Source organism: Lissotriton helveticus, chromosome 4_1, assembly GCF_964261635.1.
Source record: "Lissotriton helveticus chromosome 4_1, aLisHel1.1, whole genome shotgun sequence".
Taxonomy (NCBI): Eukaryota; Metazoa; Chordata; class Amphibia; order Caudata; family Salamandridae; genus Lissotriton; species Lissotriton helveticus.
The window spans coordinates 1,733,667,592-1,734,764,394 of record NC_136063.1 but is presented as its reverse complement, the minus strand read 5'-3'; the positions used below and the strand labels follow the sequence as shown (position 1 = coordinate 1,734,764,394).

General features: G+C 45.3%; 4 protein-coding genes across 4 annotated transcripts; 1 reads left to right on the top strand and 3 right to left on the bottom strand.

The window, feature by feature from the left end:
• Nucleotides 1-33,747: 33,747 nt before the first annotated feature.
• TIMM8A (translocase of inner mitochondrial membrane 8A) lies at nucleotides 33,748-49,377 on the bottom strand. Its single transcript, XM_078688399.1, has 2 exons — nucleotides 49,117-49,377; nucleotides 33,748-34,178 (listed from the first exon to the last, which is right to left on the bottom strand). Exons 1-2 carry the CDS (start codon nucleotides 49,231-49,233, stop codon nucleotides 34,017-34,019), a joined length of 279 nt encoding a protein of 92 aa, XP_078544525.1. The 5' UTR covers nucleotides 49,234-49,377; the 3' UTR covers nucleotides 33,748-34,016.
• A 119,208-nt stretch (nucleotides 49,378-168,585) lies between these two features.
• On the bottom strand, nucleotides 168,586-700,187 carry BTK (Bruton tyrosine kinase). The gene is made up of 19 exons (XM_078685905.1): nucleotides 699,687-700,187; nucleotides 468,871-469,032; nucleotides 463,141-463,239; nucleotides 458,323-458,388; nucleotides 455,401-455,482; nucleotides 407,523-407,651; nucleotides 370,216-370,283; nucleotides 369,910-370,088; nucleotides 358,940-359,002; nucleotides 350,135-350,189; nucleotides 346,185-346,264; nucleotides 341,720-341,847; nucleotides 332,737-332,811; nucleotides 282,400-282,571; nucleotides 263,374-263,590; nucleotides 251,290-251,354; nucleotides 231,360-231,478; nucleotides 175,986-176,143; nucleotides 168,586-169,106 (listed from the first exon to the last, which is right to left on the bottom strand). Exons 2-19 carry the CDS (start codon nucleotides 469,009-469,011, stop codon nucleotides 169,041-169,043), a joined length of 1,962 nt encoding a protein of 653 aa, XP_078542031.1. The 5' UTR covers nucleotides 469,012-469,032; nucleotides 699,687-700,187; the 3' UTR covers nucleotides 168,586-169,040.
• An 86,951-nt stretch (nucleotides 700,188-787,138) lies between these two features.
• On the top strand, nucleotides 787,139-793,326 carry RPL36A (ribosomal protein L36a). Its single transcript, XM_078686307.1, has 5 exons — nucleotides 787,139-787,339; nucleotides 790,783-790,888; nucleotides 791,011-791,078; nucleotides 791,813-791,935; nucleotides 793,260-793,326. Exons 1-5 carry the CDS (start codon nucleotides 787,139-787,141, stop codon nucleotides 793,278-793,280), a joined length of 519 nt encoding a protein of 172 aa, XP_078542433.1. The 3' UTR covers nucleotides 793,281-793,326.
• A 96,044-nt stretch (nucleotides 793,327-889,370) lies between these two features.
• On the bottom strand, nucleotides 889,371-1,017,543 carry GLA (galactosidase alpha). Its single transcript, XM_078688398.1, has 7 exons — nucleotides 1,017,172-1,017,543; nucleotides 1,008,966-1,009,140; nucleotides 979,047-979,224; nucleotides 976,364-976,455; nucleotides 913,429-913,590; nucleotides 910,317-910,514; nucleotides 889,371-891,952 (listed from the first exon to the last, which is right to left on the bottom strand). The coding sequence occupies exons 1-7, from the start codon at nucleotides 1,017,324-1,017,326 to the stop codon at nucleotides 891,623-891,625; spliced, it is 1,290 nt and encodes a 429-aa protein (XP_078544524.1). The 5' UTR covers nucleotides 1,017,327-1,017,543; the 3' UTR covers nucleotides 889,371-891,622.
• Between the last annotated feature and the right edge of the window lie 79,260 nt (nucleotides 1,017,544-1,096,803).

Below are 1,096,803 nucleotides of genomic sequence, written 5' to 3'. Positions count from 1 at the left end.
TTCCATCTCCTGTGTTCTGCAGTAAGGCTTTTCCCCATAGGTACCTTTTACATCTAGGACTTCACATCCAACCCAAAGTGTGGGACATCTGGTCAAACACCTCCCTAACTTTTGTCAAAGCAGCGTTCGGCCTGTTTCACAGTACTCAATTGTTACTAGTGCAGCGCATGGAGGCCAATACATAATTGCACTATTATATCTGCATCTGAATGTCAAACCCAACAGTAAATCTGGTGAGAGACTTGTCTTTTCAGGGTTAGAGCAACATTCCTGTACTGTTGCTACTCAAGTACAGATTGTGCCACAAAAGAGACTTCAAAGCATCTTTGAAGGTGCCACGTCTTATAGATGCTCTTAAATGGATGGTAGCCGCAGTGCCACATAAAACATGTCACATGAACAATAAGCAAATATGAAAACAGTACTTTCAAGCAGACATGAAAGAAGCTCAATTGGGTAGTTCTATTAATGCAAAAAAAGTCTGAATAGTGGGCAATAGAAACAATCTTAACTTGCTATTTATTTCATAAGCAAACATACACCCAGAGTATGCCCGTCTGCTTCCACAGACTCAAGGTATTTCATCAGCTTGTGTTGCCCAAACATCTTTGCAAAGAGGTCCCATCTACTTATATATCATGATTTGATTTGATTTTTTACTATTTCTTCTTATTGGCATGGCATCAGTCTCACAAGGGCTTTCTTGCATCTCTGGACCCTGCTGACCCTTGTCTCCAAGACTTATCCGACCAAGCGTCTGTCCACCCGCGTACACTCAGCTTGCAGTATCTACATGCATCACTTGCACTTTTGTGTTTTCGGCTGTATGCTGGCATGTTTGACATTTTGCCTAAACATCGGTTCTGAGATAAATAGGTCTTTTGTTTCCCCTTCAGTCTATAGGCCAGTTCTTTACAACCTGTTCCCGTGATCAAGGAAGCTGTTAGGGGCTGTTCACTTATACATCCGCTCCTCTAGTATTGACTGTGAGGGCTATAATTAGGCCCTGTCCTTAGATCTCTAATGGCTTTGGGCTTGACCAGAGGTAGTAAAATGGCCTTACACCAGGGTCCATATTGATGCAACAAACAGGCCTGACTCCAGTCAATTGTTAGGGGACATACATGGCACGCTCTGTGTTTTTAGGTTGAGCCTAGGCAGCGTATGCGCAGTCTCTTTGAGACAAGCTGTATTCTCTCTGTGGACGTAAAGCCAGCACGCCCACTGCTTTTTATTTGTATGTTTCAGTGCCCTTTAAAAGTCCTTGCTTCCAATTGGGTATTTATTCATATTTGTTCCTCTTTTTAGTTGTTTGTTCCCTAACATGGAGCATACACCCTTGGACTGGTATCCTTCCACTTTATTTATTCCTATTTGTTCCTCTTTTTCGTTGTTTGTTCCCTAACATGGATCATACACCCTTGGACTGGTATCCTTCCACTTTAGGATTTTAGTTACTGTCAATGAACTGTTGGAACCAGCAGTTCACACAAGTGTTTGTGTCTTTATCTTGATCAGTGCTTAATGTTTCAGCATTTTTCAGTGAGGGCCGCGCCCCTGTCTATTTTTTGCACGGTTGTTCTCATCAGCGCGGCCAAAGCGCTTCATAGCATGGTGGACTTGAGTGCACAATTCACGCACCCAACACACCCGTGCTCCTCCTCACAAACTCCTGCAGCACTTTGGCCTCCCGTCACCTTGTTTTTCTCCTTTCCTTTTCCGAAGGGGAGGCGTTTGTCCAAGTTGACATTGCTGCTGCACCCTAAACAAGGCAGACGGACTGCACAAAGTAAAATGCTTGGCAGCCCTCTTGTAGTGAATTTAATAGGATTACAGTAGTTGCGTGTTGTAATATAACAAATGAAAAAAGGACTTAATTGCACGCACCTAAAAGAAAATGCTTTATAGCTTAGTATTATGAGCAGCATAATTACTTATAGAGTTTTAGGAACGTTCAGAAATATATTGGAAAGAAATATAGAAGTACACAATAGTTTAAAAAAAGTTTAGAATGTCAGTGACAGCTCTCCTTGGAAAGAACAGGATGTGCGGACATTGAAAAACTTCGATATCGGTTTCCAAGCGACAACATTTCTAATGCAAGAGTCCTACCTCTATGTCGATGGTTGCAAGTGTCAAGCTTTGTTTCTTAGCTTTAGCAACCTGACATATACTGTAGCAGATGTCCATATCGAGGAGCGTTTAGCAGAAGTGACGTCATCAACTGGCTAAGAGGCGTCACTACCTGACTAAAGAGAGTGCGAGTAACAGAACAGCTGAGGTACACTGGGGCTGCCAAGAGGGACAATCAGTAAGTTTGCTTTACAATGTAGATTTTCCTAGTTATTGTGACGGAAAGTCTTCATTTTATTAAAGTCAAGGAGGCGAGTATTATGCTTTCTTATCTTGCATTTATTATCATAGCAGCCAAGATAAGCGTAAAAACTACCATTCCCAGGGGCCCAGGTAAACCACACTGGCCAATGGGAATGCAATAAAATGAAACCTAACAACCAATCATGACATAGTATCCTACAAAACGTCATATCTGACTGCGCAGCTTCCTCTTTTCGCTGATGAGTTGCTCAGATAAAGTCAGAAAACAGTGAAACAATTGCCAAAACGATAGAAACAGCCAAAGTCCAGGAGCAAAGATCTTGAGCCACGTTCATCCAGAAGAAGGGAGCAACAGGATTCATCACAGAAGCCTCCAATCCGGACGGAGAGATTAACTGTCGAGGAGGAGACCAAATCCGATGAGCAACAGGATCCTTACGACGATGCAGGCGGCAGTGCCGGATTCCCTGAAGGGAGTGAGAAACACAGGTTAGCAGTGTAGCGGTGGGATAATACTTGTCTCTGTGTAGTTAATAAAATTAAGACTTTCCGTCATAATAACTAGGAAAATCTACATTTTATGGCAAGACCGGAGGCTCCTATTATGCTTGTTTAAAGCATATTGACTACCAAAGAAGCCACAGTATCAACAGGTTTGCAGTAAAACATTCGAAAAACACTTTCATTAGTCCAGTCTGCTGATCTCAGATTGTCCTCAAGACGGGAGCCAGCCCAAAAGGCTTTAGAAGCAGTGGCTCCCCTAGTGGTGTGAGCTCCGAAAACAGAGACATCATTGCCCGCAAGAGACATAATCCAACACACCCACCGGGCCAGAGTAGCAGAAGAGACAGGAAGATGGGGTTTACGGAAAGAAATTAGAAGTTGTAAATGTGAGGGTGATCTGAGATCAGAAGTCCGTTGTTCATACACTTTTAGACATTGACCTATGCATAACTTTGGATGAGAGGAAAAATAGGGATAAAACACAGTATTTAGATTAGTCTTAGTTCTTCTGTGAACATGGTACACAACACCTGCAGGAGAAAATTGACGTGAAGAAATATCCAAAGCTTTAACATCCGAAACACGTTTAAAGGAAACCAAACATAAAAGCATGGTAATCTTGGCTGACAACATTTTTAAAGAAAGAGCAGAATTATCTGGCCAATCAGTGAACAGTTTGAGAACAACAGAAACATCCCACAAATTAGAATACTTAGCCAACGAAGGTTTGGAAAAACGAACTCCTTTCAGTAGACAGATTAAAGGGTGGACACCCACTGGCTTACCATCGATAGGGGAGTGATTCAGAGAAATGGCGGACCTGTACAAATTGACCGTCCTATAGGACTTACCTACACTAGCCTCAGAGGCTAAGAAGTTGACCACAAAAGTTAAAGGGTCTGAAAGGGTATTGACATGCCTTTCCATACACCAGCTTGCCCAAAAAGACCAGGTGGACTTATAAACTTTGGAGGTCCTGCGGACCCAGGCCTTGCTGATAAAGAGAGACGCTTCTTGTGAAAGGAGGAAGTCAGAAGAGGGAGACCGCAAACTTTCCAAGCCGAAAGCACCAGAGACTCGCCCAGGATCAGGCTGTGAGGACATCCCAAGGGGTTCAGAAGTAAGTCCTCGCAAACCGGCAAAAGCCCCGGGAAATCCACAGCCATTTCCAGCAGGGAAGGAAACCAAACTTGGGCCTGCCAAAAGTGTGTCACAATGACCAGGGAGGTCGCCTGCCGACGAACTTGGGAAAGAACTCTGCTGATCATGAGAAAAGGAGGGAACGTGTAGTTGAGGTGGAGGGACCAATCCTGAAGGAAAGCATCTGTTGCTAAAGCTGAAGGATCTGGAAGCCAACTGAAGAAACGGGGTAACTGGGCGTTGAGGCGGGAAGCCAAGAGATCGATATGAAAGGTACCCCATTTTAGAGAGAGAGAGTGGAAGACGGATGGCAGCAGCTTCCAATCGCTGGAGTCGCGGAGATATAGAGAGTGCCAATCTGCCACTGCATTGAGAACTCCCAGGAGGTATTCCGCTGTCAGGGAAAGTTGGTTCGACAGACAATACTCCCAAAGACTCTTCGCCAACTCCGCCAGGGGTATGAACTTGGTACCGCCGAGGTGATAGATATAACGGACCGCAGAAACATTGTCCATTTGATGGAGAATAGAACATCGCGCTCTGTTTTTTGAAAGGCTTTGGGTTGCAAAGGAACCTGCAAGCATCTCTAAACAGTTGATGTACAATTTGGACTCCTCGATATTGGTCCACAGGGGGCGCCCTAACCCGACAGGCTTGCATCTGATTCTAACACAAGTTCTGGGGCAGAAGCGAAGATGGTACGGCCGTTCCACGCATCTAAATGGTCGATCCACCATTGAAGTTCGACGCGAGATTCTTGATCTAAGGCGATAAGATCGGCGTAGACCAAGCCCTGATGCAAGTGCCTGATCTTTAGGCATTGAAGGGCCCGATAATGAAGGGGGCCTGGAAAAATGGCTTGAATAGACGCAGAGAGCAAGCCGACAATCCGTGCCAGTGATCGGAGGGAGATCTGGTCGGATCGAAGAACGTGGGTAATCTCTGACTTGATGGTCGAGACCTTTGATTGAGGAAGAAGAAGGGAGGACGTGGACGCATCCACTAGAAATTCCAGGAACTCGATGGTTTGAGAAGGAGTAAGCAGCGACTTTTAGTGATTGAGAAGGAAACCTAGATCCAGAAGCAAGGACTGTGTGGTGTGGAGATCGGACAGAAGACATTGTTTGTTTGAACTCATGATTAGAATGTCGTCCAGGTATATAATGAGCCTGATCCCGAGCGATCAAAGGAAAGCCACCACTGGTTTTAGGAGTTTTGTAAAGAACTAAGGTGCCGAAGAAAGACCGAACGGGAGGGAGGTGAAACGATAGGTCACGCCCAACCACTGGAACTGAAGAAATTTGGAATGGGAAGGATGAATGGGGACTGTGAGATACGCAACCTGCAGATCCAGTCTGACCATCCAATCGTTTGGCCGAAGGGTATCTCTTAAATGGATGATCATCTCCATCTTGAAGTGGCGAAGCACTACAAATTGGTTGAACCATTTTTGATTTATGACTGAGCGTAGTTTTTTGTTCTTTTTCTGAACTAGAAAAATGGAACTGAGAAGCCTGAAGGATCGAAGGGAGCGACAAGGATAGCTTGTTTTTGAAGCAGGGCAAGTTCCCCGCCGAGATCATTTGGGACATCTCGTTTGAAAAGACCAGTGGAGGGGGAACGCAGTCTGGGAAGACGGCCCATAAAGCTCTATAAGATAACCTTGTATGATATTTAGCACCCATGGATCTGTACTGATAGTCTACCACTTTGAAAGAAATAACTTTAAACGCCCTCCCACCGGGGGGGGGGGGGAGAAAGACGTACCTTGCTGGTTGTTGTAGTTGGAGCCGTAGTTCTTTTGACCGCGACCTCTGTATCCTCTGCCCCGTTGCGGATAAAACTGGGGCTTGAAGTCCTGTGAATTGGTATGAGAGGAAACTCTGGAGCCTTGATTTTTGTAGGGACGGCCGGAAGAGCAACCCCTGCCTCTGCCGGCCCGTCCAAAAACCCAGGGCGAGAAAACCTTCTTTATAGATTGCTGAGCCTTGTCTCATGAAGCGAAGGTGGACAAAAAACCTGCTAAGGTATTTGACCAGGGAGTCTCCAAAAAGGCCTTATTGCCCGGATCTTGAAGAGCTAGGTTGGCCAATTTGGGGTCTAATTTAATAAGCTGCCCTTTAAGGCGTTTGTGCGTGATGGCAGCATTGGCATTACCCAGAAGACAAAAAGCACGCTGTACCCACATGGAAACATCCTCCGCCGAAAGGTCAGAACCATCCAGACGAGCAGATTCTGCCATATCAAAAATACGTGCCAGAGGGCCTACCACATCAAGTAGCTTCTCTTGACAAGTGGACCAAGCCTTGTCCACACCCTTACGAGGGTCCTTTCCAAATTTGGAGAAAAAAGTAAGCAGAGGCTGGTCTATAGACAGAACCATGGCAATCTTCTCCGCCAGAGATGGTTTAGGACATTCACACTTTAGCCGTGACCTGACCGTGGATTCTAAAGGAAGACGGACTCTGGCTGATATGTACTCACCCAAATGAGGGGTAGCAAACCATTCGAGGAAGGATCAAACATTGGAACGCCTTCCGATCCATAACAGGCTCAAAAACAAGAGAATCAGACCTGGATTTTTTAGAAGGGGGAAGGAGGTTCAGAAATATCGAAAAGATCAAAAAGGTCATCTGTGTCATCCATGTTGTTATCAGTGTCCATTATGGTGGAAATAACCAATTTCTTTGGCTCCTCTGCATGTTTAGATTTACATTTGCGTTCGCCCTTGGAGTTTAACAACCCCTCCTTAGCAGGAGGCCTGGGAGGAACTTTGTCCTCAATCAAACGTGAGGAAACCTCTCTTGTCACCAAAGACGCAGTTTTTGACGCGTGAAAAGGAGCAGAGGAAATCACCTTTCTCTGTCTGCTATCCCCAGCGGACTGGGCCAATGCTTTGGACAAGAGACTCATCATGGAGTTTTGCATGCCCTTCGACATATGTTTCATTGACACCATCTACAGCATTTTCAACAGAAGTGTTGATAAATTTACTCAAGTCGTGTCTGAAGGCTTCACCCCATTCATTCATTTCAATGCGCTCTGGAGAGCTGTTCATTTCAATGAGCACAAGCCAGAAACCAGCGTGGTAGGAAGGGGTTAAAAGTCCCACAGGAGGGAGGGAACTACCAAGGGAAAAACACTCCCAGAAGGGGCGTGCCCTGGAACGAAGCAGAGGAAACGCTCAGAGGAACGAGCATGAGGACAGGAGAAGAAGCGCTGCCAAACTCAGGTGAAGGCGCGAGCGACGCGCTGAAACAGGGAAGCCTAGCGCAAACGGGGCAGAAATCAGGACACCGGTAACATAGACGCTCGAAGAGCATGAGCGGGAATCTGCGCCACAGGGGAGAGAACCCCTGACACCGCGACCGCAGGGGGGGGGGTTGGGGAGGGAAGCGAAACGGATAGCCCGAACGCATTAAAAAAAGCTTGCAAGCGACAAGAAAATACTCGCAGTAAGCAATTAAGGCATAAAGGAAATTAGTATACAGTAAAAGTAATTATTCAATTAACCGAATAAGCAAAACAAAGGGAGCATAAAGATAAAACACCTATCTGACTGCGAACATCAAGAAAAGAGGAAGCTGCGCAGTCAGATATGACATTTTGTAGGATACTATGTCATGATTGGTTGTTAGGTTTCATTTTATTGCATTCCCATTGGCCAGTGTGGTTTACCTGGGCCCCTGGGAACTGTAGTTTTTACACTAATCGTGGCTGCTATGATAATAAATGCAAGATAAGAAAGCATAATAGGAGCCTCCGGTCTTGTCATAAAATTGCATTTGACAGTTTGTTTCAGCATGTGCACTCTAGCATCATATGCATGTTATAAATTAATTTATTGGACACTGAGTGTTGATAAAGATGCCGACCTTCAGCCAACTTTCCTTGGGCTGCTGTCAGGGATACTCCCGATCACTTCTTCTGTCCCTTCACTGTGTGCAGTAGGTTGTAAGCCACACCGGTACCTTTCCATCCAGGCATCCCCAAAGTCATTTATTAGGTGAAGCCTAGGCAGCTCATGTTGCATTCACTCTGTGGGTTACACCACACCCACATGAGGTAACCGTAGATGCTGCAGCAGCCAGGATAATGTGTTGTGCATGCCTCAACACTTAAAGGTCCAATGACACGACCTATTGGCTATACTAAGGCTTGTTTTCTACAAGTTCAGTGAGGATATTTCAGATTTTTATTGAGATTAAACTAGCACAGCACACCGCTCTCCTGGCTCAGGACTATACAGAAAACTAACCCCCTTTCCCTTAATTGAAGATACCACTGCCCCCTTTCGTAAGGATTTCGGGAGGCTGATGGTTGGCAGCCCCTGCATGTAGTCCACGGTAACCAATCCTTACACCCCTTTGCTGCACAAAGGTGCCCTACTGGTTTTATGCAAAATCTATCTGATTCTGTCTAACTGCAATCTTTACTCACCCCCACCACCACCCCCTGCCCCCAGAGAGGGTGGGGCGATGGGGAGGGCATATATATGTGTATTTGCAAATGTATTGTGCCTCTCGGAGATCGTGTCCAGGGTAAATGGGAGTCTGTGGTGAACACTGAGAATGGTGAATAGATTGATGTCTGTCCTCCAGGTTTTCTTTCTTGTGGACGTGACAACCTGTACGCTTGACGATCTAGGATGTAACCTTTAGAAATCTAGGTGAACAGTGGCAGTTACAGCCTCATCTTAGTAGTATAGAACATCTGTCATGCAACAAAACCTGAGTGCCAATTTCGTCCATGTTATGCTTGCCATGGTCTAGTGAGGGGCCTGACATAGTGTTGAGTGTCCCGTCCTCTCCTTTACACAAGAGTTTGGGAAGATGCGCTATGCCAAGAAGTAAGCTACTATTACTTTTAGTCAAACGTTCACTCCACATACTCACATATAGATTGCTTCTAAGTCCCCATCTCTTCAGGACTCAATAACGGGAGTATAGGTGTCTGACATACTACTTTCTGTACATGCACATGTGGAAATGGCCTGGGAGGTGGGTGGGAACTACTGTGGGTAGGGACAATGGAGAATGAGGTGCAGTATATTTAGGAACTAGGGAACGTATTTACGAGCTGCTTGCGCCACTAAAGCGTAATTTTTTGTGTTGCAACAGCGCTGCAAACTACCAAATCATACGACACCATGCAAAGCCGATTTGAAGGGCCTCATAGATATGGAGTAAGACAACGCAGCACAAATCACTGTGCTGCCTTACTCTGCATTACAGAGGCATACCACAGGTGTTGTGGTGGGTGTCTCCCCCGCAACACCCATTGATTTTGGTGCAGCCCCAGATTTACAAGACCTTGTAAACTTGGGGTGCGCCAAATCCTTACACCTCCCAAGGGGATGCGCAAGGAGGAGAAGGGAAATGCTACTTACCCAGTATGCATCTGTTCTTGGCATTTGGGCTGTAGATCACATGCTTTGCATAGCCTGCCATGTAGTGTTGGGTCCGGATGTTTGCACTTTGTTTTTCTTCGAAGAAGTCTTTTCCAGGCACGAGGTAGGTGACTCCTCCTTTCCGTGATAGTGCGTCGACTGGCATCGACTCCATTGTTAGATTGTTTTTTCCCCGTAGAGGGTTGATGGAGCAAGGCTTCATATGAAAGAAACTTGCTCGGATACATTGCTCTCCATTAATGTATAATATTGTAACCAACATGTTTCTAAATACTAATATTGCATTACATTTCTCAATACATAAACTAGGGGAAACTTGTCTATTACTAATAAATAACCCGAGTGTCATATAATGGCTGCCGAAAACGCAGGAATCTTCTGCGCATGCGTCTACTGCATTTACGAAGTACGACGTCTTTTGCTTTTGGTGGGAAAACTTTGCAGCTGCGCAGTAGCTATTAATATGGACGCTTGAAACACATGTTAATGCACATGCTATGCTGAATTAAAACTTTGCACGTTTTCTTAAATTAATAATGCAAAAGTTAAAATAAATTAATGGGATTAGAGTAGAGGTAAGTGGTATACAGTGCATTCATTTATTTTTGTATTTTAACATGTCTTTCTTTGATTTATTGATAGTTCACATTTGGGCCTGGAGGGTGACTGAAATTCCTACCCCATCTGACCCTGTCCGGAACATGATGAATCAAATTGAAACTCAGCCAAGGCCGCTCTAGCAAAGCTGCGCTTGGTAACCTCACCTCTCTACCCGAAGAGGGAAGGAAATAAGTCATACATTGTAATGATCCTAATGTTAAATGAAGGTGGGAATAAAGCTTGGGAAAGTAAAACTAAGGGGCGGGAATATTGAACAATGAACTTAAGAAAAGTATTACATTAGTATTGTGTGATGACCTCTCCCCATCTATTTGTCCAATCAGAAGTAGGGGTTTTCACGAATATTGAAACATTGGGGGTGGTACATGCACATAGATAGTATAACTAAGGTCGGCTTAGTAAGTTAGATGTCACAGACCCATCACTGACGCAGATGACGGCGGATGCCACAGAGGTCAGAGACTCTGTCTGAGCACTCTGATAGAAGATTCGAGAGAGAAGAGACGGAGATACTGCCAGAGAAGAATCTGATCAACTAGAAGGGACCGCCATAGAAGATAGAGGGGCACATCCAAGAAAGGGGAAGAATCGAAGAGAGTAGTGCCAGAGAGGGGGTGCGACCCTGGCGTTGCATCTAGAAAAGGTCTCGTCTCCTGTCCTGATCCTTGGGCTCCTGTCTGACCCAGGGGTCCCTATCCAACTCCGTGGCCAGGAGTTGGTCCTCACACCATTCTAGGTAAATATAATTCTGTGTAGTATGTCCTTGTACTGCTTTCTGTTTCTACCCTCTCCAGGTACTGTCATCATGACGATTTAACCAAGTCATATTATTCTATTTCTAAAGAACCTGTGTGTATGACATGTATTGGTATTTGACTCCCAAAATTATTTAGATAAAACTTTTAAAACTCTCTCAAGTCTGTGGTCATTCTGAAGAATAAAGTTAATGTCATTCTACCTATACTACTACCTACCTGATCTATTGACCAGAGGAAATTAAGACCCAAGGTGATAGGGTTGGTAAGAATTGGTAAAGGTAAACTTTCATCACGTAGGGGTAACAAATTTGATTCCAGTGATAATTGCTGGTTTATGTGTGAATGTTTATGGGCCCAGGTGAGTATGGTAGTTTATGAGTAAACTAAACTGATAAGCTCCGCTGGATCAGTTGATCTTGGTAGCAGAGCTATGGTTAGGTTTTAGTTAGGTAGAGAAAATTGTATATTGATTTATGTATTAACCGAAACCCATATGTATTGTTTTATGTTGCCTGGAAATTCCCGTGAATATTGAACAGCGGGTGGTAAATGGAAGCCATACTGCAGAGAGGTTACTTGCCTTGAAGAAGAAAGTGTGAAAAGTTATGCAAAACTTGAAGCACTGATTTAGGGATTATTTTCTTTGTATAAAAGTGAGTGTGATTGGTAGCAAAGGAGTTCGCTAGTGAAACTTTGGTCTTATATCACTTGGAAAGGGGAATACTGAAGGAGTAGCAGGTTCTTTGATGCTTGAGTGAAGAGTAAGCCGAAGCGGTTTTACTCGTAGTGTGTGAAGGGTATGCGGAAGGTTTTACTCGCAGCAGAAGAAATGGACTTTTCTTTGAATTTAGTAAATCAGGCACAGTAGTGAATGTTTCTACGTTGGTAATTAATGAAATGTGTATGTAAAATTATAAGAAATTAAGTTTTGCATTACCTTGCAAAGGAGGGGTCAGTTGCGGGTGCTGCACTGACATCATTGAGAGCCGCACTGGGATTGGTCGAGACAGCGGGCGTGTAGCTGATGTGATATTGTAAAGGTGGCCATACTGCAGTGAGGTTACTTGCCTTGATGAAGAAAGTGTGAAAAGTTATGCAAAACTTGAAGCACTGATTTAGGGATTACTTTCTTTCTATAAAAGTGAGTGTGATTGGTAGCAAAAGAGTTCGCTAGTGAAACTTTGGCCTTATATCACTTGGAAAGGGTAATACTGAAGGAGTAGCAGGTTCTTTGATGCTTGAGTGAAGAGTAAGCGGAAGAGGTTTTACTCGTAGTGTGTGAAGGGTATGTGGAAGGTTTTACTCGCAGCAGAAGAAATGGATTTTTCTTTGAATTTAGTAAATCAGGCACAGTAGTGAATGTTTCTACGTTGGTAATTAATAAAATGTGTATGTAAAATGATAAGAAATTAAGTTTTGCATTACCTTGCAAAGGAGGGGTCAGTTGCGGGTGCTGCACTGACGTCATTGAGAGCCGCGCTGGGATTAGTCGAGACAGCGGGCTTGTAGCTGATGTGATATTGTAAAGGAGGGGCCAGTAGAAAGGAGCGAAACTAACGTCACTGAAAAGCCGCGCAAGCATTAGTTAAAGTGAATAAGCAAAACATTATTTGATTGGTCACCAGAATAAAAGACGCGCTGGTATTGGAGAAGCATTAGAGTAAAAGCAAACATCTGATTAAGTCACCAAAATATAATCCCCGATAATAATAGACAGTGGGATTTGTATGTGGAGACACGATCCGACTATAATAGGGACTCGTCCAGATAGAAGATTTATAGGGTTTGCCCACGAACAGTATATTAAAGGAAATTCAAACAAAATGTACAGAGAAAAATCTCATTGCAGAAAATTAAAAATTATTTTAAAAAGCATAAACCCAATAAAACTAGAGAAGGAATTAGTATCACTCCCCCGAAAACGCCTGCATCGTACATGATGATAAAGAAAAGCTATCACAACTGTGTATGGCTAGAATATTGGCTAGAATATACCACAAATGATGGAGTATTAGCATTTCCTGAATTCGGAACATTTAATGGGAGAATTTTAAACAATTTACGAACCTGCATGAATGAAATAGAACCAAGACCTAGATTGGCCCAGTATGAAGCATTAGAAGAATGGGAAACAGAGGCATTTGAGCGTGATAGATCATAAAGTAACAGGAACCTGAGTAAATTTCCACAAGAAACTCGAGAGGTCAGATGAAACAATGGAGGCAAGCCATGGTGGTGGAAGGATTATATTCTGTACTAATGACAGAAGAACAGACAGGAAGTAAATGTACAAAGAAAACTAAACATTTAGTGACATGTAGTGGAGATTCAGAAGATGATTATTTTGAAGATATTTTAATGAAAAATCCTCCACCATACCAAGAAGAGTCAAACAGAACTACCCCTAGTGCCCCAATTTTAAAAACACCTTTAATTCCGCAGGTTGTACACAAGACTACAATAGAAAGGGTACTTCAAGGAAAGGGAAGTGATAAACAAAAATAGAAGTGAATTAATTCAGAAAATAACTTGTTCCCTTATATGGAGATAAGCAAAATTGTCCTAAAACACCTGTCATGACTACTCCGATCATACAACCCAGAAAAGAAAATACAATAATTGACGATCAGGCAAGTGAATGTGAGTCAGTAATTTCCTTAATGGATTTGCCACTAAGAAAGTCAATAAATGATTCATTTAGAAAAGTTACACCAGGCTGTTCAAAAGAAGTATGAATTGAAATATCCACAGGGACAAAAAGTGCCACTGTAGTAACCCCAGAAGAGATAGAAAGATGGGCAAGAGAAATAGAAAGACCAAAACCCCAAACAAAGATATTGGATATATTTAAATTAAGAGTAGAATTGGAGGAAATGATAGCTGGAAATGTAGGAGTAGAAAGATTAAAACCTTTAGTGAGGAAGAGTTGATATTCCTATGCAGAAGCATCTCCCGCAAAATTAAAATATTTCATGAGAAATTAATTAATTTGGCCTCAGAAATGGGAATCGACATTGGATTCCCTTAAGTACTACAGTAACCATATAGAGCAGAATTTTCTGATAAAGATTAAGAGAACATGAATGTGTAAGGAAGGAAATTGCATATAAAGGAATTGTTAACATTGTTGCAAAAATGGGGCGATCTAGATAGATAGAAAGCTAGGAGGACGAAGAAAAAGGAAGAAGAAAAAGGAAGAAGCACAAGCAAATCGAACAACATATGAGTATTTAATGGAAGAAACAGAAAAGGTTGAAAGACTATGCCCAATGAGAGAAGTTCCAGGAGGAGGTTATGTACATGTCCCATGGACCCAACAGGATATTTTATCTTTTACCAATGATTTCCCTAAGTTGAGAGAAAAACCAGTAGAATGATACAGGCAAGTTGAAAGGTTTGTGAAGGTTTCAAAAGTTTTGTTAAAGAACTTAGATGGTCTATTTGACATAGTTGTACCTGCCGATTTGTGGACAGAATGTAAAATTACAATAGATAGGCCCAATGATGAGTACCCGAGAAATGAAGACAGGAGCCCCGTCAGAAGAAGTAATGGAAAAGTATCACCAGGTAATCACCTTTATGAAAGGGAAAATTCCCCCAAAAGAGACTGATTGGATAAAAATAGACAGAACAACCCAAGAAAAGGAAGAGTCAGTACATGCCTATTGTGAATATTTTTTACAGGTGTTCAAGCAGTACAGTGGGTTTGAAAATATTGGAGACAAAGACATGACACATTTTGTGTATCGGTTTGTGTCTGGGTTAAGGTTGGGACAACCGCAGCAGGTAGTAAATCCACAGAGTTAATTGCCACCTGCCCCTATGCGCAATTTTGTGAGTCAAGCCAAGTACAGTGTGGACACCGGATTCCAGGAAGGAAGTGGTAAGAAAAATGTTTTATCACCACAGTTTCTCTTGCAGGATTCCTATTTTGATGATGACATACAATGACGATGCCTGAGAGGGGAGGAAGAGGAGTGCGTACTTGGCGCATCCTTGCCGGTAGATCAGTCAGGTCCATATATAGATGGTACGGTTGAAGGAAATGACATCACCTTCTTATTGGATACTGGTGCTACCCGTTCTACTGTGAGAACAGCAGACATCCCAAACCTGCACCTCTCGGGAGAAGCGATCCAAGTAGTGGGCATTTCTAATAAGCAAATTAGGACCCCAATTACAAAACCTATGGAGGTACGTAATGGCAATTTTAAAGAGATTCACAAGTTTGTGGTGTGTGACTCAAGTCCCGTAAATTTTCTAGGAAGAAATTTATTGTTCAAAAATATTTTGCACACCAGATGGTTTTGCAATTCAGACCCCCCATGAAGACGGAGTTTAGAAAATTATGTTAGCCAAGCAGGAAACAGAAGTAGATGAAATGTATTCCATGATGACAGAAGAAGAGTTACCAGATCAGGTCAAAACTACCGTAAATCCTGAAGAGTGGGATTTTACGGGCAAGGAAGTAGGATTAATGACAAATGTAGATCCAGTAAACATGACTGTGAAAGAAGGTGCAGTTTACCCAAATACCCGACAATACAAAATGAGTCCGGAAATTAAAGGTGGTGTTGCTGCAGAAATTGATCGACTGGTTGAGCAGGGCATTCTGAAAGAAATAATGAGTACTCCTTGTAATTCACCCATAATTGGTATAAAGAAACCTAATGGAAATATAGGGTGGTTCAAGATTTGCGGACAATTAATAGGATTGTCATACCATGTTGCCCTATAATGCCAAATCCAGCAGTCATTTTATACCAGATACATTGGACAGCAGGATGGTTTACTGTAATTGATTTATGTCATGCCTTTTTCTCCATTACATTACATCCTGATAGCCAATTTTTATATTTTTTCAAATTTGAGGAGCGTATTTACGTCTGGAATCATGTTCCTCAAGGGTACGCTGAAAGTTCTTCAATTTTTAACCAAATATTAAAAAGATGTCTTGAATCTCTGGTGTTGCCCAAAACAATCAGTTTTGGTGCAATACATTGACGACTTATTGGTCGCATCGAAAACTCGAAGTAACTGTGTTACTGATTCAATTGCTTTGTTAAATCATCTGGCTAAAGGTGGACATAAAGTATCACCAGAGAAATTACCGTTTTGCAGGAATTCAGTCAAATATTTGGGATAAAATTGAAACAGGAGTTCGGAAAGTGACAACGGAAAGAATAAAAATAATAAGACAAATGCAGTTAACACAAACTCAAAAAGAAATAAGGATGTTTCTTGGAGTCGTGGGTTATTGTAGGCAGTGGAGTGTGGGATTTTCATTACTGCCAAACCTTTGATCCAAATGACCAAGAAACGAGCAAAGGATCCAGTACGAATTGTTTGTGTGAAGCACCTGCTCTTGCTATGCAAGATTATTCAAAAGAATTTGCATTATTCTGCTATGAGAGAGATAATTGTGCACTCTCAGTCCTAACACAGAGACATGGCCTAATGCGACATCCTGTGGCATACTTTTCTGCTACTTTGGACCCCGTGGCATCTGCATTGCCAGGTTGTCTGAAAGCTGTAGCTGCAACATGCATGAGTCTGGAACAATGTGAATCGATTGTGATGGGACACCCTGTAAAGGTGTATGTCCTACATTCAGTTGTAATCCTGTTTATTTATTTTATAGTTTTATAGAGCGCGAACCAGACCCGTGAGGGTATCAGAGCGCTATACAGGATTAAGGGGTAGTATACAAGCGTAGGGACGGGGGGATAAATTGGGACAGGTAGGGGGTGCATTATACAAGAAAAGCACACTGCACGTTTAAAGTCCAGGTTACATGATATAAAAATTAATACGAGTCGATACAATATACAAGAAGGTATGCAGTCTCAAGTCTAGGTGGGATGTCCAGGAGTGCAGAAAAGGTATCCTCCGTCTAAGCCAGGGATATTGCAGAGGTGGAGAGTTGGGTAAGTCACTGCGGTAATTGTAAAGTATTTGTTAGGCGAGGTATTTTCTCATTAAGAAGGTTTTAGTTTCCTTCTTAAAGTGTGCCGTGGACGGAAGTCTTCTGATGGAGGGTAGGAGAGAGTTCCAGATTCTTGGGGCGGCCCCAGAAAAGGCCAGACTGTAGGTTTTGTTCTTCCGGAAGCGTGCTGGTTGCAGCAGCATGTCTTTGGCAGACCGAGAGTTTCTGGCTCCTCCGGATAACACGAGTTTTTGTGCAAGAAATGAAGGGTAATTGGAGAAAAGGGCTTTGTGAGTAATGCAGGCCAGTTTAAATTGGATTCTGGCCTCTAGGGGAGGCCAGTGCAGGGCTTTGAGGTGGGGGGAGATGTGGTTGAATTTCCTTGAGCCATTAAGGAGTCTGGCGGCAGTGTTGATGCAGGCTTTCAAAGGTGCCAGGGAGTTCTTGGGTAGCCCTGCAAGAGTAGAGCATCCATATTCTAGTCTGGAAATGACTAGTGCCTGAGTTGCTGTTTTAAGGTCGGCCACATCGAGGAAGGGTTTTAGGTTTCTTAGGTAACTCAGATAGAATCTGGCTGTTTTGGCCATCGAGTTGATATGGCTGCGCATGTTCACGCTGCCGTCAAGAGTTATTCCAAGAGATTTCGCTGAGTCAACAATAGTAGGAGGGCAGTTTAGTGCCGAGATGGTCTTGATCCATTCCTGGGTGTCTAGATTGGGTTTGGGTGGGGAGATCAGGAGAAATTCCGTTTTACTTGCATTGAGTTTTAGCTGGTTGGCGGTGAGCCAGTGGACTGTCCGTTTCAGGGCCTCGTTCAGGGAGAGAATGTCCTCAAGGGAAGATAATTTTATGTTGATCTAAGTATCGTCAGCGTACATAAGGTACGAGATGTTGGCGACAAGTAGCACCTCGGTGAGAGGTTCAAGGTAAAGGTTGAAGAGGGTAGGGGAGAGGGCTGATCCTTGGGGAACTCCAACCGTAACCGGCGAGGGGGCGGATAGATTACCGTTGATGAGGACTCTCTGTGAGCAGTTCTGGAGGAAGGATCTAAACCACTCAAGGACCGTGCCATCCAACCCCATCCTAAGTTTGAGACGTTCTAAGAGAATTTCGTGGTTAACCGTATCAAAGGCAGAGGACAGGTCTTGGAGGATTAGGAGACAAGATTTGCCTTGGTCAAGGGCTTGGAGGGCATCATCCACTATGTGGAGGAGGGTGGTTTCCGTGCTGTGACCAGGTCTGAACCCTGATTGGAAGTCATCAAGCAGGTGAAAGTTGTTGATGTGTAGGCTTAGCTGCTGTTGCACACATTTTTCTAGAACTGGCAAGGAGAGGGATGTTGGATATGGGCCTATAGTTCTCGGCAGAGGCAGGGTCCAGCGTTGGGTTTTTTAGGATGGGGATGACTTGGCCAGCTTTGAGCGAGTCGGGAATTGAGCCCTGTAGGAGAGAGGCGTTGATTATTGAGGTCCAGGAAGGGATGATGGCCTGGGAGGCAGCAGTTAGAGGGGAGAGGATCATTGAAGTGATTGTTCGGTTTTAAGGAGGCAAGAGTTTTCAAGATAGAAAGTTCATCATGGGTTTTAATTCGGACCAGTGCGGTAGGTTTTTGGGTGTGGTTAGTGAGGACAGCGCAGAGAGAGAAGATGGAGCAGGCGGATTTTGGTTTTGGTTGTAAGTAGCGGATTAAAGTTCATTTCCAAGGGCAGTGATTTTGTCGCAGAAGAAGGAAGAGAATTCCTCGCTTGATATTAGGGGTTTGGGTGTTTCTTTGGTGGTTTTCGCTAGTTTGTTGGATTGGTGTTTGACCAAGTCGAACAGCTTGCAAGGTCGATTTTTGGTATTCTCTAGCTCAGATCTGAAGAATTATTTTTTTGTATTGAGGATTTTCTTATTATAGGCATTTCTGGCCTCGCGGAGAAGTTTTAGATGTGCTGCTGAAGGGTGTTGTTTCCAGTGTCGGTCAGTCTGTCGAAGGGATCTCCTCTCCTTGTTGATCCGCTGAACCAGGGGTTTCAGTCTTTGACCTGGGTTCTTTTTAGTTTTAGTGGTGCCAGGTCATCGAGAATGTCGGATATGGTTGAGGAGTAATGAGTCCCTAGGTTGTCAACCGAGATGCACTGAGGGGGCAGGGGAAGGTCAGACACACAACGCGCTGCCAGTTTCTCATGGTCAAGGTTCTTAGTGTCTCTAACCCATCTTTTGGGAAAAACGGGTTGAGGTGTCCATGTTTTGTGGGTGCTGGGCAGGAGGAAGATGATGGCATGGTGGTCAGACCAGAGAGAGAAGTTTGACTGCTGATTCCTTAGCAATGATCCAGTCTAGAGTGGCACCTTTCGAATGAGTAGGGAGGGAGCAGGCTTGGGTATGGGCTTGATCGGCCAAGAAGTCTCTGATGGCATTGACCTGAGGGTCCTTAGGATCGTTCCAATGTAGGTTAAAGTCGCCAAGGAAAATGTCATTAGAGTTTGGAGAAACCTTGGCTGTGATTATTTCCATGAGGAGGTCCGCCGTAAAGGAGTCGTTCTTGCCTGGGGGGTGGTAAAAGATGTGAAGTTTGCACAGCTGAGACTTGTTGTTGGAGATAGCGTGAGGTATTCGCAGGAGTCTGTGGGGTCCACTGGCAGTTCCTTAACAATGAGGTTGGAGCGGTGGATACAGGCAATGCCACTCCCTTTTTTCTTTGGTTGCCTATCCAACCTTACGATGTTATAGTTGGGCGGGACTAAGAAGTCTAGGTAGGGCGATGAGGAATCCATGAGCCAGGATTCAGTCAAGATCGGTAGGTCCAAATTATGACTCAGAATGAGGTCGGCTACATCAGATGCATGCTTTACAGCTGATCCGCAGTTTATTAGGAGGCCGGCTAGGGAGGGGTAGGAGTGATTGTCAAGGGTAGCAGTGGCGGTAGGAATTTTAATTATGTTGCTGTTGACCAACCCTCTGGTGCGTATGGTAGCAGATCTGTTAGGGTTGGTTGTAACTGTACAGATAGGGTGTTCTTCCCTCAGGTGCAAGGGGCGTGGGGTTGTCAAGGCAGAGTCGTAACTAGTGAGGAGGTCAGGCACTTCTTCCTCCGTGAGTTCAGAGGGATTGGTCGTGCCAGGGGTTGGTTTGTAGGTGTGGTGGAGAGCAAGAATTTCCTTCTCCGAGAGGTGACAAGGTTGTTTGCATGGGTGCAGGTGTCTCAGGGATAGGGGTAGAGGGTGAAGGATGGGCTTCATGAAGGGAATGTGGGTCATATTCTGTGAGAGCCTGAGATTCAAAAAGGAGAGTTCGGTGATGTGAAGGAGGTGCTTTAGGTCCAGCATGGATTTGTGGATGCTCTGTGTTAATTCGAAAGATCTGCGGTGCAGATTATCAATATCTCTTAGAGAGGTATGTTCTGGCAAGCAGGGGGGCTGATGCAAGGGGGCGGTTCTGATAGTATGTGCTGGTGGCCTAGAGGTGGGTTTACGTGGACGTTGAGCGTCCCCATGAGAGGGATGATCATGTGGACAAGGGGCCGAAGGAGGGAGGGCGATTACATCTGATTGGTTTTGCAACCTGGGTTTGGGGGCTTAGTCGATCAGTGTGCTGGGCAATGTTAGGCTTTTGCATACTCGTGTTGTAGGCGCCCTAGTGGGAGTGTCAGTAGCCCGGCGAGTGGCGTGATTACGTGGGCAGGAGGTTAAGGGTTTCAGGACGCCTCTGGTGGTATGTGCTGGATGTATGATATCGGGGTGCGTGATACCACAGCTGGGTTGACCTGAGAGGTAGGCCCGGGGGGGTGGGGGGTTTCGGAGGCCGACGGAGCAGGGTTTGCTAGGATCGGTGGTATGGGCACGCAGTGATTGGCATGCGCAAGTGGCAAGGTGACAGGGCCGGGTGGCCCACTGCCGTGGTCACTGGCAAGATTGTTAGGGGGGAGGCATGGAGCACTTGGCGGGATGGGCAAGAGGTGAGCCGGTGGGAGCAAGGACTGAGACGGGTTGTGAACATGGTTTTTAAGGCGTGTGAAGAGGTCTGCAAATTTGATGAGGTTTTTGGGGGGCCCTTGCATCAGGATAATGCCACTGTTGTATAAGGTGATGGTAAGGTTAGCACGTAGGTTTGCCGATGGAGTGATTGTGAGCTTTTTTCCGTGGGGGATGTTCCTTGCTTCTTGTACTTTGAGGAGGTTCAAGAAGGCATTGCGCCAGAGAGACGTTTTCCTGGAGTGGAAGATAAGATCGTTGATGACAGTACCCTGGTTTGCGCAGAGACGATGGTCAGATATCAGGGTCTCAGGATGACTTTTCAGGATGGAGAGTTTAAGGGCTTTGGAGGCAGATTTGGAGAGAGTAGGAGGATAGATAATGGTGTAGTAATTGTCTCCCGTGGAGGTCAAGCTGGGCTTAGCCATGTTGGGGGGAGGAGGGGGTGATGAGGCTACTGCACTAGCAGCTGGTTTGCATTTTGAGAGGTATCCCCAGGTTTGTTTTATGGAAAAGCGGCTGCGCCAGGATGGCCTGACTTAAATGAAGCAGTGAAAGCAAAGTGCAGGGCTGTTAGTCATATGCCCATGCCAGGGTGGGGGTTTACCAGGTCTTTTCAGTGAAGTAGGTTGAGAAGGCAGTGGTGTACAGGCCCATAATGGGATGGCTACTGTGGATGTCCTCTTTCTCCTATTTGTAGGTAACGACAGCTCAGTCTTCTTTCTATTAGTGTGTAGGCATGGATTAGTTCTCTATCAGTTACTATGTATAGACAATTGAAGATAAGCCCGCTTTAATTTGTTGAGAATAGGGCACAGGAAATGATTCAGTGCAGTAATTAGGATGGATTGAGGATAAGCCCGCTTTAAATTGTTGAGAATAGGGCACAGGAAATGATTCAGTGCAGTAAGTAGGACGGGCTGTAGGATAAGAACCCATGCCAAGATGGCCACTGTGGAAGTCCTCTTTCTGCTTTGTAAGTATTTCAGGCTCAGTCCGTTTTCAGTTGTTTTGTAGTCATTGGCCAGTCCTCTATCACTTTTTTATGCGGGGGGGACAGATCAGTCCACTTTCGCTCAAACTCAGTATCTTACTCCTAGTCGATTGACAAAATATGAGCGAGTTATACTAGGGGCTGAGAATGTAACAATAGTCAGGTGTACTGTCCTAAAACCTGCTACCTTGTTGCCAGATCCACATCACGAAGTGGTGAAAGATGAAGTCGAACATGAATGTCTCAACTTTACTGAACTCAGTACCAAACCCCGTCCAGACATACAGGAAGAACCTTTGAAGAATGCTGAACATGAACTCTTTGTAGATGGTTCATGTATGCGCCATGAGGAAGGAGTCTGAGTGCTGCTTATGCTGTGTGTACATTGGCTGGAATAGTCAAGGCATCCTATCTACCTGGAGTCAAGTCTGCACAAGTAGCCGAATTGATAGCTTTAATTAAAGCTTGTAAAATTGGGAAAAATTGGAAAGTAAGCATTTACACTGACAGTCAGTATGGTTAAGGGGTTGTGCATGACTTTGTCCAGTTCTGGATGAAGAGGGATTTCATGACTTCTTCAGGTCCCCCATTAAAAATGGAAATTTTGAGAAAGAATTGATTGAAGCAATTCAATTGCCAAAAGAAGTGGCAGTGGTCAAATGTGCTGCTCACCAATCAGGAGATGATCAGGTGACAGCCGGTAATCGATATGCTGACCAGGTTGCCCAACGTTGTGCTAAATACAAAATAGCAGTAAACAAGAAAATTGATGCATGTGGAATCAGCTGCCAACGTATGCTACTTGGGGGTATAGGAACATGAGAAGAAGTAAAGGACCTACAAAATGAAGTAGACGAAGGAGGAGTGGTTGAAAATGGGTTGTCAGAAACAAGCTGAAGATGGGGTGTGGGTTTATCTGAATCTGAATGGAAGACTAGTGATGCCAGACTGTATGCTTGCACCCATGGCTTTTCAAACAAAATTGGTTCAATTCAAGTTTCTGGAATGTCGCAGAGTCTTTGCCAGAGATGCTTAACATGTCAACAAATGAACCCAGGCAGGAAAACAGTAGTCTGCACGGGAAGAATTGGAAAGGCAGTAGGACCATTTATAAGACTTCAAATTGATTTTATTCAGTTACCTCTTTGTCGAGAACTGAAATATGTACTTGTCATAGTTTGTTTATTTTCAAAGTGGGTGGAAGCATACCCGACCAGACGAAATGACAGCTTGACAGTGGCCAAACTCCCATTGAGGGAACTCATACCTCGATTCGGTTTACCAGTAACTATTGAATCAGACTGAGGGTCCCATTTTAATAATGAAATAATTCGATTGATTTGTGAAGCATTTAAAATTGAACAAAAGCTGCACTGTGCATACCGCCCAGAGGCTTCTGGAATAGTAGAACAATTGAATGGCACAATCAAGTCAAGACTGGGAAAGGTGTTTGCACCCACCCCAATGGAATGGCCTGATGCTTTACCCCTTGTCCGGATGGTACTCAGAAGTATCCCAGATAAAAATACTGGTTTGCATCCCCATGGAATCTTCATGGGAAGGGCAATGAGGCAGGCACGTATACCAGGACACAAGCTGTTGAATATATCTGATGATTTGGTACTGGAGTATTAGTTGGCTGACTAAGTGCGTTATATCTCTCTCCAGGTTGGGGAAGACGCTGTTGCCAGGCAGCTGAACCAAGCACATGATCTGAATCCCGCACCAAGGTGGGGAAAACCACATCAGGTTATATTGGTCACCACAACAGCTGTAACATGTGCAGACTTGCCTAATTGGATTCACGCAAGCCATACAAAACGTGTGCCAGCACCTGACGAAGTAGATCCCCAACTAACTCAGGCAGTTGAGGAGGCTGATGGTTTTACAGCTGAAGGATCCCGAGTAACAAATCCTGAAGTAGCTGAACAAGAACAACCGTGCACTAGTCAAGATGACTGGATCCCAGTAGTGGACATACCTGAAATAATTGTGAGAACAAGAAGTCAAAAACGATTAGAAAGACAGGACGAGAGCGAGTTAGGAATAAAATAACGAGCTCAGATAACAGGAAATAAAGTTATAAAATAACCTGAGCAGGACCAGATAAGGAGAGAAAAATCAACTCCGACAGAAGACAATTTAAGCCCCTTCCACAAGTCAGAGGAGGGACAGGTAGGTGTTAAGAGTAAACGCCCAGGCAGAAGAAAATCAAGAAACTGAAAGACCTGAGCAGGAACAGTTAGGAAAAGAAAAACAAGTTCAGGAAGAACAACAACAAATCAAAACAAATCCTGAACAGGGTCAGATTAGGGAAGAACAACACATCCAGGCAGAAACGGCTAAGGTGATAAGCCCCGGACAAGGTCCGATAGAGAGGAATTCTGAAGACAAAAATAATCAAGTTGTGCCACAAATCAATGAAAATAAAAGAATTGTTGAAGAAGCTGAAAGCACAATGCAAGCTAAAAGGGTTAGCTAAGGCGATAATTGCCTAGTATTATTAAGAGACTGAAGTACCGCCTTAAAACTATTAATGAAGAACCTGACCAAGTAAATGAAATATCCAGCCAATCAGGGCTGTCCACTGAAAAGCCAAGAATGAGAAGTCCACGATTACAAAGACTGAATAATAAGTTCAAGGGTCCTGAATGGACATATGTAATTCTTGAAGATTTAGAGAATCTTGAAATAAGTGGAGATGGTGATGAAGAATTAAATGCTGAACGAATTGATGAAGAAGTGAGCCCACTCGAAGAAAAGATGACTACCCTGGTTGTATTTTGTAAAAAAATTCTAAAGAGGGGAGAAATCTTCTTAACATAAAATGGCTGACAAAAGAGCTGCAGGATAACCGAAACGAAACTGTGTAAAGAATTGTTGTAGAATATGTATATGTAGTACATTTTTAGTACTTACAATATGGTTAGTATTAACAGTAGCCATCCCCTATTTAATAGTTACAAGTAAACAGAATAGCACTAATACACGTGAAAGAGTGGCTAACATTAAACAGGACAGAATAGATTTAGAAGCACCAGATGAGTTAGATTTACATCACACTGTGAAAAAAAATGAATCAGACTTAAATGTTTTTGCAAACCTATTAGTACACTATGTAGGAACCATGGAAGTTAGTGATTGTTATGTGTGTATGAAATTGCCAACATCAGTAGCAGAAGGTGTAACATATCATTTACCGTTGACATATGGTATTTCATGTAGTGTCTTAGCTAGTTTATTTTATCGAACTGGAAAATTACAATATTACTATTCTAACATAGATTTGATTTTTTCTGAAGTTCCTCTACGAAAAAGCATGAACCCAGTCCTTAGTAGTAGAGATTCACAATTTCTGGGTGAATATTTTCTCACAATGAAAACAATTAATATAGCTGAAGCACATAAGTACAATTTAACATGTAAGTTACATGAAGAGGAAAATATTTTTTTTAATTTAATTGTGAAAAGGTGACAGGATTTCCATAGAAGGGCCTCTGAACCGTAACCTCAGATACCTATATGGGCTGAGAAAGAAGAATTGTTTGCAACTGGCAAGACTCATGCTGCTATGTCCTTGGAAAGAAAGGAAAAATCTGTCTCCATTGATTAAAAACAGAATATAACCACATATTTATTGTTTCCAGTGAATGTGAACACAATTTCTTAGTAATTGGGGGATGGGGACTAAAAGGAGGCACAGGTCCAGTATTTCCTGGAATTTATTATGTGTGTGGAGACAAAGCTTATTTTAGGCTGCCTGGTCATTGGTACGGGAGTTGCTATTTCGAAATAGTATTCCCTAAAGTATATCATGTAAAAAGAATCACTGGAAGCAATGAAGTTAATAACAGAGTAACACACAATAAAAGGGCTAGTTTTTCAGAAATAGTAGGCAATATATTTAGTGCATTGATTCCTTCAGTGGGAGGTATTTTGAACTCACGAAAAATCTGTCAATTGTCTACAGTGATTGATCGGTTATCAACTGACACTGCTGGAGGATTTTTATAGATCAATACCGAATTAGTTGCGGTCAGATCTAATGTTTTGCAAAATAGACTTGCTCTTGATATATTATTGGCTAAAGAGGGCGGAGTCTGTAAAATGTTGAAAGTGCAACATTGTTGCACATACATTCCAGACAAAAGTGTTGAAATTGGAGGCTATATTAAAAATATCACAAATTTGGAAGCGGATTTAAAACCACTGGAAGTTGACAGTGTATGAAAGAAACTAACAAATAGTCTTACCACCATAGGTAGTTGGTTTTCTAACCTAGGAAAAAGCGTTATAGGTCAAATAATATTGCCAATAATGGGAATAACGTTATTAGTTTTAGCAATAATGTTTTGGTGCAAATGTTTCAGGAAAAGGAAGTGAATGAAAAAGGAAAGAAAAGAAAATATGATGAAATTCACCTCGAAGAAATGAGATTTACAAAAGACTGAAAGGGTTACAATGTAAGAAAGAAAAGGGAAAAACTGAAAGAGTTGATGACGAGATTGAAATGGAAATTTGCTAAAGTTGGCATCTGATTTAATGATTGAAATTAGTGATGGCATAAAATGCCATCAGAGAGGGGATTGATGGAGTAAGGTTTTGTATGAAAGAAACTTGCTCGGATGCAATACTCTCCATTAACGTATAATATTGTAACCAACATGTTTGTAAATACTAATATCACATTACATTTCTCAATACATAAACTAGGGGAAGCTTGTCTATGTGTATCACTAATAACTAACCAGAGTGTCATAAAATGGCTGCCGAAAACGCGAGAATCTTCTGCGCATGCGTCTACTGCTTCTACGAATTACGACATCTCTTGCTTTTGGTGGGAAAACTGTGCAGCTGCACATAGCTATTCATATGGCCGCTTGAAACTCATGTTAATGCACCTGCTATGCTGAATTAAAACTTTACACGTTTTATTAAATTGCTAATGCAAAAGTTCAAATAAATTAATGGGATTGAAGTAGAGATAAGTGGTATACAGTGCATTCATTTATTTTTGTATTTTGACATGTTATTCTTTGAATTATTGATAGTACACATTTGGGCCTGGAGGGTGATTGAAATTCCTACCCTATCTGACTTTTTGCGCAAGCGCACCCAAACCCTGTAGGGAACATGATGAATCAAATTGAAACTTAGCCAAGGTCGCTCTAGCAAAGATGCGCTTGAGAACCTCACCTCTCGACCCGAAGAGGGTAGTCAAAATTAACTTACATTGTAATGATCCTAATGTTAAATGCGGGTGGGAATAAAGCTTGGGAAAGCAAAATTAAGGGGCAGGAATATTGAACAATGAACTAGAGAAAAGTATTACATTAATATGGTGTTTTGACCTCTCCCCATCTCTTTGTCCAATCAGAAGTAGGGGTTTTCACGAATATTGGAACATTGGGGGTGGTACATACACATAGAATAGTATAACTAAGGTAGGCTTAGTAATGTAGATGTCACAGACCCATCACCGAATCAGATGACGGCGGATGCTAAAGAGGTCAGAGACGCTGTCCGAACACTCCGATAGAAGATTCGAGAGAGAAGAGACAGATACTGCCAGAGAAGAATCTGAACCACAGCCAAACTTCAGAAAAGACTCCAACGCATCCAGAACGCCTCCGCACGACTCATCCTGGACATCCCCCGACACAGCCACATTTCCGGACACCTGAGAGACCTGCACTGGCTCCCCGTCAGCAAGAGGATCATGTTCAGACTCCTCACCCACGCACACAAGGCTCTCCACGACCTGGGCCCCAGGTACCTCAACAACCGCCTGACCTTATACACTCCCACCCGCCAGAGAAGAGAGTAGTGCGACGCTGGCGTTTCATCTAGGAGAGGTTACCTATCCTGTCCTGAACCTTGGACTCCTGTCTGATCCAGGGGTCCCTATCCAACTCTGTGGCCAGGGGTCGGTCCTCACACCATTCTAGGTAAATATAATTTTGTGTAGTATGCCTTGTACTGCTTTCTGTTTCTACCCTCTCCAGGTACTGTCATCATGAAGATTTAACCAAGTCATATTATTCTATTTCTAAAGAATCTGTGTGTATGACATGTATTGGTATTTGACTCACAAAATTATTTATATAAAACTCTCTCGAGTCTGTGGTCATTCCGAAGAATAAAGTTAATGTCATTCTACCTATACTACTAACTACCTGTTCTATTGACCAGAGGAAATTAAGACCCAAGGAGATCGGGTTGGTAAGAATTGGTAAAGGTAAAATGTCATCACGTAGAGGTAACAAATTTGATTACAGTGGTAATTGCCGGTTTATGTGTGAATGTTTATGGGCCCAGGTGAGTATGGTGGTTTAGGAGTAAACCACACTGGTAAGCTCCACTGGATCAGGGTGATAACGAAGTTAGAGTAGTAGAAAGAGATGTCCATGTATATATGTAACTAAGTAAGATGTCACTGCAACAGGTATAGGTACCCGGGGAGGTGGGTGGGCGCATGTGAATCTACAGCTCTACATGCCAAGAAAGGATGCATACAGGGTAAGTAGCATTTTCCGTTCAAGGCAAGTGAGCTGTGGATCACATGCTTTGCATAGACTATATAGCAGTTATCTCCCAAAGCGGTGGCTAACCTGTAGCTGTTGCAGTCGTCTGAAATAGTGTACGTAAAACTGCTTGGCCAAAACTAGCTTGCTGTCTTGCTAACACATCTTCACAATAGTTATTTATGAATGTGTGAGGTGTAGACCATGTTGCAGCTTTGCAGAAGTCATCTATTGGTATATTACCTAAGAATGCCATGGAAGCCCCTAGTTTGTGTGTGGAGAGCACTCTAGGGGAAATTGTCAATGTTAGTTTTGCTATTGCATAGCATGTTTGAATGCACTGGACTATCCAAAGTCTTGGGGAATGATTCTTTAAAGTCCCTCGATAAATGATTTAATGACAGGCACTCTGAAGGGAGACTGATGTTGTCTATTCTGGAGGTATGCAGCTATTGCAGCAAGATGTAAGCGTATGGATGAGTACGCTAAATTTGAACGCTGTAGATGTAACAAATAGCATATGTTTTGAACTGAAGCATCAAGCAGGTTGATTTGTTATTACCGTGTATCACAAATTGCTTCCATTTTGCTGCATAGCATGCTCTTGTAGTAGGACGTCTAGCCTCTTTGATGATATGCATGCAGTCTGGCGGGAGATTGAGGTAGCCAAACCCTAAGATTTTAGGTGCCAGAGCGCAAGGTTGAGATGACTGGGATCTGGAGGTCTTATCTCTCCACGGCTCTGTTTGAGTTTGGGCGTGAGATGTAGTTTTTGGTGAGGAACTACTAAGAGCTCCAACAGGGTTGTGAACCAGGGTTGATGGGCCGTTGTGGGATCAACTAGGATTAGAGTCAGGGCCGCCTGTCTGAGTTTCTGAACCACTAATGGAATGAGTGGGAGTGGCGCAAAAGTAGCTCCCAAATGCGCTTGTGTGTTGGATGGTTGGAGATGGGACTTGGACAGATCTACTGTGAATCCAAGATCGTGGTGCAACTGCATTGTTTTGTGAGTGTGACTTAGACAGCTTTGTTGCGAGCTGGCTTTTGTGAGCTAAGTATGGAAAGACGTGAATGTGTTGTCTTCGTAGATGAGCTGTGACTACTGCCAGGCATTTGGTGCCTGCCCTGCGCCAAATCCCCATAAATATACCCCTAGGTCCTTAAATCAGATATACAGAGGAAATCCCTGAAAACTTCAGCATCATCACCAAGTCAACGGGCATCTTCAAGGTGATGGAGAGCAGAATAGCCATAGGAATGGAGAGTAGAGGGCTAGAAGAGGAAACTTCTGGAAGACAAATTAGAGGCTAACAAACCTAGAAGGAGCACACAAATAAAAAAAAACTACCTGAAAGAACAAATTGCAACTGGCTAAGGTAAGGGAACATCCAAGGATGCACAGGACTAACAGGGTATATATAAACCGCTATAAGGCTTGGGACCAACATTTTTTTTGGTGGTGTATCAACAGGCCAAAATACACATCTAAAACACGGAACAGAAATGGTACAAGGGCATTTGAGGAGTGAGTGAAGCAGGCAGTTTTTCAAGAACATTTTAAGACACAATATGTTAAAGGCCTGAAGGCCCCAGAGGACGGTCAGGTTTACATAATGATGGCACAAGGCTAGCTTTCAGAGGAAATCAGACTCGCTAGAGTGGTCCATAGATGTAGCAGAAATGAAAGGGACTCTAATATCCATTCATCTGAACAAGGTTCCAGGGCTGGATGTATTCTCTGAGCCTTCTATGAACTATTCCTATCCTAGTTTGGAGGGGAGGGGGAAGGCGAGCTGCAGGGCTCTACAATGCCTTTACCCAAATATGAAGCCCGAGCATCTTCATGTGCAGGAGATGTGTCACTCATACCAAAGCCTGAGAAGCCTGGGGATTATATTACTTCTATAGGTCAAAACTTCTATTAAGCGCACACACATTTTCATCACAATTTTAGGGAGTAGTCTCAATGGCCTGATAGACCATAATCAAGTGAATTTTATGAAAAATAGACATAGCAGTGAAATGTGAGGCAACTTGTGCATTTTTTTCAGAAGGCACAAAAGAGCAATCTCCCAGCAATCCCGGCATCCCTGAATGCAGAGAGGGCCTCTGATCAGGTGAGCTTAGAACATGAGCAACAATAAAAACAAATACAGTTCGTAGGCGAGGAACACAAGCAGTGCTTATTTACAGATGTGTTACTGTCAGAGGCGAACCCTTAGTGCTCACTACTTCCAGTGCTGGAAAGCTCAATGGGTCTGATAAGGTATTGGGCTTGAAATCAGCCATACTAAATGGAGCAGTCCCAGAAGGATAAGTTGCTAATAGACAACAGTATACACCCCTTAGGTGGGAAACTCACTCGATCAGCTTTGTGGTTCACTAGGAGAGTGGAGGACTGGAGAGGAGTCAACTGGCCGAGCCTTCGAAAGCAAAAAGATATGAAGACCTAAGGCAATAATAATCCACATTTGTAAAGCGCACCACCTCTAGGCGCTGGGGGCCGTCGGGAAGATTAAGCGAGCTATTGCCCAGAGTCACATGGTGTTGGGCTAATCTGCCGCCGGTGCCGGGGATCGAACCGTGATCCCCAGATTCCAGAGTCAGTCGCCCTAGCCGCAGCGCCACACCTCTTCCTGCAATGGCATCCACTGTTAATATCTTGACTGGGGTGCAAAAAGGTTTTTAAAATGAATATATTGCCCAAGGTCAATATGTATTTAGATCACGTCCCTTCCAGTAACTATTCCAGCAACAGATATAAAGGTATGTCTGAGGCACTTAATGTCATTTTTAAGGGCAGGGAAACTGGAATGAGTACTGACGAAGAATTTATTGGCATCCACTCTAGATACAACTGATCTTCTCCAGCACCTACACATTATGTTAGAGTAGGCAGCCAGGGAAAGGGCATTGGCTTGGCGATACCTTACATCACAATCCAACTTATCACTTGCTTTGAAGGACAATGCTTTCTGTGGAGGGAGGAGGGGGGGGCAACGTGTCACCTTAGTGAATCTTTTCTACCAGGGGAAATGTCGTCATTCCATGAATGTAAATCAAACTACGACATCCAAGAAATTGGCAGGCTCCAATATTACCAGCTTAAACATTAGGTTCTCCACCCAACCAATACAATAGCTGGCACCTGGGACCTTACCCATTTCAAGAAACTAGTGAAGAGATACATGGGTTCCAAGGGACTTCTCTCCACTATGTATAAAACATTGCAGGGGGATGACTTCACTGGGCCTAAACCACAGGTTGGAAGGAGACCTGCAGAAAGACCTATAGGAAAAGGAGTGGGGGTTCCTCTACTTTGCTATTCCTAGAACATTCAAAACTATTACACACAGGCAAACCGTATACAAGATAATGTTCCAATGGAATATGACCCCAATGCAGCCAAATCAAACTTACCCCACAACACCAGAACTTTATTGGTAGTGTGCATAAGACCCTGAAACTTTAGTTCACACATGTTGGTCATGCAAGACAATACAGATATTATGGAACGAAGTTCTTTCTCATATCATACGAGTGCTGGTGTTTTAGCTGCAGGCAGACCCGGAAATTGCCATCCTGGACATTTTATAGGGAATCACCTGCCATGAGTGAGCATTGCTCGCCCACATTAGGAGTTGTGAACCAACAAATGGGCATATACTGGAAAGATGGGAGGTGCCACACATAGCAATTTGGTTCACCAGGCTGTGGCACGTGATGGCAATGGAGAAAATGCCAAGCAGCACTGATCAATCCGAATGCAAACTCTCCACGCAGTGGCTTCTACCGATACAATACTTTTACAAACTGGAATATCTATGCTTTTCTCCTACAAGACTGAGAGCACTTCAGTTATTTGACTCGGAGCAGAGTTGGCTGCAGGGACCAAATGACAGAGGTTGGCTGGTTAATGCAGACCACTAGGGTACATAACCTTTATGAGTAGGGAAAAGATGACACAAGACTAATCAAAGCAATGGACAGATATCAACTGCTTTTTTTTCTTCAGTGGTATAGATTGTTAACAACCCTATTTCATACCTATGTTTGGAGGTAGAGGGGTTAGTTTAATTTCATTTTGTCTACCTACCTGGTGCTACGGCATATCTTATTTATGACATGCTATAATTCTACAGCCAGCGTTGAGGAGTTCTAAATTGTATTTTGCTTGGAAAACGAATAAACAGAATTTTGTTTAAAAAAATGAAAAAATAAGGGTCCGAGATCCAAGCAGGGGTCCCAGCCTGATATTTTTCAGATTTGTGTCACCTAACTTCACCAATCTATCAAAATGAGGGAAAGTGCTTGACACTCAGGGCAAGTGACATGCTCACACTCATCCTTCTAAGGGAAAGTTTTTATGAAACGTCACAACATGCCCCCTCAGGCTCCATAGTTTCATATTTTAAGTTGGTGTCCACATCCACTGGGTTCTCCTCCATCAAGAGCATGATTCCTGTAGAGTGCTGGCTTCTCCTTGCCCCACGTCCACCACTACTAGCAGTGCCTCTAACAAGCTGGGGTTGAGGACCATAGAGAAAGAACACCTGAAGCAGACTTGGTTGTTGCTACCTTATGGGTCAACAAGAGCATCAAACTTACATTTTTATAAAGTTGTGTCTGTGGTAACGTGGAATATTTAAGACCTAGATGTTAATACACACCCATAATTTCCAAAACATGTTGATCTAGACTTTTCCTTACGGCTTTCCTACTTCTGTAAAATGCCTGTTAATGAACAGTGCATTGCATCCCATACTGTGTAGTCTGCACTAGATGTACTATCACTAGTATTTGTGCACACTATAGTAATCTAGAAATGTTACTTTCTTGCAGCCCTTGCACAATATTTAAAATGATACCGCAGTTCTACTGGAAAAGGAGATTAACCCTGAAAGTCGTGTACAGATATTTGAAGCACATCACTATTCCAGGACAGAATCAGTAACAATACCTATTACTTTACTCTAAGGGTAAAGCTTTGCAAGAAGTTTCTGGGGGAGGGGGCAAGGATTTTTTTTTCCAAAAGAAGTCCTAAGCAGTCAAGTAGCTGTTGTAAGGAAAAAAACATTCCGAACTCTGGTTCTCGAGGGTGAACAATAATCAGCTTCTTCCTAGAGCAGAAATACTTCCTTTTACAACACAGGTAACTATTAAAGTGTATTGTTCTAAAGGAAAAACATTACAAATAAAATAGAAACATGTATATTGTGAGGAAGAAATTATCAGGTGAAAAGGGAAAAAGTAGTTTATAAAAAAGGATTCCCATCTGATGTGAGAAGATTTAACATGCCCTTTAATAATGCAAGCATGTTACCAGGTTAGTGGATGTCAGCCCACAGTTAAAAATATAGCAATAAGCGATAAGGAAGTGCATTTACGCACGCTATTTTTAATAACAGAATATCTATTCATACAGAATATGTTGTGTGCTTAGATTTGGCTTCTATCCCAGTTCCAACTCCAATTTTGCTCTACTTAGATGCGTTGGCTTTAGGTCGGATTTTAATCTTTTTCCACAACAACATGCATCATTGCAAAGCATGTGGCAGTACTCAAACAAGACGGACATCCTTTTAGGTCTCAATTACCAATACACTTTTTTTAATTATCATTTCAAGTTTGGCATTTAAAATCACGGAACTACATTCACTTTAAAGGCTTAACGTGAAGAGAGACTAATGCACATTGCAAGTGTAAAGAGGGAATAGTGCAGCAGGCAGCACCATTCTGGCTTTTGTACAATAGCTGTCCTACTGCTGTCATACACAGTCTAGTTTCCCTTCACAAAAGAAGCAGGCGGAAGACAGGTCTCAGGAAGTCCATCTGTGTGTCCATTTTCAGTCTGTTAAGCTCTCAGAGAATGCCATCTTAGATTTCTGTGTCTGCTCTAGTCGGTTTAAAATAAACTGACTGGTGTCGATGAATCGCTCCACACAGTTCACCAAGCATGCCTCTGCTCGGCTATCTAGTTTTGGTCCTGGTTTTTCCATGCACTTGTCCTATTCAAAGGAAAAGAAAAAAAAAATCTGAAGTTAATTTCAGGACTTGAGGGTTCTTCCATAGTCATTGAATGCATACAGATTAGTAGGAACAAATGCACTGTATAATATTGTATAATCTCTTGTATTGCATTTATATAGCACTTACTACCCCTGACCAGGCATCGAAGCACAAAAGCAGAGGCAACATAAGTCTGTACTGAAACCCTACGAGATATTGGGAACTTCAAGCACTGTACAGAATCTATTTTCCTATTGAGAGAGAAGAAGGATGCTATCCATAAACAGTATAAAAATATTATTGGTTGGTGGTATTAAAATTGCCTTATGTAGCTAGTGTGCATGGCGGTAAAGCAACCTAAACTTATCTCTCACGGTCATCCAACACTGATTGCATCCATCAGTCCAAGGCTGGTGGAGCACAACTCACAATCAATGGCCAACAAAATGATATCCTCTACTTTAGTACCGCAACCAGACGATCTGACACTCTGACAGCCCAACTCCTTTGGCCTTTAGCCCCCTCATGTTCCTTCTACTCAAACTTCATGTGTTTGGTTTGATGACAGCCCATCTACCAAAATATATATAAATCAACTGATTATAACGCACAATTACTGCCTCATCCTGTTCTGAAATCTCAAGCCATTCCGGCCTTTTCATCCCAAAACCATCGGTATTAGGAGAGAGGACTGACTATGCAAACTGCCTCTATATCCAGTCTTTCCTGTCAGCCCCACCAATAAGCTACAAACCATACAAAACAAAAAGGTTCCTATTCAACTTGAAAGCATCTGACTATCAGCAAAAGCACTGACACTGCTACACGAGCTTCCCGTTGATGTGTGCATTCAATTCCTTTTAATCTTCTGTAAAATCTCACTATTCTATGAAAACGTATTCTAAGTTGGTATTAAAGGGTTAACCCCCCTGTCCACAAGAACTTGCTTGATACGTTGGTACACATACATGGAAACAAGGAGATAAATCAGCATCGACCTTCAGAAATCCATGGCTAAAAGGTGGCTAATAAGAGCCATTGCTTGGAAGATCTTACTGTGCCATGTAAAAAATGGGCACTGCTTGAGAAAAATATTTTTATAGCCTTACCTAACCTAACCTAACGGAATCAAATATGCAGCTAGAATGAAGATAAAGGTAGTCTTTTGTGATCCAGTATGGAAGATGTTGGGTTTCGTACGATTGAGTATCCTCATAAGAGGAGACAGTACAATATAAAAAGGTCTTATCTGAATACGAAGGTGGAATAATAGCTGCAAAGACGTAATTTTTTACAGATAAGATTCAAACTGCCAGCAATTACCCTAAGGAACTTTTCAGAACACTTGAATTGCTCTCCTGCCCTCTGAACGCATGCACATTGATCCCTACTCAGATCTTTTGTGACAACTTAGCCAACATTTTTAATGACAGGTGGAAGATATGTATAGAGTTTTTAATGCTGGAGTAAAGAAAAATGCCCCAAGTTCGATAACTGTGGATTCCAATGATAACATCCCAACTTTAAATAATTTTCCCCCTCTGACAGCTAATGGGGTTGTTCAGAAGATCAAAGTCACCAAATCTGGGGCCAGACTGAACCTTGTCCCATGAATATCTTTCATGACATGGCCAATAGCTTAGCCCCTCACTCACAACCTTACTGAATAATATCTTGGACTCTGGTGTTTTTTATTCAAATTGGATCGACTCTTCCATTTCTGTAGTGGGTGTCGTGTGGGGTTGTGGGGGTGCGGTTGTGGGGGTGTGGTTGTGGGGGTGTGGTTGTGGGTGTAGTTGTGGGGCTGTGTGTGTGGGGCTGTGTGTGGGGCTGCGTGTGTGGGGCTGCGTGTGTGGGGCTGCGTGTGTGGGGCTGCGTGTGTGGGGCTGCGTGTGTGGGGCTGCGTGTGTGGGGCTGCGTGTGTGGGGCTGCGTGTGTGGGGCTGCGTGTGTGGGGCTGCGTGTGTGGGGCTGCGTGTGTGGGGCTGCGTGTGTGGGGCTGCGTGTGTGGGGCTGCGTGTGTGGGGCTGCGTGTGTGGGGCTGTGTGTATGCGTGTGGTTGTGGGTGTGGTTGTGGTTGTGGGTGTGTGGCTGTGGGTGTTTGTGGGTGTGTGTGTTTGTGTGTGTGTGTATGTGTGGTTGGGTGTGTCTGGTAGTGGGTGTGTCTGGTAGTGGTTGTGTGTGTGTGGTTGTGTGGGTGTGTGTTTATGTGTGGTTGTGTGTATGGTTGTGGGTGTGTTTGTGTGGTCGTGTGTGTGTGTGTGGTCGTGTGTGTATGTGTGGTTGTGTGTATGGTTGTGGGTGTGTTTGTGTGGTCGTGTGGGTGTGTTTGTGTGGTCGTGTGTGTGTGGTCGTGTGTGTGTGTGGTCGTGTGTGTGTGGTCGTGTGTGTGTGGTCGTGTGTGTGTGGTCGTGTGTGTGTGGTCGTGTGTGTGTGGTCGTGTGTGTGTGGTCGTGTGTGTGTGGTCGTGTGTGTGTGGTCGTGTGTGTGTGGTCGTGTGTGTGTGGTCGTGTGTGTGTGGTCGTGTGTGTGTGGTCGTGTGTGTGTGGTCGTGTGTGTGTGGTCGTGTGTGTGTGGTCGTGTGTGTGTGGCCTGTGTGTGTGTGTGGCCTGTGTGTGTGGGGCTGTGCGTGGGGCTGCGTGTGTGGGGCTGCGTGTGTGGGGCTGCGTGTGTGGGGCTGCGTGTGTGGGGCTGCGTGTGTGGGGCTGCGTGTGTGGGGCTGCGTGTGTGGGGCTGCGTGTGTGGGGCTGCGTGTGTGGGGCTGCGTGTGTGGGGCTGCGTGTGTGGGGCTGCGTGTGTGGGGCTGCGTGTGTGGGGCTGCGTGTGTGGGGCTGCGTGTGTGGGGCTGCGTGTGTGGGGCTGCGTGTGTGGGGCTGTGTGTGTGGGGCTGTGTGTGTGTGTGTGGGGCTGTGTGTATGCGTGTGGTTGTGGGTGTGGTTGTGGGTGTGTGGCTGTGGGTGTTTGTGGGTGTGTGTGTTTGTGTGTGTGTATGTGTGGTTGGGTGTGTCTGGTAGTGGGTGTGTCTGGTAGTGGTTGTGTGTGTGTGGTTGTGTGGGTGTGTGTTTATGTGTGGTTGTGTGTATGGTTGTGGGTGTGTTTGTGTGGTCGTGTGGTCGTGTGTGTGTGGTCGTGTGTGTGTGGTCGTGTGTGTGTGGTCGTGTGTGTATGTGTGGTTGTGTGTATGGTTGTGGGTGTGTTTGTGTGGTCGTGTGGGTGTGTTTGTGTGGTCGTGTGTGTGTGTGGTCGTGTGTGTGTGGTCGTGTGTGTGTGGTCGTGTGTGTGTGGTCGTGTGTGTGTGGTCGTGTGTGTGTGGTCGTGTGTGTGTGGTCGTGTGTGTGTGGTCGTGTGTGTGTGGTCGTGTGTGTGTGGTCGTGTGTGTGTGGTCGTGTGTGGTCGTGTGTGTGTGTGGTCGTGTGTGTGTGTGGTCGTGTGTGTGTGTGGTCGTGTGTGTGTGTGGTCGTGTGTGTGTGGTCGTGTGTGTGTGGCCGTGGTCGTGTGTGTGTGGCCGTGGTCGTGTGTGTGTGGCCGTGTGTGTGTGTGGCCGTGTGTGTGTGTGGCCGTGTGTGTGTGTGGCCGTGTGTGTGTGTGGCCGTGTGTGTGTGTGTGGCCGTGTGTGTGTGTGTGGCCGTGTGTGTGTGTGTGGCCGTGTGTGTGTGGTCGTGTGTGTGTGGTCGTGTGTGTGTGGTCGTGTGTGTGTGTGTGGTCGTGTGTGTGTGTGGTCGTGTGTGTGTGTGGTCGTGTGTGTGTGGCCGTGGTCGTGTGTGTGTGGCCGTGGTCGTGTGTGTGTGGCCGTGGTCGTGTGTGTGTGGCCGTGTGTTTGTGGCCGTGTGTGTGTGTGGCCGTGTGTGTGTGTGTGGCCGTGTGTGTGTGTGTGTGTGGCCGTGTGTGTGTGTGGCCGTGTGTGTGTGTGGTCGTGAGGAAAACTAGGCAGGGAAGGGGGTTGCTACAGTGGAGGAGGGCTGCGTGGGAGGGGTAGTGAGGGCTGCGTGAGAGGGGATAGTGAGGGCAGAGAGCAAGAGGGTGGAGGAGCATGCTGTAAGGCTTATTGAGTCAAAACAACGAAGGCTTGGGTCCTGTCACTATCTGGCCTGGACCACTCTAACTTACAAAACACAAGATTGACCAGATAGGTAATTCTACAAATCTTTAAACAACACCTAGCCAACAAATCCTAAGTGCGTGCAGTTTGCTTTACATCATTTTTTATTTTTATTCCAAAATTATTGCAGATGAATCATATATTACATTTCATTGGCTGAAAAGATTTCATGAAATGTAATATATGATTCATCTGCAACAATTTTGGAATACAAATTGGAATATTCTTTTGGAACTTGGCCTGCTGACTGTTTGTTGAAGAAATACAATAATAAATTGCTGATACGGGTATTACTACAAGACGTTCCTTTCCATTTTGCGATTTTATATTGAGGATTGTGGCCAGTAGCGCTGGGCTACGGAGAGACGAGCGTCTTCTTTGGAAATGTTCAAGAAAAGTAACGAGCAGTGACTATTGTGCACACTTTTCTTTGTCCTCACCGCCTTGCTTTTGGTACAGTATATTTGCATCACTCTAAATTTGAGACCTAATGGGAAAATATATAACTTCTCATGGAAATCTGTGGAAACCGCACTCAAACGCTTGTTGGGAGGGAAGATGGTTTTCCAATGAGGCATCCCCTCTTCCCCCTTATGGGAAGGGAACGGTCCACCTTCCCACTACAATCGTTTTTGCCATAGGGTTTGCAGCCCTGTCTGCGAACTGTATGAAATGAGATGGGTCCAGCTCTTCAGCCCTGAAAGTCTGTTCAATTCTAAACACACGCAAGAGAAATCCGCAGTTTCCTCTCTGGTAAGGGTATATTTTCAATTTAAACTCAGTGAAAAATTGCTGAACAGGTTGACTGCAGATCTGGAAAAGCTCATTGAAGTAGCTGGTCTCTACACATATTTTTTATTTATTTATTTATTTTATTTATTTAATTTGTATAGCGCGTTATAACCACCGGGGTCTCTAAGCGCTGTTTGTCCAGATTACGTAGTGGGGTTCGGTATTTACTTGATCTTAACACAATGCCTAGAGGCTACTCCATGCTTGCTTGAACAATACGGTTTTTAACTTTTTCCTGAAGGATAACAGATTGCATTCCTTCCTTAGTTCTGGGGGCAGTTTGTTCCATAAAGCTGGGAGTGTGTTGGAGAAAGCACGTCCCCCCACCGTGGCCAGTTTAAAACGGGATTGGGACAAGAGGGTAGCGTCCGACGAGCGCAAAGTCCTGCTCGGTGTATATGGGGACAGGCGGGATTTCAAGTATCTTGGTGCATTACCACACAGCGCCTTTTGTACGATACATACCAAGTTTAGTGCCATTATTTCCTGTAGTACTTTGCTTTAGCTCATTGTCAACTGCCTATAGAAGCTAAAATTGAGAATTAATATTTAAGGACCTTTCCCTAAGCCTCCTGCCAGTTACTTTTTAACCCGTACTGTACCCCACCCCCTCACAACGTGCAAACAAAATTAAAACAAGCATTTGCAATGCAATAGGGCTCGCATTTGTGAGAGTTTAAGCTATTGGCATTGTAAATGACAATGCCTTTCATTTATGTTTTAAAAACCAACACGTAAATAAAAGGCATTGCCATTTACAATGCCAATAGCTCAAACTCTCACAACTGCGATACCTATTGCATTGCAAATGCTTGTCTCACCTTTTCAATAACTCTTTTCCCCCAGTTTAGGGACGAAAGAGCAGGCTCTCAAGTTAAACGTATTTGGGGAAGTATGTCAAGATCAGGAGAGGTGCCCTACACATGGCATTTATGGACCTCTCCTGTGCCTTTCACATAACTGATCGGGAGAGAGTGTGGGTTTTAATGGAACAGGTGGGTGTGACTTTTTCCTTGCTGGACCTGACTAAGTGTATACATTGAGACACAACCATTAAAGGCAGTTATACACGGTCAGTGGATAATACAAAACCTATAAGGGTGATTAGAGGAGAGAGACGGGATGCATCCTGGATCCATTTTTGTTTTATTCTTTATTAATTCCCTCTATACTTTTTTATGGCCTTGTCCGACTCCATCTTGGTCCATGGAGGTCGCCATTTTCCTCAACTTAGACAACTAACATAGCCATATTCCCTGATTTATTTAGAATCATTGTCATGTCTGCCTTTGGATGTAGATGTCGCTGGACTTCATCTTTCAAAGAATTGTAATAGCGTCATGTTCTTTAATTAATTACATAGGTACACCATCTAATGCGACATTCGTCTGGGTCAAATGTCTACCCTGGACCATGTCAACATTAAATAAGAAAACATACAGACATATAACTAAAATAATGTAGTCTGAGTATACGTCCTTTTGCCTAATCTGGTTATAAGGAAAAGGCTGGGACGCATACCTTGATGCACATAATCTATGTCAGACATTCCTAAACGTATGTCAGGAATTTTAATCACTGATAAGATTTAGTATAAAAGGACAGCCAATTGACCACCTGTCAGGAGAAGTCCTTCGCCCAGATTTTTGCCCAAGATGGTCTCACCTGCTGCCGACAGACTTTAAATGTGTGTAAACTATGAATAACTAAATAAGGTTTGTGACTGTTACTACGGTGCCCCGGATCCCTTTACGGGATTGTTAGTAACCCAAAAGCAAAACTTCTATGTCAATTACACAGCGAACAGGAATCTGTGGGGCTACATTAACCTGTTTTTCGCATTAATCATGGTGCATTGAACCAAGTTCACCTGTGTCACCCGTGGGTGGGAAAAACACCCCTAGAGTTACGCCAAAGTCTTAACTAGCGCAACAATGTATTGTTCAGGCGTTAATAGGTACCAACGAGGCAAAATTTGCTCAGGTGGTATTAATTAGTGTCAAACTAATACTGCCAGGGAATCTGCTGTATTATGTCACATTTGCGGCATAATTTATCAAGGCTGCCACATTATTGTAATATCCTTTTACGCAAAATGCCAGTGGCCCAAATTACTTATTTCTAATTTACAGTGTTTGTTTCTTTCTAGCTTTTGATGGTCTTTGTGCTTTCCTAACTTCAGAATATCAGTGCTAATACTTTTCAAACAAAATACTGTTTTTCAAAGTTTACAAAATCGCTTCGCTAATTTTTTCCAGTATTTATTTGAACCCCCATAAAAACCTGAAATAAATGTTGTGCACTTGGTGCAGTTGATAGAAGAGACTGGTCTGCCTTTACTCAAGAGGGTATGCCTATTCATAGGACTCAAGACTCTCACTCACCGAAACAAAAAACTGTCTAGCTGGGCTCAATTGACAGGAGCTTTTTGGAGATCTTTTACCAGAGGGAGCTTCTGAAAATAAATGTTACAATTACTTGTAGGTTAACTGGAATAAACTTATTACGGTTGCCAGAAGTAAGATTAAAATTAAAGCGGTCGGAGGCAAGATGGCATCCGCGGGTCTGAAAGATGTGAGCAGCTCCCGGATAGCTCACATATCCCGCTGATTCAACGGCAGTGACTGCATAGCAGCGGCAGCGGGTTGTTGGCGATTTCTACCTTGCTTGATGGACTGTTTGTCGTCGCCGAGGACAGCGGACTGCGGCAAACTTTGTTGAGAGCGCCGAACATACTGGCGGCAAGCAGCATCTGGACGTTGTCTCACCTGCGCTGGATTAGCTGCTGGCGGCGTTCGCAGTACGGAGCTCGCTGTAGTGCTTGGACACAAACACCGAAAGGAGGGGGCTCCCTGTAGCCGGCGGAGAGGCGGCTGTCGATCGATGGCTGCTCCTTGTCCTTTTTTTCAATAGTTTTACCGGCGCTGGCCTAAGCGATAAAACTGGGAAGTCGGGACTATTGATCAAGACTCCGGTGAGTGTGGTAGGGGCAGGCAACTCAGGAACTGTTGGGATTACTACTCTCACGGCAGGGTTCTTAAGACTTTGCAAGAGTTGGAAAGAGCTGGAGCAGGGGGTCATTCTCGCAGTTGAAAATTAAATACTCTGCGATCGGCGGGTTTTGAATGCTAGCACGATAGTACGTAAGCAGACCGGTGCAGGGTAATAACACCCATTATTTGTAGCTGTGGGGAAAGGAGCAACCAGCAATGCCACCAAAAGCGGCTCGTGGGGGTAAGACAAGAGGCAGTGGGGAAGCGTCAGTTGAAACTCGAGCGGCGCTAGCAGGAAAAGGCTCAAAAGAGCTGCTCCGAGAAGGGCACCAGGAGGCTACTCTACAAGGCAAGTGCCTTACCCATGGGACTCCCAAGATTTCACAGATTTTCCATGTGACTGTTGGTAAGAAACTGTCAGTATCGTCGTCAGTTCCTCAAAAGACGACCCCTATTTCTGAAGTCCACAGTGGTGGAGGTGAGCTTGTTGCCGGGACCCCTGGAGAGAGTCCTTCGGTACTGGAAGACACCAAACAAGTTCAGATTAAGGCTGTCGAAATTAATTAACCCTCTTCAATAGAAGGAGATGGCGCTATAAGTGACGAAAGGAACAAAGCCACCAGCAGCAAGGAAAGTGAGTTTTATTCTTTGTCAGAGCACTCAGAAGAGTCGTATAATGATGATGATCTCCAGCTGCAGGGAAACGGGTCTTCAGGCAGCTCCCCTATAAGTATGGGTAATGTCCGTGAGAATGTCCTTGAGAAACTCCCTCGGGGACTGTACCTACGGAAACTCTCACTGTACGGAAGAAGATTAAGGAAGGGGGGCTGGGCCAGAGACTGTAGAGGTGCCTGAACTGAAGCTTTCTGCAGGAGAGCAGACACTTGAGGGATTGGATCTTTCTAACCAGGCTGCTTTGGGTTTGGCAGAGGAAATACAAGGTCAAATATCACTGGAAGCGATTTACAGATGTATTTCTGACCACAGAATGGAAACACGGGCAGAGAACTCTAAAACGCACATCGCTTGTAGGAAGCTGCAGAATACTGCGAGACATCTGGCTAAAACGTGCAATGATTTCACTGAGAGAATGGCTGAGGCAGAGATCCGTATTTCATTGTTAGAAGACCAGATGGTGGCACATAAAGATTTCGTAGCAGATATAAAGGCTAATAAAGATGATGTACACAACAAACTTGTGGATGTGAAAAACCGACTGCGTCGTAACAACCTGCGCATTTTAGGGGTGCCGGAAGGACTAGAGGGGCAAGATGTCCGGAAATTTGTAGTTGAAATGTTTGAGGAGGCACTCCCTTAAAGAATGGAAATGGACACAGGAAATACAACGAGCGCATAGATTTCCTTTTTGGCAACGGATAGCTAAAAATGGACAACCGGCGCAGCATCCAAGGGCGATTTTGATTTCTCTAAACAACTTTCTGGCCCGACAGGCAATATATGACTTAGCACGACCCAATAAGAAAAGATCTGGGAAGGAGACACAATTCTTTGTTAGACCTGACTACTGCCACTTCAGAGTGGAAAAAAGATGGCAGGTGTGCCTGCTGATAAACACATTTCAAGCAAAAGGCACACAAGTGTCCCTATTACAGCCAGCTACTTTAAAAGTTGTTAATAAGGGTCAGACATGTTTTTTCACCTCTGAGGTTGTAGCTAAAGAATATCTACAATCTTTATGATGCTGATGACCAGGAATGATGTTTAGAAAATACCAGCTTGAAATCATTGATGTGTTAAATATTGGAAGGAATATTGCATAGCGTGATAGTTTAGCCGCATATACAAGGATAATACGGGATGGGTGAGCACTAGGTGGGCTTTTCACCGAGCAACACAAGGGCAATTGTCTCTAAGGCCTCAATAATGGGGGATGGTCATGGGAGGTTGTTTTTTTTGGGGGGGTAGGTGGTGGGGTGGTGTATGGGGTTGCTTGGGGAGTAAGGGTATGGGTGGGTGTCAGGTAAAGGGGGAAAATTCAGTTCATAGCATGTGTTGTAGGTATGATGCGATATATATATAATTTCTAACAAAGGAGGGCGGGAGAGAAAAAGTGGATTCAGTCTCCCCGGGTATAGTACAAAAACAAAGTGGAATCCACTTAGGCAGTTTGAGTAGATCCCTACAGTGGTGGGGAACACTCTGTGTTGTTTGAATACCCCTCACACACCAACAGGCCCTTTGGTGTCCTGCTTCATCATCGGGGTCTTCGCACCCCTCTATGGGATGCGGCGTGCTACGACCAACGACTACGTCGGAGCACTTTTAAATGGACTATGTGTGAATGTGTGTGGGGTAAGAGGACGTATGTGAGTGGTGAGTTTAAAGTGAGTGAGAGTTAAAAAATACCTGGCACGTGGGGTGGAGAAACAAAAACTTTTTATTAAGCCCCCGGCTGGTATTGTTAAAAAAGGGTGCAAAGTGAGGTTGTAAGTGCAAGTTAAGTACAGCAACCTCGTTGGTGCGTCTACATGGACATGTTTCGGAGTTCAAAGCCTCCTTCTTCAGGACGGGAATTGCACAAAGACCCACTTTACTCAAATGTATCAAAGTGTATTATACAAAAATTAAGAAAAGTGAACTATAGGTGTAATGTACCTAGTTATTAGATTATTCTCGTAGTCTTTCTTCGCCCCATCGGCGTGTAGTGAAGACCTAGAGGGAGAAAAACACCATTTAATTCTTTTTCTCACTATTTATTGCTACTGTCCTCCAGGTAGTGGTGACCTTAAAGAAAAAGTGGGGGTTGCTATGTATCTCATATAAGTTATGTGTTCAATAACCATGCAACCTGTAAAAAATGTAGCAGAATTGACAAAGACACACATAAAACATATAGTGCACACATGTTGGTAAAATGTTCATTCCTACTGCTCGTGCAGGAGAGATAAAGAGAAAGATCTTACTCAATGTACAAGGGTAAATTGCCTCATGAGCCTTTGTACGTTTTGGAGGGTTCCATCAGGCATAATAAGATGATCTGAAATAATGAGAAGGACTCATTATAATCCATACTGTACCAGGAAACTCTATTGCTCACCGCCTAATCATGGTATCTCAGGTATCCAACTCACGGTTACTGGGACGAAATTCAACCTCCTCCCCTCAACGCGGCTCCGATGATACTGCCCCTGAGAGTCGGCGGGTCTTCTGAAGCCAAAGTAATTGGCGAGAGACCGGTAATTGGTAGCGTAATTGGGCCCATATTTGGTCTCCTCGTTAAACACCAGTGTCCGGTAGTGCGCGATTGAAGAGACGCTGTATTATTGCACATGCGCAGTACTTCGCGTTTATGAAAGCACTGGTTCCCCTGTGATCATGCACGGTGATGTTCATACCCCGTGTGGGTGTTCCGCGCATGTGCGGAACCTAAAGCGCTATCAAAGTCAATTGCGCGGTTTTCAAGTAAAGTTACCGTTCCGTTTGGGCATTCGTGGAGGTATGTTGTGTATTGAGTTTTGACAGTGGTAATAAGGTGCGCATGCGCGAGATCGGCCATTATCAGGCAGATACCGAGGCGCATGGGCAGGCACTCTATACATAGGGCTATATTCATAATTATGGTCAATGAGGTAATCTGCTGTCATTTGGCAGGAATGGGCCGGTACTCAAGTTATTTTAAAGACAAATAGTTATTTTAAAGGTCCCAAGCGGCAGGACCAGATAAACTCCCATTGGAGATATATCATAAAAGAAGATATAAGATATGTTGGCTACATTTTTAGAGGCTCAGGTGGGGAATCCACCACCCTCCAGGGATGATGCCAATATTGTGGTCTTTAAAAAAAAAAAGATAAACCTGCGAGGCTCCCGGGGTCGTATGGACCTATATCATTAATAAACGCAGATGGCAAGTTGTATTCGAAAATTCTTGCAACTAGGTTGGCTCAAGTTATTTCCCCGTTGGTCTCCAGGTATCAACGGTAGGAGCGCGGTTAACCATCTACACAGGGTGATTGCAATGATAGACTATGCTAATGTACAGCAAAAGCATATTGGAATAATTTTTCTAGACGCTGAAAAAGCGTTCAACCGTGTATCTTGGTCGTTTCTCAAGGCCATTATGCAGAAGATGGGGTTTGGACCCCGTTATATAACATCTTTACAAACTATGTATAAAAGACTGTGTGCTAAAATATTCACATTGGGCAAAGAGTCATCCGTTGTATATATAACCAGGGGAACACGGCAGGGGTGTCTTTGTTCGCCCTTGCTTTTTGGAAAGGGTTGAATGCCTCCACCTGTCAGGGAGGTGCAATGTGCTCAAAATGTGTATACTTCCTAAGGCAATGTATTATTTTAGGACTGTTCTGCTCGAGTTATCACGTTCCCAATTGTTACAGCTACAATCCCTTACTGATAGGTTTTATTGGGGTCAGAAGAAGGCTCGCCGTGCTTCAAAGCATATGACGCTACAATTAGAGCGTGGTGGGTGGGGTGTGCCGAATTTGACATTTTAGTATTTAGTTTGCCTCTTACAGAACATGCAGTATCTGGCGACTGGAGCGGAAGTGCAATTATTTGAAGCGCCCAATATGTACCAAATGTTGATGGGGACTCAGGCCAGTGAGACCTTGTTTAAGTTTTTTTAACCCAGTTATTTTAAGAGAACGCAATTTTAAATGTTCAGTACAGCATACAAAGCTTGGAAGATAATACGTAAATTAGCATTAATAAGCCGTATAAATTGCTACACACCTTTAAACTCTATAGAATTATTCCCCGCTGTTTTCTGTGATGCAAAGATGGGTAGTTGGAGGGATAAGGGGGTTCCACAATTAGGGGATATTTATAATGGTGGGATAATTGCCTCTTTTTCAGACTTAGAACAGTATAAGTTGCCTAAAAATGACTTTTTTAATTCTTACAATTCCGTGACTACGTAGGTAAACACTGTAGGTACACAGCCATAGTACCTAATGCTTTAATAGAGGCAGTGAAAAAAAAGAGCTTAAGATTGGGGCATTATATGGCATATTGGAGACTCAACGAGACGATATAGAGAGACACGATGTGAAGTGGAGCGAAAGATTTAGGACCACTGGTATTGATGTGCAACAATCAATTGACATGGCAGCCAAAGTTATGTTGGCAGCAAACTTACGCAACCAACATTAAAAAATGTGTTCAACTTATATCACACCCCTGTCAAAATGATGAAGTGTGTGTGTGGGGGGGGGGTACCACGACGGGAAATGCTTTAGGTGTCAGATGGAGAAAGCTGATATTTTTTTACTGCAGTGTTAAATCAGTAGAGTTGGTATATCCAAATTTTTAACTCAGATCACAGGGTTATCTCTAGAGAGGTAATGCTGACAGGAGTGGATGAGGGCATTCAGTCTGCTCAGGTTTGCTATTGATTCAGGTATCTCATATTTATGGCTGTTGCAGTTGCTTGATTGTGTGTTGCCTCTAAGTGGCTTCAGCCTGAAGCACCATCGTTTGAAATGTGGTGTGCGAAGTTCTATAATGAATTTAATTTGGAATATAGTTTGTATCGTATCATATCAAATCACTGAGGAAAAAAACCAGGGGCACAAATTTGGGGGACTATGTTGCAACACATGGAGATATTGTTGTGAATGGTAAGCACTTCCTATGTTTCTTATGCTTTTAGTTTCTATTTTCAAAGTGTAAATCATGTCAGCATCAATGATTTAAATAATTGACTTGTATTGCATGCCTAGAACTGAACAATAAAGAATTTAAACAAAAAATAAAATTAAAGCAAAGGTAAAGGATGCTCGAGTATAACAATTGTTCTCTCATCCTCTTGTCAGCCATTAGTTAGAAGCCCCATACAGAATTTGGGGCTTTCATCAAGAAATATAATCCATGATACAACTGCCCCAACCCTGCTACTATTCTAACTATACACAGGTGTGTGTGGTGTGAAGTGTGTAACCTGCACAGTGTTAATATTCCTGAAAGGGGTACTGTATAATACGGATATTTATATTGAACTTTCATACACCATGCAAGGCTGCAGCACTTTCTGTTTGGTCCAACTGCATTATTCTTATAGTGCTTCAGAGTATTGGTGAGTCTGTGATGAGCTTCAGTGTATGTCGAGTTCCAGGGCACACTGAGTGCATGGTTGCACAGTGCACCTAAATATAATAATGCTTATAAGCATTGGGACTAGCAGTGTGAGACCAGCAGCTGCTGAACATGAAAGTACTTGCCAACTTAAAGGTATCACAAGTAGAACCAAATGTGCATTAATTTCACAATTTGCATTACTATTAAACATTCTGTTGCTACCGGTGTCTTCATAGACGTGGTGCAATTTTGGGCTTCGGTTCTGTGCTGTCATAACCAAAATGTCACGCAGATATACTGGGAGTAACATCAGACAATTCACCACCCACAGCGTTCTACAGCTGTTCCCTCTCATTCATTGATGCTTAGGTAGAGGCCAAGGAGTGTAAACTAAAGTACTGTCATTAGTTTCTGATACGGACAGTGCCTTAAGTGTCCTTGAGGCGAGGGGTAACCAGGAATAACAAATTACAAGGCAGTTGTGGCGGCAACTACCACTAGTTACCTCAGATTGAAGTCCATGTGTGCTGTTGGGGCACCATGGATAAGCAATATTATTGGCTCGGTGTCTTTTTAAAACGCACAACTGGGCGCATATTGTAGTGAAAAAGGACTTCCCGTGTCAAGCAGAGTACCACAACAGTGGCGGGACACCCCGCAGGAAATGTTGACTAAGGCTCGAAAGATGGCTCACCCCATGGTTAGCCACCGAAAATGTGGTTATGGGCACTCGTGGTAAGGTTCTCCATGCTTGGGGTAATGACAGACAAGTAAGGGCTAGTGGTGTCTATCAATCTGGCTAGAATGCAGATTGCGGACTTTTAAATCTAACAAAACGTTGGCATTTTAGAGGTTATTGTACTTCCCTCTAATTATCCATCGAGTGTTCGTAAATGTTGGCATGTTAATTGTAGTGAGACAATAACAGGAAATGGGAGAGCATGAGCAGTCGTGAAAATAAGTATTAATTTTCCCAGTATAAGCATTAATTTACCCAGCAAAGCTCGGTCATCTGATGCACCAGAAGCTGAAAACGCTGCTTTTGCGTCTCCACCTCGATAAAGCGCTGTAGCTGTGGGTCCGCAGTGGCGCCACCCAGGGTGGAATCCATCGTTCGTGCCCAGCTCACACTGGTCGTTCCTGCCCTGTGCCTGACCTTCGCTCGCCTACCGGAACCGGAAAGGGCACCAAGCCCCCCACTTTCCCTCTATCACCCGCGGCTCATTGACTGAACGAGGCTCTCCCATGCATTCAGGACAAGTTCAATCTCGCATTAGAGAGCACCATGAACATAGAGGAAGGACAATCCAAAATTCGGTAATTCAAAGAAATGAAACCCAAACATGCGGCCATCTTGACAAAGAAATGGTATCGTTTCTTGTATAAAGACCAGCTACCCTACTTTAGAAACTCAACACAACCTATCTTTTCGTACCTCAAAAAACACTTTTAAAATTATTACTACAGATAGTTACGTTATCGAAATAAAAAGATACATTTTAATTTATAATAGGTGGTTCACAAAGATAATGTTCACAGTAAGCACGTACCTATATGTTACAGATAAATAGACCTGAGACTTCTGTATGGTGACAAGATTTTGAGTAGCAAAAACCAGGACAGGTCAGACATAAAAGTAGGACTTAAGCCTTTAGTTCAGTCTGTCTCGTTTTTAGGCCTCGTCCTACTAATCGCGCAGGCGATAATAGGACGAGAGTATAGAGGCCAAACCAAGGTCTGAAACCATCCCACGGATTTCCTACAGTTCGTGTGGGGCACTGGGGCGGAACGCACGTCCACATCAAAGCCACAGCCTTCTTCCCACAGGCATCTGAAGCTTCCCCCAGCGTGCGCTCGGCCTCAGGCATTTCTCCTCCCCCTAATTATTCACCCCTGCTGTTGCTGCCCACGGCCAGCCGGCCGTACTTTCACTTTCACGGCCGTGTCTCGCATTTCTCCTCCCCCCCCTAATTATTCACCCCTGCTGTTGCTGCCCACAGCCTCCCAGTGTACTCTTATTTTTATTATTTTTCATTCTCCATATTCCAATCATGTTTACTCTGCATATTATCGACACGCCTGCCCTCAAGTGCTCACTTTCGGTACATTTGCCTACGTAGTACAGCACACGAATGAATCTCTATTTCAAAATAGCTAAGATGCGGTTTTAATAGGCAGGCGCTTTCAGTTTCCATCATAGTTTTACATTTCGGCCATTTGACAACGGTGTAACAACCCCTTCGCCATCAACAATGAATTTGGATTTAGTATATTAATAATTATCTCTATTTGAGATCTGACATTTCATCATATTGGCGTTTAATCAAATACGAAAACGTAAGTATTTACCCGTTACTTTTTTTAATTGAATGTCACAAGAAATTCTTTGCTTAAAAACTAAAAAACAACACTGAGCATGGTGGATCTTTATTTTCGCAAGGCACAACTTAAAAAAATATTCATTAAGTCGTGTAACAGCTTATCTCACCTAAACATCGTTATTAAAAGCAGAGGCCAGCTTGAGTACCCTCCCTGCCGGCTCTTTCCCGGCTCCGCCGAAACAAGTAAAAGGCCAAATTCAGATTTGCATTTGTAGCAGGCTGAGAAGGAGGGCCCTGCGTGAGTCTTTCTGACCCCGTCACCCCCTCTAGATCCAAGCAGCACACATTTAAATCAGACTTAATTACATCAGAAATCAGCTTCTTTCCCCTAAACATCGTAGGCAGTAACATTAACTGCATTATATGCAAAACCGGGATCACAGGCAGCTTTAGTCAATGGACCTCACCTTACTTCACTACATTTTGCTCCAGTTATATTAACTGTTCTCACAGGGCTCTGAGTCCACACCACAGAACTGAGCTCAGACTCCTAGCACACACCTCTTGGAATGCAACACACACCCCGAAGAAATCACTCACAAGCAGAAAACATCACTCGCGGACTGTACCATTCTGCACAGTCAGATCTCGTGACCAAATTAAACTCAATCTAACCGTTTAAACTACATGAAAACAAAGGAAGCCTAAAAAAATAGATTTTTCAGCTTGCACTTATTAAACGAGTGTCAAAAAGAATCTAAGCGGAAGCAAAGTTCAACTGACTTGCGGGAAATGTTTTCTTCTTCTACTACCACATCATCCACCACCACTGCGTCCACCATCACCGCGTCCACAGTGTCCACCACCATGTCCACCACCACCACCACACCCACCACACCACCACAACCACCACCACCTTCACCACCACCACATCCACCACCACTACGTCCACCACGTCCACCAACACCACGTCCACCAACACCACGTCCACCACCACCCCGTCCACCACCACCATGTCCACCACCACCACACCCACCACCACCACCACGTACACCATCACCACGTCCACCACCACCACGTCCACCACCACCGCGTCCACCACCACCACGTCCACCACCACCGCGTCCACCACGTCCTCCACCATGTCCACCACATCCACCACCACACCCACCACCACGTCCACAACCACCACTACCTTCACCACCATGGTCACCACCACCACATCCACCACCACTACGTCCACCACCACCATGTACACCACCACCACGTCCACCACACCGACCACCACCACGTCCACCACCACCATGTCCACCACCACCACCCCGACGTCCACCACCACGTCCACCACCACCACCACTTCCACCACCACTGCATCCACCGCATCCACCACCACCGCGTCCACCACCACCGCGTCAACCACCACCCCGTCCACCACATCCACCACCACCACACCCACCACCACAACCACCACCTCCACCACCACGTCCACCACCACCATATCCACCCCATCCACCACCACTACGTCCACCACCACTATGTCCACCACCACTGTGTCCACCACCACCACATCCGCCACCACCACACCACGTCCACCACCACGTCCACCACCACCACGTCCACCACCACCATGTCCACCACCACCACGTCCACCACCACGTCCACCACCACCACCACTTCCACCACCACTGCATCCACCGCATCCACCACCACTGCATCCACCGCATCCACCACCACCGCGTCAACCATCACCCCGTCCACCACGTCCACCACCATGTCCACCACCAACACCACCAAACCCACCACCACCACACCCACCACCACAACCACCACCTCCACCACCACGTCCACCACCACCATATCCACCCCATCCACCCCATCCACCACCACTATGTCCACCACCACTATGTCCACCACCACTGTGTCCACCACCACCACATCCGCCACCACCACACCACGTCCACCACCACGTCCACCACCACCACATCCACCACACTGACCACCACCACCACCACGTCCACCACCACCACCACCACGTCCACCACCACTTCCACCACCACTGCATCCACCGCATCCACCACCACCGCGTCCACCACCACCGCGTCAACCACCACCCCATCCACCACGTCCACCACCATGTCCACCACCAACACCACCATATCCACCACCACCACAACCACCACCTCCACCACCACGTCCACCACCACCATATCTACCCCATCCACCACCACTACGTCCACCACCACTATGTCCACCACCTCTATGTCCACCACCACTACATCCACCACCACTGTTGTAAATAAAACAACGGTATTATTAAGCATTAGCTGAAGCCATAATGCATCAGTGCAAATATCTAGTATAGGGATTCCATTTTGTATTTCGAGTCCGCCATTTTTCATGCCCTACATTGCCATGTGCTCAATGTTCTGATTGTCCTACCTCTCTGCCAGTTACACTGTGGATTCTACCTAGCAACAGTTATTATTAGTCGTTCTTGAGAGTGTAGCGCATGCTCAGCAGAAGTAACAGTTGTTCCTTATTAGCATAGCCCTCCCATGTTCTAGAAATACTGTTAGCTCCACCCACTGATATATTTGGAAATGTCCTTACGTGGTTGTAACCTCTGTCTAAGCTGTAAGCTGAACCCCTTCCACTGTGTATAAAAGGGGCCATGTGCTTGTATTCAGTGTGCTACTCTGTACAATACTGTAGAAGTGTTGTGGAGGTTGTATCACCACCTTTAAAGGTTTATTAAACTATGTTTTTGTATTTCCAGTTTCCTTGCCAACTTCATTTGTAAGTCTAAGGACTTTGTACACAGAAGGGCGAACCCTTTCGGTACCTTTGGGCCTTGCTGAGGCCTGAACTCGTCAATTGGCGCCCGTCACGTGGGGCTCATCGGCGACTCGGAGGCTCGAAGGACTGGCCGTGACGAAGGAATGGAACTCTGCCGGGGAAGTGATCACTGCCAGCGGCGTCTTTAGTCCTGGCATCCTGAGGTATTTCTTCCTTCCTTCCGATCTGACCATCTGGGTGGCGCCGGTCTTCGACTGAGACCTCTTCTGTCGGTTTGCTGTGGATACGCTGTTTGAGCAAATTGTGGAACTTGGCAAGTGGAATCTGGACACTCGTGCTTGGTAAGGACCAATGTATGGTAATTACTGTGAGTGTTTATGGTTGCCAGTGATTAGCAAGGCAGTTTTAGGATACGCTTGCTGTGGCCTATGGATATGGATATGGAAATGTTTGGATGATCGATCATATTATGGTTATGAATATGGGTATATATGCGTTGCAACACATATAGGTAGGCAATGTGGAGATTTTTCTCCAACATATGGTTGTGAGCGGCGCAACGACTAAGTGCCATTTTTCTGTATAATATTGCGTATATCGCACTATTTTTAGCATGCCTGCTTTTAGCGCACTACGTAAGTGGTGCTGCTGTGGAAACCGGTTAAGTCTTCAAGAATCGCAGCCGGCTCCCCCAGAAGGGACGCCGAATAGGGACATGTATATCAAGTTTGGTCTTTCCCCTATAATGTACAGCGCATTGTGGAGGAAGTATACCAAGAAGGATCCTGAGTTGAGATGGCCTTTGTATGGTTCGTTTGATGTGCGCAAAATTGAGTATGTGGAACAGTGCCTGTGTAAGCGCCGAGCGAGACAAGATATGTTTGAGAGTGTGCGAATGTGGGTGAAAGAAGTACGTGAGCGTGAGAAACGTGAACATGCGCTGATTGAGAAAGAGCAGAGGAAGAATGTGCGTGAGAAGGCGCAAGAAATGAGACAACGTGAACAAAAAGACGTGGAAGAAAAACGGGAAAAGGAACGTAGATTGCAGATATCTGGCCAATATCCCATTCGTCGGCCTCTTTATCCTGTCCTTAATAATTCTGATGATGATTTTTCATTACTAGATCGTTCTCCGCCTCCGTATGCTGGCCCGTCTGCTCCGAAAGGGGAAGATGAGGATTCTGGATCATTTAAAGATAAGGTAGACACGCGGTCTAAGCTAACATCTGATCGTATGGCCGAGCTCCGACAAATTTCTTATCGTATTCTTAAGGGTACAATTCCTCTTGCTGAAATATTGTTGTCTCTTGAAAAATGGCCGGACAGGGAAAACATTTATTTTCTTGAAACCTTTTCTGATGAAGTAGTCGGGGCTTTTCGAAAATATTCTCCTGTTCTTGAACCTGATGACATAATACAAGATAAGAAAGAATTGCGTAAAGGTCTCTTTTCTCCTTCCCAGGTAGCTGATGCAGTTCGACGGTTATTCGCATTGCGGGATGAGGCGTCTCGGTTACGAGAAGAAAAACGACAAAAGACGGTGGACGACAAGGAGACGGGTTTGAGTGGCGACGGGAAACAATCATCTATCTTTTCTTCAGATAAGGTCGATATTGTGCATGTTAAACCTATGCGAGAGGCAGCGCCTTTGTATGTTCCTCCTAAAGGAGCGGGTACTAGTTCAGATAAAGATTCAGCTGATGCCCGAGGGTATTTTATCTATAATTGGGTGTATACTCCTTGGAATAGAGCGGATGTTATGGCCTTAAAGAAAGCGTTATCTGACCCACGGAAAAATCCTGCTGCCTTTTATGAGGAAGTTGAGGGGGCTTTGAATTCTTGTACTATGACATTAGCTGACGTTGATTTATTCTTTGGTCTTATATTACCCCCTGACATGTGGAGATCAGTACGGAAAATTGATGATTTAGTGACGTTTAAAGCTAAATGGGAAGACATTGAGGAGGAGGACAGAGCTAGGAAACCTGCGCAGAAACCACCCCAGCTCATTCTAGACCTCCCTGCTGCTATTTTGATTAAATTAAAGACGATTATTCCCCCTAAAAAGATCGACTGGACTATGTTAGCATCTTGCAAGCAAAAGACAGATGAATCAGTTTCTGACTTCTTTACGCGATTTGAAGAAACTTTTCACGATTTCAGTGGTCAGTCTCTGACGGATGACACGGGTCGACATCTGTTTGTAGACAAATATGTTTCGAATTTATTACCGGGAGTAGCAGCTCGGTTGAAAGCGAGTGAAAGCTCCTGGACGACTTCGACTCCGGCATCCCTCCTGACAATGGCTCAGTATTACGAGCGTCAGGAATTAGAAGCAAAAAGTAATGAAGATAAGAAATCTAAGGATTTGAAAACAAAAGTTATGTTAGCACAAGTGTATGGACCACCCCAGAGAGGAAATAATAGAGGTGGTCGGGGTTTTTATGATTCTACATATAACCGCACAGACTTGGCTAAAGATCAATGTGCATATTGTAAGCAACGAGGCCACTGGGCCAATGAGTGTCCTTTAGCGCGAGAACACAGGGCTATGGGATGGGGTAGAGGTTTTGGGAGAAATCGTGGGGGGTTTTCTGGACCACGAGGTAACCTAAATGACAGGGCTAGATTCGAATCTAGGGAGCAACAACAAGGAGGGTCTAATACCTTTGATAGACGAAATCAGTATCAGATGTCTGACTATGTGCACCCCGAAAGTCATGATTCCCAATATGCATAGGATTGCGTAGGATGGGGGGAGGAATCAGTTGAAGTACCAGTAGATCAGAGGGGTCCTTATGTTACAGCACATGTTTTGGGTTCTACTGATCAGTTTTTGGTTGATACAGGGGCTACTCGTAGCGCTTTGTCTAAGCAATTGGTTCCGAGGGCTCCCCTGTCTGGCTTAACGATCACATCTGTAGGGTTCGATGGAACACCTTCTCTTAGCCCATTATCCCAACCCCTTGCATTTCATGTCGACAAATTTACAGCACCATGTCCATTCTTGCTTTCCTCAAACACGCCTGACAACATTGTGGGTCTAGACATGCTGAAACATTTTAGAGCCACAATCCGCTGCTCCCCTGAAGGAGTACGCGTGATTTTAAATGATAATTACCCGGCAAAAGAGAGAGTGTGTATGGTCGCTGAAAGTGCTGCATTAGCCTCTTTACCTCACACGTTGTGGGCTACTTCAGACACTGATGTGGGACAGATGGTCATTCCTCCGGTTCACATTAGCGTGAAGGAGGGAGCTGTGTTACCACGCCTGCCTCAATATAGGATTCCACAGGAGGGTGAGGAGGCGCTCATACAGATTGTGCAGGATCTCATCCGAGTGGGGGTGGTGGAAGAAGTCCCATACAATGTTTGTAACAGTCCTATTTTACCAATCTTGAAGAAAGACACTGATACTAGGGTATATCGATTTATTATTGATTTGAGGGAGGTGAACAAGATAGTGGTGCCCCAATACCCTGTTGTTTCTGACATCACGACACTCCTTACCTTGGTCCCACCAACAGCGACAACATTCTCGGTTGTCGATCTGAAGAACGCCTTCTTTTCGATCCCTATTCACCCTGATAGCCGTTACCTTTTCGGCTTCACTTTGAATAATCGATCGTATAGATTTTGTAGAATTCCACAGGGCTATACTGAGAGCCCTAGTATCTACAGTCAGGCGTTGAAAAGACAGTTGGATTCCTTTGTCTTGCCTGAGGGGGTAGTGCTTATTCAATATGTCGATGATATTTTGTTGGCTGCTGACACCCCTGAGCAATGTGAGACTTGTACGTTGTCCTTGCTTTCCTTTTTGGCTTCTCACAATCATAAGGTATCTAAGAAGAAATTGCAATTCTGTAGACCTAAGGTGACCTACCTAGGCCACCTTTTGTCTAAGGAGGGGCGTGCACTTACATCAGATCGTATCCAAGCCATCCTGGACACACCAACACCTTCTACACAGAAAGATGTTCGAGCATTTTTGGGTCTTACGTCCTTTTGTAGGCAGTGGATACTGGGGTTTTCACACATAGTCAAACCACTGCTAGCGCTATTGACAAAAGACACTCCAATTCCCCTTCCTTGGACAGATGAATGTGAAAACGCTTTCCAACAGTTACGTCAGGCCCTTTGTTCAGCACCAGTGTTAGGCACTCCTGATTACACGAAACTTTTCACATTATATGTACATGAGAGAGATGGATGTGCGTCATCTGTGTTAGTACAGATGCACGGGGACAGGCAGCGTCCGTGTGCATATTTCTCGGCATTGCTCGATCCTGTCGCTCGGGCATTGCCGGGGTGTTTTCGTTCGGTCGCAGCGACAGCTGTGTCAATACGTCAGAGTGAGGGAATAGTGTTATCTCACAAGCTGTTAGTGTTGGTTCCCCATGCTGTTGATGCCCTTTTGAATCAAACAAAGACGCAGCATTTAACAAGTGCCCGTCTGACCGGATATGAACTAACGTTGCTGGCTCCCCATATCACATTGAGGAGATGTGCTACGTTAAATCCAGCAACATTGTTACCATTCCTGACGACTCAGCCTGAGGCACAAGAAGCACATGATTGTATTTTTGTGACTGAGGAACAGACAAAGGGTCGTATCGATCTCCAGGATACGCCTTTCTCAGATGTAGATGGAGAATTATGGGTGCATGGCTCCTGCCTGAAGCTACCGGATGGTACGACTTCGGCAGCATATGCCATCACTACTTTGTATACCATCGTGGAAACAGCACGCATACCACAGAAATCAGCCCAGGCAGCGGAGCTGATAGCATTGACACGAGCATGTGAGCTTAGTGCAGAGTTGTGTGTGAATATTTATACAGATAGCCGCTATGCTTTCGGAGTAGCGCACGACTTTGGCCTGCTCTGGAAGGAAAGAGGTTTTCTGACATCACACGGAACACAAATTATGTATGGAGAATTGGTGCACAATCTTTTGACTGCCCTGACATTTCCTAAGAAGATAGCTATCGTGAAATGCAGTGCACATAAGAAAGTTATTGACAAAGTAGGGCAAGGAAATGCTTTCGCTGACCAAGTAGCACGAGAAACTGCAATGGGACCTGACTCCACTTCAATGTATGTTGTGAAGTCACAAGCAGAACGATGGCATGATGCTAGGAAAGAAGTGAGGGAAATACAGAGAGTTGCTTCTGATAAAGAACGAGAGCAATGGTCTGAAAATGGAGAACTGGATGATGAAGGTTGTTGGCGCAACAAACAAATGGATAGGTGGAAGTTGGCCACAGCTTTTGTCCAACCTATGGTTCAAAGGGCACATGGGCTAGCACATGTCGGAGCTTCAGCGATTGTGAAATTGCTTGCGCAAGTTTGGGAGCATCCAGAGATTGCTAGCACGGCCAAGAGAGTGGTACAGACCTGTATGATCTGTCTTAAATACAACCCAGGGAAAGGAACACGGACTCCAGCAGGAGGATTTGAAATACCTACTGCACCTTTTGAAGTCCTGCAAATGGACTATATCCAACTTGAACGCTGTAATAATCTAAAGTACGTCTTGGTGGTGGTGTGTGCTTTCAGTAAATGGATTGAAGCCTACCCTACTAAGGACAATACTGCAATGACTACAGCAAAGGTGCTACTGAAGGAGTTCTTCCCTAGGCATGGTGTTTGTAGACTATTATGGAGTGATAACGGGCCTCATTTTATAGCAGCCGTTATCAAGTATGTTCTGAAAGGTCTAGGGATAAAGCAAAAGTTCCATGCAGTGTTCCATCCACAGTCGGCTGGCTTGGTGGAACGCTACAATGGAACACTGAAGCTTAAACTAGCAAAGATCCAAGCTTCCACTTCTCTGACTTGGCCCGACGCTTTGCCTTTGGCATTGTTGTCAATAAGATCAGTACCACACTCCCGAACCGGCCTTACACCGTATGAAGTGGTGTTTGGTCGTCCCATGAATATTTGGGGAGTGCCCAAACCAAGTTCCGTATATGATGTACCTTGTGTATTGATGAATGACTATCTGGCACAATTAACTGATAACTTGGTTTCTATTCATCAACAGGTTCGAGAAGCACTCCCTGACCGGTCCACAGGTGAGGGTCATAGTCTCCGACCCGGTGACTTCGTCCTCATCAAGGCGTTCGAGAGGACGAGTGGCCTGGAGCCTCGATGGTGCGGTCCCGAGCAGGTTCTGCTCGCAACAAGAACGGCTGTCCGAGTGACCAACCGGAAGAATTGGGTACATTCCCTTCATTGTCGCAGAGTGCAACCCGGATTGGTGGAGCCTGCCGTGTTAATTGACCATCGAGAAATCCTGACTACAGAGAAAGGCCCTGCTGTGGTACCTCATGAGCAAGAGGAGTTCTTCCCGGACCCGACGACCTCTGGAGTAAGAAAATACAACCTTCGACCCAGGAAAAAGTTTGCTGCTGTTTAGACTGCTGTCAGAACGGCCTCTTGGTTGATGCAACGGAGAGCCGATGAGGCAAGGGGGGGGATCAGCCTTGCATTAGAGTAGTGACACCCGTCTTGGCCCGTTGGTGAAGAAAACAACAGCCGCCTTGGGGGAAGAGTTCTGACAGCCTTTTTTTTTAGTTTCAGGAAGATTTGCGAGACATTTGTTCAACATGGAGAGAAAGAAAGTGATCTGCGCCTTTGGATTTATTGCTAGTGTGGCAGTTGTTGCCATTATCATGTGGTTTGTTGAGGATGAAATTCCTGCCCGTGATCTATATGTGGTTTCTACACCGGTGCCAGAGGAGCATTTCTTTTATACGCTCCCCTATCAGGAATCAAAACACCGCTTGTCCTTTGTAAATAACACCTTCATTCAGATGCTACATCATACCCACACTGCTACAAATGAAACAAATTGCTGGATATGTGGTATGATGCCAGCGCACCAGAAGAAGGGGGGAACACCGTTTATACCTCTCCCTTTCTCTCATAATGGTTCTTGTCGTGCCTGGTATACTCTTCTATTTGCCACAAGAAAGCCTGCTGTTGGAAGATTACTTTTTAGATTAAATAAAGAGTGTCACCAGAATAAAGAAGGCTATCCACAAGCCAATGGAACTATATGGGAGTGGGAAGAATACCGACCGGACAATGAGTCTACTCCCTACATTTTTACGAACACTAGAGACACTGTCGAAAGTGAAAAATTTGTGATCTCAGTTGCACAAGCACAAGCGGACTTATGCGTACAAAGTGTTGGGTACATCCCTGTAGGTGTTAGTGATTGTATTAAAGTCTTAAATATAGATGGTCTGAATAATAGCACATTTTTAGCATCCCATAATACATATTTTGTATGCGGTAATAGAGGATATTATCGATTACCAGCTGGCTGGTCAGGAGTATGCTATGTATCGTTTTTATTACCTCCAGTGTTTTTAGCACCTGCCACTTATCATAAAAACTTGAAATTGTTGAATAATGCCACTGTGAATAGATACAAACGTACTTTATCTATCGATGATGTGGACCAGACTGACACTAGTTTGCAACAATATGTAGATTTTAACCTAGGGTTATTTTTCTTTGTCGGAGCTGCCCTAAACAGTAGAAAGATAAGAAGATTAACTAGAGTTGTAGAGGCAGTGACCAACCAAACTGCTACAGCACTAGGAAACGTAACTGAAGAGTTGCAAATTACTAGAATTGTTGCCCTGCAAAACAGAATGGTGTTAGACGTTATATTAGCAGAAAAAGGAGGAGCTTGTAGACTTATTGGAAGTAGCTGTTGTGTCTTCATCCCAGACAACTCGCCTTCTGTTTATAATGCCATAAATAAACTGCATAAAATAGCTGCTGACATACATGTAGATAATGGTACATGGACCTTCTCTAGTTGGTTTTGGACTTTATTTAGTACATGGGGTTGGAAGATCCTCACTGGCCTTTGTATAATAGTAGTAATTCTTTTCACTTGCTGTATGTGTATTCAATGTGGTCCTATGATATGTTCCCTTTGCATTACCTCTTGTATACCCAATAAGAAAGCTGTTTCCGAAGCTGCTTATCAAAAGAGTCTAACTAAAGAGATTTCTAACATTATGAGCATTGACATTCAAGATGAATTTGATGACTACCCTATGAAATGGAATGGCTTTAGCTAACGCTGAAAGGGTCGTCTGTTGTAAATAAAACAACGGTATTATTAAGCATTAGCTGAAGCCATAATGCATCAGTGCAAATATCTAGTATAGGGATTCCATTTTGTATTTCGAGTCCGCCATTTTTCATGCCCTACATTGCCATGTGCTCAATGTTCTGATTGTCCTACCTCTCTGCCAGTTACACTGTGGATTCTACCTAGCAACAGTTATTATTAGTCGTTCTTGAGAGTGTAGCGCATGCTCAGCAGAAGTAACAGTTGTTCCTTATTAGCATAGCCCTCCCATGTTCTAGAAATACTGTTAGCTCCACCCACTGATATATTTGGAAATGTCCTTACATGGTTGTAACCTCTGTCTAAGCTGTAAGCTGAACCCCTTCCACTGTGTATAAAAGGGGCCATGTGCTTGTATTCAGTGTGCTACTCTGTACAATACTGTAGAAGTGTTGTGGAGGTTGTATCACCACCTTTAAAGGTTTATTAAACTATGTTTTTGTATTTCCAGTTTCCTTGCCAACTTCATTTGTAAGTCTAAGGACTTTGTACACAGAAGGGCGAACCCTTTCGGTACCTTTGGGCCTTGCTGAGGCCTGAACTCGTCAATTGGCGCCCGTCACGTGGGGCTCATCGGCGACTCGGAGGCTCGAAGGACTGGCCGTGACGAAGGAATGGAACTCTGCCGGGGAAGTGATCACTGCCAGCGGCGTCTTTAGTCCTGGCATCCTGAGGTATTTCTTCCTTCCTTCCGATCTGACCATCTGGGTGGCGCCGGTCTTCGACTGAGACCTCTTCTGTCGGTTTGCTGTGGATACGCTGTTTGAGCAAATTGTGGAACTTGGCAAGTGGAATCTGGACGCTCGTGCTTGGTAAGGACCAATGTATGGTAATTACTGTGAGTGTTTATGGTAGCCAGTGATTAGCAAGGCAGTTTTAGGATACGCTTGCTGTGGCCTATCGATATGGATATGGAAATGTTTGGATGATCGATCATATTATGGTTATGAATATGGGTATATATGCGTTGCAACACATATAGGTAGGCAATGTGGAGATTTTTCTCCAACATATGGTTGTGAGCGGCGCAACGATTAAGTGCAATTTTTCTGTATAATATTGCGTATTTCGCACTATTTTTAGCATGCCTGCTTTTAGCGCACTACGTAAGTGGTGCTGCTGTGGAAACCGGTTAAGTCTTGAAGAATCGCAGCCGGCTCCCCCAGAAGGGACGCCGAATAGGGACATGTATATCAAGTTTGGTCTTTCCCCTATAATGTACAGCGCATTGTGGAGGAAGTATACCAAGAAGGATCCTGAGTTGAGATGGCCTTTGTATGGTTCGTTTGATGTGCGCAAAATTGAGTATGTGGAACAGTGCCTGTGTAAGCGCCGAGCGAGACAAGATATGTTTGAGAGTGTGCGAATGTGGGTGAAAGAAGTACGTGAGCGTGAGAAACGTGAACATGCGCTGATTGAGAAAGAGCAGAGGAAGAATGTGCGTGAGAAGGCGCAAGAAATGAGACAACGTGAACAAAAAGACGTGGAAGAAAAACGGGAAAAGGAACGTAGATTGCAGATATCTGGCCAATATCCCATTCGTCGGCCTCTTTATCCTGTCCTTAATAATTCTGATGATGATTTTTCATTACTAGATCGTTCTCCGCCTCCGTATGCTGGCCCGTCTGCTCCGAAAGGGGAAGATGAGGATTCTGGATCATTTAAAGATAAGGTAGACACGCGGTCTAAGCTAACATCTGATCGTATGGCGGAGCTCCGACAAATTTCTTATCGTATTCTTAAGGGTACAATTCCTCTTGCTGAAATATTGTTGTCTCTTGAAAAATGGCCGGACAGGGAAAAAATTTATTTTCTTGAAACCTTTTCTGATGAAGTAGTCGGGGCTTTTCGAAAATATTCTCCTGTTCTTGAACCTGATGACATAATACAAGATAAGAAAGAATTGCGTAAAGGTCTCTTTTCTCCTTCCCAGGTAGCTGATGCAGTTCGACGGTTATTCGCATTGCGGGATGAGGCGTCTCGGTTACGAGAAGAAAAACGACAAAAGACGGTGGACGACAAGGAGACGGGTTTGAGTGGTGACAGGAAACAATCATCTATCTTTTCTTCAGATAAGGTCGATATTGTGCATGTTAAACCTATGCGAGAGGCAGCGCCTTTGTATGTTCCTCCTAAAGGAGCGGGTACTAGTTCAGATAAAGATTCAGCTGATGCCCGAGGGTATTTTATCTATAATTGGGTGTATACTCCTTGGAATAGAGCGGATGTTATGGCCTTAAAGAAAGCGTTATCTGACCCACGGAAAAATCCTGCTGCCTTTTATGAGGAAGTTGAGGGGGCTTTGAATTCTTGTACTATGACATTAGCTGACGTTGATTTATTCTTTGGTCTTATATTACCCCCTGACATGTGGAGATCAGTACGGAAAATTGATGATTTAGTGACGTTTAAAGCTAAATGGGAAGACATTGAGGAGGAGGACAGAGCTAGGAAACCTGCGCAGAAACCACCCCAGCTCATTCTAGACCTCCCTGCTGCTATTTTGATTAAATTAAAGACGATTATTCCCCCTAAAAAGATCGACTGGACTATGTTAGCATCTTGCAAGCAAAAGACAGATGAATCAGTTTCTGACTTCTTTACGCGATTTGAAGAAACTTTTCACGATTTCAGTGGTCAGTCTCTGACGGATGACACGGGTCGACATCTGTTTGTAGACAAATATGTTTCGAATTTATTACCGGGAGTAGCAGCTCGGTTGAAAGTGAGTGAAAGCTCCTGGACGACGTCGACTCCGGCATCCCTCCTGACAATGGCTCAGTATTACGAGCGTCAGGAATTAGAAGCAAAAAGTAATGAAGATAAGAAATCTAAGGATTTGAAAACAAAAGTTATGTTAGCACAAGTGTATGGACCACCCCAGAGAGGAAATAATAGAGGTGGTCGGGGTTTTTATGATTCTACATATAACCGCACAGACTTGGCTAAAGATCAATGTGCATATTGTAAGCAACGAGGCCACTGGGCCAATGAGTGTCCTTTAGCGCGAGAACACAGGGCTATGGGACGGGGTAGAGGTTTTGGGAGAAATCGTGGAGGGTTTTCTGGACCACGAGGTAACCTAAATGACAGGGCTAGATTCGAATCTAGGGAGCAACAACAAGGAGGGTCTAATACCTTTGATAGACGAAATCAGTATCAGATGTCTGACTATGTGCACCCCGAAAGTCATGATTCCCAATATGCATAGGATTGCGTAGGATGGGGGGAGGAATCAGTTGAAGTACCAGTAGATCAGAGGGGTCCTTATGTTACAGCACATGTTTTGGGTTCTACTGATCAGTTTTTGGTTGATACAGGGGCTACTCGTAGCGCTTTGTCTAAACAATTGGTTCCGAGGGCTCCCCTGTCTGGCTTAACGATCACATCTGTAGGGTTCGATGGAACACCTTCTCTTAGCCCATTATCCCAACCCCTTGCATTTCATGTCGACAAATTTACAGCACCATGTCCATTCTTGCTTTCCTCAAACACGCCTGACAACATTGTGGGTCTAGACATGCTGAAACATTTTAGAGCCACAATCCGCTGCTCCCCTGAAGGAGTACGCGTGATTTTAAATGATAATTACCCGGCAAAAGAGAGAGTGTGTATGGTCGCTGAAAGTGCTGCATTAGCCTCTTTACCTCACACGTTGTGGGCTACTTCAGACACTGATGTGGGACAGATGGTCATTCCTCCGGTTCACATTAGCGTGAAGGAGGGAGCTGTGTTACCACGCCTGCCTCAATATAGGATTTCACAGGAGGGTGAGGAGGCGCTCATACAGATTGTGCAGGATCTCATCCGAGTGGGGGTGGTGGAAGAAGTCCCATACAATGTTTGTAACAGTCCTATTTTACCAATCTTGAAGAAAGACACTGATACTAGGGTATATCGATTTATTATTGATTTGAGGGAGGTGAACAAGATAGTGGTGCCCCAATACCCTGTTGTTTCTGACATCACGACACTCCTTACCTTGGTCCCACCAACAGCGACAACATTCTTGGTTGTCGATCTGAAGAACGCCTTCTTTTCGATCCCTATTCACCCTGATAGCCGTTACCTTTTCGGCTTCACTTTGAATAATCGATCGTATAGATTTTGTAGAATTCTACAGGGCTATACTGAGAGCCCTAGTATCTACAGTCAGGCGTTGAAAAGACAGTTGGATTCCTTTGTCTTGCCTGAGGGGGTAGTGCTTATTCAATATGTCGATGATATTTTGTTGGCTGCTGACACCCCTGAGCAATGTGAGACTTGTACGTTGTCCTTGCTTTCCTTTTTGGCTTCTCACAATCATAAGGTATCTAAGAAGAAATTGCAATTCTGTAGACCTAAGGTGACCTACCTAGGCCACCTTTTGTCTAAGGAGGGGCGTGCACTTACATCAGATCGTATCCAAGCCATCCTGGACACACCAACACCTTCTACACAGAAAGATGTTCGAGCATTTTTGGGTCTTACGTCCTTTTGTAGGCAGTGGATACTGGGGTTTTCAGACATAGTCAAACCACTGCTAGCGCCATTGACAAAAGACACTCCAATTCCCCTTCCTTGGACAGATGAATGTGAAAACGCTTTCCAACAGTTACGTCAGGCCCTTTGTTCAGCACCAGTGTTAGGCACTCCTGATTACACGAAACTTTTCACATTATATGTACACGAGAGAGATGGATGTGCGTCATCTGTGTTAGTACAGATGCACGGGGACAGGCAGCGTCCGTGTGCATATTTCTCGGCATTGCTCGATCCTGTCGCTCGGGCATTGCCGGGGTGTTTTCGTTCGGTCGCAGCGACAGCTGTGTCAATACGTCAGAGTGAGGGAATAGTGTTATCTCACAAGCTGTTAGTGTTGGTTCCCCATGCTGTTGATGCCCTTTTGAATCAAATAAAGACGCAGCATTTAACAAGTGCCCGTCTGACCGGATATGAACTAACGTTGCTGGCTCCCCATATCACATTGAGGAGATGTGCTACGTTAAATCCAGCAACATTGTTACCATTCCTGACGACTCAGCCTGAGGCACAAGAAGCACATGATTGTATTTTTGTGACTGAGGAACAGACAAAGGGTCGTATCGATCTCCAGGATACGCCTTTCTCAGATGTAGATGGAGAATTATGGGTGGATGGCTCCTGCCTGAAGCTACCGGATGGTACGACTTCGGCAGCATATGCCATCACTACTTTGTATACCATCGTGGAAACAGCACGCATACCACAGAAATCAGCCCAGGCAGCGGAGCTGATAGCATTGACACGAGCATGTGAGCTTAGTGCAGAGTTGTGTGTGAATATTTATACAGATAGCCGCTATGCTTTCGGAGTAGCGCACGACTTTGGCCTGCTCTGGAAGGAAAGAGGTTTTCTGACATCACACGGAACACAAATTATGTATGGAGAATTGGTGCACAATCTTTTGACTGCCCTGACATTTCCTAAGAAGATAGCTATCGTGAAATGCAGTGCACATAAGAAAGTTATTGACAAAGTAGGGCAAGGAAATGCTTTCGCTGACCAAGTAGCACGAGAAACTGCAATGAGACCTGACTCCACTTCAATGTATGTTGTGAAGTCACAAGCAGAACGATGGCATGATGCTAGGAAAGAAGTGAGGGAAATACAGAGAGTTGCTTCTGATAAAGAACGAGAGCAATGGTCTGAAAATGGAGAACTGGATGATGAAGGTTGTTGGCGCAACAAACAAATGGATAGGTGGAAGTTGGCCACAGCTTTTGTCCAACCTATGGTTCAAAGGGCACATGGGCTAGCACATGTCGGAGCTTCAGCGATTGTGAAATTGCTTGCGCAAGTTTGGGAGCATCCAGAGATTGCTAGCACGGCCAAGAGAGTGGTACAGACCTGTATGATCTGTCTTAAATACAACCCAGGGAAAGGAACACGGACTCCAGCAGGAGGATTTGAAATACCTACTGCACCTTTTGAAGTCCTGCAAATGGACTATATCCAACTTGAACGCTGTAATAATCTAAAGTACGTCTTGGTGGTGGTGTGTGCTTTCAGTAAATGGATTGAAGCCTACCCTACTAAGGACAATACTGCAATGACTACAGCAAAGGTGCTACTGAAGGAGTTCTTCCCTAGGTATGGTGTTTGTAGACTATTATGGAGTGATAACGGGCCTCATTTTATAGCAGACGTTATCAAGTATGCTCTGAAAGGTCTAGGGATAAAGCAAAAGTTCCATGCAGTGTTCCAGCCACAGTCGGCTGGCTTGGTGGAACGCTACAATGGAACACTGAAGCTTAAACTAGCAAAGATCCAGGCTTCCACTTCTCTGACTTGGCCCGACGCTTTGCCTTTGGCATTGTTGTCAATAAGATCAGTACCACACTCCCGAACCGGCCTTACACCGTATGAAGTGGTGTTTGATCGTCCCATGAATATTTGGGGAGTGCCCAAACCAAGTTTCGTATATGATGTACCTTGTGTATTGATGAATGACTATCTGGCACAATTAACTGATAACTTGGTTTCTATTCATCAACAGGTTCGAGAAGCACTCCCTGACCGGTCCACAGGTGAGGGTCATAGTCTCCGACCCGGTGACTTCGTCCTCATCAAGGCGTTCGAGAGGACGAGTGGCCTGGAGCCTCGATGGTGCGGTCCCGAGCAGGTTCTGCTCGCAACAAGAACGGCCGTCCGAGTGACCAACCGGAAGAATTGGATACATTCCCTTCATTGTCGCAGAGTGCAACCCGGATTGGTGGAGCCTGCCGTGTTAATTGACCATCGAGAAATCCTGACTACAGAGGAAGGCCCTGCTGTGGTACCTGATGAGCAAGAGGAGTTCTTCCCGGACCCGACGACCTCTGGAGTAAGAAAATACAACCTTCGACCCAGGAAAAAGTTTGCTGCTGTTTAGACTGCTGTCAGAACGGCCTCTTGGTTGGTGCAACGGAGAGCCGATGAGGCAAGGGGGGGGGATCAGCCTTGCATTAGAGTAGTGACACCCGTCTTGGCCCGTTGGTGAAGAAAACAACAGCCGCCTTGGGGGAAGAGTTCTGACAGCCTTTTTTTTTAGTTTCAGGAAGATTTGCGAGACATTTGTTCAACATGGAGAGAAAAAAAGTGATCTGCGCCTTTGGATTTATTGCTAGTGTGGCAGTTGTTGCCATTATCACGTGGTTTGTTGAGGATGTAATTCCTGCCCGTGATCTATATGTGGTTTCTACACCGGTGCCAGAGGAGCATTTCTTTTATACGCTCCCCTATCAGGAATCAAAACACCGATTGTCCTTTGTAAATAACACCTTCATTCAGATGCTACATCATACCCACACTGCTACAAATGAAACAAATTGCTGGATATGTGGTATGATGCCAGCGCACCAGAAGAAGGGGGGAACACCGTTTATACCTCTCCCTTTCTCTCATAATGGTTCTTGTTGTGCCTGGTATACTCTTCTATTTGCCACAAGAAAGCCTGCTGTTGGAAGATTACTTTTTAGATTAAATAAAGAGTGTCACCAGAATAAAGAAGGCTATCCACAAGCCAATGGAACTATATGGGAGTGGGAAGAATACCGACCGGACAATGAGTCTACTCCCTACATTTTTACGAACACTAGAGACACTGTCGAAAGTGAAAAATTTGTGATCTCAGTTGCACAAGCACAAGCGGACTTATGCGTACAAAGTGTTGGGTACATCCCTGTAGGTGTTAGTGATTGTATTAAAGTCTTAAATATAGATGGTCTGAATAATAGCACATATTTAGCATCCCATAATACATATTTTGTATGCGGTAATAGAGGATATTATCGATTACCAGCTGGCTGGTCAGGAGTATGCTATGTATCGTTTTTATTACCTCCAGTGTTTTTAGCACCTGCCACTTATCATAAAAACTTGAAATTGTTGAATAATGCCACTGTGAATAGATACAAACGTACTTTATCTATCGATGATGTGGACCAGACTGACACTAGTTTGCAACAATATGTAGATTTTAACCTAGGGTTATTTTTCTTTGTCGGAGCTGCCCTAAACAGTAGAAAGATAAGAAGATTAACTAGAGTTGTAGAGGCAGTGACCAACCAAACTGCTACAGCACTAGGAAACGTAACTGAAGAGTTGCAAATTACTAGAATTGTTGCCCTGCAAAACAGAATGGTGTTAGACGTTATATTAGCAGAAAAAGGAGGAGCTTGTAGACTTATTGGAAGTAGCTGTTGTGTCTTCATCCCAGACAACTCGCCTTCTGTTTATAATGCCATAAATAAACTGCATAAAATAGCTGCTGACATACATGTAGATAATGGTACATGGACCTTCTCTAGTTGGTTTTGGACTTTATTTAGTACATGGGGTTGGAAGATCCTCACTGGCCTTTGTATAATAGTAGTAATTCTTTTCAATTGCTGTATGTGTATTCAATGTGGTCCTATGATATGTTCCCTTTGCATTACCTCTTGTATACCCAATAAGAAAGCTGTTTCCGAAGCTGCTTATCAAAAGAGTCTAACTAAAGAGATTTCTAACATTATGAGCATTGACATTCAAGATGAATTTGATGACTACCCTATGAAATGGAATGGCTTTAGCTAACGCTGAAAGGGTCGTCTGTTGTAAATAAAACAACGGTATTATTAAGCATTAGCTGAAGCCATAATGCATCAGTGCAAATATCTAGTATAGGGATTCCATTTTGTATTTCGAGTCCGCCATTTTTCATGCCCTACATTACCATGTGCTCAATGTTCTGATTGTCCTACCTCTCTGCCAGTTACACTGTGGATTCTACCTAGCAACAGTTATTATTAGTCGTTCTTGAGAGTGTAGCGCATGCTCAGCAGAAGTAACAGTTGTTCCTTATTAGCATAGCCCTCCCATGTTCTAGAAATACTGTTAGCTCCACCCACTGATATATTTGGAAATGTCCTTACGTGGTTGTAACCTCTGTCTAAGCTGTAAGCTGAACCCCTTCCACTGTGTATAAAAGGGGCCATGTGCTTGTATTCAGTGTGCTACTCTGTACAATACTGTAGAAGTGTTGTGGAGGTTGTATCACCACCTTTAAAGGTTTATTAAACTATGTTTTTGTATTTCCAGTTTCCTTGCCAACTTCATTTGTAAGTCTAAGGACTTTGTACACAGAAGGGCGAACCCTTTCGGTACCTTTGGGCCTTGCTGAGGCCTGAACTCGTCAACCACCACACCACGTCCACCACCACGTCCACCACGTCCACCACCACCACACCCACCACCACCACCACCACGTCCAGCACCACCACATCCACCACCACCACGTCCACCACCACCACATCCACGACCACCATGTCGACCACCACCATGTCCACCACATCCACCACCATGGCCACCACGTCCACCACGAGGCCACCTCACTCTATCTATCTATCACCCTCACTCTATCTATCTATCTATCTATCGCCCTCACTCTATCTATCTGTTGCACTCACTCTGTCTATCTGTTGCCCTCACTCTATCTGTCGCCCTCACTCTATCCATCACCCTCACTCTATCTATCTATCTATCTATCTATCTATCTATCTATCTATCTATCTATCTATCTATCTATCTATCTATCTATCTATCTATCTATCTATCTATCTATCTATCTATCTATCTATCTATCTATCTATCTATCTATCTATCTATCTATCTATCTATCTACCTACCTATCTATCCATCTATCGCCCTCACTCTATCTATCCATCTATCGCCCTCACTCTATCTATCCATCTATCGCCCTCACTCTATCTATCTATCACCCTCACGCTCTCTATCCATCGCCCTCACTCTATCTATCTATCGCCCCTCTATCTATCTATCTATCTATCTATCTATCTATCTATCTATCTATCTATCTATCTATCTATCTATCTATCTATCTATCTATCTATCTATCTATCTATCTATCTATCTATCTATCTATCTATCTATCTATCTATCTATCTATCTATCTATCTATCTATCTATGTATCTATCGCCCTCACTCTATCTATCGCCCTCACTCTATCTATCTATCGCCCTCACTCTATCTATCTATCGCCCTCACTCTATCTAGCTATCGCCCTCCCTCTATCTAGCTATCGCCCTCCTTCCCTCTATTTATTTATCGCCCTCACTCTATCTATCTATCTTACTGACTCTATCGCATCACCACAGCATCACTCAGCACCACCACAGCATCAATCAGGGGCACCACAACATCACTATGCGCTACCACAGCATCACTGAACGCCACAGCATCACTCGTCGCCACCACAATATCATTCAGCACCACCACAGCATCAATCTGTGCAACCATTCAACAACAACTGGTTCAAATACGTTCTCTCAATGTTTCAAGCTTTATTACTAATGTCACAAAAAGATGATAATATTTCACTTCTGGTCTTGGATTTTCGTCACAATAAAATACACTGAACATAATCTTCACAAAAGTTATTTACAAAAGTTTAACCTATTGCCATTATAAATTACAATAGCTTTTATTTAAGTATTAATTTTTTAAAACATTTAAAGCCATTGTTATTTGTAATATCAATACATCTAAGTCACGTAAATACAACACATATTGCATTACAAATGCTATAGGTGTCACATTTGCGAAAGTTAAAACTATTGGCATTGTAAATGACAAAGCTATTAATTTCGTTATTTTCAAAACCAACACATGAATAGAAAAATTGTCATTTACAATACCAATAGCTCAAACTTTCCTAATGCGAGATCTATTGCATTGCAAATGCTTGTTTAGGTCGAGACTAGAGGCAGCGCGCATGCGCTGCTCGCTCTGTGAGGCACGCTGTAATAGTCAGCTGTGGAAGCCCCGCCCACTCTCAGCCCATATTTTTAATTCTATTACAGGACCGGAGGCTTCAGATTATGCTTCTCTTATCTTTACTGCAAAACACAGCAGCCAATGAAAACATGCAATTTAGTATAAAAACAACTACATTGCCCATGATGCACATATATACGCCACGCCTCCACAGTCCATAAGAGCCTTCTGCGTGGTCCCATCATCCTCTTTCTTTGCTGCTCACAGCAAGAGATAAGTGCACCTTATCCTTTATGTGGGATTATTATTATTATTATTCTTATTACACTGTGTATTACTTTATGTATTGTGGCCTTTGGTTGTATGCTAAGAATTGTGGTGTTTTAGGAGCAAGCGCACCGACCGTGGCCCGTTGCACGGGCTCCTTGTTGTGGTGTAGACGCCAATTCTTGTGCCCGATTATTAATTGGATTCGCGACGCTTCAGGTCGCGTCTGCAGTAACGGTCTTTAACCGGGCAGATCGGTTGCCGGTTTTTCACACGGAGCCTTCATTCCCGGCTACTCCGATCTTCGCGCTTAGTGCGCACGCGCCAAGTCTTCCCTAATCGCCCTTGTTTACGCTGCAAGTGCCGGGTGCGTTTGGACGGTGAGCCTCAGCGCGAATTTCCAAGCATAACTGCCACGCATTTTTCACTCGGTTATACCGGTCTGCTCAAAATCGCCTGCCAGGTTGTAAAATCGGGGCCATAAGGAGTGCGCACATGCTCCAGATAAACATTATATTGGCCTAGGTCACTGACCTTTGAATACAGCATTGCTGAGGGGGGTTTTGGCAAACTACAGAATACTATTGATTTGTGTGCAGGTGGGCTGACCCCCCCCCAATTACTCCTCCTGGTGGTTGTGATTCCAATTAGTACAAGTGTTTAAAACACCCACGCCACCTGTAATTATGGATGACTGGGTGAAATATCCCAACGAAGATGAGGAGGAGATATATGAAGAACAGCAGGAGACTGTTATGGAAGATACCCTCGTGGAGGCTCTGGACGCCTCTGTCCAATCCTCTGTCAATAAAGCTATTGGGAATACGTCCCCCAGACCGTCCATCAGGCTTTGGCAGCAGCCCTGCGACCTATTAAAAAGCAATTGGAGAGTTTCGCCAAGCGCCATGGCTAAGGCAAAGAGCTGCAGAAGAGGAAGTCTGAAGCTTCGGCTTCTGTTGAGGGCACGGTTACCGCAAAGCAATGGCCACATGCCCAGGCACTGTCAACGCTGCCCAGCAGTGGAGCAGGCAACCATTCCTATTCGGGGGGTAAGGCCAAGTCAAAACAAAGGGTGCACACCGATACTGGCACCACCACGACGGGCACAGACACAGATACCTACACTTCCGAGGAGCCTCCCCCAAAAAAGGCGAAAAGTTTTCTCCCGTCAGCCTCGGAACTCCCGAACACTCCTTTCACATTCGACCCTACAGACATCATGCATCCCCGGTCTTCGGACTGGACCCCACCTCCGGAGGTCTCTGATTACTTGCATGAAAACCTCAGAAAGAGCTTTTCCAAGGAAGTGCACAACCGACTGCGGTCGGAATGCCCGCGCCCGGAAGTCCCGGATAAGGTGGCTGAAACGCCTGAAATAGACGCGAGTCTCCTCACGTTTTTGAAGAAGTTTTCCAAGGACCCCAAACGGGGCATCGACCGCGCTTGGCGTGGCTGTCAAGATAAGCCACTGGACGTTGTGGGCCCCCTGGCAAAAATATTAGAGATGGCCCTGGTGGCCAAAGAGAGCGCTTCTCCAGTCGACCCTGATATGCTAGCGGGATGGACCCAATGGGCTATATGCCTTCTTGGTAATGCCAATTGCGCGATTTCAGCAGAGAGACGCAAATCGCTACTCATCAGGATGGACAGCAACCTCACGGAGCTGGCGGACGCGGAGCCCGGCCCTTTGGCGAGTGGGCATCTCTTCGGAGAGCGTTTTGTTAAGGATGTATCAAAATATGTTGGCACGTTTACATCCCTGGACAAGGCGCAGACTGGAATTAAGAAGGTAGGGGCCGCTCGTCAGGCCGCGGTTTCCAACAAGGCTCCCAGAGAGGCGACTTCGGTCGCGGCAGAGGGGAGTGGGACTCGACGCGTGGAGGTACATTCTACCCTTCGCGAAGAAGATTCAACAGGGGACGATTCCAGAATGGTGGCAACATGGCAAACTTTAAAGCCCAGCAATCCTCAGGTGAGTGTTACAGATCTTTCTCATCTTCCTTTGGGGGTTCATACTCAGCACTGCCATATGCAATGGCAGAGACTGACTCAAGACGCATGGGTGTTGCAAACCATCATGGGTTTCCACTTGGAGTTTTATGCTCCGCCGTTTCAGTGCGATCTCCCCACGAATCTCCATTTTTCCCCAACAAGATCGCAATTTTATAGACAGCGAAATTGCGATGTTGCTGCGAAAACACGCAATAGCGCCGTGCATCAGGGGGCCTCACGGTTTTTGCAGCAACGTTTTCCTTGTACAGAAGAAGGGGGGTGGGAACAGACTTGTCCTCAATCTCAAGGGATTCAATCAGTTTCTCACCTACAATCACTTCAAGATGGAAGGAATCCATCTTTTGGCAGATTTATTGCAAGAAGGAGATTGGCTGGTCAGGTTAGACCTCAAGGACGCCTATCTCTCCATTCCCATTTCTACGCCACACCGTCGTTTTTTCCAATTCCGGTGGAACGGTCGGTGGTACGAATATTTGGCCCTTCCTTTCGGGCTCTCATCTGCTCCATGGTTTTTCACCAAGGTGATGAAGCCAGTTGTTGCCCACCTGCGAGAACGAGGGTTGCGGCTCATAATTTACCTGGACGATATCCTAATCATGGCACAGAGTCATGCCACCCTTCTACAACACCTGCACCTCACGACGACGCTCTTACAGAGCTTGTGGTTTGTGATCAATCTCACGAAGTCGGTGGTTTCCCCGACGCAGTTGATAGATTTCCTCGGTTTCACGATAGATTCAAGGTTAGCTCAACTGTGCCTCCCCAAGGCAAAGTTGAAGGATCTCAAGAAAGAGATTCTGGCATTACTGAACAGTCAGAGGGTCTCCATCAGAGCCATTGCCAGAGTAGTAGGGATTCTGGCCTTGTCGATTCAGGCCATATTTCCGGGTCCTCTCCATTACAGGGCCCTACAGCGGTTGAAGATCCAACACATTCAGAAACTGTTGTCCTACGCGGACACCATTCTTCTGTCTCAAGAAGTCAGGACAGAACTGCAGTGGTGGGTGGACCACGTAGATGCCTGGAATGGCAGGGCAATCTTCGGCTCCCAGCCGGAGGTGGTTATCGAGTCCGACGGCAGCCGTTGGGGCTGGGGCGCGCGCTGCGGAGACATTTCTACAGGCGGAAGGCGGTTTCCACAGGAATTGTCCGTACACATAAACTGTCTAGATCTTCTCGCAGGGTCGTTCGCAATTCGGACGTTATCCCCCAGGCAGACCTCTTGCTGCATCCTCCTCCGCATGGACAATGTGTCCACGGTGAGGTACATCAACAAGTTGGGAGGCACAAGATCGTCCCTTCTTGTCGAGATAGCCAAGGATTTTTGGCATTACTGCCTCGATCACCAGATTTCGGTGATTGCGGAGTACTTACCGGGCCAATCCAATCAAGTGGCGGACTGGAATTCCAGACACCTCAGGGACTACAGCGACTGGAAGTTGCTTCCCAGGGTCTTTCAGTGGCTTCAGAGCATTTGGGGTCCTTTTCAGATGGACCTCTTTGCCTCCAGGCTCACGTACCAAATTCCCCGGTTTTTCAGCTGGAGGCCAGACCCAATGGCGCAAGCGACCGATGCGTTTCTGCAAGACTGGTCGGGCGCAACTCAGTATGCGTTTCCCCCATTCTTATTGATCCCCGGGGTGATGATACAGGTGATCCGTCAGAGAGCGGAGATAGAGTATGGTAATCTTTATTGCTTAATTAATTAAAATTTTAGCAATCTATACAAAGAGACACATGTTTAGAACAATTTCATATTCCATTTAAAAACTGAACCTCTGAATTCTTAGGCTAAGAATTTTCTATTTGAAATATATAAACAATGCAAAAAAGGGGGGGGGAGAAAAAGAATAAAGTTTAAGAAGGTAATATATAGTAAAGTCGCGTGTGCTACTTGGAAGATTCAACCCATTGAAAGTCAGCTACAACCGTGGTTGACTTGTCCATTAAAGCTGTTCGCGCATGGTAGATGTATTTGGTGAAATTAGCCATGTGCTTCACAGTGTCCACAGGTATAATTGGAGAACAGCCTCTTCTGCCGTCCGTACTCCTATTTGGAGGAGGATGGGTCTTAGATAGATTCTACGAGCTGACAGGAGGACAGGGCAGCATAATAGAATGTGAGATAGAGTTTTCACGCTTGTAATGACAGAGGCGACATTCCGTGATCTCAGGGCCAGCTTTGACGGATGGGTATAGCTGTTTTAAGGGGAGCGCATGCAGTCTTGCAGCCAGGATCCTTTGAAGAGCTTGCCTGCCCACCGACTGTACCAAATGTGGTTTTGGACCATTTAAAATGTGCAGAGAGCTTTGAGATTCATGGAAGCCCCTGATCGTCAAGGCTTCAATATCAAGTTTTCGTGAGCGGGTTCTTACTTGCTTTCTCATAACTGCTTTGATGTTTGTATATTTTATTATGTTAGGATCCCAGTTTTCTATTGCTAATTCCAGATGCTCTTTGGCTAGAGTCAGGCTGTCAGACCAGGGATTACCAGGATTTGTCAATATTTTGTTTATTACTTGCTTCATCGAGTTCTCTGGAGCTGCGGTCGTTAAGTAAAAATATTTTGCCGTGCTTGCCAATTCTTCCAAGGATTGTCGGATGAGGTTAAATTCAAGGCGGATTAGAGTATTCCTTGTGCAAGATGGAAGACAAAATACCTTTTTATATGCTGCACAGTTGATCTTTTCGAGGTCTTGCCACAGTTTTCCTGGGAACGCCTGTATGCCGTAATTGACGGTGGGTAATAGTTTTGCTTTCAAGACCCGTTGGATGGCCGTGGTGGTCGGGCTTTCCAAGGTTGCGTTTAATTTGCAAATTGCATAGGTTACCATTTTGGCTTTCTGCATGAGCTTGTGTCGATGAACGTGAGGTCGGCAGGTTTCACTGAGCCATACTCCGAGGTAGTTATATGCTTGAGTGGTAGATAACGTGAGCGATCCCAGTCTCCATTTTGTTAGTTTCTTTTTTGGATATCTGCCGAAAATCAGTATTTTAGATTTTGATTGGTTTGCCACCAGTTTGTTTTTGGCGTTGTAGTCTGCTAGTGCAGTTAGCCCTTTTTGGAGACCGACTTTGGTATGGTCCAATAGGACCAGATCGTCGGCATACTGCATCAATTGAAGTCTGGTTCCCCCGATCTTTGGAGTCACCAGATTTGCTCCCTTAAGAGCTTTGCCCAAATCAGCTGTATATAAGTTAAAAAGGAGCGGGGCAAGGACACACCCCTGCTTTAGCCCTTGATCTGTACCAATTTTTTCCGTGGTTGATTGGCTCGAAAGTTTGACTCTTACCCATGTCTGGGTATACGGTGATCTGATCGCTTGTAGAAGTTTCGGGCAGATATTCCAACCTGCCAATTTACTTCATAAGATGTTCCGGTCGACACCGTCAAATGCTGCTGTATAGTCAATAAAGCAGGCAAAGAGAGGCTGGGCACCCTGGGTCATTGATTGTTGTATGAAATATGAGAGGACTATGATGTTATCTATAGTTGAGCCTCCCGGGCGGAACCCTGTTTGGTGGAAGGGGAGCAAGTTTTCCTTAGTTGCCCAATGTGTTAGTTCTGTAAGGAGAGAGCTTGCATATGCTTTGCCTTCCACATCCAGTAGGGCAATCATTCGATAGTTCTTAGGATCGGTGCATGCCCCTTTTTTGTGGATTGGGTGTAACAGGGATCCCCTCCAGGAGTCTGGGACGTCCATCATAAGTCTGCACTCCGCGTACAGCTGGCTCAGGCTCTCGGTCCAAAAGTCGGTGTCCTCTCTGAAGAGAGAGCCCGGCAGGCCATTTGGTCCGGGTGCCCCATTGGGGCGTATTTTTTTCAAGATTGCTCTCAGAGCCTTTTTTCCAGCTGATGTGACATTAGCAATGAGGGGCGTTGGTTCGGTTGATTCGTCAGTTAACTGTTCATCATCATGGGAGGATCTTTTGCCTGGGTTTTTTTCTGGGTCGTTGGTGTAGAGGGATTTTACATGGACTACCCAGGTACTCACATCAATTGAATTCTCTCTATTACAAGACCCGTGGCTGAGTTTGTTTATATATTGCCAGAATTCTTGCGACTTACAAGGAGCAAGCAGTTTGGAGATCGTCAACCATTTTTGCTCAGTTGCTTCACGTTTCACCTGCCAGACGATGTTTTTATGAGCCTTGGCCGCCTCCTTTAGATCCTTTTTTGCGATTAGCGATCCGGTTGCCCTGTAGGCCCTGCGTTTGGAATTGAGCACTTTTTTGGAACCCTTTATTGCTGGCTGAGATCCCAGTTTGTATATGGTGTTATCAAGTGCTCTTTGATTGGTGTTCCCTCGGAGCTGTTGGGCTAGATCATATGCGAGGACGCCCCATTCTCCAATTCTTCCCTGATCCTTATGGTCAGTCTGCCACCCTTTCCAGGAAGATTTCCATTCAGCAAACTTATGGGTCGGGAGCGGTCCCCATTTGATTCTTTTGAGCCGTCTATATAGTTCATCTCCATTTGAGGATCCTATGTGATTGAGAGACTTTCTAAAATTTGCACTCATGGACAGCTCTAATATGAGAGCAGCGTGATCGCTATCAGTCCGAGGTAGGACGGTGTAACGTGACATATACTTTTGTAAATATTCGCTTAATAAGATGTAATCAATTGTTGTTTGATTATTAAAGGTAGGAGATATCAATACTGTTGGTTTGTTCTTCTTGGAGATGTGGTGTGTTGTTCCCAATTTGTAAGCTCGCGTTAGGGCATTGAGTTTTCTAGTGTTTCCACTATGGTGCTTTTCATCAGTGGGGTGCCCTATGTCGTGCAAATTAAAGTCGCCCAAGAGAATTGAATCCATGGCCGCGTAACGTACCAGTAGGTTTTCGATATGTTTTAACAGGTCGGTGAATTTATCTTTTGGATTCGACCCGTGGTAGTTGTAATAAATGTTGATGAGAAGAATTGAAGTCTGGCCCTTGGGCGTTATTAGGCCTTTCAGGATCCCGGCCAGAAACATATCTGAGTTGTGCTCCTATTACTTCAAAGTTCACTTGTAATGCATGTCTAATGTAGATTGAAATGCCCCCTGACGATCTCCCAAAAATGTTGACCTTTTTTGCAGGTTGAAAGTATTCTGCATAATTACGTAATGGTGTTGCTGAGATGGCCCATGTTTCCTGAACACAAAGTATGTCTGCTCCAACCATGAGAGCTACAGCGTCGGGGCTTTGCAGGGCTTTATGTAACCCTGCGACGTTCCAGGACATTATATTGATGGTTGGATAGTTTGTGGAATTGATTTTGGAGTTTCGACTAGTGTGCGAAATTACTTGAGCTGTGTAGTTTCCGAGCTCTTGGTCGGGGCTGATGATGTATGAAGCAGGTACGATGCGCCAGCTAGTGTCCTGCTTGTTCATTGTTGTGGGTGGGGGGTTATTTAACGGAGGCCCTATGTTGGTATTAGGAAGTGGAGTTTAAAACCTGGGCCAGCCAAGACCAATCTTTAGTGCCCTGCCCCAATATTGAGCAGGATCGATGACCACCTACTGTGTGTTTAAAAATTTGTATTGAATTGCTGCCCAACTCGGTTGCTTGTGTGCCTCCTAGTGATCCATGTAGGATAGATCCGCAGGCGGGTGGGATTGAACGAGTGGTGTACATGGTTTTCCTCCCCTTCGGATCTTCGTCTCCCTGTTGTCTGTTTTTTCCTTTCAAGATTTCCGGGTATTTCGTCGGTGGTGGGGATTTGATTTTTATTCCCCAATTATCCAGCTGTGTTTTGTGTCCCTTCAGGGCCTTCGCCATGTTGGAATTGGCGAGGGTTATCTCGGTGGTTTCATTTTGTTCGCTAGGCCCTGGGCCAACAAAGGTCACCCTCTCAATGTTCGTTGATTTTATACTCTCCAGACCCGAAATGTTTTTACAGAGTTTCAAGAGGTTCCCTCTGTTGAGGATGTCCCAGCTCCCTTGTGAAATATATTCTGGATATAGCCATACTTTTTGATTTTCTGCCTCGGAGTCTAGCGATTGAGCGGGATTAATTGTGTTTAATGGTGCCATGGAAGCTGCAGTGGGCTCTCTTGGGTTATGAGCGTAGTTGGCCCCTGGGCCCCTTTCCTCGTCAGTCCCTTTTGTTCTTGTGGCGTGAGTGTGCGGGATAAGCCCTGAGGCGATCGTGTGTTCCCCCTGAAATTGATCACCATTATTTCTTACTTGGGTGGAGGTTTGTTCCCCTTGAGCATTAGCTGTTAATTCCAACTGGCGGCCCTTATCGATATTTGTATCTATCAAGTCTGTTTTTAGTCTGTTGTAGTTCTCCCAATTGTGAGCCGGCATGCCCAGTGCGTGATTCGGGGGGCTACGTGGCACGGGAGCTCTATCGGTTGAAGTTTCGGGCAGGTTTTCCCTGGGGGCGTCTGTTGGACTTCTGAGGGCCATTGTTATGGCGGATGTTTCGTTTGTTTGTTTTTGTATGTCTTTCTTTTGGTCTATGGGGGTTGAGCCCCGACCCTTCTCCTCCTCCATGTTCGATGCTTTGTTCACCTTGTTTGGAGGTGTGAACCAATGATCAATTTTCTCTTTTGCGTAGCTTTTGTCTTTTTTTGATTTATTGAGTTTTTTTCAATTTTTTCTTATTTTTCCTTGATAAGGGTTGTTGGGCTGGAAGTGGTGAGATTAAATCGTCCAAATTGCTGGAGCTAATGTTAATTGTTTGATTGGGTTGAAAGTTTGCGTTTGAATTCAGAAGGTTGGAGCTCCGTTGGGTGTTTGTTTCATAGTTGGTGTTGCTGGGGGTTTCTTTGAATCTCTCTAGACTGTTCCAGGTGACCTTTGAGCATTGGTTTGGGAACAAATTGATCTGTGAGTTTGATGTTTTCGTCCTGTTCACCCCTTGCTTGCTTAAGATCCATGACTAGGGTGTTCATTATTTCAGGAAGTTTTTCCAGGGAGTGCAGTATCGGGGAGCACCCACAGTCCATAGGTTTCATCGTTATTTCTGTGTCCGCCTGCGCTCTGCGTATTAAGGAGTTTAGGTGTTCCAGTTTTGAGTCCACTCCAGAGATAGAGCTTGCTACTGACTGCAAGATGTTTATTTGGATGTCTAATTTGTCGGCATGCATTAATGCCGCATTTCCCATAGATATCAAAGCCTCGTTGATTACCGCAAGATAGTTTTCTATCCTTTGTGGGACCAGACTGGGTTCCCAGGCTGGCAAGTGTGCGTTCAAGGTTGTTATACTTTCCTCCAGCCCGGAAACCGAGTAGTCATTTCCTTGTAGTCTCGCCTCAGCGTCTTCTACCCCCAGATTGGTGGACGTCTGCGGGGTTGTCAGGATTGTCAGAAAGCTCATTTGAGATCCCGGGGATGCCCCAGTGGTTTTGGGGTAGGCAGAGTTTTCTGATTGGGTGTGGAGTTGTTTGTTTAGTTCACTACCCTCTGGGGCAGCAGTATTTAGTTGTGGTTCTGGTGGTTCGTCAGGGGAGCTTTCGAGAACCAGTGTGCGGGCTCCTAAATCGTTAGCTCCGATTGGGTTATGCTCCTTTGGAAGTTCTTCAATTTGTTTTGTCTTGCCTTTAATAATCAGAATTGTAGTAAATTACTTAAGCAGGCCAGGTAGAAGTTGAGAGGTTTATTGAGAGAGACAGCTTGAACAACCACCTTCAGCAGAATACCAGTAGAGACTGTTCTATTGAACACATAGAGAATGTTACAGTGAGAATGTACAATAACAATTCTAACATGGAATACTACACACCTTCCCCCTTAAAAAAACCCAAAAGAAATACAGAATAAAAGAAAAGAGAAAAAAAAAAAAAACCTCAACAAAAGTAATCATGTCATTTCACAGGAATCTGCTTAACACGAGAACTCTTCCTTAAAACTAAGTCAGTAACACCATTGTTTCGGGAAACAGTGTTTTGAGAGATAGTGTCACCATCATTACCCTCATTAACATGTCTGGGAGAAACATCTTGAGGAGAAGTATTAACAACAGGAATAGAATCATTCACATTTTGACTCTCACCCATAAAAGTGTCTATCATTGCAGAGCAAGGCACATGACCTTCCACCACAGAATCCTTTGACATGTTATTCGAACTGGAATCATGGGTACTAGAGGAAGGTACTGATCGTTGACCTCCTTCCAAACTCAAATTTTTACATAGAAACACTCTTCTAAAATTCCATACCTTACCCCCCTCAACACGAACTGCTTTAGAAAAGATTTCTATAACCTTGCAAGGATCAGACCATTTGTTCCATTTATTCCCAACAGACCTGCCAAACTTAACACGCACGAAATCACCAACTCTGATCTTCCTACAACGGTTGTTTAAGGACAAGAAATTGCTTTTCATCTTTTCCTGGTATTTCAAAACCCTGTCCTTTACTTTATCACTGTCAAAAGAAGTTTCACACGGGAGCTTGACTTTCATCCACCAAGGAAGAAGTTTTGAACCAAGCTTTCTACCTCTAAGCATCTCAAAAGGAGACAAACCTGTAACGGAGTTGGGCGAGGTTCGATAAGACAACAAAGTAGCACGCAAAGTTCTCCTCCAATCTAAATGACTCTTTATGGCCAACTGGATGGATTCCTTTATAACCCTATTGAATCGTTCCGTCTGACCATTGGCCTGGGGGTTCGAATTTGACACCCTTTTATGCACAATGCCACATCTTTCAAGGAAAGACTCAAATTCTCTACTGACAAACTGTGGACCGTTATCAGACACAACTTCAGCTGGAATCCCTTCCCTACAAAAAACTTCATCCAGGAACTGAATGACCTGAGTAGAACCAACTTTGTCCACAACCTTAAGTTCAGGCCATTTCGAGAAATAGTCGATTAATACTAAAGCAAACACATCCTTGTTAGGGGATAAAGCAAGAGGTCCAATAATATCAATGCCCAATTTTTTCCAGGGACAAGTGACAAACTCAATGGGAGAAATGTCCGTCGACAATGGTTTGACAGTTTGTCACTTTTTGCACAAGGGGGACAAGAACTAACCCATTTGTCAACCATTTTATCGATCCCAGGCCACCAGTAAAATTCGCGAATACGTCTCTTGGTACTGGACATCCCCATATGGCCTTCATGAGCCATAGAAACGATCTTTTCTCTCAAAGCGAAAGGAGGAATAATCTTGTCGCTTCTAATTATGATACCCTGATCAAACATAAGTTCATCCTTAACTTTAAAGAAAGAAAGAACATCACCAGATAAATACCTTTCCTGGGGCCAACCATGTTGTAAATAATCCACAACGCAAGACAAACTGGTATCATTACTCATTGCTTCCCTCCAAATGATCTCAGATATGCCATTAGACAGACCTGCATTGTTACATTCATTGACATCATCAATGTTAAAAACAACATCTGAATCAGATTGGTCAGCACTAATGGAATTGACCAAAGGTAACCTGGACATGCAGTCGGCATGTACATTCAAACGACCAGGGATGTACTCCACAATGCACTGAAATTCCTGCAATTTTGCAGCTAGGCTAGCCAAACGCGCGGTTAAAGTTCTACCACCACCAGCTGCCAACATGTTAATTAAGGGTTTGTGGTCAGTCCTTAACCGAAACCTTGTACCCCAAATAAACTGTCTAAAATGTTCATAAGCCCAAGTGCATGCCAAAAGCTCTTTTTCAATGGTAGAGTAGTTGTACTCAGCGCCTCGCAAAGTCCTGGAAGCATACGAAACTACATATTCATCGCCTTTATCTTTCTGGATTAGCACAGCACCCAAACCCACATTGCTCGCATCAACACATACAATGCATTCTTTACCCAGGTCGAACGGTCTTAGGAAAGGAGCATTCACAACTTCTTGTTTCAGCGAATCAAAAGCAGATTGTTGGTCATTGCACCAAACAAATTTTACATCTTTTTTTAACAAAGATCTTAAAGGATGTACTTTTGAGGCATAATTCTGAACAAACTTACTGTAAAATTCAGTCAGCCCCAAAAATGACACCAATTGTTCCTTAGTCGAGGGTGCCGGTGCTTTTGAAATGCTCTGGATATGATTGAATTTAGGTTTGATACCCTGGGAAGAAATCTCATGACCAAGATATTCGACTTTGCTCTGTCTAAATTTACACTTTGACAATTTTAATGTTAGACCCTTTTCTTGAACACATTTTAAAACTTTTTCTAGGTTCTCATCATGCTCCTCGTAGTTTTTACCATATATAAGAATGTCATCCTGAAAGGCGATGGCACCCACACAACCCTCCAAAACAGTTTTCATAAGTCTTTGGAAGACAGAAGCCACACTGGCTAAGCCAAACGGCTTTCGGCAATATTGAAACATACCCTCTGGTGTGATAAATGTAGTCAAAAATTTAGATTCTTCATGTAAGACTACCTGGTGGTATGCACTAGCTAGATCTAGTGTAGAAAATACCGATGCTCCTGAAAGAGTAGAGATGAGCTCATGGATGTGAGGTAAAGGGTGTCTGTCTATCCAGATTTCCTTGTTTAAACTCCGAAGGTCAACACAAAGACGAAGTTCGCCATTGCTCTTAAGGGACAAAACCACTGGCGAAACCCATGGAGAGGATTCAACAGGTTCTATGATTTTCTTATCAACGAGATCAGACAAGTACCCTCTCAATTTATCACGATAGGCCAACGGAACATTTCTTACCTTATGCCGAATGGGAATGGCTGATTCCTTGAGAATGATACAGTGCTTAAAGTTTACAAAAACTCCTAAATTTTCAGTGAAGATTGAAGAAAATCTACTCTTCAATTGAACAATAAAATCATTTTCAGGCGGAACCACATATACAGGAGGAGAGGCATTGGGGTCAAGTTTAATGCCCAAATCGTGTTGATGAGGCCAACATAATATAGATGCCCCCTTGGTAGCAACATATACCTTCCCATTGGTTGTCCTATCTTTAAACTTAATATCAGCCCACATGTACCCCTCAAGGTCGATTTTCTTACCAGAATACCCACCAGGATGTACATCTGGTGGTAATAATTTAGTGGAGTTCCAAAATCGGTTAAAAACATTTTTGCCAATAATAGTGTACCATGCACAGGAATCAATGAGCATAGGTATTTCTTTCCCATTGATAATGATAATATCAGTGGGAAAGCCCTTACACTTTGAATCTCCAACACACAACAATGTGTTGATTTCAGAGGGTTGTTCTATATCTTCACTTTCTTCATAAGACAAAAAATTTACTTTTTGAGAAGATTTACACATTTTGTTGAAATGACCCGGTCTTTTACACTTCACACAAATCTTGTTCCAAGCAGGACAACCTCTGTAGTTTCCTACATGGTCATTGGCACCACATCTGTAACATATAACTTGGGTTTTTCTTACCGAAAATTTGTTTTCCCTTCCAGGGAAGTCTTTTCTGGGAGGCACAGGAATTTTCTTATAGTTACTAATTTTTTTTTACTAATGATACCTCAGGAATCACTACTTTACTTTTGACTTCCTGGCCTCTAATTTCATTCACAAACAATTCCGATTGTTCAATACCTTTGGCAATGTTTAACACGGCACTGAGAGAGGACTCAGTACCCATCCAAAGACGTTCCTGGATTTTCTTACTCTTTGTGCGCATCATAATTTGATCCCTCAAGACTTGTTCAAAATTTATGGTTTCAAAAGAACAAGACCCGGCCAAAGTGCGCAAAGCGGCTACATAATTTTCGATAGATTCATCCTCTTTTTGTACTCTGGAATAAAATTTAAATCTTTCCATTACAGTATTGATTTTTCTTCCGAATCTAACACTTAACTGTCTTATTACAACTTCAAAAATATTTAAATCACCAGCACCAACATTTTCAACAGGCGGTAAGTTTTCTAATTCTTTGAGTCCTGCACCACCTAAACAGTTCTTTAGTAAAGCCAATTTCCTTTTAGGAGAACAACCATCCTCTTCAATTACATCTACGTAAGCCAGAAATGTAGGATACCAAAGATCCCATTCTACTTTAGGATCCCCTGCTGTGGGTAGAAAATGTGTAGGTGAAGTAATGTTATTTGACATTTTAGATCAAAATGAGTTATAATCTTTAGACAAATCTCAAGGTTTAAAATAAGACATTAAGCACATAATAGAAGTGGTTCCACAAAATAATAAAAGTAGTCACCGTGGTCTGTGGAGAAGAGCAGGAAATGCAGCATAAAGTATCCAATGTAAAGTCTTTTTTTTTTTTTTTTCCCGATATCCCTAAGTTTATGTGTCAAATTGTTGAGTAAATAGCGCTGTTAATCATCGTAATTTTCGATGAAAACGAAGGAAAATAAAGGTTATATCGAGTTAATTTGCCGGGATATCACCGTAGTTGTTGCTATGGAGACTGTGACTAACAAAGATGGCCGCTGAAACGCATACGTAAGGACGTGATGCATGTGGTGACGCTGTGGAGATGACGCATGTGGTGACACTTCACTTCAGGTCGGCGTTGGTGAGGCGCGGGCGGCAGCGCACGTTCCAAAGCCACGGTGAGTTTTAAATGATGCAATTTAAGTTAGTAGCGCGGTGATAAAGGGTGAAAGATTGAAACCCAGCAAAAGGCGCTCTCGCTAGCTTAAGGGATAGCGTGTCACCAAAATCCAATACTCTTCCGTTTAAGAGGAGGAAGATGAGGGAGAAAAAGAAATTTATCAAAAAAAATTGGGGTTGAAATACAACTCCCGCTGGTGCGATCAAAGCACATAAACAAAACAGGCTGCCGCTGGTGCAATCTTCATACACATATTAACTAAATAGGTAATACCTTGAATCTTCTTGAGCTGTGAAGGCGAACGCTGTCTCTATCTCTTGACCTCTTCAAAAGAAATCCTTGGGAATGCGTGGTTCTTTTCTAGACCTTCCAGGTCATAGATCCCGATCGTCGCCAAATTTATGTAGTAAATTACTTAAGCAGGCCAGGTAGAAGTTGAGAGGTTTATTGAGAGAGACAGCTTGAACAACCACCTTCAGCAGAATACCAGTAGAGACTGTTCTATGGAACACATAGAGAATGTTACAGTGAGAATGTACAATAACAATTCTAACATGGAATACTACAAGAATGTTTGGTGAGAGAGGGACGGCTAGTGGGGAATTATGATTTGGTGTGGCATTTTCAGTAATGCCTACCGATTTGTTGACATTAAAACAGTGAATTCCCGGCCTGGGGGCTGCAGGAGGTGTGTTGGTTGGTTCTCCATGTGCTGGAGGGTTGCTTTGGTTCGGTTGTTGTTGCAAGTATTTCCTAATGTCATTGTCTCCCTTGATGCTTTTACTATTGCAAGTGATGTGGCAATCGTTTGCATTTGTATTTTTGTTACGAGTTCTGCTGTCCGTGCCATCATTGTAACGCAGGGTTCCTGCGGTGCCGGTGGCCCCGTTTGTCCTTGTGTATCCAGGAATTGATGGGGAGTTAGCTCTTTCTGCTCCCACTTGTTCAACATTTATAGACTTGTCCTGTGCAGTCGAGTCATGTCTTATGTTGCCCACAGGGTATAGCATCTTGGCCTTTTGGCGTCTCGCTGTTTTGTGAGGACGGTAGTTGGAGTGGGGTTGTGTCAAACCGGCGTTCCTTGTTCGCATGATGGGTCTACGCCAGTAGGTGCTTAGCTGTTGCCTTGATTTTGCTACGGCGTCTAAGCTTTAATGCTGTAGTTGCAGTGGGTGCCGTACTTGTTCTCGCACTGCTCAGATTCAAAGCTGTATGGGTCAGCTGCCGCTGGGAAGGGTGGGGATGAGAGTGAGGCTGCAAGCGGGACAGGATATGAGCGGAGCACACAGGGGAGACCTGCCGGCAGAGGTGGACCTAGTCGCGTCTGCCTAGGTCTTACCCCCCGGCTCTTACTTAGCGACCGCCTCTAACGGCAGCCGCGCTCACGTCAGTCTTTTGCGGCCTATCCTCTCCTCCTCCTTGATGTTACTGAACCTGGCGGAAAGAGTGGTGATGGGAACCGCATATCGTATATTAGTGTATCCGTTAGGGTCGAGTCAATGCTGGTTGTTGCCCAAAAGATGTCAGCCTACACGCTCCTCCCCCGCGGCTTAGACCATGAACTGTGCAGCTGCTATCAGCCGGGTTGAGGTGCTGTATTCTGGGCTCCTAGTTGCCCACTGTGACCCCTGGTGTCTAAGAGGAATCCAGCCGGATGTGGCCGCTCTTGTGTGGGCTTTAAGACATTTTTTTTAACGGGTTTTTATTGCGGGTTATGATGAGGTCTTTTCAAGGAGCCGGCAGGGCTGTAGCTATAACTGGGGTGCAGAGGCAGTGTGGCCGAGGCAGGGGAAGAAACAAGGGCGGAGGATTACTGTCTGCGGCAACACTATTTTACCGCCTTCTGCCTGTGCTCACCTGTAGCCTGCAGTCGTGTACTTTTTCCGCCTTCCGCCTCTGCCTTCTCCCTTCAGCCCGCGTGAGCTCACGTCAGCTCGCACCACCAAAGTCCACCAAAGTCTCTGGCGTGTTTTGCGGCTGATTTTTCGCGGCAGTTTCCGGCGGTTTTCGGCGGTCTGGCGGTCTGGAGGTGCAACGGTGCGGTGCAGCGCCCGTAATCCTCCGCAGCTGCTGCTGGCACCCGCTCCCTAGCACCGGCACTCCGGTAACTCTACTACGACTCCGCAGGGGACCCGCCGCTCACCGCTCTCCTCCTCGCTCCTCGCAGCTCTGCTCTGCTCTCTCGCGTCTCACGTGATGTGGGCATAAAATGATACGTTCTAACATTCCGCGACTTAAAGAGGTAGGACTGTTCAGGTTTCAAAAGAGCGGAGCGGAGATAGTCCTTGTGACGCCATGGTGGACATCTCAACCGTGGTTTCCGAAGTTACTTCAGTGGAGTTGCGACCTTCCCAGATTGGTCCCCGAGGCGACATCGTTGCTCCTGGGCCCTCATCAGGAGCGTCATCCCATGATTCTGGAGGGACGCCTCACGCTGATGGCATGGAGGCTTTCCGGAAACAGTGGCATATGCCAGGAGTTTCAGACAAGGCTTCTGAGTTTATCAAGCAAGCCTGGGCACCTTCCACAAGGAAGCGTTATTCCTCAGCCTGGAAAAAGTGGGTGGATTGGTGCTTGGAACATCTGGATCCCGTGAGGGCGGAATTACCCCAAGTGTTAAATTTCCTTTCGGACAAAGCTTCGGAGTGCCTGGCTTACCGCTCGGTCAACAATTTGCGTTCGGCAATTTCCGCGGGTCACGAGCTAGTGGATGGCAAACCAGTGGGCATGCACCCGGTTGTCTGCAAGCTCCTTAAGGGGATTAGGGTCGCTAATCCTTCTAAACCCAAATATACGGGTCTGTGGGATATTTCTTTAGTTATATACCTGTTTAATCATTGGCCTTCTAATGCTCTCCTTTCTAGGAAGCAGTTATCGGCCAAGTTGGCTATGTTACTATGCCTGTCAGCGTGCAGACGTTCATCGGATGTGAGAGCACTCGACTTTACAGGTAGAGTGTTTACCCCAGAAGAGGTTTCTTTCACTATTACGGGACGTACCAAAACACTTTCTTGCCACATTGATTACAATGTTTTCCCGGAAAATGAAAAATTGTGTGTAGTACATTGTTTAAAGGCATATGAAGAGTGTACGAATGCATTGAGACCACTGGGTAGGTCTCAACTGTTGATTGCATTACAGAAACCGCACAAGCCGGTGGCGGCTGCCACCATTGCCAGATGGCTTAGATTTATAATGAAGGAAGCTGGTATTGACATCCAAAAGTTTGGGGCACATTCTGTCAAAGGCGCTATGGCCTCAAAGTCATACATGTTGGGGTCTAACATACAGGATATTATGCGTTGTGCAGATTGGTCTTCAGAATCAACTTTTAAAACATTTTACTACAAGCCGGTGGGTGATATTACTTCTGTGGTATTTGGACAGTGTAAAACTAGCATAATCTGAAGCCTCCGGTCCTGTAATAGAATCAAAAATTTGCTAGCATTCGCACCAAGATTTTTCAATTCTATAAAGGACACGGAGGCGAGGATTATCCCACCCGGCTTTATTGTTAACAGTATTAAAGATTACCCGCCCATGTTTCATGTGATGACATGATTGATTATACAGTGGTTACGGATCTTCGTTTCCTTTATTTCAGGATCAGACAAGAAGTCTGAATAGAAGACGATGGATGGGAACAGCTTGCGCTTGAAGGCTTCAGTTATTCTTCCACGTTGGAGGAGGTTTTGGACTTATTCAAGTTAATGTTTGGACTCACGTTCTCTGCAAAGAAAGAGGATGATGGGACCACGCAGAAAGCTCTTATGGACTGTGGAGGCGTGGCTTATATATGTGCATCATGGGCAATGTAGTTGTTTTTATACTAAATTGTATGTTTTCATTGGCTGCTGTGTTTTGCAGTAAATATAAGAGAAGCATAATCCTCGCGTCCGTGTCCTTAATAGAATTGAAAATTCTTGGCGCGAATACTAGCAAATTTTTGATTTACTCGTGTCCTTGTCTTTTGTAAAAGCTGAATTCAGATTCATTATGAGGCTTGTTAGTTCCTTCTGGGTACCACCTTGTCTCCATTTGTTACCTCCCATAATGACTGGACCTTTTACTTGGCTAGTTACACGGTCTCTGTTATTTAGTGGGTGAGAGCTATTTTCTTTAATGGTCTTTTCTTATTCCTTCGTGGTCCACTTTCACTTTAGTGGCTGCACTGTTTTATTTAATTCATTTGAATTGCGGTCCGCATCAGTTGGCTAATTCCGTATTGCACTCGGTGCACTCTGTGATATGTACACTAATGCTGAACGCCACCGGGCCTCCGGGCTGTCGGTACCATGTCTGTGTTATCCCATCACACACCTGATCACTGCCCATACTTACATGCTGCCGGCCCCAGGGTTGTAGGTGACATAGCTGTGTACCGTGTGAAATCTGCAATAAACAGTTGAACACCCAAAAAAAATTTGCGGTCCGCATCAGTTCTGTTTTTGCAACGTTAGGTTCTGTGATATGCATGAAACATGTTCTTTGCAGCATGCACATTAATCCTCGAGCTAATGTGAGTCAACTTGCACTGGACAAATCTCTATCTCTCTCCAGCTGGAAAGTTAAACTCCAAGTTAACCAACAGGAGGGCAGTAGGGGTATATATAAGGCTGCGCACAGCGCTGCTACTGTGTTTTAGGGAACAATAATATCAACTTCATCTGTGATAGTGCTCCAAGGAATTTGAGCAATGACTGCCCCTCGTTGTTAACAGAGTGCAGAGCGGTCCACACACAAATAGCAGCCACATTCCCAGAAAAAACGTAATCAATAAAACATAATGTTTTATTCTTGTTGGAATTATGCTTACTTGCTTTGGCTTATATTATGGCCGATTTATATAGTATTCCCGTAATGATCCCCCCCTTTTTTCCACTCCAGTATGGCGCTTAAACTTGCTACTTGGAGGCTGATCGCATTGACTAGTCCGTTTTCAATGGCCATTACTGGTATTCAGTTTAAATTGCCTATTCCAAGATGGCGATTACGTAATACGCCGAAACGGCAACACGGAAAAGATTACTCTCTGCTTAGATTATAGGTATGTTGTACAATATAATAGGGTTTTTAAATTCAGTATACCATTTATTAGGTCTCGCCTATGTAGCGCACATGCGCTGCATGCAAAAAAGACCTTTAGCAATCGGCACAGCTTTGCGGGCAAAAACGTGCATGCATTGCATTGCTTTGAATGGTAACGCGCGCACGTTTGGCGGTTCCCTTGCGGGAGCGAGCAGCAGCGCCATATGTTAGCAATTATCATGCCTTGCTGCTCGCTCCTGCAAGGGAATCCGGTGCAGGCCCCCTCCTCTCTCCTCTTCCCCTGCTGCTGCACGCTTGTGCATCTTTTCTTTTCTTGCAGCACTTCCTTGTTATGAGATGCTCTGTCCCGCGATCAGTATCCTTCTCAGTGACCGTAACTTTCGTTAAAGTTGCGCATCGACCGCTGGGAGAGGCATTCCCTGAGATGGCAACTTATGACCGCGCTGCAGGCGACGAAAGAGGCATTATTCTCCAGTGAGCCCGCCACTTGCCTCTGAACCATGCGACGGACACTGCGATCAGCATCCCTGAGGAACGAACGAGCTGTGGGCACAAAAGAGATGTTCAACCTCATAGTGTACTTACTATGTGCTATGTCACTCTCACCAAAACAGCCAAATAACCAAATTGTAGCTGTGAGAAAAGGCAGATGGACTCTGTCCGAGTACTTTTCTATTCTCTTTTACAGATGCATTTATTTACGTGCCTCAGTATGTGTCTGCCATTGCGACAATTGCTGAATGTCACAACACTACGACCTCCCACCACCATGTTGTATAAGGCGATGCAAGTACATCAGAGCAGCCGTCAGTCATCTGTCAGTTGTTATCCCAGGTCCTCCATAGCTCTGTCTGATCCCCTGCAGAACAACATTAAATGACAGTTACCTATAGAATTTAAATAAAAGGTCATACAATATAGTATATGGATGGGAGATGTTGTGTAGGGTTTATGTGTAGCAACATCCACCTCAAGCCATGGTCAAAGACGCCAGAGGCGGCAGTGCTCCCTGAGCGCGTCATCCTCCACTGCCCTATGTGCTGCCCTGCCGCCATACTGCCCATATGACTCACGCAGCTGAGTGCATTCCCTCTGCTACACTACAATTGCTGGAGTGGGATGCCCTTTGAGGCATATGTGTGGCCTCCGTTGCACCCATACCTTGAGGGCGAATAGCAGCAGTAAGCAGCCCCACCTGACTCCATGACACACAACTGGTGGGTAAATTGGGTTCTTTATCACCCCTAATATCCAATCTTAATTTATAGGGCACGCAGCACACAGGGACTTGTGGGGGAGGGGCTGGGGGACGCACATCTTGGCTCGGTGGCTCGTGCTCACCGTTGTCACTGTAACTGTTTATGTGCACGCGGGCAGGGCGGGGCACTTTGTGTAGCGCGGGGTGCAGCCTGCAACCTGATGAAAGTATCTCACCTTCAGGGCACACGCACTGGAATAGTTGGACAGCACATGCTAGTGTTTATTTACTAAGAGGAGGTGCTATTGCCTCTCCGGGTCTTCAGTTATTCATTCCCGGTGTGCACCGCTCCGTCACTGCAATACATCCTCTGAAGAACAACCCCTTTAAGGTGATATAATAATGTACCGGCAGCACACCAAGGAGGTGAGTTGGGGCTTGTATTAGAGTCATTTGAGACAGTGTTTGTTGAGGTGAATCTTATAATTTTGTTTTCATTTAGGGAGATTCTGACCTGGCTCGCAGCTCTAAAGTCGGCGGCTCTGTCCGTATTACCACATCTCCCCTGCCTGCTAATTACATCTCGCATTTGTACCGCTTTTAATAACACTTCATTCCTATATAGAGTGTCACTGCCACGTCATTTCAAGTAAATCATAAGGTTTAAAAATGCATGAGTTATAGCTTTATGTTTCCTAAAGATCTCTCAGTCTTGCACCCCAGGGTAGCTTGCAATCCCTGTATTGATGTAGCTTAACGCTGTTGCTTTCCGTTTTATTCTGAAATTTGTTTTTATTTTGTATAAATCTTTTTATTTATCAACATCAGCTTATCAAGTACATTACAGAGGAAGCAATAACACAGGCCACATGAGGACAATAGGTAAAAGCAATCAGTACAATACAGCACTTGGAAGGTCTAGGGTGAGGGGAGGTCTTCACTGTCTAGGAAGAGGGGGGGTTGACATATGTCCCCACGATAGGAGTTCCACAAGCCCCATACACGGGCCCACTTCTTAGGGTAGCCTCAGACTTCATAAACTGTCTTTTCTCGAAACATTGACCAGTCCAGATCATCCTTCTAATCAACCACTGCAGGAGGTTGAGACGCTCCCCACCACTGTGCAATATTTCTCTTGGCGAGTATAAGCCCTAGAGTGACCCATTGTGTTAAGCAATCGTTTAGATCAGTTGGATCCCATATATTCAGTAGACATTTACGAGCTTCAAAAGTGAGTTGCATGGATAACACTATGTTAATGGTGTTGTGCACATTATGCCAGTAAGGTTGAATATTGTTGCATTCCCAGATGATGTGCATGAAGGTACCCACCTGGCCACACCCCCGTCTACAATCTCCACCTCCATCCTCCCCATCCATACCAGCTGAGGTCCCGTTACATAAATCCTATGGAGTATTTTAAGTTGGACTAGTCGTAGGCGAGCTGGTATTGCCATGATTTTAGGTGAGGAGACAGCTTCCTGCGATTCCTCGTCGTCCATCTCGATTCCATCTCTGAACCATTTATCCCGAAGCGATTGAAGAGGGTCTGGCAAGTTATTTATCAATTTCTTATATATCAGTGAAATAGTTTTATCTGAGATATGTCTGTCTAAGACTCTGTCTTCCAATGGGGAAGATTCGGGGAGGGTGGTGCCACGCTGGAGATGGGAACGCAGTGCGTGTCTAACCTGTGTGTAACGGAAGAATTCCGAGTCAGCCAGCTCAAATTGCTGTTGCAGGGTGGCGAATAACTTGATATCTGTTTTGTCCCATAGACCACCTATGTGTGTGAGTCCTATCAGGTCCCATTTGTCAAATCCTTTGCTTTTCCACAAACTACCCAGCTGTTCTGAGTCCCATAGCGGGGTCGCAAGTGTGAGCCTGCGATTCCATCCAAGGCACTTAGTAGCCGTATGCCAAACATGAACAGAATGCTTGGTGGGGCCAGTGAGTTTAAAGCGTGGTCTGGAATAAAGGCTTGATTATAGTTCCCACCCGATAGGAGCCATCTATCTATGTTGTAACCTGGATCTCCGGGACGCGTATAAGTGCCATGGTTGATGGCAGCCAGGTGGGCCGCCCAATAGTATTTTTTGATATCAGGGAGGCCGACACCCCATCATACCAATTCAGGGTGAGCTTACTGAGGGCGATACGTGGCTTCCCATTCCATAATAAGTCCCGCTGAAGACCCTCTACCTCCCTGAAGTAGGACGCCGGGAACGGGTCTAAGGAATTCTGTTGGGCATACAGGAACTGGGTCAAATACATCATTTTAAAAAGGGCCACTTTTCCCAGTAGGGAAAGAGGAAGGGACTTCCAGCTGCGGATGTCTTTACGCAACCTGATTAAGGGGGGGAGTCAATTTCGGGAGTAGCAAAGCGATGGGTCTAGAGCAGTGGTTCCCAAACTGTGCGCCGCGGCACCCCGGTGCGCCGTAATGAGGTGCCAGGGGCGCCGCGCACACACTGTGGGAAATTGCATGCTAGCGAGTAATGGGCAGGGAGTGAGTGGGTATCAGAGGCGCAACTAGAGCCAAATTTCGGGGGAGGGCTAATCAAATATTTGGGGGGGGCTGAATCTTAAGCAATAGGCAGAGTGGAGCTGCAGGGGCTCTTAGGAGGGGTGAAACAACAGCAAGGCCTCATTAACATGCAAATGGTCTTTTTAAAGACCTGTGAGGTGCTCGGGTGTGGCTGTGTGTCCCCCAGGAAGCTGTCTCATCCCGGGCTGCCATACATGACGGGGGGGGGTGGACGGGGAGGTGTTTCTTGAAGCCCTTTGAGCTGTCGCGACTGGTGACATTTGAAAGTGTAGGGGCGATTGTGTGAACTTGTGTTCTGTGACGGCTAGAGAGGCTAATGGAGGACAGGGAACCTGGCAGTGTGTGCTGGCTTTGGTGTACAGAGACAAAAAAATAAATGTATAAGGGGTACATATGAAGACATAACGGGGCTCTATTAATCGAACAACATAGGGTGTGAGTGTGTGTGTGTTCGTCTCTCTATCTCTGGTACTGCAATTGAGAAACATGCTATCTAAGAGCTCAGATGTGGAAAGTTTGGCAGCAAATTAAATCAAATTAATTGGCCTGAATTCTGTGTATTGTCTGCATTGTGCCCACCGTAACCCGACCACCATAAATTCACTATTGAGTCGGACTTGAAAGCTATGCCCTTGGATGCTCCAATTAGAATTGCACTGCCAGGCCTCAACCCTGAGAATTTCCCAGCCCTTCGAGACACACCAGCACACCGTGGAACCAACAGGCACTCCGAAAAGGCCATCTGTGTGCTATATGAATGACCCCCTCCAAAAAAAAACATAAATATGGTTGTTGACCGTACTGCTGCCTCTTCATGGATGTCAAATTGATCCTTTTTAAAGAGCCAGTTCATTGAAATGTAAAAATTGCATCCTCTTACACAGTCTTACGTCATAAGCAGCCACCAACTCAACAATAAAGGCTCTGGTGTGTTTCTTTGATGACTGACGCCCAGTTGGGTTGTCAAGCCTAACGTGACATCATCATTCTCACTTTAAACACTTGCTACTCCATTGCAGGATTCGCAATGGAACGAAAGGCATGCAGTGGATGCTAGAAACTCCTCCCACCTCTACAGAACTGCACCCCTGAGTTCTGTACACCGTACACTACTGCTCTTCTACATTAATAATGCAGTGCACGTTACAGACACCAAGTCGGGCTGCTGTCAGCCGCAGCACCTACCTCCCTCTACCTCAACCGGTTGAGCCCGTCTGACCTGAGCGCGCCGGGCCAGGCCCAGCTGCTAAGGTAGCTCAGGAGGTGGAGTGCTGAATGCAAAGAGGTGCGTGTAGCCTGCAGGCTTGAGTTGCAGGAGGGAAAACCAGCCTTTCATCCTTCCGAGGTTGTTCCAACGTGCTTCACTGAGTTAGGCAGCAGTAGCTCCAAGTATTCAAGCGGCAAGAGGCCATTGAGTGTGTGGCCTGCACTGATATGTGCCCTATGGTTGAGACCCCCAAAACTGACACCAGACGACTGCAGGGAGATATTCGGCATTTTCAGACAGTGGGAGTTAGGGTCAGCCCAGTTCAGAATTCTTTACACCCCAAGAAACACTTAGTTTTAGTGGTGAAAAGTGGTGGCAGCGTCACGGATTAACCTCGGCCTCCCCAGTGAACAGATTCTATTTCACTGAGACACAGTCATGGCCATTTATGTTTCTGCCTTCTCGCACTGCGAGAAAGCAGTGGGGTGATGCCCCCACGCCCCAATGGGGGAGCCGCCACTGCCTTTGAGTACAATGGGTGTTGCGCGCCTAGTGTGTATGTGTGAAAACGCAGTGCTGGTGGGGGAGTGCATGTAACAGGCTGATCGAGCGTTGTGTTGGTCAGGCAACTGCAGATAAAATCTGCCTGCAGTGTGAAATGTTCTCAGTTCGGAGAGAGAGAAGACTGGGCGACAGTATCAGTGGGTAATGGCGGCACTTGTGATTTATAGCTGTACAAAGCTGCAAGGGTGACTGTGAGGCAGAAAGTGCTTCATCATAAAGCGCGTTGATATTTATTTGGCTGAGAGTTCGCCGTTGTCTTCTTGAATTTCAAGAGCACAAATAAATGTAAGCGAATGGCAGGATTATGAGGTCGGGGTCAAGCTGAGTGTACATTGTAAGGTTTAGAGGCAGAAGGCTGACTTCAGGGTGGTTGCTAGACTCCAGGCTTTAGATGGGTGCAGGGGCCCGTCTGCAGGCTCCAAAGTGGCCAGGGGCCCGGCTGCTGGCTCCACAGTGCCCAGGGGCCAGGCAGGGCGCGCCGAGCTGCAGGAGTTAGAAGCCTGCAGGGGTCACGCTGAAGTGCTACAGCCTGCAGGAATTGGATGGCGCAGGGGTCAGGCCAGGCGATCCAAGCTGCAGGAGTTATATTTATATTTGTCAGAAACATAGGTTCCAGAAGCTTCGAGCAGTCCTGGGCTGTGTACAGAGTCAGTCCACGGTGGGAGGGAGGTAAGGGGGCAGCAACCGGCAGTCAATCGACCATGATGGGGATTCTAGAAACAAATGTCTGCTACTGGAATTGTAAAAGGTTGCCTCTAGAGGGACTATTCATGGATTCTTCTGAGAATGAGATTTAAGTTCTAAAAGGCCACACTGCGGTAATGGGCCTGTGGTCTTTGAGCTTGTAGAAAGCTGCTGTGGGCCCTAGCTCAAGCACGGAAAATGGTCCTAATACCTTGGGTTGGCAGTTAAAGAGCACCTACAGTTGGGGTCGGAGAGCAGTGGGTCCCTCAGAACTCTGGACCCTGGTGCCCCTGCCCGGCTGCACTATTAAATGTTATGCGCCTGCCGTGGCATCGGAAGGGCAGGAGAAAGGACACATTGCCTCAGCTCCTCGAAATAAAGCCAGAAATACAGAGAACCTGGAAGGTGAATTAACTCAATAAACAAAAGTCAGAAATGAGAACTGATGTACACATTCGACATTGTTCTGCTACATGGTGATAGTGGCAGCACATTATAAAGTGCGGGGGCTGGGGTTACCACAGACACCAGAGACCTCTTCGTACGAATTGAGGGGTTTAACCAGTGTTTTAAGTGGGATCCAGAGGGTGGCTGTGGGTGTGGGGGGAGTCTCTTAAAGGGGCGCTGTTTGTTGGACCGTGGTCCGTGCTTCAGTCAGCCCTCAAATAATACGGACAGTTCGTTGCTACACAAGTCTATCTCCACTGCCGGTTGAGCGGATGATTAGAATGATTACCAAGTTTTTCTGGAGATACCGATAGACGCTGCGGGCACATGACTTGCTTTTAATGTTATTTACAACACAGCAGCACTGCCTCTATTGAGTTTCTTAAGGGGCTTCCTTTGCAATTTCCACCTGTCCTGATGATGGTCTTATAGACTACTGCCTCAAAGACCGAAACGTAGACCTCCACATCATCTCCCAAGGAATCTATGTCCTTAAGAGTGACATCTTTCAAATTTGATACTGAGTCAGTCTCTCTTATATTTTGGAGTTGATGTTTTGTTGTGACTTGATTTGTTGAATTAATTTACACATCTTTTCATGACATCTGTTGCTTATGTTTTGATTCTATGTATCCCCTTGAATTAACTTTTGACAGACCAAACACAGAATATATTTTCATATAAATAGGATTCTCCGTGTGCTTATTCCCTTTATTACTTTGACTCATTATCTACATTTATTGTTTCAGTTCTGTGGACACTTTGCTGTTTGATCATATGACAAACATCTTGATTCATACTAAGAAATAACTACAAAATTGAACAATAAACAAAATCCCTTGTAGATAACTTTCACTCTACATTACACATGGTGATAGTGGCCGCCCATTATAAAGCGCGGGGGCTGGGGTTACCACGGACACCAGAGGCCTCTTCGTACGAATTGAGGGATTTAACCAGTGTTTTAAGTGGGATCCAGAGGGTGGCTGTGGGTGTGGGGGTAGTCTCTTAAAGGGGTGTGGTAAAAAAATGGTGGGAGCCACGGCCAACTGCCGATTCGGTCAAGGGAGCCACAGATCAAAAAAGTTTGGGAACCACTGGTCTAGAGAGAGAAACATCCCCAGATACTTGAAGCCCTCAGTACGTAGTTGTATTGGGCACCCCTTCGGCGGGACATACCACAGGGATTTACTCCAATTAATAGAATACTTGGAGAACCTACCAAAAACACAGAGCATATCTAGGACCACAATCAGGACCGCCTCAGAGAAGTCAGATAAAGTACGAAATCATCTGCATAGAGCGAGATGAGGTCCTCCCATTCCGGAGACCAGCGCATGCCCCGAATCATCGGGTCTCTATGTATCAAGGCCGCCTATGGCTCCAAGGCCAGGGCAAACAGGAGGGGGGACAGCGGACATCCTTTCCGGGGCCCCGACCTAGCTCAAAGGTGGCCGATTTTTTGTTATTAACTACTACTTGCGCTAGCGGTTTAGCGTACAGAAGCTGAACCCATTGAATATATTTCGGGCCAAACATCAATTTCTCCAGGACTGCCCAAAGGTACAACCATTCAATGGTGTCGAAGGCCATGGTGGCATCCAGGGAGACTATTAACGCTGGTTCAAAGGTAGAGGCAGCACTGCTCAATACTCCATGTGCCCTGCTCAAATTGAGCGCAGTGTTGCGGTGCAGGATGAAACCAGACTGGTCTGGATGGACTAGGTTCATGATCACTGTAATCAGATGGTTGGCCAGAAGCTTAGCCAAAATCTTGGGCTCTGCGTTTAGGATGGAGATTGGCCTATATGACCTACAGTCAGTTTTAGGTTTCCCCTCCTTATGGATAGTAATTATGGAGGCTATCCTCTGGTCAATCAGCAGGAACCCCTCATCCCTCGAGTTCTCATACATAGTCCTGAGATACGGGGTTAGATTGTCCGTTTGAGCTTGTATCGTTCGACCGGAAGCCCTTTAGAGCCTGAGGCTTTTCCCGATTTGAGGGACCTGATTGCTTTCGCTATCTCATCGTTGGATAATTCGCTATCCAAGAAGTCACGGTCGTCAGCTAAAAGAGTGGGCAATGTTATGTCCACTAACATCTGACTGGAATCTTCTACAGAATCGGGGGCTGATGAAGTGTAAGTGCAAAAGTTGGCTGCAAACTCATCAGCAATACTTTGGGGACCTGTGAGGGGGCCACCCCCCTCCCCTTAAAGTTCCGGCACCAATCGGCTTGCCCATTCTTTCCTGTAAAGCCATGCTAGTAGTTTCCCAGCTTTATCGCCCACCTCATATAGCCGTCCCTGAGTAGCTCTTCCCAAGGCCTTAGCATGGTCCGTTGCCAACGCTCTATATTCCGGCTGTCAGAGTATTAAATAGTGAAGTTTGTCGGGCGTGGTCTCCGATTCCAGGTCAGTTTCCAATTGGCTAATTACAGCCTCAATGGCCACAATCTCTCTGTGGCGTTCTTTCTTCTTGCCCGAGATTAGGGATAGGGCCTGACCCCGAATCACCGTCTTGAAGGCTTCCCATAGCGACACTGGGGAGTCTACTGATCCTTCATTATCTATAAAATAATTATCTATTGCTGTGAGAAGCGCTTTGCGAAGTTTAGGGTCTCTAAAATACCACTGGTTAATGGGGGCCACTCGTCCCACCTGTTTATAGCTAAGAACCATGTGAAGCCAAACTGGCGAGTGGTCCGAAATCGCCCTGGCCAGATGTTTAATCTCATGAACACTCCCAGCGAATAAATGTAACCACCTTTTCGGATTCTCTTATGTCTAACCGGCCGACTCTGCTATCAAATCTAGAGTCTGCGGTGGAATCATTTAACGCCTGGGTCGAACAAAGTGCCGTCTTGCCCATTAATAAAGGTGGTAGCAAGCGGGTCAGGTCGTCTCCCTCTAAACCTTGGTTCTCCCATGCTCTCAGGGAACTCAAATCCGGCTGTAAAAAACTGGAGCGAGCTTGGCGCCTTGAGTTCCGTCCTGAACTGAAGAGCAATTTGCGGAGGGCTCAGAAGGCATACTATGCCGAAATTAAGGCTGCCAAAAGTAGGTACTTCTCAAGAAGGATTGAGAAGGCGGACAACAATGGCAGAGAAGTCTTTGCCATTGTTCAGAGCGTCCTTTCTTCATGTGCTGCCTCTTCAGTTCTCCCGGCATCCGATCTCTGGTGCGAGGAACTGTCATGTTTCTTTGACAATAAAATCGCTAAAATCCAAGAGGAGCTCCAAAATTCCTGTGGTCTCCTTCAGCCTTCACTGCCTACCATCAGCTCAGGTGTGAAGCAACCCGTCAGTCAACTTTCCACCTTTGAGCCAGCTTTGCAAGCTGATGTGCTGGCTATTTTGGAGTCTTTAAAATCGGGTTCACCTTCTGACCCGTGCCCTGCTAGGGTTCTGGGGGGAGCGGCGAGCCTGGTGTATCAGGAGGTCACTCAGGTTGTTAATTTGTCTCTGGCTTCTGCTTCTGTTCCCCTTTGTTGGAAACAGGCGAAACTTCTTCCTCTGCTAAAGAAGCCTGGCCTGGATCCCCTAGCTACCTCCAGTTATCGTCCGATATCGCTGCTCCCTGCACTAGCGAAAGTTTGTGAAAAGGTTGTTTTTAGGCAACTGAATAATTTCATTGAGTCCTCTCAGGCCCTGCACCCGGCTCAATCGGGTTTCAGGGCGGCTTTTAGCACTGAGACGGCTTTGGTGGAAGTTTCAGAGGCCATTAGGGAGTGTCTGGACGGAGGCGGCAGAGCAGTCCTGGTTTTGCTGGACTTATCTGCCGCCTTTGATACGGTACCCCATGCTCAGCTGCTGACAAGGCTGGCAGAGGTGGGGCTGTCGGGTGCGGTTTTGGCCTGGCTGTCCTCGTTTCTGTCAGGGCGGACGCAGCAAGTATGGATGCCTCCATATTCCTCGTCACCCAAGAAGCTCACTACAGGGGTGCCGCAGGGCTCGACGTTGAGCCCTTTGCTGTTCAACGTCTATATGACCCCGTTGATTTATCTGGCTGAGCAGTGGGGAGCTAAAATAATGGCGTATGCCGACGACACGCAGTTGCTGTTTACTTGGCCTAAGAACTGCTTAGACGCTCGTGTCGTCTGTTCTTGTCTGTCCAATGTCTTCCGGTGGCTCGTCTCAGCCCAGCTCAAATGCAACGAGGGCAAGTCAGAGCTGTTATTCTATGGCAATTTTCCGGCCAATTTTAAGGACCTTATTTGGCCGACCGATTTTGCATGTCCCAGCTCTCTCGGAGGCCCGGTCAAAAACTTGGGGGTATGGTTCGGACAGGATCTTAAGTTTGAAGCTCACTTAAAAAAACTTACTGCAACCTGTTTTGCGACCCTCAAGTCACTCAAAAGGTTCCTTCCGCTCCTCCAGAGGGAAGCAAAAGAGACGGTTCTGCGCGCTTTGATCCTGTCAAGGCTGGATTATGCCAATGCTCTCTTTAGCGGTCTCCCCAAATATCTTATAAATCGAATGCAGATCATACAGAATGCGGCTGTGCGACTTCTGTTCCATCTCCCGAGAAGAACTAGTGCACATGCCCATCTTCGAAAGCTTCATTGGCTCCCAGTGGCCCATCGTATTGTGTTTAAATCACTGGTCCTGGCCTTTCGAGCCTTGTACCAACAAGGACCACAATATCTGCACAAGAGGTTCACTTTTTATACTCCTCGCCGTGCCCTTCGATCAGCCAATCTCCTTCTGATGTCTACGCCCAAAGTCAGATATGTGAGACTGGGGGGCCAGTCTATTTCTGTCCAAGCAGCACGGTCCTGGAATGCCCTGCCACTTTCTTTGCGATCATCAGCCACACTGGCGGAATTCAAGAAAGGGCTAAAAACCCATCTTTTTAATCTCAGTATCTAGCTCTCTTTTCTTCCTCCTGGATTGGCTCTGTTTAATGTTACATATCGCGCCAGGATACTCTGTAGTAGCAGAGCGCGTAATAAAATATTTTATAACATAACATAACATGAAAATGAGCGGTCTGGGATGCAGGGACCAAAAAGTAGTCTATACAAGAAAGGCTCCCATGCGCCCTGGAGTGAAAGGTGTACTGCCTTGTGTTTGGGTGATATTTCCGCCAACCATCCACCAACCCCATGGTTTCCAGGCAGTCAGGGAGCCAACATGAAGTGGGGTTCATTGCACGGGGGGTGGGATGCCGATCTTACTCGCCCAAGACTACTGAGTTTAAGTCACCTCCTATTATTAACAGACCCTCTGGAATAGTTAGCAATATAGGACCAGATGTAGGTAGGCTTTTACCGGTCGGTAACAGACGATTTCGGCCGTTACCAACCGGTAAATGGATTTTGAGATGTAGGGGGCATATTCTTACAGAATCGGTAAATTTACCGATCGGTAAATTTACCGATTCTGTAAATTACCGAATCGGTATTTTTACCGATTCGGTAAATTTGAGATGTAGGTGGGACTCTTCTGAGTCCCACAAGCCTTACCGAATCGGTATTTTACCATCAAATCCAATTTGATGGTAAAATACCGATTCCGGTGTGCATGCACACCTCTGCCATGTGACAGGCAGACCTGCCCTTGGGGTATGTATGCCTGCCACATGGCACCCGAGCCTGTTTTGGGGGGGCCAGAGGGTGTCAAAGTGACACCCCCTGCACCCTTGTGAAATTCGGTATTTACCGATTCGGTAAATACGGATCGGTAATGCCCATTCATTCCTATGAGCTTCAAAGCCCATAGGAATGAATGGGCATTACCGGTCGGTATTTACCGAATCGGTAAATACTGAATTTTACCGATTCGGAAAAAAACATCTGGATTGTCCTACATCTCCCCCCTTCATATTTACCGACTCTTAAATACCGAATCGGTAAAATTCGGTATTTAAGAGTCGGTAAATATTATTTACCTACATCTAGCCCTTTGTCCCTTAATCAGTAAAGGTGGTGGCTCGTAGACCAGGCGGTATATAAACCGAAAGGAGTGTGATGGGGTACCCCTCCAATATACCCGAGACCGCAATATATCGACCCCGGTCGTCTGTCCAGGTTGCCTGCACCATAAACTGAAAGGATTTCTTCATCATAATACCCACCCCCTGCGAGCTAGAGGTGAATCCCGCATGAGCCAACATCGTATAAGCCCCTCTATGTAAGGCTTTGCATGCATTTCCAATGAGATGAGTGTCTTGGAGCAATACAATATCAGGGGCCTGACGTTTGATGTACTGAAGAACAGCACTGCGTTTGATCTTGTCCCCTAACTCATTGACGTTCCAGCTTAGCAATTTAATTTCTACGTCCCCCCGTGTAGCCATGTTTGATTAGAAAATATCTCTACTCCCTCTACAGGGATAGAAGCGTGAGTTTCGACTCCCTCTACAGGAATTGTTATAAGTGTCACTGATGCATAGAATACAACCAAAACTAAACAAAACACCCCAACCCCCCACCCCTCTGCCCTGCACTCTGGGCCTAGAACTACCCATTGAAAAACTTGCAGAGTGCCTGTCACCCTTGTAAAGAACTAAAAGTAGAAAAAGAGGGGGGTTAATAGAGCGCTCCGCTTCCCTGTCACCACACAAGTCAAATGTACATTCTCATGAAGCTAAGTGTGACAAATCTAAGAGGGTTCACAGTCCAATAGGATCAAACATAGGGAGCCCCCCGCCCAGACCCACCCCGCCCCAGGCCCAACGCTTTCAAACCAGGAATAGATGTCGATACGGCCCCTCCTCAAGCCGGGCGATTGTCCTCACTTTCCCTTCCGACGTGGCTGCTCGGGCTCCTCACCCTTTGGCGTTTGATCCAGTCCGCCGCTGCTTCAGGGTGTTAAAAAAAACAGGCCCTCCCATCTGCCTTGACCCGAAGGCGTGCTGGAAACTGGAAAGAGCATAGAGTTCTTCAGGCCTCTGTCTCTAAGTGTCCGTTTCACTGAGAGGAACGACCTCCTCTGCTTTCGTACCCTTTTTGTAAAATCCGGAAAAAATGTTAGGTCTGCATTCTCGTAGTGGAGGGTGGCTCCCAACCCCGCATTCTGGAGGATAACATCCCTGCCCCGAAAGTTCAGAACTCTGGCCAACATCAGCCGCGGTGGAGCGCCCGGCTTGGGACGGCTGCCCAGACCCTATGTTCCCACTCAATGACAAAAAACTTGCTGAGCCCTTTAAGTTGCAGGTGTTTTAGGATAAGGTCCTCAACAAAGAGGTCAGGGGACTGCCCCTCCGATTTCTCTGGGTCCCTAGATTGCAGATATTGTTGCTCCGCAGTCGGCCTTCGTAGTCGTCCAGGTTTAAGTCTGTGAGTTTACGGGAGTCTTGTAGGTCGCGGACCTCTCTTTGGAGCTGAGTGACGTCACCGACGAGACTTGCGGGGGTGATCTCCACCTGCTTGACCTTCTCGTTCAGTTTCCCCAGATCCGCCCTGATGAGGTTTACGTCAATAGCCATGGCGTCCATTTTATACTCAAGAGAGGTCTTGACTCCAGTGATAGCTTCCATGACATCTTTCAATGATAATTCCTGCTCCTCCTCACATTGGCTACCCAGAGAGGCCCCTCTGGACAGTCAACCCTGTTGCATGTCTTTGGGAACCGTGTAGTGGTCCAGTTTGTTGGTTTGCGCCACCTTGAGCCCCCGGGCTCCAGAGCCTTTACTCCGATTCATTAGACTCTCTAGTAGTTGCTCAGGCCCTTCCAGGTGACACAAGGTAGGCGTATGCACAGACTTCTGGCCACAGCAGCCAGTTGGTGAATCAGTGGTCTTGCAGGCCCCTGTGGGTCGGGCAAGGGGGGAGCCAACACCGTCTCCGATATCCCGTGACGAGCACACTGCTATGCAGTGGATCTGCAATTGTAGAACCAAGTTTCAGGATTGTGACACAAGCCTCCCCGGTGTCGGAACGCCGACCCACCCGGATCAATACCGGCCCTCGGCCCTGCGCACGTACTGTCTGCGAGAGAGTTCTCCAACTTATATGTCTCAGAAGTGATAATGTACAGGGCCACTTCTTCCCCAGCGCACACGGCCCCAACACTACCTGAGTCTTTGCCGGCATTGTGCGTCTCTTTTTCCACACAGTGGGTCCCTACACGCAGAGCCCAACAGCCATAGTCCAAGTTTGCCACCCTGGGTGAGGGGGGGGGGCTGCCTCAAGATGACTCGCCACCAGTCTTAGCGGCGCAGATTTACCGCACGCCGAGTGAAGGCCCACCCTACAAGATGGCGATCCACTCGGGCCTTTTTCACCAGATGGCGCCTCCTCACCGGACTTCACCCACCCACGGCGTGATCTAGATCTCCACGTTACGGTCTGCAATCCTATCCCAGTAGCAATAAATGTAGGGCTTTGCACCTTGCACACTTATTGTCTGCAAGGGGGTTCCCCCGCCTGTATGTCTTCACGGTGATGGTATTCAGGGTTGCTTCCACCCTCGCTCATACAGCCTCAACACTCCCTGGGTCCTCGCCGGTGTTGTGCGTCACTGCTTTCACACAGGGGGCCCCTTCACGCCCCAACAGCTACAATCAAGATTTGCTGCCGCAGGTGTGGGGGGGGGCCCAAAACTGCCTTGTGACTAGTCTTTGTGGGGCAGAGTCGCCGTGCGCCGATGTTAGGCCCTCCTCACAAGATGGTGCCTCACCCTGGCCGCTGTCGCCAATCGATGCTTCTCCGCTGAACTCGACCCGCCTATGTGTCACATCGGGGTCTCGATCATCATGCTGTGGTCTGCCGTCTTGCTGCCTTGGTGATATTTCCCGGGCCTTGCGCCGCCACAAGAGGTCCCGGCAAAGCGGAGTCACGCCCCAGCTCTTCTCCGCACTGTGGGTCCCAGCTTCAGGTCTGCAGGCAGGCCTCACCACGCCAGATCCCGTAACTGCAGCGCCAGCCGCCAGAAACGAGCCGGGATGGGAGGGAGGGCGCCCTCCGATGTTCCGATGCACAGAATTATCCTCGGATGGGTCGGATATGTGGGCTGGAGAGACGTTTGGGGAATGTTGGGCGGCAGAGCTCTGCTCTACGCGGTCACCATGAATCGCTGCTTGGCCACGCCCTCTATTCTGAACATTTTTATTCATTTAGCTCCTTACAAAATCATCTTGAATGTATTTATATAAACACATTAATTTGAACCTGCTTCACAAGTAACACGAGGGAAAGCTTCAGTAAGGCCGGAGGGGTTGGATGAGAGTCAGTGAGTCTCTGTGCAGGGCTCACAAGAGGTCATTGGGGGCCTCCTCCCCAGCCACACAGCGCAACTCCCAGCTCTAGGCTGTCTCTTCTCTTCAGTAAGGCTGGACGGGCTGCATGAGAGTCAGTTTCCTGTGCAACAGGCAGAGCTAACAAATTCCAGGCGTCACAGAGTCCCCGTGAGGGTGTCTCTGCCTTGCGTCTCCATGGCAGGCAGTCTCTCTGCCTGCGTCAGTAGACGCCTACCCTCCCCCACCCCCCCACCTCAGGGCACTAAATAGTCAAGCAGCTGCTGCTGGTCTTTGGGTGTCTGGAGCACATGGTGTAGAGTGCGGGAACCTGGTAGAGTCTTTCACAATCCGGGTGCAGCATGTGGTTTATGGCACTTGAGGTGCTGCTTGCAGTCTGTTGGCTGCAGGGGTACAATGTGTTGTCTTTCGGCAGTTGTGCTGTAGTGTGTAGTCTTTTGGTGAATTTGCACAGTTGAGCTGCCCTGCAGCATTACATCTCTGGGCAGTACTGATGCAGTGTGTAATAAAACACGTTCAGTAGACGTTGGGCAGTAGGAGTGCACTGGTTATAGTCGTAGGGCAATTGGAGCACTTGGTGTAGTCTTTACGTAGTACAAGTGCAGTGTGTGAGCTTTGTGTAGTTGGATTGCTGCTTGTGGCCTTTGGGCGGCCTGCACATTTGAGTGCAGCATGGCACTTTGTGTAGTTTTAGGGCATATGGGGTGCAGCATGCAGTCTTAGGGCAACAGGGGTGCAGCATGCAGTCTTTGTGCATCAGTGGCGTTGCATGTAGTCTTTGTGCATCAGTGGTGTAGCGCTTAGTCTTTAAGCATCAGTGGTGCAGCTGGAAATTGAAAATAGCATTGGCATAGCCAATAGGTCTCACCTTTGGGACCTTATAAGTGTTTAGCCATGCAACAGTTGACGTTGCTGCATCAAGGATATTGTGCTGGATAACTAAACACTTATAAGGTCCCAAAGGCGAGACCTATTGGCTATGCCAATGCTTGTTCTTTACTAGCTAGTGAATATGGTCCTTGTCTTTTTTGCTCTTTGTTTTCCCGTTTCTTGCTGGTAAGGTGCTTTTTACTTATGGCTTTCGGGATTTGGGTTCCTTGTTTACGCACTGCTATTTGATACATCTGTGCTACATTACGACTATGGTGTTTTATTTATTGAGATTGGGACAAACTTAACAGTATGTTCGTTTTATGCGATAGGTACGCTGTGTAGTATAACAGTGTTTGCTAAATGCTTGTACCATTGATGTATTTCTCACTAGTAAGTTAACACAGTGCTCGCCCTCCTCGCCTTTTGCTATCCCGTTTTTTGCTTGTAATAAGGGGCTCTTTATTTATGGCTCTCGGGGATAGGAGTGTTTGGCTACGAATTGCTATTGATATTTTTGGGCTCTATTATTACTGAAGTGTTTTACGTACTAGGATTAGAACATACTTACTAGTATTTTCTCATTTATTATTCTGCATAGATCGTCCACTGCATTTTTTTTTTTTTTTATTTCTGTAATTTTTTATTGTATATAAAAAAAAATATATATTTACATGGAGCACGGAGTATACATGAGTGGAGGAAAAAAGGAGAAGAGAAAAAGGCAGAAGGAAGAAAAAGAGAAGGGCCCCGGGGGGTGGAGGGTGGGGGGGTTAGGAAGGGGGGGGGGTGTTGGCCACCGTCGTTCCGTGGCTTTGTTCGAGTGTCAGTTTCAAAGTTCAGTTTCCAGGTCCAACTTGTCGTCATCTCCTGTTGCCCCTTCCGCGACTGGCAACCAGTCTCAACACACTAGGACACCAAGTAGCACACCTCTACAAAACACTCCGCCCCCAAAAGACGAAACTCAATGATAAGCTTACAGATTTCTGGGGAGGCGCAGCAGGAAAGGAACTTAGCGAGACCGAGAAAGCGGAACTATGGAGATCAACTTCCAGGAAAAAAATAACTGCAACGCTAAACCAGACCAAATACTGGCTAGTACATAAGGCATACTGGACACCGGTCCACTGCATTTTTTAAGACTTTTTTTCCTCTTATTTGGAGGTTGCATTGAAGCACTGAACGCTTGTACAAATAGTGGTGAGTGCTTTATCATACTCATGATTGTGTTTAATAATCTATTGTTTTCTCTCTTTTCTTGATTTAACTGGAACCTTAATATATACATTTATACTTGTGGGTCAGTTTTAGAATTTTGCCGTACTTGAGATGTCAGCAATACTGATGTGTGGCTGAATTTGTAATTACCATTTACATTGATCCTTCGCTGGATACTTGAGTTTTGTGGTGAGCTTTCTACTCGTCATTTGGATTTCCTATACTGTTTTTTCCGGATGTATGATGTTACAACGCATACTTTTACAACGCATACCGTTACAACGCATTTTTTACAACGCAAAAACTTTTACAACGCATACCATTACAACGCATGTTTTTACAACGCAAGTACTTTTACAACGCATGCCATTACAATGTAAGTATTGGTAAGTATTTATTATATTTTTTTTAAATTAATTGTAATTAATATAATTTAATTTAATTTAATTTATTTAATTTAATTTTTTTACCCTGTACCCCTGTATCCCCAAAACCCAAATTAACCCAGAAACCTAAAAATACCCCTGTACCCCAAAAACCCAAAACTGTCCCTGAACCCAAAAAATATCCCTGTATCCCATAAACCCAAAACTGTCCCTGAACCCTAAAAATACCCCTGTACCCAAAAACTGAAAACTAACCCTGAACCCTAAAAATACCCCTGTACCCAAAAACTGAAAACTGACCCTGAACCCTAAAAATACCCCTTTACCCAAAAACTGAAAACTGACCCTGAACCCTAAAAATACCCTTTTACCCAAAAACTGAAAACTGACTCTGAACCCTAAAAATACCCATTTACCCAAAAACTGAAAACTGACCCTGAACCCTAAAAATACCCCTTTACCCAAAAACTGAAAACTGACCCTGAACCCTAAAAATACCCCTTTACCCAAAAACTGAAAACTGACCCTGAACCCTAAAAATACCCCTTTACCCAAAAACTGAAAACTGACCCTGAACCCTAAAAATACCCCTTTACCCAAAAACTGAAAACTGACCCTAAACCCTAAAAATACCCCTTTACCCAAAAACTGAAAACTGACCCTGAACCCTAAAAATACCCCTTTACCCAAAAACTGAAAACTGACCCTGAACCCTAAAAATACCCCTTTACCCAAAAACTGAAAACTGACCCTAAACCCTAAAAATACCCCTTTACCCAAAAACTGAAAACTGACCCTGAACCCTAAAAATACCCCTTTACCCAAAAACTGAAAACTGACCCTGAACCCTAAAAATACCCCTTTACCCAAAAACTGAAAATTGACCCTAAACCCTAAAAATACCCCTTTACCCAAAAACTGAAAACTGACCCTAAACCCTAAAAATACCCCTTTACCCAAAAGCTGAAAACGTAAAAAAAAACCAAACATATAAAATATTAAATACTTACCAATACTTACATTGTAATGGCATGCGTTGTAAAAGTACTTGCGTTGTAAAAACATGCGTTGTAATGGTATGCGTTGTAAAAGTTTTTGCGTTGTAAAAAATGCGTTGTAATGGTAGTGCGTTGTAAAAGTTGCGTTGTAAATGTTGTTTACCTATTTTTCCAGTTCTTCTGAGTTTCTGGATACACAATATTATTGTTTTTCCCATGGACGTTATTTCTTCTTTCTTCTTTCTCCCTTCTTGGTCTTTATATGCAACTGCTCATGATTGTATTACTCTTTAGGGTGTTTAAAATTGTTGAGATCCCACTAGTCTCCTCATCATTACTCTGGTTAAGGTCTAACCTGTTTGGCTCTCACTACATTGGCGTCTATGATGGATTTTTCACGCGGTGTTCTTTCTTTCACGCATTCAGTTGGTGATGGTTTTGTTTTTGGTATTTGTGTATCCATTAGTAATTTGTGCATTTGTCTGTTGTAGCCCTGATGAAGTCTAAGGTTATGTGCCTGTAGACGAAACACGTGGTGGCTCAATTTGTGGCTACCTGTTATGTTGAAGGAGTGAAGCACATTGTATTTGGATATATATGAAAATTGAATACACCACCATGAAAACGGATTAAGAAGACTACGACTTGGACTGATTATGTTTTTTCTGTGAATGTGGCTCAGGACTTTGTTATCTGTTTAAACTCCAAGTTGTTTTTGACTTACCAACGGCATCAATGACAGTGCTGGGATAATTACCTTTTGCTGCTCAGCGTGTGCTCTGTAGCTGCAGTCTGTGGAGTCACTCTCACTACAGACTGCTAGACAGCTGCTCAGAATTTGAACAGTGCAGTGATGTGCTGGAGACAGTTTCCATTCCGAAGAAGGCAGGCTGGCACAGTGACCTAGATGATTCTGACGCTCCTCTCTGTATCCCAAAGAATACTGCGTTGCATCTAATCTGCAGCAAAGGTTGAAGTTCAGGTGAAGATGGCATGGCGGTGGCACGCTGGCTTCAGAGCCCTTAGGCCCTCGGCACCTTCTTCCACGGTGACTGGACACAGCCCACGGCGACCCCCCCCCCCTTCACCCCCCCCCTGCACACACACACGAGAAGAGGAACGAAACATGGGTCGAGGAGGACACTCTTTGTCTTTTAATTTAATTCTGGCAGCAGCAATACCTGGTGGGCGGGGCTGGCTGCAGCAGGAATTTGAAAGCAAAAAAACCTGCCTGTACCTACTGGAGCCTTTCAGTCCCTTTCACTGTTTGTCCACACAAGATGACTGCTGATCTTCCTTTATTACATTAACACTGTACAGCCTGGCAGTAGAAAATGTGTTGGTGGGCAGGCTATGCATGTGCGTACTACTACTGACAAATTAGTGCCAAGGTCGGTAACTTGGTCAGTCTGTGCTACGTAACTCGAATCAAACACAGTCCAAACATGATGAACCAGCCTGGTCCCATCAAAGCATAACAGAACATCCATTTGCTGCTGTGCACTGCCTGTTTTGTGTGCTAAGACCTGCCAAAATATTGGATTCTACAAAGCATGAAAACAGGTTAAACACCCAGCTTTTTAGTAAGCTGAATTGCGTGACAATCTTTTCACTTGCATTAATGAGACTTAAAACGAGTCAGTCCTCAACCTGGACCCCAACCCCTCCACCTCGGACGACTCCTGGTTGCCCGCAGTGCTTGAAACCTCCCCACACATCCACGGACCATGTAGGAATATCCAGCATCCTCCTGGGCTTCTTGCTCTCAATGAACTGCCAGATCAATGCCGTTTCATCCTCATGCTTCCACACGCTGCACCTGCTCCGAAAGATCTTCAAGTGGATTCCCACAGAGGAAAGGAAAACAGTCACCCATGCACTCGCCAGCAGCAGACTTGACTAAGGCAACACACTCTATGCTGACACCACAAAAAAACTCCAAAACAAGTTGCAAAACATCCAAAATGCCTCTGCCAGACTCATCCTGAACATCTCTTGCCGCAGCCACATCACCAACCATTTGAGAGATCTCCACTGGCTCCCGGTCAACAAGAGGATCACCTACAAGCTCCTCACACACGCCTACATAGCCCTCCACAATGTCGGACCTGCATACTTGAACCACCGCCTCTAATTTCACTCCCCACCAAACATCTCCGCTCCATCCATCAGGCCCTGGCAACCATCAAGTGGATCCGCAGTACCACCTCTGGAGGAAGATCCTTCCCCTACTTCGCTGAAAGTATGTGGAGCTCCCTTCCTCTGCATCTCAGGCAATCACCTATCTGCCTCAATTCAAGAAGGACCTGAAGACCTGGTTCTTCAACTGAAGGGAAGACCCCCGCCCCAAAGATGATCTATCTAAGCATAGCGGAGGGCTTGTCCAGAAAACTATAATTCAAATGGTAAGTATAGTTCTGATGTAGCACTTTTTCTGACTAATCTTATGCGCTACTGATGAATATGGTGTTAATCCCATAAGGATTTTGTTTCCCCACAACTTGACTTGATAAACATATTAACACAATTGCAATAAGCACATTCAATAAACATGAACAAACACCTGAAATCTCACTGCAAACGCACAGCATACATGTCAATAGACCTGATTCAGACGGGTAACTCCCGAAATTTGAAGCGAAAAATGGCTTTATTTTGGATTGCTCCAATCTGAAATTGCCTCTGCTTCAATAGAAGTCAATAGGTGGGGGAATACATTCTCCTGATTATTATTTTTTTAAACTCCCACTTTCCTCTTTGAAAATGTTGGCATGTGTTGCATTGCCCTCTCAACATGAATTGGACACCACAAACAACATTTCCAAATGCTTTAGAACGAAAATAACCACAGTTCCTACTATCACACAAATCAAAATTGTTCACAACCTGTATACATCTTTGTAAGAAACTGGCTCTATATAAACTGCACCAAATTTAGGTACAGTGTGTATAGAGTCCAAGGGTCTCCAAAGGTTTGGCAGAGGCGAAATTTCAATAGAACTTTACTCTCTAAAGTAGTAGCTTGGTCGAACAGTAAGCCAATATCACAGGACAGTGTAAAGCATTTGATGTACACACTCAGTCAGCAAATGGTCTCACACACTCAAGAACAGAACTCTAGGCCAATTGTTTTGTATAAAAAAAATATACTGTTGTTTTATTTCTTGAATCAAGCAAGCCTGGTACAGGTAAGCATAAAAATACTTTTCAGTAGTAAATTACTTGTATGAACACAGTTCAAAATAGCAGTGTAACTTGTACTGGTTTTGGTTACAGTTTTAAGTAAACAGTTTGCAACACATTGCAGGTATATTACATACAATTGAATGGTCTTTTTAAGTAAAATGCAGTTAATTACCTTTCAGATTACTTTTGCTAACACATGACTGGATCCTAGAGTCAGCCAGTGGCGGTTCCCCCATTGGGGCGTGGGGGCGTCGCTACACCCTCTTTCTCGCAGTGCAAGAAGGCAGAAACATAAACGGTAAAAACTACCATTTATGTTTATGTTTATTTTTCTCGCACTGCGAGAAAGCAGAATTGCCTTTGTGCCTGGTTGGGGGCCAGCGGGTGTGCGTTCCTGCTCGAGGGCCGGGGAGGAGTGGCTTTGCCCACTGTTGTGGGTAGTGACTGTTTGGTCGGCCCCAGGGCCGAACAAAGCAGTCATGCGCACTACCTATTTTTCTGTATGTAGGCTGCATGCAGCCTACATACAGAAAATGACCCAGACGGAGCGCTCTCCGCTGCGCCTCGACAATCACAACCCTACCATTGCAGCATTGTGATTGGCTTGGGTAGGGGAGGGTAGCTGCTTGCTGGCTGCCGGTGCACCATGACCGGCCAGGATTGGAGACTGCGCGGTACCCGGCACTCCCGGAAGTAAGGTATGTTTTATTTCTATTTTTGTATTCCTCACCCGCGCGAACACCCCCCCCCCCCCTGCGACCATGCCGGCTGCCGCTGCTGCTGAAAGAACATCAGCCTTGAACCAAGTGTTGGAGTACTTTCGCATCTTGTTGCATTATGCTGGGTATGTTTAAGTTTGGCTATATTTATTCTATGAAAAATATAAACGCTGTGTTTAAATCACTAATGATGTGACTATACCATATTACAGGTTATATTTTTCACTATACGTCTATGTTACGTTTTCACGCAACTTTTGATGTATTTGCAAGACCGAGGGCCGTTTGGAGTAGCCCGGGCTCCAGTATATTCTCAGAATTCTATTCCACGGCTGAGTTACGAGAGGGAGAGAGAGTGAAATGCCATATTTATATATCCCTCATGCAGCCGTTCATTTCCAGAGTCCGATTTATATGACTCTTCTCAGAAAGAGAAAGAATCCGGGCCGCCGCTTCTTCTTTGATCTCGTGTAGTGTTACCTGAATTCCATTAGGGGAGGTATTTAAAGGGGCTGCCTGGCCATAAAAGTGTATATGCAGTCACGTATATGGGCCTGACGAGTTTCGTTGTAATTGCGTTTATGGTAGAAATGGAAGTTGGCTGAAAACTGCACTTGGGAGTTGCTTTTCCCAATAAAAGCAAGGTGAAATGCTGGGAAATGTAGAAATCGACTCACGAACGCTGATTTCTGTGGTAATTCCTCAATCTAAATACAGAATTCTACGCACATTCCAGCACAAGGACCAGCCAATCCCAGTATTGAGGACATACACAGCAGGTTTTGAGGGCAATCTCATAATAAGTACATAAAGCATTCTTCAAATGCACAGTGTATGCGATGCTTATTATATACAATTCACAAGCACACACTTCCTGCATGTAAAAGTGCAAATGTAGGGGTAAAAACAAGAGCAAAGGGCTGGTGTACCACAATGGGAGTAGTGAAAAGTGTGCACAAAGTGCCATATAATGCATTCATCCTTGGTGTTGGTCAAAAGGCCTGTCCGAATGTTCAGGCTGGATGTAAAATCTTTACACACTAGACCTAGTCACAAGCATGCCAATCAGCAATGTCGCAACACACAAACGCAACACCTGAGCCCACACTTAGTACATCAGGGCGAAAATCAAAATGACTGTATTTGCATCAAAACACCTGTCAGCATAATGCAGTGTCAGGACCAACAGCGCTGCATTCACCATGTGACATTGAGTTTTGAACCTAGGTGGCGTATTGCCAACTTGACTGGATCTGCTTCACTACACCCCTCAGCAATTACGAAAAAGCCAGACCAACTGTTTTCGCCAGTGCTTGCTTGTGTATGTTTATTAGTACTTACACTTCAATTTCATTCTGCTCAGCGCAAGTGAAAGGGTCTTAATTTCATATTTATAGAAACTGTGTAGTTGTTATGGTCACTAAAACGGTTACATTTATGCAAGTCATGTTATTGATCTGCTTAATGTGTGGCCTTAATGCCCGGCACTGGTCACACGGGCAGAGCTTAAACCAGTTTGTGTGTGGTGTGTGTTTGCGTGTGGTGTGTGTGTGAGAGAGAGAGAGATTGTCTGGAGATAGAAAAAATATATTTTTCAGTGATATGTATGCTCCATCACGGTAGGGGTTCTGGTGACAAACACTACTGCAGTACGACTATTATTTTACGCCCTACCACTTTCTAATGTCACCAGCGCCACTGGAGTCAGCCCTGGTACATTTCCTGAGAACAGGTGAGTAAATGCGTTTTGGTTAAAGGTACGATTTTTAAAGAATATTATTGCATTTCAAAAGTTGACAGAAACTTTTCCACATAGAATCACTAATGTTATCCTATGGGAGGAAATTCACTTAGCCGATAAGTTAGGTTATCAATACTTTTTCTTACTCAGTGCTGGATCCTAGATTCAGCACTGGGACATTTCCTGAAAACAGTTGAGAAAATACGTTTTTGTTATTCGGCTGATTTTTAAGAAATATTTGTAGTTTTCAAAAGTCGACACTTAGAAACTTTTTGGGAGAAAAAGTGTCAATGTTATTCTATGAGGAAAAAGAGGTTGTCGGTTTCCAGGTAGGTAATCGGTCTTTGGAGTTAGGGTCCTGGGGTTAGACTCGGGGGTCTCACAGGTTCAGTGATGCACTGTTGTTGCGCCCTCAGTGACCCAATGTTATCCTATGGGGGTCCGGTTGGTGGCTGCTGGCAAGAATGCTACAGGGTGGTGGGAGCAAAGCTCCTAGGGTCTAACTCAGGGCACGTTAGTGACCAAGTTAGCACCAAAGTGGCACCCTCAGCGGCGCTAGGGCAGCTGGATGCAGGGTGCTATTTTGAGGTCGGGTGCCCTGTTGATTTCAATGGAGATTCTCCGGGACAAAGAAACACTGTAGGCTATGGGACGAGGATCTTCCTGGTGCGACCAACACTTCGAGGGGTAAGTAGGGATGTAGAGGGTTGGTTAGGCACCGCTGGGTTGGGCACACAACGCCGGGTGCAGGGGTGCCTTGGGACATTGGATTTTCTTACCCACTCTGGTCGCGGTAGGGGGGGTTCCTCTGGATTGAAGCTGTAGGCGTCATCTGTAGGCTTGAGGCAGGTATGGGGTCGCTGGATCATGGGTCAGGATCGCCGGGGGGACCTCCTTGTGTGTGTTTGTTCACTCAAACACGGGCCGGGCTCGGCGGGTGCAGAGTGGGCTGGATTCGCGGTTCCTGGCTGGCACCAGAAGCTGCAGTTCAAACACATCCGGTGTTCACGGGAGAAACAGGCTGGAAAGTGAATGCAGGTAGGTCCTCCGGGGTTTTTGAGGTTGCTGGCCGCTAGACACACCGGGTTTTCGCAGGAGCAGGTTCGAGGGGAGACAGGCCTGTAGGGCTGGGGCCATGTCAGTGGGCGCTGTCCTTTTGTTAGCTCTGCACAGCTTCGTTTCCTTCTTCTTTTCTTGTGGTTGCTGGATCTGAGGAAGGAAGGTTCAGGGTGCCCCTAAATACTACATTTAGGGGTGTTGCAGGTAGGTAAAGGTCAGGGACCAATAGGCCCCTTCCCTAGGGTGGGTACACCCCCTATTCTGCCACTCTCCAGTGGTGGGCCGGAGCCTGTCCCTGGTTGGCTGGGTCCCCCCCATCCTCAAGATGGCAGGGACTCGAGGTTGTGCTACACCTCGCCTCTGCCACCTTAGCGGTGGAGTTGGCAGAGGTCGGCACACCTCTCTTCCTCACTTTGTTTTTCCCGCCGGGTCTCCCGCCCAAAGTGGGGGGTAGAACCAGTGGGGACCAGTTGATGAGTACAGCAAGTGGTTTGGAGAGGCTCACAAAGGCGGTATGCCTTTGAAGCTTCTCCTTCGTGAACCCTGCCCATCTTGGGGGAGGAGGCTTGACACCTCGTCCCAGGATGTGCATTGTTTCAGGCCCCCGAGAGCAGCAAGCTCTCGACCCAGGGGTCCAGAAACCTGTCTGGTGGTGGCAGCCTAGGCAGCCACTCAGTCAGGTCACTGAGAGTTGGTCGAGTTTCAGGGGGCATCTCCAAGATGCCCCCTGTCGTGCATTTTACATTATCCCACACTGGCATCAGTGTGGGTTTAATGGGCTGAGAAGTTTGATACCAAACTTCTCAGTCTTCAGTGTAGTCATTATGGTGCTGTGGAGTTCGTAATGACAACCTCCCAGCACCATATGCTCTTAATGGCAACACTGCAATTACAGGGCCCAAGAATAGACTTGTACAAAGGGAGAAGGGGTCCCAGTGTTCAATGACAATGATGTTCCTAGTTTACTTTACCCATGTATGAAATATATCTTTAATACCTTGTAGGAATTTTCAACCCCTTTCCTGGACAAACCCCAGAAGGTCTAAGTAAGACGACGAGCGCCAATCAGATAGGTATGCTCATGCTTTCCCCTCTTAGTGTGTGCTCTACCATTTATTGTGAACTACGGTCTTATGATGATTGGTCTATTAATACACACCCATCCTTAATATTATTAGGTTGATAGCCCCACACCCGTCCTGATGAAGACCCCGCCGCAAGGGTTCCACTAATTCCTGCTTTATAGTGGGTCGAAACGTCGACAACCGGTCTCTACACTCCAGCCCCTCTGTCCGCAATCGTGACATTTATGAACTATTTGGGGCATGTGATATCATAATTGATCAATTTGATTTATTCTCTTGTGTACATTTCAATTTATGTGTTAATGATGCAGATAACTGTCTGTTTTTTGCTCACTTTTCCCTACCTGCACAAACCTCACTTTACCACCTCCCCCTCTCCTGGGCACTGATCAACCGTTTTATAATTGAGAATTGTTGGATATTATATCCTAACGTGTCTACTCTGTGAATTAAACATTGTAGACCCATGAACTGCATTACTATTATTATTTAATTCTGTCGTAATCATTGTCATTGAACACTGGGACCCTTCTCCCTTTGTACTGTATATGACCCAGGTCCCAGTGACTTCTTGGGTAAACCCCGCCTTCCATACCCCAAGAATAGACTTGGGCACTGTACAGGTACAGAGCTCATGCACCTGTACCCTCACCACTGGCAGAGGGCACCCAGCTATAGGGGTGACTGATGTATGCCAGGGCAGTGTTTTGTGGGCATGGCCCACAGGGATGTGGGCCATGTCGACTCTTTGTTTTGTTCTGCACCAAGACACTCAGCCTGCAAAGGCAGTGGGTGTGGGTCAGGGTACAGGGCCTCTAATGGTGGCAAATAAGTGCTGCTTCCCTTAGGGGCCTTCTCTGGTTACAGTGACCTATGGTACCATTTACCAGGGGCTGAAATGTGGCCAGAGATGCCAATTGGGTTTAGGCTTCAATGCAGTTTTAGGGAAGGAACACAGGCCCTGGGTACCTGATTGGCAGGAGCCCAGGGCACACTCAGTCAAAGCTCATCAGCAATTCAGCAAAAAGTGGGGGCATACCATGCAAGAAAGAGGGCTCTTTCTCACAATCTTGCATTGACATAAAACCAAATTTCAAATCCACAATGCAGTGCTCAAAATGTAAATACAATGCTTTCTGTAGTGTCTTGTAAATATGTATAGCAGGACTCTTCTGGCCCCTGATGAACTCTGTACAATAATGACGCAATTCTTTGGGTGTGCCTGGGTGTGGTTAATAAAGTTCACGAAGAAATGCGTACAGTTGCACTCTGAAGAATAAGGACGGGCACTACAGAGCTCCGTGTGTGACGTTTTCATTTGCATGCTACCGGGCTGGGGAGGACACTACATCTAGTGACAAATTAGTTGATCTGCCACCTGAAGTTACAAGAATGCTCTCCCTAAGAGTTTACTGAGGTCCAGCAAACTGCTCATACAGGCCACGTGTGCTTCAGGCAAAGTGAAGCAGTGTATGGTTGGCATATGTGGAGTCAAAGAGCCACTCCAGTCTGTGCAAGGCTTTAGAAGAAAGCGAAGGCCCTAGAGAAAGTTCAGTCACAGTCACAGTCAGCCCGGAACCTGCTGGTGTAGCCGAAAGAAGAGATACTGCTCCACAACATAACATAGAGTCAGCATACGCACAGTGCAATAGCTCTAAAGTCAGTGACAGTTAGGTACAGGGAAGCACAAAAGGCAGCGACAGCCAAGTACCGAAGAGCACACCAAGAAAGTTAGAGACAAAAACAACATGATTGTACTCACTGGCAAGAATGAAGAACGAGATAACCAATATTGAGTCGATGTCTAACTGGGGACTAGTGTATTCAAAGTAGCAAGTTGCATCAACAATGATACAAATGAACACACAGGGTCATGCTTACGGCGCTGTTGGTACTTGAAGCGGCAACCACCAACGTCACCGGTTGTGCTCATCACAACGCAAAAGTCTTCAAGTCGTGAAAGGTTCCAAGCTGCTGAAACCAGTGTCAAATATGGTGCTGCCGCCTTTTTGAAACTGCCACCCCCATTCAATACTGCCAAAAGGCGCCAGTGGCCTGCCTGGATCGAAATATTTGACAATTTCATAGACCCTCTAGTAGAAACAAATGACAAATGGATTTTCAAATACTTAAAGAACTGTGAAGGTGTAAAAGAAGCGATAAAGAAAATAACACAAAAATCTTACCACAAAATTAAGGCGGCATTAAGAAACAAGTTTAATCCAATGTTGAACGTTGACTATGAAAGGTACATCTTCATCCAAGCCAGACAACAAGCTGGCGATGAATGATTTTGCTGAAAGACTTGAGGTCCAAGATCAATGAATTCAATCATGATGAAGTCACCCATCTCAGTTTGATGGTTGCCTTTCTGGCTCGTTGAGACAACATATGTTGCACGAGACACTCAGTCTGGAGAGAGTGCTGAAGGCTGCGAGAGCAGAGGAACTTGCAGATCGACAAGCTGTTGACATGAAAGCTGGAGTCACCCAGAGTGAGTCAGCATTAAACATGAAAAGCAAGCAGAGGCATAAGGTTGAGGGCCATAACGTGATGTCTCCAAGGAAAAAGAAACTGTTTCCAGTGTGGATTCTACTTTCCTCACACAGCTAAATCTCCTGCCCATAGACAAACCTGCAAATGTTGCGGGAAAGAAAACCATTTTGTAACAGTTTGCAAAGCAAAAGAGAAAATGAATGGCATCACGTTGAGAAGAGAAAATGGACACCAGAAAGTTCTAGAAATCCTCTAGCCATGCCCACAAGACCGAGCAGTGACACCAATTGAGCCAATTGGAAACTAAATAAGGAAGATCGTCATCAAATTCATCTTCCAAAAGTTTTTCAATGTTATTGTGAAGCTGCAGTGAAGAAGATGGCAGGCAATGCTAGTTTTGACTGGTGAACGACGTAAGCATGTGAGTTTGGCTTCATGCACTCAAGAGTCCAAGTCCAGGTGAGATTGCCACGTGAAACGACAATGTTCATTTGGACATTGCTATACAACAACAAAGGAGTGACTAACGGCTCAAACATTTTTTTATACTAGAATTTGCAACCAACTTCAGATTAAAACAATCTAACATAAGCCCCAGAAAGGTGTGATTGGTGAAAAAAACCTTGTTTTTTTAAAAGAACCCTCACTCACCAACCTGGTTGGTAACATGCTTCATCATTGGATTCCACCAGGGAGACCGAATGTCTCCCCGGTGTGCTACAATGCCTGATTTAAAGCGGAGCAGGTTTCTTTGTGTTGGACTTGTGATGTGGTGCCCAAAATAAAGTGAAGAGTGATTTAAAAGATGGCAAGCTGTTCCCAGTACCGACTTTAATAAAGGGACAGCCAGCAAACAATAAAAACAAGTGAGACAGACTCTTGGTGGTTTATGAACTTGAACCACTGTATCCTATAAAAGTGTGAAGGTCGACATGTTTCTGCTGTATAGTGCTAGTTTAGCTCAGCATTCATCAGGACCAAAATGAATCCCCCAGTGGTGTACGCACGCTAAGGTGTACCCTATCCATGGAGATGTGTGGGATTGGAATAAAAACTCACGGATTTACCTGTGTGGGTTCTCCCTGTATTCCAAAGGGCCCGGTCTCTGGAAGACAAAAGGTTAAATCGTAATGGACATAACGTAAATAACATTATCTTAATTTACATAGATGTTATAGGGTTGTGACGCCCTCTGTTCTGTTAACCTTAAAAACACCTTAATCACCCAGCTGTGCTTGTTATTCTTGAACTGAGAAACTGGTGACCCCAATTTTGACCACGCGGCAATATACTTATATTTTATTTACCACATGATCAGCGCTAAAGATTTGCTTCATCCTGGGTGCTTAAAAATCAGTGTGCATATTATTTGCTAGATTTTATATTTAGTCTCAAGAGTTGCAATAGAACTGAGCCCCTCGATTGAGAATACACATTAGTGCTTGACCCCGTAAAAATTGAAGACTACTCCACTTTCCCGAAAGGGAAAAATGGTCACCGTTATATTAGAAGATGCACTTTCAAAATTATTAGGCTTTACTTCATGGGCTCTCACAGCAGGAAAACTTTCACGCCGTACTAAGTCGGGATAGGGTATAAGAAAAGGAAAAAAGGAGGTTAAAACGCGCGCTTTTTGTAGACCAAATAGCGTGAATATTAACTCCTAATGTGGACGGGTAACCAAGAATCTGCTGTCATTTGCACTTACTTCAAAGTCGGCGACTCCCCACTGGCTACCTATTGTAAACACATCCGTTGCCCGAATACACAAAACGCAGGCGAACCGCGGATGTGAAATTTACCTCGCCACAGTCACGTGACTACCGTCAGAGCGGCGGCATGATGTCCTATTCTTAAAGGAATATGGACACGGCTACGGAGATATATTTTGCTGTTAATACAGAGGGTGCATATCAAAATCAAACGGTTGGCACCTTAAATTCAAAAATAGTGCCTAACCTCATTTTAGGATGTTTTTAGTAAAACATAAAAATATTTCAACGATAAAAGGAGGGTAATTTAGAGAGATGAACTCTCGATGTCAAATTGAAAACTTTATTGATAAACCTGCCTATTGACAATAAGAATAATTAATAATTTCTAGGGTGCCCATATTGTCAGTTGATGTAGAAAGCTCTACACATATTTTTTGGCTGTTGCTCATGATCTTGATGTCTCAGAGGGACTGACTGTCATTATATGAGGCCCAATTCCTGTTTTAAGACTGTTGCACTTGATCTTACTGCCCAGAAAGGATCTGACTGTCAGTCTCTCAGCGCCTCATCACTGTACCCCATGGAATATCATCATTTAGGCCTGAAAGATGGGTGGAGGGACGGTAAATCCACCGTTGTTCCTTTTCAAAAAGGCCTCCTTGTGATCCTTGATGGAGTTGCTCAATAATTGTCCATCTGATGTCATTGGGGGTATGCTTAATTTGTAAAAAAATGCGGCGTCAGTTTTGTCTTGTTTTTCTGGCATCTAATATTACTGCGATGCTCGCAGATACATTGTTTTATTCGTCTTGTCGTCATGCCCACATATTTTAGTCCGCAGGGGCACACGATCAGACATACAACATTGCATGAATTGCAATTAGTATGGTTATGTTGTTGCCACTGTTTCCCTGGTTCTTGATCTAAAGTCTTTGTACTGGAGGTCAGATGGCACATGCTGCACCCCCCACAGGCAAAATGCCCAGAAGAGGTGGATTCCCTTCTGGCGGATCCATCTTTATTTGCGGACCCCTCAGTTGCTCAAACCGTCTCGCAGACAACAGAGTGGGATAAGCTGGGTGAACAGAAAAGGAGCCGTATACGTGCCATTTTACATGGCACAATGCTGAATGAATATTTGAAGAATAATACAGCACCTAAAAGCCTGCTAGTAACCAATGCTCCAAGAATATTCCTAGACGATGCTTTGTTTAGGAAAGAATGGACACAGATTGGCACTTGGCACTGCACCCGTGATTGGTTAGTGCTTATCATGAAAACAGCCCTTCGCCTCTCAGAAGCCCTTTTAGTTGAGATTCAACTTACAGAGAGTCATTTTAAAACCACCCTAACAGGCTATAAAAAGAGACTAGAAGAGCTTAACAAAGAACTAAATGAATACAAGGAGAATTTGGCTCAATCAAAAGCCCAAAAATTTCAGAAGGACCTAAAACGCTGGTCTTATATCATGGTCTTACCTTACACCAGCCGTGATTATGTACCACCAAACAGAACTAATTATAACTCAGATGGTTCTGGTGATTCCAACTCCCGTGGGTCCAGTACTGACAGTACAGGCAGTAGACACCGAGGGTGAGATAGGGGCAGGAGATATCAAAACACACAACCTTGGTACCCTTATCAACAACAGGGGGATGGGGGTTTCCATCACAATGCATTCCAGCAACCCCCTTTCCCACCGATGATGGGGTGGAATTCACCTTTTGTTCCACATCCACAGTATCAGCCGAATATGTTTCCTTAGCCTTTTTTAGGGAGGGGCCGGAGGGGAAGTGGCAGAAGAAGAGGTTCCAACCAGGTGCATTGGGAACAGACAGAGGCGGTGGGCGACAACACGAGGAGCAAGACTCAGGAGCAGAGAGCAGGCCCAAGCAATCTGAGAGCCTAATCACAAATGTATCCTCTGTGATTCTAAGCCCAGCTGAGAGCACGGTTTTGGAGAAGGGTTTGGGTTTTATACCCACTCCCCGCCTTGACTGCTTTCAATTGCACTGTGAACTAACAGTTTTTTCTTCTGCAAATTAAGACTTAAGACTTTCTTTGAACAACAGACGATGGAGTCATCTCAGACCTCCCCATGTGATACAGGTTTTAGACTAAAATCTTCCTTCACTCCTCCTCCTCATACAGTACCACCAGAACTATTAGCTTTTGAACAATCTGTCTTCAATTAAGTCGAAGCTCTAGAAGAACCAACTCCTTACAAGAACCTAAAAGCAACTGAATTCCAAGCCATACCATCGCTCCAGAATAACACCAACATATGTGTTAAGAGTGCTGATAAAGGGGGAGGAATCGTCATCCAAGATGCTGCAGCTTATGATCTACTGTGCAGACGACTCCTTGGCAACAGCATTAACTACGTTCGCCTCAGAGAAGACCCCTCAATTGCTCTCAAAGACGACATCTTTGAATTAGTGACAACAGCAGAACGTGATGGAGAAATTACGACGCAAGAAGCTGATTTTTTGACTACTTCGGAAGGTAAAATACCCTACTTTTATACCTTTCCGAAAATACATAGAAATCAACACCCTCCCCCATGACGACCTATCGTCTCTGGCATAGGGTCTTTACTTGAACCTCTGTCCAAATATTGCGACTTCTTTTTAAGACCACTCATACAGGCAACCAGCACCTATATTAAGGACACCAAAAGTCTTTTAGCTATCCTGCGGACAATCACGATGCCTGATGAACCCTGTTTTTTAGTGTCATTAGACATTGAAAGTCTATATACCTGTATACCACAGGATGATACTTTCAGGGTGATAACAGAAACCCTTGAACAGTTCAACTGGGATTTTACTACTTCTCGGACTTTCGTGGTTGAGTGTGCAACTCTGGCACTTAAACGCAATTTTTTTAATATCAGGGGGACATCTACCTGCAAGCCACAGGTACATCTATGGGCAGCACATTTGCCCCAAGTGTAGCGGGTCTATATGTCCATAATTTTGAATGTAAATATATCCTCTCTCCTAACAACCCTTTTTCATCAAATGTAACCCTTTGGCAAAGGTACATTGATGATGTACTGATTAACTGGAAGGAGTCAGAGGAGATCCTACATTCCTTTTGTGACTGGGTTAACACCTGTGACCCCCACCTGAGGTTCACACATGAATATGCCAGAGACAAAATCGTCTTCCTGGATGTCACGATTACCAGAGAAGGAGGCCATTTACGGACCAAGACCTACCATAAAACTACGGCTAAAAATAATCTTCTTCATTATTCAAGCTTCCACCCGCGCCCTTTGAGGGAGAATCTCTCGTTTGGTCAATACCTTCGCATTCGAAGGAATTGCAGTGAGTTGACGGATTTTAAAGAACAAGCAAGAGACCTAACCAATAAACTGCAGTCAGGAGGTTACCCGAATCACATCCTGAACAAAAGCTGCAAAAGGGCCAAGAATCAACATCGAGACGCCCTGTTGGAGGACTATCCTAAGGAAGCTAATGAGAGTGTTCCACTGACATGTGTGACTACCTATAATTCTGTCTCAAATGCCGTAAGTCGCTGCATTGGAAAGCACTGGAATATACTCAAGAGCAACAAACACGACTGGGATAAACCCCTTTTTTCCTATAAACGGGCAAGGAGTCTGAAAGATTCCTTGGTTTATACACTCCCGAGGAATCACCAAAATGATAATGAACAAAGTATCTTGAATGTCTGGGGTCTCTCACCGGTCACTGGGCATTTTCCCTGTGGGTGGTGCAGCGTGTGCCATCTGACCTCCAGTACGAAGACTTTAGATCTAGAACCAAGGAAACAGTGGCAACAACGTAACCATACTAATTGCAATTCATGCAATGTTGTATATATGATCGTGTGCCCCTGCGGACTAAAATACGTGGGCATGACGACAAGACGAATAAAAAACGTATCTGCAAACATCACAGTAATATTAGATGCCAGAAAAACACGACAAAACTACTGGCGCATTTTTTATAAATGAGCATACCCGCAATGACATCAGATGGACAATTATTTAACAACTCCATCAAGGATCACAAGGAGACCTTGTTTGAAAAGGAACAACAGTGGATTTACCCTCTCTCCACCCATCTTTCAGGCCTAAATGATGATATTCCATGGGGTACAGTGATGAGGCGCTGAGAGACTGACAGTCAGATCCTTTCTGGGCAGTAAGGTCAAGTGCAACAGTCTTAAAACATGAAGTGTGCCTCATATAATGACAGTCAGACCCTCTGAGACATCAAGATCAAGAGCAACAGCCCAAAAATATGAGTAGAGCTCGGAGATAACCCTTTCTACATCAACTGACAATATTGGCACCCTAGCAATTATTAATTATTCTTATTGTCAATGGGCAGGTTTATCAATAAAGTTTTCAATTTGACATCGAGAGTTCATCTCTCTAAATTACCCTCCTTTTATCGTTGAAATATTTTTATGTTTTACTAAAACATCCTAAAATGAGGTTAGGCACTATTTTTGAATCTAAGGTGCCAACCGTTTGATTTTGATATGCACCCTCTGTTTTAACAGCAAAATATATCTCCGTAGCCGTGTGCATATTCCTTTAAGAATAGGTCATCACGCCGCCGCTCTGACGGTAGTCACGTGACCGCGACGAGGTGAATTTCACTTCCGCGTTTCGCCCGCGTTTGGTGTATTCGGGCCGCGGATGTGTTTATAATAGGTAGCCAGTGGGGAGTCGCCGAATTTGAAGTAAGTACAAATGACAGCAGATTCTTGGTTACCCGTCCACGTTAGGAGTTAATATTCACGCTATTTCATCTACAGACAGCGTGTGTTTTAACCTCCTTTTTTCCTTTTGTTATACCCTATCCAGACATAGGGGCCCATTATGATCGTGGACGGTCTTGAGTCCGTCCGCGACCATAGAGGAGGAGGGAACCTCCGCATGGCCTGCGGAGTTCCCTCCTGTCCAATTAGGATGTGACCGCCACCCTGGCGGTCACATCCTCTATTTTTACCATTGCAGCGGGTGCGGCTTCAAGCTGCACCCGCGGCAATGGTAAAAATGCATACATTGCATTTGTATGCAGGGGGGTACCATAGGTACCCCCCATGTGCACCCCCCATCCCCCCTTCACCCAGGGGGCCCGCAACGGGCCCCCGCAGTGAAGTTCCACATGCTTTTCCAAGGCGGAAAACCCGCTGCGGAAAAGCATTTTTTAAAGCCCATCCTAATATGGCTGGCGGTGTCTGAGAGACACCGCCACCATATTAGAGCTTTTCCGCCGCGGTTGTAAGCCAACCACGGCGGAAAAGCTGCGATCGGAAACCAGGACCCACCAGCCATCCTAATGTGGCGGTGGGTCTTTGGTGGGTCCGCTGTGGTTTTTCCGCCCGCCCGGAGGATGCGGAAAAACCGCAATCGTAATAGGCCCCTTAGTACGGCGTGAAGGTTTCCCCTGCGGTGAGAGCCCATGAAGTAAAGCCTAATAATTTTGAAAGTGAGTTCATTTATTACCTATGCATCTTCCAATATAACGGTGACCATTTTTCCCTTTCGGGAAAGTGGAGTAGTCTTCAATTTTTACGGGGTCAAGCACTATTGTGTATTCTTAATCGAGGGGCTCAGTTCTATTGCAACTCTTGAGACTAAATATAAAATCTAGCAAATAATATGCACACTGATTTTTAAGCGCCCAGGATGAAGCATATCTTTAGCGCTGATCATGTGGTAAATAAAATATAAGTATATTGCCGCGTGGTCAAAATTGGGGTCACCAGTTTCTCTGTTCAAGAATAACAAGCACTGCTGGGTGATTAAGGTGTTTTTAAGGTTAACAGAGGGCGTCACAACCCTATAACATCTATGTAAATTAAGATAATGTTATTTACGTTATGTCCTTTACGATTTAACCTTTTGTCTTCCAGAGACCGGGCCCTTGGGAATACAGGGAGAGCCCACATGGGTAAATCCGTGAGTTTTTATTCCAATCCCACACATCTCCACAGATAGGGTACGCCTTAGTGTGCATACACCACCGGGGGATTCATTTTGGTCCTAATGAATGCTGAGCTAAACTAGCACTATACAGCAGAAACATGTCGACCTTCACACTTTTATAGAATACAGTGGTTCAAGTTCATAAACCACCAAGTGTCCGTCTCACTTGTTTTTATTGATTGCTGGCTGTCCCTTTATTAAAGTCGGTACTGGGAACAGCTCGCCATCTTTTAAATCACTCTTCACTTTATTTTGGGCACCGCATCACAAGTCCAACACAAAAAAAACTGCTCCACTTTATATCAGGCATTGTAGCACACCGGGAGACATTCGGTCTCCCTGGTGGAATCCAATGATGAAGCATGTCACCAACCAGGTTGGTGAGTGAGGGTTCTTTTAAAAAAAACAAGGTTTTTTTCACCAATCACACCTTTCTGGGTCTTATGTTAGATTGTTTTAGTCTGAAGTTGGTTGCAAATTCTAGTATAAAAAAAATTTTGAGCCGTTAGTCACTCCTTTGTTGTTGTATAGTTTATTCCAGGGTTAGAGGAGTTCTCTGTTACCCTTGCTCTCCCGTTGTTTAAATACATTTGGACATTGCCCCAAGATCACACTAAAGGTGAATGCTTGTCCCATACCTTTTATCTTTGATGGTGGTGCATCGATAAAGATCATGCTGACAGAGAAGTACAATGAACTGTCGCTGGTGCCCCATCTCACAGCTTCGAAGACAAGGGTATACACTTTTCTGCCTCCACGCATTGTAAAGTCAAGAATCATTTATAGCAACCATGCAACACAAAAAGATGAAGGTACAAGCACCGATTCAGGTTCCTAAAGGTATTTCGTCAAGAGCATATTTACTCGGTTTCAGTACTACTGCAGACATGGGTCTGAGTTCCATCAACTATAATATAAAGTACATGCAGACATAGTAAGTCAGTTCCCGTCATTGTTTCATGAAAGCTGTACTGGTCCAATACCATGGGTTTTACCCATAGTGGATGTTCTAAAAAAGAAAATCTGAGGTGCTGTGTGAATCTGTGTTGACATGCGCCTAGCTAACAAGCCAATTGAGAAAGAACAACATCCCAGTCCGGTGTGGGAGGGATTGGCAGAAAAAGAAGCGAGGAGGCTGAACATATTTCTTAATGTTGGAGAATTTTTATTTCAGGAAAAATTGTATGGTGGTATTTTGGGTAAGAAATAGTCCCATTCAACTTCATCCTTCTGCTCTTTCCTTCTAGGCCATCTACTTAATCCAGTATGGTGTCAGACAGAGGCTCGGAAGTCAAAAAGAAGAAGAAGCTGGTGGTAAGTACATTATTCTTTTTCTTTATATCAGGATAGATACCTTCACCACACTCAGGTGACAGTGGGAATCCTAGCTATTGGGCATAACGTGAGTTAATTAAAAAAATGACAGGTCTCGATGATTAGAGTCTCCTATATATAAAAAAAACTAGCTGGGTCAGAAGTCGATTTCTTCGATCGACTTAAAAGGGTTTCTGTGGTTTTATTATTATTATTCTTTTCGCTCATTTTCTGTAGTGTCCCTTTTCCTAGGCGTCATCTATTTATTCCTCATTGGCACCCCTTACCTAGGGATGTACGTTGTTACCACGCGATGTATTACATCGCAGTACATTACAACGCATCTTTTACAATGCAAGTCGTTACCACGACTTGCCCTGTAGGGGTGCTGGACTTAGGAATAGTTAAAATTACTATTCCAAAACCAGCCTACGTACAGTAGGGAAGGTGTTGGATAGTAAATCTACTATTCCTTATCCTCGAGCGCCCTCCAGCGCAAGTCGTGGTTACGACTTGCATTGTAAAAGACGCGTCGTAACTGCACTGCGGGGTAACATCCGCGTTGTAAAAGATGTTTCCCCTTACCTAGACATCCTTCTTTATCACAAACCAAGAAAATTTAGGAAGTACTTTTCTGGTCTAATGCCAAATACGCCGTTATCTTATGCCATTTGAAAACATACCAAGAACCCATCAGTGAAAAAAAGTTGCCTGAAGCTCCTCCCCACCACCCCGTATCCACCGAACCAACCCCACTCTTTTTATGTCTCCCTGTCCACATCACATACCGCGTCTCCTGAGTTGCGGCGACCTCTATACGTCCTCCCTGGGCGACCCCCACTCCTCACTCCACTCCTCAGGAGTCTCGGCATCTCTGGTCCTGGCTTTGCCCCCCCCATGGTATTCATCAGTGTTCTCCTCGTTCTCTGTATTCTCAGCATTTGTGTGACAACTTCCCTGCAGATCCTCACTTTCTACATCTTCCTGGTTCGTGCGGGCCACCTCCGATCTTCGTCTTCTTTCTTCCGTCCTCTAATTCTGTCCGTCTCCTTTTCTTCTCTTTCCAGATAATCTGATTGGTGCTGTGTTCATCCTGCTCTGCCTTTTGCCTGTACAGAATTCGGATAGTCCTTTTTGTTTTGTAACCTTTGTTCCTTGTTTGTTCCAGGTTCTGTCTAATCAGTCGGACAGCATTGGGAGAGGTGTCGACGAGGGAGGTAAGAAAGGGGGGCTTGTATTGGGGTTTCCTGTCATCCCTCACATCTGGAAATTGAAGATATGATTACATAGCCGAATGGTGGCAAAGTCTTTTCTCATCTCGGTCTGAACAAGGGCTATCATCAACTTGAACTGGAGGAAAACTGCAGGTACATTACCACCTTTTCGACCCATGTTGGTTTGTTCAGATATAAAAAAAAACATTTTGGTTGCTCCAGCTGCAGAACTTTTTCAGTTTGTCATTCGGTTCATAATACAACCTGTCACACATGCTTAGTGATGATATATTGTTATTTGGGGCCAATCGAAATGACATGACAAAACCCTACACAAGAATGATGCTTGCTGGCTTATGCCGGTCTCACTTTCAATGCAGAAAAGTGTGAGTTTCACTAAACAAAACTCAAATTATTTGGGCATATTTTCTCTAAAGAGAGGATGATACCAGATCTGGCTAAAGTACAAACCTTATTGTCTTCTACTCCACCACAAGATGTGACCATTCTACGATCCTTCCTTGGCATGGCCAGTTACTGTTCCAGGTATATTCCTGATTTTGCCATAGTCAGTGCCCCATTGAGAGACTTGACAAAAAAGAACGCTGTGTTCAAGTGGTCACCTGAATGGAACCGAAGCTTTAGGAAAATCAAACATGGAATTGAGAACGCTGCTGAAAGGCCGATTTTGATCCAAAATGTCATACTGAGATTGTAGTAGATACCAGCCCAGTGTGGTTAGGTGCAATCCTTGTCCACAACATTGTGGCTCATGCAAGCTGGAGTCTGTCACAGACCGAATGTGCTTATTCTCAATCTGAGAAAAAAGTCTAGCTGTGGTGTGGGCTTGTGAACACTTTCATGTGTTTCTATATGGACAACACTTCACCCATGTCACTGACCACCATGCATGTCTTGCTAATTTTGGAAATCCTAAATCCAAGAATGCCCCCTTGCATCAAGAGGAGAGGGCTGTGATTACAAGTGTATGATTACACTATTGTGCATGGGCCAGGGAAAGATAAGAGTCCCACTGACTACTTCTAATGAGTGCCAGTACAGTGTCAAAGTACATAGTCTGAGGCCTTTGTTAAATTTATAGCCAAGTGTTGAAAAATGGCACTCTCTGAAGGGTCATCCCAAACTTTTTGCCTTCTTCCTCCCCTTTTTGCTGAATTCTTTTTGTTGGATTTAGGACTCTGAGCACTTTAACACTGCTAACAAGTGCTAGAAAGTGTACGTGCTTTCTCCTCTAAATATGGTATAATTGGTTTACCCCTGTTTAGCATCTTTAATTTACTCGTAAGTCCCTTGTAAAGTGGTATACCATGTACCCAGGGCCTGTAAATTAAATGCTACTAGTGGGCCTACAGCACTGGTTGTGCCACCCACAAAAGTAGCCTTTCAAACCTGTCTCAGGCCTGCCATTGCAGGGCTTGTGTGCAGTTTACTGCCACTTCTACTTGCCATTTAAAACCACTTGCCAAGCTTTGCACCCCCCCTTTTATTGCACATAAGGCACCCCAAAATTAGACCCTAGGCAGCCGTAAGGGGAGGGTTCTTTGTAACTGATAGGTGGGACATGTACTTTCACGTTTTATATATCCTGGTAGTGACAAACAGCTACATTTGTTTTTCACTACTGAGAGGCCTACTTCACTCATAGGCTAGCATTGGGAATTCCTTAAAACACGTTAAAGCTGTAACCCCTGATTAGAAAGGAGTAGCTAATTCATATTTCATTGCTATGTAATGGTAATGATAAAGCCTATTTAGTGGTAAAGTTGGATTTGACATTACTATTTTAGAAAGGTCACTTTAAGAAAGTGGACATTTCTCTGCTCTTACTGCTCTGTGGGCCTTGCATTCTGTCTCCAATACACGTCTGGGCGACAGTTACACTTTATGCATTCCCTCTAGACAGCCACCAACACAGGAAAGGTGGGTGTGACAGAGGACTGATCTGCATTCATCTGCATTATGATAGGCTTCCTGGGCAGGAAGGGGAGAGGGAGCTAACACTTACATCTGAATAGGCTCTATCATGTCCTCACACAAAGGACTGATTACCCCTACTGATAGCCTGGCTGACAGGGATGGGATCTGTGCACTTCAAGGAGATGCCTTAAAGTTATCCATGCTTCAAAGGCACATTTGGGTATAAGTACTGGGGCTCTGACACTACCAAATCAGTACACTACTGGGCCTGGGAAGAACTTTGCTGGAGTGAAGACTGCTGTGCTCTAAGGATTGGCACTTTGCCTTGACTTACTGTTCTGGGAACTGCTTCTGTGCTTTGCTGAGCTGCTCTGCTGAGGACAAGACTGGACCCATCTCACTTTAATCCAGAGTGGCTCCAAGGGCTTGCTGGTTTGCCTCCGGTTTTCTGAAGTCTAAGGGACACAAAAGATTGCCTACAATCCTGCTGATGCTGCTGAACTCTGCCATTTTTGAATCCTACCAATGTTTCAGGTGCCCCCCTAGTCCTGTGCCTCAGAAGTGGATTCTGCAGCTGTTTTGCTAAAAAACGGACACATCATCAGCTTTGCGCTGAGCGGAACTGACACATCACCCTTCGACACAGATGCTGTTCAACGACAACAGTTCTACAGCATGCGCAGCCCGACGACAATGCTATGCACGGCTCCAAGACGGAGTGCTTGCATCTCAATAGAGCTCGATGATGATGCAACCACCCGAATACGTAGAAAAGATCAATGCATCGTGCCCTCGGCATCAATGCTGTGCCCATCCAAGGTTTTTTTTCAGCGGGAACTGGGTGAGTCTCTGTCACAATGTGCCTTGTGTGTACCAGGGTGATACCGGGTGGTGGTCCACACCTGTTGTTAACATGCCTCTTGTCTCCCAACAGACGGATTGGAGTGAGTGGAGCCAGCTTTTTCGCCTCTGTGTCGGACACATCGGATTGGGCACACAGGCCCTTTAAAACAACCTCGGATCGGACTCCGGCTTCTTCTGCTTGTGACGTCAGTACTCCTGGGCCAATAAGGAGTGAGGAAGCCGTCACCGGACCGGAGTACACTTCCGGAGTGAAGGAGACCAAACGACTGAGTAGCGAGAGAATGAGAGACCGAGGAACGACACTGGAGGTAGCCGAGGTGATACCAGGAACCATTGGAGGAGCTACAAGCTGCAGAAGCCAGGAGGCCACCATATCCACGTGGCGCCCCACCATGCTTCAGGAGAAGCGTGGCTTACAAAGGTATGGAGCAAGTTTACGGGGTGGGCTGGAACACAACAGAGAAAGAACCCGTAGAGCGGTGTTTTCATCTCACTCTATCAACTCTCCCCGCTGCACCTATACCTTCCTTGTGCACGGGCACTTACCCCTGTATAGCACCGAGCACGCATGAATCCCTCTCTCTCTTCCCCATATCATCGTCCGTCCAGGACAGTGACCCACGTATTCTCCTCTTTACCTGTCCTTGAGGCCTTCGGATCAAGATTCCGACCCGAGCCCAAGACGCCCTGAAGAAGTCAGAAGCGCAGTGGACCAGAACAAGATGGATTGTCAAGTGTCCTAACACTGGCTTCTCTCAGGAGAAGATGATTATATAAAATAAAACATGCTTTGCAAAGACCTTGTCTCGAGAGCCATCTGTCCCCACGCCCACAGTTTCGTAGCCGGCCTGCCCTCCATCGTGGTTGACCTGAACTTTGGATTTACCCCGGACTCTCGTGACCTCAAACCTGTTACCACTATTGACTTCTAAGTACTGTTTTTGAATTTATTCTTTAAAATATCTTATCTCGACTTTAACTGATTGGATATTCTTCGTTTTGGCCTTGTTTTTCTCAGATCAATATTCTCTTTGTTTCTAAACCTTGTGTGGAGTCGTTTTGTGGTGTTTTCCTTGTGATACTGAATGTGTGTTGCACAAATACTTTACAAATTGTCTCTTAGGTTATGCTTACATGCTCCATGCCAAGCTACCAGAGGGTGAGCACAGGTTAATTTAAAGTGTGTATTTAGCTTACCCTGACTAGGATTTTTGTGGTCCCTATTTGGACAGGGTGCATACCTCTGCCAACTAGAGACATAATATCTAACGCAAGTCAAGCATCCCTGCAACTCTTTTAGTGGAGCAAATTCTTGCTGCTACAAATACAGATTGAGATCTGTGTTTTCTCAAGGACAGTATTGACCATCAATCCTGGAAGAAACACTCTTGACCACTTTGAATACCAAAAGTACAAAGATGTGAGCAAGGAACTCTGCCACACAAGAAGGCATTATATTAGGAAGTTCTAGAATTGTCATTCCAGAGAGTCTGCAGCAACAAGTCTTTGAACTTACCCAGGAGGGTCGTTGTGGCATTGTCACCACCTAGAGAGCTCTTCGAGACCAAGTGTGGTTTCCTCGCCTTGACAAAAGAGTTGAAAGAGAGTTAAAGGCCTGTCATTTGTGCAACTGCTTCTCTCCCAAAATAACGCAACATCCATTAGTTAAGTCTGATCTCCCGAAGCAGGTATGAGAGAAGATTGCAGTCAATTTCTTTGTACCTCTTAACAATGGCCATCATATAATGGCAATTGTTGATGAGTACTCATGATTACCCTTGGTGGAAGACCTGCCATCAACCACATATGACAAAGTCATTAGCAGATTAAAAAACATTTTAGCAACGTGGAGTGTTCCCCTCTATTATTAAGTCCGACAATGGCCCACCTTTCAACAGTTGAGAGTTTAAAGAGTTTCTCACTAACATGAATGTCAGATATCAGAAAAGTACCTCTTTCTGGCCACGGGCCAATGACGTGGTCAAACACTTCATGGGAACCTTAAAGAGAGGGGAAACAGCCATTACAATGCAGTCATTACATCACACTGCTTTCACAACGCAACTGTTACAAAGCAACTGCCTTTACATTGCATGTTACTTCAACACATGCCATTACAATGCATTATAAGTTAAGTAAGGGAGATTTTTAAGTTTTAGAGTGGATATGGGGTTTAGGGTAGTTGGGAATAGTAATTTTTACCCCTACGCTATCCAACACTTTCCCTATTGTTGCACTCACAGGAGTGGGCATGGTAATTTTCACCCCTACGCTATCCAACATTTTCCCTACGGTTGCACTCACTGGAGTGGGAATTGTAATTTTTACCCCTACACTATCCAACACTTTCCCTAATGTTGCACTCACTGGAGTGGGAATAGTAATTTTTACTACTACCATATCCAACACTTTCCCTACTGTTGCAGTCACTGGAGTGGGAATAGTAAATGTTACCCCTACACTATCCATCACTTTCCCTAATGTTGCACTCACTGGAGTGGGAATAGTAATTTTTACCCCCTACGCTATCCAACACTTACCCTACTGTTGCACCAAAAGTATTATGCGTTGTAATGGTATGCGTTGTAATGGAATGCGTTGTAATGGTAGTTCTTTAAAATGCTTTGTAATGCATGCTTTGTAAAAACATGCAATGTAATGGTAGTTGTGATGTAAAAACATGTTTTAAAAGCATGTGTTGTAATTGTTTGCATTGTAACGTCATATATTCCTAAGAGAGAAGTTCAGCAACCTGCACTAGAAGGAAATTATCTCAAATCGGGTCTAAGTTCAGACCTTCGTGCCTACATATCAACTTCCGATTCCATTAGAGGTGAAAGCCCTGCCACCTTGATGTTTGGGAGAGCCATTGGAACCAAATTGCCACAATGGGCCACTCATAGGGCGACAGATGCAGATGAGATCCGCACAACGGATTCTCTGTACAAGTCCAGAATGAAGTCCTATGCTGATAAAGGCTGACATGCTTGGTATACTCAAGGAAGAAGACCGGGTCTTGGTCAAGCAAAAACAGAAAAGCTAGTTTGATGTTCCATTTGATGCTGAACTCCTGGGGTTTGTGACAAGCAAAGTCATATGGTGACCTCTCAACGTCCCAGAAAGTCCATCACAAGAGATTCATCACAATTCAAGAACCTATCTCAATGTCCGTCGGCTCCAGATATCAGAAGTGAGACATGCCCACCTGAAAGTCCAGAGAACCCACCTCCTACGCATACCTCTGTATCCCTGGTGCTTGAGGCAGCCCCCTCTCCTCCGCTTATTCAACCTGGCATGACTAGGTCTGGAAGACTGGTTCAAGCACCTCGACGAATCATTGAGGAACTATTATGTATATGTGTAATATTTGTACTCTTTATTTAGCCGAGGGGGAGATGTAGTGTCTTGTACATATGTATAGTGGGACCATTGTTCCCCTTAAGGCACACGCGTACCTCTGTTCCCCTGAGCACGCAGTGCCGTGTGCGTAGCGCGCAGACACACACAGCACATCCCATGAAAGCTTTCGCGAGGCCACTTTCAAAAGGCGAGCAGCACGAAAAACAGGCATTTCCTGGGTGCGGAGGGCGGCGGAAATGACCACCTTGAAGAGAACACTCGGGAGCGGCAGGTAAGTTGGTCTCTTGCGGCTGTGGGATTATGGAGGGCACTTCCTGTACTCTTTTGATTCTAGAATGCGGCTGCAGGGCAGATTATGTGCTTTTGTTTAAGTATTCATGTTAATTCAGCCCCTTTTACAAGCTGTGATTTACATGACTACTTAAACAAAAGCACACAATCTGCCTCTCAGCCGCGCTTTGGTAACAAAAGAATACAGCAAGTCTGCAAACAAGTTGTGTGCTTTCAGATTAACCTGAAAGCACACGCCATGTTTCTAAATAGAGCATGGCTGTAGAGTGATTTTGTGACTTTGTTAAAGTTTTCAGGTTAATCACAGCACCCGCCATGAGCAGCAATTAACCTGAAAACTGTAACAAAAGCTCACAATCACCCCACAGCTGGGCACTATTAAGAAGAGAACTTCAGACAAACACAGCGGATGCTTTCAGATTAACCTGAAAGCACACAAACATGGCGTGTGCTTTCAGATGAACGTGAAAGCACACACCGTGTGTGTAAACTTGCTTCATTTCTTTTCTTGTTGAAGAACCACGCTTCTGGGCTAGCACAAGCTTTTCCTATAGTTGCAGGATTCCATCAAAAGCTCATGATATCGAATTTCAATCTGATGACTATCATCACAACAGAGGTTAGAATTTACCAACTGTCCATTACCAGCCACCAATTTTTGATACCTGTGACCGGGACCTTGCGTCTGGGTCTTTAGTCTTTTGGCCTGGGAGCTGCCTTCTTGCCAAACACTAATAAATATAATGCACCTCCCAGCCATTCCAGGCAAATTTCCAAGAACAAAACCCTTCTTTGCCTATGAGCCCAATACACCCAGACCCGGTTGCGCAAGACAGCACTGAATGTGGTCGAGTGCAACATGAAGAGTGACAACTAGGAGTCATGGGTCAAGAATGTATTCCTATGGATAGCAGTGGGTTTCCAGGGGGGCATCAGGTGATAAGGAAAATGGTAGATGATCAAAGTACAATAATGGATATCACTGCTGGTCTCAATAGGTGGCTAGTTGGTAAGTTGGCTGGCAGCAGGAGATAGTCACTCAGGTAAACAAACAGAGAGTAATTTGTGGTAGGTAGACAAGCAAAACAGGAGAAGGCATACAAAGCAGCCACTTAACTTAACTTAAGTTGTTTTACAAGGGCACGGGTACCCCAAGTCACTAGGATAATTTCACTTTGCTTCTACTTGTAATCCATTATAATGGATTGCAAGTAGAAGCACTGTGAAATTGCAGTCCATTTAAAGTACTCTGCTTAATGTGCACACAGCCTCGTAGACAGCTAGAGACCATTGTGAGCCACCACCTCACAAACACCACCAACGCAATCACCAGCAATCTCTTCTCTTAGGTGCAACTGGGTGTCACAGGTGCATCAAAAGCGCCTCAAAAGTTGGCAGAGTGCAGCATATATCAGAGGATGGACTGCTCCTTGACGGGAGTGTTCCCATCACATGCCAGCAGGTGCTTACACAGATTCTTGTTCAACCTCTGAGCAGCCTCCTTGGAGTTTTACATTTTTAGGCAAAGTGCAGAGTTCTTAGCACACTCCTGGTGGCGCACCACACAACCACAACCTTTTCCTTGAGCTACACGTCACTTCCTCTGCTCAATGCTGCTTGGGTCCCGTCATTTCCTTGTGCATCCCATCACTTCATTCTGTGAACTGTCACTGAGATGCAATTAAATAGCCATGCTGCTTTATTCTACATACTACAGATCTCGTGTTTCACACTCCTTAATACATTATGATTGGGCAGAATATTATTGTTGCATTGCCCCCCTCTTTCCTTTAGAAACACCACTGGGCTTAATTGCCATTTATGCATATTAAAGGGAAAGTTCCAAATCCATGGTGATGACAGAACATGAATGCTTTTGCTATGGCAAAGCTGTGCATTCCTACAAAGCAAGAGAAAATGGCCCAACCATGCTTTTTTTAGTAACATCAAACTAACTTTCAAAATTGTGTTTCCCTGAATGTGATAGCCATGTCACCTCCGCAGGCATCGAAAAGGAGCTCTAGTGACACAAAATCAGATTTTTCATGGCTGTAATAACAAAAACAATGAATAATTGCCAAGGTTTATAAAAAAGCTAGATATTACTCTTGTTTTTCTGTTAGTAGAATTCTCCTCAATTGTCTCACTAGGGACACTATCACAAATGATGATTATGGCTCCTGGTTTTATGGTATTTATATTTTTGACATTTCCTTCTGTATTTATTCGTATTGATTTTTTGCTAATTTCATATGAATTTATTCATATTCATTTCGTGGTTAGGGTACAAAATAAGGCTACAGTGGGTATATTTCAATATTTATTTAACCATTAAGAGGTTGATTACGATCTCAGTCGGCAAGCCTCCGGCCGCTCGTCGGAGGCTTACTGACCAACATAGTTTACAGTTCGACCACCCAATCATAATGTAGGTGCCAGAGAGTATACCGGCCAGTCTTTTGGATCCTGTCGGCCAGTTGAAAATCTTTCACAATCCCCTATGAATGGTGTTTCCTCCGTCAGGATTATTATGTCGGTTTCCAACAGGCATTTCATGTTGGGCTTTCCAACATGAAAAGCCTATCGGTAAGCGACTTTGGTGAGCTCCCAGCAGGGCCCCCATCCCTCAGGGGCCTCCGGTTGTGGGCCAGTGGGGGCATCTATGATGCCCCCCATGTTAATCCCACGTGGTGCAGCTCCCATTTCTTCATGGGACTTGTGCTGCGGCAGGTTCCGCCTGCAGTACAAGCTCCCATAGAGAATTGGGAGCTTGCAACTGCACCATGTGCGATCACATTGTAATAACGGTGTGGGGACTGCCGACTGGAGGTTGGTGGGTCCAGAGACCGCAACGGTGTAATGATGCCCTTGTATTGTCTTTCCCCTCCCTTTTGCGCCACCCCAGGCATTGGTCTGCGCAGGGGTGTGTCTTGCAAGCCCTATGATGAAGCATGCCACAAAATTGTGGGTGAGGGCAGTTTTTCAAACCAACAATGTTTACCACTTAAACCTGTAGCGTAAAACATTTCTTTGAATACTTTTTTCATACTACCACTTCTTTGGTGTGTTTCACGATCAATCATAGGAACCAGCTGCCAACTTGCATGCCCCCATCTAGTTCACCTCTTTCACAGAGCCATCTAGACAAACTCCAACCAGTAAGCCTTTCTTTGTGGGGGGTAACTGTCATGAACCTGACGTCCTAGTTTTCTCATTCCTCCTTTACCTTGTGTATTGGGGGCTTGTGTGATCAACCACAATTCTCAATGCCTTCCTGGCTGTTCATGGGGCTCATTGCCCCATAGGCTTGAAAACTTTCTTGGTAATTATCCCCTGAGGCCCTAGGCCAACGAGTCATGAAACACCAAAGTACAAACCATAGCCTCCCTCAGGGCCCTCAGGCTGACTCATCATGACTGTAGCAAAATTTGTGCTGACTCACAGGCACATGTCTATGGGGATATTGGGGCTGACTCATAGGCACATGACTATGGAATATTTGGGCAGGCATTTGCATATGACTTTAGGGATATTTGGGCTGACTCATCAGGATTTGGGAACAGTATTTATACCGCACTCAAACCATGAGGCAGTGCTTGGCTTATCCACTGGTTTGAGAGGACGGATCCTCTTTAGCGATCCCGCTCACTTGAACATCTCCACGACCCAGTGGAGCTTCTTTTGCATTGTGGCTCTAATGCGAATCTCCAACACTGTGGACATCTTCTTCCCTGCAAATCCAGCAAGGCAGTGAACCCATCCCTGCAACGCATACTGAGGCCTTTGTATTCGCGCCCAGTGACATTCTTATGTGTCATCCTTTAATGTGCTGTAGTATGTGAATCCAAAAGCTCACTCTTGTGCATCTTGTGCCTAGTGTTGAACAAACAAAGTGTAGAAAAGTCAGCCCATAACGCCCCGGATGCCCAGGCTGCTGGCGCAGGGCGACTCTTCGTTTTCATCTTGAATAATTACCAAATAAAGAGACGAGCACTGGAAGCAGGAAGACAAGGAAACAAGGTTTATTTCTAATGAGGAGAGCCTGTCATTTGGGACACTCGCATAGTGTCTTCGGGAGGTGCTCTAACAAGTTTCTCTGAGGCTTCGTCTTTTATACACAGGTTTGTGGCACACAGGCATCCTTTATTACAATCAACCCTTTGTATAGTATGAAGGTATTCCAACACGTGGCTACAGTAGGGGCCCTTATCCTCCATGCAATAGGAGGGGCTGTCACGCAGCTGAGTGTTCTGCTGATTCCATTGGAATGTGTGTGCCTGATCGAATCTCAGGGGTGGGGTGGTCATGATCAATAGTGGCTTCTTCCAAGAGAGACGAGTGCATACAGTAGTGGGCAATAAACTGTATCCTCAGGCTAAGGGATGACCAGTGGTCCGTGCAAACATTCAGGCTCAGAGGTCGGGGTCATCAAAGGAGGGGTATTCATGGAGGGAAAGGAGGTGTTGGTCAGGCGCGGGGTGCGATTCTAAGAGACAGAGTCATGCGGGAAGGGAGGGCTCATGACTTGTACATGTGAGAGCGGGGGCGGTCAGGGTGCATGGGGGAAGCTTGCAGGGTCAGGGAAGGGGCGCTGGTGATCGACCGCAAACTGAGAGACCATGGTACCTAAAATGGCTGTCGTGTACGTGTGTGCATGGGTCTTATGCTAGCGGGATAACACAGTCAGTGTTTTAGCGATATCCGTTCTGCTTACAACAAGGGGTACAGTGAACACAAATGAACGCCGCGTATGTGTATATACATTGCCAATTTCAACAGTCGCCGCTTTTAAACATAGCTAGTACATTTGTGTTTACCCCAACTGATGGAGTGTACATATTGTCATGTGTGGCCAATGAAATAACGTTCGTCAAATGCTAACGAATTGCGTGTAGTTATATGCAGTCGATACAATTGGCGGAATACGGTACATATGAATTTACATTCGCTGCGTTTTTCATATAAATCTAGGGATCGGCATAACACGTAGTCGAGGGCAATCAGGAAAAACGTTCCGACATATTATAGACTCAGGTTCTGACTTTCTTTTCAATGACATCAACATATAGTAAAAAGTGCTATATGAGACCTTTGGACTTAAGTGACCGAGAACATTTTTGAAAGCAACAAGAATTGAGGGAGAAAGTTCAGGAAGGGGGGTCTTAGGGGAAATGTCTTTTTCAACGACGAGCCACCACTGGTAGGCTCTGTTAGTCCGTTTTTCTTTTCGTTGGCGCTTTTGAGCACCGGCGGTGGAGCTATAAGTCCGGCTCGGGATCATCCTTACGCGTTGTAGGGTGCGATCAGTCCTCTGCTGTTAGATCACAGTCCTGTTTCCTAACTCATTTGTCTTAGAGGTGCCTCATGCTGGGCACCTGCGTGTCTTTCTTGTTCTGTGGCAAAATCCCAGTCCATAGTCAAAGTTTATATGAAAAGAGTTTGTTGAATAACCGAGGGAAGAGAGGGCGGAGTGGGACCAGATCTTTGAACACACCAAGAGACCAAGGGAGCAAAGGAAAATGAGCAGGCGAGCCCATTAGTCGGACTCAAAAGGGGGGCGGGGGACTTCAGGCACGAGTGGGTCAGCGAGTCGAGGGCTTCAAGGCAGCCCTTCATTCCTCCATCTGCTGAGTTTTGAAAGTTGTGCCTCGTCCCGCGTCTCATTGCTCTGCGGCTCCACCTTTGGTTGCGGTCACACGTGTTCCATGATCTGTGGCCAGGCTGTGCGTCACGTCCAGCTCCTCTCCTCCGGTAATTGGATCTTTGAATGGGTAGAAAACAAGTTTTAGAAAAGCTGGCAGGAGAAGACATTTATACCTCTCAATTCAGTTCCCAATCCTATGTAGGTGGGGAATAGGTTCATTGGTCACAGTCAGAAGTCGTCATTTATGGAGTCTGTAGGAGTGCATTACTATGGAATTCATAACTCTGTTCGGTGCTCATTCGTGACGTACGTGGAGAGAAATTGGATCTTTATACACAGTGTATTATATCAAACTCAAAATCGAGTCCTTATGTAGAGACTCGCCCTTCCCTTTAACCCAGGTATCGACAATCTTACATTTCCCTTCGGGGTCGGCTAACTCTTGTAAGTGGGGCGTTATCGTCATGAAGAAGGGGAAGGGGTGGACGTAAAACATGCTCTTCTTGGGGAGTGAACGTTAATCAAAGTCATCAATTTCGCTTTCGAGGGTGGATGACATGAAGCTGGGGTTAATCGGGGGAAAAGGGGGCGCTTTGGACAGGGAGCTGGGGTCGATCGGGAGAAGTGGGGTACACTGGACATCCGCACTTAGGTGCAGGGGGTGGGACAATCGGGGCATTAGGGATCGTATTTCTAACGAGCTGAGAAACAGAAGGCCATTGACGTTATAGTCCCCCCATAGGAGGCCAGATTAGGGGACATCCGTCGTCTTACCTGTCCTTTCTTCATTACCAACTCGGGTTCTATCGTTTTGCAGAAAGGAGAGGTAGTAATATGGCAAGTCACAATCGTTTTGGTTTTGGTCAATTTTGCTGAACACCTTTGCGTTCGAGGAGTCCAATTGGGTTTGTGCCGGTGGGGCACCACGTTCTTGCATAAGGGAGGAGGGAACAGGGGGACCTTCAGAGAGAGAGAGAGAGAGAGAGAGAGAGAGAGAGAGAGAGAGAGAGACTCGCACTCTAAACGAACCATTCGGTACACATACGTCGTGGAGGGAGAGAGAGAGAAAGAGAGAGACGTGTACAATAATGGTCCATTCAGTGCGCACACAACATAGAACAGCAGGGATTTAAGTACTACAGAAATACAGACAGAGGGATAACGTAGATCCATGCATCACGTATACACAAACTCGGGCGGAGAAGACAGTACATGTATTATGTACAAAAATTCAAGACAAAACATAAAACAGTTATTGGCCAAAATTATCCCTTTTCTGTATGCTGTGCATTTTTTGGCATCCTAAGCTCTTTTTACCTTTTTCTCCTCTTTTAACCATCGGCTGCCCTTACTGGTGGCTTTGATTGTACACACTTACGCCTTTGGCAATTGGTCATGAACTAACCTGGTCATGAACTAACCTGGTCGGGCTAATGCTCACGGTGGTTTATTCGAGTCATTTTTAGCAAAGGCGTTTCCAGGCTGAGACGACGGTTGGTGTCAGTTGGAGATCAATGGGGCAGCTTGAAGTTATATGTCTAGGAGGGTGCGAAGAAGGATGCAGTAGATTTTAAATGTACGCTTTACCTCAAACTATTCCTTAAACTTTCCCTATTTAGTTAATTGTAGGATGCTTGTTCATTCGCGCACGTCATTTTAGTTGTACTATTCGGGGTGCCAAGCGAAGCTATATTTTGCGGTTTTCCCTTCAGGCTGCCCTCCCAGGCGCTAAGTTCAGAGAGAGAAAATAGTCATAGTTTGCTAGTTGCGGTTAGGTACCATAATCAAACCCTTTTTCCCGTCTCTTGTCCGCCAGATCACCGTTTTTCATACATTGATCGATATTTCGATGTGACCTGCAGAGAGAGGGGAAAAGAAGGGGCAGGGGCTACATTGATAGACACATTAGCGTGCATAAACCCAGAAAAGATTTTACTTACTGCATACTCGGTCTATCTCCACAGGATGCAGTCCCTGCCACCTGGGCGTTTAAGCCCCGGGTGGACTGTTAGTGTGACTCTTTTTTATATAGGTAGCACATAAAGTATAGGCTAAACACCAGGCTCTTTAGCGGTTGCTTTTTGGCTGTACAAAAGGAAAAACGCACACAACGAAAACTTGGACCCTTCATTTTTGCAATATTTCTACCTACTATACTTTTTAATCCTTTAAACAGTGGTCATTTATTCGAAAATTACCAATTCACACGTGACAACTACGTTTGCTTTTTCCAAAAATCTTTAATAAGAATGTCGGTGCATAAATATGGGCCTACAACCCCGTGGGCCGGCCACGGAGCAGGCTGAAACTGTAGATACGGGGATATTGTATTAGTAAAAACTTTAGTGGAGTCAGTGGTCGTTTATTTCATAAAAAGTGCGAAAAGCGCAATAAAATCATGTCGAGACTTCAGTGTGAGCGAGTGTCATAAGTGTTGGGCTTCCAACTTTCAATAATCATGATGTGCAAAACTTAAACAACAATTCATTGTCCGAATGTTCAATTAATACCCATCTGATGTCAATTTACCGTCTGAACACATAATCAGTACCCATCCAATATCAATTCATTGTCCGAACCTATACCCAGTACCCATCCCATATCAATTCATTTCCCGAACTGACAATACACATCCTGAATCCTATTAATTGGCCGAACATGTAATCAGTACACATCCTATATCAATTCATGTGGTTAAAAACCCTACATACATATCTCATGACACCGGGCTGAACAATCGGGGTATAACAAGGAGTTGAAAGTTTCATTTGCATCGGCGCCATTTTGGGTGCAGTCAGGCAGATCAGGCATAGTCTAAATCTCTACTAACTCGTGGTTGGCCCAGAGCTTCCTTTGGCAGTCCAAAGTTCCGTTAAAGGGCAAAAGAAGGGATCGGTGGTCCGAACCATCAATCAAAAAGGGGAGGGGGTGCAACAATGTTCCTACCGGGTCATACTGTGCTTTCACCGGAACTGATCCGAACTGTGGTCTGCAGGATTCTAGTCATTCAAACAGAGGCTGGCGCCAGCATGGGAGCGCCGACGTCCTGCGGCTACATTTCCATCGTTCCGAGGGCGATCATGGCAGTCATTCCCCATCGGTGGTATTTGCGGGAGTCGGGGACTCCCACGGCTCCTCTAGAATCTTCAAGGTTGTGGAGAACTATGGTGGTGGAGTCAACTGGTGACCGGGCCATCATGCTGGGCCCGCTCTTGTCAGGTCGATCGCCATTTTGAAAGTTCGGCAGCTACCGGCGATCGCGGGGTCAAATGAGCGGACGGGCTCCACCCTGCCGGGCGAGGCGTTGCAGCATCGCCACAGTGGAAGAACCCTTTTCCGGGCGCCTGGAGTGCTGAGGGTGCAGCTGGGAAGCCTCCACCTGGGGAGGCGGGAGAGGCTTGTTCGCACCGCCTCTCCCTCCCAGTGCACCCCACGGCGTCTCGCTTGACGTTTGTTATGGCCGGACCAGGCGATGAGGACGAGGGGGGGGGTCGAAGGCATGTGCAAGACATCCCCCCCCCAGTGTTGTCGCAGCCATTATAAAAGAAAGAAGAAATGTCCCGTCTGTCTTTGGGCCGGGCCTCCGGTGTATGGCGGCCGGACGCCCTTTGCTTTGGCCCCATGAACGGGTTCCTTGGCTCATCCGGTGGGGCAGGCCTTGGCGTGTGGTGCCTCTCCTGGGCCTTTCGTGCAGTGGCCTCTCCACTCCCAGGCCCTCCATGGATGCTGGCCCAGACTGGGAGAGAGAGCGGGTCGAACCTGCAATTCTCCAGGGTTACCGCCACCGCGGCCGGATCCCGTCGGCCTCTGGTTGATGGTGGCCGGAGTGGGAGAGAGAGGGGAGGGTCGAGGACACAGACATTCCCCCCCTTGCAGCTCTCCAGGGTTGTCATAGCAGTCCCCTTGGCCGGGTCCCTTCGGCCTCGGCCTCTCCTCCGGCTACACCTTTCGTGATGATTTCCTGGCCGACGGTTTGGCAGCAGGACCCGCCCTATATGTATTGCTTCCGGCTGGGCGTAGCCGTAAACCTGTTGCATTTTGGAAGTTTCCAGAAAGGGGCGGATGTCTGCTGACTTGTATCTTTCCTAGTTTGCCGTTATTTGGGCGTGGCAGGCGGTGGGACAGACACGTTTGGGGCAGTGAGGGGCGATGAAGCCTCGTTGCCTTGTGGTCGTTGCAATGTCACGCTTGGTTTCTCTTACTATTTTCAGGTTTCTCATTACGGGTTTATTTCTAACGTTTCTTGTTTCTAGGACAACAATAGGTTTTATCATTACGTATTTATTTATTTTTTTATTTATTTATTGGAGTAAGAAGTTCAATGCACTTCACATCGCTCACAGAAAAAAAAACATGAAAACATATACAGTGCATACGCCTACATCCACAAATGGCCGGCTACACGCACTCAAAATCATGTTCATCAGCATCAGTTTTACACGGCCCATCAGCCGACATCCAGCGGACCGGCGGCGTGTTGTCTGATAGCACCCACATGTATATTAGTGCTATATTCGCTTACTCATAAATCAGTAATCTTACATTTTCAAAATTTTTTGATTAACCGAAACAAACCAAACAGTGTATTCCCCAACTTATAGTTCTCCTTCCGCTATAATCTCTCTGCGTCACAGCATCCTCCCTCCCCAGTGCCATCATTACAGAAATTGTTCGCTCCGAGTTGTCATCGTCGTACTTGCAGTTCACTCTATCTCCGTCGCCGATTCAGACTCACCATGAGCCAATAAATACGCCCGTAAGTACCCCCAATAGTCTTTGGCTCTAGAGCTACCTGGCAGCTCTTCCTCGTACGTGGTGAGCGTGTCTCGACAATACACCTTATCCTCTATCCAGCTCTTTACCTCAGGGGCCCTTCTGCTGTTCCAGTGTATAGACACCCTTCTCTTAGCCAACAGTAGCGCTACAGCACAAAATTTGCGTTTCAATGCTCTAAGTTGCGGAACAATGCCCAACAGACAGATTTTCGCATCGCAATGCATAGAAGTCCCTAGCATTTCGTTCAAAGCCTGTACAACTTGTTCCCAATATCCCGCCACTTTGCGGCAGTGCCACGCCAGATGCATGAAGTCCGCATCTTCTTGTTTACATCTACAACACTGTGAATCGTCCCACAAGCCATATTTATGTAATCTCTGAGGCGTGTGGTACACCTGGTGCAAATACTTGTAGTGTATAATTTTCAAGTTCCCGTTAGATGTCAACATACCAGTGAGCACACAGGATGACTCCCACTCCAAATCCGTGAGGGGTTCCGCCAGCCCAGCGCTCCATCTGTCCCTAGCCTTGTGTGTATTTGCCCCCACCGCCTCTTGTACATTCGCATATAGTTTGGATACTAGGTGAGACGCCGTGGGTGTAGTTAGGAGTAGCTGAAGGGGTGCAAGGGTAGGAGGTTCCTCCGGATGTGTCGGGTAGTGTTCCCGGAGTGCTCTTTGTAGCCTATAGTAGTTGAAACTAAACAGTGGAGATGGGTTCGTGATGTACTGTAGCTTGTCTAGTGTCAGGAAGACCCCACCGTCGTACAGGTCCCCAAGCGTGTCTATTCCCGCCCGCTTGAACAGATCCATGCCGACCTGCTCCTGCGTTACCGAAAGTGCCGGGTGATGTGCCAGTGGAAGTGACGGTGCATATAGCGGTAAGCTGTTTGTTGCTTTACCTATCAGTCGCCATGCCTCGGTAGTGGTATTAACCGGATTAATGTCTCTGTCATGTAGTTTAGTGCGTTTATGTGGCAGTATATTGGCTAGTGGGATTGGGTCAGTATCTCCTGCCTCCACGGCCACATGTGTCAGGAAGGGCACTTCGTGGTACCAGAAATGTGCGTATTGCGCTTGCGCGCATAAATAATATAAGTAGAAGTCCGGCACCTTGAAGCCCCCCTTAGTATACGGCAGCGTCATGGTCCGTAATTCCATTCTCGCTTGTTTCCCCGCCCACAGCAAATTGAGGACCAGCGTTTTTATATTGCGGAATACAGCTGCTGGCGGTTTTATTGGGATATTATTAAATAAGTACAGAAATTTCGGCAGAAGCACCATCTTTACAATCGCCGCCCTGTCTGCCAATGATAGGGGAAGTCTATTCCATCGCCTAATTTTGTCTTCAAGCGATGAGATGGTCCGCCCGTAATTTGTCCTTATCACCAATTCTGGGTCTCTGTGGAACCATATACCTAAATATTTCGTGGGCTCCTCCTGCCATTCTAAAGGATAGTCTAATTTGGTCGGGCAGGTGCTGTCTGTTAAGGATAGGACAAGGGACTTATCCCAGTTAATCTGCAACCCGGATTGTTGGCCAAACTTTATGTACTCTCTCAGGAGTGGATTAAGGTGTTGTTCTGGATTTTTAACATAGAGCACCATGTCATCTGCGTATAGCGAGATATGTATGGGTCTGGAGGGCATTTGAATTGCCGAATAGTGGTGATGCTGTCGGATTTTACATGCTAGCGGCTCTAGTATCAACGCGAAGAGCATCGGCGAGAGCGGGCACCCTTGTCGAGTGCCTCTGCATATTTGGATGGGTTCTGATATGTATCTGTTCACTCTTATGCGTGCTGTCAAGTTTGAGTATAACATCGCTATCCAACCCCGAAAGATCAACGGGAACCCCATACGCACCAGTACTGTATGTAGAAACGGCCAGCCGATTGTGTCAAACGCTTTAGCTGCGTCCAGTAGTACTGCCACCGCCTTCGTTTCCGGTGCTAGATAATGAGCCAATGCGAACAGTGTACGAGTGTTATGCGTAGTCGCCCTGTCGGGGATAAAACCAGATTGGTCTGGTCTGATTAACAAAGGCATAAGGGGTTTTAACCTGTCCGCTAGCAGACTAGCTATGATTTTAGTGTCCACATTTAATAAGGAAAGGGGGCGGTATGAGTCACATTTATCTACCTCTTTACCTGGTTTTAATAGCGCGATGAGCAGTGCTTCCCTCATAGATGCTGGTAGCATCTGGGCTTCATGTGCTGCCCCGTACAGCTGCACCAAATGTGGAGCGAGTAGGTCGGCGTACTTTTTATAGAATTCCGTGGCGAAGCCGTCCGGCCCTGGTGCTTTATTATTAGGTAATCTCCTAATGGTGTCAGTCACTTCTTCCACTGTAACCGGGCGCTCCAAATATTTCCTGTGCCCCTCAGCTAGCCACGCCAGTTCTATATCTTCCATGTAGTGCAGTAAGTCTTCCTGTGTCGGTGTTGGGTGCGCCGTGTAAAGTGTGCCGTAAGTGTTCATAAATTCTGTCAATATCCCCTTGGTGTCTGTGATCACCTCCCCGGTGTTTGTGCAAATGGATGTTATGTTCTGTGGGGCTCTACCTGCGCATATCTTTGCGGCCAGTTCCCTTCCAGGCCTACCTCCCTCCCCATACCTTCTTGCCGTCGCTCGCTTTGTCACATATTTCAGTTCGTCCGTCGCGAACTCATTGTATTCCTTTAGTAACGCTTGAATTTCCCCCAGAACAGCGGTGTCGCCTGTCTGGGTGTATGTTTGCTCCAGTGTTTGTATGGCTTTTTCTCGTGTGTGCAGTTGTTGGCGGATATCTTTGAGGATGCCTGAGGTAGTACTGATGCAGACCCCCCGAATCGTGGCTTTAAAGGCCTCCCATAACAAACCAGGGTCCTCTGTAGTTGGGCCGTTGAGATCGAAGTAGTCTACTATTGCCTTATGAATGGTATCAACATATATGGGATCTTGCAGTGCAGTTGCGTTGAAACGCCAAGTAAAAGGTGGTGGGTCGTAATATGGTATTGCAATGTCTAATAGTACTGGACCATGATCTGATAGCGTGCGTGGTAGGTGCGCGATTTCCTTAACCCATGAGAATACCTCCTGTGTGCCCAGCCAGTAGTCCAGCCTAGACCAACTATTGTTCGCCGCATTTATATGCGTCGCTATTGTCAATTCTGGGTTACGCGTCCTCCATAAATCTACCATATGTAGATCTGCCATGGCGTCCCGCAGCATTAACCGCGCTTTACCGTGTTGTTCCAGCGTATGTGTTGCCCTGTCCAGAGTGTCCCGTAATGTAACATTGAAATCCCCTCCCCATATTACGTGAGGTGTCTGCATGTCGATGATAGTGTGCCATACCTTACTGAAAAATTCTGGGTCATCCACATTAGGCCCGTACGTGTTTACTAATAGTATCTTCTGCCGTCTTACCACTCCGGCTATTATAACGCTCCTCCCATCTGTGTCTCTGTGTACGCTTGTGATCTCAAATCCCGTACCCTTTCTGATCAATATGCTCACCCCTCTAGAGTATGACGAGAAGCTCGAGTTGGTGACAGACTCAGCCCACTTAGCGCCTAGTGTGGAAGTACTATCACGTACCAAGTGCGTTTCCTGTAGAAAAACAATGTTAACTTGTAACCTGTCAAAGTAAGCAAATAAACGCCTGATCTTTTTCGGGTCGCCCAATCCCCTTACATTCCAAGTTAGAAGTTTCAGCGTGTTATTACCTGCCATGAGTGTGTACCTGGATATCAATAATGTGCACCTTGCATGTATATCGCTGTCCGTAGAGTGTGTATGGATGAATACATTGTACAGTGACCGAAATTGTTAGTGGTATGTGTTGTATACAAACATCGTTCGCTTCATAAAACACAACTGAGGAGTTCGCCATGCATCTCAGACACAGAAATTGCAGTAGGATAAAATCTGAAATTCCCACCCTCCCCCCACCCACTTTAGCCCCCAAACTTTGCCAAAGCCATCCCTGAACAACCTTTAACTGTAATGTCAAACATTCAGTGGGGTACACCCACTCAGGGGTGTCACCAGGTTCACACGTCACCATCCACATAGTGTGGACGGTCGCACGTGCACGCTGTAAGGTAATAGACGCGCTTGATTTTCCCCAACCCCTCACTCCCTCCAACATAAGCAGTCTCGCTGTAGTGGTATGATGCCAGTTCACCGATTTCCCACTATTAGGTACACTTAGAGCAACCGCTAGTCTGGGCCGTGGTATTGACAATGTTTCTCCTGCCAGTCGAACCGTGTGAGCCACATGTTCTTCCAGGGTGTCAGTCACTCGTTAGCGACCACACATCCCCATCAGCTGGGTAACAGAGCACACCCTAATGCCCTCTTCACTATTAATACTCACAGTCATGTGGACTCTGCCGTGGCACATCCCCGTCAAGGGCCGTACTTACAGTGAGTTCGTAAGTGCCATGCCAGGTCGTCCTCCGCTACCTTCGTGAATGCCAACTCGTGCTGAAGCGTCCGCCCACGGTTGCTGTGTCCATTATCTGCGCCGCACAAGTGGGTATCGTAATTCAGTTCAGACCGCCCACATTCAAAGTCAGTTATTCCACATCGCTCGTGGCTTCGTTCCGATCTTGCTGCTTTCGTCGTTTCAGTTGTTGCCGAACATAATCCTGTGCCGCCTGTACCGTTGGTAGTATGACCGGTTTCCCGCCAGTGAAGATTTTGAGTTTCGCCGGATATAGCATGGCATACTCTTGACCAAGTTCTCTCAGCTTCTTTTTAACTGGAGCGAATTCCTTCCGAGCTAGTTGCACCGCCATGGTGTGGTCTGGATAGAACTCCAGCGTGTTACCCTGATGAGTGACTTTGCCCATTTCTCTGGCCAGCCTCAGTATCGTGTCGCGGTCCCGGTAGTTAAGTAAGCGGGCAATAACCATGCGCGGGGTGGCTCCAGCTTTTGGCACAGGCGCAAGCGAACGATGTGCTCGTTCAACCAGGAATACTGAAGACAGTTTCTCAGAGCCAAAAACCTCTCTCAGCAGTGCTTCTATATACGTCTCCATCTTCCCTGTGTTTGTGGATTCCGGCAAACCCGAAATCCGGACGTTGTTGCGCCTGGACCTGGCTTCCTGGTCCTCCACCTTGGCTCGTAGGCTTTCTACAGTCTTTTCTAGGCCACCGCAGGACCTGGACATGGCTTGGTGATCATCCTCTACCTGCGAGATTCGTTGTTCGGCTTCTGTTATGCGCCCGTCGTGTTGTTCAATTTTCGCCGCCATGTTGTCCACTCTCTGCACCACGTTGTCCAGTTTTCCGTTCATTTCCTGCAGGCTCTTCTGGATCGCCCTTAGTACCGATTCCATGCCCGTGCCGTCTGATTGTTCCTGGCCCCCTTCCACCTCGGGGTCAGTCGTGGCTATTTTACCCTGCTTCCGCGCTTCAAATTGGAGCTTGGTTTGTTGTCGGTCTGGTTTCCCCATGTCGTTTTGCTGTTTTGGCATAGTTTGTGCTGATGATGATTTAGGGCTGCTAGCCGTTGTCCCGCTGGTCGCGGAGTTGGCGCGGTGTGTTGTCGCTGCAGCCCCCCACCGAGCCGTACGTGTAGTCATCAGCCGGCTATGCGTGTTGTAAATATGGTCGTTCGTCTATCGTTAGAGCCGTCTTCTTAAGACCCCAAGTGGCGCTGTAATATTGGTATCAACACGCTGGGCGGCCCCCCTGCAGATCGGTTGTGCAGATGTGTCGGTTGGGGCAGAACCGCTGGGTCCGTTCCTCACACGTGCACGCCGTGTTCCATGTATATCCCCCGCCTCCAGAGCGCTATGCAGACTGCCTCATTCCTCTTGTTGGTGCTTGGGCTCCATAGCGCATTCACGCGATGTGGCACTCGGCGCTATGATCAGCTGTGTCTAAGAGCCCCTCCTCGCCCCTAACTCACCGCGCCTCAGATGTTCGCCAGGGCAGTGCGGAGACCTCCGTTCCGTTCGGCGGTCAACCGCAAGCGTTTCCCTCTGCCCGTCCTTTGCGTTCCACCGGTGCCGCCATCTTGCTGTCGGTGGAACGCACCGCCGCTCACCGCAGCCTCTGGTCCAGCTCCGCTCTTGACCGCCGCACAACCCCTGAAGTCGATCAGCCTCCTCGGGTCCTGTGACGTCAGGGAGGCTCCTCGTCCGAATCTACCTGGCCACTGTGCAGTCTCCGGGTCACCGATCTTCATGGGCGGCCATTTTACGTTGTAGTCGGCCGGTCTCCGCTATTTCGCTCTGGCCAGGCTCATCCTGCCCTTATTCCGCTTCTGCTTTGCGGGACTATGACGGCTCCCGTTTCCGATTCACAATATGCTGTCCGTCGCCACTGGAGCTGGGGATTGAAGGGGTTAAAGGCCGCTAGACATGCGACCGTCCGGCGGAGCTGACGCACTAGCCAGCCATTCCGCAGTGCGCCCTCTAGCGCCCCCCTTTATCATTACGTATTTGTTATCGTTTCTTTGTTCGTTATTTATTAAAAAGTTCATCAGTGGCCTACTGATTTCGTTTTCCTATTCCTTTCTTTCCAGGTCGTTTCATGCTAAAGTTTCTGTTAACAGGATACAGTGATCACTTCGTTATTATTGTATATGTCCTTTTCACTAGGGGTGCTCTCTGGTCGGGCCAGATGACCTACCTCTAGTGAATGGTCCGGGTGAGGCTAGCGTATCAGTCAGTGGGGAGTAGATAGGCATGACAGATTACAACGGGGGACAAAGGTCCGTATTACCTACCCTTCACTATTTGCAAAGACTAGACAGAGCATGGCGACTCTGTGCTTGTTTGCAAATAGAGAATACCTCCAAAAAGAACCAATTCCAAACAGTCAATGTTCGGACAATCAATCAATCAATGAGGAATGAAATAGGTACGACGTGTTAAAGGTTTGCGTTACCTACCCTTCACTATCTGCAAAGGGAGAGAGAATATTCCTATTCTTCCCCGTTTGCAGGCAGAGAAGATCCTTAAGAGAACCAACTTCGAACAATTCAATGCTTGATTCAATCAATCAATCAATGGGGAGAAAAATAGGTATGACGGATTACCATGGGGACAAAAGTCTGCATTACCTATCCTTCACTATCTGCAAAGACTAAACAGAGTATGGCGACTCTGTGCTTGTTTGCAAATAGAGAATCTCTCAGAAACAATCAATAAGTAATACTAGTATTTTCAAACAATCAATCAATCAATTTCGCAATTTGTCGTGTGTCACGACCTTACCCGGACCGGACCATGTGGACAGTTCTTCGCCTTCCTTTTTCCAGCGCCCAATCGGTCTCTTTCTCCATGTTTTTACCGCAGCATTCCTGTGGGATTCCAGTCAGGACAATAGGTCACTTGAGAGAGGTCCGTTCGGAATCGGTGAAGTTCATTCAATCGGCAGCCGGACGAGGGCCCTCTCAAGGCAGGTATACTCAAATCATTTAGATGTTCACCCCATCGTCTGGACCTCTCTTACCGGACCTTATGTCGCTGATGGACCCCGCGTTGGGACGCCAATTGTAGAAAAGTCAGCCCATAACGCCCCGGATGCCCAGGCTGCTGGCACAGGGCGACTCTTCGTTTTCATCTTGAATAATTACCAAATAAAGAGACGAGCACTGGAAGCAGGAAGACAAGGAAACAAGGTTTATTTCTAATGAGGAGAGCCTGTCATTTGGGACACTCGCATAGTGTCTTCGGGAGGTGCTCTAACAAGTTTCTCTGAGGCTTCGTCTTTAATACACAGGTTTGTGGCACACAGGCATCCTTTATTACAATCAACCCTTTGTATAGTATGAAGGTATTCCAACACGTGGCTACAGTAGGGGCCCTTATCCTCCATGCAATAGGAGGGGCTGTCACGCAGCTGAGTGTTCTGCTGATTCCATTGGAATGTGTGTGCCTGATCGAATCTCAGGGGTGGGGTGGTCATGATCAATAGTGGCTTCTTCCAAGAGAGACGAGTGCATACAGTAGTGGGCAATAAACTGTATCCTCAGGCTAAGGGATGACCAGTGGTCCGTGCAAACATTCAGGCTCAGAGGTCGGGGTCATCAAAGGAGGGGTATTCATGGAGGGAAAGGAGGTGTTGGTCAGGCGCGGGGTGCGATTCTAAGAGACAGAGTCATGCGGGAAGGGAGGGCTCATGACTTGTACATGTGAGAGCGGGGGCGGTCAGGGTGCATGGGGGAAGCTTGCAGGGTCAGGGAAGGGGCGCTGGTGATCGACCGCAAACTGAGAGACCATGGTACCTAAAATGGCTGTCGTGTACGTGTGTGCATGGGTCTTATGCTAGCGGGATAACACAGTCAGTGTTTTAGCGATATCCGTTCTGCTTACAACAAGGGGTACAGTGAACACAAATGAACGCCGCGTATGTGTATATACATTGCCAATTTCAACAAAAGTGTACGCACCTTAGTGTGTGATGCGAAAACACAAGTAAGTGACTGTAAGCACACATGTCAAAGGTGGGAGGTAATATTTTACAACTACTCATTTGTTGAATAACCTCTCTACTTGTATTTGCAATACAGCTCACCAGACACAGGCACATATTATGACAACGGTCTCCAGTATTGAGAAGAGAGGTACGCTTGACTCCAAGAAGATGGTGACTTCTATGGCGGCAGTTGATTCACGGTTACAATTCCCTGATCAGACACCACCCTAGGGAGTTAGGAGGTCCAGTATCATCCCTGCAGACAAGAGCCAGATGAGTGGCATGGCATTACCCCAACCAATAGCTATAGCAAAATGTGCTGACAACCAACACCCACATGAAAAAGTGTCTTGAGGAAATGCCCATAGTCATTTCACTGCAAGACAGTTAGTTTTACATGCTAGCTTATCGCTAACCAATGATGCTGCTATGTATTTTGTGAAAATCGATTTGTTTCCGGTATGCCCCCTCAAAGATTTGTCTCTGTTCCATGAGTAATCCCCATGCCACTGTTTGGTCCAGTACTGGACCAAACAGAATTGTACAAGGGACCTGGAAGAAGCTTGTTGACATGTCTCAGGACCCATGTTGCACCTAAATTGCTACTCCTTAACCTTGTACAGTTGTATCTTGGAGCTGCCCATGTTTTTAGGTTCGGGAAAGTAAAAGACACACAAATGATGGATGGAATGCAGAACAAATCAAACATTCACCCCCAGTCAAGAGATCTGGGTTAAATCTATTGTTCTTTTGCTCACCGTGCCACCCCAATTTCGACCCAGCCATATGCAAATTAGTCTTAACTCTGCTCCTCGTGGAAACAGTCCAGGCTGAACTGCGAAGTCAAGTCCTCCCTGGACCAGAAATAAGCATCCTGGGACCGGTTTCGGGGTATCACCCCTCATCAGCTGTGCTAGCTTGAATCCAGTGTAATCCATACACCTGGAAACCATTAATATGTGCACTTCTTTCCTCTTATTTCCCAGAACTATTGTCATTCTTGTGTCCTTTCCCAGTCCCATAATGCTGCAAAGAGGATAAACCCCTCTGATGCTCACCCTTGCGACCCCTTTGTGCACCTTCAAATGGTTTTCATTCAGATGCCTACACTTATGCTACTTACTTCATTGCACTCATAGTTGCATGTTTTTGGGGTGGGTGGGAGCCTATGTCACTGCTGTAGGTAAGAACTTTCTTAGGGACTTTATTACCCATTTCAGTAACCTGAGCTGCCTCTCGTGTGACTGAGGAACACACTTCATCGGTTGTTCAGAAGATTAACAAAGCATTATGGATCAATTTACTCTTCCATTTTGCCTATTACCCCTAGTCGGCAGGAAAGGTAGAAAGGAATAACAGTACGCTTATCAATAAACAGGAAATATTTGTTCCAAACCCCAAATGAAAAGGCCCAATAATGCCTTGCCATTCTCTGTGGCTCATCAAGGCCATACTAACTCAAAGAACCAAACTTGGCGCCTATGAGATAGCTATGGAACACCCTATCATATTGCTTTCAAATCCAGCCATCTCAGTTGCTATGTTAGACCTGGAATTAAATGATTATGCTTTCACTGTATACAAAGTTGCAGTTCAGATTCAAGATGTCTTAAATGGCTGTCCATCTGAAATCTGCCATAATCTCCAGCTTAGGGGTTGGACGTTTATCTGGATCCATCAAAGGAAGTCCACATTGCAGTCTCATTGGCGTCGCTCAAACCTGGTGCTACCCATCACAAATACAGCCATGAATTATTGTGGACTGCCTGTGTTGGTTCATTCCTCCCAGTGTAAGTGTGCTGCACCTCCCTGAGAACCCTGCCTACCAGTGCCCATCTCCTGACCTGCACTGAGCCCTAGGTCAGGGCCCTGTGTCAGAATTACTCCTGTTTATGCCTAGTCTCCGGCAATTGGGCCAGACCTACGAAGCCCACCATCTCCGTCTGTCCTTCTGCAGCTATTGAATAATGTACACATCACCCTTCGTCTCTACGTCCTTTATCTCCTGTATACCAGACCTGCTTGTGGGTCTGGCCTGCTCTCTTGAATTCTGCCCTCTATCGCTGGCTCTTGGTGGGATACTTCATTACTGTGGAATGGGGAGGGCTTGCACCCGTCCTTGAATCGAGCCACTATTCTGTGTATGGAACACACTTTACTTGCTGTTGCTTGAGAAGTATTACCAAACCATTAATCTTTCTTCATGCTAGATCTGTGGGATCTGCATTCACTTGCCTTTGGATGTTCTGGGGAGGAGTGCCTTGGGTCGGAGTGCCCCTCAGTAAAAGAAATCTGTTCTACCATAGGACACAATGTGCCGGTAACTCCCAGAAGCCTTTGCAAAGTTTTGAAGCATATAAACATCCCATCAGTTACTCATAGTCCAATATCGCTTACCTTGCTCACTCTGTAAGGGGGCAGTTTTGTAAGCACTGAAGCAACTAACCAGAATTCTTCTGTGGGCCAAAGTGAATATGACACTATTTAAAAGACCATACATCATAAATCAACCCCCTGCGACAACCATTTTCCCGCTGCCATGTTGTTTCACAAATGTTGATATCGGAAGGAGCATGCATATTTTATCTGTGGCAAGAAAGCTTACCCCTGGCTGATCCAAGAACTGGTCTGGGGTCTCTTATGCCAGTTATGGGGCCCCTGCCATCAGACACTCTGACATTTATCGCTTTCACCAGCTGTGGGTGTGCTGACAGGGTTCTGAAGCGAACTGATTCTTCTCTATTGAGTTTCCCAACTATTGTGTGGGGCAGGCCTTTAGGGAAATGAGACACACTATTCAAATGCTGGAAGCAATAGGCCTCGCTCCTGCCATTGACCTAGGCCTAATAGTTGACCAGTTCGACCCTGAAAAAACAATGCTGTTACAGAACAGACTGGCCCTCGGCTATATCTTCACTGCTAAAGGAGGGCGATTTCTTTGTAGCGCCTTCAGCATGTTCCACTCTCATCCCTAACACCCCCTCAATATTCATGAACAGATAAATCACATCAAGGGTAATGTAAAGAGATGACAGGAAATGGAAAGTGGCTTTAAAAGAAGTGCTTTCTGGTCTTCGATAGCTGGAACATTTGGGAAATGAAGAACATTGAAATAATTATAGCAGTGATTCCAATAGTGTTTACGCTTTATGTTTTGATTAATTAGGTGGGTTTGTGCATCATCCTATGTACTTGTATTAATAAATGCATTGTACATGCTTATACACTTGATACTGTGAAAGATGATAATAAAAAATGAGTGCAATGAAGAATTTAAAAATGAAGTGAGTAGGCCACCTGTTACTAAAATGTTGTACGTTTTTCACCTCAAAGTGAAAAAGGGAGCTCGGAAAACAGAACATTTTTTATAAACCTGTCTGTTTGTATTAACAATTACTAGTTTGTTTTTATACCTGCTTCAAGAACACTAACACCTTAGCAGTATTACATATTTACACATATTTTAAATGCTCTACTATTTTGTTATTTCATGTTGCACACTGAACATTTAGCCTAACTAATCCTAACTTCATTCTGAAGTTGGTACTGCAAAACAGGAACAGCAGAAAGAAATGAAGTCATCTGATTTACATTAGCTTACTGCAGCATCTTCAAGGTCCTCTCACACTTTATTCACAAGACCTTGGCACCTGCTCATCAGTGCTTCTGTAGTTTCCATTTTACCACCTTCTTCCATTCATTTGTTTGCATTGAGATAAAGTGTGTAAATGTAGAGCAGAAATGTGCTGGGGTCTAGCATTGCAAACACAAACTGACAAGAGAGCAAGCAGCTGTGTGTTGTGTTCCTTTTCTATAGAATAGAGTACAGGAGGGCTAGATCCAGGCCAGTTTTTCAAGATAATCAACATGGAAATAATGTCCATATAAATGATTTGCATATGTAATTATATGCCAGTCCTGGGCTCATCCCTCTTCGGGTTCCTTAATGTTTTGCTTTCACAGTTTATTCGTTCATTTGCCTGGAAGGGTGCGGGAAATCATCATATAAAACATGGTATGCCAATAATTTTTAATGTAAATATTTTTATTTCCCAGTCATTTTCATACTTGGTCCAAGACACTGAAAAAGTTTATATCTAACATTTACAGTATTTTACACAACAGAACCAAAATGTAAATAAAGAAAAAAGCAATATTTAACATGGAACCATTATTATGAAACCATAACCAAAACATACAATTTAGATATGTCTTTAAGATAGGTAATACAGTTGAAAGGGAAACCAAGAGAGGTAGGGTATTCCAAAGCTTTGGTTTTAACCTGTTAAAAATGCAAGAATGTAATAGGTACAGAGAGGAGGAAGGACTGTCATGAGTACAGGGCACAGAGGAAAGAGAATGATAATGAGAGAGTTAGATGGTATAAAATGTAGAACCTGTAACACAATTAAACCGAAGCAAAACTGGCATGTTAGGTCGAAATTGAAGCAGTGGAAACTGGAAAAGATCTTAAACAGCAGAATAAACAATGAAGAATCATCTTCAATGGAATCATAGGTTAGGCAGGATGACCAACACAGAGCAAGGAGAAATCAGCAATACTGATGAGATGCCTTTAAATGAGAAATTAAGTGGAAGAAAAAGTTAATAGCTGTCTATTCACGACCAGAAGCCGCCTGCCATATTCCAGGCATCACCCGATTCAACCTCAATGTCAGCAACAAAAACTCTCCCCAAAACTTCCAATGCCTATGAAACTTACAGACCTTAAGTCCTCAACCAACCTAACCAAGACAAAAATCAACACCATCCTAAGATAGCACAGTTGGCAAAATCATCCACAATGGAAACAGAAGGAGGTGGGGTATCTACGTTCGTCTAGTATGATGCTAATCTGACAGCACAGAAATGACCCAGTTGATAACTAAAATACGCATTGGGGTGGTCTAAATTCAGGAGAAGCTTCATCTCAAGCAAGAACAAACCATATATTAAAAAGGAATTAATAACAAAGATTCCAAATCTTCATTGCCAAGCCAAAGAAACTCTTCACCTCAATTTAGAGCTTTTCAGTGCCCACTTACATCAATGCCTTTACTCCCTTCCAAGATCCCATGCTGCAACCTAAACTACCTCTTAATTGTGAAGGTTCAAGGGCCCAAATGGATATTATTACTCAAAAACCTCAGCACCCTTCAAACCTGGAAACCAAGCTATGTCACTAAATTGAAGACTTCAACCCTTCCAAGTGTCAGCTGTAGCATCTTCATCTAGCATGCGGGCAATCATTCAGACCTAGCCAACAAGAAACAAGAAGGAAACTTACTAACCAATCCAACATCTGTGATCGCTCCATTCAGTGCAACTTCATACACACGCAGGAACACTGCACGCAGGCTCCCTGTGGTTGGAGAATGCAGCGGGGACTCATAGTCCCACAACATCACCAGCCCTGAGGAGAAGGGGCTCGTGTGGTAGAAGGACACCCTGGTGACATCTGCTATAAAGTGTTTATATCTACCCCGCGGCGTAGGACGCTCCATGCCCGCTCCCTGTGTTTGTGGATTGCTGCAGGGACTCATAGTCCCACAACACTGCCAGCCATGAGATGGGGGGGGCTTGTGTGGTCGGAGGACACCCTAGTGTAGTGCGCTATAAAGCACCTAAGTTTACCCCATGGTGCAGGACATTCTACGCTGGCCGCTTGTGTTTGAGGATTACAGCAGGGACTCGTAGTCTCACAACACCACCAGCCCTGAGGAAGAGGGCCTTGTGTGGTAGGAGAATGCCGTGCTGGTGTGGGCTGTAAAGTTCCTACATCTTCAGCGCGGCGAGGGACACTCCGCGCTAGCATCCTGTCTTCTGGGATTGCGGAATGGACTGGTGGTCCCAAAACACCTGAGGAGGAGGGGCTTGTGTGGTAGAAGGATGCCGTAGTGATGTGCGCTGTAAAGCGCCTACATCTACCCTACGGCATGGGACACACGTGGCCCACACCCGGGCGAAGCTTTGGCCAAGGGCAGGCCCATCCTGTGCTCAACAGAAAGGGGATGCCCACCCCCTTGGCTTGTCTTACAAGCTTTTTGGGTGTCATTTCTGGTTGCTGTTTGGACTGGCTCATCCTGCCCCAGAGTATTTTCGGGTTGTAGATATAAATTGAGGCTCTTTCTTCTGGCATAATCTAGACCTGGTGAATTCAGAGCAAAGGCTCACACATTGTTTACAGCACTGGGGGGTTGAGACTGGCTTGCATCTTTAGAGTAACAGGTAGTGACTTGCTGAGGGCCTTTAACGGGGGATTGGACCCCCACAAGTGCCCCTAGCCCCCTGGAAGGGAACCCATAAACAGATACCCTTGTGCCCAGGTGCTGACAGACCTGGAAAGGCGTGACGCCGCCCTGTTGGAAACACAATGATATTGCTCATCGGCCTTTCTGTAGCACAGTGCAGCTGGACAAGGCAGTGCTGGACCTCATTTCTTGGCCCTTAGCCCTGCCCCAAAGAAATTCCAAAGGATGGGGAAGTGGAAAGCCCCAGGGAAGAAGGTTGCTGCCCCACCAACCAGACAAATGGTACAACACAGTATTCATTTTTATTCATTGCAGTAAGTGTGATTTCTAAGAAGCTTGAGCTAGCAGAGAGGTGACTATCTCAGGTTTATGGTGTTGCCTCTGATTGTCCATTAGTCTCTTCTGCTTGCTTACTCGCAGATTCTACTAGTGTACTTCCCCCAAAGTACCCTTTAACCACCCCTTGTAAACAAAAGTGGGTCAGGCTGTGGCTGAGTCGATTTAAACTTCCTAATGTGATAACACCCTTGTGCTAAGCACTTAGCAAAGCAAGGAGCTTGTGTTAAATCCCATGGCAGGAGCATGTGATGTAGCAGACCAAAGGAGCCGGCAGATCTCCTTTTATTGCATTCTGATGAGTTACAGCCTATTAATTGGCATGGTATTTTGGCATGCTTTGAGTCATTTTTTCGAATATGTGTATCCCCCTTGTTGGAAAGGCTCCATTCATTAGAGCTTATTATCAGGCAGCTGGCTACATCAGAAACATCGCCACCGCCCAACAACCTCCTGTACACGTGAAGACGGTCAATCCTGATGCTAGTACTGGTTGTGTAATGGCTTCCCCCAGGTCTTTGAATGACAATGGGCTATGTTTTGCCCCTGAAGCGCCAGGTGGCCCGCTCCACTCACAGATAGACACGGTTGGGGTGGGGGATCCAGGACGGTGGGCTTTAAGCCATGGAGCCGTGAACAGGGCCACAGCCATTATCAACAGAGGGCTAGACCCCTTGATAAAGGTTCCAATCTGCAGCTACAACCTCGACTGAATCTGCTCCTGGACTGCTGCCCTTATGTAGCTGTTCTTACAAGAGTAACCCCCCACACCCTCAGAGCTCCAGTGAAGAATCCTTTGTTGACCTAAAAAATAAGGTCTGTCATTGGTTGGTGCGAAACACACTTTTTAGCATATCTGAATATTATGATATTTAGTTAGCAGTGAGGATGGGCTTGGTTGGTCCCATGACCAAGAGTATTAGTGGAGATTGTGTTGCTATTAATTGTAGGAGCCTTGGTTTAACTCAACAATTGATCAAGAGTTTGATGGGGATTTGCATGAAGAGAGCCAATAAAAATCTGGTCCCCTTAGGGTTTTTTTACAATTGCCCTCAACTGGAGCATAGGGGAGCTCATGGGGTTCCGCGGCAAAGGGTATTCAGTGACAGCGGACCCCCAGTCCCGACCTTCAACAGAATCTTGCCCATATATGATCTGCATGGCTTGGATTGACATGCAGTATTATCTTTAGCAGTGGTAGCATTCTTCTAGCCATCGAGCCAGTTAGGGAGCAGAGGGACCCAGTCTGGCTCCAGTTGTTGCGAGCCCCCCTTAACCACCCCTCACTGCACTGAGACTAATATTCTGGTCTGTGTGTACCATTTCTCAAGTGTAATGATCTTTCAATTTTTTCGGCAGCGACAAGTGCTCTTGAGTTAGATGCTCCCGTCCTCTTAATGCCACCAGGTTAGTTTGTAGCCGGGTACATTTGTAGACTTGTTTGATATCTTAGCCTTGAGTATGTAGAGTTGCAGGGAATTGACTTGCTTAGTGGTCATTTGGCAGATTTGCACACAAATTATTTTATAATAGTCGTAGTGGATTTTAATTGCAACCTGGAACCCTTGTCTGCCTCCCATGAGGATTTTAGTAGTGATGAAGACCATGCCTGGGGTGTTCCTGGAGCTACATTCTCCCCTGTGAAGAGATGGTCCACTACAGTGTTGCAGTTGCATGCGTTCCTACTCAGTAATGGCCTTCGGGCATTTAACGGGAGAACCAAATCAGACAGGGTGGGGAGACGCATGTAACACCACACATAATGTTCCAGCCTAATCAACTACATTCTTTTGGATATCAAGCTGTGGCCAGTCTTGGTCTATATGGTGTTAATTCCAAGGCAGGATAACGAAGATAACGCTTTGGCCTTAACCCTGGCAGCCCTGGGAGACTCTCTTCACAAAGCCTCAAATTAGGTTTTAGACCAAAGGTTGGTCTCTACCAACATTTGGCTTAAGTTGGGTTTTGTGGTCAAGTCAAAGGAAACCCTCAACAAAGTTTTAGAGGTTGTGACCACAGTGTTGGACGTTGTTGTAGATGAGAATGTGTTAAATGATCGTATAGATTCCCTGGTGAATTTATGTGCAATTCATAATTGTATGTTTGTTTCTCTCAGGAACCTTCTCATGAAAGAGTCCAAAGGCACTGTGAGAAGAATGAAGGAGTCCACGTGGTATACTAAATCATGCAAGGAAGCCAGACAACCCCTGTCAGGGTCCATAAGAGCAGGGTCCAGAGATGCAACTCAGGCCGTCAGGTTGCTTTACAACGCCACCATCTCCAAAGCAAAAAAGGCTTGGGAGTGCACGTAATGGGCTTTAATGCTGAGCGCCATTAAAGACACCATTGCACCTTCTGGCTTAAAGTTGCCGGGGGTGACTCAGGAATCCATGCTGCACTTGATAGTAATGCTGCTACAGACGCTTGGTTTCAGCACTTCCCAGTTGTATGCTGGGGATGGTGCCTGGTAACTGACCAGTTCACAACTGATAGATAATGTAAAGAATCTAACTTCAGCTGAGATCCCAAGTAAAACTGCTGATGGGAAAGTTAAGTGGAATGATGGTAAGCTTCTTGATGCGGCCCTGTTGAATCTCTCACTGAATTAAAGCAAGGATGTACCTTATATATCGAGTTTAGAGATCTCCAATGCCCTTGATACGATCAAACCCTACACGGCACCAGGGCTATATAAAGTTCCTGGCAGTTTGTTTAAGGTCATATGGTGTCCTGGCTTTGTCCTATTTTTTAATGCTCTACTGACTGATGCATCTATAACTCCCACTTGGCCTGGGAGGTGGGTGGGGGGATTATTCCAATCTTTAGGAAGGGCTGGTGGTTGGTACCTGCCACCTACATTGTATTGGCAGAGATTGTGGATAGCCCCTGAGCTCCTACTCTTTCGTAGGCTCTAAATGAGGAAATGGGGCAGCCTGTGGCCAGTAAGATTCCTTGGCCTAAGGTGGTTAGGGATCGCCTGAGGCAGATCAGACTTGAGAATCTCTGGTCTACACCAGCAGAGGCTATATCAGTCCTAAAGCAGGTAATAAAACGTGCTTTCTGGCATCACACAGACCAACTTACCCCAAGCTCTTCCAGGACGGGTTCCCTCACAGCCTTTTTTTAAAAGTTGAAAATCGCCTATTGTCTGGAACCGTTTTTGGACGAGGTCGAGCCTCCTCTTGTGAAGACTTGTATATTAAATTTCGCTTAGGGATTTTACCCATTCGCTCTTCTACCGCTGCAGGGAATTGCGGAAATTATTACTCAATTAGAAGCTGCCCCTTCTGTTTCTGAGTGGTAGGAAATGCTGAACATATAGTACTTTTTTGTCCAACTTACCTTAGGTATAGGAAAAAGTGGATTCTGCCAGTCTGCCACAACCTGGGGTTTAGGAACCATACAATTGCGTTTAGAATACTTGGAAGTGATACGAGGCAGTTTACCATCTTTGCTGTCTCTATGCTGTGTACCATCTTTGCTGTCTCTGGAGGTTAAGACAGAAGGTGTCCACTTGATGGATTGGGGTCTCCCCTTGTTGTGTATTTTAATATTTTATTCCCATTTTATCCTCCTTTTGGGCAAATAACATGTTCATCTCTTTTAACGGACCTTTTAATGACATGCATTGTGGTGGATCTTGATATGTATTATAAATTATCATTGATATATTTTTTCTTGCACCGTTTTATGTATTGTATCCAGCATGTTTTTTATGGCAGATTCGGCCGAAATAAAGATTCTTTGATTGATTGATTGATAGTACAATTATCCTTAGCATTTGGACTTTCCCTGAAGCCTTTAAATATGATTTACTCTGAAGTAATCAGACCTGGGCTCCACCACGCTCTTCTGTATCCATCTCAATGGAAGTCCAAATCTTGGAAAAAGTCGTTATGGCACAATATGGGATACAACCATTACAACGCAGTCATTAAAACGCACTACCTTTACAACTCAGCGGTTACAACATAACTGCCTTTACATAGCATGCCACTACAACGCAGTCACTACAACGCATGTCACTACAACGCATGCCATTACAATGCACACCATTATAACGCATGCCATTACAGCGCATTATAAGGTAAGTAATGGAGATTTTTTTGTTTTAGGGTGGGTATGGGTTTTGGGGTACATGGCAATAGTAATTTTCACCCCTACACTATCCAACAATGTCCCTACTGTTGCACTCATCGGAGCAGGAATAGTAATTTTTATCCCTACATTATTCAACACTTACCCTACTGTTGCACTCACTGGAGTGGGAATAGTAATGTTTACCCTTATGCTATCCAACACTTACCCCTCTGTTACCCTAAAAGTATTATGCGTTGTAAGGGTATGCGTTGTAATAGTATGCGTTGTAATAGTATGCGTTGTAATAGTAGTTTTTTAAAATGCGTTGTAATGGCATGCATTGTATAATCGTACAATCTAATGGTAGTTGTGATGTAAAAACCACGTTGTGAAGTATGCGTTGTAATTGTTTGCGTTGCAACGTCATATATTCTCAAACATACATGCTCAAAGAAATACATCACGCCCTTCCAAACATTCAATACGGTTCTCAACCCACAGCTGTACAAAAACCATCTTAACACAGTGTTGGAGCCATGCGTGCTATTGTGAATAAGAGTCTTTTAGCGTAGGTCCATAATCACCTGTCTATGATCCTCTAGGTTTTTCTCCGCAACACCCTCATCGACTACTCCTCACTACAATGATATAAATCCAAAATATTCTGAAAAATTGCCTAGGAAGAGGTCGCCTTAAAATAAACAGTTGAAACACTGATGTGCTTCAGCTGGACCCAGCTCATCCTCCCTCGTCCTGTAGCTACCCTTCCTACTGCTCTGTCACCCGTATATAAAAGATAACAAGCTTATTCTGAATTTGTGCATCTACACAGTTTATGCATCACAGGAAATACTGTTCTAGAATTTCTACAGCCAACTCACAATGGTAAGTGCCAAACAGACAAGCAGTTTCCCCCTTCCTCGTGCAACCTCCACCTTCTTCCATTTGCTTTCAATAAGATTATAGGGATTTTACAACTAAAACTGTAAAGGTCTGAAACTGAAATTACATTTCAAAATGCATTTTCATTATGTGGAATTTCAAGTTTCGTTGCACGTATATTTCTTCTATCTTCTTTTGCCTTCTTCCTCTGTTCATTTCCAACTTTACTTTGGTGAATATGATTAACTTGATGGGGAAATAATATTGTAGACTGAACACAGAATGTTTGCTGGATCATGGTCCCTTCAATTTCCTTTGCTATTGGAGTCTGACCCTTAGGATATCTCTTATAAATATATTAATGCAAATGTCAAAACATTACAAATTGATGTTGGATGAGTCTTTCAAAACTATTCATCAATTTGCTCTGCAATGTGGTTATGAAGTATCATGAAACTGGGACGTTCATCTGGTATCTGAAAAATTAAACAAAAGCAAAATAAGAATCGTATTTTACATTTCAAATTTAAAACAAGAGAATTCCCGTGTTTTCCCTTAAGGAGAGCTACAACCCCAACCAGAATCACAATGTACACGAGCAAACGAAATCCCACGCAGATTCACACACCTTGTCCAATTGTCTCAATTCACAAAATCACAAAGGTGGTGTGTGTGCTGTTAGGAAGTCAACGGCCCACCTATCTTCATGCACTCTGTGAATATAGATCAGATCAGCCTTCTCCCTTTACCTCTGACTCTTTCCAATTTCTCTTTTTTACAGTTTGCTCTCTATTTCATTATCACTCCCTCCCCTTTACATCATTACTTCAATGCTCTTTCATTTGCTTCTTGATGTTCTTTCTAAAACCTTCTTATACCTTGTCTCCAACCTGTCTGCACTCTACGCTTTCTGTAACATTTTCCCTTACATTCTTTCTCTCTCTACTCCCTTCTCATTGCATTTTTTCTCTTCCTCTGGGTCGTTTGGGATCGATTTACAAACTCTCCTTAAAAGAATCTGAAATCCTGTAGGATACCTCCTGTGTTTTTCTAGTGTATGTCCAACTTTTTGTGGCTTCACAAACATTATTAGGAGCCCTCCTGGAAATCTAAAATCCTTGTAGATTGGTTGGGATATACCAACTGCACTCATGACTTTTTTTTTCAAGAGGTGAGAAAGCAGCATGATTAAACTTTTACCTTGTTCCCCACATAGCAAACACGAAATGCGGGGGTCTTTCCATCCCACTCTAGAAACATAACTGCTTCTAGCCTTTTCATGATTCAGAAAGGGGGTGGTGATGGACAGAGCATCTGAGTTAAACAGAACACTCATACCCAGTCAAAAGATCAGGGCTTGATCCATCACCATTTTTTAGCTCACTGCACCATCCCAGTTCAGAACCTGGCTACATGCAAATTAGTCTGTCCCTGGCCCAGTGCATCATGGGAACAGGGCAGACCAAACTACCAAGCCAATTCTTTACTGGAAAGGAAACAAGCTTCCGGGGACCGGTTTCTGGCATTGCAGCCGTCTTCGGCCCGGCTTGCTTGAATCCTGATGGTGCAGTGAGCAAGGGACTCATGTCTGAGCATACCCTGCCACTCCTATAGTGGCCAAAACGATTCAGAAAGGGGGTGGTGATGGTCCCTTGCTCACTGCACCATTAGGATTCAAGCAAGCCGGGCCGAAGACGGCTGCAATGCCAGAAACCGGTCCCCGGAAGCCTGTTTTCCTTTCCAGTAAAGAATTGGCTTGGTAGTTTGGTCTGCCCTGTTCCCATGATGCACTGGGCCAGGGACAGACTAATTTGCATGTAGCCAAGTTCTGAACTGGGATGGTGCAGTGAGCTAAAAAATGGTGATGGATGAAGCCCTGATCTTTTGACTGGGTATGAGTGTTCTGTTTAACTCAGATGCTCTGTCCATCACCACCCCCTTTTCTGAATCGTTTTAGCCACTATAGGAGTGGCAGGGTATGCTCAGATGTGAGTCCCTTGCTCACTGCACTATTAGGATTCAAGAAAGCCGGGCCGAAGACGGCTGCAATGCCAGAACCCGGTCCCCGAAAGCCTGTTTTCCTTTCCAGTAAAGAATTGGCTTGGTAGTTTGGTCTGCCCTGTTCCCATGATGCACAGGGCCAGGGACAGACTAATTTGCATGTAGCCAGGTTCTGAACTGGGATGGTGCAGTGAGCTAAAAAACGGTGATGGATCAAGCCCTGATCTTTTGACTGGGTATGAGTGTTCTGTTTAACTCAGATGCTCTGTCCATCACCACCCCCTTTTCTGAATCGTTTTGGCCACTATAGGAGTGGCAGGGTATGCTCAGATGTGAGTCCCTTGCTCACTGCACCATTAGGATTCAAGCAAGCCGGGCCGAAGACGGCTGCAATGCTAGAAACCGGTCCCCGGAAGCCTGTTTTCCTTTCCAGTAAAATATTGGCTTGGTAGTTTGGCCTGCCCTGTTCCCATGATGCACTGGGCCAGGCAGGGACAGACTAATTTGTGTGGAGCCAGGTTCTGAACTGGGATGGTGCAGTGAGCTAAAAAACGGTGATGGATCAAGCCCTGATCTTTTGACTGGGTATGAGTGTTCTGTTTAACTCAGATGCTCTGTCCATCACCACCCCCTTTTCTGAATCGCTTTGGCCACTATAGGAGTGGCAGGTTATGCTCAGATGTGAGTCCCTTGCTCACTGCACCATTAGGATTCAAGCAAGCCGGGCCGAAGACGGCTGCAATGCTAGAAACCGGTCCCCGGAAGCCTGTTTTCCTTTCCAGTAAAATATTGGCTTGGTAGTTTGGCCTGCCCTGTTCCCATGATGCACTGGGCCAGGCAGGGACAGACTAATTTGTGTGGAGCCAGGTTCTGAACTGGGATGGTGCAGTGAGCTAAAAAACGGTGATGGATCAAGCCCTGATCTTTTGACTGGGTATGAGTGTTCTGTTTAACTCAGATGCTCTGTCCATCACCACCCCCTTTTCTGAATCGCTTTGGCCACTATAGGAGTGGCAGGTTATGCTCAGATGTGAGTCCCTTGCTCACTGCACCATTAGGATTCAAGCAAGCCGGGCCGAAGACGGCTGCAATGCTAGAAACCGGTCCCCGGAAGCCTGTTTTCCTTTCCAGTAAAATATTGGCTTGGTAGTTTGGCCTGCCCTGTTCCCATGATGCACTGGGCCAGGCAGGGACAGACTAATTTGTGTGGAGCCAGGTTCTGAACTGGGATGGTGCAGTGAGCTAAAAAACGGTGATGGATCAAGCCCTGATCTTTTGACTGGGTATGAGTGTTCTGTTTAACTCAGATGCTCTGTCCATCACCACCCCCTTTTCTGAATCATCTAGCCTTTTTAGGCATAGATTTATAAGTGAGTGCAGGGTGGTAACTGCCAAGCAATATCTTCGTGAATAATCAAACAATTCCAAGTTTGTGGAAGTTGCATCCTTCTTGTATTGCACACCCTGAAAATCCCCATTTCCGTCCCAACCTTAAAGATCTGATGCAGAAAATTAGCCACACTGGCAAGTGTTTTGCTTTCATAAGAGTATTTTAATGAATGCAAAATTCTACTTAACCTGATATAGTGAATTTTAAGTGTAAACTAAACACACCTGTGATTCAGTACCAATTTTCTCTCTATGTCCTCTTTCTCCCTTCTCACCTGATTAGCTGCTTAGCTGCTTTCTTCTGATTCTCACTCCCTATCTCTCAATTTCCTTTTTCATCATCGCTTTTGTCTGTCCCGCAGCGGTGTTACATAATGTATTACTATACTAATAAAGCAGGCCTGACCTGTAATTTCTACGGGAATTTTGCTCTTGAGGCTGAATCATAAACCAGAAGGCGCCGTAAATATTTTGCCCGGATCTCACCAAAGCGTCTGACAAGTCTGTTCTTCATTTAATTAATAAAAGAAATGTAAAGAAACACAATCCTAGATCCCGTAAGAAGGGGTATTCTTTACAGAATAACTTTGATTGCAGTAGAAGCTTCTCTAACTAACATCGCAGGAGCGATGGCAGGAATGGTTATTGCAGCTGGAGGGTATTTTGAGTGTGTGTTGGGATTTTTGGGTCCAAATAGCAGAAATCAGTGTGTAACAGGAAGAGGTGTGGTAACTGGATACTTGTAGTGGCCCCAATACTTAGGAGTATCTATAGAAGTATCATGGGAAAGGTATTATTATTATTGTTGTTATTCATCGATCCATCGAGAAGGGACTCTTGGCATTATAAAAGGGAAACTACCAATTAACGAAAGGCTAAAACAGGAAACAAAGGGGTATATTTACTAGAGAAGCCTCCTTGGCTTAACGCCGCACTCCGCCACTTCTGAAATGCAGGGCTACACCATATTTACATCAATATGATGCAGCCTTGCTTTTCCCCCAGCGCTGGCGCTAAATTTAACAGCCTAGCGCCAACGCAGGCACCCTTGCACCATAGTGTCTGGGCTGAGGCGAAAATTGTGTATGTGGAGAAAGGTGTTCTTCCTGCACATAAACAATATTTAAATGGCATTTTGAAACTTCTATGTAAGCTGCTTAATGCAGCACACATAGAAGTTGGAAGACGTCTTTTTTTATTGATTGTGCAGGAATGGACACCTTAGTGCACATAAAAAATCAAAGGCCTTTTGCTGTTTCTATGTGTGCTGCACAATGCAGCACACATGGAAACAGCAAAAACGAGGAGAAATAAAAAATGTCTTCTCGTTGTGCCTGCTTAAGACCAGGTTTTCCATGGTCTTAATTTTGGTTCTGCCCCATATTTACACCACCCTTGTAAATATGAGGCAGCGTCAAAATCAATGGATGTTGCGGTGGAACGCCCACTGTAACACCTATTACCCACCCCTTTCACGCAAAGTATAGCATGAAAGGGGGTCTTATTTACAAGGCAGCGTTAAATGGCTTAACACTGCCTTGTAAATAAAGGCGAAGCACATATCGCCACAGGAACATCACTAAAAGTGACGTTCCTGTGGCGATAGGGTCTTGTAAATATGCCACAAAAAGACTACAAAAACGATCTGAACAAGGGTCAATAAAACGTCTGTAGCAGGTTTCTGAAGCCTAAGTGATTTTGATTGGTACAAAGGTGGAGCAGAAGTTCGTACCCCAATCTAGAGATGATCCTGGGTAAATATATTGCATGGCCCTACTTACTGGCTTGCACTTCCATGAGTTATGGTGTTAGAGGGTTGGAACGGTACGTGTGCACACCCTTGTCATCTGTAAGGCAGAGATCCCCAAGCAACATCCAGACTTAAGTGACCTGCATCTCATCCCCGGCATAAGTTGGTACCATTAGCAATCACCACCAGATAGCAGAAAGGGAACAAGGGGTCATACAAAATGGAGCCACTGCTAGTTTCAGTGTGCCCAAACAATTGGCATAAATGAAGTTAAACAGATGGAATCGTGAGCACTGGACCACAAAATGAAAGTGTTCCCATCACATTTATTAGGCATGCAAAATTTTAAAAATGATCATCTGAAGTATGTATTTATTAACTCTATGCTTTATTTTGGACATCGGTGGAATCAGGGCTCACTATGTGTTTTGCGTGCCATGGCTCTTCATGATCAAACACATGTGGAGTTAAGTGAGACAACCACGTTGTTTGTCAGAAAGCACCCACACATCAGTTGTGTATTTCTCTGTGGAAGTACATTAAGCCCTTATGTGCAGTAGGGACCCGTTGCTCTATATAGGCACTGAAGTGTGGTTCCAGCTTGTCTGACCTCCATGACCTGGCTTAAAAACCTCATGAAGGAGAGCAGTGAAGCACTAGTGGGATCTCCACCATCATTCATGCCCTCTGGTCCCACGAAAGAAAATGACGAAGGCTGAGTACACTACAAACAGTGAAGACCAGTAGGTAATTGGAGATGGTAGTGAAGGAACATGAGAAGCCTGGTACTGAACCAGCAGACATGACAGAAGATTTGCTGAGAACAGAAGTTAAGAGAGGCAAACAAACTGAAGCAGGGACTTCCAGAGCAGCTGTTATGAATCCCACAATATAACGAACACTTGTGTGAAATGATGCCCTCCAGTCCAAATGCCTTGTAGTAAGAGTCATCACCCAGTTCCACAAGATTGAAAGACAAAATGCTCACATTGCCGTATGGGGATAGAACAAAGGAGAAGCAGAACAAATTCACGCATGCAACCATGAATGTACTGCAATACTACGTAGTAACTGAGATACTGAACCCAGAACTGAAGGCAATGGTTCTGTCGCCTTGATTCATGTTGGATTGAAGGAGACCTTCATGGACCACAAAACAATAGATCACTGGAGTTTGTCCACGAAACAGCATCCATACTAGATTTTCCACCGCGCAGCTCAAACCAACTGGGGAATGGGAGGGTCAACAGTCCTTCTGTGTTCAATATCTCTCATAGAAGAGATGCTCGAAGTTTTAAGTACTATTAGATAAGAACACACACAATACCCCCACCCCCACGGTCAGCCATCTTAGTAGGGTTAGCCTCCACCTTGAGCTGTGACATTCATCTGCAGCAGATTCCATGGCTCATGAACCTCCATCTGTTTCAACTCAGCAGGCACTCAATTAGTCTCTGACTATGTCAACTGAGATACAGGAAACTTGATTGACAAGCTTGCTTAAACCTTTCACATGATAGTGTGGGTGGTCCCGAACAAAGCAACAGGAAAGCTCTGCCATGTATGAATGGGGTAGAAAAGGAGTATCATTGAGTGGTGCTGGACACCTTTGGTTATTTAATGACCTGAGTGCCACAGTGAATATTCAAAGAGGTAGAATGGTAGGACGTCAGCTACTCATAGACATGAGTGTGCTATTTCTTCTTCTAGTCTAGGAATTTAGGAATGTAGTTGGCATCAAGAAGAAAAGCCTGCAATGAGGCAGAACTATCTATAATGATTTTGTGGTCATACGGAGTCCTGAGTGTGGTCCAAGTACAGATTGGAAGGAATCCCAAAGCACATATAGTTTTGCAAGGGGAGAGGAGATTAAGTAACCTCATCCGGGAGCAGACATGGCCCTATTGCTGCTAACCACTGCCTAACAATGGGATTGTGGATGGGATGGGAAAACCCTACTGTGATGAGATCAGTAACAGTTTCTGGGAAAGTAGATGTAATAGCAATACATGAACCCAGTGACAGCATCTTGATGAGTTTGCAGGAGCGGAAGGCTATTGGTGGCTGAAACTACAAAAGAAACACTGACAATCCAGTATAAAATGTTCATCTGCACAGAAGCTTATGTGGATGTCTAATTCTCCTAAGGATAACCATGCTGAACACAAGTATAAACAGATATGAGAATCAGTTCAAAGAGGAATGAGTTACTTACGTCATGCCAACAACTGTACATAATGGCATAGATCTTCTCTGTAGCCATCTGAGGCCGATAAAGGCGTAGGCCTTTCGTGATGTGGTCAGTTACCTCAAAGTTATTAAATCGCTCATATGGCATCTTCCCCAAAGAGAAAATCTCCCACATTAGAACTCCTGCAAAAAACATATTGATAGCCAAATTAGATTTTTCTACAAAAAAAGCATAGTAGGGTGTAGGTCAAGGAACAAGGTAGTTTCTTATTCAAGCATGCTTTACAGACCAAATTTTTATTATCCTTCCCTTCAGTTTTTTTGAAGAAAATATGAGTATGCTGAAAAATATACTCACCCTAAGTATAAGGATCTCATATACTTTACTTAGTATATTATGGAAATCAGAGAACGCGCCTACATTTTCAGTAACTGTAAAACGAAAGCTTGACTCTTCTTCATTCTCATATTCAAGCCAATTGACCTTAATCAGTCCACCTCTGACCAAGTTTTGTTTAAAAACAAAAAACGCACAGGCACAAGGAATGAGCGAGATAAGGGCCAGATGTACAAAGGGTATTAGCATTCATAAACCCACCAAATATGGGTTTGCGAACACTAAAATCCATTTTCAAATGTACTAAACGCATTTCATGATTCAGAAAAGCTTTATGAAATTGTTAAATGGGTTTAGAATACCATACCAAATTGGTACTTGTAAGGGGCATGTTTAGGGCTTCCCTTCCAACTACCAATTCCAATCCAATCCAATCCAAAAATTCTTTATTTCGGTCTTTTTAGACCATAAAAGATACATACAAGGTACATTAAAACAGCACGTTAAAAACGATTACATTGGGGCGTGGCTTGAGCGCCGCACAAGATGGCGGCTTAACTGCGGAGCTCCGGACGTCGAGCGCCGACACCAGCGGCTCTCTCCTCTCCTGCTGCACCATTCTGGACGCCGACTGCATTTCCACACGTCGGAGCATGAGGTGAGCAGACTGATACCGCCTGCGACCCTCTGCTCCGCTTAAATGCAATTTCTGCGTGAATAACGCGGCGCGCTTCCCAGCGGCCGCCATTTTCTATCGACTCTGCCACGTCTTTGATTCTGTCAGCGGAAAACCAGCGCCAAAGTGCGACGCTCTACAGGTGAACCGCGCTCAAAACAGCAATGATGAAATTTATGCTGTTCCTGCTCCTCAGTGGCTAATTCTTCATGTTGGCGCTTTTCAGCCTTTGATACATTCTTTTCTTCAGGATTTCTCCACACTAATGCTATTTTCGAGCTTTTTTCCTCATTTGGACGCCGCTCTTCAATGACAGTCATTAAACAGGACACCGTTTGTTTCTGGCTACCCCCAATAATTTCTATCAACTCTTCTACATGATGCAAACGGTTTCCCCTGTATTATGCACCATATGCAGTGTAATTCCAGCTGTGTTATTTTATTGATGTCCTTGTGTGACGCATTTTTCTTCACATGTGTACACGGCCCTGACATCACTGTCTTTGAGCTCTACCTTCCAAACACTGCTATTTTCTCAGTTTAAGAGCGCCGTCTTCACATAACCTATTTCTACGCAGTCCACAGGCACATTATTATTTATTTCTCATATCATTTATGGGGAAACTGCGCACTCTCAAGCCCACGGCTTCCAAAACCAAATTGCCTCTTTCCTCTGACTCTGACTCAGCGTCACCCATCATGGAGGACACTATTCCTTCTAAAACGGATATCACTCGTGGGGCAATACCTAAGGCTACTGTCACCAGTAAACTTCCACAACCTGGCTCCACGAAGCGTCACAAGAAAGATCCTCCATCTCCAGGTTCTGACCCATCTTCCGCATCCATGGATCTCATTCTGGAAGAACTCCGAGCTCTTAAACCCTTTATGGCTGAAACAACCAAAACATTGCAATTTCTTCACGATAAATGGTCCACTCTCGAATCCAGAGTCCTGTTAGTGGAACAATCAACGGAGGCTCTTCAATCTTCTTGTTCTAGAATTTCTACTTTGGAGAAGGATGTCTCTCTCTTAAGGCGACAGACAGAAGAGTTGGAAAATAGAAATCGTCGCAATAACCTACGCCTTTACAATCTTCCAGAGCTCACCGAAGGGTCTAATCCAACCTCCTTCTTCCAAACCTTTTTACCGAAAATTCTAGACCTTCCATCTTCTGTCACTCTTAATATTCAACGTGCACATAGACTGGGTCCGAGAGTTTCCTCCAAACCACGTGGAGTCATCATGCTCTTCCTACAATATACCGATTTACTTCAAGTTCTTTCGGCAGCCAAGGCAAAGAAACAGATTATTTGGGAAGGTCATCGTCTGTATTTATCTCAAGATGTAGCCAAAGTGACAGCTGACCGAAGGAAACAATTTCTTGATCTGCGACCACGACTGCGCGACCTTGGTGCCAGATTCGGTCTCCTACATCCTTGCCTCTTCAAGGTTACGTATAAAGAAAAGACGACGACTTTTGAAGATCCACAAGTCCTTGAAGAATTCCTTCGTCATCATGAAACCATCAACATGGACACTGCCAGACCAGTTTAATAATTCATGAGTCTTCTTGATTGATTGAGTATTTATCCTTTTATTTCCCTACTGTGCCTAGTATCGACTTCCCATATCCTATTGTTCACATATTTTCCTTGTTTATTATGTTATAATGTTGCGTAGTCCCTACAGTTAGCGTGCTTATGTATTCCTAACGTCTCTCCTCCATTTTTTGTCTCATCACAGATTTTCTCCTTTTGTTCCCCATCCCGGTGTAGTTTTCTGCTTCCTTCAATTGATCCTAAGCTGGTTCCTCCGGTGTTCGATGACGTGAGTTTCTGTTGTTGATGTCGTCCTCTTCTGGCGTCGTCACACCCCAGTTCTCATTTGTATTTGTTGTAATGTCTCTTCTCTTGCCTTGCTCTCTTCTCTTCTTTTATACTCTTTTCTATCTCTCATATTTTTCTTACTCTCACCTTTTCTCTCTATCTCTCTCGTACATCTGTTCTTGTAATCTTACTATTTTCCTCAACACTTCTCATCTACCTTTTTATCCTACCTTATCTTTTCCTTTATATCATTCTCATGCTAATCTACATTCCGCGTAGTCACCTGGAATGTTAAGGGGTTAAATAACCCCATTAAACGTCAACGAGTTTTAACGCATTTAACCAGACTTAAAACAGATGTAGCCCTTCTTCAAGAGTCCCACCTCACAGATTCAGAGGCTACTAAACTTAAAAGATGTTGGGTGGGTCATGTTCTCTATTCACCTGCTGTAGGTAAGAAAAATGGTACTGTTATACTCTGTCACAAAAAGTTAAATGTTTCAATTGTATCTCAAGAGTGTGACGATGATGGTCGTTGGGTAATTGTTAATCTTCTTATAGATACAATACCTCTAGTTATTTTCAATGTTTATGCCCCAACTGGTGTTGATAAAATGTTCTGGCCTGCTATTTCGGACAAACTTGTTACCCTCAATGACCAATACGTTATTCTTGGTGGTGACTGTAACCAAGTTTTTGACCCCTTTATTGATAGAAATTCAAAAGTTAAATTTGTTCCTTCCAAGATGCACACCCAGTTTATCTCATCTATACAGAATAATGCATTAGTTGACATTTGGAGGCTTTGTAACCCTGACCTCAGAGAATATTCTTTTTATTCCCCCACACATCACTCCCAATCGCGTATTGATTATCTTTTTCTTAGCAAACCACTGGCCCAACTCGCCCTTCATTCAGATATAGGCTCCATCCTAATTTCCGACCATGCCCCCGTTTTTGTAGACATTGATCTTCTTCCCTACTCCCCTCATTCAGGCCGTTGGAGATTTAATAATTCCCTACTTCTTGATTCTAAGTTTTGCACCCAATTTAAACAATTTTCCACTGAATTTTTTACACATAACCATCTTCCTGATTCCCCCTTTGTCATGATTTGGGACTCGTACAAAGCAGCTGCACGAGGTTTTATTATTAATTTCGTTTCCCAAAAGAAAAAACAATCAATCTCTAAGTCAACTCAACTCTTGGATAAAATTAAGAAATTGGAGTATGCATACTATAACTCAAACTCTGAAGCTTCTTTACGTGAATTAATCGCAGCCAAATTTGAATTCAATAAATTCACCACCAACGCCGCCTCTAACTCTCTTCTAAAATGCAATTCCCGCTACTACGGCGGACAAAACAAGATGGGCAAACTTCTAGCTAACTACCTTAAAATACGTAAAGAACGTACAAAAATTGAATCCTTGCAAAACCCAAATGGAGTATCTTTCTTCAAAGATAAAGACATACTTGCTCAATTTGTTTCCTTTTACCAGAATCTATATACCCCAGAATCTATTCCTGACCCTCAAGATCTTACTTCGTATTTTCAAAACATCCCTCCTCCAGAATCTTCCCATCTTGACTTTCACTCATTGGACCTGGACATCACCAAATCGGAAATTTCTCATGCAATTTCTATTCTCCGTCGAGGTAAAGCCCCAGGGCCCGATGGTTTTACCATTGAATTTTATAACCATTTCTCCTCTCTTCTTCTCCCAAAATTGCATTCCCTATTCCAATCCTTTGCGGCCTCCGGATCCTCTCAAGGAACTTTCCAAGAAGCATTGATTTGTTTAATACCTAAACCAGATAAAGATCATACCCTTTGTAAGAATTACCGCCCCATATCACTAGTAAACACTGATTATAAAATTTTCGCCAAAATTATGGCTCTCCGACTTGACCCCTTATTACCTGATCTTATAGGTCCTGAACAATCCGGCTTCGTCAAGGGTCGCCTATCATCAGATAATTCTCGTGTCTTTTTTAATATCCTGAGTAAAGCTCCATCCCTTTCCTCCCCCCTTGCGGCTATCTCCCTTGACGCTGAAAAAGCATTCGATAGAATTGGATGGGACTTTATGTTCCAAGCTCTCCATTGGTTTGGCTTCCCCCCTAAATTTATTTCTCTAATTTCTCTACTATACTCCAGCCCCCATGCTTCAATCTTCGCAAATGGTATGATTTCCGATTACTTTCCTCTCCAAAGAGGGGTTCGTCAAGGATGTCCACTGTCTCCTTTATTATTTATTATAGCCCTAGAACCCTTTCTAACTAAGATTAGACTTGATGACACGATTACTGGTTTCCAATATGGTACTCAACAACAAGCTAAACTGTCTGTATACGCTGACGACATTTTATTTTACTGCTCAAATCCTCAAACAACTCTACCTTCCTTCCTTGGCCAAGTTTCTTCTTTCTCTACAGTATCAGGATATCGTCTTAACATTGATAAATGTGAAATTTTGCCTTTAAACCCCCTTTGCCAAAAACATCTCTTTGATTCTTCTGGTTTTTCATGGCAACCCACAAAGATTAAATACTTGGGTATCTGGTTTGCCCCCCGTATTCCAGACACTATTAAATTTAATTTCGAATCTCTTTCTCACAAAATCAATACATCAATAACACGTTGGAATCCTCTGTTCCTTTCTTGGTGGGGCCGGCTAGATTCCATCAAAATGATGTTAGCACCCCTAGTCCTCTATTCTGTTTCCATGATTCCCATCCGTATTCCAGATCATTACTTCAAATCGATAGACTCCCTTCTATTAAAATTTTTATGGAAAGGCAAAAAATCTCGGATTGCACTCTCTTCCCTGAAAAAAGACAAATCCCTTGGTGGTGTCAAGTTCCCCCACTTTAAGTCATATCATAACGCATTTTCATTAAAACAATCTATGAGATGGCTCTCTTCAGATCTTCCTCGCATTCCTCCCCTTTGGCTCACATTAGAATCTTCTCTTCTGCATCCTTACGATTTTCGAGAAGTCCTATCCTTTACCTCTAAGGTGTCATCCTTATGTTCCCCCATCATTTCTCACTCTTGCTCTCTTCTTCGTCCATACTTAGTATCCACCTACCCATCTGCCTCCTCCACCCACGCTCAACCTATCTGGCATAATAAATTCCTCAAAATTCGCAACCGTTCCTTATATTGGAAATCCTGGCATTCCCTTGGTCTAAAATGGATCTCACAACTTCTCTCAGATAATCAGCCTCTTTCTTTCCAAGATCTTCAAACTCAATTCTCGTTACCTGCCTCATCCCGTAAACAATATTTATCGATACTCCCATCCCTTACTCAATATCTTTCTTCTCTCCCAACCTCTAACTCTATCCCTACCACTTATCTATCGATTTCTAATGCTATTGATCAATCTCTTTCTGCATCATTTATTTATAAATCTCTACAATCCTCTGTTGATCGTTCAAAATCTAAGGTTGAGTTGGCTTGGGAAGAAGATTTCTCTCACACGTGGTCCACCATTTTATGGGACAAAATTTGGTCCAAGATTCACAGTACATCCAGGGCTGCAAATACCACACAAACCTTATTCTTTATTTATAATCGTTTATTATTCACCCCGTTGCTCCTGTCTTCCTTTTCCCCAGACACTCCATCTACTTGTTGGTCCTGCACGTCCATTTCAGCTGATTTGAAACACATGCTATTTGAATGTCCCCCTATATTACGTTTCTGGCACTTAGTTTGGTCCCAGCTACAAAAAATTTTTAAATTTACGGTTTCATTCTCCATTTCACACATTTTCTTAGGTTCCCTATCCCCCACCTTTGTTGAGTCCAACTCCAACCACAAATTACTTGACTTATGCATAGCCATTGCTTTCCACCATATTACATCGCATTGGAAACAAGCTAGGGATGTTTCTTTTACTGCATGGTGGAATGCAGTGTGCTTTAATCACCGACTTGACACTAATTTTGTCTCTCCTATCTCCTTAGCAATCAAACGTGATCTCTTATGGCTTCCCCTCACTGACTATCTATCCTCAGTTGCTAAACCTCCTCCTCCACTTCCAATACGTACGGTTGAAGTTTGCAAACCTCCATAAATGCATTACCTTAATTTATTCGATTATCATATTGTTATTTACAGCAAATGTTTTATCATATTTTTAATCTATTTTCATATTTTTAAAGATGTCTCCTCACCCTCCTATGTTCCTCATTCTCATTGCTTATTTATTCATATTTTATGCTTCAGTTTCCAAAATGTACTGCGTTCATATGTAGGATTACTCTCATTTTCTCATAACCTTTGATTGTTTCTTCATTTTCTGTCTTTGTTTCTTTATATTTCAATAAACTTCAAACTTAAAAAAAAAAAACGATTACATTAGTATAATACAATAATTAAAAGCAAAGCCAAATTGTTACAGACATGATAAAGATAGCAAATAATTCATGGTTAGGAAAAGCATTTCAAATCCTGATTAAGAGCACAATTCATACTTTTAGGAAACAGATTCATATTGTCAACATTTGTGCCTTTAACAGTTTTTTCCTAATCAACCACATAGCCATAATGCATTTCGCTACTGCAAAAACTATGTGGGGCAGGGTACTGGTTCTCAATACTCTGTACGCATGCATATGGCTCCTGAATCCCAGGTTCCTACATAGAGGGACCAGCCAGTACTTCCTTGGTCTATGATATGCAGGACAAAAGAAGAGAAAATGGGCTTCATCTTCGTCATGAGAATTACAACCTGGGCAAGTTTTATCGTCGTTCTGGAGCCATTTGCAGGTAAAGGATTTAATAGGCAGAGTGCCATGCCTCCACTGTATAAACAATTTCCTGGCAAAAATGGGGAAGATTATGTCCATAAAACATTCAGAATCATATGTGTTTTTGGATTGTAAAAAGCGTTCAGTTAGGGTGCCGTTGTTAGTTGCGGTCAGGATAAGTTCTAGGCTTTTTTCCTTGTGAATTTGGACTAGGCGTTTACGAGAAACCCTCTGGCATCCTTGTTCTGGAGCCTCCCAAAGCTCAGGCAAATCTAAGCGGTAGAATTCCTTCTTGACAAATGCCAGCCAGGGAATTCTGTCCCGCTTGTTCAGATCCATTACATGGGTGAGTTCACTCCTGTATTGTGTAAGCTCACTGGTGGACCAGAGCCTATGCCAGAATCTTAATGGCTTGGACTCTAGCTCAGCAGCGATGGACGGTAAACCCACGTCCAATCTTAAGGGAAGCAAAGGAGTGCCACGTGGGAGGGCCAGCAGACGTCTAAGAAAAGTGTTTTCCACTAGCGCAAGATCTTTCCCCGCTTTATGCCCCCACAGCTCGCTGCCATAAGATGCTGCCGCTTTTGCTTGTGTCTTATACATTTCCAGTGCAGGACTTATGGGTTTGAAGGTGGAAGTATTTACGACCTTCAAAATTGCACCAGATAGTTGCGACAACTTTAGCCTAGATCTGGCTATTTGGGGGTCCCAGGATAAATTCTCATGCAGTGTTACCCCCAGATATTGGAAAGTTGTAACCCTTTCCAAAATGGCTGAGCCCAGAGTGGGATTGGGTCTGGCTTTTGGGGATGGATTAAAGATCATGAACTTGGTCTTCTCTGTGTTGATCTCTAGACCGTGTTGACTACAGAAAAGACCGAATCCATCTAAAATCCGTTGGATCCCCATTGGGGATTTGGAAAGCAGGAGCGTGTCGTCAGCAAACATAATAGCTGGCACCCTCCTGCCTGCCAAAAACGGGGCGTCATTGTCCTCAACATTATCAAGATGGGATATAACGCTGTTAACAAAGAGGCAAAACAGGGTCGGCGCCAAGACGCAGCCCTGCCTTACCCCTCTGAGAACAGGAAACCTTGAAGACAATGCGCCATCCCTCCCACACCTGACCTGCGCATAATTGCCATCATGGAGTCTAATTATGGCGTGGAGCAGCTGGGATGGAACACCCAACTCCTTTAGGACCTCCCATAGTTTTTTCCGCGGGACCAGGTCGAAGGCTGACCTCAGATCCACGAACACCATGTAAAGTCTCCCGCCCTCAATCCTCACCGTTTTCCAATACAGGAGGATGAGGCGGAAGATCTGGTCCATGGTGAAAGTGTTCTTTCTGAAGCCAGCCTGGAGGGGACTCAGGATTTCATTTACCTCCATCCATTCGAGGAGATGGTCCAGAAGGAGCCGAGAGAAGAGTTTTTGGGGGACATCTATGAGGCTGATCGGCCTGTAGTTGGCTGGGAGGAGAGGAGAGCCCTTTTTGTAAATTGGCACTATCTCTGCTCCCAGCCAAGTACAGGGGATTTCCATACCTCCCAGAATGGCATTAAAGATAATAAGGAGGTACGGGGCCCAGATTTCAGGTTGATGTCTAAAGAGGTCACCAGGCAATCTGTCCAAACCCGGGGCCTTCCCCATTGCCAGTCTCTCTACTGCACTGACCACCTCTCCGAGTGAAAATTCCAAGCCAGCTGCAGGGGTGGATGTATCATCACAGGCCACTACATGGGCGGGCCGATCAGTATCCTGATGCAATTTGCCATAATGGGCTTCCCAGGCAGATGGTGCAATATTAGGCTCCACTGCGGGTTTAACATCTCCCGTGCCATTATTTACCAAGGACCAGAATTTTTTCGAGTCCCTGGTTTCCAATGCAGAGGAGAGATCCCGCCAGTGGTTCCAATCCCACTCCGACTTTGCCAGATCCAAGGCTTCCTTATAGCTACGTCTAAGATTGGCGACCTTGCCCTTATCTGTTCCTGCTTTAATTGTGGCAATTAGCTCTGTCTTCACCTTTTTACAGGAGGAATTGTACCATGTTGGAGTTCGGGTCGGTTTTCGCCGAGGTACTACCGCTGGATGAAAAACCTCAGCTAGAGATCCCACAAGGTTTGCATGTATATGGCCAAGTTGGTCGCCAAAATCAGATGATCTAGGTTGATTAATTAGTTCATCTATTTCTGCAAACCTTGGGAGCGCTATATCAAAGATCTTTCTTATATTTTCCTCTGAGCTAATTATTTTCGCCCATTTTACCCTTCTCCTATTAGAACTAAGAACCAGATTTCCTGGGTCGTCACTGGGATTGGTAGGTAGAGACTCAGGAGCGGGAGCAGGATGTTTCATATCTAACATGAGTGCATTATGGTCGCTATCTATTCTCAAGGAAACTCTGAAGTCCTGGACCTTTGACCATAAGCTAATATCAACAAGGATATAATCCAGCCTGGATTCATGATCCCTCCTGTTAAAGGTACACACAGAGGGGCTGTCTGACGCAGTACGACCATTACAGGCCCTCAATGCGTAATTCAAAGTGAGGGACATGATTTGCAACGCAAGGGGTGACCAGTATTTGGGGTGGGGAGATGAGCAGGGTGGAACACCCCAGAAATCATCTTCGGAGGTAAGGGCACCCTCCTTTAGACCTTCAAGAGGCTCGAAATGACAATTAAAATCTCCCCCCATCACAATTTTGTATTCGCTTGGCAGTGAGCCCAGAAAGGATGAGAGGTCTTCCAGAGTGGGCGATTCCTTAGCTGCACTGACTGGACGGGAGTATACATTTATAATCGCCAATTTAACTGCGTTGGGCCAACTAAGAAGTACACATTGGATGTCCCGCGAGAACGTAGAAATGTTTTCCGCAACACATCCAATGTGACTAGCCACCCAAATCGCCAGACCCCCCGAAGGTCTCCCCCTTCCGCTCCAGCTTGCCTCAATTTCAAAAACTGCGAAACCCACTCTAGTCACATGGTCCCTTGACCACGTCTCCTGGAAGAGGCAGATGTCGCTGGAGCCTACAAGAAGATCCCATTCTGCCCCATGAATTTTGTTTGCGATACCTGCCACATTCCAAGAGAGGATCTTTAGGGTTTCAGTCACAGGTTTGGAAAGGGGCCCCTCAGTTGTTCCAGATGCAGTGCCCATAGGAAGGTATGCGGACAACCGTACATGTAATTCCATGTTGCGGTCAGCAGTAGATGTTGTAATTGAGACACCTGGGGCCTGGGGAATTAGGATGGTGCCCAATTGGCTCAATGGTAGTGTACCTTCAAGGCCCCTGGGGCTAGGGGATTTCAGACTACCATATTGGAATGAGCCCAAGTCTCTGATAGCGATGTCAGCTGCCCCGATTCCAATCCCCTGATCAGCAGATTCAGCTGCGGTGACCTGGGAGGACTGAGCGGGAGAACCCCTTCGGAGTCAATCCACCTCATCAAGGCAATTGAATCTGTTGGAATGTACATAATTTACAGTGGCAGGATGAGCGTTATACCTGGGCCTATATCTGGTCCCATCCACAGCAAAACCCACCCGAGTCCAGCCATCGTCCCTCCTCATAGGTGGCTTACTTAAGTTAGGATAGAAATATGAGAGAGGGACCAGCTCAATGGATGAGTTACCCACATTTCCCAGCCAATTACATACATAGGTGACAACCTGGGGGCTCTTAAAGCTAACAATTATACAGTCCCCATCGCTTTTCTTGGCAGTATAGCCCACCCACGAGACCCTTCTAACCATAAGAACCTCGCCTTTTAGATTGGATGGTAGTGGCCTTTGGATGTTTAGCCAGCTAATTACCTTGTTACGTAATGAATCATAAGACTCAATGACGCCGCTGGCCAGCTCTGGGACCCCCATTAATATCACAGTATAACTCGCCGCCTCGGGGGGCAGGTTAACTACCTTATGCCTGGATTTGGGGTTAACCTGCTGGTTAGAAGTGAGGACTGGTGCTTTCGGTAGTTTACCCTGAGTAGATGGACTGGCCGGGGCTGTTTGCATAGGTCTCCTGGGGGGAGGAATGGGGGGCACTGACCTGGGAAGTGATATAGGAGCAGTTTGAGGGACAGGAACTGTACTCATGTTACTAAGATCCCCCTTAGTGGTAGAAGGAGGTATTGGAGCAAGAACCATACTAATCTGGGGGCGGTGTTGAGATCCACCAACACCTCCATACAATCCCTCTGGGCTTACTTCTGTCCCCGGGTGTCCACTATTGCCCGCACTTACTTTCTCAATCGCTAGAAGTCTCGATTCTATTGAATCCAGTTTAAGAAAAAGAGGATCCAAAAGAATTTTGAAGGCAGCGGTAAGTGAGGCAGTGAGAAGATCTGTGGAGTTAGGGATAGCCCCACCAAAAATAAATGGCTGAGTGATCACAGGTACAGATGTAGTGGGTGAAATACTTGACAATACCCTGCCATTTTCCGAGCTATGAGAGTCTGGTACACCCAAGTTTTCTTCCAAAGTTGGTGTGAGGGAATCAATTTTAGCCCTTTTGGCGCCTTTACCCGATCTGGATATTTTCCTTTTCGCTATAGGGTCCTCTTTGTGACCCGTATGCACCAAGATATTTTCAGCCACACCCTGCTTTACCATCAATGTAGGCTCCACAACGGGGGAGAGCTCTATATCACTAATAATGAGCGATGTGTCTCTATCCCTTGGCAATGCTACCGGTGTCCGTAGTTGTTGTAGAACAGACTCAATGGTTTGATCTATACTGTCTAATAAGGATATGTGGGTAGCATCAAGCAAGAGCGGTGTACTAGTATTTGTTGATGGACCTGGCGATAACAAGCAAGAATCTCCTGCGCCCTCTTCATTCAGGCCATCAAGCACAGACATACCCTTACCCTTACTGGTTACAGAATTAGTTTTCAGGAGAAATTTGTCCATGGTACCTGACAATGCTGATGCAGCCTTACTTCTAGTTTCCCTGCTGGCCATTGTGTAGCAACCTGCAATGGTACAATCGACACAAACAATGCGCCTGGCCGGGGAGATGGGGAGTTAGGGAGGTGGCCCGGCCCGGTCTCTGCCGTTCTCTAACGGCCTCAAACGGCCCGCCCTTTGCCCGGGCTTAGCCCGGCGCCAGCCCGCGCGCGTCCCGCGATGCGCGTCTAAGGGCGTAGTTCTATAGCCAATGGACTGTGAGGGCGTGGCCAGCCGGGAAGAGTCACCAGGTGCGGCGTGTCATCAGCCGCTTGGATTCCTGGGACTCGCAGTCCCGCTGGTGCGCCGATGGTATGATTTGCGCCCTTTTAGGTCCCCCCGCAGCCTCCTGACAGATGAGGGCCAAGTCCAGGGCAGAACAGCTTCGTCCCAACTTCGAGCGGCACCCGCGGAGCGGGGGCTGCGAGTCGCGGTTTTAGCCTCCCAGGGCCGGGGGCGCGGCCAGCCGGGAAGAGTCACCAGGTGCGGCGTGTCATCAGTCGCTTGGATTCCTGGGACTCGCAGTCCCGCTGGTGCGCCGATGGTATGATTTGCGCCCTTTCAGGTCCCCCCGCAGCCTCCTGACAGATGAGGGCCAAGTCCAGGGCAGAACAGCTTCGTCCCAACTTCGAGCGGCACCAACTACCAATTCCTTATGGTGTGTATAAATGTTTTGCAACCAAAATCCAGTCCTAAAATATTAATATTTTCCCAACACCTGAAAAGAGGTGGTAAATCAATTGCAAACGGGAAGTGATTCCCAAGGGAACCTTTCTTATTTGTGAATATTAAAATAAAATATATATTATAAGAAGTAAGTAGTGATCCACTGGAGTTTGTAAAATTGTTTGTTTAAAAAAAAAAAAAAAACATAATCTTTTCCTGCAAGTGAAACAGGCTGCTTAAAAAACAAGCATTTGCAATGCAATAGGTCTCGCATTTTCGAGCGTTTGAGCTATTGGCATTGTAAATTACAATACCTGTTATTTATGTGTTTTGAAAAGGGACAAGCATCTCGTAAACACACACTTTGTACTCATAGTCCTTGCTTACGAAAAGTAAGGCTGGCGGCAAAAGAGGCGTAGTTACTGCCAGCCTTGCTTCTCGTGAGCAACAACTGTGAGTACAAAGTGTGTGTTTACACACCGCTTCTAGGTATTCAAAATACATAAATAAAAAGCATTGGTATTTAAACGGCTAATAACTCAAACACTCGCAAATGCAAGACCTATTGCCTTGCAAATGCTTGTTAATAGACTGCATATGTACTTCCTTTGCCCAGTAAGTCAAAGACCCATCCGCACAGTAGCATAGGGTGCCGCCATACTTTCCGGATAACGTGACAGAGCTCTAATGGAAAAACTAAAGTGATAACCTACATTTAAGTCAAATAATGCATGAGGTTGGAAGTTCTGTTGTTGCTTTAGCCAGCTTTTAATTCTGTGACTTATTTAAGAAGTGAAAGGGCGAGATTTTGATCGATACCTTATATCTATTGATCCAAACCTCGATCTGGTCGACTGAACCTTTGTTGCCTGTCTTGGAAGAAAACAGTACACCTATCTGCAAGTTAGTTCACCCAATAAAGGACTCTACTCTTAAAGATCACGGACAACTTCTAGGTTTCAAAAGTTTATTGTAAAGATATAATGAGCTGCAAATACAAGCATCTCAGAATGAGATTCACGAGATACACAGGTCCAATTACATACATGTGCTCTCGAAAAGCCCTCAGACGAGCAACAGAAATCACTAACACAAGTTCTAAAAATAGCAAAGCTATCAGCATAGACGCATATCTCTCCTTCATTTAGGTTGGAGGAAAACAAACACAGGTTAGGCGTCCCTACCCTGTTCTAGATGGTATCCCTACTTAACCAAATCCCAACCTAACAAAGGTGTCAGCAGTGAATGACCCCCAAGGGAAGTCACTCACTCTAAGTCTCTTGGTGAAAACCTAAAGTTCTCCAGTCATGACCCCTCACTGCCTACCCATCCGCTCTCTAAAGGGTCCTCAGGTCTCTGCTCCAACTCCACCCAGGGGTGCTGTCCCTAATACAAAACAGTCAACAACATTTGAGACGCCCCTTGTGGAACGCCCCTCACGTGGTGCAACTTCAGGCTTTTTCCATGATGCTTTGTATTGGGCCTCAGACGTTAGAGTTGACCTTGCTTCTCAGATTCTTCTCCGGCCCGCTGATACCCCTTAAACATTCCAAAACCCTCCTCCATGTCTGGGCCGTCTACTGAACAGACCTCTATTCATTCACTTATAATTGGATCCCCCCTTTCCTGTTGCAGACAAATATCTGCCGCCAAGAACCCAACTCTCATAGACTTCTAAAAAGGCTTGCAACATTTCTCAGCCCAGACATGTACGTGTAAATCAATGCTAAAACATTTCAGGCCTACAATATTTCTCATTATGATTATAGCATTCAACTTCTTCATTTAATTAAAGCATGTTAAAACTCTTATTCTTTTATTTAGAAAACATTACTATAAATCATGGCCCATTAATGCAATGACCAAAAACGTTAAACAATCTGTGTCGTGAAAAGAACCACCTTCCCTTTCCCTCCAGCTCTGGCCCTGAGGCCTACCACGTTCTGCTCTTAACCACATACCACCTTATGTTTTAGCAGCTTCACGACATGGATTCAAAATAATCACATCTAATAAAATCATATAATGTCACACATTTCTGTATTAGTTCCACTTCTACTTAAATCTCTATATTAGCTATACATTTAGAATATAATTTCAGATACTATTAGCACTCATGGCATTTCTCATCATGACTTGTGCTTACTATAGGTAAGTGTGATGTACTCATATATTTAAATCAGTTGCGCTCTCTCAGTTCCCCCCTTTGATGACCTCTCGGGGTCATCACTAACATTTAAACTGCAGTTATTGCTGGCATTCTCTGCGCTTCCAGAGCTCTCAGACTCCTGTACTGATTATCTTGTATGGCAGCCAATCTCTGCAACTGTTCTCTTTGGGCCCTTTCTGACCTTCTTGCTCTGTACCATTTGAATACCCTCACCAATCCCCACAATACTATCCCACAGATCAATATTATGATGATAGGCTTTAGGATATACCATATAAAGCTTTTGCCTAAGGTGGAAAACCACCCTCCAACTGTACTCATTCCGTGGCCCACCTTTTCCCAGACATTTTCTCTACTCAAGTCTTCGATCTCTTTGTGTATATTAGTTATGTTCTTAATAACCTTCTCAAGGGGTTTTGAAAGGTCTGGAATGTAAGTGCAACATTCCTGGACCTTCAAAGCCTTACAGACTCCGCCCTCTTTTGCTAATAAGACATCTAATGCAAGCCGATTTTGAAGAACCATAGCCCTTATCGATTGCATCTCTCCTTCTACCAGCATTAAGGACTGAGCAGTGCTGGCAGACAACCTGTCGACAACTGTTGCCAGTCGTCTAATTTTAACATCATTAAGGATTATTCCCAAAAGAGGGAACATAGCTCCAAAAACATCTCCAACCATTTCGGCATCACCTACATCTCTCCTTCCCCTCGATGATGTCTGACCCTCAATGATCACTAAGTCTTGTGCATGATATATTTTGGGGAAGACAATTGCCAAGTAACATGATCCATACCAGTTGTCAGGTAGTCTCACGTAAGCATTTCTTCCACATACAAAATACACATTTGGAATCACTTGCATTCCCTTCAGGAAATCCTTAGTGTAGTACTCTAAATTAAAAGCATGTTCACAGTCAACTTCACCCACGTATACATTTTCATAATACGTTTTGGCTCGGTGAAGACATAACTTTCCTCTCTGCGCTTTATCTAAAGCTATTGGACCACTACTACCCTTTCTCTTATGTGACTTCTCTTCCTCGGTCCAATCTAATTTCCCTTGTCCTGATTTTTTCAAAATCTTTTGTCTCCTGTAACGATCATCCACCTGCCCTATAAACTTTTTCTCGACTTCGGACACCTTGCATGTCAGATTATTTCTACGGGCATGTGAAGTATCTAAGGTAATCCAAGGAATGAAGAACTTGGCCAATCTGTCTTCACTCTTCCAGTAATCCCATTTATTCATCTGCTTATAATTTGGGACTTCTGGCAACACTGAATCATAATTAGAGAAATAGTATTCAAAACTATCTCTCTCATAAAATATACTAAGCAATAAGCTACATGTAATGCCATATGTCAGAGGGAGGTGATGATATCGAATTCCTTCATCTACAGACGCAGGCAACTGCATGCAGACGTAGCAATCCTTAACCTCCATGGCATCCACGTATTCATACAAAAGTTTAGCATAAGCATTCGACCTAAAGTCTCCTTGGGACTCGTCTACATGTAACCTGCGGGCTTCTGCAGCCAATAACGCTTTCTCTTGAGTGTTTTCCCTTTTCTCACCAGCAACAGTGGGTGTAAGCGTTACTACAGAATTCACATCAGTTACCTTTACCTCTTCCTCATGTCCCTTTACATAAGAAATTGTTACCACTAAAGCTATTAATATTATCACTCCTACTATTAGTGTACCTATTATACATTTAGCTCTGCGGTTCGGGGTGCCGGCCTCCATTTCGTCAGACAATCTAGCTTTTCCCTTTCTCTTTGCAAAAAAGTTCTTTTCCTCTCGTTCCTTTACAGTCTCTTTCAATCCTTTTTTTTTTTTTTTTTTCTTTAGAATCCACACAGTTGGAGGCTGACAGCCTTTTTCGCAAAAAGTCCTTTCACAGTTCAAAAAGACAACCCTAGCCCTTCTCCATCAACTCAAGGGATTCCCTAAAATTCTCTGCTTCCTGGGCGCTAGGTAATCTTCTTTTTCTGCTTGCTTTATTTACAAAGTCCTTTAACAGTCAACTATCAGATTTGTGGTTGCAGCTTCAATAGCATAGTTCAATATTTCCATGCGAAGAGTATGCTCTTCATGTGCTGTTATCTTTGTACCAAAGTCGGGGAATTGCAATTCTGTAAGAAACATGTGCTTTAACTTGCTGAGGCGGGGAGGTCTGGGGAGCACGAATGTTAGTGACCCTTCTTGTTCGACACCGGGTACCAACAGTTGTACTTCCACGGTGATAATGGGCTCAGAACTGGACACCACCACCGCTCGGATCCTCCCTGTCTCCGGTTTCACAGACATTTGTCGCCAGATATGTCCACTCAGGTGTGGAGTATCTTCTGTTAGGCACACGCACTCTTCTTGACCTCCTTCGGTCTGGTGCTTCAGCGCCCTGAGCACCTTCTTCTGGGTCTGAGTCTTCTGATATCGGAGGAAGGGTTGCTTCTGGAGTTGACCTCAGGCTAGAACTTCTTCTTTGCGGCCAAATTGTTTCTCCACGTGCCCTTCTACTCCTTCTCCTTCTGGTCTGTTCTCGCTCTCTTTCAGACCTGTCAGGGTCAGACTCGTACTCCCAGCTGTCTTCTCCTTCTGTAGCGTCTTCTGTTTCGCTGTTGTACTGACCGTCCTCAGCTTGGTCAGACTCGTTCCCTGCTTCCACTGGCACCTCTACAGCTTGGCTAGCCCCCTCTATGGCTTCTTGGTCCTCAGCTGGACGTCCATCCGAGAGAGGAGCTGTTTCCAGAGGTGCTGGAACCCTTTTCGTATGCGACGCGTGTATCCAGTTGGGCAGGCCTCCCACCTTTACAGCTGTACTTGTGATCAGGATGACCTGGTAGGGCCCACGCCAACGAATATCCAAACAGTTTCTTCTCACATGTTTCTTCACCAGGACCCAGTCCCCAGGATACAGGTCATGGCAAGGGCCCTGGCACGCTGGAACCTCTGCAGCCTGCACCTGAAGGGACACAGAACGCATGGCGTCAGACAGCCCCTTACAATAGTCCAGGATCATATCATCTGTGATATTTAACAGTGCAGTAGCTGGAATAGATGGCAGCCTCATTGCTCTCCCCATTAACACCTCATGTGGTGACAACCCTGTTCTTCTGTCTGGGGTACTACGAAGGCTCATGAGGACTAATGGCAGGGCATCAGGCCAACTCAGGGTCGTTGAGGAGCAAACTTTCGCTATTCTGGACTTGATCGTGCCATTAATTTGTTCCACAATTCCTGAGGCTTCTGGTCGGTAACTGCAATGTAGCTTTTGATCTATATTTAGTGCAACACAAATCATCTTCACAAGCTCGCTGTTAAAATGTGTTCCCCTATCTGATTCCAAAAAGGCCGGCACCCCGAAACGAGGGATAAGTTCTCTAAGCAGTAACTTAGCCACTGTGAGGGTGTCGCACCTACGTGTAGGGTATGCCTCAACCCATCTGGAGAACACACAAACAACCACCAGGACATAGCGGAGGCGGTTGCATCTTGGCATTTCAATGAAATCTATCTGCATTCTGTTGAATGGACCTCCAGACCTTCCTATGTGACTTAGTGCAACTGGTGTTCTTTTTCCTACGTTCAGCTGCTGGCAGGTCACACAACGCTGGCACACTGCTTCTGCTGCTATTCTAAACTTAGGATTGTACCAAGTCTGTCTAAACACTCTCAGCATAGCATCTCTCCCTAAGTGTACGGGACCATGTATGAGTCTAGCCATTGGACTCACCATCTCATTGGGCAACACTGCTCTGCCGTCTGCTGAGACCCAAAAATGAGTCTCACCCATTACACATCCTGCCCTTTCCCATGTTTCCTTTTCTGAATCAGGAGCATTTTCTTGCATGGTTGACAATTCATCCCAAGTATCAACAGTTTCCAGTATCATGGCTAATTCGGTTCTTACATTTATTCCACCCACATCCACCTCTGTGAAAGAGTAACCTTGTTCTGCGCAATACCGTGCAACTTCATCAGCATATCTATTGCCTTTCGAAACAAAGTCCTCATTTTTGGTATGTGCGATGCACTTTACAACTGCGATACTTGCTGGACATTGCAATGCTTCTAACAACAGGCGCACAAACTCTCCATTGCGAATGGGAGAGCCTGAAGAAGTCATGAACCCTCTTTGAGACCATAACTGCCCGTAATCATGAACTACCCCAAACCCGTATTGGCTGTCGGTGTAGATGGTGACTCGAATTTGATTGCCTGCTAAGCAAGCACGTGTCAGGGCAATAATCTCGGCTACCTGAGCGGAGTTTACTCCTTCCAGGCACCCTGCTTCCACAACTCCTTCAATTGTACAAACAGCATACGCTGCTCTCAACTGCCCAACTTCGTCTCTTACACATGAGCCATCGACAAAGAAAACTTCGTCTGGGTCGGTCAGTGGCTCATCTACGATGTCGGGTCTGGGTTTGGTGCATAGTTCAGTCACATCGAGACAGTCATGGTCTGTATATTCATCATCATCATCAATATCATTTGGAAGTGGCATTAAGGTAGCAGGGTTCAAAACAGAGCATCTCTTGAGGGTCACGTTCTCTGCAGCAAGAATAACTTGCTCATAGCGCGTGAGCCTGCTGTTGGTCAGATGCTGTGTTTTGGTCCTGGTCATCAACAGTTCAACAGAATGTGGCACGCACACCTCTAACGGGTGCCCCATGACGATATTTTCACATCTCTCGATGCTGACACCCGTTGCAGCAACGGATTTGAGACATCCGGGCAACGCTGCGGCTACTGGGTCTAAAGTAGCCGAGAAATAAGCAACTGGTCTACGGGCATTCCCATGGATTTGGACCAACACAGACAACGCACAACCTTCTCTCTCACAACAGTAAAGAAAGAATTGTTTATTGTAATCAGGCATTCCCAATGCCGGAGCACGACACAGGTCCTCTCTCAGCTGTAAGAATGCCATCAAACAGTCTTTGTCCCATGGTACCGGATCACTCACCTCTTTGTGCGTCAGTTTTTGCAAGGGCTTTGCTTTCAGTGAAAAGTTCACGATCCACTGTCGGCAATAACCCACCATCCCTAGGAACATCCTGACCTCTCTCTGTGTCTGAGGCGCATTCATTTTCATGATCGCCTCTATCCTGTCTGGTGACACCTTTCGTTTGCCTTTCTCAATTCTGTGTCCCAAGTACTGTACTTCTGTCAGGCAGTACTGCAATTTTCCCGGGGACACCTTATGCCCATTGGCAGCTAGGTGATTTAACAAAGCAATGGAATCTTCCCTGCAAGCTTCTTCTGTTTCTGACGCCACAAGGAGGTCGTCTATGTACTGGACCAGAACTGACTTCTGGGGCAGCACTAGACTTTCAAGATTTTTCTTCAAAAGCTGGTTAAAGATCGATGGGCTCTCTGTATACCCCTGAGGGATACGACACCATGTTAGGACGCGATTTTCCAGCTTAAATGCGAAAAGAAAATGGCTATCTTCGTCCAAAGGGATCGAAAAGAAAGCCTGGCAAAGATCGATCACAGTGAACCACTCTGCTTGGAATGGAATCTGAAACAGTATCACTGATGGATTCGGTACCACTGGACAACATGAAACGACTATGTTATTAATCTTTCGAAGGTCCTGCACTATCCGAAATTTCCCATTTGGTTTCTGCAGACCCATAATCGGGGAGTTACACGGACTACCCACGATTTCTTTCAGTATTCCCTGTTTAATCATGGACTCGATCACGGGTTTTATGCCTGCAATCGTTTCTGGAGTCAATTTATACTGGGGTGTTCTTGGGAACTCAGCATGCGGTTTCACTACAATTTTCACTGGGTCCACCCCTTTGACCAATCCAATCTCTTCCCCAGTGAAATCCCATACCTCTGATGCCACTGTCTCTCTCAGATCCCAGGGAAGCTCGTCTACTGTCAAAGTAGGGTACAGCTCCACACATATTCTTGAGTTTGCAACTTTGAAATCTGCATCATCATCATTAGTCAATACCTCCACTCCCTGGGGTGTACAGTATATAGTACAATTCAATTTACACAACAGGTCTCTTCCTAGCAGACACACAGGGCTTGAATCGCAAACCACAAATTGGTGCTCATCGCTGTACTTCCCTATTTTCACCTGTACCGGTTCTGTCAATTGGCTGGTTATTCTCCTGTTTGCGACCCCTACCACCTGTATGGTCTCTCCCGACATGGGCAGGTCTGGAACTGCAGCTGATCTGATCGTGGATCTAGTGGCTCCTGTGTCCACCAGAAATGTCGTAGGGCACCCTGCTACTTCTGCTTCCACATAGGGTCCCCTCTGATCTACCTCTAAGGCTGCCCCAAGGGTGCAGTCTTCTCTTTCCACTCTCTGTCCAGTTAATGGGTCCACATAATAGCACTCTTCACCTTCCACAAACAGGGGCATTTGTCTATAGGTCTTACCCATACTCCCTACTCGAGGAGGTTGCGGGAACTGGGCTCGGGGAGGAGCCCCCCCCCCTTTGAGCACCTTTCCTTGGTATGGCGTCGCCCCTCTCATAGGTGCGCTCTGGACCTCTTCCTCCTCTATCTCTTGCTCTCCTATCTCTACATTGTAAGGGCACTCGCGTTTCCAATGCCCCAGCTCGTTGCACTGGTGGCACCTAGTCGTTTTCTTCAAGGTAGCTATGTCTACTCTGGGTCTAAAGGTAGTACTCTCCTCATTACCCTTGTTCTGACTGTACTGCTTCTTACCTCCTGTACCTGTCCCTTGCTGCTGTTGTTGCGGTCCCCCCTTTCCTGCTGTCTGCAATTGTACCACCATCAGCTTTTCTTTTAGTTTCTTAGCCTTGGAGTCTACCTCATCACAGCAGTACCTGGCATATCTCAGTATTTCATCTAGGGGTTTACTTTGCCAACAAATCGAGTGTTGCTGAATCATTAAACTAATATCCGGTCTCAGTCCCAGGACGAACTTGGACACAAATTGCCCTATATCTTTTGGATCCATTACATCCAAGCCGCTATACTGTTTAAACGCTTTCAGCAATCTCTCGTAATATTCGTGAACTGTCTCTTTGGGTTCCTGTCTCGTTCTGTCTATTCTGACCCAATCTATGTCTTGCATTGGCACTTTTTCTTTCAGCCAAGTCATCACTCTCTCGAATTTTGCCATCACGATCTCGGACGGCCCATTAGTCCTAGCATCTCTCTCTGGCTCCGTTGTGGGCCACTCAGCGCTAACCTTGCATGCTGTCCACAGATCTCCTGGTACTACAATGTCAAACAGCGTGTTCAGATCTATCCATAGGACTTTTGAGATCTTTACAAACCTCTCGACTTGCTTGTACCACTCCACGGGGCTCTCTCGTAACTTGGGGAAAGATGTGGTAAAAGCAGCTAAATCTCCCCTACTCCAAGGGACATGTACATAGCTCCCATTGGCAACTTCACGCAAAGGGTAAGCTTCTATTCCCTGCTGTCCTGGTGTTATACCAATCATGCTTCTTCTGCCGGTCCCTTTCTTGGACCACCTCTCTTCCCATTTATCTAGTGCCCTCCATGTCCTTATTCCAGTAATCAGTTCCCTTATGTGTGTTTTCAGCCCAATCGTTCTCCTCTCATCTAGGTCCCGATCTGAGTAATGTAGCCTGTGGTTACCCTGTAATGCTTTGGTTCTTGACAAGTCCACCATATATTTGCCTGCTAGTTCGACTAACTTCTCATGGACTGCTCTCGCCTTTCGTGTGATGTCCTTTGCCATATACAGTATTTCATCCTGTTCATACATTTCCATTCTTTCTAAAGGCAGGGTACCATCTACCATGTCATCCAGATCTGACCTTAAGCTGGAGACATCAAGTCTCTTGGCTTTTATCTCAGCTCGCAATATGTCTTTTGAAGGGGGCTCACTGGTCTCCCTACCATCCCAACTTCGAGCTCTGCGTTTGGGCTCAGGAGAATTAATAGGTGGCCTCCCTTGCTCCCATCTCTCCAGGTCCCATGCTCGGCCATCCGATCTTGGAAGGTGATGGAACACGGGCCTGTTATCCCTACTCTCTCTCTGCCCACTCTCATCTTCTTCTCTCCTCTCACCGCACATCTCTCTGTTATTTTCCCTCTGGTCGCTACACTCCCTTTGCCTCGTATCGCTCAGTATCCGATACGATCCTTCCTGGTTCCCCATATTCCCTGGGCTGCGCTCATTTCTGTCATCACAGGGACTATGGTGCGACCTCTCACAACTCCCATTCTGTTCTCTGGTGCCAGGCACACAGTGTGGACACTTAAAGCTATTCCTGTACTCTTGCGCTCTCCTCTCCCCTTCACTGAGTATTGGGCGCGCCACCCCTTCACTCCCGGGGCCCCCGTTTTCCAGGTCTGTTCTACCTCCACTCCGGGCCCAATGGGTGACTCCCCTACTCCCTCTACAGTCCCACTCCGGGCTACTCTCCCCAGCCCCGCAGTGAGTCCGTGCTCTGCTGTCCTGACTTTCCCTTTCTGCTTCTGCAGCATTGATGCACTTTTGAGCCTTCACTGCCTCATCCCACTGCTTCATGTACTCATTTAGCTCTTGAAAGGATTTTCGTCCAGATCCCCTCAGATCCATTGGCCATCTAGGGCCCCCAGGATCTCCTCCCGAGTCCCCTGCTGTGTGCATCGGTGTACTCCACTCTCTGGGTATCGGCATCTGACTTGGGGAATTAGTGGTATCGTTCCTCCTAGCCTTCTCTGCTCTTTCTCTGTCTTTCCGTACCCGTTCTTCCCCTCTTGCTCTCTCTTGGTCATATATCGATATTATAGGACCTATGGTAACAGGTACTTGTAGTGCATCTGGTAATGGGTAGGATGTGGCACTTTCCGTTTCCGGCGCTCTTTGTACCACAAACCTACCGACCACCTGCTGCACCTGACTAGGCTGGAGCAACTCTTTCTTTGGCTCAGGATCCCACTCTGAACTGGGAAGCGGTCTATGCTCTCCTGCATTGCCCCCCTTTGCTCCTTCAGTATTCTCGACCTCTCCCCCTGCTCTATTATACGGGGGTGGCCTGTCTGTCAGTAATCTGTTTATCAAGCTGTCCTCTGTTTCGCTCTCATCATCTTCTTCCAGGGGACTTTTATTTACTGGCGCCTCTAATACTGGGTACAGTTTATTTATTTCCAAATTATGCACTCTCCATCTTTTAGCATCCGCATCCCACCTGGCATCCTGCACTGCCCTTACCGAGCGTTTCACCCTTTCTTGTCGTCTGTTCATATTCCTTTCATGCGCTGCCCTAAGCCAGGCATCAAGGGCTTCGAACTGGGTTGGTCTAGGCAAGGGTCTCTTTGAGGTCATGACTGATTTCAATCGATGTAACACCTCTAATCTGAACGTCCCGTACTTCGGGAACGTCAGTTCCTCATTTCCTTCAGTAATCTTACTCCACTCTGATATCCACAGGATCGTATGCAACCCAACATTTACTGCCATGTAACGAGCTGGCGTACCCTCCGGCGGGGCTTCTTCCCCTTCATACGATCCCCGCTTCTCTTTCTTAAACATCGCTTTCAACCATTTAAAGCACTTCATAATTATGCGCACAAAATCCAGCCTAGCTACTCTGTTTACTTCCTGATGACAATCCACCAATCCTGTCGCGGCTTTTCTAGCTTGGCCTATCACAGCGCGGTTTTTCTCCTGTCGGCCAATCACGTCGCGACCCTGTGTGACGTGTTCGCTAGCTGGCCTATCACAGCGCGGTCTTTCTCCGGTCAGCCAATCACTGCGCGACACCACCTGACGTCTCTTTTCTCCGCTTCGCAGCAGCACCCCTCCTTTCTCAACTCGTCTCCCGGTTATGCATGCGTCCCATTCATACACCGAAAAATGACTACTTCCGACCAAGCGGTCACTTCTCTCGACTGTACGTCCACAGTCTATCTGTAATTGTCAACACAACTGACGAGATGTCTATCGTCTCTCTGATAGGTTGCTTACACACACAGTAACTTCCGACCAGCGTCCGTTACTCACGCACTCACTCTTACGTTCCCCCTATCTCGGTCTCTCGGGTGATCAATGGTACCTCATGACCCCCTTCACACTAGTTGACAATTACTCTGGGTGTCCGATACACCCGAACCACTTAAGCTCTCCTTGAACTTAAGATTTCCACCGGTTGCGCGCGCTCACAACCTGTTCCACAGTCACTCTACAGACATTCAACTCCGCCAGACATTACAACATAGATACAATACAAAACACCGCAATCTAACACGCATAACCCTTTATACTCACTCTCGACCGATACTGCTGCTTTTTCTGTCTCACGTCATCCGGATCTTCTTCGGCGGGCTGTTCTTCCGATCATCGTTTTCTAGGGGCCTTGGGGTAAGCTAACCTGGCCTAGGTCACCGTCCTCAAGAAGGCAACCATCCTCTATAGCTACCAACTGAAAGGGCGAGATTTTGATCGATACCTTATATCTATTGATCCAAACCTCGATCTGGTCGACTGAACCTTTGTTGCCTGTCTTGGAAGAAAACAGTACACCTATCTGCAAGTTAGTTCACCCAATAAAGGACTCTACTCTTAAAGATCACGGACAACTTCTAGGTTTCAAAAGTTTATTGTAAAGATATAATGAGCTGCAAATACAAGCATCTCAGAATGAGATTCACGAGATACACAGGTCCAATTACATACATGTGCTCTCGAAAAGCCCTCAGACGAGCAACAGAAATCACTAACACAAGTTCTAAAAATAGCAAAGCTATCAGCATAGACGCATATCTCTCCTTCATTTAGGTTGGAGGAAAACAAACACAGGTTAGGCGTCCCTACCCTGTTCTAGATGGTATCCCTACTTAACCAAATCCCAACCTAACAAAGGTGTCAGCAGTGAATGACCCCCAAGGGAAGTCACTCACTCTAAGTCTCTTGGTGAAAACCTAAAGTTCTCCAGTCATGACCCCTCACTGCCTACCCATCCGCTCTCTAAAGGGTCCTCAGGTCTCTGCTCCAACTCCACCCAGGGGTGCTGTCCCTAATACAAAACAGTCAACAACATTTGAGACGCCCCTTGTGGAACGCCCCTCACGTGGTGCAACTTCAGGCTTTTTCCATGATGCTTTGTATTGGGCCTCAGACGTTAGAGTTGACCTTGCTTCTCAGATTCTTCTCCGGCCCGCTGATACCCCTTAAACATTCCAAAACCCTCCTCCATGTCTGGGCCGTCTACTGAACAGACCTCTATTCATTCACTTATAATTGGATCCCCCCTTTCCTGTTGCAGACAAATATCTGCCGCCAAGAACCCAACTCTCATAGACTTCTAAAAAGGCTTGCAACATTTCTCAGCCCAGACATGTACGTGTAAATCAATGCTAAAACATTTCAGGCCTACAATATTTCTCATTATGATTATAGCATTCAACTTCTTCATTTAATTAAAGCATGTTAAAACTCTTATTCTTTTATTTAGAAAACATTACTATAAATCATGGCCCATTAATGCAATGACCAAAAACGTTAAACAATCTGTGTCGTGAAAAGAACCACCTTCCCTTTCCCTCCAGCTCTGGCCCTGAGGCCTACCACGTTCTGCTCTTAACCACATACCACCTTATGTTTTAGCAGCTTCACGACATGGATTCAAAATAATCACATCTAATAAAATCATATAATGTCACACATTTCTGTATTAGTTCCACTTCTACTTAAATCTCTATATTAGCTATACATTTAGAATATAATTTCAGATACTATTAGCACTCATGGCATTTCTCATCATGACTTGTGCTTACTATAGGTAAGTGTGATGTACTCATATATTTAAATCAGTTGCGCTCTCTCAGAAGCAAGTTCAAATTCTGGGTGAATATGTATAAAGAGTGGTGTGCACTGGAGGTCGTGGTTGGGTGAGGGCACTGCATGGCCGCAACAGTTAAATATAAAGCGTGGTGTGCCGTGGGAGGGCAAAGGGGCACCGAAGACAGGAGCTGGCCTTGTAGTGTCCGAAAGAGCAGCGGAAAAAAAGAGTTCTTCCAAATAACGTACACGCCCTGAAAGCGTAGGGAAACTGTGCTTGGCCGGTGCTCCTCTGCCCTAAATGGAACTGAGGTATGTGCTGCAGGAACCAACTAGGAGCCAGGAACTAAGAGCAATGGAGGATTTAACCATGGCAACCAGTAGGTAGGATTGCCCTTCCGATTCGGATTACAGCAGGTCTTCCAGACAGCTCATGCGCTGCCAAGGCTTGACCTAAAAATAATTGCTTTGTAGTCACAGATATGGTGGTCTGCTGAGCCCAACAGGCCACCATCTTTATTTCAGTAATGAATCACAGTGGTTCGTAATTTGCGACCTACCTCATTAATATTATCACAGTAATAAAACAATGTTCTTGCACAACATTTAAAAATAGGCTTTAAATCATGTGGCCTAGTGTGCCCTGGTTATGCTAACTGAACCAAATGTATGTTAGTTATTATTGTTCTTAATTAAATTCATTTTCTACATTCCTGTCCAACCATAGCAAAGACACCAGGCAGGAAAACAGAAAAATGTTGCTGAGGCATCTTTTCTTGCACATCGGGGATATTTGTTTTTATTATTCAAAGGGAAACCCCAACTTTGGGAGGTTCGTTCTGCAGAACAAAAAATAATGCTGCAACAACTCTTATGGCACAAAGGTCTCTGCCAAGCTGCCATGAATATCTAAATGTGGTGGGCATTCATTTAGCGCAGGAGCAAAGCCCAGAGCAAGGCGTGAAGATGTTAAGTCAGCGCTGGCTTTGCATGTTTGTCAACTTGCTTCACAGTGAATACCTAGTGAAAACACTTGGTACTCAATTTGTAATTAAAACCTACTCTTCCCATTCACTACAAAGACCACAGTCACTGCCCTGTTTGGAATCAAGTATTCACCATTTTCATCTTTCATAATAAACTAGGACTAATGTTATGGTCTGGGAAAGGAACTGAATTATCAATCCCCCTGCCTAAAATTATGACTGTATTATTTAGATGCAGTCTCCTGTGCTCCCAATTGGTGGTTCATGTGGCTGTAGTGTTGCAAGTCCCACAGATATTTGGATACATTGGGCGCAGTCTTCTTTGATGCCATACCAGGACATGGTATTCCTCGATGCACGGTTTCTGACTCGCAGGACTGTGATGGTGATGATGATGAAACAGTTTTATAAAGCGCACAGATGTCCTGGCGCTAATCCAAGAGAAAACCAGATTACATGGTGAATAACCAAGTTTTTAATCCCTTCCAAAACGTAGGTTCTGACGTTTCTCGTCTCAGATGTATCGGTAGGGAGTTCCATGCAGAAGGCCCTAACAAGGAAAAAGAGCAGCCTCCGATCCTTGAGTCTCACTCTTGGCACGATAGTCAGAGCCAAATGAGAGGACCGTAGGCTCCTCGCTGGATTGTAGAAAAGAATACGGGAAGCCAGGTATCCAGGACCAATATTGTGGAGAGCACAAAACCACATCATTACCAAGGCTTTAAACAGAATTCTCTTCCTCACTGGGAGCCGATGCAGAGGGTAAAGATGACTCGAGATCCTCGCTCTCTTAGGTAAAATCAGTAAGAGGTGCGCCGCTACTTTTTGCACCAATAGGAATCTATGGATGGAATATTCTGGCAGGACGAGATATAAAGCATTAGTATAATTGAGGCGAGATTTTATGAGAGCCTGGATAACTGTTTTCCTGCCAGTAAAAGTGAGAAGAATCGGATTTTTTTTTCAATGCTCTTAATATGCAAAAGCACATACCAGTCACCGTGCTAATCTGGGGTAGGAAACGTAGGCACCTGTCAAATTTAACTCCCAGATTCCTTGCTCTGTCTGTATGGGACACAAGGGAAATTAAACCATTTGGCCTACAAGCGGGCCAGCTGGAGGGCGCAGAGGTGCCAAAAAAGAGAATTTCAGTTTTGTCAGTATTGCACACCAGCTGATTCAGATGTAGCCAGGCAAAAACTGCTGTAAGGCAAGATTTAATAGAGACAAAGGCCAGAACCTCTCCCTCCATAAAGGAGAGGATAATCTGTGTGCCATCTGCATATGACACAATCTTAGCACCAAATGTCTCAACAATTAGAGCAAGTGGGGTAAGGTACATCTTAAACAGAGTTTAATTGACTTGGTCAAGAAGGAGGTTGGTCAGCTTGCAGGCTCAGGTTTGGTCTTTGGTGGCTCAGGAACTGCCACAGCTGAGGTTTGGTTACGGGTGCAGAGTCACTTGGCTTCACCTAGATTTCTGGTTCTTTTAGTCGATTTTTGTTGCTCAAGCTGGTCATCTCGATTCTTTCTCTTTGGTTACCAGGAGCACTCGATCTTCAGGTCTGTCTCCTGATGTCATCATCGGCCCGCAGGGATCTGTGGTGATGGCTAGAGCAAGATATTCTTTTGAAGAATTTTTCTCCCTATCTCTTCTGGCTTCTATGGTGGTGTTGGTGGACATCAGCCTCTCCTGGTGGGAGGAGTCTTGGCTGGAGTCTGGGCCGGTCCATGGGTTCCATTCTCTTCAGGTCTCTTGAAGGTCTTCAGACTGGTGGGAGTTATGGGCGGTTACCCTGGCACTGGTGCGTTTTCAAGTGTTCCTGCATGGGAGGAGTGTGCTGAGTGTTCATTTAAAAGTAAGTGATGTAACAGTATTGGCAGGAGTTTTGTTTCATATTGGTCAGTGGCTTGGGCTTACTGTTGGGAGCCCAAACCCAGTGGTGTTTTTTCGCTTGATTTAGCAGACGGTGGTCTGCGTGGTTGCGCTTGCCGGTGGTGACTTGGTTTGAGTGGTTTGGTAGTAAGAGAAGGTTGTAGCGGTTTTAAAGTTCCGCGTCGGGTGAAGTTACATTTTGCTTATTTGTGTATTTGTCTGAACGATTGTTTGAGTTGTGGAGTGTACAGAATGTCAGATAACGAAACCTTTGCATACAGCAAAGATCACATTAAAAAACTATTAGCTGCTCCCCCACTTTTCGCTTCTGCTTTTTAGGTTTCGACTTTTGGCGAGGGGCAAAGCCCCTCCCAGTCGAAATCTTTTGTTGTTAGTAGTGAGGTTAGGACAGCCTCTGTTTCCAATTGGCTAGCTCCATAAATGGAGGCTAGCCATTGGGAGGCAGAGGCTGTCAATCGCGCTTTCTCACGAAAACGCGATTCGGGGGCGTTTCTGGTGCTTTTTTAAGCCCCGCCCCTTTGTCCCGGGCCGCGCTGCGATTGGCTGCCGGCCCGGGACACCCCCGTGACGTCATTCCCGGGCCGCGCTGTGATTGGCTGCCGGCCCGGGACACCCCCGTGACGTCAGCCAATCACAGCGCGGCCCGGGACCTGACTTGTTCTCTTTTTGCCCCCAGAGGAATTCCGTGAAAAAAAAATGCCTCAACTACACACTGGGAAGGACACATTCATTCTTAATTTGGTGCGTGAGGGGGGTCAAAAGCTCCTCACATGATGCGGCTTTTCTTTACTCTCTCAACGTTCCCGCAGCAAACGAGATAGGAGGGTGTGGCCGGGCTTCGCTCTCAGGCAGCCATCTTACGAAAGAGAAAAGGTGTGTGCGCTAGCCGCTACTCTTTCACCGAGGACCAGGAGAAGCCATGAGCCCCGCTCGCCCCTTGCGCAGCAGGTTTCTGGGCCTACGCGCCTTCGGCCTCTTCCTGCTGCTGTGCGGGGCTGTTTACCTCCTCTGCAGAGCAGCCGCCCCCGTCTTCCAGAGCAGGACTCGACGAGACGCAGGTGGGTTCGTGCTTCAGGGGCTCGTGCTACTCGGTTCATTGAAGCTGACTGTGCGTGTCACTGAGATTTCACAGGCATCAGACATGCACGCACACACACATACAGACCCCCCTACCCCCCCGCCGCGCACTCACGCGCACTCACACACACAGAGAACACCCCACCGGCGCCACGCATACACACACGCACACACATAAAGAACCCTCCCTGCCCCCCCGCCCGCCCCCCCACTGCACGCACAAACACACACCCTTCTTTCCTGTGCCGGTACTACCCTGCGCGAGGTCAGTCCACCTCGGACATAGGGTTTCCACCCACCTTTTGCAGTTGATTGTCTCCAGGCAGAAGTTTCTTAGGGACAGCCTGCAGCTAGCTAGTCCTCTACAGAGAATGACACCTCGCACCCAGCCTAGCTCCGCCTCTTATCCCTTACCCCCCAGCAGAGTTTTCAGCACAGCCCACCCACCCTCGTTTATAGTAAGGCCTGCCTCCCCTCTCACCGGTGCTGAGTCTGGGATGGAGGGGGGTCTCAGGTTACTGCGCACGGACTGCTCGGCTCTGAGCTCCGCTCGGCCTCACACACGCCGGCTTACCTCTGTCCTAGTGCCATGGCCCTTGGAGCCCCCCGGCTGCTCCTCGCCCTGTGCCTGGGGGCTGCCCGCCCTACTGCTCCTGGTACCCGCCCGAGGCAGGGCCCTTCCCGGAGTCTGCCCCGCAGAGTCCCACCGTGCTGGTCGCGCTTCTAGCTTGGAACGCTGCGCACACCCTGCCCTACCAGCTAGGGGTGCTGGAGCGCCTGGACTACCCCAAGGGGCGCAATGCTATATGGTGAGAGGGATGATGGGGCGGAGGAATAAGGAGGTTGCCGGTGGGCGCCTTAGCTGCAGAGGAAATGGCATCCGATATCTTGTAGCGGGGCACTTGCAGTGTGGTGTGTGCTGGAGCTGCATAAATAGGTGGGGAGAGATTCTGCCGATAGGGCGGAGGGGTGTGTGTACGGAAAAGTGCAGATCGGCTTAATTGTATAATTGGGAAAAATACTTACTCGGTGCGCACTCTCATTAAAATCACTTATTCGCCACTGACAAAATAACCGCACAGCTCACCGTAGCTCCTAGAAACCAGCAGAGTGCTACGTGTGGGCATTAAAGCATTAGCGCGTCGGTACTTAGAAGTACTCACCATATATTAAGACAGTATTGTGTAAAGAAAGGAAATCGTGCAGATGCACAGAAATATTGAAGAGTGGACGCACAAGTATAGAGTGCCATAAATTGAGTCATCGTAACTGCCGTTACTTCCAGCACCCAGAATCTACACTAGAGCCATGCCGCGCTATACAAACACGTTGCTATCTTACAAACGTGCCAAGATGGAAGTTCTTCCCGTTTGTAAGGATACTATGGGCGTGTAGGTACAATATTCTATTACGAATTTCATTCATTTGGAAACCAGGAGGCAGAAAGCAACATTTTACTCATGGTGTTTGTTAGGGATGATAAATTCAAAAGCAGCAAATATTTGATTTTGTGGGTTTTACTGAACGGTATTCCCACTTGCACTGATATTGTGTGTTCGTTTGCGAAATGCAATAGGCTTACTGAGATTAAACCATTTATAGGCGCTGCTGTTAGAGTTTAGCAGGGCTAATTGCAATCAATAGGGCCGAGATAGCCTTTGCCATTAGCTGCTGGTTGGAGTTTAGTTAGAGGACGTGTCAGCTCCTGGCCATGGGTAATTGCTTTATTGCTCACGAACCTATCACCCAGTTAGAACATTTGCGCTATTTACCCTGGATGGGCGTTCAAAAGACACCATAAATCTGTTAACACTTAAAAAAAAGTCCACGGTGCTTTGGCCAACACGGCCACCCTTCTCAGCGGTGCGCGGAATGTGTCCTCTGTAGCCCAATGTGTGTCTTTACACATTGTGTAAACAGGCGAACCTCCCAAAGAGGGCTTCTGTACTGCCGTGGTGGGGTACCCCGGATTCTAAAGGTACCAAAGAATGTCTCTTGTGTGCCACATTACTGCAACCCTCTCCTCCTCACATGCGCAATACATGTTAGGGGATTAAAGATGGACTCCTTCGAACCCCGTGCAGAGGTGGTAGTGGCTTGCAGAGTATCACAGGAGCGCGCGCGCATTTTACAATGCTGGACACTTCGGGATTAAACCGTTTTTTTTTTACATAAACAATTCCACATTGTTCAGGTCTACAGGGGGCTTGGTTACTCAGAACTATCCACATTAAGAGAAAAGGCGGTAGAAAACATACACAAGCACACGATGACTCACACATCGCTCATACACACTTCCTAGCGCTCCTACACACACCCACTCTCACACAGACAGTAGCCGTATATAAATCTCCCACACAGTTACAAATAACATTCTGTCCCACAAGAACACTCGTCCAAGCGCACACGTACAAACACACACGCACAAACCGACTCTGTTACACAGACATGTATAACGTAAACAAGCACTTCGCACACGCCCATTTCAGTGTACAAGGGTGGAGCGTGTAGGTTTAGGGCACTTGAGCTTCTGCTTGCAGTTTGTTGGCTGAAGGGGTGCAATGTGTCATCTATCGACAGCAGTGCTGCAGTGTATAGTGAGTCTGCACAGTTGAGCTGCCCTGCAGCATCTCATCTCTGGGCAGCAGTGCTGCAGTTTGTAATAAGACATGTTCACTAGACATAGGGCAGTAGGAGTGCGCTGGTGCAGCATGGTCTTTTTTTACCTGTCGCCTGCCCAAGATCAGGAAGCAGGCACACCGAACAGGCAGCTCCTCACCACTTCTTGTCAGCAATAGCAACCCCCATGCCCAGCATACACAGAGAACTACACTGCTATGGCACAGCACTACCAACTGCCTGCCTTCCTGCCCCTACACTGTTACCACAGGACAGTGGCGACATTGCCCGTGTCTGCCCCGCAACACGTTGTTCCTGCCATGGAGGTTTCCCACAGCTGGGTGCAGTTAATAAGTACAGGGACCCAAAGATATGTGGCATCGCAGAATAAGAACGGACGTGGTACAGGTAGGCTTTTTAAAATGTATTTATTACTTTTCACTTTTATATAGCGCAAACTTTACCCGCAGGTATCAGAGCGCTTTAAATCAGCATGCTTATAACAAGCAAGACTAGCACTCTATATTACTGCCAACTTTGCTTAGCATAAGCAACAGCTAACCATTCACAAACAATGTTTATATACCACTTGCAAATAAAACAAGCATTTACAATGCAACGGTTTCGCCTTTGGAAATGTTAAAGCTATTTGCAATGTAAATGACAATGCCATTTATTTATCTGTTTTCAAAACCAACACATAAATACAAATGTTGTCATTTACAATGCCAATAGCTCAAACTTTTCCAAAGGCGAAACCGTTGCATTGTAAATGCTTGTTTAATTGTGTCAGCACAAAATCAAAATGAGACAGATAAACTAGTCAGGTTGAAGAAAAAACAAATAAGAACTGATCTTCACGGGCATTTCCTTTTACAACATCTTAGAGCAGGCACACTCCCTGGAGGCCTCCAGATAAAGAATGGACCGGTGATATTGACTGAGGATACTATTTATAAGAAAGTATACAGCTATATTGAGACAAAATGCAGTCGGGATCTTATGGTCTTAATAGTGGAGTCCACGCAGAGGTTGTCTAAACAACAACTTGAAGAAATTGCATTGTTGGAAAACGCTATCTCAACCAACCAACAGATAATAGATGTGAAAGATCTACTAGAAAAATTTGAAAAGGAAATTGCGGAATTCAAAGACTATACTATTAATCAAAAAGTAAATCAATTTGAAAAGGACAAAATGAATTTCAACCTGGAAAAAGTTTACCCTTACTTGCAATCTGATTTTTACTCTAGACCTTAATCACGAAAACATTTCCAGGAATATCAAGGAAAGTCATCTAACAACTACATCACTTTCTCTGAAACTTCCTCTTCCTCGAGTGGCAGTGAAGGTGAGAATTCAGAGCCTCGTAGAAATACTTATAGGAGAGACATTACCAACAACAGCAGGTTCCTTTTTTAGGGAGAGGCCAACCAAAAACACGAGTTAAGATAAGATACAACCACAAGCCATAGGAAATGTCCACACGTCGACACAATTACAAAAACTGACAGTTTCACCCATATACAACCTCTCTAACAAAATTTTAACTAAAGAAGAGGAAAGTGTCCTCCAAAAAGGCCTCTCATTCGTACCATCAAAAAATTCAGATTTTGGGAAATTAAAAACGGAAGCTATCGAATTCTGCCGTAAGATTAGATTAAAAAACTTTCTTTGCACAACATCCTTTCGAGCCATCTATGGAGACAACAGGCCTATGGAACAAATCGGTGTTCTGCCCCCTTCTAATAAAATTTCAGAGGAAGTATTGACTTTGGAGAGAACCATTCTATCGGCCATAACAGATATGGAAAAGAAAAAAAGATGGATGAAATACAGCACAACAAAATTGGAATCTGAGGTATTGATCAACCTTAGGAAGGATACGTCGGTGATAATAAAGCAAGCCGACAAAGGCGGGTCAATTGTCATATGGGATCGAATATTGTACACTACTGAAGTCAGGAGGCAATTAGATGATGAAAAATGTTATAGAAAAATCAACAAGGATCCCACCTTGGAGTTAAAAAATCAATTGTATTCACTCTTGGATAAAGGGAACATACAAGGCTTTGTTGGGAAAAAGGAACTGGACTATCTAAAAATAAAAAATCCACGCATTCCCCTGTTCTATGTACTACCCAAAGTACATAAGAACGAGACTGCACCACCTGGGAGGCCTATAGTGTCCAGATGCGAATCACTTTTAGAGCCTATTGCCAAATTTGTTGATTTCTTTCTAAAACCATTTCTACCTAGTGTCAAATCCTTTTTAAGGGACACCTCTGACTTCATCAATAAATTAACATCAATCGAATTTGTAGAAAATGTTCATTTCTTAGTGACCATGGATGTGGTGTCATTATACACCGAGATTCCCCAGGACGAAGGACTACAGGTTTTGAAATAATTTTTAGAAACACGAGAAAGACCACAGAAGGTCCCTACAGAATTCATCCTCAATTTGGCTAGCTTCGCTTTGAAAAAAAACTATTTCAACTTCGATGGAGAGTTCTATTTTCAGACAGGTGGAGTAGCCATGGGCTACCCATTTGCCCCAGAGCTAGCTGTTCTGTTTATGTCGCGATATGAAGATACTTTCATCTATCAAAATAATCCTTATGCCGAATATATTGGCAACTGGAGTCGTTATATAGACGACATCTTCCTTGTGTGGACAGGGAGTGAAGAAGATCTGATCAGTTTTCATGAATGATTGAATAACCGGACCAAAGAAATACAATTCAGTTTAAGCTACTCAAAGACAAACATGCCATTCCTGGATGTGGAAGTCTATCCATCCGAGGGAGGACTAGTGACAACCCTCTATAAAAAACAAACTGATCGAAACAAATCACTCCACTTTACAAGCAACCACCCACGGAGTCTAAAAGAAAACTTACCATTTGGCCAATTTCTTCGAATACGACGGAATTGTCATTTTAAAGATGAGTACCAACTAAATGCATTAAGACTAACAGACAAATTGATTGAGCGGGGTTATCCGAAAAAAACTATTGAAAAGGTCAATGAAACGTGCTCGGTGGACTACTCGCGAATGCCTCCTTGAAAATAGAACAAAAAAGGAAATGGACGGGATAGTGTGCGTGTCCACATTCTGTCCAAATTCGAACATGTTAAAAAAGGCTATTGTTCGCAATTGGCATTTAGTAAAAAACCTTCATGAAACTTTGAACAACGTTCGGCTATTTGCTATTGCATGCTGCAGCTCGCCTGGTACTTCGCTGGCCGAGAAGATCATCTGCTTCAGCGGCGCTTAAGGCCTTACATTGGCTGCCCATTCACAAGCGTGTATTATTTAAGATTCTTGTTATTGCCTTTAGAGCCTCTCAGTCTCAAGGCCCCAGATATCTTCTGAGGGGCTTTCAACGCTATATGCCAACACGCTGTTTGAGGTCTGCCAATCAAAATCTTTTAGTTGTACCTAGATTTAGACTAGCCACCAAAGGAGGGAAATCTCTTTTTGTGTTGGGATCAAGAGCTTGGAACAAACTGCCAGCTCAGCTCCGCCGTATAGTCAAGGAGAATGATTTTAGGAAATCTCTGAAGACATGGATCTTCTCGCTCTCTGATGTAGCTTGCAGAGCATTGGTGTAGAGCTTGCACTGTGTGACACTGCCTTCTGTCCACCAACTTATTTCAGCAGGGTTGGGTGTGAAGCGCCAAGATGCTCCCTGGAGCGATAGTAGCGCTATATAAATGTGTGCTTACATTACATTACATTAAAAAAAGATCGCAGTATTGCAAACCAACTGGTACGGGCAGCGCTTCCCCAAAAAGAAACAGTTTCAGTAAGATCTTTTGTTGGTTTACCTCCTTTACAAGGCCACCACAAATGTGGGACCTGCATATGCTGTTCTACCACAGAAGAAGGTTCTGTTTTCGAACATAATAAAATCTTTTGGAAACATTAATCCTATTCGAATTGCAAGTCACGTTACGTGGTCTATGGAATAAAATGTCCTTGCATTAAGTTGTATGTTGGCAAGACTAATCAAGAAATAAGAACAAGAATCACGCAACATAAATCGAGGATCAAGAGAAATATTCAAACGGCCCCTTTGGTAAACCATTGGCGCTTGAACAATCATACAGATTCCGATTTAAAATGGACTGTAATCTTCAAAGTGGAACACGACATGAGAGGAGGGGACCTTGATGCAAAGTTATCCAGAAGAGAAGCTATGCTAATTGTAAAGTTCAATTTAGCAGTGGATAGCTTAAATGAGATAACGGAGATTCACAAACTGAACTAAACACTTCCCTTGGAGTATGAACGTCAACTTCTAGGCCCTACACCACCCGTATGTAAAGATATTACAATCTTCAACGGAATGACGCTGCTAAGGATGGCTAACAGGTGAACCTCAAAATAAGGAAATAAATATATGCGGTTCAAAGAGTTAAAAATTAACTCTCCTGATAAACGATACAGCTAGCCAAGACCATAATTCTCACAGATCCATCATAGAGGACAAGATTATGCCATGGCATTATAAACAATAGATAAGATTCAGCAAATAGGAGCTATTTAATTTTTGGAAAAAAAACACACTCTAATATCTGACAAATCCATGCATTTAAGTATCCGAAAATTCACTTCACTCATTGAAGCAATCGCAAAAAACTACATTCCCCATGTTTTCTCTGATGAGGAAGTTACTATGTGTATTGCCTTTGGCCCCACAGGCGACTGAATAAGATAGAGGAGAGACTCTTCGTTCGAGGACTTTGTTAAAAAAAAACATACTCTCCAATATTTGTCAAACGGTGTTGCCCTGAAGTGTTTGAAGTTTGCCAGTGTGTGGTAAATAGAAGCGTTTAACACTGGCGATTCACATTTGTGTAGATATGGCGGTCATCGCAGCTTTATTTATTGAAGAAATCATTACAAAACCACATTTCCCATGATTCCTCGGATTAGGAAGTGACTATGCGTTCGAAGATATTGGAAAAGACTACATTTCCCATGTTTCTTCTAATGAGGTAGTGCGGACGTTGATTGCCAATGACCTTATAGGCCACCGTACAACGCCGAGGAGAGGCACTCCGTCTGAAAAGATTCGGCGAAGAAAGCAGCGTTTTGAGGTAACAAGATCAAGAGACCGCTTGCATTCACTTTTTCGACCTTTGGCAAAAATGAAATAGATCGATGACAAGCCGCCATTTCATTTCTCATTATTGGTTTGTCCCGAATGCGAGCGCCAACTGATTAGTGTAAGGAGACTTTCGAAGTAAAACAAGTGAGTCTACTACACTCTTAGTCTCACGCATAGATTCTTTCAATAAGACCGTTTTCAACAAACTCCTTGTACCTCTGCATTTTAGGTCACCTACATCATCGTAAAAAAGTGTTGAAGAGTGTGCATGGGTGTTTGAAGTAAGTTAACTTTAAGATCAGGCAGTATGGTTTGACATCCTAGAATGTGATTTTCTCAAGTAGTGACTTTTGATTGATGTCTTGATTTACAGTGTACGTCGTTGGGTATAACGTCAGGATCTCAGTGTAAGAGGTAAGAGGCAGACAAGACATAAGTGGAGGTGGCTAATAAGTTTTGGTTTATAAGAAGCTATAAGTTTACAGAATAATTTTTGTTCTTTTTCACAGCTTTGGGTCCTGATGAGAACTCCATAGCAGGTAGGAGTTCGAAACACGTAGACTATTTTGTGTACAACCATAAGAATGTGAAATACAACAAATATTGTTTGAGATCATCTATACAGAGAGTACAATCATCAATATTGTTTTCTATGGTTTCTGTAAAGATTATAAAAAAAGCGAACCAGTCTAAAATATTTGTAAATAAATATTGGTGTGATGTCTGTGAGGGTTTGATTGTTTGATTAGAGTGAATGATAGAATGTATGGATTGATTAGGCTAATCATTTTAGTAAATGTATGGATTTGTATTGTGATGTAGATGTATAGCCGTGGTTCCCAAACTGTGCGCCGCGGCTCCCTGGTGCGCCGTTATGAGTTGCCAGGGGCGCCGCGGCACGATGTGGGCAACATGCAGAGTGGAGCTGCAGGGGCTCTTAGAAGGGGTGAAACAACAGCAAGTCCTCATTAACATGTAAATGGTCTTAAAAAGACCTGTGAAGTGCTGGGGTTTGGCTGTGTGTGCACCCGGGATGCATGCTGTCTCATCCTGGGCTGCCACACACGACGGGGAGGCGGAAGGGGGGGGTTAGGGGGGGTTAGTCAGGGGGCTGAAGCCCTTTGAGTCCAATGGGTGTTTGCAGCCGCGACTGTATTTTTTTGTGGATTATAGCATGAGAGGATGGTAGAGCTGGAACACGAACCTTTAATATGATATGACTCAGCTGCTTTAATGTTTTGCAAAAAGTATAAGATATACATTTCTAAAACACTGAAAGAGAAAAATAAGGGATAAAGTAAGCCAATGGTATCAAGCAATGTCTTCATCCATGTATTTACACTGAATCAACATGCCAAACACGCACATCCAAAATGTGTGTTACTTTTAATTAGCAGGATACACCAACAATACAACCTATATTCAAAATTAAAAGGCACTAGTTTTCAGCATCAGGTGTACTATGAAATCTTCTTCCTTATTTTAACCACAACTCCTTTCAATGTCTTGAAAATACATTCACATGTCTTTCTCCCTCTCTCACCTGAACTCGAAAGGCACCAGGCAAACTGGTTCACTGTATCTCATAAAACTAAGAATAAGTTCCAATTCGTGGTGTGCAAAGGATCCTTGACCTCATTCCCCGCTCTCACTCTTTATGTAGATCATCTCCATCAATTCATCTAGCTGCAGTCATGCAACACAAATGCATCAGCACCTCATCACTGCTCACTGCTCACTCCCATGCACCTCCTCAACATTAAAATCATTTCACCTTTTCTGACCTTTACTGGTTGCACAGGCATGCCGTGTGTCTGGAAGGGAGAAGGCATGGAGGAAAGGCATGGACAGATGAGGTAGTCTGAGAGCACGAAGGGTGCTGGGATGGACAGAAGGGGAAGTCTGAAAGCACAGTGGGAGCAGGCATTGCCAGATGGGTCAATCAGGGGGCACAAATGGAGCAGTCATGGACACAAGGAGCAGACTGAGTGCACGAAGAAAGGAGGCATGCACAGAAAGGGCAGTCTGAGGGCGCGGGGGCAGGCATGAACAGAGGGGACAGTCAGAGTGCACGGGGCAGGTATGGACAGAAGGGGTATGGGGCAGGCATGGACAGAAGGGTAGTCTGAGGGCACGACGGAAGCAGGCATGAACACTAGGAGCAGGCTAAGGGTGCGAAGGGAGCAGGCATGGAGAGAAGGGTAGTCTGAGGACACAAAGGGAGCAGCATGGATAGAAGACACAGTCAGAGGACACCAAGGGAGCAGGCATGGAAAGAAGTGACAGTCTCAAGACACAAAGGGGACAGACATGGGTAGAGGGGGCCGGAGAGGTCACGAAGGGAGCAAGCATGAGCAGAACGGGCACTCCTAGCGCAGGGCCAGCCACAAGGCATAAAACAAGAGAATATGCATTTACAATGACATAAAAAGAAAGTGTATTTTGTTTAAAAAGCATGTTTAAATGTACGTTTACAGACAGGGCCATCATCATTTTTCTAAACTATTCTAGACTAAACCCAGTAGAACTCTCGGATGGTCCTTGAAAGGGGAAGGCCTTCAAATATTACTGAAACATCAGTATGGTTACTGACTTCAATACAGCCTCCCACGCCTGAGTTCACAGCGCATTTACATTCTCGATGAGAGAAAACATATCAGCACATAAAACAAAAGTTTGTTTTTCCCCTTTTACAACTGTTATCTTTTTATTTTGTTACAAATATGTTTAAATACCTTCATTGCATCCCAATTAATTTAAGGAAAACAACAGGAAGTACTCTCAAGGTCGGGCTTACATCCCCTCCCACCACCGGTAAAAAAATGGGGGGGGGGGCCACGGCCAACTGCCAATTTGATGAAGGGAGCCATGGCTCAAAAAAGTTTGGGAACCACTGATGTATAGAATGAAAAATTGTTGAAATTAAACTAAAATAATGTGTTGAAAATCAAAAATAAAACAGAAGGATTTATTCAGACTGAACCATAAGTCATTGACCCATGTTGTGTTGAAATCCAATATTCTGGTGTTAATTTAAAAGTAAGTGATGTAACAGTATTGGCAGAAGTTTTGTTTCATATTGGTCATTGGCTTGGCCTTACAGTTGGGAGCCCAAACCCAGTGGTGTTTTTTCGCATCATCAATAATATGGCATGGGTGCAGAGGCAAAGTGATTTCCTTATTTGCGCTGCTGTGCATCAGGGAGGCTTTACATGGGTGGAGCATTGGCATTTCAATGCATCCACCCATATATTTTGGTGCAAACCCAGATTTGCAGAGACTTGTAAACTTTGTTTTGCACCAAAATGGTGCGTGGAACCGACAGAGGCATAACAAGAAAAACATATTTCCCCTTGTTACTTCCTCTTTCCATCTGTGCTGCTTTTAGTGCATGTATGGAACTGGAAATATGCCTTTAAGGATTGTTTTTCAGGAGCACAGGGTCCCTTCCTGCACAAAAATAATCCTGCCCATAAAACAGACACCCTTTCATAATGGTGCAAGGGTGCTTGTGTTGGCGCTTGGTCACAGACACAGTGAGCCAGGGCACAGAGAGATCACAAATGCTCCATATCTTTTTAAATGTGGAGTATTTCAGCTCTTTCCCTTTCATGCAATGAGTTGCATGAATTAATAGTAAATGTGCCCCTTTTTCTTGAAAAAGATCTTCAGACCATCTAATGAATACTAACTCTACATTTGTGGTAGTGTGGACAAACAGTTAGGCTTATCAGAGGGTAGTGCTGAGCATTTGTTGTACTCACAGAGGCAATAAATGTGACACACACTCAAGTTTTTCAGACCAAGAACTTCGTTCTAAAGTAAGTACTTTTAAAGTTATGAATTTTTAGAGTTCGTAAAATAAATCATTTTGGTGCACAATTCTGTGCGTTGAAGTAAATGGGAAAAAAGACAAAAAGGCATGCAAAATCGTACAGTCAACTTTCATGGTTCACTTCTTGGATTTCGGTAGTTTGTAAGGCCAGGTCCAATGTTCCACCAGTAGATTCTCTGGAGCATCCCGGAATCGGCCGGGAGTGGGATGCCTAGGTCGCTGGTAGCTGATGCCTACAAAGAATGGGGCCACCTGAAAACACACAGCACAAGGGAACTTAAAGGTACGTCCGTGGAGTCTCACAAGGGTGTCAAGACCACAGGAGCCCAGCTGGTTTGTCGGTACCCAGGCTGGGCGGGCTGGTGTAGAGCAGATAGGTCAGCCGGGCGGCGCGTGTCAAGAAGTCCTCGCAGTCAGGGGCAGGCAGCTTGGAGAGGTGATTTCAGGACAGCTGGGACATTCACAAAGTGGGCATCAGGGGTTTCGATGTCCCTCAATGGGTGCTTGCTTCTAGGACATTTGGAGTTCGGATTGGACTATTCGTCTTGGTGAATGCTGCAGAGATTCCGGTACCCTGGGTATTGGTGAGGCACGACTCTCATAGGTCCTGGTGTCCCCAAACTTGGCAGGTGAACAGATCTGATCCTTTGGAGCTGGTTTACCACTTTTGGTCTGGGTACTGTGTCAGAATCGCCTGGGAGCAACAAGTCGGTGAAGCTGGAGTCTGCGGTTCGATGCCTGCTGCTGCGGGGAGCAGTGCCTCTACTCCTAGGGAGGTTCTTTGGCAATTTGTAAAAAAACGGAGGGGCTCTTGGGTTTTTGGAGTCCTCGTGGTTGCAGGTCAAGACAGCACACCACGATTATCGTGTCCTTAAGGCAGCAGGCATGATTTGGCACCAATACTCTGCAGCAGGGTTTCAGTCCTCAGGCAGCAGCTTTCCTTTGTCCTTTTCTTCTTTGTGTCCATCGAATCTGAATTCTGGGTCCAGGGATGTCAACTAAATACTAAAATTAGGGGCAGTAAAGGGGGAGACAGGTAGTAGTCAATGAGCTGCCTATCTTTAGGGTGTCTATGCCCTCTAAGTCACCACTCATGTGGGAAGGGGCACTGCCTTGATCCTAATTGGCTAATTCCCTCACAAACCAAGATAGAGGTAAATGAAAAGTGGCTCTAACTCACATGTTGGCTCGATGTGGACCCACCTCCTAATTTACTTAATTTTCCCTCCTGGCTTCCCGCCAAATGTGGAGCAGGAAAGAGGGGTTGGCATTCCCTCCTACCTGGAGCTGCCTGGGTCACATTTCAAAGGCGGCATCACCTTTGGCTTCCAGCCTCAGAGGGCCATCCTGCCCTGTTGGAGGTGTGAAGAACCTCCGTCTAGAGCAGGCTTTGTTCCTGGCCTCTGACAGCGCTGGCCCTCACCTCATGAGGTCAGAAACATGTCTGCTAGTGGCAGACTGGTTGAGACGAGTCAGAGACCACACCAGTGCTTGGTAAGTTTCCAGGGGACCCTCTAAAGGGTCTCCTGGGGACATTTATTGATAAATCCAACACCAGTGAGGATTTATTAAGACAAGATGTTTGATACCAAACATTTTAGGGTAAAGTGAAGCCATTATGGAGCTAGGAAACTCGTACTGACAAGTATCCAGCCCATGAACTCGCTATGGCCTCCCTGTACACTTAAAATATCCAAGAATGGACTTGATATTGTAGGGCCATATCTGCTCATGCAGATATGTCCACACATGGGATATAGTGCACCCACCCTTAGGGCTGTAAGGCCTGTTGTATCAGTGAGTTGCCTGTACGTCATGCAGTGTATGGGGGGCATGGCGCACAGGGCTGTGTGCCATGTCAACTCTTCAGTTTTCTCTGCACCAAGACATGCAGCCTTCAATGGCAGTTTGCATGATCTTGGGGAGGGGTCCCTAGAGTGCCACAATTTGTGCTGCAGGCCTAGTGGACTCTCTTCAAGACCGATGCCCTAGGTACCACCGGTACCATTTATTAGGGGCTTATAGGGGTTGCTGAAATGGTGCTAATTGTGGTACATTTTTAGGGACAAATACTGGTATTGGGAGCCTGGTTGTCAGGGATCCAGTACACCTCTGTCAAAGTTACATAAAAAAATAGGACAAAAAGTGGTGGGTACTGCAACAGACACCATGTTTCTCACACTTATCCTTGTATTAACCACTCTACAGTGTATTGTATACATGAAGCATCTTAATGTGAACAGTGCTTTAAATCAAGATGTAGGGACTTAACTATTGCTACAAATAGACACACTCCGAGGACAACAAATACCAGGGGATATATCTGTGATCTGGTTTTAACAAAAATTATTTAGGATTGGGACTCTAAACGAAAATGGTACTATGTGTTTCAAAAATATATGATTTTGCAAATTATGATGTTGAAAACCAAAAAAATTATTACAAACTGCCACTATACCCTGACTGTCACTCCTAACAGTTGCACCTTGTGCTGTAGTTCGCTGCCATCATCAACAATTCAGAGAATGGTCTCACAGCAGAGACACTGTGTAGTGGTTGGTATACCTATGGTGCCAGCGCTTTGGGTCACTACCTCACGCCCAAAGGGTATCTTTAAAATCTAACTGCAGCCAGAGTACATATGTCCCTACAAACATACTACCTTTGTGTTCACCATAAGGACCCTACGGCAACAGCCTTTGAGGATAGGAATGGCCTTCTTTCTGAAACTGAGGCGATTTTTGCAATTAGGACCTCCATTGGCATGTTTTCGATCTGTTTGTTGCCTAACCAGTTCTTTCCAGGTAAGGAATACACATGCTTTCCCTAATATTTCGCTACACTCCATTGTAATTTGCCTAATATGCTTATGATATATTTAAAACCATTCCATGTAAGAGAAAAAGGAGCAGGAGAAAATTAATAGCAATCCCTACATTTATGGTTAAAACAATCAACAAATGCCCCATGGGGGCAGCGCTCATGTGAGTCACAGCTGATAGCTGATCATTGCTCCATTTCCTGTTATTTTAATGCATTTGAAAATGTAGAAGAATCATCGAATAAATAACACTCCCTAGATTCATAATCGAGATCGCAGCTAAGTACAAGAGGAGATGTCTAGTAGTACCCAAATTCATAGTTAAAGCATGCAGTTAAATGTCCCATGGGTTTAGAGTTCCTTTTGGTCAAGGCTGACAGTTGTCAAATTGGAACTAGTCATCATTACCCCCCCAAAGGAGTGACCAGAAAAATAAAATACCCCCACTTTGAGCCAAAGCTCTTAAGACACCAAGCCAGCGAATCAAGTCATTGTGACCCTCCCCAGGAGAGCTTGCTTGTCTCTTCCAATCAAGCATCTATCCATTCATCTTTTCATCCTTCCATCCACCTGCTGAAAATAACCATTACATTCTGTCATCCATTCAGTTGTTCATCCAACATTTAGTCTGTCACATTTCCATCTATCCACCCGCCCATTCATATCCAAACCTATCTATCTTCAAATATATCAATCCTTTCCCTCAGTTATCTGTCCTTTCACTTAGCCTCCCCCGCTTTCATCCATCCATCCCTCCAATCATCCATCCTTTATTTTGCTTATCCATCCACCCTTTTACTCAGACATCAATCTAGCCATTCTTACACTCATTCATTAATCCAACCTTTCATTCATCCACCCACCCTTCGACCCTTCCACTCACCCATCCATTCATTTAGATTTTCACTCATCCATCCTTTCACTCACTCACTCTTCCATCCATCCTTTCCCTCAATCATCCATCAACCCTTTCATCCAGTCATCCATCTTACCTCCCTTTCACTCATCAATCCATTCGTTCACTCATCCATCAATTATTTCACTCAACCATCCATCCCTCATCCAGCCTTTCACTCACTCATCCATCATTTCTCTCATCCATCCATCCATCCATCCATCCATCCATCCATCCATCCATTTACCCTTTCACTTATCCATCCATTCATTCACACTTTCACTCATCCATCTATCTATCCTTCCTCTCTTTCACTCATCCATCCTTCCCCCTTCCTTTCACTAATTCAGCCATACATTTATCCATCTACCTTTCACTCACACATCCATCCATCCATTTAACCATTCAACCCTCCATCCATCCTTTCACTAACCCATTCATCCAGTCATCCATCTATCCTCTCTTTCACTAATTCATCCATTCTTTTCCTCATATCGATCCATCTATCCATCCATCCATCCTTTCACTCATCCAACAATCCTTTCAACCAATCTGTGCTTCCATCCACCCATTCATCCATCCATCCATTTACCCCTTCACTCATCATCAATTCTTTCACTCGTTCAGCCATCTATCCTTACTCACATCATCATCCATCCTATCTGTCACACATCTGTCCATCCATTCATCCATCTATTCATCCATCCTTCCTAACTTTCACTCATCTATCTTTACATTCATCCTTTCACTCATTCATCCATGCAGCTATCCATCCTTCACTTCACACACTGACCCATTCACTATTTCACTCACACATCCATCCATCCATCATCCTTTCATTCACTCACCTTCCCACCCTTTTGCATTAACTATGAGCCTTTCTTTGTCTGCAGAGTTGCAGACAGAAGATGCCTATTAAAAACCCCACCCTGATGTAGCTGCTATAGTGGGGGCTTGACGACGCCCCGGATTACCCCCATCTTGTGCCTTTCATCTCATTTAGAAATGTGGGGGATAACCTAACCAAATACCTCCCTTTGATGTGTCCCAAATTAAACCTTAGGAACTGTGGCCCTGATGAGCATTCCCTTCAGTGTCCTATTTCCTGTTGGTTTCCCAAGCTTTGTGCGACAGTATTCATGAATTTTATGAACTTGCTAAATGCACTAGTACCCTCTTGGCTCTGGACAACCTTTAAACAGGAACTATGTGCTATGCAGGAACGTGTTAGGGTGTAGTACAAGGAAGTATGACGTAATGTGCAGTGTGTGAGTGAATGTTGGAGAATAAAGACATACTTGAATGCAGCTCCTGTGTGTGATGTAATCTATCTGCATACTCCAGGGCTGGGGAAGATGCTACATCTGGCAACGAGTAGGAGATACGTGCCTCTGGAGAACAAGATGGCTCTCTCTGAGAGTTGGCAACCGTAGAGTGAACTGCGCATGTGCTGTGTGTGCCCTGAATCGATGCAAAGCAGCCTGCGACAGGCACACATAGAGACAAAGCCCAACTCCAGCCCATACAAGACCACAGAAGGAATCAAAGGCCCTGCAGAGGAGCATATTTCAATATTCCCGCCAATACCGGTGGGGAGGTTGTTGGTAGAAAAGCTGCACTCTAACATAGAGTGATTATTCAGACTATGTGAGAAAATAACTCTAGCGCCAATGAAATACAAAAGCAGAAAGCAAAGAAAACATACTCACCACCAGGAGCAATTGAAGCATACTGCAACACATGCTTATACACACAGCTGATGCTTTCAGAAGTTATCGGAGCCACTCTGCACAGCGAAATTAATTGAACGACATGTGCTCACTTAATGGCAGCAGAAGGGTGCACGGTATACAGTGCAGTTGTGTTCCTAAAGCAACCACCTCCATTCGACACAACTAAGAGACAGAACATTGGTGCTAGATGGACTGCTTGGTTTGGAACATTCAATGACTTCATAGATGCGCTAGAAGAAGATTATAAGAAAATCATCAAATATTTGAAAAACCTTGCAGGGGATTGAGTGAAAGAAATGTTAAAGAAAGTTGCACCGACTTATGCAACATCGTAACGAAAAGTGAAAGAAGCCCTACAAGGCAAGTTCATTCCAATGCCGAACTTTGATTATGAAAGGTATATCTTCAACAAAGAATGACAACTTGTCGGGGAAACAATTGAAATCCTTGACACACTTGCAAGTTCTTTGGCTTTACCGATAAGAACCCATACCCCTTAGAGTCATCGGTGGCTGTCATTCGGATTAATTTAAAAGGAGCATGTTGAGACAGACACTCAGTCTGGAGAAAATACTAATGGCCACAAGAGCTGAGGAATGAGCAGAATGACAAGTCACTGATATGGAATCAGGGAAAGCTCACAATGAATCCGTGTTGACAATGAAAAGTAAGCACAAGACAGGTTAACATAAGTCGACATCGTCGGAGAAGACAAAACTATGCTCCTGATGTGGATTTTCAGTTCCCTGCAAAAGCAGATGTCCAACCCTTGGACAAACTTGCAAAAGGTGTGGGAAAGTGATCCACTTCATTACTGTGTGTTGAGCTAAGAAAAATCAAGTGTGTCATGACGGAAAGACAAGAGGGATGCAAGAATGCACCAGAAGCACTCTTGCCACGCTCACAAAACCAAAAAGCAACATCAGCTATGACAATTAGAGACCAGGCAGAATCAATCGTCGTCAAGTTCATCATACACAGGTTGTTCAATGTTGCTATCAAGCACCAGCGAAGAAGATGGGTGTGTACAGATGATGTCTACCAGAAAAATGGCACACACATGTGGGGTTAGCTGCCTGTCAAGAAGATGGAAGTTAAAAACCAATCACCAAACAATGAGCCAAACTTCATTCAGACACTGCCCCAAATTCACATTGGAGGTTTAAGGTCACCCAACAACCTTTATTATTGACTGTGGGGCTTCAATTAATTTCATGCTGGTGAAAAAGTTCTACAGCCTCTCACCTGTGCCACATTGTACTCCTTACGACAAGAAGACATAAACCTAGGCAGCTTGTAAACCATTATGAAGCCAAGGGTCATTAATAGCGACCATGCAGCACAAAATGACATCAGTACAAGCCATCACTCATGTTTTGCAAGGGACCTCCTCCAATGCCTGTTTGCTGAGTTTTGCCACCACGGCTGATATGGGGTTGATATCCCTCAAATACAACCTATGTGCCTAGTCTGAGATTATGAGACAATTCCTGTTGTTGTTTCGTGGCTTGGGAAAACTCAATCAAATGAAAGTACAACTGTACATCAACAAAGACTTTCATCCTGTTACCTAGCAACAGAGTGGAGCCACTTTTCACTTGCATTATGTTTTAGTGAAAGCGTTGGCAACATTTTAGAAACATGACATTATTGAATATTCCACAGGCTCACACCCTGGGTTTAGCCCATAGTAATTATACCAAAAAAGGAAAGTGGTGGAGCGGTACACATTTGTGTTGATATGGGAGAGACACCCTGGTCCACATATAGCGGACACAATCATGCAACTGATTGGGGCTAAAGTCTTCTACAGTTGTGACCTAAACAAAGGGTATCACCAACTCGAGCTAGAAGAGAACTGCTGATATATTACCACTTTTTCCACTCACGTTGGGTTGTTCAGATACAAGAGACTGAGTTGTGGAGTAGCCTCAGCTGCTGAAATATTTTAGGATGTTATCTGCAGAGTCATCCAACCTGTTACATATGCTTTCAATTACAGAGATGTTTTTTAGGAGAACCCAGAAAGAACATGACAAAGCTCTTACTCAAGTGTGCCAGTTATTTGCTGATGTAGGTCTCACTTTAATTCAGTCAAAATACGAATTACACAAAACCAAACGTAAGTTTTTTGGGCACATGTACTTTTCTGATGGAGAATGACTCCAGATTCAGACACTCGATCACCCCCTCCCCAAGAGGTTACCATGCTGCAATCCTTTCTAGGCATGGCCAGTTATTGCTCAAGATACTTTCACAATTTTGCCACAGCGAGTGCACCATTCAGAGACTTGACAGAGTGGAACGTTCCTTTCTAGTGGTCTCCTGAATTAGATCAGAGTTTCAAAGAAATAAAACATACAACTGAAAATGTGACTGAAATGGCCTACTTCGACTCCAAGCTACACACTGAAATCACGGTAGATGAGAGCCCGTTGAGGCTGGAGGCAATCCTTGCTCAAAACAATGGCCATCCAAATGCTCAGAGACATATTCCAGTCGAGGCCTGTCTGACAGAGAAAGAGCCTGCTCTCAGAAGGAGAGTCTAGCTGTGACGTGGGCCTGCAAGGACCTTTATGTATTCCTTTATGTAAAACGATTTACTGTCATCATGGACCACTAAGCATTGCTCACTATCTTTGGAAATCCGAAGGCTAAGATATACACTCACGTCGAAAGATAGGAGTTGAGACTGCAAGAATAGGACTATGAAAGTGTACACAAAACTGGGAAGGATCAGAACCAAGCTGACTACTTTTCAAGAGTGCTGATACATCGTCCTAGTTCGATGTCTGAAGAATATCTCAACTTTATTGTGAGGGCCAGTACACCAGGGGCCTTGTCATTGCTGCCACCAACACAGACAAAGACATGACTATTGCCAAATAACTCACTGAGAAACAAACATGGAGATGATGTACGCGACCTCTGGCTGATGATATTAAATTCCAAAAGTTAAAAAACGTACAGGATGAGTTAAGAGTCACCCAGGAAGGCATCATACTGAAAGGCTCAAAAATTGTCATACCAGAGAGCTTAAGGTAACAGTCCTCGAGTTGGCCTATGAGGACACTGTTGTATTGTAGCTACCAAAAGAGTGCTGAGGGACAAAGTGTGGTTCCCTTCACTAAATGTGCGAGTAGAAAATGAACGGAAAGCATGCCACATCTGCAGTTGCCTATCCTCTAAAGTGATGAAGCACCCTGTGACCTTATCTGACCTTCCTGATCATGCCTGGAAGAGAGTTGCAGTTGACTTCTTCGGACCATTAGGATATGGACAACATCTCATGGCAGTCATACACGAATATTCACAATTTCCTTTGGTGACAGCACTGTCCTCAACAACTCACGATAAATTCATAGAAACGCTTGAAGACATATTTACAACTTGGTGCATCCCCGAGATTCTCAAATCTGACAATGGCCCACCTTTCAAAAGCTAAGAATTCATAGAGTTTCTTGTACGACTCAATGTCAAACACCAAGAGTATAACCCTTTGGCCCCTAGCCAATGTTGTAGAAGAAAGATTTATGGGCACCCACAAAAGGGTAATTCAACAAGCGTCCATGAAAGGAGTCAACTTGAGTCATGCCATGTGCCAGGCCCTCTGGGCTTATCCATCAACTCCTCACTCTACAACTAGTGAGAGTCCAGCCACCTTGCTGTTTGGGAGAGCCATCAGAAGAAAACTACCTTGATGGGCATCAGATCGATCAGAGAGTGCTGACAAACTGCGTACTATCAAATCCACTTGTAAGAGAAAATTAAAGTGTAAGCTGGTCATCACGCCACACCGAAGAAACAGTCTTTGACAAAGGCACTGGTAAAGCAGCGACAAAAGTAAAAGATGGACACTCCTTTTGCCATTAATCCTTTACAGGTGGTGGCGTGCAAGGGACACATGGTGACAGCACATTGTCCTGGGAAATCTATCACTCTGGACACATCATAATTTAAACACCTACCTCGACACTCGCCAGCTCCTGAAACTACATCGGAGGTGACCCTGTCTGTAGGTTTGGCTCATAAGCCTGAGCCTCTGCCTCTGTTGCCTGATAGGGATCTGCCTCGATCACCTCGCCTCACCCAAGCCAGCAGACAGGTGTGAGCTCCTCACAGACTAACCGAGGAGACATGATTTTGAATGATGCTTGCCACTTTTTATTTAACAAAGGGGGAGATGTAGCATAGTGATATTATATGCACTAAGACCTTCGTGGTTCTGTGTGGATTTTTAACAGGAACCACATGCTATGCGGAGAGGTGTGTGATTCTAGGAAGTATGACGTAATGTGCAGTGTGTTATTGAATGTTGGAGAATAAAGACATACTTGACTGCAACCCCTGTGTGTGGTGAGATCTATCTGTGTGCCTCAGGACTGGAGCAGGCGCTACACTATGTGAGATGTATTGGAATGCCAAAGCGGTGACATCTGGAGTATGCTCAAAATACATTCGACCGATGAAGCCCTTTGGTTCTCCTAGCTCCTGGCACAAATGGTATTTCAGTGTGTCTATAGTTGCTTGCTTAAACTTGACCCAATATTCTAGATTATTGGGTTATCAATAGCTATACAAGTTGTTTAGCAATTGTTGATCTCTCTGGTGCTATAATCCATGATAAGATTGTCATACTCAAATCGCAAGATCTTTAGCTGATGACAGTTGATTTTGAGAGGACATGCCCCAGGGTTTGCAACTGCTCCCTCCATATCTATGACAAATAAATTAAACAAAAGTGGGGTAAACACACAGCCTAGCTTAAGGCCTTTATTGACATGAATTTTCTTTGTCAGGATACCTTCTCTGTCCGGTTTCAATTGTACACAATTATTTGAGTGCAGAATAATAATTGCATTAGGGACACCTCATTGACTAGTTTGGCACAAAGAAGACCTCTGTCAATATTGTAGAATGCTTTTTGGAAATCAATAAAAAGACATGCAATCAATTTCAATTTCAAAAGCTTTTATTCAATTTGTTAGTACAAATTATACAAGCAAAAAACCTATATAACAATTCATTACGTTAAAATTATAATGAGAAGGCTAAGTTATAAAAAGAAATGCAATCATTTTTTCCCATTATTATGCTTCTGTTATTGTGTATATCAGCTTCATTGCCTGATCATACTATAGCTGCTTACCTTTCCCAGTATCTCAGAACCCTGTGAGGCGCAATGGCTACATCCGTTCATGCAGCATCATGGATAACTCTGCACAAACGTCTCGAAAGACTATTTTACCAAACACTTTCTACACAAGTCGAACTGAGTTCAGCTACCCCTCGCTGGGCCAGTCAGTCCCAGTGAGGATGGCCAATAAGAAATTATTGTTTCTGTACATACAGCTCTGACCCCCATCTGTAAGTGCTTTTAGGAGCCGGTAAACAGCTAGAGGAAGGTCTGGGCTCCAACCCTTTCTACTGTAACTCTGACCGGTGTCAAGAAGAGATCGTCCTATGAATGAATATATCCTGATGATGTTGTCTAAGGAGAAAAGGTCAATGCCCAGACTGATCCACTTCCTGATTTATGAAACAAGGTGGAAGTCTGTAGGTCGTTATTTTGTCATTCTTATGATGGCGCAATAATCAAAATTGTTCCACCTAAGGAAATCAATAAATTTCAGAACAAAAAGATAGCAGATTTTCATAAATGTTATATTTAACTGTTGATAATTAGTAAACAAAAAACATAGTAAACATATTAACAAGCAGCAAACATCTTTTATCCATGAAACATTCCAATATAAGAAAAGCACTTCAAAGGTCCTAGCACACATTTAAGGTTCTATATGACAGTATTATGTCATTTTAGAATTCAAGTGGTAAAAAATTACAGAGGAGAAAAAAACATGCTCTTCTGATAAGCAGAACATTATTATATATGGAATTCTTTTTAAGTTCCTAATGGTGAATTCAAATGTGCTATTGCATGTTTGCTCTGGTGGCCTAAGTCCCATTGGAGAGTGAGACCATCCATTTATCCTACACATGAACCCTTCTGTCTTTTGTTTTTGCTCCTCCAGGATGCTTGGAAAGCCTTCAGCAGCATAAGCCCTATTAGCAAGAGTCTTCCTTTTGGCTTAACTATGGCTACCTGCTGCCTTCTGTGGAGGAAGTGACTTACAGCACCTTATGCAAGTGTGGTTGAGTGCGCACCCAAGAACAGAAACCAGTAATAAGTGACAGGAACCTAACGCAGAAGAAGCATCCTACTACTAGGGTTGAAACGTCTAATCCTACCGAATGGAATGGTGCATTAAGTTGATATATTTCCTAAGTATGTCGAACTACTAGAGATACTGTGATGTCACTAGTGCTGAAAGTACACACAGCTGGAAAGTGGCAGTACTACTAAATGTTTTTTTAATCAAAGCCGTTTTTATATAGTCAAAAGAATTGCAAGTTTATTTTAGTCTGCGGAGTTTTCAACACCAGTTAATGTCTGAGGACTTGTATATGTATCTGTATGTCTGTGTGTGTGTGTGTTTGTGCATGCTCCCACCCACGTTATTTCCTTCTTATCTTGATGGCAACAGAAAGTATATCACAGGTGAAAGGATTACTGGTGGCATTGCATAAGACATCGGCAGTGATATCCCCAATGGTGTCACAAAAGCTTCAACCAAAAGCACCGTTCCCACATCTATTTGCTGTCAGTGTAAAGACAGGCGTGTTTCTACACAGTGCACCCACATCCCGCTGGGATTGGCCAGTGCAAAGTAGAAGGTTCTAACCAGAGATTTAATGTACGTGTAACTGTTTTACTCATTGTTGCGACACAGTATCACGGAGTGAGATGGGCAGTTTAGATGCAAATTTGGTATCCCAAATCTCATTTTTTGGTGATGTTTCTCTAATAATGCGCACATTGGCCACTGTGTTAAAAGACAGATTACACAGCCAAAAAAGGTTGCTGCCATCATTCCAAATTTGCAGTTCATTAATCAGTTGTTTTGTGCTGTGGCTCAACAAAAATATACCACTTTCAATGGAAAAGGCAATTTTGAAATCCCCCTATATTTTTTAGCTGCGTAAAAATGTATGCTCGATCCTTAATGCTTAGGTGCTTCTTTGCAACATTTCGTGCAAATTCATCAAACGGTTCCAGACTAATTATGAGCAAAAACACTGGCTACTTTCTGATGGTTCAAGCATAACCCGCTGATGAATTCATAAGCCAATGGGCCGTGCAGATAGACAATGCAAAAGACAGGGATGAGCCTGTACAATATGCGGTACCTTATTGTTTCAACTCACCAAAAGACCAGACATCTGATTTGCTGCTGAATTTACTGTACATAAGGACTTCAGGCGGGGACCAACGGACTGGAAACTTGGTACCCAAGGAGCTAGTATACTCATCATCCAGGACATACCTGAAACAGCAAATAATGGAGATGTACAAAAAATATATTATACCGTGGATAAATTAGATCTTTTGAGAAACTATAGAAGATGGGAAACCCCTAATGGCAAGAATTCTACTGGGTTGAAAAAAAAGAGATCTACAAGAAAAAAGGTATTTTTTTTCAAAATAATTTTTTTTAAAAGTGTCGAAAGAAGGGACAGAATCGGGAATCCAATTCAAGTAGGTAGAATCATGCAATCATTGAAGACAAAAGATTAAAAGCAAAAATTTTGCTAGGGATCATACGAAATATCTGAGTGTTAAGTGCAGAAGTGAACATACGTCATATAGAGATATCAAAGTAGATAGATAAGGGAAGGACGCACAAATTAATACATGATTTTAATACAATAAAGTGAAAAACAAACTATAAGAAGGTGGGGGGGACATTCTAATATTTTTGGATGTCTCTCATAATATCAAAATCCCAAGAAGGATGGTTACCCTGATATATAGCATAAGTATTGAGAACGATGCCTCTCCCTGCTTTACCCTGCATTCTCCTGTGCTGTTCACCCTTCTACCCTAATCCTTTTCAAGCTGTTGTAGCAAGGTTGTTGCATGTTTTATTCTGATTTACAAAACTTTCACTGGAAATTGGGATAGACTCTGCTTACTCCAATGTTTCAGAAATGATTGGGCAGGTCAACCTTGTGATGGATAGACATCTTACCTTATCAAAGACCAGTCCAACTATTGAATCTACTTGAGCAATCTGCTCCACTTCAGCCTTCAAGGGTAATCCTTGACTGTGCTCCATCCTTCACTATCACATAAAGGTTAAAACCTAAAATAGAATTTCATGGCATCCATTTACATAACAGTAGTATCTGTTTGCTGTGGTTCCAGGGATAAGAGACGCTACTTGTTACAATGATCGTCCAGTTTCCCCATTAGCTCCTTTCTCTACATGCCACCTGCATGGAGAACTAGCTTGGTAACATTTGAGGAAGTAATGACGTAAGCAATTGGATTTGTACACATAGAAAAAAGGGAGGTGTCATAGCACGGAATCCGTTAGGACACCGAAATAGAGATGAATAAGAGAAGAGTGGTGTGCTATGCAAGAGGTAGTATACAAATGCACCTTATTTCTACAGGCTACCTAATAATCTACAGGGAGTGCCCCTCTCCTCCTATTAAGTTTCCTTTTACCCTTCTCCAGGTTTTCTATGGCGCTCCTAAAAGATCCACCAAAGTTTGAAAAATTAATTGTTTTCCTAGAAGGGCTTTCTTAAGACTAACAAAATCTGAACATACATTTTGTGGGCTTCTGCAATTGAGGCCTAGATATTAAGGGCCAGATGTAGGAACCCTAATACCGGTCGGTAATGGCCGAAATTACCGAATTTCGGCCGTTACCGACCGGTATTAGGCATTTGGGATGTAGGTGGCTACATTTCAGATACGGTAATTTACCGAATCGGTATTTAAGAATTCAGTAAATTACCGAATTCTTAAATACCGATTCAGTAAATTACCGAATCTGAAATGTAGGAAGCACTCAAGTGAGTGCTTTTCACCTGTAAGGATTCGTTATTTACCACCAACTACAAGAACACCCTAAAAAAAGCAATTTTTTGCATTTAATAACAGTGCCATGTGGCAGACATAAATATGTGCCACATGTGCACCCATGCACAATTAAGGGGTGCAACAGGGTGTCAAAGTGACACCCTGCCACCCTTCAATGTTTTCCCCCTAAATACCGATTCGGTAATTCCCATTCATTCCTATGGGCCTCCAGACCCATAGGAATGAATGAGGAATACTGAATCGGTAACTACCGATTCGGTAAATACCGAATCTTAACGATTCAGTAATACTTACCGAATTTTTCCCTACATAGCATTTACCGATTCTAAAATACCGAATTTGTAAAATTCGGTATTTTAGAATCTGTAAATGTCCCTCACCTGCATCTGGCTCTAAATGTTTACATATGGTTTTATCCTGTTTAAGGACAAAACAAATTCTCAACATTGTGTATTTATATAAGTGTTTTAATTAAGTGATTTATTTATTCACTCCAATCGAAGTTAGGTCAAGACGCTGTGGTGTAGTATGGATGGTGGGTTCATTGTCGACATTACTAAGTTAGCATGAGCTTCGCCGCCATGAGGCTGCTTTTGCGCACAACCCTACATGCGTTTATTTTGCAATACTCTGTTTGTGCCCTTTTCACATGAGAACTGTATACCTTTTGCGTTCTCTGCTGTGCTCTGAGGTTTAGTCTGCACACGATGTACAAAGTCGATCAACAATGCCCCTTGTTATTTTGTTCTGGTCAGTCCCTTGCACCTAGACATAACATGACACTAAGCTGCACTACTAAAAATCATATGCTTTAATATTGCAAGCTAAGCATGTTGTTCACACACTTGGAGAAGACCTTTCCAGAGAGAAGAGTTGTGCTTGTCCTGAGATGTAAACCTTTCATCTAGGCCTTGCGGTAGGGGGTCTGCTGACAAAGCCCAGAGGTCTTCTTTTTTATAATAAACTATATCCTAACACGGGGAGGGTGGTTGGGCACGTTAGCCCTTTTCCACTGTCTTTATAAAATGATACCCCGTTTGTATTCTATGGATTTGTGACAATGCTGACAATATTGTTGTTTATGCATTTTGCTGCTAGTAATGGCATGTGTACTGTACCATAGAGCGTGTTAGTTAAAATAATAATTTTAAACAATACTGTGACTTTGAATACTCTCATTTTGGACAAGTATGAGTGAGTGAGCGAAAGAGTTGTCTTGCTCCCGCGATTCCTGATAGAGTCGGCGGTGTTGTGTTCTGGTTTGTCTAATCATTGGTAGCTTCGCTGTTTGTCAGAGAACGAATGCGACACTATTGCTAGTCAGTTTTGGTATTTTTGGATACTGAGGTGATAGATTAGTACACCGCTGTCTACAGAGGTCCTGGTTTCCTGCGCAAAGTTCTGTACATGTGCAGCATCCCTGCAGCATGGCGCCGCCAACGTTTGGTCTGGTTCTTATCTGCGGAGCGCTTGAGTAGTGCTTGTGCTTGTCCACAATTCCTTTGCGTCTGTCTACAGAGACAGCTGTGAAGTATAACCTCCTATATTGATGTTTTTATAGGTTCTTTCAAGTTTGAAGTTTTCAAAAGGTTTTCCTCTTTATTTGACAAGTAGAATGCCTGAGAACGTAGGGGAGTTGAGAAGTGTCACCTTTTATCAAGTGTTCTGAATACTTCTCAATTTGATATCTAACAGATTTTCTTGCAGTGAAGATAGTTCTCATTTTTCACCAGCCAAAAGGTGTTCCTCTATTATGCCTGAAAGATTACTCTTACTTCTTACACACACCCGTGCTCTGTCAATATGTGTAATGACATTGCTCTAAGCTGTGACAGGACTACGTGATCTAGCTTTACATGGAACACCAACATACCTATGTTAGAGGTGGTTTGTACCTGGTGCTGAGTAATGGTTTTACCAGCTTTAAGTGTTGTGTTGTTATATGGTCTAGTAGGGATTACATGATCACAAACTTCACTGATTATGAGATACTCAACCTGAGAGGTTTTTAAAGTGGCTTCTTGGTGTTTTCTTTAAGTAGTTTCATTAATATACATTTTTAGGGCTGTCAAGCTTAAAATCACTTTACATACACCAGCAGCTCTCTGAGTTCTTCATAGAAGGACTGAGCCCACAAAGCTATTTGCATATATGAGTTTGTCATACACATATATATACAGCCCATTTTAGATGCATAAGCCACTATTATATTCACAAAAGCTGGTTTTGCACGACAGGATCTTCTTGTGAGTAAACCTGACAAGGTTGAGGAGTCAGTGTGGAGTGAGCATGCAAGGGCTGGAATGCCCTGTGAGTTTGTGCATACTCAGAACCTTGGGTATCCACACATTCTTCTGTGACTGTTTCCCACCTTGGAAAATGTCAGAACTTTACTTGTGACAAGTGGAAGGCCCAATTTAATTTCCATTGTCGGAAGCAGATAAAAATCCCACCTTCTCCCCTCTTCAAATTGGTAGGCTATCAGGAAAGGGTTACTTAATGAAAAGAAAAATAAACATTTGCTCTGAAGATTTTTGCATGATCAGATAGACACCTGTGCCTTCTTAGGGAAAATGCAAGTCGCAAACTTTTTGCAGTGGTACACCTGGAAAACTGCAACTGGGGTAAGGTTCTATGCATACTTCTTTGAACTTTTGTGAATTTCTGAAAGTCACATATGTACACCATATATAAGTTGTGGTAAATCATTGGATGCAGATTTAGAACTTTCTCTGAGAATCAGGACTACTGCTGAGAACTGTGCCATTTTTCAGTTGCAAGGTGTCCTAAATAATGTGTAGCTCGTCTTTACCACCGGTTCTCATCCTTCAAGAGTAAGTCCTTCGTGACATCTCCCCCTTGCTGCTGCGCTGCCTCTCTGTTTGCTGAGTTCTTTGGCTGGGCTCCTCTTTGTTAGACACACCTATGTTTTTTTTATCCAACTTGTTTAGTTTTGTGCTGCCTTTTTTTCCCCTGTTGTAATGTCGGAGGTTTTTCCACCCACTCACCTTTCTGCTTTTTTTCCCCGTTGTTTGTCTGGTTGCTGAGCTGTTTGCCTGTGCTCATCTTTGTTTGACTCATCTTTGTTTTATTTTGTCTAACTTATTTAGTTTCTTTCAGCCTTTATTTCTCTTTTTGATCAGGAATCCGAGGTAGGAATAGCAAGCAGCTCCGGAGGGCACTCCAGGGCATGATAGAGCGCAGGCCAGCATTCTAGTTGTTATACCGTCATGCTTCAGAAGCCATGCATGATCGTTAATAGGCCAAGACCAGGAGCCTATGGTGTGCAAGGAGAGGAGGACTTAGAGGAAGGAGCACAGAACAGCGTGAGCGCAGATGCCAAACTAAGACGACTGGGAAGGAGCGAGATGAATGTAGAGCAAGAAGAAACACGGGCGAGGTGAAGGCCATTCAACAGCTGTCGGAGATTAGAGAAGAATTAGCAGAAGAGGAGGACGGCAGGAGAGCACCAAAGAAAGGTGAGCAGGAAGAGACCGCTGTGACTCTAAGGCTGAGTCACAGCTTCAGGCAGAGAGGGAAAGGGAGAACTGTGCTGATACCCTACTCCATGGGAATACCCCAACCCCATCAACGTTTCATGCCTCAAGCCTGGTACTAAGAATTACAAAGACAGATGTCAGTAATAAATTACCTCAGGCCAAGCCCCATTCGAGAAAGACACACTGTGTGGTAACGGGTTCTCTACATAGTGAAAAAATAACCGATTATTAAGGTCTTTTTTTACTGTCTTATTTCCCCGAGGGTGAGATTGGACCTCGTGAAGCACATAGAAGTTCCCTCAGATGAGCTGGAAGAAGGTCTTGACATAACAAAATCCCAGAGGGTTACCATGTGGTCCGGTTAGGTCTCTATAGGATCCCTGAATCCAAGCGACAGGCAGTGGAGGAATCATTGAACCATTTAATAGCCCCTGATGTTCCCCAGCAGTGCTTGTTCCAAAACTCAATGGCACCATAAGGTTTTGCATAGACTCCCACCAATTAAACAGTGTATTAAAATTTGATCTGTACACTATGCCCCGGGTAGAGGACCTAGACAAGCTCATAGAAAGTCTGGGTTCTTCCACCTACCTTACCACACTGGACCTTATGAAAGGGTATTGACCCCAACCTCTAGAAAAATGACGTCATTTTCCACACCCTCAGGGATATACCAATTCATGGTTCTTCCTTTTGGACTGCATGGGGCGTCTGCCACCCTCCAAAGATTAATGGACATCCTTTTGCGACCTCACCACGGATATGCAGCAGCATATTTTGATTGTCATCTACAGTCCATCTTGGGATTCCCACTTGACCCATCTTAAAGCAGTCCTCAGGACACTTCGGGAACCCGGTCTTACCGCAAACGCCGACAAATTTATTCTCACCACCAATTCCATCAAATACCTGGGGTACCACATACAGGAGGGTAAAATCAGTCTCCAAGAAGATAAAGTTAAGACCATAAGAGAGTTACCACCCCAAAGGATAAAAAAGGAGTCAGGTCCTTTTTGAGATTGATAGGATGTGTTATAGACAGATGCCTTGAACAATGGACTAGGGGCTGTACTCTCCCAGCCAGACAAAACAGGTCAGCTCCGCCCAGTGGTATATATCAGCGTAAACTTTTACCCTTTGGAGGTGCATTATCCCACTATAGAAAATGAGTGCTAGCCATCAAGTGGGGTATGGAGGACCTTTAATATTACTTGTTAGGCTGTCCTTTACCCCTATTGACTGATAATGCACCCCTGGTTCAGTTGTCCCGCAACATAGATACTAACATAAAGGTGCATCAGAGGTTCTTAGCTCTTCAACCTTTCTCGTTCCAGACTCTACATCTCCCTTGGAGTCAACAGGTGAATGCAGATTTCTTGTCCAGGACTCGTGTGTCTGCATGGCCAGATCAGCCATGCCTGGTTGGGATGCATTGTGATCGGGAATCCAAGGTAGAAAAAGCAAGCAGCTCCGGAGGGGACACCGGGGGCATGAATAGACCACAGGTCAGTGTTCTTGTTGTTATACTCACCACTCCTCAGAAGCCATGCATGGCCATTACTAGGCCAAGATCAGGAGCCTATGGTGTGTGAGGAAAGGAGAATGCGGAGGAAAAGAGCACCGAACAGTGCAGACGCCGAACCAAGACAACTGGAAGAGGAGTTGGGAGAGCGAGATGACCATAGAACAACAGTTGATACCAGACGCCGTGAAGGCTGTTATGAAGACTGTTCAACAGCCGCCGGAGACGAGGGAAGCATTGGCAGAGGAGGAGGATGGCAGGAGGGCCCTGGGGAAAGCGAGCTGGACGAGATCACTGTGATACCTTAATCTGAGTCACTGCCTCAGGCAAGTGCTGCAGCTGGGTTTTTGCTGCGTGGTTTCTTGGGCTATTTACCAGGCTATTAAGTGGGTTTGTAGGAGCACCTGGTATGATTATCACAAACACGGGAAAGAAAAGGGATCACTGGTACATGTGCTGAGACCCTACCTTACTGCAAAACCGTGAACCTATGCATATTTCATGCCTCAAGCCTAAGAATTACAAAGACATATGTCAGTAATAAATTACCTCAGGTCAAGCCCCATGTGAGAAAGACACAAGGTGTGATGACGAGATCTCTACATAGTGAAAGAAGAACTGATTATTAAGGTCTCTTTTTCCTGACTGATTTCCCCAAGGCTGAAATTGGACCTGGTGAAGCACACAGAAGTTCCCTCAGACGAGCTGGAAGGAGATCCTTGGCAGTCAAGAAGACCCCTGTACTCATTCAGCCCCCCCACTTCATCCTAGCACACCTCCCTTAAGCAAGGATCTACTTATTGGACATGCGAGCAGAAGGCATGCCGCCAGTGCGCTAAAGGCAAGCCTGCCTGTTCCCGTCTGCGCCTTGACCACACCCAGCACCAGGAACCCTGCCAAGCTCTGGACCCCAAACTCATCAATAACAACTGCCGCTGCACCTCTCCAAGTTCAGTGGACCTTTTCCTTACTGGCCCTGCCTTTTCTCCTGCAACACCAGAGCACCCACACACGTGATGACCTCCATCCGAACACGACCACTTCAGAACATCTCCATTGCATCCTGCTCAGCGCATGGTCACTCTGCAAGCATGCAATCGAGATCTGGGACACCATCTCCTCCCTTACCCCAACCTCATCTTCCTCACTGAGACCTGGCTCAACCCCGCATACGCATTCAACATCGTCTCAGCAATGCCCGACTGCTATACGATAGCTCAAGACAGGATCAACAAACATGGAGGTAGAATCACCATTAGTCATAAAGAAACCATCCACTGCACTACCACCACAGATGATACCACCCCGATCATGGAACACCTCAACTTCCAACTCCAAACTGACGGCAAAACCACCATCACAAGCACCCTTGCTGCAGCTTCTGTGACACCATCCCTGAATTCATTGCCCCGCTCGCCACTGACTCCAAACGCTACATCTTCCTCGGAGACCTCAACTTTCACTTCGACGAACGTCACAACACCACCAACCTCCTCAGAAGCATAAACAACATTGACCTCACCCAGTTAGTCACTGACCCCAAACGCATTGCAGAACACACACTCAAACCCATCTTCTCGCACTTCCTTAAAAGATTGTAGACCACACAGAATTTTTGTTTTTTTGGGGGGGAGTTTTATATAGTGCAAAATCGACCCAAAGGTATCAGAGCACTTTGCATGAGCACCACTTGTGGTACAGATGGACACATTCATTTTGTTAGTCACAGAGATTAAGGGCAGATGTAGGTAGGCTTTTACCGGTCAGTAATGGCCGAAATCGGCCGTTATCGACCGGTAAAAGCCTTTTCCTATGTAGGAGGCTATTTTACCAATTCGGTAAATAACGAATCGGTATTTACCGATTCGGTATTTACCGAATCATCATTTACCAATTCGGTATTTACCGAATCGGTAAATGAAATGTAGGAAGCACTTCAAACAGTGCTTCTGGGCTCAAAGGATTTGTTATTTACCACCAACTATTAGTTGGTGGTAAATAACGAATTCCTATGTAAATGCAAATATGTGCATTTACCCCTGTGCCATGTGACAGACATACATGCCCTTAGGGCATGAATGTGTGCCACATGTACACACCAGCACTAATCAGGGGTGCAACAGGGTGTCAAAGTGCCACCCTGCCACCCTTGTCTTTTTCCCTATTTTCCCGAATCGGTAATTGACATTCATTCCTATGGGGCTCTAGGCCCATAGGAATGAATGGCAATTACCGAATCGGTAAATACCGATTCAGTATTCGGTAATTTTTACAGAATTTTTATCTACATGGCAATTACCGTTTCGAAAATACCGAATCGGTAAAATTCGGTATTTTCGAATCGGTAATTTGCAATTACCTACATCTAGTCCTAAATGATTTGCCCAGAATAACAGGATGTTTAGCGTCTAAATTCACAAGCCAGAATCATCCTCGACCTCCCAAAGCGAACCCACATCACCCTCCACCTGAGAATGCTCTACTGACTTCCTATTCAGGATAGATGTCAATTCAAGACGTTGATCTATACCTACAAAGCCCTTCACAACCAAGGACCACCATCATCAACCACCGCCTAAACTTCCAACAATCCCTCCAGACACCTGCACTCTGCCTCCCTCCCTAACACTCCTGGCATCCGCTGAATTAACAGTGGAGGACACTCCTTCTACTACCTCACTGTGAAGGCCTTGAACAACCTCCTCCTTCACCTCTGGACCTCATCTTCTCTGTTGGAATTTAGGAAAGGACTCAAGACCTGGGTGTTTAATTGATCCCTCCCTAGCAGCAGGGTCCTCCGTGTCTGGATACCCTCACAGGTGATTAGCCACACTGTACAAGACTGACCACTACCTCTTAAGTGATCTCATGATTGGCTTATTAATCTTAACACCTTTTCGATTCAGTGACCCTGTTCTGCACACCAAATCCCCTAAAAGTCATCAACCCGCAGACCAATATTTTGTGGTAGATCCTTTTTAGGTCTGTCTTGACAGTACAGTTGTCCCCAGAGGTAATGTGATTAGGCTAAAAAAGAGCTTTCAGGAGTACTACAGAGAGGTGCTTATCTCCGCCCACATATTGGTAGTCAGCAATGCATCTTTTGATTGGGCATAAGTTGTATGCTCCTGCACAAAAAAGTGCTCCTCGATGCAGCTGTAACTATTTTGTTGATTTATCCAGCTGAATGAGCCAAGAGCATTATAGCAGCCTGAGCTTGAATTTTCAGGAGCACACACATGACACTGCAATGCAGTTAAAGTGTCTTAGATAACTGGGTTATTTATGGTGTTTGCTTTTCTCTAGCAGTAGCACAGATGGAGGAGAGCAGCCATGAGTTCTGGCCCCCTCCCCATACCAAATCATTAACTTTAGACTTCAGAGCACAGTTTTGTGTTTGCGAGCATTATGGGGTGCCCAGGACGATACTAGTCTACATGGATTTTTAGGTCTTGCTTGACATTGAAACTGTCACTTGACCTTATGTGATCAACAAAAAGGAGCTTTCAGAGTTCTACTGCGAAAGAGGATTAGGGTCCACCCACTTGTTGGCTCCTCAGAGTAGAGGATTTGATTGCGCAGAATTTGTTTGCTTCCATAAAGGCAAACTGTGAATATAGAAGGTTTGCTCTGTGAGAACCTTTCTTAGGCCCTCTTAGGAGAGAGAGTATGTTGCTTAACCAACTGTAAATTTGTATACCTACCTAATTTTACAACTGTGGGCCTGATGGTTGCCATGTGTAAAAGGTTACGTTGAAAACTGTAGGCCTGAGTTGGTTATGGTGATAAACTATAGGCCTGATTGGTGCACCTGGAAACGTTATGTCTGTTGCCATAGATATAGTCTGCTTAGTATGAAACATTATGACAAAGGCAGTTAGTCTAGGTTATTAATTGTGAAAAACATTTGTTAAACCCAATAAGCCTTAAATTGTTGGTTGCTATCACATTATTACAGGCCTTGTGCAAGTATTTTGCTGTGTGCCATTTCACAGATTACCATATTGGCTCGGGTTTGGGCACTTGCCACCCACTTTGACAAACCGTGGGGGGTTTCCTCCTAATGATTCTTGTTAGGCCTTGATGAGAATGGTTGTATATTGTTTTGCAAGCTTTACTTTTCTACATGTTTGTAATTTTATAACTGTATCCATAATGGTTGCCAGTTTATGTACATTTGAATAAGCCGGTGCTGGGTAAGGTAGGGTGTAAAGCTAATGGTAAAGGGTAATGGCTTCATTAGTTCATTGAGACATGTCATGCCAGATTTCATAGCCTGTGTTAAAGACAATAGGCTTTTAAGATTGCATAGTTGTTACAATGTGCTAAAGCCTGTAGGAAGGTATTTTGTTACATGGAATTTCACAGATTACCATAATAGACAAGGGTTCTGGTGTTGCTGATTCACCCGGAGAACCATAAACATAAAAGATATGCACCAAAGTAATCGTTGTTAAGCTCGCTTAGCAGAGATAGTAGTTTGCTTTGCCAGCTGTAACTTTGTATATATTTCTACTTCTATGACTGTATGCTATATGGTTGCCTTGGGGAAATGTTAAACTCAGTACAGTATCCTTGAGTTGGTTACGGTGACAAGCCAATGAAAAAGGTTATAGGCGTCATTGCTTTTTATGAAAAGTTACAATAAAGGAGATAGGCCTGACATATTGATTGTGAGAATGATATGATAAAGTCTATAGGCATTTGGGGTGGATTGTTATTGCTCAGTATTAAAGCCTACAGGTTCTTTGTTAAATGAAATCTCACAAATGACCTTAGTTGGAAAGGATTTTAGTGTTGAGTACTCCTACTGACAAACCATGGAGATTGAAGATTTGCACTATGAGAATCCTTGTTAAACCCTGCTAGGAGAGACAGTATTTTGCTTTGCCAACTGTACTTCTGTATATATTTGCAATTTTATAACTTTATGCCAGATGGTTGCCTTGTAGGAAGCTTACACTCAGTAAAGTATTGGTGTATTTTATGAACTGCTCAATTAATTAAAATCATTACAGTAAAAACAAACAGCATATAAAGCTAAAACCATGATCTAAAAACATCTGTTTATCTTCGTTATGGTGATAAGCCCATGAAAACAGCAATAGATTTGATTGGTGTGCAGGGAAATAGTATGCCAGATACCATAGCTTCGGCCTGTTTATTTTTAAATGTTATTAGAAAGGCAGTAGGCCTGATGTGAGAGAGTGGTTTACTAAGGGTGAATTGAGGTCCACCACAAGTAATAATTGAACTATTCTGTTAGGTGCAGTTAAAAGTTTCGGTAAATTAAACCTGAGCTCAACTCCTGGTAGCTATGGCACAGAGCAGATAGGTTTAACTTAGGGAAAATGTGTAAAGCATTTAGAAGTAACTAAACAAATAAAAAGTCAAAAACACAAAACACTTAAAATCCCTCACCAATTTATATAAATAGAGCAAAATGTAATGAACAAAATGACCCCAAACTACAAAAATCCTATAAGGGTAACAAGACATGATTTTTTTAAGATTTAAGGGGAAATAGCACCAAAAAGCACAAAGGTCCAATGATAGTGTTTTCCGGCCAACTGTGATGGAATACAGGCCAGATACACCAACTAGGTTCCACCAGGTCAGAGGTTTAACCTTTGGACTTGGTCTTTTTTTCTGGAAGTCAAAATCCTTCAGCAGTGCATAGCAGCAGGGGGTATCCGAGGAAGTCTTCCCGAAGTCAGATAGGGGTTGGGTAAGGTACCACTACAACAATGAGTCAGATAAGCTGGGGTGATTTTTCCACGTCCTCTGGAAGTTTAGAAGTCAAAACATTTTCTAGTCCCCGGTTATCAGAAGTGGTAGAAGAAGTGCAGTTAGATGCAGCCAAGGGTCTTATGACCTTACAAACAGCACTCAGGAATCAGGATTCACACCAGAAGGGTCCAGGTCATGGCCAGTTCATACTGGTCAGCTGAGAACCTCAGGAAAGGCCTCTTGAAGTTTTGATAGCCCTGTAGCCAACCAGGAGGCCAGCCAACTGACCCTTACAGGCTTTTTCCTTGCCCTGGGTACATGAGTGAGCAGGTCCAGTCCTGTATGGCTCCTCTTGGGCCACACACAGTAGGTCCAGTCCTATTCTAGCCCTTCTGCAGGTGCAAAGAAAGGCTCTAAAGTGGGTACCTTGGGATGCCATATTTATTCCTGCCACCCCAACAACCAATGGGCTAAGTTTTCCAAGAAGTAACTCTACCCACTTTTGCAGCAGTTTCTGTTTGCTCTACTGACAACAATCCTACAGTGCCCCTAAGTCCTAAAATCCAAGATGGGGAAGCCATTTACCTGTGTGCACACCCAGAGGTGTCCCTATGGCCGGTTTGAAGTGACCAAGGAAAAGGGTATTGATCATTACCCTGGCCACACCCAGAGGTGTGGCCAGGGTAATGATCAAAACCAGCCATAGGGACAGTTTTCCTCCCCGTGGGATTGGTAATTGCCTTAGAGGAACGACAAAAGCTGGGGCCTGTCCAGGTGTTACCTAACATTTTCTTGTGTCAGGGAAGGCTTCTTTGAAGCCAGTTAAGTTCTTGTGCAACCTTCCTGCCTGGGTAAGAGAAAACACCTCCAATACCCAAACCATTGTCCCTGCATTGAGCACAGTTTTCACACCGCAAAAGGACTAAGCACTCACTGGCCTTCATCTGGAGTGCATGCAAGTTAGCCTACAGGAGCTGAAGGCAAGAAAATTGTGCGTTTCTAAGAGTTACTTTTCCTTAATATTTATTACAAATCTGACTTTACCATTAAGTGGGGCTTTTTATACATTTTACAAAGAGTGTTTTAATCATATTTCTAGCTGACTCAATCCAGAGATAGCAGAATTAGTATTTAATCCCTCTTCTCGATGTTTCACTATAGGCCAGTCAGCCTTGCTATAGTGAAAATTGGTTTTGAGTGCTGGTCACTATGAGGCCATGTTAACTTTACAATTTTTTCAATGTCCTACTTTTAAATACCATGTACTCTGCCTTGTAGACTACAAGGCCTACATTGGGGTGACATATTAAAATTTAAAAGGAACATTTTCTCCAATCAAAAAGTGTTATCTTTGACAGGTTGTGCTGCAGGATTTATACTGCAGCACTCTGACTACAGTGGTGGGCCTGCAGTCATGGTTGCCTGGTCACACTACTGGATGGCATAGTAGAGCTGTAGCCCATAGCTAATATTTAAAATTCCATCTCGCATATGTATTTTGGGCTTCAAAAACAAGGTGATGGATGGAATACTTACATTTTTTCAGCCACTGGCAATCGCTCAGGCCGCATCCCAATCCATCGTTTTTTGCCCACCATCGCAGATCAGGTTGGGCCAAGCCATCTCCAAATCAGTTTTGCTCCAGCTCCAATGGGAACAGTCTATCCCAAACTGCCAAGCCAGGTCGTCCGTGATCTATATCACAAGCAACCCAGGACCAGTTTTGCCCTTTTTCTGGTTCATGGAGGACACGGCCGAGCAGTTCAGGCTGGTCTTTTCCCACTGGAGCAAGGCCAAGACTGATTTGTATATGGCAGGGTCCAAATTAAGGTGGCATGGTCTGCAAAGTACTGATGAACTAGGATGAGGCTCCAAGTAATTACCAGTGGCTGATATTGATTCAAGCATTGCATCCATGGCTTTTTTGTATGCTTCAGTCTGACATCCTATGTGGGATGGAAATGCCCAGACGTGGATTCTGTGCACACTGTGCCACTGGAACTAAGACATACCCAGCTAATACGGATGAAACCAGTCCTGGGTTGCTTGTGTTCTGGTTCAAGGAGGACCTGACCTTGCAATTCATGCCAGACTGTTCCCATTGGAGCACAGTCAAGACTGATTTGCTAGTGGCTGGATTGAAACTGATGTGGCATGGTGTGCAAAATAATGATGTACTGGAATGCGACTTGAGTAATTACCAATGGCTGGAATTAATTCAAGCTTTCTATCCATCTCTTTTTTGTATACTCCAGTGACTTGCTAGGTGGGACAGGAATGCCTAGAGAGGGGTCATGTGAACACTGTGACCCAAGAACCAAGCTATACCCGGCCTAGAATAGGGCCACGCGTTGCTTGTGGTCCTTTGGTTTAGAGCGGACCTTGCCTGGCAGTTCGGGTTGGACTGTTACCAGTGGAGCAGAGTCAAACCTGATTTGCGTATGGCTTGGTCTAAACTAAGGGGGCATGATATGCAAAATAAGGAGGGACTTGGTTACGTCCCTGAGTAATTGCAAGTGACTGAGATTAATTCAAGCATTCCAGCCATCACTTTTCTGTATACCTTAGTGTGTCACCTTTTTTAGTCTGCAGTGCGTTTTCTTTTTTCTATTGTGTTCTTTTAATTTATCGCGCATATGTTGTTTCATTTTTGTGTGCTTTATTGCGGTTGTGTCAGAGGGTGAATGCAAGAATGAGTAAACAGATGAATGGATGAATAGACGCATCAGTGCAAAGATGATTGACAGAGTGAATGTATGAGGAGTTATTGAGTGCCTAAACTCATCAGTAACACAAATGCACTTTTTTTTTCTTCAGCCAGACCTATTAGCATTGCCAATGCTTTTCTGCTTGCTTCCCTACATTTTCAACGCTATAACACAGCAGAAACATGGTAAGCGGGGCATTGCAAAAAACCCTTTTAAATAAATCAATGAATATCTTCTCATTTTATCAGTGCTGTATGGTCCAGTGTGGTGGCACCTTTTGATTGACAATATGTGTTAGAAAATGTTTATTAGATACGTTTTGCTTGTATAGTGTACCCTGTGCAGGAGACCCTGCTAGGCAAGCTGTCAGAGATGCCACACAGAAAACAGCTATGCCTTTGAGTGCAGTTTCTCCTGACAATTAAAAAGCTTGGTCTTTCTTAGTAAAATAAAGGATAGGAAACCTTGGGTGAAAAAGAATATTTGTGCTGCCCTGCAACATCCCTTTACTTATAGGCATCGTATTCAGGGCCAGATGTACGACCCTTACAATTTGTGTGTCGCAAATTGCGTTGTTTTGCAACTTGCCATTTGCGACTCGCATAATGCAAATTAGAACAGTGTCTCAGACACTGTTTGCGATACCTTATGGGGCCGCAAATTGCATGCCCCATCGATAAACATGAGGCAGGTGCAATATGCAACCCCATTGGGAATGGTTAGCACTCCCAGGGATGGTGACCAGCTGGGGTCAGCAGACCACCATGTCTGTGACTACTTTTTAAATAGATCAAGTTTTTTTTTTTTAAATGCAGCCATTTTCCTTAAAGGAAAACGGGATGCATTTAAAAAAGAAAAATGAAACGTTTCTGTTTCGATTTTTTTATTTTGTTTTATTCATAAAGTTTAATTGAAACATACTTATGTGACAGCTCTATGTACATATCATACATTTTAAACCTTATAACAGTAATACAACTCACGGCTAAAAAGGTACAATAGTGCAGACAGTGCAGAGATCATTACATACAGTGTAGTACAGTTAGTCTTGACAATGACAACACACATTATAGCTGTACCCCAGAGGTGAACGGTACTGTTTCAATTTTTAAGAGTATGCAGTGGTCTGTGGGACCACTTCCTGCTCTTAAAAAATATGTTCACATCCATTCACAAAGAAGAAGGGGTCACTGCCTGCTCTTAAAAAATATTTCCACATCCATTCACAAAGGGGAGGGGGTCCCCTGGGGACCCCTTCCTGTTTGTGAGTGTCTTACCACCTACTTGAAGTAGGTGGTAAACTGCGTGTGTTTTGGGACCGCAATTACGGTCTCAAAACAATTGTACATTAAAGTATGAATTGCTATTAGGAAGGGACGCCCTTGCCATGCCCCTTCCTAATAGCCTTCCTTCAATGCCTAAACTGTTTATATAATCTGACACTTCCTTTTCATCAACAAACGCAGAATCCATCCCCAGGAGATTTAAAGGCCAAACACACTTATTGTGCGCTTATTAATGCTCGCTCTCTTATAAAACACAAAGAGGAAATCTATGAATTTATAACCAGTCAAACATAGATCTCCTCTTTATCACTGAAACCTGGGCGGATCAAGCATCTGGCCCAGATTTCTGTATGGCCACCCCGGATGGATACCATGTGGTCAGGCAGGATAGATCCCCGGGGAAAAGAGGCGGTGGTATAGCCATTATATATAGAAAAAACCTTGTAACAAGGATAGAACCCATTGATATCGAGTCTGCCGAAGCATTCACTTTTTCTATTATGCTTTCTCCCGTGCAATCCTTCAAAGGAACTCTTCTCTAGCGTCCAACTACCCTCCGGTCCCCCTTCCTGGCATCTATCAATACCTTACTAGAACCTATGGCAGCCAATCCTGATTATACGATATTAGGTGATTTTAATTTTCATCTAGAAACCACTAATGACAGAGATTCATCAGCCCTAATCTCGGACCTCTCCTCAGCAGGTCTTAAACAAATGGTTACTGCTCCCACCCATCAGGCTGGACACACCCTTGATGGCCTATTTACTAATAACCCTCACATCATTTCGTCCTCAGTGAAACCTCTAACGTGGACAGACCATGCTGCAGTAATGTTTACTATCATAACCAGAAATTATAAAAATTTACATATCACAAATCGCTCTTATGTCCAATTTCGAGATTGGAAGAACATGGACGGTTCAATCCTACAGTCCACCCTGGCCTCCACTCAACCATAGGACACAACAGATCCACACATAGCCTCTGAGAATTACAATGTTTGGCTGAACAATGCCTTTACTACGTTAGCACCTCCAAAAAAAATGCTGCCCAACCGTAACACACCTTCCGCCCCTTGGTTCTCAGAAACCCTTAGATTAGAAAGGCAACGGTGCAGAAACTTAGAAAGGCGTTGGCGTAAAGATTATGACAATAATAACAGAGATCTATATAAAAAGGCATTGGCCACATATAGAAAGCTTCTAACCACAGAGAAACGAAAATGTTATCTCGAGCAAATAGAGTTAGCTAAAAAATTCTACTACACAACTTTATCAAGTTGTCACGAAGCTGTCTATTCCACCAGAATGTACTACCATAGAACTGTCCCAAAATCTGTGTAACGACCTGGCGGACTTCTTTAAGCTTAAGGTCAATGACATCTTCTCCAATTTCACCGCCAAGGTAACTACTGAACCTGCTAGTTCCAATAAGAGCGACACCCCCCATCCCACAGCCTTTGGTGAATTTAGTCAAATTTCCCCAACGCAGATAGTTGAACTTATGACAACTATTAAATCAGGATCACCACTCGATCCATGCCCACCTTTGATTCTTAAGCCAGTGACTAACTTGATTGCTCCAGCTCTTACAAACATTTGTAACTCTATGTTTTTTTCTGGCTCTTACCCGTCGATCTGGAAGAAAGTAATCATTAAACCCTTATTGAAAAAACCAAATCTTGATCCCTCAGAACCCAAAAGTTATCGATCGATTGCATCTCTCCCATTTCCGTCTAAGATATTTGAGAAAATCATGAACTGTCAGCTGGCCAACTATATCGATCAGAATAACCTCCTTGACGACACCCAATTTGGGTTCAGGAAAGGTCATGGAACAGAAACAGCACTGATAAAAGCAGCAGATGAAGTCAGACTGATTATGGATCAAGGAGGCGCAGCAGTCCTGATATTATTGGACTTGTCTGCAGCCTTCGACACGGTCGATCATAACATCTTGATCGACCGTGTAGCCCACATTGGCATTCAGGGTAAAGCCAAATCTCTTCTGACTTCCTTTCTGTCTGGCCGTAAACAGTCTGTTAAACTGGGTGGCTTCTACTCTCCTGTTTTCACTTTACCTTGCGGTGTTCCCCAAGGATCCTCGTTAAGTCCGACACTATTTAACATCTATGTGTCGGACTTGGCGAGGGTCATTAAATCATATGGAATTGGGTTGACATCATACGCCGATGACACCCAGCTAGTACTGGCCATTCATAACAACGGAGGAGCAGTTGCGGCCAACTTTCAGGAAGGCATGATGGCCATCAGCTCCTGGATGGTTCACAATTGTTTAAAATTAAATTCAGACAAGACGGAGGTCATGATCTTCGGTAGTTTGACCCCGTCTTGGTCCCCAGCATGGTGGCCTCTGGACCTAGGCTCCCCCAACACCGGTTACCAAAGTCAGGAACTTAGGGGTATTATTTGATAATAAGTTGTCATTTCTGAGCCATGCTAATGCAGTAGTTTCTGCATCCTGTTACACTCTTAGGATGGTTAAGAAACTACTGCCTTTCCTCCCCTTCAGTGCATGCAAGACCCTTAAGTGTACCCTAGTACTTTCCAAGGTCGATTACTGTAATGGTCTGTTACTAAATGCCCAAGAGCAAGTCTTCAACAAGATGCAACTAATCCAGAACGCGGCTGCTAGAATTCTGACCTGTACATCAAAATTCTCTTCCATCACCCCCATTGTTCGCCAACTTCATTGGCTTCCGGTCAGGAGTCGCACCAAATTTAAGGCGCTGTGTATTACTTACAAAGCCATGAATAACATAGGGCCAGAATTCCTAAAAAAAGCCTTGTGTGTATACACTCCCAAAAGAGCCTTACGCTCATCCTCAGCCCATCTGCTCCCAATCCCACGTACAAAAAAAGTGAATTGGGGAGACAGACGATTCATAGTGGCTGTTTCCAGATTGTGGAAGACTCTCCCCCACTATATAAAAAATAGTCCTTCCTTAATGACATTTCGGAAACAATTAAAAACATGGCTTTTTAATCAGTAATAAGTCAGGGCTCCCCCTCAGCACAGGATTTGAGCAGCGCCGAGACACCTTAGGGTATTTGCGCGCTATATAAATTATATAAATAAATAAAATAATAGCGAGTAGCAAATCCTATTTTGCGAGTTGGTAATAGGTTACCGACTCGCAATATAGGGTTTGTACATGGGGCAGACCTATTTTGCGGTTGCACACGGGCAGATTTCCCATTTGCGACCAAAAAACACGGTCGTACATCTGGTCCCGAGAGTACTGGAGCAGATATTGGCATACCTTTGTCATGCCCTGCTACTTGCACATGCCAATAGTGAGTTTTAAGTGGTGGTTCATGATATGGATTGATTATATGCAGCTTCTGTATAGGTCTGTATTTACTCCAGAAGCACTGAAGAATGCCCTTCACAGCTCACGAGAAGAAACAATTTGTCTCTTAGTGTTACTGAACTTCTGCGTCAATTTATACAACACATGAAAACAATCTCACCTGGAAAGGCCGAAATCTGCAACTTTCACTATTCCATTTTCATTTACCAAGCAGTTTCGGGCAGCCTGCAAATAGACCATGAGAAACGCACATCAAGCTTAAGAACAAAACACGTTAGAATCAAGGTGCAGCACACATGCTTAACAGGAGCCTGCAAACAGACAAGAGTAAATTCTGCTGCTCGGTTTCATGCAGTGTTGCTTATGAGTTTTCTTGAGCATTCCCCCTCATTTCGAACTTATAACCATGTGACATGCTGGACTTTGTATTTCTATCAAGATAATGAACATATCCATAGTTCATTATGTGTCAATAATATTTAAAATAATTGCTGGCAATATAAAAGTTAAAATGGCTATTATTGTTTGTAAATACATAAACCTTACAGTCGGAGTGTAGTTATACTATGCGGAAGTAAAACAAACACACATCCAGAGGTGAATGTACTTATACAGCAACCATGGTCCTTGAACTCCCCAATAGCCCCTTATAACGCCTGACACAAATAAGTAACACATAAAAAGGAATAAAGTGAAGGCTTTTTGCATATAAAGCATTACATGGCTATACTTTAATGTTGAAGGCCTGGACTACATTCGCAAACAAAAAGAAAACAGCAAATCGAATTCCTACCTGAGTAGAGTTACATGATATGCCAACTCATTGACATAATACAAGTATAATCAGCAAGGAACCTTAAATACTTCATTTGACATTACATGGTGCTCAGAGTACCTCCCCATCAAACACACAAAGGTGATCTGAGGAATGCCTGCAATAAGTCTAACCACTGGCAACCACCTGGTTTAACACTCCAACCCGTTATTTTGCCCACCATGCCACCTCAGATTAGACCCAGCCCCATACAAATCAGTTTTCGTCCTGCTCTAGTGGGAACATCCAAGACTAAAATGCCAGGCCCAGCGCTTTCCGAAGTGGAACACAACAACCCCAGACCGGTTTGAGCTCTTCGACCGGGTGTTGCCGGGTGTTGCTTGGTTCCAGTGGCAGAGTGAGCAGGGGGCCCATGTCTGAGCATACCGCTGTCATGAGTACCTTCTCAACACACTTCATGTGCCATGAAAAATGTATATACAGGTATTAAACATGAAATGGATCTAAACTCGCTTTCTCTGACTGGGTAACGAACCCCGCCATTAGAGAAGTGGTGAATCAGCTTCTACCCCTATTAAAACACCTACTCTGAAATGGTACTTATGAATAACAATAATTGCCAGACTACATGAACTACTAACTGAGTAGGATGTTAGCCCTAAAAGGACGTTTCAGGGTAGATGAGTGTAGTAAAGGAAACTACACAACGCAGGGTCTTCCATGTAGAGTTTAATGGCGTGAAAGGAAGGCAGCTTAACATCCACATGTTTCTGGCTTTTTCTCTCTCCCCAACCGTCTCTCCCTTGAAGCCTCACCAACCCGAATTCCAAGACGCAGCCGCCCGCCAACATTCTGTATAAGATTAGAACACTACACACCTACCCCTTAAAAAAAAAAAATTCTAATATAAAACTATTTACAAATACAATATCAATTAATCTGCAAACTAAGATTACCCTAATACTGAAAAAAAATCTTTCATTTTCACGGGAACGGTCTTTACTCGTGCGCTTCTCCGTACCTCTACATCTTGCCCATCCTTGATCACACAGTTGTCACTTCACTTCCCATCATTCATCACACTAGTGCTCGAAACTGTACCATATGACCCAGACATCTCACTTCGAGGGACCGAGTTAGGCGCTCCTGCCCCCAACATCAGAAGTTTGGGTGGGGGCATCTCGCCACAAGTGCCGTGGAGTAAACTCTTCTCCCAGCTTCTCTCCTTGTCCACCGATTGTATTGCATGTTGGAGCTGCACCGCAAGATAGTATAGTTCTAAATTGGGAAGTCCCAACCCATCCTGCCACCAGGGCTGCTTCAGAGTTGCCAGGCTGTCCCTCGACCAGTCGTCCAGGGCAACTCAACAATGATTCTATCCAGTTTGATGCATTAGTAAATTGATGATAAAACAATGGACAACATTGAGGTCCATGTGTATTTATGGGATTATCTACGTTTTCTTCATCATTATGAATTTACAGCATTTGCTTGATAATTTGCCACATCATTTGACCAAAACTTTACTTTTTAGTAATATGCAGTTTTTGCCTCATTGTTTTGATATCATCGCTGCATAGTTTTGTCCTCCCTGCCACGTAATCCTAGAAGCCCTGACAGTGATAAAGCTCTGCAATGTAGGGTAGAGAGCTGTGATTATGTTGATTAAATCCATATTTCACAGGCAACCATGTTAAACTTTCGATATTTCAGTTTCCTGTGAAAAATGGGTTTTTATATCTTAGCATTTTGTACAATGAAAGCACCCAAATATGTATGTATATTGCAAAGCCAATGAGACTCTATTTATAGTTAGATCAGCGTTTTCATTGAAACTTTCCAACAGAAATGATTCAACTGATTTAAGTTCATCTTGGCATCTTTTGTGTAGATCCATCAAGGGGCGACAAAAAAGCTCCAAAAAGTAACATATCCCAGTTTAGCTCCAACAGGAATATATTTTCTTCGTTTGGTGTATGTCAGTTTAGTTTTTTTTGAGAATATAGAGTTACAAAAATGCATTAGTGGGCTAGAAATGGTTAAAAGTTACAATTTGAACAATTAGTCTGCGCAATAACCTCAAAACCTATTTTTCCATTGTTCATTTCGGGCCTGCAAACTCCAAGGGCCTGATTACAAGTTGCTCGTTAAAGGCTATCTCATTTACAAGTTGTTAGGTATTTCACGTTTTCGGTAATTATTGAATGCGCCAAATAACTCAACATTTGTTAAATTTTAGCAGGTAAAATGTAACGGGGGAAAACCACAAGGTATATACCGTATCATACGGATTTTGGTGCGTTAAACACCATAATCCACATGTTATTCCCCAACACTCCATAATAGGTGGTATTTATCACACTCAATAAATAACGTATACTGTGGTATTGTTATTTATCATGTGTGATAGGTACAACCTATACTTATAATAAGGGCACAAGTAGGGTTGGAGGACCTGAAGGCTCTGAAGGCTCTGCCTGTCTGGCTGCAAGAGGAAATGTTCTCTTGTGGCTGCCATTATAGAGTGCAAAGCCCAAAAAAAGTCAAGAAAGGGGGCAGGGTGGGCATGCTTTGACTAAGGCCTATGTGGGGGCGGGGGTGTCCCCAAAGTGTTTAATGTGTGTGTGTCACAGGCTCCACAAACTCTTCTACTGATTCACAAACTCCAACTGGGACAGACCGCCATCCTTGCTACTTATTGTGGCCTCTGTGTTCCCTGACCACATTGGTTTGAATATTTATGAAAGACCATCCAAGTCTTTTAATATGACCCCTCTACTCTATTAATTATCTTTTCATTTCCATAGCACTGAGGCACTATACTGTTTAACCACGATAGAGCAGCCCCCCAACTGGCAGAGTTTTCATACTCATTTTTGACGGGCAGCTGACAGCCTACTCATAACTAAGCAGCTGCCCAACTCTAGTTATTTAGTTGGTTGCTAATATCTTCTGACATTGTATATCCCTAACCATGTGCCATATCATCATGGGTATATTATATGATTTGTATAAGTCTGGACAATAAACCATTATTTACTGCGGTCTCCTAACTCTAATTACTGTCCCTTGGTTCCTTCGCCTTGTACCTCTGATGAAACCTAACAGCCTGATTACAACAATGTGACTCCTGGAATATAATCATGCCTAACCTAATGTTGGGTTGTTGACAGCTTAATCACAGTGCCAGAGTTGGCCAACACTTACCAACGAATTTGATAACACCATATATCTTTGCCTAAAAATTCACAATTAGGGGCTCCTCTTCCGCCTCATGAATTCACATGACAAGAGGTTATATTGGTCTCACAATTATGGCAACACTTGCTCCCATATGTAGCCACCTAACTTTAGTGAACATTATCAACTATTAATCATATCTTGTATATTTGTTATAAGGGAAACTGTTACAAATTGGGTTTCTGGTTAGCAGTGTATGCACGCTGCCCAAACAGGAACCACAATCCCAGTCAGAGTAAGTGAAGTACACACTAAAACTTTACCTGTGCTTACTCTCTGGTAGCTTGGAAAGAGCAGTCAGGTTACACTAAAGAGGCAATTTGTAAAGTATTTGTGGACACTCACACACAATAACACAGTGAAAATACACAAAAATAATCCACACCTGATTAAACCAAGACCAACATGATAAAACTCCAACATACACAAGTCAAGATATGAATTTTGCGAGATGAAATCAAAATGCAGTGCTTAGAAGTCAATAGTTGCAACTGGGGCTTTCTAGTTGTACTCGACTGGGACAAATCCAAAAGTTCAGTCCGACTGTGATGGAGCGCAGGTCAGATACAAGAGTCATTCAGACCCGCGAACAGCACCGTGGATGCTTTGGGAATCGTAGATGATGCAATGCACAGAGGAGGTGAGCCGTTGTGGATGCAGGTTATGTGTAAGTTCCTGAAGGTGGTGCAAGTTCATTGAGGCATTGACGATTGGGGAAGATGTGGTGTGCAATGGAGGTGATGCGTCCGGTACTGGTGTGAGGCCTTTGTTCTTGAAGGTGGCGCAGGAACAATGATGTGTCGCTTCCTCGATTCGATTACTCTGCATCAAAGTATAGCTGTTTGGCTGAAGATGATGCGTTGGTCGAAAACCACGCAGGGCTAGGGGTGTGTCAGAGTCGGGATGGTGCACCACTGATGTCGTTGTTGCTGTGTCCGATACTCACGCAGCTGCTGTTTTTCAGAGGTGCTGGGGCAAAGTTGGAGCTGCGGTGAAAGTAGAGGTCTTTGCATCGCGCAATCGGTTAGCGGAGTCCACAGCTTTGGTGCAGGCACCGGCGTTGCATCAATTTTTCTGGGATGTGCAAGTTCTGAAATTACGCTTTAGAGTCAATGCATCAGTTTCTTTGTTGCAGCACAAAAACTCACTTTCAAGGGCCCAGGACTAGATTTGGCACCACTTGGCAGAGCAGAGCTTACAACAGAGGAGCCCAGGTGCTGGTAGCAAGATGCAGGTGAAGTCATTGTTGTAAAGTTCAAATACACTACTCTCAGAACCATACTGTAAAAATAAAGTATCACAATGGGGAGTACCAATCTTCTAAAGAAATGAAGTCTAATCAATGTGATATAAACTAGAAGCTCTGCTACTGAGACACAAAATAAAAGAAGCAGAGCTTGATATTCTGAAAAGATTAGCTGATTCTCCCTAAACGCATTTAGATTAACAGAGTAATTTAATACAGTTCAACTAAAGAACATCAGGACACAATAACAGACTCAGGCAATTTTAGATAGTTAGTTACTGTATTAATGTTCCAAAATGTATACAGTTGAGCAATTTCTTAAGCATCTCAGTCAAATATACTAAAACATGTAGTTTTAGACCACTCATTTAGTCAGAATTTCAAATGCAAAGAGGATAGTTTAACAAACATCTGATTAGACATCACTGGCTTACTCTACCAATAGAGCAAAAGAATACTTCAGACCTATCTAAGATTCAAAACAAAGGGGTAAAATAATCAATTTTGAAGTCCTTAAAGGGCGAGTTGATGAGCATTGGCAAAAAGAAGCAAAAATCAATCTGTTCGGCAAATAAGAATTCCAAGTCGACTGCATGCATGCAGCAGCATTAGCAAATGGTCAGTTCACGATAGACAAAATTAGGCATTGCAATAAAAGGATAAAAGCGCAATGATTGGTGTTCCATAGAAAATATTGCGACATGACCATCCTGCATTGAGAGGAATAGTAAAATAATGGCACTGTCCCTTCTTTGGAGTTTCTTCTTTAATTGTCCTTATGACACCTTAATGATGTGGTGTCACTCCACTAGTCAGATCATCATATGATAAGTTTACGCATGTGGTCACAAAATACATTTAGCTACTCCTGCATTCTTTCCCAAGCTTTTCATGTGAGCGACTTGGCTTTCCGGGCTTCACAGGTTAGTCAACGGTAGAAAATGGTGCACAGTCAAAATATCGACTACAAAATATCGACTGGACACAATATCGAGTTTTAAATATCGAATGGACAAAATATCGACTGGACAGAATATAGACATCAAAAATATCGTTTTTAAGGTAAGTAATGTAATATCGAATGTTAAAAATATAGACATTTAAAATATCGAAGTATATAATATAGGTTAATAAAATTATCGAATTTTTGATAAAATTAAATTTTTTATAGTGATTTTTATGTTATTATGTGTGTTAAAAGTGTGTATTTATGTTATAAATAATTTTAATTAATGACATTTTTATTTTTTAATTTTTGCGTAATTTAATTCTGTAGCGGGTTGTGGGTTTATAGGGGAATAGGGTGGGAAGTAATTTAATTATAATTAATTAAATATGTAAATTTATTTATTGTTATTCATTTTTAATTATTTGTTAATTAATTTATATTTGGTAATTAATTAACTTAATTGGCAATTAATTTTAATTTATTGATTAATTGCTAATTATGTTAATTTTACAAATTTATTTTCTGTAGCGGGTTGTGGGTTTATAGGGGAATAGGGTGGAAGTAATTTAATTATAATTAATTAAATATGTAAATTTATTTATTGTTATTCATTTTTAATTATTTGTTAATTCATTTATATTTGGTAATTAATTAACTTTTAATTGGCAATTAATTTTAATTAATTGATGAATTGCTAATTATGTTAATTTTACTAATTTATTTTCTGTAGTCGGTTGTGGGTTTATAGGGGAATAGGATGGGAAGTAATTTATTTATAAATAATTAAATAAAACAATTCATTTAATTGTATTTATTTTGAATTTATTGTAAATACATTTTTAAATGTTAAATTATTAATTGTTAATTTGTAATTAATTTGTATTAATAGTTAAATAATTGTAATAATTAAATTTAATTTGTAATTTTAATTGATTAATTAATATATTATATTAAATTCGTAATTACTTTTAATTAATTTTTGATAGATATTAATTTATATTTATTGAAATAATATATGAAGTATTTAATTTCCCTACTGTTGCACTCTCTGGAGTGGGAATAGTAATTTTTACCTCTACGCTATCCAACGCTTTCCCTACTGTTGCACTCTCTGGAGTGGGAATAGTAATTTTTACCCTTACGCTATCCAACGCTTTCCTCACTGTTGCACCCACTGGAGTGGGAATAGTAATTTTTACTGCTATGCTATCCAACGCTTTCCCTACTGTTGCACTCTTTGGAGTTTGAATAGTAATTTTTACCACTACGCTATCCAACGCTTTCCCTACTGTTGCACCTACTGGAGTGGGAATAGTAATTTTCACCCCTACGCTATCCAACGCTTTTCCTACTGTTGCACCCACTGGAGTGGGAATAGTAATTTTTACCTCTACGCTATCCAACGCTTTCCCTACTGTTGCACTCTTTGGAGTGGGAATAGTAATTTTTACTGCTATGCTATCCAACGCTTTCCCTACTGTTGCACTCTTTGGAGTTTGAATAGTAATTTTTACCACTACGCTATCCAACGCTTTCCCTACTGTTGCACCTACTGGAGTGGGAATAGTAATTTTCACCCCTACGCTATCCAACGCTTTTCCTACTGTTGCACCCACTGGAGTGGGAATAGTAATTTTTACCTCTACGCTATCCAACGCTTTCCCTACTGTTGCACTCTTTGGAGTGGGAATAGTAATTTTTACCCCTACGCTATCCAACGCTTTCCCTACTGTTGCACTCTTTGGAGTGGGAATAGTAAGTTTAACCCCTACGTTATCCAATGCTTTCCCTACTGTTGCACTATTTGGAGTGGGAATAGTAATTTTTACCCCTACGCTATCCAACGTTTTCCCTACTGTTGCACCCACTGGAGTGGGAATAGTAATTCTTACCCCTACGCTATCCAACGTTTTCCCTACTGTTGCACCCACTGGAGTGGGAATAGTAATTTTTATCTCTACGCTATCCAACGCTTTCTCTACTGTTGCACTCTTTGGAGTGGGAATAGTAATTTAAACCCCTACGCTATCCAATGCTTTCCCTACTGTTGCACTCTTTGAAGTGGGAATAGTAATTTTTACCCCTACGCTATCCAACGCTTTCCCTACTGTTGCACCCACTGGAGTGGGAATAGTATTTTTTACCCCTGCGCTATCCAACGCTTTCCCTACTGTTGCACTCACTGGAGTGGGAATAGTAATTTTTACCCCTACGCTATCCAACGCTTTCCCTACTGTTGCACTCACTGGAGTGGGAATAGTAATTTTAACCCTTATGCTATCCAACGCTTTCCCTACTGTTGCACCCACTGGAGTGGGAATAGTAATTTTTACCCCTACGCTATCCAACGCTTTCCTCACTGTTGCACCCACTGGAGTGGGAATAGTAATTTTTACCCCTACGCTATCCAACGCTTTCCCTACAGATGCACTCTGTGGAGTGGGAATAGTATTTTTTACACTTATGCTATCGTACGGTAATAATTTTGGATATTATTTAATTATATTATGTTAATATATATATGTGTTTTAACAAATATGATTGTAAACATTTTTTTATAACTTTCATTAATGATTTAGTTATTATAAGTGAATTTAAGTATTTCTAAGTATATTTTAGTAATTAATTTTTAATTTTAATTTAATTTAACACTGTTTTTAATAAAGTCGATATTTTTTAAAACTATATTTTTGTAAACGATATTTTGTACTCGATATTTTTGTACTTACCTGTTTGTAGATACAAACTCGATATTTTGTCTGTAGATATTTTTCCTCGATATTTTTGCTAGTCGATATTCTGTCAGTCGATATTATTTCAGTGATCCGTAGAAAATATACAATATAGCAGACTATGGCATTGGGTGAGAGTTCATTTCCCCACTGAGCCATTCCACTTTGAACTTCTAAAGAATGTCCTTTGAATGTATAATGAAACATGCACAGAACAAATAAAGCAACATTTGCAAAAATGTCAAGGAATTATGATGCTTGCTAAGGAAAAATTGCAGCTTAAGAAAGAGTACATTTAATGCTTAAAATGCATGCATCAGCTCTAAATTAATTAAACTGAATTGGAATTAAATATAATGCATCAAATCGTTATTTCATAATAAGATAATAATAATAAATGTTTCACCAATATATTACTACACAAAATTGATTAACATGAACTATGGTCTACTGCCACAATCTTTTCAACATCCATACATGTAAATTATTCTTAGAAACCTTTTTACCACAATTATGTCTATATTTTTTAAATTATTACGGTCTCTACTATCACCTCTGCAAGTTTCAACTTCCTAACTTATTTTATCACACAGTTGCTCCACAATCTGATTACAATGCATTTGCAATGAAAGCAAATAGAGCTGTTAGGCCTCATATTTAGATGAATCACTTTTCAACCATACGTTAATAATAAAACATCATTTCATGAGCAATCTTGTTCTGAAAATATATTAATAAGCGTTACGACTATTAATGTATTTTCTTCTTTTACAACTCTTTCAAGCACACTTTTATGGTGCTGTTACTTCACTTGTCTCTATTATTGTATTACTTTTTATATTTTGTACAATGTGCGCATTCAGGTTTTCGTGTCCAAACTGATAAAGTGTCATGTAATGGGGTTTCAAAATATTTGCTTTCGCAAGTTTAGATAAGGCTGAAGCAGGGTGTTTGAAGGAATCGAGGTCCTGAGCAAGCGGAAGATTCTCTGGTCACGGTTATGGCAAATCTCATTATCAGGCCCAGGGAGGTGGGTCTTTCAGAAGATTCTAGTCTGCCACTGGTTTCTTTCCTGTAAAAGGGGAAGATTTGGTAGAGGACGGCAATCTAGAGGGAGAGCTCAGCAGTTGCAATCAAACCAAGGTACGTACAAAGATGTCTTTTGGTTCTTTTCAAGAAAAGGTAGGGGGCCGCTTGAAAGGTTTTGTGGCAAATTTGAGTTTTTTGACAAGGGACCAATGGCTGTTGGATGCGGTACAAGGATATGTGATAGAGTTCCGAGAAGTTCCTTTTCAGGCTGCAGAGCCTTTGGAGATTGTTTTGCACAGAGGCAACAGAAGTTGGTGGAATAGGAAATTCAAGATATGTTAAAGAAAGGTGCCACAAAAAGAGTGTCTGAGGAAGAGTTAACCTTTAAATGATGCTTACTTTACGATCTGTATATCAGAGGTCAGTTGCAGGTATCTCCAGTTCAGGTGGTTGGGAGGCCTTTATCTATTTACGTGTCTTTCCTTTAGTCTAGCTTCAGCTTCCTTGTGCTTTACGAAGGTTTTGAGGCCAGTGGCTGCATTTGTACTACAAAGGGGAATTAGTTTGATAATTTAGTTGTATGAATTTTTTGATGATGTCTTAGCATCAAGAGGAATTGAGGATACTGCCGCAGTTGCTGAGGAATCCGTTAGGATCCATTGGGTCAACATGAGAAATTCGTGTTAATTCCTTATCAGGTTTTTGAATTCCATTGATTCAGAGGAATACCATGCTTGCAACTTTGAGTTTACCAGAAAAGAAGGTTGTGAAAATAAAGACAGAGGTGAGACATGTTTGAGGAGAAGATTTATTTAACTGAGGACTTTAACAATGATTATTGGTTTGTTTTCATCATCTATTCAGGCAGTGTTCCCTGGACAATTTCATTACTGAGTTTTACAACAGTTTGAAGGCAGTTTTAGAAGGGGTTTGTGGTATGGAGAACAGATTGATGTTTCTTTAGAGATATAAGAGGAGTTGTGTTGGTGGCTGGACAACTTTGATGCCTAAAATGACTGGGCTACTTTCAGTATATGCCCAGATTATGTTCTAGAGGCAGATGCTTGTCTTTATTGTTTGGGAGCATATTTAAATCATCAGGAGACAGTTGGCAGATGATCTTTAGAGGAGAGTTCGGCAAACATAAATGGTTTGGCGATGAGGGCAGGTCTTTTTGCATTGAAGAGTTTTGGAAACGTTTTAAAGTATTGCAATATTTTATTGAAGATGGGCAATGTTTCAGCAGTACATTATATAAATTGACTTTGTGGCAGAAAGTCCAAGAATTTGACATTGCTGAAGAAGGAGATTTAGAGTTATTGTTTAGAGTACATGATTGAGAGGTGGCTGAAAGTCACTTTAACACCTTAGCCGCGGTAGGATTTACCGCGGTGCACTGAGTTTTTTTTAAACCCGCGTTACATGACGATCTCAGCTCGTAATGAGTGTACTAGAGGTGTACCTCATGATGAGCTGAGCTCGTCATGAGCGTAGAAGGGGTTAAGTAGGAATATTATACATATAATTTTAGAAAAATCAAAAAGTCTTGGCTAACGCCAGGCCTAAATCGAAGAGCACCATAGTTTTCATGTTGTTGTGCTAGTTAGAATTTCAATAGAGTTATTATTGCTTTGACATTCAGATTGCTTAAATAGTGGGCCAATGGGTAAAATTTAGACTTCTTAGGTGTCAATTAGGAGTGAGTGTGGCAGCTCGTTACACCACATATTGAAATTTGGAGTACTGCATTGTTCCTGGTAAGCATCTGCAGGTCTAATGTGTTGAAACGTTTTGGATGAAAAAGGCATAGTAATGTTGGAACATGCACATTTTGTTGCAGAAAGCACCAACTTCACATTTTATGCCCCATTTTTTAGGGCCAAAATCAGAATAGGCATGAAATACAGCACCATATAAAATCCAAACACAGCGGTGTTGGATTTTATCCGGTGTGAAAATGATTACATGCAACACTGGGGTATTCGTGATAGAGGTATTTGCATTTTGTATGGCCTTTTTGAAATGGGGAAGTCAGCAAAATCGCTCAGCGTCGTATTTGCACCTACCATTTTCTATCACATGGGAGAAATGTACATTCCTATGCAAAGGTGATTCTGATGCCAACCAAGAGTGTAAAACCATCAGTGGCGTGGGCACAGAACAACCTTCATCTCTGTAGCAATCTTTTTCTAGTTTATTGTATCAGTCATCTTTTCTGTTTTTGGTAAATGGAGTTGCCTGTCTTTTATTGAAGTATTTCTTTGGTGTCTTACCAGGTCTCGGTGAAGGAACTGCTTGGACTCGAGGTAGGCCATGGCTGCACATATGTCTTTGGACATCTCCAGCAGCTCACTGGCGGGGAGGCGCCGGCGGCTGTCATGCAGGTAGTCCAGAAGGCACCCTCTGGACATGTACTCAGTTATGATGAAGATCGGCCTCTCTTTGGTGCACACGCCATACAACTGCACCAGGTTCTCATGGGAGAGGTTCCTAAAAGCCGGAGGAGGAAGTCATTTCATTTCATTTCAAAAGTGCTTTATTCGGTATGTATGAATACAACCATATAGCAACATTCCAAAGTAAAATAGCATATACATCATTAAATTATATCAGACTCTAATTTATCAAATACCAGCAATACTATATAAAATAGTCGTTCTCCAGCACATGTGCAAATTAGCAGTGTTAAAGTGCGTATTGGTGCATTCATCTAATAATACATGTGGAAACTGGCAATAATAAAGTGCATTTAGTATATACTATTATATAATGCAGTATGAAATTCTCATTTTCCAGCACATGTGCAAATTAGCAGAGTTAAAGTGCATGTTGATACATTGTCTAATAATGCATGTGTAAACTAGCAATAATAAAGTGCATATAAGTCTGGGCCATGTGTTGAATTCATACAATAATTAATTTCCGTGCAAAAATACATTTTAAAATATATGTAGCCACATAAAAACATATATCTGGGCTCTTTAAGTTAAACATCAATTGCATCGCTGTTTTAGTACTGCGCGTGTTGTATTTTAAAAAGATGGGTTTCAGATAAAACTTTCTATAAAAAATATAAAATTTACAAAACAGCATAAAATGACAGCTACTCTGCTTGGATATACCGTCACAGGGGCATAAACATGTTTCAGGTTTCTTAATTAATGGGAATGCCACTAAATGGTGCACAATTCCTAGTCGTAAACGAGACAATACAATGCGATGAGAGCTTTTGGTAACAACAGTGAGGTATGATTGAAAACCTTCATTAGCGCTATATTCTAGATAAAAGTTAAACGTGCTTTGTTTAACATATTTGATCGCTTTGGTACTTCTTGTGTGTTTCAGGAAAGTGACTTTAAGCTCCTTTTTTGGTAGACCTATCCCCACTATAGGCTCTCCAAAAATATCACATTCGTAAAGTGTCTTATACCAAGATTGAATGTGACATAACCATGGTATGTTTGAGCGCCGATCGAGCTTTAAACAGTCATTAATCACATCCTGAGTAAATTTTGTTTCTTCTTTAGACCAGATTGATCTCCATAGTGCCAGAGGGCGTAGGGCAATTAAGTCCTTAACATAATTTAAGCCCACTTCCCTATGTGTTAACTCGTTTGTGGCCGCAGCCGGAGCACAAAGCAATCGTTTCAGGAAGCCGTTCTCCTCATACTGGATTTGGTTGCCACTCTGGTTATGATATCCCCATATCCCTGCCCCATACAGGGCTGATGTTATGCACCTTGAATTATATATGGACACCATCTCTTGAATTCTTCGACCCCCTAATTTTGCTGCGAATCTAAAAACACCATTAATATTCCTTACCATTTTAAAACGGACACTCTCTTGTTCATTAACCCACCTTCCATCTCCTGAGAATGTGATACCCAAATAACAGAATTTCCTTACGGTTTCTAATTTCTCCCCGTCTAGGTAGAAGCTCCTGCTTTTTCTTGTCTTCCTACCACAGGACATTGTAAAAGTTTTTCCATTGTTAATTATTAACTTTCTACTTTCAATGAAAGTATGAAACTTGTCGATTAGACGTTGCAGGCCATTTTGGGTCCGGGATAGGAGAACCGCGTCATCCGCATATAATAGGATTGGAATGGGGTTACCATTTATAATAGGGGCATCTGATTGGATTGTTCTTAGGATTTGGTCTATCTGATTTATAAATAAAGAAAATAAAAGTGGGGCGAGAACACATCCTTGTCGAATGCCTCTATTAATACTAAATAGGGGTGTACATTCTCCAGCAGATCCAAATCTAACTTTGCTAGACAGGTTTTCGTATAATCTGGCAAGGAAGTGGATGATTTCGATCAGGGCACCCATTTCTAATAGGACTGGCCATAGGAGCGAGTGTTCCACCAGATCAAATGCCGAACTTAAGTCAGCAAAACACAAAAATAAATTGCCCTTTTGGCTTTTGTGTATTTGCTAATAATAAGTTCCAGGTTCACGCACTGCTCCATTGTTCCCATCCCCTTTCTAAACCCATACTGCACTGGGGATAAGATGTTCTTTTCCACAACCCAGGCTTCAAGTCTCTCTAAAAGGACTCGACTGAGGATTTTAATTGATGAGTCCAGAAGAGAGATGGGACGGTAGTTACGTGCCTCTGACCTAGGGCCTTTCTTATAAAGAGGTACGATAATGGACTGACCCCATGTTGGTGGGAGCCTATCTTCTATAGCAGCATTAAAATATCGTGTCAATATTGGTGCCCATAGGGTCATTTCATGTTTATAAAAATCCATAGGCACCCTGTCTGGACCTGGGGCTTTACCCCCTTTGCTATTTCTTATTGCCTCGGTTACCTCAGTTAGGGTCACAGATAGCTGCATCTTTTGCCATTTGGAACTGGGCACTATATCTGCAATTAAAATTGGCCCATCTAAATTAGAATCAGAATTGAAAATCCCAGTAAAATGGGTAATCCAGGCGCGACAGCTCACATGGGAGGTAATATCGGGAATGTTATCGTTCTTTAGTAGTGGGCTATTTACAGTTTCCCAGAATAACTTGTGGTTTTTTGTTTCCGCAGCCATTTCCAAATTAGACCAAGCTTCATTTTGAAGTTCTTTTTTCCTGATTACCAGGGAGGTCTTATAATTGTGACGCTCCTCTCTAATTTTAACTGTATCTCAGGGCTTGGTATCAAGAGCTAATTTAAGTTTATTTAGTGACTGGGCGCAGTGTTTGTCAAACCACACAACTTGAATTTTCCTCAGCTTTCGACTCCTAACTGTAAGTGAGTCATCAATCGCTTTAGTTATTTTTATAAAGTTAACGAGAAAGTTACCCGGAGTCACTTTGGGTGCCAAACAGTAGCTTATTTCCCCTCTACATTTTGAGAGTACGTCCATCATAAATTGGGCGGGGTTAATTCTAATCCACTTTATTCATATGCCGTTTGATCTTTCGGCTGTGATCCCTTGGACCAGTCTCCCATATGCATTAGTTTTTGGCCCCCAGCCAGATAATACCAGCGATATGCTGTTATGATCGCTCACTGGCTGCTCAACTACCCATACGTTAGAATAGACTGTTCCATTGGACACCAAGATGTGATCGATGTTAGAGTGGGCATCCCTCCCTCTGAATGACGGGCACTCTTCGTTGTCTTTATTCTTTGTACAGTCTAGCAGCTCAAGATCTAATTTGGCTACTAGATTATTCAGGGTACTTCCGTAATTAGTGTGCGGGAAATGATTGTAAACAGTACTACCTCCACTATGGTACTCCCCTCGATGTCCACAAATCCCCTTCTGTGCATGACGACTCGCTTGGATGTTAAAATCTCCCGCCCAAATTATTACTGGGGGGTCACTTGATGACTCTAATACTCCCTCTATTGCCCGCTCTATATCTAGTACAATCATGCCCCGGTTGGCTCCAATGATATTGTTATAGAAATTTACTATAACTAGGCCCCTACCTTTGCCATGAACTAAACGCAGATTCGATGTGTACGGGGCCACCTCCACCTAACCCCCAGGACTAGACTCAGTAAGAGAAGTTGATACCAGAGTCAATAGTCCACCTTTTGCTCTTCCTGCTAAAGGAGCCATTGCATCCACACTATATGTTGTGTATCCCTCAACTTGTATTTGGACTCTATGCCACGTCTCCTGGAGACAAATTATGTCATATCCATGTGTAATAAAACTGTTCCAGAAGGGCGTAGTTATTTTAGCAGCAATTCCCGCTATGTTCCAAGTAATAACCATGAGGCCTTCAACAGCGTTTTCAGATGTGGTATGATAAAGTGCAACCGTTTCGGGTCTCAGTAAACTCCTATCCAGAGTTATGTCTAAAACAAGGGTTACATCTGGCTGGGCTATTTTATCAATTTTTTTTTGTTGTAACTTTTTTATTATAATAAAACATCAAAAAACAAACAAGGCAATATAACAAATAGTGCAACCATTAGGCGTGTGCTCAAGGAGGACGGGAGATACACGATAGCATAAGACAAAATATATCGATTACAGGTAAGGGGGTCGGAGGTGAGAATTGCATATCAATAATAAGGTACACCACATCATAGCAGGAATGCCGGGTCAGGGCGATTGGGGAAGACTAGAGATCTCAGTAAGTGGGGCGTACATATATCTCCCCGGTACGAGTTCCATTGGTTACAAATTTTCCCCCATTTTCTGGGTCTACCTCTCGCCACATACACCGTTTTCTCTCTAAACATGCACCAGTCCATATTCTCTTTCCAGGCAGTCACTGTGGGGGGCCTCTGGGACCCCCATAATTGTGCAATATCTCGTTTGGCTATCATATTGGCAAGAGTCACCCATCGAAGCTGTGACACATCATAATCATTCGGTCCCCACACATTCAATAGACATTGTCGGGCTTCCGGCATCATCACAATACCCGTTACATCATGCATCACATCATGTATACGGTTCCAAAAACGCACCACCTCAGGGCATTCCCAAATTATATGAAGAAAGGTGCCAAGGAGACCGCAACCACGCCTACATAAACCATCCGCAGAATAGCCCATATGGATCAGGCGGGGGCCGGTGACATAGATTCGATGGAGGATCTTGAGTTGAACCAGGCGGAGGCGGGCCGGAATCGCAACCTCCCTGGGAGAGGAGATCGCAGATTGCCAGTCCTCGTCGTCTAATTCAATACCATCAGCAATCCAAGTGTCCCTAAGGCAGTCAAGCAGGCTCGACCGGTCATTGATCATCTTTTTGTAAAACAAAGAAATGGTGCTATCCGGCACATGACCATCCAATATACGATCTTCAAGGGGGGAGGTGTCCGGAATGTCACTACCCACAGGAAAAACTGAATTCAAGGCATGACATACTTGAACATAACGAAAGAATTCCCTATCACTCAGCTGATATTCCACTTGTAAGTCCGAAAAGGTCTTCACCCTGCCCTTAACCCATAGATCATGCACTTTACTAATACCGATCGTATCCCATTTGTCAAACCCCTTCGTCTTCCATAGACACCCCAATTGTGCGGAGGCATAAAGCGGAGTTGCACGGGTTAATCTATCTCTCCAGCCCATAGCCGCAGTCGCGCTATGCCACACTCGCACGGCTATAGCGGTAGGACCTGAGAGTTGCAGACGGGAGGATCCCGAATAAAGCGCCCTGTTATAGTCACCACCTGGTAGCAGCCACCTATCCATTTCAAACACTGGATTCAACGCCGGACCATACATCCCATGGTTGATGGCAGCAAGTTGGGAAGCCCAATAATACCGTCTAATATCCGGAAGTGCTATGCCGCCATCATACCAGGGAAGCGTTAACTTTGGGAGAGCGATGCGCGAATGTCCGCCCCATATCAATTGCCTCTTCAAGGATTCTACCTCTCGGAAGTACTTCGACGGAATCACATCAAAACTATTCTGGAGTGCATATAGAAACCGCGGTAAGGACATCATTTTAAAAAGGGCCGCACGCCCCAGCGGAGACAACGGTAATTTGCGCCAGCTCACTACATCCGAACGCAAACGTTGGAGTGGGGGGAGCAGATTACGTTCATAGCGGACCGCAGGGTCCAATGAGATAAACACACCCAAGTATTTAAAACCAGACTGCGATACCTGGATGGGACAACCCCGCGGCAGAAGGGGGACACCACCTGCGAGCACATAAATATGGGATTTTGACCAGTTGATAACAAGGCCCGAGTTCTTCCGGAAGGAGTTAAGCACGTCGAACAACACGTTAAGCGATTTTTGGGGGGACGTGAGGTACTATAAAATATCATCTGCGTACAATGAAACACGATCTTCAAAGTCCGGAGTCCAATATATACCCCTCATCGAGGATTCCCACCGCAGCCAAGCAGCAAGTGGCTCCAACGCAAGAGCAAAGAGAAGCAGGGATAAAGGACAACCCTGCCGCGTGCCCCTCCCAAGAGCAAATGGCACGGAGACCCGACCATTCACCACTACCTGCGCCAATGGCGTCTCGTACAGGAGTTTCACCCAGCTAATAAAGCCAGCGCCAAAACCGAACTTGGCAAGTGTGGCCCAAAGATACGGCCATTCGATTGTGTCGAAGGCCATCGTGGCATCCAGGGACGCCAAGATGGCCGGTTCACTCAATGACGCTGCCCTCGCGAGAACACCATGCAAACGCCGCAAATTCAATGCTGTGCTACGATGTGGGATAAAGCCCGACTTGTCCGGATGAATCAGATCACTGATCACCGTAATCAGGCGGTTTGCGAGTAACTTGGCACGAATCTTAGGCTCAGCATTCAGGAGCGAGATAGGTCTGTAAGATGCGCAACAATCCTGTGGCTTGCCTTCCTTGTGGATCACCACAATGGTCGCAAGACGCTGATCCCGAGGGAAGGAGCCAGTTTCTCGCGCAGCCAAAAACATATCTCGGAGATATGGCGCTAGCGTGTCAGGACGTAGTTTATACAGTTCGACAGGAAGGCCATTGGGACCCAAAGCCTTTCCGGAGCGAATGGAGCGCACCGCAAGAGCTACCTCATCCACCGAGGGTGCGGCATCCAAACAGTTCCGATCAGACTCCGACAAACAAGGCAATGCGATATCTCTAAGTAACAACTGAGAATCCTCTTCGGGCCTGTTGGATACCGAGGTATAAACCTCTCGGAAATAATCAGCAAAACATTCAACAATGTCAACAGGGTCTGTCACACGCACACCATCCGATTTCTCAATCACAGGAATCACACGGCTGGCTCTCTCCTTTCTGTCTAACCAGGCAATCAATTTTCCTGCCTTGTCGCCCACATCATACAGTCGTCCCTGCTGTTCCCTACTCATCATCTTGGCCACATCAGTAACTAAATTTTTATATTCTAATTGCTTGAGACTGAGGATATGCAATGCGTCTCGAGTAACGTTTCGCTCCAATGCCCTCTCTAACTCAGTAATTTCTGTCTCGAGATGTACAACTGTCTCGTTCCTACATTTCTTAGCACACCCAATCAAAGACAATGCCTGTCCCCTAATAACAGTCTTGAAGGCTTCCCACAATGAAACAGGTGAGGACACAGATCCCACGTTTTCAGCAAAATACAAATCTAATGATTTAATCAATTCAGTACGGGTTTTGGGGTTAAGAAGATACCAGGGGTTAATCGGGGCCACCCTCCCTTCAGCGCCTGTGTTCAGGTTAAAATGAAACCAGAGAGGGGAGTGGTCCGATACACCCCGAGCTAGGTGCCTAATCTCCCCAATCGAAGAGGACTGGGCCGCCGGCACCAGGATATAATCTAATCTAGAAAGACTACCATGTGCGCCCGAGTGGAAAGTGAACTGCGTCTGCTCTGGATGCATAAGCCTCCAACAATCCACAAGCCCCAAAGTCTCCAAAAATTCACCCAACCAGGATTGCGCAGCTGTAAGGTCTCTGGGTGGATGGCGATCCGCTCTGCCAGAGACGACTGAGTTAAAATCACCACCTAGTATCAGAACACCCTCCGGGAGACCCAAAACCACCCGCCCCAAGTCTGCAAATGTTGTGGATTGTAAGCCAGGAGGAACGTACATCGATACTAATGAAACTGTTCTCCCCTCCCACCTACCTACAAGTGCAACATATCTACCCCGAGTGTCAAGGACCACGTCATCGACCTCGAGGGGGAGTGAGGTCTTAAGCAATATACCCACCCCTCTAGAACTAGAAGTAAATCCAGAATGAGCAACAAGACGATAACCCCGCCTGTTAAGAGCGTGGCAAGTATTCCCAATGAAATGTGTCTCTTGTAGCAGTACAACATCGGGCGAGAGGCGCCGCAAGAGCTGCATAACCACCCCCCTCTTTATCCGATCTCCCAAACCATTCACATTCCAGCACAGTAGCTTCAACCCCCTACCCCCCATCCAAGCCCACGATGAACTCCCATCTCAGAACGAGCACCACACCAATATCCGAAGTCGTAACAGTTTGTTGCCTTGAAGAAAAAGAAAAGGGAAACAACCCCCACACACTTCTCCCCCTCCCCCCAGTGATACCCAACACAACTCCCCCCACCCTGCACCCCTGCACAGACTTGGAAGCCACCCCAATTTGCAGTGTGCCTGTCGCCCTAGCAAAAAACAACTAATCTACACAAAGAAACCCCAGAGGAGGAAAGGGTCCCTCTGTCCCCGCCGCCCCCAAGGATACACATAGAACGATCAAAGAAGTCAGTGAGCCGCAGCTGTCCTTGGTGGATAGTGTTCAGGACTCAGGCACCATTGTCATTCTTGGTCCATTAGGCCCCACTCAGCGCCACCAGTTTGGTCTCGGCCAGCACGACGAGCAGGCAGCGTGTCCAACCAATCACTCGCTTCTTCAGGCCGGACAAAAAAGAATGTCCGATCGTCATATTCCACACGCAGCCGGGCTGGGAACAACATTGCATATTTCAACTCCATGTCTCTGAGTCGCCGTTTCACCCCTTGAAATCCCATTCGTTGCTTCTGAACAGACTGAGAAAAGTCCGGATAAAAGTTCACCGCGGTATTCTCGAACTGTGTAGGACCACTTGTCCGTGCAGCCTGCAAGATGGCGTCTCGGTCCCTGAAGTTAAAGATTCTTGCGATGATCGGACGAGGGGGGAAACCCGGCTTTGCCTGTCCCCCCGTCACCCTGTGTGCGCGTTCAACCGCAAAGAATTTGCTCAGGCCCTTGGGTGCGAGATGATTGAGGATAAGGTCCTCGACACGAAGATCCGTGGAGAGTGAACTAGAGTTCTCCGGGACCCCAATAATACGCACGTTGTTGCGTCGTGCACGGCCCTCAAAATCCTCCAAGCGACGAGCAAAGAAGTCATTGGCAGTTCTCAGGTTGCGTACTTCTGTTTGCAAGTCGGACATATCCGTCGTGAGGCTGGATGTCTTTAGATCGAGAGACTTAACCTTCTCGTTTGTCTTAGCCAGATCTGTTCTAATTAGATTGACATCAATAGCCACCGTATCCAGTTTCAGGGCCAGGGCTTCATACTGTTGGCCGACCGAAGTCTTGATGCCAGCAATGGCGCCCATTACGTCCTGTAGCGTTAAGTCTGCCGACATAGCAGGATCGTCGATCGTCTCATCATCACGGATCTTAGGTGCGCCACCGGGGGATCCTTTAGGAAGTGTGTAGCGGTCCATGACATTCGTCTGGGCTGAGCCTCCTCGGAAGGTGGTCTTGACTTTCCGTTTGTCACCCTTGGGCTTGCCCGTCATGGCGAGCCTAGTGCCCCGAAGGGAAGCTTGAGACCTGGTCCAAATGGCTCCTTAGAGTTCACCCACAAGAACACCAAATGCAGAGACGAGTCAATATAAGTCCACAGCCGCGCTTTCGCTAGCCCCAAGCCCAATGAACTGGCATGGGAGCCAGTCGCAATCAGCACTCACCCCGATGAGGGGATACGCTAAGCAGGAGAAACGAAACCGAAAGTGGAGTGGGGCTGCGGGCTGAACCCCACTAGCCGTTGTTGTTGAATTACGGTCCAGGTATAGCCAAAACTCAAGGCCTAGGCGCCTCTATGGAGAAGGCCACAAAATACAGGATGGCTTAACTCGGGAACCCGAAGTCCGATTTCGTCTCTGAAAGCAGCGAGTACATCAGCCGGGCTGTGTCCTCAATGCTCTTCCTTCAAATCAGGATAATATCCAGGATATATGCGGGAGGCGGCGAGGGTCTCGGGAGCCCTGTGCTCACGTGGCCATCACGGATGCGCGCGAAGCTCCTTCCTCTATTTTATCAATTTTGTGCTGGTTATTACTTACTGACCTTGCTATGGTCTCCCCTGCTACCCTGTTTATACCTCGCAACCCGTGATTAATTTCTGGTATTCCCCTAGATACAGTGACTTCAGGGTGCGGTGATGTAGTTTGTTCCCTCAGTCAGTCATTCTCATCTAATGAGCCTCACACCTGGAATCTATTATGAGTCGGGATTGCAAGGTTGGCCCATGGATTATAAAGTGGGGTAGGATCATAAGCTGCGTTATAATGGTTAAAATGGGAAGCTCTATGATGGTCAGCAATCCGAGCTGTGGCATATTTTCCTGACTGACCCCTATAGAAATAGTCTAAAGGGAGCAGAGTTGTATTGTATTCCTGGTTAGACGGTACGGGTGCATTTAAAATGGAGTCTCTGGCCCAGTCGGGGGTCCTAAAATTTATGACTATACAGTCCCCATCTATCTCCTTTTTACTGGGTCCCAACCATCCTACTCTCTGTGTTGAGATGATCTGATTTGCCCCACGCATTGGAAACCCACAGTTTTGAGCTAGCCAATGCAGTGTTTTGTTCTTAAGGGTTTGTTGGTTTTCAAATTGAGTGTGCTTAAGCTTTGGTACGTTAGCAAGAATAGCTACGTACGCACTGCTTTCCGGTGGTAAATTTATCACAGAAGGTATTATGTTGTTGATGTTCCGGGCAGGTGCTGCCCTGTCCATACTGTTAGGTACTAACCTCCCTTTACCCCTTTGCCCTGCTGCAGATTTCTGCCCCATTGTTATATTGTGTGTAGTTATAGGTAATTTTGTCAGGGCAGTAATTGCGTTTGCCATGACCGGAAGACTGGCTACTCTCGTTTCGCTCCCGGTCAAGATGTTATTAGGTTTACCCTTTGGTGCATTAGTTGTGGGTTGCTTGATCTGTGTACTAAGTTGTTCTAGCAGATCTAAATTGACTATTCCCAGCTTTACTAAATTCTCTACCTTATCCGTTAAGGTCCTCAGTCTTTCTGCCAGTGGTGAAGTGTGGGATTTTACCATGTGCTCTAGCTGTAATATGAGGTCCTCCATACTAATAGGGAGTGGGACTTGTTGAGCAGTGCCATGGTTTTCATTTAATTGTAAATTTCTACTCTGCTGCAATGTGTTTCCCCTCCCCCCTTGTGTCAGGGTAGTTTGAATTAGTCTCTTCTTTTTTCTTCTATATATACTCCCATGTCTGTTTACTGTTACCAATTTCCTACCGGGTGCTAATTTATATTTGGACCGTCCAGATTCATGATCACTCACACTATGTGATGGGCTCGTGTTGACTATCTCATCTGTTAAGTTGATATCATTATTATCACATTTATCTAACTCCACTCTAATGTTTGACACATCAATCACTGTAAGGGAGGAGATCTCATTAGGCTGTAAATTGGGTGTTACTGACAGCCTACTTTACCGGGCAGCAAACACGGTGGGTGGTGACTGTTGTAATACAGCATCATAATTCTGACCACTACCCGGTAAGTCCGCATAAGAGTGCAATAAAACTGAGTCCTCTGACATAGCTGTTATTGTAGATGTATTTGCAGGTGCATTAGCTCCCTGCGTGGGGTGAGTTATCAAACACATACTCGGTGGTAATGAGAGGCGTCTTTCGGTGTTTTCTATAGCAGTGACAACAACCCCGATAGTTTGTTGTAACATTTTGTCAATAGCAGTTAAGCTTGGAATTGGGGTTGTTGCCTGGGCTAATTTCCTTGACGTGGATCGGGTAGACATTGGTGTCTTTTTGACCATGATTCCACTTGGTACCTTAGTGGGGTCTGTATTGGGCAGCAATTGAGTCACACACAGTTAAGCAGGAATGTTATAATGCTTTACCTTGGACCATATCTTGCAGGCGAAACCAAGGGACATGGCCCAGACCAGACTCCTCAGGCCTCTGAGGACCGAAGGGGGCCCGCCCTTTGCCCGGGCTTCGCCCCGGGCACTCCCGCGCGCTCCCGCAACGCGGATGAGGAGCTTGATTTATGACGCCTCCGGGCGCCTGTGGTGACGTGGGGACGCTCAGCCCCCTGGGAGTGGTAGTCCTCCTCTCAGCGGCCACTTTGGTGGAAATGCGGCGGCGGGAGGACTACGGGTCAGCAAGGGCAAGTCGGGCAAGCGGCAACAAGGAGGATGGCGGTCACGGGCTCCCAACAGCCGGACAACAAAGACACCCGCTCCACCGATGAGGAGCTTGATTTATGGCGCCTCCGGGCGCGTGTGGTGACGTGGCGATGCTCAGCCCCCTGGGAGTGGTAGTCCTCCTCTCAGCGGCTGCTTTGGTGGAAATGCGGCGGCGGGAGGACTACGGGTCAGCAAGGGCAGGTCGGGCAAGCGGCAACAAGGAGGATGGCGGTCACGGGCTCCCAACAGCCGGACAACAAAGACACCCGCTCCACCGAAGAGGAGCTTGATTTATGGCGCCTCCGGGCGTTTGTGGTGACGTGGCGACGCTCAGCCCCCTGGGAGTGGTAGTCCTCGTCTCAGCGGCCGCTTTGGTGAAAATGCGGCGGCGGGAGGACTACAGGTCAGCAAGGGCAGGTCGGGCAAGCGGCAACAAGGAGGATGGCGGTCACGGGCTCCCAACAGCCGGACAACAAAGACACCCGCTCCACCGATGAGGAGCTTAATTTATGGCACCTACGGCGCGTGTGGTGACGTGGCGACGCTCAGCCCCCTGGGAGTGGTAGTCCTCCTCTCAGCGGCCGCTTTGGTGGAAATGCGGCGGCGGGAGGACTACGGGTCAGCAAGGGCAGGTCGGGCAAGCGGCAACAAGGAGGATGGCGGTCACGGGCTCCCAACAGCCGGGCAACATAGACACCCGCTCCACCGATGAGGAGCTTGATTTATGGCGCCTCTGGGCGCGTGTGGTGACGTGGCGACGCTCAGCCCCCTGGGAGTGGTAGTCCTCCTCTCAGCGGCCGCTTTGGTGGATATGCGGCGGCGGGAGGACTACGGGTCAGCAAGGGCAGGTCGGGCAAGCAGCAACAAGGAGGATGGCGGTCACGGGCTCCCAACAGCCGGATAACAAAGACACCCGCTCCACCGATGAGGAGCTTGATTTTTGGCGCCTCCGGGCGCGTGTGGTGACGTGGTGACGTGGCGACGCTCAGCCCCCTGGGAGTGGTAGTCCTCCTCTCAGGGGCCGCTTTGGTGGAAATGCGGCGGCCGGAGGACTACGGGTCAGCAAGGGCAGGTCGGGGAAGCGGCAACAAGGAGGATGGCGGTCACGGGCTCCCAACAGCCGGACAACAAAGACACCCGCTCCACCAATGAGGAGCTTGATTTATGGCGCCTCCGGGCGCGTGTGGTGATGTGGCGACGCTCAGCCCCCTGGGAGTGGTAGTCCTCCTCTCAGCGGCCGCTTGGGTGGAAATGCGGCGGCGGGAGGACTACGGGTCAGCAAGGGCAGGTCGGGCAAGCGGCAACAAGGAGGATGGCGGTCACGGGCTCCCAACAGCCGGACAACAAAGACACCCGCTCCACCGATGAGGAGATTGGTGGAAATGCGGCGGGAGGACTACGCGTTAGCAAGGGCAGGTCGGGCAAGCGGCAACAAGGAGGATGGCGGTCACGGGCTCCCAACAGCCGGACAACAAAGAGAAAGAGAAAGGAGGAGGAAGTCAATTGCCACACACGGTTAGAATGTAGATGTTCCACAAAATAAACAACCCCTTCTTGGTTCCATTTAAAACACATACATTTTGATTATATTATTAGACATAAATAACCAGCTCTAGAACTTTGTATTCATCGAAGGCAATGTGCTATGTGTTCAGAGCTCTTAGTCTCGCCCACAGACAAATCAATGGAAACCATAAGACTTAACGTATGAACATATAAACTGTTGTACTCTAAAGGAGAATGACATACAACATTTAGGCTGATTCATTGTTGTTCCAGTTACGTACAGCTAAAATAAAATGTACTAGTAGACTCATTCATACAGGAGCAAAGGGGCCTCCAAAATAAATAATTTAAAAAACAACAAGACTCGAGAGAGGAGATGTACTCTAATAATAAAATAAAAGCATGGGTTGAAGGTGATCAGTAAATGAGGGGCACAGCACCATAGATGCTGGACAAAGATACAATACTGTCTCGTTTCCAGGTCGAGGCCTGAGTCCCTGGAGTGTGTACCTGTGAAGATGCAGACAGCTGGCAGAAAACAGTGCAGGAGAGTCACTGGCGTAGTGCATGTGGCGGCGGCCTTCGTGTGGGGAATATTAATAGAACTTGGTAGCCGCCATCCTGACAATACAGTTAATAGATCTCCTGTGACTGATGCAATGAACCTTTGGTCACTCCTCGTTGAAGATGCTGATCCAAGTCTGGTTTATAATTAAATGCCAAATTCTATACATGGCAAGAAATGATAATGTGACCTAGCTGAAACGTTTGGCAAGCCCTGTGGATTTTAACATCTACATCCTCTACTGATTAATGTCACCGGGTTGTTGGAGTACGGCATAGGTATTTAAATTGATTGTTGCAGGATGCCCGTAGGGCGACAGTCATCGCTATATAAGTATCGAATCAATCAATCATCAATCAAAACTGGTAACTCCCTAGGATGGTAATAGTTCTGCCTCTCGTACCTTGTTAAATTGAGAGGTGACTCTAGGATAAAAAATTGCATTGTTGCCTTTCACCATTAAGTCTGTCCTTATATGTCCTCCTGGTGATGCTCTTTAAAGGTTGTCTATTTATGGTTACAACTCCCAAATCTCTAACAGACTGACTGCTGCTCATTTAGTTGATCCTTATATAATTTTTCTGAGCCTGCTTTATTTGCGTGTACAGATGAACAAAATATTCTTACATTGGAACATCACCAAATTAGAACCCTATCAGCATCCTATAATAGAACTTATCAGCAGGCTGCTTTCTACCTGTTTTTGAAGGCATTCCCTCTCAGTTTTAAGAGCAGGCTAGGACTTTGGGGATCATTTTAGCGTACAACTGCTCTCTCCCCCCTAAATAACTGAAACTGTAAAGCGAGGCCACCACTATTTGCATTCGCTCTTCATAGTTATACTATGATCAATAACGTTTTACCATTCTGCATGTACTCTATTCACGATGCAGTGGGCTGTTTCTGGGTCACGTGACATGGTGTCATTTTTTGACACCAGGATACAATTCGGAAGCATCCTTTTTGATTCCAGCTTGGCTCAAAACAAAGGCCTGATTTAAAGGATCATCCGCCCTTTTTTGTTTAAGTATCATCCTGGCTGGGTGCTATCTCGAACCTAACACCTACACATTAATGCAATGGAAGGTAGCAAACCCCACACAGCTTATTATGTCACAAGTACATTAGAGAAACTATGCCTTGGAGGCAGGTTTTTCACTATGTAAGAGATGTGCATGAACTGTAAGTATGACAGATGTATCCGTGTGAATGAGTAATTACATAATTAATGATTTGAATGGCAGCTTTTTTCAATTTAATTCTTTTACAGGTCTACTTATCCCAGTGTAGAGTTTCAGAGTGATTTCCATTACACACACACATGCACGCATGCTTGCACGCACACACACTCTCTCTCTCTCTCTAAATCATAAAAGTGTGTAAATCAATGTACAGGAAATGTTATAAAAGAAAGTGAGATCAATAAAGTGTAGGAATCACACATACTTCATACTTGTAGATATTATATGTTAAGAGTTTATGGTCAAGGGACACACAAAGACTGGATATAAAACGTAACCCAGTGATTGGAGTTTTCTGCACTAACCCATCCAGAGTAAGGCCTTGCTGTGTCATGGACAAAACAAAACTTCAACACTTCGAACAAGGAGGCATTCGAACATGCGGACAGATAATGGATCAAGGTGTTTTTCAGCTCACCGTGCCACAAACTTGTCCCAAAGGCAGGCGTGTACAGTTTTTGTTGATGTACGCCTGGCTGCCAAGATGACGTCACAGACCTCAGATGGGAGGTAAAATACTCTCAACTGTCACAGCTGAATCTCCTTGCATGAAGGTGGAGCATGTACAATTTCAGGTGCTAGAACCTCCCTGTTGCTGCAACTGGAACTCATCCTGAAAGGACAGCCTGGTCAGAGGCCAGATGCTCAGGAAATCTAGATACCAGACTCCCCTTGCCCAATCCGGAACCACCAGGATGACTTGGGCCTGGTTGGTTCTGAATCTTTTTCAGAACTCGGGGAAGGAGAGGGATTGGCTGGAAGGCATTTAGGAGTTTCTGAGTGACAGCAACATTGGAAACTCCAGAGCGCAGAAGTGCTGACATTGTGCATTTTCTGCAGTGGTGAATACATCTAGCCAAGGTTCTCCCCAGTCCTGAAAGATACCTTGAGCCTTCTCCGGTTGCAGATGCCATTCATAGTCCATGAGCCATTGACGGCTGAGTTTGTCCGCCCTGGCATTTCGCGATCCAACCAGGTGCTGCACAACCAGGAAAATGTCCTGACTTTCCAGCCATGTCTAGAGGCTCAGAGCTTCCTTGCACAGGCGCTGCGACCCCAGTCTGCCCTGATTGTTGCAGTATCAGATGTTGGTAGTGCTGACTGTGAATACCTGGATCAGCTTTCCTTTGATGGAAGGTAGGAAAACTGTCTTTGGCAAGTGAATTGCACTCAGCGCCAGAAGGTTGATATGAAGCTGAGTCTCTGCCAGAGACCAGAGGCCTCTGATCCACACCTCTCCCAGATGGCCACCCCAGCCCAGAAGCAATGAATTGGTCAACTCTGTTAGCTCTGGGTCGGGAAGGGAGGGGGGTCTGCCACTGACCCAATCATGGTCCGTTAACCACCACTGCAGCATTTTTGCAGCCTCCTTCGAAGTTTGAACAAGATCGGAAAGTTTCCCCTAGTGCATTGTCATTAGGATTTCAGATCCCACCAAAGACACCACTTATTCCATTAGGCGTACTTCACCAGCAGGATTCAGGAGGCCATCAGCCCCAGTAGCCTCAGAGTCAGTCTCATTGAAATTCAGGTTTGAGTTTTAAACATCATGATCATAGCCCGAATGTCCTGGACTCACCAATCTAGAGGGTAGGCGTGGAATTGCACCATGTCCAGAATGAAAAGGAGCATGTGAGAAGGAGTCAGATGTGACATCAGCATGGTGGTAGGGAACCCCTAGTGAATGCAGAAGGTCTGCCATAATCTGGAAGTGGGACACAACTGTGTGGGGCGAGCCCGCTTTCAGAAGTCAGTCATCAAGGTAGGGGAAGATTGAGACCCCCGACCTCCGCAGAAGAGCAGCATCCACCACCATCACCTTTGTGAACTTCCATGGGGCACTGGTGAGACCAAAAAGGAGCACAGTGAGCTGAAAATGCTCCTGGCCCACAGTGAACTGTAGGTAGAGCTGATTTACCTGTTTTGCTGCAGTCTTCATTAAAGAAATACAGAGATATCCACCCATGTGGGCTTCATCATTGGGGCAACTCTTTTTTGTGGTACTGTGAGCGGTGAGCCTAGCCGAGATGAGAGCCCCGCCGGTGTGACGGACCCTGGCGATGTCGAATCAGCTGTCGCTGTTTTGGAACAAGGTGCTGTGATGGAGGCTATGTACGGCAGCATTCCAGTGTTCATTTGGCAGCAGCAACCTACTGGGGTGATTTTATGAACTATATGTACAAGCGGGCACGACAACTCACAGGAGTAATACTAACTCTCAAGAGTTACATTGAGCCAACACTATGAGTACCATGAGCCTGCGGGAGCAGCCACGCCCACTGGGGCAGGTACTAAATCAAGGATGGGCTCATTGACTGTTGTTTTCCATTGCTGTTGAAGTTAGCTTGAGACGAAGGGCAGGCGCCCAGAATGCTTCGGCGAATAGACTTTGGCCGCTGGCTGTGTACCTGTTTTGCTGCAGTCTTCTTTAAATAAATACAGAGATATCCACCCGTTTGGGCTTCATCATTGGGGCAAGTCTTTTTTGTGATTTATATATGTATATCAAACAAACCCTTTCAGGCATAGTGCAGTGTAAATTATGCAAAATAGAAGGAGAGAACTCTGGGTAGTTCCCACGTGTAGGTGGATATATACATATACATAAATAAAAGAATAGTGGTCCTTTCGGCTCTGTCACCTTGTTATCCTAGTGCCTGGCGACCAGTATTACTGCTTCAATATCACTACTATATTCTCTAATAACACATAGTTCCATTTAGTGAACCCCAGTTGTGCCTAAGGGTGTATGTGTGAGTGCAAATTTACACATTTGTTTCTGTGCATCTCTCAGTGAGTTTGTTATTTAAATCATCTTGTCTCGTTGGTGGCAGCTGACTTAGGTCAATGCTTAAGGCCTACTGGGTGGGTATAGTTAAATTCTGCACAACAGTCCACTGTTAAAAGTATTGTGTCTGACATGTAGATGGGGCAAATGACGATGAGGTGAAAAACTGAAAAATGGAAGGCTGTCGATGTACCATTAACTCTGACGTCAGCCAAGACTTTTTGTTTGTGATAAAATATGTGTTCTATAAACACTTCAGTACTGGGCTTTTAGCCAGCCCTTCTCATCTATAGGTCTTTACATTTTCATTCACATTTTGCTTTCACCCACCACAGCATAGAGCATGGGAAACAGGGCCAGCCCACTTCATGCATTGGCTGAACTGACTGTGAGTGAAAGTTTTCTCCTCTTGCACAATATGTATATCCCCAAAGTAATTAGTCGTTTTGGATGCCAGGGCTTGCTGGTTCAATATGTGCTTTTACAAGAAATACATTTAGATATATATTTTGGTTTCCAGAAAATGATTGGTTTCATACAATGCATGCCTTCATACATAAAACAAATGAAATACTTATTCGCAAAGCCAAAAGGTCAACAGCTTAAGCCAGACCCATTCGCTTTGCCAGTGCTTATTTTTTAACTGTGGTAGGGTTTGCAGTGTAGCATTTTAGAAGGGCATTGCCCCTCGCTGGCAGCTACAGTCAGGTTTTTGTTCTACTTAGGCATAGTTAGGATAATGTGCAGAGCCTTTTGTTTTGGATTGAAAATCCTCTGTCTCCATTTAAGCCAATTCTATGTAATTCGACACAACGGTGGTACTCTATGCTTTGGCCCTTTACTTACATCATGACTTTTGCTTCATCGATGAACTCATCCTCTGACATCGACCCCTCTCTTATCATCTTGATAGCCACGTCATATTGGCCTCTCCATTTCCCATGCTGCACAACTCCAAACTGACCATTTCCCAGCACCTTCAAGAAGGTGATGTCCTTGTGGTCGATTTCCCATGATCCTGTAGCGAAAAAGCACATTTTTAGAACACACTAGTGCTTGACATGTGGTTATGTGCTCCAGCTTTCAGTGTCAACACTTCATTAGGGGCTAAGCTCTTGTTCACATATGTATTCTCCATGGAACCTTTCACTTGACTCTAGGCCCCAAATTGGTTTCTGCCACCTCAACAATACACTTTACATTTGTCATATCAGTATTTCCAAGCGAGCAAACAGTACGTCTGGTGCTTTCCAGGAGGTGCTTGGTAAGTCGAACCCTAGTTCAGATGCATTCAGTTTGGAGCTTTCAAAGCCTTCAAAGACCCTGGCCAACTCGACTCAAGACTCAAAGGCGAATGTAAAGACAGCGGGTCAGTAGAAACTATGGGGCCTATTATGATTGCGGTTTCCCCGCATCCTCCGGGCCGGCGGAAGCCACCGCCGGCCCGAAGGATGCGGGAAAACCGCTGCGGAGCCTTCCAAGACCCCACGCCGGATTAGGATGGCTGGGGGGTCAGGAAGACCGTCCGCCGCTTTTCCGCCGCGGTCGCCTCCTAATTGCACTGGAGGGAACGCCGCAGCCCCTGCGTACGTTCCCTCCACCTCCGGGGTCGCGGACGGACGCAGGTCCGTCTACGATCCTAATCGGTCCCAAAGTGTGGCAAAAGAAAATGGGTGCACGATGCTAGGATCTTATATTAATCTATGCCTTGGAATTGGGAGGAAATTACTTGGGTGCCTTTATAATATAGTTAGTACAGATATTGTAAAATGTCATGACTTCAAAATATGAATGGGAGAGAGAATTAGTGGGGAAACAGAGGCCGTGTAAATGAACTCAAGGAAGGAAGGGTGAGATAGAAAGCACAGCCAGAGGAGACTAGTGTGATAAAAAGCTAAAAAAAAAAAGACTACAGGTCCAACTGAGAGATTCTTATTAACTTGTTTGAATAACCTTTTTTCTCACTTTGATGCAAATGTTTAATTCTTTTATTAGTGATGGCCACCAAATAGAGTATCTAATACTATGAATGTACTAATAGACAAACACTGTGGCCCTGATTACGATAGTGGGCAGTCGGACCGCCAGACAAGCAGGCAGCAGTACAACCACCCAATTGCAATGGGATTGCCGTGCATGTGGTCAGAAAGGGCACTTTAATACTGCGACTTGCGCTGCGGTCCAGGAAAAGGGCTGCAGCACAAGCCACAGTGCTAAAGGGCATTTTCTGCAAATCCATGCACCACGTGGTGCCTGGATGTGTTTGGGGCCCCTAAAGTCCATTTCCGACAGCCTTATCATTGCAGTCAGGCTGCTATGAAAAGGCTGTCAGAAAGGGACATCGTAATCCCTAAAGTGGTTCCTCCGCAGGCACTGCCGCTATGCAAGGTATACAATTCTGACACCGCCCTGACGGGATCGTAGATCCTGTCGGAGGTCAAGGCTTTCCCCCCCCACCTCTGTGGTCCAACTGCCTCCGTTGTAATGCGACGGTTGAACCAATGGCCTGTCTGGTGGGTAAATCTCCCAACTTCGTAATTGGGCCCTGAAATCATTTTTTTCCAGAATGCTTACTCCTGTGACAAAAATGCTGTGACTCAGTTGTAAGATGCCCACTGAGCCATGACATCCCTATGCAGTTATTTGGAGTTACCTGTATGTGACTTTCTATTACTTCTTCATTAGTGTCCTAGTCAATATGGGGACGATTCACAGAACTAATCGGAGACAAAATCCTAAACTTACTACTTTTGGTATTCACAGAAGGCATTTGGTAGTAGTAAAGTTATAATTTTGGCTTAAGTTTGAAGACAGACTTAAGACAGACTTAAGACAAACTTAAGATAAACTTAGGACAGTCTTAAGACAGACTTAAGACAAAATCCTAACTTTACTACTACTAAATGCCTTCTGTGAATACCAAAAGTAGTAAATTTAGGATTTTGTCTCAGATTACTTCTGTGAATCAGGTCCTATAACAGTGAAAGCTAGTGATTCTGCCTTTGATTACATGCTCTAACTTTCACTTATATGTTTTCATATTATCAATGAATGGATATGCAAAATGAGTATGATTGAAAAACAATGATTCATTGTGTACCACATATAAATCTTGTGAACTACCGGCAGTCTACAGAATGATGGCAGTCAGAGATCGTCATGCCCTTAAAGCTACATGATTTTTCTACCACTGTTATGGTCCTGGTATGAGTCTATTTTCAAAGTCTTGTTTTGCTGTCTTGGGGATTTTGTCAGTAGAGCATTACGGAGCAGGATAGAGATAGCCTTGACACATAACTGTATTTGCATTTGTGTTTATCCCACATTCCTATTGTAAGATGCCAAGTGCACTACGGCACAGGTAACGCTCTACACAGCATAAGAGTGCTTGGCGTAACAATCAGAGCTGCTGACTTTGCAACAGGGGAACAATATTCTGTGATTCTATGCAAATCACCCAGGGACAAATTACGAGTTTGGCAGTCCGTGGACCACCAAACCTAGGGTTGTGCAGCAGTGGCGGTGTGCACCTGCCGTATTATGACTTTGGCGGTTGGACCACCAGTGGACCACAGAAACCACCAGGGTTCCATGATCCCTTGGCTGTGGCATAGCAGTTGGAGGCTGCAATATGCTGGTGCTGCCGCTGTGGCACTGCCAAGCATATTACTAGTTTCCTCACTGTCACAGTTTTCATGGTGGTAAGCTCGCCATGAAAAGTGTAACAGTGAGGAATGGCTCAGAGCCTGCCATGAAAAGTGTGGCACTGAGAAAACTAAGGGGTCCCTACATGGTCCCCTGGTGAGTCAGGGCCGGCGGATGCATACAGGGGGGCTCATGCTGTCCCCCCTGTCTGCATGCACCCAATGTTCATGTACAGCATTGACTTCACACTCCATTCCGCACAGGAATGTGCTTTGGTGCTCTCACTGCATTGACTTTCTAACAAGCATGCTGTGGGACCGCCAAAGCCCTGCTCACCAGACCCCAAATGAACTCATAATCTGGTGGGCAGTGTGTGGACGAGTTTGGCAGTGTGGGAATGGGGTGCTGGTATGGAGCTCTGCTCCCACAGCGCCAAACTCATAATCAGTACCTTAATCTTCACCTGCCTTCAAGAAATGAATGTGTCCTTGTGTGATGTAACTAGTGCTCATGTGCAGCGCTCCAGTACCTTCGGGTCAGGTTCACGCTATATAAAACTGCACACATTTTTTTTAAATAACTTGTTTGGGAGGATATTGCATTCACAGTGTGTCCTATGTGGGGAGTGTTTTGGTGTCATGTGTTTGTGACTAGAGCGGGTCTCTTATACCAACTTTGACAGTTGTGCATTAAGTGTGATTGTGGGATACTGCCTAACCATCAATCTACAGAGGTGAACATTCTGTATAGTTTTGGCAGGGACTTGAGAAAAAGAGGACAGAGATCTGCTTTGATGATCTGCATTACAGACCATCACTGTCACATCTGTTCTACCAGAATCCAAAGGATTTCACACCTAGTTTTGTAGGAGGCACGATGGGAATCTGCAGGGATGGACTATAACAAGGATGTCCAAGATGACAGTCGGTTGTATGCTAGTCATAGTTCATAATGTTTTCCATGACCAGTCATAGTGTCTGTGGCAGATCTTTTTGTGCATTGTAAGCATGCCCTCTCATTAATGTGTGGATTGTTTTAGTGTTGATAGTAGTTGCCTGAGGTACATGTGTGTCCTATGGCTTTTCGGGTTGCAGATTCCCCTGGTATTATTATTTCTGTGGGTTCTGTCTGATATCATTGTTTCTTCAGGTCCAATTTGGAGTAGGAGATATGTTTCAGTTTGCTCTGGTTAGCAGCTGTTTATGAAGGAATTTTTATTAGGGGCACCCAGAGACGTTTCAGCTAGTCCAAGGCCTGCACTGATTACAGTGAGCTGTTGTGGTGCCCCAATTTTGGTAGTAAGGTTTTTCCCAGAACTGGCCATGTTTTTGTGTCTTTCCTGAATCACTCTTGAGTGGAGTATTTTATTCTGACTTAAAAGTTGTTTTGTTATGTGCAGTTAAGATGCTAGGTTGGTTTTTTATCCTTATTTTGGGAAGAACCAGATCTTTACTTTCCTTTCTGAACTTCATATTGCCTTGTATACTTTCTTTAGCTGACAAGAAGGGTTCACTGACATAATATTGAAACCATAAATATTGTTTCACAGAAATATCATGTCAAAACTATTGATCACAAAAATATTGTTTTCCGATACATATAAAGTAAGTACAAAAATATAAAAAAATATATTGTTTTACACTAATATTGAAAAAATATATCAACAAATATCATTGTTTAATATATATAGTTAAAAATATTAAATCTTAAACAATTTGACATATAACAGTAATATAATGTAAATTAAACATGTTTAAATAAAATCGAATAATATATATAAACATATACTTATTTACACATATAATGTAAAACTATTATTAAAAATATTAATTTTAATTTATATTATTATGTATTCATTTGTTTTAAATGTACTAATACATGCCGCTCGTAGCTGTCCTTCGTGATTACGTTCCTTGAAGCTGTTTGTTTGTTCTGCATCTCGGACCCAGCATTGACTCCAAGGAATAATTGCCGCTTGCACATAGGGGCCGGGACTGCGAGACCCAGGGTTCACAGCGCTAGTCCAACGCAGCGCACCTGGAGTCTCTTCCCGCCCCCTGCTCCTCCCTGCATCTTGGGTATTTACAGCTCGAGGCCCCCGCTCCGCGGGAGCCGCTCGTAGCTGTCCTTCGTGATTACATTCCTGGAAGCTGTTTGTTTGTTCTGCATCTCGGACCCAGCATTGACTCCAAGGAATAATTGCCGCTTGCACACAGGGGCTGGGACTGCGAGACCCAGGGTTCACAGCGCTAGTCAATGCAGCGCACCTGGAGTCTCTTCCCGCCCCCTGCTCCTCCCTGCATCTTGGGTATTTACAGCCCGCGGCCCCCGCTCCGCGGGAGCCGCTCGTAGCTGTCCTTCGTGATTACGTTCCTGGAAGCTGTTTGTTTGTTCTGCATCTCGGACCCAGCATTGACTCCAAGGAATAATTGCCGCTTGCACACAGGGGCCGGGACTGCGAGACCCAGGGTTCACAGCGCTAGTCCAATGCAGCGCACCTGGAGTCTCTTCCCGCCCCCTGCTCCTCCCTGCATCTTGGGTATTTACAGCTCGCGGCCCCCGCTCCGCGGGAGCCGCTCGTAGCTGTCCTTTGTGATTACGTTCCTGGAAGCTGTTTGTTTGTTCTGCATCTCGGACCCAGCATTGACTCCAAGGAATAATTGCCGCTTGCACACAGGGGCCGGGACTGCGAGACCCAGGGTTCACAGCGCTAGTCCAACGCAGCGCACCTGTAGTCTCTTCCCGCCCCCCGCTACTCCCTGCATCTTGGGTATTTACAGCTCGCGGCCCCCGCTCCGCGCGAGCCGCTCGTAACTGTCCTTTGTGATTACGTTCCTGGAAGCTGTTTGTTTGTTCTGCATCTCGGACCCAGCATTGACTCCAAGGAATAATTGCCGCTTGCACACAGGGGCCGGGACTGCGAGACCCAGGGTTCACAGCGCTAGTCCAACGCAGCGCACCTGGAGTCTCTTCCCGCCCCCTGCTCCTCCAATTTAGCTACGCCCTCAATCGCAGAGCGGGACGCGAGCGGGACGCCGGACGAAGCCCGGACAAAGGGCGGACAGTCTTAGACAGTCCGAGACAGAACGTGACTGGACTGGGCACGACATACTGCCCGTGACGCCTTCTAGAAACTCTCGCTAAAGTAAGACACTCTGTGTTTGGTTATTGCCACACCGAGGAACTACATCTGTTTACACCATTCTACATTGTACATCACTATTGTATGAGAAAGAAATTGTGCTACAACTAACATCATATAGTATGCCAAAAAAGATTCCTGCCGCTGTGTCTAACACCATGGATAATTATTTGGTGCATGTAGTAACCAAAATGAATAGTGAAAGAAGGCAGTCACTAGGACTAAGCCAATCCCCCATTCTTCACTCCCTGAGCCCACCACCAAATTCCCCATGCGTTGATATACCATCCCAGGTCGTAGGAAATGAAGTTCCAGACACTGAGCTACATGATAGTGAGATCTATAATCACAGTGTACTTCTAGAGATTGACCCAGAAATTGATCTAGAAAATGACCCCGAGCTACAGGTTAATGTTACAGCTGAGGATTCCTCTATACAGGTGGATTCACAGGTAGACACAATGGTAGAGGAACCTCCCATTTTTGTGCCCGCCACTCGGGCGGTCAGAACATGCAGAAAAGCTCAGTCAAATCGAGGAGGGTCACGCCCAGGGAGAAAAAGGGCTGTATCACCAGTGAAAACAAGGGATAAAAATAGGGGGCATGGGGAAGATAGCGACAAACAAATCATGAACGATGAGTTATTTAATAGGATAGCGGACATGATTGACTGTAAGCTCAAGGCCATCATTAAACCGTTGGTGGCCAAATTCGATAAACTTACCACCGAAGTCAAGAAAATGGGTGGGGCACAGAAAAAGATAGCGGAGGAGGTGGCAAATACAATAACCTTGGTCACTAATTTAGCCAATACAAACAAAGAGCATACTGTGAATGGGACAGAGGGAGGTGAAAATGTGGTACTGATTATCCCTCCTGAACATACACCAACAATAGAACAAAACCAGCCAGAGACAAGAAATGATCCTATACTAAGACCACCTGTAACGACTACACTACGTATAGAAAAAGAATCATTACAATTTATAGAAGAAGCTTCACCCTTAGTGCTGGTATTAGCAAATGTACCCCCTCTGACTCCTGGCCAATCAGAATCTCCAACATCTCTGACAAGCAAGGCCCTGCATTGGCTGTCCAGTAATATGCAGATGGCTCCCTGGGGGAAACAACAGTTAGCAGGAGAGGTCAAGTCGGCCAGAAGGGTACCCTGGATAGGGCATAGCCAAAAAAGTGTAAAGGAGACTGTATAGTACTAAACTCTCCAACTCGGGTGTACTCCCTAATGTCCTGTCAAACATACCCACCCCCAACGTAGGAGCGGTACCATTGTCCCAATTACCTTAGAATTTTTTGGTGGGAAACAGCGAAGCATGACTTATCCCAAGACATTCCCTAATTTTACACGGCCAGAGTGGAACGTAACTACAAATGGATGGGGTATAGGTGCTCCCGTAAACGATTGGGGGAATAGTTTAGAGAGGCGTGAAGGCCCAAATCATTTATATCAACACAAGTATCATTATCCAACCCATTTAAATAACCAGTACAGTATCCCTATCTCAAATAGGTTTGATGCCCTTTATGGACAGGGAGGACTGGAAAGGGTAGATTGACGACCTAGAGCACTATCTTTGCTTGATCACACCGATCATATAGGCTTAGGAAATGAGGATAATATAAACGTGTTGTATGGATCTATTCCCGCTGAAAACTGCGAATTAAACACTCCCACAGCTCAAGAAATGGGACCCATAACTGAGGTGGCGGCACCCTTAACCTGGACAAATCGACCCACTACCTTATCAAACACGTATAACCCCGCTCCCATACAAATAGATCAGACACATTATACCATGGAAGAGCAGGTATATGGATGGGTGCACAGACATAATATCGACTCCAAAATATCGTTTGGACAGAATATCGAGTTTTAAATATCGTTTGGAGAAAATATCGACAGGACAGAATATCGACAGCCAAAATATCGTTTTTAAGGTAAGTGAAGTAATATCGACTGTAAATAATATAGAAAGTAAAAAATATCGTTTTTTATATAATATGTAATTATTTATAGTGTTTTTATGTTATAATATGTGTAAAAAGTGTCTTTTTATGTTATAATTATTTAAACTAATGATTTTTTTTAAATTATTGTGTAATTTTATTCTGTAGCGGGTTGTGGGTTTATAGGGGAATAGGGTGGGAAGTAATTTAATTATAATTAATTAAATATGTAAATTTATTAATTGGTAGTAATAATTAATTAATTGGTAATTAAATAATATATGTTAATTATTTAAAATTTAATTGGTAATTAATTTAATTTAATTTATTAATTGCTAATTATGTAAATTAAAATAATGTATTTCCTGTAGCGGGTTGTGGGTTTATAGGGGAATAGGGTGGGAAGTAATTTAATTATTATTTATTAAATATGTAAATGTATTCATTGGTAGTAATATTTAATTAATTGGTAATTAAATAATATTTGTTAATTAATTAAAATGTAATTGGTAATTAATTTAATTTAATTGATTAATTGCTAATTATGTTAAATTAAAGGGGTATTTTTAGGGTTCAGGGTCAGTTTTTAGTTTTTGGGTAAAGGGGTATTTTTAGGGTTCAGGGTCAGTTTTTAGTTTTTGGGTAAAGGGGTATTTTTTTAGGGTTCAGGGTCAGTTTTTAGTTTTTGGGTAAAGGGGTATTTTTAGGGTTCAAGGTCAGTTTTTAGTTTTTGGGTAAAGGGGTATTTTTAGGGTTCAGGGTCAGTTTTTAGTTTTTAGGTAAAGGGGTATTTTTAGGGTTCAGGTTCAGTTTTTAGTTTTTGGGTAAAGGGGTGTTTTTAGGGTTCAGGGTCAGTTTTTAGTTTTTGGGTAAAGGGGTATTTTTAGGGTTCAGGGTCAGTTTTTAGTTTTTGGGTAAAGGGGTATTTTTAGGGTTCAGGGTCAGTTTTTAGTTTTTGGGTAAAGGGGTATTTTTAGGGTTCAGGGTCAGTTTTTAGTTTTTGGGTAAAGGGGTATTTTTAGGGTTCAGGGTCAGTTTTGGGTTTTTGGGTAAAGGGTTTTTTTAGGGTTCAGGGTCAGTTTTGGGGTACAGGGGTACAGGGGTACAGTGTAAAAATAAAGTAAAATTAAATTTACATTAATTTAATTTAATGAAATGAAATGAAATTAAATTATATTTAAATAATTTTAAATAATTTAAATTAAAAAAAATTATTATATACTTACCAATACTTACGTTGTAATGGTAGTGCGTTGTAAAAGTTGCGTTGTAACGTCATATATCCACTGTTGCACTCTTTGCAGTGGGAATAGTAACTTTTACTCTTTTGTATTTGTACGTTAATAATATTGGCTATTATTTAATTAAATGTTGTTACTATATATATATATGTTTTAAGAAATATGATTACAAAAATATTATTTTTTTACTTTCATTAATTATTTAATTATTAAAAGTTATTTTAAGTATTGTTAATTATATTTTAGTAATTAATTTTTTATATTAATGTAATTAAACATTGTTTTTATTAAAGTCGATATTTTTTACAACTATATTTTTGTTAACGATATTTTGTACTCGATATTTTTGTACTTACCTGTTTGTACATACAAACTCGATATTTTGGTTGTAGATATTTTTTCCTCGATATTTTGGGTAGTCGATATTTTGGTAGTCGATATTATTTCAGTGATCCATATGGATGTACAGAGCTATTGTATGCTACCCCATTTGAAAAGGTTAACATAGACACTGATACTAATATTCTGTGCCCACTAACTCTCTGTAGCGCAAGCTTAGTATCCTGGAATACCGCAGGGCTGGTTGATAAAGTTTGTGACACAACTTGGCTGTCCTTTGTCAAACAATATGCAGTGATATGCCTTCAAGAAACATGTTTGGTGGAAACAAATGTTCATATTGAGGGGTACCAAAGTTTCTTTATTCCAGCTGAACCATCAAATAGTGGAAGAGCAAAGGGGGGCCTGGCAATTTATGTTAATTTGGCTCTTACATGTCATAAAGTTTTGCGCCATTCTGGAAATAGAAACATCCAGGTTTTAGAGCTAAAGAGGGGTAAAACTACTTTTGCCCTGATTAACTTTTATAATGCAGTGAATCAGAATGGAGACTGTAATATATTGCCCCTGGGTGATCTTTTGAGAGACAATGCGGGGAACCTGCCGCGCCAAATGCTGATCGCAGGTGATTTTAATACTCATCCGTGTGGAAACCCAGGAGAGACTGCTATTGACCAACTGGGATGTAACAGCGTGAAAGGCTTTAAGCATGGGCGTAAAATCCGTTCCGCTCGCGGATTTTGCGGATTTTCGGCAAATTCGCAATCCGCGAACTTGCCGAAAATTCGTAAAATCCGTGCGAAGCGGATTTTTTGCTTGGTCGCACTTGCCAACTAGAATACTATACAATTTCGCGGGAGTAAACACTTGCGAACACGTAGATGCGGTGGGCAGCGACAATCTCGCAATTGCGAGATTGCAAAATTTGCAATTTCGCACAAGAAATCCACCAGCAGGCAGCATAAACCTTGAAAACTATGATTTTTATCAGAATAACTCCTCAGGTTCACATTTGCCTGCACTTTTTCTTTGCAAGGAGTCCATTTTGGGGGTGGGGTGGGAGGAAGGAAGTGCCCCACAGTCTCCAACTTCCTGTTCCTGTCCAGCAGACTCCTCCCAGTGCTTTCTTCGTGTGCTGGTCACTTTGATTTGGATCTTGATCTGGAAGGGTTACTTTTTGTGGATGCTGCTGGATATTTGGATTTTTGCAAAACTGAAAGCACTCAGCAGGTGCAAAAGTTCAACCTTATCATTAGTAACCTTTCCCTGTAGTGCTTCCTGAGAGGCCCCATCAGAGTTCATTTGCCTACTTGCAACTATTCTATGACCCTGCTCTGACCCTCACAGCAGGCTCAGAGAATAGCTACAAGTATACAACAAAGGTCCTGTTAAAAAAATTACACTGCAACAGAAAGCAATTACAGACAAAACTGAAAGCACTCAGCAGGTGCAAAAGTTCAATCTTATCATTAGTAACCATTCCCTGTAGTGCTTCCTGAGGGGCCCCTTCAGAGTTCAGTTGCCTACTTGCAACTATTCTATGACCCTGCTCTGACCCTCACAGCAGGCTCAGAGAATAGCTACAAGTAGGCCACAAAGGTCCTGTGAAAAAAAATTGCACTGCAACAGAAAGCAAATTACAGATAAGGAAGCAGGTGCCAGCCAGACTGGAAGTTTAAATTCAGTGACACATTAATCAACCCCAAATTAATTCATGTCAGTTGAAGCAGGGCAGGTGTGCTTGCTTTTTTTCACCCCCATAATCTACAGTGATAAACCAACCAGAGGGTGGCAGTGATGTACCAGAGGGTGGCATGGGTGTACCAGAGGGTGGCAGTGGTGAAACAGAGGGTGCTGTGAACCTGTAATGATGAACCAGACGTAGAAACAACATAGTCGCGGCCGTTGCGAGCCGACAAGTAAGTTCGCAATTGCGAACTGGTACACAACCCTCGCGAACTGGCAGAAACCCTTGCGAACACAAAAAAAAAAATCCGCAAATTCACGAGAGTTTGCGGATTTTGCGGATTGCGAATCCGTAAATACGCAAGTTCGCGGATTGCCAATTTGCAAAATCCGCCCATGCTTAAAAGGCTTCCACTTTGATCACTTGCGGCGTGGAATACAACTAAACACGCTAATGAATGAAAATAACTTAATCACAGCCATGACTACGGTGGCGGGACAAACTCTTTTCCCCGTTCCTACGTACAAGGGCCATACAAATGGATCCTACATAGATCACATTCTATTGTCTGCCGACTTTGCCAACACTGTCCTGGACTTCTCCATCCAACTGAACATTTATAGTGATCATAACCCCATTTGCATTAAAATGGGTGGGGGAATCTTTGAACAGCGAAAGCCACGTGTAGATCGTGGATCTATAAAGTGCATAAATGGAAAGCGTCGCTTAAAATGGACTACGGTGAATTGTGTAGATTTGTATACCTCTATTAATAATCTGTGTAGCTCCGAACTCTCTTTATGTATGTCATCAGTATCATCATCACAACAAATCTTGACAGCTTTTGAGGGTGTTGCATCAACAGTAGGGTCACTGTTAATGGTGCCAGTCAAAGGGAACGCTAGTAGTAACCCAAAATGGTTCGACAATTCCTGCGCTAAGGCCAGCCGAGATCTTAAGATGGCTTTGAAATCTAAACCCAGAGACTCGGCTCACATCAAGGCCTTGCGTGTCAGGTATAAAAAGTCCCTTGCTACTTGAAAGAAAGAGGTAAAGAAAAGTGTATGGGAGACCCTTTTAGACCCCAAAACTCTGAGAAATAGCGCCAAGTTTTGGGAAATTATAAATAAACCTCTGTTTAATCACTCAAATAATTCTATCCTTGGCACAAACATCCCAGAGGAAGAGTGGGTTAATCATTTTAGCTCAATTTTTAAAAGTAATGAGTCTCAAGCAGAATATTGTTTGGTTACTTCCAAGGAGAATTTATTGCTCTTTTCAATAAGTGAGGTTGAAAAAGGAATTGAAGGGCTAACAAGCAATAAGGCCCCAGGGCCGGATGGCCTCCCTCCGGACCTTTTTAAATCTTGCATATCACTATGGGCACCTGTTCTCACTGCTGTACTTAATGCAGCTGTGGTTTCTGGTTGCCCAAAGTCGTGGGGGGTGTCTACCATCGTACCCGTGTATAAGAAAGGAGACCGTACTAGCCCCCTCTGCTATAGACCAATATCTTTAATCAATTCTGTGGTCAAAGTAGTGGGGGGAGTAATTTTAAACAGGCTAGTTGAATGGGCAGACAAAAACAAAGTAATATCCCCAATTCAATATGGCTTCAGGCCCGGTCACTCCACAATCACCCAGTGTTTGAATTTGTACCTGATTATAGGGAAATACACCATGGCCCGTCAAGGTACAATTCACATGGCGTTCATGGACCTATCGTCGGCTTTCGACTGTGTAAGCCGAGGAAGGCTCTGGGAAGCCATGGCGAAAATGGGTGTAGAGCAGAATTTAATTAATTTGTTAGCAGATATGCACTCTGACACGAGAGCAAATCTCCGGTACACACAAGATCTAAAAGTGACAAGAGATTTTGGAGTGTACCGGGGTGTCAGGCAAGGGTGCATTTTAGCCCCGTTCCTGTTCAACCTATACATAAATGATTTAGAAGAGCATCTTTTAAGTACAGGAGTAGATTACCCTTATGTCGGACGGAAGGGATTGCTGGTTCTGCTTTATGCGGACGACGCAGTCCTTTTATCCAGGACTGCAAAAGGCCTTCAAACATTGCTAAATTCCTTCTTTGTTTTCATGAAGTCTCGAGACCGGAGCATAAACAACTCCAAATCTTTCGTAATGAAGGTTGGCCAAGGTAATAAAAAGCCAAATTGCCTAAATGTCAACGGGGAAACAATCCCAGTAACAAAAACATTCTCTTATCTCGGAGTCCTGTTCGACCACCAACTGAACTGGGGACCCGCGGTACAGAAGAAAAAGGGAGAGGTAACCCGGGCAAATGCAGCAATACTCGATTTTGCAAGAAAAATGGGAAATAGCCCAGTGGCTGCATTGCTTCAACTTTACCAGGCCAAGAGTGTTGCTACTGCATGTTATGGCAGTGAGTAGTGGGGATATGCCTCAGTAGGAGCCCTGGAGGTAGTACAAAATAACTTCTTAAAACAGATATTGAGGGTTCCTAGGGGAACAGCCAATTTCTCTGTGCACGAAGAGCTGGGTATGTCATATCTATGTGACAAGGTAGCAGCAAACCCTCTACTGTGCTGGTTAAATTGCTGGTTAAACAGTGACGTACCTCTTACTCAGCTCATATTGAGGGAAGCACTAACATGGGAAAATAGGCTTAAGGTTCCATGGATAAACTACTTAAGCAGTTGCTTTAATAAATTAGGGCGCCCCAAACTCTTTTTAACTCCAGAATCTATTACGAAACTGGATGCTATTACTGTGAAGAAGGATTTTATTTCTTCTAGGTATTTAGCTAGGGAGGATGGTGAATTAAAGAAAGGAAGTGTACGGAAACATTTGCTATTAAAAACATCTTTGCTCATGGAACCGTACTTGTCATGGCCCATGTCAAGTTATGATCGGTTCTTGCTGACAAGGTTCCGTCTGGATTTATTTCACTTACTACTGTCCGTGCCTAAGGGGACCCATCGCAGTCAAGTGTTGCCGGCGTGCGGCTGCGACGAAAAGTCTCCGCAAGACCTGGCACACTTCTTCTTTATCTGCCCCTTTTATACTATACCACGGGGGCTATATTTAAAACCTTGCCTCAACAAACTGAACTTCACACAAATTAGACCAGCACTTTACTACTTTCAGTTGTTAAGTTGCGATTGCACTTTATTTGTATGTAGCTTTTTAAAACTAGCTCTTAAATTCAGAAAAAGTATGGAGGGGTAATAGTGCTACGGATAAGATATATTTCCAGTTAACAGTAACTTTTTTACATTTTTATAAAACTTTTAACATTTGAGAGTATATTCTGCTTGTAACTTTTCTCTTTTGATCTATGCTGGTTTTAAAATTTTCTGTGATCTATGCTGTTTTTTTCTTCAACATTTTCTTGTAAGTATGAGTCAATGTATGTTTAATGTAATTTGCTTTTATGGTTGTTAATTCAAATAACCGAATAAAGTTATTTGACTTGACTACTAATATAACAAGAATAAATATATATTTACTTACATATACACAAAAATTAAAATGTAATAAATAAACTTCAAAGTATTTAAATATACTGCCAATTTAATTATACATAAAAAATAAACAATAGACAAAAATATGTTTTAATAAAAATATCAAAAAAATTACATTAATTTCTATATATAAAAATATAAAATTAAATAAACAAACACATAATAATAATAATAATATATATTTAAAAAATATTTTAAAAAGTATTAAATTCTAGGAATGATAAATGTACTATGACAGTCGGTGCAACAGTAGGGAAAGCATTGAACTCAGCGGGGGTAAAATGTACTATTCCCACTCCAGTGTGTTCAACAGTAGGGAAAGCGATGGACTGCGAAGGGGTGCAATGTACTATTCCCACTCCACTTGGTGCAACAGTAGGGAAAGTGTTGTACTCAGGAGGGTTAAAATTCACTATTCCTGCTCTAGTCGGTGCAACAGTAGGGAAAGCATTGGATTCAGGAGGGGTAACATGTACTATTCCCACTTCAGTGTATGCAACAGTAGGGAAAGTGTTGTACTCAGGAGGGGTAAAATGTACTATTCTTAGCCCAGTGGGCGCAACAGTAGGGAAAGCATTGGACTCAGAGGTGTATTATTCCCACTCCAGTGTGTGCAACAGTAGGGAAAGCGTTGGGACTCAGAAGCAGTAAAATGTACTATTCCCACTCAAGGGTGTGCAACAGTAGGAAAAATCATTGGATTGAGGAGTGGTAACATTTACGATTACCACTCCAGTCTGTGCAACAGTAGGCAAAGCGTCGGACTCAGAAGGGGTAATATTTACTATTCGTACTCCAGTGTGGTCAACAGTAGGAAAAGCATTGGATTCAGGAGTGGTAACATGTACTATTCCCATTCCAGTGTGTTCAACAGTAGGGAAAGTGTTATACTCAGGAGGGGCAAAATGTACCATTCCTAGTTCACTGTGTGCAAGCGTAGGGAAAACGTTGGTCTCAGGAGGGGTACAATGTACTATTCCCACTCCGATCTGTGCAACAGTAGGGAAACGTTGTAATCATGAGGGGTAAAATGTACTATTCTCAGTCAGTGTGTTTAACAGTAGGGAAAGCAGTGGACGGCAGAGGGGTAAAATGTACTATTCCCACTCCAGTCGGTGCAACAGTAGGCAAAGCATTGGCCTCAGAAGGGGTAGCATTTACTATTCCCACTCTAGTCTGTGCAACAGTAGGGAAAGCATTGGATTCAGGAGCGGTACAATTTACTATTCCCTCTAACATGTGTGCAACAGTATGGAGAGTGTTGTACTCAAGAGGGATAACATTTACAATACCCACTCCAGTTTGTGGATCAGTAGGCAAAGTATTGGCCTCAGAAGGGGTAACATTTACTATCCCCACTAGAAGTGTGTGCAACTGTAGGTAAAGCATTGGATTCAGGAGGGGTAAAATTGACTATTACCACTCTAGTGCCCGAAACAGTAAGGAAAGTGTTGTACTCAGAAGGGGTAGAATTTACTATCCCACTCCAGTGTGTGCAACAATAGGAAAGGATTGGACTTCGGAGGGGTAAAATTTACTATTGTCACTGCAATGTGTGCAACAGTAGGCAAAGCATTGACCTCAGAAGGGGTAACATTTACTATTCCCACTCCAGTCTGTGCAACAGTAGGGAAAGCATTGGTTTCAGGAGGGGTACAATTTACTTTTCCCTCTAACGTGTGTGCAACAGTAGGGAGAGTGTTGTACTCAAGAGGGGTAACATTTACAATACCCACTCCAGTCTGTGGATCAGTAGGCAAAGTGTTGGCCTCAGAAGGGGTAACATTTACTATCCCCATTAGAAGTGTGTGCAACAGTAGGGAAAGCATTGGATTCAGGAGGGATAACATTGACTATTACCACTCTAGTGTGTGAAACAGTAGGGAAAGTGTTGTACTCAGAAGGGGTAGAACAGTAGGGAAAGGATTGCACTGCGGAGGGGTAAAATTTACTATTGTCACTGCAATGTGTGCAACAGTAGGGAAAGCATTGGTTTCAGGAGGGGTAATATTTACTATTACCACTCAAGTGCGTTCAACATTAGGGAAAGTGTTGTACTCAGGAGGGGTAAAATGTACTATTCCCACTCCAGTCTGTGCAGGAAGGGACATACACAATCAATGGCGTTTTGCTGTTTCCATGTGTGCTGAAAAACACCACACACACAATGGAAATTAAACATTTCTCCTTATTGCACCAGAGTAATACTAGGTTTTCCCTGGTCTTATTTTTGGCACTGCCCAAAATTTACGCCAGCCTTGTAAACATGGGGCAGTGTCAAAATCAGGGGTGTATTATTCCCACTGCAGTGTGTGCAACAGTAGGGAAAGCGTTGGGACTCAGAAGCAGTAAAATGTACTATTCCCACTCAAGGGTGTGCAACAGTAGGAAAAATCATTGGATTGAGGAGTGGTAACATTTACCATTACCACTCCAGTCTGTGCAACAGTAGGCAAAGCGTCGGACTCAGAAGGGGTAATATTTACTATTCGTACTCCAGTGTGGTCAACAGTAGTAAAAGCATTGGATTCAGGAGTGGTAACATGTACTATTCCCATTCCAGTGTGTTCAACAGTAGGGAAAGTGTTATACTCAAGAGGGGCTAAATGTACCATTCCTAGTTCACTGTGTGCAAGCGTAGGGAAAACGTTGGTCTCAGGAGGGGTACAATGTACTATTCCCACTCCAATCTGTGCAACAGTAGGGAAACGTTGTACTCATGAGGGGTAAAATGTACTATTCTCAGTCAGTGTGTTTAACAGTAGGGAAAGCAGTGGACTGCAGAGGGGTAAAATGTACTATTCCCACTCCAGTCGGTGCAACAGTAGGCAAAGCATTGGCCTCAGAAGGGGTAGCATTTACTATTCCCACTCTAGTCTGTGCAACAGTAGGGAAAGCATTGGATTCAGGAGGGGTAAAATTTACTATTCCCTCTAACATGTGTGCAACAGTATGGAGAGGGTTGTACTCAAGAGGGATAACATTTACAATACCCACTCCAGTTTGTGGATCAGTGGGCAAAGTATTGGCCTCAGAAGGGGTAACATTTACTATCCCCACTAGAAGTGTGTGCAACAGTAGGTAAAGCATTGGATTCAGGAGGGGTAAAATTGACTATTACCACTCTAGTGCCCGAAGCAGTAGGGAAAGTGTTGCACTCAGAAGGGGTAGAATTTACTATCCCACTCCAGTGTGTGCAACAATAGGGAAAGGATTGGACTGCGAGGGGTAAAATTTACTATTGTCACTGCAATGTGTGCAACAGTAGGCAAAGCATTGGCCTCAGAAGGGGTAACATTTACTATTCCCACTCCAGTCTGTGCAACAGTAGGGAAAGCATTGGATTCAGGAGGGGTACAATTTACTTTTCCCTCTAACGTGTGTGCAACAGTAGGGAGAGTGTTGTACTCAAGAGGGGTAACATTTTCAATACCCACTCCAGTCTGTGGATCAGTAGGCAAAGTGTTGGCCTCAGAAGGGGTAACATTTACTATCCCCATTAGAAGTGTGTGCAACAGTAGGGAAAGCATTGGATTCAGGAGGGATAAAATTGACTATTACCACTCTAGTGTGTGAAACAGTAGGGAAAGTGTTGTACTCAGAAGGGGTAGAACAGTAGGGAAAGGATTGCACTGCAGAGGGGTAAAATTTACTATTGTCGCTGCAATGTGTGCAACAGTAGGGAAAGCATTGGTTTCAGGAGGGGTAACACTTACTATTACCACTCAAGTGCGTTCAACAGTAGGGAAAGTGTTGTACTCAGGAGGGGTAAAATGTAATATTCCCACTCCAGTGTGTGCAGGAAGGGACATAAACAATCAATGGCGTTTTGCTGTTTCCATGTGTGCTGAAAAACACCACACACACAATGGAAATTAAACATTTCTCCTTATTGCACCAGAGTAATACTAGGTTTTCCCTGGTCTTATTTTTGGCACTGCCCAAAATTTACGCCAGCCTTGTAAACATGGGGCAGTGTCAAAATCAATGCCCGCCCCTTTCACGTTACGTATAGCGTGAAAGGGTGCCTTATTTACACGGCAGCATTAAGCCTCATTAAGTGGCTCAATGCTGCCGAGTTAATAAGGCGAAGCCCCTATCTCCACCACAACGTTGTGAAAAGTGACGTTGTGGTGGCAATAGGGGCTTGAAAATATGCCCAAGTGCCTTATAAAAGGTTGCTGTGCAGCCATCTGGCCTGGGTGCTCTAAAAGGGTTGAAGGTATTGATGGCCCTGTGTATCTCTTTCTTCTTACTGAACCCTATTTATATCTGACAGATCCCTATAAAAGCTTCAAAAGCATTCTGCTTTCTTCTTCTTCCCACTATGGATAATTCCATGAATGGCCTCAATTTCCATTATTTAACTGCTTTGCTATTAGCAGGTTTATTAAAAGTTTCATTGGTTTGCTGCCAATCTTAAAAAAATGTTTGTCCAACTTGGCTAAAAAGTACTATTTTTGTTTATCTTCATCATCCTTAATTTGCCTCTGTATATCAATCACCTGTCACATAATTATTAAGTTCTTGTGTACTTCCTCCACTACCCAGAGATCTGCTTAGCTTTGAGTTTCCCTCATCTTTTTAGTTGTGATGTTTCAGCTATGAAGCCCTTATCAAGACTACCTTCAGGGCTGATCCACAGACTGGCTATAGTTACTGTACTATTGTCATTTAGTGTGAGTTACTTTGTCATGTATTGACAGATAATAAGGAGCACAGCTCGGTCTCCAAGGAGAGCATCATTTGTATACTACAAGTGTCACAATAACTTGGAGTCATGCTCAATTCTTCCTCATGCAGGAGAGTGAGGCATGATTCAACAGGGTCCTGGGTAACCTTGCTACATCCTGATAGTAACTGAACAGCCAATCCTCCCTCCCCTACAAAAGTCCCTAACAGTTATTTTAAGCAATGTAGAAAAAATTAGAATTAAAATTGTTTAAAAAAAAAAAAATTAAAGACAATTTGAGATTTCTTGCTGGAATCACCTATTAACCGAGTGATACAGCAAATGTCAAGTCTTGTACCCCCCCGCTGCACCACCAATTTAGGAAGCTGGCTCTTTATATAATATACCAAAAAGAGAGAAATATTGATTAGAGAGTTCAGACATCCTTATAAGTGGACAGGGGCATGCTTTAACAATCCCAAGGTGCTCTATTTGTGATATTGTGGTTGAGCAGCCGTAGGCTTATCAAGGAAGAGTATTAGACATGTGTTGCATACACACAATCAATAAGTGATACACACACACTCAATAGGGATATAACACGTATCTTTATATAACTTTTTACTCCTCAATGGAAAAGTGTTTTTTAAAATAGCAGTTTTTAAGAAAACCGGTAAACACACTTTTATTGTCTGTCATGTGGTAATGTTATCCTATAGGGAAAAAAGGACATATACTGCAACTGGTACTTAGCAGCGACTTAGAGGACCAATCTTCTGGAGTAAAGGTAAGTATGGAGAAAGGTCCAAGGCAGCACCAACAGGTCACCTCATTAGGCTCTGGGGTGTTCGTGTGCAGAGGTGCTTTTGGCGTCAGGTGCCCCTTTAGTTTTAATGGTAGGCTGCCCTAGGAAAAGGAGGCTGCAAGCTGAGACTGTGGTGCCAGTCTGGTTGAACCCACAGGGGGTTTGGTCCTTAAGATGGTTGTGCACTTAGGGACACCGTCAGTCCACTTCTCCTCGGGCTGTAAGGCTCGGGTGAAGTGGTGTCTTTAAGCATTGGGTCCGTGCTGCAGGACACACTCGCGGTTGAGTGGGCCTGCACAAAGAGGCGGAGGCGATGACTGGAAGTTCAGTCTGGGCAAACCCAAGGTGGGGTTAGACTCTGGTGGGGCTCAGGACTTCGTTGGCACCATTGGCCCCCTTTGACTTGGACTGGGGGGCATGGGTGCAGTGGTGCTTTCCAGTGTTGGATTTTCGTGGTCCAAAGTTCTTGATTCTTCTTAGGTGTCTGCAGGGTAAAGGGAAGTAGCTCCACCACCCCACAAGAGATGCTGGTTTCTTCTTGAAGTCCCTTCGTAAAGAAAGTAACCTTCTGCGTTTTAGGAAATCGCTAAAAACACTTCTATTTAAGGAGGCTCTGGGGTCATTTTAGCCTGCACTACATTATATGATTGTTCTCCGATTTGCTAATAGCTGTTTTGTCCTTCGGTCACAAGCGCCTTGAGACCTGCCGGTAAGTTGGCGCTATATAAACCGAAGCTAACAATAACAATAACAAGTGCTGGCAGACCTCCCAGGCTTTTGGAGGCAGAGTAGCTGCAGGACGAGTCGTCTTCAGTGCGATTGTCGGGGACAGCAGGCAGGCTGGCAAGGTTCTTGCTCTTCGAAGCTCTTTGCTGTCCTTTTTCTTCTTAGGTCGTCATAATCTGATTTCCTGGTGCCAGGATCCCTCCTAAATACTATTTTAGGGGCATTAAGGAAAGTAAAGGATGGTAGCCAATAGGCTACTTACCCTTGGGGTCACTACAACCCCTATATGATCACTTTCTGTGGGAAGTGGGCATAACTCTGTCCCAGAGGTCCTAGTTCTGCCATAACCAAAATGGTGGAATTTCCCTAAATGGGGGCACATCAGGCAGCTCCCCATAGTGGTGTGACTGACCTGGTAGTCCTCTACGCATACCCACACATCTAATTTCCCACCTGTCCCGGTGCCAAATGGGCAAGGCAGGAAGTTGGCATTTTCCCTCTTTGGGGAAGCCGTAATCACATATCAAAGGCAGCAGATGTCTTTGAAGCCTCCTGCCTTGATATGCTGATTACTTAGCCATCCTGCTTGGAGGATGTGACAGCACCTTCGACCAGAGCAGGCATTGTTTCCGCAGTTAGAGAATGTAAGCTCTCGCCTACAGAAACCTGGCTGTGGTGGCAGGCTGGTCGACACTAGTCAGCCAGCATACTAGAGGCGGTTAGGTTTTCAAAGGGCACCGTAAGGTGCCCTGTGGGTGCATGTACTAATACATCCACCACTGGAATCAGTGTGGGTGTATTAATATAAGGTGTTGAATACCGAATACCTTAGATTTCAGTGAAGCAATCATGTCGCTGAGAAACTCCATTTTACCAGTGTCCAACACATGTACTGAAAATGGCTTTTCAGTTCACTTGTGATATCTAAGAATTGATTTAGACATCACAGGGGCATATCTGCTCATGCAGATATGTCCACAGATGTAGTATAGTGCACCCTGCCTTGGGGCTGTAAGGCCTGTTGTAGGGGTGGTATTCAGTGTTCGCAGGCATGGCACACAGGGATGTGTGTCATGTTGTGTTTTCACTTTCGTCTGCACCAAGACAAGCATCCTGCAATGGAAGTTTACATGTTTGTGCTGAGGGGTCCCTTAGTGTGGCACAATACATGCTGCAGCCCTTGGAGACTCTTTTTAGCCTCCCTGTCATAGGTATCTGGGGTACCACTTACTAGGGACTTACAGGGGATGCTTAAGGTATTGCCAAACAATTGTATAGTTTAGGGGAAAATACCTGGCACTGGGGACCTGGATAGGAGGAACCCAGTGAACTTCAGCCAAAACTGCATCAGATACCAGGCACAAAGTAGGGATGACCATTATCAAAAAGGGGCATTTTCCTAACAACCCCTCTCCCCCACAAATGAAGGAGAATTAGACTAACCTTTCCCATGGGAGGCTTCATCATCTAAGTGGAAAAATCTGAAAAATCCATCTGCATTGGCATAGTCAGTCCCAGATCTGTGCTCCACTGTAAAGTCCATACCCTGTAGGGACATGGACCACCTCAGCAGTTTGAAGTTTTCACCTTTCATTTGCATCAGTGATCTGAGAGGCTTGTGGACAGTTTGAACAAGGAATTGAGAACCAAACACGTATGTCACCACTTCTTCGGGGACCAAAACACAGCAAAGGCTTCCCTCTCAATGGCACTCCAATGCTGCTCTCTGGGGGGTTACCTCCTGCTAATGAAAGCAACAGGCTGGTCATGGCCATCATCAGTGGTCTGGGATAGGACTGCTCCTATCCCATGTTGAGATGCATTTGTCTGCTCTAAGACCTGCTTAGAATAATCTGGAGCTTTCAGAATGGGTGCTGAGAACATTGCTTCCTTCAGACTCACAAAAGCCTTTTGTCAGCTCACTGTCCAGTTTACCTTCTTTGGCATTTTCTCAGAGGTCAGTTCAGTGAGGGGTGTCACAATGGTACCATACCCCTTCAGAAACATCCTGTAGTACTCATTCAAGCCAAGGAGTACCCTGACTTGATTCTGGCTGGTTAGAGCCACCCAGTCCATAATTGTCTGGATCTTGGGTTGTAAGGGATAACTTGGCATCCACCTACACAATAGCCTAAGTATACAAGAGCGCCCTCCCCTATCTGGCAGGTCCTTGAGGCACTGCATTATCCAGTGCCTCAAGGACCTTTCCAAGGTGGCTCATGTGATCCTTCCAAGTAGAGCTAGAGACCGCAATATCATTAAGATATGCTGCACTAAAATACTGCAACCATAGCAAGGACTTTGTTCACCAACTGTTGAAAGGTGGCAGGGGCATTCTTTAGTCCAAATGGCATCACTGTAAATTGGTAATGCCCATCTGGGGTCAAGAATGCTGACCAATCTGTCAGTACCCTAATGTCAAATCAAAGGTTCTGAGGAACCTGGCTGCCCCTAACCTGTCAGTATGTTCATCTGCCCCTTGGGATAGGGTATGCAGCTGTCTTAGTGACAGCATTGAAACCTCTATGGTCCATACAAAACCTTAGCTCTAGTTTAGCACCCTTGGAATGAGATTTGGGGTCTAAGACAACTGGGTTGGCCCAGGGACGTTTAGAGGGCTCAATCACGCCTAGCACCAGCATCTTGCTGGCTTTAGCTCTGATTCTTTCCTTCACTTGGTCAGACTTTCTGTATAGTTTACTTTTGACAGGCACACTGTCACCAGTGTCCACATCATGGGTACACCAGCTAGTCTGACCAGGGGTTATGGAAAAGAGCTTTGCATACTGCTCCAGGACTTGCCTGCAGTCAGCTTGCTGTTGGGCAGAGAGGAGTCTGAAAAGACTAGTCATTCAACTGACCACATTTTAGGACTTTGGGAGAGGCGGTCATGGAGAGGTTCACTCTCTTCTTCCAGATCCAAATCAGCCCTATCATGGAAAGGTTTTAGGTGGTGCACATGGATGTCTGTGTGATGATTCCTGCTAGTGTCTAGATCAACTAGGTAGGTGACCTCACCTTTCCTTTTCCACAGGCTCCAATACCCACACCTTCTGCCCTGGTTGGAACTCCACCAGTGCAGCGTTTTGGTCATACTAGGGATTCTGGAGCTCTTGGTTGGTCTTAGGTTTTTTGGATGCTTCCTCCATGTACTCAGCTAGCCTTGAACATAGGCCAAGTACACAGTCCACAATGTATTTTTTAGGCTCTTCTAGAGGTCTGTCCCAGTCTTCCTTCACTAGACACAATGGTCCTCTCATAGGATGACCGGACAAATGCTCAAAGGGCGAAAAACCTACTCCCTTCTGTGGTACTTCTCTGAAAGCGAAAAGCAAGCATGGCAAAAGGACATCCCATCTCCTTCTGATTTTTCAGGTAGTCCCATCATTATGGCTGTCAGGGTTTTGTTGAATCTTTCAACTAAACCGTTGGTTTATGGATGATGTGGTTCAGTGAATTATGGGTCAGATACTGAAGAGGGCCCTGTTATACACAGAGTGCAGAGCAAGAAAGTGACCATAGGACCTGCTATCAGTGATAGAAAGAACTCTGAGATGTTTAACAGATCAATCCCTGCACCAAGGTTAACGGCAATACTTATGCTGTTTCTCTCTCTCTGTGAATGGTGGAAGGTGTTTGGAGAGCGGACATTGACAAGGCAGTGAACTGCGTGTATCACGCAGTAAAAACTACATTACCCATGAATCTTGGTGTGACACAATTAGAAGGTCGCTCTGGAAGACCGTAAATACTGTTTCCATAGGAGAATTGATGCAGATTATTCCTGTTCTACATTTGTTCCTGTCTGCCAAAGGAGCAATATTATTCCTCCACTATTTGTGAAGTAAGGGTGCTTGCACCAACTTCTTTCTATGTCCTGATGGTAGTGTCCACTCTGCTACGGCTCATTTTAGTTTTCATTAGTGAATGCTTCAGAGAAATGAAAGATGACCAGGCGTCTTAGCCAGTAAGGAAAAAACACAGAGGGAGAGTCAGTGAGCTTGTTCTACTTGATTGAGATTCCTTTCTGTCATGAGGTCTATTTAGTTTTCATTTTTTAAGAACTTGCTGTGATTATTTGCAAATCAGGAACTTTTGGTCGAATTTACTCATGTGAATAGAATACCAGACTTTTTTCTTCCAGTTACATATTCTAGTTTGAAATCTTTTTATTGAACCATGAACACGCAGGATGCAGCAAGAAATAAGGCCCATGTCACAGGCTGGCTCCAACATGTTGCTTCGCAGAGCATCAGGATAACCTCAAAACAAACCCCCCTCCCACCTCCCTTCGCCCTCAAGAGAATAGCTAGACAGCAGAAGAGAGGGGGGAAAAGCAAACCCTGCATTCCATTGAACATGATCATACTGCTTAACTCGCGTTTTGGTGTAGTTCGGGAAGGCGTAAAAATCGTACTAATCTAGGGCAGGACAGTTCACGAAATTCAGTGCACAACAAGGTAGTAAATGGCTGCTAAATCTCAGCAAAGGAGGCCCGTCAAGCGAGAGCGTAGAAGAGATGCGTTCCATGCCAAGAGCAAACTAGAAACAATGCAACCATCCCTGCAAGGTTGGTATCCTATCCGTGCCCCAATGTGATAGAATGTTCTGTAGTGCCAGCCCTAAGACTATGCCTTATTATTTGCCTTTGCGGATTTGAGAGGAAAGGTAGGTCTGTCAGACACTCCTAAAACCTCATAGGCGGGGAAGCATAAGAGCGTAGTGTCAAAGTGATTATCTATCTCGTCCAGCACTTGCGTCCAGTAGGAGGCAAGGATCAGACAATCCCACAGAAGAGGCACGAGTGTGCCTTCAGCGTCACAGCCCCTCTAGTAAGTAGGGGAGCGATCTGGGTATTATTTATGGAGTCGGGAGGGAGTGAGATACCAATATTACATGATCTTAGTGGCAGTCTCAATGCTAGATGTATTATGTTCTGTGTGTCGGGCTCTATATTAAACATCTGACCATTCTTTAGGGTTCATGGTCCGCCCAGCTCAGCCTCCCACCGTCTTTGGCCTGTTGACTTGACTGCCGGTTCTGGGGGACACAGGATATGTTATGTTATGTTATGGGAACTTATATCGCGCACAGCTGCTCCAGCGAAGGGGCGTCCTGGCGCTTGACAAGGTAAACAACACAACACAACAAAGAGAGCAGCAGACTAAAAAAAAGAGCCAACAAGCTAAGGAAATAGAAAGGTCTTAATGGCCCTACGAAATGAGAAAAGATCATCCAGCACACGGATCTTTAGAGGAAGGGAATTCCACAGGACCGCAGCCCGCACTCGAAATGAGCGGCCTCCAGCTCGACTAAGCTTAAACCGGGGAACCGCTGCAAGTTCATGGCCCAAAGATCTTAAGGAGCGGGCGGGAACGTACGAAGACAGGAGGTTAGTAAGAATCTGGGGAGAGGAGCCCTTGAGGATTTTGTAAGACAGGCAAAGCACTTTAAATTGAATCCTCTTCTTAATCGGCAGCCAATAAAGGGAACGCAGGGTGTTGGCGACGGAACAGAACCTGGGCAGACCCACCACTGCTCTGGCTGCAGCGGATGATTTCAGCCTGGTTAACCCCTACCAGGAGGGAGCTGGCGTAGTCAAGCCGAGAGACCACCGTCGCCTGCACCACTAGCTGCCTGGTCGAGGCGTCAAAAAATTTCAAGACTGGTCTTAAACCCCGCAAAATGCCAAAACAGCATGCAGCAGTTCTCTTGGTGTGACAAACGAAGGTAAGGGCAGGATCTAACCACACCCCAAGATTTTTTATCTCCGTTACCGGAGTCGGGGTGGTCCCAAGTTCAGGAGGCCACCACATGTCGCCCCAGAGTTCCGCCTGCTTGCCGATGATCATGATCTCTGTTTTTTTTGCGTTCAGCTGGAGACAGTTGGAATTCATCCAGCTGGCAACTGCCCACAGTCCATTCTGGAACCTTGGGGCATCCAGGTGGGAATCCCAGCTGAGCGTGACCGCCAACTGAGTGTCGTCAGCGTATGAGACCATAGTCATGCCCCACTGCTTGACGACATCAGCCAACGGCCTCACGTATAGGTTGAACAACGTGGGGCTCAGCGAGGATCCCTGGGGGACCCCAAGGCCCAGAGGATGGAATTCGGCCCACCAAAATCACACCCCGAGAACCGGACCCGCCCAAGCGGCGGTGCTTCCAACTATTAGTGTGCAGGTGAGGGGGCAAACAGGTCTCAATATAAAAACAGGGTACAAGTAGTAACAAAAAGATAACACAAATGGAAAACGGGAGATTAAAAGTTACAGCGCCTCACACAGCGCGAGCGCAAAGAGCCTCAAATATCGCAGCAGCGCAGGGTACCTTGTCATATCGTGGATATGGTAGAGTTCTGTGATGAGTCGCTTAGTAGAATGCTTCGAGAGTAGCCAGCGTTCATACTGAGTGAGGGGCCTCTTCGTGCCGGGGCGAGTTTGGGGTTGCATAGCCCAGTGTTGTATTTGGAAGTAGTGGAAGCGTTCAGTTTCGGGTACGTCATAGTCAGTTTTAAAGTCCTCAAAGGGTCAAGACCCCTCTGTGTCGAAGAAGCACCCCAATGACCTGCATTCTAGTAGGTCCCAGTGGCTAAAAGCGTTCCAATCAAGACCTGGGGAGAAATCTGGGTTTTCGATGATAGGGGTAAGGGGCGATGGGAAAATTGTCAGGCCGCTGCGGGTGGCGGTAGCGTCCCAGGCGTTTAGCGTGGCGCAAACCACCGGGGAACCATACAATCCAATGGGCCTGGAAACCTTGCGGAGAAAGGGGATCTTCCAGAGAACCTTTTTCCCTAGTGCACGCTCCATAAAGAGCCAGCTCGTCTCAGATTCAGACTGAGCCCATTCTAAAAGAGAGCGTATCTGGGAAGCTTTATAGTAGCGATCAAGATTGGGAATCCCCAATCCCACCTCTCCGTGGGGTCGGAAGCTCAGAGCCCTGGTGATTTGCGGTCTCTTATCCGCCCAGACATAGTTAATCAACCCAGATTGTAGTTGTTTTAAAAACCCCTGTGGTGGCTCAATCGGTAGAGTCTGGAAAAGGTATAGGACTTTGGGGAATATGTTCATTTTAAGTGCTGCAACTCTACCCAGCCATGAGAGAGTAAACGGCCGCCATCGCCGGACTCCTGCCTGGTCTGGTGTGGCACCCGAGAGTAGTTCAGAGATGTTGTCTCTGCAATGAAGGAGGCCACGGTGATACCCAAGTATGGCATGGTCTTTTGATCCCATGAAAGAGGGCATGCATGGGTAAGAGCCGTGGTGGTGATCTGTGACAGGGAGAAGCCCAGTGCCTGGGACTTGGTCACATTAACTCTAAATCCATAGGCAGCTGAGAACTCCTCCATTTCGGTCAAGAATGCCGGAACTGAGGTACGAGGGGTCTCCAGTGTGGCATTAACATCCTCGGCATAACGGCTGATAGTATGGCGCTCTCTCCCGCAAAGAATCCCCTGGATCCGTGGATTGTCCCAAACCCGTTGGGCGAACGGCTCCATGTAAAGGGCAAATAACAATGGGCAGAGCGGGCAACCCTGGCGCTTACCCCTGGCGATAGGAAAGGGGTAGGAGGTGAAGTCGTTTACCCAGACAGAGGCCGAGGGGTGGCGGTAGCTGCTAAAAAAACATTGTCGGAAACGACGCCCGAGCCCAGACATCTCCAAGACAGTCTCCAGAAAGGGCCAGTGGACTCTATCAAACACCTTCTCTGCGTCTATGGACAGGAAGACCCGCTCCTCCTGCTGCCAGTGGGATCTATCTAACAGGTGTAACAACCGCCTGGTATTATCACTGCACTGTCTAGTCACCACAAATCCAGCCTGATCCAGGTCTATCAATCCCGGCATCAGAGGTCCCAACCGGACTGCAAGGATACCCGTAAAAATCCTGAAACTGATATTCAAGAGAGATATCGGCCTATAGGAGGCGCAAAGTTTGTTGTCTTTGGCGGGATTAGGTAATACTGCCACTGACGCTAAGAACATTGTGGGCGGTAGCTCGGTGGCGTTGTCTATGGCATTAGAGATTAGTGTCAGTATCGGAGCTATAAGGGAGCAGAAAGTTTTATAGAAAAGGGCGGTGAATCCGTCTGGGCCGGGGCATTTAAAAAGTTTAAGTCGGGCTATGCCGAGATAACTTCCTCTATTCTAATGGGACTGTCTAGAGTCATCTCCCGATATGCAGCTAACTTAGAATGGGTTATGCACTGGCAATACTTGGAGGGATTCTGTTCAGGCAGGGACTGTGCAGTGTATAAATTTGCATTAAAATCTCGAAACGTGTTTGCTACCGCCTCACCAACCATGTGCTCGACACCCGTGTCAGTCAAGATGAGTGGGAATGTCGCAGTCTGTCTCTGCGCACACAGTTTATCGGCTAATAGCCATCCACATTTGTCCCCCCGACATAAAATGTGTGCTTCAAGCGGAGCGCAGCGTGCCCTATCAAGATCAAGGCTAGCTAACTGCGCTCTGGCCCCTTTTAGTTTCCTCCATATGAAGGGTGCCCATGTCCGTTTGTGAATCCCTTCCGATTCGAGTACATGTGTGGAGAGCTCATACCTCTTCTCTTTATGTGCCCTATCATCAGCAGCTGATGTTGCTATGAGGTCGCCCCTAGCTACCAACTTGAGGGTTTCCCAGAAGGAGACAATTGAGGTCTCTGGTGTATTGTTTATAGCTAAGACGTCTTCCAGTGTTTTCGTGAGGCATGCAACAATGTCGGGGCGACGGAGGAGTGAGTCCCTAAGTTTCCTGGAATACGATGATCTGAGAGTGGGCGGAAACTGCAGCGTCACCGCAGAGTGCCTGGGGTGCGATTGTCGAGTCCTGGGCTGTCAGGAGGAGGGAGCGAGTCACTAGGAAATAATCTAGTCGTGCGTAAGTCCCTCTGGCATTAGAGTAAAAAGTATAATCGGAGGAGCGAGGGTGGAAGTGCCGCCACAGGTCTACCAGCCCCAGGTCCCGCAACAACTGGCAATGTGTGTCGGAGAGAGCCCCCGTCTCTCCCTGCCTTTGTGCAGAGCAATCAAGCTGCCCATCGAACACTATATTCAGGTCCCCCCCTAAAAGGACTTGGCGATCGGATATAGCAGCCAAGTCTCCTATTGCCTTGTGCCAAAAAGTCTCCTGCCTTTCATTGGGGGCATATATGGTGGCCAGCATTAGTGTGTGTCCTCCTATTGTCATTGAGTGTGCCAGAAATCTCCCTTTGATCTCTGATACTCTAGCCCCTAGTGTCCCGGGGAATGTGCATGCAACCAGAATGGCCACTCTGGCCCTCTTAGTTGGGAGGGAGGAGAAGTACTGGTGTGGGACGGCCTTAGAGCGCATCCTATGGGTATCGCTGGCCAGCAGGTGGGTCTCTTGTAACAAACAAATATGGGCCCCAGAGTTTTGTAAGTAAGACCGGATGGCTCGGTGCTTAACTGGTTTGTTGAGCCCTTTTACGTTGAGCGTGAGGAACTTGACACTCGTCTGTGTAGTGATTAAAAAGGGGAGAAAGTTTTGTGTTGGGAGTGTGCAAGAGCTAATCTAGTTGCAGACGCCATATTCAGGGTGCATTCTGAGTACGGTGCCAAGGCCATGTATGGGTTGCAGCCGTGTGCGTGTGTTTGGAGAAGCAGTACAACGGGGAGGAGGTCCCAACAATGAAAAAAAGACAACCCCATAACAAACGAAACTAAGTAGCAATACGTGAGTCAAAGTCAATGTACAGAGCGTCCTGCTCTTGGTAAAAGGAAAGAGTGGGATTCGTGGCCCAAAGCTCCCCGCTCCCACCAGAGAAGGCCCATATGAGTCTCATCAGCATCCTCCCCTAGGTGCAAGGTCCTACAGAGAGTGCACAAAAGTGTAGTGTTAGTTGGCAGAGATCCTCTCTTATTCCGAAGATGCCCCAGTGAGAGATGACAGCACTGCCTGTCGTTCTTTGGCCAGTCTGGGTCGGGTCACAAGACCAGGCTCGGGAGCTTGATGGTGGTCCAGCCATGGTCGCTTCGGCGCCTGCGAGGGCGCAAGTTCTGACTAGATTGGTACAGGGCGGGTTCAGCAATGCCCAGGAGTTTGTAAACCACAGAAGTTGAACGAATTTGCTTTAGTTCTCCTTTATGGACAAAAATCAGTCTAAACGGTTGGCCCCACGAATATTTCATACCAGCTTCCCGGAGATGGAGTGTAATTGGTCAGAAGGACTTGCGTTTGAGAAGCGTAGAGGTGGCCAGGTCCTGGAAAAGCGTAGATTTCTGTCCCTGAAAAGTGAAGGCTGGGTTTTGTCGAGACTCGCGGAGGATCCTCTCCTTCAATTGGTAGTCATGGACGCAGGTCAGGATGTCTGCCGGAGGCACAGGTGCCACTCATCGCTGGCCTACCTTGTGAGTGCGATCCAGCTTGACCTGAAACTCCGGGGGTTCTCGCAAGATAGAGCGGAAAAGGCCTGCCACGAGGGCTTCGATATTGCCATCGCCATTGTCGTGCGCCGTGCCGTGGATGTCGATGTTGTTCTGACGCGACCTGTTTACTAAATCCTCGGTGTGGGCCTGCAAGTCCATATTCTGCTCCTGCAGCCGGAGGACTTCTTGTGGAAGGTTTTCTATTTCTTCGTCCCGTCCCACCTCATGGTCTTCCAGGGTATGGACTCGCTCCCCCAAGGAGTCCACACGCGACATACGTCTTTTAGGTCAGCTTGAAGTTCACGCTTCATTGTGACTAGATCGTCGCGGAGAGCGGAAAAGAGGGACTCCAAGAATGAGCGGTTACCAGGGTCTCTGGGCCTTCGTTCTCCTCCAGGTCATCCGCGCGTCCTGCACCTGTCTGGCTTTTGGGCTGTTGGGTGGACTTGAACAGTACATCCTTTACAGATCAGTCCTTTCTGCCTTTGGGGGCCACCATGACTTGCACGCGCTCTGGGCCCACCTCCCGTGTAATGACAAAGTGCACAGGAGTCCCTTGAAGAGGGGGACCGCAGAGAGGCGCTGAAAGGCAACTTCAGGCTGCATGGCCACAGTTGCACATCTTCTTACTCAGGCCCACACGGTCCTCCCGCTGTCAAAAACACCACAAGTGGGCGAAAGCAAGCAGGAGCCGATGCCTGGGGCCTAATCGTCACTGCGCTGACTTGGTTGCGCTGTCTTCTCAGCCAGAGTATCCCAGCCTGCACCCCTCCATCCCGGGGGACCCCACCACGGTCAAAAGGTATTGACGGCATAGGCTGAAGGATTAAGGATCAACAGTGCATAAGCAGCTCGCAGATGAGGACCCCCGTCAGCTCCCCCGGCCAGAGACACCCGCTTCTGCACAGGACAACGTGGCCTAACCTGTCCGCAGGGCTGCCGGGTCCACTGGGGTGCTGCGACCGGGTCCAGCTGACTGACACCAGTTATCTCCCAACTAGGCCACCAGGCAAGTCTAGAGTCTCTATCAGGGTGGGTGGGGCTGTGATCAGCGTTGTAGGTTCTGGACTGATTGGTGAGCAGAGGGGGCCCGACCCAACACCCGTGCAGTGCGCGCTCACCTCCGTGGTCCTGCGAACGTCGAGGTTGGATCTCAAGGGCCTACCATATCGGGAGAGGCAACGTGCATCCTCTCTCCTCCGTCTGCCAGTTAGAGCCGCGCCACTCTGGGTCGGGGAGCCGTCGGGCAACTTCGAGCAGCTCCTAGAGCGGTCCTCAAACAAGGAGGCACAGTCAACGATGCGCCAGTCGCTGTGTCCCATGTGAGCCACAGGCGGAGGGACTCCTCTCCCAACAGGGCCGCAAAGTTGAGACCTTCGCCCAGTGTCGGCGCAGGGACCTCGTCACGGCGGCAGTGCAGTCGGCACCGAAGTGGAAGAGCCGCTGCTTCGGCTTCTCTGTGGAGCGGCACTGCGCCGGGTAGGTTCTCCACCAATACTGGCACTCTCACCTCGTTAAAAGTGCTTAGAGGGCCCGGTGGGAGCGGAGAGCTCTGAATATGCGTCCTACCAAGACGCCATCTTGGCCACGCCCCCCCCAGTTACATTTTTTCTGGCATTAATAAGTTTGGAGGTAAATATTACTGGATAAAGGAATTGATCCTATAATTTCCAGCAGTTTTTCTTTGGAGCTGATATTTCTGCTACTTAGTTGGAAAGGGTTGAAAGTCGAGATAATAATATTGGAAGATTAAAGGTGTATGAGATTATATCCAAACAACATTACTTTTTTTTCTTATTCATTTTGTTGTTGCCCTTTTTTTAACTGGGGCCTTATGAGTCCTAGAAAGTGTGACCTTAACCCTTAATTCCCGTATGCTTGGAGACAGAGTGTATGAGGAGGCTGAGCGCACTGATAATGCCTTTTGTCCTTCTGCCCCTACAGAAAGTGGATGTTCCCTGGGTTCAGTCCCTACCCGTATCAGCACTAGGACAAGTAGTCAGTGAGAGAGGTCCACTACACACGTCGTAGGTTGTCATTATTTTTTCCCAACCCCCATTGTCCTTGACGTGCTTCTCTGGGAGCAGTTCTCTGTTCTCCATGGAGAACGGCATTGGGAGTGGTCAAACTGTCTTCTGCATCGCTCCTGCTGGGTCTAGATATATCAGGTTAGTGCACATGTGTGTTTGGCATCTGACACCTACAAGCCCTCTAAAGGTTGTAAACCACTTGCTGATATTTTCACCCTCTACATATTTGGGGACAATCCCTTTGGGTATTTTAGGGTCAAAGGCATCTTCTTTCTCCCTCTTTAAAACCTTGCTGCCACCAGAGACAGGTGCAAGGCCCGTCTCAGCTCTCTCTCTTTTCTATGGCTAAGACTTTAGCTTCCAGAGCTATTCTTCCAGCTAGTTTCTGAAGTTCAGGATCCTCATCCTCAACTTCATCAGGGGTATACTAGCAGCACTCCCAGGTAGAGGTGCTGACAATTGGATGGGGGGTTCAAGGACACTTCATCACATCCTCTGAATCATTTGACTTGAATTGCCATGGCTCCATCATGCTGCAGAAGTATAGTCTAGAGATTAGCCTTAGTAGGCTTAGTCCCCTTGGTAAGGCTCCATGCTGTACAGAGGCCCTTAAGTTTGGTCAACGTAAGGTTCTTGCAGGAAGCCACGTTGAGCACTTGGTTAATACCCTCTGGCCCACATGCATCATTGAGACATTTTGCACTTCTTAATTTGCGAAAAATAAGGATTCGCAAATTAAGAAGTGCAAAATGGTATGCATCATTATTTTCGGTATTCATTTGTGATTCGGTAAAAATCGCAATTTTTACCGAATCCCAAATAAATACCGAATTCTTAAGTTAATTTTCGCAATTCCCATTGATCCCTATGGGCCAAAAGGCCCATAGGAGTAAATGGGAAGGCATTAGCAAATTGCGAGTGGCACTTTGAAAATTTCATGGGTGCAGGGGGGGTCCAAAGGACCCCCCCATGCACCCCTGAAATGTATTTTTCGCATCATGTTTCACACACACATGTCCTAAGGACATGTGTGTGTGAAACATGAATGTTGAAAAAAAAACATTTTCAGCATTTTAAACACTTTTTCCAAATTTACCGAGTGGTTCAAACACTCGGTAAATTTGACACCCTAATTGCGATTTTGCACTTTTAAAAGTAATGATGCATTGCTTTTAAGAAATCGCACATCTGCGACTTCTTAAAAGCAATCGCAATTTTAGAACTCGCAAAAATGTTACGAATTCTAAAATTGCTTCATGCATCCCAACAAGCACTTTTGGAATCGCAAACGGCTGATTTTAAGGAATCGCACTGTTTGCGACTCCAAAAATGCTTGATGCATGTGGGCCATAGTCTCAGACGTGTTTTAAAACAGTTGGGATCTTATTAAAAAAGGTAAAGAAAAAGATTATAACACATTTTTAAAAGCCTAACTACTAGTATGCTTTCAAAATTCAAAACAGTTTGGACTGAGGGACTTCACACAAGGCCCTAACAGTTATTTTAACCAATGTAGAAAAAATTTGAAAAAAAAAATGTTGTTTAACTAAAGGCTATTTTGAATTTCTTAGTAGAATCACCTATTAGCCAAGTGGTACAGCAAATGTCAAGTCTTGTACCACACCACTGCACCACCAATGTAGGAAGCTGGCTCTTTCTATAATATAACAAAAAGAGGCGTATTGTGTAGAGAGTCCAGGTATCTCTTATGAGGCTACAGGGGCTTGCTCTAACAATCCCAAAGGGCTCTTTTTGTGGTTGTGCAGCCTTAGGCTTATCAAGGAGGAGTGTTAGACATTCGATGCATACACACAGTCAATATATGTTACACACGCACACTCAATAAGGAGATCCACACCAATATAGTAAAAAACCCGCATATCTTTATATAATTTTTTACACCCCGAACTTTGTTATTGGGAAAGTACTTTTTAAAGTAGCAGTTTCGAAAAAAACAGGTAAATACACTTGTATTGCCTCTAATTTGGTAATGTTATATTATGGGGAAAAACACATACTGCCTATGGGTACTTAGCAGCGACAAACAAAACCAATTTTCTGGAGTTAAGGTAAGTATGGAGCAAGGTCCAAGGCAGCTCCAGGAGGTCGCATCTGTAGGCTCTGGGGCATCCAGGTGCAGAGGTGCTTTTCGGCATCAGGTGCCCCTTTGGTTTCAATGTGAGGCAGTCCTGGGAAAAAGAGGCTTCTAGCTGGGACTGGGAGGTCAATCTGAATGTACCCACGAAGGGGGGGGGAGGGGGTGATCCTTGAGATGCTCAGGCATGTAGGAACACCGTTGGTCCAATGCTTCTCGGGCTGTAGAGTTCGGGTGCAGTAGTGTGTTTAGGTGTCTGGTCCGTGCTGCAAGAGACACTTGCAGTTGAGGGGGCCTGCACAAAGAGGCTGCAGGCAGTGACTGGACATTCAGTCCGGGTAAACCCAAGGTGGTGTTCGACTCTGGTATGGCTCAGGACTTCGTTGGCACCCTTGGCCTACTTCGACTCGGGCTGGAGGGCACGGGTGCAGTGGTGCTTTCCGGTGTTGGGTTTTCACGGTCTGGAGTCCTCAAGGTTCTTCTTAGGTGCCTCCAGGGTGCAGGGAAGTAGCTCTGCTACTCCACAGGAGATGCTAGTTGCTCCTTGAAGTTCTGGTAGTCCTCCCAGGATTTTGGAGGCAGAGCAGCTGCAGGGAGAGTCGTCAGCTTTGGTTCAATTGTCGGGGAAAGCAGGCCGGACGGTAGGGTTGGCGCCAAGTCAGTTGCTGCTCTTCTTTGTCCTTCTTCTTCTTAGGTCATCATAGTCTGCTTTCTAGGTGCCAGGGGCCCTCCTAAATTCTAGATTTAGGAGCACTAAGCGGAGTGAAGGGTGGTAGTCAATGAGCTACTTACCCTTGGGATCACTACAGCCCCTACATGACCACTTTTTGTGGGAAGTGGACAAAACCCTGTCCCAGATTTCCTAATTCTGCCGTCACCAAGATGGCAGAATTTTCCTAAAGGAGGCACAGCAGGCAGCTCATCTTAAGGGTATAACTGGCATGGTAGTATACCACAACTACTCCTTGCATATCTAATTTCCAACCCGTCCTGGTGCAATTTCTGAGGAAGCCATGGTCACATAGCAAAGGTGGGAGAGGCCTTAGAAACCTCCTGCAATGGTTTTCGGATTACTTAGCCATCCTGCTTGGAGGAGGTGACAACACCTCAGGCAAGTTCAGGCATTGTTTCTGCCCTCAAAGTGCATAGGTTCTCGCCTGCAGGGGACAGAAACCTATCTGGGGTGGCAGGCTGGTGGACACCAGTCAACAAGCACACTAGAGGCTGGTAGGTTTTCAGGGGGCACCTCTAAGGTGCCCTCTGGGTGCATGTATAAATAAATCCACCACTGGAATCAATGTGGGTTTATTAACAGAAGGTCAATTAATAAGTTACAGAGCACAACCAATATTAAGTTTCACTACTTAATATTGGTTGTGCTCTGTAACTAATTATTGTTGTTATATGTATGGAGAAAAAGTTGTTTCCATACAAGATAACACTGTGTGAGCGGCACAGTTTTGGACATTGAGCATGCCTATTTACAGATTCTCAAACTAGAACTTTGGTAAACAGTACGGAGGTGCTGACCAGTGCTCTTTCACCACTGCCATTCATGCTGTAATTTATATTATATATATTATATTAACAGAAGGTATTTGATACAAAAAACCAAATATTTCAGTGAAGCCATCGTGTAGCTGGGGAAATTGTTTTTGCCAGGGTCCAGTACATGTACTTAAAATGGCTTCCCTGTTCACTTGTGAAATCTACGAATTGACTTAGACATCACAAGGACATATCTGGTCATGCAGATATGCCCACACATGTAGTTTAGTGCACCTTGTCTGAGAGTTGTAAGGCCTGCTGTAGGGGTGGCTTACCTATACTGCATGCAGTGTCTGCAGGCATGGCACACAGGAATGTGTGCCATATTGTGTTTTCACATTTTTCTGCACCAAGACTATGAGCCTGCAATGGCAGTTTGCATGTTGGTGCTGAGGGGTCCATTAGCATGGCACAATCCATGCTATAGCCTTTGGGGACCCTCATTAGCCTCCCTGCCCGAGTTACCTGGGGTACCACTTACTAGGGACTTAAAGGGAATGCTAAAGGTATTGCCAATTGGGGGAACAATTGTACAGTTTAGGGGAAGAGATGTGGCACTTGGGACCAGGATAGTAGGAACCCAGTGCCCTTCTGTCAAAATTGCATCAGATACCAGGCAGAAAGTAGGGGTGACCATGTCAGCAACTGGCACTTCCCTACATACCGTCACATCTATTTTGCATTTTCTCCTGTGTCCCATCCATAACTAGTTCAAGGTTGCCCCAAAATGTAAGTTGTATCAATGCCAAAGCCATGATAGTATCCATTGTTTCTCTTAGGAGAGATTCATGACCCTGATGTGGTGCATAAACTGATGCTAATATTAGGGGAGACCCTCAGTAAGTAAGCACCCTGAACCGCCACCCATCTACCTTTCTTGTCATTTTAATAGTCTTCAACTCTAAAATCAGACCACTTTCTGAGATTAAAGATATTATATGGGGTGGGGGGTTGGCTTGGCCGAGCAGTGGAATGGTCGCTTAACAGAGCGGCTCCGCCGGCCTAGTTCATTAATCCAGCATAAATCCGACCTGGAATACATGTAATAAAGGAAACCAAGCAAGATACAATCAATACCACGAGTCAACAGCTGTTGGTGACCTTACCGCGGAGAAAATACGATCCTTGAGGCAGTGAGCGCTTCCTTGGCATGACGAGGCTTGGACGTGGGGCTACTGGAGGAAGCCGGGGATAAAATGTTCGTGATGTCCTACACATAGCACCGAAGGCTCTGGAATTCGCCTGATCGGTGGAGCGCCATGAAGCACGAGACAGTGGCATGCTGGAGAGGAGCCTTGGAGAACCTGGTGAGAGCTGTTGAGGGTCCAGGGATGCATTCGTGACCCAAAAAGGAAAGCAGGACACAGCGCGAGCCGCTGCAGTTAAGTGCCGGGGAGCTCCGGTAGACGACCAGACCGCCCGGGTGGCCAGGGGGCTGCCCGATCGCGTCTGAGATCAGAAGAGGCACGGCAGCTCAGTGCACAGCGGGCAGCAGATTGAGCCCAGAAACGGCAGGTCGCTAAAACGTCCAAAGACTGTGTGGGAAGGGCAGTGAAATCGGAGCCGCCATTTTGCGCTTATCCGGCCATCACTGCGTTAGGCGCGAGGTGCGCTCCTGGGGGCCGAAATGCCTGGAGCCGTGCAGGAGGTGCGAATGTCAAGTGGGCTGCAGGTGAGCGCGAGATAGGCGTCCTGCTGCACTGCCATCCATAGAGTAAACCCCCCCTCCCATAGGATATACAGGTGCAAATATCAGCTAGGCCTACACAGACGTGGCTGGAACTGGGGCTGCTACCCTAGGGAGTCATTTTGGAGACAGTGTGTAACGGGTCAGACATCTCTGCCCTGTTCAGAACTGACACCGAACTAAACGAAGCAAGGGAATGGTGGTTGGTTCCCCCTGAAGACTGTAACTTCATTGTATTTCAGCCCGAGGCTTGGACACCAGGAAGCGAAGCAGTGTGGTACAAGGAGTCCCCCGAGACAGGAAAGTATTCCTTTAAAGAAGTCAACAGGGAAATAAGTCACGCCCCCTTTGATGACGACACGGGGAGGCGCCCAATCGGGAGGCAGACTGATCGGGAAAAAGCGGAAGCAAACGGACCCAAGACGGCCGACCCGAGAGAGGAGCGTGGGAGAAGGAGAGCGAACATGGAGGACGAGCCGGAAAGAACGTGGAGCCTTGGACGAATACCAGAGAGGGACGAGGAGAAGGCGCTTCATGGAGAATTGCCTGTAGGCCAACGGTACCACTTTTCACCCAGCCATACTCCAGGAGGAGTGTGGCTTTCCCAGGTACGCAGCCGGGTAGCGGGCTGGTTTGGGAGGAGGGGGGGAGAGGACGCCTGAACGACGAGCGGTCCATCCCATCATTGCCGCTAGCGTAAAGCCACTCCCTGTGATCCACTTCCCTCTCCCTCCCCTTTCACGTGCACACACTCCGACGGTACCTGAATAGCACTGAACTGTGTCTTCACTCCCTTCCCCATATTGCTTCGTGTCAAAGCGTATAGAAGACTGACACGTGTTCTCCTTTGTTTTCTTTCTATTAATGTTGACGAGCCATTGTACCCAACGCCTCGTAACACGGAAGAAGAAGTCAGGGACCATTTAAAGGGCCAACATACCGGGAAGTCAAGCAAAATCGCCTTGGCCCCTATGTTGAAAGACTCTATCCAGGAGAAGCAACTAAATAAGACTTGTTCCTAGGAATGTACTGCCATTCATTATTTCCTTTCTTTCATTATTTCCTTTCTTAAACATGCCCCATATGTCTCTGATCCTGGCGTCTGTGAAATGCCGAGTATAGAGGAAAAAAAAACCACATTTACGCCACATTGGTGTGAGTTTATTAAGTGCCAACGACCCTGCAGTACCCAACCCATCACACAGTGGTGACGGTAAGCAGCAGAGAGGAAAGGAGGGGAGGCTCTCCATATATAACAGGTAGTGGAGTATAGGTGGAGCCGGCACAAGCGTCCACGCTCGGAAGGTTCCCAGTAGAGGCGCTGCGCAAGGAAGGCATTGATTGTTGATTGGAAAGAGGTGAAAAGCTGTAACGCACATCATTGGAGGACGAGGGGACACAATAATAACACGGCGCAGTGCGCATTGGGGAGGCCCTTACTACCTCATGCACAGACAGAGTATAGGGGTCATTTGGCCAGCCGTAGGAACGCACAAGTGAGGCGCAGAGCGCGTATCGTAGGGCGCAGAGAGATAAAGATGGGGAAACCGGACACACGACAGCCAAGATTGAACTTTGACAAAAAGACTGCTAAAGGTGCTGAGACAGACACTGGTCATCGAGATCAACATGTTGCACCACAGACACCGGCTGAAGACATTCGAGAAATGTTCAAAGACCTTACATCCAGCCTTCAGGGACTTGATGCCAAGATGGACTCACTGGCTGACAGAATGGACAGGATTACACAGAGAATGGATAAGCAGGAGGGCAGGGTAAGCGTACTGGAGGCAAGAGTCACGGAAACAGAAGAAGGTCAGACGGAAATGGACAAGAAGATACGCAGCATGGACGGTGTTCTGTACGTGATACAACAAAAGAATGAGGATTTGGAAGCCAGATCGAGGCGCAATAACGTACGCATCACGGGAATTGTGGAATCGACCGATATCTAAAACACGGAGAAATATGTCGAAACTATGATGATGGACCTGTTCGGACAAGATTTGTCAACCATGTTTCTTATCGAATGGGCGCACCGCACCTTGGGACAGCGACTGAGAGCAGGGGTTCCGGCAAGGCCCATACTGGCACGAGTGCTGAATTACAGAGACGGGGACACTATTCTACGAAAAGCAAGGGAGAGAGGTGACATTCAATAAAAAGGGAACAACATTGCGCTATACCTGGACTTCACGCTTTAGGTTCAGGCAGCTTAAAGGGAATTCATGCCGGCACAAAAAAATATTTCAACAAATTGGCACAAGGTATTCTTTGATCTATCCTGCTAAGCTGAGAGTTCAAGGGCCCGGTAAGCCATCTTTTTCACGGATGCCAAAGCAGCGCTGGCGTATGCCAAGCAACTAGCCAAGGAACACAAGCAGCAAGCAGGGACCGGAGACTCGCAGTCTGAAAATCGGCTGAGCGATTATGAGTGAGAAGGGACCGCTTGGATACTGGCCAGTCAGATAAGTATCATGGACTGAGCAATGTGTGATACTGTTGTGCCACTATCGTGTGGGAATTGGGAGTGCTTATCAGACTGTGGCGTTGGGCGGAAAAGGTTCAGAAGTTACGCTTAACTATAGAGACTGAAGGTTGTATGTGGTAGGATGTATCTTTATCGTCATTGGAACTGGTGAGACGTATTCCATACTCTGCCACCCTGTCTAAAGCACAGGGGAGTATTGCCAGTAGACTCATGTACCCCACTGGGATGATTCCCGTGAGTTCACGACTGTGGACTTTATGTTTGCAGACTGGGGAAGAGAGGGAGCGTAGTCCACAACCTGTTTGGGGGGTTGGTGTGGGTGGAGGGGGGGCAGGGGAAATGTTTAATAGTTGGATTTTGCCTAGCCAATTTACATTAATTGTATTATGCTATTGTTTGATGCTACCGACGAACCATTTCAGTGTTACATGTGCTTAGCTTGACAGAGCTAAAGTGTCTTTCTTAGAACGTAAGGGGTCTTAATGACCGTAGAAAGGTCAGATTGGTTTACTCATACCTCATACGGCACGAAATAGACATCTGCCTACTGCAGGTAACCCATTTAACGACTACAGCAGTTAGTGCAATAAACATACAAGACGGGGGAGGTGGTGGAAGCAGGGCTCTCTAACTATTCGCGAGGAGTAGCGATTTTAATCCGCAGAGGGCTACCATGGCAGACGCACCACAAATGCATAGATGTGGAGGGGAGGTACATCTTGCTTCAAGGCACCCTTTATAATAATCCAGTAGTGATCATTAATACATATGGACCAAACACTGATGATCCCAAATTCTTTTAAAATCTAGGACTGAAAATTAGACTGCTGAGCAATGCGGCGATTCTATGGGGAGGAGACTTTAATGTTGTCCTTTCTCCCGAGGCTGACAGACAGGGATCACCACGAGATCACCACCCGAAAGCGACTGAAGTATTGCTAGAACTTATTGAAGAGCTCAATATAGTTGACTCTTTAAGAGTGCTTCAACCGACAGCTAGGGAAGGAACATGCATGACATATCATCGAAACGCCTGGTCAAGGCTAGACTACTGGCTTGTTTCTAGAGACATACATGCCTGGGCGACTGACCCAACACACTGTCCCCGCACTTTGTCCGACCATTCGCCTGCCCGACAAACACTACAAGTCCCACCACCATACCGCCAGCCCTCAAGCTTCAAGGCACCCTTTATAATAATCCAGTAGTGATCATTAATACATATGGACCAAACACTGATGATCCCAAATTCTTTTAAAATCTAGGACTGAAAATTAGACTGCTGAGCAATGCGGCGATTCTATGGGGAGGAGACTTTAATGTTGTCCTTTCTCCCGAGGCTGACAGACAGGGATCACCACGAGATCACCACCCGAAAGCGACTGAAGTATTGCTAGAACTTATTGAAGAGCTCAATATAGTTGACTCTTTAAGAGTGCTTCAACCGACAGCTAGGGAAGGAACATGCATGACATATCATCGAAACGCCTGGTCAAGGCTAGACTACTGGCTTGTTTCTAGAGACATACATGCCTGGGCGACTGACCCAACACACTGTCCCCGCACTTTGTCCGACCATTCGCCTGCCCGACAAACACTACAAGTCCCACCACCATACCACCAGCCCTCCAGCTGGCGTTTCCCAATGGGAGCATTATTGGATCAGGTCTTCCGAGAAGAACTGAGAAACAAGATAAAAGAGTACTTCGAACTGAATGAGGGGACCGTGGACTCACAGGGAGTATTATGGGAGGCGTTTAAAGTGGTTGTTAGAGGGAATTGCATGGCGCTGAAAACCGGGGTGCTAAGGGATATACGCAACACCTTGCACAGGTTGGAACGGGAAATAGGTGCACTTGAACGATCGATTCACCAGGCCCCATCTCCTGCAGACTGAGCCCAGCTGCGTTCAAAATTGACAGAATATCAGTGGGAGGCTGAATGGGAAATGGCATACATGTCTAAATATACACAAGCAAGGAGATATGGGGAGGGGGAAAGGGCGGGGAAAACCTTGGCTGGTTTGCTTAGATCCCCGAGGGGAGCTAATTATATTATCGAATTGCAAAAAGAAAGTGGCGAGATGGTGAGAACCCCCAATGACATTATGCACGTAATGACCCACTTCCATAAGAAACTGTACACCTCCCAGGTGGACCCGGCCCAGACCGATATTGAAGGCTACATGGATACGGTAGCGTTAGCATGGTTTAATAGGGACGCCTGGAAATATATGGGCCTGCCAATAACGATCAAAGACGTGAAGCAGGTGATAAGTGGCATGCCGGCTGATAAATCCCCAGGTGCTGACGGGCTAACAGCGGCCTTTTACAAGGAGTACGCTGATATACTTGCGCCATACCTCTTGCAGGTTTACCTAGAGGCTATGAATACAGGTATTTTGCCTCCAACTCTTAGGGAAGCCACTATAATCGCGCTACTGATGCCAGATAAAGACCCCACCAAGCCAGACTCCTATAGACCGCTGTCGCTAATCAATCTAGATGCTAAAATATACGCCAAGCTAGTTGCCAACAGGCTGCAACTAATGCAACCAATGCTGTCGCCGATTACACTGCCGGACCAATCCGGGTTCATCCCGGGCAGGTCAACAGCGCATAACTTACGGACTATATTTGGAACATTGCACTATCTGGCCCCCCATGTGCAGGCGGCAGCTGCCCTGTTGGATGTTACGAAGGCATTTGACTTGCTGGAATGGAAATACCTGTTCACTTTATTGCCCCGACTGGGCTTCAGCCCTCTGTTTGTGCAACAGATGCGAATAATCTATAATACCCCGATGGCGAGAGTGAGGGTCCATGGGCAAATGTTGTATCCCTTTGCAATTACTAGAGGCACATGTCAGGGGTGTCCCTTATCCCTGTTGCTATTTGCAATCGCCACTGAACCTCTGGCAGCCGAACTCCGCCAGCATCATTTTCAGCGGAGTATAGGCTTTACATCACAAGGACTTCTAATATCCATGTATGCTGATGATACGACGATTTACCTGGTAAACCCAAGTGAAAACTTTGACATCCTAATGAGGGAAATGGGGCGATTTGGCGAATTGACGGGCATGCAGATTAACTGGGAGAAATCTATAATGATACCACTTACTGATAGCACAAACCCTTGTGAGTCGGAATTCCCCATAAAGTGGGCTGAAAATGCCACGCAATATCTCAGCATCTGCATAAGTACACACAGCGCCAGGAAACCAATCGGTGTCAGTGCGCTTAATAAATCATTTTTAACATAACATAACATAAGTAGGTCAATGGAGGAACTCTGGATGGCCAATTACGGGAGAGTAATGAACTGGATTGAAAATAAAGTCCAGTGCTGGAAAAAGCTCCCACTGTCACTGACCGGCCGCATATCGGTCACGAAAATGGTGATACTTCCTAAACTCCTGTATCTGTTTGTCAATATACCGATGCCGCTAAATACACTTTCTTTATACGCTTATGCACCAATATAATAGAACTGGTATGGGCGGGCAAGCAACCCCGGGTCTCTTGGAACCTCTTGACACTGCCCTTTGCTCAAGGAGGCCTGCCAGCCCCGGATTTTAAGCTTTATGCATACAGCACGCAGGCACAATACTTGCACTTCTGGCACCACCCCACGCCTTATCAGCCACACGTAGCGATAGAAATGGACAGAGTAGTGCCCACCCAGCTGAACACTGCAGTATATCAACCTTATAAGAGACCGCACATGGAAATTGACACAGTCGAAACGACAAGGTGGGCGTGGAGAAAATTAGCTGAAAGAGCGGGACACAGCAGTGGCAATTTTGCTGTGCGCAACTAGAACACTTATCGCCAAACTATAGGCTGTGGCTAATACATTTTACATTTTTACATAGAGTATATTGTACGCCGCTCCAACCATAAAGTATGGGGCTTCAACCTGATACGAGATGCTGGAGGTGTGGGTCACAAGACGCAACATTTATTCATCTGGCCTGGTATTGTAGACCGGTGACACAGTTTTGGGACGAAGAAGGTAGACACATTGGAGATATCACAGAAGCCCACTTAGTTCTCACTCCACTGATAGCGTTGATGGGATTTGTGCTAGAAGTACCAAAGTGTTCGCGCAAACTAACAGCTATGCTACTACTGCTGGCAAAACGGCAGGTAGCCATACATTGGAAAAAATCTAGCCCCCCCACAATAGCGGGATATGCAGGCGGTCACATATTGTCGGGACCAACTAACGAATTACTGGGAATTAATGCCTGCTAGATCTAGACCTGTGGACATATGGGAGCCTCTTGTGCGATGGCTGGGTTAGGGGGGCGCTGATCTCTAGACCAACAACTGAGTTATGCCAGGGTGAGAGGCGGGGTAGTTGGGACTTCAGGCAAGGTGTCCGGAATGGAGCAGAGGTACCGATCTCTCTAATGGAAACTATATAAGTCACGGTGGGGACAGACATGTTAAGTGTCGGTAGAGAACAAAAGGCAGAATTACCAATAGTCATGCATCACAACACTGGTACAATGAGCTAGGCTAGGGGGGAGGGGAGGGAGGGATGCTCAGGGTATAGTTTGGGTTTAAGCAATCTCTGAAGTACAACTGGAGAGTTCAGAAAATAGTTAGTTAATATTGTACATCTCAATGTATAGTAATGTTAAATTGCCGCTGGGCCTCAGGGATGTCGGCACAGAGGCTGTGTTCATCAACTCGTAGTATTGTTATACATGCTGCCAACCTCTGAGGTTGTAGGCAGTCAGTTGTGTAAACGGTATAGGAATTAATAAACATGTTTAAAACAAAAAAGTAAAAAGATATTATATGGGGTAGTATCATGAGTGTAAACATTGTGCATCAAGAGTGGGTTCAGGAGCCCCATGTCGATCCTGTGCTAGGTGAACTCACATAATACTTCCAATGATTTAGTTGAGCTATTAAGAGCCCTGGTTTTATATGTAGTCATAGTAAACCTAATTTTCAGGAAGATGTCTGGTGAGTGCTAACTTGTTATCTTGTGCATGTTTTTTTTTTTTTTTATTGTTGGGTTTCGGTATACAATCTATGAATTTTGTTTGTATTCTTGATTGTAGTACTGTTGGTCATGTAACAATGCTGGTTATATAAGGCAAATACAACGATGGGATGGTGGGAGAAAACTATTGCATGGAACCCAGCAAATCAGACGGATCTAGAAAAGATAATTCTTTGGGTTCGATATATCGATGATTTGTTTTTAATTTGGAACGGGACCAAGAAAGATTTTGACATGTATTTCTCAAAGCTATGTGACAATGAAGTAGGTTTACAATTTACCTACATGTGTAACAAAAAGGAAATTGACTTCTTGGATCTGAAAATATACATTGAGAACGATCAGCTACACTCCACACTCTTTCGGAAGAAAACATCTACGAACAGTATACTACATGGAACTAGTTTCCATCCGCAACCACTACTCAACAGTATACCATATGGAGAATTTATTCGTATGAAAAGGAACTGTTCTAAAGAGTCAGATGCAGAGGGAAAAATACAGGAAATAACTGAAAGATTAAGGATACACGAGGATATAGCGAAAGAACATTGGAGAAAAGCAGAAAACGAGCCCCACAAAAAACGAGGACAATGACCCTTCAAAATAAGGACAAAAAGGAAAATCAGACAGAAGAAATCACACAAGGGCCACCTCGATTTGTAACCACTTATAGCAAAGAAAGTGGCATCCTTAAAAGCAAAATTCAAACATATTGGCACCTACTAACAGGGGATCCTGACATAGGCAAAACAATATTCCAAGGACCAATGGTGAGCTACAAAAGAACAACATCACTAATGGATCAACTTGTAAGCAGTAATTTTAGAGAAAGCCAACTGGAGAAAAAAGACAATTGGCTTACAAATCAACAGAAAGGATTCAGGAAGTGTAGTGTGTGCAAAGCATGCAAAAGTGGCCAAAACAGAAGCACAATTGTGGAACCAAGTGGAAAAATGACAAACATCGAAGGAAAAATCACCTGCTCCACCACAAATGTAGTGCACAAATAGTTATGTCTGCTGCTAGCGTGTTCTACCTTTCTGAGCTTGCTGTGCTGACACCACAGGCGCTCCTCAAGTTGTCTGAGTGTCACTTTTTACAGTGGGACTCTCACTAATCAGCACCTGCCATTTTGCAGGCAGCCTGAAGAGATGCACTGACACTGGTACATAGTTGGGCACTGTCATGAATTACCCCTCCTCACCCATGCCGTTCGCTCTGTTTTCAACGCGATTCCGCACAGAAAAAATCGGCGTTGCCGCAGGGCAGAAACTACAATGACCAGCATGCCTAGCGAGGCGTGAGCGCTGACCGGAAACGCCTTCAAATAGCGTACCTCAGCGAAGACACGGCGTCAGATATTGTGATCCTTGCCGACCTTGCGAGCTGCCTTAGAACGTGGAAACCGAGGCGTTCTTCTACCACAACGGACCTGATCGCAGGAGAGAGAGGTGAGGTCGAGCGACTGCTCTCAGCATCTCGCTCCCCGGACACAGCGAGTTCGAGTTTCAGTCCGACACTCCGTAGAGAGACTTAGGAGGAGACGCACGCCACGGAGGTGTTTGCAGCGTCTCAGCTGAACCCGCTGAGAACATCAGCTGACCGGAACAGAGGATACTGTGCACTTGTGCTTTACTCTTGAGGTAGAGAAGGTCGAGCGGCTGCTCCCTTCAACTCAGTCGCGAACTGCATGGTAGAATGCCCGGCTGGGCATCCCAAGTTCGTTGCTTCCCTGCTAGAGTATCAACACTTGAGTAGAAGCGACCACATTAGCAGCAACTACGCCATTAGCAGCACTCGAACGGCATTTTCGGCCGTTTCTTAGCACAGTGCCCTCCGTTGGCGAATACCGGGACCGGTATTCATGTGGAGGACGGTGGGAGCCCCTGAAAGGCAAAAGTACCGGTGCTGCTAATGGGTATGTCGTTGACCTTACTTTTTGCTTACTTCTTTGCTATTCGTTATGACTTCCTGTTCCGTATAATTTACAATAGCGTTTATCCAATAAATACAATTGGACAGCAATAGCTGTTTGGAGTCTGATTCTCTTGTTCTATCTTGGCTTTCCCCGATCCCGGGTAATCCAGTGGTTACAGGCACTAATGCAACAAGTTCTATACTTCATTCTCAGGGTCTTCTGGTCTCTCTGCATCCTCTATCCTCAAGAAGCCCTCGGAGTGTATTGGTGCCAGAATGGGACTGGGATCGGGCAGACACACATCCCTCATCGCAAATGTAGTGACCCAAGATTATGCTTTCTCCACTATCTTGTTCCTGGCTCCTCTGTACAGCTATATTTAAACAATCTATTCTTATTGTTGTACTGAGACCACAAGGTGACAAGAAATAACCTTTGTTCATCCCTTCCTCCTACTTGCATCACCACTATGGACTACATGTTATATGGAATCTGCAACCACCCATTCTCCCATGTTAAGACCCATCTCTTGATGAGACTAAATACATATGTCTTCAAGATACCCATGCCGAAGGAAGAGTGATGCACTCAGGCACTGCCTTGGCTGGGCACACATAGATAGAGTGGACAATGTTTTACTAGAACTGTTGCTGCTTTGCAGCTTCCTACCCATCAACATCTTCTGAAATTCTCACAAGAGAAGAGCGAGGGAGGGTGCAAAACAATTGGCGCAATTGTTCTCATCCAAGACCAAGTAAAGGGTAAAGATGTGATGTTTTGCAACTTAAGCTCCCTAGGCTCCTGAGAAATGAATGGGAAAGTAGAAGCAAAAACCCATGTAGCCGCAAGTAGGACACGTAACTTTCAAAGTGTCCTCTGCTGGGGATTTCTCCACACCAAAATAGCCAGTGTCCCTATCCCAGGGGGATGCTATAACCTCTCTGGCTTGAGCATGGTGACTAGGAATAGGGCATTGGCCTTCCTCATTATATCTTTGGCTACAGTAGTCAAAAGACAGAGAGAAGACTAAGGTTAATGATGGGTGAATCTGTCCCACACAAGGCATCACAGAGATCATAGAAGTCTAGCATAGTCTGAGTCTTCTCTGAATCTTTTACTCATATTGCACCTTAGTGAACGGCATTTTTGTGAGAATCAGGGAAGAAGTGTAGATACAATAGTGTCTTGGAGGCCTCAAGATGGGTATGTCAGGGGTTAGGGCTAAGGGAGGTACTGCTTCGTAGCTCAACAATCCTCGCTTCAATCCACACAGGAGCAGAGGGAGTTGGTGGCCACTCTGGGACTAGATTATTTACATTGTGCCATTACATAATGGGGACAATTTTTGACACAATGATAGCAATCCCAAGCATAGTTGTGGATATTCCATTGCATAAGGGTGGCCATCACTGACATAATGGCATCCCACCTATATTGTGGGCATCCTTTATGTATTGTTTCCATCCTTGGCATTATAATGGGCATAATGTTGCCATCCTAAGTGGTGACATTGGGTTTATTGCATGCATAATGTTGTCATTGTTGACATTTGATGACTGCCCTTGGTTCATTGTTGGTTTTCCTGGTATGTAACGGAGATACATGGGCATATGAGAATGTATGCTCATGACGGGCATCCACACATATGATAACATGATGAAAAACACAGTCATATGCTTGGGGACTAAACTTGTGCTTAATAACAAGAAAGCTGGTATTTGGAAACGAAATGGGTTATTTCAGACAATGACAACTACCTGTTTGGTGGGATTTGTTTTTTATACAAAATTTAAAGCTAGCGGTTGGGACTTAAATGTGTGCACAGACATAAAATATCAAACTAGTATTTAGGTACTTGTTCGATTATTTAGCAAAATATGACGGAACACAATGAGGCAAAATATAAGTAGTGTAAGAAAGTAGCAAACTGCTATTTCTCGAATGTCTGTAGAAGACTGTTAGCTTCCCCAGCTATCATTTAGTTTGCAAATACACGACAAGTAAGGACTGAGGGATAAGTCACATGAATACACTATATAACATGATTAAATTAAATATTAGTCGTAACACAGGTAACCAGCTTCATTATTCTGTAAAGTGCCTATTAGTTTAGGCACAAGAGTTTCCCAATCAACTTTAAAAAAGAGTTATATGTTTATAGGAGCAACAAACGCCTGACCCACGCTGCACACTGTGCCTGGCAACCGGGGTATCAAAGGTTATATGGGCACATATGCTACATCCTGCTGTCATTTTATTCAAATGTTATAATCTTTACCATAGCCCAGACCAGCCATTGATGGCACATTCTTCTTCTGTGAGGACACAGGGTACTTCAGTCTAGATATGAGGCCTGAAATACAAACACAACAGTGCCCATTATTCACATAATGTTATCAGAAGGGTGAACATAATCAAATAAGGCAGTTATCATTCTCGTCTTCTAGCAATGCTCTAGGTTGTTCCTCTATTAAATCACATAAAAGATCTGCAGGGAATACACTATTTTGTAGTTTTGTTTTAACCGACGCTATATCTTTAAGTAACGCATATTGCTCTTATGGTGCAATATTTGAAAGTTCATTTTTGAGAGAAAATTGTTAGCATTGATGCTGTAAATAAGCTGACCCTCACCTTACCACCTTCTAGAATTGTATCACTTTGTGGCCATGATTAGGATGGATATAGGGCCATGGTGCACATGGCTTGTTACAAGCCTTAAAGAACCTTTCCATGTTTCCAAGGAAACCATTTGTAAACTTTTATTACACAAAGTTGGGCATACGGAACTTGGGACTTAGTTCATAAAGTCTAGACATGAAATGTGGTGATTTGGAAGACACTCTTGGTAAAATGCAAATTGCACAACCTATGAGGAACTGGAGTAGCTGGATAAGCTTTCAGGTAATTGTAGTTGTAAATTGTAGCTACATAGATAACACCTACTGTTGCAGGGATTCTGCACAAACACAGAACTATGCGTAGGATTATTGGACCTTAGTGTATAGGGACTGAGTGATCCTACACCCTAGGTACCCATGAGGCTGGGACCAACTAGTCATAGTGTCTCACTTGCCCTCGTAGTCACTCACAGAGGAACAAGTGATTAGACACCCCAGAACACAACACTCCTGACTCTCTCAGGAATCTCAGTTGCAGGACACACCCTTTTGCTCACACTCTTGTACTTGTCCACAATAAGATCTGACAGAGACACAAACAAGTTTAAAATAGTTATTTTAACTAACGTGCTCTAATATGCATCATATATGTCACAATAAGCAGAAAAATGTACAACACAAATATGGTCAACATTGCAAGTAGTCCGTAAATCATAAAAGGAGCTATCATAGTGAGAGGCAGCGTAGCCTAACCTTGCTCCCCTTATACAGAAGCAGGATGATTATATTATAGAAGATCTCTGCAAGTTATCTGCAGATCCCGTTCCTCAGTCTATAGATGGTAGATCTACATCATAGATGCTGTCATGCTCTTCTCCCTGTATAGGTCCCTCTCCAAGTGTGTGCTACCTATCTGTGTATTCCAATAGGACCAAAGTACATATTCCCAAACAACAGCTTTATCTGTATGTTTTATCTAGGTGCTAGGGCCTGACCAGAACAAAATAACAAGGGGCATTATTATTCAACCTTGATCACTATGTTCAGACTAAATCCCACGTGAACACAGCAGTAGGTTCTCATGTGAAATATCAAGAGGCATTTGCATAATAAACTTGTGTAGTAATGTGTGCAAAGCAGCAGACAGTCTGCAGCATGCTCAAGCCAACTTAGGGAAGACGACAATGTTACCATGGGCCTCGTGACATTACTGACTCAGAAGAGGCAGTGAACTGCTTTGCGGCGACTAGTACGCTTCTCTGGAACCCAAGGTTAGAGGTAAGTAGGTAGTAGATTAGTAGTATGTGCTTTCTTTTCCATGTAGGATTAGTTGTGTTAAATATATTAATTTTCAGGTCATCTCATGGATTTACTTTGAATTGAAATAGGGATAGATTCATTGATGTGGATTAGTAGAGGGAAGATGTGAAATGCTATTGAGAGTGGTGTACAGGTGTGCCTTTCAGTTGGATGAGTAGGATACAAAGAGAAGGGTTTGGAAATATTGCTTGGGAGTCAATTGTAGTCTGAAAGGTTTGGGATTAGACGTGGAAGGACTTATTTCTTTAAAAAAAATACATATACGTGCATACATATACACACACACACATTTATAAATATATACATTACAAATAATATATACATGTATATAGACATGCACACACACATATATATAAATATATACATTTATGCAGAAATATATACAGTTATACCTCTGTGTAGTTATATGTAAGTCAGAGTTTCAATATGAAGAGCGTTATTTGTTTTGAGGATTATTTTGGCACTGTTTGATTAATGTTCACAAAACATTCCAAAAATAAGTTAGGATTCCTCAGCTCCTGATTGGAAAGTTTTGGGGTGATCCGTCAACCAAGCGGCGAGACAAAAGTGTGTTCTAAAACACTTTTTTCCCCAATTCAATTTTAACTGGAAACCATGCGTAAACAAACTGCAGAACAGAATTACACAAAATTTGGCAGAAAGGTAGATCATTACTCAGAACATCTCAACCCAACTCGGTCCCGCAGGACTGATATAAGTCCCGTTGGACCGAGCACTCGTATTGGCTGGGCGCAACATGAAAAGAAATGTTAGAGCTGTCATTACAGGACTTGGGGACTCAATCCCAGAGTCCTGATAAATGAATAAAATAATGACATACAGAGGTATCTTATGGATACCCTGACCCCTAGCCCGTGTGGATGGAGGTGCCAGAGGGATATCCCTGCAAGGCCAAAAATAAAACACAATATTTACATGGGCCATAGCGGTCCCATGGAACCCCTCTGGGAGCCAGCACAACCCTGGTGGAGTACCACAGGACATGGAAACAAGAAATAATAAAAAGGGTCTGTGGGTCGTTGTCCACCTGCAAGGGGTTGGCCGCTCGCAGGATTTGGGAACAGGGCCTGGCCAAGGCCGTGCTTGGATGCTGTTAGCCATCTGCCAGGGGTTAGACACAGGGCATGGCTTGCGGCCAGAGCGTGCGACCAACCTCCTGCCATGTACAGCGAAAGGCAATACACAATTATGGGTTGGCCCCAGATATTTGCTAAGAAGCTATTACTTTATGTTAAAAAAACATAAAAAGTCACTGAAAAAACATGAGAATTCTCATTGTGGAGATTCTGCCCAGAGTGCTGAAACTCCTCAATGACTGCAAAGCCTCCGCCACAAATGCAGAGACCCTTTATGAATCAGACTCAAAACGTTTGAGGGAAGACCATCCTCAGGCTGATAGGAAAACAAGACACAGGACATTTTTGTATTGTGGATTCTGCTTGAGTTTTAGCTTTTTTTATCTTTTTGTAATCAATGACTTTTACATTCTGTTAGTTCTCTTACATCCAATGCGATTAGTGCATTGAATGCTGCCATGGAATCTTCCAGAAGGATGGAACAAAAGGATATGATAATGCAGAAACATGGCATTGTGTCTCAGATCCTTTGGATATGGTGGTTAGAAGAAAGAGAGCTAGCTAGAGTTAAGAAAAACACATTAATGAGTAAAGACTACATTTCTCATGATCACTTGCAAGGACTTCCTGTTTCATTGAAGCTTTTCATTGGTTATGGGGATGGGCTAGGTTATATTGCGAGCTTCTGACTGCATTCCATTACAGATTATTCATTTTGGTTCAGCAAGAGGTTTGCTGTAGTCATTGAAAAGCTGCCACCAGTGTGGTAAGGGTGCTAAGGCACAATTTGGATTGTCGTCTGGTGAACGAGCTCTTGCGTGGATAAAGATTCAATATCGGCTGATCTCGTATTTGCGTTTTCGTGAGTTCCTGGTATTTTACTGGGAGCGGTTCGTAGTCTCAGAGGAGACTCGATATAGAGAAAGAGAATTCTCGGGCTTTGCCCGCTCAAGTAACATTTGTCCTTGACAAAAGAGAAGGTATATACATAATTCTGTGTATCAGAGCGTTGACTATGTAATTGTTACTTTGCATAATTGTTGAATGGGCCTTCCTGTTATAGAGGATTCAAGACAGGGTACTATTCAACTCATTTCTTTTTAAGTTTCGTTTGTGGTATATAAAGAATTGGAAAGACTAAAGCTGAAGGCTGGGTGATTTGGATTATCGTGACACTGAAATCGTAATTTACCAACATTCTATGATAAGGATGATGATGAACAAATGAAAAGGATTCACAGAAGCAAAAACTTTGTTCAGTAATAATGCTTTGTTTCTTTTATGTTGCCATTTATCTGGGGTGATCAAGTAGAGAGAGCGAGGAATTAGATTTATGGACAAAAAGCTTTAAAAGGAAGTATTGAATGAGGTTGACCTTTGTTCAATATTTTCTTTATTGTCTACAGTACAAACATTTCTAGAAAGTTGGGACAGATGCAAATGTTCCATACATTTAAAGGACTTGTGGTGGACTGTTCTTTCTATTTTTTGTCAAAGGTATTGTGAGTGAGTGAGAGTGTGTGTGTGTGTGTGTTTCAGATTTATACCCCTTATGAATGTGAGAATAATCATTTCCCCGTGTTTTGCTATTAGGTCTCCTTCCGTGCCGTTCCCTTCCTGAAACAAAATGTACCGTTCGGACAGTTTCTCCGAATTAGAAGGAACTGTTCGAATAAAGAGGAATTTTTCCGCCATGCAAATGATCTAATGGAACGACTTATTTTGAGAGGTTACCCCAAAAAACTCTTGAAAACCTCAATAAAAAGAGCTTGGTGGGTCCCACGAGACACACTTCTACAAAAGAAAGAAAGCCACGAACAAAACAGAGTTGTATGTGTGACAACATTTGGACCCCAGGCACATCATCTGCGCAAAATGGTCATGCAGAACTGGCACTTGGTGAAGAACCTTCACTCTGATTTCGCAGATCCCCCTCTTTTTGCCTACAAAAAAGAAAAAAGTGTGGCTAACCACATTGTCAGAGCTGCATTGCCCTCCACCACAAAAGTCACTTTGAGAAGTATGCTGGGCCTACCACCAGTAACAGGCCATCACAAGTGCGGAAATTGTCTGTGCTGCGCACAAACTGTCGAAGGATCCCTGTTTACTTTCAATGGCATTCATTGGAAACACGATTCTTTCACGAACTGCCAGACCAGAAATGTGGTCTATGGCATTACATGTCCGTGTCCCAAATTGTACATTGGGAAAACAACGCAGGAAGCAAGACAGCGCATTACGCAGCATAAGTCACGTTTGCGAAACCAAACGCAAAATGCACCATTGGTTTTGCACTGGCAGACACATAAACATCGTGAGGAAGATTTAAATTGGACAATCTTGTCAAAGATTGAGGCAGATTCGAGAGGCGGAGACACTGAAGGTAAACTGAGCCAGCGAGAAGCTTTGCTTAATATGAAGTATAATACTGCAATGACTGGTCTCAATGAGATCTCTGAAATATTCAAAGTTACTTCGTAAAAGTTGTACACTTGGCACTTCCCCGCATTTATCCCCCTTCAAAATACTACCCGTTTCTCTTAACTCGGCCAACTCCTGTTTTTCCATTCTCACGATGTTGCTTGCTTCACAATGTGTCAATAAACTTCAAAGAAAAAAGTGCACCGACCAGTGGGCAGTAAACATAGAGGTAAGACTCCCGGTTTACACTGCCAGTCGCTTTGGGTAAATAGAGAGGTAGGACTAAGGTCAACTGCTCTCATTTGCCGTTTTCCTGTCAGACGCGACTACCGCTTGTCTAACAAAGGTAAGCACTCACTCCTTCTCGGACGTATTTCTTCAACCCACTAGCAATTGAGCTCCAAGCGGCTAATCTTTCCCTTCATTGCAGGTGCACGCCGCTGCCTGATTTCCGAAGTAAATCCACAAACGGGCATCAATTATTAGGCGCCATTAAGCCCGGTAAGCACCGACAAGTATAAACAACCACCTTTTGCGTTTTGAATTCATGCCATTCTTAGTGCACAGCTCTGATACACATCGTGTATTTATTTCTGTAGGTTCCCCACCTTTATTCAACATTTAGGTGAGTGCAGTCACGAAGTGACAAACACTATTTTTTAATGCAAAAACACACTATTTAGGCTGGAGCATTGATCCATGTCGTGTCGTGATTTTTTTGTCTAGTGTCATCGCAATACTGTCGATTATTTACCATCCACGAACTTGGTCATTGACAGAATTTACAAGGTAAGGTGTGTTTGCCGACCGGTGGCATGTTCATTGAGATATTCTGATTTTTGAGCGGATTTTTTAATCACATATTTGGTCTTTGTTGTAGAAATGGTTGGTCCTGATGAGAACCCCCGCCATCAGGGGTTTGAAACGCGTCGACCTGAACTAAAACTGACTGGACTCTTTTGTCAACTATAAATAATGATTAATGACTGATTCTCCTTCTCTTATAATATGAATTTATGTTTGACTTAATAAAACTGAAAATCTTTTTGACTAGGAAAATAATATCAGTTATAGGTTTTCTCTACTTCAGTTGACAAAAGGCCTTATTATTTTTGTTTCCTTGTATAGTTGTGTGAATGAAGTATGAATGCTTTTCGTTGGATGTTTAATAATTGTATATTGTAAATATGTATATAGCTGTTGTTTTGATATGTGCAATTTTCTAATTACGTATATATGCACACCTAAGTTTTGATATGGTTTAAATTGCAATGTTCAACTAGTGAATTAAATAAAAAACTGAATTATTGACTAGTGACAAAAAAACTGACTTTTGCGTTTGTTTCACAAAGGTCTTTCTTTGACGGTTTTTTGAAGTTTATCCAGTATTGGCAATTGTTTTGTTTGTTTGGTACATTTGGCTCAGCCTTACTGTGAACAGCCAGGACCCTGTGTTGTTTCATACAATCTTGAAATGGGTAACACAAAATTAAGAGAGACGCCTGACAATAGTACAGCAGGTACAAAAAAGTTAAGAAAAATGTAAATCAAGCAGGAAGGGGTGAGTTAAAGGGCAACAAGGTGAGAGGTGTGGAGAAGCAACAAAGAAGTAGAAGGGGTGTCTGTAGTATTAAAACAAGTAAGTGTGATGAGGACGGACGAAGAAGTAACAGATGAGCTGTGTAAGGGGGCGGAAGCAATACGTTAAGTAGGAATGGTAGAAAAGTAAAGAGGGAAGTAGCACACAAGAGGGAGAGAAAGAAAAAACATGAACTCCCCTGCAATGCTGAAAGGTAAATATACAAAATAATGCTCTTATTCAAGCATCGTCAGCAGTGAAGGACATGGGCGTAGGAAGTGTGGGGGACGCAGAGGACATATCCCCCGCAGATTTTGAAGTAGGGGGACGCAGGGGACAAGAGTGGGGGGAACAAGAAGAAAAAATTATTTCTCGCCTCCCTTCCTTGATACACAGGACCTTTAGCGCGCGAAAGCGCTACCTTTAATGGCCCTGCAGGTAGAGCCAGCCTTTGCTAAGATAACGCCCTTGCTGATAGTGAATTGAATGAGGCAGCAGGGGGTTCCTTTGTGTTCACTGTTATGTACCTGGATGAGCAGCGACTGGCCCCTGAACATCAACATCTCGGACCTCCCCCAGCTCACCCATATGACATTTAGCTTGGCTGCCAATGCAGATGATGTGTTTGATGATGTTTGCCAGCAGGGGTCAGAGGGTGAAGGGAGGGTAAGAAAAGCACTAAAGGGGTGTTAAAAATATCACCAGCCCTGTGATAATGAAGTACTAAAACCACTTAAATTGGGAAATCATACAGAAACGAACAGGCAGAGACAAAGATAAGGCTGGGGCAAGAGGAGAAGGGAGTTGCTGTTGGCATAACCATAATGCACACAGCTCCATGCCCCCCTCAGAAATTGGTGCCCAGGGCCTGGGGCCAGTTCTCCCAAGCTGAAGGCCCTGACTGCACATGACCTGTGACCTGCTTCCAGTTACCTGTGACCAATCTGATAGTCACAGAGGCCACACACTCCCTACACTTTTGTTGCACAGCAACTCTCCAGGAATTGTTATAATCTCAGTCACAGCTGCCTGCGGTGTGAACTTCTGAGAACAAAGGGAGAGAGGTCCTTTGTTGATTGCTGTCTGATACTACCCCTCCTCTGCCCTGCCATACCTGCCGCCTTGAAGATCCAGGCCTAAAGGCAGCAGTAAGATTTGAAGAAGTAAAGTAAGAAGATTTGGGAAAATACAGTATTTGCCTAGGTGCTTCACCACTCTTGCAGCGAGCATCCTCATAACACACACACGCTTGCATGAACACACACACGCGTGCGCACACGCGCGCAAGGTTGCCTCTTTTGTGTCTCCTATGCCTCTGGTGAAGGACCACAAGTCAACCATTCAGAGCCCCGTAAGGATGAAGTGCTCCTGAGCAGGACACAAACAAGAGTAGGGAAAACACGCATTGAATCAACAATGCCTTCCAATCCTGACCAAGGAACTACCCAAAACTCACTCTACGCTAAAACGGTCTGTAGCTGGAACCTAAAAAGTAGGAACTTGTATTTGAACCTGATGGCAAAGGGTGGCCCTGATAGGAAAAGATTTTGATGAGTTTTAGTTGCTTGCATTCTATCTTGGAAACCAGTGATTTCATCCAGCCTTAGAGTTTTGACGACTCATTGTGTTGATCTGGCAAATAACTATACTGTCTGGTTTACATGTTCCCTCTGACTTCCTCCAACACATTGTTGGTTTCCGTAATCTGCGTTAAGTCATATTTCTCCTGCTCCCAAATCTATAATATGTGCAGACAGGATGCTGTTGCTACAATGAAAATGTTCTCTTTAAAAATGCTGGTTGGAAGCCTAGGTTCTTAGTTTATTAAATATCTAAAATTCAACATGAGAGACCCTATCAAATGCAGAGAGCATTGGAATAGTTTCGGGTTAGAAGGAGGGAGAAAGGGAAGGAACACAAAGCCTTCAAATTCCTTACTAGAAGGATACCTCATTTTCTTATGGGAAGTCCTCCAGGCCAAAGCCAACCTTTGTAAAAGAGTATACAGTGCAAGTTTGCAGACGATAAAAAAAGAATGTTTTGTTGAACTATTTATTTTTGCTATATTTAAAAGGTGCAAGTGAGCTATGCCATTGCTGTTAAGCCAATGTAATGCAGTGCCTCATACCTCCCACCATTATATAGTAAAGTCATCAATGTTAAGTCTGCATACTTTCTCACAACAGCTTATTCCCATATCCTTCTCTTCAATAGCCCCATTACCTGCTGAGTTGTGCTGGTGGTAGGTGATCATCTCTGGAATGGTGCTGAAGAGGTACTTCTCTGCCAGGTAGTACTGGCCCTGTGATGTCTCGCACACAACATAATGGCGTATTATACCCTGGGGTTCCCTGAAATTCATAAAAGGACGTCAACTGTAGGGAAAACGTCTCTTTGTCCACTTTTAGTGTCATGTTAATTAGAAACTCTTACTCTCATTCTGTTTTTTCATTACGTTCTTGTCACCTGGCAACATGTCATCAATGCAAACATTAAGGGACATGAAAATATGCAGGGGATACTTCAGAAACTTCTTACAGGTCTATGGAGAATTGTGAGACCACAGTAACATGGCAAGTGTACCCTGGAGCAGGTGCTCTTCTGCAATCATCACTCAGCATACAGTGGTCCCACGAAGCTCAGGTTTGAGTCCCAATAGCGATGACTCAGTCTCCTGAGTTCAACCAAATAGGTAAGAATATGTTTTAAGTGTAGCTAGGTACAAAACGTTGCAGTATTCCAGCCTTAAAGCCTAACTCTGTGATAACTAAAGCTAATTAATGTATCCAATTAGTATCGATTGACCCTTGTTTATACAACAATTACATATATATATATATATATATATATATATATATATATATATATATATATATATATATATATATATATATATATATATATATATATATATATATATATATATATATATATATATATTTTTCCGCTTTCACCACTCAGCCCTCACTGGGGTTGTGCATTGCACCGGATTCCATTTAACTTGCCTAACTTGTCATCCAGCCCTGCCTGCTTACAGGCTGGTTATAAACCAGTGGAAGGAGGCAAAACAAACTTCTAATTCAGATTTTCAGAGTTTTCATTAAATTGTTCATCCTTCCCACACCCAGCCTATCAGAAGGCTGCTGATCGTACTTGAAGGTGTGGCTTAGTCGTGGGATGCAGATTCAACAGCCTTTGATAAAGAGATTTTTACTCGAAACGCGTCAGGCTGCATTTCTTGAACTGGTGGCAACTATATAGCATTTGCTGTTTCCCGAGTGCGCTCCCGCCACGTGGGTAACTTTGGAGCTTTAATTTGTACGCGGCATGCCCTGCCGCGGGGAGCGCACCACCGCTAGAACTGAAGCGGGAGAAGAGACCAGCGCTGGAATTCAGATGCCCCGGCTCATGAGGCCCATCCAGGGCGTGCATTAGTGACCCTGCACACCTCGACACCCATCAAGGGTTAGAGAATGCTACACTACAAGGACCACAATCCTGTGGGAAAAGCCAGCCTATCAGAAGGCTGCTGATCGTACTTGAAGGTGTGGCTTAGTCGTGGGATGCAGATTCAACAGCCTTTGATAAAGAGATTTTTACTCGAAACGCGTCAGGCTGCATTTCTTGAACTGGTGGCAACTATATAGCATTTGCTGTTTCCCGAGTGCGCTCCCGCCACGTGGGTAACTTTGGAGCTTTAATTTGTACGCGGCATGCCCTGCCGCGGGGAGCGCACCACCGCTAGAACTGAAGCGGGAGAAGAGACCAGCGCTGGAATTCAGATGCCCCGGCTCATGAGGCCCATCCAGGGCGTGCATTAGTGACCCTGCACACCTCGACACCCATCAAGGGTTAGAGAATGCTACACTACAAGGACCACAATCCTGTGGGAAAAGCCAGCCTATCAGAAGGCTGCTGATCGTACTTGAAGGTGTGGCTTAGTCGTGGGATGCAGATTCAACAGCCTTTGATAAAGAGATTTTTACTCGAAACGCGTCAGGCTGCATTTCTTGAACTGGTGGCAACTATATAGCATTTGCTGTTTCCCGAGTGCGCTCCCGCCACGTGGGTAACTTTGGAGCTTTAATTTGTACGCGGCATGCCCTGCCGCGGGGAGCGCACCACCGCTAGAACTGAAGCGGGAGAAGAGACCAGCGCTGGAATTCAGATGCCCCGGCTCATGAGGCCCATCCAGGGCGTGCATTAGTGACCCTGCACACCTCGACACCCATCAAGGGTTAGAGAATGCTACACTACAAGGACCACAATCCTGTGGGAAAAGCCAGCCTATCAGAAGGCTGCTGATCGTACTTGAAGGTGTGGCTTAGTCGTGGGATGCAGATTCAACAGCCTTTGATAAAGAGATTTTTACTCGAAACGCGTCAGGCTGCATTTCTTGAACTGGTGGCAACTATATAGCATTTGCTGTTTCCCGAGTGCGCTCCCGCCACGTGGGTAACTTTGGAGCTTTAATTTGTATGCGGCATGCCCTGCCGCGGGGAGCGCACCACCGCTAGAACTGAAGCAGGAGAAGAGACCAGCGCTGGAATTCAGATGCCCCGGCTCATGAGGCCCATCCAGGGCGTGCATTAGTGACCCTGCACACCTCGACACCCATCAAGGGTTAGAGAATGCTACACTACAAGGACCACAATCCTGTGGGAAAAGCCAGCCTATCAGAAGGCTGCTGATCGTACTTGAAGGTGTGGCTTAGTCGTGGGATGCAGATTCAACAGCCTTTGATAAAGAGATTTTTACTCGAAACGCGTCAGGCTGCATTTCTTGAACTGGTGGCAACTATATAGCATTTGCTGTTTCCCGAGTGCGCTCCCGCCACGTGGGTAACTTTGGAGCTTTAATTTGTACGCGGCATGCCCTGCCGCGGGGAGCGCACCACCGCTAGAACTGAAGCGGGAGAAGAGACCAGCGCTGGAATTCAGATGCCCCGGCTCATGAGGCCCATCCAGGGCGTGCATTAGTGACCCTGCACACCTCGACACCCATCAAGGGTTAGAGAATGCTACACTACAAGGACCACAATCCTGTGGGAAAAGCCAGCCTATCAGAAGGCTGCTGATCGTACTTGAAGGTGTGGCTTAGTCGTGGGATGCAGATTCAACAGCCTTTGATAAAGAGATTTTTACTCGAAACGCGTCAGGCTGCATTTATTGAACTGGTGGCAACTATATAGCATTTGCTGTTTCCCGAGTGCGCTCCCGCCACGTGGGTAACTTTGGAGCTTTAATATATATATATATATATATATATATATATATATATTTCCGCTTTCACCACTCAGCCCTCACTGGGGTTGTGCATTGCACCGGATTCCATTTAACTTGCCTAACTTGTCATCCAGCCCTGCCTGCTTACAGGCTGGTTATAAACCAGTGGAAGGAGGCAAAACAAACTTCTAATTCAGATTTTCAGAGTTTTCATTAAATTGTTCATCCTTCCCACACCCATGAACTCACTCATTGCATACCATCCCACTCCCAACGCTAAGCCAACTTACACCTCTTAACCGCTCCCAAGTCTGTATACACTCACTTGTTACGTTCAGATGCTCTGAATTATTGACACTTATCTGTGGAAAGCACTATCTCCAGCTACCTGATCCCTCCTCTCTAGGTATGTTAAAAAATAGTCTCACCTCCTTGAAATCAGACCTCTTGCAGCCAGCTGTCTAACTTGCTTCTTTGACGCCATACCTCTGCCCTAAGCATGATGTGGTTTAATATCTGTTGCAATTTAAATGCAGTGCCGGAGCTAGGGGCGGGTAGGGGCGGTCCGCCCAGGCGTCTCTTATTTGGGGGCAGCGGAGAGCCCGAGTGCAAGGCAAGTTTTTTTTTATTCTCACTCATTGACGTTGCTAAATGTCCCACCACCCGCTCATTGTCATCTGCCACCCGCTGCTGACCCCCCTGCTCGTCGTAGTCTTTTGCCAGCACCCCCTCCTGCCACCCGCTCTTACTGGCACTGGGCAGCAAACTAAAGGATTGCCCTGGGCGTCAAAAGCTCTAGCTGCGCACTGTTTAAATGTGTTCACTTCTAAATAACTCTTACAGTATAGCACACATTTCCACATATTCTACAGCTAAAGTATCCAACTCTATTCCATTTTCAACAGCTATCTCTTTCCAGTTAGCTAATACATGGTTTCATAGAACCGCACACCAAACATGAGTCTGAGTCTCACTGCTACTGGGACCATTGTCAATCAATGTGTTGTCTGTAATTATCCCCACTGCTAATCATTTTTAATGAACTCCCTGATGCAGTGTTGCATATTCTTGTTAGAAAAGGTAACATGTTCAATAAATAGAAATAAATCAACAATTATGATTTTTTTTAAATTGATAGATAATCTTTTTTGCGTATTTTGTAATATCGTGTATACCTCTTGGGTGTGGGCCACTAACAGACAGTGTAAGACAGGAATTAGCTGCATATAATTTCCTCTACAAAGAGAAATGTAAAAGGTGCTACTCCAAGGGTAGGATGTAGTAGAAAAAAACATAACCTGTGACAATGTGTTGTCAAGCACTGGCCTTGAAGGATCCTTAACCCTTCATTATGATCAAGTTCCCTTAATGTTAAAGATGCCATGACCGTGCTTCCATACACCAGTTTGAACCTTCTTCATGCCTCTTCAAACTCTTAGATCCCCGATAAAGATGGTACTCACGCCATTGACTTGGCAAATACTGAGGCAGTATATTTTCCGCGCATCCTGGAATCTCTGACGATAAACCCACCTTCTTTATCCTGAAAAGCAGAAATGGAATGCCTTCATCAGATGCCCCTGTGACTGAACCCTTGAGACTGGTCAAACACAAGGCTGCCTTCAGATATGGAACGCCAGACTCAAGCATGGATGTTAATCTGCAAGGTGTACTTTTATATGAGATGGGCTAATATTGATTTGGAGACACTTTAGGGCTGAGCAAGAATATACAATTTAGCCTATTGCAGCACTATGGTAGTTTGTGGTAGCCTGTAAAGCTGGTGTGACATGCATCTTCTGTAAAGATGTCTTAGAAAACAAGTTCATATGACCAATTTTAAATTTCACATTTCCAATATCACTTTTAATCAGAATGCGTTCTAAAGGAGAGCCCACATTAACTTAACCCATCCTTTCTATGTACGTCTGCCATAGTACACACATCATTTTCAAGAGGCTATGTCATACTGCTTTAGCATGAAATATGCAATAAAATATGTGTATCCACCAACATTGATTCAAATTAGTTAATTACCTAAATCAAATAGATTAGATATTGAAATTGAGGAAAGCGATATATTGAGCCCGATGTAAAGCATGTGAAATGCATAAATACATAGTGCAAATGAAACTGTCCACAAATCAGTGTGAATGTAAATATATATGAGGTGAGTCACAAACAAGGCTTTAGAAATGTAACCAGCGAGGTATATCCATGGCGCTCAGTTATGATTCAATATATCTTCTCTACGGTACTGAGAGTTTAGGTCTCTCTCTATGACACAAAAAGAACTGGATCGGCTATCTCCTTCTCAAACAATCTATCTAAGACTGAGGGCCTGATTTAGATCTCAGAGGATGGGTGTCGGATTTCCCGTCCGCTAAAATAGAAATCCCATTTTATCCTATGAAATTTATGGTTCGGCAAACGGTATATCCGTCACCGTTCTGACAGAGTGACACTTCAGCCGAGATCCAAATCAGACCCTGAAATTCTCTTTTATTCATCCTCCAATCAGACATTCTTTTGTTCAGTTTTGGTTGTCTTTACTCGCTTTTGAATCTGTTATATTTCACACCTTCCTTAGTATAGACCCTTGTGAGCCCTGCTTATGTGCTTTCTGAATACGAATCTTTGTACCGCCCTTTTCTATAACTTCAATATGAAGTTTGAAGCTCTGTTGAGTATCTGCTGGCCTGCTCTTGATGATGCCAAAATGGAAGACCCTGGTTAGCCCAAAAAGCCCAAAATGTCCAGAGACATTTACACAAAATCTTGAGCAGCCCTCTCTGCCTCCCACCACAAACCATAGAATGGTTGTCCAATAAAACATCCTCAATGAGTGCAGAACAACTGAGTGTTGACTCTGCCTATTGAGCATGTGCCATCACTGTACCAATATTTGTTTTAATTGTTTTTGTCAACCATGTGAGCGACAGCCCATCATCACCTTATTCGCTTGAATGCAGGAAGGAAAGACCCCTGAACCTCACTTGAGAGGTCCCCTTGACTAGCAGATCAGTTATCGGGTTGGCTTGCTCTACAGTAGGATTTGGAGTAGGCAATTGGTTGTAACCACATAAATTTAGAGCCCATGAATTCTGACATCTAGGCATATAGTGCCTTGTGGACAACGATTAATACTGTGAGCAAGATTTGCTTGCTGCTTTATTTTCAACCAGTGGAGATGTCTTAGTTTTTAATAGATTGAATCTGACTTCTGTAACCGTATACTAGCCGAACTGCTGCATTCTGATTTAGTTGGAGCCTAGTGATGAGATGTTTAGGAGCAGCAAGGGAAACAGCATTACTGTAATCAATTCTGGATTGAATTAGTGCATTGACTACCCATGTCGCTGTGTCGGTATGCCTTGTTCAATAAATGGAGCAATGGATCTGAGTGTTTTCAGATGAAAAAAACAAGATCCAGATAGTAAGAATAAGGATTTTGTGGTCCAAGTGCATGCCTTTATGTCTGTGGGCTCACACCAATAGCTCATGTAAATTAGATAACCAACTTCCCCACCCATATCAGTAACAAGGTCTGCCTCCTGGGATTATGGAGCACTTAACCCGAAGTTGTTAGGATTTTCAGGTCACGAGTTACCCACTTTTCTAAGGACAGGCACACCATAATTCTGAAATGGGAGGTAAGAATATCATCTTGTTACACAACTCTTGACTGTGAACAGTTAGGCACTTGATTTCACTGTGTTAGAATCTTGTTTTCACCATTTGCAGTAAGTGTTTGCTTGTGATTTCTAGTGGTTCTAATCAGTTTGTGTCCTCAAACAGTGTTTAAAGATTTCACTGAGGAGGCAAATTTTTCTAAATCAATTAGTAATGCAAGTTTTATTCTCTTGTTACTGATTCAATTTCTGTGATTTGGATTGGATGATTACTATTTTTGCTGTATAATTAGCTTTGAGGTATTACTAAAATGATGTTAATTCATATAAACTAACAAATCTGACTGGGCATGTTTATTACAAGTGTGATAACTTCACTCGACCAAGGTACCCAGAGAGTCAATGAGGCCAGAGAGGCCAACTTTCCATGTCGGGCTAAGTAGCCAGTAACCTGGGTTGTGAGGAACACCTGTGGTCTCACCTTTGATGTTATCAGGTTGCCCGTGTGACTGCAAAGATCAGGGGAAAGACTTGCAACGTAAATCTAAGGTGCTGTCCGTGGTCTGTAATTGCAAGGATTGTGTAACTTTTAAATATTCTATCTGGCTTTTCCTAAGTAGATCTGCAGTCATAACAAGTAATTTAGGGTTTCAGGACGATATTGACGGATGGGTTACTCCATCACAAACAAGAAGGATATCCTGTCCGCCATATTACAAGTCTAATAGGATATAATGGAATTGTAATACGGCTGATTGAATATTCGTCACATTTGTGACATCGGCCAATATCGTGATCAGACCCTTTTATTTCTACTTGAAATCAAAGGATGAAAAATGTATGGAAGTGCAAGGTAGTGGTGATGAAAGATCCTACATACATTTTATAAAATGTGAGGCTGTGTGAAACCCAGATTTTAATCTCGATTTAGTAGTTGGTCATAACACCTATATGTCTTGCCCAATTGTTAGGGACTTTATACTGAAAACCTAAACCATTTTCCACCAAGTTTTTACACTATTCTTGGAAAGAGTGACCTTCCAACATTCTTGCAGAGGGTAAGGATTCCCTGGTACATCATGAATTATTGGCATACTTATTGGTGCTTCTTCATAACTGACTTGAAAATTTGGTTGTAAAATGCAACTTTTAGTCCTATTTATTTGCAAAATGTTCTCCACTGAATAGCGACGCAACACTCCCGGTTGCTCACTTCATTTAGTACAGCTCAAGGTGAGTGATTAAACCCCAAGATTTTTAAACTTTAGTAGCCACCACCACTGTTCACGTTCTCTGCTTTATTTATAATGGTAGATTGCAATTCCAGCATCAGGAACTCCCACCAGGAGAAAAGTATAAAGGGCAAAAGGGGACAGGCGTATATTGACCCAGAGGTTTCATGGTGCAGAATGTGTCTTATGCCTCTAGACATTCCTTTATCTTGTTTGAAAGACATTTCCTCCATGATTCAATAAATGTTGCAATTGCTGCAGAAAATTGCCTACACTGTAAAACTGGAGACAAAGTGTTGTTTTATGCATTCTGCAAACAATACTCGGTCCCTATTCTGTAGTTCTTGGGCACACTTTAGCACGTTGAGGCATTCTGCAATAATTGCATATTGTCTACGATTCCTACAGAAGTACAGTCTATCTTAATGCCCCTTCCCTACTTCAATCACTGAGCAGATTGTGCGACACACCAACGTATCTGCTACACACTCTCACCTACTGACTGTTCTTTTTGCTGCTGCTGTTATTTACTTCAACGAAGACACTCACCGCACTTCTAAGCAATTGCTCTGCTTGACTTCTTGTCATGTTTTTTGAATACCATCTAAAAAACAAAATATACATTTATCAAATGGCAAAAGACATAATACATTTGCAGATTCATGTATCCCATAATCCATTGACATGCAATCAGGTCAAGAGGAGGCAAGCCAATGTACATTTCAACTGTGCCTTGCCACAGTTGTCATTCCTTTCCTGGAAATCCCTCACAGAAGGACTGTACTCAGCGAAATTGTCCTGAGAGAGTTGTGATATTCAAATTCCATGTAGATTTGTTAGCAAGCATGGCTGAACGAATTTTATGGACGTAAATGTGACCAGTGAAACCTATCTTCAATATGAAAACATGATAGTGTATCACAATGGTGATTCCAAACTCTTTATTGACTGCCCTGTCACTGGAAAAAAAGAATTGACTTAAAAGCCATGAGAATTTACACCTGCACAAATTGGGAGGAAAGACTTGTTTCGCCCATTTGTTGGCCTTGGCCTTCTCTGCAGGGTCACCCCAAACATTTTGCCTTCACCGTCCTATTGTTTCTGAATTTGTTCTTGCTGGCCTTAGGACTCTGTTCAGTTTACTGCTGGTAAACAGTGCTAAAGTGCCTGTGAACATGGTAAAATTGGCTTACCCCTGATTGACATATTTAATTTGCTTATCAGTCCCTAGTAAAATTGTATACAATATACCCAGGGCATGTAAATTAAATGCTACTAGTGGGCCTGCAGCACTTTATGTCCCTCTAACTTAAGTAGCCTCTTACAAAATGTCCAAGTATGCCATGGCAGCCCGAATGGAGTTTTAAGCTACCAATTCAACTTGGCAAAATAAACCTCTTGCCAACCTTAAACTCACCTTTTTTTACATAAGTCATTCCTAAGGTAGACCGAAGGGTCTCCCAAAGGGCAGGGTTCATTGTAACTAAAAGATTGGACATGTACGTTTAAGGTTTACATGTCCTAGTAGTGAAAAACTCACAAATTAATTTTTCACTGCTGTGAGGCCTCCCTCTCCCATAGGATAACATTGGGTTGCCCTAAAACATATAATAAGTACTAACTTTTGATTGGGAGCTGGTAAGGATTTCATGTTTTATGTCTGAGAAATTGTGATTTAAAATCCCCCCCACCACCCTGCCTGCCCCAGTGCTTACCCGCATGAGCCACCACTGCCTGGTATTGATAAGAAGTAACAAATTGGCAGCATACAAGATGTTTGACAGTTGCTAGCAACTCAGGCTCAGAATGTGGGATATCTGCCCGTCCAGTTCCACTGAGAGGCCTGCTCATTGCCTCTAAGTTAAGCCTCACTGTTTTTGTGCCAAGCTGTCAGAGAATTAAGTACAGGTTAAATTAGTAACCTTTATGATTCACCCTGACAGGTATTGTGGCTGTTGCTGGAGCAAGGAAAATGTCCCACTAAATCAACAACTCAATTTCTCACATCATTGGCTTCTTTGTAAGATACTACTAACCCAACTTGTCTGATTCACGAAAGTTCTATACAAGGAACGTCCTATGGTTTGGCAATGGATGTAGTGACTTTCTACATACAGAGAACACCTGAATATGGAGCTGTTGGATAAACTGTCTAGCTAATCCTGTTCTAGGTAGATTCAAAGTAAACTAATTTCTGCACTCTTGCGGCTTCATGAGACAGCCCTTGTGATGCATATGTTCATGACATATACGACTGTCTAACATATCCTACACATAACCACAGCTGTAGCCATAACTAGGATGAAAACCATAATGTTGTATATATAAAGACTGTACAAAAGATTATGACACCTGGATCTAATTTCCACTTCATGGAGCTTATAAACTAAAGACAAAGATGAGGATCGTTATATGCTCCAGTGCAGAAGTGCAGAGTAATGTATCATTCTGAATCGCAGATATTCTTACTAGCCAGATTGCTGGTGGGACAGCATCTATTGATGCTGCTTTCTCCCTGAAACATTGGCCTTTTTATCCACCTCTCCCATTTGCTGTCTCTATGATAGTGAAGGAAGGGTAGCAGCAGGCGATCACAAGGCAAGTGGATATCATCTGCATTACAGCAATTCTTGCACCCACTGTCAGGGAGGTGTGGTGGTGATGTGGTAGAAGGAAAGATTACTACATATGATTCTGTGCAGCCCACACAATGGTGTAGTAGTTGTACTGTAGGAAATAGTGGTAATCAAAGCAGGAGCTGCCAGTAACAACTAGATCAAGGTAGAACTTGGGATCTTGATATTTTCTGCAGAGTATTCTGCAGCCTTGGTGACAGGTAATTTTGCAAAGGAACAAAGCAAACCTATGGAACAATAACCGAGGGGGTTGTGTACAGATGAACTCGATGCTAAATGTCTCAACGATGAGAGGAGTTTGCATGGGATCATGAGAGCCTGTGTCTGATAGTCCTACCTAATAACCCATTGGATCTCCTTTTTCACCTCTTTCTCCTGATATCTGTATCAGGAAACTGCCGCTAAAGCGGCGATAATGGGCTGGATAATATGCCCTTGTGCATCCCCATAGAAGCCCATGTTCACACCAGAATCGGGGCTGCTATGGGAATTCACAAGGGCATATTATCAAGCCCATTATCGCCGCTTCAGCCCCAGTTTCCTGCCGCTAAAGCGGCGAAACTTTTAACGCCGTTCTTGATAATATGCCCCCTAGTGTCTCACCAGATTAGCAGGCAGCATGTTCATTTGACTTAAATGTACCATTGCCCATCAACTCACCACAGTTAATGTGCCTACTCACAGCCAGATATGGGAGCACCGTTGTATTTGTAAACTCTGCTGATATTCTCAATCCTCTCCTCACTTTAACTCAAATTCCTGGTTTCGCTTGTGATGAGAAGATACTCGACTCTGTGACTGCAGGTTCTCTACTTTCAAGCTTTGTCTGCAGGCTCTGTTAAAGCCACATTAAGTTGGCCTTTTGAGGTCTAGGGCATCCGGCAGGTCGAGCCAACAGCCGGGGACTTGCCAGTTAGGCAAGCAGAGAACAGGAACATTAAGAAGGGTGACTTGAGTGTCTTTAGCCAAGCATAAAATGCTTTCTGTGCAATTTTTGTCTGTGTGGCTCAGGTGTGAGCCACTCAAAGAGCCAAGTGCAACACTCACTCCATGCCAGCGCATTTTAAAAACATTTGGCATTGGCAGATCTAATTAGAGATGCCAGCATGGGGGTCGAGAGGCATGGCACTGGAATGTGCTATAGAACAACATCCAGGGGATCCCCCAGTCTGCCATCTGGGACATAGTGAGACATAGAGGAATCAAGCGCATTTCGAGACTCAGTAAGATGTACAAGTAAATTGCTGCGGAACAAGATGCAGGCTATCTGAAGCCCATTATTCGGTGCATGGTGCACTGTGGAGAAGGCAAAACTCTAAAGGATTGTGGGAGAGGACAGCCAGGGTGGAGGAATTTATAGAAGCTAACTCTAATCCAATACAGAGAAAGGAACAAGACAGGTATATAAAAAGAAACATAGTTCAGTAATATCAGCAGTGGAAGGATACAACTCATCTAATAAAAAGTCAGGCAAAGATGAAATCCTCCATGGTGGACAAACACAGGACTAGAAAGGAAAGTCATGCAATAAAGAGCAGACAACTGGAATGCCATCCAATTATGTTCAAGGGACTGGCCCAAAGTCCACTCTATAAAGAATTGCATGTAAGGTTTCTGCAGCAGACACCTGTAGCTGCTTGTAACGAGACTGTAATTACATTATTAAGCATTTATTTTTTATAATTTATTTCCTGCACTTTCTAATTGTATTCGCCTATCTGCAATTTGAGCAACGTGTAACAATGCCAAACAACTAAGGCCATGTGGCCAAAGTTCCTAACATCAAACCGAAATACAATCGAATGGTTAAGGTCTTTTCTATGCCATCCCATGGTCCTTTATCATTTCCAATGGTGTGCTCTGTGCTTATAAGCATAAGCATAGCACACCTGTAAGCATTGGAAAGTTCAATAGAAACATTTGAGTCCATAAGAACATAGGCATCTAGTACATACCTTTGCATTTTACATTTATATGATATTGTAATAATAGGAAAAATACTGTTAATATTTCAAAAGGCACTCACTACCGACTGAATTGTCCCTTATTTCTCAAAAACTTTGATATCAAGCATTTTGTAGCATGGACAACAGATGTAAAATAGAAGTTCTTGTAATTTTTCACCGGGCCTCAGTCAGACACCTTTGCTTAGGTTGGATTGAGGGATTAATCGAGCATTACATTTTGATGAGAGGTACAGTCCTTCAGTCCTATCCACTAAGAGACAGCCATTTGGATCAGGCGTCTGGCTTCCAGTAGATGTGTTCGGACAGGAATGAGAAAAGTTACTTACCTTCGGTAAAGATCTTTTAGTGGATACTCTATCTACATTCAGTTTCATCACCTGTTAAATATTCCAGGATCTGGAACCTTCTGATATAGCTCCCCCACTCCAGCATGTGGCAGTAGCTTCATCAGGATGCCAGAAAAAAAGGTGGTGATTCCACTGAAGCTAATTAGCGCCGTCCCTGGCACCCTGACGTTAGTTACCTGTCCATTTTGTCTGTGCTCCTGCATACTGAGGTGCGAAAATCACATAAGTGTGGTGCAATAATTTAAATTGGCATTTTAAAAAAGAGACCTCTGACCATCCTTCAGAACAGGGTGGAGGTTGGGATTGATGAGGAATCTACAGGTGGATGCCAACCCAATGGTCATCCTGGGAACGGCCATAAATAACTAAGCCATCCGTTCCTTGACGGCTTTACGAAGCATGCTGCGGGACTGATCACACAACCTGGACTCATGCCTGGAGCCCAAGCACCACAGACAATCATACATGTCTGTATTAGACATTTACCTGTCACAGGTGTGACAGGGCTTGATCCTTGACTTTCTAGAAGGGGGTGTCACTAAAGAACCGCACTAGAATTTGTTAGTTTGGGCTATTGAGAAAAATCTTTGAAGAGAAACCCTCTGAGGAGAGAGCTCCAGATCAGCATTAGAGAGTGCAGACAAATTGAACTGGTGTCAGGGTGCTGGGTTGGGCTCTGTATAGCTCCAGTGTTGTCACCATGACCTGCTTCCAGCTTTGTAATGGAACACACACTACTTACTGGCGCAAGAGAGCCATGTCAGTAGTTTCTCGATCCAGTCTGGCATCTCGGATATTCAACTGGTGAGGAACCTGAGGTAAAAGTATCCATAAGAAGGTGCATTTACTCACAAGAGGCAGAAATGCTTGGATGTCTACTAGTAGACAGCAAAAAGGCTCATGAGAGAACTTTGAAAGTTCAACAATGTCACTGTCAATCCTTAGGATAACGTGGTTCTGCATCATTTGTGGCTTGATTAGCATCAGGCCATGTGAGGAGAGCACACACAAGATTCTGACAGACTTCCTGTGATCACAGTGTATGTTTTGATCGTTGATTTTATGTTGTGTTTATTTTTATAGTTCTTTAGCACCCATTAGGTTATCCTAGAGCTTTGCAGGTGTGTGAGGCTAGCCTTGGGGGTGCGGGAGGCTTTCTCGAAGAGCCAGGTTTTTAGCTTCTTGAGGAATTAAAGAAAGGAGGAGGAGGCTCTGATGTGGCGTAGGAGGTCGTTCTAAGCTTTAGGAGTGATGTGTGAGAAGGCTCGACCTCCATACCTACTTTTGTGTATGCGTGGGACGTGAGAGTCTGGTTGAGCAGAAGTGTCTCTGGATTGGTGGAAATGTATACAGCTGCTCAGCTAGGGTGGTTCTGTATTGCATAGTGCTTTAAATGTGTGGGTAAGAAGCTTTCACTGTGCACATTTACGTATCATAGCCAATGGGGTGCCCTCAGATGAGGCGTGATGCGAGATGGTTGTGGGAGATTGAGGACAAATCTAGCAGGTGTGTTTTGAATGGGCTGTTGTCTTTTGGTGAGTCTTTTGATGAGCACTTCCTCACCGGGCATCCAAAGCCCAAAATGGAGTTTTGTATGGTGGTGGAGTGGTGGCTAAGCCCTGCCAATGACAATTTAAAGGAGACACTATCAGGTGGATCAACCACACAGCGTTGCTGCTGCAGAGTACATAGGTGAGCAAATTCACCAGAAGAAATATGATGGTGTGAGACTTCTTTTGGGGCTAGCTGCTTGCAGTGCACTTTGTTCTAGCCCACAGGCACTTTAAAAGAAAAACAATAACCCAATTAAAAGTTTGAAGCCTGATAGAACATTGCTTTTGAACTGAAAAACACTGATTAGAATGGGATGTATTCAAAGCAGCCGAAGAATAACAATTTACAACAAGGGGTGGTGATGGACAGAGTCTCTGAATTAAGCAGAGTACTCTCACCCAGTCAAGAGATCAGGGCTAGATCCAACACCGTTTTTTAGCTCATTGCACCATCCCAGTTTCAGAACCTGGCTGTATGCAAATTAGTCTGTCCCTGACCCAGTGCATCATGGGAACAGGGCAGACCGAAGAATAACAGGCTCCATGGAGCTGTCAAAAGTTTCTTCAAGAAAAAAAAGAGAGAATACTTTAGGTGGGTATTTATTTATTTTACTTTGCTTTTCGTAGTGCTCCTACACTGTGAGGCGCTGGAACACTTTACTGAGAACTCAATCATATACAGTAGAACAAGCTACACAAAAAAGCCAATGAAACACAAATGAGTCAAGCAAAACGAAGTTTGATTTGAGAGTATTGAGGTGAGTTGGATGCCAGGTCCATTATAGATGTAGCTCGTGGTAACTGTGCATTCGAGTTTATCGCTTCAGACTGTGTTTGGGGATTTTGATTTGTTTTCAGTTGGTTCATTTGAATCAGGCTGGAAAAGGTGTGTTTCAGGTTCTCCCTGAATGGTAAAAGATTGATTCTGTATAAGGATCCCCGAGGAGAGAGTTCCAGAAAGATGATGCTGTACCGGAGAAGGATTTGTTTAGCACATGCCAAGTTTCGAATGCATGTGTTTCAAGTAGGAGCTAGGAGCTACTCTTCAGATTGCGTTTGTTTCCTGAAATATTGAGAAGCTCAGCAAAGTTTGGGGGTTGATTTGATGCATGGCTTTCTAGGTGAGACATCGAGAAGGAAAACAATTGAAAAAATAGGATTGCCTGCTATTCCTGCCTTGTATATTAAGAGCACCCATTACGGAAGAGAAGGGAGAAGATCCTCTACTTGGGACATGCTCCATTTGCACTCACAGAGCTACTTCAGAAAGATTGCTTGGGAAGGAACACTCAAACATTGACACTCCTTAGACTATGGTACAGGACATGTAAGGATGGCCTCTTAATCTATTTTGTAGTATATTAAATAGCATAGGTTTTTGAGAAGGAAAACTCAGAAGTCTATAGAAATGATGAATTTTCATTCACAAACATTGACTGCCCTACTGTAGATGACCCACTGCGTGCTATGGATTAACATGTCTAAGAGAACCCTATCAGATTTCACATGAAACCCCAACTTCTTCTACAATTCCTATCTCAGTGATTCAAGTGCCTCTGCTACTGTCATGTCTTTAAGGATGTATTCACCATAAACATGCAGTGATGCCCTGAACTAGATTATTCATCAGTGAGTAACTATATCATTGTATTTTCCCACTAAGGATGTATTCATGGCTCATAATAACTAATACCTTCAAACCTGAGGAGTGTTAAACAGACTGGTCATGTATATATGTATAGGTTAATTCTTCATTGTAACCCTAACCACAAGGAGGCAGAGCACTGTACATGGTCAAAGAAAAGCATAAATCAACAATTAATAGGAGATGAAATGAGTTGTGGATGGTTAATAGACCATGATGTATTGTTCATGGGTTTCCAATACATTAATCCTTAATTACAAAGGCCTAGATTTACTAACACTTTGCGTCAGGGTTGCATCACTTTTTTACGCAGCAACAATGCAAAATATATTTACGGATTTACTGAGCCACACAAAGACTGATTTGAGGAGCTTTGCATAATGCAAGTCAGTGAATACCACCACCTGGCAATACTTTGCGTCGGGGAGACGTTCTTTGGGTGGAGCATGGGATTCCAATTCAACCAACCATGGATGTTGACACAAACCGAGATTTACTAAAGGCGGTAAATCTGAGTTTGCCTCAAAATGGTGTGCTTTCTTGAGGCTGGCGTAACAAGGAGAAATATCATCATATCTCCTTGTTACTTCCTCTTTCAATGTGTGCTGCGTTCTGCACCGCACATAGAAAGAGGACATTATCTCCAAGAATTGTTTTTGTGCAGGAAGGCATGCACAAAAACAATCCTGCTTGTAATGCAGGCCCCCTTGAATCGTCGTGCAAGGTTGCCTGTGTTGGTGTTAGGCTGCATGAAGTGTGCCAGAGCTATAAGATAACAGAAGTGCACCATATCTTAGTCCATCAAAGTCCAGTGTTTGGTTTCTACAATAAGAAGCATGAGTCAGTGGCTCCTCTCACCTATGTAATGTGTTTTAATTAAAACCACTCGGTTGACTGAGCTTCCAACATCCAAACCAAGAGAACCATCAAGCACTGCCCCTTGCGTGACCATTACGTAACAGAGGTTGCACCTTCTAGTTATGGCTGAGAGGAAGTATGCCTCTCCTGAAAAACTCAGTCTCACAGCACCTTCAACTAACTGTCAATTATAATTCACGAAAGCATTAAAACTACACTTTTATAATATGCTAAAGGGCAATGTGGAACTTGCAATTAATCACTTGGTATATTTGATCAATCAAAACCTTAATTGACAGTGACACATTCTTTTTGGCACAGAATGCAATGAGTTTCTAAGGTACTTACTCATACATTTCCAGGGGGTCTCTTGCCTCTGTGACGTAGTTATTTGGAATATAGCCTTCTAGCCTGTAGGAAGAACATGGTCATGATTAAATCAAGAAGGAAATAAAGGAAGGAATAAAGAATGTGGACATGACTAAATTAATTCAGGGGTATTCTAATCTGAAGAACAAGGTGAAACTCCAAAAAGCAGACCGTTTACACAAATATAGGTAAAGATCACAAGAAGCATGGTGCTTGTTCTGCTAGTGACCCTGCTGCCAGGTGCACAAGGCGCTTCCATTCATTCCACAAGAAAATCAACTAGCCGTTGGCACATATTACGATAAGTCCCCTTTAGAGCTTTGTACATTCTCTCAAGTATTATGTTGTAAATACTTACTTAGATTAGGAGCATAACTAGGCTTGCACTCAGTACCATTGTGGTGATAATGATGACCAGGGCCACACTGGGAACCAAAATCGGCCCTGGCAAACTGCTCGGCCGGCCCCCCAGGGGGGCTGAGGGTGTGCAGCCACGCTGTTTGCAAGGGCCGGTTTCAGCCGATTTTGTTACCGGGGGCGGACATTGTGAACATTGTTACCGGGGCGGACATTGCTGGGCACCCGGTACCAAAAACGTCCCCCAGGGAGCCCAAAACTGGCCCCCACCCTGGCAGCCCACCGGGGAAACGCCCAGTGCCTGCTAGGCCCAGTCCGGCCCTGATTATGAAATTTTTTTACTGTTTAGAATGATTAAACTTACCTTCTTCAACTTCTTCTTCATAGTGCTCATCATTACAAATGTGGCGACAAATCCCGGTTGACAAAAGAACCCCATTGTAAGAGCCTGTACTATTCAGGAACCAGCATTGAGCAATTTGATTGCAGAAGTCTTCTCCCAAAGGTGTGCCGCTCATGCACTTCTCCTCAGAGTGAAATTGTTTCTCTCTTGCAACTCGTGTTTGGCTTTTACTGTTGTCCTTTAGTGGATTCTTGATTTTCTCCTAGTGCAAGTTGTAAGCCAATACAGCACTAGAGAAGCCTGCATGTGGATGTCATCAACAAGGAAGTGATGCATTACATTGGAGATCAGGAAATGTGCAACGTGTGGTAACGCTTGCCAGCACCCATTGTGGATCTCAGTACCTCATCGTTTTGCCTTTGAGGTCAGATATGTCCGACGCGAGGTCACGTTTTGTAGTCACCATCTTGCATCAGCATTACTACATTGCTCATTGTGGTCAGAAGATGTGCGCATTCCTTAGGAAGTACTGACATCTTCATTTGGTTGGTGAACTTCACCGGAGGTAGTGTCTTAACAGCTAACTCTTTAATTCTATATACATGCACCTCTACGTCATTGGAAATGTTTATTGGGCATCGATCTTCTGCTGCAGGGTGTCATTTGCCACTAGCAGTAATTTTTAATTATTGTGGTGACAATACAATCAATTTCACTTTTATTTTGACTTTTGTTCATGAATAGTGTGTTACTACCTGAAGCACTACATTATTTTCTCAAATATACCAATAATTTCCATCTTTTAATAGTAATGTCTGCTGCACAGACATTCTCCTTAATTCCTCATCTTTCCTTTATGGTGGTCAGAGGTGAACCACCCTTAAAATGGCTTGAGAGGAAGGAGTCCTTTATTAACTATATTGAAACAATCGATGACAATGACATTTCACCTGAGAGGAAGAATCCACTTATTTTACATTTCTTAGATCCTGAATATTTGAGAACTTACAATTGTATGAAGAATACAAAAAGAACAGAGGGGGTGTATTTTCACCATCATTAATGCATTTAAATTAGCATTTTGCACCTTGTGTTTGCATTGATATTCACCATCCCAATTGTTTTATGGGACTGAAGAGCAGGATGAAAGCATTTAAGACTCAGGGCCTGATTAATAAAGGTAAACCTAAACTCCTATCTTTTTATGTGCTCTGACTGCGGACTCCCCACACTTATAAATGTACTATTAAAACCCAGTTTTGTGAATACTGAAAAAGTATAAACTTACACAAGCATGTAAGTTTAGATTTGTGAACCAGGCCCTAGGTGTCTGCTTAAAAAAAACGTGCTCTTGCTTGTAAATTCGGTACTTTACATAATGAATTTATCGGAGATCAAATTATAGTGCATGTGAACAATGAAGCTATTCAAGAAAGGTTATGGGTACAAGTGGATTGAAAATTGAAGGATGTACGAGATATATTGCAAATGGCTGAAGTTTCTTGCAAGTGTGCCAAGACTGTCATTATTGATAAAAACAAAGATAACGCAGATTATGTAGGCAAAATACAAAATGAAAAAACTGAACGTAAATAGGTTGCAAAGAAAGGAAAAGAATCTATCAGAGTTGGTATTCGGAAAAAGACAGATTTTAGTAAAGGGAGTGATGAAAGGATATGTTAGAGATGTGTGAGTAAGGGACAGTTAGCTTATTATAAGACATGTTCTGCAGTAAATCAGAAGTGTTCCTTCTGTGGTATTAGTAGTCACTTTCTAGAGCCTGTAAAAGAAACCAAGATAAAGTAAAAGTGGTGAAGTAAGATGCAACATTTTCGGTTTCCGAGAAAGATAGCATAGAAATGGATGGAAACAATGATTGTATATTGAGTGTTGAAATTGATAAACATCTTGAGAGTACAGTATGTGTGCCACGTACCAAATCCCACAATAAACCGGTGCATACAAATTAAGTTTCGGAATGTGAAGATGTCGATTGTAGCAGATTTTGGCTCCCCATACGTTAACATGGATAAGGAACATATGGGAAGAGCAATTTGTCATGGTTTTAGGTTGAGAATTGCTTCATTCTGATGTTCAACCATTGCATTTAAACGAAGACCCATTTCCTATGATAGGTTACTGCACCGTTTCTTTTTCATTTATAAAACGAAATGCTATTGGTAAATTATACTTGGCTGAAGAATGTCCGTCTGACCTTGTGTGGATTGATCAGTGGGCTCTGGATGTCATTTTGATCCCAAATAGTCTGAAACAAGTGATGGATTTGGGAGAAGGTGATGCAGTCGGTCAATGCATATTGAGTAAATTCCCCAGTGTGTTTCCAGGAAAAATTATTGCCTTGAAAGGATAAAATAGCTCCTAAGAGGAATGCTACACCCAAGATACATAAAGCAAGAAATCTACCCATTATACTCTTGGTGGTGGCTAGACATTCGAATGGAAAGATATGTTGAGTGTTGATTTTAGGTAACATGTTGTTGTGGAAAGGTTCCCGTTGCATAAGATAAATGAAATGTTAGCATTCATGAAAGAAATGCCATGGTTTTCTTCTGTCATTGGCATATCATCAGAATCGCTTACAACCCAAGAGTAAACAATTCACAGCATTTATGACCCTCCTGGTGGTCTCCAATATGTACGTATGCTGTTTAAGTTACAGTCAGCAGCAGCAAAAGTTAATGGACACATTGTACCATTCTCATGAAAGGGTGTTTTTTTTCAAGATAACATCCTAATTATGGGAAAATACAAGGACACTTGTGATAACAAAGTGTGGGTTGACTGCTAAGTTTGTAGTTTTGCTGTACAGAAATTGAATTACCTTGGCCATGAAGTAAGACATGAAGGCATTAAACCTAAACCAGACTTGTTACGAGCTATCACTGATGCACCATCGCCTACCAGTAAGGATGATCTATGGTCTTTAATAGGGTTGCTTCAATTTGATTATACATTTATTAAGAATGTTTCTGAAAAAACTTATACTATGAGACAGTTATTGAAGAATAGGGTCAAATTTGTCTGATAGTTGTCAAAAAGAAGTATTGTTGTCTATTGCTGTAAAAGAGTGGATTGCGTACTGCTAACCTTATCCAAAGTGTTGATTCTACCTTACGGACTGTTCTAACTACTGATGCAAGTTGCAAGGGAAGGAATTGACAATTGCATTCGCTTCAAGGACATTGTCTCCAGCTGAGGCACTGCATTCATTTATAGAGAAGGAATCTCTAGCTGTTGTTTGGGTTTTAGAGCATTTTAGGCAATTTGTTTGGGAATCACATGTTGTTGTGAGATATGATCAAGGTTTTAACTAACGAAAAGGTTAATTAATACCACTCCTAGAATTGCTTAATTTCTTTGAGGTTGTTGGACCATGATTATACTGAGTAACTGATTGCTTGAGTAGGTTACATTTGCTGTTGGAAGAGGTTTCTCAGGAGACTATAGAGGGTTTTAGTGTATCATGGTTGAATGATGAAGTTTAGAAGAGTATTTCAAATGAAGAATGGAATAAAGCCAGTGAAGAAGATTGACTGTTGAAGCTGTTGGATGAATATGTGGAGCAAGATTGGCCTCCTAGGTGTAACTTGAATTCTAATGTAAAAGCTTTTTGAGAAATGTGTAATGAACTATGATTGGAGAAGGCAATTTACTAAGAGGTTCCAATGTTGTTCCTCTAGACCAGTTAAGGAAAATAATTTTGGAATTATGTCATGAGGGACGTTTGAGGATTGTCAGCAGTAAATGGAGAGAGAAGGAGTTTTACTGGTAGCCAGGATTAGAAAAAGAAATGGAAACTCTGGTAAGGTCATGTGTTGAATATGAGGGGGCAGACAAGTCACTTTGAGACCACTTCTTCAAATGGTTGAGTTTCTTAACATGGTTTGGGAGACAGTAGGTGTTGATATTATAGGACCAGTCCTCGATTCTGATGGAAGAAAACTAGTTGTGATGACAATTGGGGATTCTTTTTCTAAGTGGCGTCTGCTTATATCAGTTCCGCTGTAAAGTTTTTAGAAGAACTATTTCATAGAGAAGGTCTAACCAGGAAGATTATTTTCGATAATGGTGCACACTTATGTCTGTTGAATTCAAACTGTTCCTGGAAAGGAATTGTATTTTGCCCTAGCACACTTCAGTATGTCATCCTGAGGGTAATGGTGAAATTGAGAAATGAGCATTACAATTGGCTAGAAACAATGCATTTAATTGGAAAGGAGAGGTGGAGGATATGGTTTGGGCGTATTGCATCACTCCCACTTTAACTGGATATAGCCCATTTTCTATTATGCATGGGAGGATACTTTTCACTAAAGGTAATCAGAGTTGGATGATGAGATGTAAGGTGGCTGAGTGGTCTCCTGATGTGAAAGACAATATTTTGAAAGCACAGTTAATGTACAAAAAGGCGTATGATTAGTGGAAGGTGTCAATGAATGTGTTTTGAAAAAAAAGGTGATTGTGTTAACGTTAAACAACAGTCAAGGTTTGCAAGGGAGATGATGTATTGTCAGATCCTTTCGAAGTTATGGACGTGTTCACCAATGTTGCCAAATTAAGTGACAATAGAGTTCGACATTTGAGTAGGTTGGTGGTTTGCAAGAGTGGCCCTAATCCACTATGAAGGACAGCACTGGGAAGTAACATGACAAAGGAGTTTGCGTTGTTGATGGATAAAGATAGTGTTCAGATGAATCAGGATGGTGGTGTGTTGGATTCAAGTTCACCTTCTGGTGATCATGGTAATATCTGTGGTGTGGGTACACATAAGAGTACATTTGGGTGTGTTATTGTAAGGTCTTAAGAATTAGCTGTTTTTATTACTAAATAAATGTTGTCTCTAGTTCATTTACAAGCTATCATTTTTATTATTTATCTTAAGTAGGATTATGTAATCATTTGTAGGGGAAAGCTGTATTATGTTGTGAAAACTTACTTTAGATTAGGACAGTGACTAGGCTCGAGCTCAGTTGTTCTGATAATGATGACGTTTCATTCCTGTTTAGAATGTATTGTCTGAATTGATCAATTGCTGTTTATCTTGACTGAGGTGCAGTTTTTCAGCACTGGGTTTTGATTAAATTCACCTGCTTCAGCTTCCACCACTAAGCTCTCATTCGATTTTAATTCACTTCCTTTTATTAACTGATTATCTAGGAAAGTAATGATTTAAGAAGAAGGAGAAGCATATTTTAACCTTTAAAAATTAGGTGAATAACAAGTACAGGAGGACCAGAATAATATAATAATAATTGTCTGCCATCTAAAAGATGTTTTTATGTTATTGGTGAATAATTGCATATATATTTAGCAGATTCATATAGCTGCATGCCCTTCCTGACTATAGAAACATTTGTCGACAAATCAAAACATCATACAATATGATGTTCTTCTGGTAAGTAGCTCTCCGGCCTTCAGCCTCTTTAGTAACTCAAAATGCATAGCACAGGTTCATGGTGTGACTATGGTGTGAACAGGTGGCAATACATTGGGGAACATGGAAGTGTTCATAAAAATCAAGATAAACAAGTTAGAAGAGATTAGGAAGCCTGTTCTGAAATTCCCATTCTTCAGGATCCAATATACTCACTTATGCGGACCTTGCTTATCCACTGCAATACAGATGTTCCACTATAGGAAACCATATGATATTTCATCATGTTTAATAATCATATTGAAGATGCATATATAATGTACATAAAAACCTTTATTTGCTCATCAGTCGCTACTCAAACTCACAGAAGAAGACTAGGAAGCCAGAAAAAAATAAATTGAAGAGGTAGAGAGCTAAAAGTTGGAGAGCAAGGCGCACCATGGATAGGAAGGTTTCTGCTGCTATGACAACATCACTGGGACAAATGCCTGGATATAGCAGAGGTTCCCGCTAAATGAGAGAGACTTTCTTTCCCAGGAGCCATTTGTGTACAATCAAAATAAGCCATAGATGGTAAGGTGATCACCTTGGCTTTTAACAACAAATTGATTCCTCTTTTAACTCTTTTAAGGCCATAGGTTTGCTTTGTTTACAGCTCAGTACGAAGAAGCTATGCATTAGCGCACATTACAAATACAATTACGTAACATACTGTTCCATAATTGAAGTGGAGTCTGAGTTAAATATCAGTGTCTGTAGACTGAGACTCTTATGTGTGGACAATGTAACACAAAGTATTCTCATTTCTTACCTGGAACCACTTCCTCTCTACACATGGTTTACTCATATACATAGGCACAAAAGGGGGTGGTGATGGACGGAGCATCTGAACCAATCAAACACTCACACCCAGTCAACAGATCTGGGTTTAATCCATCACCGTTCTTTAGCCCACTCTGTCACCCCAGTTCAGACATGTCCATATGCAAATCAGTTTGACCCTGTGCCTCATGGGAACAGTCCAGCCCGAACTGCCAAGCCATGCCTTCCCTGGACCGAGAAACAAGCTTCCGAGGACCGGTTTCTGGCATTTCAGGCATCTTCAGCCCGGCTTGCTTGAATCCAGAGGCAAAGTGAGCAAGGGACTCACGTCTGAGCATACCCTGCCAACGTATGGCGAACAAAGTGGTACAAAAGGGGGTGGTGATGGACGGAGCATCTGAACCAATCAAACACTCACACCCAGTCAACAGATCTGGGTTTAATCCATCATCGTTCTTTAGCCCACTCTGCCACCCCAGTTCAGACATGGCCATATGCAAATTAGTCTGACCCTGTGCCTCATGGGAACAGTCCAGCCCGAACTGCCAAGCCATGCCTTCCCTGGACCGGAAACAAGCTTCCGAGGACCGGTTTCTGGCATTTTAGGCATCTTCAGCCCGGCTTGCTTGAATCCAGTGGCAAAGTGAGCAAGGGACTCACGTCTGAGTATACCCTGCCAACTTATGGCGAACAAAGTGGTACAAAAGGGGGTGGTGATGGACGGAGCATCTAAACCAATCAAACACTCACACCCAGTCAACAGATCTGGGTTTAATCCATCACCGTTCTTTAGCCCACTGTGCCACCCCAGTTCAGACATGGCCATATGCAAATCAGTCTGACCCTGTGCCTCATGGGAACAGTCCAGCCCGAACTGCCAAGCCATGCCTTCCCTGGACCGGAAACAAGCTTCCGAGGACCGGTTTCTGGCATTTCAGCTGTCTTCAGCCCGGCTTGCTTGAATCCAGTGGCAAAGTGAGCAAGGGACTCACGTCTGAGCATACCCTGCCAACTTCATGGCGAACAAAGTGGTACAAAAGGGGGTGGTGATGGACGGAGCATCTGAACCAATCAAACACTCACACCCAGTCAACAGATCTGGGTTTTATCTATCACCGTTCTTTAGCCCACTCTGCCACCCCAGTTCAGACATGGCCATATGCAAATCAGTCTGACTATGTGCCTCGTGGGAACAGTCCAGCCCGAACTGCCAAGCCATGCCTTATACTCGTATGAATAGCCTTGTGATGGATCAGTCTAGTTGTCATCGTGACATTCATCGTGGTGACTAAACACAACAATCAGTTATCTTTCGGTTATTTTTAATACAGTGTTTTATTTTAGAAAAGGTCGAGGAAACCAAGAAATTGATAATTGGCTTCCTCATGCATCAACGTCTATGTGATATTTCGGCACGATGAGCACTAGTTGAACTAGGTACTGGGGTCACTGTCTGGAACATGGAAACTTAGGTGGTCCTTGCACCTTATGTTATTTTTTCTTTGATATGATTCCCTAGAATTCTTAAGTTTGAGCAGGGTTGAAATCAAATGTATTAGCTTATAACAATGCTGATACTGAGTTTATACTTTGTGCTATGCCGTGTAACCATAAAAGTAATTCACCACACTGCCCAACCACCCCCTACTTGAAAGGTCTACAGTTTTAAAAATTGTGATAAAAGTCAGTGTATTTCAACCCTCCAATATCCTTGGAGGCTGTGATGAATGCTTTTATGCAATCCTTGTTCTTTTATTTTTTAGGTCTAGCCTAGCAGCAGCGAGCATCCACTGCTCACTCTGTGAGGCATGCTGTAGTAGAGTATGCTATGGAAGCCTCGCCCACACTCCTCCCATATTTTTCATTGGCGGTTGTCATTGTCCTTGGTAATTGCTGGCTTAAGATTCATTATGAGGCTTGTTAGTAACGCCTTGGTACCGCCCTGTCTCCATTTGTTACCGCCCATAAGGACTGGACCTTTTACTTCGCTCGTTACATGGCATGCTTTATCTAGTGGGTGAGCACTATTTTCTTTATTCACTAATGAGGACAATGGTTGATTTTCCTATAGAGCGCTGTGCCGCTTTAACTTTTAATGTGTCTGCCCCCTATCCCTTAAGCACTCACGGCACATTGGCTTTGTTATTTTGCCTTTTTAAAATTATTATACATTTCCATGCTGAGCTTGGCACCCGCTTTAAGGACACCGCGATCAGTTTCATTTTTTTTGTTTTAGCTATAATGTGGAGCGTGGCGCCCTCTTCAGGGACACTGTGCTGTTTTTTTCCCCTTAACTTTATTAGTGAGCACGGCGCCCGATTCACGGACACCATGCTCTACAATGCAATAGGTCTTACTTTTGCCAAAGTTTGACCTATTGGTATTATAAATGGCAATGCCTTTTAATCTTATAAAAGGCATTGCCATTGACGAGGCCAATAGCTCAAAATCCCGCAATTGCGAGACTTATTGCTCTGTAAATGCTTGTTTTTCTTTGCATTCTGTTCTTGTCCCAACAATATGATGCTGGTAGCATAAGACGTCATTGGAGTCAAGCTTAACTGCGGAAAGATGCCTTATGCTGACTTCTCAGTACGTATTCTACATGACCTACAGGTGTTACAGAATTAGGAGTCTCAAATGGTGACCATAACTACTCATCACATGCCCATAGCACCAGTTTGTATTACTATTCGCTATCTTCCAGTCATGTGTAGAATCGCCTAGGAGGCGATTCTACGAGACTTATTGCTTTGCAAATGCTTGTTTTTCTTTGCATTCTGTTCTTGTCCCAGCAATATGATGGTGGTAGCATAAGACGTCATTGGAGTCAAGCTTAACTGCGGAAAGATGCCTTATGCTGACTTCTCAGTACGTATTCTACATGACCTACAGGTGTTACAGAATTAGGAGTCTCAAATGGTGACCATAAATACTCATCACATGCCCATGGCACCAGTTTGTATTACTATTCGCTATCTTCCAGTCATGTGTAGAATCGCCTAGGAGGCTATGTATCTGATTCATGAGGTTCTAAATGGAAACGTCTGTCTCTCTTTGAAGAAGTTTCAGCTACATCACATTGTAAAAACTTTACTCTCAGGACAAGGCTCTTTTGGTGGTTACGAAATTCAAGTGAGATTCCACTGTAGGCAAAGGATTTTTGTGAATGCCAAAGACTTTGCACCAACTTACTATATTGATTTGACTACGATCTGCCTAGTTTTGAGAATAAAATAAAAATCTCTTTATGTTTAACAACTGTCCATTTCTTGCATGCGCTAGTCGATATGAGAATTCGCCATCTTTGGTTTTCTAAGTGTTTATGCTAAATGCTTGAATTCCCTCACATTGGGTCTTTAGCAATCTACAAATATTCTTTCATTTGAGTTGTGATTGAATGGCCTCAAAATGTCGGAAGTACTCGTGTCAACAGGGTGGATCACCAAATCCTATCAGAGAGTCAACCCATGTTTTGGGGGCTCTGATAGTAGAGCTGGCGGATTCCACTGCTTCTGGATCCACGGGCAGCTCCCCGTCAGCACCCGTATGAGTTTCCTGTGAGACAGAACTCATTTTACCAGCCCAGAAACTTCCACTACTTACACACTCACTCTAGCTACTCCCTGCAGAAACACCAATTAGATGATTACAGTCACTCATTCCTGACTCGTCCCAGGTTTCATCCTCCTTCCTGTCCTGAAATACATCATTCTGCTTCCTCGCAGGTGTCTCAACGGTGTCTTGCCCAGTAATCTGGTTCCTTCTGCAATCTTCCCCCGTACTCTGCATTAATGTTTTAAAAACCCAGTAGGAAAAAGCACTTCCCTTTACCCACCCATTCCAAGTTTTATCACAATATAAACCATAACAGAAAATGTGTTTTTTTAATTGGAAGGTTTTATTGTCTTGTATAAAATTGCCTAGTACATGGGTGCATGAAGTCTATGCTTTTAAAATATCATATCTCACAGCTGGATATGAAAATGAGTATTTTTGTAAATAGTACACAGTGTAATTACTGGTTCTCACCCATTTTTATCACGGGCTCTCCACCACGATTGGTTGCCCTCTTCAAGAATGAGATACTCCTCACCCTTCTGCAGTGGGAGGTCGTTGGCATTCATGGGGGTGTAGTCATAGAGAGCCACCACCTTCTTCAGTTCTTCTGGTTGGGGAGGCTCTGGGGGCGGACGTCTGTTCACCTTTACCTCAAAGGTAACAACAGGGAAATGGTAAAGACTTCGAAAATGGGACAAGTTCTAACGGGTCACTTCTCATCTGTTAGGTTACCTATGTCACAGTAACAAAAAGCTCCCCAAAAACATCTACAATTACCTTGTCTTCTGTGGGAGTCGGAGGAAGAGGTTTTTTTGACTTTCGATGGGACCTCGCTGGTTTTATACCTTGAGAATGTCAAAGAGAAAAGAAGGTTCAGATTTTTTTTTACTGTTCTCCATAGGAAGAATGAATAGTATTTTTTATAAAGCACCAAATCAGTTTAAGTGTCTGCAAAGTGCTTATTATTCACTATAGCAAGGTTCCAAGAGAAGCAGAGTAAAGAGAAAGTAGAGTAGAAGATGAAAACAACAAAGAAGATCCGGGGTCAGTTGTGGAAGGGTCCATTATAGTATGGTTTGCTCCTGCCTGCTGATGAGGGTGATTACCCTCAACTATTGAGATGAGTAGGAGTTTCCCCGACAGGCAAAGTTCTAGGAGGGAAATAATCTACCTCTATTTAATGTTTGCTTAAACTTAGGTCTGAGCAAGAAAGCCTGTCTAATGGATGAAGAGGTAGTGCTAATGGTATCAGGACTGGTATAGTGAACAAAACTTGACTTTTAACAACTAATTATTTCCTTTTTTAACTCTCTTAAGGTCACAGGTGTGCTATGTTTACAGCTCAGCACCAAGAAGCTCTAAGCTTATGCACATTACAGATAAGATTACATAAAATACCATTACATAACTTTTTTTGCAAACTTTTTTTATTTATTTGAATTTGCATTTTCAAGAACATGCAATAATACAGCACTTCTATAAGAGGTAGAGAAAAGTATGCATCATGTTTTTTTCCCAAGTGGCTCATCTTAATAAAGTGAAACATCAATTGAAACATTACATTTCTCTCCAGTCTTTTGTGAGACGAACTTGCCACCCCGTACAATCCACCCTTAGCAAGAAACATTGACCATGCATTATCCATACTTTCCACCTATTCAATCACTCATCTTCGGAGTCACTAAAAATATCTATACCCTCAACTCTCTCGTTGAGAAAGTTTGTGGTGTGAATAGTGTTGTAGGTTCAAGTAGTTCGCACTTTAATCATAACAGCTATGAAGATAAGTTAAATGAATTGATCGATGCCCTAGACTTATCTTTTTCTAATGAAATGCCCTCTCCATATGCTCCTTTTAAATGTACTTTTAACGGATGTAATAACTCCAGCATTATTAATTATGTTTTAGCCTCTATCAATCTAAGCTCACATGTTTTTAATTTCAAAACTCATTCCACTCCATTAAGTGATCACTACCCACAACCTGTACAAATTGATAAGTCTATTGAAAGCAAATATTCTAATTCGCCTGCTGAGGCTTGTAGTGGTGACTTAGAATTAGCCACCCTTAATGGTTTCTCACTGTGCTGGCACATGATTAACTCTGAGGGTTTCCTTGAAAAATTAATTTGAGATACTGGGGATGCCTTCGAGATATGCTTAGATGACAACGCACACCCAAAGGAGATTATAAAATCGTTCCTGGTTATTAGTAAGTCTGTAAAAGAGAATCTGCAATCTGTATCTAAAATAAATAAGACGAGCAAAGTCTGGTTTGATGCACATTGCACCAAGGCAAACAAGAGGCTTAAAGAAGCTCTTCTTAGAAACCCCAGGAGTAGAGCTGGGGTTCAGCAATGTGGATCTGAATATAGGCAGGCTCTGCGTTAGCGGAAACTAAGGCTAAGAGAAGATGCATGGGCTGCATTGCGTGAAGCAAATAGTATGAATGACAACAATTCATTTTGGAGGATAGTAAATTGTGCCCCGCTGAGAGAAAATAGCGGACCTGGGATAGTGGTCGCAATTCCTGAGGTTGACTGGGTCAAACATTTCTCTGCAATTTATGCTGCTCAGTCTCCCGATTGACAGCACTTTAGATTTTGAACAGTCACCTCGTATTGCCCCATTTACCCTAAACAAAGTGACTTGGGCAATACGTGCCAGTAAAGGGGGTAAAGCACCTGGCCCTGATGCCAACCCAGTGGACCTATATAAAGCTAATATTCTGCTATGGGGGCCCATTCTAACAATTGTCTTAAAAGTGTCTTGCACCTCAGAATTTCCCCCAACATGGGCAGAATCGACAATAGTCCCCATCTATAAAAAAGGGGATCGACAAAATCCTGGCTGCTATAGGACGATCTCACGGATCGATTTGTTAGCTAAAATAGTCGGCAGAATAATCTTGAGTAGACTGCAGGACTGAGCTGAGTCCAATGGGGTGTTGAACGATCTTCAATACGCTTTTCGCTTTGGGGTGGGGACCATTGAACAGTGCCTCTCAACCTGAGTATCCTAATAGGGAAATATACACAGATCAAAGGCTGAAATCTACATCTGGGTTTTGTGGATCTTTCTTCCGTTTTTGACTGTGTAAATCACTCAAAGCTTTGGGTAATCATGACTGAGATGGGAGTAGACCCCTCGATAATCGCCTTTTTGAGGGATTTGTACTCAGGAACCAAGGCCAGAATTAAATATGGAATAAACGGCTAATGTACCCAGCCGTTCAGCATAGAAAGAGAGGTGAGGCAGGGCTGTGTCCTCGCACCATTTCTATTCTCACTCTACATTAATAATGTAGGGTGTGCCTTGACCGTACCTCCGAAAGATCTGGCTCAGGTGGGACACCGCTCTTTGCCTGCTCTACTCTTTGATGACAATGCTGTTTTGCTGGCGCACACCCCAAACTCCAGTCGGCACTCAATGATTGTGTTAACTATATACAGGATCTCTATCTACATGTGAACCAGACCAAGACAGTCATAATGAAGTGTGGGAGGAAATCAGGTACCTGCCGGGCAATGTGAATTAAGGATTACATTATCTAACAGACCAACACTTTATCATATCTTGGTGTACCCTTTGACAAGGATGGCACTTGGAGCCATGCAATTAAAAGAAGCGCGCTGCTTTTCAAAAGCGCCTGCGTGGCCCTATGCAATTTTGGCATAAGACTCGGTACTAACCCACCACATGAAATGCTCACCATTTACAAGGCAAAATGTCTTAGCAAAGCATTATATGGTTCAGGCATATATGGGGTTACGGAAATTCTATGGCTATACAACTAGTGGAGAATGAATTTCTAAGATACCTACTTGCCATCCCTAAATCCGCTCCAACTTTTGTCTGCCATGTGGAGTTGGGAGTTTCTTTACTGGTTGACCTTATCAAGACCCAACCGATTCTGCTCTGGCACAAAATATGGTAATCAGAGCACACCCTTTTAAATCGCGTTGGCATCAGGGATTGTTTAAACTCGAACCACTACGCCCGAATTCCGTGGTTAACATACATTAAGCGCTTTTGCCTGGACCTGGGGCACCTAGAATACTTTACCAACCCTGATTGTTTAGCCAAACTAAACAGGAAAGAACTAAAGGTTGACTGTTTGAATCATCTTGAGAATATCAGGTTGTCCGCAGAACTGTCTAAACCCTTTGTTTTAAGAAACCAGCTTATTTTAACCAGTTACGACATGCAATTATACCTTAGATATGTGCCACTCCAAAAGCAAAGGTAGATTCTAACTCGCTTTAGGATGGACATTTTCCATTGTATGGTTACCTTTCCGGAACCAAACAATTGGTCCTCCAATTTATGCAACAACGTCTCAAAATAGATGACTATGCATGTCATACTTTTTAGCAAATTTTAGAAAAAATTGAGGAAATTTTATATACTAAACTATTTAAAGCAGCTAGACTTTGTTCACTGCCACCAGGCCTATTTATTCTTACCGTCTTTATCGACTATTGGCATTAGTGTAGGAATATCATCCTTTTATGGAGTGTTTTTTTTATACAAGGAAGAAGGGCACTTTAACTTAATGAACAAGCTAGCGAAACGGCACTGTATGTGTAACCCTAACAAAAACGTTTTGGACTGGGCAAGTGGAACAGGATCGTATGGCGGACTCATTTGAGGTTCTTACCCTGCCCTATGACCTCATATATAGGCGTCTTTCTTCTTTCCTCCAAAGGATCTTATGAATGAATGAATGAATAAGGTATTTATAGAGCGCAGGAATTCACCCCTACAGGGGTGTCTCTGTGCTGTCTGCAGAGTATAACATATGCGGGTGGAGAGCTAGTCTGACTGAAAAAATTCAGTTTTCAGTAAAAAAATGTAATTTGGACAAATGTGGACACACCCTTAATGCCAGGGAAAGTTTATTCCACAGACGAGGTGCTACATAGGCAAAGGTTCTGCCACCCGTACGTATCTTATTAACCCGGGGTTCCACAAGCAGCGCCTTTCCGCTGGAGCGTAGCTGTCTGTTAGGGTGGTAAGGGTCAAGACAGTCCGTTATGTAGCTAGGGCTGCTCGCATTGTGGGTTTTGTGAGTCAGACAGCATATTTTAAACTTTATTCGGCCACGAATAGGAAGCCAATGTAAGCTTTTTAGTAGTGGCAAAGAGGGAGTTTTTCGATGGTTGATTCAAGGCAAAAAGTGCTGCCGTATTCTGAACCACCTGGAGCCTATTTAGTGTTCCCTCATTCGCAACACCCAGTAGAGCATTACAGTAGTCCAATCTGGGGCGTGGCCAAGTCAAGCTATAAGATGGCCACTTAATCTGTCTGCTCCACCAACCGAGAACACATCCGTTGCATATTTGCTCTAATTTGCTTTATCCGGGACTCTAATAACGAAATTTCAGCATTGGAAGGGCTACTGTACATTTCGGGCCTTCCGCGGCCCGAACTGTGACGCTGAGCGGAAACGGCGAGGTCTGCGACGGTGGGCCGTATCAGAGCGGAGGCAAGACCGCAAGGCCTATCGGCTGAAGATATTGCTGGCGGAGCACTTCCATCGGCGCTACCATCTACGACACGGGGTGGAGGCTCGCACGCGAGCAGACCCCCACAGAGTCTGATCGAAAAACCGGGAGTTGGTTTCCAGCCGGCCGGCAGGCACGTAACACTCCCACAGGTATGGACCTCAGCATTGGCCTCTATCGGGCCGGTTACACCGCCTGAAGGGACTGGAAGGGGATGGCGGCCCGCTGACTTACGAATTGCGTGACAGGCCTCAATGTGACCCCTTCAAATACCGAAACCACAGGGCTGAGATCGGTGCGCTACCGTGCAGGAGGAATAGTAGCACGGCTGCGCATTTACAGTATTTATCCCTGAAAGTGAGTGGGTGTGAGACTGAGACAACTCTCTGGCCTGAGGCACCCCTTATGAGAGGCTTGCTGCATCGGGGCATCACTGCAGCCACCAATGAACACTTGGGTACATAGTATTACCGTCCTGCAGGGGAGCACTGATTATCACTGTGGAGCACCTATGGTTGGGGACCCCCCCTCTCAACTTGGATCACAAAACATTGTCAGGGCGTGTTCTTGGTGCGAATTGCTACACATATGCCAACATCCTAGTGCTGGGAGGGGTCCTGGATGTGTGACTTTGGCTGCCAGAACTCCGGCCATTGAAAGGCGGCATTGCGTAAAGGGGTGAACTTTGGTGATCCCGCGCAGTGCCTGGCGTCAGCCACAAGCTAGTCTGTTGGAGGGATCTGTGCGCAACATGGTGGGGAGTTGCAGTTCGAAGGCAGCTCTTCAGGCCAAATTGATGAAGTACGCCTGGGAGGGTGACCCTGGAGCTAGCCCCAAAGGGTGGTCGTCTGCACCTGACAAACCTGAAGCTGGTGGGAAGCAGAAGGAGGCAATGCTGCATGATATCCTTGAAGCCATCACCACTGTCCGAATGTCAGTGGAATCGTGTATAAATACAGAATCCACCGAAGTTTCCCTCATCAGAGAAGATATGCGCTCCATGAACTTGTGACTGAAAGACGTCGAAGTCAAGGCGACCTCCTTGGTGGAAGACACGTCAGCGCTGCAGAGAAAGATGGAAGAGCTGCAAACACACGCCACGAAACTGGAAGCGCAGTTGGATGACTATGAGGGACGCTCCAGACCCAATAACGTCTGCATTATTGCAGTACCTGAATGAGCGGAGGGGCCATCGGCGGACCTATTTGTGGAAGACCTGATCACTTCTTACCGCAAGTCAAGGGGACTCTCCAATTTCATTTCTGTGGAACGAGCGCACCGAGTACCAGGAGGTCAACTGAGGCCTGGAGCCCCTCCGCGACCACTCCTAGCTAGTATCTTCAACTTCGCGACAGGAATGCCATCCTGCAGTGTGCCCGCTCCGCCCTGCCAGTGGAATTTCAAAATAGCTGCATCACTTTCTTCCTGGACTTCACCCTCAAGGTACAGCAACAGCAACGGAGCTTCCTGAAAGTGAAGAAAGCACTCCGAGACAAAGATTTGAAGTATGCCATGATGTTTCCGGCCAAGCTGAGGGTGGAATCAGAGGGGAAATCTTGGTTCTTTGCCAGCCCGGAAGAGACCTGGGACCTGGGACTGGCTGGAGGGTTGGCGCACAGCGGGCTGCCTCAACAACCAGGCCTGGGGTGGAAGAATGGATGGAGACACCTGGGTTTCTGGTGGTATTCGCCAATCCATGATTCGACTGAAGCAGCAGGAGGTGCCGAATGACTGGTCTGTATCTTTCACTTTGGGAGGTTGAGTGATTCCATGTTGACAGAGGATTGTGCCTATTGACTTCACTTCGCTAACTGCGTCAAACATTTGCTGTAGTGGGCTAGAAGGCTAAGTAAACCTGTTCACCTTGACTTTTGTCTTTTTCCTTGTTCACATGTGGGAATTAGCGGGTATTCTGTGGGACCTCGCCGATGTTCTGTTCATATCAGACACCTGTAGGGCTCTTAATGTTGTTACTGACTAAACTAAATTTCTCTGGGCCAAGGATCGTTCTGGCTAGACGACCCTGTCAGTTTTTGGAAGGGTGGGCGATAGGCGCTCTGCTAGTTTGGGGTGGGGGTTTTTGTCACCGCCGAGCAGGGATGCAGGGTGGGGGGATTTAGGAAATGTTGAATGGATCTGTGGGGTGGGGGGAAGGGAACTGCATTTGGGTTTTGGTTTTGCAATGGTTGTTGTTTGGGCATGTTTTATCAGTTTGGGTGGTCTGAGTGCCATTGTCGTCCAGGCACGTCCTGTCATTCTGGATTCAGATATTGACTGCAGTAGAAACGGTGTTAAGAACGCTTTCATTGATCTCAGAGCTTAGCAATGTTAGGAACTCCTTCCTTAACTTCCCCTTGACTTGCTCCTCAATGATATATCCTATATTTTCAAAGCCGAGTGATGAGGACTACGGGTAGGCAGAAACTTACGTTGCTTTCATGGAATGTGAATGGGCTGAGGGACAAAATAAAGAGAGGAGTGGTTCTTCAATTTCTGAAGCGACATTTGTCTGAAGTCGTGTTTCTCCAGGAGACCCACCTGTTGGGCAACGGCTGTAAGGCCCTGTCACAATGGGGTTTCCAACTGGCCGCTCACTCCGCCTTTGGCTCTGGCTCCCGGGGGGTGGGTATCCTCGTTCGCAAATCCCTTCCCTTAACGATTGATGCAGTCCGTGAACCCACTAGGAAGGTTTGTGGCACTGTCTGGAACTTGGGAGGGAGCCACCCTTAACCTGGTCTCAGTATATATTCCACCGGGCTTCCATACGCAGGCCTTTATTGATCTTGGCGCCCTTCTCCTGGGTCTCCTGGACGGGCGCTTATTGATTGGGGGGGTCTTTAACTCCATTGTCTCAGACTCCCTGAACCGTTGGCCCCAAAAAGACCTGCTATTATCCCGTAAATAAATCCATAGCTTCTTAGGTGCATTGGGATTGGCAGATGTCTGGAGGTGTCTGCACCCAGAGGAACTCCAATACACACATCTTTCGGGCCCCCATGGCACAATGTACTCACACTCACACACCATCTCCACACTGTTAAAGAAATACAACACTTGGCCAGGGGAATTTCGGATCACTCCCCCGTTCTGTGTAGACTGGAAGTAGGGGAACCCATGGTCGGCCATGTGGCGCCGCTTAACTCCTGGTATCTCACAACTCCCCCTATCAGGGATAAGGTCTTAACTGAAACAAACCTGTATTTCCAAGAAAACCTGGGCTCAGCCAGTCCCTCCCTCTCACTCTGGGAGGCTTATAAGATGGTTGTTCAAGGGGTCGGTTTTGGACAAATCGCAGGGCAGCGTAAGGAGAAGGCGGACGCCATGACGCGTATAGAGGAACAGATCCTAGAGTTGGAGAGTGATGTTAGATCGCAAGATTCAGAGGTAGTGCGCCAACAGTTTCGAATTAAAACCAATGAACTCTTAGACCTCGCTACGGAGGCGGCTAAGGCGCTACATCGGGCTACCCTTAGTAGAATTTACAATGTAGGAGATAAGGCAGGCAAGTTGTTGGCCTGGCTTGACAGCAGAGAGGGGGCTCGGCGCGTTGTGGCTGAAATTGCTACTGACTCCCACTCCAGACTCACAGCCCCGCAGGACATTGCAGACATATTTGGTAGATATTACCACTCCCTGTACTCTTCCAGCACAACCTATTCAGAAGAAGAGGCTTCTACCCTCTTGTGTGTTATTTGGATGCCAGTTGTAACAGAGGAGGAGATATTACGGTAACCGAAGTAGAGAGGGCCATCCATGATCTGCGGGGGCGGGAAGCGTCGGCCCTAATTGGATCCCCGTAGAATTATTTATGATAATGGCAGGCTTGACCACCCCTTTTCTCACTCCCATGTATAAAGAGAGTAAGGAGGTGGGAATTCTTCCCGAGGATCAAAGAATGGCAAATATAGTTGTTATTCACAAGGCGGGAAAACCCGCCGACCTGTGTTCTTCTTACAGGCCTATCTCACTCCTTAACTGCGAGGCTAAGATCCTTGCCAAAGTCCTTGCCACTAGTCCATTACAGGTTCTCTCCACTTGATACACGCGGACCAGTCCGGGTTTATGCCGGCAATAAACACATCTCTTAACCTCCACCGACTGCACGCAGTGCTCTGCAGGGCAGAACGATCAGTGAAGACGTCATGGTGGTGCCATTGGATGCCGCTTTGGCCTTCGACACCATTTGAATGGCCATACATGTTTGCAGTGCTTCACAGGCTAGGATTCGGTCCGGAATTTACTAAGTGGGTGCGACTGTTATATTTCCAGCCAATGACGCAGGTGGTAGTAACTAATCAGAAATCCCCTGTCTTCTCTCTAGGTAGGGGCACCAGACAGGGTTGCCCCTTATCACCGCTTCTTTTTGCCTTGGCCATGGAACCCCTAGCGGCATGGATCCGTCAAGACCCCGTCATTCGTGGCCTCAAATGGACACATGGTTGGGAATACTGCATATAATTGTACGCAGATGATATCCTGCCCTATCTTGCCTCCCCGGCGAAATCTCTTAATGTGGTGATAGACATATTTCACATTTTTGGCGAGTTTGCGGGCTACAAGATCAACTGGTCCAAATTAGCACTTTACATCCTTAGTGGGCAAAGGCCTCGACTTCCCCGGGACTGCCAGCTGACTGAGGCCATTGACGGCTTTAAATATCTGGGGATCTGGGTATCTAAAGACCTGACGCGCTTTCTTGACACCAACCTCCAGCCGCCGCTAGCGCGCTTTATATCCAACGTCCATCACTTGAAATCGCTCCCCTTGACCCTCCTGGGACGGGCAGGTCTCTTCAAGATGATGTCCCTCCCCCGTTTCCTGTATGGGTTGCAGAACACACCCCTTCTGGTTGCACCGTCATATTTTAAAGAACTGGAGGACACAGTGCGGGATCTGCTGTGAGAGGGTAAGGCACCCCGCATTGCCACACGCAAGCTCACACTGTGATTGTTCGATGGGGCATTGGACTCCCTGACGTGAAAAGGTATTACTGGGCTTCGCAACTCCCGGCTATTAACCACTGCACTTACAAGCGGCATGACGACCCGGCATTTCAGATAGATCAGTGGCTCCTTTCCGGGGGCGGGTTTTCGGGCGCACTGTATAGAAAGTCTCTAAAAAAACATCTTGTCCGGCCCGACTAAAAATGCTGTGCAAATATGGAGGGACGCCACTAAGAGCCTGGATTGAGAGGGCAAGCTTACTCTAGCCACTCCGCTCTGGCATTGTGATCAGCTGGGTCGGCTGTCGCGCTCCTTGGGGTTCGACAAATGGGACACCATCGGTATCTCCAGAATTGGAGACCTTTGGAGGTCCAGGAGCGTCATGCCATTCTCCCAATTACGTCAACAGTTTGAAATGGCCAGCTCTGAGCAGTTCCAATATCTCCAAATAAGGCATGCACTACTCTCGACTCTCCCTAGGGGTACGGCCCTCCCGGATTCCTCCCCTCTAGAGGATAGGGTTTTGGATTTACAGCTACCTGACACGGCTGTCGCCTGCTCCTTCATGGTGAGAGAGAGGTCTATGAACACTCCTACGTTTTTTGCCTTGCAAGTGGGTACAGGCGCGGGGCCTATCTCTATTGGCCACCCCTCTGGGGCCCAGAGAAGTTGGGCTTTACCAAATAGGAGAATTTCAGTCTTGTTGGCATTCAACTGGAGGAAATTCTTCGACATCCAGTTGGAGATTTCACGCATGCATGCGGCAAACTTTTGTTTAGTATCCTCTGAATTGTTATCAAATGGAAATTGAAGTTGCGTATCATCAGTGCATTAAAAAGGTACAAAGTTATGGTCTCTGATAATCTTTGGAGAACAAATATCAGAATGGCAGATAGATGCACAGCTTGTTGATGATGAGAGAGGTTAAGCTTTAGTTTGTAGGCTTATAGGTGCTCAATAAGGTGACGTCGAGGGTCCTCCGACGTCGAACAAAGTATTTGAATAGTAGGGCTAGAGGGTCTCTAGTCCCATCCCTTAATTGGCACACAAAAATGGTTGTCCTTTCTTGGAACAAGAAAGAGACTTTCATTCAATGTTCATTCAAATTTGCTTTGATGTTTATTTCATGATCAAGTTCATTATTTTTCAAAAAACTGTTCTGATCATTTCACGATCATTTTCAACATTGTGAATCCAAGCACTGTCTTACAAGCGGGTCCAATGCATTTCGGGCATTGTTAATATGCCCTTCATCAGGGAATTGACATAGAGGTACAATGTGACGCGACGCGTCACTAACGAGTTCTGGGGCATTCCAAGAACGCTAGGTAGGAGTGGTTTAGTGGTATGATGGCCCGCTTCAGAAGAAGTGACTATGAGAGGCACACACTTAAAAGAGCAAAACAGAGGATCAGGATGATCAAGTAACCCAACACTTTGAGGGAGGGGACTAATGTGAAAAGGAAAGATGGAAAAGTACGTATGGTCACTGATTACAATACCATATCTAGGGTATTAGTGCACAGTCTGAACAGGCATTGGCATATTTTGAAGGAAGACAGATCCCTTACGGGTTCTATCAATGAGAGAAGGGTGTTTGCCTCAGGAATCTGCTTAGCCCAAGCTACCAATTGTCTGACACCACACTCAATAGGATTTTATGGATGTGGACATTGCATTGCATGCAAGTGAACCTGTAACAAGCAAACACACTTCAGTTGTCCTGGGGACAAAATGTACAAAATCATGTCTAACATTAATTGCAGCACTAGATTTGTTGTTTATATTATCGAGTGCAGATGCAGCAAAAAGTATGTGGGGAGCACGATTAGGACCTTACGGGAGAGAGTTGGGGAACATATGAGAGTTGTCAAGCAGGGTAATGTCAGGTACCCGATTGCAGCTCACATTGCACAGTGCACCTCCCAAAATAAGAACAAAGACCTTATGTACTATGAGATTGAGTACACCCCGGGGCACCCAAAGAGTGGTAATAGGGAATTATTGCTGCGTAGAAGCGAGGCACCTGGATATTGAGGTTACCGAGTACAGAAATAGGCCTGAACCTGGATCAAGAACTGCACTACTTTTTGGGTAGATAATACCAAATTGATTATACATGTAATGGATATGACCTGGGACTCATGTATGCATTTCTTGCCTATTTGCCCAATAACTGTATTGCCTTTTTGATTTTCTGCACATATTTTAAGTAATTTGTTTAAACAGAGGAGTGCAACATTATATTTTCCAGTCACTGACATAGAGGTTCCGACCTCAATAGGTGATACTTTCCGGTGTGCATATTGCTACCCAATTTGTAAATTCACAACACACATCTTCTCATCCTTACTCAGTAGTCTGAAATTGGAATTGGAATGCCACTTACTAGATTGTAGAGAGTATGACTGGCATTATTGGGACATCCTCTGCACTGCACGTTAGTTGTACACAGGAATGCCTGATGGATGTCTTTGGGAGTGAGGCACGTCGATACGACAATTGCCTGATGGATGAATATTTGGGTCAGAACTAAGTAAGGGCCGTCAATCTTTGAAATGAAATATCACCTTTACCATGCACCTTAGGGAGACTAATATGGTGCATATTGTGAGCGACCATTGTGCGGATCATTTGGCTTTTTATATGGATTAGATAGACTTATTTAGCATTGACTGTATAACGGATGTGGAACTTGTGCTTGGAATAAGGGACGCCAATATCAGATGGAGTCACATATTGGGGGCCGTGGAAAGTTTATGCTGCGACCATTAGAATTATATCCTTTTTGGATCTTAAAGTTCTAGGTGGACTAATACGGCGCCCGGGCTAACCTGTGGCATGGGTGTCCGTCATTTGTTTTCGGACCCACAGGATTCGTGCAATAGTATTTAAACGTGGAAGCGGTTCAGAACGCCTCGTACTGGAGGAACAGTAACCAGAACGTATTGGTGAACTTTGCGACAGCACACACGGTAAGAAATAATTGGTGGTGATCTAATCAGAGTGGATGCGTGATATTCATGATTGGAGGGACAGATTTGGCTTTTTAATACTCCATGTGACGGCTGTTAAATCGGAAGATGATCGTAAGCAGTATTAGGGAAACTTGGCTCTGTTGAGCGTATTATATTACTAACTTTAAACGGGTGTAGTGTTTTGGCCTAAATTCTAGCGTCATACTTAGGAGGCGCTATACCTTGAGCTCTGGATAAATAATAACAACTAAGCTCTCGCAACCACAAAACAGTGTGACAATTAAGACAAAAGTGACCATAGAAGTAACAGAAAGCAGCAGATCTCTATGTTCGTGTTCTTTATCCAAAGGGATGTTTATTTGAATCCACAATCAGCCTCAATCAGCCGACACGTGTTTCATCGTGTTGAAGTGGAGTCAACACGACTCTTCAGGGCTGGTAGAGAATTTTAGTTAAAATTCCGTCGATGGGGATTTATTTTGAGCAAGTAGATCGATATATCCTGAAAGAATGATTGACGGGTATGTCAAACTGTAATTGGCATAGACAACCCTGGTAACGGGTATGAAGTCTAAGTAATCACGAAGTTGTATCGGACTGTCAGCAATGCTGTTCGTTTATTCCAAAATGAAACTAAACACATGTGTGTGTTTAGCCAAAACCGGGAGGGGATCCGAAAGTCTGATCGGTTAGAAGTTGTGTGCACTTCTCCGTAAGTGAAAGCGTGCTGCCGCGCGGTATCCCTCCTCTGTGTGTTCCCGGTCGTTCTTGGAACACGGCGACCGGGAACACACAGAGGAGGGATACCGCGCGGCAGCACGCTTTCACTTACGGAGAAGTGCACACAACTTCTAACCGATCAGACTTTCGGATCCCCTCCCGGTTTTGGCTAAACACACACATGTGTTTAGTTTCATTTTGGAATAAACGAACAGCATTGCTGACAGTCCGATACAACTTCGTGATTACTTAGACTTCATACCCGTTACCAGGGTTGTCTATGCCAATTACAGTTTGACATACCCGTCAATCATTCTTTCAGGATATATCGATCTACTTGCTCAAAATAAATCCCCATCGACGGAATTTTAACTAAAATTCTCTACCAGCCCTGAAGAGTCGTGTTGACTCCACTTCAACACGATGAAACACGTGTCGGCTGATTGAGGCTGATTGTGGATTCAAATAAACATCCCTTTGGATAAAGAACACGAACATAGAGATCTGCTGCTTTCTGTTACTTCTATGGTCACTTTTGTCTTAATTGTCACACTGTTTTGTGGTTGCGAGAGCTTAGTTGTTATAAGTTTATGAGAATCTCTGATTGTCTTGAACGGTTTTAGGGTCTCCGTTCGCTCTGAACGCACCACGCATCTGAACTCTTCTTCTTACATTTTGTAACGTTTACTTCAGGTAGAGCACCATTATCTGAATTTTCTCTCAACCCTATTCAGCTGTCTTTCTGGATAAATAATAGGCTCAGCAGATAAATAATGTTTTTTCTCAGACGACAGACCGAGATTTTGGTTGGGTCAGTGGACGAATATTGGAAGATAAGAGCCTAAAATACGAATATCTTCGCCGACGTATCTTGTGGGTTGGCATTATCACCACTATTTAAGTAGGTTGCTGAGTGAGAGCGGATGATGAAATGGTTCTTGAGTTTCGTGAGATCACTTATGTTGGTAGCCTTTCTAATCACATTATAAGTTATTCCTTTCTTTGTGTATAGACAGATTAGGACAAGTGACATTAGAGGTGTGTGCTAATTTCTGTAGTACTCATGAAGTTGGTAACATGGGTGGTTCTTTACAAAAGTGAGTGTGTCACGGCATTGTCTTGACCGTTGCCAGAACATGGGGTATGGAGTAATGGTGATTGAGTTTCCATGTAGCAGCTATATGCACACCCAGTGTATACGCACTTCATTAACACCTCTGTACTTTCCTTTGCTATCGGAGTAGAAAACCTTCTGTTTTCCACAATTTTGAGATATTTTATAATAAGACTTTTAATTTGTTACACAGTGCTTTATACTGCCTGATGCTTACAATTAGGTCTCCACCACCAGACACAGGCACAGTGACAGGCTTTGAGCGATTTGTTTTTGTTTTACCAAATATCTGGACTTCATGACATTGGCTGCTATTTATTCTGTGTTTTTACTTAGCCTTGAAAAAGTCACTGGTTTATATTCCCACTGTGGCGACGAAACAACTGTTGGCTGGCTAAGAACTTATACAAATAAAAAAAGAAAAAGAGAAAAAAGGATAAAAGAAGCGAAGAACCTCATTACTATGTTTGTTTTGTGATTAAGTGGACTTACATATTCTACTACTGTCATTTTTTTAATAAGAGAAACGTGTGCTGGGGATTGCAATTTCGTGTATTTGTAGCTCAGGCCACAAGTCTTGGAGAGGCTGGTGGTTCTCTCTACCCTACAGCACCGTTGAAGCAATACAGTGTCTTCTTATTTTAGATATTCTGTGATATAACCCTTGTAGCACCAGTATCCCTAACATTATACCACCGACCATCCGTTGACCTCTGCCAGCTCCATCAGACAAGATCAAAGTCGAGCTGCGGTGGCTTCCTCATCCTGTAAGAGGGTAATGATGAGCTGAGTGCCATCGGCATAAGATACAATATTAAAACCATGACCCTCGGTAACATCTGCTAGGGGGGTGCATGTAAAGGTTGAACATGGTAGGGCTCAAAGCAGAGCCCTGTGGCACCCCCTGCTGCAGTGGAAAGCCCTTCAAAGTGAAAGGTTTTGAGACCACCTGGAAGCTGAGGTACTAGAGGAAGGAGGACCGCCAACAGAGAGCTGGCCCAGTTATCCCACAGTTCTGCAACAGTTCTAGGCTAAGGCCATGAGACACAGTATCAAATGCCACACATTAAGTCTAACATAATTTGTACAGCAGTACTGTTACTATACACAATCAATCTGAAAGATTCAGAAGCCCATAACAGCGCTGATTCTGTTCTGTACTGCGGGCGGAAGCAGGATTGAGTCTCGTGCAATAGATTCTGAGGTTCAATGAAGTATATCAGCTGGAAATGAATCTGCTTTTCAGCTAGTTTAGAGAGAAAAGCAAGAAGAGATATGGGCCTAAAGTTTTCAGGTGTTTTTGGGTGAAAAGTGTTTTTTTTTAAAAAAAAGGCACTATCATGACATGTTTTCATCCCATGGGCACCAGACCACTAGCAAAAGACATGTTGAGATACTGTGGTGCAGTCCATCTCGCGCTCCAGCACCATAGGAGAAACCTGGTCTCCAGGTGATCCCGATTTCACCTTAGCCCATAAAGTGCGTAGCTCTTCAATAGTGAGGAGATTGAAAGCCAAAATTTAGACTCGGGTCTCTGCCACTGCACTCATTTACAGCTAGTTTGGCCCACCCCACAAGACCAACTGAGCGGGCATGCCTGTCCTATGGAAGTTCACCTGAAATGGTGGTACATACTCTTTTTTTCTGTACTGTGTAAACAAACCTTAGGGCTAAATGGTTAACTCCGCTATGTCGCGGTTTAGGAACTAGACATACTATGGAAGCCTACAGGATTATGCAAAACTGATACAAGTCAACTAATAGTTTTTGCTGTTTCTAGTTTTTTTTATGCCTTATGTGGCGCATCAGGCAAAAACATAGTCTGCCATATCTAATGTTACTGAGATAGAGCCAATATAATGTTAACTCCCTGCTTATTTAGTATTGTGCTGCTACTTATTTGCTTTTTTTTCTTGTCATTGTTGCACTTTATGACTGTGGGAATGACTTGCCACCTTGCTTGAATTTGCACAGCATTTTAACTAAAGCAGGAACCTAGACTTTAGATAATTCTGGAAGGTTGGTGAATTGAAAGTGATGTATTTTGAAATGTTTCCATCTTGCTGCTCTCTTTTTTAGTGTGTTTTTTTTTATACTTGACTGAATTTTATATTGATTGCTTTTATCATATATTTATATATTGTTTTTATCGTACTTGTACCATTTTAATTTGTTATTTTAAGGCAGCTTGCTGAAATAATGATTGAGTGATCTGTTAGCTATTGCACAGATGCCCCTTGGCTTTTTCATATTTTTATAAGTCTGATTTAGGACATACATTTCCTGTGATTTAGCTGTTTAAGTACAATGGTACCTAATAGCCATAGCGAATGGCCCCTGGACTGCCCACAAGATGGCGGCCACTCCCTGCCTTGAACCACCCTAGGAGGGAGACTTCCCTTTCTCTAGTTCGACCACTGAGCCTCGTGGGTAACCCCACCTCAGCAGTAAGATTTCACATTGAGTGTCACTACAGACTTTCGACACCGTCGAACCTCAGCAACCTTGAGAGACTATTACCTTAATTTCTTAGGAAACATTAACAGGGCCAGACCTCTACAACATGGTGATGGATTCTCACCAAGGCACTAGTGCAGGTCAGCCTTTCAGACTGGCTCCTGCAACTAGGCTCCCCAGTTGTGAGTAATGAAGGCTGCTCAGTCTGGTACAAATACAGCCCTCTGTGCTCCCTGGCTCTCCTCAACAGTGGCAGGGAGGGGCAGGCTACCGCTTAATGAGCACACTAGACACTGTAAGTACTGAGCATTAAATGTTGACATCCCTTGGTGTGAGATGGGGAGCTAACTTCATCTACGGAGGCTCTGCCGTGGGACACCTTCTGCTTGTTCTTTTGCACAACAAATTAGCCCTTATCTCACCTCAGCCCAGATCCCCCCCTTTTCCTTTAGGACCCCTTCAGATGCCATGAGCAGGTTCCTACCCCACCCTGACCATGGACGACAACCAAGGTCTAAGCTGAGGAGATGACATTGTAGCAGAAATCCTCACAACACTCTCCTTACTAGAAGCTGATGGGTCAACCCCATCAGGTAGTCATAATAAGGACAGCAACTTTATCGCAGCATTAAAAAAACAACAGGACTCGTACCAGGGAGGGGCACGACGGAGCATATCCGTTGTATAATTATGCTCTTTGACTATACAAAGGTGTCAGGAGACCCAATGGCCGCAATTTTTCTCGATGCGGAAAAAGCTTTTGACAGGGTCTCCTGGCCCTTTCTATGGTTTATCATGGAAAGGAAAGGCCTGGGGAAAAGGTTTTATTGGAGCTATTAAGTGTATGTACCAGGCTCCTGTAGCCAGGATAGCCTTGATGTTGGCCACATCTGATGTAATAAAGATTGCACGGGGCACACGGCAAGGTTGCCCCTGCTCACCATTATTATTAGCATTATATATAGACCCTTAAATTTGTAAAATTATTAAGAACAATAGGATACAGGCCATTCAATGCATTGGTGGGGATACAAAGCTGTTAGCCTACGCTGATGATCTTGCTATAATTACAGCTAATCCATCGGAAACTATTAAGGAGGTAGAAAAGGAGGCTCTCAACTTTGGTAAAATATCAGGCTATTTTCTTAATAGGAACAAGTCACTGATTGTGAAGAATTTCAGAGCAGACATGAATGATACTCGTTTAGTGGGAAATGCTAGATATCTTGGGGTGGAGATCTCTGCTAACATGGATGAAGTTGTACAAAGCAATCTGGAGCCTCTGCTCCATACGTCTAAAACTGACTTTGATAGAATGAACTGTCCCTATCTCACACTCTTGGGAAGATGTAATGTTTTAAAGATGTTGTTTTTGCCTAAAATTCTATCTTTTTTTTAGATCTATCCCTGTGAAAATTAATAAGGGCTGGTTCTCCGCGTTTAATCAATTAATTTCAAAATTCTTGTGGGCAGGGAAACGGCCCCGTAGAGCGTTAAAGTATATGACTCTATCTAAAGACAGGGTTGTGTGGACCGTCCCTGATCTTCAGATCTATTATTGGGCCATAGCTTTACAGCATATGACAGAATTACTTGGAAAAGAGAGTGTAGCAACAGAGGAAGCATGCTACAGTTCAATATAAAGGTTCGTTTTAGGGGACAACGTCCAGGGGTGTTTGATGCGACATATTGACTTTGCGTATTTCAAAAGAGTAAGATTTAAGGTTTTTCTGGGAGCATTCAAAATTTGGACTGCAGTAAGGAAAAAAATTGAAAATGAATAGGATACATAGACATACCCCTTTAGGTGATAACGATTTACTACCGGAAATTTTTCACAATGGGTATATGAAAATATGGATAGACAAGGTCATCAGATATATTAGTGATCTTATGGTAGATGACACAATTTACTTGTTTGATATAATCAAGAAGAAATTTGGGGTCGGAAACAATAATTTCTTTAAGTTTTTACAAGTCAGGGACTTTCTATCTAGAAAAACAATCAGGGGACATAAAGTTCCTTTACTGGAGGCAGCTCTTGGGGCTCCAGCATCAATCTCTAAATTATATGAATTACTTAGCAACTTAAAGGAGGATGATCTTGTGAAACATACTGATCACTGACAGGAACAGCTACAAGCAGGGGTAGGGGAATGTGAGGATTCTCTGTTACTAAGTCAGACCGCCTTCTTCTCGGCTAGTTTACAAGTGCAATGTTTTAAAACTTGGATGAATCTATACATTACCCCAGCACGGATCTTTAAATGGGGAGGCTCTATGTGGGATTCACTGTCCACGCTGCAGCTGTCATGCTGCAGATAGCGTCCATATGTTTGCAACTTGCCCCAAATTGGCAAGTTTGGTTGGAGAAGTGAGCAACTATCTGAAACATATGTTGGGATTTGAGGTGGACCTTACGCCGCAAGTTATTGTGCTGGGAGTAAGCAAGCAAGCCTTGACAGTCCCAAATCGGGTTATGCTCTTCGCGGCAATGGCGGTGCTGAGGTTATGTTTGGCTACCGTCTGGCTAGATACGGAACCCCCTTCAGTATATTGCTGACTGGGGAAATTGCTATCCATTTCTCGCTGGGAGAAAGCGATTTATGTACCATCTGGCTCTAAATCCAAGAAAAGGGGGCTTGAAATTTGGGCTCCAATAACTAATTGGGTCATCAAGCCCACAGCCTGATAATATTAATGCATGGAAGTTAGATTGTAGAGGAAACACTAAAGCAAAGAGGTCAATTGCTTAGTTCTTATCATGATTTGATTTTGATTGTAATTTAACTAGAATAATTCCAGGTGTAACCCAAATGAGCTCTCTTTGGTTTCACTGGAAGGGGTGGGGGGAGTTGGATAGGGTAGGTTGGGAGTGGGGGGTGTAGTAAGAAGGGAGGGCTAAAAGATAAATTACAGGCATTCTGATCATATGTTTTGAAATGTCTATTGTATAACTGTTTTTTCAACTTAAATTTAATGTAATTGTTGGATGTCAATAAAGACTAATACATTTTTTTTTAAAACAACAGGACAAAATAGCGCTCCAGGGCCAAATAATGACCAAATACCTTAGGCCAAAATCTCACCTAATGGCCTTCTAGTTACCAATGGCCCACACATCTTTTTGGAGGATGCGATCTTCAGACGGTAATGGTCCCAAAGTGCCTGCAAGTGCACCAGGGACCGGTTGATCTGGATTATTAATATTGCTAAACGCTTGTTAGAGGCCTTAATAATTAGGATCAACATTGGAGAAAATGCATTCAAAACAGGAATTCAAATCACAACCTATAAATCTAAACTGGCAGAGATTAATATGGAAATAAGTGAACATATAGACTTTATTATGCAACAAAAAAGAAAAAAATTGCAAAATGACAAAGAACTTTGACAAGAAAAAGCTATATACCTACATTACAGAAGACTTTGTAACAACAGGATGGGATTCCTCCTCAGATGATGTTAGCCACTAACGCAACAAGAATGCCTAATTCAGTGATGCTTCCAGTACAAATAGCTGGGGTAGCAATGACAGGAGATGGGGTCCACTTCCCCCTACTTCGTTTGGTTACAATATGACCTCATACCAGGGACCCACACCAATGTGGCCGCCACATTACCCAGTGTTCTTGCAAGGCCCACACAACCCCTTCCAGCAACTCTACAACTAGCCTTTTTGAGACAGAGTTGGGGTAGAGACAGAGAAAGAAGAGAGGGCCTGAAAAGAGTCCAGTAGCAGCAATCAGAACCTCAATTTCAAATGAGGAGCCAGACCAAAAAAAAGCAGAAATCTCATTCCTTAGGAAGAGCTTGTCCTTCATAAAAGTTTGGGTCTCGTGCCTACACTATGGGAAGACAAATTCCAACTCAATTGTGTACTCCCGAATTTTTTCAGAAAGATCAGACTTGGAGCGTTCTTTCCAGACAAACCAACACCAACTGATCCTGACTCCTGATTATGGAACCCATCCAAGTTCACTCCCTCTGCAGGGATGATTCCACATGAAATTTTCACCTTGAGCAAGCCATCCTCAAGGACGTAGGGAAATCTATTACTAGGTCTTCCTGCCAGAAATGTCACATCAGGAACTAGCGGCAGTTAAATCACTGGACAACAACACCACCATTACAATCAAACAAGCTGTCAGTTGTCATAATGTCCACTACAGATTCAGCAAAGAATGCCTAGGCCAATAAGCTGATCATAAGCTGATCATAAGCTGATCATAGTTACTATATTCCAATCAACCAGAATGGCACCATGCAGTACCCACATAATCTCCATAGTTTCCACGGCAGAAACAAAGGGCTGGATAAGTAAGAATGAGGGTGAGTTCTCGGTGAACACCCTCCCTAATATCCCGTAATTTTATATCCTCCCTAAAGTACACACGGAGGTGAACCCCCTCTTCAGGCAGACCCTGTGTCGGGAATTCGTATCTTGCAGGAACCTTTGTCAACATTTTGTGACTGTGTCCTCCAGCGCTAGTCATGACGACACCCTCTTTTCTAAAAGACACAAGGGATTTGTTGAATCTTACTGAAGAATCGAATAACATGACTAATATTGATTTCCTGGCGACCCTCGACGTGGAGGGTCTCTACACCAACATCCCCCAGGATGCCAACATGGAGGTGATTGAGAGCATTCTCATGTCAAGGACTGGTTCTTATCTATCCTATTCAATTTCATCATTGAATGCGCTACTTTGGTACTCAAGAAAAATGTTTTTCAGTTTATTGACCAACTATACCACCAAACCCAGGCTATTTCCATGGGAAGTACCTTTATACCCAGCTTAGCATGCCTATACATTGCCAACTTCGAAAAGGATAACTTTTTCAGTGACAAAACCCCTCTACAACCAACTTACTCCTCTGGCGTCATTACATCGATGATATACTGATCTTCTGGCAGGGAGATATGGAGACTTGTCATTTTTTTGTGACTGGATTAACACTCTCAACCTCTTCCTGAAATTTACCAAAAATATATCTGCTAAGGGTCTCCCTTTCTTTTTTTTCTTTTTTTTTAAGAACCTTTATTGTGTCAGCATAGAAATACAACCACAGGCCTACAACCAATCCGGCCGGCCGCTACGCAAAGCAGGAAAAAGGGCAATATAACATACAAGATACAGTGGTCCGGGGGTCGGAGGCTGATTAACATCCAGGATATGTCATACATTGAAATTACCACGCAATAACAAGGATCAAAGACGGTTCATTTTACAATAACAAAAAATAAAATAGAATCAATGTCGCACAATCATACACATCCCCAGCACAGCTAATTAAAAGCAAGAAATTACGCCAGCGATATACATAGATTGAGAAAGACGGGGAAGGGGCAGCAGGGTAAGGAGAGACGCAATAAGCACTAAGCAATCGCGGCGAACTAGTCCCACCCCTCAAGGCAAAACACACTATGGGAGACATGAGGACGACGACATCGAAAAAGAAAAGGGCAAAGGGCCATTGAGACAAAAAAGGAAAACAAAACAACACACCCATCCCCCAACCCCCAACCCTGCACCCCTGCAGAAGGTTACGGCCTACCCCCCCCCCCAGCAGCGTGCCTGTCGCCCTAAATAAGAGACCCGAAATACAGAGAAGAAAAAGAAAGAGAAAATATGCGGGAGGAGGGCCCTCAAACTAGTGTCCCGGCCCCTCCCACCTCCGCATGCAAAAAACGTCTAAACAGCATCGGTTGAAAAATACAAACAACAGCAGTCACGTATAACGCAAGCAATTACAGCTCCCCGAAGCGCCCCTTAAATCACCATAAACCATCTATGAGTCCCTCCATGTCCCAAACAAAGTCACCCCTGGCCTCTTCTGTCGATATTACTAACATTGAACCAGTCCTCAGGCAGGATACAAAGTAGCACAAAAAGTCCAAGTGCACCGGGAGGACCTGGCAGTGCCGTCGTTCCAGAGGGCACAAGCCACCGGAGTCTCGTCAATGATGCACGGCGGGAGATGGACCACGACAATATCAACATCGCCAACAGTCTCAAGTCAGAATACAGTCCCGCCATCCTAGAAAAAGGAATCACACGAAGCTGGAAGCGCTGAAACCACGCCGGGGCCGTCCAAACCAGGGACCGACGCCGTTCCCCCACTCGCAAGTTAGAGATAGGCCCCAAGGAGACAATCACATATGTAACCGGTGTAGCCACAGCCAGCTCATGAACCAAAACTATCCTCGTCTCCACGAGTGCAGATTCATCCGGGGAACACATCAATGTATCAAAGGCAGACATAGCGGCGCCTCCAGGGGAGCGATCCGTGCCATCACAAAATGGCGGAACAACAATGGCGGCCATCCTTTTCCCCAAGTCTCGGGCCTCCCGGAGCAGGGTAGTCTGCAGAGTTGTTAATGCAGCCAGGACATCTCTGGGAGTGGGTGTTTTCTCATGTTGCCAAACCCCGGGATTCTCTCGTGCACTGGCTTCCCTGCCCGGGTGAGGGGCACGCAGGAGGGCATTATCCGCCATCTCAGCCGTTTCGGTTTCTCTGCCCTCCACCTCACCACGGGAACGGGCCCGACACCCGGACACTGCAGGATTCACAGCGGGATCTCAATAGTCGGGGCAGGCGACAGAAAGGAGAGGCACCAAAAGGCTAAACCAGCCCCTGTAGCTCCTCGGGAGCCACCCACAGGCTCCCGGGGTGGGCCATGAACATGACCGGGTATCTCACCGAAGGGGAGCTGGACATCACGAATTTCTCTCCGGCCCAGCTATATCACACCTTCCGCTGGGCAACCCACTATGGGGAGTGGGTTGATCTCATCTCTTTCGGCTCGCGGATCTGAGGCTCTCTCCGACTGGCTTCCCAGCGTAACCAGAGGCCGTTGGCTGTTCGTTTCCGGCCGGGCACTCTCCTCACTCGAGATCCCGGTCTCGACACCTCGAGGGCCGCCAAACAGTCGGGGACAGTTCTTTGGGTCTACTGCACGGAGGAACCTCAGAAGCAGACGGTAAGTGAATGCGTCCCTTCACCTACTTAAATTAGCAGACGCTGCTCAGGATAAGCACCAGGATATACGAACGGGGTGGGAGGGTGCACGGAGCCGAGCGTTTATGCAACCATCCCGATCGCCATCTGGGCTCCTCCCCCCCGGTCTCCCTTTCTTTGACTTTTGCATCACCATTACCAAAAGGAAACTGTGGACCACTACTTCTGATTACAAGAAGTAATCAGACTGTAACAGCCTATATGACAGTCATCACCCCAAATTTTTGATGGACAATCTTCCCCATGGTCAGTTCCTGTGTTAATATGGAAATCAATGTGTTGAACAATAAAAATTAAATCTCGTCCTTAATAATAGAATCACCCGTTCTGAACTCCACATCAACCTTGATTCGCACATATGCAGTCAAGCAGGCCCTGAGACCTAGGCAATTGATAGGCCACAAGTGGGATGGTCCATAGCTGGCAGGCAAATACTCGGGCAGGAAACCCTTATTCAATCCCAGAGATAGGTGCAGCGACATTACAATGGTCATGGTAGATTGCCCCAATAAAGCACACATGGCCAGAAGAGGCAAGTGTGCTCCTAAAAACACCACAAAAATTCAGTCGCCACATGAGTTAGGAACACATGGCCAATCAGGAACTAGCACACTTAGTGATCACATGCTCCCCCTACCTGAATATCTAGACACGTTATCCACTGGCCACACTGTGTCCACGCGTGTTCGAGACCCACCTGTAGTAACCATTAGAACTTTAATTTAGGACTCAAAAGGCAGCAACCAACATTCCTTCCCAAATATGGTACGCTGGAAACTTTTATAACCTGTTGTGTTCTGTATAAAAGAAGGACATATACCGATTGGAAATTGAGATAGTCCTCAGACCTTGTGCCTGTAACTGGTCTCCAGGCCATAATGTTTAATTAAACAAACTGTTCCTGTTTTAGGAAACAACATTAAATCTCCTGTTTGTTAAAGGATTTCGAACTCCAGCAACACCTGTGACTGCATCGCACCTGCAGCACAATGGCAGACTATTTCCATCGGATGGAACAATCGATTTCCAACCTGAAAGCATGCCTTTACCCACCACACTCCATTAACCTGGCACAGAAGAGGGACAGAAATAACAACAGGGCCGCGCTATTGGAACCCCACACAGGAGAATGCCATCACCAGTGTCACCACTTTCACACCAAATTCAAACAGGATTCAAAAGATAATACGTAACCACTGGTCCATCTTGCACACAGGCACATTTGAACTCTCGACACCGAGATCCCTCAATCTCAATCGAGACGCAAAAAATGAAATGAAAATTCTACAGGATAGATTAATCAATACAGAGAAGGATTTGATGAGGGCAGTACAAGAGGGGCACAACATAGAAGAAGCATTAGTCAAGGTAGCTATAGCAAAAAATAAAGTGGCAGATATCTTTACTAAAAAAGCAATTGAGAAGGCTATGGTAAATAAAGAACGCATATACGAACTTAGTGAAAAAGTAGGACATCACTTGGCGGTACGAACCAGACAAGAAACTATGGCTAACACGATTAAAGAAATTAATGTCCCCAAAAAAGGTCTTACGCAAAATCAATTAGAAATAAGAAATGCATTTCAAGATTATTATCAGGACTTATACACAGAAACCGATAAAAATCAAGATAAAATTGAACGGTATCTAGAACATTCTAATAACCCACTATTATCTATGGAAGACCAAGAAAATTTGGCGCAAAGCCCAGAATGGCTCGAAATTTTATTATCAATCAATAACCTACCCGAGGGGAAAGCTGCAGGGCTGGACGGGATCCCTGTCGAATTTTATGCCAAATTCTATAAACCACTGAAGGAAATCTTCATAACTCTAATGAGGCATATTTTTAAAGGGGGGCAACCACCAGGGTCATGGGCCAGGGCTAAAATTGTAGTCTTCTCGAAAAAAAATAAAGACCCTGCACAATTGGGATCTTATCGCCCCATCACATTAATTAACTGCGACTCGAAAATATATTCGAAATTACTGGCAACAAGATTGGCGCAACATATACATAAAATCACCTCCCCACGACAACACGGCTTCATTCCAGGCCGATCAACCATTGATCACGTCCAACGGGTCATCACTCTTTTCGACATTACAGAAGTGGCAGGAGACCCTATGGCTCTAATACTACTAGATGCCGAGAAGGCATTTGATAGGGTCTCCTGGCAATATCTGTGGACAGCAATGTCGAGGTGTGGTATCGGTAACCGTTTCATCAAAGCCACCCGTATGTTATACACAAACCCCGAAGCGGTTATCGTAATAAATGGAGAGAGGACCGGGAGCATTAAAATAACCAGAGGGACAAGACAGGGTTGCCCGTGCTCTCCCTTACTGTTTGCTATCTTCATTAATCCTTTCATTCTTCAACTAGAATCCAACGTGGAAATTTCACCGATCAAAACTATTAATGGCAACACTAAGACACTAGCCTATGCAGACGACATAGCAATAGTTACTGGAGACCCGAATACTGCAGTTAAAGCAATGGAAAAGGAAGCAGTACGATTTGGGGAGGTCTCAGGATATAAACTTAACCAAGGGAAAACTCAAATAGTCGTCAATAAAAAGATTACATATCTTGATGAACGGGTAGCCACCAACGCCATATATCTAGGAGTCAATATAACATCAGACCTAGACATTCTGGTCAAAATCAACCTTGAACCCCTGATAAATCAAACATCTAAAAACCTACGGAGAATTCCTAACCTTCATCTGACTTTAGTAGGCAGATGCAATTGCATCAAAATGCTCTATCTCCCAAAATTCTTATATTTTTTCTGGACGATCTGCTTAGATATCACTACACAAATATTTAAGGATATTGATAACTTATTTTCACAGTTTATTTGGAATTACAAAAAAACCACGTAGGGCACTCAAATATATTATGCTTCCGAAAGACAGAGGTGGGCTTTCATTACCGAACTTTAAAATATATTGGTGGGCCACGATTATACAGTATAGTAAAACACTTCTGACTCCATATAGCGAAACAGTATGCGAAGGAACGATTCGACACCGCAGGGTCTAATATTAGGTAGGGAAACAAAAACACACCTCTGGCGACTAACCTACAACTGCTATTATAAAAAAGTACGGTTTAAAACTCTAAGGGGTGTATATTCAGCTTGGAACAATATTCGAAAGTTGTGTGGGATTGGGAGATTTTCTCATTATACTACGCTAGTGGAAAATATAAATTTACCAGAACTATTCAACGATATGTGCATGATAAAGTGGCAAAGGTCGGGGATTACCCAGTGTGGTAACCTTTTTTCCAACATTGGATTTAAATCATTTGACGAACTGAAAGCGGAATTTGGATTAACCCAATCAGATTTTTTCAAATTCTTACAAATTAGAGATTTCCTAATGAAGAAAGGGGGAGGCCCGGCCAATTAAAAAAAATCCACATTATGGATGCAATAATTGGTACCCATACAATAAGAATCGGAGGTATATATAATAACCTTATATCCGCTTTACCTGATGATACCACAAAATTTATATCAAAATGGCACGAAAAACTAGACGTAACGCAAGATACTTGTGAAAAATCACTTCAGGCCTCTCAATTATGGTTAATGTCGGCCAATCTCCAAGCCCAATATTACAAAACTTTTTTCCAGCTATACTACACCCCTAATAAGATCGCCAAATGGGGGACGGGCAGAGGTACAGAATGTCCTTGTTGTAAGTTGAACGAGGCAGATATTGTCCATATATTTGCAACATGTGTCACACTGGGAACAATACGGCGGGAAATCTCTATCTTTTTAACTAAAATCTTTAACACACAAATTGAAATAACAACGGTAGAATTAATTCTCGGTTTAGATGGAGATCTACGGCCAAAGGAAATGCAAGGTCTTATTTTTATTTCAGCAGCTGTATTCAGATTATGTTTGGCCTCGGCGTGGTTAGACTATAACCCTCCGGCCTTTGAGCAATGGCGGGCCAGATTTTTGGCCACATATAATCTAGAAAAGGCTATATATCAAAAAAAGGGTAGGACGAAACAAAAGATTGGGCTGGAAATCTGGGACCCACTGATAAAATGGTTACAGAATACGACCGGATAACTATATAATTTAATCTGTTTGCAATTAGATGGAGAGGAAGATAATGTATATTATGTTTACCATAATTGGACAAAAGGAAGGAAGGGAGTGGGGAAGAAGAGAAAATAACAGAATTAGATATTATGTTCTGTGCTGCTTTTTATTTTTATTTTTTTCCCTCTTTCTTATTTTTTCTGTAATTGTTGTTTTGCTTATGTATATACTTAAATTTGGGGGTAAGGGGGAGGGAGAAGCGAACAATTCACAACAGACCTAATTTGGTCTACACAGAACTTTTTTGAATTCTGTTTCTCTATGTAAAATTGTGGAGGGGATAAAACGTTAAAAAAAATGCTTCAATAAAGATCTTTTAAAAAAAAAATGAACTCGCGACACCATGTTTAACTTTTAAATGCACTAGTAACATCAAAGACATGAATGTACCCACTGGACCACTGAGGACCCCAAGATCCACATAACGTTCCCTTTGGGATATGCCCCCGTCACTGGACATTATTCCTGTGGTTCATGTGGCATCTGTGATCTAACTGTACCTATACAGGAAATACTAATTGATGATACACACAGGTGGCTAATTAAAAAAACACACTAATTGAAGCACTAAAAACTGCATATACATGATCCCATGACCATGCGCAAAAAGATACATTGGCATGACGGAGTTGGATCTGATGTAAATAAAAAAGTAGAACAAAAATGAGCACACAATTTTTGAGCCATAATCATAGCCCTGATGATGTACATTGGACTATCTTAAAGTCCCACCGGACATGAACAGACATTGTTCTGTAGAGAACAACATTAGATTGGTGTGAGATGGAGAGCTAACTTCTCCATCGAGCTACATGGATGTCCCCTGTCAATCTATGATACACATGACTGTTGCAGAACTGTATTCAGAGCTGTGCGGCTGATAATCGTCCTGCCACCTGTCCACATCCCAGGCTGAAACACCATGACCTTTGATATCACTTGTGCACTACTGCAAGCAACTGCATTACTTCTTTCCATAATTAACCACATAGTAGGCGCCCAGTTATAATTTTCTGGGATTTTCCTGCTTTTGACAATACGAGCTACCCCGACTAAGGCTTTCTATTACTTTCTTGCCACAGTCACATACTGAGTATTATGTGTATTCCTACAATACCGATTGTAGAGCGCAGCAGACATCCTGATCCTCTCACCAGTGTCATTGTCATTTTATGTGATAGCCACTATACAGATGCCCCTTGGCCTTTCCATATTTTTATAAGTCTAATTTACAAACAGCTTTCCTGTGAATTAGCCGTTTAAGCACAAACTATGGCACATTGGCACCTAGTAGCCATAGAATATGGACGCCCGGACTTCCCACAAGATGGCAGCCAATCCCTGCCTTAAACCAGGCTAGGAAGGACACTTCCCTCTCACTAGTTCACGGGTGACCTTGCCCTCAACAATAAGCTTCCACACTGAGTGCCATTGCACACTGTTGGCACTGATGAACCTCCCCAACCTTGAGCGACTATTGCCTCGCTTTCCGAGGTAACATAAACAGGACCAGACCACCACAAAATGGTGACGGATTCTCACCATGACACTAGTGCAGATCAGCCTTCCACACTTGCTCAGGCTCCTGCTGTGAGTAATGAAGGCTGCTCAGTCCGAGACAAATACCGCCCTCTCTTGTCCTTCACTGACCTCCAGGGTGGCAGAGAGGGGTAGGTTGCCACTTAACAATCGCCCTGGACACCGTAAGTACTGTGCCTTGCTTTGTTGTTTTTTTCCCTTTGCTTTGTTTTGTTGTTTTCCCACTTGCTCAGCCAGCTGTGCTAAAAGAGGTCTTAATTTGTGCCTCTCCGTCAGTTTTTATTCAGCAGCTACAGGGGACTCTTCCAGTAATTTACGGATTATGGGTAAGCTCCATCAATATTGCGACACCATGGTCATTTTAACCTGATCAAGTTTGGATTACTTTTATGTAATTTGTAAGAGATGTAATGCGTCACTTTACTAGTGTTGCACCTACTTGTGTGTGTGTGTCTATGTCTATTTTTCTTGTCATGTTGCACTTTCAACAACAGGCATGATTTCGGCTTTGGTATACATTGAATTATGAGAGCCTAATGCATTATAATTTCTTGACATGGGTATGGCAGTCAATGTACCCTAATTTGTTGTTAGTTAATTCTCTCCCCTGCCTTTTTTAGGTCTCGCCTGAGGCAGCGCGCATGCGCTGCTTTGTGAGGCTTCTAGTAAGCACTTCCAACTCAGACCACATGCTTGTGCGTGTGCTTTTATTTTTGCCCCCACGCTATTGGCCTTTGGATGCGTCCTTCTAAGAAAGACAGCATGCAATTGGCCAAAGGTGGGTGCATGTCCCGCCTTTTCTCTCCCCTGGCCTAGGGAACTCGGGAGCGAGTAGCAGCGTGGCCGGGTGGCAGCTGCATACCTCACATTCCTTTATCAGCCGCGCTTGTTATCCCAAGAGGTCTGAAACTCCGACAGGATGCCAAGCTGCGTGGGCAAGCACTTCCCTCCACACACTTCTTCGGCTGGTACGTGCTGGCAGCTTACAACATACTACGAACAGCACACCTGCGAAGTTTTCTGATATACAGATGCCTCTGAGAGGCCGGCGGGGTTGGAGAGGAGTCAGTTACACACCACAGCCAGTCCGCCTGTCCTGGGCCCCACTTTCCAACATCTGAGAACTCCGATCAAAGAAGCTTGAATGCAGCATTAACTCTAGCTCCCTCTTCCGCTGACACACGTGCTATGGGTCGACATTTTCTTCAATAGAAAAGTGGAAAACTCGTTCACTTTTGTAACCGAAGTGCTGCTACGCCTTGAAAAACCCTGGCGTCGGCGGCGCATTATTTATATCTTATAGCTCTCCATGACAAATGAATGGAACAGCAGGCAAGAGTATTAGAAGGAAATGAAACAGGGAGCGGCGCAAGGAATGACTCGCCAGTCAGAAGCACTGTTACAAAAACTCGCTTGCGCCAAGCCTGGGAAGCCTGCTGCTGCCGCCTGCGTCTGATAGGCCGATGGAGCCGCAGGAGACAGGAAAGCAGCTTGTCGCAGTATAATCAGGGCAAGTCTGTGCAAGCCTCTCTGCGGAGTGACTCCCTCCTCCCTTCCTTGCTCCTCTTTCCGGCACTAAGCAGTCTGACCCACCTCGCCGCCTCCTTCTCCAGGCCCCACCTCCACTCTGTTCTTTTTCTCCCTCCTGCCTTCTCACTCACAGAATGGTCTTCTTACAATGCACGTCCAGTGTCTTCCTAGTCCCACCCATGTGGCCTGTCCACTTGCTGTTCAATACAAAAATGCTTTATTGGCAACATAAACCGAGCAAACATTGTTGAAGTATACATGTAAGGCACAGTACTGGAATAAAAAAAAAATACTCAAATTCAAATTGGGGTTCAAGGTGTGATAACGTGAATGGGACGATCTGTTTCGAAGGCTGCATTTTAAAATAGTTTATGGGGTTAAGGTACCTGCTGCAGAGATATTTGTGTGCCATGCAAATGTCAGGGGATAATATATGCAAGATAGCGCTGGTGGTTAATGCGCTTGCTGGTGAGTAATCACAGTTGTGCCTCATGAGGTAGCAGAGAGGGTTAATGCGTTTCCTGCAGAGCACACTGGGTAACATGCAGATCACAGACGTTTAGGTGGAAGCCTTGCCTAGGACATTTTGTGGGCATTCTGGTGAACGCTTCCCAGGGAATACATTTTGCCCATTGCTTACTATTGGCTTTGTGGTGTGTAACTCACAGTTGATTGCATTCTATTTGCTGGCTTTATTTGCTTTAAGCTGTCCAGCTTGAGTTCATCCCACCCATGGAGCATCCCTGATTTATTGTATACTTCTAAGTACTCACTTTCTGTAAACAGGCCTTTAAATCTTGTTCTTGTTATATTTTGTGTGCATGCAAAGGAAGAGGTTAAATGTCAGACGCAGTCTTCCAGTAAGCCTGGTGTTTACTTTTCTTTCTTTGACCTGAAAGTGAGATAATGTATGTGACAGTCCTGCTGAGTACCCATGCCAAAGGAGAGGCTGTAGGATGTTATGTTTTCTAGCACACAACAAACATTTTCAATGCAATAGGTCGCGCATTTTCGCGAGTTTAAGCTATTGGCATTATAAATGACAATGCCTTTTATTTATGTTTTAAAAACGAAAACAAAAACAAAAGGCATTGTCATTTGCAATGTCAATAGCTCAAATTCATGTAAATGCAAGACATATTCCATTGCAAATGCTTGGTTTTTCTTTCCCTAGGCCCATTTTTAGACATCTACATGTATACCCTACTTATAGAGGGATGTATGACGTTACTCCGCATACCGTTACAACTACCTACCATTACAACGCGACCATTACAACGCATACCATTACAACGCATAGCGCTTTGGGGCGCTGGATAGTGGTAAGTATAATTTACTATTCTAACTCCAGTCCCCGTGGACCCTAGGGAAGGTGTTGGATAGTAAATTATACTTATTCCCTATCCTAGAGCGCCCCCCAGCGCAATGCGTTGTAATGGTATGCGGAGTAAAAGTCGCGTTGTAATGGTAGTGCGGAGTGAAAGATCCGTTGTAACGGGTGTATACCCTTATAGAGGTTTACAGTTTTTACGTGATTGGGTATTTTTGCATATTTAGCGCATTCACTTTCTCAATCACTCGTAAATTAGGTTAATTGGTCCTGATGGATTGCCGGATGGATAGCAACAACTCTGGCAAGAAACATGTAGACTTATATGAACACTGCCTTATGAGCTGTTTTGGATCATTGCACCCATACTCAGCCACTTACTGTTTTTATTTGTAACAAGAGGACCTTCACATTAAAACTCCCCTAGATAGCTCTTAGTTATTTTTGATCACTTTACACCAATGTACACATAGAACACCTCCACCTACACTTCACATCGGCTGCTTAGCCCCATCCCGCAATGAGCCCCCTCAAGGAGCCCGTTGAGCACTGCAGTGCCGGCCCACCGAGGAGGAGCCCGATGATCAAGAATGACACACTTCAAGGTTTGTGAGGGCTCTTGCTTCTGAGCAATTGGATCCCTCTGATCTGCTTGCTCAGTTCCCTGCTGACCAACCGGTGTTCTTCTTTCCTCTTACCTCAAAAGGAACTGCATATGCCTCATGTTTACAGATACCTCTTGGGAGCTTGTATGTTGGACGCAAAAGTGCTCCTTGTGCCTCTCAGCATACACGTTCATTTGCAACCAGTGGTCTGTCCTGATTCAGTGCCCTGTAGAAATGCAATACTTGTTTTCTCCCCTATCTCCCTCCGTCAGTATCTCTAAAGTTGGGAAGACCGCTGGTCTGTTTGGGAAGTCAGACCAGATCTTCCCAGTAGTGCGTGCCAAATTGTAGGAACTGTCCAGCCCCATGTTTGATGGCATCTCCTCAAATGTTATGAATTGATCAGCAGGGTAAATGTCTCCCATTGTGGGGCTCCATCGCTCTCTCTATCCACCTAGCCAAAGACATTGAGTACCCGTATGCCACAGAATGGTTGCACACTCAATTGGTATGGACCTTCAAAATGGTGGCTTCTTCAATACCCTTTAAACTAATGTGTCCCACGCAGCAGTCACTTGCTTAATTGCACATGGCATGGCCAGGATTTGATGTTCCTCCTCAGTAAGTAGAATGGAAACATTCCGTCTGGAACAGCCTCTCCTAAGCACATAGTGTCTCAATTTAGGCCCCCCGAACACCACCTTGAGGCGTGCTGCAGCTGCAGGGCCATATAGCAAAGTTCAAAGTCTGCAAACCCAGTACTCCCTGTTCTTTGTCTAATTTCAGTGTGCACTCTGTTCCTTTTTTTCTGCCCAGATTAGCCGGATCAATAATTTATCGATCTCCAAGAAAACTGTCTTGCACACAGGGTACATGGAATTTTGTAACGTGTATAGGCAATGAGGCCCAACACCATTTTTTCCAGTGCCACTCTTACCACGACAGAGAGAGAGAGGGTGTCCCAGAACCTCACAGATGACTTCAATCCCATTAATCCTCTGCCCAGGTTGCATTCATACTGCAGTGCCACAGTGTGTGACACCCATATGGCCAAGCAGCAGAACTTGGTTTGTTCCCATTTAAAGCACTGGTCAGTTAGATCCTGCTGTGCAGCTTCCTTAAGGCCCACTAAAGGTAACAGTAGACTCTTGCCTATTCATACATAGGCCTGATAATGTTGCAAACTCCTCTAACTCTTGCAGCAAATGAGGGACTGATTCCCAAGGTTGGCCCTACTATACCTGAGCGTCATCTGCATATAGGGATACCACATGGGCCACCCCACCCCCCCTGCATTGCCCAAGTTTGCATTGCATTGCGCAGTTGGATCACTAAAGGTTCCATCACTATTGAAAAGAGCAGGGTGACAGAGGCACCTGTGCCTAGTTCCTTGCTCCACTTTCCAACTACTTGAGAGGATCCCTCCTGACTTTACTTTAGCAATCCGATCTCTGTAGAGCAGGCCAATCCGTTTCAGGAAACTGCATCCAAAACACATCTTCTTGCGGACGTCAAGCATGTAATTGACTTCTATTAATTTCAATGTTGAATCCTAACGTGGGGTTACTCTTCGATAAAGCCAATAGGCTTGCTTATATATTGATGTAGTTACCCCTGGACAAATCCTATAGACCTGTTTTATTTAAAATGACACTGTCTATATTGTGATGTTCTCTCTGGTATAGGTGGGGGTGTATTGTGATTTTGGGAGTCATGACCACTAGGGGCCAAACGTGATCTCAGAATGTCGCCCAAGGTATTTTCCATTTACTTAAGCTAAATATATTTGTAAATTAATGCATAGTATTTAGTGGTGTGCATGTAACAAATATTCTTTTCCATTTTCAAAGAAAAAGCCCACACCACCTCCCCTTTCCAGGCCTTGAAACCACTCTGCAGCTCTATCCTGGGATGAAGATGAAGTGCTAAAATGGAGTACTTGTCTTCCAGTAAGGAGACAACTGTGGCCTCTTACTTGCGCAGGCTTCATATCCTGCCCAAATTATAATTACATTTCTTACACCACTGCACAAACTTGCCCAGGCCCTTTGGTGCTAAGAGGGCTTAGTTAGAGCCAAGAAAGAATAGGTTGAAGGATAGAGAGAGACCCCTTCTTTTCGTGCAAGAGAAGTCTGAATTATGAACCACAGTTACAATGTTGCATTTCCTTTTAACAAACTGTTTATTGAGGGTTTTCATTACCACTGTTTGTTCATTTTTATAGTTACAACTATGCACATTTTATGCCCTACGGTACGAAGATGACTTTAATAAAATATTGAAACCTATCCTTATTGTGCCTTCTTGAGTGTGTCTATTCATGGTGAACAAGTTTGAGACCTACAAATATCAAATAACCCAGTGAAGTCTCACAGGACAGATCGTTACCTAGAAAGCACCATCCTCATGTAATGTTTAGGTGGTTCGTGGGTAACACTCCACCCGCTTTCCTGGTTCTATGTGGTAAGTTGGCTTGAGTCTATACTTCTGTGCCAAAGGGTTTAAAAAACTCTACGTACGGATGTATGTATGTATGTAGGTTGTACTGTATTGGTAACATGAGGTCTCAGGAATACAGCTGCAGCTGTCTGTTGGCGAGAACTAAAAAAGAGGAACAATTAATAAGTAAGAAGAGAGAAAAAAAACACAAATGCCTAAAGATGTCTCAAAGAGACTTCTCTTTAGCTTTCTTAGTTTTATTGCCTCTATGATGAAGTTGGCTATCTGCCACCTTACCTTTTAGAATTCCACGCTAGCATCATCAGAAAAGGTCACTTTTTCAGCAGAATGCACAAAGGCGTACCTCATGCTACATTAATCAGATTTAACAACCCAATTTACCTCTAGTCTTTACAAAAACAATTAGACCTTGTTATGTCTCATGTTGCACAGTAGACTCTAAAACAGATCCAATTATTTAGAACAAATGTTATTTGTGACAGGGGATTTCTGGGCCTCATGTAACGCAGAACAAAAATAAAGACTAAAAATCTTACAAAGTCTCTGTTATTATCAGTGGAGTAACGCAAAATGAAGCCCCCCCCCTGCCGAACGTGAAGGGGGCCCATGAGCCACCCATATCTCACAGATATTCATTGGCCTTTGTCCAAATGGATGCCCCCTGATGGGTTAGGGGACCCTTTAAAGGCTCCCCCCCCTCTCCTCCCCCCACACTCCTCCCCGTGCCACAGGGCCTCCAGAGGGTTATGCTCCTGATTATTATACCGTCTCTCCAGGGTCCCTACTACCTGAAAGAAATGTAAATGTGTGCAATTGTTTAATCTAGAATCTGGAATGTGTAATTTGATTAGAAACCTGTACTAGGTACAGCAGGCATATAACTAACAATATAACTTTTGAAAGGACTGTAAACATTTAAGCACAATGTTTTTGCACGTTTTGTGACAGGCTCTACTGTGTGAAACCTATCCTTCTGTCACAGGTTTGGATCTCCCAGCACTATAAATAAAAGTCACTAGTTCCCCAGTGAACCCACAAGGATTCAAATCAAACCACCCTGCAAACTCATAGACAGCTAAAGTGATTGTACTAGCCAAACAGGCTTTCCAATCAGAAAAATGCATTTCTCACAGATATATTTAAGTTGCATTTATTTTTTATTTAAGGTGAGTGATTTATATTTTATATGCAAGTACCTGTTCGTGAAAGGCCAACAAAATAGTTACAGAATATTTTGTTCCTTATAGCTGTGCCTGACCGATGCCCCCACCCCCATTGTACGCAGAATCACATTTTCCATACTTTTCTTTATGCACTTCAATCACTGGCCCTCAGCCTATGTGCAAAGAAATGTTCGTCTTTTTGGAAAATATATGGAAGAGCAAATAATCATGGTTTGGAATACAGTCCAAATAGCATTGTGCTGTGGATTGTAAAGGAGTAATGAAGGCATTGTGCCTGGTCACGGAACCAACAATTACAGTGGCATAGTTTACAGAGGAACACATAATATGTAATCAGAGGATAAGAAACAAGTAAGGTAATGAAGAGAGACGGCTGATGTGCATGAAAACGAATGCAAATTAGAGGTGTGTAAGAGAAGATGAAAGACAGTGAGGCAGAAGAAAGGAAGCACGGTAAGAAACGTAAAAGAGAAGTAGCAACATTTTTGAAGATATCAAACTGGTAGGAAAAAAGACAAATATTTGAAATGAAAAGTAAGTCTGTAGAATGGGACCTACTTCCATTGCTGCTCGACAGGAGCTGGCACCCAATGGCATTCTTCGATGTCTGACCACAGCAGAGGTACTGTCCATCAATCCAAAAATTCGGGTGGTACTTCTGCACTGAGCTGTTAGTGTGTCGGATCACTGCAGCAAAATACAGTAACATAGATGAAAACTACATCACTCTGATTTACCTAAGTGACCTTAGTCAAACGTCCTGTGGAAATGAATTGGATGAAGACAAGGAGCAGTTATCCTGAAAAAAGGTATATGTTGCCAATGTTTCTTATTTCAGACTTAAAAGTTAGAAATCAAATGCTAACACATGACTAGTCAGTGACTGTCTCTAGTTACTAATTCAAAGACTTTTTTTCACAACTACAGGAAAAATAAACTTGAATCTGTGAAGGAAAGAGAAGGCATTCGAATATCAACAACAAGTTGACACAACAGTTTAAGTTGAAGAGGAGTTGGTGCTTGAAATGGGAATGCCAATATTTTAAAATAATGTTAAGTACTGCAGTGGAAAATGCTTAAAATCTAGGGCCCTATTCACAAACGTAATCCGAGACAAAAACCTAACTGTATGACTTTCGGTATTCACAAAAGGTATTAAGTAGTAGTAAAGTTAGGATTCCAAACTTTACTACTACTAAATGCCTTTTGTGAATACCGAAAGTCATGAAGATTTTTCTCAGTTTAGTAGTAGTAAAGTTAGGAATCCTAACTTTACTACTACTAAATGCCTTTTATGAATACCGAAAGTTGTAAAGTTAGGGTTTTGTCTCGGATTACTTTTGTGAATCGGGCCAATAGTGTTTGCGATAGATGGTTAAAGAATATAATTGTATATACTGTGGGCACGCTCATTGCCTGCTTGTACTTACATTATTACAAGGATGTCACGCAGCACAGCAACCAAAGTTGAGGGAGAGTGAGAGAGCGGGAAGGTGCCCTATCTACTAAGATAGGGCACTCTCCAGCTCTCTCCCTAGCGCTGGGGAACAGTAAGGCGGCCTAGCGCCACACATACACCCTTGCACCATAGTGCAAAAGGTCCATGTGATGTCTAGCATAGGTTTTGTATTGGAAGAGTAGAATTTCATCACTAAATTCTGTGCCTAGACAAACTTTTAACCTTGTCCTATTTTGGTTGTATGCTATACCGTGCAGCGTACATAAAAAGCTGGAAAACTTTGTAGAAATAAAAGCATTGCTCCAAGTTAACACCAATCTCAAAGAGGTGCTACCTTTTTGGGGAAAACCCTATCCACTATTGTAAGTAGAAAGGGCTTTGCGTCAAAACCTGTGGATGGTTTCATAGAATTGCACATGTACTACTCATGGAACTCTCCCCTGATGCTAAGTAAAGCAAAGCGCTTTTAGGCAAAACACGTTCCTCCAGAAAGTAAATTTCAAATACATTTTTTTTGTTGATTTGTATCACTTTTGTGATGCAAACCCAGTGGAAAATGTTGGTAAATCGGCACTTTAATAAGAGCTGAAGATATCTGGAGGATGGCACAAACCACTGGACATAAATCAAACATATGGCTGAATTGGAGAATTTGGGGCTAGAGGGAAGGTAAGGGAACTTTCTCACCCTGCTCATCAATGTTTTAGAGTCACAGGCTAGGACAAGTCATCCTCCATAACACATATTTCCCCTTCACTGAAAGACAACAGAAGCGCTTGCTAGGTGCACATGCATCATCATGTAGACTGCACGACTTCTGTCTCCTTCCGCAGCCATTTTCAGAAGAGAAGCAGAGGAAGGCTCTCAGAGCCGCTTTCACATTGAAAAGCACCAAAAGACACTGAAGCAAAACCATACAATGCTCTTTCAACTCATGTTAGGTGAGGCCCAGGCAATCAAGACTAGGACCAGATTGTTGCTACTCTTTTTAGAGTTCACTGCTAGCTTGCTTGACAATTAACACGTTGACACTACTTGTGCTTATGTGCATAAGCATATGCTTCTCCAACCCATTCAAGTCCACTTAGCTCCTATTATAAGTGATATATTAATCCTGATGGGACCTGTAAGAGAAGTTACCAATGCATCGGGATTATGGGTCTTATTGTGAATATTGCAGCCATATCGTGCTTCACCCACTGTATGCAAGTGAAGCCTCCAAGTGAAATACTAGGCTGAAAAATGCAGGTATCAGGATGGTATGTCTGATTCTAGCACGTTATTCCCCATAAACTTGTAATCACCTTTATTTCCACCTTTCCAAAATTATCTGGGCCCCTATTAGAGTAATGACGAGGGAGGGAAATAACTAGAATTATTCTGACCCTCTGGTAATGAGTGTCTTAGAGTCCTGTCCTACACCCTAGTCACTGCTGCCAACCCACGACGTACGCTGCCCATCTTCCTGGCAATATCTATTCTCTCTATTCTCCCTTTCTGCCTTCTGGTCCTCTTGAATCTCTTCCTTCCTCTCAGGGGCTAGTTAAGCCTGTTAATGCTATATCCCCCTGGCCAGCACCCCTCTAACTTAGTCTTCAAAGCTGATTTCAACGCTCACCACCTCAACTACCCAGACTGACAAGACCAGTCAATACTCTCTCTTCCCATTTATCCCATCTTCAATTTCAGACCTTTCCACCAGATTATTTCCCTCTTCCCTCCACCAAGCCAAATACAGAACACATGGCTCAAAATAACTTAAAAATGACCCCATGTCCTACCCACATGAATATTCAGCCATTTGCCCCACATCTGTGTATTAGCTGTTCTACAATAACTTGTTGGCATGCATTCCCAATATTCCACCCCGATGGGGTTTTAGGACAGTCAGGACACCGCTCTCCAATTACATCTCTGTGGATGGAAGACAATTTGCCTTGCTATACAGCCTACACTCAGCTGGGTCTTATTGTACACTATATCTTTCAAAGCAGGACAAATCCTTTGATTTTAAAACCTTTGAAGGACACCTATATCCCTCTCCAATGCGCCCTCCAACCTCTTTTACTCCCTGGGGTCTCATTTTTTTTGAGTGAAGAAGCAAAGGGACTGAGGCGCTGTCCCATAGCGGACCAATGTAAGGAACTGCCAACAGGCTGGGAAAGTCCAACACATACAGATAGTGAAGATGAGGGTATTGGGGAAGGGGAAGCACACGACTAATTAATAGCTGCAAAGCTGAAGAAATGCCGAGTAAAAATATGGTAGACATAACCCATGGAGTGGTATAAGAAGATGCTGCCCCTCCTAAGCGACAACAAAGGCTGAGAGCACTAGATGGGAATGGAGAACGAGCTTTATAACGCGGTTGTTACACCATGATACCCTAACAACACGGTCAGAACAACGCAAGTCGTTACAACGACTTGCGCTGGAAGGCGCTCTTCACTAATGAATCGTATGATTTACTATTCCAACACCTTCCTGACTATTCCATACACTGGAGTTTGAATAGTGAATCATCCTATTCCTAAGTCCAGCGCCTCTAGCGCCAGTCGTTGTAATGACTTGCGTTGTAATAACCACGTTGTTAACGTATCGTGGTGTAACGACCGCGTTGTAACGTCATACATTCGATGGGAATGACCCTCCCAGACAGTTCGAAAACAACCCCCCTATTTACTCGGAAGATAATTCTTACAACCCCCTTTGCCTGCAGAGTGAAACTTCTAGTTTAATATTCCTTCCTTTTCCCATTTTAATTTGTTTTTATTATCTTTGTTTCTTTGGATTCCTTACCCTAAACCCCTGATGGTTGAATAATTCTATATAAAACACGGAACTTAACAGCCATTTTTAAATTCGTGGAAAGAAATGCACTGGTTACCTTCTTTATAGCCATAACTACTTATAGTATACAGCACAAAAGAAACAACCGAGAGAAAGTGAAGGGAATGGACAATAGAGCATAAAAGCCAGGATTCAAAATATAAGTTATACTATACAAGCTGTATAATATGTTATGCAATGTCATGTACATACTGCGGTTTTGTAAAAGTGAAAATGGCAATAAAAATATGTATGAAAAAAAAGTGGGAAGGAGCACGTGGCCCTCTCCCTGAGCCTTTATCAGGCCCTGGGGACCTTAAACCCCCTGCAACCTCAAAATAACAGTAAGTCTCATGTGTCATTAAATCCATGACCCCAAGAGAGCTTACCATATTGTACTAAAGCACTCAGAGCTGGAGCTCTATGCTCTTCGGCTGGAGTGCTGGGCCCTTTTGTGGTTGTTTTTATGGCTACATTTTGTGGATTGCAACATTTTAAAAGAAAGACTAACAAACATTGAGTTGATGTTTGTTTTGCAAAGCTGTTTGAGACTTTTATGACAATCACTTTTATTAAACATTGCAATATGTGAATAATTAAATAAACATACTTTTATCATTTTTGGTGATTTGTTTGACCAAACCAATAAATTGGTCTGCTATATATATGTTGATACGTGGACCCCTTGCTAAAGCCAATAGGCCCACTTGTTATACTTTGGCGTTCTGAACTTTGACAAAGTCAGTAAGTCTGCCTTTCCCAAAAAGAAAATTCTATTTTGTAAGATCACATAGTCAGCCTGTGGGGGTTGGGCGCCTGGTCTGGTCGCAGGCCAGTCTGTGTGCCTAACCAAACAAGTGTGTGATTGGGGGAGGATCCTGGCTCAAGGCTAGGCCTGGTGCCCTCTCCCCTGAGAGTGCCCTACCCCCTCAAAGCACATGGACAAAGGCCATGCATAGCATGCAGTTGGGCACAGGGCCTGGTTGCACCCTTTGCATACACTGCTAATTACCTCACATATTGCACCACGCAAGACATCATTGATAACATCACTGGAACATCTGAAATAACATATTTGATGACAACACTGTGCATGAAAAGGGTGTGATTTATAGTTACTTGAGAATTTCAGTGGTGTTATTTAAAAGGGTATGTGTTAACTGACATTTCAGCTAACAGTAATGTTTCTCTATACATATATGTAAATTGCTACGGAGTAACCCAGTATCCCTCAGAACCTGGGCAGTACTATTTAGTATACACAATGGTTCTGTCGGGTAGGCAACCTGATTGCTCCAAAATGTGAGTGAATCATTCAAGATTTACGTTAGTCGTTGCTTGCTTCAATCAAGACTATACAGAAAACAATTAATGCAAATCCAAACCAAAAACAGGGTGTTAGACCTGTCTGGTTTTTTTGCGTAGTCCCTCCAATTTATTATTTATTTTGTCCCCTTTTTGCCCCTCATACCTTTAATAATTTTTGTCCACTAACTTTTTCTAGGTGTAGGTCAAAGGGATAGGTGTTCTTTTCCCCCCTCATAGTTTTTCACCTCAGGCCCAGAGGCCTGTTCTGACAGGAAGATAGTTGGAACCACAAAATGGTGGCTACCAACTGCCCTAACTGCCAGACCCAGAACCTGCCCATAGACTAGTATAGGGCGTTCCAGAACCTTCTGGTCCCTTCTGGACCACTGAGGGACAGCCTATATAAGGCGGAATGCTGGACAGCCATTTGGTCTGTCAGTGAGGAGCAGCTAGAGTGAAGGCTGAGGTCTGGTAAGGGTAGGATCCTGAAGGGTGGATTGCTCTACAAGGGTAGCCCTCTGTCAAGGCTTTCCCACCTCCCATTTCCTGTTGTCCTAGCCAAGTTAGTTCATCCTGCTGATCCTGGACAGATAGGGGAAGGGGTTAATTCCAGTAGTCTTGGGAACTGAGAAGGACCCTGCCCTGGGAGCAGAAGTAAGAGTTCCCTAGTGCCCCTAAGTCTGTTCAGTAAGGAGGGATAGGGGATTAGTGCTGAAGAAGAGCTCTGTGGCTCTACTTTGAAGGAGCCCCCCTTTTACCCCCCTCCTCTCTAAAGTGTGGAAAGGAAGCACTTCCTCGATATAACAACGAGATATCCTTACCACTGACTGGTCCTGTGGTGTGTGGCAAGCCTCCCAGCCTGTTAGGTGGAAAGTGAGGGGTTAGGAACTTGTTCTCTTCCTTGAACTGGGAGCGGGGCCCCTGAGGCACCGATCGCGCTCTGTATCAGCGCCTTCACAGGATCCACGGAGCCTGAGAAGCCTTGCGAGGCTTTCCTTCGTGAGCGGGACCCAGGGGGCGCCTGCCGCGCTCCAGTCGCGTTGCTGTGCAGCGCCCCGGTTGTCAGGGGAAAGTGAAGGTGAGACACTGCCAAAAGGCGCCTTCGCGCATGCCCCAGGTCGTTGCAGTCATCCCCTCAGGAGGGGCCTAGGACCGAGCAGGCCCGTGTGAAAAGCGTCATTCCTGAGAGGCGGCACCAACGCGAGCGCTACCGCGCATGACAGCGGGAATAGTGGCTCCGCCGATCAACACGGAGGAGGAGCGCCGGCTGCCACCACTCGCGCGCCACGCAGAGGAGCTGGCACGAGTGGGGAGGGAGAACAGAGGAGCTTCCAGAGTCGAGAGAGCCTTTTCCATACTCGGTTCCTTGGCCATATCGGCTGCTATTCCCCCTTGCTTCTGGCGTAAGACGATTTCAGCATACTCAATTACAAGTAAGGAGGTAAACACGTGGGGGAAGTGACTTCCACAAGAGTAACTGGTGTCATAGCCTGAGACTTCAGAAGTGAGTAAACCGAGACTCTGTCCCCCGGAGTGCAATGTCCATGAGGACTCCCAGACAGGGCTTTATTGAGTACTGATTTAATTGATTACAACCAGTTCTTCTTTGGCAAGCTAAGAAGGGGAATTGTAGGGTTATCAATGTGATGGATATTGCCTACCTGACTAGTTATAAGTGCTGAACTTGCCTCTTCTAAAGTGATGCTGTGATGAGAAGTTGCTGAAGAGTAGAGCAGAGTACAGTAAATGCATATCTGAGCTAGTAGAGTAAAAGTGTTACCTGCCAGATTTGGTGAAGAGGCCTGACTAAATGTAATGTACTGTAAATGCTGGTTGATAAAATGTACTAGTAGCTTAAAAGTATAGTTATTGCTTCCAAGACAGTCTGAAATGCCTAAAGTGTAAATTTTGAAACCAAAGAGCAGAGATATTATTTTTATAAACCAGTGCATATTTTTATAACAAATTGGTGTAGTGTCCTTTTTAAGTGTTATTGCGTGGATTTACTGCTGGATGGGTTGCAACCTTCACACTTGTGCCTCTAGGATTGCATGTCTTACCCTAGGCCAGGCTACCCTAGGTGACCTGACATCCCAGGTTCCAACAGATTGGTGTCTAGCGGTGGGATCCTGACTGTGGTTGCAGCTACTCAGTAGTAATTAAACGTAATACACTAGCCTACACCAGGAGTTTTCTCCTAGCGGCCCTCCTAATTTGTCCTTTTGTTTTTCCAAATTTGTTCCTGGTGGTGGGGTGGAGGTGGCTTTAGGTTGCCCTTGCAACTCTAATTTCCTTGTGTGTATAACTTGGTATTGCCTATTGTAAAATGGAGTTTGCATTAGAAAACCTAGATACCTATTCTGTGGCTCAGCTGAAAGATTTCTGCCAGAAAATGGGGGTATTTTTTAAGCATGGTGCCAAGAAGGGGGAACTCCAGACCAGTCTAAGGGCTTGGGTGGAGGCACACAAAGAAGGGAAGGAGGAGGATGAAGGGGCAGACCGGGACCCGGTTGTGGAGATAAATGGATTATTCCACTCGGAGGGGGAAAACCTACTCCCAGGACCAGGGTCCTACTCCAGGAAAGGCAGTAGTGTCTCCGGGGGAAGCTTAACCGAAGCAGAGCTCGCTGACAGGAGGGAAAAGAGGCAATTAAAATGGGAGTTGGCTAAGCTGGAGCAGGAGAAGGAAGAGAAGAGGATGGTTCATGAGTTCAGGTTGAAAGAGTTGGAACTCCAGGCCCTGCAAAGGGGGCCCTCTCCTGTAATAAATGGTGGCAGCGAATCCAAAGAAACAGCTAGGGAATACAGACCATATTTGCCAAAAGACCTTATTGCTAGCTTTAGTCAGGGAGATGACATAGCCAAGTGGTTGGCTGCCTATGAGGTCTCCTTAAGAGCCCATGGGGTGCAGGAGAAGCACTGGGGGGGTGGTTTGTATAGATACATGCCTCCTGCTGGTCGGGACACCTTGCTGGCCCTGGAACCAGAGTAGTAGTAGTAGTAGTAGTATACTTATATAGCGCACCTGTCACCACCAAGGGCATCCTGGCGCTTTGACTCATGGACCAGCAAAGCAACGGCTTAACCCATCCTAGGGAAAAGGTAAGTTTTCAAAGCCTTTCTGAAGGCTGAAAGTTCCTCAAGACTTCTCAGGGATAGGGGCAGGGAGTTCCAAAGTTTGGCCGCCGCTACTCTGAACGACCGACCGCCCATCCTCACTCTCTGGAAGCGCGGGACTACAAGTAACCTGGACGACGAAGAACGCAGGGCGCGAGATGGAACGTACCAGGCAAACATACGCCGCAGAGGGAGTGGGCCCAGGCCATGGATAGCCCTGAACACAATACACGCTGCCTTATGGTACTACGCACTACTTCTGGTCTGGCTTGCTCAGGAAGAAGGGGCAAAACCTTGCGCAGCATGCGAATCAGCATCATGCACGTTGAGGTGGTCTTATTCACGTGCAGGTCTAGCTGCAAATTGGGCCCAAAAATGACACCCAGATTGCGTGCCGATTGTGCGGCTGATACTGTCTCCGAAAAAGACGGGGGCCAAAAGTCAGCAGGGAGATCTCGGGGAACTCGATCAGTTGAGCAGTGCAGGACCTCTGTCTTGGTTCCATTGAACTGTAACGAGTTCAAACGGAGCCATTCCGCTGTAGCCTGCATGCACCGGTGGAAGGTCTCCAATGGGACTGCGTCCTGTCCCTCCAGGGAAAAGACCAGCTGGGTATCGTCCGCATAATTAAATGCGGAGATACCAAATGATTTAATGAGCTGGACTAGAGGGCGGAGGTAAATATTAAAGAGTATGGGGCTGATGGCTGAGCCCTGGGGTACTCCTTGTCCCACACTCCGCTCCTCTGAGCTGAAGGGAGGTAGCGAGACCCGTTGCTGACGGCTGTCCAGGTAGGAGATCAACCAATCCCTGGCCTTGTCTTTGACCCCGCACTCTTCCAGCCTCGAAATCAGGGTAGGATGACTGACCGTGTCGAACGCGGCCGACATATCGAGCAGCACCAAAAATGCTGCCCGACCGCTGTCGACACGCGCCCGCAGATTGTCTAATACGGTCACCAACGCGGATTCCGTCCCGTGAGCAGGGCGAAAACCGAATTGCGTCTCGTCCAGCCAGGTGTTCCCTTCTAAGAAACCGGATAGAGTGCGGGTAACCAACTTTTCCATGATTTTAACCGGAAAAGGGAGCAGGGAAATTGGCCGGTAGTTAGAAAGGCACCCAGGGTCGAGCGAGGGTTTTTTTAAAAGCGGAGAAACCACTGCCTTCTTCCAACAGCCCGGTACAATCCCTGTTTCAAACGACTGGCAACAGATGGCATGCAAGGGCTGGAAGAGATCCTCTTGAAACACCTTCCATAGTTTTGGGGGGAGAGGATCCAGAGGCGAGCCAGATGAAATCGTGAGGGCTAGGCAGCCAAACTCCTCCAAAGAAGGGAGGGGAAAGCTACTCAGCTGGGGTCGACTGACCACAGTCGCCGGAGCTCCCAAGCTGATAGCCGAATCCAAAGAGGGAGGAGAGAAGCTACTCAGCTGGGGTCGACTGGCCACAGTCGCCGGAGCTCCCAAGCTGATAGCCGGATCCAAGGAGGGAGGGGAGAAGCTACTCAGCTGGGGTCGACTGGCCACAGTCGCCGGAGCTCCCAAGCTGATAGCCGGATCCAAGGAGGGAGGAGAGAAGCTACTCAGCTGGGGTCGACTGGCCACAGTCGCCGGAGCTCCCAAGCTGATAGCCGGATCCAAAGAGGGAGGAGAGAAGCTACTCAGCTGGGGTCGACTGGCCACAGTCGCCGGAGCTCCCAAGCTGATAGCCGGATCCAAGGAGGGAGGAGAGAAGCTACTCAGCTGGGGTCGACTGGCCACAGTCGCCGGAGCTCCCAAGCTGATAGCCGGATCCAAGGAGGAAGGAGAAAAGCTACTCAGCTGGGGTCGACTGGCCGCAGTCGCCGGAGCTCCCAAGCTGATAGCCGGATCCAAGGAGGAAGGAGAAAAGCTACTCAGCTGGGGTCGACTGGCCGCAGTCGCCGGAGCTCCCAAGCTGAAAGCCGAATCCAAGGAGGAAGGAGAAAAGCTACTCAGCTGGGGTCGACTGGCCGCAGTCGCCGGAGCTCCCAAGCTGATAGCCGGATCCAAGGAGGAAGGAGAAAAGCTACTCAGCTGGGGTCGACTGGCCGCAGTCGCCGGAGCTCCCAAGCTGAAAGCCGAATCCACAGAGGGAGGAGGGAGACTACTCAGCTGGGGTCGACTGGCCTCGCTGGCCGGAGCTCCCATCCTGAGGGCCCACTCCAAAACTGGGGGCAAAGAGCCACTCATCTGGGGTCTGCTGGCCTCCATTGCCAGAGCTCCCACGCTGAGGGCCAGATCCGAAAAAGGGGAGGGAGAGCTGCTCCGCTGGGGTCGACTGGCTTCCTACGTCGGCACTCCCAAGCTAGAGGGCTGATCCACTGGACGGGGTCGACTGGAGGGCGTGGCCGGAGCTTCCAAACAGAGGTGGCCGTCCCTCTGCAGGGGTCGACTGGCCATCTCCTCCGGAGCTCCCGCCTCCGTGGTGGGGTTAGCTGGCTCCTGCAAGCCTGCTAAAATTTTGCAGATTTTCTCCTCAAAGGCATCCGCAAGTGAGTCACAAAGAGTTTGCGATGCCGGGACTGTGCTAGCCACACACGTAGGATGGGAAAGGTCTCTGACAATTTTAAAAAGGGCCTGGGCCTTGTTTGGGGCATGATTCAAGGTGTATTCAAGAAAGGTCGCTTTGGCCATCTTGATTTGAGCCTTGTATTTTTGCATGGCGGACCTAAACACCAATTTCTCAGAGTCTAAATACTGCTTCCTCCAAACCCTTTCTGCACGTTTGCAGTCAAGTTTGAGCTGGCGTAATTCACTCGTGTACCATGGACTGGCTCGGTTCACCCTTCCTCGTGACTTCCGAAGGGGTGCCAGCTGATCCAACGAGCTCGATAGGGACTGGCAGAAAAGGGTATAACTCTCTTCAGCCGTATTGCCAAGCTTAAAGTCCTTACCTAAGATGTTCGGTAAAGGAGAGATTTTGAGGATTCGGGACCAAGGTCTCTCTAGCTTAGCTAGGGGTAGTCCGGCCTTTCTCGAAGTAGAATCCTCCAGACATAGGGAGAACATAATCAAAGAGTGGTCTGTCCAATACTGGCGCTTGATGTCCACTAGTGATACCCACTGTGGGTCCGCAAACACTAAGTCCAAGATGTGGCCTTTTAGATGCGTGGAAGCGTTGACCAACTGTTCTAAATGAATATCTGTACAGGCTTGGCTAAGGGAAAAGAAAGCCTTGTCCAGCGAGCAGCCTGCCCACAAATTAAAATCTCCAAGAACCAGTAACTTGGAGTGAGAGCTAGAGAGTTCATAAATCAGGTCAATAAGGAGGGATATAGAGGGGGCCGGTCCCGGGGGGCGATAGCATAAAACACCCGAACAGCAAATCACCTCCTGCTGTTTGACTGAAAAACCCATCAGTTCGAATCCCGGTACTTCACGGATCTTTAGCTGGGAGAGGGTCAACGAGTCTCTGTAGATATACCCGATCCCTCCTCCTCGATTGAGTGGGCGCGGGATGTGGTTGATTTTATAGCCTGAGGGACAGGCCAAGCCTAACTCGACCTCACAGTCTGCCCGCGTCCACGTTTCTGTAAGAAAGAGGACATCGAGATTTTCAGATTCAATGAGGAATGCTATTTCCGTGTAATGCCTGCAAAGAGATCTTACATTAAGCAGGCCACAGGAAATTGGCCTAGAGGTTACAGGCCTAACCGGGTCCTGACATGGTCTGAGTCTAAGAAGCTCAGCCCGAGTATAAACTATGCGAAGTGGGCCAGAGGGGCCAGAGGTAGCGGCCCTAAGCGCGTCCGTTGCGCGAACGGGCGCGAACGGGCTTACCTCTGGCGCACCTCCGGCGCCCCTACGGCGCCCCCGCTGCGCACCGTCGCTGCGCACGTGTCTAGCGGCCATCTTATATGGCCGACGGATGTCGCGTGGGTCCTGGCAGGGCGAGTGTCTCTCCCTCACCCAAGATGGCGCTCAGAGTGGAAGGACCTTCTCCCCACTCCAAAATGGCGCTGGAAACCGGCGCGATGGTACTACAATGCCCCCGAGTCCCTTCTGTCCCACAAATGTGGGTGTGCAGCAGTTACAGTGCAAGGTGAGAGCTCCCTTATTTCCCCCTAAGCGGTACTAGCAATATCAGATTAAAAGCGCTAAGCGCTCGGCGCAAACTAGATAAAAAACGGGATAAAGCAATATTTTTAAAATTACACGGCAGGAGGAGCGTTAAGCACGCAGCGCTAAGGCAGGGGTTAGAATCAGACTGGGACGAGGTAGGAGGTCCTACTATTATTACCTCCTCCTCCAATGCGTGGGTCCTGGCAGGGCGAGTGTCTCTCCCTCACCCAAGATGGCGCTCAGAGTGGAAGGGCCTTCTCCCCACTCCAAAATGGCGCTGGAAACCGGCGCGATGGTACTACAATGCCCCCGAGTCCCTTCTGTCCCACAAATGTGGGTGTGCAGCAGTTACAGTGCAAGGTGAGAGCTCCCTTATTTCCCCCTAAGCGGTACTAGCAATATCAGATTAAAAGCGCTAAGCGCTCGGCGCAAACTAGATAAAAAACGGGATAAAGCAATATTTTTAAAATTACAAGGCAGGAGGAGCGTTAAGCACGCAGCGCTAAGGCAGGGGTTAGAATCAGAGGAGCAAACCAACTACCCCATCATGAAGCTAGCATTAGTAAGGAAGTTTGGGCTTACCCCAGAAAGGTACCGTCAGAAGTTCAGGGGGAGCCACAAGTTGGGTACCCAGAACTGGGTGGACTTCCTTGACTACGCACGTAAGGCATTGGAGGGCTGGGTCAAGGGCAGTGAGGTGAAGGACTATGAGGGGTTGTATGATCTATTTTTGAAAGAGCACCTCCTCGAGAAATGTTTTCCCGAGCTGCGCCAACACCTGGTGGACAGCAAGCTGACCAATCCCCGGAAGCTTGCAGAGGAGGCGGACATCTGGGCAAGTACCCGGGTGTCCTCAAAGGGGACTGGAGGGGATTCCCAAAAGGCCGGACAGGGCGCCCCCCAGAAGAAGGAGGGATGAGATAAAAAGAAGGAGTTCTCTAAAGGTCCCCAAAACAATTTCCAAGGAAAGGGAACAGGTTTCACCCCTAAGGTAAACCCGCCCAGAAACCCTAATCCTGGCCAAAGCCAGCAGCCAAGGGTTCTCCACTGTTTTGAGTGTGGTGGTGTTGGACATTATAATGGAGATGTCAGATGCCCAAAGAGACAACCCCCTCCCACCGGAGGAAAACCACCGGGAGTAGCTAGTGTAGCGCTCGGGGAGGAGTTGCCCTTAGATAAGGGGGGTGAGTGGGCGGGTGTCACCTTAGTGTCCCTGGGAGAACGGGAGATGGTTCCAAAGATCCAGGTGCCCCCAAATACTACAAAGTATGGGCAATGGGTCAACATCAATGGCCAAAGAGGGGAGGCTCTGAGAGATACAGGAGCCAGTATGACTATGGTGAGAAGTCGACTGGTGTCTCCAGAGCAGGTGGCTCCCAATGTACTCCACCCCGCCGCGATGGCTGACGGCAGAATGGGCCACTATCCAGTGGCTGAGGTTCCCTTTGAGTGGGAAGGGGTTGCAGGTTCACTTCGAGCTGCCGTAAGCCCTGCCGTGCCAGTTGATTGTCTGCGGGGGAATGACATGGAGCACAACACTTGGAGAGAGGTGGAATACCGGACGCACTCTGCGATGCTGGGTACACCTGACTGGGCCTGTGTGAGCACAAGGTCTGCGACTGCCCGGAGAGGGAGTTCGCCTGGGTTGAAGCCTGGAACAATGGCCCAACCCGCTGCCAAAAAGGGACAGACCCGGAGACAGGAAGAGCCTGCTTCGGCTTCCACACCCCTTGTGACAGATCGGCCACCTGCAGTGGTGGACCAGGAGTCTGTGGAGGGGGAAGTAGACTCTCTGGAGGATTTACCCATCCCTGCTGAGTGGCACGTGGAGGGAGGACCTACCAGAGAGGAATTCTGTAAGGGGCAGAGGGAGTGCCCTACCCTTGAGGGACTGAGGCGTCAGGCTGAAGCCCAGGCAGCAGGTGATGCTACGGGACACCACCATATTTACTGGGAGGATGGACTCCTCTACAGTGAACCCAAGGTACCCTTACCTGGCTCATCAAGGGCCTTGGTAGTCCCGCAGCAATACCGAGCCTTTCTGCTGGAATTGGCTCATGCAATACCCTTGGCAGGACACTTAGGCCAAGACAAGACCTTTGCTCGGCTTGTCCTCCACTTTTACTGGCCTCAGATGAAAGTGGCGTCCAACACTTACTGTCGGACATGTGTATCCTGCCAGGCCCGTGGGAAAACGGGGGTGAAGCTGAAAGCTCCCCTGGAACCACTTCCAGTCGTTAGCACCCCCTTTGAAAGGGTGGGCATCGACATTGTAGGGCCATTGGATCCATCAACAACAGCTGGTCACAGGTTTATCCTGGTTCTGGTGGATCATGCCACACGTTATCCAGAGGCCATTCCTCTGAGGACTGTCACTGCACCTGTGGTGGCTAGGGCCCTGATGGGAATCTTTACCCGAGTAGGATTCCCTAAGGAAGTTGTGTCCGACAGGGGGACCAACTTTCTGTCGGCTTACATGCGGGCGATGTGGAAGGAGTGTGGAGTGACTTACCGGTTCACCACTCCTTATCACCCCCAGTCGAATGGACTGGTAGAGAGGTTCAATAAGACCCTGAAGGGCATGATAAGAAGTCTGCCTGAGAGCCTACGGAGGAAATGGGACGTCCTCCTGCCCTGTTTGCTGTTTTCCTACCGAGAAGTGCCGCAGAAGGGAGTGGGCTTCAGCCCTTTTGAACTGTTGTACGGGCACCCTGTGCGTGGACCTCTCAGCCTGGTGAAGGATGGATGGGAAAAGTCTCCCAGAAAGCCTCCTCAAGATGTGGTGAGGTACATGCTGGCCTTCCGGAGCCAAATGGCAAAGTTGTGGAAGCAAGCTTCTGACAACTTGGAGGCCAGCCAGGCAGTAATGAAGGAATGGTACGATCACAATGCTCACCCGGTGGAATTGGAACCTGGCCAGAAAGTGTGGGTGATGGAACCTGGAGAGCTTAGTGCCCTCCAAGATCACTGGGCAGGCCCATTTGAGGTGTTGGAAAAGAAGGGTAAGGCCACTTACTTGGTGGATCTTAAGACCCCGCGACAGCCCCTACGGGTGCTGCATGCCAATCGCCTCAAACCCCACCATGAGAGGCCAGAGGTCATCCTGATGATGGTGACTGATGGTGCCGAGGAAGCAGAAAGCGAGCCTCTCCCTGATCTCTTCTCGTCTCAAGAGAAGGATGGGTCGGTGGAGGGAGTGATTCTCTCCCCCTCCCTAACTCCTGAGCAGCGAGAGGATTGCCGCCAGGTATTGGAGCAGTACTCTTCGTTGTTCTCCCTTGTCCCGGGAAGGACCCACCTGTGTACCCATGATGTGGACACAGGGGACAGCCCACCAGTGAAGTCGAAGACCTACCGGCTGTCCGACAAGGTGAAAGCTAGCATCCATGGAGAGGTTGCCAAGATGCTAGAGCTGGGAGTTATCGAACCTTCCAACAGCCCTTGGTCCAGTCCGGTGGTGCTAGTGCCAAAAGCCGCCCCACCAGGCACCACACCAGAACTGAGGTTCTGTGTGGATTACCGAGGACTGAACTCAGTTACAAAGACTGATGCTCATCCGATCCCTAGGGCGGATAAGTTAATTGACCGGCTAGGAGCTGCCCAATACCTAAGTACCTTTGACCTCACTTCAGGGTACTGGCAGATCTCCTTGACAGATGGAGCAAAGGAAAGGTCAGCCTTCTCCACGCCTGAGGGACACTTCCAATTTTGTGTGATGCCCTTTGGGCTCAAAAATGCCCCTGCCACATTTCAGCGGCTGGTGAATCAGGTCCTCTCTGGAATGGAGAGTTTCTCTGCTGCCTACCTGGATGACATTGCTGTCTTCAGTAGCAGTTGGGAGGACCATTTGCAACATTTGCAAGCAGTTCTCCAGGCCCTGAAACAAGCTGGATTGACCATCAAAGCCAGCAAATGCCATATTGGGCCAGGGTCGGTTGTGTACCTTGGACACTTGGTGGGTAGGGGGTCAGTGCAGCCCCTGCAGGCAAAGATTGAGGCAATCATGGCCTGGGAACCCCCCAAGACACAGACTGAGGTCCGAGCTTTCCTGGGCCTCACAGGATACTACCGTCGCTTTGTGAAGGGGTATGGCACTATTGTAGCGCCCCTCACAGAGCTCACCTCAAAGAAACAACCTCGACGGGTAGTTTGGACGAAGGCTTGTCAGCAAGCCTTTGAAAAGTTGAAGCAGGCAATGTGTGCAGCACCGGTCCTGAGGGCCCCAGACTTCTCCAAGGAGTTCATTGTCCAGACAGATGCATCAGAACATGGCATTGGGGCAGTGTTATCGCAACTAAATGAAGAGGGCCTGGATCAGCCTGTGGTCTTCTTATCCAGAAGACTGCTTCCCCGGGAACAGAAGTGGAGTGCAATTGAGAGGGAAGCTTTTGCGGTGGTGTGGGCTCTGAAGAAGCTGCGGCCATACCTGTTTGGCTCGCACTTCCTGGTTCAGACTGACCATCGACCCCTTCGTTGGCTGATGCAAATGAAAGGGGAAAATCCCAAGCTGTTGAGGTGGTCCATCTCCCTACAGGGAATGGACTTCCGGGTGGAACATCGGCCTGGAGTGGACCACGCCAATGCAGACGGTCTCTCCAGGTATTTCCGCCTTAGTGATGAGGACTCCCAAGGGGTTGGGTAGTTCTCCCCACTTTCAGCTGGGGGGGACGCGTGTTAGACCTGTCTGGTTTTTTTGCGTAGTCCCTCCAATTTATTATTTATTTTGTCCCCTTTTTGCCCCTCATACCTTTAATAATTTTTGTCCACTAAATTTTTCTAGGTGTTGGTCAAAGGGATAGGTGTTCTTTTCCCCCCTCATAGTTTTTCACCTCAGGCCCAGAGGCCTGTTCTGACAGGAAGATAGTTGGAACCACAAAATGGTGGCTACCAACTGCCCTAACTGCCAGACCCAGAACCTGCCCATAGACTAGTATAGGGCGTTCCAGAACCTTCTGGACCACTGAGGGACAGCCTATATAAGGCGGAATGCTGGACAGCCATTTGGTCTGTCAGTGAGGAGCAGCTAGAGTGAAGGCTGAGGTCTGGTAGGGGTAGGATCCTGAAGGGTGGATTGCTCTACAAGGGTAGCCCTCTGTCAAGGCTTTCCCACCTCCCATTTCCTGTTGTCCTAGTCAAGTTAGTTCATCCTGCTGATCCTGGACAGATAGGGGAAGGGGTTAATTCCAGTAGTCTTGGGAACTGAGAAGGACCCTGCCCTGGGAGCAGAAGTAAGAGTTCCCTAGTGCCCCTAAGTCTGTTCAGTAAGGAGGGATAGGGGATTAGTGCTGAAGAAGAGCTCTGTGGCTCTACTCTGAAGGAGCCCCCCTTTCACCCCCTCCTCTCTAAAGTGTGGAAAGGAAGCACTTCCTCAATATAACAACGAGATATCCTTACCACTGACTGGTCCTGTGGTGTGTGGCAAGCCTCCCAGCCTGTTAGGTGGAAAGTGAGGGGTTAGGAACTTGTTCTCTTCCTTGAACTGGGAGCGGGGCCCCTGAGGCACCGATCGCGCTCTGTATCAGCGCCTTCACAGGATCCACGGAGCCTGAGAAGCCTTGCGAGGCTTTCCTTCGTGAGCGGGACCCCGGGGGCGCCTGCCGCGCTCCAGTCGCGTTGCTGTGCAGCGCCCCGGTTGTCAGGGGAAAGTGAAGGTGAGACACTGCCAAAAGGCGCCTTCGCGCATACCCCAGGTCGTTGCAGTCATCCCCTCAGGAGGGGCCTAGGACCGAGCAGGCCCGTGTGAAAAGCGTCATTCCTGAGAGGCGGCACCAACGCGAGCGCTACCGCGCATGACAGCGGGAATAGTGGCTCCGCCGATCAACACGGAGGAGGAGCGCCGGCTGCCACAGCAGCCAGAGTGAGTGTCCCGCCTTTTCCCTCCACTCGCGCGCCACGCAGAGGAGCTGGCCCGAGTGGGGAGGGAGAACAGAGGAGCTTCCAGAGGCGAGAGAGCCTTTTCCATACTCGGTTCCTTGGCCATATCAGCTGCTATTCCCCCTTGCTTCTGGCGTAAGACGATTTCAGCATACTCAATTACAAGTAAGGAGGTAAACACGTGGGGAAGTGACTTCCACAACAGTAACTGGTGTCATAGCCTGAGACTTCAGAAGTGAGTAAACCGAGACTCTGTCCCCCGGAGTGCAATGTCCATGAGGAATCCCAGACAGGGCTTTATTGAGTACTGATTTAATTGATTACAACCAGTTCTTTGGCAAGCTAAGAAGGGGAATTGTAGGGTTATCAATGTGATGGATATTGCCTACCTGACTAGTTATAAGTGCTGAACTTGCCTCTTCTAAAGTAATGCTGTGATGAGAAGTTGCTGAAGAGTAGAGCAGAGTACAGTAAATGCATATCTGAGCTAGTAGAGTAAAAGTGTTACCTGCCAGATTTGGTGAAGAGGCCTGACTAAATGTAATGTACTGTAAATGCTGGTTGATAAAATGTACTAGTAGCTTAAAAGTATAGTTATTGCTTCCAAGACAGTCTGAAATGCCTAAAGTGTAAATTTTGAAACCAAAGAGCAGAGATATTATTTTTATAAACCAGTGCATATTTTTATAACAAATTGGTGTAGTGTCCTTTTTAAGTGTTATTGCGTGGATTTACTGCTGGATGGGTTGCAACCTTCACACTTGTGCCTCTAGGATTGCATGTCTTACCCTAGGCCAGGCTACCCTAGGTGACCTGACATCCCAGGTTCCAACACAGGGTAACAGTAAATTTTTATAAATTAATTATTCGCATTCATAAATACCCTTTGTCAATACTTGAAGAATAATTGAAGAATCAATTACATTTTGCTAAACGGCGCATCAAATAAAGTGAGCGTGTTTTTAAGTGAGTAGTGACATGTTGTGCACTTGTGACATAGGATTAGTGACTTATATACACGTGAGTGAGGCGAGGGGCGGGGGGGGGGGCGGAAAGGAGAGAAATTTGCTTGGCCAGTTTGGTAATCAATTGTAGTTATTCCAGTAGGCCACTTCCGTTGGCTTGTTTTAACTGAATACTCTCAGCTGGTCCCGTGGATTTAAATCATCGACGTTTCGACCCTATGCAAGCCCAATTCGTGGGTCAGGCGCGAGTCTTCTTCAGGACTTACGGTAGGATGGGGGGGAGGATGTGCTGCCTCTGGGACCCCTTGTGAATTGGACCCAGGCAAGGTTGTGTGAAATAATCACAGGTTGTGTTGAAGAGTCTGGCTCTCTTGCGAGTGGAATCCAGACACTGGAACTCGTCAGTCCCTGTGTTCCCTTAAGTGATTTGAGGAGTAGCTTATTCCAGCCACATTGTTCAAGCGATCTGGAATTCAGATCAATATCTCTTTGAAAGGCCCCGCATGCGATTAATTCCTTTGTCGCTGTCTGCGCGCCGTCAAATTGTTCTCTGACTGCGCAATATGTTTGCCTTGGTGGGCAATATGTGTGCATTGAGTGTTTCAATGTAGTATGCGTGGAGATATTTTTTTTCTAATAGACAATTTACACAGAGCTTCACAAGGATGAAAGATTTGTAAAATTTTGCTTTAGCATTAGAATTAGATTAGGAGCAATGCTCGCTCTAATCATTTGTGTCTATGCACTGAAAGAGAATGCTTGTGTGTACCCTTGTATTGTGCTGTGTTCAACTACGAGCAAGCTTCCACTTTTATGGGATGATCTGGAGAAATTACTGCTTGGTAAATTTGTGATTGCCTGGTATATTTCAAAGCATAATTGCCCACTTAAGTTGTAAAAAGCTGCATTTTGGATAGGGCTCTGAATGAGAACTCGTGAAATCATCCAATATGCCACTGTGCACTTATACTTCATAAAACAGGAAGTGTGGGGACTATCAATTTGAGAAATATCAGAGAATATCCATCAAATGTATGTGGCTGGATAACATCTGCAACAGGAGTGCTACGCCATGGAATGGTCCTTTTCTGTGCTGCTACAATGCCCATAGGAGTAACTTTACCCACAGATCATGTGTAACCCTGTTCATCCATTTGGTTTAGTGATCAAAACATGTGCCCGCAGTTCTGTGTACCTCAGAATGCCTGTGCTTGGAGAACTGACCTTGAAAAACATACTGTATGTCCTATGGGTCTCACCTTCACACTGACACCAAGATGACTTTGGTCATATAAAGCAGCATATAAGAAACATCAAATTCCTCTCCAGAATGCCCCCTTTGCTCATTGAGCCAAGGAAGGATTGTCCTTTCTGTTTCCTTTTTATTCTCCTTCATCCTCTCTTTTTCAACCTACTTGGTATGTCTTCCAACTTCTGTCTTCTTTTGTCTCTCACTACAGCTCTCAATGCACATATATATTTTCCTCTCACCCCCACCCTGCTTCTTTATCATTCTGTCTCTTTGTCCCTTATGTGCACACTCTCTCAATTGAACTCAGTCTCTTTCACGCACTAACCAGGTCACTATCTCTCAGTGTAAGAAATTGAATTATTGTTTGGGGCAGGTGACTACCCACATCAATTAATAATCACAACCCTTATCAGAGTGACCATCAAAGTCACTAAATTACTAAATTAACCTGAACTCAATCCTCTGGAAGCTATGGCATAGAGGAGACAGATTTAACTTAGGCAATGTGTAATTTATTTAAGAGGTGCCAAAAATGTAATAAGGTCAAAATGCAAAATAATAAAAATCCCAAAACAAATTAGGAAAATAGAATAACTTTAATGCACAAAAATGACACCAAAATGTCAGAAATCCAATAAGAGGAACCAGAGATTTTTTTTTAAGTAGGACTAGCGCCAAAAAGCATAAAGTGCCAATGATAGTCAATGATAGTAGTAGTCTGGGACCTAGCGCAATTTAACACTGACTGCGATGGAGTGTGGGTCGGATACACTAACCAGGTTTGTCCTGGTCAAAGAATTTACCTTCTGACTTTAGTCCAGGAAGTCCCAATCCAGGAGTACACTCTTACAGCCACCCATGACCTCAGGGAAGGCACTTAAGAGACTCACAGGATGTCAGGCAGAGGCCAACAGTATTATCTCTAACCATACTGTTTACATGTAGCTAGCTTAACTAATGTCATGTCACTTAACTAAAAACACAATTGTGAGGGCTGCACAGTTCACATGTAATTTGTCTAACTCAGCGTGACACCCGAAGCTCTCATCATCAATTTTGTTTTCTGCCACCAAGCATGTTGAAGGCGTTTATTGCTTGATGGTAATCGCCCTTGGTGTTACATTGGCTCTGGCAAAATGGGGGTAATTTCTAGCCTCATCTGGATATTAACGGCATGATAGAGCCCACCCATGGTAAAATGCTGGCGATGTCATAATGACAGAAATTATTTGCATATAGTTGGCATCATGACATGATGGTGATCTGAACCAATCCACAGTAAAAAGGTAGCCCGGGATAACATTGATAAATCTTGGCATATTGTGAGTATTAAGGGTGTGGACGGTGATGTACACCTCTGGTACACTGCTGGCTCTAGAAAAGTGATGGGAATTTGTGGCATACTGTGTACAATCATGGCAAGATACCCATCCTTCTTCTAATTCTGTCCCCGGCATAATTGTAACAATTCTTACAGAACTATGGGCATGTATTAGATACCATGTGACAATTTACGTGTCTGCGGGCCCTAACTTATATAACTAACAATTCCTGTATCCAGACCTATTTCAATAACATGCTGTTTAGTAGCAACACAGATCTACAGACTTTGTCAAGGTAATCGCTAAGAAAGCCTCTCTGTCTTTGCAAATCCATTGAATATAAATTCCCTTTGGTACTATCAATATGCAGTCATTCATCTCAATTGTACCACAACCCATTCATCTCAATCATCTGCAGAACCAATAAGTCTATATTTGCAATGCTACAAGACCGTCCTAAGTAGGATGCCACCTATACCTTATTAAAAAAACATTAAAACCGATAGGAAATGCTCATCTTACAAAGTCAATAAATTAATATTGCATTAAAAACATATATCATTATTTACATTCATATTTTAACTGGACATCAAACTGATTTATGAAGAGGAAGATTAAAAAAATACAGATATTTGTGTCAGATATAAAAACAGGTGTTAAATCAAATTCAAATTCAAATTCAAATTTTGCTTTATTCGATTTTAGACATTTGAAATCACAAAAGCATAAACAAGCATAAAAACATTTAAAAACATTTGTTATGTTCTTTATACAGTATCTAGTGCATAGTGCATATTGTGCATTCAATTAGTTTGCATGTTAAGAGTGGCCGAGCAATAATCACAACCATTTAATTCATTTGAACTTTTCCTAACTCTAAAAATATTTTTCAGAAAACCAGACATAGCAAAAATTGGTAAAAAGCTATCTAAAAATTGTAAACATAAAAAATCTGGTCTGCATTGTCTCAAACCTGCTTGTTTTAGTAATGGAATGATCCATCTAATTCTTTCCCTTGAATAAAATTTACAGAACAGTATCACATGAATGGTAGATTGAGGTGACACTTTACGCAAGGGAAAGGGCTCAGTTCTCTTGACCAATCATTGACTTTTGGATAACTAACAAGTCGGTAAAAGCTATTAAACCTGAATCGAGTCAGGAGATGTCTATTGTATCCCTTACGGTGTTATGTCACATTAGCATCATATGTACATCCTATCTAAATGTAGAAACAGCTAAAATAGAGAAATGAGAATAAGAATAAAACAAGAGAGGAGAGAAACAGACAACATAAATGACAATACACGTATTATTAGTTCCTGGACTAATCCAGATTGAAAACTCAAATGCAAGGCATGCGTATAGTCCTAATGTTATCATCCCAATGGCTGGCCGGTACACTGGATTTAGTTAACCTCAGGCATCGACGCATTTCGGTGGTACTTGTAGGATAATAACGACCTTTATCAGGACAGATTTATTGTGTCTCTCCTTTTACAGCCTTCACATAGATACACATATCAATTGTGGTAAGTTTCCTAAATGTTTGACAATTCCTTTGTTGCGAACTGGATCAACCGTATATTATGGTAATATTCTCTACCTCATCACGTAGTCATGGCGTGTATATTCTTTTAGGTAGTGACCGGCAATGTCGGAATAATCTGCTTGTGCTTTTCTATTTGGACGTGAGTATTTGCCAAGTTTCTAACTGCGGGGTCCTCAAAAACTCCCAAAGTCATTTATGTCCTGTCCTATCATCAGTCCTTCGGCATCCGTGCGTCCGATCGGTGCTAGTAAGATATTTGTCAATTGAACACCATTTAAACTTTATCATATGCTCTATGTTTAAAGAGACCTAGAACAACAATAACAATTAATTGCATACCTGACAGAAAAACAATAAATGTGTGCAGACCTGAGAAAACACGGCTCAATACCAATGGGCTCTAACACAGGAATTAGGCAAAACACCAGCTGGACTCCATTTTTTAGGTCGAGCAGACCTGCATTCAATGCGAAGCATTGATTGCTGTCTGCTTCTAGACCTATTGTCAGCCGTATTTGGGAATGTGGACACGAGATAGGCACGAGCGCAGATTGCACCTCGTGGGCGCGCACGGCGCCGTGCCCATCTCCTGCCTCGGAAGCTCCAACACGCATGCGCATACCCAGAGACACACACACACGAGCACCCATGCACGCACCCATACATACAGAGAACTAAGCATGAGCGCAAAATCCGTTACGCTCGCGGATTTTGCGAATTTTCGGTAAATTCGCGATCCGCGAACTCCCGCGAATTTACCGTGAATTCGCAAATCCGCGAGCGGCGGATTCCGGGGGCAAAAGTTCAAGCCTTGCTGGCCTGTTGTAACTATTTTACGATGGCGCCGGCAAGCTGCCAGCTCCATCCTAAAATAGTTACTAAGTTAGCTTCAACAGGAAGCTTTAATAGATAAAATAAAGCAGGTGCTCGAGCACCTGCTTTATTTTATCTATTAGAGCTTCCTGTTGAAGCTAATTTAGTAACTATTTTAGGATGGCGCTGGCAGCTTGCCGGCGCCATCGTAAAATAGTTACAACAGGCACAAAACGGTGGCGTCTTCTTGAATAAATATGAAGGGCAGGGTTCATTCTGGCACGATGGTCCTGGCACAAAAATTAAACCTCAACCGGAAGCACTTACAGATATCAATTAAGCATTTGCCCTAGTTGAAGCTTAAATTCAGTGACTCATTCATCGGCCCAAAAAACAATCGTGAGCGTTGTCAAGGCTGGGCAGATGTGCCTTCTTCCCAAATATACCATCGAAAATCAGCTGTGATGCTGGACAGAGGCCTTTGCATCCTTGACTTTCACGAGCGCAATCCTCGTGCTGTTTCTGTAGCCAGGAGCTTCTGTATCTTCATCTGCTGCTCTGATCGGTCTCTGACCTTTTATACACACAAGAGGCATGTGCACTCGCATGGAAGCCCCGTCCGTTTGGCCCCGCCCACACACTCGTGGTGTGCACCGTCTTCCCGCCATTTACCCACTATGATAGCTCACTCAAGGGATCCCCTGCGCCCTTCGGCGCAATTGCATAGTAACACACACCTGGTCGCTGTAGACAACTTTCTGGCACTTTAGGCAGCTGTAGTGTAGTAAAAGCACTATACATTTACCCAACGAGGTAGCACTTATTGATTATCCAGTAGAAAGTACTCCAGTTAAGTAGAGGTATGGCACAAAACGGTGGCGTCTTCTTGAATAAATATGAAGGGCAGGGTTCATTCTGGCACGATGGTCCTGGCACAAAAATTAAACCTCAACCGGAAGCACTTACAGATATCAATTAAGCATGTGCCCTAGTTGAAGCTTAAATTCAGTGACTCATTCATCGGCCCAAAAAACAATCGTGAGCGTTGTCAAGGCTGGGCAGATGTGCCTTCTTCCCAAATATACCATCGAAAATCAGCTGTGATGCTGGACAGAGGCCTTTGCATCCTTGACTTTCACGAGCGCAATCCTCGTGCTGTTCCTGTGGCCAGGAGCTTCTGTATCTTCATCTGCTGCTCTGATCGGTCTCTGACCTTTTATACACACAAGAGGCATGTGCACTCGCATGGAAGCCCCGCCCCAAATCCACGGATCCGCAAATCTGCAAAATCCGCGGATTTTGCGGATCCACGATCCGTGAATACGCAAATCCGCGAATCGCAGATCCGCAAAATCCGCCCATGCTTACAGAGAACCCACCCCCGCCGTCGCATACACACACGCGCACACACACACACACTGCATACACACATGCTCCCCCCCCTTACCTCACCAGGCTCTTTTCTTGCCCTGTTTTCTTGTGGGCTCCTTCTGCCCGGCTCCCAATGGATGGGCGGGCGGGCGGGCGGGCGGATGCGATGCGGCCAGGGGCTCCAGTGCTGCTACGGCGGGCGGGGCGACGCGGCAAGGGATGGCCAGGGACTTCAGTGCCGTCCATCGCCTCTTGTATGCCATCAGCAAGCGGAGCCGGAGACGCGGCCAAGAACACTCTGCGCCTGCGCGGAGGTGCGTGCGCCCGCCTGACGTCACTTGTTTTGCTTGGTGTTTTGAACACTGCCTCCACCAATCTGTGTAGAAACTGCTTTCCCTTGACTCCACCTACACCCCCGCCTCCTGCCCCCTGAAGCGGTTCTGTCCCTTTAAACAAGAGCTGGGGCTTTAGTTCTGCTCTACCTCAGTCATACCCTGTCAACAGAACACAGTTCCTGAATCCAGAATGGGAGATGCTTGCTTTGCTCTGCAAGAGACCTCGAAATTACAAAAAGACAAGGTAAAACATGTATTTTTATTCTGCCTATAGGCTCAGCGGTTGTTGACAAGAACCCACCCCCTGCGCAAGCGTTACGTAACGTTACCCTAGGTCTGGCTTATTATAGGACAAATCTGCACAGGAAATGTTTTTGTGACCAAGTAGCCTCACCCGGAAGTGATATTTGCGTAGCGTGTACGAAAGGAGGAGGATACGTATAACGTAGAATATGGGAAACAACAGTCCAGTGACACACATTAAGCAGAAGACGTGCTGAGTTCTTAATCGCTCTGCTTCTTGTTTTGAGCAGTTATGCGGCAATACGGCACTTTAAGAATTTTACGATAGCTGCATGTAATATTAAGTTTCCATTGAGAGGTCCCACCTTTGAGGCAATGTTACCATTGTATGTTTTTGTAAAAAATAGAACGTGTTGGGGGAGGGGGTACAATCTCCCTTCCTCGAGCTCTCTGTCTCTTTTTACTGGAATGCGTGTCTTTGGGGCGAGAGAACTTTTAATTCCTTTTAACCTATCGACTCTATATTGAGGGTTAGCAAGACTGCCATGTTTACAGTCCATGTGACATCGGATTTCGTGTGACATTGTTGAGTGACACTTGTGCGACATCGTTGAGTGACACTTTTTGCAAGACAAGAGGAAATATGCGGCAGGATAACCCGCAGAGCAATGCTCACTGATCCTCCGAAGTAGAATTACCCCTCAGCACATATTGTCTGCATTGTTTGCGACCCCGTAATGTCAGTACTACCCTGCCAGCAATAACTCCCTTATAGCTGCCAATATTTCAGATTGCTGTGTGTGACACTTTCATAATTGCAGTGTAATTATAAAGTGACATTTCAACGACTTTGAGTGACACCGAAGTGGAACAAAAAGACAGTGGCTGCTACCTGCCCAGCCACAGCGGCACCAGTGATCACAACAGCTAACTTTGGGATTATTAACAAGGACCCAGGGGACAAGCACGTTTATGTTGTCTCATTTAATAACAATAAAAACAAAACTGTTTCAGACCGCAAGGCTGGAGTGCGAATCCTGTTACTAACAAGGAAAATATGTCTAATAATTTAGTCCAAATGCAGTGCCACCTGGATCAACTTTCAGTTTCAACATTGGCACCCCCACTTGAAGCATGGGAAAGTCAAATGCATGATAAGAAGCGTTTCCTTAGTAACAAAGAAGAGCCGTCTTTGACAAGCAAACTAACAAGACTTTTTTTCTTAGAAAATATAATTCCAATTTGATTTTGCTCCTGAAAATCTGGGCTCAGAAAAGGCCTGGATGACTCAGGCCTCTATCACTTAAATACAACACATATTGCATTACAAATGCTATAGGTGTCACATTTGCAAAAGTTAAAACTATTGGCATTGTAAATGACAAAGCTATTCATTTCGCTATTTTCAAAACCAACACATAAATAAAAAAATTGTCATTTACAATACCAATAGCTCAAACTTTCCTAATGCGAGACCTATTGCATTGCAAATGCTTGTTTTATTATATGAGCCTCGGGTCCTCTGTGATCCTCGCCTTGTCCATTTTGGTTGTCTACAAACCCTCAGAACCCTATAACCTCTCGCAGAGTCAGCCACCCATGGGTCTTCGCAAAGTGAGACCCTAACAGACAGTCTTGAGCAGGTGCCCTCCTGTCCCTGGTGCGTACCTACCCTGGTGTCAGCCTCCAGCCGCTGGCACCACCTTCTAGGAACCTCATAATCCCCATACTTGGTTGATATCAGTTCTTTGTCCTTCCTGCACAGTTGCGGTCTCCTTTCTAAATGGCATCCTTCCGCAGGTCATACTTCCAACACCATTTTACACAGTGACTTTAACCTCTACCCTCAAACGAGATGCAGCTTCCCAAACAGAATTAAGACCTGCATCCCTTGCACAGCTCCTTAGTTATAAAGCAGCTAGGGGGAGGAGTCCGCAAGGCTGGCGTTTTCTCTAAAGGATGCAATCCAGCAATCCCCTTCATTTCAGCAGCCAGTTCGTCCTAACTTCAAGCAGTTTACCACGCTCCTAGAAGGGTTCTTGCCCAGGTTTTCCCACTGGTAAGGAAGCCACTAATCTGGGACCTCGCGCTGGAGCTCAAGTAATACCTACCCAGATTGTGGGGTTTGTCCCCATGCAGTGCGAATAATGATGCACTGATCTCAGTGCTTAATTTGTAACGAATAAATGCCGGTGCCATGACGCCCATGGTTGGAGCTAATAAATGTTAGTGTGCCGTATACCAAGGCTGCATAGTCTTAACTCCACTTTAGTCCTCTTTACTCCACTGGCAGATACCCACTTCCCCTTTATCTTTCTCTTACAGCATCCTCCTTTCTCCCTTTTTGGTGATTTTCCGTCTTTCCCTTCCTCCTTATTTCCTCTTTGTGTGCTTCCCCTCCCTTTCTCTTGGGAAATGTCCTATCAAGAAAAATAAGCGACAGTCCCCAAATATGAGTGGCAGTTGCCCCCACCGGCAACCACCGGCTCAAATTAAGCACTGGCTTCTACCCAGTATTTATCTTAGCGTTTCAGACATCCATGAGAAATTCATATATCCATAACGTGGAATGATTTCATGCAGTTTCTGACATTTGTTTATTAGCCCAAGTCTTTGTCACTCAAAGTTCAGCAGGAAGAGGGCATGGAGCAGGGTGCTTCCTAACATGTGAATCTGATACAAAGCTCAAAAGAGGGAGAGGCCTTCAGTCTTAGCTATTAGGAGAGACAAAGAGGAGATCTAAAACGGAGTCCCATCAGTGGCGGCCGGCATGGCTCTTGGGTGGTGAGGCGGTGGCAGGGGGAGTCGCAGGGGGAGTTGCTTGGGGGGGAATATTTTTCTAAACGTACCTGGCTGCCGGGTCCTGCGTCTCTGCTCCTGCTATCCTTGAGAAACAGGAAGCACAGCAGCCCCCACTGACCAATAACAACTTTGCAATGCAGTGTTTTGGTTGGTAAGCACCCAAGCTTCCCTGGCCAATCACAACGCGGCAAAGCAGCGTTGTGATTGGTTTTGAGCATCCTGGTTCGACGCTGAACCAGGGAATGGGGGCCTCTGCATGTTCTCCATGCAGGCTATAATGCAGCCTGCATGGAGAACTGGGAAAGTGCGCATGACTGCTTTGGGCGGCCAGAGAGGGCCGACTCAACAGTCTCTGCACACTTAGAAGTTGAAAACCACTCCTCCCCTGCCCTGCTCCAAGAGCAGAACAGCCCTGCTCACCCGCCCACAAAGTAGCACAAAGGATAAAATGATAATACGCTTAAAAGCAGTGGGCGATGCTCCTCCATCATAGCGGAGGAGCCGCCAGTGAGTCATGTCTTCATACAGGTAAGTACAACAGACACTCCACTCTCACCCTAATCCATACATGTAACATGCACAGTGCACATGCACTCTATACATATATCCTCTGCAACCTACCAAAAGTACCTTTCCTTCAATGCCTGAAGGCTGCTAGCCCTATGTTAATAGGCAGGCACTGCAGGTTGCTGGTCATAATCCCATATAAACAGGGTTTACAGTGTGTGAGGCTCTTTAAGGGAGGCTCACCACGATGCAGACGCCCAAATACCATAGGTCAGCATGCATGATAATGGGACTTTTCAGGAATGAAACCCCATTCCTCCAATAGCACACCATGGAGTGTTGGAATATTTAATTTGCACCCTATTGGAACCCATGGATATGTACCATATTCATGTGTACAGATTATAATTTTCAGAAGAACCCTTTCAGATGCCACTGTAGGAAGCCAATCTTGTTTGTTTTATTCATTCACTTTTAAAGATCCCAAGTACCATTACGTACGGCCTTCAACATGTACACTGATATGTGAACCAGGTAAATGTATACAATGTTATGTTTTATGAGCATGTCTGTACTGCATTTCTGACTTTTATAGGGTGCCTTTTCACAGTATCTTGGGCATTTTTCAGTGACAAGAGCCAAAATAGCCAGGAGCCTTTTTTGGGGACTGTGTACAGACAGTTCTGTTTGATGTATTGTACATTCGAATGTTTCAGAGTTTGCATAAGGTCCTGAACATAGAGCCTGGCTCTAATATGCAGTGCTGTGTTGCAGATATTAAAAAATATTTATAAATGTTGTTACACACAGCAGAAATTGAGTTACTTCTTGCGTTTTAATAATATAGCCTTGTAGCCCGCTGCCGAGGGCTATATTCATTGTTGAAGGGCCTGAACCGAGTTATATTCGAGGACATATAAGCAGGGAGACACCCTTTAACAACCTGTTAAGACAAAGGCAGAAGGGCTGTAAGGCTATTAAGACTTTCCACCCAATGAGTGTAGAATGTTCCAGTAGCGGCTGGTGTGCTGGACGAGCAGCAGGGCGGGGAGAGTAGGTGGAGGCATAGTTGTCGCTGGGGGGAAATTAAATAAGTAACAAAAAAGAAACGTACCTGCAGCCAGCCATGTAGCACTCTTCTGCTCCTCTTCTCCAGGGGACACAGGCTCCTAGAATTCCCTGCAGCCAATCCTGAAGCTGCTCCCATGCATTAGAGCAGCTTCAGGATTAGCCTGAGCGTCCTCGATTTGCACTCCAGGACAGACTGGGGGTCTGTGTCTGCTCTGTCCAACCCAACTGCGTTGCTGGGTTGGAGATAGCTTTCACTGCGCATGATGGTTAAGGCAGCCTGAGATGGCCGGCCAAACCATCATGCGCAGTTAAGGGAATGCACCTACTACTCCCCTCCGTGGCTGTCACCCCCCATGCCCCGCCCCCAAGACTTTGCAGGAAAAGGACAATAAAACGATGTTTATTATCGTTTTATTTTTCCTTTCCTGACATTTTGGGGGCGGGGGGGCGACATTCCTCCGCCATAGCGGAGGAGCCTCTGCTAGAATGTTATAAATTAAAAAGGGAGAAACAGAAAGACAAGCATTGGAATTTTGGCGGAGAAGACTTATACCAGCCATTCTAAGCCCAGAGGCACTCGAATTTCCTTCAATTGAGCTCCCAACATTCCAATGTTCTAATAATTCTTATTACCTAGATCCATGGAACTCATTGTGTCAACCTCACATGTGTGAAAAATTGGACTATGAGGGTCAAAAAATTAGACCTGAAGATTATACATAGATGTCACAGCAGATATTCAATCCAGCGAAGTTTCATTGCGGATTTAGGTCTTTCATGCCTTTGCACCGTTCCTCAATCCCCCAGAGATGCCTTGGCCCTGGAAGAAATGTATGTGCGGTTGGGGTGTCACATGTGCAAGGGTGGGGAGGGGGGAATAAGGACAACTCATGAAACAAGCTTTGATGAGTGGCACTTTGCTTCAGAATTAAAAAGAAAGGAAAGACTCGAGATGACTTCTGGTACTTTTCGAGGAATCTATGACAAAATATCGACTACAAGAATATCGAGGTACCAAAATATCGCAACAAAAATATCGAGGACAATAGTATCGGGATCCTATCTCTAACAAGGTAAGTACAAAAATATCGAAAAAAATATATCGATGTCAAAAATATCGTTTTTTAGAAAATATTGTTTTTTTTAATTTAAATAAAATGTAATATTAACACAATAATACTTATAAATATAATAAACATAGTTAAAAAATATATTATAATATTTTAAATTAATAAATAAGGTAATAAAAACTAATAATAAAAATATAATACATAGTATATACTTAATTAATATTAACTCTAAAATAATTATTTTAATAACCTATAAATAAATGAAAATATAATAAATTACAAAAAAAATTATATACATAAAATAATAATATAAATAACAATTAATAACAATGTAAAACTAATTAATTAAATTTTGGATAGCGTACAGGTAAAAATTACTATTCCCACTCCAGAGAGTGCAACAGTAGGGAAAGTGTTGGATAGCGTAGAGGTAAAAATTACTATTCCCACTCCAGAGAGTGCAACAGTAGGGAAAGTGTTGGATAGAGTAGGGGTAAAAATTACTATTCCCACTCCAGAGAGTGCAACAGTAGGGAAAGTGTTGGATAGCGTAGGGGTAAAAATTACTATTCCCACTCCAGAGAGTGCAACAGTAGGGAAAATGTTGGATAGCGTAGGGGTAGAAAATACTATTCCCACTCCAGAGAGCGCAACAGTAGGGAAAGAGTTGGATAGCGTAGGGGTAACAATTACTATTCCAACTCCAGAGAGCGCAACAGTAGGGAAAGTGTTGGATAGCGTAGAGGTAAAAATTACTATTCCCACTCCAGAGAGTGCAACAGTAGGGAAAGTGTTGGATAGCGTAGGGGTAAAAATTACTATTCCCACTCCAGAGAGTGCAACAGTAGGGAAAATGTTGGATAGCGTAGGGGTAAAAATAACATACTTATAAATAAATGTTTTCTTTTAAATAATAAAAATATAAATTATTAAATATATATAAACCATTTACAAATACCAATACATAATTATTAAAAACATGTGAACAAAATATATGTAATTAAAAAAATTAATAAAAATACCATTTAATATTATTTAATTAACAATTAATAATTAATTAACAATTAGATAATTAACCAAACAATTAATTAAAGAACATTATTACTTAATTACATTTAAATCACTTCCCACCCTATTTCCCTATAAACCCACAACCTATTGAGTCGCCAGCCTCGCTTAAAAATAAAGTCATCAACTGGTTGTCGACATATAGACCCCTACCTCAAGGAACAACGAGTGATGTATCTTTGGCGAGACGCGCAACCTGGGTGGGTAACCTGAGGAAGACAATCAGGGGCGACTGTATTGTGGTTAGCTTTGGGGATTCCAGGACAGCCTCCTATATCTGCAGTTGGGTATCTGACGACCTAGGGAACTCTATCCAGGCTCTTCCCCTTTCGTTTTTTTACCCATCAAGCATCTATCAAGCAGAAGACCCAAGATGGGGCCATCACCAGGAGCTACTGGGAGAGTGGAAAAATAATAGAGTAGGAAGAAGGGAACTACACTAACATAGGAATATGCAAACGGAACATCTACCGCTATACGATGAAGGGGAGGGGTGGGAGCATGTCACCAGAAGGAGAGGAGGATGGGGTGGCAGACCGAGAGGAGTCTCTGGTCCACATAGACTGCACCACCCAGCCTATTTCCCAACCTCAAATAGGTATAGCACTTTGGAAATGATAGATTGACTGACTGATTCCAATATAAAGGTGGTGGATCAACTTGCCGCAGTCCATACTGCAGTGGATGGCCCCACCGATGGAGGCCAATCTGGGTCACAACCCATATCTAGAACTACCACTGACACTCCAAATCCTTCCCAAGAAAGGGCAAGTTCTACACCTGCCAATAGGGATAAAACCATCAACCCAGAGTTCGAACAAGGAGAAATCCCCAAATGGTAAACAATATTCCTGTCCCCATGGAGAACATCAGGCCTAATATCGAGCAACCACCGCCAAGGCCTGCTACGTTCAACTTAATTTCATGGAACGTAGCAGGCATCGGCAACAAAATCGACTGTCCCGACTGGTTGTCATTTATTAGCTCAAAAGGAATTTGTCTTCTACAGGAAACCTGGGCACGAGAGGAGTTCACATGCCCAGGCTTTGAAGTCTTCTTTAAAAAGGCAAAGTGGGGGGGCAAGGGGCGTCCGTCTGGAGGGCTGGCAATTATGATTGCCTCCCATTTGGGTTGTAAGGCTAGTTGTTTAGCCATAGACTCCGAAGATATTCTACCAGTTCTCCTGGAATGGCAGAATCTGGCTAAATTACTGATCGTAAACGTTTATTCGAGACCCGTGTCTTTTTCGGGGGAATCGAAAACAATTGAGGATCTCTCAACCCTGCTGAGTAACACTCAGAGGGATCTACCCAAGTTGGTAGCAGGAGACCTCAATTCTCACTATGAGCCATTGCCTGGATTGCTGGAAGGTCCTCTCCTAGAAGAGGACGCTTGCTGCATGATACCAGACACGGTGGCTCCTCCACCAAGAGCCTGGACACCCCTTGCACTACAAATCACAGCCATGACCCTTAATCACGGTCTACGCGCATGCAATGGGCGCACGAAATCAGACAACCCCTGCAAATGCACATTCAACAGACCCGGTAGCGAATCTAGATTAGACTATATCCTCGCCCAAGTATCACATTGGACACGTATAATCGATTTTTGGGTACAATCTAGAGAGGATAGCGATCATAACGCACTTATCCTTGATTATGCCATTCCTGGCATAGATGATACTGGAATGGATAATGAAACTGGGACTACTGGGTTACTCCTAGCGAATAATAGGAGGAGAGTGAAGTGGGGGAAACTAGCAACTAATGAGGCAAAATTATCCAGCCTATACGCCAGAATTACCCCGGTTCTTGAAAGGGCATTTGGTCTTTCTGACAAACTAGCAGACAGAAGGAATGTAGAACTACTGACCCTAACCCATAAAGACCTAATAAATACTCTACAGTCAGATCTATTCTCAGAAGCGCCAACAAAAACCACCAGGCCAAACAAAAATCCTGGTATAATACCGCATGTCGGGAATCGAAGCGGGAACTTTTACTCGCAATCAAGACTCATGAATCCCGCGAGACAATACAAGGCAATAGACGGGCATACAAGACACTGACGGCTAATGCCAAAGCCGAATGGGATCAAAAGCATTGGGAGGACCTATCTGAGGCACTAGCCAAGAAAGATTCACGCACATTTTGGCGAGTGGTAAACCATGGGTCAGGGGATCTCCCCTCAGCTATTGAACCTAACATAGCCCCCGCCCTATGGCAGGAACACTACCAATCTTTATATTCAAATGAGGATATGCCCGATACCAATCTCAGCAGTATTGCTATGATAGACCAGATGGGCGAACCATTCGTGTTAAAAGAAGTCCAAGTCGCAATTGCGGGACTCACAGGAGGCAAAGCACCGGGACTGGATGGGGTCCCTGGAGACCTGTATAAGCAGGAACCAGGGATTTGGGCACCATATCTATTGTTGATATTTAATGCGGTCATGGGGGGCATGGAGGTTCCAGATACTTGGCTGGGCGCAGAGGTGGTCCCCATATTCAAAAAGGGATCCCCTCTGCTCCCAGCCAATTATCGCCCCATAAGCCTCATTGACATTTCGCAAAAGCTCTTTGGCAGACTAATCCTGAATCGCCTGCAGAACTGGCTGGAGGAAACAGACACCCTCAGCCCATACCAGGCTGGATTCAGGAGGGGTGTATCCACAATAGACCAAGTATTCAGACTAAATCTGATATACTGGAGAAGGGCGCTTATCGAGGGCGGCACCCTATACACGGTCTTTGTGGACCTGCGTGCCGCCTTCGATCTAGTGCCAAGAGCAAAATTGTGGCAGGTAATGATAGAACTGGGCGTCCCAAAAGACATTCTCGCAATCCTGCTCAAATTACATCACAACAACTTTGCAAGGGTCAGATGTGGGAAAAGTGGGACGCTGACTGAAAGATTTCCCGTTCGCAGAGGGGTGAGACAGGGATGCGTGCTTGCACCAACCCTGTTCTGCCTCTTTGTGAACGGGGTAATCTCACACCTGACCGGGATAGCTAACACCGACGCCCCAAAATTGACTGGCAGTAGGGTGCCCGCCATAATGTTCGCGGATGACACCCTGCTGCTATCAAAAACACCCATGGGCATCCAGAAGGTAATTGATGGCTTCCAGGACTTTTGCACTGAAAGGGGCCTTGAAATAAATCCCCAAAAAAACAAATTCATGATTATGAACCCTAAGTCCCAAAAGCGCCCAAACCCATTACTCGGCTCTGTGTGGCTGGAAAGGGTACACATCATTGAGTACTTGGGGCTAACCCTAAACGAAAACCTAACATGGGGGGCCCACCGGACAAAAGCCAATATGAGGCTAGCTCAGAGGGCGGGGGGAATTATGAGAATTGCGTCCAAATCAACTTTCCGCCCTCTGTCCCCGGCCATTCAAATATATAAAATGCAGGCTCGGGGTGGTGCTACCTATGGGGGAGAGATATGGGGTCACACGTCACCTTCTAATCTACAGGTGACGGAAAACAAATTCATAAGACAACTTACAACTCTACCAACAAGCACCCCACTCATGCCTCTGAGACTGGACTTGGCTTTGAGGCCCATTACGGAAGAACTAGGGCTCAAGCCCCTAACATTTTGGCGCCGCATATGGAGCAGTCAGGATCTCGCTCCATATCGATCCGAGTTGCAGGAAATTTTAACCCTACCTAACGCCGCAAAAATACCTTGGATAAATTACATAAAGACAACATGCGAGACTCTCGGTCTAACAGAGCTGTGGCTAGATCCTCAACGGTCAAGCACCAGGATTTCAAGAAAAACACTCTCTGGAATATACTATGAAAATAGGCTCACCAGAGTCCTGGCAACTACTCGGGAGGGTTCCCTGACGCACGCCTTTATGTTAACCAAGGATTCTTACAACTTTGAAATCGTGTTGGACGGCATGGCTCCTGCTCTTACAAGGAAACTATATTTGCAGTGGAGATATGGGACCCTCCCCCTAAAGACCTTCACAAAAGCATGGACAGGACATTTGTCGAATGAGTTGTGTCCTTCTTGTGCCAAATCCAGAGAAAGTGAAGTTCATGTCATCTTCTTCTGCCCTTCATACCGCAAAAGTAGGCGTTATTGGCTGATTCCATTACTTAGAAACCTGGGTTTCAGGACACTCATTCCTGCATTCAGAGTCTTAAAAACAGACCTGTCCCCGTCAACGGTGTTTGCCCTGGCTAAATTTTCAACAGCAATGTGGTACGCCAGAACCCGACTTACAAAGATGGCAGAGGAGCATTGATAATTCGTTGTTTTTATATATGCTAATTCTGTTTTAAATTCTTTTTTTAACTTTTAACGATGATGAATTGTTGTATATCTTTAAGGATCAAATGATCGAAATAAAGATTTGAAATTTGGATAGCGTAGAGATAAAAATTACTATTCCCACTGCAGAGAGTGCAACAGTAGGGAAAGTGTTGGATAGCGTAGGGGTAACAATTACTATTCCCACTCCAGAGAGTGCAACAGTAGAGAAAGTGGTGGATAGCTTAGGGGTAAAAATTATTATTCCAACTCCAAAGAGCGCAACAGTAGGGAAAGTGTTGGATAGCGTAGGGGTAAAAATTACTATTCCCACTCCAGAGAGTGCAACAGTAGGGAAAGTGTTTGATAGCGTAGAGGTAAAAATTACTATTCCCACTCCAGAGAGTGCAACAGTAGGGAAAGTGTTGGATAGTGTAGGGGTAAAAATTACTATTCCCACTCCAGAGAGTGCAACAGTAGGGAAAATGTTGGATAGCGTAGGGGTAGAAAATACTATTCCCACTCCAGAGAGCGCAACAGTAGGGAAAGAGTTGGATAGCGTAGGGGTAACAATTACTATTCCAACTCCAGAGAGCGCAACAGTAGGGAAAGTGTTGGATAGCGTAGAGGTAAAAATTACTATTCCCACTCCAGAGAGTGCAACAGTAGGGAAAGTGTTGGATAGCGTAGGGGTAAAAATCACTATTCCCACTCCAGAGAGTGCAACAGTAGGGAAAATGTTGGATAGCGTAGGGGTAAAAATAACGTACTTATAAATAAATGTTTTCTTTTAAATAATAAAAATATAAATTATTAAATATATATAAACCATTTACAAATACCAATACATAATTATTAAAAACATGTGAACAAAATATATGTAATTAAAAAAAAAAAAATACCATTTAATATTATTTAATTAACAATTAATAATTAATTAACAATTAGATAATTAACCAAACAATTAATTAAAGAACATTATTACCTAATTACATTTAAATCACTTCCCACCCTATTTCCCTACAAACCCACAACCCACTACAAAACATAATTATCAATTAATCAATTAATTAAAATGATTTACCAATTATGTAATTTTTTTTAACAATTATTAAAAATTAATTTATAATTCCTACTAATTAATAATTAATTTAACCTTATTAAATTACTTACCACCCCATTCCCCTATAAACCCACAACCCACTACAGAACATATTTATCAATTAATCAATTAATTAAATTAATTACCAATTAATTAAAAATAATTATCAATTAATAAATATTAATTTATAATTCCTACTAATTAATAATTAATTTAACATAATTAAATTACTTCCCACCCTATTCCCCTATAAACCCACAACCCGCTACAGTACTAAAATACAAAATTGTATTAAATTACAAAAAAATAAATTAATAACATAATAAATACATAATAATATACACAAAAATTATTTAAAAATCGATATTAGTAACATCGAAATTATTAACATCGATATTACTGACATCGATATTTAAAACTTCGATATTACTAATATCGATATTAAATTTATCGATATTACTTACCTTCTATGTTTTGTCCCATCGATATTTAAACTTTGATATAATTGTATATCGATATTTAAATATCGATATTTTGTCTGCATACCCTTTTCGAGCTGTCACAAAGCAAGTCGGTGAACAAAGGGGACAGGAAGTTAACATTTTGTACAATACTAGTTTGCATTTTTATTCGTTTAAAATGGAGTCAAGTTACCTTTAAAGTTGGAATTGTTGTCACGTTTGAGATATCAATGCTCAAGGGCTCTAAGGATCAAAAAACATTAAATGATGGTGTACTGTCTGGTTGTACAAATTGCAAAGACAATAGTTGTTTTGAAACTTCGTCAGCTGCATCGAGTACAAAACTTGTGATTTTTGTTTTAAAAAAGGACAACTTTAGCAGACTTTCTCAGAAGCAGAGACGTGAGATGTGACCTTCATGGAGTGTGTGGCGTCACGGCCAGAGCTTTATACCAGGGGAAACATATTTGAGTCTTGGCGTCGCTCAACATCCCGTGATTCTGGGCAAATCACTTAATCTCCCCGTGCCAAAAAAAATTAATAAAACAAATGTGACCTTGTGGAATGCAGCTAGTGCTTATGTAAGGCGTTCCAATATCTTCGGGTAAAGTTTGCGGTTTATAAAGCTGCAAAAAGACAGGAAATCATTCCTACTGCTGCACAAGACCACGAGCAAGCAGAGTACCACTGCCTTGTACTTTCTCTACCGCCTCATTAGAGCCACACCCCAGCACCATCCCCTGCCTGAAGAAACCCCCCGCTAATCTTCCCTACATGAGTGCTCATCTCCTCCCTCCTCTGTAAGGTACCTTGCCTGAGCTCCCTCCGCCACCTTCTATGAGGTGCACCTTCTATGAGGTGCAATGAGGGTGATCGTGACAGATTTCTCTGTGGCGGAATATGCTGCAATATTGCAGCAGGAAATAGTCACTGAGTGGGGCTCCTACAGCAGGAAATATGCGCAAAGAACATTTGATGGACAGAATGCAGAACAATGTCACACATTCACCCCAGTACAGAGATCTGGGCCTAAATCTATTGTTTGTTTGCTCCCCATGCCATTCCAGTTTAAACCCAGCCATATGCAAATCAGTCTTGACCCTGCTCCCTATGGGAACAGTCCAGCCCGAATTGCCAGGCCAGGTCCTCCCTGGACTAGAAACAAGCATCCTAGGACCAGTTTGGGGGTTTCACCCCTCATCAGCCAGGCTAGCTTGACTCCAGTGGCATGGAGAGCACGGGACCCACGTCTGGGCATATTTATTTTATTTATTTATGCATTTTTATATAGCGCAGACTTTACCCGAAGGTGTCAGAGCGCTTTACAATAGAAACAGAACTGATACATGAGAAAATTCCATGTGAACAAAATACAAAAGCAATCATTACATTAAATGAAGCAAAATTGACGATTGTGAGCCAGCAAAATACAAGAGGTAAATGACAATCGTGTGCCAACAAAATACAAGAGGTAGCAAACGGTGCATTACAAAAGTGACAATCGTGAGCCAACAAAATACAAGAGGTAGCAAACGGTGCATTACAAAAGTGACAATCGTGAGCCAACAAAATACAAGAGGTAGCAAACGGTGCATTACAGGAGGAAAAAGTGACGTGTGCTGGTTACAAAAGCGTACAAAATAAACATAAAGGTATAATACTTCAATATAAGGAGGACACTCAGGCACAAGAACAAACGTTACGTAGGCACTGGTGGCACTTGTGCAGTTATCGAAAAATGTAAGAGGTTGAAAACAGTGTGTTACAAGAGAAAGTGACGGGTGCAAGTTACACACGAGTACAAAACATGGGTAGAAGGATAATACTGCAAACAATGGCAAACTCTCAGACCACAGGAACACACTGGGAAGACACTTCCATAGTCAAGTTGGTAGACTAACTAAATGGAAGGGTTTTCTTCAGATAATAGAGAGGGCAAGGATTACATTTGGAAGTGTCTTTGAAGGAGGAGAACTTTGAGGTCAGATTTGAAGGCCTGGGAGGAGGTGGTGGTCCGGAGCTGAGGCGGAAGTGAGTTCCAGATTCTCACTGCGCCGCCGGAAAAGGATTGGGCCATCGATCTTTCCTTCTTGAAAGTTGGAGGTTCAAGCAGTAGATTTTCCGCATTTCGTGATGGTCTAGAGCCTCCAGAGAGTTTCAGCTTATTCGCCAGGTAGCGCGGGGAGGAGGAGTGCAAGGCTTTGTAGGTGATGCAGGCAGTCTTGTAGATAGCTCTAGCCTCGATGGGAAGCCAGCGGAGGGTGGATAGCATGGGAGTGATGTGGTCGCTTCTTTTGGCCCCAAAAATGAAACGAGCTGCTGAATGGAGAACAGACTTAAGGGGGGACAGGTGGGATTTGGGGAGGCCAGTCAGAAGAGAATTGCAGTAGTCCAGTCTGGAGAGGACCAGCGATTGGACCAGGGTTTTAAGGTCATGCTCCGGGAAGAAGCGACAAATCCCCCAAAGAAGGCGCAGTTGGTATCGGGCAGACTTTGCAATTGAATTAATATGGGAAAGTAGATTGAGTTTTGTGTCGAGTATGACACCAAGGGATTTTGCGCTGTCAACAATGATGGGTTTATTGTTCAGCAGATTCATCTGGTCCATCCATGATTGAACCGGGGGAGGAGAAAGTGAGGAGGAGAGGAGGAGGAATTCAGTTTTGGAGGGATTCAGAATCAGTTGATGTGTTGACATCCAGTTTTGAATAGAGTCGAGGGTAGAGCTAAGGATGGAGAGATCGTGAGTGGAGGCAACCTTGAGGTAGATTTGAGTGTCGTCTGCGTAGAGATGATAGTTGACCCCAGATTTACTTAGGAGATTTCCCAGAGGTTCCAAGTAGAGATTGAACAATGTGGGTGCAAGAATAGAGCCTTGGGGAACACCTCGGCCCACCGCCGAAGGAGATGAAAGACTGTCCGCTATTTTGATCATTTGGGATCTATCAGAGAGGAAAGAAGCAAACCATTTCAGCACAGTACCCTCCATGCCCATTCTCTGTTGAAGAGTGTTGAGGAGGGTGTTGTGATTGACAGTGTCAAAGGCTGCCGAAAGGTCGAGGAGAATTAGAAGACAAGACCCCCCGAGTCTAGTATTCGGAGCACGTCATCGATCACTTGCAGCAGGGCAGTTTCAGTGCTGCAGTTTTGGATGAAGCCGGACTGAAAATTGTCAAGAAGATCATTGGCCTTGATGTGACGAGAGAGTTGTTTCGCAACACATCTTTCTGTGATCTTCGCAAGAAATGGTAGGTTAGTGATAGGGCGGAAGTTGTTGAGGTCATTCGCATCCGCAGTGGGTTTTTTAAGCAGAGGGGTGACCTGCCCAGTTTTGAAGGGAACAGGAAGGGAGCCTTGACAGAGTGAGAGGTTGATCAGAGTGGTCCAATAGGGAAGAGAATGGGTATAGAAGTCAATGGCGATGGCACTGGGGATGGGGTCGAGCGAGTGGTTGGAGGGCATAGTTTCGAGGATGCACTTGAGGAGGACATCTTCAGAGATGGGGTCGAAGTTCTGCCAAATGGCTAGTGATTTGCGCTCCTCTGGAGGGGTAGGATGAGCGACCTGAGCCACAAGTGATTTCACTTTTTCGTCAAAAAATACAGCGAAATCCGCAGCTTTCTTTGTAGATTCCTCCAATTTGGAGGTTGGGGGAGCGAAGTTGGTATTCTTGATGAGATCAAATAGTTTTTTGGGTCTATTTTTGGCTGAGTCAAGAAGGGTTCTGAAGTGTGATGCTTTCCCCAGGAAGATGTGCTTGTGGTATTTGGATCTAGCTGAATGAAGCGTAGCCAAATTATCGGTGGAGGGTGCTCGCCTCCATTGTTTCTCCAGGAGTCTTAGGTGCTTCCTCTCTTCATATAGGGATTTGTTGAACCAGGGTGCTGAGGGAATGGGCCTTTTCTTTTTGCTTTGGAGAGGAGAAACGCTATTGATTTCGACTGCAAGAACTGAGAGGCATTGTGAGGTGAGATCGTCAACATCTAGGTTCGGGTCTAGCCTTGGAAGTGACAACAAAGCTGATTCACAGAGGGAAACAGTGTCAATATTTTTAGCGTCACGGAACCAGGAGGTAGCCCTCTTAGGTTGGCCAAGAGTTATAGAGTGAGCTAGGTGAAGAGAGAATGGGATGAGGAGGTGGTCAGACCAGTCTACGTGAATAGGGGTAGCGATAGGAAGCATGCCTGCTTTAGAAATAACAAGGTCCAGGATTGAGCCCTTATAGTGTGTTGATTCTGTGCAGTGTTGGATAAGATCGTTTGTAGAGAGGAAGGTGGCCAGCAAGTTCGCAGAAGAGTCATGCAGGGAGCCCCAGTGGAGATTGAAGTCACCCACGAAGGTCTGATTGTCACTTTGTGTGTATTGGTCGCTGATGAAGTCCGTGAGTTCCTCCATAAACGAAGGGCCACTGCCAGGTGGGCGGTATATGACATGGAATCTGAGGGGTGAGCGGTGGTGTATTTGAAGCTCAAGAGATAGACATTCAAAAGTGCGGAAGGCGCTGATGGGAAAAGCCTTGAGTTGAAGGGAGTTTCTAAAGATGACTGCAACACCTCCCCCACCTTTGATAGGTCTGTCATTCCTGAAAATAGAGTAGCCTGTGGGTAGAAGGAGATCAAACATAGAGTGAGAGGTATCGTTAAACCAGGTCTCTGTTAGGAATAACAGGTCAATATTGTGAAGGGTGATGGTATCAGAGATTTCGAGTTTGTGTTTTATTGCAGATCTGCAGTTGTGGAGTAGGCAGCGCAGTTCTGTCGAGACTATTTTGGTGACGGGGGCACTGGGGCTAAGAAGGGTGACAGGGATATTATTCCTATATGAGGGTGCACGGAAGGGTTTAGGTGGAAGCTTGGTTCTGACAGAAGAGATGGTTGGAATAGAGTAGGTAGTTGGGTTACTCGGAGATGCTGGTTGAAGAGGGGTGGCGTTCAAGGGCTTGTGTGAGTGAGCGATGTTTGCAGACGACAGGATATGCTTGGCTATGATGGGGTGAGGGGGCGAGGTGCATCTCGTGGGAGGGTGAGAGTTTTCCAAAGGAGTTGAGGTGAAGGGGAAGGTTGAAATCTTAGAGCTTAGAAGTGAAATGGAAGCTACAAGCTGGGAGATTGAGGTGATAAGAGAGCATAGCTTATTTTCAAGAGAGAGTAGGGCAGAGCACGGAAGGTTGGGAGTTTCGATGGCAAAAGGAGGGGATGAAATAGGTGGTGGGAGGCAGGGAGAGGTGGGAGGACAGGAGGAGAGTTGAGGTATAGGGTTCAAAGGTGGGGAAAGGTGGAGGTTGAGAGCGGGGGTTGGAGTATCAGAGGTAAGGGGAGAGTTGTCTTTGGTGGCATTGCGCGAAGGAAAGGAATTTAGGACATGTTTATGAGGAGATGGGTGCGGAACAAGACAGTGGGGAAGAAGGAGAGGGGAGGACTGTGAGGTGTCATAGGAGTGTAGGAGGTTTGGGGGGAAAAGAGGGGAGGTGGTTGGAGAGGTCCTGTTGCCTAGGAGAGGTGGCTGTGAGGGAACCGGCATCTGGTAGAGTGGGGGGGGTTGGGAGAAGGGGAAGTTGACGAGAGGAAATGGTTCTGCTGGGCCTGATGGGGGGAGATGGAAAGGGTTACCAGGAGGGTAAGGGGGGCAGCACAGCATTGCTGGCGGAGTGGGGGGATGGAGGGAGATGTAATGGGATTGTGAAGAAATCGGGGAAGGAAGAGAGGGGAGGAGGGAGTAGAGAAGCGGGGGAGAGGGAGGAATGAGGGGAGCATATGGAAAGATTGCTGGGGGAGGAGGTTGGCGGAGGGGTGGACTAAAAAAGGGATTAACAGATAGGAGTAGGGGGGACGAAATGAGGCTAGGGTACCGGGACGGTGCAGATTGGACGAGGAGCTTATTGCCTAGTGGTAAGGCTGACGTGACGAAGGGGGGGGGCAAACTGTGATGTGGAAGGAAAGGGGGAGGAGGGCACAAGGGAGGGGGAGGGAAGAGGGCTGACCTGAGCCTCCCGAGGGTGCAGCCTATTGGAGTGTAGGGGGGTCAGGGGAGTAGAAAGGGAGTAAAGGGTGGGGCTAGATGGAGAGTCAGGGGAAAACCTGGTCGCAGAGGAGGGGAGTAGGGAGGGGAAGAGGTGGTCAAAGAGAGAGAGACAGGTGTCTTTGCCTTGGATCAAGACAGTACCGTTGTTATAGATTGAGATGGTGAGGGAGCCGTTGAAGTATGCAGAGGGGGAAATCTTTAGTTGTTTCCCATGAGGGATAGAGGAGGAGGAGGAGACATTAAGGGAATTAGATAGGCTGGAGGCCCAAGAAGGGGTGTCGTGAGTGAAGAAAATGAAATCATTTTTGCGCCTCCCAAAACGACAGTTGTAAAATTAGTCAACAAAAAGGGAATCAGGAAAACGTTCAATAGTCTTATGCTTCAATCGTTTTACTGAAGCTTTAGTTTGGCCAGGAGGATAGATGATTTTGTAGCAGTTAATTACATCTTTAACTCGAGAGGTGGCCATTATGGGAACGAGAGAAAGAGTGCGGGGGGGGGTATGAGACTGGTGTATTGATTGGTGTTACCAGGAGAGCGGTGGTGATGAGAGGAATAAGGACTAAAAGGGGACACTCAGGGTGACAAATGAAAACAATTGATGGACAGAATGCAGAACAATTGCATACATTCACCGCAGTTCAGAGATCTGGGCCTAAATCCATCGTTTTTTTGCTCCCCACGTCCATCATCTGTGTGTCTTTTGCAGTAGGAACTAGTCACTGAGCAAGACTGCTGCAGCAGGAAATAGTCACTGTATGGGGCTGCTGCAGCAGGAAATAGTCACTGTATGGGGCTGCTGCAGCAGGAAATAGTCACAGCCAGAGACCGGTGTATAGTTATCAGTAGTGTAGCATATGGAGTGAACCCTGGACTCACCGAGCTATGGGAACATGTCAGTTGAGCACTGATAGGTTCTAGGGCATGGGTATTCACAAACTTTCTCTCGGGGGCCAAATTTACAGTGTGGTTTGGGGCTGAGGGCCGCACCGGTGGGGGCGGGGTCAGAGGGGGAGGGGGCGGGGCTAAAGCAAACACAAATTGTGACCATGAGGTTGAACACAGGTCCCTGCAGCAGACACCTTCGTCCACTGAGCCACCAGACTCAGCATACACACATCTTTCTCTCTCTCCCTCCGTCTCTCTCTCTCTCTCCTTCTCTCTCCCTCTGTGTCTCCCTCCCTTCCGGTGTGTCTCCCTCCCTCCGTCTGTGTCTCCCTCCCTCCTGCTGTGTCTCCCTCCCTCCATCTGTGTCTCCCTCCCTCCCGCTGTGTCTCCCTCCCTCCGTCTGTGTCTCCCTCCCTCCCTCCGTGTCTCCCTCCCTCCCTCCCGCTGTGTCTCCCTCCCTCTGTGTCTCCCTCCCTCCATGTCTCCCTCCCTCCCTCCCGCTGTGTCTTCCTCCCTCTGTGTCTCCCTCCCTCCGTGTCTCCCTCGCTCCCTCTGTGTCTCCCTCCCTGTCTTCCACTCTCTGTTTCCCTCCCTCCCTCCATGTCTCCCTCCCTCCCTCTGTGTCTCCCTCCCTCTGTGTCTCCCTCCCTCTGTGTCTCCCTCCCTCTGTGTCTCCCTCCCTCCGGGTCTCCCTCCCTCCCTCCGGGTCTCCCTCCCTCCCTCCAGGTCTCCCTCCCTCCCTCCGTGTCTCCCTCCCTCCTTCCGTGTCTCACTCCCTGTCTTCCACTCTCTGTTTCCCTCCCTCCCTCTGTGTCTCCCACCTGTCCTCTCTCTGTGTCTCCCTTCTCCCTCCCTCTGTGTCTCCCTCCCTCCCTCTGTGTCTCCCTCCCTCCCTCCGTGTCTCCCTCCCTCCTTCCGTGTCTCCCTCCCTGTCTTCCACTCTCTGTTTCCCTCCCTCTGTGTCTCCCTCCCTCCCTCTGTGTCTCCCTCCCTCCTTCTGTGTCTCCCTCCCTGTCTCCCACTCTCTGTTTCCCTCCCTCCCTCTGTGTCTCCCACCTGTCCTCTCTCTGTGTCTCCCTTCTCCCTCCCTCTGTGTCTCCCTCCCTCCCTCTGTGTCTCCCTCCCTCCCTCTGTGTCTCCCTCCCTCCCTCCGTGTCTCCCTCCCTGTCTTCCACTCTCTGTTTCCCTCCCTCCCTCTGTGTCTCCCACCTGTCCTCTCTCTGTGTCTCCCTTCTCCCTCCCTCTGTGTCTCCCTCCCTCCCTCTGTGTCTCCCTCCCTGTCTCCCACTCTGTTTCCCTCCCTCCCTCTGTGTCTCCCACCTGTCCTCTCTCTGTGTCTCCCTTCTCCCTCCCTCTGTGTCTCCCTCCCTCCCTCTGTGTCTCCCTCCCTCCCTCCGTGTCTCCCTCCCTGTCTCCCACTCTCTGTTTCCCTCCCTCCCTCTGTGTCTCCCACCTGTCCTCTCTCTGTGTCTCCCTTCTCCCTCCCTCTGTGTCTCCCTCCCTCCTTCTGTGTCCCCCTCCCTCTCTGTCCTCTCACCTGTGTGTCCTGGGCTGAGACAGCTTCCCGTCCTGGGCTGAGACAGCTTCCCCGGCCGCGCGCACACAGCCCCACCAAGTACTTAATGGGTCTTTAAAAGACCATTTAGATGTTAATGAGGCTTTGTTGAATATCAACTCTTAGGCCCCTGCAGCTCCCCTCTGACAATCCCTGGAATCCCCCGGCCCCCACAGAGCAGAGTCTGAGTCCGCGCTGCTGCGGCTGTATTTGCGAACACTATTTCATTTATTTATTTTTTAACACAGGTGTCTGCAATGTCTGCGGGCCGCCCAGGAAGGCTTGCCGGGCCGCCACTGGCCCGCGGGCCGTACTATGAGTACCTCTGTTCTAGGGTATTCAGACCACCTTGTGGGTGTGTTGTGCACTGTCTGTCACTGATGTGCATGTCCCTGGCATTTGTGTGATACACCTGTAGAAATATCTGGCTTTTTAGCAAAGAGCCCTTGAAAAACCAAAATTACAAGTCCCAGGGTGCAACTCACTTTTTCCCGCAAAGGCAGTACAGACTAAAGGTGTCACCTATGATGACGAGGATCGCCTGGCTCAGCAAACCCTTCCCCTGAAACCGAGGATGGATAAACTTTGTGAATGCCCTGGTTTAAATAGAGGGTTTTGCATCTGTAAATGTTTTTTGTTGCTGTCAGTCACTCTTTGAACTTGTCTGTAGTTTATGAACACCTCATTATAGTCCTCTGGACGAAAGAGATCTATTGTCTTTTGCTTGGGGTGTGTTCAGTGGGACACCTCCGTGGAGACAGCATGAAATACAATAAATCTGCTGACGTTATGTAGGGATAGTAAAATCCAATTTTGCATATGGTATTCGGTGAAGTGTGCATCCTTTGTATAACGAAAATGCATAGTGTGTGCACTTTGCCCAACTTGTAGACGGAGGAGTGATGGGGGTGGGGATATCTGGTGTGGTAAAAACAAATCCCACAAAAATGTTTTCAAAAATTTGGTAATGCAAATTACATTTTCCCATTCGTTTTTTTTCCTACGAAATATTGCAATCTATCTAAAAATCAAGAACAATTTGTATTTTTCCTCTCGCCCCCACCTTTCATTGTGATAATGCTTTGTACTCACCATTCTTCAACTGATGAATCCACCGCCTGCGCAGTTCCTCTGTTGGGGAGAAAATGTAGAGGGGCCCATCATCATAAACCACCTGATGAAAGAGAAATAAAGGCTGAGCCCTATATGCTGGCCATTCATTTGGAAGAAACACTGGATATTAGAGTCATTCTTTTCCAATCCAATCTTTATCTTTATTTCGACCATTTGGTCATAAAAGATGCACAATACAAAAAGAAAACACATGTAACTTCGTCAAAACAAATAAAACATTTGATACATATATAAAAGGCTCCTGTACAGGGTTAAACGCCTTTGGCAAAGATAACATTTCTAAACACTACCCAACATTTTTAAAATGTGATTACGCGTGTACCAGACATTAATAAAAAAACTTTGAGAGCGCAAAAACTGTTGGGCCAGTGACATCTGATTTTAAAATCCTGTACATTGGTGCATATTCCCTGCCACCCATATTCCTTATCAACGGAAGGAGCCAATACTTTCTTGCTGCCTTGTAGGCTGGGCAGAAGAAGACCACATGCAGATCATTTTCTTCCTTGTCCGCACATACAGGACAGTACTTTGTGTGGGACGCCGATGACCACAAGTTTGTAAAGGACCTAAAGGGCAATGTGCCGTACCTCCACTGGAGGAATAGCTTTCTGGCAAGTATAGGATAGATAGGATCCAGTGCCTTCTCAAACCTATAAAGATCCTTGCTCTGCATGAACACGGATGATAGAGACCCGTCTGGCTGGGTAGCTTTGGCCAATGCCAATTTGTGTTCGTGGTACAGATTCGACAGGGACCTCTTGGAGATGTTAGGTGCTGCCGTCGCCGGCTCAGTCCATAGATCAGGGAGGCCCAATTCCATACAAATAGTTTGGATATTTTTAACCCAGGGAATACTAAGCGCCTTGGGGTGGTTCAGTAGTTCGGCCAGTTCCGCCCTATAGTCTGCGAGATCATCACTACTCCATAGCCTGCGCCAAAAGGCTATGGGTCTCAGGCTTATCTCGTCAGCTAATGGTCGTAACCCTAAGTCAAGCCTCAAGGGAAGAAGCGGGGTACTCGGGGGGAGTGCGGCTACCTGTCTTATGACCTTATTTTCTGTTACTGACAGGCTGCGGCAAGGCCTATGACCCCAGAGTTCAGCCCCGTACATAATCGCTCCTCTAGCCTGGGCCTTGTAAATCTGGATTAGAGCCCCCAATGGGCGATACGTCGAGCCAGTCATTATCCGGGCAATACCCCCAGTGGTTTGTATAAGTTTGAGGTTTGCCCTACTCTGATGGGATCCCCAGGTCATAGTTTCATTAAGGGTCACACCTAGGTATTCGAAGGTGGCAACTCGCTCAAGCCACACTGCCCCCAGTAATGGATTCGGACGCAGTTTCGCGTTCGGGTTCAAAACCATGAATTTGGTTTTTGCGGCATTTATTTCTAGCCCTCTGTCATGGCAGAAGGCCATGAAGGAGTCGAGTATCCTTTGAATGCCCATAGGGGTTTTAGATAGCAACAGGGTATCGTCCGCAAACATAATTGCGGGCACCCTGCTGCCATTTAGTTTGGGGGCGTCCGTGTAATCGGTGGCATTGAGATGGGCGACTACCCCATTCTTTTACGACTGCCTGTAAGTACACTCGCATTACTTGCCCTGGTCTCAAACAGCGGTTGAATGGCAGGCTTAAATTGTAAGCAGTAGGCTTGCTGACAAATCAGTAGCCTAATGCCCAAATCTGCAGCTTTGATAAGTATACGTAACAGACGAGAATATTCTATATGATTATAGTATATTTACTGGCAATAGCGTTCTTGTTATGTGCTTTTTCTCTTATACTTCCCTTGGCATATATATATATATACATATGGGGAAGTTATCACTTTTCGTAGGAAATTGCTTTTTTTAGATTGCTAGTAACTTTGGTGTCATTCGTTGAATCTACATGAAAATTGCCAGTTGCTGGCACCTTCAAGTTAGTTTCGCCATTTTTAAATTTCGTGCGGATCAGGGGGCGAGATCTAAAAAACGCACAACTTTTTCTATAGAAAGCAATTAGTAGTATGCGTTATGTATGATTAGTAATGTACATCTCTCCTACCTGCCACGATGCGTGGCCATGGCTCACTACTCTTCTAGGATGTTGATCTGGAGCACTGACGGTTGCGAGTCAGTTGGTGTGATAAAGAGGCGGGAACCTGCACCCTTCGCGGCAGCTCAATAAATACATGCAGTCTCCCAGCACTCACATCTTCCTCGTTTATTGCACAATTGTTTGCTCATTGGGCCCAGCTGAGCTGTTATTTTATCTAATATAATCTACGATTTTGCATATCCTGCTGGTAACTCACAGCCATTAAAACACTTCACAATGACTACATTCTTGACACAAGTCAATCACACAGAAGACCACAGTGCACTTAGGGTGCCCAGTGGAGTTTTCAAAATTGAGTACAATGTACATATGACAGAGAGCCTACTCTGGAACTGGACTGTGCAAATGCAAAGTCAACAACCAGAAGATAATAAAACAAACAGATGGCTTATAATTGGGGACACCTCATTACACAACAGATGAATTAAATATGAAAAAAATAATTTGAAAAAATCTGCTTTTTCTATGAGTGTCTGACTGGGTTAAAGAAAGGGGAGAGGGCGAGAAGGCGAGGGGATCATTTTTCAGCCTAGCCAAGCAGCTCCATAAAGCTCCTTGACAACAGCTGAAGATAAAAATGAAGCTAAAACAAGTTTCATCTTTCCAAAAAACTCCCCCTCATCATGCCACTCCATCCACCTCGTTCCAAGCAATCTCTTAAGGATTGTCTTAACGGAAAATTCATTTAATTAATTATATGGTGCTAAACAGTATTCACCAAAGATTAGTTGGTTTGATAAATGTAAATTTTGAGTGTATAATCCATAGAACTCACCTGAAAAGGGTAAGGAAAACGTTCAATCTTGGAACGCTGCTCTGTCTCATCTTCATCAGCCCTTCGCTGAAATAAAATAAAGCAAAGACAATGTCAAAAATATATTTTGTTGAGCACAATTTGTCTGGTCCAATATGCAAGCCGTGAGACCAAAGAGGGTACTGTTCCTAGGTGGGGATCGAGGTCAAAGGGATGATTAGCGGAGGGGAGTTCTCCTTTTATGAGAAAGGGCCCTCACATACCCCGGGGTGTGTCATACTTCAACATAGGCCAGCTCGTCATTAGGCTGGCGCTGCAATGACCAACGGGCCATTCGAGGGGGCTCTTTGCCGGGGACCTTCTCTTTTTTGCCAATGTGTTGCATGAGTGGGTGGTAAATTGTGAGTAGAATGGGTGAGGGTAAAGTGTGTTAAAAATGGCTAAAGGGATCCGAACAAGAAATACCTTTTAATACTAGGGTCCCTTTGTCAGGGATAAAAGCGTGGTTAGAGCATAAAATAGATATAATGATATATTAGCTGCAATGAACGTGATTCAAAAGTTCAACATGTTTCATGCCTGTTACAGTCCCTAGCAGATCTTGGTATTTCGTCAGGACCAAGAAGACCTAATTCTACTCCTCACAGGCATGGGTTAAAAGAGTATATGCACCATGCCCTGTGTGTTTAATGTACCTAGTATACTTTACATAGACATTTAGAACATCTCCTAGGGGTAGTCCCAGGAAATTGGGAAGGAACAGATCCAATCGGACCAAACAAGGGGTGCGCTAATAAGCGTACCATCAATGCTCATTGGAGCGTGAAGGGGCAGCTGACCTACCCTGGGCCCTGCCGGTGCCCTCGAGGGGCCCGTTGAGCATTGTAGCGCTGGCCCAATGAGGAGCTGCTGGATGATGAAGCATGACACCCCCCAGGCTGCGTGAGGGCCCTTGCTCCTAAAAGGAGCACACCCTTCCATTAACCATCCTCTTGACCTAGATTCCCAACTTAGGAACAGTACACTCTTTGTTCTCATTACTGTAGGGGCCCATGTGCTGTACCTTCAAAAGCCCCAGTACCTCTTTCCTTGTTGTGCCAATATGCAGGCCAACAGTACTTTCGTAGGTCCAGAGGGCACATGCTAAAATGAATAATTCATACGATTGATTGATTGATCCTCATCCTCGGACAATCCCCATCCACCTGGGACGACTCCTGGTGGCCCACGGCGCTGGGCACCGCACCGACACCCACAGACCACGCTCGCAACTTAGGATTCATCCTGGACTCCTCCCTCACGATGACCAAACAAGTCAACGCCATCTCATCGTCATGCTTCAATACCCTGCGCATGCTCCGAAAGATCTTACAGTGGATCCCCACCGAAACCAGAAGGACAGTCACCCAGGCCCTCGTCACCAGCCGACTGGACTACGGGAACGCCCTGTAAGCAGGAACCACAGCCAAACTACAGAAATGACTCCAGCGCATACAGAACACCTCCGCACGACTCATCCTCGACATCCCTCGCCGAAACCACATAACACCCCACCTGAGAAACCTGCACTGGCTCCCAGTCAGCAAGAGGATCACGTTCAGGCTCCTCACCCACGCGCACAAAGCGCTCCACAACATGGACCCCGAATACCTCAACAACCGCCTCTCGTTCTACACCCTCAACCGTCAGCTCCGCTCCGCCAGCCTCGCCCTCGCCATCGTCCCACGGATCCGCAGAACCACAACCGGAGGAAGATCGTTCTCCTACCTGGCCGCCAAGACATGGAACTCCCTTCCCGCACACCTACGACTGACCCAGGACCACCTCACCTTCAGGAAGCACCTCAAGACCTGGCTATTCGAGTTGTAACAGCACCCCCTCCCTTCAGCACCTTGAGACCCTCACGGGTGAGTAGCGCGCTCTATAAATGCATTGATTGATTGATTGATTGATACTGATCAGGAATCCTGACTTTAAACATCATGCCTGCACTAAAACCAGTCTCACGGATTAGGTCCCTAGCCACTTGCAGTACTTCATGTGACTCGAACCAGTCTTCAGCAGGAGCTCTCTGTGAGAGAAATGAAAGTTGTATTATCACCAACTCTGATTCAGGCAACGGAATTTTTGTGGGCAATGGAAATAAACCAGAGCCCAGTCTTCCAATGGCTGACACTCTCATAAGTGTTAGCCAAGGTAAGCTCCCCCAGTGCTTAATTTGAACTGATGGTTGACGGTGGAGCCCACAGCACTCATTTTTGGAGTCTGGCACTTATTTTTCCTCATCTGACATGTATCGAGAGCAAAAGAGAGGAGAAAGCACACAAAGGGGACCATGGAGGCAGAGAAAGATGAAAAACCCTCACAAACAGAAGAAACAGGAACCTAGAAGCATAAGATAAAGGAGTAGAGAGTGTCTGGTAGTTTGATTAAAGATGCATGAGGGAGATTCCAGACTGCACAGCCTTGGTATCTGATGCCCCCACATGTAATGGTGGGCTCCAGCACTCATTCTTTTACAAATTAAGCAATGCTCCTCTTCCCCAGGCTTAGGGCACTGTGTTGGTTCTCTGTGGGCCACTGCATCGAATTCAAACGGCTTTGTGTTACTCATCAATCTCTTTACCAACAAGATTCACTGTCTGGTTTTAAAAATCAGGCGGTAGTTCCCCTACAGCAGGCACAGTTCTGTGCCCTTGAAGAAGACTGCTGGACATCAGAGGTATTTTTTGCCAACATTTAACTCCACAGCCATCATCCTATTACTTTGCACCAGGCGAGAAGGCCTTCACTGTGTCAGGGAACAGATGCTAGCCCACCAAGTCCCTCTGTCTCCTAATACTGGCTCTCTGTATCTGGGATCAGAGACCAGAAATAAAAGATCCAGCGAAAAGGAATAACAGAGAATGTAACGAGGAGTGAAATCCCTCAGGTCCAGAACACCAATAGCTACTGCTACCAAACGTCACCCGAATACACACAATACAGAAAGCAATAGAGAAAGTTGGGCAATTCTTCCACCTCTTACAATGACCTATGCCAAGCCATGCCAACCCATTCCACCTGCCAAGCAGATGCCTGTATCCTCAGTATTCCCGGTCTGAAAATGAAGGTGGGTCTCTAAAACTTGTGCTCACTCCTAGATACTGCACGTAGCATCTATCTCAACAAGAACGCAGCGGTCACAATTTATCTCACCATTGCATTCTTTTGACGGGAGAGCAAGAGTTCATTCATCGTTACTGCAAAATGCATTGAAGCAGAGCCACAGAGAGAACAGGCAGTGCAGGACAGGCACCCAACAGAGGCAACGGCTGTCTTCGGAGGCAACATAACTTGAAGCAACTGGGGAATGGTGATGGTTTGCAGAGAAAAATATATAAGGAATGCCTTAAATATCCTTTGCCTGGGAATGACTGAACAATTGTATCAGTTGGCCATCTTGGACTTTGGTGAAGTCTCTAATAATTTTCTGGAGCCTAGGCCTACAGCACAACATATGTATGTAAATAAGGAGTACATTGATTAGCTGAATATTGCATCAAATTGCCTATAACCTGACCCCGATCTATGTGACAACATGGGCAGCGCCTTAGGTAGGTACTCATTAAAGTGCAACTAATCAGTGTTGTTACAAGTGATATTCCCCCCAAGGGGCCTTTTCCTTAGATGCCAAATTCATAGTAGTCAATAGTCTGCCTCCTACGCCCTTAAACGAGTAGAGAATGACTCTGACAGCAAACCACTATCACGCCATAATCAAAAGAGGCATAAACAGAGTGTCTCAGTGCTTGCCCGTGTGCTGCATCACACCACAAGACTCATGCATATTCTATGATGCAGGTACTGCTGCATACATCTGTACCCTTTTCAAATGTTTGGTGTACCTTATTTATCAAAACAGTCTGATGACCCCATGGTATCCATTTTGGTAAATTATCAAAATTTGGGGAAAAATGTTTTCTTACAAAATGCACTTAATTCGCTACTGGATCCCAAATGTAATATGAAATATAAAACTATCATCAAATCAATTTAAACAAGAAGACAGAAAGAAGGTCTGGGTGATGTTACGAAGGAGGGATGGACAACAGATTAACGAAGAAGACGATTTGAAAGGGAATAACAGGTAAAGATAATCAGGGGTACGATTTTTGACGAGGAAGTAGATGAAGAGGGATTCAGGCAGCAGTAGGGGTGTGGAGAGGCATAATGGGAAAAAGAGAGATGAGGAAGGATGGGACTCAGAAGTGGTTATAGCAAGAGAAAAGATAGGAGAAATAAGAGGGCCTCCACCAGGAAGATAAGAATAGGTGCATATGAAGAAAGAGGACATACGTTTCGCACCTGAAAACAGCACCTATAGGATCTATGTGATCTTGATTAAAAGAGGGACGACATGCAAATTTTGAAATTCAGAGGACTTCTCCAGGTTGAATTCAACAACTTGGAAATGGCATTAATTTGGAAACATTTGGAGAAACCGATTTGTATAGAAAATTCATATAGAACAGGTTTCCAAAAGGATGTCCTGGAACATATAAAAGCGTCTTGTATACCAGTAACAGAGTAAGAGTAAGAAGTGTGAATAATACTGGAGATAAGATACTAGGTTATAGACAGGAACATCTGCCCAGGTGATTATTTGGGACAGACCCTAAAACCAGCTAATAAGAACATAGTCATAAGAGATTTCGTAGGATAGGTCCAGTCTTATTTAATTAAAACACTAGGAGAGAGGGGAAACAAATGGCTTTGTTAAATGTAGTTGTTTGTCCGACAACAGGCTCTCACATTATGTGTTAAGAAGTGCGGAAAAGCTAAGCAGGTCTTTCTTACCAGAATCTGTCTCTCTGGTGGTGGGTTTTGTTCTGGAGTGACTTTTTCAACACAGGTGATTTTATCAATGTCAACTGTACCCTTCTTGCTGCCTTGCCGCTATAAAATAAGAAAAAGAACAAAAAAGATGTAAGAAAATAAATATCAACGTTGGCAAATTATTTGTTGCTTTTTATTGGCACTACAGTATTCCCAGATACCCAGGACTTTACTGGTTCTAAATTACAGGCATCATTTTTAGAATCTCCTATCACGTCTGGAAGAGAATAGAATGTACTGATTCCTGGCATGTTGCAGTAAAACTAAGCTTATCATATTCAAAACTGCACGTATAACAAAAAATATCCACCCACATATTTGAAGGAAAAACGGCAACTCAGCAACTCACGAGTGGAACATAGAATATCCGTAAAAAGGACAAACTCCTCCTCAAAACACCCTAAACTGAGAAAAGCAAAACTTCGAAACAAGCTTTCTCATCTCTTGCCCCACGACTAGGAACTCCATTTCTGACCACGTTAGACTTAACTGAGAGCCACTAACATTTCGTAAACAACTGAAAACACACTTCATTATCCTACAGTTCACTAACCAAGAACTACCCACCGTTTTGTCTTTCAATATTGCTTCAATGTTTTTTGTTATTTTTTAATATTTGAATGGCATTGTCTATGTCAGCAGCAAGTATGATATGTGTAAAGCGTGATGCTGTCCTTAAATAACTAAAAACTAATATCACAAGAGGAACGAGACTGTGTAATTTTTAGGTCTCGCATAGGCAGCGCTTGGGCTGACTCTTCGAGACATGCTATATTCAGGATAAGGGACTGAAGTACCGCCCACTTTCCGACCATCTTTTCAATTGGCTCCTGTCACTGTCCTCTGTAAATGGTGGCTTTTCAATGGTCAGTAGCCTTACTTGTCTCTCCTTAGTACCGCCTTTTCTCTTCTTGTAACCTCCCATCAAGACACTCCCTGTTACATGTGTTGTTACTCTAGATGTTCTAATTGCAGCCTCAAGCACAATTTTCTTAAAAGATTTTCTCCTGCCTGCACAAAATCATTTAAGAAAATAGTGCTCAAGGCTGTAATGCTTTTTAAAAAAAATGTATTAATTGAACAAGCGTGGCATGACTTAGCTCCAATAATGACGACCAAGCTTTTATTTTGTTATTTGTGGAGCCGAACACTGCATGCCATTTTTTCTTTTTATGTCCTTTGCCTACAATGGGGGCACCCGCGCTTTAGCTTCAAACATCTTAACCTAAAGCGCGGGTTCCGCAATTGCTTCAAAAGTAAAGAGATAGAAAAGCATGTTTTTTCTATTTCTTTACTTTTGAAGCAATCGCGGCACACACGCTTTAGCTTAGATGTTTAAAGCTAAATCGTGGGTGCCGCCATTGTAACAAAAGTAAATAAATAGAAAAAAACGTGCAGCCACCATATTATTTTCTATTTGTTTACTTTTGTTACATGGTGGCACCTGCGCTTTAGCTTTAAACATCTTAAGCTAAAGCGCGGTGCCGCTTCACAGCAAAAAAATATTTTTCGATATTTCTTTATGCTTTTGAAGCAATGGCAGCATCGGAGCTTTAACTTGTTTAAAGCTAAAGCACAAGTGCTGTGATTGCTTTGTAATGCAATAGTTCTCGCATTACTAAAAGTTGCAATGAGCAACGCCAACAGCTCAAACTTTCAGTAATGCTAGACCTATTGCATTGTAAATGCTTGTTATATCTGTGAAAACGGCAGGTTTGATTTTAGCCAGTGTTAGCATAAGTAGCCGTGGGCAAGGAGAACAGAGATCATATTTAATGATTACCACATGATCAAGCACCTCCTCGCCACCCAAACCAAGCTGGTTAAAAGACTAAGCTGAATATCCCAACTTTCCGATTTGGATGTACTCCCTAGGACCGAAGAGCACTGGCCTCCCTCCAAGGCTTCTAGAACACCCTGATAGTGCACCTCATGACCCAAAATGGCCTACTCCAAAACCTACTCCCTGATACTTCTCTGGTGCCACTGACAGAAGAACTACACTCACCCTGCATACCTCGACTGTGGATTAATGAATTCATGTATTTCTTTTTACAGGTAGCAGCTTGTAACATTCCAATCACATATTCCGTACTTTAGAACACCTTTTCGTGTTGGTATGAGGATCAATAGATGAATTGAGTGGAATTACAAAAAACAATGTTTTTATAAATAGTATAAGTTAAATGAGCCTTTGTATCAGGGCATGATCGGCGGGACAAGCAGACATATGAATAAAGTACAACACAAAACAAAGACTATTGCCCACCTTCATGGGCAAGCATCTCATAACTGGTGGTGTACATACAACATATGCCATTTACATACCTACAGTGTTTAGTCACTGTGTCCACAGTTCAGTTCCATGGCCATCAGTTTTCAGGAAGTGGCTGTGTAGTGCTGTTCTACATTTTTGTAAGGTTGGGCTGCATTAATAATCTTGTGGGTAGTGGTCCAAGAAAGTGGAAGGACTGGAATCTGACCGATGCACAGGGTGGTTTTAGTATGGCTAGAAGGTGTTGACAGGCTGATCTTAAGTTGCATGAGAGGTTCCATCGTGATACTGTACTGGAAAGACCAGACTAGGATGTCCCATGGATGACTTTGAAGACTATCATTGGTGGTTTGTAAAGGGCCTTATTCTTAATGAGAAGCATTTGTATAGTACTTTACCGGTGAACTGTAAGACTATGAAAAGGGAAGGAAAGGTGTGATCAGAAAGGACAACTAAAAGTCTAATACAATAGTACACTTTTCTGATAAGCATAAAGTTAAAGAGTGTTTTGGCTGTAGGGTTGGGGACATGAGGATGGGTTCTGTGCATATTTAAGATTTGATATCTTGCTGCAAGTGAAAGTGCTGGTGATGAAAGATCCCACCTGTCAGGGCTTGAAAAGAATACTTAATTCTTAAGGTTTCTTGCACATCTGGCAAAAGTCAGTGTGTCCGAAGGGAAGTTGAGAGTTATTAGGAGAGGTAGTCATAAAGAATATGCAAAAGAAAATGACCTCTGTATTGGATGACTTCAGCTTGAGGGAGCGTTTGATTATCCAATGACGAATGGCAGTAATCCAGCGTCAGATTACCGTTTACAGGGCCACGGGCAAGCAGGAGCTACTGGAACCAACCTGTTACTCCTGATGTCCTGGTGCCCGTCATACTTTGGGTCCTGAGCAACTTGCTCAGGTACTATAACTTCAGCACTTGACTTTCAGTGGTAGCATGGGTCGAGCAGTCAAAGACTTCTCGGCAGGTGAGAAGGGGGGGCGGAGTAGTTACAAAAGAAAAAAAAACACTAAATGAATGTCCAGCCAGATAACCGCTTTTATAGCAAAAGTAATATTTATATACGATTGCAAAATGAAATATGACACATACAAATTATATACACAGCCCTCCCGACGCCAGAAATCTAGCAAAGTCTGGTAAGTGTCCTGCGTACTATGGCCCTGTCTACTGGCAGTGGTTCTTCCCAATGTATGATAGGTAGCATTCTGGTTATTCCTCGCTAACGAGTCCAAGTCTTTGAAGTTCAACAATGGATTTTTGTCAGAGTTTCAGCGCTATAACGCTATGAGGTACAGCAAGACCCCCCTGGCTCTCTGGCACCACAATAGGTCTTACCCACTCTCACTGTTGTTGTGATGAAATAGACCCCGGGAGCATTCAGCACTCCAGCAATGCGGTGGACTGAAGCATCTGCTGTGATGAGCTGTAGTCTTGCCACGGCTGGCTAGGCGGCTGGTCGTACGCAGTGTTCCTCGGAGGATGCAGTAAGTTACTCTGAAATCACTGGCTGGTTGGGGCAGTCACTCAGCTTCCAATACTTCATTTGTTGTTCTGGGCACACTGGTCAGCACCCACTGCTCTTCATTGTCACAGGCTGTACTCTGCAGCAGCCTTCCCTCATGGCATACGGTGCACCAGGGCAATGCCTCCTGCTCTTCTTGGGATCCCTGTGGCATACGGAGCCACTGACGTTTGATCAGCTAACGCGCTGACGGCCCAATCAGTGCAACGGCATTGTTATCTTAAAGATGATTCCCTGTGGCTTAAAGGGTCGTGGATTTTTCTCAGCAAACAGGAAGATGGCCTGATTGGCGCAATATCAGCAATGTCTTCCTGGCAGTCCCCTCTGCCATACATGGTCACCAACTTTTCTCAGCACACAGGCAGATTGCCCGATCGTTGCAACTGCAGCAATATCTTCAGGATGATCATCTTTGGCATACAGGTTTGCTGTCTTTTCGTAGCACATGGCCGGCCCAATCAGTATGACAGCAATTATCTCACACCTGGCTCTGGGTATTCACTTGCCAGGATCCCCCACTGGACCTTATTCCCTCCAGGCACTCTCCTCCTCCTCACAGAGACTTCTGGTCTCGATAGGAAGGCAGGCGCTGATGCTCCAGGGAAGGGTGTCTTGATTTCCCTGGGTTATGTCCCCTCACACAGGTGGGAGACTTGGAGACCTTAATCCCCAGTCCTTGTCACACAAGCCAGACATTTTGCTGAGCTTCTCCACATCAAAGTACAGACACGGCTGACTGTTCAACGACTGACAATTTGGGAGACTCAAGTTCTCCTTTTTATAATCCATTTTCATAAACCGATGAGTTTTGTAGACTCGTGGTTTGAAGTTTGTGTTGTGGGGGAGTGCCTCCTTTAAAGTGCCCACTCCTCTGTCCTGACCATTACCCAGGAAGCAGTAAGTCACCGCAGGAGCAACTCCAGTCCACATAGCCCCACAACAAAGTTCATGGGAGGTACTTGTGAATCAAACCTGAAAGTCAGCCTCACCGAAATATGGAAGGTTACAAAATCCCCAGAACTACTCTTTATAATTCTTTTTTCTGCCCCATCTCTTTCCTAAGATGTGCCCATGCTCCCCTGACCAGTGACTTTTCCAGACTCAAATTGCCCTTTTGAAGTGCACTGGAGAGCCTGGCTCTTCCTTCCTCCAGTGCGTGTACAACCCAGCTCTCAGGAATGTGTCAATCCACAAATCTGTCTGGGGCATTTCTCCACCTCCACATGCTTTCCAAGGCCCTAGGTTTCCACTGTGGAACTCACAGGCCTCCATGCCATGAATTGGACCACTCACAAGCAACATAAATAACATCACGCACATGCAAACAACACATGTGTGCTGTACTGCGCTACATGCTAACATGACCCAGGATAGTTCTATGGGGGACACTAACAAGTATATGAGTGGGATGTGATCTTTCAGATTACCAGTCAACAGAGGAGAACCATTCAGAACCTATGAGGAAAACCAGTTGAGAGCAAACTCTGCAAGGCATAGGGACTATAGTTTAGTCAAATGTGTCCTACGTTGCAGATAAAGCAAGAACTGAGTGTTACTTTGGTGGAGTAGAGAGCACAGAAGCCTGAATGGAAGGAGGTGGTCATATTTTTAATATGAGAAAGAGGGACAGACAGTTAATTAAGGATGGGATGTGTGTGCCATTCCATCACATATAACCACTAACCTCTCAGGTCTCAAGTATAGTGGAGCTCGACTTGACTACATTTGAGATTATAAATGGGCACCCCTTAAATCTGGTTTGATTCCATGTGTAAGCCTATACAGTTCAAAAGTTTAGTATTCTTAAGAAAAGTTTTGCTGCACTACTGATGTACAATGCCTGTGATAAGCATAATCAATCCAGATGCCAGTAGTCTTACCCCACGATCAAAATCATATTCATAGTACGTGACCTTAGTTTCCGTCAGCACAAAGAGCCTCTTCTTGAAGTTGAGTGGAGATGTCTTCTTCTTCTGTTGGGACCGCTTCAGGAAGATGCTCTCCAGGATAACTGCAGCCATGCCTTCCTCCTAAGAGTTCTCCTATTTATGAGAAACAAAAGGAATATCAGTGCATAAATCCTGATGAAAATGACTTATCGCACAGTAATTCCTTCTGGGGAGAAGTGTGCAGTCTTCTTTTTGCCATGAAGTAGTTGGAGGCCTCATAACAGTGCAAGCTGCCGAGGGTAAAACATCAAGTGTAATCATCAGCAAAATGACTTTTTCTTCGAAATACAATATTAAAATATAACGTTATCGATATTCATAATTTTGAATTTGATAAGCTGGAATTCAGATTCCATCATCCCATAGAAGATTGCTATTGGTTATTCATGCACATGCAAAACTGGGAAGATGTTTATCAAAAACGAATTTATCTTTTTTCACGTGTAATTAAAACATCTTTTTGAACAACATTTTTAATAAAGGTTGTGGCAAGCATAAAAGGAAAGAGATCTTGGTCAAGGGTTACACCCCAGAGCACAGGATACTATTTCTCACCACAAGACATTCCCTTTTTGCAGAGGCACTACAATAAGATCAATATGTTATCCTGAGTGGCTGTACTGCAGTGTAGTTTCCTAGCACCTCTCCTCTGTCAGGGATGAGAACCCCAGTGGTCTCTCGTAGGGTATGGCACGGTGTGGCGCTTATCAATAAGTACCATTTGAAATCAGATAGAAAGATATGTTTTCACTTGCTAATAATAAGAGATCATTTTGCTAAATTTCTTTTTAAGAGGGATAATGTATTCTCCCCCATTGAGGCTCAGACACGGAGCCCACGCTGTTGGTGTTGCAGACCAGACCTACTCTCTCACGGCAGCTCATCCGCTTCCCTGACCTTTACACCGCACAGTGATTAAACAATGTTCATAAATCCAATCCCCAAACCTTTTTCTGTGAGTAGTTCTAGACTTACACCAGCTATAGGTGTGCCTTTTTCTCCCAAATTCCTTGGAGTAAAACATGCTTCTTTAAAGAAAACAACTTTGTGAATGTGGCCCTCAAAGTGTTAGCTTTACTTACAAATTCTTTGTGAATCCAGTCATGAAATCCTAGAGTAATTCATAAGTCAAAAGCAAGACACAAAAGCTCAGGCAAAATACATTTCCAATTGGGTCTGAAATCACCAATAACACACAGAAGTAAACCAGGGGCACCTGGTGGAGGACACTAATGCTGCTACTGGGAAATCAAAGGGGATGATGGACGGAGTATTGAACATTGCAAGCACTTACCCCCAGTCAACTGATCTGGGTTTAATTCATCATCATTCTTTATCTCACTCCGCCACCCCAGTTCAGACATGGCCATATGCAAATCAGTCTGACCCTGTGCCTCATGGGAACAGTCCAGCCGAACTGCCAAGCCATGTCTTCCCTGGACCAGAAACAAGTATCTTGGGACCGGTTTCTGGCTAATCAGCCGTCATCAGCCAGGCTAGCTTGAATCCAGTGGCAAAGTGAGCAAGGAACCCACATCTGGGCATACCCTGCCAACTTAGGGCGAACAAAGCAAAACCAAAGGGGATGATGGACGGAGTTTTGAACATTGAAAGCACTCACCCCCAGTCAACTGATCTGGGTTTAATCCATCATCATTCTTTAGCTCACACAGCCATCCCAGTTCAAACATGGCCATATGCAAATCAGTCTGACCCTGTGCCTCATGGGAACCTGGCTGATGACGGCTGATTAGCCAGAAACCAGTCCCAGGATGCTTGTTTCCGGTCCAGGGAAGACAAGGCTTGTAGTTCGGGCTGGACTGTTCCCATGAGGCACAGGGTCAGACGGATTTGCATATGGCCACACAAGACCAAGACACACCTTAGCAATTGAGGCAGAAAATACCCTGCTACCCCCAGTAAAGGGTATATAAAGGGGTGTTCCCAGTAAATATAACATCAAAAGTGTTAATAGTCAAGACATATTGTAAAACAGGTACTTGAGAAAAGCAAATCAACACAAAATTTACGTGTTATTTAATCACACTGACACTGATCACAGGTTGTTCAAACGGAACAAGACCATGGAACATTAAATACATAACTGGCAATATTGCAGTGCCTATGGGAAGGGGTAGGGGCGGAATGGGCTGTGATTCTGGTGAGGTAGTGGGATGGAAAAGAATGCAAATCACACATAAAGCATGCACATGTTAATGGTGTGCCAAAAGACATGAGTCAGAAACAACATAAGAATGGAAGTACATAAAATCTGTACTGGTATGCCATGTAACATGTAATAACTCAGTATTTCAAGTACTGTAGGTAAGACTGGCATTAGACAGTTGTCGACGTTTTGACCCCCTTGGAGACATAGGCAGCCTTGAGAGCCTTACATTGGGGGTCTTCCTCAGGACAGTGAGTAGGTGGAGTGGGGTTTCAGGGCACCTAAGGAAAGAAAGGAGGTGCGTCACATCCCTGACAACTATGATGGGAAATTAAAAATGTCCCTAGCGAAGAGCGTGTATGTATAATTACCGTGAGTGGGGAAGAAAAAGGCTCCTCACCCATCAATGGTGGGAACAGATATGGCGACGGAGGCTCATGACACAGGAGGAGTGAGAGAACACCTGAAACAATAAGGTGAATAACAGCCAGTCCTAGCGTATGAGTGTGGCTGAGGAGAAAGCGATATACAACTGCATAGCGCGTGACTTACTTAAAAACTGGCTTGTAACAACTACTGTCCGATTGGATCCAAAGAACAGGTGGGCTGGGAAACAAATCCGAAAGTCAGCAAGCTTCACAATCCCGAATTAATCAGGGGACCTAGTCAAATGACAAAGGAGGAACAGCTAGCATAAACAAGACCTATCAAAGTATAGCGTACATTAAAAACAACTAGATCTAAAGGGTGTTGTGGCTACCGGCGGGTGCCAAATGACAGTGGCTGGTTGAATGCAAGAATGGGGGCACAGCTATGCTCACGGTGTAGTCATATCTCAGATACGTGCAATATTAGCAAACACAAAGGTAATAGACAGGAAATGCCCTCCTGAAGACGGGCATGGTGAGGACCACATACATGGATGAACGTTAGTGAGGTTTAACCAAAGGATAGCTTGTACTGAAGTTGGGTGGTGAACCCACAGCTAGGGTTAGAACATATGACCTGGATGAACCAACTAAACATCTATCTGAAATTCACCAGCACAACCTCACATATCAACTTGGTCTTTCTGGATTTGAATATCTACCCAGATGAGGGCAATTTAAAGACTACCACTCACTTTAAAGTTACAGCAAAGAACTATCTGCTGTTATAGAACAGCTTCCATCCCCGCCACCTTCGGGACAATCTCCCATACAGACAGTTCCTCCGCTTGCGGAGGAACTGTACGGAGATTAAAGACTTCAAGAGGCAGGCTACTGATCTACAAGAGAAACTAAAGAAACGCAACTACCCCACACAAATCATTGACAGAGCCATGAAGAGGGCACGTAACAACAATAGGGAAGCACTTCTGGAACCAAGAGTGCCTAAGAACCCAGAAGAGAGACCAATATGTGTCACTACTTACAATATCAACTCCAATCAAGTGACAAAAATTGTAAACAAACATTGGAGACTGCTGGCATGCGGAAACCTCAACCTTCCCAAACCGATGTTTGCACACAAAAAGGGAAGGGGCCTGAGGGACATGCTAGTCCACACAAGACCACAACACACCTTAGCAATTGAGGTGGAAAATACCCTCCTACCCCAAGTGAAGGGCCATTTTCCTTTTGGTAATTGCAGCACTTGCCACCTGACGAAGAAAAGCAAAAGTATAAAATTCAGGAATGGTACAGAATGGGAGCAGAGGAGATTTCCGAACTGCAATAGCAAGAATGTGGTTTATATCATCACTTGCCCATGCGGAGTGGAATATGTCGGAATGACAACTAGACTGGTAAAGACGTGCATAGGAGAGCACAGGAGCAACGTATGTTGCAAAAGCAGCACTACAAAAATGGCTACCCACTACCTGACAACCCAACACACAATGGAAGACCTACAGTGGAACATTATCAAACAACTGAACAGTGAACATGGTCTTTGCGAGAAGGAACAGCGGTGGGTGTTCCGCTTGGGAACATACATTACTGGTCTGAACAACGACATCCCCTGGGGACAATTTAGCTGATTTGTATCTCCCCATGACTTTTGTCACTGTCTCTGGGAAGAGAAAATGACTGCAAATACACTGCATAGAAACTCTTAAAATCACTGGGCATTGCATCTGTGCCTTCCTTTCTCCACCGTGTCATTGTATCTGTGCCTTCTTTTCTCCACGGTGTCATTGCATCTGTGCCTTCCTTTCCTTTCTCCACCTGTCATTGCATCTGTGCCTTCCTTTCTCCACGTGTCGTTGCATCTGTGTCTTCCCTTCTCCAATTCTCCCTGGGCGGATAGGGCGGTACCCACTCTCCCTCCACATGGGGCCCTGCTTGGTTCCTACCTGCCTGCTTCTTCCACTTCACCTCATTGTGATCAAAGACCGCATTAAGGGCCCAGCACAGAAAACGGACACTACACTATGCCAGTGCATACTGAATCGCTACCAAGAGGTTCCATGTCATGTAACTTTCAGACATACTTGGCGGTTAGCAAACAACATAGAGCATTCAAAACCTTATTGCCTAAAAAGTTTGGGGTAACTAATGGGTTTACATATAGCATAGGGCATTGGTTTACTTGGTAGCTATGCTAGATGCAAAAGACACCTCTGTTTGAGCTGCGCCACCCACAGTTCACCTGTGTTAAAAGCATGGGAGCTTGCACTGGTTCATCAAAACACAAAGTGACACAGATGGCAGCTTTGAATAATTACTACTTGAACAAAGTTGAATTTATTCGTAAAGGGGCAAAGATCATTTTAATCCATCCTTTCCCTAAAGCAGCAAAGTTGGTAAGCAGGAGCTTTTGCCTTTACAGTCCCTACCAGTTCAGCTCCATGGATCAGTGCCCAGGATTTGATGGAGAATAAACATTTAAAGCAGGTGCACACAGGTGTGGTAGACCTCAATGTCACGTGCAACCATATGAGCTACTGCTGAACGTTTTAGCCTTCAGGCTCTGTGCATGTGTGTTTTACCCATTCCTTGCCATTTTAAACCTCAAAAGGCAAAAAAAAACAGAATGGAACGTGCTGTTGGCTAAAAATCCTGGAATGTTTCAGAGGCCAGTCACATAACAGCTATGGTTGCACATGAACATGATCCAGGCTACTATAGCCAAAGCACGCTGCAGTACCTTCTATGTGTCTGCAAATTAAGGAGAAGGCAATTAGCCTGATGAAGAAGCGATTCCAGCCTCATGTGAGGGATGGTACGAAATCCTCACGGGGAGGGGTACACTGTTCCTGCAACTTCCCATCGATTCCGGCCTCTAACGCTGCAGTGAAGAAGAGATTGGTGGCCCCATGCAGGATGCCACTTCAAAGACCACCGCATTGCTCTCCAGCACTGCACTTTCACTCAGAGGGTCTTAATCATTTTCTGCTACTTGTAAAGTGCTCACTCTACTTTCCTCTAGTAGATAAATGGGCAGTGTTAACAAAGTTCCATTACTGGGCAAATTAAAACGAATAATTATCAGAGAATACAATTTTTAACAGGAGTTACTGAATAAAAAGATTTCTATTTTAGCAAATCTACTGGAATCACTTTGCATCAGTGTTAAGATTTGTAAGAGTCAAAATAGAAAATAATGCCACAGTACGTAGCGCACAATGTGGTTCTCATCGCATACTTTGTACAGAATTGTACAGAATTTCCCTTTCCTTCTTGCATAATGTGGTCGATCCTGCTGCATGATCTTGTTCTCTGCTGCCCATATTTCCACTACCATACCTACAGCCAATCACATAACCCTACCACAACAAAATATGATCTGAAGGGCAGGGTATGATTAGTCACATCAGGAATGGCGTTCAGTTGAAAAATACCTCTTTGACTTTACCTAAATTATGAGCCACCGAGAAAACATCAATTGCAAAAAAAGTAGACACATTGTCTAAAAATATGTTTCCACACTTGAAAAAACTCTCGACAGGAAGAAAAAAAAATGTTTTACTCCTTAAAACATGACTTTTCTCTCAGCGTCATATATACAAGTGGGGACTAAATATTCGCACCTGAAGTCCTTACTCTGATGACCTTCCATTTTGAGACCAAGGGGCGCACTCACCTGATCAGTGCCATGTGAAGCTTGAGTCTCTGGCTGTGGACGATGCGCTCCGAGGGCTGCGGTCCTCTCTGCCCACACATTCAGTTGAACTCATACACAGGCTCGGCTACTGCAGCGAAGAACTGAGCATGCATTGAGCCATCGTGGCAGCAGTGATCAGTCTCTGATAAGTGCTCAGCCGGCGCACGCACTTCACTTCCCTTTCCCACTTGCAAACAACTTCCCGTTTGCTTAAAAATATGCATCAGTCGAATCCTGAAAGTACCTTCATTTGCATACGAGCTCACGCTCGCATTTTACCTCTTACAAAATAGCCTGTCTTTCTTGAGTGAAACATGGCTGCAGTGGCTGTCCTGGCCTCCCATTCTTAGGCAATGGTCTCTTTCTGGAGGGATTGCCCTTTCGTGTGACACCTCTTCTTTTTTACTCTGAATGAGCACCCCGAGCCTGCAGCGCTATAAAACACGTGAAAGGACAAAAACCTCATCACACCTTAGCTCTGTTTCAGGTCCTGGGTTTTATTTATTATGATTTCAGTCGTTCTTCACTTGTTTGCCATTCGCCACTGCCCATTTCAAGGACAATAGCAGGGCTGTCATACTGGCACCTGGACACCTAGCTTGCCACTTGCCTGTGACCTACAGTTCCTGCTTGTTCTAGACTGATCCAGTGACACAGCAGATGCCTGGTTTTCCCGTTCGGGTTTTCTCAGCTGGGTTTTTCAACTCACCGTTCTTCCCGCCAGCAGAAGACCCGCCCACCCCAGGACCTACTTAATGGAGGCCGCAACACAACTGCACAGCGGACACGCCCAGCGGGCACGCTGAAAACACGCTAAAGGCAAACCCACCTGGGAGCGTCCCAGCCTGGACCTCACCCAGCACCACAACTCCTGTCCCTCGCACCCCGATAAGATACATCATTGCCGCGTTCTACACCCTCAACCCCAGACGCCGCAACAAGCACTGCCACCGATCCAACCCACACTCCACGGTAGGGCCTTTCATCTGTACCGACTGCCGTTTTACCTGCCACTGCACACACCTAACCTTTGGCCAGCCCTACCTCGAACACACCACGGATACCACCTGAACAAAAACACTAACTTGCATGCACACTCATGCTCACTATGTAAGCATTCCACTAAATCATGGGACCTCTTCGCCATCCTCGCACCCGACATCGTCATCCTCACTGACTCCTGGTTCAGCCCCACATCCGCCCCAGACATTTCCACAGCGATCCCCGATGGATATAAAATCACTTACCAAGACCGCCCCAACATAGGAGGAATAGCAATCATTCACAAAGAAACCATACAGTGTACCACCACCACCCCAATGGAACATCTCAGCTTCAACCTCCAAACAGAGGACAAGACAACCATCAGAGGCACCCTTGCATACAGACCTTCAGGTCCGTGCTCCAGTTTCTGCAACCCCTTTGCAGACTGTTAAACAACATTTACCACAAATCCTTTTTTCTCCACAGGGAATTACAACACAGTTGTTAACAACGCATACCATTACTCCACAGGTCAGAACAACAACTTGAGAAGGGGGCAGAAGGTGTTGTATTTAGAATCCAACACCTTCCCTACTGTTGCACATACTGGAGTTGGAATAGTAAATTATACTATTCAAACATCCAGTGCCCCCCCAGAGCAAGTCGTTGTGACGATTTGCGGCTTAATGGTATGCGTTGTTTCAACGTGGTCGTTATAACGACCGCGTTGTAGTTGCATGCGGGGAAAAAGCATGTGGAATAAAGTCACATATTCTTGCAGACTTCATTTTGCTCCTAGCTGTAGACTCCAAGGACTACATCTTCTTCAGCGACCTATATTTCCAAATTTACGACCTCAATGATAAAAGCTCCACACACCTCTTGACAGTGTGAGCAGCCTCAGATTGACCCAGATTGACCACAACCCTACACATACTGCAGGACACACACTGGACCCAATTTTCCACTCCAGCAACCGTGTCAAACAAAGCCATGCCACAGAACTCACATTGACCGATCACTCCATCGTCCACTTCAGCATCTCCAGCCTCGCACCACCACACCCAAGATGACCAACGTCCCCCACCAGAGGTTGAACAAAATCTCAAAGAGCAGCTGGAAGAAAGCCCTCAACACCTCCAACCCTGTTACTGCCACCAATCACGAACAGGGAGTGTAAGACTTCGATGCCTGGATCACCATTTGCTCAGACAGCATTGTCCTCATCAAGAGCAATAGCAAGAGAAAATCCTCCAAAAAAGCCAGCTGGTACACCCAAAAATTCAGAACAGTGAAATGAGGCAGCAGACAGTTGGAGACAAGAGGGTGCACTAGCTAGGACTCCTCTGACAGGGCAACCTTCAAGACTTCCCTCAACCTCTACCACTGTCTGCTGAGGGCAACAAAGAAGACAGCCCTTGCCTCACACATCAAAACCAGCACCAAGAACACCATGGAACTTTTCAACATCATTAAGGAATTCTCCAAACCAGCTGCCAGCGAAGACAACATCACTCCCTCACAGGACCTGTACGGCAACCGAGCCACTTTTTCCTTGACAAGATCGCTACCATATATAGAAACTTAAAACCCCAACCCACACATACAGACTTCCTCTACATATATGCCACCACTGTAACAGACACAAACCACACACTGCCCACCTGGAACATCCTCTCCCCCCAGGACACCACCTCCACCATGAAACCCATCCACTCAAGCGCTCCCACAGACCCATGCCCACACCACATCTTCAACCTCGGAAAGCAGAGGATTGCCCAGGAACTCGCCACCCAATCCCAACACCTCTGTCACCACAGCAGCATTTCTCCATGCCTAGGAACACCCCGGAGTCAGACCACCACTCAAAAAACTCTCCGCCGTCACCAGCGATCTCAAAAACTACCGGCTAATCCCCCTGCTCCCATTCCCAGGAAAGGTACTGGAAAAGATCATCAACAATCAACCCATGACACACCTGGAGCAGAACCAGCCACTCAACATCTCCCAATCCGGCTTCCGCAGAAATCACAGCACCAAAATCACCCTAATGGCAGTCACCAATGACATCCGAACCCTCCTCGACTGAGGAGAAGATGCAACTTTGACCCTCCTCAACCTCTCTGCAGCCTTCAACACTGTATCCCACCACATGCTGATCGGAAGACTCTACCACATCAACATCAAAGTAGACGTACTCAGATTGATCAATTCCTTCCTCACTCGAGGAACCCAGAGGATCCACCTCCTACCTTTCACATCTGAACCCAAGGAAATCAACTGCAGTGTCCCCCAGGGATCATTCCTTAGCCCCACACTTTTCAATGCATATTTGACCCTGCTGACCAACATCATCATATCCCAACTTCTCAACATCATTTCCTACACAGACAACATCCAACTCATCCTCTCACTTGCGGTCAACCCCACCACCACCAGAACCATCTTCCACAGATGTATGACAAACCTCACTGACTGGATGAAGAACAACTGCCTGCAGCTGAACACAGACACAACAGAAGTACTGATCTTTGGCAATAGCAACCACACATGGAACAACTGGTGGCCATCCGACCTCGGGCCTGCACTCACTCCCTCCAACCACTCCAGAAACCTCAGAATCATCATCGACAACAAGCTCACCATGAATTCACAGGTCAACATCATCTCCTCCGCTTGCTTCCTCTCTCTGCACATGCTATGTAAAATCTTCAAGTGGGTAACCTTACACGTGAGTCACACTGTGACACAAGCCCTCATCCCCAGCTGACTGGACTATGGGAATGTCCTCTGAGTAGGAATCGCCGCACACCTCCTACAGAGACTTCAAGCCATACAGAATGCCACAGCCGGACTCATACTCGGCCTTCCCTGACGAACCAACATCACATCCTACCTTAGGCAACTCTACAGGCTCCCTGTACAGAAGAGAGGCCAATTCAAGCTGCTGACCCACGCACACAACCAAGGACCCGCCTACATTTATCACGGCATGAACCTCCACCAACCATCAAGAAGACAACGCTCCATCTCGCCTTCACTTGCCCATAATCCCTGTATCTACCGCAGCAGATGTGAAGGATGTTCCTTCTCTTACATTGCAGCGACGACTTGGATCATCCTCCCCATGCACCTCCAGACCGCTACCTCACTTCTGGAATTCCAAATGGCACTCAAGACCTGGCTGTTCGAATAAGCCTTCAGGACCTGCAAGTGCCAGGATACCCTATTGGGTGATTTGCCTCACTTTATAAATCCGAATTGATCGCTTGATTAATGGCTTAGGTCAGCGGTGCAACAAAACTAGAGGGGCCCTGCAAGGAAGTATGCATAGCCATGTTTACCCATCGCCACAAAATCCTGTGTTTCGAAACCCATTGATACTTCCTGTATTCCTATATATTTCCTCATTTAATGTACAAAATCATAAATTATAAACCTTCTCTGTGGATACTGAGTGATCTTGCACCCCTGATTACCACATGGTAGCTGGTGTGTGCGATTTGTGTATGTGAAGGAAGTTGGCAATGCTACTGCTGAGGCTCACCTGCCTGACTTTGCCGAATATTAAATAAAGCTGCAGGTGAAGGGGATATTGTACTGGCATAATCGACCACTCTGGTCTTAGGGGAACAATAACATTTCCTCGTAAAAATGTTGTAAGTTGTTTTTTTTAGGTCTCGGCAACGAGAACTATTGTCGCCATGTAAGCTCGCAAGGGAGTACAGAGCGGTGCACGAGCCGACCAGGGTCTGTGGACGCGCACACACAAAGGCAGGCAGGCAGGCACACACCAGACAGACACAGACAGACACACGCACGCACACACACACGCACACACACACACACACACCCTCCCTCTCTGCCCACTCCCTCTCTGCCGCCCGCCCCCCCCTCTACCCCCACTCACCGGGCTCTTTCCCTCTGCAGCGGGTCAGTCACGGCAGCAGGCAGGCTCGGTGTCTTCTCCAGCGATCTTCAGCTGATGTGCACGCTCACGCTGCGTCTCCTGCGCGCCCACCACGCTGTTTCGCGCCCGTTGATCCTCAGCTTGTGATTACTACTCCTTCTAACCCGGATTCTAAATTACTATTTCTTGGTTCTCTAACTCCACTCTGTTGATTCGTAACAAACTGATATTCAGCACATTTCACAGTCTCGCTTTTGCTTCTCATAAATACAATAAGATTATTTTAAGCAATGTCTACCCTTCTTTTGGTTCTGTGCCTATTATGCTTCGGACTATAGAGTTTTAGAAAGTGTGGTGGAAGATTCCATGATATCAGCGGTGTGCACAGTGCAGAGTGAGTGTGCAGAGTGCAGAGTAGTGAGTGCAGAGTAGTGAGTGCCGAGTAGTGAGTGCCGAGTAGTGAGTGCAGAGTGAGTGTGCAGAGTGAGTGTGCAGAGTGAGTGTGCAGAGAGAGTGCGCAGAGAGAGTGTGCAGAGAGTGTGCGCAGAGAGAGTGTGCAGAGAGAGTGCAGAGTAGTGAGTGCAGAGTAGTGAGTGCAGAGTAGTGAGTGCAGAGTAGTGAGTGCAGAGTGAGTGTGCAGAGTAGTGAGTGCAGAGTAGTGAGTGCAGATGAGTGAGTGCAGAGGAGTGAGTGCGCAGAGTAGTGAGTGCGCAGAGTAGTGAGTGCGCAGAGTAGTGAGTGCAGAGTAGTGAGTGCAGAGTAGTGAGTGCAGAGTAGTGAGTGCAGAGTAGTGAGTAGTGAGTGCAGAGTAGTGAGTGCAGAGTGAGTGTGCAGAGTAGTGAGTGCAGAGGAGTGAGTGCAGAGGAGTGAGTGCAGAGGAGTGAGTGCAGAGTAGTGAGTGCAGAGTAGTGAGTAGTGAGTAGTGAGTGCAGAGTAGTGAGTGCAGAGTAGTGAGTGCAGAGTAGTGAGTAGTGAGTGCAGAGTAGTGAGTAGTGAGTGCAGAGTAGTGAGTGCAGAGTAGTGAGTGCAGAGTAGTGAGTGCAGAGTAGTGAGTGCAGAGTAGTGAGTGCAGAGTAGTGAGTAGTGAGTGCAGAGTAGTGAGTAGTGAGTGCAGAGTAGGGAGTAGTGAGTGCAGAGTAGTGAGTGCAGAGTAGTGAGTGCAGAGTAGTGAGTAGTGAGTGCAGAGTAGTGAGTGCAGAGTAGTGAGTGCAGAGTAGTGAGTGCAGAGTAGTGAGTAGTGAGTGCAGAGTAGTGAGTAGTGAGTGCAGAGTAGTGAGTGCAGAGTAGTGAGTGCAGAGTAGTGAGTGCAGAGTGAGTGTGCAGAGTGAGTGTGCAGAGTAGTGAGTAGTGAGTGCAGAGTAGTGAGTAGTGAGTGCAGAGTAGTGAGTAGTGAGTGCAGAGTAGGGAGTAGTGAGTGCAGAGTAGGGAGTGTAGAGTAGGGAGTGCAGAGTAGGGAGTGCAGAGTAGTGAGTGCAGAGTAGTGAGTGCAGAGTAGTGAGTGTGCAGAGGAGTGAGTGCAGAGGAGTGAGTGCAGAGGAGTGAGTGCAGAGGAGTGAGTGCAGAGGAGTGAGTGCAGAGGAGTGAGTGCAGAGGAGTGAGTGCAGAGTAGTGAGTAGTGAGTGCAGAGTAGTGAGTAGTGAGTGCAGAGTAGTGAGTAGTGAGTGCAGAGTAGTGAGTGCAGAGTAGTGAGTAGTGAGTGCAGAGTAGTGAGTAGCGAGTGCAGAGTAGTGAGTGCAGAGTAGTGAGTGCAGAGTAGTGAGTAGTGAGTGCAGAGTAGTGAGTGCAGAGTAGTGAGTAGTGAGTGCAGAGTAGTGAGTGCAGAGTAGTGAGTGCAGAGTGCAGAGTAGTGAGTGCAGAGTAGTGAATGCAGAGTAGTGAGTGCAGAGTGCAGAGTAGTGAGTGCAGAGTGCAGAGTAGTGAGTGCAGAGTGCAGAGTAGTGAGTGCAGAGTGCAGAGTAGTGAGTGCAGAGTGCAGAGTAGTGAGTGCAGAGTAGTGAGTGCAGAGTGCAGAGTAGTGAGTGCAGAGTAGTGAGTGCAGAGTGCAGAGTAGTGAGTGCAGAGTGCAGAGTAGTGAGTGCAGAGTGCAGAGTAGTGAGTGCAGAGTGCAGAGTGCAGAGTAGTGAGTGCAGAGTGCAGAGTAGTGAGTGCAGAGTGCAGTGCAGGTATGTGCAGTGCAGTGCAGGTGAGTGCAGTGCAGTGCAGGTGAGTGCAGGTGAGTGCAGTGCAGGTGAGTGCAGTGCAGGTGAGTGCAGTACAGGTGAGTGCAGTGCAGTGCAGGTGAGTGCAGTGCAGTGCAGGTGAGTGCAGTGCAGGTGAGTGCAGTGCAGTGCAGGTGAGTGCAGTGCAGTGCAGGTGAGTGCAGTGCAGGTGAGTGCAGTGCAGGTGAGTGCAGTGCAGTGCAGGTGAGTGCAGTGCAGTGCATGTGAGTGCAGTGCAGTGCAATGCAGGTGAGTGCAGTGCAGTGCATGTGAGTGCAGTGCAGTGCAGTGCAGGTGAGTGCAGTGCGGTGCAGTGCAGGTTAGTGCAGTGCGGTGCAGTGCAGGTGAGTGCAGTGCAGTGCAGGTGAGTGCAGTGCAGGTGAGTGCAGTGCAGTGCAGGTGAGTGCAGTGCAGTGCAGGTGAGTGCAGTGCAGTGCAGGTGAGTGCAGTGCAGTGCAGGTGAGTGCAGTGCAGTGCAGGTGAGTGCAGTGCAGGTGAGTGCAGTGCAGTGCAGGTGAGTGCAGTGCAGTGCAGGTGAGTGCAGTGCAGGTGAGTGCAGTGCAGTGCAGGTGAGTGCAGTGGAGTGGAGTGCAGTGCAGTGCAGGTGAGTGCAGTGCAGTGGAGTGCCGGGCAGGTGAGTGCAGGTGAGTGCAGTGCAGGTGAGTGCAGTGCAGTGCAGGTGAGTGCAGTGCAGGTGCGTGCAGTGCAGGTGAGTGCAGTGCAGGTGAGTGCAGTGCGTGCAGTGCAGGTGAGTGCAGTGCAGTGCAGGTGAGTGCAGTTCAGGTGAGTGCAGTGCAGGTGAGTGCAGTGCAGTGCTGGTGAGTGCAGTGTAGGTGAGTGCAGTGCAGTGGAGTGCAGTGCAGGTGAGTGCAGGTGAGTGCAGGTGAGTGCAGTGCAGGTGAGTGCAGTGCAGGTGAGTGCAGTGCAGGTGAGTGCAGTGCAGGTGAGTGCAGTGCAGTGCAGGTGAGTGCAGTGCAGGTGAGTGCAGTGTGTGCAGTGCAGATGAGTGCAGGTGAGTGCAGTGCAGGTGAGTGCAGTGGAGTGCAGGTGAGTGCAGTGCAGGTGAGTGCAGTGCAGTGGCATGCAGGTGAGTGCAGTGCAGGTGAGTGCAGTGCAGTGGCGTGCAGGTGAGTGCAGTGCAGTGGCGTGCAGGTGAGTGCAGTGCAGGTGAGTGCCTTGCAGGTGAGTGCAGTGCAGTGCAGGTGAGTGCAGTGCAGGTGAGTGCAGTGCAGGTGAGTGCAGTGCAGGTGAGTGCAGTGCAGGTGAGTGCAGTGCAGGTGAGTGCAGTGCAGTGCAGGTGAGTGCAGGTGAGTGCAGGTGAGTGTAATGCAGTGCAGGTGAGTGCACTGCAGTGCAGGTGAGTGCAGTGCAGGTGAGTGCAGTGCAGGTGAGTGCAGGTGAGTGCAGTGCAGTGCAGGTGAGTGCAGTGCAGTGCAGGTGAGAGCAGTGCAGTGCAGGTGAGTGCAGTGCAGTGCAGTGCAATGCAGGTGAGTGCAGTGCAGGTGAGTGCAGTGCAGGTGAGTGCAGTTGAGTGCAGTGCAGTGCAGGTGAGTGCAGTGCAGGTGAGTGCAGGTGAGTGCAGTGCAGTGCAGGTGAGTGCAGTGCAGGTGAGTGCAGTGCAGTGCAGGTGAGTGCAGTGCAGTGCAGGTGAGTGCAGTGCAGGTGAGTGCAGTTGAGTGCAGTGCAGGTGAGTGCAGTGCAGGTGAGTGCAGTGCAGTGCAGTGCAGGTGAGTGCAGTTGAGTGCAGAGTGGTGTGTATTGACAATGTAAATGACAATGCCATTTATTTATGATTTAAAGAAAAAAAAAGAAATGTCATGAGCAATGCCAATAGCTCTACCTTTAATGATGCCGAGACCATTGCATTGTAAATGCTTGTTTTAAAAAGTGTGCAGCCAGTCTAGGGCATCCAGCTGAACACTTCCAAATACATTTTACAGAAACAGGAAGGTAAAAACCTAGACTAGGTTCCCCTAAATGAGCTAAGTTACTGCTTTAGTTAACCACGAAAACCCAGATTCACACATGACAACACTTATATGTGGGCGTGGATTGGAAGGACAGAGTCTAAGCAATGTAGGCAACTGATGCGCTGCACCAGCTCTCTGTACCCTCTGCTTGGGATGTCCCCAGGCTGCACTCAAATTTCGGAGCCACCTATACACAGACAGAGTAAACTGAAGGAGATCCAGTTAATGGTAAAAGTAAAGCTTCCGGTTCAGGATGGTCTTGGGTTCTCCTGCAGGATCCCCACTTATACGATGAGTGAATGTGTGCACAGCAATCTTTGTTTTTATTTTTTTCACAATTTGTATTGTGCACCCCAGTAACTTAAACAAATGATTACATATTATGTCAATTTTGAGCTACACAGAGAAATCTGCACGCTGTACAGCACGCTCTTTAGCATTATACCCCACCATGCTGAGACTGATATTTTACAACTGAGGTTAGAGGTCCTTATTATTTTAAAGAGTACAACACCTGCTCACGTATGGAAATGTATTCATTATTTAAATTTAAGTCCAATTAATTCAATTAAAAAAGAAGTTCAGCGGACACGTATTTCGCGAGCAACCTTCTTTTTACAATTCTGTAGAATATTCAATATAATTCCCCACCAACAATCAAGTATACTCCTCAAATATGTCCTCCCACCAGTCCATTTCACCCCTAACATCTAAAATCAATCTATCAATAGCTTGCGCATTATAAATTGCCTTTTAGTTTACTTATATTACTATGGGTTTCCACGTATCCTCAGCTGGAACGTGAAAATACAAATACATCCATAATCATTGCTAATTTCAAGGTCTAAGGGTGAACAATTCATGAATAATATAAACATCAATGTAATACCCAAGGGTTTTATTTTAGGGCATTTGGAGTTATTATATTTCAGTCACCATTTACATATCACCAGTTTAAAAAATATTTTACTTACAATGTTTTGTCATTAATTTCAGTGACAGTATTTTAAGGATAATTACATGACTTTTGATTCCCCAATTCTCAGAAAAAGTTAATTTCCTTAATTTCTTTAATCTTATATTCAGGTTCAATTCAATTGATATTTATTGTATTTCCCAGAAACAACAATATGATGAGATAAATATCTGAAAGAACTTGTAAATCACCACGACTATGTATGGTCTGGAAATGCAAAAGACATGTCACTTAAGTTGTAGTGTTGATAACACACATGCTAAAAATATTCAAAACATTAATTAATAATGCATGCTCACATACCTTAGTTAAAGTACATGCATGATAGCAATGTTAATTGATAAATTATTTTATTAGTGCACAGACTATGATAGCCTCTCATCTTGTAAAAAATAAAATATGGCAAGCGCTTTTTTTCTCTCATAAACATTGAGCTCAGTTATAATATGAATACCCTTATATAGAAATTCATTTTGCACTCGCTAACCCTGCAATTCATGAAATGACAGAAACTGTAGAATTCCTTTTTTTCTATTAACTGAACTCAATGTGTAAGTCGGAAAAGCCTTTCTGACTAACAACATGGGTTTTGAAATCCATTCTGAATTGCAATTAGGAAGGGGCGTAAAACGGATGTCCCCCACAATTTCACACCGGAATAGTAGGTATCAATGGTTTGCAACTGCAATTACAGTCACAACCCATTGATCAGTTACCAGTCCTCTTGCGACACATTCCCTTTGTGAATCCCCTCGGGGGAAGTCGGGGAAAGAGCATGTTATGGCTCAAGGACCATTGCCTACTTAGACTAATGCATCTCCAAACTTTTTTTAAACAGCACCAGTTCCTTTGAGGAACACGGGCTACTCTAAAAAGAAAGAAGTTTTCCTTTTGGGAATGTAAATACATAGATGATGGTTTACTATTCCTTGCATGCCGCCATCTCTGAATTTGCAACCAACAATAGGCAGTCATATTGAAGACCAGCCTAAATGATATTAATTAGGTGGTCATTCTGAGACCCCTTGTGACTAGAGGTTTTGCAATGCCACCTATTAGTAAATAGGTCGCATCTCTAAAGCAGAGAGGTCGAAATAAGTCAGGGCGCAATTTGTATCAGGTCCAAAATATTCTTTCATTGTAGTGTCTTAATCCTTTCTTAGTACAGAGAATGACACAGAGGTAGGGTGGAGACAGGGAGACAATGGGTTACCAGATGCTGGTTCTGTATGAAAAGTAAGACAGTGTTTTGCGAGGTGAGCATAGCACGCAGCAGAGTTGGGTTAAGGGGAGCTTGGTCAGGGATGTACAAGGTCACTGAGCTTTATAAGAGGAACAACAAGTTGGCATATGATCAACACAGAATAAGGGAGGCACGTGAGCAGCAGTTCGCTCAGGAGTAGCGTGACTAGGGTGTAGCGTCCTGCCAGCTCAAGTATTCGCCAATAACCATGCCACACATGGAGAGTAATTTTACATGTCTTTATTCTGCAGCATGTAAGTAAGAACTCAACATTCTAAGCCTGCCTTCAACTCATCTCTCCAATGCTTATGTCACATGCCAACGGTATACAGTGGGAACCAAAAGAGTTCCAGCGTTCTTTTATTTACACAAAACTGAATCTCCCGCTTTGTTAAATAAAAAGTTACAAGTTTTTCAAAATGAATAAATAAATATATATATGAATAACTACATGAATCTATACATAGGTATACAGGCAATTTTAATTCTCCAATTTAGCATTGTGGCGCCTGAATCACACGTCTTGGTTGGATCATTGGAAACCGGGATCTGTCGATCGAAGGGTTAGTGATCTACACAGGTGAGGTGGAATCATCAGCAGACACAGTCATCAACAGTCTATCTGGACCCAGTCTCTACATTGACATTGATGTTTGGTGAGTGATGGGCCAGATGTCGAAAATGAGAGGAATCACCCCGAGTGGGAAGGGTATGCTCAGATGTGAGTCCCGTGCTCTCCATGCCACTGGAATCAAGCTATCCTGGCTGATGAAGGCTGATAGCCAGAAACCGGTCCTAGGATGCTTGGTTCTGGTCCGGGGAAGAAATGGCTTGGCAGTTCGGGCTGGACTGTTCCCATGAGTCACAGGGTCAAGACTGATTTGCATATGGCCATGTCTGAACTGGGGTGGTGTGGTGAGCAAAATAACAATGGATTAAACCCAGATCTGTGACTGGGGGTGAATGTTTTGCCATTGTGCAACATTCCATCCATCAATTGTTGTTTTTGCAGCTGCTAGGGGTTCCCGGCAGTGCAAATCTAAGTAATACCGGAGAGTGGTCAGATAGTGATCTTGCTAGGTGGGTAGTTGCAGAGACCCCTGCCAGGATATCTTTTGAGCTCAGCCAGAAGTCTATTCTGGACCACGTGGGTTCAGCTGAGAGACACAAGTGCCCTCCCTGTTGTGTGCATGTTGATGGCGCCACACGTCAACAGACTCATAGTCCTCCATAATACCTTCCAGTTGTCCTTCTACCCTGGGATGGAGTTGCTGAGTGCTGTCCGATCTGTCCTTTTCCGGGTCTAAAATGATGTTGAAGTTCCCTCCCAGCCCCAAAGGATAGTTCCTGCTCCCAATGTTTGTGCCAGATCTCCCCGAAAAAGTTTGGGTTGTCTACATTGGGCCCATAGACCGATAGCAATCTGATCAGGTGACCACCTAGGGTGCTCGCCAGTATGACATAACACACCCGTGGATCACACAAAACCTTACGCGTGCACCAAGGCACTCCTTTCATCACAAGGATCGCCACACCTCTAGCATAATTCGAATAACATGCTATATGTTTCTCCTCTATCCCCCCCTCCCCAGAGACACACGCGTTTATTCTCAGTTAAGTGCAATTCTTGCAGGAAACAAATGTACTCTTGCTGCCGATTAAGGTAAGCTGCTACCAATTTCGCTTTCATTCTGTCATTCAGACCTCAAACATTCCAAGAGATAGATTTCAGTGTGGTCGTATTCACCTCAGGGGCACCCATGACAGCCATGGTAATCTCGCATTCACATAGCAGGCGCACCACTTGGGGCCCATCGTGCGGGGAGGTCAGCGGGCGGAAGGGAGGGACTGAGCAAGGAAAAGAAAGAAGAGAAAAAGCCAAAAGCCATAGGAAAGACTAACATACCCCAGAAACCACCCCCCACTACAGCCCACCAACTAGGCTGATTTGTATCCCTCACCCCCAACAAGGCCATTCAAGGCCAGTAAAGAACAAGAGTGTGGAAATCATCCCTACGGGGAAACCACTAGTTGCCCGGCTATTCCCAGTGGGAAAAGCCGGGTGGCCGGTCGAGGGAGAGGAAGCTGGGGCGGCCCAGCTTCCAACACAACAGACATTACTAAGGTCAATATTGCAATGCAGTGCAGAAAAGTCAAACAGGAGGGACCAGGCTACTAGAGAAATAGGAAAGAAAGACCCAATTGGTGCAGTTCACTGGTAGCAGTACTCGGAGTTGACCATGTCCATAATATCAGTAATTTTTGCTGAGGCGGTCCTCACCCCTTGGCCCGCCATCCGGGTGCAGCGATGGCCGAGCGGGGCAAAGGCCGTGCATAAACCTGGCAACTTTTTTTGAAATCTGTAAAATATGAAGTCTTCTCAGCATGGAAAATATGTAGTTTTGCCTGATAGAGGAGAGTACTTGATGTTTTGTTTCTGGAGCATGTGTTTAAGTGGTATAAGTTCTCTTCTGGCCGTTTGGACTGCTAGGGTGAAGTACGGGTAAAATGCAATAGTGTTACCTTGGAACCAGATTTCTTGCTGGTCTATGGCTTTATGCAGCACAGTGTCCCCATTGTGGTAATTCAGCAGGCAAGCGATAATAGGCCTGGTCGGAGCTCCTTGGGGAGACTTCGGGCCAAGCGCCCTGTGTGCTCTCTCAACAATGCAGACTGCTGATAGGGAGTCTCCACAGATGGCTTTCAGCATCTCCTCAATGTAGTCCTCAAAGCGGGACATTGCAGTAGATTCAGGGACTCCTTTAAAGCGCAAGTTGTTTCGCCTCGATCTAGCCTCAAGGTCTTTGTTCTTGTTTTTTATTACCTCCAGGACTTTTACCATGTTTAGCCTTTTTTCGCGCATCAAAGCTCCATCATCCTCAAGTGCTGACGTGCGCTGCTCCACCAGTCCAAAGCGCTCCTCATGGCTGGAGACTTAATCTGTCCAACCTGTCAGCCACGGCATACATTTTCTGGTCTATGGTTGTTAGAGATTGCTTGAGTTTGAGAAACATGTCACGAATGTCCGGTAATGGTGTAGTCGCCATGCTTCCATTGGGTTCCAGTGGTTCGTCCATCGGTGGACCAGTGCCCTTGAGGGGATGGCGCTGGTCAAAGGACAATTTGGCATGGCTGGCATCCGGCTTCCCCATGTCCCTCGAGAGTCACTAATTCATGCTTCAGTGTTCTAGACGAACCTCTCCCAAGAGGGTCACTTTTCTGCACCTCTAGCTGACTGCGGTCCCCTGGCGCGCAGACTCTTGGCCCCCGGGAAATGCAGAGCTTCAGTGCATTTATGTTCTAGGATTCCCAGCTAATGGCGGATGCCCTCCTTCAGGTGCCTCCCAGGTGCCTAGAGCATCAGTGGAAAGATCACTGAGATGGGCCCTACAATGTGCCACCAGTATGCAGGTCCATCTGCTGCACCGACCAGGGATCCTACCCATCAGCCACCTTCTGATTTCAGTGGCCCAGCAGGCAAACAAGTGTTCTATGTTACCTGGCCCTGGGGAGACGCCCACCCGTGCCACCTCCCTCTCTGTGGCCCTCGCTCGTCTCAGCCATGTAGGAGGCCCTCCTTGCTCCCCCATGTCTTCCGCCCCCAGATCCTCAAGGGGTGGAGGCCAGCGCCCCACCATTTTCCTGGCGGGGGAGAAGTCCTCTGCCCTCCGGCCCAGCCCACCGTCCCCAGGTGGTCACTGCTAATGGGCTAGGCAGTCACCCACATTGTTCCTTGACACGTCGACATGCCATTTATGCACCCTCCAGTCCAGAGGGCCCCCTCCCAGTTTCAAGCTTCCCAGCATTTCACGGGTGTCCATGGGGGAGCGGCACCACCCCTTGGCCCTGACACCGCCGCATGTCACTCGGAGGGGATGTCTACTCCTTCTCGCAGCCACACTCCAGGCCTCCTCCAGTCTGCCCGCCCGACTCTCTCTTCACCTGGTGTGCCAAAGGGGCCGCAATGTCCACAACGTTCAGCCAGATCCTCTGTAGTCCGGCAAAGATGACACCCCTATGTGCGCACTTCAGGACAGCAGGCCTTCCTTGGCTGCCCCCAGCCTCAGAATAGCAGCTGCATCCCGTCCTGATTTCTCTTCCTGCGTGGGCCACCGCAAGCCCCTCTCCTTGCCACAGGTCAGCCGCTCCGCCAATGCGGCAAGCTTGGGGTCGCAATGTCATCCACACAACACCTCTTCCCACCATCAGTTCCACCAGCCAGCCTGCTGCCTTCTTGTTCTTCCCTGGGTCACTCCACGGGAGCAGCTGTCCCTTCAGGAATCCTCGCACCCCACCAGCATCGGTGCTGCAGGACAAGCCAAGCGGAGAGCCTCAGTTCCACATCCATGTTTTCATAGGCCGCCATCTTGGCCGTGGCCCGGTGTCGTCCCTCTCACACACCCCGCCTTACACACCCCTGCATTGCGGCTCACCTCTAGGCCTGCACGTGTGTGAACCGTGGGCAATAGAGCACTTTCCTGTCGATTTAGGCTGAAAAAGTCTGCTGCAGCTGCCAGATTATAGTGGATTGTCGAACCGGCCAATAGAGCCTCACTGAGTGGCGGCCATATTGCGGCCGGGCTCTCTAGCACCCCCAAATAGGGTATGATTTCCTCTCACAGGACAGGGAGAAAGGCAAAGGGGGGCATATCGATTATTTACTGCGATCACTTAAACGTACGCGTGGAGGCAATCTCTGCTCTGCCTGCAGAAGCATTGCATTTCTGCATAAAGCTAAATAACCTCTCGTCATTCCAGGGGATACTAATCTACCGTCTGTGTTAGACGGGGACCTGGAGGGTCGGCCGAGTACAGTGATCGCACAGACAGGTAACTTCCCCCCCACAGATGGACACCACACAAAGCTTATGGTAACACCTTTTATAGGCACTTCGGGTAGTAGAGTGGTACGATACAGGGCGATCAGGACACGATGATCCTCTCAATTCTAGTCTCTAGTAAGGGAAGGGGGTAGCGGGACAGTCTTGGTACCCACGGGTACGGGTGTGTAACGGTGATAGCTCACAATCCTCGAGCTCGGTGTTCGGAGGGGTCAGACCGCGGCAGCGCCGGCAGGTCCCGAAGAGGTCGTAGGTGGCACGGGCCGCGGCAGCGCCAGCAGGTCCCAACGAGGATGAAGGTTACGACGGGCCGCGGCAGCGCCAGCAGGTCCCACGAGAATGCAGGTTGCAAAGGGCCGCGGCAGCGCCAGCAGGTCCCACGAGGATGAAGGTTACAACGGGCCGCGGCAGCGCCAGCAGGTCCCACGAGAATGCAGGTTGCAGAGGGCCGCGGCAGCGCCAGCAGGTCCCACGAGGATGAAGGTTGCAGAGGGCCGCGGCAGCGCCAGCAGGTCCCACGAGGATGAAGGTTGCAGAGGGCCGCGGCAGCGCCAGCAGGCAGGACAATAGTTCACAAGTCAGGGCTGTGGCAGCGCCAACAGTCCGTCAAGGATGAGTTCGTCGCGGTGTCTCTCGACTCCAGGATACAACTGCCTTCCTGTCCTGGGGCTGCCTCAGTTATAGGTCTGGCGCCCTTTGATGTCCGGACCCTCGCTCTTGGAGGTCGGGAGGTCCGGGATGAGGGAGTCCAGACACCCAGCAGGGGGGTGGAGCCAGCGCCCGAGGAGGCTGGGGGTGCTCGGCACCTGGCGGGGGAGAGCCATCGACACTTCGTACTCCCATTGACCTGCCAAGTGGGCCGTTCACCTCCTGGGTGGAGGGGGGTGCCGGGATGTCGGGGCCTGGCCAGGCCCAGGGTTGGGGTCGGGCTGAGGCCGCACGGCCGCGTGGTGCCGTGTCCAAGATGGCGGCTGGGCCGGGCAATGGTGCTGACGGTGGCCCGGCCCTTGTCCTGCGGGGAGGGAGCGAGCCCTTCATGTGGCCTGTCCAACATGCGTCCCCCCCAGCTGAAGGCGGGGAGAGTCACCCATCTTCTTGGGGACTTTCCTCGTCGAGGCGGAAAAAGCGGGACAGGCCATCCGCGTTGGCGTGGTCTTGGCCGGGTCGATGTTCCACAGTGAAGTCCATCCCCTGCAGGGAGATGGACCAACGTAGTAGTTTCGGGTTTTCCCCCCGCATCTGCATGAGCCATTGCAGGGGTCGATGATCGGTCTGGACCCGGAAGTGGGTGCCGAAGAGATAAGGCCGGAGCTTTTTGAGGGCCCACACCACGGCGAAGGCCTCCCTCTCGATGGTGCTCCAGCGTCGTTCTCGGGCCAGGAGCCGTCTGCTGATGAAAGCCACTGGCTGGTCAAGTCCTTCGGGGTTCAGCTGGGAAAGGACTGCCCCAACGCCGAGGTCGGAGGCATCTGTTTGGACGATAAATTCCCGGCTGTAGTCGGGGGCCTGGAGCACCGGGGCGGAGCACATGGCGGCCTTCAGCTTCTCGAAGGCCGCTTGACAGTCTGGGGTCCAGTTGACCTCCTTGGGTTGGTTTTTAGAGGTGAGTTCCGTGAGGGGCCCTACGATGCTGCCATAGTCCCTCACGAACCGTCGGTAGTAGCCTGTGAGTCCCAGGAAGGCGCAGACCTCGGTCTGGGTGATGGGGGACTGCCACGACTGGATGGCAGCGATCTTGAGTTGCAGCGGGGCCACCAGACCGCTTCCCACCTGGTGCCCGAGATAGGTCACGGACCCCTGGCCAATTTGGCATTTGCTGGCCTTGATCGTGAGGCCAGCTCGTTGGAGGGCCTGTAGCACCTCTCGGAGGTGGTGGAGGTGGTCGGACCAGTGGTGGCTGTACACAGCGATATCGTCCAGGTAGGCGGCGCTGAATCCTTCGAGTCCTGCCAGTACCTGGTTTACTAGCCGCTGAAATGTTGCTGGCGCATTCTTCATGCCGAATGGCATGACCTTGAAGTTATAGTGGCCATCAGGGGTAGAGAATGCCGATCGTTCTTGGGCCCGGGGTGTGAGACCGATCTGCCAGTAGCCCGCTGTCAGGTCGAAGATGCTGAGGTAGCGGGCAGCTCCCATGCGGTCGATTAGTTCATCTGCTCGGGGGATGGGGTGTGCGTCTGTTCTGGTGACCGCATTCAAGCCCCGGTAGTCGACGCAGAACCGGAGCTCCGGCGTGGCGCCGGGGGCGGCCGCTTTGGGGACCAGTACCACTGGGCTGGCCCAGGGGCTGTCTGAGGGCTCGATGATCCCGAGTGTGAGCATCTTGGCCACCTCCTCTTGGATGCAGGCCCGTACCCGATCTGGTACGCGGTAGGCCCGATGGCGGATAGGGGGACTGTCTCCAGTGTCCACGTCGTGTAAGCACCAGGGGGAGACCCCTGGGGTGAGGGAGAACAGGGTGGAGAACTGGAGCAGGAGGACTCGGCAGTCTTGGCGCTGTTCCAGGGTGAGGGCCTCCGAGAGTCGGACCCCGTCCACGGAGCCGTCCTTCTCCCGTGACCGTAGGAGGTCAGGAAGGGGTTCGGAGTCCTCCTCGGTTCCATTGTCGGTTGCCATCAGGAGACTGAGTTCGGAGCGTACAAAGTGGGGTTTCAGTCTATTAGCGTGGAGGACCCGGAGAGGGTTTCGGGAAGATTCCATATCGATGAGATAGGTGACAGGGCTCTTGCGCTCGATTACTTTGAAGGGCCCCGTCCATTTGTCTTGCAGGGCGCATGGTTCGGTAGGAGACATTACCCACACTTGTTGGCCGGGTTCAAATTCGATGGAGGATGCATTTTGATCGTACCACCTTTTCATGTCCTCCTGACTGGCCTCCAGGTTTGCTTTTGCCATCTCTCTGAACCTTCTGGTCTGGTTGCGGAGGGTTAGGAGGTACTTGAAAACATCTGGAGTGTTCTTTAGAGGGGGCATTTCCCAGCCTTCTTTGACTAGGCTGAGCGGGCCTCGCACCGGGTGTCCATACAAGAGTTCGAAAGGGCTGAAGCCGAGGGACTTCTGGGGGACTTCTCGGTAGGCAAAGAGAAGGCACGGTAGTAGCACATCCCACTGGCGACGGAGGGGCTCTTCCAACCCCCCAATCATCCCTTTGAGCGTGCGGTTGAATCGCTCAACCAGTCCGTTCCCTTGAGGGTGATAGGGGGTCGTGAATCGGTAGGTGACCCCACACTGTTGCCAGAGGGACTTCATGTATTTTGAGATAAAGTTCGTACCCCTGTCGCTGACGACTTCCCGGGGGAAGCCCACTCGAGAGAAGATCCCCATCAAGGCTCGACCCACTACTGGGGCTGTTATCGTACGAAGGGGGACCGCTTCAGGATAGCGGGTAGCGTGATCCACCAGGACCAGGATGAAGCGATGTCCCTGTGCTGTTCGGGGGTCCAGGGGCCCCACAATGTCTATTCCCACCCTTTCGAACGGGGTGGTCACCACGGGGAATGGTTGTAGGGGTGCCTTGAGTTTGCGGCCGCTCTTCCCACTGGCCTGGCAGGTCGGGCAGGACCGGCAATGGTTGGATACGTCATTTCTCATTTTGGGCCAAAAAAAGTGAGTCACCAGGCGGTGGTAGGTCTTGTCTTGGCCCAGGTGCCCGGCCAGGGGGACATCATGGGCTAGGTTCAACAGGAAGTCTCTGAAGTGGAGGGGCACCACCAGCACTCGCCCGGCCCCCAGTTCTGCGATTTTCTGTTCGCTGTACAAGAGATCATTGTCCCAATAAACCCAGTGGGCCCCGGTGGTGTCTCCTTGGCTCTGGGCGAGCGCTTGCTGTCGCAATCCCTCGAGAGAGGGGCAGGTCTTTTGCTCCTGCCGGAATTGTTCCTGGGTGGGCCCCCCTTCTTGACGCCACTGAGCCAGGTCGGGAAGCTCGGGGGGCTGTGTGGACCCCTCTGGGGTGGGGTCCGGGTGGTCGGTCTGGAGGAAGTCTTCTTCTGGAATGATCGAGGGCGGAGGTGCTGCCCATTCTGGTTCTTCTGGTCTAGGGATGGTGCGGGTGGCCATGGACCGGGTGGTTACGCACGCCCAGTCCGGGAGACCCAACATCCCCAGATGCTCTCTTCTTTCCACAGCGGCCCACGGGGAGCTCTCGAGATCGTTCCCCAGGAGGCAGTCTACGGGGGCATCGTCACGGACAGTTACTTTCAGCATGCCGGACACTCCTCCCCATTCGAAGGGGACGCAGGCCATCCGACACAGGCTCTCCGAGTTATCTGCCGATCGGACGGGGCAAAGTACGTTTGGTAGGATTTGTTCTGGGGTCACCAGGTGACAGCGGACGGCCGTCACACTGGCCCCGGTGTCACGCAGGGCCTCGGCCTTGCGCCCATTGATGCTCACCCATTGGCTGTACTTCCGAGTGTTGGCGGGCAGGGGAGTCCGCGGGACCATGTCTCTTCCTCCTAGGCATGCCAGGGTCATGGCGGCGGGTTCCCACTCGAACTGCTCCGACTCATAGGTCTCCGTGTCTTCGGAGACTTGTTCTTCTCCCAGGGCGGCGGCCGCCATCTGGCGGGGCCCGGGGGCCTGGTTCTTCGGGCAGGTCGGGTCACTGGCATAGTGGCCGACTCGCTGGCATCGATGACACGTCACGTTAGCTCGGAACCCCGGGCGCATCGGGGGGTTTCCCCGGCCTGCTGGGGCCGGGGTGGCGTTAGTGGGTGCGGCCGGGGCAGCGTCTCTGCCCCGGCCCGGGCCTCCTCCTCCTCCTCGGGGACGATGGTGACCTTGGTTGGTTCTGTTCATTCGGCCCACTCCGGGCCACTCGGGTGCTCTCCCACCGGTCAGCCTCGGTGGCGAGCTGCCGGGGTTCAGTCAATTTACTGTCGAGGAGGTGCTGCCTGAGCTCGACAAAGCAGTTGTTGGAGAGGTGCTCCCACACAATGAGATTGAAGAGTTGTTCGTAAGTGGTTACGTTGTTACCCTTGATCCACCCCTCGAAGGCTCGGCTGAAATAGTTCACGTATTCCAACCACGTCGTACCTGGGATCCTGGTGCAGTTGCGGAACCTCTGGCGGTACATTTCGGGTGTAAGTCCATATCGATTGAGGAGGGCGGCCTTCATGTGGTGATAGGACGTCATTTGATGGTCCGGAAGCTGCAGCAGGGCATCACGACCCTCGTTGACGAATCTCCCCCATAGACCGGCTCCCCAGTCACTTCGAGCGACCCGGTGGGCGGTCATGGCAATCTCATAGGCCTTGAACCACTGCTGTATGTCGTCGTTCCGGTGATATTCTCGGACCACATCCTTGGGGATGTGGACCTTCTGCTCGGTAGGACCCGGGGAGTGCGGTTGCTCGGGCACCCCTAGGTTTTTGTTCAGTTTGCGCATTTCGATCTCCGCTAGTTTGCACTCGTGCTCGTATGCCAGTCTTTTTTCTTCGAGGTCTCTCTGTCTCTGTTTTTCCTCTCGCTCTTCTCTGAGCCGTAAGTGTTCTAAGTTTATTTTTTGTTCCGCCAGTTTCAATTCTCCGTCTAATCTGAGTCGTGCCAAGTCTAACTCGTGTAATCTATTTTTTTCCCGCTCTTGGATCTCTTCATGGGAGGGGCCTGTTCTCCGTTCCTCCGTCCGGGTGGTGTTGACTTCCGGGGCTGCGGGGTCCCGGGGGGTTGCGGTATTTGTCTCTGTCCAGGCCTCTAGGGCGTTTTTGAAGTCTTCTTTTGTGCTTAGCCCGGTGGTAGCAATGCCTAAGTCCATGCAAAATTGCTTGAGCTCTCGGTGGTTGTATTCTTCCAGCTTTTCCATCTGGAACTTCTCCGCCGATCCGCTCTCTTTGGTCGTCATTGTGGTTTTAGTTGTAGGGTGAGTTACTGTCTGTACGGTACGCGTTGGTTCGGATCGCGCCGCTAGCCACCAATGTTAGACGGGGACCTGGAGGGTCGGCCGAGTACAGTGATCGCACAGACAGGTAACTTCCCCCCCACAGATGGACACCACACAAAGCTTATGGTAACACCTTTTATAGGCACTTCGGGTAGTAGAGTGGTACGATACAGGGCGATCAGGACACGATGATCCTCTCAATTCTAGTCTCTAGTAAGGGAAGGGGGTAGCGGGACAGTCTTGGTACCCACGGGTACGGGTGTGTAACGGTGATAGCTCACAATCCTCGAGCTCGGTGTTCGGAGGGGTCAGACCGCGGCAGCGCCGGCAGGTCCCGAAGAGGTCGTAGGTGGCACGGGCCGCGGCAGCGCCAGCAGGTCCCAACGAGGATGAAGGTTACGACGGGCCGCGGCAGCGCCAGCAGGTCCCACGAGAATGCAGGTTGCAAAGGGCCGCGGCAGCGCCAGCAGGTCCCACAAGGATGAAGGTTACAACGGGCCGCGGCAGCGCCAGCAGGTCCCACGAGAATGCAGGTTGCAGAGGGCCGCGGCAGCGCCAGCAGGTCCCACGAGGATGAAGGTTGCAGAGGGCCGCGGCAGCGCCAGCAGGTCCCACGAGGATGAAGGTTGCAGAGGGCCGCGGCAGCGCCAGCAGGCAGGACAATAGTTCACAAGTCAGGGCTGTGGCAGCGCCAACAGTCCGTCAAGGATGAGTTCGTCGCGGTGTCTCTCGACTCCAGGATACAACTGCCTTCCTGTCCTGGGGCTGCCTCAGTTATAGGTCTGGCGCCCTTTGATGTCCGGACCCTCGCTCTTGGAGGTCGGGAGGTCCGGGATGAGGGAGTCCAGACACCCAGCAGGGGGGTGGAGCCAGCGCCCGAGGAGGCTGGGGGTGCTCGGCACCTGGCGGGGGAGAGCCATCGACACTTCGTACTCCCATTGACCTGCCAAGTGGGCCGTTCACCTCCTGGGTGGAGGGGGGTGCCGGGATGTCGGGGCCTGGCCAGGCCCAGGGTTGGGGTCGGGCTGAGGCCGCACGGCCGCGTGGTGCCGTGTCCAAGATGGCGGCTGGGCCGGGCAATGGTGCTGACGGTGGCCCGGCCCTTGTCCTGCGGGGAGGGAGCGAGCCCTTCATGTGGCCTGTCCAACAGTCTGCCTTTTACCAAAGCTGCCTTTTCCCAAGCCCTCCTGAGGCACTGACCCCCACTTACTCACATTCCTTGGGTATTTTAATTACCATCTAGAATCCATAAATAACTCTGACACTATTAGACTACTGGATAATCTAGAGGCCTTTAGCCTAAACCAATTTATAACTGAATCCACCCACCAGGCAGGACATATATTAGACGGGATTTTTTACAAATAATCCTGATATTATTCTGACTAACCTGTTAGCCCTGCCACGGACAGACCATACGGCTATTAATTTTAACTTCAGAGTTATGCAGCCACATCTTTGTACACAGGCCAAATCATCTAAGGTACACATCAGGCGCTGGAACAAAGTCAAGGGTAGTGACTTTGAGTTGGCCCTTTACCATTTTCCTGCTACGCCATAAACAGACAATAACACTGCAGCCCTGCAGTTCAATGGCTGGTTACTTTCAGCAGCCAATCAGGTTGCACCCAAAAAACTAGTGACAGTAAAGAGAGTCAAGACATCATCACCCTGGTATACCCCAGAGCTCAAACGCCTAAAAATCAACTTTAGAAGAGCTGAGCGCCTCTGGAGACAAGACTACAACACTCCAATGAAATCCACATACAATTTAGCTATTCTACAATACAAGGAGGCAATCACTGCTGCAAAAAAACTTTTTTTCACAACCAAAATAAAGGAGCCTGGCAATTCCACAAAGGAACTGTTTAAATCTGCTAACATGCTAGCCAAACCGCAACAGGACAATGCCTTTAAGTCCGATCAAACCTTGTGCAATAAACTCGCCGGGTACTTTCAAGACAAGGTGCAAGGAATTTACAACGACTTCCCAACTGCCCCAGGACCTCAGGACATAAAAGCACCAATGGGACCCACCCACTGTAGACTATCCCGTTTCCAGCCAATAACCAGCGAGGAAGCACAAAAAATCCTGCTTTCCATAAAAACCGGTTCACCTACCGACCCCTGCCCTCCCTTTATCATGCATCAGGCTGCTCACAAGATTTGCGACAATCTCACCCCCCTCCTAAACCAAGTCCTGGAATCTGGCTACTACCCAGAAACCTTGAAAAAGTATTGATCACACCCCTTCTTTTGAAGAAATCTAACCTGGACCCCAATGAACCAAAAAACTACCGTCCCATTGCTGGCCTATCAATTGCGGCTAAAGTCCTGGAAAAACAACTGAATACAGTGCTGACCTATTATTTGGATGTTAATAACTTGCTAGACACCTCCCAGCATGGCTTCCATTCACGCCATTCCACCGAATCTACCTTAATCCTTCCTTCCGAAGAGATTCGAAGGGTGGTGGACGGGGGGGGAGGTGGGGGCAGTCCTCGTGCTCCTGGACCTATTGGCCGCATTTGACACCATGGACCACAGAGTTCTGGTGCAGCGGCTGAGGGACGTAGGGGTAGAGGGGACCGCCTTAGCCCTCCTAATAAAATAAATACAGACAAGACAGAGGTGATGGAATTCGGCCCGGGCCAGCCCCTGTGGAACAAGTCCTGGTGGCCAACTGAGGCCGGAGAATGCCCCAGCCCGGTGAACAAGGTCAGGAACTTAGGGATCATCTTTGATGATAAATTGAACTTTGGCGCCCAGGTAAACAGCCTCACATCATCCTGCTTTTTCCTATTAAAAACTCTGAGAAAAAAATTCTCATACGTCTCTCAAGAGTTGCAAAAGACAGTGATGGCAGCACTTTTCCTACCCAAGCTGGACTATTGTAATGCCCTATTTCTGGGCTCTTAGATCTGCCAGTCTGGGTCTCATTAAGATCACAAAGACCCGACGGGCAAGATGGGGGGCAGAGTAATATCACAATGTGCGGCAATGCTCTGGAACAAACTGCCACTATCTATGAAGCTTCAACCCAACCTGCAGCTTTTCAGGAAGGGCTTGAAAACCTTGCTGTTTACATCTGCATAGGCCTCCATCAACCATAGTGCACCCTTCCTGTCCACACACCCAGCGCCAAGACACCACGGCATTCGAGCGCTATACAAGCATATAAACATAAATACTCTGCATGCCTTTACCATGCATTTTGTACGCCGCATTCTTTAGAACGCATATGCTTTAACAATGTATGCCTTTCATGCATTGTTTATACATATACTTATATATATAAACATTGTATTTCTGCAGGAAGGCCCTTCACACCCTAGAACTTTTCTTAAATGTGTGGTAAAGGCATATGTTGTAAAATCATATGTATTCTAAAAACAAGCGTGGTAAAAAATGCGTGGGAAAGGTACAGCGTGGTAAAAACTTCGCTGTGAAGGCTGTTTCCCCTGTGAAAGGCTTTCCGTACAAGAATACAGGAAAATATTCACAGGCTCAAACCACTGCCAAACTTTTTCTCAGGTTGCGAGTAAGCGCGTTCCGTTTGTGACAGACTTTTACTGGAGTATACCACAATATGTCTCCGGGCATTTGGCTGTCCGTTGTGCAGTGCAAGGATTGTGTCTAACCCAACATGGCTGTTGTCAATTACAACCTTTTTATGAAGTTTGGGCTCAAAATAGGCCATTTCAGTGGCACTCTCATTAGCTCCCTTGATTTTTTGGAAGCTCTTCTCACATTTATGTGACCAATGAAAAGACACATTCTTTTTTGTTAGTTCTCGTAACAGTGAACTGACTGTTGCAAAGTCTAGAAGAGTAACTGGCCATTACAAGAAATGATCATAGCATAGAAAGGTCTTGTAGGGGATTTGTAGTAGACAATGCTTGCACTTTAGCTGGATATTGTTTCATGCCCCCATTAGAAAAGACATGGCCAAAGAATTTCAAGCTGTTCTTAAGGAATTCACATTTGACAGCTTTCAGCGTTAAACCTGCATCATTCAGCATATGACATACTTGCATGAGTATTTTGTGATGCTTTTTATTTTGGGCTCCAAAAACCCATATGTCATTACTATAGTTAAATGGGTTTACTACAGGCTGTACGATACATCAAATGGTTTGCAGCCATTTTCCCACATTTTTTATCCCGCGGACTTTCAGTCCGCATACCATTATCCCGCAGGGTCATTGACCTCGCATACCATTATCCCGCATTTTTTCAAAACGCATGTGCATTTATCACGCATGCCTTTACAACGAATTACGTTTTAAAGGCATGTATGGTAAATGCATTTGCGTTGTGAAAACCACGATGACGAGAGAGGTAAGTGGGTTTGTGTTAATTTTCCGTGGGTTAGTGATTGTGTAGTGTAGTGTTGTGTAGTGTAGTGTTGTGTTAGTGTAGTGTAGAGTTGTGGTGGTTGTTTAGTGTAGGGTCATGCTGGGGGTAGTGTTTTAGGGTTTAGGGTTGTGTTGTAGTGTTTGCGTAGTGTAGGGTCATGCTGGGGGTAGTGTTTTAGGGTTTAGGGTAGTGTTGTAGTGTTTGCGTAGTGTAGGGTCATGCTGGGGGTAGTGTTTTAGGGTTTAGGGTAGTGTTGTAGTGTTTGCGTAGTGTAGGGTCATGCTGGGGGTAGTATTTTAGGGTTTTGGGTAGTGTTGTAGTGTTTGCGTAGTGTAGGGTCATGCTGGGGGTAGTGTTTTAGGGTTTAGGGTAGTGTTGTAGTGTTTGTGTAGTGTAGGGTCATGCTGGGGGTAGTGTTTTAGGGTTTAGGGTAGTGTTGTAGTGTTTGCGTAGTGTAGGGTCATGCTGGGGGTAGTGTTTTAGGGTTTAGGGTAGTGTTGTAGTGTTTGCGTAGTGTAGGGTCATGCTGGGGGTAGTATTTTAGGGTTTTGGGTAGTGTTGTAGTGTTTGCGTAGTGTAGGGTCATGCTGGGGGTAGTATTTTAGGGTTTTGGGTAGTGTTGTAGTGTTTGCGTAGTGTAGGGTCATGCTGGGGGTAGTGTTTTAGGGTTTAGGGTAGTGTTGTAGTGTTTGTGTAGTGTAGGGTCATGCTGGGGGTAGTGTTTTAGGGTTTAGGGTAGTGTTGTAGTGTAGGGTCATGCTGGGGTAGTGTTTTAGGGTTTAGGGGGTGTAGTGGCTTAGTGTAGTATTGTAGTGTTTGTGTAGGGTCATGCTGGGGATAGTGTATTAAGGTACTGTTGTAGTGTTTGTGTAGGGTAGTAAAGTGCTTTATGGTAGTGTTGGGGGTCGTGCTGGGTATTACATGAGAGTGTAGGGTAGTGTAGGGTAGGGTAGTGTACTTTTACTTACCTTTACAACTTTTACAACGAGTATACCTTTAACATGCAAAGGCATGTGTGCTAAAGGCATATTCGTTCTAAAAGTTTTCGTTATTTTAATTTGCGGCCTAATAGTACATGTGGGATTTTTTTTGCGGACTGATGGTATGCGGACTGATGGTATGCGGGATTACGTCATATATTCACATCAAATTACGTCTTGGAAAAGTTCTACAGCAGATGATATACCGAAACTCAATCACTTATAGTAAAACAGACCAATATGCATAGAAAAGGTTGTAATGTACTTTTAGATTTTTCTTTGAGTTCCAATTGGTGATATCCTTTATTTAATTTGAGTCGAGAGAAGAACTTCGCAGCATTCAAGTCAGTTATCATAGCAGCAACGTGCGGACCTGGATGTCTCTCTAGTTCAATTGCCTTGTTGGACAGATGCATTTCAACTCATATGCGTACAGCTCCTTCACTGTCTCTTTTAGGCACTACTGCAATGGGAGAAACCCATGGTGTTGGACCAGTGGAGTGTTCAATTATATCATGTTTAAGCAATAAATAAAGTTCCTTTACAATAGCTTCTTGCAAGTGAAACACAATGTGTCTGTGTGTTTAAGCAAATGGACAAACAGTGCCTGCCTTATGATATTTTGGGCCTTGTGCAGAGTATAGTGTACGGGCACCCCATGACACAAGTCAAATTGTTTTTCATTGCGAATCATTTTATTTTAGTAGATTGTTAACAAGTAAAATGTAACTAAACAAGTGCACCTGTAATAGAATACTGTATAATGCTACCGCTTCACAAAAAGGGAACTTTCCTTGCTTTCTGTCCTGCAAATTCTTATATTACTTGACTGTAGTCCAGAGCAGCAGTCTTTTCATGTAAATGCAGGTGTTCCCCATCATGTGCCCAGTCACTGATTCCTGTAGCAGATAGTTTGTCTGACCCTTAACCAAAGAATTTGCAGCAGAAACAATATACTGGATCAGCTGTGTTGAAGTAGACTAGTCACTGTCTCTCCATCCTTTTATTGTTTGTAAGGGTTTTATAGTAAATCACAGGTGTGAAGCGTCAGTCATACATTTTGGGATAGGTTCTCTTGTCTCTCTGTGTGTCTCTGAATTGCCTAGTTAAATCAGCTTATCCATATTATGCTGACTCAATGTTTTTGGCCATGTTTGTGGATCCAGCTGTAAAGATTTATCAGAAGTCAAAATAGTTCTTGTATTCTCATTTTCATCCTCTGCCTCAGAGTTGGAACTAATCTGCTCCTGAACATCATCTTTCATAGAGCAAGTGCCAGTTCCCTCCTGACTTTCAGTGTCCTTACATTGCCAGGGTCTGATGTCTTTTTTCTATATGTAGAGCTTTTTCACATATCTTTCAATTGCTCCTCTTCCCAATTCTACAACAGCCTCAGTAGCATTCTTAGCTTTTCTTTTTTGCAGCACCGGACAGATAATTGTATGGTTTCCTTGAGGCCATGATAGATGGGTGATCTGATAATCGTAGATCCTACACCACATTCAACAGCATGAGCGCCTAATCTAAGGTGGAACAGCTGACCACTCGCAGCCTGCACGTTAAAATGAGCAGCACCCCAGCCTACAAGTTAAAACAACAAGGTTTGCTGTGTCATCCCTGACGCACGTTAAAACAAGTTGCTTGAACTTCTCATGTTGCAGGTAATGGGGAAATGTTACTGGATATGAATGAATTGAGAAATGCGTTTATAAATCGCTCTGCCCCGTGGCAGTGTACCTTTCACAATGTACTACTTTTTTACCTGCTGTGCTCATTTGAAAAAACACACAGTCCAATGTAGGGGAAGCTGCCATACTTCCTGCGGTACAGCAGATTACAACAATGATGTTACACACATCGCACATTCCGACAGTAATCCACGGAGGCACTGTGCCCATGCCTGCTACTATTTTGCAATCTTGGAGCTAGCAGTGGCATAGCCAGTGTTTACAGAAACCATGACATTGATGGTAAATTTTGGTGAAATTTCCTGAGACATTTTTGGCCCCCCCTAAGTTGTGGGCCGTATGCAACCACATGGTTTGCACACCCCTAAGGCTGTCACTGGGACGAAGATCCTAATTTATATGTAACTTTACTTTCATTGTTTTGAGTTTTCCAAACCCATGAAATAATGAAGGAAATTGACTTGCAATTTCATGATGAGCATTCATATTGTAGTTCACTGTTATTAGTCCCATATCAGCAGCTGTGTTGAAACTCAGCAAACAGGCACTCAAAGCTGTTTCTTGAAGTACATGAACAGGTGCTGATCCCACAGTTGTCTTATGTTTCATCAGGGATACCAAGTTTGACTCTTTAAGAGCGCCGAAGTAGCCCATGTGTATACTTTAGTTTTTGACTTTTTAAGTTGTGGTAACAGAGACATTCTTGGTACTTACTTAGTAAACTGCACACACAAGCACTGCAGTGACAAGCCTGAGACAGGCTGGAAAGGCTATTTCTGTGGGTGGCACAAGCAGTGCTGCATCCCACTAGTAGCATTTGAAGTACAGGCTCTGGTATATGACATTCCACTTTACAAGGGAATTATCAGCACAACAAATATGCCAATCAGGTATACACCAATGTCATCACGTGGAGGCAAAATGGCAAAAAGTCCAGGGGAAGACCACCCTAAGGATGCTAGGTGTAACAATGGCAGTCTATGCAGCTTTTCTTTGCCCCTACACAGCAGCTTTGGTGATGGCCATGCAAACTGTGAAAAGCAACCCCTTTGACCCTCTTTCTGGGATTGCCCCTGAGCACGTTGTGGAACGATGATTCTTTCATGGTTTTGGTCAGTAGATAAACCTTGTATGCTACTAGTTCATGAAAGCAGTAAGCGTTATGATATTTTGCCGGCTTTGTGCTTAGATGTTTCTTCACAAACACTGGTTAATCTCAGATTCATACCACAAGAATTTCAGTTTAATCTACTGAACATTTGCTGTGCGCTGGTTTCGTCGAATGGTTGCCTTCGCCTTAAGTGTTCTTACTCCATATAGCGTATGACGTTAGTTTGAGTAAAGGCCCAGTAAATTTTATTTGCGGCCATTGCATTCAGTTCCTGACCACCAAAACATAGATTTTCAATGTCTCTTTATCTTTAGGCATTTTGCCCAGGCTGGCATTGCGCTGAGACTCCACCGGTGCCAGTGTTGATTCTGCACTTCGCTGTAGCACACATGGCACACACGAGCAGTTTGCTGGAACACAGCAGACTGCCTGGAAGAGCTCTTTCAGTGTACGGACTTCATATTCCCTATCTCATCACCAGCTGTAACATCCTGCCAACCCAGTCAACCCAGAAACTTGCCAAAAACACAGCCACACAAGGAGAGTAATTTTACGTGTCATTATTTCACTGTGTAAAAGTCATAACTCAACATTCTAAGCCTTCCTACTACATATCTCTCCAACACTTATGTCAAAGGGCTATGGTGTACAGTGGGAACCAAAAGAATTCCAGTGTTCTTTTATTTGCAAGACACTACATAGGGTGAGTCAGAAAGCCACAAAACATTGAAGATCACGGGAGCAGGTAGAATCGACAAGGGTTCCAGGAGGCACAAGGGGTGAGTTCAATGAAGGAGGCAAAAAATTCACAGGTGGTACAAAAAGGAAATGTTTTAATATGCAGGATTTCTGGATTTTGGCATCTAAAAATTTCCATTATAACCTACTGAAATGGAAATCAACAATTTTGGTTTAAACCACCTTTTCCCCCAAGCGTCCAAACATTCAAAGATGATCCCTGCCCAAGTTCAGTATGACGGGGACATCAGAAGCCTGGGTAGTGTCATGGAAGGAACTGCTCACAATGAGAAAGTGCAAAGTGGTGGGGCTGTTGGATACCCTGTTTTGCTTCCTTTTGGATAGTGTTATCATTCCCAGATGACCAGTGTCTTTGGCTATACCCAATACATGTGGCAATGAAAAAGTTAGATCCTCTAGCATCACCTCTGAGGTTGTGTGGCAGGAGGTGTGGGATGGAAATGCAGAGGATATGGAAGGTGCAAGGGAGGGAAGGAGCAACTTGCCTACATGGTTAGGGTCAAACTGTGAAGGTGGTCACACAACAGAAATAGCCTGTGAGGGGGGAGTCTTCGATAAGGAACCGAGCTGGGGCCATGGTTATGGCAGGGCGAAAGCCTGGAGACTGTTGTCCCAATTCACACATGCAGAAATATGTGGTTTGGGAGGGTGTTATAAGAAATTGGCCAAGGACTGAAATATTGCACATGGCTGGGAGGGAGCTTCGGAATAGTTTTCCCAACCTGTGTTAAGTTATCTCTCTAGTTTTGTGTGACTGTGGTGAACAGGTCTAACCTTTGCCGGTCTGAGACATGGTTATTAGGATTACAGGTTGAGGGCAGAATGTTAACTGAAGCTGTTGACAAAAGCCAGCATCCGTTCCCAGAATATGGGAGGGACAGAGGAAGATGTGTGAATTAATTCAAGGATTTAGCAGACAGAGGTACCAAAAGGCTTCACTACTATCCTTGTGTTTAACATTGATCCCCAGTTATGTAAAGGTGACACCAGGAGTTAGATCAGGTGTTTGGAACATGCATTTCAATGCACTCAGTAATTGGGATGAACATATTGCCTCAAAGGTGTCCTGCAAAGTTTAGAGAAAATCATATATTATGGTGTTACTGAATCGTCCATCAAAGGAATTAAAACGTTTTTTTATTACAGTTCTTCCATAACACATGAATAAAAGAAGCACCAATTAAATCTTCACTCACTGCACAGACAGCTGCTCATCATGTTTCATGCAAGAGGGGGAAACAAATGTTGGCCTCAAAAATTGAACAAGCTGGGAATAGAAGCCTGGAATTGTTCATAATTGTTAAGGCCTTTTCCTCTCTAAACTTAATCAAGCCCCCTTTCACCCCCACAGAGGAATGGACAAGCCAGATGGCACAAGATTTCTATAATAAAATAAAAAATATTCAGGATGCTTTCATAACTGGGCTCCAAGTTGGCCATGACATTTTAACCACACCTTCTCCCTCCCACTCCAATTTAGATAAGACTCTCTTGGAGTTCCCCCCTATTTCTTTGACCAAGTCCCTTAAAATAATGCAAGCACAGAAATCGGGTTGCCCTTTGGATCCTTGCCCGGCTAGAGTGCTGGCCTCTATTGCGGATGTGATCAACCCAGCAGTGAGCCTGATCTTGAATTTGTTTCTATCTTAGGGCTTGATACCTGAGTGTTGAAAACACGGACGAATCCTGCCACTTCTCAAAAAACCTCTGGCAGACCCCTCTATAGTCAGCAACTAAAGGCCAATAACGGTGCTACCATACTTCTCCAAGTCTTTGGGGAAGTATGTGAATACTGTGTTCAATGATTTTATTGAGACTACCCATGCACTGCACCCCAGTCAGTCTGGGTTCAGATCTAACTATAGTACGGAGACAGCATTATTGGAAGTCTCTGACACTATTAAAACCACTCCGGACAGTGGTGGGAAAGCGGTATTGATACTGCTGGACCTTTAGGCGGCTTTTGATACCGTGCCCCATGATCGACTTTTGCACAGGCTCCAGGACTGTGGTATCAGGGGCACGATCCTCAAGTGGTTCGCCTCCTTGCTTGAAAGCCGCCAACAAACCATATGGTCCGCCCTTTCACAGCCCCTATCCCTCCTATGAGGGTTGGAGTGCCACAAAGTTCGGTCTTAAGCCAAACTTTGTTCAATCTATTTATAGCCCCCTTGGCACTCCTGGCAGAGCATCATGGGGCGAACGTCATATCTTACACCGACGACACGCTACTCTTGTTTACCTATGAGAAAAATGTGGTGTTGAGAGGAGATGCTATTAACAATTGCCTGTCCAAGGTATTCTCCTGGTTCAGGCAAAACCAACCTTTGTGTAATTCCGACTGTGTATTTTTTTTTCATGCTGGGTTGGGGAGCCAGTGAGGTCCATGAATAGGGATAATATGGTCATATTTCTTTGATGAGTTTATCAGCGTGGTGGCTGAATGCAGCACAGCTGTGGGAGGAGTGATAGTGTTCTGAGTTCACTAGAGCATGGATAGCTGTTTTAAGTTGATCTGGTGAGATCATGTGTTGATTTTGTAGCGGTTCTGTGACTGAAAGTTGCATGCTTTGGTGGTGCTATTTAAGAGTGGGATGAAGAAGAGGTTCTTCACCAGTGTGAATCCGAGTGATTTTACGGAGGAAGAGGGAATAAGAAAAGCCATCTGGCTTCAGTGCAGTGAGAACTGAAGTGTTACATTTCTTCTTATTAGAGTTAGGAAATAATAGTATTTCAGTCTTATTGGGGTTGAGAAGCTGAAAGTTGTTTATCCAATTTTTTTATTGTTATGTTCATGTGGTTTCATATTTTTACTCCCTTACGTTTGCTGTAGCATTGCAATAAAATAATTTATTAACAACTGTCCTAGTAAGAAGGTGTATTTCTGATCTAATTCCTCAATTCTCAGGTAGGTACTACCTTTATAATTCTCCAAATCTGAGGAAACACCATACAGGCAAATTTGATGCCAATGACATTTTGAATTCATTTATCACACACCATCTTTCCCTACAACTATATGCAAAGGACTTCAAGGAGATTATGCTGCGTAGGTAGTTCATCCTAGATTGCTTCTGTTGCAGTTAACAGAGTAAGGTCTCTCTGCATATATGTTGTCCTGCTATGCTTATCTTGGCCAAGCCACCTGACAACCTACTACAAATGGGCCAACAGGAAGTACCTTTCAAAATCAGAGACAGCTCATTATCCCAAACGTCTACATACTTTTTCGGATAAGTCTTCAACTAGGAAGGGGTGCAGGTCGAGCCCCAAAAATCTCAAGCCATCAAACAGGCCCTGACCCCCACCACAGTATCTAAGGTGCCCAGTTTGCTAGGTATGGTCACCTATTGTGGCAGGTTTATCTCCAACCTAATGACGATCACTGAGCATTTGAGAGCCCTGACCAAGGTCGAGGCTTCCTGGATATGTGGTCAAGGCAAAGGAGAGGTGTTCCAGTAGATAAAGGCAGCCCTCCTGAGCAAAACGACGATGGCCTACTTTGACCCAAAGAAGAGAACTGAAGTACTCATTGATGCGAGTTCTGTAGGCCTAGGAGTTGCGCTCACCAAAGACGTGGAACCAGGGAGATGGGCTCCGTCGGCGTTCACCAACAAAGCACTTACACAGAAGGAAGCACAGTACACCTAAATTGAAAAGGAAGTCCTAGCCATCAAATGGGCATACGGACACTTCTATGTGTACTACTGCGAGAGGCCCTTGAGAGTGGTTACTGATCATCCATTTGTTCCATTTATCCCATAGTTGCAAGGTACGGCACCACACCCACCAACGCAAATCAAATGCTGGGCCATTCAGCTACAATATTACCCCATGGAGGTAATTTATAGGTAGGGGTCCAAAAACTCAGCGGACTTCCTCTCACTCCATCCACCCCAGGTCACAGAAGGAAGTGATGATAGCACGGGAGCGACTAAAAAAAACTTCAGTATGGTGTCCCAATGAGCCTGCATTAAGGCACTCAGCCTGAACAAAATCGAGGAAACCACGCACAATGATGCAGTGCTGACGAAGGTGAAAGATGCTTTACAAAGGGGCTTGTGGTAGGACGTCCAGTGTGACATCAACAGCTGGCATGGCGAAGATACAGAGAGACTTACCAAAATGTGGAGGGTGTGCGATGAACTCAGCACCAGTCAGGCTGGCCTCATACAGTGAGGTCACTGGCTGGTGACCCCCTAATGTCTGCAACACCTCGTGATAACACTGGCACATGGCGGGCATCAAAGAACATTCAAAATTAAGTCACACGTGTGGGAGAAAGTGTGGTTCACAAACCTTGAAGCCACAATAGACAACATGGGGATACGATGTCCCGTGTGCCAACTCACCAGCTCCCAGGAAGTACAGGCACCCATCATTACGAAGTAACCCCGTTTGGATTTTGGGAGTTTCTCGGATCGGAGAGTCACTGTGGTTCTGGTGGACAGTTAATAGAAATACCCAGCTGTCGATATGGTTGACGCAACAACTTTTACTAATGTCACACTGGTGCTAGAGAAGGTCTTCGCACTGTTTGGCCTGCCAGAGGAGATCAAAGCAGACAATGGGCCACCCTTCCAAGGGTCAGAGTTCAAAGAAGTGCTTGAACACCTAGGGAAATGACATCGCCATACCATGCCAATGTGGCCGCAGGCAAACAGACAGGCTGAGCATTATATGAGCTCCCTGAACAAAGCCCTCAGGATTGCCACAGTTGAAGTGGTTAACCCCGTACCTAACCTTCAGAGAAGGTTACGAGAATACTGAGGGACACCGCATTGCACTACACAGTGCCCTCCTTGGTCTCTGATGCTCAATGAGCCCAGGAGGGATATAATTCCAGTTCACCCGTAGTGGACTCCACCACCTTATGATCCTGCAAATGCCTAAACCCAGCGCATGCAGAACAGCATGCGCGTGAGCCTAAAATGGTGGGCAACGACACAGCAGATCATGTCAAGTGACAAAGTGATCATCAAGGGCAGAAAGCCTTTCTGGAAGTTCAGAACACCTTTTGAACCAGCAGTGTGGACAGTGCTCAGTGTAGAGGATACCGTGGTCACAGACAGTAAAGGTAGTGAAACAGTCTGCAGAAACATTTCATGGTTTCGGAGGTAGACTTCCCAGGCCGACAGGAGTTTGGAGAGGGAGAGGAAGATGCTTCAATCGACGACCCACCCAGGGAAGAGAGACGTAGTACTGCCACCCCAGATGACAAAGCTACAGAGCAAACCAGTGTGAGAGAGAAAAGTGGCATGGACACTTGCAGTGGCCTGAGCACAGACGAGACACTAGATCACTCATCAGAGGTATAACCTCAGACCAAATCTACAGCCAAGCCAGCAGTTCAAAGACAAAGCTACATAATAAATGGGTCATAGACCACATATGGTCTTCCACCCGTACGGTTACTAACTGTGTGCATGTTTCATTGTTGTCAGCATGCACGTCGTATTTGACAGGTTGTCCACAGTACACAGAGTCACCCTGCTACAGAAGCAAGGCTGGTTTGCACATTTTTGCATGGGCTTCTTTTGGTTCCCCATTCAGGCCTGTTGGTTCCTCGTTCTGGCCTGTTTCACACGGGCAGGCAAAGCGGATAAGAAAAAGATGCACACTGAAGGGAGTGGGTAATAGGCTGAGTAATTTCTTGGTGAAGGGTGTGAATCTGTATTTCTCTTGAAACCAGGCTGCGGTGATATGTGTGATTAGATCAGGCTACAATTAACTAGTGGGCTAGGTGGAGCCCGGAGAATAGCCTGTTACACTGCAGCAGGGTCTGCTTACAACATGCATGACCGGTCTTTCTATTTGTGGAACTCACAGCTCTCTGACATGCCAATGAAATTAAAAAACACATTTTTTGCACAGGCCATGTAAAATGCACAGAAGGACATATTGTGGTTGGTGGTTCATATGCTGGACAAATGCCTACCTAAAAATTCCCAGTTCATAGCACATGTACTCTTTGTACGACACACAATTTAGATGTTAAGTCCACAGACAGCAGAGTTATCACACACATTAACAATATGGGGCCTAAGACAGCTGAGCTAGCCTTTAGTTAATCCTGCTCATGTTGCATGCATAACTAACTTCAGAAATGTGGTTGCTTAAAATTCGGTGAGTGCCAGCAAGATGCTGGGGCTTGTTCTAATGAAGCCCAGCATCTTTGTTGCCTATCCAATCGCCAGCTGACCATGCCTGTACACTGATGAATGCTATACCAAGGCATTTCACTATTTAGATTGTATATTTCACTTCTTTTGTACTCCCCTTATTTTCAAACACGCAACATACATGGTTCTGCTCTTGCATTGAGCATGAACATTTACGCGCAATCTGAGTCACCCTGTGATTTTTTTCTAATATCTCTAAACCTGCCCTCTCTACCTCTGCCTCCTATTGACTTTCTTACTAATCCTCACCATTACAGCTTTGCCAGAAACCTTGTAATGAGCCAAATGATCATCCCGTGATGGTTTCTGGTGGTGCTGACACAGTATCTTAAGGACCTAATTGGAGAGTTGGTGATTGGATGTAAGTGAAAGGTGTCCTTGCAATCTTTTTAGTGAGAGGATGCAGCCATCTGCCCAAGATTCTCCCTATTATGTCAACCATTCAGTGTGAATACCACCAAATGTTATCAAAATCTCTCTTTTAGGGATGTATGACATTACAACGCATGCTTTAACCATGCATGCCTTTACAACGCGGTTTTTACAACGCATGCCATTACAACGCATAGCGCTTTGGGGTGCTGGATAGTGAATAGTTTAATTCACTATTCCAACTCCAGTCCCCGTGGATAGTAGGGAAGGTGTTGGATAGTAAATTAAATCTATTCCCTATCCTAGAGCGCCCCCAGCGCAATGCGTTGTAATGGTTTGTGTTGTAAAAGTTGTGTCGTAAAGGCACTGCGTGGTAAAAGTTGCGTTGTAAAGGATGTTTCCCCTCTTTTAGGTATTGCAGCCAAGCTTATTAAGAGTTTCCTTTTCGCCACCGCTTTCATGGCGGTGGCCGTGCAAGGAGGAAACAAAGGGGGGCCTACAGGGCCCCCTGGTGCCTCATGTCATGTGGATGCACACAGGGGGACGCAACATGTGCCCCCTGTGTGCATGCACACCAGTCCCCGGACGGCAAGGACATTCCAGTCCATGCCGTGCAGGAACCTTGTGTGGCGTTCCCATTGCGGTGTCTTTTACAAAGGCACCGCCACCTTTGAAAGAGGCACCACTGCGGGAACTGCCCGCCAGACCACTTTTTAGTTGTAATCTGGCAGGCAGGTGGGCGGGCGACAGGCCACCCATCTTGGGTTATCACGTTGTCTGGAGCACAAAGTACTTCGATGAAAAACCTTGCTAAATACATCTTATGGTGCATTATTTAAAATATCAAATAATTTCCCAATACACTGCTTAAGACCACCTCAGACATGATGCCAAAGATGGTATCACAAATAACATCTTTAATTACATCACTGGTTACATCACTGTAATCATTCAAAGGCTCTGTCAGTCACAGTCTACTGGGCTAAATATTTGTCCATAATGGACGGGCCAGTACATCACTTTAACAAATATGGGGTCAATTAGGATGGCGGACGGATCGCCACCGCCATGCAGGCGGTGGCGAACTGTCCGCCATCCTTGCCCGTCTGCCACCTATTTCCCCCCCGCCATATTACAATGGTGGGGGGGGAGGACCGCGGCAGAAAAGCTCTAATATGGTGGCGGTGTCTATCAGACACCGCCAGCCATATTAGGATGTGCTGGGGGCTATACCTTTCCGTGGCAGCAAGGCCGCCACGAAAAGGCATACGGTCCTTGCTTTGGGGGCCCCCAGGGTGAAGGGGTGTGGGGGGTGCACATGGGGGGTACCTATGGTACCCCCCTGCATTTCAAAATTCAACATGGCAGGCACCGCGCGGTGCCTGTCATGTTGTGCTTTGAAACGCACAACATGCATTTTTAACACTGCGGCAGGTGGTGCTTTCAGCACCGGCCGCTGCAATGTTAAAAATGCGGGATGCACCCGCCACTGTGGCGGGTGCATCAAAATTTCACGGACGGGACCTCCGCCCCTGTGGCGGACGGTCCCATCCTCAGACAGGATGGCGGACGGGCTTTGTCCGTCCGCCATCCTAATGGACCGCTTAGTTTTTTGTTTTTCAATAGTCTATGTTGGCCTCTGCAAAGTAAGATAGTAAGGGTATGGTCTTCAGCAAGGCTGTGCATCCAGCCCACGTTCCTCATGAAGTGCATGGTCTTAGATCAAACACAGCTGGCTCTGTGCTCATGATGTAACCTTCAGTCATATCCTGAACTAAGAACCTGAATCAAATTCTGGTGTGTACAGCTTTCAGACACACACAGGCTCCATGACTCAATATCGTGGAAAATAATGTTGATTCTCCAAATTATCTTCAAAGTAATATTGAATGTCCAAATGTATTTGTAATGTATCTTTTATGGTCTAGATGACCGAAATAAAGAATTTTTGGATTGGATTGGATTGGAATATTGAATACAAAAATAGAGCCATCCTACACTTAACAAAAAAAACACAAATATGTATGACAAAAATGTCACCATCAAAAATATCAAAATTTGACAATATCCAACAAACAAATAATGAAACAAAATATCATGTACTATTTCAAATTATACAAACATTCTAAAATATTCAAAGATACATCAACAACAAAAATATTGGTAAAATAAGGAAAGAATAAAATTTTAAATTATAAACTCCTTTTCTAAATGATATAAATAGCAAAATATCAAAAAACACATTAGACAAAAATGAATAATACATTAAAACAGCAAAAAGTATTCATTTATAAACATATCTATTTGCAGTAATATAGCTCTAAAAATAAACATGTTTTAAAAAACCACACACACACAAAGACACTCACTCTATACACAACCACAAACCACAAACCACAAGACATTTTGAGGAAGGTGTTGGACACTAAAGGGCTCATTACTATGTGGGGCGGAAAGCCTCTGCCCGACACCGACTCGGATTCGGATTCGGGACCGACCGATGGATTACAATGCGACCGAACACTGTTCGGTCAGAGTCCCATTGTTTCCTATGTGAGCTCGTGTTACACCCAAGAACCGGCTCCTATGGGGAAATGATGTGTGTGCGGAAAACCCTGCACCCTATGACAGGCACCCCTCGGTGCCTTCCACACAGTGCAAGGTTTTACAGGGGGGGTCCCTTAGGTACCCCCTTGGCCATCAATTGTAGGCTCCAGGGGCCCTCAAAATCACTTTCCAACAGCCGTTCCATATCGGACGGGCTGACGCAGAGAGGCTGTTGGTAATCGACATTGTATTCCCAACGGCGGAAACGCTGTTCATAGGGCTGTACGATGCAGTTCAGACCAACAGGAATACTTTGCAAGTCGCTCGGAACCGAGTCAGAATGACCGGACGGTTTGCGTTCCGACCGCGAACATCGTAATCAAGCAGTCGGAACATAAACCAACCGAGTCGGTCAGAAGGACTCTGACCTGATAGTGAAGATTTCAACTGTTGGGAGGCGGTTTTACGCCCGACATCATAACCGGCCTCTTAATGGGTAAGATTTATGATTCCTAGTCCAATTAAAATCATTTTGGGGAAGGGGTTGGAAACTAAAAGTGTTAGATTTACTTTTCCCACTCCAATATAATCCATTTTGGGGAAGGTGCTGTAACTCTAAAGAGGGACATATTTACTATTTCCACTCCAATCAAAATCAGTTAATGGAAGGTGTTGGACACTAAATGGGTCCAATCTACTATTTCCTCTCTAATTTAAATTATTGTGGGGAAGATTTTGGTCACTAAACGGATCACATTTACTATTCCCACTCCACTCTAAACCATTTTGGTGAAGGTGTTGGACACTATAGGGATCAAATGAACTATTTCCACTCCAGTCTAAACCATTTTAGGGAAGGTGCTGGGCACTAAGGTCATCAGATTTATTATTCTGACTCGACTAATCTCAACCATTTTGGAGAAGGTGTTTGACACTAAAGAAGTCAGATTTTCTATTCCCACTCAAATCTAATGCATTTTAGGAAAGATGTTGGGCACTAAAGGAGTCAAATTTACTATTCCCTTTCCAAACTAAACCATTTTAAGGAAGGTGTTGGAAACTAAAAGGCTTAGATTTTGTACCCCTCCACAATGTAAACCATTTTGGGAAGGTCTTGGACACTTATGGAAATAAACATACTATTTCCAAAACACAACACATCAGTTTAGAAAATCATAAAAAAACAATAAAAAAAGCACCAAACTTTAATTTAAATAAATATTTATAATTTCAAAATATACTTTACAAAGTAAGCATAAAATAATATGAAATAAAACATGAAATACGATTTACATAACATTTAAAAAGAAATATAATCAAACATTAAACAATTCTATATAATTAAAAACAGAAAAATAAACACTTAGGGCCTGATTATGATGGTGGGGGGACCGCTACAGACAGGCCATGGGTGGCAGCCCGCCCGCCACTGCCAGATTACAATATCAACAGTCGGACCCACAGTGGTCGGGGGAAGACCACCGCCTCCACCAGGTATTATGTTCCATATAGGTACCCCAATATAGGCTCAGGTAGTCACCTAACCTTTCACCTATATTCTCCCCTACCATTACACTGAATAATGGTTCTAAGTACTGACCTTTTACCTAGTTACAGTAATGTTCAGAGATGACATGGGGTTTTCTCCGAAAAGCTTCAACCTCATTCATTATGCATGAGGATTCTTGGAATCACAGCACGACAGCAGGCCTACCATCTCCTGCATAACAACTATGTATAAGGGTCATTCCTTCCGTCATCCCAGTCTGACATGACACAACAAGGTATATCCCCAGGGGTACCACTTTGGGTATATATACATTATTTCTTGATGAGATAGTGAGAGGAGAAAAAGACTTCCATACCAACAGTGACACAAGACACTGAAGCTCCTGCACGCAGACACCCCAGCTCGCGGTGGTTTGACATCCCTTGCGCGGTATCCATCTCAAGACCAAGACCTGGTCCACAGTCTCTCACTTTAGGTAATGAGGTTGACTTTATCCTAGAGGGATTCTTGGCTTTACACACACATAGGTACATTCAGGTTCATCTAGTTAGGGACTTATCGTAGGAGTATGTATTTTATTACTATCATGTATTTTATATACTTCCCTGTATTCATTGTTTTAGCACAATGGTAGAAATCTACCATCTTTTTACTCTGTTACTGCTTATTATCATTTATATATGTTACTGACTAATGGTTGTTTCAGCACACCTATTTTACATTAAAATGACGCTGATTCCATAAATGCTTATTGAAAAACGTCGCCACAGTTTATTCTATGTATCTCTGTGAGACAAAGTGAGCACGAGTGACTGAATGACAGGTAGCACTGTTTCCACGATCCATGATGGGACAGGGTTGTCATGTTCGATAGTTGCCAAGAAGGATTCTCTCCTTGGTAAGAGGGGTTTCTAGTGGCACTGTGATCTAGCTGCTATACAGGCTAACATATTCGGTAGGGGTGTCTAGAATCAGACTCACTCCAATCCTGCAGTATTTGTTGTCTAAACACTCAGATTCTATATTGGGTTATAGAAACTACATGACACAGTATCAGTGATCCAGACAGGGCAGCAGTCAGATTTGTAGTCTCAAATGGTGGTGGTGCCGAGGGAGGCACCGCCGTTGGGATTACGATATCTCTTTCCGGTCGTCTTTTCATGGCGGGAAGACCGCCATAAAATGGCATCAGAAATGGAATTTGGTGGCCCCAAACAGGGCCCCTGTAAGTTGTGGGCCACTGAAAAGTGGCCCTGTGGCTACATGTAGTGTCCCCATGCACCTCCATGCACTGGTCATCACATGCTGCATGGCACACGGTCCATGGATGTGCAGCAAGTGCTCATTTTCACAGTGGCTTGTGCTGCGGCACTTTTCCTGGCCGACAGCACAAGCCATGGTGAAAAGGAACACTTTACGACTGCTGCCTACTTGTCGGGTGGTCTAGCGGCAGTCTGACCGCCTGCTGTGGTAATTAGGCCCTTAATATTGATATAGGTTAAATATTTATAATCTGCTACATTTTAATTTTCAGACACAACTTTACTAATAATAGGGTTGTTATCAAAACGAATAACTTACAAATGTAGATCTAATTCTAAAAAATATGAAATATATATATTTTTAAAAATATAACTGTATACAATAATAAAATACACACAAAATATAAATATATTTCAAAAACATTTAAAAAATAAATTATTTTAAATGTAAAAAATATTTAGTCATTTAGTTGATGTTACGTTAAAAAATAATTATCAAAAACAAAAATGATAATTTTCAAAATTAAAACTTCAGTTTTAAAATGTAACATTTTTAAAACAAAAATCTACAAATACAATACCTAAAATTACAATCTGAAATATTAAAAAATATATAAATATAAAAATAAATGCTTAAAAAATCTCCACACCCTAGTCCCTTGTAAACCCAACATTCTCAGAATAAAAATCTTATGAAATGTTTTTGTTTGATTAAAAAAATTAAATATAAAAAACGCAAAATAAAACAAGTATTTCAATATTCAATAAATGCACACATAATTAACAAAACAAATTAAATAATGAAATTATTTAAAAAGTATGAAGTATAAACACTATAAGTAAAATTAATTTTTAATTTTGAAATGAAGCTTAAATAAATATTGCAATAATACACACGCAAATATTCAAATTGTATTAAACATTAACACAACATATATGCAAAATAACATAACATAAACATAAAATAAAATGAATTAGAAAAAAGTGTTGAAAAACTACATTTTAAAAATACATTTTAAACCTAAATTAAATTAGTAAAAACTATTGAAACATTATCAAAAATACCAAATACAATGTTAACCTTTACATATAAATATTGATAACCTAAAATTTAAATATAAATTTAAATTAAAAATACAGAAAATAAGCAGTTAAACAACCATCATTTAAATATCCCTCTGTACTTCCCCCAACATCCTGATATTAAAGATTTTTTGAAACATATATTTTTGTTTAAAACATGTTCAAAATGATCTTTTAAAATTAAATACACTAAGCATTATGATTACATTTTCAAATAAATATAAAAAACATCCACCTATTTTTTAGTTTAAGCACAAAGAATAAATGTAAAAGCTTCAATTTAACAAAACTATTGTAAAAAAACAATATATAAAACAATATTTTAGAAAAGTATATATTTGAAAAGGAAATTAAAAACAAGATAAAATACCTTCAATTTATGTCTGTGATATTTTTGACATCACAATGTTCCTGCAATTATATTTTTGTATAACAATACTTTTTTTTAATACTCTGTCCTAATACCACATTCCAAACTCTAGACACCTTGGCCCAGTTGCCATACCTTCAAAATAATTTCACCACTCTGGGCCTATTTTCATTTTATGCAGATTCCAATTGAGCCATTGAGGTCCAACATAGCCGAAATCTTGATAGCATAGATCTACAGTGTCAATTCCACTGGATCTGTGAGCGTATATTTGGATTCAACGTTCTCAGAACCCAATATTTGTTATCCTTCATTTCTGGGTGCAAGATAGTTGCCTTCTGTGACTTTCCCAAATCCTCCCTCATGTTAGGCAGTACTCCCCTAGACCCTTTAATTTGAATTTGAATTTAAAAGCATTTATAGAGCGCTCGTATACTGGCAGTTTCTTGGCGCTTAAAAGTTAACAGTGGCAAGAACAGGTAGACAGAGAAACAGTGGCTAACAGTAAAATGCTTGCTGGAACAGAAGGGTTTTTAAGTCCCTGCGGTATTCCATATAGGAGGGTAGAAGTCTTACTGAGGGGGGAAGGGCGTTCCAGAAGGTGGGGGCCAGAACTGAGAATTTCTGACCACCAGCTCTTTTCTTCTTGAAGCGTGGTACTGCCAGCAAGCCCAGGGAGGAGGAGCGAAGAGATCTCTGCGGGCAGTAGTTTGTGATAGCAGAGTTAATAAATGCCGGAGCAGTGCCCGCTCGGGCTTGAAAAGTGAGGCATCCCAATTTAAACAGTGCCCGCTGTTTAATAGGGAGCCAGTGAAGGGCTTTCAAAAGGGAGGTGGAGTGGTGTGACTTAGCCAGGCCATAAACCAGGCGGGCTGCCTGGTTCTGGACCAGCTGGAGGCGATGAAGGGCATATGCGGGGACACCGTTATAAACGATGTTCCCGTAGTCAACTTTTGACAGAACCATGGCCATTATTATCAATTTGAGGGCGGGAATAGAAAAGAACCGGGATATTTTCCTGATGGTCCGTAAAGAAAAAAAACAAGAAGAAACAACTGAACTAATATGTGAATGGAGTGTAAGTTGATGGTTGAGAATAATACCTAACGTTTTAACTGATAGGGAGGGAGTGGGGGGGGCACCCAGGGATGGTGGCCAGAAAAGAGGTGACCAGGGATTGCCAATACCGCCCGTCAGGACCAGCTCCGTTTTGTCCGGATTTAGCTTGAGGTGGTTCATATTCATCCATTCACGGATGAATAGCATCACGGACTGGAAGCCGGTTTGACCTGACGAAGCCGGGGACAAATCAAAAATAAGTTGGAGGTCGTCGGCATAGTTATACACCTCGACCTCCATGTGCTGTAAAGCAGAAATAAGGGGGAAAATGTATGAATTAAAAAGTAAGGGGGAAAGGGAAGAGCCCTGGGGAACCCCACAAGTGATTTTACGGGGGGGGCAGCGAATTCTGCCAGGTGGACAGCCTGAGAGCGATCCGACAGGAAGGACTCCAGCCAAGCCAAAGGGGGGCCCTCGATGCCCGCCGACTTGACACGGCGCAGAAGGATGGAATGGTCCACCGTGTCAAAGGCGGCGAACAGATCTAATAGAACGAGGGCCTGAGGAGTGCTGGAGTCCAAACCCTCCCTGAGTCGGTCCAGGACTGAAATGACCACCTTTTCTGTAGAATGACGAGGGCGGAAGCCTGCTTGACAGGGGGCAAGATATTCGCTGCCCTCAATAAAGGAACTCAGGACCTGAGTAAGGTGAGACTCGGCGATCTTCCCTAAAAAAGGGAGAAGAGAAATTGGTCGGTAGTTAGCCGGGGCGCCAGGGTCTGCCCCAGGTTTTTTTAAAATGGGGATGACCGTAGCAGCCTTAAAGGAAAGGGGGACAATACCCTGCTCAAATGAGTTGTTTAACAGGGTAAGAGCAGGGGAGGGACAGTCCAGGAAAATCTGACTTAATACGTGTGCTGGGCAAATGTCAGCGGGGGAGCCAGATTTCACCCGCCTGAGAAGAGGGGGAAGTGAGTCCGGTGTCAAGGGGGGGGATAAGGGCTAGAGACTGACTGTTGGTAGGAATGGGGCACTCACAGAAGGTGGGTGAAGGAGGAGGAATGTTAGCTTTGATGGTAGCCACTTTTTCTATAAAAAAACTCATTCAGAGAGTTACACATGGTCTGTGAAGGGGGAATTTTTAACTGGGTCCTATCAGAGGCGGCCAACTCGTGGACCATCACGAAGATCTCTCGTGGCTGGTTCTCAGCCGCCAGGATGCGTCCAGAGAAGTAGTCTTTTTTTGCAACTAAAATGTTTTGCTTGTATTCGGAAAGGACTGTGATGTAAAGCTGCTTAGCTAAAGCACAGTAAGCACGTCGCCATGCGCGTTCGGCCTGCCGCACTGTTAGTTTCTTAGCTTTTAAAGCTGGACTAAACCACTTATTGGCATTGTGGACGCGATTAATGCCCCTATACACCCTTCAAGAATTTTAAATTGTGGTGTCGGATCTGCAAAGATTTGTATCACAAACTGTGGAGTTCAGCAAGTACTTTATCTGAACCCATAGATTTCAAGATGAGCAATAATTGCTTTTTTAATGAACAGGATGTAACGCCTTTTGCCCTAAGTTCATGATATTAGAATACTCAGGCCCTCATTACGATGTAGGTTTGAGTTGCCTCCGACCAACACTGTTTCAGTGGGAGAACCGCCCGACCATAGGTTGGTGGTTCTGCACACCGAATTATGATTCAACCGCACTTAGTGTGTTCAGACACTCCCATTTCTCAATGGAAACCGCCCGCAGCACCAGCTTCCATTGAGAAATGAGGGTGTTAACGCGGGATTTCTGGTCTAATGTTATAGATCTAGATCCCAACTCCGGTCGACTGAACCGTTGGTACCTGTCATAGAGTAAAAGGCAATCCACTACTAGGTCAATCAGTTAATGACTTACACCACTCTAAAGAACCACTTAAGCTTAAAAGGTTTAAAAGTTTATTACAAAGCCAAACTTAACTGAAGATACAAACATCTCAATATAAGGTTAAAAAGATATACGGGTATCAATACAAACATACATTTTCTAAATGCTCTTAGTCGGCAGAAGAATATTACCAAAACCAATTCAAAAATCATCAAAGTTGCAAGAATAGACACAAGCTGTAGCCTGTGAGTCATTTACAGAAAGGAAGAAAATCAGATTAGACTGTCCCTACACTAGACTAAGTGACATCCCTACTTAGCAAGATCTTAACCTAAAAAGGTGTCAGCAGTGGTGACTTCCAAAGAAGATCACACACACTTCCCTTAGTCTTTGTTTCAAAAACGATGTCTCGCAGTTCCCTATCTGCCTACCCATCCGCTCTCCTAGGTTCCTCAGACCATCTGCCTTAACTCCACCCAGGAAAAAAAAAAAAAAAAAATTTACAACAAGGGTTGGTGATGGACAGAGTCTCTGAATTAAGCAGAAAACTCTCACCCAGTCAAGAGATCAGGGCTAGATCCAACACCGTTTTTTAGCTCACTGCATCATCCCAGTTTCAGAACCTGGCTGTATGCAAATTAGTCTGTTCCTGTCCCAGTGCATGATGGGAACAGGGCAAACCAAACTACAAAGCCAATTCTTACACTGGAAAGGAAACAAGCTACCGGGGACCGGTTTCTGGCATTTCAGCCTCTTCGGCCCGGCTTGCTTGAATCCTGATGGTGCAGTGAGCAAGGGACTCATGTCTGAGCATACCCTTCCACGCTTAGGGTGGACAAAATAATTTACAACAAGGGGTGGTGATGGACAGAGTCTCTGAATTAAGCAGAAAACTCTCACCCAGTCAAGAGATCAGGGCTAGATCCAACACCGTTTTTTAGCTCACTGCATCATCCCAGTTTCAGAACCTGGCTGTATGCAAATTAGTCTGTTCCTGTCCCAGTGCATGATGGGAACAGGGCAAACCAAACTACAAAGCCAATTCTTACACTGGAAAGGAAACAAGCTACCGGGGACCGGTTTCTGGCATTTCAGCCTCTTCGGCCCGGCTTGCTTGAATCCTGATGGTGCAGTGAGCAAGGGACTCATGTCTGAGCATACCCTTCCACGCTTAGGGTGGACAAAATAATTTACAACAAGGGGTGGTGATGGACAGAGTCTCTGAATTAAGCAGAAAACTCTCACCCAGTCAAGAGATCAGGGCTAGATCCAACACCGTTTTTTAGCTCACTGCATCATCCCAGTTTCAGAACCTGGCTGTATGCAAATTAGTCTGTTCCTGTCCCAGTGCATGATGGGAACAGGGCAAACCAAACTACAAAGCCAATTCTTACACTGGAAAGGAAACAAGCTACCGGGGACCGGTTTCTGGCATTTCAGCCTCTTCGGCCCGGCTTGCTTGAATCCTGATGGTGCAGTGAGCAAGGGACTCATGTCTGAGCATACCCTTCCACGCTTAGGGTGGACAAAATAATTTACAACAAGGGGTGGTGATGGACAGAGTCTCTGAATTAAGCAGAAAACTCTCACCCAGTCAAGAGATCAGGGCTAGATCCAACACCGTTTTTTAGCTCACTGCATCATCCCAGTTTCAGAACCTGGCTGTATGCAAATTAGTCTGTTCCTGTCCCAGTGCATGATGGGAACAGGGCAAACCAAACTACAAAGCCAATTCTTACACTGGAAAGGAAACAAGCTACCGGGGACCGGTTTCTGGCATTTCAGCCTCTTCGGCCCGGCTTGCTTGAATCCTGATGGTGCAGTGAGCAAGGGACTCATGTCTGAGCATACCCTTCCACGCTTAGGGTGGACAAAATAATTTACAACAAGGGGTGGTGATGGACAGAGTCTCTGAATTAAGCAGAAAACTCTCACCCAGTCAAGAGATCAGGGCTAGATCCAACACCGTTTTTTAGCTCACTGCATCATCCCAGTTTCAGAACCTGGCTGTATGCAAATTAGTCTGTTCCTGTCCCAGTGCATGATGGGAACAGGGCAAACCAAACTACAAAGCCAATTCTTACACTGGAAAGGAAACAAGCTACCGGGGACCGGTTTCTGGCATTTCAGCCTCTTCGGCCCGGCTTGCTTGAATCCTGATGGTGCAGTGAGCAAGGGACTCATGTCTGAGCATACCCTTCCACGCTTAGGGTGGACAAAATAATTTACAACAAGGGGTGGTGATGGACAGAGTCTCTGAATTAAGCAGAAAACTCTCACCCAGTCAAGAGATCAGGGCTAGATCCAACACCGTTTTTTAGCTCACTGCATCATCCCAGTTTCAGAACCTGGCTGTATGCAAATTAGTCTGTTCCTGTCCCAGTGCATGATGGGAACAGGGCAAACCAAACTACAAAGCCAATTCTTACACTGGAAAGGAAACAAGCTACCGGGGACCGGTTTCTGGCATTTCAGCCTCTTCGGCCCGGCTTGCTTGAATCCTGATGGTGCAGTGAGCAAGGGACTCATGTCTGAGCATACCCTTCCACGCTTAGGGTGGACAAAATAATTTACAACAAGGGGTGGTGATGGACAGAGTCTCTGAATTAAGCAGAAAACTCTCACCCAGTCAAGAGATCAGGGCTAGATCCAACACCGTTTTTTAGCTCACTGCATCATCCCAGTTTCAGAACCTGGCTGTATGCAAATTAGTCTGTTCCTGTCCCAGTGCATGATGGGAACAGGGCAAACCAAACTACAAAGCCAATTCTTACACTGGAAAGGAAACAAGCTACCGGGGACCGGTTTCTGGCATTTCAGCCTCTTCGGCCCGGCTTGCTTGAATCCTGATGGTGCAGTGAGCAAGGGACTCATGTCTGAGCATACCCTTCCACGCTTAGGGTGGACAAAATAATTTACAACAAGGGGTGGTGATGGACAGAGTCTCTGAATTAAGCAGAAAACTCTCACCCAGTCAAGAGATCAGGGCTAGATCCAACACCGTTTTTTAGCTCACTGCATCATCCCAGTTTCAGAACCTGGCTGTATGCAAATTAGTCTGTTCCTGTCCCAGTGCATGATGGGAACAGGGCAAACCAAACTACAAAGCCAATTCTTACACTGGAAAGGAAACAAGCTACCGGGGACCGGTTTCTGGCATTTCAGCCTCTTCGGCCCGGCTTGCTTGAATCCTGATGGTGCAGTGAGCAAGGGACTCATGTCTGAGCATACCCTTCCACGCTTAGGGTGGACAAAATAATTTACAACAAGGGGTGGTGATGGACAGAGTCTCTGAATTAAGCAGAAAACTCTCACCCAGTCAAGAGATCAGGGCTAGATCCAACACCGTTTTTTAGCTCACTGCATCATCCCAGTTTCAGAACCTGGCTGTATGCAAATTAGTCTGTTCCTGTCCCAGTGCATGATGGGAACAGGGCAAACCAAACTACAAAGCCAATTCTTACACTGGAAAGGAAACAAGCTACCGGGGACCGGTTTCTGGCATTTCAGCCTCTTCGGCCCGGCTTGCTTGAATCCTGATGGTGCAGTGAGCAAGGGACTCATGTCTGAGCATACCCTTCCACGCTTAGGGTGGACAAAATAATTTACAACAAGGGGTGGTGATGGACAGAGTCTCTGAATTAAGCAGAAAACTCTCACCCAGTCAAGAGATCAGGGCTAGATCCAACACCGTTTTTTAGCTCACTGCATCATCCCAGTTTCAGAACCTGGCTGTATGCAAATTAGTCTGTTCCTGTCCCAGTGCATGATGGGAACAGGGCAAACCAAACTACAAAGCCAATTCTTACACTGGAAAGGAAACAAGCTACCGGGGACCGGTTTCTGGCATTTCAGCCTCTTCGGCCCGGCTTGCTTGAATCCTGATGGTGCAGTGAGCAAGGGACTCATGTCTGAGCATACCCTTCCACGCTTAGGGTGGACAAAATAATTTACAACAAGGGGTGGTGATGGACAGAGTCTCTGAATTAAGCAGAAAACTCTCACCCAGTCAAGAGATCAGGGCTAGATCCAACACCGTTTTTTAGCTCACTGCATCATCCCAATTTCAGAACCTGGCTGTATGCAAATTAGTCTGTTCCTGTCCCAGTGCATGATTGGAACAGCGCAAACCAAATACAAAGCCAATTCTTACACTGGAAAGGAAACAAGCTACCGGGGACCGGTTTCTGGCATTTCAACCTCTTCGGCCCGGCTTGCTTGAATCCTGATGGTGCAGTGAGCAAGGGACTCATGTCTGAGCATACCCTTCCACGCTTAGGGTGGACAAAATAATTTACAACAAGGGGTGGTGATGGACAGAGTCTCTGAATTAAGCAGAAAACTCTCACCCAGTCAAGAGATCAGGGCTAGATCCAACACCGTTTTTTAGCTCACTGCATCATCCCAGTTTCAGAACCTGGCTGTATGCAAATTAGTCTGTTCCTGTCCCAGTGCATGATGGGAACAGGGCAAATCAAACTACAAAGCCAATTCTTACACTGGAAAGGAAACAAGCTACCGGGGACCGGTTTCTGGCATTTCAGCCTCTTCGGCCCGGCTTGCTTGAATCCTGATGGTGCAGTGAGCAAGGGACTCATGTCTGAGCATACCCTTCCACGCTTAGGGTGGACAAAATAATTTACAACAAGGGGTGGTGATGGACAGAGTCTCTGAATTAAGCAGAAAACTCTCACCCAGTCAAGAGATCAGGGCTAGATCCAACACCGTTTTTTAGCTCACTGCATCATCCCAGTTTCAGAACCTGGCTGTATGCAAATTAGTCTGTTCCTGTCCCAGTGCATGATGGGAACAGGGCAAACCAAACTACAAAGCCAATTCTTACACTGGAAAGGAAACAAGCTACCGGGGACCGGTTTCTGGCATTTCAGCCTCTTCGGCCCGGCTTGCTTGAATCCTGATGGTGCAGTGAGCAAGGGACTCATGTCTGAGCATACCCTTCCACGCTTAGGGTGGACAAAATAATTTACAACAAGGGGTGGTGATGGACAGAGTCTCTGAATTAAGCAGAAAACTCTCACCCAGTCAAGAGATCAGGGCTAGATCCAACACCGTTTTTTAGCTCACTGCATCATCCCAGTTTCAGAACCTGGCTGTATGCAAATTAGTCTGTTCCTGTCCCAGTGCATGATGGGAACAGGGCAAACCAAACTACAAAGCCAATTCTTACACTGGAAAGGAAACAAGCTACCGGGGACCGGTTTCTGGCATTTCAGCCTCTTCGGCCCGGCTTGCTTGAATCCTGATGGTGCAGTGAGCAAGGGACTCATGTCTGAGCATACCCTTCCACGCTTAGGGTGGACAAAATAATTTACAACAAGGGGTGGTGATGGACAGAGTCTCTGAATTAAGCAGAAAACTCTCACCCAGTCAAGAGATCAGGGCTAGATCCAACACCGTTTTTTAGCTCACTGCATCATCCCAGTTTCAGAACCTGGCTGTATGCAAATTAGTCTGTTCCTGTCCCAGTGCATGATGGGAACAGGGCAAACCAAACTACAAAGCCAATTCTTACACTGGAAAGGAAACAAGCTACCGGGGACCGGTTTCTGGCATTTCAGCCTCTTCGGCCCGGCTTGCTTGAATCCTGATGGTGCAGTGAGCAAGGGACTCATGTCTGAGCATACCCTTCCACGCTTAGGGTGGACAAAATAATTTACAACAAGGGGTGGTGATGGACAGAGTCTCTGAATTAAGCAGAAAACTCTCACCCAGTCAAGAGATCAGGGCTAGATCCAACACCGTTTTTAGCTCACTGCATCATCCCAGTTTCAGAACCTGGCTGTATGCAAATTAGTCTGTTCCTGTCCCAGTGCATGATGGGAACAGGGCAAACCAAACTACAAAGCCAATTCTTACACTGGAAAGGAAACAAGCTACCGGGGACCGGTTTCTGGCATTTCAGCCTCTTCGGCCCGGCTTGCTTGAATCCTGATGGTGCAGTGAGCAAGGGACTCATGTCTGAGCATACCCTTCCACGCTTAGGGTGGACAAAATAATTTACAACAAGGGGTGGTGATGGACAGAGTCTCTGAATTAAGCAGAAAACTCTCACCCAGTCAAGAGATCAGGGCTAGATCCAACACCGTTTTTTAGCTCACTGCATCATCCCAGTTTCAGAACCTGGCTGTATGCAAATTAGTCTGTTCCTGTCCCAGTGCATGATGGGAACAGGGCAAACCAAACTACAAAGCCAATTCTTACACTGGAAAGGAAACAAGCTACCGGGGACCGGTTTCTGGCATTTCAGCCTCTTCGGCCCGGCTTGCTTGAATCCTGATGGTGCAGTGAGCAAGGGACTCATGTCTGAGCATACCCTTCCACGCTTAGGGTGGACAAAATAATTTACAACAAGGGGTGGTGATGGACAGAGTCTCTGAATTAAGCAGAAAACTCTCACCCAGTCAAGAGATCAGGGCTAGATCCAACACCGTTTTTTAGCTCACTGCATCATCCCAGTTTCAGAACCTGGCTGTATGCAAATTAGTCTGTTCCTGTCCCAGTGCATGATGGGAACAGGGCAAACCAAACTACAAAGCCAATTCTTACACTGGAAAGGAAACAAGCTACCGGGGACCGGTTTCTGGCATTTCAGCCTCTTCGGCCCGGCTTGCTTGAATCCTGATGGTGCAGTGAGCAAGGGACTCATGTCTGAGCATACCCTTCCACGCTTAGGGTGGACAAAATAATTTACAACAAGGGGTGGTGATGGACAGAGTCTCTGAATTAAGCAGAAAACTCTCACCCAGTCAAGAGATCAGGGCTAGATCCAACACCGTTTTTTAGCTCACTGCATCATCCCAGTTTCAGAACCTGGCTGTATGCAAATTAGTCTGTTCCTGTCCCAGTGCATGATGGGAACAGGGCAAACCAAACTACAAAGCCAATTCTTACACTGGAAAGGAAACAAGCTACCGGGGACCGGTTTCTGGCATTTCAGCCTCTTCGGCCCGGCTTGCTTGAATCCTGATGGTGCAGTGAGCAAGGGACTCATGTCTGAGCATACCCTTCCACGCTTAGGGTGGACAAAATAATTTACAACAAGGGGTGGTGATGGACAGAGTCTCTGAATTAAGCAGAAAACTCTCACCCAGTCAAGAGATCAGGGCTAGATCCAACACCGTTTTTTAGCTCACTGCATCATCCCAGTTTCAGAACCTGGCTGTATGCAAATTAGTCTGTTCCTGTCCCAGTGCATGATGGGAACAGGGCAAACCAAACTACAAAGCCAATTCTTACACTGGAAAGGAAACAAGCTACCGGGGACCGGTTTCTGGCATTTCAGCCTCTTCGGCCCGGCTTGCTTGAATCCTGATGGTGCAGTGAGCAAGGGACTCATGTCTGAGCATACCCTTCCACGCTTAGGGTGGACAAAATAATTTACAACAAGGGGTGGTGATGGACAGAGTCTCTGAATTAAGCAGAAAACTCTCACCCAGTCAAGAGATCAGGGCTAGATCCAACACCGTTTTTTAGCTCACTGCATCATCCCAGTTTCAGAACCTGGCTGTATGCAAATTAGTCTGTTCCTGTCCCAGTGCATGATGGGAACAGGGCAAACCAAACTACAAAGCCAATTCTTACACTGGAAAGGAAACAAGCTACCGGGGACCGGTTTCTGGCATTTCAGCCTCTTCGGCCCGGCTTGCTTAACTCCACCCAGGGGCACTGTCCCTAATACAAAATCACATTTACAATAGAAACGCCCTTTAGAGACGCCCCTCACGTGGTGTTGGTTCTGGCATTTTCCATGCTGATACTCCTCTGGGCCCATCGTTAGCGTTGACCTTGCTTCCCAGGCTCCTCTCCGGCAAGACGGCACCCCCCAGGAAATTCCTGAAGCCTCCTCCAGGCCTGTGCCTGGTTCTCTTGAACAAAAGTCTATTCATCACTTTCTTGATTGGAACCTCCTCGCACCTGCAAACAGACACTTGTACTGTGGGCCCCAAATTCCGGCCTCCACCATATCTTCAAGTCGTAAACCATCGAGCAAGCTCCACAAATTGTGCCTAGCACGACCTTTCTCTAACGAGGACATACAGATCAAAAGAAACGACTTTGTCTATTCAGGCCTATTAGAATTACATAAACGGGCCTGTGCACTCTGCAAAACATTTAATTTCTTAATCTAAACAGTATTCTAACTTATTACACACAATGATTATATGAAACACTTCTATAAAATATATATTTCAGTTCTAGAATCAATAATACTTTGAATTATAATAACATTAAAATCCACCATCGTGTAAGAGTGTAACAGCATCTTGTACTCTATGTGAACTGCCATGTGGCCTACACATTTCTACATTAGCAGAATTACATTTTCCCCTACCACCGCCACATAACATGGAATTTCAACATCATTCTAACATCTCTACAAACATCTACATTAGTTCTTCACACTTGATATAAGTATTCTATTTTAATTAAACACTCTTATGTATTTTCACTCTATAGATTCGACACTCTTATATAATGTTTACTAAACTAATACAACGTGCTTGGAAATATGGTGCACTTCTATTTTTTCTTGATTTGCGCTCTCTCAATCCCCCCTTTGATGACTTGTAGTAGTCATCACCATTACAACACCATCCTTGAGGTATGGTCTGAGTCAAACTGAAGTCGTTGCAGTACCCCCTCGTTTCATCATCTCTAGAGCCTTCAGACTCCTGTACTGATTATCCTGCATCGCAGTCAATCTCCTCTCCTGCTCTCTCATGGTTCTTTGCAACCTGTTTGATCTATACCATTTGTACAGCCGTACCAATCCCCACAGGGTGATTATACAAACCACTATTATGATGATAGGTTTCAGTATGTACCAAAGGAAACCCTTTCCTAGGTTGGCAAACCAACCTCCAACTTTACCCATTCCTTGACCTACTTTTTCCCACACTGTTACCTTTGTCAAATCCTCAATCTCATGATGAATTTCAGTAATGTTCCGAATGTATTTTTCTAAAGGTTTTGAATTGTCTGGAATGTAAGTACAACATTCTTGGACCTTCAAAGCCTTACAGACGCCTCCCTCTTTGGCTAACAGAACATCTAGAGCAAGTCGGTTCTGAAGAACCATTGCCCTTATCGATTGCATTTCTCCCTCCACCAGCATTAGTGATCTAGCAGTACTGGCGGACAACCTATCTACAACTGTTGCCAATCTTCTTATCTTGACATCATTTAGTGCTATCCCTAAAATAGGAAACATAGCACCAAAGACGTCTCCAACTACCTCCTCAGCGCTTACATCCCTTCTTCCTCTAGCTTGAGTTCCTCCCTCTATAATTTCCAAATCCTTAGCATGATATATTTTGGGGAAGACAATTGCCAAATAACATGATCCATACCAATTATCTGGTAGTTTCACGTATGCATTTCTTCCACAGACAAAATATACATTTGGGATCACCTGCATTTCTTTCAAGAAGTCTTTCGAATAATATTCTAATTGGAAAGCATGTTCACAACTCACTTTTCCCACAAACACATTCTCGTAATAGGTTTCACCCCTATGTATACACAGTTTCCCCTTTTTCTCTCGGTCTAAAGCTATTGGACCATTGCTACCCTTTCTTTGGTGTGCCCTTTCTTCCTCGGTCCAATCTGTTTTCCATTGACCTGAAGCTTTTAAAATCTTCTGTCTCCGGTATCGATCATCCACTTGTCCTACAAACTTTTTCTCAATTTCTGACACTTTACAAGTCAAATTATTTCTTCGGGTGTGTGAAGTATCTAATGTTTTCCAGGGAAGGAAAAATTTCTGTAATCTGTCTTCACTCTTATAATAATCCCACTTATTTAAATGCTTGTAGTTCGGCACTTCTGGTAAAACAGCATCGAAGTTTGAAAAATAGTATTCAAACCCATCACGTTCATAGAATATACTAAGCAACAAACTACATGTGATTCCATAAGTCAATGGAAGATGATGATATCTGATACCTTCGTCTACAGAGGCTGGCAATTTCATGCAAACGTAACAATTCTTAGCCTCCATAGCATCAATGTATTCATAAAGCAATTTAGCATATGCATTTGATTTAAAATTTCCCTGTGATTCATCTACATGTAACCTACGAGTCTCAGCTGCTAGTAAAGCTTTGTCTTTCTCTGTATCATTCCCCTTTTGACCAGCAGTAGTAGGTTTCTGTATCGATGCAGTCTTCGCTTCCTTTGATGTTTTCCCTTCATTTTCATGTCCCACTACATAAGATATAGTAACTACTAAAACTATAAGAAAAATCACTCCCACTAAAAGTGTGCCTACTATACATTTGGTCCTGCGGTTCGGGTTGCCAGCCTCCATGATCTCAAGTCAGTATAGCTTTGGTTTTCTTTCACAGCACAATGTCTCTTTCCTTTGTACAATGTCTCTTTTCGAACCACACCTGGAAGCTGATAATCTTTTCCGCAAGATCAGTCTTTGTGTTCTATAGCAACAGACAACCCTAACCCTTCTCCGTCCTCTAAATGGAAGTCCCTAGTTTCTTCTTCTTCCACTTGGCGCTAGGTTATCACTCAATTTGTTTATTTACAAAGTCTTTCACACAGTCTTTTAGCAATCCGAAATTATACGTGTTCCAGCGACTCTAATCACGGCTTCTAATATTTCCAAACGAAGAAGGACCTCCTCAAGTATTGACCTCCTTGGACAACAAATCGGAAATTCAATTCTGTTTAAAACCAGGTCTCTTATTCCGCTCAGATAAGGAGGATAGGGGATATTGAGTGTCAGCAACCCTTCGACCTCCACTCCTGGTATCAGAAATACTATTTCCACTGTTATGATGGGGTCAGTACTGGTCAGGGTCACTTCCCTCACCCTCCCGGATCTCTGTACACTGGACATCTGCAGCGAGGTAGGTCCACTCAGGAGTAGCGTATCTTCTGCTAGGCACTCGCACCCTCCTCGATCTTCTCGGACCTTCCCGTTCCTGTCCTTGTGCACTTTCGTCCAAATCCGAGTCTTCAGATATAGGGGCAAAAGTTTTCTCTGGAGCTGGCTTCAAGCTCGGCCTCTTTCTTCTTTCACTTGGCCAACTAGCTTCTCCACGCCTCGCTCTCCTATATCTGGTCCTCACACTCGGTTCTTGATCACTCTGGGCTTGATCTGTGGTCTGAGCCGTATTCACAGCAACTTTCTCCTTCTGTGGCAACTTCAGTTTCACTGCCGTCCTGTCCCTCTTCTTGATCTGTAGCGCTCCCAACTTCTTCCGACACCCCCACAGCTTGACTGATCCCCTCTAGTGGTTCACCGTCTACAGCTGGATTTTCATCTGCGAGAGGAGCTGTTTCTTCTAGGGGTGCTGGAACTCTTCGAGTATGGGAAGCGTGAATCCAGTTTGGCAGCCCTCCACACTTCACAGCGGTATTCGTTGTCAGGATAACTTGATAGGGGCCCTTCCAACGCACGTCTAGGCAGTTCTTCCGGACGTGCTTCTTCAGCAGAATCCAGTCACCTGGGCACAAGTCGTGACATAGATCTCTTGAAGATGGAACTTCAGCAGCCTGCACCTGAAGAGACACAGAATGAATGGCGTCAGACAGACCCTTGCAGTAATCCAGGATCAGGTCATCTGTAATATTCAACAAAGCTGTAGTTGGTACAGACGGAAGTCTCATTGCCCTCCCCATTAAAACTTCATGTGGAGAGAGACCTGTCCTCCTGTCTGGTGTGCTACGCATACTCATGAGTACCAAGGGCAGAGCATCAGGCCAGCTTAAGGACGTCGATGAACATACTTTGGCTATTCGGGACTTGAGTGTGCCATTTATTTGCTCCACAATACTTGAAGCCTCTGGTCGATAGCTACAGTGCAACTTCTGATCAATGTTCAATGCAGAGCAAAGCATCTTCACAACTTCACTGTTGAAATGAGTTCCTCGATCTGATTCCAGGGAGGTCGGCACCCCGAAGCGCGGGATCAACTCTCTAAGCAACAACTTTGCTACTGTGAGTGTATCGCACCTGCGTGTAGGGTATGCTTCGACCCATCTGGAAAATATGCATACAACCAACAGAACATACCTGAGGCGGTTGCTTTTTGGCATCTCAATAAAATCTAATTGCATTCTATTGAAAGGCCCCCCAGACCTCCCAATGTGACTTATTGTAACTGGTGTTCTTTTCCCTACATTCAATTGCTGACATGTAACACATCTCTTACACACTGCTTCTGCTGCAATCCTGAATTTAGGACAATACCAAGTCTGTCTGAATACCCTCAGCATAGCATCTCTTCCTAAATGTACTGGACCATGTATCTGTAGTGCCATTGGACTCACCAATTCCTCAGGTAACACTGCCCTTCCATCTGCTGAAACCCAAAAATCCATTTCACTTTTCACGCAACCTGCTGTTTCCCATGCCTTTTTCTCAGAATCAGGTGCGTTCTCTTGCATGTTTTTTAAATCCTCCCAAGTATCAACTGTTTCTAGCATCATGTTTAACTCGGTCCTTTCCTGAGCCCCACCTACTTCCACCTCCGTGAAAGAATATCCTTGCTCCGCACAATAGCGGGCAACTTCGTCTGCATATCTATTACCTTGTGACACAAAATCTGTATTTTTGGTGTGGGCTACGCATTTGACAATTGCAATTGCTGCTGAACCTTGTAATGCTTCTAACAACAGTCGCACAAATTCCCCATTTCGAATAGGCGAACCAGAGGAGGTCATGTAACCTCTCTGAGACCACAACTGCCCAAAATCATGAACTACACCGAAACCATATTGGCTATCGGTATAAATGGTGACTCTAATTTTGTTTCCTGCTAAACAAGCACGTGTCAATGCAATGATTTCTGCCACCTGAGCGGAGTGTACTCCTTCCAGGCAAGCGGCTTCTACAACTCCAGTAATGGTGCAAACAGCATAAGCTGCTCTCAACCGACCAGTATCGTCTCTTAAACATGAGCCATCAACAAAGAGAATTTCATCAGGGTCGATCAACGGCTCATCCACAATATCTGGTCTTGGCTTCGTGCATAGTTCAGTCACATCAAGGCAGTCGTGATCTTCACATTCCTGGCCATCTATATCATTAGGAAGTGGCATCAATGTAGCAGGATTCAAAACAGAGCACCTCTTAAGGGTCACGTTCTCCGCAGCAAGTATAACTTGCTCGTAGCGCATGAGCCTACTACTGGTCAAGTGCTGTGTTTTGGTCCTGGTCATTAACAGTTCTACAGAATGAGGTACATACACCACTAACTGGTGTCCCATGACAATATTTTCACACTGCTCAATGCTGACACCTGTTGCAGCAACGGATTTGAGACATCCGGGCAACGCTGCGGCTACTGGATCTAAGGTAGCCGAAAAGTATGCAACTGGTCTACGGGCATTTCCATGAATCTGAACCAAAACTGACAAAGCACAACCCTCTCTTTCACAGCAGAAAAGTGAAAATGGTTTTTCATAGTCAGGCATCCCCAAAGCCGGAGCACGACACAAGTCCTCTCTCAGCTGTAGAAATGCCATCAAACAATCCTTGTCCCATGGTACCGGATCACTCACCTCCTTGTGCGTCTGTTTTTGTAAAGGTTTTGCTTTCAGTGAAAAGTTAGCTATCCACTGTCGACAATAACCAACCATTCCTAGGAACATCCTAACTTCTCTCTGTGTCGTAGGCGCGTTCATCTTCATTATCGCCTCTATCCTATCTGGTGACACTTTGCGCTTTCCTTTTTCTATCCGGTGACCCAAGTACTGTACTTCTGTCAGACAGTACTGCAATTTGTTCGGAGATACCTTATGCCCATTTTCAGCTAAATGGTTCAGCAAGGCAATGGTATCTGTCTTGCAAGCTTCTTCCGTTCCTGACGCAACAAGTAGGTCGTCTATGTACTGGACCAGAACCGAGTTCTGTGGCAGTACTAGACTTTCAAGATTTTTCTTCAATAGCTGGTTGAAAATTGATGGGCTTTCTGTATACCCTTGTGGGATACGACACCATGTTAGGACACGATTCTCCAGCTTAAAAGCGAAAAGATACTGGCTCTCCTCATCCAATGGGATTGAGAAGAAAGCCTGACAAAGGTCTATCACTGTGAACCACTCAGCTTGGAATGGTATCTGAAACAATATCACTGATGGATTCGGTACCACTGGACAACATGAAACAACTATGTTATTAATCTTTCGAAGATCTTGCACTATTCTAAATTTCCCACTAGGTTTCTGCAAACCCATAATCGGGGAGTTGCATGGACTACCCACGATTTCTTTCAGTATTCCCTGTTGAATCATAGAGTCGATTACGGGTTTTATTCCTGCAATCGTCTCCGGGGTCAATTTATATTGGGGCGTTCTTGGATATTCAGCATTTGGTTTTACCATAATCTTCACTGGTTCTACTCCTTTGATCAGTCCTATCTCTTCTCCAGTAAAATCCCATACCTCTGATGACACTGCATCTCGTAAGTCCCAAGGAAGGTCCTCCACAGTCAGGGTAGGATACAGTTCTATGCATGTTCTCGAATTTGTAACTTTAAAAGTAGCATCATCGTCTGTAGTCTGTACCTCTACTCCCTGAGGTGTGCAGTATATTGTGCAGTTCAGTTTGCACAATAAGTCCCTTCCTAACAGACACACAGGACTAGAATCACATACTACAAACTGATGTTCGTCGGTGTAGTTTCCTATTTTTACTGATACTGGTTCCGTCAAAGGGCTATTCATTCTCCTATTTGCAACTCCTACCACCTGAATCGTTTCCCCCGACATTGGTAGATCTGGAACCACTGCCGATCTCAAAGTTGATCGAGTAGCTCCAGTATCCACCAAGAATGTTGTAGGACACCCTGCCACTTCAGCCTCAACAAACGGTCCCCTTTGATCCACTTCTAGAACTGCCCCGAGGGTACAGTCCTCCTGTCTGCTTACACGTCGTCCCGTCAATGGATCAATGTAGTAACGCTCTTCTCCGTCTATAAAAAGAGGCATTTGTCTATAGATCTTTCCCCCTGTCGCAATCTTTGATGGCTGTGGAAACTGGGCTCGTGGAGCCGAAGTCCCCCCTTTGGCCACCTTACCCTTTGGCACTGTCACCCTTTGGACTGGAACTTCCTGAACTTCCTCCTCTAGAACTTCTAGTTCTCCGTTTTCAGGGTTATAGGGACACTCGCGTCTCCAATGTCCCACCTGGTGACACTGGTGACACTTTGTCGTTTTTTTCAAGGTAGCAAAGTCTATTCTAGGTCTCGGATTTTCCTCGTTGTCCTTATTCTGACCGTTGGATTTCCGTCCCATTGTCCCCGTTCCCTGTTGCTGCTGTCCTCCCTTTCCAGCTGACTGCATTTGCACCATCATCAGTTTCTCCTTTAGTTTCTTTGCTTTGGACTCTATTTCATCACTGCAATATCTTGCGTATCTCAAAATCTCATCCAATGGTTTGTTTTGCCAACAAATTAAATGTTGCTGATTCATCAAGCAAATATCAGGTCTCAACCCCAAAACAAACTTTGATACAAACTGTCCTATATCCTTGGGATCCATTACATCTAATCCACTGTATTGTTTGAACGTTTTCAGCAATCGTTCATAATACTCATGAACTGTCTCCTTGAGTTCCTGTCTTGTTCGGTCTATTTTTACCCAATCTATGTCTTGTGGTGGCACCTTCTCCTTCAGCCATGTCATCACCCTATCATATTTTAACATTACTGTTTCTGACGGTCCATTAGTACGAGTATCCCTTTCTGGTTCTGCAGTTGGCCACTCGACACTAACCTTGCATGCTATCCACAAGTCTTTTGGGACCACAATATCAAATAGGGTGTTCAAATCAATCCACAATACCTTTGAAATCTTGACAAACCTCTCTACCTGCTTGTACCACTCTACAGGATTCTCCCTTAACTTCGGAAATGAGTTTGTAAATGCAGCCAAATCTCCCCTACTCCAGGGCACGTGTACATAATTCCCATTCGCTATTTCTCGCAAAGGGAATGCCTCCATCTGCATTAGCCTTCCCTCCGGAGACATCACATTCGCACTCCGCCTAACAGTTCCCTTTTTGGACCACCTCTCTTCCCATTTGTCCAGATCTCTCCATGCTCTTATTCCTGTGACCAGTTCCCTTATGTGTGTTTTTAATCCAGTTGTCCTCCTCTCCTCTAGGTCCTGATCTGAATAATGCAACCTGTGGTTACCCTGTAATGCCTTGGTTCTAGACAAATCTACCATATACTTGTCTGCCAGTTCAGACAGTTTCTCATGAGTTGCTCTGGCCTTGCGAGTGATGTCCTTTGCTATAAACAGCAGCTCATCTTGTTCGTACATGTCAATCCTTTCTAACGGCACTGTACCATCTATTACCTCGTCCAGGTCAGATTTTAAGCTGGTCACATCGAGTCTTTTGGCTTTTATCACAGCTTTCAGTATGCCATCTCTAGAGAGTCTATTTACATCTCTCCCATCACAGCTCTGAGTCCTACGTCTAGGCTCAGGCGAGTTATGGGGAGTCCTCCCATGCTCCCATCTCTCCAGGTCCCATGCAGTTCCATCCTCTCTGGGTGTAGAGTGAAACACTTCCCTATTTCCTATAGTCCCACAATTCCCATTTTGCCTGGTTTCTCTAGGTGCATGGCAAGACATTCCATTATTCCCCATGTCTTCACAATTCGCCTGTGACCTCTGATCACTCGACGCATGGCAAGATCCTTCGCGGTTCCCCATGTTCCCACGATTCCAGTGCTGTACATTATCACCAGGTGCGTGGTGAGTGCACCTAAACCTATCCCTGTATTCTTGGGTCCTTTGGTCTCCCTCACTTTGAATGAGACGAGATGTCTCTCCACACTCCGTACTTCTGCCTTTTTGCTCCTGTCCATTTCCTCCGTCAATATGACGTGTAACTCCTCTACTCTCCTGACTTTTACCTTCCCACTCCTGACTGCTTTCGCTAGCCCCGCAGTGAGATAATATTCCATTTCCTCGACTTCCCCATTCTGCTTCTGCTCTTGACCTGTTGCTCGGTACTCCTGTGGACCCATCCCATTCCCTCAAGTCAGCCCTCAACTCTTTATAGGATTTCGGCCGTGGTCCCCTCAGTTCCATCGGTCCTCTCTGACCCCCCTGTTCTACTACAGGATCCACTGCTGAATCCAATGGGGTGCTCCACGTTATCGGTCCTGGCAATTGCCTCCAGGCATTTGTCGTGTTATTCCTTCTTTCCATCTCAACTCTCTCTCTCTCTAGCCGTACCTGTTCTTCCTCTCTCCCTTTCTCTGGGTGATAAACCGACACTATAGGGCCTATGGTAACGGGTACTTGAAGAGCATCTGGTAATCCATAAGACTCAACCCTCTCTGTTGCTGGCATCTTCTGCACCACAACCTTTCCGACTACACTCTGTACAGGACTATGTTGAGGTGCCTCCTCACCTTTGGTAGGTACCCAATTCGTTATAGGGAGTGGCCTGTTCTCTTCCATGTCAACCCTATCTTCCCTTGGGAGCTCCGTACCTTCTATCCCCCTATTGTCCGGAGGCGGTCTATCCATCAACAACCTATTGATTAGGCCATCCTCCGACTCGCTCTCATCATCCTCTTCTATGGGCCTCTTTTCTCCTGTAACCTCTCTCACTGGGTACAACTTCTCCACTTCAATCGTCTGTACCCTCCATCTCTTAGCCTCCGCATCCCATTTGGCATCTTGCACTGCCCTTACTGATCGCCTTACCCTTTCCTGGCGCCTGTTCTGACTCCTGTCGTGCGCCGCCCTAATCCACGCATTAAGCGCCTCAAACTGTGTTGGTCTAGGCAAAGGTCTCAATGAGGACATAACTGCTTTCAGCTGATGCAACACTTCCAGTCTAAACGTTCCGTATTTTGGAAAAGTCAGTTCCTCATTCCCTTCTGTAATCTTACTCCAAGTACCAAGCCACAGTATAGTATGCAACCCAACATTCGTTGCCATATAGTGAGCTGGTGTACCCTCTGGCGGTGCCTCTTCCCCGTAATAGGATTCTCTTCTTTTTCTCTTAAAAATCCCTCTCAAACATTTAAAACACTTCATGTTCAAAATTTACGAATTTCTATTTTCTCCGCGTTCGTTTACTTCCTGATGACAATCCACCAATCCCAGTGCGGTTTTCACTAACTGGCCTATCACAGCGCGGCTCTTCGCTGACGTCACACCAACCGCCCTATCACAGCGCAGCTTCACACCAACCGGCCTATCTCAGCGCGGCTCTCGCTGACGTTACTCAGCTCAGCGCGGCTTCACACCGACCGGCCTATCACAGCACGGCTCTCGCTGACGTCACTCGTCCCCCTTTCGCAGCAGTTCCCCTCCTTTCTCCGCTCGTCTCCCGGTCATGCATGCGTCCCATTCATACTCTGAAAAATGATTACTTCCGACCAAGCGATCACTTTCCTTGACTGTACGTCCACAGTCTAACTGTAATTGTCACCTTAACTGACGAAATGTCTTTCCGTTGGTCCAGACAATCGCCTTCTCTGATAGGTTACTTGCACACGGTAACTTTTGACCTGCGTCCGTTACCCACACACTCACTCTTGCATTCCCCCTATCTCGGTCCTGCGGGCGATCAATGGTACCCCATGACCCCCTTTTCTCTGGTCGACATCTACTCTGGATGTTCGATACACCCGAACCACTCAAGCTCTCCCCCGAACTTAAGATTTTCACCAGTTCACCGGTTCCCCCGTTTCCCAGGTTACCAGTTTACCAGTCTGCCAGGTTGCGCGCGCTCACAACCCTCTCTCATTCACACTACGGGCATTCAACTCCGCATGACATTACAATACAGATACAACACAAAACACCGCAATCTGTCCACGCATGACCCTTGTTATACTCACTCTTGTCCGATTCTGCTGCTTTTCTCTCACGCCGTCAGCACCCTCTTCGGCAGGCCACCTCTCGATCTCTAGGGACCTTGGGGTAAACTTGACCTAGTCTAGATCATCTTCCTCAAGAAGGTAACCATCCTCACTCTGCTACCAACTGTTAACGCGGGATTTCTGGTCTAATGTTATAGATCTAGATCCCAACTCCGGTCGACTGAACCGTTGGTACCTGTCATAGAGTAAAAGGCAATCCACTACTATTTCTATTTCGGGCATTTGTTAAGCGCCTGGTTACGCCACTGGCGTGTCCCCGCGCTGTGATAAGTGAAGTAGCTGTCCCCCCTCCTCCCGCAAGGCTATCTGCTAAAAAGATGCGTCTTCAGTTTTTTCCTGAATAAGACTTCAGAAGGTTCAAGTCGCAGTTCCAGCGGGAGAGCATTCCAACGTTTGGGAGCAAGATATCTAAAAGACCTGCCCCCCATACGTGCTCTTAATACTCTGGGGACTTTTAACAGCCCAGTCTGAGAAGACCGTAAACTGCGAGTGGGCTCGTAGTGGGTTATTAGGCTCTGGAGCGGTCTGGGCGCTTTGCCGCTCAAAATGCGATGACAGGTGGCTAGAGCCTTAAACTCCACTCTCCTCTCAATTGGAAGCCAATGGAGGGCCCGCAGAGCTGGTTTAGCGGAAGACCTCCTAGGGAGCCTAAGTACCAGCCGCGCTGCCGCATTTTGGAGGACCTGTAAACGGCCCATGACCTTACCCGTGGCCCCTAGAAAAAGCAGGTTCCCGTAATCAAGTCGGGAGGTGACGAGGGCATGCACCAGCGTCTTTCGAGCAGGGATGGGAAGCAGATCTAACACTTTCCTAAGGGCTCTCAGAACACTGAAACATACCCCCGCCACCCGACCGACCTGTGGGCCAAAGGTAAGGTCCCGGTCTAGCCACACCCCAAGGTTCCTGGCTTCACGGCAGGGAACTGGGACTTCACCTAGGCAGGGCGGCCACCACGCCGACGACCATGCAGATGGCCCACTCCCCACCACGAGCACCTCAGTCTTGCTGCCGTTCAGTTTTAAGCAGTTTGCGGACATCCAGGCCGCGAGATCTTGCATGCAGTTCCTGAAAATGTCCGCCGCAAGACCGGGCGCGCGCGATAGGGAGATGACCAGCTGCGTGTCATCGGCGTATGACACCAGACGGAGACCATATCCTTCCACGATGGCCGCCAGGGGGGAGACGTAGATATTGAATAGGGTTGGGCTCAGTGACGAGCCCTGAGGCACGCCCTGGCCCAACTCAATCTCCCTGGAGTAGCATTCTCCTAGCCTGACTTGAAAACGCCTGTCAGACAGGAAGGACGTGATCCAACCAAGCGCAGCTCCTGTCACCCCTCCTCCGATCAGACACTGTAGCAGGTTGGAATGAGCTACAGTGTCGAATGCTGCGCTTAGGTCTAAAAGGATCAATGCCATAGTTTGGCCCTCGTCCACACCTTGTCTAAGTGCTTCCACCGCCACGAGAAGAGCAGACTCCGTCGAATGGCGGGGGCGGAAGCCAAATTGCGAGTCGTGGAGTAGCGAAGCCGTCTCCACGTGCTGCATAAGCTGGATATTGGCAATTTTTTCCGCCACCTTAGCCATATAGGGCAGGAGGGAAATGGGACGGAGGTTGTCTAGTTTTTCAAAACTGACGTTGGTCTTCTTCTGCAGAGGAAGTACCACTGCCTGCTTCCAGGCGTTCGGGACCACCTGGGACTCAAAGGAGGTGTCCAGTAGATGACGCACATAAGGCTCGAGTACTGGCAAGCTACCCTTTAACTGACTAGGGGTGGTCGGGTCTCTCGGGGAACCGGATTTTATTGATCCACAAACTAGGTCAATCAGTTAATGACTTACACCACTCTAAAGAACCACTTAAGCTTAAAAGGTTTAAAAGTTTATTACAAAGCCAAACTTAACTGAAGATACAAACATCTCAATATAAGGTTCAAAAGATATACGGGTATCAATACAAACATAAATTTTCTAAATGCTCTTAGTCGGCAGAAGAATATTACCAAAACCAATTCAAAAATCATCAAAGTTGCAGGAATAGACACAAGCTGTAGCCTGTGAGTCATTTACAGAAAGGAAGAAAATCAGATTAGACTGTCCCTACACTAGACTAAGTGACATCCCTACTTAGCAAGATCTTAACCTAAAAAGGTGTCAGCAGTGGTGACTTCCAAAGAAGATCACACACACTTCCCTTAGTCTTTGTTTCAAAAACGATGTCTCGCAGTTCCCTATCTGCCTACCCATCCGCTCTCCTAGGTTCCTCAGACCATCTGCCTTAACTCCACCCAGGGGTACTGTCCCTAATACAAAATCACATTTAAAATAGAAACGCCCCTCACGTGGTGTTGGTTCTGGCATTTTCCATGCTGATACTCCTCTGGGCCCATCGTTAGCGTTGACCTTGCTTCCCAGGCTCCTCTCCGGCAAGACGGTACCCCCCAGGAAATTCCTGAAGCCTCCTCCAGGCCTGTGCCTGGTTCTCTTGAACAAAAGTCTATTCATCACTTTCTTGATTGGAACCTCCTCGCACCTGCAAACAGACACTTGTACTGTGGGCCCCAAATTCCGGCCTCCACTATATCTTCAAGTCGTAAACCATCGAGCAAGCTCCACAAATTGTGCCTAGCACGACCTTTCTCTAACGAGCACATACAGATCAAAAGAAACAACTTTGTCTATTCAGGCCTATTAGAATTACATAAACGGGCCTGTGCACTCTGCAAAACATTTAATTTCTTAATCTAAACAGTATTCTAACTTATTACACACAATGATTATATGAAACACTTCTATAAAATATATATTTCAGTTCTAGAATCAATAATACTTTGAATTACAATAACATTAAAATCCACCATCGTGTAAGAGTGTAACAGCATCTTGTACTCTATGTGAACTGCCATGTGGCCTATACATTTCTACATTAGCAGAATTACATTTACCCCTACCACCGCCACATAACATGGGATTTCAACATCATTCTAACATCTCTACAAACATCTACATTAGTTCTTCACACTTGATATAAGTATTCTATTTTAATTAAACACTCTTATGTATTTTCACTCTATAGATTCAACACTCTTATATAATGTTTACTAAACTAATACAACGTGCTTGTAAATATGGTGCACTTCTATTTTTTCTTGATTTGCGCTCTCTCAAGGGTTTGTGAACATCCTTGCACCATGTGTCAGGCACCTCACTGTGTCTGCCACACGGTGCAAAGATGTTCAGGGGGCACAATAGGTGCTCCCAGGCCCAGATGCAGAGGGTCAGGGGGAAAGGGGCCCTTCTAGGGACCCCCAATGTCGCTTTCCAACAGCCTTTCCATATTGGAAAGGCCGACATCGAAAGGATGTTGGTAACCGGCATCATAATTCCGACAGCAGAATCGCTGTCATTAAAGGATTATGGTGAGTTTCTGACCAACCCGACGGGCTCCATGAGCCTATTGGAAAGCATTGGTCTGTCCCTCCGACTGCAGCTTCCGATTGCACACATCCTAATGCATAGGTCGGACTGCAGCAGTACATTCGGTTCAGACCGCATCCGACAAGCCGTTTGTTGCGGTCCGAACCACATCGTAATAAGGCCCTCAATGTTCTATTCATTGTCTTTGCATACATAGCAATGGGCTGGTTGTACAAGTAATCTCACAACCACAACTGTAACACATTCTAGTGAAAGTTTTAGGGAGAGAGAAGGAATAGCACAAACAAATTACAATATATTAGCACATTAAGCCGAAACATTACACAGGTAACTATTTCTGTAAGTACTGACTAGCCAACATGGACATACAAGCATTGCTGAAATGATTTCATAGTAATAGTACAGCTGAAACACATAGGGGGTCATTACGAAAGCAATGAGACCGCCACTGACAGGACATTGGTGGTGGTCCCACCGCTGACAGACCGTCAGTCCGACCAAGGCATTATGATGCATGCAGTCGGACCATTAGCTGTCAAGGGACAGACTGCCGCCTCCGACAGGTTCTAGGATACCGTCAGTGGGTATACAACGGTAACCACGCATTTTTTACAACGCGGTACCGTTACCACGCTACTTTTACCACGCAAGTCGTTACCACGACTTGCGCTGGGGGGCGCTCCAGGATAGTAAATAGTTTAATTTACTATCCAACTCCTTTCCCTAGAGTCCACGGGGACTGGAGTTGGAATAGTAAATTAAAAAATTTACTATCCAGCGCCCCTCCACGCAAGTCGTGGTAACGACTTGCGTGGTAAAAGTAGCGTTGTAACGGTACGCGTTGTAAAAGTACACGTGGTACCGTCGTATATCCCCGTCAGTGTGGCAGTCGTAATCGTATCCGTTGAATGGCGGTGGTACTTGTGCAGGCACCGCCATCAGGATTACAATGTCCCTATCCACAGCCTTTTCATGGCAGTCCAACTGCCATGAAAAGGCTGTCGGAAACTGACTTTGGGGGCCCGAAACAGGGCCCCTATCCTCCATGGTGGCCAAAAAAACAATGTTCACAAGGAACTCTTTTGTTTCGAAGTATACATTTTTGCAAGAAAATGCGGCTTGCTGGATTTAATCCAAAAGAAACATATACGGTGTGTCATTAATTCGATTCCGTCAGACAATATTACATAAGTATAAACGCCCATAAGACAATATATCTCAGTCGCACTCGCTTCAGCCGATGTGAGTGGAATTTATTTTTTAATCACAGCAATCATGAGTACCACACAGAATTTAGAACGAAATAGAATTTTTAAGGTATTTATATTATGTACAATTTAGAACGTTGTACGGGATTGGGAACAGGAGAGGTAGAAGGGAGCGAGTCTGACACCTGAAGTAGAGATTTTAAAGAAGGCTTTATTTTCAAGTATGCTTTTCGTCGTCTACTCGAGAGTCTCAATCGGGCAAACTTGTCCGGCTCCGTCCTTACGCCTTTGGGGAATGCTGGTAGTTCCAGGATGCTTCTACCACGCAGGGGGTGGGAGCCAGCCAGTCCGTTACTTCAGCGGTGGTCGTCGGGGCCAGGGTGCTCCTCACAGGTCAGGAAGGCAAAAAGAAAGGAGAAAGAGAGGAGTCACTCTGATGTTCCTCGTAGGACGCTTTGGGGGCCGGGGAAGTGAGGGACACCAAGTGCTGAAGTGTATTTTACAAACGGTCGATCCTGTGCCTTTCGTGCTCGTGAGGGAAAGGGTTGAGGAGACTGTACACTATTTACACTAGCTGTCTATTCGTTCGAATGGCCACTACGTGCAACCCAGCCCGCCACTCTGCCCCGTACCTTTGTAAGCCACGCGCCTCCCGCGGGAACGTGGCGGGGCAAATCGCTGGTACGTTGGCCTCCGGGCTTGCAGTCCACAGCTGGGCTCATCAGGATCTCTTACCCGCCGCACTCCGGTTCCGTGTCCGCTCTCCAAACTCTCACGCCTTCTTCTCCTTGGAAAACGCCGTCCCCAGACTTCCGGGTCCTGCCTCCTTTTGGCTCCGTGACGAACCAGGGGGGTGGAGTCTCGTCTCCCTCGACGTCGGATTTAAAGGGCCCGTATTCCTTCTGGTCTTCGTCTCCCCAGCGGTTTTCAGTGTCCGCCCGAGGCCACTCCTCCGGCCAGGGGGAGGTAGGCTGTTTGTCGGAAATAGAAAGGGGCGTAAAGGGAACAGCCGACCACCAGTCATCACTGTGGACATCACTGTGGCGCCCCGCCCCGTCACAAACGTGACATAGTGAGCCCCAGTGGAGTGACCATAACCTAAAAGTTAGTCAGAGGCACGCGCTGAGGGCACAAGAGTTTATAAGATTGCCACTTCGTATTTGCTATTTGCACAGTCCTCTTGAAGTTTTAAAAGTTTCATGTACCTGCCGTAATTGTATTTGTTTGCTCTAATCATTTTTGGCTCACCTTGCTGTCCTGTTGTTACTCTTGCACGCCCCTCCTCCCCGTTCCACCGCGGGTGTTCCCGTTTGTGTGGAGGGAGACCCGAGCCACATCGATATTTGGCGGGGACTCCATCTTGGGGGTCAGGGTTAGCGGTCTAGTCGCACGCCAAACTCGAGGCATAAAAGCAATGCCTATCTGCACGCGCAGTGGACGCGTGCAGCGGGCGCGCTGAAGGAGCGCCAAAGGAAAGCCCGTCTGCACCCGTCCGCGGTTGGCAGGGGCCAGGGGCCACAGACCCTGGTCCCCGAGCCGTCCAGCGGATTTGTTATAGCCCAGAGACACTTCGCCATCTGAACCCCTCATTGGTGGATGCATGTAAACACACCGTTGCCCCGTACAGCCCTCATTCACTTTGCTCACATTGTGGCCTCCAATTTGGACACAATGCGCCCCCTGCTAACAAATTGAATTTTAAAATGTTTTAAATAAACTGTAGATCTTTGCCCTGTCATGCTACCGAAATCTCTATTCTTCTCAAAGAAGACGCACCAGAGAAACATGGCTCTCCTCTAACTCAGACTCTGACCTCGTCCAAGCAAACGCGCTCTATCTGGGTACCCCTACGGCTACCATCTCAAGGCTTCAGACCGTCCAGAATTGGGCGGCGAGATTACTGCTTGATATACCTAAAATGCAATCCGCAAGACCAGCGCTCAAATCCCTCCACAGGCTCCCTGTCGAGGAAAGAATCAAATTTAAATCACTCTGTATTGCTCATAAATCATTTCACAACCTGGGTCTCCCCATCCTTAGAAATATCATCCAGCACTACCAGCCCAACCGAGCCCTCCATTCCAAATCCCTTAATCTGGCATCCATTCCCAAAATCAAAAAATCCAGAAGTGGTGGTCGTCAATTCTCTTTACTCACCGCTAAACTCTGGAACTCCCTCCCGTCCTATATTCGCGCCGAACCCAACCATTTCTCCTTTCGCAGATCTCTTAAAAAACTGCTGTACCCCTAATCTGCTTTGATCATCCGCCTCTTTTCATTCTAAGCGCTGGGAGGCCTCTGGGTAGCCATGCAGTATATAAATACCACTCAATTTCAATTTCAAAAGTGGTGTAGAAAGAATTTATAGAGGTGACATAAGCATGGAAATGGTTATTGGAAGTAACAAACAAGAGGAGCCTTTGGCAGTTGTAATACAATAAGTGGTATTTCTTTTTATCTCAGGCTCTCTGTATGAAGTCGACGACGTTTCGACCCTCTTGTGGTACGGGGTCTCTTCAGGACAGGGGTGCTGAGGACATATGGTTCGCAGTGAATGAGGGTCTTCTAGATTTATGTGTCAGTTTCAATGATGTCCGGGGTAGTGTAGACCCGGATAACTTCAATTATGTTGTGCACATTGTGCGTGGCCTAGTTGAATGGGTAAGTAGGTCTCGGTTGTTCTGCTTAAAGAATTAAAAGGAACCACCGGACCGGACTGCTTAGGCAGGTGAATGGGGATAAGCTTCCGTCAGGATCATGGGGAGGAAATAACAGTGAGTAGAAAGGCGGTCTCAGGTGGTCCGCTTAATCAATTAAAATTAACCACCTGACTGCTTGGGAAAGTCATTAATGTTATAATTCCATACAGGATCCGATGGAAGATAGGAGAATATTAGAGTTGAATTTACTATTGGAACGACCGTCACGAGTTGATAGTCGTGCGGCAGTGCGTTGTCGGGCTGGGTCACGTATACTCTATTTCAGAAACCTATCCTCCATGGGCCACCGTTAACATGGCCCTGGGGGCACATGTAGTGCCGCCAACCACATTCATGCACTGTGTGTCAGGCACAACATGGTGCCTGGCACAGGGCTGTGCAGGGTGTGCACTTTAACACTGCAACTTGTGCAGCGGCCCTTTTCATGTACACTTAGCCACAGGGTAAACAACCTTTACAACGAAACTTTTACAACGCACTACCATTACAACGCGGTCATTACAACGCAAACCTATACAACGCATTGCGCTGGGGGGCGCTCTAGGATAGGGAATAAGTTTAATTTACTATCCAACACCTTCCCTAGTGTCCACAGGGACTGGAGTTGGAATAGTAAATTAAACTATTCACTATCCAACACCCAAAAGCACTATGCATTGTAATGGATTGCGATGTAAAAACCGCGTTGTAAAGGCAGGCGTTGTAATAGCCTGCGTTGTATCGTCATACATCCAGCCACAGTCATCCCGGCATTCGTGAGCCATTGTAACGCAGCCCATAGTGCCTGGGACCTGAACAAAGTATATGAGCAGCCAGGAAGAGCAGATTTGGAGTAATGTTTAAGGTTTACTTGAGTGCTTAGGCAGATCCCCCAGGAAACCTTTCATAGCTGCATGTAGATGTAATTACCATGTCTTACCTTCAACCTTCTGTCCAGATTCCCCCTAAGCAAATGCAGTGAAGCTTGAGAACGTTTCTACAAATACCTGATTTTATGTACACTTTAATTTGTGTGTTTTTTAAATAACCGAATTATTTATTTAATTGTTTAGTTAAGTTTATTTTCTTTGGAAATACCCAACTTAAGGCTTAACTTGTAAGGAAAGAGCTATGTTTGAGTTGCTACCTTTAATTTGTATATTCTTTGATTTACTGAAGATACTGAAGATACTTAAGATAGTTTATGGAATTTTTAAGCTGTTCCTGTCAGTATAGCACACTTCTACTTATCAGGGAAACTGACCTCATATCACCTTCTGTATTCAGAGTAAATGCCAAGGGTTTCATAGTGATATAACATGACAGATTATAACTATTCAAAACTAGAAAGCAAGGACTGCAGAATTTGGTATTGGACTACGTTTAAGGATTGAGTTTAGCATGCTCAGTGCTCAGCCTGACGTTTTCTTCAATAAAGAGACAGGAGGTCATCTTTTCAACGTCAGAAGTGAGGGTGATGTAGTTGCCCTATTACTTACCGGTAATCTTCATTACTCCTGGTCCCATTGTCCTCGTCCCATTCCTTACTAATCGGAGATGACCATCTCCATGACAAAAAAAGAACAGGGGAATGCTGGGAAACCTAACCCCACCCCCTCCCACTGGGAGTACAGAAGCAGTACCTACCCAACATTCTGCCTGAACTACCAAGCCACCAACAGGAAGGCCGGCTATCTGGGAGCGAGGGGTGTAAGGAATGGGACGAGGATAACAGGACCAGGAGTAATGAAGAATACTGATACGTAATAGGGGATTACCCCGGTCCCTCCAATCCTTGTCCCATTCCTTACTAATTGGAGCATACAAAAGTCAGAAATACGGCCTTCCGAACCCCCAAGGACACCACACCGAAAAGCAGCATTCTAAGCGAAGCAAACAGGAGAACCACAGGAAAAAAGAGAGGCAGAGGCACACAGCCTGCAATGCCCCCAACCAAACAGCAGGGTCGAACCCCCCAAATCACGCAGGATTCCACCAAGAAGAACAGAACAAGGAGCCAAACCACAGAGCTGCCACCAAAGGGCAGACAACTCACACTGGGAACAGAGAAGGAGAATCCCACAAGAAAGCACTAGAGAACGTCCCCATCAGAAGGATTGCGGCAAGGCCAACCATAGAAGATGACCCAAGATGACCAGACACACCAGGAAGCCAGGGCCATACCAACAGGGACACTAGACCACCAGCAAAGGCCAAGCAAAGGCGAAAAAGGAGGCAACCCACAGGGACCCAAACCCAAAGGAAACCCCCCAAAGGGTCTGAAGCAACCAGGCCCCCCAAAACAACCATGACAAGGTGGCCCGGAATAAGCAGAACACTCACAGGGCACAAAAAGCCTGGAAGGGCATCCACCCTGCAAGAAAGCCACGAAGCCCAGGAACACCACACAGCGCCACAGACCAAGCAGCAGAAACAACAGAGAGCAACTCCCAGCAGACAAGGGAAGAACATCCAACACCACTGAAAAAACCCACAACGACCCCACCAGAAAGCCGAGGGGAAGCAAGGAGAGACCCAACAGGCCACATCCAAAACAGGATACAAAGGTCGACACGGCCAACAAGAAAACCAACCCCAACACTCAAGGGGAGGCCCACAGCAGAGCACCCCAGACAAAAGAGGAAAGGGCCCGCCGAAAGAGTCAAGCAACCGACCCAGAGGACCAACAAAGGGCAGGCCCACTCAGAGAAAACCAGGAAGGAAGGGAGCAGCAACCAAGAGCAATCCCCCCCTACCCAACAGACTTGTTCATCAGAGAGCCCAGAGGACACCGCCATATAAAACCCCAGGAGGAAGCCCAGGCCCTGGGGCAGGAACGTCCAACACCAACCACCAGCGTAAACACCGGACAACAGCCCAAACCGCCCAAACCTGGAGAAGGATTCGGGGCACAGGGACAGGTCAACCGGCCAGGACTGAGGCAACCACCCCAAACTCAAGGGACACAAACTGAGCACCCAGCCCAACAAAGGGAAGGGAGAGGCCAGAAGCACAACCTCCCTCACCAAAAGGATGCCAACAACAGGACCCTGCCTAAGGAAAAGCAAAGGGTGGACCCCAAACCAGACCAGGGCACTGCACTAAGAGCGGTGAGAGGCAAAACACCCAAGGCCACCGAGACCAGGGGAACCCAAAGACCAAACGGGGCCAACAGGGAAGATGCCACCCAAAACAACCCACACCAAGGGCAACACCCACAAGCACCAACACGGGGGCAGACCACAGGCAAGAAACACAGGACCAGGAAGACCAAGCCACTGGCCACCGAAGAAGAACCTGGAACATGGAAGGGAGTAAACCCCTAACCGAACCAACAGCCGAACAACCGGCCAAAACGACAAAGGACGACATCAAAGAACCACCCCAAGCAAGTCCCAAGACCAGTCTCAGAAGGGCAGAAACAGGAGAGACAAACAGCGTGGCCCACAGCCTAAGTCCGCAGATGTCACCACAGGCACCCAAGAAGCCAGCAGACTGAACAACAGACACACCAGCAAGACACGGACCCCACCAACACGGTGCCCCCACCGGCCCGGAAGGAGCGGCACAGGGCCAACAGCACAGCCCCGAAACCCCCAACCATGAGGGCACAGAGAAAGGCACAGGAACCAGCCACACCAGGAACCCAAAGTGGCAAGAAGACAGAGATGAAGTCAAGGAGCCCACACCGGCACACCAATGCCTTGCCCCAGCCCGCACCAGGGGAGGTGCAGAGGAGAGGCCAGAGGAAAAGGCAAGGTAGTTGGGCCCCAGCTACACCAGACACAGGACCGCCGACCACCAAGGGGCTGAAAGACCCACACCCAAGCAAGGCACAAAGCGACCAGAGAATAGGAAGCCAGACTAGGAACACAGGCAGACACCCAAAGGTTACCCCCTAGGCACCTAGGCCCCAACGTCCGAAGCCAGACACAACCAGGAGACAAGAGCAGAAAGGCACCGCCAACCCCTCCCGCAAAGGCAAACGAGGGGCCAAACAGAGCCACAGCGAGGCCAAGACAGAAATAGGCAAATCAAAGGCCCCACCACTAGACCAGAAGACTAGTGGCAACCCCACAACCCAAGGAAGAACGAGCCTGGAGAACCCAAAGGTACACAACCCACCGAGTAGGCAGGGATCAGAAGAGGGACAGGAAAGAAACTGCACACCAACAGCCCCAGCAACAGCAGAGTTACCAAAAGAACCAAACAGACCAAGGAATAGGGACACCACAGGCACAAAACCATCCCCTGAACCAGACGCATCAACCAGAAAAACACAGCAGGAAGGCCCACAGGAACACAAAAGGACCAATCCTCAAGTGGAAAGCGACAGGACCAAGCCAATACCACAGGCACCACACAAAATAGACCAACGACAACCAGACACACCAGGGACATCCCGAGCACAGCCTCCGCAACTCCACTGTTCCTGGGCCATAACAAAGCCAGTTCGGAGAAAGACACAGCTTGGAGAAGGGGAACAACAGGTCCGCCAAGAAGGAGAGCTACTCAGAAAAGCCGCACCGCACCACACTCCAAGGGCAGGCAGACATCAGACCACACTGGCTGCCACTGAAGCAGATGCAAAATAGGGGGAGGGTTCTTAAGCATGGAAGGAAATTGTGCCAATCAAGTGTGCATAGAGTTTTTCAGATGCTAGTAAAGCAGTGCGAACACGTGAGGGAGAACCCCTAAGCCCTCCAAGAGAGAGACCCTTACATATGATTATGGCAAGTCTGTGCACACGCAAAAATCCAATACTTGTTTAAACACATTAAACAATTCTTGTGGAAATCAAGAGTACATATATCATGCAAGTAACATCAAAAGACAGTGTGGTTATAATTATGTTGTCTTCTTTAATCCGAACAGTTGCCCAGCCAACACGTGTTTAGTCTGGGGATATACCCCATGACTTCTTCAGGGCTTCTGGCAAAAACGCAAATCTGAAGTGCTCTCTGCTGGTTATACTTCCGTCCCGGCTGGTGGGTAAGATGAAAAAGTCTCATGAGTCGTTCAGATGGTGGACGGAGTCCTCGTAGGGTGAGTATTCTACTGCGCTGTGTTCACAATGAAAATAAAAATGGAAAACCAGATGCTGAGTGCAGATGTTTGGATCAGCGAGTACGCTGGCCACGCCACTCTAAGTCAACGGTTGTGAGACCCTTTTGCCATGATGGAGCTCACAGTGTTTGTTCTCCATTGAGGGCCTAATTGATGGTGTTTTTCCTGTAGGGCAGCACAGCAGGACTTGCTGCTGCGCTGCCCTACGTCAAAAGAAAAGGGCAGGAATGCATTGTAACTATTAGATATGGTGCATTCCTGTCCATTTCCCCTGCGCCGGGTACACATAGGGCTGCCGTGCATCAAAGCTGGCACCTTTGCACCATGGTACAAGGGTGCCTGCATTGCGGGGATGACTATTTTTGCGCAGGAAGGGAAACCTTCCTGCACAGAAACAATAACAACAGGCTTTTTCCTCTTTCTGTGAGCTGCAGAATGGCGTACGTTTTTTTGGCAGTGCCTAAGACTTACGATTTCTCGTATATCTGGGGCAGTTTCAAAAAGCCATTATGTTATGGGGAACGCACCCCAGTAGCCCCCATGCAACGCCCCTTTCACGCAGTTTTCAGTGCGAAAGGGGCACATATTTATAAGGCCATAAAAAGCTACGTAAGGTGGCTTTATGTGGCCTTATAAATATGCCAGTGGCACATTGCGCCACAGGAATGTTGAAAAAGTGAAGGTCCGGCTGCACAATAGTGCCGGTTGGGCCCCATAAATGATGTTGTGAAGGTGCTGAAACTGTTCTAGTTACTCATGGTCTTTCTAGCCTGTCGTTCGCAGTCTTTATGTGTTTTAATGTTGTTCTGTATTACTTTATTGGTATTTATGTACAGCATTTCTGCCACTGTATTGTGGCCCAGTTATGTTTAGGGAAGCCGGTGTATAGATCTGAAATGGGGCCCGTGCACACTATTTTGTGTAACACCCTTGTGAGATATGCATTGACGGTATAACGGCTATAAACGTTGCACACTGTAGACTTGGCTCACATACCTATTTTCAGTTGTAAAAAATGGATTTACAATCGAAAATGGCAGATTAAGCAAGGTCTATGGTTTTACAAATCGTGACCTATTAACTGGAAATCTATTTACCCCCTCAAATTACCCCAACAATTTACCATTATGCAGGATTTGCTCTCTCACACAAGGAGCTGAACGTGGGTGCTTCAATACATAGCACACCTTGAAAGTTTCTGAACAGTCACAAACATCTCAGTTTGTGAGCAGTCACAGACTTCCCTATAAACTTTTCCCACCAAGGAAATTGTTGACGATGTGTTCCTGCCAAGAGCAGGCATAAATCCCTTTCCAGGGTAGGAAGGAGAATTGAACAACTCCAAACTTTGATGGGATGTAGGGAAGTGATTCCGCCATGGTGCAAAATATTTTCCATGCGGAGAAAAACAGAGAAAATGCAAAAGTCCAGCGGCCCTCGCTTCCCTCAATGTTGAATTCATACATCTCAACTCACCCCCCTGAGTGGGCATGCACCCAATCACCCGCCCTTGCTCACCCACATTACTACCAATAGATTTGTGAGCAATCTGCATTTAACAAAATGTGGCTTTATTCATTCAGAACTGCCAGAACTCTAACCCCTGACCAGCCATTCAATACTTTTTCAAGTTATGAATGTTTACTTCATGGAGTTATGCATCTGACATCCTACTAAACAGGTTCATAACTGGGAAAATGGTGTTGCATGAAAGAGTCCAGGTAAATAGATATTACTTTGTTAAATACCAATCTCACGTTTATCCGGTGTGTTTCAAATGCATATTCCAGAAAGGAAAAATAATATCATAGTACGTTTTTTTAAACGGTTTCTCTCGCTACAATTGCTTGTGTCATTCACCAAGTTATTTTGAAAGGTTGAGAGGAATAGAACTTGTACTACGCATAAAATTCCCCACTGAGGACTCATCAACGTGAAACAAGCAATGCCAATATTTCTGACTTATAACTGCAAATGTCTCTTCAGTCACTTGTGTGATTAGGCTCTCAAAGAGTCATGACGCATAACATGTGTCCCTCAGCATCTATTCATCCACACACTGTATCATTCTGGCATTCATCCACATACCCATCTACAATAAAACAGACACAAAACTCATGGAGTGTATGGAAGATAAATGAAAAGAAATTAAAAAGAAATGTAGAAAATAGAAAACATGTTGCGCCTAAATGTGGGAGGCACATGTTTTCAATAAAAAAATAAAGTCAAGCATACCAGCATGTAGCCGTCATGCAATAATATTCTTCATAATATCTTGTTGTTTGCATTTAAACATCTAGAAGCACGATGTTGGCTACCTAGGAGCAGTTAAACAATGATAGGATGTGCATAATGCCATGCCAACATGACCTATGACCACTCAGTAAACATCGCACTAGGTGGGCATCTTGGAATAAGATTATTCATAGTATATCATTGTTGCAGTGATCCAAGCTGTCCAGCATAATGTTTCTCAACATGGCAGATATTTGGGACTGGTAAAATAATAATTATACTTTACGGTCTACGCCATTGCAAGAAGACACCCAGTTTAGAAGTAGTGGCCGTGCAGGATGAGGCACGCTGCAGATAAAATGAGCAGCAAGTGAGCCGCCTGGTAGCACTGTATGGGGAGCTGCAAAATGCTATAAAAACAAAAAGATTTGAAGAAAAGAAATTAAATGGTACTTATAATAGGAGAAAATAGAAATCAACAGGAGTTGCCCCCTGGCATTGAGGGCATCTATTTTCAGGTCTATGTTCACATCGTATCAAGTAAAATGGCATCACTCACAAAGCAGATGACCCACTGCCTGAAGTGGGTTAAGCCGTTGTCCCGTGCTGTATGCTATCACTTCGGAGAACTGAATGTGAATAATGCTCGAACAGACCAAAGGAAGTAGATGGCTGAACCAAAGCCCTTATATGTATCTGTATGTACGCCCACTTTTTTAACTAATTTATTTATTAAAAGACAACTAAACTTAGCAGGCATAAAAGGTCTAACAAGAATTTACACAGTGCAAATCATCTACCCTGGGGTTTTGGTAAAGGGAGTAACCAATACCAAAACGTTTATGTATCAGGGTAATCGGTAAGATTTGTGTAACAAAATACCTTCCAACAGGCTTTAACAGAGCGTAATACCAATCTGCTCTTAACAATGTCTAACAAGAACTCTCACAGTGCAAATTCTCTACCCACAGGGTTCGTCACAAGGGGTAACTAACACCAAAACTCTTGCTTATTAAGTAACTCTGAGTGTAGTTCGCGTAGTGGCGCTACACGTGTAAAACAGGTCAAGGACAACCAATATTTGCCCGGCGGTATCGCCTCTTTAACCCACAAAATATTAATCAATGAAGAGGCAGGCGCTGGAGACTGGAAGGCAGGAAACAAGGTTTATTCTCTCCGGAGGAGAACACATCAGTTCGGACAGCCAGTATCGTCACGAGGTGCTCTAACCGCATCTCTGAGGCCTGGCCTCTTATACACAGTTTTGTGATCTTTATTGCAGGTAACACATTCTTGCAATGCTTTGAAGTATGAAAGGACATCCTCGGAATCTCCCCTTCAGGCCCGTTCCCACACACATTTACAGTTGAAGTCCCCACCCCGGTCACAATAGGTGATGATTATCGCGCAGCTGGACATTCCGCCGATTCACGGAATGTGTGGGGTTGATCGGATATCATAGGGTGGGGGCTTTGATCAATTCGAGGGTCCTTTAATGGGGGAAGCTTCCTACTGTACGGGGGGGCAATAAACAGTATCCGCAGGGCCAGGTGGCGGCCTGGGAACGGGGAAGACAAACGGGCACACAGGAAAAGGGGGTTTGTATCGAAGGGTCTGGGACCATGAAAGGAACGAAGGGAGGTGTCGCGCTGGGAACAGGATGGGGTTCTGAGGCAGAGCTGCGCTGAAGAGGGGTTTATGACCCAAGGCATGTGAGAGCGGGGGGGTGGCCAGTGCGTGGGGGGGCTTGTGAGGGCGAAGGGCTGTGCTGGGGGCCAGTGGCGTGCAGAGGGTGGTTCTGATCGAGGCACCTAAAATGGCGGGTGCGCACGACAAAAAGTGTGGCATCAGGGGAAAAGGCAAGATGGCGCAGATAATGTTTACCAAACCGTACTAATTTTCCACAGTCCTCCCTTTAACATTCCCAAGACATCTTGCTGGCCTATTTCCTATCCATGTCTACTGTGGCGGTCATAAGTAAAGAAGTAGGAACCCAGGTGAAGGAGCTATAAACATTACATTTAAAATCTTTCGTCTTAGGAGGCGGGCCTATCGATAAGTTCGTTTGCAGGAAAGTCATAGTAATGCAAAATCGGACAAAAACGATTCTGTAGCGAGAGTGTTGAGTACATTTCATAGATGCTTATAGTCATTCGGAATATGAACTGATAGGTTATTACATATGTAAGTTCTTTTCGTATTCGGTTGGAGCGTAATCAATACAATGGTGGCTGGGAGAGAAATGAGACGTAGTAAAAACGATAATCAGGGGTGTCATTGTTCGAAGGGGAAGTCCTATTGTCATGGACCATTATTAGTGAGTTCTCAGCATTCTTTGTCGTCTTCTGTTGGCACTGTGGAGCACCGGCGGTGGAGCTATGTGTCCAGCTCTATTCTAGGTCCCGCGTTGCAGGGCATGACCTTTTCCTCGCTTTCCTGGTCAAGAAGGTCCTTTTCGCCCGGTGTCCTTATGAGTCGATTGTCAAAGAGTTCAGGTGGAAGAAGGGGGGTGTGTGAGTAGTCCTTAGGGTAGGTCGGAGGAAAAGGGATGGAGCAGGGCCAGATCGGGAACAGACCAGGGGGACGGAAAATTTTAGGTAGGCGGGCCCAAGACCGAGTTCAGAGAGCGGGGACTTTTCGGCACACGTTGATCATCGAGCAGGGGCATCAGGTCAGCCCTTTCCTCTCATTTTGTCGGAAACAGTGCCTCGTCCTGCGACTCCTTACTGTTGCGGTCTCGTCTTGGCCAATGTCGCAGATGTTCCACGATCTGTAGTCAGGCCGCGTGCTCCCACATCCGGTCTCTCTCTCCTCCGACAGTGGTACCCTTAAATGAGTTTGAAAAGACAGTCTTTAGAGAATTGGCAGAGGAAGGTAATCACATAAGTCTATTTCTCTCCCAGCTCCAAGCAAATGAGAAACATTCGTTACATTGGGGTTCACAACCAACATATAAATAATTGATGATGGGCTTGCTGGATTTCCTATAACTTTCTTTCGTAACTATTTCTTTGGTGTTTGTTGGTATTACATTCATTGTCGTGGTACGAGATCTGGTACCTATTCATTGCATTTTGTTTATTACAGTCACATCAGTTCTTCTGGCAGAGACCCACTTTCCTAGTACGAGCCTTACAAAGCTATACCGTTCTCCAGGGCTTTATATTTTACGAAAAAGTGCAACGTGCTACCACCATGGTCTGATAGGTATCTTTCTGAGGAACGAACATAGGCTAAACAATTTTCCATTCGATCAATGCATCCTACCTTTCAGCTAAACATTTTACTTCTAACAGGGTTTATTGCAACAATTTCTTCATTTTGGTCTAATCTTAACTTTGCAAACATCATTCTAATTCCTACATAGTCTCTTACAACCTGACTACTTCATTAAAAAACCGAGGTCTTATGGAAAACAACTAGGAACATAGCAAACTGTGGTGAGGGACTATCGTCTTGCTTTGTGTCATGAGGGCGTTATCTAGCCGAAGGCCACAGTTCAGTTGGTAAGCGTTCAGTGACATTTCTCGAATTCTAAACTCTGTAGCTTGCTCATCAACAAATCATTTCTAGGAACAACGGCTGGCCTGTGTTAGTCGTAAGTCGACCCATCTCTTACAACCGGGGGTGAGGGACATTTTTTAAAACTCTCGTCCGGGGCAGCTGATACAAAACTGAGGGCGTTCTGGGAAGATGGGGATGTTTCGATCACTTTTACTGTTTGGGTATTGAGACAATTCGGGACGGGGAAGGTCGCGTTATCTGAGGCATTTTTTTTTATCATAGAAGCCACTGACATGTAGTTCCCTTATTACGGGTCAGATTAGGGAACCTCAGTCGTCTTACCCGTCCTTTCCTTTTTGGCCAATTCTAGGTTTCATCAATATTTAGCAGAAAGGAGAGGTAATGACACGGCATCAAGGTGATTTTTATTTAAGACAAATTTTCGCAAATACTTGCGGTAGCTGGAGCCAATTGGGTGGTGCACCAGGGGTGGCGGTTTGCCAATTAGGTGCTAGTCGTTCAGAAGAGTGAGAGTGTGGAGGAGAGCGAGAGAGAGAGAGAGAGAGAGAGAGAGAGAGAGAGAGAGAGAGAGATGTGCAACAATAGGCTAAATAGTACACGTGCGACATGGGGAGTGGCCGTGTATTAAGATAGGCTATTCAGCGCATTACACAACATGAGACATTACGGGTCTGTGTTAGAATTTTGAAAGCATGCAGTTTGGGACGGACGAGCATTAGGCCGGGTACAGGGGACATGCATTGAGTAAAAGGCACCATTGTGTCGCACTTCTCGCACTCTCGGTCCTTTGACTAGTTAAGTCAACGCCTCAGTCGCATAAAAACATTTTCTCATAGTCTCAGACATACGTGACATGTGCCCATTCACGCAACACGGATTAGGGGTGATCGTGTTTCATCATATCATACAACTTATTGGCTCTTTCGTTACAAGAGCAGTTTGTGGGTGTGCTTAGGTGCCACCTTGCAGCGTTAGTCCGCTTCATGTATCAGACATGGCGAGGCTTCAGATCTTCACCATACCTCAGTCGTGATTCCAATGTAACCTGTAGAGGGAGGAAAAAGAGGGGAAAGGAGGGGGACAACATTTGAGCATATCAAATGCATGGGCACGAAAGTCCTTTACTTACCACATACTCGTCTTATCTCCTCGGGATAGAATCCCTGGGGTCTTGGTTTCTGAAGCCAGGGGGGGGGGGCAGTGTGTCCTTATAGGCCGTGTGTAGGGAAACGTTAAAAAATCAGAGGCACTTAGTGCGAGGTATCTAGTTGGTAGAGGTATCTAGCTATCGGGGTCCTTAAATCTTTTTCAACGCTGTGATGTTCTAAGGCATATCAGCTCTTCGGCCAACTCTGTTCCCTAGTACCTTTGAGTGCCGTACCTTTATAACATTCTATCATTTACACCGCTTCACTTTACCCGTCCTCAGAAGTCGAGGTCCTTCTCCATGCGTTAGTTCCTGAGCCAGTCGCATACTTGGAGGCAGAGTATCGTGTCTTAGATTCGATCCTCCATCCGGGGCTGAGCAACCATTTTCTAATAACCTTAAAAAGAGAGCAAAGCAGGGTGCACAGAAAAACTCTCCCGCTGTTCCCATATTTAAAGAAAAGCATGCAATACCTGTTCATAGTTTGGAAAACCTTTATTTGCACAATCGTTCAGCATGTAGATATGAGAGTGCAATCGTATTTGGCCGGACACGGCGATGGCTGAAGCACGTACAGTAAGGGGGGTATTTTGCAGCATTAAAAACATTTAAAAGGGTTTATTTATTCATTTGCAGGAAACTAAAAAGGTCTATCAATAGGTGAGGGATCAAGGGGCATTCATTTCATAATTGGAAGCACAGTCAGACTAGTTGCAATCAAATTTCCTAAATGCATACCGTGGGCGTGTGTCACAAGCAAGGTTATGTATCAGTTACAATAATATCATAATAAATCGTACATTGAAACCAACATTTTTTAACAGGATCCTTTTACATGTTCGTCGAGTGAACCCTCCCTCTTTGTCGTCAAGTGTACAAAAGATCATATACATATCTCAGAACATCAAGTCTTATTAGTTAAAAACACCACGAGGTGTTCGTAAGTTCTTATTGACACCGGCGCCATTTTGGGCGGGGCCGGGTTAGTCCGGAAGTAGCATCAGGGAAAAAATGTTTCCCACAACCGGCGGTTGGACCAGAGTCCTTTTCGGCAGTTCAAAAAAACTCGTGCTAACAGAAGGGGTGGCTATGTCGTGGTTATTTCGTTAGCGATCAAGGCAGTTGTTCCTCATCGGAAGCCTGCCGGGGCCGAGGACTCCGGGGACTTTTGTGAATCTTCAAGGCTGTGGGGATGCTGTCGGAGGTGGGGGCTCGTGCCCCGGTGGGCAAGCGTCCGAGTTACACTGCTGGTCAGAGTTACTTTAGCGGCCTAGACCCGCCTTCCAGGGGGCCCAGACGCCATTTTGAGGCCCCGCAGCAGCCGCCCTTCGTCGAGTCTGCAAGAGTGGAAGAGGCCCTTTGGGGTGAAAGAAATGGAACACCGTGCCGTAGGAGCAGGACATTCGGCTAGGGTGCAGCTGTGGTGCCCCCACCTGGGGGGGCGAGGGAGACTCGTTCGCGCCGTCTCCCTCTCCCAGTGCACCCCACGCCGCCCCTTCTCACGGGCATACATGATGGCCACTCCACATCCCGTGCTCCACAAGTACTCTTGAGGGCCATCGTATGTCTTGTGCTGCGCAAGTATGGCCGGCGCCATCCCATGTCCTGTGCTGCGGAAGTATGGCCGCCTGCAGTGCATGTCCTGTGCTGCGGAAGTATGGCCGCCGTTGCATGTCCGGTGCTGCGCAAGTATGGGCACTGCCGTTGCATGTCCGGTGCTGCGCAAGTATGGGCGCCGCCGTTGCATGTCCGGTGCTGCGCAAGTATGGGCGCCGCCCGGCTGGAGGATTTCGGCGCCGGGCCGGGGGCTGGGAAACCTCCTATCCGGGGAGGTGGGAGAGGCTCGTCCGCGTCGCCTCTCCCTCCCAGCCCACCCTGTACCAATTTTCAGCAGAGGTATTTGTGATGGCCGGACCAGGAGATACGAGGGAGGGGGTCATCTGCACCCGCCCCCTCCCTACTCGTGGTCCGGGGGACGCCACCCCACGAAGAAGAGGAAGGGACGGCCATTTCATGCTGGGCCCGTGGTGCCCCCTGGACATCCCACTGGCGATCTTTTTGATCGATGGCTGTCAGCAGGCCCCGCCCCACACGTGCTGTGTGTTTCACCTTCCGGATGGGCGTGACCGGTGACCTGCGGCATTTCGGGAACTTCCGGAGTGGGGGTAGGTATTTTGTTTGGACAGGCATGTCTGGGTAATGGGGGGTTGTCTATGCAGGCCTGTAATTGCTCCCTTTTTTTTTTTAGAGTGGGGGGGGGCAACAGAGAGTAATCAGTCCCATTGCACTCGAAGTTTGAGTTCATTAATGGAATGTATGCTAATCTGTCCGAGACTACTCTGTGTATTGTTTCTGTAGGTTATCCGAAAAAGGGTGGCTTTTTTTGTGTTAGGGAACAGTAGCGGTAGTACGGGGTTCGTCACCGGGTAACTTAGAGCTAGACTGGGTTTCCCGTCTTAGCGTTGTTCGATCTATGAGGACTCAAACATGTCGCTGAAATCGGTCTGGCGAAATCTGTGCCATCGGGCATAATCAAACGTGGTGGTTCTATCTGGCCTGTCCGCGTCAGTCTGATTTATCTTTGTCTCACGCCTTTTCCCTTTCTGCCGGCCTGTTATTTCTGTCGGCCCTCTGCTCTTACCCTCGTTCAGTAGAGTCGGGCATTGGGCTTTCCAGTGCCCGGAAAATTTACAAAAAGCACATTGGTTTTGCCCTAAGTCTGGTCGTCCTGTGCGTAGTGTCGGGGGATTACTTTCGGGTCGTTGCGTCTTGGGGTTGTCCTGTCGATATATTCCTTTACCTACTCTGACTTCGTCTCTTTTCTTTCGTTGCATTGCTTCTTTGCGCCACATACCGAGACTGTCGAGCATAATAGGCGTTGTCTTATTACTACAAAGGGCTATTTCTAACATTCCTATTTTATCAAGATCGAAGGATCCTATCAGTGGCCACTGTTTCTCTTGATTTTCTTTGGTATACCTGTGCCACAGCTTACTATAGGCTATGGTAACTAATCCATACTTTGTGAACATGTCTTTATTAGGGGTGCCTTCCAGCGGAGCTAGATGGTCCACCTCTAATAAACGGTCCGGGCTGAACCAACTACCAATCAGTGGGGAGAAGACAGACATGACGGCTCACAACGAGGACAAAAAGTCAGCACTGCCTATCTTATCACTGCGTGCAAAGACTAGACAGAATATTTCTATTCTACGTTGTTTGCAGGCAGTGAATACCTCATGAACCAATATCAAAAAGTCAATAAACAATCAGTGGGGAGAATAAGTAGGCTCGCAAAAAGGTCTGCGTCCTCTACCCTTTCACTATCTGCAAAGAGGAACCTGTTCTTTCCTGTTTGCAGACAGAGAATCTCCAGAAAACAATCCGCGAACAGTAGTTCGGGGTCAAAAACAATTAATCAGTGTGGGAGAGGGAAATCTCCCGAGAGTTCAAAACAATCAATCAGTGGGGGAGAAAGATAGGCACGATGGCTGCGTTACCTATCCTTCACTGTTTGCAAAGAGAGAGAGCCTACTGTTTCTCCGTTTGCAGACAGTGAATCTCCAAACAAGTCAACAAAGAGTAATACTAGTATTTTCCGATCAATTAAACAATCATTTCGCAATTCGTCGTGTTTACACGACCTTACCCGGACCGTATGGACAGTTTCTTATCTTCCGAATCCAGCGCCCGATCGTCCTCTTTTCCTCGTATTCCTCGCGGCACTCCTGATGGTTCCCAGTCAGGACCGTAGATCACTCAAGAGAGGTCTGTTCGGAACCAGTGAAGTTCGGATGATCGGCTGCCAGACGAGGGTCTATTGGGCAAGAGCTCTCCCGATCGTTGCAGTCGTTCACTCTGTCGTCAGGACCTCTCCCACTGGATCCACGTGTCGCTGATGGGCCCCACGCTTGGGACGCCAATTGTAAAAACAGGTCAAGGACAACCAATATTTGCCCGGCGGTATCGCCTCTTTAACCCACAAAATATTAATCAATGAAGAGGCAGGCGCTGGAGACTGGAAGGCAGGAAACAAGGTTTATTCTCTCCGGAGGAGAACACATCAGTTCGGACAGCCAGTATCGTCACGAGGTGCTCTAACCGCATCTCTGAGGCCTGGCCTCTTATACACAGTTTTGTGATCTTTATTGCAGGTAGCACATTCTTGCAATGCTTTGAAGTATGAAAGGACATCCTCGGAATCTCCCCTTCAGGCCCGTTCCCACACACATTTACAGTTGAAGTCCCCACCCCGGTCACAATAGGTGATGATTATCGCGCAGCTGGACATTCCGCCGATTCACGGAATGTGTGGGGTTGATCGGATATCATAGGGTGGGGGCTTTGATCAATTCGAGGGTCCTTTAATGGGGGAAGCTTCCTACTGTACGGGGGGGCAATAAACAGTATCCGCAGGGCCAGGTGGCGGCCTGGGAACGGGGAAGACAAACGGGCACACAGGAAAAGGGGGTTTGTATCGAAGGGTCTGGGACCATGAAAGGAACGAAGGGAGGTGTCGCGCTGGGAACAGGATGGGGTTCTGAGGCAGAGCTGCGCTGAAGAGGGGTTTATGACCCAAGGCATGTGAGAGCGGGGGGGTGGCCAGTGCGTGGGGGGGCTTGTGAGGGCGAAGGGCTGTGCTGGGGGCCAGTGGCGTGCACAGGGTGGTTCTGATCGAGGCACCTAAAATGGCGGGTGCGCACGACAAAAAGTGTGGCATCAGGGGAAAAGGCAAGATGGCGCAGATAATGTTTACCAAACCGTACTAATTTTCCACACACGTAGCTACGCGAAGTGCACTTCGCACTACGCAAGCTATGCGAACTGCCTAGTGTGGTAGGGAAAATGCTGTTCGCACTGATTGCACAGTGCCGGATGCTTGTCCGCACTGTGCAATCATTGCAAACGGCATCTTGCACAGTGCAAGCGGTCGTTTTCTGCCGCTCAAGTAGATTTGTACTCGAGCAGCAGTTTTCTCAACGCGGACTGCTAGTTTCTCATCGTGAGCGGTCGCGAGCATACACGACCACTCGCAATGAGAAACCTGACCTCCCCGTGTTGAGAATCTCGCCGGTAGGTTTATTTTCCACGCTCACGATCGGCAACTTGATGTTGCTGATCACGAACGAGGAAAAAGTCTCTCCTGGATGTCATTTTGCTCACTCGTGGTCGCCAACTTGACGTTGAGGACAGCGAGCAAGCAAAAAAAGCTTGCTACGCTACGCATTTTTGCACTGTGCTACGTACAATTCGCGTAGCCCAGGGTTATTATTAAGGTAATATATGTGATTACATGTAACAAAAGTCCTCCCTACATGCTTTAACACATTGTAAAAAAAAGACAACCTTAATGGCCAACTGCCTTATGCAAATGTTTTCCAGAATAAATAGGCCTACTGACTTTGTCAAATAGGTCAGGCCTATAGCCTTGACCCTTGACTTGTCACTTTAACAACTGAGCCTTGATGTATAGAGCATAAGCTTTCTCTCGAGACAAACCATGCAGTACGAGCACTATTTTTAGTGGAAGCACACAACGTCTGCCAAATCTAATGCTGTCCACAAGGATATCAACATGTGGGTGCAGTGAAACCCACATTCAGAGAGATTCTTAAAACTCTTTCTGTTGATCACATAAGGTCTGCTGAAAGCTGTTCTATCAAGCCAGACTTAAAATATACATTACTTTGTGCTGTCAAGCCAGACATAAAAGGCACTTTACATTCCAAGGAGCATGCTCCGTAAGCTGTGACGGGGCAGATCGCCGGATGTATTACTGGTACGTGTTTTTGGACAGGTTAATGTCATGAATTTTGAGTGGTGAAGCAGTGCGCGTACAGGGCTAGATTTACAGCTTTTCATTCCTATTCGGTCCTTTGTGTGAAAGGGCGTTATGGCTGACTTCTACTACTAGGCCTGTACGCTCTGCATGATATCATTCCACCAGCAAGGTTTTACATAGGTGACATTTTTTCTGGAAGCTGATTTTTTCCATTAAAAGTATGTTTTGGGGTTTTCTCCTGTAAGCCTTATGTTTTGCAATCTTTCTTCAACATCTGCTTTTTAAAACAAAAAAAATGCTATGTTATTCGTTCGTTCGATAACTTTATTTCGGTCACAACGGACCATACAAGTACATAATAAAAAAAATACATACATTAAAAGATATTAAAAAATAAATAAGTGCTCTACTAAAAGTAGAATAAGATATACGAGTATATAAAAATTTGGACAATTACTCAGTACAGAAAGATAAGACCTGATTAAACATTGAATACATTATCGAACAGATTGATTAAAAGAAAATGTTGTCTACTGGTCAATGGCTGGATTAATTAATTTGACAACATATTTAAAAAAAATACCAAGTTGGTGACGTCCGGCTTCCTTGTCGCGCTCCTTAAACGGTTCCCACTTCTCTTCTACTTAACAGAAAATGATTATACAGCACATACATTCTAAGAATATTTGTTCTCTTACATTCACATTAAACCAAGCTCAACCTTATCTGCAGAGCCATGTTTCCTGTTTCTTCTTCCCTTTTAAAACAAAGTGCTGGGTTATGTTGAAACAGAATATGCGGCCTGTTACCCCAGTACCCAAACGCAGTCATGTAGGTCGGAGCAGCATTTCTGCCAACTTGTCACCACACTGAAAATAACTCATGTCCTATATGTATTTATCAATAATTTTGGAGTTATATTCTATAGAGTGCTAGCGTGTCACCTTGTCGCCACTACATAGCGTTATGGAAGAAAACATTATAAAGTTCAGAGAGGGAACAGAAGCAGGTAGAGTGAAACCAAATGTGCGCTTTGGCACCTCTATGTAACGCTCCTCCACCACCTCCCATGTAACAACACAAGTCCAGTGAAAGCCTGCCTACAGAGTTAACTTCCCCTCTAACACCGGAAATGACCGATAAAACCAAGCAAACAGGGAGGGTTCAACCAAGGACAATCTAGAGTTGATGTAATGAAGATAACAAACCGGTTATCTTCGTAACCGGTTTGTTAGGCACCGCTGCCATCTCCCCGCCTTCCTCGCCCCATTTCTTATTTCTGAGATTTTCCCAAACTAAAATATATAAAACTCAGAGTCGAAATATATACTTATTACTGTTGTGCTTTATTCAAAACTGAGTGTTTAACTGTCACCTGCATTCCATACCCAAGAGCAGAGTTAGCAGGATGCAGTCCTCACGCTGTTAATTCATGTTTCACAAATGTACCTGCACATAGCTTCTACTAGAAACACAGAACTAACGAATAGCGCATCCGTTTTACGAAAGGCTACACTTTAGTTTGCAGCCAAGGCAGACTGGCATCTTTCCTTGAATTTGGATTATGCAAAAGAACCAGAAGAACCAATTCATACTCATCATGAAACACGATGGCACTTTCTGGTGAAAAACATGACAAATATGCAGCACCATTGTATTCTCATAACAATTGCAAATACAGTGCAGGATCTAATAAAACACCAAGCTCCCCAAACCTCTATCTAGAAATTATTGCTACTAAAAACAATATAGTGCCTTTTGTAACACACTTTGCACCAAGTCAAATCCCAAGGTGGGACTCCAGAGGGGGTTACATGTTTTTTAATTGGAATACCCTACCAGCTAAAGGAATAATGCAATAAATCAGAAACAAAGGAATGGGAAGCTTTTATAGCTACCATTTGTCCACTCAATTTAGACACTGGTGAATCTTTTAGAAAGCCATTAAAAAATCCAAAACACTTATGGAACCACCATGCTCTGGACGAATACCCTTTGAAACTCACCAAAAAGAAATTGCTTTATCAATGTCTTTCACTTGTTGGCCCATTATCTAGCTGTATGTCTATAGAAACCTATTTAGAATAACATATTTGCATATTTGCTGCAGAACTCTTCCCAGGATAGGCAGAGTCTCCAAAGGGTTTCTAATGACAACATTGGAGACTAGGGTGGAAATAGAATCAAAATCAGTACCCGACAAGGTTCTACTGCAAGACTAGAACTGGAAACCAAACTCCCCTCAGCCAAATAGGAGCTATTGAAACCACTCCCACGCTTTCCCTCTGCACCTTCTTCAGAACCTGTGCCAAAATTGGAATTGGCAGAAATGCATATAGGTGAACACAGGACCAACAAAGAGAGAGAGAGCATCATTCCAAATGGCTGGCGAGATAGAACCAATGAGGAAAATAGAGGGAGAAGAGTATTGAATGAGAATGCAAAAAGGTATATATATGGACACCCTCCACCCACTGTAGTTTCTATGAATTGCCCTGAGATGGAGATGATATTGTACAGAGGATGGGAACTGCTAACTGAGCAGGCCAGCAGGCTCATTCTCCCTCCTCCAAGAGATGCACCTCTGTCTAGGAACAACTGTCCTGTGCCACACTGTTTAATGAGTACAGTCTCATGGCACAATGATTAACAGAGAAGCTACTTGGTCGTGTCTACTCACTATAGAACAAAAACACTACAAACCCGAGCTCCAGTCACAAAAGAAATCAAATACAATCAATTGATCCAGGCAGGTTTCTTGTCAATAAATTTTGTTCTTGCTACTTTATTCGGTGTTTGATACATGAAGAATCTTCTACTCTTCAGCAACAGAACAGATAGCCACAGAATATGCCAACACGTGTTTCGTCCAGGATTGACCTAGGACTTCCTCAGGGCGCTAAATCAGATATTTACAGCTTTAGAAATAAGCTCAATGGCTACCTTTACGGACATCCATTAATAAAAACAGAAACCAATTGAAGCAGAGTCAGACGTATAGTCAGTGAAGATCCTTACTTCATAGCAGCAATGTTTATTAAAACCGAATGTAGTCCTAAAAGTCTTTATTGTTCTCACGGAGAGTATTCCGTCGCAGTTTCTGCAGTGTTTTCCAACCAGGGTTAAAAACGTGAAGGATGTTGGTGACTGGGAGATGTTATGTGCTCCTAACACCCCATCTTTACTGCAAGGTGGTCCACATGTTTTGCCATGTGTGTGCCCCACATGAAGGGTCATGCCGGCCTTCCTCAGGGGGTTCGGCGTAGGTGAGTCCGTACCCTCTCCCCTTCTTTTTGTGTGTACTAGATCCCTTAAAGTCAACAAATTAACCTGAGCTCAACCCCCTGGTAGCCTGGTGGCACAGAGCAGGCAGGAGTAACTTAGAGCACTAAGTAAAGTGTTTATGCAGTACCAAACCAGTAAAAAAGTGGAAATGCAATACAATAAAAAATCCCAAACCATATTATAAAAAACAGAGTCTAATGTTATAAATAAATAAAATTAAAAATAAATAAAATGACACCAAAATGACAAAAATCCAACATGGGAACCAGAAATATTTTTATTATTTTTTAAAATAGGAATAGCGCCAACAAGCATAAAGTGCCAATGATGGTCCATGGTAGCAGTAGACTGGGACCAATCTGTTACATCCTGGTGAAGGATGTTACCTTTTGTCTTTAGTCTTACAAGTTACATTCCACAACAGGCGTACACTTGTAAAGACCCCAGGAGCTCAAGGGAGGCAAGAGTGGAAGGCTGAGGACAAACAGCAGGATCCATCCAGGTCAGATTGCCACTGGTCATCTGGGTAATTTCAGGAAAAGACCTCTTGCAGCTTTGTGAGTCCCTGTAGCTTTAACAGGTGGTCAGCCTTATGACCCGTGGAGTCCACTTCTCTATCCTGGGTACAAGAGAGAGCAGGTGTGGTCTTCCAAGGTTCTTCCTCAGCCTTGGACACTGGGTTCAGTCCTCTTCTGATCTTCCTCATGTCCAGGAGTGTTTTGAAGTGGGTAACTGGAGATGCCACATTTGTGCCTGTGAGTGAGAAATACCCATAGGCAAGCCCTAACTAATGGCCTAAAAGTTCCTGGGACTAACCCTACCACTTTGAGCATTTTCAAGATGGAGAAATACTTTGGCCACACTAATCTTAGGCTCTGAGGGCCGGGGTGTGTGAGGAGGGTACTATGGTAATCCTAGTATCCTCCCACATATAACACTAAAAACCAGTATGGGGCAGTCACTGTACCCACAATAAAAGGAGACAAAGGTCTGGTAGAACAAAACTGTGTTTTTCAGCAACCAGACAGTGAATACAAAGGAATTGTTTTGCCATCCTGTTCTGACCCTTCGAAGTGAGCCCCACAAGTTATATTTAAAACTTCACCAGATCTGTCAAGCAAGAGATGACATTCAAGCAGGATTTCATACTGTAATGCCAAAAAAAAGATGCACACAGTCTCACCATGTATATTCCGTCAGGTTCAGAGAGGTTATCTCTGTCCATTCAGGTCAGACAATTATTTTTGCTCCGTGGAGGGATTTCACACCCACTCACACTGATTCAAATGCTAATTACTGACAGGCAGAAGTGGGAGAGTAAATGAGTCTCCAGGGGGTTCAGACAGGGAAAGATAACTTTCTAAAAGTGCCTTTTCCTTAATATTGATCAAATCTCCAACTTCACCACTGATTTAGATTTTTAATACCTATTCAAAATAGTTAATGATTTTTCTAGCTATTTCGTAACAGAAATTAGCATTATTAAACATAACATAATGTAACCCGTTTTCTTCTTATGCCACAGCCATTCTTTTTTCAGTGAAAATAACCTTTTGGGGCTTTTTTTCACTGTAAGGACATGTTTAACATTAAATGTGTACATGTCCTACTTTTAAATACCATGCACCCTGGACTATAGGCAACAAGGCCTACATAAGGGTGGCTAATAAATATTTAAAAGGAACATTTTAACCTGTCCAAAGGGGTTATTTAAAGAGGGGCGACCTGAACTCTACTTTCTGTGGAAAGCTGCCGCACTCACCTGCCCTCCACTGTGTCTGTTGGTGTCCCTGCTCCCCCCTCCCGCCGCCGCAGCTCCATTCCTCGCGGCCGCCGAGCGGAGGAAGGGGAAGGGGGCTACGATTCCCAGGAACACTAGCGGCGGAAGCACACGCCATTTCCGCGCCTGGAGGCGCACTTAACTGCACTCAGCCTCGGCAGAGCGGGCAACCTGAACTCTACTTTCTGGGGAAAGCTGCCGCACTCACCTGCCCTCCACTGTGCCTGTTGGTGGCCCTGCTCCCCCCTCCCGCCGCCGCAGCTCCATTCCTCGCGGCCGCCGAGCGGAGGAAGGGGAAGGGGACTACGATTCCCAGGAACACTAGCGGCGGAAGCACACGCCATTTCCGCGCCTGGAGGCGCACTTAACTGCACTCAGCCCTGGCAGAGCGGGCAACCTGAACTCTACTTTCTGGGGAAAGCTGCCGTACTCACCTGCCCTCCACTGTGCCTGTTGGTGTCCCTGCTCCCCCCTCCCGCCGTCGCAGCTCCATTCCTCGCGGCCGCCGAGCGGAGGAAGGGGACTACGATTCCCAGGAACACTAGCGGCGGAAGCACACACCATTTCCGAGCCTGGAGGCGCACTTAACTGCACTCAGCCCCCGCGTCGCGGGACCGCGCGCGGGCTAAGCCCGGGCAAAGGGCGGGCCGTCCGGGGCTGGCCGAGGCTGGGCTGGGCCACCCCCTTTCGCCCTATAATCCTACCAGCCCCTGTTTGTGTCTAAGTCAAGTAACTAGTTTTTATTTACTGTTCTCTGTACTGTTTTATCATTGTTTTGATTTCGTGAACATTTATTCGATGCAATCATTGTAGTAACCTGCTCCTTTTTTGTTTAAGGTTTTAGACATAATCTCCTTAGTGTATTGCCTTCGTATATACATCTAGACCATCCACCTGAAATTATGGGGAAAAGTACTCCTATCACTGGAAAGACTAAAGCTATTGTCAACCCCCCTTTACCGACACTCACAGCAATTGATCGAATGCTGCAGCAGACAATTGGGGTGGTTGCCTCAGCTATTGAAAGCACTGAAAGATGTATGTCTTTGCCGCCTGGTCTTCACCCCAACCCCTTCTACCTAACCCTAATATGTCTATGTTAACTACTAATTCCCAGGAATCCCTGCCAGCTCCCTCTTTTGTTGCTTTACCCAGGAGAAATAGCATAACACCGATGACAGATAGGCCTATTAGTGACCTAACAGATGTCAATACCCTATTGCCCTCAACTACCCGACTATCTGTAACTCCTTCTTTACATCCTAGTATCCATAACAACGATGATTCTACTCCCTTGAATGAGGAGAATTTAGATAATGAGAGTCACATAAATAGTCCAACCTCTATTCTAAATATTAGTGATAGTCCATGTGTAAGGACGAGAGGACAGAAGGCCAGATCTAAGCAAAAACATTCTGCTAGAGTAAGGCAACATAGTAAACCCAACAAAACTCATAAAAAGAACACTAAAGTGAGAGAGCAAAGTCCCGGGAAATCTAAACGGGATTAGTGTAAGTGAAGATAATGGTCAGTCAGTGATTGTCCCTCACTTAGACGTTAATAGGGACCTAATTGATGAATCTTTCTGGCAAAGAATGGAAACTCTTCTCATGACTTTCCTGGAACCAATTACCTCAAAGATTACAAATATAGAACTGAGGTTAACCAACATCGAGGGTAAGTTTGTTTAACAGTTGTCACCAAGTAAGACCAAGCCCCAATCTCACCCTTGTGCTACTTGCTCCAAAACTGGCACCCCAGCTACAGCTAAAGTGCCAGTTCCACCCAAAGTGGCTGTTCCGGTCAAAACATCAGTTCCATCTAAAGCGATAGCCAAAACTAAAAACATTAATTCAAAAATCACAGATCGACCAGATCACAGTATTTTAAGGGGAGATAACGTTACTCACGAAAAGGGGCCTGTTGATTCACCCTCTGTAGCCCCGAATGCATCTTCGCTTATACCATCTCATAAACATAGAACACCAGAAGATCATTTTGAGGAAGGAGTAACGCCTAACCTCTTTAATTTAAATCTCCCACCAGAAGCAACACCGTATACTGTGGTCTTGGCAAACGTACCTCCACTTTCATCTAATACTGACGAAAACTGGACAACTCTGAAAAAAAAATCCCTTCACTTTTTGTCATCTAGGGTAGGACTCAAAAGCCATCTCTTCACAGAGTTTAAAATGGTTAGACGAGCAAGATGGATAGGCACCTCAACTAAAACACCGAGAGGTGACTGTGTAGTCTTATCATTTCGGTCCCCTCAATTGGTGAATACCGTGATGGAGAGAGCGGCCATGTCAACTCATGACCAACAACTTGTCAACATTCTTCCCCTTGGCTACTTTTACCCTCTTTTTCGACCAAACAGACGTATTGCCCCTGTCTGCCATCTGATTAGGAATATGGAAGAGCCATGGGCTAGAAGCTATGGGATTCCTACGTTTAACTATTTTGACACACTCAGTGGTTTGGAAAATATTGACTGACTGAGGTCAACTACTGCTAATTCCACTGTCAAAGGTATAGATAAAGACCCCCATTACGAACCTTGTATGAGGGAAAGTATAGCTATATCTGGGGAGAATACCCCGCTATTAATGCCAATTATGTGTAAAGATGGGGAGCTTGGGGAAGGAGGTCTGGCGACAAAGGAGTATATGGGGCGGGAGGACATTCAGTTAGCCCCCCCTCCACACGCTACCCATACAATCCTGTCTCCAACAGTTCAGTCTACTACAGTAGTTTTGTCCACCCCCTTGAAAGATCTACCGGTTCTCAACATTTCATCTTGGAACATTGCTGGTATTAGATCTAAAACTGACCACCCCGTTTGGATGGATTTTATTGAATCACAAGACTTATTATGCTTTCAAGAAACATGGTCCTTGGACCCAGTGCACTTGAACGGCTATAGAACATTTTGTACCCCAGCTGTAGCCGTCCCTCATGGGAGACCCAAAGGTGGTCTGTGTATCTATTTATCCAACAAACTTAAGTGTGGAAAGGTCATTGAACCTGTCAAAGATATATATTTTCAAATGCTGGTTCTTGATATGGGTTGTGACTTTCCGATTGCTGTGGTTAATATATATAACAACATTCCTGCTGATGATGTTATGAGTATTTTGAGGAAATTGACTAAGGTTTTACTTAAGCAAGAACAAGTCTTTAAACAGAAATTGATGGTAATCATGTTGGGAGATTTTAATTGCAGCCTGTGTGACTCAACTATGGATAACAGGTGTGGTCTAGCTCAGGATGAAGGCGAGGGACATCTTCATTTTAAGCACAACTTCCTAGGAGATCAATTGAATAATCTGTTAGCCATTTCTGATTTAGGCTTTGTTAATGAAATGTGCACTTCTGCTCCTATAGTAGTCCCAACATTTTATGGTAGAGGTTGTTCTACAACTATAGATTTTATTACTATTTCCAATAACAGTAGGAACAGAATTAATACCTTTAATGTTCTTGATATAACGTTGAGTGACCATTTTCCATTATGTCTGTCTATTTTCCTGCCTACTGTCCCATTACTAACTAATAACAGAGAATGTAATAGCTTAGATGCTGATTTGACAATCGGTAAATCCAATGGTTATTCTCTAAAATGGGCTATGATAAATGAGGCTGAGATAATCAAAACAGTGGTTGAAAAATGTTCCCGGGAAATTAAAAAGTGTCTAGATATAGATTTATCACCTAACACTTGCCTCGCATCCTTCCTAGTAATATCGAACGAAATTAAAAATTCCCTAACTAGACAATTTAAGAACAGAAAGAAGGAGGGAGGTTGGTTTGATACTAGATGCACTAAGGCTTATGCAACGCTAAAAAAGGCTTTGCATAATAACCCTAGATCAGCAGAGGAAATTCGTAGACTTAGGAAAGATTATAAAGAGGCAATGAAAGCTAGGAAAACCACTCTGAAAGCCGAAGCTTGGGAAGCTCTCCACACAGCCTCAATAACTAACGACAGTGTGAATTTCTGGAAAATTGTGTGAACTCCTTCCCTCACCGAAGAGACTGGTCCGAAAATAGATATTGCTATTTGTAACTCAGACTGGGTCAGACACTTCGAAAGAGTTTACGAAGGAGAAGAACATAAAGAAAGCCAAGTGGAGTCATTGATCTCCCTTGACAATTGTCCTTTTAACAGCAATTTGTATTTTACACTGGAGGAGGTGGAAAAGGCGCTGAGCAAAAGCAAGGGCGCAAAAGCGCCTGGGCCAGATGGGGTCCCCATAGACCTTTTTAAGAGTATCCCAGCCCTGTGGGCGCCCCTTCTGGTTCAGGTGCTCAATGCTAGCTGTGTTGCCGAATTCTTGCCCACATGGGTGGAATCCGTAATTGTCCCGATTTACAAAAAGGGAAATAGACAGGATCCCGCCTGTTATAGGCCTATTTCCCTGCTGGATTCCTTTACTAAAATAGCGGGCAGAATTATTCTAGACCGACTTCTGGTATGGGCTGAGGAAAACTCTGTCCTATCCGATCTCCAGTATGGCTTTCGCTCAGGTCTGGGGACAGTAGAGCAGGGTTTGAATTTGCTCTTGTTGATCGGGAAATACACCAGGGCAAAACAGGTTAACTTGTTTTTGACCTTTGTGGATCTCTCGTCTGCTTTTGATTGCGTGGTACACTCCAAGCTGTGGTCTATACTGGAACATCTTGGGGTTGAATCTAATATTATTTATTATCTTAAACGTTTTTATAGTAATGCAACGGCCCGCGTACGCTTTGGTCTAAACGGAGAACGCACTGACACAATACCCATCAGGAGCGGGGTCAGACAGGGTTGTGTCCTGGCCACCTTCCTTTTTAACTTATATATTAACGGGTTGGAAGGTGTCTTGTGTAAAGACAGTTCAGATCCCCCCTTTGTAGGCGGCCGCCCAATACCAGCACTTTTGTACGCTGACGACGCTGTACTTATGTCACGTACTCAGGTGGGCCTACAGCGTGTGGTCGACAGCTTCTGCCGCTTTATGAAGGAGTTGGGCCTGAAAGTCAATACATCAAAAACTTTTACTATGCATTGTGGTAAGCAAAATAAATCTAAGAGACCAATTTTTATAGCAGGGCAAAAATTGGAATCTGCTAAACATTTTTCCAATCTGGGGATACATTTTGCTCAAAATGAGACGTGGTCCCAAGCTATTTCTGTTAAAAAGCTTGAGCACTCAAGATCTACTGCCGCTCTCAAAATCTTTTCTAGCAAGTTAGGAACAAGACCCCCTGTGGAATTGATTAATATCTATAAAGCTAAATGTGTAACTAGTACCATCTATGGCAGTGGGGTTTGGGGTCTTGCTAACCCCGCACCCATCCAGGTGCCTGAAAATTCTTTCTTAAAATACATACTGGCACTTCCTAAAAGCTCTTCCAATTTCAATTGTCACTCAGAACTCGGCCTATCTTATATTACTGACCTTATTAAAATAGAGCCAGTTCTACTATGGCATAGAGTCTGGACCCAAGAAGCGACACATTTAAATAGAGATGTCCTGACAGATATTTTGAAATTGGACGGTGCTACAAAAATCCCATGGGTGAAGTATGTTTATAACTTTCTTAAAGATATCGGGAGAGAAGAATATTTACAGAATCCCTCTGATATCTCAGTAATTTCTCGAAAAGATCTGAAGAAAGAGTGTTTAGCCCTTCTGGATTCCAATAGGACTGCTGCGGAGGTCCTAAAATCCTCTACACAGCAGCACCAACTGGTTTTAGTAACTTTTAAGATTCAGCCCTATTTAATTTATGTAACAAGCATCTATGAGCGATTTCTGCTCACACGTTTCAGATTCAACATCTTCCACAGACTGGTTAGCTTTCCCACGATCAACAACTGGACACATGAGCTACCTCTCTGTCCCTGTGGTAACACCTCCCCCCAGAGTCCGATACATGTATTTCTTTTTTGTAAAATTTATGATGAAATGAGGAAAATTGTTTTATTACCTTTATTAAGAGAGCTAGGACTTCGTCATTGTCGTGTGGCGATGATTAGCATTCAAGCTCTAGATAACCATGTATCTGTATCAAGAACAATTTTGTGCCTAAAAAATGTCATAACTATCAGGAAACGTAGGGACACTCAATCTGCACTTTACATATGAAATTATTTTTAGCTTTTTAATTAATCGGATTTAAATGAATATAATGACATATTGTATTTTATGTAATAATGTATTTATGATATTTTATTTGTACTTTTATGATTGCACTAAACAATCGAATTAAGATATTTTGAATTGAATTGAGGTAGACTTTCCAGTTCAAAACTCTTACAGGCAGGCTACAAATGGTAGTCCTGCAGTCATATTTGCGCTGTCGCTGTAGTGGGTGCTACAGTCCAGTAGTGACATTTAACTTACACGCCCTAGACACCCTTTGTACCATATACTAGGGACTTACAGGTAAATTAACCATACCATTTAGGGGTATGTCAATCTCTCCATGTTGAAAGGAAGAGCAAAGCACTTTATTAAAGGTTAACAGGGGTAAATTGTACAGAGTTCCACAGCCAGCAAAAATATAGAGTCCAGCAAAAGGCAAACATTCTGGGGTGACTGCAGAAAGATAGAATTTCCTATGGACTTCAATAGTAACTGCTACCTTTTTACTTTCTCGTGATGTAGCAGAACAGTTTTTAACAATGTCTGAAAATGTTCCCTAAGAAAATTAAATTCTGTGATGGTGTGATTTCTTGAGGAGTTCTGCACCAGATGTTCATCCTCGTGAACATTCGAAAAAGAAGAAGCAACAATCAGCCTATCATCTAAATAGGGGGCACGCTCTAATTTCCTTTGCATGCAAACCAGCAACCAGTGGAGCTAGATTATTTGTAAAGAGTCGAGGAACAGAAGAAAAACTAACAGAGAGTACCTGAAAATGATAATGATGATCATTAATCACAAATGTCGGTTTCTTCTGATTATTCTGACAAATTCATGTATGAAAATAAGCATCTTTTAGATCTAAGGAGATCATAAAATTCTCTGGTTTTACTAAAGTGATTATAGACTGTAGTGTTATCATCATGAATTGCTTCTGCACCATAAACTTGTCCAATGTCTTGAAATTAATGTTTGTCTGAAATCTCCATTTGGATTTGCTACCAAGAATAGAATGGAGTAAAGACCTTGATCATTTTGTGCATGTGGCACCATCTTTACTGCACCATTCCCCAGCAAGAGGCTTAGCCCTTTACAAAGTGCCTTCCCCTTTACTTGAAGCTGACGCGACAACTTGATTAGTAACATTGAAGATGGAATCTTCTTGAATTCCAGTAAGTCACAGGTCTCTGTGATCTCCAGCACCCAAGTATCTGTAACCTTTCTTTCCCAAATCAATAAAGAAAAATGGGAATACCTGTCGTATACTGATAGTCTTGAAGCAGTTCCCTTATAGTAATGTTTTTAGAGGAGTTGATTGGATGCTTGAGGTACTAGAAGTTGCAGACTGGACTTATCATAGAAGAAGGTCCGTGACATTGAGCTCAACCTCATGAGGGTTCATTTGACTAGAATTGCTGCTGACCCTTTCCAAAAAAGTGATAATTAAGAAAAATCCACAGCCCCTAGTGTTTGAATTTCTGAATGGATCAATGTATTTTTATCTTTCTCAGACTTCTTCATTTAGTTTTGAAATCGAGAATCGACTAAAAGTGAACTAAAAAAAAGCAACTAAAGAAGTAATTTATGCTGAATGGCCTCAAGTTACCAGGACCTCAATCAAACATGCTTGCAGCAAGAAATTGCTTTTCCTAAGGCATCCACCAGTGTGCATAGCTTATCAAATGTGACATCTGAAAGAAATCAAACTTGTGCCAATATTGGAACAGTATCTTCCTCTTTACGTATGACTTCAAGTGGATCCTGCAGTGTTTTAAATGAAACTGGTCTGTATACCCACCTCTAATCACAAAATATTATGCAGAATAAGATCTTGTAAGCGTCAATTAAATTGTTGCATATTGTCAGCAGGGGATGCATCATCAAATGCCAAAGAAGGCTAAGGAAAACAATTTGCTAACATAGTAGGCTCTGTTTCTTTGCTATAAAGTTTGGGAAGGGGTGCTTCTCAATATCATTCCAGTCGTTGTCCAGTAAAGTTGAATTGCCACAGGTACCGGTATGGATGCAGAGTCACATGTGTGAAATCTGGTAAAGAAACTTCAAGTTATTTCTTCATCTGTGGATAAGCAAAGCTCAGATTTTCTCCTGTATAAGTTCCAATGTGTATTTTAACTCATTGCCTTGCACATATCTATATTTTGGCTGTGTCCCAGGATACAGCACAAGCCATTGTGCAATGCCTTGCTCTTCCTAACACTGTTCAGTATGTTTCCTCTTCACAGGACTTTTCCCTTCTGGCTCCAAGCTACATTGTCTCCAACCAGAAATATGAACAAATCTCAGAAGCCATTTAACTAAGAGCAAGACTACTGACTTCACTCACAACCAAGGAGACAAAATGAGAGAATGGAAGGCACAGCTCAAAGTATTTGCATCAACGAGAGGGTGTTCACTGTAACTATATGACAACAGCGATTAAATGGGTACTTGATGTGACCTTAGGTGTGAGGTGAGCCCTGCCCCTGCATTAACAAAATCAGGGTGGCATGCAGGATTCACAATCAGCTATGGCTCCAGGATTCAGGATCTGGATGGGCCATGAAGATGCTTGGTTGGGCCAGGAAGATTAATGGAGTTGCTTACTGTTTCCCTGCTATCTGAGAGTTGGATCTGGCCATGCTGGATGGTCTTTAGGGGATGAGCTGCATGCTCTATATACTGCGGGGGTCGTGCTTATTAGCTTTAACTTATTTCTAGGAGGTTTTCCTGATGTGCTTAATTTCTTTTGTTCTCTCTGACTCATCCTACTTTCTCTCCGCCCCACCATCTTTTCTCCCTGTTTCACCCACCTTTCCCATTGCCTAATCCTCCTATCCCTCTGCCTCACCCTTCTATCTGTCTCCACTTTACCCTGCACTTCTCACCCTCTGCATCCTCCTACTACACACACTGTTGCTTTAATTCCACCCTTCTCTATCTTAGCCACAACCTCCCCTTTCTTCTCCTTCTCCCCCCCCCCCCTTCTCCCTGCGGTGGCTTCCTCCCTCTGTCTCCCTCTCTTATCTTTGCCATCCTCTCACTGAACCTCCACTTTGATCTCATCCTTGTGTCTCCACCTCATCCTTATCTCTCACCTGAACCTTCACTCTCTTCAATGTCTTCCTCTCACTCTCCTCATCACCACCTCTTTCTTCTCTTCACCATCACTCTCTCTTCCTCACTAAACCCCCTCTCTTTGCCTCCCCCTTTTCTCCCTCTCCCTGGCACTCCTACATATGCACTCTTTTTACTTTCAGTCTCCTCTCTCTCCACTTCAGCCCTGACTGTCTACACCCCACTCTCTTCTGCCAGCCTTACCTGCAGTTCTGCTGCCTATAAGATAATGATTGTGTGTATGTAAAGGACATTTGAAATATTTGGTGTGTGTGTGCTTGTGTAGGTTTGTGAGTGTGCGTAATTGGACCATGCAATCCTGTTGCCTTCTACCTGTTCTACACTGGCAGCTCTCAGCACTTTGAATAGCAGCCACATGAGGCCTAGATTATATGGAGTGTGCCTGTCAAACAGAGAAAATCTACCAAGACTTGGGGCAATGCATATTTTAAAGAGACAGCAAAGAGCTATGCAACATTTTGTAGTTATTGGTATTGACTACTGCTGTCCATTTACTTCAGATAAGAGAAATAGCAATCAAAGGTGGCAACCAGCTAAACATCAAATGTGACCCTGTTTCTACGCTTAGCTGCCCTCTGTTCCAAGAGTACAGCATCTGAGATTGGCAACTGGACTTGTAATTTTGTGGCTAGTTTTTCAACCAATATTCTTCTGTCAGTCCTTTGTGCAGAATGTACACCACCCAATCCACAGCTGTGGATTGATTGATAGCTAATAACGTTAGTGTTCTAAACAAGCTTCCACTTTACCTTTCAAAATGTGACAAAACATCTTAATTATTGGAAGCTCAAATACGTGTGATGTTTACCAAGATCAGGTATACCTAGCAGTTCAGGACTTTTCCTGCCATATAAGCTTTTTTTTCTACTGCTTTCAGTCCTAATCTAGAGTCAAAAAAGAAAGGCTGAGTAGTAATATATGAACTTAAAAAGCTTTAGATTGTAGGAACATCTCTGCAGCATAAACCTTTGTGTTGGACTTGGCCCTTCCTGCAGGGTCATCCCCAAACCTTTTGCCACCCTCCTCTTATTTTGTTTGCTGAATTTGTTATTGTTACCTTAGGACTCTGTGCACTTTACCTCTGCTAACCAGTGCTAAATTGCTTGTGCTTGCTCTTCTGAACATGGTAACATTGGCTTACCCAACTGTCATTTTAATTTACTTATAGTTTCCTAGTAAAGTGGAACTACATGTGCCCAGGACCTGAAAATAGAATGCTACTAGTGCGTCTGCAGCACTGATTGTGCCACCCACATAAGTAGCTCTTTAAACATGTCTCAGGCCTGCCGTTACAGAGCTTGTGTGTGCAGTTTTAACCTGGCATTTCAACCTGGAAAAGTAAACCTTTTACCAGGCCCAACCCTTCCTTTTTAATACATATAAGACACTCCCTTGGGTAGGCCCTGAACAGCCCAGAGTGCAGGGTGCAATGTATTTAAAAGTTAGGACATGTACTTTTAAGTTTTACATGTCCTGGTAGTAGTTGTTCACTACTGACAGGCCTATCTTTCCCATAGGTTAACATTGGAGTTGCCTTATTACATTTTATAAGTGTAATTTCCGATTGGGAAGAGATAACAGGTTCAAGTTTTTGTCTCTGGAATCCCAATTTAAAATCTTAACTTATGATTAAAGTTGCCATTTTCTTGCCTTAGCCATTTGGTGCCTGCAGCCGGTATCAGGTCACATGACTGGGTGTAGTTGGCAGTTAGGATTTATGTATTCCTCCTTGAAAGCCACACACAATGGGAGCTTAGGTGTTACTAGAGGGGCCATCACTGGCAGGATGGGAGGGAGGAACTGCTTATAGCCTTACTTACATCTGATTAGGCTGTGTCCTATCACCACACAAAGGGCTTAACAATCTTGCTATTTCACTTCAGCCAGCCTGTAACCAGGGCTGAGGAGGCAGGGAATTCCTTGCACTTTAAATATGCTGTCTACCTTTCAGAACCAGGACACCAGGGTGTACAAGATGGACCTCAGACAGCACCACTTTAGTACACTTCCGGACCTGTGAATACTCTGCCAGGAAGAAGGAGACCTATGCTGCTGAAGGACTGCCACTCTGCTGCACTGTTGCTTTGTTGTACTGACCTGCTGTCTGCTTCCTGCTGTCCTCTTGCCTGGGAAAGAGAAGGTCTGAACCTGCATCGCTTGAACCCCAGAACCCAGAGTGACTCCAAGGGCTAGTTGGCTGATCTGAAGCTGAAGGGAGATAACAGGCTTCCCTTAACCTTGCAACTGCACCTGGACTCTGCAATCTGCAAGCTTTCCCTACCAAGTTGTGCCACCCCATTCCTGGACCCTTGGAAGTGGGCCTAAGGTGCTCGGATAGTCAGTGGATTTACGGGAACTGATGCATCTCCTCCACTGTGCAGTGCTAACCTCAGCAGAACCGGCACATTGACGCTACTGTGTGGATTGGACCCGCCGCAAAGACTTGCATCACGGTCGCAGCCCACATCGACTTTGGAACCACTGCTGCACAACCTTGGTGCAGGACCTCGCATCTTCCATTGACTGAAACCTCGATGACGACACCGCCTCGCAGCTCTTCAAAACAGACTTCACAACGCAAACCCTGTCGATGGGATCCTCAATTTCGATACAACTGTACCCCAAACCGCAGCCTTGCCGCATCTCAGAAATGATGCATTGCCTCATCTGGGTGATGAATCTTTGACACGGATCCAAGCAAGGCTCCGCAAACCAGGATTGAAGGTACTTTTGTTCAGCAGGCCTAACTGGGTCCCTGTAGCTGGCTTATGCATCATCGTGGTAGGCTTGAACTTGTGAATGTGTCCCGGTCTGCTACCACCAGATATCCACAGTTGGCGCTTTACACACTTTGTCGCTAATTCAATTTAAAACTTTCAAATTCTAAGTTAAGCCTGACTGCTCTGTGTCAAGCTACCAGTGGGTTGAGCATGTTCTTTGTATTATGGGAACTTGCACTGCTCCTGCTCAAACTGTTTCTGAATTGTGTTATTAAAACTTTGCAAAAAAGAAAATTCAAAACATGTGGTATTAACAGTTTTTTTCATATAGTGCCACAAATTAAAAATAGTGTCACAGCAGGAAGAAGATAAAACAAACCGCTACTAGGAAACAAATTGGCTCTATGTAGAGTTTCAATTACTTTTCTTGGGATAGGAAAATCCTATCAGATTGTTTCTGCAACATGCAAGAACACTGCAATTATACAGTAGGGTAGGACCAAATTATGCAGCAGTTGTCACTAAATTATGCTGCAAGAAAGGCAAAATATGCAGCGTAATGTGGCACATTTTGTGATAATATTTCTTCATTGTTTTGTCATGTTTTTACGTTAACATTGTCTGGGCAAATGTTTCACCTTAGTACTAGTTTAACACCCAAATACAGCAATAGATAACTGAAAGGTAACCAGTCAAACCTTTGCAAAGGTTCTTCCACTGAACAGCAACCTGTGTTGGTTCCATTTTAGTAACTTTTGATCCGTTTGAAGCACAAACATTTTTCTTCAGTTTTTGTAGCAGATGATGGATTATTTAATAAATGCAGCAAAACTATAGTTACTTGGAAAACAGGTGGCTGCGTGATTGCGTAATTCCAGTGGCCTGGTAGGATATAATTTCTTAAATACTCTTTAATATGGGTTCGTGAGCCCTTTCTGATACAAATGAAGTGCCAGAGGTATCCCTGTTTTTCACATGTGTAGGGTAACAGCCACCATCCACACAAACTTGGCACCCCTCTCCAGGCACTTCAAGTAGGCCAAGGTATTGATGTTTTTCAGGAAAGTTAAACAATTAGGATCAGAAAGCAAGGAAGCAGTCCCAGATTAATCATTAAAGAAAAAGAACAAAAGATAACTTTCAGTTCGTAAATGAGACTTAGACGGCCCTGGATCTACATTGGGGGTCCTGAGGCACCCGGCCCCCTTTACTAGTACGTTGCCTGCTCACAACAATGGATAGCAGGTGGAGGTGGGTGAACCATCAAATTATCCTGAAGAGCCTGTAGAACTCATCAAAATGTAAAAAAAATACATAATTTATTAACATTAGTTAGATTATATCACTGGATTGAGATGTATTTAGTAAAAGTGAGAGTTTTTAAACATTAACTGAGAAACATTTCTGCCCCTGCACTGACAATAATGGAAATTGTGAACTAAAAGTAGGATTAGTGGAATTATGCATCTGAAAAGGATCAAATTAGGAGGCAGGGTTTAATAAAGTATGTGGCAAGAAAAAGCAAATTATGTGGCATAATGTGGCACATTTTGTGATAGTATTACCTCGTTATTTTGCAATTTTTCATATGTTATTACTATCTGAGGGAAGGCATCATCTTGGTAGTACCAGTATGACACCCAATTACAGCAATAAGCAACCTTTGTCAAGTCAACCTTTGTGAAGAGATTTCCATTGGGCAGCAACATATCGCTGTGTTTTTAGTAACCTTCAGTGGAGTATTAAGGGGGGAGCAGGCGGCACAAGTATTGGGGGCGGCAGCCTGCCCCCTCTCTTACTGGATGTTGCGAGGTGGCAGATGGGAAAAAGCCAGCAAACCCCCCTCCCCTTGATGCGGCTGCAGCGGGTCGGCAAACTCAGCGACCGCCACGGGTGGCCAAAGGGCTAGCTACGCCACTGGTAACCTTTGATCTATTTGAGTTAGAAACAAAAATATGTTTTTGTTTAAAACTGCCGATCATGTAGCAGTTGGATTAAGTGGCAAATGCATTCAGTCTGTAAATATGCAGACAATGCATCGACTGCAAAATCGATCGCAAAATCCCAGGGTCCATGACTAAGAGGCACATCAGGATTCATGCACCCTATAATATGTGGGCTAAATTCCTATTAATCAGGGAGCAACATTATAGTCTACTGCATCAAACAAAACATATGTACAACACACACCCTAAGTGCACATATTTGCAAGTGCTGTGATGTGTGATAATGAAGAAAATGGAGCTTGGTGAAATAAAGCATTTGCCTTGGATCATGCAATTTGGTCAAGCAGGAAAGCTGGAATTAATCTTAGATTTTCCAATTTCTTTCTGTGCAATTCAGCCACTACATGGGTATCTCTTTATGATATTAAAGTTTAATGCTTTGACTTTCATTCTTGGGGGATAAGTCTAGAGCATGGGTAACAGGCAGGGAACATGTTGTATATTTGACAGTTTTACATAGCACAAATCTTGGCCATGGACATAAGAGTACTTCACAACAAAGTCCAAGTTAATTTTATTTTCTGAAACAGATACTTGCCTGGAGTCACAGGATGCTGAGCCGAGGCCAGGATTTGAGCCTGGCTCTCCATGATGCATGGGGGCAGCTGTAGCCAGGAGGCCTCATTATCTCCTGTGAAAGCTAGGCTCATTTTGGGCTTGAGGTTCCAAGAGGACCTCGAGCTGAGCAGAGTCAGGCCTCTGGCTAGAACTTTCAGTGTGTCACCCACTTATAATAGGATGCAAAAGAGAGTAATGTTAGGAAGGTAAACAACCTTTACAACGCAACTTTTACATCGCAGAGCCTTTACAACGCAACCATTACAACGCCAACTATTACAATGCATTGCTCTGGGGGGGGGGGCGCTCTAGGATAGGGAATAGGTTAATTTACTATCCAATAACCTTCCCTAGTGTCCACGGGGACTGGAGTTGGAATAGTAAATTAAACTATTCACTATCCAGCACCCCAAAGCACTATGCGTTGCAATGGACTGCGTTGTAATACTTGCGTTGTAAAGGCATGCGATGTAAAAGCATGCGTTGTAATGTCATACATCCTGTTAGGAAGGGCAGAATCAATGCAAAAACCTTTCAGAGAGTGGGAGGGTGGAAGGGTAGAGGTGGATGGAAAGGAACAGTTGCAGCAAGGTAAGAGGCTAGAGGGAAAAGTGGTGAGGAGCAGAGTATGGAGGGGAGATGTGGATATAAGAGGGCTGGTCCAGCAAGATGAGGCTAGGTAAAAGGTAGAAGTTGGTGTAAAGGAGCCAGAACCAGCAAAATGGTGAGAGGCTGATTCCAAAAATGAGAGGAAAGGAGTAGAACTTTGCAGGGAAAGATGGATGTTAGAGTGCCAGAATAAGAAAGATTAGGTAAAACGCTTGGGTAGAGATGAGAAGTGAAAAGGAGGTAATGCAGGGGCGGAGTCGAACCAGCAAGAGTAGGCAATAGGTTGGGCAAGAGATGAGGTCAAAAGTAGAGCAAGATTGGCTGAGGTGGCTGTAAGTGGGCAGAATCAGCATAAAAAAGTAAGAAGCTGGAGAAAAGGTACAAATGCCTTTGGACCAGAATGTGCTGCTAAGTCATATGAGCCTTCTGCTGAAGTTTTACATTTTTTATCTCTTTATTTGCCATGTAAAAAATTGTCTTCGTTTTGAGATGCATGTGTCATCCTTCACAAAGGGTTGAGATCTTGAGCTGTCCACAATGTGTCTGCTGAAATTCAGCCTGTTCTCTATGTACTCTATTACTCCCCTTGACCCTTATACTAAATCTCACTCCCAGTGGGGCCTTTCCTGCACATGTTCTGACTGGAAATCTAGAGATCATAGTGTAACAAAGTAGAGTTTATCCAGGATTAGGTTAGTAAGTAATATTTATTCAGCCCCAACCAACAGTCAGCTAACAACTGACAACTATGAAACTTACATGTTATAAGAACATTGGTGACAGATGGTTCCAAGCTCTAAGTTCCAGCATGGAACCAGACCACACAGAGAGAGACAGGTCATCACACTTCTCCCTCTTAAACACTAAACAGGTTTACATGTCCAGCAATAAAAATAAGCAACAGAACAAATGAAGAAACAAAAGAGAAGATTCCTATACATAATCACGCAAGTGAACAGGAGGTCTGCGTACTCTCACACTCTTACGAGAAGAATCAGAATGCAAATCAGGAACAACAACATTGTCTTCACATTTCCCTTTTCCCCCAAAATGAGAAACACAACTATTGTTCCAGATACGACCATCCTCCGTTTTTACAGCATTTTTGAAAATTTTCACAATGGTTCTAGGAACAGAAAACTTTGACCAGTTTTGACAGCCCACAGGAGCCCTGATCTTTACCACCTCCCCCACCTTGAATTTGGATTCTTTTGCAGAATTTCTCCTATCTACATACATCTCCCTTTGCCTCTGTAGTTTCAATTCCCTTTCTCTCCATGCACCCACATCATTATTCTTTACACCCTTGTCTGCAGCCATCCAGGCAGGACATAAACAAGTATTAGGCGCCCTACCCTTGAAGAGTTCGAACGGAGTTTTTCCTGTAGTTGAGTGTGGAGAAAATCGATAAGCTGAAATTCTGTTCTGTAACTCCCTTTTCCAGTCCAAATTGTTAACCCTTGCCAACTGAATGCTTTCCTTCAAAGTTTTGTTAAGTCTCTCTAAAGCACCATTTGCCTCAGGATGATACAAAGAAATCCTCTTGTGAATTATGCCACACCTACTGAGATAATCCTCAACTTTCCCAGAACAAAATTGTGGCCCATTGTCAGAGAGAATGGAGTTTGGGAAACTCTCGCGCTTAAAGACAGACTCCAAGAAAGAAAGAACAGACTCACTTGTAATCTCCCTTACCAAACTAACCTCAACCCATCTTGAATACAAGTCCAATAAAACCAACATAAACGGAGTTTGATGCTCACCATGTAACGGCCCCACAATATCAACTGCAATCTCATCCCAGGGGGACCTAGGCAACCTCCTGCAAACCATTGGGGAAAACCTAGTTCTCAAAACTTTATCACTTGCCTGACAAGAAGAGCAATCTCTAACCGTGCGTTCCACCAACAAATCAATACCTTGCCACCAGAAGTCCATTCGTATGCGTTCTTTCGTCTTAGAAATGCCCAAGTGTCCCTCATGAGACATGTCCACCAGAACACTTCTGAGATTAACAGGTGGGACTAATCTAGTACCTCTCATGAGCAAACCATCCACCACTGCTAACTCATCAGCAATCATTGACCAAGGTTTCTTTAGAGAACGAGACATACCACCTTCCAACAATTTAATGACCTCCTTTAATTCTTCATCCTTACTCAACTCTTCTCTCCAAGCATCTTCCTTCACCGCACCCAAAGTAACATCACACACCTTTAATTCACACTCAAAATCATCAACCAAAGCTTCATCAACATTTTCTACGACATCCACCAGCCTTGACAGACAATCAGCTGAGACGTTAGTTTTTCCTGGAATATACTCAAACCTGAACACAAACTCCTGCAAAGAAATTACCCACCTCCTAATTCTCGCCGAGATTGAGTCCAACCCCTTCTTTTCAAACACTTCCTTTAGTGGCTTGTGATCAGATCTGATGGTAAAGGAGGAACCCCAAACAAACTTCCTGAATTTATTCACAGCCCAATATATTCCAAGCGCCTCCTTCTCTATGACAGAGTAATTCAACTCCGCCCCCTTCAAACATCTCGAAGCACAAGCTATTAGAACCTCTTTGTCTTTCCTCACCTGTAACAACAGAGCACCCAGACCCTTACTGCTAGCATCTGTTACAATAAACGTTGGATCCCCTGGAACAAACGCCTGCAAATTTGGTGCATTCCTCAGATCCATCTTTACCTGAGCAAACTCTCTACTACACTCCTCTGTCCAATTAAACACAGAATTTTTACACATGATTTTCCTAAGATTAACAGTCTTATCTGCGAAATTTCTGATAAACTTATTGTAAAACTCCGCCATGCCCAAAAATGATGACACCTCTTCTTTTGAACATGGCTCCTTCAACTTTTCAATTGTGTCTACAAGTTCCTTTTTTGGACAAATGCCCTTCCTTGAAATGTGGTGGCCCAAATAATCTAGCTTTTTGACACCAAACTTACACTTGCTCCGTCGTTAAGTTAACCCAACATCCATCATCTTCTTCAACACAAGACAAACCCTTTCATCATGTTCATGTTCATTCTTACCAGAAATGAGAACATCGTCCTGATAACATCTTACCCCCGGTATTCCTTTGAACAGATCTTCCATAATTCTCTGGAATACTGAGGCTGCCAAAACCAGCCCAAAAGGCATCCTTAAAAACTTGAATGCCCCCATCGGTGTTATAAAACTAGTAAGCTCTTGACACTCCTCTTTTAGCGGGACCTGGTGATACGCCGAAGCCATGTCCAAGGTGGTGAAGTAACATGCCCCATCTAGTGTAGAAACCAACTCCTCTATGTTTGGCAAAGGGTACTTGTCAACTATTACCTCCTTATTTAATGCACGAAGGTCAACACACAGCCGAATCTCATTATTTGGCTTCCTCGCGACCACAATTGGTGCGAGCCATTCAGTTGCCTCTACAGGTTGTATAACCCCAGTCGACAACAACCTCTCAATCTCTTTTCCCACAGCATCCTTTACATAAATTGGAATGCGCCTTACTTTAGCAGCAACAGGCACCGCACCTAACTTCAGTTTGATGTGGTGATTGTAACACTTTATACATCCAAGTTTTTCACTGAATAATTCCTTAAAATTCTTTATAAACTTATTCTCTTCATCATCTACAGACTGTACTTGAATAACTGGATGTGCATTTGGATTGAGACTCACACCCAACTTTGCTTGATGAGACCAACTCAACAAGTTGTCTCCCCTGTTTGCCACATACATTTTTGCTTCCACAAACCTCCCCTTATATTCAATGCAGTCAAAAAAGTAACCCATTATTTTTATGGGTTGTTCTTGATAACCAGTTGGTCTTATATCCGGTTTACACAAAGTCTTTTTACTTTCAAACACATTTTCAAACACCTCTTTTGAAATGAAAGTAACATGTGAGCATGAATCAAATTTCATTAACACACTTGCTTCCCCAACCAACACATAATCAGAAGGATGTTCTACAAGATCATCATTAATCTGAAAACTAACCAACTTAGTCTCTGTCCTCGTATCTCTCCCAACCCTTGATCTGCAATTTCTACCAATATGCCCCTTTCTTCCACACACATTACAATTGAACTTAAGGGCAGGACACTCTCTCGCATTCGCCATATGCCCATATTTCCCACATCTATAACAATTTCCTTGGAAAGGCGTTGTGAATTTCTTACTTGTCTGTAATTTCGGAATACCTCCATCAACCTCCCCTTTCAATTTTTCTCCCTCGCACACTTCTTTTTTTTTCTTCTCATCATCTCTCTTCACGGCCTGACACACCACTTCTTGTGCTGAACAACTACTTGGTTTTTCATCTTTTTTCTCCTTGCTCAGTTCTCCAACACATTTTAACATGTGTTCAACCCTTTTTGCAATACCAATCACTTCTTCAAGTGCAGGTTCATCCTTTAACCACAACTCCTCCCTTATTTTATCGCTCACACATCTCAAAACGAACTGATCCCTTATTCTTTCTTCCACCAAACCCCCAAACTTACAACTTGATGCCAGCTTTCTTAGTGCAGTAATGTACTCTTCAACACTCTCTTCTTTACCCTGCTCTCGTAACCCGAAATAGTACCTTTCCATGATGGTACTTACTTTAGGAAGATAATGCAAATCCAACTGCCTAACACATATTTCAAATTCATTCAACCCTCTTTGATCTGCTAGTGGAATAAGTGGAAGAGTCTCCAAAATCTCCTGGCCTTCTCCACCCAAACAATGCATTAATAAGGCATGCTTTCTTTCACCACTCAAATTCGCACCACACACCCTCGCGTAATTCTCAAATATTTTCTTCCATTTTTTCCACCTAATCAGTGGCTCCCCTGGTTCCATCAGAAAGAAAGGAGGCGCAGTTACATTCTGCATTTTGCTATCCCAATTCCTCTTAACACACTTTAACCTTATTCCCCTTTATACTTTTAACCATCAATGTACTTCCTCCCTTCCCCCAAAAAGGTGTGCACATCACCGTTGACAGGCTCCAAGTTTCTCGTGCAGTTTTAACAAGTTGAGCCTGAATCTCCTTTCAAGCACTTCTTGCCATTTCTTCCACTTTGTGTGCCTTTCTCTGTTCAACAAGCTCCTCCGACTTCACTCGACTTTTTCCCTTCTTTCTTGTGCACAACAGGCCTTTCTGTCCTTCTGTTTTTCACTCAACTTTTTTCTTCTTTCTTGTGCACAACAGGCCTTTATGTCTTCCTTTTACCATTCAATTTTGAATTTCGACAATGCCACACGACGAACTACCGCTTTTCTTGTTGTCCTCTTTCTTGAATAAACAGAAAAAAAACGGAAAAAAATTCTCTCAAGATGGCCGCCACTAATTCGTCAGATACATTCGGTCTTCTTTCTTAAGTAGATTGAGCTCTTTTTTTTTTAAAACCAAGTCAAAATGGCCGCCACAAAACATTAGTGCTTCTTTCTTTGGTTGGTCAAGCTTGTTTTTTTTTTTTTTTTTTTAAAGACCGACTCAAAATGGCCGCCACACAACAACTGTATCTCTTTCTATGGTCGATGTCGCTTGTTTTTTTTAAAAACTTTCCCATTCAAAGATGTCAGCCAACTTTCTTCCAACAAATAGTCTTTTTTCTTTGGGAATTTACCCTCGAAAATCGACGTCACATTCAAACTCCGTTTTTTTACATATTTTCCTTCTTAAACCATTGAAATTGACTACCTTTGCCGATTTTCGTCGCGTTTTCTTCTTTCTTTTCGTTTCTCACCGCGTTTCCTTCGCTGAGCCACAGCTATTCCTGGAAGATATGGATTGACCTTCCTTCTTCCACACAGCAGCAAAGTGAGTTTTCCTCTTTTCCTTCAGCTATACACCTGTTGTTGAGGCCGACTTGCACATGTAGATCCTATCCTCAAACGTCGCCAGTGTAACAAAGTAGAGTTTATCCAGGATTAGGTTAGTAAGTAATATTTATTCAGCCCCAACCACCAGTCAGCTAACAACTGACAACTATGGAACTTACATGTTATAAGAACATTGGTGACAGATGGTTCCAAGCTCTAAGTTCCAGCATGGAACCAGACCACACAGAGAGAGACAGGTCATCACACATAGCTCCTGCACTGACCTCCCTTTGCAATACCCTTGCTTGCCTCATCATCAGTTAATATCAATGTCAAAAACTAATAAGGCTGTGGTCATTCCTGTGCGAAAAAAAACCTTCAGCAGGCTTAAAACTTCTCAGCATCTTTTTCCTACCTCTAATGTCCCACAATATTTCTTTATGTAAATAGAAAAAAGAAGAAGTGTATTGTGAGACCTTTTCTTTGGTTCAGGGGCAATAGGTGGTTAAGTGGCAGCATCTGTGCAGGATACAATTTTTATGATTGCTGTTTCAGAACTATTTCATTTGGTTAAGAGTTATTCTTTTTAGAAACCTATCTCTCCAAAGGTGGCAAAAGCGAGCATTTAAAGCTTACCCCAGGAGGTGGTAAAGATATTGGAGCTCAAATTTAGTATGTCACATTAATCATATCTGATTAGCACCCTATCCAGCCAGCCATGCTATGTCTTTTAAAAGGGACAGGTTTATAACAGGTGGTTGTGGTATGAAACACCAAAAAATGTGTTCTGTGACGAATAGTCCCTCAATACCCAAAAAAGTCTACGGATAGTAGGTCACCCTCCAAGACTTAAGTACTGCAGGGCCATGGAAGGGGCTTGGCTCAAGTAGGAAAGGAATCCACAATTGGCCTATGGATGGGCCAGTTAATGAGATGATTTATTTCCAATTACTATAGATAAACTGGGTTCTTTGCTAGGGCACGCTTGGCTGCTGGCGCACAACCCAAAAGGCCATGCAGCCTTATGGTTGGTATGTCAGTCAGGCTGTTTTTTCAATGCCAGTCGGCTCGTTGTCATATGCAGAATGACAATGGGCCGGCCTGGGCAAGTATCGCGTGATGAGCACCTCCTCCCACAGCACATAAACCCAAAATCAGGGAGTGACAGCGAGGCCGAGGAAATGTCTGATTTCCAGGAGCACAGGTAGAACTGGCTTCCTCTGAGAGGGGAGGAAAAGATGGGGTTTGAGTTTGGGGCCCTGAGGAGCTAGGGGGCATTCCATAGAGTACATCAATGCACTTGGAGTGATCAGTCAAACACTGATTCTATGCGAGAAAGAAGCCAGTAGGCTCAGGGAGGCAGATCTTGCGTTGGAGGTTGGAAGACCAACAATGTTCGCTTAGATACCCGGCGTGTGACTGGAGTGACTTATGGATGATAGAAATGATCTCGTAAGGGTCTTGTATTCAATGATCTGTTCAACCAAGATCTAATGGATTTTCCTGAGGGCAGGAGCAATTTGGTTATTAGTTCTTAGGCTAAATATGAGCTGAGTAGCTTGGTTCTGGTCCATTTGCAATTTGGCAAGTGTCTTCTCAGATATTAGGGACATGTGACTTGACAAGCAGCAACTCCCCCAACCTACATATTCCACATTGCTGTATTTCCTTTCCATATAGCTATAAACTGTAAAGAGTCTACTAAAATAAGCCTTTTCTGTTGCTTTTTGTTGCTTAAAGGAATCTCTTTAGTGGCTGTCTCACTGTATAGAGTTGACAGTCTTTCTTCCATGCCACAAACTATGTTCCCTTTTTAGCCATCTCTTGTGTATATATTTAAGTTATTTCAGTTCTTTGCATCTCTTACAAATGGAGTTTGAGATTAATTGCTGTGTTTAGGTGCTCAATGTGCACATGTGGTCCAGCCTTTGGTGCCTCTGCCAATCAATATATTTGCCAGGCCACCTGTTTCTGACATTTGTGCCATCCCCTCTTTTTATCTTTGGCAGTCTGTGCTTTCTGTTGTTTGCTGCAACTTTTGCAGATCACTTACCGAATCTAGCGCTTCATTTGCATAAAGGGAGAGCTGGGAAGTCAATTGAAGTCCTGCTTTATCTCTGAAAAAATTGGACTTGGAATTTTAATCTTGCTCTAATCTGAAAACAATTAGTGTGCAATGGAGTGATCATATCAGTTTTGGAGAGACCTAGGCCTTTTTCACCCAGTTTGATGAATGTAATATATATCCACTTAATACAACTTTGAAATATAAGTACTTATTTCATTAGGATTCGGTTTTATATTTGTAGCCATTTTAGTGATATTCACCCTAGATAAGTAGTTTCTTGCAAAGCTGTTTCAACGATGCCAGAAAATGTGTGTTCTGCATATTCTATTCTGCACCACTGCAGAGAGGACAATGTCTCGAGAAATCTGGTGCTCACAGAAGTATGTGATCAGGGAGGAAAGAATAGCGAATGAAACCTGTGGCAGCATCGGCCAGAGGGGAACAGCAGAAACCGAGATTGTCCAGTGAAATGTATCCCAGTGGTAACAGGAGAGAACAAGCAGTACTCAGGAGGGGAGGAGGGACAGGCAACTGGGTGACAAAGAGAAGTGAAGTAGAGTCTAATATTGACCAGAGGCCTAGGAGGATGCAACACTTGGATTCCCTCGGCTGGTGGGGACCGGACTGCTCCTGTTTATCTCTGAAGCTGTCATGACTCTTGTACCCTGCCGCCAGATCATTGAACATACGCATTGGATGTGAATAGACTATTATTTTATGCTCGATAAAAGTGTTCTATTGGGTACTATATATATAGGGATCGGTTCTTTGAGGCCACCGTGGTTTATACTATCCGTGAACCGTTTGGACTAAAGCACTAAACAGTGAATTTGAAGAAAAATCGACATATAGAGGTGCTCTGTTGAACCTCTTATCCCGTTTCTGGATCATTGTATTCAGTACACGTGTGCCTTGACCGATCAAATTTGATGATCTCGAGTTATTGAACTGAAATTACCTAAAAGCCTTGAAAAAGTCGCGAACGGCGACGAAACACGTGTCGGCTGTAGCTGTATCAAAATTGCATTTATGGAAAAACTGTCATGAAGATTGTATGCTGAACAGAACTTACTACTGAATTTTGTATTAAATTAACTTTGCTGGTTGGGATCAATCAGCTGTATATTTTGTGTTGTGCTCTGTCTATGTTTATAAATGTATTAATATGTACAGAGGATTCTGTAATGTATTAGGTGATACTGTGGGTGGCACGGTATGAAGACATAGAGCACGCCTGAAAAGAGAGGGTCACTAACTGACATTAATGCAAACATAGTGGAGGTGCTGGCTGTTTCTTAAATTCCACTGCCACCATTTCTTTCCTCTCCTAAGAGGATGTAACCAACACTAATGCCGGTATATTAAAACCAGGATGCACTAGGAAAAACAATATGGGGTCCTTGATGCTGTGGACATTTTTGTTAAGTGCAAAGAAAGGGCAGCAGCAAAGAAAAACTATGCTTCCTTTAAATGACTTAGAAATAAACTCGGGCAGAACTCAGGGCCTGCTGCAATTCCAGCAAATATACATTGAAACAAGAAGACAACCTATAAAGGAGATCTGTATTCAAGAGAAAGAATAATATATAATAAAATAAATTATGGAATAGGAATGCTTCAAGGAACAATACATTTAACCATCCATTGATCACAACATATGAAGTTGGCTTAAGTGATAGACGTGATGATAATGTAATAAGCTCTGGTGTGCACGACTAAACTTAAAGGTGACAGTACCTGTACCCTGATGATATTTGCCCATGTCAAAACCAAAACGCGTAAGACAGCTTTTGTTATCAAACGCTGGTGCTAAGAAAACGAATTCTAAGCCACCATATAAAGAAATGGCAGAATCTCAAACTAAATCTGACTAAACATTGGAACTGAAAGATCTGGCAGACAATAAGGTGTCTTTCGGATCATTGGACGCAACAATGACAAATACTGCCACATTGAGGAAAAATATCACATAATTTCAGCAACGTTCAGACATCTCAGCAGCAGGACTAAGGAAGGGGGGATAAAAGAATGAACAAACAACTTGGACGGGACCTGAAAATATGGAGAATAAATAAAAAGGTAATAGACTGTAGGACAGGAGAAAGTGGGACACCATAAGAATTTAGTGATTTTCAATATAGATTGTAGCATGAGAGAATATGATGAACCTGAAAATGTAGAGAAATTCCTAGATGTACTCGTAACAATGGGGTGGGGAATGCTGTGCTTGGGAGAGCCATCAAAAACAAGCAACCTGGAAAAAAAGAGTGCAACAAGACGAGACAACCATCATAAAAGAGCCATACTGCAAAGGGTGTGATGGAAATACTCATAGGGAGAAAACTCCAGAATAGGCAGATATTTGCTGCAAGGAGAAAGCCAAGATCACCATTTAAAGGCGATGGACTGATGTACTCTTGACTATCACACAACTGAGAACTTAAAGAAGTGTACAAATGTTTACAAATGTAAATCTGAGAAGTTGTAAGACATATGTTATGATAATATATAGAATTGTCTGTGCTTGAAAGTAGGCCACTCTTTGCCAGTCTAATTGTATTCTGGAACCTGGAGAACATGAATGAAGGGATAAAAGGACAGATGATAAAGGTGCAGATGAAATGATATGCTGTCACAACTGTGTAAGCATGCAGATATTATCTAGAGTTATGCCCAAGCAGGGAGAGAACGTGCAGGATGTTGAGCTTGGTGCATGCAGTGCCAGAGGTGTATTTATATGTACAATTGTTTCATTGAGGTTTGTGCGATAATTACTCTTTTGTAGCACACTTATTGTAGATTTATATAATTTAGTTTAAACAATTTTAAAAGGAAGAAGATACAACCTAATATTTTAACACTAAGCCATATATTTTGGCCCACCTTACTCAATATTAGTCTTGGAGTCCACACCACACCTGATAATGGATCAGACTTTTAGATTTAACTAGGTGAGACGAGAGAGGAGAAAGAGTAATCCTGATCTCAAGAGCAATGGGATCGGGATTACTTCACAAAGGAGATCAATAGGTAACTGTGAGAAATTGGGTTGTTGGTTGAGAGGGATGTGAGCACTGCTCAAGCAATAGTCACAATCCTTGTTATGGTGAACCATAAAAAGTAACTAAATTGACCCGTGCTTAACCCACTAGTAGCGTGGTACAAAAGCAGTCAGGCTTAATTTAGAGGCAATTTGTAAAGTATATATGCAGCACTTAAAACAGTAATAAAGTGAAAACGCAAAACATGAAACCTTCCACCCCAATTTAGGAAAATAGAGTACATTTTAATAAACCATTTGCCACTAAAACAACAAAATTCCAACCAGTAGAACCATAGATATGCAATTTCAAAGATCTAAGGTAGGTATAGCTCCAAAACGCACAAATTGCCACTTGCGGTTATCTGGTTGTTCTAGGATGGGTGAAAATCAAATTCCCACTGAAAAATTTAGGGAAACAACCTTTACTACGCGGTTGAAACACCGCACTACCATCACAACGCAGATTCTACAACGAAAGTCGTTACCACAACTTGCACTGGAGGGCGCTCTAGACTAAGGAATAGTGTGATTTACTATTCCAACACCTTCCCTACTGTACGTAGGCTGGTGTTGGAATAGTAAATCATACTATTCCTAAGTCCAGCACCCTACAGCGCAAGTCGTGGTAACGACTTGCGTTGTAAAAGCTGCGTTGTAATGGTAGTGCGGTGTTTTGACCGCGTAGTAACGTCATACATCCAAAAATGTACCTTCTCAAAGTCCAGCACAGAGAGTCCAGCTTGCAGTGGAGTTGGCAGCAAGGAGCAGAGAGAATGTCGCTGTAGCGCAAAGAGCATGCCAAGCATCGTGGGCTGTCATCGCTGAACCACAAAGTCATCGCTTTACCATCGCTTTACCACAAAGATTCTATGGGTGTTTCTGAAGCTTTCCGTTAGCAGTCACCGTGGGATGTTGATGCTGTAGTGCGAAGTACAGATCTTGTTTTGCCAGTCATCGCTGGCCATCGATGTAGCGCAAAGAGTCGGGGTCGCCAGAGCCTCACCTTGGTGGTCGCACAGGCGGCAGGATCTTGGCCCTAACCGAGCCATGCATGATCGCAAATAGCCCAAAACTTCAGGTTTTCTCATTTTCTTCCAGTAGGAGCTCAACAGAGGACACACCAAGGGTCCAAGACCTGTGAGGTACCTCTTCGAGATCAGATACTTACTTCAGCAGAGGCCAGCAGGGCTGAAGCAGGTCCCATTGCAGGTCCAGTGCCACGAGTCAGCTGGACAGTTGCAAAGTGGCCTCCGGAGCTTGTTCTGTTCCTGTAACTCGAATTAGGAGGCCAGCAAACTAGCCCATGTTATCTCTCAGGTAGCCTGTAATAAAGGGAAGTGGTCCAAACTTCCTTTTACGACTGCATGGGGGCCTCAAGCAGCAGGGAGGTTATCTGCATTCTGAAGAGTGTGTCTGAGAGTTCCATTTTTACACCTGGTACCAGCTTTGAAGTAAAAGAATCTTCAGGATTCTTCCCCCATAGAAGTGTCTGTAATTTCCTGAATCTTGGTCTCAGGATATCTGAAGTCACAATGGCCTAGTGTGAAGTTCTTTGTGTGGGTGCTGAGGCAGTGTCTTTGAAGTGCAAGTAGGGATGGTGACTGCTCCAAACTTCACATCAAATCAGGATGGCGCATCCTGCCACACTCGGTTACTCCATTGTGTGACTGTCCGGGAGGAATACACAAAGGCTACTGCCAATGACAACTAGACACATGACCCAGAAAATAGGCTGCAGGCATCAATCTGACTTTACCATTAAAGAGGGAATTGCAATTCTGTAGACACCAAACTTGACTACTCCCAATTTTCTCCCAAATGTAAGTTATCACGTATTACATACATTAAGGTAACCCAATGTTATCCTATCAGAGAGGTGGGCATTACAGTAGTAAAAAAGTAAACATGTGAGTTTTTCACTACCAGGACATGTAAAACGTAAAATTACATGTCCAAATTTGTAAATACAATGAACCCTGCACACTTTTTAAACACAATGCAACTTGCCCTATGGGCTGTTTGGCGTCTACCCTTGGGGTGACATATATGTATTGAAAAGAGAGTTTTCGGCTTGGCAAAAGGTTGATTGTGCCAGGTCAAATTGGCAGTTTATAACTGCACAAACAAGCTGCAATGGCAGGCCTGAGGCATGTTTTAAAGGACTACTTAAGTGGGTGGCACAATAAGTGCTGCAGGCCCATTTGTAGCATTTCATTTACCAGAACCTGATATATGATATACATCTTTACTAGGGACCTATAAGTAAAGTAAACCTGGAACCAGTATTCATAATATGCGTCACCTCTGTGAACATATCATCACTATATCTTGATGGCTGTATTATGCGACCCTGAGAAGCAGATTTTCAAGGATTTTTGGCCAAACTCGTGTCCTATTCTGCTAATAATCAAACGAGAAGCTGTTGTTATGCAAACTGAATGTGCGTTGTGAAATGTGCAGACAGCTTGTTTGAGGCTGACAATGAAAAATAACTCAGTCTGTAATAAAATGGAGTCAGGCTCAGGAATCTAAATCACACTGAAATGAACATAATGGAGAGAGTGCTGTTGAATAGATCCAATATCAATCAATCAATCAATCATAGCATTTGTATAGCGCGCTACTAACCCGGAAGGGTCTCAAGGCGCTTGGGGGAGGGGGTCCGCTACTGCTCGAACAGCCAGGTCTTGAGTTGTCTCCTGAAGGCGAGGTGGTCCTGGGTCAGCCGAAGGTGGATGGGGAGGGAGTTCCATGTCTTGGCCGCCAGGTAGGAGAAGGATCTGCCTCCGCCGGTGGTTCTTCGGATGCGTGGTACGGCGGCGAGGGCGAGGTTAGTAGACCGTAGCTGGCGGGTGGGCGTGTAGAAGGTCAGGCGGTCGTTGAGGTACTTGGGGCCCAGGTCGTGGAGAGACTTGTGTGCGTGGGTGAGGAGCCTGAACGTGATCCTCTTGTTGACGGGGAGCCAGTGCAGTTCCCTCAGGTGGCCGGAGATGTGGCTGCGTCGGGGGATGTTCAGGATGTGTCGGGCGGAGGCGTTCTGGATACGTTGGAGTCTTCCTGGTTTCGGTTGGGATCCATCGGAAGATCTTGCATAGCATGCGTAGGGTGTGAAAGCATGATGAGGAGACGGCGTTGACGTGTCTGGTCATCGAGAGGGAGGAGTCCAGGATGAAGCCCAGGTTGCGTGCGTGGTCTGTTGGCTCGGGAGCGGTGCCCAGGGCTGGGGGCCACCAGGAGTCTTCCCAGGCGGAGGGCGATGGTCCCAGGATGAGGACTTCCGTCTTGTCTGAGTTCAGTTTCAGGCGGCTGTTCTTCATCCACTCGGCGACGTCTTTCATCCCTCCGTGTAGGCTGGTTCTGGCGGTGTCGGGGTCTTTGGTGAGGGAGAGGATCAGCTGGGTGTCGTCAGCGTAGATGATGTTGAGGTTGTGTTGGCGTGCGATGGCGGCAAGAGGTCTCATGTAGACGTTGAAGAGGGTGGGGCTGAGTGATGATCCTTGCCGAACGCCGCAGGTGACTTCGGTGGCCTCTGATCGAAACGGGGGGAGGCGGACTCTCTGTGTTCTTCCGGCGAGGAACGAGACGATCCACTCCAGTGCCTTCTCTTGGATGCGGATGTTGCTGAGGCGTTGTATTAGGGTGCGGTGGCAGACAGTATCGAACGCTGCGGAGAGGTCCAGGAGGATGAGTGCCGCTGTTTCCCCGTTGTCGAGCAGGGCTCGGATGTCGTCGGTTGCTGCGATGAGGGCGGTCTCGGTGCTGTGGTTGGCTCTGAAACCGGACTGTGAGAGGTCGAGGGATCCGTTCGGCTCGAGGAAGGCGGCAAGCTGTCTGTTGACGATCTTCTCGATGACTTTGGCAGGAAAAGGAAGGAGCGAGATGGGGCGGAAGTTTTTGAGGTCGGTGGGGTCCGCTGTTGGTTTCTTCAGTAGAGCGCTGAGCTCGGCATGCTTCCAGCTCTCCGGGAAGGTGGCGGTGTCGAAGGAGGTGTTGATGACGTCTCGGAGTTGGGGTGCGATGGTGGAGTCGGCCTTGTTGAAGATGTGGTGGGGGCAGGGGTCAGTCGGAGATCCGGAGTGGATGGTGTTCATCGTGCGGGCTGTGTCTTCGGTGGTCACCGTGGTCCAGGTGCGGAGGGTGGCGGTGGGCGTTGGTTCGACGGTTGGGTGCGTGGGTGGTGCGCCGAAACTGTTGTGGATGTCGGCAATCTTGCGGTGGAAGAACGAGGCGAGGGAGTCGCAGAGATCTTGTGAGGGAGTGATGTCGTTGTTGCCGGTGCTGGGGATGGAGAACTCCTTGACGATGGTGAAGAGTTCCTTGCTGTCGTGGGCGTTGTTGTCCAGTCGTTCTTTCAGTGATTTCTTCTTGGTGGTGCGGATGAGCTGGTGGTGCTTGCGGGTGGCGTGTTTGAGGGCGGTCATGTTGTCGGTGGTCTGGTCGAGGAGCCAGGCTTTCTCGAGGGAGCGGCAGGTCTTCTTGGAGTCCTTGAGTTCGACGGTGAACCAGGAGGCCTTCTTGCTTCTGGGTCTGCTAGGAGGGTTCTTCAGTGGTGCGAGTTCGTCGGCGCAGGCGGTCAGCCACTAGGTGAAGTTGAGGGCTGCTTCGTTGGGGTCGGTTGTGCTGGTGGGTGGGTTCTGGCTGAGGGAGGCGGTGAGCTGGTCGGCGGTGATCTTGCTCCAGCTTCTGTGAGGAACTTGTTGCGGGTGGTGGTGGGTTGTGGTTTTTCTGAAGCTGAAGTGGACGCAGCTGTGGTCGGTCCAGTGGAGTCCGGTGGAGTGGCTGAAGGTGATGTGCTTGCTGGATGAGAAGACGGGATCAAGCGTGTGGCCGGCGTAGTGGGTGGGGGTGTTGACCAGTTGCTTGAGTCCGAGGTTGGCGAGGTTGTCCAGCAAGGCGGCAGTGTTGCGGTCCTTGTTGTTCTCCAGGTGGAAGTTGAGGTCCCCTAGGAGGAGGTAGTCGGCGGAGGGGAGGGAGTGTGGGCTGATGAAGTCCGTGATGTCTTCGCTGAATTGTCGGCGTGGTCCCGGGGGTCTGTAGATGAGGGTGCCTCTGAGGGTCGTCTTTGGGTAGGTGTGGATCTGGAAGTGGAGGTGCTCGGCGGCAGCGAAGGTGTCGTTGGAGGCGGTCGTGATGCGGATGGTGTTCTTGTGGACAATGGCGATGCCTCCTCCGGTCTGGTTGACGCGGTCTCTCCTGATGATCTTGTACCCGTCCGGGATGGCGATGGCGATGTCGGGGGCTTACCTTTGGCGCGCCTTCGGCACACAATCGGCGCTCCCGCTGCGCGTGACCGCTGCGCGGTCGCCATTTATGGCTAAGTGGGAGGGAGGATCAGCTGGGAGGCGGGAGCGGTGATGACGCGGCAAAAGGGGGCGTGGCCTCAAGAACGGCAGCGGCGGGAAGCGGGGAGCGGGGCTGGCAGCGAGGCGGGTGCCAATAAAGATTCACAGAGAATACACAATGGGGCAAGAATACTAAGCAAAGAGGCAAATAACTACAGAATAAAGTTCAGCCAAAACGGGATGGCTGGGGGACAGAGCGGCCGGCAGAACGGCAGGTAGGCGGCAGAACGAGGCTGCAAGCAGCAGCAAGGTGACACGAGGGGGCACACACACACAGCTGGTGGCCGTGTGGCGCGGGGGTGTCCTGGGAGCAGGTCACACTCACCTGCGCCGTGCGGTCACCTTATATGGACAAGTGGGAGGGAGGATCAGCTGGGAGGCGGGAGCGGTGATGACGCGGCAAAAGGGGGCGTGGCCTCAAGAACGGCGGCCGCGGGGAGCGGGGCTGGCGGCGAGGCGGGTGCCAATAAAGATTCACAGAGAATACACAATGGGGCAAGAATACTAAGCAAAGAGGCAAATAACTACAGAATAAAGTTCAGCCAAAACGGGATGGCTGGGGGACAGAGCGGCCGGCAGAACGGCAGGTAGGCGGCAGAACGAGGCTGCGAGCAGCAGCAAGGTGACACGAGGGGGCACACACACACACAGCTGGTGGCCGTGCGGCGCGGGGGTGTCCTGGGAGCAATATTATTGCACCCGACACATGTCGGATTTGTCCCAGGGCATTCGTCAGCCAATCACTGAAGAACTTTACTACAAACATTCTGGTGCGTGAGACATGACAAAGACGATAAAGTGATGATTTTGTTAGCTGCTGAAAAGACACTTGATGGTGCAGAATGGAACTTTCTGTTTCATATGATGGAGAAAGCAGGATCTATGAGGGTACAGCAGCGCCACCGCCAAGCATATTGCTTCCCTAGACCGCTGCACCACCTCCAGGGATCGTGGATCTCTGGCGGTTGCAGTGGTTCTCTATTTATGACAGCTGTACTCATAATATGGTGGTCAGACCGCCTGTGGTGCGCCCCCCAACCGGCACCGCACCTCCATTGAGAGTTTGATGGTTCCATGGACAACCAAACTTGTAATTAGCCCCTCAGTAACAATGATATTTAGAAAAATGATAGGCAGTCAGTTAGTCAGAGAACTAACACTGAAACTAAACTGAACAGAACATCAACATTCAAAAGAAGACATTCTCTGTAGACTTCATCCACGAGGGCGGATGTGAGTCAGGGAGGGACATCATTTAGAATAAGAGAGTTGAGTACGATTAATGCAAGATATTCTGGCAAAAAAGTAAATTGGTTTATAAAGAGTAATTAGGTTATGGAAATATATGACTATTGTAGCGTTTTTCTGAATATTTGAGTTTTTGCTATTTGTATGTGTTTTCTGATGTTCTGAATTTTTGTGTATATCACTATCTTTGAAGAGAATGTAGTGCACTTAATAAAACCAATAAGGAATTGAAATGCAGGGTCTAGTGTCTAGTTGAGATTATACATTACTAGCAGTGCAGGATGTTGAGGCAATGTAGGCATATAGTTAGGGAAGTGATCATGCAAAGGACAGCAAACAGTGACAGAGGGGAAGGGAAGTTGGGGTTTAACAGCTAGGGGTGATGGAGGTGTCTGGCTGAAGAAAGCACGAAGAGATCAATTGAATGAGGGATGGGGATTTCCTGTCTGAACAGTTTCTCATACATAGGGATACTCGCCACAGCTGCCCCTTGGTGCCTTTATTTTCCCTAATTATATTTAAGCCTTTGGTATTCACCATCCAGAAGTTAGCAAGAATTAAGGGTACCCACAGGTAAACTGGTGAGCTGATACTGATGCACTATGCTGACAACATCTTACTCACGCCGGAGGCCGATAAGGGCTCTAGCCTTAGAATTCTCTACATTCTTCAGATGCAAAATGTTGGGAAAAGTGTCAGACACTGACCATTACCAAAGTCACCAGAGAACACTCTGTGAATGGCACATCATTCAGATCGCTATCCAATAGACTGAAATCGCTAGGACACTTAGGGGTATATTTACAAGAGGATAGCTCCAACAGAACGCCACTTTTAGCGACTTTCTGGTGGTGCTATGCCGTTCTCCATATATATTTACAAAGCAGCGCTAAGCCACTTTCAGTGGCTTAACAATGCCTTGTAAATATGGACGCTGTACACGCATTGCTTTGCGTAAAAGGGGCATGCAATAGGTGTTGTTGTGGGCATTCCACCGCAACATCCATTGCATTTTGATGCTGGCCCAGATTTACAAGGATGTATAATTCTGAGGCAGTGACAAAAACAAACACGATGCAATAGCAAGTGTTAGAATGGCTCAACGAGGAGAACTACTTTTATTTCTCTCGTTTTTTTTTTCTATGTGTGCTGCTTTCTGCTGCTCACATAGAAAGAGTAAAACGCCATTAATGATTGTTTATGTGGACGAAGGCGTCCCCTCCTGCAAATAAACAATGACGATTTGCTATTTCAATGTGTGCTACAGAATGCAGCACACATGTAATGTAAAAAGTATTTGTACAGCGCGCGGACACCAGGCGGTTTCATGGCGCTAAGAACAACGGAGTGAGGATGGACGCCTAATTACGCATAGGCCTGCTGAAACAGATGAGTTTTGAGTAATCTCCTGAAGGAAGCATAGCTGGAAATTAGTCTAAGTTCACTCGGAAGTGAATTCCATAAGCTGGGGGCCAAAAGCGAATAGAAGTAACAAATCGCCATTATTGATTGTTTATGTGAAGGAAGGGACCCTTTCCTGCACATAAACGATCATTCGCTGAAATGCAAGCACCCTTGCACTATGGTGCAAAGGTGCCTGCGTTGGTGCTAGGCAGCTAATTCTACCGCCAGCGCTAGGGAAAACACAGAGGTGCACCGTTTTGTTGCTAATACGGCGCATCCCTGTGTTCTGGAAATGTCGGAGCATGCCCCTGCCAAATTTGGCACAGCTCTGCACTCATATCCTTGTAAATATGCCCTTGTTGAGCTCCAGTTGTAATATTATTATTAATGACATTTTCGCTGATTACAATGTACAAAAATGGAATGACTTCCTGAAATGGAATAAACTTACAGCTATTCTAATAGGGCCAGATCCAGACTAGGGTGGTGGCACCCATGTTTAAATAGGTTTTTGGAATGCTCCAGATCAGTATCCCTCACTCTCTTCTACTGAACTTTGACTGAGAAAAAAAAGATACATCAGGAACTGGGATAAAGCAACACTGAAAAAACCCAAATTATATTCATTAATGACTTCAGGAGGGCTACTGCTTCCTCACCTACAAAATTACTCGAAGGCACATCACCTTGCGAAAAGATGGAATCCCAGATTGGGTGATCATTCCACACAACCTTCATCAAGAAGCAAAGGGCCATGAAATATTGTATGTCGGGCAGAAAATACTGGACTCAGAGAAGCAATATTATTAGCTACAGATCATCTCTGGGATTCCATACATAAATCCCTAAAGATGAACCACTTCCTACATCTCAAAACATCACTGTAAAATAATGCTGAACTCCTAAATAACCCTTTCTCTTGGCTGACTTGGTCCTCCAGAGGTATTCTCTGCATAGGCAAAATGTGAGCTGGGAACAGACTGAAGCCCTTTCAGACCTTGGGGAAAGAAATTGGTCTGAGTACCAACCAAATATGAGGGTCCATTCAATTATCACCTGCCTTAGTGATGTCACTGACCATGTCATGAATGATCTAATATGTGACATCATCAGCAGTGGATTGCGGGTGCGCGAAATATAGTTAGTACAACTAACTATATAGGAGCAATTTCATTGGTTTTGTATGAGTAAAATGTCCAGCTAAATATAACACCACTAAAACTTATAGTTTTTTGAGTGAATTTCAAAGGTTTTTTAAAAACTAATTCCTAACTATATAACTCCTGAAACCTATGGTTTTTTCAGTGAATTTCAAAGGTTTTTTTAAAATGCTAATTCCTAACTATATAAGGCCTGAAACCTATGGTTTTTTCAGTGAATTTCAAAGGTTTTTTAAATGCTGATTCCTAACTATTTAAGGCCTGAAACCTATGGTTTTTTCAGTGAATTTCAAAGGTTTTTTAAATGCTAATTCCTAACTATATAAGGCCTGAAACCTATGGTTTTTTCAGTGTTTTTAAAAAAAAATGGATTGGTTAACTGGCTTATTAAGTGTATCTTAGTGAATACATATATTAGCGAGTAATGTTTAAATATTTAAATATATGCATGAGTGATGTAATATGTGACGTCATCAGCAGTGCATTGCAGGCGTGCAAGTTATAGTGAGTCCAACTAACTATAACGTGGGAATTTCAATGGTTTTATGCGAGTAAAATTTCCAGCTAACTATAACTGGTGTGAAACCTATGTTTTTTTCAGTGAATTTCAAAGGTTTTTTAAATGCTAATTCCTAACTATAACTGGTGTGTAACCTATGTTTTTTTCAGTGAATATATATATATATAAAATTTCTATGGCAAAATGAAACCCCTCATTTTGTTCCTTTTCAAATTAAATGTATTAAGTGTTACCACTTTATTCCAATCAAGATGACTTCAGGTGTGCCATACTTTTGTCATAAGTAAGACTGTTAGCATTCTAGTTGTTCTTTAGAACACTCTGGGACATTCTGTCATTGGGCTATAGTTGGGCTACATCTGGCTGATATTTGGGCTACATTTGGGCTCTTTTGTCTCTGGTGGCCATCTTGGAAGACTGCATATCAGAATTTTTAAGATGAAATATAAGAGGATTTGAGAAGTCACTCAAAATGTGCCCTAATTTTTCTTTCTTCAGCACTAATCATAATTTCTATGGCAAAATGAACCCCCTCATTTTGTTCCTTTGCAAATTAAATGTTTTAAGTGTTAACACTTTGAAGTGATGAGTGATGAGTGATGTAATATGTGACGTCATCATCAGTGCATTGCACGCGCAAGTTATAGTGAGTCCAACTAACTATAACGTGGGAATTTCAATGGTTTTATGCGAGTAAAATTCCCAGCTAACTATAACTGGTGTAAAACCTATGGTTTTTTCAGTGAATATATATATATATATATATATATATATATATATATATATATATATATATATATTCACTGAAAAAACCATAGGTTAGAGACCATATATAGTTAGGAATTAGCATTTACAAAACCTTGAAAATTCACTGAAAAAACCATAGGTTATAGACCATATATAGTTAGGGATTAGCATTTACAAAACCTTATTTTACTCGCACAAAACCATTGAAATTCGCATATATAGTTAGTTGCGCTAACTATATATCGCGCACCCGCAACCCACTGCTGATGATGTCACATATTACATCATTCATGACATGGTCAGTGACATCACTGACCATGTCTGAAGAGGTTCATCGTATTAGCACATGAATGATGTCATCAGTGATGTGATCAATGATGTCAAATGAGATGTGATCAGTGATGTCATCAGTGATGTCATTTGAGATGTCATCAGTGATGTCATCAGTGATGTCATTTGAGATGTCATCAGTGATGTCATCAGTGATGTCACTGACCATGTCATGAATGATGTAATATGTGACATCATCAGCAGTGGATTGCGGGTGCGCGAAATATATAGTTAGTGCAACTAACTATATATGGAATTTCATTGGTTTTTTATGATTAAAATATTCACCTAACTATATATGGTCTCAAACCTATGGTTTTTTCATTGAATATATATATATTCACTGAAAAAACCATAGGTTATAGACCATATATAGTTAGGAATTAGCATTTAAAAAACCTTATTTTACTCACACAAAACCATTGAAATTCCATATATAGTTAGTTGTACTAACTATATATCGCGCACCCGCAATCCACTGCTGATGATGTCACATATTACATCATTCATGACATGGTCAGTGACATCACTGATGACATCACTGATGACATCTCAAATGACATCACTGATGACATCACTGATGACAACATCCAGTGACTGTATGTTTCTGTAAAGTTAAAATATGTCTTATATATTGAAGAATGAGTGGATGTATAAGTGTCTGGATGATGAATTTAGTAGGTGCATGACTGACTGTATGAGTGAGTGGTTAAATGTGTCTCACTGAGCGCATGGGTTAGTGACTAAACTGTCTTAATTTGTGCATCATTATGTCTGTTGTTCTGTAAACTGCTGCATGTGTTGATCATTAGCTATATGAGTAACTATATGGGTTATTGATTGGTTGCCCAAGCATTTGTATTGGAGACTGAGAGTGTGTGTGGGTGGCTGGGAGGTGTATGACTCTGTGCATAGATGTATGGGTTCAAAAGTGCATGTGGAAACAGCTGTATGGGCGGTTTACTGTGTGCATGAGTGTATTGGTGAGTGAATGGATATCTCAGTGCTACATGTCAAAGTAAGTACATATGTAAAACACAGTACATGTGGTAGTTGACATATATAAATAACTGTGCATAAGAGCCAGTGAATGTGTGAGTGGCTGTATGGATTATTGTGAACTTGTATCAGGGATTGTATAACAGAGTAAATATGTGTTATTATATGTTTCAATAAGTAAGGTGTGTTTAACGATATAGTTGAGCAAATGGAGGTGTGATTGATTCTTTGCAAGACTGATTAGGTGTGTGAGTAACTCCATGGATGAGTGACAGTCTGTGAGTGTCTGTTTACACTGAGTGTATCTACGGTTATATTAGAGTCTGAAGAGGTTCATCGTATCATCACATGAATGATGTCATGAGTAATGTCAAATGAGATGTCATCAGTGATGTCATGAGTGATGTCATTTGAGATGTCATCAGTGATGTCATCAGTGATGTCACTGACCATGTCATGAATGATGTAATATGTGACATCATCACAACTAACTATATATGGAATTTCAATGGTTTTGTGTGAGTAAAATAAGGTTTTTTAAATGCTAATTCCTAACTATATATGGTCTATAACCTATGGTTTTTTCAGTGAATTTTCAAGGTTTTGTAAATGCTAATTCCTAACTATATATGGTCTATAACCTATGGTTTTTTCAGTGAATTTCATAGGTTTTTTAATAGCAAATCTTTATAAAAATAATACATTTTAAATCTAATTTTATATTTTATAATTTTTTTATTTTTTTTTAATATTATTTTTAGTGCGCTCCCGGGGCGCGGACAGGTGAACGCACGGGTAAGCGCAATCTTGCGGCGCGCCCCAGGGCGCGTACTAATGCGCGTCCCGGAAGCGCTATTGCCGAGAACGAAAACAACATTGTGACGTATCGCGTAGCCGCCACGCCTTGCGTCATAAGACACGTATCGCGTAGCCGCGAGATGCGTCTTATGACGCACCGCGTAAGCGCACCCGGAAGCGCATACGATCGCGCAACGTAAGCGCCCCGATGCGCTTACGATACACGCCCGGGACGCGCCCCGGGGCGCGTAGCGTAAGCGCGTCAAACCATGTGACTTTAAAATAACACTTTTCATTGGTTCAGAACTTTTTTTTTTCCAAATTGTGTGAAACCCACCCATTTCTCTCACTATTGCTTTGTACTTGGAGAGAGCAAGAGCTGTTGTGTCTACTCTATCTCCTACTTTTCTGATCTCCAGCAATGGCTGCAAGAGAGTCATCCAGCAGTGATTCAGAGGGATTTTTAGATGAGGACCCTCCTCAGCAAAAGAAAAAAAACCATTTCATCTGGAAATTTTACGAAATCCCAGAAGGACAGAAAAAAGTCAACGCTCCCAAAGTAACATGCAAAATATGTGGGAGTAGTTTATCCAGAGGCAATCCTCTGAAAAAATATAGTTTTGGGAATGCTAATTTGATCCGGCATGTGAAAAGAAGACACAACAACTTTGCCAGGGAGAGTGTCAGAGAGCTGGCACGGAATGCACCCACAGATGGCGGCAGCACCTCCACTGGTGGAGCAACACCTTCGGGACCACCCCGTGGAAGAATGGTCCCTAACATTCAGCCGGTGTTTGCGGGCATCAAATTTTCGTGCACAGAGTGTGACGAACTGCTCTGCTATGGGGAGCAGAGTGTTGAACTGATTGCCCTAAAGAAACAGCAACACCGCTGCTCTTCCAGTCCCTAAATGTTCAAATTTTTTTGCTCCTGTTGAGCAGTTTTGGAATCCTTGTTTTTGTTTTTCCCTTGAAAAAAATCCAAAAAAAATATAAAATTGTTTTTAAAAAGTCTTAAAAAATATAAAACAACAAAAACAAAAAAAAAAATATAAAACAACAAAATCAAAAAAAAAGTTCTTTTCAGAACTACCTCCAATTTTTAAAAAGAAGCTTTATTTTTTTAAAAGTCTGTCATTTTTAATCTCCATGGTACGCTCCCCCGTACGCTCCCAGGTGCGCGTACCGGGCGCTCACCCCCGCGAAAATCGATTTTTTTTTTATTTTTTTTTTTCACCCGCGGGAGCCTTTTATGGCCCCCACATGAAACCTAGGGGGTCAGGGGGTGTGTACCCTGCCCCCTCTTGCTCATTTCCCCCTTTGATTTTTGCCACCTCTTGTGTCTCAATCCTACCGAGACACAAGATGGCGGCCGCTGCGGACTGTTTCGAATGTTTACAGACACCCGAGAACCAATCAGCTTGCCATGCGCAAGTCGCGTTGCGCGCCTGGAGCGCTCCCCGGTACGCGTACCGAGGAGCGCTCCAGGCGCGGCTCTAGATATATATCTTTTTTTGAACGTTAATTTCTCAAAATCCACTGTAGCACATATATTGAGACCTACAAAAGGCACATCGGGCTACCAGTCCCTACAATTTTGCCAAGTTTCGTGCAAATCCATTCAGCCGTTCGGGCTAAAAGTGAGGCCAACCGCCCTATGGAAAACTCAATGTTAAAAACACGTTTTGGGACCCCCCTTTTTTCTCGACACCCCCTTGACGAAACCCCCCCAAATTTTCAGGGGCTGCTCAGAAACAAAATGTTCCATTTTCCTGAAAATTTCAGCCAATTCCGTCTACAAACGCCAAAGTTATTAGACATAGAATTTTCAAAAATCCCATAGGGAAAAAATCCTAACTATATATACCTACTGGCGACCGTCAGTAGGTAATATATATATAACTCATTGGCTGTTGTCACTGGGTAGGTACAGTTAGGTCTGATTTTCCGTAGAGAGCACTTTTTGGTTTGCTGATAACTTTGGTGCTGTTTGGCACATCTTCATGAAGCTTTGCCAAAAAAAGTGCCTTCACCGCAGCTCCTTCCAGGAAAGTTTCGGGGTGATCTGTTAAGCGAGGCTGAGAAAACAGGGGGAAGGGGTCCCCAAAACAGAACATCTCCATGCATTTTCCACAGATTTTTTTGAAAAGCAATATTGCAAAACCTACTGAATGGAATTACACCAAATTTGCCAGGATATGATCTGGCTCCAGAAAGCATGCTTTTTGTGGTTTAATGTAGTTTTGGAAATATTAAGCTCCAAAAATATTTGTATATCTGGACAGTTTGGTTTGTGAGATTCCTGTGAACCCAATTTTAAAAATTCAGCTTTCTGCTTGGTCTAGGAGGCTTTTTATACCCTTGGGCAAAATTACTCCCTCTGTGTATCCTCGGGGATGGATCCCTGGTGGCCATTTGGGTCTGGGCAAGGGGATCATGTGCCCCTCTCTCCTAATATAAAAGTTTTTGGCCGAGGAGTATGGGGTCCCTGGGGCCTCTACAGGCTCTGGGAGGGCAGGCTGAGCGCTCCTCTCATATTGATATAATTTTGCCCCCGGAATAGGGGTCCACAGGTGTTTTAAACTCAACAAACCATTGAAATTCACCTTTCATAGTTATCTCTATTAACTATAAGTCGTGCCCTAAGGTAACTATAACTCAGGCCTTCACCATGCACTGCTAATTTACCCACATATTACATTGCTCATGACATGTTCTATGACATGATTGATAACATCACTGACAACATTTGTAATAACATCATTGATGACAACACTGTGCATGGCGTGGATGCAAGATATAGTTACCATAACGATGTTCACCAAACTTTTTTAATTCTTTTGTTTTTCAGAAACAAACTCCCAAAGCAGAAGTTTGTTTCAGGAAAGCAGAAAACTAATGGATTTCACAGCCTAGGAACTTCACCCAAAGTGTGGAAACCATTAATTTGTTGTCCCTCACTATCAGGGTTTTCCTGACGGTGACAGGCAGGAAAAAAGGCATTGCATCATCCACCCTAAATAGTGTGGGCAGTGTCATGTCCTTCCACCGATGGCCTCTCCTGCATCCAGCCATCAGAAGAAATTTTCCCTTGAAGGAGTCAATGGAGTCTTAGACGATGGAAAACCTAAGGTCTGTCTATTTCTAAATGAGAAATTTACGATGGAGTACCTGTCTGCCAAGCTCTAAATTCATCCCATAAGTCTGTTGGAAACACTATGGGGGTCATTAGGATGGCGGGCGGACTTTGCCTGCCCGCCATCCTCGTGCAAAACGGGACCGCCCGCCATAGGAGCGGCGGTCCCGCCTTGAGCATTAGGATGCGCCCGCCACACAGGCATCCTGTATTTTTACCATTGCGGCGGGCGGTGCAGAAAGCGCCGCCCGCCACTATGGTAAAAATGCACGTTGTGCATTGCAAAGCACAACATGACAGGCACCGTGCGGTGCCTGCCATGTTGCACTTTGAAATGCGGGGGGTACCATAGGTACCCCCCATGTGCACCCCCCAGACTCCCAGGGGGCCCGCAACGGGCCCCCGCAGGGAGTCTCCGCATGCCTTTGCCGCCACGGAAAAGCATGTCAGGAAGGGCATCCTAATATGGCTGGCGGTGTCTAATAGACACCGCCACCATAATATTCCTTTTCCGCCCCAGCCGCAAGGTGACCGGGGCGGAAAAGCGGCGGACGGTCTTCCAGTCCGCCGAGGTCCCCTCGCCATCCTAATATGGCGGGGGTCTTTAGTGCAACGATGTCGGGTGGATTGCCCCCAGCAGGCTGGCGGTGGCTACCGCCAGCCTGGTGAGGGCAATCCGCCCGACATTGTAATGGTCCCCTATGTGTTTAGAACTGGGGGAAGCTTACAGTGCAACTGTGCTCTGAAGTATGAGAGACTACAAAACACAACAAACTTGCAGCAGGTGGGAATGCCTTGCAATGCCTCCATCTGAACCTCCCACGTCTCAGGTATTCACAGACTAGTGTACAGCCGGGATGGTGCCCAGGCATAGTCTTTAAGGGCAGAAGCACACTGCAAGACTTGGAGTGCCAGCAGGATTTGCAGTGCTGCTTAAATTCCGTAGTACAAAAATTAGGATTGAGGATAAAAAGGGTCTATCTGGGTTTTCTATTTTACAGCAGTTCCCCTCTCTCTCTTCACTGTTCTTTCACTTCTGGATATTCCGTTTCTCCTTCAGCCTTAACTGAGTAGCTTTTAAACTCTCCCTCGTTTTCTGAAAATAACATTATCAAAGTATCAAAAAACATTGTAACAAGACTTTTATCTTCCCACATGTAGGACACTGGGTTCAATTGCAGTACCCCCCACCCCCACAGTTTGCCGGATTCTGATGTGTCTTTAACTGGGTGTTTACTGGGTTTCTTGTAACCAGGTTCTCAGTGCCTATGTTCTTTCCAATAACTGTAGATTTGATTCCACAATTGGCACACCTCTGGTTCACATAAAAGTCCCTTGTAAAAGGTACTAGTGGTACAAAGGGCCTTGTGACCAGAGAAGGTCTCTAAGAGCTGCAGCATGTATTGTGTCACCCTAAGAGACCCCTTACAAATACAGGCACACTGCCACTGCAGCCTGCCTGTTTTGGTGCAGCTAAATGTGAAGAGTCGATCTGGTACACATCCCTGTGTGCCATGCATACCAGCACTGCAACAGGCATAGGTAAGTCACCCCAAAAGCAGGCCTTACAGCACTAAGGCATGGGTGCACTATACCTCATGTAAGGGGATAACTGCATAAGCAGATATACCCCTTTGGCGTCTAAACCCATTCTTAGACCTTATAAGGGTGCAGTGAAGCCATACTGAGTACATGGGCTGGGAGCTTGTCACTACGAGCTCCACAGCTCCATGATGATTTCAACAAATTCCAAGATGATTGGTACCAAAAATCTAAGCTTAATAAACCCATGCTGATGCCAGTGTTGGATTTATTAAGAAATGCACCTAGAAGGCACCTCAGAGGTGCACCCTGAAATCCCACTAACTCGCTAGTGTGTGTCTGACTGGTCTCTACCAGCCTGCTACCTCTAGACATTTTTTTACCCCCTGAGGTGGGAGCCTTTTGCTCCTGTGGGTCGGAAACAAAGCTTGCTCTGAGTGGAGGTGCTTCACACCTACCCACAAACAGGAACAGCATAGAAAGATGGTGAGCCCCAAATGCTTCCCATCCTTTGTTATGCTGCCGAGGGCCTCTCCAGCTAGTGCAGATACCTGCCTCGCTGGCCAAGCTCCATTTTGTCAGCAAGGTTGGCAAGAAAATTAGAGGTGTGTCCCCTCTCCACCAGGACCACCCCTAAGGTGACCTGAGCTGAAGTGAGTCACTCCTTTGAGAATCCTCCATATTGTTTTGGAGGATTCTAGCCAACAGGGATAGGGATATGCCCCGTCCCCATTTGGAGTGGACATACAAAGTGTTGCAGGTGCCCTAAAGGTAAGTAGCCCATTGGCTACTATCTTCTGACCCCTGTAACGCCCCTAAAACTAGTATTTAGGGGCATCCTTGAACCTTAATTCTAAGATTACTGATGACCTACGAAGAAGAGGACAAAGAAGAGCCGTGCAGCAGTAAAGACTGAAGACATCAACTGACTTAGCCCCAGCCCCACCGGCCTGTCTGCATCCCTCAAAGACCCTGCTAAAGAAAAGGTTCTTGTCCCGCAGTCCAGCAACCTCCAGAGCCCTGGGGAAACCTCCTGCCTTCTAAAAAAAACTCCTAATCTCCCATTGACAGCAGACCCATCCAGAAGAAAACAAACTTCAAAGACAAAGTGCTCTGTCTGTGGAACCGCAAAACTAACGATCTCTGTACCCGACGACCACGGGCGAGTTCCATTGGCCCACCAGTCCAGCAAAGGTTCCTCAACGCGATTTAGAGCAAGTGTCCACCGTGGATTAACCCCTGCCGGACTCCATGCCGATACCTGCAGCCTCTGCATGATAACTCCCCTCAACCGCGACCTGCACCGGTAAGCTGATTTCCGACGCTGAGGACACTCCTGCAACTAGAGCACCTGGGCCTTAGGGAGATCAATCGACAGTGTGCCACTATGCCGCTGAGGGTGCACGTTTGGTGCTATCTTGTGGCCCCTCTGTGCTTACCTTCACCCCGGAGACTGATTTACCAAGCCATTCTACTTACCTTAAAGTTGCACCACTTCGATTGCCCCCTTTCTACATTGGTTAACATTGGCACCAGATCCCAAGTTTGACCTCTGCACCCAACCGCCCTAGTGCAGCTGGTGGTGTAGTTTTGTCTCTGACCTGAACCTTGCCTGGTACTGATTCTTCATCTAAAAGCTCAATATTGCAAATTGTTTACTTACGTGCATATAGCTGATTGTGTTTCCTCCCATAGGATAACATTGTGTTGATTAAAAAATGCACTTTGTTCACTATAATGTGCCGTATTGATTTTACAACATAAATATCATTTGATACCCCCATTTTGCACTGCGTGGACATTAAAAACAGACAACGTATCTTCATTGTAACATAGGCGCAATCTTGTAAGTCGAAAATAAATATATAAATACATACACCGTATGTAATGGCCCAAGTAATAAAAGACCTTTACGTGATGATCAGCTTTACGGGCACGAAGACAGGGGCTATCCGAAGCAGTATCATGGAAACTACCCTAGGTTCAGTCTTTTGAAGTAATCTTTGATTTAGGTATAAAATAGTGTGTTTCCAACAGTTTGAAACAGATGGTGTGAGTGCCCTAGTGTTATACTGTATATGTTTACTTACCTTTTTCACATTTCTTTATAACGCATATGTGCGCCACAGTAATTTCTGCAAATGTGATGAATTGCCCATTACAATCCAACCTGACGGAGACACCTTTATTGCAGCAGCAACTTCTGCGCATTCATATTAATTGAGTTGTCCTTACCCCGTGACCTAGTAATGGGGGTTTTCTAGAAACATGTGTCCACCCACACTGAAGCATGGAGACAATCCAGACAATGCAACCTACTACAGTGGAGATGTTGGCATGGCCGTCAAGGTGGCTCACTGAGTTAACACTTGCTGCTGACATGTGGAGATGTGAAGATCAGGAGTTTAAATCCCAACGAGCCACCGCCAGCTTTCATGATTCCCAGGTCAGCACATTGAATGCCATTGCATTGGATATGAAGCTCGTTGACAATGTCAGCAGACTCCGAATCTTAACTAGCTACGGATGCAATGCATATAGGGAAACCATGCTCATAGACAGATTTTTTTATGGCAAAATGTGTATATTTGGATGGACATTTTGAGACATGCATACAAAGATATGTGTGGTGCATGTCTCAAGTTTGCATATGTGCTTATTTTCAATTAAGACAAATTCTCTTATATTCAATTCAATTTCCGTCTTTATTCGATCATAATCAATAATAAAAGACACATTAAGACAAATATAATATATATAAAAGGTATAACATTTCATACAAGAATATTTTGTTAAAAAAGCATGTCATATAAAATCCCAAGGCTGTTAAAACAATGATTAGGTTTAAAAGGGAGAATTCAGGGTCAGAAGCTAATAATGCATAATTATACAGAGCTTGGTTACAGTCTCTTATACATATATCTAATTACTCATCACTCTCTTCATTTGTGAGAGAAATTGTAATTCACTGGTTGTCGGATGTGCTTTTCGGAGGGACCAGGAAGAGCAAGAAACATGAAGTCAGAAGAAAGTGAGCCACATTCATTTAAACAATGATATATTCATATTCCTCTTTCCTTCGCCGCACCACTCTTCAAGGAATGTATTGTTGAATATCATAGAAGATACAATAACGTGTACTTAGCACGAATAGAGAGATACAGTTATCGGATACTTGGAAATGAGTCATGTATTATTATCTTTAGAGGAAATCCAACTTCCCATAAGGGGTGTGGGTAGGGTGTTTAATAAAGTCTTTAACGCTGTGCGGCCTATGGCACGCAGGGTAGCTGCTCATTTGCTATACCCTTGATATTTCTATAATAATTTAGTATTAGCCTTTGGGGCCCTCAACTGCCTCTAAGCTATGCACAACCCAGGGCCAAAGTGCTAAGTAGAACCCTTCTGCCCAATCACAAATATCTGACTATGCTTGCTCATTTGATCCCCTGTGAATCTGATGTAAAACCAACATCAAATCAAATCAAATCAAAGCATTTATATAGCGCACTATTCACCCGGAGGTCTCAAGGCGCTTGGGGTGGTGGGGGGTCTGCAACTGCTCGAACAGCCAGGTCTTGAGCTGCTTCCTGAAGGCGAGGTGGTCCTGGGTCAGTCGGAGGTGGGTAGGGAGGGAGTTCCAGGTCTTGGCGGCCAGGTAGGAGAAGGACCTTCCTCCAGTGGTGGCTCTTCGGATGCGGGGGACGGCGGCGAGGGCGTTGTTGGTCGATCGAAGCTGGCGTGTGGGGGTGTAGAAGTTGAGGCGGCTGTTGAGGTATCTCGGGCCTTGGTTGTGTAGGGTTTTGTGTGCGTGGGTGAGGAGTCGGAACGTGATTCTCTTGTTGACCGGGAACCAGTGCAGGTCTCTCAGGTGTCCTGAGATGTGGCTGTGTCCGGGGATGTCGAGGATGAGTCTTGCTGAGGCGTTCTGGATCCGCTGGAGTCTCCTCTGGAGTTTGGCGGTGGTTCCGGCGTAGAGGGAGTTGCCGTAGTTCAGGCGGCTGGTGACGAGGGCCTGGGTGACCGTCTTCCTGGTCTCGGTGGGAATCCACCGGAAGATCTTGCGTAGCATGCGCAGGATGTTGAAGCACGACGAGGAGACGGCGTTGACTTGTCTGGTCATGGAGAGGGAGGAGTCCAGGATGAAGCCCAGGTTGCGTGCGTGGTCTGCGGGTTTGGGTGCGGGGCCCATGGCCAATCTATGTTACTGGCCATCAGGAATCCAGTATCTCTATGATTCCTGTTTACCATTTTAGGAGTTGATGATTGATCAAAATATCATTGTACTGTGTTTGTGTATTAGGTCGAACCAGATCACCTATGACGCCAAGTTAAATGGGTGCGAAATTAGAGGGATTTAAAAAATATATATATATAAAAAATGAAGGGTGCCAACTGCATGGTTAACATATGGCCTAGGCGCTGGGACCTGTTCTCGAGCCATTCCTGCCTCTGGACATAAATCCTGGTGCTCCACCATATGCTGAGACCAAAGTCTTTCATTCACTTCAATCCTGCAAATGCTATAATCAGACGAGCCCCAGCAGGTGTGGTGGCAAGACTCCTTTACCTGCTCAGTCTTCTACTGCATATGACCTTGGTAAACCTCAGATTCCTGCAAATCTGAACAATCGCAAGATATTTCGTGCTCATATGTTTAATTATAATAATCATATTTCAGGGAGTTCATCTCCTCCACGGAAAATAACAGCCCTTTCCCAAGCCTTCTGTGGAAACAGTTTGGGGAATCTTAGACAAAGTGAGTATAAGTGCACGGCAAGTAGATCCATACATTTTAAAACTGTGTAAAATGTAAACTGTGCAAAATAATAGTGCTATAATTAGACTGCAAATAATTGCAATGAGTGTGTTGCTCATTAGCAATGCTGCTGGATGACACTCGCTTTGACCCACCTCAACAGGGTCGGACTGGGACAGAAAATATGCCAAAATAAAAGTGGCCCCAATTAAAGAATAATACAGGTAAAAAAAGTGCCCAATGTATGCAAAGAGTACTTGCAAAGACTCGCAGTATAAGTGCTTTGCGAGATATGGAAAACTGCATAGAGGTGAGCTTGCTGCAGGCATTGTTGTTTTACTATTAGGGAAATTAACAGTAAAAACCGGCCCAGCAGACTGTAAAAAGGGCCCGCCAACAGCCAAACACCGACCCAAATTCTGATCTGTTATAACATCCCTCCAGGCACTGCCTGATTGTCCTATAAGCCAGTGCGGCTCTGCTTGTTGAATACACAGGCCACAATTTACAAAGGATTTAAGGAATATGAACGCAATAATGTTAGACTTAAATCGTTTGCATTTCCATTTCGCATTGTCTCTTTTCTGACTAAAATGAAAGAATTTTCACTTTATGTAGTGATGGGATTTGTTCGATATACCTAACATTTCAAACTTTGTAAGTACAATTTGTGTTTCAGTGAAAAAATGGGGTTATGGTGATAGTGAGGCTGGCGCCTGTTCCTCCCAAAACAGTTCCCACATGTAAAGAAATAGTTAATTTTCTCCAAAGGAGGTGCTCCTTTACATCAGTGCCATTAAACCACTAACATTCTATTTTTCTCTTATAACTCTTTGTACATATAGATACATTGTCCAAGTAGTTTTTGTGTTTTTGCAAAATCCTTCATTTGTGTTCGAATCCAAAGTACAAAGCCTTCTGCGCACACTTTCACTTCGAGTTGGAACACAAATAAAGGATTTTGCAAAAAATACAAAACTATTTGGATAATGGTTTAATGAAACTGATGTAAAGAAGGACCTCCTTCGGAGAAAATTACAATTTGTAATTGTTTGTAAGTGAAATTGAGGTTGAGATGAGGCAAGCCTAAAGTGAGGTTGAGTTTAGGTATTTGTTTCAGAGGAGGATGGGGTGAAAATGTGGTGTGGTTAAGTTGAGGTGAGCGTGTGGTTGAGAGAGGAGGGTTAAGGTTGAAAATACGTTAAAATGAGGTTAAGCTTCAGACGGAGTGAGGAAGGTACTGAGATTGTCGTCAGATGAGGTTGAGGTGAGAGTGGTGTAGGGCAGGACTTTAGGTGGGACGAAAAAACTGGGGTGTCTCTCAAAGGGGCGTGACCAATGAAATTAAGGGTATGGATTAAAAACACATAAGGTAAAAATTTGGGTTTAGCATAGTGTGCCGCCGACTTGTATTTTGCTGTTTCTGTCATTGCACCCAGACATATGATACAACAAGTAACATCATACCTACAACAAATCAGGACTACTGGGTTTGTCAATGGCTGTTAGTTGCATAAGATAAAGAAGCAGCAACTCTGGTTTGTATATAATATTGAAAAAGCTTCCACTTAAAGCCCTGGTGACACCACCATGTTGTTACTGCTCCGAGTTTCAAAACGAGAAGGGAAATACAGAGAGAAAATGACTCTCTTTAAAGGATTTCCCGTCCCCCTACAATGCTCACCTGGCATGATGTTATGCAGTAACTTCTCCAGTAGTGAGAAGTGAGCAGTGTGAGCATGCGCACATCGATGTGCCTGCTGTCACTGCAGTCTGGAAAAAAACAGACTGCCTATGCCAGGGCACAAAAAAGAGCCTGATAGAAACCCGTTTCGAGTCCCCCTTTAAAAAACTGCTGGTGCTGAGCACCGGTGAGACCCAGCCCACTTAAAGCCCTGGTGTGGGTTAAGATAAAATTACGGTGAGACTAGGTTTATCTTGAGTTGAGGAGAGGTGAAGCTGGACTGAGGTGAAATAAGGTTGAGGTGAAGTGAAGCAAAGGCTGAAGTGATAGTGGGATGTGATTTAGGTAGGGCAGGTTTGCGGAAAATTGAGGTCCAGGTGAATTGAGGATAACCCTTATGTGAGACTGGGGTGAGGAGGTGTGAGATGATGACGTTAAGAGGGGGAGGTTAAGATGAGGGTTAAATAAGACTGAGGATGAGATGAGGTGAAGAACATTGATAAGTGGAGAGGGATTTAAGTTATATAAATAAAGCAGTATTTTTTCTTTTTTTTAAATGCAACCCTTTCCCTTAATAGAAAACGAGATGCATTTAAAAAGAAAAGTTTCTTAAACAAACTATTTATTACATTAATGAAGAAGTAAGGGTACCCAGGCAACCCATTCCCATTTGCAAGTGCATTACTACTACACTTCTGTAGTCGGCAAATTAATAATGTTTTGAAACCATAAGAACATACCAATCTGATTCGCTATTTGGAAGGGATGCCCCTTGTAAATGATGAATTGGTATTTGATCGTAAATCAAAACTGCGATTCAGTAAAGTGCTACGGAATCATATTTTGGATTTGATGTATATCAAAATGCTTTTTTGCAGACGAAAACGGTGCGATTTTTCAAATCGGTCAGTTTGCGACCTCAAAAAGCTTGACACATCTGGCCCCATGTGCCTTATCACAGTAAGTGAGCACTAAGAGAGGTGAATTAAAACCGAGTCTTTGCCACAGTTTTGGGTTGGAGAGTTTCTTAAGTAGCTGAAGAGCCTTACAGTGCTATTTTCCCACCTTAGACAGTGCTTGCCCTGGACCTCTAAAGTAATGTGCTGCTTTTGGCTGGAATTGTAGCCCCATTTACTGACATATTTAAAGTAAGCAACCGTAAATAACATAATAATATACACAAAGCACCATAATAACTTATCAAATACATAGCAGCAGTGGCGTCACTAGGGGGGTGCGGGGAGTGCGGACCGCACCGGGTGACACCATCAGTGGGGAGTGACACCAATCTGGTCACGCTGTGAACACAGCTCTCAGTGCAGCCTCGCCTCTGCAGACTGCTCTGCTTTATATTTATAAAGGAGGATTTCTTAACTCTTAACTTTTCTTAACTGAAAATATTCATCACGATCAGAAATCTATCTGCCAGCATTCAAAATAGCCTCACTGCATTTCGGACCTTTTGGTCTGTCCTCTGGGGAAGATGTCCACATGGGGCTTGTCTAATGTAGGACTAGTGACGGTAATAGTGTTGGGGTACTTTGGCACATTCCGTTTGGCTGCTGGGTGACGGGATTGGATTGAGAGAGGATGAAAACGAAAGAATGTGTGAGTAGTCTTGTGGCCCAGAGACAGCAGCAATCCATTTTTATATATTACCTGAATCCCAAGTATAGTTGAGTCTCCCTTATTTGATGGCCAAAGGAACGGAACCCAACCAGCGGCATATCTGGGGGGGAGGGGGCGTTGGGGCCGGGGGGCAGTTATTACTGCACTGAGCAAGCGCACCTGCTGCTTAGAACAAATAGTGCAGTCAGTGCACACCACGCACGCACCACCACCTACTAGCAGTGGTGATGATGGTGCAATGCGTGGCGGTGGCGCAAGCAGTTTGTGGGTCCCAGGGCCGTCAATCTTATAGCACTACCAATGACGGGCCTGGGCCAGCCCCCACGCTGTGCTCTTTTGACCCGTGCCACCACCACGCCCTTAGACTAGTGAGTGGAGGGAGACACAGACAGTCTTGGCACAGCAGGGGAGTCACAAGTCAGTGCTGCTGTGCCAGGCGATTTGCAGAACCCCTACAGTAGGGGCCCAGGCCAGCCACCACCACAGTGTAGTTTAAGGTAAGATGTCACATTGAGTGTGACTGTGAGAAACAAATATACACGTCACTGGGGCTGTGTGCTCATCTGAGTCAGGAGCTCTCTCAGGCCAGGGGCCCCCAGCATCGTGGGGGCTAGGGCTGCCCCATTGCCACTTGTAGTTCCAGCCAGGTGGCAAAGATGTATTCCTTGTGAGAGGGGGTAGTGTGAGGGTGTCACCCCTGAGTTCCAGAATGTGTCCTTTAATCAGCACTTATAAAAATATTTGAGGCACACACTACACAGTCAGATTACTCATTACCCAAAGCAGCACTGATGTGTGGGCTCCCGGGGGGCACGTGACCCCGTCCCCATGTACTCAAATTCGGCATGTATGTTCATGTTTATTCAAGGTGGAGCCAGTGTCCTTGGACAAGGTTTACACGGAGGTAAAGCTCCTCGCCTCTCTCTACAGGGCCACTCAGCGCTATTTCTTTTGGAGAATCATTTTCTGCTGCATCATGGGTTGATATGGGTCTTTTCCGTTCTCTTCTGCTGGCGATGAATCCCTTCCTGTCTGGTGTGATCTTTAAGGCTGAGTGCTGAGTGGGGGGGCACTGGTGGTCTGTGGTTTATTTATTTATTTATTTATTTATTTGCAGAGTTTTATATAGCGCGAACTAGACCCGAACCGAATCGGGTATCAGAGCGCTTTACATAGCACCAGTTATGTTACATGAGGACGGACACACATTCATTTTTAGGCACGGGGAGATTAAGTGATTTGCCCAGAATCACAGGAGGTTTTTGGCGTCGTTACCGAGACTCGAACCCAGATCCCCAGGTCCGAGGTCAAGCGCCCTAGCCGTTAGTCTGTCAGGTCTGTGTGCAGCCTCGTGCATGGGCGAGGAGAGGGCTGTAAGCCCCTCCCCCTCCGCCGAGGACACGCCTCTACAGGTGTGTTCAATGTTCACACCTGGGGGGGCAGCCAGGGGGTCCCTGTGATCACCTACTCTTCCGCCCCCTCGAACGCTGGGTGCCCACCCAGGGGCATAGAAACAGAAGACGGACTAATGGCAGGATTTTAATAAATCAAATATTGATTATCGGACACTTTCACTGCGACTCAGCAGACACCAGAAACTTTCTTTGTGTGTCTTTCACATTGTGTTAAAAAGTCGCAGTTCAAGTGCTGACTGGGGGCAAAACCATGAAATGCAGTTAGCCCTTTCGATGCTCATGATGAGCTCAGCTCGTCATGGCATATACCTCTAGGGTGCTCATGACGAGCTGAGCTCGTATTGACCACACCCATTAACATTATGGCCCAGCACAGGAGAGGGAGGTCTTCAGCATCCATGAGGTTAATAACATCTTCCCACCTACTGACGTTTGAAAACTTTTATTTCAGAATGTTCTTTCCAACAATCAATGTTGTATCCAATCTGAGTGATCTATACACTGCTTGTCCGGCTGTGACATGTCCATCTGTCATTACTCATCTGTCCATACAATAACCTGTGCATCTTCCCTGTTTTCAGCCCCCGTCCCTGTCAGTTGTTGACAGTATGTCTTCTCTGTTGGTCTGTGGATGTCAAGGCGGGGTGATGTAGGGGTCTGTGGTACAGGCCACGCGGACTGGAAGCTGAACATGTTGGTCAGAGAATGTTCGGCAGACATGGGCAAAGGGAGATAGAGAGAGACAGAGAGAAAAGAGAGAGTGACAGAGAGATGGGGAGGGAGAGGGAGACAGACAGACAGAGCAGGAGAGAGAGGGGCAGATGGAACAGGAGAGAGAGGAGTGAGAAACAGAGACCGAGAGAGACAGAGAGGAGAGAGGAGAGAGAGAGAAAGAGAGAGAGAGAGAGAGAGAGAGAGAGACAGAAAAGAAGCAAGACATGTGAAAAACCTGGAGGCATATTATCAAGAAATATGCCCTTGAGAATTCCAATAGTAGCCCATGTTAAAACCAGAACCTGGGCTTCTATGGGAATTCTCAAATGCATATTATCAAGCCCATTATCGCCACTTTAGCAGCAGTTTTCTGCCGCTAAAGCGGTGATAAGGTTATTGCCTTTCTTGATAATATGCCCCCAGGTTTGATGGCAGTACGGGATATCCTGGTACAGGGTATGGGGTCTTCTGAGTAAGGGATGTCCTGGTTTAGGGCATGGTTGGGATTTTCATAGTTTGGGATGTCCTGGTATAGGGTATGGAGCTTTCAGATTGGTGGATGTCCTGGTATGCGGTCTCCTGGTAGGTCCCTGAAGGATGCTTGAAGCCATTTTATTTATTTAGTGCATTTTTATAAAGCGCGGACATTACCCGAAGGTGTCAGGGCGCTGTACAATAGAGCTAGTTACTTTACAAGAGAAAAGTGGTACAAAATAGAACATTACAAAGAAAAACAGGAGACTAAAAATGAAGGGCACACAAACACAAAATCCAACACAGCACGCAGGGGTGAGGAATGTACAGGAAAAAGTACAAGTTTACAATGAAGAGCGAACTTCCAAGAGGGGCCTGAGAAAGAAAGCCGTGCCAGCATGCCAGTAGTCAGTCCTAGTTTCTGCCCTCTCACTACGACGCCTCGGGTGTTGCATCTCGACTCCTCGGTGTGAAGCTGGAGCAGGTCTTACAGGAGGGCCGAGGCAGGTGCGACCTCAGAGGGTGGAAATGCAACACCCGGAGCTTCAGGCCCTCTTTGGAACAGAGAGTAAGGGGCAGTTTGGGAATGAATGGTAAGGGGCGTCGTAGTGAGAAGAGAAAGCAGAACCCCGGAGAGGGAACAGCTGAAGGAGGGATGAGGAAACTTGGGGCGAACTAGAGACAGAGACCAGAGACAGCAGGTATTACTGAAGAGTGGACACGTGACACCAGAAACCACGAGGGGGCCGTGTAAGCAGAAACCAGAGATCACAGCAAACTGTACCCACAGGCCCTGGGGCAACAACTGTACACCGCCACAGAGGGGTGCCGAGGCGAGCTAAGACTGGGACAGGGTGGTACCCGGGACCAGGAGCAGATCCTCGGGCCAAGAGAAGCAGGAAAGGGAACTCAGGGTCGAAGGAAGAGAATGCCAACAGAGACAGCTCATGGACAGAGGAAGAAAAGGGCTAAAAAGTGCCAGTTGATGCCACCCAGCAAGGTCCTGACAGCAGGAACAAGGCACGCATGCAAACTACAAGGCAACATGAAAGGAGGGGAACAAAGGAATACTGTGAGGTGAGGCCGCTCCTGACAAAGCAAACTGTCATAGAAAGCAGTCACTGTCTGCAAACAGGACAAGATGCTACAAACACAGTGACAGGGATGCATGCTGAGCATCACAGGAGAGTAGCACTGGTCCCAAACCCCTGCTCGCGTGGGCGGTGACGTCACTGTGGTCCCCGGCCCGAGGACAAGACCCTGACTGTGAACCTTACCTCACGCTAATGATGGGACGCCATTTGCAGCATCATTTGAACGGGTTTTTTTCGGTCTGTGAGATAGGGCACCAGTGCATGCGTCTTTCTTTCTGTCTCTGTTCCACTGTAGTGATAGTTTACATGTATTGAGTGTAACTAGAGATGATTTTCTTTTTTGTTTGTCTTACTAAAATTCCGACTGTAAGTTACTTTTCTGGCCCCCATTCCAAATGCTGCGCTACTAAGATAGGGCAATAGCAGGAGTTACCAGCTCCAATGGAAATGCCCGACCCGCGGTATCACTGTGGGCCCGGCAGGGTCTCGTGCACATTCTGCAGCCCCTGAAAACACTGTGGGCCCGGGCGGAGCAGAGGACGTCCATGTGGTAAGTCATGAGGGGTGACACCATGAGTTACTCGCACCGGGTGACACCAACCCTAGTGACGCCACTGTATAGCAGGCCACATCACAACAAACAGTCCATATAGAGTACAACACAACTATTGCAGCACAATACAACAAAATCATAATGCAGCACAAAAGCAGCTCAAAAAGCACCAGAACACCTCTCCACCACAACAGAATACCACTCACCAAATATGCCCAGAAGCACTTGTCACTCATTACACCCTCTAGAATCCTGTTTCATAATACAGTAATAAACCGTGTCTGAACAAGTACTGCCTTAACTTCTCACCAAGGACGTAAACTAGCGCCAGTCTAGTTTTGTTATCTGGCACTATATCACATAAAATGAGCTCTGAAAGTGTTATTTTAAGACCTGTCACTCCCACAGTTCTGGTATCACTGGCAACTTAAATAGTTAAAGAGCTTGATCAGTGGCAATTTACAATCTTAGTGGTAAATGTTTGCATGTTTCAGTAACTTTAAAGTATTGTGCTACTTCTGTCTGGAAATGTAGCATAATTCATTGTGATCTCTAAAATAGTTACAGAACGCAACTCAATGAAATAACAAAAGAATATAAAAACACAACAAAGGCGGTGTGGGTTATACAGTAAGGCAACACAGCCCTTTGGGTTAATCGGAGTAGCATGTGGACTACCTCTACACAAAGTAGCTGGGGCATGCAGGGGGTTTCCTGGGGTAAATACGTCTTTCCCAATGCCCGGCAGTGTCAATAAGAACCTATCAAAGTGTGCTGTACTTGTGTATAGTGGGCCCTTGCTGAGGCTTTGCATACTGTGCCATCTGATCACTGTTTGGCATATTGGGTATTTCACAAAAACTGTGATTCTTTCCCACGCCCTCAACTGACAGAAATACATTTTGGGCTATTTTCTAACATTTTATTTGGAGGTTTTAACTATTTCCACATCTGGGCCTAAATCATCAATCTTGCACAGAGCTCTTGAGATTCCACTCTGTTTCCCCTCATTTACAAGCCAGGTGGAGTCAGCAGTAGCATATGAAAGCATAGAGAGGAAGTACAACTGAAACCATGGTCCTAAAATGTTAAAAATCAGTTCTCAGTATACTTAATTGTGATGAGCAGTGCAGACCAGCCATAAACTATCAACATCAGATGTTTCACTTTCATTATGCATTTTCCTTCTCTCAGGTCTACCATGCCAATCTGACCCATTATTTAACAATGGCCTGAATGATTACCGACAACCATTACTCTTAGTCCAACTTTCATCGACCCAGCCATAACTTCATGAGGTTGCTCTCCACCTCTCGGAAACAGGAAACAAAAGAGAAATACTTAAAATATCCCCACCCACCATCAGCTGGGTATTATAAAAACACACAGCAATCCCCCAGTAATTCCTGTAATCCCAAGCTTCATCAAAGGCGTGGAACCACCATGTAATATCTGGGATGAGGACAAGTTGGATGAAGAGTAATGAAGATACGAGTGAGTAATCAGGTCATTAGCTCTATGTTCCTCATCCTTGTCCTAGTCAATACTTCATGAGCATTACCAACCCAACAAGGTCCCTGATATAAATAATAGTTTCACATATATAATTCAATACTCAGTTCTATTTAATTGCATAACAGTGAACCCAATAAACAGAAAATCATGTAAAGTAGTCAAGAAGGCAAACCAATCCCTTAAAGAAGAAAATAATTCAATACTCCAGAACCAAAACTTGCATCCTTAGTGAGAATGTACTGTAAATTATATACAGCCTGACTACGAGCTTGGTGGATGAGATACTCTGTCACAAATGGGATGGATATCTCGTCTGCCCTATTACAAGTTCCAAAGGATATAATGGAATTGTAATTTGGCGGTCTGGATATCCGTCAAATTTGTGGCAGAGTAACCCTGTCCACCAAACTCATATTCAGGCCCAAAGACTAATGAAAAAGTGCTCAGAGGGCTAAGTCCCAGCCCTCAGACATCATGTGAAGACACAACCTGAAATATAGCTCAGGAATCTCAAATTCCTCTAGTTGATTGTTTTCGAACATTTTCTGGGACACATTTTTCCTGATTTGAGTATCCAAACAAAATAGTTTCTTTAATCCAACAGTGTGTTGTCATTTTATATGCCTTCTTTCCTTTATCAGCCAAACTAAAGGTAACGAACCATTAGTTTCTCTGTATTCACTGGTTGTGTTGTGATAAACAATGTGTGCTTTATATCCAAGAAATTCTAAAAACCTTTCTTCATCAGCGATAGGTGAAGGAAAGAAAGATGGTAGAATGATTTCTTGAGAGGAAAGAAACCTAATTTACTTTACCCAGAAAAGAAGGATTAGGTTGGAGAACACCTGCATTATTCCAGAATATCAAAAAACAACACAAAAGAGCAGACAATTCCCAGATTCTTTAAGCTGACGTGATCACCATAAAAAATGTCATTAATTAGCAAAAACTTCAAATCAGCTGATAGTAAGATTACAGGGATTTTAAAACTAGAGGTAGAGCCTGAAGAGGAGCAGAAGGATGAGAAAGGGGTCTTGCATTGAAAATCTCTTAAAGAGTCTTGCTATCAACCCTTACGGCCATTAAGGTCATCAGACATGGGAAATTTTACCATGCCAAGATGGAAGCTGACAAAGATGGGAGGTCGCTCCTTTTCCACTCTAGGACCTAAATATTGGAACTCACTCCCTTTGGCTCTAAAATTAGAGACCAATTTGTTCCGCTTCCGTAAGGCCTTAAAGACACTGCTTTTTACTCAACGTGCCACGAATCTGCCACGAGCATTATACTGCTGGAAGCCCTTGAGGAGAGAGCACTCTTCGTTTTCCTTACTTGAAGCCTTGACTGCCTTGACCGCCCGCCTCCCGCCGCCAGACCCCAGTACCATCACCGGGTCCGGCCGCCGAGCGGAGCGCGGTGTGTGGTCATTAACTACAATTCCCAGCATTCCTGGAGACGCAGTCCGCGTCATTCACGCGCCAGGCGGCGCTTAAATCTGCGGCCACCCCGGTCGAGGGGGGGAATCTGCCACGAGCATTATACTGCTGGAAGCCCTTGAGGAGAGAGCACTCTTCGTTTTCCTTACTTGAAGCCTTGACTGCCTTGACCGCCCGCCTCCCGCCGCCAGACCCCAGTACCATCACCGGGTCCGGCCGCCGAGCGGAGCGCGGTGTGTGGTCATTAACTACAATTCCCAGCATTCCTGGAGACGCAGTCCGCGTCATTCACGCGCCAGGCGGCGCTTAAATCTGCGGCCACCCCCGTCTCGCGGGACGCCGGGCGAAGCCCGGGCCAAGGGCGGGCCCGTTTCAGCCCGTTACAGACTGTGCAGGACTGGACTGGGCCACGGTATTTTTATTTACATTTATACCCCACCTTATTCTGTGACTTATTGTTGAACATTGTTATTGTAGTAGCCCCACACTTATCTGAAGCATCCTAGCACTTGACGCTATTAACTATGAATAAGCAGACCAGAAGTAAAAAGACCTCCAGCCTAACTGACATCACTGGCCCATTAGATCTATTTATTACCAAGACTCATGAGGTCATAGATAATAGCATACAGATTTTACAACGTAGGGTATCCCATGAATTGGAGGTTGCAAGAAGGTCGTCCATGGGGCCTCTGGCTTCTGCACAAACTCCTCAAAAGGGTCCAATTGCCCCTTTGCTCAAGCAGGCGGACAATATGAACGTATTAATACATACAGTTCCAAATAGCGTTGACCTATCTGCCACCCAACTCTCACTGGGGTCTAACTCCTGTGAGGATTTGGAAACCACACCAGATCTACAATTCTTCCAAAATGAGCAGGACATTGTAGATATTGTAGACTCTGATCCTACGGGTAATCGGGAGGGCGCCATAGCAAAGAGGCCAAACACGGACAAGACCTCACATGAGACTGCACTAGCTATGCAAAACAACATGACCTCCCTTAAACTAACTACAGATACAATTTTGCCAGGTCAACTAATCCCTTCTAATAGAGGTGCTGATTGTATATTGACACTTCATGACCCTGGTCCTAGAGAACTGACAGCAACCCAACCACCGGGGGCTGATATACAGAAACCATGCACTGCATGTGTAACATTACACGATTTCATCACAAACAGCATGGGGCGATTGCTAAAACATCATTTGCAACCTTTAGAGAAGAGCATCATGATTATAGAGAAACAACTAGCCAAACTAAATAATCCAGCTTTCAAGCAGAATACACTGGGTATACCTGCCAAGGGCCTGGGGATTGCAAAAGACACAAACATCCAGGCGCAACCCCCGCCTTTACCAGTCATTCAGCCCAAGCACTACCCGCTTGAAAGAGTTGTCAACTCGGAAGCTCAACAAACTGATAGGCAAAATAAACAAACTACCCCAAATTCTGTCCCAATAGAAGGGAGTGGAAAACGGAAAGGCCCAATTGATAACTCCCAAAAAACCCCGGCTCCAGCGGAGTCTAACAGTCAAGTAGCAAAACAGAAGGACACCCTACCGACATCACAAAAAACCCAACCACCCCAGTCACAAGTCAATGAGAGGAGGGCTCCAAGGTACAGGCGTCCGATACACCTGCCGCCTGAGGCGACCCCATATATTGTCATACTTACGGGGGTCACCGAGTTGGCAGATGGTGCGGACGAACCTCCTTGGTCTCTCCTCAACAAGGTATTGCAGTGGTTGAGCCAAAACAGACCTCTTCATCCATCTAACCACAGCAGAATCGTCTCCATGAGAAGAGTCTTCTGGATTGGCGAAACCAAAAAAAGTTTACAGGGTGATTGTATCGTACTTAATTGTGAGGACCCCGCTACAGCTGATTACATTTCCTCATGGCCAGCTTTAGAAAAAAGGGGGGGCGTTGATGTACAACGTCTTTCCTTTTTTTACCCACCGCTTAACACTCTTAATTATGGTGACCCAAACAGTTGGGAGGAAGTACAGGACTGGCCTTGGACACAGGTGGGGCACTATAATAGAAACAGAAATAGGAATAGGAACAGTAACAACCACTGGAATAGAGGATGGGATAATCACTCCTGGCCACTGAGAAGAGAAAACCCACACCCTGATTATTGGAGGGGGGCCCCCACAAGGATTAGGTACGACTGTCTGGACATGGTCGATTGACCAATAATGGCAACAAATCCCAAAATTAATAACCTAGGTATTCCAGTAGAAATCCGTAACAATGAAGATCAGCCTGCCACTGCTAATATCCTACCAGTAGGGAATACATCTGATCCCCCAATACGGAATATATCTCTTACCCCCATGATTCCGCAGAACTCTATACAAACTCACAGGGCGTTAGAACTCAACACAGAGGGCGTTGAGAGCCTAACCCTTCAGACAGTGGCATTAGAACCCAGTCGACATAAAGTAAATTTAAAAATAACTTCCTGGAACATCGCAGGGCTGAGCAACAAAGTGAGGGCCCAGCCGTTCCTATCTTTTATGGCAAAACAGGACATAATATGCCTGCAGGAATGTTGGGATCAGGAGGAGTCCCATATTGAGGGCTTTAGCACCTACTATATCCCGTCGATACTGGGTAACCGAGGCAGAGGGTCGGGGGGCTTGTGTATCTTTACCTCCAATTTGTGTAATACAAAATTGTCTACATATATGGCGAGTGGATCCAAAGTAGAGGTGGCTAGATCCTTGCAAGGACTTATGGTCAAAGCAAGGGGGTGGTCCCTCTTCGTGGTGAATATATACATAAACGTGCCAAAAGTAGAGCCCAAAGCCTTAATAGCGGAGCTTAATACAATGCTCAAGACGGGTGGTCAGGACGCAGACTGTATCCTATTAGTAGGTGATTTTAATTGTCATCTATGCCCTTATAGTGCCACAAAAAATTGTGGCATTTATAATTTAAGAGGAGATCCCACCACACATTTCGAACACTCCATTATCGGGAACATGCTAAACCAATTAATGCATGATTGGGACATGGGGTTCGCTAATGAACTTTGTGAGCCTTATGTAGCCTTCCAGACAACATTCCATGGTCGGGGGTCAGGCACTACAATCGATTACATCCTAGTGACCAATAGGAATCAGGGATCCCTGGGGGTTTTTAACACGGAAGATCTGGCACTAAGCGATCATTTCCCGATTAGTACTACAATCTCTATCGAGAAGGTTGAGAGCCCTGTGTCAAGCATACCGAGTATCCTTCACGGTCACTCAGTGTCACTGGCAAAAAAGAATGGATATGCCATAAAGTGGGCAAAAATTGATGCAACAACTTTCCTGAAGGATCTAGTGCAGAAAGAATTGAAGCAATTTATGACCTGCCTAGAATTCAATACCACCCCTCAGTTAATTATAGAGGCGTATGGAAGGATAACTGCCACTATAAATGACAAATTAACAAAAAAACTAGAGATAGGGACAGCAAAGAGAGAACACGGCTGGTTTAATTCCGCCTGCTCTAAAGCCCACAAAGACCTCTTACAGGCATTAAAGACACTTCCCAAGGATATTAGCTTGATTAAGCAAGCCAGACGAGTCTATAAACAGACGCTACGCGATAGACAGGATGAATTAAAAAATCAGGCCTGGGAAGCCCTAGTAAAGGCAAGTTCCATAAGGGACAACATTTCTTTCTGGAAAGAAATTAATGCCCCCTTTTTCTCCTCGGACAACAAGGCCGATTCGATGGAGATAGCCATAATGGAAGACGTTTGGGTCGATTATTTCACCTCCTTATACAAAAAAGATGTAATAAACATGACCCCAGAACATGACATCTACAATAGGAAGGGAGCACAGCCAGCGACGCAAGATAGCTTCCCTTTAAATATAGTTATTACCCCTCCAGAGGTCGAACTAGCAATTTCACAGAGCGCAAATCTAAAAGCTCCCGGCCCAGATGGAGTCCCTATTGATTTATTCAAAGGTAATGTAGAGCTGTGGGCTCCATTATTAGCAAATGTAATAAATGCGTATAGCAAAATGGGATTCCCTGACTCATGGCACGAAGCCATAGTTATTCCAATATTTAAAAAGGGGGATAGACAGGACCCAAAATGCTACCGCCCTATTTCCCTGCTAGACACACTGATGAAAGTGGCAGGTAGAATATTGCTAACCAAACTCCAAACCTGGTCCAAAAGCAAAGGGATTCTATCAAAATTACAGTATGGCTTTAAAACTGGAGTAGGCACTGTAGAGCAGGGTTTAAACTTGAACTTAATAATAAACAAGTATATTAGTAAGAAGAAAGGGAACCTCTTCCTAACATTCGTCGACCTAACCTCGGCTTTTGATTGCCTTGACCATACCGTGTTATGGAAAACCCTGGTTAAGCTGGGAATAGATAAAAACATTCTACACTTCATACAGGAATTATATAGAGACGCGGGTGCTACGGTCAGATACGGCAAAAATGGTGAGCGAACTAAAAAATTCCCTATAGCGAAGGGTGTTCGACAGGGCTGCATCCTTGCGCCATTCCTTTTTAATTTATACATCAACGAGATAGCAGACTTTTTAAATGATCTTGAAGTTGACTACCCTAAAATAAATGGTACCCCAGTACCCTTATTATTGTATGCTGATGACGCTGTGATTATGGCCCGCACACAGTTAGGTCTGCAGAAAGCTTTAACAGGTTTTTTATCCTTTATGACCACGAGAGGTTTAAAAATAAACGAGGGAAAAACATTTACAATGTCATGTTCCTTGAGGAAAAATATACCAGACTGTAAAACCTTCGTTAACAACACTAAGATAGCTATGACCAAAACCTTTTCCTATTTAGGAATTATATTTAACAACAAGGGCACGTGGTCAGCAGCAATAACCTCCAGGAACTTAGCCTTTGCCCGCACGATAGGTGCTCTTAAACAATTTGCTAAGAGACTGGGCAGGAAACCTGTGAACATATTATTGAAGATATATGCAGCTAAATGCGTGTCTACCGCCGTATATGGGGCCGGCATATGGGGCATAGCAGACAGTACACAAATCCAAACAGTGGAAAATGCTTTCCTTAGATATCTACTATCAGTTCCTCGCTCCACGTCTATTACTGTTTGCCACAACGAATTGGACAGAGTCCATATTATAGACCTGATAAAGATAGCACCAGTAATGTTGTGGTTCAAGATCTGGACATGTGAGGATACAGGGTTTAATAGGGAAGTCATCCATGACTGTTTAAATTATTCTGCGTCTACTAAACAGCCATGGCTAGCATATGTGAAAAAGTTTTTGTTTTCCATTGGCAAACCAGATCTTTATTCAAACCCCACATCATGCTCACAAACATCAAAAAAATCTCTAAAACTGGCATGCTTAGACTTGCTGGAGGAACGAAGATGGTACTTAGACGGGCACAAATCTACCATAGTAGCCCATCGTAATATCTTACATGGTCCAGGTCTTCACGCTTATTTAGCCCCAATCTATTCGTGTTATCACAGAATGCTCCTGACTCGAATGAGGACGGAGTCATTCTATAGGCTTGTATCTTTTCCTGTCACGAATGTTTGGTCTGCAATTATGGAAAAATGCCCGTGTGATGACCTATCCAAACAGTCAAACCTACATTGTATATTCTTTTGCAAGTACTATCAGTGGGGGAGAAAAAGATACCTGCTACCATTGCTAAAGTCGTGGGGTGTGAGAACCTGTAAAACTGCACTGTTTAGACTATACATGATGCAAGATGAACTTACCATAGTGACAGCGATAACATTTTTGGCTTTTACTGTAAAGTGCAGAGGGACCATGGGAAATGTATAGGACTCCGTGGATAAATATAAAATTGTAAAATTCGTATTATAGTGTACCTTATAACATCAGATAATACGTATACAGTAGACTGTAGGAATTCCAAGAGTCTTTTAAATGAATTTTAGAAATTTTATATGCAATTTAATGAATTTTAGCTGTTTTATCATGATGATATGTATTTTTGTAAGAAGTTTTATAATGAGAAAAGCTATTTAGTCTGCCTACGTTTGTATTTGTATTTCATGCTTTTATGGTTTTTTGTCAAAACACCGAATAAAGCTATTTTGAAATGAAATGATTTACTCAACGTGCCTAATAGTCTGCTGTAGCTCAAATCCGGTGAAGCTGCCTCCTTCTTCTTTAGTCTATCCCTTGCGCCGGGAAACCCACTGTGGGTAGCTGTGCGCGATATAAGCTTAAGAAAATAAAATAAATATCAAAACATCTGTTTCCTGAAGAGATTTGACACCAGCAGAAAATGTTTTGAATGCAAACTATTGTGATCTGAGTGCAGAAATTGATAGATTCTTATGAAACATACTTAGTGGAAATTGAGGAACAGATGTGACTTAACAAGAAATAGTGGACACCAAATGTGAAGAACAACAAGAATCAAATGTAGCCCAGTGTCTGGAATATGATATGAAAAGTGAAGGCCTCTTTGTTCCCAGAATTGCTTCAGTCGAGTGAATAGGAAGACCTTTCTTTAATAAATGTAACATGTCAGCCTCCCAACCAATAGGGAAAGTTAGAAAGGAATAGGCAGATGTCAGTTTTTAGAAGATATAGAAACAGTGGAAGTATCCATGGAGGTTGAACAACCATTGTCTTCAGAAGTATGAACTATGACCCACATGGCCAGAAGGGTACCAGCATTATGTCTTTGCTTTTCACTCTTGCATTTTCAACGGTAAACTCAGTATCAAAGAACCAAACGGACTGCATAAAGTAGCATCTTTATCCATTTGAACTTGTGATGATCCACCCCCATGCTCTCTGTTCTGGATACATGGAAGAAAATCGTGGAATAAGAGAGTTGCTTCTAGAGGAAAACATTCTTGGCCTGGTGAGAACCAGAATACACCTCCTTCAAAGCAGCATCTACTTTTTTCTCTGCCAATGTTTCAAAATGTTTTCTTCAGGTGTGGATGCTCTCCCAGCAAAAACATGTCACCATTGAATCAACCTGGATGGATGACTTCCATCTCACCCAATGGGTACAGCCTTGCCATGCATCTTGGGATATTAATTAATTCTATCAGGATGCTTTCATTAGTGTAAAATAAAAGCCATGGCATATAGATGTATCTTAACATTTGGAGTTTCCTTAAACTGTCCCAATATAGTTCCTCGAAATGTACCAAGTGCATTCTCAGCTGGAAACCCCATATTATCCTTAGCATCACCTAATAAATCAGGCAACAGTGCCCTTCTGATCGGCCAATGGAGGGAGATGTCATCATTATTCTCTGATCCAGATTCATCTGAATAAAAACTTCCTTGATTAACAGAATCCTTAGTATTGCTTTTCTGCTTCATAACGGCAGGCAAAGTCTCTAGTATAATGTTCTTGATTCTTTCCTCCTCTGCCTCTTCTCTACCACCTCTGCATGTCTTGGGAGGAGGAGATGGAGAAAAGTGAAGCGTAAGAACACAAATATCTTCATTTCACAGACTGCTTGCTCGTAATCCTGAAAATACACAACATGCTCTACAGGAAGATCCTTAAAAGTCAGCAGAAAAAAACACACAATAGCCAGAATTACGCACTCTATTGCTCTCACCTTTTTATGCAGAAAAGGGCACCAACCAGGACAGAAAATGTGTCCTTCAAATGAAAGTATGCCCAGGTGCGGTGAAAGGCGACACTGCACATGTGCCAGCCAAAGATGCCACAACACTGAGGGCACGCACCTGGTCTTGTAATTCGCTTTGTAACCCATCTCTGGTAATGCTTGCAGGAGAAATGTTATGGGCCATAAGTGTAGATAGATAGATAGATAGATAGATAGATAGATAGATAGATAGATAGATAGATAGATAGATAGATAGATAGATAGATAGATAGATAGATAGATAGATAGATAGATAGATTGATAGATTGATAGATAGATAGATTCTTTACTGTACAATTAATTAAATCATTACATTGGAGCCCCGAGATTCTTGGTATGCACAATGTATAGTTGGCTGCTGACAAGTAAATGCCAGAAAACATACATCAAAATTGCAGTCAAAAACAACAGTTAAAAGAAAGAGAAAAAAACCTCTCAATCCAGTATCTGAATTGGTGGCTTTACCCCCTGGGTATATTCTAATACCAGGGCCACGGTAAAGCACATTAAATGTAAGTGCTTTCAATGGCTAAAATGCTAACTTTACCTCAAGTGTGAGTTTTGAGGCTTACCCCACGGTGAATAAAAAGTGTTAATAAATACAATCTTTTAGCTGCGTATTGAATTAGAGGACCTACCTATAAAATGGGGTCCTGGGGTCAGGGATAGTCTGGTTGCCTCTGTTATAGGGACCCAGGTTGATGCCTGGGAAAAGAGCAACACACTTAAAGTGCTTGAGCACTGATGGCCGGTTCTAAAGAGGGGCCTGCTTTGAGGATGGTAGTGTCTGTTCTCCACGTCACATATTGCTCTATTTGCCACTAGTTGGAGAACCAAGACTCAGGCCTAATTAATGTGCACGGGGATAGATAGATGGGGATAGTGTTACCTGGTCTCATGATCACAGGGACCATGGAATACTCAGCTCACCTGTATCCCCAAAACCTAACGTGTTATCTTGTCTAATGTGCATAGTCAGAACAGAAGTGCTGGGGGATGCTATGCTTATTATGGAGCCCAGGGTGCTTATTAAAGTGCCCAGTTGAGCGTGGGCTGGGTTACATTATGCATTACTGTTTTGTTTCCTGTCTCTGAGACATAATGAGTGGTGTGAAGGTAAGGGTCTATATCCAATGCGGCATGGTATTTGGCGTGAAACTGCAAACTCAACCGACCAACTGGTATCCTTCTGCATTCCCCTATGGGTTGTATTTGGGTCCCTGAAACCTGTGATCGCCTGCATGACACAGGAGCAGAAGAAGTGCACTGCCATCTATCTCTACGGCTTCCAGGAGGCCAAAACCCATCAAGTGCACATGAAACGACTGCGCCACTCTAATGCCCGCATCACAACGCAACCCGTTCGCACCTTTTAACACCTATTGCAAAGGGACACTAATATCCTGAACAACATAATATCCTGGAAAATGTGGTTAACCTTGTTTATTTGCCCAAGGAAATCTTCATGCCTTTGGAGGCAACATCCTACGCAGCTGTATCATGAAAATGTAGCTGATGGAGCTAGGTGGAAACAAAAAATGTTGTACACCCCTTGTAAAATTTACTTTCCGTAACAATAATATGTACTAAATGTGTGGTTTTGAAATGAACAAACATAGAATAGAATGCACACACACAAATACACGTGGGATATTAATTTGCATGAAATTGCCAGGCATAATTTACTCATTTGTCGTATATTGTGTCATAAAGAGTAGGCATTTGTCGTAATCTAATTGAAAATTGCATGAATGTGCTTTTTGTCTGTTTATTTGTGGCATAAATCATGAAGATTGGTAAGTAAAAACATGCATATGTGTTGCTTAAAGCTAGGTAAATACTAACTGGGATATTATTAGAAGGGGGAGGTAAACAGAAAGGCTTTATTTAGTAAATGTACGTTTATTTGTGTTTGTTTCTGTAATAGTTCCTAAATTGAGGCCTGTGTGAGCAAAACAAAATGGAAGCTGACTGTAATTCCGAGGTGGCGGTCTAAGTACGCATGCGCCAACTGGAAGCGCGAGCTGCCTGTGCCTGAGCAGTATGGGTCAAGGACAGCGTGACCTGCCTCATGGAGTACATGCCAAGTTTGTTGAAGTCAGCAAGTTAACTCGTGGGAATGGGACACCGAATAACAATTTAAAGGACATTCCCAAGGAAGTAAAAATGTGAACAATAGAACCACTATTTTTCTAGTCATAAGGATGACTTTGCATAAATGGAACAGTAAAGCGATGAGGTGATGCTCATCCAACTCTAAATTGACCAATCACAGACATTTTAGGACATAAGAGTTACGAATTTAGATAGATAAGTTAGTGAAAAAGGGTATAAAAGAGGACATTTGGGACTTTGAAAAGAGCTTGCTTTTCAACCTGATCCTTGCACCCCGAGATGCTGTCGGTCTGCGCAATTTTTCTTATGGCGCAAGGGCTTTGGCATTTTTCTGAACTTTAACTCTTGAATGGGTGCAAAGTCCTATGAGAAGGGAACATTGAGAGAGATAGAGAGGTGTTTCTTTGGGAACTATTTTGTTTTTGTGCTGATGTCTGTGTCTCTACATTTGGGTAATATACCTTCAACTTATTTCCCTAAACTGTCATGCTAATAAATACATGTTTTTAATTTAACCTTTCTTTCAGGATTATTAATGCATAACTGAATTATTTCCTTTAAGTTAAAAATGTAGAGATCATACTAGGGGAGTTAATCTCTAAATAAAAATTAAAGAAATGGAGAATTAAGCAGGTCTTGTTGTACTTTAGTTACCTTTTACTAGCTGATCCATTGAAAATAAATAGTGGGGTGTTTTAAATGTTTCCTTTAGAAAAAACATGGTATTAAAGCAAAACTGCAGTTGTAAAAAATGTATAAATGTTAAGTTTAGGCACTCCGCTATAGCACCGCGGCTCTCCTTTTGGGTCTTCACTGAATCCTCGGAGCAGAATAAATGTGTGAGTGAATGAAAAATAAGAGTTATGGGCCCAGTTGTCAGAAAATAGTTAACAGCTCCGTGGGTTAAGGTGATGGTTTATGAAGAATTTTTGGAGCTGCGCTGCTCCACAGCATCACATACCACCCAAGAAACAAACGGTGTCTGCTATATAAAAAAGTAATTCTTGTTGTTGTATTCAGAAACCTGTAAACAGCTAAGAGTTGAGCAATGTAGAAGGCAGCACAGGGAAAGAGAGCAATTTGAAAGGGTGGTTACTTGTTATCCCATGTCAGGGGTGAATACTGCTCTGGTTCTAGAGTGCATCTCTCCATTCTGCTACTTATAGTTTGCGTTTGCAATTAGCAATGTAAATCCAATAATGCAGGCAAAACAGGACAGAATGACTGTTCCACACCTGATATTAGACACCTTGGGACACAGCCTCTTATATCTGACGCTCAAGCACATCTGATGGTATTTCATGAATTTTGAATGCGGTGCCATCAACTGTGTGGGTATGGTTGGTAAACTCCGCTTTGTTAAGTTGTTTACAAAACTGCAACTCCGGGGTCTGATTGGGAGTGTTAATGTATATTTTATTGAAAACGCCTTTTATTACTTGTGCACATATCCCAAAGTCTCGTCTGCAGCATTGTTTTTGCCATCTTGATGGATTTGTTTTGATCAGGAATAGTGTGTGCATAGACTTATCACCAGGCTGGTTTCTGTGGATTTGTTAAGAATGCTGCGTGTGAAATTGTCAGTAGGGAGTGTGCACAAACATTTCAAACAGATAGTGTACTTGGGGTTGTCACAAGTCTACTGAATTTGTGATTGTCACAAGTCTAGTGTGCATGGGATTTCCATGCTGTTTATGCCATATCATTTTACAAGGCTGGTTTACCTGGAAACATTGCAGCACTGGGTTACCTAGAATTTTCACACTCTGTGTGAGTCTGTATTGCGGTCGCACTCCAGACAGCTTTTGCTGTCTTCACAGACAACACTGAGTAGGCTTTGAGTCTCCCCCTTGTTTATTACTCGACAGCTGTCTTCTCTATTTCAATTTCCTGCTCCTAAATCAATGGCCTTCTTTAATTATCTGTCTATACCTTCTCCGGAGCGTTTAGGTGTCATCCTACTTTTGACTGGTTGAGTGTATGTATCATTCCAGCGTTGACGTTGAAAACTATTTTTCTATTTGCATTTTTCTGTGCTGTCTGCGCTTTAGCAATCAATGGGAATGCATGATGTGCTACTCTTGTCTGCTGTTTTTCGCTTTCACTCTTTCTCACGTTACCTTTCTCTACCCCCCTCCACTCCCACTCCCCCTCCCCAGTTTCCAAAGCCATCCTTTGGTACCCTCACTGCCTCCATATTTCTTTATCCCAGTCCCTATGCAAGCAATATTGAACACTGCTGTGGCTCACTGACTCTCTCCTCCTAAACTTCTCTTTCCAAACCCTCCACCAACTACGCACTGCCCTTTTCTGCTGCTATTGGCTTTGATAAGGCCAATAGTGGCGGGTGGCCATCTTCAAATTTGATATGGTATACCTCAAAGTTGGCCGCCACTTTGTGTGTAGATGCAATGTGACATCCATCTTGAAACTTTATAACATAAGTATACAAGATAATACGGATTTGGTTCCAAGATGGCTGCCACTTTGTGTCTAGATGCGATGTGGTGCACATTTTGGAATGCTATTTTGTCTACTTCCTTTTATACTGCTATAAGATGGCCATCAAGGTGCTTCTAACGGTTGTACGGCATGGCAAACGCCAGAAAGAGTCCTTACAAGTACAGACGTCGCTCCTTTAAATGGTGTGCTCGAGCAAGCGCAGGCAACACGAAATAATTGCAGTCTTGCAGCTGAGACACTTTGGGAAGCTGGGTAATCATGGGCGTCCGCAGGGGGGGGCAAGGAGGGGCGCTTGCCCCCCCCTGGAGCACCCCTCATTGCCCCCTGCCAGGGCCGGCTGACCCACCGGGTGCTGGCTTCCTGTGAGGTTCCGTGAAAATCGTTACGACGTTTTGGGCATCGCCGAATATGGACGAGTGTGGTATCTATGAACCGTAAATGACGAGTTTAGTAAGTGTACGCGGTTTCGCCATGCTACTCAGAATTGTTCGTCTCATTTACAGGTTTCTCCAATGAACCCTCGGGTTCCATTTTAGATACGGCATCCATTTTGTTCCTTGCCCTCACGTAGTCAGCGAACAGGCAACTGCCCGCATCGTGACCCTCTAGTTCCCAAGCTTTACGGTAGAAGCATATTCCTTTCATGCGTTTTTATGACTAGGGGGAGGACACTGCTGAGGCAGCTGCCTCCGCTCGAAGGTGATTCTGCCGTGCCTATCTATTGTTTCAGCCTCTCACGTGCTGGGATCAAGCCCTTTTAAGCTACGATTACGCATCCAATATTATCCTCACACTCTCTCTTCCCTGTTGTCTGACTTCCTTGCAGCTGTTCTTGTCTTTTCCTCTTGCTTATTTACAACTCAAGTGGAATGTACCTAATGGTGGGAAGATGTGCTTTTACAGTTGGAACTGGTGATGTTAATGTAATTATGTTCCGGGGTTCTGAATACATGAAAGCGATCCTTTTGAATTTTACTGTGGGAACTGAGCTGTAACCTTTTGCTTACATATTGTTCAATGACAAAATCTTGTATAAAAGAGAGCGACCCACAAATGCAATTTGAAGCAGACTCGCAGAACCTACATGCTGTTGTACTTCTTGTGACTGTTGCCTCCCTGCAGTAATAAACGCTGATCTTTGACGCCCAAGGAAGTCTCCCGTGTCTCTGTCTTTAGTGCGCCGGAACAGGTATCCCACGAAGGTTTTAGGTGTTGTTCCCTGGCACCGCTGGGCCTTAAATAGTCCAGTCCTTCAGTTGGCGCCCAACGCGGGGCGACATCGGCGGTACCGGTCCAAAGCCTGACGATTGTGAGGAACTTCGTGTGAAATCTCCGAGGAAAAGGTGCACCCCGCTTCATCGATCCTGTTGTCGAAATAAGTGGTCCGAAGATTTTTCCCGCGAAGATTCCCGCCTCCTGACGGCTGCGACGGACTGATGCCCTGACTGTCGACCTGTTTTCGACGCCTGGCGTAGACCTTTCGTACTAGCGAGACGATAGACGGGCCTTCCGGGTGACGCCATTGTATTTTCAGTTAAGTATTTGTGGGTCGCTCCCAGTCCTTAGTGGTTGTTGCAGCTTATTGAAGCTTTGTTGTATTGCATGGTTCCATTGCATTTGTGGTTCTTAGTTGTTGGTCCTTAGTTGTTATTTGACAATTGCAATTGCCAAAAACCAAGGGTTTTTTTTTCACGAAGAATTAGTGCTTCGGTAACCCTTGAAGTTTGATACTAGGTTAGTGTGCACGATGCCTAGCCATAGTGGTTTTCTTGGTTTCTTTAAATGTTGCAACAAGGATTCCCGGTTGGAGGACTCGTGTCCGATACCTCCAGTTGGAACTCCGATATATGAGCTCTATAGTCGACTTGGTGTGGGCCCTATTATATATAATAAATATTGGGTCCGTTACACGAAAAAAGATGGTGTCCTTAGTTGGCCACCGCACGGAAGTTTTGACCTCACGATCTTAGATAATCTAGAAGCTAAGCTGTTTAAAAGGAAAGCTAGGCCAGCTATGTTTGATTCCTTTCGGTTATGGCGTAAAGAGGCCAAACAGAAAGAAATCAAACAGCTTAAAAAGAATCAAAGAGAAGGTATCGTTCCGATAATGCAAGTTGTACAACAATGTCAGCGAGATAAAGAAGAAAAAGAAATAGAAGTTTCTACTAGATTACATCATATGAGGATAGACAAATGTTATCCGGTTTTACCAACTAGTCAGGATAAGAAAGAAGAGGATTCAAAGGAGGATCCCCTGTTAGCGTATTTGATGAAATCGCCACCCCCTTATGCACAGGGTGCTACGGCCCCTGTAGTTCCTCCTGTAGTTCCGCCTGTTGTTCCTCCTGTTGTCCCTCCTGTTGTTCCGGCGTCTGCGGGTCAGCCCGTTGTTGGTCCTACTTTTGTCGCACCACCTGTCTCTATTCCTACTGCTCCTTTGCCTGTACCCTCTCAGCCTCTTGTCCCTGCCACCCCGACTACCTTGCCTGCTTCTGCTGTGTCTGCCTTCACTTCAAACGTTGTGGCTCCTGCTCTTCTTTCTCCTTCTGTTCGTAATCGTATCCCTAACACTGTTGCTACCCTTTATTCACCGCTTTCTGGTCAGTTATTTCCATCCGATACTTCTGAAACTCCCCAAAGACGGAGTCAGATCCCTAGTGGAAGGGAGAAAGAGACGTTAGTGACAATGGCACGTAGGTGGATAAGACATCCTGCCAACTACCCCCCACGCATGGTTTTCGAGACGTTTTCTCAGTTTAATGAGCCGACACAGAGATTCGTGTTCGAAGAAATGTGTAACTTTTTGAGGGAACAATGGTATAATGACAATTTAGATAACGTACCGCCCGATATGATTGAACTTCAGAGTCAATTTTCGAGCGGTATGATTGTAGGTGGCGATGTACGACGTGCCTTAGAGCGATTGTTATCGTTTAGATCCACAGTGCCTTCTAGCGTGTCATTTAATGATGACGACTTAGAAACTTGGAAAACGGCTCCTGGTCAGTATCCTATGAGGGAGGTTCCGCCAGTATGGATGCCAGGTGATCCTGGTGCTGCCCCTCCGGTCCTTCCACATTTCCAAAGAGTTTGGATACACCTCCCATGGAAGCGATCAGAAGTCTTACAAGTCAAACAGTCCTTGCCTGATCCACGCAAGAATCCGGCGGGTTACTACAAGGAGTTGTCTCAATTAGTAGATGCTACTATTATGAACCTTGCCGACATCGACATGCTGTTCGGTAATGTTGTACCACAGCCCGTTTGGGCGAAAATTCGTCAGGAAAATCATGCGAATGAGTTAGGCGGTGATTGGGCTGCAATAATAGCGGCTGATGGCCGACAAGTTGGTGGGGCTAAGCCAGAGCAGGTAATTTCGGATCTGCCCCAGAGAATAATTACGTTCATGAAAACGCTTATGCCGGCGATGAGGGTAAACTGGGATAAATTAGCAGCTTGTAAGCAGAAGAAGGACGAGAGTGTCTCTGATTTCTTTACTAGATTCGAAGAGGCATCTGTCGATCATAGTGGTCAGGATATGAGCACTGAGGGAGGCCAACGGTTGTTTGTTGACAAATTCGTGTTGAATTTGTTACCTGAACTATGCAACAAATTGAAGAATTCAGAAAGTGCATGGGCTGTTTCAACCACTGCACAGATATTAGCGACGGCTCAATATTATGAGAATAGGGAAAAAGAAGAAAGTGATCGTGTAGATAAGAAAACGAAGGAGCTGAAAACGAAGGTTTTGTTGCAGCAAGCATATCCTCCACGTTCAAATCACACTGATTTGCAACAGCAATATAGACCACAATCACAATCCTCCAGAATACAGTCACGTCCTGACTCCTCTGACTTAAGATCTATGCTTGGGTATAACCAATGTGCATATTGTAGAAGAGAGGGACTTATAAAATATGATTGTTCAGCTTTGCGTGACCGCCTTAATGGTGTGTCGGCACGAGGGGGTCGTGGTGGTCCTCAACAAGCATCTCGAGGTAGAGGTCGCGGTGCCTTTCAAAATCAGACTGAGCGCCCTAATACGTCCTCGGACGTGAATAATTGTTTTGACCAGCGAAATGTAAGGTCCGATAAATCAGCGCAGTATTACGCGGACGACTACTACGTTGAACATGAGACTGTTGTAAACGATCGTTACTAGGACAGCCACCGACAGAGAGAGGGAGTAGTATCAGTTCCGGTTGATCAGAGTGGGCCTTACGTCGCAGTTGCTACATCTGGCGTAGTTGAGCCTTTTCTGTTAGACACTGGTGCGACGAAAAGTTCCATCATGCATTCGAAACTCCCTGGCGCACCTTTGTCCGGCTTAACAAATGTTTCCGTTGGATTCTCTGGCGCCCCGGTTAGCAATCCTGTCTCCAGCCCTTTGCCCCTCACTATTGGTCCTCGTGAGTTGGAGGCTCCATTGATTCTATCTACTGGTTGTGGTGAGAATCTTTTGGGCTTGGATTTGTTAAAACGGTTATATGCGACATTGTATTGCTCTCCTGAAGGAGTGGAGCTTACATTAGGTCGGAGAGTAATCTCTCCTATGTACTTATCGATCGATAAACTCCAGCCGGAATTGAGCTCCCTTCCCGCGTCTCTATGGGCCACAGGTCCCAATGATGTGGGTCTTTTGGACATCCCACCTTATACGATCAAGCTGAAACCAAATGTGCGATTGCCACGTATACCACAGTACCGTATCTCCATTGAGGGAGAACGGGCGCTATTAACGATTGTACACGATCTGATCGAAAAGGATGTCGTTGAAGAAACTAGGGGAAATGTGTGTAATAGTCCTGTGTTACCCATTTTAAAACGCACTGATCCATCTAAACCTCCTGTGTATCGTTTCATAATTGATTTGAGAGAAGTAAATAAAATTGTGATTCCACAATACCCCGTGGTCCCTGATATCACGACTTTGTTGACCCTGATTCCAGTGTCTGCCTCCTGGTTCACAGTGATTGACCTAAAGAATGCTTTCTTTAGTATCCCGATTGCTGAGGAAAGCAGAGACCTATTCGGATTCTCATTAGGTGGTCGCAGTTTTAGACTGAAACGCGCACCACAGGGCTATTGTGAGAGCCCGTCGATCTACAGTCAAGCCCTTAAAAGTCAACTTGATTCATTTGTATTACCGGCAGGCGCAGCCTTGATTCAGTACGTTGACTACCTGTTGGTAGCTGCTGATACCGAAGATATTTGTAGAACTGCTACAGTATCGTTGTTGCGGCATTTATGTGACTCACATCACAAGGTGTCACCTTCCAAGCTGTAATATTGTTGCCAAGAAGTAACCTACTTAGGTCACTTATTGTCAAAAGAAGGGAGAAGGTTGACCCCAGAGAGAATTGCAGCGATTACCCGAATGACTGTGCCAAAAACTCAGAGAGATGTACGTGCCTTTCTAGGTATTACGTCATACTGCAGACAATGGATCCCAAATTTTTCACTATTGGCGAAGCCATTGTTAGCTCTCACGTGCAAGAATGTTCCGACTCCTTTGCCATGGACTGAAGAGTGTCAAAAAGGTTTTTCTGAATTACGTGATGCGTTGTGTTCGGCTCCTGTGTTAGGTACTCCTGATTACAGTAAGCCGTTTACACTGTACGTTCACGAGAGGGATGGTTGTGCGTTGAGTGTTCTGGCGCAACAATTTGGTGACAAACAGCGTCCCTGCGCATATTTTTCTTCGACCTTAGACCCAGTAGCTAGAGCTTTGCCGAGTTGTTTAAGAGCAAGAGCGGCAGCTGCGGCGTCCATTCGACAGTCCGCAGGTCTGGTCATGGATAATATGCTCACGGTGATGGTTCCGCATGCAGTTGACACTCTCTTGAACCGAACGAAAACTCAACATTTGACGAGCGCAAGGTTGTCTGGGTATGAGCTGACGTTACTGGCTAGTCACATACGGATAAAACGGTGTAATGTGTTGAATCCAGCAACATTATTGCCGATCAACACGGAGTCAAGTGATGTAGCACCACATGACTGTTATCTGAGAACTGAAGAGGAAACGAAGGGTCGTATTGACCTAAAAGATACTCCATTGGTAGATCCCGATGGTACTTTGTATGTTGATGGTTCCTGTTTTAAGTTACCGAATGGTGATGTGACGACTGCGTATGCTGTAGTGACGTTGAGTACGATTGTGGAAACTGCGAGATTGAGTCAGAATTCGGCTCAGGCAGCTGAGTTGATTGCCTTGACGAGAGCGTGTGTGTTGTCTAGAGGAAAACGGGTGAATGTGTTTACAGACAGTCAGTATGCTTTTGGTGTGGCGCATAGTTTTGGGCGATTGTGGAAAGAAAGAGGATTTTTTACGTCGCATGGTACGAAGATTCAGCATGGACAGCTTGTGAATGACCTTTTAGATGCACTTACATTGCCTAAGCAGGTGGCCATAATTAAATGTAGTGCGCATCGAAAAGTGACAGATGATGTTGGTCATGGTAATGCGTTTGCAGACGAAACTGCTAAAGAGACAGCTAGAGATCTGACAAATCGAATGTACGTTGCGAATTCAGTAAGATGGCCAGCAGAGACTAGCATGTGTGAGGACACGGTTGAGAGTGTGAAGGAAATACAGAATGAGGCCACTGAAATGGAAAAGACTAAGTGGAAAGAAAGCACGGGAAAATTAGATGAGGATGGATGTTGGGTTGATTTGTCAGAGAAACAGAGATGGATGTTACCGGATGCATATGTGCTTGCTGTTGTTACAATGGCCCATGGCACAGCACATATTAGCTCGAAGGGCATATGCAAGTTGTTGTCTCCTGTATGGAAGAATGATGGGATTACTAAATGTGCAGAGAGAGTGGTTAAGAATTGCATGGTATGTTTGATGCATAATCCTGGAAAGGGCACTCCCACTCCACCTGGCCATTTCGGCCCCCCCGACATATCCTTTTGAGGTTATTCAGTTAGATTTCATCCACATGGAGAGATGCAACAATTTGAAGTATGTTTTAGTCGTGGTTTGTGCATTCTCCAGATGGATTGAAGCTTACCCTCTTAAGGATAATACTGCCCTATCCACAGCTAAAATTCTGCTCAAAGAGTATTTCCCCAGGTACGGCATGCCTCGGATTGTATGGTCGGACAACGGAAGTGAGTTTGTGGGAAGCGTGATGAAGAGTGTGTGTCGTGGTTTAGGAATATCCCAGAAATTCCATAGTGCTAATCATCCTCAGTCAGCGGGTTTGGTGGAAGGATACAATGGCACCCTGAAACTAAAACTTGCTAAAATTCAGGCAACAACTGGTTTATCATGGCCCGACGCTTTGCCTCTAGCTCTCTTATCGACCAGGGCTACTGTACACTCTCGAGTAGGGCTTAGCCCATATGAGATTGTGTTCGGCCGTCCTGCGAACATTTGGGGGGTTCCAAGGCCTAAAGAATTGAACAGACTTGAATATCCGATGTTAATCGATTATCTATATGATCTGACTGCTAAATTGAGTTTGATTCATCAACAGGTCTTTGAGGCTCTGCCGTCACAAACAGAGGGTCCTGGTCATCGGCTCCAACCAGGGGACTGGGTCCTCACTAGAAATTTTGGACGAAAACGCCATCTTGAGCCGAGATTTGTGGGACCCTTCCAGGTGCTACTAGCAACGAGGACGGCGGTTCGACTGGAGGGACGGAAACACTGGGTGCATGCCACCCACACCAAGAAGGTTCCGCTTCCTCTGCCGGCAGACACATGGATACGTAAAGGTTTTTCCTCGTCTGAAACTGATGTTCCCCAGCGCTTTGTCCCATTTAGCGAAGCTCAGACCATAGGGAACACTTCAGTGTTATCTGACACCCCTGTTGATTCCCCTCAAACAATTTCCCTTCCTTCAACATTGGGGAATACAAGTACTGAACAATTGCCTGGACCATCGAACACTTGTTCGCCATCCAATCCACTGTTTGAAGATCAGACTCAACCCGGGAGAAGTCGATACTTTCTTCGACCGCGCGTTAAGGACAAATAAAAGAGTTCTGTTTTTTATTCCCTTTTTGAATTTACAGTACCCCTTACTATTGTCATGAACATTGTGGACATTATATATTGTGTTTACCTTTTCTTTTCATGCAGCTAAGAGACTAATATTGAATTGATTCTAATTCATTTAACCTATCATCTGGGTTGGCCGTGGGGCCGTGCGGGTACTTCCTTCTGTTTAGCAGCTATCGACACTAGGTCGGTTTCTTTTGTCGATTTCTGGGAACTCCTGGGAATTGGCAATCGCTACTCAGAACGAAGTGCGTCAAGAACGTCACGGACGGTTTTTTAGAGGATGGACTTCTCGAAGCTGTCAGAAAGAGAGAAAATGTTGGCGCAAAGATCAAAAGTGTTTTGTACAAAGTGTTTTCTATTTCAGATTTTTATGTTGTTCCTAACCGTTTCAATGCTACTGGTGGGTGGAGTATATTTTGGGATTCAATTATTATTACCTTCCATTTCACCTACTCCTCCTTCCTATAATCTGAATTTCGCTTCCACTGTTTCTCCACATTCCTTTCATCTCCTGCCCCAACATGAACAAGTCAGACGTGCAGAATTTAGAAACAATTCCTTTGTGCAACTTTTGCATCAGCATCAGTTGGTGGTAAATACTACAAATTGTTGGGTGTGTGGGCTAATGCCACATACCATGGACAGGGGTATCCCATATTTGGTCCTTCCGTACAGCCCCCAAGGGTCAGCTCGGGAATTCCAAACCATGTTCCGTAGTGCACTAGATTCCTACCCCCATCGAGAGCCACGCTCAGCAAGCTTTGATCCTGGCCCGTACCATAAGTCTCTGGCGACAGCGATTGCTGATCTAGATAGAGACATTTTTGATGCTTCGCTTATCCCAGAGGAGGAAGTGCAGGCCTATAAGTACCTTAGTGAGGCTGAGTATAGTATATCAGTGGGTGATAGGCAGCTTAAAAGCTCATCTCCAATCTGGATTGTACCTCACCTAGGCCACTTTTGTCTGCAAGGTCGTGGCCGAAATCCAAGAGCCCAGCTTGGGAAGAGTGCTTGTGTGGATACTTACGTTCTACCGATGCTCTCTTCCCCTGTCTTTCTGACTGCCAAGGGTACCTATTTTGTATGTTATGACCGAGCATATACGTGGTTACCACATGACTTCTCAGGTGCCTGCTATATTGCAAATCTCTTGCCCCCGACTTTCACTGTTGCTGCCGACTATCACAAAACCAGAGTTGTGAGAGGTGTCATTAGTAAAGAGGATACTTCCGGTCAAGAAGCAGGAGACTTCTTCAAGGGTTTTCTACCGTTTTGGGGCCCTATGGTCAATAGCCGAAATCTGAGACAGTTAACTCGTGTAGTAGAGTCAACCGCTAACATAACTGCAAGCGCCCTTGGTAATCTGACAGCAGAGCTTCAAGCGGATAGGCTTATGACGTTACAGAACCGGATGGTTCTGGACATTGTTCTAGCAGATAGAGGTGGTGTGTGTAAGGTCATCCATTCGAGCTGCTGCATATTCATACCTGATAACGCTCCAACGGTTTATCAAGCCATCTCCAAGTTGCACAAAATCTCGGAGTCCATACACGTGGACGAGGGAGATTGGACGCTTCTAGGATGGTTTTGGGGTCTAATGTCGACTTGGGGTTGGAAGATTCTGATGGTTATAGGGGTTGTTGTGACGTTTCTGTTCACGTGTTGTCTTTGTGTACAGTGTGGTCCTGCCTTATGTGGCCTTTGTGCTACAACGTGTATAAGAAGGCCATCTGTTACCAAAGAGACATTGATGGATAGAATTATGTTCCAACAACATCTGAATGATCTAATGAGAATCGAGATTGACTCCGACTTCGACTAGTTCTTGCCTACATGAGGGCAAAAGGAGCGTCTGAGGTTCCGTGAAAATCGTTACGACGTTTTGGGCATCGCCGAATATGGACGAGTGTGATATCTATGAACCGTAAATGACGAGTTTAGTAAGTGTACGCGGTTTCGCCATGCTACTCAGAATTGTTCGTCTCATTTACAGGTTTCTCCAATGAACCCTCGGGCTCCATTTTAGATACGGCATCCATTTTGTTCCTTGCCCTCACGTAGTCAGCGAACAGGCAACTGCCCGCATCGTGACCCTCTAGTTCCCAAGCTTTACGGTAGAAGCATATTCCTTTCATGCGTTTTTATGACTAGGGGGAGGACACTGCTGAGGCAGCTGCCTCCGCTCGAAGGTGATTCTGCCGTGCCGATCTATTGTTTCAGCCTCGCACGTGCTGGGATCAAGCCCTTTTAAGCTACGATTACGCATCCAATATTATCCTCACACTCTCTCTTCCCTGTTGTCTGACTTCCTTGCAGCTGTTCTTGTCTTTTCCTCTTGCTTATTTACAACTCAAGTGGAATGTACCTAATGGTGGGAAGATGTGCTTTTACAGTTGGAACTGGTGATGTTAATGTAATTATGTTCCGGGGTTCTGAATACATGAAAGCGATCCTTTTGAATTTTACTGTGGGAACTGAGCTGTAACCTTTTGCTTACATATTGTTCAATGACAAAATCTTGTATAAAAGAGAGCGACCCACAAATGCAATTTGAAGCAGACTCGCAGAACCTACATGCTGTTGTACTTCTTGTGACTTTTGCCTCCCTGCAGTAATAAACGCTGATCTTTGACGCCCAAGGAAGTCTCCCGTGTCTCTGTCTTTAGTGCACCGGAACAGGTATCCCACGAAGGTTTTAGGTGTTGTTCCCTGGCACCGCTGGGCCTTAAATAGTCCAGTCCTTCACCTGGGGGCGCCGTCTTTACATCTTACTAATGATTTTAAAAGCACCTGCGTTCCTTTCCTCCTGCAATTACGGGGCCCCACAAAAGTGTCAAGATAACTCCTGTGATTAATGTTCTTCTTGGCCAGAGATCAGAGTTTTGTGGACTTGAGGTTTTTGACTTATGTGAAGGTAGTACAGAGGGTTAATATACCTGCTGCAAAGAACGTGTACCAAGTAGATTAAAGAGTGCATTTAATGTAAATAGATCAGCAGGTTACTGCTTTTAAAAGAGCTATCTTTTCCTTACTTGCAATTTATAACTTAAAGTCCTAATATAGAATAGTGAGGTATTAACTTTCATCATAGAAGTGCATACACTCTGCTAAGTATAGAACATTGATTAATGTTGCAAAAAAGGTTAATTTGGGTAGAAATGGATTCTTCTTATTAAAGAAAACTCCCAACTATGCTGTTTCTTTTTCGACTCTGAGTTTGTGCTTCTCCACACCAAGCACTCCTAAACTATACTGCCTACCAGTATGGATGACATGTGACTCCTACACATTTAGGGGCATATCATCAAGGGACAGCGATAATTATCGCTGGCCGTGGGTAGCGTGCAAAAAATTAACGCCGCATATCGCCTTATTCTATCGCCTGGTGAGCGCACTATCAGCAAGGCGCATCGCCCAGGCGATAGAAATCCAGGCAAAAGCGGCGGAAAGAGTAGAAATCGCCAGAATTCCAGCGATAGAGAACCGCGTTAGGGAAAACCTAATCTATAATGGGAGACGTGGACTCAGCATAACAATCCATATCCCATTATAGATATGGCTTAGTAAGGAAAATAGAAGGCATTACAAACCGGCGAAAAACCCGGTTAGCGTGGATTATAATATCGCTATGTGTGTTAGCGATACACTTGAAAATAGAGAGAATCAGGGTTAGAGATGATATCCCATGTTGTTTCACGGGACACGCCTCCCTTGCATCTCATTAGCGATGCAAGGCGATGCGATGTTGAAACCAGCGCTAATCCCATTGAACACGCGTTAGCGTGCTCTTGTAAATAAAGTGATATTTTTATTGTCGCATTTCGGACGCAAACGCGGCGATAAAAATATCGCTAGGCCTTGATAATATGCCCCTTTGTTCTTTGGCTTATGTAACATTCCCTATACACTGATTTACACAAGTATGATTGATTGTCTGTGTAATGTGTGTGTGATGCAAAGTGCTCTGACATACTTTAACCACTTCCGCGCTCATGACGAGCTGAGCTCGTCATGAGTTGTGCCGCTCGCACGGTCATGACGAGCTCAGCTCGTCATGTAACGCGGCTTTTTGAAAAAAAACGCGCAGCGCGAAAATAGCCGCCGCACGCATGTGGTTAATGGTATGAGGAGCGCTATATAACGAATTCAATGCATCTGAGAGAGAGTGGTTATGGAGACTTGGTCACTGTTAGAGGGTGCTAGTGAGAGAATCCGTGGTGGAGGTGGTCATTGGCGGCGCCAACTAACATTGTTGCACTGGGTACCACCAGCGCTAAAGTCGGCCCTGCCCCCTGCGGACGCCCATGCCACTATGCATTACACATGGTGCTCCAGCCACGGTTCCTCTCCAGCTCGCACTCTCTGTTCTATTCTGAAGCTCCTCTGCATTTCAGGGCTTAGTAGGACAAGACGCGGGTTTCATTTTCCTGCACCGTCCCTTTGGCACTCTCTTCTAGGTGAACTCTTGTGCATTTCTTCGCATGTCACATCTAGACAATACCTGGGGACTCTGCTCTTTTCTAGATCCTTCTGAGTACCCTCTGCCCCCCCTCCAACTTATAATTTAGTCAGAAGCGCCAGGAGACCTCGGACTTCATAGCGCGCTCTGACACAATAACAAGATTGAGGCAAAGTCTTTTCAAATAATTATTGGGTTATAGTGATTGACTGCCTAGAACAGTTGCTGTTAAGTAAATTACTAAGCAGAAAGAATAGTCACATTTGAATAAAAGAGTAGCGTCTGTCTCTTGCTCTGGTGTTGTTTTTGTCCTCAGGCTGCTCCCCGCCCCGTCTCACCTCTCTGAGAGCCAGTGTCCCCTTTGACCCTCTACCTGCCGCCCACCCCCTGCCCCGCCTCTTCTCCTGGTTCACACCTTGGTGCTTTCACACTTAACGTCACCTCCAGCTACCATTTTCAGAGAGGGCCCCGGGCTCCCTATCACCGACGTGAGGAGGAGGAAGAGAGAGGGAGGACAGAGGAAGACTTGGTGGGGTCGGGGAGACATATACGGTGGGGGTGAGGTTGAATGAAGAGGGGGGAGAGAAAGAGAGAGAGAAGCAGTGGGGAAAGAGAGACCGAGAAGTAGGGAGGAAGGAAGATGAGAGAGCAAGTGGAGGGGGAGTGGGGGTCTGAGTGAGGGAGAGCAGCTTCAGAGAAGTGAGACCTGTGTCCTAACTCCGCCAGTGAAGACAGCGGGTCCAAAGGAGAAAGAACCAGGCCAGACAGAGTAGGTCCAGGCAGTGTGCACGGAGGCAGACTCGGTGGTTCCGGAAGAGGGACAGGGCAGGCAGAACAGCTCCAGAGAAGGGCGAGCAGAACCGGACCAGGGTGAGCCGATCCAGACCAGCAGATCCTCCCTGAGCAGGGAGACGGCGCGATACACAATCAGAATGTAGTGTTCAGCTTTTGTGGTGCCAGGGTGTAATTTGAGGGTTCAGGGTGGGTGTGGGTTTTAAGGTGCCAGGGAATAATTTTAAGGTTCACGGTGGGTTAGGGATTGGGGTGCCAGGGGGATAATTTTAGGGTTCAGGGTGGGTATGGGTTTGGGGTACCAGGGGGGGTAATTTTAGGGTTCAGGGTGGGTATGGGTTTTGGGGTGCAAGGGGGGAATTTTAGGGTTCAGGGCGGGCATGGGTTTTGGGGTGCCAGGGGGACAATTTTAGGGGTCAAGGCAGTATGGGTTATGGGGTGCCAGGGGGGTAATTTTAGGGTTCAGGGTGGGTATGAGTTTTGGGGTGCCAGTGGGACAATTTTAGAGGTCAGTGTGGGTATGGGTTATGGATGCCAGGGGGGTAATTTTAGGGTTTGGGGCAGGTATGAGATTTTGGGGGGCAGGGGTAATTATAAGGTTCAGGGTGGGTATGGGTTTTGGGGTGTTAGGGGGTAATTTTAGGGTTCAGGGTGGGTATGGGTTTTGGGGTGCCAGGGGCATAATTTTAGGATTCAGGGAGGGCATGAGTTTAGGGCGGGTGGGGTAATTTTAGGGTTCAGGGTGGGTATGTGTTTTGGGGTGCTTGGGGCTAATTTTAGGGACCAGGGCAGGTATGGATTTTGGGGTGCCACAAAAGAAAGATGGCTGTGGCACAACAACCCTATGGTGTATGAGATCATATGCGGCCTGCTTCCTGCCCCCCATGGCTCCTCCTGCGCCCCAGTGTTTCTTGTGCCCCACCTGGCACACATCATGTCGGAGGATGGTGATGATGTTAACATTTTGCCCCCCCCTGGAAAAATTTCTGCGGACGCCCATGACGGCATTACAACGCAGGCTTTTACCCCGCATGCCATTACAACGCAGTTTTTACAACGCAAGTCGTTACAACGACTTGCGTTGGGGGGCGCTGGATAGTGGAATTTTTTAATTTTCTATTCCAACTCCAGCCCACGTTGACAGTAGGGAAGGTGTTGGATAGAAAATTAAACTATTCCCTATTCTACAGCACCCTCCAGCGCAAGTCGTTGTAACGACTTGCGTTGTAATAGCAGTGCGGGGGTAATGCCCGCGTTGTTATGGATGTTTCCCGCTTCCAACCATAACGTGATGGTATTTTGTAAGTATACAAAATAACATTTCTAAGTTGGATACCGCCTTAGTTGGCTTTGCTACTGCTAGCACAGCAATACTACAAGTACTGGCAAAGCCAAGTCCAGCAACAAACAAGCATTGGCAACGAGACATCATGTGGTTTGACAAAGATTGCTTTTTTGGCTGCTGTGCGTGGAAATTGCACATGACTAGTGTGTATGGTTTATGTGCTGATGCACATTCAGTTGCAGTCTGAGTTGCCCTCTGTCTCATGAGCATGGGTATGCTTGTAGAAGAAATGTCTGCTGTTGGACACCACCAGGGGAGTAATATTTCCCAGAGTAGTCCCAAGATTACTACTCCTGCGCATTGCTGCCATGGCTAGTGTTTCTACTTTACCCTTTGCTTTTACTGAAAAGTGAGCAGTTTTAAAGCACATTTTCATTTGTTCTGCTTTTTAGCTATCTGTATGGTGTTTATTTGTAAAAGAGAACTGCAGATAAACACTGTTCTTCAGGGCGCCATACACATGAGATCAGAGAAACTAACTAGTCTAAAGGGCAGAGAAACAGAGTTATTAAAAGAAAGTAAGCAAAACAAAGAAGAGAAGGAAAGGGAGACAGGGATAGGAGACACAGCAACCAGAGTGGGGCACGCTGATCTCTTGATTTTTTTGTCTCTTGGCTTTATGACATGTGTTAACTATTGATTAGGTGTCACAACAAATCTAAGGCAAAAAGCTGTTTCAAATTGCATAGGCTAAAGTTTACAAGACAAAATTCCATTACCTATCTAATTGTTTCACACACCTTTCCCATTGAACAGCCAGAACATGAATTCACCTTCTTTTCTCCAAACTTTACTCCTTCTTACTTACAGACCACCATCTTCGGTTCACTAGCATTCGCAACCTCAGTTCCCCTTTCAAATTGTTCCATCAGTTTGACAATGTGCCGCCTCATTGACTGTATGTTCCTCAGAGTCTCTTGACTCATTTCCCTTTTTACTTCTGGTGGTTTGCACCACTTGGTTGCTGGCCCTTGTCGGTCTGTGGTTAAATAACCCAAGTCGTTCATCTTAATTTGTCAGCTTACCTTTAGGAAAACATTGACATCTTCCTGAACAACCCCATCCCCCAAATATCCCTAGACCAATTGTTGACCAATTGTGTTCCATGTGTCCCACACTATGGCAAAACTGGTTATTTTTGCATCCTGGAATCAAGCGGCACCGAATGACGAGTTCAAATTAGGGCAAAACTGGCCTTGGGTTGCGTTTGTGCCAATTCATGGAGGACCTAGCCTGGCAGTTCAGGCTGGACTATACCTATTAGAGCAGGGTCAAGATTGATTTGCATGTTGCTGGGACCGAACTGAGGTGGCATGGTGTGCAATAAAATGATGGACAGTGATAAGCCCTTGAGCAATTATCAGCGGATTAGATTAATTCAAGCCTTCCATCCATTACTTTTCTGTATACTTCAGTGCGATGCCCTAAGTGTGACATGTATTCCCAGATGTGGGTCCTGTTTTCTGGACCAAGGGGCATCTGAATGACAAGCCCCAATCAGGGAAAAACTCAGTCTGGGGTTGCTCGTGTTCCAGTTCATGGAGGACTTGATCTGGCAGTTCGGGCTGGACTGTTCCTCCTGTAGCAGGAACAAGGCTGATTTACATAAGGCTAGGTCCAAAATGAGCTGGTATGGTATGCGAAAAAACAATGTATGATCACAATGGCTTGGATAAATTCAAGCATTCCATTCATCATCTTTTTTGTATACTTCAGTATTTGTGTATCCTGTCACAAACCTCTGACTATGTAACTAAAGTCCTGCATGTACCTTATATTACAACAGCCTACATCCTTACCCCGTCTCCTTAAAAATACACTCTATATTTATATTCCACTGTGCTTGTTTTTTTATGTAAATTTACCAAAATAGCAGGGCTAGAAAAAGTGACAAAACGCACCTTTTCCCCACCCCTGATGGTCTCACATGGTTGACTCCTTATCAGTCCTTTAATCTTTTAGTAGCCTCTGAAATGCTTCTGAGGGCTAGGGAAAAAGAATGAGTGAACGCTACAGAAATGAAACAGCTATTTGATCCATGTTTACATGCTGTTCCCTCTGGTTTCGTTCACGACCTTTGAGACCAGTGGTAACAAAGGTAGTTCCAGGGGCGGTAGCCTTTTCTAACCCAATATTGATGTTCATGGTGCTTTTGTTTCAACCAAGCAATCACAAAACTGGCACACATCTAGGCAGGTTACATTTAGGGTTCTCGGTGGGTAGTTGTAAAGGGTGGTTGGATAATTTAAGGGTTAAAAGGTGGATAATGCTAATGGCATGTTAGAAGTAAATTAAAAAGGGAGTAAAGGTATGCATGGTAAAGGTAGCATTGCATCGTCATACAACCTGCAGAAACTGCTCAAAACCCTGGTAAGTTTTCACATGAGCATTGAGTCAGGAAAGGAGATCCTAATCTGCAACATGACCAGCAAGTATTCGAAAGTGCATAAGATGCATGAGTATATGTCCTCCAAGAAAGAGCATAAGCCCATAGGAAGCCAGGGGTTGCCATTTATTTTAAAGCTGGATTTAATCACATACTGCATATAGCCCGAGGATGTCTTTGAGACCAAAGGCGCTCCTTTGAGTCTAGCTCAAGGAAAGCAAAAGCAATATTCCTAGCATGATAGATGCCCCACCACACCTGCAACTTCAGCCAGCAGAATCTATGGGATGGGCACCAACCAGCCAGATCCACAGTAGGTGACGGCTCCGAGGGTCATCCGCCTTTTACATCTGCTACTCTGGTTTTTGTGTGCTGGCCCACTACACTACAACAGAGAAGTCTAGCTGCAGCCAAAGGGCAATGAGGAGGGGGGTTTCAGAACAAAGAGTTTGCCAAATTAGGCAGAGGCACTCTTTTTCAGCAACAAGTGTACAAAAGATGAGCACATCATGTATTGGTGCCCAACTGCTAATCAATGTGGGAAGCAGAACGGTACAAGACATGATGGAGATGGTTGGAAGGGCTGCTCCTGGGTACCACTTAACAGGAGCAGCACAGAGAATTCAAAGAAAAGGCTAAATGTCAAAGAGAAGGCTACCATGGCGATGTGTGGTGCTGACGCCCTGACAGGATGCCTGTGTTTTCCCTTTATCTCATTCTTCCTGTCATTGCTTTGAGGGGCCCTATATGCATACTAGTGTTTCCGAAGCAATTTGTTAGGATTGGGACACTCATGTGTCTATCTTTAAACCTTCCTCAAAGATTGACAATCATGTGTAGCCAGACAGGTTATACTCTGAACAGGTATTTTATGTGAAAAAAGAAAAACCGTCCAACCCACCTAGTCAGGGGTAATTGTAAAATAAATAACAGAAATTCTGTAGCCCTAACTTTACTAATTACCATTTGAAATAATCTCTTGTAATAGAATCAATCAGCTATAATAACATTTTTGACAGTACAAGGATTAATGCAGTAGAAGACCTGCATAATGCTGCAGAGAATTTCCTCACAGATAAGGTAAAGGACGTGTTTGTAATTTGGGCAGGAGACTTCAATGTCCCTAAATGCACTGTTATGTAACAAAACACAGGCCAATGCTGAGAAACCTGACTATAACATGACCAATAAAAAACGCTGTTGTAAAATCAATCAAAAACAGCCTGCTCAACATATAGCATCACATGAGATTTATTCTCCTTCGTCAAATTTTTACTTTTTTAGCACAAAACTTTTAGTGCATGGGAATACAAAAAATAATTATATACAATATATACAAACGTATGCAAAAAAAGCAACAAACATTTTATACATTACATACACACTTGGCCAGTCAATCATACAACATACATTCACACAATTGGCAAAAAAAACAATTGGCAAAAAAACAATATATCCACGTATTGGTAAGTAAAAATTTGACGAAGGAGAATAAATCTCATGTGATGCTATATGTTGAGCAGGCTGTTTTTGATTGATTTTACAACAGCGTTTTTTATTGGTCATGTTATAGTCAGGTTTCTCAGCATTGGCCTGTGTTTTGTTACATAACTTTGGTTGGACTCAGCCTTGCTGAGTTAGGAGTCAAGACCCTTCTTTGATTCTTTTCCCTAAATGCACTGTAGCATTGAATAAGGTACATGGTGTAAGTGATTCCGCTGACGTATGTCCAGATCATTTCACCCACTCCCACTATGCAAAAAATCGAGTAGCGATTCTAAATAGTACAATACGGTATAAGGTGGCTATTAAAGCCAGAAGGAATGATCTCCAAGAGACAGCATGGGCACATTTAGTACAGGCCGCCAAAAGGAGAAATATCATACTTTTTTGAAAGACTGTCAACACCCCATTCTTAATAGATAACTCTGCCTCTAGTTTTGTGAGATCAATTCCGGCAGATGCCTAGGTGGATCACGTCCTTTCTATTTTTACACCCCCTATAGACGCAGTCCAAGATGAAGGGCCAAAAATAGATATAACTGAATTCCAGTTTAGCTTTATGCTGGAAGAGATTCAAAGAGCATTATCTAAATCTACATCGGGCAAAGCACCCGGCCCAGATGGAGTCCCCATTGACTTGCATAAATATCTCCCAGACCTCTGTACCCCCTGCCTACTATTGTGTGCAACACAGCTGGGTTGTGTAGAGTACTACCTACATGGTCTGAATCCCAAATTATTCCCATTTTCAAAAACGGTTCCAAACAAGATCCAAATTGTTACCGACCTATTTCACTACTCAACTCTTCATTCAGCTAGAATTCTAGGGAGGGTCCAACTAAAGATGTTAGAAGACTGGGCAGAGGAAAATAACATCCTATCATAGCCACAGTATGGATTTAGAAGGGGCCAAGGGACCGTGGAACAGTGCCTCAATCCAAACCTATTAATGGGAAAGTATTTAAAGGCAAGAGAAGGCAATTTGAACATGTGTTTCATGGACCTAAGCAGTGCCTTTGATGTGGTGAGCCATAATATATTATGGAAGTGCATGATAGCTTTCGGGGCCCGAAAGAAATTATTGCACTACTTGCCTACATGTAAAGTAACTTAACTGCAAGAGTATGGTATGGAATGCAAGGTGAATTAACCAGATCTTTTAAGATAAGCGGAGAAACAAGACAGGGGTGTGTGTTAGCTTCTTTCCTTTTTCAATGTAAACTAATGGAATTGATGAGTACCTACAGATAATTGGAGCAGACACACCATAGTTGGACCCCGATCAGTACCAAATCTGTTGTACACAGATGAAGCTGTTCTCTTGGGCCTAACCCAAGCAAGTCTGCAGACCCTATCAATTATTTTAATGATTTTATGGAATACATTGATCTAAAGATTATTCAGGGGAAAACATTCACTAGGTCATGTCAAAGTAAAAAAGGTAAAAATATCCTTTCTTCCTAAACGGCAATAAGATTGCTAGCACAAAGCAATTTTGCTATTTAGGCATTAGGTTCTCTGATAATGGGGGTTTGGACGCACACAAGAGGGTTAGTGTGGCAAATATGTCTAGGAATAATGAGGGGATATTCTGATTCGCCAGGAAACTAAGAAAAAAACCTATATCAGAAATGTTAACCCTCTATAAGGCCAAGACAGTATCCGCCGCAATTTATGAAGCAGCTGTCTGGGGACCTGGAGGCAACACAAATCCTGCAGAGAACAGAGAATTCATTTCTGAAAAGGTTAATAGCGGTTCCACAGTTTACCCCCAGAGTTATTCTACACATGGAGTTGGGCCTTAACAACCAAACCGTTGCTATTATGACAGTCAGTCTGCACAGAACCAGAGGCTCAACTAAGCAAAGAAATACTTAGGGACTGCATGGCATTGGTTCAAGCACATAAAATAGCATGGGCATTGTTTCCGACCCTTCCATTTTGCGACTCGCAAAAATGGAATGAACAACAACTGTGTGCAAATCCCAAAAGGGGTCGCAAACCACCTGCCTCATTAATATTTATGAGGCAGGTCTCAATTTGCAACCCCACTGGGAATGGCCAGCACTCACAGGGATGGTGGCCTGTTGGGGTCAGCAGACCACCATGTCTGTGACTGCTTTTAAAATAAAGCGCTTCTTTTTTAATGCAGCCCGTTTTCCTTAAAGGAAAATGAGATGCATTTAAAAAAATAAAAATGAAACGTTTCTGTTTAATTTTTTATTTAAGAGCAAGCAGTGGTCCGGGTGACCACTGCCTGCTCGTAAAGAATATTTTCGCTACCAGTCACAAAGGAAAAGGTGTCCCCTGGGGCCCCTTCCCGTTTGCGAGTGGCTTACCACATACTTGAACAAACTTCAAAGCATCTCAGTGCACATGCATCATGGTGATGATGGATCCAGTAGCAAGGTTATTCACCACAATCTCCTCTTTGATGTGGGGCAACTGACAATGTTTGCAAACTAGAGTCCAAACATCAGTCCCCAAAGAAAGTCAAGAGAGGCCACTACGGGACTCCTCCTCAAATAACTAAAAATATACAGAAAACCCCCATCTATAAATATCAATCACACCAGCATCAGTGGTACAGTTGAGGAATGCTGAAAGGCCTGATGGGATGCATGGGGTTGGAGGAGCGATGGGCCGAGGAAGAGGAAGTGGTAGGGGAATGAATTAACAGAAGGTACATCAACCTGGACAGGGAAGAGGAAGGGGCATGGATGCAGATATGGGAGGTGATTGGGTGGCGAATCAAAAGAAGGTCACTGCTTGTCATTAATGTCACAAAATCGGGCATTGGAAGCGCGAGTGTCAGTTAAATCCAGCAAATCAAATGCAATACGAGGGAGAGGGACAAATGTCTGAGGGTTTAAACACTTTGACAAAACCTAGATCAATGTATGGGGAAGTGTGTGAGTCACAAATGCAGATACCTCAGCCTCCAAGAATACCCATAAGTAATTAGGTATATCATCAGATACCTTATTTTGAGATACAAGACAGATTTGACAAAACTCAAGGTCCTCATGAGTGTCAGAGGGGGATGCAGGAAGAGTGCACTTTGGGTGCTGCTCTGGAAGTAGATCAGAGTGGACCATTTGTAGATGCTGAGGTAAATGGACATCCTGTTACCTTTTTGTTAGACACTGGAGCTGCGCGCTCCACAGTAAGAACATGAAGTGGTCCCAAATGTATCCCTTTCAGGAAAATCGATTCAAGTGGTGGGAGTTACCAATTTGAAAATGACTAACCCGTTGACAAATGAGTTACCTGAGAGAATAGGACCGTTCCAAGACAAACACCAATTTGTGGTATATGATCCAAGCCCAGTCTGTTTATTGGGACGAGGTCTTTTGTGTAAGCTATATTGTACTCTATCATGCACTGCGAGGGGTGTGGAGTTGCAAACCTATGATGACGATGCTGATTTTAAAATGGCCAATATGAGCTTGTATGCAGAAATGTTTGTGATTCTCACGACAGAGGATTTACCCCATGATTTGAGAGATTCAGTTTCTCCGAAAGTGTAGGATTTCACAGGTGAGGAGATAGGATGATTCGAATGGTTGAACCTGTTAAGATACAGGTCAAACCCAATGCTGAATTCCCATGAACTCTGCAGTATAAATTGACTCCAGAAACTGTGGCTGGAATAAGACCTGTAATCGAGTCTATGATTGCACAAGGCATTCTGAAGGAAATAGGAGGAAGTCCCTGTAACTCACCTATAATGGGACAGAAGCCTAGTGGCAAGTACAGAATAGTGCAGGATTTGCGCAGGGATAATGAAATAGTGATCTCATGTTGTCCTGTGGTACCAAATCCAGCTGGTATACTATTTCAAATACCATGTGAGGCAGAATGGTTTACAGTCAGGCATTTTATTTCCATACCACCCAACAAGGATAGCCAATTTATTTTCGCATTTAGGATAGATGACCGTGTGTTAATGTGGTGTTGTATCCCTCAAGGGTATACAGAAAGCACCTCTATCTTTAGTCAATGTTTGAAAAGAATCTTGAAGGACTGGTGATGCCCCAGAGCTCAGTCCTGATCCAATATATCGATGACCTTTTGGTCGCATCAGAGACTGAAGATGCTTGCAGGATTGACACAGTGGCTTTGCTGAATCATTTGGCAGAGAATGGACACAAAGTGTCCCCAAACAAACTTCAATATTGCCAGACTGAAGTTCAGTATCTAGGTCACCAAATTGAGAAAGGAAAGCGAAGAGTGTCACCAGATCGCACAGAGACGATTCTGCAAATAGGAACTCTGAAAACACAGAAAGAAGTCTGCATGTTTTTGGGAATGGTCGGCTATTGCTGACAGTGGATCCCAAATTTTTCCTTGCAAGCAAAACCACTGTTGAAGTTGACTAGAAAGGACATTAGTGATCTGGTACCATGGGTTAATGATTGCTTGAGAGCCTTCCACAAGCTGAGAGAGAGCCTATGTCGCCAACCAGCTCTGGGAATGCCAGACTACAACAAAGTGTTTTCCCTCTTCTGCTGTTAGAAGGAAGGATATACGTTAGCAGTCCTTGTACAGACACATGGAGGTGCTCGTAGACCACGTTACATCCCGTAGCTTCTGAGTTGCCCGGATGTCTCAGATCCGTTGCTGCAACTGGTGTCAGTATTGAGAGATGTGAAAGCATAGTGATGGGTCACCCAATGATTGTTTATGTGTCACATTCAGTAGAACTGTTAATGACAAGAACTAAGACATAGATTCTAATGAAAAACAGACTTACAAGGTATGAGCAGGTTATATTGGCCTCCGAAAATGTTACTCTGAAACGTTGTAACACTTTGAATCCTGCCATGTTGTAGCCTCTTCCGCAAGAGGAAGGAGAGGATTGTGAAGAGCATGACTGTCTAGATGTTACTGAGCTATCTAGCAAACCCAGACATGACATTGTTGATGAACCTTTGCCTGAATCTGATTTGTTCCTTTTTGTCGCTGGTTCATGCTTAAGAGACAATGAAGGGTGTCTGAGAGCAGCGTTTGCTGTGTGCACCATCTTGGAGGTGGTGGAAGCTGCCTATTTGAAAAGAGTACGATTCAGAAAAGGGGGTGGTGATGAACAGAGTGTCTGAATTAAGCAGACCACTCTTACCCAGTCCAAAGATCAGGGCTTGATCCATCACCGTTATTTAGCTCACTGCCCCATCCCAGCTCAGAACCTGGCTATATGCAAATTAGTCTGTCCCTGGCCCAGTGCATCATGGGAACAGGGCAGACCAAACTACCAAGCCAATTCTTCACCAGAAAGGGGACAAGCTTCCGGGGACCGGTTTCTGCCATTTCAGGCGTCGTCGGCCCGGCTTGCTTGAATCCTGATGGAGCAGTGAGCAAGGGACTCATGTCTGAGTATACCCTGCCACACCTATAGTGGCCAAAAACGATTCAGAAAAGGGGGTGGTGATGAACAGAGTGTCTGAATTAAGCAGACCACTCTTACCCAGTCCAAAGATCAGGGCTTGATCCATCACCGTTATTTAGCTCACTGCCCCATCTCAGCTCAGAACCTGGCTATATGCAAATTAGTCTGTCCCTGGCCCAGTGCATCATGGGAACAGGGCAGACCAAGCTACCAAGCCAATTCTTCACCAGAAAGGATACAAGCTTCCGGGGACCGGTTTCTGCCATTTCAGGCGTCGTCGGCCCGGCTTGCTTGAATCCTGATGGAGCAGTGAGCAAGGGACTCATGTCTGAGTATACCCTGCCACACCTATAGTGGCCAAAAACGATTCAGAAAAGGGGGTGGTGATGAACAGAGTGTCTGAATTAAGCAGACCACTCTTACCCAGTCCAAAGATCAGGGCTTGATCCATCACCGTTATTTAGCTCACTGCCCCATCCCAGCTCAGAACCTGGCTTAATGCAAATTAGTCTGTCCCTGGCCCAGTGCATCATGGGAACAGGGCAGACCAAACTACCAAGCCAATTCTTCACCAGAAAGGAGACAAGCTTCCGGGGACCGGTTTCTGCCATTTCAGGCGTCGTCGGCCCGGCTTGCTTGAATCCTGATGGAGCAGTGAGCAAGGGACTCATGTCTGAGTATACCCTGCCACACCTATAGTGGCCAAAAACGATTCAGAAAAGGGGGTGGTGATGAACAGAGTGTCTGAATTAAGCAGACCACTCTTACCCAGTCCAAAGATCAGGGCTTGATCCATCACCGTTATTTAGCTCACTGCCCCATCCCAGCTCAGAACCTGGCTATATGCAAATTAGTCTGTCCCTGGCCCAGTGCATCATGGGAACAGGGCAGACCAAACTACCAAGCCAATTCTTCACCAGAAAGGAGACAAGCTTCCGGGGACCGGTTTCTGCCATTTCAGGCGTCGTCGGCCTGGCTTGCTTGAATCCTGATGGAGCAGTGAGCAAGGGACTCATGTCTGAGTATACCCTGCCACACCTATAGTGGCCAAAAACGATTCAGAAAAGGGGGTGGTGATGAACAGAGTGTCTGAATTAAGCAGACCACTCTTACCCAGTCCAAAGATCAGGGCTTGGAAGGGTATACTCAGATGTGAGTCCCTTGCTCATTGCACCATCAGGATTCAAGCAAGCCGGGCCGACGAGGCTGAAATGCCAGAAACCGGTCCCCGGTAGCTTGTTTCCTTCCCAGTATAAGAATTGGCTTGGTAGTTTGGTTTGCCCTGTTCCCATCATGCACTGGGACAGGAACAGACTAATTTGCATATAGCCAAGTTCTGAGCTGGGATGGTGCAGTGAGCTAAAAAACGGTGATGGATCAAACCCTGATCTTTGGACTGGGTAAGAGTGGTCTGCTTAATTCAGGCACTCTGTTCATCACCACCCCCTTTTCTGAATCATTTTGTCCACCATAAGCGTGGAAGGGTATACTCAGATGTGAGTCCCTTGCTCATTGCACCATCAGGATTCAAGCAAGCCGGGCCGACGAGGCTGAAATGCCAGAAACCGGTCCCCGGTAGCTTGTTTCCTTCCCAGTATAAGAATTGGCTTGGTAGTTTGGTTTGCCCTGTTCCCATCATGCACTGGGACAGGAACAGACTAATTTGCATATAGCCAAGTTCTGAGCTGGGATGGTGCAGTGAGCTAAAAAACGGTGATGGATCAAACCCTGATCTTTGGACTGGGTAAGAGTGGTCTGCTTAATTCAGGCACTTTGTTCATCACCACCCCCTTTTCTGAATCATTTTGTCCACCATAAGCGTGGAAGGGTATACTCAGATGTGAGTCCCTTGCTCATTGCACCATCAGGATTCAAGCAAGCCGGGCCGACGAGGCTGAAATGCCAGAAACCGGTCCCCGGTAGCTTGTTTCCTTCCCAGTATAAGAATTGGCTTGGTAGTTTGGTTTGCCCTGTTCCCATCATGCACTGGGACAGGAACAGACTAATTTGCATATAGCCAAGTTCTGAGCTGGGATGGTGCAGTGAGCTAAAAAACGGTGATGGATCAAACCCTGATCTTTGGACTGGGTAAGAGTGGTCTGCTTAATTCAGGCACTCTGTTCATCACCACCCCCTTTTCTGAATCTATTTGAAAAGAGTATACGCTGCTCAGGTGGCTGAGATTATTGCTCTGATACGTGCTTGTATCATCTCGAATGGAGTCAGAGTGACTATCTATATGGACAGCCAATATGGGTTTGGAGTGGTTCATGACTTTAGACAGTTATGGTCACGAAGGGGATTTTTGACGTCCTCAGGATCCCCTATCCGTAATGGAGAATATTTGCACCAATTGCTAGAGGCTTTGCAGAAACCTAAAGAGATAGCTGTAGTAAAATGTGCAGCTCATGGAAAGGGAGAAGACTTTGTTACAAAGGGAAATAACAATGCTGACAAAGTAGCTTTGTTTTGTGCTATACATGCTTGTGTTTTCAATGGCAAATATGTAGGTGAGAGCACAGAAGAGACCGAGCTCAGCATGATGTTAGCTGTAGCCGATACTTGGGATGAGGTAAAGCGGCTGCAGGATGAGGTCCCAGAGGAGGAAGCTGCATCATGGATTAGAGCAGGTTGTGAAAAGAGGGAAGATGGCATTTGGATATCAACACATCACAGAGCAGTACTACCCAACTGTCTACTAAGCCCAATGGCAAGACAGATTCAAGGAGCAGTTCATCTTGGAAGAGATACCATGATGCGAGTGTTTACAAACATGGTTTAACCCACGATTTTGTGTGCATGCTGCATGCTGAAGCAGTGTGTCACAGGTGTGTTACGTGTCAACAAATGAATGTTGGAAAGAGAACTGTGGTTGCAATGAGTCACATTGGAAGATCAGGAGGTCCTTTCAACCGGATACAATTGGATTTTATTGAGATGCCGAGATTCAATAGGCTGAGATATGTTTTGGTGGTGGTGTGTATCTTTTCACGTTGGGTTGAGGCATATCCAACTAGACAATGTAACAGTCTCACAGTGGCAAAACTGCTCTTAAGGGAACTGATACCACGCTTTGGATTTCCGACCTCAGTGGAAACAGATAGAGGAACACATTTCCATAATGAAATCATGAAATATTTGTGTACAGCTTTGAAAATTGATCAGAGATTACACTGTAGCTACAGACCGGAGGCTTCTGGTCTTGTGTAGGAGATAAACGGCACAATTAAGATGAGGGTGTCAAAGGTTTGTTCGTCAACTTCATTGAAATGGCCAGATGCCCTGCGTTGGTATTGATGAGTTTGCGTAGTACTCCTGACAGGAGGGCAGGGCTCTCTCCCCACGAGATATTGATGGGAAGAGTTATGCGATTGCCTATGCTGCCAGCTACTACATTAATAAACATCACAGATGATTTGGTTATGGGTTATTGTAGGGGACTGGCTGATGTGGTTAATTCTGTGTCCCACCAAATAGTCACACTGCATCCACCTCGAGAGACCTGCTGCATGATCTTAGCCCTAGTGACTGGGTGCTTGCTCGGTGGCGAGGACCATACCAGGTGATTTTGGTCACATGTACGGCTAAAAAAGTGTGGAGGATTGCCAAATTGGATTCACGCTTCGCATACTCGTAGAGTTTCCGAACCTGTTGAGGAAATGACTCCTCTTGTTCCGAGAAGTGCAATTGAGAATGCCACAGAAACAGAGGAATGGGCCAGATCGTGAGAACTCCTGACGAGCCTGAACAATCAACCAAGCAAGAAAGAATAGACCAAACTGCTTCAGAGTTGAATTCAGATTCTGAAATAGACGAAATTACAGAAGTGAACTTCGAACCAGAGCAAAGTCAACAGCCTGGTGCAGAAAGATCAGATCAAGAGGAAGAGAGGAGAGCAGATGCTGCAGCAGCAAGGTGATAAATTATAACGGGGTAGACCCTACAAACTATCTGACCTGGGTCAGTTAAGCAGGTACGAGTAAAGTGGTCAGAGTCTATTGCTTTACTAAACAACAAATGTCACAAATAAACATGGCATAACTTGAATTATAATAGTTTATGTTTATGTTTATGTTTATGTTTATTCAATTTGTAATGCGCACAAATACCCGAGGGTGTCTCGGCGCAGAGGATTTGAACAGTAAACTGAAAAGAAAAAAGTATTTATTGATCAAAAAGCCATGTTTTGAGCTGTTTTCGGAAAATAAACAAGGTTGGACTGATTTTAATACAAAGAGGAAGGGAGTTCCATAATCTCGCCGTAGCTACCAGAAAACGTCTGTCTCCCCAAGTAACTGTTCTGGTGCGAGGAAGGGGGAGCAGAAAATTAGATGCCGAACGAAGAGACCTGCTAGGGGTGTAAATCCTGAAAGCATTTCTTAAAAATTGAGGGCCTGAGTTATGTATTGCCTTGTATGCAATACAGAGGGCCTTGAATTTTATGCGGCTTCTAACTGTAAGCCAATGGAGTTGACGTATGGCAGCTGCAACAGATTTATACTTGGGAATGGAAAGAAGTACCCTGGCCGCTGCATTTTGGACTAATTGCAGTTTATCCACAACCTGCTGTTGGGCATTCAGCAGGAGGGCATTGCAATAGTCCAATTTCGAAAATATAAGTGTGGAGATCAATGTCATTCCTGCAGCCAGGGGTAAAAAAGGAAGTAGTTTTTTAATTTTCCTGAGGATGAAGAAGGAAGCTGAGGTCACATTATTGACATGATGGATAAAAGTTAGTTTGGTGTCAAATGTGACCCCCAGGTTCCTGACCTTGGCAACCGGTACCGGTGGGGGGCCGAGTTCTATGGGCCACCAGATGTCAGACCACACCGGAGACAGGTTGCCAAAGGTCATCACCTCGGTTTTGTTCGAATTTAGTTTAAGGCAGTTCCCCAACATCCAGGAACCTATGGCTAGTAAAGCCTCCTGAAATCTTGAGGCAACTGCCAAACCATTCTTATGGACCGCCAACACCAGTTGGGTGTCGTCTGCATAGGTGGTCAGATTCAGTCCATAAGTTTTTATGACCCTCGCCAAGTCCGACACATAGATGTTAAATAGTGTCGGACTTAGCGAGGATCCCTGGGGTACTCCACAGGGTAATGTGGTAGTAGGCGAGTAGAAAGTACCAAGTTTCACAGCTTGGGAACGGTTCGCCAAAAAGGAAGCTATTAGGTCTCTGGCTCGAAGATTGACCCCCAGTGCTGAGACACGGTCGATCAAAATAGAGTGATCGACCGTGTCAAAGGCGGCTGAGAGATCTAGCAGAATGAGAGCAGCTGCCCCATTATGATCTAAAATAGCTCTGATCTCATCAGCCGCCTTTATCAGCGCTGTTTCCGTCCCAGTGCGTATTTTATTCTTGACAATCTCAAGCTATCTCTATGATGAATTACAAATGGACATGTGTTATTCCATTCATGCCTATAAGATTGTTTGATTCAATGAAATAATTGATATGCTTGTGTATAGGGTTGTGTAACTCAATGATTTTGGGTACCCATTGATTAATACTAAGTATCCAGTTAACTATGTATGAAAATAAAATACGCACTGGATCTATAAACTATTATAATACAGCAGCAATGTGGCCAACCAAGAAAGAAAGGTTGAATATAAAGCTTGCATCTGAGAAGAATCCTGCTCCCATTCCTGAAACATTTGAATCAGATCAAAGTGAAACAGAAGAAAGACCGGATGGTCTAAGACAATCCAGAAGAGAGAGGGTACCGTCTCAAAAGTACACATCTCCTGAGTGGACGTACGTGGCTGCAGATGCAGAGACCGGAGAGATCTGGGTAGTTGGGGACCGGCACAGTGAGTCACGGAGAGAGCAATCTGACAATTGATATTCAGTTGATAGTTCCTGGAGTTGATGCTTTCGGAATTCTGACTCTGAAAGTTCCCGATCCACCAAGGCTGAGCGGTTTGCGATTTCTGATCCTAAACCAGGTTGCTTTCCCTACCTTTGATCGACAGCCCACCGTACAGGAAATGGGAAGGATTTGTGCTGAAATCCTACAGCTTGTTTTTAATATGCTTGGATCTAATATCATAAACGATGAAGCTTGAACTGTGAAAGAGGAACTTATTAGCCTTAGAAAGAAGATAACCTAGGCCCAAGTGCAGGAAGATTTAAAGGAAGGACTTCCAATAGAAGAAGATCTGCGGACTAGGGCTGACTATATCTCTTCAATAGGTTTAGTATTGTTGGATTGTAAATGGCAATAATCAAATGGAAAACAGAAAATAAAAAGATATTGTAAATATCAGGATAGAGCAAAGAAAAGAAGAAAAGAGACTTTGTTGATTTCGTTTGTGCTTCAAGAAATCTAACAAGTGGTTCAACATGGAGTCTGGAAAATCAGGACGCAAGCAGAAGTGCGTCATTGGTACCCTTATTGTTGTGGTGCTTATCGTCATAGCTGTGGTGATTGTTACATCTTTGGTTGGGTCTCACAATGATGAAAAGAATAGAGAACAGGCGACACATACCCCACCTGTTTCACATGAAGAAGGGGGTACTTCTGCAAAAGATAGAACTATGATTAGGGAAACTAGTCGGATGTTACATGTGAATATGTCAAAAGGCGATTTCATGTTGAATGCATATGCTCGTTTGTTGTATGAGTATGTTGATACAATGGAAGCGAAAGATTGCTACGTGCGTATCCAATTGCCAGCATCAGTAGAAGAGGGCATTCGATATCATCACTTACCCTTGACATATGGCATCACATGTAGTGTGTTGTTAAGCATATTTTATAGTAAGGCACATTGTGAGTACTATTTCTCAAATTATGATGTGGTACTCTCAGAAGTTCCAGTTGTTAAGTACCTGAACAAATATGATTATTATAAGGAGGTAGAGAGGATGTCTACGTATTTCGTGCCTACTATTACTATAGATACATCATATGCTCATAGACACAATTTGACTTGCATGCTGTCTGACATCGAAAAGAAATTTGTAGACCAGATAGAAGATCAGCATAGGCAGACTTTATTTAGACCAGATCCAAAGCAGAAGGTTATTCCCTGGACACAGGAAGAATTAGATCATAAGGCAAAGGGAAGTTCTGGTTTAATAGATTTGGACTTTCACAGAAAGGGAAATTGTGTATTAGACACCCATCGACATATTATGACAAAATATTTGTGGGTAAGAGTGATTGTGAACATATTTTCTTACTTGAGGAGTCAATAATGAAAGCGCTATTGGATAAATTAACCATAGTGCCAAATGTGTATTTTGTGTGTGGTAAAAGTGCTTATGTGAAATTGCCTATGAATTGGTACGGTATGTGTTATCTAGCTGTACTGTTTCCCAAAATCTTTCATGTTGATGATTTATGGCCTTTGGAAGGAAAAGGATCTCACAGAGGGAAACGTGGTGCAAGTGCTGGAGAAAGTGTTGAAGATGTATTTGGAGCCATGCTACCTAGTGGGATGTATGATGTTACAATGCGATCATTTAGATCACGGTACATTACATTGCTGTTTTTACAACGCAAGTCAGTACAACGACCTGCGCTGTAGGGCGTTGGATTTAGGAATAGTATGATTTATTATTCCAACTCCAGCCTACGTGCAGTAGGGAAGGTGTTGGAATAGTAAATCACACTATTCCTTGGTCTAGAGAGCCCCCCAGTGCAAGTCGTGGTAACGACTCGCGTTGTAAAAGCAACGATGTAAATGTATTGCGGTGTTTTGACCACGTTGTTAAGGTTGTTTCCCTACCTAGTGTAGCTGTGATTCTTAATGATGTGAAAATTAGAAAGTTGGCAACAATAGTGGATAAGCTCTCTGTGAATACAGCCGAAATCTAACTACTCGTTGATGGGGATATGGTTTTGATGAGAGCTATGGTCCTTCAAAATTGTCTTGCTTTAGATCTATTATTAGCAAAAGCCAGAGGAGTCTGTAAATGATTGAAAGTTCAACAGTGCTGCACGCATATTCCTGACAATAGTCGGAATATACAAAAATATATTAGTAACATCTCAGATATACATCAAGATTTATGTGATTTGGCTGCAGATGGAATTTGGGAACAAATTGGCAAGGGATTTGGGAAAATTGGGAGCTGGTTTGGAAGTCTGGGACAAGGATTAATGGGATACATCTTGAAACCTATCATAATAGCTGTCAGTGGTATAATTATACTATTGGGAGCCATTAAGGCTTACAAATGGCAAAAGGCACGTCCTAATGAAAACTCTTTGAAAAAAACTAGAGCAGCAGTTAGAACGACTGTAGGACAGTCATTATCTGCCCCTTAAAGGGTTAGAAAGATTTAGACAGGGACGGCAAGCTACAGCTTCTGTTTAGGTCAGTCTTTTCTACAAGGAGAAAACTGTGAGTGGGTAGATGTTGGTGTTATGACACTAGTCATAAGAGGGAGGACTGATAGAGCGCTTTTATCACTCTAAATTGTATGGGTGCATTATACTCATGGTTCAAATGCACTTACATATATTTTGTCATTTGCAGTATTTCATGATTATTAAAATGCATTTATTCAAAGTCACATAAGCATTTGTAATGAAGTATGCACATTTAAGTGGGATTTTGTATGAAAGTTTAGTATTCCTGTATGTATAATGTGCAGGATGAAATTAACTCATATAATGTAACTGTGTGTAGTTCAAGTTGCCTGCATTGGAGGCCCACATTGCAGGTTGTTGTTAGTTTTTATTCACCTTGGTTGCTCAAGAATTAATTAAATGAATCCTTTTTGTATTCAAAGATAGTATGTTCTCATCCTACTGCAGGTGCAGGAATTCGACCTTGTTATTCTTAGATTAAGGAGATACCCAGAATGTCTTTGAAGAAGGTTGGAAGGCGAAAAGGGAGGACGCCTTCCGTGTTTGGCCTATCTGGGAGCCAAGGACACTGGAGAGGAGCTGAACAAACTAAGGCTCCTGTGGAAAGTTACTAAAAAGTTGCAATAAGAAGTTTTATTATGTGACGTATTGGGGGCCGAACATTGTCTTTTTGTATGATGCGAAGGGACAGATTCGAGAGACTTCTGCTTTTTCGGAGAAGAAGGAGCATCTCAGATCGAGCTCCATAGCCTTAAGCTATCTGACCCATTTTAGACGTAAGTACTTCTCAGGAAGTCAACACATGCTGACACCCTTAGGATATGATGGAAAGGATATTGTCGTTCACTTCTCAATGAAAGAGAATTGGACTCAGCTTCTATTCTGTGTTGCATTTTGATTTTGGAGTTTATCATATTATGCCTTTTATGCTGAATGAATTATATTCGTCGACTTGGCTCTGTATTGATTTTCATGTACCTATATACTCTGATATTGAGGTGCGTTTTTATTAAATTATTTTTGGCCTTAAAATAAATCAAGTAACTGAAATTCAGAGTCTGTGGTCCTTTAAAGCATGACTAATTTGTAAGTATAATCTTGAATTTTTTTGCTCCCCTCTACCACTTTTAGCAGGTAAATAAAAGACCATCAGTATTGGCTGCAGAAGGGAAGGCAAGGAGTAAATTTAGCGTAATCAGAAGTTTACATGTTATTCATTTTTAGTAGAAGAATTAAATTAAAAACTACTTCCCTGGTAAAAATGTAAATGAAGTAGCTGAAAAAGCAGGCCATTTCATTTTGGAAAAAAGATAAGTAAGACCTAAATTTGGTCTTGTTTCTATAGTGCTATTAGTTTGGAAGAAAAGCAGTAACAACACTTTACAAAATGGAAATGCAGCATGAGGGGTCATGGAACAACTAGTGCCCTAAACAGTTACGTATGGTTTACTTGAGGCTTGGGGCTAATGTAGGAGATATGAGAGCCGTGTCCTTGAGTATCGTTATATGTGGAATGAATTCTATGTGTAGCGCTATGGGATGTGGGAAATGAAGAACGAGATGGATGTGAAGGAAACATGGAATTCAGGTCTAAGAAATGAATTAGAATGAATTTCACAGTTAAAATTCAGGTGGTCTCTGAAGACGAAGTAAAGTTAAAGGATTTAGAAATAATCATTTCATATATAGGTCCTTCTTACCTTGGATGAAAGAAGAATTATAAGCTCAAAGGATAGCGCCATGCCTGTTGGAAATGTTCCTCTTTGTGCTTGAAATTTTCTTCAATATATAAATAGCTCACATGTATAAATCCAGTAGAAATGGGGGTCTCTAGTTGGCAGAGGTGGGCACCTTTGTCCAACTAGGGATCCTTGCTCTAGTCAGGGTAAGGGGGATACACACTTTAGATAACCCTTGCTCATCCCTCTGGTAGCTTGGCATGAGCAGACAGGCTTATCTCAAAGGCAATGCGTAAAGTATTTGCACCAGCACTTACATTAACCCAGTGAAAACACCACAAATAGACACACAAGCTTAGAAAAATAAAATATCTTTATCTAAACTCAACAAGACAAAAAAAACAAAATTCCAAATACACAGTTAAAAATATAATTTTCAAAAGGTTCCAAGAGCTTGTACCATAGAAAACTATGGATGCGTGACTTTTACACAAAGTACCTGTAGTTGTGTAAAAATTCACACGGCCAACAGCCGCAGAGTTGGAAACAAAGAGATGCGTCAAAACCTGAGACCTTGGGGAGGCGATGCGACAATCTCGCTGCACGCAGAGGAAGGGTTGAGTCGAATCCAGTCTATATGGGGAGTAAAGCGTTGATTCTTTGTGACGGTTCCTGTCCGCAGGTGATGCATCAGCAAAACTTGCCACACAGGTGCGATGAGTGGAAATCCGGGATGCGTCAGTGCTTGACGTGGTGGTGTTGAGCGGCACTGCGTCGGTTTACTTCAGCCACGATCCCTCGATGCGTCGATTCTTGCAGTGGCAATAGGTGCTGCATCGGTTTTCGCAGTGGCACGGAGGTGCATGGAAATTCTTCTTGCGCCGTGGAGCTCCGTCGAAAAAAAAAAACAGCCACAAGAAGAGTGATGCGTCAATTTTTGCAGTTCTTTGAGTTTCTTCTTTCTTCCAGCTCCTAAACAGCAGCAATAACCTCCAGAGGTCCAAAAATGGCACAGGCACCTCTTGGTAGGTCAGAACTCACAGCAGCAGAGTTCAGGAGAGTTGGGGTGAAGTCTTTGTGTCGCTGAACTTCATAACAGGAGGCCAACATACACAGGCCCTTGGAGAACTCCTTCAAGCAGGGGCCACAGTACACAACAACGTCCTTCTCCTTTCCGTGGCAGAAACAGCAACTGCAGGCCAACACCACACAGCACACAGCAAATGGGCAGTACTTCTCCTCAGTCTCTCCAGTTCTTCTCCCTGGCAAAGGGTCCTCTTGATTTCCAGGGATGATCTAAAATTCTGGGGTCTGGGCCCCAATATTTATACAGCAAAATCCTCTGTTCACTGGTGGCAGAGAAGGCCTGTGCTCAGTCAAAACCAGTTCTGTCCTCTCTGGTGTAGCTTCCTGGCAGGAGGTGGAGACAGCATTATGGAAGGCAGACCAGGCCATTTCAGGTGAAGGGAAAACTCCTCCAACTCTAAATACAGCCCAGGTCTATTCAGCCCAGCCCTGACTCATCCAGACTCTCTGGAGCCACTGCACATCCCCAGCCCCTGTCACTTCAAAGCCAGACAGACAATACACAGCCTAGCAGAGGCACACTGGATGGCTAAGCAAGAAAAATACCTACTATTTAAAAGTGGTATTTTCAAACACAGAATGTAAAAATTACCCTTACTAAAAGATGCATTGCAACATTCTGAGTTCAAGCATACTAAACTTTATTTTCCTACCTTGTCCCCAGGGGTAGTTTTGCTTATAAGATGTTATAAGCAAACTCTCCATTTTATCCTATAGGAACAGGTAGCCTTGCAATAGTGGAAATGATATTGGCAGTATTTCACTATTAGGACATGCCACACACACCAGGGCATGTCCTACATTTCACATACACTGCAACCTGCCCACAAGGATATCTTAGGGGTGACTAACATGTAAGAAAAGGGAAGGTTAGGGCCTGGCAAGTGGGTGCACTTGCCAGGTCGACATGGCAATTAACAAACTGCGCAGAGGCACTGCAGTCACAGGCCTGTGACATCTTTTCAGGGCTACACATGTGGGTGGCACAATCAGTGCTGCGGGCCCACTAACATCATTTGATTTACCAGCCCTGGCACACTTAGTGCACTTTACTAGGGACCTTCTAGTAAATCAAATATGTCAATCGAGGAGAACCAATCAAAATAATAATTTACACAGGGAGCACTTGCACTATGACACTGATCAGCAGTGGCAAAGTGCCCAACGCACCTAAGCCAGCAAAAATTAAATCCAGCCCAGCATCAAAAATACAGGAGGTAGAGGCAACAAGTCTGGGGAAACCACACCAAGGATGCCAGGTCTAACAATATCCCTCTATTCTCTATAGCTTGTAGGCTGGAAAAAGAGGGGGTTGTAGGGGAGGATTCAAACTCGGATGGAAAGATGTGATCATTGGTGTTCAGCTGACATCAGCTAAATATACTTCTTGTTTGTCAGAAAATTGCGCCTTGCTGGGAGACAGAGCATGAAGACAACAGAGAGAACAAATATATTGACAACTTCTCTTTCCCTGGCCCTTTAAGTAAAGAATACCTTTAGTTACATCTTGGTGTTTAAACATCCCAGCTGTTTCTGTTTCTCTTGTCTCAATTGCTCACAAAACTGGTTTTGTGCGCACATTGGATTATTAGTGGCCGTTTTAGGAGATTAAGGATCAAAGGCAGGGGCGAGGTGTATCAGTGAAAGCAGTTGTATTACAACTCTTTGTTGACTTGTCCAATAGCAGAGAAACTGTGAAAGTAGCTATGCTGGCCCCTTTGTATCTTGATAATCTGTGTAATCTGAAGAGCATGGGTGAAACTGCAGACTCATGAATTGAGTCATTTCCTTAATTAGAATTATCGTGACCAGTAATATTCATAAACATTCATTCCTGACACATAAAGTATTCACATGAAGTGGTGGTTAAATGCAAGGCTGCACTTTCTTTATTGTTCTTCTCCGAAGAACAAAGCACTTTGAAATAGGTGGGACGAAAACTAAGGCATATCACAAACAGTGTTTTGTTTTTAGTCCAAATATTTATAATTAGTAGATAAGCAGCAAATACTTGAAATGGCCTGCTTATATTCAAGGGCAACACAGTTTTACATGGTGTTGTTTTATATGACTTTTATTCAATGCAGGGTTGGTGGCTAAGAGGACTAATGCATCCACCACTGTGCTTGAACTCATGGTGGCAGGGTCGATCGGCCTTTCATCCTTCTGAGGCCTATTCAATGAATATCATTAAATTGGAAAATGATACACAACTGTTATTCAGTTCCAAGCGGTGAATGTGCGCTTTATAAACTAATGTTATCTATTTAAGATTTGTTTAAATTACATGTGGCATGGCATGCTGCTTGTTTTTGTTTTGCAGGTCGAGTAATTTATTACTCGAAACTATTGTGTTAGAACAACTCTCTTGACCAAGTGGATTTCTCACAATGCATGTTAAGTATTGAAGCGTGACGCTTCACCAGCGTGCGCTTGGCCTCAGTCATTCCCTCCCACTTGCTGGCTCCCCTGCTCCCCCACCCGACTTGAAAGGAAGTCTCGCACACCAACATTTGTCTCTCACGCCACAGGCAGCTGCTCTCCCGCCCACCCAGCAATGCCGAGAGCTATTCCCTCCCACTTGCTGGCTTCCCTGCTCCCCCACCCGACTTGAAAGGAAGCCTTGCACACCAACATTTGTCTCCTAAAGGCATTCCATATATCCTGAGTGCCACTTTCCCGAGTTCAACTTGTGATCTGTGTTTCCGGAAACAATTATCTCCGTTCAACTTGCCATTTTGTTTTCACCCACTTTTAGCTTGCGCTTTGTTTTCATTTCCCCATGATAGGGACGTGCATATCTTGAGTGCCACTTTCACGAGTTCAACTTGTGCTTCGTGTTTCCATAAACAATTATCTTGGTTTAACTTGCCATATTTACTTTTATTTAACCCACTTTTAGCTTGTGCTTTGTTTTCATTTCCCCATGATAGGGACGTGCATATCTTGAGTGCCACTTTCACGAGTTCAACTTGTGCTTCGTGTTTCCATAAACAATTATCTTGGTTTAACTTGCCATATTTACTTTTATTTAACCCACTTTTAGCTTTCGCTTACTTTTTATTTCCCCATGATAGGGAGGTGCTTCATATCCAGAGTGCCACTCTCCCGAGTTCAACTTGTGCTCTGTGGTTCCGGAAACAATTATCTCTGTTTAACTTGCCGTTTTTTTCCCACCCACTTTTAGCTTGTGCTTTGTTTTCATGTCCCCATGATAGGGACGTGTATTAGCATCTTGTAATAATTATCCCGAGTACCACTTTCCCCGAGTTGAACTTGTGCTCTCCCGCCCACCCAGCAATGCCGAGAGCTATTCCCTCCCACTTGCTGGCTTCCCTGCTCCCCCACCCGACTTGAAAGGAAGCCTTGCACACCAACATTTGTCTCCTAAAGGCATTCCATATATCCTGAGTGCCACTTTCCCGAGTTCAACTTGTGATCTGTGTTTCCGGAAACAATTATCTCCGTTCAACTTGCCATTTTGTTTTCACCCACTTTTAGCTTGCGCTTTGTTTTCATTTCCCCATGATAGGGACGTGCATATCTTGAGTGCCACTTTCACGAGTTCAACTTGTGCTTCGTGTTTCCATAAACAATTATCTTGGTTTAACTTGCCATATTTACTTTTATTTAACCCACTTTTAGCTTGTGCTTTGTTTTCATTTCCCCATGATAGGGACGTGCATATCTTGAGTGCCACTTTCACGAGTTCAACTTGTGCTTCGTGTTTCCATAAACAATTATCTTGGTTTAACTTGCCATATTTACTTTTATTTAACCCACTTTTAGCTTTCGCTTACTTTTTATTTCCCCATGATAGGGAGGTGCTTCATATCCAGAGTGCCACTCTCCCGAGTTCAACTTGTGCTCTGTGGTTCCGGAAACAATTATCTCTGTTTAACTTGCCGTTTTTTTCCCACCCACTTTTAGCTTGTGCTTTGTTTTCATGTCCCCATGATAGGGACGTGTATTAGCATCTTGTAATAATTATCCCGAGTACCACTTTCCCCGAGTTGAACTTGTGCTTCATGTTTCCCGAGTCCAACTTGTGCGATTTTTACTTTCCCCCCCCCTTTTATGTTGAGCTTTCTTTTTATTTTCCCATGATAGGGACTTGCAATTTTATATGGTAGAAATTATCCCGAGTGCAACTGGCATGGCTTATACTGTTTTTTTTAAAATTTATGTTGGGCTTTGTTTTCCTTTTCTCACAAGAGGGACGTGTATTTGGTATCAATGATTCCATTTATTTCTACTTAAAAAAGCCTTTACTACACAAAAAGGTGAAGTTACCACCCAGCACACCTTTAGGTGCGTGCGCATTTGTTCACACCACCATACACAAATTTACAAACATTACAAGCAACAATAGAAACTGCTCACACAGTCCAGACTTCATGGCACACGCCATAGTCTTTCTTTAACAGCAAAATGTGTGTGCATTCGTTCACACCAACATTCACACCTTTAAAAACATTACAGGAAACAATCAAAACAGCTCCCATACTACAGACTTCATGGCGCACGCCCTCGACTTTAGTTTTACAACAAGGTGCATGCATATTCCTACAAAAAAAGGTGAAGTTACCACGCAGCACAACTTTAGGTGCGTGCGCATTTGTTCACACCACCATACACAAATTTACAAACATTACAAGCAACAATAGAAACTGCTCACACAGTCCAGACTTCATGGCACACACCATAGTCTTTCGTTTAACAGCAAAATGTGTGCGCATTTGTTCACACCAACAGTCACACCTTTAAAAACATTACAGGAAACAATCAAAACAGCTCCCATACTACAGACTTCATGGCGCACGCCCTCGACTTTAGTTTTACAACAAGGTGCATGCGTATTCCTTCACACCACCATTCACACCTTTAAAAACATTATAGGAAAAAATCAAAACAGCCCCCATACTACAGACTTCATGGTGCACGCATTGGCTTTTAGTATAACAACAAGATGCTTGCGTATTACTTCACTGTACCATTCTTATATTAAAATATTACCAGAAAAATAAATACTACTCCTACACTACAGATTTCATGGCACATAACGTGTTCTTTCTTTTTAACAACACTACTGCCTCCCCACCGTGGCTTTGAGGTTCTGAAAAATCACGAATTCGTTCGTACTCAGCCTCCATTTTGTGATCGCCGCCATTTTGTGTTGCCCCACTCAGGCTGCACGGCGAACGCAATGTTTCTGTCGTTTCTGCCTTCACGTAACAGTTAACTTCCCTGCTCGTGTTTACGAACAAGGGTCAGGGACTGGCCGAGTACACTAATTCCTGTCTGAGCTAATTAATCCTCGTCCGGCCTGTTTGTTAGTTCATACCATTCATTCCCTTTAGCTATCTTATCTGCTGTCCTTCGCTACACGTTTCGTGCATTCTCCTCTTACTCGATTGTCCTTCCACTACACACAGCTGTGTTTTCTCTGCTTGTAAATTGGATGGTGAAGATTCGTTTCCAATTTGCTAAAGGGGTCGAGTGATAAACAAACCCGGGAACTTGAGTTGCTTAAGACTTAAAGCATTGTCTGTAACATTTGTATATGTCTCGTGCTTTTGTAAGATTGCTTTATTGCATTGTATTGTACCGTATATAAACCTGTGTGCCACGGAGTTAAGGGGCAGTCTCTTTTGAACCTCGTTGCACTGACAACTTCTAAGACCACTGTACTAGCTGCAGCTAATAAATCCTATCTTCTACGCCAGACGAAGGGTCCGTGTCTCTGTTTTAACAAGGCAGGTGAATCCCTGGGATTTCAGGCATACCCTGCGCCACCGGGCCTTAAGGCTGCGGTTCTCCAACTTCCGCTCGATGTCCACCAACGCAATAACAACTGCTTTGATTGTCACGTATTTTTCATTGTATTTTCACTACAGCTTTTCTCCACAATGCCAGAGCTTCCCCCGCCCCCCTCCGCAAAATGCCAGAGCTTTTCACTCCAAAACATCACACTAAGCTTGCCCGCATTGGCCCCTCTGCCCTCAGCAGACAGACAGCAATAAAAGACCTACAGACAGCAATAAAAGACCTACAGATAGTGCTCGTGTGTTTGGGCTGGCGAGGGATTTCACAAACAGACTCTCTCTTTTCCACCACGGACTCATATGCTGTTACTAAATAGAAATGTAATGGTTTCGTTCTTCCTTCCACTCCTTTGTCCCTAGTGTACTTCTCCTGTCTTTGCGCCTACTACCTTCCCTATGAGTATTTAAATAAATGGTGCCTCCGCGCAATGCCAGAGCTTTTCACTCCAAAACATCACACTAAGCTTGCCCGCATTGTCCCCCCCCGCCCTCAGAAGACAGACAGCAATAAAAGACCTACAGATAGTGCTCGTGTGTTTGGGCTTGCGAGGGATTTCACAAACAGACTCTCTCTTTTCCACCACGGACTCATATGTTGTTACTAAATAGAAATGTAATGTTTTCGTTCTTCCTTCCACTAATTTGTCCCTAGTGTACTTCTCCTGTCTTTGCGCCTACTGCCTTCCCAATAAGTATTTAATTAAATGGTGCCCCCGCCCCCCTCCGCGCAATGCCAGGGGCACCACAGCATCACTCAGGGGCACCACAAAATCACTATGCGCTACCACAGCATCACTGAACGCCACTGCATCATTCGTCGCCACCACATCTCTCCGCGCTACCACAGCATCAATCAGTGCAACCATTCAAAAACAACCGGTTCAAATATGTTCTCTCAATGTTTCAAGCTTTATTACAAATGTCACAAAAAGACGTTAATATTTCACTTCTGTGCTTGGATTTTCGTCACAATAAAATACACTGAACATTAGCTTCACAAAAGGTATTTACAAAAGTTTAAGCTATTGCCATTATAAATTACAATACATTTTATTTAAGTATTAATTATTTAAAAAAATTAAAAGACATTGTTATTTGTAATATCAATACATCTAAGTCACGTAAATACAAAACATGTTGCATTACAAATGCTATAAGTGTCACATTTGCAAAAGCTAAAAGTATTGGCATTGTAAATGACAAAGCTATTAATTTCGCTATTTTCAAAACCAACACATAAATATAAAATGTGTCATTTACAAGACCAATAGCTCAAACTTTCCTAATGCGAAACCTATTGCATTGCAAATGCTTGTTTTTCATTTGAACGACTTTCAAATGGGAATGATTTAGTTGCATGGAATATGTCCCACAGAGTAGCCTGTTTTGCTGCCGAAGTATATGCTTTAAAGCTCAAAGCTATTTTTCATATTTGTTCATTGGCTGCTGAACTCAAGGTAGAATTATTCTCAGTACATGGAGTTTCCATTACTCTTTAGCTTCCTCACTTTTTAACGTGATTTTTCCAATGTCTGATTTCTTATTTCTGGACATATGACAATGTTGCTATGATTTCTGTCTTACTTCCTGTTGGACTTGGCCCTTTTTGCAGTGTCATCCCGAAGCTTTTAGCTTTAATCCTCTTGTTCTCTAAGCCCGTTTTAAAGGCTTTTAGGACTCTGCGCGCTTTAGCACTTCTAACCAGTGCTAAAGTGCTTGTGTTCTCTCCTTTAAATATGGTAAAACTGGCTTACACTCATTTAGCACATATAATTTACTTGTAAGTCCCTAGTAAAGTGCTATTACATATACCCATGGCCTGTAAACTAAATGCTACTAGTGCAACTGCAGCACTGATTGTGCCACCCACTTAAGTAGGCCTCTTAAACATCTCAGGGCTACCATTGCAGCCTGTGTGTGCAGTTTTAAACTGCCATTTCAAACTGACAACATAAATATTTTGCCAGGCCTACACCGTCCTTTTTAATGTATTGACAATAATACTAATCATATAATATAATACAGCAAGTAGGCCTAAACAGTTCAGAGGGCAGGGCACAGTATATTTAATAAGTTGGACAAGTACTTTTACATGTCCTGACAGTGAAACCTCGAACATTTGTTTTTAACTACTGCAAGGCCTACCTCTCCCACATGATAAGACTGGGTTGCCTTACTATGTTTAATGACCGCTAACTTTCAATTGAGAGCAAGTAGGAATGCTGAGTATGTTGTTCAAAGGTTTGTAATTTTCAACCCTCTTAATGGTAAAGTCTGATTTTAAGTAACAATTCGGAAAATGGCCCCTTCAAAAATTTTGTATTTTCTTGACCTAATAATTTGGTGCTTGGAGCTTGTATCTTGGATGACATGACTAGGTGTAGCTATCAGTTGGTCTTTGTCTATTGCTCCCAAACAGTGAGACGATGGAGCATAGCTGTTGGCAGGAAGGGCCATCTATGACTCAAAGAGGAGAAGATGTCACCTACTACCCTTGCACATCACAAAGCCTCTACCTGAGCACACTCACACAGGGCTTGGCACTAGCCTTTTATGACCATGGAAAGTGGAGCTAGGGCAAGGAGGCAGGAAATTCCAAGCACCTCTGGGAGGGGAGGGGGAGCCTTCAGAACTTTTCCTACTTCAAAAAGGGCACCAGGTGTAACTATTGGACCCTTAGACCCAACTCTTCAGTACAACCTGGACCTCTGGAAGACCCAGGAGGACTGCTGTGCTGCTCTGCAAGAAGGACTGCTACTCTGTTTCCCTCCTGCCCTGCTGCCTGAGTAAAGAACTGCACCTTCACGTTGATTCCAGGACCACCAAATGACTACAAGGCAAGTTGTCTGCCCTCCTAATTAGAGCCTTGGGACAGAAAAGGCTCCAATCACCTTCAACACAGCACCTGGGGCCAAATGTACAATCCTTTCATTTAGTGCCTCTCAATTTGCGACACATTGCGAGGCGCTAATTAAATGTACAACAGTGTGTTTACATGTTTTGCGATTCCCAATGGGGACGTAAATTGCAAGGCTCATTAATATTAATGAGCCTCTTGCAATTTGCGAGCCCATTGTGATTGCCAGCCCTCCCAGGGATGGTGGCCTGCTGGCCACAGCAGACCACCATTTCTGGGACTGTTTTTTAATAAAGCAGCTTTTTTTTTTTTTTTAATGCAGCCCGTTTTTTTTTAACGGAAAACGGGATGCATTTAAAAAAGAAAAATTCAACTTTTAAGTTTCATTTTTTTAAGGGCAGGCAGTGGTCTCTGGGACAACTGCCTGCTCTTAAAAAATATATTGTCCAACATACTCACAAAGGGAAAGATGTCACGTTGGACCATTTTTGAGGCTGGGTCTCTTGGTGTTTTTCAGGAGCATTTTTCTCAACCTAATTGTAACACTTGTAAGTAAAGTGGATAATTCTATTAAAATAATTATTTTCCTCCTATTTGCATCTATACCAGTTAAAAAGAATAAAGATAAGATTCATCATACAATTTGCAATGAATGTGGCATTCGAAATATGCCATAAACTTGTATGTGCATGGGTGGTGGGCGAGTACAACTGGAACAGTACCTAAATATTGGATTCTTGTGCGCTGTTCATGATGGGGGCTGGGCCATTTGCGATTCTGATTGCCCCACAGACGTTTAAGTACTTGGGAGTTCACGTCTACGGCCTCCACCCGGGTAACCTCGGCAGGTTGGTGGCGGCTCTGCGCCTCTCTTCTGCCTTTTGGCAGCAACTTCCACTCTCTCCAGTGGGCAGCATAGCCTTGTCTATAACAGTGGTTCTGCCGCATCTGCTGCACCTTTTCGCTAATGTCCACTTGCTAATACACAGCTCAACATTGCGTGAACTCAATACCGGACTAGTCGGCTTGATCTGGGCAGAGAGCAAATATCAGATGGCCCTGGATGAGTTGTTTGTTTCCTTAGATGCTGGCAGACTGGGGGAGCCGGATTACGAAGATATTATTTAGTAGCACAACTAGTGGCACATGACCTGGATGGCTTCGGACAGCTGTTTAAAGCACAATATCTCTGGCCCTGTGTGTATCGAACAGTGATTTTAAGAGATGCTCTGGGGACTTCTCCACAAAACACCCAGTCTCCGCTTTGCTTCGTGTGATACAGCACTGCCGAATGCTGCACCTTAGTCGCAGGCATAGTAAATTGCATATTTGCCAGACTTTTCTCTCTGGTGCCTCCCCATTTTAACCAGGATTGGGGCACTGGCTACCCGGCACAGTGGCATAAAGCAGCAATTGATACCCTAGAGCAGCTATTCGAGTCCAGGATGGCTCTTGTGTTCATGGAGCTTTGTGAGGTGTATGTACTTCCACCCGGGCAGTTCCTGATGCACCCTATGATCACGGGTGCAATTGTGTGATATAGATTCCTGAGACTGATTCCATCTTTAAATGATTTAGTGTTAGCCTGACTGAGTTATTTTCCATTGTCAGCCTCAAACTAGCTGCCTGCACATTTCACATGACACACACAGGCACATTCAGTTTGCACAACCACATCTTTTCATTTGGTTAACAGCAGACTGGAGGCATGAGTCTGGCCAAGATGCCCTGAATATCTACTTCTTAGGGTTGCCAGGTTCAGACACAAAGATATGGAGATGGTATGTGCACAGAGGGGAAGCATATTATGAAACTGGTTACTGCTGGATTTTTCCACAGCATCTCTGCCTCGTTTTTCACTCTTAATCAGCAAGATTAATCAGTGGCCATTTTGTTATATAACCTGAGAAACTTGAAAATGATGCCTTTGCTCCAGGAGTATCCACAAGAGGTCAGATCCCACACTGCTGGTTGCTGTCCCTCTTGGTTGACTGACTTTGGACGCATGGAACAGAAGGGGAGTGCAGCCGAGCTCTGATGCCAGAGCGCATGTTTTCATTGAGAACAGCTGTTAAACAAGCTTTGAATTTTGTGTAAGAACCCTTATCGTGTTGGCATTATTGGCAGACCTTGCTGACTCCTATCTGCCTGCCGAGGGGCTTCTTGCTTGGAGCTCGTGCACTCTCTCCACTTTGGGCTCACCTGGGCTGCGCCTCCCTGCTCTCCTGCTCTCCTCCCCCCGCCGCAAATTACTGCCACCATTCCGAGGTCGCTGTGTGGGGGAGGGCCCTTGTGCTAAGGACTACAGGCACCAGCCTGCAACGCGGCCGGAAGCCGCCACCGCCTGAAACGCGCCAGGAGGCACTTTAAAGACTGCCTCTTCCCCCGCGTCGCGGGAGCGCGCAGGAGTGTCCCGGGAGAAGCCCGGGACAAGGGCGGGACCATCTGTGGCCATCCGGGGCCGAAGGAGGCCGGGCTGGGCCACATCTCTTGGTGTCTGAAAAGGACAGCGGGACTCCCTCTTTAATACCCCTTACCCTCATATTAATTTTACCTGTAAACAAGTCAGTCTGTATAGTTGATTCGCTAGATTTTAAATCCACTGCATTCTAGATTATTTTTTTTTTGTTCTTTTTTAGGGTAAGTGCTTTTAATTTACACTTGACTTCTACCTTTTTCCCCACATAGGATAATACTATTCAATTACTTTTTAGTGGTATTACTTGGACGAGAACTATGGGCAAGGGCAATCTCCCCACAACCCGCCCTAATACCCGTCTAACGGCAGCAACAACTGCCAAAATCCTGACCCTCACTGCCATAGACAAAATGCTACAAAAGACTATTGGGGTTGTAGCTAATGCTATCGAGAATACGGAGAGACGCCTATCCCTGACTCCAACTTTGCACTTTTCCCCAGTGGCTACTGTGTTTGATCCCTCGATATCTGTGAACGATTCCCTGGTAGTAGAGAAATCCAGGGACTCGCTGTTAGTGTCTTCCTTTGCAGATCTCCCCTGCGTACCAACTCTTGATCCGTTACTCTTTCCCCCCACTGTGGAGCCACCCAGCGCACCAATGGGGATGGATGTTGACCCTACAGTTCATCCCCCGTCTCCCATGGGGCGTCGGGGGTCTCTATGGCACCCAAGTACCGCCCCAAAAAAAGGAAGCCCATTCCCAAAAGTAAAAAAGATGTTGGGCAAAATAGACCTACTACAGATATTCCCAGGATGGCTGAGGGGCCCACTTCCTCTACACTATCACCACGGCCCTGGGTTTCCCACTTACTGATCGATTTGCAAACCCACATGGAACAACTTATCAGCTCACAGTTTAAAAATCTTATGAGCTGAGTTGATAAAGTTGTATCCATGCTTAACAACCTGAGTAAAGTTGGTCCGCAACCACCTCTGCTGAAGCCTAGCACTGCTGCAGTATTGGCTGTGGACACTTCCAAACATTCATCCCAAGGCACTAGTCAACTCCAAACACCACACCCTGCAAGTAAACCAGCGACAGGTAAACCCCAAATTAGCGAAAATAGAAGAGTGTTATCACCAGTTATTAACAGAGTTGCGGGTGCACAACTACAGGCAAAGGCTACTAAGGAAAAGGCCCAAATTAATTCTAATCCAGATTTAATGCAGGGAAAAAGGGTACAATCAACTCCAACAGGCACTAATGCAGAAACTAACAAGCTGATAGGGAGCTATGAAACAGGCATACGATCGCCGCATGATCAAATCGATCTAGCTTGTAAACCCCCAAATATAAATCTGCCACCAGCAGCAGCTCCATACCTGCTGATCTTGGCAGGGGTACCTGAACTAAGAAGGGGTCAAACTGAGCACCACGAAGATCTAAAAAACAAAAGCTTATTCTGGTTAGCTAACCACACCGACTTCTGTTATGAAAGTCCAGATGAAGTATTAACCACTAGAAGGGTGGGCTGGATCGGCAGGACCAGAAAATGCACTAAAAGTGACTGTATTGTTATTAATTTTAGAAACCCAGATGTAGCTGAAAGAACTCTAGGATCTGTGAGAGGTATGCACCCGGGTGGAATTCATTTAATGCCCTTAAGTTTTTTTTACCCCCCAAGAGCCCAGCAGGGACACCAGCAGGGTAATGATTTTGGGTGGAAATTTGACGAGCAAAATCGCCATATGCCATTTAACGGCCAAGGCTGGAGAAATAAGCATTTTAACATACCAACAGGTAATAGGTTCAGCCCCCTAGAATGGGTAGATTGACAGCTAGTATCTCCAGAAGTAATACAGGAGGCGACAAGGGCAAACTTATGTGACTCTGAAGCTAGGGTGTGTTCCACTGAGCTTCATCTCCTCAGACAGGAAATTCTGGGCGGAGAGCACTTGTGCGGCTCCCGCTCCAGCAACCCGGTAGGAGATGAGCTGACTTTGTCAGTGGACTCAACTAGCCCCCAAGGCATGAGGAACGCTGAGCCGGCTCAGTTCAACATAAGTGCTGACCCAGGGAATCAGTACCCACAGACTATAGAGGAACCTAAGGTAACCATCGCAAGTACAGAAGTTACTAAAATACTATCCTGGAAAGTAGCAGGGATAAATAGCAAATTAGACGACCCCGATTGGAGAGCATTTATAGCAGAACACGACATCTGTATATTTCAGGAGACCTGGGCCAGGAGGGAAGTCAGTGTGAAAGGATTCGCCTAATACCACATACTGGCCACTCATGCGGGTGTTGGAAGACCCTCAGGGGGACTGATCATTTGGATGGGTGTACACCTTGGATGTAAAGTAACGCAAATAGAAACCCTATCTAGGGACATTCTATGTGTACAGTTGGAGTTCCCACAACACTGTCCCATCACGTTAATTAACATCTAGTCAAGACCCACTCCTAAGGGCAATCAGTCGGTCACCCTTGAGGAGCTTGGCTCTGTATTGTCCTCCATTCCCCCCAAAAATATGGTTATATTGGGTGGGGATTTCAATTGCCAATATGAGCCCTTAGAAGGGCTGGATTGTGATGCGATCTGTGAGGAATGCTATTGAAGACAAAGGTCCTTAGCTTTCCAGAAACAAACAAAAGAATAAAATATAGGCCATAATAGGAGACTATATTCAATCACTGCCCAGCCGGACAGGATATTTATTTTCAACAATGTAAGAAATGTAGTTCCAAAATAATAACAAGGCACAGTCCTGTACCAAAATTGAAAAGAACAAACAAAGGTTCAAACGGAAATTCAGAGGAGTTAAACAGGCAAAAAAATGAGCATATATTGGCCACTTTTCAATCAGTGTCACATTAAAGTTATGCCAAATAAGTGCCAGACACAACAGGATTCAACGTGATAGTTAGGTTGTGAAAGCACTATACATAGTCGACGTTTCGATCCCTTATGCTCAATTATACGGGACCATCATCAGGACTGACATATTTACAGCATTTGCCTGCCAGATTAAGTTATTACAATTGAACAACCGCCCTGATTTACGATTCAAGGGCCCTTAAAGGTGAGGGTGGTCGAGTGTTAGGCGCCCGCCTGTGAAGACTTCTTTTGAATAATGATACGGTCCTCACATAACAATGGATATCGGGGGACCGCTTGGGATACCGGATAGTCTTCACTTTGGGCGGGGTGGCCTCACGGTACATCAATCTGCGTTACGGGAGCTGAGGGAACGATGTCCATCTGTGGGCTACCTGTGAGGAAGACACCATCCTTGGAATCCCCGAGTCTGGCTGCCCGTCTGTAACCAAATGGACACCTCTGGTAATCCAGATGAACCGTCTCATCTTAATTTCTCAATGAGAGCATGTAACGGGAGATCCTCCTCTGTAACATCATCTGCCCCTACGTTTCACGGTAAAGATAGAGGGTCCATATTGGATTATATTTAAGGCTCCCGGTTTTCCGTTTAAACAGATTTTTACATATAAATACAGACAAAAAAATATTTTCCTTCCGTCTGTATTTATAAAATTAAAGCGGAAAAATACGACCAAATCAGATTCCGAGAATTGTTCAGCAATCCGTGCTCCAGCCCTGAGCCCAGGGTTAGCTGACATGCCCCTCTTCCTGACTGCGGGGTATGCCTGCCCACATTAACACCTGCTGGGCCATTAATCTCTGGCAGGGGCCTAGTTAACACTTGAATGGTCTTTTAAAGACCTTCGAAGTACTCGGTGCGGCTGAGATAAGCTCATGTTTGAGTGTTCCTGGAAGCTGTCTCAGCCCGGGCTGACACACAAAGGGCGCTGGGAGGGTGTGGGGGGGCTGAAGCCCTTTGAGCACAATGGGCATTGCGCGACAGTCTCTAGCACTTCACCCAAAAGAGAGGCAGTCAGGTGTGTGCGCACTGCAAGAACGAGTGATTCACACCTGATCTTGCACACACAGCGTTGCTGCCGTGTATTTTATTGAGAGTTCTCAAATATGCCCCCCCACGGACAGGTGCACCTTTTGCAGCCACTCACCCAAAAATGAGGTGCCCAGGTCTGTGCCCAGCAGCCTTGAAGAGGAACGCCTATTTCACCAGGGCATTCATTTGCACACCTGAAGGCAAAGCCTGTGCGCCCTACGATCGTGGCTGGTGGCTCCAGGTCAATCTGCTGCTACCCAGCTAGTAACTCCTCGGGCAGCTGCCTCGTAGTGCCTTACAGCAGCATTGCTCTGGAGGTGCAGTGCTGACAGGCACGCGTGTTTGCTCCCAGCATTGCACACTTTCACTTATGCCTGTAGTGAGCAATGGTGCACACAATTACGTGTTCTCTCCTAATTCACAGTTTAAATGCCATTAAAGTTACCTAAATGTGCCCTCTTGGGTTCATGGGTGCAGAGGTCGTAGCTGCTGATATTAGGGGCCCCCTCTGCTTGGCTCAAGGGGCCCTTGAACTAGTGACAGCGCCCTCGCTTTGTGAATATTCAGCCTTTGTTTTCTGAATGCAGACAACCAACGGTGTCAAATGTGAAGGCGATGAATTGAAAGCGCCTTTCAGGACATCTAATCCGGGCCAAAATGGGAACACGTGTTGTGTGAGTGCTCCGTGCCCCAGAGGGCAGGTGCTTTCTACGCTTGTGTGCAAGTAGCAAAGAAATTCAGAGGCGAAACTGCAGTCATGTCATGTCCTCTGCAGGCCACCGTAGTTGGCAGAGGCGCAACTAGAGCCAGATTTCAGGGGGCGGGGGCTAATTTCAGGTCACTTAAAGTGCACAGGTGCACTTGTCTAAATTTCAAATGTACTTACATTTAATAATCATGGCTAATGACAGTGTTTTCAATATTGTAATACAGCAGCAGCTCACTAATTCTGCAAGTAATTTCTGTGGCAAAGTTTTCAGCTGAATGTATTGTGTTTACTTAATTTGGCACCTATATACATTTAGCTACACCTATAACAACCGTGTGCAGTCTATTTAAATAAATGTGGAAAAATACTAGCTGAAACGCCTATTTTTGCTTGCGACAAAAATAAATACAGATATATACAGATAAAATGACAAAAAAATAAATATGGATAAATACAGACGGAAATGCTAAAAAAATAAATACCATAAAACCGGGAGCCCTAATTATATTTTACTAAACTCAAATTACTGGGACAGGATGGTTGACTTTAAAATTACTCCTCGCATTGATAGTGATCACGATGCTTTAACAATTGAGATTCACCCATTCACCCCTAAAACCGAGCAGGGTGCTGTTGGCCAAAGTGCTCGAGAATTAACATTAATCAACTGTCGGAGGCGTGTCCGGTGGGCTAACTTTGCTACTAAGCAGGAAAATCTGGGCTCCCTATATGATGCTCTCTTACCTGTGTTCTTGGAAGCATCCAATTTATACAACCTAAATGAGGATTGTATGGACAAAGAGGCGATTGGGTCAAACCTTGAAAAATTAAAGAAAATAGTAACAGAATTCCTTTTCCCTAGTAAACCTAGTAAAAAATCTGGACCTATACCCCATCCATGGTTTAACTCTACCTGCCGTAAGGCCAAACGTTTACTGTTGGCAGCAATCAAATCAAATAATCGCCCCGATATCATAGTGCAAAGAAGGGTATATAAAGAGACAGTTCATACAGCTAAACAAAGATGGGAGCTGGAAAAATGGGAATCGCTAAAAACATATCTTGGGCAGAGGGACATGCGATCCTTTTGGGGTATTGTTAATTCGGGGACTACAGCTCCAAGGAAAGCATTAGAACCCACTTTGGGAGAAGAGATCTGGCGGGACCATTTTGAATCACTGTACAAGGACCCAGAGAGCAACAAGCTTTTTTTACCTGTCCATCATTTGCAGGAAGTAAAAGCTGCAATAGAGAGAGTAGCCCCCGGCAAAGCACCCGGTCTAGATAAAATCCCGGGGGACTTCTATAGGAGCGAACCAAGTGTTTGGGCCCCGTATCTCTGGGTTGCTTTCTATGCAATCATGGCAGGGATGAAGATCCCCACAAGTTGGACAGGGGCAGAAATAATCCCCATTTTTAAAAAGAGTTCTCCCTTATTGCCGGGTAATTATAGACCCATTAGTTTGATTGACATCTCACAAAAAATCTTTGCGCGAATCCTATTATTAAGACTCCAAGCTTGGATGGACAACGAAAGTATTCTCTCCCCGTTTCAGGCTGGGTTTAGGGAGAAACTATCAACTCTGGACCAGGTTCTAAGACTGCAACTGCTCCACTGGAAGACGGTTCGTCTCGAGATGGGCAGTTTGTACCTGATATTTGTTGATCTCAGGTCAGCCTTTGACCTGGTCCCAAGGGCTAAACTATGGTCCGTTCTACTCGACCTAGGGGCCCCCGCGTATCTTATTCACCTCATCCAGCGATTGCATGAAAACAACTTTGCACAAATACGATTTGGTAAAGACGGAGGACTCTCTGCCCCTATTCCAATTAAACGAGGTGTGTGCCAGGGTTGTATACTCGCCCCAACTTTGTTTAGCCTTTACATAAATGACTTGATAAATGCCCTGTTAAAAGAGAAAGACCTAGATGCCCCCAAACTAGCAGGGAGAAGAATTTCAGCAATGATGTTTGCTGACGATACGCTTTTGGTATCGAAATCTCCCATGGGGATCCAAAGGGTGTTGGACAGATTCCAGTTGTTCTGTGAGGAGAGAGGGCTTGAGATCAACCTCCAAAAAACGAAATTTATGGTTTTTAATAAACCAAAGGGTACACGTCCAACCCCTATTCTAAAAAAGGAATCCCTAGAAAGAGTAACATATTTTGTGTATCTAGGAATCACAATTGCAGACACCATGGACTGGGGGGCTCATATAGGGAAAGCATCACTAAAGCTAGCCCAATCAACCGGGGGAATAATGAAGGTATTTAACAACACAAGTAGGAGTGCAGTTAGCCCGGAATTAGAAATTTATAAAGTTCAGGCATGTGGGGGTGCCCTTTATGGAGCAGAACTCTGGGGCCACTGCAGGCCTAAAATCCTAATCCAGTCTGAGAATGGCTTCATTAGGAATCTTTTCAGGATGCCGCGCAGTACTCCCTTAGTTCCCCTCCGTTTAGACCTGGGGTTGATGGAGATGGAGGCGGTTTTATGCCTCAGACCACTTTTATATTGGCGACGCTTATGGTCGACCCCAGAGCTTCTAATATATAGAGAGGAACTGTCGGAAGTTCTAGCTATTAGTGGTGCAGTAAAGCTCCCTTGGTTTGCTCATATTAAGCACCTGCTAACTAGTATGAGGATGGGGGACTGTTGGTCTGACCCGGAGGCATCATGCCCCCGCGTTACAAAAAATTACCTAAAGACCATTTACATGGATTATAGAATGTCCTTGCTCCACTCTAATCCTAATCTGTGCAAATCTTGTCAAACCTTCCTGGAAATTAAGACCACTCCAGTCTTTGAAAGGGCCATCGATCTTATTAAGCCCCCGGCAGCCAGGAAGTTGTTTCTACAATTCAGATTTGAAGTCCTGCCCTTACGCTGCGTGACTGCTAAATGGAAAGCGCAGAATGAGGTCAGGTGCCCTGTCTGCAACCATTCTGATGAAACTGAACTTCATGTCTTCTTTGAGTGCCCGGGCTACAACAACAAAGCAAGAAAGAGATGGCTTGTCCAGATTTGCAGGAATCTAGGAAGTAGAAGATGTGTAGAAACTTTCAGGATCTTGAAAACTGATTCCAGGACCCCAATTGTTTACTGTGTAGCAGGGTTTCTTTTCTCAATGTGGTGTACAAGAAGGGCCCTTACATGTTAACAACAGATAAGAATTGGCCATTAACTTACACAAATGTACGTGACATAAGATTCCCCCATGTGTTTAAAAGTTATAATGTACCGTATTCCAAGCTGCTCCAACATGTACATCACAATTATGGGTAGGAAAAGTAGAAAGGATTGTTGTAGGAGTCTAAAGATAGGCTGGTTAATGCATTATGCACTTTATTCTTTCTTAATGAGATCCTATGGCTTACTACTGATAAGAATAATGGGGAGAATGAAATTGCTTGTGATCTCGGAAAATATGGCATTTAATTGACGATGTATGATGGAATTTACTTAACACGAAATTTTTAACTATTGTACAGGATTTTCATCATTACTTTTATCATTGTGGATTTTAACATGTCATTTTAACATTGCTGTTATTTATTTTTGCACTTACTGGGCCATGTTGGCCGTAATAAAGATCGACTTGACTTGACTTGACTTATCTATTAATGTTATCGTGTTTTAGGTACTTTAAACATTTTTACAACTGTTTTAATATTTAAAAAATGTCATTGGCTTTTTAATGTATATTGGTATAATTTTTTGTTCTGTTTCTCTTATTTATGTTTTTTCGACCTCCCTGGAAGGCCTGTGCACACTAATAAAACAGCACATATACAAAGCGCCATATACTATGCCTTTATAAAACCAAAACGCCCCCAATTGTGACTCATACTAACTATCCAAAGGCATAGAATGATGCAAGAGGCAATGTGAGTAAACATGCAAAACAAAACCACACTCACCATTAAAAATGCTACCAATTATGGCGGGATACAATTTATATCCTCTTGCAATGAGCTACAGTTCTGTGTCAGAGCACGTAAGTGAAAATATTGACTTATCAATATCGCCTCTACCATATAGACTACTTTTATCAAATGAGTAGATAAGTATTTATAGATATACTTTTCTTAACTCCACATCTGCTTACCTTAACGATAATTTATATATTGTCATGGTACGTAGATGTGGAGCTAAGAATAGTAAGTATATACTTACCTTGACAACATAGAAGTAGTCAATACTGTGGAGCAGATATTGCTGCAAGTCAATAGGATAACCTCAGTGTTGTTTTACCACAGTCTCAACATTCCTCACTGACTAAACCATAGCATTCCCCACAGACCAAAATATAGCATTCCTCACTGACTAAACTATAGCACCCAATGCCACACAGTGTTTGACATTGTCATGCTAGGCTGTATAAGTGAGGCATGAATGTTCTACTAGACCTTTAATGACTGGCTAGGAGGTCAGAGGGTTCCAAGGATAAGGAGGACATACTACTCTGTCCCCATTCCATGACTATCTGAAAGCGCCCCACATCAACCCGTGGAGCTGATAGTGATCCCCACTTCTTGCTCCAGGACCCCTCCATGTCCCCTCCCATTCACGTCATCTACATAGTATGCCTGTTGGTTGTCACGTCACTGACTGTGCACCGGCTCTACATTTCCTTTTGCTATATGTCATTTTAAACTGGGCGACTGTAATCAGAGGAGCGTCTCTTAGCAATGGAGACCAGCAAAGACTTTGCATGGGTCAGGCAGATGTTTCTCCTCAGGCTCCTACAAAGGAATCCCCACTGTGAGCGGAAGACTTACCTGCTTGATGGCGAGCCCTAAAATATCATCTACGAAACGTTTGACAAGCTCCCCTCTCACCATTCAACTATCAGCCAGACTTTGACAGCTGGACAGCCAATCAGAAGCCATCCTTTTGGTATTTTCTGAGGAATTTATTTTAGGGTTTTAGTACTGCACAGAAAGCTGGTGCCATCCCACCTCAGAACATTAACGGGAGGAAAGAAAAGTGGCTGAAAAACTATGACTGAACAAAAATCTCAAGTCGCAGCAGATGTGTGCTTGACAATGATCATTACAATGGCCACCCAATGCTGAGAAGAGGTTGAGGCTTGAGTAGTGGGCCTGCTGAGGAGCTTTTGAAACCTGTGGTCTGCCAATAGCTGCAGTCATAGTGGAAAATGACCAGTTGGATATGGTTAGGTTGTGGCTCAAGGGCGTTCGGGAGAGGGCTTTGCCATAGATGCAGCGGCTGTGGTTAGTTTCTAGACCTCTGTGGAAGTTGGGCTGGTCTCTATCTAACCTGAGATCTGCTATGGCATGTAGACCCAGTTTACAAGCCATAATACCATGTAATACTCCGAATTATCAAATGATATATCTTGCCCAACATTAGGAACTGCAAATGATGCTTACACTCCCAAGTGCCCCTCATTTCTAAATCCCCAATGGATCCAGTCCACATCAAGATGCTCCGAACTGGCAAATCAGTTCAGGGTGTTACAGCAGCTGCTGCAGAGATCTGAGCTAACAAGTAGTTTGCAGAATTAAATTATGCTGGTTTGACTCAGCACCTCTTCCTATCACTGTTACCTTCGTGTTACTGCCTGCGAATTGAGTCAAGGCAATGCCACATGGTGCATCTGGATATTGATATTAATTTGTAGAACTTTTACATCTGACTCAGAAATGAAGAATCATTTAAAGCAAGCAGACAGAAACATAGTAAAACAACGTCACATGTTTGCAGGGATTTCTTTTCAATAGCAACCAGGCAAGCCCCTACCCATCCCTCCTCTGAGTAACTCGTATACAACGTGCAAAGTGCTAAATGCTAACACAGTTTAACATGTAGAACCTAATACTGCAGCAGGGTGGTTAAGAAGGGCCACCTTGTTTTCTTTAGTACATTCGGGGTCAGGCCTGAGGGCTTTTGTTGGTGCTCTTTGACGCTGACTTCACCACACATGCCACTTTAGCCTCCCCAGAACACAAAAGTCATAATAACATCCCTGATACATTAACTCCGCACACTTTCTTGAGCAATATGCGTAACATCAGAAATCTTTCTAGTGAACATGAACCAAAATTATAGGTGTTCAAATAATTAAAGATATTAATGGGACCACTATAAAGATAGATTAATTATATTCGGATGAAAACATCATGAAAAAAAATACCTAAGCCTGTACCTCGTCTCCTGTTACACAACAGAGAAACTACTAGCCAAAATGGTTTATCGATTCTACAGATCATGGAATCTCGACAGGAGAGCGACCACTGACTAGAAAGTGATCCGCTTCCTGCCCATAATGACCCTCTGCTCTTTGTTTTGATCTCACGGAGGTTCCATGACTCATTGACCTGCAGACAAAATGAGCCATTAAGAAGCTTTCTCAAAGTGTGTCTCTGCTAAGATCCTGCTCATCCACTTAAGAGCCAATGCCTGGGCAGGTCAGCGGCCCCCACAGAGCTCTTACTACCAGCTGTAACATCACTTCTGTCTTACTGTTGACTTCAGACCCCAGATGATGCTGTCACTTCCTTCGCAGAATATGCCATCTTGGTTTAATAAGACCCAAATGAAGCAACCCATCAACTAGCATGCATCATCTCGCTTACCACTTCATGGCATGCAAGAGTATGACCACGTCTAACTCTAGGTCCTATGAGCTAGCCCTGCCTGTGTCTCGTCTCAGAAGTGATTGCGCCACTAGGTAGATTTAGAGGAGTGTACTCACCAGCGCCTTTTCACTTCTCCATACACCAGACGCAGGATGCAGAAGCCGCTTCCTCTGACGGAGTCTGGCACTGCCAACCGGCAGGGTCTTCACTCCATCTCCTACCAGGAGGTCCAGGTGCTCTGCAGCAGTGGCTCTCACAACAGATGTCTTCTCCACACCAGAGAGGATCGAGAGGGTGAGCACAGACACCTCCTCACCATTTACCCTCAACCTTCAATGCACTGTCCCTCAAGCTTCAATGCACTGTCCGTGCCGCTCTTGGGTGCATCAGCCACACCGCAACACTTGACGCCAAATTTACTATCACAAGGAGACGCTATTTTGTGGCTGCCAGAATTTCAGCCCCAGAAGCTGATATCAAGAAGGAAGGGCCCGAAGATAACACCCCCGCCCTCTCAGAAGGAACTAGGCTTGCTTTTTCTAAGTTCCTCTTTCTCGTTTCCGGAGTGTAATCTTTTTTTCCCAGCCGTTCGTTTTCTGGTTAAAAAGCCACATTAATGACACCATCTGTGAGCTCTGCATGGCGAGTGTCGTGGGGTTATTCACATTAATGACTGGTGGAACTGTCTGCGTCGGAGCCTCAAAGCCTGCTCTGGAGCAGTGCATGGAAAGGCCAACAGATGGGTGTGGCTGGACAGAGGAATGAGGTCCCCACGGAAGGGTCGGAGTGCTGATGTAAAATGAACCTTTTTCTCATTTTATATCAAGAGTCACGTTGATTCTCTCCTAAACTAAGTTGGGCATTTTTTTTAAAGTACAGCTTACATTACTACTTTTCAGTACGTTGCTGTTATTTGCTCTTTTTTTTTACAATATCATTTTTTAAGACAAGGCTGAATTGTATTTGTGGAGTAACATATTAATACAAAATAATGATAAAAATCCGAGAAATAGAACATCCTTAAATTGAGAAAATCGGCGATGTCATATACAACTGTTGAAAAGGCATGCATATTAGGGGTCTTAGGAGGAGCTGTCTGGAAAAATCCACGCTAAACACAAGCCCCCTAGAATCACCGATAAGGGGTGTCTCAGTCTCCCTGGCTCCTGGGGGTTTACCAAGGGCACTTGTAAATAGGGCCTAAGAGCAGGATATGGGCTTTATTAGCAGTACACTTGCTTGGGTGATGGGGGTTTGTTAATTTCATACACAAGTGGGCCCCATTATCTCCAGAGGTGTGTAATTAAAAGGGATTACAGGTGCAATCCCGAGATTCATCTAAGAAATGAGGAATGACTGCAGGAATCTGTAAGTATGGGTCTTATTTACCCAGTGATTTCTCATTCGCCCCTGCAGTTTCCGCTTCAGAATTCAGCTGCTTTCAGCTTCTACCAGCCGATGGGGCTGGTAACTCTGTTCCTACCTCACATGATTAAAGGCCCCAGGATACGGTCCAATGTCAGAGCAGACTTACGAGGGAGTTGCAGCACCGCCTGTGGCATCAGACACTCTAGCAAAGTCGGTGAAGTTTATTAGAGCCCTCTTGGTGGGACTAGCACTTCCATCCAGGGATACTTCCTCTGTCTGCGTACAGATGCTGTGCCTGTGCTTTGATCTCACAGTCTGGTTTACAAACCTATGTGTGTGCTTCTCTTGTTCCTTTCACCAGTTTGTTAGTGTTTCTCTGCCTATGTAGGTGTCTGCTTTTTTACCTCAGTATTTTCTTGTAACCATGTCTCGGTTGACTTTGCTTTACCTCGGCCTACAGACTCTGTCTGCGTCGTCTGGCCCTGTTCCTACCTCTAGATCTAATTGGATGCATGGACAACAATGTTAAGAAGCATCCAGAATTCTTCTTATAATTATACCTGGGGCACCCAAAATAAAGGGAAGCTGGTTCCCCTGCAAGACTCAGTCAGGTGCTCTTAGGCCAGGGCACTGTGCTGATGGGGCCCCCTGCAGCTTGGGGCCTCCCCACACCGCGGTGGTTGCGGGGGGCTATGCTACACCACTGGAAGCCGGAGTTGCCATTAGGTATGTTAATCTTTAAACCACAGCATGAAAAAGAAATATTCAAACTGCTCCCTCCAGCAAGGTTGAGCCTATCCTGGTTTATAGGGACCAGTATGGCCCTTGGATGATGAGCATGGCATTAATACAGTAGGAGAGAGTCTTCGAAAAACCAAATCGAATATACGTGAGTGTTCCACATTTCTATTTTGTTACTTTTTTCTGGGTTCGGGAATACTTCTATGGACTGTACCTGTTCCAGCATCTACATCTATTCTCATGCCTCTGTACTGTATTTGCATGTAGCTCAACGGTATCCTCTTTCCTACTGCAATGCCTGTTACTCTATGCCTGTTTCCTATCTATGTTTCTATGTTTCCGAATTAAATTGTGGGTGTTTGTGTTTCTAATTATCTAATCGATTCTGTGTAACATTTTGTTCTTGTGTTCCCCAATCATCACTTAACAGTCGCCACTCATGGGAGTCACGAGTAAAGCTGAAGGCCATCAGATTTGCTAGTGACTTGTTTGCACATGCATACTGCATGTAAAAGGAGGTCAGCTGATTTCCAACCCTCTGTCAACAGGCAGTGTGTATGTAAAAACAAAATGCAGACTTGCCTGAGAAAGTGGTAGTGCAAGCACCAGCCTTCACTCAGATAAAGACCTCCTCCAATTCCTCTCTCCTGTGCTTATTGGCAGAGGGGAAGAGGCCTGGTTGGGACAAATGACTGCCTCTGTCTATCTACGCTGCTAAGCTGATCCCACGGAGCCAGAGAAGGACTGCCAATATGTTATTTATTATATTAATATTATGCTATTTATCATATAAATATTTAATAACATTATAATGTTATGTTATGCCATGTTACGTTAAGTTAACAGAGTTTTGTGCATACATGAGTGTTAGTACATATATATATCTGTGATTCTTGGAGTCAGGTGTTAGAAATGGGGGTCTCTCGTTGGCAGAGGTAGGTGCCTTTGTCCAAGTCGGGACCCGTCTTCCTAGTCAGGGTAAGGGAGTTACACTCCTAAAATAACCCCTGCTCATCTCCTTGGTAGATTGGCACTAGCAGTCAGGCTTATCTTATAGACAATGTGTAAAGCATTTGCACATGACCAACAGTAATACAGTGAAAACACTACAAAAGGACACCATACCAGTTTTTACAAAAAAACAATGTTTTTATATGTGCGAAACAAGACCAAAACGACAAACTCCAGCATACAATACTTTAAAAATATGCACTTCGCAAGAATACCCTAAAAATACATTCCTTTGAAGTCAGTAGCTCCGTCCATGTCTACCGCGGTGCTGTAAACAACAGAATCTAACAGTTGCGTCTGACCGCGTTGGTCAGGGGAGTCGACAGACTGGTAAACAGTACCTTCTGTGTTACGGCCGACCCGTTGGTGCGAGCCGGTCATGGCAACCGTCGCGGTTGCGATGCGAAGCATAGCAGTACAGCGTGAGGTGCCCTCAAGGCATGGTGCAGGCAGCAGCTAGTGACGGTCATCCAGCGGGGTCGGTGAGACCAGTACTGCGGTGAAGAGCGAAGGCGGTGCGAGATGCAGTGCCGACAGATCATGGTGCAGGCAACAGAGCCAGCTGCAGGAAGATGACGTCGATCAGTCCGGACTGCAGTGTGGGACGGGGCAGTGCGTCGTGTGACTTACGAGAGGTCCCCCAAACCACGATGCGGTCACGGAAGTCACGGTCAGCATGCAGCAACAGCGTCGGTGAGACAAGGGCGGCAAAGTGAAGCGAGGCAGTAAGGGCTCACAGGTCACGATACAAGCAGCGGCTCAGTGGTGGTGGTGGCCGTCGTCGGTGAGATGTGGAGGGTGTCCTCTATGGTGCCTTCAGGAAACTGAGCCGGCGACGGACTCGGTGATGGAGTCGGTTGCTTTTTCCACCTCTGTGGTGACTGAAACAGCACTTCCAGAGCGGTATCCAGAGGTTGCTGAAGTCTTTGCAATTCCTGAGACTTCGGAACAGGAGGCAATCTCTACTTCAAGCCCCTGGAGATACTCAACACAAGTAAAGAAAGTTCAGTCCGGTACTTTCACTCCCGAACCCAAAAAAGCAACAACACAGTAAATGGGCAGTACTCCTCCTGGCAATTCTTCAGGCTCTTCTTCTTGGCAGGTTCCTTGATTCCAGCGAGTTCTAAAGTTCTAGGGTCTGGGCCGCAATATTTATACTCAAAATTAATTTGTTCTCTCAGGCAGAGAGTGTCTGTGCTTAGTCTAAACCAGTTTGGTCCTCTCAGGCCCAGCATCCCAGCAGGAGGTGGAGATAGCATTGTCCAAAGCAGACCAGGACCATTCAGGTGCAAGGAACTCTCCTCCCACTACTCTAAATGCAGCCCAGGTGTATTCAGCCCAGCCCGGACTGATCTAGGAAAGGCAGGGCACACCTCACCCCCCCCCCCCAGTGGCTGTCTGAAGAGAATGCACATCCCCAGACTCTGTCACTCCATAGCCAGGCAGTCAAGCTATAAACCAAGCAGAGGCACATAAAATGGCTAAGCAAGAAAATACCTACTTTCTACAAGTGGTATTTTCAAACACAGAACATAAAAATCATCTTTACTAAAAGATGCATTGTTACATTCTGAGTGCAGGCATACTAAACTCTATTTCCCCATCTTGTCCCAATGGGAAGTTATGCTTATAGGATGTTATAAGTAAAACTCCCATTCTATCCTATGGGACAGATAGCCTTTCCGTAGTGAAAAATGAAATGCAATGTCATTCATTATCAGGACATGTCAGACACACCTGTACATGTCTTACCTTTAACATACACAGACCCGTTCCCACAGGGGTACCTTGGGCCTTCGTTAGGGGTGACCTATATGTAGGAAAAGGGAAGATTAGGGCCTGGCGAGTGGGTGCACTTGCCAGGTCGACATGACAGTTACAAACTGCGTGCAGACTCTGCAGTGGCAGGTCTGAGATACTAGTACAGGGCTACTTCTGTGGGTGGCACAATCAGTGCTGCAGGCCCACTAGTAGCATTTGATTTACAGGTCCTGGCTCTCTCAGTGCACTGGACTAGGGACATACTAGTAAATAAAATATGCCAATCATGAAAACACCAATTCATAATACTCTTCATATCAGGAGCACTTGCACGTTAACACTGAACAGCAGTGAGAACGTGCACAGAGACACTAAACCAGCAAAAAGTCAAAACCGGGAGGTCAGAAAGCAAAAAACCATGGGAATCATTCCAAAAGATGCCAGGTCAAACAGCAGGGTATGGTTCGGGGGAAGTGGATCTCACCATTGTCTCATGGGGCCCTTTATTGGCATCCTGCGGACAATTTTGGTGACATGCTGGCTATCCCTGCATAGTAGTATTCTATCGGTGACATATTTATGAGCATTCCTGGTGACATGCTGGCAATCACTGTAAAACAGTGGTAAATCCATGACATATTGTCTGATATATACGTGACATTCTAAGTGCTGGTAATCACTACATAACAGTGATCCATCCATGGCATTTTTATGGACATTCTTAGTGAGAATTGCAACATAATAGTAGCACTTCACAACATATTGTGGGGGTTCTTGGCAACATTGTGGCTATTCCAGCATAACAGTCATCCAACAGTGACACATGTGTGGGCATTCTGGCTGACTTTTTGGCTATAACTATTGACAATTTACCCCTGGATAGGTGTGTTGACTTCTCTGTTGTCAAGACATAGGTCACTTTAATATTGGCAGTGATTGTATGAAAAACTGTACATGTTGTCATCGTGAGCGGCATTGTCTCAGAAACCTTTGTTGCCTAATTTGTTTAATTCTGTCAAAGTATGTCCGTACCTATCACAACGAGTTATACAGAAGAGTAGCTATCAACATTTTTAGACAACCCATAATTACTGATTGGAAGCACAAATAAGACATCTAAGTCATAGAAGTTAGAGAAGTTATAAAGACTTCAGAAGGAACAGATTAGGGCACACTTACATATTCAAGTATTACTTGAACACCTGAAGAATAACACCATCAGCAGTACTGCAATATTGCCCCCCTGTAACAAAATGTGCCAGCAGTGCTTCACACTGTGCACCAATAAGCAGTGCAAAGTGTGCATGGCTGGACGGGCCGTAGCAGGCAGCGGGCGTTTTCCTGGTGGGCTGGGAAGATGGGGACCGCTTTTATTACAGGGGGGCCAGTAACAAAAGCAACAGCAGTGCTTCACACTAGCACCCTTCCCCCAGAGGCCAGTCCAGATACATTGCCAGACCTGTTTTGTGTTCCCAGTCCAGCCCTGATGAGAGAGACATCAGAGGCGTGTATCATGTTTTCCCACATATGCAGAGACTATTGGTTGGAAAAATGAAACTAAAACCAAAACTTGAAGTGACGAAAGTGTGTTTCCTTGTGAAACCAAAACTGAAACCAAAACAATAAGAGAAAAATACATTAAAATGAGAAAGTAGGCATTAATACTACTTCAGGCACAGTGGGCAGCAAGCAGCACGAGGCATACAGTGAAGCAGAGTGAAAGAAACCTGCTGACCCAAAGACACCCCGGGTACCGTCGGAACTCAGGAGCAAGTGCAGTACCATAACCGCACAGTAGTTGAACAGTCATGTCTACACAGAACTGAGGTGCGGGGCGGAGGAACCAGAATCGCCAGCACAGAACATGAGTGTGCAGGCACCTGTAGTGGCACTCCTGCCCTTCAGCCAACTAAAGGGCCCATCGACAGCTGCCCCGAAGTGGTGTCATTGGGTTGGAGGACTCAACCTTTTCTTCAGGGCCACGCGAAAGACGGATGGTGCCATGAAACGCTCGCTAATGCTCCACATGGGTGGTGATGAACTATATGACCTATTTGAGAACTTAACCTAATACAGGAGATGACGACAACTTTGACGTAGCCGTAAATGTGCGAAACAGACATCTTGGCCTGCAATTGAATCCAGACTATGAACGATTCAAACCACGACAAGCGCATCAGCTAGAAGGTGAAGAAATCACTCAATACATTCTTTGCGCTACTGCGCAAACTAGCAAGTTCATGCTTAGGAATTGACAAACGTGACGAGATTAGAGTGCAACTAATCCAACAGTGTAAATCCTCCAACATTTGTAAGCTGATATTGCACCAACCAGGCATCACATTGGAGGATATACTCATACTAGAAAGATCTCATGAGCTGGTGGACAGCCGGGCTGGAGCAATGGAGTTGGCATTGTCTCACAGTTCAAAGACATCCATAACAGCCGGAGTAGCCAAGGTCAAGGAAGAACAAGTAGAGACCATAAGGTGGCCCCCCGCAAAGACAAGAGGAAACTCCATACCCAAAACAAATGAAAGATTGTATGGAAGTTGTGTGATGGTCTGCCACACGGGTGCCCGGTGCAGGGAAAGGTGTGTCTGAAATTCAGTGGGTCCAACTATTTTGCAAAAGTCTGTTGCACATCCAATGCCCCAGCGGGTGGAAGCGGCAGAAGGAGGAAGGCACTGAACATAAAGCACCTGTCACTAGAGGACCGCAAGTGGGACCCAGACCCTCATCGAAGGGTAGAAGAGGGCCAGCTAGAGGATGATGAAGATGAAGATGTGTTCACCATATCGTTCACTGGGCACAACAAACAGAGAAGAAGGCCTCCACCGATGTGCCAAGTCAATATAAACAGGGTGCTGATATCAACCCCCCTTTACCTTATAGAACGTCTACAAATTGTACAAAACGCTGCGGCAAGACTGATTGGTAATATTCCGTTTCGCCACTCGGTATCTTCATACCGGAAAAAACTTCACTGGCTTCCTATCTCCCACCGCATCCAGTTTAAAGCTCTGATCCTGGCCTTCCGTGCTCTCAATGGGTCAGGTCCGGTTTATTTGCAAAAGAGACTCAAACTCTCTCAATCTGTTAGAACGTTGAGATCAAACAGCCTCCGCCTCCTGGTGGTACCTAGATTTCGCCATTCTAGGAGTGGGGGTAGAGCGTTCGGAGTAATCACAGCCAAACTCTGGAACAGCCTTCCATTGGATTTGAGGTTCACTGAGACGGAGCCTTTGTTCCGACGCAAACTCAAAACTTGGCTGTTTACCTCCTTCTAGCAGTTTCTCTCTCCTAGCTTGCAATCTGTTAGCGCCGGGACACCCCCGCCATGGGGGTAGCTGTGCGCTTTATAAGCTTCTTAAATAAATAAATAAATAACCGTCATCAATACGGAAGCCTCAGTTAATGTTATTGACTCCAAACAATTCCAGAAGCTGAGCTCACGACCGGCGATTCTCCAGATAAAGGCAATGATATATATACACACAGAGGCACAGATCCCATTCCGCTGTGAGGGGTGATTGACGTGGAGGAGTCCAGTGGTAACATGAGGACAAGGACCAAATTTCATGTGACTTAGGACAGCACCGGAACCCTGCTAGGGTGTCACACTGCCAAGGATTTGGGACTGGGGCTTCCCGATAAGCAAGTCCATCAATCTCATGCAGACAATCTCATGTGCACAATATACTCCCTGAATTCCCACAACTGTTTCATAGGCTCGGGTGCCTGAGGGGGTGCAAGTGAAACTTCACATCGATGACACTAAGAGTAGTTGCCTAGCTTCACTGGTGAGTGCTGATTCATCTGAGGTCACAAGTGAAGAAAGAATTGGACCGTCTAGAAAGGAAGGGTGTAATTGAGAAGGTAACAGACCTGACACCCTGGGTATTGCCAATGGTTATTGCCCCAAAACCCAAACAGACATGGTCCATAATACTTTGCATTGATATGAGACTACCCAAGAAGGCCATTTGCCGAGAACTGCACATAACACCCACCATCGATGAAATCCTGGTTGATTTAAACAGCGCAAAATGGTTCTCTAAATTGGACTTAAACTAACTGTCATTGGAGGAGTCAAGTTGGTACATTACTTTCTCCACACACGTAGGGCTTCACCGGTAAAAGCTACTCAGTTTTGAAGTGTCCTCAGCAGCTGAGGTTTTTCAGGACACAATTAGAGAGACACTATCTGGTTTGATGGGTGTGAAAAGTGTCACTGACAACATTCTCATCTTCTCCATCACCCTAGAAGATCATCACACATGGCTCAGAGCCACGTTGCGTTGTCTAGCAGATTATAGATTGACCCTCCATAGGCGCAAATGCTTGTTCTACACTAACAAAATTAATTTTTTGGCTATCGGTTCTCAGCAGAAGGATACCAAGAAGATCCCAGGAAAATCAAAGCCATCAAAATTGCTGCTGTACTAGGAAGCCCGTCGAAAGTGCGCAGTTTTCTTGGGATGAGCAACTACTGCAGCCACTTCAATCCATAGCTCGCCGCGCTCTAAGGACTTCTAAGGGCATTCATAAAAAAAAGATGTCCCTTGAGAATGGAATAGCAGAGCTGCAAAGGCCTTCTGTGATGTCAAGGAAGCCCTTCTACATGATGCCACCATGGCTACTTTGATCCGGCCAGAAGAACTGAGCTAATAGTGGATGTGATCCCCATAGGGCCAAGAGCCATACTACTGTTGCAGGAATTCTGCTCATGCACAGAACTATGCGCAGGAAACCAGGACCTCAGTGATTTGTGGTGTACCAAAAAACTCACCTCAGTACCCAGAGCCCCTATCCGACGAGCATCAGTGCCTCATTAGCTCTCCGTTCTACAGCAAAGCTACCAATGATTAGACAACCCAGAACATGCGACTTAGGGTACTCTCAGGAATGGTAGGAATCAAGAACACTCTTTCGTTTATATCATCATACCAGTCCACAACGTGAGTAATCAGAGATACGGAAAAGTTTAAAATGTTTATTTTAACGACATGCTCTAAGATGCAGTATTTTTGCTAACATAAGCAGGCATATGATTAGAAATAAAACAATCAGCATAGTTACAATTCCATAAAACACAAAGGGAGAAATCATGTTATAATGATCGTGGAAATAGGTCGTATAGCGTCTTGTGAACCACCCTCCCCTGCTAGGAACTAGGTGTTATAATATTTGATGGTCTCTTAGGCTTAAATGGTGAACCCCATACCTCAAAGATCAGCAGAGTTGAATAACATCACAGGATCAGCAAAGCTCTCTGTCACTGGAAAGGGGTTTTCTCCAAGTGCCCAAATCATGCATGCAGTGCAATATTAAAGGCACTAGAATTTCAGTTGGCAGCAGCTGTGTGCGTGTTGTGTCTAGAGTATGGGCCGATCAACCTGAATAACAGCATACATTGTTATGGTGACCTTGAAGGCTTCTGCATGCAATGTACAGACTAAGGTCGCGATGTAAGTCTAGGGATGTGAAAAACAGACTGTTCTCATGCGAGGAAAATCAAGCAGTTTAACTTACAACAACAGTTACATGTAGTGTTGTGTGCAAAAGCTGCAAAGAGGCAAAATAGTGTTTAAACTTCTAATAAGCTTATGCTAACATAACAATGTGGGCAAGTAGGGCCCTGTCTTCACTACACTACTACAGATGAAAAAGGAAGGTGGGTGGGTCCCAATAGCATATGCAAGCAGGACCCTGAAAGATGTGGAAACTCGCTATGCACAAATTGAAAGAGAGGCTTTAGCCAATCGATGGTTCTACAAACATTTCCACCTCTATCTCGGCATGCAAAAGTTTCAAGTAGTGACTGATCACAAGCTAGTAGTGCCGCTGTTTGCAGGAACAGCCCGCAAGAGCCCTCCGAGAAGAGATAGATGGGTGGTACAATGACAGCAGTACTCCTTAGAGGTGACCTACTGTCCTGGAGTCAACAACCCGGCAGGTTACCTGTCGAGACATCCAGTAATGGCAAAGACTCGTGAAGATGGTAATGGAGAAGGCTTGTCCCTGTGCACTCTCATTGTCCAAAATAGCCGAACATACTGAGGCCAATAGGTGCTTACAGAAGGTGAAGGTGTGCTAAAGGGCCATCTGTGGAGGAATTTTCTTGATGGCGTAAGGTGTTTGATACCCGAGGATCAAGAGGTGCAAACCCAAATGTGGCGCTGTCGAGAGGAGCTCAATGAGATCGAGGAAGGACTTGTGCTACAGCGACATCACATTGTCATTCCCCGTAAGCTATGGGACAGGGCCATTGAGCTGGCGCATCAAGGACACTAGGGTGTTGCCAAAACGAAAGCAAGGCTAACAAACAAGGTATGGTTCCCTAGCATGGACCGGCTGGTCCAAGATAGAGTCCAGAGTTGCCATTCATGCATCATAACAGGGGGGACCTCCCATCGCCCCCGTCATCACCAAGGAGGCTTGTACCCAGCCATGGACATCATTCAACATGGACTTTGGCAGTTTTCCCGATGACAGGATGACATTGGTCATAATGAATAGTTACTCCAAATTTCCTCCCGTAGAGGTGGTCAACTCAATGGCATTCAATTGTGTCCGACCCGTGCTAGAGAAATATTTACATTACTAGGGCTGCCAGAAGATATCAAGACCGACAACGGTCCTCCTCTCCAAGGTCATGAATTTTGTGATTAAATTCACCTGCTTTATATCAGGCATCACCACTTAACTCCAGTCTGGTCACAGGCAAATGGAGAGGAGGAGTGTTTCATGAGAACTCTAAATAAGGCCTTACGAATAGGAGTAGAGCAGGGGGGGAAATCCTGAGTGTAGTCTACAGCAATTCCTATGTGCCTATCGACAAACACCCCATAGTGCTACATGATGTGCTCCTAGCGACCTATTGATGAGAAGACCAGTGCGAGATTTTTTGCCTTCTGTACACAGGCGACCCCTGGCTCTTGAAGAACAAGCAGCACAAGAGCAAAGAAAGGCCAACAATGAGATGGCGAGCTGTGACCGGAGAGCAGTGAGTTCTTCCCTACAGATTGGTGATCAGGTGGTAATAAAGGATCCCCATCCAGGGTAGAAGATCAGAACCCCTTTTGAAAGAGAAGCATGAGAAGTGATGTGAATGAAAGGTAACCATGGTGACAGGAACGTGTATTGGTACCAGAAACTGCCCAGCAGTAAATCAGACAAATGTGTCCAAGGTGAACAAGAGTGTAAAACAAACATAAGTATGAACACTCCCAATCAGGAGGAAGCTCTGAATCCAGAGAGGGTTGGCCTGCATGGCAGTGATGGAGGAGTAATGAGCGATGGAGGACAGGTGGCTGAGAGAGAGAGGGTGGTCTCGTTGGACAGTCAAGACCGAATGAAAAGGCGAACACAAGAGGCTACCTCTTCCTCCTCAGGGAAAACCTTCAGCCTAATCAAAGGCTCCAGGACTTTGCATGTCAGACATTAGTGCCTAGAGTAACAGTGTACGGAGAAATTCTGCTGACCCGCATTCTTCTGATGCTGAACATTGCATGATGATCTCTTTGTATTTTCTTTGGCGATTGCATTCATTTTGTTGTTCAATCAGAAAAGGTATAAGGGATGTATTGGGCCACCAAGCCACAATATGCATTATGTGAGTCACACGCATCCCGAGGGCTGGGTGCAACCCGAGGGAATAAATAAAGGGCACCTGGCCACTCGAGGTCAGAGTACAGAAGACACATGGGACAGTTGAGATATTACACTCTGGGGAAATCAATACCAAACGGAAATATTCAGATATACAACTCATCCCAACACATACTAACATGCGAAGAAACCGCCATCTTAAACAAGGAACTCTCTTTTGTCCACACAGCAACAAGGGATGTGGTAGACACAAGATAGAGGTCTTGTAATTTATTAGACAAATCAAACTCAAGGTACATTTCACTGGGAGGGAATCAGAGGTATCCCCTGTTGATACTAGAATACACAATGTTTCCCTTTTGCCACTCCAGTAGTGAAATGCATCGGTAAGTAATTACTCTTGAGGAGATTACCATACAAGAGATAGATAAATTGCATTAAAAAGCAGATGTTTTTCAATCACATCTCCAACAAAGAGATTTAAGTATTACGAGCTTCTGCCAGGACAGAGAAATTGCAATCAAACCTGCCAATAAAGGCGGAGGGATTGTAATATTGGACAATACAGAATAGGATGCCGAAGTGCTGTGCCAACTCAACAATGAATGTCAATATCACAAAATTCTTAATGATCCTACCCTAAAGATTAAAAAAAAAATCAAGAATATTAGAGAGGAGGGTCTCAAAAACGGATGGATGAATGTGAAAGAATTAGAGAACTTTCCATTTTATCCACAAGGCAAGTTATTGCTGAGCTTTGACATAGAGTCATTGTACACCAACATACCGTGGGGTGAAACCCTGGCCATTGCTACGGACTGTTAGGAAAAACAGAAGCACTGCACAATGTGACAACAGACTTTTTCATACAGTTAACCACTGTTTGTTTAAAAAACCTTTTCCCTTTTTAAATTATAGATGTATTTTCAAGTAAAAAAGGATGGCAATAGGCCGGTGCTTTCCTCTGAGCCAGAAAATCTATTTATGTCATTTTTTGAGAACAAGTGGATGTATGGGGAAGGGAATCCATTCAAGGTGTATATTTAAAAACTGGCATTGCTACATAGACAATATCTTTACTATTTGAAAGTGTGGTCTTCACACTCTGGAAGAATTCCATGGTTGACTAAACACTTGTTCACAAGATTTTAAATTTACCCTGAATCATTACAACAATAGACCATGAGAAATTTTAGAATTTAGCAAGATGAGGGCAAGTAATCAGTCAGCCTGTATATAAAACTCGCAGACAGAAACTCCTTGCTGCACTTTAACAGTGCTCACCCCCGATCTTTGAAAGAAAACTTGATATATGGTCAACTTCTGTTGCAAGAATAGTACTCAACAAGCATTTGCAATGCAATAGGGCTCGCATTAGTAAAGTTTGAGGGATTATTATTGTAAATGACAAAGTGTTTTTTTTTTTTTTAATTTTAACTTGTGGAAAATTCTAACTTTGGCATTTACGATGCTAATAGTGTTAATTAGTGGAAATGTGACACCTATAGCATTTGTAATGCAAAATGTGTTGTCTTTACATGACTTTGATGTATTAATATTAAAATTAAAAAAAATCCCAATATTTAATAGTTAAAGTCATGAATTTGTAATATATAATGGCAATAGCGTAAACTTTTTCCAAATTTTTTTGATTATTAAGTTTATTGTTTTTTATAGTGATGAAAATACAAGAACAGAAGTGAAAGATTAAAAAAAATTGAATTTTTTATTAAAATTATGAAAATTGAGAGAACATATTTTAATATGTTGTTGAATTGTTGCACATATTGCATGGGTGAGTGGCGTTGCGTGGGTGATTTGCGTTAACTGGCTGGGCGTTGCGTGGATGAGTGGACTTGCGTGGGTGTGATTTGCTCTGCGTAGGTGAGAATTGGGCTGCATGGGTGAGAGTTGCGCTGTATGAGTTGTATTGCGTGAGTGAGTGGCATTTTGTGAATGAGTGGCGTTGCGTGGCTGAGTGGCGTTGCGTGGGTGAGTGGCGTTGCGTGGGTGAGTGGCGTTGCGTGGGTTAGTGGCGTTGCGTGGGTGAGAGTGAAGCTGCATGGGTGAGTAGCGCTTCATGGGTGAGTGTGGCGCTGCGTGGGTGAGTAGAGCTGCGTGGGTGAGATTGGCGTTGCATGGATGAGTGGCGTTGCGTGGGTGAGTGGACTTGCGTGGGTGTGATTTGCGCTGCGTAGGTGAGAATTGGGCTGCGTGGGTGAGAGTTGCGCTGTATGAGTTGCGTTGCGTGAGTGAGTGGCGTTTTGTGAATGAGTGGCGTTGCGTGGGTGAGTTGCGTTGCGTGTGTGAGTGGCGTTGCGTGGATGAGTGGGGTTGCAAATTTGCATGTGTGTATGATTGTTAAAGAGTACACGGATATGCTGGGGTGCAGCTGGAGGGAGTACACAGACATGCTTGTGGTTAAGAGTGGCACTGCGTGGCCGAGTGGCGTTGCGTGGGTGAGTGGCGGTGCGTGGGTGAGAGTGAAGTTGCATGGGTGAGTAGCGCTTCATGGGTGAGTGTGGCGCTGCGTGGGTGAGTAGAGCTGCGTGGGTGAGATTGGCGTTGCATGGCTGAGTGGCGTTTGTTCATAGTATCCGTTTTTGAACAAGAAATACTTTATTTAGGTGCTTGAAGCAAATGGAGGACAAAGAACTAACTGTGACTCTCGAGGTGCATTTCATTAGTGTGCACTGTGGTTACAGCAGAGCCGGGAAGCGAGGCAGGGCCTGCGGCCCTGAATAAGTGACGGGAGTCCAGTAGCATGTGGTTACAGCAGAGCCGGGAAGCGAGGCAATAAAAGGGTGCACGGATTAAGCGAGGCAGGGCCTGCGGCCCTGAATAAGTGACGGGGGTCCAGTAGCATGTGGTTACAGCAGAGCCGGGAAGCGAGGCAGGGCCTGCGGCCCTGAATAAGTGACGGCGGGGGGCGGGGAAGCGGAAGCCTTTGATCGTAGCTTCAATTGTGGATGTGGCAGCGAAGCCTTTGATGTGCCAAATGCTGCTGGCAGGGGGAAGGATCGTGCAAGAAATACTTTATTTAGGTGCTTGAAGCAAATGGAGGACAAAGAACTAACTGTGACTCTCGAGGTGCATTTCATTAGTGTGCACTGTGGTTACAGCAGAGCCGGGAAGCGAGGCAGGGCCTGCGGCCCTGAATAAGTGACGGGAGTCCAGTAGCATGTGGTTACAGCAGAGCCGGGAAGCGAGGCAATAAAAGGGTGCACGGATTAAGCAAGGCAGGGCCTGCGGTCCTGAATAAGTGAAGGGAGTCCGGTAGCATGTGGTTAGAGCAGAGCCGGGAAGCGAGGCAGGGCCTGCGGCCCTGAATAAGTGACGGCGGGGGGGCGGGGCAGCGGAAGCCTTTGATCGTAGCTTCAATTGTGGATGTGGCAGCGAAGCCTTTGATGTGCCAAATGCTGCTGGCAGGGGGAAGGATCGTGCAAGCTCGTCCACGAGGAGCTTGTCACGTGATTCTATTTCTCGTGAACTGTTGGGAATCCGGCTTGAAGAGAGCCAATCAGTTGCCTGAATAGAGCCTTTGGGGGAAGAAGCATATCAGCGACATAAGGGCTCACCCCTGTTTTCTATTTCTGTGAAATAGAAAAGGGGCGAGCCCTAAAAATGGATTACTTCGGGGGGGCATGGCCTAGCTAGCCATCATGGCGGACGTGTGTTAGGCGAGCTCCGTCCAGCCCGCCTATTATCCTTCATTTATCCTGGTCCCCCTGACCCACAAACAATCCTGAGAGACCTGCAGAGGTGCCCCAGCGGACATTTGACGGGGCTCTTGGCGCTCGCACACACCTTGGGTGCCAAGACCGCACCACGGAGGGGACGAGGCCTTACAGCAAAGGAGGAGCCAGGGTGTTGCGTTGCGATATCCTATCAACGCTATGGGTTGTGTGCTGCTCGAACCACCCGCACGCGGTGGGCCACGGCGGACTGGTGGACTGAGAGCCTGCGGGAGCCGGTGTGGGGAGCCGATCGCCTGAAGCCCTGCAGCCCAGGGGTCTCGTGGAAGAAGTCGCCGGCGTGACGACCAGAGCCCGGCTGGGCGGTCGGAGTGAGAGGTGCCAGCGAGGAGGATTTCAGCGAGGTGGGGACAGCGACAGAGGCCGGGCTCCCAAGGTCTGGAGGCGCTACTCGGCGATGGAGATCCAGGTTGAGCAGACGCCGAGCTCCCCCCCCCTGTCGGCCCAGGCCAAAGTGTGGACTTGGTGCGCGGCGGGGCTGCGCGGCGGTGACGTACGCAGATGGCCGTGAAGTAAAGACCCTCCCCCTCGTGGATGGTCTTACCTGGGGGACAGAGGTGACATTGTGGGCCGGCTGAGGAGACTTCAGGGTCGGCTGCTTCACTTGGGCCTTGAGGCGCTGCTTGAGGGGGTCTGCGGTGAACGGCGCGGCGGCCGGGCCGCAGAGGTGAGGAGTGCGGTATACACAGCAGCCAGAGGCAGGGACACTTGCGGTGGAGGTGGAGTTGGGCTGTTGCAGAGGGGGCACGCACTGTCCAGGGAGTTCCTACCAGGGGCAGGCGGTGCGTATTGGCGGCGGGGGATCACTGGCACGGCCGGGCTGCGAGGGGGGTGCAACGGCGTGCCTTCCTCCCCCTGCTCTGGGAGGCACTTGATTTGGGGGCTGTTCTGGCAGTACACTAATGGCAGTTGTGCGGGGGTGAGATTGCGTGCCTTCCTCCCCCTGCCCTGAGAAACACTTGCTGTGGGGGCCGTTCTGGCTGTACATCACTGGCAGTTGAAGATTGCTGTGCTTGGTGTTAACACTCAGTTGGCTGCGTGCCTAGGCCTGGCCCCAACTTCAGACACTGGTTATATTGTGCGAGGCCCTTGGTGGAATTGGTCCCTCGGGAGAGCCATATCGAGCCTTGTGCCCATATCCCTACGCCTAGCCCCGATTCATCTGAATCGGCAGGTGGATTCCGGGGGCAGCTATGACGAGAGACAAGGGGAGTGGCCCTACCAAACATGGGCCGATTGACAAATACACTGGTCCGGGAGTTGCGGCAGGTGCTACCGGGAGTCAACCGGAGCCTATCCCGGACAACGCGGCCCTCTTTGTCACGGACTTCCAACTCAGGGTCAGGATGATGCTCAAATGGGGTCCACCTCCTGACGTCCCCACACTCTGATTATAACTTATACCGAGCATAAGGGCAATCAAGCGAGGGATAGGATTAGGGAGGGAACAGCAGAGGAAAGGGAAACCTGCAACGACATAAACAAGAAGTCAAGATTATATATACTGTTTAGACTACTCTCATATAATCTCGCTAAAACCAGAAAACGTACCCTAATTCGGGATATCCGGGAGGTGAACCCCGCCTCTGTCCTATGTAGATATGTCTCTATCCATAGGGAGATGTACACACATCTATAAGACAAATCAAAGTTTATCCTCATGCCACTCTGTTCCAGCATGTAAATACTATTGTACTATACTCATACATACCCTCTGTCACACTCCCTTTATCCCAAACAAAAATAAGGCTGGTCCACAATCCTGGAGGTAAATCAAAGATCTAATTCTAATTCTTCCAGCAAGGTCTGTTCATTAAGGGTTCAAAAAATGATATGAGGCAAAGCAACCTTCAGGACTGATCAGGACTCAGCATCAGCTTTTATCGTCATGAATGTTAATAATAAGCAACCAGCTTACTTCAGCAGAATTGTTTATCTCCTCATCACAATCCAAAAGAAGAGTAATCAAAAAACTTCCATGAAAATAGTCTTACCCTAGAATGGGTTTAAAGTCTTTATTTCCCCACCAATGGCACCGGAGAAACAAGGCAAATCCAGCTGGCCGCCCACAGCCGAGATTCCGCCGATAACCGCCGCCGCGGTAATGGAAGGAGCCAGAACGGGCAGGATCCATTTCTTCTCTATTCCTCACAGCGGCCGCCGTGAGGAGAAACAAGGAAACAGGAGTCTTCGCTCAGCCGAGCGCAATACAGGGAAATCAAAGGTTCCACAGGAACAGCAGGAACCGAGAGCAGCCGCCCTCAGTCGATAACCCCAGGCATTCTCGCTCCGTGCTGCAGATGGCGTCCCAACACAGGAAAAGACGCCGTTAGACCTAGTCTGTTGCGTTCATCCGCGGAGGAAAACAAATAAACGAGCGAAGAAAGGTCTACTCCAGGACACGGGATTTCAGAGCAGCCGCTCTGACAAGATCTCAGGTACAAGGTCAGAATCACGTACAATGCTCCTTGCGGCGTAAGTGATCATATGGAACCGGTTACCTCCTAGGGCTTCTGGGAGATGCAGTGCGGAATCCATCTCGCAAGGTAGGCGCACATGTTCAGCTCCTGACACTCTTGGCGGCCATCACCCAGTCTCGGGACATGCTGGATGCAAACATCGGGCGGTTGGGTCAGATGTTATGTTGCTGCGGCAGGATCTGCGCAACGCGGTTTCTCGCATCACGGAGACCCGTGTCTCTGGAGTGGAGGACGACGTCACGATATTGAAGCGGAAAATGGCGAACATGGAAATGATTCAAAAGTCTGGTGCTCCGAGTGGAGGACGCTGAGGGGCGCGCCCGGCGCAATAACCTGCGCTTCGTGGAATTTCCAGAGGGCTGTGAGGCAGGTAACATGGTACGCTTCCTCACGCAGTGGTTGGAAAGCTGGCTCCCGCCGGAAGCTATGTCAAAATGCTTCGTCGTGGAACGGGCCCAACGGGCGCTCATGCAGAAACCACAGCCGGGGGCCCAACCACGGCCAGTGAAAGCAAAGCTCCTGAATTACTTAGACGGCAATGCTATACAGAAGCAGGCCGGGGCCAAGGAACCTTTGCTCTACGATAATGTGCGCATATTAATCTTTCCCGACTATACGAAACTAGTGCAGCAACAATGCCAATCGTTCACGGCCGCGAAGGCCCATCTGCGGGAGCTCAAACTCCCATATGCCCTCTTGTATCTTGCTCGTCTGTGGGTGGTCTACTGATCCCGCACCCACTTTTTTGGCACCCCGGAGGAAGTCTTTCAATGGACGGATGAGACAGTGCGAGTGAGGCCCATACTCCACCCGGCAGGGAATCGGACTCCTCCTCCAGTGAGATGGCCCAGAAGGGTCCCGGCAGCAGTAGAGGGGCGGTAGGTGGTCGCGCTCCCAGAGATGCTCCTGCGGGGCCTCCGCTAGGGGGGCCGTACTCCTGGTCGCCAAACTTTGGAACATTGATTTTGGGGTTGGGTTGGTGCAGAAGCGATTTCTTAAGCTAAACATGTACTTTGATGCATACTTGTCAGGGGGATCTTAGAGAGGGCTGGGTCCCTGCCGGCCAAGGACTGGTCGGGGTCAAGCCCGTGGAACATGGGTTGTGAGTTGGGGATCTATTGGATGGGGCGGTGCTCGGTCCCCCGTTGGGGATCGAGTACTGGCTCCGCGGCGACAGTTGCGTCAGTGTTCTTGAGGTATGGGGTGGGGGTTTTGTTGGGGGGGAGTTGTTTAAAGATGTCACTGACCATGTCATGAGTGATGTAATATGTGACGTCATCAGCAGTGCATTGCACGCGCAAGTTATAGTGAGTCCAACTAACTATAACGTGGGAATTTCAATGGTTTTATGCGAGTAAAATTTCCACCTAACTATAACTGGTGTGAAACCTATGGTTTTTTCAGTGAATTTAATAGGTTTTTTAAATGCTAATTCCTAACTATAACTGGTGTGAAACCTATGGTTTTTCCAGTGAATACATATCAAATTAAATGTATTAAGTGTTACCACTTTATTCCAATCAAGATGACTTCAGGTGTGCCATACTTTTGTCATAAGTAAGACTGTTAGCGTTCTAGTTGTTCTTTAGAACACTCTGGGACATTCTGTCATTGGGCTATAGTTGGGCTACATCTGGCTGATATTTGGGCTACATTTGGGCTCTTTTGTCTCTGGTGGCCATCTTGGGAGACTGCATATCAGAATTTTTTTAATGAAATATAAGAGGATTTGAGAAGTCACTCAAAATGTGCCCTAATTTTTCTTTCTTCAGCACTAATCATAATTTCTATGGCAAAATGAACCCCCTCATTTTGTTCCTTTGCAAATTAAATGTTTTAAGTGTTAACACTTTATTCCAATCAAGATGACTTCAGGTGTGCCATACTTTTGTCATAAGTAAGACTGTTAGCGCTCTAGTTGTTCTTTAGAACACTCTGGGACATTCTGTCATTGGGCTATAGTTGGGCTACATCTGGCTGATATTTGGGCTACATTTGTGTTTTTTTTGTCTCTGGTGGCCATCTTTGGGCTACATTGGGCTGCATTTGGGCTACATTGGGCTACATTGGGCTACATTTGAGCTCTAACATATATATAGCCCAATGTAGCCCAATATATATTGTGATGTATTCCTATAGGTTCTGTATCGATCCCCCTATTCCTGACCCTATTCTGGTTAACAAACTAACAAGTTAACTAGCAGCCATCCCATGAGGCAGAAAACCCCCATGATGCAGGAACCGTTATCTGATAAAGCCACACTACGGCACAGGAACATGTTATCTGATTAAGTCATAACGCTTGCCATCTAATTAGACAAGCGATATTCCTCCAGCCCCTGATAAGGCATACGGAGTTCTCAAAACAAATCAAACCTATGACAGACCTGGGAAAAACCCTGCGGCCATTGTTTTGATTTCACCGAGAACTTCAGCAAAAGAATGTGCTAACGACCTGGTCGTATGACATCCTTATTGACGTATCTATGTCCATCCTTACGTCAATCTCGGCACCTTAAAGGTATAAATATTACCGATATTGCCCTATGCAAACACACGCGGTGGTGACGAGATCGGAGCAGCCAGACTTGCCGAAGCCCAGAGCAGAGCAGACCCCGCTGGCGCAGCCCCGCCTTCCTGACGCGCTGAGAACGAGCAGCTGCCTATTTCTCCTGCAGAGAAATCCAGCTCCGGCGCTTCCGGGTAGCCCTCGCAGGCAGCCTGGAATATCGAGACCAGAGACGAGAGATACCATCCCTCATCCATCCTAGATTCCAGGTACAGAACTGAATAACCCCTCACAGAGAATTCTTTAGTCAGTCACTTGGCAAAACAAACTTAACTTAAACTGTAACTTTCTATTCCCGCCCACGCATTAGACTTAGGTCAGGTACACGGGGTAGGCGTAGCTAGAAACACCAGTTGAGTACGATTAACCAAATGTATATGTGTATGTAATATATTTCATTCATTTTAAACCTTCATATGGCTTAGAAACCATATCAATGTTTTTACAGTATTATTTTATACTTCTGCTCTTAATGTATGCACTTTACTTAACCATAAGTATTGCAATAATATCGATCCATTTCTCTTGTATGAGAAAAGAGACTGATCAATAAATAACATCTTTTATTGAACACGCCCGTCTCTTCCTTTTCTCTACAATCTGATGAGACTAAGAATGCACGTACTGACTGAGTAAAATAAATTGCCTTTTGTTCACACGACTCTCGAGATACACTCTTGATTAGGGGAGAGCAAAGTTGTCATGTTCTATGGTTGTCAGAAACTAAATCCCTTCTTGTCTATCCAGGGAGGTTCAACTCCTCCTTGCCTATTCGAGAAAGTTTCTAGTGAACTCTGAGCTAGCTGGCAAACCCAAAACTTTAAGTCTAATATCGACAGTAGTAGACCTAGTTAACGTCTGGTCTAGGCCTATACTATTGAAGGTATTATTCCAATGCGCAGAGCCTATTGGGATAATAAGAACTACACTACATGGCGCCCAACGCGTTTGGAAGGGCGATAAAACTAACGTAAGACATTTAGAGTAACTCAGTCGTGCTTTCTCACTCAGACCCCTTTTTTCCCATAATACTCCAAAGACGTCTGGAGTGGGTGAAAGGTAATATCCGCCAAACCTCGCAGGAGGAAACTCCTATGTATGGTACTTGGTTTAGTCAACGTTGAAGGATAAACCGTTCCAAAATATTGTGCATCTAATCTTTGTTTCCATAAGAAACCTGATCTGCAAACAAACAAAATAACCTTCTGTCGGTATAATGTCAGACAGTGAAGGAGAAAGAGAGGCAGTTAGATTAGCAGCTGAAATAGCAGCAGCTGATACTGCACTACAAGAAGCAGACCCGGATATAATACTCATCTCGGTCATTAAAAGGAAATCTATAACTTTAAAACTTATAGAAAATGGACTGACACCTAGAGGTGGTACAGTCATATTCGTAATTGAGGCACACGAATATCGGCAGACAGAGGTATACTATTCTTGGATACATTTTCCAGCAGCAAATGCTGTAACAAAGTACTTCCACTATTACAAAGTAGAGGAACCTCCTGGAGAGTACACTCCTTTCGAGGAGGTGGAAGTACCACTTAAATTTCAAGAGCATTTGCTCTTATTTAATGGCGCCCTAAAACACAATAATCACATCACCAGGCTCGGTCCTTTAGGTAGACCAGGAGCAACGTGGCCGGTCCTAGCCGGATACACACCACATCCAGACATCAATGGGATGTCTGCAGCAGAGCTGTTAACACAGTTAAAACAATTAATAAAATTACATAGACAATTAGTCCAATATGTGATGCGGACTTCAACAATTCAACCAGCAATTAAAATTCCACAGCTGACCCCTCATCAGGGGAACACAAATAAAATTACACCACAGAACATACAATCCTGCCTAGGTAAAGTACCAGCTAAACGGGAACAAATACCATTCTGGTTAGCACAAAAAATCACCCAAATAGAGGCTGTGTTTCCAGACACCACCCCGTTAGAAAAACACAGGATTCTGACTATCTGTCTTCCAATGGGAATCGCACCACACATTGAGGACTGTGACACTTGGGGTACAGTCTTTGCTTCCATCTACACAAAAACGCACGGTGTTCCATCCATTTCGGTAATACCAGATGTGCTAAAACAAATTCAAGATGAATATGGTCCAGAACCCGCTTTAACTCTTGGTATGAAATTACTAAAAGACTTCAAGCAGGTCTCGGCTATATTATTAGCCAACATAAAGGGAGAAGCAGCGAACGTGGCGATCCGCCAGAGGTTAAAAGAGACAGATATAGCAGACCAACCAGCTGAAATTGCCAGAATCATAGAAAAATCCTATGAGGAACTAGGTAGAGATAGTTTAGGTGGAATACCAGTAAAACCACAACTGATTGAAAGTCCAGAAAAAATATTTTTTAATAATAACTCAACATCACAAAGAAAGAGCTGGGATGGAAACAAACAATCCAATCCTAAAGAAAAGAAATTCCAGTCCAGAGGAAGGTCTCCTCGGCGGAGAGAAAAATCTCCGAACCAAAGACACAGGTCACCCCAAAGTGACCCCTCTGGGAAAAGATATAACCTTAGAAATAGGGATAATATAAAGAAGCCTGATAGATATCAAGATATTGATACACGTCCCTCTCAATCTTTTCAGACTTCCTCGCAGAAATCGGAAAGAAGAGGACGATCAGAACAAAGAGAAGAGCACGCCAAGTCCAAAGACAAGGAACCTGCTCAGCTAAAAAAGAAATTACAATTTACAAAAAAGAAGGTAGCCAGTATCAAGGTAGTTAACAATGCCGAGAATACTGAGGACACAACTGAAAAACGGAGAATGGGCTCAGACAATGCTAGACAGCGCAGCAGAAGTGAGCATAGCTCGCAAAGTCCTTATGAATCATCTGGAGACAGTGGACACGAATGAATATCTTCAAGTGGAAACTGCAGACACCAGAGTTAGCAAACCTCACAAAATATATGAAATAACATTACGTATAGAAGGGGATAAGACTAGAAAAATAAGGGGACTATTTTGGGATAATCTCTCCAAGGGCTATGACATCCTTCTAGCTGAAAAAGACTGGCCACCAGAATTTGTCAGGGAGTGCCCTCGTGGCGAAGAAATAATTATGCCTGCCTTCTCAAATCATATCCCAATTCATAAAAAATACACACTTGCCAGAAAGTGGGCAGTAGCCCTAGCTCCTGCTTTATATAAAAATCACGTAGGATGGGATGAGGACTCTCCTCCTCACAAAATCCAGTTAAAATCACAACCTACTGCACAGAGGCAGTACCCAATTAAGCAAGAAGCTAAAAAACAGGTAAAAGAAATCCTAGATCAGCTAGAATACCAGGGGGTGATTGAAACTTGCACCTCACAAATGAACAACCCTTTGTTTCCGGTCTCCAAACCAGACAATTCATATCGTCTAGTTTTGGATTACCGACACCTTAACTCATGTTGCAAAACTTTTGCAGTGCAAAACTCGCATAGTGCTGCACTAATGAATAACATAGTGCGCAAAAAATACAAAACAACATTAGACATCTCTAATGGATTCTTTTGTCAAAACATAGCACCAGAGAGCAGATATTTGTCTGCATTCTCAATAAATGGCACTCAAAAACAATTCTGTCGGTTAGCCCAGGGGTACAAGAACAGCCCAGGAGTATTCTCAGCGAGAGTAACAGAATTACTACAAACATATGACGACGAAGCATTATCGTATGTCGACGACATATACTTAACAGATGATGACTTGGAGACTCACTTGAAGAGAGTGAACACCATAATACTTGGGTTCGCAGCAGAGGGTTACAAATTCAACTTTAAAAAATCCAGAATTGCCCATCTGACAGTCCTGTTCTTAGGACATGAATTATCAAGTGAAGGCAAAAGCCTGGCTGACAATTTCCTAGAGAAATGTGCCGTAATCCAAGCACCTAGAACACTAAAAAACCTACAGTCAATTCTAGGCTTCCTAAATTTCGGAAGAACATACATTGCAAATTACGCAGAAAGGGTCAAACCCATTTATGATCTAATAAAACCGGATTTTAAAAGAACCAATTGGACTCAAATACACACAGAAATTCTGAGATCCTTACAAACAGACATGCTAATTAAAACAAAATTAGAAACACGTGATAACACACGCAATCTTGTGATTCGAGTCATCCCAGGAAGATGCGGATTCACATACCTGACCTCTAATGAGGGAGAAAAGGTACCAATTGCATTCAAATCACACTTGTACACAGAGGCTGAAAAGAAATTCAACATTAAAGAAAAAATTGTTCATGCAGTTCAAACCGCAATAGCTAGAGAAAAAGATCAAGCTGACAGTAGACACATCACGGTCAGAACAGCAGAATCGGCCTTTGAGGCATTAACAACCCCGGGTAATTTACCAACAACAACATTGAATCCAGAATGGATACAATGGGTGAATTCCATTACATCGGACAAAGTATACTACTACTTTGATCCGGAACTAGAGGAACTAAGAAATCTAGAATATGAAAGAACATTCCCTCTGCCAATCGACATTCTGCCCTTACGACAATACGCTTGTGTAATCTATACAGACGGACATGCTCAACCCTCCGTTTGGGGAGAACAAGCATACAACCCAACATGTGAGATTACAAAAGAAGTGTGGCGCGGAGGTAAACTAAGACCTCTATTAACAAAAACACACTCAGTAGAAACTAATTCAGAACAACAAACTGAAATAATAGCATTGAAAATGGCGCTAGATAATGCGGATCGCGAATTCCCGACACTTATAGTGTCCGATTCATATTACTGCGTCAAATCATATAACAACGATTTGCAGACATGGATTCAAAACGGTTACAAAGATGACACAGGTGCAACAATAAAGCAGAAACTGCTCTGGGAACAAATAGCTCTTTTGCAAAAAGAACTACCAAAGACTCACGTGACACACTCACTGAGTCATCAGCGTGATGGCGTTCACGTTGCAGGGAATTCATTGGCTGAAACAGCCACAGCGGTAGCAACTAAATCGGCTTCCGTAGTTCGAAAAAAGCGTACAGTGAAGTATATTGACGGTGAAACAGTGCTGGCAGTGAAAACGTCATCAAAAGGTGACTGCTCAGCGCTATCGATCAACTATCCACTCAATTATACATACATAATCGATGCAAACTCAGTCCCTTTTGCTCGAATCCCTGGAGTGGGGGATAGAGTGATTCCAAACATGGACAGGAGAAACTTGTTAATCGCAGACGCACATATGGGCGAGGGTCTCAGACACCTCAAACTGAAAGATTCTCTGGAAGAATTACAATCAAGGTACTGGTGGCCAGGCATGAGCCTGCATCACACCATGTTTGTAAAAAAGTGCCCCAACTGCAACAAGAATCGCAGTGGTGAGAGAAACGGTGTAATACCGTGTCGTTTCACTCCAGAAAAAATCAACAGTAAAAAGCAAGGCTTGCGATTAACATATACAGGCTAGTTTCCACTTATAATGTAGATCACCAGCACTCGGCTGACGTCTGGACTGTTATACAAAGATTTGCGAGTCTAAATGGCATATACGCTAAGAGCATGCTACGTTTGACCATTGTTTTCCCTCCAGCCTGAGGGGAAACATGGCCAAATGAGCATAGCACAGCGGGAATCTTCTCACTTCCTTCCTGAGGGATACGGGATGGTGTAAAGAAAAAACCAAGGCATAAAGCAATCTATAACGGAAAGGATATTAGGTTCGGGAGCTGGGTGGGTCAAACATCTAATAAGTGTCCAACGTAGTCTAAATAACCTGCCAAGAAATTCTCTGAAGGGATTCAGTCCGTACGAATTATTATTTGGAACTAGGATGTTAATCTCTGACCTTGACAGTCAGACTTCAGTGGTAAAGGAAATAAGCTTTGATATCAAAGATCGTTTGGCTATTTTACAGGACTTAAACGAAACAAGAAAAGACCTGAGCAACATAAAGTTGAAACAGCAGCCAACAACCACTGAAGAACCACCACCTGTCCCAGCAAGACCTGTCTGGATTCCAAAAATCGGGGATCTAGTCAGAGAAAAGATCGCGGTAAAGAAGGAATTTGGGCCTTCCTACAGAAAAGCAGTTCCTGTCTTGTCTGTCAACGGGACAAGATCAGTTGTACTACCGCCGCTTGCTGGTAAAAAGGAGAACCGAGTTGTTTCCATCGACCTGGTAAAACCACAATCATGTGGCCGATAACAAATAGTAGGCCAAGTGGACTCCCGATAAGTAGTAGAACACCAAGGTTTGCTACCAATACAGAGGTCCTAACTAAGAGGCTAATCACATTCGAAACGCCTACAGAAGAACAACAAGGACTATGCAACAATGCAATGGAACTTAGACCTCTGAAAACCCAAATAAAAACATTTAGCAGAGACACACCAACCTATAATGAAGTAACAAACGACTATGCAAGAAACAGTAATCCTGAAGCTATTGGAACAATTGACAGAACTGCATCCGGCTACTTCATAAACTTCGATGATTCCTCTGAAGGCTTCACTGAATCAAAAACACAGCCATCAACAAAAACCTTTAAAGATAAAGTTAAAGTACTTTTGAAACAACTGAAAGAAACATATCTGATTTCTCCATGGATTGAATTTTGGGTGGGTTTTGGTGCATTTATCCTCATACTTTGGCTCATCATGATACTTACTTTGGGACGCTTCATTGAGGGAAAATATGCTAAAATTGACACAGCAAGTCAGAAAATCAACTTGATCCTCAAACCACACACATCTTCACACGTCGAGAAAAGAGAACTTTCTTCAGTCAACTTCACAGCCAATCCTATACCGGGTGGGGTAGCATGGGACAACACTGACTACGAAATCTATGGTCCGGTTGAAATCCTGAAATATCCACACCAAATTAAGATCTCATTGAGTGACTTTGTAAAACCAAGCTCATTTGCTGATGATTGGTACTTCGAAAGTATAAACAGTATGATGTCTGACTTAGTGATGTCTGCTAAATTTACCAAACATGATTATTTGCAGGGTTCTACAAATTATGATAGTATGTACTGTTATAACCACTATGGTAACCATTTTCTACATAGATCTGCACAACCTAGAAATGTTTTAAATTATAATCAATGGGAACATTGTGCAACCCCTCCAAAAGGAAGCTCAAGAACCGTTTACGACAAATATTCATATTTTTCAGGTTTTAACATAAGTAATGCTGAAACATTTTATTTCAAATTGTCAAATAAGACAGGAACGAAGACCATGATAACAAACACAAAATTGATCTATTCAGACTCATTCTTTGAACAAATGAATACTTTTGGTTTTGATTATTGGGACAAAAATGTTGAATTGAAAAGTGTTTGGGGCACAAAAGAATGGCAAGTACAGGGTATAGAATCTTTGTTTAGAGCCTGCATGATCCCAGAACAAATTATATTTTTAAATGACACTGTTCAACAAACTACCTGTCTTGGCTTAGCCAAAATCAAAGACTTAAATAAACTGTCTATTCCAAAACCAACAATGAACAGCAATAGCTCTACAGATGAAGAGATAGACGTAAATTATGTATTAAACCAAAACAGAACACATCCAGATTGGAAACAGTGGTTGATCTGGCCCACAGATACTAATAACTGTCAAGACAGATTCCTGAATAAAACACAGGGGTTCAAAATGACCAGGCCAGACCCTAGATATTCCCAAAGACAACACCCAGGAATAATAACCACCTACAGTGTGGGCAAATTATGCCTTCAATGGCTACAAACTTCCACACTGGCAGAAATTAAGCAACACCTAACTTTACTTACTGATGGTGCTGACTTGCGTGATTTCATTATGGGACCGCGCAAACAGCGTCAAAAGCGTTTCATAGCAGCCTCTGTATATGCAGCATACAACGAGGCCTGGAAGGTTACTCAAATTGAGACAGCAGAAAGGATACGGGAAATTGACCGTATTAATTTGGAAAAATCACTTTCTGTAGTGGACAATGGGTTAATGACTCTGTCCTCCAGAATTTTTTCTCTGGACAGCATTGTGTCTTCAGCAATCGACATAATATCGCAAGACTTACTGTTGTTACAACACGGTCAGTCCCAATTGCGTTCTATTGTACAGCTTGGCTGGACGTTACAAAATCTGCGTTCAGGCTATGTGCCTTGGCGTTTAATCAACACAACGTCACTTTTCAATATCTTTAACCTTACTGATAAACAAATCAGTATGGCCCAGAAGGGTGCTGATTATACAATCCTGAGCATTGAGAAACTCGAAAGATTACCAGTGACAATGTCAGAACGACCTGTCAGTGAATGGATAATACATGGGATAATTAATATTCCAATATCAACCTTCAGGTTTCAATACTGCCAAAAATATATACAGGCTGGCATGTACGAAAAATTGGGAAAAGGGTACATTAAAACAACATGGAACCTGCCCTATTCACATGCATGTGTCAGTAATAAAGGACAGAAAGTGTTTCTTAGTGGCAATATTAATTTGGAAAAATCACTTTCTGTAGTGGACAATGGGTTAATGACTCTGTCCTCCAGAATTTTTTCTCTGGACAGCATTGTGTCTTCAGCAATCGACATAATATCGCAAGACTTACTGTTGTTACAACACGGTCAGTCCCAATTGCGTTCTATTGTACAGCTTGGCTGGACGTTACAAAATCTGCGTTCAGGCTATGTGCCTTGGCGTTTAATCAACACAACGTCACTTTTCAATATCTTTAACCTTACTGATAAACAAATCAGTATGGCCCAGAAGGGTGCTGATTATACAATCCTGAGCATTGAGAAACTCGAAAGATTACCAGTGACAATGTCAGAACGACCTGTCAGTGAATGGATAATACATGGGATAATTAATATTCCAATATCAACCTTCAGGTTTCAATACTGCCAAAAATATATACAGGCTGGCATGTACGAAAAATTGGGAAAAGGGTACATTAAAACAACATGGAACCTGCCCTATTCACATGCATGTGTCAGTAATAAAGGACAGAAAGTGTTTCTTAGTGGCAATAATTGTGCGATGTCACTAAGCGGTACACTTCTGTGTAACGGAATTAGTTTGCATGGAGCCTGTGAAGGGAACTCAAATAACCTTTCATGTCACCAGCTAGGCACACCTGCTACAGAGATAGAACCATTCTTTCAAAGACTCTATAATGGGAGTTACATTCTAATTGTGGACCGCAGATGCTGTAGTCTTATGCCCGGGACTCCTTATCTCGTAACTACGACTGCGAAGGTCAAGTGCTGTGGACAATCATTGTTCCCCAGCTCCTTTCCAGACAGGGAGGCAAGGGCATGGCCCAACTTGAAAATTACTTCTATTCGAATAGATACTTTAAGCAGAATGAAAACAGTGCTTCTTCAGACGCCGACAAGGCTCACGTCATCAAAAGAAACGTATGATCTCCTAGTCGCAAGGACGACTGCAGAGATACATTCATTGTTATCAACTAATTCCCCCATACATTTCGCAGAAATCCTGAATGAAATCTTAAATATTTCTGATACCAGTGGAGTCTCAAAGGTATTTAAGACAGTATTTTCGATGGCATTAACACCATTCAAAGCCATACTGGGTATTTTTCCAGATTTCGTCCATTCGATTTTTGGCGGACTTCCCCTCATTTTAGGACTGATTGCAGGAATCCTATTCCTAGTCCTTATATTTCGTTATGGCAAACCATGTCACAGACAAAACACCTGCGACAAGGGAAGAAACAATCCTAGCCATTGGATACCGGGACCGGATATCAAAAATCCTGGGACTATCCCGGCTTAGAGACCTGAACATGACTTGGTTTCTATCATTTCGACCAATGTGGCAACGATGTGTTTTACCTGTATTAAGGTGCCTGCTATGCGGAGAAGAATGCGTGTTAGACACCTGTCTGACGCTACAATCGGACGCGCCAATGGATGCAGAAACACTGTTGAGTCCAACAAAGGCTCATGCTTTGTGCTGCCCTCAAAGGCTACCAATCCTGATGACGGCATTCGTGGAAGCTTCACCACTACGATTAAGGGGTAGTGAGGTTCAAGATGAAAGCAGCATCGATCAGGTACGACCTTCTGTCAGCAATCCAAATCAGAATGTCAATGGAGACAATCATGCGCACGAATGCATGGTTACACCTATTTCCGAGTTAGTGGAACTCTCCCAGGAAGCTGTTGACAACTTTTTCGAGAGTCTAAATGATATGATGTTCTCACCGGAGCGGAAATAGAGACTTTTGAGCAAGCTAGTACACGGCGTCCCCTGAATTTGGCCTTCAACTAGAATAGCAAAATACCATGAACAATTTTCCCTCCAGTTCACGGACAGCAATTTTTTCAGCAGCCCCAAAATATTTTTGCATATTTTTCGGGACACTATCTTCTGCTTACAGTAAGAACTATTCTTAGAGAACTAAGATTTCTAATTTTAGATAGCTTATAGACATTAGCTGCCCGCTGGTATGTTCATAATTATTTTATTCTGTGATGAAATGGTCTCGAACTTTTTTCTGTATTAAGAGCCATTTCATGTGTAAATTCTCATATACAAATTAGTGATAATGTATAGATATGCGTGATTACTTTAGCATTATTCTACAGCTTGAGTGCATACAATACATGTAAATGCTTTTTTCCGTATATTTGATAATTTCAGAATGCATTTATGTATTTTGGGGTGGTAAGGTATACACAATACCCTATAGTATGTTTTACTATGCATAGATTAGTAAATATGTCCATAGTTAGCGTGGAGTGGGTGTGATGTATTCCTATAGGTTCTGTATCGATCCCCCTATTCCTGACCCTATTCTGGTTAACAAACTAACAAGTTAACTAGCAGCCATCCCATGAGGCAGAAAACCCCCATGATGCAGGAACCGTTATCTGATATAGCCACACTACGGCACAGGAACGTGTTATCTGATTAAGTCATAACGCTTGCCATCTAATTAGACAAGCGATATTCCTCCAGCCCCTGATAAGGCATACGGAGTTCTCAAAACAAATCAAACCTATGACAGACCTGGGAAAAACCCTGCGGCCATTGTTTTGATTTCACCGAGAACTTCAGCAAAAGAATGTGCTAACGACCTGGTCGTATGACATCCTTATTGACGTATCTATGTCCATCCTTACGTCAATCTCGGCACCTTAAAGGTATAAATATTACCGATATTGCCCTATGCAAACACACGCGGTGGTGACGAGATCGGAGCAGCCAGACTTGCCGAAGCCCAGAGCAGAGCAGACCCCGCTGGCGCAGCCCCGCCTTCCTGACGCGCTGAGAACGAGCAGCTGCCTATTTCTCCTGCAGAGAAATCCAGCTCCGGCGCTTCCGGGTAGCCCTCGCAGGCAGCCTGGAATATCGAGACCAGAGACGAGAGATACCATCCCTCATCCATCCTAGATTCCAGGTACAGAACTGAATAACCCCTCACAGAGAATTCTTTAGTCAGTCACTTGGCAAAACAAACTTAACTTAAACTGTAACTTTCTATTCCCGCCCACGCATTAGACTTAGGTCAGGTACACGGGGTAGGCGTAGCTAGAAACACCAGTTGAGTACGATTAACCAAATGTATATGTGTATGTAATATATTTTATTCATTTTAAACCTTCATATGGCTTAGAAACCATATCAATGCTTTTACAGTATTATTTTATACTTCTGCTCTTAATGTATGCACTTTACTTAACCATAAGTATTGCAATAATATAGATCCATTTCTCTTGTATGAGAAAAGAGACTGATCAATAAATAACATCTTTTATTGAACACGCCCGTCTCTTCCTTTTCTCTACAATCTGATGAGTCTAAGAATGCACGTACTGACTGAGTAAAATAAATTGCCTTTTGTTCACACGACTCTCGAGATACACTCTTGATTAGGGGAGAGCAAAGTTGTCATGTTCTATGGTTGTCAGAAACTAAATCCCTTCTTGTCTATCCAGGGAGGTTCAACTCCTCCTTGCCTATTCGAGAAAGTTTCTAGTGAACTCTGAGCTAGCTGGCAAACCCAAAACTTTAAGTCTAATATCGACAGTAGTAGACCTGGTTAACGTATGGTCTAGGCCTATACTATTGAAGGTATTATTCCAATGCGCAGAGCCTATTGGGATAATAGGAACTACACTACAATATTTTTCAAAGTTAATTTTCGTAAAAACCACTGGAGCATATATCTTGAGACATAGCAAAGGCACATCGGGGTACCAGTCCCTACAATTTTGCCAAGTTTGGTGGAAATCCATTCAGCCGTTCGGGCTAAAAGTGAGTCCAACCGCCCTATGGAAATTAACATGGGGAAAACACGTTTTGGGACCCCCCTTTTATCTCGGCCCCCGCTTGACGGATCCCCCCGAAACTTTCAGGGAAGGAGCGGAGCGCAGCGTGGCAAGGTTAAGGAAAATTACAGGCAGATCCCTCATTCGGCGCCAAAGTTATTCCCAATAGAATGTTGCGGATTTCCTATGGAAAACGATCCTAACTATAACTACCTCCTGGCAACCGCCAGTAGGTAATATATACATATGTATATATATATACATATATATATATATATATATATATATATATATATATATATATATATATATATATATATATATATATATATATATATATATATATATATGTCAGTAATTGCTACTGTGAAGAATGTCTACTGTGATGTTTAGTTATTTCTTTCTTTTGTCATCCTATCATTATGTAATAATGAAACCCAGAGCATATAATTTGTTTGTGTTCCTTGTGAGGGAAGGTCGGGACCATTTTTTACCAAGTACTCACATAGGGATGGGTAAGTTCCCCTCCAACGGGTAGTTGTTGATACGGGAGGGAAATAGGCTCCCAGTAGGGAAGTGTAAATTCTAATTATTCTATCCAATACATTGCTAGGAGGAGCATGCGCTGCCTACCCTCTCGAATGGGGAGGTGTTGTGATTTGCTGTGTAGCCTCTCGGATGGGGAGGTGTTGTAATTTACTGTGCACCCTCTCGGATGGGGAGGTGTTGTAATTTGCTGTGTACCCTCTCGGATGGGGAGGTGTTGTAATTTGCTGCGTACCCTCTCGGATGGGGAGGTGTTGTGATTTGCTGTGTACCCTCTCGGATGGGGAGGTGTTGTTATTTGCTGTGTACCCTCCTGGATGGGGAGGTGTTGTGATTTGCTGCGTACCCTCTTGGATGGGGAGGTGTTGTGATTTGCTGTGTACCCTCTCGGATGGGGAGGTGTTGTGACTTTTTGTTATTTGCGAGCTCCTCTGCAATGGTCTTATATCTTTAGTTTGTTGTTGTTAGTGTTTATTCCTTTCTCAGGTAAGTATTCTAAAGTGTGGTGTTTTTATGAATCCTGAGAAGTGCTGTGGTATGTAATGGCCTGGTGACTGACAGAGGCACCAAAATATACAAGAAAACCAAGTCATTACATCTTGTCGTCTAACTCACAGGATCGAAGGGTGGAATTGCGTAAGGGAAACAAATTACCTCTTGGCGTCGTGACATTTATAGAATTGAGGAGGTGAATTACAGAGGAAAAATATATTATGTTTTCTAGGAAGACAAAGGTTGGATTCAAATTGCTGATGGGTGGGAATCAACTCTGTATGGAGTACTGGCTCATGAGTGGGCCAATTCTGCTGGTTTGAGTGAAAACTGGAATGCGTGTTTGCTCGAAGCTGAACCGGCTCAGGTGGTGTCATGTTTGCAGAAAGTGCCGATAACAAAAGGAGAAGAGCTTCCAATATTTAATTTAATTTAATTTAAATATCATTTATAACGCGCAGCTATGCCCAGTGGGCGTCAAGGCGCCTAAGTCAAATATCAGGCTGTTAGCGGACAGAAACAGAGCCTACTGATATGCATTACTAAAGAGCCATGTCTTCAGTGACTTCCTAAAGAGGGCAAGGGAAGGCAGTAGTTTAATTTCCAGGGGGAGTGAGTTCCACATCTGAGGTGCTAGTATGGAAAAAGCTTTACTCCCCCATCTAGCCTTCTTGGCTCTGGGAATCACCAGTTGACTAAGCTCACTAGAACGTAGGCATCTGGTCGGAACATATCTAATAAGTAACGACCCGAGAGCATCAGCCGAGCCTGCAGTTAAAGCCTTATATGTTAGGCAGAGGAGTTTGAAAGTAATCCTAGAGGGAATGGGGAGCCAATGGAGGTTCTTCCTCGCTAAGGTCATAGAAGCCAACCAAGGCAGAGCGAGAGCAAACCGAGCTGCCGCGTTTTGGATGACCTGCAAACGCTGGAGCAGGCCCTTGTTGGCCCCGGCGTACAGTGAGTTGCAGTAATCTAGCCTTGAGCCAACAAGGGCGATCACCACCTGTTTCCGTGCCTGTGGGGACAGATAGTGAATGATCCTTTTCAGGGTCTTGATGACACCCCAACAGGTAGCCACCGTTCTATTGACCTGGAGCTCCATGGAGAGCTTGGTGTCAAAGATGACGCCAAGGTTCCTAGCAGATTGTGTAGGTATAGGGCAGCTCCCTAGAGAAGGAGGCCACCAATCACCTGACCACATGCCCTGGTCTTTGCCAAAGACCAGGACCTCTGTCTTATCACCGTTCAACTTTAGGGAGTTGGAAATCATCCACTCTGCAACAAGTTGCATGCAGGCCCTAAAGTTCGATGCGGTTTCATTCACAGAGTGAGTCAGGGATACCATAATCTGCGTGTCGTCGGCATACGACACTACCTCCATCCCCTGAGATCTTACTAGTCTTGCAAGGGGGGCCACGTAGATGTTAAACAGGGTCGGACTCAATGCCGACCCCTGTGGCACCCCACATTGCAAAGACTTAGCAGGGGAGAGGTACTCACCTAGCATGACACGCTGCTCTCGTTGATGTAAAAAGGAGCTCAGGAGACTAAGAGCCGGTCCTTCGACCCCTGCCTCCCTTAACCTAGATGTTAAGGTAAGAGGAGACAGGGTGTCGAATGCTGCTGAAAGATCTAGCAGCACCAGTACGGTGGTTTGACCCAAATCCACCTTTCTGCGGATGTTATCCATGACTTTCGTCAGGGCAGACTCAGTGCTATGCAGCTTTCTAAAGCCATGTTGGGACCCATCCAAGAAACCCGAGGTATCAAGGAAGTTTGAAAGATGGAAATTCAAATGGGTCTCCAACATCTTAGCAGGGGCCGGCAGCAAGGAGATCGGTCTAAAATTCTTCAGTTCTCCAGGGTCTAAGGTGGTCTTTTTAAGCAGCGGCTTTACAATGGCTTTCTTCCAAAGTGAAGGAAAAATGCCCTGTTCCAAGGCTCCATTCATTACTTCCAGCATCGGAGGAAGAATGATCTCTCTGCAGTTCTTAAATTGTTTCAGAGGAACTGGATCAAGTGGGGATGAAGATTTTGTTTTGTCCAGCAGACTGTTAAGATCCTCTAAAGAAAGAGCAGGGAAATGTTCAAAGAGCTGAGAGGCATCTTTATTCCAAGCTTCCAGTCGTTTAATTTGAGAGAAATCCTCCGAACTAAGAGAGTTCCTCTGCGACTGTAGAGCTATGTAAATATCATCTATCTTTTTATAAAAAAAGTCCGATATATCATTACATAGCTCCTGGGAAGCAACTACCGGGTCAGAAACCTGAAGAGAGCACAAAGAGTCAACTATATTAAAAAGCTCTTTAGAAGATGTTAAGGCACAGGTCAAGTTGGAAAAGTATTCCTGTTTTTCCTTAATGACTCTATTTTTGTACTCTCGTAGTAGGATCTTATAGCATTCTCTATCTCTGAAATCCCAGGATTTACGCCACCCACGTTCCTTCTGTCTGCATTTTTGTCTAAGAAGCCTCAAATCGGCGGAAAACCAGGGGGCAGTTGGCTTCCGACGAGCTGCAGATTTCAAGGAAGGAGGGGCTAGTACGTCAGCAGCTCTGGTAATGGCATCAGTGAGTTCTTGAGCCAACTCATCCACCTTCCGCTCAGATGAGGTATTGATGTTGAGAATAAAAGGGGCTAGAGCCTCATTCGTAAAGTTTATGAAGCTCCTTTTAGATTGTATTTTACCAATGCCCACAGTAACATCAGGGCAGGGAATGTCTAAAGACAGCGGGACTGCTAGATGGTCAGACCAGGTAATTGGTACCGGTATACCAACGTCTAATCTAGAATCGTTGGAAAAAATCCCGTCCAGGATATGCCCTGCCTTGTGAGTCGGGTAGAGAACTCGTTGGACAAAATCACATGCCTCCAGAGAATTAAGCAGAGAGAGGGTATCTTTCGAAGCCAAATCCTCTAAATGGAAATTGATGTCACCCAAAATGGTAAGATGAGGTCTGCCAAAATACGGTTCCAAGATTCTAAAAAGTTCTGGGCAAAAGTTGGCTCTGTACCCAGGGGGCCTATAAAGCAAGATACCAGAAAAGGAACTCACCGGGGTATGCACAATACAAAAGTATAGTGCCTCAAAGGGATCAGTAGAGACCGATAAGGGTTTTATGGTACAGGAGAGAGTCGATTTAAAAAGAATGGCTATTCCACCGCCTCTACAACGTTCTCTATCTAATCTTAAAAGGGTGTATCCTTCAGGTATGGCCAGGAGCAAATCATGGCCTGAAGACTCAGAAGCCCACGTTTCTGTAACAAAAACCCAGTCGGGATTCCTCGAACTAACAAAATCGTGAAATTCAATCCCATGTTTGATCAAAGAACGAGCATTGATCAAGAATCCCTGTTTGGATTGGGAAATATGGCTGACAGGCACAGAGGGAATAAAATGAGTACGGGCCTGAGTAGAGCAGACAAAAGAAATATTACAAGAAGGACACGAACGGGCACGCAGCAGTACCTCGGGTCTGAACCGATGTTGGCAGCATAGTGCAGGGGGTCTCAGGGACAGAAGGGTGCAAAGCAAGTCCTCCCGGATAGGGGGCGAATAGACGCCAGGAGTCCCAGAGTCCAGCCCGTCCTGCAGCACGTCCTCAGCGCGGACGGGCGCAGACGGGCTGAACTCTGGCGTAACTTCGGCGTCAATCTGGCGTCCCCGCAGCGCGTAACCGCTGCGCGTCAGCATGACTGGCTTAAATACCCGCCTAGCGTCCTTCTGACGACTAGAGCGTCAAGCCAACCTGCTAGCGCCGAAAAGCGGCACAGAGTACTACCAAAATGGCGCTCCTAAACTTGCAATTACGCGAGGATGCGGACCCGCCCAACAGCGGTGTGGTTCCCAAAAGTTAAAGTGCAGGTGAGGGCCAGGCGCGATTTAAAAGCAGGGGAAAATGCAAATAAATCAAACTAAAATAGAAAAACGAGGTATTTTAAAACACACAGCAGCTCTGGTCCTGCAGCACACACAGCGCGTACCACGATCGAAATAACAGCTGACAAGGGGGAGCCTATAGTTTACCTGGCTTAAATACCCGCCTAGCGTCCTTCTGACGACTAGAGCGTCAAGCCAACCTGCTAGCGCCGAAAAGCGGCACAGAGTACTACCAAAATGGCGCTCCTAAACTTGCAATTACGCGAGGATGCGGACCCGCCCAACAGCGGTGTGGTTCCCAAAAGTTAAAGTGCAGGTGAGGGCCAGGCGCGATTTAAAAGCAGGGGAAAATGCAAATAAATCAAACTAAAATAGAAAAACGAGGTATTTTAAAACACACAGCAGCTCTGGTCCTGCAGCACACACAGCGCGTACCACGATCGAAATAACAGCTGACATATTAGGACGAAGAGGATGGGTTTTGCTAAATGCTTATAGATTAGTACATGAAAAATGTGTGAAGTTACAGCGCAAGTGTAAAGAGTTTGAAGAGCAGTATGTGGAGGTAAAGAATGTTAATACGCTGTTGAGATGTCAAAATAAATTATTGGCAGATAAGTTGGAGACTTATCAGTTTGTAGCGGACAGGGCTGCAGTGTGCAATGCACAGTACAAATACAGAAACAGACGAGGGAGAGTTATTAAAAGAAAGGTACACTTAGTCATTGCAAAGGCAGGGCTTGACTGGGATCCCGAAAAGTGGGATGGAAATATTTGGGATTCTTCTGAGTTTTCAGGTTCGGTGAGGAGGAGGATAGTAAAACAGAGCCTATCAAGACTGAGAATGGGAATAGATCAGAAGAGCGTAGAGAGGTGCATGCGCAGCCGATACATCTGAGAAAGTTGCAGGGTGGTCTTCAGCATCCCCAAGGGATAGCTTTGGATAGTTTAGAGGATTTTACACAACAGGAAATTAATGATATTTTGGACAGATTTCGGCAGAGGTCTGGCGCTAATTTACTTACATGGATTGTTCGTATCTATGACCTGGGTGCTGCAGGCGTAATGTTAGAGCAGGGAGATGCAGTGAAATTTTGCATGATAAGTACAGATCCGACCATTCAGGAACATTTTAGAAGCTAAGGGCATAATGATCAGATCAGTGTGTTGCAATTGGCTGTGGCTGGTTGTAACGATTCAAAAAGGGGGTGGTGATGGACAGAGTATCTGAGTTAATCAGAACACTCCTACCCAGTCAACAGATCAGGGCTTGATCCATCACCGTTTTTTAGCTCACTGCACCATCCCAGTTCAGAACCTGGCTACATGCAAATTAGTCTGTCCCTGGCCCAGTGCATCATGGGAACAGGGCAGACCAAACTACCAAGCCAACTCTTTAGGGAAAGGAAACAAGCTTCCGGGGACCGGTTTCTGGCATTACAGCCGTCTTCGGCCCGGCTTGCTTGAATCCTGATGGTGCAGTGAGCAAGGGACTCACATCTGAGCATACCCTTCCACACTTATGGTGGCCAAAACGATTCAAAAAGGGGGGGGGGTGTTGGACAGAGTATCTGAGTTAATCAGAACACTCCTACCCAGTCAACAGATCAGGGCTTGATCCATCACCGTTTTTTAGCTCACTGCACCATTCCAGTTCAGAACCTGGCTACATGCAAATTAGTCTGTCCCTGGCCCAGTGCATCATGGGAACAGGGCAGACCACACTACCAAGCCAATTCTTTACTGGAAAGGAAACAAGCTTCCGGGGACCAGTTTCTGGCATTACAGCCGTCTTCGGCCCGGCTTGCTTGAATCCTGATGGTGCAGTGAGCAAGGGACTCACATCTGAGCATACCCTTCCACACTTATGGTGGCCAAAACGATTCAAAAAGGGGGTGGTGATGGACAAAGTATCTGAGTTAATCAGAACACTCCTACCCAGTCAACAGATCAGGGCTTGATCCATCACCGTTTTTGAGCTCACTGCACCATCCCAGTTCAGAACCTGGCTACATGCAAATTAGTCTGTCCCTGGCCCAGTGCATCATGGGAACAGGGCAGACCAAACTACCAAGCCAATTCTTTACTGGAAAGGAAACAAGCTTCCGGGGACCGGTTTCTGGCATTACAGCCGTCTTCGGCCCGGCTTCGGCCCGGCTTGCTTGAATCCTGATGGTGCAGCGAGCAAGGGACTCACATCTGAGCATACCCTTCCACACTTATGGTGGCCAAAACGATTCAAAAAGGGGGTGGTGATGGACAGAGTATCTGAGTTAATCAGAACACTCCTACCCAGTCAACAGATCAGGGCTTGATCCATCACTGTTTTTTAGCTCACTGCACCATCCCAGTTCAGAACCTGGCTACATGCAAATTAGTCTGTCCCTGGCCCCATGCATCATGGGAACAGGGCAGACCAAACTACCAAGCAATTCTTTACTGGAAAGGAAACAAGTTTCCGTGGACCGGTTTCCGGCATTACAGCCGTCTTCGGCCCGGCTTGCTTGAATCCTGATGGTGCAGTGAGCAAGGGACTCACATCTGAGCATACCCTTCCACACTTATGGTGGCCAAAACGATTCAAAAAGGGGGTGGTGATGGACAGAGTATCTGAGTTAATCAGAACACTCCTACCCAGTCAACAGATCAGGGCTTGATCCATCATCGTTTTTTAGCTCACTGCACCATCCCAGTTCAGAACCTGGCTACATGCAAATTAGTCTGTCCCTGGCCCAGTGCATCATGGGAACAGGGCAGACCAAACTACCAAGCCAATTCTTTACTGGAAAGGAAACAAGCTTCCGGGGACTGGTTTCTGGCATTACAGCCGTCTTCGGCCCGGCTTGCTTGAATCCTGATGGTGCAGTGAGCAAGGGACTCACATCTGAGCATACCCTTCCACACTTATGGTGGCCAAAACGATTCAAAAAGGGGGTGGTGATGGACAGAGTATCTGAGTTAATCAGAACACTCCTACCCAGTCAACAGATCAGGGCTTGATCCATCACCGTTTTTTAGCTCACTGCACCAACCCAGTTCAGAACCTGGCTACATGCAAATTAGTCTGTCCCTGGCCCAGTGCATCATGGGAACAGGGCAGACCAAACTACCAAGCCAATTCTTTACTGGAAAGGAAACAAGCTTCCGGGGACCGGTTTCTGGCATTGCAGCCGTCTTCGGCCCGGCTTGCTTGAATCCTGATGGTGCAGTGAGCAAGGGACTCACATCTGAGCATACCCTTCCACACTTATGGTGGCCAAAACGATTCAAAAAGGGGGTGGTGATGGACAGAGTATCTGAGTTAATCAGAACACTCCTACCCAGTCAACAGATCAGGGCTTGATCCATCACCGTTTTTTAGCTCACTGCACCATCCCAGTTCAGAACCTGGCTACATGCAAATTAGTCTGTCCCTGGCCCAGTGCATCATGGGAACAGGGCAGACCAAATTACCAAGCCAATTCTTTACTGGAAAGGAAACAAGCTTCCGGGGACCGGTTTCTGGCATTGCAGCCGTCTTCGGCCCGGCTTGCTTGAATCCTGATGGTGCAGTGAGCAAGGGACTCACATCTGAGCATACCCTTCCACACTTATGGTGGCCAAAACGATTCAAAAAGGGGGTGGTGATGGACAGAGTATCTGAGTTAATCAGAACACTCCTACCCAGTCAACAGATCAGGGCTTGATCCATCACCGTTTTTTAGCTCACTGCACCATCCCAGTTCAGAACCTGGCTACATGCAAATTAGTCTGTCCCTGGCCCAGTGCATCATGGGAACAGGGCAGACCACACTACCAAGCCAATTCTTTACTGGAAAGGAAACAAGCTTCCGGGGACCGGTTTCTGGCATTACAGCCGTCTTCGGCCCGGCTTGCTTGAATCCTGATGGTGCAGTGAGCAAGGGACTCACATCTGAGCATACCCTTCCACACTTATGGTGGCCAAAACGATTCAAAAAGGGGGTGGTGATGGACAGAGTATCTGAGTTAATCAGAACACTCCTACCCAGTCAACAGATCAGGGCTTGATCCATCACCGTTTTTTAGCTCACTGCACCATCCCAGTTCAGAACCTGGCTACATGCAAATTAGTCTGTCCCTTGCCCAGTGCATCATGGGAACAGGGCAGACCAAACTACCAAGCCAATTCTTTACTGGAAAGGAAACAAGCTTCCGGGGACCAGTTTCTGGCATTGCAGCCGTCTTTGGCCCGGCTTGCTTGAATCCTGATGGTGCAGTGAGCAAGGGACTCACATCTGAGCATACCCTTCCACACTTATGGTGGCCAAAACGATTCAAAAAGGGGGTGGTGATGGACAGAGTATCCGAGTTAATCAGAACACTCCTACCCAGTCAACAGATCAGGGCTTGATCCATCACCGTTTTTTAGCTCACTGCACCATCCCAGTTCAGAACCTGGCTACATGCAAATTAGTCTGTCCCTGGCCCAGTGCATCATGGGAACAGGGCAGACCACACTACCAAGCCAATTCTTTACTGGAAAGGAAACAAGCTTCCGGGGACCGGTTTCTGGCATTACAGCCGTCTTCGGCCCGGCTTGCTTGAATCCTGATGGTGCAGTGAGCAAGGGACTCACATCTGAGCATACCCTTCCACACTTATGGTGGCCAAAACGATTCAAAAAGGGGGGGGGGGTGATGGACAGAGTATCTGAGTTAATCAGAACACTCCTACCCAGTCAACAGATCAGGGCTTGATCCATCACCGTTTTTTAGCTCACTGCACCATCCCAGTTCAGAACCTGGCTACATGCAAATTAGTCTGTCCCTGGCCCAGTGCATCATGGGAACAGGGCAGACCACACTACCAAGCCAATTCTTTACTGGAAAGGAAACAAGCTTCCGGGGACCAGTTTCTGGCATTACAGCCGTCTTCGGCCCGGCTTGCTTGAATCCTGATGGTGCAGTGAGCAAGGGACTCACATCTGAGCATACCCTTCCACACTTATGGTGGCCAAAACGATTCAAAAAGGGGGTGGTGATGGACAAAGTATCTGAGTTAATCAGAACACTCCTACCCAGTCAACAGATCAGAGCTGGATCCATCACCGTTTTTTAGCTCACTGCACCATCCCAGTTCAGAACCTGGCTACATGCAAATTAGTCTGTCCCTGGCCCAGTGCATCATGGGAACAGGGCAGACCAAACTACCAAGCCAATTCTTTACTGGAAAGGAAACAAGCTTCCGGGGACCGGTTTCTGGCATTACAGCCGTCTTCGGCCCGGCTTCGGCCCGGCTTGCTTGAATCCTGATGGTGCAGCGAGCAAGGGACTCACATCTGAGCATACCCTTCCACACTTATGGTGGCCAAAACGATTCAAAAAGGGGGTGGTGATGGACAGAGTATCTGAGTTAATCAGAACACTCCTACCCAGTCAACAGATCAGGGCTTGATCCATCACCGTTTTTTAGCTCACTGCACCATCCCAGTTCAGAACCTGGCTACATGCAAATTAGTCTGTCCCTGGCCCCGTGCATCATGGGAACAGGGCAGACCAAACTACCAAGCAATTCTTTACTGGAAAGGAAACAAGTTTCCGTGGACCGGTTTCCGGCATTACAGCCGTCTTCGGCCCGGCTTGCTTGAATCCTGATGGTGCAGTGAGCAAGGGACTCACATCTGAGCATACCCTTCCACACTTATGGTGGCCAAAACGATTCAAAAAGGGGGTGGTGATGGACAGAGTATCTGAGTTAATCAGAACACTCCTACCCAGTCAACAGATCAGGGCTTGATCCATCATCGTTTTTTAGCTCACTGCACCATCCCAGTTCAGAACCTGGCTACATGCAAATTAGTCTGTCCCTGGCCCAGTGCATCATGGGAACAGGGCAGACCAAACTACCAAGCCAATTCTTTACTGGAAAGGAAACAAGCTTCCGGGGACTGGTTTCTGGCATTACAGCCGTCTTCGGCCCGGCTTGCTTGAATCCTGATGGTGCAGTGAGCAAGGGACTCACATCTGAGCATACCCTTCCACACTTATGGTGGCCAAAACGATTCAAAAAGGGGGTGGTGATGGACAGAGTATCTGAGTTAATCAGAACACTCCTACCCAGTCAACAGATCAGGGCTTGATCCATCACCGTTTTTTAGCTCACTGCACCAACCCAGTTCAGAACCTGGCTACATGCAAATTAGTCTGTCCCTGGCCCAGTGCATCATGGGAACAGGGCAGACAAACTACCAAGCCAATTCTTTACTGGAAAGGAAACAAGCTTCCGGGGACCGGTTTCTGGCATTGCAGCCGTCTTCGGCCCGGCTTGCTTGAATCCTGATGGTGCAGTGAGCAAGGGACTCACATCTGAGCATACCCTTCCACACTTATGGTGGCCAAAACGATTCAAAAAGGGGGTGGTGATGGACAGAGTATCTGAGTTAATCAGAACACTCCTACCCAGTCAACAGATCAGGGCTTGATCCATCACCGTTTTTTAGCTCACTGCACCATCCCAGTTCAGAACCTAGCTACATGCAAATTAGTCTGTCCCTGGCCCAGTGCATCATGGGAACAGGGCAGACCACACTACCAAGCCAATTCTTTACTGGAAAGGAAACAAGCTTCCGGGGACCGGTTTCTGGCATTACAGCCGTCTTCGGCCCGGCTTGCTTGAATCCTGATGGTGCAGTGAGCAAGGGACTCACATCTGAGCATACCCTTCCACACTTATGGTGGCCAAAACGATTCAAAAAGGGGGTGGTGATGGACAGAGTATCTGAGTTAATCAGAACACTCCTACCCAGTCAACAGATCAGGGCTTGATCCATCACCGTTTTTTAGCTCACTGCACCATCCGAGTTCAGAACCTGGCTACATGCAAATTAGTCTGTCCCTGGCCCAGTGCATCATGGGAACAGGGCAGACCACACTACCAAGCCAATTCTTTACTGGAAAGGAAACAAGCTTCCGGGGACCGGTTTCTGGCATTACAGCCGTCTTCGGCCCGGCTTGCTTGCATCCTGATGGTGCAGTGAGCAAGGGACTCACATCTGAGCATACCCTTCCACACTTATGGTGGCCAAAACGATTCAAAAAGGGGGTGGTGATGGACAGAGTATCTGAGTTAATCAGAACACTCCTACCCAGTCAACAGATCAGGGCTTGATCCATCACCGTTTTTTAGCTCACTGCACCATCCCAGTTCAGAACCTGGCTACATGCAAATTAGTCTGTCCCTGGCCCAGTGCATCATGGGAACAGGGCAGACCAAACTACCAAGCCAATTCTTTACTGGAAAGGAAACAAGCTTCCGGGGACCGGTTTCTGGCATTGCAGCCGTCTTTGGCCCGGCTTGCTTGAATCCTGATGGTGCAGTGAGCAAGGGACTCACATCTGAGCATACCCTTCCACACTTATGGTGGCCAAAACGATTCAAAAAGGGGGTGGTGATGGACAGAGTATCCAAGTTAATCAGAACACTCCTACCCAGTCAACAGATCAGGGCTTGATCCATCACCGTTTTTTAGCTCACTGCACCATCCCAGTTCAGAACCTGGCTACATGCAAATTAGTCTGTCCCTGGCCCAGTGCATCATGGGAACAGGGCAGACCACACTACCAAGCCAATTCTTTACTGGAAAGGAAACAAGCTTCCGGGGACCGGTTTCTGGCATTACAGCCGTCTTCGGCCCGGCTTGCTTGAATCCTGATGGTGCAGTGAGCAAGGGACTCACATCTGAGCATACCCTTCCACACTTATGGTGGCCAAAACGATTCAAAAAGGGGGTGGTGATGAACAGAGTATCTGAGTTAATCAGAACACTCCTACCCAGTCAACAGATCAGGGCTTGATCCATCACCGTTTTTTAGCTCACTGCACCATCCCAGTTCAGAACCTGGCTACATGCAAATTAGTCTGTCCCTGGCCCAGTGCATCATGGGAACAGGGCAGACCAAACTACCAAGCCAATTCTTTACTGGAAAGGAAACAAGCTTCCGAGGACCGGTCTCTGGCATTACAGCCGTCTTCGGCCCGGCTTGCTTGAATCCTGATGGTGCAGTGAGCAAGGGACTCACATCTGAGCATACCCTTCCACACTTATGGTGGCCAAAACGATTCAAAAAGGGGGTGGTGATGGACAGATTATCTGAGTTAATCAGAACACTCCTACCCAGTCAACAGATCAGGGCTTGATCCATCACCGTTTTTTAGCTCACTGCACCATCCCAGTTCAGAACCTGGCTACATGCAAATTAGTCTGTCCCTGGCCCAGTGCATCATGGGAACAGGGCAGACCAAACTACCAAGCCAATTCTTTACTGGAAAGGAAACAAGCTTCCGGGGACCGGTTTCTGGCATTACAGCCGTCTTCGGCCCGGCTTGCTTGAATCCTGATGGTGCAGTGAGCAAGGGACTCACATCTGAGCATACCCTTCCACACTTATGGTGGCCAAAACAATTCAAAAAGGGGGTGGTGATGGACAGAGTATCTGAGTTAATCAGCACACTCCTACCCAGTCAACAGATCAGGGCTTGATCCATCACCGTTTTTTAGCTCACTGCACCATCCCAATTCAGAACCTGGCTACATGCAAATTAGTCTGTCCCTGGCCCAGTGCATCATGGGAACAGGGCAGACCAAACTACCAAGCCAATTCTTTACTGGAAAGGAAACAAGCTTCCGGGGACCGGTTTCTGGCATTACAGCCGTCTTCGGCCCGGCTTGCTTGAATCCTGACGGTGCAGTGAGCAAGGGACTCACATCTGAGCATACCCTTCCACACTTATGGTGGCCAAAACGATTCAAAAAGGGGGTGGTGATGGACAGAGTATCTGAGTTAATCAGAACACTCCTACCCAGTCAACAGATCAGGGCTTGATCCATCACCGTTTTTTAGCTCACTGCACCATCCCAGTTCAGAACCTGGCTACATGCAAATTAGTCTGTCCCTGGCCCAGTGCATCATGGGAACAGGGCAGACCACACTACCAAGCCAATTCTTTACTGGAAAGGAAACAAGCTTCCGGGGACCGGTTTCTGGCATTACAGCCGTCTTCGGCCCGGCTTGCTTGAATCCTGATGGTGCAGTGAGCAAGGGACTCACATCTGAGCATACCCTTCCACACTTATGGTGGCCAAAACGATTCAAAAAGGGGGTGGTGATGGACAGAGTATCTGAGTTAATCAGAACACTCCTACCCAGTCAACAGATCAGGGCTTGATCCATCACCGTTTTTTAGCTCACTGCACCATCCCAGTTCAGAACCTGGCTACTTGCAAATTAGTCTGTCCCTGGCCCAGTGCATCATGGGAACAGGGCAGACCAAACTACCAAGCCAATTCTTTACTGGAAAGGAAACAAGCTTCCGAGGACCGGTCTCTGGCATTACAGCCGTCTTCGGCCCGGCTTGCTTGAATCCTGATGGTGCAGTGAGCAAGGGACTCACATCTGAGCATACCCTTCCACACTTATGGTGGCCAAAACGATTCAAAAAGGGGGTGGTGATGGACAGATTATCTGAGTTAATCAGAACACTCCTACCCAGTCAACAGATCAGGGCTTGATCCATCACCGTTTTTTAGCTCACTGCACCATCCCAGTTCAGAACCTGGCTACATGCAAATTAGTCTGTCCCTGGCCCAGTGCATCATGGGAACAGGGCAGACCAAACTACCAAGCCAATTCTTTACTGGAAAGGAAACAAGCTTCCGGGGACCGGTTTCTGGAATTACAGCCGTCTTCGGCCCGGCTTGCTTGAATCCTGATAGTGCAGGGAGCAAGGGACTCACATCTGAGCATACCCTTCCACACTTATGGTGGCCAAAACGATTCAAAAAGGGGGTGGTGATGGACAGAGTATCTGAGTTAATCAGAACACTCCTACCCAGTCAACAGATCAGGGCTTGATCCATCACCGTTTTTTAGCTCACTGCACCATCCCAGTTCAGAACCTGGCTACATGCAAATTAGTCTGTCCCTGGCCCAGTGCATCATGGGAACAGGGCAGACCAAACTACCGAGCCAATTCTTTACTGGAAAGGAAACAAGCTTCCGGGGACCGGTTTCTGGCATTACAGCCGTCTTCGGCCCGGCTTGCTTGAATCCTGATGGTGCAGTGAGCAAGGGACTCACATCTGAGCATACCCTTCCACACTTATGGTGGCCAAAACGATTCAAAAAGGGGGTGGTGATGGACAGAGTATCTGAGTTAATCAGAACACTCCTACCCAGTCAACAGATCAGGGCTTGATCCATCACCGTTTTTTAGCTCACTGTGATTTGCTGTGTACCCTCTCGGATGGGGAGGTGTTGTGACTTGTTGTTATTTGCGAGCTCCTCTGCAATGGTCTTATATCTTTAGTTTGTTGTTGTTAGTGTTTATTCCTTTCTCAGGTAAGTATTCTAAAGTGTGGTGTTTTTATGAATCCTGAGAAATGCTGTGGTATGTAATGGCCTGGTGACTGACAGAGGCACCAAAATATACAAGAAAACCAAGTCATTACATCTTGTCGTCTAACTCACAGGATCGAAGGGTGGAATTGCGTAAGGGAAACAAATTACCTCTTGGCGTTGTGACATTTATAGAATTGAGGAGGTGAATTACAGAGGAAAAATATATTATGTTTTCTAGTAAAACAAAGGTTGGATTCCAATTGCTGATGGGTGGGAATCAACTCTGTAAGGAGTACTGGCTCATGAGTGGGCCAATTCTGCTGGTTTGAGTGAAAACTGGAATGCATGTTTGCTCGAACCTGAACCGGCTCAGGTGGTGTCATGTTTGCAGAAAGTGCCGATAACAAAAGGAGAAGAGCTTCCAATATTAGGACGAAGAGGATGGGTTTTGCTAAATGCTTATAGATTAGTACATGAAAAATGTGTGAAGTTACAGCACAAGTGTAAAGAGTTTGAAGAGCAGTATGTGGAGGTAAAGAATGTTAATACGCTGTTGAGATGTCAAAATAAAGTATTGGCAGATAAGTTGGAGACTTATCAGTTTGTAGCGGAAAGGGCTGCAGTGTGCAATGCACAGTACAAATACAGAAACAGACGAGGGAGAGTTATTAAAAGAAAGGTACACTTAGTCATTGCAAACGCAGGGCTTGACTGGGATCCCGAAAAGTGGGATAGAAATATTTGGGATTCTTCTGAGTTTTCAGGTTCGGGTGAGGAGGAGGATAGCAAAACAGAGCCTATCAAGACTGAGAATAGGAATAGATCAGAAGAGCGTAGAGAGGTGCATGCGCAGCCGGTACATCGGAGAAAGTTGCAGGGTGGTCTTCAGCATCCCCAAGGGATAGCTTTGGATAGTTTAGAGGATTTTACACAACAGGAAATTAATGATATTTTGGACAGATTTTGGCAGAGGTCTGGCGCTAATTTACTTACATGGATGGTTCGTATCTATGACCTGGGTGCTGCAGGCGTAATGTTAGATCAGGGAGATGCAGTGAAATTTTGCATGATAAGTACAGATCCGACCATTCAGGAACATTTTAGAAGCTATGGGCATAATGATCAGATCAGTGTGTTGCAATTGGCTGTGGCTGGTTGTAGTCATAAATATCTGACCGAATCAGACTGGCCAATGTATGAGAAACCATGGTATACGCTGAGAGACGCGACACAGATTAAAGGACGAGGTGATGAAAACCTCTATCTTCCTAGATACTGCACACAGATTAATGGAGGGACTACTTAATACTTCTGTGAGAAATAAGATCATTCGTACTGCTCCTCCTGCTTATAGGCAGGTGATGATGACATTGTTAATAAATCATACAGGGAACACACTGGCTCAAGTGATTGAAGCGGTTCGCAAATTGGGCAAACTGGGGGAATGGATGAAGATAGAGAGACCATCTAGACCTGAGGTCCGTACAGACAATAATCGGTTATCCAGACGAGACATGTTTTTTGCCCTAATAAAAGATGAGGTGAGTAGAGAGGAAATAGATGGGGAACCTACTTTAAGGCTATGGAACCTGTTTTGGAAAAAGGGGTCTAGATAGGAAAGAAGGGAGCAGAGGAGTTAGTAAACAAGATCACGAGCGGAGACATTCGGATGGGAGCAGTGACGAGGCTTACCAAGAGAGAAGGGAAGAGTTTTCAAAATATAAAACCTGGAATGAGAAGGAGGAATCTCCAAGATATAGAACATATAATGAGAGAGAGAGAGAAGAGTGTGTTGATCGTAGAAGCAGGAATGAAAGAGGGCTATCTCCGGAGCTGAGAATGAGAAACGAGCGAGAGAAATCCCCTGATCGGAGATCACAAACTAGTAAAAACAGGAGAAATTAATATTATGAGGAAAGAGTGTACGAGGAGGATGTGTTCCCTAGACGATATGAGAGTCTTTACCCTGACTTGTCCTGGGCGCAAGACAAGAACAAAAATGAATAGGAAATAGGTCAAGCTCCAGTACAGAATTGGGCTCGTAGAGATCATAGACCCTAGGTAGATATAGAGATTTTTTGGAGGCATCGTAATGTACAACGGGCCCGAGTCCTAGTAGAAACAGGAGCGGAGGCCACTTTGATATATGGAAATCCCAAGAAATTTAGAGGACAGTATTTTACTATCACAGGGCTAGGCGGTAAAGAGACCCCAGCAGTGCAAACAAACCTTCAGCGGCGCTCGAAGGTGTGGTGGCAGCATTCCCGAAGGACCGCTGAGCGCTGGGGGCAGACTGCGAGCCAGTGACACTGCGTAGAGCTCTTCTGCTACCCGTTCCCTTTTCTGGCACCTTTTAATCGCGCTTCCCGCCCAATAATTTTAAATATTACTTCCCTCACCCTCCTTACCTGATTTTATTTTGGGCCAGACTGCGGGTGATCTAATACCCGTTCCTCCAGCAAGGTGTGCCTCCCTGCCCCGGTCCATCACGGCTGTCGTGGCGCTTGTTGTGGAGGGCAGGCGCCATCTTTGGTGAGGACCTGGACCCCGGCGGTGACGTGCGCTGCGGTCTAGTTGGGGGTGGGGTTTAGCCTCAAATTGGCCACCGGCGAGGGGCGTTTCGCGGCGCTCGAAGGTGTGGTGGCAGCATTCCCGAAGGACCGCTGAGCGCAGACTCCGAGCCAGTGACACTGCGTAGAGCTCTTCTGCTACCCGTTCCCTTTTCTGGCATATAACCTTTCAATCGCGCTTCCCGCCTGATAATTTTAAATATTACTTCCCTCACCGTCCTTACCTGATTTTATTTTGGGCCAGACTGTCGTGCCGCTTGTTGTGGAGGGCAGGCGCCATCTTTGGTGAGGACCTGGACCCCGGCGGTGACGTGCGCTGCGGTCTAGTTGGGGGTGGGGTTTAGCCTCAAATTGCAATGCCCCTCCGGAAGTGCAGCGGACGAGCGCAGCGGGTGCGACGTTGGCGCGCTGAAGGTGCGCCTAAGGTAAGCCCGTCTGCGCCCGTCCGCGGCAGACCGGGGCTAGGGGCTAGTCCCCCTGCCCGTTTGCTCAGATATTCATCTTCTCATCTATTCTCATTGCGTGCCCCTCGGCCTCTCACTATGACTATTCGGACTAGACTTGAGTCACTGGCGCTATTTTGTGACAGGGAAACTTTCCCCGAGATAGATTCTCTTCTGGTATCGGCACCTGGTCCTCTCCCCATTTTACTCCCCTCTCCAGATTCTGATCCCCTTCCCACCATAGGGCCCCTATACTCCCAACTCAAGGTGAGCTATCTTAATACTCGCTCTCTGGTAAAACACCAGCTGGAAATTTTCCACTACTTAGACTCCTTTAGACCTGATATACTGCTGCTGACTGAGACCTGGCTTAATGAGGAGTCCTCTCCAGATATTCTTGCAGCAGTGCCCTCTGGGTACTATATTCTTCAAGCGAATAGAGCTTGTGGCAGGCCAGGAGGTGGGGTGGCAGCGATTATTAAATATTCAATTAGATTTTTCACTCTGTCAACTGTTAGTATTCCTTTGGTTGACTTTCTTGTGCTGAGATTGGAATCCTCAATGACCCCCCTTACTTGTGTCCTAGCATATCGTCCCCCTCAGCCGATGCCTGATTTCCCAATGTTGTTTGGTGACATGCTCTCCCAATTAGTGAATAATCACTCCAAAATTTTAATTTTGGGAGATTTTAATTACTGGCCCACTCACGAGAAGGAGAGCACTTGTTCTATTATGTTTTCTGATCTTCTATCTGGAATGAACTGTAGCCAAGACATAAACGCAGCGACTCATATCAAAGGTCACGTCCTAGACCAGGTCTGGTCCCTGAATTTGGATATCTCTGCCCCTTTTATCTCCCCTTGTTTATGGTCAGACCATTTTATTATTTCTTTTCTCCTTACGGTCACTTCCTATCCCGGTGGGGTCCTAGAGGGCAACCTTTCGGCCCGGAACTGGAGTAGAGCAGACCTCAGCAAATTTGTTAACCTTCTTAGAACTTCAACCCCTTCTCCCTCTGACTCTGACCTCATTGACACCCAAGCCTCTGCTCTCACAGGCTGGCTCGAATCAGCCAGCGACGCTGTGGCACCCCTTAAGCAGATTAAGCTCAAGCGCTTGCACGATGCCCAAAGATGGTTTACTGAAGATCTTAAAGGCTTAAAGCTCGGTCTTAGGCAAGCCGAGCGCCGTTGGCGACGAGGCTACGCTGCTGACACGAGACTACGTTTCACGTCTCTGCTTAAAGAGTATAAAGCGGCGATTTTACTCGCAAAGACCTCTTATTTTTCCAAAAAGATTGTGGAGTCAGCGTCCAAAACTAAAGATATTTTTTCTATTGTGGAGGAGCTGTCACATCCGGATAGGGTCACTTTTAAACTTCCTCCCTCTCGTGCGCTCTGTGACTCCCTCAATCAATTCTTTGTGGAGAAAATTGCCAACATCAAAAACACTATTTCCCTTGCGGGTCCTTCTCCTCCTTCTATGTTTGATTCTCCCTTATCTATTCTTAACCCTCAGTTACTGACTCAGTTCCCTCCTATCTCGGAGGAGGAATTCTTAGTTCTTTTAAATAAGGTTACCTCTGGGTCCCCCACTGTTAGACCTGTCTGCATCTGGGGATACTCTAATCAACATTATTTATTTTTGTCCCCCTTAGCCTCCCAGAGTTTCTGTTTTTATTTTTTATATATGTCCACCAGGATTTTTCAGTGCTGTCAGGGGGCTAGGTGTTCCTTGGTTATGACGCCATTTTCCCCTCATAACCTGTGAGGCCTAGTTATGCCCCTTGAAAATCTAGGGACACCCAGAAACCTAAAATGGTGTCCACCAACTGCCATAACGGACACTACTGGAGAACAGGCCTATAGGCTAACATGAGGAACTTTCTAGAAGCATCCAGTGACTTCTGCAGGTCTCAGGCCACCCTATAAAAGGCCAGTGACCAGCAGCCATTTTGTAGTAGTCTCAGGAGTGACCAGTGAGGAGAGAGGCGACTTGCGGAGGAGGATTGCGCACCAGAGGTGACCAGATCGACCTGTGGGCCGGCTGTCGCGTGTTGGGAAGTGCCCCCTTTCAGGCTGACCGAACCCCACTGTCACACCAGCCCTAAAATGTGACCAGAGACTTTGTAATTAATTTGGAGAGCCCGGGTCGTGTTGTAAGGAGACCTTGATAATCTACAACCCAAATCGACCCTTGTAAGCGTCCTGCTCACTTGCCCTGAAGGCTGTGGGCATCCTAAGTGAGCATCGGAACTGAGCTGTGCTGCGCGGCTGAGGGGCGTCTGTCAGCTTCATTAACCTGGTGACTGGCTCTCTACCCGTGAAATAAGGCAGTGACGCCGGCAGAGTCTCCTACCTGCGTGAAGCGCCGTCTGCCCGACTGACCCACACGAGTGCAGAGTGTCCAGCTGACCCGACTGTTGTGGAAAGGAGAGGCGGTATCTGAAGCTGTGTGGGAGGACTCGGCGCGTCGGAAGAGGTGTGCCCAGAGGCGGTATCCGGAGCTGTGAGGAAGAACCCGACCGCGTCACAGGAGGTGCGCCCGAGGCGGAGCTCCCATCTGAAGCGACGCGGGAAGAAGGAAAGCGCCGCCATGGTTCCGCCAGCGGAGCGTCCAGTCAGCAAGTAAGCTCTCCCGATTCCCCATCCCGAAGCCGACACTGCTGAGGCTTCGTCGTCGGCGCGGAGAGAGGAGAACTGAGCGAAGGGGTGGCTACAGAAGGATCGCTGCCCAGCACAAGTAAGCAGGGATAAAGGGGAAGCGGGAGGCGGCAGTGCCGGCTCGCCAGGAGCCCAGAAGCGGCCTCTATACACCGAGTAACTGGATAATTGAGTTGCTGCTGGGGATTAAGACACAAGAACTTGGCCTCTGACTCACATAGTAAACTGGCATTGAAATTACCAAGTCCGACCAGAAAAGGGGGAAAACAGCAAACAAGGGGAATAAAGTGTTAAACTCCTATACCTGACAGAATAATAGCGCAAGATTGGGCAAAAGGGTGTCAGTAACCAACAGGGCCAGTCGCATCTAACCGACTAGTTAGACTTATGCCTAGCAACAGTTCCCTTCAGGAAGGTGTAGTTATAGTTGGTATATAGGGCAACACTATTAACGTGCCTTATCTTTTCTAGCCAATTAGCTGGCTGCCTGAATTGAGAGAAGCGCGGCTGGGGGTGAAAACCTATTGAGCTGTTCTGAAGTCTGAGAGGAGAGGGTAATGTACATGCCAAGTGGCGCATTGAATCTGTAATGTGAATTTTCCCTTCTGTAACCAGTGATTGAAGAAGTAATCTTGTGGAATTAACGGTAACTAATCTCAAATGTAATGTACCTTTGATTCTTATGTACTGACTAGGAAAAGTATTGGATGTGATTTGAGATCTATGAGAACTGTGTAAATTATTTGTGTACTGCTTTTATTTAAAACAAGAACAAGAAAGAATATTATTTTTATAAAAGGTACTGGTATTTTCCTAAGACTGGTGTAGTGTCTTTTATTTTAGTGGTCAATCATTGGGTTACTGTGAGTGAGTTTTGTAAGCACTTAACCAACGCCTGAGAGTTTAGCTATATCCACTACTGTGCCAGGCTACCCTATGTAGTCTAGGATCCCCTAGGTCTAACATAATTGGTGTTTCAGCGGTGGGATTACGGATTTGTGCTTACACTCACTTAGTAGTAACGCAGTGCCTACCACGGGACCACACCTGGAGTTTTCTCCCTGCGGCCCTCCTAATCTGAATTTTGCTTTTTCTAAATTAACTTCTGGTGGTGGGTGGAGGTTGACCCTAGGTCACTTTTTGGATTTCTCCTGTGTAAAAGTTTATACTCTAAGTGGAAATGGAGGTAAATGTGGAAGAGCTGGAAAACTATACCGTGACCCAACTAAAGGAATGGTGTCAGCAGCAGGGGGTGTTTTTTAAGAAAGGCGCCAGGAAAGTCGAGCTGCTGACCAGTATCCGGGCATGGGTGGAGGCTCATCCCGGGGAGGAAGTAGATCCTGAGGGGAGTGACAGGGACACTGTCCTGGACACCGCAACACTGTACCAGGCGGGAGGGGGGAACCTTTTAACAGGTCCTAGGACACCTTCCAGAGTGGGCAGTAGTGTCTCGGAGAGGGGTTTGACCGACGCCGAGTTAGAGGATAGGAGGGAGGAGAGGAGGATGAGAATAGAACTAGCCAGGATGGACATGGAAAGGGAGGACAAGAGGTTGGCACATGAGCGGACCATCAAAGAGATGGATCTACAAGCCCTGAACCTAAGAACCCCCAAATCTGAGAATGGTGGCAGCAATACCCAGACAAACATCAGAGAACCCAGACCTTACTTACCGAAAGATGTTATGGCGAGCTATGTACCCAGTGATGATATTGCAAAATGGCTAGCCGCCTACGAGGTCTCACTGAGGGCCCATGGGATCTTGGAAGCCCACTGGGGGGGTGGGTTATATAAATACATGCCCCCTACTGGCAGGGATACCTTGTTGGCCCTAGATCAAAGTGAACAGACCTACTACCCTGCTATGAAGTCGGCGCTGATAAGAAAGTTTGGGCTGACCCCTGAGAAGTATAGGCAAAAGTTCCGGGGCAGCCACAAACTAGGCACGCAGAACTGGGTAGACTTTTTGGATTACGCCAGGAAGGCCCTGGAGGGTTGGGTGAAAGGCAGCGAGGTAGGGGACTATGAGGGTTTATATGACCTCATACTCAAGGAACACCTACTCGAGAAATGTCTTCCCGAACTACGACAGCATCTGGTGGACAGCAAGCTGACCAGCCCCAGGAAGCTTGCTGAGGAGGCGGACATCTGGGTTAGTACCCGGGTGTCAACTAAGGGGACTGGAGGGGATTCCCAGAAGTATGGACAGGGCGCCCCCCAGAAGAAAGAGGGAGGGGATAATAAGAGGGAGTTCTCAAAAGGTCCACAAAATACTTCACAAGGAAGGGGCAGAGGATTCATCCCTAAGAGTAACCCCCCTCGCAACCCTAACCCTGGCCAAAGCCAGCAGCCAAGGGTTGTTCATTGTTTTGAGTGTGGTGGTGTGGGACACTATAAAGGAGATGTGAGATGCCCAAAAAGACCACCCCCTCCCACTGGAGGAAAAGCCCCGGGAATAACTAGTGTAGTGCTCGGGGAGGAGATGCCTTTGGGTAATGGAGGGGAGCGGGCGGGTGTCACTTTAGTGTCCCTGGGAGATAAGGAGATGGTTCCAAAGACCCAACTGCCCTCTAATACTACTAAGTATGAGCAGTGGGTCACCATCAACGGCCGTAGAGGGGAGGCTCTGAGAGACACAGGAGCCAGTATGACTATGGTAAGGAGTCAGCTGGTGTCTCCAGAGCAGGTCATCCCAGATGTACTCCATCCCGCCGTGATGGCTGACGGCAGATTGGGCCACTACCCTGTGGCCGAGGTTCCCTTTGAGTGGGGAAGGGTTGCAGGTCCACTTCGAGTTGCTGTAAGCCCTGCCGTGCCTGTTGACTGCCTGTTAGGGAATGATATGGAGCACAATGCTTGGAGGAGGGTGGAGTACCAGACTCACTCTGAGATGCTGGGACCCCCTGACTGGACTTGTGTCAGCACAAGGTCCGCGACTGCCCGAAGGGGGAGTTCACTTACGCTGGAGCCTGGAACAATGGCCCAGCCGGCTGCCAGAGAGGAGAAGGACAGGAGGCCGGAGGACCCTGCCTCGACATCTTCACCTCGTGAGACAGACGGGCCACCTGCGGAGGTGGATCTGGAGTCCACAGGGGAGAATGTTGCTTCCCTGGAGAACCTACCCATCCCTACTGAATGGCATGTGGAGGGAGGTCCTTCCCGGGAAGAGTTCTGCAAAGCTCAGAAGGAGTGTCCTACTCTCGAGGGGCTGCGGCAACAGGCCAAAGCCCAGGCAGCAGGGAACATTGTAGGGAGCTACCAGATTTACTGGGAGGATGGACTCCTCTACAGTGAGCCCAAGGCACCTGGACATGGTTCATCCAGGGCCTTGGTGGTCCCTCAATGCTTTAGAGCCTTTCTTTTGGAACTGGCTCATGAGATACCATTGGCAGGACACCTAGGACAGGACAAGACCTTTGCCCGGCTTGTCCCCATCTTCTACTGGCCTCGAATGAAAGTGGCGTCTGATACATATTGTCGGACGTGTGTGTCTTGCCAAGCCAGTGGGAAAACAGGGGTGAAGCTAAAAGCTCCCCTGGAACCACTACCTGTCGTTAGCACCCCCTTTGAGAGGGTGGGCATCGACATTGTAGGGCCATTGGATCCACCAACTTCAGCTGGTCACCGGTTCATCCTGGTTTTGGTGGATCATGCCACCCGGTACCCAGAGGCAATACCTCTGAGGACCATCACTGCACCTGCAGTGGCAAGGGCCCTGATGGGGATCTTCACCCGAGTGGGTTTCCCCAAGGAGGTTGTGTCCGACAGGGGGACTAACTTCCTTTCAGCATACATGCGGGCTATGTGGAAGGAGTGCGGCGTTACCTATCGGTTTACCACTCCTTACCACCCACAAACCAATGGTCTTGTGGAAAGGTTTAACAAAACCTTGAAAGGTATGATAAGGAGTCTACCTGAGAGCCTGCGGAGGAAATGGGACGTCCTCCTACCCTGTCTCTTGTTTTCCTACAGGGAAGTGCCACAGAAGGGAGTGGGCTTCAGCCCCTTCGAACTTTTGTACGGGCACCCTGTACGGGGACCTCTCAGCCTGGTGAAAGCTGGATGGGAACAGACTCCCAGGAAGCTTCCCCAGGACGTGGTGAGCTACATGCTGGCCTTCCGGAGCCAAATGGCTAAGTTGTGGAAGCAAGCTTCAGACAACTTGGAGGCCAGCCAAGCAGTTATGAAGGAGTGGTATGACCACAACGCTCACCCGGTGGAACTGGAGCCTGGACAAAAAGTGTGGGTGATGGAACCTGGAGAGCTAAATGCCCTCCAGGACCGTTGGACAGGCCCCTTTGAGGTATTGGAGAAAAAGGGTAAATCCACCTACCTGGTGGATCTTAAGACCCCGAGGCAGCCCCACAGGGTGCTGCATGCCAATCGCCTCAAGCCACATCATGAGAGGCCCGAGGTTGTCTTAATGATGGTGACCGATGGAGCAGAGGAAGAGGAAAGCGAACCTCTCCCTGATCTTCTCTCGTCCCAAGAAAAGGATGGGTCGGTGGAGGGAGTGATTCTCTCGCCATCCCTGACTCCTGAACAGCAGAGTGATTGCCGCCAGATCCTGGAGCAATTTTCTTCTCTGTTCTCCCTTGTCCCGGGTAGGACCCACCTGTGTACCCATGACGTGGACACAGGAGACAGCCCACCTGTGAAGTCTAAGATCTACCGGCTGTCAGACAAGGTGAAGGCCAGCATCAAAAGTGAAGTCGCCAAGATGCTGGAGCTAGGAGTGATTGAACCTTCTAGTAGCCCTTGGTCTAGCCCGGTGGTTTTGGTACCAAAAGCTGCCCCACCAGGCACCACACCCGAATTGAGATTCTGTGTGGACTACCGAGGCTTAAATTCAGTAACCAAGACTGATGCACATCCCATCCCACGGGCGGATGAGCTTATCGACCGGCTGGGAGCTGCCCAATACTTAAGTACCATTGACCTAACTTCAGGGTACTGGCAGATTTCCCTTACCGAGGGGGCGAAGGAAAGGTCAGCCTTCTCTACACCTCAGGGACACTACCAATTTCGTGTGATGCCCTTTGGGCTCAAGAACGCCCCTGCCACTTTTCAGCGGCTGGTGAACAGGGTCCTTTCTGGTATGGAAGCTTTTTCTGCTGCTTACCTGGACGACATTGCTGTCTTCAGTAGCAGCTGGGAGGACCACTTGCAACACTTGCAAGCTGTTCTGCATGCCCTGCAACAGGCTGGCTTGACAATCAAGGCCAGCAAGTGTCAGATCGGACAGGGGTCGGTGGTGTACCTAGGCCACTTGGTGGGCAGAGGGACGGTGCAGCCCCTCCAGGCGAAGATTGAGGCTATCATAGCCTGGGAGCCCCCCAAGACTCAAACTGAGGTCCGAGCCTTCCTGGGCCTCACTGGATACTACCGTCGCTTCGTGAAGGGGTATGGCACCATTGTGCCCCCCCTCACTGAACTTACTTCCAAGAAACAACCCCGACGGGTAGTCTGGACGGAGGCTTGCCAGCGAGCCTTCATGACCTTGAAGCAAGCATTGTGTTCCGCTCCAATTCTCAAGGCCCCTGATTTTGCTAGAGAATTCATTGTCCAAACAGATGCGTCAGAACATGGCATTGGGGCAGTGTTATCGCAGCTAAATGATGAGGGCTTGGATCAACCCGTGGTCTTCCTGTCTAGAAGACTACTCCCCAGGGAAAGGAGGTGGAGTACAATTGAGCGAGAAGCCTTTGCGGTGGTTTGGGCTCTGAAGAAGCTGCGGCCATACTTGTTTGGCTCGCACTTCCTGGTTCAGACTGACCACCGCCCCCTTCGTTGGCTGATGCAAATGAAGGGGGAGAATCCCAAGTTGTTAAGGTGGTCCATCTCCCTACAGGGAATGGACTTTAGGGTGGAACACCGGCCTGGATCGGACCATGCCAATGCAGACGGTCTATCCAGGTATTTCCGCCTTAGTGATGAGAACTCCCAAGGGATTGGGTAGCTCTCCCCACTTTCAGCTGGGGGGGACGCGTGTTAGACCTGTCTGCATCTGGGGATACTCTAATCAACATTATTTATTTTTGTCCCCCTTAGCCTCCCAGAGTTTCTGTTTTTATTTTTTATATATGTCCACCAGGATTTTTCAGTGCTGTCAGGGGGCTAGGTGTTCCTTGGTTATGACGCCATTTTCCCCTCATAACCTGTGAGGCCTAGTTATGCCCCTTGAAAATCTAGGGACACCCAGAAACCTAAAATGGTGTCCACCAACTGCCATAACGGACACTACTGGAGAACAGGCCTATAGGCTAACATGAGGAACTTTCTAGAAGCATCCAGTGACTTCTGCAGGTCTCAGGCCACCCTATAAAAGGCCAGTGACCAGCAGCCATTTTGTAGTAGTCTCAGGAGTGACCAGTGAGGAGAGAGGCGACTTGCGGAGGAGGATTGCGCACCAGAGGTGACCAGATCGACCTGTGGGCCGGCTGTCGCGTGTTGGGAAGTGCCCCCTTTCAGGCTGACCGAACCCCACTGTCACACCAGCCCTAAAGTGTGACCAGAGACTTTGTAATTAATTTGGAGAGCCCGGGTCGTGTTGTAAGGAGACCTTGATAATCTACAACCCAAATCGACCCTTGTAAGCGTCCTGCTCACTTGCCCTGAAGGCTGTGGGCATCCTAAGTGAGCATCGGAACTGAGCTGTGCTGCGCGGCTGAGGGGCGTCTGTCAGCTTCATTAACCTGGTGACTGGCTCTCTACCCGTGAAATAAGGCAGTGACGCCGGCAGAGTCTCCTACCTGTGTGAAGCGCCGTCTGCCCGACTGACCCACACGAGTGCAGAGTGTCCAGCTGACCCGACTGTTGTGGAAAGGAGAGGCGGTATCTGAAGCTGTGTGGGAGGACTCGGCGCGTCGGAAGAGGTGTGCCCAGAGGCGGTATCCGGAGCTGTGAGGAAGAACCCGACCGCGTCACAGGAGGTGCGCCCGAGGCGGAGCTCCCATCTGAAGCGACGCGGGAAGAAGGAAAGCGCCGCCATGGTTCCGCCAGCGGAGCGTCCAGTCAGCAAGTAAGCTCTCCCGATTCCCCATCCCGAAGCCGACACTGCTGAGGCTTCGTCGTCGGCGCGGAGAGAGGAGAACTGAGCGAAGGGGTGGCTACAGAAGGATCGCTGCCCAGCACAAGTAAGCAGGGATAAAGGGGAAGCGGGAGGCGGCAGTGCCGGCTCGCCAGGAGCCCAGAAGCGGCCTCTATACACCGAGTAACTGGATAATTGAGTTGCTGCTGGGGATTAAGACACAAGAACTTGGCCTCTGACTCACATAGTAAACTGGCATTGAAATTACCAAGTCCGACCAGAAAAGGGGGAAAACAGCAAACAAGGGGAATAAAGTGTTAAACTCCTATACCTGACAGAATATTAGCGCAAGATTGGGCAAAAGGGTGTCAGTAACCAACAGGGCCAGTCGCATCTAACCGACTAGTTAGACTTATGCCTAGCAACAGTTCCCTTCAGGAAGGTGTAGTTATAGTTGGTATATAGGGCAACACTATTAACGTGCCTTATCTTTTCTAGCCAATTAGCTGGCTGCCTGAATTGAGAGAAGCGCGGCTGGGGGTGAAAACCTATTGAGCTGTTCTGAAGTCTGAGAGGAGAGGGTAATGTACATGCCAAGTGGCGCATTGAATCTGTAATGTGAATTTTCCCTTCTGTAACCAGTGATTGAAGAAGTAATCTTGTGGAATTAACGGTAACTAATCTCAAATGTAATGTACCTTTGATTCTTATGTACTGACTAGGAAAAGTATTGGATGTGATTTGAGATCTATGAGAACTGTGTAAATTATTTGTGTACTGCTTTTATTTAAAACAAGAACAAGAAAGAATATTATTTTTATAAAAGGTACTGGTATTTTCCTAAGACTGGTGTAGTATCTTTTATTTTAGTGGTCAATCATTGGGTTACTGTGAGTGAGTTTTGTAAGCACTTAACCAACGCCTGAGAGTTTAGCTATATCCACTACTGTGCCAGGCTACCCTATGTAGTCTAGGATCCCCTAGGTCTAACACCCACTGACTGTTGTCCCCCTCTAATTCTTCGTGAGGCTTTTACAGCCTGCCCGCTTCCCCCTTTGGGGCTTCTGAACAAGTCTCTCTCTTCCGGCTCAGTCCCCAGCCTATTTAAAGTTGCAGAGGTTGTGCCTATTTTAAAGAAACCAACGGTAGACCCTTTGGTCATGAGCAACTATCGTCCCATTTCCCTTCTCCCTTACCTTGGCAAGATTCTTGAGTCTTATGTGACCAACCTCCTGAGCTCATTCATCGAGCACTCTCAATATCTCGACCCCCAACAGGCTGGTTTCAGACCCGCTCACTCCACGGAGTCGGTTATCTTGTCTGTTATGGAGGAACTGCGAAGAGGAGCAGACTCTAACATCAGCCAGGTTCTAGTGCTCCTGGACTTGTCGGCCGCCTTTGACATGGTCGACCATGATATTCTGGTCGATCGTGTCAGGGAGGCTGGCGTTCGGGGCACGGCACTTGACTGGATCCGCTCCTTTCTAAGCAATCGCCACCAGGCGGTCCGACTCTCGCAGTTTACTGCGGATAAGGTCAAACTGACCTGTGGTGTCCCGCAGGGTTCCTCCCTATCCCCTCTTCTTTTTAATTTGTATTTGGTTCCCCTTATTCGCTCTTTGCGAGGCAGCCATGTCACCGCGTTCAATTACGCGGATGACATTCAGCTGGTCTTTAATATCGACTCCTCGGCCCAGTCCATTGCCAATTTCCAGTCAACTTTATGCCATATCAATGACTGGATGGGGGGCAACCACCTCAAACTTAACCCCGGCAAGACCGAGTTGGTTCTTGTCGGGGGCGCCGCCAACCCATGGAAATCCACCTTTTGGCCTGCGAGGTTGGGTGTTCCCCCCAGCCCAGTCGACTCAGCTAAAAGTCTGGGGGTAATCATTAATAAAGATCTCACACTGAAGCCCCAGATTAATGCTGTAGTCTCTTCCAGTTTTTTTCAGCTGCGGAAAGTCCGTAAGATTGCTTGTTTTCTGACCACTGAGGCTCTCACTTTAGTTCTGTTAGCCTTAGTCATCTCAAGGTTGGATTACGCCAACTCTCTTTATGTTAGTTTAAAGAACAAAATGCCAACCCCACCACTTTTCAAATAGCTCAACAATCAGAGCGAACAAATTGGACTGAATTCCAAATTTGTTCGGTATATTTTATTTATACCCTTTATTTAGAAATTTTAAATATTTTAACAAAACAAATCATCTGTTTGAGAAAGACACTCAACATGTACAAATACAAAAAATTGACAAATACATAACTATATATTGAACAAACAAAAAAGTTTAGAAATATACACCTTGTCTTGTTGAGCAATTTAGCAAACCATCAATTTTTGCACATATTCAAACGAGAACAACAATTCAACTCAATGATAGAGACACGTTCAGAGAAAAGATCAAAGAACACAAAATCAATCAAAGTATTAATCAAAATCAAAAATAAATCTGTATGTTTCGTGTTTGGATCTATCTTGCCGACGCGTTTCGAATCCGTGGAAGGAATGCACGGAATCTCATCAGGGCTCAATCAATGGGGTTCTCTGAGGTGTATTAGAAGAAAAAGAAGAAAGAGAGCTCTGTGTCACAACCCATAATCGAATGTTGGGCGTCCCTTCCCATACCCTTTATTACCCTCCTGTACCTGTAAATGACTCAGGAGCAGTTATCACGGTAATCTTGCCACAACGATAATTTTTGGAGACAGTGTTATCTGAAAGATAACAGTACACTTAGTAATCACAAATGCACTCTAGTTAGTTTTGCGCAATAACGGAGGAAACACACTGAAGCGTTCCTACCTTGGGCGGGTGTATGTGCTTCTACCCTCCAAGTAACTGACTTAATACGAGGTGTGCAGGGACTGGCATGTAGTTAGAAATGCCTCCACGGTCCTTAGTTCATGGACAGAGGCTGAACAAACAGCCGTTCTAAAATCAAGAAAGGGGACGAAACTTGAGTATGTAAAGCATTCACTTGGATGCGTTATTTTTTTTCCATATCAACAAAAAGAAATACAGTGTCCATTTACCTGCACGCGTATGTCGGTGCTTTTTTATCGCCTGACCACAATGTTTCTTTCAAGAAGCCGGCGTTCACAATTGTTGTCGTTCTGCACTGCCGTGCTTAAGGGGTCACCTGGCAAGCGAGAGTAAAAACCTTTTACTTTTAAGCTCTGGATGCAAGAGCGAGTTAGCTCCCATAAAAACCGCTTGGATTGGCACACACTTACCAGTCTCATCGTGCGCTTAGCGTTCAGAGGTGCTCAAACTGAATCGAGGACAGTCGGCGCCATTTTCGAGGCGGGGAAATAGACATGGAACTACCGCTTGGAATTGTGGTTCCTGTAGTTCTAGCTAGTTAATCATTAACCCGAATTACATATGGCAGGCTTCTCTAGTGGAGCACTCCACAGTGCCAAAACATAAGTGACTTAAAGCCTTGATACCTCAGACATGCTATTCAATCCGGTCTGGGCACTATTAAACCTCATGATTAAATAGGCCTCTTTACGCAACAAGGTTTCTTCAATGTCAACAAGACCCTTTTGAATGGGCATTGTAAAAAGCACTGTCCAAGTAAAATCAGTCTCTGCATATTGCTTATCTACAAAATGTTGAACCATAGGGGCACTGAGTACCTTATTTTTGATGCGAGAGCGGTGTTGTGTAATCCTTGTGTTTATTTGTTGGTTAGTTTTCCCAATGTATAATTTCTGACATCCACACGTGATGGCATACACAACATTTTTCGTTTTGCAGTTAGAGAACCCTTTGTTGGTCCATTTAACGTCCTTATGTTGGAACACACAACCTTCAAGACAGGACCCGCACGATACACAATTACCACACTTGTGGTGTCCTTCAATCGGTTTAAGACCCCATTTTGATAACAAGTCTTGCTTGGAAAAGCGGGTCACTTCGGAGAGAGAATTACTAGCAGGTGGGCAGCAGATAGAGGAATATGTCTTCCCATTGATTCGATAAAAACTGTTATCTTACAATGCCCTATTTCTCGACAACGAGAGGTACCACAGATAGTGAAAGGTCAGTTACATCGAGGTATGTCACCTGCCCAGATTTGGCAAATAGATTACAAAGGTCCCTTACCAATGCGTAAAAATTGTCAATATGCATGTACTGTAGTCGACACTTTTTTTGGATATTTGATTGCTTCCCCTTATAAACATGCTACACAGATGAACACGCTTAAGACTCTAGACTTACTTACGCTTTATTACGGCAGTCCGTTGCAAATTCAGTCGGACAATGCCTCACATTTTAAGGGAAGGTTAGTTCAGGAATACTGTGCTCAACATAATATCAAATGGATTTTTCATATCCCTTATTACCCACAGGCTGCAGTTTTAATTGAGCGAATGAATTGCCTTTTGAAAGATCAACTGAGAAAATTGTCTGATGGTTCATTGCGTAACTGGAGAGATCATCTAACCGATGCTTTGCAGATTTTGAATAATCGACCCCTGATTAATTCTGATACGCCTTTAATGAGAATGTTGTCCCCTTCTGTAAATGTTCAACCCCATACAGCTATGGTTACCAATATGTACTGGGAAATTACTCCTGGAGCCTTGGCTCCACATAGAGCTTGTTTATGTGGTTTGGATTTACATGCTTTGAAACAGCTTGTGCTAAAACCAAGAGACATTGTCCTCATTGAAACTGGAATTGGGGTCCAAATACCAGCAGGACACTTTGGTGTGATTGTCCCATGCTCTGGACTGGCACCGAAAGGCATCCAGGTGTTGGATGGTGTAATTGATTCTGATTTTCAAGGTGAACTAAAAGTCATCTTACTGAACAGTGGTGACTCGGATTTGACAATCCGGCTTGCAGATCGAATTGCCCAATTGGTTATTATGCCTGTTCTCAGTGGTGTGGTGAAGAAAGGGACTTCCCCGACACTCCTAACTGTACGTGGAGAAGGAGGTTTTGGCTTAACTGATAAAAATCCAGGAGCCAGAGTGTGGGTCCAGTCACCTAATCAACCCCCGAACAGGCCGAAAATGTAGCAACGGGCAATGACAATACTATATTGGTCATGAAACCTGGACAGGAAAAATGGGACACAGTCCCAGCTGATAAATGTTACCTTCAAGAATGAATAATGCCTGTTTTTGACTCCTTTTCTTTAGGTCATTGTGTGGACTGCTGCTGCAGGATGTGTCGTCACTGGACTCCTTTCGGCATGGTGCGTTTAGGGCCAAGAGGGACCGGGGAGATTCCGAAGTGGATCGATCATCCGGGAGCGCAGAATGAACTCGATCTTCAGTAGCAATAACAATATTTGGGAAAACATTGCTCGCAAAATACTTAACTACTCTCACTTCTGCATGGCAAATATGAAGAGTATCTCTGACATTCTGTCAACGTGTTTGGTTTCAGTTCCTACCCCATCTGCTATCTTGATGCATTCCTTCAACGTCACAGATACCGATTTTGAATCTATGAAAAGTGATTTTTCAGTATATGATTATTGTGCTTCTTGCACAGTTTTAACTGAGCTGAACACACCTCTGACTTTCACCATTGCTACCTATAACGTCACAGAGGGTGATATTTGCTATAATTTCACATGTGATCATCACCTGATAGGTAAATGTGTGCAGGCTAAATTGGAGAACGCCTCTGCACTTTCCCCACATGTGAGAATGTTATGTCTTAGTCGGACACCCAACATGTGCTCCTCTGTTCATAATTCTATGATTTGTAAACATATTGTTCTTTCCGCACGCCACTATTATAATGTGTTGCTACCAGCTGGCTCTTTTCATGTGGCAATACTTCTTGGTCCTTTATTCCAGCGAACATTTCCGGTGGACCGTGTGCTTTATCCAGACTAAGTCTGGTGATGTTTTCTTTGTCCCTTCCGTACATACTCGGACTGTACGCGAAGCACCCCCATTGACTGAACACTGTGAATGTAATTTGCATTTGCTCTCCAAGACTGAATATATTAGCTTAGTCGCTTTGATTGTAGGTATTCCCGGATTATCGATTTACAATTCCAGAGCCATCAGTAAATTAGCCTGTCTTATGGTTAAATCTATCAATCACACTTCAACTGCTTTATCTGAATTTCTATTATATGCACAAGGTGAAAGCCAAGCTATTTTGCAGAATAGAGCAGCCATTGATTACTTACTGTTGAAGCATGATCGTGGTTGCTCAGACTTTGAAGGTCTTTGCTGTTTTAATCTGTCTGACCATTCCAAGTCTATCCAGTCCCATATTAACATGTTGCATGATATATCTCTGGAAATCCGTCAAAATTTGGATCGAGGGTGGTTTGATTGGCTTCTTGGGTGGATGCCTGATTTACATTTACTTTGTCCCATCATAGGTGGTGTACTTCTAGTACTTTGTTTTCTGGTCGCCATCTGCTGTTGTATTCAATGCATACCATCTCTTTTGATTACGATTCGTCCATGTACTATGTCAAGGTCTGTTAATTATGTTTCCTATTATTCTACTGCTGATTTGCGTTCAGTTTGAAGTTGATATTCGTTTGATGGGGTTGGACAATGGTCATGGGTGGAATGTAGTGACCATTGTATTTTCATGAATGATTGGGTCAGTTATGACCGTTGCCCACCACCATCTCAGTATATTTCGTTGTTATATAGGAATATGTGATCATAAAGTAGGGCTTGTCGATGTTCTTTCTGTTTCCGACTTTATCTTGCTTAATGGCAGGGCTTGCCTACTGGCTTTGGCATGATCTTATGCCTTCTTGCATACTAATTCAGCTCTTTTGCGGGCATAGAGGCTTATGCTCGAGTAACTCCATGTTCTAAACTGTCGCCATCTTCTGAGCCTCTTTAGGTGGGAGGTTATGTTTTAATTCCTACTTGTTATTCGTTCTTCCTAAACTAGAAAGGACCGGTTCTTATCGGAGGAATGTGCTCACTCTATGCCGGAGTCATAGCAAACGCCTGGCCAGCTGCTGTTGTGGTCTCGGTACGAGGTGGCACGGAATCTGATGGGAAAAGTAGGCGAGGTTTGCTAGAAACTTCGACGGAGGCTTACATTTTATACTAAAGAAAGGATCTGAGTGCTCTCTGAGTTCGTCTGGTGGTTTGATGGTCATGCCAGCTACATCCACTGTGCATGTGGGCTGCAGCCGTCTGTGCTTTTTAAAGTGATCTGTCAATGATACCTGAAATAGGTATTCCTTCTCATAGGTCAACTCATCTTGGGGACCACTCAGCCAGTTGTGCTGTGAATATGGTCTCATTTCCTGGCTCCTGTCATTGATAGCTGCTGAACTGCCTTCATTAAGGGTGTACTGAAGATGGGGGCACTGCCAGAACATGTGTATGTCGTCCACCATTTCTTCCCTGCATTAAGGACAGCTTTTCACCCTCTGTTAATTCATTTTAGACAGTCTCTTTGGGGTCCGTTAGGATCTGTGCATTGTGAAAAATTCTGAGAGAGGCGGATTTGATAGTATACCAACATGTAGTCATTGATACTTGCCATAATTCTTGAGTAACCAGCGTTGCAGGTCCTTCCCCCAGGTCACTGTAGGTAGAATGAAGTCTTCCTCCCTGGCTGATATAAATGACTGGTGCCAGCTTGCTACCTCCCTGTTTAGCACGTCATTTCCTTGTATCTTCCTTTTGAAATCGCTATTTCCTGACCCATCTTCCCCTGGGGACTTTGCCCAGCTTGCTAATTGGTAATATTAAAATGTTGATAAGGTGCACTTCGTCATTTCTGAGAGTTGATTCCATCCAACTAAAGTATTCCCTTCTAGAAGTTGACCCCACTTTGTTATATCTTCTTCTTCCAACAGGGTTGCAAGCTTGTCTTTTAAGCACCCTGGGGTTCCTGGGGAGGCCCAGGTTGGGGCAAAGTCGCTATAATATGGTTTTCTCAACATTCCCCTGATTTGGTACCATAGTGTGGAAGCTGTCCATAGGACCTTCATTTTTACCTTTTTGAAGAACTTTGGGTATCCGAAACTATTGCTTGCAGATATATGGGGTAGGTCTGATGCATATATATGGGGTATGTCTGATGCTCTTTTAATAGCGCTCATATATATATATATATATATATATATATATATATATATATATATATTACCTACTGGCGGTCGCCAGTAGGTATATATAGTTAGGATTTTTTCTCTATGGGATTTTTGAAAATTCTATGTCTAATAACTTTGGCGTTTGTGGACGGAATTGGCTGAAATTTTCAGGAAAATGGCACATTTTGTTTCTGAGCAGCCCCTGAAAATTGGGGGGGTTTCGTCCAGGGGGGGTCGAGAAAAAAGGGGGGTCCCAAAACGTGTTTTTAACATTGAGTTTTCCATAGGGCGGTTGGCCTCACTTTTAGCCCGAACGGCTGAATGGATTTGCACGAAACTTGGCAAAATTGTAGGGACTGGTAGCCCGATGTGCCTTTTGTAGGTCTCAATATATGTGCTCCAGTGGATTTTGAGAAATTAACGTTTAAAAAAAGATATATATCTGTAACAGCGGACCGGGCAGCGTCCCAGGACGCGTACTTTTCGCGCAACGGAGCTTTGTGAAGCGAAGCTGATTGGTTCTCCGGCGTCTGTCAACATTCCAAACAGTCCGTAGCGGCCGCCATCTTGTCTCTCGGTAGGATCGAGAGACAAGAGGAGGCGAAAGCGAAGGGGCAAATGACCATAAGGGGGAATAGTAGATCCTCGCTGACCCCCTAGGTTTGATGTGGAGGTTTTAAAAGGGCCCCGCGGGGCAAAAAAAAATAATAATAATAATAATCGAACGGCTGAATGGATTTGCACGAAACTTGGTAAAATATTAGGGACTGGTAGCCCGATGTGCCTTTGCTAGGTCTCAATATATGTGCTCCAGTGGATTTTGAGAAATTAACGTTCAAAAAAAGATATATATCTGTAACAGCGCTCCGCTTCGCGTACTTTTCGCGTTACGGAGCTTTGCGAAGCTGATTGGTTCTCCGGCGTCTGTCAACATTCCAAACAGTCCGTAGCGGCCGCCATCTTGTCTCTCGGTAGGATTGAGAGACAAGAGGAGGCCAAAGCGAAGGGGGAAATGACCATAAGGGGGCATAGTAGATCCTTCCTGACCTCTTAGGTTTGATGTACCATTTTGCCAAGTTTGGTGTAATTCCGTTCAGCCATTCAGGCTGTAGACGTATGTAAATGTCCTATGGAAAATTGCATGGGGAAAACACATTTGAAAGTGTTGAAATTTAGAACCAATTAAAATGTTACTTTGGTTTTGTATTTGTGTGTGATGAAAGTTAATTGGTTATGTATATATGTCAAATGAGAGGAAACCACAGCCATTTTGTGATACTACTGTCTGAGGTACATTTGTGAGGAATTTTTGGTGGTGAATTTCTGGTGTTTGATTTACACAGTACTAACACTTCTGCTACTTTTAAAAAGGTGAGTTGTTAATTTGTAAGGGGAACTATGTTGTACACTTGAAGATAATTTGAAAAATGTTTTCTGTTATTTATTTGCAGTCCTTCTGTTATACTAAATACTTGATAAAGTTAGTTTTATATTATGTATTACTAAAAACGATAAATGAAAGTGATTATTTTTTTCTGCAATTTACAGCAAGCAATTTCAAAATAAAATGGCTCACAATGAAGAGACCGTGGCAATTTCTTTTGAATTGTCCAACACATTGATTGAAATTGAGAGCACCAATAATGAAATATTGTCACAAGGAGGACATGACTTGTATGATTCCATTAGATTGATTGAAATGGACAGCACCAAGAATGAAATATTGTCACAAGGAGATGACTTGAATGATTCCACTACATTGATTGAAATTGAGAGCACCAATAATGAAATATTGTCACAAGGAGGAGATGGCTTGTATGATTCCATTAGATTGATTGAAATGGACAGCACCAATAATGAAATATTGTCACAAGGAGGAGATGACTTGAATGATTCCACTACATTGATTGAAATTGAGAGCACCAATAATGAAATATTGTCACGAGGAGATGACTTGAATGATTCCACTACATTGATTGAAATTGACAGCACCAATAATGAAATATTGTCACAAGGAGGAGATGACTTGAATGATTTTTTTGATCAATCTCTTGATGGCGAATTTATCGAGTGTTTGGAGACCATAGAGTTACAAGAATCATCATTGGAGACTTTTAATGAGGACATTGCTGATGAGGACATGTTACTAGTTCTTTCAAATTTAGAAAATTCTGAAGAATAAATTTATATTTAGAAATCAAAAATTGTTTGAGACATTATTCATTTTTATTTTTAATTTATGAGGTTGTAGCGAAGTGATTGTAGTATAAAATGAGACTTATAGTATAGAGTGCAACATTTTTATGTTACATGGTAAGTTTACTCATATTTACTTCCCTTCTGCCACTATATTATCTCCAATGTGTATTTGACATGTCTTCTTCATCTCCGGCCTCCTTTCTCTCACTGTGTGTCTCCGATGCATCTTATCGCTGGTATTTTGTGTAATTACAGAAGAGAGTAAAATAAAATAGTTCGGAACGTGAAAAGGGGGCAAAGTAGAGTACTCCTCACCCCCTAGGCCTTTTTAGGCGGTCCCAAAAGGATCAGTTTCTGCTTTCCTGAGAGATTATGGTATGAGTTCCATATACCACAATAACTTGCATTACAACATGCAAGATATCTATCTCCTATTACCAACTTTTGGAGATATTCGCGCTAAGCGCGAATATCTCCAAAAAGTAACACCTGCCCTGAGCAGTTCTTAGCCATGTTATCCAATGCGAGGTGGATAACATGGCTAAGAGCATTAGCTCGGTAATGCATGAATATCGCTGAGTTTTTAGCGATATTCATGCATTGCGGCCGTTTATTATCGCATTTGTGATAAACCTTGATAATAGCAAGGTTTATCTTCGATAATTTCTGACGATGCTTAGCGGTAAAAAATTCGTTGGTAAGCATCGTTAGCGATAAATATCGCTTAACTTTGGTAATATGCCCCAACGTCTGTTAACGTTCGATTCGAAGGAAATGAGGAAGTGTTGAAAAACATTGTCTGCGCCATCTTGCCTTTTTTGAAATGCCACACTTTTGTCGTGCACGGCAGCCATTTTAGATGTCTTGACCAGACCCACTCTCTGCACGCTGTCGATTCGTAGCATGGCTCCTCACCCTCGCAAGCATCTTCCCCAGGCACTGGTCACCCCCGCTCTCTGTCTTATGCATGGGCAATAAACCTCCCCCCATCTGCGCTGCTCTTCCCTGAGAATCACACTGTGCCCGCCCGACACCTCCCTTTCGCCCTATTCACTACCGCACCCTCTGACACTCCTCTTCCTCTGTGTCCGATTGTCCAGGCTATCAGCTAGCCCTGCAGATGTAGTTTATGGCCCCAGCTGTAAAGAATCACCCCTCTTCAAAGGAGTTATAGTAGATCAAGGCCCACACCCGATGAGATCCGTCACACCACACGTGTTCCTACTATCTGAAAACTATCCTGTATTGTGATTGGGGAGGGGACCGAGCCTGAAGCGGAAGATTCCAGGAATGACTCTTTGTACATCAAAGTTTTTACAATTATGTGTCACATAAAAAATATATAGCACTCCAACAAAGTAGTAGGAATATAAAACTTTAATAACATATAAATATATACAACAAAACAAAAACAGTAAAAACATTTAAACAACGAAGAGACCGTGGCAATTTCTTTTGAATTATCCAATAGATTTATTGAAATTGACAGCACCAATAATGAAATATTCTTGTCAGTAGCGGTCTGTTGTGCGAATAGTTCCAAGGCAGCAGAACGCGCTGAAATCTAGATGGCACGAAAGTGATGTCTAGCAAGTTGCCGCCCAGCAAATAACGGCGTGGGGCGCCGCGGGGGTGAGTGAGTCCAGTAGGCACCACAGCTATTCTTACCGGCATTGCAGAATTACTGCTGGGGACAATGCCTGTGCTGGAGCAGGGTCACAGCAGAAACAAAAAGGATTCTGTTGAAGATGTTGTTGGTTTTCAATTTGAAAACAGTTCTGGTGTCAACTGCTATGCTAATGTAGTGGTTAATGTTTTGTTTTCTCTAGAAAATGTAAAAGAGGGGGAGGCAGTCCAAAGTTCCGTTAAAAGGGCAAAGGAAAGGATCGGTGGTTTGAACTATCAGTCAAAAAGGGGAGGGGGTGCAACAATTTTTCCTACCGGGTCACCCTGTGCTTTCACCGGAAGTGAGGTCTGCAGGATTCTAGTAATTCAAAGTGAGGCTGGCGCCGACGTCCCACGGATACAGTTTCGTCACTCCACGGGTGATCATGGCAGTCATTCCCCATCGGGGGTCGGAGACTCCCGCGGCTCCTCTAGAATCTTCAAGGTCGTGGAGGACTACGGTGGTGGAGTCAACCAGTGACCGGGCCATTTCTTTATGCTGGGCCCGCTCTTGCCAGGTCGACCGCCATTTTGAGAGTTCGGTAGCTACTGGCGATCGCGGGGTCAAATGAGCGGACGGGCTCCACCCTGCCGGGCGAGACGTTGCAGCATGGCCACAGTGGAAGAACTCTTTTCCGGGCGCCTGGAGCGGTGAGGGTGCAGCTGGGAAGCCTCCACTGGGGAGGCGGGAGAGGCCTGTTCGCACCGTCTCTCCCTCCCAGTGCACCCCACGGCGTCTCGCTTGAGATTTGTTATGGCCGGACCAGGCGATGAGGACGAGGGGGGGGGGTCGGAGGCATGTGCAAGACATCCCCCCCCAGGGTTGTTGCAGCAATTATACAAGAAAGAAGAAGTGTCCCGTCCGTCTTCGGGCCGGGCTTCCGGTAGATGTCGGCCGGACGCCCCTGGCTCTGGCCCCATGAACGGGTTTCTTGGTTTATCGGCTGCAGCCGGATTCCGTCGGCCTCGGCCCCCCGACCGTTGGTGGCCGGACCGGAAGAGCATGTGGCGGGACTACCTGCAACTCTCAAGGGCCACCGCGGCCGGACTGGGAGAGAGAGGGGAGGGTCGAGGAGACATTCCCCCCCCCTGCAACTGTTCAGCGTTGTAAAGGCAATCCCCTGGCCGGGTCCCGTTGGTCTCGGCCTCTCCTCCGGCTACACCCTACGTTAGGATCTCCTGGCCGAGGCGTGGCAGCAGGACCTGCCTTATATGGGCTGCTCCCGGCTGGGCGTAGCCGGAACCCTGCCCCACCTTGGAAGTTTCCAGAGTGGGGGCGGATGTTCTACTGACTTGCATTTTCCCTAGTCTATCGATTTTTTTGGCGTGGCAGGCGGTGGGACAGCGAGGGGTGATTTGGTTTCTCTTACTGTTTTTCTGGTCTCTCACCACTGGCATATTTTAACGTTTTCTTGTTTCTAGGACATTAATAGGTTTTATCATTACGTTATGTTATCGTTTCTTTGTTCGTTGTTTAATAAAAGTTCATGTTCATCAGTGGCCTACTGATTTTCGTTTTCCTATTCTTTTCTTTCCAGGTTGTTTCATGCTAAAGTTTCTGTTAACAGGATACAGTGATCACTTCGTTATTATTGCATATGTCCTTTTCACTAGGGGTGCTCTCTGGTCGGGCCAGATGACGTATGTCTAGTAAATGGTCCGGGTGAAACAGGTGCATCAATCAGTGGGGAGTAGATAGGCATGACAGATTACAACGGGGGAGAAAGGTCCGCATTACGTACCCTTTCACTACTTGCAAAGATTTTCCTACGTTTATTTGCAAACAGGGAATACCTCCAAAAAGAACTAATTCCCAAACAGTCAATGTTCGGACAATCAATCAATCAATGAGGAATGAAATAGGTACGACGTGTTAAAGGCTTGCGTTACCTACCCTTCACTATCTGCAAAGGGAGAGAGAATATTCCTATTCTTCCTCGTTTGCAGGCAGAGAAGATCCTTAAGAGAACCAACTTCGAACAATTCAATGCTCGATTCAAACAATCAACAAGGGGTACTGTGAACACAAATGAACGCCGCTTATGTACATACGCATTGCTATTTTCAACAGGTTGTTCCTAATGTTTCTATTTTAGCGAGGTCAAAAAGAGATCCCATTAGTGGCCTACTGATTTTGCTCGATTCCTTTTGTTTTTTTACACGGTTTTTCGCTATCTGCAAAGACTAAACAGAGTATTTTGACTCTGTGCTTGTTTGTAAATAGAGAATGAACCAAAGAGAACAATCAATCAAATGGAGAGAGAAGCAGGCACGACGGATTACAAAGGGGGCAAAGGGCTGCGTTAACTACCCTTCACTATCTGCAAAGAGAGAGTACTCCTAATAGAAATGAGGGGTGGGGGGCAGCATTCAAAGCAGATCAGTGTGCATAAACACGAAAATGTTTTTACTTACCACGTACTTGACATTCGACAGCTTATGATATTTGCTATTAAAAAACCATTGAAATTCACTGAAAAAACCATAGGCTATAGACCATATATAGTTAGGAATTAGCATTTACAAAACCTTGAAAATTCACTGAAAAAACCATAGGTTATAGACCATATATAGTTAGGAATTAGCATTTAAAAAACCTTATTTTACTCACACAAAACCATTGAAATTCCATATATAGTTAGTTGCACTAACTATATATCGCGCACCCGCAATCCACTGCTGATGATGTCACATATTACATCATTCATGACATGGTCAGTGACATCACTGATGACATCACTGATGACATCTCAAATGACATCACTGATGACATCACTGATGACATCTCATTTGACATCAATGACCACATCACTGATGATATCATTCATGTGACAATACAATGCATCTCCTCACATTTTAATATAACCTCTGTTTCACCCAGTGTTAAAAAGAGTATAATTTTTGAAACCATTGACACACCAATACTAGTTACTACATACGCACTCACTGATTGCTACGTCTACACACACCTTCACTCATTCACCCATATAATCATTCATACATACAATCACTCATCTTTCCAACACTATCATATGCACTCATACACCTATACAGACACTCACAGTCTGCCACTCATCCATGGAGTTACTTACACACCTAGTCAGTCCTGTAAAGAATCAATGAGACTTCCATTTTCTTGTCTATACAGTTAAACATAGAGCACCTTACATTTTCAAACATGTACTAACACATACTTACTTTCTTATACAATCATTGATACAAGTACAGATTGATCTGCACAGAGTCACACACCTCCCAGCTAGCCACACACACACTCAGTCTCCCATACAAATACTTGGGCAATCAATCAATAACCCATATAGTTACTCATATAGCTACTGATCAACACATGCAGCAGTTTACAGAACAACAGACATAATGATGCACAAATTAAGACAGTTTAGTCACTAACCCATGCACTCAGTGAGACACATTTAATCACTCACTCATACATTCAGTCATGCACCTACTAAATCCTTCGTCCAGACACTTATACATCCACTCATTCTTCAATATGTAAGACATATTTTAACTTTACAGAATTATACAGTCACTGGATGTAGTCATCAGTGATGTCATTTGAGATGTCATCAGTGATGTCATCAGTGATGTCACTGACCATGTCATGAATGATGTAATATGTGACATCATCAGCAGTGGATTGCGGGTGCGCGATATATAGTTAGTGCAACTAACTATATATGGAATTTCAATGGTTTTGTGTGAGTAAAATAAGGTTTTTTAAATGCTAATTCCTAACTATATATGGTCTATAACCTATGGTTTTTTCAGTGAATATATATATATATATATATATATATATATATATATATATATATATATATATATAAATAATTTGTTTATTGGCATTTGAAATCATTACAAGCGTCTTGTATTTAGCAGTTTTACAGTAATAAATACCATGTGACTTTCATTTCTGCAACAATAACAACAAAACTTAAGGAAGCAGGACAAAGTCTTCATAAGCGCTCTTATGTTTTTTTAATTGGAATGCTCTACAATATTCAAATAGATCCAGACTGGCTGTTCCCCCATGCTCCTTTTTCCTCTGAAGCTTTTTCCAAGCAATTCTGACCCCCTTTGAAGCCCATTTGGAACTTCTCAGCTCCCCTTGCAAGTTGTTAAACCACTCTTTCTTGAACTCCAGAGGTATGGTATTGAAAATGTACATAAATTTTGGGGGAATTGCCATTTTTAAGATATTGGAGCGTTCCATGAATAACAGAAGGGAGGCTCCCCCATACCTCTAGCAGCTTCCTGATTTCTGATAGTACTTTGTTGAAATTTAGTTGGACTATTTAATAAAAATCATTAAATCATCAGCGTGAATTTACACGCCTGGGGGATTAGGGGTGGTTGAAGGGAGACTTTCTCACTACTTCAAGCAGGAAGTATATGTGCGAACGGGGCACTCTGCAGCCCTCTTCTTCGGCAGCAGTTTACATTTTCTAGAAAAACCTTCTTCGGAGACTTGCATGTGGCGACAAGCATTAAGTTTTATATTTTGAAATTCTTCAAGGTCGGATGTCATTTGGGGCCAGATGTAGGAGGCCATTTACCGACCGGTAACGGCCGATTTCGGCCGTTACCGACCGGTAAATGGGTATTTGTGATGTAGGGGGCCTATTTTACCGATTCCGTAAATTTACCGAATCGGTAAAATACAGAATCGGTATTTTTACCGATTCGTTAACGGCCAGATGTAGGTGGGACTCTTCAGAGTCCCTAAGGCCTTACAGATTCGCTATTTTACCACCCAATCCAATTGGGTGGTAAAATACCGAATCCAGGTGTGCATGCACATGTGTGCATGCACACCTATGCCATGTAACAGACAGACATGCCCTTAGGGCCACATGGCACACATGCCTGTATTTGGGGTGCTAGAGGGTGTCAAAGTGACACCCCCTGCACCCTTGCTGGAATCGGTATTTACCGAATCGGTAAATACCGATTCGGTATTGCCCATTGATTCCTATGGGCTTCAAGGCCCATAGGAATCAATGGGCATTACCGAATCGGTATTTACAGAATCGGTAAATACCGAATCTTAACGATTAGGTATTTACCGATTCTGAAATACCTACACCCCCCACCCTCTATTTTACCACTTCTTACATACCGAATCGGTAAAATTTGGTATTATAGAAGTGGTAAAATAGAATTACCTACATCTGGCCCTAGGTGCTGTAAAGACATAGATAAGATTTACCCACAGTACCTTAATCACCAGTACAAACGCATCGCTTAATAGTGCTTGATAATTCTGTGTGCCTGTTCGTCTATAATGCTTGCATTTGATTATGGGGCCTTTACTTTTCTCACTTCTTGCGAGGGTCCTTTAAGGTCCTTGATAGCTTCTAAAAAGGCAGAAATAGTTTGGCATATTAAGCGCCTGCTGCTTGTTTATTTTCAGTGTGTGCTTATTTGCATAGTGCATAAACCTCCAAGTGCACATCTTACATTTATTGAGTGATGTTGCTAGCTGGCGATGGCTTCTACCGCTGTAACACACATTTTCACAAGGAGCTATGTCTGTAAAACTACGTAGGTTCTAATCCCAATAACAATTCAGGGGGTCAATCAAATTTGCCTGCAGGTTGCATCTGCGGGTTAATGCGCCTGCTGCAAAGATCTGCGTGGTACCCTGCAGGTCGCAAGCTGGAACCCTGAGGTAGGTGATTCAGACTTTCATCCTTCAGCGGTGGATAACTTGTAACATAAGTTAGGTAATTTCAACAAAGTATATGTAAAGGAATTCAGTTTGTGGTGTTTGCTCTAAAAATTGATTTTATTTATTCATATTTGTGTAACTCTTTTAGAGTAGGTCAATGTGTTTCATCTAGAAAAGGGAGTACCTTTCCAGAAGGCTAGGAGGGTCGAACTATGCGATTGGCTGAGCCGTATTGACGAGAACCAGTAGTCTATAGTTCGCCATTAAAATGTATATGATGCTGAGTCATTCCTGATTTATATTAATTGTGCTGCAACTGCAGAATGCTGCCGCCTTCATTGCAGAGAAATGTTTTTTATTCATAGTGTTGTGATGATAATCATGCCCTCTATTATGCACGCAGTCATTCACCTTGTGCGAGTGTTTAGCCCTGTCATTCAACGTATCCCTCCACATGACAGAAGTCCAACCAAGAGGCCTGCGAGCCCAAATTCTAATTTACAGTCCTCTGTATTTTGTGTGTGTTTAATCCAGAGCCACTGCAATTATGTGACTGTGCGGTCGTAACAATAAAAGTTCTGCATTTGCCTCATAATCTTTTTGTTTCTAGCTCAAACGTTACAAAAAATGTAGTGACATGTGTTGCAGAACAGTAGAAGGCCCTTACCAAAGCCGAACGGATCACCTTTGTGTTGCTTATTGGTATTTTTTCAGGGCTCGAAAAATCCACTCGACCGCTCGCATTTGCGAGCTAAATTTAATGAGGGCAAGCTGTTTTTAGGTCCTACTCGCCCGAAAACTAAGTTTTGTCCTCTGTCTGTGAAAACGGAGCAAATGTGACATGATAACAAGATTTAAAGGCAATTTTACTGCTCACAAAGTTAATGAGCAATAAAGATGCCTTTAAATCTTATCTTGTCACATTTGCTCCGCTTTCAGAGACGGAGGTCAAGTAGGTTGCAATTAGGTCAAGGAGATTTTTCAAGGTACTAGTCCTGCAGGACTAGTACCATTTTTTTGGGATTTTTCGAGCCCTGATTTTGGTGTTAATTACTGATGAGGTGTAGCGAATACACATACATTGTTAACTAGTTTAAAAATGTCAAAATAAAGAAGTAATTCTTGTTAGAAATGGGATCCCGGGCTGGCCAGGGCTTGCGCCAAAGTCAGTCAGAGACCACCATTCCCAAGTCAGGGCAAGGGAGTTACACGCCAGAATAACCCCTGCTCACCCCCTTGGTAACGTAGCACGAGCAGTAAGGCTAAACTCGGAGGCAATGTGAGTTAAGTGTCTGCGCACGCACCCCCAGCAACAACCCCTAAGGCCCACCACAAAGGAAACCACACAAGGTTATGTATAAAAATAGCCTTTGTATTACACCAAAACACATTAGATAAAAACACACACTTTACAATGTGCCAACAGGCACGGGCAGAATTTACAGGGGATATGTACAAGACAGGGCCACCTGGACCACTGTCAGGAATCAGCACTTTTAGAACTAGTACTTGGTAGAATTAGCACTTGTAGGAATAATAATTAGCACATAGCACATATAATAATCAGAAGCTTCACACATGATGCATAGAACATTCAGAGGTGTAGGAAAGACACATGATGTATAAACATACATTCAGCGGTTTAAGAACAAGGCACATGACGCATCAAAACACGTTCAGAGGTGCAGCACAGGAGAACACATGATGCATAAACAACACATTCAGAGGTGTAAGAACAAGGCACATGATGCATCAAAACACATTCAGAGGTGCAGCACAGGAGAACACATGATGCATAAACAACACATTCAGAGGTGTAAGAACAAGGCACATGATGCATCAAAACACATTCAGAGGTGCAGCACAGGAGAACACATGATGCATAAACAACACATTCAGAGGTGTAAGAACAAGGCACATGACGCATCAAAACACATTCAGAGGTACAGCACAGGAGAATACATGATGCATAAACAACACATTCAGAGATGTAAGAACAACTTAATACGCAGAAATTACGTAAGCCACAACCTGTGACAGTCCCAAATGTCAGGGGCCTAAACGTAGCAGCTGCCCACTAAGTGCTGGCCAGCTGTGGAGACACTGATGGGGCAAACGTGGGAGCCTCACAGGCTCGGAACAACTGACTATCCCCTGAGCGTTTCTGGGCTCTACCAACAAGCTGATTGCCCCCTAGAGCCTCTTGAGGGCTCTACAACAAAAATGCCCGCTGAGCCTCGTGGGCTCTGATTCACAGAACTGCCCCTTCGAGCCTCGTGGGCTCTAGATAAAAGAAATATGCCTCCTGCAACGTAGGAGCCCCGCTCGGGCGCTCGAAGGCAGAGATATGCCCCCTGAGCCTCGCAGGCTGGAAAAACAACTATGCCGCCTTTGAGCCTCTCGGAGCTCTTCAACAAATATGCCCCCGGAACCCTTCAGGCTCTCTCGCAAATGGGGCCTCGCTGGGGGAGCGGCCCGCTGCCTGCGGGGGCGCTCTACCCCCACAATGCCCCCACACGGACGGTTGTACTGCTGGAGGAGGGGGGGGGGCGGCAATGTGCCCCGACGCCCCCCCTCGGCCACAACAACGGAGCCCCACTCACCGGGACTCTTGACACGCCGGTCTCTGCTTTGCCGCCGGCCTCCTCTCGCTCTCCGGGGCTCTCCCTCGCTCTAGGGAGCCCCGGGGGGGGGGGGGGGGACCGGCATCTTCATTCGGGGCAATGCAGGAGCGCGGAGTAGGCTCCCGCCGCTTCCTGCTTCGTCTCGCTCCCTGGCGGGGGCGGGATTTGGGAATCTCCTCGGGCCGGCAGCCAATCACGGCGCGGCCCGGGGAAAGACGTCACTGAGGAATCCCGGGCCGGCAGCCAATCCCAGCGCGGCACGGGGAGGACGTCACGAGGGGTCCCGGGCCAGCGGCGGTGAACTCGGGGATACGACGAGGGGTAGGCTCCCTCGAAAATAAGACAATAAGCAATAAAGCGAGGTGGGCACTCGCTGGGGGCCCAGAAACCTTCACATAAACGGGGCAAATGCCGGGTGGGCACCGGCTGAGAGCAACAGCGCTCCCAAGCGCTAGGCAGAAGAAAAGCGCTCTCAAGCGCTAGGGGCCAAAGGAAAGCGCTCCCAGGCGCTAGGGCAAACAGAAAGCAACAAAGTCCTTAAGGAGTCCAGGACCTCAGCAGTCCAGGGGCTGGGCAGGGCCCAGGGAGGCAAGCCTTCCCCTGGGCCCCAGCAGCAGCACGCCCCTGGTAGATTCGAGTTGGAAACAAGAACATTTTGTAAGGGGACACAGCCCCTTTTTATACAGCAAATCCCTTTGTCTCAGGGTGCAGGGTAGGGGAGAAACCAGTCGCAGCTGGTTTTGGAGTACTTTGTTTTCCTCAGTCACCCTTTCCATTCACCAGGCAGGCTAGGGTCATTAGACGCACCACAGGGGGCGGAGCCAGCATTGTGTGGGGAAAGCCCTGCCCTATTCAGGTCCCAGGTGCACCACTCCCTCACATCACACATGCTAATCTCAACACTCACCACCGGGCAGACCCATCATGACTCATGGAGCCTGGCACCCCAGCCAGCTCCAGCCAATCACACGCCAGCACATTCACTACACAGACAGGCACACTTCTAGAAGTGGCACTTCCATATTAGACACATACACGCCGCATACATCATTGCGCAGCATTCAATCACATGAGTCCGCACACCCCACGCATCAGGAACTACCAGGGACACATACATTCCCCATGCATTCCTATGGGAGGGCAGGCCTATCTCACCACACGCACTCAGAGTGCGCACGCACTTTCCACTGAGACACAGTGAAAGTGCGCAGAAACCAAGAATCACCATAATTATTTAATAACTAGCAGCCCGTCCCGACCTTGTCCGGGAGCAACAGGCTTCCCCGACCCCCGCCCGCCCCGACATTGTCCAGCAGCCCGGGCCCCCGCCCAGCCCATCCCCGCCTGCCCTGACCCCCGCCTGCCCCGACCCCCGCCTGCATTCTCTTTTCTCCTGCAGCCCGGGCCCCCGCCCAGCCCGTCCCCCACCTGCCCCGACATGGGTCACCTTACCTCAGCCGCCGCTCCTCCCGCCTGTCCGCTGCTCGCACCGCCGCTGGCCTGTACGCTGCTCCTCACGTCACCGCTCCTCCCCCGCGCCATGTTCGCCGCTCCCTTACCTCAGCCGCCGCTCCTCCAGCCTGTCCGCTGCTCGCACCTCCGCTGGCCTGTACGCTGCTCCTCACGTCACCGCTCCTTCCCCGCGCCAGGTCCGCCGCTCCTCGTCGCGCTCCTGGACGCCGCTCCTCCCCCCCGCTCCTGACGTGAGCACGCGCGTCGCGGCCGGCGCTACTTCGGAGGGACTACTTTTTTTTTACTGTAAATTTTTTAAATAACGTTTTTTTATTTTATTTATATAGCCTATAACCATCTGAACACCCTGACGATTCCAACGGTGTATCGGGTGTGTGGATTGACGCTGTGGTTCCCGAGTTTACCTGCCTCAAAGGCTGAAAGTTCTTCCTTTATTATAGTAGTATAGATATAGATACCAGGCAAAAAGTTCAGGGGTGAACCTGCCAGAAGGGCCAAGTCCAACAATTCTATTACAAAATATGCAGCGTTTTGCAGCATAATGTGCCTTTTCTTGGCACAATTATTACTCAACCCTGCAGCAGAATCTATTTCTCTCATGCCACATAACTCCAGTGTTCCTGGCTTTATTATACTGTGATTCTAATGCCAGCCAAAGTGACCTCTATGAGAAGATAATGTAAATAAATGAGGTTTGATAGCTTTGGACAGTCTTCGCTCCACTAACTCTCGACTGAGGCGACCCCGCAATCCACACCGTCAGCATCCCAATCCACGGCACCCCTGAGTTTTCCCTCTTCTACTAGCCCTAGTAACCTCCCGAATCTCTCCAAACTTAAATCTCTCCTTCTCTCTCCTACTACTTTCCGAAGACCCGCCAGACACAACCTCCCGCCCTCCAGTACGGAGCCCGCCCCATCCACACACAATGCCTTCCGACACGACAGCCCACACCACCCCCTCCTCTACGAACCACGTAATTCTGCATGGCCCGAACTCCTTCGCAATCAGCTTCCCACCTGACCTCTCACCCAAAGCAAAGAAGAACTTTAAACAGAAACTGATCAAACAGCACCCCGAGTCAATTTTCGCAGACACCTACCACTGCCACTCAAAAGGAAAGGTAAAAACAGACCCTATCTTCCACACTGAGAGTCGCATGGAAATCCATTTTCAGATCGCAGCTCAGCATTACAAAAACCACCAACACCTCACACAGCTGCAAACTAACAATATCACTCCCTTACCGATCAAGGCATACTGGTAATACCCCAGTGACCATCTATTCCAACTGCACCGTCATGATACAAGCCAACAGCGACAATCTAGAGTCCTTTGACACCCTCTTCCCCTCTCTCCGGAATGCACCTTCTAACGCCCCCCTTCCCCTCCCGCCCCTATTCCTCCCCCCCCCATCGAGGAACTGGACCAGCCGTCTGAACTCAGCTACCGCTTCGGCACTCACTAACAACAGCACACACCCCTCACCACGCTGCATCCCCCCACCACCCCCAGAGAGAAAATGTTCCCTCCACTACCCCGGTCCGGCCCTCATCCCCAACTTACACCCACATCTCCGGCACTCCCTAGATACCCTGCATGCCTCCCCACGACACCCACCGCGCCTCACCCAGGGAGAACAGGAACCCTCTATCCCCCATCAGCTCTCACCGCCACCCGCCGCTCAAAAATAACCTAGCAACCCCACACGCCCCCGCCACACAACATCCCTCTCAACACCCCAGGAATATTAGGACCCCCTACTTCCCACCCTCTGCTCCCACTCCCACCCGCCACTTGCCGGCTCTCACTCCCACCCACCACCCACCCCCCCACCCACCCCAACCCACTTCAAACAACTTGAGCACCCAAATCCCCACACCCACAGGCAACGACACCCCAACAAGACCCCTCACCACATGACATCCCCCTCACCACCCCCATAGAGAACAGGACCCCCCGTATGCCCTCCACTTGCTCTCATCCCCAGCGGTCCCCTGTCGGCTCTCACCCCCACACGCCCTTCACTCACTCCAACTCACTCCGAACATCCTGAACACCCATCCCCCGAACCCACAGACAATATAATCCCCATACCCCAACAAGACCCCCGCCACCCAGCACTCTCGGCTACGCCCAGACCCCACACGGATAACACAACCAATTCTAGTCTACCTATCCCACTAAGATACTCTCTCCCCAGACCCGAAACGGACAATACAGCCACCACTAAGCTGCCCAACACCCTGGGACTCTCCCTCCCCTAGACCCAACACACCCACACAGGTTCAGTCCCGTTACTTCAACGAATTAGAGATTGGGCAGCGACTCTCCATGCTGGAAACCCAGATAACAACTATAATCCAGTGACTTTGTGAAATCCTAGTGCGACTTGTGAAACCTCGCAGCGCCCCAGAAACCACATCACACCCACCCCTGTACCACCCAGACACAACCTAGACCGCCCACTGTCCCTCCCCATAGATGGATAGCTAACCCCCTCCCCAATCTGACACAGAGACCGACAAGAACCAGGGACGCCATGTCTGAGAGTGATGCGGCGGATCGCACCTCCTCGTACGACAATCCTATTGTTGTAACCCTCAATCCAATATTCAAGTGATCACCGGACTAGGAAGAGACCAAGCCCCACCAAACTCACCTAGGCCACCGACCACCCGCACTAACATCCCCACGGTCCCCCTATTGAAGAAACCCAAAACAGAGACGAACCCTACTAACTGCATGCTCATAAACTGCAGATCAGCCACCAAACATGCCACTGAACTAGCAGAATCCATCCTCACGCATGACATAGACATAGCATTCATCACCGAAACCTGGCTTAATGATTCCTCCCTTCCACTCCTGGACACTCTCGTCCCCCCAGGCTTTACAATCACCAACAAAGACAGAAAAGACCAAAGAGGAGGAGGCTTAGCAATCATCCACAGAGACAATATTTCCCTGACGGAAACCGACTCCTCCAACTAAAGCACCTTTGAGTGCCTAACTGTCAACGTCAACACTTGCAACAAAAAACCACTTACCTGCCACCTTATTTACCACCCCCCAGGCAACTCCACCACTTTCACCAAACACCTGTCTGACCTGATTGCCCACTGCTGACTACGAGACGCGAATAACCTTATTCTGGGCGACCTCAACCTACACTGGAGCGAAGATAACAACCTGTTAATCCAAAACCTGAGTGAGTTACTATGCAACAACAACCTCATGCAACACTGCACAGAATCAACTCACAAAAAGGTGCAACCTAGATGCCATCATAGCCAACCGTGACGTGGTGATGATAAACTACACCCTTCCTGTTGATTGGTTCGACCACCACTTAATCCTCTTCCACCTCACACAGCCAGCCACTATACAACTCCCCACCAAGAACAGCCCAAATGGACCAGAAATCTCACTCAGATCAACATGACTTACCTGGAGGAAAAAGTCAACTCCCTCCTCACTGCCTCCTCGGATGATCTATCCATGACAGAACTCACTAACTACTACAACACATCCCTGACATCCATTCTAGACCAGATAGCCCCGCTGAAACTAAAAAAAAACAGGAACATCCCATCCAGATCCTGGTTCAATACGGACAACAACATCGAAAGGAGACAACTTAGAGCGATAGAAAGACTCTGGAGAAACAACCCCTCCACAAGCCTCCTAGAACAACTTAAAGCAGCTCGGAGAAAATACAAAAAACACATCCGCCCTGAACAATGCAAACAACAGGCCAAATGAACTATTTAAAATCATTAAGCAGCAAACCACCAAGCCCTCCGTACTCCCCACCCAGGCCTCCAAGGAACTGTGCGAAAACTTCGCCATCTTCTTCGAAGAAAAAATCTCCAAGATTGAACACTCGCTAGACACCAACACCAACCCTGCCTGCGAAAGCCTGTCCCCAGCTCCAATAGAAAGCACATGCCTACACCACACAAATACATGGAAGTCCTTCAATCCCATCATGGAAGCCGAGATTATCAAGCTAATCTCCACCTCCAAACCCGCTTCTCATATCCTGGACCCACTCGAATAACCAAAAAACTCAAACTCTCCGTAGCCCCGCTCTGGTGCAGAATCATCAACAGCTCTCTGAGATCCGGCATCATACCTGAATACCTTAAAGTCAGACAAGTAACGCCATTACTAAAAAAAACAGGCCTTGATTACATGGACCTGAACAATTTCAGACCCGTCTCCAATCTCCCCCTCCTATCCAAAATCTCGAGATATGTGTCCTTTCACAACTGACTCAACATATGGACAACATCAACCTTCTTGACCCCCACCAATCAAGATTCGGAAAAGGTTATAGCACTGAGACGGCGATCCTCAATATCACAGATGACATCCACAAGTCACTGGACTCCGATCACTGCTGCCTTCTCATTCTCCTCGACCTATCAGCAGCTTTTGGCACGGTAGATCATCAACTTCTCATCAAGGCCCTACAAGAAAGGGTAGGTGCCGATGAGAAGGTCCTCCACTGGTTCACCTCCTTCCTCCAGAACCGCTCGCAAAGGATAAAAATCAAAAAACTTCACCTCTGACCTCCACCCCGTCATCAGAGGTGTGCCCAAAGGCTCAGTGCTCTCACCACAACTGTTCAACATATACATGGAACCCCTCACCACCATACTCAAAAAGTTGAATATTCCCTTCCACCTAAATGCAGATGACACCCAGATCTATCTGGAAACTTCCTCCGCAGACAACATCCTCAGACTAAACAACACCCTAAAAGAAATTCAACACTGGCTCACCCTAAATCACCTTAAACTCAACCAAGACAAAACGGAGATCCTCCTTGTAAGAACTGGGACCGCCAGTTCCCCGGGGGGTAGCTTGGCTCGAGCAGGTAGGCAACCAGGGGCTTACGTGTAAAGTAGCTACACAACACACTCATCCACTGAGACAATAAGTGTGCGCAATAATGGAGACCACACCAGTACTTTTGATTAAAATCAATAGCTTTTATATAGGATTCAGATCAGGGTAATCAATTCATCAACATTTCCTAGAATATTTCATTAAAGCATTTTCATCATGGGAGCACAGTTAGCAATTCATCAAATAACATAGCCTGTCGCAATAACCTTTTCAGCAGGCAGAGGGGATACTTTCATGAACCATGAACTAGCATTTCAGGAAGCAAGTATGAGCATTTCATCCTATAAGAATAACAGTTCATTACAGGTAAATCAGTACAGTGAGGCTAACAACTCCCTTGCGCAGGGCTAATCCACTGCTGGATAAATCAACATGTCATCAGCCATAAACAGTTAATTGAGGATGAATCTGCCCCCAGGCATAAACAGTTAATTGGAACTGAGCCTGTCCCCAGGCATGCACAGTTAATTGGCCCGAGTAACCTAGATGTTTATCAGGGCCTCTCAGTCACCAGAAGGTTCATTGGGGGCCAACGGGGCCCAGTCACTGTTTCCCCGGGGGAGGGGCGAACTCGGGGCCTTGTCCGGCCTTGCGCCCTCCTCCCCTGGGGGTTACCTTATATCTTCGGCCCTCCGGGGCCCTTGCGATGGCTCTGGGGAGTATCTCAGACACGGTTTGCAATTCCCAATGGGGTCGCAAATTGCATGCCTCATGAATATTAATGAGGCTGTCGCAATATGCGATCCCATTGGGAATGGCTGGCACTCCCAGTGATGGTGGCCTGCTGGGGCCAGCTGCGCCAGGCCCTGAGTTGAGTGCTGCACATCCGGTTTGGGGTTACCACATAGTGGCCGGTTGGTGTAGCATACACTTACTAAAGGTGGCGCACTACACCTTTCACATGGAACATATTCACACACAAAGTAGTTCCCCTCACAGCCAGGGAGCACTACTGTATTTTGAGAGGTGGGGAGGTGAAGGGGGGGCCTTGAGACAAAAAACAGTTTTTACCTGTAGCAAACATTTCTTTTAGATTGAAGAGAGCACAGCATATTCCAAAAAAATACATTTTTGCAAACACCATTACAAAATAAAACTATAATAACCAGAAGGCTGGTGGCCAGCGCCAGACCGTTTGGCTTTGCCAGTGCTTGTTTTATATCGGGTGGATGAGCTACTCACTCACGCAACTGGGTCTCTTGGGAGCTCTGGATCACTCACATGACGTGCGGCATGGTACGACACTGCAAATGTAACAACGTTTCCGAGGTATGAAAAGGACTTACAAACTTGAAAGTGCATATTCATTGTCAATATGTCATTAAATAACACAACTAGCTGCCTGTGCACACTTCTGGAATATTTTCAAGTACTACATTTAGTATGGCCGCCGAGTTGATGTTTGTAGGCGGTACCATTGTGGCCATTTTTTTTGGGGGGGGGGGAGAGGGGGGTGCTGTCTGAAACAATCCTATAAAAAGCGACCATGTTGCAGCGGAACATTTTGACTAATAGCTATGCTAAGATTGTGTAATACCACAATAAAATAGTATTTAAACTTAACTTCATGTAAGACGTGGCTATGTATAAATTATTGTATACATATTTTATTAACCCTTTCAAACCATCTCCCGATGTCGCATTTGATTGTTGGAGGCGTACCATTAGTATGAATTAAAAAAATTGTCGGTTTGTGAAAATCGGGGGTAAATCGTACCGTCCACACTGACACTGTGGCGTTCTTTATGGCGTTGTCATTCATTCACTCTCACTTCCTGTTCTTACGATGAATTTCTTCTTGTTTCTTCTTCCGGGTCACGTTTCGAACGGATATATACAACCACTTCCGGGGTAGTCTCGTCCTCTTCGGCCCGCTGATGCTGGCAAGATGGTGAGGGATTTTGGGATCCCGCTAGTCCAGTGTAAAATATCCGCGTCCATCCTTCCTCTGTAGCTGGTGCATTCCGCACGAAAGCCCCACAGCATGTTCTTTACAGCCTCTGCTCTTTTTTGCTGTAGATATTGTGAGGACTGTGCGTCTCCATCTGTCGTTTGACTTGAAAGTAACAGATGCTTTCTCCGCACTTTAATTGGCGGAACCTTGTTTCTCTGTTTTCAACAGAACTATAACCGAAACCCCTAGCGTGCTCTTTATGGGCAACCGAAAAAAATAAACGAGACGCTGGCGGCAGTTTCGGAATTATCGTTTTTTGAAGCTTACTACAAAATGAGTAAAATAGCAATAGTAAACTATGTTTTGCCCCCGCATGTTTCGCGTTTACCGTTTTAGTGTGTTGCAGACCGGAACTTTTCACGGGAGTTCTTCGTCATTCACCTTTAGGTCAATTCGCACTCGAATTGCGCTGTCTAGGCTGGAGTGTGAATATTGCGGTGTTGAGCATTTAGTGATTGAGAACAGTTCTGAGGGGCATGCCGCAAACTTTTAAACCCGTTCGCGGCTCTAATTGCTAGGTTATGCTCAATTTGTATAGATTCCATCATTATGAGGGGTCTCTTGGTGCTTTTAATTGACAATTCTGATTCTGCGGAGTTTTCATTACTTCACCTAAAATGTTCCTATATACTAAAGTCGCGTTCTGTTGCCATTCATATTGGGCATTTTCTTTGGGAGCTTTCAATATACATTAATGAATATCTCATTCATGTTTTATCGATTTGAGTAGACCGTCAGCCTGGTTTGACAACTTCTAGTTCGCTATATGGTTCATGAATTAATGGAATGTTATGCCTGTGATCTTGACTCTTGGAATTAAACCACCTACCCTGTGGTTAAAAAAGGTTTTGCTAAACTTGTGGTTAGTGGTAAACAAGTGTTATGTACTGTTTACCCCTCCACTCTTTAACATTGCCGTAGTTTATTCTCCAGACGAGACTCCCACATTAGAATCCATGAAATGCTGTTCTTGTAGGCTCCCTCTACTAGTTCTGTTTTAATGCAGGTTTCCTTTCTGTGCGTATATATGTACGAATTGACTTGTTTTGTTCTTGGTAGGTGAACGTCCCGAAAACTCGCAGGACTTACTGCAAGAAGTGCGGGAAGCATCAGCCCCACAAAGTAACTCAGTACAAGAAGGGAAAGGATTCACTCTATGCCCAGGGTAAGACATAACTAATCTTCATAGTGATGTAAACTTTGTAGACCTACTACGGTCTTCGAGATTTGTTTGTCTTCGAAATTTGTTTGTTTGGTTGCTTGTTAACATGCCCTTTTTTTCTGTAGGAAAGAGACGATACGATCGTAAGCAGAGCGGTTATGGTGGTCAAACGAAGCCCATTTTCCGTAAGAAGGTGAGACTGGTTTCTTAAAGTAGCTTGCCTAGTAATGTCACCCTGTATGCTCTTGTATGGGTCCGCTGTGGCCCACCTCCTTATATCAATGCATTGTTTGGGCTCTAGCCGTGGTTTGTTGCAAGCCTGTTGCAGTGACGTGTAAAAAAAAAAACATTTTCTGGGTTGTCCTTACCAGGGCCCTAATCAAGGGTGGCTGAGTAATTGGGTTGATATTGCACACCTGATTAAATCAGACAGCACGGAGGCAGTTTTTTTAGTGTAATAAATGGCATGCAACTTTATCTAAAGGCATAATGAGCTCTCCATCAAATCGTTAGTTATTGCACGCGGTAGTTTGTTTATGGCGTTAGTCCTTTTAAGCATTGCATTGTTGGGCCTCTTAATCATTAGAGATTGGCATAGCACTCAATAATAGCCAGATGCCCAGCCCTAGTTTACCTTGCCGTCTTGGGACATTGAGCCGATAAACGAGATGTTTCTTCTGCATCAGAAGCATGCTACCTTCAGTATTTAAAAGCAAGTTGATTCTTCATCACAATAAAACCACTTTAGTTTAATTACCTGTTGAAAGTGGCGACGTTTCGGGAAGGAATGACTTTGTAGCTGTTTTAGTTGCAAGACTATGCCCACTGAAATGCGTCGAGATCTTTGTAATATCTAACACAACTTCTTGTTTCGGAATGTATCCTATATTAACATTAGACTAAGCAGCACTTTTATATATTTTTTAGGCTAAGACCACGAAAAAGATTGTATTGAGATTGGAGTGCGTTGAGTCGAACTGCAGGTCCAAGAGGATGCTGGCCATCAAAAGATGTAAACACTTTGAATTGGGCGGAGACAAGAAGAGAAAGGTATGTGTTAAGGGTCTGCATAATGCAAAGTTCTTGTTGGCATGTTTTTAGAAGAGTTACACGTGCATACGATCCATAAATGTAACGGGCACTAACTATTGGTGGTCTTTCTACATCCCATTATGTAATGTGGGAGTATTGGTTGGTTCTTGATTTAAAGATGACTTTTGATGGTTCCAGAGGAAGTAATCTGTGATGGAACACGTTTGGGACTGGGCAGACTGACCACTCTGGTTTATGAATCATGTTTTTGTGTGGGTTTGTCTAAAATAGTGTTGTAGTTTTTGAGTAATGTTGATATGATTGTACTTATAATGTACGCTGAGCAGAAAAATCAGTGCAACATGTATATACAAATAGAGATTAAGAAATAGAAAATGTACACAATGGTTGAGCATGCCTAGTTTCTTTTAGGTGTGCGAAACAATGGCGTGGTGTAAATGTCACTGCCTCAACACTTTGTAATGTTAAAACAATAGTGTCGAGATGGTCAAAAAGTGGTAAGGTAACCAGTAACTACTTATAGACCCAGTCACGGCGATTAACTTCTCAAAATAATATGGTGGTGGTTTGAACTTTTTGGGTAGTGCTTTATTCAAACCTAAATCTGACGTCGTGTTGGGGCGGTACACCAGAGACTAGGACTGATAAGAGATTGGAACATGACTGGGCGTTTCTAAATCAAGAGATTTAGCCACCTAAGGCCCTTAAATAATTTTGTTTCCCCCACTGTTTGCTATGGATCGTCTACCTTGGGCGTCAAGGAGGGAGACTGTCATGGGAAGCAAGACTGCTTGGGCTTCTCCCACAGTTAGCAGTCGGGTCTTTCATGCTGTCTTAAGTAGGCTGATTTAACTGTGGGGCTATAGCTTAAGGCCCCTTATTTCCCCATGTGCTCTAGCTTCTGGGAAACCCGATATCTGGGTTTGAGGGGAAACTCCACGCAAATATGACCAAGCCCTAATATCTGATTGTGGCAGTTTGTTCTGGGCTAAAGTTGTCATAACAGTGCTTAGTCCCACGTGGCCTAGTGCTTGAACTCACAATCGGGGCAACTCGAGTGTTTTGGTCTATTGATGCACTTTACAGTTTTCTCAATTTCATGATTGTCTTCATTTTGGTACTCTTCATATTAGGTATCATGCATTTTTACCACCAACCATTATTGTAGATAGCTGCAGTTGAATGGGAATAATTTCTAACTGTCATTATTGCTTTCTAATGAAATGCCTTATATAGCGCAAGTAGCGAATTAGATGTGTTGTACAAATGCAGAATGGATTCATGTCACAGACTAACCGTTAACACTTTTTTTTCATTTCAGGGCCAAGTTATCCAGTTCTAAGTTCCGTCTTTGTTCTCTGTGCAATAAAATAACTTACAAATATTTACTCTTTTGTGTTTTTGTTAAGTTGAATTTGTGAATTCTGTGCAGTTCTAAAAATTAATGCAAACTGTTACTCTAAAGGGTTAGAGCGAAATTTGTTTCCCTCTTAAATCAAGTAAACTTGGAGGCACACAAATACCCAAAGGCATCGAGGTGCTAAGGACTGTTAGAACAGATGATCGCACTCTTCCAGTCACCTCGAAGGACCTGCATTTTATACGGCGAAGAGTCGTTTTAAGTGCTTTTTTAAAAGCCATGTGGCTTCTCAGACTTTAAACTTCTCACTAGAATTCCGTGCCAGGTTAGCCCAAGTTGTCTGGAAGAGTCAAAATGTGCTGTATGGGGAAATATGCAAGCTATTTCGTTGGCATTACCTAGCTATATTTAAACCTGAATAGCGAAAGGTATTCTAGTGGGGTCAGAGCGCTGTAAAATATCAGTTTCTTAATGTCATCACATTCAGCAGATCCTAATGAAAAAATGTTAGCACACTTTTACATAGCCTAGGAACAGCATTTTATTAACTCCTTTTGCCTGCCAAGCGAAATAGATTGCATATAAAATTAGTATAAAATGGTACACTTAAGAAAAAACAAGACTGTTTCAATTTGTTTAATAGAGTGGGCCTTATTTTTCGACATCTTTCCTTCTAAACTTACTTTCAGTATTTGGTTTGCCCTCAAACTGCTGCTGAAGCCTCTTCAGAACTCCACAGTGCATTACATTTTGTGCATGTCTCATTAGGGGCTACTTGAGGTTTGAAGACCACGGGGAGCTACCAACATAACTTTTAACACAGCAAGTTTTAAATAACATACTATCATGCTCGATCACAGCCCAAGACTGTCAAGGATGCAACTAGCCCTCCACAGATAAATTCTTCATTACCTCCAGGGTTGTGATGCCAGCATCACCCCCTTCATACACTCCACCAGAGTTTCCAGAATCTCACTGGGGTAGTTAGTTCCTGTCACTCTACCCCTCTCGGATCAGACTATCTGTGGGAGGATTATAATGTGAATACCCCTGCCTGCAATATAAATGAAACACCAAAACAAAAATCCAACTAGTAAAACTGGAGATTTATTTTAAAGGTTTGAAGTCAAATTAAGGCATTAAAAGCACAGCGCCAACTGGTTTTCTGGTCTGACAGGACAGTCACAAGATCTGGTAGACCGTGATGGAGGGGAGGGTGGGGGCATTGGGACTCGCAGTAGGTGGAATCCTGATGCTGGTGTCCAAGGTTTTGGAGCCCTTGAAGCCACTTGTGGTCCTAGGTTCAAGGTGCAGGTCCAATCCGTCCTCTGGAAACAGCAGTCCTTGCAAGCAGAACCGCTGGGCAGTCCTTACATCAGAAGTCCTGATAAATCCACAGGTTCAGAAGTGATCTGTATAGTGGGCTCAGGGTCTTGTATCTATGAAAAACCAGAGTCCACTCCATTTACAAAATAAAGTGCTAACCTTCCAAAAAGTGACTAAACCCAAGTGAACCATTTGGTTACTAGCATGGGAAAGCAATAGTTTTTAAATAACCCTCACCACTGAAAGGTCCCTTGGGATGCTTCATCTGGTTCTTCCTGCCTCACGGCGGGGCTTGCTACAACAGAATACGCGGGAACTCTTTGGAGTGAAGTAAACTAGTGGTGTGAGAAGGGTCAGGAAAGAGTTAAAAAAAATTAGCTGCTTTTTGGAGAAACTAAACTTGAATGATCCCTGTAGCTGGTTCTGATTAAAAAAAAAACTGGTAAAGGAGAAACTTTAACAGCTCGCTCACTGGTCGACATGTTTCTAAGCCTTACCCCTAAGCTCGTTCAGGACCAAATGCAATGATATCACTCTGACTAATGCCTAGTGCTGTTTGCCTATTGGGTGTAGGATTAATATACTTCTATACAAGGCATTTGTTCGATACCTACTTGGTAATATTTTTTAATAGAGCAAATATACAAATTCTTAATTTTGACACTATTATAGGTTTCCTAATTGGACCCCTTGAGCATCAACACGGTAGGGGAGGAGTGCTGTAGTCCAACATTAATCAATGCTTCTCACCCATAGAACAATGCTGCCCATGGCTCTGGTTCATTGGCATGCATTGTTCTATGGGTGAGATTCTTGACTGTTTTTCACTGCCAGGACGTGCAGCTTAAAAGTACTCCAACTTTTTAAATACAACACACCCGTCCGCGAGTGATGTTTAGGGTACTCATCTTCCCCCCCTATCCCCATTGAGAATTTGCTAATCAAGGACCAGTGCAAGCAGCACTCCCTAGCTGATATGTCCCACTTCAGACTGGAATTAAACACTACCAAGTCACTATAGATTCAACCCTTTCTAGGTTCAGTCATCAATGCTGTACCAGGCTGAACATACTAGCTTTTCCAATAGCTGCTGCCTTTTTTCAGCCAAATTGTCCCTTGTTAGTCTGAACAGTGAGACTTTGGAATAATGGCACTCTATCACTGCAGCTGTCTGCATTGGTAGAGATTTTGAATTGGGCAATTTGCCATTAGATATGCCTCCTACTGGTGTAGCATGCAGTGATTTTGAGGACCAGTTTGACTGGATATATCCACCCGTTCACGAGTGTCTAGCCACACGTCCTACTCCTAAAGATGGGGCTTTCCACAAATACTTACATGCCGCATTGGAAAACGCAAAATTACAAAACTTCCCCCTCCAGCTTTGTGCCCGCTGTCTATGGACAATGCACTATGGGTTAACTTGTCAGGTATATTTTCCTATGTTTTTATTTCTCCCCTGCTCCTTCCATACATGGTAAGGAAGCTACCCAAACATTCCTCTCCTTCGTCTGGATAGCCCTCACGTGGGCCAGACCACTTCGATTTTGCATTGTGAATATTTTCTGAATTTACTTTCTTAGCATTCTGCCATATAGTGGTTGGATTTGGAACCACTCTCTTTGATGTGTAACCCCCATAAGAGGCTCTCAAACAAGCTGGACCTAAGGATCAGGGTGCAATCAGGCATCCAGGCAAATCTTTCTAGCCACTGAAGTCTTAGAATTTGGATACCCAAGGCACCCCTCCCCCCTCCAGAATGTATGGATATCCCGAAGGAAGGGTGCAGACCTAATAGGGCCTGCTATGTGGCGCACTGGAAAAGGTTTGTCACTTAACTTCAAGAATCTAAACCATCCATAACCCAGCAGTCAATACATTGATTTTCTTCACCCACAGAAAACTGGATAGCCTATACTTCCTCAGGACTACATCTTGTAACAGATATGCAACATTGCATTCTTCTCTTTAGATTATCTGTTATTAAAGCCTTCAATGAACGCCTTAATACAGCAATTCTACCTAGTGCCCCTATTCGTCTCTGGAAACTCAATGTAGTACTCAACACATGGGTCTTCCTCCCACCCCCCCTCCTCAATCGAGCTATTGTATTCTTGTCCTTAGCAGTTTCTTGGAAAGTGGCGTTCCTTCTTGCCATCTTTTCACCATAGCGCATACGTGAACTTCAAGCCCTTATTTTGCAAGAGTCTTTTATATGCATTAATGGTATAGGGTCGTTCATAGAACGGACCCTGGATTCCTTTCTAGGTGGCCTTTACTCAACCTTTTTTGAACAATTGAGGTACCAATCTTTTTCCCCCTCACCCAGACACTACCAGATAGCACTCTTCATACTCTTAAGAGCCTTGATGTATTACAGACCCAAACAGTCACAGAAAATGTAACCGCGGTTTATTGATTTTTGTGAACGCGTAGTCTCCCAATATCAAAAGCTAGATCATCTGTCTAACCTTTTCTGTAGTGAGGTACTTTTGATCTTTGAAAATCATTGTGAGCTACTGAAGGTTAAACCACTCTTGTTAACCGGCTTTATTGAGTTAAACCTCTTTGCTGCTAGGCCTTTTCCCCCCTGTGCTAAGCCTTTTTATGGCTATTTGGGGAAGTTCGCGATTAGGCTCGTGTAACTTTGACCATGTGGTATCCACGCCAAATTTGCATCCTTTACTTCAGACATCATGGGGATTCGAAAGGTAGCCATGGTTTGGATTCCCCTGGAGAAGACCCAGGAATTAGCCAAAATACAGCAAATTTATTTTTGGGGAAAATGGAGAAAAAGTGATGCTAATGAAAGCGTCTAGTTTTTTCCCCTGCAAATTGTATCAACAAGGGGTTTGTGGGGCTGAAATCACAATTTCCCAAGCTTTCCGGGACTGACAGACCTTTGTCAGAAAATGAACACTTTTTTTTTTTTTTTACAGTTTTGGCGTTTTACTGGGACAGTCTATTTTTGCTATTTCTTGTGCTTTTAACCTTCCAGGTAATGGTAGAAATGGGTATGGAAGCAATAATACATTTTAGAAAAGTAGACCAGATTCTGAGTTCAGCAAGGGGTCATTTGTGTAGATCCTTAAATATTTGTTTATAGAAACAATAGAAAATTGAATGAGTGGTCATTTGTGGCAACCTTTTCACCTGTAACTTCTAATTGACAGGTGTTTAAAAGCAATATACGTTTACATCTGCTAACCTTTCTGGTTGTGGGGATATATAGGACTTGTAGGTTCACCAAAAACCAGACGAACCCAGAGCCAATAACTGAGCAGCGCCTTGCAATGGCTTTTTATTATGTACTGGGTATATAGCAATCCATTTGGGAAAAATCAGGATGAGAGACATGTATTTCTGAAATTGGAACAAAATAGTTTAGAAACTGTATATATTTGCATATTTCCGAAATTGAGTACCCATACTAGCATTGGTTATAGGACCTTTTCCAAAGTAATTTCTTTTTTAAAGTCTCATTTGGAGGGCAGAAATGCATCAAAAGTCAATAGGTAATAACTGTTGCTCTACAAGTGTTACCCTAAGCCTCCTGATAAAAATGGTTAATAACTCTTGTGGATGGGTCAAGTACCTGCGACGGACAAGGGCCCAAAACGTTTTGTGGAGACATCCAAATTACCTATCACTAAACAACCTAGTTTTGCTAGGGGGGGTCACCTGGGTTTTTGACCCTAGGCTTGGCGGCCATCTTTGGAAACGACAACTCACACCTTTCTGAAAACTTGACACCGGTGGAGTCAGCGCAGTATGGCTTTTGTGGATCTCCCAATTTTTCCCTACCCAGAATCCCCTCCAAACATGGATGAAAAATTGAAGTTCTCACATTTGTGTGGGAAAGTACAGGAATCTGCATGGATCCACACATTTCCTACCTCCCAGCGTTCCCCCAGGTATCCCATTAAGTGATACCGCACTCCTGTGGGTGGGTCAAGTAACCACGACAAGCAAGGGCCCAAACTTTATGGGGAGTCACCAAAATTACCTATCACAATACAACCTTGTTTTGCAAGGGGTTCACCTGGGTTTTTGGCCCTGGGCTCTGCGGCGACTCATTGCACCCCCCCGCCCCCTGTACAACACAGCCTCTGTTCCCATAGAATGTATCTTTGCATCCATTTGTTTGATTCCCCGCCTATTCCAAGGTGGCTGCTGGTCATGCGTGGTACCGCCTCAATGACTTTAGCGCTCTAGTGTCCCAACACTAAAACCAGTCATAAGCTACGGTACCCTTCGGAATCATTCTTCTGGGGAAGTGGAGACTGGTAGATGCTGACAGTCCGCACACCCAAACTGCAAGTACTCTTACACATTTCCGACCAGCAGACTTTTCTATTCCTGCTTTGCCATGTAACTTTTCAGCAGTGATACCTACTACATTTTACAGAGAGATGGCATGCTTTAACGTGCCACCTGATTGCCATCATTTTGCCTAACTTACGTAAGCGCCACAACCCAGCTCTTTGACCCGTTTTTTTTTAATAATCTCAGCACTACAATGAATGACACCACAGTGCCAAGGGACTTGTTCATCAACTGTCTCCGTCAGCTACCATGAGCACTTTGAGGCATGAGTATTCAGGGGCATGTTTACATGTTATACATGTTTTTGTATCTTATGTTTTTATGATGATGGGTACCAGTCATGATGAAGAGGGTCCTTTCCTCCATACAGCGCTCTAATGGGGGCATGATGTTCTATGCCAGAGGTCTGCTTGTGTGCCAGATAATCCTGCAGATACATGAGACCTGAAACTTTTTAAAACTTGTTTGTATCGTCTGTCTACGATGTCCGTTGCCAGTCATGATGAAGATGGTCATTTCCCCCACTTAGCACTCTTATGGAGCATGATGAGCAATTACCCGGATCTGCTTGTGTGCCATGTATTCCTGCGGATCCATGTAACCTATTAAACGTCCAGGCTAGCACCGGCATAGCCATGATTTCTCTTGTGACCATTTACATCTGTCATATGGGGCATGATCGCCTGCGACATCAACCTGCTTTGAGCCACACACCCAATGATGCATGCAATCTGAAAGACCAACACCGACGTTAGTTATGACCTAATCTTGATTCCTTATGACTATTTACATTTACTAGTTCTTGCCTCGGATACATATCCCCGATACTAAGGAGTGAGCTATTTGTTGACCGTGGCTACCAAGGTAAGTGATGTCTCCTACGGACATCACTGACTGCTCACATTTGGTGCACCCCACAACGGTACTCACCTGTGTCTTGTATGTTTTTGATCCAAGTATGCATTTTACCTGCTTTCTGTACACTCTTAATTTCATTCTACACGGTTGGGGTACCACTCAGTGGGTCCATGTCTTGGGGACATCACTGTTAGTCAACTGTTTACCAGGATTTTTTCTTTTTCACTTTTTTCTGTCCTACAGATTGGAACGGGAGCACACTCAAAAGGTAGCACCAACTCAGTGTGGGGTACTTTGTCTACTATGTTTTTTTTGTCCTGATGAAGTGCCACAGATCCCTATGACCAGTAGAGTCGCGAAACATGGCAACACATTTGTGAAGGAATGACCATAGTTTGGTCCAGACGGTAGGAGAGTCTCCTATCTAGTTTCAACACCCTTTCTATCCCTGAGGTAGCACTCACCTGCCATAGGTTTTTCTTTCTGGAAGGGCAATCCCCTCAAAGTACTGTGCAGTATCTCCCTTGCCAGTTTTAATACTTTATTTCACACCCTACCACTTCACATCACTAATCACCATCACCTATCATATGGCAACCTCTAAAAACATCTCCGCCAAAGGACCCTTCAGGGGACCCGTAGGGTATTGCAGCGTCAGCCCAACGAGGAGAGCCGCCATATGGTTCCCCCTATCGCCCTATGCATCCCCCTAGAGGAAGCTTGGCATCCTCTAGGGGATGTGTGAGGGCAGCATTAACAGTCCTGCTGACTGTCCCTATCAAGTACTCTGACCTAGGCACTATCCGCCTTTTGAGAGTTCGTGCCTCCCTCTCCTTCTCAAGAACATTAGCACCTTGTTAAATTTTTGAATTTATATAGGAGCACTGGCTTTTGGATCTCCCGATCCGACCCCCCGCACCCCTTTCTCTCTAGAAAGGGGTCCTGTTTGATACGGCAAGTCATTCTTGGCCTTCAGAGGCCAATCAGTCTGGCTTGCTCCTTTTTCCTTGCAGGTCAAGGCATTTAACCAAGGTGACCCGCAGGGCTCTTCACTTAGCCTGATCCTCTTGGATGTTTTCTTGTTCCCCATGGCTTCTGTAGTCAAGCTGATTGGGTGTAAAATCATTTCATATGCCAACAGCACTTTGTTGCTCTTTGCCTTTGAGGGATCTGGCGCCTCTATTGCAGCATCGTTTACAAACTATGGGTGCGGTTTTCGATGGATGATTAGCCAACTTGCATGCAATGCAGGGAAATAATTTATTCCATTTGGGTCACATGTCCAACTGGTGGGAAGAAATTTGGCCCTTTGTGTTTGTTGCCAGTTGCGCTTCCTCCATCTGTGGTGGTTAGAAACCTCAGGGTGAAGTTGGATAACGCCCTCTGTATGAGGTTGCAGATCTCTGCGGGGGTAGGCCAATGCGTTGCTCTGCGGTATCAAGAAATTCCTCCCCCCCCCCCCCCCCCTCCTGGCTTTGGAGGCGAGGAGTGGTGATCCATCCTTCGATCACCACACATCTGGATTATGCGAATACCCTGTATTTAGGAGCAGAGGAAGCTCTGGTAAATTGCCTGCAAGTGGTACAAAATGCAGCAGCCAGGCTACTTCCATGTCATCCTAGACGTTCTTATACAGCAGCAGCATTCAAAGCTCTGCATTGCCTGCTCGTCAGGAAACTGTTCTTGTTTAAAATCTTTAGCTTTGGTTCACAGGGAATTCCATCTCTCCAGCCCTGAGGACTTGGCAAAGAGATGTGTCCATTATATTTCCTTCAGAGCACTGCCTTCTTCCTCTTATTTACTTCTGGCAATCCGGGCTTCAAGCGTGTTCAAAGGGGCGGGACATCTTTATCCTTCCATACATCTAAAACTTGGAATGAACTCCCTTGCAAACTGCACCTGCTCTCTTCTGAGCTCAGTCTGAACAAACCGTAAAACTTTGCGCTTGTCTGTGGAGCAGTAAGCTATTTGATGGGGGACGCGTACCTGGGTCCTGCCTGTCAGTGCTGGAACACTCCTTGGAGTAGCTGTGCGCTGTACAAATCTGCCATTTGGCCTCAAAGTTCATTACGACGATTACACACCGATCGGAAGGAAGATGGTGGGTTGATTCCACCAAGAGCTCCACTCCAATCAGGGTTGCCTCACTCACAGCTGTTGCGCGGCCAGTGATTCTCTGCAGCAAGCTAAGCAGCAGAACGCTCATTCATTTTCATTTTCCCGGCTGCTCTGCAGCTGACGGGAGCTGATACTGTGGGGTTTCCCGTTCCTGATGATGCAGCTCTGTGAAAGGCATATTTAAGACTGTGCGGCTTTTTTCCTCTTTCCTGTCCCCCTTTTCTGGCACCACGGATTCTGATGATTTATAAGGGGAAAGGACGATAAGGGGAATAGTTTGCATTCTGCTGTTCTTTCTTAATTTTGGGCTCTGCCATTTCTCTCAATATTTTTGGGGCTTTCTCTTAGCGGCTGGATGGTGGGTGGAGTTCCAGGGTGGATGGGCTGGGAGGCTTTCTTGGGCTGTTTCCATCAACAGCTCCAGTGTGGTGATTCCTTCCCTAGGGCGCGGGGGTTTATGGCTGCTGTGGGCGGCGACACTAAGATTGCTATTGCTGATGGCCCCATGCAGGCAATCGCCATGGCTCACGTGCAGAGGGTGCAGAGGGTGAGGGGGAAATAGGTTCGTAGTGGAGTGAGTTCATACTGGATATATATTATGTTTCACAACGGATATGCACGTTTATATTGAAATACCGAGATAGGGGAATCCAGATTTTTGTATATTGTTTAGATGGCTACATTGGCTAAGATTCATTGTATGTGTTGGAATGTGTCAGGGATTAATGCATGGTCTAAGCGGGAGGAGATTGGATAGTATGAATCCCGTTTGGTGGCTCCAACGGAGACTCATTTGGTGTACAAAGATAGGGACCTACTTAAGCAGTTAGTTTATAACATAGTTGCCTGTACATCCCAGACTAAAGCAATTCAGGGGATGGTGGTTCTGTCTTCTAAAACATTTTGGGGCCAGTTTTTAAAGAGTGCAGCAGACTCTAGGGGGAGATGGGTATTGGTGCAGCTGTTTTTACATTAATTTGAATTTGTACTCTGGGGTTTCTATGGACAAAACACCGATGCCCCCGAAATGTTTGAAACACTTTCCTTTGAGTTATTGAGCTGGGTTTGGAGAATTGATTCAAATGGGTGAGTAACTATGTAATGAACTACTGTATTGACTCTACCAATCACAGGGCTACTCTTCGTACTGTGGAAAAGTAAATTTTGCCATGTTGTATGTGCCTACGTGTTCCCCATCTTATGCTATATGTACATGATCGATATGCATGTATTCCCCTCTGATCGATTAAAGACGCAATTACAGTTGTGTCCATCTCTAGTATGCCAGTTTCCAGTCATCATGAAAACAACGAATATCAGGCCTATGTAAACCTACGTTGCCATATTTCACAGTGTGCACGTTAATTCATTGAATTGTCCCCGTTTCTAGGCCTCAAAAGGGCCCGGATTCAGATTCAGCTCCAGTCTTCTGAACCCTCTCCGAGGAGCGATGCAGCCCCCACCTGCATCCCTGACCCTTGGCTTACTTCATGCCTCGCAGTGCCCGGCCTGGCTCTGCCTCCCAGTCTGCCAAAAGTATGTTATGTTTCTAGTTATCAGTCCAGCCCTCCCTCTCTGCATTCCTAAGCTACTGAATCGCATCAATAGTTTCCGTCATGGTCTAGTCTTTATGTCTCCATGTAAGAGAAATACTGTATTAGTATTCATAGAATATTCCTAGCACACGCAATACATATAGAATTATGCATGCATCAGTCCTAATGTCTATTAGCCTTTGCCCTGATAACTTTTGGATTCTATCAACATGTACTCTAAACACCAGATACTAGATATGCCTGGGTACATGTCGCTCTGACACTCCAGACTTTAGTCTCCTCTTCTAGCGCAGAAGTCATAGCCCCCAGTTCTCCCTGGTAACACGTCATTGCCCAATTTGCGCGCACCACTAGGTTAGAGGTCCCAGCTGCTCAGGTAGCCCCCTCCATGTTTCCGCCCCGTTTATGACACTTCTGTTACGTTTACATCACATGTCTATGTATACGCCCTGTACACGCCTTCTTGTTACATCATTTTGCTCTTATCTTTCGCGACTGTTACGAGTCACGCCTACTGTATTGAATGTAATGCAATTGTTTTGATATATATATATATTGTGCACTGTTACAAAAAGTTACCCCATTATTCCCATTACCGTCCAAGCCTTACGCGCTTATTCCCAGATCCTGCCCCCGGCAGCTGCCATCCTATTCCCGTACAGGCTGTCCTGTTCCTGTCCTTTATGCCTGATTAAAGCCTGTAAACTCCAGCTACCTCGAATCTTGACTCTTATTTATTGAGCTACCTGTTTATTGATTATTCTGAAAAATAGATCCGGTAATAAATTATTTATTTACCACAGTACATCTAGAACTAGGACCTCCCTTAATGACCTGATTAAGTTATGACATCTGCGATACTTGGCAGACTTTATGCCCAACAGACCCTGGATATCCATATTATTCCCATCCTCATAAGCAATATTCAAGGATAGACCTGGTTTTATTAAACGTACGTGGTTAGAAAATATGGTAATGTCTGTATGCCCAAGGATAGTTTCAGATCATAATCAGATTTATTTTCATTTTTCACTTTATTTGAACTATGACCGGCCCAATAGTCCTAGGTTTACCTCCCCATCTATTAAGTAATAGTGAATACTTAAATTTTATCTCAGGTTTACTTGGGGAATTTTTTACTATTAGTAGTGGATTGGCTTTGCCTACAATAATATGGGACACCATTAAAACATATGCCAGTGTATAACGCTACAATATTTTGTTAAGCAAACGAAAGCCACCACCGAAGAAGCTTACTCTACACCAAATGGTTGTATGATATGTATTACTTATAAAGCGCACTGTGACCAACATGGTATCCTGGCACTAGTTATTACCACTGTGTAAGATGGAAATCTGAAGCTGAAACAGGTTATTGATGAGGGAACAACCAGGCTTTCAGTGATCTTCTGAATTTTAATAAGTCAGTGAGATCTTAATGGAGCTGGTAGTTTGTTCCATATCCGAGCTGCATTCGCGATAAGAGCACATCCTCCTTGTCGAACTTTTTGAAATGTGGGTTCTTGGACATAATTGCCTGTGGTCGATCGGAGGTATCTGCTGGGAGTATATTTTATTAGTTTAGCTTGTAGGAGTTTTGGTCCTTTGTTGTATAGTGCCTTATGAACAATACAGAGATCTAAAAATAATTATCTGGCTAATGCGCAACCAGTAGAGATCATTCAAAGCCTATGTGGCACAACGGTGTCGAGGTCGGTTTAATGTTAACTTTTCTGTAAGTATCTAAATACGCTCTAGCTTCTTTAATAAATAGTTGGGGGCTCCTAGTAAAAGGGCATTGCAGTGGTCCAGCCTACTTAGTATTACACCTCTAGAGATCAGTGATCTGGCTGGCAGGTCGAGCAGAGGATATAGCTCCCTGAGGGCCCAGATCAGTGCGAAGCAAGTCCCGGTAAGTTTGTTCACTTGTTTTTCCATGGACTGACCTTAATCTATAATCACACCTTTGTTTCATACTGCCCCTGGGTTGCTCAGAGACAATTCCTTGGGCAGAGGCCAGAAGTTAGGGGATAGAGATACAGGGATTTAATTAGACTAGCAACAGAGGAGCTTAGTTTTGCTTCCATTCATCTTGAGTGAGTTTGCATTCATCCAATCAAAGACGCATGCCTGAAAGTTGCATTGAGTGTCCTGATCTTTATTCAATGACAGAATTAGCTGAGTATCATCTGCTTAATTGATCAGCTTGATCCTATGGTACTTGATAAGAGAGATGAGGGGTGTGATATAAATATTGAATAAAATAGGGCTGCGTGAAGAGCCCTGGGAGACTCAGTTTGTTGTCATTCTAAATATTGATCAAAAAGGAGGGGGAAAGTCTACCTGACAGCGGCCTAACAGATAGGATTTTAGCCAGTGTAAAATTGGGCCTCCCACACCCACTGCCGTAAGCCTGGACAGGAGAGTGTGGTGGTTCACTGTGTCAAACGCAGCTGAGAAATCTAGGAGGACCAGTACAACCGATTGTCTGTTATCCGCCGTATTTCATCGGTAGTGCAAATTAGAGCAGTCTCAGTTCCATGACCAGGACGGAATCCCAATTGTTCTTCCTCAAGCCATGCATAGTTCTCTAAATATTGTGACAGTATTGAACTTACATAGCGCTCTAAATTTTTTATTGGAAAGGGAAGAGGAGAAATAGGACTGAAATTAGTTAGATCTGAAGAATTGGAGAGGATTTTTTTCCGTAATGGCTTAACTATGGCTTTTTTCCAGAAGTCAGGCACATTCTCAGTTTCAATGGTGTGGTTACAAAGTTGTAGGAGAGGACCTGCCAGCTCATCTTCCCATTTTTGCTATTGTTTTGTTGGAAAAGGGTCTAATGAAGACCCTGACTTCATGAACCTATACAAAGTTTTAAAAACCTCAACAGAAATAGGACCCAGCCTAGACAATGTTGTGGAAGTCTAATCAGAAGGGAGAGGCCGCTCAAATGGAGCAGAGTTATTAGTGTATGAGATGACGTGTTTCAATGCCGTAGATTCTCAATCCCAGCTAAAATTGTTTTGATCTTGTTTTTAAAATATGCCGACAGATATGCTTAATTAGGGGCTGCGGTGATCAGCTCGCCGTAATAGTTAGTTTTTGCTTTTCTTAACTTATTTTTATATTTATTTAGTGCAGCTTTTAGACTGAACTTCTCTTCCTTAAAATTGTGGGGCCTCCATTTCCTCTCCAGCTGTCTACACTTTAGTTTGGCTTCTTTTAGAATAAGATCGTACCAAGGTGCTGACACCCTCTTTTGGGTTTTTGAGGTGGTCAGGGGTATAGCTTTGTCTAGGGTTTTAAGATTTCTCTTTCAAATCTGATAGTTTACTTCTTTAGAGTCTACCGGAGAGAAGGTTTGGAATTAATATTAGAAACGTTATGCCATGCTCTGCTTTCTACTGAGTATACAACTGATTTACACGGGAAGCCGTTCTTACCTACCTGCAGGTAGAATGTAATCAGTGAGTGGTCGGTCCAGCAGAGGGGGGTAGTTTTCCCTCCAGAAATTAGATAATCTGGGGAGAAAATGAGGTCCAGGGTATGGCCAGCCATGTGTGTAGGGCCATGGACCTGTTGTTGAAGGCCATAGTTTTGCAGGTACTGAGCAGCTCCTTAAAAGCTGCAGATAGGCCTCCTTCTTCCCAAAAATTAAGATCTTCAAAAGAAAAAAGTTATTATGCGTAAGCCTCATGTTGGTAATTTGTCTAAGAAGGAGGGAAGAGAGGAACTTGCGGTAGTAGGTGGCCTATAATAGAGAATCCCTGTAGGCAAGTTTTCCTTTTGAGCCTTTAGCTGGAATCCTAACAATTCAATCCCCTCTACTTCATCTAAGGGGAAGGTAGTGAAGACCCAACTATCTTTATGGAGAATGCCTAACCCAACCCCCCCGCCCCCCTGTCCTTTTTTCCAACTCGGGGCTTATGGAACCCTTTGAAACCATCCCGACACGCCCTATCAAGGTCAGAGACTGAGTCCCCTGTAGTCCACGTTTCCGTAATGAACAGTACATCAAACCCCCCCTGTGTCAAGCAGTAGGTTAATTTCTTCTGCATGTTTAGGGAGGGATCTAGCATTCAACAGACCACAAGTTAGCCAGTCCTTCTGTGATATCTTAACATTATGGCTCTCAATAGTAAAGTCAGTCCTTATAATGGATTTGTCAGCTTGAACTACTTCATGCACTTACAATTACTCAGAATGCGACAGATAAACGCAAATTATTTACTCAACTCTTACAGATGCGATACCGTGCTGGATGCAGATTGAAGGAGCAGATAGCTGTCTGGTTTGTAAAATACAGGAGGCTTCAATATGAATATGGGGAAAGGGTCGGTGAAGTATTAGCATATCAAATTACAGAAGCAAACAAGGGTAAAATTCAGGCCATTGAGGGAGTAGATGGCAAGCTTTACACAAATCCCACACATCTTGGATGAATTCTCTCAGGTTTATAGAAAGCTATACAGCCAGTCACAAGAGTTTGATCAATATAAATGTGTAGAATATATTCAACAGTGCCACCTACTGTGTCTTACGGAGGACCAGTCAGAAGACCTTCAGACCGATATCTCAAGGCTGGAAATTGAGGTTGCATTATGGGCCCTATCCTCGGGTAAGGCGGCAGGGAAAGACTCGCTGCCTACGAAGTTTTATAAGCCATTCAGAGAGATGTTGAGCATGGAATTTACTTTTGTTACCCAATTCAATCAGGCAGAAGGGGCTGTTCCAGAAAGTTGGAACACAACTAATATTGTGGTCTTTTTTCTAAACGGCTAAACCGGCCTATGGTTTGGAATCATATAGGCTCATTCCATTGATTAACACAGATGCTAAATGGTTTGCTAAAATTTTGGCTAGCCGTCTTGCTCCAGTAATTTCAGCCTTAGTATTCCTAGAGCAACGCAGATTTGTCCCAGGCATAGATACCACCGCGCCTATCAATACAGAATTTGCTGCATTTGACATTGCTGAGAAATGCAATATTACTCGATGCTGAGAAGGCATTCGACTGTGTTGTTTAGGACTGCTTATGGGCCCGCTGTCTGCCTTTGGTATAGGGGTAGATTTTTTATTAAACTGATTCATGCACTTAACAAGATCCAATGCCCTTAGGTGGCACATGTTTGGAGCTACTCTGGATTCTTTCAGATCTATCTCAGGACCAGACAGGGGTGTCCACTCTCCCCCCTCCTTTTTGCTCTTTAAATAGAGCCCGATTTACAGTCCCTCCTTAGGAATACAGATATTCAACCATGGGTTCTTGGTGATCAACAACCGAAATTAAACGCATATGCCGACGATGTTGGAAATTTCTCTTCTAACCCAACAACAGCATTCACTCAGATTACTCTCGAAGCACGCATTTTTGGTGAATTTTCAGGCTATAAACTGAATATATCTGAAACTCAGGTTCTTCTCAATGTCACTCCTGATGCTCCAATTCTAGGGGTAATTACCGCAGCAGTTTATTCAGGTATTAGGTTGTGCTCTACGGTCTTTTAGTTAGCACTCATTATTGGACGAGTAAATAATATTAAAATGAAAATTCTCCACAAATTTCTCTATTTGTTTAGGGCAATTCCGCTGAGAGTCTTGAATTCTTTTTTTAGATGTCTGGAAGGTGCTATTGGTAGTTTTATCTGGGGCTACAGGCGAGCAAGGTGCACTACCCAATTTTAAAAATCTCCCTATAAGAGAGGAGGGCTCTCACTACCGGATTTTAAGCTGCACTTTTGGGCTGCTTTTAGTGGATGATTGCGCTGTCTACTGATTTAGGGGAGACAGATCCAACATCATTCTGCTACCAGCTGGCTCTTGGAGCAGAAGCTAGGCTTTTCTTTTATCAACTAGATGTTCCCAACTTCTACAAAAGAGTGCGCTTCAAAATACTTGGATATTATTTTTATCTGGAAGGGGATTTGTAAGAAATAGTCTATTGATTTTATGAACAAAGATACCCCCATATGGGACAACCCTGCGTTTCCCCTTATTTCTAGAGATCCAACCTGTAGAGTCTGGTTAGATTGTGGAATTATAACAATGAGTCAATTATTTGATCCTAATGGATTTAGGTCCTTTTCGGACTTAGAGGATGCCTTTGGACTTCCTCGTCATTCTTTCTTTAAATACCTTTAATTGAGGGATTATATGCGGACCAGCAGTGATCATGCAATGGACATCGACAGAGCTTTCTTCATGCTATTTTAAGCCTGAGATTAAACCTACTAGAAGTACAATGTATCAGGGATTTCTGCAGTTTGCTATAGAAGACATTCCATTATTAGCAGCAAAATGGAGCAGACTCCTTTCGTGTGAGGTATTGAATGGAGAAATTCAGATGGCTTTAGATCTGCTTGACTACTGCATACACTCTTTTAATCTTAAACTACAACAGTGGCGCACACTGTGTTTTTATACTATACCCAAGATGTAATCTTAAAATGGGGAGCAACTGCCCTTACAGATAGAACAAGATGTTCCAAGTGTAATCTTTATGCTGCTGATGTCCTGCACATGTTTGCACTTTGCCCCCGCTTACAAAAATTCTGGGGAGGGGTGGTGAACTGTATGTTACGAACCCTGGGCATTTCCCTACAATTATTAGTTGAGGAGAAAACTATGGGTGTTAAGTATGAACTCGAGGGGGGATCTCGGAAATTAATTACAATTATGCTGTTATCTGTCCGACTTTGCATTGATAGGGCATGGATCTCAGGGAATGCGTCTAAAGATTCGAAATGGTGCTCCCTTATATATCAGATATATGAATAAGAGCTCGCTTTGGTAAGGGGTCCCTCCTCTTTGCTAAAGTTTGATAAGATTTTGAAAATATTTAGACAGGATTTTATTCAGGTCGATAATGATTAATTGAATATTGAAATGGTCTAATCTTTTTTTATATCCTTGTAAGGCAGAGGTATTCAATCTGTGGGGCACTTACCCCAGGGGGGGCCTGGAGGCATGGGAAGGGGTCCTCGCTCTTCATTTGCTAAAGAAAACGACCCAGATGGTTGCTTCTGGTAGTTAACATGCTTTCTCTGGAGTGTTATTCAGGGACGCTCCTGTGCTGGGAAATCGAAGCCAGACAGACAGCTAACCATGCCTTTCTACCAGTGTGTTGCTGGCCTGAAAGAAATGCAAATGTGCACAACCAGTTAATCTATAAATGTAATTGTGCACATTTGCATTTCTTTCAGGCCAGCAGCACACTAGCAGAAAGGTGTGTTTATGGAAATAATACAAGAACATTTTGTGTGTTTACAGAAAACGGACCATACTGAAGTTGCTCCAGAAGACACCCATATAAAAATTAAGTATGGTCTTTTGTTTTTCACAAATTTTAGCAGAGTGAAAAGACATTGGTCCTGAAGAATGCCACAAATTATTATCACCTGGCCGAAACATGTTGACCTAGTAAGATAGGGAACATCCTTATCTATATAGTTACACTGTTTTTTAACTCCATCCATTGGGGATATTCAATAAAGTTCTTTTCCCCATATGAGGTGGTTTTAATACACTTTTTTGATATTATTTTGCACTCTGCCCCTCACTCACGTATTATATTGGAGTAAAAAACACCTCCCGCGCCTCTCCTGAGGGAGAGTTGTAACTCACACTGTGCACCTTGTGGGCACTGTGTGCAAGAGGGAACCCAATGATGAAGCATGTCACCCTATGGGTGATTGAGGGTTCTCATCTTTAAAAAGCAAATGCCCTCTATTTAAGCTTTTCAATACACACTCATGTTCACTTTTTAACTTAAGAAACCATCAGGTTACTTTTTGTGTGAATTGTTTTAGCTGTCTGCCTGGCTTTGATTTCTGTGGACAGGAGAGTTCTGCTGCAGTTAATTGATCAATTCACTTTTTGAGTGGTAGTGCACTGAGTTTACTGAGCTGTGAAGTGCTTGCTTTTAATAGGTATTGTATTTACATAGCACTTACTATCCCCAGAGAATGTGTTGAAGGGACAGTCATGTAAAAAACATTGCATTACATAGGGTCGGGTTTTTACTAAAATCTATGGGTCTCATTTCCAATGAAATGGTGTAGGGCAGCTCTGCTAGTATTTTTGCTGTGCTGCCCTATGCCAATTCAAAAGTACAAGATATGGTGCATTCCTGTCCTTTCTGCCGGTGCACAATTTAGTGCCTAGTGCCAACGCAGGCACCCTTCCACCATGGTGCAAGGGTGTCTGCATTGTTGGCAGGATTGTTTTTGTGAAGAAAGGCATGCCTTCCTGCGCAAAAACAACCCATGGAGGCCTTTTCCTCTTTCTATGTGCACATAGAAAGAGGAAACAATTGAGGAGAAATACAGATATTTCTCCTCAATACGCATCCACTGGGACAGCGTACAGTTCTGACCCATCCTCAGGTTTACAGATCCTTGTAAATCTGGGAATGTGTCAAAACCCATGGTAAAACCCCCTGTAACGCCCATGGATTTCCTCCCCCGACCAATGTAAGGAAACACACCGACTTGCACTGCATTGCCTTACACTAATCTACGAGGCCATGAAAAGCGACGCAAAGGGATTTAGCGTGACCTCGTAAATATGGGTCTGCTTTCTGCACAACCAGAGCATCATAAAAAATTACGCACCAGCAGCGCAAGGGGCTTATCTTATACTGTGTGTAATGCAAGTATAAAATAAAGACTTAAATATTCACAGGGCTTTCTGCCACAGGCTATGACCTCATAGCACTAAAAATACACAAGTCACTATTCTCTACTCCACCAAACCATGATTTAATTCTGTGGCTCTCTCCTTTCACTCAGAGTTTTGCAATGCATTAACTAATAGAGGTTTCATACTTTATTATATTGCATTTCCCATTGAGTAACAACTTTTTTAAATGGAGGTATTATTCATTGAAGCTGTCCGTTATTTTGTATGTAGCTACCTGACGGTGAAAGACCTAAAAAACGTACTTCTGTTTTAATTATGATGAATGATGTTAAACTACCTCCAGTTACATGCAGCTGTAAATGATGAGCTGTCAGCATCCCATGAAATATAGTATGGTTTTCCTTTAATGGCGTGCAATAAAGTTGCAGCCAATGCAATACAGCTATTATAACAAGGGCCACTGGAATTATGTGATTGTGCGGCTGAGAAATTTTAGTGTAATTATAGATTTGCTGCATTTGCCACATAATCCATCATCTGCTGCTTTTAACACAAAAAAAATATTTACTCAAAAGGTTTAAAAGTTACTAAAAAGCATCAACAGGTGTTGCTGCTTTGTAGAAGGCTCTTTGTAAAGCTGCTCTGGTCATCTTTTTGTTGCTTATTGCTATATTTGGGTGTTACTAATGAGGTGCAACCACAGATAGACCTTTTCAATGAGAACAATAAATGTTCTCCAGAAAACGGTCAACCAGGTACAGAATTTGTTTTCGGGAGGTGGTCCTTTCGGTAAAAAAAATTTGATGGGGGGGGGGGGGGGGTCTCAGCATCAAAAAGTTTGAAGACCACTGCTGTAAGGTGATATAATCTAATCTTGGTCAGTTTAATAATTTATCTTAGAATTTATTGTGAATTAATGAATGAATTAATGTTAATTGTGCCTATGTGAATGCTTCTCTGATGTTTATCCTGTATGAATTTCTCTTATTTGTTTTATACAATGAGTGGAAAAAATCTAATAATAATATTTTAAAAAACAAATCTGTCATTCATTCCTTCACTTGCTCCTTCCCCTAATTTGTGTTGCTTCTTTTCCCCTTCCATCCATCCCTGTTGCTTCTTTTTTCCTCACCCCTACCCTCTGTTTGTCTTTACCTCCCCATCCTGTAATTGTTTAAGCACTTCATATAAGTGTTTGCTAAGTTTTATTCCTATTTCTTTTACAATAACAAACAAATGGCACTGACTTTGTATTCCCGGTTGCTTCCCCCACACCCTCCCCCTCCATCGCTGTTGTTGTTTTCACTTCTTACTTGGAGAGCAGCAAGCAGGAGAAGCTACAATGTTTTTTTTTTTTCGCAAAACGTGAACTACAATAAAAAATCAAACAGAACTGTATATAAAACCTTAATCTGAAAAGATTTAAATGAATGATTTTACTAACTAGGTCCCACTGCCCATTCACTCTGCGCTGTCTACTGGAAACTTTCAAACATATCACAGGTGTGGCTAAAATAAATTAAAAAGGAGGAAGCAGCATGAACCAGCAATTAGAACCCATTGCATTGTAGGCATGCTAATGAACACTGGAAAGGCTTTCTTGACATTGCTTGTTAGAAATGAAGCTGATATGCCGTGCTGGGGATGGGCGTGCTGAGTGTAGTAAGGGAAACTCACGGCCAAGACCATGCCTGGGACTCAGGCGAGGTAGGACCAGATCAAGGCAGCATGCAGCAGACAGACCAACGACTCTGGAATCAGAAAATAATGCAGCCACTGGGTCCTAGAAAAATAAGACATGGATCGAGACTCACACCTCGACTCAAAATGTAGCTGGTCCATGGCTGATGCCGCCACAAACAATGCAGCATGCTAGTACAACTGCTCCCATCCATCCTGTTTCCTCTCTTTCACCCATATATTATGGGATGGTGTTTGGAAGGGGTAGAGGCACTTTCTTGAAGTTACCTGATTTCCTCAAACATGAACACGTTAGCCCTGCCCTTCTTGTTCCCTTCTCCTTGATCACCATCAGGGGTGAGGAGTGGAGGGGTTGTTGGGTGAGAACATGTTGACCCTTATTTTGTCAATTGGCCCAGTCTAATATAGGCTGGCAATTCACAACAAATGCTTCATGTTCCGAAATATGGTGAAGAGTAGGGTGTTTTGTTTAGATGCATTCAGTTAGTATAACATATATATATATATATATATATATTCGTTTCACAACAAAACTCCTTCCGGGTCCCTTGACCCATGAAAGGTGGCGTGGACGTCGGCGGAGTGAATCCGACAAAGATATGCAAATAAACAAAGTCCATTAACCACGCTCTCAGGAAGCAACACGGAGACACCAAAATGAAGCCAGTGCTGTTTAATCCACAACGCGTTTCGCCGACAAACGGCTTGATCATGTTTTTTGGTGTCTCCGTGTTGCTTCCTGAGAGCGTGGTTAATGGACTTTGTTTATTTGCATATATATATATATATATATATATATATATATATATATATATATATATATATATATATATAATGGGAAATCCTATAGAAGTGGGAAGGAATCCAGGTCTCTTGGTCTTACATGGCAGAGGATGACTTAAGTTCATGACCCCTGGCCACAGTGCAGTGCGTCTTTTGGAATGTTAACAATCTCCTTAAGAAAGTTAAGAGGTGCAGTACTCCGTACTGCCAACCAATGCGGGGCTGACATACTCATGTGACAAGAGACACACTTGATGGTCTATCTTTGTCCCTGCCTTAACAGATATGCTTTCAATCCAATACTTTACTCAGGATTTGAGGAGCTTGTGGGGTAGTAGGTAAGGGTGGTTGTAATTTTATTGTGCCTCTCAGACCATGCGCCTGTTGACCTTCTATTCCACGACAAACCACCCAGCACACCATGCCGCCAATGATGGATGCACCCATAGTTGCTACAAAATAGAAGAATTAGGGACAGTTTAGTTAAAGTGAGAACCCACTACTTTGGAAAAAAATCAGGGTACTGTGGACTCACTGTGAGAAGCCTATAACACGTTGATAAGAGTGAGACCAGTAACTCAATTTCCCACCAGAAACTATAAAAATTGCACTCACTCCACAAACTAGCAAGGATGTTTCGCAAGCTGAGTGGGACTACAGATCCCATCCCACAGACCATAATCTCAACAAGCTCAAACGTATAAAATGTCACCATAAGCACACTAGCAGGGAAAGCCCATAAAATGTGGCTTGTGGCCCAGAGTAGACTTTAATAGTCAAGGAGACAGGACTGGCTGGGTTACACTGGCTTGCCTGCAGAGAACTAGGGCCGTGGCATTACACTAAATATGGGATGGGGAATATCTGACATGTAGTGTATCTGATAACATTTTGGCCAAATATTATCAGACACACTGAGGCGGAGTGTGGTACATCCGTCTCTCCAGCTGCAGGATTACCTGGCTTCCATAGCCAAACTGGGACTCCGATTCATGGAAATGGCTCAACTTGATTCGCCTATTGATGTGGAAGAAGTCACTGGAGTTATTAAACAACTGTCAAAATATGTGCCAGAGATCAACGGTCACACGATGCTGAGAAGATCTTCTTAAGAATATGTTCAGCAAGGGGGTGGGTTAGAGATATTGTTAAAAATTGGAAAAACCCAGACAACTCCTAATGCTCAGTTATGAAAACGGGCCATAGACCGATGGCGAAACCTTGATCTTCCTATATAGAAAGCTCGTGGATGTCACCTAAAACATAAACTGATATGGAGTAGTCGAATGTAATGTTACCCGGAAGAGATGGCCATATCAGACTTTAGTTGAGGTTTCTCCCCCTTTCATATTCTGCCGAGTAATTGGTTGCTAGGAAATACTTAACTATTTGTGCTTTTTCCTACTCCAATGAGTCTTAATTGTATAATGGACTCCCACAATGTACACAGAATTCAGAATAGGATGTGGTGTTTCTGCTTGCATATTATTGTTAAAGGAATCAATCAATAAATCATCCATTTGTATAGCGCACTACTCACCCATGAGGGTCTCAAGGTGCGGGCGGGGGGGTACTGCTCAAACAGCCAGGTCTTGAGATGCCTCCTGAAGGCCAGCGGGTCCTGGGTCTGACGCAGATGGGTGGGGAGGGTGTTCCACGTCTTAGCGGCGAGGTAGGAAAAGGATCTGCCGCGGGTGGTGGTTCTCTGTAAGTGTGGGGCGAGGGCAAGGTCGTCGGAGCGAAGCTGGCGATTGGGGGTGTAGAAGGTGAGATGCTTGTTGAGGTATGCTGGTCTGGCATTGTGGAGTGATTAGTGAGCGTGGGTGAGGAGCTTGAAGGTGATCTTTTTGTTGACAGGGAGTCAGTGCAGGTCTTTCAGGTGGGCAGTGATGTGGGTGTGGCGGGGTATGCCGAGGACGAGGCGTGCGGAGGCGTTCTGTATGCGTTGAAGTCTTTTCTGGAGTTTGCCCGTGGTTCCAGCATAGAGGGCGTTGCCGTAGTCCAGCCTGCTACTGACGAGGGCGTGGGTGACCGTCTTTCTGGTTCCAGTGGAGATCCATCTGTAGATCTTGCGAAGCATGCGGGGGTGTTGAAGCAGGAGGAGGAGACGGCGTTGACTTGTTGTGTCATTGAGAGTGATGAGTTCAGGAGTCATCCCAGGTGGAGGGGGAGGAGCAGAGGATGAGGACCTCCGTCTTGTCTGAGTTCAGTTTCAGGTGACTGTTCTCCATCCAGTTGGTGACAGCCTTCAGTCCTTCGTGGAGGTTCAGCTGGGTGTCGTCGGCATAGGAGACTATGTTGAGGTTGTGCGAGCGGATGATGTTGGCGAGTGGAGCCATGTAGACGTTGAAAAGGGTAGGGCTGATCATTTGGGCACGCCGCAGATGATCTTGGTGGCTTCAGAGCAGAATGGGGGGGGGGCAGACCTTCTGGGTTCTGTTGGTGAGGAAGGATGTGATCCAGTCCAGGGCCTTGTCGCTGATTCCTGCGTCGTGGAGGCGTGTGCGAAGGGTGTGGTGGCAGACGGTGTCGAAAGCGGCCGAGAGGTCCAGGAGGATGAGAGATGCGGTTTCGATGTCATCAGTGGCAGCGATGAGGACAATTTCGGTGCTATGATTGCTGCGGAATCCTGATTGGGACGGGTCCAGGATGTTGTTCTCCTCGAGGAAGTGGGTCAGTCCTGTTGACGATCTTTCCGATGACTTTCGCCGGGATCGGGAGCAGGGAGATGGCCCGGAAAATCTTGAGGTCCTTTGGGTCTGCTGTGGGTTTCTTGAGTAGTGTGTTGATCTCGGCGTGCTTCCAGCTTTCCGGGAAGGTGGCAGTCTCGAAGGAGCGGTTGATGATCTTCCGGAGTTGGGGGTGCTATGATGCGGTTAGCTTTGTTGTAGATGTGGTGAGGACAGGGGTCGGATGGTATCATCATTGTTGACATGGGTCCAGAAGACCAGGAGTTTGGTGAGGCCGGGGGGTGATGAATCTGTGGTGTTAGCGGCTGTTGGTAGGGTCTGGGTGTTGAAGCTGTCATGGATGTCTGCGATCTTGCGGTGAAAGAAGGTGGCTAGTGAGTCGCAGAGTTCTTGCGACGGTGGGATGTCGTCAGTGCTGGAGCTGGGGTTGGGGAGTTCTTTCATGACGTTGAAGAGCTCTTTGCTGTTGTGTGCGTTGTCGATGCGTTCCTGAAAGGAGGTCCTTTTGGTGGCTTGAATGAGTCGGTGGTGCTTGTGGCTGGCGTCCTTGAGGGCAGCGTGGTTGTCCCGTGCCTGTTTGTGGTGCTACTTCTTCGCGAGTCTTCGGCAATTCCACTTGGACTCCTGGAGGTCGGTGGTGAACCAGCTGGTCTTTCTGTCTGTACATCTGTTTGAGGGTTTCTTGATCGGGGCGAGAGTGTTGACCCAGTCGTCGATCCATTGCCTGAGGTTGCGGGCGGCTACGGCAGTGTCGGTTGGTGGGTTACGGGCGAGGGTGGTGATGAGCTGGTCTTCGGTGATCTTATTCCAGCTGCTCTGGGGGATCCGTTGTGGGTGGTGGTGCGTGGTGGGTTTCTTGAAGGTGTAGTGGACGCAGTGGTGGTCGGTCCAGTGGAGTTTGGTGGTGTTGCTGAAGGGATGTGTTTGCTGGTGGATAGGATAGGGTCTAGCATGTGTCCGGCGGTGTGGGTGGGGACCATGATTAGCTGTTTGAGTCCCAGTTTGTCTAACAGTCAAACAAAGATATTTGTTAAAAGAAAAAAAGAGTACATGGTTAGGCAGTGGATTAAGAGATAGGTCTGTGGTACAAGGTTTAGTGTTCGGGATGTATTGGTTAACAATTTGGGGAATGGGGTTAGGTGTACCAGGCATGAGGTTAAGGGGTACAAATTAGGTGTTAGGGTATAGGATTAAAGTTTAAGCAGATTAGGTACAGCGTTAAAATGGGTAAGGTATATGGTTAAGAGTATGGGGTAAGCGTTGAGGGCATAGAGTAAGGAAGTAAGGCTAAGGATTTGGGGCATAAGGAAAAGGGGCTGGGGCACAGAATGCGGATTAAGGGAGGTCACCGTTGAAAAAAATATTTAAGTGTTACAGTTACTTTTATCCGATCTACATGAAAAAACATCTGAAGTGTTGGTTTTCAAAGTGTGCTTTTTTTAAATGAAGTGCAATGCTACTCTAGTTTCCAAATGATGCAATTATGCGTGTTAAAATGAACTCCCACTATTTCTCAGCCAAAAAATCCAAATAACAAGGTACAGCTTACTAGGAGTGACACAGCAGTGTGGAATTGGTCAAAAGTATGTGATGGCTTTAAACGTCAACTAGCGTCAAAGGCTCCTATTTCTGACCGAAACCTGGCTGGGTGAGCACTCCGATCCCGACGTCATCGAGGCGATGCCTCCAGGATACTCCCTCGTCAGGCTCGATAGGCAGGATGGTAGGGGAGGCGGAATAGCCATTGCCGTCAGAGCCCCCTTTGAATGCTCTTTATCGCCGGTGAATATTGATCGCTGCGAAGCTGGATCCTTTACCATTATGGTGAGCCCTAAATATTCCCTATCGGGCATTCTTCTATACAGACCCCCGGGAAGACTGTTTGATTTTACATGCAGCCTTATAGAGGCCACAGCCCATCTTACTTTAAGGAAATCTAGACTTTTGGTGCTAGGAGACATGAATATACACTTTGATGATGCTGGGGACAAAGACGCCACCAGCATACTAGCAGAATTACTGTCTCTGCAGCTAGATCTGAAACATCAAAGTCCCACCCATAGACAGGGTCACCTGCTCGATCCAGTATTTAGCAACTGGAACGGAGTAAAAGTGCTTCCTCCTGTGCCAGTGCCCTGGTCTGACCATTTTGTGGTCCCCTTACATATATTAGCAACTGAATCGGCAGTCAAAAATGAAAACCTGCAGACCTATTGCTGTCGCAAATGGAAACATTTTAATCCCAAAACGTTCACCGACAAGCTTGAACTGGCTGGACCCCCTAAAGGCTCCGACTGTGAGACCGCCTATACTTGTCTAAAAAATACGATCCTCACGGTCCTGGATGAAACGGCTCCCATCCGTAGATCAGTGACCAACAAGAAATTGAGGAAACCTTCCCCATGGTTTACAGCTGAACTTCAAGATGCTAAAACCGCCTGTAAAAAATTGGAACGAGACTGGCGTGTCGACTTCTGCCCTACTGCTAAAGCCCATTATAAAAATGAGCAAGCAAAATACTATAAATTGATCCGTTCCGCTAAAGCTCTACACTATAAGACTCGTATAGGTGAAGCAGAAAACTCCTCCAAGGAGCTTTTTAAAATTTTTAAGGAAATTTCAGTAGTCACCAACGAGAGCAATGCCCTTAATGATTCGGTGGCGAAATGTAATGATATTGCCAAATACTTTGCTAATAAAATTACTACCATCTATTCTAATTTCTCCACCGACCTGCTTTCAGGATCTGATTTTACTGAAAATTTGGAGCTCATCCATACAAAAAAATGTCTGACCAGTTTCTCTGTTCCTCACACTACTGCTCTTACCAGCATCTGTAGGAGCATTAAGTCTGGCTCGCCCCGGGACCCTGCTCCCCCCAAGATACTCACAGCTAGTTTAGAAGTCCTCGAGTATCATTTCAGGCACATCCTCCAACTTTCTTTCTCTACGGCTACCCTCCCTATGGAATGGAAAAAAGCTATTGTGCTGCCGATAAAGAAGAAACCCAACATCAGTCAGGACACTCTGGAAAATCTCCGGCCCATCTCGCTGTTACCCTACTTAGCGAAGGTGGCTGAGAAAATAGCTAATAGCCAACTTATGGCCCATCTAGAATCCAATGGTGCGTTTCACAGCTCCCAATCAGGTTTCAGGGCAGACTATTCTACCGAAACCGCCCTACTGAGAGCGACAGAAACCCTACGGGCAGGTGTAGATGCAGGACAGACCATGGCACTTATAATGCTGGACCTGAGTGCGGCGTTCGACACTGTAGCACACTCCATCTTGCTACAGTGTCTGAACAAAGCCGGGGTCACCCAGGAAGCTTTGGGTTGGCTAAAGGCATTTCTCACCAACCGCTGCTTTCAGGTTCAGAGAGGTGCTTCTCTCTCTGACAGCATTGCCTTGGAACAGGGGGTGCCTCAGGGCTCTGCCCTGAGCCCCACCCTCTTCAATCTGTATATGGCCCCTCTGGCTGAAGTTGTTCAATCGTTCGGCATTGAATTAGTCTCATATGCCGACGATACCCAACTTCTCATCTCCCTATCTCAAGCTCCCTCTGTTTCTTCTGACAACTTTAAATCTTGCATGCAAGCTCTGGTGGTTTGGATGACCCAACACTGCCTGAAGCTGAATGGCTCGAAAACAGAGGTTCTTGTTATGGGAGGTAGGGATTCTAGCTGGACCAAGGAGTGGTGGCCTTCTTGTTTGGGACCGCTACCCACCCCCTGTGAAGCAGCCAAAAATCTGGGGATTTGGGTTGACCCTAAACTCTCCTACGACTGCCACGTGAACAGGGTGGTCGGTAAATGCTACGGGGTCTTAAAGACCCTTAACCGCACCCTGGATCTCCTCCCTCTTGAAGCAAGGCGCACCATGACCCAAGCGCTCGTGTCTTCCAGAATAGACTATGGGAATGTGCTTCTGCTCGGAACATCGCAAAAAAACATCAGGAGACTTCAAGTCCTGCAGAACACAGCAGCACGTCTAGTCCTTAGGCTTCCCAAGAGAGCCCCTTCCAAACCTTCTCTAGATACCCTCCACTGGCTACCCATAAAAAAGAGAATTCTTTTTAAAGCATTATTAATATGCTTTAGGATCATCTCCCAAAAAGCTCCTTCCTACATGAAAGACTTAGCCATTCCCTATGAGCCCAATAGAACTCTTCGCTCCAGGGGAACTGGCTTGCTCACAGTACCCCGTATCAGGAAGGCCAGAATGGGTGGCCACTCTTTTCGGGCTATGGCCGCCAAAGAATGGAATGCTCTCCCTATGGAGATTAGACTTGCGGACTCGGAGACTGCTTTCAGGAAAAGCTTGAAAACTCACCTGTTCTCTCTGTAACTCCATCTATGCACCTGATTTCTTTCTCAGCGCGGGGACACGCCGTGATGGCGTCACCAGGCGCTTTATAAACTCCTTTGTTGTTGTTGTTGTCAACAGCAACTATACCTCTCAACTCTACAAGATACAGACAATTGCAGAAACTTTGCCATGGCTATATCTAACTTGTTCGACTCTCATGAACTAAGTTATAGATGGAACCAGACCTTCCAGCTCAATGTTATTGGAAAAGAAAAATTCAATTGAAAGCATAGCTCATATTTTCTTTGCGTGTATCCTAAGAGCTGAAAGATCTTCCATTAACAACTCCTTACAGCAGTCCTCACCCAAATATTCTCTTCTCCTGAGAGACTATTTCCCAGAAACCCTGCAAACAGTTGTAGCTTTCCCCAAATCAGTGTGAAAAAACAGAAGTGTTAAACTGGCTGCTAAAGAATCACGTTTAAAGAACCTAGCAGGAGCTCAAAAACACACAACCAGCTGAATTAAATCAAATTGCTGCCCCAGAAAAAGACATTGAATGCTGCCACAACAGTTAACAATGGACCAAGGCCATCTCTCAATAGCATGGTCTCCCCTTTTTCTCACCTTGTTTGTTCTTTTCTTTCATTATCCTCTCACCTCTAGTATCAGATGCTCTCTTCTAACCTCCAAGGTCATTACTCAGTAATAAAAGAAATGGCTCATGACAAGAAAAGGCCGGAAGGATGTTTGGGTATATGGGCAGGATAAGATAGAGTATAATAAGTCATTTGTTTCTTACTTTCTACAGTCCCATATCTTAGTAGTGTAACAGCTAAATGCCCTATCAACTCCACTTTTGTTTACTGTGCTCTAATAGTGTTTTAATATGTTTTATTTTTACTTTTACAAAGTTCCTAATGACTGAATAAAGACTAAAAACCAAAGCAATAAAAACAAACACTCACCATTTCCCTGCAACTTAGGCTACTGGTGGAAGCCCAGATAAACTTTAAATCACTACACCTAGGAAGATTGGCCTAGGTAGCGGATCTAATGAGGATATCTGGTGGCTTGAGAGTATAAACTCATGCTAGGTGAAACACCAAAATGATGGTCAACAGAAGCACGGATGTACATGCTTACTGGTGCCACACCAAGCAGTTGGAACTCTCTGCTAATACAATTAATAACATTACCTGACATCCTTGCTTTCAGAAATAGACTGGGACCATCTTTTATTCCATTGCTAGTAAATTCAGTCTCATTAAATGTCCTCTGTAATACGCTCTACATCCTCAGCCTTGCTACTGATTGGTTCTTGTGCTTTCCACTTACTTTTCCTCAATTTCTATTGGATACAGCATACTGATTCCTGTACTTTCTGGTGTGCTTCTCTTATCAGTTTCCTGTTTTAAGCAACTTTTCTGGAATTTCTTTTAAGCGTGTCAGCACCCCTGTTGTCACTACAAGAGCTACACCCTTGTTTTAAAAGTTACAGCGCTGCCCAAGAGTCGTGGGCTCAGTGTGCTGTTAACTCTGTGGAGATCCTCCAAGTGCCTTTTATTCCTTCTCCTGCACTGTGGACGAAGCTCACACTAACTAGTGCCCGCAGGGCACAAGCAGGAATCCACTTGAGTTCATTTGTCATGGTGTGTACTCTACTGGTGACCCGGAGCACAAGCAGGCATGCACGTCAGTAGTTCCCAAAATGCATTGGCTGGCCGCTTGTTAGCCCTCATGGCACTTGGGTTCTTTTAGTACGGATCTTGCACAATGATCGCGCATTTAACCTCAAACTGCACAAGAGTGGATTGTTTCTTTCCACAAAGCTTTAAATGGTCTGTACTATCCGGTACTGTGTACCGGCCCTTTTTAGGTCTCGGACCGTCACACTGCGAAGCAGTGGTTGGAGCCCGAGATTTAATATTACTTAGAGGGGGCTTGGAACTCGCCCCTCTTCTCTATTGGCTGGCCTAGTAAATGCTGGCCAGCCATTGGAGGAGAGGGGCGTCACTTGGTCCAAGCCCCGTCTTTTTCGGATTCAGGGGCATTTTTTTTAAAGCTTTTTTCTATTTACTTTCTCTCCTCTTCCCATTGGCTGGAATTTTACGAGGAGAGAATGTAAACACGCCCCTCAACCTGAAAAATGACCATTCTTTCTCCGACGCATTTCTGCCTCGCCTCGGAGAAAGATGGTGGTGCAGCACTTACCATGCATATTTCGCTGTATTTTATAGCTGGTCTCTTGTAGATTGTGTGTGTACACTTGGATGTGCGAGCTTCAGAAACAACTGCTGTAGCATCACATTTACGTTCGGGCGGCATAACTCTCGGTTTGTTATGCGATTGTTATGCCACACAGCTCCGCGCCATGCAGCAATGTTGCTTTGGATACTGGGGGAAGCCGTCTCCCTGGCCTGGATTAAGCAGCTGAAAGCCTGCCTATAACAACTGTGGCGGCTAGGACGGGGACACGGACTCGGGCAACAATGACAGTAATAGGTCGTGGAATGTAAAGTCGTAGTCCCAATCTGACCTTTATTGAGTTTTAGAATATCATTCACTGTGAATGCGCCTGCTTTATAAATGGCGACCGCGGTTTGCGGGGTAGCAGTCAGGTGTTGTCGAGGAGAGCAAACGTCAGGCAGCAGAAACTGGACGAGGCTGTTCCTGCTAAAGGAAATCATTGCAGGATGTTTGACTGTACCTGCTGGGTTTGTCAACATAGCAATGTTTTCACATTTGTATTGCTGAGACCTTTTTCCTCAAATTATTGGAATTGGAACGAAAAGTATTTTTTCCCGGCACATGTCCAATAATGTTCAGTAATCTGGACTGGGGTTTTATTATTATGGAAACTGAGTGCGTGTGTGAGACAGAAAAAGTTGTGTCCCGGAAATGTAATGACGCACGTGTTGAGCCAGCTCAGGGAATTGCCCATGAAACGCCAGCTCAAAACGTGTCATGACTGACCTCCCGGCCCACAAGCAAGCGTATTTTCAACTCTACAATGCAACCATTAGATTTCTGAATGTACTGTCTTCACCAGGTCTACGAAAGCTATTTTGCATTACTTCCGGAAAAAAAAACAATTGTGAGGCATGCACACAATTCATGCACAATGAATCATGGGTGTGTCTCATACCTAGCAATGATGATTCAAAAATTTGTATAGGCTTTTATTCAATACAGTAATACAATATATGTGATAAGTTGTCCTCGATGGAGGGGGATATACATGCTAATGTTTCTTTTAAAAACTCTGCTTGTGTCTTAGTCGCCATCCAAGGCTTGCTCTTGTCTCAAGTTTTGAAAGGTTTCTGCAGGACGCAGTGTTTGGTGATGACATACAGGAAACCATGTTTGGGAGTTTCCTTGGCTCCAGAACGCTGTGTGTTGCTATGTACTACTGCAGTTTGTCACTGGCTGCGTCAGAGTACTCACTCCCAGGGCACCGCATGAGGTGGCGATATGATTGGACTCCAGGGAAGATGCCAGCTCTAATCCACTTTAATGCCCTTTCGGAATCGGAGCCTCTCTCCTTGTCACTCTAAAGTCTGTGTCCTCCCAATACTAGCACTTGGACTTAGCACATCGTGCCAAAATCCTTGTGCTCTATTTGGAATGGATGCACAGAGCTGTCACTCAAGGGAGCATGGATGCTTCGCGCAATAATCAGGCCACACTGTTGTTTAAGCGTAAAAGGCCATTTATTAGGACCAGGCTGCACAACATAAACCACAACAATAATCAACATCAACTACATCACCCCCCAAACCCCAAAACTCCATCATCATACTCTCCTTTCATTCCACCTTCCGTTCTTCAACCTTACCTCCAATTTCTCTTCGCATCCTGGCACTACTCTCATGCCACCAGTCGCCCCTCCCATCATTCACTCCTCCCCCCCACAAGAGGTGGGTACGCCCGCTAGTGACTCCCCCACCCCTCCCAAATACCGCCAACCAGGGAACCCCCTTTAGGGCGGTTACCTGCCCCCCCCTGCGTTCCTGTGCATCTTTCGACTCCACACCCTCACACATCCCTATGGCACCAGATCGCTTCATTCCACAACTTGCTCACTACATCACGCACTTACATCATGTAATACGCATTCCCAAGCGTCGAAAGATGCACTCCGTCGTCCCTAAAAAGTAACCTTTCTTCCAGTTGTAGTCCGGGATGAGAGATCACCTTAATGTCTTTTGCCTCACAGAAAACCCGCATTGCCCTGTTCAATTTTCTCCGAGCCTTCTCAACTGCCCCATGCTTATTTGCACCCCTCCAAACTCTCCTGGGGATGAATTCAGTCCAAGCAATGCAAGCCCCAGATAACCTTAGCTTCATGACCTCCAGATCCCTCTGCATCAGCTGTAAGAGCGCCAAACCCGACAGCTGAATCAAGTCATTTTCCCCCAAGTGGATGATCAACAAGTCCGGGCATCCCCTCTGTGGGACCATCTTCGCGAGCCAGGGCAAAAGTGCCCCCCATCGCATCCCCCTTTCCCCCACCAGTGCACCTCATGATGGAGTTCATTGAGTCCCAGGTTACGGCCGTACACCTGCTGCTCCGCATATTTCGATGCCCAGTGCACAAAGGAATGCCCCACGATCCATGTGACCATCTTGGCCCCCGGTCCGCCCACGCAACCTACGAAGGAAAAAGGTATTAATACACATCAGGGCAACATTGTCATTAACATCCTACCATCCCACCCCTAGGCCCCCACCTATTTCCTGACATATCGCTCACAACATCGTGACCGCCTTCTACCAATCCAACGTATCCGATACCAGGACCAAAACGCGCCGCCGCAGTAGCCGCCCCTATTCTAAAAGAATGTGTCCCAAACCCCACTGGATTCAGCCCCAAACTGCTCACTGCCTTGCGCAAAACCGCCAACAACTGCACCGCCCTGACCCTGGCCCCAGACTCATGGCAAAATATCTCACCACCCGACAACCGTACCTGATCCACAAACGACCTCCACTCATTCACCGGACACACACCATCCCATCCGCTCTCACACAGCCAAACCCATTTGCCCCTCCCCAACTGGTCCGTCTTAGACTGGCTCAGCCAAATACCCAAACGTCCCACCTCCACACGGACCCCTTCAAAACACCTACCACCAGAGGACCTTGTCCCCAACAACTCCGAGACCCTAAAAGCCCCAAAAAACATCCACACCATGCATAATCTGAAAAGACGAACCTCAAAACCATTATAGCAACATAACGGTAACATAGCAACAATACAAACCAACAACTCAAACGTCACCGCCTCTCTCAACACCCCTCCCCCCCTGTGCTCTCTGCCCCAACCCCGGAGCATCCTTCCAATGACTACATCTTTCGTAGGGTCAAAACCAAAAAACAAACTGTCATAGAAGGACAAACCCGCCAGTTTTCCTGAAATCGTTGCAGCCGACAAACCTCTGTCAATACAGTGCAGAACAAATTGCAAAACTCCCTGCTCAATCACCGAACGAACCCTCCGAGACGCGTCCCATTGCCACCCCATAAAAGAAACAAACTCATCGCATGCCAGCCTGTACGTCCTTCTTGTTGATTCCGCCACAGAGCTCTCCACCAGTCCTAACACTCTCACTCCCCCAAGGCCCAAACGCCAGCCGGCAGTCTGGTCTTATGCTGGTCCGCTTCAGGCGCCAACCTCCGGAAACGCTGCCACTGCGAACGAGACAAAGCAACCGCAATGTAGTTATTCGCCCCAGGGACATGCTTGGCTCGGAAAATCACATTCAGCTTCAAACAACACAGCATAAACCCTCTCAACAGCCGCAGCACTCTCAAGTCTCTTGCCCTTTGTCGGTTGACCAACTCGACCACCGTCATGTTGTCCACATGAAACAACACCGACCTGTTCTGAAATTCATCTCCCCACACATCCAGTGCCACCAACAGGGGAAAAAACTCCAAGAAAGCAATGCTCCGCCCTTGCTGCAACCAGTGTGCCGGCCATTCCTCCGTGCACCACCTGCCGTCCCAGAAAAGGCCAAAACCTGCCGCCCCCGCTGCATCTGAGAAAATCTGAATCTGCCACACCGTCCGCTCCTCCACAAAATCCAGAGACATCCCATTGAAGTCAGAAAGAAAAGTCCACCAAGTCCACAAGTCAGCCCGCACTCCCATGGAGATCCGGACCCTGTGATGTGGCAACACTGCTCCCGACATGGCCATGCCGAGTCTCCTGCAAAACGTCCTCCCTGCTCGCACTACGCAGCACGCAAAGTTCAAGAACCCCAAAAGCTGTTGCACAGCGCGCAGCGCAATCCTCTTCTCTCCAATAGCCCACAGCAGACATGTCATGATCTCAGAGACCTTCTCCGGGGGAAGGCAAGCCCTCCACAAAACGGAGTCCAGCTCAATCCCCAAGAATGTCAGGCAAGAGCTAGGCCCAGCAGTCTTCTCGGGCACCAAGGGGACCCTGAAGCTCTGCGCCATGTCCTGGAAATGTGACAGGGCCCTGCCACAAGCCCCTGACTGCTCGCTTCCAATAAAAGGGAAATCATCCAAGTAGTGTGTCACAGCCTTGTGCCCGCTAACCTGACTTAAAGCCCACTGTAGAAATGTACTGAATACTTAAAAAAGCGCACAGGATATGGCACACCCCATGGGCAAGACCTTGTCCACGTAAATGGCCCCTGCGAACTGCATACCTAACAAAGGAAAATCCGCGGGATGAATCGGCAGCAGGCGGAAGGCCGACTTGATATCACATTTAGCCATTTCCGCCCCCCCGCCCGCTCATTCGCACTAAGCGAATAGCATCATCTACCGACGCATAAAGGACCCGAGAGTCTACTTCCGCTATGAAATCGTTAACGGACTGGCCCTCCGGCCAGGACAAGTGATGTATCATCCTAAACTCCCCTTCCTCCTTCTTAGGCACCACACCCAATGGAGAAACGATTAAATGATCCAAGGGCCCGCCACTCTGCCCTCCAACACTTCTTTTTGCAGTTTAGCTGCCACTACCTCCGGCAATTCCTTTGCTGACTTAAGGTTGTCTGCCCATCTACGCACCCTCGGTCCTTGGTAGCCCACTCTAAACCCTTCCGTGAACCCCCAATGCAACTTCAAAGCAGCCTCCCTGTCAGGGTAACAAGCAAGCCAGTGGGCCATCGCTTCCACCTTAACCGGAGTAGGCGCCCTTCGCGCCAGGCTGTCCCCTACCTTTCGCATTGGAGTTTCGCCACTGCTCTGAAGGCGTGGCCAGGGTGAGACATTGAGTGACCGTGTGACGCCCCCCGCACTTGGAGCACTCATGTTTAAACTTACAAGGGTATCGGGAGCAATATCCCTTGTTGTAGCTCCAGCAGGCACCGGTCGTGTTGGTACCTGGTTTGGCCCCTGGGGCTGTGTGTCTTGCCGGGGTAACCACCCCTCCCGCCCCAGACTGGGCAGGCTGCGCTGGAAAGGACCGACAAGGCACCGGCAAACCACTAGCTGTGTGCGTAGAGGCGGACAAATGCATCGACGCCATCCACTGCATCCAAAGTTCCTGATCAATCTCCCCCCACGGTTTGTCAGGATTCACACTAACGCGTGCCCTAAATTCTTTGTCATAGCTTAGCCATGCGAAACCTCCAAACTGTAACTGCGCCTTCCTGATAATGTCCATGTACTTGAACAAAGGGATAGCCCTATCCAGGTGTTTCTCGCAGTATATGCTGGCGTATATCAAAAACGCTGACGTCCAATTTTCCATATTGACAGGGACCCGAGGCCTCCTGGTCAATTCCCACTCCTCTTACATGGGGCCCTCCTTGGCCTGCACCTCCCTGTGTAGCGCTTGAAAATATCGACATACTCGTGTTTCCAAATCCTACTCTTAATCTTTTCGGACAAATGAGACCCCAAAGGCATGGCCAAGCCCATATAGGGCAGCTTCTTCTGGTGTTTGTCCCCCCCTTTTTCTCCCTTGTCCTCCTTTCCCTCCGACCGGTCCTTAGGTTCCGGCTAGTCCGTCTGTAACCCCGCCGTCACCTGTTTACCTGTCAGAGCAAGCGCCTCCACCTTAGCCCCTTTTGTCCCTTCGTCCCGCACAGACCCCTCCCCCACTCCAACTGACCTGCACGCTTTCTTCCTGCCACCTTTCTGGCCCCCCTCCCAAGCAGCCCACCAGGCACCCTCACCTGTCAATGTGGCTTGCGACGGGGTCGGCCGACGTTCCGTGCTGCTGGTCTTCACCACCGACCCTCTCGCCTTTCCGGTCTTCTTAGGGGCCTGCAAGACACCAAGTCCACCGTTGCCCTGCTCTCTATCCGCCATCCTGTCCACGTCATCTCTCACTTCACCTTCCTCCAGCTCCTCGCTCTCAGCACCGTAGTCCAACTCCACGTCCCACTCATCCTCCACAGGCTTCCATTCCACCTCACGCACGGCCCGTTTCACTCCCTTCTGTACTGGCACACCACTCCCCGAACCAGCATCCACACCAGACGCCGAAGCCCGGTCCCGCGCCGGAGGGAGAGCCACCGCCAACTCCCCTACTGCTTCAAGGAGGCGTCCAGGAGCCGTCTTGCGCTCCGCCGAGCCTCCCACCCTTTTGCTGACCTCCGCCAGCTGGGATCCCCCTTGACCCCCCGGGCCGCTCCAACCCAGGCGGGCTCTGGCATTGCCGGGCCTCACCGCCATCTTGGCTGTCCTGGACTGACCCTGCCTATCACCCATGCCCCCCCTCATGGCCCCCTGCACCCTCCCTCCTCTCCGCCTCCTCCTGCTCCGCCCAAAACTCCTCTTCAGACGTAGATGTAGGCGGGCCCACTAATTCACCCCCCCAGGCAGCCCCCGCCCGCATGTCCTCCAGTTCACCCCACCTGGCGTCCGCCTCCTGCACCAGCAACCTCTGTTCCCTAATCTTAATCTCCACATCCATGGCCTCCCACCTGCCCAGCAATGGAGTGCAGTAGCCCCTGGGCCCAACCCTTGCATGCTGCTCCATGGGACAACCCGCCCCCGGTGCCCCCAGCCCCCCCAGGCCTGGGCACCCGCGCCACTTGCCCAGCGGGTATGCCCCCAGCTCCCCGCAGTACCGGGGTGCTGGCCCTGGGACCCACTGACTGGTCCAGGGGCCCACACTCTGCTGGCCCCCCCAACAACACGCAGGCTGCCTCCTCTCCCTCACTGCCCTCTTCCTGCTCCGAATTCACAGTCCCAGACCCCCCCTGCACCGGGCCACCCATGTACCCCGCTCCAGGCCCACTCACAGACAGCTCAGGGGCCAGGCTCTCCTCGTGACCCAGGGTTCCTTCACACGAGCCAGGAAACAAACCAGGCCCCAAGGGGGCACCTTGCGCCCCCCCAGGGGGGCCTTGCCGTCCCCCCTCCTCCTCTACGTGCCTCACTTGCCCCCGGGCCCCCACCACCAGGCCTCCGCTCCCTTCCGCTTTTGAACGCGGAGGCAGGCTCTTACGCCGGCCTCCGCGCTGTGCTCCACGACCCCCCAAGCCCCGCCCCCGGCCCGACACCAGCTTGCCTGCCGGAGCAGAGTCCTCCTGGCAGGCAAAAACAGCAGCCGACACCCCCGCAGCAGCCACCCGCGGGGGACGCTCCAGGCCCACCCATGCCTGCTCCAAAACCCCCAGCCTAAGGAGATCATCCCTCCCGGCCCTCCCCAACACTCGTAGCGCCTCCCGCACCGCCTCCGCCTCCCCGGACATTCTCCTACCAGCCATTCCTGACGCTGCATCGAGCCCCAGCCACCGACCAGATGGCCACCGTCCGCTGCAAAATACCGATTGACCACATTTCACCGCGACTTCACAGGCCCCAAACTCCCCACAGATAAAACTAACTAACCCCCACCCAGCAATGCTAGAATGCAGGAAGAGGAAGTCCTTCCTCCCCCTGCATTCTTTATACCCACCCCCCCAACCACGCCCCCGAACCACGCCCCCAGCCTGGCCCTTCCCCGCGCGAACGACCCCAGGGAAAGACTAGACTGCGTCTTCGCTTCCCCCGGGGCCCTCCATTTCACAGCGCGTAAAAGGACCTACACAGGTTGGAGAACCAGGCCTTTCATTGACTGTTCAAGGTGCACTTCTACGTGGTTTGCCAAGCCAAATCGATAAATCCACTCTAGTTAGGTCAAAACCTAATAGTGAGAGAACCTCCGCTCTACCTCGGATTGCTAGGACACAAGCAGCAGGCATTTTTCCATAGAAGCGCATTTTAGCATTTATTTAACGATTAAGCTATTGGCAATGTAAATGACGATGCTATTTATTTATTATAAAAAAAAAAAAAATGTCATGAGCAATGCCAATAGCTCTACCTTTAATAATGCCGAGACCATTGCATTGTAAATGCTTGTTTATTTTGAGAAGAAGTCAGGAGAGTATCTGCACTTCTCAAGAAAAACGTAATACTTTTAATTGTAGTGTACCGACACTTCGCAGAAACAAGCAGGCACTTTGTTAGAGTACCTGCTCTTCTATTTTTCCATTTCAAGCACTGCCCTTCCACTCTGTCATCATCAGAATTCACAGTGTCCCTTTGGCAATGCCTCTCCATCAGGTTTGAGCTCTGGGAGCTGTTTTCAAACAAACTTTGTTTCCCAGAAACTTGATCCGATAAATAATTATATATCGTGGCAAGTAAAGTAGGTATCCGTGTTTGTTTTTTCAGTAAAAAAAAAAAAAAAATATATATATATATATATATATATATATATATCGCCTAGCTTAACTGATCAAATAGGGCCACCTAGTGGCAGTTTGTGATTAAGTATGGACAATTACAATCCTTCAGCTGAACTGGTTTTCTGACAGGCATGTATGTGCGTTTTTCCTGCAATCGGAATGTTTATTTTCTAGTTCAACATTCTCGCCTATTATAAAAGTGAAGACTCCGTAATGGTGCCTAGTGTTTACAATGCGCGTGCATTACTACACCTATTCTCGACTCTGCATGGAACCTTTAGAAAGAGAGATCCGTATATTTTCTAGGTTATTTAATTGATGTAAGTTAATTCTTCCCTTCCCTGTCTTGATGTTCTCTTGTTTAAATTGATTGTTTACGAGCAAAGCACCCGTATGCTTCCCCTGATCAAGTCGCGCTCTATAAATGCTTAAAATAAAAGGAATAAATGCTAAGAACGAGTGCACGATAAGTGACACAGACGTACATATGTCACCACCTGACCCATGCACTTCTGTTTCGTCATGAGCTGAATCAGTGTTGACACGGACCAGTGGCGGCTGGTGATATTTGAAAGTGGTGAGCGGAAAATTAGTGGTGGAGCACACTGCGGCGGGAGAGCCAGCCCAAACTGCCTCCCCTCAAACTATCATCAGTTCCCCCTCCCCCACTCATGTGCCTTACACAATGGGACATTACCTGTGCTGTGTAACATGCATGATCAAAGTCACACACGAGCACGCACACGCGCCTAGAATCTGCGGCCTGTAAGAATTTGTAGCCCAAGAACCTAGATAGGTATCCCCACTGCATGACACTGCCAAGCACCACACTCGTTATTACTTTGTTTTTCAAATTATAAAGCTTTATTGAAAGTAATATTTCATACAATAAGTCAGCCTAGCGTGCAGATACAAAATTTTGAGTCTGAATTAATCCAAACGTATAATACACTAGAAAAAGAAATCCTATTAAAACCTTAAAATGAGCATTCCCATGGCACCAAACCTTAATGTTATAGAGAAACACGCAGCACTTTCTTTTGAAGTTTTATGATAAAATATTAAACAAAATTAGGAATAAAATAAACCAAAGAAGCATCAATATGTTCTATGTGACAAACCGGTGACAACAAAAGAGTACCATGTAAATAAAATGGACAAAAAAGGAATTCAATATCAATAAAGAGACTGTAATAGCACATCCAACACGTGCAGAAAACGGGCAGTTCATGATGATATCGGAATTGTGAAATTCAGGTGAATACATGGAAGAATGTTTTAGAACCTCACCATTCCTAAATGTGTCCAATGAAGATTTTGACAGGGAAGAAGTCAGGGGGAACCACTGCATCTCCTTTTTACTGCAAGTTGGGCTGATGTATGTTGTATTTTATCAAGTCTATGATAGTGCTAGCGAATATTCCACCATGTTAAATGGAGTGTGTTATTAACCTTGCAGAGAAAATCATCATCGTGCATAGACAGTGCATCTGGGGCTGCACAGCATACAGAAACGTTTTAACGTTAGTTTAACAAGCGCACTGTGTTGCAATACAAAGAAAGCTCACATGAATAAATATGTTCACTCAACAGCCGAAGTGAGCAATGTCAACTGTGATAGAAAATATTGGCAAATAAAAAAAACACATATCACAGGTCGAAATTATCTCGGTTTCACTTTTTTGTAAAAGTTCGAAGTAAAGACCTTCCTGGCAAAGTTGGACATAACACACAGGGGGAACTTAGTGGGGGAGTGTGGATTGCGCCATTAGCTTAGTGTTAAAGGCCAGGGACAGACTCTCACTCTACAGAGAGAATGGGGGCTGAACACTGAAGGTGGAAAGAAATACGATAACAATGCAGACATACAAGTTTGGTTGCAGACTGTTTACATTTCCAAAGGGACACTGCAAGCCATTCTACAAGCTGCATTTCCGGCCTTGGCTTGACCAGTAGTGCGCATGTGCTCTTTAGGGCTTAAAAATGTTTGCGACCAGCCCAGACATGCGCAACTAGGCTGCTCATTAGGAGAGCAGCATGGAACAACCATCGCTCTTCTAATGAGCACCGCCTAGTGCGCATGTTCGGGCTGGTCGCAAATGTTTTAAGCACCTCCGACCTCCTGATACATGTGTGGATGACGTCAGTCATTCAAGTCAAGTCAAGTCAGAATTTATATAGCGCACTACATACCCGGAGGGTCTCAAGGCGCTTAAGGAAAGGGGGGGAGGATTACTTATCGAATATCCAGGTTTTAAGCTGTTTTCTGAAGGCTAGGTGGTTTTGAGTGAGGCGGAGGTGGATGGGAAGGGAATTCCAGGTTTTGGCCGCCAAGTAGGAGAAGGATTTCCCCCCCATGGTGGCTTTGTGGATGCGCGGAACAGCGGCGAGGGCTTGGTTGGAAGAACGCAGCTGGCGGGTGGGGGTGTAAAAGGAGAGGCGCGTGTTGAGACAGTCAGGTCCAAGTTCGTAAAGGGCTTTGTGTGCGTGGGTGAGGAGACGGAACGTTATCCTCTTGTTGACGGGGAGCCAGTGAAGGTCTTTCAGGTGAGCGGAAATGTGGTCTGTGCGGGGATGTCTAATATGAGTCTGGCTGAAGCATTTTGGATGCGTTGGAGTTTTTTCTGCAGTTTTGCGGTGGTACCGGCGTAGAGGGTGTTTCCGTAGTGAGTGGTGAGTGAGAGGATTAGCTGAGTGTCATCAGCGTAGGAGATGATGTTGAGGTTGTGTTGATGTGCGATGGTTGCGAGGGGGCTCATGTAGACGTTGAAGAGGGTGGGGCTGAGTGATGATCCTTGCGGGACGCCGCAGATGACTTCAGTGGCCTCTGACTTAAAAGGGGGGAGGCGGACTCTCTGGGTTCTTCCAGCGAGGAACGAGATGATCCAGTCCAATGCTTTTCCTTGAATTCCGATGTTTCTGAGGCGTTGTATCAGGGTGCTATGGCAGACTGTGTTGAAGGCTGCAGAGAGGTCAAGGAGGATGAGGGCGACTGTGTCTCCGTTGTCCAGTAGTGTTCGAATGTCGTCTGTTGCTGCGATGAGGGCAGTCTCGGTGCTGTGTTTGGCTCGGAAGCCAGATTGTGAGTCGTCGAGTGATTTGTTAGTTTCGAGGAAGGCGGCGAGCTGATTGTTGATGGCTTTCTCAATGACTTTGGCAGGGAATGGGAGGAGCGAGATGGGGCGGTAGTTTTTGAGTTCGGTGGGGTCAGCTGTGGGTTTCTTCAGAAGGGCGCTGAGTTCGGCGTGTTTCCAGCTTTCTGGGAATGTGGCGGAGTTGAGGGAGCAATTGATGACGTCTCGGAGATGGGGAGCGATAATGGAGTCTGCTTTGTTGAAGATGTGATGGGGGCATGGGTCTGTAGGGGATCCTGAGTGGATGGAGTTCATCAGGCGAATGGTGTCTTCTGTGGTGATTGGGTTCCAGTCGGAAAGGATATTCGGAGGGGGTACAGGTTCGGAGGTGAGAAGGGTGGACTGGTTTACGGGTTGGTTGGCAAAGCTGTTGTGAATGTCGGCGATTTTGTCATGGAAGAATGAGGCGAGGGAGTCGCAGAGGACTTGAGAGGGGGTGATGTCGTTTGAGCTGGCGGTGGGGTTGGTGAATTCTTTGATGATGTTGAAAAGTTCCTTGCTGTTGTGGGCGTTGTTGTCTAGCCGGTCTTTGAGTGCTGATTTCTTGGCTGTTCGGATTAGTTGGTGGTGTTTGTGGGTGGCGTTTTTGAAGGCGGCTTGGGTGATGGTGTTTGGGTCTTTCTTCCAAGTTTTCTCAAGGGAGCGACAGAGCTTCTTGGATTTCTTAAGGTCATCGTTGAACCAGGGGGCGTTCTTGCTTCCTTGCTTGATTTGATGTTTTTTCAAGGGTGCTAGTTTGTCGGCGGTTTGGCAGTCATTCAGACTGACACTTGCAGCAGCAGAACTCTGGAGTGATGCCCGCCCCCTTCTGAGCCGACTGCCTGCTGGGATAATAATGATTGCATTGTGTGAGACGAGAGTCAGAGAGTGAATGACGGCAATGCTCAGTGGGGGGGGGGGCAACGCCCAAGCGCCCTAATGGACGCACCGCCCCTGACACGGACACAAACTTCCTCCTCAACTTGCTCTGCCCTCCTTTTAGAATGTGTATATCCATCTCAAGCTGTAATACGAGCATACAACCGCACTCCTTACCTCCTGCTGCCCACTGGAAAGTAGAGTATGAACTCTAGCCTCTAATTCCACTAAATCACGCCACGAAAAATGTTTAAAACTAGAGAAACAACAGGATGCCGCTTTCGTCCTGACAGACACACCATTAAAAACCCACCCATCTCTCCACGTTCTATACTGCTGAACTTTCACTGCTGAGAAGCCCAAGGGGAACAGAGGGCCCTTCTGTATATTCATAATAATGAAGTCAAAGAAATGTTAAAACCGCTTTGCTTCTTAACCAAAACAAAGACGTTATTTAAAAAAAAGTTGGCTATCTTGGATGTCGATTCACCAGGCTGAAGTCAGGATTACAGATGAATGAGGCAGTTGTTGCTCTTTCAGCCTCAACACTGCAAATACTTATTGTTGAGATTCTACTGTTTCTGAGAAACCTGTTATGTTTGGGGGTCTCTAGTTGGCAGCGTAGGTACCTTTGACCAAATAAGGACCCTTGTGTCTAGTCAGGATAAGGGGGTACACTCCTAAAATAACCCCTGCTTACGCCCTTGGTAGCTTGGCATGAGCAGACAGGCTTATCTCAGAGGCAGTGGGTAAAGCATTTGTGAACACATACAGGAACCCAGTGACAACACTACAGATAGACACCACACAAGTTGTAGCATAAAAAGAAGTATTTTTATATAGACTTAACACAAGACCACAAACGAAAAAAATCCACAATACTGTACTTCAAAAATGGTAGAATTAGCTTAGTTCTCTTAAGGTGTAAAATGCGACACGGAGTTCAATGTACCTTTGGATGCGTACCGTTATACAACAAACGTGTTGCAGGGAAGGTGATGCATCGGTTCCTTAAACGCAAGAACGGTGATGCATCAGGTTCCTACTGATGCGTAGGGGATACGTTGGTTCATCTCGGCATGAGGAGGTGATGCGGCGGTTTCTTACTGCGCTTCCGTGGGGATGCGACCAGCAGCACCGTGATGCGATGAAGATCCGGTGCAATGAGCAAAAATGGAGTCTTCTCCTTGATGCGACACGCCAGTCGGCCGTTTAGCGACTGAACAATTCTTCTGAGCAGCGACAGGCTCCGCAACACGCTTCCGAGTGATGCGGTGGCGCCTGATGCGAAGTCGATCCTCTTTTCCGGCGATGCGAGGTGCTTCGGCAACGATGCAACAGCTGTAGCGGCGACACTTTCCTAGCGATGTGATGACAGCGGCTACGACACGCTTCTCCGATGATGCGGCGGTGTTTGGTACGACGTCGATCCTCTTCTCCGGGGATGCGAGGCGCTTCTGCGTTGCGAAGCGAAAGCAGTGGCGACACGGTTCTTCGGGAGTCGTGCTTCCAGCTCCTTGCGACACATAGTCCCTCAGAAAGCCCAACCCAACTGCAAGCACTTCCAAATAACTCTTGGGGAGCTGGTGGGTGAAGTCTGTTGTCCCTGAGACTTCAGCAGGAGGGAAGCTCTATCTCAAGCCCTTGAAGATACTTCACGAGTTGAATGGCAGTCAGGCAACCACTGCAGGCCAATCCCTCACACTTAGGGATAGTCTCTCCTCAGTCTCCCTGGGTCTTCTCCTCAGCAAAGGTTTCTTCTTGTTTCCCAAAAGTGATTTAAAGTTCTGGGGTCTGGGTCCCCCCTTTAATCCTAATTTTCTCCTTGTTCTCTGGAGGCAGAGAGGCCTTTACCTAGTCCAAACCAGTTCTGGTCAGTCCTGGAGTACTTTTTTGACAAGACTCCTCCTTTCCTTTCACAGTGTAGGCCAGGGACATCAGACACATGACAGGAGGTGGAGGTGGAGCCAGCATTTTGGAGGGAAGGCACAGCCCTATTCAGGTCCCAGGTGCAACTCCTTCCTCCAATCTGCTTCAGATCTCTCTATTCAGCCCTATGCTGACACCCTGTCTCCTGGAATCCCCCATCCCCTGTCACTCAAACTCCAGACAAGGAATACACAACCTAGCAGAGGCAGGCTTGGATGGTTAGACAAGAAAATACCTACTTTCTAAAAGTGGCATTTTCAAAAACAGAATGTTAAAACCAACTTCACTAAAAGATGTATTTTATCATTCTGAGTTCAGGCATACTAAACTTGGAATTTCCACCTACAATGCACCCTGCCCTTGGGCCTACCATAGGGGTGACAAAAATGCAGGGAAGGTTCAGGGACTGGCAAGTGGGTGCACTTGCCCAGTCAACATGGCAGTACTAGACTGCACACAGACTCTGGTATGGCAGACCTGAGACACACTTTTACAGGCTGCATCTGTGGGTTGGCACAACCAGTGCTGCAAGCCCATCAGCAGTATTGGGTTTACAAGCCCTGGGCACACTCAGTGCACTGTACTAGGGTCTGACGAGTAAACCAAACCAACGAATCATGGAATCACTAAGCCATACATCAATTTATCATAGGGAACACTTGCACAGTGGCACAGTGCCCAAAGCATGGATAACCAGCAAAAAACACATGAGGCAACAGCAAAAAATAGAAGGGAGACCATGCCAAGGTGCCAGGTCTAACACCTGTGGTTTAACTCTGGCCAAAGGTCAAATGTGCCCCTCTAAGCAGAAGTATCTTAAAATGCATGTTTCCCAGAATTTATTAGTGTTAACACGTGTTTGCTTGTGACTGAAGTGGTACTGAGTTGAAGTCAGTCACTGCACTGACATGACACTCATCACTCGATGACCTATCAGCATACAAACCTACAAATTCCGGGGCGTATGTACAAGGGAAGTGGTGGAGTGAGGTGTTAGCCTTCCTGGCTTAACACCTCACCCCGCCACTTCAGAAACGCAGGGCTGCACCATATTCACCAGGATATGGCGCAGCCCTGCGTTTCCCCCTGTGCTGGTGCTAAACTTAGTAGCCTAGCACCAATGCAGGCACCCTTGCGCAAGGGTGTCTGAGTTCAGGGGAAGATTGTTTATGGTGCAGGAAGGCCCCCCCCTTCCTGCACATAAACAATCTTTAAATGCGGTTTTGTAACTTCTAGGTGGGTTTCTTATAATGTAGCACTCACAGAAGTTGCAAAACGGCATTTAAAAAAATGATTGTTGAGGTGCAGGGAGGGGGACCTTCCTGTACATAAACAATCATTGGCCTTTTGCGGTTTTCATGTGTGCTGCAGAATGCAGCACACATGAAAACAGAAAAAAACTAGGAGAAATTAAACATTTCTCCTCGTAATTCTGTTGCTGCCTCCTATTTACACCTCCCTTGTAAACCGGGGGCAGCATCAGAATCACTGGGAGTTGCGGTGGAACGCCTACAGCAACACCCATTGCCCACGCCTTTCACGCTAAGCATGGAATGAAAGAAGTCCTTATTTACAGGCAGCTTTAAGTGGCTTAACACTGCCTTGTAAAAAAGGCAATGCCCCTATCGCCACAGGAACGTCATAAAAAGTGACGTTCCCTTGGCGATAGGGGCTTGTAAATATGCCCCATAGTTTTGCTGATCTGTCATGTGATATTTCTTCTGGTGCCATTGTCAAGCCAAAGAGGTTATCTCCACCTATGTCATATTAATGCTCATTCATATTTTAGAGGCCCGATACATACTATCTCTTTTAGTTCCCGAAATATAGCCAAATAAACAATCTTTTTCTTTTTCACACACACTATTGTGGGGCTTCACCTATTCACAGGGAACTACATGTAGGATTACTCATCATTTTAAGTAAACACATGTCTACAACATACATTTCTCAATTGAAGAAGTAGGAGGGGTCTCAGTCACAAAAAGAATGGGTGGATTTTAGTTGGGAGGGACAGTAGGCAGCCTATTCAACAGGTTACATACTACTTGTACTCCAAAACCATAATCAATGTCAGTAACCATCAGTGGTACCAAGGCCTGGAAATAAGTTGGCATGCATCCATGTTGAAAGAAGAAACATATGTGAATCCTCTTATTCACCAGATTCAAATGTTCCACAACGGACAAAATCACTGTGGAACACCTCCAGAGCCTCATGTCACAAGAATCTTGAGCAAGAAAACATGCTAAGTATACCAGAAATCTTGCACTCAGAAATAGGGTAGAAAAAGATTTTATGGGCACCAAAGCCATATATTCCATTAGGTCAACCTTTTGTCCCCCAGAACACTGTAATAAGACAAAGGTGTCTTCATTCTCTAACAGCCTCCTTCCCACCACAAGTGAGATGCAAATATCTGATCCGTAGTTAACAGCGTGTCCTTGATTGTAGGCTCCTTGAGTCTTAATATTCGCCAGACAACAAACTGGTGCCATTTATTCTAAGGGCTAACAGTGGATGTTCATTCTTTGTGCCAGAGTCAAATGCCTTCTAAGACACAATTTCATTCACCATTGTACAAAAGTGTCCGAATTTACACAATGGATAAAACCCTGTGAATTCACTAAGCCCATAGGGCATTCTGCTCTTCTCAAAACATGAGCAATGGCTTTGGGCCAGATTCACGGAGACAAAATCCTAACTTTACGACTTTTAGTATTCACAAAATGCATTTAAGAGTAGCAAAGTTAGGATTCCTAACTTTACTACTCCTACATGCCCTTTGTAAAAACCAAAAGTCGTAAAGTTAGGATTTTGTCTCAGTTAAACTTAAGTTTTGGTCTTAAGACCTTTATAGAAGTCTATATAGGCAGTCCCATGCTTTTTGTTCAGAATAATTTTATTGAATTTTTCAAAAAGTGACAGAAACAGACAATACAGAAAAATATATGAAATAGCAGTAAATTGCAATTAATTGAATAAGAAAAATTACGGCTAGCAACCATAGAACAATAAAATACCATAAGAAAAAAATCAATCAGAGGGAAAAATAAAATCAAGGAAAGGAGGAGGGAAGGGAAAGGAGGAGAGGGAGGGTACAGAAGATATCATATTATCTGAAACATGACATATAGAGTTACCATTAATGTAACAAAATTCAGCATAAACAATTTATGGGAAAAAACAAATTACAATGAATAACAATAATCAGAGCATTAAATATGAATCAATAGGAGACCGAAAAGATTGATAAGACAGTGAATTATGATTAACTCCTTGTAGAGACAATTGAGCACCTCTTCTTGTAAAGATGATCCATGACCACCAAGCATGAACTGAAAGAGAAGTAACGTCCTTCCAACAAAAAGTGATTGATTTTAACGCAGCTGAAACCAAGAAATTAAACAACTTTGCCTCAGCATCAGGAAGAGGGTGCATTAGAACAACTGATTTGCAAATTAACAATTTATAAGAAAGAACATCATAAATAGGTAAAATTGTCAATATTATATCCCAAACTTCAGACCAAAATTTCAGAATAACAGGACATTCAAATAACATGTGACGTAATGAGCCAAGAGTTGAATTGCAGTGCCAACAAACGTCTGATGGGAGCAATTTAGCACGATACAATCGTAATGGTGTCCATAATGAATTAAACAAAATGTATGCATTTGTTTGATAAAGTGACACTGGTAACCAACCAGAGATACTATTGATCCAAATTAATGACCAAGAGTCATCAGATAGAGAAACTGAAAGTTCAGTATTACAAAAGGTTGAAATTGCAGCAATGTTGGTGCCCATTGAAATGGTGAATTTTTAATAAAAAACAGAAACAGCTTTCGAGGATGAAGAAACAGCATTGAGGTAAATCATCAAATCAGTTGTGATCGTAGATGGAATACCATTCGGAAAAGAATCTAAAATTGAGTTACACAGAAATTGATATTTTAACAAATCAGACTCTGGTAGGTTGAATTTCAATTGTAGCCGATCAAAGGGAATAAAGGCATCATCACAAAATACATCTTTAAGATATAAAATGCCTTTTGTAATCCAGGAGGACCAGAAATTGACATTTCTGTTTAATTTTATAAGGGCACTATGCCATAGATATAAGTGCACCGTAGAAAGTAAGGGAGAGGCAAAGTTAGAATCTAAATAATTAAATATTAATCTTGAAGATTTAATTATAGAAGAATGATGTACAACCGTAGAGGTATGAGACATTGTTAATATGGAGGGCAATGGGAAAGGATCCACAAGTGATTTTTCTATATCCAACCAAATAGGTGGCTTAACAACAGGAGAGGCATTAAACCATAACAAACTCTGTTTTAATATGAAAGCCTTATGATAAAGATAAAAATCAGGAAGGGCAAATCCTGCATGGCATTTAGGGATTTTCAATTTATTGTAAGCAATACGAGGGGGCTTATTGTTCCAAAGAAATTGGGACAATAATTTATCAATATCTTTAAAAAAAGTTTATCGGAAATTGCGTGGGGATCATAGCAAGGGAGTAAAAGATTTTCGGAGCAATATTCATTTTTATAGATTCCATTCTCCCCCACCAGGTGAGGTGAAGGGAAGACCATCTAGAAGTTTTATTTTTGACAGTTTAGTTTAGTTTATTTGGTTAGCACAGTTAGTTAAAACCATTGCTGTAAAATATCCATATTAACACAATTATCACATCAAAAAACAAAACTGAGGAGATACACTAACATTTTTAAGAAGACTATACATTTAAAAACAGTCTTGTGACTACCAGTGTTAAGTCACAATTGAAATCCAAAAAGTAAAAATTAGGACAAGAGGTGCTAAACCCGGGGACAAAAAAAGTCAGTAATAGGTTTTTGGGGGGTGGGGGGCAGGAAGCGCAGGAGGCGAGGAGGGCGAAAAGAAATTAGCCAAGAGTCTCACAAACTTTCCAACCCTGGCAAGCGCTTGAATGTCTGTGGAGGTAAAGCACAGAGCCGTCGCCTCCCAACATCACCTAGTGCCCCATTTTAAAAATAAAGGTTTTAATAAATGCCTTCTGGGGGCATCCATGGCAGGGCAACAACACAGAAGGTGCGTCCATGATTCTTTGTGGTATGAGCACAGTCTGCAGGCCCCCCCTTCCTTTGAAGGGGCCCATCTGTAAGAGGCCATAGAGCACAGGCCTAGAAGGCGCATAAGCATTATGTTTTTCCGTGCCACTGCGTTCAGGTTTTCCAGTAGATAAAATTGCGGTACCCCGGGCTGGTATGAGACGTTCATGGGAAGCAAGGCAGTTGGTGTATTTTTGACATACTCAGATATAAAATTACAATTTAATTTTAACGTAGCAGGCAATGATGATGAAAATAAAATGCCAAGGTACTTCAGCTTTGTTTTTTGCCAAATAATATCTGTCGTAGGTAACATATCGGAGGTACAAAGAACATTTAAAGGGAAAAATTCTGTTTTACTAACATTTAATTTATAACCTGAGACGACAGAATATTTGGCAATAATGTCCAATAAAGACGGAACAGAAGAAATTGTGTTACTAATACACAATAAAACATCATCCGCATAAGCTAAAGTTTTAACAGTGACATCCTTATTTGTGATGTATGTCCTCACACCGACGTATGTAATTAAGAAAAGGTTCAATTCCTAATAGAAATAAAAGAGGGGAAAGGGGACAACCCTGCCGCGTTCCTCTAAAAAGGGAAAATTGTGTAGAAATGTGGCCATTAATAAACAATCGGGCAGTGGGAGCATAATATAAAGCTGAAATCATACGAATAAAAGAAGGACCAAAATTGAACGATAATAAAGTTTTAAATAAAAACTGTCAATGAATTTTATCAAATGCTTTTTCTGCATCTAAAGCCATAACTCCTGCAGGGACAAGAAGGGTAGGGCTCTGTTCAATGACATGTAATAGGGTTCTAGTGTTATTAGCAGAGTATCTATTTTTCATAATACCAGATTGATCTGGATGAATGATAGAGTGAAGGACAGGAGCTAATCTAGAGGCAAGGATTTTAGCATAAAGCTTACAATCTTGGTTTATTAAGGATATGGGACGGTAATTAGAGACTAGTGTAGGGTCTTTATCAGGCTTAGGGAGCACAATAATTAAAGCATCCGAAAAAGAACCCGAAATGGTTCCAGAGGAACCAAAATGTGAAAAAAGTTGAAATAAATAAGGTAAAAGGTGAGGTTGGAATTCTTTATAAAATTCAGCAGGAATACCATCAGGACCTGGAGATTTATTCTTACGGAGTGATTTGATGGCATTCAGGATTTCATCATTAGTGATTGTCAAATCTAATCCACGTCTATCTGTAAAAGAAATATGGGGTAGATCACAAGTATTTAAAAAAGTATCAATTAAAGAACTATCACAAAGATCTGGTTTGTTATATAACTCGGAATAAACATGTAAAAATTCTTGGACAATATCATTATGGGAGATTGCAACCTTACCTTGAGGGACATGAATGGAAGTTATTTGCGTTTTATCCCTTTTAATGCGCAAGTAGTTTGCGAGGAGTTTCCCAGACCTATTGGAGTTAAAGCGGAATCTAGCGTTTGACTTAGCGAGTTGAACCCCAGCCCTTTTACTAAGGATAGCATTAAATTCATATCGAAGTTTTTGTAGTTTAATTTTATATTGAGGATCATTGGATGTAATAAATAATCGCTCAAATTTCGCTATGTGTTTCTCTAGGAGTTTAATATTTGAGTTGAATTGTTTGTTCTCATGCGCCATAATAGAAATTGTAGTACTTCTAATATAAGCTTTAAAAGCGTCCCATCTATTGACTATAGAAGTAGAATTTTCAGGGTTAAACAAAAAGTAATCTTGAATAGCTTGTAATAATTTAGGTTTATGAGTATCGTTGACGACAATACCAGTATTCATGCGCCATCTAGTTTGTTTAGTGAAAGTGGATGATACATTCAGAACAAAAGATATTAATGCATGATCAGATATATCAATGGTTCCAATGACAGGGCTGGTTGCAAATTGAATAAGAGATGGGGATAGCAAAAAATAATCAATCCTGGAATAGTAATTATGAGGGTTGGAAAAAAAGGAAAAACATTTTTCAGTGGGGAAATGTAATCTCCAAATGTCCGCTAATTTGGTTGTATGAGGAAAAGCTTTAAAAGCATGAAAAACCTTGGGAGGCCGGAATCTGGTAGTAGACAAACTATCTAACAATGGGTCAGCAATAACATTAAAATCCTCCCCAACAATCAATGGAACTTTACCCAACTTTAAAACTTCAGTAGTAATATTAGACCAAAAAGCGGGATCATCCACCGTAGGACCATAAATATTGAGCAAAAAGAAAGTAGAATCATGAATTTTGATTTTGACTATAATATATCTACCTTCAAAATCTGAAATCTTACTCAGAATCTGACAGTGTAATCTCTTCGCAAAAAAGATAGCGACCCCATTTTTGTTTACCCTTAGCAGGAGAGGAAACAATAGTATCAACCCATTTTTTATTCATATACTGTAGGATCTTATCCTCAACATGCGTTTCCTGAACAAAACAAATATCAGCTTTGTAACTACCCAGGTAATCCAACATTTTTGTGCGTTTAATTGGGTGTCTCAAACCTTTCACGTTAAGAGAAACAATTTTAATATTGTGAATATTAGCCATTAGAAATTAGAAGGAAGGAGAAAAAGGAATCGGAACAAGAAGAGAGAAGAAAATGCTTAGAAGAAATATAGACGAAAATAGCAACTCTATGTGATAGAAGGGAATAGAGGGAAAAGAAAAGAAAGAGAAACGAACAAACAAAGAACATAAATAGAGACATAGAAACGCACACACGTTCTACAAGCATGACCAGAACCGTTGAAGCCCATGAATATAAGAAGAATGCGCATATGTGTGTCAAATAATTTCATATTAGGAACAGTCAAGTGTTAGGATCATGAGTATCCATTGAAGGTGGAGCTTGCTGATCAAGAAAATGTCTCAGTTCTTCAGGGCGGTGAAATGACTTGTTGTCTTTCCAAATGCGCATCGTGGAAGGATCAAAAAGACCGTATTTGAAGCCAAGACTCCTGAGTTGTGGACGACAAGCAGAAAACTTTTTGCGTATAGCTACAGTCTCTTTAGCAAAGTCTTGGTGAATAAAATTTTTGTTTCCATTCACCAATAGTGAGGGGATTTCTCTCGCAGCTTTTCTTATTAAGACAAGGTGGTGATGACGCAGTACCTTGAAAATCATTTGCCTGGGTTTAGTATGTCGAGGGTTACGGTGTGAAGGGATTCTACAAGCTTTATCCACTTTATCCTGCCGCCTGGGGATATTCTAAGGAAAGGAATTTATCACTAACTAATGTCTCTTACAGATATATCGTTACACAAGAAAGTAACTTGTGCATCTGAAAGAGACACGTTATTGATAGATTCCTTACCTTAGAATAGATACCCCAGCAATACCAACCCCGGTGGTGGGTCAGTGAACAAGATTGCACCAGAAAGTCACGGAGCACAGAACGGCCAAAGAAGCAGTCTCTCCGGACCAGACTGTCAAGGCAGTAGTGCTTGGTAAATGTGTGCAGCGAGGCCCACGTAGCTCCCTGACAAACGCAGCATCCCAAGGCAGTAGTGGCTGCAGTTGCCCTGGTTGAATGGACAGGCAGCCCCACAGGAGGCTCCTTCTTGGCCAAGGAGTAACATGCTTTGATGCTCAGAATGACCCACCGGGAGATGGTCCACGCGTGCACAGCCCATCCTTTTTTTGGCGCCCACGTAACCAACACAAAGCTGATCATCCACCCGGCACTGCTGTGCACGCTGCAGATAGAATGCAAGCACACGTTTTGGGTCCAGACGGTGGAGCCTCTCCTCTTCCCGTGAAGGATGCGGAGGTGGAAAGAAGGTGGGCAAAGTGATGGTCTGTTCGATGTGGAAGGGCGCGACAACCTTTGGCATAAAAGAAGGACGGGTCCTTAAAACCACCTTGTCCGTATGAATAGAAAGGAAGGGAGGGTTTGCAGAAACAGCCTGGAGCTCACTCTTCTGGCAGAGGTTATAGCTACCAGGAAAGCAGTTTTCAAGGTGAGAAGACGTAAAGGACAGTTATGAAGGGGCTCGAAGGGAGCGCACATCAGAAAAGTCAAGACAAGGTTCAAGTCCCACTGAGGCATTATGAAGGGCACGGGTGGAAACATGTGCGTAATGCCTTTAAGGAAACAGTAAACAACTGGGGACTTAAAAATAGAAGGCTGATCTGGAAGCCATAGAAAGATAACCTTTGATAGTGCCCAGAGCAGAGCCCTGCTGGGCCAAAGAGAGAAGGAACAGAAGAACCTTGGAAAGAGGGGTAGAAAGACGAACCACAGCCTTTGCTTTGCACCATGCCACAAATCTGTACCACCTGCAGGCATATACCGTTTTGGTGAAGGGACGCCTGGCTGCCAGAATGACATCACAGACTTCGGGAGGAAGATCGAAAGGTGTTAATTGTCGCCGCTCAATCTCCAAGCATGGAGGTGGAGGCTAGACAGGTTTGGGTGGAGGACCGTCACCTGCTGCTGCGACAGAAGATCCTCCCAAAGAGGCAAACGGATCGGGGGGAATCAATGCTCATATTAAGTAGCTCGAGATACCATACTCTTCGAGCCGAGTCTGGAGCCACAAGAATGACTTGGGCCCAGTAGGGCCTGATCTTCAGCCCTCTGGACAGAAGTGGTAAAGGTGGAAAGGCGTACAACAGACCGCAGCTCCACTCACGATGAAAAGTGTCTCCAAACAAGCGCCGCCTTGGAAATTCCAACGCGCAGAACTGATGACATTGCGCGTCCTCTTCGGTGGAGAATAGATCTAACCAAGCCTCTCCCCACTGCTGAAAGAGAGCTTGCGCCACGTCAGAGTTCAGATGCCATTCGTGATCCATCAAGCACCGGTGGCTGAGTTAGTCCGCCCTGGCGTTCAGAGAACCTGCCATGTGTTGAACCACCAAGGTAATGCCTTGATGTCTCAGCCATTTCTAGAGGTGTAGAGCCTCCTGACAAAGGGTCCAGGACCCCACCCTGTTTGTTGCAATACCACATGGTGGTGGTGTTGTCCGTGAACACCTGCACCACACTTCCCCGGACAGAGGGAAGGAATGCCTTCAGTGCAAGCTGGATCGCCCACAGCTCCAGAAGGTTGGCATGGAGCCGGAACTCTGCCGGAGGCCAGAGGCCTCTGATCTCCATCTCTCCCATGTGACCTCCCCATCCCAGGAGGGACGCATCCATCACCACGGTGTGCTCCGGTTGGGGGAAGGGAGAGGGATCTGCCACTGGCCCAATCACAATTCGTGAGCCACCACTGCAACTGTCGTGCAGCGCCCTCCGAGATCTGGACGTGATCGGACAGGTTGCCCTGATGCTGTGCCCACTGGAACTTCAGGTCCCACTGCAGACCCCGCATATGCCACCTTGCAGGTGTCACAAGCAGGATGCCATCAAGTCCAGAAGCTGAAGGGTCATCCTGACTGAAACCCGGGATAGAGGCTGAAAGAGCGAATCATAGCCTGAATATCCCAGACTCGCTGCTCTGGGTGATAAACCCGAAACAGTGTTGAATCCAGAACAGCTCTGATGAAGGGGAGCTTCTGAGAGGGACTTCGGTGCGACTTCGCACGTTGAAGGAGAACCCCAGCAACTGCAGGAGGTCGGCCGTAGTCTGGAGGTGGGTAACGACTGCCTGGGGAGAGCCCACCTTCAACAGCCAGTCGTTTAGGTAGGGGAAGACTGACACCCCCAACCTGCGCAGATGAGCTGCGACCACGGCAGTCACCTTAGTGAACACCCAAGGGGCACTGGTAAGGCCGAAGGGGAGCACAGCAAACTGAAAATACTATTGGTCTACCATGAACCGCAAGTGGGCCGGCAGGACGGGAATGTGAAAATAAGCTTCCTGCAAGTCCAACACCACCATCCAGTCTCCAGGGTACAGGGCAGCCAGGACCTGAGCCAGAGTTAGCATCTTGAATTTCTCCTTCCGAAGGAAGCGATTGACGTCCCAGAAGACCAAGATGGGGCGCAGGCCCCCCTTGTCCTTCTTGGGGACCAGGAAGTAGTGGGAATAACAACCACTCCCTACTTCCTGACCGGGCACGCACTCGATGGCCCCCTTAGCCTGATGGAAAAGAGCCAAATGATCCCCCTTCAGACTGTGGTATAGAGGTTGCATGGCTGGAGGGGAGGACAGAAAGGGGAGCAGGTAACTTTGGGAGATTATCTGCCGCACCCACTTGTCCAAGGTAATTTCGTGCCAGTGGTGGAGGTGGTGTTGGACCCTGCACCCACAGGCGTGGGGTGCACCTTGAAGCTCGGATTAGGAAGGCTTAGAGGTGGAAGCAGCGGGGGTGGAGGTGGACTCATTCGCTCGCTGGTTACCAGACCCGCGCCTGTGTAAGCAACGGCCGCGCTGTGGCTGGTTCTGCACAGGCTCAGTGGAGGAGCGTGCTTGCGTGCTTTTACCCTGGTCACGAAAGGAATGAAACCTAGACGTTGCAGGGGTCTTTGTGGAAAGACCCAAAGAATTGGCAGTGGCCGGCGAAGTCTTTTGAAGCGTTCCAGGGCATTGTCCGCCTTGTCACCAAAGAGGCAGGAGCCATCAAGGGCATGTCCAGGAGCGAGCCCTGGACATCGGGCGAAAACCCGGTAGACCGCAACCAGGCATGGTGCCGCAACGCCACAGTTGTGGAAATCGCCCTGCCCAACGAATCAGCGGTATCCAGACCACTCCTGATGACAAACTTAACCGCATCCTTACCCTCCGCAACCGCTTGGGAAAGGACAGCCTGGACCTCTTCAGAACACTGAGGCAAGACCTTGGCTACCGAATCCCACACGGCGTGAAAGTAACAGCCCAATAAGCAGGCGGTGTTAACCGACCGCAATCCCAAGCTGGCAGAGGAGAACAGCCTCTTGCAATATTGGTCCAGCCGCTTAGGGTCCTTATCCGGCGGAGCCTTGGCAAAGGCACTCTGCGACGTCGAGGCCTGAATGACCAGGCCACTCAGGCATGGGATGAGTGGTCAAGAAGGCAGGATCACCAGGCGCAGGGTGCCTAGTGACGTTCTTATCCGCTGGTGCCCCTGAGGCCAGCTGCAACCAAGTGCCCAAGAGGACTTCGGCAAGGGCCTCATTGAAAGGGAGCAGCGGTTCAGACGACGTAGATGCCGTCTGGAGCACCTCCGTAAGGAGGTTGGTCTTAAGGGCCACCGTAGGGAAGTCGAGATGAGGAGCCTCCGCAGCTCGACGCAGCACCATAGTGTAGGAAGCGCACTCCTCCATAGTAGGCGGAGGTGAGGCAAACCCCGCATCAAGTTCGCCCGCAACTTGAAGGTCATCCACCCAATCCTGCTCAGAGTCACACTGCCCCAAAAGGGGGTCTTCGGAACTGTCCCAGTCCTCATCTGGCGTAGAAGGAGCCGGAGCAGGGGCAAGCGGTACCGGGAGTGGCACTGGCCGGGGTTTAGCCGGAGCCGAATCCCAATGCGGCTCCCAGGCCAGAACAAAATGGCCCGGGAGCCGGGGCAGGGGCTGGAATAGCTGCACCTATGCTAGCATTTGGGCCGGAGTCAAGTGCAGCACCAGGGCCGGAGCCTGCGGCGCTGCACCTTGTGGAGCTGGGGCCGGAGCGGAGGGCACTGGATCCAGGGGCTCAGGGGTCGGCGCCAGAGGCGGTACCACCTGGCCAAGAGGATCTGGACACGGGGCCTGCAGGCGGGAGCCCGAGGCCTAAAAAGGCGGTCCATGGCAGCAAGAAACTCTTGCATCTGTTCAGGAGTTGCCGATGGACCCAGGTATGGCGGGTAGGCCGCGGGACTCCCAGGCTCCGCAGGGCCGGAGCCCCATGTCCCCCTCGTCCACCTCAGAGGAGCTACGGGGGGGGGGGTCTGAGAGCGAACACGCTTCTTCAACTTTCTATGGCGTTGCTTACCAGAATCTGAAGGAGAAGAGTTGGAGCCAGAGGAGCGACGGTTCCGGTCCAGCGAACGGCCTCTAGATCCGGTGAGAGGAGTGCTGGGCCTCCAGCAACTTCAGGAGTTTCTCCAGCAAAGCCTTCGGGGCCACGGCTAGACAGTCCCGAGTCATGGTTGGTCTTCAGGCAGTAGAGGCAGACATCATGGGGGTCCACCACCGACCTATTATGGCAGCACGACCCACAAGACTTAAAGCAGAGCATCCCTACGTGCACCAGGAGACAAGGAGACAAAAGTCTCAAAAAGTAGTCAAAAAATGACCGAGTTACTTGCTCAATCCGGGTCTGCGATTTCGGCGCGGAAAAAGAAAGAACTGACGTCAGCGCGCATGGGTGGTGCCTAAGTACTCTCCGTGATGTCCTCTTGGCGCCTACAATGCCAGTGACTGACGCTGAGCCGCAGGACGCCACCTACTGGCGCGCAGAGCTACTGCTAAGAAGAAAAAACTTTCCGAATCCAGCCTGATGCCTGGGGATATTCTAAGGTAAGGAATCTAACACTAACGTGTCTCTTTCAGATAATAAGGTCTGCATCAGTCAAATCTGCACTAGTCCCTAGATTTAAATGTGTGGCTTGGGAAGACCAAAGCTTTGTGTTGGGAGCAAAAACAAAACAAAAAAAAGCATGGAGCACGCTTCTCCTGCATATTTAAGCCATGCCCAATTTATTGGCTTTCAGAAAAGCCCTCAAGACTTAGCTGTTTAGAGTCAAGTAGTTCTAGGGTTCCTCTTTCTTGCGCATATAGCCAGTGCCAAGAAACTCTCGGGAAATTGAGCACTTTAGAAAACTAATTAACATAAGACACAAGCAATTAAAAAAAAACAACAACAAAAACCATAAGACAGTGCTGCATAATCGGTCAAACCGTTCACAAATTAATGAAAAAGCACGACTGTGCAAGGAAGCTGTAAAAGTGTTACAAGTGACTCTAGTAATTAGAATAAAAACATTTTACCAATCTATGAAACAATTTTAACAGAATTAGGATTGCTGAATTGGCTTAGTAGTACAGATTAATTAATAATGCTGCCACAGCAGGTCACATAAAAAGAAAGCAAAAGGTCCAACATGCAAGAAGTAGTAATTAGTGAAGCACAAGTTCCAGGTGGCTATCAGGTCCAAAAGAGAAGTCCTTTGATAACTAGCACTGCCCAAACAGGGGTTGAATAGAATACTAATAGTTTTTAATATTTTTTTTATTCTTTTTATTGACAACAAAGAAATAGGCGATGGTCACCACTTTCAGGCATTAAATAACCGCATATGGGCACAGGAAAGTTCAGTACCTACACAGTAGTCAGGGTTTAGAGGCATTGATAATAACACATCACATTACGTTCATAGTACAAGCAATTCGTCAATCGGGAGAATCTGGGGGGGGTTCACAAATGTTACCTCTGTATTCATTCCATTTGGTCCACACTTCTATCCACTTCCGCGGGCACCCTCGTGCCATGTACACTGTTTTTTCCTGGAGCATGCACCAGTCCATATCTGTTTTCCACAAGCCCACTCTAGGAGGCTGAACTGCCCCCCAGAGCCTAGCAATGTTTCTTTTGGCAATTGCAAATCCCAGTGTCGCCCACAACCTCCCACGAGGTGGCAGGTCTGTTGGTTCCCATATGTTCAAAAGGCATCGCTTTGCTTCCAGTCTGAGCTCCGCCCCCCAAACCTCCTGCATACAACTGGTCACCCGGGCCCAGTAGGCAACCAATAGCGGACACTCCCACAGTATATGGAAGTAGGTTCCCACCTCTCCGCAACCCCGTCTACAAAGCCCATCTGCGCTCCGGCCCATTCGCTGCAGTCTAGTTCCTGAGAGGTATACCCTGTGTAGTATTTTTAGCTGAATGAGCCGGAGTCTGGCCGATATGGCAACCTCCTTAGGGGAGGCAAGTGCAGTTCTCCATTCTTCCCCGTCTATTTCTAGTCTGTCGGCTTCCCATTTCCCGTTGAGGGGGAGCAGGAGATCCGGGGAGTTGTTAATGATTTTTTTTGTACGTGAGTGATATGGCATGTTCGGGGAGGTGGCCATCTAGAAGCCTGTTCTCTAGCGGGGAGGAGTCAGGGGGTTGCGTTCCTGCGGGGATGTTTGCCTGGAGGGAGTGCCTAACTTGTAGGTACCTGAAGTGTTCCGAGTGTGCAAGTTCGTAGGTGCGTTGAAGCGAGGCAAAGGGCGCCACACCGTCCGGGCCCCACAGATCTCGAATGTGGGAGATGCCTTTTAGGTCCCAATTCCGGAACCCTTTGGTGTGACCGAGCGTGCCTAGTCTCTCCGAGACCCACAAAGGAGTGGCCATCGTGAGGGTGTCAGCCCATCCTAATTTACGCTGTACAATGAGCCACAGCTGCACTGAGTGTTGCGTGGGCCTGGTCAGTAGGTATCTTCCCGGCTTGGAGTAGAGCGCAGCCTCAAAGTTCCCGCCCGGCAGGATCCAGCGGTCCATTCCGTACCCTGGGTCGTTCCCATCACAGTACGTTCCGTGGTTGATGGCTGAAAGGTGTGCCGCCCAATAGTATTTACAGATATCAGGGAGCGCTATGCCACCGTCGAACCACCCCAGAGTCAATTTCTGAAGGGATATGCGGGGCGTTCCAGACCACAGCAGTTCCCTCTGTGTGGCCTCAATGGACGCGAAATAGGAGTGCGGCACCAGGTCTGGGTAGTTCTGTAGGGCATATAAAAATCTTGGCAGCGCCATCATTTTGAATAGCGCCGCCCGCCCAAGAAGGGATAGGGGGAGCTGTCGCCAGGAGGCAGCGTCCCTTCTGAATCTTTGCAAAGGCGGCAGAAGTTTCCTTTCGTATCTGGTCGTCATCTCCTTGGAGATAAAGATGCCAAGGTAGCGGAACCCCTCTGTGGCCACCGCAATCGGCCAGTTTCGGGGGAGCACTGGGGTGTCGCCTCGCAGGACATATAGTATGGACTTGCCCTAATTGATACTGTAGCCTGAGTTTTTCCCGAAGCTGGTGAAAATATCCATGGCCACTATGAGGGACTTACGAGGTTTCGGGAGATAGAGGAGGACGTCGTCCGCATAGAGTGAGATCCTGTCCTCCCACCCATCAGCCCAGCGTATCCCCTTCATGGACAGGTCTTGCCTAATCCACGCGGCCAGGGGCTCAAGTGAGAGGGCAAAGAAGAGGGGCGAGAGGGGGCACCCCTGTCGCGTTCCTCGTTCGAGTTCAAATACCTTCAAAACTTTGTTGTTTACCGAGACCCGGGCCAAGGGCGCCGAGTAGGGGAGGTGCACCCACCCCATAAAGCTTGGACCGAAGCCCAGCTTGCGGAGGAACGCCATCATGCATGGCCATTCGAGCGTATCGAACGCCATTGCCGCGTCTAGAGATAACACTACCGCGTCCTCCTGGAGGACATGGCATCTACCCAGCACTCCATGTAGCCTACGGAGGTTAAGTGCTGTGTTGCGGTGGGGCATGAAGCCAGACTGGTCCGGGTGGACCAGGACCAGCAGTACAGGTTTGAGTCTGTTTGCAAGGACCTTGGCTAAAATTTTGAGCTCTGCATTGAGTAGAGATATGGGCCTGTAGGAGGCACAGGAGTCCCTTGGTTTCCCTTCCTTGGGGATAGCCACTATTGTTGCAATACGCTGATCGCGAGGTAAAACACCCCGGTCCCTGCTCTCTTCAAACATCCGCTTTAAGTAGGGACTGAGGCCGCCGGGTGAAAGTTTGTACAGCTCTATCGGCAAGCCATTTGGTCCCAGCGCTTTTCCCAGCCGGAGGTCCCCAATCGCTCGGGTCAGTTCTTCCACTGTGAGCGGCTCTTCCAGGGCGTCCCGCTCAGAATCCGAGAGGGTAGGCATTCGGATGTCGGTCAGCATGGAGACCGAGTCTTCCTCCGGCCTGTCCGAGCCTCTGCTGTATACCTTCCGGTAGTGTGAGGCAAATTCCCTAACTATGGCACGAGGTTCCGTAACTACGGCTCCAGACTCCGTCGTGAGCTCTGCGACTATTCTTTGAGCCTGCTGTTTTTTGTCTAGCCAGGCTATAAGCTTGCCCGCCTTATCCCCTTGGTCGTAGATTCTACCCTCTTTATCTCTAGCTATAGTCTTGGCAGCGTCAGTGACAAGGGCCCTGTATTCCGCCGCCTTAAGTTCCATTAGGTGAATTGCCCCTGGCTCACCCCCATCCTGGGCCTCCGTTTCCAGCTCCAGGAGGTCCCTTCCCATATTAACGATTTGTCCCTCTCGTTCCTTACGGCGACCCGAAATCGCAGAGAGGGCCTCCCCTCTGAGCACGGTTTTAAAAGCCTCCCAAAGCACCGTGGAAGAGGCCACCGTACCATCGTTTTCCTCAAAGTATCTAGCCATCGAGAGGATGAGTTTGTTTCTGATGGTTTCACAGCGCAGATACCAAGCGTTTATTGGCGCAGTGCAGCCCTCTTGTTTGTCTCCAATAGTAAGATGTGCTAATAACGGCGAGTGATCAGAGATCCCTCTCGCTAGGTGTGCAACCTCCTGAATTGTAGGGTCGTGGTACTGTGGCGCTAGCAGATAGTCAATACAGGAGAATGACCGGTGTGGGCCAGAGAAGAATGTGTATTGCGTGTCCCGAGGGTGGCGGGTGCGCCATAGGTCCATGAGACCAAAAGTCTCAAGAAAGTCTGCAAGCCACCAGTGTCCCGTCGGAATGTCTCTGGGCAGATGTCTGTCGAGGGTCCTAGATACCACAGCATTTAAGTCACCCCCCAGCAGAAGACGCCCCTCATGGAGTGAAAGGAGCAGCTTTCTCAGATCGTGATATGATTGTTTGGAGACCGGGCGGGATATACACCGCGACCAGGTTTAACTTGCGACCTTCCCATGTACCCGACACTGTAGCAAAGCGTCCTAGGGGGTCGGTGTCTGTGTGTTCAATAACCAAGGGGAAGGTGCGACGGATCAGGATGCCCACTCTCCGGGACCCAGAGGTGAAGCCGGCATGCGCTGCAAGGGAGTAACCCCACCGGTTAAGGGCGTGACATGTGTTGCCCAGCAAGTGCGTCTCCTGTAGGAGTACCACATCAGGAAGGTGTCTCTTAATAAATTGCAGCACTATGGTTCTTTTAAGCTTATCCCCCAGCCCGTTGACATTCCAGCTAAGTATCTTTAGACTCTTATCCCACTTCATAGCAATGCGTACCACCTTTCAGCTTACCCTCCCTGCATTTCCAGACCTCTTGCAAGTGTATGAAGCAACATTTACTTCGCGAAGCCCTGCGCAAAGTAGCGTACATTTCAATAGAACAGTAGCTTACTTGGTGTGACCATACCAAACTCTTAGAACTGATTCTAACTACCCCCCACCCCTGCCCACCCACTTCCCCAACTCCCTCCGTCCCCACCCCCTTCCCTGCTACCCAGCCCCGCAGGTGTAAAACTACCCACATCATCTCCCCCCCAACAGTCCCCTCCACCCTGCTCCCTGGGTTTCGAACTACCTACAACCCCAATTAGCAGAGCTCCTTTCGCCCTGGCCCAAAAACTGGGAGTGAGGAAAACCCCTCCCTCCCGAAAGTACTCTGTTAGGGAAACGTGTGCCGTCCCCTCTTCAATGTGGTACCCTCAGCAGTGGAGCACCCAGAGCATGGCAACAGAGTTAAGTAGTCACTGGGCAAATGATTACGCCACCCCTCAAGCCGAGTCGATGTTAACAATTGGTATCAGCAAGTTATACATTACAGTTCAGCAGGGCCTGGTCCCAGAGCTTTGTCTCCAGCCTACGGCAGTGTCACGGAGGGCATCCCATCTCGGACTGGCAGATCTGGAGCACCACGAGCGCTGACTTTGTACGTACAATTCAGATTTGTCTGCCACGAACCCAGGGGATGCGGCCCGATGGTCCCTCCACGAGTCCCGATCTGGACGTGCTGGTTCGGCTGGGGCGGCCGTGTCCAGCCAGTTCTGGACCTCCGTCGGCGTGGCGAAAAAGATGGACTTACCCCCGAGAGGACCTTTAGTTTGGCCGGAAAGAACATCATATACTTTATTCCTTTGTCTCAGAGCGCCGCTTTTACCCCCTGGAAGGATCTCCGTTCCTGTTGGACCTGCAGTGTAAAGTCGGGAAAGAACCGGATCGTGGCTCCCTCGTACTGCAGATATCCTTTCTGCCTTGCCGCCTGCAGGATGGCGTCGCGGTCTCTGTAGTTCAGTATTTTTGCAATGATGGTCCTGGGAGGCGCCCCCGGCTTAGGTTTGGGGATCGGTGCGCTGTGAGCACGCTCAACCGTGAAAATGTTAGACAGTCTTTTCGGCTTCAGGTGAGTGCGTATCAAGTCCTCCAGGAACAGCTCTACACTATGCCCCTCCAATCCCTCCAGCACACCTACCAGGCGAATGTTGCTTCTTCGAGCCCGCCCTTCCTGATCCTCGATACGAAGGGCCATTTGGCGGTATTGGTGCACCGGGTCGCTGATTCGGTTTTCAAGCTTCTTTCCCGATGCCTGTAGCGCTGCAATGTCCGTCGCGTTGGCCTTTGATCTCTCTGTGGTCTTACCCAGATCCGTCCCCAGCAGGTTCACCTCAATGGAGATTTTGTCCATCTTAGTCTCTAGGTTCGTACCCAGCGTCTGGATCGCGGCCCTTATGGATGTAAGGTATGGCGCCTTGTGGCCCGCTTGCTCCTCGGCCGCCGCGCCCGTCTGTCCCTGCCCCAGAGGAACTGCATATTTGTCCAACTTGTTGGTCTGGGTGTTGGTTCCCCCCTTAGGTCTCATGATGAAGGGGGTTACCACCCCTGTGGTCCGCCACCCGGTTGTGGGGTCTTCAGGCCGGGCAGGGCCGGAAAGGCACTCGCCTGTTCGTAATCTCCTCTAAGTCCAGGTCCCTCTCCCAGCCGGGGGGGGGGGGGTCTCCAAACGTCGTCCGCTTGCCTGTTTATTCCACTCAGGATCCGGGGGGGCCCCTCCACACTCATCCCCCCAAGGGCCAGACCAGCCGCAGGTCCCCGCCACGATCTCTCGTTCCAGAGGGCACCCCCTGGGGGTCTGCGGCGACCTCTCACTTCGGGACCGCAAGTGCCGCCACGTGCAGCCTCTCGCCACTACCTCCGGCCTCCCGCCACTTCTAGGGTACAGGATACAGCTTCGGCGCAGTCCAGCACCACACCAGGGTATCTCCACCTCACCTCACCTCCTGTAAGTGATGCTGGGTCGCGGGTCACTTTGCGCGGGCTAAGCAGCGATGGGGCACGGTCCCCCCGGGGCGCCTCTACGAAGGCTGCGTTCCGCTGCCACACCTATTACGCTGTGTTCAGACCACAACTCCCACTCAGCTGTATATTGGTCGCAGTTACTGACCCACGCACAGTTCGGGCCGCCCGCACTGTGAAGCCAATCCCAGTGGATGCACGGTGAAGCTTCTCACCTCCGGTCGCCTCCCTGGGTAGGCCGCCGCAAAATGGCACTGTAGTGGGTGCGTACTGCTCGTTTTCGGCGGTTCCTAGGGAGCCTGCCCGGCCCCCCCTTCTCGGCTAGTCATGTCCACAGCACCCCTCCAAGCGCCTGACAGGTAGCAGGCCCTCCGGCCACCAGGCCCCCCCCAGGCGGGCCGAACGCAGTCCAGGCCCCAAGCCGGGGCCTCGATTTTGCAGGCGCCCGGCCAAGGGTTCCAGGCAGGAAAATACCAGCAGCCGCCAAAGATCAAAGGGGCCGTGACTCAGCTCCCGTGCGGCGGCGAGCTCCGCTGTTCGTGCCAGCCGCTAACGCTCCTCAGCAGGGCTCCAGGGCGCTGATGGAAGTGCGCCCTGGTACGGATTTCAGCCGGATCTATGCGGGGACGGTGTCAGTCCCGGCGAAGCTCGGTTCTCAGGCGGCCATCTACATCGGCGCCTGGCCACACCCCCAGAATACTAATAGTTGATCTCGCATTACAATACCCAGCACCACCGGTAACTCCTATGGGCGGGCAGGACAGGAATGTGGCAGTATGTGTCCTGCAAGTCCAGGGCTACCATTCATTCTCCCAGGTTCAGTACAGACCAGACTTGCATGAGCATTTTGCACTTCAGGAAAAAATTGAGGGTGCAGGTCAAAGACAGGATGTAGCCCCGTTCTTCTTGGGCACCAGAAAGAAGCGGGAATAGCAACCATGACTTACTTCTGGTGTCTGCATCCCCTCTACGGCTCACTTAGCCAAGAGCGGTCTCTTCCTGGCAGACCAAAAACAAAAGAGATGGTCCTCAGTCAGCCCGTGCCAGGCTGGTGGCATCCGTGCAGAGGTAGTCCTGAAGAAGAGGGAATAGCCCCTCCAAACAATCTGCAGAACCCATTGGTCTGTTATAGATTACCAGTGGGGCACATGTTGGGTGATCCTGATGCCCCTGGGTTGCCCATGACGGTAAGGTGGTAGACTAAGGGTAAGGAGGCTGTGGCTGCAAGGGGGGGGGGTCTGTCGTACTGGCCTAAACTCTAGCTGCCCGACCCAGGAGGTGTGTGGGTACTGCATCCTCAGCTACGCAAAGGCTGGCAAGTTTGCACGCTGCAATGGCTGGGTGGGTATAGACATGGATGGAAGCTCCTTCTGTGGCACCAAAAGGCAGATTGGGGGTGGAGAGGGCCCATGGAAAGGCCCAAGGACATGGCCACAACACTGCAGTCCTTAAAGCGCTTTCTAACTGAATCTGCCTGGTCTCTAAAGACAAGGGAGCCATCAAAGGCTATCGTCTTAAGGGATGCTCAGACATCCCCAGAAAACCACTTGTCCTCATCCAGGTGTGGTGCCGCCAGGTCACCAATGAAACCGCTCTGCACAGTGAGTCAGTTGTATCCATTCCCCAGCATCTTGTGAAGTGGGCTGCATGTCTCCCATCAGCAGCAACCTGGGCGAGGATGGCCTGCATCTCCTCTGGATGCCAGCAGCACCTGCTCAACCATATCCCACACAGAATGTAAATAGAAGCTGAAAAGGAACAGACCACAGTCCCAGGCTGGGGGAAGAAAACATCTTCGCCATAGTGTCTAGCCTCTTGGATGCCCTATCTGGGGGTGTGGTAGGGAAATGTGCCATGGGAGGTGAGGTATTGGACCACCAAGGTCTCCAGGACAGGGTGTTGCATGAGGAAGTTTGGGTCCCCTGGAGCTGTGTAGGGGGCAATCATCCTGTTTACAAGAGCCCCTGTGCTAGACTTAGACCAGGTCTCAAGCAGGAGGTCTGTTAGGGCTTCATTAAAAGGGAGAAGCAGCTCTGGGGGAAATGGGGGAGAGAAGAGACACCCTTGCCTGAAGCACCTCGATTAAGACATTCATCTTGACTGCCACTGATGGCAGGCTAAGGTCCTCGGCTTCCCTACTCACATCAGTCCATCTGGGGACCTAAGGACAGGTAATACTCTGGGTCCAGCGACCCCTACCAATCCTTCAAGTCCTAGCCTACAGGACAACCCTTGGGCTCAGTGTTGGGGTCTGGGATCAGATTGGGACCAGCACTGCTAGGGGAGGGGGGTTGGGGCAGGAATACAATTAAAAGAGGTGGTCCGACTGATGCCGGTCCAGATTCACTGGTGTGAACAAGTAGAGGCCCCTTCCCGAACCTGCGGGGCCCAAAGGACCTGCGGGCGGGAGGAGGCCTCTCAAAAATAAGACTCCTGGCCTCAAAACTCATGGAGTTGCATAGGGGTCGCTTTGGCTCCCTGAAGCGCGAAGCCAAATCAGGTGCCTGCTCAACCACAGAGCCAGGCCTCTATAGTAGACCCTCCCTTGTCTCATCGGCGGAGTAGAAGAACTTTCAGAGTTCTTGCTTTTTATTTCTAGTGGGACTTACGCAAATGAACAGACGACTGAGTAAGAAGAGGATCATTGACTCCACTATCGATCCTGGGACTTCCTCTTGAGTAGGCTCTAGAGTGTTGCAGTGTCGCTCATCAGGCAGCAAGAAGCTCAGCTCAAAAGATTGCCCCCTCAAGGCCATGGGGTGCATGGCATTGCTATTGATGCAGGTCTTCCTGTCATCACGTTCCAAGCACCAGAGGCATACAAGGTGCGGTATAGGTCTGTGACATGCGCCGCAAGGTTTGAAGCTGGTCTACTTAGTGGATAATCCTGCCACAGCAGGAGAACTAAAAAACAAAACATCAAAAAAGTAGTCAGAGACTAAAGAGGTAGCTCTCCTGATCTGCACTGACTGGTGTGGAAAGAAAAAGATCTGACATCTGCTTGCTGGGGCGGGGCCTATATATGCACCGCAGGCATCAAATCCGTTGTGGACAAAACCACACAGAGCAGATAGACTCCGCCTACCATCGCGCAGTGGTACTGCTCACAAAAACAATTCTGGATCCAGTCTGACACTGGGGGATAATTCTAAGGTAAGGACTCTGCAGCTAGAAATCTCCATCAAATGTCAAAATAAAGGATTATAGGAGAGTGATCAGATCATGGCTTGAATCAGACATGCAAATGTCCACAATAATAATTAATGGGTTTGCATTGGATGGAATACAGTGATCATTATAAATGTTATTTAGCTGAAAATCACCACCCTTCCTGAACTTACATTCCAAGTATCAAATATTAGGAGCTCCTGAATATCAAACTACAATACTTTACAGTTATCTGTGACTCTTAAGATTTGGCTGAACAGGATGGGGAACCAGGAACCTGTAAAACAATTACCTGCATGATAAGGGAAAAAGTCGAAAGTCTTAGGCAGTAATGAACAGACTAACTATAGATTTGATTTGGATTACAGACAAGCAATGTTCCATGAAATAAAATTGATTCTATAAAGTTCTGAATCTTTATTAACTACAGATTCCATAGAAATTAAATGTTCAGGCACACTGACTGTAGAGTGTAAAGGAAAAACTTTGGTAGTCAGTCTGTCCTCTAGTAATTCAAGAGTTTTAAAAAAAATCCATTAGAAAGATGAGCAATTCAAGGTAGTGTTGACAAAATTGAATGGTTGGTGGCAGAGGCAGTCAGTCAATTTAGACGAGACCTCTACAAATATCCTAAAGGGAACAACTTGAATGTGAAAGACCAAATGGAACCACTATTAATTTGGTCAAATAACATCCAACTTCAGCTTTCTGAAATTAATAACTACACAATCACCAGATCGATGCCGATTGGATTTTCCCACTCAACCGTACAACTAGGTTGACGTTGCAATGGAACAAATCCTCCCCACCCCATGTTAGCATTTAGCCAGTGTATACTCAGTTTAGTTGTGCAAAATCCTCACTTTGAATGCAATTTAGAGGAGGAACATCCACTAGAACCAGGACAGTCACATGAGGGGGAGTTGCAGAATATCATATTTGGTCTACTTTAAAGATTTAATTATTGGAGTGCCATTTGGATGCAAGACTAAATTACTTTTAGCAAACCTAGTCCCTGCATCCAAGTTCTGTATATGATAAGTATATAAAGCTGGGATAGCAGATCTGGGTTTGGTCACACACACCAAAAAGTGATCCATAGTTTGAACAGAATGGTCAGTAGTCTTGTAAGAGACTATGGCGTGTAAAAAGTTCGCTATTAGTCTGCCTCTGCTGCATTTGTTTTCAAGAAGGGTAAAAAAAACTTAAAAAAACCCACACAAATAATGTAGTCACCCCGATATTGGTACCCATGGTCAGCTGTATATCACAGCCTATCACAGCCAATCACAGCCTCGTTACTGGATGCAAGGAATTCTATAATTTGGGATAGGCGACAGCCTACCATAGGTTAATTTAGTGACTTGGAGGGTTCATCTTCACAAGAGCTGATTATTCGGAGTTTAAGCCCCTGAGAGCTATAGCACAGCCGAAAGTCTTACATTAAAGCAATGTTGAGAGTATTTACGAAGTACCAAAACTAATAAAGCACCAAGCAATACAAATCCCAAAATTTGAATATAGTTAAACTTAAACAAAATAACACCAACACAACAAACCTCTACTAAGGGAGAACCAAAGAAAACAATTTTAAAATTTAAGTAAAAATAGTGCCATATAGCACCAATGATCGTGTATGGTTGCATAGACAAGGACCTAGTTGTGATTTCCAACTGACCATGGAGTGAAAGTCAGATACGCCAACCAGGCTTGTCCTGGTCAGATTTTACCTTCTGACCAAGACACCGATCAAGAGTATAGGTGCTATGTAATCTCACATGATAAAAAATGATACCTAGGGGTACTTTATTTATTGGGTGCAATAAACATCCATTATAAGTTGGTGAGGAGTAACGTGCAGCTTTCGGGGTAAAAGACACCAAAATCTGCATGATATGGTAAATTATATATGCTTTTCTGCAGTAAAATTTCTACAGGGTTGACCTGCCGAAATGTAAAAAAAGGTTGAGGTATTGAATGCATTTGATTATCGGATGTGTTAAAATATCTACTAACTCGTAATTCAGACCCGAGCATAACAAGAGTTAATGCACTGATTGGAATATACCGACCAACTCTTATTTAGGACCTTACAGCCAGATTCATGAAGCCCAAAACGGCTCACAAAGGGCCAGATTCTGAGAATCTGGCCCTTTGCGAGCGCTATTTTTGCATTTGGGATTCATCATCCCAAATGCAAAAATCGCATTTTTAGAAATCGCTAAATTGCGAATAATTGCATTTAAGGAATCTCAATTTGAGATTCCTTTTATGCACTTCATAAACAATTTTAAAATTGCGAATTCGCAATCTGGGGCCGCTATTTACCGCGTAGTCTAACTACGTGGTAAATAGCGAAAACTTAGAAAAATTCACTTTAGTCCATTTTTCTAAGTTGTATGTTACACACACAAATGTCCTTTGGACATGTGTGTGCTACACCAGTGTACATGACCATTTCAGGGGTGCTACAGGGTGTCCTTTGGACACCCTGCCACCCTTGAAATCGCTTCCTTATTTGCGATTCGCTAATTGCTAATCGCAAATAAGGAATGACTCCCCATTCATTCCTATGGGCCTTTAGGCCCATAGGAATGAATGGGAAAGCCATTCCATATTTGCGATTCGCAATTAGCGAATCGCAAATAAGGAAGCAGTAGAAATCGCAAAAAATATTGCGATTTCTACATGAATCCCGTTTTGCGAGTCTTTATTAACGATTCCTTAAAAATCGCTATCAAGGACTCGCAAAACATGACAATGATGAATCTGGGGGTTAGTGTTTTAAGGTAACTTTTCAGGTTTTTTACACCCGCTCCATTGGGTAATTTCTTAGGCTCCCAGGATCTCAGGGGTAGCAATTAGGTCCCAAGACTCTCTCCAACAGAGGCCACCAGCAAGAGCTGAGCACTCTAGGGGAAAAGACCACTTGCAGATTGTTGTGTCCCTGAAGACCCAGGAGGTCCGCCAACCGACCCTTGTACTCCACTTTATATGTCCTGTGAAGGAAGGGGAGCAGGTCCAGTCCTTCAGGGCTTCTCTTAGAAGAGACAGCAGGTCCAACACTCGACAGCAAGACCGGTCTTGCCGTCTAGTGTTGGACGGATTCATTCAAGTCCCCAAAATAGAAAATATTGCGGAGTGACACAAAAATTCCTTTATTACATGAGAAGTTAACTGAAGGGTAAAATTGCCGAGAAGCATCCGGCGCTTCAATTCATGGTGCAACGTTATCGTCCTGAGGATGGTCTCGTGGATTTGATAGACCTTATACGAGACCGAAATGTCGACCCCACTACACCTTTTTGTTTATATAGTTATCAGTGGAAGCTTAATGAACTGAACTAAAACAATGAATTGATTGCAGTTTACAAGTGGCACTTTTCAACACCATATACTAGAGGCTGACTGGCAAGTAAAATATGCCAATCAGGAATATGTCTATTTGACCATGTTTAGAGAAGGCACACATGTCATTACATCTGGTTTGCAAGTGTAAAGAGCACATAGATTAAGCAAGCAAAAATAAGATCAGAAAAAGGCAAATAATCTGGGATGACCAAGTAGAAAAGGTGGCTTTCTCAAACTGAGTAATTGTTTCATGAAGGCTTTTGGCTTTTTGGGCCTACAGGAGTCCGTTGGCATAGCTGTTACAAAGTGACTGTTTTCAGCGACTGCAGAATTAATAGTAGACAGCAACTGACGCTACAAGGACATTCTTCAGTATGTCCTCATCATTATTGTTATTATTACCATTTCTAGAGCGCACTATAACCCTGCGGGCATTCTGGAGCTAAGAGAACAACTAGCAGAAGAACTGTCAGCTGCACAAGAAAAAGATAGTCTACCATACAGCAAATCTACTGCTACCCTCAAGTAGAAACATATTATACCCTAGGGAAGAGCCAGGTCTTGATTTTTTTGCGGAACAGCAGCAGACTTTTTTGGCGGAACAGCAGCAGCTCTTCCTCCCAGGGTCACCCTCCTTATATTGGGGATTCTGGCACAATTAGCGGTAGAGGAGCGAAGATTCCGGTAAGCTTGTACCTCTGAAACTTATCCTGGAGTGGCTTAGAGCCCTGTTCAAGGAGTGCTCTAAACACAATGCACAATGATTTGAACCGGATCTTTTGAGCTACTGTAGATCCACCAGTGCTTGTGTTGTTGATGACCGACGGGGTCGGGAGAGTGCTAACTGGACTGCTGCCGCCTGGATACTCGGCAATCTGGCAATCAGGTATCCCGGAGATTCCAAAAGCAGGGCATTGCAATAGTCCAGGCGGCTGAGGATGATACCCCTAACTACCGTTGTTCTTGCTTGTACAGGTAGCAGTGGCAGCACCTTCCGAAGACCTCGAATCAAAGAAAAACAGCTTCCCGCCAGTTTATTAAGGTGGGTCTGCAGATTGAGATGCTCATTAAAATGGACGCCCAGATTACACACAGTGTTCATTGGTGTCAGTGTGCCATCTGATTGAGTCCCTTGCTCACTGCACCATCAGGATTCAAGCAAGCCGGGCCGAAGACGGCTGTAATGCCAGAAACCGGTCCCCGGAAGCTGGTTTCCTTTCCAGTAAAGAATTGGCTTGGTAGTTTGGTCTGCCCTGTTCCATTGATGCACTGGACCAGGGTCAGACTAATTTGCATGTAGCCAGGTTCTGAACTGGGATGGTGCAGTGAGCTAAAAAACGGTGATGGATCAAGCCCTGATCTTTTGACTGGGTAGGAGTGTTCTGCTTAATTCAGATACTCTGTCCATCACCACCCCCCTTTTTGAATCGTTTTGGCCACCACAAGTGTGGAAGGGTATGCTCAGATGTGAGTCCCTTGCTCACTGCACCATCAGGATTCAAGCAAGCCGGGCCGAAGACGGCTGTAATGCCAGAAACCGGTCCCCGGAAGTTGGTTTCCTTTCCAGTAAAGAATTGGCTTGGTAGTTTGGTCTGCCCTGTTCCCATGATGCACTGGGCCAGGGTCAGACTAATTTGCATGTAGCCAAGTTCTGAACTGGGATGGTGCAGTGAGCTAAAAAACGGTGATGGATCAAGCCCTGATCTTTTGACTGGGTAGGAGTGTTCTGCTTAATTCAGATACTCTGTCCATCACCACCCCCCTTTTTGAATCGTTTTGGCCACCACAAGTGTGGAAGGGTATGCTCAGATGTGAGTCCCTTGCTCACTGCACCATCAGGATTCAAGCAAGCCGAAGACGGCTGTAATGCCAGAAACCGGTCCCCGGAAGCTTGTTTCCTTTCCAGTAAAGAATTGGCTTGGTAGTTTGGTCTGCCCTGTTCCCATGATGCACTGGGCCAGGGTCAGACTAATTTGCATGTAGCCAGGTTCTGAACTGGGATGGTGCAGTGAGCTAAAAAACGGTGATGGATCAAGCCCTGATCTTTTGACTGGGTAGGAGTGTTCTGCTCAATTCAGATACTCTGTCCATCACCACCCCCCTTTTTGAATCATCTGATGTTAGAGGCCAGAAGTCTATTGGCAGACTTTGGGAGACCCCCCCCCCCACCTTGTACTGTAGAATCAGTTTTCCCACTATTAAACCGGAGCGAGTTTTCCTTCAGCTATTTCGTCATTTCAAGCATGAAAGCATGAAAGCAATCCAATGGTTCCGCCTGGTCCCCATCCAGAAATATTAAAAGCTGCGTATCATCAGCATAATTAATCACACAGATATTATGCGCTTTAATGATTCCCAACAAAGGTTGCATATAGGCATTAACAGAATGGGGCTGATTGACGAGCCCTGCGGAACCCCATGTAAGACTTTCACCAATTCAGATTGGTACGGGGTAAGTGCCACTGCCTGCCATCTATCAGACAGATAGGATCGCAGCCACCTAAGCGCTACTTCTTTCACCCCCAAAAGTCTCCAGCCTTGAAAGCAAAATGTCATGGTTCACCGTATCGAATGCGGCGGGCAGGTCCAGCAGGATTAAAATTGCCGACTGCCCCCTGTCCGCGCACATCCGAAGGTCATCCAGCACCACCACCAGATCTGATTCTGTCCCATGACCCGGTCGAAAACCAAACTGCTCCTCTTCCAGTATGTTATTCATCTACAAAAAAAATGGGACAAGGTCCTACAGACCAGACGTTCCACAATCTTGATCGAGTAGGGCAGGAGGGAAATTGGTCGGTAGTTCTTGTGAGAACATAGATCAAGGGTAGGTTTTTTTAAGAGTGGCATAATAACAGCCTGCTTCCAATTGATCAGGCACAATACTTGTATTGAGGGACTGGCAACATAGCGGTCGTAAGATGGGAAAGATCTGACCCAAATTCCTTCATTAGCTTGTGGGGCAGAGGATCCAGTGGAGAGCAAGAGGAGACTCCCAAGGCCACTCTAGTGAACTCCTCCGATGGAATCTGGAAATTATCGAGAGAGACCCCAGATGTGGCCAGCTTGACAGCGCCCTTTTCATTTAAGCCTCTTGCCCCTTTTTTCTGAGCTAGCGAGCTGGATTGAGATAAATCCAGCGATACTTTACACAATTTTATTTATTTTATCTTGAAAGAAAAGTGCCAGTCCATCGCACAACTCCTGGGAGGGCTTATTTTACTATTGGTACACTCAGGGTTGGTCATACCTTTCACTATTCTAAATAGATCCCTTGATTTATTGGAGCTTTTTAGTATAGTGGATGCAAAGTACTCTGCCTTGGCAGTAGGTATTTCTTGTTTATATTTTATTATTGTGCACCTCCAGCTTATTCGGTCTTTCCAAATATTCCCTCCTCCACTGTCTTTCAGCCATTTTACACGAGAGCTTGAGGCTCCTCAAGCTCTGTGTACCAAGGTGCTGACGGATTTCCTCTTTTCTTGATAACTTTAAGTGGGGTAAGCTGATCCAGTTTCTTGGTTAAATGTTCATTAAATGTAGTATAATTCTCTGTAACCTGCTTCTCAGGGTTAAACAGAGCCTCTATATGAAAAAGGGGGCCACCAGCTTCTGCCTTTTTCAAAAGGTTTTTCCAGTCTCAGCCGAAAAACGTCCTGGCCGTCCTGGCCTTCCTATCCCCCAGCCTTATTCTATTCATGCTTTGGACACTAAAAATGATTAGGTGGTGATCCGGCCACCCCACTGGCATGATTTCCCACATATTGACAAGGCCTTCCTCTGCGAAGATCAAATCTAGAATGTGGCCACCTCTATGTGTTGGTTCGGTCACCAATTGCCTCAGGCTCAGATTAGCACAGGATTGAATTATGTTATGAAAAGCTGTATCCATACTTACATTTTCCCATAGATTAAAATCCCCCAAAACTATTAGTCGAGTGTATGTAAGTTGCACATTATTAATTGCATAAATCAATTCCTGTTGTTGGTGTACATGAATTACCCCTGGTGGTCTATAACGGATCATGCCCGATAAGGACTCATCCTTAATTGAAAAGTCTAAAAACTCTGCACAGGAGACTTGGTCGATGTCCAATACGGTGATATTTAGCTCCTCCTTGAAGAAGAGTCCCGTTCCGCCCCCCCTGCCCCTGGACCTAGGCCTGTGCTGGACCTTGTATCCCACTGGATAGGCTGGTCATCATGACCAGAACTACATACAAGTAGCTACAAAAGCAGGTCCTGCCATGCAATATGGATCCTGAAAAGCATCAAAATGTGAAATGTGCACAATTCCTTCATGAAGGACCCACAAACCTCTCCAAAACACAATCAGTAGTGGTGCTACTTTGTGCCAGTGATATGGCTACTGAGGACAGCAGTAGTTTTACACTTGCTCAAGTGGGCACCAACTTAGTATGTTAAAGTAAGCACAGAAGTGCAGTCACTACTGAGAGATGGGGACTTGGCCCATCCTTTTATTGGCATTGGGGAACTAAGGTCCAGGAGATAGCGATGGGCGCAGGTTTCAATTGCCAAGGCCTGTATATACTCTGGTAAATGTATGGCTAAGTTCTGGCCCTCTAACAAATTAGGGGGCCTGCATTCACACCGCACGTAGGCACAGAAAAAGCATGGGCTGTTACCTGAAGGCCACCACTTTGACAGAGACTTGTCTTAGAAGCGCATCCAGACCACACCTACGACTTCAATAGAAAGTCATTTTTTTACTTCTTTTCATTTTACACGATCTAAAGCTTGGCTTTGCAGTCACTTATGGCTTTTGGGTTCATCTTTGCACCTCAATCACTAGGTGCAGATTCGTGCTTGGAGCGAAGACACCAGAGACCAACCTTGTGAAGGTCGGTCACTGACATCTGCTGAAGAAAGTCCTTACACAGCTTGAGCCCTGTCATTTTAGGTGGGAACATGTTCCTAGTACAGGTAGAATTTGAAGGAAAACAATTTTTTCCCCTCAGAACCAAGGCGTGAGCTTTGGATCAGAGTCGGAAGCTGCGGAAAGGCAAGACATCTGAACGTGGAGGTGGCGCCAATATAGTGGCCCAAACGTCAAATTTAGTGGGCATGGACGCCACACGCATTCCCACAACTCCAGCACGAAAGAGCTGTGAATTTCCCCAGCTCCAGGATGGATCCAGAAGATTTTCACAAGACTAGAAATCTGAGGTTAGAAGCCTCTATCAGAAACAATCCTATTAATAACCTTACGTCCAGCTGGGTGCTGATCTGAAGGAGCAGAATAGCAAAATGAGACTGGACCCCAAGATTCAGGTCAGTGAGCCAGAGGATTCATGACATAAATGGGTTATTTTTATTTGTTCATCCATTTGGGATGTGATGAGTTTGCTCTGTACCAGCTTACCCTTTTTACCTATTCTGTTCTATTCAGCAGTTTGATTGTTACCCTGAATCATTAATGCTAGTGCATGGCATTCGGTCAAGTGGTTTGAAGGCGATGGAGCTTGCTATAGAAAACTACCCACTACACCCCCAGTTTTTTTCTTCCGTTTTTAACATTGCTAAAGGTACTCACATTAAGATTGCCTGAAGGTTACTCTGGTCTTGAAATAGCATAATCCTGGTTTAGAAAGTGTGGCACTTACAAAGTAAGTCAATCCTACCCACTCACATTAGGTGTAGTGGGTGATGATCCAATGATGAAGCATGTCATGGGTAGTACCTGTGGAGGAGGATCCAGGAAGAAAAAAAAAATCTAGTTCTCAATATCTACCACCTTTAGAATACAGGGTATAGAAAAGATAGCATAAGCCTGTAATATTTGTTGTAGTTCCTAGACTAAAAGGCTGGGGGGTATCCTTATGTTGTAGCTTCTCACTCCTCATTGAGATAGATATATATATATATATATTCAAGAACGCTCGACACTGGAGGGCACTTCCACAAACTCCTGGACGCCGCAGCAGCAAGGAACACGAGACCCAAAAGTTCAGGTGAGTAGATTATTTAATCGGCACTTTCGTCAACATAACGTTTCGGCCTTCACAGAGGCCTTGGTCACATGGAGAGCTCGATCAGAATTTAAAGTGCAAGTGCTGAAATTACGCGACATTTCATTGGACACAGACTAGTCTTCAAAAACTGATATTGAAGACAGACTTTAACAATGCTACAAATCACGGGATAATCCCATATAAATAACATTTCATTTGAAAAAGTGACTTGTGCATTTCCATTGAGAACCTGTCATGCTTCATACCGTTATATTATTTTAACATACGGAAACAGACAGGTGATACTGATATTGCCACAGACTATTTCTCGGAATAGCGCAAACTTATTGACTGGACAATCCAATTGCCAAAACCGAGAAAAAAAGAAAGAGAACACTTGCTCATACTAGTTTCTCATAAACCAGCTAACTATATATATTTTTTAACTAATTACTGTATAAATACAATAAAGCAAGTGAAAAGTTATTCAAATATTACTAAGTCGAAGAAAGCAACATACCAAATAGCCACATATATAATGTCCAATTTCATGCGTGATGAAAAATTAATAAACAAACAGTGAATGTGCAAACATATCTTTACAAAATATATATATATATATATATATATATATATATATATATAAATAACCGTAATGTATCCTGATTTATAGGCTGATCCCAACCTATACAAAGATGTTATTTACTTGCTTTCCTACCAGAACTGGTTGTTTGCATAGGCCAACTATGAACCCCACTGCTGTCCAATATTTCATTTTTATACAATCAGTGAATCGGGACATACAGCGGGGATGGTAACATGACCAATATCAAGCATGATAAGATGTTTGCTGAAATAGAATATCTAGTTAAACAACAGTCAATACCACTATATAACGTGGGATGTTAAAGACACGTGTACAGATCTTCAGTGGAGTTCAATCCCCAAGGGGATTTGCTGTTTAGCTCAATGATGTATTTTGTCTCCAACGATCTAAGGATACCCTCCCTGTCTCCTCCTCTTCTCAGGGGACCCACTGTGTCGATTGCAAAGTACCTAAGGAGTGCACTGTTGTTGCTGTGACACTCCTTAAAATGCCTGGCAACTGGGTACGTGGCATCGTTAGTATTGATGGCTCTGATGTGCTGGAGCACCCTCTTGTGGACCTGCAGTTTGGTACTCCCAACATAACGCAGGCCACATGGGCACTCCAGCACATATACCACGTACCCACTCTTACAGGTTAGCTGCTTCATGATTTTTCGGGGTGTTTGCAAAAATGGAGTAGTATATTCAGTTTTGCTCACTCCGTGCAAACAAGCTTTGCAACTGGAGCATTTTCTGAAACCTTTACTCCCTGTCAGCCAGTTCTTTGGCATGATCACCTCAGGACTAGATTTTACTAATGCATCCTGTAAAGAATGTGCCTTCCTGTACGTGATTGCAGGTTTTCTTGGCATACGTTCTCCAATCACTGGATCGAATCTTACCAGATCCCAGTGTTTATTTACGATCTTTCTTAGGGCCCCATGCTGCCTGTTATAAGTCCAGATCAATCTGGTGGGTTGTTTACTGACATCATTAGTGGATTTCAGGGTTTTCTTATGAATGAGGGCAGTGTCTCTGGATATAGCATTTGCTTTAGTCATAGCAGCATCTAAAATGCTGACACTATATCCCCTCGCTAGGAACCTTTGCTTACTTGCCTCTTGGACCTGCTTGCATTGGAGTCCTGTGCTGCACACCCTTCTGATTCGGAGCATCTCCCCATAGGGGATGCTCCTTATCAGATGGGGTGGGTGATGACTCGTGGCATGCAGCACAGTATTGCCAGCAGTAGGTTTCCTATACATGGTTGTTTCCAAATGGCCCTCATTCACTTCGATTGCGACATCCAGAAAGTGGGTTTTGCTTTGACTAATTTCTGAGGTAAACGCCAAATTGTAGTTGTTACAATTTAGTTTCTCGATGAACTGGGTAGCTTCTGTCTGTGTCCCCTGCCAAATTAGAAAAACATCATCGATGTATCTGTACCATCGTAAAATGTTCCTCATGCAGACCTTGCGGTGTTCGCCAAAGAGGACCTGTTTCTCCCAGTAGCCCATGTGCAGACAGGCATAACTAGGAGAAAAACAGGCCCCCATGGCGACACCCCTCACCTGTTGGTAATATTGGTTGTGGAACATGAAGTAATTATTGTGTAGACAGAAGCTGATCATAGAAACAAGCATTTTGTTATGTTCGAACAGTTCCATCGGTCATTGCCCCAGATAGAATTGTACCGCCCGTACCCCATCCACATGAACTATGCTGGCATACAATGATGTAACGTCTAATGTTACCAACAAGTATTCTGGACTCCATTCCACCTCTTTGATCTTCCTTAAAAAAAAAAATCACTCGAGTCCTGAATGTAAGATGGGAGTCCACAGACGTATTCCTGCAGGAAGGAATCTACGTAGATTGTAGTCTTTTCTAACAATCCCCCACAAGCTGATATAATGGGTCTCCCCGGAGGCTTGATAGCGTCTTTGTGGACTTTGGGGATGAGGTAAAGGACTGGGGTGACAGGGTGATCATTTTTCAAGAATTTTAATTCATCCATGCTGATAAGACCTGATGATCGCCATCCCCTCAGCAAGGAATAAAACTCGGATTGTGCTTTCCTGACCACTCCCACGTCACAATGTTTGTAGCAGTTGTTATCATTTAGTTGCTGGAGTGCCTCCTCCAGATACAAACTTCTTGGCCACAAAACGACATTGCCACCCTTGTACGATTGGCGGACAATCATATTGCCATCTTTCTGGATTTTCCTCACGAGATCAGAATACATCTGATTCTGCCTGTTTTTACACTTGTTGGTTTTGAGTGTCTTGACATATAGGTCTTTGATCTCCTTAATTGTCGCCTCATGAAAAATATCGATATTGTCATATGTCATTAGAGGTGTGAAATTTGAACGCGGTTTGAATTTGGATTGACTGCTCACGTTAGTAATGGGAATGTCCTGTATGCTTTGCGAGATTGATTGTTCTAATCTCAGTGCATCCAAAACTTGCAAAAGAGGTGCATCATTGACTGCCAATCCCAAACCAGATGTAGTATTATCTTGTCTCTCATACCCTTTGCGTGACTTTGTGGAAAATGACTAAAATTAGGTATACATAAGCGGCGTTCATTTATGTTCACCACAGCCACTGTTGAAAGTAAAGTGAATATCGCGAAACAGTGGCCACGCCATCTTGTCCCTTTTAGGCCCCATCATGCACGTAGGTGGCAGCCATTTTGTGTGTCATGACCTCTCTGCCCCCTGCCAATAGCCTGCGCGTCTCTCCCCCTCACTCCCCGGCCTCGCAAGCATTCCCCCACACTCTGATAAACCCCGATCTCTCCTGCCGGGGCCATAAACGCACCTCTAACGCGACCGTGTCTCCAAGCCGCATCCCGTGCTGAACCCCCTCGCTCTTTCATCCCATTCATAGAACAGGCCCTTTTGGTAACCTCTTCCTCCCTGCCCGATTGTCCGGCCCGATCCCAGGCCATCACCTAGCCCGACAGATGCAGTTTATTGCCCCCTACAGTATGACCTCGCCTCACATCAAAGGAGCGGTGGTTAATCAATACCCTCACACCTCCAGATCCGACCGATCACCCACTTTTCCGTTCCCAGCGGAGTGTCCAGCTGCGCGATAACCACCACATGCTGAGATCGGGTGGGAACTCTACTGTAGATATGTGTGGGAACTGGCCTGGACCGGGGATTCCGAGGATGTCTTTCCTGGCCTTCAAAGAAACGTTACGGGTGCAATGTATGTAATAAAGCCATAAACCTGTGTATAAGAGGCCAGGCCTCAGAGATGCGGTTAGAGCACCTCGAGAAGATACCCTGTTGTCTGATTTGACGTGTTCTGCTCCGTCGGAATAAACTCCTGTTTCCTGACTTCCTGTCTCCAGCGCCTGCCTCTTTGCTTGGTAATATTGAATGGTATGAGAGGCGGCTAACGCCGGGCAAACACTGAAGGTTCTTGGTCGACATCGGCCCTACCTTTCCACAATTGGCGTCCCAAACGTGGGGCCCATCAGCGACACGTGGATCCAGTGGGAGAGGTCCCAACGACAGAGTGAACGACTGCAACGATCGGGAAGTGCACCTGCCCGATAGACCCTCGTCTGGCAGCCGATCATCCGAACTTCACCGGTTCTGAGCAGACCTCTCTCGAGTGATCTACGGCCTGACTGGGAACCATCAGGAGTGCTACAGCAATTACGGAGAATAGAGGACGATCAGGCGCTGGAAGCGGAAGACGAGAAACTGTCCATGCGATCCGGGTAAGGTCGTGTAACACGACGAATTGCGAATTGATTGTTTGATTGTTTGAAAATACTAGTATTACTCATTTGATTGTTTCTTTGTTTCTGAGAGATTCTCTGTCTGCAAACAGGGAAGAATAGGAGTATTCTCTCTTTGCAGATAGTGAAGGGTAGGTAACGCAGGCCTTTGCCCCCGTTGTAATCCGTCGTGCCTGCTTCCCTCTCCATTTGATTGATTGTTATCCAAGCATTTACTGTTTTGGAATTGGTTCTCTTTGGATCATTCTCTATTTGCAAACAAGCACAGAGTCGCAATACTCTGTTTAGTCTTTGCAGATAGTGAAGGATAGGTAACGCAGGCTTTTGCCCCCGTTGTAATCCGTCGTGCCTATTTTTATCCCTAATTTGATTGTTTGACCGAACATTGATCGTTCGGAATTGGTTCTCTTTGGGCTATTCTCTATTCACAAATAAGCACAGAGTCGCAATACTCTGTTTAGTCTTTGCGGATAGTGAAGGATAGGTAGTGCAGACTTTTGTCCCCTTTGTAACCCGTCATGCCTATCTTTGCCCCGTTTGTTGGTAGTTGCTTCAGCCCGGACCGTTTATTAGAGGTAGATCATCCGGCTCCACCGGAGGACACCCCTAATAAAAAGGACATATATATATAAAGATGCGGATTAGCCGCTGTATCGTGCTAGCAAACTATAACATAAAAATCGTTAGGAAAAACAAAATGAATCGAGCAAAATCAGTAGGCCACTGATGGGATCTCTTTTTGACCTCGCTAAAATAGAAGCATTAGGAACAACCCCTCATGAGAAATATGAAACTAGCGAGAGGAACCGAACTCGACGCCATAATGGCCGCAAGACAGCTCGGCTCCGCCGCCCACCCCGCCCAAATAACGACAAACCCTATGCAAATATTATAAATATATACAACACTCCAGCAAAGTAACATGTTAAAACGTTTTATTATACAACTATTTACATGGCAGCCGGCTGCAACATCAAACCCAATGCATTCGCCGTCTGCTTGACGCTGTTCCTGTCCCTCCTTCCTTAAAGTAGCAATGTTGGGCTACTTTGGGCTACTTTTTAGTAGGTTTTGGGCTTTAGAAAGTCTGCAAAAGCCATCAGCCGACGAGGTAGCATCGGTGGCGGCCTGGGGTGGAGGACCGTTGTGCGAATAGCCCGGAGGCGACACCACGCGCCGAGGCCCGTCCCCAGGACATCCAGAGGTGGTGTCCAGCAAGTTGTGTGCGGGGGGATGCCTTGCTGATGGCTCTCCTCAACCCCCCGCACCCTCTTCTGTTGCCTGGCCCGGCTAGCTCAATCGATCGAGCATGAGACTCTTAAACTCAGGGTCGTGGGCCCAGCCATTTTGTATATCTACGCCAGGAGATGGCGTGGGGCGCCCGCGGAGAGGTGGCGCGGACGGCCCCCTCCAGGTAGAGGTTCCTCTCCAACACTAAGATTGCCATTAGCGTTCCACTCGACGAGCCCCCGCGGTGGACTGGCCGGGGGACCCCGCTACGGTGGCCGTGGTGAAGGGCGGCTGCTGCGGGACTCACAAGATGGCAGCCGGCTCGTTGGCCCTCGACTCCCGCGGGCTTCCGGTGGGGGCAACCGCCACTGTTGCTCGACTATCCCCCACGGATATGCCGCTGCCCTGGGTGACCGCCGCCTTGTCCACATCTGGTGCCGTGGGAGAGGCTGATTCGGCGCATCGGTGGAGGGACACGCCTGCTGTCCCGCTCTCTGGAGTGGCCACAACGTTGCCACAAGATGGTGGTGCTCTCATGCTGACGCCAGCTTTTGTCCAAATTACTAAGACACTGTAGACTACCAACTCTATCAACTCCGGTGGAACCTCAGCGTGACCCGGTAGGGAAGATTTTGCCTTTCTCGCTTTTAAGTCGCGGTTCATGCCGCCTGTCCTTTCTGCTGGCGTTAACGGAATTTTTTGAACTGCCGAAAGGGATTCTGGTCCGGCCGCTAGTTATTGGAGGCATTTGGACTATACTCTGGACCTGCCCGGCCTCGACCAAAATGGCGCCAGTATGGGCGTGACTTGCAATTCCTTATGACGTTCTAGTTGCTTAAGCCTTGATGTTATGGGATATGTATGCGGTCTTTGTGCACACGGCGGGCGGGGAAGGGTACTGACTGGGCCTGCGGACAACCCTATTGATGTGTTTTTTGATTATTGTATTATTATAGCTTCGAAGTAATGTTACTGATGATACTCGCCCTTGGTGTACGTATGGACGATTTTATTGTAACTGATCCTGTTATATTTCCAATTATAAAATAAACTTTCACTAGTCCTGCAACCGTTAGTCGCGTTTAGTTTTACAATTAAATGGCTCGTCCTTTACTTACTTCTATACTACAGCGTAATGTCTCCTTACCTCATGCGTTTCCCGTCTGCTCTGTGACCGGCCTACATGGTTGGAGACCCGTATTTGAATGCTGACATCTTCACAAATAAGGTTTTTTTTAAATATGTGGAACTAGCCTCATAACAGTCACTTAGATTGGTAGGTTCTCGAATAAAGGCTACTATTCTCAAAATAAATAAAGGGCAAGTAAAATGAAGCAATTTTGGTTATGAAAAATTAGAAAGACATGGTACATAGAAATAATGCGAAAAGAATAGTCAGGATCTGTCGCATTTTACATTCCTGCAGCATAAGCAATAGGTAAAAGATCCTGATATTTAGATACATCGATGAATAGGACAGTAGACCAGTTCCTCTGGGCTTCAATGCCGAGATGCAAGGTACTGCATCCCAAAGAGGATAAGTTAGGTACGTGGTAGGTAAAAACATTTTCGTGTTTATGCGCGCTAATGTGCTTTGAACGCTGTCACCCCCCCCCCTCTTTTCTTTTCTGCAGGTTACATCGGAATTTCAGCTGAAAGTATGGAGAAGACCTAAAACCGCGCCGTGTTCCGCGCAAGGAAAATAGGCTAGCTCTGTGAGACGGTACATCATATGTGGGAAGCTATCTCTGGGAGCATGAAAAATTGTATGGTATGAATGTGCGCATGGGCCCTGATTTGTGTCGTATGAATGCTTATGTGTGGCGCACGTCTGGGTTGACGAAAGAATGCTTTTTGTATGACTGAGGTGTTGATCGAACGGTCAATGGGATAGGAAAATGAAGCCCGAACATGGTACCTGCATGTGAAAAACTAATAAAAATATAGCACTTTCCTTACTTAGGAACGACTCTCTCTGGAGCTAGCGAATGGGAGAGTGGCCTACGCCAGAAACTTGAAGGCTTATTTCAGTACGACAAACCCAACCGATATCCCAAATGTACACCCAAAATAAAACGCACCAGTGAGTCAATTTATGTGCTGACAAAATAAGAAAAGTTAAGAGTACCCCGGGTTGGGGTCCATCCAAAATCCCCCTCAGCCCAGCTATTAGGGATATTGTTATTTTTTAGATTTACCCCTTCTTCTCCCACCCTCATAGAAAGGTCAGAATTGTACCATCGCACGTCCGACTGACACCCCTCCTTTACCACAGCTTGGATCATCATTTGTTAGATGTTGGAAGACCCCACCGTGAGTATAAGCACGACTGGACTGGTGTCCGACCAATTAAAAGGAGTAAGTATTTTTGAAGCGAGGTTACCAACAAAAATTGTCTACTATTAGGAAGGAAGGAGAACAAAGAGCTCGACCCCCAAATGAATCAATTGGAGTACTGAAAATACGCAACACGCATGAAAAAGTCCTTTTGCCCAAAATAGCTCTGCGTTTTGTCTTAGGTTTTCGTACATATGTATGTACTGTCGCACCCTATCTGGTATTTGTGTGTACGTAAACTATGAATTTATGTTTTGCCTCAGCTTGTGTTTTATACGGGAAACCGACCCGTACTGTCCTATATGTGTGTGCACTGAATAGTCTATTATACACGTTTCTCTCTCTCTTTTTATGTTGTACGTGTACTAATGCAAAAACAACAAGTGATGGACTGAATGTGGATCAATGTCACACACTCCCCCAGTCAAAAGATCTGGGCCCAAATCCATCGTTTTTTTGCACTCCACACCACCCTGGGTTAGACAATGGCGATATGCAAATCAGCTCTGACCCTGTTGCCCCATGGGAACAGTCCAGTCCGAACTACTAAAGCCATGTCCTTCCCAGAACGGAATCAAGCATCCGAGGACCGGATTCGAGGTAACACCTCTCTTCAGCCCGGCTAGCTTGACTCCAAGTGGTGTGGAGTGCCTGGGACCCACGTCTGGGCATCCCCAGCGCACTTAGGGCGGCAATTGCAAAAACAACAAGTGATGGACTGAATGTGGATCAATGTCACACACTCCCCCAGTCAAAAGATCTGGGCCCAAATCCATCGTTTTTTTGCACTCCACACCACCCTGGGTTAGACAATGGCGATATGCAAATCAGCTCTGACCCTGTTGCCCCATGGGAACAGTCCAGTCCGAACTACTAAAGCCATGTCCTTCCCAGAACGGAATCAAGCATCCGAGGACCGGACCGGTTTCGAGGTAACACCTCTCTTCAGCCCGGCTAGCTTGACTCCAAGTGGTGTGGAGTGCCTGGGACCCACGTCTGGGCATCCCCAGCGCACTTAGGGCGGCAATTGCAAAAACAACAAGTGATGGACTGAATGTGGATCAATGTCACACACTCCCCCAGTCAAAAGATCTGGGCCCAAATCCATCGTTTTTTTGCACTCCACACCACCCTGGGTTAGACAATGGCGATATGCAAATCAGCTCTGACCCTGTTGCTTCATGGGAACAGTCCAGTCCGAACTACTAAAGCCATGTCCTTCCCAGAACGGAATCAAGCATCAGAGGACCGGACTCGAGGTAACACCTCTCTTCAGCCCGGCTAGCTTGACTCCAAGTGGTGTGGAGTCAAGCTAGCCGGGCTGAAGAGAGGTGTTACCTCGAAACCGGTCCGGTCCTCGGATGCTTGATTCCGGTCTGGGAAAGATATGGCTGTTGTAGTTCGGACTGGACTGTTCCCATGGGGCAACAGGGTCAGAGCTGATTTGCATAAAGCCATTATCTGACCCAGGGTGGTGTGGAGTGCAAAAAAACGATGGATTTGGGCCCAGATCTTTTGACTGGGGGAGTGTGTGACATTGATCCACATTCAGTCCATCACTTGTTGTTTTTTGCAATTGCCGCCCTAAGTGCGCTGGGGATGCCCAGACGTGGGTCCCAGGCACTCCACACCACTTGGAGTCAAGCTAGCCGGGCTGAAGAGAGGTGTTACCTCGAAACCGGTCCGGTCCTCGGATGCTTGATTCCGGTCTGGGAAAGATATGGCTGTTGTAGTTCGGACTGGACTGTTCCCATGGGGCAACAGGGTCAGAGCTGATTTGCATAAAGCCATTATCTGACCCAGGGTGGTGTGGAGTGCAAAAAAACGATGGATTTGGGCCCAGATCTTTTGACTGGGGGAGTGTGTGACATTGATCCACATTCAGTCCATCACTTGTTGTTTTTTGCAATTGCCGCCCTAAGTGCGCTGGGGATGCCCAGACGTGGGTCCCAGGCACTCCACACCACTTGGAGTCAAGCTAGCCGGGCTGAAGAGAGGTGTTACCTCGAAACCGGTCCGGTCCTCGGATGCTTGATTCCGGTCTGGGAAAGATATGGCTGTTGTAGTTCGGACTGGACTGTTCCCATGGGGCAACAGGGTCAGAGCTGATTTGCATAAAGCCATTATCTGACCCAGGGTGGTGTGGAGTGCAAATAAACGATGGATTTGGGCCCAGATCTTTTGACTGGGGGAGTGTGTGACATTGATCCACATTCAGTCCATCACTTGTTGTTTTTTGTACGTGTACTAATAGCCTATTTGGTGCGCACGACGCTCTCTCCCTCTGAGGGCTCCCTTTTGAATAAATGACGACACTGTACCTCGCCGGTACAGGTATAATTGGCCTTAGACACGACAGTGTTTGAACAAATTGACAGAAACAAAACGATCGTATTTTGCCATATTACTACCTCTCCTTTCTGTAAAATGATGGAAATTAATTGGCTGAGAAAGAAAGGACAGGTAAGACGACTGATGTCCCCTAATCTGACCCTTAAAAGGGAACTATATGTCAGTGTCTTTTGTTTTAGTACTTTAGTAACACCACCCTCATCATTCGGATTACCACCACCCATTGCACAAAAGTAGAATGTCCGAGACATCCCCGTTTTTCCAGAATGGTCCCAGTTCTGTACCAGCCGTCCCAGAAAATCTTAAAGACTGTAGCTGTAAGCCCATGATAATAGCACTTCACACTTCTTATAAATTAACAGGCCTTGAAGAAACATATAGCTCAACAGGATTTGTTTTAGACAAACACGAGTCTCTACTGGAGGAGCCGGTTTGAATTCGATAAACCATGTAAATTTTTAGATATCAGACTTCTTGCCACGTTCGCAAATATAACAGGAGTAAAACACCAGACAGACATGATGTTTGAAAATAGAAAAATGCTTGCCAACCTGAACCACAGCAATGATGCATGAGTTAACAGCATACACCGATGTAAGGATTACTAAGCGTCCACCCTATCGTGACCAATGAACGTTTCCCCAACTACTTGGGGTTGGGAGAGAAATTAAATTGTGTAAACTTCTTCCCCTGCCAGTTCTCTAAGACTTGTTTTTTTATACTCATTTAAGGATAACGTGCAGTCGTCGGAGGAGAGGGGCCGGACGTGACGCACAGCCCAGCTGCAGATCGGGGAATATCTATGACCTCGACCAAGGTGGAGCCACAGAGCAAAGAGTTGCGGGACAAGGCACCATTCTCAACGTGGAAAGTGAAGGAAAGAAGGGCTGTCCAGAAGCCCCTGCATGTTGATGAGCTCGTGCCGAAAGTCCCAGCCCATTGTGCCCGATTGATGGGACCACTTGCTTGAAATTTCTGCCCTCATTGGTCCGTCTCAGATCTGATCCCACTCCACCCTCTCTTCCCTCGGCCTCCCAAAGCACGCCCCCATCACCCCCTTTTTCCATATGGAGTTTTTTGTAACTTGACTTAAAAAAGAGAAACACAGCACAAAAGATAGAATAGGGTTTTTCCAGAAAGAAGAACGGAATACAGGCACCCCGACTAAAGTACCTATGGTAGATTAATTAGGTAACAGGACTGTGGTCCGAGAGCAAAGAATGGCCACACCCTGCAACGCGAGATCTGAAGTAGAGCTGGACGCATAGCTCCACCGCCGGTGCTCAACAGTGCCAACGAAAGAGGAAGAACGATGAGAGCCTACCAGTGATGGCTCGCTGTAAATAAGACACTGGGAAGACGAACCCTTTTTGAACATTGCCACCCCTTGACTGTCCCTTGTATTAAGTTGGATTCCTCTCCCAACCACTTTGTATTGATTATCACCCAATTGAGCTTTCGAAACCTTACATCGGTCACGTTCAACTGTACATGGATAACTAAGAAGGCGTTAACTCTGTATCATGATGATTATAGAACACCAGTCATACACATGAACATGCTGTCTAGTTTTGATCCTCACAGAGTCCAGACCTCAAGTAATGTACTTAATAGCCCTTATTCTGCCAGAACATTTTTTTTGTATAACATCATGTTTGTATTCGAACGAAATCCCCTACATCATTTAAGTAATGTCCCCATCTCCAGGTCTAATGTACGACACAACTAATGCAATCTTGTATGCACTGCCTCCCCGCCCATCACATTGACTACATATGGTTGTGTACGATTCTGTCTACATTGATAACAGAATTATTTCCATCTGCCTGTAATGCATACGGGCTACCAAAGCGAATTGTATAACTAATGTCAGCTTGTACATCCTCACCTATGACAAGAACAGGAATGAACTAACTTATGATAAAAACTGGGGACTGTGGAAAATGACAAAAATTAGGTATACATAAGCGGCGTTCATTTATGTTCACCACAGCCACTGTTGAAAGTAAAGTGAATATCGCGAAACAGTGGCCACGCCATCTTGTCCCTTTTAGGCCCCATCATGCACGTAGGTGGCAGCCATTTTGTGTGTCATGACCTCTCTGCCCCCTGCCAATAGCCTGCGCGTCTCTCCCCTTCACTCCCCGGCCTCGCAAGCATTCCCCCACACTCTGATAAACCCCGATCTCTCCTGCCGGGGCCATAAACGCACCTCTAAAGCGACCTTGTCTCCGAGCCGCATCCCGTGCTGAACCCCCTCGCTCTTTCATGCCATTCATAGAACAGGCCCTTTTGGTAACCTCTTCCTCCCTGCCCGATTGTCCGGCCTGATCCCAGGCCATCACCTAGCCCGACAGATGCAGTTTATTGCCCCCTACAGTATGACCTCGCCTCACATCAAAGGAGCGGTGGTTAATCAATACCCTCACACCTCCAGATCCGACCAATCACCCACTTTTCCGTTCCCAGCGGAGTGTCCAGCTGCGCGATAACCACCACATGCTGAGATCGGGGTGGGAACTCTACTGTAGATATGTGTGGGAACTGGCCTGGACCGGGGATTCCGAGGATGTCTTTCCTGGCCTTCAAAGAAACGTTACGGATGCAATGTATGTAATAAAGCCATAAACCTGTGTATAAGAGGCCAGGCCTCAGAGATGCGGTTAGAGCACCTCGAGAAGATACCCTGTTGTCTGATTTGACGTGTTCTGCCTAGTCGGAATAAAGTCCTGTTTCCTGCCTTCCTGTCTCCAGCGCCTGCCTCTTTGTTTGGTAATATTGAATGGTATGAGAGGCGGCTAACGCCGGGCAAACACTGAAGGTTCTTGGTCGACATCGGCCCTACCTTTCCACAACTTACTGTTGGGAAAATGTTTCCTTAACTTCAATTTACGTGTGAATTTAAACCGGTCTATACGTGTCCTGGCGTAATTGAAGTCACTCGGTGGGCAAACCGATAGGCCCATCGACAAAATATGCGAATCAGAATCTGATAGTTTCGTAGGGGTAAGATTTATCACGGAGAGACCACAATCCAGGGCTGTTGCTCCGCCAGTTACTTTTTGTTGTTCCATTTTTTGTTGTTTTGTTTTCTCCATTGTGGTTTGGCACCTTGTGCTTTTCTTCGCTCTCTCCGCCTGTGGTTGAGGTTTTTGTTTTTGATTGAGGCTTTACCCTGGGGCGTAGAGTGTCGCGTCTGTCCTGTCGGACACAGTCCAGTTCCTGTGCCAGGGTAAGCCGAGTAAACCCCAATTGAGATCTGTTTGCACCCGCTTCTGACTCTGAACCACTATCGATGTTTGAGCTTAGCTCAGCATTGGACAAACTTTGAGAAAGCCTGGAAGACATAGTAAGGTGATTGTCGGAGGTTACTTGAGACAAATTGGGTTTTGCTGCTTTAATTGCATCTTATTTCCGCGCAAACGTGAAAATGCGCCCCTGTAGGTAGTAATTTTTGTCTCTTTGAAACTTATATTGTTTCCTCTTGATAATAATATCTTCCTCCTTCTGGACTCGCACCAACATCTCCTCCCTAAGTTTGGTGCACTGCGTTATCAAATCTGCACCTAATTTGTCTATTTCCTCGTTAAGTTCATCAATTAGTATTTGGATTTTTTTGCGGTCAGACTCCGCATAGCGAATCAAAATTTCCACAAGCCTGCGAGAGGAATCAAAGTTACACTTGGCCCATTCCCTTAACATTTCAGGGTCCAGTTGTTCGTAGCTGGGAGCCAGCATAATTCTTAGCCCTCGTGGAATGCGGTTAACTTCCAAATATCGACTCAGAGAGCGATGCTCCCACCACTTAGACTGCTCACGTTTTGTGAGCTTCTCGAGCTGTTTAAATTTATCACGGGCTGTTAATGTTTTATTAGATAAGTTGATAACTGTTTTTTCACTAGCTAGGTCCACCGTGTCTCCCTCGACACGCAGCAAATGGGGAGCACGGTGGACCTAGCTAGTGAAAAAACAGTGATCAACTTATCTAATAAAACATTAACAGAAGCGAAATTGAAAGTACTGAGACTAGGCTTGACCTTTTGCCCCACCCCCTCATTTGATTATACCCAGACACGAATCGATTTGTATCTCTTCATCAGAAAAGTAAAGCTAATGAAAATTCATCATTTACATCCTAAAAAGGGTGGCGACACCTTAGGAGAAGAAATGAACATAATGGATGAACTAACAGGAGCGGAGTTGGGAGTCATACAAACACTCCATGATGTGGATGATGACTCTAGATACAGTTCAGATGTTAATCCCACTCAAATGTTGGAAGAGACTGGCATTCAACAAAAAGGATGCATGAGCAACTTAAGAAGAAGAAAAAAATCAAGAATGATCCCAAGGACAGCTGTGATGCCATTGACACCTTTCAAGAGGTAGTCATAGAGGAATTAAAATTTTTTACATAGTGAGCCCTTTAACTTCAAGAAAAGAAATTTGACAAAATAAATAAATAATTGAAGTCGATTGTGAAACTGAAAGAGGATGATCCCATCATAATAAAACCCTTGGATAAGGGCGGCAACGTCGTAATCCTAAATAAAGAACAATACGAAGATGAGGCATTATCACAATTGGGAGAAAAAAAAAAAAAAGAGAACATTATACTCCAATTAATAAACTTGAATATCAAAAAAGCATTACGAACTTTCAGAATCTGTTAGACAAATGGAGAGACGAAGGAACATTGGATCAAGAGGACTGGAAATGTTTGTACCGTGAATATCTGGAACTAGCCACATTTTATCATCTGCCAAAGGTGCACAAAAGCACGGTGTGGCCACCAGGACGACCAATAGTCTCCTCAAAGAACAGTCTCTTGGAAAATGCCTATCTATATAGATCATTTTATCTCACCGATGGTAAAAGATTTAAGCTCGTATTTGAAGGACACTAAAGACTTCCTACGCATCATTCAAGGAATAAGACGTGACTCAGATATGCTATGGATAACCCTAGAGATAGCCAGTCTACATATTGCAATCCAACATGACAAAGGACTGGCAGGTATGAGTTTCTTCCTATTGAAAAGATCCCTGAAATATAGGAAACACAATCAGTTTTTAATTGAACTAACAAAATTTTGCCTCAATAATAACATCTTTACCTTTGCAGGGCAACTGTACCTCTAGCAACAGGGCACTGCGATGGGCACGTGCTTCGCCCCCAGCTACACAAACTTGTTCGTGGGCTGGTGGGAGAAGCACGTGGCCTGGGCGGGGGGGGAGACAGTGAGAAATGGATGGATAGCATTGCTCTGTGAACCCGGTACATTGATGATTTATTAATTGTGTGGCGTGGTCCACGGAGTGAAGCTGAGGAATACATTGAAGCCCTCAATTGCAATGATGTTAACCTGAAATTCACCAGTTGCATTAGCTCAAAGGAAGTGGTCTATTTAGACCTCAAAGTTTATGTTGAGGGAAATAAGATCGAAACCTCACTTCACAGGTGTCACGGCTCGCGGTGTTGCCGCGGCTGGCCATCCCCACAGACACACACGGGAGGCCGGAATACTCACTTCCGGCCGGAAGTCGAGTACCCGGTCTAGTCCCGGGCAGCAAAGCACAGAAGCACTTCCGGGGGAAACGCTTAACTCTCGCGTTTCCTGCCGGCTTGGTGCTTCGGATTCCTGATTCCTCGCTGGAGCCTCGTCGTTGGAACTTGCCGGTCCTGCTGGAGACAAGCGTCGTGTTGAGCTCCACTCAACATTCAGAGACAGCGCCCGCCTGAAACCATTGGTTGCACCTGTGAAAACACTGGAAACCCTTAACCGCGCAGGTGGCTTTGAGGGTCCTTTATGACACCAGGTTGGGCTAGAGAGTAAAGTGCACCTTATTTGTCACGCGCGCAGGAGCGCATTAGAGAAGAAAAGCTCAGCCTGCAGTCTGGGGCTGAGTAACTACGGACCATTGCCGTTTTCGCGCAGAAGCGCTTTTCTTTCATTTACACTGGGGTGCCACGCGCAGGAGCGCCTATTTTGTTCTAACTTTGGTCAAACGCGCTGGAGCGCCTTCATTTGTTGAACCTAAGGAACACGCATAGGAGTGGCTTCCTTTGACTTCCTCTTCGGAGCTGATATCATCCGGAGACCTGCTTTCCTATGAAGAAGCGGTGAGTCCACAGAGGGTTGCATGGTCCGTGTGTGCTTGTAGGAGGGGTGGTTCAGTTTCGGGTCTGTTCTTGATCTTGTCTTTTTCTTGGTTCCCAGTAAACACCGGAACGCCCCGCCAGCTCTACGCTTTCCCTGCCCTACACCCTGGCTCCCATCCCTGCGTCCAACTCATCCCTGCTGGGTATAACCATTCCACGAGGGTCAGGTGGGTACAGGGACGGGTGCTCTTGTCTCTGCGGAATCGCTTCACAAGCAAAGGTAAGACTTGTGGGGCACACGACAACAGGAAACCTACCGCAGGAAATACTATCCTGCACGCTGGCAGCTATCACCCAAGAAGTGTGGTAAATTATATTCCATTTGGAAAATTTCTGAGAATGAAGCGGAATTGCTCCACCACCATAGAATGCCAGAAAGCAATAGCCCAGGCACGACAAAGGTTTAAAAAAAAAAAAAAAAAAAAAAAAAAAAAAAAAAAAAGGCTATGGTAGGGGAATTTTAGATCAGGCTGAGGCAAGGTGTGAATCTATAGAAAGAGGTAATCTGCTGAGGGACAAGGGCAAAACTGGCAATAGGAAAATCAGAGTTATCACAAGTTTCAGTGATAAATCATCTGAAATTTTCCAAATCATGGGAAAGATTTGGAAAATACTGAAAACTGACAATTTTGTGGGGGAACTATTGCCCGATAGACCACTGGTCACATACAGAAAGGGGAATGCTTTGAAGGATCATCTAGTCAACAGCCACTTTGAATCCAAAAAGAAAATCAAACCTCCGATCAAAGGGTTCTTTCCCTGTATGAAATGCAAGGCATGTAGAAACAATCATAAGGTGAGACTACCAAATCCCTGGAAAAAGAACGAAGGCCCCGATTTCTAAGCTCCTTAATTGCAATTCAGACCATACTGTCTATTGCCTAACATGCCCATGCGGAAAACAATATGTGGGAAGCACTATTCATCCCACCAAAAAGCGCATATTAGAACATTTGAGGGCAATTAGTAATAGGGACCCCAACTACCCTGTAGCTCGACACTTCGAGGCAGAACATCAGAGCAATAGCAGTCTTCTAAAATTCTTCTGCTTAGATCAAATTGAGAAGAGAGAAAGGGGTGGAGATATGGTCAGAAGGTTAAGAACATTGGAGTCAAAATATATAATTTAATTACAAACAAAGACTCCAAGGGGGCTTAATAATGAAGAGGAGATGTGGATTCATGTAGGCGGAGATAAAAACTAGAAATCCTTACTGTTAAATAAGCTGTCAAGTATAAGTGAAGTAATTATGATGGAAATCTTAACATCTACAAAGCCTAATTTCTAATGTATGAAATGACCACAGGATCAATAAGATGTGAAAATGGGTAAATAGTATTAGAATATGGCTGCTTCGAGAGCCCATTCAGGGCATTATTAAGGGTGTGGCGGCATGTATTCATGAGATCTTTGAAAAATACGATACAATGATGTACATAATTGTTCGTTTCTGGGTGACTAATAATTATTTTGTCAAACTAATGAAAATAGTATTAATACCAGTGTGAGATAATTTATGTGCAAGAAAGAATTGAATTACAAATGAGGTTGAATTTGGAAAATGAATTATAAATAATTCACTCGGAAACACATTCACCTAAGACACTTTAAAATGGCCGCCACAGAAATGTTTTCTTACATTGCACTAAGACTATTTCTGTTGTTTTTTGTTTGAGCACAACTTTATTTAAATTCACACAATGGAAATAATGAATTGACACTGACTAAGGCGGTAACGCCGCAACGTGTTTGTCGATTTGTTTCCTGCAGCGAATGCCTAATGGAATAAATCTTTACCTTTAAACTCCAAACTTGGGACCCGACATTGCTTTATGAGTGCGCCTTATTTGTGGTTCGACGGAAGCACGGACTATGTGTGAGTAAACAGCAAGCAGTTGACCTATTAAGCCATTGCACATAGTTATTTATATTTAATCTAGTTCAAGAAGGAAGCAAAACTTTCAAACCAAAAAGCTGTATAGTTCTTACATCCAGGAAAACCACTGACCCTTCATCTGAAGCTCCAATGTACATTAAACTGTTTTGCAAAAATAAATTAAGAGGCCAAAAAAACCGACATTAAAGCATGAACTTTGTAAGCATTTAATAGTTTTGATGAAAATTCAAAACTTGATGTGCATAATCAATTTCAGTCAATAACAATCATTTTTCAAAGTGTTCAGTTTGATTAAGATTGCATCAGAAGTCGTGTTCCCTTCAGCCCTAAAGTTTTAAGTGCACTTTGCAGAAAACATGGTTTAAAAAATAAAAAAAAACACAAAAAAAACAAACAAAAAAAACCACACACAGCTTAACGCAAACGCATTTTATATATTGCTTGAAAAAGCTTAAAGTGCTGACTGATCAATAATACGTTTTATATTGTGTTGACCCCTATAACCTTTAAAGGGACTTTGCGGAATACATGGATTAGGTCCGTTTTAGAAAATTGACTGGTCAGCAGCGAACATGTTTTTCCGGAGTGTTATTTTGGTGTTTTTATCTAAATGGATGTTCTATCCAATGGAGCTATTTTCTAGTTTATTTATAAATGTGAAGGTGAGGAAGCAAAATGACAAGAACCCTTTTTTGTAAACAATTTAGAATGACGAGGTTTCTACTGTAGGTCAATCATTCACCTAAATATTCAAAGGGATAATTTGTACCAGCCTTACTAAGAAGTTTAACACTAGTACCCAACAGCAATTTACAGATAAGTGGAAGGGGATTATTAAGTCTGTTATTCAAACAGAATAGAATTAATTCTTAAATGTACCATCAGGGCAATATGTTACAACTGGTTCTACAATGGAGAAATTACTGAATGGAGAAGACGCAAACTAGTATACCAAATCAATTGTATTGAGAGAGGAAGTTTAGAGAAGCAAGGTTATTGTAAAAACAATTTCATTCTGCTCAAACATCAGAAAGCAGATGAAAGTGCATGCATGTTGTGTTCTTACAGCACTCCTGTATTTTCATTGCTTTCCCTAAATATGTACTAATCAATTTTGGCCTGCGTTGGGTGGAAGATTCACATGTTTGTTCATTATATCAGATGCACCTTCTTCAAAGAACATTCTCACGTGTAAAATGGTGCAAGAAACTTCCAGAAGAGCAAAGCACCAGTGTTTGAAAAAGCATTTCCATGTGGAGCTAAAAAGCTTAGAAAGAAAAGTAAACCTCCCTTTGTTAATCGGCTCCCAACTTACTCGTCTTAGTGTGTAGAGACCAAGCAAATCACTAGAGAGGGCAATGATCTACCTAAATAATTCTATCACCAGAGTCCTGGTAGGCAGCTGCGGGATAAGTTTGTTTTTAAGCAGACATCATAGCTCAAGATTATAATCTATTACAGGCATAAATTCGCCTGTTAAATTTCACTTCATTGAAATCTTTGGAATTAAAGAGCCATCCAGTACACACACGTTGCCATTTGTAGCCAGTTAAATTTCAAGCATACTTTCTATGAACGTGACGGCTGAAAAAGAGGGCCATTGAGTCCCATTATAGCAGCACTTCAGGTCTTATTTCCCTTAAAAAAAATAAAAAAAAATAAAAAAATTATTGAAAATATTTATATAAACTTAAAGGGGTGCTACAAAACAACTTACTCAATTTAACATAAATCACTACTTTTAACAAGTTAAATGATAGTGCAATTTTAAAACTCATTATTAGCGATGCAAAACGTTTCAAAGTATTATGAAATCTATTACATGAAATAAATATAAGAAAGCATGAAATATAACCTCTTAATCACCCAACACAAAGATTAGCAATGGTTGTTTTTCAAAATCTTGTTTTGCGTTCATTGTAACCACCAAAAGACAACCATTTGATTGTACACATCTAGCATATTCCCCATTTAAATAGCAGTGCATGAAGACAAAGCATTTATAACGATTTGATATTTCAGCAAGGGACTACTTGGTCTGTGAGTAAGACAGGTTTCATTGAAAGATGTGCCATAACTTCTGGAACACACAATCTGTTTGCAGGTAACAAGTTTGTTTTAAGAATTTAAATGTACCTTCTCTGCTAGGTCTAGCTGCATCTTAGATCTTATGTGCCTCAACACCACGTTACTGTATTCCTTTATAACAGCAGTGTTACTACAAACATAAGGCACTTTTGAAAGTTGTAGTCTTGCTTCGCCCAGTGTGATTAAGTTACAAGTGAGTAGCAGGAACACTAGCTCTAGAGAACAACTCCAACCAGAATTGCTTCAGCTGGAGAACTTTCTAATCAATGCAGATGTTACCAAACATGAGTTCAGAGTTGCACATTTATCCACAGCTTTAGGTCCTGGCAACACACAAAAAATATATTGTCTAGTGCTCATAATATATCATTTCCGTGCTTGTGCTTGCGCTCATGCACAAAAGTAAGCTTCAGATAAAGCTCCCTATGCACTGTTACTTTCAGTAACACAGTGCTTGTTGGATTTACTTTGATTTCTAAGGCATGGTTTGATCCCTGCAATCCGAAGTCTAATCTGTATGGCAGGATCTGGGTAACGACGCAACCTTTTTGGCATTCTGTCCCATCACCAATGAGATATAAAGGAAGCTTGAAAGCTCTGGGCCCACCAATTTCAAGTCTGTTGAAAATAGCAACAGCAAATGACGCATTTGTTAAAGGTCGCTCCCACAGTTCAAAGTTGTCCATCTGCAAAAAAAAAAGGAGAAATAGATCAGATACACGAAAAACTACAATTCAGTCATAAACCTCAACCAAGATGACTCATTAGGTCACGGTTTCCTGTAAAGGGAAACAATTGGGTCCTAGCAAGACAGAGAGCTGAGACACTAAATAAATTGAACTGAAACATTTTAACTTTTCCTTATGACAAATTCCAGCTATCCACAGTGGGCAGCTCTGTCTGAGGACTGCAAAGTAGAGTATGTATTCAATATTTGAATGACAGAAATAAATTCCTCAGTGTAAACTGAGTGGCAGAACCTTAGCAGGTTTAGGAATTCTGTTCTTTCCACTGCCAAAAGGAGACAGAGTAGAGTTCAGCCAATGATTAGAAGGTTACTTGAGCACCACCTATAAAAGAAACACGTCTGTGCACCTTCAGCCTGAAGATTGTAACCAAATTGGAGTAGCTCTCCTAATTTAGGTTACAGACCTCGGTATTAGAGTCAAGAGGTAGCACAGAACTTACTGGAGCGGAGGTAGGGTTGCCTCCTTTCCCAGAGAAAAATGCCAGCTCCTCTTCACGTTTTAAGATTATGCAAAGTCCTACACACGATTGTTATGTAAACAATGACAAAGGCAAAGCATATTATTTCATGTGAAGCTTTACTCAAGTCATTAGGACTGCTGTAGGACACATTCTAAAGTGTTTTCTGCTTACATTAGCTGTTTAAAGTATGTACTGATAAGGGGGGGGGGGAAGAACATACGGCCAGGAATTTCAGGTGATTTCACAATGTTGTCATTAAAATGATCTGATGGAAACAGTTCATTTGCCCTGGGCATACTTTGAATAAACTGTCAGGCAAGGTTATAAGCAATATGCATTAGATACTTTCAAAATAATTGACAAATATACACACCAATAAAAGCACAGCATTGTAAAACTAAAGTGACCAGCTTTACAAGTGCTTCATGTATTTAAAAAATATATAAAATTAAAGCCTCTGTTTTAAACAAAAAGTTCAATGAAATCACTTAAAAAAAAAAAAAAACACACACACATTAAGTTGCAGGATTCTAAAGCAGAGCCGATAATTTCTTGTACACATTTGGAGCATGAAAGCCTTTTCCTGAATTGCTTCCACAAAGTAAATTTGCGTTTTTATACCGCTAGCTCGCACAGCAGGAAGGTGCAGCAGTATGTTATTTTAGTTCACAAAATAAAATCCTTTCCTTGTGTAGAACAAGGCAGTCTGATAGCAAGGAAGTGTCTGCGGGGCTGCAAGGAAGGAGAACAAGCATATGATTTTATTGGGTAGGTGATGCCAGTGACCGGCTGCTGTAAGGGGATTATTGCCGAAAGGGGAGTCCTGATATTGTGAGCCGTCCAAATGAAGTAAATTTGTATTGCTAGGCAAAATACCTGACGCACGTTCAAGGACCCTTTGTGGGTAACTTCCCTTAATTGTATCAGGGGAAATTCCTGCTACGCATGTATAAAGATAGTTTTCCCTAAGGTGTCAGTGTCACACGTGAGACCTGAAAACGTCAAATTACCTGCTGTAAACAACAAAATGTCATATAGGCCGACTTAAATGTAGTAGTCCTGTTTGAAATATGCAGGCAAGGAGTTCTGTGGGGACAGGCGATTTTAGTCCAAGGAAATGCACTGGAAAGGTAACTTCATCTTGCACTGAATGTGATTCCCTCAAGAAGGAATAATTTTTTTTTTTACAAGGGCCATTAAAGTTATGCAGAATGGAAGGACCGAATTATGCAGCAAGAAAAGGCAAATTACGTGACATAATTTGACATTGATTTTAATTTAACAAGCTAACACTGTCTGGCCAAAAGGTTGACCAAATGTGTACCACTTTAACATACAAATATAGTAAAAAGCAACAGAAAGTTGGCTGTCAACTTTTGCATTAGGGCCTTCTACTGCACGGTGCAAGTATGTCAGTTGATATTTGCCCAGCACAATACACAGAAATATCGTGCCAACAATGGAGACAGGTGCAGATAATCTTCCACCTCTGACTGAGCTCAAGAAGTACATATTGACCCGGATACAAACGCCACACAGTAATACAGCCATCCTCTAGACCTACTTCGACTCTTGTAACAAAAAACAATTTTGCAAATCAACAGAAAAGAAAAAAATCCATATTTGTAAAGTAAGAACAAATCACCCCTTAGGGTTTCAAGGCGCTGGGGGCAATCTGGGTTATTAAGTGAGATAGCTCAGTCACATGGTACTGATCTACCGTGGTGCCAGGGATCGAACCGTGAACCCTCGGCTCCGTAGTCAACCACCCCAGCTGCTGTGCCACACCTCAGCCGTGGCTATGGAGCACATGAAGCAGATGTTTGAAATAAAGTTCAATATTTTATGTCTGACTTGTGCTTCTGGCCCAAAATGCATGTCCACTCAATAAGGTTTACTGCTAATGGTATGTTACATAGGAGGGCCATGATATCTCCCTTTTCTAGTAGAAGATACTTGGGCACGGAATCTAGAATTCACTTTGCTTTAAAGCAAAATTAAAAACTTGGGATACATTTGACTATCTGTATTGCAATAGTAGACTTTGAAATGAATTTCCACAATGGCATATTGTGAATGCAACAAAACACTGCTTCTGGTGAATGAATTTACTTCCATCAATGTAGTACATTAGGCATCTTGATGCACGAAGCTCTTTAGGCAACATATCAGAGTTAAAGACAATTGGTGTGTCAATCTTTCGGCAGGTAGAAAGGATTCGTCCGGAGGACGACAAGATCTTTGTGAACCTGGATGAAAGGTTCCTCCACTGTTAACGTTTGCAGTTCACTAACCCTGCACAGAGAAGTGCTTAGCACAAAAAAAAGTTTCTTCCTGGACCGGTATTGCATTTGACAGAAATTATAATGGTTCAAAAGTAGGCTCCATACACCGAGGGCTACACTGAAGTCCCATGTCGATGCCAGTGCTGTGCTACTTCAATGAAAGCCTTGAGGACCAGGATACCAAATAAAGGCACTGGTTGACGGTTCTGCATGCAAGTAGAAACTGCAGCCAAATGTAGCGTGATAGAAGGGGATCTGAAACCAATCCCATCTTTTGTAGGTTCAGCAAATGAGGTACGATTGGCCAAATGAGGGACACCACAAATACAATACGTAGTGGACATATGATCAGTACTTACAAGGGCAGATTTTCTGAATAAGCATATAAAATGATCAAGTATCAACTAGACCACGGCTAGCTCCAGAAAGGTGATGAAACTCATTCCTGTGGAGTCTAGGTACCCTGGACAGTCATCTCATTTAGATCTGCTCCCCTCCCCGTGAGTGAGGGTTCTGTGGTATTAGTCCCTTTAAGCAGAGGGTCTAGAAATGGGGTGCCCAGCAACAAGTTCTTGCTGGTCACTTGTGTTGAGCTCTACAAAAACTATTTTACCACAGACTCCACTGCTTGAGACCTTTGTGTGGACCGACATGCCTGTAGTGGTTGCATGAGCAACTGAGAATGTGGACCTACAGTGATGTAGGCGGCCCATCATCCCCAACAATTTCATGACCTTTGTGTAGGAAACTGGCTCTGTATATACTATACCGAAGTAAGGTATAGAGTGCAGAAGTATAAAGTAGATAAAGCCACACTACCTCAAAGAGAGTATGGTTTTATCAGAGGATAGTGTTAAGCATTTATTGTAGATACTCAGGCAAGGAATGATGTCACACACTCAAAGATTGAACTCCGACCAATTGGTTTGTATAAAAATGTTAATATTTAGTTGTATTTTATTTCTAGAACCTCCCGGACCTGGCGACGTGGGGTAGGTGCGGACGGCTTGTTACACGGACGACTAACTCCAAGATACTGGAAGTCTATATCCGATGTACAGACCGCCAGGTACTGTTGTTGCCTAGATTCTCTAACCATTAGGTAGATGACGCGCAACACAGGTATAGACATTGAGCAACACTTTCTTTAATTGTTTAAATAGTCACGGAACACTAGATCCTAGAACAGATCTCACTAACGTAGACAGTAATTCCAAGAAAATAATTTCTTGATATTCTGGGTCCTGAAGAATCGCCAGTCACTAGACATTCTCGTTGCCGAAATCAGCAATGGTACAAGCAGCAAGATCGGAGATGGGAGTCACTTCCTGGGCAATTACATCCAGGATGGCACTAATACGGTTCTGGCAGCGTTTGGAGACAGGGGAACCTCCCAGAAAATATCCGTGGTGTAGAGAGGAAATTGCCTCCAGCGAGTTATCGTGGGCTAAAGAAACAAGACTCTCACTAAAGGAAGCTTGTGGGAATCTAGGAATAGAACTAGATACCCAGTTAGGACACACCAATATAGGTAAAAAAGAACTACGGTCATTGGGAGCGGATATGTCCCGCATATGCGATCAAGAGTATCTCCGGCAAAAAATATCGGTGTCCCATATGATCCAAGTATGGATTTCAGAAGACCACCCCTACCCTTACTTGGATAGGTTGCCGAATCAGCACTTAAGAAGAGGTTTTAAAACTGAGAATGGGCATAAACCCCTGTTATGTAAATACCAGGGTTAAAAATTACATGATAAATAGTAATGGCAATTGCACATGTACGTTAGGTACCTCTTGTGATATTATTCATATTTTATTAGACTGTAGGAGGACCCTTGATATACGTAAGGAGATTTTAGGCCCGCTATTCAAAAATTATAGGATTATGAATAGAAAGCAAGCTGCAGATCTCCTGGTGGGGATGGTAAATCTGTATATAGCCTGCGCTTTGGGGAAATACATGAGCCGAGTCAGGGGGTTTCTCCAGAGTACAGAGGTATAGGCGTATGGTAACGAGATTGCACTTTAATGTATGTATTATGTTTGGAAGGCCTGGTCACATATGTTCTCATGTTCACCCTTGTGATTTTAACATCCTAGGAGGATACTGTTTAATAACAAAGCTATTGGGGTTTCCTCCCGGAAAGGACTGAATTGCAATTTTATAAATTTTACATATTTTGTGTTTTTATAAAGTTTTATAAATGTATTGTGTATACTTTTATGGTTGTAACAACCCAAATAAAGTTTTAATGACTGACACTAGACATTGGCGAGAAACATGTCGACCAACCAGAGCACATACTAAACCTAGACTCGATATAGGAAACATAATATTCCAACGAGTACCGGTTAGTTATTAGTTTTTAATTAGAGCAGGGGACCCCCAGAATAAACTTGATCCTGGTACTCCTAGCCCTATTTTACCCCCACAGACCAAGTCTACGTTATTCTGGCCCCACTTCATCATACGGCAGTTGGATAGAAGATCTCCGCCAAAGTGCCCCTCTTTGAGGTGTCGCCCATTGGGTATTGCACCGCCGACCCAACGAGGAGCAGCCCAGATGATGAAGCAGGACACCTGCAATGGTGAGTGAGGGCATTACATCCAACACTATGGATGCCCAAGTGGAGGTCCCAATGAGACTCTACAACATCCTTACACGCCGGCATGACTAGTACATTCCTTCTGTTCTGAGGAACAGCTCAGCTACTTTTGTATCACATATTTCTAGAACAAAGCCAGGCCTTGTACTGTTAAGTGAAAAAATACTCTGAAGAATAAAACGGTTGAAGGCAAGTAGTTTGGTTACAGGTAAGTCACTTGTGCATACACAGTGTAAATTAATTCAGTTATTTCGCAGTTACTTTTAAGATTACTTTTGCTACTCAGTGATTTGCCTAGATATCACACTGTGACATTTCCTAGATAAAAAGTGAGTAAATCAGTTTTGGTAAATATACAGTTTGTTTTCATAACATTTCCTAACTCCACACTTAAAACGTTTCTCAGAAAAGCAGTCAATGCAATCCTGGCTACTGTAAGTTATTGGTAAGTTGCACAAGAGGTCTATCAACAGCAGACTTCTAAACACGGTCTGTAGTTGTGACCTAAAGGCCTCACTGCTGTAATTTGTTCCCTGGTTACAAGAGCACTTGTAAACACCCCCCCCCCCCCCCCCCCTGGACAAAGCCCGTGTTCGGATGATTTGTCCGACTGTGATCCCGCCTCTCGAGGACTGGGTTACGTGACTTACGGTGTCGCAAGCGTATTTTCAAAAATATCGCCATGGCAACCATGAGTCAGGTCACAAGTCCGCGAGGGGCAGGATTCATTATCGAGTTTCCGGCTATTTGGTTTTTTGTGTGTGCATTTTTGCACTTTTTTGCAGTCATTCCTGCGCTTTCCTCGGCGGTGGAGGAGGTAGGGGAGAGGTGGTGCTGGTTATTCGAACGTCAGGGTAAATATTCCGGTCCTGTAAATGCAACTTTTGCCAACAGTGCACTTGATTGCATGTTTGTTCGTGCAATGGCGCACGGGTTCTCCCCTCTGCAGGAAGCAAAGCTTTAGTCTCTTAAATAACTCATTGTATAGAACCATAATTCCCACAGCAAGCATGCTGAACGGGCTTAATTGGCATTCAGTTTAAGAAGCAAAAACACAAGTGCTGCTTTAGTGAGGGTTAGACAGAAGCGTCACTGAAGAAAATCCGCCATAGTTACAGGAGGGAAACCTAGGGGCCTATTTACAAGCCCCTTGCACCACGCAAGGGTTTGTAAATAAGCCCCATAGTTTCTTGTTCAGGGATATTCTATATACGTTCTCCCTGTCATAATCATGGGGGGAGGGATGAGGACATTAGTATAGTGCAATTCCACAAACTGCAGTGCCTCGAGGCGCTGTGCTATAGAGCGCATCATTATAAGTGTGCCACATTCTGTTCTGGACAGGACATGTTCCATTTATGCAAGATAATGGTGCCACCGTGCAGGGGGGTCAGAGTGATTTACCTAGGGTCCCGTCATTTTTTCTGTTTCCACTTTTGAGGTCGGAAGTAAACATATGGAGGATGTGCCGAGCTTGTGCGATGAGCGTTCAGGTCAAATGAAGGCTGATCCGACCGCATTTCTACCACATATTTATCACTTTCCACCTATTACTGGGTTGTGACAGGTTTTCTCTTCTGCCTGTAGATCGTGAATGTCTTTCGCCTGGCCAGGGGTGGTTTGGCAAGAAAGCAGCGTTTATTTTGAGAGTTCGTGACATCTACAGGCCCAAGCCCTATTAAGAGAAGGGCACCTGTTGGAGGCCTGCTAGTGCAGGAAGGTGTCTCAGAGAAAGTAGACTGCAGCAACAGGTAAACAAAGCACTGACTTGCTGTTTTTCGCCTCGAGCTATATAGAAAAAGTGGCGCTGGAGCTATGGGTGTGAGTGGCAGCTGGTGACTTTTGAAAGTGGAGAGGCGTAAAAGATGGAAATGAGTTTGACATTTGAAGTGCGTGAAACAAGCAAGCTGCATTATCATAAGGGCCAGCCATAGGTGTTCTCACCTTACACATTTTGGAAAATAGATTTCCAAATGGAACATTTAAAGAAAAAAAAAAATAGTAAAGAATTGGGTTTAAATACTGCAAGGTTTATAAGGCAATTCTTAAGAGTGTCCCTTAGAAATATTTTAAAACTTGAACAAGTGCGCCTATATCTTGTGGCACTAAATATTTTCAGTGTGCCAATCGTCTCAATCAGGAAGATAATGCTCAGCCATAGGAAATGCACACCTTTCATACAAAGTTGCACCTCGTTGACATTGGAGTTTTCTGTTGCATTGAAGTCAGTTTGATACATAACAGAATCCGCATCTGTCTGGGACATGGCAAATAGACACATCGTGAAATGGATGGACGTAATTTACAATGCGCTTATTGGCTGCAGATGTGTAGATCCTGTTTCACCATATTTAGTGCTCAAATGTACTCAATGTGTAAGACTGTGCAAACGGAAAGAACTTCTCTCTGAGGTATGCTGCATAAAAAGGGTATTAGAACAAGCATTGGCATAGCCAATAGGTCTCGCTTTTGGGACCTTATAAGTATTTAGTTATGCAGCACAATATCATGGTGCAACAAAATCAACTGTTGCATGGCTAAACACTTATAAGGTCCCAAAGGCGAGACCTATTGACTATGCCAATTCTTTTTTGTTATACATTCTTTCAAAGGAATATCATTTTTTTTCTTCCCCGCGACGGATCACTTTCGTGGACACAGATTACTTTTATCTGGCGATCGTATTACTTCAGGAAAAGACTACGTTCTGCCAGCAGTTGTACCACAAGGTCGCCCAGCCTTTACACTGGTTTTCGGTTTCAAAGGTCACCCGTTGAGCTATCGCCTTACACACAGGTAACACAGCACAACAAATCCAAGGCGTGTGTACGGAAATGCGTTGAGAAAGGAGGCGGCCTCCGTCATAAGAATACTATACTTGGGGGGGGACTTATTTTAAGCGTCGGTAGGTCATGGTAGAATGCCTCCCAGGGGGAAATGCGCTGGATGTATCTTTAGAATAGAAGTGTCACTCATCCTGGCTCTGGGGCTTGTGAGGACTTTACATTGGTGAGCGCTTTTAGGCCAAAGCAGCTTGGGCGGAAAGGAACCTTGCAATAAGATGAACAAACCAGGTCAGTTTTTTGATCACTCTGAAGCGATACCCTCATTAACTCGGTATTAGCTTATCCTGGTGATGGTGGCGAATTTATATATTTGAAATGAGATTCCTCTACTGCGTGCGGCTTGTTTCCAGTTGGAGGCATACAAACCCGAGAACTAAATGTCACTGCAGATTCTTTTTTACGTGTGATGATGTGGGTTCTTGGCTATGTTTCTTTCGAGATGCAAAGATGTTTAGCAGTGGAACCCTATTGAAATTTAGCACCTATGTAATCTATCAATATCTATCAGTATAGCAGCATTGCGTCGTATGCATGTGTGACCCGTGTTTTCAAGAACAAGAAATATCCTTGTCTTGAACGCTAGATCATGCATGGCAGTTTTCCACAGGGACTCTCTAGAGTAAGACGTACCAGGCACCTGAGCGCATACCGATTTCTTCTGCCTAATGTCCCTCAGTATCCAAGGTCGTTAGTGTATTTCTCAGTAGCGATATTTGCATTTTTGTTTTTCTCCTTACTACATTTTTGAATGACAAGGTATTCACTTAATCAGCTGCTACTCAAAATAATTTGCAGAACAAAGCACTGTTCAACTAGGAAATTGAATGTATACATTGATGAAAGAAGATGAGCTATAGTGTACGTTCTGCAAATAGTCTGCTTGCTACTTGTTATTGTACTTTTTCTAGCAATTTGAAAACCTAAACATAAGACGCTCCATTAGCAATTGTGCATCAAAAAATTAGCCCAGGGCTCCCAGCCTTATTCTTTGCGGCAGATATGTAAATTTGACAGTAAAATAAAACATATATGCACTCATTTTGACGCGCTCAGAGGGGCGGCGGGCGGGTGCGCTCTGATGAGCAGGGGGTTGCAATCGGGCGCTCTATCAAGGCCATGCTTGTTGTATGAATCCCCACGAGTAGATCTGCAGAGGATTTGTGTCCGTAGATATAAACATTTGTATATTCTTTAACTCCAAAACTACTGAACAGATTTTCAGCAAGTAACAAAAAGCACTCTCTGTACCAATATTGGGCTTTCTACGAAATTTGGTGTAATTCCATTCAGCGGTTTGGGTTGTAGCAGTGTCTAAAAACTGCAAAATCCCCATAGATATTGCATGGGAAAAAGCGGTTGGGACCCCTGCCCTGAAATTTTTCAGACTGCAGCTTAACTAATTTGTGTACTAGTTTGAGTATTTCATGATGATTAATCTAACGGCACCAAAGCTATTGGCTAAAGAAACAAACATTGGCATAGCCAATAGGTCTCGCTTTTGGGACCGTATAAGTATTTAGTTATGCAGCACAATATCCTTGGTGCAACAACAACTGTTGCATGGCTAAACACTTATAAGGTCCCAAAAGCGAGACCTATTGGCTATGCCAATGCTCGTTTGGAAAGCAGTGGCTTTCTGCCTTGGCCCTAACAGAAGTCCAAGCCCTGTATCCCATGACATGCAGTTCGGTAGTTTGAGATTGAACACCAGTGGTTTTGCAAACCTGCCAGTAAACAAACGAACATCTACCCAGGAGTGGAGCCTCTGCTTGGTTGGTTCTCTTCCTCCCAAAGGTTAGCAAGCCTACCTACTTGCAAGTCTGGGAAGCTTTTCGTTTGTAGCATGTGCTGATGTAGATCACACACTGAGCACACCGTAATCTAGCATTGGGTACAGATGTTGTAAGTGGTAATGGGGACACATCCTTAAAATGTTTGCTCACAAGTGCAATTCCAAGTTCATGTTAGACCAGAGTTAGCAGTCTGATTCCCCCGGGACCATGTGGAATCGAACTGTTCAGCCTGCCGAGCTTTCTGAAATTTAGACTTTCTGCCTCAGAAGAAACGTGCTACATGAATTATGAATAGGGCTCCTAGTTCTATTTTTTGTTTTAAATTTCTGTCATACGGACCTAATTTTTTGCTGATTTTATCCGTATTTTTATTTTGGTTTTGTGTGAAAAAACTACCCTAAAGCTAGGATGTATGCGTATATTTAACTGATAAACGTACACTCTACAGGTATCAACAATGAGTGCGAGTGCACATCTTTAGCTATTCAGGCTTCATTTAAAACAAATAAAAACAAAAAAATGTCTTCCTTGCCTGTCAATTAGTATAGCTAATGGCCATCAGGGCTACCTGCATTTAGAATCTCTCAAAAACAAATGCATCTGTTTTTATAGCCAATTATGAATAAATACAAACTGAAAAATAGATGTGTTTTTTATACGCAAAAATGGGAGCTTTAATTATAAATGCAACATGAACCTACAAAGTCGACGCGGATCTTCATAATAGAGGACCTAGAGGTGACAGGGATATTAGACGGTCTCCTAAGGAGGCTCCTTGGTTTGGACAAAAGAACTTCAGGGCCACTACTAACCCCCCCCCCCACTACCAAACAAAAACACCCTGCATCCAGGGCAAAGGTGAGAGGACCCCCATTTCTTGCACAACATGGAGATCAATTCTCGTGGGTTTGACCAAGTCTTGCACAGAGGCGGATTACACTGCTGTGGAAGCTTGTCAGAGAAACGGAGATTGGGAACAAAAGGCAGGCCAACATTTTACCTTTGGCAATAGCCTTAATCCCACTTGTGCCAAGAGTCCACCTCTACTCAAGAGAAGGCTTGATTACCATACCCCTCCCCCCCAACCTTGAGTTGGATGGAGACCTTTATGACAGTAAGGAACCAACCCTACAGCATTGGCTTCAAAGTCTGTTTGCAGCCAGCTCCATGATGCTATGCTACCCCCGATGTCGAGCAATACAGCCATGGTCTTTTGAGTTTCTAGACGTGTCAGTTGTAAGACCACACAAGTCCTGCGTCTACCCAAGCTTAGGAAAGATTCTAGCTCACACCCGTACAGCAGGAGCCAGAGGCTAGCACCCTCCAAGAGAGTAGATCCCCCTCCCCCCCCCTCCCATTTTTTGAAGAGGGCATTTTGCTCTAGATTTATCCCATCATGAAGAGATTCAGCCCTCCAAATATCAACCTGGCTACACCAAGTTACACTTCTACCACCGGCTGCACCAAGTCACACTTCTACCACCAGTCACCAGATAGATCACTTAACCAGAGGCCCCAGATATTGGCTCAGACCCAGAGTCATTTCGACCCTCAAGATCCCTACTTTGCGTGCATTTTCTTACTTTCTCCCAGGTGTGCCTATCCCCCTCAAATATCCACCCTGTGCAGCCAGTATTGCTCCAGGCCCCTCCCAGCTGGTCTGTAGATGCATACGTGCCAGCTTGCCGCTGGATTCAAGCTAGCCTGGCTGATGGGGCCGGTTACCCCGAGACCGGTCCCAGGATGCTAGTTTCTGGTCCAAGGAAGACCTGAGACCTGGCTTGGCAGTTCGGGCTGGTCTGTTCCCATGAGGCACGGAGTCAAGACTGATTTGTATATAGCTAGGTCTGAACTGGGGTGGCGAAGTGAGAAAAAACGATGGATTCATCCCAGATCTGTGACTGGGGGAGAGTATAAAAAGTTTCAGCACTTCGTCCTGTAGTGCAGTTCCTATATTCCCAATAGGCTCTGCGCATTGGAATAATATACACTATAGATTTGACATAGGACTGAGGTCAGTAGGTCTCTATCGAGTATACTAAACTTAATTGTGAGTGCCAGCTAGCTCAGCGGTCACTAGAAACTGCCTCAAATACACAAGAAGGGATTAGTTTCTGACAACCGCATAAACATGACATCGGTTTCCTCAACAATAAAAACGTATCTTCAGAGTCGTGGAAACAATAGATAACTATTTCACTTAGTCAATCGTGCATGCTTCGTTTCTACAGCGTTTCAGAGAAAATAGAGACTGGCTTTTCAATAAAAGTGGTTTATTGAACAGTCTTCTTTCTCATGCAAGAGAGGTGAACGGCTACAATTGTTAGACAGAATGCAAAGTATGAGCACAGCGTAAACAGGAATATAAAATAATACTGTAATAGCATTGTCTGGTGCTATGACATAAAAATGCATACATAAATAACAGGCTAAAATACTCAACTGGTGCTTCTGAAATACGCCTACCCCAATGTACCTAACCTAGGTCTAGTACGAGGGAAGTAGTAGATTTTGTCTTTAGATCCTAGAGAAACCTTTGGCAATTCTTGGCAAAACTAAACCTATGCTAATCAGCTCCATACCTTAGAATGAGCGAGGTTGGTATCTCTTTCACGGACTCTATTTCCCAACACCCCGCAAGGGAAGTCAGAAACACGGGAGCTGGATTTCTCGGCAGAGGACAGCTTCTGATCAGTGCATCAGCTGGAGAGTCGGCTTCCTTCGGCACTTGCTGTAGCGAGCTGCGTCGTGCAAGTAGGTAGTCTAACTGCACCGAACCACACCGTGCTTTGCCATAGCAAGTGAAGGTATATTTATACCTTGAAGGGGTTTAGGAATGGCAGCTTTGAAGTAAAGTCGGGCATATGAACGTCATGAATGAACCACTAAGGAGTAGATGTTCAAGCATAATAACTGAGTTCTTGGAGAAATCAATATTTAAGCAAGGGGAAGTCCCTAACGGCTTAAGAGTCTGGTTTTCCAAGAAATCGTGACGTAGATGAACAGATGGAAGTAGCAATGCCTGTATTTGGGCAGCAAGGCTATGCCTAAATAAGGGCAACATAAATTGTACCTATATAAGGCATAAATCGGGAAATTCAATCGGAATCAAAAATCTAACACAACAGTCCATCATCTCCTTGTGTTAACTCACATCATGAAACAGTGACACACTAGATCCGCTCCCATTGACAGTATGGAGCACATACACTGTGGCAGGTAAAAGTAGCTGAACACGATGGTTTTCTAGCTACTTTGAGATGCTTTGAACTGCCGACGTCCATCAAGGGGTGTGAAAAAACACCCCAGGAAAATGGCATCGGTCGAAACTCGCTTTTTTTTGGGAGGATGGGTTTGGGGGATGGGGTGGGGTTCAAACGTACCTCCTGGGTACTTCTCAGCGTGAGGCCCCATCCCTTCAAGGCCCGCCCCCCTCCTCACACAGATTGTGCTTCAAGTTGACCGGTATGTAAATGCACAGGAACCGGTATAGTTTTGCAGGTATAACTAGACAGCAGACTTTAAGGTTTGCTTTTATATCTCCTGTATTACACATATTGCATGAAAGCAGATATTGGCACATACATTAGGTTACTGGGGTAGCGGTGGAATGCTTCACTAACTCAGTTGGTGTTTGTGGACGAAGGGTTACTTAGGACTGAAAAGGAAATGTCTCTTCTGGAGGCCCATAAATCTGCACCATGGGCTACTGTAGAGAACCACATGGCTAGAGAATTTTCTTCAGTTCTGGCTCATGTGGAATATTAACTGAACCTCAGAAAGCGATTTCCTTTAAGTTCTGACACTCTTTATTTGTAAATTGTGTTCAGAGTTTGAGTGAAAAGGATTTGAAAAATAAAACCATGCCATCTATAACAATATATATTTAATTCCATGTACCGTTTTGAGATACCCAAATGTGTTTATATCATTTCCATTTAGATTTTTTTTCCCCTTTGATCTTAAATGTTTTACAAGCAAGTATTGACAATACTAATAGCAATATAGACAGACCTACTGCCAAAGTTTTTTTGATGTTCTAGTGTTTGTTAGAACGCGGTCCCACTAACTGTGTTGATACTGCTATTTACTAGTTTCTTTACAGGTGTAATGCAATAGTATTGTGGTCCTACAATACAAGTTACTCCCTGTCATGCGATTCTCCTGGCAGTGGGTCCAAACAATCAAACCTTACTTGAGGATATGCGGGCTGCAACATAGCATGGATGATGGTGGTAGCATTGGTAATTAAAAATTATATCTATAGGAAAATTCATATGCTTTCTTAGTCCATTGTCACACAAAACAAACTTCCAAAAGTTTTTACATTTGGTGGCATGGAAAGGGCTTCACAGTAAAAATTAAATATTTAAGTAAGATTTTAGTGTGTGCTGCCATGTATCTTTGTGATTTAGTGTAAATAATCATTACTAAAGAAATCCGGCATTGGCAAAACCAACAGGACTTGCCTTTTGAAAAACAAGCACCAACATCAATAGTGTGCATGCCTTTAAAAAGCAGGTTGGTCTTCTGAAAGTAATATGCAAGTTTACATTACAAGTCTTCCCCAGCTTGGGAAGGAAATGTCAGTTCAACTCTGCACTGAGCACCAAACCGTCAAGAATATTATTGAAACAAGTATCTCTAGCTCTGCTAACACAGGCTCCTAGTTGTTGCATTGAAGACAAAAAAAAGAAATCCCTCTAGGACCCGATGTAATTACAATTATAATTCACAAAAACACAGGGTTAGCATTCACAAAGGGGTTTTTCTTTGTAAGAGCCCTTTTACAAGGCCAAAGATTTGTTTCCAACTCCTGAATCACTAGTAAATGTGATTGTGACAGGGTGTGGGGATTTAAGAGGGGCATTGTGAGGAAATGGGTTTTATAATATGGTGTAGGTGTGCAACCTCCCAGCGTAATGCACATACCAACCCTTTTAGGCCCATTTGGTTTTGTCTGGATAGCTAAGGCACTGAGCAGCAAGTGTTATACAGAGAAACAAGTGTTAAGTATTTAAAAACCAAGAAATTAAATACCAATTTATAAAAATGTATTTTTATAGTTGGTCAAGATCAGAGTTCTGGGTTCCCAAGGTGCTCTATTCATCTTCAGAAAATGCCCTCAGGGTAGGATGTAGTTCATAGCAAATGGGCTACTAGGTTCTCTGCTTCTGAAGTCCACATCCTGTGAAGTGTGACATGACTGATGCACTATTTTGTCCTACTACCAACATGGTAAGACCGTTTCTTTCACTCGGTGATCCTTGGCCCACCCACAAAGTTGTGGCTACCAAGGGGCAACACGCCCATGGAAAAACCAGTTTGACGATTGGCTTCTCTCCTATCCCTAGCACCGGCCTGTCTGCCTAAACAATAGAGTGCACTTTTCCCAAGTTACCCGTTTGCCCTTCAAAGGCAGCTTCTCCTAGCTTTTGGGCTAACACCAGTGTGGATTTCTGCAGGAGGAAGGCAACACCTCTCGCTCATGCTGGCCCAGATTTTGTCCTTTCCTGGCAGTCTTTCACACATCTAACTAGGCTGGCAGAAAGCTGTATGCAGGATAATCCATTAGTTAGAGACCCTGGAAACCTTGGGCAATTAAAGTTGAAACTTCAAAAGGTGCTCTTTGAATACCAGTGACACATTCAATTTAACCGTTAAATCGGAGAGAACAAGAGAACCAGGAAGCAATTTTGAAAAACTGAATTGTACACTGGTGATCACAAGTTCCCTAGCTGCATGATCGGTAAACTGAAAATAGAGGGGGTCGGTATCAAACAGCTCGCATTAATAAACCTACACTGATTCCAGTGACTGATTTAATAATCTATACACCCAGAAAACCTACTGATTACTAGTGTGCTGGCCGACTGGTGTAGACCAGCCTGCCACCCAAGACAGGTTACTACCCCCTTGCAGGTGAGGCGGGATGGGGAGAAACCCTGCTCTGGCCAGAAGTGTTATCCCCTCAAATGAGGACAGCTAAGTGATCAGCTTTTTAAGCTAGTGGGCTTCAAAAGCCCTCTGCTGGCTTTGATAAAGCATCCTAAGAGTAAATGCCACTCCCTGCCCCATTTGGCACCCCGAAAAGGTTGAAATATTAGCTGATGAGGAGTGTTCCCCTCTTAGGCTAGTACTACTCCTAAGGTGGGCTACCGGATATAAACACAGCTTTTAGAATTCCACCAGCTTAGATTTGGCAGAACTAGGCTCTCTGGCTCCATAGGAAGTGGTTGTATAGAGCGTGTATACTCTCCACAGGTAAGCAGCCCATTGGCTACTACCCGTCACTCCCCTTAACACCCCTAAATGGAGTATTTAGGAGTACCAGACACCTGGAACTCAAATTCGATGGACCAAACAGGAGGATACAAAGCTGTGAGGAAAAAGCGGAAACTGCTGTAGACATTTGGCACCAAACCCTGCCTGCACCCGTCCAGACAAACTTGACCAGCGACTCATCCTGCAGCTGACCAGCTTCCAAGAACCCCACAAAATTGCCAGCCCTTTGCAAATACCCAGCTCTTTGCAACTTTCCAGCTATCTCCCTTGGAGTAGAGAGGAGTTACTCCCCTGAAGTCCACAGGCACCGAAAAAGCAGAGGCAGGTTTTCTGTGTAGCTGCTCCCCAGCCCGACTGATGCAGCAACCCCCTTCCCCCTCCCCCCCCCCCACGGGAAGAGTTACCTGTCCTTCTGAAGGTCAGATCTGTCCTCCCACGAAGTGAGAGGACACCAGGACCAGCCAGAGCCACACATTACCAATACACAGGGTACCAGACCTCTTGCAGCAAACAGAGCCCATGAGTGTGCAATCTAGGCTCCCACTACACCAAGACCGAGCAGCCCTCAAGGGAATCAACACCGCAGAGACCCACTTTGAGTGGCCCAGTGGTCCCGATTTTGCCCCCTCAACCAGTGAGACCAACGACTGCAAGGCCCTAGGGCGCACCAAGCTCTGCTGACCTTGCCACTGCCCCAGAGTGCCCTAGCCTGGGTAACGATAAACCAGTTGCGCCCTTGTCCCCAGGATTTCTGTGACTTTGTGACTGTGACTCTGTGACTCTCCCTCTCCCTCCATTGGCACCTCGGACTGGTCTTAAAGTCGTCATCTACATCCTGATGGCCCCCTTCGTTCCACTGGCATACATCACACAGCTACCAACCAGACCAGCACCTCTGCACCAGGACGTCAATGGCATTTAACAAGTAACTGCTGGTGGTACTTTGGTCCCATACAACTCAAGTCCCGAAAGAGACCCCCAGAAACCGATCGCAAATAACTGTATGCAACATATGCCTTTTTCACTATATATTTTTTCTACCAGAAAAGGAAGGGATAAAAGGAGAGGAGGCGGAGATTATGGGATGTTGAGCAAGCAATGACCTTCATGGATGCCACCCCTTCCTCACTCAGTGATTGAGGGAGAGGGGAGGAAGGTAGGATGAGGGACTACTTAAGCAGTAATGGGAGAATGAAACCTAGGTCTTCAAGAAATGGGAGGCACTACCTTTAATTAGGTGGTTTACATTCGACATGCCAGAGGCTGGAGCAAACTGAATGATATCCTTATTCTGAAAGCCAAAGAGTGAGTGAGTGTGTGTCCAAGATATCGCTCTTGACAACTGTAAGCAGCTGGCTGTTTATGTAGTGTACCAAAAGGATGTACACTATGTAGAAAGTCCAGACCACTCTTATGACTTACAGGGCTTAAATCAATTATTCCAAATGCTCCTTTTAATGGGTGAGCAGTTTAGTCAGAGTAGTGTTAATCTCATTTACGGAAAACAGTCAATAAATGAGACCCTCAACAGGACACTCTAGACCAATTTAGAAAAGAAAAATATATATTATATATACACACACACACACACACACACACTATATTCACTGAAAAAAAAAAATAGGTTTCAGGCCTGATAGTTATGAATTAGCACTTAAAAAAACCTTAGAAATTCACAGAAAAACTGTAGATTTTAGGGGTGTTCTAGTTGGCTGGACATTTCACTCATACAAAACCATTGAAATTCCTCCGATATAGTTAGTTGTACTAACTATATCTCGCGCACCCGCAATCCACTGATGAGGATGTCACATATTACATAATTCATGACATGGTCAGTGACATCACTGATGACATCATCCTTGTGAAAGAGTGGCAGACCTCCTCTCAGCGTAATATAACCCTTGATACACACATTCAAAAATAGAAACTAAAAGTTTAAAAAAAAATGGATACCAATTCCAGTTAGAACAACCTTTTCAGGTTCAACAGAACAAAATTCAATCACATAAAACCAATTACCTTAAACAATCGCCGTCCCTGAACACCCATTGGATCCTGATTGATGGCGATTACATCTTTGTTCTGCAGCAGTGCCTTAGACCTAGGGTCTATCATTCGGAGGTCATTCGACATGAGTAGTGGTGCCGCCATGATGGCCCAAAGGGACATATGTGTTATTTGCTGGTCCCAGCTCAATCCAAAGTTTCCAATCACCAGCTAAAACCAGTAAATAAAGAGAAAAAAGGCAGAGAAGACTTCAAAATCTGGCATACAGTTAAAAGGCTACTTCAGTATGATCTTTATTTTAAGATAAGCGAACCATCAGTGTCAATAGTATTTGCTTTATTAAGCAGCAATGCACAGATCCGAAATGTTTTGACATTCTAAAAATGAAATAGTTGGATTTGGTGTCAGATTTTACTCTGCATGTAGAGAAACTGAAGGACACCAGTAAAAACTGGCTGTATATGTGTGAACACTAATACACACAAACACACACTTTCAAGTTAAATTGACGTCTTGATTTAGTCATATCCGTTGAAAGCTATACCCAATATTAAAAATAGTCCTCAGATCTGTCAAAAACATGTTCATAAAAATGTTACAATCGTTTTAAAAAGCCTCTAGAAAACAATCCAATAAGGAAACCATGTTAAAAAATGGTAACGTCTGGTGCAGCAATAGGTAAATAAAACTAGCAGAGGTTACTCAAGGGCATAGGCACAGTTTAATTGGGGACAATTTTTCGAAGTCCTAAAAACGAACATTGCCTTAAGTTCCACTGCAATAAAAAAAGGGGCTAGCACAAGCTCAGGAGGGAAATCCCATATTGCCTGGTTGAGTTTGGCTAAATGCAGTACCGTGGATCAGCAATGTGTGAGTTCAGTGTTCAGGCATTACCGTCCGAGTGACCAAACATGCGTGAGCATAGTGCACAATCGTGCTTTTCAGCAGGATAAAACCAAATGGAGTTAGCACCTCTACGTGATTTTTTCTCCACAAGAAAATATAATAGGGAGGCGTTGCTAACCTTATTCTTTTGATTTCTGTAAAAGAATCAATATGGTCTGGCACATGCTAGTCGAAGCGCTTAGAAAAACTGCTTTAACTACAAATTGGGAAAAGGACTTCAATGATGAAGTCATAACAAATCCTTAAATACAAACTGCTCTGTTTCAACAATCAATCCCACAAGTGGTATAAAAGTTGGGAATGCTAATGGTTAGCCTTTCAGGTCACTAAAAAAAAAAAGGATCATCTCTTCTTGCATCACTGGTCCCAGCACTGACATTACCTGAAGTGCTGTGACGGAAACGCCCTCTGACAGACCTGAACATGTCCAAGGCTGTAAATGTAAATGTATGTAAAATGTAAATGTAAATGTAGGTGTACTTATATAGCGCAAACCTGTCACCCAAAGGGCATCCTGGCGCTTGCTTAGGGAACCCGTCCTGGTATTCCCCTGTAAGAAACCCCGGCAGGGTGTCCACAAGGTGAAAGCCAGGCATCCCGCCGCGAGGGGCCGTAGTGGAGATTAAGCAAGCTATTGCCCAGAGTTGCAGAGTGTGACCCCGTGATTCGAGTAGGCACCGGAGCGAGAATTGTCGAGTCCGTGGAATTTTTTTTTTTTTTTTTAGCCCGAGACCCCGCCGAGGCGGGGAATCGAACCCTGGTCCACGGTCGATCTCAGCTTCCGGGTCTGCCGCCTCTAACCACTGAGCCACGCTTCTCCATGCTAAGGCTGCCAACCTTAGCTTCCTTAGTGGAGACAGATTAGCTGTCAGGTTAGTTTCAGTTTACAACGACCAACCAGAGACTGAAACAGGGTAGAAGACCTATCGAGAAAATAATGTGAACTAGGGTACACAGTTACAAAGCTTTTGTAGCTGTGGGGGTCCGTAGTGCTGAGTAGGTACTGCGGTTTTCTATGAGTTTCAGGGCTACAAAACCATAGCACTACAAATAACAGGACTCCGTCGCGTATTTGACTCCAATGTTAGCAGGTCCCAATGTCAAGACTGCTCTAAAGTACGTGTCGACAAGCATCCTTAAATAGAGAAAAGTAAGTGTTAGTTACTGTGTGATTTTGTATCCAAGTTAAACACTTAATTCTGTAATGTTGCACTGAGTAGACACTACAGCTATTATTTGCTTTGTGCAGGTTAACTAAATGAGACAGTTCCAAGCAGAACACAAGGGAAACCATGTGGTAGTAATTCTTGGGGTGAGAAGACCAAAGACGTTTCAATATCCAAGTAATAGGTGCTAGATTTTTCATTTCCAGGGTCAATGTAATCCTAGGGAGCAGTGCACAGGTCAATATAGGAATATACAGAACTTGCAGGGGCGGAGCTTCATGCTGAGAGTTTTCCAGGTAAGGGTTTCAGATGTGTGCTAGGCTTGGAGATGTGGTAGCTCTAGATGAAAGCAACACAAAGATGGACAGAATGCTAAATATGGTCAAAAATTGACCTCCAGTCACAGATCTGGGTTAAATCCATGGTTGATTTGCACACAATCCATCCCAGTTTACACCCAGCCATATGCAAATCTGTCTTGACCCTGCTCCCCATGGGAACAGTCCAGCCTGAACTGCCAGGCCCTCCCTGGACCAGAAAACAAGCATCCTGGGACCGGTTTCAGGGTATCACTCCGCATTAACCAGGCGGCCTTGCATCCAGTGGCATAGCGTGCATGGAACCCACGGCAGGGCATACTCCCCATTTAGGGTAACTATAGCAACACAGAGGATTTTTCCGGTACAGAGAGGGCCTTGCAGTTCGTGCTGGTCCCATGGGGAGCAGGGTTAAGACCAATTTACAGATGGTTGGGTCCAAAACGGACAACCAACAGTCCTCCCTCTAATGCTAAGAAAAGCCACAAGAAAATGGGGTTAAAGAGCAAAATGCTTGCTGATGTAACATGTACTCTAACAAACACCATCAACATCTGCAGTTTCCATCCACAGCAGCCCCCCCCCGGGTACGAACAGCAAGCGCCGGGATGACCCTTGGCTGGGGCAGCCGTGCTCTATATAAGCCTATATAACATAACACTCAGCGATTTTCAAGTTTAACAGACCAATATGTAGAAACTAATTTCAGCCTCTTAGAATAGTGCATGTTCATACCATATCAGGATCATTCCAGCCTCCTGGTCCCGCAGCCTCAACAATCATATCCTGGTGCCCTGCTGACCAGTCCAAAATGCTCTTCACGCTGTCCCAGGAGTCACTGATATCTCCTGAGTTTCTCCAGTGATTACAATACTTTCGGATCTCTGTGTAATTGGGCTGTAATGAAATGCAAAAGTAAACTTCATCATGCCGGCTGGTCCACAAAAAGTGAACAAGTAAAACAATCATGAACATGCACTTCAAAAAGCAGGTCAACAGTTTTGATATATGTAACTGTGCTGTGGTGTAATTCATTTGGGTATGCTGCAAGTGAAGTAAACCCCTTGAGATATGCATTAGGTCTAAAGAAAATTACTCTGCATAGACTAGTATGGTTGCTAGTTTGCTACACTGTATTCGGACCCTGCAGCTGCTTTTTGCCACTGACCAGAATACACGCTTCATAAAAATCTAAGTTATTTCTTACTGCTGAACTGGCATATTTTGTAAACCAGCCTAACAATTGGGTTTTACCATCTTACAGTGGTCAAATATACCACTTGACAGTTGAATTATACACGGAGTGCTCGTGTTTCACAGGTTTTGAAATTTTTTTTCCCCTCTTTTACGAATTCTGCTATCTTAATAGGTTGATAAAGTCAACACTGCTCTAGATTTGGGCTGCTTTGGCTACTGCAGTCACTCATTGGGGTACAACATTGCAACGAAAGAGCAAGGGGCCGCTAAGCAAATACTAAAGGATAATAACCAGGCAGAGGTTAAGATGACAGCTTTGGGAATGCAATAGGATACAACCCAAGAATAAGCATTGGTATAGCCAGTAGGTCTCGCCTTTAGGACCTTATAAGTGTTTAGCCAGAGCTATTGACTTTGCCACCAATATCTTAAAGCTGTGTTGTAGAGCACGGTGGCTGCTGTGCAGCATGTTGATAAATTATAATAACAAAGTGTTAGAAGCATTGTTGCTACCTTGTATACAACCAAGACAGCAAGTAGAACTGAATGCCCCTATTAAATAAAGAATGAACATTAAAAAAGGTCTTCTAGTCAGACTGAGGTGGTGGTGGTGGTGGTGCACTGATGCGGAGGTGATGCTGTGCTGATGTTTCGATGGTGCTGTGCAGAGATGCTGAATTTCTGCTGAGATGGGGGCTGCGTTGGTGCGGACGTGGGGCTCAGCTGCTGATCGTGCACTGATGTGGAGGTGGCCTACTGAATTCAGCACAAATATTCACATAAGTCAGCCTTCCAGTATAAAGTTACAAATATACATAAAATCAAAGGTGGCAAAACAGCATTAAACCTTCCTAAAATAACATGGGTTTGCAAAATGCAAATATTCTATACTTCGGATTTGTCACAGGGTGTAACCAACAGCAAAACCGTAGCATACTATGCCAATACACAACACCCGAACTAATACATGCCTTCAATCATAAGCACGGAATTAAAAAGCCACACTTAAAGGCTTATTGACTTCAAAATATACTTTTCACAATAAACAAGTTAGGCATACTGCCGTGGTCATACTTTGTCATAATAAATAGATCATGCTTCTAACTTCCATCAATAGCTGGTTATTAGCTGTACACATCCCCGCTTTGATAGAATTTGGTGCAAATTTATTTTGTTTTATATAGTGTGAACGCGACTTGAAGGGGGAGAGAGTTGGCCTAATGGCTAGGGCGCTCGACCTCGGACCTGGGGATCTGGGTTCGAGTCTCGGTAACGACGCCAAAAAACCTCCTGTGATTCTGGGCAAATCACGTAATCTCCCCGTGCCTAATCTCCCCGTGCCTAAAATGAATGTGTGTCCGTCCTCATGTAACGTAACTGGTGCTATGTAAAGCGCTCCGATACCTGATTCGGTTAGGGTCTAGTTCGCGCTATATAAAACTCTGCAAAAAAAAAAAAAAAGTATCAAATTGCTTTACAGGAGCACGTGTTGCGTTAGAGACGGACTAACACGTTACTTCCAGAAAAATGTAGGAAGTTGAGTAGGGGACGCTCTGTCTCCCAGAAAGGGAGGGCAGCTCAGAGCCAACCCAGCAGGCTCTGCATCTAGTCAGCAGACGGACGGGAAGAAGGCGCAGAGAGACGGTGCTTATTCGCCTTCTTGTGTTTGGACTTACCTGAAGACTTTGACGAGGAGCAGTGGTGGTGGTGGTGGTTTCCCGACTGGTCCCGTGACCTCCCTCTCGACCGGGACCTAGAGTGGCGCAGAGCCAACTGCCAGGCCTCCAGTAGCTTTCAGGACCACTCCCGCAAAGACTTCAGGGCCATGGCCTGACAGTCGGAGCATGACTTTGGGTCGTGCACCAGGCACCAGATGCACACTAGATGTGGGTCAGTCACCAACATCAGCTTGTGGCAGGAGCCACAAGGCTTGAAGCCAGTCCGTCGGTAAATAATGATGGATTAAACCCAGATCTGTGACTGGGGTGAATTTTGCCATTGTGCAACATTCCGTCTATCGTCTTGTGTGTTTAGCTGTTCACCCTATGTGGGAAGGGTATGCCCAGGTGTGGGTCCCGTGCTCACTAAGCCACTGGAGTTAAGCTATCCTGGCTGAAGACGGCTGATAGCCAGAAACCGGTCCTAGGATGCTTGATTCCGGTCCAGGGAAGACATGGCTTGGCAGTTTGGTCTGGACTGTTCCCATGAGGCACCTGGTCAAGACTGATTTGCTACCCAAATGCAATCCTGAATAAGGGCTATAAAAGAGCGCGTAACCAGCCAAGGGAAGCGCTCCTTGAGGACAGGGTCAGCAATACAAAAGACATTCCATTGACATGTGTAACTACACACAGCACAATGTCAAATTGTCAAATTTTGTGAAGAAATCAATTATTAAAAACTGGAGAATACTGTCCAGTACTAACAAAACTTGGGAGAAACCGCTCTTCTCCTTTAAGAAAGGACACAGCCTAAAGGATGCCCTGGTCCACACACGACCAAAACCAAAAGCCACAGAGACAGTAAGATCAGTCACTGACACCATGGGCCTACCAAAAGTGGTTGGCCATTACCCATGCTCTGACTGCAGCGTCTGCCACCTGACGATACACTCAAAAACATTAGACCTCGAGCCTGACAATACGTGGATGCAGAAAGATCACACTAACTGCAACACGCAAAACGTGATATACCTTATCACGTGCCCCTGCGAACTGCGCTACGTAGGCATGACCAGCAGAAGGGTAAAACAGAGAATCTGGAGAGTCTGGGGGAAGATGGCGGCCGGATAACACGTCCGGTCGGAGGCTCCTGACTCACAGGCATAACATGCTCGGAAAAGCGCCTTAAAACGTAATTTACAGCGTCGCAAAAAACCACCGCTACATCTAACAGCATCTCTTGGGAAATGAAGTAAAACGGATGAAAAGTAATGAAAGATTACCTTGCGGAGGACAACGAGGACTTCTGGTTGCTTCAGAACCGGGAAGCAGCGAAGACGCGAGACGCGGCTAGACTGTGCTGCGGAACGTGGGCAGCCGCAGTTCAAGCAAGGAAGATCCTCCGGAGCCTTGCCGGGAGACTCTGCTTTCACTTCCGGGGCGAGAGTGGTGGAGCTCGCTGGGGAAAGCCCGAGCAAGCGGGGTGCTCACTGGATTGCTCGGTGATCCGCGAAAACCAGGAGGAGGATGACGATAGCTGGCACAAGCGTCAACGCACCTACAAGAAGAAACTCAAGACTGTGGAGGTAAGCAACCCAGCAGTCAATGACATACACCTTCTGCAAAACGCAAAAGAAGTAATTTATTATGGTGTCCCTGAACAAGAGAAAGAGCCCATAGAAGAAAGACCTAAGCAAACGAGAGGCCCCTCAAAGTTATAACAATTATCGGTCCATGAACAAAGTATTGAGTGGGGGGGTAGAAAGGGGGCTCTTAAAGGATTTAGTGCCTTCGCTGACCCGGTCTCCGATACACCCAGAGAGGAGGTTGATGGTAGGGAGGAAAAGGTCTGTGACATAGTAACCATACCTCAAAGCCTGTACAACCAGCAGGAACCGAGAAAAGGTATAGAACCTCAAATAGATCGAACAGTGGATTCGCAAAGAGAACAGAACAGCTATGCAAAATCTTGTTATAACCTAAGGGGCAGACAGTATCTCAAACAAGATTTCGTTCCCCCAACAAATAAGGGCGTAACCCCAAAAAAGTCTGGTAAGAAGCCCAAAAAGGTACGACCTACTCCTAAATCCCGAGCGTAAAGAGCAAACACAGAGGAAAAGGTTCAGGGGGTCCCAAAGACAAAAATTACACCGTCCCTGAAAACTTTCTTTAAAGTTCAACACCTCGTGCAGCAAGTTACCAACCCGCCCTGTAAGATTCAGAAAGAGCAACCTGCACTGCTAGAATCAAAGGGTACCCCCTTCACGACCTCAGGAATACTAGATCCAAGTCCAGAGGCGCAAGACAAAAGGAAAAACCTCGTGAAAGATCTTGCGAATCATAAGGATATAGAATCGGCAGATATGGAGGAAGCCGACCGGGCAGATCAAGCAGGAATAGAGAAAGCACAACCATTGAACAGTGAAAGGGAAGTACTGGAAGATGAAGCAGAAATATCCTTAACCGGCCCCAAGTATCAGGTTAACCCTATGGAGAAGTTCATGGAGAGAATGTTAAATGAAATGAGACAAATTCGCGGTTTCAGAGGCCAATGAAGGAAAAATACAGGATGCATGTGAAGCATTAGACTGCAAACTAAATGCACTTGGGGACAGAGTAACGGCAGTGGAAGAAGAGGTGGGAGCCCTCAGTAAGAGGGTAAACATCAAAGAGAGATTAGAACCCTAAGGCAAGATGGAAAAAACATAAGTGAGAAACTCGAATAATTAGAAAATCAGGCCAGGAAAAACAATATAAGGATTCTGAATGTCCCGGAAAATCAAGAAGGATCCGATATTAAAAGTTTTGTAATTACACTCATTGCAGAGCACTTCCCATGGGCAAGTAAAGAATGTTTAGAAGAAGACATACAAAGGGTTCATCGAGACCCATTCGGAAGAGCCAAAGAGAGGAAAACATCCAGGAAAATCCAAAGGAGAGAATTCTTGGCGACGCGTTGAAAAAAGGAATTTTCAGTAAGGACAACTGGTTTTAGAATAAGGTCAGATATGTCTAAAGCCTCACAAGAACGGCAGTGGGAACTGGGCCAATTCATGACTGAAATAAAGTCCCTAGGAGCCACAGTGCAAATGAAGTTTCCCCCCATCACTCAGAATCATGTGGAGGAATAAAATGCGGAATATACGAGATCCTGAGGAGGTTAAAGAATTTCTTGAGATGGCCCGAGACAACATCAGGTCTGAAAATCTCGCGAACCATTAGAAGCTTTCGAAAAATGTATCGCGGATAAGGTAGACTGAACAAAATCTAGGCGCAAGCAAAAATAGAGGAGTCAAAGAGCCTGAAAGGGGCAAAGAGAATAGCCCTAATAAAAGAAGAAGGAGGCTTCCCCAGGGAGGGTAAACAGGATGTACACAAAATAAAAACAAAATATATTAAACAGAACACGGGTGGGGAGCAAACTAGGGGGAAAAAAAAAAAAAATCAAAAAAAATTCCTCAATGTCTCAGAAAAACAGGGAAATCAAGGTTTCAGCCAATCAAATCATAATGATCGCCAGCACGCAATACTCAAGTAAAAGATGGGGTCATTTAGTAGAAAGTTTAGTATACTTTCATGGAATGCAAAAAGGGTTAAGGGTGAAAAACAGAAGAAATAGGATTTTAGAGTACTTAAGGGCTTCAGACAGTGAGGTGATCATATTACAAGAAACCCACCTCCTAAAAGAAGAATGGACCCAGATAATGAAAAATGTAGGGTGGGTGGACTTCAATGTGTGCACAAATCAGGAATGTAATATAAAAGGAATAGCTATTATGTTCAAGAAAACACTTAAAATCAAACTTGAATATTCTGAAGTAGACAATAAAGGCAGATGGGCAATCGCTAGAGCAAGAATTGGAAATAACCCTTATACAATAGTAGGATACTATGGCCCGAACATAGATGACTCAGGGCCACTACAGCATCTATATACTCACTTGCTGTCAGCTACCTCCCCAATAATATTAGGTGGCGACTTCAACCTAATTATGGACCCTAAAGTTGACAGATCGCCCCCGGGAAGACACAAAAATCTTCCAAATATGAGAGAGTGGCTCGGAAACTACAGGAGAGACTTAGACCTAGTAGATATATGGAAAATAAAAGGGGATAAAAGACAACCTTTTACACTACATAACAAGAAACTTGGACATAGGTCCAGAATGGATTACTTTCTAATTGATAGAAGCCTCACAAAAGATATAACAACACTAAAACATCTCCCTGCTCATCTGTCAGACCATTCTGCAGTCCGGCTTACGATGCAAAGGACGGAAATTAAAACGCAAAATAGACTGACAATCGAAAGGGCTATCCTGTTAGACCAGCACTGCATACAAGAGCTCAAATTGGAAACAGAATCTTTCTTTGAAAACAATAGGATAGGCACAACAAGACAAATTTCATGGGATACCTATAAGGCAGTAATTAGAGGGAAACTATTAAGCCTAGAAGCATTTCGATCAAAGACAAGAAAACAAAATAAAGGAGTTGGAGAATTCTATAACTCTTATGGATGGACAAATACTGGTTGAACAAAGCATAGTTACAAGGGAGGAGATGGAGAAGGAAAGGCAAAGACAAAAATAATGCCTTGCTGACATTCTAGAAGAAAGAGTGAGGACGAAATGGGAAGCAAGCAAACTAGCAAACCACGAGTATGGGGAAGGTTGTGGGAAACTACTGGCCTGGAAACTAAAGTCAGACCTATCCAGGAATAAGGTAGTAAGTATTCAACAAGATAGCCAGTCACCACCATCATCCGAAGATACGGTTATAAGGCAGGAATTCATGAAATTTTTCGCTGAGTTATACTCTGAAGATATAAATTCGTCAGAAGAGCAAATAGAATGCTATCTGAATACTCTACCCACCCTATCCCTAACAGAGGAAGAGAAAAAAGCCCTAAATGAAGAAATTTCTAGAGAGGAGGTAGAAGATGCAATAAAGGGGCTGAAAAGAGGGAAGGCTGCGGGCCCGGATGCTCTTCCAAACAAGCTATATATGGCACTCAGAGAAACTCTATCTCCACAAATAACAGACCTACTCAATCAGGTGTATAAACACGAAAAGATCCCAGACTCTTGGAATGATGCCATTATAACTATAATTCTAAAACCCGGAAAAAGGCCGACATGTGAATCATACCGGCCGATATCACTACTCAACTGCGATTACAAGATCTGCACAAAAATCATGGCAAAAAGGCTGGGGAATGTGATGACCCAGCTAGTTCACTCTGACTAGAAAGGCTTCATCAAAGGAAGGCAGATTCATGACCTAACTCATGAATTATTTGGGGCAATAGACGTTGCTTCCTTCGAAAAAACTCCACTTACAATTCTCATCTTTGACGCCACAAAGGCGTTTGACAGGGTGAACTGGGTCTTCCTAAATGAGGTAATGATAAGAAATAACCTGGGGGATTCCTTTCGGCATATGGTGAAAGAGATCTATAGGACCCCAAGATCCAAAATTTTGGTGAATGGAGATTTAACCAACAACATAAGAATCTAAAGAGGCACAAGGCAAGGTTGCCCCCTCTCGCCATTACTATTCAATTTGTATATCGAGCCATTAGCAAGTTTGCAAGGGAAAACGAAAAAATACTTCCATTCAAACACCAGGGGTGGTCCAAAAAAGTGGCCCTATATGCGGATGATTTAATGATTTTTACCAACGATTACAAGTCCTCCATACCCGAAATCAAAATCATTCTTGAGAATTTTGGGAAAATTTCAGGCTATTTGGTTAACCACTCAAAAACAGAGATTATGACCTGGAACACAAACCTCACCAACCCAAACATCAAGAAGGAAATTAAATACTTAGGAATCACAGCAGTCCTTGACTTGGAAAAAATCCCGCAGATAAACCTAAACAGAGAGGCAGGCGAAGTAAGAAAGCTCCTAAAGATTTGGACTACCCTCCCCTTAAGCCTCATAGGCAGATCAATCATCATAAAAAGGTCTATTCTTCCGAAATATACATACCTGTTCCAACACAATACCTCTAGAATTAAAAAAAAAGTCACTGAAGAAATTACAGGGAGAAATCTCAAGTTTTATTTGGGCTTCCAAAGGAACCAGAATATCGTGGAAATAAATCAGAAGGAAAATACAAGGAGGGATAGCGAGCCCTGAACTGTGGGAATACTACAGAGCTTTTTTCTTCAAAAACATGAGACCAATGATGGGGGTTCATCACTACTATCCCGAATATCTCCAAGCAATGACCAGGAAAGCTGACCATTTTCTATATAAATTTGGACACCCAAAATATTAAAAAAAAATAAGGCTTAAGATCCTAAAAGATGCGGCCAGACTATGGGTCCAGATCAGAGGAACTCTAAACATTTCGTATTATAGCCCCATGGCTCCTATCTGGGACTCCCCAGGCACCCCAGAATGCCTCAAAGATAGCCTGGCAAATCCCTGAAAATAGACAACATAGAACATTGGGGCCAAATTCTGAAGAGATCAACATTTATATCTTGGGAAGATCTCCAAGCAACCACTAATTTCCCAGTTTCCAAATTTAAATATTACCAGCTAGCCAGCTGGGCAAAAACTCACAAAACATGAAAAGGATACCGAAGAACTGGAGAGAGAAATGAAGAAAGTTCTACCCATAAAGAAAGAGATAGCCAGATGGTACTGGGTACTCAGGAGATGAAGATGCTCAGATTGCAGAATCAATCTGGGGGAGGGACCTACAAACTCCAGTTCTTGAGGAAGTGTGGCTAAAGTCAATTGAGAAATGCTGGGACACACTAAAATCAGCAGCTTTAAAGAGAAATCATCTCTTTACAATTCATAGGGCCTATTGGACCCCCAAAAAAACTGTCCAAATTTAAAGGCGCACAAACAAGGAAATGCCCGAAATGTGGAGAGGAGAGGGCAGATGATATTCACATCTTTAAAGACTGCCCATCCCTCGATGAGTTCTGGTCTGAAGTGGGTAAGATCTTAAGCTCGATCCTACATCAGCAACTAACTGTATGTACCATCCTGGTTTTGTTTGGGATTGACAAAAATATAGGAGCGGGTAAGCTAACAAAAGTGCAAGAAAATCTGGTTTTTGTTTTGATACTCCTTGCAAGAAGGGAGATATGTATTAAGTGGGTAGGCCCATCACCTCCCACGGTTGGTGAATGGATGAATTCAGTCATGAAAATAAATAAACTAGACAGAAGGGGAAAGCAAACCAATAGAAATAACTTCTGGGAAATATGGGAAAACCACTTTAACCCTATTAACTAATGGCCGAGATGGAACAACGATCCTATGATTAAGCGATGGAAACTTCTGTGGATGAATATAATTTTCATCGAATAGTCAAGGTGGCTATCTCCCTCCCGCTAACGAAAAAACAGAAAGTTATTTATGTGTTGGCTTCAAAGGAGACCCCTCTGCAAAATCCGATGGCTGGGAAACTCCCCCCATACTCTCGCATCGAGGGGCAGTGCTGGTACAGTAAATGCAGAGGCTGAACCTTGGTATTACCAAAAAAACATTAAAAAAAAAAATCGCAATATGAGGATAAAAAACAAACAAAAAAAAAAAAAAACTGAATCTGTGAACATCGATCAAATATCAGATGAAAAAAAACCACAACCAAAATGAGCAAACACTTCGAACTCAACCACACAACAAATGACATGCAATGGACAATTATTGAACATGTGAGTAGTGGCAATAACAATCACCGTCTTTTTGAAAAAGAACATCGGTGGGTCTATAGGCTTGGGACCCACCTCCTTGGATTAAACGACGATATCCCATGGAACTCTGTGATCAAGTGAATACGATGAGACCCTGCTCACTCAGGCACCCCTATAATTGTTGGACAGCTTAGCACAATGAGCTTCACTCCGTCTGTTAAAGGTCAGGCTACCAATCAGATTAAAAGATCCTTAAGTTTTGCCCGGCGGTGTCGCCTCCTAAACCCACAAGATATTAATCAATGAAGAGGCAGGCGCTGGAGACTGGAAGGCAGGAAACAAGGGTTTTTATTCTTCATTTCTCCGGAGGAGAACACATCAGTTCGGACAGCAAGTATCGTCACGAGGTGCTCTAACCGCATCTCAGAGGCCTGGCCTCTTATACACAGTTAAATGAATTTTATTGCAGGTTAACACAGTCTTGTAATGCTTTGAAGTATGAAAGGACATCCTCTGAATCTCCCCTACAGGCCCGTTCCCACACACATTTACAGTTGAAGTCCCCACCCCGGTCACAACAGGTGATGATTATCGCGCAGCTGGACATTCCGCCGATTCACGGAATATGGGGGTTTGATCGGATCTCTTAGGGTGGGGACCTTGATCAACTCGGGGGTCCTTTGATGAGGGAAGCTTTCTACTGTAAGGGGAGGGGCAATAAACAGTATCGGCAGAGCTAGGTGTCGGCCTGGGAAAGAGGAAGACAAACGGGCACACAGGAAAGGGGGTTTGTATCAAAGGGCCTGGGACCATGAAAGGAATGAAGGGAGGTGTCGCGCTGGGAACAGGATGGGGTTCCGAGGCAGAGCCGCGCTGAAGAGGGGTTTATGACCCAAGGCATGTGCGAGCGGGGGTTGTCAGCGCGCGGGGGGGTTGCCTGCGAGGTCGGGAGAGAGACGCTGGCTATCGGCGAGGGGCAGGGAGGCCATGGTGTACAAAATGGCTGCCGCTTACGCGCACGAATGGGCCCAAGGAGAGCAAGATGGTGCCGATAATGTTTACATTCTCAATCTAACTTTTAACAGTCCTCCCTTTTCAACATATCTAGCCAACTTGCCTACTCAATGTCAATCTTCATCAAATTCCCAACCTCGGCATCATATAATGCTCCCATGCGTTCGTTTCCAAAGTCCACGGCCTTAGGGCAAATACAGTTTGCACATAATGAACACAGGGGTGGCAGACATTGAATTCCTAAGCATAGGCCACATATTACTACTACAGGAATTAGGATAATGGTGAACAGTCTCCAGCCCCAGTTCTTAACGGTGTTCCAGAACCAACCACCGAGCGACCATTCTTCCTGTTCCTGGTGAACTTCCGAAGAGAGTCTGAAGATGTTCGATGGCTTTGTACACTGAGGGCGAGTTGTCCGGTATGTATGTACAGCAGCTGGACCCAATAATGCGACATGCTCCACCACGGTCCGCAAGAACCACATCTAGGACAAGGCGGTTCTGTAGGGCCACCAAGCGGACCGCTTGGAGTTCGGCGGTGTTGTTGGCAAAGATACCAGCTGTGATATTCATTGTTGTCTCAACTGCCTGAGTCAAATGTCGGATGGCCCGGCTGTTTGCCATCGGGCCCCAAAGAGGAACAAGTCCCTTCATAGCATCGAGGAACTGTGCTCCTGTTGAGTCGGCTTGCTCAATGTCCTTGGCTCGTTTTTGCCTATGATGATTCGCTGGGGCCACATAAGTCGGAGGAAGGACGAAGGAGATGAAACAAGTGCCCCCCCCCCAGCCTTTGGGGAGCCAGGTGTAGGCCTTTGTGCCGCAGACGAAATACATGTTTGGGGACGATACAAAGGAAGGTGGATCCGCAGTGTCCAAAGTTCGGGTAAATCGGCACGCGCTGCGGCCCACCAGCTGTGTCCCATGTCCTTCTATGCACATGTGGCCTGTGACGTTGATGACTGATAGGGCCACAGTCAGAGTGGCAGCCGTTCGTTTCCGCAGGTAGGAGAAGGTGGGTCTGGTTGGATTGTTGAACACCTGCATTTCAATTCGTTCTTTAGCAGGGATGTCCATGTGGATGGAGTCGTTGGAGGTCTGTGGGCAGAAGGGTGTCTTTGTTTTGTTTCGCCGGACCTCGTGGGAGAAAGGCGTTACGGTTTTGCTGGAGGTGGCATTGTCCTTATAGCTTTCTTGCAGGAGGATCAGCCAAGCAAGGCAGGAGCCATGAACTGAGAAGGGTGAGGGGATGAAGGGTATCTAGTGTCCAGTGGCGTGGGGTAGCAACCCACAGATCGAACAGTTGGTGGCATTGGTGGCGAGATTGTGCTGGTGAAGGAGCTGTACGAAAGAGTTATTCCAAAACTCCTTTCGCCTCTCTCTGAGTTGGGGAGAGAGCGAAATCAGATAATGTTCCTTCGTGGTGATAGGCTGAGCAGTGGTCAGGAATGTCTCATGAGCTGGATCGTGGAAGAAAATGCACCTGAGCGTGGTCATGAGGAGAAAGCAAAAAAGGATTGCGATGAAGAGTGCAATTGTCTTTGAGCTGTGGAGTCTGTCTGTTCTTGGGTTTCTGTAGTGGGTATTTCCTGTTGTCCCCATCATCTTCTTATTTGGCGCTTCCATCATCTTCTTATCTGGCGCTTCCATCATCTTCATTTTCAAGGTGCTCGGTAGTGGGCAGAACCACAGACTTAGTTTAGCCTCTCTCTAGGCAACCCTTGATTGCTTTGGGTCACCGTTTCGAGATTCAACTTAGTTTGTGGTCTACTTAGCCGAAGCTCCCTCCTTTCGACGCAGGAAATACCCTTCTCTGGATGGCACAGTGGGATCAGAGAATTTAGAAAGTTCAAGTGCTTCGGTATCAGGATAGCAGGTTAGTGACGGTCGGTCCTTGTTCAGGAGCTCTTCTTGGTCGCCGATGTTTTCTGCCGTGGCCAGGGTCGGGGAGACCTTCTTACAGTGGTGCGCGTGCAGCCAATGCCTTTTCCCCTCCACACGAAGAGCCGTCCGGGTGGTGATTAACACTTGCCAGGGGCCCGTCCACCGGGGTTCCAAACTTTTCGTCCGCTGAAAGTTTCGAATCAGCACGAAATCCCCGGGTTGGATGGCGTGACCCGGACCCCTGGAAGCATCGGGGATGGCCTGCTGCACCTGCTGATGAATGACAGACAGAGTTTCAGTCAATTTATACAGATAATCAGACATTAGGACGTCCGGGACGTCGTGAATGGAAGTTGGTTTCGGTGCAGACCAGATACTCATGGGTCGACCGAAAACAACTTCATAGGGTGTTAAGTGATGTCTGGTGGGGGTGGAGCGCATTGATAGCAATGCCAATGGGAGGGCGTCTGGCCATTTCAGACCCGTGGTAGCCACTATCTTGGCCAGTTTAAGCTTTAGAGTGGCATTGTGTCGCTCAACTAGTCCAGCAGACTGGGGGTGGAAGACTGCGTGGAATTTCTGCTTGATGCCCAACCCCTTTAAGATGAACTGGATGACTTCGGCTATGAAGTGGGGGCCGTTATCGCTCCATAAAATACGACAAAGGCCGTAACGGGGGAAAAACTCCTTTAACAGTACTTTTGCGGTGGCCATAGCAGTGTTGTCACGGGTTGGGTATGCTTCCACCCATTTGCTAAAGGCGCACACCACGACAAGTACATATTTCAGGCCTTGGCACCTGTCTAGCTGGATGTAGTCCATTTGCAGGACCTCAAATGGGTGGTTTGGGACCCCAAATCCTCCCCGGGGCACTACAGTTCCTTTCCCGGGGTTGTGTTGCAGGCATATCAAGCATTGTTGGACCAGGCGTTTGGCGGAATCTGTGATTTTATCATTGTGCCAAACTCTGGAGACAAGTTCAATCATGGGGGCTGATCCTATGTGGGCAGGGGAGTGTGCCATAGCCAGTATGGGAATCAGGTATGAATCAGGTAGCAACCATTTGTTTGTGTCTCTTGTCCGCCAGCAGCCTTCATCGTCTTGTAATCCCACCGTGTCCATTCAGTCAACTCGTGTTGTGTGCTAGCCGTTTGAATGTCCCTAATAGTGTCTCTAGCGTCAGTCCATTTTTCTGTTTGTGACCTGGTCACGTACATATGTGTTGTCGTCCTATTTTCAGCTGTCGTTCGGGCAGTGATGTCGGCTAGCGCATTTCCCTGCCCAATGATGTCTGTCACCTTTTTGTGTGCCTGGCATTTGACGACTGCAAGCTTGTTGGGGAGAAGGACGGCCTCGATCAAGGCGGAGACTAGATCCCCGTGCAAAATGGGGGTGCCGTGTGAGGTCAAGAATCCCCTTTCCCTCCAAAGGAGCCCAAAATGGTGAACCACCCCAAAGGCATACTGGCTGTCGGTGTAAATGTTCGCTGTAGTTCCTGTTGCCAGGATGCAGGCTCGGGTCAGGGCAATCAGTTCCGCCGCCTGGGCAGATCGTTGCGTGATACGGGCTGTCTCAACTACAGTTCGGGCCGTGGTGACTGCATAGGCAGCGGAAGTGGTGCCATCGGGGAGTTTGATGCAAGAACCGTCCACCCACAGCTCTCCGTCAGGGTCAGGGAAAGCCGTGTCTCTGAGGTCAACCCTACTTCTAGTCTGTTCGTCCGTAAGAGTCACGCAGTCATGTACAGGGTGCACGTTGGGATCGTTCTCTGGCAAGGGTAACAGAGTTGCCGGGTTCAACGTGGTGCATCTTTTCAGGGCGATATGGGGTGCAAGCAAAGTCAGTTCGTATCCAGTCAGTCGTGCACTCGTCAGATGTTGCGTCTTGGTTTGGTTCAGGAGGGTGTCGACTGCATGGGGTACCAGTACCGTGAGGGAATTCGAGAGTACGATCCCCTCACTCTGTCGGATAGAGATCGCAGCAGCAGCTACGGCTCGAAGGCAGGCAGGCAAGGCTCTGGCTACAGGGTCAAGAGTGGCAGAGAAGTAAGCGCACGGTCGTTGCTTAGGGCCAATGGCCTGGGTCAGGACAGATAAAGCGCACCCCTCCCTTTCGTGAGTGTAAAGGGAGAAGGGCTTTTTGTAATCAGGGGTACCTAGGACGGGGGCTGAACAAAGGGCATCTCGTAGTTCCGTGAAGGAGGTTTGACACTCAGGGGTCCAAGGGAGTGGGAAAGGGACGTCTTTACCTAGCAGAGAAAGCAGTGGTTTCACAACGAGGCTAAAGTTTGGTAACCACTGTCGGCAGAAGGAGGTGAGGCCTAATAGGGAGCGAACCTGCTTCTGGGTCTTAGGGACAGGAGTATCTAGAATGGTTTGGATTCGATCAGGAGTGAGTTTTCTTCCTTCTTTGGACAAAAGGTGGCCTAGGTAAGTGACCTGGGGTTGGCAGAATTGCAACTTCTTCTTGGAGACCTTGTGGCCATTTTCCGCAAGGAAGTGCAGGAGTTGAATGGTGGCTGTGACTGCTAATGGAGTGGTGTCGGCCGCTAAGAGGATGTCATCGACATATTGTACTAATACCACTCCGTCGGGTAACTGGACTTGATCTAGTTGTCTCTTGAGGGCCTGGCTGTAGATGCTAGGGCTTTCTGTGTAGCCCTGGGGTGCTCGGCAGAACCTATATGAGCGGTTTTTTAGGGTGAAGCCGAAGAGGTATCGGCTGTCTGGGTGGATGGGGAGGGAAAAGAATGCATTTTTGAGGTCAATGACAGTGAAGGTGGTGGCAGTAGAAGGAATCAAAGTCAGGATGGTGGTGATGTCCGAGACCACAGGGTACTGGGGTACCACCACTTTGTTGATCTCTCGAAGGTCAATGATAAAACGGTATGCTTTCTCATCTCCCTCTCCCTGTTTCTTGATGATGGGCAAGATAGGGCTGTTGCAAACGTTGCTAACTACTTCCTCCACCACTGCGGCGTCGACTAGCGACTGAATAATTTTTACCAATGCCTTCTCGCCTTCGGGCGATATCCGATATTGTGGAAGTTTTGGGAGAGTTGCGTCTGGTCGGACAGTAATGTGCACTGGGTCGATCAACATGCGCCCTACGTCCGAATCAGTCTTGGCCCATAGATATGGAGGCAGAGTGTCAAGTAGGGAGGTGTCAGTGTCGGTGATGGAAAACATGCGTCGGGGAGGGCAATGTCTAAGCAGGACAGGGTTGTCGTAAAGAAAAACTCGAACTCCGTCTTGAGAACATCTAATCGTCGCTCGGAAGTGTTTCAATAGGTCAAGTCCCATAATGGCGTCAGGGCTATTGGAGGAAAGCAAAAACGTGGTGTCAGTGGTGTTGTTTTCTACGTCAAAGAGGATCGGGGCGGACAAAGGGTTAGTGGAGGGCGTTCCATCGAAACCTGTCGATGTTATAAGTGAGCCAGACAAGGGTGCCCCCGGAATCAGTCGTTTAGATAACGCACTACGTGTTGCGCCAGTGTCTACCAGAAATGGAGACTTGGTACCCAGGACCTTAGCAGTGACGTAAGGGCCTTGCTGGTCAACATAGAGCTCGACTGGATCCCTCCCTTGCCCTTGGCAGTCCTATGCAAAGTTGTGGGTGTCATCATAGTCCGATTGCTGGTATTGGTTCTGCCTGGGTCGATCAAATGTATTTGGTCTACCTGATCTGTCGTTAGTCGTGTCATTTGGGGGCCCTCGCTGTTGTCCCTTATTTCTCGGCCCATTTGCTATGTCCTTGGGGTCTTTGTTTCTGACCATGTCCAGAAGAACTGGGCACTGGGATTTCCAATGGCCAGTCCCTTTACAGAAAGCACACTGGTCCTCTCTAATGTCTGTACGTCCACTGTGGGGAGTCGAAGTACGGTCTTGGGATTTAGGGGCGTTCGTCTGATAGTTTCCCCGGTATTGGTCTCGTCCTATAGTCACCCCTTGCAGCTGGGCTATCATCACCCTTTCTTTCAAATCCTTCTTCTTTCTCTCGGTTGCCCTATCGTTTTCATTTTTCTGATGTTCATAATATTGGGCCATCTGGAGGATAGCCGTAGGTTTGGAGGCTGCCCAACTACTCTCGCTAGCCTGCAGTTTCTGGGAGACCTCGGATGACAGACCCTTAACATAATTCTGGACAAACAGATGGTGTCCGGTTGCGGTGGTCATGTCCTGGCCGCTGTAATCGGAGAACACCGTTTCGAACCGGGAGAAGTATTCCGATACATCCTCCTGGGGTTTCTGGCGACAGGCCGTTACTATCGACCAGTCCACTTTCTTTTCTGGAATCAGGGTTTTTAATTTCTGTACGATTTTATCCGGGAGGTCTAAAATGGATTTCAAAGGCTTTTGTCCCGGTCCCCGTTGTTTGTCAATTTCCTCGAGTTGTGTCCAGGTATGTCCGAGCAGCTGAAGGTGGTCGACTTTCCGGATTTGCTTCCACACATCAGCTGGTAGACATAACCCGAAAAACAAGTCGATGTCAGCCAGGGTCATAATCGTTGAACCTAGGGCTGTACCCAATTCAGTATAGAAGGCAGTGGGGTTTTTACGTAGGTCAGGCAGAGATTTTCGGAATGTCAGAATCTCTTGTCGGTCCCATGGCTGGTAGACCCAGTTGTACACTACTCTTCCTTTTGCATCTTGGTGGTTTGCATCATCGTGAGTCCCTGCACCTCGTGGAGGAACCCAGTAAGGGGCAGCCTCTCGTATTGGCATCATGGTGCTAGGTTGCTCAGTTTGTGGTTCGGTCGCCACGGATGTCGTGGGCTTAGTTCCCGATTCTCGTTCAGTGAGGTGGCGGAAAACCTCAAGCGTGCGCGTAAGGAGGTCCGTCACATCACACTCGCCCTCATCCCCGATATCGACCTTCCGGTACAGAGTCGCTAGGCTCTCGGGACCTTGGTCTCGATATCGGTCCTCGTATGCGTTCAAGACATGGTAACACAGTCGTACAGTAAAGTGTCGTCTGTGACTCCCTGTATATGATTTAAACATATCCGTGATGTACTCTTCGCCTTCCTTCCTTTCTACCAGTGTCCTTGCTATCTTATCGATCCCTGTTCGCTCATCTTTCCTTAGTCTGTTTATTCTTGCGGAACCGGCCCCTCGGGTCTCAGGGTCGCCCAACGTTGTTGTTTGCGGAGTATTTGGTACAAGGGGTTCGGCCGGCACAGGGACCATGGGGGCCGAAGCTGTGGCACTTCCCTCATTTGCACCTGGGGGTGGTGGGTGCTGTGCTAAGGGTTGGGAAGGGGCATATGGAGGGGGCATGTAGATGGCCGGAGGGCCTAACAGCAGATCATCGCTCGCTCGTTTTTGTCTAGAGGATAAATCAGGGTAGAGCATGGAGGGCGTTCTAACCGGGCACTGGCTTGATGTTTCCATTTCTAGTTTCTGTTTGGCTTTCTCTCTTTCCTTCATCTCTCCTTCTAGCTTCTGAGCAGCTAGGTGGGCTGCTTTTCGCAGCTCTTTTTCCAACCTACTCTCAATTTTCCTTTTATGTTGTTCAGTTTCTTTGCGCCACATGCCGAAACTATCAAGCATAGTGGGCGTTGTCCTATTTTTACCTAGGGCTGTTTCTAGCGCGTTTATTTTGTCATCATCGAAGGATCCTATCAGTGGCCACTGACTTTCTCCATTCTTTTTCGTATATTTATGCCACAGTTTGTTATAGGCTATAGCGATCAATCCATGCTTCATGAACATGTCCTTATTAGGGGTGCCTTCCGGTGGAGCCGGATGGTTCATCTCTAATAAGCGGTCCGGGCTAAACAGGCTACCGATCAGTGGGGAGAAGACAGACATGACGGCTCGCAACGAGGGACAAAAAGTCAGCACTGCCTATCTTATCACTGCGTGCAAAGACTGGACAGAATATTTCTATTCTACGTTGTTTGCAGGCAGTGAATACCTCATGAACCAATATCAAAAAAATAAAAAAACAATTCAGTGGGGAGAATAAGTAGGCTCGCAAAGGTCTGCGTTACCTACCCTTTCACTATCTGTAAAAAGGGGGGGGGGGGGGGGAGAGGGGCTCTTTCCTGTTTGCAGACAGAGAATCTCCAGAAGACAGTCTGTGAACAATAGTTCAGTTTCAAGTAATTAATCAGTGGGGGAGAAAGATAGACACGACAGTTGCATTACCTATCCTCCACTGTTTACAAAGGGAGAGCCTGTTGTTTCTCCGTTTGCAGACAGAGGATCTCCAAATAAATTAACAAAGAGTAATACTAGTATTTTCTGGACAATTCAAATAACTATTTCGCAATTCGTCGTGTTTACACGACCTTACCCGGACCGCATGGACAGTTTCTTGTCTTCCGAATCCAGCGCCCGATCGTCCTCTTTTCCTCGTATTCCTCGCGGCACTCCTGATGGTTCCCAGTCAGGACCGTAGATCACTCGAGAGAGGTCTGTTCGGAACCAGTGAAGTTCAGATGATCGGCTGTCAGACGAGGGTCTATCGGACAGGCGCGCTCCCGATCGTTGCAGTCGTTCACTCTGTCGTCAGGACCTCTCCCACTGGATCCATGAGTCACTGATGGGCCCCACGTTTGGGACGCCAATTGTTAAAGGTCAGGCTACCAATCAGATTAAAAGATCCTTAAGTATTGCCCGGCGGTGTCGCCTCCTAAACCCACAAGATATTAATCAATGAAGAGGCAGGCGCTGGAGACTGGAAGGCAGGAAACAAGGGTTTTTATTCTTCATTTCTCCGGAGGAGAACACATCAGTTCGGATAGCAAGTATCGTCACGAGGTGCTCTAACCGCATCTCAGAGGCCTGGCCTCTTATACACAGTTAAATGAATTTTATTGCAGGTTAACACAGTCTTGTAATGCTTTGAAGTATGAAAGGACATCCTCTGAATCTCCCCTACAGGCCCGTTCCCACACACATTTACAGTTGAAGTCCCCACCCCGGTCACAACAGGTGATGATTATCGCGCAGCTGGACATTCCGCCGATTCACGGAATATGGGGGTTTGATCGGATCTCTTAGGGTGGGGACCTTGATCAACTCGGGGGTCCTTTGATGAGGGAAGCTTTCTACTGTAAGGGGAGGGGCAATAAACAGTATCGGCAGAGCTAGGTGTCGGCCTGGGAAAGAGGAAGACAAACGGGCACACAGGAAAGGGGGTTTGTATCAAAGGGCCTGGGACCATGAAAGGAATGAAGGGAGGTGTCGCGCTGGGAACAGGATGGGGTTCCGAGGCAGAGCTGCGCTGAAGAGGGGTTTATGACCCAAGGCATGTGCGAGCGGGGGTTGTCAGCGCGCGGGGGGGTTGCCTGCGAGGTCGGGAGAGAGAGAGAGAGAGACGCTGGCTATCGGCGAGGGGCAGGGAGGCCATGGTGTACAAAATGGCTGCCGCTTACGCGCACGAATGGGCCCAAGGAGAGCAAGATGGTGCCGATAATGTTGACATTCTCAATCTAACTTTTAACAGTCCTCCCTTTTCAACATATCTAGCCAACTTGCCTACTCAATGTCAATCTTCATCAAATTCCCAACCTCGGCATCATATAATGCTCCCATGCGTTCGTTTCCAAAGTCCACGGCCTTAGGGCAAATACAGTTTGCACATAATGAACACAGGGGTGGCAGACATTGAATTCCTAAGCATAGGCCACATATTACTACTACAGGAATTAGGATAATGGTGAACAGTCTCCAGCCCCAGTTCTTAACGGTGTTCCAGAACCAACCACCGAGCGACCATTCTTCCTGTTCCTGGTGAACTTCCGAAGAGAGTCTGTGAAGATGTTCGATGGCTTTGTACACTGAGGGCGAGTTGTCCGGTATGTATGTACAGCAGCTGGACCCAATAATGCGACATGCTCCACCACGGTCCGCAAGAACCACATCTAGGACAAGGCGGTTCTGTAGGGCCACCAAGCGGACCGCTTGGAGTTCGGCGGTGTTGTTGGCAAAGATACCAGCTGTGATATTCATTGTTGTCTCAACTGCCTGAGTCAAATGTCGGATGGCCCGGCTGTTTGCCATCGGGCCCCAAAGAGGAACAAGTCCCTTCATAGCATCGAGGAACTGTGCTCCTGTTGAGTCGGCTTGCTCAATGTCCTTGGCTCGTTTTTGCCTATGATGATTCGCTGGGGCCACATAAGTCGGAGGAAGGACGAAGGAGATGAAACAAGTGCCCCCCCCCCAGCCTTTGGGGAGCCAGGTGTAGGCCTTTGTGCCGCAGACGAAATACATGTTTGGGGACGATACAAAGGAAGGTGGATCCGCAGTGTCCAATGTTCGGGTAAATCGGCACGCGCTGCGGCCCACCAGCTGTGTCCCATGTCCTTCTATGCACATGTGACCTGTGACGTTGATGACTGATAGGGCCACAGTCAGAGTGGCAGCCGTTCGTTTCCGCAGGTAGGAGAAGGTGGGTCTGGTTGGATTGTTGAACACCTGCATTTCAATTCGTTCTTTAGCAGGGATGTCCATGTGGATGGAGTCGTTGGAGGTCTGTGGGCAGAAGGGTGTCTTTGTTTTGTTTCGCCGGACCCCGTGGGAGAAAGGCGTTACGGTTTTGCTGGAGGTGGCATTGTCCTTATAGCTTTCTTGCAGGAGGATCAGCCAAGCAAGGCAGGAGCCATGAACTGAGAAGGGTGAGGGGATGAAGGGTATCTAGTGTCCAGTGGCGTGGGGTAGCAACCCACAGATCGAACAGTTGGTGGCATTGGTGGCGAGATTGTGCTGGTGAAGGAGCTGTACGAAAGAGTTATTCCAAAACTCCTTTCGCCTCTCTCCGAGTTGGGGAGAGAGCGAAATCAGATAATGTTCCTTCGTGGTGATAGGCTGAGCAGTGGTCAGGAATGTCTCATGAGCAGGTGCATTTTCTTCCACGATCCAGAGCGTGGTCATGAGGAGAAAGCAAAAAAGGATTGCGATGAAGAGTGCAATTGTCTTTGAGCTGTGGAGTCTGTCTGTTCTTGGGTTTCTGTAGTGGGTATTTCCTGTTGTCCCCATCATCTTCTTATTTGGCGCTTCCATCATCTTCTTATCTGGCGCTTCCATCATCTTCATTTTCAAGGTGCTCGGTAGTGGGCAGAACCACAGACTTAGTTTAGCCTCTCTCTAGGCAACCCTTGATTGCTTTGGGTCACCGTTTCGAGATTCAACTTAGTTTGTGGTCTACTTAGCCGAAGCTCCCTCCTTTCGACGCAGGAAATACCCTTCTCTGGATGGCACAGTGGGATCAGAGAATTTAGAAAGTTCAAGTGCTTCGGTATCAGGATAGCAGGTTAGTGACGGTCGGTCCTTGTTCAGGAGCTCTTCTTGGTCGCCGATGTTTTCTGCCGTGGCCAGGGTCGGGGAGACCTTCTTACAGTGGTGCGCGTGCAGCCAATGCCTTTTCCCCTCCACACGAAGAGCCGTCCGGGTGGTGATTAACACTTGCCAGGGGCCCGTCCACCGGGGTTCCAAACTTTTCGTCCGCTGAAAGTTTCGAATCAGCACGAAATCCCCGGGTTGGATGGCGTGACCCGGACCCCTGGAAGCATCGGGGATGGCCTGCTGCACCTGCTGATGAATGACAGACAGAGTTTCAGTCAATTTATACAGATAATCAGACATTAGGACGTCCGGGACGTCGTGAATGGAAGTTGGTTTCGGTGCAGACCAGATACTCATGGGTCGACCGAAAACAACTTCATAGGGTGTTAAGTGATGTCTGGTGGGGGTGGAGCGCATTGATAGCAATGCCAATGGGAGGGCGTCTGGCCATTTCAGACCCGTGGTAGCCACTATCTTGGCCAGTTTAAGCTTTAGAGTGGCATTGTGTCGCTCAACTAGTCCAGCAGACTGGGGGTGGAAGACTGCGTGGAATTTCTGCTTGATGCCCAACCCCTTTAAGATGAACTGGATGACTTCGGCTATGAAGTGGGGGCCGTTATCGCTCCATAAAATACGACAAAGGCCGTAACGGGGGAAAAACTCCTTTAACAGTACTTTTGCGGTGGCCATAGCAGTGTTGTCACGGGTTGGGTATGCTTCCACCCATTTGCTAAAGGCGCACACCACGACAAGTACATATTTCAGGCCTTGGCACCTGTCTAGCTGGATGTAGTCCATTTGCAGGACCTCAAATGGGTGGTTTGGGACCCCAAATCCTCCCCGGGGCACTACAGTTCCTTTCCCGGGGTTGTGTTGCAGGCATATCAAGCATTGTTGGACCAGGCGTTTGGCGGAATCTGTGATTTTATCATTGTGCCAAACTCTGGAGACAAGTTCAATCATGGGGGCTGATCCTATGTGGGCAGGGGAGTGTGCCATAGCCAGTATGGGAATCAGGTATGAATCAGGTAGCAACCATTTGTTTGTGTCTCTTGTCCGCCAGCAGCCTTCATCGTCTTGTAATCCCACCGTGTCCATTCAGTCAACTCGTGTTGTGTGCTAGCCGTTTGAATGTCCCTAATAGTGTCTCTAGCGTCAGTCCATTTTTCTGTTTGTGACCTGGTCACGTACATATGTGTTGTCGTCCTATTTTCAGCTGTCGTTCGGGCAGTGATGTCGGCTAGCGCATTTCCCTGCCCAATGATGTCTGTCACCTTTTTGTGTGCCTGGCATTTGACGACTGCAAGCTTGTTGGGGAGAAGGACGGCCTCGATCAAGGCGGAGACTAGATCCCCGTGCAAAATGGGGGTGCCGTGTGAGGTCAAGAATCCCCTTTCCCTCCAAAGGAGCCCAAAATGGTGAACCACCCCAAAGGCATACTGGCTGTCGGTGTAAATGTTCGCTGTAGTTCCTGTTGCCAGGATGCAGGCTCGGGTCAGGGCAATCAGTTCCGCCGCCTGGGCAGATCGTTGCGTGATACGGGCTGTCTCAACTACAGTTCGGGCCGTGGTGACTGCATAGGCAGCGGAAGTGGTGCCATCGGGGAGTTTGATGCAAGAACCGTCCACCCACAGCTCTCCGTCAGGGTCAGGGAAAGCCGTGTCTCTGAGGTCAACCCTACTTCTAGTCTGTTCGTCCGTAAGAGTCACGCAGTCATGTACAGGGTGCACGTTGGGATCGTTCTCTGGCAAGGGTAACAGAGTTGCCGGGTTCAACGTGGTGCATCTTTTCAGGGCGATATGGGGTGCAAGCAAAGTCAGTTCGTATCCAGTCAGTCGTGCACTCGTCAGATGTTGCGTCTTGGTTTGGTTCAGGAGGGTGTCGACTGCATGGGGTACCAGTACCGTGAGGGAATTCGAGAGTACGATCCCCTCACTCTGTCGGATAGAGATCGCAGCAGCAGCTACGGCTCGAAGGCAGGCAGGCAAGGCTCTGGCTACAGGGTCAAGAGTGGCAGAGAAGTAAGCGCACGGTCGTTGCTTAGGGCCAATGGCCTGGGTCAGGACAGATAAAGCGCACCCCTCCCTTTCGTGAGTGTAAAGGGAGAAGGGCTTTTTGTAATCAGGGGTACCTAGGACGGGGGCTGAACAAAGGGCATCTCGTAGTTCCGTGAAGGAGGTTTGACACTCAGGGGTCCAAGGGAGTGGGAAAGGGACGTCTTTACCTAGCAGAGAAAGCAGTGGTTTCACAACGAGGCTAAAGTTTGGTAACCACTGTCGGCAGAAGGAGGTGAGGCCTAATAGGGAGCGAACCTGCTTCTGGGTCTTAGGGACAGGAGTATCTAGAATGGTTTGGATTCGATCAGGAGTGAGTTTTCTTCCTTCTTTGGACAAAAGGTGGCCTAGGTAAGTGACCTGGGGTTGGCAGAATTGCAACTTCTTCTTGGAGACCTTGTGGCCATTTTCCGCAAGGAAGTGCAGGAGTTGAATGGTGGCTGTGACTGCTAATGGAGTGGTGTCGGCCGCTAAGAGGATGTCATCGACATATTGTACTAATACCACTCCGTCGGGTAACTGGACTTGATCTAGTTGTCTCTTGAGGGCCTGGCTGTAGATGCTAGGGCTTTGTGTAGCCCTGGGGTGCTCGGCAGAACCTATATGAGCGGTTTTTTAGGGTGAAGCCGAAGAGGTATCGGCTGTCTGGGTGGATGGGGAGGGAAAAGAATGCATTTTTGAGGTCAGTGAAGGTGGTGGCAGTAGAAGGAATCAAAGTCAGGATGGTGGTGATGTCCGAGACCACAGGGTACTGGGGTACCACCACTTTGTTGATCTCTCGAAGGTCAATGATAAAACGGTATGCTTTCTCATCTCCCTCTCCCTGTTTCTTGATGATGGGCAAGATAGGGCTGTTGCAAACGTTGCTAACTACTTCCTCCACCACTGCGGCGTCGACTAGCGACTGAATAATTTTTACCAATGCCTTCTCGCCTTCGGGCGATATCCGATATTGTGGAAGTTTTGGGAGAGTTGCGTCTGGTCGGACAGTAATGTGCACTGGGTCGATCAACATGCGCCCTACGTCCGAATCCGTCTTGGCCCATAGATATGGAGGCAGAGTGTCAAGTAGGGAGGTGTCAGTGTCGGTGATGGAAAACATGCGTCGGGGAGGGCAATGTCTAAGCAGGACAGGGTTGTCGTAAAGAAAAACTCGAACTCCGTCTTGAGAACATCTAATCGTCGCTCGGAAGTGTTTCAATAGGTCAAGTCCCATAATGGCGTCAGGGCTATTGGAGGAAAGCAAAAACGTGGTGTCAGTGGTGTTGTTTTCTACGTCAAAGAGGATCGGGGCGGACAAAGGGTTAGTGGAGGGCGTTCCATCGAAACCTGTCGATGTTATAAGTGAGCCAGACAAGGGTGCCCCCGGAATCAGTCGTTTAGATAACGCACTACGTGTTGCGCCAGTGTCTACCAGAAATGGAGACTTGGTACCCAGGACCTTAGCAGTGACGTAAGGGCCTTGCTGGTCAACATAGAGCTCGACTGGATCCCTCCCTTGCCCTTGGCAGTCCTATGCAAAGTTGTGGGTGTCATCATAGTCCGATTGCTGGTATTGGTTCTGCCTGGGTCGATCAAATGTATTTGGTCTACCTGATCTGTCGTTAGTCGTGTCATTTGGGGGCCCTCGCTGTTGTCCCTTATTTCTCGGCCCATTTGCTATGTCCTTGGGGTCTTTGTTTCTGACCATGTCCAGAAGAACTGGGCACTGGGATTTCCAATGGCCAGTCCCTTTACAGAAAGCACACTGGTCCTCTCTAATGTCTGTACGTCCACTGTGGGGAGTCGAAGTACGGTCTTGGGATTTAGGGGCGTTCGTCTGATAGTTTCCCCGGTATTGGTCTCGTCCTATAGTCACCCCTTGCAGCTGGGCTATCATCACCCTTTCTTTCAAATCCTTCTTCTTTCTCTCGGTTGCCCTATCGTTTTCATTTTTCTGATGTTCATAATATTGGGCCATCTGGAGGATAGCCGTAGGTTTGGAGGCTGCCCAACTACTCTCGCTAGCCTGCAGTTTCTGGGAGACCTCGGATGACAGACCCTTAACATAATTCTGGACAAACAGATGGTGTCCGGTTGCGGTGGTCATGTCCTGGCCGCTGTAATCGGAGAACACCGTTTCGAACCGGGAGAAGTATTCCGATACATCCTCCTGGGGTTTCTGGCGACAGGCCGTTACTATCGACCAGTCCACTTTCTTTTCTGGAATCAGGGTTTTTAATTTCTGTACGATTTTATCCGGGAGGTCTAAAATGGATTTCAAAGGCTTTTGTCCCGGTCCCCGTTGTTTGTCAATTTCCTCGAGTTGTGTCCAGGTATGTCCGAGCAGCTGAAGGTGGTCGACTTTCCGGATTTGCTTCCACACATCAGCTGGTAGACATAACCCGAAAAACAAGTCGATGTCAGCCAGGGTCATAATCGTTGAACCTAGGGCTGTACCCAATTCAGTATAGAAGGCAGTGGGGTTTTTACGTAGGTCAGGCAGAGATTTTCGGAATGTCAGAATCTCTTGTCGGTCCCATGGCTGGTAGACCCAGTTGTACACTACTCTTCCTTTTGCATCTTGGTGGTTTGCATCATCGTGAGTCCCTGCACCTCGTGGAGGAACCCAGTAAGGGGCAGCCTCTCGTATTGGCATCATGGTGCTAGGTTGCTCAGTTTGTGGTTCGGTCGCCACGGATGTCGTGGGCTTAGTTCCCGATTCTCGTTCAGTGAGGTGGCGGAAAACCTCAAGCGTGCGCGTAAGGAGGTCCGTCACATCACACTCGCCCTCATCCCCGATATCGACCTTCCGGTACAGAGTCGCTAGGCTCTCGGGACCTTGGTCTCGATATCGGTCCTCGTATGCGTTCAAGACATGGTAACACAGTCGTACAGTAAAGTGTCGTCTGTGACTCCCTGTATATGATTTAAACATATCCGTGATGTACTCTTCGCCTTCCTTCCTTTCTACCAGTGTCCTTGCTATCTTATCGATCCCTGTTCGCTCATCTTTCCTTAGTCTGTTTATTCTTGCGGAACCAGCCCCTCGGGTCTCAGGGTCGCCCAACGTTGTTGTTTGCGGAGTATTTGGTACAAGGGGTTCGGCCGGCACAGGGACCATGGGGGCCGAAGCTGTGGCACTTCCCTCATTTGCACCTGGGGGTGGTGGGTGCTGTGCTAAGGGTTGGGAAGGGGCATATGGAGGGGGCATGTAGATGGCCGGAGGGCCTAACAGCAGATCATCGCTCGCTCGTTTTTGTCTAGAGGATAAATCAGGGTAGAGCATGGAGGGCGTTCTAACCGGGCACTGGCTTGATGTTTCCATTTCTAGTTTCTGTTTGGCTTTCTCTCTTTCCTTTATCTCTCCTTCTAGCTTCTGAGCAGCTAGGTGGGCTGCTTTTCGCAGCTCTTTTTCCAACCTACTCTCAATTTTCCTTTTATGTTGTTCAGTTTCTTTGCGCCACATGCCGAAACTATCAAGCATAGTGGGCGTTGTCCTATTTTTACCTAGGGCTGTTTCTAGCGCGTTTATTTTGTCATCATCGAAGGATCCTATCAGTGGCCACTGACTTTCTCCATTCTTTTTCGTATATTTATGCCACAGTTTGTTATAGGCTATAGCGATCAATCCATGCTTCATGAACATGTCCTTATTGGGGGTGCCTTCCGGTGGAGCCGGATGGTTCATCTCTAATAAGCGGTCCGGGCTAAACAGGCTACCGATCAGTGGGGAGAAGACAGACATGACGGCTCGCAACGAGGGACAAAAAGTCAGCACTGCCTATCTTATCACTGCGTGCAAAGACTGGACAGAATATTTCTATTCTACGTTGTTTGCAGGCAGTGAATACCTCATGAACCAATATCAAAAAAATAAAAAAACAATTCAGTGGGGAGAATAAGTAGGCTCGCAAAGGTCTGCGTTACCTACCCTTTCACTGTCTGTAAAAAGGGGGGGGGGGGGGGGGGGGGGGGGAAGAGGGGCTCTTTCCTGTTTGCAGACAGAGAATCTCCAGAAGACAGTCTGTGAACAATAGTTCAGTTTCAAGTAATTAATCAGTGGGGGAGAAAGATAGACACGACAGTTGCATTACCTATCCTCCACTGTTTACAAAGGGAGAGCCTGTTTCTCCGTTTGCAGACAGAGGATCTCCAAATAAATTAACAAAGAGTAATACTAGTATTTTCTGGACAATTCAAATAACTATTTCGCAATTAGTCGTGTTTACACGACCTTACCCGGACCGCATGGACAGTTTCTTGTCTTCCGAATCCAGCGCCCGATCGTCCTCTTTTCCTCGTATTCCTCGCGGCACTCCTGATGGTTCCCAGTCAGGACCGTAGATCACTCGAGAGAGGTCTGTTCGGAACCAGTGAAGTTCAGATGATCGGCTGTCAGACGAGGGTCTATCGGACAGGCGCGCTCCCGATCGTTGCAGTCGTTCACTCTGTCGTCAAGACCTCTCCCACTGGATCCATGAGTCACTGATGGGCCCCACGTTTGGGACGCCAATTGTTAAAGGTCAGGCTACCAATCAGATTAAAAGATCCTTAAGTATTGCCCGGCGGTGTCGCCTCCTAAACCCACAAGATATTAATCAATGAAGAGGCAGGCGCTGGAGACTGGAAGGCAGGAAACAAGGGTTTTTATTCTTCATTTCTCCGGAGGAGAACACATCAGTTCGGATAGCAAGTATCGTCACGAGGTGCTCTAACCGCATCTCAGAGGCCTGGCCTCTTATACACAGTTAAATGAATTTTATTGCAGGTTAACACAGTCTTGTAATGCTTTGAAGTATGAAAGGACATCCTCTGAATCTCCCCTACAGGCCCGTTCCCACACACATTTACAGTTGAAGTCCCCACCCCGGTCACAACAGGTGATGATTATCGCGCAGCTGGACATTCCGCCGATTCACGGAATATGGGGGTTTGATCGGATCTCTTAGGGTGGGGACCTTGATCAACTCGGGGGTCCTTTGATGAGGGAAGCTTTCTACTGTACGGGGAGGGGCAATAAACAGTATCGGCAGAGCTAGGTGTCGGCCTGGGAAAGAGGAAGACAAACGGGCACACAGGAAAGGGGGTTTGTATCAAAGGGCCTGGGACCATGAAAGGAATGAAGGGAGGTGTCGCGCTGGGAACAGGATGGGGTTCCGAGGCAGAGCTGCGCTGAAGAGGGGTTTATGACCCAAGGCATGTGCGAGCGGGGGTTGTCAGCGCGCGGGGGGGTTGCCTGCGAGGTCGGGAGAGAGAGAGAGAGAGAGAGACGCTGGCTATCGGCGAGGGGCAGGGAGGCCATGGTGTACAAAATGGCTGCCGCTTACGCGCACGAATGGGCCCAAGGAGAGCAAGATGGTGCCGATAATGTTGACATTCTCAATCTAACTTTTAACAGTCCTCCCTTTTCAACATATCTAGCCAACTTGCCTACTCAATGTCAATCTTCATCAAATTCCCAACCTCGGCATCATATAATGCTCCCATGCGTTCGTTTCCAAAGTCCACGGCCTTAGGGCAAATACAGTTTGCACATAATGAACACAGGGGTGGCAGACATTGAATTCCTAAGCATAGGCCACATATTACTACTACAGGAATTAGGATAATGGTGAACAGTCTCCAGCCCCAGTTCTTAACGGTGTTCCAGAACCAACCACCGAGCGACCATTCTTCCTGTTCCTGGTGAACTTCCGAAGAGAGTCTGTGAAGATGTTAGATGGCTTTGTACACTGAGGGCGAGTTGTCCGGTATGTATGTACAGCAGCTGGACCCAATAATGCGACATGCTCCACCACGGTCCGCAAGAACCACATCTAGGACAAGGCGGTTCTGTAGGGCCACCAAGCGGACCGCTTGGAGTTCGGCGGTGTTGTTGGCAAAGATACCAGCTGTGATATTCATTGTTGTCTCAACTGCCTGAGTCAAATGTCGGATGGCCCGGCTGTTTGCCATCGGGCCCCAAAGAGGAACAAGTCCCTTCATAGCATCGAGGAACTGTGCTCCTGTTGAGTCGGCTTGCTCAATGTCCTTGGCTCGTTTTTGCCTATGATGATTCGCTGGGGCCACAAGTCGGAGGAAGGACGAAGGAGATGAAACAAGTGCCCCCCCCCAGCCTTTGGGGAGCCAGGTGTAGGCCTTTGTGCCGCAGACGAAATACATGTTTGGGGACGATACAAAGGAAGGTGGATCCGCAGTGTCCAATGTTCGGGTAAATCGGCACGCGCTGCGGCCCACCAGCTGTGTCCCATGTCCTTCTATGCACATGTGACCTGTGACGTTGATGACTGATAGGGCCACAGTCAGAGTGGCAGCCGTTCGTTTCCGCAGGTAGGAGAAGGTGGGTCTGGTTGGATTGTTGAACACCTGCATTTCAATTCGTTCTTTAGCAGGGATGTCCATGTGGATGGAGTCGTTGGAGGTCTGTGGGCAGAAGGGTGTCTTTGTTTTGTTTCGCCGGACCCCGTGGGAGAAAGGCGTTACGGTTTTGCTGGAGGTGGCATTGTCCTTATAGCTTTCTTGCAGGAGGATCAGCCAAGCAAGGCAGGAGCCATGAACTGAGAAGGGTGAGGGGATGAAGGGTATCTAGTGTCCAGTGGCGTGGGGTAGCAACCCACAGATCGAACAGTTGGTGGCATTGGTGGCGAGATTGTGCTGGTGAAGGAGCTGTACGAAAGAGTTATTCCAAAACTCCTTTCGCCTCTCTCCGAGTTGGGGAGAGAGCGAAATCAGATAATGTTCCTTCGTGGTGATAGGCTGAGCAGTGGTCAGGAATGTCTCATGAGCAGGTGCATTTTCTTCCACGATCCAGAGCGTGGTCATGAGGAGAAAGCAAAAAAGGATTGCGATGAAGAGTGCAATTGTCTTTGAGCTGTGGAGTCTGTCTGTTCTTGGGTTTCTGTAGTGGGTATTTCCTGTTGTCCCCATCATCTTCTTATTTGGCGCTTCCATCATCTTCTTATCTGGTGCTTCCATCATCTTCATTTTCAAGGTGCTCGGTAGTGGGCAGAACCACAGACTTAGTTTAGCCTCTCTCTAGGCAACCCTTGATTGCTTTGGGTCACCGTTTCGAGATTCAACTTAGTTTGTGGTCTACTTAGCCGAAGCGCCCTCCTTTCGACGCAGGAAATACCCTTCTCTGGATGGCACAGTGGGATCAGAGAATTTAGAAAGTTCAAGTGCTTCGGTATCAGGATAGCAGGTTAGTGACGGTCGGTCCTTGTTCAGGAGCTCTTCTTGGTCGCCGATGTTTTCTGCCGTGGCCAGGGTCGGGGAGACCTTCTTACAGTGGTGCGCGTGCAGCCAATGCCTTTTCCCCTCCACACGAAGAGCCGTCCGGGTGGTGATTAACACTTGCCAGGGGCCCGTCCACCGGGGTTCCAAACTTTTCGTCCGCTGAAAGTTTCGAATCAGCACGAAATCCCCGGGTTGGATGGCGTGACCCGGACCCCTGGAAGCATCGGGGATGGCCTGCTGCACCTGCTGATGAATGACAGACAGAGTTTCAGTCAATTTATACAGATAATCAGACATTAGGACGTCCGGGACGTCGTGAATGGAAGTTGGTTTCGGTGCAGACCAGATACTCATGGGTCGACCGAAAACAACTTCATAGGGTGTTAAGTGATGTCTGGTGGGGGTGGAGCGCATTGATAGCAATGCCAATGGGAGGGCGTCTGGCCATTTCAGACCCGTGGTAGCCACTATCTTGGCCAGTTTAAGCTTTAGAGTGGCATTGTGTCGCTCAACTAGTCCAGCAGACTGGGGGTGGAAGACTGCGTGGAATTTCTGCTTGATGCCCAACCCCTTTAAGATGAACTGGATGACTTCGGCTATGATCAACTCGGGGGTCCTTTGATGAGGGAAGCTTTCTACTGTACGGGGAGGGGCAATAAACAGTATCGGCAGAGCTAGGTGTCGGCCTGGGAAAGAGGAAGACAAACGGGCACACAGGAAAGGGGGTTTGTATCAAAGGGCCTGGGACCATGAAAGGAATGAAGGGAGGTGTCGCGCTGGGAACAGGATGGGGTTCCGAGGCAGAGCCGCGCTGAAGAGGGGTTTATGACCCAAGGCATGTGCGAGCGGGGGTTGTCAGCGCGCGGGGGGGTTGCCTGCGAGGTCGGGAGAGAGAGAGAGAGACGCTGGCTATCGGCGAGGGGCAGGGAGGCCATGGTGTACAAAATGGCTGCCGCTTACGCGCACGAATGGGCCCAAGGAGAGCAAGATGGTGCCAATAATGTTGACATTCTCAATCTAACTTTTAACACGTCCATCACTGACATCTCTCATATACTGCTCCCTTAGGCTTATCTGTATCTATTTGCTATATGAGACCCACCACCTGTGTCACGAGGGCCCATTGGCTACTGACATATGGGAAGTAGGGGAGCGCTCAATTCAGCACCTCGATATGGTAAATCTTACACCAGCATCTGATAAATTTAATAACTTCTTACTACCATCAAGGTTAGACCTTCCAAACTATTGCGCTCTTACCGCGCGCTGTGCTGGTATTGATATCCCTAACTGATCGTGTATGTAAACTAGCTTCCGGGCTCCGTAACAACGGGCTTCCGATTGGAGCACTTGACCAAGCCTCCATTCCACTGGAGAGAGCGACTGTCCCGGTCCAACAGCCTGTGGTCACCATAACAACAGACAATACCCTTGAGTCAGGAAACGTGAAGACTCCTTGATTGGCCCGTACAACCTCATGACCATGTGACTAACGTCAGCTGACGTGAGAACTCCGCAATTGGCCCTCACGTGGGCATCGACAGAATTCGGCCACGCCCACCCGGAAGCCGATCACCGCAAACATCCATTTAATGCTCTCCTGGCCCCGCGTCCACATCTTCGGGGTCCGGTCGAGGGTAGATGCAGGTACACAGTGGGTGCCGAGCGTCGAGGGCGTGAGTAGAAGCAGAAATCTGCTTACGATTTCACCACTAAGCTAAGTACTTATTTAATGCTATGTGACTTATTGTATGTTTACTCCCTTGGTCTCGACAAATCGCAGGGTGTGCCAATTACGTTCCCACCCCCCTCCTGTGACCCATGGTGTGAATCCTTAACACCACAAAAGTGAGATATTTTAATCTGTTAGCGCGATCGTGCCTGCATTTTACTTTGATAGCAATAAGGGAGATATCCTTCCTTTAACCAACACTATTATTTCATAGCACGAATAATACACACATACCCACTTTTTAGCAGCAAAAAGTCCAGGGGCCATGGTGGTGATAACTATACTGTTATTTTACCACGAATGTCTCTTAAACCACACACTGGAGCACTATGGATGGACATAAGTGATCAGCATCATTACTCAATGTATGTTTTGTCCTATATGTACGTCCTTGTCATTTCTATCTACAGGTGCAGAAACCTTAAAGCTGGAAGCCTCCTAAACCAGGAGTAATTAGGAAGACAATCTTTTCTTCCTAAATTGTTTTACACTTTACACATTTTTGTTAATTTTAACGTCCCTAGGTAAGGGTGGGCCTTAGCGAGTCCATTCCACCAGGGTTTAGTACACGCAGAGTCCTGATGAATGCCAGGTAAAATCATACCGTTTCGTGGCTGAAACATGTCGACTGATATTTAGGAAACTACCACTCAACTTATTGTGGACGAATTTCCAACACAAGTTTTTATTAACCTTTCCCTAGTGATTAGAATAAAGTTAATTTTGATACACTACGGACTAATTTTTAACCATCCACCACTCACTAGTTTTTCTTTGCACAACACTGCCTGAACTCACCAACCCGCTCAGCAGTAAATCTGGCGTTGTAGCACACCAAAAAGACACTCGGTCTCTTTTGGTGGGGCCCGATGATTAAGCATGTCATCACTAGGTGGTGAGTGAGGGCTTTCTTTAACGTCTTAAGTGAAGCCGTTTACTTGCTCCTTACTGTGGTCAAATACAACCATTGGACACTCTTTTCTTGTTTATGGACTATTACCGGGGAATAAGAGCGTCACTCCACTATCCCTGCCTCTCCTTTTGTTTAGACGTGATTTGCATATGGCCATGTCTGAACTGGGGTGGCTTGGTGAGCAAAATAACGATGGATTAAACCCAGATCTGTGACTGGGGGTGAATGTTTTGCCATTGTGCAACATTCCATCCATCATCTTGTGTGTTTTCCAGTCCACCGGTGGGACATCCCTGCGTGCACCAGGCGTCAAACAACTCTAAAAGTAGACAAAAAGTGGAAAATAAACGTTGTTAAAATGGGACTGTTACCGCTCTCTCCGCATCTGCACAGACTGTCGCAGAAAAAGAAAGAACTGACTTCAGCATGCAGGGGCGGCATCCAAGTATATACCTTAATGTCATCCTGGTCATCACAATGCGGACGATGGAAGCAGAGTCGACCAACGCCACCTCCCGACACGCAAGGGTACTGCTACGAAACAAATTCTACGGATCCATTCGGACGCCTGGGGGGCAACTCGAAGGTAAGGAATCTATAACTAATAGTCTTTCAGATACATAACATTTTGTTAGGCAGGGGGAGATTAAGTGATTTGCCCAGAATCACATGATGTTGAGCGTCCCTGCCGAGACTATCCCAGTTCCCCAGCTTCAAGGTCGACCGTCAGGCCACATCCGCTCCTCATTTGTGAGAATATACAGTCCTGTATATGCATTATGCATGTAGAAGCCAACGCTATATACAATACTGATGGATTCATTTATTTAGTACTACCATAAGCCCTTGGTGGACATTTAGAAGCATAGAGAAGATTGAAGTTTGAAGGCTTGTTTAAGATCTTCTGGATCATTCCAAGTTGGGCACATGTTCCTTTACCACAAAGGGAGGGGGGAGTGGTCCTATCTCATTGCTACTATTCACAATAGTAGAATAGGGATTCAATGGAATGTATATCTATCACCAACTTCTAAAATATTGGAAGCAGATATACGATAAGGTGGGTAAACGTAGAAAGTGGAGAACAAAAGACACTGCAATACAAAAAGGGCATGCAAACGGGGTGCTAGTGTGGGAAACAGTACTGACTGAGCTACAAAGGAAAATGCTACTTACCAGTATGCATCTGTTCTTGACATATAGGCCTGCAGAGTCACACACTATGCATAGATGGCCACCTAGTGTTGGCCCGGATGCTTGCAGTTTGTTTGTTGTAGAAAAGTCGTTGGAAGGCAAGGGATAGTGGACTCCTCCTTTGGATGATAATGTGCATGGACATCGGCTCCATCCCCAGATTGTTTTTCGCCATTAGGAAGTGATGGAGCTGTACAAGAGGTAATGATGTCCATGTGATTTGTATCTAATTAAGATAACACTTGAACAGATAAAGGTAGCCGGGGAGGCAGGTGGGCGTGTGTGACTCTGCAGGTCTATATGCCAAGAACATATGCATACTGGTAAGTAGCACTTTCCGTTCGAGTCATATGTGCTGCAGATCACACACTATGCATAGATTATATAGCAGTTCCCACACCTAGAGGCGAACCAGCAGGATCTTTTGCAGTTGTTTGAAACAGAGTTTTTAGTACAGCCTGGCCCACAGTGGCTTGCAGTTTAGTTTGCACATCTACACAGTAATGCTTTGTGAATGTGTGCGGTGTAGACCACGTAGCTGCTTTGCATATATTATCTAGGGGAACGTTCCCTAAGAATGCCATTGAAGCCTCTATCTTCCTTGTAGAATGGGCTTTTGGAGGGATAGTTAATGTAGGTTTGGATTTTTGATAACATATTTGTACGCATTTAACAATCCACCTAGCGATCCCTGATTTTGATATGGGATTGCTTTTATGTGGCGGTGAGAACGACAAAAAAAGTTGTTTTGTTTTACGAAAAAGTTGGGTCCTTTCAATGTAGTACAGTAATGCTCTTTTGACGTCGAAGGTGTGTAGCGCTCTTTCTGCGACTTTGAGGCTGCGAGGAAAATACGGGCAGCTCAGATTGATTTAGATGGAATGGTGAAATGACTTTAGGAAGGAATTTTGGATTAGCACGAAGAACCACTTTGTTATGATGCATTTGCAGAAAGTGTTCTTAAATGGTAAATGCTTGTAGTTCACTAACCCTTCTGAGAAAAATAATTGCTACTAGGAAAGCTACTTTCTACATTTGTGTAATGGTTCAAAGGGAGGTCCCATTAACCTTGTGAGGACCAAATTTAAATTCCACACTGGTGCAGGTGGTGTTCTGGGAGGAATTATTCTTTGGAGTCCTTCCATGAAATCTTTAATAGCTGGTACTCTAAAAAGAGATTGATGTGGTCTATTTTGTAAGTATGCCGCAATGGCCGCGAGGTGTAGCCTGATAGATGTTTAGGCTAAGTTACACTTTTGAAGGTGTAATAAATATCCGATGATGTGTTGAATAGTCTTGTCTAAAGGATTCATTTGGTTGTTTTGGCAGTATATGACAAACCGTTTCCACTTAGCAGCATAACATGCTCTAGTAGTGGGGCGTCTAGCTCATTTGATGACGTTCATACATTCTGGGGTAAGGTTGAGGTAACCAAACTATGACCTCAGGAGCCAGATCACTAGGTTGAGCTGAGCTGGGTCTGGGTGTCTGATCTCTCCATGGTTCTGCGTTAATAGGCGTGGAGATAGGTTTCGTTTTTGGTGTGGTACTACAGACATTTGCAACAGCGTGGTGTACCACGGTAGTCTGGCCCAAGTTGGAGCGACTAGGATGAGCGTTAGGGAGTGTTGCTGTAGTTTGCGTACCACTAATGGAAGTAGTGGGAGAGGAGGAAAAGCGTACGCAAATAGTTTTGACCAGTTCATCCATATCGCATTGCCTTTGGACAATGGGTTTGGGTATCTGGCGGCAAAGTTTGGGCATTTTGCGTTTTCGTGGGTGGCAAAGAGGTTTGAGGTTGTCCCCACATTTGAAAGAACGATTGAAGAACTTGCGGATGAAGTTCCCACTCGTGGATCTGCAGTGTTTGTTGACTTAGCAGATCTGCCATAGTGTTTTGTACTCCTGGAACGTGTTGGGCTAAGAGGAAGATCTTTAGTGGTATAGCCCATCTCCATATCTGCTGTGCTAACAGAGAGCTGCAGAGAGTGTGTCCCTCCTGGTCTGTTTATGTAGTGCATAGCGGTCATGTTGTCTGTGCGGACTAAGACAGTTTTGCCTGATACTGGGGTTTGAAAAGCTTTTAGGGCTAGAAGCACAGCTAGCAACTCTAAGTGGTTGATGTGGAGTAGCTTTTGTTGCGGTGTCCACCTGCCTTGCATGGTGTGATGCAGTAGGTGAGCTTCCCAGCCAGAGAGCGATGCGTCCGCTGTCATGACTATTTGAGGAACTGGCTCTAGAAACTGTCGCCCTTTGGAAAGGTTTTTGGTGTTCCACCATTGCAGAGAATGAGGAGTCCGACCGTCTACCAACACTAGGTCTGTCAGTTGACCTTGAGCCGGATTCCATTGGCATGCTAGGCACTCTTGAAGTGGACGCATTTGCAATCTTGCATGAGGTACTACAAATATGCAAGATGCCATCATTCCTATGAGCTGCATGAACACTCGAGCTGGTAGCGAGTGTTGCGGTTTGAATTTTGTTAGGAGAGTTTGAACGCTTGTTATCCTGGCTGGAGAGGGATAAGCTAGTGTTAATTGGGTGTTTAATGTAGCGCAGAGATACTGGTGTATTTGCAAGGGTTGTAGATGCGACTTGGTATGATTTACTGTGAATCCTAAGCCGTGAAGCAGTTAAATAGTAGCCTGAGTGTGTTGTACACACTGGCTGTATGAGCTGGCTTTTATGAGGCAGTCGTCCAGATACGGGAAGACATGAATATGTTGTCTTCTTAAGTGTGCTGCTAGGCATTTGGTAAACACCCATGGTGCTGTTGTGACTCCAAATGGGAGCACCTTGAACTGGTAGTGCTGCTCGTCTAGCACAAATCTGAGATATTTTCTGTGCGCTCTGTGGATGGGAATATGAAAGTAGGCGTCCTTGAGATCTAGAGTGACAAGGAAGTCGTTTAGTACCAGCAGTGGAAGGACTTGCTGGAGTGTGACCATATGGAAATGATCCGACTGTATGTAAATGTTTAGAGGTCTGAGGACTAGGATGGGTCTTCGAGATCCGTCCTTTTTTGGTATTAGGAAATATAGGGAGTATACTCCTTTGTTTTTCTGATGCTCTGGAACTATTTCTATTGCATTTTTCTGCAGGAGGGATATTACCTCCAGTCTGAGCAATGTTAAATGTTCCTGTGACATTGGACGCTGCTTGGGTGGTATGTTTGGGGGGGGGGGGGGGGGGGGGGGTAGATGTTAGTTCCAGGCAATAACCTGATTGAATTATTTGGAGCTCCCACCTGTCTGATGTGATGTTTTCAGTCTTCCCCCGACAGGAGTGAAATGGGATAGGGGAAGGGAGTCATTGGGCAGGGGTAGAGGCAGAGCGGGAGTTGTTATTTTTACCTCTGCCTTTGTTACTGTGACCCCTGTAAACACCCCTTTGGTAGCCTTTGCTGCAAGTGGACTGCATAGGGGCTTCGTACGAGGTAGAAGCTGTGTCTGAGGAATATCCCCTGGTGGCACCTCTATAGGATGATCGACAAAATGAACGTCTGGGAGCCTGCGACTGCAGGGCTCCCATAGATTTGGCGGTGTCTGTATCCTTTCATTTTCTCAAGAGATACATCCACGTTGGGTCCGAATAGGTGTTGCTCATCAAAGGGTTGATTAAGAATAGCACTTTGTACCTCCGGATTGAATCCTTATATATGTAGCCAGGCGTGTGTGTAGTAAAACGCTGGTGTTAACTGCCCAAGATTTCAGTATCTGCTGCATCTAGGGCACATCAAATAGAGGTGTTTGTAATGTTTTTACCCTCTTGGATAAGCTAGTTTGCTCTATCCTTGTACTGGTCAGGGAGGTGGCTCATTAATGACTCAAACTTGTCATATTGTGCCCTATCGTATCTGGCTAATAATGCCTGTGTGTTGGCGATACACCACATGTTTGCTGCTTGAGACGCAATTCTTTTCCCTGATGCGTCAAATAACAGACTCTTTACCTGGTGGTGCAGCATCACCTGATGTTTGCGAGTTTGCTCTCGTGTGTGTTGGAAACTACAAGTGAGTCTTGTGGTACCGGACCTTTAATATATTCTGGGTCCGAGGGGGCAGCTATATATTTTTTCTCTATACGAGGGTTAATGACCCGAGTTCTGACTGGGTCCTTGAAGACTTCAGGAGCGTGCTTAATCACGCCCTTAAGCATTCCAAGGTATCCATTAGGAAGTCTTCCTCTACAGGGTCTGTATGTATGTCTACCCCATGATATTGTGCAGCCCTTTGTATTATCTTATTAAACCCTATAGTGTCTTCTGGTGGGGAAGGCCTTGAGGGGTACAAGTCATCCTGAGGGACATCTGGAGTGGTATAATCATCCCAATGGTCAGGTGATCCTGTAGGGGTGGCTGGAACAGGTATGTTGCCCCCCCCCCCCAATGTCATCAGAGCTATCATCCCGGTTGTCATCGTCTGATGCAATAGAGGATGCTGGGAACTGCTGTGGTATGGGAGGATGTGGCGATGGCGAAGGGGAAGGCAATCTTAAAAGGAGAGGTAGCCATGTCCTTTGAATGCGGAGCTGGAGCTGGTGTGTCCAGTGGTCGCTTTTTTGAGGCCAAAATCAACTGTCCAGTCATTGGGTCCTTGGCTAGAGTTTTTTGAGCAGGGTCTGGATAAGGTAAATCCTCTGCAGGAGTCAGATCTTTTGGTGCGGAGGAAGGTTTCGGCACCGAAGCGGCTTGTTTTTTTTTTTTTTTTTACAATGTCCTTTACTGGGAAGCAGGAGTCTTTTTCGGCTCCAAAGCTTCTCGGTTCCGATGATTTTTTCGGTTCCGGTATTGTTTTTGGATTCAATGGTTTTTTGGGATCTGATGGTTTTTTCGGTGCCGGTGGTTTTTTCGAATCCGAAGCTGGTTCGCTTGATTCCGACCTTAGTTTCGGTGTCGAAGGAGTAGTGGTGGGTTTCGGCGCCGATTGTTTAGACGTCGGCGTAGCTGGTGTTGTCTTTTTCGGTGCCGGTAAATGTGCGCCGGCACCGTGCAAATGCTGACTCGAGACAGAGTCGCCTGAAGGCTTAATTGGCTTCTTGGCCGGGCCCGAAGTTGGGGCTGTATAAGCAGAATGTCGGTGTGCGGGCGAGGGTGTGACCGGGGCCTTCTTTGCGTGTGTCGAGGAAGGGTCGGGGTCGACGGTCTTACTTATGACCCGCTGCGCTGGAGTGACTTCCGAATCTTCTTCCTGTTCGGAACCGCTGTCGAGTTGTTCTGGGACGTTGACGCGTTCCTCAAAAGATGTCGTCTGGAATGAAAGCTGAAGATTGAGCCATTGTTCTTCTCGCTCTTCGGTCCCGGATAGTCTTTTTGGAGCGGAAAGAGGCACAAGCGGAACAGTCTCTGGCCTCGTGCTCCGGGGAAAGGCAAAGGTTACACACTTCATGAATGTCGGCGAAGGGAAACTTCGACCGACATAGAGGACACCTCTTGAATGGCGTCCTTTCCATGAGCTGGAGTTGAGGTCTAGCTAGACGACTGGAATCGAAGTACTCGATGTTGAAGAATAGCGTGGAGTGGAAAAGCGTTCGAAACTTATTTTCTGTAAATTGGGGAGGATTGCGCGCCGAAGGAAAACGGTTCCAACACGGAGCGCTGGAAACACATCCGAGCCTGGTGGCGTAAAAAAAAAAAAACCAATCTGGCGATGGGGCCGATGCCCATGCGCGGTATCATCCAAAGAAGGAGTCACCTATCCTGTGACTTCCAAAGACTTTTCTACAACAAAACAAACTGAAAACATCTGGGCCCAACACTAGGTGGCCATCTATGCATAGTGTGTGATCTGCAGCTCATATGCCTCGAACATAAAGATTATGGAACAGAAAAGGAGGACCAGCATTCAGATACAGATGGACAATTAGAAACCCGTAACAAATAGAATCCAACGAGGAGCAACTAAAAATGTGGTGGTCATGCATAGAAAAAGGGTAAAATCACAAGTCAGTCAATGTATAAAAGTGAATGGAAGAGTCTCCATTGGATTGGAGCGTAATGGTGGGGAGTCGGTAGGGGAAAGCTCAAGGTTATGTAAGAACATAAAGCAATAAAATACTTTACATAACAATTCATGAAACCCACTTCCTACCAGGCACAATATACACCTGCAGCAGATTTTACTCTGCTTCAAATCCCCAGCTTCTCAGCCATCTTCTAGATGTTCTACTTCATATTTCAATTATGGTTAAGTGTTTCCTTTGTTTAACAAACTCACCCAAAACCAGAAAGACATTGAAAACACTACTCACATTAAGCAGGGTAAATTGCGAGGAAAATAAGTTTCTTAGCATCTTTCTCCATTCCACAGATAACCTCTTGTGTACCTTTCCGTCATGCTTCTGCTCAAATATGGTGTCACGACAGCTGCTATCCAGGCAGTGGAGGTAGTATGGAGGTCCAGCAGGGTTCTTGTTTGAGCCCCACTCTTTAACATCTGTTACCCCCTTGGCTAAACCTATGAGGAACCTAGGGTTCAATCCCATTTCATAGGCGGTCAACCAGCTCCTTCTCACCTTTGATAAAAACAGACAAGCTACACAACCCATCTTCTCTGAAGGCGTGAAGACTATTGCCACCTGGATGAGGACCAACTTCCTCCAATTAAATGCAGAGAAATAAGAGATCATGCTGTTGGAGAAGCAGCTAGAAGCTGGACGCCCAGTTGTTGGCCAGAGGAGCTGGAAAATGCCCCGTCCCCTTAAGGAAGTGGTAAAAAATGTAGGCATCAGGATCGATCAAAACCTTACTCTTGATGCTCATGCCAATACCACTGCTGGTGCCTGCTTCTACACCCTCAGACTACTTGGAAGGATCTTCCCCCTGCTACCTTCCTCCATCAAAAACATTGATGCAAGCTCTGGTACTAAGTAGACTAGACTATTGTAATGCTCGGTCAGCATCGGCCAACGAAACCTCTTTAAACAAGCGACAAGTTGTGCAGAACACTGCTGCCCGCCTTGTAGCAAACACTCCACCTAGAATGGCTTCTATTCCCCTCCTCAAAAAACTCCATTGGCTGCCTGTGAGAAAGTAGGTAAGATTTAAGATAGGCTGCACTGTCTTCAAGGCCCTTAATGAACAGGTTCCTTTCTACCTTTCTGCCAAATTTATCAAGTATACTCCCTCACGACCTCTAAGATCAGGCTCCAAGCTACTCCTCTGCACCCCTAGAAGTAAAAAAAAAAAAAAAAAAAAACGCGCTCCGGCGGCAGAGCTTTTTCTCACCTTACCCCGGCTTTCCGGAATGAGCTGCCCTTCAGCTCCGCAATGGTCAGAGCCTCTCTCAGTTCAGGAAGCTTCTAAAAACTCACTTCTTCTGATCGTGTCCTGGCTGAGGCCCACCGTCTGAGGCCCCCTGTCCTAAGTGCAGAAATACCCCTTGGGGTGATTCAGCGCTATATAAATCTATAAATAAAGCGTGTTGGATAAGGGGTGACTTGCTCGGGTGGCTTGCCTGTTGGACCGCTTGGATTTCTAATTGACTTTTGCCACCATTAGCCATGATTTATCTTAGAAATACACTTGGGTTTTGGGAAAGGGCTCTGCACTGGAACTCATTCTAGAAATAGGGTGGAGCATTGCTGGTTCAGGTGGGTTAAAAGTACTTGAAGCATTTTCCTATTCCCTGCAGCGTCGCTAAAGGCTCATTTTAGTCCCTCATTTTATTCAAGACGCATATGGAACTGCTGAGGGATCAGGGTCCCATCAGAGGCATGTCCTTACAGTCTAACTCGAATGACACATTAATAAAAAAAAGTGGTCCATGGCACACATTTGTCTGTAAGATAGTGCTAACACTTCAATAATAAAAATCTGTAAAATCCCGATTTTCCATTGTTGAATTATGCACAAATTTCTCCAGCCATTTATCCGTGACTCTAGATTCCTCTCCTGGCATTCCATTTATTCGCCACCGTCTTTCTGCAGAGATTCACCTGTGTTGCTCAGGATAACGCGCAATCTCACATTATAAAACTTGCCCAATCCTGCCATTTTCAGGTCATTTTTTTCTCCTTTGTCTCTCGTCCCTTTCTTCAAGTCCTAGTAATTTCCAGTTATCAGAAGTCTTGTCACACAGGGACAGTTTGTCTGTGGCCCTGACCTTCAAATTAACAAATGAATGCATTTGTGGAGTTGAAATCTCACTTCAGGTTAATTAAACTGGATTAACAGAAAAGCAACGATTTATAAATAAGACTAGTAAGTAAGTTATTCCTTATTAACAAATTCCTACGGTAATCCTGTTATATGAACTTTTGCTAATTTGAGGTCAGCATGTCAAAGTACTTTGTGGGTGGATAAACACATGCAATCATATTATACCAATAGAATTCTGTGCACTAGACTTAGTTTGAACCTCAACTGGACTGAGCCTGCAACCTAGCTAGTAAACGCTGCTGCTCAGACGTATCCAGGCTAACAATTAGTGAAACCCCTGTCACGGCCTGAAATTCCCTGTCACGGCCTGAAATTCCCAGGCTTAATTCCAAATATTCTAGCACGGCATGTGTGCAAGCCCATTGCTATTCTATTAAAATCCAAATGGTATTTGTTTTTAAAATACTGAAACCAGGTTTCTTTCAGCATGGTTGGAATAGCATGCCCAGATATGAACTTTGCAAAACTACATCTCACAGATATGACAAGGACTTGTTCCATGTAGTCTCTCCGTGCTCAAGCAGGGTCGGACCCTAGAATGGCTCCTCGAAAGGAAGGATACTTTGATCACCTTTGTCCCAAATCCTCTCGTCCGAAACATTGCGTTGTACTTTTTCTAGCGTACTGTTTTCTACAATTTTTATGTAAAGCGCTCCGACAACCTTGGACTTCTACGCACTTAAGAAAACCTCAAACTAGTAAATGAACGCAGTTTCCACATTTCTAAAAGGGAAACACTATTCAAACAGCTGAAGAGCGGAGGGGTAGAGACATGAAAACTGCATATTACCACCAAACCAAGAAAAGGCAAAGAGAAAAGACGGCGATGGCTTTGAACTGAAACACGATAAAGAGGCTTTGCAAGAATAAGACCGTGACAGAAAAAGGATATTAACAATCTACAGCAAAATTATATTTGAAAAATTTAACTAACCTTTTATGCCAGCAACAATTGAAGAAAAAACAAGCAATTGCACTGAATTGAGTAGCTTGCAGGAGATCGTAAGCCAGATGGTCTGCTGCATTGTGTGAGGGGTGCAGAAAAAGATATGCTGAGCATGTAGGAAAGAGGTGAATTTCTCTGAAGAGACGAGAATTAAGAAACAGATAAGGGACTATGGGGTCCTGAGAGGATCAAAATTTAAAGGGGTGCACCAACATTTAAAACAAGCAAACAATTTTGCCTTCTGCGGAGCCCCACTCGGAATTAAATCGCTCACCAGGCTGTCAGAGTTCGCCGTCCACCCAATAATTTGTCAACGCCCATTACAGAGTCTCGTGTCTGACTGGCATCGGATTTAAAGCTGTGCTGGGGAGATGTGTCCTCCAAGACAGGCTCTTCAATGCAGTCAGATGCAAAGAAAATAAAATAAAGTGTGTGTCTTCCCGTGGAAGGAGGGAAGAGAGACCATCACACGCTGTACTTTGTGATGGCCGACCATAATGCTCAGTGTGAAATCGCTAGATAGAGAGCTAAACACACAAAGAAGGGACTTTAACAGAATGCACCAATAAGAATCCAGCACTTCAGAATGCTGCAGCAAACCACCAATAGCAATGGGTGGATTTGCCAAAGCCACTCAGACAATAGGTCACCGCTGATGCGAAACCTATAAATAGAGGCACAGGGATAAGTATTTAGGATAAAGCACAGCAAAAAGGAATACAACCTTTTCATCTCACTGGGTTCCTGCTGGAAGCAGGGACATCGCAGTTAAGTGGAGAAGAGAGCCGGAGGCACTGCCTTGGAGGCGAAGGGGAGGAGAGTATAAGGAAGATTGTGCGTGAAGTGCTAGTGATGTATGAGTTTAAGGGTGGAGGTACAGGAGAAGGGTTTCAGCAGAGAAGAAAAAAAAAAAAAAAAAAGAAAAAAAAAAAAAGAGTTGGCAGTGCAGAGGAGTTATTGTTGGTGGATGAAGGAAGTCGACAGGGCATAAATGTGGGATTGTACAGGGATGCTTTGTAACAGGCGCAGGGAGGCATGGGGTAAGTGCAGAGATGTGTGCATAGTGAGATCTTTGAGGTATAGTGTGTGCATGTGGTAAATTACCCAATGTATTTATATTTTGAGGGACATAAAATTTACTTTGCTGTGAATATAGATGGCTCCATGGGAAGAATTTGAACCCAGAAGCTTTTCTTAGCTAGTCAGAGTTTGCACCCACACATGCAGAGACTACTACAAGAGGGCTGGAAGCCACTTCAGTCTGAGCTGGTACAATAACTAAAGGGCTGAAGGAAAAAAAAAAAAAAAAGAAAAAAAAGGGAAATAGAACAAAGATGCAGGTGGGCCAGACGTCTACACTCGGTAATTTCATTCAAAAGTCAAAGGTTATAAATGTTATATTAGTCCTGTAAAAATCTCACTCTGCAAATGCGTGAAGCACATTTACATTTAGAGCTTTCCCTCTGTAAACCGGTTCAAACAGGAAAAAACAAGCATTGGCAAAGCCAATAGGTCTAGCCTTCGGGAGTCATTGACTTTAGCAATTGCTTTTGTCAGGACTGTACAGCATCAGGAGACACTGGGCAGCATCTTTGAAATAAAAAAAAGGCACTGACAAAGACACTGGCTCACCCATAGGCGAGACCTATTGGCTTTGCCCATTCTTTCTGGCTTTGCCCATTCTTTCACCAGGAGTCGTCCCATGCATGGGACGACTCCTGGTGGCCGGAAGCCCTTGGAAAAGCACCCATCCCAACAGACCACGCACGGAACCTAGGCGTTATCCTGGATTCTTCACTTTCAATGAACAGACAAGTCAGCGCCGTATCCTCATCCTGCTTCAACATTCTTCGCATGCTCAAAAAAACATTTCGCTGGATCCCCACCGAAACCAGGAAAACAGTCACCCATGCTCTGGTCACGAGCCGACTGGACTACGGAAACACCCTCTACGCAGGTACTACCGCTAAACTCCAGAAGAAACTCCAACGAATCCAAAACGCCTCAGCCAGAATCATATTAGACATCCCACGCAACGAACACATCTCTGGTCACCTGAAAGACCTCCACTGGCTACCCGTCAACAAGAGAATCACTTTCCGACTGCTAACCCACGCACACAAATCACTCTACGACATCGGACCAGAATGCCTCAACTCACGACTGTCCTTCTACACCCCCTCCCGCCAACTACTTTCTTCCAGCCAAGCCCTCGCCACTGTACCTCGCATCAACAAGACCACCATGGGAGGCAGATCCTTCTCATACCTGGCTGCTAAAACATGGAACTCACTCCCCACTTACCTTCGCCTTACCCAGAACCACCTAGCATTCAGAAAGCAACTTAAAACGTGGATATTTGACAAGTAATTCCCCACCCCTCCTTAAGCGCCTTGAGACCCTCTGGGTATGTAGTGCGCTATATAAATTCTCTGACTTGACTTGACTTTCTGTAAAAAGTGAGCCAGACCCTTATAGTATTGACCTAGAAGGGTGAAAATACTGCTGACCTGCCATATTTAAAGCAATGTCTTGTAGGTTGCGTGCCGATTTAGGCAACAAATACATTTACCCACCGAGTTATCCTACAGCTGCACTCCCTTTAGAAAATAAACGTGTGCTTCTTATCTGATCAGTCCGGGCTTGGATGTTCTACAGTGACCCAAGTGTGACCCGTCGCTGCCACCAGCAGTTGTTTCTTGCCAAGAAGTGAACACAACCCTCTCAAGGAACATAAACACTGTCATCAAAGGGGCAGCAGAGCGTGCTTATGGTGTCCGCAAAGAAGCGTCTACAAATGCGGATTCCATACTCTAGGAAAGGTTGCTGGTGAGCAGAAGTCTGAGGAACCAGCTACAAGCAAAAGACACCGAAATAAAAGCATCTATTAAATATTAGCACATTCTTAATTGTTAAAACTATGAATGGTTTGGAATGAAAAAAAAAAATCTACAAAAGCGAGAACTTAGGTGTGTAATTTCAGACTAGGATACAGTAAATGGCAAGTTGAAGGCGTCATTTAGAGCCCCTAAGTGAGAGCCCTTACCAAGCCTCTGCCCCTACCAACTTAGAATGTAACCAATCAGACAAAAGGGGGTTCATCCAATCCAGAGGGACATGCGGGCCACATTCCTGTGAATGAACAACCTGAATAATAAAAGCAGCGGTATTGACGCAACAGTGTCTGGTATGCAGCGTATGCCAGAACTGGAGGTCCGCGCCTTGGCACCAAGTGCCAGGGCACAATCTGGCACCTCTGGAATAGCATGGAGAGGCATTCAGGGACTGTCTGCGCCCTGGCATCCCTCAGTATAATTCATGTGCACGGGGGATGGTCTGGGAATCTGACGCAGTTACAAGTTGTGTATGGTCTTTGCCACTGGGATTCACTTCTCCACGAGAGGGCACCATCTGCCGAAGGAGGTGCACGTTTTTATAAAACCGTTGAACCAGCACTGTTAACATGCATCTGGGACACCTTTGTAGCGCTACCCACTCATGGAAATATGCACTGTTAGGATCTTTGACATGAAGCCTTTTCCGGTGCCCACAGCAGAGTCTTGAGATGCAGCCAGAGTGAGGATTAAAAACATCAAACCGCTCCCACTCGTTGAACGGGTCTGTGCAGAGATTGGAGTGGGGCACCTTCCCAGGGGCCGGGCATTTCTGAACACTAATGACAAAGAATCGCAGGACATCAAAGGCCAGCGAGGATTTAAAGGAGTGATGGGGAGGGTGGGGTCATTTGTAGAAGAAGCATGCATAGATCGGAGGGAGGAGGTGGCAGAAAAGCTTTTAAACACGTACACATAAATAAATATTTCAATATAAAAGGAGAAGCACAATATCTTTTAAGGCGGAAAAACATCAAACCGCTCCTACTCTGAATGTGTCTGCACAGAGACTGGGAACCCGTAAGTTTGAAAAACTGATGGCAACGAATTGCAAGACAAAGGCCAAAGGGGGTTTAAAGCAGTGATGGGGAGGGAATGATTTATGGATGGAGCGAGCATTGTCGGGAGGGAAAAGGTGGGGTAGAAGCTTTTAAAAAATAAAGCTTGCATAAACACAAGCAGGAAAAAAAGGAAAATTGCCCCCAAAAACAAACACATAAGCCGCAAAGCGCAACGATACCAGTAAATAGGCGGTGCTACTTTCGAGGAAACCAAGCAAAAGCACGGAGTGTTGCATGCAACCTGACCCACCAGGAATGCAGCTGCCACCCTGTGCGCCGCTGCGCGCTCCGAGAGCAAAAGGCCGTGGAAGTGACACATTGGGAAGGAGGTGGGACATGCACCCGCCTTTGGCCATTTGCGTGCTTTCATTATTGAAAGACACACGCAAAGGTGTCAATCCAATGTGTGGGAGGAGTCAGACCCACACAGAGAAGTTTAGGGTGCTCACAAGAAGCCTCCCATAGAGCAGCTCATGCGCGCTGCATTAGGATCGACCAACATTTAAAAAAAAAAAAAAAAAAAAAAAAAAAAAAAAGACATTCTAATGTTTTAATAAAAATCCACTGAATTTGATCAAAGAAAAGGACGGACAGATAGTTTGAGTCCAATCTCAAAAAGAGGTGCATCGAACGGATGATTTAAATGTTGGGGGGGGGGGGGGGTGTCAATCAATTGCCAATATCAATTAATATGTACGTTTGATCAAAGTATGAGGAAAGTAACAAAGTGAGTACCCTCCTAAAGTCCTGTAACAAGGCACATTACAACTACCAATCTAAGGTTACTTTAGTGGCATAACTGGCTACCCAGAGGAAAATAGCCATGGCAGGAACCTTGAGGTCTAACCGCTGTAATATTTGTGCTTTTACAGTGCATGCTGAGCCTGCTCAAACATCGTTGCATTCACATATAAGAAAAAGGCTGCCTTACTTTCCAGAGTATCCTTGTTCTTTGATACCCTAGAAAATATATTGTAGCCTAAAGCTTGCCAGAGACTTACCTTTCAGCAATCTTGTTGACAAAATAGTAAATATGTTAACCACTTAAATGAGCACGAAATAAAAAAAAAAAGATATTATATATATCTACCGACGAGATTCCAAAGAATTAAATTAGCAAAAATCCATGAAGGATAGGGTTATGCCACCAGATTCACTTCAATCTTGAAGCCTTAAAGCGTGAGAGGAAACCGGTCTAAAGGCACGTTAATTGCCAGATCCTATCTTCTGATATAGAACACTTGGGATTTTATTAACAAACTGACCATATGGAGGACTAAAAAAGGTTTAAACTCAAAGGGTTAACATGTTTTTTTGCGAACTGGTGCCTAACAATTCAAAGTGTCTGGAAGAGCAGCAGTTGCGCCCAATGTGTTGCTCCCTCCCTATTACACCGTCAGACCACCATATCCCATGTAAAGGCAGCATTGAATGAGTATTCCCGCAGGTCACTGAAAACTGCCCTTCATCAAGAGGATTCCAACAAACTGAAAATCGTGCACAAGTTACAAGACCCTCTTTCATTTTTCCCCACAGTCTCTCGCTCACAGTAAATGTCCACAGCTGCATACAACTTCGACAAGTGTGGCTTAACCTATTGAGAGCGTGGGTATAAAACTATGTTTAAATGAAGAGTGGTCCCTTTGGGGTTGAATGTGCAATCTGATCTACATATAAGCAATATTACCATACAACAATATTGCATACAATTACTTTCAACGAATATGCAAAAGCTCCCAGTACAGTTACACCATACATCAATGCTCCATGAAGTATGCCATTTACTGAACAAGTGATAGTTAATCACATCTAATATTTATTCACTGGATTGATCGTGCTAGCACACATCTTCGTAGACATTTCTGAGAACACATTAGCCCAGTGTTTTGCCTTTGGTCTGCAGCCGCTTATAAATATTAGCAGATTAAGAAAGTGAAAAGGTGAGAAAGTAAAACGTTATGTGAGAAGATTAAAATTGGAGGCTCAAAATTAAGTTAGTATCCTCAAATTGCTTCATAGTATCAGTGCAAGTGAATCAAACAGAAGAATATGGCCCCAGCTGAATTTGGAAAAGCTCCATCCTTCCCAGTAAAATGTAGTTTAGGTTTGTGAATTAAATAAAATATTCAATTGTTGGTTTATTTGATCAATGCTTGGGTCTGTATTTGTGTATTTGTGTACTGTTTTGCAACTCAGTTCACCGAAATGGCTTATGCCAGTGTGCCAGGCTTCCAGTAGTGACTCCGTGAAGGCCCAAGGCTTCTAGAGGTGATTAATTGGGGGTCCACAGAAGTCAAAAGTTTAAACCACTTCATTAGTTTATAAATAATCAGATTCCTAAAATGTCTTTCAGAACACCGAGCCCACCAGAAAGTACTGCACCACTGGATACATGATCTTTTTACCCAATATATTGGAAAGCATTGGAAAAGAAAATATTCAAAGTTCCTCTTAGCCTTTACAGACTTCCCCCCTATAATTACTGTTGACGTGATTAGACCACAGTGATTTATACACACACACACACACACACACACACCACACCCACCCCACCCCACACCCCCCCCCCCTGTAAGCATGTAGAGCTGTAGATTCGCATGCTTTGCATACTCCTGCCATCTAGTGTTGGCTCCGGATGTTTGCAAGTTGTTTTTGTTCGAATAAGTCTTTTCCAGTCATGAGGCAAGGTGACTGAGAATGCACACGGACTCCATTGATTTCCTGCAAGAGGTTGAGAATGGAGTAAATGAGTGTGGTATAGAGGGGTCCATGCGTATGTTATCTGAATAATAAGAACTGCAACAGCCACAAGTCTCTGGGGTGTAGGGAGGGAGCATGTGAATCTACAGCTCTACATGCCAGGAACAGATGCTCACAGGGTAAGTAACGCACAAGTTACTACTTGTGTAACGATATATCTGTAAGAGACATTAGTTAGTGATAGATTCCTTACCTTAGAATATCGCCAGGTGTCAGACTGGATCCGGAAATTTTTTGCGTAGCAGTACCCTTGCGCGTCGGTAGGCGTCGTCTGCGGCTCCGCGTCAGTCGTCGTGGGCGCCGTGATGACGTCGTCTTCAGTACTTAGACGCCGCCTCCGCGTGCTGACGTCAGTTCTTAGACACAGCTTTTCCGCGCCAGAAGCGCAGAGCCATGTTAAAAACCAACACTGGTGCCATTGAAACTAGGGCCCTGAAAGGGGATGACCTTAACCCTAGATATCAGTCCGCAGAACCGGAGGATGGGTGGGTCGGTAAGGAATCTATCACTAACTAATGTCTCCTACAGATATATCGTTACACAAGTAGGGACTTGTGCATCTGAAAGAGACACGTTAGTGATAGATTCCTTAACTTAGAATAGATCTCCCAGCAATACCAAACCCGGTGGTGGGTCTGCGAACCAATAATCACACCAGAAAGTCCTGGAGGACGGAACGGCCAAAGAAGCCATCCCTCCGGACTGGACTGTCCAGGCAGTAGTGTCTTGCAAACATGTGCAGCGCGGCCCACATAGCTGCCTGGCAAATGTCCTGCAAGGGCACTCCCCGGCCCAGGGCAGTTTTAGTCGCCGTGGCCCGGGTGGAATGAGCCCGCAATCCAACAGGGGGCTCCTTTTTAGCCAAGGAGTAACATGCCTGGATACACAAGATGATCCACCGAGAGATGGTCCGCTTGTGCACCGCTTTTCCCTTCTTAGCGCCCACGTAACCAACAAAGAGTTGGTCATCCACCCGGAACTGGCGAGTGCGATCCAGATAGTATGAGAGCACACGTTTTGGGTCCAGACGGTGGAGCCGCTCTTCCTCTTTAGAGGGATGCGGTGGCGGAAAGAAGGTGGGCAAGGTGATAGACTGCCCGATGTGGAAAGCCGTGACAACCTTGGGCAGGAAAGATGGCCTAGTCCGCAACGCAACCTTGTCCGGATGGACAGAAAGGAAAGAAGGTTTAGATGAAAGAGCCTGGATCTCACTCACTCTCCTGGCAGAGGTGATGGCAACCAGGATAGCAGTCTTCAGAGTAAGAAGGAGGAGGGGGCAGTTGTGAAGTGGCTCAAAGGGAGCGCACATCAGAAATGTAAGAACAAGGTTCAAGTCCCACTGAGGCATCACAAACGGAACAGGAGGAAACATGTGTGTCATGCCCTTCAGAAAACGATTTACAATAGGGGACTTGAACAAAGCAGGCTGATCAGGCAGCCTTAGAAAGGCTGAGAGGGCAGAAAGGTAGCCCTTGATAGTGCCCAGAGCAGAGCCCTGCTGGGCGAGAGTAAGAAGGAAGAGGAGAACCTCAGAAAGAGGGGCAGAAAGTGGATCCACAGCCTTTGCTGTGCACCATGCCACAAATCTGTTCCACCTGCAGGCGTATACCGACTTTGTGGAGGGACGCCTGGCTGCCAGAATTACATTACAGACTTCAGGAGGCAAGTCAAATGACCTCAACTGTCGCCGCTCAATCTCCAAGCATGGAGGTGGAGACTGGACAGGTTCGGGTGGAGGACCGCCCCCTGCTGCTGCGACAGAAGGTCCTCCTGAAGAGGCAGACGAACAGGGGGATCGACTGACATACTGAGTAGCTCTGGATACCAGTATCTTCGTGCCCAGTCCGGAGCCACAAGGATGACTTGGACCCGGTCGCGCTTGAGCTTCTTCAGCACTCTAGGCAGAAGTGGTATAGGTGGAAAGGCGTACAACAGACCCCAACTCCACTCGCGTCGAAAAGCGTCTCCGAGCGAGTGCCGCCTTGGAAATTCCGGTACAAAAGGGGGTGGTGATGGACGGAGCATCCGAACCAAACGCTCACACCCAGTCAAAAGATCTGGGTTGAAGCCATCACCGTTCTTTAGCCCACTCTGCCACCCCAGTTCAGACATGGCTATATGCAAATCAGTCTGACCCTGTGCCTCATGGGAACAGTCCAGCCCGAACTGCCAAGCCATGCCTTCCCTGGACCGGAAACAAGCTTCCGAGGACCGGTTTCTGGCATCACAGCCGTCCTCAGCCCGGCTTGCTTGAATCCAGTGGCAAAGTGAGCAAGGGACTCACGTCTGAGCATACCCTGCCACACTTATGGCGGCCAAAAGCGGTACAAAAGGGGGTGGTGATGGACCGAGCATTGGAAATTCCAACGTGCAGAACTGATGACATTGCGCGTTCTCTTCGGTGGCGAATAGATCTAACCAAGGCTCTCCCCACTGCTGAAAGAGGCCTTGCGCCACGTCAGAGTTCAGACACCATTCGTGATCCAGCATGCACCGACGGCTGAGTTCGTCCGCCCTGGCGTTCAGAGAACCTGCCAGGTGTTGAACCACCAGGGTCACGCCCTGATGTTCCAGCCATTGCCAGAGGCGCAGAGCCTCCTGGCACAGGGTCCACGACGCCACCCCGTCCTGTTTGTTGCAGTACCACATGGCGGTGGTGTTGTCCGTGAACACCTGCACTACACTCCCCCGGACAGAGGGGAGGAATGCCTTCAGTGCTAGACGAATCGCCCGCAGCTCCGGTTAGGTAAGGGAGAGGGATCTGCCGCTGACCCAATCGCGGTCCGTGAGCCACCACTGCAGCTGTCTCGCTGTGCCCTCCGAGATCAGGACATGGTCGGATAGGTTGCCTTGATGCTGGGCCCACTGAAACTTCAGGTCCCACTGCAGAGCCCGCATCCACCACCGGGCGTGATGCACCAGCAGGATGCAGGAGGCCATCAGCACCAGAAGCCACAGCGTCAACCTGACCGAGACACGGGATAAAGGCTGAAAGAGTGGAATCAGAGCCTGAATATCCTGAACCTGCTGTTCGGGAGGATAGACCCGAAACTGCGCCGAGTTGAGGACCGCTCCGATGAAGAGGAGCTTCTGAGAGGGGCACAGGTGTGACTTCGGCACATTGATGGAGAACCCCAGCTGGTGCAGGAGGTCTGGAGGTGGCTGACGATTGTCTGGGGCGAGCCCGCCTTCAACAACCAGTCGTCGAGGTAGGGGAAGACTGACACCCCTAACCTGCGCAAATGAGCTGCGACCACCGCCATCACTTTCGTGAACACCCGTGGGGCGCTGGTAAGGCCGAAGGGGAGCACGGTAAACTGAAAGTGCTCAGGGCCAACCATGAACCGCAGGTAGCGCCGGTAGACCGGCAGGACGGGGATGTGGAAATAAGCGTCCTGCAAGTCCAACGCTACCATCCAGTCTCCTGGGTCCAGGGCAGCCAAGACCAGAGTCAGCATTTTTGAACTTCTCCTTCCGGAGGAAGCCGTTGACGTTCGGTAGGTCCAAGATAGGGCGTAGGCCCCCTTTGCCCTTCTTGGGTACCAGAAAGTAGTGGGAGTAACAACCACACCCTACTTCTGGCCCAGGAACGTGCTCGATGGCCCCCTTGGCCAAGAGGGCCGTAACTTCCTCCTGCAAAAGTCGCAAATGATCCCCCGATACACGCTGGTTCTGCGGTGGCATGGCTGGAGGGGTCGCCTCGAAGGGGAGGGAGTAGCCCCTTCGGACGATTTACAGCACCCACCTGTCCGATGTGACAGTGCGCCAGTGGAGGAGGTGATGGCGAACCCTGCCCCCCACTGGCGACACATGGGCCTGAAAGCACGGACTAGGAGGGTTTTGAGGCGGATGCTGCGGGGGAAGGTGTGGACTGTCCTCGCCGTTGTCCCCGACCGCCGCCACAGCGGTTTCCACGGCCACCACCGCGTTGGGTATTACTCTGCGGTGCGTGGCTGGCAGCACGTGTGGGTACACCCCTTCCTTAGCCACGAAATGAGCAAAAGGCAGCAGTTTGCTGGCGCGGGGCCGAGAGGCCCAAGGACTTGGCCGTAGCCCTGGGGTCCTTAAAGCGCTCAAGCGCATGGTCTGCCTTGTCGCCAAAAAGGCGACGGCCATCAAACGGCATGTCCATGAGTGTATTCTGGACATCAGCCGAGAAGTTGGCGGACCTCAACCAGGCGTGGCGACGAATCGCCACCGTCGTTGCCATCGCTCTGCCCAGTGAGTCGGTGGTATCCAGTCCACACCGAATAGAATAACGTGCCGCATCTCGGCCTTCCACAAGGGCTTGGCCGAGTTTAGCCCGGACCTCCAACGGGCATTCTGGCAGCACTTCCGTGACCGTATCCCACAGGGAGTGGGTGTAGCGGCCCAAGAGGCATGCGGTGTTGGAAGACTGCAGTCCCAGACTTAGGGAGGAGAATACCTTCTTGCCGTATTGCTCATACCTCTTGGATTCCCTGTCAGGCGGAGCCGATGGGAATGCGGTCTGGGAATTGGAGGCCTGGATCACCAGGCTCTCAGGGGTGGGGTGGGTGGACAGGAAACAAGGGTCGCCCGGAACTGGGCGGTGTCGTCTGGCCACGTTCCCATCTACAGGCGAACCTGTAGCGGGCCAGGACCAAGTGCCCAAAAGAACGTCAGTCAAGGCCTCATTAAACGGCAGCAGAGGCTCAGCCGAGCTTGACTGCGGTTTAAGGACCTCAGTGAGGAGGTTAGTCCTCACAGCGAGTTCAAGGCCCAAGGCCTTGGCCGCCCGCGTCAGCACCACACTGTAGGTAGCCCCCCTCCTCTGTAGCCACGGTAGGAGGGGAGAAAAAAACCAGTGTCTGGTGAGGTGTCCAGACCGCTGGCATTCCCAAGTCCACCTGTCCAGTCCTCCTGGGACTGACACTCCCGTGTCAGAGTGTCCTCAGACACCTCCCAATACTCCTCATCACCCATCTCCTGGTACTCAGGGGTATCAAATGATGGGGCCGGCTCATGGAAGATGAAATCTCCGAACGGCGTCGAAAGCGGCGCCGTATCGAGGGAGGTATCGGGGACGGCGCCGCCCGAAGACAGCGCCGGGGGTGACACCTGAGGGACCGGCGCCAGGGAGGTCGTTCGGTCCACGGGCGATGACCCGGATCCGGAACCAGATCCAGAGGGGGCCTGCGGCGCCGAAGCACCCGACAGCGTCGAAGCCCTCGACCCGCTAGGGCACCCAGACGGGTCCGCTGGGCCCGAAGGCGCCGCGGAGCCCGCCGGGGGAGCGAGGGACCTCATGGCCATGAGGAACCGCTCGATCTCCTCCAGTGTCGCACGCGGCCCAAGGACCGGAGGGTATGGGGCCGGATGAGACGCCTGAGACTCAGACGGAGCCGCTTGGGCGGTGCCACCTGAACCCCCGGCCGCGTTGTGCGAGCGTCGGGGGGAGTCGGAAGAGCGATGACGTCTCTGCGACTTCTTGTGCTTACCTGACGACTTCGACCCTGAAGAGTGATGTCGACTCCCAGAGCTACGATGGCTCCGCTCCCGCGACTGGTCCCTCGACCTCCGTCCGGACCGGGACGTCTTGGTGCGGGGCCGACTGCCGGAGTTAAGAGTCGCTTGCGGAACCGCTCCCGCCTAGCTTTCGAAGTCAGGGCCCGGCAGTCGGAACAGGCCTGGTCGTCGTGGTCGACGCAGAGACAGTGGAGACACAGACGGTGAGGGTCGGTGACCGACATAAGTCGGTCGCAGTCCTCACAGGGTTTAAAACCTGGCATCCCTATCAGCACCGTTCGGAGTCGAAGACTCGAAAAAGAAATGATCAAAAGGGATCAAAAAGTTTAGTCAAAAAAAGAATAAGGTACCACTTTTTCCGTATCTGCGCTGCTGGCGGGGAAAAAAGAAGAACGGACGTCAGCGCGCGGAGGCGGCGTCTAAGTACTCCGACGACATCATGGCGCCGACGACAGACGCGGAGCCGCAGACGACGCCTACCGACGCGCAAGGGTACTGCTACGCAAAAAAATTCCGGATCCAGTCTGACGCCTGGGGATATTCTAAGGTAAGGAATCTATCACTAACGTGTCTCTTTCAGATATAATCTGTCTGAGGCATGTGTGCTGTAGATACACAGGCTTTGGATAGACTGTATAGCAGTACTTGTCCCAAAGCAGTGGCTAACCAGTGGGTGTTGGTAGTTTGGAAAAAAAAAATTTCAGCGCGGCTTGTCCTACATTAGCTTATTGGCGTTCGAATACATCCATACAATGTTTGGTGAATGTCTGGTGTGGACCGTGTAGCTGTCTTACACATGCCCGCTTTGGGAATGTTACCTAACAAGGCCATAGATACTCCTCTAGGAGGTACAGTTAAAGTACTTAGCTTTAACAACTAGTTTGAATACATTTAACAATCCACCTCGAAATACCGGATTTAGTGATATGTTTCCTTTTATGAGGGGGAGCAAAGGTAACAAAATGGTTTTGTGAAGATCTTTGGTCCTATCAATATAGCATAATATTGCTCTTTTGACAAAGTGTGTGAAGAGCTCTTTCCGCTACAGAATCAGGTTGAGGGAGAACACAGGTAACTCAACTGACTAGTTAATGTGAAAAGCAGAGACTACTTTTGGATTTGTACAAACTATCCCATCTTTATGAAGTTGAAAGAAGGGTAACTCACCAGTCTTAACGAAGTGATAGCAATTAAGTAGGCAACCTTCCATGAAAGAAATTGTAATGAACAGAAATTGTAATGAACAATTGTGTAATGGTTCAAAAGGTGGACCCATAAGCCTTGTAAGAACAATGTTGAGGTTCCAGACAAGTGCAGGTGGTACTCTGGGTGGTATTATTCTTTTAAGGCCCTCCATAAAGGCTTTGATTACTGGAACTTTGAATAAAGATAAATGTTGCCTGATTTGAAGACATGCAGCTGCTGCTGGAAGGTGTAGTCTAATAGATGTGTAGGCTAAACCTGCTTGTTATAGATGCAACGGATCACAAATGATATTTCACACAGATGCACCTAGCAGATCAGTAGAGTTATGGCAAAATATGACAAATCTTTTCCATTTTACAACATAGCATGCTCTAGTGGTAGGTTTCGTTGCTTTTTTAGGAATGGTCATACAATCTGGTGGTAGGTTTAAATAACCAAACTAGGACTTCAGGAGCCAAATCGCCAGGTTGAGGTCCTTGGAATTTCGATATCCGATTTCTCCATGGTTCTGTGTGAGAAGGTTTGATGTTAGGTAAAGCTTCTGATATGGAAATGATAGATGCAAAATTGTGGTGAACCATGGCTGTCAAGCCCATTTGGGAGCTACCAGAATTAGTGTGAGAGATGGCTGCCTGAGTTTCCGAACCAGAAATGGGAGGGGGAGAGGCAGAAAAGCTTAAGCAAATACCCCATACCAGTTGATCCATAGGGCATTGCCTTTGGATAGAAGGTGTGGGAACCTGGAGGCGAAATCTGGGCATATGGAGTTCTGATGTGGCAAAGAGGTCTACTGGTGGAAAACCCTATTTTTGAAAGTAAGAAAGAAGAACTTGTGGATGAAGTTCCCATTGGGTATTTATTTTCATTCTGCTGAGGAGATCAGCAGATAGAATGTCCGTGCCTGGGAGGTGTTCTGCCAGAAGTTGGATTTTGTGACGAATTGCCCAATGCCAAACGGTCTGAGAGAGGCGTGACAGTTGTAGAGAGTTCTCCCCCCCCCCCCCCCCCCTCCCCGGTTTTGTACATAGTGGTCATATTGTCTGTCCAGACTACGACAAGTTTCCCGTTCTGGGGGAGTTAGTTAAACTAGCGTTAAAAGCATAAAGCATTTCTGCTGGCAGTTCTGGTAGTGGTGATAGGTCTGTAGGTTGGTTTGAGTTCCAAAGTCCCAGAACTTTTAAGTGTTGTAAATGTGCACCGGAGTCTGTTGTGAGCACAACTTGTAGAATAGGGTAGATAAAGGGCTGCCCTGTGTTCCACCACTGCAGAGAACGAGGAGTGCAGCGGTCTACCAACACTAGATCTATTAGTGGTTGTTTTGAAACTGCAGTAGTAATGTTTGAAAATTGTGAATTCTGGTAGCTTTGGGATATGCTAGAGCCATTTGAGTGTTTAATATAGCTCCTAGATAGGGCTGTATCCGATTGGGTTGAAGGTGGGATTTTTGAACATGGGACTGTAAATCCCAACTGATGTAGAAGCTTTATGGTGATTGGAGTGTGTGGCACATGTTTAGGATGTGTCCTGGCTTTTGAGTTATTCGTCTAGGTATGGGAAGAGAGGGATTTGTGGTCTTCGTACATGTGCTCCTACCACTACCACGCATTTGGTGAACACTCTGGGTGCAGTGGTCACTCCGAATGGAAGTACTTTGAACTGATAATTATTTTTTTTCTATCACAAATCTGAGGTATTTGCGATGTGCTGGGTGAATGGGTATGTGAAAGTATGTGTGCTTTAGGTCTAGTGTTTACATAAAGTCGCCCTGCTACAAAAGTGGAAGTATTTGTTGTAAAGTGATCATATGGAAGTGTTCTGATATTATGTAGAGGTTTAAAGTTCCGAGAACCAATACCGGTCTTAAGGAACGGTCCATTTTGGGAATTAAGAAGTATAGTGAATATACCCCTGAACAGTGCTGTGATGGGACGGGACGGGTTCTATAGCTCCTTTTTTAGAAGAGCTTGTAATTGTTTGAGCAGATGTTTGTGTTCCAAAAACAGTTTGTGAATGAGAGGCGGAATGTTGGTAGGGTTGCTTGTGAGTTCAAGGCAATAACCATGATGGATAACGTTCAACACCCATTTGTCCGTTATTGCCTGTCAAATGGGAAGTAACAGAAGTAACCTTCTCTAGACAGGTGATGGATGTTTGGGGGGAAGGGATATTAAGTAACTGTTTATTAATGATACATGATGGTGTACCTCTACATCTTCCTTTGAAGTGGTGGTTACCTCTATATCCACCTCTAGAGGGGGAAGACTGTCTTGTATATGAAGATGAGGTGGCATCTGTGGCATTATTGGAGCCCCCTCTGTAGAAAGAACGACAAAAGAAACCTCTAGTAGCTGGAGACTGAAGTGCTGCCATTGTTTTTTCCACTTCTGGTTTTTTTCTCTTCTCCAACGATTGGTCCGTGGTCCAAAAAAATGGTTCTTTCTCAAATGGTGCATGGAGGATAATTTGTTGAACTTCTAGGTTGAAACCAGAAATGCTAAGCCATGCATGTCTCCTTAGTATGATGTTGGGATCGACACCTCTAGCTGCAGTATCTGCAGCATCTAGAGCTCATCTAATAGAGGATTTGTGAAATAAACTTGCCTTCTTGCACTATTTCTTGCCCATTTTTCCTGTGCTCTTCTGGGAGATTGTAATCATTCTTCCATCTCATTCCAGTGTGCCCTATCATTCCTAGCCAACAGCCCTTAAGTGCTAGCTATGAGCCAATGATTGGCTGATTGAGCGGCTACTCTTTTGCCGGAGGAGTCTATTAATTACCATTCTTTATCAGGAGGTGCCTCTCCTGAAGTTTGTGAATTTGCCCTTATGTGAGTTCGAAACTACTAAGGAATCTAAAAGGCAACTGAGCCTTACTAAAGTCTGGGCCAGATGGGATTTATATTTTTTATCCACCCTAGGTGTTCGGATACGTGCCCTAACTGGATCCTTGAAAATACGGTCTCCATGCCTTATCATACCCTTTAACATAGGCAAGGGTAGAGATGTGCGTTTCCTAAAGTCTCAAAAAGGAAATCCTCTTCTAGGTCTTCTTTATGTAATTGGACCCCATGATAAGTGGCTGCTCTAGCAATCAGCTCCTTGTATGGATCGTCTGGAGGGGAAGGTTTGGCTGGATATATATCTGGATCTGTGTCTCCCGGTGGGTCTATATTAGTAATCCCACTGGTCAAGTAGTGGTTGATTATCAGTGTCCTGGTCATCTCCTATATCAGGAGAGCCTTGAGATGTAATATGTAAAGGGTCTAAAGCTGGTGTGAGGTATTGGTGAAGAGGGTGGAGGGAGGAATGTTCTAGGACTAGTAGCTATGTCCTTCATCAGAGGGATTCTGTATTCAGTGTCGGTTTTCCTTTTGGGAAGTGGTTTGACTGGCGTAGTTGTAATGTGTCCAGTTTGAGGATTAATATGCATCTTCTGTTTTGTATCCAGCTTTTAACTATTTTTTTTCAGAATCTGCTCCGGTATCTTTAGAGGAGCTAGATTGGTCCTTTTTACTTTTCGATCCCAAATGCATCTGCATCGAAGGGGTATTCTCGGTTCAAGCTTGACATGTTGTTTGTGCCAAGCCAAAAGGCGGGCTTTGGACTCAAGTCTCGGTGCCTACCATAGCCTGATGACAGTGGTGGCCCAATTGCCCACTAAACCCACTCCAAGCAAGACAAAGGCTAAGAGGCTTTATTACTCATGCCACACTGTCCAGATGGAAAGTCGTGGGACTCCAGCTCGATCTCCAACTCTGAATCTGAGTCCTGAAAGGAAAATGACTCTTCCTTTGCCTTAATCTCGTCTTGCTCAATTTTTTCATCAAAGATATCAGAGGTCTCCGATAGTTTGTCGCTGCATGTCTCTGCGTCGGGCACAACGGTCTCCAAGAGTCTTTTTGGAACAAAATGACAGACACACGTCGCAGTCTTCCTCTGTGCTCCGGGGAAAGAGGTTACAGACCTTATGAAGGTCAGTGCGCGTGTATTTGGAATTGCCCCTAGGACAGAATTGGAATGTTTTAGTTCCATCGGTGGAAGACTCAATACTGGATTCTTCGAGTGGAAAGAGGAGACAAGCTAGGCTTTCAGGCTGTGGTTAGAGTTTTGTATTGGCTAATTAAAGTTAAGAAGTTAACACAGAAGGTTGGAAACGCGATCGAAAAAAATACGAGGTAAGTGAATTGCAAACAGAAGGGATCCAGATTAGCGGTTTTGAATTGGAGCGCTGCAATAGATATCCAAATCCGCTGGCGAAAAAGACCCAAAAACAATGGTGTCTATGCACATCATCACTGAAAGGAGGAGTCACTTTGCCTTGTGACTGGAAAAGACTTCTTCGAACAAAAACAAACTTGCAAGCAACCGGACCCAACACTAGATGGCAGGAGTATGCAAAGCATGTGCATCTACAGCACATAGGCCTCGAACAAATAATTCTCACCTCCTGTGAGATTTATTTTAGCTGGTTGCAGAGGATTAACTATTTTGTTCATTTTTTTAGGAACTTTTGTCCATATCGCTAAACTACTCAGGAGATGCTCCAAGGTGACCTGTTTGGGGCTTAAAAAAAGCCTAAATAAACAGCAGAAAATAACAGACTAACAAGAGATGAACGTATTCAGGTCCTAAATCAAGGGGATTAAACGGGTTGGAGAATTCTTACCAGTTGCTTAACATAAGAATGGACCCACTAGGAGTTTCTAAGAAAAAGGAGTAAAATGTGAAACGTTAACAGATTCAACAGTAAAAGAAGGTACTTTAACAACAATTGAGGAGGTGGAAGAAACTTAAAGAGCTCAGAAAGTTGAACTTTAGAAAAAGTGTTGGGTAGATTGGACATTACACAAAGACTATGGCCAGCAGGGATATTTTGATAAATAAATGATCGGCAAATGGAGAACTAAGGCACAGAAAATATAGAGCTAGAAGATTAGGGAAATAAAACACATTCTTTTGTTTACATTTTAAATATGACTATTGTAAAAGAAACTCAATCTGAGATGGTTGAGAGACCGAGGAAACAGAAGCAAGAGAATTAAAAAAATAATAATCTAATGGGCTCCATAATTACAGTAAAGACAGGCAAGCTTTCCCAAAATGCATCTCAGATTGCTCTAGGATTAGCATACACTTATGTGATCTGAAAGTTGAATGCAAGCACGGTCTTGCTTTCCAAACAATGCCAATGTATTTTAGCTAGAGCCTTCTGAAAACAGATATCCATTGTTTAAAAAATGCTTGTACTTTTCTTATTCTAAGTAAGGACACATGTGGATGACAAGACTCTGGTAGTCCTGGCATGAAAGTAGGTCAACCTTTAGCATCACCTACCTTCTGAGACTCCATTTCATACAGAGGCCACTCGCATGAATATACAATGCTTCTGCCAGTCTTGTTCAATGCAATAGACATGGTCTTGTATCCTGCAGGAGTTAAAAATAATAACTATTGTGTCAGTCTGTTCAAATATAAAAGCATGCACGAAAATGGTGGCATAATCGGGGGGAGATGGGGTGGGTTTTGGAGGCGGAGGAGGAGAAGGGCAGTTTCAACAAATCCCAGGGCAGGGTGATAAATGCTAGTTATAGATTAGAAAAAGGTAACATACTTAATGATTACTTTTGCAATAGATTCTATGAGGGGCATGTAGGTCAGAACATCGATTTAATTCACGTTTTCTTCATCGCAGGTGGTCACATTGTAGTAGTTGTGGAAAAACAGTTGATTACATAAAACGATCAGGGCAGCCAATAGATTTCGTTCTGTGAAGTTTATCAAGGTGGAGAACAAACGGTAGACTTCATGCCAAGTAGGGTTAAAACAAATGGTTATCTGTTCTTATAGTGCCAAGTTCTAGCCATCCTTTACATATGGTCTATTTATTGAACAGTAAAAAATTAAGTATTCACTAAGCAGAATGGTATGCTGAGAGGTAGAATTTGATTGGGGTAGGAGTGAAAGGGCTCCAGTTCAAAGCCCGTAGGTTCAGAAAATAGCAGCTAAGTACAGTGTCGGGCCACAAGCTATCATAACATATGGTGCCCTTCGGTTAAGGAGTGAACAGCCTTGTGTGAAAACATAGATGGCGCGCTACTTACTGAACCACAGACCATGTGGATGCTATACGGATCAGCTATTTAATGAAATGATGTAAATTGTGGCTATATATCAGTACTACGTGAACAAAATCACTTTTGAGTTAACTTTACTTGGTATTCAGTCTACCGTTTAGTCTTAGCCTTGAAAAAATCCGACAGGATGAAACAGGTGTTGGCTACCCGGATCGTTTTTGTAATCAAATCTTTTTCCACAACGACAACATCAGTGGGACCATCTGCGATGAAGAAAACATTGAACTTGATGTATGGATTCCTCCCACCCAAAGACTTCCAAAATGCAGTACAAGCCCTCATCATCCCTCGCATCGACTATGGAATTGTGACCCTCAGTGGTCTCCCTCTAGCAGCAACTGCACCTCTAAGAGCCTCCTTGAACGCTGCCGCGAGACTCATTACTGGCTCAAGAAAACACACTCGTATAACGCCTGACTTGAAATCCCTGAAATGGCTGCCCTTTGAAGCCAGAATACAACTGAAAATTGCTGTTATGACACACGCGGCCGTACACCACAAGGCACCTAACTACCTCACTCAAAAACTGACTATATCTGGAGGTTCAAGATCCAATAGAAGCGCAAAATACCTACTCTTGAAACCTCGCAGATTCCGGAAGGAAAAAAACATACAAACGCTCCTTCTCAGGAATGGCACCGAGGATCTGGAATGCACTCCCTCCCGAAACCAGGCTTATCACCTCCACGGCCTTCTTTACGAAAGAGGTGAAAGCCATCCTCATGGCTAAGCTCACCTGAACTCTAATGTTTGTTGCTCAGAGACTTCGCACCGCCTGGGTATCATTGGCAACATGTTTGTCTAATGTCGAAAAAATGTCATATTACTATTGATTTAGATCTGTTTATTCTTCTTGTTTGCCTTAATTCTGAGGTTTACTCGATTCATTTTTGCTACTCACTCACTACCTATTATTAGACTATTCACGTTAGCCTGCTGAACCTCGATGTCCCCCCCCCCTGTAACTTTTAGATACTGTCATAAGCCATCCCTATTAGCCTAAACTCTCTTGATTTTTATCGTAGCTGGACGAAAGACTCAATATCGTCCTATATTAACGCATATTTGATTGTTTTTTGATACTTTATTAGCACTTGACTGATCTCATATCGGATCATGCTACTGAATTTTATACTGCACCCAATATTATGTTGCATCACCCTCATGCTATCCTCTCCCCTTGTTTCTGTGAAGCGCTCTGATATCTGTAAAGATCTTGTTCGCGCTATATAAAACTCTGAATAAATGGATTCCTTTTGTACTGATTCTATGTGTGCTCCAACCTCTCTCAGGTTTAGAGTGGACCCTTCATTTTTAGGGAATCAAAATATCCAAGGTAGTAGAGTGTTTGTTCAGCAGCATTGATTATTAGTTTAGATCTAAAGACTAATGATATGGTGGCAGTTTCGCTCTACCAATGCCCCGCGTGCAACAGGATGTGCAACTAGTTTTTCGTCACTACTGCCATTGTGTTGCAGTCACCAACCCCCCCCCCCCAAAAAAAAACACACTGCTCATTTCAAATCTGAAACCCCCGTTTGAAGTTTCAGATTTCTCTGAGAATGTTATTTTTCAAAGACCCACTTAGATTATAGTTGAGACATTTAACTGTCATTTGCAGAGTGACATTCAAAGATACGTCCTGAAATGCAGGTACATGCAGGTACATCGCATGCATAGTTTTAATCAGATAAGAACTAGAGTATAAGATGCAATTCATGGTCTGTTCAGAGACCAATACAGAGCTTGAACTATCTCCTAATTTCCTCAAGTTACCAGACTAGCCAGAAGTATACTTTTGCACTGGAATGCCATATCTGCATAAAAAGGAGACCGGTTAGCCTTACAATGCCTGCATGTCCCAAGTATACTTCTTGTTGTACCTTCAGCCAACAGGTCCAAAGTCCCAAAGCCACAGCCATCAAATTTGAGCAGATCCACTCCCCACTCAGCAAACGTTTCAGCATCCTGTTCATAGTGACCAAAGCTACCAGGAAATCCAGCGCACGTTTTATTTCCGACATCCTGATAAATCCCCAGCTTCAGTCCTTTGGAATGAACCTGCAATGACAAAAACCCATTATAAGAATATGCAGGCAATACGGGTCATATAAGATAAGCACTGTAATTAGAAGTTCATAAAACCAGATTTTGACTCTGGACACTCCTTAGAAAAAGTTCCCAAAGTAGTCCAAATCAGCCAGGTGTTTCTGGGCCCAGACTAACAATCTGCATTTTAACACTGGAGTTCCTTTAGAGCACACCAACTATAACCCTTTAGTACTTGACCCTTAAGGTGGTCAAGTCCAGGAGTTCAAGCCTTTGTCCAGGAGGGGATGTGGGGTTAGAGGCTCAGAACTCAAGCATCAAATCATTCGGCAGACTTTACTTTATGAAAAGAAAACACAGCAAAAATACTATACATAAACACAAGGCACTTACCTTTGGTACTAATGGCAACAGTACCCAAAGTAATGGCGAGGTTTAGAAAATCGGTAGAGAACTTACAGCACAAAGTTGCCAATAGGATAGTGTGCACATTCTCCCCTAGAGCGAGTATCCACTATTCTCCCTCTGTTGGGGTACAATGCCAAAGTATGTGGCTGTTTTTTAGCAGCTATAAACTCATTTAGGCAGACCAAGCCTCGATGGGCCCGGCAACTCCAGCTATCAAGTCCTTTGTAATAAACAGGCCACACATAAAAAAGGGCCTATTTCGAGGGCGAAATAGTTTTTCATTGGGTGAAATTGGATTCCATGATCACCACCTTCAAACTATTTTCCTCAACTAGCTCCTACAATGACAACACTCAGGTATCCAAGAGCTTTCAGTCTCTTCAGCAGAGAAGATGCAATAGTGCACTAGCCCACACTATAGTTTCTCAAGCAGTACTTCTACTCACACTCCTATTTCAAAACACACTGCTAGGGATTGGTTTTTTCAATCATAGGGAAGGGGACAATTTTATTCAAAGGTTATTGATTTCTCCCATTCCCAAAGGTCACTTGACCCAAGTAGAAGTTCAACAGCAACTTCAAAGTGCACATTGCCAACCAGAGATGGTTCAAACAGTTACAGAGTAACTGCAACAAATGATAGACGGAATGCGGAATGATTCAAACATTCTCCTCCAGTCAAGAGATCGGTGTTCAAACCATCATTCTTTTGCCCACTACGCCACCCCAGTGGACACAGCCATATGCAAATCAGTCTTGACCCTGTGCCTCATGGGAAACGGCCTTTACAACGAAGCCGTTTCCACGAAATCTTTAACCACGCATGCAGTACAACGCATGCGTGGTTACCACTAAAGCCTTTACCACGCATACCTTTACTACGAGATTTGTAGTAAAGGCATATGTGGAAAAGGTAAAAAGTAAAACGGGGGGGGGGCTCTTCCCCCCCCCCCCCCCCAAATAAAAAAACTCACCAGAAGTCACGTCGGGATCTGCACATAATCAGCGTCGTTTAAGAGAAATCGGAAAAAAAAAAATCTGTTTCCTCTTAACGACGTATGGCGTCACCACGCAAGTAGTCGAGCTAAAGGTTATGCGTGGTAAACGAATTCCGTTGCAACGCATGCATGGTAAAGGCATGCGTTGCAACGGAATTCGTTGTAACGTCATACATTCGTGCCTCATAGGAACAGTCCAGATCGAACTGCCAAGCCAGGTCCGCCCTGGACTGGAAACCAGCATCCTGGGACCGGTTTCAGGGTATGTTACCCTTCATCAGCCAGGCTAGCTTGAATCCAGTGTCTGAGTTCAAACTGGAATGGCATGGTGAGCAAATAAAACCGATGGATTTAGGCCCAGATACCTGTACTGGGGTGAATGTATGACACTGTTCTGCATTCTGTCCCTCAACGGTTCTTTTTTCAAATGGTTACAGAATCAGAATATCTGTAATGAAAAAGGAACCAGACCTTGCCTCCCACCCCAAATGACAGAAGGAGCAGGTAGTAGTCTATCCTCAAACACTAAGGCTGGAGAGGCAGGTGGGAGCAAGGGGTGAAGCAGACTCCCTGTAGCGAAGGCACGTGTGAAGAATTGTCCCAGCTCATCAGCTCTCTAAAGACAGGAGTCTTCCGTATGACCAGCAGAGCTGGTGGAATACTTATGACCCCTGAAAGAATATGGGCCATTGACAATTGAGACGTAGAGGAAAGAGGACACATGTAAAATGGGTTACATAGGAAATAGCCAGATTTTTTGTTTCTTTACAAATCAGAAAGGTTTAGAATTGACCTAATGGAAAAGAGAAGTGTTCCATTCCTTGGCAGTGGAGTTGACAAAACCTCTTCCTCTCCAATTGTATGTCCTCCACACAGAGTCCTGTCAGCTGGGCTTTGGCGAAGCAAGCCTTATAGCAGGAGATCACTGCAGCTAAGCTTCATACAAGATATCCAGACCGGGGCCCCGTGCACAGCAAATAGTAACGCAACAGAATTGCTGATTTAGTCTTTGTGCATTTTTTTCCACTCCGACAGACACCTCCTCTGGTGTCCAGATACGACTAAATACCAGCTCACCGGGGCCAGCATTCGTCTTGCTCTGGTATCCAAGGTTGGAATCTAGAGCTAATTAGAAGTCTGCCTTATTTATATATCCAAACAATCCTCTAATCTTTAAGGAGAAGAGCATATTTCTATTATTGAGTTTCTGGACTCTATAGCTAAAGATCATACTCCAAACCAATTTGTACTGGCTACAGTGGGTTTGTGGGCTGCATATCAGTGTTTCAAATTAAGCATCCTCTGTGGGAGCTGGAAGCGGAAAATGGGATGGGAACACACCTACTATAAACTATTGAACTGCTCTTTCCCTCTACCACCAATTCTCTCTGGTGCTGGGCAAGGGACATACAGTACATTGAGGCGCCAAGTCTCATGTGAACAAAGCCAGACTTGGCAGGAGATCAACCAGGCATGAAATGTACCTCACCTTTCTCCAGTTGTCTGTGAGTCACACAAGATTAAGGGAAGGGTCCCCCGAGTAACCGAATATACAAAACTTTTTTTTTTTACTTCAGTTTTGTATAACAATACAGGATAGAAACCAATCCGCAAGCAGTGGCACGGATGGTGGAGTATGATGTACACGGCACATTTAGGACTACACAGTTTAAAACAGCAGATATACTGGGCTCATCTTGCCCCTCGCAAATGTAGCTGGCCAAGGGAAGCCGATAGTGGAGTTTAGGATGCCTGAACTCGGGATTTAAAAATACACAATATAAAAATCATTGTTACTAAAAGATGTGTTTGGATCTACCCCGTTTAGGAAGTGGGTATTTTCTTGTTTAACCATACAAGTGCCGCTGCCCGTTTTGTGTATTAGTTGCCTGGACTTAGGATTGACAGGGCTGGTGATGTGCATTCACACTAGACCGACACAAAGGGGGAGAGTGGGTTTGAGGTATCTCATGCCTTTTCAGGGTGGCTCATGAACAGGTTGAATAGACCTGACCGCATTTAGAGTAGTGCAAGGAGTTGCAGCTTGCACCTGAATGGATTGGAATGGAATGGAATGAAAACTTCAGGACCTCTGAGGCGGAAGCCGGAGGTGTTCTCACTCGTTTTTAAAAATTTGTATAAATTGTGTTGGAAACGTGAGGCCACGCCCACTGTCAGGCCACGCCCACCTCCAAACATATGTAAGCGCTGATTGAAAGCGCGGCATTTGGAAACTTCATGACCTCTGAGGCGGAAGCCGGAGGTGTTCTCACTCGTTTTTAAAAATGTGTACAAATTATGTTAAACATTATTTTTTAACTTTGAGCACCTACACAGAGGTATTCTCTGCCATTTCACGCCAAGCAGGCACCTCACAAACAGCGGATTTTAGCGCTGTTTAGAGGAAACATCCCACGGCCGCCATCGCTGCTGAAACGCGAGGCCACGCCCACCTCCTCTCTCCATAAATGTGCCTCCCACGCAAGCGCAGCGGACGAGCGCAGCGGGAGCACCGTTTGCGCGCCTAAGGCAAGCCAGTCTGCGCTCGTCCGCGCCGAGACCGGGCCCAGGGCCACATCCCCTGGCCAAAAAGACCTCGATAAAAGGCCACTGAAATACTCCAGCCAGGAACTAAGAAATCTGAGACCCACCTTCACATGCTCCCAGATAGAGCCACACAAAGAAGGTAAGAAATGTCTGTCATGCCCACTTACATTTGACTTTCTTCCCGCTAAAAATGTGGATAACACCGGGATACCGAAATACAGAAACCATACCCTGAAAATCGGCCTGATCAACACAAGATCAATGGTCAAACATAACACACAGACATCTGAATTAATAGATGGAGAAAAAATTGATATACTATTCGTCACCGAAACATGGGCAGACGAGGCATCAGATGCTGACCTAGCCTTAGCTATTCCGGATGGATACTCTTTTTCTAGAGTCGACAGAAAATTAAAACGAGGAGGAGGTTTAGCGATCATAGCAAAAGAAGATCTTAAGATTAAAACCTCAGACAAAAGGTAACACCTCAGACTGAAATATTAACCTTCCAAATAAAGATCACAAATAATTACACTTTTAATGGAATACTAATATACAGACCACCCAGTGCTAAAACCCCCTTAATCGACCTGCTAAGCCCTTTTCTTGAAGCTAGTGTGACATGTTCCGACTACACTATCCTAGGTGATTTTAATCTGCACCTAGAGAAAAAAAATCAGACTCCAAGATAGCGGCATTTATTGATGCAATGGCAATCTTCGATCTGAAACAGAAAGTCAATTTAGAAACGCACAATGCTGGACATACACTAGACGGTATCTTCACATCGTGCCAGAACATAAATAAAATAGACACCCTCCCTATTCCATGGACAGATCACAAACTAGTAAGATTCACGCTAGAAGTAAAGGATACTGGAAGACCAGTGGAAATCATTAAGCAAGTAACCTATCGTGACTGGTCTAAAATTGACAACCAGGCATTCATAGAAAAACTCCAAACATCTTATCCCACTTTTAACGACAATAGTAACATAGCTTGTAAACAATTTAATGAGTGGATAGACAAGGCAGTCAATCTGACTGTCCCTCAAAAAAAGGCAACCTTGAAAAGAAAAACCCCATCACAACCTTGGTTCTCAGAAGCTCTAAAAACACAAAAACAAACGTGTAGAAGAGCAGAGAAAAAATGGAGAACTAATTACGACGCCCACCTCAGACAAGAATATAAAGCTACATTAAACAGTTATAAAAAACTAATAGAAGAAAAAAGTAAATACTTCACCAATAAGATTAACGAGTCAAAAAACTCCAGCAAAACACTTTGACACTGTCAAAAAACTTTCCAAGTTCGAAAATAATAACCCAGAAGCATTGTCATCAAACTTCTGCAATATATATGGGGACTTCTTCGTTAATAAAGTATCATCAGTATATGACTCCCTCAAAAATCAGAACAACGAAACTATGGAAAAGGATATATCACACTCAATAAATCCAGTAACCCAACAAGACCAAACATCAGTTTTTAGATTCACACCCCCTACAGCTGAGCAGATCCAAAAAGAAATTCTCACTACCAATTCAGGTAGCCCAATGGACCCCTGTCCACCCAGAATCATGCAGGTCTGTCCCATAGGACTAAGCGTAGTTCTGGAAAAATTATTCTCCAAAATTATTAATACCAATATCTTCCCAGATGACTGGAAAATGATATCCATCAGGCCACTGTTAAAAAAAACCAATCTAGACTGCGAAAATCCCAACAACTATAGACCCATAGCCAGGATCCCTTTTGCTGCTAAAATTCTGGAGAAGCTGTTAAATAAACAGCTATCTCAACATCTGATGGACGGAGATTGGCTGGACTACTCTCAGTTTGGTTTCCGGGCAGAACACGGGACGGAGACAGCCCTGATCACAGCAGTGGAGGAACTCAGGAAGATAATGGATCGAAGGCCGCGCTGATACTACTCGACTTATCAGCGGCCTTCGATACGGTCAGCCACGAAATCCTCATAAAGCGGCTAAAAACAACAAACATACATGAGTCAGCCTGCGCTCTTATAGCCTCTTACCTAGAGAACAGAACCTTCTCAGTTGAATCAGGAGAAGCGAAATCCAATCTGTTCAGCCTACCATGCGGAGTCCCGCAGGGCTCATCAATGAGCCCCACTCTTTTTAATCTATATGTAGCTCCACCTGCTCAAATAATAAGGAACAACGGCTTCACCCCTATATCCTACGCCGACGACACCCAAATTGTGGTGTCAATAAGCAAGGAGGTACAAGACACAGCAGAAAAATTCCAATGCTGTATGACAAAAATCAGCCAATGGATGAAAATGAATTGCTTAAAATTAAACGGCGATAAGAGTGAAGTCTTGATACTAGGAGGAGACACAAACATATGGTCCCCTCTACGGTGGCCTACAGACATGGGAAGATGCCCAGAATCGTCAGAAAAGGTGAAAAACTTAGGAATAATGTTAGACACTAACCTTTCTTTTGACGCTCAAGCAAGTAAACTAGCTTCATCACTCTGGTACATCTTAAAAATGATTAAAAAGATCTTACCTTACATACCGTATGACTTACGCAAAACAGTGGTGACAGCACTGGCCTTGTCCAGACTGGACTACGGAAACGGCCTATATGCCGGAGCAAGGAAGAAAATCCTCCTTAAGTTACAACGCCTGCAGAACGCAGCAGCTAGGCTGATACTTGAAATACCAAAGTATGAAAAAGTAAGCCATAAACTAAAAAGTCTGCACTGGCTCCCAATTGAAAGCAGGATACAATTTAAATCACTATGCTTGGCATACAAAGCAATAAATGGAACTGGATCAAAATTCCTAAAAACACATCTGCAACTATGAGCCAAACAGACTTCTCAGATCCAGTCAATTGAAACTCATAAAGGTACCTAGATTCAGAAGAACCAATTGGAGCGGTAGAAGCTTTCTGGTACAGACGGCAAGAATATGGAACCAACTACCGCTAGACATAAAAACCAGTCCATCCCTGAAATCCTTCAGAAAGGAAGTTAAAACATGGCTTTTCGCTAAACAGCTCTAATTATACATCTTTATGAGCTAGTGGGAATTTTTCAGCGCCAAGACGCCCTTGGGCAATCGCGCGCTATATAAATAGAAAAATCAAAATCAATTGGCTACCTCTCAAAGCGGTCTTCACCTATGGTGGACCTGGCCGGAGCAAGGCTGAACTGGTTTATGTGTGCTAGTGGAACTTTGTAACAACTTCACAGGGAAATGTGGTATAAATATTGGGTCCTGACCCCAGAACATTATATTACTGCTGGACTAAGGAACCAGTCAGGAAGAAGAGCTGAAAGAGCTGTGAGAAAAGACCACCACTTTGCTGTGTGCTTTGCTGGGTTGGCCTGCAGTTGCTGCTTCTGTCTTGGGAAAGGACTGGACTGTGCTTTCTGCATCCTAAGTATCTCCAAGGGCTTTATGTAGAGCTTGCCTCCTTTTGGAAGTCTGAGGGAAATCAAAGACTTCAGCATCTTCTGGGTACCGGCTTCCGGAACTGCACGTTTCCGCTGTCACAGAGGAGAAAAGGTAACCTGATGCAGTCAACGATGCCACTAACGGCTCTGTGCTGAAGGAACCGCTGCACTTCACACTGCAACCCTGGTCTCACTGATGGGTACGCCTGACCGAGCCGGCGATTGCACCGTAACACATGGGCACCGCAATTCAGACCGCCGCCCTGGTATCCCAGATGACGCTCCACGCAGATATGGACGCTACTGCTTGCACTGTTGTTTTGGAACACTGCTCTTAAGTTACGGTGCACCGACCTGTCCCCCACTGCAGGCTTGGCCTACTGACGACAGACTCCAGTTAGTCAGCAGATGACGCTTCAGCAACGACGCAGACACCGCCACTGCCCGCATCGTGACCTTATAGCAATGCAACAAGCACTGCCCCACTTAACACTGCAACCCAGTTCTCACCGGCGCAGTCACTCAGCCACTGCGTGCACCGTACACTGCACTTTGCACCGCTGCCCAAATACCAGTGCTCCTGACTTAAACCGCACAGAGTTGAATCTGCAACGCGTTTGACTTAAGGACCAGACTACTTCTGCACCAACCTCTGGAACAGATGCTGGCTCTTCAGGGCATCTCGGACCTCGCATCTCTAAAGGTACTGTTTGCGTGTCTTCCCGACACTGTAGCTGGTTCGCGACGCCGCGGTCAGCCAGAACTGTTGGGATCAGAGCACAGCAATAGCCCCGGACTGAGCTAAACTTCAATGAACAGTTTTTAAATTCTATTTTTGCTTTATGAGTATTTTAAATAACTCTTGGATTTTCATTGTTTTGGTCTCGTTTTACACAGATACGTTTTAGCTATTTTTCAAAAACTAGTGCAGTGTACTTTTAGAGTGTTTTCACTGTATTACTGCTGGTTATGTGCAAATGCTTTACACACTGCCTCCGCAATAAGCCAGACTGCTCATGTCAAGCTACCCAAGGTGGTGAGCAGGGGTTATTTTAGCAGTGTAACTCCCTTATCCTGACTAGTTGGCAGGTTGCAACCCTGTTCAAGTAGGGACCATTCTTCCTAGAGACCCCCATTTAAAAAAAAACAAAAAAAAACAACAACAAAAAAACCGCAGAGTAAGTACGTGACAAACATTTGTGTCAGCTGTGTACATAAGCTGTAAATGTGCGCAGAATACATTCAGAATCCCCACCTTTGAAGGAACCCTAGCGCCACCAGGTGTACCCAGGCACGTCATGACCAGAGTAGTGCATTCCTTGCAAAAAAACCCAGGTCAAAAGGCGCCAACTTTGGTCAACTTCGCGTGTAGCTATTGCCGGATTGTTTCAGTATTTGCTAGATGGTCCCAAATGTGCGTAGTACGCCCTCGAATTGTGTGTCCTTCACTCAGTGAGGTCACACTAGGTGGGTGCGTCGGCTGAGTATGTGCAAGCAACTGCTCCTCCCTACTCGGCTCAGCCTGGAGCGGTCTATGAACCCTACAGGTAAGTCCCACATTAGGTACTCCTCAGCACTGCTTTAAGTGCCTCCCATTCCATAGCTCTGCTCCCAGTGGAGCCCCAGTTGGATTAAAAATAGCCAGAGAGAGTCAGTGCCTCACGCACTGTTGGGTCCTCCAGTAGGTCTTGCGGCATCCACCAAAACTGCATTCCTTGTGCTACATCCCCCTAATGCAAATAGAAGTCAGACCTTTACCAGGAACAGCCAAAGAGCCAGTAGGCGGTCTAGTCACAAAGGTACAGTCAAGAAGGTCCATGCACTGGAATATAAATTGCTGGCACACCTGCTAGTCAATGACTAGCCAATGGGGGGGCGTCACTAATCAGAGCTCCGCTTGGATAACAAATAATTGAAGATGCAGGATCTTTACATCACTAGCAAGGCTGTCAAGATTGGATTTAGGGGAGGAAAAACAGCAAATTTAGAATTAAATAGGATGGTTGAGCTGATGTTTTAAGAGAATAGAAATATTACTGCCTCACCATTCCCAAACAAGTATTCGACACAACTTCAGCTAATGGACTATAGAATAATCTTGAGAAATTCAACTGACTGCTGTAGTGCTCCTACTGTTGGAACTTCGGTCCTCTGTGTGGCTATGCAAAATTGTGCCACCTTGTACTTCTAAGTTTCGTGGAATGCCCCATGCGTTTCCTCCAATGAACTAGACAACCATGCAAGTTAACTGGTGGGTCCTCCCTGCATTTGACACTTGGGTCAGTAGACATGAAATCTGTGCTGCAATACCAGGGATGCACCTTAAGTGTACCTTCTTTGAGTAATGTGGTTACAGACCTCTCCATCCAAAATATGCCAAGACAGACTGTGGAGACGCAAGATTCCAAAACACAAGCACATGCCTTATGTCCTCCCAAGTAAAAGGTATGATCAGTCCCTACAGTTTGGGTCCTAATGGCAACTATTACAATTTTATAAGAGGGCTTTTTAAAAAAATAACAAATGCAAGTTTGAAAGCCTGGGTATCTCAACATACATGAAAGTTCATTGTTACGCCAATCGAAATTATATCGCCTCAGGCAAATCACCACAATTGATACTCGCATAATTTTGCATAATAGATCTAAAGGCAGACCATAAAATAATATATTAAAAAATGAAAAACAATGTAGCAATACGATGGAGACAGCCAGAGGGGCCTACTAAAACACAAGTTAAGTTCCACAACAACAATGGATAGTGCGAGTAACATAGCTTTAAAGATTTGTTCTACGAAACCATGCTATTAGTGTACATGTACAGTTTAAAAATGTGCTGCTGTAGGGAATAAGGGCATACTTAACGGGGACTGTAGCTTCCCAAAGGAACTCAGGTGGACAATGTTTTGGGACCCAGCCAAAATGTATTAGCAAGATCTAGTATATCCCTGGTTGAACTAAGCAGCATTCATCCTAGTTCTTAGATTCCTCATCGGACCCAAAACCTTAGTAATAGAACATGCATTGAATGGTCTATGATCACCTACTCAATCTCAGCGCAGGGACACGCCGGAGAGCGTAACTAAGCGCTTTATAAAATTCCAAAATAAAATTCCAAAATAAATAAGGATTCCAAGGGCAGTGCAACTGCTTAGTGTTCCCATTTGCCTACAAAGCGGTTTAATCCATTTCTGGCGGGTGCCACACAGCCTGGGCAGGCAAATTGGACATTGGCTACAGATTCTGCTCGAATACTATAGATGTGGCACAAAACGCCCTCTTTTGAAGCCCAGTTCCTAGTAAAGTTTCACTAGCAACGTGCCAACCCTCAATTGGAAATAGAGTTTCCTATCCAATGGCACCATAATGGATTCCCTATATGATTGCAGGAAGCTACAAAACTTGAAATCTAAAAACCTCCCCATCAGCGAGGAGCTCATGACCAATCCAGCCTGATCCTACAAAATCCATGACCAGTAGTGCTTTTTCAATTGCTCTGCTGTAGGATTAGGTTTTTTTTTTCTCAAAAAAAAAAAGTTACCTGGCCACCAATTTCAGTACTGCTAATTAATACTGCAGATTCGAAATACAACGCAAACAATCATTGTACTTCACTTTCATATTTGTATTGATTTAACTTCATTTTAAACAACTATTCAGGATTAGGTTTGGCGCATGGATTTTCCAAGAACGCTCTCATTCCTAGTAACATATTTTCGATTTGCTGGAGCCACTCTAATTAAACCTGTCAGCGTCCATGATATCCTTTAGGGCCGTGCCATACTGAACTAGTTCAAGTGTGGACCATAGACTCCACCCATTGTTCTTCTGGAGAAGGCTTGATGGTTAATGCATTCCGAACCATATAAAGCATTAAGGGTTTCAGTGGGAGGCAAACTAGATTTCTCATAAACATTCTCTGAACTGGTTAGGGAAGAAATGTTGGATAAACGCAACAGTTCGCAGCCATATAGCACTAAGACAAAGTGCTTGGCAATCAAATCTAATGCTGGAGCAACTGGTTTACTGAAATAGCTATCGTGGTATAGAGCCAGATATCTGCATATGCACAAGAGAAATTATATTCACATAAGGTTTCCATGACCAGGTTGAAGACAAGGTGACACCCAGGTAATTAAAGACATCTACCCTCTCAGGAGGGATGCCCCAGTGTTAGTATTCGCTTAAAATTGGTCCTTTAAGCAACATAAAGGACTTCTTTGTGGAACTGATCAACAATCCACACACTCTGCAAAAGGTCTCAAAACAGCAGCACCTGCAGCAGCCAGCTAGGTGTTTGAGATCAATAAGGTGTCATCCGCAAACAGTATAGGAACTGTGCACCAGCTGAAGTGAGCCATCAGTGGAAAAAACAAGAAAGGATGTGAACAAGGTCATTAAGAAATAAAGAAAACCAAGTAGGAGCCAAAGCACAGCCGTACAAACACCTTTGATGGAAAACGGGTCAGTACGTTCGCCCTGACTGCTCCATCAAACCGGAGCAGAATGGTCCTCATGTATATGAATTAGTACAGTGCATTAGTACAGTCAAAAGGTACAGTGGCATGCATAGGTGGCCAAGAACCTGCCATGCCTTCTTGCAGGCGACTAGGTCAAATGCTGGTTTGAGACAGACGAAAGGCAGCGTACATGCTGACCGTGCCAATCGCTACTGTCCTTCAATATAAGAGCAAGAAGTGGAAGACCTGGTCTATGGTACTTTTTCTCTTGCAAAAACCAGCTTGGAACAATGATAGAACACCTTTATCAATAGTCCACTCCTATATCTTGGCCAGTACAAGTGCAAAGATTTTTTGGACATAGTCAAACTCAGTGGCCTACAGTTGTCTGGCAGAGATCCACCACAAAAAAAAAAAAAAAAAAAAAAAAATATAAGAAGATCGGGAGGACTTTGGCTCCCTTCCAGGAATCCGGTATAGCGACTATTCATTTGCCAAAATAAGAATGTACTGGAGCCAGTTTACTCTGTCCTGTAGAAATATTTCAGCTGGTATGCTATCTGGTCCAGGCGCCCTACTACTAGCAATTGCATCCAGGGTAATAGAGATATCAGCTGGCTCAAATAAAGGCATAGCCAGTCCCTGAACTGCTCGTCCACTACCGTTGGAGTGCCTTATATAGTATAAGTTGGAGAACTAGTCGACCCAGGTGGGAGGAGAAATGCAGTTTTGGGACAGGGGCGTACACCGGTCCCTTACCCATGTAACCAGGGCCTAGAATAGTGCAGTCCTTAAAGGTGCAAGTCACTTTCAGTTCTTGCCATCTACCATCATCCGTTTTCCCTTTTGGCCCGGCCTGAGCCAATTTGTAAAGCTTCCTGGCGAAAAAAATTTGCGACATTTCCCTAGTTTTTAATCACTTAACCCAGTCTACGCAATAGTCAGCACTCCTTGTTGAACCAATTTTTGGCCCTAGAGGGGTGCCTGTAGGGATTTGTTATTGGGACAGTGAAGTTGGATAAGATTTTCTTTAAAAAGTTGTGCAGTGGCAATTAACCCTTGATACATTGCACCCAGAGGGCTTTCGGACAATTCCTTCTACTCTCCTACCTGGGGATTCTCCTACCTGGGACCATTTAATTTGCCGCATATCATTCTTGGGATGTGTTCCTGGTGCAGACCACGATGTGGGAATTAGTCCATGGTGCTTCACTATGGAACCTTTTTGCACCAAACAAGCGACTATGGTCACTCTCCATAGTTTACAATCATAACCAAAGATGTAGGCGGATTAGGATACAATTTAGTTAAACAAAAAGGAGGGAGAGGGAGGCTAAAGCTAGGTTCTGCCTCCTGAAATGTAAAGTGTAACACTTAAAACCACGAAGTGGATCATGAGAACCTAGCCAAGGAGAAAAATTATAGCACGACAGCCCAGATTTGGGCAGTGTCGTCTTGGAAAAGAAAATTATTTTTATGGGAGGCAGATCAAATTACGGGATGCTCCATGCCTCATCTTCCTCCATAGCAAAGTTGACATGGTCATCTGGCGGCTCAAATATAGTATTGAAGTCCCCGGCTATTATCAAAAGTGAATGGCTATGATATTTTTCCAAGTGCTCCTCTAAGAGTGAAACAGTTTTGGGCCTCAAGACTACCTTGACCACTCTCGCGTAGATATTACAGACACGTTATTACCTCTAAACGAAGGACAATCAATGTGGAGTCCTCAGAATTTACAATCTAAATGTGGTCGGATCCATGTTACTAGCCCTCCGGACAGTCGCCAAGCTGGGCCACGTATCGCAGGGATTGAAAAGTTTAAACACAGGTTTGAAAACAGATTAGATACAGCACATTTTCTGGAACAAGCAGATGCCATACAATTCAATGATGTTCCAATCAGAGATTACAGCCTTTACTTTAAGGCCAGTCACATTCCCAAAAATTATGCATACCACAGCTTTGGTCTGAGCAATCGAGTTTTGAAAGAAAACTGCTGGGGACCAAAGAACCACAATTGTAGCTACCAGTAGAATGAGGGAGTGCAGATATAGGTCCCAAAAGTATAGGGCTATCGATAGACCTATGAATTCACCTGCAGCTAGGTCAGAGGGGCACTCCAGACAATAAAAGGGGCACCGACCCTGTGCACCTTGGGATTGTCTGAGTGACAGAACTAATCAGAATTTGATTATCAGAGGACAAGGATTGTCAGTCTACATCCCAAGTTGGAGCATCTTCAGGGAAGTGGTGTTGTGAACGTATCTAGGACCCTATTTAGATATTCCCAATTTATGCCCTTATGTGGTTATAACATATCATATCCTTATAAAGGCATAAGAATCATATCCATATTTACTCATAGCCAATGCAGTCCAAATACGGCAAGGCTACTCCCATAGACTCCTAGAAAGTACAACGTGTTCTTTAAACAAACCAAGCCTCCAGCAGCCCGGGAATTCCCCCCTGCTTTTGTTTTGATTTGTCCAAGAACTCCTGGAGTCCTGAAAGAACTGTAAGTTCTTAGTGACGTCTTATGTCCAACCTTACATCAAACTCGGCACCTTCCAGCAATAAATATACAAACAGCTGCCCTAGCAAGCACACGGTGGTTTGGAGCGGTCCACTTGCCCGACGCCCTGCTGTGGCAAGTGCCGAAGGAAGCCGACCCTCCCATTGACGCACTGAGAGAGACGCTGTCTTTTCTCCTGCCGAGAAATCCAGCTCCAGTGTTTCCAGTCACCCTTGCGGGTTGCTGGGAGATCGAGTCCTGAGAACGAGATACAAGACCTCCTTCATTCGATAACCAAGGTACGGAGCGGATTAGATCCTTAGAGAATTCTGGATTCAGATTCTTGGCAAAACTAGCTAAACTTAAACTGCAGCTCACTTACTCCTTCCCACGTACTAGGCTTAGGTTAGGTACACCGGGGTAGGCGTATCTTAAAAGCACAAGTTGAGTACGTTTAGTCATGGTTTTATATATTTTATCTATTTTAAACACGGTATGGCTTGGAAACTGTACCATGCTTTTACAGTATTATTTCATAATACTCCTTTTACTGTACGCTCTTTACTTTATAACAAGTATTGCAATTGTGGCAACTCACTGCTCTTGCATGAGAAAGAAGACTGTTCAATAAATAACCACTTTTATTAGAATTGCCGGTCTCTCTATTTCTCTGCGCTTCTGGTGAAACCAAGTATGCATGATTGACTGAGTGAAATAGTTATCTATTGTTTCCGCGACTCTGGAGATATGACAACTTTGCTCTCTCCAGAATAAGGAGTATGTTTATGCGGTTGTCAGAAACTAATCCCTTCTTGTCTATTTAGGAAAGTTAACTCCTTTCTGTTCACTCAAGAAAGTTTCTAGTGACCTCTGAGCTAGCTGGCATTCATAATTAAGTCCAACATATTCAGTAGAGACCTAGTCGACCTCAATCCTACGTCTAAACTATTGTTTATGTTATTCCAATTCGCAGAGCCTATTGGGAATATAGGAACTACACTACAGTGGGAAGATGAAATAACAGGTTGTTGGGATGTCCGTTATCAAGCCGCCTAGATTTAAATTGGATATTGGACTAAACATGGAGGAAATTCAAACAAAGGCCACTAGATTGTCAACTAGCTCTGTTAGAGAGGGTTAACTCGATGCCATCAAAGTTGGTGCCATTTTGCAGGTGTGTCCTCTCAAATGAATGACAACCCCTCACATGACGGATCCAATGGATGGTTTCATTTAACACATCCTCCCCTTCTTTATGCTTCGGTTGCCCAAGTTTAGGAACTTTTATAAAAATGTGGCAACTAAGATTTGGAGCCATAGTACCCAACTGAGGAACGCAGTTTTGTATAGCTCTTGGGGGATTGTTGGATCTAAACTCTACACGAATCAAGATACTAGAATAGCAAGAAGGCTGCAAGGAGAGCAGGGTTCACACAGGCCTAAACTAGCTGCTAGTTGCCAATCTGCTGTTCTTTCCATGTGTCGCTACAGGGTGGGTCATATGACTAGGCCCATGGGACAGTGCAGAGTTTCAGGGCTCAATGGGCCTTTGTTCCCTCATCAAGTGCGGTTGTTCCAGGTATGTGTAGTATTGATGTCAATCAGTGGAATAGGTTTTACTCTGTAGATTTACCATAATAAAGAGGTGTGACACTAGCACAAAAAGGTCCCCCACCTTGTTCCCAAGTACTTCAATTTGTTGGGAAAGATGGACTTTGTCACCTATACGGATTTAATGGCAGGGCCTCTGCAGGTTCAGACCCTCCACTATCTTCGGCAATGGGAGAATCAGTGTCTGCTCAACAAGAGGCAAAAAATGATTGCTGAAAGGGATAAAATAGGGGTGGGGAAAAGGGCTGCAGAGTTGCCAAGTCATTTAGAAGCTCTGAACCAGGATCTTATAGATCCTGGTTCAGAGCTCAAGAAATCACACATTTATTGCTAGATTGACTTTTAAAATAGGTCGAGATAGGTTAAGCATCATTCTTACGCCTCAATGTTAGCCCTCCTGCTACTTGGGGTTCCAGAGTGCTTTTCTTCTTGGGGATAGCTGCAAAGTTATGAGGATCAGAAGAATCTTCCTCTGATGTGCCCTAGGCTCTGCCTGAGTAAGAGTCTGTGCTACTAAGGGACAACTTCCTCTGGAAGGAGATCGATCTCCAAGTGCGCAATTATCAGGCTAATTGGAGTTCTTATAGTGTATGGCAATGCCCTGGACTAAATTGGAGGTCTTCCGTTTACCCATGCTACAGATGATTACAAAAGGAGAACCCCTTATAAAAAAAACTCAGTCATAAAAAATACAATTCTTGGCCTACTGTTTAAACATGATAGCACTATAATTCACTGCCTTCAAGGTAAAAACAATGTGCCCCTCTGTCACTTAAGTCTGATGAAGAGCTACCAAAAATAAAAGTACATAAAGTCCCATATGCCCATGACCGAAATTTAGATGACGTCAGGCTAGTCCAAGATATAACCAGCTGTTCGCTGAGCTATGAAAGTACCTTCAATGTTCAGGCCCAGGTGTTCAAGTCAAGAAAGTAGGCCCAGCCTAGCCTCCTCCTGCTGCTGGACAGGCCAGATGGGCCTGCTCTGGCCTAGCTTTGCCCAAGCATACCCCACCGCAGAGTTTAAAGCACAGTGAAAGCAGGCCACCGCCCCCACTTGAAGTAAACATCTGTGCATCCTGGGGTGTTGGTAGGTGGGGCAGTGGGTCCCTTATCGTCATGGAGATCCACAAGATAGTACACCCCCAAAATAACTCCTGTTCCTTTTGTATGGATCAGATGGTGTCCAGCTCGGACACCCCAGCTAGAATTTACATGGTCATTCACCTCGTGGAACTCTACCAGGTGGTTTTTGGAGGTCTCTCCAGCACATTTCCATGTCCCATTCCAGGATGGGTAGTTACAGGATGGCCAATATAGGAGAACAGCCAAAAACCAGCAGCCATCCAGCAGCCCCACTGAGTGTGAATAGCTTTATACATGCATTAAAGTGGAGGGGGGCAGGGGTTTCAGTCCTCCCCATTTAGGCTGTTGTCCACATGTGTCAAACTTTAAATATTATCCCTAGATTTACTGACAGAGACCGAGAGGCCTCTGAAGCAAATCTGGACCATGCTGGCAGATAAGCAGTGCAGGCCTAAAACATTACTTTGTTTTAGTCACCCGTAAACCTGGGAAGCCTGTACAAAAGTTTAGGAAAGTAATTCACCAGCCCAGAGGTGGAGCTTCTGTGTGGTTGCCATTTCAATCCAAAAGTAACCTTGCGAAGGAAACTTGAAGGAATGACATAGGAAGGAGAAAATAAATAAACTTAGATGCCAGGTAATGAGATGAGTTGGGTCTACCAGGAGCAGTTAGTGGATAGCTAATAAGGCCTGCAGAAGGCAGACCTACTGTAAGGACTTCCACACGGATACCAGACCAGGCCTAGAACCATGAATTTGGTTCATTCAAGCTGACTGAGAAAGAAACAGGAGAACACATTGGTCAAGGAGCCACTACATAACCTTCAATGAATGAGACTGGTGAGCCTGCATCCTAACCAAGCCTTTGCTTATATGTAGAATTTACCTATTTGTCAGACTTCAGCTCCAGAGGGACCAGGGGACATCTGGTATTCAAGTCCCGGGCACTCCGCCTGGTATGGATGCAGACAATCATCCCAACTTCAGAACCATCCCAGATAAAGGCAACCAAACTTAAGGCAACTTTGGAACCAGGGAAACCATTTCACTACTCTCCTCCACTTAAAATAAAGGGTGTAGCTTGGCCCTAAACTGATCTATGAACACTACTAAAACAAGATTGCATCTCCCCCCCCCGCACCTCCAAACAGTAACAATGGAAAATGTCCAATTCCCTTTGACAACACCAAAGGTATCTAAATCCATTTTTAATGGGCAGAGAGCAAGATCTTTTTATGTATGCACTGGAAATGGAGTATTTTTAAATCAGTTGGGTATCGCACAATATTTTAGAGCATTCTAGTATGCTTAGTTGTATGCACCCTAAGAACAAACAGAGTCTTGCCTTCTGGATCTACATAGTCAGGACAGGCGGGCAAAACAAGTGCGAGTTCTGACTTGCATTTTCACTTATATGCAAGACTAGTTGGTCAATTAGAAATGCAGTCACTGTTTTAAGAGGAATGCCTGTGCTTGCACAGCATCGAATTTCGATTGGCGATCTATAATTATAACTATAAACATCCACATTGCCAAAATGTGGAAGGATACGGAGTTTGTCCTATGCTCTGTGGCCAGCTACATCCACTTTAATGTTTTCATGCACCCACTGCCTCACCCCTCTGGCAGGGTTCTCTTTTGCATGGACATGAGGCACCACTTACAGAATAACAGACCACCATTCATCACTTTACAGGTAAACCTCTCTTCACTCCCTGGTCTATTTTGAATGCACCTCTCCTGCCCTTCTGCATGTCTCTTCTGTATATAAACTACTCTAAATATCATGTCTGCCTTAATCTTTTACAACCATTTCCCTGAAACCGAACAAGAACTATTATATACAGCAAGTACGTGCTTCTACAGCTACCTCTACTGATCACACCAAAGTCTTTAATATACAATAGTGAATGCAGGGATGGTTTCCTTTGGCAAAGAAGAGTTTCCCAGTAACCAGCTGAAGCCTGCACTGGAGACAGTTGGATGAAACCTGCATTCATTTAGCATGTAGTGCTTAAATAGAAAGAAAACATTGAGTGCCCAAAAAGCAAGCACCCGTGTAACCGGAGGAGCCAATCAGAGAGGTGACAAAAAGGCTCTGTGGGAGGAACACAGTGTATGCTGGATGGGCTAAAACAGAACCAGCAAATAGAAAGCAAGCAACTGTAAGTAACAGATTACAAAGCTAATGGTTTTGCTAAAAACAGAACACTCCATTAAATGCTTAAGCCTCTGCAACAAGACAGCTGTCTATCTAAGCAAGCGGGCAGGAACCAAAAAGTCCCCAGGTTGAAGAGTCACCTGAACCAAGTCCTATGCAAGGACACTGGCCAGACTGCCAATGTTGGGCAAAAAGAAAAAAAAAAAAAAAAAAAAAAAAAAAAAAAGCACTCCGCTGTAGGAAGCTCTTGAAACATGTAGGGTGATCATCTAAACCTCTGAAAGTCCTAGCACCTTCTGCTTTCTTTGGTTTCCTTTATAATACTGCTCTTCCCAAAATAGAATAAATTTAACAGAGACTACTGAGGTTACTTTCTGGGTCAACTGCCACTACTAACCTGCCTTTGCAGGTTTAAACTGCAAATTCAAGTTATCAAAGTAACCCCAGCGGACATAAAACCCCTTTTAAATATTTAAAAGGGAGCCCCACTGTCCATTAGACAGGATGTATTGTGGTTACATTTAAAATGAGTCCATGTGATGGTTAATTTTAAAAATGGAGAAACAGAACATTAATGGAGGGTCCGAGGGGAAAAATTATTATAGACCTACTAGTGCCTAGTCCCCCAACTAATCACTAAAACACATGGAAGGTACTGTAGGTCTGAAGAAGACAGAAAGAGAGAAAAGTGATTAGCCAATCTCTCTATGGGACCAAATAGTGTCCTTTTTTCAAACCCAGATCACACAGTTAATCTGAAGAAAGAAAAGAAAGTAGAGAAGATACCGAAAAAGGATACCCATCAGCCCACTCATAAGTGGAATCTCGTCATCAGCCCACTCATAAGTGGAATCTCGTCATCTGGGTATGTGTTGGTAAATGGTGTCCTCTAGGATCTGCCTTGGAATGAACCCATAGGACTGCCTAGTGATGGACCCAGAACATTACACCAACAGATGACAGTAAATGAGCGGGAGGGGATAAATGTGCAGTGCTCAAAGAAGAAGAAGGAAAATGATCCAAGTGATTATAAAAATACCTACAGTGATGTCATAAGACACTTTATTGAGGCTGACCATCAAAGTGGTATGGTTAAAAACAGTGTGCTGATAGCATGTAAAGAATTGCTACCCACCAGTGTTGTTTAATCGGTCAACATGTTTCAGCCAACAACGGCTTTCGTCAGGACCTCTATGGTGCTACTGCAACACTTACTTATGTGATGTGAAAGGAAATCTACACCCGCTTTCCAAAATGTAAATGGTGTATCTTCTCCTGCAAAGACAAAGTACAAGAAAAAAGAAACAGAAACGCAGACAAAAGATGTCAACAGAACAAGTTCAAGAACTTCAAATTCCTGTTTCTGGCTATGTACACTCATAAGACACTCACCCTTATTGTGGGGAGAGAAAACCTCACCTCACCTGGCCACTGCTCAGGATAAAAGAAGGCCACGCACTGGAAACAAACAAAACAATTTTAAAATTTATACCCAGTGGTGGAAGTAAAAAAATAAGAAAAGAGAGAAACTGGATTCAAATCACATAAATGAGAGACACACATGGTAAAATAAACTGGCAAGATGGTTTCTTGTGAAATCAGGAGAGTATTCCCCAAAACACTACTAGCTGCATTTGCTAACACAAACCTGTCCACCTATAGAGTGAAAAAGGGGGCACAGGTAGCCTGCTGCAGCTGCAGATTGAGGCGCCTACTCCTGTGATCTCAAAATAGTTCTTATAAACCTTTTAAACCAGGAAAATCCTTCTGACTGACCCACAGCTACTGACCTCTCCGTCGTTGCCTCGGAGCGAAGACTGAGCCGAGGGGGAGGCGATGATTAATGGTCAGACGCGGTGTTAAATACACACTGCGGCGGACCTGCGAGGAAACTCTACTCGCGTTCTATGATTGGTTGTAGGCCTCAGCCAATAGAAAATGGGCTCGCAGTCAGCCGGAAAAAAGCATACACGGACACAAACGGGCGCCTTTACAGGCGGACCAGTAAAACGTCCCTTAATGACATACCGGGGACTACACAATGGTGTATCAATACATTTGTATATTCATTCACCTAAGTCTCAAAAAGAACCCCCACATGGCAGCTGTCCATAGCGCCACTCAAAACGCCACTGAAAGACGCTGGCGGACCTACAAGGAAGCTATCAGCTAGGACTCCGCTGCAGGCCCGCACATAGGTAGTAGCGGAGCCAATCAGCGGCGTCCTGAAGGTCGGCACACACGCGTTGTGAAGGCAGTTCAGCCTCACACGGTATCAAGCAGACGGCGTGTAGTGAAGAAAGTCGGCCTATCTGCTTGATCCAAGTGGCTTACGCACATCATGAAAAACATCATGAAAAACATCTATAATATTAACAGACACCGAGTGGGTGACACCAACCCGGTGTGTTTTGCTCATAGAGGCATTGCTATGAGGTCGCGCATTGGCTCAACCTTGACCAATCAGAGTCGTCAGTCTGTCTTTTTGCACGGATGAAGAGTAAAGGGCGGACTCCCCCCAGTGACGATGTCACAGTCACTGGCGGCCCCCATGTTAACTGAGACAAAACCCAGCAGACCCTATATTGCAGGGGAAAAAAACACACTGGTATGGGTGGGCTGTATCTCTATCAGTCCGAATAGTATACTATCAGTCAGTAATTCAGTGGACTGTACGTAGAGCTCATAATGGCATATAATCTCGACTCCTCTGAAGTCAGGAGGGCAAACTCAACACATTGGGAAACACCATGAACTCCCCGAAAAGATGGATGGGATTACCAGATGTCATAGTGGTCAGGGGGTGGGGCGTATCAAAAATGAACAAAGGGTCCCCAAGACCTCCTAGTGACCCTGTCATAGGATTAACTCAGGGCAATATATAATAAGCCTAGCCTATATGGACCAGATAAATGCACCTAGTGACCCCTAGGTCGAACAGGTATCCCCAACGCCTTTATTGAGGAAAACCCCTATATAGCGGGGGATCATATGTCCTCCTAGTTGGAAACCCTTTCAACACCAAAGTTGATCATAAAGGGGAACTCGAGAACATATAAAGAAAGGGGGGCATGTGTGGAAATCAAGCCTCTTCTAGATCCTGTAGAGACCGACATGTGTAGTAGTGCTTGGCACAACAAGGTACACAAATATGCCTTTACAACTGCATCCAAGGAATGTCGTCATTCAATCCCTCTGTATCACTATGAAGTTTGAAAACCCACTTCTGTTCTTTCCTCAGTAGGAAAAGTGAGACATCAGTAACATGACTGGGTATGTAGGGTTGTTCCAGAACCAGCCATCTGAGTTCATCAGGGCGGTGTTTCTCATCGAGAAAATGAGTGGTGAGCCGTGTTGCTTGCTTTTTGCGTCTCATGGTGCTCATATGTTCCTGTACGCGCACTTTGATTTTTCTCGCGGTCATGCCGATATATCTAAGACCACAAGGGCAAGTGATCTGGTATATCACTTTCTCGCTGTTACAGTTAGTGTGGCGTTTGAGACGCAAAAAGCAAGTAACACGGCTCACCACTCATTTTCTCGATGAGAAACACCGCCCTGATGAACTCAGATGGCTGGTTCTGGAACAACCCTACATACCCAGTCATGTTACTGATGTCTCACTTTTCCTACTGAGGAAAGAACAGAAGTGGGTTTTCAAACTTCATAGTGATACAGAGGGATTGAATGACGACATTCCTTGGATGCAGTTGTAAAGGCATATTTGTGTACCTTGTTGTGCCAAGCACTACTACACATGTCGGTCTCTACAGGATCTAGAAGAGGCTTGATTTCCACACATGCCCCCCTTTCTTTATATGTTCTCGAGTTCCCCTTTATGATCAACTTTGGTGTTGAAAGGGTTTCCAACTAGGAGGACATATGATCCCCCGCTATATAGGGGTTTTCCTCAATAAAGGCGTTGGGGATACCTGTTCGACCTAGGGGTCACTAGGTGCATTTATCTGGTCCATATAGGCTAGGCTTATTATATATTGCCCTGAGTTAATCCTATGACAGGGTCACTAGGAGGTCTTGGGGACCCTTTGTTCATTTTTGATACGCCCCACCCCCTGACCACTATGACATCTGGTAATCCCATCCATCTTTTCGGGGAGTTCATGGTGTTTCCCAATGTGTTGAGTTTGCCCTCCTGACTTCAGAGGAGTCGAGATTATATGCCATTATGAGCTCTACGTACAGTCCACTGAATTACTGACTGATAGTATACTATTCGGACTGATAGAGATACAGCCCACCCATACCAGTGTGTTTTTTTCCCCTGCAATATAGGGTCTGCTGGGTTTTGTCTCAGTTAACATGGGGGCCGCCAGTGACTGTGACATCGTCACTGGGGGGAGTCCGCCCTTTACTCTTCATCCGTGCAAAAAGACAGACGGACGACTCTGATTGGTCAAGGTTGAGCCAATGCGCGACCTCATAGCAATGCCTCTATGAGCAAAACACACCGGGTTGGTGTCACCCACTCGGTGTCTGTTAATATTATAGATGTTTTTCATGATGTTTTTCATGATGTGCGTAAGCCACTTGGATCAAGCAGATAGGCCGACTTTCTTCACTACACGCCGTCTGCTTGATACCGTGTGAGGCTGAACTGCCTTCACAACGCGTGTGTGCCGACCTTCAGGACGCCGCTGATTGGCTCCGCTACTACCTATGTGCGGGCCTGCAGCGGAGTCCTAGCTGATAGCTTCCTTGTAGGTCCGCCAGCGTCTTTCAGTGGCGTTTTGAGTGGCGCTATGGACAGCTGCCATGTGGGGGTTCTTTTTGAGACTTAGGTGAATGAATATACAAATGTATTGATACACCATTGTGTAGTCCCCGGTATGTCATTAAGGGACGTTTTACTGGTCCGCCTGTAAAGGCGCCAGTTTGTGTCCGTGTATGCTTTTTTTCCGGCTGACTGCGAGCCCATTTTCTATTGGCTGAGGCCTACAACCAATCATAGAACGCGAGTAGAGAGTTTCCTCGCAGGTCCGCCGCAGTGTGTATTTAACACCGCGTCTGACCATTAATCATCGCCTCCCCCTCGGCTCAGTCTTCGCTCCGAGGCAACGACGGAGAGGTCAGTAGCTGTGGGTCAGTCAGAAGGATTTTCCTGGTTTAAAAGGTTTATAAGAACTATTTTGAGATCACAGGAGTAGGCGCCTCAATCTGCAGCTGCAGCAGGCTACCTGTGCCCCCTTTTTCACTCTATAGGTGGACAGGTTTGTGTTAGCAAATGCAGCTAGTAGTGTTTTGGGGAATACTCTCCTGATGTCACAAGAAACCATCTTGCCAGTTTATTTTACCATGTGTGTCTCTCATTTATGTGATTTGAATCCAGTTTCTCTCTTTTTTCTTATTTTTTTACTTCCACCACTGGGTATAAATTTTAAAATTGTTTTGTTTGTTTCCAGTGCGTGGCCTTCTTTTATCCTGAGCAGTGGCCAGGTGAGGTGAGGTTTTCTCTCCCCACAATAAGGGTGAGTGTCTTATGAGTGTACATAGCCAGAAACAGGAATTTGAAGTTCTTGAACTTGTTCTGTTGACATCTTTTGTCTGCGTTTGTTTCTTTTTTCTTGTACTTTGTCTTTGCAGGAGAAGATACACCATTTACATTTTGGAAAGCGGGTGTAGATTTCCTTTCACATCACATAAGTAAGTGTTGCAGTAGCACCATAGAGGTCCTGACGAAAGCCGTTGTTGGCTGAAACATGTTGACCGATTAAACAACACTGGTGGGTAGCAATTCTTTACATGCTATCAGCACACTGTTTTTAACCATACCACTTTGATGGTCAGCCTCAATAAAGTGTCTTATGACATCACTGTAGGTATTTTTATAATCACTTGGATCATTTTCCTTTTCTTCTTTTTCTTTGAGCACTGCACATTTATCCCCTCCCGCTCATTTACAGTCATCTGTTGGTGTAATGTTCTGGGTCCATCACTAGGCAGTCCTATGGGTTCATTCCAAGGCAGATCCTAGAGGACACCATTTACCAACACATACCCAGATGACGAGATTCCACTTATGAGTGGGCTGATGGGTATCCTTTTTCGGTATCTTCTCTTTCTTTTCTTTCTTCAGATTAACTGTGTGATCTGGGTTTGAAAAAAGGACACTATTTGGTCCCATAGAGAGATTGGCTAATCACTTCTCTCTTTCTGTCTAATTTTAAAAATGGCCTTACATGGACTTGCGCCTCAAAGCTATTTTCACTGTAGCAGAGTGAGGTGTTTCATAGGAAAGCATTGTAATACAATATTAGGGTTAGTAAGTGTCATCTCCACATAAGAAACAGTTGCACATTTAAAGGACTCTTTGAAATATGTATTAAAACCCAATTCACTGGAGAAGTCTGATGTGTACCAAATATTTTGGAAAGAGGATTTTTATAAAGCCACCTAAACCAAAGTCCTTGCAAGCTACACTTGCATGTTGCTCTTCCCACTTCTGTCAGCCACTAATTAGCATTTCAATGGGCATGAATGAAGTGTGAACCTGCTCCCAGAACAGGGACAAAAGGCCCTGTGTGTGGGGTGGTGGTGTTGCACCATAGACAGGAGCACCTTGTGGCTGGGCCCAAGGACTTGATTAACTTCAAAGAGGCATACCCTTTCACAAGCAAATGCAGCCAACATGCAGGACTGCACTCTTCAAATGTCCCACCAGCAAGAACCACCTCCAGTCTGTCAGATCCTGCTGAAGCATCAAGACCTGCTAGGCCGGTTTGCGTTTTTTTATGGTATTGGGAAACACTTCAAAGGTGAAAAACAAAGCAGTTGGTGTGTATCCACTCTCCGGTTGCTGAAACCTCAGCTTTGTGCTATCAGGTTTCTGTCAAAGTTGGTCATGGCTACAGGGACGGCACTAAACTTTTTTTAAACCTACATTTTAGTGGTAGATGTGGGAAAATACAAGTATTACCATAGTAGGCCACCTAAAAAAATAAACCCAGCTCAGATGCTTCATTAATGCAGCCGAAGATTTGGCAATCTTGAAATGCCCAAAGTGGGTAGTGTTAGCCCCAGGAGCCTTTACATTATTGGTCGAGGCTATCCTCTGGTTCATTCCCACCTACAAGCTTTTGCCACAGATTAATGTGGAAACACCTGGTACCCACTTGCTAAAACTCCTGATATTGTGAAGATAAGAGGACTGACCCTGCTGTCGGAGACGAGACGTCTAGAAGACTGGACCTGTGTTTCCTCCTGTACCCAGGACAAAGTGCCATTCAAGGGTCATAAGGCTGACCTGTTAAAAACAGGGATACCACAAGCAATAATTTCCTGCAACTGCCCAGCTGGACCTAGATTCTCCCGTTTGCCTCCACCTGCAACCATGTGAGTCTCCAATTGCCTCTCCTGAGGCGGCTTTAGAAGTGTACTCCTATGCGGATTAGCACTCCAATGACGCAAAGATTTTACCTTCTGACTTTAAAGGGCGAATGCCACTAGTATATCCAACCCACGCTTGGTCAGCATCATATTACACTTAGGTCTTGGCCTACCACGCTCATTGACTATCATTAGCACTTTGTGCTTCTTGGCACGATTTCTACTTAACTTTAAAATGTCATCTCTAGTTCCCCTCATTGTATTTGTCATTTTATTAAATTTCACCAATTCATTGAGTTTTTTTGTTTTGCATTTTGACTTAACTATGTTACTATTGCATAAAATACTTTACACACCGTATCCAAGTTAATCCAGTCTGCTCTGTGCTATAGCTATCTGGGGTTTGAGTGCGGGTTTATTTAGTGACTCACCCTGACCAGGATAACTATTGAGGTGGAAACTTACACCCTCCCCCAACTAATAACACAATTTCTTACACAAGTCATCAAGGAGATCCTTCAACCTCACTCCCAGGAGATTGCAGGAACAGAACACCTGCTTACATTAGAGGGGTGTTGAAGGGGCTTTGTATTTCTGGACACTGCTAGTATAATCGGTGAGAGCTGAATGTCCTAGCAGGAGAGTAGTTACCCTGACAGATTGAAGCCCTGCACAAGGTTTAGATTACTGAAGATCCGAGTGGAAATTGGGAACAGACTTACCAGGAGCTACTAGAGACCCAAGGACATGCCTGCATGGATGTAAGACAGACGAAAGGAGAACAAAAAACCCAAAACAAACCACACGTCATGAGCTGCATAGGCTCTTTCCTTCCTCATTCAAGGTAACAGCGGGTGTGGCGGTTTTGCAGTTCCACAACACCCTGACATGTGGCCTGGTTAGGTTGTTGCAGTAACTGCTTCTGAACCTTCCTTCCAACTCTTGCAGTCCCAAAAATCCTATTGTTTAAACTCCCTAACCCTAACCACTAGTTCCCTATTGGAATAGGCGATGCTTTGGAGCACCGCTGCTCCAATGGGTAATTAGGGATTTTAGGAACCCATTTCTCAGCCACAAAGAGGCTGGGATTGGCGGACCAGTATGGGGAACCCAAAGGGGGGCCTCTAACCTTGAGATTGGGCACGTAGGGACAATGTTGGTCCACTTTTCCGCAGGCTGTGGAGCTCAGGTGCAGTTGGAAGGGGCCTGCAGACAGAGGCTGCAGGCAGCAACTGGCAGTCCAGTCTGGGCAAACGCAAGGATGGGCTAGCTCCTGTTGGCACGGTCACCTCCCTTGGACTCTGGCTGTGGAGCATGGGCGCACAGGTACTTCGAGGAGTCAGTCAAATAGTAATTTCTTGTTTTTGGTTTCTGCAGAATGGGGCAAACAGGACAGCTAGAGCACACTTGTTTGTGGGTCCGACTGTCCCTGAAGTGCAGGTTGGTTTTCCTCAGCGTTGGAGACTGGACACAACAAGCCTTGGCAGATGCAAGATGTTCAGTACCCCAGGTATTGGTGTGCGGCTTCGGTCAGTCCCGGCATCCCCACACTAGGAGGGAGGACTGATCTGACCTGAAGAAGCATGGCTCCCTCTTCCTGAAAGGCTTCAGCATCGGACATCCCCATAGGTGGCAGGCTGGTGTACCAGGCATTGCTTCCTTTGTGCCTACTGCTGCAGGGGACTAGCCCCTGTACTCCAAGGAAGTTTCTTTGACACATTGCAAAGCGATGTTAGCCCTTTAGGTTTCTTGGAGTCTGCACAGTGGTAGGACGAGTCAGTTGCTCTACAAGGGTCGGGACAAGCAGGTGCCAAGTCAGTCATGGTCCTCAGTTATCGTGTCAGTAGTATTCTTTACACACCTTTTGTTGCCATCGAAATCTCCTGTCTTGGTTTCAAGGGGTCCACTTAATATTAAATTTCGGCGCACTAAGGGGAGTAAAGGGTAGTAGCCAATTGGCTACTTATCCATGGGTTTACTACACCCACTAAATTAACACTTCTTTTGGAAGTGCGCCTCACCCGGTCACAGAGTTCCTAGTTACACGACACAAGATTATGAGATTCCAAAATTGGTATTCACTTCAGGCGGTTGACCCCAGAAGTGTCCATCCTGGCAGTGCAACACACCTGCATAGCTATTTTTCCTGCCTGTACTGGTGCCAGATGGTCCCGGGGCAGGGGATGAACCTACCGTCTGGGGCAACCTTGGGTCACATATCAAAGGTAGCCTCCTGCCTTGATTTGCTGATTTACCAGCCTTCCTGGAGGAAGTAAAAACTGCTCTGCAGGACAGGTATGGTTTGTCCTCTGAGAGTAGGGCTCTCATATTATAGGGGGCGGGGGAACTGGTGGGTCAGAAACTCGTCTGTGGGGGCAGGCTGTACCGGCCAGTCAGCCAGCACACCAGAAGGCTAGTTTGGTTCAGAGGGTACCTCCAAGGAGCATGTAGTCATACATTCATCACTGGAATCAGTGTGGGTTTATTATTACGAGATGTTGGATACCAAACACCATAGGTTTAAGTGAAGCAATGATATAGTTGGGAAACTCATTTTGACCAGTACATAACTTAAGATGGCTTCCCTGTTCACTTGTACAGTCAGTAATCGAACCAGAGGTACCACTTACTAAGGACTCAGAGGTGCAAAGGGTGAGGTCAATTGGGAGATAAACTGAACAGTCTTCTTCTTTTGGGGAAGTACACTGGCACTGGGAACCAGGTTAGCAGGAACACAGTGCATTTCAGTCAACGTTGCATCAAATACCAGGCAAGAAGTGTGGCGACTACTGCAAAAAAAAAAAACTGTTTCCTACAATTACCAACCAAATTTATAAACCTGGAAATTAAGCCACTGGGATTCAAAATAGACCCTTCATTTATAATTGTATTTTGTCAAGAGTTGCAGCAATCACATTAGTTAACTTACTTTTTAATTACCGCTACCTAAGCAATCAGTTTCCAAAGACGAGAGAAGAGACATTTACTGTACCAACTGGGAAAAAAAGGCATCAGATCATATTTCAAAATATTAGTCTGATGGCCTCACGCGGTTTAGCAACTTGGCTTTTACATACCCCAATAGAAAATGTTGTCCTGAGATAGTGACCCATTGAGTCTTTATTTTTCAAAACTTTTATTTCAACTTTCTTTACCTAAAGGCTTTGAAAAGGAGATTAGCCACTACTCACATAATCAGCCAGTTTACGGATTCCGCTAGGGAAACGGGTTGGATGTGGCTGGAGACGGCCCTTGGAATCTCGAGAGCTATCTAGCCAGCAGTCATCGATGCAGACAAACTCATAGCCAGCCTCCTTCCAGCCTTCTGCCACCATCACATCCGCCATCTGCATGAACAGGTGCTCACTGGTGGTGGTGGGGGAGAGGGGGGGGGGGGGGGGGAAGAGGAGGGTAAATGGAGCATAACAAAAGTTACAGTTAGAGAATGCAATCAGCAAAGATACCATAAACAGCAAGATAATGTTGGCAAGCAAAAAGGTTTTCATTAATGCACTTATTCAGGGAAGCCAAACACACCAGTCAGAAATTAGATTAGTTCGTTTCTTCACCTTCATATTTTACTGGACATAACTTGACACCATACTTGCCACCACAAGACATACAACTACATTTACAATCCTAAGACAGGAAGATGGCTACAGAATTGTTGGCACAGGTCTATAATAATCCAATACAAGTAGGAGCCAATTCTCGAAACTGTTTCCCTTGGTTGCTCAGCAGGCAGAGAGCAGCCACTACCATGCTCTCTAGGACGTAAAATAGGTTCTGAAAAGTGATTTTAAAAGGGTTGCTGGCACACCACTCCAGACAACAAGTCTCAATAGTTCCTCATTCCTTTTATTCTGTGCTTTCAGTACAGTTCTTGCCAACCAGTGCTTAGTTTGTAAATGAATGAGTGCTGGTGCCCAAAGCTCTACCAAGATGCCCGCCCTCCAATTCACCTCAGGACTCACTGATTGCCCCTTGCTCACTCTTGAAGGTTCCCATTTTCTCCCTTTGTGATAGTTTGCCTGTCCCGCTTTCTCCTTTACCGTCTGGGTGTTTTTCGGTCTTTTGCTCATTATGTGAGGAGGGAAAATAAGTGTTGGTGCACCGGCACAAATTAAATACTGCAGCCAACATGTGTTTCGTCAAAGCAGGTGTTACCAATGACATCAAACTCATGTCTAGTAATATATGTATTCTATTTTTTTTTTTACTTAAATTCATCCATGTTGGTTTGTTATATGTCGTGTCAGTATGACTACAAGTCCGTTAGAGCCAGCAGTACTCCACACAAATGTTATGGTCGCAAAGGTGTACTGCCGCGTCTCCCATGCTTGTAATAAAATATGTGGGGGCTACTCAAACTGTACTAAGCACAGATTAAAAATAGTTGAATGTAGAACTGCTGAGGGACATGTCATCTTTGAAGTGGTGTGCTAGCAACCCTTTTAAAATATATTTATAAACATTTTGAAGTACATACTTTATTTGCTACTGAATGTTGGACACGGATCAATGCATAGCTCTTTTGGGATGAAATTCTTCTGCAGAGTGGAAAAGTTGTGCCATCCTGCCCTGCACCTATTTTCTGGCTACATCTGGGGTTTTTCCTCTGGTTACATCTGGGTTTTCCCCCTTTGAATTCGACAATTAAGTAACCTGTAGGCACTATCCATTTACTTCTCTATTCATTATTGCTGGACTGAGGAGACCGGTGAGGTAGGTTCTGACTTCTTTCCATCACCAGAGATGACCAAGTATATATCCCCTTGCGGACTGTCATATGGGCACAGGTGAGGCCAGAACACCAAGTCAGTAGACGCCTCATGAAGACTGGGCTTGCTGCTGCTGTTACCAGATGGACAATTTCTGCTTTACCCACCTAGGTATTTCTCCAGCGTTCCTGCCAGTGGCTGAAAATGTGTTATCAAGGATAAGAGGTGGGTGGAAAGACTTCATGTGTGAGGAAATTTATGCAGGTAATGCTAGATCGGTTACTTATTTTTTAGACGCACACACACATTTGGCTCAGCCACAGCCCAATAAGTGTGCCAGTCAGAGACCGCTATTAGTTAAACCAATGTCCTCAGTTAATGCTCTCAGGCAGCACACCAAAGTAAGCTGGAACACAGTAGTGAGATTTTGTACAAATTCCCACATTCCCTGTCAAATTGAGTTTTGTACAAGGCACGTCCCCTTCTCCAATAGGTCTCACAGAAATAAAAGTGCATACATTTGTTTTTCTGTGAGATCCAAAGGAACTGCTGTGCCACGCCTCAAAAAAGCATTAACTTTATAATTTGATCTCACTGCAGTGACATAAAAAATAATTATATTTCCAATTAAGAAACGGTTTGATGGAATTTTGTGACAAATGGTATTTTATCGACTTCAGTGCAGCATTTGCAGTAGGTAGCTGAATTACATATTTGCTAGCACCTAGAAATCATAACGTTGCCTTTAAATCATCTACAAGGCATACCACTCTGGGCTACAGAAACCCCCTGCACATTACCCTCATAACAGTCCATGACTGCTCTATCAGTTTCAAATGTGATGTCTATCAATGAGGGTTTACAGCCATATTAGAAATACTTTAGATGATAAAATATCATAGGCAAATGCATACATATAGCGTGTCACCCCTTTGCCTTCCTTCAAATATTAAAAGAAATAACTAAAAAATAAATAGAAGCATGCACGTGTTGAGATACAGGGTGACCTTTTGAACGCTATTGACCTCCATCTTAAAACTGCTCCACGCAAGGTGCTATTAACGAGCAGGCCATGTCAAAATGCCAAGGCTTCTGGTACCATAGGGATTCAATGTTTTTTTATTTTCAGTTCCGTCTGCTGGGTGGGGGGTGGCTTCCACAGCAGTTTTTTCTCGCTTCGACTAATTGCCAGTTGAGGTCATTACTGTAAATGACAGACGAGTGGGAGCTGTCTCTTGGGCATGGGCCAACACCCCCCCACCCAGAGCCATGCAGTCTTTTTGTCCACGCTTTGGAGCAAATTGAAGGTTTGCCCCAATCTGCCTGCTTTGGTGTGGAAAGCTCACTAGATGCCGGAGTTTCTAAACAAAAGAAGTGTGGGTAGCTCGCTGTGGTATAAAGCCATGCCCCAACCCCAGAAGCATACAGTCTTTGTCCCCCAGAGGAAGGGGTAATAAGCCCTCTAGACAAAAGGAATTTATTTTTTCCGGGGACGGTGAGTGAGGCACTTAGGGCAGTGTCTCCTCCCTTTGAGGCAGATTAGGATGTTTATCTCAAGCCCTCTTGACACCAGGGATTTTAGGCCAGATACTTTGAAGGGGCAACAGTCTTTATGCCCCTTCCCACAACCAGATTAGGGTTTCCCCAAATATGAGGAGTGAAAGCTCACTAGACACCTGACTTTTCCCAGCTCACTCCAGAAAGAGCAACAGGAATATGAAGTTTGCGCTGATTGAATGTTCGCATGCAATATGGCCCCAGGGAGTAAAAATCAAATTACACACCAGGGATTTTACAGTAGGCACTGGACCCCCTCTAAAAACCCAAAAGGGCAACCGTGTTTATGCCCCGGAGGGGGCAGATAGGAAGTCTGACTAAAGGGTACGGAGCCCACCACACACCAGGTATTTCAAAAAGGGTTAACAGACTTACAGCCCCCCCCCCCCCGAGGCACCTCGGTGTGTGGATATCTTACTAGACACCAGGAAATAAACCTTTAAAAAAAAAAAAAAAAAAAAAAGGGGCTGGGGAGGGGCTTAGGGGTGTTGTGAGGCTGCCAGTCCAGCCATTGGGCTGTAGCCCTGCATCAAAATGAGTGACTTTTTGCACTGCCGCAGGGGTTGACTGGTTGGGGCGCACAAAGCTTACTAGACACTAGGGATAGTTTTTTGGTTCCAAATTCTTCATGAATACTCGGATTGTTACTAGCTTGATACATTCCCGTTGTGGGCACTAAGGCCAGCCACACCAATGCGGGTTTTTGGAAATTTGGGGATCCCTGCAGATTCCAGAAGTTTCTATCACAGAAAAGTATGGACCATTTGTTTTTTGGCATGTGTTAACAGTTTGCAGGGCATTGTTGGTTAACAAAAAAAACACACAAACACATTTTGCTGTGTTTAACCAGTCTCATTTTAGGGTGTTGTGTCACAGACGCTAGGCCAGCCACACAAGTGGGTACCTTTATATCAGGTGATTGAGGGAACAGGATAGTTGATCATTGGATATAACAATTCAATTTTGCTGCATTTTGGCTCCCAAACAAAACAATGTTTAGGAAGGAACACATTTTGCAAAAAGCCCCCTGAATCACACGATACGGATAACTTTAAATTCAGACGGCCACAAATAGTCACTGCTCCTAAAATCAGTATCTTTTTACACATTTCAGAAATACATAGGTTTTCTTCAAATCCATTTTTAATTCATTAGATATTATATTAATTAATCACAATTCCGTACTTTTTAGAAACGTCTAACTTTCTGAGAATGCCTATGGGTTTCACACCCATTTCCACCACAAACTTAATGGCAGTTGAAACCTTCTGACGGAACCCTGTTCAGAGCGCCATGGGCAAGCAGAAGCTACTGGGTCAAACTGTGGGGGTTTTAAGACCTTTTACTCCTGGTATATGTGGCCCTGGTAATATGGGTTCTGAGCAGCTGAGCCAAGTAGCTCTTCAGCACTTGACTCTGTGGTAGGATGGGTAATCGAAGGCTTATTGGGGGGGGGGACTTAACAGGCTCACAACTCAAAACACATTCAGCAATAAATAACGGTCCTGTCAAATACTTACTTTTAAGAAATAAGCATTGGTAAATGAATAAGGTTTTGCCTGTGATTAATACGCTTTTTTTTGTTTAAAGTTGTAGCTTGCCCAGTACATTTACATTAGCAGGTTTTATGACTTGAGCTGGCAAACCTCAAAGAAGAAAAACTCGGTATACTAAAAGCTTTTAGGACGGAGGCAGCTTGGAAAATGACAAAAATAGACCGCATTGCATCTTGGCCTTTATTTCAGCCAGTGCTGTTATGGCTGGCGCACATGGCGCATTCAGAAGCACACAAAAGTGGATCAAATCAGTTTCACTGCCCCTGGTCTCTTTGCGCCCAGGGCTCGCGAGCTGACCCTTTCTGGCGCGCAGGTCATCCAGGGATGGCAAGTTGCCACCAGCTTTCGATCTCGAAAGGACGAAAATGGAGGAGTGGAGGGGGTCCTGGGGGACTGCTCGATATGGCAATGAGCAACCGGTGAACAATGCCCAATCACGGTGGAAAAATAAACAGGGCTGTGTCACTCAGACTTTCTCCTACAGATGATTACAAATTAGTCGGCCATTGACAAGAAACTGACATAAGCAACCAAAATTAAGCCTTAGCTCAGCTTGCCTTAAGTTTGCTGTAAATAAATTACGCCCGACTGTGGTGTAATATTCTGTACAGTATACAATGCTGTTGAGGCAGCTGCGAAAGATCCCATCGCTTGCCTTTGTCAATATAGTCCTGGGGTTGTTTAACTTGTGTGGACTGCAAGCGAAACAGATTGTAATTGACAGTGCGCGTTTAATCTGCAAATTCGCTGTCAATGGCTCCGTTGTCTGTCGCCAGCTCACCAAGCGTAGAATGCCAATTGCGCGATAAGCATGTTGAGTTCCATGCCATGAGATCATCCAAGTGCCGTTTGGTTAGCGTGTGTAGATATTTACTGAAGTGGTGATCCGGGACATTAAAGTAAAGGCAGCTGTGGACCAGCTTTCAAGGAGTTTAAAAAAAAAAAAAAAAAAAAAAAAAAAAGCCTGTTCACTGGAAACACTAAATGCTACAGGAGCAGTTTCTAAATGTAAGGAGAAAAAAAAACAGTGGTGCACGCGCACCACAGAGGAGCCGAACGCGGGACTCGAAAGCAGTGGTGCACGTACACCACAGAGGAGTGGGAGGTGAGGGAGCCTGCCACCTGTGCCGCGCGCTGATGCACGTCCTAATCATGGACGGGAATTGGCAGGGTAAATATGGGACATGTGCCGGCCTTTGCCCAATCACGTGCCTTTTTTTGTTAAAAAAATTAAAATAAAAAAGCGAAAGCCAATGCCTACCCGCGAAAGCCTGATCACACGCACAAGCGGGTGGTCAGCTTTCAAAACCCCTTACAAGAGCGCTTGCGCTGCTGCGCACTGCAACGATAGGCGCGAGACCTAAAAAGGAGTATTTATATACAAACACAAGTAAAATATGGCACACAAACACTAGACACAGTCCGAGGAGGTCAGGGCTCTAGCGCTTTAACAGGCAGGTTTCAGAGTCCCACTTATGCTAGCAGTAGTGGTTAATCTCCATTCATTATAAGGGATATTCAGGTTAAGCCCCACTAGAAGTCTGACACGAAGTCAAGTGTTCCAACAGAAGTGAGATATTAAAGTGATGTTCCCCTTGGGCTGCCTGGTCTGTACATTAGTCTTACCCTCACCAGACCTGCACAACTGGATTATCCAAGCACTCTCCCCCTATGGGCGCTGAAGTTAAAGCAGCTTTCTCTGGTGAGTTCTTCACACACGGCACTGGGAGGTGTACTGGAGTCCCTCACACACTGTGCTGCGGAGGCAGAGGCTGGGGCTCCTTCGATGCTAGTATCCTGTATCCTCCTCACAGGTATGAGGGTGCAGGATGACACTCCCCATGCTCATACTCAGAGCTTTGGCCCTAATGGCATCCCCGGCCTATCAATGAGTCTTGACCAGACCATGCTCCTGCCTTTTCCCAGTGGACCTCAAAGACACAGGGTTACTGTCCTCACTCTGCACATGGGCTATGTCGCAATCAGCATGGCTGCCCTACATGGCATCCGCAGTCACAGACTAACCTACACATGGGCAACTACCCAATTGGTGCAGCAGCCTTCTTGCACCGCACTACAGGGATCCAAACCCTGACTGGACTGCACTCCCTCCAACGCTCCTATTCTTCACAGGACACACTGGTCTTGATGAGCAAGCAGGCACTAGTGCTCAAGGGGAAGTAGGTCTAGGATTCCCTGGGTGATATGCCCTCACCCAACTTGGAGGCTGACAAGCCTTGGTCCCCAGTTCCGGTCAGAAGCAGTAGTCTTACAGAGCTTCTATTCCTTGCACAGCGATGCTGGTTGCTTGACAATTTGGGGGCCTCCTGCTCCCCTTCTCATAGTCCATTTCCAGACACCAAATGTGATTTAGGGTCAGAGTTTATAAGGGGGGTCCACTTTCTTTTGAAAGTCCCTCTCCTCTGCCATTCCTCTAGAATACAGTCAGTCACAGAAGGACAGACTCCAAATCTGAAAGCCTACAACACAAACTATGGGAATGACTAGAGGGCGGACATGGGGAAACTCAAACACACGACCCGCACCACTTCGGTTCTCTTACTGTCACCGAAATAGACACACTAGAATCAGTTACGGAAACTGTTCACAAGCCCCAAATGGGACAATTATACAGATGTACTTGTTTTAAATGGCATTCTTTTTAATCATACCGGTGAAGTGCACAGCCCGAAATGCATTGGGCTTATTTACATTGACAAGAATTTTTAAAATGAAATAGTAGAAGATGGGAAATTGAGTTGAAATGAAAAAAGATACCAGAGAGAAAATAAGAGAAAGGTCTTGGAACTACATAGATAACCTTCTAAATTATTTAAAAAGCGTTATTCTGAGTGCAGATTGGGAACGTTACTCACGTGTTGAGGATATCGCATTTGGTCGGTTTACTTACACCTCACACTCCGGAGGATTTACCAACCAGCACCATCAAAAAGAATACATTATTAATGTATCCACGCGTGTGAGCGTGAGTCTGCCCATAGTTTGGAATGATTAGAGGGTAACACCTGAATGTCAGCCACAGTAATATGTGCCTCAGCCCTACTCATTAGGATTCTCTAATAAGCACCCAGCTCCCCCCCCCCCCCCACGTGCTCAGGCTCCTTCTCAGTGACCCCTCTCTGAATCAAAGATCACCCTTTAAAGTATTCTGAAGAGCCTGGCTCTACCTTCCTCCAGTTTGTCTGAGGAGATTGGTGATCCTAGCACAGCAAACCTTTTATTGACAAAAAAAATGGGGGGGGGGGGGGGTTAGAAGAGGAGGGTTAGACTTTCTTGCACAGCACTACCTCCCCCGCCCCACCCAAAAAAGCCAAACTTAAAACTCTACTATTTATGGTTATTTTCTCTCCCCCCCTTTCAGAAAAATCTACAATCCCTGGGCATCTTTGGAATCCCCAGGACGTGTGTGGGGGTAGGGAGTGGAGCACAAACAATCGTCATAAGTACAGTTTGTGAAAAAAATAGTCATGAAGACTTAAGCTCAATCTATTCTAAAACAAGGGTTTTGGACCGAGGAGAAACAGTAACAGTCAAGAGGTCACCTGATGCAGTTGTGCGGGTCAGAGCTGCAGTCGATGTTGCACATGAACCTCTGCCAGTGAAGCCATCCCATTGTGGGAGTCCGTGCCAGGCCGTTCTCCAGCGCCCCACTTCTGCCCAAGCAGAACAACAGCAGCACTAACGGCACAAAAAACATGATCAAGCAATTCTTCCTTCAGCAACACCAGAAGACTAAATAAAACACAGCTTCCAAAAGTCTTGCTTTATCTTCCGGCTTCTCCCCCACGCCCAAACTCCACAGCCAATGGCGTGAAAGCTCAGAATCGTTGTCCAATCGGATTCGCGCTGAAGGTTGGACAAAGTTTTTCAAGACACTGCGGGCTCAAGTGCCGGTTTCAGGGGAAGCGGAGTCACATGATTTGAGTGTGATGAGACACCTGATCATATCACACAATGTGACCCGTGACGCGCCGCTGTGGGAGGACTGAAGTGGTTCAAGCGTCTTAAAATATCAGCAAAGATGCCGCCATATTAGACTTTTGTTCGGTTTGTAAGGTTGTGTAGTAGCCGTAGTATATAAAAGCATTGTGTTTATGCCGCAAAGAAAGCACCGAAGGGAACCTCTGTAGACCCCATACCGCATATAATCCCGAAATGTAATTTCCCATGTTATTCATTCAGGAATTACGGTAATGCGACTACCTACTGTAAACGTTGTGGAGCATTCAGAACTGTTCAGCCATTTTTGTTCCAGTTTTTGTTCAAGGTCTCTTCCGTGTTCGATAAAAAACAACGTACGATTTCGTCATGGTCTTTGTCTCTCTTTACGTTCGGTAGAGACCTTCACAAGAGCAGCAGGGCACAGGATGGCCAACGTTAAAACAACAGCCGAGCCCTTCTCGGAGACGGAGTATTAGAATTGATTGTAAGCACAATTGTGTAGGTAAACAAGCGGACAAGTGAACCCATGGAGTACTATTTGCCGCATTAACAGGAAGTAGAATAAAACAAGCATTTGCAATGCAATCGCTCTCCCGTTTGTGAAAGTTAGACCTATTGGCGACTGAACCAATATTAAAATATCTTTTGGGACTGGAGCCATGCACTCAACAGCTACTACTGACATGGGCGTAGGAAGTGTGGGGGACGCGGGGGACATATCCCCAGTGTCGGATTGGTAATGCGGGCATTCGGGCAATGCCCGAGGGGCCGGCGTCCGAGTGCTGCTGTGGGCTGCTTTTTGGAGCAGTCTGAGGGGCCATTTGGGCGCTGTCTCTATTGTTCGAACAGCCAGCGGCCCAGTGGGTGTCTGAGTGGCCTTTCTATAGGCAGATGGGTGCTCATTACCTCCATTTTGCAAAGGCAGAGGTATCACTCCCTTTGTCTCGCAGGCCGGCCCATTAATGTGTGCACATACTGAGCGGGTGCAGGGGGCCTGAGTAGAAGTGCCCTCACTTGTTTCACCATTGTAAACTAACGTGTGCATTTTTTTACCCCCCCCCCCTCCCTAAAGTTTTTTTTATAAGATTACGCCAAAGCAGTGATTTGACTGAGGAGTGATTATGCAAATGTGGGCCGATTTTATTTTATGCGTTCCCCGGGCCGATTTTCAATCCCAATCCAACCCTGCATATCCCCCCCAGATTTTGGAGTGGGGGGACACGGGGGACAAGGGTGGGGGGGACAAAATAATTTCCCCTCTCTCTGTTATTTGCAGGGCCATTAGCGCGCGAAAGCGCTACCTAATGGCCCTGTACTTGACCTGTGACCTCACCTGCCTGCAGTCAAAGAGGCCACCCGCCCTCTGCCCTTTGTTATCCTGCAGTAAGGCTTGGCCAGTCTGGGAAGGGTCCGAGAAGGAAAAACAAGCATTGGCACAGCCAATAGGTCTCGCCTTTGGGACCTTATAAGTGTTTAGCCATGCAACAGTTGATGTTGTTGCACTAAGGCTATTGTGCTGCATAACTAAATACTTATAAGGTCCCAAAAGCTATACCTATTAGCTATGCCAATGCTTGTTTATTTTGAGAGGGAGAGAACCTGCACTTCTTAAGAGAGACATAATACTTTTTTCCATTTCAATCACTGGTGTAATGTCATCCTAATGGCAGATTGTGCCATCTGCCGACACGAATATCAATGACGCAAAAGGAGAGACATTTCCGGATACAATCCATGTCATAGTGCGGACAAATAACAGATGAGGCATCAATGCTCCGAATATATTTGTAAACAACCAACATAATGGAGTTCGGTTAATGTGAGATTTTTCGGCTTTCATGCCTGGCATGCAAGTACAAAAAATGTTATGTAAAATATCAGCACAGAATTTACAAAAATGAATTGAGAGAAGCAGATTAAGACATCTTGAGTACGGAAAAAGGTGTGTCCAGTAAGAGAAATTAGTAAAGGAGGAAAGTTGGTGAAGAAGCAGTGACTTTTGAAAGTGCGGAGAGTGATACCAGACATCATCACGTTATCCCAAGACTTGACTTCCGCTCACACAAACCTAAGAAAATGCTTGTTTATTATACAGGGATTGCTGCCACATTCATGCCACCTTGTAGTGAGATATATAACAAGCTACACATTTTCCTTTCCATCCTTTTTAATCACACCTTCATCAACGAGCTCCCAAGTATTACTGTGGGAGTCAGCCCTGCAGTTATACAGTATGTGCATTGATCCACCCAGCTACATGATGGAATTGTTTACTAATTTGCCTCAATTTGCTATTGAAAGAAAAGTATGGGGCGTACATATCAATAGTGCTGCAAGCTCAGTGGCACCAATTTTAAGGAGTTAAAGGGCCTACTGAATTCCAATTAAAGCTCTATTTCATTCCATTGCTCAGCTGTCTAATCTTCTGATCAGTACAGACAACATAGCTGCTCCTCGCCTGTTACAGACAGCAGAGCTAATACTCATCTGGCCGCTTTACCGAAGAAGAAATAAAACTATGTATAAAAAAAATAAATAATAATAAGGCAGCAGGGCCCGACGCACTTCCCGGCGAAGTTTATAAAACGCTTCAGGATATGTTGGTACCAAAACTTTGTGAACTATTCAACTACATATATAGCCCTCAGGGTAGAATTCCGCCATCTTGGAAAGAGTCTACCATTGTGTTAATTTTAAAACCAGGGAAGGATCCCCTTAGGGCTGACTCTTATAGACCAATCTCCCCGCTGAACGCAGATTATAAGATCTTTACTAGTGTTTTGGCAGGGAGATTGGCCAAACTGGTCCCGTGTTTGATCAATCCGGACCAGAAGGGTTTCATTCCGGGGAGATACATCCACGAGTTGACCTTACAGTTGATCGGTAATATTGATCTTGCCGTGGCGAGGTCGGAGCCTTTAGCGGTGGCAGCTTATGATGCGGCAAAGGCTTTCGACCGTGTCAACTGGGGTTTTCTCTGGGATGTTCTTACCATCATGGGGTTCGGAGAGACCTTTATTCAAACTATAAGAGGATGCTATGAGGGTGCTTCGGTGGCAATTTTACTAAATGGCTCTTTATCACCACGTTTTGATGTCAGGAGGGGTACAAGGCAGGGGTGCCCCATCTCACCCCTCTTGTTCGACCTCTATATCGAACCTTTGGCACAAGCATTGAGGCTAGACGACCAAATTACTCCTTTTAGAATAAAGGAATACTGCTGCCAGCTGGCATTATATGCCGATGATCTACTGGTTTATACTAGCAACCCAGTAGAGGTTTTTCCCAGAGTCGAGGAGATAATGGCAGACTATGGTCGATACTCCGGTTATTTAATCAACAATACAAAAACAGAAATAATGTGCTGGGGTGTAGACCAGTGGGAGGAAGCAACAAGCAGCCAGTTCAGGTATTTAGGCATATTAATTACATCTGATCTTAATAATATAGTCAAAATAAATCTGAAAAAGGTGACTAAAGATATTGACCATCTATTTTCGAGATGGCAAAACCTTCCATTAACAATATATGGCCGCGTTAATTTGGTCAAAATGGTCATTTTGCCCAAAATAACCTATCTATTTAACGCGATCCCCTTAACATTCCAGGATAAAATCTGAAGGAAGATCCAGGGGAAGATAGGTAGTTTTATCTGGGCAAATAAGAACGCCCGGATGTCCTGGAAAAAACTGAAAAGAAGACTGATAAAGGGGGGGTTGGCACTCCCGGACATTGCGTGGTATGCTTTTACTATCCAGCTAAAAAACGTCTGCACACTTTTAAGTAGTCCAGACAACTCTCATTGGGGGCAGATTTTGAATACAATGTTGGATCAGGAAGGGGGTGGCCCTGGTTTTTTATATAAGTTTGGTGCGCCAAGATTTTACAAGAAGGTTCGCCTAAAGGTATTGAAATCGGCCTTGATTCTTTGGAACAGAGTTAAGGGGTATTGGGGTATAAAATATTATTCAGATCTTGCCCCTATATGGGACTCCCCGGGTACTCCGCAATGTCTCCAGGATAGCCTCTCTATCAGTCAGGAGTGCGGGAATAACAATCTGGTCAGACCTAATATCATCAGAGGGGGTACATCCTTGGGAGGTGTTGCGGTCTAGGATTGGGGACTCCTTTTCAAAATTTAAATATATTCAACTCTGTTCGTGGTATTCCTCTGAGAAAAATAACACTGGCGGAAACTGGGACATTGAGTTTGCACTTTCGGCCCCAACTCAGAGGAAGAAAGAAGTGAGTTTTTTGTATAGGAAGCTGGTTGAGGCAGAGGAAATTCGAGCTCCACCATTACATCAAGTTTGGAGACTTTCTGTCTTAGAGGCATCCTCAGCTGAGCTATATAATTTCTCCCTTCAATATTTATATAGATTTGTTAAATCCGCTTCCCTTAAAAAGAATCACTATTATGTTATAAATAGGCTTTACTACACCCCTAAAAAAATCGCAAAATTTGTCAACCCACCCCCTGTATGCCCCAGATGTGACACGCCAGAGGCCGATGATATCCATGTCTTTTATGAGTGTCCTAGGATTGGCTCTTTTTGGGCCACCATTGAGAAGACACTCGAGAGTGTCTTCAAGATGAAACTTAGTTTTAATGTTGCAAGGGTCTTCTTTGGTCTCGACATTGATCTCTTAAATGGGCTAAGGGAGACACAGGTGGCTTTATTTTTCACGCTTATTCTAATTGCACGTAGGGAAATCTGTAAAGTCTGGAAGGATGTCACCCCCCCTTCACGAAAAATGGCTTCAATCTGTACTTAGAACAGCACGCTTAGAAACCAGCACAGCACACAATAGGAATAGCGCAGTATGGCAACCTTTGATGGAATGGGCCAAGGAAATGAGGCTGGTAAGAAACCCTGAAATTGTCCAATGATTACACCTGGCCCCGGAATAAATGGGTAGCCGGGTCGGCTCTGGATACAGCAAGAACTTCAACCCGGGGCGCCCAGGATGGATAGCGGGTTGCAAGTGTTCATTTGTACATGCCAAGGTGAGATGAGGACAAAAAAAAAATATATATATATATATATATATATACTCATCTGGCCCGTTGTTTAATGCCAGCAGAGCTAGGCCATCTCCTGCTGGTCTTTTCAGGAAATTCATATGCCTGTCTATCTGATTACCTTTCTATTCGTCTCTATACATCCATTGCCTGCTCAATTTGAGCTGGTGTTTGCAGGTGGGACCCACCCATCAGTACTCATCTTTGAGGACCAGCACTCATTTTTCCTAACAGTCTTTCATCCAGGGCAAGAGACAGAAAAACAACAAGCATTGGCCATGTCAATTGGTCTCGGCATATTAATGAGCTTAGTGGTGTAGTTGCTATTATAAATATATTAATATACTGTGTTTAGTATCAGCTGAATACGTTAGCAGGTTAGCAAGGACTTCAGAAGTAGCAGAATAGTAATGCAGCAGTTTTACTAGTGAAGCAGTAAGCATGAGCAATAGAGTAGTGATAGCAGTTAAGTTACCAGGAGAGCAGTGATAAAAGTTAGCAAGAGAGCATTAATAGTAGTGTTAGTAAAACAGCAGTGATAGTAGTGTGAGGAGTACAACAGTAACAGAAGTTTGAGTAGGACAGCAGTAACAGAAGTGCCAGGAATAGCAAACACAGCAGTAGGCACTCATAGCAGTATTAGCAGTTAACAGGAAAGCAGTAACAGTAATAAAGGAGAAGAACAGAACAGAATAGCAGCAGGAGAGCAGTAATAGAGGCGTGAGTAGCTTTGTGACAGCAGAATTAGTACATTAGTAGTAACATTATAATTTGTGAAAAAGTAGGAAGAGCAGTAACATAACATTAGTGTTAGTAGTATGAGAAGCAACAGAGTAATCACAGAAGTGACTGCAGAGCTAGGAGGATAGCAGTGATAAACTCCAAACGAGTTTAAGATACTGGCATTGCAAATGGCAATGCCTTTTATTTAGGTTTCAAAATCAAAAACAATAATAAAAGGCATTGTCAGCATCTCCTTTAAAAAACAAGCACTTAGACACCTTTTTGATGAGAGAAAACGATCTGCTAAAATTCATCTGGCACTTTTAGTTAAAGTATCAAAAATATTTCTGAGTACATTTCCACCCGCCCCCACAGATAAACAAATTCTTTAAAAAATAGAAAACACATTTTTCTGTGTCTTGCACTTGGTCAGTCAGCACGTTTAGAAGAGTTTCTCCCGCTCGTTTAAATCTCACAGACAAAGCAGATTTGACAGGCCCAGCTTTAGTGCACTCACTATTCCTAAAATTGGAAGGGAGAGTAGTAAACACTGCTTTACATTTAGTAAACCGTGATGGAGGCTGAAGTTAAAATCAAAGGGCCTTGCATGCACGGAGCCCACTTTTAATGACTACTACTTAAGGGCAGATAAAAAGCGCAGTGTAGTTAGTGACAGCGGCTCCGTGCATGCAAGGCCCTTTGATTTTAAAATCAGCTGCCACTTCGCTTTACATCTAGTAATGCTTGCACTGAGCTACTTGCAAGGAGCTGCATGTACTCAGCCGCCTTACATCTCAAGTAACCCTGCTTTACATCTGGGGCGCTAGAGGGCGCACAACAGTATGGCCGCACTTACGTGAGGCTCCTGAGGGACGGACCACTTATCCTTCATTATCCTCCTAAAGTCCGCAGACTTGCAAGCTTAAAATTAGCAGAAGCGAACCTCGCATACAACTGGAGACTCGGTGAAAATCTGACGCTGCTAGCTTGAAAACTGAGGAAACGGTGACGACTGCAAGGTTGGGCCGCGCTCTGCGCTGGAGAGAGCCGGACGCCCGTAGTGGGAACGACCACTAGGAAAGACCAAGGCCGGAACACCGGGAGCAGGCCTCAAAATCACAGCACGGCCAGGGAGACTGGATCGTAACAACGCAGCCCCTGACGAACGATCACTGTGCGTGGTTCTCACTGCGGTGCCCTAATCCATGGGCAGGATATATCTGCGGGAGTTCACACGAGAGCGCAGCATTGCGACTGCTGACCTTGTGCACCGCCCGAGACTGGCGGGAGGCCCAGGAGCTGGTAAAACTCCACAGGTGGCCCGCTCCTAGAGAAGACACGGAGAAGGTATGATAAGTGGCGGAGAGAGTGTGGAGCGCGTCTAGAGGGGAGCAGACGTGGTGACATGCTGGGAGCACAAGCGGAGCGGAGGACAGAGCGAGAATAACGGGCGCCATAGAGAGGCCATGTTTAAGGCTGAGACCCGATACTGAGGCCGGACCGGCACTGCCGCGGACCATTATTAAAGCGCAGAAGCCCACAGACAGAACAGCAGCAAGAGGGCCCGGAGACCCGTGTGCAATATTGCGCGCACAGCTTGACATGGAGCACGGTGCATGAGAGGGCCTGCGTAGGAGGCGCAGACATGCGGGGCGATGGTCCTGATGGACGCAGAGGCGCCATTTTAGAAAACGTGAAGGCAGCACAAGCGGGGGAGCGTGGAGCTGTTGAGCTGGCCTGAGGTGAGAGACAACACGCACACAGAAGAGGAGGGCGACGAACGGATGACCATGTGCAACAATGCGTGTAATTAGAGGTGAAGGAAAACTTTGTGCCAGCGCGTGAGGCAATTGAAGGTACTGGTGCAGACTGGCAGGCACGCTTGGAATCTGACTTGGCGACGTGCACCCAATGAGAAGGTGGAGTCGCCCGTCCCCCCTACCCCCAACAAGGGTAGTCTCGGAGTAGCATAGGGGTGGATTTGCTGCGCTATATTGGAGGTATCGGGCACATAAGCTTGGAAACAATCAGCGCAATTAGGCAGCAGAGACGATCTCCACGCCATAGCAGGTGAATGCCCAGGCACTGGAGGACCACATAGTCTCCGGCAAGGTTGGAATAGCACCAGATACCGGTAGGCATTCCATTGGTGTGGGTAAACGCCAGAGAAGAAGCATGAGTAATTGCAAATACTCCACAGGGAGCGCTGCCTGGCAGATACCAAGGTCCTGGAAGTAGGGGTGTATTGCTTCCACGCACATAACTCCAGCCCTCTGACACAGCGATGGGGAAGCCGGACACTAGATAACCTAAGCTCACGTTCGATAATGCTAAGACGGTGACTAAAGGGAAATCGACTGAGGAAGCAGATGACAGAGGAGCTGGCTCACAGGCTATGGACATGGGGAACCTGCTGCAGGAAATGAGACAAGGGTTTGCCAGAGTGGTGGACAAGGTGGACCGCATGTCCTCGAGAATGGACGCGATAGCGCACAAACTAGATGCGCATGAGGAGCGACTCAGTGAAGCCGAAAGGAGAATATCTGACAACGACGATGTCACGGCTGGACATTCAACTCAATTGGCGAGAATGGACAACATCCTGCGAACTATAGCGGCCAAGAACGAGGACTTGGAAGCGTGCAGTAGGCGCAATAACATACGAGTACTTGGTATTCCGGAGTCCACCAACACCTGTAATATGGAGACCTATGTGGAGAACATGCTAAAATCGGCGGTGGGAAAAGACGCATTTTCCCCCCAATTCATCGTTGAAAGAGCACACAGGTCCCCCGGCCCGTACCAGGTGCAACCCCCGGCCCATCATAGCCCGGCTGTTAAATTAACGCGACAGAGATGTAGCACTACGTGCCGCAAGGAACAAGCAACAGCTGTCCTACGAAGGGAATACGTTCTCGATTTATCCGGACTACACGCCCATGGTGCAGGAAGAGTGTAAAAAATTCATAGAGGTAAAGAAAAAACTCCGGGATGCACAGATAGATTATGCTTTGCTCTATCTGGCAAAACTGCGGGTTACACACCAGGGCAAACAGAAATTCTTCACTAATCCTGGCCAGGTGGAAGAATATCTCCGTGTGCTGAAAAGAAAGAATCGGGACAGAGGAGGGCGAAATAGCTCCCAAAGATCCTCCCCGCCCAGGGATGAGGACGCTCTACACTGAAGGTAAAGCTAGCAATACGACCGATATGTTGGACATGCTATATGACTTTTGCAAGAGGTAACTGACCTTGGATTTATACTTGAGACGGACGGCAGAAGTCACGGTACCGGATGGTCCGAACCCACTCCCCCTGGGTAGAGGCCCTGCTAGGTCGGCACTGCGACGGGCCTGTCCAAGGAGGGAGTGACTGTGTGGCCCTCTGGTGATAGCCCCCGAAGGGAGTTCCCCCCCAAAGAGCATTTGACAGCTTTCTAGCTGCTGTAGCTGTAAAATTTGTTGGGGTTTTGTTGATTAGGCTGAGGGAGGGGGGAGGGGATTGGGAGCTGGCAAAGTTGGGTTGCTTCAGTGGGAGGAGGGGGGGACAGGAAGGGAGAACACAGTCGAGATGGATGAGTAATCAAACACTAATTTTGTTGATGGTGAATAAAAAGAGGTTCAAGCGGGTGGAGGTTGGGTTTGGAGGGTGGTCTGGGGGGGAGGGGGGACTGGGGTGGTTAGTACATGACAGCGAAAGTGCACGTGTTTACATTGTACAAGATGTTGCTGGATGGGCAGAGGATGGTGTTCGGCAGCCTGGAGGTTATTATTTGCAGCTAGAGGTACTGCTTGGACATGGGCGAGTCGCCTGACGGATCTCTAGTGGTTTTATCCTGGAATGTCAGGGGTCTTCATGATGCCCGCAAATGTAGGCAAGTACTGGCTTATCTGGATCGGCATAGGGCACAGATGGTCTTATTGCAAGAAACACACATATCTCAGCAGATTACCCCCTCTTTTGCCAGCAGATGGGCTGGTAGTAGATACTTTTCTTCCTACTCCTCCTATGCTAGAGGTGTTGCAACACTGATCAAAAAAGCTGTCCCATTCACGCCCATTGGACACCTGGCTGATGCACCCGGACGCTATGTAATGGTGTGGGGGAGGCTGGGTGCTGATACGGTTACAGTTGTCAACTGCTATGCGCCCAACACTGACACACCGGAATTCTTTACGCTGCTATGGGGTAAGATCCATAACATAGGCTCCACACATGTCATTTGGGACGGGGATTTCAATGTGGCGCTTAATCCTACACTGGACAGGGTGGATGGGCTGGCACATTACCACCCGAAAGCTAGGGAAGCCCTCCAGGGTGTAATAGAGGAAGGTTCCTTGGTGGATAGCTGGAGGCATAAGTATCCGACACAATTGGAGGGCACACACTTTACATCATACAGAGGGACCTGGGCACGTCTGGATTATTGCCTTTTAACTAGGGAATTAGCGGCTAGGGTGACGGTTGCGAAGCACCTTGCTCGCACTTACTCTGATCACTGCCCTGTATTGGTCAAACTGGCTGTGCCTGGACTTGACCGCCCTAGGCCGCCCTGGAGGCTGCAACCTACAGCTCTACTTGACACAGCGTTTAGAGAAGAGCTACGTACGGATATACAAGATTTCTTCCCATGTAACAAAGACACTGTGGATAGCGTGGAGGTATTTTGGGATGCCTTTAAGGTCATGGTGCGCGGATGGTGCATAGCAAAGGGGTTTGGAGTGCTTCGCGATATTCAATGCACTATTACACGGTTGGAGACAGACCTAAAAGACCTAGAGCAGAGAATGCGGAGAGGGGAGGGAGCAGAGGTGCAAACTGAGTTCCGGACTAAACTGTCAGAGTATGAGGAGGAAGCACACCGGGAATCTAATTTCCGGAGTAAATATTGGACTGCTCGATAATATGGGGAAGGTGATCGGCCGGGAAAGGCGTTAGCTGGCATTGTAAGGACTATACGGGGCACTAACTCTATAATTGAACTGTCTGACACTACTGGTGAAATTGGTGGGGACACATCACGTATAATGGAAGTACTCACTGAGCACTATAAGAGATTGTACACTACACGAGGAAATAGTAATATGGGTTTCGATGGTTTCTTAGGTGACTTGGCCCTGTGCTGGTTAAGTGATGTACACAGGCACTTCCTGAGCGCTCCACTGGAGGTAGATGAGATAAGAGAAGCGATTATGTCCTTAAGCAATGGGAAGGCACCGGGATTAGACGGCCTACCGGCTGAATTCTACAAATGCTACATAGACATTATGGCTCTGGTGTTGCGCGAAGTCTTTGATGAGTCTCTTGAAGTGGGCATCTTGCCAAGCTCCATGAGGGAAGTGGTGATTACTTCTCTTCTAAAGCCGGGTAAAGACCCTAGGGACTGTGATTCCTACCGCCCCCTGTCTCTGATCAACTGCGACGCTAAGATCCTTGCCAAGGTATTGGCTACAAGATTGTCGTTGTTGATGACTCAAATAGTGTTACCGGATCAATCGGAATTTTTCCCATCCAGAGCAACTAGTCATAATCTTCGCACCCTTTTCTCTCTTATACAGACTGTATCGCCGGAAATCCCTCTAGCTGCCGTTTTTCTGGATGCTTCTAAGGCATTTGATTCTGTGGAGTGGCGTTATCTCTTTACTGTACTGTACAAAATGGGATTCCCGCCAGTATTTATTGCATGGGTCCGACTATTATATACTGAACCCACTGCGAAAATCCTTGGAAATGGCGGACTTTCGAACGCAGTATCTATAACCAGAGGCACACGGCAGGGGTGCCCACTCTCCCCCCCTACTCTTTGCCATTGCAATAGAACCTTTGGCTTGCAGGATACGGCAATTGCATAGCGACAGTGCATTCCGGTGCCTACAATGACAGATATCGATTTCGCTTTATGCGGACGACGTGACGTTATACGTCACTGATCCGCAGAATAGACTAAAAGCACTTTTGAGGGAATTTGTAGCCTTTGGCGGACTGTCGGGCATTACGGTGAACTGGCGCAAGTCGCAAATTTTTCCACTTACTCCGGCAGTGTCTGAATTTGCCCTAGATTACCCTATCGAATGGTGCCACTCCGACCTCAAATACCTGGGGATTCGGGTATCAAGAGACAAAGATGAACTATTACGTAATAACTATGGCACGGCTGTGATGAAACTCAAAGATACCGTTACTCGATGGCTCGCATTGCCGCTTTCTATGGCAGGTAGGGTCTCACTGATCAAAATGGTTGTGCTGCCTCGTTTCTTATATCTCTTCCTTAATATACCGCATTATCCCGGAGCATTTCTTTTCAAGATGATTAAATCGGAACTCATAAGACTTGTCTGGGGTGGGAAGCAACCAAGGCTGCGGTGGGCGATTATGGTACAACCATATGGCAAAGGAGGCTTCGATATCCCTGATCTAGAGGCTTATTGTCTTACAGCACAGGCGCACTACCTTTACCACTGGGTCCAGCCGACAAAGTACATGCCGCAAATAGCAGTTGAGGACTGGATCGTGCAGCCCCTACCCCTGAACGGGATTGTACATGGACCCGCAACAGCTCTGGAGACGCCGCCTACCACGGTATCATGCACCATTGATGCCTGGCAGAGGATACGGCACAGACTCCAGCTCCACATATTGTATGCTCCTCGGCTTCCGCTGACGTATCACACCTTGGTGTTGGTGATACAGGAAGCTGGCTTTCAGAGACTGTGCAGGAAACTTCGAATGGCAACGTGGGGTGATATGTTTGTCAGTGGAGAATTTCGTACAAAGGACCAGTTATTTGGAGGTGCCGAGCAAAGTCCATTAGATCTGTTTTATTATATCCGACTGCGAGAAGGTATGAAGGCCTTACTATCTGAATACCCTCGTGAGCCTGAAGGTCTTCCACCACTGAAAGTCCCCTTAAAAAGTACTGACGGCAAACACTTGGTGTCGGGAATGTATAACAGCCTTCGTAATCACGCCCCAGTCGTATTGAGCCCGTCCAGACAGCATTGGAGTGAAGACCTAGGACAGGAAATAACGGATGACCAATGGGACTACTGTTGCGAGTTAACGGGACACATTACATCCAGTTGTAGATTTAAGATAATACATTATAAATTCCTACATAGAATATACTATACACCTGTTAGGAAATTTAGGTTTAAACTTTCTGGCACAGACTGCTGTGAACGCTGCAAATGTCCGGGAGCAGGGTTTTAACATCAGGCATGGGAGTGCCCACAGATAGAGCAATACTGGGAACAAGTCCACTCCACTTTAGAAACCATGCTAGGTACGAGGTTCGAGAGGAGCCCGCTCACTATGCTTCTAGGTTACACGGCAGATATACCTAGGGGTAGCAGGAAATTCCTAGATACCGCATTATTGCTGGCTAAACGACGAATTGCATGCAGATGGGGGAGGGGGAGGGCTCCAAAATTCAAGGAATGGTTAAATGATATGATGTACTGTCAAGAGCAAGGTGACATATACGCAGACACACAACCAATAGCATCTAGGCCTAAGGACATGTGGGGACCCCTACAGACATATCTGCTTCCACAGGAGCACACTGCTACAGAAGATGAGCGTGAGGAGGGAGGGGATGGGACGTTTCATGCTTAACACTGAGATATGCGCGCTCAGCGCTTCTTGCTTTTTTAAACTATAGACTTCTATGTGATGTTACCATGGGGGGTTTTGTCATCGGTGGGTGATGGACCGATTACCTATGTCAACTGTACCACTACATGTGTTGATGACAGATTCCAGGACACTGCCCACACTGTTGGTGAGAACGATCTATTATACCTATGCTTATGTGCTCACACCTCTGCCCATACGATGAGATTCTAAAAAGAGGTTGTACTGAGATGTTTACGTACTTAAGACCCTGTTCTTTTGTAATGTTATGGCGTAAAAACTAAAAAATAAAGTTTTAAAAAAACAACAAACCCCCCCCCCCTGCTTTACATCTAGCAATGCACGGTGGCATCCGTGCATCGAGCCGCTGTCACTGACTGCAGAGATATAGCCTGGTCAGTGAAAGCTGCTCAGTGCACACAAGGCTCTTTCATTTTAACGTCGAGTGCCACCACGCTTTACTATAAAAGGCACACTGTTGTGTTAATTGCCCCTCACAAAGATAGCAAATGGTCTGAAACAATTGAGGTACTAGGGTGCACATGAAGGGCACACTGAGCGCAAAACTCGAAGGAACAACTGGGTGGGTGTATGATAAGATAAGGCTTGGGGAATGGGATACAGAGGGGGAAAATAACTCAACACTAGGGTGTAAAAGTAATAATGAGGTTTATGAGGAGGGTTGTAGACTGCGATGCGGCACACAGCACACTAATTCCAAGACTGCCTCGTCCCGTGACTGTCTGTTGCAGTTACCGCTCTTGCCCCTATGGCCTCTAAGTTTCAGTCAGTGGACTCCTCTCCCGTTAATATTTCCTTCTCGCCTCCAGTCTTACCCCCAGGATACCGTGGATGAAATAAAGCACAGTTTTACCCTAGACTCAAACATGAGTAATGTTGAGCGGCCCATTGTGCTACGCTAATGTCTCAACCAATGAACCACAAGAGAGGAAAATAGAGCTCCTTTTGCAGAGTGAGTAGCAAAACAAGTCCACCTGCCCAGTCACAGCAGCTGAGAGAATCTGAACAGTTCTGCACCTCCTGCCATCTGCTATGGGCAGAGAAGTAGATGAAATAGGACGCATTTATAATCTAGAATGGAAAGTTTAGGCAAGAACATATTTAACCAATGGAAAGCCAACCACCATGGAGTCTCAACCGACGTATTTCATAAGCAGAAGATACAGAGGGAAATACATAGCTCCCTTGTAGATGGAGCAGTGAAAAGCAGAACACATGCCATGCCCACTATGCATAGGTGAGATGATCCATAAAGCTTTGCGCTGCCTGTAATCAGCTCCAACTGGCGAATGTAAAAGTAATTGGACACAATTTTAATCCTCACTAATAGATTTGGTTCAGATCATTTTACTGTAACTGATCATAGAGCACTGCACAAAGCGTCCAAAGCTCACGTCTTCTGTTAGTCTGCCTTTCTGTGTTTCCTTCCAGGTTTGTGACGGACTACGACTTGAGTTGGATCTCTTGAGTATTGAATAAACCCATTTCACAACATTGAACCTCACGTGTAGCTGAAATTGCTTCTGCTGAAACGGGATATTTACAGATCTCCCCTTGTTAGACCAATTGGATGACCGTGAGACGCTGGACTATCTAACATCATTTCAGGTGATCCTGCTACAGGAAACCCGGGAATAGGAATAGGCTTTGCCATCAATACTTGGCTACATTCATTTTTCTAAGCCTGCAACAAAGGATTCACCTTATAGCCACCATAGTAGGGGACTGGCGATGTACATCTCTGCATCATTAAAAGGAGTTTGTAAACCTAAAAAAAGTGCCTTCTCTGTGTGGTGTGGAATAGTGTGGTGTGGAGTGGATTTGTGTAGTAGAATTATGTGGCATGGTGTGCAGTGGAATTATGTGGATAGTAATTATGCCTTATTGTGTGTACTGCAATTTTGTAGAATGGGGCTGTGCGTTACAGGGTGTAATTATGTGGATTGTTATTTTGTGTTGTGTTATGTAGTGGAGTTCAATTATATGGAGTGCTGTTGAATTTGTGGCATTATGTGGAATTTTGTGCTGTGGATGCATGCGGTGTGTTAGTGAATTGAGTTTAATTTTGTGGTTTGTTGTCAAATTATGTGTTGTTGAATGGAAAGGTGTGGAGCTGAATTGTGTGTTGTGGAACTGTGTGGCATTGAGTGCAATTATGCTGATGGAATTATGTTGTGTGGAGGGAATTTATATGTAATTTTGCTATGTGGCAGAGTGGTTGTATGTGGGGTATATTTATGTGGTATTGATTAGAGTGTAATTATGTGGTTGTGGCTACCTGTCGTTCATCATATTTTAGTGTCCTCATTAAATATATGCTTTATTATTTTCACATTCTGTTGCTATCTGATCAAAGTATCACCAATACAAACATGTAAAAGAAATCACAAGATGTAGTAAAACAACTGTCAAATGATACATGGAAACTGAAAGCTCCCTCAGTATTACTAACGTGTGATAAACAAATTCCCAGAGAGATGACTTTAAAGTGATTGCCACACCAAAGAACTTCAGGTTACGCCTCAATGTGAGATTTGCTTATGCATGCGATATTTCAGAGATGAATGGTCCTGTCTCAGAGGTCATGAAAGGTGAGTTTATCATCTTTACAAAAACAACTTTTGGCAAAGACAATATATCTCGGCCCTGGACCCATTGCCTTTGCTAACGTTTTGAGCTCTGCTGTATAGCATCTCCTTTAAAAAACAAGCACCGAGGCACCTTTTTGATGAAAGAAAACGATCTGCTAAAATTCATCTGCACTTTTAGTAAAAGTATCAAAACTATTTCTAAGTACATTCCTACCCGCCCCCATAGATAAACACATTTTTAAAAAATAGAAAACACATTTTTCTGTGTTTTGCACTTGGTCAGCCAGCACGTTTAGAAGAGTTTCTCCCGCTCGTTTAAATCTCACAAATAAAGCAGATTTGACAGGCCCAGCTTTAGTGCACTCACTATTCCTAAAATTGGAAGGGAGAGTAGTAAACACTGCTTTACATTTAGTAAACCGTGATGGAGGCTGAAGTTAAAATCAAAGGGCCTTGCATGCACGGAGCCCACTTTCAATGACTACTACTTGAAGGCAGATAAAAAGCACAGTGTAGTTAGTGACAGCAGCTCCGTGCATGCAAGGCCCTTTGATTTTAAAATCAGCTGCCACTTCACTTTACATCTAGTAATGCTTACACTGAGCTACTTGCAATGAGCTACATGTACTCAGCCGCCTTACATCTCTAGTAACCCTGCTTTACATCTAGCAATGCATGGTGGTGATAGAGCGCGCAGGTCACCCGACTAAAATTTTACCATATACGTATTTGGGCCCATAATTCAGTTTACCATATTTATTTAATAGGATAACCTACACTCTACTACCAGTACTTTATTCCTAACTGATTCCTATACCTTTACTTACCAATCCTTGTCACGGGTACCTATGACCACAATGGATCAGGGAGTTAGCATAATAGGGATGGTGGAAACCGATAATAAACACTCATATAATAATCACAGACTCAATACGTTTTGAAAACCTTTATCTAATCTTCTTCAATTGTTGTAAGCAATAGGTTTACAGCAAGCAAGCTATCAATAATCAGAATCATGAAAAGTGTATAACTATGCAGAAGAAATATAATACCAACCATTTAGAGACTAAAGGGAAGATGAGAAAAGGAGCATACTGAGAATAAACATATAGTAATCAGACTTGAAAAGGTATTTTCTAAAGGACGGGAAAGATAAGGAACATGCTAATAGGTCACAGTTTAATCGCTTTGAGGTAATGAGTAAGAAGCGGGAACATTAATTTATAATGACGAAACTGAGTTTACCATGAAGCTATAGGAAGGGTAAGGAAAAAGGAACACACTGAATAATTCAGATAACCACTTCGGTTTGTCTAAAGGAAGGGTAAAGAAAAGGATCATCTATTCATTCAAAGGAAACCAGTACTTGACACCCAAGACTAGGGAGGAGGGGAGAAAATGGAACACGCTAATAATGATAAGCTCACGACTTGGTATTTATTACAAAGGGAAAGGGAAAGAAAAGGAACATAAGCAATTATAACTTTCAGCAAGATTTAAGGGAAAGATAAGATAAAGGACGCAAATGTGTTTCCCTCACAGATTTATATTTACCTAGAACGGTGTGGAGACCAACCCTGGCCACGGGTCAGTTTAAGAACAGAAACCCCGAAGTTACAAATGCCAGTAGGCCAGCAAGTGCAGGTCAGAGACAGGACAGGGAAAAAAACAGATTTGGATCAGAACCGGACCACCAAAGTTGAGACCAGCACCCGCAGTTCAGTTGCAACGCCTGCGCTACGCCCTCTCTGCAGCTATCAGTCAGAACCCCGATTGGGTTATCGAATTCCCCATCAAAGTGCTTCGCAAGCACTTCAGGTCCCAAAACCCCGACTGGGTCAGTTAGTCTTCTGACAGAGTGCTTCGCAGCACCTCTGTTCTCGATCAGCTATTGAGTGCGTTGGGTCAGTGACAGGTCAGCTATTCAGACAAGTCGGACAATTTCTCTAGCTAAACCCAGGCTAGTTATACTGTTTTCCATGTCAGAGTACCACCCCCCAATGTTGCAAGTGTAAGGATCCCCACTTTTGATTGGGCAGAGGAAAAGGACAGGTCATCACACCACCTAATATTTTAGAATTTTGCCGTCTCCTATTCAAATTAAGGTTCCCGCCCATTGAATTTGGGTTCTCATGATGTCTTCATTTCATATAACAATGAATGTTCTATTTACAAATACAATGTATTCGTCTAGAGTTCATAAGTTGGAGTTCCCAGGAGCATCTTCTCAGTCAGTCAGCTCCTTGGCTGAATTTCAAAGGTCAGTTCTCTGGAGACTCGCAGATGTCGCGCCGACTCAGTTTCAAGCAAGATGGAGTGCAGCAAGGAACAATAGGCCATGTTTCTTAATGTACCATGAAATGGAAAAGAAACAGTTTTAGAACACAGAATAAATTGATTTCACTTTATACCATGAGTTTCTACACAACTCCCATTACTTTATAATAAACTATAGCATTAAGGATTAGGCAAAACGAAGAGCTTAGCAAAAGCAGAAATGCAAGCTTCTCGTATGTTTAAACACAAAGCAGCCATCATAGTTCTACTGCGCAAGTGCAAACAGTTTCCCTCCAAGACTGTGAGTACGTCACGTCACATGGGTATGACCGACGCATGCGCAGTCTAAATTCCCGCGTATCCGCGGCCATTTTAGGTTGCAAGCGTAATAATATTAGTAAACACATAAGCAAGCTTCTCTCAGACACCCAAAAATGTCGGACAAGGGGCAAATTAATAAGACAAACAGGTTGATTAGTTAATTAATATTATTTGAGGTTCATTAGTTCAAGCAAGGAGCTTTACGTGCGAATCCTTGCTCCATCAATCCCCTCTTTAATGATATTTTATATCATCACAATTATTGGAACCAGATGCCAACTTCTCACATCTCACCCATTTCAATCTCTTCAAACTTTCTATTTTGCTTTTTCTCAGTATCTTTATTAGGATGAGAATTTTTCACTCTCTTGTAAATCTGATTATTCAATTCTTCTAATTCGAGCTCTTCGACATTTCTCTTCACTCCTCGCCTATTCACAGAATATTTCTGTTTGTGCTTTCGACATTTGCAGCAAATTATTATTATGAATACTAGCAGACCTATTCCCGCTACTGGCATCAGTATTTTACTCACAAGACTTAAACCTAGGTTAGAAAACCAATTACCTACAGCGGAGAGACCATCAGTAAGTCTCTTCCAGGCACTGTCAACTTCCAGTGGTTTAAGCTCTTTTTCCAAATTTGTAATGTTTCTCACATACCCTTTAATTTCAACACTTTTGACTGGTATGTAGGTGCAACAAAGTTGCGCTTTCAACATTCTGCAGACTCCGCCCTCTTTCGCCAATAATGTGTCAAGAGCAAGTCGATTTTGTAAAACCATTGATCTGATCGCAACCAATTCGGTATTGACCATCAGGAAACCTCCAGCAGTGTCAGTTGATAACCGATCTACTACTGTTGACAATTTGCAAATTCTGTGTGTATTCAGAGCCACTCCCACTGTAGGTAGCAATGCACTAAATATATCACCTACTATTTCACCAACACTTTCTCTTTTACTACGTACTAATTTATTAGTTCCTTCAGTGCTTCCAGTGATTTTCCCCACATGGTATATTTTTGGGAAGACAATATCAAAGTAACAGCTCCCGTACCAATGGTCGGGCAATTTGAAATAAGCCTTGTTTCCACATATATAATAAATTCCAGGAAACACAGGTTCCGACCCATCTTTGAAACCCCAAACCCCAATTACCTTGTAATTGTGTTCGCATTGACTGGAACCAATGAATATATTGTTATAATAACTGGTTCTTTCTCTTTGAAGACAGAGTTTTCCATTCTTTTCAAAATCCAGCAACATAGCAGCATTAGCCCCACCATTTGAGGTGCTCCCGATGCTTTCAGCCCATTTAGGGGTTTTCTGATTCTTGTCCTTTGCTTTCTTTTGGAAACTTTCTCTTCTTTTCTCTACCATGTTTAGAAACATTTTCTCTTTTTCGTGTAATGTACAGGTCAAGTTATCTCTGTGTGCGTCATCTATATTTATTTTACCTACAGTTAGAAAGTATTCATTCATGTATTTTGCTACATCTCTAGTTGTATGTACAGGGTTTAGGTTTCTTCGCACGGGAAGTTCAGAAAATATCACATCTAGATTAGAGTAGTAATACTGTAATGGTCCTCTTTTGTAAAATAAGCTAGATAAAACACTACAGGAAATTCCATATGTTAGTGGCAAATGGTGGTACGTCACACCTTCAGCTACAGAGGTAGGCAGCTTCATGCAGACATAACAATCTTCTATTTCCATAGCTTCTACATAATGTACTAACAGGTTTGCACTTACATTTAAGTGAGTTTTGTTCTTGATTTTGTTATAGTGTAGTCCTTCCTCATCTGGTGCTTCTAAGTCTACTTTTGTTTGCTTAAGGCTAAGTGCCTTTTCTGGTGCATCTACTCTTTGTGGTGTATTTCTAGTCTGTTACTCTTCGGTGTCTTTTGGCAACTGATTAGTAGGGTACAGGTGTGTGTCTTTACTCATCATAGAAGGAATAGCTATTGTTAGTCCTATCCAAAGTATTAGTACTATTGCTACACTACATAAAAATACTTTGCAGCATATTTTTAAACAACCTCGTCTCGGTCTCCCATTCACAGAGGAATCAGACATTTTGACTCAAAAGAAACTTCAACCCCTCTTTGTAACTTTTCACAGTTTCCTTACTCGGGGCAACCTTCAGGTTGGTTTCGCTTCTTCGTCAGTCTGGTCAGTAATCAATTCTTCATCACTTTCATCACTTATTTCCAGGTTTTCAAAGTCTTCTAATACAAAGTAAGTCCACTCAGGACTCTGATACTTGTTATTCAGTATTTTTATTCGGGCACTCCTTCTCCTGGTTGTTATCACAGACAGATCAGTTTGACTTGAGACTTCATTTATCTGCTCAGGTTCTTCATTGATTGTCTTTAGTCGCAGTCTCAGTCTCTTGACAAATCTAGGTACTGCGTCTCCTTTTCTGAGTCTTTTAACTGGCACTGTGTCTTGTTTTTTTTAAACACTCTTTTATTTTCGTTCAGTTGTGGCACAATTATTTCAAAATCTTTTTCTGCGTTTCTCCCTAACTGACTAGGTCCAGGTCTTATGTCAATTTCTTCCGCTTGGTCACTAAACTGGCCTTGTTCAGGTGTATGCTGAATTTGGCTTTGATTTGTTTCGTTTTCTCCTTCCTGTACACAATTGTCTAGTCCTATCTGGTCCTGTTCAAGCACTTCGAACCGCTTGAACCTCCGCCCTAATTTCTATCTGTCCCTCCTCTGGCTCAGGAGTTCTTGGAGGAGTGTCAATTACCTGTTCTTTCCCTATCTGGTCCTCCTCAGAATCAGATTTGATTTGGATTTCGATGATCTGAGTATCTCCCTCTATACCTGTCTCGTCCTCACTATCCCACTGTCTAAATAGGTTTGTCTTCTGGTTCTCATAGGATCTATAGTCCGGTCGATTATTGGGACCCAATCATCTTGACTGGAGCTTGGTTGTTCTCCTTCAGCTACTTCAGGACCGATATCTTGGGACCCCTCAGCTGCACAACCTTCAGCCTCAGTTTCTTCAGGTTCAGTCACTTTCTTCGTGTGGCTGGCATGGATCCACCGTGGTACTCCTGCACATTTCACAGCTGTGGTGGTAACCAGAATTACTTGTCGTGGTTTTCCCCACCTTGGTGCAAGGCAACTTTTCCGAGTATGTTTCTTTATTACGACCCAATCACCTGGATTCAGGTCATGTGCTGGAGTCGTTGGTCTGGCGACGGCGTCTTCCCCAACCTGGTCAGCCAGTTCTTTGCAGTATTCTAGTACCAAATCATCAGAAATGCTCATGAGTTTGTATCCTGGCACCCATGCTTGCCGCTTTGCTCTTCCCATCAGTATCTCACGGGGACTCAAGCCTGTGTTCCGGTCTGGAATACTTCTAAGTCCCATCAAAACAAGGGGCAAAACATCTGGCCATTCCATTTGAGTGGATACACACATCTTTCCCAATCTTGATTTGATAGTGCCATTCAGTTGTTCTACCACTCCAGAAACCTCTGGGCGATATGCACAGTGCAGTTTTTGCGTGATCTTGAATGCTTCACAAATCTGTTTTATCACTTCACTATGGAAATGCTTTCCTCTGTCTGATTCAATTGTGACTGGAAATCCGTACTGAGGTATTAGTTCCCTAAGTAAGAGTTTGGCTACTGTGAGGCTATCATTTCTGCGTGCAGGGTAAGCTTCCATCCATTTTGAGAACAGACAGACAATGACAAGTATGTATTTCATTCCTTGACAAGGGGGTAACTGAATAAAGTCAATTTGCAATCGTATAAAAGGGCCTTCTGCCTTTCCAATTCTTCCTGGCAACACTACAGTTTTCTTTCCTGGGTTAAATTGCTGACAAACCAGACACCTCTGGCAGAGTGCCTCTGCTATGTTTCTGAATTTCGAGTTGAACCATGCCTGTCTAAATATGCTTATCATCGCATCTCTCCCCAAATGTGTGTCTCCATGTATCAACCTAGCCATAGGAGCAAGCAGACAATCTGGCAACACAGGCATACCATCAAGGTAAACAATGACACCATCTTCATCCCTTCTCTGACAACCACATTTTCTCCAATTTTCCTTCTCTTGTGGCTCTGCTGTGTCCTGTAGATCTCTCACTTCTTCCCATGTGTTCACTCCTTTTAGCATCATAAGTTGGCAGCTGTTTCCGTTTTCCCCAACCTTTTTATTAATAGCCATTTTGTATTTTGCACAATGTTGGGCTAACTGGTCAGCATATCGATTACCTGCTGTCACGTTGTCATTGCCAGATTTGTGAGCAGCACACTTGATCACAGCCAATTCCTTTGGTAACTGGATTGCTTCCAGTAAATCCTGCACATAATTTCCATTTCTGATAGGGGTACCTGAAGAAGTCAGGAACTCCCTGTGCATCCATAATTGGCCAAAGTCATGAACAACAACATAACCATACTGGCTATCAGTATATATGGTTATTTTCAAATTCTTCCCAAATTTACAGGCTCTTGCCAATGCAACCAATTCAGCTACTTGTGCAGACTTGACTCCATGTACATAGGATGCCTCCACTGGACCTCCCAAAGTACACACTGAATAAGCAGCACTTATGCCCCCTTTCTCATGTCTCATGCATGAGCCGTCTACAAACAGCTCGTAATCTTCATCAATTAGAGGCTCTTCCTTTATGTCTGGGCGTGGTTTAGTACTATACTCAGTCAGATCAATGCAATCATGTTCAACTTCTCCCTTCACTTCTACTGAGAGTGAATTTGGCAGAAAGGTAGCCGGATTCAAAATATTACATCTGGCAATGGTCACGTTTCCTGCACCTACAAGGATTCTCTCATACTTAGTCAGCCGACTAGGTGTGAGATACTGGGTTTTAGTTCTTGTCAGTAAAATAACAACAGCATGTGGAACATACACAGTTACAGGATGTCCCATAACAATGGATTCACTCTGTTCAAGACTCATGCATGTTGCAGTATTGCTTTCAGGCATCCGGGTAATCCAGCTGTCACTGGGTCCAAAGTGGAAGAAAAGTATGCCACTGGACGTCTGGTTAAACCATGAATTTAGGTCAAGACTGAAAGTGCACAATTGTCTTGTGTGTCACAAAACAGTGCAAATTCCTTTGAGTAGTCAGGCATTCCTAATGCAGGAGCTGTACACAGACAGTCTCATAACTTTACAAAAGCAGTCATGCTTTCGTCATCCCACTCCACTGGGTCTTTAGCTCCTTTCTTTGTCATTTTTATCAATGGTCTTGCTAGGACTGCAAATCCCACAATCCACTACATACAGTATCCTACGACTCCAAGGAACATTCTAATTTCTTTCTGGGTATTGGGCAGCTCCATGTTTCGTATTATACTAATTCTTTCTGTGGTAACTTTCCTGACACCTCTCTCTATCTGGTGCCCCAGATATTTCACAGATGAGTTGCAAAACTGCAGTTTGTCTGGCGACACTTTATGTCCTCCTTCACCTAAATGGTTCAGTAATGCAATGGTTTCAACAACGCAGTCTTTCCTGCTTTTAGACGCCACCAAGAGGTCATAAACATATTGCAACAGGACTGATTTTCCGTGTAATATTAGAGATTCAAGGCATTTTTTCAGAATTTGATTAAAAATCGAAGGGCTCTCCGTGTACCCCTGAGGAACACGATTCCAGACGTAGACATGGCTGTCGAATTCAAATGAGAAAATAAATTTGCTATCTGGATGCAATGGAATCGAAAAGAATGCATGACATAGGTCAATGACGGTAAACCATCCAGCATTCCATGGTATCTGGTATAGAATCACTGCAGAGTTTGGTACGACAGGACAGCAAGGAACACCAATTTTATTAACCTTGCGCAGGTCCTGAACGACCCTGTACTTACCACTTGGTTTCTTTATGCCAATTATGGGTGAATTAAAAGGACTGCTCAACACCTCTTGCAAAATGCCTGCTTCCAGCAACAGTTTGATTTCAATAGCAACCCCTGCTTTTACTTCTGCACTCATAATTATACTGTCGAGTATATGGGTAGACTGCATCTTCTATTATTGCTATTTCAATTGGGTCAACATTTGCATTAATCCTACATCTTTTCCAGTAAAATCCCATACTTCCGGTTTCACTGTCTGTTGGAGTTCTTCAGGTAAGTCTTGTACTGTCAGTCTTTTAATTTCTGTGTTGGGTCTTGCTAACATTAATTTGTAAATTCCGTCCTCATCTGGAGTCTGAATTTCTACGCCATTTGGAGTGCAAAAGATGGTACAGTTCATTTTGCACAACAAATCTCGTCCTAGTAGGTTCACAGGACTTGAATCACAGACAACAAATCTATGCATCTCTTTAAAATTCACTATTTTTATTTCCATAGGTTCTGTAACTGGGGTACTAATTAGCTTATTAGAAACGCCCACTACTTGGATTGCTTCTCCCCAGAGGGGTAGGTTTGGAACGTCTGCTGTTCTCACAGTAGAACGGGTAGCACCAGTGTCCAACAAAAAGGTGACGTCATTCCCTTCAACCTTTCCTTCAATGTATAGCCCTGACTGGTCCACCGGCAAGGAGGCACCAAGCACGCACTCCTCATCCTCCCCCCTCAGGCACTGTCAGTAAGTGTCGTCACAGAGAAATGTATCATTTAACAGAAATTGTGAAGTTGCTGCATTTCTATCCTCCCTTCCTTCCCAACCATCAGTGTTTTCACTCTGTTGTGCTTTGCTCCTATAATTTGGTCTAGGTGCACGAGGCAATTGATTCTGTTTTACCTGCTTCTGGGTCTTCCGTGGTACCTCATTCTGTGTCTGTGGATTTAAATCATTAATTTGCACATTACCATTCTGCACAGCCTTACACTCGTCCCTCCAGTGTCCCACCTTTCCGCACCCGTGGCAGGGAAATTTCTTTCTTGCCTCTTCTCTGCTCATTCTTACCCTCGGCTTTCCCCCACTCCCGGGGCCTTGACTCTGTATATTAGTCATTTTGCTCAACTGCTGCTCCTGGTGCTCTGCTAATTTTACCTGTGCCCACATGACTTTTTCTTTCAATTCTTTTCGTTTATTTTCCAACTCATCTTTACAGTACTTAGCATATTTCTTAGCATTCGTCAATTGGCTTAGCCTGCTAGCAGATTTTATTATCTTTGATCCACTGTGAAATCTCAGGCCTTAACCCTAACACAAATCGATATATGAAGTGGGTCATATCCTTCATTTCTATATTGTCCAGGCACCTGTATGTCTTGAACACCTGTAACAGTCGTTCATAGTATGAATGTACAGTTTCATCTCGATTCTGAGTAGTTCTTTCTATTCGGGTCCAATCAGTTTCCTTTGCAGGCACCTTTCCTTTCAGATACAACATCACCTGATTATATTTTCGCATGACGTCCTCGGAAGGTACCCCTGTCTTTGGGTCTCTAGGGTATTCTTCACTTGGCCAATCAACAGCAATTTTGCATTCTGTCCACAAATCTATGGGAACTACAATGTCAAAGAAATCATCCAGGTCTTTCAGAAGGCACTTTGAAACTTTAACAAATCTCTCAACCTGTCTATACCATTCTACAGGTTTTTCACGTAATTTTGGGAAGTCTCTGTAAAGGATACAATATCCTGTCGGGACCATGGCACATGTACATATCCTCCACCTGGCACTTCTCGCATAGGATATCATTTTTCTGCATTTTCAGCTTCTTTTTAAACATATTCAGAAGTCATTTGCTTTGATCTACTTTCTTCTTTTTTCTTTTCCCACCTGGCTTTCCATTTTTCTAACTCTCCTCATTTTTGTAACAGGTTTAGTAATTCTCTTATCTGTACCTTTTTCCCTGACACGTTCATATTTTCTAAATCTTTGTCAGAGAATTCTGCTCTGTAGGGTTTTTACAACACTTTAGATCTGCCAATGTCGATTCCCATGCTAGCTGCGGTTTCCATTAGTTTTTCATGGTACACTCTGGTACTACGGGTGATACTTCTACAAATGAATAATAATTCTTCTTCACTAAGGGTGTTCAGTCTGTCCAAACTCACATTTCCAGCCTTCAGTTCCTCCAATTCTAATATTAGTTTATATATATCTAATGGGTTTGGCTGGGGATTTGGTTTTTCTAGTTCTCGGTCCATCTGTCTATTTCTTCAATAGTCACTACCGTGGCACTTCTGGTACCAGAAGATGACTCAATCTGAACTTCTCTTGAACTAAAGGGAGTGTTCTTTCTCTGTGAACTGCCTTCTGGTTCCCTTATTGGTAAGTCCATCAAGGAAATCACAGATTCACATTCACTTGCCTGATCGTCTATTATCATGGGCTCTTTTCTCATCTGCACTACAGATGTAGTTATAACTGGTGCTTTTGAACTAGCTTGCTTATCCTCGTACAAAGGAACAACTGGGCCAATAGTTACTGGGATTGTCAGGGCTTCAGGACTTGTATTTAATTGGGAGATTTTCTGGATTAATTCAGTTCTTTGTTTGACTAAAGCCTCTCGTTCTCTATCCTGAAGTACCTTTTCCATGGAGGTTTCATTTACTATTTGCGGAATCAAAGGAGGGTTATAACTCGGGGCACTTGGATTTGCCATACTTGGTCCCTCATTATAGTTTGGTTTCAGAAATGGATTTCTTGTAGGGATCTAGGTTCCTCATTATAAGGTGGTGGATTCTTCATTAACAAATCCTCCAGATAATCATCGTCTGAATCACCACTAGTCATTAAATGTTTTATTTTCTCTGTCCTTTTCCCTCCCATAGGCTTTTCCAGTGGTAATACAGGGTATAGTCCCTCTATCATCATATTCTGTCTCCACTGTTTCATTCTTTTCTCTCGGGTTTCTTTCTGAACCTTCGGATAAAATTTACTTAACCCTTTATCAATTCTGGGTCTGTCTCGCTCAAAAGCCTCTATTTCCCATTCTTCCAAAGCCTCATATTGCGTTAATCTAGGTCTGGGATGTTAATCATTCATTCGGGTCCTTGAGTTAAACAAAATTCTCCCATTAAATGTACCTTCTAAGGGAAATGCTAGAATTCCGTCATCTTTAGTATATTCCACCCAATTTTCTAACCCTACACAAGCATGGTAGCCTCTGTCGAACAACATAAATGATGCCGAGTGTTTGGTGGTGGAATGATAACTCCTTCTCTAGTTTTGATGGGCTTGTCTTTCTTGAAATAATGCTTTACTCTGTCTACAAGTGTCATTTTTCTCTTGCTTCTGTACATAATGTTAGATCTACCTGTTCTCCACTGTTCTCTCGCAAAACCCTGATATCTTGGATCAGGTCGAATCTCTGGATGACTTGGATACCACATATATTTTTCACAAAACCGCTCTGTTTACAAAATCACTTCCAATACTAATGCGTCTTTTATTTCTCTGCAACCAACCAAATATGCGCTTTCAAAATAAATTCGGCCAATGAGTGCGTGGCTTTTCTCGTGAGACAAGTTCCCACGCTCCTGTGCTCACCCCTCCTTTACAATGCTATCTCAGCTACACGCCCGCTGTCTCAACCAATACCAGCGCGGCACTGAGTGACGTCAGCGCAGCTCCGCAACTGACTCCCTCCTTCACAAGGTAATGAAAACCTCAATTTCTACTTTTAAAGTGCAAGTGCTTTGTTTAATTTACAACGCAAAACATTTGCCACTGTACTCGAGTGTCTAGAAAGGAAAGATTTATTTCACTGCAAGTAAATCCCTTTAGTTTACTTTTCATATATTGCGGATAGATCCCTTCTGCCTACCCTTCACACAAGCATTAGATGACCTGCTACTCCTTGAGACTCATCCACTCGGGGATATATACTAAGTCCAAAGTTTCACCAGCGAACCCTTTTGCTATCAATCAAGCTCAGATGAACCTGCTACTCCCTCCGTGTGACCCTTACTAGGTTATATCACAAATAGAAGTTTTGCCAGCAAAGTCTTTGCTATCATTTATTCATTCATTCATACAGAAAACCCTAATTAGTGCATCCAGTTCTGCCCAACCATGCACTAATTTTCCTCGAGCCACTGACCTCACTGCGATGTGGCTTCCCTTTACCACCCACTATTCTGCCCCCGGGGATTCCAGACAAACATATAACTATCACAAACGGGTTTTGTTAATACATATATCAATATAGCAGCATATCAGTAAAACTTCAAAACATTTCAGAACATTTCAAAACAATTTACATTTGATCGATCAATACTCTCATTTAGCAGGAATTATATTTTCACAGTTAGCAGCAAGTAACCTACCTACCTTTCTTAACTAATCCCTAACCATTTCTCTGCTACCAGAAAAATACTGACAGAGCGCGCTGGTCACCCAACTAAAATTTTACCATATACGTATTTGAGGCCATAATTCAGTTTACCATATTTATTTAATCGGGTAACATACTTTATTCCTAACTGATTCCTATACCTTTACTTACCAATCCTTGTCACGGGTACCTATGACCTCAATGGATCAGGGAGTTAGCATAATAGGGATGGTGGAAACCGATAATAAACACTAATATAATAATCACAGACTCAATAAGTTTTGAAAACCTTTATCTAATCTTCTTCAATTGTTGTAAGCAATAGGTTTACAGCAAGCAAGCTATCAATATTCACAATCATGAAAAGTGTATAACGATGCAGAAGAAATATAATACCAACCATTTAGAGATCTAAAGGGAAGGTAAGCAAAGGTGCATACTGAGAATAAACATATAGTAATCAGACTTAAAAGGTATTTTCTAAAGGACGGGAAAGATAAGGAACATGCTAATAGGTCACAGTTTAATAGCTTTGAGGGAATGAGTAAGAAGCGGGAACATTAATTTATAATGACGAAACTGAGTTTACCATGAAGCTATAGGAAGGGTAAGGAAAAAGGAACACACTGAATAATTCAGATAACCACTTCGGTTTGTCTAAAGGAAGGGTAAAGAAAAGGATCATCTATTCATTCAAAGGAAACCAGTACTTGACACCCAAGACTAGGGAGGAGGGGAGAAAATGGAACACGCTAATAATGACAAGCTCACGACTTGGTATTTATCACAAAGGGAAAGGGAAAGAAAAGGAACATAAGCAATTATAACTTTCAGCAAGATTTAAAGGAAAGATAAGATAAAGGACGCAAATGTGTTTCCCTCACAGATTCATATTTACCTAGAACGGTGCGGAGACCAACCCTGGCCACGGGTCAGTTTAAGGACAGAAACCCCGAAGTTGCAAACGCCAGTAGGCCAGCAAGTGCAGGTCAGAGACAGGACAGGGAAAAAAACAGATTTGGATCAGAACCGGACCACCAAAGTTAAGACCAGCACCCGCAGTTCAGTTGCAACGCCTGCGCTATACCCTCTCTGCAGCTATCAGTCAGAACCCCGATTGGGTTATCGAATTCCCCATCAAAGTGCTTCGCAAGCACTTCAGGTCCCAAAACCCTGACTGGGTCAGTGAGTCTTCTGACAGAGTGCTTCGCAGCACCTCTGTTCTCGATCAGCTATTGAGTGCGTTGGGTCAGTGACAGGTCAGCTATTCGGACAAGTCGGACAATTTCTCTAGCTAAACCTAGGCTAGTTATACTGTTTTCCAGGTCAGAGTACCACCCCCCAATGTTGCAAGTGTAAGGATCCCCACTTTTGATTGGGCAGAGGAAAAGGACAGGTCATCACACCACCTAATATTTTAGAATGTTGCCGTCTCCTATTCAAATTAAGGTTCCCGCCCATTGAATTTGGGTTCTCATGATGTCTTCATTTCATAGAACAATGAATGTTCTATTTACAAATACAATGTATTCGTCTAGAGTTCATAAATTGGAGTTCCCAGGAGCATCTTCTCAGTCAGTCAGCTCCTTGGCTGAATTTCAAAGGTCACTGCTCTGGAGACTCACAGATGTCACGCAGACTCAGTTTCAAGCAAGATGGAGTGCATTAAGGGACAATAGGCCATGTTTCGTAATGTACCATGAAATGGAAAAGAAATAGTTTTAGAACACAGAATAAATTGATTTCACTGTATACCATGAGTTTCTACACGACTCCCATTACTTTATAATAAACTATAAACTCTCGCATGTGAGAACACAAAGCAGCCATCTTAGTTCTACTGCACAAGTGCAAACAGTTTCCCTCCAAGACTGTGAATACGTCACGTCACATGGGTATGACCAACGCATGCGCAGTCTAAATTCCTGCGTAGCAGCGGCCATTTTAGGTTGCAAGCGCATTAATATTAGTAAACACATAAGCAAGCTTCTCTCAGACACCCAAAAATGTCAGACAAGGGGCAAATTAATAAGACAAACAGGTTGATTAGTTAATTAATGTTATTTGAGGTTCATGAGTTCAAGCAACGCGCTTTACGTGCGAATCCTTGCTCCATCAATGGTAGCATCCGTGCATCGAGCCGCTGTCACTGACTGCAGAGATATAGCCTGGTCAGTGAAAGCTGCTCAGTGCACACAAGGCTCTTTGATTTTAACGCCGAGTGCCACCACGCTTTACTATGAAAGGCACTACACAGGGGTAGCAGGAAATTCCTAAATACCGCATTATTGCTGGCTAAACGACGAATTGCATGCAGATGGGGGAGGGGGAGGGCTCCAAAATTCAAGGAATGGTTAAATGATATGATGTACTGTCAAGAGCAAGGTGACATATACGCAGACACACAACCAATAGCATCTAGGCCTAAGGACATGTGGGGACCCCTATAGACATATCTGCTTCCACAGGAGCACACTGCTACAGAAGATGAGCGTGAGGAGGGAGGGGATGGGACGTTTCATGCTTAACACTGAGATATGCGCGCTCAGCGCTTCTTGCTTTTTTAAACTGTAGACTTCTATGTGATGTTACCATGGGGGGTTTTGTCATCGGTGGGTGATGGACCGATTACCTATGTCAACTGTACCACTACATGTGTTGATGACAGATTCCAGGACACTGCCCACACTGTTGGTGAGAACGATCTATTATACCTATGCTTATGTGCTCACACCTCTGCCCATACGATGAGATTCTAAAAAGAGGTTGTACTGAGATGTTTACGTACTTAAGACCCTGTTCTTTTGTAATGTTATGGCGTAAAAACTAAAAAATAAAGTTGAAAAAAACCAACAAAAAAAAACCCCTGCTTTACATCTAGCAATGCACGGTGGCATCCGTGCATCGAGCCGCTGTCACTGACTGCAGAGATATAGCCTGGTCAGTGAAAGCTGCTCAGTGCACACAAGGCTCTTTCATTTTAACGTCGAGTGCCACCACGCTTTACTATGAAAGGCACACTGTTGTGTTAATTGCCCCTCACAAAGACAGCAAATGGTCTGAAACAATTGAGGTACTAGGGTGCACATGAAGGGCAGACTGAGCGCAAAACTCGAAAGAACGACTGGGTGGGTGTATGTTAAGATAAGGCTTGGGGAATGGGATACAGAGGGGAAAATAACACAAAACTAGGGTGTAAAAGTAATAATGAGGTTTATGAGGAGGGTTGTAGACTGTGTTGCGGCACACAGCACACTAATTCCAAGACTGCCTCGTCCCGTGACTGTCTGTTGCAGTTCCCGCTCTTGCCCCTATGGGCTCCAAGTTTCAGTCAGTGTACTCCTCTCCTGTTAATATTTCCTTCTCGCCTCTAGTCTTACCTCCAGGATACCGTGGTGTTCTTCCACAGCAGGCCAGTGACCTGCAGAAAACAGCTTAAATGTTCCCCCTCTTCCACATAATGACACCTATGGTGCCTCATTCGATGCAGGGGCGTAACACAGGCCCCTGCAGCCCCTGCGGTGCGGGGGGACCCTCACCTTCCAGGAGGCCGATCAGCACCGCACTTCTGCTGGGGAGCTCTAGATTGAGTTCGGAGGGGGCCCCTTCACTTACCCTGCAGGGGCCCCCCTCAAGGTTCGTTACGCCACTAATTCGGTGTACAAGGAAAGGGTGGGGGGAGAGAAAAGCTGCGTTCAAGCGAACCATGAGGGTGAAAGCAATAAAGTATAGCATGAGAGCAGTCGAACTGGAAGCTCCAACGTGGGGTCCAGTGGTGACCTAATAAAAAAAAGTATACAAAACAAGCCTGAAGGCACGAACAACGGGAGGGAGAGTAAACAAGCAGCCCCGATCAGTGACTGACCAGGCCGGCTGCCACTTCGCTGCTTGTGCTGTCTCTGCCTCCCACAGTGGATCATCACTGTTTTGTCCCGCATGCGTACGATGTAAGGCATCGCACGCATGCGAGACAAAGAGTGCAAATTCAGCCACCAATCGGAAACCAAACAAGCACTCAAAATCCAATAGGACTCGTATTTACGCGAGCCCTATTGCATTTGAAACAGAAGTGCGGTCATTAAACAAAGCATGAATGGGAGGGGGAAGGGGGGTGGTTGTGATAAAAAACGGATTGCGGGAGGGAACGAGGACGAGTAAGGGAACAAAACGATTTTTAAAGTAATGGGGCTAATAGCCTCGGAAGAACAAAACTGACGACATGGCCGTCAGGAGGCGAAACTAAGAAGCCAATAACCAATCAGAAGGCTGAATTTATGATTGCAGCCAATGAAAATGATGGGCAGAAAGTGGGCGGAGCTTTCCCCACAATACTGTTTACAGCATCTCTCGAACAGACAGCGCCTTGGTATTCATCACCACAATCTTCAATAGTGCAGGACGTGGGTTTCTGAGAAAAACTTTGGTCTGCGGAACGTATTCTTTTACAAATTAAGTACTGCATCTCTCTCTTGCTGTAATTATTTTACAACTTAAGAACTGCACCCCGCTCTCTGTGTAATTCTTTTACAAGCTATGCACTGCATCTCTCGCTCTGTGTAACTATTTTACAAATTAAACACTGCATCCCCCTCTCTGTGTACTTAATTTACACATACTCTTTCTACGTAATTATTTCACAAATTAAGCACTGCATCCCTCTCTCTCTCTCGCTCTGTAAATTATGTTTTAATCAAGCACTGCTTCCCTCTCTCTAATTAATTATTTTACAAATTGAGCACTGAATACCTCTTTTTATGTAATTATTTTAAAAATTAAGCAGTGCTTCCATCTCTCACTATGTCACAGTTCCCATCTGTGAGCCTCCTGCACAGCACTGCTATTGCTCACAACAGTCAAGTGGAGAGCAAGATACCCTAAAACCCAATGCAGAGCACCACCACGGGATTAAACCACTACCTACATCTGACTCACTCGGGGTAGGCTGGAGGTTGCAAGATGTGACCCTGCCTTACTAACCACATCATGAGATATAACCAGTGCTTTAAATGGGTCGGGACTGTCAGGCACTGAGTACTCTCACTTCTTTATTTTGAGAGGGAGAGTACCTTCCCTTCTCAGCAGAGGTGCAATACTTTTAATTGGAGAGTCCCAGCACTTCTCAGAAGCATGCAGGTGCTCTGGGATAGGGTACCTGCACTTCTTAGCAGAGGTGTAATAGTTTTACTTGGAGAGTGTCTGCACTTCTTAGAAGCATGCAGGTGCTCTGGGATAGGGTACCCGCACTTCTTAGCAGAGATGCGATAGTTTTACTTAGAGAGTGCCTGCACTGCTCAGAAGCATGCAGGTGCTCTGGGATAGGGTACCTGCACTTCTTAGCAGAGGTGCAATAGTTTTAATTGGAGAGTGCCTGCACTTCTCGGAAACATGCAGGTGCTCTGGGAAAGGGTTCCTGCACTTCTTAGCAGAGGTGCGATAGTTTAATTGGAGAGTAACGGCACTTTTCAGATGCATGCGGGTGCCTTGGATGGGGTACCTACACAGCTTATCAGAGGTGCATAGTTTCCTTGGAGAGTGCCGGCACTTCTCAGAAGCATGCAGGTGCTCTGGGATGGGGTAGCTACACAGCTTATCAGAGGTGCAATAGTTTTACTTGGAGAGTGCCGGAACTTCTCTGAAACATGCAGGTGCTCTGGGATAGGGTACCTGCACTTCTTAGCAGAGGTGCAATAGTTTCCTTGGAGAGTGCCGGCACTTCTCAGAAGCATTCAGGTGCTCTGGGATAGGGTACCTGCACTTCTTAGCAAAGGTGCAATACTTTTACTTGCAGAGTGCCTGTACTTCTCAGAAGCATGCAGGTGCGCTGGTATGGGGTACCTGCTCTTCTCAGCAGAGGTGCAATACTTTTACTTGAAGAGTCCCGGCACTTCTCAGAAGGAAAAGGGCTCCAGAGTCCAGTCATGGGTGGAAACATCCCATATAAAAAAGTTTAACATTACATGATGTAACTTCAAGAGAATAAAGGCAGAGCTTGCCTGGTGGTAATGGCCATATAAGGAGCAGACAGATGGACGGATGAATGGATGGATGGATGGACGGACGGACCCATGGGAATGAGTGAACGGGCTAGGTCAAGGAGGCAGGCAGATTGGCTGAAATGGATGGATGGATGGATGGATGGACGGACGGATGGATGGACGGACGGACGGTCGGATGGTTAGACAAACCCATGGGGATGAGTGGACGGGCTGGTTTAAGGAGGCATGCTGATTGGCTGGCAGGATGGATGAAAAACAAGCAGGATAGATATATGGGTGCATGGATGGGTAGGTATATGGATGGCAGGCATGGATGGAGGGAGTATGGCTGACCTTATGGATTCAGGAGGAGGAACGTATGGGTGGATAGATGATGAACTTTAGAAAAGAATGTGAGTCTAACCTACCGCTCATTGTCTAGGCTACTCAGTGCTGACACACTAAATATTCAGCTCGCCTAGACACAAAAGATGTGGTATAAAACTACACATCTTATTTCCATACGAGAATCTCATTAAAGCAAAGCAGACATTAGCTTTGGACCATAATGAATAGTTACCTGTGACAAGGCATCTGAGAATATATTCAGCTATCTAATTATTATCTGACATATCTGAACATGTTTGGAAAGACTGGTACAGCTCCTACATTGTGACTCTAGAACCAGACCAACTCCTCTCTCTTTCATTTGGACCAAATGTATGTGACCCTAGGCAAACCACTTCTTCTCTTTATGCCACAGTTCCCTTGTCTTCCGAAATTAGGAGCAGCTGAGCATCAGCAGTGCGCATCAGATTAATAGCTCAGTGAGTTGAATACCGATAGGTAGGCCACAAGATTAAATCCTGGCTAGGCTGGCTGATCCTTCCACCCTTCTATTGTCAATAAATTGAGTTCTATTAAATGTGTAATAGTCACACACATAGAGGTGGGAGGGCACTGAAAGCTCGAGGCGGGCTCGAGACAGAAGCCTGGTTCTGGCTCAGCTCAAGGTCCTCTTGCAACCTCAAACCCAAAACGAGCCAAGCTTCCACAGGTGGGAAGGTGGCCTCGTGCTACAGCTGCTGAACACACAGCATGGGGAACCAGCTTCAAAACCCAGCCTGGGCTCAACAATCTCCGCATCCTGGCAAATGTCCCTGGACTGAAAAAAAGGTGCAATATAATCTTTGTCTGTGAAGCGCTCTCATGCCCCTAGGAAAAGTTGGCGCCTGAAAAACTGCCAAAAATATATCATGGACTATTCCTGTCACCAGCACCATAGTCTCATCATCCAAGAATTAAAGACATAGCATTAGCCTTTGATGTTAGAAAGAGATACCCGACTAGTGGCTGAATTGCACGCTGTAAATTTTAAAATCATTCTCCGCTTCCTTTCTTGAAAAATTGTGTGATCCTAGACAGTTTTTTAGCTCACTGTGCCTCCTTTTTGTTCATTATCACATTTGAGAGCATCTTCAAATATGTGAGTTCAGGATGTGCGCTGTACAGAAACCTCTCTTGTAATTGACTTAATATGCAATGGGGTGCTCCATCTATAATAAGAATCTATGGCACATATAGAGCACACATGACAACTGACCTGCCTCTTAGCTTACTTATAGCATTGTTATCAGGGCGGGGCAGAAATGTTTCTCAGTGCATATTTAAAAGATCTATACTATGATGTACTAGGGTGAAACGATTCCAAGTGTTCAAGAAATGTACTTTTTTCAATTTCCTAGACACCTTATCCTATTGTAATATGATGTTTCATGCATAATGTACGTGCCAAATATTTTCAGGGCTTGGCTCGTGCACGGTCTCTCGGAGCCAGAGTTGACCCATGGCTCTGCTCTGATTCGGTTCTCCATGTCCATTTGTTGGATCGCCGACACACGTGATACTTAGTGCTTAGAAGCTACAGAAGTGCAGTATGAAGCACTACATAAAAATAATTTATTATTATTAAGCTTGTGCGTTGAACGGAAACAAATCTTTGCTTTTTTTCAACCAAACATTTGAAAAGTCGGTGTGCCTTTCCAGTGTAACAGCACAGCATTTCTGTTCGAGATGCTCAGCAATAACCAAATACAAAGTGCAGACACACGCACTTGCTCAAGATCAAGCTGAGTATCACTGAAGAGGTTTGAAATAAACCTAGATTCTCCCGAGTATATCGTCCTGTCGCTAAGGGTCAGCCTGTGGCAGTTGTAGGTAGTATAACTGGAAGAAATGAGTTATAATCCTGGCTCCATTTCTATCATATTGTGTAATCCTGGGCAAATCACTTTATGTCCTTCTGTCTTTTTTTCCCTATGTATCTACATTGAGAATGCCCTCAAATGAGTTAGACGCAACCATTAAACAATAGATGAAATAAATACTGGTAGTTTTTCCAAGCATGACCTCTAAATAAAAGGAGCACAGTAGATGTCACAAGTATGATTACGTATTGATCCATTGGAATTTTTCCTTCTAAAAACATGTAGCTGTCGTGATTCACACGGCGCATCTGATCCTGTCGACGCCAAGATCGAATGCGTGCACTATAACGAGGCATTTCGTGCAGAGATTTTGGCCAGCCACTTTTAATATCAGGAAAAGCAAAAGTTGAAAGGGTTCCTTCCCAGCCAAGAAAGTGTCTAGCCTGTCCACGAGCGCTCAGAAAGCCTTGAAGAGGCTGGCCCATTTGACAGGGGAACATCGTGGCCATCACTTCTGGCTGGTTGCCTCCTAGCTGCCTTGAGCTGTACACACGAGGGTTAATTGTCCCATGTCTGCACGTGTGCAGGGAACACAGCACTCATTAGACCTACTCACACATGCACATATGTGAAACATTTCTATAGAAACACAGAGCCGTCGTGGCACTGGGGACTTGCAAGAGGCTGCAACTGCGCCTATTTTTAGCGCTCCTTAAAATACATACATTCTTTTCCCCCAGCAGGTGTCCCAGGGGTTAGGAATTTACCCTCACGGTTAAATTATTAATGCTGCCATACATCACAACCCGAAGCTTGTTCGCTTAATAACACATCAAACAAGAAAAGCGCTCGCGCGGCAGCAGGGGGGAGGGATTCACTCGCGGGAGCATAATTGTGACCAGATGGGCCGCGTGCTCCCGCGAGTGAATCTCATGACGAGCACGCGTTGCCATTGAAGGCAATGGAACGCGTGCTCGTGCTTGGCTAAAAAGCCTAAGCCCTAAGAAAAGGTCGTTTTCCTTTGCAGCGCGCATGCGCTGCGAAGGCTCGACCTAAAAACTCGTCTCTTTTCCGTCATGCCCAGAGAAGGCAAGGCCAGTGTCCGCTTCTCCTGCTCTGCCTCTGGTAGCTTCCCTCCTCCCCCCTCTCTCTCTCTTTATTCCTCCATCTCTTTCTGTCTCTGTCTCACTTATCCTTAAGTGTTGATTTCAAAAGACAGCGGTTACATACTCTCTCTTGCCACTCCTTTTCTTTATTTGTTCCCCCGTGAAATGGATCCAAAAACGAGCAGACCACTTTGGCTGGAAATGTCCTCCTTTTCTGACAGGGTTCTATTCCAAAGTACAACCTCGGGACGGAGAGAAAAAAGTATCGAAAAAAGAAAAATAATTAAATAACCAAATAAAGCAATACAGAGTGGTCAGCAGACCGGCCAGATTGTTATTTACACCCATGCACCTTAGCGCTGCTTTACAGAGTTTTCCAGTGAAGCGCTACTTTCATTTTATCTTCTTACTTTGAACAACATTGTTTTCCCAGGGTGGGGAAGTGCACCATTCATAAAGAGACTGCAATACCTGGTTGAGGGGTGGAGTGGAAGACGTTTAATATGACCGTTTTCAACTGTTTTAATTATTTTAGCTCTGTGTTGAGGGATTTGGTCTTTTTTAAACCAAACTGCTTACATTTTGTAACGATATAAGCAATGGACATTGAAACGGGCCCCTTTCTGGTCCTGTAGTCATGTCCTGAACTTTTCAGGCAACATCACTTACTGATTTCTGAATAATGAGTTTAAAACCGTTAAGGTAACCATGTTGTTCCTGCTTACATTTCACATGCTTTGCTCATCCTTGCATTCAGTGTTTGCTTTTTACAGGGTGATGTTACTTTTTTCCAGGCAGCATTTTACTCTTGTCAATGCATAATTTGAATTGAGTCTCAGCACAATTGGGTTGTAGCTGAAGGCAGTGCCAGTTTCTCCCAGCCGGGCAGTTTGCTATTCAGTAGGGGAGAGGATGTGGCACTCTGCCAAATCTGGAACTGGAGCACCATTTTCAGTCTTCATGACCAGTCCACCAGACCCCACTCCTGACAGAGCTCATTCCGAAGCTACACCTTAGAAGGCCCAATAGCCCTTAGAAACCCTGGTGTCTTAACACCAGCAGGTGGACCCTAACGGTGGCAAGTGTGAGTTAACCTTGAAGGCCTGTCCACCACAATCCATGCAGTTCACCTCCAGTCTTGTGAGCAGGCATACAAAGAAGCACACACTAGAGCGAAAGTGACTCTGTCACTGAGGTCACAAGACCCTTGAGGCCAGTCCACCTCGTCCATTGGTACCTCCATTGGACTTTATCAGCACTAGTAGTGCAACTTACCAGGGGTTGGTAATGTTGGATTTGCATGCACATTAAACTTAGGGGGTGATTATAATGGTGGTGGGACTGCCACATCACCGCGTCGTTGACAGTCCCACTGCCATCGATGACTGCAATACTGCCCGCCATATTACAATGGCGGGCGGTTCCCTGGCCGTCGGAGAGACCGATCGCCACACACACTTCTCCCTTCCATAGAGAAGGGAGATGGCTGGGATCCTTGTGTCTTGCAGAAAGGAGAGAAAAAGGTGTATCTGCTCTTCAGGAAGGATACACAATGCAGAAAGGGCCAGAATAGCCACTCTGGCATTTCCTTTGTGGGCTGCAAGCTAATGATGCTTAATTTAAGTTGGTGTCTGCAGGTGAGGTGTAACTGTATTCGTTGTTAGAGACCGGTACATTATTTAAACCATCAGACTGTAAAACCGAACAACAAAAAAGCCTCAAGAGTTGTTGGCAGAAGGAGGAAAGGAAATATGGAAAACAGAGAAAAAGTAGAAAGCAAAGATGAGAAAGAACCTGGAAGAGTGAGATATTGTGGAGGGAGAGTATGTTGGTGGATAAAAGAGGCAGGAGATGAAACCAGATAGACAGTCTTGGTATTCAAAAACCCAGCTCCGCCACAGATTCCCTCACTACCACCCTTTAATAGTGCTGCTCAAGTATCCATAACCACTCTCTCAGATGCATTTAATTAGTTACATAGCGCCACTCATACCAGTGCAGGGTGTCAGCACTTTGCATCATTCACACTACACAGAGGCAGTCAATCATAGGTGTGTAAATCTGTGTATAGGAAATGTTAAATAAAACTACAGGGTGTATGAGTCACATGTCATCCAAACTTGTAGACAGTATTGTTTAAGAGTGCTTGGTCTGGATGTTGGAAAGTGGGTTAATAGTAGGGGCAAATGTATATCTGTCTCCGGCAATAAGGACACTACCTCAATATATAGCTCTGTACCGGTCTACAAAAATTATTCTAATGCTCAACCCTTGGTAGCTTGGCTGTGAGCAGGTATGTAAAGTATTTAAAAACACCAATTCAGTAAATAATTAAGACACAACACACAATAAAAATCCAACACCAATTTATAAAAATACAAAATAGTTTTGTCTTTAAAATAAAAAAAATCCAATGTAGGGAACCGGGAATATGACTTTTTAAAGATTTAGCACGATACAGCACGTAGAAACTTATAACCCCTTTTGGTACATCTGGTCACGCTGGACCTGCTCAAAGTCAAAGTTTCAGACCGACCACGATGAAGCCCTGTGGGGCTACTCCTTGCAATAGGTCTCGGTCAAAGTTTTTACCTTCTGACTTAGAAACTTTTCTGGAGCTTTTCTTCACGGGGTTCGTCGAAGCCCTGATTCGGAGAGGGTTCGCCCGCTTACCTTGCAACGAACCCCTGATAAAACTTATGGAAGTCCAACCTCCGGAGCTTTCCAGTGGTACAAGCTAGGGATGCAGGCTGGCACACAGTTGATGGTGGGTGGCTTGGCTCTCATGGTTGGCCCCGGTCACCTTTTCTAAGTTCGGAATTAGAAATGTTTGCAGAGCTTTTTCTTGCAGGGTCCCTCAATGCTTTTCACTAGGCTGGATTCGGTGAGGGTTCGCCAGCTTGGGTTTCCGCCAACGCCCGATCGAACTCTGGAAGTCGGACCCCTGGAGCTTTTCATCGGGAGGAACCTGGACGGCAGGCCAACTCATGGTTGTAGGTTGTCGGCTTGGCTGGCCAGAGTGAGTCGGTCCACTTATGGAGCTTTTTACCAAAGTTGCTCCAAACTTCTCCAAACCTCTGGAGCTTTTTACCAAAGTTGCTCCAAACTTCTCCAAACCTCTTGAACTTCTTCCTGAAGTTTTCCAAAGGGTCTCAAAGTGTCCAAAACGTACTCCAAGGGTCTGGAATCTCCAAGATGGTCCTTGAAATGGACTTCAGTTAGCACGATCCACTTGGACAAAACCCTTTCAAATTCACTGGTAGTTCTCCAGGCTGGGGATTTTTGGTGGTCCAGGAGTGTTCTGTTAACCTTCAGCTTGCAGGGAGTCCACTCTTTAGTCCTTTTGAAGCAAGTTAGTCCACAGGGCTGTAGCTCCAGACTGTGCAACAGGCACAATCTTCAGTCCAGGGCCTGGTTGGTTCAAATCAAATTCCTCAGCAAGGACCTTTCTTCTCCCAAGCTTGAAGCAGCATCACCTGAGATGCTTTGTCCCTTTCAGATACTTATTCCAAGTTCTCTGGGTCAAGAAAGAGGACACTCCTGTCCAATGAGGTGCAGGGCAATGCTCTAGGGAATGACCACCTCCTCTAAAGTGTGGCATTATTTTCCCAAAGAGAGCACAATTTCTCCAAAATTCATCATGGCTGATTTTCCAGCAGAGAGAGCAGAACTAATTAACCAGCCTATAGGATGGCTTCATCTACCTAGGTCCACTCCCCTTACATCTGGGAATGCCTCCTTAATCCCCCCATCTGGCTGTGGGAGAGGTGTAAATGAAAGTGATTTTTCCAGCCTGTCTCCTTCTCTTGAAAAGCATTGTTTACTACCCCTCCCCCTGGCTCTGGCATTCCTATGCCCAGCAACCTCTACTCCCAGACAGGCCTCCTAACTCTAGGGGTCATTTATCACCTCTTCAAACAGCCAGTCCAATCTACTTACCTCTGACAAATCAAGGCAGGGCACTAGAGGGCTGAATTGTGGCTTGCAGACAAGAAAGTCTTATAACATCTTATCTGTACATTTTAGAATAAATTCAACAATACCACATTGTTGCATTTATCATTAACATTATTCTGAGTCCTTTAATCCTAGTTGTATGGCTTTCCTTTCTCCAGTTATTAATTAATAACCTCTTGCAATGTTAACCTATGGGCTGGAGATCTGCAATGGAAAAATTAACTGGCCAATTTCTGCAATACCAGGGCCTATATAAGGATCCTCCTTATACCTACTGGACCCCCCACCCCAGAATACATAGGAAAGACTTTAGGGGGGAGTGCCCAGTGCACAGATGGCTTTGCAACACTGGAGAAGCACAAACTCAGAATTTAAAATATAACACCATGGTTGGGGGTTCTCTTTAATAATCAGAATTGATTTTCATCCTAATGAACCCATTTTCCAACCTTAGGATAATGAAAGACTGGGTAAAAATCATAAAGTTCTAATTTATACCTTGCAGTTTTCATGCAGCTCTTTGATGACGGTTAATAGCTCACTGTTCAATGTTAGGATTTTAACTTATTAAACTGCAAATAGCAAAAGAATCTCTCAGACAAAAGTAGTAACTCACTGACCTACTTACATTATATGCATTTTGTGATCTGCCTGGTACACGTTCTTTGCAGCAGGCATATTAACACATTGTGGCTACCTTACCATGAGTCAAAACTTCCAGTAGTCAGACCTGTGATCTCTCTCAATAAAGATCATTAATCACCGAAGTTATCATTACATTTTTACTGTTGCCTGAAAATTGCTGGAGACCAGGAAGGCAGCAGCAGGTACTTTTCAAACCGTAATGCACTTACAAACATGACGCCCTCACCTGAAGTCAGCGACCTTTTTTGCTTGGTGCATGAAGATGCAAGATTCATATACAATTTTTTTAACATTTGGTCTGATTACTATGTGAATGTAAATAACAATAAAGCATACGTGCAAACTGTGACTACATGCCCGCTTTTCTCAATATTTCACTTCAAAACTATGCGACTGTATTTGTTTAATGGGCGGTGATTTGTATAGGGTCAATGGAAAGTCCACAAGGTTGTCCCTGCCCCCCCCAGAATTTAAGTGTCTCCTACGCCCCTGTATCCACGTGCCAGTAAGTCTGCACGCAAATAGTACACATTGCAATGCATATAATAGAGCGGTCGACTTTGAAGCTGGGGAGCCGCCTTCGAGTCTTGGCAGGGATGCACAACATCCTGTGATTCTGGACAAATTATTTAATCTCCCCCTGCCTAACAAAATTAATGTGTCTGTCTGTAACGCAACTGGTGCTCATGTAAAGTGCTCTTATACCATTGGGTCGAGTTTGCGCTATATAAAAATCCCCCAGAAAAACAAATCATTTGCAACGCAATAGGTCGCGTGCATTGGTTAAATTTCAGGCTGTTGGCTTTGCAAATGGATACAAAATTTAACATCTGCTGCCTTTTTTTATTTATCGATTTTTGTAGTAAAGGGAGCACACCAATCTTTAGTTTTAGATGTTTAAAGCTACGGGGGAGAGGGGGTGCCTCCTGTGCTACAAATTTCAATAATTAGAACAAGCATTTGCAATGCAATAGGTCTCGCATTCGTGAGAGTTTGAGCTATTGTCATTGTGAATGACAAGGCCTTTTATTTATGTTTTTGAAAACATGCAAGCCATGCAAGCTTGCAGGTTTTCAAAACAGAAATAAAAGGCTTTGTTTTTTACAATGCCCATAGCTCAAACTCGTTTCCCATGCCAGCTGTGTGATCAGATGGCGCTTAGCTCACTGCATGGACTTTTCAAATCACATGAATTTACTTCAAAGGGCAAATGCACTCAAGAGAAAGGGTATATGTGCTTACGTTCAAATATTCAGGCTGCTAGAATGAAGTCTCTCAAGATGGGATTAATACAGGGCAGTAGGAAAGGAAATGCGGCTGCCCGAGGCCACCTGGTGGCCATCAGGAGGGCGGCACCGTAGTTACAGAGGGCCTCCCCCCCGCCCTCCTTCTTTGCTTGGCCTTCACTCCTCCTGGGGCAGGAGGAGTCCCGGCAGGAATGGGGCAGGGCCAGTGACGTGCGTCCGGGGCGGTAGGCAGGGCGAGGGGTATTTAAGTTCCCCTCGCCATCTTAGATGCCTCTTTACCGCTCCGGACGCCTCTAGACGCTACCAGGACACTCTTTTTGGACACTTATTTCCGGTGAGTGAGGGCCTAGCTGGCCGGTACACCCCCCTCCGCCTACTCCCTCTTTGTGGAGGTTGAGCGAGGCTAGGTGGCCTGCTTAGAAAGCGGGCCGCTGTGGAGGTGGGGGTGCCAAACTTCACTGAGTCCGCACATGGGGTCCTTTGAGGTCGCGGTTACGGGCGGGGTAGGCTGGGTGCCCCTTTTGCGCTTCACGCCTGGCAGCAGGGGGCTCATCGGGTTGGGCACGGCTCTTCGCGGCCCGTTACCCTGGGCGCGTCCTGCGTCCTCGGGGGGTTTGCCTCCAGCTAGGGTCGGGTGGTTGGTCCCCGGCACCCGCCCCCTTTATGCACCCACGCCCCCGCTACTCAGCTGTACGGCCATCGAGGGAGGTGCGCGGTACTACCAGGTTGCTTGCGGGATCCGAGGTGTGGGGGCTCCCGAAGGGGGTCATGTGCCCCAGCTCGCCGCGGGCCCCGCCTGCCTTGGTCCCACCAACATTGGCGCCCCCCCCCCCCCCAGGAGGAGAGAGGTGGGTCGCTCTCGGTCGCCGGACAGTTTAAGCAGCCTGGTACCACCTCCCGTAGTGCAGTACATAGAATCGAAGCCCCCCTTTTTGGAATGCCTCCCCTTCGTGGGCCCATGACACCTCGTGGCCAGCACCGGCGAAGCTCCAAAATGGCGGATGCCAACATGGTGGCTGCCATTGGTGCCTATGTTCGCCATTGCTCCTCGTGCCAAGGGGGCAAGGCCGTGATGTTGTCCGCGGTGAATGGGGAACAGGTGGGGTGAGGCACTGTCGGTGTTTTGCGCCGCAATTGCTGGTTGTTGGGGGACAGCGCATCTGCCATGGGCCTGGCATCTGCGAGGAGCAGTCGCCTAGCTTCTGGAGCGCTGGCAGGCTGCTGCGGGCCTCGTGCCTCGGGCTGGCTTGATGTGTTGTGCCCCCCTTTGCTCCCGCTTTTATGCTGCTGCACCGCATTTCGAGAGGGGGTGGAGGGTCCAGCGCTGGCCGCACCATGCACTTGCACCCCCCCCAACCACAACAGTTACGGGACCGGCTCCGGGCCGGGGTCGCCTGGGCGTCTGTGTTGCTGGCCCTTTGTGTGGCCATCGTGTGTGGGCGGGCATCCCAGGTCCCGGATGCCCTGTCGCCCTGAACGGGGCTCGACCCGCTGAGGGTCCCCCGGTGGAGCATGCTTTGCCCACAGACCTCCTCCTCCTCAGCGGCCCGCACTTTGCTAACCCCTCTGCCTCTCGTTTGGCGGCCTCACATCCCGGGCTCGCGGTGTGCTTGGCTCGGGGTGTTGGTTGGGGTACAGGTGGCGAGGGGTGCGCCGGCGATGGCCAGCCCCGTACAGTTGTCAGCGGCAACATGCGGGCTACGTGAGGCTCTATGTGCGCCCCCTCTCCCCGTCGCCTCTGCAATCTTGTCAGTGCTCTGTACACGACACTCCCGGTTAGTGCCTTAGAATGATACCCGGTGCCACCGGGCATCAGGGAAGGTTTCGAGCTTTCGCGGACAATCGCCGCTGTTCTCTCGTACTACAGCAAACATCAAGGCATTGGAAGCAATCGGCAGTTGCGGGCGAATTTAATGAAGGGAGCGGGGCGCCAACCTGCAGGGTGGAAGGGGCCAGTCTGTAAAAGACATGCAATGTAAATTATAGCATGGAAATTGGTTGTGTGTGCTCATGGTCTCCTCTGTTTCAGGTTTAGAAGGAGGCGACGTGCTGGGCATGCAGGGACATTCAGTGCTTAACAAGGTTCAGGTAATGCTGGGGAAGTTGGGCCAAGGTTGTTGTTTGTAAAGGAGCCCTCAGGTTGCACCCAGTTACCCACCATGTGAAACTGTTTGTATAGGGTGCATCCAGCAGGCCATGGCCGATTGCACAGTGGAACACCAGGTCTCAAGGTTGTACTCATGGATCCTTTTTCCTTTCAGACCCACGTCGTACCCGAATACATTCGCATACGCACCCGCACAGCATTTTCGTGAGATACATTTATGGTATGTATCATTGCTCACGGGGTTAGCTCAAGACGGCAGGAGAAGGGAGGGGTGGGTGTGATACACATTGGCCGGGGGGGAAGGCCTGTGGCTTGTGTCAGCAGCGAGGGGTAGTCTATGCCCCAGGCCACACATCGCTATCCCTGTATCACGCTCACTGAGCCTTTCTTTTTCAGGATCCGAGCTTGAAGTGACGAAATGGATAGCCAGGGATCCCCCCGCTTTTCATCCAGATGTCCAAAGTTGACGATTCTCAACCAAGAGATTCACACGATGCACAAATGAAGGCACTCATGGACCTGATAAAGGCCAAAGGGGTGGCTTGGGCCAGCGAGCGGTTGAGTGCCGACAGTCCCGGGGATTCCAGGGTTGTCATGTCGCCCCCAGTGGCGGAACCTGAGATAACAGAGGATACTTGGCCTACGAGGTCCAAGAGGTTGAAGAAGCCCACATGCAAAGACTTTCCTGCGGAACCGGTTCCAGCCAAAAGCCGCACACCAGAGGTAGCCAGGAATGTTATAGTCCATGCAGCCGCATCCCCTCCCACCGTGGTAAGGGCGTCCCCTCCCCGGGCAGCGGTGGCCCCACCTGCGAACTTTGCTACACATGACGAGTTGGGTAAGCCCACCAACACCCTCACAGTCTTTATGGCTGAGATTAGAGCAGGACTAAAGACAGCTGGTCAGCCAGCAGGCGGTGAAAAAATGGTTTCGGGGGGCGGAATAGGGGCACCAGCACCTGCTCCTCTGGCCACAGCAGAGGCAACTTTTACACAAGTGTGGGGCAGCCAACATTCACAGGGAGGAACCGTCACAAGCAGCGAAGTGGTTCCCCAGCGAGCAGTCCTACCGGCCCCCCTGCCCCTGGCGAGCAGCAAAGCGTAGCGCCAGCGCCTCTCACCACAGCACTGCCTCCTCCTGCCCCCTCCGTCCAGGCACCCCCCGCGCTACCTGCAGCGTCCACTCCTGTTTCAAGCGCATCATCACCCGGCGTGTCATCAGCGCCACAAATGTCCATGGCTCCCATGCTTTCAGGGAAGTGCTCTTTAGCTTGGCAGGTGCCCCAGGCGGCAAAGGAAGGCATTTGGCGTAGGGAGTTTATTGATATTTTCTCCCTTCTCATGCTCGGGGCCGAAGGGGTGGACATCAGGAAGATGGGGGCTAAGGAGGATGAGAAGAAGGTACACTATCAGGCCTGGCCTGAGAAATGCACCAAGACCTGGAGGCAGGCGTTCTCTATCTGAGCCGCAGTCATTACAGAGCGTTTTCCCGAGCAAGCACAGGGCCTGTTTCAGTATGCAAGCGTCATCACAGATGAGGCGGAAACGAGCGGGGGCATGGGTTGGTACAGGTACGACTGCGAATTCAGGAAAAAGATGGCTGTGTGTCCCGAATTTGACTGGGATCAAATGGAGGTTAGGCTATGGATGCAGAACATGGGCATGGGTAAGGCGGAAGTCACAGCTAAAGCCAGCTCCGGTGATAAGAAACTTGAGGCAGGGAAGGGCCAGAGCCAGGAGAAAAAAGGTCAGTTCAAACAGTCCTTTTGGGGGGGGGCGAGGTGGAGGTGGCTCTAACAGGGGGGGCAAAAGAGGCTTTTTTGGAACCTGCAGGTTGTTCAATGCTGGGAACTGTACGTGGGGCAAGGCATGTAGATTCGCTCACACCTGCGGCAAGTGCAGCGGCGCCCATCCTGCCTCGTCATGCGACAAGCGGGATTCAGCTGGGGGCCAGCAGAGACAAGAAAACTAACTGCCTCGACATCTCCTTTACAGTCCAGTTTCCATTGCCACCCGACCCATCTCCTGCACGTCCCCATGACCCTTTGTTTCAACTTAACACGGCGGCTACTCCATCTGTTTGTTCCCTCCAGTCAAAAGGCCCTTCCCCAATTGTCATTCCCAACCTCCTGCCTCTCCTGAGGGTATATCCCAATGTGAAAGACAGGGCAACATTGGCTGAAGGTTTTTTAGAAGGTTTCAAAATCCCTTACCTTGGGCCGAGGGTCAGCAGGAATGCTGAGAATTTGAAATCAGCTAGGGACCTCCCCGAGGTAGTGTGTGAGAAGATCCGAAAGGAATTGGCTTTGGGGAGGGTCGCAGGCCCGTTCCACCTTCCCCCCTCCCGGATTTCGTGGTATCTCCCCTGGGAGTGGTCCCTAAAAAGGAGCATGGTGCGTTCAGGCTCATCCATCACCTATCCTTCCCAGAGGGGGACTCTGTCAACTCTTGGTTGGCGGAGGGGGCATGCTCTGTCTTTTACTGTTCACTAGACGTGGCCATAGACACCATCAGGAGAGCAGGGAGGGGGGCGTGGTTGGCAAAGGCCGACATTGAGGCAGCATTCAGACTTTTGACGTTTGCCTGTTCACCCTGAGAGCCAGCACCTGCTGGGGTTCAAGTGGGGAGGCCAGTATTTCTTTGACAAGTGCATGCCCATGGGCTGTTCAGTCTCATGCGCCTTCTTCGAGGCATTCAGCTCCTTCTTCCAGTGGTCACTCTCGGTGAAATATGAGGTCAGGGCGGTGACTCACTACGTTGATGATTTCTTATTCATTGGGAGGGAGGGTACTGCGGAATGCAGCGATGGCCTTTCATGTTTCATGGATCTGGCGAGACACCTGGGGGTGCCTTTGGCTCCAGGCAATCCGAGGGCCCAGCACAGGTTCTCACGTTTCTGGGCATTGAGCTAGACACGGTTAATGGGGTGTCAAAACTCCCTGCCGGGAAGGTGCAGGACCTGCAACGGGACATCCGCGATCTGCTGGGGAGGGACAAGGCACCGCTAGGGGTCATCCAGAGCCTCCTTGGCAAACTCAATTTCGCGGCATGTGTCATTCCTGCGGGCCGTGTTTTTTCTAGACGATTAGCTAGGGCAACAGCCAAAGTAGTCAAACGCCACCACTTTGTGAAATTGTCAGCAGGCTTGAAGCAGGATTTGAAAATGTGGGAGGAGTTCTTGGATGACTTCAATGGCACGGTCATCTGGAGGGCTTCTTGGGCTGACAGTCCAGAACTCAGCATGTTTACTGATGCTTCAGGCAGGGAGGGCTTTGGTGCAATTCAGGGTGAACAATGGTGTGCGCAGGAATGGCCCAAAGCCTGGCGCAAGCGTGGCATCACCGCCAACATCACAGTGTTAGAGCTCTTTCCAATTGTCATTGCTCTTCATCTCTGGCCCGGGCCCCTGTCTGACAGAAAGGTCCTCTTTTGGTCGGACAACATGGCGGTCGTCCAAGCTATCAACGGACAAACAGCCAGTTGGTCCTCTGCCTGCTGAGGGAGTTAGCCAGAAGGAGCCTGCGCTGCAACATTGAGTTCAGGGCGCGACACATTCCGGGGGGCATTAACGTTGCAGCTGATGCTCTTTCTCGTTTCCAGTGGGACCGTTTCCGGGCGGCCTGCCCGCGAACGAGAGAGGAGATGACCCCCTTCCCACCGGCACTCTGGTGCATCTTGGAGTGGAGCAGGAACTGAGAGCAATGGGGGAAAGAGCATTGGCGCCAGGTACTAGGAAGCGTTATGGGAGGCACCTGGCAAATTTCCATGAGGCAGTCATAGACATGGGCTTGGCGGGATTACCTCTTGAAGACAGAGTACAGGCTTTCATTGTCTGGGCAAAGAAGCAGGGCAAATCTCACTCTTGGGTTTGTGGCCATTTGGCCGCTGTTAGCAATGATGCCAAGTTGAAGGGTATTAGGGATCCAGCCCAGTCCTTTGTCATCAGGGCAGCCCTGAAGGGCTGGGCGAGGGACGAACCGAGGATACGGGACAATAGAGCCCCCATTGATTTTCGCACTCTGCAGTCCATGCTGGTGGCGTTGCAAGCTGTGGCACACTCTCAGTTCGAATCCTCTTTGTTTGCGGCAGCTTTCTGCCTAGCCTTCTTCGGAGCTTTTCGTAGTAGCGAGCTGGTAGCACGATCCAAGAGTGACAGTTCAGGGGATGCTCTGGGCCTGGATGACGTCAGTGTAGACACGAATCTGACCATCACGCTCAGGAAGTCAAAGACGGATCAGGCAAGGAAAGGGATTGTCATTGTGCTGGCTCCACTAGGGGACCAAATAGGTTGTCCAGTCTCAGCGGTCCGTGACTACCTCGCTCTTCGACCAACAGTGGCGGGTTACCTCCTCATGCATGCGGATCTAAGCCCGCTCACCAGGTACCAAATGGACAAAATTATGTTGGCATGTCTCTCCAGAGCCGGTTTTGCGAATAAGGGAAAGAAGTTCTCCAGCCATTCTTTTCGAATAGGGGCGGCCACTGCGGCTTCCTGCGCTGGCATGCCACCAGCAAGCATACGAAAGGTTGGGCGCTGGGAATCCCTTTGTTATAAGCGTTACATCCGCCCATGAGGTACGGGTCGATGACAAGTTTGCAGTGATGATCTAAGTAAATATTTGTGTGCAGTGTTTGCTGTGTTGTACCAAATGTGTCAATAAAAGAACAGAAAGTGAATTGTGTCCTTTGGTTTGACAGGTTCAAGAGTGTGGGTTTTGGGGCATTCAACCGTCGCAAGGTTAGGCCGATGGGCGGCGATCAGGAACTGGATGCGCGGTTTCTCCAACACGAAGTGCGTGTGGCTGGGTTTCCCAGGCATGCGCTGGAACGGCCTTTTGCCTAGGCTCAAGGACTCTCTAGCTGCGAGGGGGGCACCTCCCCATCATCTGGTCATCCACCTGGGGGGCAATGACATCACCAACCTGGGAAGGTCAGCGCTTTTGCAAAAAATGAAAGTGAACCTGGGAGAAGTTTGCAGACTGCTGGGAAGTTGTGAAGTATGGTGGTCCGAATTGGTACCACACAGGGTATGGCAGGGCGCTAAGTCAGGCGAAGCAATAGAGAAGTCAAGGAGGAGAATAAACAGCGACATGCGTAAATTCACTTTACAGAGGGGCATTGGTTTCAACAGGCATGAAATGATTCAGGACAAGATAAAAGGTTACTTTGAACCTGATGGTGTCCACCTTTCTCCAGTCGATATGGACCTGTTTCTATGGGACTTACTTGAAGCACTGCAGGGCAAAGGCTGCAGGTAGTATAGGAAGCTAGGTGGTGGGGGACCCGGGTGGCGACGGCTGCCGCCAGCCGGGCTGTGGTGGAGTGACAGGGAGATCCGGAAGCAGAGAGGTGCAGCACTGTACCTCAGCAGGCACATAGGGGTGCCAGAGCCTAAGACCTGGACCTCAGGGGAGGTCCGGGAACCCGTGTCGGCGCCCCAGTAGTCCTTCGGGCGGTTGTGGGCCTGTGCAACCGGCGGCTTGCCTAACTGCGCTCCGTCCCACTAAGGGCGCGAGTACAATAATTACCATAAGGGGCAGCACACAGGTGGTTCGCCACGGTGCTGCTTGGCTCATCAGGCGGGCAGGTGGCGAGAATGCGGCCTGCCCTTGGATTGCCCGTAAGATAACCCATCATGATTACATAATGTTGTATGTAATAAACCTGCAGCAAGTTTTTCCCAACATAACACTGGTGTCTTGTGTGTTATTTGCGGGTTGGTTGGTATGTTGTGGGGCAGGGGGTCCTGTTGCCATGATGTGACTATGCGGCTGCCCGAGGCCACCCGGTGGCCATCAGGATGGCGGCACCGTAGTTACAGAGGGCCTCCCCCCGCCCGCCTTCTTTGCTTGGCCTTCACTCCTCCTGGGGCAGAGGAGTCCCGGCAGGAATGGGGCAGGGCCAGTGACGTGCGTCCGGGGCGGTAGGCAGGGCGAGAGGTATTTAAGTTCCCCTCGCCATCTTAGATGCCTCTTTGCCGCTCCGGACGCCTCTAGACGCTACCAGGACACTCTTATCCCTCCCTACCTCTTACCCTGTGTGTCAGCTGGGGGGGATTGGTTGAACTTTATAATGTATATCTTTTTCGTTGCAGGCGGAGTTACAGGGCGATCCGGAGGCAGAGAGGTGCAGCACTGTACCTCAGCAGGCACATAGGGGTGCCAGAGCCTAAGACCTGGACCTCAGGGGAGGTCCGGGAACCCGTGTCGGCGCCCCAGTAGTCCTTCGGGCGGTTGTGGGCCTGTGCAACCGGGGACTTGCCTAACTGCGCTCCGTCCCACTAAGGGCGCGAGTACAATAATTACCATAAGAGGCAGCACACAGGTGGTTTGCCACGGTGCTGCTTGGCTCATCAGGCGGGCAGGTGGCGAGAATGCGGCCTGCCCTTGGATCGCCCGTAAGATAACCCATCATGATTACATAATGTTGTATGTAATAAACCTGCAGCAAGTTTTTCCCAACATAACACTGGTGTCTTGTGTGTTATTTGAGGGTTGGTTGGTATGTTGTGGGGTGGGGGGGTCCTGTTGCCATGATGTGACTATGTATTTTTAAGGCAGTACCATTCATAGGAGGCGACTGCTTTCCACGCAGCACAGAGAACAGACGAGTTTAAGGAGAGCCTGAGACTGAGATGAGGACCCTCCCATAGGGAACGAACATTTATTAGAGCGTCTTGTTAAATAGCGTAGGCTGTGTCCAGTTTATTCTTGGTGCCCAATTACATGGCACAGTTTACTTTCAAATTATTAGGGCATCTTCTTAAAATGCAAAGAATTTCGACCATTTAATATAATGGAAACAGACAGTGCAAACATAGGTAAACTGCTCAACCAATTGTACGTGTAAAGTGTGGATCATATAAATCACAGTGCCTTCCCATAAATTACAGCTGCCTGTCTAGTTGTGACCTAAATGCATGTCTCCCTCTCTCAGCTTTCTAATGCAGCCTTGCTTACTGCTCATTTAGCTGTGAGAGAGTCTGCGAGTCAAACAGCTGATTATAATTAAATTATGAAGGGCTTTCAGAGTGCTTTATCTATTGTCTACAATTTTGGCTAGAGTCTGAGACATGGAAGTTGTTTATATTTCTTATACTTTGCAGTTCTGGGATTTTTTCAAGCTTTAAATAAATGTGCTTCCTGAGAGGCCACCCCCGCGGCTAGGGAGGGGGGCCGTTAGTGGGATTTCCGGGCCTGGAGAGTGAGTTTCGTTTCTCCAAGGCTTGTCATGGGGAGGGACTCGCAGTAAGGTGAGATGCCAGGGTGGGCGTCTAAGAGCCCTCCCCCAAGTTGATAAAATTACGGCTCCCCAGGGAGCAGCCCTCTTTCGTCTCTCGCCTCGGGGGGATTGCAGGAAAGGCTAGCCGGATCAACAGTTGTGCAGGACAGGCCCGGTGGAGCTGGTGATGATCTGTTGCGGCGCCGGTGCGATCTGTGTGGTGAGAGGCCTTAGCGTAGCGAATGTATGGTGGCTCCTTAGTTGCAAGGAAAGATCATACACAATGGGGAAGCGGGCCTGGGTGCGCAGAGGTGGCGCTGTATTCGGGAGATGCGGGCCTTCGGCAGGGGGTCAATTATTTATTTACGCGATTGTGTATAGCGCGGACTTTACCCGAAGGTGTCAGAGCGCTTCACAATAGAAACGGTAATGATGCTTTAAAGAAATGTGCTTCCTAAAGTCAACCCTCCCCCCCTCCTCACCTCTCTGAGATGTCATTCTTCCTAGACTCGGATTTCACGTTTCTCACTATGCAACCTGCACTCGTCACAGAGAGACTGTTTATTGAAGTGTAACCGCCCCCGCCAGGGGGGCTTTCTTTTCACTGTAAATCAAACAGTGCTGCTTAGTTAGCAACTCGTGTGTCCCACTCAAGCAGGCTGGATATCTCTGTGAGATGCAGCATGTGCAGAGTGTGATTCTGCAGTTTTCAAAGCAAGGGAGCAGCCTGGACAGATTCCAGGTTTAATGGTTTCACTCACTGTAATGCAACCACTCTTCATTGCTCCTTTTTTACGTGAAAGGTCACAATGCTTTTCTGCATTCTTTTGTGCCTCGGTGACAACCAGAAGGCGCATTAAAACTCTGCTTCAGCTGAATAGCGTGGCGGCCGTGAGATGGGTGCCACGCTGAAAGAAATACACGCATGAAATGTGGGGGAAAAGTTACTGAACAGTGCGGCGGCCGTGAGATGGGTGCCACGCTGAAAGAAATACACGCATGAAATGTGGGGGAAAAGTTACTGAACAGCGGGGCGACTGTGAGATGAGAGCCGCGCTGAGAGAAATAAACACTTGAAATCTGGAAAATGAATATTACTGTCCAGGTGGCGGCGGTTAGATGGGTGCTGACCAGCACGGCGGCTGTGAAATGGAAGCCGAGCTGAGAGAAAGGAACATTAACCCCTTCGACGCTCATGACGAGCTCAGCTCGTCATGAAGTACACCTCTTGTACGCTCATGATGAGCTGAGCTCGTCATGAACCGCGGGTTTTTGAATTTTCCAGCGTACAGCGGGAAAATGCGCCGCATCGATGGTGTTAAAGCTATAAGTGTGCCAGTCGTCATTGCGCAAAGGCAGCCGCTTGTTTATCCGAATGATAAAAAGGAAGTAGTCCCTAAATGAAAAAAGAACAGCCTAGCAGCGTAACTAAACTGTAGTTGGTTGGTGCTGCTTCCTAAAAAACTGAAGTGACGTATCGGATCGCCAGCCAACAATAAGCCAGATAAGAAAAGCAATGCCAGTGTTAACCAATGGCAAGCGTCAAAAGAAATTACGCTCCATATTTTGTTTACTTCAGGTCTTGCACAGCGCATGCACTGTCTAGGCTCAACCTAAAAAAAGGCTGTGTGACCGCCTTTTTCTCCAGTTTATTTACTATTGTAGAAATAGGAGCACGCTGTGCTTTAGATGTTTGAAGCTAACGCACGGCTTAACAACACTGCTATAAAAGTAAATAAAAGTAAACAAATTAAAAAGAAATGCGGCGTCCGCTCCCCTTTATTTTTTTATTTATTGACTTTTGTAGCACCGGTTGCACGACACGCTTTAGCTTTAGATGTTTAAAGCTGATGGAGCTGGGTTTTGCAAAACAAAACCTGTTCGGATCAAACTTCGGGGAGAATATGAAATTGCACAAATGCGTGCTGTAATGAGATTCGTATTTCAGTGCTTTTCTAGTGAACCGCAAACGTGAATGATTAATGCATAAATAGCTAGGCCACAAATGTGAATGATTAATAAAGAAATGACGGCCAAAAGAAAATAATGAAAGAAGCTATGAGTTCTAAAATGAGACAGTTTATCTTTCTATTAACTGTTTAAAATTGTGCACATAACGAGTAGAGAGATGCAAAGCATTAATAATGGAGTTTTGTTGTGTTATGATATTTACTTGTGTATTTGGTTTTCCTAGAGGAAAAGCATACTTTACTGTTCTGCAGAGAAGGCCTCAAAAATCTTTTTAGGTTTAATTTGCTTTCTAAAACGTAAGCTGCCTAGTGATGTATTTTGTCCTTTGAGAGTTTCTGATGATGGTCATGGTTGTACAGAAGAAGGAATGAATGTTATTAATGGAATTTCCTTGCCGACCAGAGAAAATGTTCATGTGGACAATCTTGTTTGATAAAATGTTACAGAGTGCTATGTGCAAGCTGCAAAAGAAATTGTTGGCGTTTCCTCTGCTGAAGGAAGATGACGATGTTTCCTAAAGACAAAGGAACTGTTGAGAGTCAGGTGCACTGGAAGTGGAGTGATCAGACACCCCCTGGCCTAGTCCAATTAGATTCCTGGATTTTTATGTTTTGTTACATGGGGGGGGCTGAATCTTTAGTGAATAAGGGTATAAGTACTAGTGTTAGAAGTGTATTAGTTGGTTGGGTTGCTGTGCTTCATGCAAGAGGAGAGGGCTGTGTTGCTGATTTTCCGTACTTAACTGGCTGGCTGTTGTTCTGCTGATTCTGACTCTTTAACTTTGCCGGCCGGAGAGTGGCTTACCAGACTATTAGCATTTTGTGCTAGGTTTATATATTATTTCCAATTTCCATTTATCTCATTTGCAAATGTTCTTTTGTCTCTTCGCCTATCCACTCACTCATGACTCGTTTGTGAGATGTATTATGAATAGGGCTCCTGGTTTTCCGTTTAAACTGATTTTTACATATATATACAGACGGAAAACAAGTTTTCCTTTATCTGTATTTATATATTAAAAAAGGAAAATACTAGAACAAACCTGTGACCAATAAAATACATTTATATAACCCCGTCCCCTCTGCCTCCTACAGCCATCGAGGTCATGTTATTAACTGTCACAGTCCAGAAATAGCAGCTTCTGTGGGTCAGGAATGCAGTGCACTGGCAGAGGTGCATGCATGCCCCATTACTGCAATATCCGGAGTCGGCAGGTTAGGTCTGCGGGCATTGGAGAGCTGTATGCGAGTTTAAGTACTGGAACAGTACGGGGTGAAGTATCAGTGTGAGGACTGAGGTGCCCCAGCAGAGCTGTGTATTCTGGCCTGATACTGGGTCAGAGCATGTACTCGGGGGTCAGTGTGTGGTCCATTATGGAGCGAGAGTGGAATCCTTTGACCAAAACCCAGCCCACCCTTCTTTCCACACCTCTTTCAATGACCCTCTTCGCAGTTCACTCACCTCCCCCAGGGAGGAGGCCTTCTCCGGAGCACCAGTGAATAGTGAGAAAAGGGAGGGGCACCCAGACACCAACAATGGAATGACAGGATAACACCCCCGTACTTCGCATGAACTTCCTCCTCCCAAAATGCGGCGTCCCTATTCCCTCCTGTGAACCCCGCCAACATCCGTGGCAACACCTTCCTGCACTCCAACACTTAACCCCTAGCGCGAGGGTTGAAAGGGGAAACGAAGACTGTCGGAAGCTTTTTAAAAAAAATGTGCGCTGTTTGTGAATTCTCACAGGAGAAAGAACACAAAAATGAAGGGGAGAGACCTAGCTTTGCACTCAAGGTCGGACTCCACCTAGGGCTGCCACCTTTCCAAGAGAAACATACCGGTCATTTATTGTTGTTTTAAGAGCCTGCAAAGGACGGAACGTGATACTAAATACGACTCTAAATAAAAACGTATGTATCCATTTGTAACAATCACTTGCCTGCTTTTTTACTTTCATTATTAGTCATGGTTTGTTAACACAGCTGTAGAACACATTTAAAATAATTTCTATTTCCTGAAGTGTGTACAGATAAAGGATAAAAATACTGACTTTTAGTAATTTTACATATTTCTGTACGGGGCAGGACATCAAAATACTGATGATGCCGGTAAAAAAAACTCTCAGGTGTCAGCCCGGGCTGAGACAGCTTCCGGGGCACACCCACAGCCATACCAGAGTACTTCACAGGTCTTTGAAAGACCATTTACTTATTAATGAGGCTTTGTTGTTCTTTCACCCCTCCAGTATTAGAAAGAAGTCATCTAGAGTGGCCAAGAGGCTGACGGTCTGACCCAAGACCTGCCTAATTGCAGTATATACACCCATTTCAAAACAAAAGTAGGTGACCTCGGGGAAAGGGGTGGAGGGCTGGAGTCACTGGCGTATGCAGTTTTGGGGGCAGCAAAAGCAGGAATCGAATGCCAACACCCCGTAGGGCAGCAACGCCTATTAAATAAAACATGGTCTGGCACTGAGGGGGCACTTGCAGCCTCTGTTATCTGAAGAGTGCGTTTGTTGTGCAAGGAGCAGTAGCCCAACAGGTGAGGGTGGAAAGGTCGCTGGTGCTAGAGACAAGCAGGGAACGGTCCCTACTGTGCCATTCTAGGTTGCATAACTGATGAGGAGGAGGGCAGTAGCTCGACATAGGCCATGGGCCATAAGTGAGTGTGTCTGAGTAAAAGTATTAACATAACACCTACCTGTGACTCCGTCTGTGCCCTCCCCACTGTGGGTACGAACAGTAGCCTCACTCGCCTATTACAGGTTTTAAAATACAAACAATAAATACATAACTAAGTAAAGCAAGACAGAGTAGTCGCAAAGTGGCCAGATTGGTTATATTTACACTCAAACACATTAGCGCCACCTTACAGAGTTTGCCAGTGAAGCGCTACTTTTCTTTTCATGTTGTTAGCTTTTCAAGCAAAAACACTCATTGATTTCTGAATAATGAGTGTACAAGCGTTAAGTTGTATTCCCTATGAGTGTTTGCTTTTTTCCAATATGTTGTTACTTTTTTTTCAGGCAGCATATTACTGTAGCCTAGTGCATAATTTGAATTGAATTGCTTCCAGCTGTTTATAGCGCGGCACAATTGGGTTGCAGCTGAAGGCAGTGTGAGTTTCTCTCAGCGGGGCAGTATGGTGTTCCGTGGGGGAGAGGATGTGTACTCTGCAGATGACAGAAACTGCAAGGCTCTGAGACAAATGGCTTGTGATAGCACTTTGCAATGGCAAAGTTTTCAGATGAATGTATAGTGTTGACCAATAACAACCGAGCGCATGTGTGCATTGTCAATTCAAATAAATGTGGAAAAATACTAGCTGTAGAGTCGTCTTTTGCTTGTGGCAAAAATAAATGTGGATAAATACAGAAAAAAATGGCCAAACAAGAAATATGAATAAATATAGACGGAAATGGCAAAAAAATAAATACCATAAAACCGGGAGCCCTAATTATGAATTACTGTATTAATGTTTCTCTTGTGTGATGACCTATGATTGAAGCTGTATTGTACTGATGAGCATTTACGTTACTTTAAAATTAGATAAAAGCAAGTTAATAAGTAATCAGAGTATCTAATTATTAATGTCATTTTGGTTATAGTGAATGAGTTTATTTCTTTATTTGGGTCTTCATAAAGTTAGTATTCCGTCTATCCTTTGCCAATCCCTGTCTACTCTAAAAGGTCCATCAGAGAGTGAGGACCACATAAATAATAAAAATATTGGTATAATTTGTTTTAAAATACGCAGCGGAAAGGACTGGTAGATATGGAAAGTGTTTTCTGATGGTGAACACGATCAAAGCCCCTTTCCACTGCATCAGTTTTTGGTAGCAGACTTGATAGTTAGATTGATTAAATTGGCAATTGATGAGAACAGAATTGATTATTGTCTATTATTAACAATTGTATTTTCGTTATATGTTGCGGTCCGCTGTTAACCGTAATGCAGTTGAGTCTGAAGTGGCCTAAGATCCCGGTATGATATTAGCCTAATGGGCGTATCTTAGTGTGGCATACACGACGTGGTATGTGTTGTCTGCTGTTGAAGCAGTACTAAACACCAGCTGTGTTGTTAGTATTGCACAGGGAACTTTGGAGTTAGTATAGTGAGGATTTATTTGGGTACTTTTAGAAAGCGCAGCTGAAGAAGTCCTGAGAATTTTCACTTGTTTGAGGGTAGAATAACGCTGGTCGATATTCTGCTGGTAGAGAAAGAATTCTTGGAGTGATTGAATCTATTTTTCTTTTAGTGGACAACACAAGCAGGTTTGTTTTTTATGTTCTAATCTTGTTAGTTATAAGAAAATTGTTTAATTTACTGCCGATTATTTTTGCAAAGGGAGAGTCAGTGGCAGCAGTTATACTGACGTCACTAGTGGATTATAGTGACAAGGACTGGAAGAGTTTGAATGCTTCAGGAAAACGATTGCAAATTAAGGAGTTGATTAATACATGGAGACGATCAGGTGAGATGGAACGATGGAAAGGCAGATGGGCTAAAAACAAAGAAGAAATGGTTGCAAAACAAGGGGCTTCATCAATGTTTCCGGTAAGAGAGACAGGTACAGAGACAACAACTGAAATTATATATCCAATGAGAGAGGTGCCAGGAGGTGGATATGTTCATGTTCCTTGGTCAAGGGAAGATATACTGTCTTTTGCGAATCAGTTCCCTAGATTGAGAGAAAAACCAGTTGAGTGGTATAAACAAGTAGAAAGGTTTGTAAAGGTTTTAAAGGTCTTGTGGAAGGATATAGATGTTTTTTTATATAGTTGTTCCAGCTTAGTAGTGGGTTGAGTGTAAGATTGCAATAGATTGGTCACAAGAAGAATATCCAAGAGATGCAAAGACTGGAGACGAAATGATGAAAAAATATATTCAGGTCATTACCTATTTGAAGGGAAAGATTTCACCAAAGGAACCAGATTGGGTAAAAATAGATAGCACTCAGGAAACGAAAGAAACAGCGCATGCATATTATGAAAGAAGTTTACAAGTGTTTAAACAGTATATTGGCTTTGAGAACATTACTGATAAAGACATGGGACATTTTGTATACAGATTTGTGTTTGAATTGAAACCAGAGATTAGTAATATTATTCAACAGCATTTGTTTTGTTGGCAAAATAAAAGCACAGACGAAATACTGCAGTATGCAAAATATTGTCGTGATGATATTGAAACAAGACACAAGAAGTTCAAAGAGTAATTAATGTGGGCTCAAATGAAAGCGGCAGGGAAAGGTGGTAATTTTGTAGATTTTTCTCAAACAGGTTTCCAAGGAATTGGTCAGAATCAAAATATTCAGGATGGTCAGATTGCTGCCTTGGGAGGTGTCATGGTGAATGGTGGTGTTCTTACACAAGGGAAGAGGCAGAGGTAATAAGGAGGATATGAAAAAGAAATATCTGTGTTATGTGTGTGGCAAGTTGGAACACTGGAAGCGTGAGTGTAAGGCTTTCTCAGGGAATAAAGAGATAAATCAGAACTCTAATGAGCAGATGCAGGTTGGAATAAACAAGAATCAACAACCACAACAGGTGATAACACAGGTCCAAATTCAGCAAGCCCCGATGCCAAATGAAAACATGAATGCTCAGGTACAAAGATACAGTCCGAATGTGGGTTTTCATTTGGGTGAATTAGTTAATAAAAATGTACAAATGGCTTCACAATATTAGTTGTAATGGCGGGAGAGTGATTGAGATACATCTCAATGACGGGGCCTGAGGGGGGAGGAAGAGTGCATGCTTGGTATATCTCTTGAGGTAAATCACTGTGGTCCCTTTATGGATGAAGAAGTAGAAGGTAATGTGATTACATTCCTTGTAGACACCGGTGCTACCCGTTCCACTGTGAGAACTGTGGAAATTCCTAACCTACCCCTCTCGGGAGATACTATCCAAATCTTAGGTTTTTTAAATCAATTGATCAACACTCCAGTGACAAAGCCAATGAAGGAACAAATTGGAGGTTATCAAAACTTGTTTCATTTTGTGGTGTGTGATACAAGTCCAGTTAACCTGCTAGGTAAAGATTTATTATGCAAAATCAATTGCACCGTCTATTGTACACCGGATGGAATAGCATTACATACGCAGGATGAAGATGTAGGGGCCCATTCGGATGGCGGGCGGAATGCCCCCGCCAGGCTTGCGGTAGCCACCGGGCCACCTGTGGGCCCCCGGAGTGAAGGACAGGTGGGTGGTGCACACGGGGGTACCTGTGGTATCCCCTGCATTTCCATTAACAAAGCGGCAGGCACCGCGCGGTGCCTGCCGCTTTGTTAATGCAAATGCATATGTGCAATTTTAGCAATGTGACGGGCGGTGCTGAGAGCATCGCCCACCACAAAGCTAAACATGCAGGATGCGCCCGCCACAGTGGCGGGCGCATCCTAATCCCCCCCACTGGACCCCCGCCCTTATGGCGGGCGGTCCCAAACACCGATAGGATGGTGGGAGGACTAAGTCCTCCCGCCATCCTAATGATCCCCGTAGTGTTCGAAATGATGATGACAAGGCAAGGGACAGAGGTGAATAATTTATATCCTTTATTTACAGCAAAGGATTTTCCTGTTGAGTTGAGAGATACAGTGTTGACTGATGTGTGGGATTTTTCAGGGAAAGACATTAGACTAATAAAAAGGAGTAGATCCTATTAAACAAGGTGTAGAACACCCAAAAACGCCACACTACAAAATGAGTCCTGAGATCATTGCAGGAGTAACACCTGTGATAGAATTGATGATTGAACAGGGTATTTTGAGAGAGATACTAGGGAGTCCTTGTAATTCACCTGTAATGGGGATTAAGAAACTGAGCAGTAAGTACAGAATAGTTCAAGATTTGAGGAAGATTATTAAAATAGTGATAACCTGTTGTCCAATAGTGCCAAACCCCGCAGTGATTCTTTATCAAATTCCATGTGATGCGGAGTGGTTTACAGTGATTGATTTATGGCAAGCATTTTTCTCAATACCCTTGCATTCGGATAGCCAATATTTGTTTGCTTTCCTGTTTGGAGATCAGATTTTGAAGAAGTGCTTAGAGTCATTGGTAATGCCAGAAGACTCTGTCTTGGTGCAATACATTGATGATTTGCTGGTTGCATCAAAGACTATGGAAGCATGTGTGTGGAAGCATGTGTGACAGATACAATTGCTCTAATGAATCATTTGACTGTAGGTGGGCATAAAGTGTCCCCAGCAAAATGGCATGTCTGTCAAAAAGAAGTTCTATATGTGGGACACAAAATTGAGAAAGGAGTCAGGAAAGTACCACAAGATCGAATAACTGTGATCTTGCACATGAATCCACCGAGAACATGTTCAATGGATCAGTGGCTTTTCACTGACAGTCAAGCCATTACAGATATTGACACATAAAGATGTGATCGACCCAATTGAACTGGACGAGGAATGCATGAGGGCATTTGTGGAGTTGCGAGACAGCCTTTGTCGAGCACCCGCATTAGGAAGGCCAGAGTACAACAAGAATTTTGCTTTATTCTGCTGCGAAAGAGACGGTTGTGCACTTTCAGCTCTAATGCAAATGCATCGAACAGCACGTTGTCCTGTGGCATACTTCTCTGCAATGCTAGATTCAGCGGCTGCAGCTTTACCAGGATGTTTGAAAGCAGTTGCTGCTAATGTGTGAGTTTGGAACAGAGTGAAGCGATTGTGATGGGACATCCTTTGAGAGTGTATGTGCCATATTCCATTGAGATCTTGTTGACATGAACTTGAACACAGCACCTTACAAGCAGTCGGTTGACAAAATACGAAAGAGTGATCCTGGGAGATGAAAATGGGACTGTGACAAAATGTACCTATTTGAATCCAGCTACTTTAATACCAATTCCAGGTTGTGATCAAGTGGTGGACAAAGCTGATCATGATTGTCTGCATGTGACTGAGCTGTGTACAAAACCAAGGCCTGATATAAAGGATATACCATTGTCTGAATCAGATTGCGTGATGTTTGTAGATGGATCATGCTTAAGAGATTAAAAAGGTATCGTGCGTGCTTCATAAGCTATCTGTACAGTAGCCATGGCCCTGGAAGCTTCATGCTTGAAAGGAGTAAGCTCAGCACACATTTCTGAGCTGATCGCATTGACTAGAGCATGCACCATTGGCAAAAAACTTGAGAATAACCATACTCACTAACAGGCAATATGGTTTTGGAGTTGTCCATGACTTTGGACAATTGTGGTTGCAACGTGGATTTTTAATATCGTCTGGTTCACCTATTTGAAATGGTAATTATGTGAAGGAATTATTGGTTGCACAACAATTGCCCAAAGAAAGTGAAGTTGTGAAGTGCTCAGCACACAAATCGGGGAAATGGGTACATTACAAGCGGAAATCACTATGCGGATCTAGTTGCAAAAATTTGTGCTCAAAATTCAATTCCGATTAATAAAAGTACGCATAAATCTGATGTTTTTTTTGTGGATACATGGGAAGAGAGTAGGCAACTGCAGAAGGAAGCAGGTGAGGAAGAAAAAGAAATTTGGATCATGGCAGGTTGTTCACATAGGGCTGAAGATGAAGTGTGGGTCTATATTGACGTGAGACCAATAATGCCAGACATCCTGTTGTCCCAAATGGCCAGAATGTACCATGTTCTGACACATGTAGGAAAAGGTTCCATGATTAGGTTATTTAAATAAACATGGTACACACCTAAATTCAGGATCATTGTAGAAAGTCTCTGTCAAAGATGTATTACGTGTCAGCAGAAAAATGCAGGGACGAAGACTGTTGTCAGTTGGGGATGAATTGGAAAAGCAGCAGGTCCATTTACTAGATTACAAGCTGATTTTATTGAACGGCCTCTATGTCATGGACAAAAATATGTGTTGGTGGTGGTTTGTCTGTTCTCTTGTTGGGAGGAGGCTTACCCAACAAGACGAAATGATAGCCTAACTGTTGCTAAATTGCTGTTAGGAGAGATTATACCACGGTTTGGATTTTCAGTCTCTTTAGAAATGGATGGAGGTACACATTTTAATAATGAAATAGTTTGAACGATTTGTGCAGCATTGCAAATTTAGAAACATTACATTGTGCCTATCGACCAGAAGCATCAGGTGTGGTCGAACAGATAAATGGTACAACTAAATGAAGACTTTTAAAAGTGGGTGCACCCACAGCAATAAAATGGCCAGATAGTACTTTACCCTTAGGTTTGATGAGTTTGAGAAGTATTCCTGATAAAAAGTCTGGATTATCGCCCCATGAAGTCATTATGGGCAGAGCAATGAGACAGCCGTAGTTCCAGCAAATCAACTTATGAATATAACTGATGATCTAGTGTTCGATTATTGCAAAGGATTGGCTGATATGGTGCGTTCTGTGTTTCATCAGGTTGGAGAAGTTGCAACCACAAAACAGCAAGAACAAGCACATGATCTAAGCCCTGGATAGTGAGTCTTAGTGAAGAAACACGTGAGAAAATCGAGTTTGGAACCACGTTGGCATGGGCCATATCAACTGATACTAGTGACAAGGAGAGCAGTGAAGTGTGGTGGCTTACCCAACTGGATACACGCAAGTCCCACAAGAAGACTCTCAAGTCCACTTGAAAGAACAGAAACAAATGAAAGTGATCTAGATCAGACAGAAAGCCAAAGAGAGTCTGAACAAGATCGAGTAAAGTGGGCACCATTTACTGGGTCAAATGAGACTGTTGTCAATGTCAATACAGAAAAGAATTTGATTCAAGAGCAAGAGCAAACCAGAAAAGAAGAAAAAAAGGAAACAAACAAAAGAAGTTTTGGGTCAAGTCTTGAATCTGGTGACTGTACAAGTGAAAAAGACAAGAAAAGGAGATATATGGCCAAAAGGAGAGAAGAGACTGAAATACACTCTAAATAAGAAGTTTCCAAATACAATAATCAAAGCATCAAAGCCAATCTGAACACAGTGATTCTAAAGAAGATACAGTTCGGGTTCGGAGAACAAAAAGAGCAAGAGTTCCAAGCAACAAGTACATAGCACTGGAATGGACGTATGTGGTGGCTGAAGCAATTGAACTTGCAGAACATTCAGAGGAAAAGACTGTTGTAGGATCGAGCTACAAAAAGAGTCACAAGCCACGCTAAATGAACTGTGTTAAAAATTAGGGTGCAGAAGAAATTTAAAAAACTGCTGTGTAAAGTGCAGAAAATTAAGCTGGAACTCAGTTAAAGGCAGAAGTAAAAAAAAAAGGGGGGTGTAAGGTTTAAGAAGGTATTTGGATACACATACTTTTCTTGGATACACATACTTTTCTTGGATACATTACTAATGCATAATTTCCTAGTTTTTTAAATTTTAAAATGTTTCTTTAGTTCTTAGAGAAAATGGCAAGAGCAAACTATCAAGAGACTTGATATCAAAATCAAGGTTTTAAATGTAGATGTATTAATGCTTGCTTTAGAAGTGTTTTATAATGATGTTTGTTTGGTTACATCTAGTTTTTGTTGTGCCTTATTTCATGTATCCTACTAAGAGTAATATTTCTAATGATTTGGTGAGTGAAGAAAAGGACGTGGAAGTTCTTAAAGAAGATCCACAGACTAACATTAAGAGATTAACCAGTGATAATTTACACCAAGATAATTCCATTAAGGATTTTCCATTAAATATTTTTACCAAGTTATTGTATGAGTATGTGGATACTATGTATGCAAGGGATTGTTACATGTGCATGCAATAACTGTTATCTCTGTCTGAAGGGTGACCTATCATCACCTACCTTTAACTTATGGAACCTCGTGTAGTGTAGAAACAAGTTTGTTCTATGAAAAAAGCAGTTTACAGTATTTTTATTCAAATTTTGATTTAGTCTTTTCTGAGGTACCTAATAGAAAGAATATGAATATGTTAAGTAGTGCGAGAAACACTGAATATTTTGGGGAATTTATCCATACTACTGAAACAATAGATAATAAACATCTTAATAACTTAACGTGTAGTCTGCGCCAGGAAGAGATTGAATTCATAAATGTAGTGGAAGATAGGAGACAAAGTTACAAAGAAAAGGCTGCTGAGCAAAAATCCCATATACCTTCTTGGGCTTTTAGAGAAGGACATTACAGAAAGGGTGAGACATATGCTGCAATGACCCTGCATTGGCAACATAGGGGAAAGCTTTGCTTGCTTAGACAGAAAACGGAATCTAACAATTATTTCATTGGTTCTAGTGAATGTGACCATACTTTACTGATTATAGGAGGTTGGGAAATAAAAGGTGGTACGGGTCCTGTTTTTATCTTGAATATATTATGGGTGTTGTTATATGGGAATTGTTTTTCCTAAAATCTACCATGTGGATAACAGTAATGAAACCAATTAAATGAAGATTGAAGTTAACACAAAATAAAAGGGGAATTAGTGCTGCAGAAATTGTGGGTGATATTTTTGGAGCATTGATACCTTCAGTTCAAGTAATACTGAATTTGCATAAAATTAGGAAATTGTCCACAGTGGTTGATCACTTATCAACAGACACTGCTGCTGGGTTCTTAATGATTGATACTGAAATGGTGGGTAGGAGATTAATGGTCTTACAAAATCGTCTCGATCGTGATATATTATTGGCAAAAAGGGCGGAGTCTGTAGCATGTTGAAAATTCAACAGGGTTGCACATATATCCCTGACAAAAGTAAAAATCTAGAGGTATATATTACTAATATTACGCATTTATGGGAAGATTTAACTTAACTGAAGGTTGACGTTGCTTGGGAGAAACTTGGTAAGGGTTTCCCTTCAGTGGGTAACTGGTTTTCTGCTTTTGGTAATAGCTTGTTAGGAAGAATACTAATGCCAATAATTGCTATTGCTACTGGAGTATTAACATTGGTATTTATATGAATGAATGAATGAATGAATTGAGCTTTTATATAGCGCAACTGTCACCCTACGGATATCCTGGCGCTCAGACTTAGAACAATCAGCCTACACGCAACAGAAGCACCCGTAGGGGCAGTGTTAAAGGTCAGTCCTAGGGAAGAGCCAGGTTTTCAGGCTCTTTCTGAATTCCATCAACGAGTTGGCCTGTCTAATGTTCTGTGGCAGTCCATTCCATAGTTGGGCGGCCACCACGCTAAAGGCCCTCCCCCCCATCCTGGAGCGCCTATATATAAGTGTTATAAGTGCAAAAAACAAACAAAAGAGACTAAACGAAGAGCAAGAAAGAGAAAGAGAGAAGAAATAGAGTTGGAAGACAGAAGAGGAAATTGCTATGAAATAGTAATAGACATAGATGGGGTTAGGTTGAAACAGAAGAAAACTACTGCTTTCTAGGTAGTATCATTTGATGACAATCAGATTTTTTTTATTTTTATGATGGCTCAAGTCACCATCAAATGGGGGGATTGATGGAGCAGGGTTTTGCAAAATAAAACTGCCCGGATCAACTTCTCATTGTGTGTATTATTTACAAAAGTTGTGTGAAATTACCATTAAAGAACTGAAAACGGGGAGAATATGAAATTGCGCAAATGCGTGCTGAAAGGAGATTAGTATTTCAGTGCTCTTCTAGTTGGCAGCAAACGTGAATGATTAATGCATAAATAATTAGGCCGCAAATGTGAATTATTAATAAAGAAATAATGATAGAAGCCATGAGTTCAAAAATAGTCATTTTCGCTTTCTATTAACTGTTTAAAACTGTGCACACAATGAGTAGAGAGATGCATAGCATTAATAATGAAGTTTTGTTGTGTTATGATATTTACTTGTGTATTTGTTTTTCCTAGGGGAAAAAGTATACTTTACTGTTATGCAGAGAAGACCTCAAAAGTCTTTTTAGGTTTAATTTGCTTTCTAAAACGTAGGCTGCAAAGAAATGTATTTTGTCCTTCGAGAGTTCCTGACAATGGCCATGGTTGTGCGTAGGAAGTAATAAATCAATCAATCAGGGAATTGTAAGCGCAGTACACACCCGTGAGGGTCTCAAGCCGCTTGGTAAATTGAGGGCGGGGGGGAGAGCAGCTCCGGTCAGTCAAAGAGCCTTGAATGTTATTAATGGAATTTCCTTGCCGACCGGAGAAAATATTCCTCTGGACAATCATGTTTGATAAAATGTTACAGTGTGCTATGTGCAAGCTGCGGAAGAAATTGTTGGAGTTTCCTCTGCTGAAGAACGATGACGACGTTTCCTAAAGACAAAGAAACTGTTGAGAGTCAGGTGCACTGGAAGTTGAGTGATCAGACACCTCCTGGATTAGTCCAAATAGAATTCTGGATTTTTGTGTTTTGTTACATGGTGGGGGTTCGATCTTTAGTGAATAAGGGTATAATTACTGGTTAGGATTCTATTAGTTGGTTGGGTTTCTGTGCTTTAAGCGAGAGGAAAGGGCAGGCTTGCTCATTTTCCTTACTTAACTGGCTGGCTGTTTTTCTGCTGATCCTGACTCTTTAACTTTGCTTTTTATACCTTCGTGAGGGTGCCCAGCTTATTCTTCCAGCTGAAGAGTGGCTTTCCAGACTATTAGCAATTTGTGCTATAGTTATTCCTAGGTTCATTGATATTTTGAATTTGCATTTATCTTCTTTGCAAATGTTATTTTGTCTCTTCACCTATTCACTCACTCATGACTCGTTTGTGAGTTGTATTATGAATTCCTGTTTTGATGTTTCTCTTATGTGATGATCTATGCTTCGAGCTGTATTGTACTTGATGAGCATTCACATTACTTTAAAAATTAGATAAAAGCAAGTTGAGAAGTAATCAGAGTCTATCATTTTGGTTATAGTGAATGAGTTTATTTCTTTATTTGGGTCCTCATAAAGTTAATATTCCGTCTATCCTTTGCCCATCCCTGTCTACTCTAAAAGGTCCATCGGAGACTGAGGATCACATAAATATTATAAATATTGGTCTCATTTGTTTTAAAACACGCAGCGGAGTTGAAATTGGTTCTTGATGGTGAAAATTGGGAAAGCTACTTTCTGCTGCATCAAAGCTAAAGCGCAGCGTACGGCCATTGCCACAAAAGTCAATGCAGTGTTGTGCAGTGGGGCAGGGCATACCTAGGCAAACAATAAAAACAAGGCGTTAGGGTCGGTAAAGTTACCAAATTACAGTGCAGCTCAGGAAGGACGGCAGCAATGACGGGGGTGCGAGCGAGGAGGCAACTGATAGCCAACCAAAAAAAACAATTGGTGATGTCTGCTGGGAGGGAACCTAGCACACAAAGGTGGGTCAGATGGACAGTATTCACCAACCAGAGCAAAGGAATTTCAAAAGGCAGGCCAACTAACCAACCTGAAGCGCTGGGTGTGTTGAGTGCCCATGTCCTGAATACAGCATTTCACAAAGTAACCTCGTAAGCAAAGTCATCACGCACATGCTCACAGCACTGTAACCAGGATGTGAATATTGATTTAATGCTGAGCCAATTAAGCTTTGTGGTTATACTTGACAAATAAATGAATAACTGTAGCTGATAAAGATCTGTTGTATTTTGGTGGTTTGTGAAAGATGCGGCGTGTGCAGTGTAAAAATATACCTACATTTTGAAGACACAAATAAAATAAATTCTATCTCCTAACTTATTTCAGTTCTAATCTGCAGGTTTATAATTTGAGTCTGTCTTCCGTTGTGTGTAATTTCTTACACTTAAATCGCAATATTCTGAATAGGAGTCTCAAATTCAGGCTATGTGCAGCGCACATAAATCGTAAAGATCCACTGTTAGCCCGTAAGAAGTCTCAATACAGTTGCTGCTGGAACACGTGTGTAACCTGCAGGACGTGAGTCAGCATCTCAGCATGTCCAAATCAGCTGTACATGCTTCAAGTAGGCAGCTGCATTAAAAGAGGGTGATAATAACACCTGCTATTTACAGTGATTAGAACCAGCCAGACTGTGAGCTTCATTCTTATATCTAAAAACATTTACATGAATGTATCCCATTACGTATGGAATAAATCCGTATTACGCGAATCCAGCCAGCGCAAAATATAATTTTTCACAACGCTAAACTCCTCCAAGAAACAATTTTCATGTTAAAAACTTTAAATGGAAAAGAAATGCTGAGTACGCTTTCCTTTGTTTTGTATTTATTTATTTTATTTAGTGGCTTTTGTGGCGGCTCACGGCGCTTTAGTTTTAGATGTGTAAAGCTAAAGCGCAGCGAGCCGCCATTGCTAAAAAAAGTCAATAAATAGGAGAAAAAAGCTGTGGGCTATGGGGGCCTCCTCACTAGCTTCCTAACTGTACAGTCTGTGTAGGGGGAATGGCCTTCCCCCATTGACACGGTTGGTTCTGAACCTATTGCGCTCTTTGCTACAATGATTAAAATGGTGGGGCAAACTAACAGAACAGACACCATTATGGCAGAGTCACACATATACATTTAAAAAAAACATATTTTAAGGTTTTAGGGCAGTATAAAATACACATTACATTCCTCCTGTATACTCTGTATCGCATCCTAGTTGTGTCATCAACATAGCCTATTCTATCAGCTGTTCGTTCCATGTGCCTACAGTTACATAGCCTTCCTCCCTATTTCCCAGACACACTCCCTCCCGTTGCAGTTCCCTACTGGTACCAGCAATTTGAATGTAGTAATGTTTTGCACCAACCTCTAATATTTTCCTACTTGTGTTTTCCTATTCCCCACTCCCCTGTGTCAGCCCAGGATTGAGGCTAAGTGTTACTGAATCAGGTACATGCTGACTCCTCCCCTCCCCTATGCTGTTGCTCTGGGCTCCTCTGCGGTGTTCCCCCTGCTGGGGAAGACTCCCTCGATTCAATTGCCGGGTCCCTTACATTTTCAACTAATGCCTCTCATGCTCTCTCTAAAGACAAATTCCCCATCTGGCATTTCTAAGAAGCACCCTTCCCTCGCAGCCCACCCATTTCTCTAGCTCTCTCGTCCAATTTGAAATGCTGGGACCCATGGAAGATTTCCATAGTCGTGTTATTTCTCTTTTAGCTACTCTCAAGGTCAGATCTTGGAACCTGCTATTGACCCACGTCTTGGAAGTATGTGGGAACAACCCCAGAAGACAATGTACTGGGGAGCATGGGACTGGTGAACTGTGAGTGATGTGATGCACTTCCTTTGTTACGCCTCTGAGGAAGAAGTTTTATTTCGAAATGCGTCAGGCGGATGGTGATTAAGGGCTGTATGGATGCAGCTAACGAGACTTTGCCCATACCTAATAAAAGGTTTTACCTTCTACGCTGGTGTCAGGAGTGCTGCTTGTCCTGGGGCAGTTTGGAGCGAGAATATATATATACACAATTTGCTCCTGGGCATGTTTGCGATCGTTTTGGCTCTTTGCAGGCTCCGTTGTAATTGTTGTATTTGTGACACACAGCTGTGAATATTTTCCCTGCAGCAGAGGTCAGAGGTCTGCCATCAGCGGCTAGGTTACTGGTGTAGCATTACATTTGAGATTAAAAGTTATGTCAATGTACCGAATTTATGACATGCAGCAGTGCCGCTTCATTTTAACAATATTTACATATTTTGTGTTTGATTTATAGGCAACACACGAGTGATGGGCGCCATATATTTAATGCTTTAAGTATTCCTATTAAGGAGGGTATTATACACAGTTTCTAAATGTATTTTGAACCATACATGCATTTATAATTAATGGAAAACATATAAATTGATCATTGGCAATGTGCTAATCTCATTTTGATTTATGTTTTACTCGTTATTGCATGTGTATATTGAAGCACTGTGCTTGCTAGTATTTCTTCTGTGTCTATCCAAGCCTTAAGTGGGAAGGATACTATATATACCTACCTGATATTGGCGCCAATCAGTTTGACAAAGGCTTCTGGGTGGAGGGTGACCAGAAACAATAAAAGAAGCCATATCCGAAACAGCCTCGAGTCCGTGCCTACTTCTTTGGATGTTTCTGAGGAAGCTGGAGTGTTTGTTCATATATATATAATATATATATATATATATATATATATATATATATATATATATATATATATATATATATATATATTGTAACCAAACGAATCCTGGATTGCTCGACACGCACAACAGCGGGTGCCTCGAGAAGGGGCCAGATTCAAGCCCTATTTTCAATTTTCTGTACAAAGGACGCAGCACTCCGGAGCTTGTATTTCAGTAGTTTTAATCCAACAACACACCACTAACGTGTTTCAGCCTCACTCTGCCTTGATCACGGTTAGTGAGTCCTTCCTTTAATGCACTATATATACCCACTCCACCTTTTATTTGGCACTGTGGGATTTGTAGTGCTGGCAATGCGGTGACTGTAAAGTATTCGTTAGGCGAGGTATTTTCCCATTAAGAAGGTTTTGATTTCCTTCTTAAAGTGTGCCAAGGACAGAAGTCTTCTAATGGCAGGTGGAAGAGAGTTCCAAATTCTTGGCGCGGCCCCAGAAAAGGCCCGATTGTAGGTTTTGTTCTTCCGGAAACATGCAGGTTGCAGCAGCAGGTCTTTGGCAGATCGAGAGTTTCTGGCTCCTCTGGATACCACGAGTTTTTGTGCAAGAAATTAAGGGGAATTGGAGAAAAGGGCTTTGAGAGTAATGCAGGCCAGTTTAAATTGGATTCTGGCCTCTAGGGGAAGCGAGTGCAGAGCTTTGAGGTGGGGGGTGATGTGGTCGAATTTCCTTGAGCCAGTTAGGAGTCTGGCGGCAGTGTTGAGGCAAAACTTTACGAAAGATTTATAAATTATATGAGTTTAAATTATTTTAATAATAGTTTTAAATTATATATGTTTAAATAAACATACACCTATTCATATATATTTGATTTTTGTATTTAAATAAGTATAATATTTATAAATATGTTTCAATTAGTTAAAATATATTTAATATACATTATATTACGGTTTAATGCGAACATATTTAGGGCCCAATTACGATGTTGGGTGGACTGGTCGGAGGCTTTCCGCCTGACATCGTTGATTTAATTTTGACCACTGTACAAGGATGGCGTTGGTCGGAATGAAACCAGGGGGGGATTCCGATGCGATTCCGACGGGCTTAAGAAGCCTGTCGGATTATTGGAAGCCACCATTATCCCCTAATGATGGCGGAGCCAGGCTCGGCACCGCCGTTGAGATTATATGTCACTTTCCGACAGCCATTTCATGTCGGCCTTTCCGACATGAAACGGCTGTCGTAAAGTATCTTTGGGGGCTCCTAGTAGGAAACACAGGGGGCCCCACAGAGCCCAATTGGGCCTTCTGCCATGTCGATGCACACAGGGGGCACAACATGTGTACTTCTGTGTGCTTGCACACCACTACCTGCATGGCATGGACTGCAGCAGTCCATGCCGTGCATGTATTGCCTTTGAAGTTCCCATGGTGGTGCCTATTTCATAGACACCGCCATGGGAACGCCAGAGAACTGCCCTCCAGTCACAAGAAAACTCATCATCTGGCGGGCCGTTTGTACATGGGAGTGGAGTGGAGTGGTCTTGCTCCTGTATCACCAAACTCATAATAAGGCCCTTTTGTGTGCACTTAGGGCTTTATTATGAGTTGGTGGTCCCTTGCCTTCCAAACTCACGGGGAGGCAGTGGTGGCGGTCTTCTGATGGCTCCATTACGACCAGGGCGGTCGGGCCGCCCTGGGAACACTGCAACTTCCAGAGATTCGAGATCCCTGGCGGTGTTGCAGTAGTCTTGAGGCCGCAATTTGCTTGGTGGGCCGCTGTGGCCCCGTCAAGCATATTAAGAGTTTCCAAACTGCCACACTTTTCATGGCAGTGCAACTGCCATGAAAAGGGTGGCGGTGAGGAAACAAAAGGTGCCCTACAGACACCCCCTTGTGCATCCCGCCATGTGGATGCACACAGGAGGGCACAACATATGCTCCCCTGTGTGTATGCACACCAGTACCTGCACGGCACGGACTGCAGCAGTTCATGTCGTGCAGGTACTGCCTCTGATGTTCCTATTGTGGTGCTTATTTCATAGACACGGCTGTGAGAACGCCAAAGAACCGCCCTCCAGACAGGAGAAAACTCATGGATTTGGGGGTGCGGAAGCGGGCAGTACCTCTTTCGCACCGCTGAACTCGTAATAAGGCCCTTAGTCATGGTTTGGATGGCCTCTAAGGTTTTTTGGGCTTGAGCAAGGAGTGAGGATATTCTCCATACGTTTTGTTGTAAACTGGGGGCTTATGCTTCATTTCAAGTTGTTGAGGGGAATTCAATCTCCGTAATAGAGCCTCAGGTTTTTCGATGAATGCAGATTTCCCTAGCTGTTTATTAAAGGCACGGAGACGAATTATATGCCTCCCCTATTTTATTGCTCTACTGTTTTGTGTCTGTTATGCTCTGCGCTGTCATTGATTTGTCACCTCTCATGATTTTGGGTTAGGTGAGATGTTTTTTTCCCTCAGTTACACTGCCTTGAGTGGTTTCTTCAGGAATGGACTCGAGTGGATTGGGACAGGAAGCTTGCAAAATATCCACAGTCAACCATGCAAGAGGTTTCCCTGATGGAAGTAGCCCTATTTCAATTGCCAAATTTTCTGCTCTTTTCGTGCTGGTTGATTTTTGCATGGAGAAAAGAGGTATGATTTGATGGCAGCTTTTTATGGTCTGTGGTGCTTGCTGTTTGGTGTCTTTACTTTCTCCCTCTACTTGAAGCAGGGAGTTGTGGTTACTGTAGTTTATGTGGCAGCGGGCATTAAAACAAGACATAAGAAGGCACAATATTCACCTTAGTCAAGTGACTTTAATAACATGAGGCATTTCTTTCCCTAAACAGCTAGGAAATGTTGCATTTGCAGCTCAAACTATTGCACCTAGTTCTGGGCTGTTGCCCTTGAATGATTGCAGCAACAGGAGCTACTGTAGTTGTTCGGTCACTGCAACTGGGAATGAACATGTACACCTTTCAGTGGGGGCCTTCACACACGCACTTTCCAGCAGGTGTGTGCCAATGATACTCACAGCATCTCTTCAGAGCTAAGTGCTGTATTGGGTTAACAGTCCAAAGTACAGGGCAATATGTAACGTATGTGCTGTAAATGTTTGCTTAAATGCCTATGATCGTACGCAGATTTTCTGGGTGAACGATTTTACCTCTCTGTAATTGTTTTCTTCTTTACTCACATATAATCTCTGTTCTTCTTCCGTGCATCTCTTCCTGCATTTCCTACTTCATTGGCATTTTGTTCTTGCATTTGTGCAACTACATTCCTCTAATGGCTGGCACTGAACAATGAATGATTCATAAACTTGCCCAACTGACTCCGCATTCCGGGTAAACGAGTCTTGCCACACTTCAGCTTGTACTTTCTCATTCTTCATTTATTTGTTGCATTCTTCACCATCCTTGGTTTGGCTTGTTTTGTTTCACACCCTGAGCCTAAACAGAGTTTTGTAGCCATCATTCAATGTAGAAATGCAAATGAGCTCTCGTGCATGAGCTGCAGGCTCCATCCATGATGATAAGTACATTTTGCACAACACTTATTGTTGCAGGGATGGGCGCCAGGAGCAGCAGTGTTCATGAATATTACTAGCAGTGGACCATGAATAATGCTAAGCTTTAATTAGGTGCAGCATTAGGCGTGCACACCAGTCAGGGCAGGCCCAGACTTGAAGAATATTACTGCAATAGCATCTCGGCTGGTCTCGCCAAGAAACACAGCATATCAAGACACAGAGAAAAGCTGCGTGTCGACCTTGGATCTTAACCTCTAGTAGAGGAGAAAACTGAATTCAACATTTGGGCGCAGAATTACAAAGATTTTACATTTTGTTTGCTTTTTCGATGCAGGCACAACCCAAAAACCATGTTGGTATTTACAACGCAACGAAAATGTTGGTTTGGGTTTCTTTTTGACAAAAAGTAATGCAAGGCAGTGCTGCTTTGCATTACTTTGCACCAGGAAAACATTCCATGGGTGGTGCATAGGTGCTCTCATGCACCCACACATGGATTTTGTCACAAACCCATATTTACAAAGATCTGTAGACATGATTTTGTATGAAAATGGTACGCTTGCTTAAGGCTGTTGTAATGCGGGGAGATATCTTTATTTCTCCTGGTTATTTTCTCTTTGCCTCTGTGTTGTATTCTGCTGCACAAACACAAAGAAGAAAAAGCTTCCAAGGATAGATTTTGTGCATGAAGGTACACCTCCTTGCACAAAATCCATCCTGACTATAACTGATGCACTCTTGTACTCTGGGGCAAGTGTGCCCGCATTGTCACTAGGGAGCCACAAGTGTGCCAGCGCACGGAGAGACCAGAACTGCACCATTTGTTCGAAGATGTTCCACAGTTTTGCTCTCTCCAGGTGATGCAACACCGCACAGCAACTTTGCTGATTGCATTGCACCACTTCTTTGTAAAATATACACTTAGGTACACTACGAACAAACCTTTTTACATTAATGATTCCAAATACCTCCTGAAAATTACCTCTTCACTTTATTCTGACTAGACAGAGCTGTTTCGAGCCTGCTCGGATGACTCAGCAAATGCTCAGAGAAAAAATACATTCTGGAAGAATGCTAAAAGCAATTGTGATTAAAATCTGGATCAGTTTTGATCAACCTTCTATTACACAACCTATCTAAATGTTCGCAGCTAATTAGTCAGCTGCCTCGAAAATAGCACACTTTCTCTGCAGTTTATCTGGCCACTGGATAAATAAATGCCTCGGTTTGGAACTTCTTTAGAGGGCCATTTGCCAAACTACACACCACATGCGCATCACTGCATATGGGGTCTTCTTCAATGGAGTTTTGGAAAGGCTAGCCGCCAATCTTACCATTGCTGATGCTTTTCAAGGCATTCATCGCCTTGCAACAGTTCATATGTTCACCATGGAGAAACACATACAACTGGCAACATCCTGGAAGAATTCAATACAAAAGTGGATGAACGGCTACAACCTGGAGGTTTTAGCATCAGATGTGTTGCCACTGTTAATGGTAGTTATATTGTAAAATCCATGGCTGATGAAGAATACATCAGAATGCAATGTGTAACTCATTGCATCAGTCAAAATTTTGAGCAACTTCCTCAAAAAAGAAGTATATAATTCCAGAATTATTCTGTCCGGAAAGTAACAAAAAGGATTTTAACAACAAATTATGTGATAAGCGGGCCAAGAATCCCCTTAACAGATTGTGTAGTGACTTACAACACACCACTTAGACAAAACACACTGTATTTAGGAATTGCAAGGCAACAACATTATATATAGGTGTTCCATACGGAGAGCTAGGCACAGTGCTCTTGAAAGTGAGATCACAACAGAACAATGTACAACATATATTACAGTAATAAGGGGCTGTGAACTATTATATTCAAAGTTAGTCAAAAAAAGGCGATTTGTCTACTCCATATTTTGCCCCGTAATAGTCAACCTATATCAAGCTCATAATTTATTTAATTATTGAGGTTTCGACCAATATATGCTTTGGCACCGGGTCTTTCTCAGGACAACAGGGAAGGGATACACCCTCAAAAAATCTCGTAATGATGTCCGGAGGTAATAGTATAGGTCCTTTGTCTTGAAAGGTGTTCAGAACAAGAATCATCCGCTGTACTTGTATCCAGGTCAATAGACCTCGAAGATACACTGTGCTGAAGATTTAGATTAATGGAGCAGTGATCTCATTGTGTGGAATGCCCATATATAATGTTGTTGTCCTACACTTTCTTAATGTAGTGTGTTTTTGCTAACAGGTGTTAATGGGGATTCTTGGACCACTTGCCAAATAATTTGCAGTTAAAACCCTTTCTGTTACTTTCCCGGCAGTCATTCTAAAATATATATATGTAAGAGACCCAGATTCTGCTGGTTACCTGGTCCACCCAGTGTATATTTAAACTAAAAAAAGTAGTAGTCAGAAACATACTGGTCAACTGTTGAGAGATGTGCACACATTTCAGCAATTGTTTCAAAGTCCAGAAGTTGTTGAGGATCATTCGGTGTGCTAAAAGACTACTTGTAAAATCCCTGCCTCAGCAGATCCCAACCTTTTGGAACGTCCACCTTCTACATGTTGCACTGCCTGCTTGGGCTGAACAGGTCTATTACTGATTATATACTGCAAAGGATTTGGGATGCAACTACAAACGTCATACGATGGAGGTTAGCAAATGGGGGCTACTAAAGTGTCTGTTCCAAATGCTAGTGTCATTTGAGATTTTGACATGGAAAGTCAGAAAGGAAAATTGTACCATGAGCAAAGCCATCCCTTTGTTGCACATGCCTCTGGGCCATTTGTGAAAGGTGGAATAATCATTTGATAATAATGAAGCAGATGCTTTGGTCAACAGCTGAAACCTTTGTGTGAATACAAATCTTAGGCTGCAAAAAGAGATTGTATCCTCCAAAGAGAACATCTGTTCCACTGAACTTGATCCACTGTAAAAAAAAAACATTTTTATGTTATTTTCAGCACGGGCTTCCTCCATTTATAAAAACTGGATTATCAAGAGGTTGGAACTGGAAGATGAAAGATTGCAACTTCAAAGGCAAGAAAGAACTGAATTGCTGTCTTCCCCAATATCTGGAGAGCACAGTGGTGGCTCTGTGACCGGAAGTATCAGCAGCAGCACCTGCCAAAGGTAACACAATTCCCATTGCAAGACACACCAGCTACACAATGAGCAACATCAGCCGCATCACTCCATTCAACCTTTGCAATACGTTGGTTATGAATGTTCCAGGACTTAAGCAAGCACACTGGCAAAATAAACTCAGAAACAGCAAATGTCAACAACTAAGACAATAGAGAAGAAGGTACAAGACTATTTGAATGACCAACAGAGCTCTACTTGGATCAAGAACCATTAATATATCAGTATTGGAAAAATGAACAGTGGACAACACTCAGCAGGCTGGTAATAAATAAAGGATCTAGCATCATCCTGTACCAACTGTATCCTCTGAGTAGGTTTTCAGTGCAGCTGGTGTAATCGCATTCCTTCCATGACAGATGTGCCATTGTCATGGAGTTGCTAAATGCTATGGTTGTCT

What these genes read in the sequence shown, in the direction of transcription:
- TIMM8A (XM_078688399.1), bottom strand. Translation starts at nt 49,233, where the DNA reads ATGGATTCCACCCTGGGTGGCGCCACTGCGGACCCACAGCTACAGCGC. An exon ending in AGATGACCGAGCTTTGCTGG is followed by an intron (nt 34,179 to 49,116) that starts GTAAATTAATGC and finishes TCCTTTGAATAG; the next exon opens with GACAAGTGCATGGAAAAACC.
- BTK (XM_078685905.1), bottom strand. Translation starts at nt 469,011, where the DNA reads ATGGCTGCAGTTATCCTGGAGAGCATCTTCCTGAAGCGGTCCCAACAG. An exon ending in CGACTCCCACAGAAGACAAG is followed by an intron (nt 370,089 to 370,215) that starts GTAATTGTAGAT and finishes GTTACCTTTGAG; the next exon opens with GTAAAGGTGAACAGACGTCC. An exon ending in GACCCCCTGGAAATGTATGA is followed by an intron (nt 350,190 to 358,939) that starts GTAAGTACCTTA and finishes TTTGTTTTTTAG; the next exon opens with ATGGTATTCAAAAAACATGA.
- RPL36A (XM_078686307.1), top strand. Translation starts at nt 787,139, where the DNA reads ATGGACAACATCAACCTTCTTGACCCCCACCAATCAAGATTCGGAAAA. An exon ending in AGCCCATTTTCCGTAAGAAG is followed by an intron (nt 791,079 to 791,812) that starts GTGAGACTGGTT and finishes TATATTTTTTAG; the next exon opens with GCTAAGACCACGAAAAAGAT. An exon ending in GCGGAGACAAGAAGAGAAAG is followed by an intron (nt 791,936 to 793,259) that starts GTATGTGTTAAG and finishes TTTTCATTTCAG; the next exon opens with GGCCAAGTTATCCAGTTCTA.
- GLA (XM_078688398.1), bottom strand. Translation starts at nt 1,017,326, where the DNA reads ATGTTTTTTGTGCCGTTAGTGCTGCTGTTGTTCTGCTTGGGCAGAAGT. An exon ending in TTTGGACCTGTTGGCTGAAG is followed by an intron (nt 976,456 to 979,046) that starts GTACAACAAGAA and finishes TAACTCCTGCAG; the next exon opens with GATACAAGACCATGTCTATT. An exon ending in AGGGACGGCGATTGTTTAAG is followed by an intron (nt 891,953 to 910,316) that starts GTAATTGGTTTT and finishes TTTTTTTTGCAG; the next exon opens with ATGGACAACTTTGAACTGTG.